The 915,233-nt window shown below is 44.7% G+C and overlaps 5 protein-coding genes, 3 non-coding genes and 1 pseudogene across 14 annotated transcripts; 6 read left to right on the top strand and 3 right to left on the bottom strand.

The window, feature by feature from the left end:
- Positions 1-26,360: 26,360 nt before the first annotated feature.
- Positions 26,361-36,010, top strand: LOC117074902 (cytochrome c oxidase assembly protein COX20, mitochondrial). Of its 2 annotated transcripts, none has more exons than XM_033196847.1 (4): positions 26,361-26,469; positions 32,921-33,035; positions 33,169-33,232; positions 34,001-36,010. In XM_033196847.1, exons 1-4 carry the CDS (start codon positions 26,380-26,382, stop codon positions 34,134-34,136), a joined length of 405 nt encoding a protein of 134 aa, XP_033052738.1. In that variant the 5' UTR covers positions 26,361-26,379; the 3' UTR covers positions 34,137-36,010. The 2 variants fall into 2 exon arrangements, with proteins under 2 accessions (XP_033052738.1, XP_033052739.1); XM_033196848.1 differs by having other exon boundaries at positions 26,362-26,804; positions 34,001-35,738.
- Positions 36,011-42,141: 6,131 nt separating this feature from the next.
- On the bottom strand, positions 42,142-55,637 carry HNRNPU (heterogeneous nuclear ribonucleoprotein U). Of its 2 annotated transcripts, none has more exons than XM_033196846.1 (14): positions 54,575-55,426; positions 53,503-53,614; positions 53,342-53,415; positions 51,197-51,336; positions 50,157-50,256; positions 49,614-49,726; positions 48,901-49,164; positions 48,496-48,615; positions 47,628-47,756; positions 47,359-47,527; positions 46,786-47,040; positions 46,309-46,493; positions 45,861-45,932; positions 42,142-45,389 (listed from the first exon to the last, which is right to left on the bottom strand). In XM_033196846.1, the coding sequence occupies exons 1-14, from the start codon at positions 55,206-55,208 to the stop codon at positions 45,336-45,338; spliced, it is 2,421 nt and encodes an 806-aa protein (XP_033052737.1). In that variant the 5' UTR covers positions 55,209-55,426; the 3' UTR covers positions 42,142-45,335. The 2 variants fall into 2 exon arrangements, with proteins under 2 accessions (XP_033052737.1, XP_033052736.1); XM_033196845.1 differs by having other exon boundaries at positions 44,278-45,389; positions 54,518-55,637.
- A 112,287-nt stretch (positions 55,638-167,924) lies between these two features.
- Positions 167,925-168,903, bottom strand: LOC117076815 (annotated as a pseudogene). Its single transcript, XR_004434482.1, has one exon. The product of XR_004434482.1 is annotated as an uncharacterized LOC117076815 (transcript).
- EFCAB2 (EF-hand calcium binding domain 2) lies at positions 168,591-330,210 on the top strand. 4 transcript variants are annotated; one of them, XM_033200710.1, is made up of 7 exons: positions 168,591-168,711; positions 220,489-220,573; positions 265,936-266,008; positions 290,892-290,971; positions 292,078-292,120; positions 292,262-292,328; positions 329,693-330,210. In XM_033200710.1, exons 1-7 carry the CDS (start codon positions 168,687-168,689, stop codon positions 329,716-329,718), a joined length of 399 nt encoding a protein of 132 aa, XP_033056601.1. In that variant the 5' UTR covers positions 168,591-168,686; the 3' UTR covers positions 329,719-330,210. The 4 variants fall into 4 exon arrangements, with proteins under 4 accessions (XP_033056601.1, XP_033056599.1, XP_033056598.1 ...); XM_033200708.1 differs by having other exon boundaries at positions 329,682-330,210; XM_033200707.1 differs by lacking the exon at positions 329,693-330,210 and adding an exon at positions 295,854-298,573.
- Positions 228,194-228,300, top strand: LOC117076948. Its single transcript, XR_004434558.1, has one exon. It is a non-coding gene; the product is annotated as a U6 spliceosomal RNA (small nuclear RNA).
- Positions 250,057-250,159, top strand: LOC117077002. Its single transcript, XR_004434604.1, has one exon. It is a non-coding gene; the product is annotated as a U6 spliceosomal RNA (small nuclear RNA).
- Positions 330,211-338,407: 8,197 nt separating the features above from the next.
- LOC117076892 lies at positions 338,408-338,571 on the bottom strand. Its single transcript, XR_004434523.1, has one exon. It is a non-coding gene; the product is annotated as a U1 spliceosomal RNA (small nuclear RNA).
- A 19,790-nt stretch (positions 338,572-358,361) lies between these two features.
- Positions 358,362-910,914, top strand: KIF26B (kinesin family member 26B). Its single transcript, XM_033196023.1, has 15 exons — positions 358,362-358,868; positions 359,664-360,065; positions 563,474-564,007; positions 619,811-619,977; positions 741,823-742,006; positions 807,205-807,411; positions 812,207-812,300; positions 813,808-814,070; positions 816,335-816,518; positions 849,443-849,602; positions 890,965-891,127; positions 892,137-895,524; positions 904,612-904,814; positions 905,403-905,553; positions 908,917-910,914. Exons 1-15 carry the CDS (start codon positions 358,806-358,808, stop codon positions 909,063-909,065), a joined length of 6,312 nt encoding a protein of 2,103 aa, XP_033051914.1. The 5' UTR covers positions 358,362-358,805; the 3' UTR covers positions 909,066-910,914.
- On the top strand, positions 507,950-508,568 carry LOC117074511 (histone H3.3A-like). The gene has a single exon (XM_033196024.1). The coding sequence runs from the start codon at positions 508,002-508,004 to the stop codon at positions 508,410-508,412; it is 411 nt and encodes a 136-aa protein (XP_033051915.1). The 5' UTR covers positions 507,950-508,001; the 3' UTR covers positions 508,413-508,568.
- Positions 910,915-915,233: the final 4,319 nt, after the last annotated feature.

The raw sequence follows: 915,233 nt of genomic DNA, 5'->3' as shown, positions 1-915,233 counted from the left end.
AGGTACCTGTAGTCCAGCTACTCAGGAGGCTGAGGAAGGAGGATCACTTGAACCAGGAGGTGGAGGTTGCGGTGAGCAGAGATCGTGCCACTGCACTCCAGCCTGGGCAACAGAGACTCCATCTCAAATTAAAATGAAATAAAATAGGCTTAAAAGAGGCTGCAACCAAAGACAATTTGTGGCACTTATCTGGGTTCTGATTTGAATGAAACAATTATAAAAAGACATTTCAGAGATGTACAGGGAAATGTGAACATGAAGTAGGTTTTAGCTGATACTATTGGTAATTTTATTATATAATAATAATACCATTGAAGTTATTTCTCTCTCTCTCTCTCTTTTTTTTTTTTTTTTTTGAGAGTGCCTTGCTCTTGTCGCCCAGGCTGGAGTGCAATGGCACGATCTCCGCTGACTGTAACCTCTGCCTCCCGGGTTCAAGCGATTCTCCACGCCTGGCTAATTTTTGTATTTTTAGTAGAGATTGAGTTTCACCATGTTGGTCAGGTTGGTCTTGAACTCCTGATCTTATGATCTACTCGCCTTGGCCTCCCAAAGCGCTAGGATTACAGGTGTGAGCCACCACGCCTGGCCTCTCTCTCTCTCTCTTTAAAATATACTTTTGTAGAGACAGGATCTCTCTATGTTGTCCAGGCCAGTCTCAAACTCAGGAAATCCTCCCTCCTCAGCCTCGCAAAGTGCAGATTTGGGATTATAGGCAGGAGCAACGGTGCCCAGCCTTAAGTTGCTGTTTTTAACGCCCATATGTCTCAGAGATGGCTACTAAAGCATTTATGGTAAAGTCATACAATGAATATTATTTGCTTTAAAATATTCTAGCAAAAAGAGTGGAGGGAAACAGAAGAAATAAGGTGAGCCAAACGCTGGGTGTCGAGGCTGGCTCGAGAATGTTTGAGTGCTCACTATGTTATTTCCTTTATTGGGGGCATTTTTGAAATTTTCCAAAATAAAAACAAAAATTAAATTTTATCCCACATTTAAACGTATGCAACTGGTGTAAACTACATTAAAATCCCATGAATTCTGACGAATGGAAATGAAGGCCAGAGTAGGAGGAACACAGCAGAGAGGGAGGTTTGGTGGGAAAGACGATGGATGAGCTGAGCCTGAAAGATGTCAAGTTGAAGCGCCTGTGAGAGACGCAGGGACAGTCGCCGGGCAGGGAGCTGGGCAGCAGTGTCTGGCGTTCAGAAAAAGGGATGAGGCCACAGGCTGACGCCGGAAGTCACGGGCCTGTGGATGGTGGTTGCAGCTTTGGGAAGGGTGGGCAGTGTAAGGAGGAAGGTCAGGGCCCTGGCAAAGCCCCAAGGAGGAAAAGCTGACAAAGAAAAGCTCAACTAAGGGCTGGGCGCAGTGGCTCACGCCTGTAATCCCAGCCCTTTGGGAGGCCGAGGCTGGTGGATCACCTGAGGTCAGGGGTTTGAGACCAGCCTGCCCAAAATGGTGAAACTCCATCTCTACTAAAAATACAAAACTTAGCCAGGCGTGATGGTGGATGCCTGTAATCCCAGCTACCCAGGAGACTGAGGCAGGAGAATCGCTTGAACCCAGGAGGCAGAGGTTGCAGTGAGCTGAGATCATGCCACTCCACTTCAGCCTGGACTACACTACACACAACCAATTTTTATTTTGCTTGTGTAGAGACACACTTTGGGAGCCAGGACTTTGGGAGGCCGAGGCAGACGAATCACTTGAGGTCAAGAGTTCAAGACCAGCCTGGCCGGCATGGTGAAACCCCATCTCTACTGAAAATACAAAAATTAGCTGGGTGTGGTGGCGCATGCCTATAATCCCAGCTACTTGGGAGGCTGAGGCACGAGAATCACTTGGACCCAGGAGGTGGAGGTTGCAGTGAGCTGAGATCACGCCACCGCACTCCAGCCTGGGTGACGGAGCGAGACTCCATCACAAAAAAAAAAAAAAAAAAAAGGGTGGGGGCAGCGGAGGCAAAGAGGCTTGAGGCCAGAAACAGTGGAGCCAGGTGTAGTGGCACCAGTCTGTAATCCGGCGACTCAGGAGGCCACCATGAGAGGATCACTCGAGCCCAGGAGTTTGCGACCAGCCTGAGCAACATGATGAGACTGTCTCTACAAATTTTTTTTATTTTTTATTTTTTAGATGGAGTCTTGCTCTGTCACCCGGGCACACTGGAACCTCTGCCTCCCAGGTTCAAGAGATTCTCCTGCCTCAGGAGATGACAGGCACCTGCCACCATGCCCAGTCAATTTTTGTATTTTTAGTAGAGATGGGGTTTCACCATATTGGCCAGGCTGGTCTTGAACTCCTGACCTCATGATCCGCCCACCTCAGCCTCCCAAAGTGCCAGGATTACAGGCATGAGCCCCCATGCCTGGCCAAGAAAATTTTTTAAACTACCCAGGTGTAGTGGTGCACACCTGTGGTCTCAGCCAGTCAGGAGGCTGAGGTGAGAGGATGGCTTGAGCCCCGGAATTCAAGGTTTCAGTGAGCTCTGATCGGGATAGTGCACACTCCAGCCTAGGCAACAGAGCAAGACCTTGTCCAAACAAAATGAAACAAAACAACAAACAACAAACAACAACAAAAAACCAACAAACACAAAATAAAACAAAACAGCCTAGGCACGGTGGCTCATGCCTGTAATCCCAGCACTTTGGGAGGCTGAGATGGGAGGCTCACTTGAGGTCAGGAGTTCAAGACCAGTCTGGCCCACAAAACCTGTCTCTGCTAAAAATACAAAAATTAGCCAGGTGTGGTGGCACGCACCTATAATTCCAGCTACTCGGGAGGCTGAGGCAGGAGAATCGCTTGAACCCAAGAGGTGGAGGCTGCAGTGAACCAAGATCGCACTATTGTGCTCCAGTCTGGGTGACAGAGCAAGACTCTGACTCAAAAAGAAAAAATTAAAAAAAAAAAAAAACATGGAGAATATTTGAAAATGAGAGAGTTCACTAGAAAACACTGTGAAGCAGTGTCAAGGATCCAAATGACATGAGTGGACATGAAAACAACATGCCCTGTTTTGTGAAATTTTCCAGCAATACTCAGCAGCCTGATTTTGAGCTCACAAGAAGGTCCAGGGTCATCCCACTGCTGGAGGGTTACCAAGGATGTGGATAGGATAACTGAACAAGAGAGTCGAGACCTGTAGTTCTTCAATGTTGCCGAACAAATTACACCCAAATTTAGCAACTTAAAACAGCAAGATTTCTCATCGCACACAGTCTCTGAGGGTCAGGAATCCTGGAGCAGCTAAGCTGGACAGCTCCTGCTCAAGGTCTCTCACGGGGCTGGGGTCCTCTTCAGGCTTGCCAGGGTGGAGGACCTGCTCCCGAGCTCACTGGCATGGTTGTTGGCAGGCTTGGGTTTATCGCTGATTATTGGCAGGAGGCCTCGCCACTTGGGCTCTCCACAGGGCTGCTTACGACATGGTGCCGAGTTTCTCCCAGGGTGAAAATCTGACGAGAAAAAGAGAGAGCCCCAGCCTAAGACGGTGGCGTTTCACAGCACAACATTTTTACTTGCCTTTGCCCATCGCCCATCAGCTTCCTGAAAGCGGGGACCGAGTGTGTCTGTCTTGTCCACTGCTGTACCCTTAGAGGAGTGCTAGGCACATAGCAGATGATCGAAAAAAAAATTTTTTTTTTTTTTGAGATGGAGTCTTGCTCTGTTGCTAGGCTGGAGTGCAGTGGTGTCATCTCAGCTCACTGCAACCTCCGACTCCCGGGTTCAAGTGATTCTCCTGCCTCAGCCTCCCAAGTAGCTGGGAATACAGGTGCTCTAATTTTTGTATTTTTGGTAGAGATGGGGTTTCACCATGTTGGCCAGGCTGGTCTTGAACTCCTGACCTTCTGATCCACCCGCCTCGGCCTCCCAAAGTGTTGGGATTACAGGTATGAGCCAGTGGGCCTGGCTTTTTTTTTTTTTTTTTTTTTTGAGACAGTCTCACTCTGTTGCCCAGGCTGGAGTGCAGAGGCGTGATTATAGCTCACTGCAGCCTCAAACTCCTGGGCTCAAGCGTTCCTCCCCCATCAGCCTCCTGAGTAGCTGGGATTACAGGTTTGAACACTGAAAATCTGAGACAGGTTCCAGTTAACTTAGAAAGTTTATTTTACCAAGGCTGAGGACACACACTTGTGACACAGTCTCTTAAACTGAACCTTGGGAGGTCCTGACAACACGTGTGCAAGATGGTAGGGGCAGTTTGGTTTTATACAGTTTAGGAGACGTGAGACCTCAATCAATATGTGTAAGATGTACATGGGTTGAGTCTGGAAAGACTGGACAAAGCGGGACAACTCCAGTCAAGGAGAGCGCTTCCAAGTCATAGGTAGGTAAGAGACAAAGAGTTGCATTCTTTTGAGTTTCTGATGAGCCTCTCCAAAGGAGGCAATCAGATATGCATCTATCTCAGTGAGCAGAGGGGTGACTTTGAATAGAAAAGGGGCAGGTTTGCCCTGAGCAGTTCCCTGCTTGGTCATTTTGGGGCCCCGAGATTTATTTTCCCTTCATGCAGGCATAAGGCACTGTGCCCAGCTCTAAAATACGTCTTGAAGTAAATGAATGAAAGAGTTAATGAGTGAGTGAAACCCACCGGAGAAAACTGTAGTTACACTCAGTGAAAAACCTGCTTTTTGAGGTGGGGGAAGAGCTTCCACGGGCTGGATTATACATTTTTATAGGTGGCCGAGTGCAGTGGCTCACATCTGTAATCCTGGCACTTTGGGAGGCCGAGACAGGCATTTCACTTGAGGCCAGGAGTTCGAGACCAGCCTGGACAACATGGGGAAATCCTGTCTCTACTAAAAATACAAAAATTAGCCAGACGTGGTGGCACGCCTGTGGTTCCAGCTACCTGGGAGGCGGAAGTGATGTCAGAGTTGTTTGAACCAGAGCAACTCCATCTTGAATAGGGGTTGGGTAAAACGAGGCTGAGATCTACTGGGCTGCATCCCCAGCCTGTCAGGCATTCTAAGTCACAGGATGAGGTAGGGTTTGGCAAAAGATACAAGTCATATGTTGGCCAGGCGCAGTGGCTTATGCCTGTAATCCCAGCACTTTGGGAGGCCAAGGCGGGCAGATCACCTGAGATTGGGAGTTCGAGACCAGCCTGACCAACATGGTGAAATCCCATCTCTTTTAAAACACAAAAAATTAGCCAGGCATGGTGGTGCACACCTGTAGTCCCAGCTACTCGGGAGGCTGAGGCAGGAGAATGGCGTGAACCCGGGAGGCAGAGCTTGCAGTGAGCCAGCATCCCGCCACTGCTCTCCAGCCTGGCGACAGAGCAAGACTCCATCTCAAAAAAAAAAAAAAAAGATACAGGTCATAAAGACCTTGCTGATACAACGCATTGCACTAAAGAAGCGGACCAAAACCCACCCAAACCAAGATGGCCATGAGAATGACCTCTGGTCGTCCTCACTGCTACACTCCCATTAGCTCCAAGACAGCCTACGAATGCCAGGGCAACATCAGGAAGTTACCCTCTATGGTCTAAAAAGGGGAATCATGAATAATCCACCACTCGTTTAGCATATCATCAAGGAATAACCATAAAAATGGGCAACCAGCAGCTCTCGGGGCTGCACTGTCTGTGGAGTAGCCATTCTTTTATTCCTTTACTTTCCTAATAAACTTGCTTTCACTTTACGGACTTGCCCTGAATTATTTCTTGCACGAGATCCAAGAACCCTCTCTTGGGGTCTGGGTCGGGACCCCTCTTTGGTGACGTCTTTCTGGTGATCACAGAAGAGACTACAGTGTGGAAACACCTGACCCAAAGGCTAACTTTGAGCTGGGCGTGGTGGCACGCACCTGTAATCCCAGCTAGTCAGGAGGCTGAGGCAGGAGAATCACTTGAATCCCAGTGACAGAGGCTGCAGTGAGCTGAGATCGCACCACTGCACTCCAGCCTGAGCGACAGAGCAAGACTGTCTCAAACAAACAAACAAACAAACAAACAAACAAAAAAAAGGCTAACTTTGGGCAAGTGATGGGGTTCAGTAACATCTTTCTGGCAAACCATGGAAGGGACGATACTGAAGAAACCCCCTGGCCCAAAGGAAACAGATTGAAGCACCGACTGGCCGACTTTGGGTAAGTGGTGGGGTACTCTGGTAAAGGATGGGATTGAATTAGAGGCCCAACTTAGGGGAATTAGAGTCTCTCCTAAGACAGCGTGGGATAGAGGCCCCTCTTAATAAAAGGCAAGGACGTGATGAAACCCTGTCTCCACTAAAAATACAAAAAATTAGCCAGGCGTGGTGGCAGGTGCCTGTAATCCCAGCTACTTGGGAGGCCGAGGCAAGAGAATCGCTTGAACCCAGGAGGCGGAAGTTGCAGTGAGCCGAGATCATGCCACTGCACTCCAGCCTGAGCAACAAGAGCAAAACATAGTCTCAAAAAAAAAAAAAAAAAAAAAGAAAAGGCAAGGATGCTTGACCGACCTTGGGTTAGAAGCCCAACTTAGGAGGGTTAGAGTCCTTTCTTAGATTTAGGGGGTCACAGGCCCTTCGCAGTAAAATCCCTTTCAGCTAAGAACGGGTTTGGCACTATGGGATGTTAACTGCTGTTCTCTTTACATTAATCTGCCTTGCACTCTTTGCTGATGGCTGTGGGTGACAGGATTAAGCATGTACAGGATCATGGGACATGGGGAGCTTTTTTCTCCCTAAAAGGGGAAACTTGAGAGCTGATGGGACTTCTGGAACAGATCCCTTCACTACAAACAAGCAGCCGCCTGAACTTTTCAGGGTCACTGCAATGGGTGGGTCTTTCTCTGGCTCTCTCTGAGTGCCTCCCCTTCCCCACTCTGCCTCAGGCAATGCTTTCCTCTCTGTACAAACGGATTAAATGGTAACAATCTCCTCTGAAGTTTTGATGACTGGAAGAAAGGATTTGCGAGGCTAATCTTACACTGTAGTGAATCTGGTGTGCTTTGCGTGTCTTTCTGTGTTCTGTGATGGAGAGGAGTATCTTAGGACAGAATGAGGGCCTATGACACCTGTAAGCCCGCTGTTCAGGGACGGGTCAGTTAAAAACTTTGGCCGGGCGTGGTGGCTCACGCCTGTAATCCCAGCACTTTGGGAGGCTGAGGCGGGCAAATCACAAGGTCAGGAGTTCGAGACCAGCCTGACCAACACAGTGAAACCCTGTCTCAACTAAAAATACAAAAATTAGCCAGGTGTGGTGGTGGGTGCCTGTCATCCCAGCTACTCAGGAGGCAGAGGCAGGAGAATCGCTTGAACCGGGGAAGCAGAGGTTGCAGTGAGCAGAGATCACGCCACTGCACTCCAGCCTGGGCCACAGAATGAGACTCTGTCTCAAAAAAAAAAAAAAAAAAAAACCTTTGCTGCAGGTATCTGTAAAAAACTGGATGAGGTTTCCTTCTTGTCTTGTATGTCCTTGGGAGCTTGGCCTTGTAACGGTGTGGCTGTGCTTTCTCTCTTCACAATGGCAGCCTGGGTTCAGGGTCCTATTCCTGGCTTAGGGAATGAGTCTTTGATCTTCTGTCTGTCTGCTTATTTATATGTGTCGTGTGTGTGATGTTTACATATAAAAGAGCTTGAGTTGATTGACTTAAAAACACGTGCTTAAATCAAATATTTTGACAGAAAAGTATAAAGTCTAATGCCTTTTAGTTCAAGTGACTTAAGTAATCTTTGGGAAATAAAGATAGTTTTAAAGATTATTGGTAAAATAAAAATATCCTCAAAAATGTAAATATTTGGTCTAAATTATGCAAGTCAGATATTGTTTGCTAAATCCTTTAAGGTTATAAACTGCTTCTCTGACCTTTTTTTTTTAATTTTTTTTTTTTGAGATGGAGTCTCGCTCTGTCACCCAGGCTGGAGTGCAGTGGTGCGATCTCAGTTCACTGCAAGCTCTGCCTCCCAGGCTCATGCCATTCTCCTGCCTCAGCCTCCCGAGTAGCTAGGACTACATGTGCCCGCCTCCTCGCCCGGCTAGTTTTTTATAGTTTTTTTTTTTTTTTTTTTGTAGAGACGGGGTTTCACCGGGTTAGCCAGGATGGTCTTGATCTCCTGACCTCGTGATCCGCCCCGTCTCAGCCTCCCAAAGTGCTGGGATTACAGGCTTGAGCCACCGCACCCAGCCTGCTTCTCTGACTTTTAGAAATTGTTCCATTTACCTACCTTGCTGTGTATGAACATATTGGCTAAAGTTAAAGGGGTATTATTCAGTTTCTCCGTAAATTAAACATTGGAAAAAAAACACAACAGGTTTTTCCTAAAGCAAAAAATTTGCTTATGATCTGCTGTTTAACAAAATTTGTAAAGGGTTATAAAAAGTTTATGAGAATCTTACAAACATTAAAATTTGGTAAATATGTCTAGAAGGTTTTATTAAGAATTGGGCTTGGCTGGGTGCAGTGAATCATGCCTGTAATCCCAACACTTTGAGAAGCCAAGGCAGGCAGATCACTTGAGGTCAGGAGTTCAAGACCAGCCTGGCCAACATGGTGAAACCCCATCTCTACCAAAAACACAAAAAATTAGCTGGGCAAGGTGGTATGTGCCTATAATCCCAGTTACTCGGGATGCTGAGGCAGGAAAATTGCTTGAGCCTGGGAGGCAGAGGTTGCAGTGAGCTAAGATCATGCCACTGCACTTCAGCCTAGACAACAGAGTAAGACTCTGTCTGAAAAAAAAAAAAAAAATTAGCCAGGCATGATGGCACACACCTGTAATCCCAGTTACTCGAGAGGCTGAGGCAAGAGAAATGCTTGAACGTGGGAGGTGGAGGTTGCAGTGAGCCAAGATTGCACCACTGCACTCCAGCCTGGGCAACAGAGCCAGACTCTGTCTCAAAAAGAAAAAAAAAGAATTGGGTTTAACATTAATAGTACACTAATGTAAAGGTGAAATTTGGCTTATATTGTACAAAACTCATACAGGAAACACTATCAAATATGAGACAGTGTTTGATTTTCTTTGGACTGTATTTTTATAAATGTGTTATTGCCATATGTTCCAAAATAACAGGAAATTCCTATAATTCTGATATGACTTAGTATATGTTATTAATAATTATAATTGTTACATAATATCATTGTATGCCACAGAGGTAACCAAAAAACCGAAGTTTCATCTAAGATTTCATTTATGGGACAGAGTTCCATCAAAGCCAATTTAAAAACAGCTTATGTGGGCCGGGCGTGGTGGCTCACACCTGTAATCCCAGCAATTTGGGAGGCTGAGGCGGGCGGATCACAAGGTCAGGAGATCGAGACCATTCTGGCTAACACAGTGAAACCCTGTCTCTACTAAAAACACAAAAAAATTAGTCAGACGTGGTGGCAGGCGCCTGTAGTCCCAGCCACTTGGGAGGCTGAGGTGGGAGAATGGCGTCAACCCCGGAGGCAGAGCTTGCAGTGAGCTGAGATCGCACCACTGTACTCCAGCCTGGGCGACAGAGCGAGACTCCATCTCAAAGAAAAAAAAAAAAGGTTATGTGAAAAATAGTTATTCTTGCTGCATTTTATACAAATAATCAGGCCAAAGAAAAACATCATTTGTCAATCACGTTTTTGACTGTGGCTGTCCTAAGACATTTTGCCATCCACAGATAATTGTTGTCTTAACACTCTTCAAAAGGTAGTTTATAATCAACTATAGAACTCTAACAGGTATTCTTAAATGCAGGTTTCTGATAACTTTGGAAATTGTGATATTAAAATAGAGGAAAAAACTTTCAGAACTCTCACAGAGAACTGGAATGTTCATGTATATCAGTTTGAACAGGAGTTAACTGCATAAACTAAAGAATTCTGAAGTAATCTTTTTGACTTTGCTTAAAACATTATTGATTCTTTGTGTTGCTTTTCAGAGTCAAGGAACCTTTTGAGCTATCTGCATTTTTTAACAATTGAGTAAAATATACTCCTATGAACAAACTTTGGAGCACATTTGTTTCTCTGTACCTGATTTCTCCAAAATTTGCTATTTGTGAATATTCTTTTTTTTTTTTTTTTTTGAGACGGAGTCTCGCTCTGCCCCCAGGCTGGAGTGCAGTGGCGCGATCTCGGCTCACTGCAAGCTCCGCCTCCCGGGTTTACGCCATTCTCCTGCCTCAGCCTCCCGAGTAGCTGGGACTACAGGCACCCACCACTACGCTCAGCTAATTTTTTTGTATTTTTTTAGTAGAGATGGGGTTTCACTGTGTTAGCCGGGATGGTCTCGATCTCCTGACCTCGTGATCCACCCACCTCGGCCTCCCAAAGTGCTGGGATTACAGGCGTGAGCCACCGCGCCTGGCAGTATTTGTGAGTATTCTTAACTTAACTGGCAATATATATTTATTTGCCTAATTGCAATAAGAATTTTTTTTATAACAGGACACAATTGGAAAAGCTGGTTATTTTACCAAGGCTTTAACTGGAATGGTGTGTTTTCCTTTAAGGAATTAAACTTGACTTGTAGAGCCAATAAAAGCCCCTTGGTAGAACTGGCCTCATACCTTGCCTGCACAGTCCCCGTGCAGGGTTTCTGTACAGGGTTTCTGACCTGTGGTAAGTAAAGGATGTCACTTTCCAACAGGCTCAGGAGCCCCAAGTTATCTTGCGACCCCAAGAGGAGAGGAATGTACTCATCTCATAGGTATTTGAGGATACAAACCCGTGGCAGGGCTTGGCTCTGAAAAAGTCTTATCTAAGATTCCTTCTGTGGAACAAAGTTCCATAAAAGCCAATTTAAAAACACCTTTTGTGAAAAATAATTATTCTTGCTGTATTTTATACAAATAATCAGGCCAACTATAAGAAAGCAAATCGGTCTTACCATGATTTGTATTTAGTAAAAATGGGAAACTGGAGAGAGGAAAATTATATTTCAAGAACTATTACACCTGTTATTAGATTCTAGTCTCATCCATTGTTTTTAAGTTTGTTTCTGCAATTTAGGCTAACCCTGCTTATTCCTGTGAACCAACCAGTGATCTCTGGCTGCAGCTCAACAAAAGGAAAAACAGGGATGGGTAATGTAAAAATCTGGATCAGTATTCTAATTCTGGGCATGCATTGGAATCGCTAACAATCCCATATCAGCTTAGTTCCAACAGTTGCCCAGTGGATGGGAAGCCTTCTAATTTAGTTTACTTGTAATAATTTTTCTTATTTTGCTTTACTCTTGTGGAATACATTGTTATTGTACTCTTTGTGTAAAAACGAGGATAAGTTTACTCAATGTTTTCTTAAATGTAACACTTACGATATCACCTTTTGTCGGAATTCAAGAGTTAGGAATGGCCCTCACCACATGGGTGCTTTCTGACTGAGCTGCCCTCTACCCTGAATACAAAAGACCCAGTAGTTGGGCATCATCACCCCAATCAGCCTGAAGAAGTTGCAGAAGATGGATCTTTGTCCCTCTGCAACTCTTAGGATTAAGGATTCTCTTATAAAAGGCGGGGGGGGGGGTGTCAGAGGCATTTGAACTAGGGCAATTCCATCTCGAGTAGGGGCTGGGTAAAGTAAGACTGAAATATACTGGGCTACATTCCCAGGTAGTTAGGCATCCTAAGTCACAGGATAAGACAGGAAGTTGGCACAAGACACAGGTCATAAAGACCTTGCTGATAAAACAGGTTGCAGTAACGAAGCCGGCCAAAGTCCACCAAAACCAAGGTGGCGACGAGAGTGACCTCTGGTCGTACTCACTGCTACTAGCACCCACTAGCACCATGACAGCCTACGAATGCCATGGCAACATCAGGAAGTTACCCTATATAGTCTAAAAAGGGGAGGCATGAATAATCCACCCCTTGTTTAGCATATCATCAAGAAATAACCACAAAAATGGGCAACCCGCAGCCCTCGGGCAGCTCTGTCTATGGAGTAGCCATTCTTTTGTTCCTTTACTTTCCTAATAAACTTGCTTTCACTTTACTCTATGGACTAACCCCGAATTATTTCTTGCCCAAGACCCAAGAACCCTTTCTTGGGGTCTGGATTGGGACCCCTTTCCAGTAACAGTGGGTGAATCTCTTGAACCCAGGAGGCGGAGGTTGCAGTGAGCCGAGATCGCACCACTGCACTCCAACCTGGGCAACAGAGCAAGACTCTGTCTCAAAAAATAAAAATAAATAAAATTAATTAAGGGGCCAAGCATGGTGGCTCATGCCTGTAATCCCAGCACTTTGGGAGGCTGAGGCAGGTGGATCATTTGAGGTCAGGAGTTCTAGACCACCCTGGCCAACATGGTGAAATCCCATCTCTACTAAAAATATAAAAATTAGCCAGGCATGCGGTGGGCGCCTGTAATACCAGTAACCCGGGAGGCTGAGACAAAAGAATTGCCTGAACCTGGGAGATGGAGGTTGCAGTGAGCTGAGATCATGCCACTGCACTCTAGCCTGGGCGACAGAGCGAGACTCCGTCTCAAAAAACAAACAAACAGGCCAGGTGCGGTGGCTAACGTCTGTAATCCCAACACTTTGGGAGGTCGAGGCAGGCGGATCATGAGGTCAAGAGATCGAGACCATCCTGGCCAACATGGTGAAACCCTGTCTCTACTAAAAATACAGAAATTAACTGGGTGTGGTGGTGGGCATCTGTAGTCCCAGCTACTCCGGAGGCTAAGGCAGGAGAATTGCTTGAACTCACGAGGCAGAGGTTGCAGTGAGCCAAGATCATGCCACTGCACTCCAGCCTGGCGACAGAGTGAGACTCCATCTCAAAACAAACAAACAAACAAACAAAAAATACAAATAAATTTGCACAGAAGTTCAATGACTCCCTAACTGTATGCTGTTATTTTTTAACTTTTTTCTCCTTTTCTCTTTCCTTTTTTCAAATTTAATTAGCTGATATTGCTTCCCATGAAACAGTTCTCAGGGTTAGGACTTAACACCTTGTGCCTTTGAAAATTCGCCTTCAAATACAAACACAATTTTCCCATTCTATAATGCAAAACAGAAGTTCCACAAAGAATTGCTGTAAAGAAAATGTCCACTTAGGGCAGGGCACGGTGGCTCACACCTGTAATCCCAGCACTTTGGGAGGCTGAGGTGGGCAGATCACCTGAGGTCAGAAGTTCAAGACAAGCCTGGTCAACATGGTGAAACCCCATCTCTGCTAAATATACAAAAATTAGCCAGGCATGGTGGTGGGCACCTGTAATCCCAGCTACTTGGGAAGCTGAGGCAGGAGAATCGCTTGAACCCAGAAAACGGAAGTTGCAGTGAGCTAAGATGGCGCCATTGCACTCCAGCCTGGGCGACAGCAGCAAAACTTCCTCTCAAAAAAAGAAAAAGAAAAAGAAAAAAAATCCACTTAAAATCCTCTTTTTCAATTCACTTTCAATTTAAAATTAGACATGAGTTTTGACCAAAAAAAAAAAAAAAAGTCCCTAAATGAATAAAAGCATTCTTGATGATTTCAACAAACTTTTTGAAAACCACGTATTTTAAAGGAAAACTCCATTTTGAAATAATAACATTAAAAATGTTAACCCAGCCAGGCACGGTGGTTCACACCTGTAATCCTAGCACTTTGGAAGGCCACGGCGAGTGGATTACAAGGTCAGGAGTTCAAGACCAGCCTGACAAAAAGGAGAAACCGCATCTCTACTAAAAATACAAAAATTAGATGGGCGTGGTGGTGGGCACCTGTAATCCCAGCTACTTAGGAGACTGAGGCAGGAGAATTGCTTGAGGTTGCAGTAAGCCAAAATTATGCCGTTGCACTCCAGCCTGGGCAACAGGGCAAGCTCGGTCTCACAAAAAAGAAACAGGACCTTACATTGTATTAGCACTGGGGTTTATACCACTATTTGAGAAGGCAGGTAGTGAGGGCCATGGGAGCGCTGGGAGCTGGGGGACCTCTTGCCAGCACCTTGAACCCACTGTTGCACCTCACCTTTCTCCAGCTCTGTCACCTTGAGCCTCACTGGGCCTCAGTTTCCTCCTCTGTAAAAGGAGGTATTAGTGTCTCTCCCTCACAGTGTGACGTAGAGTCAGAGATGTTAAGAGATTTGCTTCAGATTATGCAATCATGCAATTAGTATGGATATCAGACTGTGTTTTGTCTGTTTGTTTGTTTTCATTTGAGAAAGAGTCTCGCTTTATCACCCAGGCTGGAGTGCAGTGGCGCTGTCTCGGCTCACTGCAACCTCCACTTCCCAGGCTCAAGTGATTCTCCCACCTCAGGCTTCTGAATAGCTGGGATTACAGGCGTGCATCAGCACACCCAGATAAAATGTGCATGTTTTTATATGCACATATAAACCAAATGTAAATGTATATATTGATTTAGGTAGTAAAAAATAATTTTAAAATTTGCAAAAGGAGTTATGTCAAAGTCTTTAAATATTGATATATTAAAAAGTTAGTAAGTATTCTGGGCTGCGTGAGGTGTCTCAGCCTGTAATCCCAGCACGTTGGAGGCCAAGGCGGGCAGATCACCTGAGGTCAGGAGTTTGAGACCAGCCTGGCCAACATAGTGAAACTCCATCTCTACTAAAAATACAAAAATTAGCTGGGTGTGGTGGTGCACACCTGTAGTCCCAGCTACTCAGGAGGCTGAGGTGGGAGGATTACTTGAGCCCAGGAGGTGGAGGTTGCAGTGAGCCGAGATCACATCACTGCACTCCAGCATGGGCAACAGAGAGACTCTGTCTCAAAGAAAAAAAAAAAAGGTAATAAGTATCCTTTTATCAGTGTTTAATAAATGTATTAGGAATATGAGTAATTTCTATGCACTTTGAGATAACAATCTCAAATTCATATGGATATATTTCAGAAAAGATTGACTCTAACGACCCTCATACAGCCATGGAATGTACCACGTGTTTTTGTTTTTGTTTTTTTTGACAACAGAAATTTTAAAAAATAATAATAATAAGAAGCTGGGAACTGGGGAGATGATAATGATGATGACGACAGTGATAATGATGAGGGAGCAGAGGCTTGCCCACCTTGGGTCTCCAGAGACACAGCAACAAGAATGAGCCCAGAACTCTGCATATTCTACTTCTTATCTTCATTTTCAGAGATGGATTATAACGTCAGTTCTGCAGATATGAAACCTAAGGCCAGCCAAGATATAGCTTTAATATGCATTAAAGAAAATAATGGCTCAAAAATAAGGTGTAATGCTTTGATTCTATGATCAGCAATGTAGATGGGACTGACATATATATACAAAGCATTAGTGACTATCTTTAATAACATTGTATCAATGTTTTTTTCATTGGTTTTGTTTGTTTTTGAGATGGAGTCTTGCTCTGTTGCCCAGACTGGAATACAGTGGCATGATCTTGGCTTATCACAGCCTCCACCTCCCAGGTTCAAGCAATTCTGCCTCAGGCTCCCAAGTAGCTGGGATTACAGGTGCCCGTCACCACGCCTGGCTAAATTTTGTATTTTTAATGGAAACAGGGTTTTACCATGTTGGCCAGGCTGGTCTTGAACTCCTGACCTCAAGTGATCCACCTGCCTCAGTCTTCCAAAGTGCTGGGATTACAGGCGTGAGCCACCGTGCCCGGCCTTCGTGTTTTTCTCATACTTAAAAAAAATTCATCTCAAGTGGTTCTAAGAAGCAACTTAATCCCCACTGAAAGAAACAAGAGTTCCTTGAAGAAATGGTGAGGGAATGTTCAAGGAAAGGCTTTGGGCATCAAAAAGAATAACCATCATTAATGGAAACCCATTAAATAAATATTTCATATAAAGATATATGTATATGAAAAGGGAGGTGGGAGTGCTCCATAGACGAAGGCTAGCTAATAAATGGATTGACGGAATAAGGTCACCATTTGCTAACTCCAGTGTAATCGCTGATCCCGGCAAGGATCTTCAAAAAATGCTAAAACCATTAGGTGAACAGATTTTTGAGAACAGGATATTTGCATGGATTTTTAATTGCAAGGGAGAAGTGTATCTTTACAATGGCGAGGTCTGGCAGTCTCCATCTTAACCCAGTGATCAAAGTTGGTGCCGCTCATGGTAGCACAGTCTGACATATGTGCCTTCCAGTGTGATGCAGTTTGAAATCCACATCAGCTAGAAGCATTTTTGCCCAAAATGTTTAACCTAAATTGAATCAGGCTTGTAGACCAGCACATGTCAATACAAATATACGTGAGCCACTTATGTAATTCAAAATGTTCTGGTAACTGCATTTGGAAAGTAAAAACAAAACAAAAAAGCCTGGGGTGAAATTAATTTAAAAACATACTTTAGCTAAGCCAGTATATCCAAAATATTAGTATTTCAACATGTAATCCATATTTTTTAATTAATATTTTATATTCTTTTTTGTACTAAGTCATGTATTTTCAGCATGTATTTTTACACTTGAAGCACATTTCAATTCAGATGCTAAATCTTCATTGGAAATACTTGATCTGTATTTAGATTTCATAAAATTTGCAATTGAAAAAGTAGCTCCAAATTGTTCCACACATACTTACATTTTTCCTATCACTGAAAAGAGTATCAGCTTTTCAGTTTAAATTCAGACTAACTAAGATGAAATGAAATTTAAATTCAGTTCCTCAGCTTCACCACATTGCAAAGGCTCCAGAGCCACATGAGGCTTGCGGCTATGATATTGAATTAGGCAGCCCTAGACTGAACTTCTAGGTTAGAGGAAAGAAAGGGAGAGTAGATGGACAAGTTAAATGACACCAAGAGACAATCCAGAATGTGGGACATTATACAAAACAATTGGGTTAGACTTTCTAAAAAATCAATGTCATAAAAAAAAAAACAAGATGGGAGATTGTCCTGGACTAAGGAAACCATAGAGCAACCACAGGCCGCAGTAGATCCACGTTTGAAAACAACAGAAGCTTGGACAATTGGGGAAATTTCTTGGAACAACTGGGGAACTCTGCATATGTACTACATTCTAGATGGTCTTCTGGAATTATCGCTAGTTTTCTTAGCTGTGATAACAGCATTATGGTTATGTAGGAGATTGCTTTATATCTAGGAGGGATAATCATTCTGGTGGAGAATGATTGTAGAAATGCAATTTTAACCAGGTATTAAAGTTGCAAGGAGCAAAAATATTTTGGGGCATACAAGATCTTAAAATATTTACCTTCTCTGCAGGAAATTACTGAAGGATGCTCTTCTCCAAAATGAAGGAGTAAGCCAAGAAAGAGAAAGATGTGGAATGAAGGAGCAGGTGGTTCAGCTTGAGGTTACAAGAACCTCCAGGACAAGTGGGAATCAGTCTTAGAAAGCAGCCGTCATTGACTGGAGCAGGAAAACAGAAACTCCAGGGGAGGCTGGGCGCGGTGGCTCACGCCTGTAATCCCAGCACTTTGGGAGGCCGGGGAGGGTGGATCACCTGAGGTCAGGAGTTCAAGAGCAGCCTGGGCAACATGGTGAGACCCTGTCTCTACTGAAAATACAAAAATTAGCCAAGTATGGTGGCACACACCTGTAATCCCAGCTACTTGGGAGGCTGAGGCAGGAGAAGCTCTTGAGCCCGGGAGGTGGAGGTTGCAGTGGCCTGAGATCGTGCCATTGCACTCTAGCCTGGGTGACACAGCGGGGCTCTGTCTCAGGAAAAAAAAAAAAAAAAAAAAAAAAACTCCAGGAGAGATGTTTCCAAGAAAAAAATACTGATAAGTGGATCACATGATACATTTGGCCATGTTGTGGAGAGTTTTACAACTCTGTAGGAGAATTTCCAGGGAAAAATGGATAGGTTCGTTCAGTGGTGTATTGGTAAACTACCTCTCTGAAAAATAACAACAAAAAGCCCAAAAAACAAGAGGCCCTGATTTGCAGCATTGTTTGACTTCCATGGCATAAATGCTTCCACCGTAGCTGATTTCAAACTACCAATGTTTGCACACAGAGTTGGCAAGGGATGCCCACAATCGGCTCTCAAGGGCCAGTAAGAGCTGGCTTCAACAAAATTCAGCAAACAAACAAAACAGTTATTAACTCCAGGAATGATAAAAAGTTTTACAAGAAATGAAATCATAGAACTGTGCATGGCTCAGCGATGAGCAATATTTACACCATTATGACAATGCACACACTGAATGCTGGTTTAACTTATTTTTAATTTATTTTATTTATTTATCTATTTATTTATTTTGAGAGGGAGTCTTGCCCTTGTCGCCCAGGCTGGAGTGCAGTGGCGCAGTCTTGGCTCACTGCAACCTCCACTCCCGGGTTCAAGCGATTCTCCTGCCTCAACCTCCTGAGTAGCTGGAACTACAGGTGCACACCACCATGCCCAGCTAATTTTTGTATTTTTAGTATAGACGGGGTTTCGCCATGTTGGCCAGGCCGGTCTCAAACTCCTGACCTCATGATCTGCCCGCCTCAGCCTCCCAAAGTGCTGGGATTACAGGTGTCAGCCACCGTGCCTGGCTGTATTAACTTTTTAAAAGTGTGATGTAACCACACTGAGAGGATGAGGGCAGAGAAGGGAGCAGAAAATGGAGCCAAATATTCATTATCAATAGATAATGCCTCAAATGAAAAACATCAAGAAATAGCAGAATGAACATTTTATTTAGAAATACGAAGATAGGCCGGGCGCGGTGGCTCAAGCCTGTAATCCCAGCACTTTGGGAGGCCGAGACGGGCGGATCACGAGGTCAGGAGATCGAGACCATCCTGGCTAACATGGTGAAACCCCGTCTCTACTAAAAAATACAAAAAACTAGCCGGGCGACGTGGCGGGTGCCTGTAGTCCCAGCTACTCGGGAGGCTGAGGCAGGAGAATGGCGTAAACCCGGGAGACGGAGCTTGCAGTGAACTGAGATCCGGCCACTGCACTCCAGCCTGGGCGACAGAGCGAGACTCCGTCTCAAAAAAAAAAAAAAAAAAAAAAAAAAAGAAATACGAAGATAAATTGGCAGAAGAAAGAGCCAAAAGAGACTAAAGTTGTTACATGCAGGGTGCAGGACTCCAGCATAGAGAGAAGCACGCAGACAGAAAACAGCTGGCTTTTTTTTTTTTTTTTTTGAGACGGAGTCTCGTTCTGTCACCCAGGCTGAAGTGAGAGCAGTGGTGCAATCTTGGCTCACTGCAACCTCCACCTCCCAGGTTCAAGTGATTCTCCTGCCTCAGCCTCCTGAGTAGCTGGTACTACAGGTGCCTGCCACCACGTCTGGCTAATTTTTGTATTTTTAGTAAAAACAGGGTTTCACAAAAAACAACAACAACAACAAAAAAAAACAGGGTTTCACCATGTTGGCAAAGCTGGTCTTGCACTCCTGGCCTCAAGTGATCCACCCTCTTTGGCCTCCCAAAGTGCTGGGGTTACAGGCGTGAGCCACTGCGCCCAGCCAGCTGGTTTTCTTTATAAGCCCTGCAGTACTATTAGACTTACACACATGCACACAGTCATGTGAGTACTCACATACACAAATACTACTTAGGCAGACTTCTGGTTTTAGAAGACTGAACACAAACTTTTATCACAATTTCCTCCAAAACCTATTGAAATGACAAAATGAATATAAAAGGCCTGGCATGGTGGCTGACACTTGTAACCCCAGCACTTTGGGAGGGCGAGGCATGTGGATCACTTGAGCTCAGCAGTTCGATACCAGCCTCGGCAACATGGTAAAATCCTTCTCTAGGCTGGGCATGGTGGCATGCGCCTGTAGTCCCAGCTACTCAGGAGGCTGAGGTGGGAGGATCACCTGAGCCCAGGAGGCAAAGGTTGCAGCAAGCCGAGATCGCACCACTGCACTCCATCCTGGGCAACAGAGCAAGATCTGTTCCAAAAAGAAAAAAAGAGAAAGGACATATATTTATAAATGTATATATGTATTATATGTAAACGTATAATGTATATAATTATTTATTATGTATATAAATTTATACATATAAAGAAGCTGATAACTGCTGGGAAGCCAGGGGAATGCAGCAGCAGCAAACCAAGACAGTTAAAATTTTCTGAGTAGAAGACACTTGGAATCACATTGATTTCTAATCCCAACATATTAAAAACAACTCCCCACAAGCCAAAGAGAGAACCTCAAAAAGTTAAGTTTTGCCAGCAGAGCCCCCATCCCAAACCCCTAAAGCGACATCCCTATTTCCCTTCAGCCCATCCTGTAGCCTGCAGATCATCACACCTCTAGGATGCGATTCCTGACACGGCACTTCCTCCCACAGGAGGGAATGAGAGTGGAAACTCCGGGTGGTGTCCCAGGGGACTTACAGCCACCGAAGGAAAGGCACCCCTTTAAGAAGAGAGCTTTTACTGGGCACGGTGGCTCATGCCTGTAATCCCAGCACTTTGGGAGGCTGGGGCGGGTGGATCACCTGAGGTCAGGAGTTCCACACCAGCCTAACATGGTGAAACCCCGTCTCTACTAAAAATACAAAAATTAGCCAGGCGCGGTGGCGCATGCCTGTAATCCCAGCTACTTGGGAGGCTGAGGCAGGAGAATCCCTTGAACCTGGGAGGCAGAGGTTGCAGTGAGCCGAGATCGCGCCACTGCACTCCAGCCTGGACAACAAGAGCAAAACTCCATCTTAAAATAAATAAGTAAGAGAAGAGTTTTTCTGGTTCTGCTCCGCCACCAAGCTAAATGACCACCTCACTCCAGGCTTCTAGAATCATAACTTTTTTTTTTTTTAAACGGAGTCTCACTCTGTCACCCAGGCTGGAGTGCAGTGGCGTGATCTCTGCTCACTGCAACCTCCACCTCCCAGGTTCAAGTGATTCTCCTGCCTCAGCCTCCCAAGCAGCTGGGATTACAAGCACACCACCACGCCTGGCTACGTTTTGTATTTTTAGTAGAGACAGGGTTTTGCCATGTTGGCCAGGCTGGTCTTGAACTCCTGACCTCAGGCGATCCGCCCACCTTGGCCTCCCAAAGTGCTGGGATTACTGGCGTGATTACTTGTATCGACCGCCAGACACACAGGGAGTCAGTCTCACAAGAGAACATCATAAAAACACAAAGCACAATAGCAGGCGTCAGACTGAAGAGGCCACTGCCGTGATTTCTAGCAGGGAATCCTGAAGAGACACTCATTTTGTTCATGCCAGACCTGTCCTGAATGCCGTCCCTTTCCAGACCTGGTTCTTCAGCTTTCTCTTCAATTTGGTAAGTTTCTCCACATCTTCCCAATAGAGGGAAGACCTTTTTTTCTTGTTTGTGATAACTGGAGTCAGAGTCTGTTGCTTGCAATGAAAACCCTTACAATACAAAGATGGCTGAATGATAATAAGCTTGATTGAATGCTATTATATTTTACATATTTATATATAACGATAACATATAACATATTACGATTAATAAGCTTGGTTTAAAGCTATTACAGAGAAAGCTCATTCTTTCCAAATCCCCATGTAACATGAACAAAATGATACCTCTTTTTTTTGTTGTTGATACAGAGTCTCACTCTGTTGCCCAGGCTGGAGTGCAGTGGTGCCATCTTGGCTCACTGCAACCTCCACCTCACGGGTTCAAGCAATTCTCCTGCCTCAGGCTCCCAAGCAGCTGGGACTACAGACACGCACCACCATGCCTGGCTAATTTTTTTGTATTTTTAGTAGAGACGGGGTTTCACCATGTTGGCCAGGCTGGTTTCGAACTCATGACCTCAAGTGATCCACCTGCCTCGGCCTCCCAAAGTGCTGGGATTACAGACATGAGCCATATACCAGGCCAGAAGTGATATCTCTTAGGTAAGACCACACACACACCCCCCACATACAATCAATAAACCCCCAAAAGGAGAAACAAACAGGCCACAGTATAAGACAAAATAAAACAAAAAATAGAAATGAACAACAAAAGCATATCCAACCATACTCACATGTGAAATAAAAGCTGAAATTATACAAAATTTAGGAAAGATTAATGGGAACATTATCTCTATGATAATCTGATAAAACGAATGATAAAATGATCCTCAGAGGGAATTTTATAGTTACAACGACATTCATTAGAAACCAAAAAAGACGGAGAACAAGTGAATGAAGTAGTCAATTCCAAAAGCTAAAAAAAGACGATAGAATATATCAGGTAAATTTTTAAAATGTAAAATAGCAAAATTAAAAAACAATAAAACCAAAAGTTGGTCTTTTTAGAAGAAAAAAATTCAAAATTATGAATGAGAAAGGGAGTATAGGATGATTATTTTCAAAATCATAAAAGTATGTTTTCATTATGAGTCAAGAATGCCTACTTAAGCAAGACACAAGATTCAGCACCATAAAAGGAAACATGGACAGATTTGATCCGGCAAGAAAAAAAGAGTTAAAATGTTTGAGAAATAAAAGACCCATAAACAAAAACAACAAAGAAGTGACCATGCAGAAAAGATTCGTTGCATATATCAGGACTAAAAACTATACTTGTAAAGAGCTGCTTTAACAGGAAAATCACATACACAACCAATTTTATTTTTTTCTTTCTTTTGAGACAGAGTCTCACTCTGTCACCCAAGCTGGAGTGTAATGGCACCATCTCAGCTCACCGCAACCTCCACTTCCTGGGTTCAAGCAATTCTCCTGTCTCACCCACCCGAGTAGCTGGGGCTGCAGGCACACACTACCACACCTGGTTGATTTTTGTATTTTTAGTAGAGACAGGGTTTCGCCATGTTGGCCAGGCCAGTCTCAAACTCCTAACCTCATGTGATCTTCCCACCTTGGCCTCCCAAAGTGCTGTCCCCAAATTTTTAAACACACAAAAGCTATAGAAAGTTAATTCTCAGAGAAAGAACAGTCAATAAACATTTGGAAGAATGCTCAACCATAGTAACAACCAAGAAAAGTTTAAAGCAATAAGATACCATTTTCCCCCTATCAGATTCAGCTTAGAGGCAGGGTCTTGCTCTGTCGCCCAAGCTGGAGTGCAGTGACACAGTCATAGCTCATTGCATCCTCAAGCTCCTGGACTCAAGCAATGCTTCCTCCTGCCTCAGCTACCCCCAAAATCCCCCAAAAGCTGGGATTACAGGCACATGCCACAGAGCCCAGCTAATTTTTTTTTTTGACAGAGATTAGTGTCGGGAGGAGTCTCGCTTTGTTGCCCAGGCTGGTCTCGAACTCCTGACCTGAAGAGATCCTCTTGCCTTGGCCTCTCAAATTGCAAGGGGATTATAGGCCTGAGCCATCACGCCCACTCTCCCCCAAATTAAAAAATGTGAACATATGCAGTGTTGAAAAGGTGAGGAAACAGGTAACTCTCCCATACAGTTGATGGGGAATGCAGATTGATAGCAGTTTTGGAGGACAAATTAGCAGTATGTATTACATTTTAAATTGTGTGTACTCCTTTAAATCAGTTATTGCATTTCCAGATATTTACCCTACATGAGCACATATATGCATGCATACAGATGCTGATTGAAGCATTTTTGGGGGATTAGTAAAAAATGGAAACTTTCAGAAATGTCAATTAGAAAGAAAATAGTTAAAGGATTACTAAGCAGTTATTAAAATGAATGGGTAAATCTGTAGTGCATACATAAAACAAATTCCCAGATACATAGCAAAAAGTAAGTTACTGAACGCAAATGATGTGGCACTGTGTCATTTCAGCATGTATCACATACAGATACATGTATATATAGGCGAGGAGGCAAGTGTGACATAGAGCCTTTCATTATTTACCCCATATATTCCAGTGTTGTTTTAATGAAGACAAAATATAGGTATTCATGTGATAATTTTTTTTTTCTTTTTTTTTTGAGACCAAGTTTCGCTCTTGTTGCCTAGGTTGGAGTGCAATAGCGCGATCTTGGCTCACCACAACCTCTGCCTCCCGGGTTCAAGCGATTCTCCTGCCACAGCCTCCCAAGTAGCTGGGATTACAGGTGTGTGCCACCACTCCTGGCTAATTTTTGTATCTTTAGTAGAGACAAGGTTTCGCCATATTGGCCAGGCTGCTCTAGAACTTCTGACCTCAGCTGATCCACCCGCCTCGGCCTCCCAAAGTGCTAGGATTACAGGCACGAGCCACCGCACCTGGCCTCATGTGATAATATTTAATTAAGAAAAAGCCGGGTGCCAAAGCTCATGTCTGTAATCCCAGCACTTTGGGAGGGTGAGGCAGGAGGATCACTTCAGTCCAGAAGTTTGAGACTAGCCTGGGCAACATAGTGAGACACAACCCCGCCCCCCACTCCCATCTCTACAAATAATTTTTTTAAGAAGGAAAAAGAAGAGTTTAGAAATAGAGACATCAAACTGTTATATTTACCTTAAAAAGGAGAGAAAGAACTGAGAGAGATTTTTACTTTCCATTCTATAACTGTTAATTAAAAATGGAAGTATTATGCAATTTTGTGAAAACAGAAATTTTAAAATAGCCCAGGCACACAGTGGCTCACGCCTGTAATCCCAGCACTTTGGAAGCCCGAGGCAGACGTATCACCTGAGGTCAAGAGTTTGAGGCCAGCCTGGCCAACACAGTGAAACGCTTTCTCTACCAAAAATACAAAAATTAGCCGGGTGTGGTGGCAGGCGCCTGTAATCTCAGCTTCTTAGGAGGCTGAGGCAGGAGAATCACTTGAACCTGGGAGGCAGAGGTTGCAGTGAGCTGAGATTGCGCCACTGCACTCCAGCCTGGGCGACAAAGTGAGACTCTGTCTCAAAATAATAAATAAATAATAAAAAAAATTAAAAAAAATTAAATCGCCCATATGAAAATACTTTTCAAAGGCAAATGAAATGAACCCCAACAATGTCTACTCTAGCAAATTTTCAAAGTCACAATAAAAATAAAATAGGATGACTCAGTGGTGTTTTACTTGGTACTTTTCCAGTTTTCAAACTTTTACAACATAATCAGCAACCACTTCAAAAGAATTCCCCACTCTTTCACGGAATATTACTACCTTCAACACTGCTTTTCAGATCTGGAGTTCAAAGCATAGTTAGCATTAGAATTTCAGTGGAGAAGCCAGAATTGGCAGGATATCACCAGCAGGGTGACTTTTTTCTTTTCCCTAGCAAACAGTAGAACAGTATGTAGTTTCTCCCCGCGCCCAGACGGACCTTCGCTCTTTCTCCCAGGCTAGAGTGCAATGGCGCGATCTCGGCTCACTGCAACCTCCGCCTTCCGTTTTCAAGCCATTCTACTGCCTCAGACTCCCGAGTTGCTGGCATTACTGGCGCCCTCCACCACGCCAGGCTAATTTTTGTATTTTTAGCAGAGACGAGGTTTCACTATGTTGATCAGACTGATCCCGAACTCCTGACCTCGTGATCCGCCCGCCTCGGCCTTCCAAAGTGCTGGGATTACAGGCGTGAGCCTCCGCGTTCCGGCACAGTATGTAGTTTCCAACTACAATTTCAGAAACAAAAACAAAAAACAACCCCAACCCCCACCCCACCACACACAAAAACCTCACTTTAAAAAAATTAACTGGGACACATACACATTCTACACCGTGTACTTTACTGGGATCGTAGACAGGTATTAAATGGGCATGCAAGTAAGGTCTTTACGGAATAAGAATACGCCCAATGAACAGTACTTATGCATTCGACATCGTTAACACCGAGCGCTTGCTGTGTGCCAGCCAGCAGCAGAGTTCGAAGCAGCATGACTTTGCACAATGACATACTCCACAAGTCCAGTCTCCCAGGAGTGCCCTTTGAAATACATATAACCTGAACGTGAAATGTGAAAGTACATAAAGGAGGCATAAGGTTAAAGGGGAAAAATTAAATACCAGACAAAATTGCATTGTATTATTTTGATGACTGAAAAATGGGCTCGATCCTGCATACACGCGTTCTCGATTTGAGCGCGCCAATATGCAGTATTTTGTTTCACGTTATGGCGCAGTCGTAGGGAAGAGTGAAACGTGGAACACGACTTCACATCAAAAATGCACGTTGCAGAGGCATTTTTCTTCGAGGACGCAGGAAGCCTTCACCGCACGCGCGCCCTCCCCGCGGACACCAACGTCCTGACGCAAATTCATTAGCGAGCTGCTCCCTCCATTTTGTCCCCAGTCTCCTTTAGGCGAACTGCGCGGTGCTATTTTAAAGCCACTTGGTAATGAAACTATAAAAGGGAGGAAGTGGGGTGGGCGTGGGAGCCCCGTTTGCGCGAGGCAGGCGCTGGGGACTAAATGGCTGCTGGTGCGGAGTGGGGCTGCCCCGGCACCAAAGGCTCGTCCCGTGGCCGGAAGGACAAAGGACACTTAGGGGACGGGGGCCGCCGAGCCAGCGCGGAGCGCCTTCCGGGTCGGTGGGCTGGGGCGCGCTGTGGGCTGGGGCGCGCTGTGGGCTGGGGCGGGCTGTGGGCTGGGGCGGGCTGTGGGCTGCGCCGACCCCCGCAGCCGGGCCCACCCCGCGGGACAAAGCAGCGGCGCCGCGCCAGCTCCCTCCGCCACGGCCCCGCCCCTCAGCGCGCGCCCCGGGCTCGTGCACGTGAGCACGCGCGCCGGAGAAGACGGTTAGAAATGGCGGTTGGGGCGGAGGAGGGGGCTGGGGCGGGAAGCGGAGCTGTCTGGCTCGGTTCCGCCCCCGCCCCGCCAGGAATCCGGGAGCCGGTTTGTTTCCCGAACCCTTCTCCTTCCGTGCTCCCGACCCTGCAGGCTGTGTGCCGGGCTGGGAAGAAAGTGACCCGTTCGATGGAACAAAGGACATGACAGCCCAGGCACCAGCCCGTCCCGCTGTGGCCACTGCGGAATATTAGGAACATTCCCTAAAATGGCGGCCGGCGCGTGGGGACGGGGCGGGAGGCGGCGGCGCAAGGGGGCGGGGCGGGGAGGGGCGCGGCTGGCCAGGCTTCTGCTCCGGCGACCCCGGCGGTGAGGGCGGGTGGAGCCGCGGAGTCGTCCTCATGGCCGCCGCGCCTGAGCCCAGTGAGCCCAAGGAGAGGAAGGTAACCCGGGGGTCGGCGGGGCGCGCGCCGCTGGGGGGCGGTAGGGACGGTCTCCGCGGAGCTCCGAGGCCCGGAGCACGTGCCACTGGCTTCTCTGCCACCCATGGGCTTGAAACTTAACTGTTCCTAGTCCTTATCCCCGGCCCCTAACATTTTAATCTAAGTTGCCGGGACAAAATTGACCAAAACTAGGGGGAGGAGGGGACCAGTAGTACTAATGAGTTACTACAGGTCATTATGAAATAAACTAACAATACTGAATCTTTTGGCGATAAAATTTTGCTGCTAAGGGCACTGCACTGTAATTTGCTAGTAAAGGCTAATAGTAGAGATTAAAGCTCCCTTGAGGACAGGTGCCTTGTCTTTAACACGTTGTATGCATCACTTTTAACACAGGAGTAAGTAATTGATGAGGGATGACTTGATTGTACTACGATAAGATGAAGGGTTAAGATTTCTTCCCCATCACCAGTAGCCTCCCTAGTTGGTGTCCCTGTACTGTCTCCTGAATCCACCTTCCACTATTATCCGCTGGCCCCTACCAGTCTGTAAACTGGACAGTTTTCATCCCTCTGCCTAACATCCGGTCGTAGCAGCCCATCCCATCTCTTTAAGGATAAAACCCAAATTCTTGGTATAGTAAAGCTAAACCAAGCGCTCTCCCTGGGTTCCTGTGTTTCACCAAAGCCGACTTAGGTACTTTCCCCATCTTCCCAGGCATCGTGTACGTCGTTGCACTTATCATATTGGAAGGCAGTAAATGATCTTGCGTGGGCTCCTTATTAAGAGCAGGGAACCCAATTTATATTCTCAGGGCAGAACAGGTATTCAGAAAAGGATAATGCAAGAGGAAAAAAAGTTTTAATATAAACTATGGAGATCGTAACATTGGCTAATCATGAGCAAGTATTTATAGAAGACCCACTGTGTGCTAAACGGCTCCTAATATATACTTTTAAGATACTCTCTCAGCTTGGAAATTTTGCTCACTTCTTGCTCTTGCTTGCTTCTCTGGTGGGCTTCCATCTAAATTTGGCCAAGACATCAGATCATATGGTTAATATTAACACATATTGTATAAATTGTTTTCATACTTAATAGCCAACAGGTTTTGTCAGTTTACGTACTACTACTGATGCCTTATCTATTTTTACTCTCCCATACACTGCCCATTTGGAATAAGCTTAGTGGGTTTTTTTTTTGTTTTTTTTTTAAAGATCCTTGCATACACACAGTACATCCTAGATTCAGTTTTGTGATAAACACTGGAATCCTGAATGGGACTTTTGGTAGGAGACAACTGCTTTTTTTTAAAGGTCATAAAGGTGGTTTAATCCATTGGAAATTAAAAAAAAAAAAAAACTTAAAGGAGGATCAACATTGACCTATTTAATTGGCCCATCAGTAAGTAGCAAAACAATATTGTAGTTGTTGAAATGAAGACAGTTATAAGCCTCAAACTGAGCATGGTCAGAGGTGGGAAGCCAAAAAACAAAAAACCGCTCATGAAACAGTAGTGCCTATCAGAGCCCATCAAAAAGCTACTTAAATAGAAGCTGTGATGAATTAGCAGCCCAAGGTACCGTCAGAAAAGCCTGTGGTATTTCTTTAAAAAGTACTTGTCAGTGATCATTACAGCACAACCCAGGGAGAAGGATTATTTTAAGAATTAGCAAACCTAAAGTAAAAATGGGAGTTACCAAGCTGGCATACCTCGATAGAACTAGCCCCTAAAATCTGTTCTCTGCCACATTCTTGTCCTTCAAGAAACTTTAAAATGTGAAATTTGGTACATGTAAATTCACATTCAGGTAAATTCTTAATTCACCCATTCAAAATAGATTTACAGAGTACCTACTGAGTCTTAGACACTAAACTAGGTACTAGACTGATGAAGACAGGAAAAATCCCTTTAAGGAGCTGACATTCTACTCGAGGAATCAATAAGCAAGCCTTCTACCGAGCCAGTGATGCAGAGATCAGCTGAAAGACAGCATGTGTTCGGTAATAACCGTCTCGGCTTGTTAAAGGAATGGCAAGGCCAGTGTGCCTGGACTAGTGGCCGAGAGTGGGATATGAAAGAGCACGGGATCATGCTGGGCCTTTGGAGCAATGTAAGGATTCTGAGCATAATCGAAGGCTGCAGAGGATTTATTATAGTCATCTGATACACATTTTTGTGAGTAGAATCAAGATCTGAAAAGGTACTGTTGATAGATGGTAATTTGATAGGACAGGTTGAGCTTCCCACTTCAAAAAAAACCCAAACATTTTCTTTGGTGTCTTATCAGTTTCAGATTTGGGATGCTCAACCTGTATTAGCAATGAAGTTGGTGGGCAGTGGTTTGGCTGAGGATGTATTTAGAATGTAGATCCTTCCAGACTTGTTAATATATTCAACGTGGATTTGTTGAAGGAATCAAGGATGACTCTTAGGTTTTGGGTCTGAAAATTCGTTGAGTAGTGTGCCATTAAGAAGCAGGTTTGGAGGTGAAAATATATTTTGCAAATACTAGGTTCAAGGTGCTTTTTATACATAAAAGTGTCCTTCAGCAGATGAATAAGGCTGAAGCTTGGGAGAGATGAGGGTTTGATTGAGAAATCTGGAGTCATATTTAAGGCATTTAATTGAAAGTCATATTTAAGGCATATTAAGGCATTTAATTGAAAGCCTTGAGAAACCTAGGAAGAGACTGGATTTCAAAGGAGGTAAGAGTGGCACTTCAGCATCAGAGGGAACAGCAGCAACAGAGATGTCAATGAAATTGAAAACCAGGAGACGTATTTGAAACCAAGTAAAAGTAAAAAAGTTTCAAAAGCAAATGATAATTTGTGCCACATATGCTGAGATGCAGACTAAGATAGACTGCAGTGGATGTCTTTTAGAGCTCTTGAGTGGTGTCAAGTTCAGTGGATAGATGCCTCACTCAAGTGAGTTAAAGGGAGAATGGGAGGTTTTAAGTAGAAAAGCACACCTAAACTCAGGAAGTTTTGCCCCGAAAGGATGGTAATTTAGGAGGCTGATGAGGGGAGAGGGGTGTACAGAGGATTTTGGGGTTTTTTTGAGATGAAGTCTTGCTGTGTTGCCCAGGCTGGAGTGCAGTGGTGCCATCTCGGCTGAATGCAGTGGTGCCACCTTGGCTCACTGCAACCTCCGCCTCCTGGGCGCCACGCGACTCTGCCTCAGCCTCCCGAATAGCTGGGATTACAGGCATGTGCCACCATGCCTGGCTAATTTTTGTACTTTTAGTAGAGACAGGGTTTTGCCATGTTGGCCAGGCTGGTCTCAAACTTCCGACCTCAGGTGATTTACCCACTTTGGTCTCCCAAAGTGCTGGGATTACAAGCGTGAGTCACTGTGCCTGGTCAAAAGGGTTGATAGTAAATTATTGCAAGTAAAAAAAACTAATGGTGCAAATGAAAGGGGTAGCTACAGAAGCCAAGCCCTTGAGTACGCGAGAGGGAAATCAAGTGCCCAAGTGGGAAGACTATCCTTTGCAATTCATCCTTTGCAACCAGAGGAAAGACAAATACGGGCACTGAAGCAGATTTAGTGGTGGAACATCAACTGGCTCTAATTTGATCAGATCTGTTTCTATACTTTATTGACATTCTGGCTTGGAAACTCTTGAGCTTTCCTTAGATCCATCAGGGTGAGCTGGTAAAGCTGCTTTTCTAAATTTAAGCTTTAAAAATGTCTAACATTTCCTTAATTTATTTTTAAGGGTTCCCATTTGTTAGTGGCAAAGAGTTAAATCTTAAGTTTGCAGGCTACTTAAGGAATAGAAATGTTTAAGGTATGTATATTATGAATAAAATATTTCCATATATAAATAGAATACTTCAAAGGGAGTTATGCCGGGGATCCTTTATTCATCTGCACTTCTGAGCATTTTACAGTTCAGCGTACTTGACTGTAAAGGTATACAGGCTCAAGTCGTTGCATATTCTTCCCATTTTGATAGAAATTGCAGGGATTTACGTACTGAATGGTATTACTTCTTAGACGTGACAACTGGAAAGCTGCCCACGGAACCCTTCAGCCTTGGTTATTTCTTAATGATGTGGTTTGCTACAATGGAGATGTCATAGGCTTTGGGGTGAAACTGACTTCTACCTCCACTCCTGCCAACTCTTATTAGCCTCTTAAGTCCCCGAGCCTGTTTCAGAGGTAATCTCACAGAGAGGCTGGAGAATTACAAAACATGTAGAGAGCCTGGCACTATTACTCATCCACCCCCACAACCAGCAACTCTTAATTATGAGATCAACCACCATTATTTTAGACCAGAGAGTTGTGTTGGGGATTGGGTTTGTTTCAGAAGGCACTATTTTAAATAGGATGTGTAGCTTCTATTTAGATATTTGCCTTTAACGCCAGCTGAGCTATTTTCCTATAGTTTGCAAATTTACTTTTGTTAAAAAAATTAAAATTTCCTAAAGCAGTGTTTCCCCAGTCTGATAGTCATCAGGAAAAACCACCTGGAGTTTTCTAAACAGATTCCAATGAATCTAAATCAGAATCTGAGAGTGGGACTAGAAAATACTTAGTTCTACCCTGTGGTAGAAGCTGGTCTCACACTCGCATCTTTGCACCTAAGACTAGAGATAAAACTGGTACTAACCCTCTGGCCCCAGCATCCCATCCTTGGGGAAATAGGCTAGTTTAGGGGTAGTCCTGGACTGGAGCGGTAAGTCCAGCATTCCCCATTTGCATAACACTACCTGCATGATCATATATCCCCTGAGCTTTCATGCTTATAGGAGGAAAGTCTTTTTGCTAAATGAAATCCCCCAACCTCTTGGTAATGTGAAGAACTGTACTGCAAAGCTTTGAAACAATCCTGTGTTAGGCATGCAGTTGGGAGCAGGGGGCCAGACAGGGAGAGGGAAAAAATGGAATAGAATGATCCAAGAATGAATAATTTTTGCTTTATTATGAACCAAATCACATTTTGTCTCTTCCAACAGATGCTTGAGCCAAAGAAGCAAACATAGGCAGAAATACAATTGAGAATATATATCTTCATGTTTCAACCTTTAATCTGACTTGCCTTTTACTGTCCTTCCCCCATTTCTTCTAACCTCCTTTGCCTTACAATATATTACCTTCTAGGTATCACCTCATCCTACAGAATCCTCTTCTAGTTTTAATGTCCTGCCCCAAATACTAACCCGTTGAAGATAACTATGAAACCTTTAAATGGACAGTGGATCCTTTTAAAAGCAGCCTTACTGAAAATCTGGTACACACTGAATCAAGTTACAATGACTTTTCTAAACTTCTGTGTTGACAGAAATGTCAGTTCAACACTGTGACTGTTCTTTCAATGTCTGTCTTGCCGCCCTAGAGTGACAGACATCCAGTTAAACATATTGGGAAAAAGAAATACATAAATCCAAAGAAGACTGTAGAAAAAGAAGTCATTTTAGCACTTGAAGGAACTTCAGTCATCTAACCCAACCCGTTCATGTTATAGATTGAGACCATGGAGATAAAAGTAGCCTACAGAATACAAAAGTTAGCGGCAGATCTGAGATAAAAATCCTGGTCTTTGGATCCGCGGGTTTTTCACCACACCTAGCTATCGTTACCACGTATTATGAACAAAGAATCAAATATAATCAAGTGCAGCCTCATGTCACAGGCAAGAAAAGAGACTAGAGTTTAATATATTGTCCATGTTTATCTTAACATGAAACATTTACTCTTACAACCACAGTTGATGTTAACCTAGTTAATAAAATATGAAAGGTTTTTAAATGGCACTACATAAGCAAACATGACTCAAATTACTTTTTCCGTTTCTGCTTCCCAAATTATTGGAATTACTGAAGCAAACTATGCTGCTTTCAATTTCAGTGATAGGCATAAAAGTTACCCTATTGCTTAAGGGTGTTCTGGTCCAATTTTTAAGGCTTTCAGATTTAAAGATTCATTCAGACTGCACACCAAAGCTGGACAAAGACAATACAAGCTGATTTAGGTTGTCACATGGCACATATTCTAGTTTAAACCCTTAACTACAACAAAATAAATGGTGTTGTCATTTTTGCCAAACCACCCCAAAATGAAATACTTTCTTACTCAATCTAGGTTCTTTTTTTCATTCTAGGCCTTTAAGCTCCTAGGATTTTTAGATGTTGAAAATACTCCCTGCGCCCGGGATTCAATATTGTATGGTTCATTAGGATCTGTTGTGGCTGGCTTTGGACATTTTTTGTTCACTAGTGAGTATCTGTGTTTATTTCTCTATGTACTAAAAAAAGCATTTCTCTATGTGATGAAATATTTTTTTTCTAGATGGAGTAATGTAGATAACAGGCAATTATATTCTAATTGACTTATGCTTATTTTTGACAGGTAGAATTAAAAGATCATGTGATGTTGGAGTAGGAGGGTTTATCTTGGTGACTTTGGGATGCTGGTATGTTTGCTAAGTATTCATAATAGGTTATCTAGTTCAAAAAGCACGTTTTTTTTCAGAGCAATCTCCCATTGTGAGATACTCACCCTCAATGAAGAATCTTGACTTTTAAGGACATTTTCATGGAAATCTGTCATAAAATGCTTGAACACATAAATGCGTATTAGATATTCCATTAAAAAGAAAGCTGTGGTTTTTACACTTCACTTAGGAAAGCCTCAGCCATTTCCCTTACCCTAATACTTATTTCATCCCTGCTTATTCATATCTGAAAATGCTACTTTAAGAATGTGTTTATAACCACTGATGAGTGAAAATATGGATGAGCCTCAAATATTTGCCAGACCTAAGAGTACGATATGTGCATAGTATATGGTTCCATTTATACATGAATTTCTGCAGTGAACTATTTAAGGTGATAGAAATAATTTTATGTAGACATAGCATTATTATCCTGTTAATAACGAGAGCAAATACTAGTTTCTTCTAATAACCAACGCTATCAGAAGACTTAAAAGTAATGGATTTTATTACTTTACAAATTGTTATGTAGACATCCTTTTCTTTCCTAATAAAAAAGAATGTGTTGATAGTATTCTGACACCAAAACTGCCCAAAAATAGCACTGTAAATTAGAACATTCATATTTTTCAGTCTCAGGGTAGTCATCTGTAAGTATTTAAGTTCTGTGTGATTTATAGAGAATTTCATAAATTAATTTCTGTAGGACTTTATATTAACAATTTATTCATATTCTTTTCTTCCAAGGTTTCATTGTAGGTATAATTATGCAAAGCAAAGAATCCGGGAAAGAATTGCCAGAGAAGAAATTAAAAAGAAGATATTATATGAAGGTACCCACCTCGATCCTGAAAGAAAACACAACGGCAACAGCAGCAATTGAACAATCTTGAGCATAGAAAAGTCGATGTGAACGAAGTTAAGATCAACCACACAAAACATTTCATGTGCAATAAGCTCTCAATCAAGTAAATAAAGTTTAAGTTGTAGTCATTTTTTCCCCCGTTTGTATGGAATGAAAACTTGCCAGTTGATTCTGGCCCTATGTCTGCTGCCAGGAGAGCATTCTTACATGTTACATGTAGCGAACGTGTCATACTTCAAATGTGAACAGAATTTATTGGCAGTGTGGCAAAGAATGATATAAAACCTAGTGTTTAATGTACTTGGAAAGAGTTTTCTTGTAGTAGTAAGTATAGAGTTTATTGATAAGTAAACTTAACAAAAACCTCAACCTTATCACTAGCCCATTAAAAAGCAGCAACTACTTACTGACTTCTTATAAGATTTAAAACGAAGGGATTTTATCACTTTGCAAATTATTTTTTAAATGCATTCATCATTTGACCGTATTCTCCCATTTCTTAAAATGTGAGTCATCTTCCAAAAGAGTTGTTTTTAACTGCCCTAAACATTTTTGGGAAAGTAGGGTTTAAATTTTTAAGTATAATTAGTTTTGAATTTAAATATGCACATGGAGCTTGTTTGGCAGACTGATGCAATAGAAAAATAATTGCAGTATTACTATTAATGTAAACAATCCATTTGAAAGTCAATGAGCTGCTCCCATTAAAATATTATTTAAAATACAAGAATACCCACAGCATCTAACTAAATCCTCAGGATTTATTCTCTGGAGAAATTCTCCCTTTCTAGAAAATGAAAGTTACTCCTGGTTTTAATCGGTACAATTACTTTAAGAAAATCTATTAAATACAACAAAACACAAAACAAAAGCTTAAGCTAGATGCTTAAGAAATGCTTAAGAGAAATACTGGGGGAAGACACCAGCAGTCAACAAGATTGTGGCCATTTCTGGTCCTATTATTTTGATGAACCATGGAAGGCTCAGAAACAGCAAAGAAGAAAATATTATTATTTTGATCTACATCTTCATTTCTAAAGAAAAATGGAGCTTGCTCCAGTTCAATTCACAAGAACATTTTCCCTCCCATGCCCACCTTTTCTTGTGACTGTCGCTAGGAAGGTTATGATACAGAGGCTGTGTGGTTTACCAAATGTCTTAACTTAGCAGTGAATGACACTGTCAAACACATGTTGAGGGAAAATTTTTACTGATTCACAAAAAGGAAGACAGTTTGCCCACTCTTAGTGGCACAAATCAAAGCTGCATGCAGTCTAATCAAAGCTGCATGCAATCTACATTATCCAAATTAGTTGTAACCAAATAATTGTTAAAAAATTCTGCCGGGCACGGTGGCTCACGCCTGTAATCCCAGCACTTCGGGAGGCCGAGGCAGGCAGATCACCTGAGGTCAGGAGTTCAAGACCAGCCTGGCCAACATGGTGAAACCCTGTCTCGTCTAAAAATAAAATTAGCCAGGCATGGTGGTGCATGCCTGTAGTCCCAGGTACTCAGGAGGCTGAGGCAGGAATCACTTGAACCCGAGGTGGGGCGGGTGGAGGTTGCTGTGAGATTGCGCCACTGCACTCTAGCCTAGGTGACAGAGTGAGACTCCCTCTCGAATTAAAAAAAAAAAAAATCCACAGGATATTCAACCATGTTTTCAGAGGCAGCACTGCATGAATGCGGGAAAATATTGATGATCACTAATCAATAATCTGATAACTGTGGACAGGCCACTTATGCTCAGTTATCTCTTGGTATCCACAGGCCCAAGTCCCTTGAAATAAAATGCCCTCATATTTGCATATAATCTACATACATTTTCCCATATACTTTAAGTCATTTCTAATTACTTACAATACCTAATATAAAATAAATGCCCTGTAAATATAGTTATTATTTTTCTTTTTTTGTTGTTGTTTCATTGTTATTTTTTGTCTTTACCTCCAGTATTTTCAACCCACGGTTGGTTGAATCCAAGGATGCAGAACTGGAGGACTTGGAGGGCTGACGTGTAACATAGTAACATACGTAACATGTAAAACAGGTCCCTTCCAGCACTAGCACACTGCAATTACATCTTACCCTGAGTAAGACAGAAGCTCTCTCGGCTGGTAAAATTTCCAATGTCTTCACCAATAACAAGGTTAGCTAATTTTCACAGCAGTTTGCATAAACTGGAAACCTGGATAAAAACAAATTTGTAACATATTTGATTGGATTATTTTTTAAATGCTTCATGTATTTACATGATAATTTTTATTCTTGTGCTATTTAGATTTTACAATTGTATTAATAAATTACTAAAGTCTGTAACACCCACCCTCAATAAGGAGAAACCGGTAGACACTTCCAGTCTCTCCTACCAATGTCTACCCTACCATCCAACTTCACATCCAAACTGTCTTTAGTTTTTTGCCAAACCTTCAATGCACCGTGACCCTTTTTCTTCTCTTGAGATGGAGTTTCATTCTCGTCGCCCAGGCTGGAGAGCAGTGGCGCAATCTCGGCTCACTGCAACCTCCACCTCCCGGGTTCAAGCGATTCTCCTGCCTCAGCCTCCCACGTAGCTGGGATTACAGGTGCATGCCACCACATCTGGCTAATTTTTGTATTTTTAGTAGAGACAGGGTTTCACCATGTTGGCCAGGCTGGTCTTGAACTGACCTCAGGTGATCTGCCTGCCCCAGCCCCCCAAAGTGCTGATTACAGGCGTGAGCCACACTGCTCCTGGCACATTATGACCTTTATACCGTATCCACGCTGCCACTCAAACCTTTTCGTTTCACTTGGAATGGCTTTTTTACTTCCTCTCTGTAACTTTCCATTCTTTTGCTCTCAAGCTTCTGGGAACTACAATCACCTTTTAAGTTCTCACTATTTTGTGTCTTATAATCATTGGTGCTTTCCTTGGTCACCAGCAGTGTCAGGTACCATCACATACAGCCTAAGCTTCTCACTGGCAAAAACCTTGGCCATTTTTATCTTTACATTCTCATCCAAGTATCTGGCACAAAATAGTCAATAAATGCTAGACAAAAAATAGTCCAGGTTCATGGCCAGGCGCGGTGATTCACACCTGTAATCCTAGCACTTTGGGAGGCCAAGGCGGGCAGATCACACAGTTAGAAGTTCGAGACCAGCCTGGCCAACCATGGTGAAACCCCGTCTGTACTAAAAAAAAAAAAACACAAAACTTAGCCTGGCATGGTGATGTGCAACTGTAATCCAGCTACTCAGGAGGCTGAAGCAGGCGAATTGCTTGAACCCGAGGGGCGGAGGGTGCAGTGAGCTGAGATCGTGTCACTGCACTCCAGCCTAGGTGACAGAGCCAGACTCGGTCTCAAAAAAAAAAATATCCCAGGTTCCCCTTCTCCTATCATCCAGACTTTCACATGTCACAATTTCAAACTGTAAGAGTAACCTACCTTCCATGACCACCTGGAACCTCCAGCGTACAGCTTCTTTCATTGTTCCATTAATTCCGAAATGTCACACTAGGTGATATAGCAGTAGGTACCAGCTAAATAGCTGATTAAAATAGAATTATGGTTATTAGTAGTCTTAAAAACTTCTTGTGGCTTATCTATCATACCTACTTTTAAAAAATCTTTTAAGTGCTTTATGCACTTTCCCCTTCCCTCGCCCCTCCCTCTTTGGTTTTCCTTGACTGCTTGTGCTTTTCCATCTCAGTAAAAGGACCTCGGGGAATTTAAAATTAACTAGCTCTTCTCTGGACTTGTGATTTATATTGACTGAGTTTGGCAACAAGAAAATGTGACTATCCCTAGGTACCATCATTTGATTTGCAAGCATCTCTTTAGTCTACGTACCTCTACTCCATCGCTGGTTTCCCTTTGCTTCGATTATATAATGCGAGGAGGTCTATATAATAAATTCAGGATTCCTGTTTATGCACTTTTCAGCAAAGAGCTAGGGATCAAATAGGGTTTCAATCCTTCTATTCCTAGATAAAAATCTGTGATGGGGATCAAGACACCCCTTTAAAAGTCATGTTAAGATATACACTATTCTTTGGGTAAGCAGAAGATCTTAACAAGGAAAGTAGAAAAATTAAAATGATTGCTGTAATTCTGATTTTTAGTGGTCCTCTAGAATAAAATAATTTTTGGAAGTAGGTATCTTAAAATACTCCAGTCATCATCAACCCAGGTCAATATACCAATATCCGCTACCACCCAAAATACTGGTATTTTACACAACTTATTTTGCACATTAAGTTCCATTTTTAAATGTTTTAAAATGTTTTCTTAAAAAGGAAGCTGTTAGAACAAAAAAATTATGAAGATAGTTTTCAAAGTATTAAAGTTCATAATGTGAGCACTACAAATGTTTTACAAATATTTTTCAGTGCTTTCAACCATTGCATTTGCCCTATGCTTCCATGTTCTAGAATAAGGACATTTAAGTATTTTTATGTTGATAATAAGCAAATACTAATTCTGAGAGGTTCCTATTGTTCACTTTAAAAGGTAGGTCAAAGTAATGGGTGGTATCTGTTCTTAATTCTTCTAAGAATTAAATCCTGTATGTTATCAGTCACCTATTATATGGCACACCCTCAGGGGATATCAAAGTAATCATTCTTTGCACATACTGGCTTCTTAAAGGATAAGTTTCCATAAAAATGTTTCTTCACCGATACCCTGAAGTCATGTGAAATAAAACATATGCCTTACCATCTAAATTCAAAGCTTATTTTTGAAATGAATGTTTCCCTTTTCTGTAGTTTTATGATTTTTCTCAAATGAACAGAAATGGTTATGAAACCGTAAGTTGCCTACTCTTCAGAAACCATTAAATTGCTTTGTGAGTAGACCCATATTTCATTAAGCAAACTCTGATAGCTACATCTGGAATCAGAATAGAGCCCAAGCCCTCTTAGTTCACCTAAAGACATTCTGGAGTGTATAGTGGGGAAAATAAATCTCCTCTAAAGTCTTTTTCAGGGAAATGGAAAATTACATGTCCTGGACTGATACAACCAAAGCTCACACAAGCCCTCCCATTCCTTCAGTCTTGAGTTTACTTCCTAGTTGATTTTATATACTTCAATATATGAACTAATCACTTCATTATCCAAAAGGATGTCAAGCTATTTTCCAAATTTTCATAAGCTAGTAAAAGTAAGTATTTGTGAATTTAATAGAAATGAAAAAGATTTTGGGCAACCAAGGACAGAAAGGTCTCCTATGCACTGTTTGACATTAGAACATTGTAAGGAAGTACTTACACTCTACCAAGTAGGGTGGAGATCAAAACAAATGTATTGCCACAAGTTTAACAGATGACATCAGAAAAATGATCTAACTTTGAAAGGACTCAGGTCTATTTGCACATACACCTGTAAACCTAAGCAAGAGGACTGCCAATTGCTAAGAACACACAGAATACACACTTCACCTCAGATATGCAAGAGAAAACACCCTTTTTTTTCTGTTATAGAGACTCTGTCCATCTGGTTACCAATTACTCTCTTCCCCCATCTTTTAAAAATAGAGCCCTATTTAAAGTGATTCTGGAAGCCTAACGTAACTACGACATGTACAAGCAGCAATTAATTTGGAATACCTATTGGAATCACTGGAACATTTAGTTGGGCCCTTTAACTCTTCCACACAGCACATTCACATGGACAGACTAAGGAAAAGGAGATGAAATGTAAATCAGCACATTTGTTTGCTTTACTTTTCAAGAAAAAAAAAAAAGTTACGTTGGAATCTTTTTTCTTGTACTTGACCATGACTGTCCCAATTTTTAACTACATACAACTGAGATACAGGATACAAGTTGCCTCAAAAAACTCCTTTTGTTAGTTGACATTTAAATAAGCCAGTAACTTTTTAGGTATTAATGTTGTCTCACCTCCATATATGCTTTAACTTTTGTAGCATTAATGTCACACTTATAAACTGGTGTCTATACTAGCCACATCTATTCTTGGTGTTTTAAAAAATTTTTTTAAATGTCTCAGCTGACACCAATTTGTGGCAATGCTTTAAGTGTTTGCAACATATATTTTACTAGACATAACTCGACTTCCTGTAAAGTTCAGAATGGAACTGTTAACTAGCAGGAAGAACACGCCACAATGGTGCAGCACTTCTGTCAGATGCTAGCTCTCCAGCCTGTAATATCTGCATTATCTTTCAATAATGTAGACAGACTGGACATGCTCATGAGTAACTATGTCACTGGCACAGTAGGGTGACCATAACGGTGCAAAAAAACCCTGAATCTCTATAGAAGACATTTCTCTAGAGACTAACCTACACTGGCATCTACTTCACACTTCCAACTACAGTATATACCTTTTTATGCCCAGGATTCAGCTTTAAAAGCAAAGCACCTGCTCAAGACACAAGTATATGCTGAATCCTGGCATGAAAAAGAAAGTATTCCTTATCAATAATTAGGTAACTACAAACTGACAACATGGTTACGATCCCTGTCCTAATAACTTGCCTAACCAAGTAGTGATTACTGATGTCCTGGCCCATCTTCAACATGTTTGCCTAACACTAAGTTTACAAGCAACACATTCTACTACACAGGTGTTATATTTTCTGAGTAATTCTAGGTTAACATTATGAATATAACCCATCTGCCTATTTCCAATCTACTATCCCTTAAACTATTATTAAAGATTACTGGGGCAACTAACGAAAATTATTTCAATCATTTATATTTTTAGTCAATTGGTTAGGATGTGAAAGCATAGTCCTACTCAATAATGTAAGCATATCATCAATTTCCCACCTAACCTCCTCCCTGAGACTGTGCTATTTCTGCATGACTTGAGATTGACATAAGTGTGACGCCAAATAAACTAGCACACATATTAAGCTAAACATAATGAAAACTAAGTATTAAGATGAATTGTTTCTGTTCAATTTCAAAAACATAGACTCTTGGTGACCCCTGGTTTTTCACCTACTCCAACACACTGAAGGGATACATACTACGTTAGTAGTATAGCTCACTTCCAAATTCTCAAGGGCTTATTCTAATTAAGTTTCATAACAAAGGTTAATAAGACAAAGGTCACTCCAACATGAGTTAGCTGGACAAAGTACTTTTAATGCTTATTTTACAAATATGTACCTGTAGTGCTAATCCTAGGCAAAGAAAACAGGATGATTCAAGAGCAGCCTATGTAACTACCAACTCAAGCACTAATACTAGCTAGACCACCTTCATGCTTTAAAATTTAAAGTTACGGAGTAGCAGTGGCCCCCCCACCAAAAAAAAAGCTTTCAGTAATAAAGGCACTGCAGCGTTAACTAAATTTTAGGGTAAATTTAGGCAATTAACAATTCGAAGAGACTTGTGGTTTATATAATTAGTAATCCAAATGACTGTTTTAGAGATCTCAGGTAGTTGATCAATTCTTGCTCAAAGCACTAATGTTCGGTCCCCTCATGGTTTATGCTGGGTATGAGTCCCAATGCATAGGAATTGTAACGTATTGTCAGGCCTTAACGTATGTATGTTGGCTTTTATTAACTATTACTAAAATGTTAAAACTTAAACCCAATTATTCACCAAACTGAATCCCTCAATCAGAGCTTCAGAATTAGGAATGAATGACAAAGTTTAGACTCCAATCATTTTAAGAATGTTAAGTGGGAAGAAATGGCTTTAGATGCAGCATTCTGTTCATCTTTCCAAGGGAACATCTCAAATGAGTATTCTGAAGCAGGATGAGAAGTAGATAAAATTCTCTGCTACAAGTTCCATCCACTTTTTTTTTTAAGAGACCAGGTCTCACTATGTTGCCCAAGATGGTCTCCAACTCCTGAGCTCAAGTGATCCTCCCGTCTTGGCCTCCCAAAGTGCTAGGACTGCAGGCGTGAGCCACCACACCCAGCCAAGTTCCATCCACTTTTGAAAACAAGACATTTTATATTTATGTATAGGAAGAGAATTATGGAAACACTTTGTAAAACATCCATTTATTATATCCAATGCTAGACACTACCACTTGGGCTCTAAAAGATATGTTTATGCCTCTCTCACTGTTTATTCTAGTTTTTTAAAAACCAAATATACAAGGTCTACAATTATTTATATCCAAGATGTCTACACCACTGCCTAAGAAGCTATTAAAATATTTTTATTTGTGCAATGGAACCCATTATTTACATGGTCCTAGAATAAAAAGTCAATTTATATTGTGAATAAATTTATCAAAAAACATGTCGTTCAATTCCCACAAATGAGACATTTTAAATACAGAATACACTCTATTCATGAATATAAAATCCCCAGGTCAAAGTCCCTTAATATACTATTATGGTTGTTTCCTAGAATAATTTCATAACTTTTTCAAAGAAAATTCCTTTAAACTTTAATACCTTGTTGCTAGTGCTCAGAACATCTAGGTTCAATCTTTATTTTTATAGACAGGATCTGTCCTAGGCAAATGAGGGCTTGTTTTTATAAATTTAAGTTTCCTCTTGTCATTTCAGTGTCAAATCGATTTGACTCAATTTCATGATTTCATCTTGCTCAAGGCCGTAAACTGGTCAAAGCCAGAGCCCTTCAAAGGATGTGTGAGTATACAAGGGAAAACTTTCCATATAATTTTATTTACATCATTTCTATCTCACAGCAGTCTAAGTTTAGTTTTCTTTTCTCAAATTCTCTGCTTTTTGTACTACTGCAGCTGACCAATCCAAAGCCAGTTTTCACTCAGCATGCTATTCTATTTTCGAATATAACCTAAGTGAAAGCACCCCTCAAATCAACAGCAATCTCACAGTGAGTTTCCTTTGGGTAGTTACGATTTGTCCAGAACTACATCCTTTTCGGTTGTTCAGATTTTTGCTTGCCATTAGGGAGGCATGGGAAGGATGAGCAATAAATGGGGTTTCTCATTCCTATCTTATTTCTTAACTTACCTAATTTTCTCCCTGTTGCTTGCTATTTGGTACGCTCCCTTCTCTGAATCCCTTAAACACTAAGGTTATTTCTTCCATACAAGTGTAGACAATTCTATTAATTTCAGTCTTGACTAAAAATTTTAACGTTTTTCTGGGTTCCATTTTTAACTACACTCTCTCCCCAAATTCTCTGGGCTAAACAGGAATGATAGTCTACCTAGTGTTACTTGACCATTACTTTCCCACTGCAATTATAAAATGAATTCCTTAATAAGCAATTTTTAACAAGAGGGTATATCCAAGACTTTTTAAAGGCACAAAGGACAACTTTAGGACACAACGCTGATTAGCATCGAAACCTGAAACTGTTCCTCTAGGTAAGCCTATGCAATCGTAATAATGTATACTGAAGAGTAGCTCAGGCCAGTGGTTCTTAGCATTACTTACTAGAAAAGGTACAAATCCATGACACTATCTTCAACTGTTAAATATCCTATGTTAACTAAGGATTAGCCTTTGTTCCAAAAATGTCTCAACTGAACCTACACCATCACTTAAAACTCCACCTTACAGCAAGAAAATTCCTTAGCAGTATGAATTCATATTTAAGATCTGATTTTAGGGCTAAAACAAAATTCTAAGCAATCAGAAATATAGCAAACCTAAACTTACCAAAAGCAACCTAAAAACACCAAGGAAACACTAGACTGAAGTCAAATTTTAGTTCTACAGTTTGACTCCTGATTCCTCACTTCACATGGGTGAAGGGAAGATTAAAAGTGTTCTGTGCAAACCCAATATAATTACAATTAGGGGATCTAATGTTATTACAGAGCTACAGTCAAGTTAGCAGTGTTGTGTAGTAGTGACATCAATGACTGGCTTGCATGATGGCTTCTAAAAGCATCTGTTCCCAGAGTTTCATGTATCATATATATGTATATAAAATAATCAGTTGAGGACAGCATTAGCATTCTGTAAAGATGATAAACTCAGTGTTAACTTCTCCCAGCCAGTACCTTTTCCCCTCATTAAATATGTTAAAAGTTGTCTGGTGGGGAGGGGAAGGGAAGAATTCAACTTTACTTCATAATTATGTATCAATTGTCAGTATACATTTAAGTTTTTAAAACCTAAATGTTCTATGCAAAGTAAATAAGCTGTCCAGAAAGCACACACTTAAAATTTCTCCTCTTGGGAGTTATATAAAGGGATTTTGAACCTTGATGGCGAGAATCCCAAAACAAGAGTAAAATGAATTCTTTTTATTGCAAACAAACGTCTAAATTAATTTCTCCACCCACTTTCTTTAGAAAGAAAAAGAAATCAGCAGGCTAAGGAGATACCCATTCAAGAACTGACATGATTAAAAATTAAGATATAAATGGGTGACTCACAATTTCATTAGCTTACAAAGATGGTGGAGTTAACTACTACAAGCACACTAGTTATACAGTATTTTGTGGGAGAAGGGCATACAGACATGGCTAACTTCATATAGATCCCATTAGACAACTGGATTTACAACAAGTTTTTTTAATAAGAAATGGGCAAAGCCAGCTTTCTTTTCAGAATCAAAATGCAGAACAAATGGAAAAATTATGGTATTTAACCTTCACAAGTTTGAGCCTCCACAAATAATGCAACCAAGGTTTACATTTTTAACAGCCCTTCTACATACACTCCATCTTCTCTATCTTAGTTCCAAGTTTTGGTTTTCAATCCCAATTATACCAATTCCATTGTTATTTAAGAAAAATCCTTCCCAGTTATTGTCAGAAACTACGATTTAGCTTACCCCCTCCACTACCCAGCAAACTAGAGAGGATGGAGTGTACTATGAGCAGTACAGAGTCTTAATGCAATTCATGAGGACCACTTAGTCCTTACATGAATCCGGTTGCTAACATTTCTATTATATTGTGACAATGACTCCCGACTGTTATTCTCTGTGAGAAATGGGGGGAGTAAATTCTTAATAAAAGACACCAGGTACAAAGCAACATTTTACTTCTGTTGTGATAAAAAAAAAAAAGTCACATTTTACAGATAAAATGTAGAACCCTGAAATACTGACACATTCTCTTATCGTGCACAATGCTGAGGTTCTCTTACGATTCACTTTTAAACTGCAATTAAAAATGTACAAAAAAGAAAAGAAAAAAAATCAACCCACAAAGCTTCTAAAAAAGGAACCCGCAGGCACTTCCTCTTGTGGAATGTTTAAAAAGTTAGCCTACTAAAGAAAACAGTCGACTTCTTGTGAAGGTTTTGGAGAAATATGTATCAGTTCGTTTTATTTGGGTATTCAATAATATCCTTGGTGATAATGCTGACTCCATGGCTTCTGACCCCAGAATTGCTGTAAGAGAAAATTTTGTTTTTAAAGAAAAAACATCAATAAGCCACTCAAACTGTTTTTAGGAAATGACAATGAATCTAATTCAGAGTAATTTGCTGGAAACAAATTTATACCTGTCATACCTCTGATTTCTACCAAACCAGATTTAGTTTTAATATCCCATAATTATCAATACACATTACAAAACGAAACACATCATGAATTTGTTAGTTTACACAATTAAAGCTAACAGTAAAAAGAACTGTATATATTAAATAATATTACTTCATTTAAAAAATTAACTTATAGCAATCTTCAACCTATTTTGCCTTCAAAAGGTAGATTATGGCTACTACTGCAACACAATTCACACTTTACCCTATTAACACTTATAAACACTTCAATCCCTGGACAGGATCTTTTTCAAGACTGATAAATCTTAGGAACTCAAAATACAATTAATGTACATAAACCACATAAGAAATTACTTACACCCTGCTGCCACTGGTTGTAGCCCTGAGATTGATTTTTGTAGCCACGATTGTTTCCTCGTCCTCTGAAGTTCTACAAAAAGGAAATAGATCTAAGAGCTCTGAGCCCAATCGCTTGTTAGGTTTGCGGGGGTGGGAGAGAGGAGCAGAAATGGACAGGTTGCTAGCCCCTAATCTTAGGGGACAATACACAAATTCTGGATACCCTCTGCTGGTTTCTTAGTTTTAATTTTTTACTCATTATGAGAAACGTATCTGACTTGTTAATTAGTACACCTGAAAAAACTCAAAAATAAGTAGACTCATGTCACCATTACTAGTTCAATTTTCCTTATGTCAATGTCTATCATGTTCCTTATGGACTACTAAACACCCCAACATAAAGCTCACAACTTTCCAGATTAAGCTATACAGGTATCATCATGCTTCCAGGGATCTTTAATCATTACCTGGTTGTAGTTCCCTCTGTTGGGCATTCCACCTCTGTTGTAGTTCCCTCTGTTTGAATAACTACCACGGCCAGGAAAAACAGGGGCACGAGGGTATGGATAGCCGATTCCACCACTTCCACCGCCGCCGCCACCTCTCTGTGGCATGTTGCCCCTCCTATTATATCCGCCACGATTCCCAGGGGCTAAAAAACAAGAGATGTTTTCGTTTCATTGCATTGTACCCTACTTATACAGAAGACTCAGGATTCCTCTAGATTGTTCCTTTTTCTCCAAAAATAATTGTTTAAAGACAAAAGTAATGTTTAATTCTAACCATTAACAACATAACCTAGGTGTATTTACTGTCAAATTCCATGAATACTAGTTACTGTGACAGCATACCATTAATGAGGAAGAAACTTCAGCTCTATCCAAACTATAAAATTATCATGTTTCAATCCTGAACTAAATACAGAACACTCAAAATTAACTTGCCTCCTCCTCTGAAATTTCCACCACGCATATTGAATCCTCCACGTCCTCTATGGCCACCACCTCTGTTAAACTGGTTCTTGCCACTCTTATTTTTATTGCTTTTCTTGGAGCCAGTGTTCTGTTTCTTTTCTGGTGGAAGAGCCTTTTTGCTTTCTTCCTTATACTGCTCCAGAAGTTTCTGGGCTTCTTCCTTCTGAAGCTCCACATAGGTTATCTCATCAAAGCACTCGGCTACCTCCGGGAGGGTGAAGTTTCCTGCAGGAAACAAAGTCGTATTATTAACTTAGAAACCCACCACAAATCCCCACAATCCTAAAGCTAACGAATTATTGAGGTTTAGTCACATATTTTACTAAACATAAACAGAAATAGACCAAACACATATGCATATTTAACAAGTGCAACTGTAATTCCTGAAGCAGTATTGCTGGAAAAAATGTTAACTTTTCCGAGGAGTAAGTCCTAATAGATTTAACAAAGTTACACAAGCAGTATATGTATAAAAAAAATTTTTTTAATAAAAATAAAAAAAAGATTTAACACACTTAACAGAATTAAATTAAAATTCCATGCCTTTCATTTTGAGGACCGCATGTTCTGGTAGGTCTTTCCCCTCCACTTCTGCTTTCTTCTGTGTTCTTTGCTTATAGTCTTCATCTTTTGGGCAAACTACAACAGCTTTTCGCTGGAAGCCTGCGAACAGGCACATTTTTCTCCTCTGGGCAGCAGCAGACACATTTGTCTTTAAAAAAAGAAGTTTATGTTTACAACCCTAAATGTTAATTCTACACCAACCAATCTATCTAAATTATCAGTTAATATTTTTCATCTTCAAAGCATACCTGATCCAGAATAAAATTTCGCTTCTTTCGGGCAGCAATCTCAATAAATTTCCCAAGACACTGTGGGGCTCTCTGCAACAGTGTGTTCAGTTTTCCAGTATCTGCCATTTGCTTCTTAAAACCTGCCACCTATATTCAAAAGTTAAAATTTCCCCTTGAACTTCTGAATTTTAATAAGTTATGCTTTTTAAAATTTAACTCTCATCTATATGTAAAGCAGGCAACATTTTATAATTTAAGCATTACCTTTGTCCATTATTGTTACAAAAACAGGATCACTTAAACTATGTAACAAGATCCTACTTCCTGCACTTAATTCTTTTTAGCTCTAGAAACACTAGCAGCTCCTGTGCTCAAAAACACAGGAGCCTAGCCACTGGAAGGCAGTTTACCCTCACAGAGTTTACTTAAAGAACCAACTTAATCTTGCCTTCCCTCCCACCTTCTTAAGATATTAACAAGATGGATAGAGACAAAGGCAAAAGGTTTACCTAAAATACCTCCTGGTCTATCATTTTTCTTTTTTTTTTTTCTGAGATAGAGTCTTGCTCTGTCGCCCAGATTACAGTACAATGGAACGATCTCGACTCACTGCAACCTCTATCTCCCAGGTTCAAGTAATTATCCCTGCCTCAGTCTCCCGAGCAGCTGGGATTACAGGTGCCCACTACCACGCTTGGCTAATTTTTTTATTTTCAGTAGAAATGGGCCTTTGCCATGTTGGCCAGGCGGGTCTCAAACTCCTGACCTCAGGTGATCCATCCACCTCAGCCTCCCAAAATGCTGAGAATACAGGCGTGAACCACCGTGCCCAGCCTCTCCTCGTCTATTTTAAACACTGAGATCAGGCCCTAAACATTTTACTTACCATCATTTTATCCATAATAGTATTTGTGCCAAGAATGTTGTATTTCCCTGGATTTTCTGCTGCATGCTTAGTAACCCAGGTAGTTTTTCCAGCTCCTGGCAAGCCAATCATCATCACAACCTAGTGAAAATAAAGAAATGTCATTAGACACCACCTAATAATTCTTTAAATATTGTTCTTTTAAGGCCAATTTAAATATGTAAGTCTTCATAGCCCTTATACTAAGGGACAAAAATTTGTTTATGGAAAGAGTAACAGTCAACATAAGGGGGAAACACAGTTACTTAAGAGAAATATGTACAGCACAAAGTAAACAGACTAATCATCTACCTCTTCTAAATGTCATTTTGTGCCAGGCAAACAATATTCAAATGCCAGTTAAAAAAAAAAAAAAAAATCACTTACTTCACAATCTTTCTTCTCTTCAGGCCCCTTTGGTCCTCTAACTCGATCCTCTAAGGGGACATTCTGGATAAAAGTATACTCTTCAGGTATTGGAAAATATGGCTTTTCCTTCTGACCAAAATTAAATTCAACTGCACAGTTGTGGCAGAGAACATGCGGGAAGAGTGGCCGTCCAGCAAGAACTTCCTTACTGATTTTGAAGGCAATGCCAAGATCTTGTCCATTCTTAGCATAGGAGAGTTCCACCTCATCACTTTCAAAGTTCTGTTAAACAGAAAAAAATTCAACAGTTATCTGCTTCCTATGAACTATCTAAAAAACTAATAATTAAAATTAGGAGCAAAGCTTATCCTGTGGGAGCTACAGGTTGAACTATTAAGTGGCCTCTAAGGGCTACACAGTTAAGAAATCTGATGGTTACAAACAATGAAGCACGTATCTCCAGAACCAGAAACAATACTGACCTAGAAGCTAGACTAAATTTTCTAGGTCAATTTCATCTTCATTGTTTTTAGTAAAAATAAAATTAGTGAGTTCCTCAAAAATGTCCTGTATTTTCCCAATTCAACTGCTGAATAAGTCTTTATACTAACCCAGGGACTGGTGTATTTATGTTGCTCCTATTGAAGATTGACCTCAATAAAGCTTCTTAAAAGTTCCTAGATATAGCTACTAATTTGTCATTTATACATAGAAAGTTAGCTTTAACTTACAGCAAAACATGTAATCACATCATTTTCATCAAACTTTTCTCCATAATCTTCAGTCTCACAGTTGCATGTTTTTATTCCTTTTAGAGAATACCCGTAAGAAAATTCTTCTTCACCTAAGAAAGTAATTAACCTTCGTGAAGTATAGTTTTAAAATAGTCCAAAGACTCATCTATTTCACTACTTAAAATGTAGGCTACGAGAATGAGCATATAACCTAATCACCTATCACTGACACTGTTACTTTTCTACCTCTGTACCAGAATTGATGAAAGTTAGGAGGGATATATATACTCAGAGACCAAATTAGTTGACAATTTGCATATCATGGGTAAGATTTTATTTCAACCATAAACTTCTAATAAAGGAACAAAAACTAAAATGTAGCCTGTGCCTACTATGTGCTAATATTACTTGTCTGAAGTATTAACAGAATAGATAAAAACAGACAAAAGGCTTAGAATGCCCTCTAGTCTGGTTAAAAAATAAGGATATCAGACCCTCCTAAACATTCATGAGCCCACATCAGTCAAAAAGAATCTTTACCAAGTAACATTCCACTTGTAGTTAATGACCAGCCAATACGAACTTCATGTATGTCAATATCTTTTGTATATAAATGCCTTACTGGGATCTTCTCTGTAACCTGAAAGTCGAATCATTAAATAATTAAAATCATAAACCAAGGAGGTAACCCCTTAACTCTGGCTTATTTCATAGGGTCATGAGCGAATCTTCCTCTAGCTATAAATACAAAGACATGGCACACTCTAGATCACTCCTAATATTTGTAAGAACTTTCAACTGATGTGCTTATTAACTTGAAATTTAAAGAGTTAAATACTTATTTGACCCATATTTAAAAGAATAGTTAATATTTTTACAGTTCATGTTGTCTTTAACTTAAAGCCAATTAAAGGATACATTTAATGTTTGTCTCACCAACAAAACCTGTAATCTAACCAAATTTTATTTTTAACTCTTTGGTGGCCCTTTCAAATGCTTGATAAAAATGAAGTACCCTAAATAAAAAGTTGCCTAGCTCTGCATGTCAAATTCTAACATAACAAACTTGATTAACTGTCACAACAAAATGAAGGTTCCAGGTTCCTCTTTTAATTTACAGGAAGCTTCAAAAATAAGTACCTCTGATAACTTAGCAGTATGAAGCACCTGTAATTCCAGCATTCTGGGAGGCTCAGGCAGGCAGATCACTTGAGCTTAGCAGTTCAAGACCAGCCTGGGCAACATGGTGAGACCCTGGCACTATTTTAAAAAGAAAAGATAAAAAAAAAGGCTGGGCGCGGTGGCTCAAGCCTGTAATCCCAGCACTTTGGGAGGCCGAGGCGGGTGCATCACCTGAGGTCAGGAGCCCCGTCTCTATTAAAAATACAAAAATTAGCCAGGTGTGGTGGCACGTGCCTGTAGTCCCAGATACTTGTGAGGCTGAGGCAAGGAGAATCGCTTGAACCCAGGATGGGGAGGTTGCAGTTGAGCCTAGGTCGCACCACAGCAATCCAGCCTAGGGGACAGAGTGAGACTCTGTCCCCCAAAAACAAACAAAAACATCATAAAATTGCATTTACCTTCATCTCAAAACACACTTTGCCTTTTGACACACCATAAGATGCTCTTCCTCCAGCCCAAAGAAAAGCAAAACTCTCCATTGTAAGGGAAGAAGCACTGAGACGATCTCTTGATATTTTAAAATGTAGATCACAATTATCTGTAATTATATCAAATACTGTGTTACTTTTGACATCCAATGTAAACTTATCTGCTATGTAGACAAAACTTGGTTATTTACTTTTTGCATGTACTTAACGCTGCACAACTTTTCTCCACATCATGCTGTTGTTCCAATTTTCAGTTTAAAGCCCCACTCCCACCAAGTCACTCCTGTTAAATTATGTACTGAAAAGTAAACTGCCTCTGAAACTAATACCAAGGTTTAACATGTATATTTTAAGTATTTAAAATAATCAAGACAATGTGACATTAATACATACCTGCTCTGCTCTTTACCTTGATTTAGAGGCAAGCAGTAGAGGATAGCAGGAAATCAAAGTGAAGCATGCCAGAACCAGGTAGATTTACCAGTGCCACATTAAAACTGAAGGGAGGCCACGACCAAATTATTTTAAAATAGGAGTATGAGCTGCTGTTGATCCTGCACCAGGGCTCTAGCTCCTAAATTCTTTTTCTAAAACTTGTGAAGAAGACAGCCTAAATCTATGAAGTACAAACCTGGCCGTCTAATGCTGTTAATAGTGCAGCATTTTAGGTCCTCTTTACCCAGGACTGCCTGTTCAACAATTAGGGATTAACTGCTTCCCGGATTATCCAAATCCAAAATGTCTTTAACCTAGCTACCTATGGGTCACTGGCTCATTAACATGCACCTTCTCAGACTTCTCACTTCAACAGCTAAAGTCAAGCTGGAATTCGATTTTTTTTTTTTTACTGATCAGAGAAAAATAAATCTAGAGTCTGGAATTTTTCTTAAAATTAGAATTTACTGTAATCAACAGAATTTAATTCAACAGATTGTTTGAATTCAACATTGTACTTATATTGACATATTCCTATCTGATTTGCTAAAAAATCTAACAATTACATTACCTGCATGAGTCACCACTTCACTACCTTGCCAATTGCTAGCAACTTTTTCTTTACACAACCCAGAATTTCACATAAAACTTTCAAATCAACTAACTCCTTTTTCTCCTGCAGTTTTTTATTTTAAAAAGGCTCAGACGACTATCTCAACCTTCTGTAAAGGACATTCCAGTAAGAAAGAGTTTTACATTTACACTCTTACAAATCTGAATAAAACCAAATTGTACAAGAACACATGAGAAGCTAAGCTTCAATGCCTTCCATCTAACAGAGCAGGCTGACACCACAGCTGATACTTTCAAACAGGTATTTCTATTCTTTGGTCTATTTATCACACCCAGGGTTGTGAATTCTGATCACTAAACCAACTCCTTTTTTTTTTATAACAACAACAAAAAAAATGCAAGTCTGACAGTCAAAGCCCACTTAGAGGTTTGCAATACTTTCTCATACTCAATTGCAACCCAACTGGGTGAAGTAGCAGTATTTACAGTGCTGCACTGCCATTGATACCATTCGCTGCTGAAGAAAGCTAGTGGCCCAGTGATAGCCCACTGCTGCTGCCTCAGGTCTTTGGAAGAAATCAACTTATGTTTAAAGCAGCAGCTACTGAACTGGAATTGAGAACAAAAGAGCAGTTATTGAAAAAGTAGTATTACAATCTTTTAGAATAGGGAATATACTTGTGTGCTAATGGGAGAAGTCATTAGTAAATATTTAACTAGCCCAAATAGCTCACTTAATATAATTCCACAAAAAAATGAATTACTTTATTGTAGAAGCCTGTAAGGCTAAATTATAGGTAGTGTTACAAGTTTCCGTTAGCTAGTCAGAAACTGGCATTAATTTTACATTTCCTAAGAACGAGAACTTTCAAGTCATAAAAATATGAAACTCCTAGAGCCTGTAAACTAATCCATTTGATACAACTGATGCCGTGCTAAATATTAAACTACTAGGTACTGAATATAAACCATTATCTCTTCCTGCTTTTAAAAAAAACTAACCCAACTTTTGCTGCACTTAAGCATTAAGTTTTCTAACATTTTGGAAGCAAAAAAAAAAAAAACCATCACCGCATTTCATAATTGGGGAGAAACAGCTTCACTTACAAGTATCAAGACAAACCACTGTGTCATCGAAGTGTTCATCTTCTTCTTCAACAGGTGGCTGAGGAGATTTGGCTCTGAAAGACAGAATTGTCTCCTGATACAGCTTTCCGATCAACGAAGGAATAAGGGATGACAAGTAAAACTAGGTGAGCATCCTATACCTGCTATACTTGTTCTCTTCAATGTACTCAAAATATCCACGGCCATGATCTTCTCGTGGTCTTTTAACACCCCTCTTTTTATCTCCGCCTTTCTGTTCTGTTTTGCCGTCCCCTAAAACACACAAGACCCCCATAAGAGGCCAAGCCGCTAAACAACAACAAAAAAGCGCTTTTCCGTTCCGAGAAGCAAAGCAGCTCGACTTTATCCTGCTTTTTAACTGAGGTTTTAACCGAGGACTCAAATGTGAACTGGAAGAACAATCAGCTACGAATTGGATTGGCGCTAGTGACGCAGTCTAAAGACGTTACTCATTTTGCCAGTCTCCTCGATGATTCGAGAAACCCAAAGAAAAACTGCGCGGCCCAGGCCCGAAGCCCACGTGTATCCCGACCCGAGCGCAGGAGGGGGAGGGGCCGAGCCCGGCGCGGCGGCGCTCCCCTCCCCCGCGGGCCCGCGCTCCCCGCGGCCGCATTGTACTGATCTTCCGCCCCCCGCCCCGCCCGGCTCCTCCCGCAGGAAGTGACGTCACGCCGAGCCCCTGCGCTCCTTGCACAATACAGCGGCGAGGAGCCGCCAAAGCGCGCCCGCCCCGGGACCTGGGGCCTCTCCCCTCCCCCCGAGACATGTGCCCGCACCGCGCGCACGCAGCGCGACGGCGCCACCGCGGGCCGACCGGGCTCCCTCCCGCCGCCCGCCCGCGGCTCCTCCCCCTCCAGCGGCAGCTGCAGCTCCCCCCTGCTCTCGAGCCACATAATGGAGGCGCTGCCACCGCCGTCACACACACACACACACACACACACACACACACACACGCGCGCGCGCGCGCACACGCCCCGAGCCCGAGGCCTCTCGGCTAATCTGGGATTCCCCGCGCCCCCTCCCCCACCCGCCACCCTCACTGCGGCCCCCGCCCGCCCGGGGCTCCCTCCCCCTGCGGGGCTCCGGCAGGCCTGGGGCACGGTCCCCACCCCGCGCGGGCCTCCCGCCGCGCGCAACGTACAACGCAGCACTCACCCGCCGCCGGAGCCCCGGGGCGACCGCCGCCTCCGCCGCCTTCCGCCTTCTTCTTACCTCCCGCCTGCTGCTGGCCCTGCCTCGCCCCGGGCGGCGCCACCGTCACCGCGAACAGCGAGGTGGGGCCGCTGCTCTTCCCCGCGGCCTCCTTGGCGGCCCCGCGCTGCTGTGGGGTCTGTTGCTGCTGCGTCGCCGGCGGTTGAGGCTGCTGCTCCCCGTGCCCGTTCTCGTCGCCCGCGCCTTCCTCTTCGTCCCCGAGCTCATCTTCCCCTTCCTGGAAACCCTGATCGTCGCCGTTCTCGTCTTCCGAGGCGGCCTCCTCCTCCTCCATCGGGCCCGAGTCGGCCGCCCCCGCGGCCCCGTTCTCCTCTCCTAGCTCCATCTGGTCGCCGTCCAGGGCGGAGATTCCTTCCTCCTCCTCTTCCTCTTCCTCCTCCTCTTCATCGCCGCCGACCGCGGCCTCCTGCTCGAGGCCTGCTCCCGAGCGCCCGGCGGAATCCCCGCCCAGGTCTAGGCTGCCGTTCCCGGGCTCCATGGCGGGGCGGCCCCCGGCCTCCTCGTCGTCCAGCGCGGCCTGGAGTCGCTCCATGAGCTCGGCCTTGAGACCCTTGTCAGAAAGGCGTCGCTTCTTGAGCTCCTCTTTCAGCTCCGACACCTTCAGCTTTTTTACATTAACAGGCGAGGAACTCATGGTGAGGGCCCCGATTCACCGCTAGGCGCTGCCTCAAACTCGGCTCCGCTCACTCGGCCACTGGTGGCGGCTGCTGCGGCTGCTCCTCGGCCCGGGCGGCGGCTGCGGCTGCGGCTGGAGATGGGTTCGTGCTGCAGAGCGGATCCGCCTGGTGTCGAACGGCGCCAATTCCTTTCACCGAGTTCGCGAGGGAGACGCGGAGACTCGCCTGGCGCGAGCGAGCACGCAACGTCCTCTCGCAGGGGCGGCGCCGCGCACGTAATATAGGCGCCCCGCCCCCTGCGCTGACGGGAGCGCTGCGCAGGAGGAAAGCCGGAGCGCGCCCATGCTCGGCCCCGCCCATTACCGTACTTACCTCCCCGCCCCCACCCCGAACCCGGGCCGAGAGCGCGGCGCAGGCCGCGCAGTGCGCTTCCAATTGGGACTGAGCAAATGGAGGAAAAGGAAACCGCCTTTCAGTTAAACCGACTCACTGCACAATCTGTTGGCCTTTCTGGGTCCTTGGTGGCTATATTCGTTTGACTTTTCGCCTTCCCAGCCTGGAGGCTGCTTTATCCAAATGCTTTCTTCAGTCCTCAGCTTGGCATTTCAACCCGAATCCGCCTTTTCTTCCATCTTAGATCTGCCTTCTTATATGTTTCTCCAGCTTTTCGTTTAAAACTCCTTCAAATCGTATTTCAGTTTTGACTGGTGTAACACACATTGGCAGCTGTTACACACAGGGGCTCTTTTCCGCATAATACTGTATTTGATTTAATACGTGGAAGTCCTGCTTTGCGAATTGGATTTTAAGTTCGAGAAGGGCAAGGGCAGAGCCGTTCTTTTGTCTGTCCCATACCCCAGGTGCAGGGCCTGGGAAGCAGAGGCTTTGCTTACTACTCCATACTGCAAACCCTAGTTTACCAGCCTTTGCAGGGCGGCTATTCTCATGCTCTTAATAACCCTAAATAAACCTCAGAATTGCATTTCCAAGTTTTCTGTACCTACCACAAAGACGGACCTCCAGTAAGGCTTGTTCTGCCCACTTTAGGACCTGGTCATCGGCCATGAAGTCTCAGTAGTTAACCATGAGGGTGAGACCCAGCTAGGTCGTTGATTATAGGCCCACTTGATTCTCTTGCTATTCCTGTAGAAATACTCTTGACCAAATCATTCTGAAACTTAAAGTTCATGAAAAATCAAGGGCAGTGATTTTGTTAAAAAAAAAAAAAAAAATGGACTATCGCTCTTGAAAAGAAATTCGTTATTTTGTATGTTAGAAGTTTACTTTTTCGCTTTAAATAAAAGATGTGATGTTCCCGAAGTTTTAGACAGGGAAGTCAGAATTTAGATTCGTGATAGAAGTTAACATCTTAAACCCCAGATAATCTGCAGTGTCCAGCCAGTGTTCCATCTGACTAAGGAGATGGTTTATACCCACTGTTTGGTACTCTAGGTGGCACAATAATATTGCCCCATTATTAATTTGAAATTTGGTAGTATACATGTTGAAATTTCACCCATAGGCTAATGTGATTTAACTGATTGATGCATTTTATTTTTGAAGTTTATTTTCAATGGCTTTTATGAAGCACTCTGTCATACCTTGCAGCCATGTATACGTGAAATATTAACATTTGTGAAATGATTTGACTTGAAATTAATGGACTATGTACGGTAATCCCCAGTTCAAGTTAAGTGGTGAGGCGAGCCCCCAAAATAGAAACTTCCAAACAGTGCCAGAAACTCATTTTAGCCTTTGGTTATAATGTCTTTGAAGGTTATAAATATGCCACAAACTTGAATTTGAAACTTATTTATTTTTGTTCAGAAATGGGAAGAGAGCTACAGGGGGCTTACACGTTCACAAACTAGGTAATTAATCCCTTAATGAATCAGAGTTAAATACAATTATGATGGTTCTTTAAATTTATGTGTCCTAGATATTATTTACACTTTTAAATATTAGTGATATGAAAACAAATTTCGTTCACTGGAGAACACTACGAAAACAAAGTTTGCATATCTACGTATACTAGATCTCCAACAGTCACTCTTGGAACATTAAGTCAGTTGCAATAATAAACATGAAATACAACTTTTTTTTTTTTTTTTTGAGACGGAGTCTCGCTCTGTCGCCCAGGCTGGAGTGCAGTGGCCGGATCTCAGCTCACTGCAAGCCCCGCCTCCCGGGTTCACGCCATTCTCCTGCCTCAGCCTCCCGAGTAGCTGGGACTACAGGCGCCCGCCACCTCGCCCGGCTAGTTTTTTGTATTTTTTAGTAGAGACGGGGTTTCACAGTGTTAGCCAGGATGGTCTCGATCTCCTGACCTCGTGATCCGCCCGCCTCGGCCTCCCAAAGTGCTGGGATTACAGGCTTGAGCCACCGCGCCCGGCCGAAATACAACTTTTGATGCTCACGAGAAAGTTCCGTGGCTTTATCTCCAAAAGTTTTGGAGACCTTTAGAGCTGGATGGGGCCTGGAGATCGACCATCAGGCCTGTTCATTTTACTGCCCAGGAAGCTGGGACCCTCACTCGCACACCAATGGGCTTTCCATTACATTGTGCTGCCTTAGACATTTGAAAAAAAAAAACAGTTTCTGCTCAAAGAACCATCATCGTACTATCCTTTTCACAAACAGGGGAAATATGCCATTCCATAGTCTGTGTTACCACTTCCAAGTACAAATGGTGACATCTTATTGATCATTTTTGCTTCTTATATTTTTGATGTTGTCATGATAGTCCTGCTCTACAGAGACCCGTTAAAGTGCAGGTCTCTTCCTGTGAATCTCTGAAGGACCTACAGGACACTTTAAAATCCCTCTTGTGAAATTCTAGAGGCTACCAAGAATACTGCGTGGGGGAGGAGACAAGTTAATTCTCAATAACAAAAAATGATTCGAGAATGACCTGGGAATAATTGATCTGTGAGAGGTAATTACAAAGTTATGGTGCTCTGCATATCTAGCTTACGTTTTTGAGGTTTAAGCAAAGGAAATGCTATAGTTTGTCACACAATTTATTCAGCAAATATTTTTTCAGTACCTTCTCAAAAACTTTTTTTTTTTTTTTTTTTTGAGACAGAGTCTTGCTCTGTTGCCCAGGCTAGAGTGCAGTGGCACGATCTCCCGCTGACTGCAAGCTCCGCCTCCCGGGTTCACGCCATTCTCCTGCCTCCGCCTCCTGACTAGCTGGGACTACAGGCGCCCGCCGCCACGCCCGGCTAGTTTTTTGTATTTTTAGCAGAGATGGCGTTTCACCGTGTTAGCTAGGATGGTCTCGATCTCCTGACCTCGTGATCTGCCCGCCTCGGCATCCCAAAGTGCTGGGATTACAGACGTGAGCCAAAAACATTTTATAGTAATAAAGATGAGGAAGTTCCAGAGATCTACAGTTAACAAAGTATCTTGCATTTAAAAATTTGCTGGCCAGGGGCAGTGGCTCATGTCTGTAATCCCAGCACTTCGATAGGCCGAGATGGGAAGATGACTTGAGGCCAGGAGTTCGAAACCAGACTGAGCAAGACAGTGAGACTCCATCTCTACAAAAAATTAAAAACAGGTGGCTGTGGTGGTACGCCTGTAGTCCGAGCTACTCAAGGGGCTGAGGTAGTGGGATCACTTGACCCCAGGCAGTCAAGGCTACAGTGAGCCGTTATTGTACCACTGCACACTAACCTGGACAACAGAGGGAGACCCTGTCTCAAAAGAAAAGAAAAGAAAAGAAATAAAAGAAAAACTCGTTAAGATCTTATGTTAAATGTTCTTATCCACCCCCGACCAAAAAAAAAAAAAAGAAAGAAAGAAAAGAAAAGAAAAGGCTGGAGTGGTGGCTCACACCTGTAATCCCAGCACTTTGGGAGGCTGAGGTGGGCGGATCACCTGAGGTCAGGAGTTCAAGACCAGCCTGGCCAACATGTTGAAACCCCATCTCTACTAAAAACACAAAAATTAGCCAGGTGTGGTGGTGGTCGCCTGTAATCCCAGCTACTCAGGAGCCTGAGGTAGGAGAATCACTTGAACCTGGCAGGCGGAGGTTGCAGTGAGCTGAGATTGAGCCACTGAACACTGAACTCCAGCCTGGGGGGACAAAGCAAAACTTCGTCTCAACAACAACAACAACAACAAAAAAGCCGGGCGCTGTGGCTCACGCCTGTAACCAGCACTTTGGGAGGCCGAGGCGGGCGGATCACGAGGTCAGGAGATCGAGACCATCCTGGCCAATATGGTGTCACCCTGTCTCTACTAAAATAGAAAAAAAAGTAGCCGGGCGTGGTGGCGGCGCCTGTAGTCCCAGCTACTCCGGAGGCTGAGGCAGGAGAATGGCGGGAACCGGGAGGCGGAGCTTGCCGTGAGCTGAGATGGCGCCACCGCACTCCAGCCTGGGCGACAGAGCGCGACTCTGTCTCAAAAAAAAAAAAAAAAAGAAAGAAAAAGAAAGAAAGAGAAGAAAAAGAAAGAAAGAAAAGGAGCCGGGCGCAGTGGCTCACGCCTGTAATCCCAGCACTCTGGGAGGCTAAGGCGGGCCTCCCACCCTGAGGTCGGGAGTTTGAGGCCAGCCTGACCAACATGGTCTCTACTAAAAAAACTAAATTAGCCGGGTTCGGTGGCAAGCACCTGTAATCCCAGCTACTAGAGGGGCTCAGGCAGGAGAATCGCTTGAATATTGGAGGCAGAGGTTGCGTAGAGCCGAGATTGCGCCATTGCACTCCAGCCTGGGCAACAAGAGCAAAACTCCATCTCAAAAAAAAAAAAAAAAAAGGACAAAGGTACACAAGGAAACTGTCGGAGGCAATGGATATGTTCACTTTCCTGAATGTGGTGATGGTAACATGAGTGTATATATCTGTCCAAACTCACCAAATATGTATATATTTATTAGTTATATGCAGGGAGTTTTCTTGTGGGGTTTTTTTTTTTTTTTGAGACAATTTCACTTTGTTGCCCAGGCTGGAGTGCAGTGGAACGGTCTCGGCTCACTGCAACCCCCGCCTCCCGGGTTCAAGCAATTCTTGTGCCTCAGCCTCCCTCGTAGCTGGAATTACAGGCGTTCACCATTACACCCGGCTGATTTTTGTTTTTGTATTTTTGTAGAGACGGGGTTTCAGCATGTTGCCCTGGCTAGTGGCGAACTACTGAGCTCAGGCAGTCCACCCATCTCGGCCTCCCAAAGTGCTAGGATTACAGGCGTGAGCCACCGTGCCCGGACCACATGCAGTTTTTGTATACCAATTATACCTCCATAAAGCTGGGGAGGTTGGGGGAGGAAGACAAAGGAATTCAGGTAACATTGGAGCAAAGACCTGGAAGAGGCGGAGCAAAGAGCCCCCTGCCTGCGGGGAATCTTGGGAAGTGGCTAGGAGAGGAGAGAGGAAACACAGATCACCAGCAGCCTCCTGGGTGGTTTTGTAGAGGACTTTGGCTTTTGCTTTCTGCTATGGACTGAATGTTTGTGTCCCCACAAAATTCCTGTGTTGAAACCTAATCCCCCACAATATTAGGAGGTGAGGCCTTTGGAGGCAACTGGGTCATGAGCATGGAACCCGCATCAAAAGGATTAGAAAATTTATACAGGGCTGAAGAGACCAGCGTGCGCGTCTTCTGCCCTGCGAGGACACAGCAAGAAGCCACCCTGGGTGAGGAGGGGGGCCCCCGCCAGTCACTGAGGCCGCTGGGGCCTTGACCCTGGGCTTCTTAGCTTCCAGAACTGTGACCAGTAAGTGTCTGTTGTTTATAAGCTACTTGGCTTACAATGTTTGTTAGAACAGCCCAAATGGACTAAAACACCTCCAGGAGGAGGGAAGACATGGGATGTTGTTGGCAGAGTGACATGAAGGGACAAGAATGCTGAATTAAAAGGACTCGAGAGGCTGTTCTATTTAACTTTGTTTTTGTTTGTTTTGAGACAAGAGTCTTGCTCTGTCACATAGGCTGGAGTGCAGTGGCGTAATTTCAGTTCGCTGCAACCTCTGCCTTCTGGGTTCAAGCGATTCTCCTGCCTCAGCCTCTCTATTAGGTGGGATTACAGGCGTTGGCCACCATGCCCAGCTAATTATTTGTATTTTTAGTGGAGATGGGGTTTCACCATGTTGGTCAGGCTGGTCTCGAACTCCTGACCTCAAGTGATCCACCCGCCTTGGCCTCCCAAAGTGCTGGGATTATAAGCGTGAGCCACCACGCCCGGCCTTAACTCTGTTTTTGTGTTTTTTTGTATAGCACAATCAAGCCCGATTTAAATTAATCAAAGACACGTAAAATATACTGAGATACATTTTCCAATGTATTTTACAAAAGATGTAAGAGTCAGAAACACCTCCAAAGTATTCTGTACTTAAAGTGGACATTTTCACATAGACAAACAGGAAAGCCCAGCTGCAAGGGAGGAGGTACCAAGTTCTGGTTAGAAGTTTTTGGCCGGGCGCGGTGGCTCAAGCCTGTGATCCCAGCACTTTGGGAGGCCGAGACAGGCGGATCACGAGGTCAGGAGATGGAGACCATCCTGGCTAACACGGTGAAACCCCGTCTCTACTAAAAAAACAAACAAAAAAAACAAACAAAAAAAAAAACAAGAAGTGCAAACTTTCAGCTCAGAAAGTTGAAGCTGTACCACATGGTCACTGTGTGATTTTGCACAAGCTATTTTTCTGTCCATGCCTGAGTTTACTCGTGTATGAAAATGATACTTGCCACCTGACGTTATTGGGGAAATTCAACAAATAACTGAACACAGTGCTTGGCACAAAGTAAAAGCTCAAAAAATAGTAGTCTTCGTTAGACGCACTGAGCCATTTTAGTCAGTTAAAAATCTATGATTGGCTAGCGCCGTGGCTCATGCCTGTAATCCCAACACTTGGGGAGGCCAAGGCGAGTGGATCACCTGAGGTCAGGAGATTGAGAACAGCCTAGCCAACATGGTGAAACCCCATCTCTACTGAAAATACAAAAATTAGCCGGCGCCTATAGTCCCAGCTACTCGGGAGGCTGAGATAGGGGAATTGCTTGAACCTGAGAGGAAGAGGTTGCAGTGAGCAGAGATTGTACCACTGCACTCCAGCCTGGGCAACAGAGCGAGATTCCATCTAAATAAATTAATTAATTTTTTAAAAATCTATGATTGGCCGGGCGCAGTGGCTCAAGCCTGTAATCCCAGCACTTTGGGAGGCCGAGACGGGCGGATCACGAGGTCAGGAGATCGAGACCATCCTGGCTAACCCGGCGAAACCCCGTCTCTACTAAAAAATACAAAAAACTAGCCGGGCGAGTTGGCGGGCGCCTGTAGTCCCAGCTACTTGGGAGGCTGAGGCAGGAGAATGGCGTGAACCCGGGAGGCGGAGCTTGCAGTGAGCTGAGATCCGGCCACTGCACTCCAGCCTGGCGACAGAGCGAGACTCTGTCTCAAAAAAAAAAAAAAAAAAAAGTATGATTGAGTGGTTAATACTAAATCTTATCAAGGAAATTATAACTATACATATTTTGTAAGTTATCAGTGAATTGTTCATGGTAAGATGTCAATCTGGGAATAAGTGAAGCAAAGTCTAAACGTAAGTGTGTAGGTTGGGTGCAGTGACCTACACCTGTGATCTCACTATTCTGAGAGGCTGGAGGTGGGAGGATCTCTTGAGGCCAGGAGGTCAAGACCGGCCTGGGCAACATAGCAAGACCCTGTCTCTAAAAAAAAAAAAAAAAAAAAAATTATTTTTTATTAGCCAGGCATGGTGGCGAGTGCCTGTAGTCCTAGCTACTCGGGAGGCCAAGGTGGGAGGATGACTTGAGCCTAGAAGTTGAAGGTTACAGTGAGCAGACTGCGCATGGTGGCTCACACCTATAATCCCGGCACGTTGGGAGGTCAAGGTGGGCGGATCACCTGAGGTCAGGAGTTTGAGACCAGCCTGGCCAACATGGTAAAACCCCCTCTCTACTAAAAACGCAAAAAAATTATCTGGGTTCAGTGGCGGGCGCCTGTAATCCCAGCTACTAGGGGGTCTCAGGCAGGAGAATTGACTAGCTTGAACCCTGGAGGTGGAGATTGCAGTGAGCCAAGATTGCGCCACCACACTCCAGCCTGGGCCACAGAGTGACACTCTGTCTCAAAAAAAAGGTTACAGTGAGCAATGATCATGCCACTGCACTCCAGCCTGGGCAGCACAGCAAGACCCTGTCTCCAAAAATAAATGTAAAAAATAAATTAAAATGTTAGGATCAGACTTGACTTCTACGCCCAGCGCTGTTATGATAACCAACTGTGTGACCTTGGGCAAATTGCATGACGTCTCTGGATATTAGTTTTCTTGTCTACAAATGAAGCAGATCAGGCCGGGTATAGTGGCTCATATCTGTAATCCCAGCACTTCGGGAGGTCTAGGTGGGAGAATGGCTTGGGCTCAGGAGTTCGAGATCAGCCTGGGCAATATAGCAAGACCTTGCCTCTACTGGAAAAAAAAAAAAAAAAAATTAGCCGGGTGTGGTGGCGCATGCCTGTAGTCCTGGCTACCCGGGAGCAGGGAGGTGGGAGGATCCCTGGAGCCCAGGAGATGAAGGCTGCAGTGAGCTGTGATCACACCACTGCACTCCAGCCCTGGTGACAGAGCAAGACCCTATTTCAGGGGAAAAAAAAAAAGGTGGAGTTAACTAGATTTGTAGAGGCCCCCTCAAGCAGAACCTTCCATGAGTTTCGTTTTTGCTGATTTGAAGAAGACTGTAAATGGGCAAGCATCGTTAAACTTTGAAATGGTAGTTTATTCATATTTAGCTTTTACTTGTTATACCTAAAACTTTGCTCTAGAGTCTCACAGTATTTTACAATTAATTAGCAGACCTGAAATTTGAACTACTGTACTATAAGCTTTGAATTTTAAATGGTACGAAATATTCCTATTTACATGAGATTTGTGTACCACAATAGGCTAAAAGTTTTAGGTTTTTTTAGAGACAGCGTCTTGCAATTTTGTCCAGGCTGGACTTGAATTCCTGGGCTCAAGTGATCCTCCCACCTCAGCTTCCCGAGTAGCTGAGACTTAAGGTGCACACTGCACCCGGCTTAACAGGCTAAAAGTTTTAAAGTAAATGGCATTTATTTCAGTCATCTTATCTTTGATGTTATGAATCTCTGTCCTCATGTAAATTATGTAATTTCTGTAAAATAAGATGTGCCCATTAGAAAAGAAAGTGGTAGGAAAACTAGAATCACGTGATTAATAGTAAGATGTCAGTGCTTTCCTGATAACTAAGATATTTACCAGGTGAAGACTGCTAATGTTCACCAAAACTCAGCTTCCACAAAGGAAATAACCATTCTATCTATGGATAATCAAATTCACAGGCGTCCAGTACATTCACCATTATGCATTCATACATGACAAACTGTTGACCTACTTGTGACAGACGCTTCCATGGAAAAACTAAACACTCTGTGACACTGCTCCCTTTGCACCCACTGTACCGTTTTCAGACTGTTTATGTTACTGTCTCCTCCATTAGATGATAAACTCCTGGTTCCCAGCACCAACTCACAGCTACTCAGTTTTTTTATTTATTTATTTTTTATTTTATTTTTATTTTGTTTATTTTATTATTATTATTATTATTTTTGAGATGGAGTCTCATTCTGTCGCCCACGCTGGAATGCAGTGGCTCGATCTCGACTCACTGCAACCTCCATCTCCCAGGTTCAAGTGATTCTCCTGCCTCAGCCTCCCGAGTAGCTGGGACTACAGGCACCCACCACCACGCCCGGCTAATTTTTTGTATTTTTAGTAGAGACGGGGTTTCACTGTGTTAGCCAGGATGGTCTCGATCTCCTGACCTCGTGATTCACCCGCCTCAGCCTCCCAGTGCTGGGATTACAGGCATGAGCCACCGCACCTGGCCTTATTTTTTTTGAGACGGAGTCACGCTCTGTCACCCAGGCTGGAGTGCAGTGGTGCCATCTTGGCTCACTGCAACCTCTACCTCCCAGGTTCACGCCTTTCTCCTGCCTCAGCCTCCCAAGTAGCTGGGATTACAGATGCCTGCCACCACACCCAGCTAATTTTTGTATTTTTAGTAGAGATAGGGTTTCACCATGTTGGCCAGGCTGGTCTCGAACTCCTGACCTCAGGTGATCCGCCTGCTTTGGCCTCTCAAAGTGCTGGGATTACAGGCGTGAGCCACCGCGCCCAGCCACTACTCAGTTTATGCTTCTTTTTTTTTTTTTTTTGAGACAGGATCTTGCTCTTGCTGTGTCCCCCAGACTGGAGTGCAGTGGCGTGATCAGTGCTCACTGCAGCCTTAACCTCCCAGGCTCAGGTGATCCTCCCACCTCAGCCTCCCAAGTAGCTGGGTCCATAGGCGTGCACGCCACCACACCCTGATAATATTTTTATTACTTTGGTAGATATGGGTTTTCGCCATATTGCTCAGGCTGGTCTGGAACTCCTGGGCTCAAGTGATCCTCCCACTTTGGCCGCCCAAAACGTTGGGATCACAGGGATGAGCCGCTGCACCTGGCTAATTTATATTTCTTAAGCCCAAATGAACCACTTTTCTTTGTTCTGACTTTGATCCTATCTGACATAATGTTTACCCCAATGTGAACAAGCAGGAAAGTTCCATAAAGCACCAGTCGTTGAGGAAAAAGTGCTACCTGTTCATAAGAAACTTTGGTGCAGACTACTATGAGGAAGAATTTCAATGCCTGAATGAACCAGCACCTTTGCAACTTAATAAGCTGGGCTTCGCTGAACTAAAAAGCTTCACAAGCATATAAAGGATTTTTTCCTCAAAACAATTTTACTGTATTAAGAATAGTGCATGGGCCGGGCGCGGTGGCTCAAGCCTGTAATCCCAGCACTTTGGGAGGCCGAGACGGGCGGATCACGAGGTCAGGAGATGGAGACCATCCTGGCTAACACGGTGAAACCCCATCTCTACTAAAAATACAAAAACTAGCCGGGCGAGGTGGCGGGCGCCTGTAGTCCCAGCTACTCGGGAGGCTGAGGCAGGAGAATGGCGTAAACCCGGGAGGCGGAACTTGCAGTGAGCTGAGATCCGGCCACTGCACTCCGGTCCGGGCGACAGAGTGAGACTCCACCTCAAAAAAAAAAAAGAATAGTGCATGTAGGCTGGGTGTGGTGGCTCACGCCTATAATCTCAACACTTTGGGAGGCCAAGGTGGGCGGATCACTTGAGGTCAGGAGTTAGACACCAGCCTGGCCAACATGGCAAAAACCCATCTCTACTAAAAATACAAAAATTAGCAGGGGGTGGTGGCGGGTGCCTGTAGTCCCAGCGACACTTGGGAGGCTGAGGCAGGAGAATCGCTTGAACCCAGGAGGTGGAGCTTGCAGTGAGCCGAGATTGTGCCACTGCACTCCAGCCTGGGCGACAGAGCAAGACTCCATCTCAAAAAAATAAAAGTCTTCCAAGTCCAGATATAAGCACCATCAAAAAGTGTTATCTGTGATCTAGCAGATGACTGTTATCTGGACAAGCACATAGAAATGTCAGAGATTCTAGACTGGCGCTGAGCAATACAGTAGTCACATAGAGCTATTTGAATTTAAATTAATTAAAATGAAATAAAATCCAAAATTCAATTCCTCATTTAGACTAGCAGCATTTCAAGGGCCTCCATGGTCATCGGTCTCATGTTGGATAATGAATATTTTCAGCATCGCCGGGCACGATGGCTCAAGCCTGTAATCCCAGCACTGTGGGAGGCCGAGACGGGCAGATCACGAGGTCAGGAGATCGAGACCATCCTGGCTAACCCGGTGAAACCCCGTCTCTACTAAAAATACAAAAAAACTAGCCAGGAGAGGTGGCGGGCGCCTGTAGTCCCAGCTACTCAGGAGGCTGAGGCAGGAGAATGGCGTGAACCCGGGAGGCGGAGCTTGCAGTGAGCTGAGATCTGGCCACTGCACTCCAGCCCGGGCGACAGAGCGAGACTCCGTCTCAAAAAAAAAAAAAAAAAAAAGAATATTTTCAGCATCACAGAAAGTTCTTTGGGATAGCACTGTTATAGACTGTTTCAAAGGTCTGATTTATACCAAGGAGGGAACTGTATAGTCTATATGTGACTCAGTAGCCAGACTAAATGGAAAGTTGGCCTCAGGAATGAGAGAATGGGAGTAAAAGTGTGTGAGATCGTATGTGTGTGTATGTATATGCATATATATAAAACATAACATAAATATATAATATACGTGGAACAACATAAATGTCTATAAATATCATATATTCATAGATACGTACATAGTCAACTCCCAATTAACCCATTTATCTATATAACAAATATTCATTGAACATCTGCTATGAACCAAGTATTATACTATGTGCAAGGAAAGCAGATGTGAATGACCAGTCCCGGGCCTCCAGGAGCTTGCAGTTTACAGAGAACAACAAGCCTTAACTAGATACTATGGAACACTAGCACGGCTACAAGGGGAGCTGGCCGTCCTGACCACCTACTGAGCTATTGTCTGCAGGACTCCTATGGTGTAGGTTTGTACACACACCTCCCCCCACACAAACATTCACATGTGCAAAAACAAAACAAGACAAAAATTCACACACACACTCAAGAAGCCAGTTATATGACATTTGCAAGTAAACAGTAATTAGCTAAGATTATCTTATATCATATTCATTATTCTATACACAGAGCTGCCTATCATTTGCAGACTTCTGCCAGCTGATAATTAAGCAGGTCTTCCATCAAAAGCTGTCAGGTTGGGGAAAAAAAATCAAACTGAAATTGTCTCCTGCATCATCCTAATTGCCAAGACACTGTGCATACTCATAACTTTTCCGCCTTTTTCCTGCTTTCACTTTGCTCCATCTAAGCACACATTAAATAGGCTATTTTTAAAGTCTGGTGTGTTTTTTCCTGATCCATTTATTTGTGCTGTTAACTGCCAGTTATTAAGTGCCTGTGCCACGGTACCAGGCATTTATACAAAATACCTCTAATCTTCATAGCAATTATGTGAGGTAGGAATTATTATTCTCCATTTATAGATATGGAAACAGAATCAGAGGGGTTAAGAAACTTGGTCAAGATGGATAAATGGTAAACTGAGATATCAAATCAGGGCTGCCTGACTTTCATGCCCAAGCTCTTTCTCCTGCACCAAAAAGTTGAAATCATTAGAAATTCGTGGTTATAAGTGGCATAGTCTGTTCCAGTAAAATTTTATACTATAGAGTCCTGGAGAAAGAGACAGGCAAATCAGTGATTGCATTACATTACAAGAGTCCTACGTGATAGAGGCATGTATTCGGTACGGGAGATGGAGCAAGGAGCTTCTTGGGGGCAAAGGGACTTAAGTTGAGTCTTCAAAGAGTGAGCAGGGCTGAGAGAGAGGGAAGGACATTCCAGGCGGGAGGAACCACCTTTACAAAGGCATCGAGGCAAGGCTCATTCCTGTGGCTGTAATTCAGAATGAATGGACAATGCTTGCAGGAGCAGGGCTAGGAAATGATTACAGTGGACAAAGACGTCGACGAAGAAGCAGCCAGCCACGCGAAGAAGTTGGAGCTTCATCCACTAATAAAGAGGCGAGTAGTGAGGGGATTAAAGAATGTTAAGCTGAGAAGTAGCACGATCAGGTCTGAATTTTAGGAAGATCATGTAGGCATCAGAGTGTTGAGAATGCACATGTGCACACGTGTTGTAAGCAGGAAACATAAATAGCAACAGGTGTAATCACTGCCATCTAATAATACATGACAAGGTCACGTATGGGCTCCAGGTCAGTGGTGCCACAGGGAGTGATGGAGAGTGTGAGCGGGAGTGAGGGCCTCTATGGAAATGGAGCAATCACCTAGGACCGTCTGGGAATGGGACCCAGGGTTGTCGTTTTTTTGTTTAAGGGAAGTGGGAAAATCTTTATTTTTATATGATATCTACTGAATTTTAGAGATGGCCAACTTTATGTAGGCCAAAAACAAAAAACCACCTTTGGTCATATGTTTGTAAGCCTTGGGTTAAAGAATTTTGAAGGGAGCACAGGCTGGAAGACCAGTTAGAAGGTTATTTAAACAGGTGAGGGTCAGGCCCGGTGGCTCACGCCTATAATCCCGCCATTTCTGGGAGGCCAAGGCAGGCGGATCACCTGAGGTCAGGAGTTTGAGATCAGCCTGGCCAACATGGTTAAACCCTGTCTCTACTAAAAATACAAAAATTAGCCAGGCGTGATGGCACATGCCTGTCATCCCAGCTACTTGGGAGGCTGAGACAGGAGAATCTCTTGAACCCAGGAGGCAGAGGTTGTAGTGAGCTGAGATCACGCTATTGCACTCCAGTCTGGGCGACAGAGTGAGACTCTGTCTCAAAAAACAAAAATACAAAACGGGTGAGAAGTACGAAAGGCCACCCTGACCCAGGTCAAATGGATCAACAAACCTTGAGAAGGGTAAAGAGGACTGTGAAGAAAGATTACTTAAGATAGCTGGGGTTTTCTTAAACTCCGGTGGCGTTTTGGACCCTGACATGACCACCCAATCTTGGCAACTATAATCACTTGGGTTATTCTCTAAACAGTGCTGCCATTAGAAAGGAAAGGGAGGCCGAGCAGGGTGGCTCATGCCTGTAATGCCAGCACTTTGGGAGGCTGAGGCGAGCGGATCATCTGAGGTCAGGAGTTCACGACCAGCCTGACCAACATGGAGAAACCCCATCTCTACTAAAAATACAAAATTAGCCAGGTGTGGCACATGCCTGTAATCCCAGCTACTCGGGAGGCTGAGGCAAGAGAATCACTTGAACCCGGGAGGTGGAGGTTGCAGTAAGCCAAGATCACACCATTGCACTCCGGCCTGGGCAACAAGAGTGAAATTCCGTCTCAAAAAAAAAGAAAAGAAAGAAAGGAAAGGGAATGTTTTGTGGTTGTGGGCACTGTGCTTACTAAGAGGAAAAAGGCTGTACAATGTGTAGATTTTTCAGCTTTTTGGACAAGTGGATATGAAGGTATTGAACCATGAAGCAGTTTCTTTCATCCCCCTCGACCAAAAAGTGGCCGATTCAGATTAAAAGGCTCATGAATGTAGTCACAGAACCAAAGCAAACCTTAGCAACACGTGAGGCTTAGGAAATTGTTTCTTCTCCCCTGCACCTTTATGCCATTAAAATAAGATTGAACGGAACGCCAAGGAGTGTTCTGAAAGAGTGTAGTCACAAAGGGAAACATGTAGTCCCAGAGGAGATGATGTGTGGAAGGAAGGCACAGTCTCATTAGGTGGATCTGGAGAGAAAAAGAAAGAGAATTTTACAACGTTTTTTGGTTGTAAGCAAGAAGTAATGATGTCATATTCTCCATTCACCATCTCCCCGAGTCAGTGCCCAGCTGTATCATTATTAATTGTCATATATATATAATTTATTATTATTATTATTTTGAGACAGGGTCTTGCTCTGTCACCCAGGCTGGAGTGCAGTGGGGCAACATAGTTCACTGCAGCCTTGAACTTCTAGGCTTAAGTGATCCTTCTGCCTCAGCTTCCCAAGTAGCTGGGATTAGAGGCATGAGCTACCACACCCAGATTTTTTTTTTTGTAGATACAAAGTCTTGCTGTGTTGCTGAGAGTGGTCTTGAGCTCCTCAAGTGATCCTCCCACCTCTGCCTCCCAAAGTGCCAAGATTACAGTACCAAGATGAGTCACCATGGGCCATTTATCATTTATTCAACATAGAAATATCTCATTATCTCATCCCACAGTGATTCTGAGATTGTATGAGGCTAGGCCTTGCTTATTCTATTCTGTTTTAATATTCAGTTTAGCTACTCAGGAGGCTAAAGCAGGAGGATTTCTTGAGCCCAGGAGTTCAAGGCTGCAGTGAGCTCTGATTACATCACTGCACTCTAGACTGGGTGACACAGCAAGACCCTGTCTCTGAAACACTAAAAAAAAAAAAACTTCTAAAAAAAGATTTTGTTTAGGTGTCACCTCCTCTAGGAAGATTTTCTGAATTACCCCCACGCATCCTCACCGCCCCTGAGTGGATTAGGTGTGGCCCTCTGAGCTCCTAAAATCTCAGGATTTGTTTTTTTTTTTTTTAGACAGAGTTTCGCTCTTGTAGCCCAGGTTGAAGTGCAATGGCACGGTCTCGGCTCCCTGCAACCTCCACCTCCCGGGTTCAAGTTATTCTCCTACCTCAGCCTCCCAAGTAGCTGGGATTACAGGCCTCTGCCACCATGCCCAGCTAATTTTGTCTTTTTAGTAGAGATGGGGTTTCAGCAGGCTGGCCAGGCTGGTCTCAAACTCCTGACCTCAGGTGATCCACCCACCTTGGCCTCCCAAAGTGCTGGGATTATAGGCGTGAGCCACCATGCCTGGCCAAAATCTCCAAAGTTATTCTTGCCCTATGGTTTCATCATTTTCTGTCTCTGTTTCTGTTTCTCCTACTGACTGACCTTCTAATGGGGGCTTGAGCTAGATGTCTAGTTTGTTTTGTATCTTTATCGTCTCCTGGAGGGTAAGCGCTCAGGACACGAAACATATGGAATGAATGAGCCTGTGTAGATCCGACATTGCTTAGCAAATAACTATACCCCTTACCAGCCAGGCAAAATTGCTCGCCTCTCTCAATCTCAGTCTTTTAACCTGTAAAATGATAATTACTACTGTCCTGTCTACCCTGGGGGTGTAAGAATCACATATGTAAAAATTCTAACCTGTAAAATGCTATGTAATTACTACCTACTTATAAACATAGACTTTTGGAGAAAAGGGAGGCAGAGGTTTTTTTGGTTTTTGTTTGTTCGTCTGTTTGTTTGTTTGAGTCAGGGTCTCACCCCCATCACCTAGGCTGGAACGCAGTGGCACAATCTTGGCTCACTGCAGCCTCAGCTTCCTGGGCTCAGGTGATTCTCCCACCTTGGCTTCCCAAGTAGCTGAGACTATAGGCACGCACTACCATGTCTGTCTAATTTTTTGTATTTTTAAAGTAGAGATGGGGTTTTCCCTTGTTGCTGGTCTCAGACTCCTGGGTTCACGAGACCCACCCGCTTGGGCCTCCCAAAGGGCTGGGATTACAGGTGTGAACCACCAGGTCTGGTTTAGAAAGGTTTTTTGTTTTTGTTTTTGAGACAGAGTTTCGCTCTTGTTGCCCAGGCTGGAATGTAATGGCATGATCTTGGCTCACTGCAACCTCCACCTCCCAGGTTCAAGTGATTCTCCTGCCTCAGCCTCCCGAGTAGCTGGGATTACAGGCACCCACCACCACATCCGGCTAATTTTGTATTTTTAGTAGAGACGGGGTTTCTCCAAGTTGGTCAGGCTGGTCTCAAACTCCCGACCTCAGGTGATCTGCCCGCCTCAGTCTCCCAAAGTGCTAGGATTACAGCCACGAGCCACTGCGCCCGGCCTACAAAGTTCTTTTAAAGCCAAGCGTGGTGGCTCACACCTGTAATCCCAGCACTTTGGGAGGCCGAGGTGGATGGATCACCTGAGGTCAGGAGTTCGACACCAGCCTGGCCAACATGGTAAAACCCCCGTCTCTACTAAAAATACAAAAATTAGCCAGGCGTGATGGTGGGCACCTATAATCCCAGCTACTTTGGAGCCTGATGCAGGAGAATCGCTTAAATCCGGGAGGTGGAGGTTGCAGTGAACCTAGATGCACCACTGCACTCCAACCTGGGTGACAGAGCAAGGCTCCATCTCAAACGAACAAAAGAAGAAGGAGGAGGAGGAGGAGGAGGAGGAGGAAGAAGAAGAAGGAGGAGGAGGAGGAGGAGGAGGAGGAGGAAGAAGAAGAAGAAGAAGAGAAGAGTGTAGTGCTTTAAAATATGAAGAAAAGTCACTGACTGCCTATCCAGTGGGACAGGTTTTCTTTTGGTCATGGGGATACACTTGTACGTCCCACTCTCACCTGGGACTCCTCAGTGATCCACGGTTTGACATGAAGACACTATCAGCTAAAAAGCAGGGCAGTCTCAGGGTGCAGAATGGAGTTTCACTTTGGAAGTGCTTAAGGGATCTATGTTTTGAACTCCAGAAACAGAACTTCCAAATTGGACTTTATCACATATACTCAGGCAGCCCCACACTCCTATAACAAATGAGCTTGAAGCAAATTGTCTCGCAAGTTATGATTGATAATATTGCCTAGGCAATCTAATTAAGCGCTTGGTAAACAGAATCTTAATTTACGCTTAGTCCAGAAGGAACTACAGGATTTTATCTCCCTTCCCTCAGGGAAGACTTGAATCAACAAGTTGAGGGAGGGAGGCCACCTTTATTTTAGGCTTATACTTCGTATCTATCAGAGAAGTGCTGTGATTTCTTCCCAACACAGGGGAGGTTTGGTGGACTGCAAAATGGGACTAATTTCCAGTTTTCTCCATGTGTCAGATCTTCAGAATCTGGTTATACTGTTGTGGTGGTGGTGGTCTCAAACTCCTGGGCTCAAGCGATCCTCCCGCCTCTACCTCCCAAAGTGCTAGGATTCCAGCTGTAGGTGTGAGCCACAGCGCCCAGCCTGTTATATCATTTACTTAAGAGAAATGTGAATTCCCAGAACAGGAACTTTAGACATAAAACCAAAGATTTTACAGCGTAACTACTAGTGATTTTTCTATCACAGGTGGTTCAAAGTTAGTGTACATGCCATCAGCACAATAATGAATGGCAGAGAAATGAATCACTTGTTAACTAGGCGTAGAGTGATTGAACTTTTAAAGGCTCTACTTCAAGCTCTTCAGCGGCTTCCCACGGCCCTGGAGGGAGAGCAGGAACCCTTCCCTGGGCCCTCCTGGAGGGAGGTGGCTCCTGCTACCTCTCCAGCCTTATCCCAGGCTTCTCCGAGCTTCATCAGGGAAGGGACGAAGGGACCCATCTGTTCCCAGAGCCTCCCTTAGTGTCCTTCCTGCCATGGAAATACTCTTGGCCTCCTAACTCGGACTCAGCCTTTAGCTCTCAGCATAACCCTGACTGCCCAGACCAACTAATGTCCTCTAGACCCAACCATAGCCCACAGCTCCCTTTCTGTCGTGCTTGTTATACTGGGAACTGTTGGGACTGTACACCTACGTCAAAGGAGTGCATCAGTACAAAGGGCCTGCTCATGGGAGCATTCTGCAGACATTAGCTCTTCACCATTTTTTTGTTTGTTTTTTTGTTTCTTTGTTTGAGACAGGATCTCACTCTGTCACCCAGGCGGGAGTGCAGTGGATTGCAGTGGTGCAATCACAGCCACAGCCTCAACCTCCCAGACTCAGGTGATCCTCCCACCTCAGCCTCCCACCTTAGCCTTCCAAGTAGCTAGGACACAGGCATGCACCAGCTGGCTAATACTTATTATTTTTGTAGAGCGGGATCTCACTGTGTTTCCCAGGCTGGTCTTGAACTCCTGGGCTTAAGCGATCCATCCGCCTTGGCCTCTCAAAGTGCTGGGATTACAGGCATGAGCCACCGCACCCAGCCAGCTCTTTACCTATTGTTACTGGTTATGTTTGTCTTTCTCCCTCGATTATACCCTCTCGTTTATCCTGTAACCCAGACCTCCCACAATGAGAACTGGGCTGAATTGCAGGTCCCCGATAAATACATGTTGAATGAAGGACTATATAAAAATTGGTTGAGCCGGGCACAGTGGCTCATGCCTGTAATCCCAGCACCTTGGAAGGCCGAGGCGGGCAGATCACCTGAGGTCTGGAGTTCAAGACCAACCTGGCTAAAATGGTGAAACCCCATCTCTACTAAAAATACAAAAATTATCCAGGCCTGATGGCGCACACCTGTAGCTACTTGGGAGGTTGAGGCAGGAGAATCGCTTGAATCCAGGAGGTTGAGGTTGCAGTGAGCTGAGATCGTGCCACTGCACTCCAGACTGGGCTTCAAGAGTAAAACTCTGTCTCAAAAAAAAAGAAAAAAAAAAAATGGTTGAGTGGGGAGAATGGGGAGTTATTATGTAATGGTACAGGGTTTCAGTCTGGGAAGATAAAAAAAGTTCTGGAGATGGATGGTAGTGATAGTTGCAGAAGAGTGTGAATGTCTTTAATGCCACGGAGCTGTACACCTAAAACGGGTTGAAGTATGTGTTTGAGGCCGGGCGCGGTGGCTCAAGCCTGTAATCCCAGCACTTTGGGAGGCTGAGACGGGCGGATCACGAGGTCAGGAGATCGAGACCATCCTGGCTAACACGGTGAAACCCCATCTCTACTAAAAAATGCCAAAAACTAGCCGGGCGAGGTGGCGGCGCCTGTAGTCCCAGCTACTCGGGAGGCTGAGGCAGGAGAATGGCGTGAACCCGGGAGGCGGAGCTTGCAGTGAGCTGAGAGCCGGCCACTGCACTCCAGCCTGGGGGACAGAGCGAGACTCCGTCTCAAAAAAAAAAAAAAAAAAGTATCTGTTTGATAAGAGGTTAATGTAAAAAAAAAAGAATTAAAAAAAATTTTAATGGTTAAAATGGCAAATTTCATATTATGTGTATTTTATCATAATAAAAAAGTGGCCCATGCTTGTAATCCCAACACTTTGGGAGGCTGAGGTGGGCAGATCATGAAGTCAAGAGATCGAGACCATCCTGGATAACAAGGTGAAACCCCGTCTCTACTAAAAATAGAAAAATTAGCCGGGCGTGGTGGTGCACGCCTGTAGTCCCAGCTACTCAGGAGGCTGAGGCAGGAGAACTGCTTAAACCTGGGAGGCGGAGGTTGCAGTGAGCAGAGATAGCACCACTGCACTCCGGCCAGGTGAAAGAGTGAGACAACATCTCAAAAAAAAAAAAAAAAAATGCTAAATAAATGTATAAATAATTTTGAACCAGCTCCTATCCGACTCTAATACTTCAATTCAATAAACATTCAAGGCTGGGCATACTGGCTCACACCTGTAATCCCAGCACTTTGGGAGGCTGAGGCAGGTGGACTATGGGGTCAGGAGTTCAAGACCAGCCTGACCAACATGGTGAAACCCCATGTCTACTAAAAATATAAAAATTAGCCAGGTGTGGTGGCAGGCACCTGTAGTCCCAGCTACTCGGGAGGCTGAGGCAGGAGACTCCCTTGAACCCAGGAGGCAGAGGTTGCAGTGAGCCAAGATCGCTCCACTGCACTCCAGCCTGGGTGACAGAGCGAGACTCTGTCTGAAATAAATAAATAAATAAATAAATAAACAGTCATAGGGTGCCTACTCTTGGTAAGACATAAAGTGCACTCTTGGACTTATTTAATAGTGTATAAAATAGACTAAAAATTGCAATCCGATTGCCCTTTGTGTGTAAAACATGTTTTAACTAGATAGCCAGGTCTGATTTATCTTTATACCCCAAGCAGCCAGCACTTAATATGGGCTCAATATTTGCTCAATTGAAAATAGTGCACTGACAAAAATTCAGTGTTTGTTCAGGCCTTTCCCTGTTACAAAATGCTCCCACAAACAATCCATTTCCTGTTACCATTGAGCCTCTTTGACTTTCACCCTTTCTTCTCTTTCCCCTTACCTTCATTTGTTTGTTTGTTTGTTTTGTTTTGTTTTGTTTTTTTGAGACGGAGTCTCGCTCTGTCACCCAGGCTGGAGTGCCGTGGTGCAATCTTGGCTCACTGCAACCACCACTCCCGAGTTCAAGCGATTCTTGTGCCTCAGGCTCCCGAGTAGCTGGGATTACAGGCATATGCCATTACACCCAGCTACTTTTCGTAGTTTTTGAAGTGGAGACAGGGTGTGTCCACATTGGCCAGGCTAGTCTCAAACTCCTGACCTCAGGTGATCCACCCGCCTCGGCCTCCCAAAGTTCTGGTATTACAGGTGTGAGCCAGTACCTGGCCTTCATGTTATCAGCCATCTCTTCCTGACTTTCTGGATCAACACAACTTCTTCAATGTCTTTATCCTTGTGTTACTATTTTCAACTGCTCATTTCTGGCTCTCATTGCCTCACATCTCAGTGAACGTTTCTATTTTATACCAAAACAGTTATGTTTGACTCTGAGGTGGAAGACACATTACTAGCATAAAGGTCAGTTGGTCAGAAGCCAACTGGGTCACATGCCCGAGTCCTGCGAACCACCCCCCACCTGTCTCAAAACCTTCTGGGCATCCTTGACAGCAAGTATTACTCATCCGATTTCAAAAAGGAATTGCACACCGCTTGTCTACTACCTGTAGTTTAAATGGTGGTCACGTTTTCTGGTTTCTTCCTTTATAATCAACTTCAGTCTTTTTATAAAGAAAGGAAGTATACTTTAGATAAGCAGCATACTGTATAACAAAAAATTAGGAGGCATTATAAAAAGAAGGGAACACCAAAAGCATAAGGTTAATCAGAGTGACAAATAATACTTCTGGGCAGGTGTGGTGGCTCACACTTGCAATCCCAGCACTTTGGGAGGCTGAGGCAGGTGGATCACTTGAGGTCAGGAGTTCAAGACCAGCCTGGCCAACATAGTGAAACCTCATCTCTATTTTTTTTTTTTTTTTTTTTTTTTTTTTTTGAGGCGGAGTCTCACTCTGTCGCCCAGGCTGGAGTGCAGTGGCCGGATCTCAGCTCACTGCAAGCTCCGCCTCCCGGGTTTACGCCATTCTCCTGCCTCAGCCTCCCCAGTAGCTGGGACTACAGGCGCCCGCCATCTCGCCCGGCTAGTTTTTTTTGTATTTTTAGTAGAGACGGGGTTTCACCGTGTTAGCCAGGATGGTCTCGATCTCCTGACCTCGTGATCCGCCCGTCTCGGCCTCCCAAAGTGCTGGGATTACAGGCTTGAGCCACCGCGCCCGGCCAAAACCTCATCTCTATTAAAAATACAATAATTATTTGGGCATGGTGGCACGGGCCTCTATTTCCAGCTACTGGGGAGGCTGAGGCAGGAGAATCGCTTGAACCTGGGAGGTGGAAGTTGCAGTGAGCTGAGATGGCACTACTGCACTCCAGTCTGGGCACTAGAGCAAGAGTCTGTCAAAAGAAAAAAAAGAAGGAAGGAAGGAAGGGAAGGAAGGAAGGAGAAAGAAAGAGAAGGAAGGAAGGAAGGAAGGAAGGAAGGAAAGAGAGAGAAAGAAAGAAGGAAAGAAAGGGAAAGTAAAATTCCTCATTTTCAAGGTCTGATGTCATATGGTAGCTACCATCAGGAGGAAGGACCCCTTTAAACCCAGCTTTTCAATGCTAGACAAGGCTATAGTTTGAATATGGCCCCCAAAGTTTGTGTGTTGCAAACAGAATCCCCAAAGCAACAGTGTTGAGTGGTGGAAACTTTAAAAGGTGATTAGGTCATCTGCCTTCATGAATGGATTAATGCTGTGATCTCAGGACTGGGTTCCGTGAAAAGGATGAGTTCAGCCCCTGTCTTCTCTTTCTCCCTCTCTCTTTCTCACACTCACACGCTGTCCCTTCTCTTCTCTCTTCTCTTCCTCTTATTCTGTCTTGCCCTTCTGTGATAATGTGACAAGAAGTGCCTCACCAGATGCAGACCTCACCAGATGCCCTTCAACCTTGGGCTTCCCGGCCTCCAGAAACTATAGCCAGTTTCGATATCTGTGACAGAACACAAAATGGATATAGACAAAATAGAAGTAGAGAGGTGACAATAGTTTCATAAGAAACTGGGGTCTCATTTGGCTTCCATGTGCCTGATGCCTTTGACAGCTAAGCAGAGGTCTCATTCTAATATCGCTGGTAGATTCGACACAGCACAGCAGTTAAGAGCACAGACTCGGCCGGGCGCGGTGGCTCACACTTGTAATCCCAGCACTTTGCGAGGCCGAGGCGGGCAGATCACCTGAGGTCAGGAGCTCGAGACCAGCCTGGCCGACATGGTGAAACCCCATTTCTACTAAAAATACAAAAAACAAAAAACAAAAATAGCTGGGCGTGGTGGCGGGTGCCTGTAATCCCAGTTAGTACCGGACTCTGGCACTGGGCTGCCAGAGGAAGAAACCTTTTTCTTTTACTTACTAGCTTTGTGAACTCAGGCAAGTTTCCTAACCTGTCTGTGCCTCAGTTTTCTCCTCATTCAAAAAATGAAAACAACGAGATATACCATAGAGTTTTATGAGCATTAAATACATTAATATTTGCAAAGCACTTAAAACAATGCCAAGTTCCTGGCATTGTATCAATGTTTGATAAGTAAATGACATTACAAGTATAGTTATCACACATCTTAGCACCCTACAGTTTACAAATTAATTTTGGTATACTAGTCTCATCAAATTATCACAATTCCGAGGAAGGTATTATCACCTTGATGTGTGGATCAAGAAATAAAGTTTCCTAAGTGTTTTGTGAAGTTAATGATTTGGGGACAAAGTTGACCAGAAAGAAAAATAATTTCATCTATTTTATTTCTATGCTTAGTTCAAGGGAAAAGGGTCAGTACCTTTTCTCCTATTTTCATAGCAGAGAGCATGGTGGTTAATCCCTTAATTTTTCTTTGGTTACCGATATGGTTTGGCTGTGTCCCCACTCAAATCTCACCTTCAAGTGTAGTTCCCGTAATCCCCACATGTCGTGGGAGGGACCTAAAGGGAGGTAATTGACTCATGGGGGCGGGACTTTCCCGTGCTGTTCTCGTGATAGTGAATAAGTCTCAGGAGATCTCATGTTTTATAAAGGGTAGTTCCTGGGCAGATGCTCTCTTGCCTGCACCATGTAAAATGTGACTTTGCTTCTTCTTTGCCCTCTGCCATGATTGTGAAGCCTCCCCAGCCATGTGTAACTGTCAGTCCATTAAAAAACCTCTTTTTCTTTATAAATGACCCAGTCTCAGGTATTTCTTCATAGCAGTATGAAAATAGATTAATATAGTTACTACGATAATACGTAGAATACCTTCCACTGAAACATAGTTTGTATATGTGTATCTGTGATATCTGACATATTGCATGTCTCTCTTCCAAGAAAGTTTTCTTATTATTAGGTCCTTTATTACTAAGGACCTTTGGGGAACAATGGTAATTTCATACATATTAGTTTTAATGGTGAATGTTACACTTACGCTCAACGTCTAGGCTGAAGTTCAGTCTGTTAGCCTGTAGAGGGAAGCTCACTGTAGACTCTGGATTGAGTCTTCCTCTTCTCCAACACACACCTACACCTAGAATTATGTAAGAAGTTTGTTTTCTGCTCTGCAGTGTTGGTATTTCCTTTTTCCTTTTTTTCTTTTCTTTTCTTTTTTTTTCTTTTTATTTTATTTTTATCTGGAGACAGAATCTAACTCTGTCACCTAGGCTGGGCTGGAGTGGTGCGATGTTGGCTCCCTGCAACCTCCACCTCCTGAGTTCAAGTGATTCTCCTGCCTTAGCCTCCTGAGTAGCTGGGATTACAGGCCCGTGCCACCACGCCCAGCTAATTTTTGTATTTTCAGTAGAGACGGGGTTTCACCATGCTGGTGAGGCTCATCTTGAACTCCTGACCTCAAGTGATTCACCTGCCTCTGCCTCCCAAAGAGCTGGGATTACAGGCGTGAGCCACCACGCCCGGCCCTTTTTCTTTTCTTTTTCCTTCCTCCCTCCCTCCCTCCTCCCTCATTCCCTCCTTCCTCCCTCCCTCCCTCCCTCATTCCCTCCTTCCTCCCTCCTCCCTCCCTCATTCCCTCCTTCCTCCCTCCCTCCCTCCCTCATTCCCTCCTTCCTCCCTCCCTCCCTCCCTCATTCCTTCCTTCCTTCCTTCCTTCCTTCCTTCCTTTCTTTTCTTTTCTTTTCTTTTTTTTTTTTCAATAGAGACAGAGTCTTGTTATGTTGCCCAGGCTGGTCTCCAACTCCTGGCCTCAAGCGATCCTCTCTCACCTCAGCCTCCCAAAGTGCTGTAATTACAGGCAGGAGCCACTGCACCCAGCCAGTATTTCCTATTTTAAATAGGATACTATGCATGGACAAAGGTTCTCAGGGTAGCTGGACAAACCGGAGAGGCAGGATTGCCTTCCTCCTCAGCTCTTGAGTGCTCCTAGACACTGCAGAGTGGTGTCAAGCACACAGGTTTGGGAATGAGGAGCTGAACTGTCTGGGATTGAATTTCAGCCATACCATTTTCTAGCTGGGTGACTTTCAGCAAGACAATCATTCTCTCTCCATTTCCTCATTTACAACGTGGAGATATTGACAGTATCTACCTTATGGGGTTATTGGGAAGATTGGGTGGTTAATGCCAGTGAAGCCCTTAGAACACTAGGCCCACCTGGCTCATACAAACATTCCGTAAATGTTATCTATTAGTGTTATGTCCTATTTTGCTTAACACACTAATCATCCTGTCGTCTAAGTCAATAGCTTTCAAACATTTTTGCCCATGACTTCCAGTAAGAAATATATTTTGGCCAGGTGTGGTGGCTCATGCCTGTAATCCCAGCACTTTGGGAGGCCGAGGTAGGTGCAGCACGAGGTCAGGAGATCGAGACCATCCTGACTAACAGGGTGATACACTGTCTCTACTAAAAATACAAAAAAATTAGCTGGGCGTGGTGGCGGCACCTGTAGTTCCAGCTACTCGGGAGGCTGAGGCAGGAGAATGGAGTGAACCCTGGAGGTGGAGCTTGCAGTGAGCTGAGATCACACCATTGCACTCCAGCCTGGCAACAGAGCGAGACTCTGTCTCAAAAAAAAAAAAAAAGAAAAAAGAAAGAAATATATTTACATCACAATCCGCTACATACACACATAAAAAAACTAGATCGAAGTTTCACAAAACATGAATCCTCTTACTAACACATTGGGCTGTCTTAATTTCTATTCCCCTTTTTACGATGGTGGTGCCTTATTAAATTGATTTCACAACCCGATAATGGGTCAGTTAGAAACACTGGGCTCTCTGATAGGCTATTCAATAGGCTGAATAATGACCCCCTAAGATGTCCATGTCCCAATTCCTACAAAAGGGATTTTGCTGATGTGATTAATGTTACAAATCTTAAGATGCGTTGATTCTCCCAGATTATCTAGGTGGGCCTAGTCCAGTTAACACAAGTCCTTCAAAGTGGAGAACCTTTCCTGGCTGTGATCAGATAGAGGTGAAAAGAAGAAGATCAGAGATGCAGAAGAAAAAGGACAGTCTGCCATTGCTGGCTTTGAACATGGAGAAAGGGGACCACGAGCCAAGGAATGTGGATAGCTGCTCGAAGATGGAAAAAGCAAGAAGACAGCTTCCTTCTGAGAGCCTCTAGAAAGAAACACAGCCCTGCAAAACCTTGATTTTAGCCCAGTGAGACCCCCTCAGACTTCTGACCACCACAATTGTTAGATAATAAATTTATATTGTTTAAGAAACTAGATTTGTGATAATTTGTCCCGGTAGAAATTTAATATATTAAATTAAATTAATATATTATGTATTAGTAATAGAAAACTAATATATTATGTAAGCCAGAAGTCTTGACGTTACTGTGTCCCTAGACTTTTCTATTTTCTTTTATTTATTTTATTTTATTTTTTTGAGACAGAGTCTCGCTCTGTTGCCTAGGCTGGAGTGCAGTGGCACAATATCAGCTCACTGCAACCTTCACCTCCCAGGTTCAAACGATTCTCCCACGTCAGCCTCCAGCAGAGCTGGGACTGTAGGCCTACACCACCATGCCCAGCTAATTTTTGTATTTTTAGTAGAGACGGGGTTTCACCCTGTTGGTCAGGCTGGTCTTGAACTTTTGACCTCAGGTGACCCGCTTCAGTCTCCCAAAGTGCTGAGATTAAAGGCATGAGCCACTGCAGTGGCCTAGACCTTTAATTTAATGGTCTTTAATGTCATTAAATTTAATGCCACCTAGTCCTCTTGCTTCTATCTTTGAATATCTCTGAAGAAAATCCATATATTTCCCCAATTTTCATGCCTCTTGCCCTCATTCAGTTCCTATTTATCTCAATCTTGATTTATTCCTACTTCTGGGCCCCTACCTATCCTACATCCTCTTCCCTCTGGCTTTCAGAGTTAAGTTAATAAACTACCAATATGATTACCTCTTGGCACTTTTTTGGGGGGTGAGGGTGGGGGATGGAGTCTCGCTCTATTGCCCACACTGGACTATAGTGGTGCGATATTGGCTCACTGCAACCTCCACCTCCTGGGCTCAAGCGATTCTCCTGCCTCAGTCTCCGAAGTAGCTAGGATTACAGGCAGGAGCCACCACGCCTGGCTAATTTTTGTATTTTTAGTAGAGACAGGGTTTCACCATATTGGCCAGGCTGGCCTTGAGCTCCTGACCTCGTGATCCGCCCGCCTCGGCCTCCCAAAGTGCTGGGATTATAGGCGTGAGCCACCGCGCCTGGCCCGGCACTTTGTTTTTTTAAGAGATCAGGGACGGGGGCATCTTGCTATGTCACCCAGCGTAGGAGTTGCTGGTCTCGAACTCCTAACCTCAAACCATTCTCCCAAAGTGCTGGGATTACACGTCTGAGCCACCGCGCCCAGCTCTTGTCACTTCTGGTGCCTCAACATGCTTCCAGAATAAAATCTGAAGTCTTCAGAGCAATCGTCAAAGCTTCTCAGATGACCCAGTTCAAATCTATGAGGACACAGTTCTCTGCTGCCATTTTCCCCATTCTGGCCTCTCAGAATATTATATTTATAAAGTTAGTCTTCCATGTCACTTTATTATAATTGGTTATCTATTTTTTTGGTCTTAAAAAATGTGCTTCCTCAGGACCAAAGAAGCAACAAAGAACATGTCCTGCCTGCCAGTCAGTCAGCTCTGACTGTGTCGCCATCTAAGGCCTCATTTATTATTTATATAGAGTATGGCTCTCCAATCACAATGTGCTTTATTTTTTAATTAGGGCATTAGTGGCCAAGAGAACTCACTTTTCCATACTCTTGAGCAAAAATATAAATTCATCAGCAGTGCATTTTTTATTTGCATCTTTTATTTTAATAAACCTCATCAAAAATGTGTATCAACCTATGCATTTGAAAGGTCTTGCTAGACCTAACATCAAAACGTGGATGATAAATGCATGAAGGAGACGGACCTGGTGGCTCACGCCTGTAATCCCAGCACTTTGGGAGGACGAGGCAGGAGTTTGATACCAGCCAAGTCAACATGATGAAACCCCGTCACTACTAAAAATACAAAAATTGGCTGGTCGTGGTGGCAGTGCACGCCTGTAATCTCAGGTACTCAGGAAACTGAGGCAGGAGAATCACTTGAACCCGGGAGGCAGAGGTTGCAGTGAGCCGAGATTGCGCCACTGCACTCCAGCCTGGGCGACAGATTGAGACTCTCCCAAATAAATAAACGGAAGGGAAGAGAGGGGAGGTGCTGGGAGGGGAGGGGAGGGAAGGGAAGGAGAAAGAAAAGAAATGCATGAAGCTGGCCCTCTCCTGCCTCTGTGGGAGTCTGAGGCACATCTTTGCAGTCCCGTAAGTGAGAGGAAAGGCAATTTCTCCAATGAAAACCAACATCCTCACTCTTGACCCTGCCCCCACTGCTTCTCTGGTATTGTCTTTTCCTTCATGTTCCCCGTGGTTTCACTAACCAAGTCAGATCAGGGGTATGATTCAATGTTACTACAACTAGAGGAAATTTCAGATTACAAACTACATGGTGTTGTAAAACAGTGTATTTGTTTGCTAGAACTGCCCTAACAAAAATACCACAGACTAGGTGGCTTAAGTGACAGAATTTAAATCCTCACGGTTCTGGAGTCTGAAGGTCTAACATCACGGTGTCAGCAGGGTTGCGTTCTCTTGAGGCCTCTCTCTTGGCTTGCAGATGGCCACCTTCTCCCTGCTTTTGCATATGGCCTTTTCTCTGGGCAAGCATCCCTGGTGTCTATCTGTGTGTCCACATTTCCTCTATTTATGAGTACACCAGTCAGATTGGATTAGGGCCCACACATACGGCCACACTTAATATTAATTACCTCTTGGCTGGGCACGGTGGCTCATGCCTGTAATCCCAGCACTTTGGGAGGCCGAGGCAGGCGGATCACCTGAGGTCAGGAGTTCGAGAGCAGCCTGACCAATATGATGAAACCCCATCTCTACTAAAAATACAAAAATTAGCTGGGTGAGGTGGTGTGCGACTGTAGTCCCAGCTACTGGGGAGGCTGAGACAGGAGAATTACTTGAACCTGGGAGGCAGAGGTTGCAGTGAGCCGAGATCACGCCACTGCACTCTGCACTCCAGCCTTGGCGACAGAGCGAGATCCCATTTCAAAAAAAAAAAAAAAATTACCTCTTTAAAGGCCGTATCTCCAAATAGAGTCACATTCTTAGGTTCTCGGTGTTGGGAGGTCAATATATGAATTTTGGAGAGATGTAATTCAGCCCATAATGAATAGTGAGGATATCACCTCCTAACTCAGCTTTGCGTATACACAGAGTGTGCGCCTCAAAGCCCTGTTACTACCCTCCTGTTTGGGTACTACATTTCCATTTTCCTATGTCAAGGCTGAGCTCTACCCTGCGGCCCTAATTTGGGCTCAAGAGGAATCCCATCTTTTCCTATGGACCCTCACCCACCCACCCCTTGTTCTACCTTATAACCCCTAAATTTGCCACAGCCTCACCACCAACTCAGCTTGCCTAGCACTGCCAAAAACATTTTTCCCCTTCTTTCTGACATTTTGGACTTGGATTCTTTTGAAGACTATCGTGAGCCCTTATATTTGCAATGGAATTTTTTTTTTCTTTTCTTTTCTCTTTTTTGAGATGGAGTCTTGCTCTGTCACCCAGGCTGGAGTGGCAGTGGTGCGATCTCAGCTCACTGCAACCTCTGTCTCCCAGGTTCAAGTGATTCTCCTACCTCAGCCTCTTGAGTAACTGGGATTACAGGCACCTGCAACCACACCCAGCTAATTTTTGTATTTTTAGTAGAGACAAGGTTTTGCCTTATTGCCCAGGCTGGTCTCAAACTCCTGACCTCAAGTGATCCACTTGCCTCAGCCTCTCAAAATGCTGGGATTACAGGCATGAACCACTGTGCCCAAACTTGCAACAGAATTTCTGAGAAATCATGTTCTACTCTTGCTTCCCCTTTCTTCTCTCTATGCCCTGCATTTTTAAAAAAGTAACTTTAATATTATTATTATTATTATTGAGATGGTGTTTCACTGTCACCCAGGCTTGAGTGCAATGGTATAACCTCGGCTCACTGTAGCCTCTGTCTCCCGGGTTCAAGTGATTCTCCTGCCTCAGCCTCCTAAGTGACTGGGATTACAGGTGTGTACCACCATGCCCAGCTAATTTTTGTATTTTTAGTAGAGATGGGGTTTCTCTACCAAAGAAAGCCATGTTGGCCAGGCTGGCCTTGAACTCCTGACCTCAGGTGATCTGCCCACCTCTGCCTCCCAAAGTGCTAGGATTATAGGTATGAGCCACCACGCCCAGCCAAAAGTAACTTTTAGAATTACTCAACTCCTGCTAGGTACAGTTACCTAAATTCCACTAATGGTCACATAATTTGAGTCCAGATTCTCAGATGCATTATCTGTCCAATTAGAAAGTTGTAAAGAGCATTTTCAACAAAGCCAACAAGAGCACCTTTCATTAAACATTTCAAGTATGTAATGTGGAGGGGGGGCTCTTCCTCTTCTTCCTCCTGTTTCAATTTGCAGGGTTTTTTGCATGAGGCATTCTTACTTCATGGACCAGGTTCAAACTTGATCAATATACCTGACCACCCAGAAGCTGTGTCCTAGTCTTCAGCTGTGGTCTGGGAATAGCAGTAGCTCCTAGGAAGGCGTGAGTCAGGGGCAGAGTGATGCGATATGCTGGCAATGGGGATGCATTTGAAGACCAGTGGCTCATGCCTTGAGCCATCACAGGCCCAAGTTCAGTGTCCTCTCCTGGGAAACTTGATGGCTTGTGCCTGTATGTGTTTAGAGAGTAGGCAAGGATAGCATTCCTGATCTAGGCAGAGCCTTACTTGAAAGACTTCTGTTTTTGTTTTAGTTTTATTTTAGTTTGGGGTGTGTGTGTGTGTGCACGCACACGCGTGCATGTTTTAAGTGGACATTAAAAATTCCAAGCCTAAGGCAGAATCACCCTGAAGGATGCTAAGTGCAACTCCAATTCCAGGATCTGCCATCTAAAAAAAGCAAATTCCATTTTCAGACACACGAAGCATCATATTAGACAGCAGCAGTGTCTTTGCTTTGATCTTGATTAGTTGAGATTGATCATTTGCATTCAAAGTTCATATTAATATTCAGGCTAACAGGTAAAGCTAGCATGCTGACGTTGGAGAGCCAGCCCACTTGTTAACTATTATAATTGAGATAGGCTGTGGTCATTAATAGGAATGACGGTGACTCTCCTTCGTCATCTGGTTAGCAATAAAGAGCTCTGAATGAAGATCAATGGATCCGATTCAAATCCCAGCCCTAACTCATACATTCTCTTAACCTCTCTGACAACATTTTCCTCTTTTCCCAAAGGATGATAAGAATAGCTTCTATATCCACTAAACTTGTATTTAAATTTTTTTATCATTTTATAAAAATGATACACATATACTGTTTAAATAGTGAGATAGTACTATAAGGTTTATTACAAAAAGCAGCAATTCCCTGCCTGTGACAGACTGTATTTTCCAAAGGTGGCCACAATATGTCCCAGCTCACAATGCTTTTCTTCCAATGAGACCATGACATTTCTCCCACAGAATGGAGCAGGGGGCTCTGTGTTTCCTCCCTCTAACCTGGGTGGATCTTTGTGACTGCTTTGACTGATAGAGCATGGCAGAAGTGATGCTGTATTCATCAGGGTTCTCCAGAGAAACACAACCAATAGGAGATAGTTACATCTCTCTACTTATTTATTTTGAGACAGTGTCTCTGTCACACAAGCTGGAGCGCAGTGGCACGACCATGCTTCCCTGCAGCCTCGACTTCCCGGGCTCAAGCGATCCTCCCATCTCAGCCTCCTTAATAGCTGGAACTACAGACACACGTCACCATGCCTGGATTTTTTTTTCTTTTTTGCAGACAGGGTTTAGCTTGTTGCTCAGGCTGATCTCTGAACCCCTGAACCCAAGGAATCCACCTGCCTCAGCCTCTCAAATTGCTGGGATTATAGGCGTGAGCCACCATGCCAGCCAGGATGAAGGTATTCTACTCTCTTTCTTTCTTTCTTTCTTTTTTTTTTGAGACGGAGTTTCACTCTTGTCGCCCAGGCTGGAGTGCAATGGCGCAATTTATGCTCGCTGCAACCTCTGCCTTCCAGGTTCAAGCGATTCTCCTGCTTTAGCCTCCTGAGTAGCTGAGATTACAGGTGCCCGCCACCACGCCCAGCTAATTTTTTTGTATTTTTAGGAGAGACGAGGTTTCACCATGCTGGCTAGGCTGGTGTCAAACTCCTGACCTCAGGTGATCCACTCGCCTAGGCCTCCCAGAGTGCTGAGATTACAGATGTGAGCCACCGCGTCCAGCCTCTATTCTCATATCCCAGCCTCCCACTTCTACTTCCCCAACCCTGCAAACATAATTATATCAAGATATTGGTTAAGCCAATATTTATTACTGACCCTATTATTACTATGTGAGTCTTGTTCACTGTTGAGCTAAGTAATGCATTTGCATTACGTTCTCTTTCTTATACTATTTAATTTCCCATTTGCTCAATTTCCTATGTCATTATTACTATTTCTTTCCACACTCTCCAACTGAGTTGCAAAACCCCCACATAAGATTTTCTACGTGGTCAAACACACATGAAATAATCTAGCTATCAGTGTCCGTTTTTCCCTGGACTTCAGGGCCCCTGTTCCTTTCTGGACTGGCTCTCTCTGGGTGTAGCTGCCATCCGGAGGCCCCTTTCGCCTCTCTCCTGGGGCAGATCCCCTTTGTCCTGACTCTGGTCCTATTCTTTGGTGGGTTATCCCGTCATTCTGGTGGAGTGGAGTCTCTGGTGGCTCTGGAAGAAGGTGCCCAGGAAGTGAAAATGTCTTTTTTTTTTTTTTTTTGAGATGGGGTCTCCCTCTGTCACCCAGGCTGGAGTGCAGTGGCTCCATCTCTGCTCACTGCAGCCTCTGCCTCCTGGGTTCAAGCAATTCTCCTGCCTCAGCCTGCTGAGTAGCTGGGATTACAGGCGCGTGTCACCACACCCAGCTAATTTTTTTTGTTTTGTTTTTAGTAGAGACGTTGGTTGGTCAGGCTGGTCTCAAACTTCTGACCTCCTGATCCGCCCTCCTCTGCCTCCCAAAGTGCTGGGATTACAGGCATGAGCCACCGCGCCCAGCCAGGAAGTGAAAATGTCTTTATTTTACTCTCTCATTTGATTAATGGTCTGGTAAGGTAGATAATTCTAATTCAAAAAATTATTTTTTCCTCAAAATATTGAAAGCATTACTTTGTTGTCTGCTAGTTTCCAATGCTGTTCTTGAGAATTCCACTGCCATTCTGATTCTAGAATCTTTATGTGTAAGACTTATTTTTTTCCTTCTGTGGATTAATGTTTTCTCTTATCTCCGGTGTTCTGAATTTTTTTTGTTGTTTGTTTTTGAGACAGGGTCTCACTCTGCCGCCCAGACTGGAGTGCCGTGGCGCAATCATAGCCCACTGGAGCCTCCACCTCCCAGACTCAAGCAGTCCTCTGCCTCAGCCTGCTGAGTAGGTGGGACCACTGGCCTGCACCACCACACTAGACTAATTTTTTGATTTTTTGTATAGACGAGGTCTCACCATCTTGCCCAAGCTGGTCTCGAACTCCTGGGTTCAAGTGATCCTCCCACCTTAGCCTCCAAAGTGCTAGGATTACAGGCGTGAACCACCGTACCTGGCCTCTTCTGAAATATTTTGAAGATATGACTTAGTGTAGATCTTTTCATTCATTTTTCTGGATAGGCCCTTTGAATCTGGACGGCTGTTCTCCTGAGTTCTTTTTTTTTTTTCCCTTCGATAATTTTCTCTTCTCTGTAGTCTACTAATTAAATTCCTGGCTGGGCATGGTGGCTCACACCTGTAATCCCAGCACTTTGGGAGGCAGAGGAGGGCGGATTATCTGAGGTCAGGAGTTTAAGATCAGCCTGGCCAACATGGTGAAACCGTGTCTCTACTAAAAATACAAAATTAGCCGGGTATGGTGGTGGGTGCCTGTGACCCCAGCTACTCAGGAGGCTGAGCCAGGAGAATTGCTTGAACCCTGGAGGCGGAGGTTGCAGTGAGCTGAGATCGCTCCATTGCACTCCAGCCTGGGGCAACAAGAGCGAAACTCTATCTCAAAAAATAAATTAATTAATTAATTAATTCCTATTAGTTCACTATTAGACTATCTGGAAAATTCTTTATTTTTAAGTTATTTTCTTGCTTGTTGTCCATTTATTTCTATATTATGGGAAACTGCCTCGTTTCCCATAAAATTTGCTGTCACTTTATCTTATGTCTCTCTCTGAGAACAGCAATTTCATCTATTTCTGGAAGTGTTTGTTCATTTCCTGCATTGCCTTTTTCTTCAACATTTCCCCCCCATTCGTTTGTTTATTTTAGTCCCTGTCTTTCATATGGGATCATGGGATGCCAGCAATCCTTGTAGGACCATTCCCATTAAACCGTGACTCGCTGCAGAGCTGAGAGAAAACACGAGCAAGGCTTGGTGATGTTGAACTTCACTCCAGGGTGACAGGGCCATGCCTATCCAGAGAGCTGTGTTCATTTTCTTTCTTTCTTTTCTTTCTCTTTTTTTTTTTTTTGAGACGGAATCTCACTCTGTCGCCAGGCTGGAGTGCAGTGGCGCGATCTCAGCTCACTGCAACCTCCGCTTCCCTGGTTCAAGCGATTCTCCTGCCTCAGCCTCCCAAGTAGCTGGGATTACAGGCGTTGGCCACCACACCTGGCTGATTATTTGTATTTTTAGTAGAGACAGGGTTTCACCATGTTGGTCAGGCTCGTCTCGAACTTCTGACCTTAAATGATCTCCCCTGGGCCTCCCAAAGTGCTGGGATTACAGGCGTGAGCCACCGCACCTGGCCATTTTTTATTTATGTATTTATTTATTATTCTTATTTTTTAAAGACAGTGTCTCACTCTGTCACCTAGGCTCTCACTGCAGCCTCCATCTCTTGGCCTCACTCGATCCTCCCACTTTGGCCTCGAAAAATGCTGGAATTACAGGCACCAGCCACCACGCGTGGCCCACCTATTTAATATTTTACTGGAACAGTTTTTCCAAGAAAGACGCATTCTTCTACCTGAGAACAGGGGTGGGGCTACCACACACTCTGAGGACAAGTGGGGATAGGGCCTGGCTGCACTTTCATGTCACCCCTCTTGCTTTCAGCCCGGTACCTCATCCCTGCCTTCCAGAATGGCAGCTGTTCCCAAATCTGGACTCCTGCAGTTCAATTTCTCCAAAAATTAGTTTCTGGACTCCTGCCGGCAGGGCAGGGGCAGGGTAGAGGGGAGGAGTGTTCCCCTGGCTATGTGGAGAGGTGGAGGGAACGTGATGGGAAATCTTACACAGGTTTGGAACCAACAGCCCTGTTTCCAGCCCCACTTGGCAGGACCTGTCTCTCGCAGTCCTGAACCTTTAACGGTTTTTTGTGCACATCAGCGTCCTCCTCTGATCTGGTGCCACTTCCCTCCTATGTGAGTTACTCGCTTCGTATGACTTCCATAGTCTCCAAATGTACTGCTGTCATTCACTGTAATATTCTCTGCTGTTCTCTTTGATGCTATGGGTTTAGACTCATTTTATTTCTTTTCTGTCATTTTAGTAGACCCCAGGAAGCATGGAGACAAACACTGTGTTGACTCTGCTGTGTTTACTCAGCCGTCTCCCCACCTACTTGATAAGATCATCGTCAGTATCAAATTGGACAATATGTGCAAGTGCTTTGCAAGCTCTAAAATGTCACTCACATGTGATTCACTATCATTTGATCCCTAAGAGACCTCGAGAGATTTTTTTTCTGTTGTGACTTTTCTCTTGCTACTTTTGACAAAATGTTCGGTGCTGGCAGCTGTCCATCTAGCAATAATCTTTAAGGTCCCAAACAAGATGAAAATAAGTAAAACGCTCACAATTGTATGTGTTATACAAAAGAAGTTGAAAATGCAATTCTGAATGGTAGGCTAAATGAAATGTACCATGCTAGAATTTCCAGCAAAAGTTTCTTAAAAACTGGCTGCTGCAGTGTATTCCTGTTGTCTAAGCTACTTGGGAGATTGAGGTGGGAGGATCATTTAGGGTCCAGGAGTTCAAGACTAGCCTGGGCAACATAGAAAGACCCCATCTCTAAAAAAAAAAAAAAAGAAAAGAAAAAGAAAATTCTTCCTGCTCCACTCACCCACAAAACCCCCAGGTAGGTGGGCCGCTTGCCCCTGTGCTCCACAGGCCCCGTGCACAGAACTCCTACAGCACTGCCCACTCTGTGGAAATTTCTTAATTCTTGTTGGTTGCACCCTCTGGTTACGGGTTATGTCTTACTCATCTCTTTATCCCCAGCACCCAGTAGAGTGCCTGGAATACAGTAGTTCCTCAGTGTTTAATGATTCAAAACACTGTAGACAACCGCATTCAAATAGTATCCCGTGTTTTTGGGAAAATGCTTCTAAAGGGGATGACCAGATATTCCACTTGAAATATTAAGAAAACAAACACTGGAAATTCTTTCTCCCTTATAAAGACAAAGGAGTCTGGGCTCGGCGGCTCACGTCTGTCATCCCAACACTTTGGGATGCCAAGGCAAGTGGATCACCTGAAGTCAGGAGTTCGAGACCAGCCTAACCAATATAGTGAAACTCCACCTCTACTAAAAATACAAAAATCAGCTGGGCGTGGTGGTGGGCACCTGTAATCCCAGCTACTTGGGAGGCTGAGACAGGATAATTGCTTGAACCTGGGAGCTAGAGGTTGCAGTTGGCTGAGATCGCACCACTGCACTCCAGCCTGGGCAACAGAGCGAGACTCCATCTCCAAAAAAAAAAAAAAAAAAAGACAAAGGAGAACATTTTGGGTCTGTCTGACAGCTTGCTTCATCTTTTCATGCAATGGGAGAAGAAGAAGGATAGAGAAATAAAACTCCAGTTCTGTCAGCACCAGACAGCCCAGACACAAGTGTTAAGCACAAAAGGATAGGCAGCGTGGATCCTGGCAGCTCTCATGTTCCATGAAAAACACCTGCTCTGTTGGCAGCCAGGAGAGAAAGACCAGAATAGCACGGCTCATCCACTTACAAAAACACGGGAACTCCCCTGTATGTAGGCAAGAGGGGCTGGGGGGCACCAGGAGACAGGCCTAGCGCAGCTTACCTGGAAAATGTACCCCATACTCCTAAAAAGGACTTGAATTTCCTTCAGAATGAGAAGAGAATGAAATTCAACGCCTTTCTTTCGTAGAGGCAGCTAGGCGGGATCAGAGCCCACAAGGCTGCAAGCTTGCCGGAAGCTTGACTCAGCCAGGACTAGCCACACACGAATGAGGCCTGGGGCCAGAAGTGCCCCTGAGGGAGGCTCCCTTGGCCACACTGTGATGAAATTGCTGAGGAACATGCCATCCCCTCTGCTGGGGGCACCCCACAGTGGGCACTGCACTCAGAGTTCTGGGGGAATGGGGCAAGATTTGGAGACAACAGTATTGAGAACAGCGAGGGCAGCAACCAAAATAAACAAGCAAGGAGGCCTACACATCAGGAAGCAAGGGGACAAGGAAGGCCTGAGCCATAAAGACCACGATATTAACCCCCCAGGATGATCCTCCTGTATCTTCAACATCGTGTGTCCAATATAGCCCTTTGAGATGTTCCTTAAGAAAAGCGTTCATGGGCCGGGCCCAGTGGTTCACACCTGCAAACCTAGCACTTTGGGAGGCTGAGGCAGGAGGATTACTTGACCCCAGGAGTTTGAGACCAGTCCAGGGAAAATAAGGAGTCCCCCATCTCTACAAAAAAAAAAAAAAAGAGAGAGAGAAGAGTTCTATCAGAAAATCAAATACCACATGTTTTCACTTGTAAGTGGGAGCTAAACACTGGGTCTGCACAGACATAAAGATGGAAACAACAGACACTGGGGGCTCCAGAAAGAGGCAGCAGGGAGGAGACAGGGTTAAAAACTACTCACTGGGGGTCCTGTGTTCACAGTTTGGGAGACAGGTTCAATAGAAGCCTACGCCTCGGCATTATGTATACATCCATGTCACAAACCTGGACACATAGCCCCTTGAATCTCCTTTTTTTTTTTTTGATGGAGTCTCACTCTGTTGCCCAGTCTGGAGTGCAGTGGCATGATCTCGGCTCGCTGCAACCTCCACCTGCCGGGTTCAAGCGATTCTCCTGCCTCCGTCTTCTGAGTAGCTGGGACTATAGGCACGTAACACCACGCCCAGCTAAATTTTTTTTGTATTTTTTTTTAAGTAGAGACAGGGTTTCACCATGTTGGCCAGGATGGTCTCGATCTCTTGACCTCATGATCCGTCTGCCTTGGCCTCCCAAAGTGCTGGGATTACAGGCGTGAGCCACCGCACCCAGTCCTAATTTTTTTTTTTTTTTTTTTTTTTTTTTGAGACGGAGTCTCGCTCTGTCACCAGGATGGAGTGCAGTGGCGCGATCTCGGCTCACTGCAAGCTCCGCCTCCCGGGTTCACGCCTTCTCCTGCCTCAGCCTCCCAAGTAGCTGGGACTACAGGCGACCGCCACTCGCCGGCTAATTTTTTGTATTTTTTTAGTAGAGACGGGGTTTCACCGTGTTAGCCAGGATGGTCTCGATCTCCTGACCTCGTGACACCGCTCGGCCTCCCAAAGTGCTGGGATTACAGGCTTGAGCCACCGCGCCCGGCCCTAATTTTTTTTAAATTAAAAAGAAAGGGTTCTGTGGTCACAGAAGTTTGGGAAATGCTGCCTGCAATAAACCCCCATAGGGATTTACGATTTACATTTACGACGAACAGTAGCCTCTGGAAGGCCCTGAGCAGTTCTTCAAGAAAGAAAAAAGACAAAAACAACAAAAAAAAATGACACCTGGATTTCCCACTTTCCTTCAAGTAAGGTCTGTTAACATCCTGCAGAACTAGTGTTCCATGGACCGTAACATGGCAACTGCTGTTCTACCCGGGCCTTGACAGTTGAATCTGGTCTTTAGCAATGACGCAACTTCCAGAATTTTACAGTGAAAGATACGTTTAGTGATAAACATTAGTTGTGGCCGGGCGCGGTGGCTCAAGCCTGTAATCCCAGCACTTTGGGAGGCCGAGGCGGGCGGATCACGAGGTCAGGAGATCGAGACCATCCTGGCTAACACGGTGAAACCCCGTCTCTACTAAAAAATACAAAAAACTAGCCGGGCGTGGTGGCGGCGCCTGTAGTCCCAGCTACTCGGGAGGCTGAGGCAGGAGAATGGCGTGAACCCGGGAGGCGGAGCTTGCAGTGAGCTGAGATCCGGCCACTGCACTCCAGCCTGGGCGACAGAGCGAGACTCCGTCTCAAAAAAAAAAAAAAAACATTAGTTGTGAATTTTTAAATCCTTTTCTCTGAACATCTCAGAGTGGAAAATCCACCATGTTTCTGAAATGTTGTTTTGTTTATCCAATTAACTTTTTTTTTTTACATAGACTTAATTTGTTTAGCGCCGTTTGGGCAAAATTGAGCGGAAAGCAATGTTCCCAGATGCCTCCTCCCCACCCCTACCCCTCAAACTCCCCCATATCAACCCATGGACTGCCCCAGGGGGACATTTGTTATGCGCAATCAATGAACCTGCACAGACACATCGCTATCACCCCAAATCTGTACTTCACATTGGGTTTCACTCTTGGTACTGTGCATTCTATGAGTCTTGACAAGTATATAATGACATGTATCCACCAGTGCAATAATACACAGAGTCGTGTCACTGCCCTAAAAATCCTCTGTGTTCTGCCTAGTCAACCCTCCCTCCCCCAGCCCCTGGCAAGCGCCGAACTTTCTACTGTCACCATAGTTTTGCTTTTTCTAGAATGTCATATGATTGGAATCCTTATAATGTTTTTGTTTTTGTCGTTGTTAAATCTTATGGTATTTCTGTGTAAAAGGAAATTAAAAAGAGAGAGAGAGAAATAGCACCCCTTCCATGGCTGGAAGCTCACTGGCTCATTCTTCACTTTATAACAGGGTTTCTCAACCTTAGCACTATTGGTATTTTGGACCAGATAATTCTTTGTTGTTGGGCAGGGAAGGGGGTGCTGTTATGTTTTTGCTTTGTTTTGTTTTGTTTTTTGAGACAGAGTCTCACTGTGTTGCCCAGGCTCACTGTGTTGCAATGGCGAGATGTTGGCTCACTGCAACCTCCGCCTCCCAGGTTCAAGCAATTCTCCGGCCTCAGTCTCCTGAGTAGCGGGTTTGCAGGCACTCGCCACCATGCCCGGCTAATTTATGTGTATCTTTAGTAGAGATGAGGTTTCACCATGTTGGCCAGGCTGGTCTCGAAGTCCTGACTTCATGATTCGCCCACCTTGGCCTCCCAAAGTGCTGGGATTACAGGCGTGAGCCACCGCGCCCGGCCTGTCCTGTATATTTTATAGGGTGTTCAGTAGCATCCCCAGCCTCTATCCGCTATATAGGAAGGACCACCCTTCCCAAGGTGTGACCATCAAAAACATCTCAGACATTGCCAAATGTCCCCTGGGGGCGAATTCATTGTGAATGAGAACCACTGGTCTAAAGGAGACTTTCAAACTTCATCAGAAAATCTCAGCAATATTTTATATGTAGTCATTTACCTCTGGTAAGCATTTGGCCACCTAAAATGCTTGGTAAGGGTCGAGAACAGTGGCTCACACCTGTAATCCCAGCACTTTGGGAGGCCGAGGTGGGCAGATCACCTGAGATCAGAAGTTCGAGACCAGCCTCCCAATGTGGTGAAACCCCAGCTCTACTAAAAATATAAAAGTTAGCTGGGCATGGTAGCAGGTGCCTGTAATCCCAGCTATTCAGGAGGCTGAGGCAGGAGAATCACTTGAACCCAGGAGGCGGAGGTTGCTGTGAGCCGAGATTGTATCACTGCACTCCAGCCAGGGCAACAGAGCGAGACTCCGTCTCAAAAAAAAAAAAAAAAGCCTTGGTAAGGAGAAGGGAGATGAGGTATAGAGATCAAGGAGTTGCAGCCGAAACCTACAGGGTGCCCAAGAATACAGACTTTTAATCTCACACAACAAACTGTATTATCCTTTAATCGGAACAGCACATAAGTAAATCAGATAATAAAAGTTTGGTGTTTTTTTTTTTTTTTTTTTTGAGGCGGAGTCTCGCTCTGTCGCCCAGGCTGGAGTGCAGTGGCCGGATCTCAGCTCACTGCAAGCTCCGCCTCCTGGGTTCACGCCATTCTCCTGCCTCAGCCTCCCGAGTAGCTGGGACTACAGGCGCCCGCCACCTCGCCCGGCTAGTTTTTTGTATTTTTTTTTTTTAGTAGAGACGGGGTTTCACCGTGTTAGCCAGGATGGTCTCGATCTCCTGACCTCGTGATCCGCCCATCTCGGCCTCCCAAAGTGCTGGGATTACAGGCTTGAGCCACCGCGCCCGGCCGGTTTTTTGTTTTTTTTTTAAAGAGTTTTTCTCCTTGAAATCTTGTTAAAGGAAAATACTTGAACCCTCGTTTTGGGGTTGTTTTCATGTCGTCTCTAGATCTGAAAAGAGTTTGATCCTGTTCAGATGTTCTTTAAATGTTCATAGAAGGTAAATGCTTGCTCTCTTTAAGAATTAAAAACTCATACTTGACATAACCATTGTAGCCTATAAAACACATCTGATAAAAGTCTACTTGAGCATTTGCTGGCTGTGGTGGCTCAGGCCTATAATCCCAGGACTTCAGTAGGCCTAGGCGTGGTGGCACATGCCTGTAATCCCAGCTGCTCCGGAGGCTGAGGCAGGAGAATTGCTTGAACCTGGGAGGTGGAGGTTGTGGTGAGCCAAGATCGCGCCATTGCACTCCAGCCTGGGCAACAAGAGTGAAACTCCGTCTCAAAAAAAAAAAAAAAAGAAAAAGCATTAGAGGCCGAGGGTGCGAGTTTCACGCCTGCAATCCCAGCACTCTGGGAGGCCAAGGTGGGCAGATCACTTGAGGCCAGGAGTTCAAGACCAGCCTGGCCAACATAGCGAAACCTCGTCTCTACTAAAAATACAAAAAATTCACTCGACATGGTTGTGCACATCTGTAGTCCCAACTGCTCGAGAGACTGAGGCAGGAGAATCACTTGAACCCAGGAGGCAGAGGCTGCAGTGAGCCAGGATCATGCCACTGTACTGCAGCCTGGGCGACAGAGCAAGACTGTCTCAAAAAAAAAAAAAAAAGTGTTAGAAATTTAGAGTGAGATACTTCTGGTCCAATAAACTGTGGCCCAAGGGTGTGAGACCACATACTAAAAACAAGCCAGGCACGGTGACTCATGCCTATAATCCCAGCACTTTGAAAGGCTGAGGTGGGAGGATCGCTTGAGTTCAGGAGTTTGAGACCGACCTGAGGAACACGGGGAAACCCGGTCTCTAAAAAAAAAAAAAAAAAATTATAATTAGCCAGGTGTGGCGGTGCATGCCTGTAGTCCCAGCTACTCCAGAGGCTGAGGCAGGAGGATTGCTTGTGGTCAGGAGTTCGAGGCTGCAGTGAGCTATGCTCATGCCAGCCTAGGCAGCAGAGCAGGGATACCTCATGAAAGAAAGAGAGAGAGAGAGAGAGAGAGAGAGAGAGAGAGAGAGAGAGAGAGAGAGAGAGAAAGGGAGAAAGGGAGAAAGGGAGAAAGGGAGAAAGGGAGAAAGGGAGAAAGGGAGAAAGGGAAAGAAAGAGCAAGCATCCAAAAGGAGTCTGAGAAGAGGGGGAGCTCTTACCATATCACTTATCAGAAAGACAAACAGCAATTTTTTAGTGACATGCTTTTGATTTTAGTCCCAAATCCCTAGTTTTTATTGACCATGGCCAGCAACGTCCGGCGTGGTGCGATCCCTGCCCATCCAGTGTCCTTCACATCGCTCCTGGCAGCCCCACCCCACTTCTCAGTCAGATTGGACTTCTTGCCACCTCAGGGTTTTGGCCTCTGCTATTTCCACTGCCTGGCACCATTTCTTCCTCTCATCCTTATCCTGCCTCAGCCTGTTCAGTCTTAGTCCATTCGAGGTGCTATAACAAAATACCATAAACTGGTCGCTTACAAACCACAGAAATGTATTTTCTCAGAATGCTGAAAGCAGAAAACTCCAAGATGAAGGCGCTGGCACATTTCGTGTCTGGTGAGTGCACACTTCCGGTTCAGAGACGGCACCTTCTCACCGTGTCCTCACGGTGGAGGGGACTGGGGACTCTCAGGGACTCTCTCGCTCTCTCTCTCTTTTTTTTTGGTTTGAGACGGAATTTCGCTCTTTTTGCCCAGGCTGGAGTTCAACGGCGCGATCTGGGCTCACTGCAATCTCTGCCTCCCAGGTTCAAGCGATTCTCCTGCCTTAGCCTCTCGAGTAGCTGGGACTATAGGCGCCGCCACCACGCCCGGCTAATTTTTTTTTCTTTTTCTTTTTCTTTTGAGACGGAGTCTGGCTCTGTCGCCCAGGCTGGAGTGCGGTGGCGCGTTCTCGGCTCACTGCAAGCTCCGCCTCCCGGTTCCCGCCATTCTCCTGCCTCCGCCTCCCGAGTAGCTGGGACGACAGGCGCCGCCACCACGCCCGGCTAATTAAAAAAAATTTTTTTAATAGATACAGGGTCTTGCCATGTTGCCCAGACTGGTTTTGAACTCCTTCGCTCAAGCAATCCACCTACCTTGGCCTCCCAAAATTCTGGGATTACAGGTGTCAGCCACCGTGCTTGGCCCAAATCATGAAGATAAATTTACATGGGGAAGATATTTTCTTTCCACATCAGTCAACTGGGAACTGATAGACTTGTCAACCCTGCAGGAACACCAGTCCCTTTTTTTTTTTTTTTTGAGACGGAGTCTCGCTCTGTCGCCCAGGCTGGAGCACAGTGGCGCGATCTCGGCTCACTGCAAGCTCCGCCTCCCGGGTTCCCGCCATTCGCCTGCCTCAGCCACCCGAGTAGCTGGGACTACAAGGGCCCGCCACCACGCCCAGCTAATTATTTTGTATTTTTTAGTAGAGACGGGGTGTCACCCTGTTAGCCAGGATGGTCTCGATCACCTGACCTCATGAACCACCTGCCTCAGCCTCCCAAACGCCTGGCTAATTTTTGTATTTTTAGTAGAGACGGGGTTTCACCATGTTGGTCAGCCTGGTCTCGAACTCCTGACCTCAGGTGATCCACCCACCTTGGCCTCCCAAAGTGCTGGGATTACAGGCGTGAGCCACCGCACCCAGTTTCAACAGTCTTCCTTCAGACTGAGGGCTGTGTTTCTGGCCCTAGCCCTGGAAGTTTTTTTTTTTTTTAATAATCCGTAGTTCTGAACATTTCATTTCTCAGTTTCTGTGTTCTTTCTGCCCAAAGCTAAATTCTAAATATTTCAGTAAATATTCTCATTGGCTCTGGCAGCATAGTATTTGATCCCGTGACGGTGCCACCGTGGCTGTATAAAACCATTCATTCCCTGGTGAGGGGGATTTATGTTGTTTCAGCTTTTTGATATTATGGTGAAATGCCACAGTGGGGATACTAACATACGTTTTCCCGCGTCGGATTATTTTCTCAGGATATATTTCTAAAAAGAACTGGTGGCTCACGCCTATAGTCCCAGCACGTTGGGAGGCCAAGGCACGTGGATTGCTTGAGCCCAGGAGTTCGAGACCAGCCTGGGCAACATGGCAAAACCCCATCTCTACAAAAAATACAAAAATTAGCCAGGCATGGTGGCACGTGACTCTAGTCCCCGCTACTCAAGAGGTGGAGGTGGGAGAATTGCTTGAGTCCAGGAGGTGGAGGTCCCAGTGAGCGGAGATTGTACTACTATACTCCAACCTGGGGGACAGAGTGAGACCCTGTCTTAAAAAAACAAAAAACAAAAACACAAAACAAAAACATCTACTAAGTTAAAGGGAAAGAACATTTTTTAAGACTAAAGGTATATTTTGTCCAGTTTTGTCCCATTACATTAGGCTTGCTTTTGACACTTAACTCAGTGGTCACGAGAGTTTTCCTACCAACTCTCCTTCCACTGTTGACTTTTGCTGTGTCAGCTTCTTATCTGGTTTCATCTGTCTGATTTCCTGTATTTTTTTTTTTTTTTTTTTTTTTTTTTTTTGAGATGGAGTCTCGCTCTGTTGCTCAGGCTGGAGTGCAGTGGTGTGATCTCAGTTCACTGCAGCCTCCTGAGTTCAAGCGATTCTCATGCCTCAGCCTCCCGAGTAGCTGGGATTACAGGCTCCTGCCACCAGGTCTGGCTAATTTTTGGTTTTTTTCTTTTTGTTTTTTTTTTTGAGGCAGAGTCTCGCTCTGTCGCCCAGGCTGGAGTGCAGTGGCCGGATCTCAGTTCACTGCAAGCTCCGCCTCCCGGCTTTATGCCATTCTCCTGCCTCAGCCTCCCGAGTAGCTGGGACTACAGGCGCCCGCCACCTCGCCCGGCTAGTTTTTGTATTTTTAGTAGAGACGGGGTTTCACCGCGTTAGCCAGGATGGTCTCGATCTCCTGACCTCGTGATCCGCCCGTCTCGGCCTTCCAAAGTGCTGGGATTACAGGCTTGAGCCACCGCGCCCGGCCTAATTTTTGTATTTTTAATAGAGACAGAGTTTCACCATGTTGCCCAGGCTGGTCTAAAATTCCTGGCCTCAAGCAATCCTCCTGCCTTGGCCTCCCCAAATGCTGGGATGACAGGAGTGAGCCACCGTGCCAGTCCTAACACTTGTTCATTAAATAAGCATGGAGCCCCATGATGTGCCAGACACTGTGCTTGGCTAAATGGAGTCAACAAAATGATCAAATCATAACAGAATGTGATCAGTACTCTATGGACACCAACACAACCCTAGGAAATAATCAGAGGGGAAAAGTTTAGTTTCGAAACTTTGTTAGGAGAGTTACTTTTTATTTTTACTTATTTATTTTTGAAACGGGGGTCTCACTATGTTGCCCAGGCTGTCCTTGAACCCCTGGACTCATGCAATCCTCCTGCCTCAGCCTCCTGGGTAGCTGGGATTACAGGCATGCACCACTATGCTCTGTGAAAAGTTCTGTCTGAGAAGATGAAACCTGAAGAATAAGAAGGAACCAACTGGCCAGTGAGCAAGTACATGAAAAGATGCTCAGCATCATTAGTCATTAGGAAAATGCCAATCAAAACCACAATGAGATAGCACTTATAACACCCACTAGGATGGCTATAATTAAAAGAAAAGGGGGAGGAGGAATAACAAGTGTTGGCAAGGACGTGGAGAAACAGGAGCCCTCGTACACTACTTGTGGAGATACAGATTGGTGCAGCTGCTATGGGAAAGCAGTCGAGCATTTCCTCAAAAAGTTAAACCTAGAGTTACCATGTGGCCCAGCAATTCAACTCCTAGGTGTGTATCCAAGAGAACTGAACACATATATTCACACAAAAAGTTGTAAACAAATGTTCATGAGAGAATTATTCATAAAAGGTTGGGTGCAGTGGCTCACACCTGTAATCCCAACACTTTGGGAGGCTAAGGTGGGTGGATCACTTGAGGTCAGGGGTTCAACACAACCCTGGCCAACAAGGCGAAACCCTATCTCTACTAAAAATACAAACAAATTACCTGGGCATGGTGGCAAGAGCCTGTAATCCCAGCTATTCAGGAGGCTGGGGCAGGAGAATCTCTTGAACCCAGGAGGCAGACGCTGCAGTGAGCCGAGATCACGCCACTGCATTCTAGCCTCTTGAGAGTGAGACTCCATCTCAAAAAAACAAAAGGAATTATTCACAAAAGCCAAAATGTGGAGACTACTCAAATGTCCATCAACTGATACAGAACATGATAAATGATAAAGTCATACAGTAGAATATTATTCAGCCATAAAAAGAAATGATGTGCTAACACAGGTGAACCTAAAACATTATGCCAAGTGAAAGTTGCCAGAGTAAAAGGGCACATACTGGGATTCTATTTCTATGAAATGTCCCAAAGGGATGAATCTGTAAAGACAGAAGTAGATTTGTAGGTTTTGTTTGTTTGTTTGTTTTGAGATAGAGTCTCACTCTGTCGCCCAGGCTGGAGTGCTGTGGTGCGATCTTGGCTCACTGCAACCTCCGCCTCCCGGGTTTAAGTAATTCTCCTGCCTCAACCTCCTTAGTAGCTGGGATTACAGGCGTGTGCTACCACGCCCTGGCTAATTTTTGTATTATTAGTAGAGACAGGGTCTCGCCATGTTGGCCAGGCTGGTCTCAAACTCCTGGCCTCAAGTGACATGCCCGCCTTGGCCTCCCAGAAGTGCTGGGATTACAGGCGTGAGCCATCATGCCAGGCCTAGAAGTAGATTAGTATTTGTATAGGTTGCGGGAGGGGAAAACAGAGAGTGACTGCTTTTAATGAGTATGGGGTTTTGGGAGCCGGGGTGATGAAAATGTTTTGGAATTAATAGGATGATGTTAGTGGATGTTTGGATGCAGGAAAACAAAATAGTGATGATGGTTGCACATCATTGTGAATATGCTTTAAAAAACAATAACCACTGAATTGTACACTTTAAGATGGTTAAAATGCTGAATTTGTTATGTGAATTATTATTATTATTATTATTATTTTTGAGATGGAGTTTCCCTCTTGTTGCCCAGGCTGGAATGCAATGGCATGATCTCAACTCACTGCAACCTCTGCCTCCCAGGTTCAAGCGATTCTCCTGCCTCAGCCTCCCGAGTAGCTGGGATTACAGGCATCTACCATCATGCCTGGCTAATTTTGTATTTTTAGTAGAGACGGGGTTTCACCATGTTGGTCAGACTGGTATCAAACTCCTGACCTCAGGTGATCTGCCCACCTTGGCCTCCCAAAGTGCTGGGATTACAGGCGTGAGCTACCGCGCCTGGCCGTGAATTATTTTTTATTGAGATGCAATCACATGACATAAAATTAACCATTTCTAAGAGTGTAATTCAGTGGCATTTAGTATATCCACAGGAATGTGAAAAAAAAAATCTACATATCAATGTAATGTGTGGACCGGGAGTGCTCACACCTGTTATTATCCCAGCACTTTGGGAGGCCGAGGCGGGCAGATCACTTGAGGCCAGGGTCTGAGACCAGCATGGCCAACATGGTAAAACTGTCTCTACCGAAAATACACACACACACAAAATAGCAGGGCGTGGTGGCACGCGCCTGTAGTCCCAGCTACTAGGGAGGCTGAGGCAGGAGAATCTCTTGAACCCTGGAGGCAGAAGTTGCTGTGAGCTGACATTGTGCCATTGCACTCCACCCTGGGGGCCATAGAGTGAGACTGTCTTAAAAAAAAAAAAAAAAGTAATATGTGGAAAAGATGTCAGTCTTCCAGTTGCCATTTTACTAACTGTTAAAAATAACCTTCCGGCCAGGCGCGGTGGCTCAAGCCTGTAATCCCAGCACTTTGGGAGGCCGAGACGGGCGGATCACGAGGTCAGGAGATCGAGACCATCCTGGCTAACACGGTGAAACCCCATCTCTACTAAAAAATACAAAAAAAAACTAGCCGGGCGAGGTGGCGGCGCCTATAGTCCCAGCTACTCGGGAGGCTGAGGCAGGAGAATGGCGTGAACCCGGAGGCGGAGCTTGCAGTGAGCTGAGATCCGGCCACTGCACTACAGCCTGGGCGACAGAGCGAGACTCCGTCTCAAAAAAAAATAAATAAATAAATAAATAACCTTCCAAGGAAAGGTATTAAGAAAAATTACTGCCAGGATTTTCATTTCGTTTACAGGGACAATAATTGTGACATCACAAAATCAATCCTTTTTAGTGATTTTATACAGTTACGAAGTGTATGATCTTTTAGATACCCAAAGCAGGGGGGACAGTCACCATCAATCACAAACAGCACAGGCCAGGCGTGGTGGCTCATGCCTATAATCCCAGCACACTGGGAAGCCAGGGTGGGAGGAAAGCTTCAGCACAGGAGTTGGAGACCAGCCCGGGCAACCGAGGGAGACCCGGAAGGAAGGAGGGAAGGAAACAGTACAGAGGTCCAGAGTGACGAGATCCTCATCACCACAGCTGAGCTGAGAATGGGTGATGCAGGGCTGGGTGTGGTGGCTCACGCCTGTAATCTCAGCACTTTGGGAAGCCAAGTGGGGCAAATCACTTGAGACCGGGAGTTCAAGACCAGCCTGGCCAACACGGTGAAACCCTGTCTCTACTAAAAATACAAAACAAAAACAAAAACAAACAAACAAAAGCAGGTGATACAGGAGAACAAGGCACAAGCAAGGAACAGAGCCCATCAAACATCAGAATTCACTGGTGCACGTACATTGCTATTGATACTGCTGTGTATTTTCTTTTTTCTTAATAGGTTCAACATTTCCAATACTACATTTCCCAGGACAGTCTCCTAAGTAAGTCTACTTCTTTGCACCTGGAGACCGCTCGTCTTTTACATTCTGATAATTGACCCTCTCCTCAAATCACAGGGTACACAAAGAAGAATGAGGTTATTTTTTTTTTTTTTTTTTGAGACGGAGTCTCGCTCTGTCGCCCAGGCTGGAGTGTAGTGGCTGGATCCTGGCTCACTGCAAGCTCCGTCTCCTGGGTTCACGCCATTCTCCTGCCTCAGCCTCCCAAGTAGCTGGGACTACAGGCACCCGCCACCTCGCCCGGCTAGTTTTTTTTATGTTTTAGTAGAGACGGGGTTTCACCGTATTAGCCAGGATGGTCTCGATCTCCTGACCTCGTGATCCGCCCGCCTCGGCCTCCCAAAGTGCTGGGATTACAGGCTTGAGCCACCGCGCCCGGCTGAAGAATGAGGTTATTTATTCATCCTTCCATCCATGCATCCAACCAACCATCCAGACAGGAAAGTATTACTGAACAGCAACTATATAGAAGGTGCATGGTATCATTTTAATAAATTTTTTAAATGGCTAGGTTGACTGCTAGGTTGAAGAGTTGCAACACAGTACCTGTGTGGAAATCCAATACCACGGCCAGGCAGAAAGACTTTAAAAAGCAACCACTTGTGGCCGGGCACAGTAGCCCACACCTGTAATCCCAGCACTTTGGGAGGCCGAGGCGGGCAGATCACGAAGTCAAGAGATCGAGACCATCCTGGCCAACATGGTGAAACCCCATCTTTACTGAAAAAACAAAAATTAGCTGGACGTGGTGGCGCACACCTGTAGTCCTAGCTACTCTGGAGGCTGAGGCAGGAGAATCGCTTGAACCCGGGAGGGGAAGGTTACATTGAGCCGAGATCACGCCACTGCACTCCAGCCTGGCGATGGAATGAGACTCCATCTCAGAAAAAAAAAAAAAAAAAAGCAACCACTCGCATGAGATGGGAACAGAGGTCTCCACTGTTAATTATTTGGAAAGCTCATTCTCCAGGAGAGAAAAGGAAGCCTGACTGATGAGCTTTTAATATTTGTGTCAAGCTCTTCTAATACTAGAAAGCAATTTGGGGAAATTTGCAAACTCCTGGGTGGGTGACCTCTGTCCCACGTGATATACAGATATACTTTTCAAATGGAAGAGAGTCTTAATTTCCAATGATGGGTTTTTAAAATACAAAATTAGTACAGGTGATGGCTGAGTAACAGGTCTAAAGAAACTATGCAATCTGAAAGTTGCTGCCTTACATGTGCACAGTAGTAGCTATTAACTGCTCCAGTTAGAATCTGCATGGAAGGAGAAAAATACATTGTAGCCCAGTCATTTAGCAGTTGTTTTGCTATGGTTGTTCCTGTTTATTTGTTTACTTTTTACTATAAGCAAGTGGCTTTTATCTCTCTGTCCCGCAATTTCTGTATCTGTAATATGGAAATTATAAATGTAACTGAAGAATCGGGTTGCTGAGATTACGAGTTAATGCATATAAAGCGCTTGGAAAGAGCAGCAGTGGTACACAGTGAACACTTAACACATGTGAACTGCTATTACTGTTATTAGTAGTAGTAAAATACATACAAAGTCACACTTGATTCAGGTCTACCAAGAATCTTTTAGTGCTTTCAGTAACAGTTATTTTAAAAATTATAGTGTGATGATTTGGTAATCACCATTTTCTTGGGGATTACCAGATTTTTTTTTTTTTTTAGGCAGAGTCTCCTTTGTTGCCAGGCTGGAGTGCAATGGCACAATCTCGGCTCACTGCAACCTCCCCCTCCCAGGTTCAAGTGATTCTCCTGCCTCAGCCTCCGGAGTAGCTGGGACTATAAGCATGTGCCACTACGCCCGGCTAATTTTTGTATTTTTAGTAGAGATGGGGTTTCACCATGTTGGCCAGAATGGTCTCAATTTCTTGACCTCGTGATCCAGCTGCCTCGGCCTCCCAAAGTGCTGAGATTAGCTGGGATTACAGGCGCGAGCCACCATGCCTGGCCCAGGGATTACCAGATTCTTTGGCTAGAAATAGAAATTTGGATATTTCAATGAGTTCAATTTTCATGGTGAAAACTGAAACAGGTAAGAGGACTCAGGTGACTAAATATAGGCAAAGCACACAGACTCCTTGCAAGAATAACTTCTGATGGGAAAGCTGTATTTTACTCTAGATCAAGGAGAACACGAAGGAAGATTGGAAACCATGGTGGGTCTGCAGAGAACTATAAAAATAGGTTACAATTGGAGCCACGTAGAAATCACATTACTGGGATCCATGCAATTACTCTGAGAGATAGAGATGAGAGTCTGCATCATCATGAGAGGTACGAGAAGTGATGTTGGGGCTGGGCTTTATTTATTTCCATGGGATAGTCAGGTACTGAGTCAGAAATTTGTTGAGATAAAAAAAATAAAAATAATGACAGGGGGAAAACCTAATAAAACTGACAACAGCACTGGTCCAGTAGAGAGAGCACGGCAATCCCATGAGTGTTCATGGGAAATGGCCATTTATTTATTTATTTAGAGACAGGGTCTCACTCCGTCGCCCAAGCTGGAGTGCAGTGGCACGATCTCAGCTCACTGCAGCCTCCGCCTCCCGGGCTCAAGCAATCCTCCCACCTCAGCCTCACAAGTAGCTGGCACCAAAGGTGCACGCCACCACACCTGGTTAATTTTTTTGTATTTTTAGTGGAGATGGAGTTTTGCCATGTTGCCCAGGCTGGTCTCAAACTCCTGGGCTCAAGCGATCTGCCTGCCTCGGCTTCTCAAAATGCTGGGATTACAGGCGTGAGCCACCCCACCTGGCTGGAAATGGCCTTTTAAAGGTAGCCACACTGTGCCTCAGTTTCTCAACTATCAAATGAAAATTAAATGGAGGCAGTTTTACTCTACAAAGTTAGAAGAAGAGCGAAGGAGTAAATGTGAATGTTCATTTTTAAGAGAGACTTTTGCCAAATTTAACATTGTATTTGGATACCGCCATGCATTTACTCTTCCAGATTAACTTTGGAGTCACTTAGCTAATTTCCAGTAAAATCCTTTTGGATTTTTTGTTGAAATGGAGTTAAATGTATAGATTAATTTGGAGGCAGTGTTTTAATATAAAATTTGTCCTGCTGTGAACAGGACATGCTCTCCATTGATTGACGGCTTTGTGTGCTTCAGAGATTCTTCGCTTTCTTCCTAACGGTTTCTTACACTTCGCATTTTGTTTGTATTTAGACTTATATCCTCTTTGGTTGATATTTTGACTTTTCCCACTGTATTTTGTAACTGGTTTATAGGAAAGCTATTTTTTAATATTGGTCTCATAACCAGCCACTTTATGAATTCTCTCATTCTTTCCATCAGTGTTTCAGTTGATTGTCTTGGGGTTTCTAACTACACAGACACAGCAACTGCAAAAAAAGGGAATAATTTCATCTCATTTTCCTAATAGGCTCATTGTTTCATCATCTTTTTACCTGGGCTAAAACTACTAGAACAACATTGAATAATGGTGCTGATGAGGGAACACACTTTACGCTTTTGTTTCAGATTTGTAAATGAATGTCTATGTGATTTTACCCCTAAGTATAATGTTAGCTGCTGATTTCAGTTAGAAAAATGCTATCGCATGAAAGAAGAGTCCTTCTGCATTTTCTTGACTAGTGGTTTTTCTTTTTTCTTTTTTTTTCCTTTCTGGAGATGGGGTCTCACCATGTTGACCAGGCTGGTCTTAAACTCCTGGCCTCAAGCAGTCCTCCCATCTTGGCCTCCCAAAGTGCTGGGATTACAGGCACTAGCCACCGTGCCTGGCCTCACTAGTGGTTTTTCAATTTATTACTTCACTGTATTAAGGCTCCTGCTTACTCAAAGTACTTTCCGTAAAGCACTACAGGTCTCATTTTTGTCAAAACCCTACGCACCCATTCCAATTTAACATAAAATTAGATTATCAAATAGTACTGTCATAATTTGCATAATCATCAGGACTTGAAAATATGAAGCCCCTCTTTAATTAATATGATGAAAGTTAAATTCAGGAAATAAGTATGATACATAGGTGCCTCGTGTAAGGCATTTTATGAGATGCTCCTGAGCAGTGTTGCTCAATGAGCGGCCTGCAATTCACTTGCAGTATCTCTGTTAGAATACAGATTGATGGGCTGCACTCCAGACTTCCTGAGAGGGAACTTGCAGAGAGGCTGGTGGCCGGGTGCCGTGGCTCACGCCTGTAATCTCAACACTTCAGGAGGCCGAGGCAGGTGGAGCACTTGAGGTCAGGAGTCCGAGACCAGCCTGGCCAACATGGTGAAACCCCATCTCTACTAAAAATACAAAAATCAGCTGGGTGTGGTGGCACACACCTGTAGTCCCAGCTTCTCGAGAGGCTGAGGTGAGAGGATCATTTGAACCCGGGAGGCGGAAGTTGCAGTGAGCCAAAGATCACACCATTGCACTCCAGCCTGGGCAACAAAGCGAGACTCTGTCTCAAAAAAAAAAAAAAAAAAGAATAGAGGTTGGGAAGCTGCATTTTCAAGGAGATTCCCAGGTGATTCTTATACATCTTATAGTTTAAAATTCTGCCACAGAGAATGAAAGATCAAGCAAAACATACAGAACTTAAAAAAAAAAAAAAAAAAAGAGGCCTGGCACGGTGGCTCACACCTGTAATCCCAGCACTTTGGGAGGCCAAGGTGGGCAGATCATCTGAGGTCAGGAGTTTGAGACCAGCCTGGCCAACATGGTGAAACCCCGTCTCTACTAGAAATACACAAATTAGCCAGGCATGGTGGCAAATCACTTGAACCCAGGAGGCAGAGGCTGCAGTGAGCAGAGATTGCAACACTGCACTCTAGCCTGGGCAACAGAGTGAGTCTCCAAAAAATGTTTTTTTTTAAAGAGAGAGAAGAGTATATTTGAACTTACCATCAGAGAGGCGAAGCTAACTTCATCATGCGATAGTGATTAAACTAGTTGTGAACATAATAAAACAGCTCAGCCACACTCATGCACCACTGTTTGTCTAGGCTTAGTTCTGACCACTTCTAGGCATTCCTTTAAATCACTGGGTTTTCCAACTGAGCCATGCACCCTCCACTGAAGGAAACGAGAGGAGGCCAAGTCACTGGGACTCTTTTTTTTCAACTTTAACCAGAGCAGCTCCGCTTTTATCTGTTACGGTGTTTTAGGGTTCTGAACAATATTTTTAAGAATAAAAGTTTGAAAATTATTGATTGACACTCTTTAAATTGTTTAGATTAGATTTAGTAAGACTGCACCCTTATCTGACTGTCCAGTTGGATCCTTTATGTTGGTACACATGATTAAATCTCAAAAACTTCATGGCCGGGCACAGTGGGTCACACCTGTAAGCCCAGCAGTTTGGAAGGCCGAGGTGGGCAGATCACCCAAGGCCAGAAGTTTGAGACCAGCCTGACCAAGAGATTTGTGTAGAGACCAACCCTGTCTCCACTAAAAAATACAAAAATTAGCTGGGCGTGGTGGTGCGCACCTGTAGTCCCAGCTACTCGGGAAGCCGAGGTGCGAGAATCGCTTGAACCTGGGAAGCAGAGGTTGCAGTGAGCCATGAGTGAGCCACTGCACTCCAGCCTGGGCAACAGAGTGAGACTCCATCTTAAAAGCAAAACCAAACAAAATAAACGTCAAAAAAATTGATTTGAGCAAATTCGACAAAATCTCTTTTACATTTTTCTTTCTTTATACATCTCTCTCAAAAAAATGAAATATCTTCTATATCATAATTTTGCATACAATACATAATGCTTCTGTGAATTTGAGGGCATTCCATGACTATTATTATTCAGAAATTCTCTAATATTGTGTTTTAAAAGTTTTGGAAAGGGAGAAAAACTCCAGATGAAATACTTGAGGGGTAATTGATATAGTTCTGTCCCAACAAAGGGAGCTTCTGTTTCCTCCCTCGCTGGAACAGAACCTGCATCAGTGACTAGGCGGCAGCTAGAGCATCACCTGCTTGTTTTGGTGCACATCCTCTCACCACGCTGGGCTCCAGCTCCTTCTTGGATAAACGGAACCAGTTGGAGCACGAGATTTCCAAGATTCCTCCCAGCTCTACAAGTTGATAACTTCTTTGTATGTCAACGAATCCACACAGATTTAGATTACGGCTCAATGCAGTACTGCAGGCTCTCTCTCATAACCAAGAAAAACTTCTGGCTAATTTTCAGACATGGAATAATGCTCCATATCAGTATACATTAAGATTAATTTATTCTAAGATTAATTAGTTCAGCATAATAAGTATCTGCTTACGTGTAATTAAAAGCCAATTATTTTAAGGGAACCTGAGCTAATCATCGTTTTTGTTTTTTGAACATCAGCATGATAAATTAACTTCTTGTGTTCCATTAAGATAACCAGTTCATTGGGGGCAAGGATGGCATATGAAATCAAACCCAGTACCTCATTTCTCCACTTTAGGTTTTAGTTTCTCCTTATATTTCTTTTTTAGGACAATTTTTTATTTTACAGGTAGGACTTCCTCTCCTCCCACAGTCTCTGCAGAGCTGAAATTTTAAAAGCTTTCTTTTTTCTTTTTAGTTGTGCTCCATGATTTCTCACCAGTGCCCACTTCGTGTAACCAAAAAAAAAAAAAAAAAAATGACCTAAGTTGAAATAGGAGCCTCTTGTCTATTTAGCAAATATTCTCTGAGCACAGCCTGTAGTCCTAGCAGTGTTAGAACACTGGAAGGGAATGGGGTGGCCATGACCTCAAGGAGCTCAGGCCTTCCCAATGCACTGGAAAAAGTGGAAGCCGTATTCAGTATATTGATGTCATGATAAGGATGATACTTAACAAATAATACTTTTTACCTTTTCAACAAAAAATCCTTAGCAACAATTGTTTATGAAATACACATTTGAAACTTTAATAATCATGGTATTGGTTTGAAGCAGAGCCTTAGTAATATCCCTTGTTGGTTGTCAAAACAAACTGAAAAACAAGATAATTAGTGAATTGAAGTAATTAATAATGTTTTGTTATAAACACCGCTAACAAAGACGTAAAGACAAGTACATGAAATAACAGCTGCTCTACATAAGAATCACATTTTCCCTTCCCCTCCTACAGAATCCTAGTAGGATATCTTATAAAAAGAGAGCTACTGGGGTAAGGCGACTTAGCGGGAGAAAAAAACGGGCAGCTATAACATACAAGAGGCATCCCAGTCTATTCCTTGCTTAGAGACTGCAGCACAGACGCTGTTCCCATGAGGCAGGGTCCCACAGAGTTGGGTGAAAAAAACCTGTCTAAAACAATTCTTTGCAGGCAGACTCTGACATTGCATGTAAACGCTCCACGCATGGTGTGAGCGCCTATCCATGACATACATATGGTTCTCTTTACTTGGCAGTTCTTTCCTTTGTGTTGAAGAGACACTTGATAGTTGACTCTCACCTCACAGCTCCCTCACTTTTGTGAATTAAAGTTAGACACTGCCCTAAGGTTCTTCTGGTTCCTGCTTTGTTGAGAAAGCTTTCAGCAGCAATATCTGGGATCACTGGTGTATTAAATGTCAGGCCTCGAATCATTATTCTGCCCTAAGCTGATGGTAAACTAGGCACCCAACACTTTACCTTTCATCCAGCACAAGGAAACTTGCCTTCAGATGCAACATGTACGAGTCAAAAAACCTCAGACTCAGCTCCACTGTGTATTGTATCCCACTCTATCTCCTTTAAAAAAGAAAGGAAAATCGAACTCACAGAACGGAGGCTAAATACGACCATTAAGAGCGGACTGCATTCGTCACATTTTTGTGAGAATGGCAAACAGAACCAAGATAAATGCCAGGCTACATCCTGGATCCTTTGCCAGCTTGTGGAAGAACTTAGCAGAAAAAGATGTGAATTCTACTGTTCAGGAATAAAATAATTTTTTAAAATAAATGATTGAAAAAGTGTTATTTGGCCGTTTCTTTTATGTATTCAAAAGCAAAAAAGTCAGGAAGAATCCAGTGGACTTTGAAATCTTCCTATATGTCAAAAAATAGAGTCCGCCTAAGGTAAGAATCTAGGACTCATTTTTGTATTGAGATTTCATTCCTTGTAATTCATATTTTTTCATGTGATCCCTGAAATAAATTAAAAAAAAAAAAGGTACCAGTGTTCGTAAGTAGAAAGCGGAGAACGAAACGACTCCAAAATGTGCAGTATGTTGGGCGCTGGTGGCCAGCTGGTGAAAATCTTTTGGGAGTTGCGGGTTTTGGAAATATATGTAATTTAGTTATCTGTCAAAATGAGATCCGAATCTACATGGCTTTACTCAGGAATGCAGAATTTGAAGCTGGAGCGTAGGGAGAAGCCTATGGGTCTTGGGTTTTCTGGAATCGGATTATAAATATGAACAGGTTTAAAGAAATAATGAGGCCGGCAGTGTGTTCGAGGAGCCCTGCGCTTCCTGGGCACCGCGCGGCGGGATGCGGAGAGGCAGGCGGGGACTGGGGAGGCCGGGGGGGGGGGGGGGGGGGAACCGGGGAGGCAGGGGGGGACCCGGGGGCAGGCGGGGACTGGGGAGGCGGGGGGGGGACCGGGGAGGCAGGCGGGGACTGGGGAGGCGGGGGGGGGGAACCGGGGAGGCAGGGGGGGACCGGGAGGCAGGCGGGACCGGGGAGGCGCGGGGGGGGGACCCGGGAGGCAGGGGGGGACCGGGGAGGCGGGGGGGGACCCGGGAGACAGGCGGACCCGGGGAGGCGGGGGGGGCCCGGGGAGGCAGAGGGGGACCGGGAGGCAGGGGGGGACCCGGGAGGCAGGGGGGGACCGGGAGGCAGGGGGGGACCCGGGAGGCAGGCGGGGACCCAGGGAGGCGTGGGGGGGGACCGGGGAGGCAGGCGGGAACCCGGGGAGGCAGGCGAGGACCGGGGAGGCGGGGGGGGGACCGGGGAGGAGGGGGGGGGGACCGGGGAGGCAGGGAGGGGACCCGGGGAGGCGGGCGGGGACCGGGGAGGCGGGAAGGGGGGTCCGAGGAGGCGGGGGGGACCCAGGGAGGCGTGGGGGGGGACCGGGGAGGCGTGGGGGGGGACCGGGGAGGCGGGAAGGGGGGTCCGAGGAGGCGGGGGGGGGACCGGGGAGGCAGGCGGGGACCGGGGAGGCAGGGGGGGACCGGGAGGCAGGCGGGGACCGGGGAGGCGTGGGGGGGGACGGGGAGGCAGGCGGGGACCGGGGAGGCAGGCGGGGACCGGGGAGGCAGGCGGGGACCGGGGAGGCAGGCGGGGACAGGCACCAACCCACTTGACAAGTGCGTGCAGCGGCGCAGCCGGCAGCTCCAGGGCGCGCACACCCACACCGCGTCACGTGCGCGCGGGGGCTGCGGAGACGGCCCGAGCCGCGTGGGCGCGTCAGAGCCACCTCCACTCTTTCATATCGCCGGGGATTCTTGACGGATGATTCCGCTGTCAGATGCCAGCTTGCCTGTGTCACGCCGTTTTCCTGAACGCAGTAACCATGTATTCGAAAGCCATGTCATGTGTGAAAGGAGTTTACCTTGTAGATAAGGATGAAAAAAGGTAGCCGGTGCTCATTCAAAAGTCCAAAGCCCCCTCCGCCCTGCAATCTCCTCTTGTTATATGCAGAACTATTGTCACCTCGGGAATGTGACGATTTTATTACTGTGGGGGCCTAAATGTACTTACTAGGACTGTTTTATCGCACTCACCATAAGGAGGTGTTCAGTTTGACATGTGCCTACGGATTTTTGTTGGCTTTTTATTTAGTATTTGCTCATTTTGGAAAAAAAGTACAAACTACCTTCAAGCCGGGAGATACACAGAGAGGCCTGCTCAGATTCAGACTCGATTTTTTGGCATGTCTATTTCATAGGCTGCAAACTTCCTACTGTGTCACATGTGGGGCGCGTAATACCTGCTGGGGTGTCTCTCAGTGATGTTAAGATTGATCGGTGGGCTCAGATCCCGTCAACCCAGTATGGCCTTCATAAAGTTTCCCTTCAGCTCTTCACCTCTGGTTTTAGCAGCCATTGATAATCATTGCTCAGATACTTCATTTCATTAGGGGTTGCAAAATGGCAATATTTTAATTTTATCATTTCTTTTATTTATCAGCAGGATCTTTTCCCATCAATTATTTGGTTACCCTAAATACAGTTCATACAGGAAAGGCAGAATAAATACTTGATCCTTTCTCTTTATTTTTGGAGTAAAGAGTTGTTTCCTTAGCACTCTCCAAAGGTGACCAATCTATTTCTGGAGCATTACTCTCAAGCGGTGGATGTTACCATGCTTCATGTGTCTTAATATGCTACAGTATTTATTTACTTATTTATTCGATGCCCCAAATACCCCACTTTCAGCCAGTGCTCCTGTGTCCTTCTGACACAACCATAACGTCTTTGACATATTATGAAAGACTATGTAATATTCCAGGGGTCAGAGGAAGATATTAAATGACATCATGAGCAAGCAAAATCAACAAAATTTAGAAAGTGAGAAACTCTACAGCACACATCATTCAGTTTCTTCAACAATAAATTGAAAGGGGATAAAGGAGGGCGTGAAACCTATGGATCAGAAGAGAGAAGGAAACTTCAGACAAAAGCAGTGTCTAGACTTTGGATACTGTATTTTTTTTTTTGTAAAAAAAGAGTTAAGGAGATGGATGATGGTAATGGTTGCACATTTTGAATGGATTTAATACCACTGTATACTTAAAAATGAAGAATATGGTAAATGTTATGCTATGTGTATTTTACCATGATAAAAATAATAAACTAAAAAAATAATAATTTGGCTGGGCACAGTGATTCCTGCCTGTAATCCCGGCATTTGGGGAGGCTGGGGCAGGAGGATTGCTTGAGGCCAAGAGTTCAAGACCAGCCTGGGCAACATAGTGAGACCCTGTCTCTACAAATAATAAAAAAAATTAGCCAAGCATGGTGGCACATGCCTGTGGTCCCACCTATTCGGGAGGCTGAGATGGGGGGATTGCTTGAGCCTGGGAGGTTGAGGCTGCAGTGAGCCGGGATCACACCACTGTGCTCCAGCCTGAATGACAGAGCAAGACCCTATCTCAAAAAAAACAGAAAGCAAAAGTAAAATAAAATAATTTATGAGAAAATCAAGGAAATTTGAATGCTGGCTGGCTTTTTTTTTTTTTTTTTTTTTTGAGACGGAGTCTTGCTTTGTCGCCTGGACTGGAGTGCAGTGGCTGGATCTCAGCTCACTGCAAGCTCCGCCTCCCGGGTTCCCGCCATTCTCCTGCCTCAGCCTCCCGAGTAGCTGGGACTACAGGCGCCGCCACCTCGCCCGGCTAATTTTTGTATTTTTAGTAGAGATGGGGTTTCACCGTGTTAGCCAGGATGGTCTCGATCTCCTGACCTCGTGATCCGCCCGTCTCGGCTTCCCAAAGTGCTGGGATGACAGGCGTGAGCCACCGCGCCCGGCCGCTGGCTGGCTTTTTGATGATATTCAGGAATTACTATAAAAATCTGTAGGAGTGATAATAGGGGTTGTTGTTCTGTTAAAAAATATTCTTTCTATTTTAAAGCTGCATAGTGAAATAATATAGATGAAATTATATCTCGAATTTGTTTCAAAATAACCTAGTGGGAGTGAGGAGAGAAAGTAATTGTGGTATGATGGCTACATCACTGAAGTTGGGAGTTGGGTACATGGGGGTTCACTATGTTCATCTGTCTGGTTTTATGTATGTTTGGAAATTGCATAATAAAAAGTCTAAACTTTATTTTAAAGTACAGATTACCCTAGAAGGAAGCTGAAGAGGAACTGATAGTGGTAGAACTACACAAACTCCATAAATAAAGTCTTGCCTAATTCAGAAATGTGCTACCACCTGCCAGCTGCAGTAGTGGAGTAAGAGGAAAAGCCCAGTGACTAAGCAAGGAGAATAACAGTCTTATATTATCGAGGGATGCTCTGGGCCTGTGCTAGGTGCTCTGTATGCTTTTAACTCATGTAATCCTTACAATAACCTTATGAGATAGATACTATTGTATTAGTATAGTATCCTCACTACAAATGGAAAAACTGAAGTTCAGAGAAGCCACTCTCTTCATAAGCAGCAAAGATAGGCTTTAAACCATGTGATCTGGCTTTGGAGCCAGTCTATTGATAAGAGCAACATAAGTAGCTCTTAATAGATGCCAGCCCTGTTTTAAGTGTTTTGTGTCTATTAATTCATTTAATACTCACAATAACCCTATGAGGAAGATACTCTCATAGGACCCATTTTACAGATGAGAAAGTTGAGATACAGACAGGTGAAGTAACTGTAAGATCACACAGCTGGCACCAGGCAGTGCCAGACTTTAAGCTGGGATTTTGGGCTCCACCCCTCCCTGCTGCCCCTCACATTATCAACCACTGGGCTACACTGACAGCTATAGCTATGCAGGCTCTTTCCTTCCTTGTTTCATAAACATTTATTGAGCACCTGCCAGAGGCAGTCCCTGTTAAAGGCACTGGGATATGGTGATGAACAAGACACACTTGGCTTTACCTTCCAGTGACATACAGTCTCCCAGGCCTTGAATCTCTGAGGAGCTAATTTGGCAGAGGAAGGGGTTAAACGCAGAAACTCCGGCTACTGTGTTGGCACTTTCTTGTTTTAAGCTGAATTGGCCAGAGGGTGATGCATGCCTGTAATCCCAGTTACTCAGGAGGGAGGATCACACAGGAGTTCCAGACCAGCTTGAGCAGCATGACGACACGCTGTCTCAAAAAAAAAAAAAAGTTGAATTGGAAAGAGCATTGGATCAGCAGCCCAGGAAGGGCGCTTCTGAACTTGAAAATTTCAGTGGTAAAGCTGTGAAGGAAGTTGCCTGTGGATCCTACTGCTCTGCCCACTGGGTCCAGCTTGTCCCTTTCCCCCAGACACCATGCTCATTTCTTTCCTAGAATCCTGTCTCTCCTCTGCTGGGTTCTGTCCAACCCCAGCTTCTTCTCTGCTTCAGCGCTCAATGAGCTCCTCTTCTCTGAAATCTCAATGCCCTTATTGGTTGCACTAATCAATTTAATACTTAATTATCTACAAAGCTCAATTGTTATCTAACAATTTTACTATGTATATCTTGCCTCCTCACTTAAACTGTATGTATTTGCAAGACAGAGACTAGGTCTTATGCTTCATTGATATTCTCCCAGCAAGCCCCACGCCATGGAGTAGGTGCTCACTAAATATTATTTAAATGAATAAATCATAGTTTCAATAATACCGTGTATGTTAGATGACAATACATACCGTGATCAAGAGCATAGCCTCTCTCCCTTCCTAGTTGTGTGCCACAAGGCAAGTTATTAACATCTTATGTCTTAGTTTTCTTCTCTGTAAAGGAGGGATAACAGTTTCTTTTTTTTTTTTTTTTTTGGGACGGAGTCTCGCTCTGTCACCCAGGCTGGAGTGCAGTGGCCAGGTCTCAGCTCACTGCAAGCTCCGCCTCCCGGGTTCCCGCCATTCTCCTGCCTCAGCCTCCCGAGTAGCTGGGACTACAGGCGCCGCCATCTCGCCCGGCTAGTTTTTTGTACTTTTTAGTAGAGACGGGGTTTCACCGTGTTAGCCAGGATGGTCTCGATCTCCTGACCTTGTGATCCGCCCGTCTCGGCCTCCCAAAGTGCTGGGATTACAGGCTTGAGCCACCGCGCCCGGCCGGGATAACAGTTTCTAATTCACACACATGGAATTCTTAGCCTGGCATCCAACAAGTGTTCAGTATACGCTATCAGTCAATACTTTTATTATTATTACAACTGCCTAGTAAAGTAAGATCAGATTGACTAACTAGAGCTTTTTTTCCTACACGTGACATCAAATTAAATCAGAAGGTTGCTTGGTAAGCATGATTTGGTTGGTTGTGGAGGCCGTGGCCTATAGCGGAACAAGAATGGGCATTAAGATCTCACCTCTGACTCTGGCGGTGAGTTATATTTGCAAACTGCAAATTATAACAGATATCCCATTGAGCTATTGTGCATTCAGATTTAATGAATATAAAGCACCTAGCCTAACACAAAATGGAACTTTGATAAACCATTCTCTAAATATCAAGCCTGTAATGTCCCTTTCTACAGAGACCATGTCTGCTTAGTAGATGAGACATTTGTGGTTGTTCATTGACTCCTTTTTTTCTAGAAAGTTATAGTCCTCTATAGACTCATTGTAATACCTTTGTCCCTCTGAATTCTTGGTATTTAACTATACCTCCTCCTGTTATATGCACCCACGGTAATATGCCTCTGGCACATGGTAGGCACTTAATGAATTTATGTTGAATAATTCAGCAACTTACTTTTTTTTTTTGATTGTCAGCACACAGTATTTAATCAGTGCATTAAAAATACTTGACTTCTGTGAGTACATATGGTGAGTGAAGTCAAATGTCTCTTTATCCAAGCTATGCATTGAGCAACTTACTTTTATAGATACATATAGACTATCCCTCTTCTATTAACTCATTCTTTCTCAGCTTATCAAACCACCGATCTGCTGAGCTCATTCACGATATTTTGGTGCTTCTTAATGTTCTCAGAGAATACCCTTCCCTCTAGTGCTGGCTTCTTCCATCCACTGGTAGGGGTTTGGATCAGATAAAAGGGAGAACATCCCAGGCTGGGTGCATAATGCTTGGAAGGGGTTAAGGAAGGCCAAGTGAATAGTTCTTGACTGAAACCAAGAGTACAAGATGGGCGAAAAAATCAGAGATAAGATTATATAGGGAGGGTGGAGACAGATTGTAGAGGAACTTTAAGGTCAGGTTGAAGAATTTTACTTGATACATCGGGCAATTGGAAAAGCCAGGGGATTGTTTACGTAAGCTATAGTAATTTTTAAATTTAATTTGTATACATGAGGTTAAAGAATTGAAGTTAGGACATGGGAGTTATTACGTTTATAATGAAAAACAGCATGTCCTGCCCCACCTTCCCAACCCACTGCCCAGAGGCAAGCATGATCAATTCAAGCTATTGATTATTTGAATGTAATTGTTTCTTTCTTTCTTTTTTATTTTTTTGAGAGGAAGTCTTGCTCTGTCGCCCAGGCTGGAGCGCCAGTGGCGCAATCTCAGCTCACTGCAGCCTCCACCTCCTGGGGGTCCAGCGATTCTCCTGCCTCAGGCTCCCAGGTAGCTGGGATTACAGGCACCTGCCACCTTGCCTGGCTAATTGTTTTTTGTTTTTTGTTTTCTCTACTAAGACGGGATTTCGCCATGTTGGTCAGGCTGGTCTTGAATTCCTGACCTCAGATGGTAATCTGCCTGCCTCGGCCTCTCAGAGTGCTAGGATTACAGGCGTGGGCCACCATGCCCAGCTGAATGTACTTGTTTCTTTTTGAGGAGGGTAATTCCAGTTCTTGCTCCATTACCTTCCCCTAATTTTTCCAGTGTAGTCATATCCTTGTTTGTGTTAAATAAATAGTTAGCATTTACGTCATTATATAGTTCACAGCTAATTACATTTTTCCTGTACACTTTTTTTTTGTTTTTTTCCTAGTGTTTTTTAACTTTTACTGTCTAATGATTTTTTATTTAACATTTTAGATGTGTTTTTCCTGGTTAATCATTGTCTTGCTTTAAATTATTTTAAAAAGTTTTTTTTTAGAGACAAGGTCTTACTTTTTTGCCCAGGCTGGAGTGCAGTGGCACATTCATAGATCACTGGAGCCTGAAACTCCTGGACTCAGGCGACCCTCCTGCCTCAGCCTCCAAAGCAGCTAGAAGTACAGGTATGCACCAGCACACCCGGCCGGTTTTTCTGTTTTTTTAGAGATGAGGTCTCGCTACGTTGCCGAGGCCAGTCTCACACTCCCATCTTCACTTTTTTATTGACTTCATTTTTTGTGTACTTACTACTAAATCAACCCTAAATGTTCCAATAAAGATGTAAACTGATCAAATACATTAAATAACCCATTAGTTTTCTTTTTTTCTTTTTTTCTTTTTTTTTTTTTTGAGACGGAGTCTCGCTGTGTTGCCCAGGCTGGAGTGCAGTGGCCGGATCTCAGCTCACTGCAAGCTCCGGGTTCCCGCCATTCTCCCGCCTCAGCCTCCGAGTAGCTGGGACTACAGGCGCCGCCACCGCGCCCGGCTAGTTTTTTGTATTTTTAGTAGAGACGGGGTTTCACTGTGTTAGCCGGGAGGGTCTCGATCTCCTGACCTCGTGATCCACCCGCCTCGGCCTCCCAAAGTGCTGGGATTACAGGCTTGAGCCACCGCGCCCGGCCTTATTTTTTTCTTAAATACTTTCCTACCAGAACCTTCTCTGCCTATTTTAACCAGGACTGGCTGCTCTCTGAGCTCACCACCCACCTGGGAGTTTTCTTCACCAACAACTTGGAAATTTTCTTGAACTCCTGGCTGTGTGGGATTTCCTGTTTCTTGGATCTCACGTGCTCATCTTTCTTGGTTTGGCGTGTGTGTGTGTGTGTTGTGGTGGGGAGGGGTGTACATCTGCCCGTAACTTGCTGAGAAAAAGCATGGGACAAATAAAATTTTTGCTGTGCAAGAGCAGAGTAGAAAATGTTTTTATTTTACTCTCTTCTACAGGCCGGGATTTTGATTTTAGTTTGAAAAGCATGTTTCCTCTGAATTTTGAAGGCATCTCTCAATTTCTTCTCTTGAGAAAACAAATGCTGATTTTATGTTGACATAGAACAATATGGTGTTATTCCAATTCTTCCTGATCTTTTCTGTGTGACCTGTTTTATCTTTCTAGAAAGTTTTAGAATCTTCTCTGTAAAATGAGGATAATTATGAGTACCTGCCTCACTGGATTCGTACCTTAATTGTGAGGATTAAACCAACGAACACATCAAAAGCCTTTAGAATGGTCTCTGACCCATGGGTAGTTTTAAACGTGCTTGTTACTTGTTTTTCTCATTTTAGTAGAATTTTGGGAGAGATGATATAAAGACTTATGTTCAACTTATGTTCAACTTGTCATGTGTAACGGGGATTGCAGAAGTTAACATTTTTAAATTTTCCTCATGGCATTTTTGTGGAGGTTATTTTCTTCCGAGACTGAAAAAATAACCAAAAGGTGAAATGACTTAAGGAACTGTCACTCAGGGACATTGATCAGGGCAGTGACCCAGCTAATTATAATAAGTTGGTAAACACGTTAGGATATATAGAAAGAAGGCAGGATGTTATTGTCTGCTGAGGCTTAATGCCAACGTGAAATCATGCTCCCCATACATAGTGGGTTCATTTCTGCAGTGTACCTGTTCTTAGTCATCTCTGTGTCGTCAGCACATAGGCCACTGCTTGATTCCTGGTAGGCAGTGGACACGAAGCCCTTGGCAGTGTCACTGACAGGAAGTGAGTAGTGCCTATTAGCTCTTTGTATAGATAACACATCATCTACTTAGAAACTTTGTTTTCGTTTCCTTTCAAGTGACCTTTCTCGTGACCTTAGAGAAAGAATTTGCATGCAATTGCTAATTTCCCCAAATATATTCACATTCATTATTTTCATTTGATCCTCAAAGTGTCCAAAGAATTAAACTGAGTTTTGAAGACTGGCTCTAGTGCTTACTAACTGTGAACAAGCTACCTAATTTCTTCTTATTTTTCTCAAGAAATTGGGGATCACCTCATGTGAGGATTAAATTAGATCATCTATGTCAAGCACTCAATGCATATATTAGCTATCGCTAGTGAGCTAAAGTATTATTATTATTATTTAGACAGAGTCTCACTATGTTGCCCAGGCTGGAGTGCAGTGGTGTGATCTCGGCTCACTGCAACCTCCACCTCCAGGCTCAAGTGATTCTCCTGTCTCAGCCTCTGGAGTAGCTGAAATTACAGGCGTGCACCACCACACCCAGCTAATTTTTGTATTTTTGGTTGAGACAGGGTTTCACCATGTTGGCCAGGCTGATCTTGAACCCCCTACCTCAGGTGATCCACCTGCCTCGGCCTCCCAAAGTGCTGGGATTATAGGTGTGAGCCACCACACCCAGCCTAGCTAAAGCATTTTATTTATTTATTTATTTATTTATTTATTTTTGAGATGGCGTCTTGCTCTGTCACTCAGGCTGGAGTGCAGTGGCACGATCTTGATTCACTGCAGCCTCCACCTCCCAGGTTCAAGCAATTCTCTGCCTCAGCCTCCCAGGTAGCTGGGATTACAGGGGCCCACCACCACACCCAGCTAATTTTTTTGTATTTTTAGTAGAGATGGGGTTTCACCATCTTAGCTAGGCTGGTCTTGAACTCCTGACCTCAGGCGATCCACCTGCCTTGGCCCCCCGAAGTGCTGGGATTACAGGGCGTGAGCCACCGCACCCGGCCAAGCTAAAGCATTATTAACCCTACTTGGTGAGTAGACTAATCAGAACCCAGAAATTAAATGACTTGTTCACATAGTTGTGCGAGTGGCTGATCTTGGCTTAAAGCTCCACACTGAATGATTCACAGTGCAACTGTCAGAGGAGTTTAATTTATGTTCTTTTTTTTTTTTTTTGAGACAGAGTCTCGCACTGTCGCCCAGGCTGGAGGGCAGTGGCGTGATCTCCACTCACTGCAACCTCCGCTTCCCGGGTTCAAGCAATTGCCTGGGATTACAGGCACCTGCCACTACGCTCAGCTACTTTTTTGTAGTTTTAGTAGAGACAGGGTTTCACTATGTTGGTTAGGGTGGTCTCGAAGCCCTGACCTTGTGATCTACCTGCCCCGGCCTACCAAAATGCTGGGAATACAGGCGTGAGCCACCGCGCCCGGCCCACAGTGCTTTTTAAACCGTTGAAATAATTGTCAAATTAGGTTTGGCCACATATAAACAGAAAAACCAGATTAGTGGCTTATACAAGATAGAGGTTTATTCCTCTCCCATGTGAAAGAAAAACCAAAGATAGGCAATTCAAGATGGTGACTCCAGAGTCAGCCAGAACCTAAGCACCCATCTTCCTGCTCCACCGTCCTCAGCATACGGCTTTCGCTCTCAGTACCGTGTTATGATACAAAGTGGCTGCCAGGGTTCCAGCCATGTGCATTCATTCTATCAGGAAGGAGAAGGATGGAGAGGGCAAAAGGGGACATCTCCCAGCGGAGTTGGCTGCCTTTAATTTCTCCGCTTATCTTATTATCCACACATGGTGCAGGGGAGACTGGGAAGTGTATTGTTTTATCTGGGACGCTTGCTGCCCAGATTCAAGGCAGTGTTCTAAGGAAAAGCGGGAAATGGCTGTTGGGTAGGCAGTCTCTGTCGGAGTTGTCAACATTTTGCAAATCAGAAATTTCCAAATAGAAATCTGGGTTTTTTAGCTTTTCTTGAACAATCAGAAGATGGAGCTGAGGTTTGGGGCCAGAGAGAAGGAAAGAATGAGCTGGATTTGAAGGGAGGGCTGGATGAAATAGAGAAGGCCCATGAAACAGACTGATGGGGAGAAGGGAGCTGATGTCCTAGGACTCGAGAAGTGATTTAGGAATTTGCATCCATAGTTTGATAAAAGAAGTAGTGCTTTGAAAGGCTGGGCATAGGGGCTTACACCTCTAATTCCAGCATGGTGGGAGGCCAAGGTGGGAGGATTGCTCGAGCCCAGGAGTTCTAGACCAGCCTAAGCACAATAGCAAGATTCCATCCCTGCAAAATATTTAAAAAGATTAGCGGGGTGTGGTGGTACATACCTGTGGTCCCAGCTACTCAGAAAGCTGAGGTGAGAGGATTGTTTGAGCCTAGGAGGTGGAGGTTGCAGTGAGCCATGATTGTACCACTGCACTCCAGCCTGGACAACAAAGTGAGACCCCATCCCAAAAAACTAAAATAGTGTTTTGAGAGGATTAAACTCGTAGAGAGTATGTACAACAAGAGAAGGCAGAAAGAATAGTTAGGGAACTATTACAGAGCTCCAAGCCTGGGTGAGGAGGGTCCAGACCAGCAATGTCAATAGAAATATAGTATAAGCCACATATGTTGTTCAAAAAATTTTAGTAGCCACATTTTAAAAAGGAAAAGAAATGAAATTAATTTTAATAATATATCTTATTTACCCAATATAGCTGAAATATCATTTCAACACGTAATCAATATAAAAAGTCATCAATGAAATGTGTTACATTCTTACATTCTTTGGGTTTTTTGTTTTAGTTTCTGAGACAGGTTCTCACTCTGTCACCCAGGCTGGAGTGCAGTGGCACAATCTCGGCTCACTGCAACTTCCGCCTCCTGGGCTTAAGGGAACCTCCCACCTCAGCCACCTGAGTGGCTGGGATTACACAGGCATGCGTCACCATGCCCAGCTAATTTTTATTTTTTATTTTTGCATTTTTAGTAGAGATGGGGTTTCAGCATGTTGGCCAGGCTGGCCTCGAACTCCTGACCTTCAGTGATCCTCCCAGCTCGGCCTCCCAAAGTGCTGGGATTATAGGCATGAGCCATTGTGCCTGGCCTGATCTGTATTTAGAGTGCCTAAAATTTATAGTTGAAAAAGTAGATTCACATAACCAAGTTATTCTTCACATGCTAAAAAATTTTCCAGCAACTAAATCAAATGTATGCATTTTTACATTTAAGTTAAAATGAAATTAAGAATTCAGTTCTTCAGTCATACTCACCATGTTTCAAGCACTCAGTAGCCACATGTGGCCAGTGACTTCCACATTGGATAGCACGTTCCAGACAGGGAAAGAAGACAGAAAGAAAGCGCCCAGTTTGAGACATGGCTCATAAAGGATGCTCATCAGGAACACTTCTGACGAAACCTGTGTTATCATTGTCTTCCAAAAGCATGGAAATTCTCTCATTTCCCACATCCCTTCGATTTGCCAGATCCTTTTACATGCCTGTGCCTGTGCCTGAAATGCTTTTCCCCTTCTTTTCGCACCTGGAAAATGTCAACTTACCTTTCAAGTCTCCACTTAAATATCATCTCTGTGAAACCCACCCCAGGTCCATCAGGACAGGTTAGTTGCCCCCAACTCTGTGTTCCTATTTCACGTTTCAAAGATCTGTCATGTCCTTGAGGTTGAGGGCTATGTCTTGATTGTCTCTGAGTCCTTGGTACATGGCATGCAGACTTTTAAGAATCGTTATCGAATGAAGAAGACTTTCCGTTTAGCCTAAACCTTGCTTCTCTATCAGCACTTTAGTCAGCTACATTTTAAAAGAATATGCTTGGCCTCCTTAATTCAATTTTTGCTTTATTAATTTGAGTATCATTGGACATGGCCCTTCTAAATAGCAGACTTCGAGGCTGGCTTCTAACTTTAAGCTCCATACATAAAATTTCCCTGGTGCAGGCTTGTGTGAAACATGCATCTTCTTTAGGTTTGATATCCGTGCATACTGCTGCCCTCCATCACACATTTGAAATTAATATGTGTGTCTTTTTGACTGTTGTCTTTTATGTGGACAGACACCAGCATATAGCAGTACTTGAATGACAACCACAAGGATTTTTCAAAATATAGGAGGTGTTAATTCCAGGGTAACTTACTTGAGCGAGGTGCTGCAAAACAGACGGAGTGACAGCCCGCACAGACGCACCTTCGCTCCTCAGGTAACAAGGACCACATTCCACTAGGTATTCTTACCTTGGGCACTGTCAGCTTCACGGGGATGGGGCAACTGATCTTCAGTGCAGCTGAATCCACCTTGGTTACATGCTCTAGATGGAAGAAAGGAAGTGAGGCTTAGATCATCTCAAGTGGTAGAAAGGTATTTGGCAACATCAATTAAAACGTTTTTTTTTTTTTTTTTTTTTTTTTTTTTGAGACGGAGTCTCGCTCTGTCGCCCAGGCTGGAGTGCAGTGGCCGGATCTCAGCTCACTACAAGCTCTGCCTCCTGGGTTTATGCCATTCTCCTGCCTCAGCCTCCCGAGTAGCTGGGACTACAGGCGCCCGCCACCTCGCCCGGCTAGTTTTTGTATTTTTTAGTAGAGACGGGGTTTCACCGTGTTAGCCAGGATGGTCTCGATCTCCTGACCTCGTGATCCGCCCGTCTCGGCCTCCCAAAGTGCTGGGATGACAGGCTTGAGCCACCGCGCCCGGCCAATTAAAATGTTAAGTGCAGATTCCCTTTGGCCCTCCAATTTCCACTTATAGGAAGCTACTGTATGGAATATTTGCATAAAGATATAAATTTATGAGAAAAAGAATGGCCCTTGTTTTTTTTGTTTTTGAGACAGAATCTTGCTCTTGTTGCCCCTGCTGTAGTGCAATGGGGAGATCTTGGCTCACTGCAACCTCTGCCTCTGGGTTCAAGCGATTCTCTTGTCTTGGCCTCCTGAGTAGCTGGGATCACAGGCGTGCAGCTCCACACCCAGCTAATTTTTGTACTTTTAGTAGAGACGGGGTTTCACCATTTTGGACAGGCTGATCTCGAACTCTTAACCTCGTGATCCACCCACCTCAGCCTCCCAAAGTGCTGGGATTACAGGCGTGAGTCACTGCACCCAGCCTATTTCAAGTTTTCAAAATAACAACCAAGAATACAAAGGTCAGCCAGTCCAAGGTGTGTGGATCACAAGGTCAGGAGTTCGAGATCAGTCTGGCCAAAATGGTCAGGCCAACATTCCAACCAATGTTCTTAAAAGCAATGGCAGGTAAGTGGCCTTCTCTCTGGAGCTGAAGCTTTTTGCACTTGCTTTGGTATCATGCCCATGCTGCTAACTCGTTTGCTCAGATTCTATTCAATTCCATTCCACTTCTTTCTTTCTTTCTTTTTATTTTATCTTTTCTTTTTTTGCGGGGGGGACAGAATTTCTCTCTTGTTGCCCAGGCTGGAGTGCAGTGGTGTGATCTCTGTTCACTACAACCTCCGCCTCCTGGTTTCGAACGATTTTCCTGCCTCAGCCTCTGCAGTAGCTGCGATTACAGGCATGTGCCACCATGCCTGGCAAATTTTGTATTTTTAGTAGAGACGGGGTTTCACCATGTTGGTCAGGCTGGTCTTGAACTCCTGCCTGCCCCAGTCTCCCAAACTGTTGGGATTGCCAGTGTGAGACATCACTCCCAGCCCTCAGATTCCATTTCTGATGCTTTCTCTTTGATTCACATCCAAAACTCCTGAAGATAAAGAATCTGATTAGGTCAGTTCATCACCATTCAATATGGATTACTCCTGCTGTGGGGGGGATTCATGTACCAGTCCACCTCATGGACTGATGTCTGCTTTTGTAGCCCACTGGCTTTGGTGGAGCTGTTTCAGAGTACAGTCTGGTGTGGCCAAGGTTACAGCATTATATGATACAAAGCAAGGTGACATGCACAAAACATACTCATGTCTTAGAAGGAAAATACGGGCAAGGCATATATGTAGCATTACACGGACCATCCACTCTCTTTGGTTTTATTTATTTATTTATTTTTCTCTTCGGGGTAGAGTCTCACTCTGTCGCCAAGGCTGGAGTGCAGTGGTGCAATCTTGGCTCACTACAACCTCCACGCCCTGCGTTCCAGCGATTCTCCTGGCTCAGTCTTCCGAGTAGCTGGGATTACAGGCGCCCACTACCACTAATGTTTATACTTTTAGTAGAGACAGGGTTTCACCATGTTGACCAGGCTGGTCTTGAACTGCTGACCTCAAGTGATCCACCTGCCTTAGCCTCCCAAATTGCGGGGATTAAAGGCATGAGCCACTGTGCCTGGCCTCTCTTTGGCTTTATACACCTAAAGAGAAAGGGGGAAAGCAGGATAAACATTCATCTACAGTTGTCGTGTCATTAAGAAATCCAGCCAAGAACTTCCTTTAACGATGTCCTTGTCAGTAGAGACGAAGTTCATCTTCACCACATTTTCCAGGTGGTTCAGTTGGTGTTCCCCAGACCACCAGGTTTGCACTTGTGCGTGCTGGAGGACAACAGAAGGTTCCAGAAGCAGCTTTTCTGCACTATTTGAAGCTTTCTTTTCGTTTAAAGATGAATTGTTTAGCTGGATGCAGTGCTCATGTTTGTAATCCCAGCACTTTAGGAGGCCAAAGTAGGAGGATCTCTTGAGCCCAGGAGTTCAAGACCAGCATGGGCAACATAAGAAAACCCTGTCTCTGCAAAAACATAAAAATATAAATAAAATGATTAATTGAGGCCCGGCATGGTAGCTGATGCCTGTAATCCCAGCACATTGGGAGGCCTAAGTGGGCAGATCACTTGAGGTCAGGAGTTTGAGACCAGCCTGGCCAACATGGTGAAACCCTGTCTCTACTAAAAATACAAAAATTAGCCAGGCATTATGGTGCATGTCTGTAATCCCAGCTACTTGGGAGGCTGAGGCAGGAGAATTGCTTGAACCTGGGAGGCAGAGGTTGCAGTAAGCTGAGATCACGCCACTACAGTCCAGCCTAGGTGACAGAGCGAGATTCTGTCTCAAAGAAAAAACAAAAACAAAAACAAAACAGATTAGTTGATGGGTGAAAGATAAGCAAAAACAAACAGAACAAAATAAAAAACAGTGGTATTGCTTTTGAGACGATGAAAAAGGGCATAGCATTTACAGGGATGAAACTGCGGCGAGCCGGGCGCGGTGGCTCTCTCTTGCAATCCCAGCACTTTGGGAGGCAGAGGCAGGCGGATCACCTGAGGTCGGGAGTTCAAGACCACCGTGCCAACATGGTGAAACCTTGTCTCTACTAAAAATACAAAACTTAGCTGGGCATGGTGGCGGCGCCTGTAATCCTGGCTACTCAGGAGGCTGAGGCAGGAGAATCGCTGGAACCCAGGAGCTGGAGGTTGCAGTGAGCTGAGATCACACCACTGCGCTCCAGCCTGGGCGACAGAGCGAGACTCCATCTCAAAAAAAAAAAGAAAAGAAAAAAGAAAATGCGGCCAAAATTTTTATAGCATCTGGGATTCCTGTGATGCTGTGTTTTTGAACTATTTCAAAGCCTAGTCTGGGCACCTATTTTTAAACTTTAAAAGGCAGGTCACTGAAGCCCTTCAGAAGGAGGGAAAGAAAGCCATAGAACAGGTGTATCCAAAAGTGCTGTAGGGAGGAACAGGCCCTTCACTATGTTTAATTCGAAAGTAGACATCTGCAAGCCTCTAGGAATATTGTTCACCATCACTGCTGGCAAAATGTCCATCTGTCTCTGAAAACCTCCATAAGATGTGTATGTATTTGCAACAATTCCAAGTGAGGTAAGGCCCCTATTTCCTGTGGAAAGTAGTGCCAATATGGAAGGCAGCCTGTGACATCGTTTCTGACAGTTTCTTTTTCTTTTCTTTTTTTTTTTTTGAGTCAGTCTCGCTCTGTTGCCAGGCTAGAGTGCAGCGGCGCAGTCTTGGCTCACTGCAACCTCTGCCTCCCGGGTTCAAGAGATTCTCCTGCCTCAGCCTCCCAAGTAGCTGGGACTACAGGCACCTGCCACCACACTTGGCTAATTTTTTTTTCTTTTTTTCTTTTTTTGAGATGGAGTCTTGCTCTGTCGCCCAGGCTGGAGTGCAGTGGTGCAATCTTGGCTCATTGCAAGCTCCGCTTTCCAGGTTCAAGTGATTCTCCTGCCTTAGCCTCCCGAGTAGCTGGGATTACAGATGCCTGCCACCACGCCTGGCTAAGTTTTGTATTTTTAGTAGAGACAGGGTTTCACCATCTTGGCCAGGCTGGTCTTGAACTCCTGACCTTGTGATCCACCCGCCTTGGCCACCCAAAGTGCTGGGATTACAGGTGTGAGCCACCACACCCGGATGATATCATTTATTTTTCTGTGCCTCAAAGCAAGATGACCAATTCGCCAATGTATGTCTGCTCAAGCTCTTGGGTCACTGAGGTTTTCTTACTATGCAAAGTCAGTAACAGATCGTTCATTTCCAGTGTATCCCTCACAGTGTCTAATAGGATGCTATGTACCAGGATTTCAATTCACATGACGCAAATTAGTATTGAATATCTATCTTGCGCCAAGCACAGTGGTAAGCACTGAAATAGCAAAGGAAGTTAGATATATTCCCTATCTTAAGTCACTCATATCTACCAGGGAAAGCAACCCTGGTAACAACCAACTATGATGTAGTACAATGTGTGCTTGTTAGAGATGTTCACAGCCTGCCACCCACACCCAGTTAAGGGAAGGATTACCTTGTTTCACCTATTCTAAGATGTACATTGTTGTCTCTGAAATCCAGATGCATCTTACAATAGATGATGTCTCACAATTGTTATTATTATTAATTTTGAGACAGGGTCTCACTCTGTCACCCAGGCTGGAGTGCAGTGGAACGATCTCGGCTCACTGCAACCTCTGCCTCGAGGACTCAGGCAATCCTCTCAGCCTCCCGAGCAGCTGGGACTACAGGTGCACGCCACCATGCTCAGCTAATTTTTTGTATTTTTAGTAGAGACGAGGTTTCGCCATGTTGCCCAGGCTGGTCTCGAACTCTTGGGCTCAAGCGTTCTGCCTGTCTCAGCCTCTCACAGTGCTGGGATTACAGGCGTGAGCCACTGTGCTTGGTCTCACAATTATTGACAAGTTTTTCCCTTAATGATGCACAAAACAATGGTTCACCTTACAATCAATGACATCTTCAATTAAGCACATTGAGGTTGGGCGCAATGGCACACGTCTGTAATCCTAGCATTTTGGGAGACTGAGGCAGGTGCATCACTTGAGGTCAGAAGTTCGAGACCAGCCTGGCCAACATGGTGAAATTCTGTCTCTACTGAAAATACAAAAATTAGCCAGGCATGGTGGTGCACACTTTGGCTTCCCAAAGTGCTGGGATTATAGATATGAGCCACTGCGCCCAGCCCAATTTTCTAGCTTTCTGCCTAGTGATGTGCCTGCTCTGCCTCAACCCTCCTTCCCCCAAAAATCCTTAGCAAAGAGGAATTCCTGAATGCTTTAAAATCTTGTAGATTTTCTCATACTGTCCTCTTAACCTGAAAAGCCTTTTTCCTTGCATAATATAATAACTAACACTTGTGCAATGCATTGCAATTCACAAAGAGTGGCTTTCTTATAAACGCTCATTTTAGAGGCTTCATGTCAGCAGTTAAGAGCTGTAGCCACAATCCTGGGTATTAATTTACCACTTACTCGCTACGTAACCAGGGGCAATTAATTTAACCTCTACAGGTTCTTCACCTTTAAAATGGGGATCATAATAGTATCTTATTTCCCAAGGTTGTTGTGAAATTTAAATGCGTTAATACATTGCCAGACATGCAGTTCACATGAAATAAGTGTTCATTGTTGTTTGTCTTCGCAGCACTCTCACTGTTAAGCAGCAAACAGTCCAAAGTCTCTGAATTTAGGATTGAAGTTCTAGGCTTATAAGAGATGGATTCCACCAGAGCACGTGGCTTTTCTATCTAGCAAGAATCCTACTCATTCTTCAGGGACCCAAGCTCAAGAATCGCTTTCTCTCTGAGTCTCTCCTCACCCGTGTGTGACCTTCTGCAAAATCAGCAATCGGCAATCAGCAAGCTTTTTCTTTTTCTTCTGTTTTGAGACAGAGTCTTACTCTGTCACCCAGGCTGAAGTGCATTGGTGTGATTTCAGCTCACTGCAACCTCCGCCTCCCAGGTTCAAGCAATTCTTCTGCCTCAGCCTCCTGTGTGGCTGGGATTACAGGGCACGGAGGTTGTGGTGAGCCAAAATTATGCCACTACGCTCCAGCCTGGGTAACAGAGTGAGACGCTGTCTCAAAAGAAAAAAAAGAGAACTTAAGATAGAACCACCATTAAACCCAGCAATCCCATTACTGGGTATATATCAAAAAGAAAATAAATTGTTCTACCATAAAGACACCTGCACTCACAGGTTAATTGCAGAACTTTTCACTATAGCAAAGACACAGAATCAACCTAGGTGCCCATCAGAGGCAGGCTGGTTAAAGAAAATGTGGTATATATACACCAGGGACTACTACGCAGCCATAAAGAAAGAACGAAATCATGTCTTTTGCAGCAACATAGATGCAGCTGGAGGCCATTAGTTCTTAGGCAAATTAATGCAGGAATAGAAATCCAAAAACCACATGTTCTCACTTATAAGTGGGAGCTAAATGTTGAATACACATGGACATAAAGGTGGCAACACTAGACACTGAGGACCACTGGAATTGGGAGGGACGGAGGGATTGGGGCAAGGGTTAGAAAACCACCTAGTGGGAACAGTGCTCAGTACCCGAGTGACAGGATCAGTCATATCCCAAACCTCAGCATCACACAATATACCCAGGTAAAAAACCTACACATGTACCCCTGAAGCTAAAATAAATGTTGAAATTATAATCAAATCAAATCAAATGTCTTTCAAATATAAATCCCCTATTCTTCATTCCCACCACTGCAGCCGTCTACTGTCCGGCCTGCACTAAAGAGCCAGCCTCCCGCTGGTCACCCCACCTTTAGTCTTGTCCACTTGAATCCAGCTTCTCCACCGCTTCCTGTCATCTTTCTGAATCACAGGTATGACTGAGTGACTCCCCAGTTCTATCATCTATAGATGTTGTCTATAATCTATAGATAACGTTTGAAATTCAGTATGAGATACAGAGCATTTTGCAATCTGGCATCAACCGAATTCTCTAGCTTTCTTTTTTTCTTTTTCTTTCTTTTTTTTTTTTTTTGATATGGAGTCTTACTCTGTCACCCAGGATGGAGTGCACTGGTGCAATCTCGGCTCACTGCAACCTCCACCTCCCAGGTCCAAGTGATTCTCCTGCCTTAACCTCCCGAGTAGCTGGGATTACAGCCATGCGCCACCACACCCAGCTAATTTTTGTATTTTTAGTAGAGAGGGGTTTCGCCATGTTGGCCAGGCTGGTCTCGAACTCCTTACCTCAGGTGATCCTACCTTGGCCTCCCAAAGTGCTGGGATTACAGGCATGAGCCACCACACCTGGCCAATCTTATTAAAATCTTTGAGATATCTCCAAACTGCTTTCCACAGCGGCTGAACTAATTTTTATTCCCACCAACAGTGTAGAAGTGTTCCCTTTTCTTTGCAGCCTAGCCAGTATCTGTTTGTTGTTGTTGTGATGTTTTTACTTTTTAACAATAATTGTTCTGGACTGGGCGTGGTGGCTCACGCCTGTAATCCTAGCACTTCGGGAGGCCACGGCAGGCAGATCACGAGGTAAAGAGATCGAGACTATCCTGGCCAACATGGTGAAACCCTATCTCTACTAAAAATACAAAAATTAGCTGGGCATGCTGGTGCACGCCCATAGTCCCAGTTACTCGGGAGGCTGAGGCAGGAGATTCACTTGAACAGGGAGGTGGAGGTTTCAGTGAGCCGAGATTGTACCACTGCACTCCAGCCTGGTGACAGAGCAAGCCTCCATCTCAAAAAACAAAAAACAATAATAGTAGTAGTAGCCATTCTGACTGGCATAGGAGGGTATTTCATTATGGTTTTGATTTGCATCTCCCTGATGATGGTGAGCATTTTTTCCATATATTTTTTGGCCATTTGTATGTGAAAGACATTTCAGATGGAGATCTAAGCCAACTTAGATGAAAGGAAAAGTACTTCTCCTCCAACAGCTCATGTGAGGGATAGAAACATATCATCAGAAGACAGGTCAACCAGACAGTACTGGAGTCCAGGGCAGGGATCTGACATCCATGTACTGCCACGTAAACTTGCCTTGTTCGCGATGACATTCTCATATAGATTTTATTTTATTTTATGTTATTTTATTTAATAATACTATTATTATTTTTGAGACCAAGTCTCGCTATGTTGCCAGGCTGGAGTGCAGTGGAGCAATCTCGGCTCACTGCAACCTCCACCTCCAGGGTTCAAGCGATTCTCTTGCCTCAGCCTCCCGAGAAGCTGGGACTATAGGCATGTACCACCACGCCCAGCTAATGTTTGTATTTTTAGTAGAGATGAGGTTTCACCATGTTGGCTAGGCTGGTCTCGATCTCCTGAGCTCGTGATCGGCCCGCCTCAGCCTCCCAAAGTTCTGGGATTACAGGGGTGAGCCACCGCGCCCGGCCTGATTGTTGTTTTTATCAGATATGAAGAGCAATGATCCAGTCATGATCAGATATTGCCTCCTGTGTTTTGCATGCTAGCTAGAGTGGTCATGATGGTCTTGTGCCTAGTAACTGACCTGGAAGTTATAGAATGGAATGACACATACTGGTGGCCAATACCTGTTTCCACGGGAGTCTGATAATAGGTTCCACTGAGAGTCAATAGCAATCCAGTGTCCACTGTGCCAGAACACTCAGGAATAGTCTAAGAGTAAGGAAGACGGTAAGCTCCTTAGTCAGATGGGAGGTCAGAATCCATATACCTAGAAAAGTACTTTAAATCGCATATCAATTAAATGAAGAATGAGTAATGCAGTATAAAGCTAGCATGGAAAATGTAGTATGCACTTTGGTTGTCTTAGCTGCATGGAAGCTAAGTGGCCTTTGTGGAAGCACTGGATATCCCAGGTAGCTTGGTGCAGGGGTAGATTTAGGCTAAAACAGATCCCCCTTTTGTTTTAACTTATTTTTTATTTTGGAGAGAGGGGTCTTGCTATGTTGCTCAGGCTGGTCTCGAACTCCTGGCCTCTGCCTCAGCCTGCCAAGTAGCTGAGATCATAGATTCAAGTCACTGCTCGTGGCCTGAGGCAGATTCCTAACAGTCACCTTAAGGTCTGGTCCAATCCTCATATTCCAAATACCCGTGGCCAGAAAGTTGGGGGGGGGTGCGGGGGAAGAAGAAAATCTCACTAGAAATGTATGAATTTGGGATTGCAGTATTTACTGTCCTATGACAATATTCCTTAAATTCCATTCTAGGCCGGGCACAGTGGCTCATGCCTGTAATCCCAGCACTTTGGGAGGCTGAAGCGGGTGGATCACCTGAGGTCTGGAGTGTGAGACCCGCCTGGCCAGCATGGCTAAACCCCCTCTCTACTAAAAATACAAAAAAATTAGCTGGGTGTGGTGGCGCACACATGTAATCCCAGCTACTCAAGAGGCTGAGGCAGGAGAATTGCTTGAATCCGGGAGGCGGAGGTTGCAGTGAGCCAAGATTGCGCCACTGCACTCCAGCCTGGGCGACAGAGTGAGACTCCGTGCCCCCCCCCCAAAAAAAGTAATAATAATAAATAATAAATAAAATTCCATTCTATCACTCTACCACTCTGAACATGTTCATGTCCTGGGGCTGCCCCGTGGGTCCTGAGAGAGCTTCTAGGGACGCCTGCTCTGTGACGTCCCATGCAACAGCAGCTGAAGGGTCCAGTCAGGAATGGTGGGAGCTGGGCAGGAAGGGGATTGACTCCAGGTCATGCTGGGCAAACTCCCAGGAAGGGGACTGACCTGTCAATCACCCAGAGAGCTGGGGTAGGCAGGTTCCCCTCTCCCCACACATCAAATTTTCAAGCAGTTCGAAGCACCTCCCAAAACTGCCAGAGCAGAGGGGAGGGAGAGTGGGGTTTTCTGGAAAACTCAGTCGGCCTAGACAAAGTGCTGCCTAATAGAGATAGAATGCAAGTCCCATATGTAATTAAACCAATATTGGTAGTGACATTTTAAAAAGTTAAAAGAAAGATGAAAATATTATCATTTCAACATGTAGCTGACCAGGCGTGGAGGTCTACTCCTGAAATCCCAGCACTGTGGGAGGGCCAGGGGGCAGATCCTTTGAGGCCAGGAGTTCAAGACCATCCTGGCCAACATACAGAGACCCTGTCTATACAAAAAATACAAAAATAAGCTGGGCATGATGGTGTGCACCTATAGTTCCAGCTACTTATGAGGCTGAGGTGGGAGGATGGCTTGAGTCGGGAAGGCAGAGGCTGCAGTGAGCTGTGATTGTGCCATCGTATTCCAACCTGGGTGACAGAGTGCGACCCTGTCTCTATTTTTATTTTATTTTATTTTATTTTATTTTTTTTTTTGAGGCGGAGTCTCGCTCTGTCGCCCGGACTGGAGTGCAGTGGCCAGATCTCAGCTCACTGCAAGCTCCACCTCCCGGGTTTACGCCATTCTCCTGCCTCAGCCTCCCGAGTAGCTGGGACTACAGGCGCCCGCCACCTCGCCCGGCTAGTTTTTGTATTTTTTAGTAGAGACGGGGTTTCACCGTGTTAGCCAGGATGGTCTCGATCTCCTGACCTCATGATCCGCCCGTCTCGGCCTCCCAAAGTGCTGGGATTACAGGCTTGAGCCACCGCGCCCGGCCTATTTTATTTTTTTTTGAGATGGAGTCTTGCTTTGTTGCCCAGGCTGTAGTGCTGTGACATGATATCGGCTCACTGTAAGCTCCACCTCCCGGGTTCCTGCCATTCTCTTGCCTCAGCCTCCCGAGTAGCTGGGACTACAGGCACCCGCCACCATGTCCAGCTAATTTTTTGTATTTTTTTTAGTAGAGACGGGGTTTCACCGTGTTAGCCGGGATGGTCTCAATCTCCTGACCTCGTGATCTCCCCACCTCGGCCTCCCAAAGTGCTGGGATTACAGGCATGAGCCACCGCACCTGGCTGAGACCCTGTCTCAAAACACACACACACACACACACAGACACACACATATGTCATCAATATAAAAAATGATTAATAAGGTATTTTACTTATTTCTTTTGTACTAGTCTTCAAGATCCAGTGTGTATTCTACGCTTACGTCTCAATTTGGAATAGCTAAATGTTAAGTATTCAACAGCCATGTTTAGGCGTTGGACGACACAGGCCTACAGGCCCATGCTGGTACAGCCCAATGAAACAACCAAAGGCGTTCACTTCTGCACTGGGGATGCACCCGCCTCTCTCTCCTGTAATTCCCCTCCACTCAGTAGTCATCAAATTCTAAAATCGGCTGGGCGTGGTGGCTCACGCCTGTAATCCCAGCACTTTGGGAGGCTGAGGCAGGCGGATCCCCTGAGGCCAAGACCAGCCTGACCAACACGGCGAAACCCTATCTCTACTAAAAATACAAAATGAGCCGAGCGTGGTGGCGCATGCCTGTAATCCCAGCTACTTGGGAGGTTGAGGCAGGAGAATTGCTTGAACCTGGGAGGCGGAGGTTGTGATGAGCTGAGATCACACCATTGCATTCTAGCCTGGGCAACAAGAGAGAAACTCTGTCTCAAAAAAAAAAAAAAAAAAAATTAAAATCTTTCCTGGCTGGGTGCGGTGGCTCATGCCTGTAATCCCAGCAGTTTGGGAGGCCGAGATGGGTACATCACCTGAGCTTTGGAGTTCGAGACCAGCCTAGTTAACATGGTGAAACCCTGTTGGGGTTAAAATACTAAAAAACAAAAATACAAAATAAAAACACAAAAATTAAGGCCGGGTGCGGTGTCTAACTTTATTTCCACTCTGGATCAAGCCAAGTCCAAATCCAGTTCCCCGGGACGTTGCCATTATGCACATCCTCTTTTCCCCTTGAGGTAGTTTACGAAGGGTTTTCTGCCAAGTGTGAGGAAAAGAGTCCCAACTGATGTAGGCGCCTAATATTTCCTTTCAAGGATCTGGGTAATCACAGAGGGCCCCTCAGCCAGCCCCCAAATTTCTCTGCTGTTGGTGCTATTCAAACAAGTTTCTTGTGAATTATGAATGATCCCATTCACGTCTCTAATTGTAGATATATGGGGTACTGGCAAGTCTGTTCAGCCTTTTAAGCAAATGTGTATGTTACTTACACTCTGATTTCCACAGAATTCTTCATTTATTCCAAATGGACATCAAGCCCATAAAACAATTCCTCTGGGGCATCAGTAAAGAACAAAATGCAGGAATATGAAAATTTCTGAACAGAAAAGTTGTATTCCTGTTTTTTGTTTTTGTTTTTTGTTTTCGAGCCGGAGTGTCACTCTGTCACCCAGGCTGGAGTGCAGTGGTGCGATCTCTGCTCACTGCAACCTCTGCCTCCTGGGTTCACGCCATTCGCCTGCCTCAGCCTCCCAAGTAGCTGGGACTACAGGCGCCCGCCACCACGCCTGGTTAATTTTTTTGTATTTTTGATAGAGATAGGGTTTCACTATGGTCTCGACCTCCTGAGCTCGTGATCCGCCTGCCTCGGCCTCCCAAAGTGCTGGGATTACAGGTGTGAGCCACCATGCCCGGCCTTCTGTTTTTTTTTTTTAATGGAATGTTTCTATACATGAACAATGAACAGTCAGGAAAAGAAATTAAGAAAACAATTTCATTTACAACGACATCAAAAAGAATAAAATAGGAATTGGCCGGGTGCAGTGGCTGATGCCTGTAATCCTAGCACTTTGAGACATCAAGGCAGGCAGATCACCTGAGTCAGGAGTTCGAGACCAGCATGACCAACATGGTGAAACCCCTTCTATACAAAAATTAGCCAGGCATGCTGGCGCATGCCTGTACTCCCAGCTACTAGGGAGGCTGAGGCAGGTGAATCATTTGAATCCAGGAGGCAGAGGTTGCAGTGAGCCGAGATCGCCCCACTCCACTCCAGCCTGGGCAACAAGAGCAAAACTCCTTCTAAAAATAAATAAATAAATAAATACTTAGGAATTTACCTAACCAAGGAGGTGAATGACTTGCACACTAAAAAGTACAAAGCACTGTTGAAGGAAATTAAAGAAGGCACACATAAATAAAAAGACGTTCTGTGTTCATAAACTGGAAGACTTAATGTTGTTAAGATGTCAACACTACACGAAGCCATTTGCAGACTGAACACAATCCCTATCAAAATATCAATGGTGTTTGTTGCAGAAATAGAAAAATAGACCTAAAATTCATATGGAATCTCAAGAGACCCCAAAAAGCCAAAACAATTTTGAAAAAGAACAAATTTGTAAGACTCAAGCATCCTGATTTCAAAACACATTACGAATCTACAGTAATTCAAACAGTGTGCTATTGGTATAGGGACAAACACACAGACCAATGGAGTAGCATGGAGAGCCCAGAGATAAATTATGGCATAGCCAAATAGTCTTCAACAAGGGAGCCAAGACCACTTGATAAAGAAAGGACAGTTTGTTCAACAAATAGTGCTAGAAAAACTGGATATCCACATGCAAATAAAATGAAGTTAGACCTTTATTTTGTGCTACATTAGATTAGCTAAAAATTAGTCTCAAACTTTAAAACACCTTGAAGAAAACATAAGGGAAAGACGATTTGCCATATACAATAACTTCTCGTATACAACCCCAGAAGTACAGTTTAAAACAAGAAAACTATGGATGTGAGGGTGATCTGGCTGCGGCGCCTGTCACCCCATTGATCGCCAGGGTTGATTTGGCTGATCTGGCTGAACGGGCGCGTGTCCCCTTCCTCCCTCGCTGCCCCATATGCATTCCTCCCGAAGCTGTACGTTTGGTTTAAGAGGACAAGCATCCCAGATAGAGGAGGACTGGTCCCCAGTCGAGGGTATATGAGTAGCTGCAGTCCCCTGCTAGAACCTTCAAACAAGCTCTCAAGGTCCATTTGCAGGAGAACGTAGGGTAGTCAACCTTCCAAAACTTCAGACACATCCAAATGAGGTGCTGCATGTGGCAGTCTGCCTTTCTGAAAGAAAGAAAGAAAGAAAGAAAGAAAGAAAGAAAGAAAGAAAGAAAAGACAACTGAGACTACCTCAAACTTGAAAACTTGTGTGCATCAAAAGACACAATCAACAGAGCAAAAAGGCATCCTACAAAATGGAAGAAAATGTTTGCAAATCATATATTTGGTAAGAGGTTAGTATCTACAATATCCACAATTATTTAATATATAAGTAATTTCTACAACTTAAGAACAAAATTTCAAATAATCCTATTTAAAAATGGGCAAAAAGCTAGGCACAGTGGTGCACGCCTGTAGTCAACAGCTACTCAAGAGGTTGAATTGGGAGGATCACTTAAGTCTGGGAATTCAAGGTCAGCCTGAGGAATATTGCAAGACCCTGTCTATGTAAAAAAAAAAAAAAAAAAAAAAAAAAAAACCAAATTAAAATAGATAAAAAGTTTAACGAAAACAAGAAAAAAACTATGAAAAATGGGCAAGGGGGGAGCTGTATAGACATTTTTCCAAAGATGACATACACATGGCGAACAGGTACATGAAAAGATACCTAACATCTTTAATCATTAGAGAAATACAAATCAAAACCTCAAGGAGATACCACCTAACACCCATTAGGATAGCTACTATTCCCCCCAACACCCCCACCCAAAAAAACCCAGAAGATAACAAATGTTGGTGGGGATGTGGAGACATTGGAAACCTTGTGAATGGCTGGAAGGATAGCAAAATGGTATGATTGCCATGAAAAACAGCATGATGGTTTCTCAAAAAATTAAAAGTACCATTGCCATATGACCCAGCAACCTCACTTCTGAGTACATATCCAAAAGAAATAAAAGAAGGCTCTCAAAGAGATATCTGCAAACCAATGTTCATGACAGCATTATTCACAAGAGCCAAGAGGTGGACGCAACCCAAATGTCCATCAAGGAATGAATAGATAAACAAAATTTGGTATATATACATGATGGAATACTATGCAGCCTTAAAAAGGAAGAAAATCCTGTCACAGTCTATAACACAGAAGAACCTTGGGGACAAATACTGTAGATTCCACCTATATGAGGTTCCTGGAGGAGTCAAACTCATAAAAACAGAAAGTGGAATGGTGGTTACCTGGAGCTATGGGAAGGGAAAAGGAGAGCTGTTGGTTAATGGGTATTGAGTTTCAGTTCTGCAAGGTGAAAGAGTTCTGGAGTTCTGTTTCACAACAAGAGCGAAACTCCATCTCAAAAATAAGCATGGTTAAGATTTTAAAAATAGTCCAGTGAAACATACAATGATCCTTTCGGTTATCCATCACCCAGCTCCCACAGTCAGCAGTTCAAGGTCATGATCTGAGATTATTTTAGGCAAAATCTATGTAGAGGTAGGGATAGACTGATGACTTTTTTCATTCATTATGCTGGTAACTTAACCTCGAATCCTAATCTTTTTGTAACCTAATTTCTTTTTTTTTTTTTTTGAGATGGAGTCTCGCTCTGTGGCCCAGGCTGTAATGCAGTGACCTAACCTCCACTCACTGCAAACTCTGACTCCCGGGTTCAAGAGATTCTCATGCCTCAGCCTCCTGAGTAGCTGGGACTACAGGTGCCTGCCACCACGCCCGGCTAATTTTTTATATTTTTAGTAGAGACGGGGTTTCACCCTGTTGGCCAGGATAGTCTTGAACTCCTGACCTTGTGATCACCTGCCTCGGCCTCCCAATGCATTGAGATTACAGGTGTGAGCCACCGTGCCCGGCCACAACTCGCCCAGCTAATTTTTGTATTTTTATTTTATTTTATTTTATTTTATTTTATTTTATTTTATTTTTGAGACTGAGTCTTGCTCTGTCACCCAGGCTGCAGTGCAGTGGTGCCATCTCAGCTCACTGCAACCTCCACCTCCCGGGTTCAAGAGAGTCTTATGCCTCAGCCTCCTGAGTAGTTGGGATTACAGGTGCCCACCACCATGCTTGGCCAATTTTTGTATTTTTAGTAGAGACTGGATCTCACCATGTTGGCCAGGTTGGTCTTGAACCTGACTTTGGGTGATTCACCTGCCTCAGCCTCCCGAAGTGCTAGGATTACAGGATTACAGGCCTGGCCCCTTTTTGTAACCTAATTTCTGAAGTGACATCATACTCAAGGGAAGGGAGTTGCATAAGGCTGGGAATCTCAGTAGGAGATCATTGAGGGCTACCTCAGTGGTTGTGCACTACACTATTGGACTATTATTTGAAAGTTGTAGCTTTTTAGCACTTATGCTTAGCATGTTCTTTACCATAACTTCTATTAGGTCCTTTGAATAACCATTTAATGAGGTATTGGTCTTTCCATTTTATAGCTGAGTGTATTATGTAATTTGTTCAAGTTCACAGAACAATAATCATAATTAGAACTCACACATCTTAAATTACTGTGTTCTATTTTGCAGGATATGTTTTTATGACTATTACATGAAAATCATATTATTTAACATCGAAGTGCTCTATGGCACTGTATCAACAATGGGTTTTAGAGACATTTTCTTTTTGCATTGTTACTTGTAAATGTACTCTCCTTTGTATGTCACAATTGGTATGTTTGAATCAGAATGTACATATCACATTTGGCTGTTACAATATCTCAAGTTTCTTTTGATTTTGAGTCCTTCTTCCAACTCATTTAAATTTTTTTTATTTTTAATTTTTGCGGGTATATATTAGGTGTATATATTCATGGGATCCTACTTATTTTAAAAATGTCATTGACTTATGGAAGATACTGGTTTAATTGATGTATAAAACACCTCACATCCTAGATTTGCTTGTTTGCTCCCTCCTGGTGTCATTTAACTTGTTCCTCCTTTACATTCCCCACCATTTTCTGTAAATGAAAGCTTTAGAAGCTTGATTAGATTCAGGTTCAATTTCTTTGGCAAGAATAGTTCTTAGGTAGTATAGACGTTAGTGTAGAACTCTCTACAAAATGCAAGGAATGTTGGATTAGGTCAGGAAGTATTTGGAATCTCTCTCAAAAACTCACAATAATAGGGGATAAAAATAGCCCTAGTGTCCAGCCACTAGCTTCAACTTTCTTCTCCTCCTTGCTAATGTTAGCCAGCATTGATTACCTATTTTTGTCATTATCCAAGCAGATATAATAAGCCAAGAACCTCGCTGAATATACAATGTGCCCTAAAGAACATGTAAATACCTATCTTTCTTGTTTTTTTTGTCACAAGCGACAGAAACAAACTGTGCCTAACCTTAAAAGTACTATATTAAAAGGCTGTAAGATGGATTTATGCTTCCACTACTCGTATTCAACATAGTACTGGAAATCCTAGCAAGAGAAATCAGGCAAGAGAAAGGAATAAAAGGCATCCAAATTGGAAAAGAAGTCAAATTGTCCCTCTTTGCAGATGACATGCTTATATTTAGAAAAATCTATACGGTATCAGACTCCTTATACAAAGAAAAACAAAATAGAAAAACCTAGACTCCACCACAAAACTCTTAGAACTAGTAGACAAATTAATTAAAGTATCAGGATACAAAAATCAGTAGTGTTTCTACACACCAATGAAGAACTGGCTGAAATAGAAATCAAGAAGGCAATTCCATTTACAATAACTACATACACACAAAAACCCTACAAACAAATTTAACCAAGAAGGTGAAAGCTCTCTACAGGGAAAACTACAAAACACTGATGAAAGAAATGGACAAGGACACGAACAAAAGGAAAGACATCCTATGCTCATGGATTGGAAGAATTAATATTGTTAAAATGGCCAAACTACCCAAAGCAATCTACAGATTAATGAATCTACCACAATACCAGTGACATTCTTCACAGCAAGGAAAACAACCCTAAAATTCATATGAAACCAAAAAGGAGCCTGAATAGCCAAAGCAATCTTGAGCAAAAAAACAAAGCTGGAGGCATTACACTATCTGACTTCTAAACATATTACAAGGCTACAATAACCCAAACAGCATTGTACTGGTATAAAAATAGACACAGAGACCAATGGAACAGAATAGAGAACCCAGAAATAAATCCACATATTTATAGCCAGCTAATTTATGACAAAGGTGCCAATAACACACACTGAGGAAAGGACACCCTCTTCAATAAACGGTGCTGGGAAAACTGAACAGCCATAGGCAAAAGAATGAAAGTAGACCTCTGTCTCTCACCATATACAACAATCAACTCAAGATGGATTAAAGACTTAAATGTAAGGCCCAAAACTATAGAACTACTAGAAGAAAACATACAGGAAACACGCCAGGACATTGGTCTAGGCAAATATTTTGTGGCTAAGACCTCAAAAGCAGAGGCAACTAAAACAAAAATAGACAAATGGGACTATATTAAACTGAAAGGCTTCTGCACAGCACAGAAAACAATCAACAGAATGAAGAGATAACCTGTTGAATGGAATAAAATATTTATAAACTATTCATCTGACAAGAGACTAATATGCAGAATATACAAGAAACTCAACTCAGCAGTGAAAAATCTGGCCAGGTGCAGTGGCACATACCTGTAATCCCAGAATTTTGGGAGGCCAAGGCAGGCAGATCACCTGAGGTTGGGAGTTTGAGACCAGCCTGGCCAACATGGTGAAACCCCATCTCTACTAAAAATACAAAAATTAGCCTGGCATGGTGGCACACGCCTGTAGTCCCAGCCACTCAGGAGGTCGAGGCACAAGAATTGCTTGAACTCGGGAGGCAGAGGTTGCAGTGAACTGAGATCCGGCCACTGCACTCCAGCCTGGGCGGCAGAGCGAGGCTTTGTTTCAAAATAAAATAAACTGAAGATATGATCAGCACAACACAAATATCCTTATTAATTTGTTCAATAGTTATTTATAAGTCCTACCATATTATACTCACTGCTCTGGTCTCAAGCAGTAATAAGATGTTGATCAGAACAGGGCCAAGGACAGAGCCCTATTGCACCTACTCCCAGAAACACGTTGGCTGCTAATGAGCTCTTTGGAGAATATGAGAACATGGTTATTTTACCTGTTATCACTTCACCTAACCTATTCTCCTCTAGCATCCCTGACTCCATTTTGTTTAGGAACATGTCCTCAGGCTTTTGGCACATGCCTTGATGAAGTGAGATCCACACTGTCAAGCATCCCACTTTTTTCCAGACTAGTAGATTCTGTGTTTCTAACAACATTATGGACCAGGACGTGGGTTTGAACTAGGTGTACATCCCAGCTTTGCACTTCTTGCTGTGAACCTGTGGCAAGTCACTTCAATTCTCAGAGCCTCAGGTTCCTCATCTCCAAAGAGGGCGACAAACCCAATCTTGCAAGGTTGTTATGTGAATTGGACATAATATACTGAAAACGTCCAGTACATACTACTTTTTTTTCCTTTTGTTTCAGGTCAGCCTCTGGGAGCACAGATAGTAAGTACATACTACTTTTTGAACTCGCATGTAAAAAAAATTAGAAAAGCAGGATTGATTTCCAGTTAGGGGAAATTAGATTTTTTTCAATTCCTATATAAATTCATGAGAAGTTTTAATTCAAGAATTTGCAAATCAGATAAATAGTATATACAAAAATGATTATCAAATAGTAAGACTATTTTATTATCTTTAATTTCAATGAAATTTGTTTTCTATTTATTTAAAATATACAACATATGGTCATTGTAATATATATAATGATAGCTTACTATCATTGTTGTACTAATATGCAACAGAAGACTTTCCCAAGGCTCAGTGAAAACTAAGCAAATTTTATTTTCTCTGTGCTTCATATGTAAAATAAACGCCTTGTACAGGATTCTGGAAAGATGCTATGCTATGCTATTTTTGTTGTTGTTGTTGTTATTCTAAAAGGAAGGTAACAAGACACTGCTCGAAGAACTTAAATATTTGTATCTGGTTTTTAAAAAGTTGAGAGAAATAAAAAGTTGATAACTATATCTAGAGAGGGATATCAGGTGGGGGGCAAAGAAGGGAGGTAGGCTGCCTTTTTACTATGTAGCTGTTGTACTTCTGAATTTTGTACCATGTGCATATATTATTATTATTATTTATTTTTTATTTTTTTGAGACAGAGTCTTGCTCTGTCACCCAGGCCGGAGTGCAGTGGTGCAATCTTGGCTCACTGCAACCTCTGCCTCTCGGGTTCAAGCAATTCTCCTGCCTCAGCCTCCCGAGTAGCTGGGATTACAGGCGCCTGCCACCACGCTCAACTAAGTTTTGTATTTTTAGTAGAGACAGGGTTTCACCATATTGGCCAGTCTGGTCTCGAACTCCTCACCTTGTGATCCGCCCACCTTGACCTCCCAAAGTGCTGGGATTACAGGTGTGAGCCACAGATTGAAAAAAATAGTTAATCTTTTTAAGTAGTGAAAAAATAATTTTAAACAACACTATCCTTTTCACTGAGTTTACTTCTATAAATCTGAAAGCCTTAAATACAAAGAAGGCAAACTAAATTCCCTGAAAAGTCCCATTCCAGTCTGATAATATATGGATTAAGTCAGTTAAATGAACCACATTAAAATAGATTTACTTAAGAACAATTTCTAATCTCTGCCTGCTGCACATTCAAATGAAAACTAAACTGTTTCTACAAAGATGCCCAATTCTTGCAAATATTTTACCAAGAACACTAAAATTTTCAACACGGACACTTTTAAGATACAATGAACAAGACAGTAAGCTAGATTGATTGACTGATTGATTGATTTTGAGAAAGAGTCTTGCCTGTTGCACAGGCTGGAGTGCAGTGGCGCAGCCTCAGCTCACTGCTACTCTGCCTCCTGGGTTCAGGTGATTCTCCTGCCTCTGCCTCCTGAAGAGCTGGGATTACAGGTGTGAGCCACCATGCCTGGCCGGTAAGCTAGATTTAGATATTAAAATTCAAAATCTATTTTTTCAGAATAGTTTTTACAGAATACAGGGTAACTGTATAAGCTTTGTGATTGTATATTTGATTGTTCCTGACAAAATTGTATACGAACAATCAACAATTTACATAAACCTTGACTATCTATTTAAGGCAAACAAAACAAGAGTTTTCTAGACAAGATTGTGCACAAGAGAGAAATGTTAAAAATTTCAGCTGGGCACAGTGGGTCATGCCTATAATGCCAACACTTTGGGAGGCTGAGGTGGGAGGATCACGTGAGGCCAGCAATTTGAGACCAACCTGGGCAACACAGGGAGACCCTGTCTCTACTAAAAATATAAAAATTAGCCAGACATGGTGGCACGCACCTGTACTCCTAGTTACTCAGGAGGCTGAGGCAAGAGGACCGCTTGAGGCCAGGAGTTTGATGTTGCAGTTTGCTATAATTGTGCCACTGTACTCCAGCTTGAGTGACAGAGCGAGACCTTGTCTAAAAAGAAAAAAAAGCGACCCTCCCATCTCAGTCCCCTAAGTAGCTGGGACTGCAGGTGTGTGCCACCACATCTGGCTAATTTTTTGTATTTTTAGTAGAGACAGGGTTTTGCCATGTTGCCCAAGCTGGTCTTGAACTCGGGCTCAAACCATCTGCCTGCTTCAGCCTCCAAAATTGTTGGCATTATAGGCGTAAGCCACTGCACACCAGCCAGGAGACACAGATTTTCAGTAGACACTCAATGGATGATGGTTCAGAATTTCTTTCCACTTTGGGCCAGGTGCAGTGGCTCACACCTGTAATCCCAGCACTTTGGGAGGCCAAGGTGGGCGGATCACCTGAGGTTGGGAGTTCGAGACCAGCCTGACCAGCATGGAGAAACCCCATCTCTACTAAAAATACAAAATTAGCCAGGCTTGGTGGCACATGCCTGTAATCCCAGCTACTTGGGAGGCTGAGGCAGAAGAACTGCTTGAACTCAGGAGGTGGAGGTTGTGGTGAGAGCTAAGATCACACCATTGCACTCCAGCCTTGGTGACAGAGCGAGACTCTGTCTCGAAAAAGAAACAAAAATTAGCTGGGTGTGGTGGTGCACACCTATAACCCCAGCTACTTGGGAGGCTGAGGCGGGAGAATTGCTCGAACCTGGGAGGTGGAGGTTGCAGTGAGCTGAGATCGCGCCATTGCACTCCAGCCTGGACAACAGAGTGAGACTCCGTCTCAAAAAAAAAAAAAACAAAAAAGAATTTCTTTTCACTTTGTTCCGTTAACCAGAAGAAAATGATTTATTTCTTGTCATAGTCATAGAAAACAATTTGCTTTTAAACTACATATGAAAGGCCTGGCGTGGTGGCTCAGGCCTGTAATCCCAGCACATTGAGAGGCTGAGGTGGTGGATCGCTTGAGCCCAGGGGTTTGAGACCAGCCTGGACAACACAGTGAGTCCTCATCCTACAAAAAATACACATAAAGTTAGCTGGGTGTGGTGGAATGAGCCTACAGTCCCAGCTACATGGGAGGCTGAGGTGGGAGGGCCACTTGAGTGTAGGAGATACAGGCTGCAGTGAGCCATGATTGTGCCAGTGCACTCCAGCCTGGGTGACAGAGTGAGACCCTGTCTTAAAAAGGAAAGAAGAAAGAAAGAGAGAAAGAAAGAGAAACAAAGAAAGGAAGAAACAGAGAAAGAGAGAAAGAGAGAGAGAGAAAGAGAGAGAGAGAAAGAGAGAAAGAGAGAAAGAGAGAGAGAGAAAGAGAGAAAGAGAGAGAGAGAGAGAAAGAGAGAGAGAGAGAGAAAGAGAGAAAGAAAGATGAGAAAGGGAGGAAGGGAGGAGAAGGAAGGAAGGAAGGAAGGAAGGAAAAGAAAGAGAAAAGAAAACAGAAATAAGCTACCTATAAGATTTGATGCTAAGCAAATATAGTTGTGTTCAGAGAAAACTTTCGTCACCTTACCCGGTGCAATGGTATTACCTCCCTTGTGACGTTCCTGGCACTGGAGCAGGTTCCCAGCCAATATAAGACTGCCTCCTCCTTCCACATCAACCTCAGTAGCCAAGGTTTCCTAACTTCTGCCTTTAAACGGAAGAAACGGTATCCATGTCTCCTAATGTAACAGTTCCATAGCAGGCAGTAAAGCAAACCAAACTGAAAGAGTGTGGCAGACCAAACCTGTTGTATTGGTTGGCATTCAGGGGAAACTCAAAGTCACAAGGCATCACCTCAAGACCACCCAGAAAAGCTCCTTGGGCCTTGGATCCCGAAAGCACCCAGCTGGTCTCCTAGAGAGCGCTGTAGGGATTCTGAAATCATCACAGTCGGTTTTAACCCAGCCCCAGCTGGAGGTGGATGTAAGAACCAAGAAGGTGCCCTGCAGGTGTATGACGACTCGCTTCTTCCTAAGTTGTGCAGAGACCCAGCAGGCAAAGACACACCTGTTCAAAGCTAATGTTCTGTTAAACAATAACCAGGCATTACTCATGAAGTTCCTCCAGATGTCTGAAGATTCCCAGAGGCGAAAGGCCCCAACTGAAAGGCCTGGCAGTTGTTCAGACGCCACACTGGATTACTGCAGCTTCCAGCTGCTCAAATTGAAACTGCCCAGGTCAAAGAGTTCTAGCAGCAGCGTAGTGACCCTTTAACTACATATTACTTTAACCTGCATCTTCCAAACTCTTCGTATTTTTTTTTCTTTTCCAGGACATGATAAAAACTCAGAATAATAATAAAAAAAAGAATAGCAGTAACTACTTTTTCCTGTGTTGCTGCTTGTGCCAGACCCTGTAGAAGTGCACAATATGCTACATCAACTCCGTCAACATTTCTTCATAACCATCTGCAAGGAAGTGTTATTGTTCTTATTTTACAAATGAAAAAGCTGAGACTCAGAGAGGCTGGGTAACTTGCTGAAGTTCACGTAGCTAACAAGTGGCAAAGATAGGATCTGAATTGGGGATGGATTAGCATGAATACCCCCAATCTTTGCACTCAGTACACAGCTTCATACTTACATGCAGGGTTACAATGTGCTTGGTAAGGCAAGGAATCTCTACCAACACAGGATTGTTTTGAGGATTAACTAAGAAAACATAAATAAGCACACAGCCTGTTGCCTGATATACATTAGGAACTCAGTAAATGCTGGTTTTGTTTTAAAATCATACATTCTGGAAAATGTGCCATGGAATGGGACAGGCCCACAATGGTTTTTCCATAGAGTTTCTATAGAGTGGGTTCTGGGGACAACTATTATATATTTTAAAATAGCAGCACTCACATGCTCCATAGTAAATCAGTTGGCCAAGTTAAAAATAGATTCTAAACATAGCAGGAGCAGAAATTCAATCTAAGATACTAAGTCATGGAAAGCAGTTGACAGTGGTTGCAACAGAGAAAAGGAAGTGCAGGCACACACTGATTCTACATGCGGGTAAAATTCTCCAACCTCCGTTTCGGGTTTGTTCTATTCTCCATAGCAGAAAACACACACACATATATGCATACATGCACGTATATATGCATGCAAATCAATAAACTAAGATGACACATTCTATTTATCTGCAATAGCACCATTTACAAATCTATTAATTTTGAGGTTTTGGTACTTATTAGCACATACTAGATACACTACAACAATATAAGGTTCCTTAACATTTTTAGGTGTAAGAGAGACGATGGTGAATGTTTACAATATTTGGGGTGCAGATACACAGATGGCTAGACTGGTAGATAACTAGAAAGGACGGGGACAGAAGCCGTATCCCCTCTGCGCTCAGTCAGTTTACAGCGGCAGCCTTAGAAAGCTGGGTTAATGCTACCATTCTGTCACTTGAAACTCCGGGAGCTGGTGTGCCAGATAAAACTTCAATCACTGTGCCAAGGACTCAGGAAAAGGCATGGAGCTTAGGTTCTCCCTCAGCCTCCTACTTTTAAACCGTTGTTTAGAACACACAATTACTCTTCTCTCAGTTGCTAGGGTGGGTGCTTCAGCTGTGGGTGTGACTATTTAGGGAGGAAGCCACGAAATGTATATCCTTAAATCACATAATCTTATTCCATGTATGTCAAGAAGAGAATGACTGAGGGATGTGTATTATAAACTGGAGCAATGGCACATCACATCAAATACACCTTTCCATAATATACTAACATAAAAGCAGATCCCTTATACGTATAAAAGAAGAATGATACAGAGCAGATCAGCATGGTCCCTGACACGTGAATTCATGAAGCATTCCATATTTTTAAAAACACCAAAACAGGCTGGGCGCGGTGGTTCACGCCTTTAATCCCAGCACTTTGGGAGGCCGAGGTAGGTGGATCACTTCAGGTCAGGAGTCGAGACCAGCCTGGCTAACATGGTGAAACCCCATCTCTACTAAAAATACAAAAAATTAGCCAGGCGTGGTGGCAAGGGTCTGTAATCCTAGTTACTCTGGAGGCTGAGGTGGGAGAATTGCTGGAACCCGGGAGGCGGAGGTTGCAGTGAGCTGAGATCGTGCCACTGCACTCCAGCCTGGGAAACAGAGTGAGACTCCATCTCAAACAAACAAACTAACAAAAAAACACCAAAACAGGCCGGGGGCGGTGGCTCATGCCTGTAATCCCAGCACTTTGGGAGGCTGAGGCAGGTGAATCATCTGAGGTCAGGAGTTCAAGACCATCCTGGCCAACATGGTGAAACCCCGTCTCTACTAAAAATACAAAAGATTAGCCGGGTGTGGTGGTGCATGCCTGTAATCCCAGCTATTTGGGAGGGTGAGGCAGGAGAATTGCTTGAACCCGGGAAGGAGAGATTGCAGTGAGCTGAGATGGTGCCACTGCACTCCAGCCTGGTGGACAAAGCGAGACTGACTCTGTCTCAAAACAAAACAAAACACCAAAATAACAACAACAACAAATGTAGAGAAAGACTTATGACACAACTGATAATTTAGGATCAATAACTTTCTCCTTTTAAAAAAGAAAAAAAAGCTTGAAATATATTTGTAAAACACTGTGTGAAATAGAATAATTGAGGATAAAAACATAGGAGAGTGGTTAGCAGTGCATGTTTTGGAGTCAGGCTACTTGTGTTTGGTCTATACTAACTGTGGGTCTTTGGACAGGAAGTCTCACTTCTCCAGATCATGGTGTCCTAAAATGTCATAGTATACACTTCATAGAGTCATTGTGACTGTTAAAGTCCCATATGCTAGCTATGATCCTAGCACATAGAATTCTAAACATTAGCTATTACCATTTTCTAAAAGTAACAGAGGCAATAGATGACTAAATACTTGAGATAAGCGGATTACTGTAATTGAGGACTGATTTTCCTAGGAGCTAAGAAAAAAAAAAAGGTTTTACTTTCTGACAAAAAAACAGTCAGCATACATCAATGAAGACTGCCCAAACTTAAACAGGAGATTAGTAAAGGAATCTTTGAATACAGGACATTGCATCAAATAGCAGGTATCGCAATGACAGCTTTGCATACCACAGAAATAATTGTTTACCTGTGATGCCTTCTGTCCACTCTCTGAAAGAACTGAGGGGGTAGAGCACTATATTATAACTTATGTAGCGGAACTGAGACATATGCTCCAAATTCTTTGCCTTCTGACTTCTTAGGGTTAGGACACGGAAAAATCCAGAAAACTGAACATATGAAACTTGCAGATGACTGATATCTTAAGTGTATGTTTGGCAGAAGTGGATCATGCTTTATTCGTAATTATCTAAATTTTGGGCTCAACAAGTATTTGTTTCAGACATTGAACAAAGGTATATGGCTTATAAGGATGAATAAGACGCATTATTCTTTCTACACTTATGTGGTCCACATGCGGATTAAAGAAAGACCACAGGCTGGTCAGGCGCAGTGGCTCACGCCTGTAATCTCAGCACTTTGAGAGGCGGAGATGGGTGGACCATCTGAGGTTGGGAGTTTGAGACTAGCCTTAACAACATGGAGAAACCCTATCTCTACTAATAATACAAAAAGTAGCTGGGTGTGGTGGCGCACGCCTGTAATCCCAGCTACTCAGGAGGCCGAGGCCGAGAATGGCTTGAACCCCGGAGACGGAGGTGGCAGTGAGTCAAGATTGTGCCATTGCACTCCAGCCTGGGCAACCAGAGCAAAACTCTTGTCTCTGAAAACAACAACAACAACAACAAAAACAACAAAAAACATGCTTTAGATACTTGAGGTAAGGCAAGGAAATCTCATATGAAAGTAAGAGTCAAATTTCTAAGCTGGGCATGGTGGAGCACACCTGTAATCCCAGCACTTTGGGAGGCTAAGGCAGGAGGATCGCTTGAGCCCAGGAGTTCGAGACCAGCCAGGGCAGCATAGTGAAACTCCTGTCTCAATAAAATAAATAAATAAATAATGAAAAAAAAAGTAAAAAGAAATTTCTGCTGTGCTCCCAGATGGAAGGCCAGTTGGTGCTGCAGGGAATAAGGTTGCCTAAAGATAGAATCATGACAGCATTTTACTTAGGAAAGAGCTATGGATGAACTTGAATACTTGGATAAGTTCATGGTTAATATGTCAGATTACATACGCCAAATAATATAAGGAGATTGTTATACCCTGAAAAACGTTAGGACAGGTTAATTCAGCCCTTCTCTTTATTTGCAAATTGGCCCTGTAGACTTTGTCTAATTTCAGGAAATGTTGGAAGTATTTTGGAATCAGATTTAATCGCTCTTGGTCTGTGCTACTTAACTTGCAAGCATTTCTCTGATATAGTATCAGGTTGGTCCAAAAATAATTGTGGTTTTTGCCTTTACTTTTAACGGCGAAACAGCAATTACTTTTGCACCAACCTACTACTTTTCTTATTGTGTGTTCTTTCACCTGTAAATTCCAAGGTACTTGTTCGTTAATTAAGCCAAATTATTTAGGTTTAACAAAAGAGTTCTGCCGGGCGCGGTGGCTCAAGCCTGTAATCCCAGCACTTTGGGAGGCCGAGGCGGGCGGATCACAAGGTCAGGAGATCGAGACCATCCTAGCTAACACGGTGAAACCTCGTCTCTACTAAAAAAAAATACAAAAAACTAGCCGGGCGAGGTGGCGGCGCCTGTAGTCCCAGCTACTCGGGAGGCTGAGGCAGGAGAATGGCGTGAACCCGGGAGGCGGAGCTTGCAGTGAGCTGAGATCCGGCCACTGCACTCCAGCCTGGGCGACAGAGCGAGACTCCGTCTCAAAAAAAAAAAAAAAAAAAGAGTTCTGGGACACAGCTCTCTTCGACATGGAGATGGATGTCTTGAATGGATTAATATATTAATTAATCCAGTATTTCCTGAATGTTTTTCAGTTATACATTATGATATGGTTTGGATTTGTGCCCTGACCCAAATCTCACGTTGTACTGTAATCCTCCATGTTGGAGGAGGGTTCTGGCAGGAGGTGATGGGATCGTGGGGGTGGTTCCCCCTTGCTGTTCCTGTGATAGTGAGTTCTCTGGAGATCTGGTTGTTTAAAGGTGTGTAGCCCCTTCCCCTGCTCCCTCTTCCCCTTTATCCAGCCTCGTAACAGGTGCTGCTTCCCCTTCACCCTCTGCCGTGATTGTACATTTCCTGAGGCGTCCCCAGCCATGCTTCCTGTACAGCCTGTGGGACTATGAGTCAACTAAACCTCTTTTCTTTATACATTACCCAGTCTTCGGTACTTCTTTACAGCAATTCGAGAACAAACTAATGCACTTTACTTGTTTTTTCTCTCTCTCTGTCTCCTCCCAGGCTGGAGTGCGGTGGCATGATCATAGCTCACTGCAGCCTCGAGCTCCTGGACTCAAGCCGCCCTACTGCCTTTGGCCTCCCAAAGCACTGAGATTACATGTGTAAGCCACCGCACCTAGCCACCCTTTACTTCTGATTTTTGTCACGTCCATGTTACTTGTACTATTAGATACCAACATTTTCTTTAATTTGACATAAATTGACCAAGTTTTAAAATATAGTCTCATCTTAAGCAATGATATTTGTGAAATCTGAGTTTGAGGCAGATTTTTAAATACACATTAAAATAAAAACAACTATACAAATAAATTAAAATTGTCAGCCACATAAAATAGCCTTCCACTCACTTTGGAAAACAAAGGATTAATCAATTAATAAAATTTTGAACTGGAAAGGTCTCTTGTAGATTTTCTAATCCAACTCAGAGTCCACAGAGATTCAGCCAAAGTCACCAACTGAGGGAAGAGTTAGGAGTAGAACCTCAGTCTACGGTTTAGTGTTACAAGTTTAGGGCTTTCTTTACCATGTTTGTTGCAAATTATGCCCCCAACTAGCTGAATAGCTATTTAAATGTAAGCATTCCTATCAAATACAATAATTTTAGTTTGGGTATAAGTGGTGCCAAAGTAATTCTTCTGTTGGTAGCTAACAGGTCTGACTGCTTAAGCTCACTAAAATACTTATTTTCTTATTTGTGAAAGCAATAACTGTCTCTAATTATTTAAATATTATCAAATAAACTGGATTCAGTGGTGTGTGCCTATAGTCCCACCTACTCAGGAGGCTGAAGTGGGGGGACTGCCTGAGGCCTGAAGTTCAAGACCACACCTGCAGATACGTGCACGCACGGGTGTGTGTTATAGAATGAAAAGAATGGGGTTACACTAATTCATTTATTTATTTTATTATTTTTTTGGGGGAGGTCTCGCTCTGTCACTCAGGCTGGAGTGCAATGGTGTGATCTCAGCTCACTGCAACCTCCGTCTCCCAGGTTCAAGTGATTCTTTTGCCTCAGCCCCTGGAGTAGCTGGGATTACAAGTGCACGCCACCACGCCCAGCGGATTTTTTGTATTTTTAGTAGAGACGGGGTTTTGCCATGTTGGCCTGGCTGATCTCGAACTCCTGACCTCGTGATCGGCCCACCTCGGCCTCCGAAAGTGTTGGGATTACAGGCGTGAGCCACCGTGCCCAGCCTACGCTAATTTAAAATGTTATTAATAGGGGAGACTGGTGGGGAGGCAGGCAGAAAGGAGGCATAAGGAACTCTACATTTTGCTTAATTATTTTGTAAACCTAAATCTGCCCTAAAAATAAAGTCTAACGATAAAAGCAAAGATAGAATGATATTGAGGCGTGGTCCTCTTTAAAAATAGGATTGTGTCTAGCTGAGATCACTCTCTTCTACTTTATTTTAGCAATCGTGTTTTGCTACGGACTATGATGAAGCATTAAGGGCCAGCAGCGGTCCAGGTCGGACAGTTTGGCCTATTTATGGTTTAGTACAGATACAGAGGGCATGTAGGGGTCTAGGCCCTGGATTGGAAGTGAAATTTGCCCTTAACGTTACCAAGACGGTGATCCTATTTCACATTTTTTATCCCCAACTTCTATCAGTGTCATTACTAGGTGATACTTATGGAAAATAGGACAATGATTATCCTAAGATTTCAAAGCATAAGTATTAAGTGGTAAAAATGTCATATCCATTTTAAAGAAAGGGAGGCAATAGAGGTCTAACATTCCTAAATGACACTGGAGCAAAATAGAAATAAAATTCAGGCGTCTAGGGCCCTGGCTTTCCCGTCAGGCTGTTCATTGTTAAAGTGATCGTTAAAAAATAACAATACAAAGAAAGACAGGGTCCCAGTCTTGTGAGCACTCATATTTTACAGAGAAAGGTGTCAAAAAGAAGCTTTACATGAGCCTCAATTCTGCATAGGTGTGGTTTTTTAAGATCATTCAGGGAAGGATTTGCGTTTGTTGCCATTAATTTTAAAAGTATTAATTTCTTCTTTATATCCTGTTTTTAAAAAATTGTATTTGCCCTAATCATATAATAACATGAAAAACATTGTACGGTCAAGGCAAAAAAATAAAGTGCTAGGTTTAGTTATTTGGTTTCAAACAAGCCATAACTAGTATTAAATTTCTAGTTAATATTCTACTTAAAGATCTATGAATTCAAAGGCCTTGAGACCCACTTAAGGCACCGAAATAAAATAACTTAGTGAATAAACTTAGCCAAATTACTTATATCCATAATCCCTTGCTTTTTACAAATAGGAATAACTCACCACTTGTCTCCTGGGAAAGATAATATTTAGTCTATTCTGATGACACTTCCGTGGCATTTTGGATTGCCAGTTGATAATTTTCTAAAAAGGTAGATAGAAACCATTGCTGGGTATGCTGTGGCCATGGTGAGGGCATAGTATAGATGCTGGCCACCATTTGAAGGAGAACGTAGTTTTGGCGGGTGAGTATTTCGAGTTGGTGGGTTATTGTTACAAGCTGTAAAAGGACCTCAGCAACTGCAGAGCAGCTGTCGTGTTTATGTGCTCTCTATTGGACCTAGAAGACAGTCCTGCACCTAGTAGGTGCTCCAGAAGTATTTTCTGAATGCTGAGTGAATCGTCCCCCTCCAACAACGGAGAGGGAGGCTAATATGAACAAGAGCCCTCCAGGAGTTTGTGCCTGCCTTCCTTTTACTACTTGGTGAGGAAGGATTATGAATATGTAAGAAATGAGAGGGACTAGAGAATGAGGTAAACCCTTCAACGGTTACCCAGCTGTCCCTTGGCCTGACCTCCCCTAGCTCCATGCCCCAAATGCAACTCACTTTTCCCTTCCATCCAAGCCTTCCTAAAAATAACTTCCTTTTCTAACCTCTCTCTCCTGTCACCACTATTCATTTCCAAATCTCACACCTTCCCTTACCTCCTTGAAAATATAGCTGACCTGAAAAAAAAAGCGGCGGGGGGTAAGGGTGGGGGAAGAGAAAAACTCAGCCAAACCGTGAAGATTTTGTACCCTTATATATTTGGACTGCATTGCGTAGTGATGTTCTCTGTTGAAAATGGGGTTGCAGATGCTTGTTCTAGGGTGGTTACTAGGTAATGTGGAACTTTAGTAAGGAGTTAGCTTCCAACTCACAAGAATGTTTAGTCTCAACTGATTGTTATTCTTAAGCCTCTTCTTAAGTGTAAGTGTCCATAATCCAGGCCTACACAGTCAAAGTCAGGTACTGCATTAAGTCATTTTCTGTTCAATTTCTTTTCCTTGCCCCACCTGTAAGGCAACCTTTAAAAAAAAAAAAAGATACAAGATTTTACTCTGTCATGCAGGCAGGCAGTACAGTGGCAAGATCATTAACCTCGAACTCCTGGCCTCAAGCAATCCTCCTGCCTCTCAGCCTCCCAAAGGAGGCATGAGCCACTGCCACCGTGTCTGGCTCAATTTTCTGCTCAATTTTAAAGCTCAAAATAGTATTGTAATTGCCCATAATATAAAACATAATACAAATTCACTTTTTACTCCTTTTTTCTTTTTTTCTTTGAGATGGGGTCTCATCCAGGCTGGAGTAGAGTGGCGCGATCTCGGCTCACCGCAACCTCTACCTCTGGGGTTCAAGTGATTCTCCTGCCTCAGCCTCCCGAGTAGATGGGATTACAGGCGCCTGCCACCAAGCCCTGCTAATTTTGTATTTTTAGCAGAGACTGGGTTTCCCCATTTTGGCCAGGCTGGTCTCGACCTCCTGACCTCAGGTGATCCACCTGCCTCGGCCTCCCAAAGTGCTGGGCTTACAGGTGTGAGCCATCATGCCTGGCAGTATGTGGATTTTTATTTTTTTTTTTTTTTTTTTTTTTTTTTTTTTTTTTGAGACGGAGTCTCGCTCTGTCGCCCAGGCTGGAGTGCAGTGGCCGGATCTCAGCTCACTGCAAGCTCCGCCTCCCAGGTTTAGGCCATTCTCTCGCCTCAGCCTCCTGAGTAGCTGGACTACAGGCGCCCGCCATCTCGCCCGGCTAATTTTTTGTATATTTAGTAGAGACGGGTTTCACCGTGTTAGCCAGGATGGTCTCGATCTCCTGACCTCGTGATCCGCCCGTCTCGGCCTCCCAAAGTGCTGGGATTACAGGCTTGAGCCACCGCGCCCGGCCGAGTATGTGGATTTTTAAATTGCAATACACAATCAGCAAGCAGATAAGTAGTAAAAAGTGGGACCGGGCATGGTGGCTCACACCTGTAATCCCAACACTTTGGGAGGCTGAAGAGGGTGGATCACTTGAGGTCAGGAGTTTGAGACCAGCCTAGTCAACATGGCAAAACACCGTCTCTACTAAAAATATAAAAATTAGCCAGGCGTGGTGGCAGACACCTGTAATCCCAGCTACCTGGGAGGCTGAGGCAGGAGAATCACTTGAACCCAGGAGGCGGAGGTTGCAGTGAGCCAAGATCACGCCACTGCACTCCACCCTGGGCAAAAGAGAGAGACTCTGTCTCAAAATAATAATAATAATAACAATAATAAAATAAAAATAACAATCCACATACTGTATACATGTATGTATAACTATTTATTCAGACCCAGGATATTTTTCCTTTCTCCTATCAGAGCCTCATGAGCTATCACTCATCTGGGGAAACTCTGGGAAGGAAAATTAATTATAGTACTGGCAGCATTGGAATGGTCGGGTGACAGAGACGCCATGTGTGCCATGTGTCAGACATACCCCCTTACCATCTTGGAGGGACTCAAGAACTTTCTGAATCAGGAGGCATATTCGTAAAAATTTTCTAAAATTCCAGAACCTTTATAATATTTGTGCTTGCTAATTTTCTTATCCTATCTCTTTCCCCATAGCTCAACAGTAAAACTTTTAAATTAAAAAAAAAAAAAAATACCTACATGATTACACTCAAGGGTGGCAAGGAGGGTGGAAGCTAGAAAGATTGGGAGACTCTAGCCCCCTTGACAGTGCCCCTGCTCTGTTGCCCCATGGATGGCGTATGCCTCCCTCCCGGGAGAAGAGCAGGCGAAGCCCCTGGGGCTTGATACGTGGAGGAAAAGGAAACTTCCAGAGTAAGACTCTGAGGCAAAACCGGGAAGAGGAGCTGAGCAGTAGAGAGGCTTCTCCTTTCAGAGAAGCAATTTGGGGATCTTAACTCTTGGTTTCTCATCTTTAATATGGAAATATTAGTATATTTCTTATAGGGCTATTGTGATGATGACGTAAGATAGTCCATGTAAAATGCTTGACATACTTCCTAAAACACAGTAAATGCTCCACACATTACCAGTATTGGCCCTCGAGTCACTGGATGGTGACACGGACATAGTCCAGAGAAATTAAATCAAGGCTGGGTGCGGTGCCTCACACCTGTAGTCCCAGCACTTTGGGAGGCCGAGCTGGGTGGTTCATTTGAGGCCAGGAGTTCAAGACCAGCTTGGCCAACATGGTGAAACCTCCATCTCTACTAAAAATACAAATATTATCTGGGCGTGGTGGCTGCATGCCTATAATCCCAGCTACTTGGGAGACTGAGGTATGAGAATTGCTTGAACCCAGGAGGCAGAGTTTGCAGTGAGCCGAGATGGTGCCACTGCACTCCAGCCTGCGTGACAGAGTGATACTGTGCCTCACAAAATTAATAAATAAATAAAAATTAAAATTAAATCAGGCCACAGGTTAAGAGAGAACTATAGATTGCCTCCAGGTCCAAAATGGTGAATCGAGGCTGGGCACGGTGGCTCACGCCTGTAATCCCAGCACTGCGGGAGGCTGAGTTGGGTGGATCATTTGAGGTCAGGAGTTTGAGATCAGCCAGGGCATGGTGGCATGCGCTTGTAATTTCTGCTACTCGGAAGGCTGAAGCATGAGAATTGCTTGAACCCAGGAGGCAGAGGTTTCAGTGAGCCGAGATCGCACCACTGCACTCTAGCCTGAGTGACAGAGTGAGCCTGTCTCATAAAAAACCAAAAACGGTGAATCATCTTCTTATCTCCATTTTACAGATGGGGAAACTGAGGTTACAGAGAGGAAGTAACATTTCCAAAGTCTCTGGCTAATGAGTAGTGGGCTGAGATTCAATCCTGGACCGCTTTACCTTCTAAGACCATTTCCTTGTTCTTCTATGCAGCGTCACCTCCTGATGTAAATGTTAACATAAACGAAACCTAATTTCGAAGATTTATTTTTGGAGCTGGAACTAACAAAACATTCCAAAATCAATTAACAGCATATTTTTACACTTTTCCTCTATTTTTACATATAAGGAGGAAGAGGTTGTGTGAGCAATCATAAATACGTATTGAATCTTTGGATCAGCTACCATCCTTCACCTTTAAGGTCTTATTTTCAATGAATAAAGAACAGAGACTTAGCCTGGCAATAAGTGTGCCTGAAAAATGCTGCTAGGGACAGGAAGTGTTTAAGGAATGAATTAAATCGTGATTTGCTGTGTCAAGGTCTGTATTAAAGAGAAACAGAAAGGAACATGTGCTTTTGAGAGAAACAGGGCCAGGGTGTGATTTTCCCAAATGCTTTAAGAGCTGTGGTTTCATGTAAGTGTTACTTGCAAGCTGCCCACAAATGCTGCCGCCTGGGCTTCCTGCGCCGGGTCTCCCTGGAAAGCCCGAAGGAGCTTTGGCACTGAAAATGATCTTGTCCAGGGCCAAGAATTTAACACAATTAAATCTCTCCTTGACTGAGAGGCCTGAAACCTAAAGCTGCAGAAAGGCGGGAAGGAAAGAGAAGTATGAAGGTGAGAGCCCACTACTAGCTCATGGTAGAGGAGTAAATTTCACCTCCACTCTTGCCTTCCAAGAGCCACATCTGGCCAGATGTTTAGTTTCACTCTTTGTCTTTCCAAAGGACAAAGTGCATGCCATTATCTGGTTTCTTTAAAGTCTCTAAGAGTCGGCCGGGCGCGGTGGCTCAAACCTGTAATCCCAGCACTTTGGGAGGCCCAGATGGGCGGATCACGAGGTCAGGAGATCGAGACCATCCTGGCTAACACGGTGAAACCCCGTCTCTACTAAAAAAAAAAATACAAAACCCAGTCTCTACTAAAAAAAATAATACAAAAACCTAGCCGGGCGAGGTGGCGGCGCCTGTAGTCCCAGCTACTCGGGAGGCTGAGGCAGGAGAATGGCGTAAACCCGGGAGGCGGAGCTTGCAGTGAGCCAAGATCTGGCCACTGCACTCCAGCCTGGGCCAAAGAACGAGATTCCTCCTCAAAATAAATAAATAAATGAAAATAAAGTCTCTAAGAGTCTCTGCCAGATGCTTGGGTTGATATTTTGAAGCAGTAAAAAAGAAAGAAAGAAAAGCAGAGAGAGAGGTGACTAATTCTGTGGAGAATGTTTGCCCTTAACATTCTTCTCTAAATATTTGGGTTATTAAAAGGATCTAACAATATCTTATTTTATAAAGAAGCAGAAAAACATAGTGACAGCTGGGCCCAGTGGCTCATGCCTGTAATCTCAGCACTTTGGGAGGCTGAGGTAGGAGGACTGCTTGAGGTCAGGAGTTCAAGACCAGTCAGGACAACAACAACAACAAAATATATTTTTATTTACAAAAAAATAAAAAATTGGCCGGGTGTGGTGGCTCAAGCCTGTAATCCCAGCACTTTGGGAGGCCGAGATGGGCGGATCACGAGGTCAGGAGTTTGAGACCATCCTGGCTAACATGGTGAAACCCCGTCTCTACTGAAAAATACAAAAAACTAGCCGGGCGAGGTGGCTGGCGCCTGTAGTCCCAGCTACTCGGGAGGCTGAGGCAGGAGAATGGCGTAAACCCGGGAGGCGGAGCTTGCAGTGAGCTGAGATCCGGCCACTGCACTCCAGCCCGGGCAACAGAGCAAGACTCCGTCTCAAAAAAAATAAATAAATAAAATAAAAAATAAAAAATAAAAAATTAGCTGGGCATGGTTAATCCTGGTTAGCACACCTGTAGTCCCAGCTACTTGGGAGGCTGAAGTGGGAGGATGACTCGAGTCTGGGAGGTCGAGGCTGCAGTGAGCCCACCACTGCACTCCAGCTTGGGCAACAGAGCGAGACTTTGTCTTAAACAAACAAACAAACAAACAGACAAACAAAACAGTGACTCTGAAATCAGAACTAGATTCCTAACCAGCTCTCTTAATTACTGGCTGTGAGCTTTAACCAAGCCATTTGTGTGAAGATGTAGTATTTTTAACGGGAATACTAATACAATACAAAGTACCTCATGCAGCTTAAGAAAGAACTATTTTTATTCTTTTAACTCTGTGATGAAACTCTGTCCTTATTCTGTTGTATTCTGATAAGGATTTCCTTCTGAGATCATAAGCTCAGGGACTCATCTATGAAGAGGGCTGGTGTCTCCATGAAGGGCTGGATATTTTTGATGTTGATCATTCAGCGAAGGCATGTACCCTCAGTCAGGAAACTGAAATTAGACCAGAGAAGTAACTACCTCCTTCTCATTGTCCTGCATCTACAGCTCAAGGAATCTAGACACGCTTAGGGCCCCTCCTGAATAGCAAGGTGGAAACGAGGAAGGGCCACAAGCTGAAGATGAGAAGCTGTATGGTGTAAGCCAGACTGCATGTCCTACAGGCGGCAGATGACAGCAGCGAGGAGTAGAAACCCTGAAGTCAGAACATCTCCCGTTGTGCATCTGAAGCATTAGAAAAGCAAACTCTCCTAGTGGAAGGTGAATTTCAGGACAGAAGGTGGGGTTTGGCGTCTCAGTGCTTCTTCCCAGGTGGAATGGGGGCTTATTTCAGTAGATTTCCTTGCAAGTCCTTTAAACTTTTCAAAGCTTTCAGTTACATCTATTGCGTCTCGTGAAAACTCTAAAATAGGAAGTTTGGACATTGTTATTTCTATTTTTATGAGTTAACTAAGTTTTAAAGAGATTACATGGCTTGCCCAGGATCATGAGATTAGTAAATGGCAATGCCCAAGGAAAATCCATTAAAAAAAAAATTATTCGCAGTCCAAGATTTCAATGATCTCCAAATTAGGAAAGTAAGCATGGCGTGAAGGATTTTTAAACTATCATTTTGCATTATTCACACCACTTACCCTTCCCACTTCACTCACATCTTAGGTAACTGAGTCAACTGCATTCAAAAGAAACATTTTCCGTGTTCCTCATGGGCACATCACTGATGGCTGTCCGAAGAGATTTAACTCACTATCAATTCAAGCATGCAAAAGGACAAAACCTGTACATATCCATCTGGCTCCATAGAGTAATGCATCAAATAAGTGTTATTGTCTAAAACTATGTGCTTGCTTTTCTGATTTAGCCCTAAGTTTATAAATCCACGAGTGGGATCAAAAATGATTTTCTGATTCTAAATTTCTGAAAATCATTATATGTTTAACTGAAAAAATGCTTTAGCGGCATACAATATTACAAGTTACTCAAGCTACAGCTCAGAAGCTATATACACACACACATACACACACACACACACACAACACACACACACATATATATTTTTTGAGTCTTGTTCTGTCGCCCAGGCTGGAGTGCAATGCCGCGATCTTGGCTCACTGCAATCTCTACCTCCCGGGTTCAAGCGATTTTCCTGCCTCAGCCTCCTGAGTAGCTGGGACTACAGGCGCCCGCCACCATGCTTGGCTAAATTTTTTTGTATTTTAGTAGAGACGGGGTTACACCATACTGGCCAGGATGGTCTCAGTCTCCTGACCTCGTGATCCGTCCACCTCGGCCTCCCAAAGTGCTAGGTATACAGGCGTGAGTCACGGTGCCCGGCCGCAAAATACATTCTAAGGAATAAAAATGATTGTAGTTAGTTTTCCACAGTCCAAAGCAAGCTAATAATATTTAAAGAGTTAAAAGTGTAATATAATCATCGGTCAGGTTTCTGCAACCAACCAGAGTTGAAAGGAGTCAAATATCAGCATAATGCAGATAAGGTACTCACTGGCATTGTGGGCCTTTATTATTCGGATAATCATTTTCACCTTGTGGAAACTTTTCTAGAATTATATACTTTTATGTCTAATCAGCAAATTAGGCAGTTGAAAAGTATGTATGAAGCAACTAATATGTGTCCCGATTAGGCTAGGTAGTGTGGGTATATAAAAACAGTTTATAAAGGTGTAGGCTCCTATCCAAACCTTGGTAGGGTCAGGGGATGGGGGAATTCATTAACATATTCAATATTTTTTTACTCACCCACACCTAGAGAAACAGTACTGTTTTACATGTGCTGTAGGAGTTCAGAGAAATAATGATTAATGTGTTTTGGAATAATTACATAATAAAACGCTTTGCTGAATACAGTTAGTTTTAAAAATATAAAAATACAGGGGGGTTTGCAGAGAAATCTGTTCAACTCTTAAAATAATAATTTTTAATTTATATGTTTATATAAGAATTCCATTTTATTCCGGGCGCGGTGGCTCAAGCCTGTAATCCCAGCACTTTGGGAGGCCGAGACGGGCGGATCACGAGGTCAGGAGATCGAGACCATCCTGGCTAACACGGTGAAACCCCGTCTCTACTAAAAATACAAAAACTAGCCGGGCGAGGTGGCGGGCGCCTGTAGTCCCAGCTACTGGGGAGGCTGAGGCAGGAGAATGGCGGAAACCCGGGAGGCGGAGCTTGCAGTGAGCTGAGATCTGGCCACTGCACTCCAGTCCGGGCGACAGAGCGAGACTCCGCCTCAAAAAAAAAAAAAAAAAAAAAAAAGAATTCCATTTTATTGACATGAAATACTGGTACTTTTTTTTTTTTTGAGATGGAGTCTTGCTCTGTCATCTGGGCCGGAGTGCAGTGGTGAATCTCGGCTCACTGCAACCTCTGCCTCCCAGGTTCAAGCGATTCTTCTGCCTCAGCCTCCCGAGTAGCTGGGATTACAGGCATGAGCCACCACACCTGGCTAATTTTTCTATTTTTAGTAGAGATGGGGTCTTACCATGTTGGCCAGGCTGCTCTTGAACTCATGACCTGAAGTGATGCACCCGCTTTGGCCTCCCCAAGTGCTGAGATTATGCGTGAGCCACTGCACCTGGCCCAGTACTTTTACTGATGAGAAAACGTAATGTAAAAGGAAGGTCTGTCTTACATACAGTACGTGCTGAATCTGGGTTTTTTGAAAAAAAGCCATTGAGAAGACTTATTCCTATCTTAATTTTTAAGACATATATTACTGCAAACAGAAAAATTGTACTAGATACTAGGGATATATGAATGAATAATGCCGTTTCTGTCTTCAAGACCTTCCTGTTTGGTAGGTGAAAACAAGTGAACGAACGAAGGCATTGCAAATCAATGTGGGAGGCTCTATGAGTATGAGGCCACAGAGGAAAAGGCTGAGAGGGAAAGCTTCAATGAGTAGGTGACTTCGAGAAGGTCATCCTGGCCAGGCACGGTGGCTCACACCTGTAATCCCAGAACTTTGGGAGGCCGAGGCAGGCGGCAGATCGCTTGAGCTCAGGAGTTTGAGAGCAGCCTGGGCAACAGGGGGAAACCCTGTCTGTACAAAAAATACAAAAACTAGCCAGACATGGTGGCGCCAGCCTCTCCTCCCAGCTACTTGGGAGGTTGAGGCGGGAGGGTCACTTGAGACCGGGAGGCGGAAGCTGCAGTGAGCAGAGATCGCACCACTGCACTCCATCCCAGAGGAGAGAGCGAGATCCTGTCTCGAAACACAAAAGACAAAAACAAAAACAAAGATGGTCATCCTGCATGACAACCAGGAGGGGACAAATGTGTGTCTGTGGGAAGCTGAAATGATGGCGGGGGAGAGAGCAGGGAAAGATTCCAGAAAAAGGAAACTGCAAACAGCAGACGAAAAAGCATAGTGAATGAATAGCAAGCCTGAGACCAAACTTAGGGTTTCCTACACTTATTTCAAAGCCCTTCATTATCTATATGGAGAGGGGGAGTCTTTAAACACAAATATTTAGATCATATTGACTGAGATGTAGATATAAATGAATGTTAATAATTACTTTTCGTTATTTTGGGGTGTTAAAAATTTACTGTACAAGATTGTATTCGTTTTAAGTATCTTCTAACATGAGCCATTTTGTATTCAATTTCAGGTAGAATGCTGATCACAGCACCAAATGGGTATCTTCTACAGACAAAGTTATTTCAATAAAAATCTAGTCAGGATTTTCTGAGAGATTATAGAAACAGAATAAAAGCATTAAAACTGTTAAGTCATTCAATACGAGTACTTTGTATTTTGAAGGCTCTTAAAATTTAGTTTAGTTTATAAATTGCTTTTACATAACATATGCACTGAAATACAATTTAAGATTAGTTTTGAAAATAGGTGTTCGTTTGAACCACATCGTTAGGTATCTTATTCAAAGCTCTTTATAAAAAGAGCTTTACTATATTCCACTAAACTTATCCTGAAAATAAGAAAAATTTAACCTCATGCTATGGCTGCAAAGTTTCCGGAAAGCAGGATTTAAAACTTCCATTGTAACTTTAACCAGCGGTCATGTCAAATTTCACAACTAAGAACATTTTAACGCATGTTAACACTGAGCACAACATGGGCACGTTTTTGTTGCTATGAGAACCTTCTATTTTGTACGAGACATTGCAGCCTTGACGACGCAATGTTTGTGCCTATTTTGCGCATGTTTTTCTACAGCTATTCCTCTCCTCTAGTAATAATAGTCGAATGGCTCTGGTTTCCTCTTGCGCCCGGCCCAGTTTTTCCGTTTTAGCTTAGCTGTCATAGGCTGTGCTGCCGCTTTCTCTGGGAAAGGACGGTGAGGACTGGACGGGAGAAACCGGGAGGGCAGGCGCGGCCGTTCTGCAGCAGCTGGGCCGATGGGAAGCGAGAGGAGGAGGCTGGGCCGCGGGCTGGTTCTGTCACCCCCTCGGGAGCCCAGCTCTTCACCTAGCTCTCCGGCGCTTTTCAAAATCTGCAGTTCACAACAAAAATCGAGCAACGCCACGTCGCACAAACAGGACAGGAGGGGAGAGGGGTGTGTGCGCGCGCGTGCTGTCCCCAAATGGATGAGAAATAAGGGAAAGGAGGCGCTGGCGACCGTGTGATGAAGTAACACTGCTAGGCCCGGGACTAGTCGGGCTCCGGCCTCGGGTCTAGAGGGACAAGGTTGGGGGGCGGGTGGCAGACGCGGCTTCTAGTCTTCCCCCAGCGCGAGGGTCGTGGCGGGAAGCGGGGACAGGGCGCGCGCTCGGAGCCTTCTCCCCGCCCCGCCCCGCCCAAGGGTCTTCCTCCCCCAGAATTCGGAGCGGCCCCTCCTCCAGGCCAGGCTCGCCGCGGGGCGCGGAGCAGGCCGGGACACCGCGGCCGAGGTTATCGTTAGGCATCTCCCAGGCGACCGGCTCCGCAGCAAGATGGCGGACGAGAAAGACAGGGAAGGTAAGGTAGGGGCGACGGGGAGCCGCTGCCCTCGCCGCCCGCCGCGACACCGGGTGGCATGGGGAAGCGCCGGGTGGGGTAGGCCGTGGTCCATCTGGAGTCCCCACCCGCAGGGAGAGGGTGGCCTGAGGAGGGGGCCACCCCGCAGCAGCAGCAACCGCCCTGCCCCCGTCCCCGCAGCCCGCCCGACCTGCCGCTCCGCTCCGCCCCGCCCCGCCTCTCTCCCCTCCTCCCGCCTTCTCCCTCCTCCCGCCCTGTTCTCTCTCTCCCTCTCCTCCCGCCGCGTCCTCCTTCCCCATCTCTCGGAGGCCGGGCCTCGGCTCCTGCGCGGGCTGCGCCGGAGGCGCCGGCAGGGGGTGCTGATAATGGCCTCGTTGTTCACTGTCGCGGGGAAGTCGTCGTCGCCGCCTCCACACCCTCGCCGGGGGGTCTCGGTGCCGCAGGCGCCACGCCCGTAGCTGGCCAGGCTGTGGGCCCCGGGGGGTGGCCTGGGTGAGGAGGAGTTCTGGCCGCCAGAATCTGGCGGGATCCTCTGTGTTGGCGCCGAAACCCCGCCCTGGCGCAGCCTGATGGCGTTCGCGGCCACCATTTTGCCTCCTTAATGAGGACGCAGGAGGACGGTCTGGAGGTCACAGCCGCTGCCCCTGAGCTTCCCGGTGCTCCAAAATGCCTGCCCCGCGGCCGGCTTGCGTCGCGCAACTGGCCTGGTGTCTTGTCTTAAAAAAAGAAAAAAAAGACACACACCCAAACAGCAATTTTAATAAAGATGAAAACCAAAATCTGGCGGAGACTTTGGAACCGCTCGCGGTCCCCGGGGGACCACCCAGCCCCGCGCGGTGGCCGCCTGCAGAGGCGGGACTGCGCTTCGAGGCTTGAGGTCGCCAGATCAGAGGCATCGATGTGTTGCCTGTGCGGAGACACCAAAAAGTGGTTACGTTTATTTGCAAGACCTTTCATGTTGTTTTCAATTCATGGTGTGATTAATGGTGCGATTACAACCCGATCCTTGGTTACCACGCCCTTAGGTACTCAAAAATAATTGTGTTTGCTAGTTGGCAAAGTCACCCAAAAATATCCAAAAAGCCATAAAACAGTAAAGGTAAACAAATAGGAAGTGAAAATATTCTTCCTTTGTTTTCTTTCTGGAGTGCTCAAAACACCCTCTCAAACCATTTTTCTCTGCACAGAACCAAGTGTGGTCAGGTTAACAGCTAATATTTACAAGGAAAGAAACGAACCCTGAGATACTTAGTCACTTGTTCCGGTGATCACAGAAAATCGGCGAAGACACACATGAAACTGTGCCAACAGTCTACCTATTGATAACAAGGATACTGTGATTTTTATATAATATTAATCTGAGAAGCCAGGATTGTTTTATAGGTATTACCTTTACAAAGATGCCCTTGCATACAAAGAAAAGGGTAGTTTTAAAACTTTCCCTGAAAAATTGATGGCTTATTTTTATTTACCAAAAAAAAAAAAAAAAGGAAAACCATTAGGAGATAAACTAGCAGGTAATTATAGATATTTATTTTCTTAAACAAAGTTAGGTCAGCATGAGAAAAAACGCACTGGAGTATGGTACAAATACAGTATTTATCGGTTTTTAAAAATTGAGAGTTTTCCTGATTTTTCAGCTTTCGAACAATATTTTTCTATTTAAAATAAATTCAGAGAAACAATTCTGTCGATAACTCATAGAAGAATAATCAGGCCGGGCGTGGTGGCTCAAGCCTGTAATCCCAGCACTTTGGGAGCCGAGACGGGTGGATCACGAGGTCAGGAGATCGAGACCATCCTGCTAACACGGTGAAACCCCGTCTCTACTAAAAAATACAAAAAACTAGCCGGGCGAGATGGCGGGCGCCTGTAGTCCCGCTACTCGGAGGCTGAGGCAGGAGAATGGCGTACCCGGAGGCGGAGCTTGCAGTGAGCCGAGATTGCGCCACTGCACTCCAGACTGGGCGACAGAGCGAGACTCCGTCTCAAAAAAAAAAAAAAAAAAAAAAAAAAAAAAAAAAAAAAAAAAAAGAATAATCACTGTTAAAAGGTGGATGCCATTCATTCAGAATACATGTATTTAATGCCATTATGTAGATAAGGCATTCATTCTACTTAGAACTTTGAAAGATGCAAAGATGAAAAAGACATTGTCTTTGCTTCCAAGGAAGGTGAGATCAGTAAGGGAGACGAGATATGTACAAATCGGAGGGAATAGTTTACTGGGCTGAGTAGTCTCGGTTCCAACCACTGTGCTAGGTGTGTATCCTTGTAGTCCGTGGACAGCAGCCTGGACATCACGGGCTGTCCCCGACCTAGTGAATCCGTCTTCATTTTAACATGTCTGTAGGTGATTTGTATGTACATTAAAGTTCGAGAAGGCCGGGCGTGGTGGCACGCCCTGTAGTCCCAGCTACTCGGGAGGCTGAGACAGGAGAATCGCTTCAGGAGACAGGAGAACTGGGGAGGCGGAGGCTGCAGTGAGCCAAGATGGCGCCACTGCACTCCAGCCTGGCGATAGAGTAAGACTCCGTCTCAAAAAAAAAAAAAACCAAAAACAAAGTTCGAGAAGCACTCAAATGCTATGTCTCATTTATTGTTAACAGTTTTATGGATTAACTAATTGCAGTTTGAAGGGTATTATGAAATAAAGGCATTTTGTCAGAGGATAAGCTAAGTAGAGACTCACTTTGGTGATGAGCTCTTTTTATGGAAATAGTCCATTACTAGATTGTCAGCTACCGTATTTTGAATTTTCAGACATTACATCTAACCAATTAATCAGAATTGATTAAGTTTTGAGGATTCACTCAACTAAACTCATAAAAGACTGATGTGCAAGCTTGAATGATTTATTAATTTAAATAGGGGTATATACATTGACCCGCAGGCTGATTTTGGTAATGTAATATGCTGTTTAATGGGTACTAAGCTTTGGGTAGTGTGAATTTGTATTTGATGACCATGGAATCACACAAAAGAAAGGATAATTTTGAAGGAAGTGTTCATTACCCTGTAAGTTCCAAAAGGTCTGGAACCATTTCTGATCTGTTAATACTGAGTGTTGTGCAGAGTGCTTGGAACATGGTAGGTAATCAATAAATATTTGTTAAATTCAGAACATTTGAATTAGTCGAAGACAGCTTATGTTTTAACCAAAGCATTCCTAGCTATTTCCCTCAAACTTATTCTATACCTGAAAGTACACAAAACTCGTTTTAGGTCTCTTTTTCCCTCTGCTTTACCAATAAGGTACATTCTTCTGTTCCATCTGGCTCAACAAAACGTTTTGTTTCACAACGCCACGGTATTCACTAGCATGTATTTAAAAAACAACTACAAAAACCTCATTGTAGAAATACACACATGTTTTCAATAGTGCATCTTTAATATTGAGATTTCTAAAAGTTCTAAAAGGGGAATAAGTTTCAGGATACTCATCCTATCCACTCTTCTTCAACATTTAGAAATTAACTTTGATAGAAGTATTGAGAATATTGATAAGAAAAATTACCTCAATTCGAAGAGGCTATTGTGCTCATAAAACTTTTCTCTAAGATTATGTACGTTGAAGTTGTTATAGTTATTTGTAGCATTTTTTGCTTTCATACAGTATAGTTTATTTTTTCATAGATTAAAAATTATACAGAATTATATTAGCTAAAAGTTTAAATTTTAGAACCAAATTATTTTTAAAACCACTTTTTTAACTGAAAGAATAATGTTTGAAATGGGATAAGAAAGAATATTTTTGAAGTTTTATTATTTTTCCAAAGTTTCTTCAGCCAGAACATTTTTTGTTTTGATCTTTCTTTTTTTTTTTTTTGAGACGGAGTCTCGCTCTGTCGCCCAGGCTGGAGTGCAGTGGCCGGATCTCAGCTCACTGCAAGCTCCGCCTCCCGGGTTTACGCCATTCTCCTGCCTCAGCCTCCCGAGTAGCTGGGACTACAGGCGCCCGCCACCTCGCCCGGCTAGTTTTTTGTATTTTTAGTAGAGACGGGGTTTCACCGTGTTAGCCAGGATGGTCTCGATCTCCTGACCTCGTGATCCGCCCGCCTCGGCCTCCCAAAGTGCTGGGGTTACAGGCTTGAGCCACCGCGCCCGGCCATGTTTTGTTCTTTCTTTTCCTTCTGTTTTGTTTTGTCTGTTTAAATGGAGAGTCAATGCAACTGTTGATTCTTTGGCTCCTTAAATCTTATTGTTTCTGTCTCTTAGAGAATTTTATATAGGACTGGAAGGATCTTCTGTTTGTAATTAGATTCATGTCTAGGAAACAAACTGCTTAGGTATAAAATTCTAACTTTTGGCAGCCAGTGAGCTTTGGAAAGTATGTGAACTTTTTAGTAAGCTGCAGATATTAAAAGCTCACTCTAGGATTTACTGTTTTTGTTTGTATTAAAATATTCTTTGTTACTTTGCATGCTTTGATAACATTGCTTGATAAAGTGCCTCTAATTCAATTATCACCTCCTAGATGGAAAAGGTTTTACAAGGTTTGTTGTTTTGTTTTTGATTTCCTTCATTGTGCCACTCTTTTGAAAACCCAACATTTGGAAATACAAAGTAAAAAACAGAAATTACAGGTGCCTATTACTTTATGAAAAGGGTTCCCTTAAATAACGTTTTTTTTTCTTCTTTTATTTTGAGACAGGGTCTTGCTCTGTTGCCCAGGAATGTAGTGGCTCACTACAGACTTGACCTCCTGGCTCAAGCGATCCCCCCACCTCAGCCTCACAGCTCACTACAGCCTTGACCTCCTGGGCTCAAGCGATCCCCCCACCTCAGCCTCTCAAGTAGCTGGGATTACAGGCGCAAGCCACCATGCCCGACTAATTTTTCAAATTTGTAGAGACAGGGTTTCGCCGTGTTGGCTAGGCTGATCTCAAACTCTTGAGCTCAAGTGACCTGCCTCCCTCGGCCTCCCAAAGTGCTGGGATTACAGGCATGAGCCACCGCACCTGGCCTCAGAGTAGCTGTTGATAGTATAGAGTGTAGTCTGTGGGACAGCACAAAGGTTGAGCTTTGAAGTAAGCCTTGAATTTGAATTCTGTCTTCCCCAAGGTCTAATTATCTGATCTTAGCTGAGATGCTAAACCTAAGTAGCTTCAAGTTCCTCAGATGTGAAGTGGGGATAATTATACCCCAATGTTTCACAATGCAATGGGGACAGGGTTTCCTTATTCATTTTTACATCCCCAGCACCTACCACAGTGCTTAGCATCAAAAGAATGCTGAGGCCTGCTCACACCTGTAATCCTAGCACTTTGGGAGGCCGAGGCAGGTGGATCACTTGAGGTCAGGAGTTTGAAACCATCCTGGCCAGCATGGTGAAACCTCGTCTCTACTGAAAATACAAAAAGTGAGCCGAGTGTGGCGGCATGTGCCTGTAATCCCAGCTACTCAGGAGGCTGAGGCAGGAGAATCGCTTGAACCCAAGAGGTGGAGGTTCCAGTGAGCCGAGATCGCACTACTGCACTCCAGCCTGAGTGACAGGGCGAAACTCTGTCTCAAATAAATAAATAAATAAATAAATAAATAAATAAAGTAAAATAAAGGAATGCTGAATAAATGGGAAGGAAAGTGTTTGGTACATATCTAGCGAATTAGTAATTATTAGTTATCTGCTTCACATAAAACATAAGAGTTGGCCAGGCGTGGTGGCTCCTGCCTGTAATTCCAGCACTTTGGGAGGCCTAGGTGGGCAGATCACCTGAGGTCAGAAGTTTGAGACCAGCCTGACCAACATGGTGAAACCCTGTCTCTACTAAAAATACAAAAATCAGATGGGTGTGGTGGTGGGTGCCTGTAATCCTAGCTACTCTGGAGGCTGAGGCAGGAGAATCACTTGAATGTGGGAGATGGAGGTTGCAGTGAGCTTAGGTTGCACCATTGCACTCCAGCCTGGGCAACAGAGCAAGACTCCGTCTCAAAACAAACAAACAAATAAAACATAAAAATTAAGAAAACTTTAAGTCTTACCAATTGGGATCATACATAATGCATTCCTGTGTATTTCTGGGGTAATTTAATAGGTTTTCCTCCTGTCTTAGACCAATATAAATATCCAGTTAAGACTAACAAAAGAAGAAAACTAGCTTTTTGAAGCCTAATTTGTTTCCTCTTATTCATAATAAAACAAAATTTGAAGAAAAACTGGACTGAAATTTGTTTTTACACTGATTTATAAAATTTACAAAAATGTCTCAAGAATAGTCATAATTTTAAAGATCAAATGGACAGTGAGATACTATCTCAGGCCTGTTAGGAAGGCTGTTATCAGCAAAAGTCCCCCAAATAATAAGTATTGGTGAGGAGGTGGAGAAATTGGAACCCTTGTGGACTGTTGGTGGCAATGAGAAACGGTGCAGCTACTGTGGAAAGTGGTATGGCGGCTCCTCAAAAGTTAAAAATCGAATTACCATTTGACCCGGCAATTCCACGTATGGGTATATATCCAAAATAATTGAAAGCAAGGTCTCGAAGCGATATTTGCACAACATGTTCATAGCAACATTATTCACACCAGGCAGAAGGTGGAAGCAACCGAAGTGTCCATCGGCGGATGGAGGAGCAGGCGAAGTGCAGTGTGTACACGCAGTGAAACCTGACTCCACCTTCAGAGGGGAAATCCTGACGCGCCACCACTCCAATGGACCGGAAAGACATTATGCTAAGTGAAATAAACCAGTCAAAAAGACAAGTACTCTATGATCCCACTTACATGAGATACCTGGAGAAGTCCAATTTGTGCAGACAGAAAGTAGATTGCTGGTTGCCAGGGGCTGTGAGGAGGGGAAAACAGGAAGTTGTTTAAGGAGTATAGAGTTCCAGTTTTGCAAGATGAAAAAAGTTGTGGAGATTGGTTGCACAGCAGTGTGAATGTGCTTAACACTACTGAACTAACTATATGGTTAAAACTGGTTAATACAGTCCATTTTACATTATGTATATTTTACCACATTTTAATACATAGAAAATGTTGAGTACATTCAGAATGAAAAAAATGGTACATTGTTTCTCGAAGGCAATTTGGAAATTTGTATTAAAGAATAAATGATGATGGCTAGGCAAGGTGGCTCACATCTGTAAGCGCAGCACTTTGGGAGGCTGAGGTAGGAGGATAACTTGAGACCGGGAGTTCAAGACCAGCCTGGGCAACGTAGTGAGACCTTGTCTTTGCTAAAAAAAAAAAATAAAAATAAATAGTAATAAAGAAGTCGGGGGTCTCCTCTCTCGGCTTTGGAGCCCCCTCCCTCTGTCTCTACAGGGAAGTTTCTTCCTTCTCCCTTCTTGCCCCTTCTTGCCTATTAAACTCTCCATTCCTTAAAACTAAAATAATAATAAAAAGTGATGTCCACATGCTTTGGGCTTTAATATACTTCTGGATATTTATTCTTAGAAATATATTCTGGACCAGATGCGGTGGCTCACATGTTTGATCCCAGCACTTTGGGAGGCCGAGGCGGGCGGATCACGAGGTCAAGAGATTGAGACCATCCTGGCTAACATGGTGAAACCCTATCTCTACTAAAAATACAGAAAATTAGCCAGGTGTGGTGGCGGGTGCCTGTAGTCCCAGCTACTCGGGAGGCTGAGGCAGGAGAATGGCATGAACCCGGGAGGCGGCGCTTGCAGTGAGCCGAGATCGCGCCACCGCACTCCAGCCTGGACAAGACTCTGTCTCAAAAAAAAAAAAAAAAAGAAAAAAAAGAAAAAAAAGAAATATATTCTGAAAAGAATAAAAAAAGCTATAAGCACAAAAATGATCAATGTAAAGTTATCTTTAAATCTGAAAATATAGATAAAATTTGCATGTCCAACTAATGGAGTATACAAAATAAATTGTTGTATGTCGACTTGTTGGGTTGCAGCCAAATATATAAAAATTATATGTGTAAATGGGTAAGGACTACATGGGGAAGCCCAGGAGATGATGGTAGCAGGGTGATTAGACTTTTAGGGGCACTTATTTTTAAAATCTCATTTTAATGTCAGTTCTACAAAACTTTGAAAACCCACTTAAATATGATAATTAAAAATTATTCTTACCCACTTGTGAAAGTGTGTTTACCAGATCCTGTACTTGACAATACTTTGTAAACCTCTAGTATGGATTTTATAGATATTAAGAGTGTAAAAAAGTAATTTTAGTTTTTATTTTTATTTTTTAAGAGATGAGGTCTAGGTCGGGCGCAGTGGCTCACGCCTGTAATCCCAGCACTTTGGGAGGCCGAGGCGGGCAGATCGCCTGAGGTTGGGAATTCAAGACCAGCCTGACCAACATGGAAAAACCCTAGCCTCTCTATTAAAAATACAAAATTAGCCAGGCGTGGTGCCACATGCCTGCTATCCCAGCTACTCTGGAGGCTGAGGTAGGAGAATCACTTGAACTTGGGAGGCGGAGGTTATGATGAGCTGAGAGCTCCACTGCACTCCAGCCTGGGCGGCGAGCGAAACTCCATCTCAAAAAAGAAACAGAATAAAAGAGACAAGGTCTCACTCTGTCACCCTGACCAGGGTGCAGTGGCTCGATCACTGTAGCCTCTACTTTCTGGGCTCAAGTGATCGTCCCACTTTGGCCTCCCAAGTAGCTGGGACTACAGGGGCGTGCCGCTCTGCCCAGCTAACATTTTTATTTTTGGTAAAGATAAGATCTTGCTTTGTTGTCCAGGCTGGTCTCAAACTCCTGGCCTCAGGCATTCCTCCCACCTTGGCCTCCCAAAGTGCTGGGATTACAGGCTTGAGCCACCACATCTGGCCCATAATTTTATTTTTTTAAAATGCACTAGTAAAACTGGGAGTTTAAAAACCTGGGCTAGAATTTGGACATTGCCTTTTTTTTTTTTCTTTTTAAGATTTTGCTTGTTAGTGTCAATTTATCTGACCTTTGGTTTGAAGACTTTCCATCTAGAGGAAGATAGGCAGCTAAGGAGATAATGATACAATAATGTGATAAATGCTATGATAGTTGTACATATATGATGATTGGGTGCCCAGGGAGAGCCACCTGGTTCACACACACCCTGTTTAAATTATAGCCGCTTTTTATTCCCTCTCATAGCTGTTTGTTTTCCCTCTTTCTTGCTCTATTTTGTAGTTACCTGTAGATGTGTCGTTTGATGTCTGCTTCTCCTTCTAGACTCTTCACTTCCAAAAGGATAGGGATCATGCTTATGCTGTGATTTGCTGTTATATACCCAGAGCATGGCATATAGCTCAGTATTTGCTGAATGTTGAATAAAAGTTGCCTTTCTGAAGGAGATAACCGAAGCTTTTTTTTTTTTTTTTTTTTTTTTTGAGACGTAGTCTTGCTCTTGTCGCCCAGATTGGAATGCAATGGCATGATCTTGGCTCACTGCAACCTCTGCCTCCTGGGTTCAAGCGATTCTTATGTCTCAGCCTCCCGAGTAGCTGGGATTACAGGCGTGTGCCACCATGCTGGGCTCATTTTTTTTGTATTTTTAGTAGAGATGGGATTTCACCATGTTGGCCAGGCTGGTCTCGAACTCCTGACCTCAAATGATCCGCCTGCCTCGGCCTCCCAAAATGCTAGGATTACTGGTGTGAGCCACTGTGCCTGGCCTAATTTTTGTATTTTTAGTAGAGACGGAGTTTCACCATGTTGGCCAGGCTGGTCTGGAACTCCTGACCTCAAGTGATCCATCTGCCTCAGCCTCCCAAAGTGTTGGGATTACAGTGTGAGCCATGGCTCCCAGCCCCAAGCTTATCTTGAAGGTATAATAGCCCAGAGAACAAGTAGGGGATGGATATTTCACAAAGAGAAGAAATAACATACTTGAAATCGTGAAGATTCAGTATGCCTGAAATTTAGGATAGGTTAGGAGATGTGGGAGTTTTTATTCTTAAAGCATTGGTGAGTGATTAAAAGTTTTTAACAAGATGGGAGGCTGAGGCAGGATAATCTCTTGAACCGGGAGTTGGAGGTTACAGTGAGCCAGGATCGCGCCACAGAACTCCAACCTGGGTGACAGAATGAGACTGTCTAAAAAATATATATATATATAATAAAAATTTTTTTTTTTTTTTTTTTTTTAAAAAAACAAGAGACAATCATATTTGTTGTCTAGAAAAATCACTTGAGCAAGTGTGTTCAGTGGATTAGATGGACTCCAGGTTTGGGACTCCAGGTTTGTCCAGAAAGATAAGACCCTGAACCAAAGTGATGGAAGTCAGGAATGAAACAAGGAGATAGGCTGGAGGAAATGGGTAGATTTTGTAATAGGACAGATATGAATATTGAGTCAGGTCAGGGACACGGTTTCTGGTTGGGCAGCAGAATAAAGAGGAATAATAGACTTATGTCAATACTAGTTCTGGTCTTGCACATGTTGAGTGTAGGTGCCTGTGAGGCATCCAGGTTGAGACAGAACATAGGCAGCGCCATGTCCTTGGTACCTAAGTATCTATTGAATGAGAAATGAGAATGATGTGTGTTGGGTCGCTTGAATGTATCCCTCTGTCAGTGGTGGTTGTCTTGGGAATGGTTGAGAATGTCCAGAGAAAAAGGATACAATAAAAAATAATGTTGACTGAGGTGGGGCGCAGTGGCTCAGGCCTGTAATCCCAGCACTTTGGGAGGCCCAGGCGGGTGGATTACCCGAGGTAGGGAGTTCGAGACCAGCCTGACCATCATGGCAAAACCCCCTCTCTGCAAAAAATACAAAAATTAGCCAGGTGTGGTGGCGGGCGTCTGTAATCCCAGCTACTTGGAAGGCTGAGACAGGAGAATCGCTTGAACCCAGGGAGCCAGAGGTTGCAGTGAGCCGAGATCATGCTATTGCACTCTAGCCTGGGCAACAGAGTGAGACTCTGTCAACCCCCGCCCCCCCGCCCCCATAAAAGAGAATGTTGACTGAAAGGAGAAATTACTAGGGTCAGAACTCTGGGTGAAAATCAGTAATTGAACAGAGAAAAATAACTTGTGAATAAGATTGAAAGCACAATTGCAAAATCATGGGAAAATGAGCAAATAGTGTCACAAAAGCCAAGTAGGAAGAATTTCATGAAGGAAGCACTTAAAAATGTTGGGAAAGCCCCCCAACGGTTAACATGTATAGAGCTCTTACTCTCAAGTAGACACTGGGCTAAATGTTTTACATGTATTGTGTCCTTTAATCCTTACAGTAAATCTATGTGGTAGGTGCCTCTGTTACCTGCTTTCCACAAATAAGGAAATGGAGGCTTAGGTAAAGCAGACTTCCAGTTTCCGCTCAAAAGGAAGTCATCACTCCGGTTGCTCCGGGAGCCATAAACTGGAAGAAATATTTGTTAATTTTGACAAATTGCTGGAGGTTGCACGTGGACTGTCATGAGAGTGAGAAACTCCTGGAGGCCTGCAGTCTCAGGAGGTCCCTCACACTTTCTCCGGTTTTATTCCTAGGAACCCCACCAGGTTATTCTGGTGAAGAGCCAAGCAAGGTTGGTTTAGCAGGGGAAGGGGAAGGCAATCCTTTTGAAATATGCTAGTGCATTCTTCATAAAAAGGCCAACTTCAGTGCCCTCTGGTCTGGTCTTATCTCAAGGGATGGGAAGAAGCTGAAACTCTTGTGAAGGTCACAGCCCATTGACACAGATCCACTAAAAGACTGAGATTTAATCATAAGATGATAGAATTCTCCTCACCCATACCTTACTACCGCATTAACAGGAATACAGTTCAGTACAATTAACAGTGGCTTGCAGCTGGAAGACCTACAAGATGGAGACTCTATTTAAGGACAAGTTTGCCGGGCGCGGTGGCTCAAGCCTGTAATCCCAGCACTTTGGGAGGCCGAGACGGGCGGATCACGAGGTCAGGAGATCGAGACCATCCTGGCTAATACGGTGAAACCCCGTCTCTACTAAAAAATACAAAAAACTAGCCGGGCGAGGTGGCGGGCGCCTGTAGTCCCAGCTACTCGGAGGCTGAGGCAGGAGAATGGCGTGAACCCAGGAGGCAGAGCTTGCAGTGAGCTGAGATCCGGCCACTGCACTCCAGCCCGGGCTAGAGCGAGACTCCGTCTCAAAAAAAAAAAAAAAAAAAAAAAAAGGACAAGTTCTCAGGGAAGCCTGAAGAGGAATCTGACACCTACAACTACAGCAAACATTAAACACAGCCCTACTTCTAGCCAGATTGAGGTAAAGCCTCACACTAATGGCTGATTACTATCATGTTTAGCTTCCAACAAAAATTGACAAGACATGCTAATAGGCAAGAAAAACAGTCTGAAGAGACAAAACAAGCATCAGAACTGGACTTAGATATATGATAGGTGTTTTGCAATTATCAAGGAATTTAAAGAACTATGATTAATATGTTAAAGGCTCAGGCCAGGCTTGGTGACTCATGCCTATAATCCCAGCACTTTGGGAGGCCAAGGAGGGTGGATCACTTGAGGTTAGGAGTGTGAGACCAGCCTAGCCAACGTGGCAAAACCCCATCTCTACAAAAAAGACAGAAATTAGTCAGGCATGGTGGCACGTGCCTGTAGTCTCAGCTACTTGTGAGGCTGAGGCAGGAGAATCGCTCGAACCCTGGAGTCCATAGGCTCAATGTAGCTGAGGAAAGAATCATTGAGCTTGAAGGTATGTCACTAGAAACTTTCCAAACTGAATTGCAAAGAGAGAAAAGAATGAAAAAACAACACCCAAGATAATTTAAAAAGTGTGAAATAACATGTAATTGGAATGCCAGAAGGAAAAGAAAGAATAGAGCAGAAGAAATATTTGAAAAAATGGGCTGTGTGCGGTGGCTTATGCCTGTAATCCCAGCACTTTGGCAGGCTGAGGCGGGTGGATCACCTGAGGTCAGGAGATCGAGACCAGCCTGGCCACCATGGTGAAACCCTGTCTCTACTAAAAATAAAAATACAAAAATTAGCTGGGTGTGGTGGCGGGCATCTGTAATCTACTGGGGAGCCTGAGGCAGGAGAATTGCTTGAATCCAGGAGGCAGAGGTTGCAGTGAGCCGAGATCGCACCATTGCAACAGAGTGAGACTCCAGTCTCCTAGGGGCAAAAAAAAGAAGAAAATCTTCTGGAAATAAATTGTTGCGTCCCACCCTCAGTAATTTGGAAAGGGGGGTGGGGTCTGAAAATTTGCATTGCTAACAAGTTACCATAGAATGAGCATGCTGTTGGCCGGGCGCGGTGGCTCAAGCCTGTAATCCCAGCACTTTGGGAGGCCGAGACGGGCGGATCATGAGGTCAGGAGATCGAGACCATCCTGGCTAACACAGTGAAACCCCGTCTCTACTAAAAAATACAAAAAACTAGCCGGGCGAGGTGGCGGGCGCCTGTAGTCCCAGCTACTCTGGAGGCTGAGGCAGGAGAATGGCGTGAACCCAGGAGGCAGAGCTTGCAGTGAGCTGAGATCCGGCCACTGCACTCCAGCCCGGGCTAGAGCGAGACTCCGTCTCAAAAAAAAAAAAAAAAAAAAAAAAAAGGACAAGTTCTCAGGGAAGCCTGAAGAGGAATCTGACACCTACAACTACAGCAAACATTAAACACAGCCCTACTTCTAGCCAGATTGAGGTAAAGCCTCACACTAATGGCTGATTACTATCATGTTTAGCTTCCAACAAAAATTGACAAGACATGCTAATAGGCAAGAAAAACAGTCTGAAGAGACAAAACAAGCATCAGAACTGGACTTAGATATATGATAGGTGTTTTGCAATTATCAAGGAATTTAAAGAACTATGATTAATATGTTAAAGGCTCAGGCCAGGCTTGGTGACTCATGCCTATAATCCCAGCACTTGGGAGGCCAAGGAGGGTGGATCACTTGAGGTTAGGAGTGTGAGACCAGCCTAGCCAACGTGGCAAAACCCCATCTCTACAAAAAAGACAGAAATTAGTCAGGCATGGTGGCACGTGCCTGTAGTCTCAGCTACTTGTGAGGCTGAGGCAGGAGAATCGCTCGAACCCTGGAGTCCATAGGCTCAATGTAGCTGAGGAAAGAATCATTGAGCTTGAAGGTATGTCACTAGAAACTTTCCAAACTGAATTGCAAAGAGAGAAAAGAATGAAAAAACAACACCCAAGATAATTTAAAAAGTGTGAAATAACATGTAATTGGAATGCCAGAAGGAAAAGAAAGAATAGAGCAGAAGAAATATTTGAAAAAATGGGCTGTGTGCGGTGGCTTATGCCTGTAATCCCAGCACTTTGGCAGGCTGAGGCGGGTGGATCACCTGAGGTCAGGAGATCGAGACCAGCCTGGCCACCATGGTGAAACCCTGTCTCTACTAAAAATAAAAATACAAAAATTAGCTGGGTGTGGTGGCGGGCATCTGTAATCTACTGGGGAGCCTGAGGCAGGAGAATTGCTTGAATCCAGGAGGCAGAGGTTGCAGTGAGCCGAGATCGCACCATTGCAACAGAGTGAGACTCCAGTCTCCTAGGGGCAAAAAAAAGAAGAAAATCTTCTGGAAATAAATTGTTGCGTCCCACCCTCAGTAATTTGGAAAGGGGGGTGGGGTCTGAAAATTGCATTGCTAACAAGTTACCATAGAATGAGCATGCTGTTGGCCGGGCGCGGTGGCTCAAGCCTGTAATCCCAGCACTTTGGGAGGCCGAGACGGGCGGATCATGAGGTCAGGAGATCGAGACCATCCTGGCTAACACAGTGAAACCCCGTCTCTACTAAAAATACAAAAAACTAGCCGGGCGAGGTGGCGGGCGCCTGTAGTCCCAGCTACTCGGGAGGCTGAGGCAGGAGAATGGTGTAAACCTGGGAGGCGGAGCTTGCAGTGAGCTGAGATCTGGCCACTGCGCTCCAGCCTGGGCGACAGAGCGAGACTCCGTCTCAAAAAAAAAAAAAAAAAAAAAAAAGAATGAGCATGCTGTTAAGAAACCTTGATCTAAAATTTAAAGTGAATTTTGCCATTTTAGTGTATTTCCTTCCAGGCTTTTTCTAGGCAGATTTGTATTTTGTTTTGTTTTATAAACTTGAGATGATGTTGAATATGGTTTTATGTCCAGCTGTTTTCACTTACTATTAGAAACATTTTTTCACGTCACAAGTATGTCTTAAAAACATATAAAAGAGTTGCATTCATTATATTAGGTTGGTGCAAAAGAAATTGTGATTTTTGCCATTAAAAGTAATCAGGCCTGATGTGGTGGCCAACACCTGTAATTCTAGCACTTTGGGAGACTGAGGCAGGTGGATCACTTGAGGTCAGGAGTTTGAGAACAGCCTGGCCATCGTGGTAAAACCCTGTCTCTACTAAAAATACAAAAATTAGCCAGGCGTGGTGGCGCATGCTTGTAATCCCAGCTACTCAGGAGGCTGAGGCAGGAGAATCACTTGTACCCGGGAGGCAGAGGTTGCAGTGAGCCAAGGTCGTGCCACTGCACTCCAGCCTGGGCAACAGAGCAAGACTCCATCTAAAAAAAAAAAAAAAAAAAAGACAAAAGAAATCGGAAAGAAAAGTAATCAGAAATACCGCAATTATTTTTGCACCAACTTGACCTAACGTTAATACTTACGGACTATAATTTAAGGTTTCCCTAACTGTTAGATATTTAAATTGTTTAAAAATGTTATGTTGTAAATGTTCTTATATAAGGATTTTTTTGGACCCAGCTTTGATCCTCGTCCTCTACCCACTTTGGAAAAATAATTTCTTTTTTTTTCTGGAGAGACATCTTCCTCTGTCATCCAGGCTGGAGTGCAGTGGCCCATGCTTAGCTCACTGCAGCCTCAAACTCCTGCGCTCAAGCGATCCTCCCACCTCAGACTCCTGAGTAGCTGGAACTACTGGTGTGTGCCGCCATATCTGGCTGGTTTTTTTTTTTTTTTTGGGAAAAATAATTTTGTTGAATCTCGTCTCTGATGGTTCTTACTGGTTACAGAGGATAACCCAATTTCCAAATTCTGTCTCTACTAAAAATAAAAATACAAAAAAAAAAAAAAACCAAAAAAATACAAAAAAAAAAAAAACCAAAAACAAGTGATTACTATATCCTACACATTTTCTAAATCCAGGGATTCAGTAATAAAAGAAACAAAATGTCTGGTTTCATGTCACTTCCACTGTAACAGGATAAAGAGACAATAAGCAAATCTGTATTTTATTCTGATCATAAGCTCTGAATGTCAACATGTAGGTCTATGATTGATTTCTTTAAAATTGGAAAGAAATAATGTAATTAGTACAAAAGGATCACAAGGTACTCACCGTCTATACTAAAAATGCAAAAAATTAGCCAGGCGTGGTGGTGCATGCCTGTAGTCCCAGCTACTCGGGAGGCTGAGGTGGGAGAATCGCTTAAACCTAAGAGGCGGAAGTTGCAGTGAGCTGAGATCGCACCACTGCACTCCAGCCTGGGCAACAAAGTGAGACTCCGTCTCAAAAAAAAAAAAAAAAAAAAAAAAAAAAGAAAAAAAAGAAAATGAAAATAGTTCAGAGTTACCATTACATTTGCAGAGGCACTCAGATTGCAAATCACATATTTAATCCAGCCTCATCATTTAAAAGACTGGAATAGCACCTCCACTTCAGCATAGCGGTTGGGCACCTGTATTTATTTTATTTTAGTTTAGTTTTTTGAGATGGAGTTTCTCTCTTGTTGCCCAGGCTGGAGTGCAGTGGCGCCATCTTGGCTCACTGCGACCTCCACCTCCAGGGTTCAAGCGATTCTCCTGCCTCAGCCTCCTAAGTAGCTGGGTTATAGGCACCCGCCACCACGTCTGGCTAAGTTTTATATTTTTAGTAGGGTTGGGGTTTCACTATGTTGACCAGGCTGGTCTCAAACTCCTGACCTCAGGTGATCCGCCCGCCTTGGCCTCCCAAAGTGCTGGGATTACAGGCATGAGCCACCATGCCCGGCCCACATACTTATTTTTACTCCTGAAACCACAGTAAAATGACAGTAAAGAAGTAAAAAAGGAACAAATATACAGGGATGAAGAAAATAGGAAAGGAGATAATGGTGGTGTGTAAAAAGATAGAAAGTGAGGAGATAATGCATTATTAAACGGTTGGACCAGGCGCAATTTACCTAGCATAAACAAAGAAAATACGTATAAGCTTATAGAAGAGGGAGCCAAAAAGAAACAAACCAATTTGAGCTTAAAAGCCTTGAAAGGCTCAGGATTAGACACAGCAGCCATCTCAGAAAGCATGTATGTGGAGTCAGGCTAAATAGAGGAGATTTGGATGAAAGTCAAAAAGCAAATGATTAAGTCTCCCATCCCCTGGAGTCACCAGGTGACCAGTAGTCCCCTTCCAGCCATGCAGAAGGCTGGTGGTTTACTTTGAATATTTTAAATCAGAGATGCTCAGGACTTAGGGATGATAGTACCTACCAGAGATGGTAGAGATGATGTGCCATTATTATTATTACCATCTTTGGTAATAATAAAAGTAGCTGAAATATTGTTTAAAATTATATGAAATTCAATATTATCACAAAGGTTAAATATTTTGAGTAGGGCCCAAGATAATAAACCTGAAAAATGGTAATATGTCTAATATATGTCAGAGCGATGGGGATTTGAGATTCTCTTATTTAAGATCTTCATTAGCAATGAGGAAGAAGAGCTGTGTACCTCTTTAAATGGTGAGTTGATTTGCATTAGTAGCTAAATTACACAATAGTTATAAGCATGAAAAGCCTCAAAAGTGAAAAAGAATTTAGAGATTAAAAATCTTCAGGTGAAATCAGTAAATGCAATGAAATTTCATATGAAACAATGCTGTATTATGAAATGAAAGGAAAATTAAAGTCTGATCTCAATTTTAGCGACTTTTTATCTCTTACACTTCAGCCACCCACTTCCATGGCCAAACCATGGATGTTGCCAATATTCAGGATTGTGCCACCTCTGAAATCCTGAATTCAGATAGTCCATTCTCGGAACATAACCTTATTCAACGCTAACTGTTTCAAAATAGTTTTGTGAAATAAACTCTGTGAAGTAATTTCAAATTTGCAGAACAATTGTGAGGATAGTATACACAGAGAATTCCCACATTTCCTTTGTCCAAATTATTTTTTCTTAACATTTTGCCATTTTTTAAATCATTCTTTCTGTTTCTACATATAAATTTTTTTTCCCTTCAACTATTTGAAGGAACTATGTTAAACAATCATGCCACTTTATCCCTTAATATTTTGGTGTGTATTTCCCAAAAACGAAGATAGTCTCTTATGTAAAGTCTCTATGAACTTTAACATAGTTTTTTTTTCTTTGAGATGGAGTCTTGCTTTGTTGCCCATGCTGGAGTGCAGTGGCGCTCTCAGCTCACTGCAACCTCCACCTCCTGGGTGGACCAAGTGAGTCTCCTGCCTCAACCTCCTGAGTAGCTGGGATTACAGGCATGCACTACCAAGCCTGGCTAATTTTTGTGTTTTTAGTAGAGATGGGGTTTTGCCATGTTGACCAGGCTAGTCTCAAACTCCTGACCTCAAGTAATCCGCCTGCCTCAGCCTCCCAAAGTACTGGGATTACAAGTGTGAGCCACTGCGCCCCGCCAGATATTTTTAATTCTATAGTCCATATTCTGATTTTATCAGTTGTCTCAATTGTCAGTATCTTTGTGTAGCATTTCCGCCTCTAGTACAAGTTTCAATCCAGCATCACATACTGCATTTATTAATAGTTGTCATGTGTCTCTAGTCGTCTTTAATCTAGAGCAGAACCTCAGTCTTTCTTTGTCTGTCGTGACGTTGAACACGGATTGATTCGGAAAAGGTTTTGATCTCCTGCACAGATTCATGATCTCCTCATACTGATAATCCTCTCCCTTCTTCATTCACTCTGCAAACTTCTTCACTTATTATATGGCAGCGAAAATACAAGCCATAAAATATAAACTCCTTGACTGGACACAGTGGCTCACGCCTGTAATCCCAGCACTTTGGGAGGTCAAGGTGGGCAGATCACCTGAGGTCAGGAGTTCGAGACCAGCCTGGCCAACATAGAGAAACCCTATCTGTACTAAAAGTATAAAAATGAGCTGGGTGTGGTGGCACATGCCTGTAATCCCAGCTACTTGGGAGGCTGAGGCAGGAGAATCACTTGAACCTGGAGGCAGAGGTTGCAGTGACCTCCTGCACTCTAGCCTGGGCGACAGAGGAAGACTCTGTCGAAAAACAACCCCCCCCACTCCCCCCACAAAAAAACTCCCTCAATTTCCTGACACATACAAGTTTATCTGTACTTCCTGGCTCATTGCAAAAACCTCTTACCTGGTTTACTTGTTTTCATTTATCACTTATGCTGTAAATCTGGCTATTGGTTAATGCATTCTCTACCTAAATGTCTTCCCATTACCCTTAGGATAGTCTGAATTCTAACAAAACAGACAAGGATGTCTTATTTCTCCAGGTTTTTTTTTTTTTTTCTTCTGATTACATGTTTGGTATCACCATTCACGCGTTCTACACTTTATTACACGTTTCATCATAGAGAACAATTTCTTTGTTGTTCCCATAATGAAAGTGCTAGGCTGTACTCATATTGCTTCCTTATCCTGGGCTTCGTTTAGTAAATAGTATTGCTTAGTGGTTAAGAACATGAAGTCTGTAGTTAATCCTTATGGGTTCAAATTCTGGCTTTGCCACTTAAGAGCTGGATAACTGTAGGCAAGGTACTTAGGTGTTCTAATTTCTTCACATGTCAAATGAGGAGCATAGCAGAGCTTGTCCCATGTGGTGGTAAAGGATGTCATGGAGAACTTCACATGCAGTAAGAGCTCTAGAAATGTCATCAGTCCTTACTTACTGTGTTAGGCCTGGTGCTAGATGTTGGGGAATAAAACAGATTTGGGCCCTGTCCTCTTAGAGGTTACCGTAGAGAAGAGAACCATTAAAGAGTTACATAATTATTGGGCCAGGCGTGGTGGCACACACCTGCACTTTGGGAGGCTGAGGTGAGCAGATCACTCAAGGCCAGGAGTTCAAGACCAGCCTGGCTAATGTGGTGAAACCCTGTCTCTACAAAAATACAAAAATTAGCCAGGTGTGGTAGCACACACTTGTAATCCCAGCTGCTTGGGAGTCGGAGGCATGAGAATTCCAGCCTGGGTGACAGAGGGAGACTCCGTATCAAAAAAAAAAAACAACAACATAATTATTATAAGTAGTTCAAAAAAGTTCACACTTCCACAAGAGGGACATCTGATTTAAATTTTTCTTTTTTCTTTTCTTCTTTTTGAGACGAGTTTCACGCTTGTTGCCCAGGCTGGAGTGCAGTGGCGCAATCTCAGCTCACCACAACCTCTGCCTCCTGGGTTCAAGTGATTCTTATGCCTCAGCCTCCCGAGTAGCTGGGATTACAGGCGTGCGCCATCGCACCCAGCTAATTTTGTATTTTTTAGTAGAGATGGGGTTTCTCCATGTTGGTCAGGCTGGTCTCAAACTCCAGACCTCAGGTGATCCGCCCACCTTGGCCTCCCAAAGTGCTGGGATGACAGGTGTGAGCCACCGTGCCCGGTCTGATTTAAATTTTCCTTACTTCAGTGGCTTTGAATGTGACATTTCCTCTACCAAAAACTACTAATAGTAGCAGATGGAACTGTGAATTTACAAGCCTGAAGTAAGAAAGGAGCACAGCTTATTAGAGGAGTTGCGTGAGGGCCAGTGTGGCTGGAATGGAGACGTGAGGGTGGGAAGAACGGTGTGAAATGAAGTTTGAAAGTAGGCAGAGACCAGGTCTTTGACCAGGTCAGGGAGGCTGACTTCTATCCAAGACCAAGAGGGAGCCATCAAAGCTTTTGAAACAGGGAAATTATACAATTCATTATGTTTTTAAGAGGTCACTTGGCCAGATGTGGTGGCACAAGCCTGGAGTCCCAGCTACTTGGGAGGCTGAGGTGGGCGGATCACTTGAGCCTAGAAGTTTGAGGATGCAATGAGCTATGATCACACCTGTGAATAGCCACTGCACTCCAGCCTGGGCAACGAAGTGAGACCCTGTCTCAAAAAAAAAAAAAAAAAAAAGATGATTTGCTTGCACCATGGAAGGTTGGAGCACGGCAAGAGCAAATAATGATGGTGGTGTCTTGGATTAGACAGCAGCGGAGGAAATGGCAGAGAAGGTTTGAGAATCTAGAGAGTCTAAACGTTTTTGTGACTAGATGTGGGGATTGGAGGAGACAGGGATGAATGAACACCTTTCTAGTCCAACTTCCGACTCTTTTTTCTCATCTTTACCTAAGGCCCAGCCTCAAGTCTGAGGTGGGTGCCACTCTTGTGCCTCTGTAGTGCTGTCCATGTACTTCACTAAGTTTTAGCACTGATCTGTTGTGATTTACTATAGTTGATCTGTTTTCCTTTTAAATTAGAATGTATTTATAGTAGATGGTAGCTGATCAATAAACATTTGATAAATGAAAGCACAGATTAACATAAATAAAACTAGATGAAGATTGAGTACAGTATTTTTTTTTTTTTTTGAGACGGAGTCTCGCTCTGTCATTCTGACTGGAGTGCAATGGCGCGTTCTCTGCTCACTACAACCTCCACCTCCCGAGTTCAAGCAATTCTCATTCCTCCGCCTCCCGAGTAGCTGGGATTACAGGCATGCATCACCACATCTGGCTAATTTTTTTTTTATTTTTTAGTAGACACGGGGTTTCACCATGTTGGTCACGCTGGTTTCGAACTCCTGACCTCAAGTGATCTGCCCACCTCAGCCTGCCAAAGTGCTAGGATTACAGGCGTGAGCCACCGCGCCCAGCTACAGTATTTCGTTTAAGCCTAGTGTTTTGGTGGTATATTGTCTTTGGATCAAGTTGTTTATGAAGAAAGAACTCACGAAGAACTATTCCTACCATCTCCCTCCCTTGACCCCCTCCACCCAGCAAAAGGCCAAGAATTGGATTCTTGGTTTTTTTTTTAAACAGCATGTGTCTGGAATATGTATTGGTATTAATTGGGTCAAATGGAACAATGACATTATCTGACCTTTCAGTTAATTAACCTTGAGGGCATTTCTTTACCTTCTTTTTTGTATGCTTTAAACAGTTCCCATGGTAAGTATTCCTCTTGGGGCTTATTATTATTATTATTTGTATTTTTTTTGAGACGGAGACTCGCTCTGTCGCCCAGGCTGGAGTGCAGTGGCGCTATCTCAGCTCACTGCAAGCTCCGCCTCCCGGGTTCACCCCATTCTCCTGCCTCAGCCTCCAGAGTAGCTGGGACTGCAGGCGCCCGCTACCATGCCCAGCTAATTTTTTGTATTTTTAGTAAGAGACAGGGTTTCACCGTGGTCTTGATCTCCTGACCTCGTGATCCGCCCGCCTCGACCTCCCAAAGTGCTGGGATTACAGACGTGAGCCACCGTGCCCAGCCTAGGGGCTTATTATTTTATCTTAATTTCTGTAGGTGGTGTTTTGAGTACCTAATTAGATATTTAAATATGTATATAGACATCTCCATGTTAGAAAAAACTCAGCTGCACTATTTGTTTAAAAAACTTCTCTTGTATCCTTAGATGATTTGACTTGTGTTTTGGTTATGACTGCTCCTTTTGCATTTATTATAATTAAATTGTTCTTTTGAAATTAAGTTTAACTTTGTTGTTTTTCTCCCATGGTTTAGATTTCAACTTCGTGCAATATGTAGTTTTTTAGTCTTCTTAGCATGTCCGTTGGTGAAAAACAAATACAGTGTGAAATTGTTGGCTTTGATATACCCAATATGGAATTAAAATGAAAAGGGAACTATTAATTATTTTTTAAAATGAGATCGGGTCTCACTGTGTTGCCTAGGCTGGCCTTGAACTCTTGGGCTCCAGTGATCCTCCCGCCTTGGCCTCCTGGGGAGCTAGAGATTTATTATATAATGCTAGAACTTGCCTCAGCTAGGATTTTTATCAATTAAGTGGCATTTTATTATTATATTGACATACTAATTTATATTTTATAATAAGCAACTCTGCCGTTTATATTTTGTGGCCTATTAGAGTAGGAACAACTAAAAATAAGGTAAATAATATATTTTTAAAGGAGCATTAAATAAAAAAATTTATTTAATATTTAGGAAAGATGATATGCATATCTAACCTATTGCAAAAATTATAGTAATTGCTAGTTCCGAAATATTATTAGTGAAATGTCAGCAGATTCCTATAAGGCTTATATCTTTGTGAAAAGTAATGCTAATAACCCTGAGTGTGACGTTAGACCTTTGCCTGTTTTCTCTCTTTCCATAGATGCTTCCTGTGAATGACTAACAGAAAACTCATTTTCTCTCAATCAGTCTGTATAACTTACTTTCCTGAGATACTAGGCAACTTCCCTAAGTTAGAAAAAATTAGTAATGATAATGGGTAACTTTGATTGAATATTCCTATAGTTCAGGTGGTAACTCTCAAAAAAACCTTGTGAGCTAGATACTCGATACTGTCCTTTTCACAGATGAGAAAAATTGAGTATTTGAGCAGTTATTTATCCTAAAGATTACAGAGCTATGTATGTATGAATATATATGAATATGATCTTTAAACCAGGTGGTCTGGTTCTAGAGTCTGTGATCTTAACCATGATACTGTATTGCAACTTAGTAATGGCGGCAAAATTTGTTCAAAGTACAATGTTAATAAAGTAATTTTGATTTGTGTAGTTACTATTTATTTATTTTTTGTAGAGACAGGGACTCGCTGTGTTTCCAGGCTGGTCTTGAACTCCTGGGCACGAGCGATTCTCCCACGTTGGTCTCCCAAAGTGTTGGGATTACAGGTATGAGCCACCATGCCAGGCCAATAAAGTGATTTTAAAAATTAACTAGGCCCTGCGTGGTGGCTCAAGCCTGTAATCCCAGCACTTTGGGAGGCTGAGACGGGCGGATCACGAGGTCAGGAGATCGAGACCATCCTGGCTAACACGGTGAAACCCCGTCTCTACTAAAAATACAAAAACTAGCCGGGCGAGGTGGCGGGCGCCTGTAGTCCCAGCTACTCGGGAGGCTGAGGCAGGAGAATGGCGTAAACCCGGGAGGCGGAGCTTGCAGTGAGCTGAGATCTGGCCACTGCACTCCAGTCCGGGCGACAGAGCGAGACTCTGCCTCCAAAAAAAAAAAATTAACTAAAGTCCATACTTTATTCAGATTTTCTTAATTTTTACCTAATGTCCTTTTCTGCTCTGGCGTCCCATCAAGGACACCAGGTTACCATTTAGTTGCTATGACTCCTTCGGCTCCTCTTGGCTGTGATCGTTTCTCAGGCTTTCCTTGTCTTTAATGACCTCCTTGACAATTTTAAGAACGGGTCAGAATGCCTCTCTATTAGAATTTGATGCTTGTGTCCTGATGAGACTGGTGGAATGGGATTTTAGGAGGAAGACCACAGAGGTAAAGTACCATTTTCATCACATGACATCAAGGGTATGTACTATGAATATCAATACAATTGATCACTGTTGATGTCAGCGTCGATTGCCTGGCTGAGGTAGTGTTTGTCTGGTTTCTCCACTGTGGTGACTCTGTCTCCTCATTCTATAGTCTTTGGGAAGTCATATGTGCAGCCCACACTCAGGGAGTATGGAGTTATGCTTCCCTCCTTTAGGGCAGAGAATCTACATGAATTATTTGAAATTCTTCTAAACAGAAGGTTTGTATCTTTTCTCCTATGTATTTATTTACAGTTCCCCCTATTCATGGTTTGGCTTTCCATGGTTTTAGTTAACTAAGGTCAACCAAGATCTGAAAATATTAAATGGAAAATTCCAGAAATAAACAATTCATACATTTTAAATTGCAGGCTATTTTGTGTATCATGACGAAATCGCTCTCTGTCCTACCAGGATGTGAATCATCCCTTTGTCCAGCTTATCCACACTGTACATGCTGCCTGCCTTTAATCATTGACATCTTCTGCCCTGACATTTAACCATGAACATCATCATGGCTTGATGACCCGGGATCTCCTAAGGCAGATGCTCTTCCTTCTGGTGTATCATCAGGTCAATAGTAGCCTGACACTACATCACGGTGCTCTGTGTCATTCACCTCCCTTCATCTTACCACGCGGGCATTTTATCATCTCACATATGACAAGATGCATGAGTACAATACAATAAGATGCTCTGAGAGGTCATTCACATAGCTTCTATTACAGTATGTTGTTACGATTATTCCATTTTATTATTGGTTATTGTTAATTTCTTAATGTGCTTACTTTATCACAGGCGTGTATGAATAGGGGAAAACCGTATACATAGGGCTTGGTGTTATCTGAGGTTTTAGGCACCCACTGCGGGTCTTGGAACTTACCTTCGTGGATAAGGGGGACTGCTGCGCTTGATCGCTCATCCCTGTCAGTGTGGACACGGCGTCAGTGTGGACACGCTGGATATTTATTTTATACTTTGGGTTATGAGCCAGTACCACTTTATTCATTTTGTTGCTCGAATTGTTTCAGCTTTGGCCATTGGGAGCTCTTTCCATTGACTCCTGTGTCACTTTGACATAGCCCATCAGTGTGTGGGGTTTTGGGGGTTTTATTGAGACAGTGTCTTGCTCTGTTGCCCAGGCTGGAGTCTCGATTTACTGCAACGTCCGCCTCCCAGGCTCAAGCAATCTTCCCACCTCAGCCTTCCTAGCAGCTGGGACTACAGGCATGAGCCACTGTGCCTGGCCTAATGTGGGTGGTGTTTTTTTTTTTTTTTTTTTGCACTTCTACTACTACTACTACTACTAGGATCTAGTTCTACTCAGTACTTCTGGCACCAAATGTGTGGGTTTTCCACACCAAACAATTCTCCATTTCCCTGTGGACACCAACTGGGAGTCCTACAGTTCAACTCAATGTAAGACCAACTACCCAGAGTTACTACAGATCCCACAGGTTAAGGATTTGGTCCCACAAGACCGTTCCCCAGGAAAGTAGGCTAACTGCTGATTAAAGGTAGTGGATCCTTAAGTTACTCACACTTCAGTTAGATGTGGCTACAAATTGGGGGTCTCCACAACCCCCTTCTTAGTTCCATAATTTGCTGTAAAGGTTCACAGAACTCAAGGAAAGACTTTGCTTCACATTCACTGGTTTATTATAAAGGATGCAACTGAAGAAACAGATGGAGTGGCATACAGGGTGAGGAGAGATCTGCAAGGCACCCCGGCTGAGGAGCTTCTGTTCTGTGGAGTTGGGGTGCCCTGTTCTCCCGGCATGTGGATGTGTTTGCCATTCCAGAAGCTCTCTGAACCCCTTTGTTTAGGGTTTTTATGGTGGTCCCATTACGTAGGCGTGGTTGGTTCAGTCACTGGCCATTCGAGATGCGCTCAATCCCCAGCTTCTTCCCTTTCTTGAGGTGGGAGGGTGGGGTCAGGGTGGGGGAATGAGTCTGAATTTTGGGCAAATAAGTTCTATTTTGGTATTCGTTTTCTGGATTATTCTGATTACATTATTGTAACTTGTTTACTATGGTCCAGCTTTATGCTCTTTATATACATTAATACTTTTAATCTTTGTGACAACTCTATGAGGTATTCTTACTGTGCAGGTAAAGAAATAGAGCAGTGGGCCGGGCGCTGTGGCTCAAGCCTGTAATCCCAGCACTTTGGGAGGCCGAGACGGGCAGATCACGAGGTCAGGAGATCGAGACCATACTGGCTAACATGGTGAAACCCCGTCTCTACTAAAAAATACAAAAAAAAAAAAAACTAGCCGGGCGAGGTGGCGGGCGCCTGTAGTCCCAGTTACTCGGGAGGCTGAGGCAGGAGAATGGCGTAAACCTGGGAGGCGGAGCTTGCAGTGAGCTGAGATCCGGCCACTGCACTCCAGCCTGGGCGACAGAGCAAGACTCCGTCTCAAAAAAAAAAAAAAAAAAAAAAGAAATAGAGCAGTAGGAGTCAGGGCCTGTTTGGTCAGCATTTTGCTATTACCACCTTTTTAAACTTTTATATGAATGGCTCTGAATCTCTAGAAAGTCATGTAAAGATCTTGATATTTATTTAAAATCAGTAAACAAATATTCACAAGGAAATTTTTTTCTGGACATTCAGTATGTTTTAAGTAATTTTCATGTGGTTTGAGCCTGTTAAAGGTTTTTCTGGTTTTCATAGTGTAAAAAGTAAAGAAAGCTGTTAAAATTGACTGTCTGGACTGATTTGTTCAAGAGAAAATCAGCTGGTTTATAGAAGGCCTTTAACATTTTGTGAGTGTGTGTTTTAAACCAAAACCCGTAGATAGGAAGAGCCGACAGGGAGCTGGAAACTGCAATAAGCTTTCTTCTAAACTAGCAAATGCAGTTGACAGACGTCTTTTTATAGATGCATCTGTGATTGCACGCTGTTTTTAGGCTTGATAATTTTTTCAACAAGGAAAAACTTTTCTTCAATTTGAAAAGGCTGTTTACAGTAAAATGGCAAAGTATGAGAAGACAGAAACCCATCCTGCTCATTTTAAAGCGAAACTGGGCCACATTTCCCTTACAGTATAGACAGCAGCAGCAGTGGAACACAGTTAAGTGTGTGTTTTTTTTTTTTTTTTTTTTGAGACGGAGTCTCGCTCTGTCGCCCGGGCTGGAGTGCAGTGGCCGGATCTCAGCTCACTGCAGCTCCGCCTCCCGGGTTCACGCCATTCTCCTGCCTCAGCTTCCGGAGTAGCTGGGACTACAGGCGCCCGCCACCTCGCCCGGCTAGCTTTTTGTATTTTTTTAGTAGAGACGGGGTTTCACCGTGTTAGCCAGGATGGTCTCGATCTCTTGACCTCGTGATCCGCCCGCCTCGGCCTCCCAAAGTACTGGGATTACAGGCTTGAGCCACCGCGCCCGGCCTAAGTGTGTGTTTAGTGAAGGAAAGTTTTTTGAATGCTGCCTCCACAATAATTTTTCAAACCTTAAATTCTTTACTGAGAAAGTGACAAATCAGTGAAAGAGGGAAGGGAAAAGAAAATTAATTGAATTTAGCAAAATTTTTTAAACAACTAGGATTACAGAAGTAAAATAATGAATTTGAAGGCTGGGCGCGGTGGCTCACGCCTGTAATCCCAGAATTTTGGGAGGCCCAGGCGGGCGGATTACACGAGGTCGGGAGTTTGAGACCAGCTTGGCCAACATGGCGAAACCCCTTCTCCACTAAAGATACCAAAATTAGCCAGTCGTGGTGGTGCACATCTGTAATCCCAGCTACTCTGGAGGCCGTGGCTGGAGAATCGCTTGAACCCGGGAGGCGAAAGTTGCAGTGAGCCGAGATTGTGCCACTGCACCGCAGCCTGGGGAGCAGAGTGAAACTGTGTCTCAAAAAAGCCCAAAAAACCAAAAAGAATGAATTTGACATAGTGCCTGTATCAGTAGCTAGTGCTCTGTAACCAGTTACTCCCAAATCTAGCAGCCAAAACTCACAAATATTTATTATCCCAAATCTAGCAGCCAAAACTCACAAATATGTATTATCATCTCTCAGAATTTCTGGCTGTAGCTTTACTGGGTGATTATGCCTAAGGGCCTCTCCTAATCTGGGCCTCACTCACATGGCTTTTGGCAGGAAGCCTTGGATCCTTATTGGTTGTTGGCTGGAGGCCTCAGTTTCTTGACACATGAGACTCTCCATGGGCCACTTGACTGTACATGCAACTTTGCATCTGGTATCCCACAGAGTGAGTCATTCAAGAGACAGAAAGAGATAAGACAGAAGCCACAATATCTTTTATAACATAATCCCAGAAGTGACAAGCCATTACTTTTGCTCTATTCTATTGGTGACATAAACTAACCCTATATAATATTAGTGGTGACTGCACAATGTGTAAATAGCAAGAGGTGAGGATCATTGGGAACCATCTCGGAGGCTGGCTACCACAGACTACCTTCTGGCCTCCAGTGATTCACATTTCTCGCACATGTAGAACGCACTCACTCTCTCCAAAGGCCCACCAGAATGGGCCTTCCGTCCCATTACAGCCATTACAGCATCAGCTCCAAGTCCAGAATATCATATCAAAATCAAGCCCAGGTGTAAATGAGGCTCCCTGGCTGGAACTACTTATGTGTGACTTCTTGAGTAGTTTCTCTTGATCTAGAGACCTGTGAACTAGATAGATGTTACTTGCCCCTTACCAGTCAGCGTACAATGGCAAAAGGTAACATCCACAGACACTTCTGTCAAAAAAGAGGATGTCTTCGTGGTTTTGTGCTGCTGTAACAGGATACTACAGACTAGGTAGCTTATGAAGAACATAAATTTATTTCTCACATTTCTGGAGGCTGTAAAGTCCAAGATTGAGGGTCTGCATCTGGTGAGGGCCTTCTTGCTGCATCATAACATGGTAGAAGGCATCATATGGGGATGGGGAAGGAGACTGAACTCATTCTTGATAAGGAACCCACTCCTGCTGTAACATACCTGCTCCTGAGATAACAGCATTAATCCATTCATGAGGGCAGAGCCCTTGTGGCCTAATCACCTCTTAAGCTTCCACCTCCTAACACTTGCATGGGGCTTCAGTTTCCGACACACAGGAACTCTGGGGATACATTGTTTTTTGGTATACTTTTGGTATTCCTCCATAGAAGGAAATGGGAGGAACACAGGAGTCGCTGGTTCATAAAACTGAGCCTGGCAAGTATTGGACAGTTATTGATTAGGACTCAGTCCTACTGTCCAGAAGTGATTCTAGGTGGCCTTTAGGTCTGTCCTCTGAGCTCTTGGTTCTACCCTCTGTGATCTTTTCTTTTATGAGAAGTAGTACATGTTTACAGCTAAGCAGTTTTCTAAGCCTGATTCCTGTCAATAGAAGTTTTGGGAGTTCAAAGAACGTTTTTCCTTTTGTAATCTCATTGTCTTTTTCAGTTCAGGCTGAAGGTATTTCTGCAAATAGCTTTCTTTTAAAATTTTTCATAGGTCTCCCAAGAATCTTACTGTCCATTGAACAAAAGCCATATACACAGATTTATTTGAGATAAGCTGTTCTCTATCTTTGGCTCCTACTAAGATAGCTAAGAGACATTAAACTTCTTTTTTTTTCCTTTTTTTTTTTTTTTTTGAGACAGAGTCTCGCTCTGTCACCCAGGCTGGAGTGCAGTGGCCGGATCTCAGCTCACTGCAAGCTCCGCCTCCAGGGTTTACACCATTCTCCTGCCTCCGCCTCCCGAGTAGCTGGGACTACAGGTGCCCGCCACCTCGCCCAGCTAGTTTTTTTTTTTTGGATTTTAGTAGAGACGGGGTTTCACCGTGTTAGCCAGGATGGTCTCGATCTCCTGACCTTGTGATCCGCCCGTCTCGGCCTCCCAAAGTGCTGGGATTACAGGCTTGAGCCACCGCGCCCGGCTTTTTTTCTTTTTCTTTTTTAAGACGGAGTCTCGCTCTGTTTCCCAGGCTGGAGTGCAGTGGCACAATCTCGGCTCACTGTAACCTCCACCTCCTGGGCTCAAGCAATTCTCGTGCTGTAGCCTCCCAAGTAGCTGGGTCTACAGGTGTATGCCACCATGCCCGACTAATTTTTGTATTTTTAGTAGAGACAGGGGTTCACCATATTGGCCAGGCTGGTCTCATACTCCTGACCTCGTGATCTGCCAGCCTCGGCCTCCCAAAGTGCTGGGATTACAGGCGTGAGCCCCTGCGCCTGGGACATTAAACTTCTTAAGCCCTGTTGTTTGATTGAAAGGATCTGTAAGATAAACCCTTAAACTTTCTAGAGATTCTTTGCTAGTCTGCGTGTTGCCTTGATGCACCACATTTGATAATTCTGAAGTCTTAAGAAAGGACTCTAGAACCACATACTCTCGAGTTTTCCTGGCAGTGCCCTAAATTGGATCTTTAAGAAGCCACTTCTTATTTTAGCATTTTCTTGCCTATCTAGGGAATTTTCATGACTAGTAATTCCTGGCTCCTTTTTGTTTAACAGGCTTTCCTTTAGGTTATCTCTCTTCTCTTGTATTTTATTTTTTGTTTGTTTGTTTAAAAGAGACAGGTTCTCGGCCAGGCGCAGTGGCTCACGCCTGTAATCTCAGCACTTTGGGAGGCGAAGGTGGGCGGATCACAAGGTCAGGAGTTCGAGACCAACCTGGCCAACATGGCGAAACCCCACCTCTACTAAAAATACAAAAATTAGCCGGGCGTGGTGGCGGGCGCCTGTAACCCCAGTTATTTGGGAGGCTAAGGCAGGAGAATCACTTGAATCCGGGAGGTGGAGGTTGCAGTGAGCCAAGATTGTGCCACTTCACTCCAGCCTGGGTGACAAGAGCAAGACTCCATCTCAAAAAAAAAAAAAAGAGGTTCTCGCTCTGTCCCCCAGGCTGGGTTGCAGTGGTGCGATCATAGCTCACTAACCGTGAACTCCTTGGGCTCAAGCGATCCTCCCGCCTCACCTTCCCCAGCAGCAAGAAGTACAAGTGGGTGCCACCATGCCTTGCTATTTTTAGATTTTTTTGTAGAGACGAGATCTCTCTGTGTTGCTCAGGCTGGCCTTCAGTGATTGTGATCCTCCCACCTCAGTCTCCCAAAGTGTGATTACAGGCAGGAGTCACTGGGCCTACCATCTCTGGTATTTTATTATGCGCAACTGGAAGAAACCAGGAGGCACCTTCAGTGCTTTTCCTGGAAATTCCCTTATCTAGATTACCCAGTTTATTTTCTACGTTCCATGTCGATACAGGTGACAATATTGCACAATTTCTGCTGTTGCATAAAAAGGATCTCTCTTTGCGGTTTCCAATGTGATTTTCCTCACTTTCCTTTAAGCTCTAACCTAGAGCCTACGGAAGGGCCAGTAGTACTTGCTGCAAAGCGTCTGTCACATTTGTAGGCATGTGTTATGCCAGCCCCGTCTTCCCGTACCAAACCTATGGATGGGATCTAGTGCTGTTACCTATCAGTTATCTATTCTGTGGTAACAAATTACCCGCAAAACTTGGTGGCTTAAGACAATAAACACTTTTATTTTCACACAGTTTCCTAGGATCAGGAATCTAGAAGTTGTTTAATTGGGTGGTTCTGGCTCAGAGTCTCTCATGAGGTTGTAGACATTGGCTGGGGCTGCCGGAATCTGACGGCTTGGTTGGGCGGAGAGTCTGCTTTCCTGGGGTTGCGCATAGGCTGTTACTATGTGGCAGCTGGCTTCCTGCAGGACTCATGATGAGAGGGGTGTGGGGGGCCAACATGAAGATCTAATATGAAAGTGATGTGCTGTCACTTCTGCCATATTCTGTTGGTCCCATGGGTCAACCCTGGTGTATTGTGAAAGGGGACTACATGAATGTGTGAAGGCCGGGAGGCAGGAATCACTGGACGCGATCTGGACGTTGTCTTCTACAACTCTGTCTAGAAGAATTTCGTAGCCTACTGAGCACGAGTGCCTACATGTTCCAAGCATTGTGTTAGACTGTCACATGTTGTTGATTTGGCATTTACAATCCAGAAAGGAACTGCTACCCCCAGCTGAAGTTTAGAGAGGAAGTAACTTGTTCGCGACAGATTCGAATCTAGCCTGGGAATAAACGCTTGGGAGCCTAGGCCTTAGGTAAAGGAGTGGATAAATATTCTATAGCATCATTGCCTTTGTATTTAAATATGCATTTTCTTCATTATACTTATGTTTAGCAGCAGCCGTTTAATGTCTTTTATATGTGGACACCTCTGCTTAACTGTTTTTTCTTGTATTCCCTTCTCCATGCAGTCATCCCTTGGCGTGTGGTGGGGATAGGCTCCAGGACCTCCTGTGGATAACAAGGTCCATGGGTGCTGAAGTCTCCTGCATAAAATGGCAGAATATTTGTATATAACCTATGCACATCTTCTTGTATATTTTAAATCATCTCTGGATTAGTTATAATACCTAATACAATGTAAATGCTGTATACATGGTTTTTATGCTGTTTTGTTTAGGGAATAATGATAAGAAAAAAAGACTGCACGTGTTCAGTACAGACGCAGTTTTTTCCCCAAGTATTTTCAATATACAGTTGAATCCATGGGTGTACAGAGGGCTGGTTGTGTAGCTCTGACCTTTTTTAATTTTTTTAACCTATCCTATCTGGTTCTTCTACTGACCTTCCTTCCAACACTTTTCATAGAGTCCTTTGGATCGTCAGACTTACTCTAACGTAAATAAACTTCTTTACAAATACTATTTTTATAGACTACCCCTCTCATCTCTTTGTCTTAACTAAATCCTGGCTGTCCTGCTAGAATGCCAGTCTTCGGGGCTGTCTTGAATGAAGGCTGTTCGTTCTTCCATGCCATTTTGCCTTCAAGCCAGTAAGTTGAATCAGTCTACTTCCAATTCCAAATTACTGTTCTTTCACCCTCATATAAAAATTCTTCTTCCTTTGAAATTCATCCCATCTTTTATTTTTTATTTTTGAGACGGAGTTTCACTCTTGTTGCCCAGGCTGGAGTGCAATAGTGCGATCTCGGCTCACTGCACCCTCCGCTGCTCAGGTTCAAGTGATTCTCCTGCCTCGCCTCCTGAATAGCTGGGATTACAGGCCCCCACCACCACGCCCAGCTAATTTTTTGTGTTTTTAGTAGAGACACAGTTTCACCATGTTGGCCAGGCTGGTCTTGACTTCCTGACCGCAGGTGATCCACCCACCTTGGCCTCCCAGAGTGCTGGGGTTACATGTGTGAGCCACTGTGCTTGGCCCTGAAATTCGTGTCATCTTAATCACTATCTGTCCTTTGTCACTGTCATTTATTAATCTGTCGGTAGCTTGTCCCTTGTTTATCAAAGACTGTGGCACTCTTTGCTCAGTTTTCTGTCCGTCTCAGATTCCACTATCACTCTGGGTGGCTTCAGTAGCCAGGTGGACTCTACCATCCAACATGCTAGTTTCATCATCCTTGTTCTTGTCAACTCCAGTGACCTTCACTTCCACTTCTTTCCAACATCTGACTCCCGTGACTATTAGACTGTAAGACACTGAAATCTTGACTCCTTCATTCTGTTGACTGACCACCATCTCCTATTTCCAGTGGTGCTCTGCTCCCTTACATATATGTTTATTTTCTTTTTCTTTTTTCTTTTGAGACCAGGTCTTGCTTTGTTCCCCAGGCTGGAGTACAGTGGCGCGATTGAAGGGGTGGCCTGCCCCTCCACACCTGTGGGTGTTTCTCGTTAGGTGGAACGAGAGACTTGAGAAAAGAAATGAGACACAGAGACAAAGTATAGAGAAAGAAAAAGTGGGCCCAGGAGACCGGCGCTCAGCATACAGAGGAGCCGCGCCGGCACCGGTCACTGGGTTCCCTCAGTATTTATTGATCATTATTTTTGCCATCTTAGAAAAAGGAAAGTGACAGGATAATAAAATCATCGTAGGGAGAAGGTCTGCAGTAAGACATATGAATAAAGATCTCTGTGACCTAAGTTTAAGGAAAAGTGCTGTGCCTTGATATGCATATGTAAACATCTCCATAAACCTTTTTAGTGCATAAAGAGCAGCATTGCACTAGCAAGTCTTTTCACCCTAAGGCGGTTTTCTCCTTTCTCAGTAAACAGAATATACAATCGAGTTTACACTGAGATGTTCCATTGCCCAGGGACGGGCAGGAGACAGATGCTTTTCTCTATCTCAACTGCCAAGAGGCCTTCTTTCCTCTTATACTAATCCGCCTCAGCACAGACCCTTCACGGTGTCAGGCTGGGGGACGATCAGGTCTTTCCCTTCCCACGAGGCCATATTTCAGACTATCACATAGGGAGAAACCTTGGACAATACCTAGCTTTCCTAGGCAGAGGTCCCTGCGACCTTTGGCGGTGTACGTGTCCCTGGGTACTTGAGATCAAGAGAATGGTGATGACTTTTAACCGGCAAGCTGCCTTCAGGCACTTTTTTAACAAAGCACACCCTGCACAGCCCAAAATCCTTTAAACCTTGAGTCACCACCACACCTGTCTCTTGCAAGGACAAGGTTGGGGGTAGGGTCACAGATTAACAGCATCTCAAATACAGCAGAAAATGGAGTCTCTTATGTCTACTTCTTTCTGTATAGACACAGTAACAGTCTGATCTCCCTTTCTTTTCCCCACACGCGATCACAGCTCACTGCAGCCTCGAACTGCTGGGTTCAAGCAGTCATCCCACCTCAGCCTCCTGAGTAGCTGCGACTATAGGTGTTCACCACTGCATTTGGCTACTTTAAAACATTTTTTTATTTTTAGTAGAGATGAGGTCTCGCTATGTTGCCCAGGCTGGTCTTGAACTCCTGAGCTCAAGCGATCCTTCTACCTTGTCCTGAAGTGCTGGGATTCCAGGCATGAGCCACTGCACCCGGCCACCTTACATATATAATACCAGTGTTGGATCTTACCAAGGTGTCTAGGCTGTCCCCCTTCCCCCAACTAGTTTATCAGTCAAACAAATGGCTAATATCAAACGATTCTGGCTAACGAAGTAGAAAAGGAATTTATTAGAAGATAGTAGGTAGCTCACAAAACCAACTGGAGAACCAGTTCGGAAAATGGGCAGGAAGCAAAGAGGCCCAGCAGCATGTACCCCAGCTAATGCCATGGCACTCAGACAGTAGTTAATGTGCCACTACTCCTACATTCTTGCTGTTATTTCTCCTACCATTCCCGTAAGTAATTTTAACACTGTCTCTACATTTTTATGTTACCTCCTTAGGATTCAAAATCTGGCACAAGAACATCTGATTGGCTGAGTATAGGTCACATGCCTAATCCTTTGCCACCAGGGAGCTAGGAGAGGAAAGATCTGCCTTCTTTGGCTTACTTAGTGAGAAAATAGACACTTTTCTGCCAATATTATACACAATAAGATTCCCTCAAAAGACAACAAATGTTTGGATCCTGGGTCCAAAAAAAAAAAAAAGAAGAAGAAGAAAAGGAGAGGAGGAAGGGAAGGGGAAGCATAGAAGGAGGAGAAAAAGGAAAAACGAGAAAGTGGAGGAGGAGGTGGCAATACTGACAAATGTCTATTTTAGCCCACTACTAGCTTGGGAATGGGGTGAAGTCTGCCTTTAAGCCTCCTGAAAAAAAAAAAAGCCTCCTGATCCACCTTTAACTTCCAGATTCTCAGTAGATGATCTTGCTTCTTATTTCAAAAATGGGACCATTAGGCCTGGAATCCCTTAACTTGTTGCCTCTATCTTTAAACATACCTAATCAACACTGTCTTTTCCTATCTCCCTTTAGTTGTCTTCGTAGGAGAGCTCTTCGCTCTCTTGTTCCAGGCTGGTTTCTGCATTTATACTCATGATGTCCTGCACACTTGTCTTCTCCAGGACCCTCACCATTCATTCAGCCTTCCTTCTTAGTTAAGATTATTTATTAATACTCCTTTTTTGTCAGACATTGCTGAATGCAGGAGATATAAAGATGAATTTGATATAGCTTTGAAGAATTTATTATTTAGTGGGGAAAAGACAGACACAAATAATTGCCATTAATAATTTAATCATGATCATAATTATAGTAGTCGCTTCCTTTATCCGTGGGGAATACCATACCAAGACCCCCAGCGGATGCCTGAAACTATGGACAGGACAGAACCATATGTATACCATGGTTTTCCTATACATACATACCCATGATAAAGTTTGTTTGTTCATTTGTTTGTTTTTTGAGGCGGCGTCTTGCTCTGTCACCCAGGCTGGAGTGTAGTGGTGCAATCTTGGATCTCGGCTCACTGCAACCTCTGCCTCCTGGGTTCAAGCAATTCTCCTCCCTCAGCCTCTTGAGTAGCTGGGACTACAGGCATGTGCCACCACACTCAGCTAATTTTTGTATTTTTAGTAGAGATGGGGTTTTACCATGTTGGGCAGGCTGGTCTTGAACTCTTGACCTCAGGTGATCCACCTGCCTCAGCCTTCCAGGGTGCTGGGATTACAGGTGTGAGCCACCATGCCCAGCCAATAAAGTTTAATTTATAAATTAGGCACAGCAAGAGCTGAATAGTAATAACCAGTGGTAAAACAGATTAGTTATGACAATATACTGTAATAAAAGTTATGTGACTGGTCTCTCTCTCTCTCTCAAAATATCTTATTGTACTGTACTCACCCTTCCTGTAATGAAGAAGGGATGTAGTGGAACGACATGAGATTTCATCATACTGCTCAACTGTGTGCAACTTAAAACTTAAGAATTGTTTATTTCTGGAATTTTCCATGTAATATTTTTGGACCACGGTTGACCGTGCTAACTGAAACTGTGGAAAGTGAAACTGCGGACAAGGGGAGACTACTGCATTTGTGTAATTTGTTTGATACGTGATTTTCTATTAGAATGTGTCTTCAGTGGCCGGGCCCAGTGGCTCAAGCCTGTAATCCCAGCACTTTGGGAGGTCGAGGCAGGCGGATCATGAGGTCAGGAGATCGAGACTATCCTGGCTAACACAGTGAAACCCCGTCTGTACTAAAAATACAAAAAAAATTAGCCGGGCGTGATTGTGGGTGCCTGTAGTCCAAGCTACTCGGGAGGCTGCGGCAGGAGAATGGCGTGAACCCAGGAGGCGGAGCTTGCTGTGACCAGAGATTGCGCCACTGCACTCCAGCCTGGGCCACAGAGTGAGACTCCGTCTCAAAAAAAGAAAAAAAAGGATGTGTCTTCAGTGTCTAGTCCTAATAGATGCTCAATCAATATTATTGAATGAATGAAGAGGGGTAAGCACAGGGTACTGTGGAATCACAGAGGACAGGTGCTTGGCCCCCCCCCTAGGAGGGAAGGAAGACTGGGATTATGTCAGTGGAGGCTTGGCAGAAGAGAGTGCAGCAGCCTGCAGGGGGAAAATGAGGGGAGAGTACCAGGCAGAGAGAGGCATGAACAAAAGTTGAGAATGATAAGGAGGTGGAGATGGTTTGAACAGTTAGGTGTTAAATAGAGTTGTTAACAGTTAATATCTGTTGAGTTTACATACGTACATAGTATATGTTTATGTATATATGTTAAGTACTTTATATATATTTTCTCATTTAATATTTAGGGTATTCTTTTATTAAAGTATTATTCCCACTTTAGAAAAGAAAAATCTCTGCAATGGTTAGGGAAAATAGTTCTCAAGGCCAGTTAGCCTGTAAAGGATCGAGGAGGGATTTGTTTTGGGGTCTTTCTGGATGCAAAACCTGGTGCTCTTTATAAATGCCATGTTGTACTAATATAGAGTGGTTCCCAAACTTGGCGGCTCATCAGAGTTCCCTGAGGACCTTTGTAAAATTACAGATTCCTGGCCATACCCCAGACCTGTTGAGTCAGAGTTTCCAGGGCCAGAGCTTATAGGTGTATATTTTGGGGGTGGTTCACACGTAACTGGCCTAGTGCCGGTTCCCTCACCCTGGGGAGTTATTGCAGGTGGTGTCAAGAACAAGGCAGGAATAGCTGACTAGCCAGGGAGGTTTTCCTTTGTCGTGTTCCAGATCCTTGACTTGACCCTGTAGACGATGGTGCACCACAGCTGCAGAGTGTAATCAGATACGCATGTTATGCCCACCACTTTAGCAACAGTGTGAAGGATGAAGTTGAAGGCACAGGTTACAGGCAATAAGAACTTACGTCTTTAGACTGCTGTCTTGACTGATTTCGTCCTTTTTGCTCACATTCTCTAGTTTTCTAAAATTTTTTTTTCTCTTAGTTCTGCCAACCTTTCAATTCTCTTTTCCCTAGCTAATTTCTTGAAAGAAATAGTTATACTCAATGTCAGGTTTCAGTCAGTTCAAGAAATATTCCTTACTGACTGACTCTTCTTTGAGGTCATCTTTCATTAATAAATATTTGTTGACTGCTATTTGAAAGCATGGTCCTTTCTCAGATTTTGCTTTGAAATGAAACCAGGGATCATTTATTTTTTCATCACGTGATCACTCATATAACCATTTTTATTGCTCACCAAGTACTCTCTTTATGTGTCTCCTTTATGCTAGGGCCTGGGGATACAACAGTGATGAGATGAGGCCTCTGACTTTCTGATCGAACATCTAATGGAAGGTGGAAGAAGAGACCATCACACGATTACGGTGTTATGGGGAACATAGGGTACAGTGCATTCATACCTCCTCCCCATCACTGTGTCAGTCTCTTAACCATCTCTCCACCTCCAGCCTTGCTTCCTTCCAGTTAAGTTATCCTCATTGATTATACATCTAGCCAGATACTCCCTACTCTATAAATCTTCATTTGATAGCTGTTGTCCTTAAGATAAAATCCAAACTCCTTCAATGTGTCTTATTAAAAAAACTTGAGCCTATCCCCACCTTGTGTTCTCTCATTCTGTTTCATTATAGGGAAGTTAAGGAGCAAGAATTATAACTTTTCCTCATGTTTCTTTAGTTTCTTTTCTTTCTTTCCAACACGTTCTTGCTCCGTTGCCCAAGCTGAAGTACAATGGTGTGATCTTGGCTCACTGCAGCTTTGACTTCCCAGGCTCAAGCCATCCTCCTGCCTCAGCTTCCTGAGTGGCTAGGACTACAGGTGCACACCACCACGCCCAGCTAATTTTTGTATTTTTTGTAGAGATGGAGTTTTGCCATGTTGCTCAGGCCTTAGTTTCTTTTCTGAAAGTTTTTTTTTTTTTTTTTTTTAGTATTTTGAATTATTTTTAAGTAAGAGAGAAAAAAAAAAAACTTGTTAATATAAAGAGTAATCACTTAAAAAGCACACCTAAGAATTAGTATCTCAAATTGTTGTGTAGTCGCCACCACCATCTAACTTCAGAACCTTTTCGTCACCCCAAACTAAAGCTCTGTGCCCACTGATCAATAACTTCACATCTTCCCCTCCTACCAACTCCTGGAGACTACTGTTCTGCTTTCTGCCTCAATGAGTTTGAGCATTCTAGGTACTTCAGATAAGTGGAGTCATGCAATAATTTGTCTTGTGTCTGACTTATTTCACTCAGTATAATGTCTTCAAGGTTCATCTACCTTTAAGAATGTGTCAGAACTTCCTTTTCAAGGCTCAGTAATATACCATTGTATATGTATGCCATATTTTGTTTATCCGTCTGTTGATGGACATTTGGGCTGTTTCTACCTTCTGTCTATTGTAAATAATGCTACTGTGAACACTGGTGTGTAAGTATCTGTTCAAGTCCCCACTTGCAATACTTTTAGTTATTTACCCAGAAGTGGAATTGCTAGATCATATGGTAATTTGATGTGTAACTTTATGAGGAACTACTCTACTGGTTTCCAAAGAAGATACTATTATTATCACCATGTAGCAAGTGGGGAGACTTGGGCATAGAGAGGTTGGGTAACTTGCCCAAAGTCTCACAGCTAGTACATGGAAAAGCCAGTGGTGGCTGGCTCCAGGTCAGTGCTCTTGACCAGCAATATATGGCCTCGTTTGTAATCCCTGTTATAATCAGTCTTATCAACAATGGGACATTATGTTTTCCTATTTGGGGAAGATTGACATCATTTGGAGGATTTTGTTGTTGTTGTTGTTGTTTGAGACAGGGTTTTGCTCTGTTGAGCAGGCTAGGGTGCAGTGGTGGAACTATTGGCTTACTGCAGCCTTTACCTCCTGGGCTCAAGTATCCTTCTACCTCAGCATCCCGAGTGGCTGGGACTACAGGCATGTGCCACCATGCCCAGCTAAATTTAAATTTTAGAATTTTAACTTTTTTGTAGAGACAGGATCTCACTATGTTGCCCAGGCTGGTCTTGAACTCCTGACCTCAAGCAATCCTCCCCCCTCAGCCTCCCAAAGTGCTGGGATTACAGGTGTGAGCTACCGCCTCTTGTTTTGTTTTTAGAGGCAGGAGCTCCCTGTGTTGTCAGGCTAGACTTGAACTCCTGGGCCCAAGCTATTAGCTTCCTGAGTAGTCGGGACTATAGGTGTGTGCCATGGTGCCCAGCTTTGGATTGATTTTTTTTTTTTTTTACATGACAAAATTGTTATGATTCTTAATCTTAAATATTTTTTAGAATAGTTCTAGATAAATATACAGGAAACTCTAGGAATTTGTTTTCTATAAAAAAAAAATGAACAGCAAAAGTACACTGACACAGTGTATCAGCAACGAATAGCCTGACTCAAAGTACTCTCATTACAAAACTTAGAATTATACCCTTTTTTTTTTTTTTTTTTTAAAGATGCTGTGTTACCCAGTCTCAAACTCTTGGGCTCAAGTGATCTTCCCACCTCAGCCTCCTGAGTAGCAGGGACTGTAGGCATGCACCACCACACTAAGCGAATTATACGTTTTAAAAGGATATTTTGTATATTGGCCATTTCTCTAACATTCCCAAAACTGCATGCTTTTGGCATCTATGCTATAAACTTAGACCAAAGTAGCCTTAGAAATACAGTAGAGGCTCCCCTTAATGTGTGTGCCAGATTAATATAAAGTAGACATTTCCTTTCTAAAACATGCAGATTCTAAAGGCATGCAGAATAGCTTGTGCCATTCATTACGTATAATGTTAGTTGTGAGTTTTTCATGAGTACCTTTTATCGTAATGAGGAAGTTCCCTTCTATTCCTAGTTTTCTTTTAGACAATATTCTAAAGTATTTTTTAATTGACACATAATAATTGTACATATTTATGGAGCACAGTGTGACATTTTGATACGTGCACATAATGTGCTATGATCAAATCACTATTCCTAGTTTTCTGAGTGTTTTTATAATGAAAAGATGTTATGTATTGTCAAATACTTTTTCTGTGTCTATTGAGATGACACGTAGTTTTTTTCCCCCTCTCCATTCTATTAATGTGGTGTATTGTGTTGATTGGTTTTCATATGTTGCATTCTTGGGAGAAATCCCCTTTGGTCATGGTGTATAATCCCCCATGAGGTGGCTGGATATGTTTTGCAAGTGTTTTGTTGAGGATTTTGCATTTATATTTATAATGGATGTTGGTTTATAGTTTTCTTCTTATGTCTCAGTTTTGTTTTGTTTTTATCGTGTTAATACTGGCCTTATAAAATGAGTTGGGCAGTGTTTTCATCTCTTCAATTTTTGGGAAGATTTTGTGAAGGACTGGTAGATTGGTATTAATTTTTTTTTTTTTTTCTTAGCGCCTCACTCTGTCGCCCAGGCTGGAGTGCAGTGGTGTGATCTTGGCTCACTGTAACCTCTGCCTCCTGAGTTCAAGTTATTCTCATGCCTCAGCCTCCTGAGTAGCTGGGATTACAGGCACATGCCACCACACTTGGCTAATTTTTGGTAGAGATGGGATTTTAACGTGTTGGTCAGGCTGGCCTTGAACTCCTGGCCTCAAGTGATCTGCCTGCCTTGGCCTCCCAAAGTGCGGGGATGAGCCACTGGCGCCTGGCCTTATTGAGCTTTTAGTAGGTTGCAGGGCCTATCAGAGTTATTCTCAAGGTGTTTGCAGTATGGAAAGGGAGACAAATAAGTAAACTGCTAATTATAATATGGTTTGATAGACTATTATGATAGAGATAGCATATACGCTACATGATTACATAGGAGGATACTTAACAAAAAAAGAGTAGAAGGGAAGCCTTCAGAAGGTCAGTTACTCTTAAACGTGAGTAACGAATGGGAGATAGCCGGGAAGGAGGAGAACAATATTCCAGGCAGGAGTGTCCGTCACAAAGGAGGAGAGCAATATTTCAGGCAGAAGTGTCCGTCACAAAGGCAGAGGGAAAAAGCATTATCACTGGGACACTACAGAGATTTCCTGCCTAGGGCATTTGTGTGGAAAAGTGTTAAGAGATCACATTTTTGAGATAGGTAGGAGCCTGGTTCATAAAGGGCTTTGTGCGCCTGGTTGAGGAGTCTGAATGTTAGTTTGAAAGGCCTTGCGAACCATTGGAGAATTTTAAACCAGAGGGTCAAATTACTGAATCTGCCTTTTAGAAAGATCATCCTAGCAAAATGTGGATTATGGTTTGATGGTGGAATGGGAAGTGAGAGGTAGGAGACTAAAGGCAAAAAGGCAGGAAGTGACTACATTAATTTAGCTAGAAGTGATAAGTGTCTATGTATGTATGTATGTATGTATGTATGTATGAAACAGTCTCGCTCTGTCTCCCAGCCTGGAGTGCAATGGTGTGATCTCCGCTTACTGCGACATCCGCCTCCCATGTTCAAGTGATTCTCCTGCCTCAGCCTCCCAAGTAGCTGGGATTACAGGCGCATGCCACCACGCCCGGCTAATTGTTTTGTATTTTTAGTAGAGGTGTGGTTTTATCATGTTGGCCAGGCTGGTTTCGAACTCCTGACCTCAAGTGATCCACCCACCTAGGCCTCCCAAAGTGCTGGGATTACAGGCGTGTGAGTGTCTAATCATAAGCAATGACAATGGAAATGGAAGGGAAAGAACAGAGTTCAGAAGGGTTTATAAGTAAATGGCTGGGTGCACTGGCTCACGTCTCAAAAACAAACAACAAAAAAACCTAGAAGGGTTGAAAGGTGTTGATCAAATAGGATTAGGAAGATGAATTTGTTAGAATGAGAAATTTGGAGGACTGTGATCAGGGAATCAGTAGAGGATAGCAGGGAGAAGGAGTGGTAGATTATGTGTCCTCAAGGGATGAACCTTAATAGAGTAGTAGTTTTTAATATGAAGTTGAAACAAGGATGCTCTCCGACAAGTCCATGATGTGGGCCATTCTGTATGATACTATATAGCCTGGTCTCTTCAACAAGCTCATTTCATGTGTGTGGGGAGGGGTGGGGAAGGATGGAGGACTGTTTTAGTTTCAAAGAGAACAAAATAATATGTAACAGCCAAACACAGTACATAATCTTTGATTGGGTTTTAGTATGAAAAAAATACTTATGAGACATATAGAGACAGATGGAGACATTTGAAAATAGAAGATATATTAGATGATTGGTGAATTTTTGTTAATTTTTAAAGATATCATAATAGCATTGGGATTATGCAGGAGAATGTCTTTATTTTTAGGAGATATGCTGAAGTATTTAGGGATGAATTATTCTGATGTCTGCAGTTGACTTACAGACAGACAGACTTGGAAGGAGGAATCAAAAAATGGCAAAATATTAACAATAGTTTAGGTGGTGGGTATATAGTTGTTTGTAATACTAAGCTTTCAACTTTTCTGTATGTTTAAAAATTTCCTTCAATAGAGAAGCTGGCAAAAAATACGGCAGATTAGGAGTATGGGGCTCTGAGCAGCAATGGGGAGCTCTATATTGCTAACCTTCCTCAAGTCCCTGAGATAGGGAAGCCATGGGAGAATGAGCAGCCAGTTCTCAAAGGGACTTCCAGATGGGTAATGACTTTAGGGTAGTGCTTCTCAGCTTTTATCACTTTAAAACCTAAACATTGGCCAGACTCAGTGGCTCGTGTGTGTAATCCCAGGACTTTGAGAGGCCAACGTGGGAGGATCGCTTGAGCCATGAGTTCAAAACCAGCCTGGTCAACACAGAGTGACCTTGTCTCTACAAATAAAAACAAAAATTAAACAAAATTAGCCAGGCACGGTGGTCTGTGCCTGTAGTTCCAGCTACGCAGGTGGCTGAGGCGGGAGGATTGCTTGAGCCTGGGAGTTTGATGCTGCAGTGAGCCATGGTCTCACCACAGCGCTTCAGCCTGGGGGACAGAGCACAACTCTGTCTCAAAAACAAACAAACAAAAACCCTGAGCATGGAAAATAATATTTGTGGCACACTGGGGTAAAACTAGATGAGCTTTGGGACTCTATATAAGGCTTGATTATTAAAAAAATCATTATGTTAAAAAATATTTAAGAAAATAAAACAGAGTATTAGGAAATTTTAAAATGATGACTCTATTTTAAAAGTTCCAAATGTATTTAAAATGTTAAAGGTGGAGCTTGAGCTTGCTTCCCAATATGTTACTTTTTAATATCAAACTTTTTGCTTGAAATAGTTGAACTCAATTCCTGATTTTAAAAAATCTTTTAATATGAGCTCTTCAATTTTTGATCATTTACTACCAATGAGAAACTGTTCATGCAGAAATGTAAAAGCATTTTTCCCAACCGTTAAAAAAATCAAAATTGAAATATGAACTAGGCCCCTACCTATCTCAAAAATGTGATTTCTTAATACGTTCTCACATTTTTTTTTTTTTTTTTGAGACAGAGTCTTCTTGCTCTGTCACCCGGGCTAGAGTGCAATGGCACCATCTCAGCTCACTGCAACCTCCACCTCCCGAGTTCAAACGATCCTCCTGCCTTAGCCTCCCGAGTGGCTGGGATTACAGGCGCACACCACCACGCCCGGCTAATTTTTGTATTTTTAGTAGAGACAGGGGTTTCACCATGTTGGTCAGGCTGGTCTTCAAATTCCTGACCTTGTGATCCGCCTGCCTTGGCCTCCCAAAGTGCTGGGATTACAGGCGTGAGCCACTGTGCCTGGCCGGATTATGCTTTTTTCACAGTGCCTTTGTGACTGACACTCCTGCCTGGAATATTTCAAACCAGTTGAAATTATATCATCTAAAAACTTTTCCTTTAATTAACCAATGTAACTTAGAAAATTTTCTAATAATCCAAATGATTTTTTAATCCAGTTGAACTATCTCATATTGATTATTTCAAAGTAATGCAGATATAATTTATATATAATGCGTGTGTTTTTTTGTTTGTTTGACAGAGAGTCTCTCTCTGTTGCCCAGGCTGGAGTGCAGTGGCACAATCTTGGCTCACTGCAACCTCTGCCTCCTAGTTTCAAGTGATTCTCCTGCCTCAGCCTCCTAAGTAGCTGGAACTACAGGCGTGCGCCACCACGTCCAGCTAATTTTGGTATTTTTAATAGAGACGGGGTTTCACCATGTTGCCCAGGCTGCTCTCACACTTCTGACCTCAAGTAATCCGGCCACTTCGGCCTCCCAAAGTGCTGGGATTACAAGCATGAGCCACTGCGCCCAGCCTCTTGTGCACGTGTTTTTAGGGCCACACATCAAGCTTGGCTGCTACTAAAAGGACATATCAGTTGCGGAGGCAGGGAGGTAGCCCATAGGATGTGGAGATAAAGATCTCGGACTGCTTCCTAGAGCATGAGCCCGTCAGTTTGAAGAAGTTGCAGTGCACACTGGAATGGACACTGTACTCTTTGGGCACCTGGAACATCAGTGTCTCCAGGAGCTCTGTGATGGGTGATGGTGCATTCTGCATCTGGCCTCTAAAGGAGAGGACCACGTGATATGTCACACCCCTGCCAGTGTGGAGCAGTGGGTGCCTGATGGCATTTGTTGTGCTTGCTGCTCTGCAGACCAGGGGGCCTGCCATCGGATCCTGTCCTGCCCTGGTCCCCCTGTGGGAAGCTCTGGAATAGACTGCTTTCTGGGGCCCGACTTCATCTGGCCACACTGAGAGATGAGAGATAAGAGGTTCAGTATTTTGGGGTGCTCCTTTAATCCATCCACTTTACAGGCTAAGTATCCCTTTTTTTTTTTTTGAGACAGAGTCTCGCTCTTTCGCCCAGGCTGGAGTGCGGTGGCGCGACCTCGGCTCACTGCAAGCTCCGCCTCCCGGGTTTACGCCATTCTCCTGCCTCAGCCTCCTGAGTAGCTGGGACTACAGATGCCCGCCACCGCGCCCGGCTAGTTTTTTGTGTTTTTAGTAGAGACGGGGTTTCACTGTGGTCTCGATCTCCGGACCTTGTGATCCGCCCGCCTCGGCCTCCCAAAGTGCTGGGATTACAGGCGTGAGCCACCGTCCTCGGCCAGTATCCCTTTTTCAAAATGCTTGGGACCAGAAGTATTTTGGGTTTCTAATTTTTTTTGGATTTTGAAATCTTTGCATATACATAATGAGATATCTTGGGAAAGGGATTCAAGTCTAAACACAAAACTCATTTATGTTTCATGTAAACCCTATGGACATAGCCTGAAGGTAATTTTATGCAGTATTTTAATTAATTTGTAGATGAAACAAAGTTTCCATACATAGAACCATCAGAAAGCAAAAATATCACTATGTCAGCCACCCCTGAGGACAAGCTGGTGGTTTGGCATCAGCATCATTCCTGACCCTAAATTGATAGGAATTGATGTTGATAAGCAATCATCTTCTTACACTTATTCACACAAAAGTACTTAGCAGTAAAAAATATGAAGTACCATTCACGAAGTGAAAAAGTAATGTGTTCAAGGTAATTAAGCAGCACAGTAGCATCACCATAATACCTGTATCAGCTGTTAGCAACAGCAAACAACGGACTTTCAGTCTCTGCCTGCAATGCTGTGTTTTGACTAGAACGTTACTGTATATTGTACAGGTTGAGTGATCCTTATCTGAAATGCCTGGGACCTTAAAATGTTTTGGGTTTTGGAGCATTTTGGATTTAAGATTTTCAGATTAGGGATGGTTAACTTGTATTGCAATGTCCAGTGGGTGAGGATTCCTGAATTAGGGTAGTCCTAGATTTCAGTTAAGGCATTAATTATTCCTGATAGATAATAATTCCAAAAAAGAGACTTGATGATCAAGTGACTTTGGAACATGCTGTGTTGAACAAAGTTAAGTTTCATGATTGTAGAATATTCCAAAGACTTTAATATACTAATACACACTATAAATGACCATATAAATATTATATATAAAACATAATATTCAGAGTTTTGCAGACATTTTTGATCACTGAAGCACTTTATTGAGAAGCTCTGGCCAGACGCAGTGGCTCATGCCTATAATCCCAGCATTTTGGGAGACTGAGGGAAGTGGATCACGAGGTCAGGAGTTCAAGAGAAGCACCTTGAGGAATGAGTATTAAACAGAACACAGTTTAGAAAATATATTGATAAGAGGTTATTAAAAATTCGTGCCTTGAAGGTTGTAAGTGCACTTTAATCAGAGTGCCAGAGTGTTTTGTTCACATGTTTTTAATTATTGGAATGCACACTTTTAAAAATATGCAAATAAAAAGTTTGAAAACTAAAAAATAAAGTTAGTGCCTGTTCTTTAGAGATGGAAGGATACGGCCGGGCGCGGTGGCTCAAGCCTGTAATCCCAGCACTTTGGGAGGCCGAGACGGGCGGATCACGAGGTCAGGAGATCCAGACCATCCTGGCTAACACGGTGAAACCCCGTCTCTACTAAAAATACAAAAAACTAGCCGGGCGAGGTGGCGGGCGCCTGTAGTCCCAGCTACTCGGGAGGCTGAGGCAGGAGAATGGCGTGAACCCGGGAGGCGGAGCTTGCAGTGAGCTGAGATCCGGCCACCGCACTCCAGCCTGGGTGACAGAGCAAGACTCCGTCTCAAAAAAAAAAAAAAAAGAGATGGAAGGATAATATTATAAATGATAAGTTTTACCTATTTCAAAACAAAAGTCAGCATTATACTTATTGGTAAAAGACTAGTGTTCCAGATTATTAAATAATAATAATGTTTTTATAAAATGGATTATTATCACTTTATGCATTTATGTTGCTTTGGTAGTGCTGGCCGGTGCCATAAGTCATGACAGAGAAATAAGATACCATAAGAAGATGATACAAAAAGTATTATTAGAAAATACAAAATAATCAATGGAAAGATTTTAATTAATACATTTTTTCAGGAAATAGATATATAGTCAATAGCAAAAATTCAATTTTTACCTCAAACACTTGAAATTACAGGCTTCTAAAAAATATTTCATCACAATATTTACAAAAAAAAATACTCAGGCATCGTCTTCTTGGAGGATTGTGTGTGACTTACATGACAAACCTCAAGATATGTAATATTTAATTTAGAGATCTATAAAGGGATATATGTATCTAAATATACATCTCTTAGATGTGAAAACTAAATATTCTAAAATGTTAATTCTCAATGTATAGCTGATTGCAATAGCAATAAAACTTTCAATGGTATTTCATTTGGAATTTCTAAATTGTATATGGATTTCTGTATTTCCTTTGGAATAATAAATTGGTATTGATGAACATTCCTAAAAAGAGGCTAATAGAGTGGCATTAAATAATACACTATGGTAATGGCACAAGACTAGAAATGCAAATCAGAATAGAATCAGTAGAATGGAGAATTGATAGAATTAATCTCAATCACATAAAAGACGATAATACATGATGAAGTGCAAGGAACGGAATCAAGCACTTGGTAAAAAGGAAAAGCTAACCTTTCACTTTGAATCACATCAAAATAAACCAGATGAATTATTCAGTGTGTTGTCCAGTGTCAAAAATAAAAATAAAAAACAAAAAAACCACAGTAAATCTACTTGTAAATTGTTGGAGAAAATAGAATTAAGTATTTGCTAGACCTCTAGAAAAAGGACGATTTTTCTTTCTCTTCCTTTTGGGCCTTTCACAGGGTAAGTTTCTAAACTTTAAAGTATGAGAAGAAATCTCAACAGATGTGACTACCTAAAAATAAAGGATAATGTACTTTTAAAATGACCTTACATTTAAAAACCAAACATCAGCTTTGTGCAGTGACAGCGTCGTAACCAGAGAGGTTTCCCCAAGATCCTGTTATGGCCAATAAGAACCTTGCTAGTTCAGCTGTGTTCACCTCGTTGAATTTCCACGGGATCAGACAAATACACAAAGATGAATTGGGCAAGATTCTTCCATAAAGAGTTGATTATTGATTATAATAATGAAAAATCAGAAACAACCTAAACATCCACAGCTGGGGGTTGATTAAATACATTTTGATAAAGCTCTATAGTGGAATATCAAGCAGTCGCTAAAAATAATAAGGTAATGAATATTTATTGAGAATGAAAGATCCAATTTATTGCTGAGTGAGAGATTAGAGAACAACATTAAAAGTAGTTAACTCTGGACTGGGCGTGGAGGCGCACACCTGTAATCCCAGCACTTTGGGAGGCTGAGGCAGGTGGATCATTTGAGGTCAGGAGTTTGAGACCAGTCTGGCCAGTATGGTGAAACCCCATCTCTACTAAAAATACAAAAGTTAGCTCCGTGGTAGTGGTGCGCACCTGTAGTCCCAGCTACTCCAGAGGCTGAGGCAGGAGAATCGCTTGAGCCTGGGAGGTGGAGGTTGTGGTGAGTTGAGATCATGCCACTGCACTCCAGCCTGGGCAACATGGCAAGACTCCATCTCAAAAAGAAAAAAGAAAAAAAGAAAAGAGTAGTTAACTCTGGGTAGAATTTGAAGTGATTTTAACTTAAACTTTCATCTGTGTCTTTTTTTTTCCCTCCAGTAATTGTGTATGATTTTGATCATCAGAAAGGAAATGGAGCTGTTTTCATTTTAGAAAAACAAGTGCAAACAACTGACCTGGAAAATTGTTTGCAGTGACTTCGACATAGGGCTAAGTCTTTATTATTCAAACAGCTCATGCTAATTGTTAAGAAATAGTTGAAGACCCCGTAGGGCTGAGCAGAGAACATGAATAGACAGTTCATAACCTAGAAAACAGAGATGGTAAACAAACATATGGATCATTATTGAGATTCACTTGTAATCAAAGCAGTGTGAATTGAGCCACTGCACTCCAACCTGGGCAACAGAGAGAGACTCCATCTCAAAAAAAAAAAGAATATATCCAGAATCCTGCCATGTCTCACCACCTTCACTGCTACCATTCTGGCCCATGTCTCCCGCCTGGAGTACTGCGGTGGCCTCCTGCCTGCTCTCTCTGCTTCCACCCTTGTCGTAATTGCCAGAGTGATGATCAGCAGACCACATCGCTTTGCTGCCTGGAAAAACCCTTCAGGGGCTTCGCATCTCATTCAGAGTAAAAGCCAAAATCCTTAAAGTAGCCTACAGGGCTTTTTTTTCTTTTTTTTTGTGAGATGGAGTTTTGCTCTTGTTGCCCAGGCTGGAGAGCGATGGCGCAATCTCGGCTCACCGCAACCTCCGCCTCCCAGATCCAAGCAATTCTCCTGCCTCAGCCTCCGGAGTAGCTGGGATGACAGTTATGCGCCACCACGCCCGGCTAATTTTGTATTTTTAGTAGAGGCGGGGTTTCACCCTGTTGGCCAGGCTGGTCTCGAACTCCTGACCTCAGGTGATCCACCTGCCTCGGCCTCCCAAAGTGCTGGGAATACAGGTGTGAGCCACCACGCCTGGCCAAGGCCTCTTGACAATCTATTCTTCACCTTCAGACTCATACCTTTCTGATCTTATTTCTTACTCTTCTGCACTTACTGTTCTCTCTGCCTGAAAACTCTGCAGTTGTTCATAAGGCTGGCTCCTTCCGTCCTTCAGGTATCTGCCCAAGTGTCACCTTACCGCAGAGGTAGGCCTCTCTCAGACCACCGTATCAACCCATTCTCCCCCACCCGCGCCCCACCCAGCATCCCTCATGTCCCTACCCTGTTTATTCCTTCCTCCATTTTTCACACCATTTGCCTTACTATGTATTTTATCAAATATTACGAGCTTATATATCTTTCCCAATAAAAGCAGCTCTATAGAGGCAGGGATTTTTTTTCTATTTTGTTCCTTGCCATAACCTTACCACATAGTAAGTACTAGGTAACTATTTATTGAATATATATATGAATGTTTCATATATGTAAGTCATAGTCCAAAACTAGTTTGAAAGCTCTTTGAGAAAATGTCATGTTGGTTTTTATGCCTTTCTTCCTGCAACTCCGCAAGCATAGAATAAGGCAAGGTAGGCAGGGAACACTAGGGATAAGCAAACAGTATCTGTTGTGTTGGATTCACTGTACCTCTCAGGCGAGGACTCTACCCAGAGGACTTGAGAGAGAGGCCGCTGCTGGAAATATTCTATCACCGTGATTGGAGTGGTTCCATGAGTATGTGCGTATGCAAACACTTAATTAAGCTGTGTACTTAAGATCAGTGCACCTTTACCATATGTGTATTATGCCTCAGAAAAAATGTTTACAAACACAATATATCCTTTGACATCTCCAGAGGAAGTTAAACATGCTAAATGATACATAAAGATAAGGAAAGAGTTCTTCATATGCTTGCTTATTAAGATTGCTAGTCTGGTTATTAGAATTTTTGTTTTCAATTCAAAGCTAAAGTAAAATAATTTTTATTTACTTTGTCTTTTGCAGAGATAATAGTAGCAGAATTTCACAAAAAAATCAAGGAAGCATTTGAAGTGTTTGACCATGAGTCGAATAATACAGTGGATGTGAGGTTTGGAAATATTTTTTTTGTTACACTTCTAAATTATTGATACAAGTCATAAGATACAAGAGAACTATTTTCTCTTCTTTTTACACTGTACCTTGGATTTATAATGCTGTTTTAAGTATTTATTTTCCATGCTCTGTAAAAGGTCTTTGCTAGCTATTGCTTTGATAAGTACTGTTTCTTATTCTTCATACTCTGGTAGAAAGAATATACTGTATTCTCATTGCCTGTTCCAACCTATAAATTGTAAACTCTGTGAGTGAGACGAACTGTATTTCAGTTTTAGTGCTTGGCGCATAGTTGGCACTCAGGAAGTAGTCGAGTGAAGGAACGGCATTTGCTTTGTAAAACACATAAAGATGTATTATAAGGCCACGAATAGGATATTGCAAGGAAACATTAATAATGCCTATGCGATGGCACACTCCCCCTGTAAAATAGCAAAAAGAACCCAAACAGAAGAACATAAAACGACAAGAGAAGACATGAATACTGGTGGGTCTGAAATGGAGGACACAGCTTGAGTCTGAAACAAAACAAACAAAAAACCCCTTAAAAGACAGAAGAGATTAGACGCTAATAAGAATTGTAGGGTTTGTGCCACACACATCAAAGAAAGGCAATGAAGCTGGGTGTGGTGGCTCACACCTGTAATCCCAGTACTTTGGGAGGTCAAGGTGGGCAGATCGCCTGAGGTCAGGAGTTCAAGACCAGCCTGAACAACATGGTGAAACTCCATCTCTACTAAAAATACAAAAATTAGCCAGGCATGGTGGTGGGCGCCTGTAATCCCAGCTACTTTGGAGGCCGAGGCAGGAGAATCACTTGTACCCGGGAGGCAGAGGTTGCAGTGAGCCAAGATCACGCCACTGCGCTCCAGCCTGGGCGATAGAGCGAGACTGTCTCCAAAAAAAAAAAAAAGGCAATGAAACCATTGTTTCAGGAGGCCAGGCTAAAGGAGAGTTATTTGATGAGATTGCAATCTCAAGACCAGAACCTAGTAAAGAGGCCAGCACAGCAGTGGGAAGTGGTTTGAAAATGGTTCTGGAAAGGAACTGTTTGAGGCTTATAAACCAGTGCCATCAGAGGTGCAGCACCACACAGCTCTGGTGGCTCTGGTCACATTGCATTCTGTGGGAATGACACTGTGGAACACCAGGCCTTCCTGTGGGTACCCCAGTAGGAAATGAGTGGGGGGGGTGCTGGTGGTGGTGGTAGGGTTGGGGAGGGGGTGCAGCAGGCAGCCCTGGCCTGCAATTTGAATAACTAAGCACATGAATGACAAGTGCCTTGACCTCAGACCTCTCCTTGAAGGGTTCTCCTGGGGACAGGGGACAGAGATCTTGTTAGAGAAGTCGGGGAAAGTATGGCTTTATGAGAGGGGAAAGAGAGAAAAGAAACCAGCATTTGCTTAAGGCTTGCCATCTAACACACTACCTGCAGTTGGGTGCTAGAGGCTTCATGTGGACTACCTCCTTTTAATCTTTTTATTTGTGGGTTAAGGGTTGGCATCTCCGGTTTCGGGACAAGGAGAAGGTAAATAGTTTGCTCCGTGTCACACCAGGGTTTTTCTAACTCCGAGTCTCTTGCTATGCTACATGACCCACACTCCCACCCCTGCCTACCCTTTAAAGACATCAGGGCTCCTCTTCTGCATTCAGGCTTCCTGACAGTAGCAGTGAAAAGAAAACCTCTGGATCCCTAAGAGCAATGAGGCCAGGCCTTTTATGGTAAAAGGGCCAATTCAGTAAAAGTAAACATGTTTATGGGCTGAATCTTTTTTCCACTGAAAGTTAAAATAACTTTACCCAGGCCCTGAGGGAAAGTGGATGTTCTTACAACTTAAAGGGTCTGCTTTATGGTTAAAGATGGTTACTATGAACATTGTTATTGTTTTTAGCATTAAAATATTGATGCTGAGTGTATTTGAGGAGGAACAACATGGATGAATGTAGCTTCCTAATCATTATTCCTGTGTTAATTTGTATAGCACTTTAAAGTTTATAATGAATGTTCTCATGCTGCTGGTATCATTACCATCCACTCGTTTTTAAAAATTCATTTAAAGATAGAGTCTTACTCTGTCCTCCAGGCTGGATTACAGTGGCTTGATCATAATTCAGCGTGTGTGACCTTGAACTCCTGAAGTGATCCTAATGCCTCAGCCTCCCAAGCAGCTAGGACTATAGGCACTCGCTACCACGCCCAGCTAATTATTATTTCTTGTAGTGACAGGGGTGTTGCTACGTTGCCCAGGCTAGTCTTGAACTACTGGCCTCAAGTGATAGACCCTCCTCAGCCTCCCAAAGTGTTAGTATTACAGGTGTGAGCCACTGCACTCAGCCACTCTTTATAAATTGGAAACTAAGCTTTGGGAGGCTGAGGCAGGTGGATCACCTGAGGTCAGGAATTGAGACCAGCCTGCCCAACATGGTGAAACCTCGTCTCTCCTAAAAATAAAAAAAGTGAAAAAAAAAAAAAAAATTAGCTGGGTGTGGTGGCGGGCACCTGTAGTCCCAGCTGCTTGGGAGGCTGAGGCTTTAGAATCTCTTGAACCTGGGGGGTGGAGATTGCAGTGAGCTGAGATTGCGTCACTGCACTCCAGTCTGGGCAACAGAGCGAGACTCCATCTCAACAAAGCAAACAAACAAAAAAGAAAATGGAAGGATGGAGAAGCCAAAAGACTTGCCCAAGATCACACAATAGGTTAGCAACAAAGTTGGAACTCAAGTTCGTTTCTTCTTTGGGGGCAGCGCTTTCCAGTTTGTGCACCCCCAGGGGCGGCTCTGAGAATGCAGGATGAGTAAGGTCTGGCCCTGCCTTTCCCAGCGCGTTTTCTCAGTTTGTAAAAGTGGTTGATCATCTATCGAGAATGTATTTTGGCTGATTAAAGTGAAGGTCTAAATAGACCTTTTTTTTTTTTTCCCCCCCTCAAATTACTCACCAGTTTATTCTACTTACTTCTGGAATTGTTAGGCCTTCTTTATAATATGCAACATTTTATAGAAGGGGTCTAATTTGGCACGTATCTTATGTGCTGTACCACTTTACCTTCAATGCTCTATTAACTGTTGTCAGTTTATAAAATGATTTAATGTCTGATAGTTTAATATCCTTCTTTTTAAACATTTTAAGGATCGAAGGCAGTATTCTGTGTAAGAATTGAGGAAAGTACATAAAAAAGAATGAAATCCTGTCATTTGTGGCAACCTGAGTGAGCCTGGAGACATTATGTTAACCAAAATAAGTCAGGCACGGAAAGAGAAATACCACATGATCTCACTCCTATGTGGGAGCTAAAAACAAACAAACAAACAAACAAACAAAAAACCTGAGTTCCTGGAAGTAGAAAGTAGAGCTGTGTGTCAGAGGAGAGGAAAGATGGGGAGGAGGGACTGGGGGAGGTTGGTTAATGGATGCAGAATTACAGCTGGATTGGTGGAAGGAGTTCTATTGTAGAGGGTGAATCTGGTTAACTCTCATTTATTTTCCAAAAACAGAAGAGAGGATTTTGAATGTTCACAAGGAAATGATCAATGTTTTAGGTGGTGGAGATGCCAGTTACCCTGATTTGATCATTACACATTGTATAAAGCATTGACATATCACTCTGTATATCTCAGAAATCTGTACAATTATTTGTCAACTAAAAATAAAAGGGAAAAAACAAGGATTAAGTGGTGTAAAGAAGTGTTTTTCAGGCCAGGTGCAGTGCCTCACGCCTATTATCCCAGCACTTTGGGAGGCCAAAGTAAGGGAGGAGACCACCTCTCATATCGTCTTATGCCCAGTTTCTGCCTCTAAAGAAAGAAGAAGTAAAAACTAAAAGGCAGAAATGAAATCCACAGGCAGACAGCCCGGGCAGCACCCTGGGCCTGGTAGTTAAAGATCGACCCCTGACCTCATCGGTTGTGTCATCTATAGGTTACAGACATTGTATAGAAATGCACTGTGAAAATCCCTATCTTGTTTTATTCCGATCTAAGATCTAATTAGCAGTGCATGCAGCCCCCAGTCGCGTACCCCCTGCTTGCTCAATCAATCACGACCCTCTCACATGCAACCCCTTAGAGTTGTGAGCTCTTAAAAGGAACAGGAATTGCTCACTCGGAGAGCTCAGCTCTTGAGACAGGAGTCTTGCCGATGCCCCTGGCCAAAGACACCCCTTCCATCTTTAACTCGATGTCTGACGAGTTTTGTCTGCCGCCCATCCTGCTACAGAAGCAGGTGGATCACCGGAGGTCAGGAGTTCGAGACCAGCTTGGCCAGCATGGTGAAACCCCATCTCTACTAAAAATACACAGATTAGCCAGGCATGGTGGCGTGTGCCTGTAATTCCAGCTACCAGGGAGGCTGAGGCAGAAGAATCACTTGAACCCAGAAGGCAGAGGTTGCAGTGAGCCAAGATCACACCATTGCACTCCAGCCTGGGTGACAGAGTGAGACTCCGTCTAAAAAAGAAAGAAAGAAAGAGAGAGAGAGAGAAGAGAGAGAGGAGAGAGGAGAGAGGAGAGAGAGAGAGAGAGAGAAAGAGAGAGAGAGAGAGGGAGAGAGAGAGAGGAGAGAGAAAGAAAGAAAGAAAGAAAGAAAAAGAAAAGCAAAGAAAAGAAAGAAAGAAGTGTCTTTGAACGGAGGGAGAGATATATAATGGCTCAGTGGGGGCAGGACAGAGAGAGCCGTTGCTGGAGAGCCCCCAGGCACTGGCTGTGCCTCCCCTGGCTGCTTTTTCCCTCAGGTGGAGGTTTGCTGTTACTTCCTGTGTAGGGCTGATCTAGGCCCCCTTGAGAGGTCTAGGCCTTAGAGTTTTGTGGTGGCTACTCTCCCTTTCCCTTATCTCTGCTTGGCACAAATTGGAATATTTAATTTGAAATTTTATCACATCAGATAAAGGGAAAGTCTGGTGTTGCAAATGCTGGGCAGCCACCAGCCCACTGTCAAAACCTTTCTGAGCTGGGCCCCTACTACTGCCCTTCCGCCTCTGGAGGCCAGTCCTGAGGTCTGGAATCAGACTTCCTGGCTTCCCATCCCAGCTCCGTGACTGCGAGTCATTTCGTTATTCTCTTTGTGCCTCCAGGTACATTTGCCTCAGAGGTTTCATAGTACAAGTAAGTAGTTCTCAGAGTGCTCCCAAGACCCTTTCAGGGGTCTATTTTCATAATAAATTTAAGAGAGTATTTGTTCTTTTCATTCTCACTTTTTCCACAAGTATATACTGTTTCTTTCTTTTCTTTTTCTTTTTCTTTTTTTTTTTTTTTTTAAGACAGAGTCTCTGTGTCATGCAGGCTGGAGTGCAGTGGCGCGATCTCGGTTCACTGCAACCTCCGTCTCCTGGGTTCAAGTGATTCTCCTGCCTCAGCCTACCGAGTAGCTGGAATTACAGGCACCTGTCACCACGCCTGGCTAATTTTTGTTTTGTTTTGTTTTGTTTTTTAGTAGAGATGGGGTTTCACCATGTTGGCCAGGCTGGTCACAAATTCCTGGCCTCAGGTAATCCACCCACCTTGGCCTCCCAAGGTGCTGGGATTACAGGCGTGAGCCACTGCACCCGGCCTTGTATTGGAGTTTCTCAAAGGCTACATGACATGCAGTTTTGCAGCAGATTGAACGCAGAACTAGATATGAGAATGCAGCTGTCCTCTGTGAAGCCAGGCGTTACATATTTACATTGAACGTATGTAAAACGTGCCATTCTTCTCAATATACTTTTTGTTTTGGAAAATATAGTTTAAAAAAATAACAATTATTTATGTAAACATAAGAGTTGATTTATGATTTCTAAATAAATACATATTTTTAAAATGTAAGGTTTAATTTCTAAAATTATAATAAATATAGATCCATATAACTCACCATAAATGCTTTGAGCACCTTGATAATTTTTGATGGTTTGTAAAAGGAGTTCTCAGACCAGAAAGTTTGAGAACCACTCTTGGGAGTGGATATTTTTAAAGCTCTTAGAACAATATTAGCTTGGGATTTAAAGCTAAGAATAGTATTAGCTATTATAATTTTTCTACTTTATATACATATAGTTTGTATTATTATTATTTTGAGATGGAGTCTCACTGTCTGGCTTAAGCTGGAGTGTAGTGGCCTGATCTCAGCTCATTGTAACCTCTGCCTCCTGGGTTCAAGCGATTCTCCTGCCTTAGCCTCCCAAGTAGCTGGGATTACAGGTGCCCGCCACCGCGCCCATCTAATTTTTGTGTTTTTAGTAGAGACAGGGTCTTGCTATGTTGCCCAGGCTGGTCTTGAACTCCTGGCCTTAAGTCATCTGCCTGCCTCAGCCTCCCAAAGTGCTGGAATGACAGGCGTGAGCCACGGTGCCCAGCCGCATTTTATTTTTTTAAAGTAAATAACTCGGACTTGTTTTGCCTCTGTGTAATCTGGATGAGCAATGTTATGCTATATGTAACAAAGCTCTCATGAGAACTTTAAAATACATGTTTTATTTTAGAGACAAGCTCTGTTTATGTTGCCCAGGCTGGCCTTGAAATCCTGAGCTCAAGCGGTCCTCCTGTCTCAGCCTCCTGAGTAGCCGGGACTATAAGCACGTACCACACCTGGCTAGAACATTTTACTTATTCCCATATGTTCCATATGGATCTCTTAAGATCTAAAGCATTTTATTTTCCTTTTTCATTTCCTTGTTAAATAGTATTTGAAAGCTAGCTCCTTGAAAAACATTGGGCAGGTTTTCAATATCACTAATTAGGGATACTCTGATTTTGCCTTATATAAAACACAGACCTTTTTTTTTTTTTTTAAGACAGTCTTGCTCTATCGCCCAGGCAGGAGTGCAGTGCAGTGATCTCGGCTCACTGCAACCTCCACCTCCTGGGTTCAAGCGATTCTCCTGCCTCAGCCTCCCAAGTACCAGGAATAGTGAGATTACAGGTGTGTGCCACCATCCCCCAGTACTTATCTCTCTTTTTTTTTTTTCCGTACTTTACGTAGAGACAGGGTTTTTGCCATTATAGCCAGGCTGGTCTCGAACTCCTGGCCTCAAGTAACCCGCCCGCCTCAGCCTCCCAAAGTACTGGAAGTACAGGCATGAGCCACTGCGCCCGGCCACATTTTCACTTATATGTATTTTCCTGCTCTGTATTTGGAAGTTAAGAAGACCGATTGAAAAATAAATTTTTGAATAGGTGATATATGTACGTGGGATAAAATTCTAAAGGTAGAAATAATATATAGTGATAAATAAATCTCTTTTCTACCTATCCAGTTCCCCTTTTTAAAGGCAAGGTTTGTTAACAGTTTCCTCTAATTCTTCCAGAGATTCTCCATGCAAATATGTATAAGTGTGTGTGTGCGTGTGTGTGCGCGCGTGTGTGTGTGTGTGTGTGTATTTTTTTACTGTGGTAAAATATAGATAACCTAAAATTTATCATTTTAAGTATGGAATGCAGTGGCATTAACATTACTGTACAGCCATCACTGCTATCCATTTTAGGCTTTTTCATCTTCCCAAACTGAAACTCTGTACCCATTTAACAATAATTCCACACCCTCCCTCTTGCAGTCCGTGGCAACCACCCTTCTGCTTTCTGTGTCTATGAGTTTCATTATCCTAGGTGCCTCATATATAAATGGAAGAGTACAATATTTGTCCTTCCTGTGCTTGCTTTGGCAGCACATATACTAAAATTGGAACGCTACAGAGAAGATTAGCATGGCCCCCGCATGAGGATGACATGCAAATCTGTGAAGCATTCCATTTTTAAAATACAAACAAGTAATATTTGTCCTGTGTCTTGTTTATTTCACGTAGTGTAATGTTCTCAAGGTTCATCCACCTTGTTGCATGTGTCAGAATTGTATTCCTTTTTTGAATAATATTCCATTGTATTTATATCCCACATTTTGTTCATCCATCTGTCTATTGATGGACATTTGGGTTGTTTTCATCTTCTGACTGTTGTGAATAACGCTGCTATGACTATTGGTGTATAGATATCTGTTCGAGTCTCTGCTTTTAATTCTTTTGGGCGCATATCCAGGAGTGGAATTGCTGGATCACGTGGTAGTTCTGTGTTGGATATTTGAGGAACCACTGTACTGTTTTCCACAGCGGCTGCACCATGCTGCGTTCCCACCGGCAATGCCCCGAGGTTCCGGTTTCTCCACATCTTTGCCAGCACTTGTCATTTCTGTTGGTTTTTTGGAGGGGGGTGTTGCTGTTATTGTTGTTTCTATAGTAACCATCCTACTGGGTGTGAAATGGTATCTCACTGGGGCTTTCATTTGCATTTTCCTGATTAGTAGTGTTGAACATCCTTTCATGTACCTATTGGACATTTGTACATCTTTGGAGAAGTCTCTCGTCTTTGCCCATTTTTAAACCAGGTTGTTTTATTTTGTTTGTTTTTGAGTTGTAGGATATGTGTTTATTTTTAACGTGAATGGTATGATACTATATAAACTGTTCTGCACTCTGCTTTTTTTACTTATCAATATATCTTGACTATTAGTATATAAAAATTGGCTGGGTGCAGTGGCTCCCACCTGTAATCCCAGTACTTTGGGAGGCCGAAGTGGGCAGATCACCTGAGGTCAGGAGTTCAAGACCATCAAGACCACCCTGGCCAACATGGGGAAACTCCATCTCTACTAAAAATACAAAAATTAGCCAGGCATGATGGTGGGTGCCTATAATCCCAGCTACTTGGGAGGCCGAGACAGGAGAATCGTTTGAACCTGGGAGACAGTCGTTGCAGTGAGCTGAGATCACGCCACTGCACTCCAGCCTGGGCGGCTGAGCGAGACTCTGTCTCAAAAAAAAAAAAAAAATTATCCTTATTTCATTGTATGGATGAATCATAATATATTGAATTAATCTCCCCAATAATGGACATTGAAGTTGTTTCCAGGCTTTTGCTATAATAGTTCATGTTGCAGAGAATATCTTAGCATGCATATCCTCTCGCAAAAGTGAAAACTTTTTCTCGGGTAAATTATTGGAAATATGTCAAAGGGCTTGACAATTTTTGGTAGATGTTGCTATCTTGATGATAGAGTCTCTCAACTCATGTGAGAGTACTAGTTTCTTCAATCCTTCTGAAACAAACTTTAATTATCAAGCATTGGGATTTTTTTTCCAATCTGATATGTGAAAGATGGAAACTCAGTGTTAATTTTCTTTTTTTCTTTTTTGTTTTTTCTTTCTTTCTTTTTTTTTTTTTTTTTTTTTTTTGAGACAGAGTCTTACTCTATCACCCAGGCTGGAGTGCAGTGGCATGATCTCAGCTCACTGCAACCTCCACCTCCTGGGTTCAAGCAGTTCTCCTGTCTCAGCCTCCTGAGTAGCTGGGATCACAGGCTTCCATCCGCCTGGCTAATTTTTGTATTTTTAGTAGAGATGGAGTTTCACCATATTGGTCAGGCTGGTCTCGAACTCGACCTCAGGTGATCCACCCGCTTTAGCCTCCCAAAGTGCTGGGATTACAGGCATGAGCTACTGTGCCTGGCCTAATTTTCATTTTCTAGATTATGAACATCTTTCATATCTCTTAAAACTATTTGTATTTCATTTTGTTTGAACTGATGGTTCATGATTTTTCCCCATTTTTTCCCACTGAATCCTTTTTTTTTTTTTTGAGACAGGGTCTCGCTCTGTCGCCCAGGCTGGAGTGCAGTGGCCGGATCTCAGCTCACTGCAAGCTCCGCCTCCCGGGTTCACGCCGTTCTCCTGCCTCAGCCTCCCGAGTAGCTGGGACTACAGGCGCCCGCCACCTCGCCCGGCTAGTTTTTTGTATTTTTAGTAGAGAAGGGGTTTCACCGTGTTCGCCAGGATGGTCTCGATCTCCTGACCTCGTGATCCGCCCGCCTCGGCCTCCCAAAGTGCTGGGATTACAGGTTTGAGCCACCGCGCCCGGCCTCCCACTGAATTCTTTAGCTTTTCATATATTAAAGCTCTCAGCCTTAGTCAAGATATGTATGTCGTGTGTCTTTTCCCTCTACTTTTACTTTCTGGCATGCAGATTTTTTTTTAATTTAGTCAAATTACACACCTTTGGAATATGGATTTAATTTTTGGAAACAAACAAATGTCATTTAGAGTAGTTTTAGTAGAATAAATTTAGGTTCCCCTAAATAAAGTTAATTTGGTGGGGAAAAATACACCCCCAAGGAGTGCCTCTAAGAAATAAGCGAACTTTTCCATGTAGCTGATACATTTAATGTAAAAGTGACTATAATCTTATTCACAAATAAATCCAAGTTTTTGTAATCTAAGAATAAAAGCACACTAGAAATGAGTAGTCAGTTGCTGGCCGTAGCGTGGGTTTTCTATGTACCACCCTCTTTTTATTTCGTTTTCCTGATCGACAAAATTGAAATAAAAATACCTGCACCACTTAAACCACAAAAGTATAAGGATAGCAAATGAAAAATATCAACTTGCATTTTTTTTTTTTTTTTTTTTTTTTGAGACGGAGTCTCGCTCTGTCGCCCAGGCTGGAGTGCAGTGGCCGGATCTCAGCTCACGGCAAGCTCCGCCTCCCGGGTTCCCGCCATTCTCCTGCCTCAGCCTCCCGAGTAGCTGGGACTACAGGCGCCGCCACCTCGCCCGGCTAGTTTTTTGTATTTTTAGTAGAGACGGGGTTTCACCGTGTTAGCCAGGATGGTCTCCATCTCCTGACCTTGTGATCCGCCCGCCTCGGCCTCCCAAAGTGCTGGGATTACAGGCTTGAGCCACCGCACCCGGCCGCGTTTTTTTTTTTTTTTTTAACACTCCATTCTGATCAATTTCAGAACAGGCTGATACTCATGAATTTGGTGAGCTAAGATGAGATAGGGCCCAATCCTGGAATAAAAGCACCAATCTTTCCCCTTTCCCAAGCCACACCCGTCTGTCCTGTTCCTATGCTTCAATGCCTGTACAATGTGACCTTATTTTTAGTATTCCAGACTATTCTGTGTCCCCACCCAGACCTCATCTTGAATTGTATCTGCCATTATCCCCACGTGTTGTGGGAGGGACCCAGTAAGAGGTCATTGAATTATACAGGCAGGTTTTTCCCATGCTGTTCTCGTGATAGTGAATAAGATGATTTTATAAAGGACAGCTCCCCTGTAGACACTTTCTTGCCTGCTGCCATGTAAAATGTGCCTCTGCTCCTCCTTCGCCTTTCACCATGATTGTGAGGCCTCCCCAGCCCTGTGGAACTGTGAATCCATTAAGCCTCTTTTTCTTTATAAATTATCGAGTCTTGGGTATTTCTTCATAGCAGTATTAGTCATATGAGAATGGACTAGTACACTGTGTTTAATTTATACCTGCCCCATCTATAGGAGATTTTTCTTAATATTTTCTTAATCTTTAGACAAATTTTGCAGTCCAGCAGCACCAAGTATCTACTTGCTAATATAGTGAGTCTCTTTTTTCATTGCTTCCATCTTCAACTCAATATGAGTCTCTGAGGTTCATGATATCCAATATTCATTTCTTTTACTGATAGTGAGACTTAAGCTTCGTTAGCAATTGGCGGGAAACTTGAGTGTACTAGGTCCTGTGTAAAATTCAATAAGAAGTAGTAACAAGAACTTATTTGTAATGGATTAGAAATAACTTTTCCTAGGAGCACTGGAGGTACCATAAATACTACTTTTACTTCTTCACATATAGTGCTGTTTTTGAAGAGATATTAAAACAACATTTTGCAATTCATGTTTATCAGATAGTAAAAAGTGTGAGCAGTGTAGAGAGATTGCATGGATGGTGTCCCCAAGACAGTTATTATCTGAAAATGCTGGAAGCTACTCAGAGAGCTTTATAAAAACTGTATTGATATTGGGTCTACATTTGTGCAATGGAAAAACATGGAAGAGGATTGGGAATTGTTGGGTCCACACACCCCTCAATAAGAAATGAATTGTAAAAACAGGTTTATTCATGCAGTGATTATTCACCTGTATGCATGAAGTGAATGATGAACCTAAGACTACATGTGTAACTTGGATAAATCTCAAAAAACAACGTTGAGTTTAAAAAGTTACAAAAGGACAGAAACATAGTACCATATATATACATTTTAAATAGACAAAATAATAGTAAATATTGTTTATGAATACAAAGATATGCATGGAAATGATGAGCATTATCCTCAGAATAGTGGTGTGGTTGCATCTGAAGATGAAAGGAGAAGGGAGGAGGAGTGGAATGTTAGCTGTTTCTGCAATGTTTTCTTGTTAGGAAAAAAATTCTGAAGAAAATGTGGCAAGATGTTAACATCTGTTAAATCTTAGTATCGGCTGTCATATTTTCTCCTGTACTTTTCTCTGAAATACTTTATAACTACACATAAAAATAAATATTTTTAAAAGAGTGATTTATATCTTATCTCTTTACCATCTCACTTTGTAGTTGCTTTGTTAATAATTGGTTTGCTTCTTATGGTCCTTTTGATGAACCGGGGTTAAAGAGTCAAAGAGAATTTTTTAAAGTCATTCCAAATTCTACTTCCTGAAATAATAATTGTTAATGTTAGACTACTATTATTCTAGAGCTCTTTCTGTCCATGCGTAATATAATAAATGGATAGAAAGGTGGGGAATTAATAAGAAAGGAAGAAGGAGGAAAGGAAAGGAAGGAAAAAGGTATGGAAGGAAAAATCCAGGATATAATCTTCATGTGGGAAGGACTTACTTTACTTTTACTTGAATGTGACAAAAGAAAAAAATTAAATTGAAGAAATTGTGGAATCTCAAATGTTTGTTAGCCATAAGAGACATTATTTATTTTAAGTTCAGAAAAGATTTTGAGGAAAACATTAAGAGACTGTAATCCTTGTGTGTTTTTTTAAACTATCTATTTCAAATATAAAAAGTGTCCGTTGATTCCTTGCTGTGAAAGGTAAGGACATTAGCATTTCCAAAATTCTGTCTCTACATTTTCTCTCCCAACCCCCAGTTTATCTTAGGTATATTTTTATTTTTACACTGACAAGGTAGAATGTTCATACTTTGTTCACACATTTTTTAGTAGTTTTGTATATTTGAATGAAGTTGCCACTAACCACATTTTCTCATTTTGTTCTCCATCCTTGAATTCTTTGATTTATTTTTGTTGTGTAGATTCTCTTGTCAGTTTTTTAAATTTTTTCAGGAAGTGCTCATGGATTTTTTTTTTTTTTTTTTTTTTTTTTTTGAGACGGAGTCTTGCTTGCTCTGTCGCCCCGGCTGGAGTGCAGTGGCTGGATCTCAGCTCACTGCAAGCTCCGCCTCCCGGGTTTACGCCATTCTCCTGCCTCAGCCTCCAGAGTAGCTGGGACTACAGGCGCCCGCCACCGTGCCCGGTTAGTTTTTTGTATTTTTTAGTAGAGACGGGGTTTCACCATGTTAGCCAGGATGGTCTCGATCTCCTGACCTCGTGATCCGCCCGTCTCAGCCTCCCAAAGTGCTGGGATGACAGGCTTGAGCCACCGCGCCCGGCCTCATGGATGTTTTTGAGACTGGGTCTCAGTCTGCCACCCGGGCAGGAGTGCAGTGGTGCCATCACGGCTAACTGCAGCCTTGACCTCCTGGGCTCACGTGATCCTCCTGCCTCAGCCTCCTCACTAGCTGGGACCACAGGTACGCACCACCACACCCAGCTAAATTTTAGTTTTTGTAGAGACAGGGTCTCCCTATGTTACCCAGGCTGGACTTGAACTTCTGGGCTCAAGTGATCTGCCTGCTCAGCCTCCCAAAGTGTTGGGATTAGAGGCGTCAGCCACCGTGCTCAGCCTCTTTTATCTTTAAAATGTTTTTTTGTACTTGAATACTTGTTACTTGAATGACATCTTGTAAATTTACACAGTCATTTCTCGTAGCTAAGAGGTGTTCCAATGTATAAGTATACCACAATTTAACATATTTCCTAATTTTGGAAATTTAGGTTGTTTGTAATATGACGCTGCTATAATAGTGACAGGGCTAAATTTATTAATGTGGAACTTTTCAAAGATCTTATTTATTTCCTACACTGCCAAAAACTACACTACACTACACTTTACCTTTTCTTAAAGAGGAATATTTTTTTTTTTCTTGTTGGGGGAAGAGTTATGTCAGTCTTTATAGTTAAGTTCTGAGAGTGGGATGGTGGGCAGGATCAAGAAGAAACCCACTCTGACAGAGATGGGAAGAGGAGTTTGTCAAAGATGGGGGAAGTAAGATTTGAGAGAGAGGAGTGGAACTTGAGCAGTTACAGAATATGAAGGAGCAATCAGGAAAGGGGATTAGAGCTTAAAAGTTTTTGAATAGATAATATGTTCACATGTTTAAATCCAAAGAGAACAAAATTCAAAGAAAAGTCCCTGTAACTCTTTTCCACCAGTCACCCAGTTCCCCTCTAAAATACTGGCAACCAGAATACTAGTGTTGAGGCATCACTCCAGATTCTAGCCAGATACAAGGAAATGCATGTATATTATTTTCTTATGCCCTGTTTTTATTGAAATGATTACTTTCTTTCATACTGTGGTATGGTTCCCATGGATTGGGGTCACATCTGTGATGAAGCTCGTTTTTATGGCTTTTCAGTAGCGTTCAGGGATTTGAAATGGAGGTAGCTCTCTAGTTCAAGCTTAGACTAAGTGGCATAAATGCCACAAGGGTTAATGTATTGGAGGCCATTGCAAAGGGCATGGGGTCAGTCCTAGATATCCCAGTAAGCTATGTTCCAGGCTTTACAGATGGAAGTTAATAGGAATGGCATTGTGACAAGAAAAATAACGTTTGGATTCAGGCTTCCCTCTTCAGGGCCCATTGCTGGCTATTTTAATAAAGAAGACCATTTCTGTATCTTTGGAGGCCAGCTTTGGTTGATTGTGGATTACAGGTATCTGTCCGTTTTTGTTTTTGAGACGGAGCCTTACTCTGTCGCCCAGGCTGGAGTGCAGTGCCCCGATCTCAGCTCACTGCAACCTCCGTCTCCTAGGTTCAAGCGATTCTCCTGCCTCAGCCTCCCAAGTAGCTGGGATTACAGGCACCCGCCACCATGCCCAGCTAATTTTTGTATTTTTAGTAGAAAAAGGGTTTCACTATGCTGGCCAGGCTGGTCTGGAACTCCTGGCCTCAGGTCATCTGCCCACCTCAGCCCTCCCAAAGTGTTTGCGATTACAAGTGTGAGCCACCGTGCCCAGCTCTGTCTGTTTGTTCTTTTTTTTTTCTTGGAAATGGGATCTTGCTGTGTTGCCTGGACTGGAGGGCAGTGATGTGATCTCAGCTCACTGCAGCCTCCGTCTCCTGCGTTCAGGTGTTTCTCCTGCCTCAGCCTCCCGAATAGCTGGGATTACAGGCAGGCGCCACCATGCCTGGCCAATTTTTGTATTTTTAGTAGAGAGAGGGTTTCACCATGTTGGCCAGGCTCATCTCGAACTCCTAGCCTCAAGTGGTCTGCCCACCTCAGCCTCCGAAAGTGCTGGGGTCACAAGCAGGAGCCACCGTGCCCGGCCTATTGTTCTTATTGGACTGTCTTGATCAGGTGCAAATTTTGCTGTATGACTTCAAAAGCGGGGAGCCAGAGGCTCTGAGGATTGGTGGTTTCAGGGAGTGTACTTCCTGAGGCCTCTGGGTATAAAATTCCTGTGGCCTCTGGGTGTGTACCCTCTGTGGCTTCCAGATTTGTACGTCCTGCAGCCTCGACCTGTTCTCCTTAACAGAGGAAATCTAATATTAGATTCACTCAAAAAGTGTGGAAGACTTAATGCAAAAGCATTGCAAAGAACAGCTCCTGGTAGTTTCTTTACTAGCTTTGAAATACAGAAGGGACACAAACCAAGAAAGTATTACTGTGTATTCCTGTGCCCCAGACCTGCCTGGAAACTGGGCTCCTTTGCATCATTCTGTATTACTGTGTATTCCTGTGCCCCAGACCTGCCTGGAAACTGGGCTCCTTTGCATCGTTCTGTTGGTCATGCTGTGTCAGGTTGGATGGGACCAAATATTCTTAAGTTTTCTCAGTTCGAGCAAGTTTCTTGTAAGGACATATTTGGAAATAAGTATAAGTGATAGAAGGCATTATAAGTAATCCAGAGAGCATTTAAAGTATATGGGAGGATGTGCATAGGTTATATGCAAATACTATGCCATTTAATGCAAGGAATTTATTTATGTAAGGAATAGCAGGAAGTCCCCACAGTGGCATTCCAGCCTCAGGGTCCTGGGAGGATATTTATTGCCATTAAATGTCCTGTGTTCCACAGGGACTCTCATATTTCAAGTCCCTCTGGCGACTCCACACCGACTGGTCATCTAACATGCCGGCGACTCTCCTTGCCTGCTTTTATTTCTTCTTTTCCAGATTCTTCCTATTTTGCTCCTGACTGATTTGATCTCCGCTGTGTGTCTCCTACTCCTTTGCATCTACCTCCTCCTGGGGTCAGATGCTTTATGGTTCTGCACCCTGCCTTCCCTCTGTGCCATTCCTCTTCCATCTGTATGTCTTGCTTTAAAACTCCCAAGGAAGAAAGAAGGAAAGTCTGCTTTGGTCATTTGTCAGTATTCGGTAGTGTGTGCCTTTGTTGAGCAGAGCTCAACTGCATCAGCCCCTCCCCTGCAGACCTATAGAGGGTGCCTGTCTGTTTGGTTAAGTAGCCAGCTCCGGTTCCAGCATCTTTGCCTAGGGAGGCTGATCCAATGGTACAAAGCATAGCAACCTATACATTCAGAAACTCTCGGGAGGGAAGTGTGGATTTGGCAGAGACCTTACTGCTCACCTGATACAGTTACCCCCAAATCTAATGAGGTTGGTTGAGCCTAATGTTAAGCCATTCCATCCCAGTTTCTAGGCCAGCAGTTGGAACTCTGTGGTCAACTCACCGGTTTATTGTCATCCCCCTCCCTGGTAGTGCTAGTGATTCATGTCATGGTGGTCGTCTGTGGTGGGGATTGGGTAGTCTGATTCTGTTTCCTCTCCTCCTGAGCACACAGCTATACTGTAATTCTCAGTTTCTCTTGCAGATAGAGGGGAGCTGGGAATTATGGTCTAGCTAGACCATGTGACCTAGTTTTTACCAATGAAATGTGGATGGAGGTGATGGGTACCACTTCTAGGCCCGGTCCATGGAAGCCTCCCACGTGGAAGGTACTTTTCCCTTTACAGCTTGATACATCCAGTAGAGTGATATTGGAAGCCATATGTTGAAAATTATGGAACCACAAAATGGAAGGAGCTGGGTCCCTGAATGAGTTTTTGGAGGAAAGCCATCTGCCGATCAGGAAAATCCATTTTGGATTTTATGTGAGCCACCTCCATGACTATTGTGTTAAGCCACTGGAGGCTGGAGTTTGTTACAGCAGTGACCATTATCCTCACATAGTGGCATTATTGATTTTGCTCCACAAGGACCCAAGGAAGGGTTGGGGTCTCTTAGGTATCTTGGTGAGCACTATCCCCGGCGGAAGTTGGGTAATAGGATGGCCCCCTTCAGGGAGGGCTGATGGGGCACGGGAGAGCGATCATCGCTTTGCTACTTCTGGTAAGCATGACATAAAGAAGCCTCTCTTTAAGACTTCCTCTCCGAATCCCAAGCTGTGGATATTAATACATTTGTATAGATTCATGGGAGAGTTCAGGGGTTTTCTGAAATTGCCTCTGAATTTATTTGCAGGAAGGTAGGGGTTAGTAACTACTGGCACTGCTTTATACACAGAGCAAGTAAACTCCATCTTTACCATGGTCAACTGTAGCAATAGAATTCAGTGTTTTCTATATCACAGATAGAAGAAGTAACACAAACTTCATCCATTTCATCTTCATATATAGTAAGGTGAGGTGTCTGAGAGGATGAGGTGAGAAAGGCAAGACTGGCGTGCGTGCTCTTGAAGTGGCTGTCAGAGGGAGGAGATTGGCTTATAGTAGCAGGGTCCAGGTAGCATGGGAATTCAGTATTTTTATCCTTTTTTTTTTTTTTTTTTTTTTTTTTTGAGACGGCGTCTCGCTCTGCCGCCCAGGCTGGAGTGCAGTGGCCAGATCTCAGCTCACTGCAAGCTCCGCCTCCCGGGTTCACGCCATTCTCCTGCCTCAGCCTCCCGAGTAGCTGGGACTACAGGCGCCCGCCACCTCGCCTGGCTAGTTTTTTGTATTTTTTTTAGTAGAGACGGGGTTTCACCGTATTAGCCAGGATGGTCTTGATCTCTTGACCTCGTGATCCGCCCGTCTCGGCCTCCCAAAGTGCTGGGATTACAGGCTTGAGCCACCGCGCCCGGCCAGTATTTTTATCTTTAAAGCAGTTAGAAACAAGTGTTTACAGGTGCTATGCAGTCATGAAGCCAGGCCAGAAGCCAGGTTGTAAGTGCTGTAATTCAAGTAAGCTTTTGGTTAATTTAAAGGGATGTGTGTTACACCAGCTCCTAACCCATAGCCATCTTCTGTTTCATTTTTTTGATTACTGAGAAGTGACACTCAAATGTTTATTTTTTCTTAGAGTACTGTTTTTTTTTTTTTTTTTACTGAAAGCTTATATTTCTATTTCTCCTAAGTTATAAACTTACTGATGACAAAATGTATTTATTATTTGAGTTCTGTAATGCATACAACATTGTCTTTTTTCTATATGCAGTGCTGATAATATTAGCTGAGGATACGTGACTAGCTGTGTGGTGTTGTTAGGAAATGAATCTGTAAAGGGTGGGCCAGGGCCATTCAGTGAACGATCTTGCTTGATGCTCTAGGATCCTGGATTTCACTGTGTAAGCAATACACATCCACAAGTGCGGAAAAGGGATAAGACGAGATTTGGGCTTTTAGAAAGAAAACCCTAGCCAGGTGTGGTGGTGCACGCCTGGAGTCCCAGCTACCCAGGAGGCTGAGATGGAAGATTGCTTGAGCTTGGGAGTTCGAGACCAGCCTGAGCAACATTTTTTTAAAAGAGCCCAAAAAAGAAAGCAAACTCTAGCTTTAGGATTTAGATCCATTGACATGTGGAACAGAGCAGTGGTTCTTAATTCTGGGTGAGCTTCAGAGTGGCCTCACAGCGTGGCTAGTCTGGGACTGCACGCAAAAGAGCACCACAGAGCTGGCACATGGTGGGGCTCTCCAACCCACCCAGACCTGGTGCTCTTTATGAACCCGCAGCCCAAAGCCAGGCAGAATCAAGGATGTCTCCACAGGTGCAGGTGTGGGTAGCTTATGTGCCTTAGCCACACCCTGGCAAGTAACTATCCCTTTTTGTAACAAAGCTTTCCTGGGCACTCGCCTTGCCAACTGCCGAATTCTCCTCTCCCGGAGGCAGTGAGCGTGGAATGCCCTTGTCTACGTTGGGAGAAGGATATAAAGGATTATGGATGAAAAGGCCTCCATTATTATTTCCAAACACCTTCTCCCACAAACGCCTTTTATATAAAATAAAACCAAAAAATTTCCACCCACTAAAACCCCTGGCTAATGCCCTATGATTGTCTTTCTCTTTATAGCTAAGAATCTTAAAAAAGAGTTTGCCCTTTATTGAGCACTCCGTTCCTTCTTCAACATGCAATTTGTAATTTGACTTCTATCTCTCCATCCCATCCTGCTCAAACTGTTTTTCCTGAGGTTGTTTTCTCTTCTTTTATTTTTCATACCATCTTCTTTTCTTTTCTCTTTTCTTTTCTTTCTTTTCTGAGACAGAGTCTCACCGTTGCCCAGGCTGGAGTGCAGTGGTGCAATCTCAGCTCACCGTAGCCTCTGCTTCCTGGGTTCAAGTGATTCTCCTGCCTCAGCCTCCCAGGTAGCTGGAATTACAGGCACGCACCACCATGCCCGGCTAATTTTTGTATTTTTAGTAGAGATGGGGTTTCAGCATGTTGGCCAGGCTGGTCTTGAACTCCTGACCTCAAATGATCCACCTGCCTCAGCCTCCCAAAGTGCTGGGATTACAGGCATGAACCACCGCGCCCAGCGTCTTTTGTTTTCATCCAACATCTCAGCCTCTGTTTTGAGACAATTATCTTTCTATCTGGACTATTAATGTCCACTAGAGTTTCATCTCCATCCTTCTTTTCATTTACACCCTTTCTGGGAAATCTCTTCCATACCTAAATCTGTATCTCAACCTGGAAAACATTTTTAAAGTCTATATAAAAAAAGTGTTTCTTAGTTCAAAGGTAAAATTTTAGGAAAATTAAATTGAAAACATACAAGAAAATAACAGTAATGGAAACTAGATTTGAAAATGAAAATGACAGGCTGGGCACAGTGGCTAATGCCTGTAATCCCAGCACTTTGGGAGGCTGAGGCAGGCAAATCATTTGAGGTCAGGAGTTTGAGACCAACCTGGCCAACATGGCAAAACCCCGTCTCTACTAAAAATATCAAAATTAGCCAGGCATGGTGGCGTGCGCCTGTAATCCCAGCTACTTGGGAGGCTGAGGCAGGAGAATTGCTTGAACCTAGGAAGCAGAGGTTGCAGTGAGCCAAGATTGCGCCATTCCACTCCAGCCTGGGCAATTGAGTGAGACTCCATCTCAAAAAAAAAAAAAAAAGAAAAGAAAATGGAAATGATGTTAGAACTATGAGATACAACCAAATTAAGACTCATTAAGTGCCTGTATAAAGAAAAATGAAAGCATAAAAACATGAACAGAACATCCAAATCAAAAACGCTAGGGAAAAAAAGGTAAACTGAAAGAAAGCAGAAAGGAGAAGTTCATGAAGATAAAAACAGAAATAATGGGGTTGGGAAACAGTGCAACAGTAGGAACCAATAAATGAATGTTTTTTTGCAAAAGGTTAATAGAAAGATAAGTCACTAGCAGTGTCTTATTTGGGAAAGTAAAAATAGAAGATAACTTGGGAGACAGAATCATTAAAACATAGGAAAATTTCACATCTAATGAGAGTCGTTTGTACAACTCTATACAAGCGAATTTGAACACCTGGCTGAAACAATCAACTTTCTAGTAAAATACAATTTGCCAGAAGCAGTCCTAGTCATATGTATATAGATTGGAAGACTTACTATTGTTATGACGGCAATACTACCCAAATTGATTAACAGACTCATTGCAATCTCTATCAAAATCCTGGTTGCCTTTTTTTTTTTTTTTTAAAGAAATTGACAATTCTAAAATTCATATAGAAATGCAAGGGACTTAGAATAGCCAAAACAATCTTGAAAAAGGATAACAAAGTTGGACTCCCATTTCCCAATCTCAAAATTTACTGAAAAGCTACAGTAATTAAGACTGTGATACTGGTATAATGATGTAAGTTTAGACACATACATCAATGGAATAGAATTGAGAGTCTGGAAATAAACCCTTACACTATGGTCAGTTGATCTTCAATAAAGATGGCCAGACAATTCAATAGAAAACAAGAATAGTCTTTACAACAAGTGGTGCTAGGATGACTCAATATCCACATGCAAATGAATGAAGTTGGACCCTACCACACACCATATATGAAAATTAACTCAAAATGAATAAAAGGGCTGGGCGTAGTGGCTCACGCCTGTAATTCCAGCACTTTGGGAGGCCAAGGTGGGCGGATCACCTGAGGTCGGGAGTTCAAGACCAGCCTGGCCAACATGGCGAAACTCCATCTCTACTAAACATACAAAAATAGCCGGGCCTGGTGGCTCACACCTGTAATCCCAGCTACTTGGGAGTCTGAGGCAGAAGAATTGCTGGAACCTGGGAGGCGGGGGTTGCAGTGAGCCGAGATTGCACCACTGCACTCCAGTCTGGGCAACAGAGTGAGACTGTCTCAAAAAAAGTAAAAAAGAAAAAAAAAAAAAAAGAAAAGATCTCAATAAAGAGCTAAAATTTAAGAGCCTTAGAAGAAAACATTGGTGTGAATGTTTGTGACCTTGGATTAGGCAGTGGTTTCTTAGCTATGATACCTCAAACAAGCAACCCAAGACAAAAATAGATAAATTGAATTTCACCAAAATTAAAAACTTCTGTGCTTCAAAGGACACTGTCAAGAAGATAAAGAGACAAGCTACAGAGTGGGAGAAAACATTTGCAAATCATATATCTGATAAGGGGTCTAGTACCTGTAATATATAAAAAATTGACAACAATAAAAAGACAAATAACCCAATTAAAATGTGGACAAAGTGTTTGAATAGATATTTCTCTAAGGAAGATTATTTAATGGCCAAAAAAACACATGAAAATAGGCTAAGCATCATTAGTCATCAGGGAAATGCAAATCAAAATTGTAATTAAATACTACTTTAGATCTACTAGAATGGCTGTAATTTTAAAAATGAAAGATAGCAATTGTTGGTAGAAATATAAAATGGTGCAGCCACTTTAGAAAACAGTTTAGTAGTTCCTGAGAAAGTTAAATGTAGAGTTACCATATGACCCAGCAAATTCTTTCCTAGGCATATACTGAAGAGAAATGAAAAAATATGTCCACACAAAAACTTGTGGATGAATGATCATAGTAGCATTATTTTTAACAGCCAACAACTCACATGTCCGTCAGGTGATGAATGGATAAACGAAACATGATATATTCATAAAATAGATTATTATTCAGCTGTAAAAAGGAAAGTACTGATACGTGTTACAACACGGATGAATCTAGAAAACATTATGCTGAGTGAAAGAAGCTGGACACAGAAGGCCACATGTGTATGACATTTATATGAAATGTCTAGAGCAGGCAAGTCTGTAGACACACAGATCAGTGGCTGTGAGGAGGTAAGGGGAGGGAGGGATGGACATAACAGCTACCAGGTATGGGGATTCTTTGTGGGGTGATTAAAATGTTCTAGGATTAGATGGTGGTGATGGTAGCTCAACCTCGTGAATATGCTAAAAACCACTGGATTATACACTTAAAAATCAATTGATGAAAAAAGCAAAACAAACTGATCTCATAAAGATAGAAAATCTAAACACACTAATTTACGCAGAATCATTAGGCAAGTTTTCAGAGTTCTCTCACCAAAAGGCTTCAATCCAGATAGTTTCATAGGATAATTCTTATCAAAGAAGAACATTTTAGCTCTAGTGCTACTTCATCTCTTTCAGAGAATAGGAAAAGAAGGAAAACTTCCAAATTCTTTTTCCAAAGTAAGTATAATGTTGATATCAAAAACCTAACAAATATTGCATTAAAAAAAACTTACAAAACAATCTTCTGAATATCTGTACACAAATTGTAAATAAAATATTAGCAACAAAAATCAGTGGCGCACGTAAGCAAGTGGAGGTTTATTCCAGAAATGTAAAAATAGCTCTGTATTGGGAAGTTTATTAATGTAATTTATCATAGAAACAGATCTGTGAAGAAAAATCATAGGATCATCTCTATAGAGGCATTTGACAGAATTCACATATTCATAATTTTAAAGATTCAATAAAGTAGAAATTAAGGACATGCTTTCTTAGCATAAAATATGTGCATTTCAGCCCAAAATCTAGTTTCTTACTTAATAAAGAAGGCACAAACAGCATTTTCATTAATGTCAGGAGTAAGATAATGATATCTGCATTTGCTGTTATTATTTAGTATTGACTAGAAGTATTAACCAATATAATTAGACAGGTGATAACAGACACATAAGTATTTGACATTAAATGGTATAAAGATAGAAGAAAGAGCTATCTTTTTTCACAGATATATGATTAAATATGTGTGGAATGGAAAAATTACAAAGAAAAATAATATTTGCTAAAGTAGAATAGGGAATAAAATTAATATATAGAAATAAAGAGTGTTCAACTATACAAACAATGCCCGGTTGGATGATATAATGGAAAATAAGACTAATTTACAGTAGCAACAAAAAAGCTAAAATTTATAGACAAAAATATAACAAAAATATGCTACATTCAGATAACCTGAAATATATAAAAATAGATGAGCAAATAGACATACTATGTTTTTGGATAAGAAGAGTTGAAATTATAAAGATGCCAAATAATCCTAAATTAACTTATTAAGTTAACACAATCTCAATTAAAATATCATCAGATCTTTTCTGGAGCTAGATAAGTGAATTTTGATTTTCATATGAAAAGTTAGCAAGAATAGGCAAGAAAACTCTGATAAAGAGTAAGGCGGTGAGTTTAGCTTTTTTTGATATTAAAACATATTACAAATCCTCTATTGTTAAAACAGTATGGCATAATGGATCAATGAGATAGAATAGAAAATCCAGAAATTGTTCCAAGTGCATATGGAAAGTTAATATAGGATATAAATGGCATCTCTGATGTGTGGGAAAAACATAGATTTAACTGGATAGCTATTTGGAAAAATATAAAATTGGATCTATACTTCATGCTGTATAGTAAGATAAAGTTGATGTGCAACAAGTATCTAGGTTTAAAACAAAACCTTGTTAAGTATTTAAAAATATGAATGAATTCCATTATAAACTTGGAGTAGGAAAAATAACTCAAAACAAAAGCCAGATGTAAAAAGATTTTAAAATTTAATAAAATTTTACATAATAAAATTTTATGCCAAAAAAAGAATTATAAAATCAAGAGATTTTATAACATCTTGAGAAAAATCTTACATTGTAAATGGCTAATAACCCTGATATTGTGTAAAAGTGGTAACTCTTTAAAAAAATTTGATTAACCAGAAATTTCCATTCCTTGACCACAGAGAAAAAAGGAATCTAGTATGCCATTATTTTGAAATTTAATTTTTCAGTGTACCCCCTTATTTACTGCATTATTCACAATAGCCAATATAGGGAATTAACATAAGTGTCCAAACAAATGAAGGGATAAGGAAAATGTGATATGTATACACAGTGAAATATTATCCAGTATTTTAAAAACGTTTTATTTTGAAATAATTTTAGAGTTATATAAATGCAAAAAAATAGTACCCAGGATGGGCAACATAATGAAACCTTGTCTCTACAAAAAAAAAAAAAAAAAAAAAAGCCAAGCGTGGTAGCTTATGCCTGTGGTTCCAGCTACTCAGGAGGTTGAGGTGGTTGGATTGCTTGAACCCAGGAGTTTGAGGCTGCAGTGAGCTGTGATGGCATCACTGCACTCCAGCCTGGGCAACAGAGTGAGACCCTGCCTCTAAAAAAAAAAAAAAATTGTGCAAGAGAGTTTCTGTGTATCCCTCACCCCATTCACATCTTACATAACTACACTACAATGATCAAAACCAAGAAATTAACCTTGGTTCAGTGCCATCAGCTGAACTAGAGACGTACTAGAGTTTCACCAGTTTTTCCACGAATTCCCTCCTCTCTCCCAGGATCCATGCAGAACCTGTCCTGCACTGTCGTCTTGTCTCTTTAGCCCTCCAATCTGTGACAGTTCCTCTTTCAAGACCTTGATACTTTTGAAAAATCCTGCTGAATTCTTTTTTAGAATGTCCCTCGGTTTGGGTTTGCCAGATATTTTCCTGTGATTAGATTGAGGCAGTATATTTTTGGCGAGAATACTACACACAAGTGAGTTTGTGCCCTTCTCCGAGCATCATGTCAGGGAATCCATGATGTTGCTATGCTTTAGTACTGATGATGTTCACCTTAATTGCTTGCTTAAGATAGTGTCTGCCAAGTTTCCCCACAGCAAAGTTATGAATTTTCCTTTTGTATTTGGTAAATATCTTGGAAGAGATACTTCGAGACTGTGCAAATATTGCTTCCCCCCAGACTCTGGCCCACAAGTAGCATCTGTTGGTCGATCTCGCCTGTGACTGTTTTTACTGCGGTTTTTGCCAAGCGGCGTTTCGGTGTCATTTTTAACAAGGAAATTCCAGGACAGTGGGCTTGTTCTTGTTTTGTTTGGGCAGTTGGCAGCCATTGGGCAATGTGGAATTTAGAATTACTTGGGCCTTTCCCAACACAGACAAATGCTGTAGTCTATTAATTCAGTAAACATTTATGAAACCCTTGTTATGACCAAGGCCTCTTGGAGAAATACGCAGACAGCACGGGGTCTGGTCTGCACCTGAGTCTTTTTCTCTGCCACTACTTTTCACCTTGAATCACACTCGCCATCAAGATTTGTTAGAAGATGTTACCGCAAAAAGTGCTGAGAGACAAGCTCAGGAGTCAGAGGATGGGACCAATTTCCAGTTTTGCCCCAGACTAGCTATGTTACTAGCAGGGCGAGTCAGATAGCGTCTCAAAGTTCTAGTCTCCTTATTTTTAAAATGAGGAATATAATATAGATTGATATAAGAATTAAATGAGTGGATATATATGAAAGTACTGTTTAATTGAAAGGCATTTTTCAGCTATAAAGTGTTCTACAAATTCATTAATTATTGGCTGGGCACAGTGGCTCACGCCTGTAATCTCGGCACTTTGGGAGGCTGGGGCGGGAGGATCGATTGAGCCCAGGAGTTCAAGACCAGCCTGGCCAACATAGCGAGGCCCTGTGTATAAAAAACAAACACACAAACATGAATTATTCAACAAATACCTGATTTCCTATTAAGTGTGAGCTTTTTCTAGGTGTTAGAATATAACAATGAAAGACAAGGCCTCTGCCCTCAAGGAACTTATATTTTCGAGGAGAAAGATGGATCATGGACAAGTAAGCAAGTAATAAATATAATTTCAAATAGTAATAAATGCTATACTGTAAATAAAACAGGATGATGTAACAAAATGTACTGTAAAGAAAATAAAAGAGGATAATACATTAGAGAGTTGGGGTGTGGTTAGGTGGGATGGAATAGTTCAGATGTTCTGGTCAGGGAAAGTGTCTCTGGAAGTAATTTTTGAGGTAAGAACTTTAAGATTAGAAGGAGTCGGCTGTGTGAACTAGGGGAAAGCAAATATAAAGGCCCTTTGAAGGGGAGAGGGTTAGGACGCTGGAATAAAGCAAAGAGGATGGTGTACCTGTGAGGTCGCTAGAGAGTGGTGTAAGGTCAAGCCAAAAAGCTTGGAGGGTCAAATGATGTAGAGCCTTACATGCTGTGAAAAAGAAGTTTCTCGGTGCAGTTTGTCGGGAAGAAGTTGACCAGGAAGCTGTTGAAGGGTTTTAAGCAGGGCATTACATGTTCTGATTTTCATTTTAAAAAGATTGTTCTGGTTGCTGTGAGAATGGATTGAGATGGCTGGCGAGAGCAGAAGCAGAATGACAGCCTGTGGTCTACTGCAGTGGTCCAGGCAAGAGGGAATGGTGGCCAGGCAAGCTTGGTGGCAGTGAGTTGTAAGATGTTATTGTTATGGGCTAAATTATGTCCCCTCCAAATTCATGTCTTAGAGTCTTAACCTCCGGTATACCTCAGAATGTAACCTTAGTTGGAGATAAGGTCTTTAAAGAGATGATTAAATTAAAAAGCCCAAACCAAAGGGAGGTGATTAAGTTAAAATGAGGCCATTAGGGTGGGCCTTAATCCAATCTGACTTGTGTCCTTATAAGAAGAGGAAGTTTGGACACCCAGAGAGACGCTGGGATGCTCACGCACAGAGGGGTGACCAGGTACCCAGAGAGACACTGGGATGCTCGCGCACACAGGGGTGACCAGGTGCGAGCACAGGGAGAAAAAGTGGCCCCTCTAAATTAAGGAAGGCCTCAGAAGCAGCCGACCTGCTGACCCCTTGATCTGGGACCTCTGGCCTCCGGAACCAAGAAAATCAATTTCTGTGATTAAGTCACACACTCTATGGTCATTTGTTATAGCAGCCCTAGCAAACTGATAGAACTATGAAAATGGTGGTTATGGTGGTGATTTTTTCATTGTATTTATCACTACCTAAAATTCGCTTACATTTCTTTATGTTTATTCTTTCACTCCCTTGATTGTAAGTTCCATTACAGCAGGGATTTTGTCTAATTCATAGTAATCACAGCGCCGAGGGGAGTGCCTGCGCCATGGCAGATGAAAAGTGACTGTGTGGTTCAATTATTTCTCAGTCACTCTGTGTAATATCCAGTATTTTATAGAGCTTTTGTTTTTAATGATATATAGAAGATCCAGAGTTTATTAGGCGGCTACAAACTCTAGCACATAGGACTATATAAGAAATAATACTGCAGCAAGTTAGAACCAGGTGTTCAGGAGCATGTTTTAGCAGTGAAGAAGTGATCTCTTGATTAGAGGGACCTTGGATAAAAGAAGCCTTTTTTGAACAGAATAGCTCTGCTGAATAAAGAGATTTAGTCACTATTTTACCTTCATTTCATGGCTTTTCCAAAATAAGGTTCATGTGTGAAAAATGCCCTCCATAAGGGCGAGGTCTTTATTTTGTTCTCTGCTGTTCTGTAAATGATACCAGCACATCACAGGCTTCAAATATTTGTTAAATGAATGAAAACCATTTTCAAATCCTGCTTTGTCCTTAGACATTTTTGGATTGCTTTAAATGTTCTCTTATCCTTAGCATAATATTAGCTATTTAATAGAGCAGGTAAAATGTGTTGCCCATTTTTTGGTCTCTTATAATTGTGTGAAATGTTCTGAATCTGGTCTTCACTTTGGTGTTTTTGACCTTAGGCTGCCCTTAAACGGAAGTCACAGCCTAGCTCAATGGCACTGGCTCCCCCTTGTGTCAGGAACGTGATACTACACCCACTAAATGCCAGCCTGCCAAGAACCAAGCTTCCCCGGGTCAAACATTTTAAGTGGTCCAAATGCTATACATAATTAAATGATGACACCGTGATTGGGCCACCTTATTGGGGATCATTTGTTCTGAAATAGTCTTACTCCTAGCCCCTACTGTATATACAGTACAGGTACAGAAAAATATTTTTTATACTTGTAACCATAAAGGCTTTTGGAGTTAGTTTGTACTTCTTATCAATGTAAGACATCTACTTTGACAAAAGAAATCGAATGTTGAGCGAGTATGGTGGCTCACGCCTGCAATACCAGCACTTTGGGAGGCCAAGGCGGGCAGATCACTTGAGGTCAGGAGTTTGAGATCAACCTGGCCGGCATGGTGAAACCCTGTCACTACTAAAAACACAAAAAATTAGCTGCGCGTGGTGGTAGGCACTTGTAATCCCAGCTACTTGGGAGGCTGAGGCAGGAGAATTGCTTGAACCTGGGAAGCGGAGGTTGCAGTGAGCCGAGATCGCTCAACTGCACTCCAGCCTGGGCGACAGAGCGAGACTCTGTCTCGAAGAAGAAAAAAAGAAAGAAAGAAAAGGAAATCAAATGTGTCAGCATATTTTAAATACTTTATATGGAACAGTTGATTTTCATTTTCTTTCAAAAGCCTACCAAAATTGAGGAGTTAGCATTTTTTTAATCCCATGAAATCAATTTAAAAGGAAGAAAATTATCTTTCAAAGAGACAAAATTTTCTTTTTCAAGAGTAGTATTTGATTTCTATTTTGTGTACATGGTAGAATACTGAGTGAGTTGCTCCTAGCCACTCTCGCTGTTGAGGAGATGAACCTGTACAGGGACGGCCCCAGGAAGGCCTCTTTAGCTGTCTGAATGGAGTGATTTTGACTCTCACCATCAGTGGTGTGCTGGAGCCAGATTGTGCCGACTTATCCCAGCTCACAAGAGCTAATGGCTAAATTTCAGGAATTCTGCAAACTAATGTTTAAAGCTACTTTATATTAAAAATAAATTATATAGATTTAATTCAATTATATTAAAAAATAAAGGTGGTTTCTTCAGCAGCACTTACCTAAGATCAGAACAACATTGAGAAGATGAGGATGGCACCTGCACAGGCTGACACACAAATTTATGAAGCATCCCATATTTTTTCAGGTTATTCTATATAACATGCACAATAAATGCTTTTATTAACAATGACAAAAAGAAAGGTAATAAATACTCACAATTTACCACTTCCTAATTACTTTACTATATTTTACTCATATTTATGCTTTGAGGTTATTTGTGTCTAGTGTATGTATGGTGAATGTACCATATAATAATGGTATGCTATTGTGCATTTCTTTCAGACTCCACCTTTAGTGATTTCATGTTTGTAATTGGCAGCTTGAAATCCATCTTGGTACAATGGAAATAAAACCACAATGGAAATAAAAAAGGCTCCAAATCAGGGCTTTTTGCCAATGAGGAGCCAATGATAACCAGCCCATTACTGTATGCAAAATGAGTTTGTATCTTTTTTCTCTACTCCAAAAATGTAAAAGAAGGAATTATTAAACTTTAAAAAGCTATTTTAATTTTATTTTACTACATTGGTTTCCGTTTTTTTATTTTATTATTTATTTATTTATTTTTATTTTCTTTTTTTATTTTATTTATTTTTTATTTTTTTAATTTTTTTTTGTTTTCTTTTTTTGAGATGGAGTCTTGCTCTGTCGACAGATGGTGCAGTGGCACCATCTCAGCTCACTGCAAGCTCCGCCTCCCGGGTTCAAGCGATTCTCCTGCCTCAGCCTCCTGAGTAGGTGGGATTACAGGCACTTGCCACCACGCCTGGCTATGTGTGTGTGTGTGTGTTTAATAGAGATGGGTTTCACCACGTTGGTCAGGCTGGTCTTGAACTCCTGACCTCAAGCAATCCTCGGCCCCCTGACAACAAAGTGCTGGGATTACAGGCGTGAGCCACCATGCCCGGCTTGGTTTCAGTTTCTTAAATAGTTGTCTGAAAAGATAACTTTAATAATTTTGAATTATCTACCAATTTTAATAATGTTAAGAATAGTTTTAAAAGTTGCTTTAATTTAATTTAATTTAATTTATTTATGTTGATATAGAGTCTTGTTCTGCCAACCAGGCTACGGTGTGATGGCACCATCATAGAGCTCACTGCAGCTTCAACTTCACCTGCTCGAGTGATCCTCCCATCTCAGCCTCCAGAGTAGCTGGAACTACAGCCACATACCACCATGCCTGGCTAATTTTAAATTTTTTGTGTAGAAACGGGGTCTCAGTGTATTGCCCAGGGTGGTCTTGAACTCCTGGACACAGGTGGTCCTCCCGCCTCAGCCTTCCACAGTGCTGGGATCACAGGTGCGAGCCACCTTGCCTTGTCACTGGTCGAGGGTCGTGACTGCAAGTTGCCCAGGTTCTTGGCATTTTGAACAAAGAATTGGACAAAATGCCCAGCAAAGCAAAGAAAGTGCGAAGCAACAAAAGAACAAACGCAGGGCTTCATTGAAGATGAAAGGACACTCCACAGTGTGGGAGCGGGCCAGAGCAGCAGCTCCGGGTCCGGATGCAGAATCATCTTGGGTCCAAATACCCGCTAGAAGTTTCCCATCGGCCACTTCATGTTCACCTGTGTAAATGAAGTGGTAGCCCGTGGTCAGTCTGAATGGTTGCAGAAAGCAGTCAACCAGAGGCTGAAGTGAAGTTACAAAGGTCACACTCCTGTGCAAACAGGAGTTGGTTCTCACAGCCAATCAGAGGCTAGGATGAAGTTACAAAGTTATACCTCTATGCAAACAAAGACTTGGCAGGCAATCAGTCTGATTGGTTGTGGACAGCAGCCATTCAGAGGCTGGAGTGAACAGATGCAGAGGAAGACAGCCTGCAATCAGTCTGGTTTGTTGCAGACAGCCGATTTCCCATCTGCCTCCCAGAGAAGGTGGCGAGTTTGCAAAGGGAGCAGCCTCTGGTGCTGTTATTACTTAGGCTGGAAAGTTATAGGGTTTTCCTTTCAATTGAGTTCTAGGAAGTCAGTGTGAAACAGGCCTTGGTCCCTGCCCCAGACCCTATTCCCCTGCCTCAGCCTGGCCTAAAGCTTTACTTTAATCTTTAATCAATTCACTTCATTCAAAGTCTCATTTAGTAGAAAAAGGTTAGCCAGCCTTAATATTGTATATAATTTTACCAGTTATTTTATCTTTTTGTTTCATTTTCTAGTTCCTGTCTAATGTCTTGTTTTCTTATTTCTAAACTTCTTTCTTTGATTTTCATCATTAAGCTCTGAAGTGTTTTTCCTATCTCCTGTAACTTTCTTTTCACCGATTTCAGTGTTTTCACATTTTTCTCTTCAGCTGTCTCCCTTTGCAGACCTTGATCCTCTTTCTCAGAATTAATGGCCTGATCTTTTCCTGACTTGTGCTCCTTCTCGTCTTCTCTTTTACTCTCAGCTCACCTTTAGGATCCTCACTACTCCTGAGGCCGAACTGTTAGCAATACGGTTTCCTCCACTGTGGCCAGGATCCCAGCTCCATCCTGATACCATCTGGACATATACAGGCCCCCCTGGCCCCCCTGCTGTTTTCCCATGTCCTTGGCACCGGAATTACGATGTGAGAATAGTGCATAGGATCGTTCGGTCATTTGTGCCTCTAGCCCCATGTTTCAGGACATGGGAGGACAAGGGAAGCTCTGAGTCATTTTTGCTTCTGCTACAATTTCTTTTTATTCTCATCTCAAGGAATTTGGAAGACCTTTTGAAATAAATGCATCTCATTCCATTATCATTTGAGGAAAGAAACATTTGAGAAGGGCGATTAATATTTAAACACCACCTCCCTTCCCCTACCTCATTTGCCCTTATATTTTTTTCTTCTCACTTACTCTCTTATATTGCCTTTACTGGGCAACTACGTCAACGAATTGCCACTGAAAGGCACCTGACTGGTGAGCTGCCTTGGGGTGAGGTCAGTGTGATCCTTCAGCTGGGAGCCGTTGCTCCTCTTTAGAGGGCGAGCCATTGCTTCCGCTGATGAGCCGAGCCTGGAGCGCACCGAGTCCATCTCAAAACTCATGTTTTCCAGCAGCAGGGAGCCCCTCACAGTGCTGCTTTCATCAGCGTTCATGTAGGATGAAAAGGGCTTCGTCTTTTCCATACACACTTGACTCTTGAGCAGTGTGGGGGTTCGGAGCACTGATCTCCCCTACAATTGAAAACCCACATATAACTTTTGACTCTCCGAAAACACAACTAACAGCCTGCTGTGGACTGAAAACCTTACTGATAACATAAACATCAATTAACACATATTTTAGATGTTATATGTATTATCTACTGTATTCTTACACTAAAGTAAACTAATGTTACTTTAATAAGAGAAAATATTAGGCCAGGCGTGGTGGCTCACACCTGTAATCCCAGCAGTTTGGGAGGCTGAGGCAGGCGGATCACTTGAGGCCAAGAGTTCAAGACCAGCCTGGCCAACATGGTAAAACCCTATCTCTACTAAAAATACAAAAATTAGCCAGGTGTGGTGGCGGGCACCTGTAATCCCTGCTACTTAGGAGGCTGAGGCAGGAGAATCGCATGAACCTGGGAGGCGGAGGTTGCAGCAAGCAGAGATGGCGCCACGGCACTCCAGCCTGGTCGAGAGAGCTAGACTCCATCTCAAAATATATGTATATGTGTATTATTAAGAAAATCATAAGGGGCTGGTGCAGTGGCTCACGCCTGTAATCCCAGCACCAGCACTTTGGAAGGCCAAGGCAGGTGGATCACTTGAGGTCAGGAGTTTGAGACCAGCCTGGCCAACGTGGTGAAACCTCGTCTCTACTAAAAATAAAAAGTAAACTTAGCTGAACGTGGTGACACATACCTGTGATCTCTGCTACTTGAGAGGCTGTGGCAGGGGAATCACTTGAACCCTGGAGGCAGAGGTTGCAGTGAGCCGAGATGGTGCCACTGCACTCCAGTCTGGGTGACAGAGAGGCACTCTGTCTAAAAAAAAAAAAAAAAAAGAAAAAAAGAGAAAATATATTTACTACTCATTAAGAGGAGGTAGATCGTCACAAAGGTCTTCATTCTCATCTTCACATGGAATAGGCGGAGGAGGAGGAGGAGGAGGAAGAGGGGTTGGTCTTGTTTCGAGTGGCAGAGACAGAAGAAAATCCACATCTCAGTGGACTTGTGCTGTTCACACCATGTTGTTTGAGGGTCCACTGTGCCTTTCTTTTACCTGCAAGGAATGGTGGACTGACACACAACCTCATCTCAACTTTCACTTCAGGAAACAATATTTTAGATCTATCCAGGGTTGCCAAGTTTCTGAAGTACTGAGTGAAAATGTTGTAACTAATATATTTTGTTATGAAACTGAGGATTAAGACATCCTTCCTAACAAGCTTTTCAAGTCAAAGTGATAGAGATAGTGTAACACAAAAGAGTAAATCGTTTTATAAATAGTTTATTTATATGAGGCAGGATTTCTGTTATTGTTTGCTATTACTGTGGTTTTGATGAATGAGAGTGAAATGTGCATCTCTTTTTTTTTAAATAAAGTCTTTTTATTTAAAAAATTTCAAACTTCTAAACTGTAAGAGTGGTGCCCTGAACTCCTGCGCACTTTTACTCACATTCACCAACCCCTCATGATCTGCCACATTTGTTTTCACCTCCTCTTTCTCCTTCTCCTTCTCCCCCCGTTTCTCTCCATATATGCACAAACACACGTACGTATTTATACATTTTATTATTATTGTTATTTTCATCATCACCATTTTGCTAGACTATTTGAGAGTAAATTGTAAACATTGTAACCTCTCCTGGAAAAGGTTCACGGTGGATCTTCTTTCTTTCTTTCTTTCTTTCTTTCTTTCTTTCTTTTTTTTTTAGAGAAAGGTGTCTGGCTATATTGTCCAGGTGGGAAATGGACGTGAACTCCTGGGCTTAAGTGGTCCTTCTACCCCAGCTTCCCAAGTAGCTTGGACTACAGGTGTGCACCATTGGGGTCTTCCTTCCTTTCTTTTTTTTTTTGAGACAGTGTCCCACTCCGTCACCCAGATGGGAGTGCAGTGGCTCAATCTCGACTCACTGCAACCTCTACCTCCCGGGTTCAAGGGATTCTCATGCCTCAGCCTCTCAAGTAGCTGGAATTACAGGTGTGCAACATCATGCCTGGCTAATTTTTGTATTTTTAGTAGAGACAAGGTTTTGCCATGTGGGCCAGGCTGGTCTCGAACTCCTGGCCTCAAGTGATCCGCCCACCTTGGCCTCCCAAAGTGTTGGGATTACAGGCGTGAGCCACTGTGCCCGGCCTCAGTGGGGGTCTTCTAAGACAAGAACATTCTCTTACATAAGCCACAGTGTCTGTGTGTTTCTTAAAAATAATCTTAAGAGTCAGAGCACTTGGGTTAAGATGTCATTTGGCTCATTCCTCTGCTTCTTGCTGGTAAATTTCTAAACAGTACAAAACTGATATTTTCTGGGAGTGATACACGCAAATTCTTATGGGGGCCAGCCTGTGATATAAAAGTGAGAATCAGAGTTCGTGCAGTGCTCATGACATGTGTGCATGCCCCACCTAAACAAATAAACATGCCAATCCTAGACTAAAGAAAACGGAAATAAGAAGAAATAAAAAACAAAAACAACAACAAAAAATATCTGATGGCCAAGTTTGTCACTTGGGTCAACAGTTTGTGGCCCTGGATCTATGGCGAGAGCTCCCGTGGGGTGGGATACCCACAGCTGTCTTTGGAAGCACTGTGTCATAGTTAGGAAGTTCTCCTTTAAGTCTGAATGCATGACTGAGATTTATGAGAGGCAGCAGTTGCAGTGGCGGGTGGCATGGGTGCTAGACTGGGTTGTGAATCCCGTTTCTACCATTTGCTCCCAGTGTGATCTTGGGAAAATTTCTTAACCTTTCTGTGATTCATTTTTCCTCATCTGTAAACTAGTACCTATCGCACACAGCTGTCATGAGGAAGAATATGTAAAGCACCTTACACCAGGGTCTGGCACACGTCATAAGACACTGTTGAACTGGATTCTGCTAACAGGAACCTGATGGCTAGAGGCTATTTTTTCTCACATCCATGCAGATCTTGATCCTGGTATAAGGGGAGAGGGATGTGAGGACTGTTCCTCCTAGAAGACTTAGAGGAGATGTTCATTCTTGAGCCAGAAAGCTACGTAATCTACTTTTCTCCCATTGTGAGTGGCTTTCTATTGTTCTTACCCCCGTTTTGTTCTTTTTTTTCTTTCTTTCTTTTTTTTTTTGAGACGGAGTTTCGCTCTTGTTAGTAGAGATGGGGTTTCACCATGTTGGCCAGGCTGGTCCCGAACTCCTGACCTCAGGTGATCCGCCCGCCTTGGCCTCCCAAAGTCCTGGGATTACAGACGTGAGCCACCGCGCCCGGCCCTCATCCCTGTTTTATGTTCATCCTTCTTGTCAGACTTCTCCCCCAGCTCTTACCTGTATTTCCCTAGTGCCATGGGGTCACTGCCTGAAGATTAACTCTATGTGATCCCTGACAAGTTATTTAATGTCTTTGAGCTTTAGTTTTCTATCTGTAAAGTGGAGGCAATAGTAGTACCTCCCTCCTAGTTGTTGTGAGGGTTCAGTGAGTTAATCTGTGGGTGACCGTGTCAGAGCAGTCCCTGGCACACGGTGAGTGCTGTGGGACTCTCAGCTATTGGTTAGGATGTGCATTCTCTTTCGTAGCCGTAGTTCTCCATGGTGTACTCTCTACTTATGATCTAAATTTTCTTTTTGCTGGCTCGCTTCTGGAGTTTCTTCTTCCTCTTTTTCTCCTCTGCAAGTGCTCTTATTAAGGTCAGGGGGCTTCTTTTTGTCCAGATCTAAGACTCTGCTTATTCTCTCAGCCTTCTGTAATATTTTATTTATTTATTTTGAGACAGAGTTTCACGGGTCACTGCAGCCTCAACCTCCTGGGCTCAAGTAATCCTCCCCCAAGTAGCTGGGACTACAGGCATGTACCACCACACCCACACCCCAGTAATTTTTTTTTTTTTTTGAGACTGAATCTCACTCTGTCACCCAGGCTAGAGAGTGCAGTAGCACAATATCGGCTCACTGCAGCCTCCGCCTCCTGGGTTCAAGTGATTCTGCTGCCTCAGTCTCCCAAGTAGCTGGGATTACAGGCATGCGCCACCACACCCAACTAATTTTTGTATTTTTAGTAGAGACAGGGTTTTGCCATATTGGCCAGGCTGGTCTTGAACTCCTGACCTAGTGATCCGCCTGCCTTGGCCTCCCAAAGTGCTGGGATTACAGGCGTGAGCCACCGTGCCTGGCCTCCCAATAATTTTTTAAAAATTTTTTGTGGAGATGGGTTCTTGCCATGTTGGCCAGGCCACCTTCTGTAATATTTTAAACTGTAGCAACCTGGCCAGGCTCGTACCTTTAATCCCAGTACTTTGGGAGGCTGAGGTGGGAGGATCACTTGAGCCCAGGAGTTCAAGACCAGCCTGGGCAACATAGCGAGACCCCGTCTCTATTAAAAAAAAATCAGCTGGGCGTGATGATGTGTACTTGTAGTCTCAGCTGCTTGGAAGGCCGAGGCAGGAATCACTTGAGCCCAGGATTTTGAGTCTGTAGTGAGTGTGATCGTGCCACTTCTCCAGCCTGGATAACAGAGCAAGACCCTGTCCCCCCAACCCAACCCAACCCCCCCACCCCACCAAAAAGGAAGACAAAACTGTGGAGATTATTTTGCAGCCAGAAGCATGGGGGTAGGCACAGTAAGGAGGTTACTGGAGAAAGGGAAGTGGAGATGAGAAGGGAAACGAGGGAGTGGGAGGGAGACATTGGCTGGCTGGGCAGTGGAAGGCTAGTGACGGCAGGATTCTGCAGTGGTGAGGCGTGGGGTGGATGAGTGCGACGTGAAGCCGACAGGTACAAGATAAGCCATTTAGAAGAAATACTGTGATTAGTGAAAGGAAGTCTGGAAATAGAATGGTTGAGAGTGGCAAAGCACCTATCAATTTTGTTCAAGATAAGGAAGATACTTGAATATTTCAAGGCAAAAGAGGAAACAGCTAAGAAAGAAAAGAATGAAGATACTGAGAGGGAGAGGTAAGCATGTGAAGAGCAAGAGCTGAGTGTGGAAACAAAAAACTAAGCGGTAGATTTACTTCATTGAGGAGGAGCACTTTTAATTTCTCCAAGGCTAAGAGCACGAGGCAAGAGCTATAGGACATTCCTCTAAAGTGGTACAAAGTCAGCGACTGTAAAGGTGACATGAGGATTAATCATAGCACCCAGTGATTGTGCAGTTCACATCTGTTGGGTGAAATGGGTGATAAGGACGTTTTCTGAGATGAAGGGAGTGAGTACTTTGGAGCTTGAGGTAAGAGATGCTCCAGAATAGCTGTTTTGAGGGAGTTTGCCAGGAGGTCAGCAGACGACTGAGAGGATTGTTAGGCCACAGCCAGGACAGATTTGATGTTGGATGGGGTGCATCTGTAGTAGGCCATGGTATTTTATTTTATTTTATTTTATTTTATTTTTTATTGCAGCAGTGCTTTGCAGGAACAAAGAAAGTGAAAATTAGAGATGTTCAGGGTTATGGATTAACAGGAGGCAGAATGGAGGGTGAAGGGCCCGGAGAGTTCAGGGTGGTGACAGTGGCCATTTTGAGTGGCTGAGTGTGGAGGATTGAGCAGCTGTGTGTAGATGAACTGCCGAGCACAGCTCCACGAGTGAGCCTAGGCCATACTAGTGGAGGAACCACGCAGCCAACCCGCAGAATGGTGGAAAAGAATAAGCCCTTGCTGATTCCGTCCCTCTGTGGCAGGCAGCTTGTTACGCCGCAGTAGAGGATGCACGCCATGCCTCGTGTTGACTGTGCACAGCAGGGAGCCTGAGGCAAGGGAGCCTGGCACAAAAGCAGAGGTCAGTCAGATGGAGAAACTGGGCAGGTGGAGAAGAATAGAGGGGGTCTCTAAGGGGCACCCAGAAATATCCAGCACATCAGGAGAAGGGCAGGTTTTTGAATGTGAGAGTGAGGAGGAGGCTTGCCATCTTGAGATATACGGGCCTGGCAGCAAGTTGTGGTGATGTTAAGTACTAGAGGGAGCCCAGACACAGCTCAGACTGTCTCTTTTCTTCCGTCCCTGTCGCTCTCAGCAGAGGACCTTGCCCTGTGCTACACAGAGGACAGCGAAGTCTTTATATGCGAGTTTCTTCATCATCCCGTTTCCAAAGACAAACTAGGGCTACAGACAGGAATTGTATGCTACAACTTGAGAGAACAGATAAGTCACATTACTTTTCTAAGTCCGATTAAATCTTGTACCCCTACTTGTCAAGACCAATAAAAAGTTAGCAGTTTTTGTGGCTTCTTTTAGTCTCTTATATTGTACAGTAAGTTTTCTCTTAACCTTTCAATCAGTTGTTGTAAACTGCACCTTTAAATGAAATGACATATAGCAAGTCTGAATAATGTTGTTACAAAGTTAATGAGAAAAGAAATGGTTTTGTTATATGTCCTTTTGCTTACAGTTGCAGTTTCTAAGAACCCATCAATGATACTCAGAGAAGACTTGCTGTTCTGGGACCCCAAGGCTTAGTGCAGTCTCTGGGAGAAAGTAGAGAGAGGAAAAGCATTGTGTTCATGAGCTGTCTAAGCCTGAGACAGGGACAGCATCCATGTCGTCTACACGAGGCCCAGCCACAGGGAGCCTTAGCACAGCTTCCAGGGCCCCAGAGCTCAATGAGGACTTCGCTTTCCACAAGAGGAAGGAGGCTCGTCGGTGAAGCAGAGGAGGAGAAAAAGGTGGGTGAGATGTAGGTGAGCTCGTGGAGAGGAAGGAAGCTTGTCCAGTGCAGCAGAGGAAGAGAAGAAGGTGGGTGAGATGTAGGTGAGCTCATGGAGAGGAAGGAAGCTCGTCCAGTGCAGTAGAGGAAGAGAAGAAGGTGGGTGAGATGTAGGTGAGCTCGTGGAGCAGTTTGTGGGTGTACAGGGTGAGTTCTTGAGGAAGCCATGGTTATTGTTCTTTAGGCCACTCTGGCCTCATCAGCAAAATAATCTGCCTTTTTTTCTTATATCATGAGGCCTTTGTTATTCGAGACTAGAGAGAAAGAAGTTGCTTACTGCCTGGAAGATGTTCCATCATGTAGGCTTTGTTTTCTGTGGTCTACCCGGGCAGGTGAGACCGTAGCAGATTTGCTCAGCAAAGAAGAGGATGGTGATTGGTTCCTCAAGGGGATGTGGAAAGCGGGAGAGGGAAATTTCCTGTGATCGGGAAGAACTTGCCGTTCTCTTACATGTAGCAACTTGCAGGTGGCAGGACTTAGGATGGGGGTGGCTGCGAGAACACTGAGCACTAAGTGGCTCAGGCCTTCTCACCTTCTCCGGAAGCCCACCCACCCAGTGAACAATGCCCTTATCAGCCTGAAGCCCACCCACCCGGTGAACAAGGCCCTCATCAGCCTGAAGCCCACCTACCCGGTGAACAACGCCCTCATCAGCCTGAAGTCCACCCACCTGGTGAACAACGCCCTCATCAGCCTTCTTTGCAAGGGCTCATTCCCAGTAGCATTGAAATATGCTTGCATCTTTCAGGTTTTCAGTATCAAAAAAGAAAAAACATCCTCTTTAACACCATGTTCCTCTCCAGACACCCCTTCCCTCCCCTTTACTTCTGTTTGTTTTTGGGATTTTTGTTTGTTTGTTTTTTGATGTGGGGGTCTGTGTATGTTGCCCAGGCTGGAGTGCCGAGCGCACTGGCTGTTCACATTGTGATCTCTGCTCACTGCAACCTTCACCCCCACTTCCCCCGGGCTCGAGCAATCCTTGCACCTCAGCCTCCTGAGTAGCTGGGACTGCAGGCACCTGCCATCACACCTGACTTCTCCCCTTTACTTCTTGACCCACTGCAATCTACTTTCTCCTCCACCTTCAACAGAGACTGCCCTTGTCAAATCAGAGCTGATCTCCTTTTTTACTAACTCCAGTGGATATTTCTCAGAATTTACCTTCCTTGACCTCTCAGCAGCATTGGAAAGCCAAGGATGACTTTCGATTTTCTTTTTCCTTAACCTCTGTGCCACGGCTCTCTCCTGGATGTTCACTTCCCTCTCTGGCTCTTCTGCTCCGTCTCTCATGCAGGTTCCTCTTTCTTGGATCATTCCTTGAATGTGGGTACTCCTCAGACCTCTTCCCTGTCTTTCCCAGCCAATACATTCTACTTAGAGGAATTCTTCTGCTCCTGTGCCTTCATGACCAGATCCACGTCTCCAGCCAGATCCTTCTCCTGCACTTCACACTCTTACGAGTATCAAGTCTGTGGTTTGATTTTACCCCACTTGTAAGCCAGTAAGTTAGCTTGTTACTGTGCCATGGATGTTGGCACAAGACTTGAGACTCCTGGGTCAGTGACAAAGGACTTCATTCCTCTTGGCACAGCAGGCAACATGAGCATCAGCTTGTGGGTGACAGTTTCTCCTGCCCTCACCTTTTTGTGGTGATGGGCCCGGCTGGATGCCTGCACAGGCAATGGTTGCCATTACAGAAAGGGAACAGAGCTTTCAGAACAGAGAATTTCGGGGAACAGAACAGGGGATATCTACTGCTTTTATAGCAAGCAGGAAGCAAGCCTGCTCTTTGGCCTGGAGGGAGACATTGCGTCATCTCTCGAGGCTGCTCACTGCGACGTAACCCTGAGAGATGGTCAGGGTTTTCATGGCATAACCAGCAAGAACAAGCATGTTGGAAATTCAGCATGTCCCAGATTGAACTCTTCATCTCCCTCCACCCAAACTTTTTTACTTCCTTTTGAAATTTTTATTTTTATTTATTTTGCACATTTATTGGTATTTCTTTTAGAGACAGATCTCACTCTGTCACCCGGGCTGGAGTACAATTGCAGGATCGTAGTCCACTGCAGCCTTGAACTCCTCGGCTCAACCGATCCTCCCATCTCTGTCTCCTGAGTAGCTGGGACTACAGGCACATGCCACCACACTCAACTAATTTTAGAATTTTTTGCAGACATGGTGATCTTGCTGTGTTGCCCAGGCTGGTCTCGAAATCCTGGCTTCAAGTGATCCTCCCACCCTCAGCCTCCCAGAGTGCTGGGATTATAGATGTGAGCCACTGCGCCTGACCTGTTTCTCCTTCCGTTTTCTGAACTCAGTGATTGATGCAGTCCTTGATATTGGTAACTCATTACCAACTGATAAGAAATTCTTAACTCTTCTGACCTTCCTCTCCCTCATGAAGTCTGACAACTCCTTCCAGCTCTCTCTAAGGTTCATTTGCTCTTCTTGCCCCTCGCTGCCTATCCCTGGGTCAGACTGTGCTTCTCTTACGTGTTGAAGACAATTATAGCCTTTTATCATCCAGGCAGAATATTCATTTTATGAAGTTCTAAGTTGTTTTATTTAAAAATGTTTTTAGAGACAGGGTCTTGCTGTGCTGCCCAGGCTGGAGTGCAGTAGCCATTTACAGGTGTGTAATAGCTCACTGCAGCCTTGAACCCGTAGCCTCCAGCCGTCCTCCTGCCCCAGCCTGCCTAGTAGCTGGGACTAAGGTACTTAATTTAAAATGTATGTATTCATTTGTTTGTAATACAAACGATTCAAAAGGTAGATGGTGAAAGGACTTCCTCCAGCCTGTGCCCCTGCCACCCACTCTCTCCAAGGCGTTCTCCACCCTCCAGTGAATGTTACCAGCTCTTCGTGTATCCTGTCAATACTGTACCCAAGGTAGACATTTTATACTCAGGTTACTCAAGTACCGTATATGAGACTGTGACACAAATTTCCACACCTTACATTTGCTTAACACTTTTTTTTTTTTTTTTTTTTGAGAAAGACTGTCACTCTGTTGCCCAGGCTGGAGTGCAGTGGCGCCGTGTCAACGCACTGCAACCTTCGCCTCCTGGGTTCAAGTGATTCTCCTGCCTCAGCCTCCTGAGTAGCTGGGAGTCTCTCAGAGAGGAGCAAGGAGGCTTCTGTAGCTGACGCAGCACAGTACAATTCTCACTTTCTCCTTATCTGCTCTCTTCTCACAGTCTGACTCCTGATGGAAGCTCTTCCCTAGAAAAGCCCTGTGCAGAAAGAGTTTGCGTAGTACATCATTTTCCATTTTCTGTTAGCCACATTTTTTTAAGTAAAAAAGAAACAGGTTGTTGAAAGAAAAACTTTAGACGAATGGAATTTAACAGAATTTAATTGAGCAAAGAACCATCTGAGAATCAGTTCACCTCTCCAAGAAAAGGAAAAGTGATGTGCGGGAAATGGAAGCGAGGTGCAGAAGCAGCTGGCCTAGTTACAGCTTGAAGTTGGCCTCCTTTGAACAAAGTTTGAAGCATTGGCTGTGATTGGCCGAAATGCTGTGACTGGAGCATGAGTAGGTTATGTCTGTAACAACATCCAGTTAGGCTGCAGTTCGCTATATATGCAGAAACCTCTAGGTCAAGCTTAAAACATGTAAGGAGGCAGCTTTAGGCTAAACTTGTAGGTTGGTGCAAAAGTAATTGCAGTTTTTGCCCTTTTAATGGCAAACCCGCAATTTCACACGAACCTAATAATTTAACACAAGTAAAATTAATTTTAACAATGTATCTTATCTAACCCAATGTGTCTAAAATGTTATTTCAACATGTAACCAATATTAAAAATTATTAATGAGCTATTTTGCATTTTCTTTTTCATACTAAGCTTTTGAAGTCAGTGTGTGTTTTACACTGGCAACATGTCCATTTGTAGTCATCACATTTCAAATGCGTAATCGCTAGATGTAGTTGGTGGCTGCTGTTTGGTCTAGCGTGGGCCTAGAATTTGTCTTTTCCCCCATCTTGTCTCCCTTCAAAAATCTTTTTTTTTTTTTTGGTAATTAAAAAATCGAGATACCATGGTTGTACATATGTATGAGGTCCATGTGCTATTTTGATACCTGCATACAATGTGTAATGGTCAAGTCAGGGTAACTGGGGTATCCATCACCTCAAACGTTTATCTTTGTGTTGGGAACATTATAATTCTTCTCTTCTTGCTGTTTTGGAAATAGAATAAATTATTGTTAACTGTAATTTTCCTACTGTACTATCAAATACTAGAACTTACTTCTTCTATCTAACTATATTTTTGTTCTTATTAACCCAATTTCTCTTTGTCCTCCTTTTCCTCTTCCCTTCCCAGCCTCTGGTAACCACCATTCTACTCTCTACCTCCCTGAGACCAACTTAGTTAGCTCCAAGCAGTGTGAGAATGTGAGATTTGTGTTGCCCTGCTTCGAAACTCTTGCCTGCATAAGTGTGAGAGTGTGCGATTAGCCGGGCGCGGTGGCGCCCATCTGTAGCCCCAGCTACTTGGGAGGCTGTGGTGGGAGGATCACCTGAGTTTTGGGAAGTCAAGGCTGCAGTGAGCCGAGATTGCATCGCGGCACTCTAGCGTGGGCAACGAAAGTGAGACCTTTTATTATAATAATAATAATAATAATAATAATACCTTTGCTATATGAAAGAAAAAAAACCAAGAAAACAGGGAAAACAAGGAAATATACTTGACGTGAGGATAGTACTTGTTTTTTTGGCCCTTCATTTGTTAAGAAGAAAGTAAGTGAAAAGAATCCTATATTCCATAGCTACTGACTTTAGATTTTACTTTCAAGTTGATACTCATTCTGCAACCTGTTTCAGTGAAGAAATTTAAAATTCTTATTTAAAATGTTTTCTTTTTTTTTTTTTTTTTTTTTGTTGTTGAGACGGAGTCTCGCTCTGTCGCCCAGGCTGGAGTGCAGTGGCCGGATCTCAGCTCACTGCAAGCTCCACCTCCGGGTTTACGCCATTCTCTCGCCTCAGCCTCCCGAGTAGCTGGGACTACAGGCGCCCGCCATCTCGCCGGCTAATTTTTTGTATTTTTTTAGTAGAGACGGGGTTTCACCGTGTTAGCCAGGATGGTCTCGATCTCCTGACCTCATGATCCGCCCGTCTCGGCCTCCCAAAGTGCTGGGATTACAGGCTTGAGCCACCGCGCCCAGCCTAAAATGTTTTCTTTGTAAAATAGGGAGTAAATATAATACCGCTAAAATTATCCAGAATGGTAAAGAAATTAACTATTCTAGTTAAGTGAATATTTGTGAAATTAAATTAATTTTCAAACATTACAACTTTAATTTTAATAATTTTGAATGGAAATATTTTGTAATCAATTACACATCCCCTGTCTTAATATTCAGAGAGTACTGAATAGCATTTATACTTCTATTAGGTTATTTGTGGAATTGAACTACATTATGATGGGGGCAGGGAGAGGTGAATAACTAATATTTATTGAGTAGCTGCTCTGCCAGGAGATGTGCTTTGTTTTATGATAGCTCTTCTTATTTAACCCTTAGTGTGTCCCCCATCCTGGTTCTTAGTGTTTGAAGGAAGTCACTGTGTTTTACCTACCAGGTAGGCTTATGTGCACATTGATTACGTAGGTGACCTCTCCAATCCAGTAAGTCACAGAGCTGGGATTTGAACCCTAGTGGTTTGGTGCTAGAGGCCATGCTTTTAACGCTCTGATACTAATGTCAACTTCACCGCAAAACTCTGCGGTAGACATTATCATCCCCATTTTACAGGTGTGGAAACTGAGGCTCAAAAGAGTTAAGTAACACTTAAAGTCAGTTGGTACATGGCCAACGTTTCTTTTTCTTTCTAGAACTTTTTTATATTGGCTTAGGCAAGGCGTTTGCCAGTCAATGAAGCCATTTCTTTCATGTTTCTTTGGTTCACTTAGCCTCCTTTTTCTTTCCCCAGAAAACTTCTTTTATAATCATGAGGCAATATTGGAGTGATTTGGTTTCCTACGTTACACAATATGCTCTGAGGTAATTTGGAGAAACATAGCCTTTTCAGAGTTTATATTCTAAAACCATTGAAAACTTTTTTTTTTTTCCCCAGAGAGATCGGAACAATCATCAGGTCATTAGGATGCTGCCCTACTGAAGGAGAGCTGCATGATCTGATTGCAGAGGTGAGTAGGGTGAAAAAGTTTCATTCAACCGGCTCTCTCTGTGACAGCTACTCCTTGTCATTAAAAGCAATCCTTACCTGAAACTAAAAAAAAAAAATGCCCTGAACTACTGAATGTGCTCAGTGGAAATACTAGGATAACTATTCATATTAGCCAACCAACAAAATCTGAAAGAGTTAAGAGCAGATCTTGAAGAAATGACAATGAACAAGTAACACAACTGATCAAATAAAGAACCCACTGTGGAAATGATCCTCCCTGTAAAATCAGTTGAAGACAGGCCAGTGGATGCAAGGGGCTGAACGTATGCAGAAAGGCTATTGACAGAGGCAGTAAGGAATTTTTATTTATTTGGGGAAATAAAACTAACATTTAGAACAAATGATAAACAGAATAAAATATTAAGAATGAACTTTACGTTGACCAGAAAGTCTAAGAATTTTAAAAACGAGTCATGTGTAATAGTGGAGAGGAGTCCATGAAGAGAGGGATCCCATAAGGCAGTGGATGAGCAGCCCGAGATGAGAGCGCTTCCTGCTCCGTTTGACTTTCCAGAAAGATCTCTGATCTCGTTTCAAATGCAGCATTGGGTTCAACGACAGAGACTTTAACGGGGAAAAAGCTACCTGGCCAGGAGAAGAATCTTTTCAGAATTGCTTATCTAGGCACAGAGATTTTGGCGAAGTCTGGGGATGGCAAAGGGGATAAGAGAGACAGGGAAGGAAGTGGAATTTTATCTGTTTATTTTGCACCTAGCACGGTACCTGCTTGTTCAATATTAAGTTGGAGAGAAGGAATTGTGACCATGGTGAGTCACTTAACCCCTGTTGAGTATCAGTTTCTCCATAATAATAACTAGTTCAAAGTTTGCTTCAAAGATAAATGAAAGAAGGTACAAGAATACATGTTTTGAATCCTAAAGCATCATATAAAGTTAAGGAATGGAAGGTTAGAAAGATGATTCTGCTGCACAGATATTAGCACCTTGGTGACCAAAAAGCAGTAGCAATGTTTTTAAGCATTTGGAAATGTTCGGTAAGGAATCTAAGTTGTAAGAACACATTGTTTTTACCTTTTGGGGTTCAGTAAAGCTGTTTTTACCAAGAGTAAGAGAAAAAGCTTGTTTTTCCTGAATTGGTGCTCACATTAAACAAAGATACTGATTACTGCCTTAAAGTGTATCTGCACAAAGCTGGAACTAGGGTTAGGGAGAAGCGAGCTGGCACTGTGGAAGAGGTAAGAACTAAAGGATGAATTTACAGCTAAATCATAATCATCACATGCTCAGGATAGTAAGTGGAGCAATAATGAAAAATACCTCCGAAGGTCAGAAAAGGAGAATCTCTAGAGTCTAGTCCCTTTATGGTTTGTTTGTACGTTTTAATCTCTATCAGGAGTTAGCAAATCATGGCCCCTGGCCAAATCCTGCCCACCACATGTGCATATAAATAAAGTTTCACTGAAACACAGCTAAACTCATTTATTTGTATATTATCTATGGTTGATATAGAACTACTGACTACACAGGCAGAGTTCAGTAGTTCAGAACCTATGGCTTGGAAAGCTCAAGATATTTACCATCTGGCATTTGCAGAAAAAGTTTGCCAACTCCTGATCTATGGGCTTCTGTGCCAAAGTAGACCAAATACCACATCTAATACTAGAAGATCTGAGTTCAAACTCCACAGTTACAACTTAGAGCCATGTGGCCTTCCGTGAGCCACTTAATCCTTCAAAGCTTGGTTTCACATCTGCAAAAGGAGTATAATAATATGAAAGTGATTTTATGAGGATTAAATTTAATAACCGAGGAATCAACTGTTACTTGGTGGGCATGTAGTACATTCTTGAGTTTGCTTGCGCTGCAGGTGGCTCTCTAGGATAGTATCTCCGCTGGTTTGGGTAATTAGCCACAGTGGGTGCTTAGGTCCTAAAGTTTTATTTTATTTTTACCCTTTTTTAGGGACATGACACAACCTTTGAGAATTACAGATATTTAGAATACTTATTTACCAATAGTGGCCACTGAGCTATTAAGCTCTGTAAATATTTTTCTGTATTTGTATACCAACACAATTTACTCTAATTAAATTATACTGATAAACAGCTTTGGGTATAACTACCTTTTAAAGAACTTTTCTAAATAAATGACTGGGAAAAAAGCACATAAAAATAGCACAAATTTGATGAATACAAGTATGTATTTGTACATATTTAAATACATTTAATAGTGAATGCATACAAACACATTTAGAAAATCAAAGCTCCATAAAAATCAACATCTAGGGGTAAATGTCATATTGCTAAATGTTCTGTAATAGTTTCAGAGATCAAACTATTTAAATGTATGTGTGTGTATGCTTTAAGATTGTTCTATAAGGCTGGGTGCAATGGCTCACGCCTGTAATCCCAGCACTTTGGGAGGCTGAAGCAGGTGGATTACTTGAGGTCAGGAGTTTGAGACCAGCCTGGCCAACATGGTGAAATCCTATCTCTACTAAAAATAGAAAAATTAGTTGGGTGTGGTGGTGCACACTTGTAATCCCAGCTACTTGGGAGGCAGAGGGAGACAGATCACTTGAACTCGGGAGGCAGAGGTTGCAATGAGCTGAGATCGCACCACTACACTCCAGCCTGGGTGACAGAGCAAGACTCTGTCTCAAACAAACAAACAAACAAAAAAATGTTCTATAAAAAGTTGAAACCTGTGTAAAATTCTCTGGTTGTCATGTACTTGAACTTTAGTGTAGACACATTCTTTTCTCTTCAATTTCTTTTTTTTTTTTTTTTTTTTTTGAGACGGAGTCTCGCTCTGTCGACCAGGCTGGAGTGCAGTGGCCCGGATCTCAGCTCACTGCAAGCTCCGCCTCCCGGGTTTACGCCATTCTCCTGCCTCAGCCTCCCGAGTAGCTGGGACTACAGGCGCCCGCCACCTCGCCCGGCTAGTTTTTTGTATTTTTTAGTAGAGACGAGGTTTCACCGTGTTCGCCAGGATGGTCTCGATCTCCTGACCTCGTGATCCGCCCGTCTCGGCCTCCCAAAGTGCTGGGATTACAGGCTTGAGCCACCGCGCCCGGCCTCTCTTCAATTTCTTTAACTTTCTTTTTTTTTTTTTTTTTTTGTTGAGACAGAGTCTCGCTCTGTCGCCCAGGCTGGAGTGCAGTGGCCGGATCTCAGCTCACTGCAAGCTCCGCCTCCCGGGTTTACGCCATTCTCCTGCCTCAGCCTCCCGAGTAGCTGGGACTACAGGCGCCCGCCATCTCGCCCGGCTAGCTTTTTGTATTTTTTTTTTTAGTAGAGACGGGGTTTCACCGTGTTAGCCAGGATGGTCTCGATCTCCTGACCTCGTGATCCGCCCGTCTCGGCCTCCCAAAGTGCTGGGATTACAGGCTTGAGCCACCGCGCCCGGCCCAATTTCTTTAACTTTCAACCCTTTGCTTCCTGAAGATCAATTTCAAATCTGGTGTTTCTCTTGAAATAGATCATTTAAAAAATCATTTAACTTTGATCCATACAGTTCATATTCTATAAATAGCAACTTCCTGCAAATACTTTCTGCCTTTTGGAATATCACAAAAACGGGCAACTGTGAGAAGGATTAGTGAAAAATCTTACTGACCTATAGGCTACCAAATAATCCTTCTTTTAACATTAAGTTAGAGCCTTCTAGGGTCTTCAGGGTATGGGAGCTGGAAGGAGATAATGGCATTTTTTTTTTTTTTAAGTTTTTTTTTTTTTGAGGTGGAGTCTCGCTCTGTCGCCCAGGCGGGAGTGCAGTGGCCGGATCTCAGCTCACCGCAAGCTCCGCCTCCTGGGTTCCCGCCATTCTCCTGCCTCAGCTTCCGGAGTAGCTGGGACTACAGGCGCCCACCACCTCGCCTGGCTAGTTTTTTGTATTTTTTTTTAGTAGAGACAGGGTTTCACCGTGTTAGCCAGGATGGTCTTGATCTCCTGACCTCATGATCTGCCCGTCTCGGCCTCCCAAAGTGCTGGGATGACAGGCTTGAGCCACCGCGTCCGGCCAGATAATGGCATTTTCATACAAATGGAAAGGTTATTTAGAGGTCTATGTCTTTTGAAGTTCCAGCCTAAGTGGAATTATGGAGAACTTAAACTAATTACAAAGAAGAACTAAAAGATGATTTAAAAGTAAGACCTATGTTGGTCAGATTATTGACTCAGGCTTAGGAACTAAGCCTGGATTATGACGTTTTATTGGGGTGACCATCTGCAGCCTCCACTTCCTCATCCTTGCCCTTTTTTGGTTGTAGATGTTAGGCAGCACCTCTGTTGGCTGCCCGTCTGTTTTGCTCCTAAGCATGCCATGTTCTATTAACCATCTCCACCGTTCCCCTTGACTCCCTCTTCAATCTGTCTGCTCATTACATGAGGCCTTTTAACTTCTGTGCTCAAACAGCTCTGCTTGGCCTCCGTTACTTGGGTATGGGAGAGCTGGCTAGCAAATCATTCCATGGATTTAACAAACCCAGGTCTACGATGACCTCATCTAGTCAACCCTGGCCTGCAGAGGACACCATCACAGACTTAGTGACACCAGTGCCTTTCTCACCAGCCTGATGCCCTTGGTGAGCAGTGCGTCTGCGCCCTCCCGTGGAACACAATCCTCCGGTGAGTCTTCTGACTCATTTTGTACCCATTCTGCCCTCCCACTTCTGTCAGTGCGGTTTGCCACTTCACTCAGGGTTTGGTGTCACCTGTTCCAGGTCTCACTATAGCAGCAAGTTAGCCCCATCTCCTAGGGTCCTTGCCAGAGTGTTAAGTCTGTGTCCTGAGAAAGTGCCTGAAGTTGATGAGTTCTTGCTTATCCAGTTTTATATTCCAGGCCTCTTGGTCAAGTACTCTCATCCAATCCCAGGGGTACTCCCCTAGCTCCTAGTTCAGGAGCCAATTCCTACCTAATTCCTTTTGCTATTTTAGTGTATAGTCTTTTTCTTTCCTTATTAGGCCCACCTCTCCCTCAGCCAGATTATGCTGGGATGTAACACTTCATTATTGCCTGGAGCAGCCCAACGGAAGGATGGCCTTGGCTCAAATGTGCTGGCTAAGATCATCATTCAACTACGTTTCCTGCAATTGTAGATTTAAGAGGTGCATTTCATTGGGAGGCTGAGGCGAGAGGATTGCTTGAGTGCAGGAATGAGGCACAATCGTGGCTCACTGCTCTCCAGCCTGTGTGACAAAGCCAGATCTCAACTCTTTTTTTTTTGAGATGGAGTCTTGCTCTGTTGCTAGGCTGGAGTTCAGTGGCACAATCTCGGCTCACTGCAACCTCCACCTCCTGGCTTCAAGTGATTCTCCTGCCTCAGCCTCCCGAGTAGCTGGGATTATAGGCATCCGCCACCACCACGCCCGGCTAATTTTTGTATTTTTAGTAGAGGTGGGATTTCACCATGTTGGCCAGGCTGGTCTCGAATTCCTGACCTCAAGTGATCCACCCACCTTGGCCTCCCAAAGTGCTGGGATTACAGACGTGAGCCACTGCGCCTGGCCCAGATCTCAATTTTTTTTTTTTTTAAAAGGAAGAAAATGAAATTTTCTTTTTTTCTTTTTTTTTGAGACGGAGTCTCGCTCTGTCGTCCGGGCTGAGTGCAGTGGCCGGATCTCAGCTCACTGCAAGCTCCGCCTCCCGGGTTCACGCCATTCTCCTGCCTCAGCCTCCTGAGTAGCTGGGACTACAGGCGCCCGCCACCTTGCCTGGCTAGTTTTTTTGTATTTTTTAATAGAGACGGGGTTTCACCATGTTAGCCAGGATGGTCTCGATCTCCTGACCTCGTGATCCATCCGTCTCGGCCTCCCAAAGTGCTGGGATTACAAGCTTGAGCCACCGCGCCTGGCCGAAAATGGAATTTTCATGGCTGCCGTAGTTGTCATCTGGAAGAACTGTCATGCAAACCAGGTGTTCAGTGTCCAGTAGAATATGGCCAAAAGGAGTTGGCTGCTCTGTATATTTTATTTCTAAACTCACTAGTGCCTACCCCTGGCTTTCAGGATTAGATCAAAGCATAAATCTACTTAGGAATGAAATGAAGGTCCTCATCAGATCCAAGGAGTGGGGGAAGAGTGAGCAGAAACTTGACCAGCACATGGTAAAGATAGGTCAGTGATAGATAAGAACTGGGCCAAGCTTATCCTGGAATTCTGTTCTTGGATAAAAAGAGGATACCATGGCAGGGAGACCATGGTAATGATAGTCCTTAACAAAACTGTCCCTTTACATGTGATGGTTGACCTTGATGTCTGTGCACACCCATCATTCTGGGATCTTTGTGATAATCCTGGGAGTCACTGTTTTCCTTCTGGATTGGACTTCTTTCTATCCCAAGTTTTCCTCTTTCTAGTTCCTCTAGCATTTTAACACATTCTTTGATAGCTTCTTGGAAAAGAGTGCCTTGAAGGTAAAATTTTTGAGATTTGTATGTTTGAAATTGATTATGCTAATCTTTGGCTGGATATAGAATTCTACATTCAATGGATTTTTCTTCATTAAATGGATTTGGATTTTTCAGGTCTTCAGTAAGAGTTCTGAAGGCACTCCTCATCTTCATGTGCCTGGTAATGCTATTGAGATCATGCAAATCCATTCCGGTTCCCAATCCTTTGTATCTAACCATTAAATTTTGTTTTCCTGAAACCCTGGACAGTTTTTTCTCCCAGAGTTTGAAATTTCACAATGATTTACCTTGGTGTGAGCACATATCTAATGTGTTAGGTACCTGGTGGGCCTTTTCAAAATAGTGATTTGTATCTTTTGGTTTCAGGAAAATTTCTTGCAATTGTTTTGTTTTCTTTTTTTCTCTCTTTTGGAACTCCTTTTATTCATTTTTGTGTTTCTGGACTTGTCTTTAATATTCTTTTTTTTTTTGTATTTTTAGTAGAGACAGGGTTTTTACCATGTTGGCCAGGCTGGTCTTGAACACCTGACCTCAAGTGATCTGCCTGCCTTGGCCTCCCAAATGCTGGGATTATAGGTGCATGCCACCATGCCTGGCTAATTTTTGTATTTTCAGTAGAGATGGTGTTTCACCATGTTGTCCAGGCTGGTCTTGAATGCCTGACCTCAAGTGATCCGCCTGCCTTGGCCTCCCAAAGTGCTGGGATTACAAGTGTGAGCCACTGCACCCAGCCTAATATTCTTATTTTTAACTTATTTTCCATCTCTGTCTCTTTGTTCTCTCTGGTAGATTTCTTGAACTTTCTCTTCCAATATTTTTATTGAGTTTCTTATTTCTGTTGTGTTTTAAATTTCCAATAGCTTATTTTTGTTCTTTGAATATTCTTTTCTAAATAGCATCCTGTTCTTGTTTCAGATCTCTGAAGATAATAGTGGTAGTTTATTTGAAGTTTTCTTCTCTTTGCGTAATCTGTTTTCTCCAAGTTGATATCTGTGTCTGTTCTGGTCTTTGTTTTTATTAGTAGCTTTTCTCCGTGTCTGATAAACCTTGGCTGTCAGTTCATAACAAACATATGCATGGAACTTGTCAACTTTAAACTTGATCACTGGGTAATCTGGGAATCGCCAGCATCAGAGTTTTGGGGATTTTTCTCTCGCACAAGCTTGATTCTTAGGAATAGAGTCTTCAATCTTCTACTTGGGAGGCAAAAGCATCTAGCTGCCAGTTCAGACACCTTCTGTTTACACTCTTTAGAAGGTACATCTCTAAGCTCCTGCGGGGATGGAGGGAGGCAGACACTCATTGGGGAAAACTGAGAGATTGATAGCTTTTCAAACGTATTTTACCCCAGTTCCCCTAATTTTAGTTCCTGCTCCCTCACCCTCATTTCCAGAAGTAACCAGTTCTTTTTGAGGATTCTTTACTCACTACTGTCTTGGGTTCAGTATTCTAGATCTACTAGATTATTGCCACTCATCCATCTGCTTCGCAGCTTGCAAAATTTTATTTCCATTATATCTTTCCTATTCTTCCTATGTAGGTGTATGATTGTTTTAACAAATATTTCTTTACTGCAATTTTAATAAGGTTTGAGAGAGAGTAAAGTTAGATGCAGATATATAGTTTGCCTCCTTAACCCAGAAATTTCATTGACATTGGATTAATCAGAAAATAGCAACAGGACTCCCGAGAAACGCATTAATAATATAAATCTAAATGAAATATTGTAATAATCTTTAGAACGAGAGGGTTACTAAGTGTTGGAACTAAAACACTGATAATTATAGCACATAAGATGTAATACAAACATTGGAGAGAATTAAGTATGTGTGTTTAAATATTAAGGGTGACTTCAAAAGAGTAGAAATTGAATGCATAACTTCCAAACTGACACAGAGGATGAAGGAATTAGAGAGCGTTCAGTCAGTCCAAAAAGACAGAAAAGAAGCATAGAATAATCAGGGTATCTAGAAAACACAAGATAATGGTACTTACAATAGGCCAGGCGTGGTGGCTCACACCTGTAATCCCAGCACTTTGGGAGGCCGAGGCGGGAGGATCACGAGGTCAGGAGATCGAGACCATCCTGGCTAACACGGTGAAACCCCGTCTCTACTAAAAATACAAAAAATTAGCTGGGCGCAGTGGCGGGCGCCTGTAGTCCCAGCTACTCGGGAGGCTGAGGCAGGAGAATGGCGTGAACTCGGGAGGTGGAGCTTGCGGTGAGCCGAGATTGCGCCACCACACTCCAGCCTGGGCGACAGAGCGAGACTGTCTCAAAAAAAAAAAAAAAAAAAAATTCATGATACGTGCAACTAGATTAAGCTCACAGTGAAAAGAAGTTGAAATTGGACTTCTGGAAAAATCCAGTATTATAGTACATCAACACATTTCTGCCATCTATACCTTCACATTATAAATGTAACTCTTTCTCATCATTTTCACATCCATTACCGTAGTCCAAGCCTTGCCATCTCTCCATGAATGACTGCAGTGGCATTTATTTCCTTACTTTTCAAACAGAATCTCACTCTGTCACCCAGCTTGGAGTGCAGTGGCATGATCTCCACTCACTGCAACCTTCACCTCCCGGGTTCAAGTGATTCTCTTGCCTCAGCCACCCGAGTAGTGGGGATTACAGGCGCCCGCCAACATGACCACGCCTGACCCAATACATGCATTTTCAAATATTTGAGATGGTATTCAGTCCCTACTCATTTCGCTAAGTGGGGAAACCCATGAATAAATGTTAGAGTTTTTTTTTTTTTATGTCTGTGATCAGTGGTTTAATGTTACATTTTATACTGTTGAGACGACTGTGATGTCAAAGTGTGGCAGATACTCCCTAGTAACCGTTAAAATAATGTAATGACACTGCCGAGTCATTTCCTACACTTTGCATCTTGGATGGAAGGTATCCTACTACCCCAGGCGCACCACAAGCCCCAGACGTCCCAAATCTCCATCTGTCATTATTCTTGATTGGTTAAGTATCCTTGGATTTTTTTTTTTCTTTGAAACTTCAGAATTGGCTTTTGAGTTAGTAGAACAAGATCCACAGAATCTACACCCTGGTGAAGTGGGAATTTCTGTCAGCCTGTACCTGGACTCTGTCACTGAGGTTCTGGAAGAGCTCTGGGACTTTACATCGTTTGGAATTTGACTGTATCAGGTTTCTCAGAGAATGAGACAGGGTGGGAGTAATTATGTTCTTAGTTTGACGTAGTTGGTGATATGAAATGTTTTATCTGTTATTTTTCCTACACCTCCTGCCTTTGGGAGATGTGGGAGAATGGAATCAATCTGCTCTAATTTTTGTTTATGTTAGAGGCTGGAATTTAATTATAGAGCTGATGGTACTTTGCAGATTAGTTAGTAAAGGCTACCATCCAGCCATTACTTCTGAGTAGAATTAGGTAAATTTGGGGAGTGAGGAGAATATTTTGTAAAAAGTGTATACTGAGAGTATTGCTTATTTGTAATTGGTAGAAAGACATTAAACGATGCTAAAACCATGATCAGTAGCAGGAAAACAGGACTCAGGGAAATCTGCAAAAGTGGTTTTTTCTTTATTAGAGAAATAAAATGTGTTTTTATATAGAACAGAAACAATCACGGCAATAGACTAATAAATACAGTTTTATTCAAGATTTCTTATTGTATAGGTAAATCCAGATTACAAAAAAATTTAAATAAATAGGAATTTCCTTTCCAACAATGCCATCACCTTAATATAATCATTGTTAATATTTTGGTATACTTCCTTCCATATTCTTTTTCTGTGTTCTTTTTTTTTAGAGACTGGGTCTCTGTTACCCAGACTGGAGTAGTTTGGCATGATCATAGCTCCCTGCAGTCTTGAACTCCTGGACTCAAGTGATCCTCCCATCTCAGCCTCCCAAATAGCTGGGACAACAGGTATATGCCACTACTCCCAGCTAGTTTTTTTTTTTTCGTAGAGACAGGGCCTTGAAGTGTTGCCCAGGCTGGTCTTGAACTCCTGGCCTCAAGTGATCCTCCCACCTCAGCCTCCCAAAGTGCAGGAATTACCAGGTATGAGCATGTGAGCCACCATGCCTGGCAGAACTATAATCTTTTTATTATTTTTTTTTTTGAGATGGAGTCTCGCTCTGTCGCCCGGGCTGGAGTGCAGTGGCCGGATCTCAGCTCACTGCAAGCTCCGCCCCCCGGGTTCACGCCATTCTCCTGCCTCAGCCTCCGGAGTAGCTGGGACTACAGGCGCCCGCCATCTCGCCCGGCTAGTTTTTTGTATTTTTTTAGTAGAGACGGGGTTTCACCGTGTTAGCCAGGATGGTCTCGATCTCCTGACCTCGTGATCTGCCCATCTTGGCCTCCCAAAGTGCTGGGATGACAGGCTTGAGCCGCCGCGCCCGGCCTTTTTTTTTTTTTTTTGAGAGGGAGTCTCATTCTGTTGCCCAGGCTGGAGTGCAGTGGTGCGATCTGGGTCACTGCAAGTTCCGCCTCCTGGATTCACGCCATTCTCGTGCCTCAGCCTCCCCAGTAGCTGGGACTACAGGCACCCGCCACCATGCCCAGCTAATTTTTTGTATTTTTAGTAGAGACTGGGTTTCACTGTGTTAGCCAGGATGGTCTCGATCTCCTGACCCCATGATCCACCTGCCTCGGCCTCCCAAAGTGCTGGGATTACAGCAGTGAGCCACCGGGCCCGGCCACTATAATCTTATAGTACAATTCAGTAGGTAAAATTCTGAATCTTGCTTTTTTCCACCTAATTATATCACAAATTATGTCTCCATGTTATTACAAAGTTTTCATTATAAAAATGCATGCTGATTAAATTGCACAAGAAAAAAAAGGAAGGAAATGATCTCTCTTCTGTACGTCACTCAGACACAACCAGAATATTTTACCTTTTTTACTCAGTATTAAATCAAAATGATTTTCCCTTCTGTTATCTAGTTTTTAGAAACCAACATTTTTTTTTTTTTTTTTTTTTTTTGAGACGGAGTCTCACTCTGTCGCCCAGGCTGGAGTGCAGTGGCCGGATCTCAGCTCACTGCAAGCTCCGCCTCCCGGGTTCACGCCATTCTCCTGCCTCAGCCTCCGGAGTAGCTGGGACTACAGGCGCCCGCCATCTCGCCCGGCTAGTTTTTTGTATTTTTTAGTAGAGACGGGGTTTCACCGTGTTCGCCAGGATGGTCTCAATCTCCTGACCTCGTGATCCGCCCGTCTCGGACTCCCAAAGTGCTGGGATTACAGGCTTGAGCCACCGCGCCGGGCCTGAAACCAACATTTTAAGAGAGAAATCCTGTTACAGTATAACATGGATGAAACCTAAGGTATTATGCTAAGCAAAGCAAGCTACAGTTGACCCTTAAACAACATGGAGGTTCAAGGCACTGACCCCCCTGCAGTTGAAAATCCAAGTATAATTTTGCCTCCCCCGAAACTTAAACCAATAGACTACGATTGACTGGAAGCCGTATCAATAACATACACGATCAGTTAACAAAGATTTTGTATGTTATATGTGTTATTTACTGAATTCTTACAACAAAGTAAGCCAGAGTAAAGAAAATATTATTAAGAAAATCATAAGGAAGAGAAAATATATTTACTACCCAACAAGTGGAAGTGGATCTTCATAAAGGTCTCGTCCTCATTGTCTTCACACTGAGTAGGCTGAGGAGGACGAGGAGATGAGAGGTTTGGTCTTGCTGTCCCAGGGTAGCAGAGACAGAAGAAAATCCATGGAGAAGTGGACCCATGGATTTCAAACCCATGTTTGAGGGTCACCTGTAGTTATAAATATTAATGCACAAATACTGCATGATTCCACTTGGGAGGTATCCAAAATAACCCAACTCCTAGAAACAGAAAATAGAGCGGTAGTGGCCAGGGAATGGCGGAGGGGGAAAAGTGGAGCTGCTGTTCAGTGAGTATAGAGTTTCAGTTTTGTAAGATGAAAACATCCTAGAGATCTGTTACACAACGATGTACATGTAGTTATCACTGCTGTACTGTACACTTAAAAATGGTTAAGGTGGGCTGGGCATGGTGGTGCACCCCAATAGTTTCAGCTACTCAGGAGGCTGAGGCTGGAGGGTTGCTTGAGGCCAGGAGTTCGGGACCAGCCTGGGCAACATTGTGAGACCCTGTCTCTACAAAAAAATTTTTAAAAACTTAGCTGAGCTTGGTGCCTTATAGTCCCAGCTACTTGGGAAGCTGAGACTGGAGGATCACTTTTGCACAAGAGTGTAAGGCTGTAGTGAGCTATCATAGCGCCACTGCACTCCAGCCTAGGCAAAAAAATAAAAAATAAACCAATAAAGTATACAGAAGGATGTGCATAGGTTATATGCAAATAGTGTGCCATTTTATATAAGGAAGTTAAGCATGTGCAGATTTTGGTATCCATGAGAAGTCTGGGAACCAGTCCACCATGGATACAGAGGGACACCCATAGTAATGTCATTAATATTTTCCATGCCAATATTCTCCTCTAATAGGAGTGTAATTGCTTCCTCATATTTAATTATATGGCAATAACCGTATTAATAAATAGAAACATAATATTCCATTAAATGAATATTCCATATTACATATCCATTCATCTATTGGTAAAGGTTGCTAACAATTTTTAATATCATAGATACCACATGATAAACATCATTTGGATAAAGTATAGGCCTTTTCAGATGTCAGAGGGCCTTGTGAAGCAAGCCATGGCAGTGATGGGTTACTGAAGGGTTTTAAATGAGAATAACATGACGAGATTTGCATTTTATTTTATTTTAATTCATACTTGTTTTTATTGAATGAGATTGTACTTTAGACAAACCAGTCTGATGGTAGTAAGAAGTTAGATTGGAGTACTTGTCATCCTTTCCCTGGGTCATATCTGACAGCTTGGAGCCCTTTGTACATTTGGGTAATTTTTTCCTAAATGCTTTTATTTATCTCTTTTATTCAGTAAAACTTAATTGCCATGTCTCTATTATGCTGTGGTCAGAATGTATGAGCCCCTCCAAAATTCACATGTTGGAGCTTAACCCCCAATGAGATAGTATTAAGAGGTGGAGCCTTCAGGGGGCAGTCAAGAGGGTAGATCCGTCGTGAACAGGATGAGCAACGCTATAAAAGGGCTGGAGAGAATGAGCTAGGCCCCTTTTGCCCTGGCATCCCTTCCACCATGTTAGGACACGGCGCTCATGCCCTCTGGAGGCCACAGCATTCAAGGCCCCATCTTGGAAGCAGAGACCAGGCCTTCACCAGACACCAAGCCTGCTGGTACCCTGATCTGGGACTTCCCAGCCTCCATAACTGCAATACATGTATGCTGTTTATACATTATCCAGTCTAAGGTATCGTCATAGCAGCACAACTGGACTAAGACTGAAATTGATCTTTGTGGGATTGTTGCTGTAACAAATACCTGAAAATGTGGAAGTGGCTTTGGAACTGGATAATGGGTAGAGGCTGGAAGACTGAGGTGTGTGCTAGAAAAGCCTGGATTGCTGTGAACAGAGCACTCATGGTGATTCTGGTGAGGGCTTAGAGAAGAGATCTGTAGAGAGAGCCTCAATCTTCTTAGAGATTATCTAGGTAGACAAGAACAGAATGTTGGTAGAAATATGGATGGTAAAGCCAATTGTGTTGAGGTCACAGACATAAATGAGGGATGAGGTATTCGAATCTGGAGGAAAGGACATCGTTGCTATAACATGGCAAGGAACTTGTCTGAATTGTGTCTGCGCCTGTGCTTTATGGAAGGCAGAACTTAGAAATAATGAACCTTGGATATTGAAATTGTCAAAGAGTTTCTAAAAGTGGTAAGTTCCTGGCATTGACACTTTTACACATTGCTAATAGCAGTAAAAAATGGTGGTATTCATACTCCCTTCCTGGAGGGCATTTTAGCAGTACTTATCAACAAGCTAAAAAAGAATGTACAAGCTCTTTGATCAGTTTCTGGAGGAGATACTGTTATTGGGTACAAACACAAAGATTTTACTTCAAAGGTGTTAGTCACATGTTGTTTGTAACAACTGGAAACAACCTGAGTGTCCGTTAACACAAAAATGGTTCAACAAACCTTGGTCTGGTCTGTGGACTGGAATGCTGTGCCGTCATTACAAGTATGTTGTAAAAGACTGATGCCACCACACACCTATGAGAGTGGATAAAATCCAAAGCACTGACAACAACAAATGCCGACAAGAAAGTGGAGCAGCAGGAACTCTCCTTCCCCGCTGGTGAGGACGGTGCGGCACTCTCTTACCACGTGACCCAGCAGTCACTCTCCTTTCACTTGTGCGAAGGAATTGAAAGTTACGGCCACACGAACACCTGCACACGGATGCTCACAGCAGCTTCATTCGTAATTACGGCCACACGAACACCTGCACACGGCTGCTTACAGCAGCTTCATTCGTAATTGGCAAAACTCGGAAGCAACCAGACGTCCTTTAGTAGGTGAATGAATAAATCAGCTGTGGTACATCCAGACAATGGAGTATTATTCAGCACTAAAATGAGTCATCAAGCCATGAAAATACATGGAAGAAACCTTTTTTATTTCTTTTTTGAGACAGGGTCTCACTCTGTCACCTAGGCTGGAGTGCCAGTTCTCCCACCTCAGCTTCCCAAGCAGCTGGGGTTACAGGCACATGCCATGCCCAGCTAATTTTTAAAATTTTTGTAGAGATGGGCTTTCGCCATGTTGCCCAAGCTGATCTCAAACTCCTGGCCTCAAGTGAGCCTCCCACCTTGGCCTCCCAAAGCGCTGGGATTACAAGCATGAGCCCCCACAGCTGCCTCAGAGGAGTTTGAGGGCAGTGAAACTCCTTTGTGTGATACCATCATGGTGGAGACTTGTTGTTATGCATTTGTCCAAACCCATTGAATGTACAACACCAAGAGCGATATGGTTTGAATATTTGCCCCTGCCCAAATCTCATGTTAAAATGTAATCCTCAGTGTCAGAGGTGGGACCTGGTGGGAGGTGTTTGAATCATGGGCGAAGATCCCTCATGCATGGCTTGGGTCATCCCCTTGGTGATAAATGACTTCACACAAGCTCTGAGTTCACACAAGCTCTGGTCATTTAAAACTGCGTGGCTCCTCCCTCCGCACTCTCTCTCTTGCTCCTGTTCTGGCCTTGTGATGTGCCTGTTGTCCCTCACCTTCCACCATGACTGGAAGCTTCCTGAGGCCTCCCAAGAAACCAAGCAGATGCCAGCACCATGCTTCCTGTACAGCCTGCACAACTGTGAGCCAATTAAACCTCTTTTCTTCATAAATTACCCAGTCTCAAGTGTTTATAGCAATACAAGAACAGCCTAATACAAAGAATGAAGCCTAATGTAAACTATGAACTTTGGGTAATAAAGAGATATCAATGTAGTTTTATTTATTTTTTATTTTTTTGAGACAGCATCTCACTCTGTTGCCCAGGCTGGAGTGTAGTGGCGTGATCTTGGTTCACTGCAACCTCTGCCTCCCAGGTTCAAGTGTTTCTCCTGTCTCAGCCTCCCGAGTAGCTGGGATTACAGGCATGCACAACCACACCCAGCTAATTTTTGTAATTTTAGTAGAGATGTGGTTTCACCACGTTGGCCAGGCTGGTCTCAAACTCCTGGCCTCAGGTGATCTGCCCACCTCGGCCTCCCAAAGTGCCAGGATTACAGGCCTGAGCTACTGCCCCTGGCCAGCTTCATTAATTTTTAACATATGTACCACTGTGGTGGGGATGCTGATTGTAGGGGAGGCTGGGGATGGGGAGAGCAACCCAGGGGAGGGGGTGTGGTATGTGGGAACTGTCTGGACATTCTACTCAATTTTCCTGTGAACCTAAAACTACTCTTAACAATCTCAAGTTTATTAATTAAAAAAAAAAGACTAATGGCTTGATAAGATGTTCACAGTGTGTTAAGTAAAAAATAAATAAAAAGAGGCTAGAATTCTATTTCTTGCTAAAATATATATACACACATATATAATACATACACAAATATAATATGTGGATATAGCATTGTATTAATAAATATAAAACTAAAACACAGCTCTCCAGCACTGTATATACAGAAGGGATCTATAGATGACAGGATCAAATCCCAGAGTGATTTGTATTCTTTGTGCTCTTCTGTGTTTTTCACTGTTCCACAAAGAACATGTATTATTATTATCTCTGTAACAAGAACAAGAAGAAAGGAAAACTGCATTGTATCATTCAAAAAGTTGTCTAGTGGTCACAAAGACACTATTGAAGATGCATGTTGAAAGTTTGAATGAAGTTGGTTTTTGCAATGTAAAAATAAAGAGTGATATTTTTAAATTAACGTTGTTACATACGTGATCTTAAATATATCTGTGGACGTAGTAAAGTGTATATATTTAACTTGACCAAATCTCCTTTAGGGGATTTTCTTATTAGGGAAAGGAGGCTCACTTTTTTTCATCACTATATTCAGATATTTATTGTGTTTAACCATTGCTCCTTTGCTTAAATTAATTGCAACCCAGAATAAAGCTTTTCCTCCAATCATATTGCAACACAGCTTTCCATCGTTGTTTTTGGTCTGAGTGGGGTTGAAGAGTACGTTAGTGAGGTGACTGTTCCAACACCTGCTGCCTCTATCAAATACAAGAAAACTCTACTTGGCGTGGGGAGCGTCACTCACAATTCAGCAGAGAAACTGGAGCTGGAGAAGATGAAGCAATCAGTGTAGCTGGTGCCCCTGAAGCCCCACCCTCAGATTTTTCAACAGGGAAATTAATGGCCTGACAGGCACTGATGCAAACTTTCCCCCGTCTCTTCAAATTGGAGAAACTCTCAGTTGGAAGGGACCTTACTAAGTACCGGATTTAGCCACCTGTTGATTCTTAGAATCTCTGATGATTCATCTATTTTTAACACTTGCACTGAAATAGGCAAGGAATTTATAACCCAGAAGGCGCGTGTAGTCTCATGGTTGCACAACAGCCTCTGGAATCTTTAGAATAAATAATTTTTCCAAAGTAAGTGGCTTTAAAATTTTTTCTTTGTAAAGACAACATTTTTGGTAAATGCCAATTTTTGTGATTTTATTCTATTCAAGGTAGAGAAATATTTTCTAAATTGTGTTTATGTTTTGGTTTTGAAACATAGTTTATGTCAAAATTTGTATATATACTATTTAGAGCCTAATGTGAACTATCTCATGGTTTTTATATTTTTTACTACAAATAGTTTTTAAAAATTCGCATGTATATCTCATTTGGTGACCTAGAACTAGTTGAAATGTAGATGCTTTATAAACCATCTTAACTACTGACATTATCTTGTTTTTTGTGAAGCATGAAATAGTTCAGTTTATTGACTGATTGTTGTGTCACTGGGGAGAAATGAATTTTCATGGTGTGTTTTATTGTGCCTATTCAGTGGGTTCAGCATTAAAATAAATAATGCTGTTATGAGAAAAGAGATGGCCTGATGATTTCTCGATGGAAATGGAAGAACTCCAGGCTGTGATCCCATCAAAACACCTGACTGACTCTGACACCCTCAGATAGGCACTTAACCTCTCCGTGCCTGTATTTCCTCAAATCCAAAATGGATTAAGAAAATTGATTTAGACCAAAGTCGAGTGAGAAGCACAGCATTTGCCACATGCTTTGAGGCTGAGATAAATGTTCATATTATTAAAAAGTCCCACCATATTTATTGAGATGGCTCCATATTGGGGAAGAGGAAGCAGAGAGACTGTGGCGTGCCCGAAGGCACTGTGTTAACCTCCAGAATTCGGGCCCCTTTGTGTGGCAATGAAGGCAGTATATTTTCTCTAGGTCACCTACTCCACCTTAATTCTTTGGAGGAGGAGAAGCCAGGCGTATCAGGGCCTTGGTTTTCCAGGTGAGCATCTGCTGGCACACTATGAAGATGAATTCCCTGCAAATGGTACTTTTAGCAGGCTACACTCGAGGGGCCTTCCGGCGAAGACATTTTTCCTTTACATTCATAAATGCTGCCTGGGTTACTTTTACATTACTACTCCACATTGGCCCTTCTCTTAGAAGAAACAAACTAGATTTAACTTACTTTGCCTCATTCATGTTTGCAGTAACAGGATGTATTTGTTTTGTGAATTTCTTCTGTCTTTTGAAGGGAGGGATGTGGAGTTTGGTGGATATTTGTTACTCTCGCCTTTTTTTCAGTCCAAAGAGGCCATGTGGGGGAAACAGCAGAGGTGGAGGCATCACTGCTAACCCACATACCCTGTCCTCTAGACATGGGGTGAGGGAGAAGGTATTAAATGTGCCTAGCAATTCCATACATTATCATATTGAATTGCCACATTCCATGTGGCATTTTACGGATAGGTGACAGAGGCAAACGTCTGTATAAACAGGTGGGTCTACATGGTGGGTCAGTGAGGATGTGCCTGAAATTTCAGCACCGGTGATTGAGTCTTTTAGGAAAAAGTGTCATTACGTGTGGTAGAACCAGAAGTGTGTACACTGCTGGTAGAAATCATCATCATCATCATCATCATCGACTCTCACAGTTCACAGAGCACCTTGGTATCTCATGGAGCATCATCATCGTCATCGTCATCGTCATCATCGACTCTCACAGTTCACAAAGCACCTTCATATCTCATGGAGCATCATCATCATCGACTCTCACAGTTCACAAAGCACCTTCATATCTCATGGAACATTGTCATCATCGTCATCATCATCTACTCTCACAGTTCACAAAGCACTTTTGTATCTCATGGAACCTTCACAACCATCCTGTAGGTTACTGTTCCCCCTGTATTAGACATGAGCATGCTGATGCTAGAGGATGAATTTTAATAACATTCTTTTTTTTTTTTTTTTGAGACGGAGTCTCGCTGTGTCGCCCAGGCTGGAGTGCAGTGGCCAGATCTCAGCTCACTGTAAGCTCCGCCTCCCGGGTTTACGCCATTCTCCTGCCTCAGCCTCCGGAGTAGCTGGGACTACAGGTGCCCGCCACCTTGCCCGGCTAGTTTTTTGTATTTTTAGTAGAGAGGGGGTTTCACCATGTTAGCCAGGATGGTCTCGATCTCCTGACCTCGTGATCCGCCCGTCTCAGCCTCCCAAAGTGCTGGGATTACAGGCTTGAGCCACCGCGCCCGGCTAATAACATTCTTAACTATTATTGGTTTAACATGGGGAATATATTGTGATTTTTCTCTATAAGAAAGGTAATGTCTTTTTAAATTATTTATCTATATATTTGCTTTTCATACCTAGTCCTGTAGAATCTATTTTTTAAAAAAGATTCTGACCAATACAGAAAGAAGTCAAGTGAATTTTCCCAACATGACTTTGATTTAAGTGAAGAAATGCAATGACTTTGTAGTCTTTTCAAACATGTCTGATATAATGTACGGAATCTTTCTTGAATTCATTTCAGTATAATTGAGTTTCCTCCTGGAGAAAATAGGTTCAGATTGCACCATTTTTTCTGCACTTCTGCATCAACTCTGTGAGATACAGTTTTTTTTTTTTTTGAGACAGAATCTTGCTCTGAAGTGGAGTCGTGTGATCTCGGCTCACTGCACCCTTCATCTCCTGGGTTCAAGAGATCCTCCTGTCTCAGCTTCCTGAGTATCTGGGACCACAGGTGCGCACCACCATGCCCAGCTAATTTTTGTGTTTTTAGTATAGATGGGATTTTGTCATGTTGGCCAGGATGGTCTCAAACTCTTGACCTCAGGAGATCCACCCACCTTGGCCTCCCAAAGTGCTGGGATTACAGGTGTGAAATACAGTTCTGAATTCTGAGTATCTGCTCTGCTTGATGATAGTGATTCAAACTTGATCAGACTTCTGCTTGATGATAGTGATTCAAAGTCTTTGGATAAAAATATGTCATATATATTTAGAATATATGTTAGTTATAATGTTTGCCAGAGCCGCTTTGATAGTGCACCACACAGAGTGGCTTAAACAATAGAAATTTATTGTCTCACAGTTCTCAAGGCTGAAAGTTTAAGATCAAGGTATCAGCATGATTAAACATCTACCCTATACTTCTTGTTCTTTTTTATGACATTGGAATATACCATATTTGAAAAATGCATTTTATAAAAACTAATAGAATACAAAAAAGTTTGAAGTTTAGTGACTAATAATATATTAATATTGATTCATTAGTTATGACAAGTGTGCCATAATGTAAGAGTTAATGATAGATGAATTATATCACAAATGAAATTACAAATTATGTTACAAAGCAATAGTAATCAAAACAGTGTGGTACTGGCATAAAAACAATCATATAGACTGTTGGAACAGAATAGAAAGCCTATAAATGAAGCCATGCACAAATGGTCAGCTAATCCTCAGCAAGAGTGCCAAGAATACACCATAGGGAAAGGATAGTGTCTTCAGTAAATGGTGATAGGAAAACTGTTATTTACATGAAGAAGAATGAAATTGGATCCTTATCTCACACCATACACAAAAATCAACTCAAACTGTATCAGAGATTTAAATGTGAGACTTGGAGCCATAAAACTAGAAGAAAACATAGGGAAAATGCTCTTTGACATTGTCTGGGCAATGATTTTTTGGATATGATACCAAAAGCACAGGCAACAAAAGCAAAAATAAACAAGTGGGACTACATCAAACCAAAAAGTTCCTGCATGCAAAAGAAACAAGCAGCAAAATGTAAAGGCAACCTATGGAATGGGAGAAAATATTGCAAACCATACATTTGATAAGGGGTTAATATTCCAATACATATAAGGAACTCAGACAACTCACTTGCAAAAACAAAAACGACCTAATTAAAAAAAAAAAATGGAAAAAAGGACCTGACATTTTTTCAAAGGAGACATACAAATGTCCAACAGGTATATGAACATCATTGTTCATCAAGGAAATGCAAACCAAAACCACAATGAGATATCACCTCGCACCTATTATAATGGCTACTATCAAAAAGACAAAAGTGTTGATGAGGGTGTGAAGAAAAAGGAACCTGTCGGTGGGAATGTAAATTGGCACAGACACTATGGAAAACACTATGGAGGTTTCTCAAGAAACTAAAAATAGAATTACCATGTCATCCAACAATCCCACTTCTGGGTATAAATCCCAAAAGAAATAGAATCTCTAAGAGCTAGCTATATTGCTGTGTTTATTGCAGCATTATTCACAGTAACTAAGATATGGAAACAACGTATCTATAGACAAATGAGTGGATAAACAAAAGGTGTGTGTATATGTACATATGTAATGGAATATTATTCAGCCTTTAAAAAGGAGGTCCTGCTATTTGCAACAACATGGATGAGCTTGGAGGACATTATGCTAAGTGAAATAAGCTAGACACAGAAAGACAAATACTGCATGATCTCTGTTACATTTTCAAAAGTCAAGCTCATGGAAACAGAATAGATGGGTAGTTAACCAGACGTGAGGGTAGGGGAGATGGGAAAATGTTGGTCAAAAGGTACAAGCTTTCAGTGATAAGAAAAACAATTTCTGATGTACAGCGTGGTGACTATGGTTAATAATTATTCTATACTTGAAATTTACTAAGAGAGTAGATCTCAAGTGTTCTCCCCACACATACAGAAAAGGTAACTAGTGAGTCGATGGATATGTTAATAAGCCTGTGTGGTAATCATTTCACAAGGTGTATGTATGTCAAAACATCGTGTGGTACACCTTAAATATATGCAATTTTTATTTGTCCATCATACCTCAATAAGACTGGAAAAAAAATAGAGGAAACTGAGTGACAGGTATATGGGAACTCTATATTTGGAACTTTTCTGTATATCTAAAGCTATTCTAAAATCAAAAGATTATTCAAATATAAACATCCTTTTATAATATAAAATAGTGTCTATATTAAACATTCCATGAATGCTGTACTTGGAATTACTATGTAATTATATGTTTTTAATGCCATTGCTTATACATGTTTTTGTGCTGAAGAACAAATTGGATATGGCCTCTAGAGGACAGTGTTGGGTCATAGAAAGATATTAACAATTTCTGCCCAAGTTGAAGATGGTCATAACCATTTTTCTTCTTATTTTCTAACCACAAGGCCTGTTTATTCATTGTCCCTCTTTAAAAACAACAATAACAAAGAACATTTATGACTTGTCCGCTATTCTGACTAGTTGGCTGTTTTGTTTTAACTTATTTTCGTGTAATTTTAGTTCCACAAAGATCTGTTAGGCAAGAAAGAATCTGTGGAGTTTGCACCATAATGTTCACATCCCTGAGGGTTTGTGAAAGTCGTGAGGGAACCTGGGGAAGAGATATGAGGCATATATTATGTGTCATTTGTGAGTTCTTCCCTGATGGAGATGGAATTACAGAGTTGAACTTCCTTTGGAACAACAAACAACAGTTTGTAGCTTGATCAGGGTGCATGTAAACTAAAAAGGGGTTTTGATCTTTTGAAGGTTGAGACTGCTGCTCTACAGTGGTTTGTTGGTGGTGGGAAGAAAGGAAAAAAACCACTGCTCTCGCTTCTGGAGCAAATTTCTGGAGTAACCAGAATAGCAGCTCAACATTTTAATTTTAAAATTCCTCCTTTGGAGATAACCTCATGAGATTGACATTGTATTTGTCCGAGGCTCCTGAGTAGGGAGTTGCAGAGTGCTACTCAAGCGCATCAGAGCCATGTGAACATTAATTTGCAAAATGCTCGCCTTGGACCTAGAGGCAACTGAGGACAATTGTTCATGAATGGATGGACTCAGAAATCCTGAAACACACAATTCTGTCACTGAATGCATTGCATTTTCTGCTGAGAGTGGAGTCTGAGGGTTCCACCATGCTAGGTGTGACTCTAGTATAAACATGAAAAAATAGGAGTCATTTGGATGATGGTGTGTTCCACTTAGCAGCAACCTATAGTTTTTCGTTTGCTTGTTTGTTTTTGCTCAAAGAATAAATCTGTCCAAAGCTCATCTGCTGAATTGGGATCTATGAGCCTTTTAATAGGATTTTTGAAAGGGAGTGGAAAATTTACAGCTCCTTGTAGATAGCCTGACATGAAAGTTAAGGTCAATGGTGTTTTGTTCAGCCACTCCATCCAAGTCGAACCCACAGGCGGGGATCTGTTTCATTCTCATTTAATAGTGCTAAGTGCCAAACATTCTCTTTCTCAGGTATAGTCTTCTAACCTCGTGGTGGTGTGAAAGTTCTATTTACTGTGGAGGTACTTAATGCATATTATGATGATTTAGGATGTAGTTGGTCCTTGAGATGGTGATTGGTCCCCTAACCTGGTGCCTCATTCAGGGTTCCTTATCTCAGGGAAAAGCATGACCTTATCCCAGTGGTATAAGTCAGAATCTTGGGAGTCATCCTTGAATCCTCTGTTTTTTCCATCCTTATTCATAATGAATGCAGGACCAGGTCCTATCAATTTCACTTCTTAAAATATTTTTTGAAGCTATCCATTTCTCTCTCAATGGCCGTCACTCCCATCTACGCCTTTGTCCTATCTGCCTGAACTACCAAAGAGGCTGCCTCACCCTCAACCAGTGTCCTCCTTCAAAACCTGCATCTATGAGACCGTCACTGATTTCCCGTTGTTCTCAGGCTAGCAACCTTACCACTGTCATGGACAACAAGGCCCTGCCGTCTTGCCCCTGTCTCTCTCTCTAGCCTCATCTTGAAGCCTTCTCCCTGCCCCTTGTACTGCAGCCTCCTAGCCTCCAATGTGTCAGCGCGGAGTCTCAGCATATTCAGTTTCCTCTAGGTGACTGTCTCTCCCCTGCTGTCTCTGTCTCATTACCTTCTACTCATCCTTTCTAAGTCAGCTGGAGTGTTATTTCCTCATGGATGACTTCCCCGGTCTCCTGGTCTAAGAAGTGTTTTTTCTTTCTTTCTTTATTATTTTTTGAGATGGAGTCTCGCTCTGTCGCCCAGACTGGAGTACAGTGGTGCGATCTTGGCTCACTGCAACCTCCACCTCCCGGGTTCAAGTGGTTTTCCTGCCTCAGCCTCCCGTGTAGCTGGGATTACAGGCGTGCACCACTACATCCATATAATTTTTGTATTTTTAGAAGAGATGGGGGGGGGGTTTCACCATGTTGGCCAGGATGGTCTTGAACTCCTGACCTCAAGTGATCCACCTGCCTTGGCCTCCCCAAGTGCTGGAATTTCAGGCGTGAGCCGCAACGCCCAGCCAAGTGTTCTTTATTAACTGTTCTTACAGACCCATGCTCCTTCCCCTCATTGTGCTTACATCAGTTCACAGTGGATTTGTGTTGCGTTTCTTGATTAATGTCTGTCTCCCTTATCAGAGTATCAGCTGTGTTCAAGTTGAATGATGAAGAGAAGTCTTAAAAAACTGAAGTACCAGCTCTGTGAGCAGGGGTCATGGCCAGCGTGCTCACCATCCAGAGTTTCCAGCACTTGTTACAGTGCTTGGAAAAAGTGGTTGCTGAATACATTTGTTGAATGAATAAATGGCTGTTTACTTACTGAATGTTTAGGTAGAAGAAGAAGAACCCACTGGATACATTCGATTCGAAAAATTTCTTCCCGTGATGACGGAAATACTACTAGAAAGGAGGTAAGTAAGTAAATGCAATTGTTAAGGCAAAGTAATGATCTGAATTATGAATCCATTCATTTCAGGACGCTTGACTTTTTCACTTTGTATATTATACTCAACCGGTGTATCTTAAGGTGGCCTACCTCTAACCTTTCAAGATACTTCTGACCTGCCAGTTGGTACATGCTTAGAAATATCAACCACATTAGTGTTATCCTAAGCAAAGCATAATTAGAGGGTAAATAAGCTACAAAAATCGTAAATCAACATTCTTATTATCTTCTGTTTTGAATTATCAGTGATAAATAAGAATCCTAATATTTTTCTAGCAAAAATATAGCATTAGCTTACGGTAGTTCATTCATCATAGAAGTCGTGTGCCCAGATAAATTGATTTCCAAAAAGCAAATAGATAACCTCAAACATGTCAGTGATTTGGCACTAAGTATTTCCTGTGGGGCTGAGGTATTTCAACTTTCATATCCAGAAATCCAAAAAGATTTCAATGAGGCGAGTATTCTCATCTCAATATATCAGCAGCTTTTATTTTATTTTATTTTATTTTTTTGAGAGGGAGTTTCACTTTTGTCACCCAGGCTGGAATGCAGTGGCACCATCTTGGCTCACTGCAACCTCTGCCTCCTGGGTTCAAGCGATTCTCCTGCCTCAGCCTCCCGAGTAGCTGGGATTACAGGCGCACATATGCCACCACACCTGGCTAATTTTTGTATTTTTAGTAGAGACAGGGTTTCATTATGTTGGCCAGTCTGGTCTCGAACTCCTGACCTCAGGTGATCTGCCCACCTCGGCCTCCCAAAGTGCTGGGATTACAGGCGTGAGCCACTGCGCCCAGCCCTGTTTTGTTTTATGTGGTCATTTATTACAGGGGTCCCCAGCCACCAGGCCAGGGACTGGGTTGCGCGCTTCTTATGAGAATCTAATGCCCGATGATCTGAGGTGGGGCAGTTTCATCCACAACCCATCCCTCCCCTTCCCGGGTCTGTGGAAGAATTGTCTTCAGTGAAATTGGTCCCTGGTGCCAAAAAGGTTGGAGACTACTGATTTATTATGTAGAGACTGTGGTAAATACTGTGGCATTTACTCATTTTATTGCATAATTATAGATACAGACCAATTCCAGAAGATGTCCTTCTTCGAGCTTTTGAGGTATGTAAACTCCAGCTTATATGCATATACATGTGTATATAAATACATATATTTATATACACATGTATATGAAAAATTCATCATGTAGAACTTAATTCACCAAATGAAAAAATATAATATCTATCTTTTCTTTTCCCCTAGGTTTTAGATTCAGCTAAACGTGGGTTTCTTACTAAGGACGAACTGATCAAGTATATGACTGAGGAAGGTAAGCATGATTTATTGCTTATCACAATGACTTATGTGAGGAATTAATAATTCGTTAACAGTTATGTGAAAGTCATAGGGGATACTTTAAAATCAGTTGTTCTGGTTAAAAAGTTATTTACTGTTCCTACTATTTTGGCTTGGGGGTGGTTTCTGTTCTGTGGGGGTTAAGAGGACAAAGAGCAGGGAAAGAGAAGATGGGTTGTTGTCTCGTAGGATTTTGTGAAGCATAGTGATTACTTCTATAATTTCAGGCATTCCGTTCAGAGCATTTCCAGAATAAAAGATATGCCATCTGGAAAACATGAACTACCAATCACTGTAAATGAAGGCCTCCTCCTAGATTGAAGATTTGAATAGAAGTATATAAAAATTCCCTTTTTTTTTTTTGAGACGGAGTCTTGCTCTCTTGCCCAGGCTGGAGTGCAATGGCGCGATCTCAGCTCACTGCAACCTCTGCCTCCTGGGTTCAAGTGATTCTGCTGCCTCAGCCTCCTGAGTAGCTGGGATTATAAGCACGGGCCACTATGCCCAGTTAATTTTTGTAGTTTTAGTAGAGATGGGTTTCACCATGTTGGCCATGCTGGTCTCGAACTCCTGACCTCAGGTGATCCATCCATCTTGGCCTCCCACAGTGCTGGTAAAATTTCCTTTTTAAAGAGCTTTTCTGTTGGTGAAGTTATAGCTAATGTAACCTCAATTGAATACTGAGGTCATTTTTAACACTAAAAATTTCCTTTTTTAATGATAATTGAACCATATATATTTGTTTCGAACATGGCCCATCATACATATATGCATACACACACACATAAAACCTGCACACTTACATATATGCCAACGTATTTCCTTTAGGAATTCTCTCTGCTAGGCTGATGTGTAAAGTTGTTTACCCTGAAGGTCAGTGGCCTGATGGACAGTCTCCTGAAGCCAGCCTCATACTGGTCACCTTGCCTTCTCCCATACAGAGCTAGAGCTCCCTGGTTCACACATTGAGTCCTGAATGACTCAGTTGCTAATCACTTGTGACAGAATCAAAAGTGCAAGTAATTTGGAGTAGGGAAGACTAAGACTGCATCTACATGCATGACTGGTTTGACCATCCCAACTTGATCCACCTTTAGACAGAATACAGGGAGTGAGGGTAAGAATGCCACGACCATCAGAGCTGCCACCCAAGAACTCTTATGCCATTGTTAACATTATCTTAGGGATTAATTTTGATGGGGATGTTACAACTTTCAAAGCATCAGCTTCTTAATCCTAAGGATTAGTTTAAAGAAAGTAAATCCTAGGTTATGTATTAGACAACATGAGTTTAGTCAAAATGGCCCAAACGGTTAGCTTTTCCTACTGTTGTATGCCTACTGTATGTTTAGGATTTAGTAAGTGTAGTAAGGTATAATGATACTGAAATCTACTTCCTCTCTCAAGGATATTACAATCTTCTTGGGGAGATAAAACTAACATAAAATAATTCACAATGCAAGACAATAGAAAAATCAATATCAGAAGATCAACCAGGGCCGGACCACCCTGGAAAGCTTGGTCTGGGAAGACTTAGAGAGAAAATAGGTTTTTTGAGAGGGTAGAATGTACATGGTTAAGTTGAGGGCAGAGGTAAACTCTGGTGCGTTTTAATTCCCTCACACACGGTAGATCTCAACAAATGTTTGTTGAATGAATGAATGAGTAGATGATGAAGACCAGGTGAAAGGGCTAATGAGAGGGAGACATTATTGATATGTAAAACAGTCTGAACAAAAATTGGGAGGTAGGAATGAACATGCTATTTCAGAGAGAAAATAAGCCGAGCTGGCCCAGAGGGTAATGTTGGCAAACAGCAGGAAATTAACTTCAGTAGATTTACTGGGACTAAATTGTGGAGTCCCAGGCTCAGGAGTTTGGAATTCACCTGTGGGCAATGGAGAAGTATTATAGGCTTTTAAGCAGATGAGTCACATGGTGTATGAGTGATTGTGAGAAGGTTTTTCTGGTGCTGGTCGGTTTGTTAGATGCATGAGAAAGAGGTTGGACTAGGGAGGCCAGTTAAAAGGTTATTTCAGCATTCTGAAGGCACCCAAGTAAAGGCCTGACCTGGCAACAGAAATGGCAATGGGGAGAAGGGATTGGTACAGTAGGACTGTCTGCGGCAGGATCCATGGGTCATGATGAGTAACAGAGTGTAGGTGACAAAGATGAGAGCCGAATCAAAAGTAACATCAAGGCTCTGCCCTCAATGACAAGTATTATGGTAACGCTACTGACTAAAACAGAGAAGTCAGAACAGACTGCAGTGTATACAGAGATGGTGCAATCACGTGGTTTACTTGGAGGTACTGTGTGATAATTTCAAAAATGATATGTTTACAGAGAGTTCATGGTACTTAAAGATCAACTATTGAGTATCTCAGTGGACTAAGCATAGGACAGGTATTTTCAAGTAAGAATATATATGGTTTCAATTATTCATTCAACAAGTGTTATTACAAACCTTCTACATATATGAACCAATATGTTTGGAAGTAATATGTAAGATGTAAATTACTATACAAATCTAAGTTATGATTTAATATAACGGACCTATCAGCTAAGTGTAATAGCAGTTGACTAGTTTGGTAAAATAGGTGCTTAAGAATTGCTACTTTGAGAGTCTCAGAATTCTACAAATTGTTTTTAAGTAAATTTATGCTACATAGCAATATAGATTCAAGTTACTTGCACGCTCTTCACAATATCCACAAAGTATCAGCTAGTTTGAGAATATGCATTCTTACAGCCCAGGATGTCATATGATAAACAAAATAAATCACATTGAATCAAGTTCCTACAAGATAGAAGTCCCTAAGTGTCCAGGAATGTGTATTGCATCAGACAGTGTTTAGCAGGAGGGAAGATCTCAGAACAGTTTTTTAAACAAACACTTACATGTTGCTGCTCATATGCCAGGTACTGTTCTACATCCCATTCAAATCATAACACATTTCATCCTCATGACAACCCTGTGATAGGTAGTGTCATTATCACCTCCATTTTATAGACAGGTAAACTAAGGTGTGGGGCAGTTAAGTGACTTGCTCAAGACCTCAGAGCGAGTAAGAGGCAGCCAGCATGTGAATCCAAACTTGTGCTTTAACCATCAGCTATTTTCCTTCCATCTTTCATCAAATACTGGGGCTTCAAGTTGATCCTCTGGTAATTTCAAAAGTTTTCATCTAAATAAATAACCTTGTTCGTGATATCTGTGTGTCTTCCTACTGTTTTGCCTGAAATGACGCGCTCTAGAGGTTGCTTGATCTATGACATCTGCAGGCTAAAAGAAGTCCAGAATCTGCCAGGGTGTACAATAGCCTTCTCTTTGAACCTCTGGACTGTCGTGATAGCCTGGCTCTGCAGCTCCAGGGAGCGTAACTAATGACATTGTGGGAGTTTGTGGGGCTCCATGGCTATTAAGCTGACTAGTGGAAAGAGAAAGAAAAAAATCAGATGATCATAAATGATAAATTTTCCTTTTTGTCTCTCTGAGGTGAGCCTTTTTCTCAAGAGGAAATGGAAGAAATGTTGTCTGCTGCAATTGATCCAGAATCAAATTCAATTCATTACAAGGACTATATAACAATGATGGTGATAGATGAAAATTAAATGTTCTAAAGATAATTTCTAATTGAAAGGACAATTTTAGAAATTGTTTCTCCCTGTTAATTTCACATCTAAGATAAGAGAATCTAAGGAATCTTAGGATTCCTATATGTGATATTTAATACCTTGTGACATAATTATTTTAAGATACTTTGTTTTTAAAGATGATCATAACACTTTAAAACAAATTTAGTATGTCTAGCCTTACAGAATGATAAATTACTATTTATTTAAAAACTATTCTTAAAACATTTTAACATTAGAATTGTTATTTTCTATAATAAAACTCAGGTAACCTTCAAATTAATTAAGTTGACAAAATGAAAATGACTGTAATGACCCAAGGTTTGGCATATAAAGATCTTAAGAGGGGGCAGAATGGCCAGCACTTGACAATGAGGAGCAATATAATGAAGGCTTCCTTTTTCAACAATAACAAACGCTTCATCAATCTGAGTGTGGAAGGAGATTTATCCAAATAAATATTAATTGATTTTTTATGAGTGCCAATGATGAATGTTATTTGGGATTGTAATAACTGAGTGTAGTAAACATTTATATTTGCTGATCCAGCATGTCACCTTTTATGGAGTAGCTAAAGGAGTTGAGATCATTGAAACTGAAGAAAAGAAGGCTGAGTGGAAATTGATAGTGTAAGGTAGTGGCAATTCTCTCTTTGTCTTTAGAATTGTCACCTATATCTGTCATGGGACTATTGTCCTGAATACTGAGTAAGAATGCTGAGAAATGTGATGGTGTGCAAATGTGCAGCTCCTGACAGAGCAGAATGGAGTGACGGGGACGCCTCTGAGCACAAGCAGGCACAATGGAAAAATAGTCACTATATGGCAACTTACAAGCAAAGGGGAAGATAAGGTAAAGGAGAATGAACAATTTTCCTAACTTAGATATTCTTTTATAACAACACACACACACACACACACACACGCACACGCACACACACACCACACACAGATCTCTATGTAAAGGTGGCTTTACCACTGTATGTGTGTATCTACATAGATGTAAGCATTTCAGGTTGCTGGGAGCCTTCCTCAGGCGTGCTGTCTTGCCCCCGAAAGACGCGGCCACTACCCAAGAGACTGTCACTGTTCGTTCATTCATGAAACACTGAATGAGTATCGTGAGATAATGTGCTAGGAACCAGGGTCCCTAACGAATCCAGGTCACAGTTCAGTGCAGGAAGCCTGCAAGTCCATCAGCAGCCACAGTTCAGACAGGGGCACGTTCAGGGTACCGTGGAAGCACAGAAGAGGGGCAGCTACTCGGCCTTGCAGGGAGGGAGCTTTCTGGGAGATGAAAGGTGCTAGTGAGCAGAGAAGGCTTCCCAGGACAGGAAGCACCTGACTTTAAAATGAGAAGTTTAGTAAGTGGGCGGTGGGGCACAGGGCATTTCAGCAGGTGAGTGGCAAGTCCAAAAACCCTCGAGGTGTCATGAAACATGGAACCACCTGGGAATTGAAAGCAGCTCAGTATGTTTGGAAGGTAGGAGATTTGGGGGGTCATGATGAGAGGTGAAACTGGAGCGGTAAACAAGCTGTATCATTAAGAATATCGGGTTAGGTGCTGAGTTAAGATTTCAGGGTGAGAGTTTGGACTTTATTCTGAAGATCACAGAGAAAGATCATTTGTAAGCAGCAGGGAAAATAGATTTGATAGGTCAAGACTAGAAGTGAGATCAGTTTGTAGGCTATTTGGTTGGTGGGAGGGGATAGACTGAGAAAAGTCAAGCATGAATCCCAGGTTTCTGGCTCAGATGATGGGTAAAAGTGCCATTCATTCAGATAAGAAATCCAAGGAGCAAATGGGGCATTGGTGAGCAAAATGGTGAGGCTGGGTACAGACACTTTTGGAGCTCAGCATGTAAGTAGCTTGAAAGGAAAAGAAGAGAGCCTAGAACAAAACCATGGGGAACATCAGCATTTACGGGAAGGCAGAGGAAGAGGAGCCCGCAAAAGAGACTAGGAAGGAGAAGCCTGAGAAGAAGGAAAGCTGGAAAGAAGCATCTTGGATGCCGAGATCGGAGAGAATCGCAAGGAGGAGGCAGTGGCCATGCCAGATGTAGTGGAGAGGAGAGGGAAATTAAAGACGGAAAAAACGTCCATTGGTGTTAGCAATGAGAGTTCATGGAGGGCCTCTCCCAGGGCAGATGTGGGGAAGCAACAGGGTATGGAGTTGAGTGGACTGAGGAAGGAATGGATGTGAGAAGGTTGCAGCCTGGAGGACAAGTTACTCGGCAGTGAAGAGAAGGAAACAGACAGCAGGCTGGGGGAGTGATTTTTGGAAGATGGGCAGATACAGCAAGTTCATTTCTAGTCCGAGGGCTGAGAGCCCACAGAGAGGGTGAAGGGAGGGGCCGGCTTCCAGAGCAATACAGAGATTTAGGAACAATGAACCAACGTTGGCCTGTGGTCCCTACCTCATGGCCTCTACTGCCTTTTGGAGAGGAAGGTAGTAGGTTATAGAGCTTGAAGAGAAAGGTGTAACTTTAGAATGTCTCTTGTGGGAAATGGGAAAAAGAGTTGAGAGAGCCCATGTAAGGATTTTCAAGAAACCCTGGAAGATTTTGTGCTCAGGAGCAAAAAAGAAAAGAAAACAGGTAGATTGTTGTACCAGGGTTAAGGCTTTGTCATGTGGGTGAGGTGGAAGGAGCCAAAGGCTGAGGAATCTGCAAGAAAGCAGTTCCGAGGGTGTCCGTGGCTACCATTAGGGAAGGACCCAGGTAAGAGGACTGGCTAACAGATGGGAGGGGTTAGAGGGCTCGGGGCTCTAAAAGGGCAAGTGGCTGGTGTTGGTAGCAAGGGGTGGTCTTTCCTACCATTGCTGAGTGATAATACGTGTCCTTTGAAATCTGACTTCACTGTGTTCTTAGCGTGTTTCTTTTCTTCTCCTGTGTTATTATATGAATAAATAGTAAGAGTGGCTGACGTTTGTTGACTGTTCTCTGTGTTGCAGGCACTGTCCTAAGTGCTTGACTTACATGAACTCATTTCATCCTCACATCCACCCATCGGTGTAGGTGCTATGAAGTTATCCCCATTTTGCAGAGGTGGCAATCAAGAAGTTACACAGCGGTAAGGGGCTGTATCAGCTTTTTCTAGGTTATGTTGTGATAACAAAACTCCCAAAGTCAGAGGTTTACAAGAATAAAACTTATTTCTGTTTATGTTTTTTTTGTCAGCTGGGGTCAGGTCATCTGGGACTCTGCCCTACATGTCTTTGTTCTACTCATGGCCTGGAGAAGTAGGATGTCCTGCTGGACGTCTGTCCTGCTTTGCCTGGGGTAGTCCCAGACTACACCCATCCCAGTGTAATTATTAACAGGTCTCCTTTGTACTCTTAGAAATGTTCCAGTTTAGATGATTAATATGTGGTCATCCCATTCAAAAAATAGCGAGTGAAAACGATGGCGAGGGATCGTCACTTCTGGAAGGTTTTCTGACAAATAATTCCAGCAGTGGTAACAGTGGAAGACATTTCTTCCTTCTCTAGTTTGCCAAGATCATTTTTCCCCCCAGGATTACCTGAGATTTTCCCAAGGTAAAATCCACATGAGAACTGATGTGCCACTGGCTTGACTGCGCATGTCAGAATCACCAGCCAAAGATGAGGATGAGCCACATGCCTTCAGGACAGGGTGGGGATGGAGGAGGAGAGGAGTGTGGTGACCCTCAGAACATCAACAGACAGGCTGTTTATGATAGGAACACACTGCAGCTGGGAAGGAGGGTGGCCGAGATATGAAATACCCTTCAAGGTGGACGCATACCCAGGGGCATATCATTCGGTGGCAGGGGCCAGCACGGACATGCAGCATTGAAGCGTGTGCGAGAGCCTCATGCGTCAACCCAGGCACAGACTTGTTTGGAGCACACAAAACAGCTCTGAGTTAAGTCCTGTAAGCCATTAAAGAAGTACAGCCTGGTGAATGAACCCTAATCTCTTGATGATCAAGTGATGACATCATATTCTCTCTCCGAGGAGCCGCTGTCGTGTGCAGAAGGCAGTAGAGGAAGGTTGCATCGAGATTGCGTGCCTCCCCAGGCCCCATCTTCGAGGATTCTTTCAGAAGTTCTGACTGATGTTCAACTTCACATCTTGTCTCAAGGGAATCTTCTCTGTTCAGTGTCATAGAGTTGGCTTTATGGAATGTAATTCATTTTTATCTTTAGCACAAATTTGTCTGTTTCCTTTAAGGCCACCAGAAAGCGCAACGTAGACTCCCCACAGAAATCTCATTTTATCTCCTAAGTTGCAGAATAAACGTACCTTGTTTGCCAAGGGAACATTTTTCTTTACACTCAGATCACTTCAATGTATTTTGCCTCTTCAGCTCACCGACCTTGCCCTCAGCATCTGCTGTAAATCACCATGCCAGTTCCTGACTAGGAGAGTACTTAGCCTCTTCTGCGGGAAGTTGGCTTACCCTTATGACTCCTGGCTTCTGCAGAGCCTGCCATACCCCACAGCTTCGCCGGGCCCTGTGGAAAGCCATCTCTGTTCTCACACTGCTGGGGAAGGTGCGTGACTCAGGGCCCGACACACAGGCCTGAGAGTCTGGCGATCTTGCGCTCTGCTCCCAGCTCCATGTGTGACTCACTCTGCTTCGGGCGCTTCCCCTCCTGTGCACCTCTGTCTGTAAAATAGAGAGCTCAGCTCTATCCTTTTCCCTCCTGAGAAGAAGCGCAGAGATTTAGTCCCCTTTGCGGTCACCCAGTGTCTAAGTGCCAAATGCCTAAAAGACACAACAAAGAGAGTCTAAGATAGCAGGCTAGTTGGGATGACGACTGTTCGGTAAGGGCAGGAGTATTTTCTGTGGGATGGAATGTGTTTAGATCTTTCTCTCCTACCTTCCCATCTTCCTTCCTTTCCGTTTTCTAAATCCTTCCATATAAGAAAGTACCGTGTTTATACAGGCAGTTCCTTGAAGATCAAGGGTTACTACCTTACCCTCCTGGGCTGCTTAAATAAACAGAGAGCCTCATGGTCATGCATGCTCCCCTTGTGCCAGGCATGGTGGCTGCCTCCTAGGCCTGCGTATTTCTGAAAGCGTGGTTGCCAGTCATCTGCTTCAGGAGCATCCGGAAGGAGGGTGTTAGAAATCAGGGGTGTACCCCATTCCAGACCCCTAAAACAGAATCTCTGGAGATAGGGTCCAGGAAACTTTAACGTTCCCAGGGGAGCCTTATGCACGCTTGTGTGTAAAAAGCACTACCTGGGGCTCTGATATTGAATGAAAGTGTGGGATTTGGAGTTAGGCTCTGCTCCTTACTGATTACGTGATTGGCCCAGACATTTAATATCACTGAGCTTCCCTGGAAGTCGAGGCTGTGGTGAGCCACGATTGCGCCACTGCACTCAGCCTGGGTGATAGAGAGAGACCTTGTCTCAAAAAAATCAAAAAATAGTGCTGAGTGTCTTCATCTTAATTTGTATAGTGGAAAAATCACTTTTCGGGGCTGGTGTGAAGATTAAATGAAATAATAAAAGTGGAAATGTTTAAAAAGCTGTAGGCTATGACACAAATTATTATTTACAGAAAGCCAGCTAGGCAGAGGGAGAGAGAAAAAGAGAGAGGGAGGGGCAGGGATGGAGATCTGCTGCCTGGGTATGGACAGAGAGGTGGGGAAGTAGGTAGATAATAGAAAACTAATTGGAGAGAATGTGCGCATACCTGGGCTGCTGGTGGGGAGATACCCGACGTGTGCTGTCATGGTGCTATTAATTCTAAGGCGTTAAGTTTCTTTCTAGAATGTGAAAATACGAGGCTTTAAGAGGTTTCTTTTTTTCTTCTGCTTTTAAAAATGTGCTATCTGTCATGGTACTTTTAGAGCAGCAGGAATTATTTATCTCATCTAGTGGAGAAAACACTCCTAATCATTTGAAGAAACTGCTATTTTTCTTAAAAAAGAAAAATCAGACCAAGCACAGTGGCTCATGCCTGTAATCTCAGCACTTTGGAAGGCCGAGGCGGGATCATGAGGTCAGGAGATCGAGACCATCCTGGATAACATGGTGAAACCCCGTCTCTACTAAAAATACAAAAAACTAGCCGGGCGAGGTGGTGGGTGCCTGTAGTCCCAGCTGCTTGGGAGGCTGAGGCAGGAGAATGGCGTGAAACCAGGAGGCGGAGCTTGCAGTGAGCCGAGATCGCGCCACTGCCCTCCAGCCTGGGCGACAGAGCGAGACTCCGTCTCAAAAAAAAAAAAGAAATCTCAGAAGAGGCTGCTAAGCATTTGTCACCTAACTCAGGAAATGTACTGAAGTGTGGTTGAGTATTGCATGACTTTAAATATGGCTTTTAAGCATGTCAAGATGTGTTTCCATGCTCTAAATGTCTAGTTTAAAATGTCTCGCTGGCTGGTAACATTCCTGGTTACCAACTCAAGGCATGACCTGTACTGAGGCAGAGCTCGTTGTTAATGGGAACAGAGGTAAGTCTACTTTCCAACTAGTCTTGATAATGTTTAAGTTTTTTAGTTCTTCTTCCTCAAACCCGATAAGCCTGTCTTTGTTCTTACACAACACGATGCAGAGCCCATGCTGGTGGAATTGTTGCCCCCGCCATTCTCAGGAAACCCCCCTGTGTTGGAATTATCTTCAATTCAAGGTTACTTTTTAGGAAACCTTTTAAGTCTCTTATCAATTTTTGAGGGCTGATGTCATTACAACCAAATCACATCTGTAAATCCCTCACTCTTGGCTGCCTGTACGGTTAGTGATTGCACAGAAATAAACAAGATGGAATCCGTGCACGAGCGAAGGCTCCCCGAGCTTCCTTCACGACGGCCACGTGCCTTCCTGATATGTGCATGTCTGCCGTGTGGACCCAGAGAGGATGTCAGTGAGATTTAACTAACACAGAACCTAAATGTAAATTAAATCCTAGTTTTCTTCCTGCCGCCTAAGGAGTCATCTTGCATTCCCTGCAGGGGCACCTCACTCTGAGATGGCTACTTTAGAGAATCTTCCCAGGAAAGGCCCTTTGGGAAAAACGATGTAAAGTATAAAATACTCTAACAATTACTAGAGTGGCTCCCAAGCAATAGATATTAAAGAGAAATTGGAAAATGCCAGTGAACAGAAAAGAAGAGGAAAACACCTTAATTCCACAAAAGTTACCCACCATTACTAATGTTTTGTTTCATCTCTTCTGAAAGCTTTTTCCAGGGATGTGTCTCTCTATAGAACTTCTTTAAAATACCACTGTGGAACCTATCAGTCAGGGCCCTTGACCATGAGGACAGAAAGCAGGACTCACTGGAAGGCACCTGGGCTGAGGAAGGGGTGCTTACAGAGCCTACTGGAGACTGGGGCACCAGGCTCAGGCTTACAGGAGCCAAGGGGGCATCTGAGGGCAAAGAAACATGGTGTAAGAGGATAGCAAACATCACACAACCGGAACAGCCCGTCCAGGGCCTCTGCTGCAGGGGATGGCTTTGTACTGCTTCAGGTTCAAGGCCTGCAAGACACAGCCCGCTGAGCTGAGCTCAGTCTGGCCTAGGCAGGTAAGGACGGACCTTGCTTCTAGGCAGCCATGTGGAAGGCAGGAATCCTCCAACCACCAGCTACACCCCACTGGAGGGAGAAAATACTCTGGTAAGAAATCAGGGTACTATTGGGGAAGAGAAATAAATAAATAAACATGACAGTACTACAGGATCAGACCATATATGCTATTATGTAATCTACTATTTTAAGTGAATACATAATGAACACTCTTTCCATGATAATGTATATTCACCTAAAACATAACTGGGTGACTGGATAGTATCTAATTGTTTGGCTATACCTTAATTAATTAATTAATTTAGAGACAGGTCTCGCCGTGTCACCCCAGCTGGAGTGCAGAGGCACGGTCATAGCTCACTACAGCCTCGAACTCCTGGCCTCAAGCAATCCTCCCACCTTGGCCTCCCAAAGAGCTGGGATTAGAGCCACCACACCTGGCCTATTAGTTCCTCATTCTTAGTAATTTAAATAATTTTCAATTTTCACTATTATAATAAATTAAGATCAACATCCTGCTAGTTAACTGTTTGCTTAGAATACATTCCAAAAAGCAGAACTGTTGGGCCACCTTTAAAGTAATGGGGATCTATTTTTAAGTCTTTTGCGAACGTGTTTTCAATCTGTCCTGCAGAAAGATTGTTCCCATATTCTAAACCTTCCCCAGCATATTTTTGCTTTTTTATTTTGCAATTAGTTGGGGAAAAATAGTATCTTATTGATCTTTTAAAAATTTGCATTCCGTTGATAACCAGAAGTTCTCAAGGCCCACAGCAATGTCCTGGCGGATTCTGTTGGATCAGCTCCAGGAAGCGCCAGATTCCTGCCTCACAGATGGTTTCTTCAGATAGAAACACACCCCTCGGCTGCTGTGAAATGGAGCCCACAAAGCACAACATTACAGGCAGAATCTGAATTCCAGAGACACAGTTTCTTTCAGAACAAGTATTATTTGCAGGGGGCAATTAGAATGAGCTACTATTGCACAGAAGACTTAGCAGGAAATGTCACAGGTCTTCAAGCAATACAATAGGAACTGGGGAAATAAGCCTGCAAAAGAAGTGGAGAATGACCAACACAGGCAGAGCGAGGGGCCAACTGGCCGCCTGCACCCACGCCAGAATACCAGCTTCTGAGGCTGTGGAAGCGTTTCCTAAGGCAATTCATTTGCTCATTCAGTCAGCATTCACTGAATTCCCACCATGTGCCAGACACTGTGCCGGGCACCAGAGATGCCAAAGTGAGTGTGAGACATAGCCCTTGTCTTTGAGAGGTTTCAGCCTCATGGGAGAGACAGGAAGACCAATAATGACACTGAGCAAGAGTTGTTCAGCAATGTTAGCCAAGTGCATTGGGGTCAATGACAGGAGCTGGCTCTGCCTGTGGGACTCATGGAGGACTTCACAGAGGAAGTGACAGGATGAACTGCAAATGTTTTATGGGCTCACATTGGCAATTTTGCTGCCAGTACTGGGTGGGTGAGAACGTTCTAGAACGAGATGGCTTGAGGCTAATGCTGAAATAGCTTTTTAATAGCATGGCTTAGGGAAAAGAGGGCTGAATTCCAGCTGTACCAGGTATAGGATATGTGACCTGGGGAAAGTCACGTGACGTGTCTGTCCTCTGTTGCCCATCTGTAAAGTGGCAGAAGTCATAGCTACCTTGTAGGATTACTCTGAGCATGATGGACTCTCTGCACATTGGGCTTAGTAAGTGGTATCTGCCATTACAAAGTGTTGAGTAAATATCTGCTGAATGAATGAATATAAATATTTTCTCCATATAGTAAATATCTTCAATTATATAAGAAGGTTGGGCACAGGTGTTTATAGGATGTCTGGGACTAAGGAAGTCCATTTTCCTAAACTTGTGACCTCAGGGACTTCACGGAAAGGGTGTACATGTCATTTTAACTTCATTCATTCAATAAAATATTTAATTAGTGATATTCTATGCTGGAAACAGTTCTAGTAAACTGGTCGGGTGCGGTAGCTCACGCCTGTAATCCTAGCACTTTGGGAGGCCAAGGTGGGTGGATCACTTGAGGTCAGGAGTTCGAGACCAGCCTGGGCAACATGGCAAAACCCTCTCTCTACTGAAAATGCAAAAATTAGCTGGGCATGGTGGCCGGAGCCTGTAGTCCCAGCTACTTGGAAGGCTGAGGCAGAAGAATTGCTTCAACCCGGGAGGCAGAGGCTGCAGTGAGCCGAGATTATGCCACTGAACTCCAGCCTGGGTGACAAAGCAAGATCCCACCTCAAAAAAAAAAGAAAAAGAAAAAAAGAAAAGAAACAGTGCTAGTCAGCAAAACAAAGTCCCCGTCCTTAAGGAACTTGAATTCTGACTGTGAGGTTGACCATAGGAGGCAGATAATACATCAGTAAACATATGTCATGTCAGGGTTTACACTATGAAGAAAAATGAAGCAGGATAAGGGGTGAGAGTGATGAGGTACTGTCCTGTCTAGAATGACATGGAAGGCCCCTCTAAGGAGGGGATCTTGAGCAGTGGCCTGGAGGGAATGAAGGATCTTGAGCAGTGGCCTGGAGGGAATGAGGGATCTTGAGCAGTGGCCTGGAGGGAATGAAGGGGTGTGGGGAAAGCGCATTCCTTGTAGAGGAACATCAAGCACCGAGTGTCTGGCCGCCAGAAGGATCAGCAAGGAGCCCCCGGGCCTTGGTAGCCTGAGTGAAGAGAGAGAAGCAGATGAGGTGGGAGAGGTGGGCAGGCCCCCGAGCATGAAGGGCCTTGTGGGCCAGGAAAGGATTTGGAGCTAAATGTGAGGAGAAGAAGAGAAGCCATTGAATGGTGCTGAGCTGCTTAGGGGACATTATAAGGGAGATGGCGTCCAGGCCAGGGTGATAATGGTGGGTAGTGAAAGGTGGTTGGATTTGGGATCTATTCGGAAGGTAAAAGCAACAGGATTTCCCAGTGGATGGGATAGAAGTAGAGGAAAAGACTCCAAGAATGATCACAAGGTTTAGGCCTCAGCAACTAGATACTATTCTGTTAAGGTTTGGGGGAAGATCAAGAGTGTGGTTGGAGACGTGTTCCCAGCTGAGAAGCCAACCAGACATCCAGGCTGTCTATATAAGTCTGGAGCTCCGGAGAGCCTGGGGTGGAGTGGTCCGTGTACGGAAGATGTTTAAAGCTGTGGGGCTGGATGGGATCACCTAAGGAGGGTGGATGAGTAGGGAGGAGAAGGGCTCTGAGGGCTGAACCTGCGGGCAACCCAAAGTTAGAGATAGGGAAGGAGAAAGATCAGCAAAAGATACAAGGCAAACATAATACCAGGGCAATCCCAGGTCCTATTCTGTCCCCCATCCTGTGTCCCCAGGACCATTTGAGGGCGTCCATCACCCAGTTGTTTCTTTTCAATAGTCCTTCAGAGTCCCTGAGGCAAGCTGCACTCACATAGACTAGAAAATACTGCATGTATTTTGTGTGCAACTCTGTGGTAGTGCCGTGTTTTTCAGTTGCTTGTAAATTCTACGAATATCCCTTCTCATCACATTCCGAGTGAACTGTCCTGATCCCACGGTTTCTCAGTGTCTCTGAAATTCTTGTGACCTTTAGTCCTGAGGACCATTCTTCTCTGAGTAGGGAGGCCAGGGGTCGAGGCCGGGCCTCACTGCCATTGTTTCTGGCTGCATTACCAATTAAAGGAGTTCGATCCAGCTGAGCTAGTGTGGTGGCTGCCAAAAGTAAGCCCTTCACAAAAATGGTGTGCTTAAAGGTAACTGCAGAGACATTGGGGGTTCTTAATTTTAAACTATCAGAAAAGAATTAACGGGCAATATGTGATTCTCAGGTGTGAAATGCAGCCATCACACGCTTGTCCCAGAAACACAGTTTCATTTTTTGTAAATCAAGTGTGACTCCAATCCCTTACAGGCCAATCATAGTAAGAGGAGGCCTGGGGGTTTACATGGTACCTCTAAAACCTAACAATACGGACCAAGAACATGACAATTGTTGAACACCAAAACTGGCTCAGTCACCCACGTCATCACCTGAGCAGCCCTGTCCCCTCCCCAGTCCACTGCTCCGGAAACTGGGATGACCCTGTAAGGAAACCAGGGAGAACCTTGAGCAGTTCTCTCAAGGTGGGGCTTTTTCAACAGATTGTTAAAAGGACTATATTGACATGACGTTTGTCAAGCCCATAGTGAGACTAGAGGAGAGAAAGCTTTGTGTAAAGCCAAACCCTAGAACAAAGAAGGTTCTTCCCTCCGGTTTGCCCACCACCCAACAGCACAGCCACCAGCCCTGGTCACCCTCCTGATGCTGGGAAGCAGCCCCGCCCTGCCCTGACACCAGGCCACAGGCCACAGGCCCTGTCAACAGCCTTCCCGTTCCCAGTCCAGAGACCCCACCTGCTCTCTCCAGACAGTTCAGCTGTTTGTTCCTGTGAAGGCTTTCTGAAAACAAAGGCCTATTAATTCTGCCCTGTTTGCAAGCGAAGCCCCAGTTCTCTGGTGCTCAAAGCACACTCTGCTCTCTCGAGGGAGTGGTGAGAAGAGGATGTGAGGAAGGATCACTTTTTGTTTCTCTTAACAGCAGAAAGAACAAAACAAAAAATAGTAACTTCATAAATCATCCTGCCAGGCAGAGAGAAATCTCCCATTTTCAAGCTACAATAAATGTGTTTTTGTAAAATGTTTTACTGTAGAGAGTTAGTAGACAATGGTACAGTGAATCTCCATGTAACATCACCCTCCCCACCAGCCATCAACTCGAGGCCAATGCTGTCCCCATCTCCAGAGGTCACCTCCCTCATAATTTTGAAGCAAATGGAAAGCATCATTTTATTTGATTCATAATTTCTTTCACTAGGTATATTTAAAAGATACTTAAAAGATAGAGATTCTTAAAAATTACCTATAATACTATAATCATCCCTTTAAAATAATAATGGTTTGGCTGGGCACGGTGGCTCATGCCTGTAATCCCAGCACTTTGGGAGGCCGAGGCGGGTGGATCACCTGAGGTCAGGAGTTCGAGACCAACCTGGCCAACATGGTGAAACCCCGTCTCTACTAAAAATACAAAAATTAGCTGGGCATAGTGGTGTGTGCCTGTAGTCCCAGCTACTTGGGAGGCTGAAACAGGAGAATTGCTTGAACCCGGGAGGTGGAGGTTGCAGTGAGCTGAGATCACGCCACTGCACTCCAGCCTGGGCGACAGAGTGATACTCCATCTCAAAAACAATAATAATAATAATAATAGTTTAATGTTATCATATATGTTATCATATAAGTGTTGAAAAGATCAATTTTCCCATAAATGAATAAATGACTCAAAAAAATACTGTACAGAGGCCTGGCGCAGTGGCTCATGCCTGTAATCTCAGCACTTTGGGAGGCTGAGGCTGGTGGATTGCCTCAGCTCAGGAGTTCGAGATCAGCCTGGGCAACATGGTGAAACCCTGTCTCTACCAAAAATACAAAAATTAGCCAGGTGTGGTGGTGCACGCCTGTAGTCCCAGCTACTCAGGGGGCTGAGGCAGGAGGATCACCTGAGCTTTGGGAGGTTCAGGAGAACCGTGATTGGTCTGCTGCACTCCAGCCTGGGCAATAGAGTGAGACCCTGTCTCAACAAAATAAATAATAATAATACTAATAATAAATGCCTCACTGTTTGAATTAGGAGTCAAGATTCAAACTGTGAATCTTGTGATTGGTTGCCGTGGGTTTTTTGTTTGTTTGTTTGTTTTTTGAGATGGAATTTTGCTCTGTTAACCCAGGCTGGAGTGCAGTGGCGTGATCTCGGCTCATTGCAACCTCCGCCTCCTGGGTTGAAGTGATTCTCCTGCCTCAGCATCCCAAGTCGCTGGGATTACAGGCACCCACCACTATGCCCTGCTAATTTTTGTATTTTTAGCAGAGACGGGGTTTCACCATGTTGGCTAGGCTGGTCTCGAACTCCTGACCTCAGGTGATCCACCCGCCTCAGCCTCCCAAAGTGCTGGGATTACAGGTGTGAGCCACTGCGCCTGGCCTGGCTAGCATGTTTTTAAAGTTTATTTTAATGCATAGTTTTTAACTCCCAACCTTTGTCTTATCCTTGCAGTTTAATTATTGAAGGAACCACTTGTTTGTCCTGTAGAATTTTCCACATCCTGGTTTGGCTGGTTGCATCATCATGGTATATGTAATTACTGTATTTGTCTGTCTTCTCTACTTGATAAGTTGGCAATTGGATCTACAGCAAATTCCGGTTTGATTTGGAGGGACCAGATTACTTTACAGGTGTTGTATCCTTCTATCAGGAAGCTCATGATAGCTGATTGTCTCTCTGTGACGTCTGTTGTTGATGAACACTAGGTCTATATTAATACATTAGGGATTGCAAAATGGTGATGATCTAACTCTATCATTGCTCATTTATTAGTATTTCCTTTATTTATTTATAAGTATTTTCCTTTATCAGTTTTCAAAATAATGATTTGGTTTCTCAATATTCCTTAACAGCAACCAAGTAGTTTTTAAAATTATTTTTTAAAATTGATGCATAATAGATGTACATACTTTCAGGGTACATGTGATAATTTAATATATTTATATAAAGTATTTTTTGCTTTTTAGTAGTATTATAAAGTCATGAATATTTGGTATATTTCAATCCATTGTCGTCATTATTCTTGTTGATGTTCACAGTATCCCATTTCTGAATAGTGGGAGCTGCTTCAGGTTGGATTCTAAAAGCTTCCTGGATATATGGCATAAGATGATTTAGGTTCCTCTTGTGCCGTATTGGTTTCCAATGACGTTATCCATCTTTTGTGACACGAGATCAGGGCCAACAGTGGGCCTTTGCTAATGATGTGTTATTAGGGAATAAGTAGAGGGAGAAGTTTGCTTTGTGTTAGAGATTTACAGATCATTTACTTGTTTTTGCACCATGTTTCTACACAATAGTGCACAGACACACAACTAACTGGTTAAATGGAGACCACAGAAATCTCTGGGATAGTTTATGAGCAGCCTAATATCTCCTGATTCTACAAGCTAGATCGGAGAATGCGTCTGGAGCCTGAGGCCAAATTGTGGTCCTGCTATTTCTCAAATCAAGACAGGATTCATCTATGGGGAAAACAATGTATATAGAACCTTGGAATCCATTGTAATAATCAATTAGTAACTTTAATTAATTAATTAATTAATTTATTTATTTTTGAGATGGAGTCTCATTCTGTCACCCAGGCTGGAGTGGAGTGATGTGATCTCAGCTCACTGCAGCCTGCACCTCCCAGGTGCAAGCGATGCTCCTGCCTCAGCCTCCCGAGTAGCTGGGACTCCAGGCATGCACTACCACTCCTGGCTAGTTTTTATATTTTTAGTAGAGATGGGGTTTCGCCATCATGGCCAGGCTGGTCTCAAACTCCTGACCTCAGGTGATCCACCCACCTTGGCCTCCCAAAGTGCTGGCATTACAGGCATAAGCCACTGTACCTGGCTACTTTTAAATCCCAGTGGCAGGAGTACTTATAGATAGATTTGCCTTTAATTCCCGTTTGTTGGTAGAACAAAAAACATACAAAACAGAGTAGGAGGCAGGCCCATTACAGACTTTCAAAAAGTGGTAAACTGTGATAAAGCAAAGCTTCACACGTCCAATCAGATGTCTTCCTCATACGGGAAGGAACAAGTAAGCAGCCAGAGAGGCTAAGCATTGTTTATGTCAGTCCTCCACCCTGTGAGGCTCAGGAGGGTCAGAGGTGGTCCTCTGTGGTCAGGATGGGGGACCAGAGGAAGGAGGTCTGGGAAGCACTGCTTGACTCAGAGCTTCCTATTGCCCGGAGCTGGATCCACTAAAGAAAAGGTGCGGAGAGGAAGAGTGGCAGCTTGTGGAGTGGGCTATGGCTGGAAACCGGGGAGAAGGTGATGACAGAAGAAGGCCCATTCTCAGTCTAAAATCTGTAAACACGATCCTAAGAAGGGAGAGTGGGCTTAGGGATACGACAGAGTGAAAAGAGGCAGGAAGTTGCCGACTGAATACGCAGAGCCAGAGACAATGACTGGTTGGTTCAAACTTTCTTTTCTGGGACAGTGGAAAAAAGAAGAGGTACTCACTGTGGCAGGGATGTGGGATATAGGAGAAGAGCCTGTGGATGGGGCACAACCAAACTTAAGTTATTGTGCTGCTGGTTTTGCAAGACACTGATCACCAGCGTAGGTGGTTAAAAAGGGACTTTCTATTCAGAAATGTTAACCCGTAAGAATAGGATAAACGGGCCAGGTGCGGTGGCTCAGGCCTGTCATCCCAGCACCTTGGGAGGCCTAGGAGGGTGGATCACCTGAGGTTAGGAGTTTGAGAACAGCCTGACCAACATGACAGAACCTCCTCTCTACTAAAAAGACAGAGATCAGCCAGGTGTGGGGGTGCGTGCCTGTAATCCCAGCTACTCAGGCAGCTGAGGCAGGAGAATCACTTGAACCTGGGAGGTGGAGGTTCCAGTGAGTGGAGATTGTGCCACTGCACTCCAGCCTGTGGGACAGAGCGAGACTCTGTCACAGAAAAAAAAAAAAAAAAAAAAGAATAGGATAAATGGACCCCCATGTATTTATTAGGCATTGCCATTAACATATGGCCAATCTTGCTTCACTTCTTCTCCCTCAACAGTTTCTCTCACCTCCATCCTCAGCCCTGCTGGTTATTTCAAAACAAATTCTAGACATCACATCATTTCATCTGTAAATGCTTTGATGTTATCTTTACCAGATAAGGTAGAGATAAGGACCTCCTTCCCCTTTTCCCACACAACCATTAAACCATGATCATACCTTAAAAAGCTAACAATAATTCTGTAATATCTGATATGCAATATTTTCAAATTTCCGCTTTTGTCTCATAAATATGCTTTTATCATTGGTTTATTCCAGTCAGGATCCAAACAAGGTCCTCTTGTTGCATTTGGTTGAAGTGTCTTTAAATCTTTAACATTCCCCTCCCCTTTTGTTCTTGTCTTTCATTTGTTGAAGAGCCTGGTCTTTGGTCCTGTAGAATCGTCCACATGTTGGACTTGTCTGATTGCATTTCTGTGGTTGTGTTTAACACATCCCTCTATTCCCTGTATTTCCCACCCTGTGTCTAGCGGCTCGATCGATGTCAAGGTCAGTTTTGGTTTTTTTTCTTTTTTTGCAAGTCAACTTCATTGGAAGTGGTGAATTTTTATTGCCTTCCTTCAGGAGGTAACATAATGTCTGGATTGTCTCTTTTTGTCACTCCTCAGACTCAGTAGCTGTCAGCCTGATCTAGGCTGAATGAAGCTCTCCATCAACCTGTCACCTAATGGTTACCATTAACATTATTTTAGTAGGAGTTGCAAAATGGTGATTTTTTTTTTTTAAAGGATTCTATCATTCCTTCTTCATTTATGCAATGGAATTCCTCTATTAAAGATAATTTTCTGAAGACCAGCCTGGGCAACATGGAGAAAGCCCATCTCTACTAAAAACAGAAAAATTAGCCAGGCATGGTGGTGTGTGCCTGTAGTCCCAGCTACTCAGGGGGCTCAGGGAGTATAACCTGAGCCCGGGACATGGAGGTTGCAGTGAGCCATGATCACACCACTGTGCTCCAGCCTGGGCCACAGAGCAAGACCCTGTCTCAAAAAGCAAAAAAAACCAAAAACCCAAGATAATATTCTGCCATCAACTATTTGGCTTCTTTCAAATACTGTTTGCTCAGAAAAGGCACAGCAGTTTGCTTCTTTTCGTTAATTTTTCAAGCAAAATATTTCTTGATTTCTCTTGAAAACATGCATTGTTGGCTGGATGCTCAAAATACCTTGGGAGGCCAAGGCGGGAAGTTCACTTGAGGCCAGGAGTTTGAGAGATGCCTGGGCAACAAAGTGAGACCCCATCTCTACAAAAATTAAAAAAAAAAATTAGCTGGGTATGGTGGCACATGCCTGTAGTCCCAGCTGCTGAGAAGGCCGAGGCAGGAGGATCACTTGAGCCCAGGATTTTGAGGCTGCAGTATTGCACTCCAGCCTGGACAACAGAGCAAGACCCTGTCTCTGGAAAACAAACAGAAACATGCTTTTTACCTTCATAAGTGTGTGTGTGTCACAGGTGGGCCTCAAAATTGCCTGTGTCCCTTATGAGACGTCTGAGCCCCCCTTTGGCTTGTGCGCTAGCCAAACCACACTTGGTAACATTCTTCTTACCTTATTAGTTTCTGGTGATTTACAGTGTTTGCATTAGCAGTTACACTGCTATTTCTGTCACAGTGAATCTCTCTGGGTGGAAGTGAAGTGTTTGGGCTTGATTTAATGAAGCTATTGCAGACTGATAAAGCAGGTTTCAAATATCCTAGGGTTATAAGGAAAAAGAGGATTTAGAAGAATTATATAGATTAATGATGACAGTACACTATGAATTCCATAATAATTCTGAATATAACTCTTCCCTAACTATGTTAAATAACTAACATTTACAACCATTTAAATATAGTTCAATATTTAATATATTTAAATTGTATATTTAAAATAATGTATATTTAAAAATAAGAAAAATGTTCACACAGCTCAAACTTGCACCTTCTTATATCTGTGTGTCTTCCATTTTAAATCTTGTCATTCATCAATATGAATTGGTTACCAATAAATTTGGATTTGGAATCTAGGTAGAAAGTTGGGGAAAATTTCTACAGGAATAACCAGGATTAACCAGATAATTTCAAGATTTTCTTGATCTAGGAATTAAGAATTCATATGATATGGCGGCCAGGTGTGGTGGTTCACGCCTGTAATCTCAGCACTTGGGGAGACTGAGGCTGGCGGATCACCTGAGGTGTTTGAGACCAGCCTGGCCAACATGGCAAAACCCCATCTCTACTAAAAATACAAAAATTAGCTGGGCGTGGTGGCATGCACCTGTAATCCCAGCTACTCAGGAGGCTGCAGCAGGAGAATCGCTTGAACCTGGGAGGTGGAGGTTGCAGTGAGCCGAGATTGAGTCACTGCACTCCAGCCTGGGTGACAAGAGTGAAACTCCATCTCAACACAAACAAAACAAAAAATAAACAAAAAAGAATTCATATGACATGGGAACTAGAACTGTTTCCAAACAGCTATAATCCAATTCCAAAGAAACATTGCACTTCTGGTTTCCTGATGATGTCACCCACATATATGGCTACATCAAGGAGTCTGGTCCTGAGAGCAGTGAGGCAGGAGCGAGGTCCAGTGGGCAGGCCTGAGAGCCAAGCACAGAGGCAGAAATGAAGACTCTGCACCCAGAACACAGAAAGGAGGCAAGTGGGGTCACCGGCCCAGGCACTATGGGACTGCACACCGCACCCAACACTAACTTCCCTTAATAAACACTAAGTTAATCTTACAACTCTTCAGCAAGGCCGCGCCACCCTGGTCCTTCTGTTCTGATTGGAGGACCTTGCCTCTCATTCATCAGAGAGCGTAGAACCTTTGGCCTCTAACACCACCAAATGGCCCTTTCACAGAGGAAATGGCATCTAAGAGCTCTAGGGGCAGAAGTGCCGCTGCGGGGCCCTGAAGGGGCAGGCTCTGTGGTGCAGGTCCCCTCCTGCCTTTACTGTCTGACACGGGCTCCCAGGGCTGCTTGCATTTGGCAGGGCTCCTCCTCCACGCTGCCCTCTCCTGGTTCTCAGTCCTGCTCGGTTTCCAGGTGATCAGAGCCCTCTCCACACCGGGCTCAGCCCCTTTTTCAGAGCTACCCTTTAGTTGGTGACACTCTCCACTACCAACCCCAGCCCAGCCCAGATTCCCTCCAAGCACAATTGTGCTGAGCACAGTAGCCATCATCTCTAAGCTTACCTGTGATTTCATCCCTGCTCACCTCATCACCTCCACTCTCAGACGTCCCCGCGTCCTCCTGAACGCAAACTCCTCCTCTGCTGTTGTTCCCACTTGGGGCTGCCTCTTCACTGACCTTCCTCCACCAGAGATTCCCTCCATGCTCTCCCTTGGACTTTGTCTTCACCCCTGTGCGTATCGCTTTCGGACCACAATCTTAGTCAAGTCCACCCCATCTTTTCAAAGAACATCTTCCCCTCCTTTAGACTTCTCTCCCTGTCACCCACCCGTCACCCACAGTCTCTCTTTCCCTCCCTCCACCGCCAAGCATTCTGAAGAAATGTTCCCCTTGCCCTGAGCTGGTCTGCCCCTCCCTTCCATTCCCGGCCTCCTACAGTCTCACTTCTGTTTCCATCACTACCTGAGACTGCTGAGGTCCTCAGTGACATGCTCATTGCCAATCCCAGCAGCCTGTGTCCAGTTCTTCACGTTTTTTGAATGCACGGCAACATTTAATGCTTGCTGGTGACCCTTCCTTGCTGAAATTCTTCCTTGGATGAAAAGACGCATTCTTTCCAGGTTATCCCTTTTCTCTTTGACTATTGCTTCTGTGTCTTGCTGAGGCCTCTTTCTATTTCCACCTTTAACTATTAGTGTTCCCAGGATTCTAGCTTCAGCACAACTTCTTTCATCTCTCTCAGTGGCCTCATTCATCCCCATGACCCCAGCTACACTTGCCAGAACTCCCAGATCCAAACCTTTGATCCAGCCTTTCACTGAGACATTCTCCAGCTGAATGTTCTGCTGGTCTCTCATATGCAGCAAAATCTGTTCCTCCTCCTCTCAGCTATCTTTTCTGTCCAACCTAGACCACAGGCATCAGTCACTAGGACTTGCCTCAGTGTCTCTGGGGTCCCTCCTTCCACTCTCCTCCTATAATACAAGATGATTCCAGCTCTCATCCCCTCCTTCCCTGACAATTGCCATAGTCTCCTAACTCCGCCTCTAGACTCTACCCAGTCCCATCCATTATTCCTCTGCTTGTAGAAGTATTTTTCTAAATAGATATGGTCATGGCTTGTACCTCAGTATGGGTTTTGTCAAAAGCAGACCCTGAAACGAGGATTCTGGTGTAGAGGACGTATTTGGGAGGAAACCATAGTATGTGAGTAGGGAAGGAAGATAGGAAAGGGAAGCCAGCCAGTAAAGGGTGTGTTGTCAAGCCAGTTACCACTGCAGGTAACTGGAACTGAATCTTGCTGGGCACCTCTAGGAGTCCGTAGAATATGTGCCTCGGAAGGTGTCCCGTCTGAGGGGCGAGAGAGCTGGGTTATTTATACTCCAACTCTCATCAGGCAGTGAGAAGTGTCTGTAGCAGTTCATTCCCCTCCTGCAGTGCTTGGAGTCAGGGGGTTCATGAAACCCTTAGGCAATAGAAGTCAAGCCAGCTATTACAATGGAAAGGCTCAAGGGGCTAGAGAGGGGCACAGATGGAAGGACAGGGGCAGTATCTGTCTTATTACCCTCCTGCTTAGTAATCCCCAGAGATCCTTACTGCCCACAGCTGGCCTTTCTGGCCTCCTCCCCTGCACTGCTTCCTTCCACTTACACAAGGGTTCTGAGGTCTTTCCTGAAGAAGACAAGCACCCTCACGCCTCCACGCCTGGGTGTGCATTGCTCTTTCCTCCACATCACCCGTCTCTTTTAGGTTAACTGACAATACTGGCTGCATGTACTGGGCACGTGCTACCTGCAGAGTCATTTATGTAGGTTAGTTGATTTCATGTAACCCCTAGAATAGTATATGAGTTGACTAGCTAAAAAGAATGATCACCTCCATTCTACAGGTAAGGAAATCACAGCTCAGAGAGGTTAACTAAATGCCTCTGGCACAAAGCTAGCAAGTGGCAGGGCCGTGTTGGGAGACCCAGGTCTCTGCTCCAAAGCCTGTGTGAGGCGCTAACCACGGGGCTGAGCTACCTCAGACTTCCTGCCTCAGCTCGGCGATTGCCCATCCTTGCTCCTTCCCACCTAAATAGATGTGTTGTCTGCTCTGTCTTCCCATAGCCTATGGTAGTTTTTTATGTGGATGCCTTTATTAAATGTGTGTTATCTTGTAGTGTATTTATTCATCTGACTTCCCTTTTAAACCATAAGTCCCTCCCATTTTAATCTTCAATGCTTGGCCAATTGTGTAACTCAGGTAAGGCCTCCATTAACTTTTGAAACAGCATTATGTTGAATTCTGCCGGGCACAGTGGCTCACACTTGTAATCCCAGCACTTTGGGAGGCTGAGGCAGGCGGATCACTTGAGGTCAGGAGTTTGAGACCAGCCTGGCCAACATGGTGAAACCTCATCTCTATTAAAAATACAAAAAATTGGCCAGGCGTGGTGATGCATGCCTGTAATCCCAGCTACTCAGAGGGCTGAGGCAGGAGAATCGCTTAAACCCAGGAGGTGGAGGTTGCTGTGAGCCGAGATCACGCCACTGCACTCCAGCCTGGGCGACAGAGTGACGTTCCTTCTCAAGAAACAAAACAAAACAAATAATGAAGTTGAGTGAATATTGACTTTGTTTCAATACCATGCACACAAATACTGAGGAATGAGACTTCTTAAATAAGACAGGACTCAGTTTTGACTCTTCTGGGCATATTCTGCTGGGCAGGAAAGAAATAAGAATATTAACTCTTTTTTTTTTTTTTTTTTGAGACGGAGTCTCGCTCTGTTGCCCAGGCTGGAGTGCAGTGGCCGGATCTCAGCTCACTGCAAGCTCCGCCTCCCGGGTTTACGCCATTCTCCTGCCTCAGCCTCCCGAGAGCTGGGACTACAGGCGCCCGCCACCACGCCTGGCTGATTTTTTGTATTTTTTTAGTAGAGACGGGGTTTCACCGTGTTAGCCAGGATGGTCTCGATCTCCTGACCTCGTGATCCGCCCGTCTCGGCCTCCCAAAGTGCTGGGATGACAGGCTTGAGCCACCACGCCCGGCCAAGAATATTAACTCTAATGGACACAGACAGACGGCCTGCCAGCCAGACAGCGCCGAGCTGAGGGCCAGACGGGGCCTTTGCCCAAATCAGGGAGGAGCCTATTGTTTCTTCCAGTTTGTGTATGGAAGGCAAAAACAGACAAACAAAAATTCTTTGAAAGCTCTTCAGGCTCTGCGACTTGGGACATGTTTGTAGGGCATGCGTGAGTCACAGTGGTCAGTGGCTCTGTGGCCACAGAAGGCGTTAAGAGGAAATGTTAGTGGCCTCCTCACCCTTTGTTCCTTAAAGGGTTTTTTCATTGACACCAACAGCCAGAGGGTTTGCTAGGTTTTAGTGCGGTTCTAGTGTGGACTGAGGCACTGTAAAATGGGAGGAAAGAAAGCTGCTTTTTGGGAAGAAACTTCTACCTATGTCAGCTATAGTATACCAGCTCACAGAGTGCTAAGAAAAAATAATTTTTTTAAAATAAAAAAAACTACATGTGCATGCTTATGAAAACCTGGTTTCACAATCAGAATAGTGAACCTGCTAATAAATTTATACCAGAAAAGCAAAGACCAAAAACCATGCATGCTTTGCTGCTAAAAATTAACTTCATAATTTACTTTTTGGCAATAGGGGATAATGAGAAAGAGCAGCAAAGACACCTTTAAAAGGCAGCAGGGAGTCAGACCTCCTCCTCCTTTCTTCACCCAGGTCTGAACTCGCGTGCACTGAGTCGAGACCACAAAATGCATGTGGGTGGGTCTGATACCCGGTGACCTGCAGGGACAGCAGCACCCCCAGCCGCTGCCCACCTGCTGACCACAGGACAAAGTGTCTGGTTGTAGAAGGAAAGTATGGCTCCTTTTCCCCTCAACCCAGCCAAATCTTCCAGTCATTTGCAAAATACTGACTGCACAGAGTAAAGAACACTTCGTTTACAGTGCAGTCGGTGCAAAAATGAATAGACTAATGAAGGTGTCGTAAATGTCTTTGACTCATATTTATGGCTTTTGTCTTCTTTGTTTCCTCTTGAATGTATTCCCAGGGCCTCCTTTGTCCGTCTTCTCTTCACTTTCATCAAAGGCAGCCTGTTCCTTCTGACCTTGAAATTTCCTGTGTAAACAACATCAGGCCTATTGGCACCTGAACCCACCTAAAGTTTAAGGGGTAAGGGGTAAGGGGACTTTTGGAAAGCCCTGCTGTCCTATGGCCAACATCAGATAACTGGGGCGGGGCACAGTAGCTCATGCCTGTAATCGCTGCACTTTGGGAGGCTGAGGTTGGAGGATAACTTGAGCCTAGGAGTTCAAGACCAGCCTGGAAAGTGTAGTGACACTCCATGTCTATAAAAATTAAAATAAAATTAGCTGGGTGTGACACACACCTGTGGTCCCAGCTACTCTGCAGGCTGAGGCCAGAGGACTGCTTGAGCGTAGGAGGTCTGGGCAGTGTTTGAGCCACTGCACTCCAGCCTGGGTGACAGAGCAAGATCCTGTCTCAGAAAAAAAGATAATCTGGAAGACGCTGTTATTTGTTTTTGTTTTTTTGTTTGTTTGTTTTGCTTTGTTTTTTTTTTTTTTTTGAGACGGTGTCTCACTCTGTCACCCAAGCTGGAGTGCAGTGGCCGGATCTCAGCACCTCCCGGGATTACGCCATTCTCTTGCCTCAGGCGCCTGAGTAGCTGGGACTACAGGCGCCCTCCACTTCGCCCAGATAGTTTTTTTGTATTTTTTAGTAGAGATGGGGTTTCACCGTGTTAGCCAGGATGGTCTCGATCTCCTGACCTCGTGATCCGCCCGTCTCGGCCTCCCAGAGTGCTGGGATTACAGGCTTGAGCCACTGCACCCGGCCTGTTTGTTTGTTTTTTAGACGGAGTTTCGCTCTTGTTGCCCAGGCTGGAGTGCAATGATGCAATTTCTGCTCACCACAGCCTCCGCCTCCCGGGTTCAAGCGATTCTCCTGCCTCAGCCTCCTGAGTGGCTGGGATTACAGGCATGTGCCGCCACACCCAGCTAATTTTATATTTTTGGGGTTTCTTCATGTTGGTCAGGCTGGTCTCGAACTGTCGACCTCAGGTAATCCACCTGCCTTGGCCTCCCAAAGTGCTGGGATTACAGGCATGAACTACTGCGTCCAGCCTTATTATTTGTTTTTTATGGATGATCCTTATTCCTTTACTTATTTCATTTAAGGTTACCTTTAAGATTATTGGAGCTTAAAAAAGAAATATACAGCTGATTGAGAAAAGATTATTGAAAATTTTACTATATATATGTGTTCATATGCTTAGATGTGTGAAAGCAGGTGACTTTTAAACTTCTTTATACTTTTATTTAACTGTGGTGGAATATACATAACATCAAATTTACCATTTTAACCACTTTTATGCGTATAGTCTAGCAGGATTAAGTCAATTCACCTTGTCGTGCAGCCATCACCCTGATCCATCTCTAGAACTTTCTCATTCCAAATGGGAACTCCATACCCCTCAAACAGTGACTCCCATTCTTCCTTCGTACTATTTTTTTTTTTTTTTTTGAGATGGAGTCTCTCTCTGTCACCCAGGCTGGAGTGCAGTGGCATGGTCTTGGCTCACTGCAGCCTCCGCCTCCTGGGTTCAAGCAATTCTCCTGCCTCAGCCTCCCAAGTAGGTGGGATTACAGGTGCCTGCCACCACGCCCAGCTAATTTTTGTAATTTTAGTAGAGATGGGGTTTCACCATGTTGGCCAGGTTGGTCTCGAACTCCTGACCTCAAGTGATCCACCTGCCTCAGCCTCCCAAAGTGTTGGGATTACAGGCGTGAGCCACTGCACCCGGCCCCTCATACTATTTTGAGTGTGATTCTTATAATAATATCTTATATTTTTAAAAAACAGGATACACCTTACCTTGGTCCTTAAAGAATATGTTTGCTTATTCTGCTGTGGTTCCAGGATTATTTTTTTCTATAAAGTTTTTCCCCCTTAAGAGCTTATCACAGTGTCTTTTAGGTGAGTCAGCCAAATAAGACATGATTAAAATGCCAGTTTTATGAGGTTTCCAGGTACTCCTTCATAAAGATTCTAAGAAAATCTATTAACAATGTATTTAAGAGTTGCTTTCAGGGATCTTAACTCAATTAGTGGAGGCTGCTGACCACAGGCCATGTCTAGAGTACAGACGATATTGTCACATTAGTCTGTTGTCTTCTCATTATTCAGTTCAGCAGCATTTTATTAGGTCTGCTGTTTGTTCTGCACTGTGCTAAGTACTGTGGGAAACAGAAAAGTTGAAGATATGGCTATTGCCTGAAACAGCAGCTCCTGGGAAAAAATGCAGTAGAAGGAGGAGCTGGCTATAGAAAATACGGTAATTTCTAATCTAAAATTAATATGCCACTTATGATCATACAGTATGAACATTAACCTGTTCAAATATGAGAACAAGAATGAATGCTGGAAATATATTAGAGTAATAACAATAATAATGTAACACCTAACAGTCAGTAAGCATCTGTCATGTGCCAAACACCACACTCAACACTTTACTCACATTATCTCATTTAATCCCCACAAGAACAAGAACCTTACAATGATGGCTCTTGTCCCCAGTTGAGTTGGAAAAGCTGACACACTCAGAGATTAAGGGCATGGTGCCAGCAAGTGATGACGTGGGCCTCCCAACTCAGACCTGCCTGACTCCCGGTCCAAGGCTGGCGTTTGTCACTGCTGGGACAGCCATTGGTACACCGTGATGTCTAGTCTTGAAATAAAAGAGAGTTGATTTTATTCCATTACATTTTATTTTTCACAGAAGCGAAAAGGAAAAGGAAGCAATTCATTTTAAAAGTATCCAAGGCAGGGCGCGGTGGCTCACACCTGTAATCCCAGCACTTTGGGAGGCTGAGACGGGCGGATCACGAGGTCAGGAGATGGAGACCATCCTGGCTGACATAGTGAAGCCCCGTCTCTACTAAAAATACCAAAAATTAGCCGGGCGAGGTGGCAGCGCCTGTAGTCCCAGCTATTCGGGAGGCTGAGGCAGGAGAATGGCGTAAACCCGGGAGGCGGAGCTTGCAATGAGCCGAGATTGCGCCGCTGCACTCCAGCCCGGGCAACAGAGCGAGACTCTGGCTCAAAAAAATAAAGGATCCAAAAGGAGGATGTTGTTTCTATCACACCATTGCTTGGGGTCTGCTACCAAGTCCCTTACTGGTAGCTTAGGCCTCACTGGTTGGGATTCTTTTTTAAAAAATTGTCTGGCTGGGCCGGGTGTGGTGGCTCGCGCTAGTAATCCTAGCAGTTTGGGAGGCCAAGGCAGGCAGATCACAAGGTCAGGAGTTCAAGACCAGCCTGGCCAATATGGTGAAACCCTGTCTCTACTAAAAATACAAAAAAGCCGAGTGTGGTGCTGGGCGCCTGTAATCCCAGCTGCTTGGCAGGCTGAGGCAGGAGGATTGCTTGAACCCGGGAGGCAGAGGTTGCAATGAGCTGAGGTCACGCCGCTACATTCCAGCCTGGGCGACAGAGTGAGACTCCATCTAAAAAAAAAAAAAAATATTGTCTTCCTAAGTTGTCCCTAGATTGCGTCATGTACGACATCCCTGGGGACACCACCATGCAAAGCCAAGCGGTTGGCCAGCAGCCGGTTCCTGGCAGTCTTCATGTTGGGCTGAGGACTCATTCAAGAGGACATTCACCCATGCGTGAACAGCCTGCCTGTTCGTTTGTTGAAATATGGCAGATTTTTTATTTCTTAAAAGTGAAAAGGGAGATGCTATTAATCAAGGGATTTAAATTATTATTATTATTTTTTTTTATTTATTTTTTTGAGACAGAGTCTTGCTCTGTTGCCCAAGCTGGAAGGCAGTGGCACGATCTTGGCTCACTGCAACCTCTGCCTCCCGGGTTTAAGCGATTCTCCTGCCTCAGCCTCCCGAGTAGCTGGGACTACAGGCACATGCCACCATGCCCAGCTAATTTTTGTATTTTTAGTAGAGATCGGGTTCTGCCATGTTGGCCAGGATGGTCTCGATCTCGTGACCTCGTGATCCGCCCGCCTCAGCCTCCCAAAGTGCTGGGATTACAGGCGTGAACCACTGAGCCCAGTCGGGATTTACATTATTTATTTTATTATGTATTCATTTATTTATTTTGAGACAGGGTCTTGCTCTGTCATCCAGGCTGGAGTGCAGTGGCACGATCTCGGCTCATGCAGCCTCGACCTCCCCAGTTCAAGCAGTCCTCCTGCCTCAGCCTCCCAAGTAGCTAGGACTATAGGCACGCCATTATGCCTGGCTAATTTTTGTATTTTTTTATAGAGATGGGGTTTCACCATGTTGCCCAGACTGGTCTCGAACTCCTGAGTTCAAGCGATCTGCCTGCCTTGGCCTTCCAAAGTGCTGGGATTACAGGCGTGAGCCACCTCGCCCGGCTTTAAGTTATTTATTTTAAAAAAACGTATTGCCCACTCTTTAGCAATGGGGAGGGAAAAGTGTTTCTTCCTGGATCCTCAGGAGTGGCTGTCCCTTCTGGAAAGGTGCACTTTTCAGTTGAGAAGTGAAGTTCAGGGAACCTGGTGACAGTATATTAATAGTTTCTCAACTCAGCTCAGTTTGCCAACCCTGATATGTAGGACTCATTCATTCTTTCAATCACTGTCATTCATTTATTTATTCCTCAGTAAATGCCTTCCTTGAGCATGGCACACCAAACTATATAGCAGGGCTCAAAGAGCCATCATGCACAGTGCCTGCCTTCATGGGGCTGGCGGTCTAGTGAGCGAGGTGGGCGTGTGAACAGGCAAATCACACACCAATGGCCACCACCAGGGCAGAGTGATGGACAAAGCACTGCCTGCCGACGGGCAAAAAGCACAGAAAACAAAATGACGACCCTGGGCCTGGTGCTATGGCTCACACTTGTAATTCCAGCGCTTTGGGAGGCTGAGTCTGGAGGGTTCTTTGAGGCCAGGAGTTTGAGACCAGCCTGGGCAGCAGAGTGAGACCCTATCTCTCTTTTTTTTTTTTTTTTTTTGAGACAGGGTCTCACTCTGTCACTCTGTCGCGTAGGCTGGCGTGCAGTGGCGTGATCTCGGGTCACTGCAGCCTCTGCCTGTCGAGTTCAAGCGATTCCCTTGCCTCAGCCTCCTGAGTAGCTGGGATTACAGGCACCATCACCATGCCTGACTAGTGTTTTTGTATTTTTAGTAGAGACGGGATTTCACCATGTTGGCCAGGCTGGCCTTGAACTCCTGGCCTCAAGTGATCCGCCTGCCTCAACCTCCGAAAGTGCTAGGATTATAGACGTGAGCCACTATGCCTGACCTCAAGATCCTATCTGTATCAAAAAAAAAAAAAAGAAAAGAAAGAAAAAATTAGCCAGGTGTGGTTACTCACACCTATATCCCAACTACCTGGGAGCTGAAGTGCAGGCTACGTGGGAGGATCGCTTAAGCCCAAGAGTTAGAGGCTGCAGTGAGCCTTGACTGAGTCACTGTACTCCAGCCTGGGCAATGGAGTGAGACCTTGCCTCTTCAAACAAACAAACAAACAAACAAAACTCTGGCTTCAGGAGTCTAGAAATGAGGAGGTGACATCTGAGCTGTGTCTTAACGCAAACAAACAAAACTCTGGCTTGAGGAGACTAGCCGAGATAGCGCCACTGCACTCCAGCCTGGGTGACAGAGCGAGACCCTGTCTCAAACAAACAAACAAACAAACAAGCAAATAAATAAATAAAAGAGTAAGGACACGAACCCAGTGGATATGCTGGGGCATCAGATACAGGCTGTTGGCCATTTAGTTAAAATAAGATGGATGACCATAATCTAAAAGATGTAAAAAAAGAAACTTACTTTGTTTTTTTGAATGAGTAAAACGTACGTGGTACAAAACTCAAAAGGTATAAAGGCTCACAGAGTAAAAACTAATTTTTCTGTATAAATGTGTCCCACAACCACTCGGACGCCTCCCTCCTGAGCACACCGAATCCAGGGAGTCCTTGTGTGAACAGGCAGGTGGCGTCCTTACACGCCCTTCATGCTTCTCTACACACCACACTTTTCTCATGAAGCAACAGGTCCCATACGCTCAGTTCCTAGTTGTATAAATACCCACCTCATCGATTTCAATGGCTGCGTAGTATTCTATTGCATGAATGTGCCATATTTTATGTAACCAGTTTCCTTCTGAAGAATATGGAGGCGGTTTTCCTTCTTTCAGAAACTCTGATTTATTTATTATTATTATTATTATTTTTCCTGACAAAAATGCTGTTGAGAATAGAAATTCGGGTTTAAATTGCAGTGGCTGTTCTGGTTTATATAGAACTAGATTCTAGCCTTTTCCTCATTTTCTTTTGCCTGGTAGATTTTTGCTTATCCTTTTCTTTGCAGCATGTTTCAAACATTTTATTTTGGGTGTGTCTCTCGGATACCCAATCAATGATTGTGACATTTGCAGCAACTGCTATAATTTCCACTTTAGATACAGAGACACCTGTCACTTAGCACCTTCAATGAAGAGCTTCTGAGCGAATTTCTCCAATGGGAAGGCACCTCGGGGGTGACACATGGATAACGTGGAATCATGCATTTGGGCAGCTTACCAGTTAAGAGCAACATTAGGTTTGGCCCACTTTGACTTGCAGGCCACTAAAGCCTCGAACAATATGACACCTGGCCTTTTACCAAAACCGGACAGCAGAGGTGTTGATAGGAATGGTGTTAAGCCAGGTTCATCTGCATTTGTCAAGCATAGACTTCTATTTTTAAAATATTTAGGGCAAACATAGTTCAAAATTAATTTGGTCAACTACATTTTTCTTTAGTTTCTTTCGTTTTGAAACTTTTGTATATTTTTATTAATTATGAAACTCATACAAATGTTATATAGGCAGAATTTTCAGGAAGTTTTATGCCCCTTTTTATAAACCTGTGACAGAGAAATAAGTGATATAATAGGGAAATACTGAGGTGTATTTGCACAGTCTTCATGTTTTACAAAATTATCATCTGACCATAGATGTGATCGTTGCTGTTCCAAGTGACAGAAAGCTCAACCCATAAAAGGAATTAACTGGCTTATATGTAACAGAAGAGTCTAAAAGCAGACATAGCTTCAGATGCAGCTTGATCCAGGGCTCAGATGCCATCATCAGAAGCCAATTCTTGGATCTGTTTCTTTGGGTTGGCTTCATTTTCAGGCAGCCCCTTTCCTCATATCCTCAGGATGGCAGAGGCAGCCCATGGCCTTTCCCTTGCAGAGATAGGTTACCAGGAAAGAATACTTCTAACCCTAGACGTGAAATGACAGTCTTGAACTTCATTCTGACTTGATCAGCCAAGTTCCTGTTGGAACCATCACTGCCTGGCTCAGGCCTGAGACAGTGCTGTCCCTCTGCTACCAAAGGCAGGGCTGGCCTTCCCTAAAGTATGTGTTCTGGGTGGGGAGAGGAATGGATCCGAACCGAAACGAGGGCTGTCCAGCATCAGCACATATCCCCCGCGGTCCCCATGCCTCTAACAGGAGGCAAACCATCAACCCCTCCCGCTGGCTCCCCTACTGAAGATACCCCCAGGAGCCTCACAGGTCTTAGGCTTCTCCTAGCTACTTCTTCATCTACTTTTTTGCTTCCTTAATTATTTTTTATTTTTATTTTTATTTTTTTTGAGACGGAGTCTCGCTCTGTCGCCCAGCCTGGAGTGGAGTGCAGTGGCGCAGTCTCGGCTCACTGCAACCTCCACCTCCCAGGTTCAAGTGATTCTCCTGTCTCAGCCTCCTGAGCAGCCGGGATGACAGGCACACACCACCACACCTGGCTAATTGCTGTATTTTTAGTAGAGACGGGGTTTCACCATGTTGGTCAGGCTGGTCTCGAACTCCTGATCTCAAGTGATCCACCTGCCTCAGCTTCCCAAAGTGCTGGGATTAAGGCATGAGCCACCATGCCCGGTTGCTTCCTTAACTCTTGATCTCCTCTCTGTATCTTGCTTTGTCTAGCTGTTCTCTTCTCTCCATATTCATCCAAATATAGGACATGACCCTTCTCTAATTTGCTTAGAAGTACCCGGATGCATGGCATTGTATGTGGTACACCTTGAACGAAGGGTGAAGAAACGAGGGGGAGTGACTTAGTAGCATGTGACAGCACACAATTTAAATTTTAGTATTAGCTCGTTTACTAAAAACAGCTTATATAATAGTCACTCACATACCTCAACACTCACCATCCCCTCCCCACTTTTTTTCTGGAGACAGAGTTTCACTGTTGCCCCGGCTGGAGTGCAGGTGGCGTGATCACGGCTCACTGTAGCATCGACCTCCTGGACTCAAGGCGTCCTCCTGCCTCAGCCTCCTGAGTAGCTGGACCACAGGTGCATGCCACCACGCCCAGCTAATTTGTTTTGTTTTTTGTAGAGACAGGATCTGGCTGTGTTGCTCAGGCTGGCCTAAACTCCTGGGTTCAAGCGATCCTCCCACCTCACCCTCCCAAAGTGTTGGGATTACAGGTGTGAGCCACCGTGCCCAGCCAACATTCACCCCTTTCAAGTGTGCAATTCAGTGGATTCTAGTATCGTCACAGTGCTGTGCAACTATCACTCCTGTCTACTTACAAAGCATTTCCATCTTAAAAAGAATCCCCATGTCCAATAGCAGTTCCTCTTCCCCCACCCTCATCCTCCGGCAACCACTAATCCTCCTGTGTGTCTGTGGATTTGCCTCTTCAGGGCATTTCATATAAACACAATCATACAATATGTGGCCTTTCGTGTCTGGTTTCTTTCATTTAGTGTAAGGCTTTTAAGGTTCATCCATGTTGTAATATATAGCCTTAGTTCATTCCTTTTTGTTAAGCTCACAAAAGCACTTTTTATTTGAGGCAAGGAGACTGGCTGCAGGGATTACAGTCCAGCAGTCAAAACGCAACTCCAGGTGGCACTGCTTGGACCGTAGATTTTGCTTCATTTTGACTGGAAAAGGGTGTTCAGGATGTACTTCTCCTAGCTGGACGAGAAAAAGGGCAGAGAAAACTGGAAGAGACGTCTCATCTACACAGACTGCTCTTTGGATTCAGCATCAACCTGACCACACCCTTGCTGGTCAGTCGGCAGGTCGCTGACCCACTGTTAAGGGACACAGGCCATACTACACTTGCTAGAAAAACTGAGGCAGGAAAAAGAGGTGCAAGGCACTTGGGGAAGAGCAGGTACCTACAGCTTTAAAGCTCAGTGTTGAAGGGGTAATCCTTACAGGAGGCACAGCTCACCAAGACGCAGACCCTCCTGTCCCGGCTGCAGCTGACTACAGTGGTCACATCAGGCTGCTCAGTGGAAAGTCAAAGACCTCCAAGTTTTCAGCAGTGCGTTCCAGTGTCGCCACGAAATGATAGGAATTACCAAGTTCCTTTGCATGGGAAACCAGATCAGAACCTGGGCTGCGTTTTTATTTGTTTATTTTTATTTTTTACTGTGCTTGGCTGTGATTGCTTTGGTGCAGGGATCCCCCAGGCCTGTCACGAGAGCTGAGGGGACTACAGGCAGTCACCACCTTGCCTTTGGATTGGCAGCCCTGGATTAACTTCTGCTGAGGTGGGTGCAGGCGGCACTCACTCTGGTTAACCACTGTTTTTAAGCCAGATTTCTTTTTTTCTGTCTGTCTTATACATATATTTTTAGAGACAGGGTCTCACTCTATCACTCAGTCTGGAGTGTAGTGGCACGATCATAGCTCACTGCAGCCTCGAGTTCCTGGGCTCCAGTGATCCTCCCTCCTTGGCCTCCCAAAGTGCTGGGATTACAGGCCGAGACACCACACCTGGTGTTAAGCCAGGTTTCTTTACCAGCTCCTGGAGATGGCTGCAGTTGGAGATACCAAAAGCTTTCATAGCCCTTCATCTAGCAGCTCCTCCATGTGGCCACCCACGTGTCCATGAAGTTGGTGTCACTAGGTACCATGTTGTCTGTCCCATCCAACAGGAAAAATAGCCTGTTGGCCAGTGAATAAGGGAGAGCTCCAGGTGGTCCCCTGAGGGTCTTCTGGCAGGCTCCTTCACCAGGCTGTTCTCATGGTATGAGCACCGCAGCTTGCTGACAGTGGCAACTTTCTCAAGCTTCACAGACTCCGTCATGTGGCCTGGAGGGGACTTCTAGGTGTCCAGCCCCAGGACAGGCATTGTGGCACCATGATTGAGCACGACATGGTGAAACCATCCTCACAGGGTTAAGAAGAATTCTGGACAGAATTATAGTTGTAATTAAGCATCCGTCAGCCTGCACTTTGTCCCACTTCCTTGTAACCGACAGTGAAGTAGCACTAGATACCATTTGCACCCCCGTTGTTCCTATAGATAGGATCTCTGACCTGAGAATCATAAGGCTTTTGTTTAAAATAGGTGGGATCTCTGACCTGAGAATCATAAGGCTTTTGTTTAAGAATTGCTTAAGATGTTTTTCAGATCCTGAATTCCAGCAAAACAGCTGACACCAACCAGTTTGAAGACCCCCGCAGAGGAATGCGATCTGCATGAAAGCACAGCTTCATCTCCCTCTCCCATGACTCCACCCTGCACACTTTGACCAGTCGACCATCTCCACACTCCAGTCTCCACTCCCCAACCCTTAAAAACCCCAGACTCCTCAAGGAGATGCTTGTGAGGTTTCCTCCCATGTCCTCCTTCAGTGACCCTCCGATGAAACCTCTTTCTCTGCTACAACCCTGTGCCTCGGCGTATTCACTTGCTGGTCCCATCCAGCAACAGACCCATCGTGGCTACCGTGGCTGGCCAAGCCTGCTGTGCTTCACAGACCCCACTCAGGATCACACCACTTCATTCCATGGTTTGGAGATGCCATGTTTGCTTATCCCTTCATCAGCTGATGAGCATTTGTGCTGTTTTCACTTTTTGGCTAATACGAAAATGTTGCTGTGAGCATCCGTGATATTCGCCCATTTAAAAAGGTGTTTTTCACCATAGCTGCTGTGGGAAATTTCTCCCTGGCTCTGTCCTTTCTTTGTAGCCCAGCCTTCACTCAGGTTTTGACTCTCCCTCTCTGGCTCGAGGTCAGCTCCTTGCCTCACCCCTCAGAGCAGTTCCACTCTCCCACCTCCTGCGGCATTTCCAAAGCCTCTGCTTAGCAAGGGACGACCCATCCTGCGCCTCTCCCCTCAGGGCTGCGAGCACCTGCACAAACTTGGTGGTTATCATATGCTTCAGCTCAATCAAATGCTCTCAGTTTTACATCACTAAGCTTTGTAAGCCAAAGGGAAGGCAAGGATTTGATCTTCACATCACATGAATCATGACACCCACCTTAGAAGGCAGAAGCAACTATAGTTGGAATGCAATATTTTTTTCAACATGTGGAACGATATCAAGGCTCTTTCCTCTGTGTATGTCCTGCCCTGTTAACGGCTGGGGCTGAGGGTTTTCCCAGAAAGCCAGATTGTCCTCACAAGTTCAGCAGGACCCTGGGGCTTCCACAGGTAGTAGGACTGTTACCAGAAAGAAGTCTCGATCCAGACGCCAAGAGAGGGTTCTTGGATCTCGCCCAAGAAAGAATTCCGGGGGAGTCCGTAGAGTGAAGCGAAAGCAAGTTTGTTAAGAAAACAAAGGAATAAAGAATGGCTACTCCATAGGCAGAGCAACTCGCAGGGCTGGTTGCCCATTTTTATGATTATTTCTTGATTATACGCTAAACAAGGGGTGGATTATTCATGAGGGAAAGGGGTGAGCAGTTCCTGGAACTGAGGGTTCATCCCTCTTTTACATGATATAGGGTAACTTCTTGACATGGCCGTGGCATTTGTAAACGGTCATGGCGCTGGTGGGAGTGTCTGTGAGCATGCTGATGCATTATAATCAGCATCTAACGAGCAGTGAGGACGACCAGAGGTCACTCCCATCACCATTGTGGGTTTGGTGGGTTTTGTCCGGCTTCTTTACTGCAACCTGTTTTATCAGTAAGGTCTTTATGACCTGTGTCTCGTGGTGACCCCCTACCTCATCCTGTAACTTAAGATGCCTGACAGGCTGGGGATGCAGCCCAGAGAACCTCAGCCTTATTTTACCAGCCCCTGGTCGCTCTGATTCAAATGCCTCTGACAGGACCATGCAGACTTGAGAAACAGGCCCCCAGCCAACCAGACTCTGGCTCTAGGACACACGTAATACTGTGAAAAGAACGTTATGGGGACACAGTTACAAATACCGGGGTGCAAACCTTCAGATTAGAAGACACTTGTCAGACTCAGAGGCTCATCCAGCTCCATGGAGATCATTACCACCACGAGCTCTTCAGACAGTGATGGAGCTTTTCTAAGGGATATTTTTATTTTCTGGATTGCAGTTTTGTTTAGGAAGACATGAAAGTGAGGATCAACTACTTCGAGGATTGTACAACTTTGTAAATTGCACAAATATGATGGCATATTTATATCTGCATTTGTGCAAACAAACTTGTCAAGAAGCCTATTTCTGGAAAGGGCCAGTGGTTCTGGGGAAAAAAAAAAGATAAATACGAGACCCTTCAGTAGAAAGGAAGTTACTTTGGGAAGATTTGGTTTTTTAAAGAAGCAGTGTTCACCCATGTTTTTAAAAAGGAACATGGATTTCAACAATCATATAATGAGCAAAGCATCTGTTTCATTTATGAAATTACACCTACTAAAGAACAGAGTCATTGAGGGTTAAGGTAGGATGACAGTGACAGGGAAAGAAAATGGAAGGAAGGCATGGTGGCTCACACCTGTAAGCCCAGCACTTTGGGAGGGCAAGGCGGGTGGATCACCTGAGGTCAGGAGTTCAAGACCAGCCTGGCCAACATGTTGAAACCACATCTCTACTAAAAATACAGTATTTAGCCTGGCATGGTGGCAGGTGCCTGTAACCCCAGCTACTCGGAAGGCTGAGGCAGGAGAATCCCTTGAACCCAGGAGGCAGAAGTTGCAGTGAGCCAAGATCGCGCCACTGCACTCCAGCCTGGGCAACAAGAGCACACCTCTGCCTCAAAAAGAAAAAAAGAAAAGAAAATGGAGAGGAAAACAAAGACTGAGGCGCACCCAGGTCTTTGGAAAGTGAGGCTGTGACCCCTGTGCAAGCGAGAGCCCTGTGTGTCTCCCACAGTGCCCGCCACGTACTAGCTGCTCAATAAATGGCTGTGAAATAAATGCTGATCACAAAGGACAGATGGGAAAGATTAAGAGAGAGAAAAGGAAGTGTGGAGGAGTACAAGGAGAAATAATAGCAGGCTGGGCATGGTGGCTCATGCCTGTAATCCCAGCACTTTGGGAGGCTGAGGTGAAAAGATCATTGAGGCCAGGAGTTTGAGACCGCCTGAGTAACAAAGCAAGACGTTGTCTGTACCAAAAATTAGCCAGGGTAGTGACACGCCTGTAGCCTGTAGTCTGTACTTGGGAGGATGAGGTAGGAGGATCACTTGAGCCCAGGAGTTCGAGGCTGCAGTGAGCTATGATCGCACCGCTGCACTCCAGCTTTGGGCTACAGAGCAAAACCACATCTTGAAAATAAAATAAAAATAAAAAGAGAAATAATAACAACCAGTCCCACTAATGTAGGCTTTTCCACTTACAAAACCCTTGCCACGACTTGATCCTTACAGTCAATCTACAGAGTAAGAAAGAGCATTTGTACAGAGAAAGCATAACGTTTATGGTGGAGCAGTGAAGCCAGTCACCAGAGGCCACACTCCTGGGAGGTGGCAGGACCAGTTCTAGACGAGGACTTCCATCTGCCAGCCCCATCCTGACTGCAGACACCTCGCTGCTTCTGTCTTCTGAAGGCACAGCCTCAAAATTGGGCCAGTGTTGAGGGGCCTGGGGTCAGGGCTGGAGACGGGGCCGTGGGAGGCGTCAGCACAGGGAGGATGTTCGGAACCATGAGACTGCTGAGGCCACTACGGAGTGGCGGGGAGCACAGATGGAGAAGAGAGGCCGGAGGACCGAGCCTGGGGTGCCCATCCTTCGGAGGCCGTAGAGAAGGGACAGATCTGGACCCGTGAAGGTGACTCGGTGGAAGGAACCAGAGGGAGGGAGTGGGGAGCCCTGGGAGCCACGTGGAGAGTGCATCAGGGAGGGAAGGGGGCCACCCTGTCAGAATATAACAGTGCCTGATACCTAGTGAGAGCCCCAGAAATAAGAGCTCGTTCCTATTTTCATTCATGTCTTGTTGGGAGGAGGAGCGAGCCGCGAGTGTGGCAAGAGCTGAATTGTCATGCACCACAGCACAGAGTAAAGAGCTGATGTCCCAGATGGAGAAATCAGGAAACAGCAGAGCCAGCACATTGAGAAAAGCCGAGGTGAATACCTCAAAAACCTCAAAGTGGTCACCTCAGAGCGGAGGAGGACAGGTGTGGAGGGAAGGGGCAGCCAGGACAGGGGATTTTTAAAAATAAGCCTTGTGATATTATTTGCACATGTAGTTCTTTGATAAAGAATTTTTTAATTTTTAAATTTTTGTAGAGATGGGCTTTCACCCAGTCTGTCACCCAGGCTGGAGTGTAGTGGCATGATCATAGCTCATTGCAGCCTCGACCTCCTGGGCTCAAGTGATTCTCCCGCCTCGGCCTCCCAAAGTGCTGGGATTACAGGCATGAGCCATGCACCCAGCCTGATTTAAAAAAAAAAAAAAAAAAAGCTTCAAAGGACACAAAAAGAGAGCTTTTGCACATGCAGCTGTCTAAGGTGATTGATGAATGGCAGAGCCCACCAGGCTGCAGGGCCGGGGTGGATGTTCTCTCGCAGGGCCGGGGTGGACGTTCTCCTGCAGGGCTTGCGTGCTCATTCTCCAGGACCCCTCGTTCACACTTACTGTCATGGACATCTTCCCTGCACTGCTAGGACAACTCGTTCTTTATTCACTAAGCTCTTTCCTGGCTCAGTGAGAGAAAACTCAGAGGCCTCAGCAGCAGAGGACTAACAGGCTCCAGTGGAGAAGGGACCGGGAAGGAAGTAATTGGAAATCTCTTCTTCCTCCGGGTTCTATCTCCTCTGCTCACTCCCCGCTGTGGAGGGTGGGTAGAAAGGGGGTGACACACTCCCACCCTGTCCTTGTCACACTGTGATCTCCCCCAATGCATCAGAGCCTGCACCTTCCAGGCTCCGGAAAGACAATGTGCCTTTTCTGCTGTGGAAAATCACAATTCTCAGGAGACCAACAGAAATGCATGTAGAAAATGATGGAAATTACTGGGTATCAGAGGACACGACGACCTGAACGAGCAGGAAGATGGTAGGGGCAGGGGGTGGGGTGGAAGCTGGCTAGGACTCCGTAGTGACAAATGCATAACTATTTGCTTATTTTCAGTGCCTTTTGCTTCAAATGAGGTGTTTCCGCTGTCCCGCGGTGAAGTGTGAGGCATAAATCCCGCTTCATTATGGGGGACTTCTAGGGGGGTGGCACAGAGCCCAGGAGTCCCCCTGGCATGATGAGGGAAAGTTGGGAAAGAGAAGCGAAAGAAAATGGAAGGGGGCCAAACACAGGAGATGTGAGGAGGAAAGCCAAGGAAGACGAGGGAGAGGGAATGATAAAAAGGAGGGAGAGGCCGGGCGTGGGGCTCACACCTGTAACCCCGGCACTTCGGGAGGCTGATGCAGGAGGATCGCTTGAGCCCAGGAGTTTGAGACCAGCATGGGCAACATGGTAAAACCCCGTCTTTACCAAAAAAAAAAAAAAAAAAAATACAAAAAGTAGCTGGGCAGGGTGGCATGTACCTGTAGTTCAAACTACTTGGGAGGCCGAGGTGGGAGGGTCGCTTACGCCCAGGAGGTCAAGGCTGTAGTGAGCCATGATCATGCCACTGCACCTCTAGGCTGAGCAACAGAGTGAAACCCTGCCTCAAAAAAACAGTAACAACAAAAAAAGGGAATGAGAGGTAGGGTCTAATAGGTAGGAGGTAGGAGGCTGGCCCAGGAAACGAGTCGGGGTGTTATTTTGTGCACTGATGCAATGAGTTAACACATTAGTTTCCTAAGGCTGCCAGGATGAGTTGCCACAAACTTGGTGGCTCAAAACAGAAAATCCAAAATCCAGGTGGCAGCAGGGCCATGCTCTCTCACCTAGGTCCTAGGGGAGGATCCCCCTCGCCCTTGCCTCTCCAGCTACTGCTGGCCCCATGCATCCTTTGTCCTACAGCTGCGTCACTCCCGTCCCTGCCTCTCTGCCTTCACAGGACCTTTTCTCCTGCGTTTCTCCACGGTGTCTATGTGTCTCCAGTCTCCCTCTTCTTTCTCTTATAAGGACACTAGTCACTGGATTTAGGGCCCACCCTGAGTCCAGGATGATCTTATCTCAAGATCCTTAACTTAATTTCATCTACAAAACCCTATTTCCAAATAAGATCACATTCACGTGTACAGGGGGCCATGGACTGACTGTGTCCCCCCAGAGCACCTCTGTTGACATCGTAATTCCAGTGTGGCAGTATTTGGAGGCGGGGCCTGTGGGAGGTGATCACGCTGTGAGAGTGGAGCCTTCATGAATGGGATTAGCGCCTTTATGAGAAGAGGCTGGAGACCCACCATATGAGGATGTGGGGGGAAGGTAGTGCTCTCGAGCCCAGAAGCAGGTCTTCTCCAGAACTTACCATGCTAGCACCTTGATCTTGGATTTGCAGCCTCCAGATGGTGAGAGACGAATGTTTGCTGTTGAAGCCACCCAGTCTTGGCATTTCTTAGCCCTAAGTGATAACTGATTTGGGTGCCCCTATTCAACCCTTGTTTTGACTTACATGACATTCTCTACAGGGAAAATTTCATAGGACTATTGGACAAAATGCTTGCTTTTCTGGTGTTTTGTTTTGAAAAAAAAAAAAAAAAAAAAGATGAATGGGTCAATGAGAACATCTGAAAAGTCTGGAGTATCCCTGAGGAAACACAGGGCGATTGAGAACCCGAAAGTGAATGGAAACCTACGATAGAAGTGAGATACGCGTTTCCGTCGTCCCCTCATCGGACTGTGTGTGATGGCACAATGCTAATAGCCGGCAAACAGCGAGGAAATGAACATGATCCTGACAGCCTCAGGAGTGCCCACGCTGAATGATTTGTAAGTTGAATATCTGACTAAAATAAATAATTGTCTCATTTCTTTGTTGATTTAACCAACTCTGAAGCCTGAAAGACACGTGACAGGCCCTGTGAGGGGAACCAATAGGAATGTGGCTGAATGGCGTCCTTGGAGAGTTCATGGTCTGATAGGAGAGAAGGATTTTATAGGAAATCACGGCCACAAGAAAGGAGCGCACACGAGATGCCTGTAGGGGTCTGGGGAAGAAGGTAGTGCATCCAGTTGGAGATATCAGAGAGGGCTTCCTGGAGGAGGTAGCACGGGAGCTGGGCATGGTAGGAGGAAGGATCTGAATGAATATGTGGTGCCAGGAGGAAAGCCATTCTAGGCAAAGGCAAAACAGAGGTGGGAGGGGGAGCTCGTCAGGGAGTAGTAAATAGTTCAGTTTGGCTGCACCTTAGAGTCCGTGGACGAGAGGAGTGGAGATGAAGCACAGTGGGGTTATGCTGGGGCTGGCTCCAGGAGGGCCTTGAAGGCCATGCAGAGTTGATGCTGCAGACCCAGCATTCCGAGGTTGGGAGAGAAGGTCCAGCTCACAGAGAAGCTGCAGGGGCTGCAGACAGTGGGAGAGAGCTCCTCCAAAACGCCTGATGTGCCCTGGGGCATCCCTCCTACCCTAGAACTGATGCCCTAGACAATGAGGACCGCTAAGGCTCTGAGCAGGGAGTAGCACTGCGAAGCTGCGCTCCAGGAAAGATTCATCTGCAGCTCCTGTTAAGACTTAACAGGAGGCCGGGCGCAGTGGCTCACGCCTGGAATCCCAGCACTTTGGGAAGCCAAGGCGGGCAGGTCACCTGAGATCAGGAGTTCGAGACCAGCCTGACCAATGTGCCCATACCCTGTCTCTACTGAGAATACAAAAATTAGCTGGGTACGGTGGTGTGCACCTGTAATCTCAGCTACTCGGGAGGCTGAGGCAGGAGAATCGCTTGAACCTGGGAGGCGGAGCCTGCAGTGAGCTGGGATCACACCACTGCACTCCATCTCAAAAACAAACAAACAAAAAAGCCACATAATGGGGATGTGACAAATTTCATGGGTCTCCACTGCCATCTCCCCAGTGACGTGGAACTGAGGGCCGACCAAAGGGGATGGCTGTGGGAAGAGGAAAGAAGGAAGTCGTGGGCTCAACGCTTGCTTGTGAAGCAGGGACCGAGCTGTCTGGTGCCGGTGGGGCTGGGCGCAGGGAAAAGCTTTTCTGGCTGGATGTTCACTCCTTGTTTGGGTGAAGATAATGTGTGTGCAACTGTCTCAGCTTCCCATCTCACAGGAGTTCCTAGTGCACTGCTGATCCCGAGGCTGTGCAGATCCGTGCTTGAGACACTCATCTGTTTTCTGACACTCCTCCCTCATCTGTTCTCTGTTTTACTTACACTGGCAGAGGAGAGGATGACTATCCACGGCCCCTCATTTCCTTCATGTGGAGGATGGAAAGATGAAAACGTTTCCGCATCCGTTGTTGACATGTGAGCTGCAGTAAGGCCTAGAGAATCCTCTGCCCACCGAGAGCTGGGGCAGTGTGTGGCGGAGACAGAAGAGATGGAAGAGATGGGGGAACACCCCATGGACTCGTGCATCAGCTCAACTTCTACCAAGCATTCCAGTCCCCTGCTCAGGCCCCAAGTCTCAGAATCATCCTTGCCTCCCTTATTTCTCCCTCTCCCTCCTCATCCAATCTGCCAAATCCTGTCTTCACAATACGACCAGTCAACATACTGAGGACATTATGCTAAGGGAATAAGGCAGTCCCCACAGGACTGACACTGTATAATTCCACTTCTCTGAGTACCTAGGAGATTCAGATTCCTAGAGACAGAGAGTAGAATGTGGATGCCAGGGGCCCTGGGGAGGAGAAAATGGGGGGTTACTGCTTAATGGGTACAAAGTTTCAGTTCTGCAAGATGAAATGAGCCCTGGAGATGGATGGGGGTGATGGGTGAGCAACAATGTGAATGCGTGTAATACCACTCAGTGTACACTCAAAAATGCTGAAGATGCTAAATTTTATGTTAACGCATTTTTTATAATAAATCACACACTAAAGACCACCGACATCAAGTTATGATCTCTCATTGGACAAAGAGTGACACAGGGGAAGCATGAATGAAGTCCCCCACTACCACAAACTATGCGGTTGAGTTTCCTGCATTTGGAGAAATCGCAGGGGTCAGCATACCTGGAGTGCAGTAGGTGAGCCTCACTCTGGGAAAACCATCTTCATGATCATGGCATCTCCCCTGCCAGGTAAGTATATTGTATGTACTTTATCACAATTTTAAAAAGACACCCGCATATACAGTTATCTATATCATCCATTTCTATCTCATCAATATCTATCATCAGTATCTATCTATATCATCTGTATCTACATCTATATCTATATCATCTATCTCTAGCGCTCCTCCTCCATGGCTACTGGCGGGGTCTAGGCTGCCTTTATCTGTCATCCAGATGATTGCAGTGACATCCCTCCTGGTCTTTGCCTCTGTAACTATGTTCCCAACATGTAGTCATAGTGATCTGAATAAAACATAAATCAGATGTGTCACTGTTCTGCTCAGAAGCCTCCATCTGGCCTCTTTCTTGGAGTAAAAGCCAAAGCACTTACCATGACTCCTTGGGGCCGTCCAGGCCGGCTGTCGATATCCCTCTGGCATCACCTTACTGCTCTCCTCTGACTCTGCAGCCACAGCGGCCTGTTGACTTTGCTGTTCCTCATGTAGACCACGCTGAGCGCACTCCTGCCTCGGGGCCTTTGTTCCCGGCATCCCCTCGGCTCTAAATGCTCTTCCACACAGCCTCCTGCTCAGGGCTCTCACTTCCGGTAGGTCCCAGCTCAGATTTTCTCTTAGCATGAACCTTCCCCAAATACCCTAGGAAATGAGGATGCCCCTTGCCCCACCCCACACTGTCTGTCCTACCTGCCCTGCCCTTATCAGTTCCTATCTATTTCTGCTGGAATGTAAGTTCCAGGAGGGCAGGTCTCTTTCCGTTTGGTCGGCTGCTGTATTTCTGACACCCAGAGCAGGGCCTTGCTCCTAGGCACTCCATAGAGAGTTGTTGAATGAGTATATTGAGACTTCCGTTCCTTCAGGCAATAAATCGATCAGAAAGACAAAGGCCACTCTAGGTATTTCAAGCGAGAAGAGATTTTTCTCTTTTTCTTGTGAATTTTTGTGGGTGCGTCACATGGGTGTGTATTTGTGGAGTCCAGGAGATGTTTGGTTCGGGCACGCCGTGTGAAAGGAGCACATCACGGAGAATGGGGTGTCCATCCGCTTAGGCATTTGTCCTTTGAGTTACAAACAACCCAGTTACACTCTTTATTTTAAAATGTACAGTTAAGTTATTATTGACTATAGTCACCCTGTTGTGCTATCAAATAGTAGGACTTCTTCATTCTTTTTTTTTTTTTTTTAATTTTTTTTACCCATTACCATCCCCAACCCCCTACTCCCCTTCCCAGCCTCTGGTAAGCAGCCTCCTACTCTCTATGTCCGTGAGTTCTATGATTTTAATTTTGAGAATATGTGATGTTTGTCTTTCTGTGCCTGGCTTATTTCACTGTATATAATGATCTCCAGCTCCATTCATGTTGTGGCAAATGACTGAATCTCATTGTTTTTGATGGCTGAATAGTACTCCATTGTGCATATCTACCACATTTTCTTTATCCATTCATCTGTTCATGAACACTTAGGTTACTTTCAAATCTTGGCTATTGTAAATAGTGCTGCAACAAACACAGCGGTGCAGACATCTCTTCAATATACTGAGCTCCTTTCTTTCGGGTATATACCCAGCCATGGGATTGCTGGATCATACGGTAGCTCAACTGTTAGTTTTCTGAGGAACCTCCAAACTGTTCTCTACAGTGGTTGTGCTAATTTACATTCCCACCCACAGTGTACGAGGGTTCCCTTTTCTCCACATCCTCACCAGCATTTGTTATTGCCTGTCTTTTGGATGTAAGCCATTTTAACTGGGGTGACATGATATCTCATTGTAGTTTTTTTTTTTTTTTTTTGGAGACGGAGTCTTGCTCTGTTGCCCAGGCTGGAGTGCAGTGGTGCCATCTCAGCTCACTGCAACCTCTGCCCCTGGGTTCAAGGGATTCTCCTGTCTCAGCCTCCCGAGTGGCTGGGATTACAAGCGCACGCTGCCACACCCAGCTAATATTTTTGTATTTTAGTAGAGACCGGGTTTCACTGTGTTACCCAGGCAGGTCTTGAACTCCTGAGCTCAGGCAATCCACCTGCCTCGGCCTCCCAAAGTGCTGGGATTACAGGCATGAGCCACCACGCCCAGCTCTCATTGCAGTTTTGATTTGCATTTATCTGATGGTCATGGTGTTGAGCACCTTTTCACGTGCCTGTTTGCCATTTGTATGTCTTCTTTTGAGAAATGACTCTTCAAGTCTTTTGCCCATTTTTTAAAATCAGATTATTAGACTTTTTCCTATAGACTTGTTTGAGCTCCTTATATATTCTGGTTATTAGTCCCTTGTCAGATGGGTAGTTTGTAAATATTTTCTCCCATTCTGTGAGTTGTCTCATCTCTTTGTTGATTGTATCCTTTGCTATGCAGAAGCTTTTTCACTTGATGTGATCCCATTTGTCCATTTTTGTTTTGGTTGCCTGTGCTTGCAAAGTATGGCTCAAGAAATTTTTGCCCAGACCAATGTCCTGGAGATTTTCCCCAATGTTTTCTTGTAGTAGTTTCACAGTTTTGTCAGAGGCATTTGAATCAGAGCAACTCCATCTTGAATAGGAGCTGGGTAAAATGAGGCTGAGACCTACTGGGCTGCATTCCCAGAAGGTTAAGGCGTTCTAAGTCACAGGATGAGACAGGAGGTCAGCACAAGGCACAGGTCATAGAGACCATGCTGATAAAACAGGTAAACAGGTTGCAGTAAAGAAGCCGGCCAAATCCCACCAAAACCAAGATGGCGACGAGAGTGACCTCTGGTGGTCCTCACTGCTACGCTCCCACCAGCGCCCTGACAGTTTACAAATGCCATGGCAATGTCCGGAAGTTACCCTATGTGGTCTAAAAAGGGGAGGCATGAATAATCCACCCCTTGTTTAGCATATCATCAAGGAATAACCATAAAAATGGGCAACGAGCAGGCTCGGGGCTGCTCTGTCTGTGGAGTAGCCATTCTTTTATTTCTTCACTTTCTTAATAAACTTGCCTCCACTTTACTCTCTGGACTCTCCCTGAATTCTTTCTTGCACGAAATCCAAGAACCCTCTCTTGGAGTCTGGATCAAGACTCCTTTCTTGTAACAGTCCGAGGTCTTAGATTTAAGTCTTCAATCCATTTTGATTTGAATGTTGCCTATGGTGGGAGATAGGGGTGTGGTTTCATTCTCTGTGTGTGGATTTTTCCAGTTTTCCCAGCACCATCTATTGAGACTGTCTTTCCCCCAGTGTATGTTCTTGGCACCTTTGTCAAACGTGAGTTCACTGTAGGTGTGTGGATTTGCTTCTGGGTTCTCCATTCTGTTCCATTTGTCTATGTGTCCTTTTTTATGCCAGTATCATGCTGTTTTGGTTACTATAGCTCTGTAGTATAATTTGAAGTCAGGTAATGTGACTTCTCTAGTTTTCTTCTTTTATCAAGCAAGGAGAGATTTAGGGATCTAGGAATTAGGGTTTGCAAAATCACTGGCAGGGTAGAGGTGCAAAGGTTCAGGAAAGCCATTCATTGCTCTCAGGTCAACCAACAGCTTACAAGAAAAACAAGTTTCAGAACCTGCAGAAATCATTGCCAGGGTCACATTTGCCTGCAGTACCAAGGTGGGATTCAGTGGGGAAATGCTCAGATGCCAGGGCAAACTCATGCTTGCCATGTTTGCCACCTGTTGAAGGGGCAGCAGCAAGCCGGCTTGCCTGTCTTCTATCTTCCAAATATCACTCGAGTGCCTCTCAGTGGCCCAATCTAAGTTGGAATGCTCCTAGTTGTTATACTGGGAAATGTAGTCCCCAGGCTTTCCACTCCCCAATACAGAGGTGGCACACCAGAGTGGAGAACCAGCCAACGATCCAACAGAGGCAGAAAATGCCACCCTATGTTCTCTTCTTGCTTTCCTCGCAGTTATCCTTTCTGGTGGAAAGAGACTCCCCAATGCAGATGAATTTCAAGGATTGAGGTCTGTCAGATTTCAGAGTCCACATGTGGAGGGAATGTCTACCTCAAATTACCAAAAGGTAATGATTATAGCTTAAGTGTATTGAGCTGTACTATGTGTCCAGTACTATTCTAAGCCTTTCATATAAATTACCTAATTTAGTCCTCACGAGGCAAGCATTATTATTCATCCTCATTTTATTTTATTTCGTTTCTTTTTTTTTTTTTTTTTGAGACAGTCTTACTCTGTCGCCCAGGCTGGAGTGCAGTGGTGCAATCTTGGCTCACTGCAACCTCCGCCTCCTGGGTTCAAGCAATTCTCGTGCCTCAGCCTCCCAAGTAGCTGAGACTACAGGTGCCCGCCACCACACCCAGTTAATTTTTGTATTTTTAGTAGAGATGGGGTTTCGCCATGTTGGCCAGGCTGTTCTTGAACTCCCGACCTCAGGTGATCCACCTGCCTCAGCCTCCCAAAGTGCTGGGATTATAGGCGTGAGCCACTGTGCCCAGCCTTCATCCTCATTTCATAGATGAGGAAAGAGAAAGCGGAGGCTAGGTGTCTTGCCCAAGGTTGCATAGCTAGAAAGCTGTGGGGCCACAGTTTCAACTCAGGTTTTCTGACTCTGGAGCCCGAGCTTCTAAACAGTAGTTGACATTCCCCCTCCCCCACAAAGGAGTGGAAACAGCAGTTCTGGGCATCTCAGCTACATAAGCATACATGAAGGAAAGGTTTTAAACGTCGATGTAAATTTGTCAATAACGTAAAAATAAAGATGACCTGAATGTAGTACTTGGGAGGTCAAAACAGAAGCCATGAGTAGGTCTCAGAAGTATGTCGCTCTGGGTCAGGGAGTCCTGCAACAGCAAAGTCGCTTGCTCACTGTGTCCTGGAGCGGGGTAAGTAGAGAGAAGCGTGGCTTGCAACTTGGAATTCTAACCCTTTCCTTGCCACACTAACTTCTTTGGTGGTGCTTGGCATATCATTTAGGCTTTTTGTATTTCGGGGCTTCTCATAGTTCTAAGTGAAACGATGTTAACTTTATCCAGAGAAGAATATGGCGGAAGTCCTAATCACTTAGTATAAATTATTCTGAAAACCAAACTGCTAAAACGGAATGCTCTCTGTTGGCAGAGAAGTGAATATTGCACTAGAGAACCTTCCAGGTGTCATTTAAAATTCAACAGTGACAGGCTTGCCTCCAGTAACTAAAGAAGATGACTTCACAGTCTGCTAGATTTTACAGTCATTGTTTTTACCTTGAAAGCTTGCCTACACTTTCTTAATTTTAATTTAAATCCATCACTCCTTCGAAACCTCCTAAATTAGGTATGTTTCTGTCTTTGTTCTCACCTCTAGACGTGGACTTCCTGAAAACAGTCTTGTTTTACCAGTTATTTTTAGATTTTATACATATTCTAGTTGTTTCAGTCTTCACTTTGAGGCCATCCCTTCTAAGTTCTTTAATTACTGTGATCATACACTACATTTATCTTTCAGGCAATAAGATGTTCAGAACAGAGTGCAATATTTTAGATTAAGTTTCAGGCTGGGTGCAGTGTGTAATCCCAGCACTTTGGGAGGCCGAGGTGGATGGATCATGTGAGGTCAGGAGTTCAAGACTAGCCTGGCCAACATGGCAAAACCTCATCTCTACTGAAAATACAAAAATTAGCCCGGCGTGGTGGTGCATGCCTGTAGCCCCAGCTACTTGGGAGGCTGAGGCAGGAGAATCACTTGAATCTGGGTGGCAGAGATTACAGTGAGCTGAGATTGTGCCACTGCACTCCAGCCTGGGCAACAGAGTGAGACTCTGTCTCAAAAAAAAAAAAAAAGTTTCAACTGAGCTATTTCACATAAAAGCAACACACTAGATTCGTGATACATATTGAATTCCTCCGTATACCTGTAACCAGAGCCACACCCAGTGCTGTGCTGAGTGTTAGGGACACAAAGATTAAGGACCTAGCTACTGGCCTCAAGGAACTTATAGTTGAATGGTTATAATACACAGATTTTTGAACCCTTAAATGGATGTCTCAAATCTTGAGTCAGAGCTCTGTAATTAACAATCATTTTGAACCTTAGCTTTGCACAGTGGGTTTAGAACTCTTCAGGGTAATCAATTTAATAGAGAAAAGAGGGCAGATAAAAACACATATGGATAGCACATGCATGGCTATATTGTTAGTGATTAGGGAAGATCAGATTGCAGTCCCAGAGGGACTGTGAAGACTGTCATGGATAAGTGGGACTAACTGAGAGATGCTTCCTGTAGGAAGTGGGCCTGCCTTCATGTAGCAAAAGTTTACATTATTTCTGAGAATTAATTTCATTAATAATGTAAATTATCATTTACATAACTAAATTAAAGTTTACATTAACTACATGTAATTAATGTAAATTAAAGTTTACATTAATTCTATTATCTCTTGCCTGTCTTTAGGGAGAACTGCTTTATGTATTTATTAAAATTTTATTTCAAATTAAGGGTTACATGGGCATGCTTGTTGCATGGCTTTATTGTATACTGGGCTTCTGGTGTACCCATTACCCAGAGAGTGAACATAGTACCTGATGGGTAAATTTCCAACCCTTGCTCCCTTCAAATCCCTGCCCACCCCCTTTGGAGGCCCCCGTGTCCACTGTTTCCATCTTTATGTCCATGTGGAGTCACTGTTTCGCCTCCACTTACAAGTGAGAACATGCGGTTTTGATTTTCTGTCTCTGAGTTAGTTCCTTAGGATAATGGCCTCCAGCTCGAACCATGTCACTGCGAAGGACATGATCTCATGCTCATGCTTTTTTATGGCTTTTTTTTTTTTAAGAGACAGTCTCACTCTGTTGATCAGGATGAAGTGCAGTGGCATGATCATAGCTCACTGCAGCCTCGAATTCCTGGGCTCAAGAGAACATCGCACCTTAGCCTCCTGAGTAGCTGGGATGACAGATGTACACCATAACTGGCTAATTAAAAAAAAAAAAATTGGTCGGGCGCCGTGGCTCATGCTGTAATCCCAGCACTTTGGGAGGCCGAGGCGAGCAGATCACGAGGTTGGAGATCGAGACCATCCTGGCTAACATGGTGAAACCCTGTCTCTACTAAAAATACAAAAATTAGCTGGGTGTGATGGCAGGCACCTGTAGTCCCAGCGACTCAGGAGGCTGAGGCAAGAGAATCGCTTGAACCCGAGAGGCGGAGGTTGCAGTGAGCTGAGATTGCTCCACTGCACTCCAGCCTGGGTGACAGAGCAAGACTCTGTCTCAAAAAGAAAAAAAAAAAATAGCAATGGGGTCTTACTGTGTTGCCCAGGCTGGTCTCAAATTCCTGGCCTCAAGCAATCCTCCTGCTTTGGCCTCCCAAAGTGTTGGGATTACAGGTGTGCAGTGCACCCACTGCTTTCTAAATGTCTACCATGCAAAGTCGGGGTCATTGTCTTCTTCAGGAGGAAGTTTGATGTTTTTGGCTTGCCTTTGTGCCTTTGATTTTCTCATACTCTTGAGACTCTGTATTTTCATACTTTATTTTCCCTTCTGCAGGAGTGTTGGCAACACCTCTCAATTTAGCTCATCCCTGCATTTTATCTGTTGCTTTTTATTCCCCCTTAGAGAACATTAAGATGAGCACTAAGGCCAGAGCCAGTGCTTGCCTCAGGCCTCCCTTCCCGGGGACTGTGGGCCACATGTCACAATTTGTGGTGCAGAGCCTTTGGTTGTGTTTTCAATCCATGCACCTGTGTTCTTCTGGGAGATGAGATTTGCTGAGATTCGCTATAGTGAAAGTTTTATCTAAGTAAACATCTCTCTGGGGCCTTTTCATCTGTCGAATAAATGAAACGGTCCAAAGGTAATCAAGTATGCAAGACAGTTTCCTCTCTCTAGGACCTGGCTCTTCCTTGCTCCTCATTCTCCTGAACTATTAGTGGGTTTTTTTCCTTCTTTCTTTTAGGACATGGTCACAGCTGTCTGCAGCAGTGACGCTGGACATAAGAGAGCACAGCTGAACCCGGGCTGTGGGCTGCTTCCTCTCACCTGTTCTTCACCTGTTCTTGCCCACTCAGAGCATGGAGGCCCCTGGTTTTTATTACTGCTTCTTTAGTTGCCTGAGACGCAGTCTTCATTGGGAGGGGCTTGAAAAGAACTCACTGGCAGGACCTAGTGCACAGCAGGCATTTCATAATGATTGGTCTTTGTCTCTCTGCAACCTTGCGAGTGGCATTGCACTCTGCAGCCTGCTGTTACATGCAGAGTCAGATTAGCTATGGCTAGTCACGGCTAGTCACGACTAGTCACAGCTAGTCATGGCCAGTCACAGCTAGTCACAGCTAGTCACGGCCAGTTACGACTAGTCACGCTAGTCATGGCTAGTTATGGCTAGTTACGGCTAGTCACGGCTAGTTACAGCTAGTCGAGGCTAGTCACGGCTAGTCAAAGCTAGTCACGGCTAGTTACGGCTAGTCATGCCTAGTCACGGCTAGTTACAGCTAGTCAAAGCTAGTCATGGCTAGTCACAGCTAGTCCTACGACGGGATTCTCTGGGCACACCGTTCTTCTCCTGGGACCTGGTGTCCTCATCCCTCCTGTGGGGCGAGGAGGCTGCCTCCCTCACCGGTGGCTGTGAGAAATTATAAACCAATAAAGTGACTGCTTAGCAAATGGCTGAATGTCAGAGGCAATAGAAATGCTTCAGTTCGTTTATTTGATAGTAATTGCGTGGCCATGTGAATGCTGCTGTGGAAACCATAACTCTTGAATTCCCTGACACGTACCTATGCTGTTGTTTTTAAATGAAGCTTTACACTTCAATCTTGTGATTTTTTTTAATGTTAGAAAAGTAGCAGGAAGGATCACAGCTTGATCTCCATCTCAGCCTTTCCATAGGAAACTGTGAGCTGCTACTGTGCCCACCCAGAAGCATCTACTGACCAGTTACTCTCACCTGATCCCTCTCTTTCTTCACCCAAGGTCATATGTCTTCCATCTATCCATCCACCAGTCCACCCATCCATCCATCTGTCCACCCACCCATCTGCCCACCTGTCTGTCCGTCCACCTGTCCACCCATCCGTCCATCTGTCCACCCACTCTGTCCACCTGTCTGTCCACCCATCCACCCATCTCTCCATCTATCCAACCACTCTGTCCACCTGTCTGTCCATCCACCCATCCATCCATCCGTCCACCCACCCATCTACCCGTCTGTCCATCCACCCGTCCACCTGTCCATCCGTCCACCCACTCTGTCCACCTGTCTGTTCACCCATCCACCTGTCCACCCACCCATCTGTCCACCTGTCTGTCCACCCATGCATGCATCCATCCATCCATCCATCCATCCATCCATCATGCATCCAGATACATTGCATTTCCAACTCATGAGTTGAATGGGCCCCATGTGAGTAGATCAGAACTATTTTCTAGTGAAACTTTAGAATTGAAAGGACTTCCTTGTGTGATGGAAACATGATGGCAGATCCTGTGCAACTGATGAGATGAAGGGGGAAGTGGCAAAGGGAGCATTTGCAGCAGTGATGGTGGAGGCTTTAGCAATTCCCTGCTGGTGCCCAGCCTCAGGCAGCACACAGCTGTGAGATGACAGTCAAGGCTAGAGGGCAACAACAGCACTGCTTAGAAAAATGGGTCTCTCCCCTGAGCAGGTCCTCAGGTTGCTTCTGTAGTCTCTACCATGGTCTTTGAAGCCCTTCTCTCGGCTGTGTGTTCTTCTCTGCCCACCACTCTTACGGCTGACTCTGGTGGCCATCACTCCCGCAGCTGCTCCCATTCCCCCTGCACCTGCTGCGGCTCATATGGCTTAGGTGGAGACAGCCCATGCCTTTCTCCTAGCCACAGTGACTTTGTTCTGGCAGTTCTTTACAGAGTTCTGGATATCACAACTTTTTTTTTTTTAATTAAGCACACATTCTCAGTTCATTTTAATGGCTCTTCTATTCCCAACAGCCATCAGCCAGTGTCTTTTTCTTTAATGGCTCTTCTATTCCAACAGCAATCAGCCAGTGTCTTTTCACAGTCCTCCCAGTGCTGGGGTTCCCTCTCCCAAGACGACATGCAGCTAGACCCCATGGGGACTCCAGCTGGACATGCTGGGACTCCTGAAATGGGCACACAGGCTAACTCTCCCTCTGGGACTTTTGCTTCAGAGGGAAAAGACAATTGGATTATTGTGGCCGTATCTTTTCTTTTTTAAATGTAAGTTCTGGGATACATGTGCAGAACGTGCAGGTTGTTACATAGGTATTCATGCGCCATGGTGGTTTGCTGCACCCATCAACCCGTCATCTGGGTTTTGAGCCCCACATGCATTCAGTATTTGTCCTAATGCTCTCCCTTACCTTGCCCCCACCCCCGACAGGCCCCAGTGTGTGATGTTCCCCTCCCTGTGTCCATGTGCTCTCATTGTTCAACTTCCCACTTATGAGTGAGGAGATGCGGTGTTTGGTTTTCTGTTCCTGTGTTAGTTTGCTGAGAATGATGGCATCCAGCTTCATCCATGTCCCTGCAAAAGACACGAGCTCATTCTTTTTTATGGCTGCATAATATTCCATGGTGTATATGTGTATTGTGGCCATATCTTTTCTAAATCAAATGCCTCATCTACCTCCCACTTTTCTTGTTGTTGGAAATAGTATTTCATCTCTCTTGCCCAGCTTATGCCTGAAAATCATCCTTGCCTTCTCTGCACATCAGTTTAGTCTCCAAGCCTCGCCGACTGAGTGCCGAGAGCTCTGAAATCAATCCCTGATTTCCAACCCCTCCTTTACCTCTCCCATCACTTTCTAAAAACAGCATTATTGACGTATTTTGCATATGATAAAACCCACCCTATTCAAGTGCACAGTTCAATATTTTTTGGTAAATTTACTGAGTGGTGCAGCCATCACCATAAATCAGTTTCAGAACATTTTCATCATCCCAGTGGAGATCCCATTTGCCATTAATCCCTGTTCCTATCCCCAGTTCCAGGCAACCACCAAGCTACTTTCTGTCTCCACAGATTTGCCTTCTGAACATTTCATATAGATGAAATCACACATTACGTGACCTTGCACGTCTGGTTTCTTTCAGTTAGCATGATACTTTTAGATTCATTTGTGTTGTGGTGTGTTTCAGTGTTTCATCCCTTTTTATTGCCCAGTAATACTCTATTTTTGGATACACCACGTTTTGTCCATCTATCAGCTGAGGCACATTTTGCCACTTTTTGACTATCTATAAATAATGCCACTATGAACTTTCGTGTGCAAGTCTTTGTGTGAATGTGAACATATGCTTTTATTTCTCTTGGGATAGATACTTAGGAATGAAGTTGATGGCCGGTACAGTGAATTTATGTTTAACTCTTTGAGAAACTGCCAAAGTGTTTTCCAGTGCAGGGCACCATATGACGTTCCCACCAGCAATGCATGAAGGTTCCCGTTTCTCCACATCCTCAACCATCTTGTCATTGCCTGTCTTTTTGATTATAGTCGTTCTAGTGGGCATGAAGTGGTGTCCTTTGTATTTTTAATTTTCATTTCTCTCATGACGAATGACGTGGAGCCTCGTTTCACATGCTTATTAGCCCCACACAGAGCTTCTTTGATGAAATATCTGTCCATGTCTCTCACCCATTTTTTGATTAGGTTGTTTGTTTTCTAATTATGGAATTGTAAGGCCCTCCCGCCCCATCACTTTTTTTTTTTTTTTTTTTTTTTGAGACAGGGTCTTACTCTCTCGTCCAGGCTGGAGTGCAGTGGCACCAGCACGGCTCACTGCAGCCTCGACCTCCTGGGCTCAAGTGATGCTCCCACCTCAATCCCTCAAGTAGTTGGGAATACAGGCATGTGCCACCACACCTGGCTAATTTTTTTTTTTTTTTTGAGACGGTGTCTCGCTGTCACCCAGGCTGGAGTGCAGTGGCGCGATCTCGGCTCACTGCAAGCTCCACCTCCTGGTTTCACTCCATTCTCCTGCCTCAGCCTCCTGAATAGCTGAGACTACAGGTGCCCGCCACCACGCCCAGTTAATTTTTTTTTTTTGTATTTTTAGTAGAGACGGGGTTTCACCATGTTAGCCAGGATGGTCTCGATCTCCTGGCCTCATGATCTGCCTGCCTCGGCCTGCCAAAGTGCTGGGACTACAGGCGTGAGCCATCACGCCAGGCCAATTTTTGTATTTTTAGTAGAGATGGAGTTTCACTATGTTGGCCAGGCTGGTCTCGAACTCCTGACCTCAAGTGATCCTCCTGCCTTGGCCTCCCAAAGTGTTGGGATTACAGGCATGAGCCACCGTGCCCAGCCTGATTTTTTGTATCCTGGCTTTGGCTAGGCATGCAGCTGTGTGTGTGCAATGTGTGCATGTTGCTCACGTTGTGTATGTGTGTGTGTGTCTGGATGCTTTGTGGGCACACCCATCCTTTACCCTCTAGCTCCTTGTGATTCCTTTCTGACAAACTGAAACTTGCTTTAATTTCCTTTTAAAGTAATCTGTTTCTCATAATAATACTAAATTTGTCTTAGAAAACAGAATTAGAGGCTGGTCATGGTGGCTGATGCCTGTAATCCCAGCACTTTGGTAGGCTGAGGTGGGAGGAGGATCACTTGAGGCCAAGTGTTTGAGACTATCCTTGGCAACATAGCAAGATGCTGTCTGTATAAAAAAATATAAAATAATTAGCCAGGTATGGTGGTGTGTGCCTGTAGCCCAGCAACTAGAGGTTGCCAGCTGCTTGGGAGGCTGAAGAAGGAGGATCACTTGAGCCCAGGAGTTCAAGGCTATCGTGAGCTATGCTTGTGCCACTGCACTCCATGCTGGGCAACAGAGTAAGATCCTGTCTCAAAAAAGGTAAAAAGAAAACAGAATTAGAATTAGCAACTCCCCACAAAGAATTGTTATGCTTTTAATATTTTGGTGTTAAAATCTAATCTTTTTTTTTTTCCTGATAGGTATGTAATTATCTTTTGGTTTTACTGAATTATTATCATATTGTATATACTTTACTTTTTAACTTAACACTAATATATAATCAATATCTTTGCATTCCATTATTCTTTCATGAGCATTTGTAAGGGCTGCAGGGTATTCCACTGTCTGACTAGACTGTAAGTTGTTTATTTTTTTTAAGAAATGGGGACTCAGTATGTTGGCCAGACTGGAGTGTTGTGGCGCCAGCATAGCTCACTGCAGCCTCGAACTCCTGGGTTCAAAACATCCCCCAGCCTCAGCCTCCTGAGTAGCTGGGACCACCGTGTGTGCCACTGTGCCTGGCTTAGACTGTGAGTTATTAAACCCATCCCCACTCTTGTGCATTTAGGCTGTTTTTCTCCCCTTCGCTATTATAAACAGCGCTACATTGGATGCTGTGATCCCTTTGCAAAGCAGATTATTCTGTGGAAGTGGCAGCACAGGTCGCGGTTGTGAGCATCTGGAACCCAAGGTCAGTGGGCTGAGCACACACTGTCTGATCCTCCTCATTCTTTCTAATCTTCTTAAAGTCTTTTAAAATCTTTTTAAAGTTTTCTTCCCCAACCCCAAAACAAAATAAAATTAACAACCAAAAGAAATTTATCACTCTGACTACACAAATTTGGCTCATATCTTTTCTCTATATATACCTTCATCATCTGAACTTTCAATTTCAGACTGAAATCAAGGCTTGGAATTTAGCATGGAAGGAATTTATAAGGCTGAAATGATTAATGATTAAAATGATATTTCAAGAGTGGAAGCCCCTTCTCAGCTTGCAGGATAACAACCCTCCTCTTATACCACAATAATGACCAAGCACACAGATTCACGTTATCAGCTTGCTGATGACTCTCCAGTGGCCCCTGCATGATCATATGGTCCTCAGAACAACAGAAGATCATATGCAAATATTGTCTGCATATTCATCAAGATACCACATGGCCAGGGTAAGCTGCTTTAATTATCCTTCAAGGAGAAACACAGCTGTCTCTGGCACATGCACCGCGCTGGCTCTGTTGGCATGTTGGTGCCTGAATTGATATGGAAATTATTTCAAAAACAAAATATTAAAGAGGAGTGAAATCTGCTATACTGTACATTCAACTTAGCAATTAGAAGTTGCCAGCCTTTTTTTTTTTTAAACAGTCTTGCTCTGTCCTTCAGGCTGGAGTTCAGTGATGCAATCTTGGCTCACTGCAACCTCTGCCTCCCAGGTTCAAATGATCCTCCCCTCAGCCTCCCAAGTAGCTGGGATTACAGGCACGTACCACCACACCCAGTTTTTTTTTTTTTTTTTTTTTGTATTTTTTGTAAAGATGAGGTCTCGTTATATTGCCTAGGCTGGTCTTGAACTCCTGGGCTCAAACAGTCCACGTGCCTCGGCCTCCCAAAGTGCTGGGATTACAGGTGTGAGTCACTGCAGCTGGCTGGTTTTTAATTTCTGATTTATACTTTCAGACTTTCAAAAACATAATGATGTAACATATTTTAGCTATAAAAAATATGATCGATTCACCCCTGAGGTATAAATAAGGGGAAAGCTAAGTTGCATTATCTGAGATATGAAAGTCCTGTGAGGCATTCCCAAAGAAGTTATGTCCGTTTAATAATTAAGCAACAAGGAATATGGAATAACAATTTCATTCTTAGCCAGGTAATGGACTTTAGCTTTCTTTGCACTTGGTACTCATGGATACACCAGAAAGATACACTTTTCACCCAGGGATATCAATGGAATTAATACACTGATGTTCATAGATGCTCTTGGTGGCCAGGCGCGGTGGCTCACGCCTGTAATCCCAGGACTTTGGGAGGCCGAGGTGGGCAGATCACTTGAGGTCAGGAGTTCAAGACCGGCCTGGCCAACATGGTGAAACCCCATCTCTACTAAAAATACAAAAATTAGGCAGGCGTGGTGGTGCAAGCCTGTAGTTCCAGCTACTCGGGAGGCTGAGGGACAAGAATCACTTGAACCCGAGAGGTGGAGGTTGCAATAAGCCGAGATCTTCCCACCACACTCCAGCCTGGGGAACAGAGTGAGACTCCATCTCAAAAAAGAAAAAAAAAAAAGCTCTTGGCTTTTATAAGCCAGTATATAATATTTTCATTCTTAAAATGAGTGTCTTTTCCCACCTAAATCTTGAAGTAATACTGTTAGCATCCTCAAATATGAAGAAGAAATACATGTATATTTATAATCTATATCATTCATCTATGAGTAAAGATTTCAGTTGCAACATTGAAATTCCTCAGTCTGATAGAGAATAAAATTATAGCTACAGGCTGCTAACTCATAGAAAGAAAACCTTTGAAACAACAAGAATTCCAAAAGCCCAAGGTAGATCTAAAAAAAGCCACCGTTAAAACTAGAATTAGGGAGTATCTTATGTATGACATTGAATTTCCCAAAGAAAATCTTACAGACTGACAACAACAATGACAAACCTATTTAAGCGCCCTGGAGAATGGCCAGAAGCAGGCAGAGACTGGAAGGGGTTCAAAGATCTAATCCTTAAAAGAAGGGTTATGTGGCCCTTCTTCCAGTTTGCTGAGCACTGTGACTAGACCACAAGAAAAAAAGGCAGTCGTATGGGTTTGAGGCGTTCCATGGTGAAGTTCAGGGCTGTCAGAGTAGCTGGAGACGGGGAAGGAGAATCCAGGAAAGCAGAGCGCCACACTGAGGCAGTCCTGAAATCCACTAAAATTTCCCTCAAATCTGGCTGATAGATTTGAACTCTGAACATCCAGAAGAGCTGCAGGAAGTCGAGAGAAGGCAGAAACTGCATGGTGAAGGAGTTGAGCAGAGACTGCAAGTGCTGTCTAGCGCACAAAGCAGAGCTCGGAGTCTGAGTTCCAAGTCAGAGGGGACTGGCAAAGCGGTTAGGCTTTCTACTGACGCTGCAGAAGGGCGGCATCTCAGGCCTAAAGAACCATCCCAGGACTAAGGGTTTTTCCTTCCTTAGATCTAAGGGCAAAAGCCAGTTAGAAAACCACTCAAAGAAAGCAAAAAACCAAGCCTCCTCAAATTCAGGGTGACCCAGCAGTAACCTACTTGCTTGCTAGAACACAAATCAATACTCCTCAAGGAAGAGAATAGAATCTAGCATCTCTATGATGTAGCATCTACAGTATTCATTATACAGTTAAAATTTATTGAATATGAAAAGAAACAGGAAAATGTGACTCAGTCAGTAGAAAAATCAGTTACTAGAAAGCGACCCCCAAATGAGTCAGAGGTTGGAATTCAGACAAGAACTTTAAATATGCTACTGTAACTAGGTTCAAGGATTTAAAGGGGGGGAAAAACAGAGAAATGGAAACACACACACACAGACACACACACACACACACACACACGCACACAATTTTTGGATCAGCTGCATCAGCTTAACAGTGGATTGGAGGCAGCTGAAGCAAAGGTTGCTGAACTTAATAAAGGAGCAATAGAAATGATTCAGTCTGTAAAGAGGTAAAAATGGAACTAATGAACAGGGTTTCAATAACCTATAAGACAATATCAAGCACTGTAATAACAAACATGTGATTGGTGTCCCAGAAGGAGAGGAAAAAGAGAGAACAGAGCAGAAAAAAATATTTGAATAAGTAGTGGCTGAAAATCCCCCAAATTTGGTAAAAAACTTACAGATCAATTTATAGATCCTAGAAATTCAGCAAACCCTAACCAGGATAAATACAAAAAGTAACACATATAGAAATATTATAGTCAAATTACTGAAAACCAGAGGCAAAGAAAGCATCTTGAAAGAACTCCGAGAAAAAGACACATTACCTACAGGAGAATGTCCACATGAGTCACTGCTGACCTCTCGTCAGAAACAAGGAAGGCCAAAAAGCAATGAATGACACCCTCCAAGGGTTGAAAGAAAAACAACTGTCAATCAGGAATTCTACATCTAGTTAAACTATTCTTCAAACACAAAAGTGAAAGACATTTTCAGATAAGCAGAATCTGAGAGAATATGTTGCCAGGAGACCCTCGCTATAAGAAACAAAGAAATGACCCAGTTAGAAACCTGGCTCTAAAGGAAAAATAAATAAACAGTCCCAGACATGATAAAACTGGGTAAATATAAAAAACTTAAAATTTTCTAGTGTCACTGAAAGGCAACAGATTGTTTAAAGTAAAATTGATAAGATTGTATCGTGGGTTTTATAATGCATGTAGATGGAAAGTACATCAAATTAGTAGCACAAAGGAAGAAGGTAAGATGGAGTGGCTGCAAGTTACATTTTAGGTGAAGCGGCACCATGTTAACTGTAAGTAGCCTATGAAATGTTAAAGATTCATATTATAGGCCGGGTATGGTGGTTTCATGCCATAATCCCAGCACTTTGGAAGGTGGAGGCAGGAAGACAGCTTGAGCTCAGGAGCTTGAGACCAGCCTGGGCAACACAGGGAAACCTCCTCTCTACTTAAAAAAATACAAAATTAGCCAGATGTGGTGGTGTGCACCTGTAGTCCCAGCTACTAGGGAGGCTGAGGAGAGAGGATCCTTTGAGCATGGGAGTTGGAGGCTGCCGTCAGCCATAATAGCGCCACTGCACTCTAGCCCAGGCAACAGAGTGAGCCCCTGCCTCAAAAAAACAAAACAAAACAAACAAACAAACAAAAATCCGTATTATAATCATGAGAGCTAAAAAGTCAACAGGTGAAACTGGAATACTGAAAAGTTATTCAATTAACAAAAAAAGGCATGAGAGACAGAAGAATGAAATAGAGTGCAGATAGAAAACAGACCCATACTAGCAACAACATGAAACTCAAAAACCCGTGTTAAGTTTAAAAAGTCAAACCCAAAACAGTACATGCTGTACGGATTCTATGAATTAAAAACCTTTCCAGATCAGTCCACACTAATCCATGGTGATAGAAATCAGAACAGTAGTTTCTTATGAGAGGTGGGGATTGCCCGGGAAAAGGCAGATAACCTTCAAGAGGGACAGGAATGTATAGATGTTGATTGAGGTGGTGACCTACGCAGAGTACACATTTATCAAAATTCATAGAACTGAGCAATTAAAATGTGTGCATTTCATCTTATGTGTATACATTTTACATAGACATCAATTTTTGAAAGCTTCTTAAAAACTCTTGCAGAGCCTCCGGTTGTAAACTTTGATCAACAGAGGGCGCTCGGAGCCCACCAAAGAAGCTTGGGCCCCCAGCTACTTCGAGATGCAAATCAGAGCAGCTCTGGGCTCCCCGGTCTCCAAGGTGGATCGCGCAGCTCTCCAACACTCCCCCCTCGACGCCCCACCTTCCCCACCCGCGGCCTCGGGCTCGTTTCTACCACACGCTGCTTTTTGGCTGATAAGCGGCGCGTGGCCAATGACGATGATGTGTTCCGCGGAACCCACGCGGAATACAGATGCGGGTGGGAGCTGGCGCGTGCTGCCTGGAGGTGTACCTGTCCCCTAAGGTCCCCTATTGATAGGATCGCCTTTAAATTGGAAGTGGGAACGTAATGGAAACGTCCACTCTGTTCTTGACATCTTCATTTTGACCTTTTTACCTTGCTTTGGTGGCTGTGAAATATTCCCACGCAGGAGCTGGAGCCAGGGAGGAGGGGGCAGAGCACGAGAGGCACAGAAGAAATTCTCCCCGAGGAAGGCAGAGTGGGGGTGTGGCCCAGGCTTCCAGAACCCCGAACCTTTGTCTTCCTGCCCCCTCCTGCCTCGTCCACAGCTCAGAAGGAAGCCAGCGACCAGAAAGCCCTGAACGTCCTTCGCGCCCTCGCCCACCCGCGGGCTGGGTCTCCCCGCGGGCGCGGAGATGCCATTACACCCCACGTGATCCCCACGCCGGGCCGGTCCTTCCAGGGCCGTCTCGCGGGGTGTTAATTAAAGGTCACAACAAAACAGACCTGCTGGTTCACCAGAAGTCATGTCCTCCCGGGAAATGAAAAGTGACACCGCCGAGCAGCCACGTGTGGAGCCTGGCAGACGCCGGCTTCCTGCGCTCCCGGGCGCCGCGCCGGGGGACTGGGGGCGATCGGAGAGGGAGCGATGACGGGGTGCTCCGGAGACCCCGCGGGGCCCAGGCGCAGGAAGAAACGGGCGGCGGGGGGCGAGGGGGCCGATCCCCCGCAAGGAGAGGCCGAGGCCGGCTGGCGCCACACCCCCTCTCCAGGCCCGAGCCGTCCGCGTGCAGCGCGGCGAAGCCCTCAGTTTCCCCTGCCCGGCAGCGGCCCGCTGGGTCCCCTGTCCCAGTCCCGGGCGGCTTAGTCCATCCCAGACCGGGGCTCGGGCGGGCGGGCGGGGGACCCAGGGCCCTAGTCCTGCGGCTGCGGTCGGGGAGGGTGGCCCCCGGCTGGCCCGGGGTCGGTAGGGCAATTCCAGAGAAGGTTTGCCGGGCAGGTCTCCGAGAACAAAGGGCGGGGGGAGGACCCGGCCTGTTTGTGGACTTGTTTGTGACTCAACCCCTTTCGCACGGCGTTTCCAAGACAGACCTGCAAGCCTTGTCAGGAAGAGGAAGAACTTGGGGCGGGGGAGGCCGGGGGGCCGCATTTCCGTGCAGCCGCGCTCGCTCGCGCGGCCCCTGAGCTCCAGGCTCGCGCAGCGGCGTTTCATGAGAGCCCCGGGCCCGGGCGGCGCGCCAGGAACTTCCCCCCACGCCGCGAGATCGACGATCCCCGCCCCCGCCCCGGCCCGGCTCCAGGCCTCGCACTGTCAGGCACGAGCACCGCCACAGAAAATGGATCCCGGCCGGCGCGGCGAGGGCGGCAGGTTCCCGAGGCTCCTCCGCGCCGCGCCCGGGCGCACACGCGCGCTCTGACCGCCGACCGCTCCCGGGCCACGCGGAGCCGCCCCTCTCCCGGCCCTCGCGCAACTGTCAGGCGAAACGGCCGGCGGATATTGGCTCGGCGACACGCCGAGGCTCCTCCCCGAGTCTGGATCTTTATATTTTGGGAGAATTTCTTTGAACTCAGTTACCAAGCTCGGGGAAGGAGACAAGTTCCCACAGCCGGCTCGGCGGGGCTCGGCTCGCCCAGCCCACCTCCCCGCCGCGGCCGCGAGCCCTGACTCCAGCCTCCCTTCCCTCGTGCGGGAGCACGGACCGACTTGCCTGAGAAAATGCCAGTTGTGTGGCTGTGACCGTGGCAAGAGAACGTGCGGCTGGAGGAGGCAGAAGGGGATGAGGAAAAGCATGCTTTGAAGAGAAGAATAAACCCGCGACCCCAACCCTTTCTGCAGATTGGTGCTGTTACTTGTGGGTCCATTTGCTTTCGTTGCCTCCCGCCCCACCGCTGGGGAAACCTTGCCTTGGGGGCTGAGCGCCAGCCCCCCACAGCCGGGGTCGCCTCTGGGTCGGGGGACCTTCTGATGTAGCGTTGGTGGAACCTGCAGATACTCTCCTCCGGAAAAGCCACCATGAATTCGGTAGCTGGGAATAAAGAGAGGCTTGCGGTCTCCACCAGGGGCAAGAAATACGGGGTAAGTAGTGACGGTGCGACGCGGAGACGCGTTACCAGACCCATCTCGGCGGGGTCCGCCTTTCCCCGGGATCGTGCGGCCCCGGCCCCGAGCTCTCCCCCGCTGCAGAGGCGCCCCCGGGGCTGGCGGGGTTGTGAGTGCGCGGAGGCGGGTCTGCCGCGGGGACGCCCGCACACTCGCCTCGCTCTCGGAATTTTTTCAGTCCTCGCGTTCCTTCCTTTCCCCGCACTCGTAACTTTTGCGGCATTCCTGCGCTTCTCGGCAGAGTGAAGCCGAAGGGGAGGGTTTCCCATGAATGCTTGGCCGCACCTCGGATCGTTTAGCTGGAGCCGGGAGAGCCTCTCGTTTACCTGCAGTATCCGGAGAGTTGGACCCCGTAGGAATAAAAATCCTGAAATCCAGCCCTCCCCCTACCCCCCCATAGGGTCTTCCAGGATTTTGTTCCTGGGATCTTGCTGGGATAGGTGCCGGCTTCAAAAGCGTGGGGCACTGAACCTATGGGTCCCCCCCACCCGGGCTTGCAGAAGCCGTGGAAACCGCCCCGAGCGAGTCCTCGTCCTGTCCCCAGGAGGAGGCCACCCGGGACCAGCGCAGGGGTCACCCGGGCGGTGGGGACTCACTTAAGGACAATTAACGAGACAGATGGAGGGCGATTTGGCCGCAGGGCTTGGAGAGGTCCCCAACCAGCTCCCGTGGGCGGTTCGAGCGGGTACTCGGTGGCGCACGTATGACCCAGCCCCCGGGCGTGCAGCCCGCCGCCTTGCGGCCCTTGCTACCGGCGTGTCTTCCCCGCAGGTGAATGATGTCTGCTCGCCCACCAAGCCCGCAGCGCCCTTCTCCCCGGAAAGCTGGTACCGGAAAGCGTACGAGGAGTCGCGCGCCGGGAGCCGGCCCACTCCTGAGGGTGCGGGCTCAGCGCTCGGCTCCTCGGGGACCCCGTCTCCCGGCTCGGGCACCTCGTCCCCGAGCTCCTTCACCGGCTCCCCGGGACCCGCCTCCCCCGGCATCGGCACTAGTTCGCCGGGCTCCCTGGGCGGCTCGCCCGGCTTCGGCACCGGCTCCCCGGGCTCCGGCAGCGGCGGCGGCTCCTCCCCCGGCTCGGACCGCGGCGTCTGGTGCGAGAACTGCAACGCCCGCCTGGTGGAGCTCAAGAGGCAGGCCCTGAAGCTGCTCCTCCCGGGGCCCTTCCCGGGCAAGGTGAGCGCCGCGCGGGGCTGGCTGGGGAGGCGCCGGGAGGGCGGGGCCGGGCCGCCACCCACAGCAGCTGCCCAGTGCGCCGAGACTTTGCGCCCCGGGTCCACGCGAGGGTCCCCGGAGGCGCTGGGGCTGCTCCACACCTCACGGGGCTCTGGCACGCGGGGCGACCCATGCACCTTCCTCAGCCAGGCCGCCCGGGGGCAGGACGGCCGAGTCCCGAGCGCGCAGGGGCGCCCGTGGCCACAGGCCTCACGGCCCACGGGGGAGGCCCCCAGGTCGTCTCTCCTGCCGCCCCCTCCCAGCTCTCCCTGGCGACTGCAGGCTGCGCTGTCGATGTTTCTCCCCGCCCCCACCCGTGATCCTTTACAAAAATGTCAGCGGGAGTGTAAAAGCAAGCTGATGCTTGGAGCTGGCATTTCCCACTGCCTGTTTGTGGTCCATCCTTTCCGCGATTGCAGAAACAGAAACATACTCGAAAGCCAGCATTTCCCCCTTGTCAGTCTGTGTGTATGACTGGGGAAGATCCAGAGGCGGGTAGCTCCTCGGAGCAGTGCTCCCTCCTGGCCTGCTCCTGCGCCAAGCACACTGGTTCCTCCATAGCAACCCTGCCCGCGGTGTGTGACTGGCCGGAGCCCCCAGAGGGTAACAATGCAATTGTATTTGCACTGTTGGGTCCAAGTACTATCAAATGATAATATTTACTCTTCCACTTCAAAGAGTTTTTATCAGTGGTTAGAGAGCAATATCAAGGAAATAGAGTGGATTGCTGTAGAGGTTTTTGACACTGTTGGTTCAACGTCAATATCTGGTTTATTATTTTCATGACTTCAGAAATGAAATACTGTGATTTCGAGTAGGCGTTTAGGAATGACCGCGTCTGCTGTTGCAGACGTTGACGTTTTCATAGGCAAGGGCTAAATTCAACAAATGCCCACAGACGCTGTGAAATTTAAAATGGGGAAAATAACCACCAGGAGAATTGGTTTTGTGAATGCAGAACTTAGCTCAAGAACAATGAACTCGTGGATGGTTGTCAGTGCACTGTTTTTGTAGTTTGACACATCTGCCATGACATCCCGAGGATCAGTCTCAGGGAATCAAAAAGCTTATTTCGATCTTGCATGCTAGACCTTCCGATTTAACACCATTTCTTCATTCACAGATTTATTTGCTCTCGTGATCCTTCATCAATATTCATTATCGCTTCTCGGCCTTTGGCTAAGATCAAGTGTGCATCAGTATTCATTGATTTTCTGCCCCATCCGAGCACTGCTAGGCACAGCAATGAAAATACCAGGTCCATTCATGCAGTCCTTGTCCACGTGGAGCTTATATTCTAGTGGAGGATACAGACAGATATCAACCACGAAATGCACAGTTCACAATGTCTTCACATTGGTGGAGGGAATGTAGGATGCTGTGAGGTTGTTGAAGTGGATGGGAGCATCTGATAAAGATGGAAGAACCTTGGTTCTTAAAGATCTAATAGCTGATATTTGGCAGTCCTAATATGTTACAGCCTTCCAAATTATTTTAGACCTTTCTTGAGGACCCATTCTTATAATAGGCTTTTTGTGGCATTGAGTGTTCCTATATGCAAAGGTAAGTCCAAATACACTCTTCTCATTTAAAAAAAGAGGAGGGGGAAGGAAAATCTACTGAAGAAACAAATGTTGAAACTCGTATGCATCCATCATGTTTTATGGAGTCTTGTGACCAGCTAGGATTTTGTTTTTACAGAAACAGCCTGGAACATTCACTCACAGTGTTATGGGAGGCAGCTCAATATATTTGCCAATTTTATGTATGTGATGAGGTAAAACTCTTGTTGGTAAACTGATTGTATTGTCAGAGTGAGGCGATGGCCCCAGAAGAAACACTGGATTTGCTGAACCCCCGTGCTCTACAATGACTTAGAGTGATCCAAGGACATCTAGAGAAGACCTGGTAGTCATGGGGGCAGTCACAGGGTGTCACTTTAAGTGCATATGTGAATGTCACATAGGACCACAGTCGCCCGAGGTTTATATGTGGGGGCAGTCACAGGGGGTCACTTTAAGTGCATGTGTGAATGTCACATAGTACCACAGTCGCCTGAGGTTTACATGTGAAGCAGCACCATAAAGCGTGACATTTGGTGCAAGGGCATAGACAGGGCTTAGCCAGGAAGAAGGGTGCTTTGCATCAGCTCATTGTTAGTAATGAGATGTGGGGCCTCAATTTTAACTACAAAATTTCTTCAAGCCTTTGTGAATAATAATTGTGTGTGTGTGTGTGTGTGTTTTAAGCATTCCTACCTTGCATTTAGGTACAATTTCCATTATACCTTTAGCATTTGCAACATTATAGCCAAACAGTTGCCGTGTTCTCTGCTGCACCATGGATGGAGGCCATATAACTTGGATAAGACCGTTCTTCCTGGTGCAATATTAATGAACAAACTGTGGACCACTGTAGCCCTCAGGCACAGAAGGAGTTAAGTTTCATTAGAACAAGAGGCATCACTGTGACTCCAACATGTAGTTCCCTCAGTTTGCTCGAAGAGTAGGAGTCTGGAAGATAAAGACATGTTTTTGAGGGGTAATTAACAAAAATCATCTTTGTAATTTGCTTAAGATGCTTATCTTCATTAGGGAAATATTTTCTTAAATAGAGTGTTAAATTCTACTAGGTGCTATTAAATGTCTCCTAGGTAGATGTTGAAAAGTCAAAAGCAGAATAGCACATCCAGGAACCTTACTATTTTAGGATGGATTTGGTTTTAGTTCTTCCTTCACCACTTATTTATTTTGTGACATTGGGTAAATTAGTTTTCCTCTCTAATTTTCAACTTTCCTATTAATATGCTCAGGAAAAAAATGATTCAGACTGTTAAAATGTCATTAAAATGATCTAAGGTAAGGTTTCATTCTTTAGAGAAAGGTATGAGAGTTGATGATTATTAATGAGCTAAGATTCTGTTAGATTTGTGTTTTACAGAATTTAAGGTTTTTCTTGTAAGTTATTACCCCTGTCAGTTTCTAATTTCATCTGTATATTTTGTAAACATGCTGCCGTATGAGTTCTCACACTGTGCCTGTTGGTAGGTAGCAAGCCCTGTCGAATCCCCCCAGTTTTGTCTTTGGAATAGTTTAAGGAGGGGAGGTGAAGTAGTAGAGGGCCCATTCGGGGTATCTGGTTGGTCCCAGGAGCTAGTGCCTGGCTCTGGTGGCCTGAGAAGAACCATCCTATTTTGAGCACTCCAATGGAGGATAGGGCTTCATGGTAGAAAATGACATGATTTGAATGTAACAGTGTGGGGGATAGTGTTGGCTGAGGTAGGAAATAGGAGGAGACATGGAATTGGATGGAGCTCAGAGGGAAGGATGATCATTAGTTTGGTTTTCCATGCATCGAGTCTGAGCTTTCTGGAAAGAGATGGAGCATAGAGGCAGATTTAATAATAAAACTGTTTGTTGTTGGCTATCTCAAGACTGGCGTGTGGAAGTAACAGCTGTGGGCTCACATAGCTCTGTTGTTGATACTCTGTATTCATCCTTTCCTATAGCAACTTACCTGGTGAGTAGATGTTTGTGCTTGGTGGCAGACTGTAAAACACTCAGGTCGAGTTTTATTACCTTGATCAGTACAAAAAGTACTTACTGGGTTTATATCATTTCTCTTTTGGTGCTGGTGAGAAGAAGTGGTCAGATGAAAGAATGTGAACATGTAAAGTGTTGCGATTTCAAGTGAGAGCGGCCCTTTTACCCATTGTAGTGTTCCAGTGTGTACATACAAAACCATTTCATGTCCAATGGTAAGAGCATCATTCCTGTTTTACAGACAGTCAAGGCAGTGAGCCAGAAATAGGGGCCAAGGAACGAATTGCTCAATTTTGGGCTAGCCTAGATCATTCTGATATCTGTGACAGGACTTTTGAATGGACTGGGCAAGTCCTAGGAAACATCAGCCCAACGAAATTCCCCAGAGTAAGCAGTAAAGCTCCGATTGGCAAAAGGTTATCAGACATCTGTTCATTTCCATATCAATAAAAGAAGATCTTTTATGTAAAAAAAAAAAAGTGCAGAACTATGTTCTTATCTGATTGTTTCTCAGTCAGATATTCTGAGTCCACTCATGCCCCAGAAATATCAGGAAGATTAGCCAGACATACTGAGAAGGGTGGCCAGGAGTCACAGAGATGAAAGGAGGGAATGCGTCATAGGGGGTTAAAAATGCCAAACGTGGACTCTAAATAGCCAGAGACCAAGTAAGTCTAGACTTGGGGAGATATAGATATCCCCACACACATATTTCTGTATTTTGCCAGCTCCAAAAGATGGGTATGAAAAAATAACTAGATGCAAAATGTCCCCCAAAAGCCATCATAAAACATTTTATAGATAGGATAAAACAGACATTGCATTTCAAGTACTTATTAATTATAAGGGACTTCTAGCTGAAACCTTCTCTTTCTTTTAAGGACATGTGGCTATTTTCAAAAAGCTTCATTTGAGTCTTTCTCATATCAGAAGTATTTTGGATAAAGGAGCAGTTAATAGATAATAGCAGCCATGAAAAAGTCCGCAACGTTTATCATTTGAAAATTTCTGAAACATTTTGGGAGTTTCTAAAAACATTCCCAGGAGGGACATGTGAGCAGTAATCTCTTTTTAAGGCTTAGCAAGCTGTGGAATAATGGCAGTTCATTCTACTAGACTATTAATTGTGAAGCAACATGGTCAGTTTTTATAGTGACTTAATTCACTTTGCAAAAATCCCTGGCCTGCAATAATTCCTTCCACACCCATTGCAGATAGGATTACTACATTAGAAATGTGATTTTTAAATGGCTGAGGCTGGTAGTTTGTCAGCATTTGGAAGGATTAAGTCATTTAAAATGGAGGCAACATCAGTTGCCTTTCGTTATTTGGCACCATGTCACAGATCGTACCATTCGTGGGCCAACAATAGTGATGCTAGTAATAATAATGATGATGTAATGAATGGCTAACAACTGTTGTCCTACATACCAGGAACTACACTGAAACACACACACATCATCTCATATATTAAAATGAAGATGAACGTGATTTTTTCTTTTTTACCGTGAAATGCCAGGTTCTTGATGTGGTTAAGATCCCAGAAGGAAGCATGAAGAAAAAATATGCAAGAAACAGAGAAATCCAATCACACTTTCCCCCAAAAGCTGTCGAGGGTCACTATGAGTAGGACTGACTGGGTGAGAGGCACCGGCTCGGGATGGTTATTGTTTTTCCTGGGCTCACAGATGGGAATTTTTCTTTGGGTGAGCCAGGAGTTGGGGGAAAGTACATGAGACTGTCAGGTTCCGAGTTGAGTAATTGTCTTGGCTGGAATGCAAGGGGCGGGGAAAGGAACCTCCTGTATTTACATGCGCTCAGTGGAGACCCTGCTGTCATCCCTCCCTAAACAGAAAACACTGCCCGAGGGCTCCGTCCTGACCTGCAAAGAAGAGTTCTTCAGCTGGCCATTTCAGCGCCCCATTGGCAGGGCGGCCACCCCTCTGCTCTGTTTTGTCCTCAAAAAGATTGCAAATTGGCTGGTGTCTGTGAGGGTTCTTGGTCATTTTGCAGGAATACAAGACACATTTCCTTTTTACCACTCTCTGGAGTCACAAGCTGTTCATCAGCATCCTTTCTTTCCTGTGTCTCGTCTGTGGTGTTATTGTGGTGAAGGAGCACTGTTTAGATTGTGCTACCAATCGCCCTTTTACACCTATGTGCACCCATCAGAAATATTTATTTATTTATTTATTTATTTATTTATTTTGAGACGGAGCCTCGCTCTGTTGCCCAGGCTGGAGTTCAGTGGCGTGATTTTGGCTCACTGCAACCTCTGCCTCCCAGTTCAAGTGATTCTCCTGCCTCAGCCTCCCGAGTAGCTGGGACTACAGGAGCCCGCCACCATGCCCAGCTATTTTTGTATTTTTAGTAGAGATGGGGTTTCACCATGTTGGCCAGGTTGAGATCTCGATCTCTTGACCTCGTGATCCACCCACCTTGGCCTCCCAAAGTGCTGGGATTACAGGCAGAAATATCTTACTTTAAAGTACATTTGTGTAGATGCAGAAGGATTAGGGATACACCTGTCTTCCTAACGTACTTTTGAAACATTTTTCAAGATATCAACTCAGTTTGTATCCATCATTTGCTTACCATTGCCTTGGGAACTGCTCCAGAACCTGTCTAAGAAAATTGGAAATGAGTTATTGTTAAAAAGATGTTTGGGCCGGGTGCGGTGGCTCAAGCCTGTCATCCCAGCACTTTGGGAGGCCGAGACGGGCGGATCACAAGGTCAGGAGATCGAGACCATCCTGGCTAACACTGTGAAACCCCGTCTCTACTAAAAAATACAAAAAACTAGCCGGGCGAGGTGGCGGGCGCCTGTAGTTTCAGCTACTCGGGAGGCTGAGGCAGGAGAATGGCGCAAACCCGGGAGGCGGAGCTTGCAGTGAGCTGAGATCCGGCCACTGCACTCCAGCCTGGGCGACAGAGCGAGACTCCGTCTCAAAAAAAAAAAAAAAAAAAAAAAGATGTTTGTCCACCTCTAGGTCTCAAGGACCTCACCTATGTTTTCTTCTAGTATTTAAATAGTGTCCTTTAATATTTAGATCTCTAATCCATTGAGAGATTATTTTGGTGCATAATGAAAGATATAGATCAAATTTCATCTTTCTCTAAATGTCTATCCAGTTGTCCCCACTTTATTAAAACATTCATATTACTTGCGGACTTTTTCTTGTGAAAAAAAAGTATCTTTCTCACATTAATCGAAGATACCACCATTGTCATAAATCAAACAGTTGTATTTGGACCTATTACAGGATCTTCTAGTATGTTCTCATTCTGTTGTCCAGGCTGGGGTACAGTGGCACAATCTCAGCTCACTGCAACCTCTGCCTCCCAGGTTCAAGCAATTCTCCTGCCTCAGTCTCACAAGTAGCTGGAAATACAGGCATGGACCACCATGCCCAGCTAATTTTTGTATTTTTAGTAGAAATGGGGTTTCACCATGTTGTCCAGGATGGTCTTGAACTCCTGACCTCAAGTGATCTGCCTGCCTCGACCTCCCAAAGTGCTGGGATTCCAGACGTGAGCCACCGTGCTGGGCCCACACTATTTTAATTATGGAAGCTCTGTAGCATGTTTTAGTGTTTGGTAGGGCTAGCTCTCCCTCCCTCAAACAGTGCCTTTCTTTTCTAGGAGTTTCCTTGCCTAACTCCAATTTTTTTTTTTTTTTTTTTTGGTTAGGACCGTTTTGAATGTATACATTAACCTGGGGAAGAGTTGGCATCTTTATGCTGTGGAAACTTTCCTAAGAACATGGAATACCTTTTCATTTGAACAAGTCTACTTTTAGTAATTTTTAAGAGTTTCTTCATATAGCCTTGGTACATTTCTTGTTAAACTTTTTCTTAGGTATTATAGCTTTTGTTGCTATTGTAAATGGAGTCTTCACTTCCATTATCTCTTTTAACTGATAATTATATATGTGAAGGATATTGATCTATATGTTTTATATCCCATTGCCTTATTAAATTCTACTGTATTCATTTATTTTTTAAAAATTGGTACTCTTGGATTTTCAAAAAATTTTGTCTTCTTCAAATACAGATATCATTACTCTCTTCCTTTGCTATTTTTATGCCTCTAATTGTTTTCTCTTTTTTGTTACATTGGCTAATACTCCTGATACAATGTTACATGATAGTGATATAGTGGGCATGTGTATATTTTTTTTCTATTAAGATGTTGCCTTTTGGACTGAGATCTGTCTATATTTTTTAAAGTTAAGGAAATATCCATCAATTCCTACTTTAGTGTTTTATCAGGAATGGGTATTATATTTTGCCAAATGTCTTTTCAGTATTTAGAGACAAAACCATGTAATTTTTTCCCTTAGATTTGTTAATATTGTGAATGACTATTATTGATTTTCTATTAGTGAACCATCTTTATATTCCCGTAATAAACCCCACTTGGCCACAGTGCATTTTTAAAAATATGCTTCTGGATCCAATTTGCTAATATTTCATTTATTGCTTTTGCTTTGATATTCATATGCCAATGAACATTTTTGATTCCTGTTTATGTGCCAGCTCTAGCACTATATGTTATAATCCAAATAGGAAAAATACTAAAATTCCTGCCCTGGAGCAACTCACAGTCTAGTGTCAGAGACAGGCAAGGAATGTGGCAGAGCATAAGTGTTCCAGCCACAGGAAACAGCAGGCATAGGCCACGAAGGGGTGATGCGTGCCCCGTACATACAGGGAACTGAAGTCGCACATTGTCATCATACACAGTGTGTGCATGAGTGCGTGACAGGATGGAAAGGAGGCAGGTGGAGGATGAAAGGCCTTGCAGGCTATAGGCTGGACTTTATGCTGTGGACGCAGGCAACCATTGGAGGGCACTCATGAAGGGAGTGAAATGATCAGATATGTATTTAAAAAAGATGGCTGGCCAGGCACGGTGGCTCCTGCCTCTAATCCCAGAACTTTGGGAGACCAAGACGGGTGGATCACCTGAGGTCAGGAGTTCGAGACCAGCCTGGCCGACATGGTGAAACCCCGTCTCTACTAAAAATACAAAAATTAGCCGGGCATGGTGGCCCACACCTGTAATCCCAGCTACTCAGGGGGCTGAGGCAGGAGAATCGCTTGAACCCGGGAGGTGGAGGTTGTAGTGAGCCAAGATCATGCCACTGCACTCCAGTGTGGGTAACAGTGCAAGACTCCGTCTAAAAAAAAAAAAAAAAAAAGATTGCTGTGAGAATGAGCAAGAAGATGGGTTGGAAGAGTGGTGTCACCGAGACCAGACCAGTTGGGAGGCCCCTTGCAGTGACTTGAGTGAAGAATGACATAGACTGAACTAGGGCAGTACAGAGGGAAGGGAGAGGCAGCTCGGGCCTGACCCATATCATATGTGGAAAACCCGCCATGGGCAGCTGCTGAGATATGGGGCAGAGGGAGAGAAGATGATGCATTCTCCCAGGTTTCTGGCCAGGGAAAGTGTGTGGGTGGTGCTGCCAATTATGGAGATGAAGAATACAAGCAGAGAAGGGGTTTTGTTATTTTGAGTCCAGTGTTGGAGGATGGCTGTGAATGTTAACTTGGTTGGGGTCTCTAGAACATGAGGTGGAATGGTCCAGTGGGCTCCTGTTGGCACTCTAGAGTGGAAAAGAGGGAAGAAAACCCAGGAGAAGGCAGTGTCATGGGAACTGAGGAAGGAGTGAGCTTCAGGGAATAGGGGTGACAAAAGGTCTGATGCCCTGGAGAGGTCAAGGAAGTAAGGACTGAGGTTTTCTTTGAACTGGCAAGGAGGAGGTCATTGGATGTCTTTGTTGGAAGAATTTCTGGTGCCCTGGAGAAAGCCAATGGCACTGTGTCCAGGAGTAGATTGAGAGGTGAGGACATCTCAGGCAGCATTTGAGTTGCTGAGGACACTGAGTTACAAGAGATCCACTTCTTGAGGCTCTTACTATCTTAAAATGAAGGACTGGAATCAACAGACTTTCATAAAAACCAGGCTCCGTCACTTAGAGTGTGACCTTGGGCAAGGCTTGGTCTTTCCAAACCTGGTTATTCTCATCTCTACAGGGGGGTCATGACAGAGCCCCACCAGGAGGATCGTGAAGATTAGGTGAAATTGTGAGATGATATTCAGCTATCGCTTTCTGTTATTATTCCAATGACTTTCCACAGGAAGTTGGTCCTCCTTCCTTCCCTCTTTCCTTCCTTTTTTCCTCCCTTCCTTCCATCTGACACCAAAATGGAGAAACAGCAGTCAGAGAAAATGAGAGCGTTCAGTGCGTCTTTGTTTCTTCACCTCCAAGTGGATAAAGCATCTCATACTTATTTATTCATTCGTAGAGTTGTCGCCGCAGAAAGTTTAAGGGAGCTCAGTTGATGTAAACAGCGACTCCTTTAGATTGAGGTGCCATGAATATGGATTGAGACTTTTTTCTGTCACAGATGGAAATCCCTTCTTTAAGCCCGGCCCCTCTCGTAGCCCCTCCAGGGAGCCTTGCAGATGTGGCATTTGGCATTTTGGCTCCGGGGAATGAGGGAGAGCAGATTTCCTCCAGTGACTGCGCATGCGATGTGCAGATCCTAGCCGCACTAGGAATTTGGGCTTATCTGCCTTCCAATCCAGCTTTATCTTTCTCAGACGGTTTTCTTTGCAGTTGTACTTCGCTGATCCTATCACATCCATTCCAACCAGACCCCATGGGAAGTCTGGAAATACAGAAGTCACCCTCCCCCACCAAGCAGAATTTCTTGCACATACATCAGCTCTCGGGGCTGGAGTTGACTGTGGGGGAGAGGGATCCTGTGAGCAATAATACAAAAAAACGAGCTATTCTGAACGTTGCTATAGAGGTTAGCAAAGCAGAAGGCTCTGAGGGTAGAGTAAGTTTTTCTTTTTTTAATATGCAGAACTATAAATATATCTTAAGTGTTATAGACCAGGTTACAGCTGAGGGACTATTTTTATTTTCCTTTTCTACTTATTGGAGCTTAAGTTCAATACTGTTGCCAACCACGAAAAGTTATTGGAACAAATTTTAGCTCTCCACACAGCATGGTTTTAAAATCTTTGATTGTTCTTACATGTAAACTTTCTTTTTATATAAATTTTTTTTGCTTGAAAGCATGAGCTGCAAATAATAAAATCCACCTTTCTATCAAAGGGGTGACAAATAGAAACTTTTATTTTGATACGTCCTTATCTAAGTGATGTCTGAGATCTGTAATTGCTAAATCAGGATTTTTTTTTCTGAGCTAACCTAGGAACCGATAGAAATTGAGGTTTTTCTGCAGTGTCATTTCATCTTTGAGTTGGCAGTGAAGAGCAGCTACACTTCCCCATGAAACGCTATCATCCTATTTAGAGTGGTTGCTTTCCTTGGGGTTATAAACATTACTTCCCAGCCCTTCCTCCACCTAACTGGTGGCTTCACACAACAACGGGAGACTCACCTATGAACTGATTAGAAGCCAGCAATAACAACCAGCACCAAAAGCTGTCGAGCTATCTAACCAAATGGTTGTACAGAAAATAAACAACTGAATTCAGGCAAACAACCAGAAGCAGCCACCATCGTTTAAAAAAAATAATCACCTGCCCAGTTCAGTTGTGTAACTTTGCACAGCGGGAAGTCTCAGTCCTGAGCAGGTGGCAGAGTGTCTTCCCCATGGTACCATGGCTGGGAATTAGAGCATCAGGTGTCCTTTACCAGGACAGGCAGTGTGGTGATGGGGGCCGAGGGATAGATGGGAGGAGGATAGAAAGGAGAGGAATAAGAGGGGAGGAATAGGAGGATGGATGAGAGAGAGGGCGAGAAAACAAAGAAATGGGTGGTATAAGCATCTGAGGTTGTCTACAGTCCCAGATACTTAGGTCAAAAAGAACTGTCCTTGGATCTGGGGACAGAGGTGCAGTCCTGCTTCCAGCACTAACAAGCATCTTGGGAGAGTCACCTAGCTGGCCTGTGCTTGATTTTTCTTTTGTAATCTAAGAGCATGGTAGTCGGTGGGCTCTAAGCTTCTCCCAAGCCTGTGAGTCTCTGTGAAGCTGAAGAGAAGACCTAAGGCTTTGGGAGTCCACTCCGTGAACCCAGATTCCACAGGGATGTGCTTGGCAAAATCTAAGATGGGTTTCTGGCTGAAGCTGTGCCGTGGGCTGCCATATTTGTGGGCCGCCATATTTGTGGGCCAGCCCATCTGCAGTCAGCCACAGTGACCTCCTTGTTTGTCCAGCCAAGCGGAGGGACCGGAAGGCAAGCGGAGGGACCGGAAGGCAAGCGGAGGGACCGGAAGGCAAGCGGAGGGACCAGTAGCGCTGTGGTTGCTGATGCATCTGCTTTTGGAATTCGGATCATAAACTGACTGACAGGATTCTTCCTGTTTCTTAATAAAGCTATTTGTTTTACTGTCTTCTGTGTTTGTAAGCAGAGATAAACTTAGACAAACGAAAGGACAATTGATTCTAGAAGAGCAATTTAGCAAGGAATATTTGAAGAAAAGTATTGCCTTAGAAATAAGGATGTCTTGTAGTTAGTTTTACATTAAAAGTTCTGCCATATTGATTAGGATTTAGAAATAATATATGAAGAGTTTTTCCTGAGTAGCAACATAGGAACACCAGAACTCTAAACATTGTATTCATTCTTCATCTGATTTTTTTCCAAAATCTTTTTGCTCCCTTTGATTTCTCTTTTTTTTCTGCTCTTTCAAATGCCTAGACAGAGCCATATTGGTTAGGCCAGTATTTACATATCACATGCCCCTGATGTGGGTTTAATGCCCTGTAGTGTTTAATGCTGTGGTCTGGGAAAGGATGGAGCAGGTAGCTGCCCACTGAGACAACGAGGCCCATGCAGTTATCATCGATTTTATTTTTCTCTTTCATCACTTCGCCAGGGTTGCCTCTTTAAAATATCTACTTCCTGGGGAATGTTTCCCTGACGCTTATTTCAAATCTAATACTTTGTGTTTGAGTCTAAACACAATTCAGGGAATACAGCTATTGAAACCAGAACTTCATTTTGTTTAGCCCAGAACGCATGATGGCTTTGGAGCAGAGTTGAGAACAGGCACAGAGAAGCAGGAGCCATAGGAATACCAGTTGGTGCCCCTCCCTCGTCCTTCCACTGACCTCTCTGCACGTATCTTACCAGGGTGTGAATGGAGCATTCTGTAGCCAGACACATCCAACTCACAGCAAAAACCTCCATACAAGCCTGCCTGTGTCCTCAGACATTCTATCCTTTATTTCTCTTCTTGTTCTTTGCCCATAAGTTTGTCCATGCACTCAAGACTTTCTAATGGGCCATGTTGTGTGTGTGCGTGTGTGTGTGTGTGCACGTACAAGCACTTTGTGGAGGCCCTGAAGGCGGCACGTAAGGTGGTAACGCAGTAGACATCCTGCTCCAGGTTTCAGACATTGTTAGGCCGAAGCTTTTATTGGAGGTCAAGGCAGCTAATAAAACGGGCTGTGCAATTAAAAGAGCATTCAGCAGAGAAGGATAGCTGACTGTCTCGGCAGGCTGAGAGCAAAGGAAGCGGTTGGCAGCTACTAGTCCTCCCGTGATGGCTTTACAAGCATTTTTTGCAGCCGGGGTGGTAAATGTGATACAAAGGCATTGTTTTAATATGCCCAACTAGGCACTCTGCTTCCTGTGTGAGGCGTCTGCTTGGGGAAAGGAAGTTGCCCGGCTATAGGCTTTTTGTGGTGGTGGTTTCCGCTAATTTACCTTTTTTATAGAGGGCACATAATTATGAGGGGTCCTCCATAATGCCCCTTTATAGTGGTCAGGAAGGAGATAACAAAATGATGAAGAGGTTTAGGAGACGTGCCCAGGGTCACCCAGAAAACCTCTGGCTTCTGAATCTCCATCAGAGATTTAAGAGGATTTATTTATGCTGCTGTCTTGACCATGTGGATCTCCTTGACGCTGCGCTCCATGAGTGTGGTTAATGTCCTCTCTTGTTCACTTTGTTTTTTGTTCGGTGCCTGTGCACCGAGTAGATTTCTGGCCTTTTGAAAAAAAAAAATCACCTGTCCCCTGCTGCATAACCAAAATGTCACTGGTGTGAAGTAAGAGGATGATAGAGGATGGTGGTGACAAATGGCGAGATGGAAGGTGATGCCTGGGTGAGCCCTGGAAGAGGCATGATGTCATCCCACTGACATGGCCTCCTGTATTCCAGCAAAGAGTGAAATTCACAGGGAGCAAAGAGTAAGAGCAGCGCGTTCACCTCGGTGGAGCTTAGTCTAGGCATTTATGGGTCAGCTGGTTGAGGGTCCTTGCATTTCTTGTTAGTTGATATGTCCTTGTTTTGGCTAAGTCTCATGCCCTCATATCCACTTCTCCCCTTCTGGATGCTTACAATTGGTTCCAGGTGTTCCAGGGAGGAAACTTACCAGAACCAAACATAGAGGGCAAGTGTCTTAGCCAATTCATGCTGCTCTAACAAAATACCATGAACTGGGTGGCTTATAAACAACAGAGACATTGATCTCTCACAGTTCTGGAGGCTGGGAATTCTGAGATCAAGGCCCCATCAGATTGAGTGTCTTGTGAGGTCTGCTTTTTGATTCATAGATGGCACTTTCTTGCGGTGTCCTCACGTAGTGGAAGGGACTGGCTAGCTCTCCAGGGTCTCTTTTGTAAGGGCAGGAATCCCAATTATGAGAGCTCCGCCCTCATGACCCGGTTCGCTCCCAAAGGCCAACCTCCTACTACCATCACTTTGGGGCTTAGGTTTTAACATGATTTTGGGGGGAACGTAAGTGTTCAGTATGTTGCAGCAAACGTGAGGTCACTTGTCCAGACACTGGCCCCTCAGACAGTGTTCATGTTTGGTTTAATATTTCCCTTTATCTGGTAATTGATTCTGCACTGTCTCCATTATTTGGTGAGATGGCAACACGTGATCACATCCTGATGGAGGTGGGTGTGGGAATAATAAAGAAATCTCCCTTGAAAGGCTTTGGACTACCTTAGAGTTTGAAGAGAGAGGAGGAATGCAGTGAGCTGGTTTTGGTCTTGTGGGGAAAGTGACAAGGAGGCAGGATGGTTTTTCCACAGACATTGATAGGGTCATGCTGGTTCTCCTGAAGAGAAATAAAATAGAGTCCATCATATTATTTAAGAGCACCTTTTGGTATCTTTTTAGTAGAATCACAGACCTGCCACACCCTCTTTAATAATTCTTACATGGGGCCGGTGCGGTGGCTCACATCTGTAATCCAGCACTTTGGGAGGCCGAGGTGGGCAGATCACAAGGTCAGGAGTTCAAGACCAGCCTGGCCAACATGGTGAAAACCTGTCTCTACTGAAAATACAAAAAAAATTAGCTGGGTGTGGTGGCACACACCTGTAATCCCAGCTACTCAGGAGGCTGTGGCAGGAGAATTGCTTGAACCCAGGAGGCGGAGGTTGCAGTGAGCCGAGATCACGCCACTGCACTCCAGCCTAGGCGACAGAGTGAGACTCTTTTTTTTTTTTTTTTTTTTTTTTTTGAGACGGAGTCTCGCTCTGCCGCCCAGGCTGGAGTGCAGTGGCCGGGTCTCAGCTCACTGCAAGCTCCGCCTCCTGGGTTTACGCCATTCTCCTGCCTCAGCCTCCCAAGCAGCTGGGACTACAGGCGCCCGCCACGTCGCCCAGCTAGTTTTTTGTATTTTTTTTTTTTAGTAGAGACGGGGTTTCACCGTGTTAGCCAGGATGGTCTCGATCTCCTGACCTCGTGATCCGCCCGTCTCGGCCTCCCAAAGTGCTGGGATTACAGGCTTGAGCCACCGCGCCCGGCCCAGAGTGAGACTCTTATCTCAAAAAATAAAAAAATAAATAAAAAAAATTCTTACATGGGATAAAAATCACCATCCTATGTCAACTGAAATGAAGGCCATTAATTTTTAACATTGTATACATCGCCTTTTCTCCTGGGAACTTCAGGGTATTCTTTTAAATTATTAGCATTTTAGAATCATAAAACGATGGCATAGAAGGAACCTACAGGGTGTCCAGCGTTGTATTACAGTTCCCTGATGAAGAGCATGGTTCTTGGGGCCTGGCCATCCCATCAAGGTTTGCATCTTTTGCTCTGCCACATACCAGCTCTGGGAACCTAGAGAAGGCCTTACCCACTTTCCGTGTTGGTTTCCTCGCTTGCACGATGGTGTTAATCATCATAACTGCTTCATAGGCATGTTTTGTCTGCTGCATGGTAGTCACTCGTTACATATCAGTATCCAAGCTCCCATCCCAAATTGCCAGAAGGGAAAAGTAAAGCTTACACTTTTAGACAGCGACCTCCTGACTCCAGGGTTCATTCCATCTCATTCACAGTCAGTTCATTCATTTTTCATTTCCTCGTTATCCATCCATCTCTTTGTTTATCCACTCAGCTACCTGTCTAGCATTTCTTTGGCCTTCACCGTACATACGTGTGGCTAGACTTGGTGGTGGGGATGTAACGATGACTAAGGCACAGCCCTTGCCCTCAAGTCCCTCCTAGTCTGGTGGGTGGAGTGGGCACAGAAGCCATGTGGTAAGTGCAGAGTTACAACACATGGGGAGCAGCCAGCAAGGCTCTGGGCTTTCTTTTCTTACAGGCCCCACCTCAAGAAGTGTCATGGCTGGGAGGGACTGAGAAGGGGTGGCTTCCTAGAAGGGGTGACGATGGAGAGGAGGTGGTGAGAGAAGACTGAGGAAGGTGAGGAATCTCATAGCTAGAGATCAGAAATAGCCTTGAGGGTCTGCAGGAACCTGAAGAAATGCAGCATTGACAAACAGAAGGTGTCCAAAGCGGGTGGCCCAGCTAGGTGTGGTGGCTCACACCTGTAACCCCAGCACTTTAGGAGGCCGAGGTGGGCAGATCACCTGAGGTCAGGAGTTCAAGACTAGCCTGGCCAACATGGTGAAACCCCGTCTCTACTAGAAATACAAAAATTAGCCAGCCATGGTTGTATGTGCCTGTAATTCCAGCTACTTGGGAGGCTGAGGCAGGAGAATTGCTTGAACCCAGGAGGTGGAGGTTGCAGGGAGCTGATATCGTGCCACTGCGCTCCAGCCTGGGTGACAGAGTAAGACTCTATCTCAAAAAACAAAAACAAAAAAGCAGAGGGTGGCCCACCACATCAATTTCACAAGATATGAAATGACAATGTAAGATTTATACATCAGTTTTAACAAATGATGATACCGTGTAATACATCAGTACAGCAGTACAATAGCCATGTTCATAGCAGCCTTATTTACAATAGCCAAAAGGTAGAAGCTCCCTGTGTCTGTTGACACATGAATGACTAAGCAAAATGTGGTATATCCATGCAATGGAATATTATTCAGCCCTAAAAAAGGAGATTCATACATAGGCTATGACCTGGATGAACCTTGAGGACATTATGCTAAGGGAAATAAGCCAGTCATAAAGACAAATATTATATGATTCTGCTTATATGAGATGCTTAGTGTAGTCAGATTCATAGAGACAGAAAGTAGGATGGTGGTTAAGAATGGAGAAGATGGAAAGAATTCTGGATATGGGAGGTGTTGGTGGTTGCACAATGGTGGGAACGTACATAATGTCAGTGGGCTACACACTGAAAAATTATGACGAGAGGTAAATGTTATATTGTTTTGCTGAGCACACACGCACAGAAAGTGGTATGAGTTGTGTCACAAAACTGTATTTGACAGAAGTGACATCCTGTGTCACTTCTGTCAAATACAGTTTGACAGAAGTGGACTGGTCGCCCAGTGGTGGCTCGTGAGGGTGATCATGGTAATACTTACGGATCCGGCCACCAGAGACTTCCAAGCACGTTCTGAGCAGTATCCCATTTGATCTACCCTATGAGATAGGCCGCTTTACGGGTAAAGAAGCTCAGTGAGGTTAGATGCCTGGAGACACGGGCTGGGGAGGCTGTGGTCCCTGCACTCACTGCACAGCCCTTCCTGCTCCCCTGCTGCCCTGCCTCCCTGTGAGGCTCACTGCAGTCCCTTGGAGGGAAAGGGGATGCTATTGAGAAGTGGGGCCAGGTGATGGGCTGTAGAGGGATGCAGGAGTCCCCCCCACCCCACCCTTTTCTCTCCTTTCTCTTACTTCCATGGACCTTCTGAGAATAGGACTGGCCTTGGCAGCCAAGAGCCCCTTAGCTCCTCCCTCTGCATTTGCCGCAGTATGATGTGTGACATGGGCCAGACCCACGCAGCTGTGTTCTGCGGGACTCAGTGCAAGATGGCTCTTTGATTTGTGCCTGTGGTCGTTAGAAAAGTTTTACATGGGCAGTCATCATCACTAAGTAAACACATTAAGCTGGCAAATCAATCTTTGTGAGAGCAGCACATTAAATGGTTCCCTGCATAATAGTTACTGATACATTACTATAATTACATCGCACATTTTGCAGTAAACTCCAAAAAAATGATTTATTAGCTCTTGGGTGCTTGACAGCAATATGCTCAATGGCAGCATAACTTTTCCAAATTTGCCCACACATTTTATGTGTATGACTCTTTTGGAATTAGACCAAATGGACCCTTTTAAAGATCTGCTAAGTTAATACCACCTTATAGTTATACAGCTGCTTTCTTCAGGTCACACTGTACTGGGCCATTGCCACTATTTTCCCATCTTTCTCTTAACACCCTTTTAAGGAGTATCATGGCCAGATGTGGTGTGGTCTCTCTTAAATTCATTTAATAGACAAAAGAGAAGGACATCTCTAACAGTCATATAAGAAAAAAAAAGAGAAGGACAGGCCAAGAAACTCTTTTTTTACTCCTATTCAGCAACTGTGTATGTATGTATGTACTTATTGGGACAGAACCTTGTTTTGTCATCCAGGCTGGAGTACAGTGTCACAATCATAGCTCACTGTAGCCTCAAACTCCTGGGCTCAAAGGATCCTCCCACCTCAGCCTCCCAGGTAGCTGGGACTGCAGGCATGCGCCACCATGCCCGGCCCCTCAGCAACTATTTTTACAGTACCAGCTCTGTGCCAGGCACTGTTCTAGGCTCTGGACCCTTGATCAGTGTCACCAGTGAACTTAGGACAGAGCTGACGTCTCCTGCCAATTCTTTGGCTTTACTCCTCCTCGGGCTTTTCTGGAGAAGGGCCCTTTGGAGCTTGTGGGATTTCAGGGTTTATTGAAATTTCTCTACCTTTTTGTGGGTGTCTCATGCTTCCTGGGTTAAGGAATGGGAATTATCATAATGTATACCATGGTCCCTGGTCACAGATGAAGTACCACAGTCATCAGATTATGAAGCCTCCAAGCTTCTCTTGCAAAGGACTCCTTCAAACCATTCTCATGGACTGTGGCTAACTAGGAGTTTCTCCTGGGGGCCCATTGCTCATTCCTTGCTGTCTCTCCCGGCTGAGACTTCCCACCAGGGTGAAAAGCTAGAACAGTGGCTTTTGTCTCAAGCAAGGCCATTAGATGGTACAGTAACTGCTTTCAGATGCTGCTGATGTGGCCCAGGTTCAGCATAGTGACCCGGAGGTGAAAGGCTACATATTCCATTACTACCCCGAGCCAATCTGCCTCCAGACTCTAGTGCATTTCAGTACAGAAAGGAAGGAGGATAGGGTGACATACACACTAGATAGCAGCTAGAAGTAACTCTGGGAAAATCTAAGAATGGAGCTTCAATTTCTAGAGATGCTTTTGTAAAGTGCATTACTATGTGCAGTGAACGTGATTATGATGGATTATTCAGGTGAGGTGGAGACGAGAACACAGAATCAGAACAGGAAACTGGGAAGAGGGAAAGTAAATAGGCATGGTTGCCTGTTTATTTTGAGGTTTTAGGTGGCTACTAGCCCTACAAATGCCAGCTGAGGGCACATTTCTGTTGGTTGAGATCCTTTGAGATTCTGTCAATGCAAGATTTTTTTTAAAAGCAAGTATAAAAAATTAGAAGATGCAGTTTTGTGGCAAAGTGTGGAAAGTCACTAAGTCCATCCATGATTAAAAATAGTGAAGAGACCATAATTCAAGTCACATGATCTCTTTTATTGTAATCATATTTACTCAAAAGCCTCTTTCATTTGTTCCATTTCTAATTGTTTTCTCTTCCTGTGTAGTTAAAAGAGTCATGGGCTTTATTGAAGGGTGGAGAAATTATATTCTCAGAAATTTTGCCTCAATGTTTATTCCCTGTGAGACACTGGCATTTTCTTTTCAAAACACACACACATATATATAATATATATTATATATATATTTTACATATATGTATATAAATTTTTTTTTGTTTTTTTAGACAGAATCTCACTCTTGTTGCCCAGGCTGGGGCACGATCTTGGCTCACCGCAACCTCTGCCTGCTGGGTTGAAGTGATTCTCCTGCCTCAGCCTCCCGAGTAGCTGGGATTACATGCATACGCCACGACACTCAGCTAATTTTGTATTTTTAGTAGAGAGGGGGCTTCTCCATGTTGGTCAGGCTGGTCTTGAACCTCTGACCTCAGGTGATCTGCCCGCCTCGGCCTCCCAAAGTGCTGGGATTACAGGCGTGAGCCACCGCGCCTGACCTTCAAAACGTATTTGTTTAGGGAAAAGTAATGTCAGATCTATGAAGGTCATGCTGGAACTTACTAGTAAGTAGAATGCCATATGTCATGGAAGGAGACCAGAGTTCAGGAAGCATCCTTCCCCCTGGTCTATCATGGGATTTATTTCCTTCTTTTTCTGCATCCCAGATGCTCCTGGAGGTGCATACTTGCTGGCAAGCCTGGAGTTGGAGGGATGAAAGCTGCCAAAGGCCCTGATGAGTGTTACATAAAATGCCCCATGTGAGCCACTCCCCACAAGATGCCAGCTAGGCAGGGAACCTACTTCAGTGCTTTCATACCCAGTCTAAAGGCTTCCGGGACACCAGGGGGTCACCTGGCCAATACCTATTAACCATGCCTTCATCTGTAGTGGAAAGAATATGGCTCACAGGATGGGCTAGCAGGTGATGGGGCCTCTGACTTTCAGATGAGTCTTCCTGTGTCTTTTAAAGGTCATGTTTACTTTTGAATATAACCTAGGATGAAGCATTGAACAGCCTCTGGTACTTTTGTGAATTGGTAGTTTACAGAGAGCTCTCTGGTAGCCTTGGCCAGCTATTTGCCATACAGTCTTTAAGCAAAGACACACAGGGGTATGGCCATTCCCTTTATTTTTAATTAATTCAGTAATTTCTAGAGAGAGGGTTTTGTTCTGTCACCTGGGTGGGAGTGCAGCAGCACAATCCTAGCTCACTGCAGCCTCAAACTCCCTGGCTCAAGCGATCTGCTTGCCTCAGCCTCCTGAGTAGCTGGGACTACCGGTGTGTGCCATCATGCCTAGCTATTTTTTAAATTGCTTGTAAAGATGGGGGTCTTGCTGTGTTGCCCAGGCTGGCCTCAAATGCCTGGCCTCAAGCCTCCTGCCTCAGCCTCTCAAAGCGCTGGGACTATAGGTATGAGTGACTGCACCTGGCCCATTTTCCTCCCCCCACGCCCCCGCCCCTTTAAAAAAAAAAAAAAAGACAACCCTGCCTTTATTGATTCCTACTTCCCCCTAGGGTAACACTAGCTCTTAAAAGAGTGTTGCCAAGAAACCCTATTTTTCTTTTTTATTATTCTGTATTTTATTTTAAAGAGGAAACCCTGTTTAGAGATATTTTTGTGGGAATGGCTTTGGGGTGTCAAACTTCGGAAGAACCTGGACTGTGTTGGGGGCATGTACGGTGACAGTGCACACGGCTCACACTGAGGAATGGCCCGGCCGAGAAAGCCAGTGAAGCAAAGGGCAGGAGAGGTGACTTCCTGGCATCCTGGGTCTCTGCCAATGAAGTTGCTATAGCACCGTTATTTACCTCACTGTATATGAAATGAAGGGATAGGATTCATTGCCTTTTGGTTTTGAATTTACTTGTCCTTAGGGGTGTGTGTGTGTGTGTGTGTGTGTGTGTGTGTGTGTGTATTTTCCCCTGGCCTTCTGGTGATGGATAATGGTGATGGCAGTTTAGGCCTGTTTCTGATTAGCAAAATGACCCTTCAAATGAGACTGGGAGAAAAATGCTCTCCTGAACCTCTGGAACCCTGGTTTTTCCTATCACAAGTTTAATGGCTTCAGGTCCTATGTTTTTAGCAGAGAAAATGAAAGACTTGGACAGCGGGGATTACGGTTTTTTGTTAAGAGAGAAGGTAAAAAGGTTACATGAAGATCTGGTGTGGATTTAGACCGGGGTTAGCCTCCACCTAGGAAAGATCTGAAGATTGAGAATGAGGCCAGGTTGTGCAGGCGGGCAGAGCTATCTTGGGCAGCTAGATTGTGATGTTTTGGGGCAGAGATATTTTGTCCCTTAGGAGCGTATCAAATCACAGAGGTCACATCTCACTATCACTGCTTTGTTACAGCCAAAAGACCTGTTCATCAGGATAATTCCTACGCTTTGAGCCACTTATTCAAGTGATGCTAGTCACGTTCAGAAAATAGATAGCCTACTATGTGTTTGTGCTGTGCTAGGAGTTCAGAGCTTTCAAGCACAACCATATAACCCAGTTTGACTTCGGAGCTGTCATCGTGGGTTTAGGGCTGTATTTTAAAATGAAAGGAGTGGTATCTTTTGGGCTTTGCATTTTTTTCAAATGCTTTTTTCTTAGTCCTTTCAGTGATCCAAGTCTTGGGCTGTCTGTTCAGTCATCAGTCTCTTGGTAGTCTTTATTCTAAGGTTTTTTTCCTTTTTAATTGTAGTAAAATATATATAGCATAAAATTTCCCATGTTATTCCTTTTTAAGCGTATGGCTCAGTGGCTTTAAATACCTCATATCATTGCACAGCCATCGCCACCATCCATCCATTTCCATCATCTCAAACTAAAACTCCAAATGCATTAAGCAATAACTTTTGTTATTAAAGTGTTTAATAATCACTTTTGTGCTGTTTAACCTCTTTACCCTGATTTCCTCCCCCTTTCTTGTTCCTTTTCTAGTAGTTTCTACCAATAGATCACCTGAGTAAGACTGCCCGTGTCAAGCCTGGTGTCGCCTTGGGTTTTGAGGATAAGGGCTGGCGGTACCGCCTGTGATGTGGGCTGCCACATGCAGTTTCTGAGTGGAGAGCATGTGGGGCCAGCTCTACAACCATCTGAGCAAATGGGGGCTCTGTCCCTTACTCCTCAGGCTCCTGATGTGGAACTTGCCTCTGGGTAAATAATTCTTATGAAAGCATTTATTTGGAATAATTCTTAACCATGTTTTCTTTTTTTTTTTAAAATAATTACTGACATTTGTACTTTAAGCTGTATACAAATGTTCATATTTGACAGATATTCTAAGCATTAGAGATATTTAATGAAAACTTGTAAATAGGCAAAACGATATTTAAAAAGACTGCCCCATCTTTGAGAAAGCAACAATTAGTTCTCTTGGCTCCCATTTCCCCCTCCCCACTCTAAGGTATTTTTAAATAAAATAGGGTTTGAAATTCTCCAGAGAATGCTTTAAAGAGAAAGATCCAAGTGACCTCATTAAGTCATTCATTCACGTATTCATTTATCACACATTTATTAAGCTCCCAATATGTGCCACTTTCTCTGTGTTAAACACTATGGATTCAACAACAAAGGAGGCCAGGCGCAGAGGCTCACGCCTGTAATCCCAGCTCTTGGGGAGGCTGAGGCACGCGGGTCACCTGAGGTCAGGAGTTGGAGACCAGCCTGGCCAACATGGTGAAACACTGCCTCTATTAAAAATATGAAAATTAGCTGGGTGTGGTGGCGGCGCCTGTAATTCCAGCTACTCGGGAGGCTGAGGCAGGAGAATCACTTGAACCCAGGAGGCGGAGGTTACAGTGAGCCGAGATCGCGCCACTGCACTCCAGCCTGGGCGACAGACCGAGACTCCGACTCAAAAACAAAACAAAACAAAAACACGAAGGAGACCCCAACATTGGTCCTGAGATGTTTACCAACCAGGAGGGGGGAGATAAGTGTGTAAACAAGCAAACAGGTGTCATAAAGGCTGCGGCACAAGAGTGGGTGGGTCGAATTCAGGTAATCCAGGAAGTGTCAGAAGGACCAGGGATGGACGTTTCCTCTCAGCCACGAGGACAAGCAGGTGTTTGCTTTGGAGACAGAGGGTGGACTGGGTGTTCTGGAGAGCTGCAGCTGCGGGGCAGAGGCAGTGAGGCATGAAGCACCTGGCGCATGGCCTGTGTGGACCTGGGTGGTGACGGCAAAGACAGTGAGCAGAGGAGGCAGCGCCTGGGCAGCCTGGCCAGGGACCCCACCCCCCGTATCCTGAGGAAGAACTGTAAGCAGGGGACCAGATCTGTGCACCTGGATAATTGCTGGCAGCAGCAGGGATATTTGGAAGCAAGATCTCAGCTGGAGACAGGCAAGAGGCTGTTGCCATGCTTTTAAAGAAATATCAGAGATATTTTGCTTTTGAAACATTTGGCTTCACTGGAACTTTTGTCTCCCTATGAATTATTGGAGGATGTCAGATACTCCCCCATTTCTAAGAGTGGGAGAGACTCATGTATCTCTCTTTGGGGTAAACATTCAACTTTAAATCCTGCAGGTAGCAGAGAGAGAGAGAAAGAGAGGAGTGGTTAAGAGTGTGGCCGTTGGAGTCCAGGGAGTAAATAATGCTGCAGTTTGGACAACTTACTCAACTCTGTCCTTCCTCAACTTCCGCATCTGTAAAATGGGGAAAACACCTTCCTTTCAGGGTTATAGGCAAATGAGGTAATCATCTCTTAAAATACTTAGCCCAAGTAAATGCATTACCAATTTCTATTTCCTGAACTGTGACCTTGACTAAATGTGGCCCAGTCCTTTAAGAGAGGGGATTTGCAGTCACTTTAGAAAATCTTCAGCTGTGCTCATGCTGTCCAGAGTACTGTGTTAGTTTTCCTGCCTGTGGCAGATTGCAGCTCATGGGCCAGTGGTCACCATGGAAATGGTGGTGGCGGTGGCGGGGGGTGGGGGAACAGAAAGAAGTCAAGCTACAGAGATATTCATACACTTGTTCGTGACCAGAGCAGGATTTGGGGTCCTTCTAGAGTCACTGCTGCAGGATTCTTTTTGTTTTTTTCTTTTTTAGAGATGGGGTCTTGCTCTGTCACCCTGGCTGGAGTGCAGTGAAGCGATCGTCGTTCACTGTAACCTTGAACACCAACTGCAGGATTCTTACTTTCTTTTGTGGGCAAGATGGGGTGGAGGATGTTGTGCACCCCATTCTTCCCCGTCCTAGTCTGTGACAGACCGTGTCAGACATTGAGAGGCCTGAGAGCTGCAACAATGATTGTGCCAGAGAGGAATTTGCCAAAGCTCTCAGTGATCTTTCTGCATTAAAGTTTCTCATCATTATCTCTTTCACATACAAATTCAAGCCCTTTTTTTTTCCTTTGAAATCACTTTTGTGCTGTTTAACCTCTTTACCCTGATTTCTCCCCCTTCTTTCTTGCTCCTTTTCTAGTAGTTTCCAGCTAATGGATCACCTGGATAAGATTGCCCCTGTCTTTGTGAGAGCAGCAATTAGCTCTCACCCTGAGAAGGCGGTGTGTTCTGTTGCTTGGCAGCGTTGGTGCAGAGGATGGATGGGGTCTGCCTCTTTTCATTTGAAAGTAGGTTATCGATTAGCACGGATGCCAATTTACTGCAGAGGCTGTTGCCAATGCTTCTTGATCTCATTATGGTGTAAATTTTCAAGATTGTATCACATTAGCTCAGGAGAATTCAGGAGAGAAAAATGTAGTAAAGTTAAAAAAAAAAAAAAAGCAAAAAAAAAAATCTTCCATTATTTTATAGCCCAGCAAACATAAACATGGCTGCACCTGACCATGTTCGGAAAGGACCTGTGGTGTATCTGTAGCTAGGTTGGTTATGAGGTGTAGGCAAACCTAGCAACAGGTTTCAAAGTACTTCATGTTTTTGGTTTATTCCTTTGATTTCTTTTAGGACTGATTTTCTTGGGAAATCATGATTTTTAGGGAAACTGTCAGACTGTTGGGTCTATTTTTTTATGGCAAGAGCCTTCTAGTCTCAGCTTTGTGAGACAGAAGGAGGTAGGGACAGTGAGGTGGCAGAGGAGGAGATGCTGGCCACCGCAGTCTAGCTAATGCTAATTTTGAGGACCAGATAGTTTGTGTGCAGGCCTAACTGTTGTTCAGTTAGGAATCTGAGATCATTCCCTTCCAAAAAGTGGCTTTATTGAGATACAATTTATGTGCCATAAAATTAACCTGTTTTAAATGTGTGTGGGCCTAACTCTTGGTCAGTTAGGAATCTGAGATCATTCTTCTATAAAAAAGGGCTTTATTGAGACAATTTATGTGCCATGAAATTCACTTGTTTTAAATGTCCAGCTCAATGCATTTCCATATATTGCCAGGTTTGCAGCCATCATCACTATCTAATTTTAGAACATTTCTGTCACTCCACAAGGAAATGGCCCATTACCAGTCAGTCTTCACCCCACTCCACTCCCAAGCACAGGAAACGACTAATCTGCTTTCTGTGTCTACAGATTTTCCTTTTGTAGCCATTTTCCATAAACAAGGTCATACAATCTGAGGCCTTTTGTAGGTGGCTTCTTTGAGTCGGTACAATGTTTTCAAGGTTTACCCTGTTGTGGCATGTATCAGTACTTCATATTTTTTCTTGCCAGGTAATATTCCACTGTATGAACATACCATTGCTGTATATCCTTTCACCAATCGATGGCTATGTGGGTTATTTCTAGTTTTTGGCTATTATTAATAATGCTGCTATGAACATTTGTGTGTAAATCTTTGTGTGGACATATGGTTTCATTTCTTATGGATAGATGCCTAGGTGTGGAATTGCTAGTTGGTCTGGCAATTCTATGTTTAACATTTTGAGAAACTTCCTTTTTTTTTTGAGATAAGAGTCTCACTCTGTTGCCCAGGCTGGAGTGCAGTGGCGCCATTTTGGCTCACTGCAACCTCCACTTTCTAGGTTCAAATGATTCTCCTGCCTCAGCCTCCTGAGTAGCTGGGACGACAGGCGTGTGCCACCACGCCTGGCTAATTTTTTGTGTTTTTAGTAGGGACAGGGTTTCACCGTGTTAGCCAGGATGGTCTTGAACTCCTGACCTCGTGATCCACCTGCCTTGGCCTCCCAAAGTACTGGGATTACAGGCGTGAGCCACCTCGCCTGGCCCCATTTTGAGAAACTTCCAAACTCTTTTCCCAAATGGCAACGCCATTTTATATTCCTCCCAGCAATAGATGAGGCTTTTGATTCTAGTATCACGCTGTAGCTTTGATTTGCATTTCACTAATGACCAATGAGGTTGAGCATCTTTTCGTGTGCTTACTGACCATTCATATATTTTCTTTGGAAAAAATATTTATTCAACTCTTTTGGTGTTTTTTAATTGGGCTATTTTTGTTGTCGTTGTTGAGTTGTAAGTCTTTAATATATCCTGGATATAAGTCTCTTATCAGATATAAGACTGGCCAGTATTTCCTCCTGGTCTGTGAGTTATCTTTTCACTTTCTTGATGGTGTTTGAAGCACAAAAGTTTTATGTTTGATGAGATCCAGTTGATCAATTTTTCTTTTATTGCTTTTATTTTTTTTCTTTTATTCTTGTATTGCTTTTGGTATCTAAGAAATTGTCTAATCCAAGATCATGAAGATTTACTTCTAGATTTTTGTCTTAAGAGTTTGTCGTTCTAGTTCCAACATTTAGATCTATGGTCCATTTTGAGTTAAGATCATTCATTTTTCTTGCATAAAGACATTTTCCAGACTCATTCAGGTTTCAAGAAAATAGATTTAGAATGACCATTGTGGATTTTCTTTTCTGTCCTTTATTTTCTAACAAAACATATGTAGTGGCCATCACATGCTGGGTAGAATCGAGATTGCAAAGACTGACATAACAATTTGTTACATGAGCAAGCTGGAGTTGGAGATCCTGCCAAAATCTCTAACATATCTTCTGAGGGCGGGAGAACTGTCACAGAAGCAACCTGCAGGTGTGAGATGGACTCCAGGGCCGTGGCACTCATCAGAAGAAAGCCTGACCTCCTCACCCGCATGGGGTTGAGGAACAAAGCAAATTAAGCATCAGAAAAAGGCCTGGCGGTATGACACGATTAAGCTGTGGTGGCACCAGGGCAAAGCTGCCAAGCAGGTTGTCAGAAGGGCAGACAGAGTGATGGAGTTTTTTGTTGGGGTGCTGTCATATAGTTATTTGATGAAGCCGTCTCTCTGTTTTTGACTACATTCTTGCTTTCATTGGATTTTTTCCTACATCTTGACCCCTAACCTCCTCCTGCAAGAGGTATGGGTGGGAGGTTTTTGTTTTGTTTTGTTTTTTTTCTGGAGCTTTCTTAAGTATGCCTGTGGTTTTCCTCCAAGTCCCCCAAGGATCAGATATAGCTCTGGGAAAGTGGGGGGAGGTGAGATGCTAGGCTTATTTTTACCAAAATCCAAGACTAGTGACACAAGATAGAAGTCACTGGATGGAATGACCTTGTAGGATATTCCCTTTTGGGGCACTAAACACAAAGGCAGATTGAATGGTAGAGCGTCAAGGTGAGCTTTAATACTTCGTAACATGCGCTCCAGGCCAGGTCGTAAAACATCTTGGACATACTGCAAGAAATAGCTCAGCCCTATAGCACATTGAGTGAGAATGGAGAGTGGACCCTGGGTTGGCTTTAGACGCTGGCCTTGGCGTTTGTGTGTACACATGCGCAGCGTCATCGGTGCACACAGGTACACAAACGCGTCTTTATAATCTCTGGGGAAGCAGGTTCACTTTTAATGTTCTTTCATTGACTATTCGATTTTAAAATCTTGGGGGAAAGTATTGAAAATCAAAAGTGCTTATCTGTCCTGTGTAAAAACAGGAGTCAGAATTTTAAAATCTGAATTTATGCAACAAATTAAATATGGAGTGTTACTTCTCATCACAAAATAATTAAGCCATTGTGTACCTTCAAGAGAGCAGTTTCTCACTGATGCAATTAAAACGAACTTCTCACGGTTCTTTGATTATAAACGGAGGTGCACCCAAACCTTCTATCTCTGAGAAAACAGTGGCTGTGTAATGAGTGGTGAATTGTTTTTAGTGAATGTGGGTGCCTGGTTGCTTCCTCCTAAATCTGAGATGGCATAGAGGTTTATTATTGCTGCAGCAGATACAGAGCATGTCTTGCTTGCACTGCAAAAGTCTGCCCAGAGCACTTAATTAGACATTTCTCTGGCTATTTGCAGCCCAGTACAATGGGAGATCCGGGGATTCCAGATTGGAATCCTAGACATCCAAATCCATAGTGAGTGTTCAGAGCCAAATTTTTTATAGCTTCTCTGGGATTATGCTAATCATTCAATTCAAATTTATTCAACTCACATTTTTGGCATTCTGCTGTGTGCTAAGGTGGTGGAAATACTTTTTTTTTTTTTTTTTTTTTTTAAATTTAAGACAGAGTCTTGCTCTGTCACCTAGGCTGGAGTGCAGTGGTGCAATCTTGTCTCACTGCAGCCTCTGCCCCTCTCCGGGTTCCAGCGATTCTCCTGCCTCAGCCTCCTGGGTAGCTGGGATTACAGGTGTCTGCCACCACACCTGGCTAATTTTTGTATTTTTAGTAGAGACGGGGTTTTGCCATATTGGCCAGGCTGGTCTCGAACTCCTGACTTCAGGTAATCAGGTGGCGGACATACTTAATGAAACCTGGTTCCAACCTTCAAGAATAGCACAAGGAAGGGAGGGGGTTCTGGATAAAATCCAAAGACATAAGTTGTGTTGGGACTAAGTGGATCTAAAGATGCTTTCTGAGGCTCTCATTACCCCGGAAGTCAGCTTTGTGTCACTCAGCAAACACTGTGGTCTCTCCTTTCTCTCAAAGTCTGAAGGAGTGGGACACTCCAACCATGTGTCACGGGAATGAGCTGTCATCTGGCGATTTACGGACCAGCATCAAGGATTCCATTTACCACCAGTTTATTCACTTGTATTTCTAATATTTGTATTTTCTTAAGATGGTCCCCTCTCCCACGTGTGCTAATTTTCTAAATTACAGCCACATCAACAGAATGCCCCCTTTGATGAGTCATGGGCTGAGCTGGGTTCTAGTGATGCTGGCTACAACCTTGAGAGTTAAATAAAAGCTATTTATATATATATATATATTTTTTTTTTTTTTGAGACGGCGTGTCTCTCTGTTGTCCAGGCTGGAGTGCAGTGGTGTGATCTCAGCTCAGTGCAACCTCCGCCTCCCGGGTTCAAGCAATTCTCCTGCCTCAGCCTCCTGAGTAGTTGGGATTACAGGCGCTCGCCACCACGCCCAGCTAATTTTTGTATTTTTAGTAGAGACGGGGTTTCACCATGTTGGTCAAGCTGGTCTTGAACCCCTGACCTCGTGATCCACCCACCTTGGCCTCCCAAAGTGTTGGATTACAGGCGTGAGCCAGTGCGCCTGGCCCTATATTTTCTTAAGATGGTCCCCTCTCCCACGTGTGCTAATTTTCTAAATAACAGCCACATCAACAGAATGTCCCCTTCGATGAGTCATGGGCTGAGCTGGGTTCTAGTAATGGTGGCTACAGCCTCGAGAGTTAAAGAAAAGACACTTTCACAAAGAATGGATCCTGCTTCCGTAACCTTGGGTTAAATGTCGTCCACAAGCACCTTACTGAGTTTCTTCATTTTCTGCTTTATTTGGGTGCAAGTAAACCAGCTAAACAGACTTAATAAGTTATTCCCCGGGATACGATAAGCTTCCTACGTCTGTGAGGTGAAAGGCATCCCAGGGAATCCTGTCGACAGGAGCTGTTCTGAGAAAGTGAGCTTGAAAGGGGGTGGAGGAGTCAAAGGTGAGAGGTCATGAGGTCAGTAGTCTGAACACCTGGAGGTTTTAGTCTAACTTCCTTTCCTGTTACTTAGCCAGGCTCTAAGTTATGTATCTCTAACTTGGCCTTCTGTAAAGTGGGAATCTTAGTACCTGCCCTGCTTATCTTTCAGACAGAATCAAATGAAATATCGGAAGTGTTTTGTAAATTAAAGTGACGTCAGACATAAAGAGTATTATCATCATCATTATCATCACCACTTAAGGAACTATAGTAATGTTGGACAAAAAGCCAAATACTTTCTTTTCTTTTCTTTTTTTTTTTCTGAGATCAAATACTTTTCTAAGGAATTTAATTCTCCAGAATGAAAGATGATAAGATCTTTGCCTGGAACTGGAGGCCATTATCTTAAGTGGAACAAGTCAGACACAAAAAGACCAATACTGCATGTTCTGACTTATAAGTGGGAGCTAAATAATGTATACACATGGACGTAGACAATGGAGAAAGACTGACAGTGGAGATTGCAAAGGTGGGGGAGATTGATGAGGAATGAGAAATTACTGACACCATGTAGTTTATTCCAGTGATGGATGCCTTCAAAGTTCTGACTTCACCAATATGGAATGTATCCATGTAACAAAATTACACTTGGACTCCACACATTTATACAAAAAAAGACCTTTGACACTAGACATAACTGGTGGTTTGGCTAATGCAGAGGAGTGTTGCTGTGGTCGCTTTCTTTTAACCAGCCTGGGAGACAGTACAAGAGATGGTTCAGGTTCTTGTCTTGACAAAAGGCTCAGTACCCCCACCTGTACTTTAGGAGAATGTGGATTGGAAGGCTGTTGGTGTTTCAGTTTTCTGAGTGGGATTGAGTAGTTATGTTGGAGAGGGGGAGGGCGATGAGAGTGTAACACAGTTTACATGGCTATCAGAGGTGATAATAAAGAGTTATTAGAACATTTATTAGACACACGATAGGGAAAGTTGGTTAAGGGCCTTGAAGAACAGGCAAAGGATGTGGAATTCATGTTTTTGAGCTCTAGATGATATGATGAAAATTGTGGTTGAGGATTATTTTTCTGATCTTGAGGAAATTCAAGTTTGAATGATGAGGATGAATGAGGTCAATCAACACTGAAATTGGAATCAAGAGGCAAATTCAAGGCCAGGCACGGTGGCTCACACCTGTAATCCCAGCACTTTGGGAGGCCGAGATGGGCGAATCACCTGAGGTCAGTAGTTCGAGACCTGCTTAGCCAACATGGCAAAAACCCATCTCTACTAAAAATACAAAAATTAGCCGGGCGTGTGGCACATGCTTGTAATCCCAGCTATTTCGGAGGCTAAGGCAGGAGAATCACTTGATTCCCGGAGGTGGAGGCTGCAGTGAGCCCGGATCCCACCATTGCACTCCAGTCTGGGCAAGAAGAGTGAAACTCCATCTCAAAAAAAAAAAAAAAAAAGGCAAATTCAAGACGATAGAACTGAGGTGTGGTTGGTGAAGCTGGGAGAGTAGGCAGCAAGTGAGGCCAGTGCGGGAACCAGCAAAACCCACCTCTCTCTCTTCAATAGCCCCTATTTGTCCCGAGATCTTACTTTCCTACCATCATGTTTGGTTTTGATTGAATAGCTCAATTTAGAGAGACATTTCAACTTTCCCCCTGTGCTTTGCAAACTGATGACAAAGATATGTTTTAAGGAACTAGCTCCCAAGTTAGTTCGTCTTACAAAGATGTTCAGATTTTAAAACTGAACGTGTGTGTGTTGCTGCTGAGAACGTAAAATCCTGCAGCTGCTTTGGAAAATGATATGACAGTTTTTCAAAAAATTAAACATGGAATTACGTATGATTCAGCAATTCCACTTCTGAGTATAAACCCAAATGAATGGAAAGCAGGGACTCAAACAAATATCTGTACACCCATGTTCGTAGCAACATTCTTCACAGTAGCCAAAAGGTGGGAACAGTCCAATGTCCATCAGTGGATGGATGAGCAAAATGTGGTCTATGTATTTACAATGGAATATTGTTCAGAAAAGGAATGAAACTCTGAAACAGGCTACAACATGGATGAACCTTGGAGACATAATCCCAAGTGAAATAAGCCAGTCACAAAGGACAAATATTATATGGCTTTACTTACATGAGGTAGATAAAGTAATCAGACTCAGCCAGGAAGTAGAATGGTGGTTGTCAGGGGTTGGAGTTAAGGGGAATGGAGAGTTATTGTTTAACATACAGAGTTTCAATTTGGGAAGATGAAAAAGTTCTGGAGATGGTGGTGGTGATGGTTACATAGCAATGTGAATGTACTGAATGCCACTGTACGCTTAAAGGTGGTTAATATAAGAAAGTTTGCATATATTTTACCATAATAAAAATGGTGAACTGTCATTATCTTGCATCGTTGATGCTTTTTGTTCAAATTCTGGGAAATATGGTATAATAAATCCCTTCTTCTGTTATTCCAGATCTGGAAAGTTAACTCTGATTAACTTTGCAATATCATTTTCCCCAGGAAAACAAAAGATAATGATGTTTCCTAGGCCAAACACACCTTGTTAACATTTCCATAACAAAACAGCAAACTGTAATTTAAAGTCTATCTCATTGTTATTCTTAAGCCACAAAGAAGCAATGTTTACAGACGATTTTATGCTAACAATTGGATGTGCTGGAAATGGGTGTTTGGGTGATCTCAGGGTTCGTGAACCTCAGGCTGCGGAGTGTTCTTGTTCTAGATGTCCACTGAGAGTTTTCTTTCTCAAGAAACCCCTAAATTAGAGGTAAGCCCCCTACCACCCGTGTGATCTCCCAGAAGTTAGAACTTTGCGCCTTCTGTGTGGCAGGGAAGAGACCTGTCTTCTCTAGAGCTGGAAGGGTGTGTGTTAACAAAGTCGAAGGCAGTCGTATTAGTCTGTTTTCACTTTGCTGATAAAGACACACCCGAGACTGGGTACTTTATAAACACAAAGATGTTTAATGGACTCACAGTTCCATGTGGCTGGGGAGGCCTCACAATCATGGTGGAAGGTGAAAGGCACGTCTAACACGGTGGCAGACAAGAGAGAACGAGAGCAAAGCCAAAGAGGAGAACTCTTAGAAAACCGTCAGATCTCGCGAGACTTACTATCGTGAGAACAGTATGGGGGGAACCACCCCCATGGTTCAATTTCCTCCCCCTCCCCGTCCCTCCCACAGCACGTGGGAATTATGGGAGCTACAATTCAAATGAAACTAACCTCCTGTGAAACCGTCAGATCTCCTGAGACTTACAACGTGAGAACAGTGTGGGAAAACCGCCCCCCTGATTCCGTCATCTCCCCCTGGGCCCCTCCTACAGCATGTGGGAATTAGGGGAGCTACACCTCAAGATGAAATTTGGGAGGGGACACAGCCAAACCGTATCAGCAGCCTATGGGATGTTCCCCCCAGGGCTCCACAGTCGGGTGCTCAGATTGCTGAGACTCTCTTGTCAGGACTTCTTCCTTCTTTTATGCCTAGGTCTTAGCAGAACTAAGCCATTTGCTTTGTAATCTTTCGGTGTAACACTGGCTGCGGGGTCTTTAGCCTGGATTCCAGATAGGAGGGTGCAGGGAAGCAGCCCCACAGGTACCTGTTAGCACATCCCACAAGCAGTCACGGTCCTGGGCCTGCACTGGAAACAGCTTCTCATTTTCCCGGGAGTACCTTCTGCCAACTTTGAGAACACCAATGCCTAATTCCTGTGCCAGCATCCACTTTGGCTTTATACATAGGACATCTTTTCCTATAAGTTTTCCCTGAATGTATTTTGTTTTTGTTTTTGTTTTTTTTTTTACATTTCTTACAGATGTCTATTAAAATCTCAGCACCCTTATGAAATACTCTTTGATTTGAAGAAAGTAGTCATTTTCCCTTAGGCTTATGATGCTTCAGTCTCCCTATAAGAGATTAAAACCAGGCTGGGCGCGGTGGCTCATGCCTATAATCCCAGCACTTTGGGAAGCCAAGGTGGGCGGATCACCTGAGGTCAGGAGTTCGAGACCAGCCTGGCCGAGATGGTGAAACACTATCTCTACTAAAAATACAAAAATTAGCCGGTGTGGTGGCAGACACCTGTAGTCCCAGCTACTCGGGAGGCTGAGGCAGGAGAATTGCTTAAACCTGGGAGGTGGAGGTTGCAATGAGCCAAGATCACACCACTGCACTCTAGCCTGGGTGACAAGAGCGAGACTCCATCTCAAAAAAAAAAAAAGAAAAAAAGAGATAAGAACCAAATATGCATAAATATGAATATTTGTTCATTTGTAATCTGGCTCTTCCTGTGATAAGATGCTGCCAATATTTGGGTACAACGCTGGGGAGAAGTTATCTCCCAACATTGAAAAGAGTAAAATCCCAGCACTTTGGGAGGCCAAGGCAGGCGGATCACCTGAGGTCAGGAGTTCGAGACCAGCCTGGCCAACATGGTGAAACCCCATCTGTACCAAAAATCCAAAACTTAGCCGGGCCTGATGGCAGACGCCTGTAATCCCAGCTGCTTGGGAGGCTGAGGCAGGAGAATCACTTAAACCCAGGAGGTAGAGGGGGCAGTGAGCTAAGATCACACCACTGCACACCCGCCTGGGCAATAAGAGTGAAACTCTGTCTCAAAACAACCAAAGAAAAAAGATTAAATATATAAAAAAATGTCCAGAAGGAAATATATGGATAAAGAAGTTTCTAAGCTTGAAAGAATAGAAGGTATCACAAGAGAAAATATGGACAGGTTTGACTATGTAAAAATTAAACTCTGTAAATCAGAAAACATTTGTACATTGACAAAATCAAAGGGCAGGCAACAATCTGCAGAGAATGTAAAAAATTGCAATGAAGCATGAATATCTTTAATATAGAATTTTTAATACAAATTGCTAATATCAACATTAAGACCACAGTAGTTAAAGGGACAAAGTCAGTTGAACTGACTTTGCAGAAGGGGAAACAAACACACATGGCTTACCGAATGCAAGAAAAATTGTTCAACTTCGTTAGTAATCAAATAAATACAAATCGAAACTACAGTAAGCTACCATTTTTGATGCAGCTTAACAAAGATTTTGTGAAATGTGATATTCTTTCATATAATGAAGGGTAAATGAATGCCATTTTGGAAAGCAGTGTGATGAACCTTAAAATTATTCTTATTCCTTGACCTAGTAGTTCTGTTTCTGGAAATCTGTCTTAAGGGAATAATCCTGACTACCAGGATTAATGCACAAAAGTATTTCCTGAAGCATTTTAAAAAATAACTATAAATAATTAAAAAGACGCTACGTGTTCAGCATTAGGGAAATGGTTACAGAAATGATGATCAGTCTATTTGATCAAATGCTGTGTGGTCTCTTAAAATAACATTTGTAAAATGTTTCCTGTGTTTCAGGGAAAATACTCATGATATAATTAATGCTAAGTGATAAAAAAGCAGGATGTAACATCAATGTAGGTATTTCTGGTCTAGACAGTTTAACGCTTCACAGGAAAAAAGATGGATGCTTGCTACAATATTAGAAGAGAAGAATACTGATGGCTGCTGGTCTCCACTAGTAAACTGTGTTTCCTAAAGTTTTGACAAAGGGCCTACATTACTTTAAAAACATTTTTAATTTTGATATATTTTGTAAAAATTTGATTATCATGTATCTGTCTTAAGAATTTATCTATTATATAAATCATCCTTGAATAAACTAAGTTACATAGTTTTCAAACTCTGTATCCTGCTAAATGATCATCTATACTGATGACTTTTAAAAATAATATAAACTTCCAGGAGGGAGGAAAGAGGTATGTTTATTTTAGGTGACTGCAGAGCCCACAGTAACTCTTCCTTCTTGGGGAGAGGAGTCTAAAGATAACAGGCCTGAGTTTGTGAACTCTTATCTCGAGTATACTTGACTTCTTCTATGTATTTATTGATTGTTTAGTATCATAGATTGGGGGGGTACATGTGCAGGTGCATGTGTCCCGTTCTGTAATGGTGGGGATTGGGTTTCTAGTGTACCCATCACCCCAAGAGTGAACATTACACCCAATAGATAATTTTTTTTAACTTTTAGTCTCAGGAGCACTGTGCAGGTTTGTGATACGGGTAAGTTGTGTGTATTTCATCATCTAGGCAGTAAGCATGGTACCCAATTGGTAGTTTTTGAGACTCGCCTTTATTTTACCCTCCACCTTCAAAGTAGGTCTTGGTATCTGTTGTTCCCCTCCTAGTATCCATGTGTGCTCATTGTTTAGCTCCCACTTATAAGTGAGAACACGTGGTATTTGGTTTTCTGTTCCTGTGTTAGTTTGCTTAGGATGATGGCCTCCAGCCCCATCCATGTTGCCGCAAAAGACATGATCTTGGCTGCATAGTATTCCATGGTGTATATGAACCACATTTTCTTTATCCAGTCTACTGTTGGTTGGCATCTAGCTTGATTCCATGTTTTCGCTATTGTGAATAGTGCTGCAATGAACATACGCGTGCATATGCCTTTATGGTAGAACGATTTATGTTCCTTTGGTACTTGACCTCTTAATGCCATTGTGTTCACCGAAGACAATCATTTGACTCAGTCTATTTCAATTGGTTTGTAAAAGAGAAAGCTTAGGCTTTACTTTTTAAATTACCTTTTTTCAAAATTTCCTATTTTTTTCTCATTTTAGGAATGTAATAATAGTCATCATGCATTAAGAGCTTTCGAAGAACCAGATCCTGTTCTAAACACTTTATATGTGTTACATCATTTAATGTTGACAGCAATCCTCTGAGATATAAGTGCTGTTATTGCCCCAGTTGTACAGAGGAGAAAACTGAAGCGCAGAGAAGTTAAGTAAATGGAGAAGCCCATGTTCAAACCGGAGTCATCTGTCGCCAGAGCGTCCCTCCACTGTGCCAGATTTATGACAACTTACTTGTTCCTTAGGAAGGCAGCAACTCAGGCACGGTAGGCCAAGGCTGCCATCTGATGAAGCAACTGGCAAATCAATGGCAGAGAAAGATTCAGAGCAGAGACAAGGCTGTGTCCATTGATCGTATTAGGACCTGGACCGTGTGGAGCTAGAAAATGACATGTATGGCTGGGTGCAGAGGCTCACGCCTGTAGTCCCAGCACTTTGGGAGGCCGAGGCAGGTGGATCACCTGAGGTCAGGAGTTCGAGACCACCCTGACCAACATGGTGAAACCCCCGTCTCTACTAAAAATGCAAAAATCAGCTGGATGTGGTGGTGCGTGCCTGTAATCCCAGCTACTCAGGAGGCTGAGGCAGGAGAATTGCTTGAATCCGGGAGGTGGAGGTTGCAGTGAGCCAAGATTGCGCCATTGTACTCCAATCTGAGCAACAGAGCAAGGCTCTGTCTCAAAAAATAAAAAAAGAAAAGAAAAAGAAAATGACATGTACACCAGAAAGTTTCTTTTTGCTGCTGAGTGATCCTTTATGAACTTGCCATGGACTTTTGAAAATAACATCAAAACAGTACCACAAGAATTGTTAAAGCATTCCATGTAGGACACTGGGTCATTTGATTTCTGTAGGAAAATGTGATTTTGTAGGAAGATGTATGGTAGTTTCTTCCATATAAGGCCATTATCTCGTCTTTGAGCCTAATTTCTACTACAGTTCAGGTTTGGAGAGGCCTAATTCGTCATCGTGGCATATTTTGAAAATTTACCCTCATTTGGAATTGATTTAGAGTTTCCGTTTACATAGAGTGCTTGATGCAGGAGGCAGTTATGGAAAAGGAGGCCCCCTCTGAGCATGGTGCATGGGGTTAGAGTTGCTTAGACTTTGGTAAAATAGTGACACTGCAAACAAAACTCTATGGAAACAAAATACTTTTTTTTGTCTTTTTGGAGGCAGAGTCTTGGTCATGCAGTGGTACAAACTCGGCTCACTGCAACCTCCTGGATTCAAGCGATTGTCCTGCCTCAGGCCCCCAAGTAGCTGGGACCACAGGCATGTGCCACCATGCCTGGCTAGTTTTTTGTATTTTTAGTAGAGATGGGGTTTTGCCATGTTGCCCAGGCTGGTCTCAAACTCCTGACCTCAGGCAATCCAAGCACCTTGGCCTCCCAAAGTGCTGGGATTACGGGTGTGAGACACGGTGCCTGGCCTGGCTTTTACTTTCAAATCTAATATTTTAGCCTGTTAGTGTTAACCGTGTTTAACTGACTCAAATGAAAATGTTGGCCCTGGCTCCCATATAGTCAGAAAAATAAGAATGCTGGTAATCAAGTATTAGCGTTTCTTCAAAAAGCCAAAATCTGTTGTAATAGAAATACTGGTAATTTCTTCATTCTGTGAAGTACATGTGTGTGGGTGTGGGTGTGTGTAGGAGAGCGTTGTAGATTTTTAACAGTTGTTTGCCCATGGTTACTATATGATCTAAACATATATAAGGCTCCAAGGCATTTAGCATATGGGGAAATTAAATAGTGGCTGTTTTATAAAGGCAACTAGTTGGGAGGCCTCAATCATTATTACTTTTTATGGGCTCTGCTAGGATTTTATGTAGGAACCAGTGTGATCTGGGGAGGGGGATTCCTTTACACACATCCTTCAGAAAGCCACCATTGTATTCCTGTTGCATTTGATGAATATCCCTAGTAGGTTTATTTTCTCCACTTGCCACCTAGGTAGATCACCACTGCTGCATGTCACTTTTACTCAAGTGAGTAAAATCTCTGCTAATAGTGTTTTCCAATTATGCTTATATTTTCTTAGTGCTTATTTGGCACTGACTTTGGGGAGTCATAGTCTTTCTGAGATGGGAATAGTATTATTTGTTTGTTGCACCTCAGTTCCACTGTCATTTAAATAGGAGGCATGTCGTGATGGTGAGCAACCTTGTTCCCACCTGACCTTGTGAGATGCGCTAGGTGGATTACGGTCTTTGAATTGCACATTGCTTGAATTCCTAGGGAGACATGGGTCACATAAACAGGAGTCTGTGATTTTTCAGGATTGAGGGGGAGAGGCGTCTTCGTTTCCTAGATCCTTCCTTTGATCTCCTCAGCGGAGGTCACTTAAGCAACAGCTGGCTCTTCTTTGCCCCTGGGGCTCTGCTTCAGGGCCGGGGGAAGGAGGCTGAGCATGTAGAGTGCCCTGGGAAGGCCTATCTTCTTGTCAGGCTGTTTTGTGGAACAAGGAGGGACTGGAGCCCTTGCTGGGGCTTGAGGTTATCCTCGAGGTCCTTCAGGATGTCATTCTGTGGCAGGAGGATGATGGGACTATTTGTTCCTAGTGTTTTGTATGGTTTTAGAGCCTTATATATTATGGTGACAGATCCAATGACACAATGATTTGCTGATGTCCCTATAGGAAGAGCCCGTTTAACAAGACCACTATTTTCCTGGTAAATGAGATAGAAGATTTGTATATAGTCTTTTGTTTCCTCCCAGCAGCTACTCTGTGGCCGCATCCTGTGGACTTCCCTTTGCAAGGATCAGGATGCCAGCCCCTGTCTCGAAGCTTCTACCCCACCTCCCCAAGTCCATTTTCTTCCCATTCCCAATAGCTCTGAAAACAACTTTTCACTGTGTTTCCTCCAGCATAGTTCCAAGTTGATTTTCAAGCACAGCTCTTATGATATCTCTGAGCTGCTCAAAACCCTTCCCTGGCTCTCCTATTGAATGGTGACCTGGGTGTAAATGCCTCAGACCTCTTGGTCTCCTCCCACCTTTCCAAGCCATGTCCCCTACATTCACTGTGCTCCAGGGCAGTGTTTCTTACTTTTTAATTTCCTCCAGAATCACTTGGAAGACTTACTAAAACATGGAGTGCTGGGCCCACCTCCAGAGTAGACCCGGGGTGGGCCTCAGAACTTGCATTTCTAGTGGGTTTCCGGGTGATTTCCGAGAACCACTGCCGTAGCCAGGCCAGACAGGTGTGGCTTCATGGACCTCAGAATTCTCCCTTGGATATTTTTTTAAGTGCCTCTTCCTTCACTTTGATTACTCTCCTTGGCTCCTACCAAAATCCCATCAAAATCTTACCCATCTATTAGGGCTTTTCTCAATGCTACTCTTTTAAGGAAATGATTGCCAGTCGCCTGAAATGGTTCTGAGCACACCCTGCTTTGACCACAATCCTATTACCCCTTTCCTCGGCGGTACTGTGGGCTGTAGTTATTTATTTTCTATCTTATTTTCCCCTTCTGGATGGTAAACTCTTAAAGAGGAACAAAATAGAGCTCCTGCGGTGTTTGGCGGAAGAACAATTTTGAGATAAGAAATCCTGCTTCTCATTGATTGTGTTCTGCATTTAAAGGTGTTGGCAAGTGCATCGAGCCACTCAGAGGGCAGGGATTAGATTTAATTCATATTAGAATCCTCTGCATCACCCGACCAATTCCTTGTCCGCAGTAGGCCCATCATAAATATTTGGTGAATGAATAGCAACTTTCCACACTCAAGATGTTGCAGGCCTGAGACATAAGAAGAAAGCTCAGCATCGTCTTCCTGCTTCTATTCTTGTAATCCTCTTATAAACCATGGGCCTTCTAGGAGAACAATTATTATTTTTAATGAACTGGTGTGTGGCATAGCTTAAACCTATTTATTATCCTTCAGCACTTAGCTTTGAATAGGATTCATCCGCCAGGAAGATCTGAGGAGGGGCAGGGCAGGCTTCATTCCCAGGTTATTGCTTTTCCAGAGAAAAGCACTTTGAAGAGGACGGTGGAAACTGATCTTTTATTTTAGTTCAGTGTAATTATAACTTTGTTTTTTACACACATCACACACACGCTCACACACTTCGGAAGTCTCAATGCTAAGGATGGGGTTGTGTAAGTTATTCACTGGGAAGATTTGAGAAGCAGGGTCAAGCAATGGAGAAAAAGTATATCTTTTTGAGGATTTATTTTTAGTATTTGATATAAAAATGTATGAGTAATACATGCTCATTATAAAGAATGAAAATAGGACAGAAGAAGATAGAGTCAAAAGTTAAAGCACCCCCGGGAAGTGTATTTATATGAAGTGATACAGAGAGAGATTTTGAAATTTTAATGCCCCAAAGTAAAGTAAATGATGTTCACCATATAGATGACAACTAGGCACAGTTTCATTACCCAGGATAATTAATGTGTGATTTTTCTGGTGTCCTCAAAATTCTACTGAATTTTCACATACATACTGAAGTTTCACAGATGTATTTTACTTTCACATGTGAGCATTTCTCAGTGGTTTCCGGCCTCAGCTCTCTCTTAAGCAGATGACTTTAGCCAAGCTTAGGGTAGAGAAAGCTAAGGAGTGAGATCCTGTCTTGTCTCTTCCTCCCCTGCTCCTTCCTGTCCTCCCCACCTCCCTCCCTTCCTCTCCCCACCCACCCATCCTTCCCTTTTGCAGCAGATACTCATTGAAGGCTCACTCTGCTACCTCACTGAGGCGATGTGCCAGGTGTCAGGAGTACAGTGGTGAGCAAAACAGACCTCCAGTACCTGCGTTTTGGGAGATTCAAATCAGGATACCAGAGTCCATGCAGTCTCTGGAGCCAGACAGCCTGAGTTCAAATTCCAGATCAGGTACTTACTACACTTTGTGCCCTCAGACAAATTACTTGTGTCTCTGGTCTCAGTTTCCTCATATGTGAAATGGGAATGATAAAAGCATCTGCCTCAAGGTTATTTAATATAGGGATTAAAATACATAATGCATGTAAAGTGATTAAAACAGAGTGTAATATTTGGTAAGTGCTTGGCTAGGCGTGGTGACTCATGCCTGTAATCCCAGCACTTTGGGAGGCCGAGGTGGGCAGATCATCTGAAGTCAGGAGTTCAAGACCAGCCTGGCCAACGTGACGAAACCCCGTCTCTACAAAAAATACAAAAATTAGCCGGGCATGGTGGTGGGGGCCTATAATTCCAGTTACTTGGGAGGCTGAGGCAGGAGAATCGCTTGAACCTGGGAGGCGGAGGTTACAGTGAGCTGAAACCGTGCCATTGCACTCTAGGCTGGGCAATAGAGACTCTGTCTCAAAAAAAAAAAAAAAAGAAAAAACAAGTAAGTGCTCAATAAATGTTGTTATTTATAGTCAGGGTGGGGGCAGACATTGAACAAATAGTAATAAATAACTACAAGGTTCTAAACTGAGATAAAGGAAAGATGACGGATACTCTAGAGAGTATAACAGGGTTCTAATGTAGACTAGGAGGTCAGGAAGGCGTGGTGTGCAGCTGGTGGTGGAAAGGAAGCCCCTCTGGCAGGGGAGAGTGTGGCTGCTGAGCTGAGCTGAGGCTGGAGTCTCAAGCAGGGGACAGACTAGGTGGGGCCTCGGGGCATCTAAGTTCACTTCATTCATTTTACAGATGAAGAAACTAAGGTCCAGAAAGATAATTGCTTTGTCCAGATCACAGGCTGGTGACAGAGCTAAGGCAAGACGCAGGTCTCCTTACTCCTGGTGCACTGGTGAGAAAACCCTTTACCCTCAAACTTTCATCACTTTCCGTCTCTATCAGATGCAAATCTAAATGTCCTTACACTTGTTCCTAGTAGGGTGCCCTCGTACCAACAGAGGGCAAATAGACGCAAGTATGCACATATACACTCCCTCCTTTCTCCCTAACTCCTGCCTTCTTGGGGGTGGTAGCGCTCAGAGGTGTATGTTGGTGGGTAGTGGGTAGTTGATGAGGGGAAAATTCAGGCTGCTTCTTTGTTTCCAGTTTTAAATAATCTGACCCATGTGTCTCTTTATTCATCCATCCACATGTTCATATAACCACATATCTTTGGTTTTTTTTTTTTTTTTTTGAGATGGCCTCTCACTCTGTTGCCCAGGCTGGAGTGCAGTGGGGCAATGTCGGCTCACTGCAACCTCTGCCTCCCAGGTTCAAGGGATTCTCCTGCCTCAGCCTCCCGACTAGCTGGGATTACAGGCATGCGCCACCACACCTGGGTAATTTTTGTGGTGTGTTTACATAGAGACGGGGTTTCACCGTTAGCCAGGCTTGGTCACATACTCCTGGCCTCAAGAAATCTGCCCACTTCGGCCGCCCAAGGTGCTGGGATTACAGGAGTGAGCCACTGCGCCTGGTCCATGTATCCACATATCTGTTCGTCTGTCCATCCATCCATCCATCCATCCACTTGTTCCTTCATTTATTCATGCAATCCACAAATATTTATTGAAGGGCAGATACGAGTCACACATTTGTGCTAGGTATTTTTGATGATCAGCCAAACAAACCCGACCTCTGCCCTCATGCAGTTTACAGTCTGTCAGCAGTAAATCGAAGGGAACATATCCTGTGTCTACACTTCTGTGCTCTCATTGTGCTGTGGGATTTTAAAAAACACACGAGATAGTTCTAACACCCACAAGGAATGTACACTCTCGTTAATCCCACATGGCTATTTCTTTAGTGGCTTATTTGTCTTTAATTTCCCATGTAGGGGCAATGATATTCCCAAATCCCATTTCTCTCCTAAATCTCATTTTCACAGATGCTCGGCGAAGGATGTCGGGTGACTACTGCAGCAGCACACAACATTCAACCAGGAATGGAATTTCATGAACTGCTCTTTATTTCCCTTCTGGTCTCTTGAGTGATTGATCTTGTCTAGAGCTCTGATAATCTCCGAGACAAAATATTTAAATCTTCTGCAGCTCTAGGGACTTTGAGGAAGGAATATTGTGGCTAAAATCCTAAATATTTTGGAATATCATTAATGCAAGGGTTATACACCAGATGCTGTTCAGCACAATCTCCATCCCAAGAGAATGTGTCAGTATCTTTATATATGGAAATGTACATGTATACTCATAAATTTCTCCAGCCTCCCAATTCTTTATCTCTTTCCCCTTTGAGGCTGACTTTTACTTAGCCCCTGCTTACTTTAATATACATTTTTTCTCTTTGTTTTCAGAAAGGGATAAAAAATTGTTACCATAAATGATTGATAGAGGCTGGAATTTTTTATTGTTATCTCTTCCAGGGGGGAACTTGCCTTTTCATAGAGAACGAAGCTTTAATCCAAAGGATTGACCGTCTAATTGTTGAATTTCAAATATAGGCAGGGCTGATTGAAGGTATAGGGTTTTTCAAATGTTCTTAAAATCATAATGTATGAGTAAAGGCGTAACACTGATGGGACTACAGTGCAGGACATTTTCCAAAGGGCGTGAAAGTCACTGTGTGACTCCTGTTGATGCTTCTTTATTCTTGTTGTATAGAAAAAGTAACTGATTTCTTATAAAGCATATTAAGCCCACACCCTGTGCCCAGTATTTCTTTAGAACAACCCTAAAAAGGAGACGGGATTATCTTCACTTTACACCCAAGACAGCTGAAGATGGCAGCAGCTAAGGGGCTTGCTCAGGGCCACACAGCTAAGAATTAGAGTTGAGCCTCAGAGCTGGCTCTTGGATCTGGATCACCTCCCTCGGTTCAATCTAGTCCTGTCTCAATACACCCACTGCCCCACCTCCTGATTTTTAAGGTATTACAAGTTGAACACGGAACAAATAGTCTAGATCAGTTACATTTTGAAATAACATAGCAGTTATAATATGGATGATATGCTTGAAATAAAGTAATCCTGATAATGGAGCAAGCACAGTGACCTGCCTTAACAGTTAGATATTAGTAGAGAGGATACAGAGATCATTTAAATGCTAGTAAGGGGTTGTTACTGGGTTCTGAATGCTTAGTATTTTTAGATTCCTCCGTTTGCCTTCTAACCTTCAGCCCTGCCATGGTTTTTCCGTGACCACTGGAATCCTAAATTCAGAAAGGTTGTTAGCCACCTGGATAATTGCACCTTTGGAACTCTTAAGACAACAACCTAGAGGCAGAGGATAACTACAATAAATGACTTGTAATTTCAGGTCTTAGATCTCTGCTTTCACATAAAACCAGCTTTCCACTTCCTTAGATTCACAACCTGAAGAAATCAAAGCTAAACATTACCAGAAGTCATTATCTACTATTTAAAGCCTGTTCTAAGAGGGATACAAGCCCCCTTTTTAGGAGGCGTGGGGTGGGGGATGGGGGAAAGGGGATCCATTTCTCATTTTGCCATGTTTCTGCAGGAGTGTTTTTAATAGGGATGCTTTTTTACCCCTAGCTACTCTGCACCGCAGGAGCAGGATTGTGTCTGAGGAGGCAGCTTGACTGCGTGCTCTGGGGAGAAGTCTTTTATTTCCTGTTGGGGTTTTAAAGTTGCCCTTGTTTAGGTTGTTGCTGTTTTATAAGGTCAGCCTGAATATTGAGAGGCAGGAGGCCTGTTGGTCTATGTTATGTTGGCTCTGAGGCATTTGAATTACAGAGCAGCTTTATTTAGGATTGCGAGGCAGGCCATATGTACTCAATTATCCCATTTTCGAGGACTTGGCCCTTTGTACCACACCTCCCCCCAAGCCCTTCCATGAGGGCCACTCTTATTATTCACATTCAATAAGACCTGAGGAATATTATCAGCCAGGAAAGCTCTCATTTACATCACCAGTCTCTCACAGCGTTACTCACTGCCCTTGCTGCAGAGCACTCCTTGTGTACCCTCTACCTTAACTAAGTTTGTCCCAGGAAAATGATGAGAAGTTCTTTTACGCCGGCATACACAGGCTGATCAGGTCTAGTGGGAAAAGCGTAGCCTTTAAAGTGTGGCAGATCTAGGTTCACATCTGATCTACCTGTCTGAGCTTGGAAAACATTACTTCATTTCTCTGAACCTCAGTCTCTCTGTTTGAAAATGGGTTGAAGTGGCCGGGCGCAGTGGCTCACGCCTATAATCCCAGCACTTTGGGGGGCCGAGGCAGGTGGATTGTTTGAGGCCAGGAGTTAGAGACCAGCCTGGCCAACATGGTGAAATCCCGTCTCTACTAAAAATACACAAAGTTCGCCAGACATGGTGGTGGGTGCCTGTAGTCCCAGCTACTCGGGAGGCTAAGGCAGGAGAATGGTGTGAACCCGGGAGGCGGAGTTTGCAGTGAGCTGAGATCACGCCACTGCACTCCACCCTGGGCGACAGAGGGAGACTGTGTCTCAAAAAAACACAAAAAACAAAACTACACACACACAAACAGCCGGGCGTGGTGTCACACACCTGTAATCCCAGCTACTCAGGAGGCTGAGGCACGAGAATCACTTGAACCCAGGAGGCGGAGGTTGCAGTGAGCTGAGATCACACCACTGCACTCCAGCCTGGGTGACCAGAGCAAGACTCTGTCTCAAAAAAAAAAAAAAAGCCGGGCGCAGTGGCTCATGCCTGTAATGGCAGCACTTTGGAAGGCCGAGGTGGGTGGATCACAAGGTCAGGAGTTTGAGACCAGCCTGGACAACATTTTTAGTCTCTACTAAAAATACAAAACATTAGCCAGGCATGGTGGTGTGCACCTGTACTCCCACCTATTTTGGAGGCTGAGGCAGGAGAATAGCTTGAACCCAGGAGGCAGAGGTTGCAGTGAGCCGAGACTGCGCCATTGCACTCCGGCCTGGGTGACAGAGCGTGACTCTGTCTCAAAAAAAAAAAAAAAAAGAAAAAAGAAAATGGGTTAAAGTTACAAGGAAGCTGATTTTGGGATCCATAAGAAAAATGGGCACAGATATGGTTGCTTTATGCATGGATTGCCATGAGAATGTTTTCGGATTCTCAGATGTTTAATACTATGCATCACTTTCCCCTTCTCCTACTTTTCCCATAGGTTTTCATTTAACAGATATTTATTGATCATCTTATGGTGTTTCAAGATGTGTACATTTGAATTTTAGCTGGGCATATGCCCTAACAGCGTGGATTTCAAGCTGTCACAGCACACCGTGGAACAGATATTTCTTAAAAGTGTGTGTGGGTTGCGTTACTGGGACCCCCAATTGCCACACTGCTAACAATTTGTCCACTCGTAAAGATTTTCTTACTTGTCTTCCTTGTTGAATCAGGAAGTGGACTTTTACATGGTGCATACAGTTTTTACGATGTGCTTCCTCTCCCTGCTCCCTGGAGGTGCCGCATGAAAGCACTTTTCCCCGGGCCTTCGGCTCCCCTCACTCCCTGTCTCTGTGCATCCTGCATCTTGGCCTTTCCCCCCGTGACATTTATTCCTGTGAATCTGAAAACTTTCTGTATGTTTTGTGGCCACATTCATATTCCAGTTGCTAGAGCAGAGGGGAGCACGTGCTGCCACATGAACTTTTTTTGGTGAAAGAGCTTCAGGATAAAGTTTTCAGAGGACCTGCTATCAACCAAAGCTTCTTGAATATAACTAGGAACTAGGTCCAGTTCCTACTCATACTCCAGAGGAGTATAAATCCATAAGCCGTCCCCAAGCCAGTTAGCTCTGAGTCAGCAATGAGCTTACATCTTCACACACAGATGTTGTAGGTTTACTTCATATGTCCTTCTGCAGTCATTGTCCTGCAAGGCTCAGGTGGCAGTGACATACTGGCTAGGGACATGGAGAGGAGCTCTCACAAGGAGTCTGGAAGGTACATCAGGCCTAGGGGAGAGGAACAAATGAAAACGGCACTGGGGATTCGTGGATGGTAATAATTCATACAGGAGACTTTCCAGTTAGAACACTCAGTATAAACACTATATGGAGCATCACTCCAAGCTGTGCTCATTTGAAACTGTAGTGAAATGCATCTTCTCTGTTTTAAGAATCTCCTCTTCTTTTTTTTTTTTTTTTGAGATGGAGTCTTGCTCTGTCACCCAGGCTGGAGTGCAGTGGTGTGATCTTGGCTCACCGCAATGTCCATCTCCCAGCTTCAGGCAATTCTCCTACCTTAGCCTCCTGAGTAGCTAGGATTGCAGGTGTGTGCCACCACGCCCAGCTAATTTTTGTATTTTTAGTAGAGGCGGGGTTTCACCATGTTGGCCAGGCTGGTCTCGAGCTCCTGACCTCAGGTGATCCACCCGCCTTGGCCTCCCAAAGTGCTGGGATTACAGGCATGAGCTACTACACCCGGCTCTTGTAAGGATCTCTTAAAGTTTTCTTATGGCTTTGTCTCAAGCGCAAAACAAATAATCCCCTTAAAATCTTAAATTTTTAGTTTTTCCAGGGCTTTATTTTGTGTGTGTGTGTGTGTGTTTTAAGAGATGAGGGCTCACTCTGTCACACAGGCTGGAGTGCAGTGGTACAATCATAGCTCACTGCAGCCTCAAGCTCCTCAGCTCAAGTGATCCTCCCACCTCAGCCTCCCAAGTAGCTGGAACCTCAGATGCACACCACCATTGCTGGCTAATTTTGAACAATTTCTTTTTGTAGAAATGGAGTCTTGCTATGTTGCCCAGGCTGGTCTTGAACTCCTGCCCTGGAGTGATCTTGCTGCCTTGGACTCCCAAAGTGTTGGGATTACTGGAGAGAGCCACTGTGCTGGGCCTTGTTTCCTAGTTGTTCATTTAACAGGCCTGGTTGGGGTGTGAAATGGAGTCCATGTGTGTATTTTGCATCCTCTGTAAATATGGGCCTAGAGTACCTTCTAAACACAGTCTCTCTGATACACTGGCTTTTGTGCATACCAGGGTACCACATTCTGTTAAAAAGGCCATTAGTGTAGATGTATTGTTTTTGTAAATGCAGTTATTCTAAGCACACTGTATGCCGGAATTCTTTCTAGAGTTCATAGTGGTATCATTATTAAGGGGTATGGAGAGTATACTAATTCCTATTCTATAGGCAAAAGCAACTGGAGCACAGCAGTAATACTGCCTTATTGAATCTTAGAAGAATCTAGGGGGAATAATACTTGAAGTGTACAATAATATAATAATAATATGCTCAACCAGCAACACTAATTACCATAAGAATGATGTGGTTGCGAACTACATTTCCACAATAATTACACAATCGCTACACTCACTTGGCAACCTTATGACGTGGCTGGTATGCTAGCAACCAAATCTTCCTGCGTAAAACTACTTCTGTGATGTTCCTGCCACAGGATTTCGTGCTGGGCTGACAGAACAGAACAGTTTCCTGAGGAACGTTTTCTCTTTCTTTTCTTTTCTTTTTCTTTTTTTTTAAATGTAGGGTCTTGTTCTGTCGCCTAGGCTGGAGTGCAGTGGCAGGATTATGGCTCACTGAACACCTTCTGGGCTCAAGTGACCCTCCTGACTTGGCACCCTCCCCTACCCCCACCCACACCCCCACCAAGTAACCAGGACTACAGGTGCCCATGTCTGGCTAATTTAAAAAACTTTTTTTTTTTTTTTTTAAGAAATGGCGTCTTGTTGTGTTGCCCAGGCTGGTCTGGAACTCCTGGCCTCAAGCAGTCCTCCCACCTCACCCTCCCAAAGTGCAGGAATTATGGGAGTGAGCCACTGAGCCCAGCCCCCAAGGAGACTTTTCTGATAGCTGGTCTTTGCCATCCTCAGAGAACCAGGCAGGGCACCCGTGGTCCCTCTTTGTTGACTTATAACTTGGGTTCCCTTATATTTACTCAAACTTAATGTCCTGAAGTGATCAGCAGTCCCTTCTTATTCTGCAGTTCCCTGTAAAGGCTTAAAGCATAACTCTGCGAAAATGTTTTGCTCAGGTGGGGAGAAATGGTGTAATTGTTGCGAAAATGTTTTGCTCAGGTGGGGAGAAATGATGTAATTGTGTACAGATGTGGGATGTGAATCGGGTGGGGAGAAATGGCGTAATTGTGCACGGATGTGGGATGTGAATCGGGTGGGGAGAAATGGCGTAATTGTGCACGGATGTGGGATGTGAATCGGGTGGGGAGAAATGGCGTAATTGTGCACGGATGTGGGATGTGAATCGGGTGGGGAGAAATGGCGTAATTGTGCACGGATGTGGGATGTGAATCGGGTGGGGAGAAATGGCGTAATTGTGCACGGATGTGGGATGTGAATCGGGTGGGGAGAAATGGCGTAATTGTGCACGGATGTGGGATGTGAATCGGGTGGGGAGAAATGGCGTAATTGTGCATGGATGTGGGATGTGAATCGGGTGGGGAGAAATGGTGTAATTGTGCACGGATGTGGGATGTGAAGCCTCAGCTGTCACTGCATCTGCACCCGGAGTGGCCCCACTTCTTCCACTCTTTGCATCTGTCCCAGGCACCTTCCATTATCTTTGCACAAAGGATTATACATTTCATGTGATATGCCTTAAATTGATTTTCCTTGGCTGGGCGCGGTGGCTCATGCCTGTAATCCCAGCACTTGGGGAGGCCGAGGCAGGTGGATCATGAGGTCAGGAGATCAAGACCATCCTGGCTAACAAGGTAAAACCCCGTCTCTACTAAAAAAAATACAAACAATTAGCTGGGCGTGGTGGCAAGTGCCTGTAGTCCCAGCTACTTGGGAGGCTGAGGCAGGAGAATGGCGTGAACCCGGGAGGCAGAACTTGCAGTGAGTAGAGACCGTGCACTACTGCACTCCAGCCAGGGTGACTGAGCGAGACTCCGTCTCAAAAAAAAAAAAAAAAATTGATTTTCCCTATGAGTAGGTAAAGGGAGTGGGGATAGAAGACAATTGTTTAATCCAATAATCATGCAAGAATGTGTTCTTGACATTAAGAGAACAACTGTCAGCTGTGGAGTAGCCTAAGGCACAGTTGCACATAGCTACGCAGGCAGTTATTGATCTGAAGAATGAACCTCCATAGTTGCTTTGAGGAATAAGATGCATCGTTATTGAAGGAGCCCGGGAGAATACTGGAGAGTGTGTCTTGAACTCTGGATCTCGATGCTGCTGTTTACTGCAGTCATACAAAGGAATGTGTGCTTCAGGTCTGAGTGTTCAAGGCAGGACCAGCAAATTTCCATGAACTCTCTGACCTCAGGCCACTTCTGTTCCATTTTGCTTCTTCGCTCCTAAAAAAATTAAATATCTTAAGTTAGTTTATAAAACATTATACTTTAAACAGGAAGTGAAAATGTTTTTCTGTTTTTAAAAGTAATATATGCCCATTGTAGAGAATGTGGAAAATACAGAAAGATACAGAGATCACAGAATTAAGAATCCAAATGATTTTGACCAGCTAGAATGATCAAGTCTGAATTAGCATGAGGATATTTAAATGGGATGTGTTTTGCTTTAATGATCTTGGCCTAGGGTCCTCGAAGAGAGAAGCCTAGCAAGGTACTTGGCAGAGAAGGGCAGAGTGGGGCATTGCTGAATGAGCAAATGGATGAAGAAATAGAATAGGATGCCTGGAATTAAGGCAGGACTCCCTCTGTTGGAAGCAAACTCGGAGTCACAAGGAAAATGAGCACTTGAACAAGAGATTTCTCAGCAAGGCAAATTTACTTCTGCAGAAGGGTGCTTCTCGCAGAACTGGTTGCCGTGAGAGCACACCGAACATAGGAAGGAAAGGGATTTTTTTTGTTGTTCCTAACACAACTTGTCCTTATTCCTGTTCCTAACTGCTGTGTCCTGCCACCATTGGCTGGAGTTGAACCGCTCAATCTAAACTGAACCCAATTGGCTAACTTGAAAGACAGCTTTGGCGGGAAGAGTCCTCACAGAGGGAGGGGTAGATTACAGAGTGAGTAGCAGACGTGGGCTCTGTAGATAAGGACTGACGGGAGAGTTGTCTACTGGACCTGGAAGAAACATGATAGAATTTCTGGGGCATTCACTTTAGAGGAAACCATGGGATGGTCTACAGTGAAGGCTTGAGGAGCTTTTCCCTCCTCTGTGCTAGGTTGGTAGTTTCTACTTTCCACTGCCCACTTCCCACAGCTCCTCCCAAACACACATACATATCGTTTTTCACACCATCATCCATTTTGGTAAAGAAATGTGTCCACTTCTGGTCTGCATTAGTCAGTTCCTCACCAGGTGCAAACACTGTTAGCTCTCCTGAAAAATGTATCTCATAAAAGAGCTGTAGCAGGAGGGAGTATCAGAGAAGAGAGTAGCCTTCCTTTTTCTGTCTGGCTGCAAAACCATCTGGAAGCCCCTGCGGAGGTGGGCTGTGTGCCCAAGCCCTACCTTGGAGAGACGCTTGGTTCCCTTTTCCAGCAGGTTTCTTCTCCTGACGGGTAATTCTGTTAGCTAATCAAGGGCTGCTCAAATCCGAATCTGAGCTCCCTCTTCTATTCTCACCTCTCTGCCAGGGAAATTTTCTTGGCAATTGAAACCAAAGCGGTAGATTGGCAGTGGGACTCTACTTGGCTGGGGGTAAAATAAGCAATGATTGCACATAATTGCAGAAAACAATTTTGAATTTTATTAATGAGGTGCTCCAAACAACATCTTTTAGCCCATTGTCCCACTTAACAGCCAATTCACCGGAGTTCATTGTGCTGTAATTTACATCTGTCTTCCCCCATTGATAACACCAGGCCCTTGTGTTCTGTAATTGACACAAGTTGGTCATTTTCAGGGGTGTTTCTCTCTCTAAGGACATAAAATAAACAGACTTGCTGGCGAGCGGCATAGATTTAGCTTCATCCACAGAGCCAATTGGCTGCTGCTGCTTGACGCTCATTTTCCTTCCTCAGGAGAGGTGGCACAGCCGTGGGTACATGCACAGAAAGTCCTCAGGTTAAAGATGCTGAGGTGGAGGCCTGGGGATGCAAGTGAATATCTATAGTGAGAAAATGAGACTTCTTTCCCTTTCTTTTGCTTGTTGCCACCCAGGACCCAACATCTCCCGGTCGAGCTGATTTTTAGCGTGTGCAGCCAGGTTTTGGGGGCAGTAGAGGTAAGATTCAGGGGAGGGTTTCCAGGAGGGGATATAGGCCACCACCTCCTTCAGCATCTCATCTCAATATGCAACATGTGTGAGTCACGTGGTGGCGGGTGCCTGTAGTCCCAGCTACTCGGGAGGCTGAGGCAGGAGAATGGTGTGAACCCGGGAGGCAGAGCTTGCAGTGAGCCGAGATCGTGCCACTGCACTCCAGCCTGGGCGACAGAGTGAGACTCTGTCTCAGAAAAAAAAAATACACACAAAAACAGCGGGGCATGGTGTCACATACCTATAACCCCAGCTACTCAGGAGGCTGAGGCACGAGAATCACTTGAACCCAGGAGGCAGAGGTTGCAGTGAGCGGAGATCACACCACTGCACTCCAGCCTGGGCGACCAGAGCAAGACACTATAGGTCATAGTGAGCTCAGCTAGCCCAGCTCCTACCTTCTTTGTGTGTTTACAGCCAAAACTGTCACTGCTTTCATGTGTCTGTTGAAACACTGTGTGGCCATCGGCTCTGTGCTGGGCACTTAGGGAGTATGAAGATGAAACCAACCGCTCATCCTTGGGTATTTATTAGATGCCATTGCTATTTAGCTATTCACCAGACTGTAAGTCCCTTGAGGTCAAGGGTCTTGTCTTATCTGTTCTTAGTATCGTCTATAGAACTGAGAACAGAGTAGACACTTAGAAAAACATGAACAGGCTGGGTGTGGTGGCTCACGCTGGTCATCCAGCACTTTTGGAGGCTGAGACCGGTGGATCATCTGAGGTCAGAAGTTCGACACCAGCCTGTCTAACATGGTGAAACCCCATTTCTACTAAAAATAAAAAAATTAGTTGGGCATGGTGGTGCACACCTGTAATCCCAGCTACTCAGGAGGCTGAGGCAGGAGAATCACTTGAACCCCGGAGGCAGAGGTTGCAGTGAGCTGAGATCACGCCACTGCGCTCCAACCTGGTTGACAGAGTGAGACTCCATCTAAAGAAAAAGAAGAAGAAGAAGAAAAAAAGAAAACATTAACAAATGGATGAATCAAATGGAGGAGAAGAGACAAGTACAGAAACACGTGTAGAAGTGGAAAAGAAAAAACAAAAGCATAACGGGAACTCTGAAAGGCTGCAGGAAGAGCTGTGGGACACAGAGAGGTGTCTCTTTTGTCTGGGGTGAGCTGGGAAGCCTTCATGGAAAGGCTGGCCTGGAGCATGAGAGATTCTCATTGGTGGACAGTGGAGGTTGAGCATTTCAGGGGTAAATTCCGAGAACGTGGTACACACATAAGAAATAATGCAAGGTGCCTATGGCTTTGACTTGAGCATTTGGTATGTGCAAGGAAGTGACTGGAGATCAAAGGGGAAATGCAGATTGGAGACAGGGCCTGGGGGTCTTGTGGCAGGTTGTGGGCCAGCATGGTTTCCCCAGGCACAGCCTGACCCAGGGGACTCCGCTGCCGGTGGCATGGTGCAAGGCATTTGCTCACTGGAAACTCCACCCGGAAGCAGACACTGGTGTCTTGGGAAGGAAGGTGACTGTTAACCTGTGGCGATCAGCTGACAGTGTGAGTGTTGGCCAGAACGACCAAACTCTTCAGCCTCAGCCCAGATCAAAATCCAGAGGCCAGGAAGGATGTCAGCCTAGCTCCGTGCCATGCAGCTGGTTGGAATAGAGGTGGAGATACAGGCTCCACCCCTCTGGGACCATCAGCTCCCAGGGTGTGTGCAGCCCCACAGCCCGACTCTCCACCAGTCAGCCCACCCCCAAGGCCCTGCAGCTGCAGCTTCTGCCCTGCTTTCATTCCAGGGATGCGCAGACTGACATCAGGCCACCCGCGGCCTCTGGCCCCAGCCTCTCTGCCTAGGTGGCACCGTGGGCTCCAACCGGCCAGGGCAGCTGCCGGGACCACGCGGCACAGGTCCCCTCTGCAGTGAGGGAAGGGCTGACAGGCTTGCGGCCGCTGGATTGCTCAGTATTTTTCACTTTAATATCCTAATCCTGAAGTTTTCTGCCATGTGGTATTCTGGTGGTAAATATAATCTTTTGGCAGAGTTTTTGAACTGTCTGGAACTCAAGATCCTAAACTTTTTTTTTTTTTTTTAACTGTATTTGGATTATATTGTTGGCTTTTTTCCCCATGGAGGAAAAAACTTATTTTAAAATACAGCATACATTGAGTGAAAAAATGTGTTTAATGCAAATACAAGAATTGAAGCTGGAGGGTAAGAGTGTCTCCAGAGGAGGCCATCACCCCGGGAGAAGAAGCTGGACTCACAGCCAGGGAGTCCCAGAGCCTTTGGCAGGCCCTGTCCTTGTGTGGGGAGATCAGCGAGTTCCCAGTGCAGGGACCAAGGACATTCCCAAGCCTGTCCTCAGTCAACTAGTCCTGCAGGGCTGTTCGGAGCATCCAGGTCTTCTGTCATTTTTTCTTCCCCAGACAAACCTCCCAGACATAGGAAGCCCTTTCAGAAGACACATTTGCCTCTCCACAGCTCCACCCATTATTCTTTACCACTGGTGATGTTCTGTTCTTCTTGGGACACCACAGCGTTATTTGTCTTTCCAGACCAAAAATATATCCCTCAGGAGTACGGCAGTTTTTAAGCTCACACCAAGGGAATGCTTGTATAGGCCTTGTGTTTTCTTGTGATATTTCCCAGCGATGGGTCTGAAAGGGAGAGGCTAGCCAACTGTTGCTAAACGCAATATTCTTTTGTGAATAAAAAGGCCCTGACTCCAGCCAAACCGGGATCTGGCTTGGCTGGGTGTGGGACAGGAGCAGTCACCGCAAGCTCCCTAGACATGTGTCTGAGCCCCTGTGTGGCCTGAGGCTGTCCCAGTTAGTCATGGCAGCAGAAAGTCTCTCCCTGCTCGAGATGCAAAAGACTCACTATCCAAAGAGTTGGAGTCACCACCTGCCCACTGTGACTGTCTAGCCGTCTGCCCCTTGACAGGGCCCAAAATGATCCAGCGCCGGAGGCCAGCTCCGAAAACCCAAGGCAGGGTCTCACTGTGTTGCCCAGGCTGGAGTGCAGCAGCCCAATCAGCTCACCGTAACCTTGAACTCCTAGACTCAAGCAATCCTCCCACCTCAACGTCTCAAAGAGCTGGGATTGCAGGCATGCACCACGAAGCCTGATTCATTTTTTTTACTTTTTGTAGAGATGGGGTCTTGCTATGTTGCCCAGGCTGGTCTTCAATTCCTGACCTTAAGTGATCCTCCTGCCTCAGCCTCCCAGAGCTCTGGGATTAGAGATGTGAGCCACTGTGCCTGGTCTCATGATAACTTTTTCTAAAGAAAAAAATTTAAATCCTGTTTCTTCCCTTTCTCATCTTCCCTTACTTTACCCACAGACAGGGGAAGAGCTTCCTAGCAGGAGCCATTCGGTTCTGTCTAGGGAGCATTTGTTTCCTCTCAGTTTCTTAGAAAATGCAGAGTCTGCTCGTCGGCACCGCACCGTATCCAATGCATGTGTTTTCCATTCGGCCTGCACCCCTGGCAGGGGGCTCTGCCGGACTCCTCCTCGTGGGGGGACCTGGGAGGGGCTGAAAGGCCTGGGGCTGGTGGGCAGTGGTACTCCCTCCAGCATGGCGGTTTGCAGTCTTAGCCATGGCCCAGGGACACTGCCCCTCCCCACCCCCAGACTCTTCCAGACAACACTGTCTGCTTGGGATGCTCCAGGCCGAAGTGGGCGGTGGGGCTGGCCTCCATTCCAGTGCTTGGTAAGTTTACGGTTGGAGTCTCCATCTTAGAAGTAATTTCTCATAATTCCACTTGGGAGAGAAGTGCCTTTATTGCTCATCCCCATTTTAAAGGTGGGTAGTTGGGGGCCTCAGGAGATTAGGAGTCTTGCTCATGATAAAATAAGAAGGGGTGGGGCTGGGATTTGAAATTCTGCGTTCCTGCAGGACACCCTGCCGCCCGTGCTACCTGTTCTTCCCCATGTGATGGGTGCAAACCCCTGAGAGATCCCTTTTCAGCTCTTGATCCATTCTCAGCTGTTGTGTTTCCGTCTCCAGACCCCCCACATTGACACGTGGGATGTGATGCCTCCAGGGAGTTAGGGGTGAAAAGCAAATGCAGGTTTTCTGTCTCCGCTTTGCCCCAAATCCTACGGGTGTACCAGGCTTGCCTCCCAGTGGGCTTGCCTCTCTCTTTTGAGAGAGCAGCATCTCAGTCAGCTAACTTCTGCTTTCCTGCCGGCGTGAGTTCAGCGAGTTTCCCCTTGGTTTTAGAGCCAAAGCCTGTGAACTTGGTATAACTTTGCGTGCCGTTGCCCTGAGAGGCGTCACCGTCGGGCCCCGACTCAGCTGCGTGGTTGAACCGCCCCACTGTACCTATTGATGTTCTTCATCGGTCACTCAAGGAGCACTTCATACCCATGAATGGAGTGAAATTATTTTACAGCATGGCATTTTTCATGACTATAATTACAAAAGGATTCTCATCATCATTGATGGGGTTCTCCCTGGAGCTAACACTGAGTGAGAAGTTGACCCAGTTAGATTAAAGCTCAACTTAATAAACAGCATTAACACATTTTTAGGTCTATTGACCAATATCCTCTAAATCAGTGTGGTTTTCCAAGGGGGGAAACAAATAAAACCCTAAGGTAGCCAGAGCGCTGTTTTTTCCAATTAACCTTGTTCGTTTGATTTCCTTTTGGTTCAAAACAATTTAGGTCAATCTTAGATTTTTAAGAATGAACCTCTGGAGGGAAAGGAAATTAACTAGGCCCTAAAGGGGCTTGGTTACCACAATTAACCCCAAAAGACAGACTCTCAGGCTGGTGGGGGGCCTGGAGAGAGGCCACATGACCACTTCAGGCCATCTGCTCACATGGAGACCCTGGTGGGAGTGTCCTCTTTTCTTTCTTGCTGGCTGGTTCAATAAACTCTGCAGGCTACCACGCTGACGGAAGGTCTGCCCATTTCTCATGCTCTTTCTGTCTTGTAGCCAAAGCTGTGTTCCCTCTCTTCCTGAGAAAAGGGATCAGCAAACTCTTGACTCCCAGAGATCACTGGTGGGGTTCAGGGATGGCAGTGCCTGTTCTGGGCAGACCTAAAGCAGAGGTGATGGAAGAGAGATGCGAGGACAGAGAAGAAAAGAAGGGCATGGGGCGGGAAGGTAGGGCCAGACTCCTGTCTGTGTTAGGAGCAGGGCGTTCCTTCACCGGACCCTGGGCAGTCAATCACCCTCAGAACCCTCGCAGCCTTTCATCATCATTAGAACGCGTTTTACGTGGTGTGGATGCACACGTGACCATGTGCTGTGCCTTTGATCTGCCCGTTCCTTACTCCTTATTTAGATGATGAAAGATGTGGTGCCCCAAGTTTGAGTTCCACCTGACACAGAATTTCCTGATTGAGGATGGAGCCTGAGGCTACCCTGAGGTAATTACGGGATAGTCATTATACCTGGAATGTACATTTTTCTAAAGTTTCCACACAGTGAGACACCCACAGTTCTGGCCATGCCCCTTCCCATGACATTATTTTTTCTTCCAAAGGGACCAGTAGCTGAGATTTTGTTAGCAGGGAAATCTGTTTCACAGGAAGGAGAGATGTGTAGGTGGGACCGAAACATGGAAGTTTATAATTTAGTGAAAACCTGATACATGGGAAGACCATTTGAAACAGAAATGTCCGTGGCTGGAAGTCCCAGGTACCCTTGCATTTAGCACTGCTCATTGCACACCTCAGGGACCAGAAACTGGAGACCAGCCTGGGCAACGTCACAAGACCTCATCGCTACAAAAAGTAAAAAAAATGAGTCAGCCTTAGGGGTGTGTGCCTGTAATCCCGGCTCCTTGGGAGGTTGAGGTGGGAGGATTGCTTGAGCCCAGGAGTTCAAGGTGACAGTTCAAGTAAGCGGATTGGGCCACTGCACTCGAGCCTAGGCAGCACAGTGAGATCCTGCCTCTAAAAAAAGTTTTTTAATATCATCATAAACTCTGTCAGAAATACAAAGGAGCATAAAGAATATAACAAACACCCCGTATCTACAATCTGTCCTAACAAATAAAATATTACCATCCCATTTGAAGGCTTTTTGCCAGACAGAGGGCAAGCCCCTGAGCAGGCATCCAGTGCAGGTGTGCTGAAGAGCCTAGCCTCAAGCTTAAAATGGGATAGTACAGGCCATGAACACATGAGGCAGTCGGATCACCTGAGGTCAGGAGTTCGGGACCAGCCTGGGCAATATGGTGAAACCCGTCTCTACTAAAAATACAAAACATTAGCTGGGCGTGGTGGTGCACACCTGTAATCCCAGCTACTTGGGAGGCTGAGGCAGGAGAATTGCTTGAACTCAGGAGATGGAGGTTGCAGTGAGCTGAGATTGCGCTGTTGCACTCCTACCTGGGCTACAAGAGCAAAACTCCATCTCAAAAATAAATAAACAAATAACGAAATAGAAGACAGAATATGGTAGGCGGTAAAAGGGAAATGCTGAGCAACAGAATGAGAGTAGTTGGAGTTAAGAAGAGGGAGGCATCGTGGGAGATGGGCTGAATGAGGGCAAACTTGTTGAAGGAGGTGGCATGTCAGTTGGGCCATGGAGAACGGGTAGGATTATCTACTTTGTTCTGCATACATATCCTTAACCCTTCCCTTAAGCTTCTCTTCCAAAGTTTCTCTGGGAAGTTTCTCTTTCCCTTCCCAGACGAAAGCTCTTCCCATGTTGTTTGTCCTCTCTTGCTTGACTCGGGCTATGATGGAAGATGTCCTCAGGTTGGGTTTCTGCTGGGTGCCAGATGGCAGCCACCGTGGGAAAAAGGGTGGCCGAGTACTCTAAGGGCCTGGCTCCTTGGTGACCAGCCAGGTGCCCTCCAGCCAGCGGCCCCAACATGACACGGTCCGGGTAACCTCCCTTCTCCCATCTGTTGGGAGGGTGTTTTCCAGGACTGGCGTGAAGTAGGTTTAGTTCCCCAGAAGAACAGAGCTGCCTGATGTGTGAACAGGCCTCTCTGAGACCAGGGAGGCCGCAGCTCTGAGACATGGAGCAGATGCTGCTCCTCAGGACCTGTGGAGAGAGAACTGTACCCTCTTCCATTTCTGAAAGCCAGTGGAGGCTTCTCCTCTTCTGGAGGATTCATTTCATTGAAGTTCACACATCCATTCTTTCAACATAGATGCATTCCGTGTCAGCTCTGCGCCAGGCCTGGGGCTGGGCTTAGGGCATGGAAAATGGAATGGAAGCTGGTCTCTGTTCCTGAGAGGCTTCCAGCCCCTGTTAGGGTGTGTGTTGGATCTGGAAAGCTGGGATAGAAGAAATTGGGTGACGGTGTATTGCCTCCGTGCTTTTGTGCTTCTTTCGAGGCTTCCATGATCAGAACACTTTTGGACGAATAATGTGAGTTCCTTAGATAATTTGAAAATGTGCCCCTATATCCTCTACTGTTTAGAGTGCTATAATGTTGGCATGACCTCATCTTCCTTTGAAGATTACATATTAAAAGAAAATTTGACTTTATATTAAACGAAGTCAAAGCTGGGTACGGTGGTGAGCACCTGTGGTCCCAGCTGCTAGGGAGGCTCAGGCAGAAGGATCACTGGAGTCCAGGAGTCCGAGTCCAGCCTGGGCAACATAATGAGACCTTGTCTCTAAAAAAAATTAATTCATTAAAAAATAAATAAGTAGTAGGAATCAGACCCCAACATCATAGTTGTACATATTACCTGTTATTTCTTTAAGAGATATCCCTTCTCCTTGAGTTCCATTTTTATGGGAATTACTTGCTTTAAAAAAAAATGCACAAAAACTTCAAAGATAAAGCATTGATATGACAATAAACTTCCATTTCTTTAAATAAGCTCCTTGCAACAGCAGGTGTATCCGTAACAAAAAGAAGGGCAGGAGAAGGAGCTTGCATTTATGTTTATGAACAGGGTAAACTCAGAGACTGGTAACCTTTACCCCGCCCTCCCCCACTCCTCCCTCAAGAAGTCCCGAAGAACAAAAGGTAATTCAGATGGCAGAATATTACTTCTGTTGCCGTAGCACCAAACTATTAAAAATAAAACTGTCCCTCAAGGCAAAACATTTCATTTATTTTCCTTTGAATGAGTAACTTGTTTATTAAGATGAACTAAGTGGCTAAATCTAGATGGTACGCAGGCAAGAAAAATTGATTTATTGTAGCCTTTCGGAAAGTATGCTTTATGTTCCCTGGAATTATCTCTGGGTTTTAAATGAAGAAGAGCTCGTTTAGTCGGACAGGGAGCTGCTCTCCCTGGCAGTAGGCATCACCCGGCTCTGCAATGTGGCATGTCACATTTAACCTTGGTTCTTTCGCAAATTGGTTCTTTTTGGGCTAAATCGGTGTGTTGAAAGAGTTAGCTAGGTTTAGTGATCTTCAAAGGAGGGCTACATTCCTGCCTGGAATGCATCTGTAGCTTTTTTTAAGTGTTTCATATATAAATCGTTTCACTTTTGCCTTATTTCATGTTTGAGATGACTGTGCTGCTGCATCTGTTAGAGAGGCCACGCAGAGCGCGGGGAGCGAGCTGCAGTCCCTGGAGCTTCTGACAGAGCGTCCTTTGTTGCTTCCTGACCCAGCCTCAGAGGCCTCCCGCCCACAGGGAAGGGTACTTGTCCCAGCAGGGTGGGTCCCCGTTCCTGTCTGCTCATCTGGGGACAGAAATGTGATGTCCAGCTCCCTCTGACTGAGGTCTCATTTGCCCTAAACGGATGCAACTTCAAAGGAGAAAAGGGTGTAAATGGTTAAAACAACAACGACAAGAACAACAAAGACCTCTACCCAATTTAGCAGTGAAACAGGAAATGCCGTATTGAGGAGAGAAGCTTTCAGTTGGAAAAAAATGTCTCTTTAGAATTTGGACACCAAATGACTCTTACTCTCTTTTCTGGTGGTGATTGTTTTATTTATTAATTTTTTTTTTTTTTTTTTTTTTGAGACAGAGTCTTGCTCTGTTGCCTAGGCTAGAGTACAATGGCATGATCTCGGCTCGCAACCTCTGCTGCTGGGGTTCAAGCCATTCTCCTGCCTCAGCCTCCCTAGTAGCTGGGATTACAGGTGCCCGTCACCACACTCAGCTATTTTTTTTTTTTTTTGTATTTTTAAGAGACGGGGATTTTTACCACATTGGCCAGGCTGGTCTTGAACTCCTGACCTCAGGTGATCTGCTCGCCTCAGCCTCCCAAAGTGCTAGGATTGTAGGCATGAGCCACTGTGCCCGGCCAATTGTTTTATTTTACTATCACAATGCACATTATTCCTGATATGTAATCTCACGATACCCGCCTTGCTCGCCAAGAGTCCTGAGTGCTTGCCTGGTAAAGATGATTAGCTCCATCTTTCAGATGAGGAAACCGAAGCTCAGAGCACGGGTCCGCAGAACGGTCATATCTGCCAGCAGTTGCACACCCACATGCGCCATCCCATTTGATCATCACCAACCTGCTAGTTACGTTTTCCTGTCACCCGAATTTTACCAATGTGGAACAGAAGCACAGGGAGAATAAATGAGCTGCCTGAGATTAATCAACTGCTGGTGGAACTGGGGCTCAGTCCAGGATGCTTTCCAAAGCCCCCATGCGGTAACTCAGGATTTGGCCATTTTTCTTTGTCCTTTTTGCCTGGTGGCTCTGAAGAGAGCCCACCTGCAGTTCAGCCTGTCTGGATCCTGTGCAGCGGGCAGAGGCCAGAGGCCATGGTGGGGGCCTCAGAACTCAGGCTGGGAATCCCAGGGGCTACTCCAGCTTTCATGTCACCAGGGCAGTGACATGGGGGTGTGGGGCAGACTGTGCCTGTGGCTTCTCAGTGGGGTGCCTTAGGGTCCCCTCAGCAGGTGGGATTCCATCTCCTGGTCTAGTTAGCATGAGATGAACAGCATAGTAGCAGCAGTTGTCACCCTGAGGCAGGGGAGGGGAGGGCAGGGCTCTTGTGAAACACAGAAGGGAACTCTATGGCTGTCTTTCTTCTCCCTGCTTACCTGTCCACCCACTTGAGAGAGAAAAGAAGAGCAGAGGAGGGCAAGTGAGAAAAAGCAGGAGGGTATTGGGTGTGGGGCCGAAGGTTTTCACTCAATCCGCAGGGAGATCTGAATGTCAACTCTCTATGGAAGAACAAGAACTGGGTGTTCTCCTCTGCCCGTTTCTAGCCCAGGGCGACCCCAGGAGCTCTGCAGTGTGCTGCTTGGAATCGCCTCAGAGGGGCTGCCTTGGAACAAACAGTTTCAATGTCTGTTTCACATGTGTGCTCTAGCTCAGAACTTTAATAAACAAATGTACATGGTACCTTGCCGTAGGGGGGCTTTGTGTTTCTAAACCTATGAATTAATAAACAGGATGAGCCTTTGAAAAAAAGGGAGCTTGGGGCAGAATGAACCACTAAAAAGTTACTGGCTTTTAACTCCTGCTTTTTGTAGAAGCTTGACAAGCAGCTGACTCAGCCAGACCTGAAACCCTTTCCCCGGTGCTTGTTGGCATTTCTGACTTTGCCATTTCAGTTGGCACTGACCCTTCCAAGACTATGTGTGCCAGGAGGGAGCATCTGCCCCCATCTAGTCTCTGGGAAGGTGTCCACTCCTAAGAGTCAAGAGTGTCTTGTTCTGACCGTGGGTTACTTCTCTGTGTCTGTTTGAGAGGTGAAGGCGTTGTTATCACACGGGAGGTAGCAAATACTTACTTCTATTAGAAACCAGAGCAGACTGGGCATAGGGGTTGCGCCTATAATCCCAGCACTTTGGGAGGCTGAGGCAGGCAGATGGCTTGAGCCCACGGGTTTCAGACTAGCCTGGGCAACATGGAGAAACTCCATCTCTACAAAAAAAAAATACAAAAAATTAGCCAGGTGTGGTGGCACCTGCATGTAGTTCCAGCTACTCAGGAGGCTGGGGTCACCTGAGCCTAGGAGGTCTAGCCTGCAGTGAGCTGTGATTGCACTGCTGCACTCTAGCCTGGGCAACAGAGTGAGATCCTGTCACCTCCACCCCAAAAAAAGGAAACAAAGAAAGAAACCAGAACACCAGGTGTGTCTTTGTGTTTTCACTGTGATCACTGCCTCTCCTGCCAGCTCCCTGCTTTCCGGGGAAGAGCTGACTGTGGCAGGGGACACAGCGCTGACTCCCACCCAGGCCATGGGGACTACCCTATCTAGGCCTCAAAAGACTATGGGAGTTCCTAGCAAATTCCACCTTATTTGACTTCTCTGAACAGCCCAAACTCTGGTGGGCTCCTTCCCTTGCTTCATAGGAGACTTGATGCAGGGGGCAGAGGTGAGAGCCCGGGGGACAGCTGGCCTTCAGGAGGGGTCCCTGCTGGGTGTTTCCAGGAGAGCTTCGGCCTCTCTCAGCACCATGTTCCAGGTGGCATTGAAGACCGGTGGGTGATTTGCGGGCTGTGGGAACAGAAATGCAGAGGAATAAGCTAGTGTTTTCTTCCTTGAGACTTGTTGTTTTCCCTTTGACAGTTGAGATGAATAGTAACAATAACCACTGATAGCAGTGTCATCCTGACCAGGGTCCGAAGTCTTCCATGGATGCTCCCATCTAATGCTCACAGCCTGTGGGCTTTTACGGTGAGAATGATTACTGACTCCACTTTTCACCAGTGTGGGAACTGAGACTTGGAGAGGTTCAGTGACCAGACGATGGAGTCCAAGGTCCAGGGTCCATGATCCAGGGCCCAGATCTTCACACCCCCTGCTCCCTCCCCTTCCATTTCTCCTCTTGCTTTGGGTTTGGGAGGCCTCCGCAGGAGGATGAGCTTTCCGTACTGCCCCGCGGGGCACGATGGCGAACGCCCCTCGCTAGTCAGGCACCCCGAAGGAATAAGGCATGTGACTGTGTGTACAATATCCCAATAAAGCGTGTGGGTGGTGGGGATGGGTGGGCGAGGTTGAGATCCATTCTTTAAGGCATGAAATACTGTCTCTTTCAAAAAGAGGTTGTGCTGTTTTGCAGCTGGTTTTCTTTAACTACCAGAAACACCAGCATTGTTTCAGAAAGCCACAGAATTTCCAAACACAACGAGAGTTCCAAGAGGATGGGGTGTGGGTTTTGGGGGCTGGGGTGGGTGTGGACAGGGTTTTTGGGGAGGGAAGACCACAGCCTGTGGTTTTGTCCCCCATGGGTAATGAATTTCACACGGCTCCACTGTCCTCGGTTTTATCTGAAGGATGCTCGCGTTGAAGCCTGGGAAAGAAGGGGGTCGGGAAGGAGCAGGCCCCAGGGATTACAGTGACCATAAAAACCAAACGGCGACCCAGGACAGCCCCATTTGGTGTGGGCTCTAATGACTGCCTTCCCTCAGCTGGTGTCAGAGGAGGCACATGGTGTCAGTTAAGTTCCAAAGTGACATTTGTATCAAGAAGTTTGTAAATGGGAAATTATTTTTCCCCCCTCTCCAATCTTAAGAAAACGTGCAGCCTATATCCAAATATTTCTGAAATAGCATCAACAGTAACAGCAAACAGGGGAGCTAATGCCACCAACAAAACTTGTAAGGTCAACCCACAGAAAGAAGGGAATAAATGAGCAACACTTCGGAAAGAGTTTCTCACATGCTGAAAACACTCAGCAGTATTTCTAACAAGTGTGGTGGCCCTTCAGTCAGCAGTGGCCTTTCTCTGAAGTTTGAAGTAAAAAAAAAAAAAAAATTCTGCTCTGCTTCTATTCTTCCTGCTTTTTTTTTTTTTTTTTTTTTTTTTTTGAGATGGAGTTTTACTCTTGTCACCCAGGCTAGAGTGCAATGGCATCATCTCAGCTCACTGCAACCTTCGCTTCCCCCATTCAAACCACTCTCCTGCCCCAGCCTCCCACGTAGCTGGAATTACAGGCACCCACCACCACGTCTGGCAGATGTTTGCATTTTGAGTGGAGATAGTGTTTCACCATGTTGGCCAGGCCTGTCTTGAACTCCTGACCTCATTTGATCCGCTTGCCTCAGCCTCCCAAAGTGCTGGGATTACAGGTGTGGGCCACCGTGCCTGGCCTAGTCTTCCTACTTTTTATACTTTGTGTTTGCATTCAACTTGACAAACTCAGGCAGCCTTACCAGATAGCTTGGTATTTGTGAGATTCAGTTCTGAGTTTTGAAGTAAAATTTTAAATATGATTCTTTTTATCCTTTGAAGTATAGAGAAGTCAATAGCCTTGGCTTCTAGGTCTGACTGACTGTTCTATGGATAATGGATATGGAGAATGTGAATTGGAATTTATGTCCGTGGAATCATGTTCCAATGCATGACATGCATGACAGAAAGTGGCACTTGGGGGAGACAGAGAGGGAAACAGTCCTCCCGAGCTGTGAAGAGTACAACTCTAGAGCACATTCTCAGTTCTTTTATCTGTGGAGAAAAAGGCATGTTGTCATGGTTAAGTAATATCACATGCCAACTTAGTGACAGGAGAAAGACCCTCCTAACAAATGGTCTGGGCCAGGCCCGGTGACTCACGCCTGTAAAGCACTTTGGGAGGCTGAGGCAGGCGGATCACCTGAGGTCAGGGGTTCGAGACGAGCCTGGCCAACATGGCAAAATGGCAACATGGCAATACAAAAAATTTTTGCATTTTTGTACTAAAAATACAAAAATTAGCCAGGTGTGTTGGTGGGCACCTGTAATCTCACCTACTGGGGAGGCTGAGGCAGGAGAATTGCTTAAACCTGGGAAGTAGAGGTTGCAGTGTGTCGGGATCACACCACTGCACTCCAGCCTGGGTGACAGAGTGAGACTCCATCTCAAAAAAAAAAAAAAAAAGAAAACAACAAACAAAAAACCCACTAACGTATATTCTAGAGGCTTATACAATTAACTGTAGAAAATGAAACTCTGAAAGAACTAGAAGAAAATATAGGTGGATCTTTATCTAATCTCAAAATAGAGAAGCCTTATTAAAATGTGATGGAAGGGAAGAAAAATCAATAAATGAGCCTGAGGTTGAATTACAGATTACTTGTACAAGAATATTCATAGCAGCACAACAGCAAAACCTTGAAACAACCCAAATGTTGCATATTGAGAGTGGATAAACTATAGAGTTTTTCACAGAAAATTTTCAAAAATTTTAAAAACAATACCCTCAAGTTGACAGACTGTAATGACATATAATCCTATGTCTAAACTTTACAATATAATATTAAGTGCAAAAAACATTACTTAATACACAATAGCCTTTCTTAACCCAATGTTTTAATATGAAAAATTTCAAACATTCAGTAAAGCTGAAAGAATTTTCTAGTGAGTACCTGTATGGCCATCACCTTGCTTCTCCCTTTCACACTTTGCTATGTATCCTTTCTCACATATTCATTCATTATTCCCTCTAATTCAGCAGTCCTCAGCTTGGGGTGATTTTGCCCCCCAGGAATATCTGCCAATGTTTGGAGACAGTTTTAGTTGTTACAGCTGGGATGGGGTACTACTGACATCTGGTGTGGGTAGAGGCCAGGGACGCTGGTCACAGCCTGCATTCCACATGGCAAGCCCCCACCACAAAGAATCAGCTAGCCCCAAATTGCAGTAGTGCTGAAACTGAGAACCCTTGCTGGAATCCGTCTTATTTTCTGATACATTTCAGAGAAACCTGGATACACTGGTATACTTCCTCCTAAATATTTAAGCATGTATATCATGAACTAGATTTCCATATTTATTTACAGTGTTTGTCTTTCGATGTGAAATTTACATGCCATGAAATGCAGAAGTCTTAAGGGTACATTCACTGAGTTTTGGCCAGTGCATTCGCCTGTGTAGCCCAAACCCATGTCAGGACAGAGGACCTTTTACCATTGGCTTAGAAAATCCCCCTTAACTCCTCTCCAGTCAAGCCTTTCAGCCTCCTTTCCCCAGGAGGCAACTACTATTCTAATTTTTTTCCACCATAGAAAAAAATGAGAACAGTGGTTCTCATAGTTTTGTTTTAGACTTGCATATACATGGAATAACAACAGATGCACCCTTTGTTGGGACTTCTTTCACTCCATAGCACAGCTGTTCTTAAAGTGTGTTCTGCAGACCTCTTGGATTCTCCAACACTCCTTCAAGGGAGTGTTGTCCTATATGTCACAGCTCTTTTCATTATAATTCGGAGACATTTTTCTTCTCTACACTGTGCTGACATTTACGTAGATGGTGCAAAGCTAACGGTGGGTAAATTGAGGCAGTACCTTTGTCACTGTGTTCTTCATCACTACCAACTTATAGAAAAAGGAGCCAGCATCCCTTAAAAATGCCCTGGGTGAAGCAGAACAGATGTGAATCTTTTAAAATCTCAGCCCCTGAATACATATGCTTTTAATATTCTGTATGATGGCCAGGTGCGGTGGCTTACACCTGTAATCCCAGCACTTTGGGAGGCTGAGGCGGGCGGATCACCTGAGGTCGGGAGTTCGAGACCAGCCTGACCAATATGGACAAACCCTGTCTGTACTAAAAATACAAAAATGAGCCGGGCACGGTGGCACATGCCTGTAATCCCAGCTACTGGGGAGGCTGAGGCAGGAGAATCGTTTGAACCTGGGAGGTGGAGGTTGCAGTGAGCCAAGATCGTGCCATTGCACTCCAGCCTGGGCAACAAGAACAAAACTCCGATTCAAAAAAAAAAAAAAAAAAATTCCGTATAATGTAATGGAAGGTACTCATAAAGCACTTCCACTCCACCACAGTAGCACGACTGTCTTCAGGAAGGACATATACGCTGTTGTTGGAGTTGCCAACCGAGCTAGCCGCTTTTTTCGTGGAACACCATTTTTACCTGGAAGAGCAACCTACCAGCGACTGTTATTCAGGTTTGCATGTGTGGCAGTGAACCTGTCACTTCAAGGGAAGCAACTGACAGCATTTGTTGCCATTGATAAAACTTGAACTTGCAAGTAAGAATTAGAATTTTTGAAAACTTGTATTTATCACCATGAACTTCATAGCTTCCCAGTAACTAACCATTTTTCTGACAAGATTGGTGGTGATATTGACATATGATTTAAAAACATATAATGACGTGCATCAACATTTGCAAGATATGCGTAACGCACTGAATACTTATTTTCTAAATGACCTGTTCAGGATGTTATGCAATTACATACAGGTAAAAGTTCCATTCCAACTGTGACGTAGACCAATGGATTTCCACATAGCGGAGTAGAAAAAGTGTACTGATATAGTTTCAGATTCCACATTGCATCTAACCTTTAAGAAACTACCACTTTTAAAGTTTTGGTTTGTATCAAAGATGAATAGCCATAATTATCTGAAAAGGCTACTAAAATAGTTCTTCAAATTCCTACTGGATATCTGTGTGAGGCTGAGTTTTCTCCATGTACTCCAACCATGAAAACTTCCGGATGAGTTTCCAAGGTAGTTTACACCATTTTACACTTCTACCACAATGTTTGAGGGTATAATAGCCATTTTACCAAGTTACAACAGCAAAGCACACAATTTCAGAATTCACAGAGATGAGATACTACTTGTAAAAAGAAGAGCCAGGGAGGATTTGAGGTAGCAGTAACCTTGGGTGGGAGAGTGCTGCATAGCCAGATGTATACATGGTAAAGGGCCAGTTAAAACGCTGTTGTTTAAATCAAGGAGAGGGGTCCTGGGGGAGCTCTTTGCCATAGGAAACTATTTTCTGTAGTATCAGTGTCTGTGGCTAACAACATGGCCACAGGCTGTATTTTCCTGTCTATTCTCTGTGTATCTAAGTCTGCTGAGGCTCCAGATTCCTGCAAAGAGCAGTCTGTGGCCCTCTGCAGGAGGACTAATGGAGAAAACATGCATAAGATGCTTACACTGGCTGTGTCAGAGAAGAGGAATGGGCCTATTGCTCCTGCCATCCAGTGATTCCTACTGGGAGTCAATGACTCCTTTTCTGTGGGGCTACCCTCACCCATCCACGTTTCTGTTCTTCCTCGCTAGGGGTTCTTCCCCTAGCTTCCAAGTCCTGTGCAGGTGGCTGGAGGCCAGAGAGGACTCATTTGGCTATGATCAGAGGCATTCTCCCTTCCTCGGTCCATGGGGATGGAAGGGTTTAAGCCCGGGTTTATTTACCCTTAGCAAAACACAACTAGCTTTTGTTATTATTATTATTTTAGGACTTGGGATAAAAAGGCCCATAAAAACAAGAGCATAAAACAGCTTTTACCGAGCAAACATCATGCTGATTTATTTGTGAGTGAAATCTGAACCATATGGTCTGGCTTCCCTTAAAATGCACACGGGGTTCAGGATTAAGGGAACAAACTCTTGGCAAATTTGTTTTGCGTTTCACGGAGGACATCATGTTAAAAACAAAATAGAACAATTGTTGAGTGCTGACTGTGTGCAGGAAATTGTGCTTCGTGGTTGATGTCCATGATCTCACTTCATCCTCACAACGATCCATGCAGTCAGCAGCGTTCCCCACTAGGGGCAGCAGCAGTGCTGAGCTCATGGCCCTCTTGACCAGAAGGAAGTTGGGCAAAGTGGGGAAGATCAGGAGTCCAGCGGGGACGAGTTGTCCACCAGTGACAGCACTTCCAGCTAAAGTCCCCTGATCGTGAAAGAGACGAAACTGCAAACGAGGTCGTGAACTTGGGGCCTGTGGATCGGCTGGCCTTCTCGGGTTGCAGAGCGCCAACTGTGCATTGTCTTGTTCTCTTGTCCCAGTGGAGACTGAATGCTAAGTCTTTCTGACCATCAGGGCATGAGGTTTCTCTCTTTGCCACATTTGTATTTGGACATCTCAGCCCTCAGTCTGTATTCTTGTGGAGGGTGCATCTCTCTCTTTTTTTTTGTAGACACAGTTTCGCTCTTCGTCGCCCAGGCTGGAGTGCAGTGGTGCGATCTCGGCTCCCTGCAACCTCCTCCTCCCGGGTTCTAAGCAAATCTCCGGCCTCAGCCTCCTGAGTAGCTGGGATTACAGGCACGCACCACCACGCCCGGCTAATTTTGTATTTTTAGTAGAGATGGAGTTTCTCCATATTGTCAGACTGGTCTTGAACTCCCGACCTCAGGTGATCCACCCGCCTCGGCCTCCCAAAGTGCTGGGATTATAGGCATGAGCCACCGCGCCTGGCCAGGTGCATCTCTTTGAGTTTGGAAACGAAAAGAGTATGATGGCAGAATCACGTGCTACCAGCCATGATCACAACGATGTTCATTCTGGTTCCTGGGCTTGAGCTTCTAATTTGCTGTAAGAAAGCTCAATGGGCTTGCCCTTTGCCTAAGTAAAGCCAGCTTATTTCCACTTTTCTTCAGGCACCCTCCAGTGCCATGGTACTGCTTTGTTAGGTGGCATCTTTCAGATTCTTGAAAGACAGGCAGCTTGTTTCAAATGACCCACAGGGAATGGTGGCCCATTCACTCAGTCCACCCCTAGCATGGGCCAGTTGTATGTCGTTTTTTGGCATTTTTGAGGAACAGCTGCCTTTTCAGTACCAGGTGACATTATTACTCAGATCCAGTTACGGAGAGGCATGTGTGTCTGTCTGGTTGAGCTGAACCATGGGCAGATCAGAAAGGAAGGATGACTATCCCTTTGGTGGATTAAGCCAGGGTTTGCTTACCTGGAAGGTCCAGAAAGAAATTCCCCTTCCTTCCACAGCCAGAGGATTTCAAGTCTAAAATGTTGCTAAAATTAGCAGCAAAACAAAACTTCCCATGTGAGGTAGCACACATTGATGGGGTCAGCCAGTGTGACATGGAAACCCATTGGCACCTCTTCATCCGGGCCTGCGGCTGCGGCCTCCATCCTCTTCGCCATCATTGGCCTCTCTTGTTTCTTCCCACCCCTGTCACACAGCCCTTGACCATAGTTGTCTGCTATGTGGATTCCTCACGGGCAGAGATACTGCCCTCTGAGCTCGCTTGCCGCTTTGCTCCAGAGTGTGGAATTTAAAACTTGTAGTGATAGGAGAAGGGAAGAACACAGTTACAGTTTTAGACTCACTGTTTCCTGAGCCACTAAATGTATCAGACTGTTAAATTGGGTTATTTTCCGAAAACCTTTTGGTTGTCATTTAAAAAAACACTCTGAGACTGGGCGCAGTGGCTCACGCCTGTGATTCCAGCACTTTAGGAGGCTGAGGTGGGTGGATCACCTGATGTCAGGAGTTTGAGACCAGCCTGGCCAACATGGTGAAACCCCGTCTCTACTAAAAATACAAAAAATTAGCAGGGCATGGTGGCAGGTGCCTGTAATCCCAGCTACTTAGGAGGCTGAGGCAGGAGAATTGCTTGAATCCGGGAGGTGGAGGTTGCAGTGAGCCCAGGTTGCGCCTCTGCACTCCAGCCTGGGCGACAAGAGCGAAACTCTGCCTCAGAACAAAACACAACACCCTGTGGCTGTAGTTATTCGTGGAAACAATGATATAACATTCTTAGACCTGCCTTCAGAGGCCACCTGTATCAACAGGGTCCCATGCATGCCACTTATAACATGGATTCTGTAGCACATTGGGACACCAGGAAGCCTTCTCCGTTCACTCTCCCTTGCTCTCCCTATTGCTCTAGCACCTCCTGAGCGAGCCTGCTTTCAGGAGCTTTGATCATTCCCTGCACTTGTGCATTTCCATCACTGGCACCACCTTTGTATCCAGATGTTTGCATGCAAGGGGCATCTCCAGGTATCTTCCCATGTGTCCTTAGTTGCCCAGGCGGGTGGATCACCTGAGGTCGGGAGTTTGAGGCCAGCCTGACCAACATGGAGAAACCCCATCTCTACTAAAAATACAAAGTTAGCTGGGCGTGGAGGCGCATGCCTGTAATCCCAGCTACTCGGGAGGCTGAGGCAGGAGAATTGCTTGAACCTGGTAGGTGGAGGTTGCAGTGAGCCGAGATCGCACCACTGCACTCCAGCCTGGGCAACAAGAGCAAAAACTTCATCTAAAAAAAAAAAAAAGGCAATTTCCTCAGTTGTAAGTAGGACTAGAGGAAAGAGTGATAATAATGTTGATAAGGATAAAATACAATTATTGAGTGCTTACCGTGTATAGGAGATATACTTAGTAATTTACATGTGTTATCTCACTTAATCTTCACAGTAATCCCAGGAGATAATGTTACCCTCATTTTGCAGCTGAAATGTAGCGAGGTTGCTTTCCCCCTGGAGGCGACACACCCAGTAGTGGTGGAGTAGAGGTGGAAACCTCGGAAACCTCGCTTTGCCCGACTCGAGTTCATTCTCCAATCGCCGCATGGTGCTGTGTCCTAATAGTAGCCTGATGGCTTTAACAAGAGAAAATAAGGTTACCTTCCAGCTAGAGGGATTTATTATTATTATAATTATTGTATTTATTTATTTATTTTGAGACAGGGCCTAGTTCTGTTTCCCAGGCTGGAGTGCAATGATGCAATCTTGGCTCACTGAAGCCTCCGCCTCCCGGGTTCAAGTGATTCGCACGTCTCAGCCTCCCTAGTAGGTCGGACTACAGGCACGTGCCATGATATCTGGCTAATTTTTTTAAATTTTGTTTTAGTAGAGATGGGGTTTTACCATGTTGGCCAGGCTGGTCTAGAACTCCTGACCTCATGTAATCCACTCACCTCGGTTTCCCAAAGTGCTGGGATTACAAGTGTGAGCCACCGCACCCTGCCGGATTTATCTTACCCATGTCTCTCTGACAGGATATATTGTCAAACTCCCAGACTGTATTTTTAGGGGAGCTGCAAATTTTGCTTCCAAATGATCTTGTAAGAGCAGGATATTCTCTGCCTAGAGTGATGAGAGTACAGTTTCTAAAAGAGGTACATTGTACTTCAAACTCCCGCAGGTAAGGAGCCGTGACTTACTAACTTTCAACTTTGAAACATTCGTGGGTAAAAGCAGAGCTATATGCTACAGCAAAATCCTGGCTGCCCATCAGCAGCTGATGGTACCCAGTACCTTTTGTCTTGGCCGTCCTGTTGTTCCTTAATCTGATGTATACGTACTGTGTTTAATCTGTCCTTAATCTGATGTTTACATACTGTGTTTACTCTGTCTTTAATCTGATGTATACTTACTGTGTTTGCATTTATTTTCCTAACATTTTTAGCCTCATCCTATTCCCATAAGTGACAGGAACTGTAACTATTGAAGGTACTGGTTAAAAGTAGTGTTTGATTATTCCGTAAGCAAAGTAATACTTTGGATTAAAACAAAGGGACTGTCATCTGAATCTTAATTTCTGTTATTTTCCAAATTTCTTTATTCATTCTCTTGTTGATGTATATGAAGATGAACAAAGAGAGCAAATAAAACCACTCGGAGGCCGGGCTGGGTAGCTCACGCCTGTAATCCCAGCACTTTGGGGGAGGCCAAGATGGGCAGATCACGAGGTCCGGAGTTCGAGATCAGCCTGGCCAACATGGTGAAACCCCATCTGTACTAAAAATACAAAAATTTAGCCGGGCGTGGTGACAGGTGCCTGTAATCCCAGCTACTTGGGAGGCTGAGGCAGGAGAATTGCTTAATCCTGGGAGGCAGAGGTTGCAGTGAGCCGAGTTCGTGCCACTGCGCTCCAGCCTGGGTGACAGAGCAAGACTTCGTCTAAAAAATAAATAAATAAATAAAACTACAATCCAAGAATACTTTACGGAGAAAAGAAGATGTGACTCTACATATTGAAAGTTTCTACATGTATCTGGGAAAATTGCCCCAGAGTGCTTAAATTCTAGATGTATCCTCATAAACTTTGTGGTTAAAAGATGAGGGAGAAGGAGGAGGATGAGGAGGAAGAGGAGGAAGAAAACAAACCTCTGGGCCTCCCGTCAAAAATACCAAGTCACTTAAAAAGGAAAAAAAAAGTAGATTGGCATCAGACTTATCAACAGCTGCGTGCAAAGCAAGACAAGGATGGAACAATGTTTTCAAGAATGGTAAGGACTGTATAAATCAAGGATTTTAAATCCATCCCATCTGTCTTTCAAGTATCAAAGTCACAGAAAAAAAAGTTTTAATCCTACAAGAACTCAGGGACTACTGTCCTAACAACTCCTTCCCAAAGAATATGCCAGAGGGCTGGCACCATCACACAGAGAGAAGACTAAGGACATTTGTCAAAATAACTGGTGGTTTGAACAAAAGATGCAAAACTACTTTGAAAGATGACTTCATGTTTCAGAGATTAATCGGACGTATCCATCCACAAGATCCTTGCCAAGAAAGTTTGAATAATAAAACAATGGAGCTAGATTGCGATGTTTTCACACAATCTCTGAAGAGATTAGGATATGGCTTTGGCAGCTCTAGATGCCAAATTTGTAAAGCAAGAGAGGGAAAAAGTGCGAGTAATTAATGGAGATTTGAAAAGACCTGAAGCAGGACAGTCGGGAATAGATGAAAGGTTTTCTAAGAAAAGAGGTAGAAATGGGGAATTCGGTACATTTTATTGAGAAGGCACTCAAGTAGATTTAGGCTTGTAGCTCTTACAAACATCAAAAATGTTTCATTGTATTAAAGAGCTAATATTCCTTAATTATGACTTCATTATTTATGCTATAGAGAATATCTAGATACATGGTTTACCTCCTTTTGTTCCTACCTAGAAATGGTAGCAAATACATGTGGCTTCATTTCTTTTTTTTTTTTTTGAGATGGAGTTTTGCTCTTGTTGCCTAGGCGGGCGTACGGTGGCGGGATCTCAGCTCCACAACCTCCGCCTCCCAGGTTCAAGTGATTCTCCTGTCTTAGCCTCCCGAGTAGCTGGGATCACAGGCATGAGCCACCACGCCCGGCTAATTTTGTATTTTTAGTAGAGACGGGGTTTCTCCGTGTTGGTTAGGCTGATCTTGAACTCCTGACCTCAGGTGATCTGCCCGCCTAGGTGTCCCACAGTGCTGGGATTAGAGGTGTGAGCCACCGCGCCCAGCGGTTTCATTCCTTTCCTCCAAAGTCACGTTGCACATCAATATGTGATTTGGCAATGGTTCTCTTTTTCACTGAGCCCCAGTGAGGCCTCAGAATTCTACTCAACATAGCACACGAGGCAGCCGTTACTACTCCATCTGCATTTGTTGGAAGTTCAAATAGATTTGCTATCCCTGCCCTAATTGTAGGGTCTGTAGTCTGATTACTTGGCACCGTCATCTCACTTGTGGAAACCAACGGGATTACAGACACACTTTCTCAGCAAGCGTTGATTAGTCACTGAGTAAATGACAAATACTGTATGAGGCTCTGGGCATAACAAAATGATTAGGACGCATTCCCATCCTCCAAGAGGCTCACAGGGCCCAGAAGGAAGGTAATGATTCTGTAGAATTTGCCTTGTGAATGTGTTACTCCTTAAGTTATATTGAACTTTGCAGTGATCAAGAAATATTCTCCTTTGTAGAAAGATCATGGAATCACATAGACCTCAAGTTTTAGGCATGGCAAAACTTTATGCACAATTTCTTACGTAAAGTGATTCTCTCTGTCCTCATCCTTAGTACCTTGCTACTCAAAGCGTGATCTGAGGACCAGTGGAAAGACGTTACCTGGGTACTTGTTAGAAAATGCAGAATTCCAGTCCCGTCCCAGATCTCTTGAAACATAATTCTCATTGTATGATGAAACCCAGCTGACTTGTATGTACATTAAAGTTTGAGAAAAGTGTCCAGCTAGAACAAGGTCGATTTCCACCTGCCACTTTTTTTCTCCCTACCACACTTAAAAAAAAAAAAAATCTCTTAACCACAGACACATATTCCAAATATCATTTTCTCTCTTTGCCATAATTTTCTTATTTGTAGAGATACTATTATAACATGGGAACACTATTAGTACCTGTCCTGTCTGATGAGAGTGAGCATTTACTGAGATCGTGCGCCTGTGGTGCTCAGTAGAGCGCCTGGCTTCATAAATAAATGTTATTTTGTGAATGATTTACGTGATACTAGTTTAAAGGAAAATCAGGACTTAGAAATAATGTTTCGGGCCGGGTGTGGTGGCTCACACCTGTAATCCCAGCACTTTGGGAGGCTGAGGCAGGCAGATCACCTGAGGTCAGGAGTTTGAGACTCCAGCCTGGCCAACATGGTAAAACCCCATCTCTACAAAAAATACAAAAATTAGCTGGGCATGGTGGCGGGCGCCTGTAATCCCAGGTACTTGGGAGGCTGAGGCAGGAGAATCGCTTGAACCTGGGAGGTGGAGGTTGCAATGAGCCAAGATCATGCCACTGCACTCCAGCTTGGACTTCCGAGTGAGACTCCCTCTGGAAAAAAAAAAAAGAAAAAAGAAATTTCGACACACCTGGCCTGTTCTCAGTGGAGGAAATTCTGAATTTTCTAGTTGTTGGACCCTTGTTTGATATGTTTAAGTAAATACCCAATAAAATGGTATCTAACGCACCCCTGCCGGGCTGGGTGGTACCCACACTTGTACTTTGCACACACACACACACACACGTCACACACCTGTCGGGGCACAGCCCCAGGTGAACCTGAGTGCTGTGCTTGCCTCGTGGGGCGCTCCATGGAGATGGGTCTCTCAGGTCTCAGGGCTCCCTGGGTGCACCTCCTGTTTCTGCGTGCCGGAAGAGATGGCTACGGGGGACCAGGCGGGAGAACTTTCCCAACGTGGTGAGGCGTGCTGGAGAGACAGCAGTGTTTCCTGGGTTACACGTGGGAAGGACTGGGTTGGAGATGGGCCAGCAATTTGGCCTCCTGACTTGGGGTGCTCCAGTCTGCAGGTGGAAGTTCTTCCTGGGGGCTTGCAAAGAGGAAGAGCAAGGAGAAGGACACTGATTTATTCAGCCGGGAATTTGCTTGGTTTGACTGAAAGCCTTTGACTTGCATGAGCTCAGCAGGGGAGCGCCTTTTCCAGGCCTTGCAACACCAGCCTGCTCTTAAGCGTTTCTAAGAGAATAAAAGCCTGTTGTGTTAAAAGGACTTGCCCTCCACCAGCAGCAGTGCGCCCATTAGCCAATCTGTTGGACACCCGGTGGCACACAGGCTGGCCCTGCAGGAGGTCATCCTGGCCTCCTGCCCCCTGTCTTTCAGAAGGCAGAGTCTGTGGGAGAGACCTACTTCCCCATCCTCCTGCCTGGGGGAGCTGAGTGTCAACTGACACTGTCCTTTGGCCTCCCTCCTCCTCTGTCCCTACTGCACTGGGTTTAGCTGCCTGTGAAGGGGCTCCACATACCTTCCTTTGTAGAACTGATGTGTTCAGGAAAATCTTTGAGTCTGTTAGATTTGTATAAATTAGGTCATTACTGTCTTGCTTTAAGGTTATACTTCAAAGGCCGTAGTTAATTAAAGGTAAGTGTCCTTTGTCATTCAAAGTGAACATTTATGTCAGTTCAATAATATTTGCTTTTTAATTTCTGTTAAGAAATATGGGTTGGGTGCGGTGGCTCATGCTTGTAATTCCAGTGCTTTGAGAGGCTAAGGTAGGAGGATGGCTTGAGGCCAGGAGTTCCAGACCAGTCTGGGCAACATGGCAAGATCCTATCTCTAAAAAAAGAAAAATAATGAGCCAGGCGTGGTGGCATTCACCTTTAACTCTAGCTCCTCAGGAGGCAGAGGTGGGAGGATCGCTTGAGTCTAAGAGTTTGAGGTTGCAGTGAGCTGTGATCACACCACTGCACTCGAACTTGGGTGACAGAGACTCTGGAAACAAAGAAAAGAAAGAGAGAGATGGAGGGAGAGAGGAAGGGAGGAAGGAAGGGTTCAGAATATAGAAGGATATAGAAAGGAGGGAGGGAGGAAGGGAAGAAGGGTTCAAAATATAGAGAGAAAGGAAAAGTCCGCAGAAAACTGGAGTAAAGTCTAAAGCTCCTGAAATAGTCAGTGTGCTAAGCCGGAACAGTGTGTACAAGTTTAAGACATGAGAGTGAAATACTGGGTTTGTCATTTGGATAAGTTTTTGAGTAGTTAAAATAAAGAGTGCTTATCACCTTCCCAAAACAGCCCACCACTGTAAGCTGCTTGTACACACTGTATCACTTATTGTTATTATTATTATTTGTTGAGACAGAGTCTTACTCTGTCACCCAGGCTGGAGTACAGTGTCATGATCTTGGCACTGCAACCTCCACCTCCTGGATTCAAGTGATTATCCTGCCTCAGCCTCCCGAGTAGCTGGGACTATAGGTGTGCGCCACCATGCCTGGTTAATTTTTGTATTTTTAGTAGAAACGAGGTTTCACCATGCTGGCCAGGTTGGTCTCGAACTCCTGACCTTGTGGTCTGCCCACCTTGGCCTCCCAAAATGCTGGGATTACAGACGTGAGCCTCTGGCATCACTTCTGTTTTAATGAACAAGGTGTATACAGGTAAGAAAGTTAAGCATGTAAGTGCCAAGTTCATGTCTTGGTTCTGTCATTTACCAGCCATGGGGCTTTCGGCAAGTTAGTTTTAACCTCATTCAGCCTCAACATCTTCAATTCTAAAATGGGAATAAATGTTGCCTCCATCATAGATTGACTGGGAAAAATAAAGGATATTGCATATAAAATGGCTTAACACAGTGCCAGGGACATAACTGACAATCAATATTATAATTCTTAATATGTGAACTGTAGGATTTTTATTATTTAAAAGGACCTTTAAGTGAATTTCTTATAAACTTATAATGTTAGCAATGTTATGAATTAAATTTGTTTTGTAAGTTTGAAGTTTGGTATATTGTATTTTCTTTGAAGAAAATTTTATAATGCATGCGACTTGATTTTTCCTTGTCCTTTCTGATTTTGGGTAAGAATGTCTAAACCTGAAAACAATGGAGTGTAGAAATAAAAGTACACGATGCAGAATCCAAGAATGCTAATGCTCGGGGAAAGGAACACTGAGTGTGCGTGGCTGGGAGCCCCGTGGGGGCTGGGATTTGCTCCCGGCTCTATCCCCAGGGCAGAACACCATGGGTGGCATGCAGTAGGTGCCTAATCAGTATGTGTTGCTTGAATAAATGAATGAGACCACATAGCCCAACATCTTCATTTTGCAGATGGAAGCATAAGGCACAGAGAAGTGAAGTGACTTGTCTAGAATTACTTACGGCAGATCTGGGACTCAGTCTCTGGTCCGTGTGATCACAAATGCTTCTAAGGCTCACAAAAGAGCAGAATTCCTCTGCAGTGAAGAGCGTGGTGTCTTAAGCAACACACTGGCTGGCTGGTTGTCTCCCTTTCTCCCTCCCTCCTCTGCTCCCTCTTCTTCTCCTTCCCTTCTTCCTTCCTCCCGTTCCTGCCCATTGCCCCCTGGTGGCATGTCCTTTGCTAAACGAGGGCTGGACAGGTGCACCTACAGCTCTGTCTCATGCCATGCACCTCTGCAGTCCCTCTTCAGACTACGACGTAGAGCAGATGTGAATGTTGAACCTTGCTTCTCTCTGGACATACGGCATAATCTTACATCTCTGTTAGCTAGTCTGCCCTCCTGCCACCCATTTCAAGGCACCTTGGCTCCTGGAAGCCATCTGGATGGAGTTTTTGTAACAGGGGAAAGGGTTCCTCCCGTACCCAGGAAGCCTTGGGTGGGTGATGGTCCCTGTGATCACCCAGCTGTGGTAAAGCCTGCTTCCCTCGCTTAGCAAAATGGTACCCTGGTGGAGGGTGATGCTGCAGCTGGGACCGCAGGGGTCTATGAGCATCATGGCAAAAAAGTCTTTATAGAACTTCCCACTTTACTACTTTCAGCCTTTTGGAAACAAACACATTTTCTTCCATTCTTTGCTAGCAACACTGTCTTTTGTACGGACTGTGTTTGTTTGGATTAATCCAGGGAGTCTGCAAATTTTTGTCCAAATAAGAATATTGTAGCTGGGTGCAGTGGCCCACACCTGTAATCCCAGCACTTTCGGAGGCCGAGGTGTGAAGGTTGTTCAGAGCCAGCCTGGGCAACATAGTGAGACCTCATCTCTACTAAGTAAATAAGTAAAAATTAACCAGGCATGGTGACACATGCCTATAGTCCCAGCTACTTGGGAGGCTGAGATGGGAAGATCACTTGAGCCCAGGGTGTCGAGGCTACGGTGAGCCATGATTACACACTGCACTGCAGCCTGGGCAACAGAGCAAGACCCTGCCTCAAAAAAAAAAAAAATGTTGTTATTTGACCAGGCATGTGGGCTCATGCCTGTAATCCCAGCACTTTGGGAGGCCAAGACAGGCAGATCACCTGAGGTCAGTAGTTCAAGACCAGACTGACCAACATGGTAAGACCCCATCTACTAAAAAAATACAAAAATTAACTGGGCATGGTGGCAGGCACCTGTAATCCCAACTACTCAGGAAGCTGAGGCACAAGAATCACTTGAACCCAAGAGGCAGAGGTTGCAGTGAGCCGAGATTGCACCACTGCACTCCAACCTGGGTGACAGAGTGAAACTCTATCTAAAAAAAAAAAAAAAAAAAAAAAGTCATTTGAGAATCACAAAACTCTGGTCTTTTTAAACATAGGAGAGTGATGTAGAGCAGTGCTTCTCAAACTGTATGTGATGAAGGACCAGTTTTTAAACCTTCCATATATTGTGTTGCAGATCAACATATCCATCAAAGACAATAAAAATGAATAGAAAGATGGAAAAAAATTCCAAACCCAAAAGACATTAAAATGTCCTGAATTTTTTTTTATTATTAAGAACAATTGGGCTGGTCATGATGGCTCACACCTGTAATCCCAGCACTTTGGGAGGCCAAGGCGGGTGGATCACTTGAGGTCAGGAGTTCGAGACCAGCCTGCCCAACATGGCGAAACCCCGTCTCTACTAAAAATACAAAATATTAGCCGGGCGTGGTGGCAGGTGCCTGTAATCCCAGCTACTCGGGAGGCTGAGGCAGGAGAATTGCTTGAACCTGGGAGGCGGAGGTTGCAGTGAGCTGAGATGGCGTCATTGCACTCCAGCCTGGGCAACAAGAGCGAAACTGTCTCAAAAAACAAAACAAACAAAAAACCCCACTTGATATAAAATTATACATATTTCTGCAAAAAATTCTAAATGCTTACTCTCAGTTTCTGCCCTTCCTTCTGGGTGTTGGTAGCAAACTCTCTGTAGACCCGACTTTGAGGAGCCCTTGAAATGGAAACGTGGTTTCTTACGTCTAATTTTGTTTTCCACCATCTACTGCAAGAGTTATATTTTCTGCCTCACATCGCTGTCCTTCTCCCAGCCCATTCATTTTACTGCCCCTCTCAGAATGGCCTGTGTAATGGGAGGCCCAAGACATTCAGTGGAAGATGGACGTGGGCAGGAGTTAATGCTTCCTCCGGAGAATGCCTCCATGTTCTTCTGTCATCCGTGCAGATATCAGGCTGCAGTCTTGCAGAAAATGATGGTGTTGCACAAGGCGAAGAAGCAGATATCGACATGAGGCCAATAAAAAAGGTCATGAGCCAATAAAAATGACCCTCTGATTCACTTTCTGGAAGAGCTACGTTTTAATGATTTACTAGAAAGTTGGTTATTTCTTTGCATCAATTTTTATCAACAACTTAAAGGAAATGCCATTAATAGATGAAGAACACATTTTTGATTCATTGACTAGGATTATGGTTGGTAAAATGATTTTCTTTTGTTTGGGTTTTGTTGTTGTTGTTGTTGTTTTTGAGACAGAGTCTCTCTGTGTTGCCCAGGCTGGAGTGCAATGGCATGATCTCAGCTCACTGCAACCTCCGCCTCCCAGGTTCAAGCAATTCTTCTGCTTCAGCCTCCATAGAAGATGGGATTACAGGTGCCTGCCACCACGACTGGCTAATTTTTTGTATTGTTAGTAGAGATGGGTCTTCATCATGTTGGGCAGGCTGGTCTCTAACTCCTGACCTCAGGTGATCTGGCCTCCCAGAATGTTGGGATTACAGGCATGAACCATGGTGTCCTGACCAGTAAAATGATTTTCTGAATGTTTTAGTGTTTTTCCTTCCAAAAGTTGTCTTTCCTGACAATGTATTTTTATTTTACTATATCAAGAGTCACTTTCCGGCCAGGTGTGGTGACTCACGCCTGTAATCCCAGCACTTTGGGAGGCCGAGGCGGGCAGATCACTTGAGGTCAGGAGATCGAGACCAGCCTGGGAAACATGGAGAAACTCTATTAAAAATATAAAAATTAGCTGAGTGTCGTGGCGCACACCTGTAGTCCCAGTTACTAAGGAGGCTGAGGCATGAGAATCGCTTGAACCTGGGAGATGGAGGCTGCAGTGAGTCAAGATTGTGCCACTGCATTCCAGCCTGGGCAACAGAGACTCTTGTCTAAAAAAAAAAAGAGAGTCATTTCCCGTGAAAACCACATGGTCTTCCTGCATCCCTACGGGTTATTCTGGTGCCTGACGACTTCCTGAGTCCACTTGCACAGCTTCCATGGCCACATTCACTTTATTTTTCTCTTCTTAGGGGAGGGAAAAGGCAGGGCATAGTTGCTGTAATTTGTAGAGTTGGGTTGATCAGTTACACCTTAGTGTACATACCTCGGTGTGGAAATGTCTGAAAATCGTAACTTTGGGTTTGTAGAATTCGTTTTCCATGTCGTAAGTCCTAGAATTTTAAAGTCCTGCATTTTTGGTTTGTTTAGAGGAAGCTGCATATACACATACATGTACAGACATATGGGTGTGTATAGGATGTGTAGAAATACTGCTGCCCTCAGGCTCTTGTGACACTATATTTAATCTTTTTTCTTCTAGGGAAAATTTCTAAAAGGTAGGAGGGGGCTTGTGATATATTAACATTTCTACCGAAAGCTCTGTTAGGAGGGGGCTTGTGATATATTAACATTTCTACCGAAAGCTCTGTTAGGGCTGGGGGGAGACAGCAGAGAAGAGCAACAAGGGGAATTTTAGTGAGATATCGCCATATCCGAAAAGCAACAAGGCGTTTAGAGAAGCTGGGGGAGGCAGGAGATGCCATGTGGGAGGAAGCTGGAAGGCTGCAGGGACCTGCCAGAGGGAGGCTGGAGGCTGGAGGCCAGGTGGTTCGGGGAGGCTGGAGGAAGGTGAGAACTGGCCTGGGAGAGAGCCTGAAGTGACTTGGAGAAGCAGGTGGTTCGGGGAGGCTGGAGGAAGGTGAGAACTGGCCTGGGAGAGAGCCTGAAGTGACTTGGAGAAGCAGGTGGTTCGGGGAGGCTGGAGGAAGGTGAGAACTGGCCTGGGAGAGAGCCTGAAGTGACTTGGAGAAGCAGGTGGTTCGGGGAGGCTGGAGGAAGGTGAGAACTGGCCTGGGAGAGAGCCTGAAGTGACTTGGAAAGAAACTTGCTTCCTCTGTGCCCTGAGCTCAAAGACAGAGGCCTCTGGCCTGGCCCAACATCCTGCCTCCACAGTCCCCGCCCAGGGGTCATGGATCTCCACCTTTTCCTACCCTTGAGTCTCACAGGGCCTGGGGATTGGGAAACAGAGTATAGCCCAGCCTTATTAAGCAGCTGTTCGTGGGGTCGGAATACACCTGTGAGGAAAATCACGGGCCATGAGGAGTTTCTTCCCGTGACCGGTGAATGTCAGTATGTCCCGAGGGCCGCTCTGAAGGGTTTAGGGGTGTCATTTCCAGAGATCAGCAGGGAGCCTGGAGGTGGAATGACCAGGATGGCCAGAGCCAGGGGAAGACCACGAAGCCAGAGGGTGCCCCGACAGAGGAAACGCGGCCGGTGGGTTTTAGATCCTCATTTGGCCAGAGGGAGGCGGCTGGATCGGCTTCTCCAGAGCCTGCTGGCTGTTGGTCTGCTGTCCGGGGTCTGGTTCTAAGTAGGAGAAGAGGTAGAACTTGGAGCTGGGCACCAGCTGGCACTGCTATGCTCAGAGCATGTGAGGAAGCAGGAGCAGCAGAATCCCAGGACCCCCAAAGTGGTAGAAGGGCTCCCAGGTCCCTTACAGGTCACAGTCGAGGGCCTTCATAGAAGCTGGCCCAAACCTGCCCTTTCCTTGCAGCCCAATGACCTCAGGAGACAGTGACTCACCCTGTGTCCACCTGTGTCATCTTGTGGACGGCTGGAGGTCCACGGGTACGGCTGCTATGGCGGCAGACACAGCCCTGCCCAGGGCCCACGGCAGCCCCAAGTGGCTGCCCTCTCCCTCCACAGCGGCAGCGGTAGCACTGCGTGCAGCCTCTGGAAGGTGCTTGCTTTGGGGACTCAGCTCTGGTGGCTCCCCTTTGCCTGTGCTATGAGCTCAGTCCCCAGTTCTCAGGTCGCCTTCAAGGTTCATTCCTGACTCACCCAGCCTCATCTCCAGCCATTCAAGATGCAGGCGTTGTCATTCCTTGAAGTTCTCACATCTCCTAGAGCCTCTGTGCATTTCATCGCACCGTTTCCTCTGCCTGGAATGTCTGTCTTTGCCTGGGAAACAAAAGAGAAAAATGCCTGACTGTTAGTTTTAAAATAGCATCTCAAAGCTCACATTATTTTTAAATATTTCAGACATATAGATAAGAATAGAGAATAACATAATCCCAGTGCTTTGGGAGGCAAAGGCTGGAGGATCTCTTGAGGCCAGGAGTTTGAGACCAGCCTGGGCTACATAGCGAGACCCTGTCTCTATGCCTCCCCCAAAAGAATAGGGAAGATATTGAATGTCCAGTGTTATCATTATCAGATCTTACCGCTATGCCATATGTACTTCAAATCTCATTTTATTTTAAAGAATGGAAACAATAAAGATTTAGCTGAGGTGTTCAGGGTGCTGCCCTTTGCCCGTCCTGGTCTCCTTCCTTAGAAAGGGTGATGTCTATACTTGGGTTAACTAGCCCATGTATGGTGTCCTCATTTGAGCTAGATATTCTACCTAAGAAATCGAAACACATACGTTGTGTTGGACTATTCAAAAGTTGTATGTAAATGATATATTGTACATGACATCTGCAATTTGCCTTTTCATTCAATATGATGTTATTGAAATTTACTCAAGTTGACACATATATAGTATTAGCAGCTGCATAGTGCTCCATTGTATATATATGTGTTTTTTTTGTTTGTTTGTTTTTGAGATGGAGTTTTGCTCTGTCGCCCAGGCTGGAGTGCAGTGGCATGATCTCGGCTCACTGCAACCTCCGTCTTCCGGGTTCAAGCAATTCTCCTGCCTCAGCCTCTTGAGTAGCTGGGATTACAGGCGTGCACCCACCATGCCCGGCTAATTTTTGTATTTTTAGTAGAGACGGGGTTTCACCATGTTGGTCAGGCTGGTCTCAAACTCCTGACCTCGTGATCTGCCGCCTCGGCCTCCCAAAGTGCTGGGATTACAGGCGTGAGCCACCGCGCCTGGCCTTAGGTGGTTTGTTTACTTCTCCTGTGGATGGACATTTTGGTTTTTTCCCTCGGTTACCTACAGTGCTGCTGTGTGCATTCTTGCATATGTATTCTTTTGCACCTACATGGAAGTTCTCTGTGGTCTATTCAGAGCAGGGAGGAGGTAAACCATCAAGTCATAAGTTGTACATGTCTTCAACTTTACAACTTGTTATCAAATTGCTGTCCAAAGTGGCTGTTCCAGTAGGACACGCCCATCCCGTTTCTCCCTTGCCAATACTTGTCTTTATCAAACTTTAAGTATTTGCCAGTCCCATGGGTGAGGAGTGCTGTCTCGTTGTTTGAACGAGCATCTCCCTGATTCCTGGGGAGATCGATCATCTTTGCCAGTGCCAGTTGCCTTTCCCCTTCCATGACCTGAATGTTCGCATCCTTTGCCCTTTTTCCTGTTCGATGCATGTGTTGTCCTTACTGATGTAGGGTATGGATTCTTCATATATATATATATACATAAAAGGATCTTTTGTTGGTTATGTGTGTGACATGTTTCTCCTCCCAGTCTGTGGTTGGTCTTTTCATGGTGTTTAAAGAGTCTTTTTAAACAAAAGTTTTAACTTCAATAAAGCCAAATTAACCCCCATTCTTCTGTATTGCTTATGCTTTTTGAGTGATTTATCTAAGAAATACAAACTCCATCTGTACTAAAAATACGAAAAAAATTTGCTGGGCATGGTGGCACGCACCTGTAGTCCCAGCTACTCGGGAGGCTGAGGCAGGAGAATCGCTTGAATCTGGGAGGTGGAGGTTGCAGTGCACTGATGCCCAGGCTGGAATACAGTGGTGTGATCATGGCTCACTGCAGTCTCCAGCCCCTGGGCTCAAGCAATCATTCTGCCTCAGCCTCTTAAGTAGCTAGGACTACAGGCATGTACCATCATGCCTGGCTAATTTTTATTGATTGATTGATTGATTGAAATTGGGTCTTGCTACGTTACCCAGGCTGATCTCGAACTCCTGGCCTCAAGCAATCTTCCCACCTTAGCCTCCCAAAGTGCTGGGATTATAGGAGTGAGCCACTGTACCTGGCCTCCTTTTATATTTTCTTCTAAGTATTAGTCTATACGTTCTTCTGAAAGCCTGTTTGTTCCATTGCTCTGAAAGACAATCCAAGATATGTCAGAGTCTCTTCTTGAGAAATGCGGAATGACGTCTTGCATATTGTCATGATATATAGTTCTACTATCATAGGGTCGGTAAAATCTATGAAAGGATGAGTATTTTGCTTTTAAAGTTCTGTGACTATGGAATGGCACTCTAAGCTTCAGCTGCAGTTGGGAAAGACTTTTGCTGTAGACCAATTTGATTGTACTTAGTTGAGTTCTAGAGGGAGCCAGGCCCAGAAAATGAGGGGGACATTTACGTCATAGAACACAGAGAAAGACTCATGAAATGGCAAAAGACCCTCCCCTCCTCTCCCGTCCCCTATCCCCTCCCCTCGCCTCCCCCTCCCCTCCCCTCCCCGACTTCCAATATGACACCCGTCTTCTCTATTCTCTCTCTTCATACTGTCATCTTAGGTGTTCATTGTAACCAGACTTCAAACTATCTGAAAATGTTTGTGAGAAGGAACACACACACACACACGCGCGTGCGCGCGCGTGCACACACACACACACACTGAGAATTGCTTTGGACTTGGATGCTTCTTAGTCCTCCTGTTATTCCTGTGAGTGATTCCTTGTGTTCTTCTAAGTCCCTTCCACCTTGTCCAGAGAGGATCATCATGACTGCTCATGATGGCAGTCAGTTTATCCAGATCACAAGTCAGAAGGGTGAATTCAGGTGAAAAGAGGATGAAATGTTTTAAACGCTCAAGAATTTCCAGTCACCACAGTCCTGAGGTTTGTGGTTTCTTTTCCTTCTGAAAGCTGTAGAGCTTCGTGCAGGGAGCCTGTGAGCCTCAGTGGCGGGCTGATGAAAGACTCAGAATAAAAAAGAACTTGATGGAGGCAGTTGACTGTTTAGCAGACGCGATCTGAATGGAAGGTCCGAAGGTCTGCAGATGTCAAGCTGTCCATGGCTTTGCCTGGTGTCGGTCTGAGCGATCTGGCCTTTGTCCCTGATGCCTCATCTGCCTGTTTGTCTCCCTGAGATAGCCACCAGGTGGTCTACTGATGATCAAAGCCCTCAGTGGTGCAAACGGCTGTCACCCCTGGGTTGAGTCCCAAGGTGGGGAGTTTGAGAATGTCGAGGCTTCCTGTTGCCCTTTCTGAATGGGGTGATGCCTGGTCAGATTTCAGTTTCCTGGAACACGTGTTGATGGTTCTTAGCAGAGGGTAGGGCTTTATTTACACACCTGGCTCAGTCCAGACTGCAGACCTTCGAAAGGTTTGCAGAGTGGCCGGGTGTGGTGGCTCATGCCTGTAATCCCAGCACTTTGGGAGGCCGAGGTGGGCAGATCACCTGAAGTCAGCAGTGCAAGACCAGCCTGGCCAACATGGTGAAACCCCATCTCTACAAAAATACAAAAAAAAAAAAAAAATTAGCCAGGCATGATTACGGGTGCCTGTAATCCCAGCTACTCAGGAGGCTGGGGCAGGAGAATCGCTTGAACCTAGAAGACAGAGGTTGCAGTGAGCCAAGATCACGCCATTATACTCCAGCCTGGGTGACAGAGTGAGACTCTGTCTCAAAAAAGAAAAGAAAAAAAAAAAAAAAAAGAAAGGTTTGCAGAATAACTTTGTGTGGTTTTCTGGATCAACTGTGGGTGGACTTAAGATTTACAGCCGAATAAAGGACTTAAAAATACAGCCTTGGATTTTTTGCCTCCTCAAATGTCATTCTTGAAAATAACCCCTAAAAGTTCCACTTTTTAGGTGTTAACCCAGGTTACTTAGACGCTGCCTGAGCCAAGGCTCCGCTCTTCGGAATCATTGATCTGTCTGGGGATGAGCGATGCCTTTGTCTTCGTCATCCTCATCTTCAATAGCATCAACAGCAAGGTGAATATTTAGCTGGCACACATACAGATGGCCACAGCACTCAGCACCTGTTAAAATACTGAGACACTGCCACACATGTTGGTCAAGAGCTGCTGCTGAGTCCCAGTCTCCCCACCACCCAGGCCCTGCCTCTGGGATCTCTGGGACCTCCCCACAAATCAGCAGTGAAAGGGTTGACACCTGATCCCACGGTGGGTCTCCAGGGCTCTGCTCAGCACTCCAGCTGGTTTATGTTCTAGTAGGGAGACAGACGGACACCTACACACCCAGCATTCCCATCGTCATTGAGGACATCCACATTCCCATCATCACTGAGGAATCCATGCTGATTGATGCCCATGCCACAGAGTTGTTAAATATCGTGAATTTCAAGTCATCCTAAGACAAAAATTTGGGCTCTTTTCTATGGTTAGAAGACAAAGGAATTCCATAGTATGCAGAGCTGTGTGCTGAGTTCTTTGGAGACATTATAATATATATAGATGGGCCCTGAAAAGGTTGCTTGTAAGGGCAGAACACACACACGTACACATAAAGTGTGTTATTTATGTACACACACATACACACACCCAAACTTTAAAAAGCAACATGTCACCACATTGACACTGATGCAGATTGTAAGTGCAGAGGGGCCAGAGAGTAAAGATCTGGACAGACTGTTCAGAGTGTAAATCACTTATTTTTCTGTGTTCTTAACAGTGCCTGCCACTGTGGCTGCTTAGGAGTTTTTTTTTTTTGTGTGTGTGTGTTTTTAATGTTTAAAATTTTGGCCAGGCATGGTGGCTCATGCCTATAATCCCAGCACTTTGGGAGGCTGAGACGGGTGGATCACTTGAGGTCAGGAGTTCGAGACCAGCCTGACCAACATGGTGAAACCTCATCTCTACTAAAAAAAAAAAAAAAAAAAAAAAAAAAAAAATTAGCCGGGCGTGGTGGTGCGCATCTATAGTCCCAGCTACTCAGGAGGCTGAGGCAGGAGAATTGCTTGAACCTAGGCAGGGGAGGTGACAATGAGCCAAGATCCCTCCAGTGTACTCTAGCCTGGGCAGCAGAGCGAAACTGCATCTCAAAAAAAAAAAACAAAACAAAACAAACAGAAAAAATTTAAAATTTGACTTGCTTGGAGGAATAGAAAGTTGGTGAATGTTTGAGGTAGGACATGCTAACGAAGAGAAGAGGCCGACATTCTGCCTGAGAAGCAGGGCATGGTAGCTTGGCAGCTCTGGGCTGTCACTGGAGCGAGTTTGTTTATGGGAGTAAGAGGAAGCAGGCCCGTGGGATGCAGAGTGGACTTGCAGGGTCCTGAAGGTTGGAACCTAGACTTTGAGTTTCATAGGAAAATCATTAAGACATGTTGAAGAAATATCAGCCATCTCTTAAACTGGAAGGCAGGCCTTGCCCCAGAACAGTTAAGACATCTGTTTGGAGAAGAGAGAATAGAGACGGGAACCTCTTGGCCTCAACCACCATTTTATTGTGACATTCTGCAGCGATCCTGGCCGTTTTTTCTTTTACTCTGTGTACCTTTCTGAACTTCTCTGCAGGGAGCTGTTGCAGCAGATGCCCTCAGCTCACCAGAGCCCATGTTAGCCCTGGTTCCAGTCCTCAGTCTCACTGGGTGATAAGAGAAGATGAGGGAAAACTACTTCTATTAGTCACACCACCAACAGTGCCATCACGGCCATGCACATCCAAATGGCTTCATTATGCTCAACAGCCTGGGCGAGTCTGAGGCTTACAGCTAAGAAGCATGGCTTTTTTTTCCCTCTGTGTGATACAAATGCCGGTAGTATATGTTTATGCCCCGAAATAACAGAGCACATTGAGAAAGACACTGTGACCTACTTGGGAACTTCAGCAGTATTAGCTGGAACGCTGTCTCGGCTGTGGAAGGACTTTTCGCAGGGAGCTGCCATCAGAGGTCTGAGAGCCAGCGTTCAGCACGGCATCACTGAGGGCGCCTGGCATGCCTCCGCCTGCCTATGAGAAGGCACACTTCCCTTCTAGACTTCTCCGATTCCTCCAGAGTGGCATTCTGCTTCCATACCTGTCCTAGAACAGCTTTTGCTGTATGAAGATACGTAGGTTTGGCCAGAGACTGAACTCTGGCTATTGCCTGAACTTGGGAACAATACTCACCAAATCCACTAATTATTACTCCTGGTCACAGACACTCTCTTGCTTTTGCATGCTCTGCCGTGGTGAAGGTTGTTGCTGCCAAGAACTAAATCGTAAGGAGCTCACGGGCTCTTCACAGCAGGTTCAGATAACACTTTGTTGCTTTTATGGTTAAACCTCCTCGTAAAATCTCTCTTTAAGCGAACACATGATTATCCCCCACAGTAGTTTAAACTGAACTTGATTTGTGAGTTTATTTCTTCTTTTCCATCTGAGATATTTGCCAATATCTCTGACATATCTTCTCCTATGGAAATAGCCAGTAAATGATGGACCGAGGAAATCAAGTGTAAATCAGTCTGTATCTCCGAGTGGAGACCAGTCAGTGGAATGTGAGTGCACTGAATACGTTCTGTTGTCTTGTGTACTGAAGAAGCCTTCGTGGAGATTGTATATCACTGGAGAAACTCCTGCAGGTTACCTTTTTAGAGAGAGGTTTGAAATAAGAACCAAGAAAGTGATTTCGCTTTAGCTGAGTAAGACGGGGCAAGTGAAGCAGTGTCAGAGGAGGTAATGTGGCATCTGTCCATAACACAGGTGGAGCAAGGTGATTGTTTTGTTTTGTTTTGTTTTGTTTTTTTGAGACGGAGTCTCACTCTGTCGCCCAGGCTGGAGTGCAGTGACGCGATCTTGGCTCACTGCAAGCTCCGCCTCCCAGGTTCATGCCATTCTCCTGCCTCAGCCTCCAGAGTAGCTGGGACTACAGGGGCCTGCCGCCACGCCTGGCTAATTTTTTTGTATTTTTAGTAGTGATGGGGTTTCACCGTGTTAGCCAGGATGGTCTCGATCTCCTGACCTCATGATCCGCCCGCCTTGGCCTCCCAAAGTGCTGGGACTACAGGCGTGAGCCACCGCGCCTGGCCATTTGGTTTATTTGAACTGTGGTATTACTTTCTGATGAATGACTATCCCACGATTCCCTTAGCTGTTCTTCTTCTGATGGACACTGACGTGGCTTCCAGTGTTGCACGATTACAAGCAGTGCTATAGTAAACTTGTGCAAGTAACTCTTCATACCTGTCTTGCTCATGTAATGTGCTGGCTCACAGGATACATACATAGTCTTCAGCTTAACTAGATAGTGCCTGTTTGTTCTCCAAAGTGGTTTCTCAACAAATCTCACTACCATTCTATATTTTCAGATTCTAAAATCCTGCCATCCTCCGATGAGGATAAAACGATGTGTTGTTGTTTTGCGATGGAACATCTTTTCCTAGTTTCATTAACCATGGGATTTTGTTCTTTTAAGAATTGCCTATTCATTTTCTTTGCCCATTTTTTTCCTCATTTTATTGTCTTATTCATGTCCATTATTGTAATTGAATTTCAGGATATCTGAATGTAAATCTTTTGTTACGATGTTGGGGGTTCCCAAGACCACTTCTAGGCTCAGTAACTCACTAGGATGCTCAAGAGGCTCAGCCTATAGTCCTACTCACAGCAAAGATTTATTACAGTAAAAAGATACAAAGCAAAATTAGCCAGGGGAAAAGGCACAGAGGGTGGAGTCCAGAGGAAACCCTGTGCAAGCTTCCAAGAGTCTTCTCCAGTCACATAGGACACACTTTGTTTCCCCAGCATCACGTTATGACAATAGGTGTGAAGTGTTGTCTACCAGGAAAGCTCATTAGAGACTTAGGGACCAAGGTTTTTGTTGGGGGCTGGTCACGTAGGACCAGCCTCTGCCTTGCCTGTACCCACATTCCAGATTCTCAGAAGGAAAGCAGGTGTTGAGCATAAACCACACTATTTGTACAAATAGTTTAGGCACAGTGGGTCACTCTTAATCAGTTCTGGGAATGGTGGGAACCCTCCTGAAATTTTAAGTTCTCAGATGCCAGCCAAGAGTCAACCTTGCAGGCAAGTCTTCTAACTATCTAATTTTAACTTTTCTCTGCACAGTTATGTTAATTTCAAATATCTTCTCCTCATCTGTGTTTATATTGTCTTTTGCTCATCCAGCAGTAATATCTGTTTTTCTTCAATGCTTTATAATTTTAATATCATACCAAAAAAGCCCTTGCCTACCCCATTCATAAAGGTAGCTCCTTATATCTTTCTCTAATAATTTTAACACATTCCTTTTTGTATTTAAGACTGTAACCTAATTGGAGGTTATTTTTGTGACTGGTAAAATATATGAATCTCATTTTTCATTTTTGGCATAAAAGTAGCCAGTTGTTTCTGCACTGTTTATTGAATGGTCTGTCATATCCTCACTGATTTGTGATGCTTCCTCTGGCGTACCAAGTTCTCCTGTTTGTGTTATCTAGATATCTCTGGACTGAATTCCACACCATTTCACTCACTTTATAAATCTTAATATTTAATAGCATAAATTGTCCCCTGCCTTGTCTTATTTATTCTTGGCTCTTATGACTAGCTTATCAAGTTCTGCCAAATATATATGTATATATAAACCATATATATATATATATATGGTTTATATATATTAGGATTAATGTATATTTTCTGTCAGAATTGCTTAGGAGTTTTAGATTAATGTAAGGATAACTTACATCTTTAAAAATATCTGGTCTTGGCTTGGCCTGGTGGCTCATGCCTGTAATCCCAGCACTTTGGGAGGCCAAGGCAGGCAGATCACTTGAGCCCAAGAGTTTGAGACCAGTCTGGGCAATGTGGTAAAAACCCATCTCTTCTAAAAAATACGAAGAATCAGCTGGGTGTAGTGGTACACATCTGTAGTCCCAGCTACCAGGGAGGCTGAGGTGGGAGAATCACTTGAACCCAGGAATTTAAGGCCGCAGTGAGCCAAGATTGCACCTCTGTACTCCAGCCTGGGCAACAGGAGACCTTGTCTCAAAAAAAAAAAAAAAGGCCGGGCGCGGTGGCTCAAGCCTGTAATCCCAGCACTTTGGGAGGCTGAGACGGGCGGATCACGAGGTCAGGAGATCGAGACCATCCTGGCTAACACGGTGAAACCCCGTCTCTACTAAAAATACAAAAAAACTAGCCGGGCGAGGTGGCGGGCGCCTGTAGTCCCAGCTACTCGGGAGGCTGAGGCAGGAGAATGGCGTGAACCCGGGAGGCGGAGCTTGCAGTGAGCTGAGATCTGGCCACTGCACTCCAGTCCGGGCGACAGAGCGAGACTCTGCCTCAAAAAAAAAAAAAAGAAAGAAAGAAAATTGATCTTCCCATATATGAACGTATTATATAGTTCTTCATTCATTTGTGTTTTCTTTATTGCCTTTTGGTAAATGTTTATATTCTCCATAAAGGCATTAACATATTTTGTTGGAATTCTTAGGTACTTTAGGGCTATTATTTGTTACTATGAATGGATTATTTTTTTGAAACTTAAATTTTCTAATTGATTGATTGCTGTTGACCTGTATGGGTTTTTACTATTAATGAGACATATAACAAACTGAACTGTTCTGTTAAGTCTAATACTTTGTGGATCCTCTTGAATATTCCATGTAGATTATCATATCTTCAGTTATGACTTTTGTCATAATTGCAGATAATATTTGTCTCTTTCTTTTCAATCCTAATTCCTCTCATTGATTTTCTTGTCATACTCTTCTAGCTAGGGTCTCTTGTACCGTGTTGGATAGAAGTAATGATGGTGGGAATCCTTGTCAGTTCTAAGTTTGGTAAGGGACTGCTTCTATCATTTAGCCATTAAGTATGATGTTCACTGTGTGATGTGGGTACGCACCCTTTATCAAGGTCAGGACATTTTTGTCCCAGATTGCTAATATTTTTAAAATTTCATAGATCAGAATTGAATTTTATGAAATGTTTTCTCTACATCCATTGAGGTGATAATTTTTTTCTTAATTTTTTTTTTTTTTTTTTTTTTTGAGACAGAGTCTTGCTGTGTCGCCCAGGCTGGAGTGCAGTGGCGCGATCTCGGCTCACTGCAAGCTCCGGCTCGGGTTCACGCCATTCTCCTGCCTCAACCTCCCGAGTAGCTGCGACTCCAGGTGCCCGCCTGGCTAATTTTTGTATTTTTAGTAGAGATGGGGTTTCACCATATTGGTCAGGCTGGTCTCAAACTCCTGACCTCAGGTGATCTGCCCGCCTTGGCCTCCCAAAGTGCTGGGATTACAGGTGTGAACCACTGCACCCTGCCTCTTAATATGTTAATGTAGGAGTTACATTAAGAGATTTTTTAAATGTTAAATGATTCTTATATTATTTGCATCAAAGATGCTTTGGTCATTATTATTATTTTAAAAGATATTGCTGGATTTGACTTGCTAACATTTCCTTTGGAAGTTTCATATCTGTGTTTGCTAGTGAATGTGACTTATACTTTTCTTGCACTCCCTTCATCTAGTTTGGTTTCAGGATGATACTAGCTTTAGGAAATAAGTTGGGGTATGTTTCCTCTTTTTCTACTCTCCAAAGAGTTTATATAAGATTGGATTAATAAAATGTGGTAGGATGTGTCTCTAAACCCATTTAGACATGGGGGTTATTCATGTGTCAATTTTGAACTACTAACTTAATTTTTGAAAATAGTTACAGGACTTTTCAGTTTTTCTATGTATTCTTAAATTATATACAGATTAAAAATTTTTTTGTTGGTATTTTGTTTTGTTTTTAATTTTCCTGTCGATAGACTTTGAAGTCCTGCTTTTTTTTTTTTTTTTTTTTTTTTTTTTGACAGAGTCTCACTCTGCCGCCCAGACTGGAGTGCAGTGGCGCGATCTCCGCTCACTACCAGCTCCGTCCGCCTCCTGGGTTCACGCTATTGTCCTTCCTCAGCCTCCCCAGTAGCTGGGACTACAGGTGCCTGCCACCACGCACGGCTAATTTTTGTATTTTTAGTAGAGACGGGGTTTCACTGTGTTAGCCAGGATGGTCTCGATCTCCTGACCTCGTGATCCGCCCACCTCAGCCTTCCAAAGTGCTGAGATGACAGGTGTGAGCCACCGCACCCAGCTGAAGTCCTGCTTTTTTTCTTTAACATTGTGGGCATTTTCTACCTCATTCAATATTTACTGAGAAGATGACCTGTAAAGCATTGACTTTAGCAGTCGTTTTTCTTTCTGATTAACTTTATTTCTAGAATTTCATCAGGTTGCATATGTCCCTTGGATAGGGTGGCATAACTAGCAGTGCTAGGCACATGGTAGACATACAGTAATTTCTGCTGGACATTGTACCCAGAACTACTCAGGTGGTGTAACTTTCCAGAGCAAAAGATTGGAATTTCCTCATGTTTTACAGGGTGAGGGTAAAGGCAATTCTATGAAAATTAACAAAGGAGGCTGGGGAGGAGGGCTTTCCTTTGTGCTAAAGGAAAAATAACACATTCTTTTTGAATGATGACTTATTTTGGAAAGGCGTCCTGGCTGGAGTGATGAGCTCAGGTTTTTGGGTCTGAGCAGTTTCTGTTGAAAGACATTTGTAGAGATTTCCAAAAGTGCATATAAGAATATGGTACGTTCTTAGCTCTGGGGGAAGAGAGTGACTGGGGAGGAAATATGTTTTCCTGTTTTATTGATCTCAGCGACATGCTATGACGTAACATGTAATTTTTTGTGGAGCTGTTCTGATGCCCCACATGGGGCCCTCATCCTTTGCTGCCAGTGCATTCAGGAGTGCCATACACTGGGACTATGGAGGCAGCTGCCCTTTTGTGGGCTTCTGCCATGCTTGTTTCAGGTCTGGAACTGTATACCTTTTAGGAGCATGGCTTATGACATAGCAAGTCCATTTTCTTAACAAAAACAAACCCTATTTTTACTTTAAAAGTCTAAAAACATTCCCTCTGCTATGGCTTGAATGTGTCCCTGAAAGTTCCCATGTTGGAAACATCATCCTCAATCACAGTGTTAAGAGGTGGGACCTTCAAGAGATGGTGAGGGTGTGAGGACTTGCCCTTGTGAATGGATTAATGTCATTATCTTGGGAATTATCTTGCATTTCTGATAAAAAGATGAGGTTCGTCTTCTTGTGCTCTCTCTTGCTCATGTGATGCCCTACACCATGTTACGATGCAGCAAGAAGACCCTCACCAGATGCTGGCTCCTTGATCTTGGACTTCCCAGCCTCCAGAACTGCAAAGAAATAAGTTTTTGCTCTTTATAAATTACCCAGTCCAAGGTATTGTGTTATAGCAGCACAACATGGGCCAAGACACCCTCTATCCATCTCTCCACTGGCCAAAATCAGTTACATGTCCAGCTTCACTGCAGCCAGTGTCCTTTGGAGGAGAAGTCGCTGAACATTGCTGTTGAGATTCCTGATTGGAGCTGTGTGAAACCCATTTAGATTGAAATCAGAAACATGGTCAGGTTGTGAGTTTTCCTTTTAGAGAGCCCTCCCTTATTTTCACATGCTCATTCTCAAAAGCACTTTGTACATCATGCCATTTGCATGTTTTTTGCTTGGTACAATTACACAGCCCTTTACAACCCACTGCCCACACGTGAACTCACCCAGTGGCTTCGTGCTGTAAAGGGAGACCCAGAAGGCAGTGCTGCCAGGCTCTCTTACAAAAAGCAGTTTGTCTTCTTTTGAGATATTCCTGTTCTGAGAGTTAAAACAAACTCTTGAAGGCAGCAGCGTATTATAGATGCGAAATCTCATATAAAAAACCATTTAAGAAAATCCGGGACATGGAAATTCTTTTTTTCCCTTTAACAAGATGGTACCACTAATGTATTCTTCTTATGTTTTTTGCCCACAGAGTAGCAATTTCTAAATTGTTAGACATGGTTCTTCTTTGGTTTCATATAACCCATTCCTTCATGGTACTTAAAGTTAGTAAATGGTTGAAATACTTGCTTGAGAAGTAGAAATGAGGAAGCATGAAGAGATTAAATGAGTCACTTAAAGTCACTGTAAGGAAGTTTTCCTTCCCTTTTATTGGTTTCTGCCTTTGGTGTTCCACTGCTTACTCTCTCTCCTTCCTACCTGCCTGTGCTGGAAAGGACCGGAACTTGGGTATGTCCTTCTCAGTTGTGTGACTTCAAACAAGCTCTTTGACGTCTTAAGGTCTTAGATTTTTCATCTGTAAAATCTAAGATCCTTCTCTTCAAATGGCTAGTGAATTTATGACAACATTTGGGCTCCCAGGTCACCACTGCTGCAGACCAGGAATATTGCTAACATTTTGGGATTTGACATCAAATCCTGATTTGACTTTATGTAACCTGGGTCCATGACATGTACTAGCTGTAAACAAGAAGCTGATGTGCACATTGTTTCAGGACACCTGGAGGCAGATGTTGAATGTTAGATTTTAGAAGGGACCTTTGCCTTCCCTCAGTCCAACAGCCCCATTGTCCAGATGAGGAAGCTGAGGTCAAGGTGAGCCCTTGAGGGCTGCAATGCTGAGGTTCTGTGTCCTTGCCCCTGGCCAGTGCTTTTCAGCCTTTCCCACTTTTAGGAGAGTTGGTTGACTTTTTGTAAGACCCTGGTGGGTATAAATCAACAATAACATTCTGAGCTCCCCAACCAACTGAATGGACGCCTCCTCTCAGCGAAGGGCATTCTGAAGTCAACCTGAAATGCTAATCCAGGCCATGATGGGAATGGGTGGTGGGACATGCCTCCATTACAGCCTCCTCTCGTTGGAATTCAGGCACAGCTGACCAGCACTGACATTCAAATAGAGACTTCAGACTGACAAAGCAGACTTTGTAGCAATGAGATACCAACTTGACAGATAGCAGGTCCCGAAAGAAATAAAAGTATTTTGCCTCAAAATATATTTCTTTGACATATTTTGAAATGGCCCTGCAAGGCTGTCTCTTGTGGGGAAAATCTGCATTCTGTAGAGAATCCCCTTCCCTTTCCAGGTCTTTTTCCTGATCCAGGAGAGAATTAACTAAGTCTGGCACTTCTTGAAGTCTGATAAGAAACATTTACTATCTGTTCTCTCCAAAGCCTGCTACCTGGAGGCTTCATCTGCATAATAAGAACCTTGGTTTCCATAACCCCTTATCTCAACCCAGACACTCCCTTCTATTGATTCCAGGTCTTTAGATAAACCCAACCAATTGCCAATCAGAAAGTCTTTGAATCCACCTGTGTCCAGGAACCCCTCAGCAATCCTCTGAGTTGTCCTGCTTTTCAGGACCAAAGCAACGTACATCTTACAGGTATTGATTGACCTCTTGTGTTTCCCTAAAATGTATAAAACCAAGCTATAGCCCGACCACCTTGGCCACCTTTCTCAGGACCTCCTGGGGCTGTGTCACAGGCCACGGTCACTCATATTTGGCTCAGAATAAGTCTCTTCAAATATTTTACAGAGTTTGACTCCTTTTGCTTACGTGGGATTGACAGATTATATCCCCTGCCTCCAGGGAATACGTGGGTGGGCATCTGAAATGTCATCTCAGCTCACCTCTCAATTAGTGGGAAGAGACTGGAGCACTTTTCTCCATGTTCCCTGAATTCTTGTCCTTAATCGAGTTACTCTTCAGGACCCATTGTGTGAAAGTCTTGCTCCACATCAGCTTAGAGGAAGGCTGGACGTGAGAAATAGGCTTCCCACCGAAGCCCTCTGGTGTCTAGAAACATCACAGTGGCCCTTGCTTAGGTGGCAGAGGATGGGGGTAGATATTTGTGATCAAGAATGTTGGTCAGGCCGGGTGCAGTGGCTCCTGCCCGTCATCCCAGCACTTTGGGAGGCCAACGTGGATGAATCACTTGAGGCCAGGAGATCAAGACCAGGTTGGCCAACATGGTGAAACCCCCATCTTTACTAAAAATACAAAAATTAGCTGGGCGTGTTGGTGGGTGCCTGTAATCCCAGCTACTTGGGAGGCTGAGGCTGGAGAGTTGCTTGAACCGGGAAGGCGGAGGTTGCAGTGAGCTGAGATCGTGCCATGCACTCCAGCCTGGTGACGGAGTGAGACTCTGTCTTCAAAAAAAAAAAAAAAAAAAAAGGTGCTCAGCGCCTTCTCGATCTTGACACATTCTCCGGTGGTGAGTTGAGAGCAGCCTAGGCCTGGGGGTCCTGGGGAGCTTGACATGGCTACTGTTCTAGACAGTACTGAGTTTGTCATCACCTTGCTTTCATTATGATTTCTTCCTCCTTGTCACCACCTACGGTGTTTATGGAGTTCACTGTACATGAAGGCCCAGCGTCCAGAGGTGTAAGGCAGAGCCCCTTCTGGGAGCTGCTGTCCATCCCACTGAGAGGCAGAAGAGACAGACAACCATGCTGGACCTCTTGGACCCAGGGAGGTGTGAACTTCAGGTACCAGAGTGCATGCGGGAGGAGGCCCTGGGTGCCCTGGGAACCCAAAGAAGGAGCTCATTTCTGACCTGCCTCTCTCACCAAGCTTCCTTTGCTGAATGCCGTGGGCAAACGGTGGTGTTGGTATTGGAGCAGGATCAAAGCTCATTCCTGGCTAACCTGCAAAAATGAGCAGGTAAACAAATGGGATCCATAAAATAGAGACTAAAATGAAAGTTTGTCTTACTGTGATTAGCAACTGGCCCCTTTCCAAATTCCACCTGCTCTGCATGGAGCTGTGGCGTCTCATTCCAAGTGCCTTCTCACAGCATCTGACCTCAGGCCTGGGGTAACAATACACTGGGGTTTGCCAAGGATAACAATAGCAAGGCAGTTACAGGAGCACAGCACGGGGGGTGTGAAATCAGAACAAGCAGGACTCATGGGTGGGGGCGAGAGCAAGTGTCTGCGAGGCAGAGGCAGAGGTGACGACTGCTGACTCACCGTGTGTCTGCCGGGTTGCTTAACCCATCTCTGCTCCGCTTTTCCCATGCGTGAGCCCTTTGTAGTGTGTGGTGTGTTGATCGGCCTCTGGCATGAAAAGTAAAAGCAAGGCCACGTAAAAATCACAGGTGCCCCTCACTTCATGCAACAGCTGTGTGCCAGTCCAGTTTCTGCAACAGCCCCTCAGGCGCTGAGCCTGCTCCATGGGTTGGGAGATGTTCGACCTCACGCTGTGCCCCTAGCTGGGTGGGTGTGGAAAGTTACATGGTGGTGGTCCTGGCTGCATTCTGCTTATCACTGAAAGAAGCAGCCTTGGAATGGGTGATTTCTCAAGGTCTTTTCCCTCTTAATTCTTCTGTTCATTTTTGTACATTATTCTCTCTTCATTATTGTGCATTTCTTGGAGCTTAGCCCTGACAGTGCCTGCCTCGGTGGTATGGACTGAGAAACAGAGGAGTAATCATGGCATCCAGTGTCTTATCTCCCTGGCCCCCCTGGGCGGCCACCACATCCCTTCCCATTGGACAGTGAGGACTGAGGCTCCATCACTGAAATGCACACGTGTTACCAGGCAGGGTTGTGAGGGCCAGTTCAATGAACGTAAATACCCTTGTCAGGTCAGTTGTCATGATTCCAGAGAATAAGGCCCAAGGAAATGAGCTGATACTGAGGAACAGGGGAGAGAATACTGGGTTTGGCTGTGCCTGGTCACTAAAAGCGAACTTTACCTGCTGAGAACCTGCTGACCAACCTCCTCTGATGTTGACAAGCCTCTTGAGTGTTGATAATAAATGGACAGGGTGAGCTCGGCCATGCAGGCTGGCTCATGCCTGCAATCCCAGCACTTCGGGAGGTCAAGGTGGGCGGGTTGCTTGACCTCAGGAGTTCAAGACCAGCCTGGGCCACATGGCAAAATGCTGTCTCTGGAAAAAATACAAAAAAAAAAAAAAAAAATTTGCCAGATATGGTGGCATGCACCTGTAGTCCCAGCTCCTTGGGAGGGTGAGGCAGCAGGATTGCTGAGGCCCAGGAGATCAAGGCTCAGTGAGCCAAGGCTGCACTGCTGCACCCCAGCATGGGTGACAGAGTGAGGTCCTGTCTCAAAAAGAAAAACGGGAGGTGAGCTTTTCTCTACTGAGTGTCTTGAAGTGTGTCACAACTGAGGTACAGCGTAGTGGGAGAGGATACTGTTGATTTATCTGAGAGGTGAAAGGATGTACCTCCTGCTGCTTTTTTGGTGGGATGGGGGCAGAGGAGAGCCTGATGAGCCAGGCGAGAAGAGGAGGTAACAGAACACTGGTCGAGTTGATGGTGAGAAGCTGGACTCTCAGTGGGCTTCTTGCCTGCCCCTCCCTTCATTTCCCATGGGCTTCAGTAGAAGCTTGGCCTGCAGAATCAGGAAACAGTGCTGGTTAATCTGTAAGTATGCAACATTCTTCGGCCTTTCTGTCACTGAAGAGCTAATGTAATTCAGGCCAGTGCAGTACTGAGATGTGGAGTGTGGCCAGCACCCATGGCAGGTGCTTGGACGTTTATCCTGGCTTTTCTGCTAACTTCCTGGCCCAAGTGCAGATCATTTACCTTTTCTGGGATTCAGGTACCTGTAAGAAGAGAAGGGAGTCTGTTGGACTCTCTCTAGGGAACTGGAAGGAATAAGCAATAAGAATACTTTGACATTTTATAAACAGAACATGTTTAATACATGCATTTCAACGAGGCCTATGGGATTAACAACTTTGGAGGCATGTGTACCGGTTTGTGGTCAGTCTTCACACCACCTGGTGGAATTTCCTTCCTTTGACTGGCAGGAAGAGGGAAGTACTTCTCACACATCTGTTACCTTCTGCCAAGTGTAAATGTCATGCTGGCATCTATGTCTTAATTGTATTGGCATTCCCTTGTACTGGGCCTGGATGGGGTGGGTGCTCAACCCACACAGACAGAATCAAGCTCCCGACTGCAGGCACACATCATTAAGTTCCTGGACTTCAGCCACCGTATCTTTGTTATTAGATTATTAACTCAATAGTCTTCTTGCCATTTAGCCTAGGACTCTGAACATAGCTCTCTGTAGATGCTTATTGATGACTGATTGGCTAATAGATGCAGTCACAGAGTCACAGATGTCAACTCTTGCCGGTCCTTCCTTCCCTTCCTTCCTTCCTCTCTCTCTGTCTCTGTCTCTCTCTTTCCCTTCCTTCCTTCTTTCCTGCCTCCCTCCCTCCCTCCCTTCCTTCCTTCCTTCCCTCCTTTTTCTTTTCCTTTCCTTTCCCTTCTTTTTGACAGACTTTTACTCTTGTTGCCCAGGCTGGAGTGCAATGGTGCAATCTCGGCTCACCGCAACCTCCGCCTCCCAGGTCCAAACAGTTCTCCTGCCTCAGCGTCCTGAGTAGCTGGAATTACAGGCCCAGCTAATTTTATATTTTTAGTAGAGACAGGATTTCTCCATGTTAGTCAGGCTGGTCTTGAACTCCTGACCTCAGGTGATCTGCCCAACTCGGTCCCCCAAAGTGCTGGGATTATAGGCGTGAGCCACCATGCCCGGCTTGCCCTTTTCTTTTCCTTCCTCCCTTTCCTTCCTTCCCTCCTTCCCTCCCTCCCTCCCTCCCTCCCTTCCTTCCTCTCTCCCTCCCTCTTTCTTTCCCTCTCTTTCTCTCTTTCTCTCTTTTCTTTCTTTTTCTGTGTTGCCCAGGCTGGAATGCAATGGCATGATCGTAGCTTACTGAAACCTCTGCCTCCTGGGCTCAAGTGACCCTCGCACCTCAGCCCCCATATAGCTGGGACTACAGGCATGCGCCACCATGCCTGGCTAGTTTTTGTATTTTTGTAGAGACAGGGTTTTGCCATGTGCCCAGGCTGGCCTCAGACTCCTGGGCTCAAGCGATCTACCCACCTTGGCCTCTCAAAGTACTGAGGTTGTAGATGTGAGCCCCCATGCCTGGCTCAACCCTTGTGCTTCTTGATGCTTTTCACATGCAGAAGTCCAAAATCTGGGAGCTACCTATGGCCTCTGGATCCAACATTAGAGTTATTTCTCTCCACAGCACTTTACCTCATGCTCCTTTGGTCACTGATAAATGTTGTCAACATTTTTCAAATATCCTGTCTGCACTGGGGCATGGCACACACCAGGTGGAGCACATGATTACCTCTGATTCCCGTGCTGACAGACAGATTGGGCATGTCTTTGTGTTTGTCTTTGGAGAGCCTTAGTTTTCTCATGTGATATGTACACCGAAATACCAGGAATCATTATTGTACAGAAGATAGGAGATAGCCACTATCAAAGCAGCTGTCCAACTGATGGAAGAAAAGTCTGGGGGCTGCTCATTTTGATTACCTATAATTTTGCTTTGCATACAATTTTATTTCCTTGGTGAGAGCTACTTCTTCCTCGCTGACTTTTAAGAGACATTGGAAGACATGGGGAGGGTCTTCTGAACATCTGCCTGTGCGTCACTTTTTAATTTCTTTTCCAGGTGGAGTCTGCAGTGAGGGAATGAGTTCTTTTTTGTTTATTTGTTTTTTTTAAATTTTTTTTTGAGGTGGAGTTTTGCTATTGTTGCTCCGGCTGGAGTGCAATGGCGCGATCTCGGCTCACTGCAACCTCCACCTTCTGGGGTTCAAGCGATTCTCCTGCCTCAGCCTCCTGCGTAACTGGGATTACAGGCATGCACCACCATGTGCAGCTAACTTTTACATTTTTAGGAGGGACGTGGTTTCTCCATGTTGGCCAGGCTGGTCTCAAACTCCTGACCTCAAGTGATCCTCCCACCTCAGCCTCCCAAAGTGCTGGGATTACAGGTGTGAGCCACTGCGTCTATCCAGGAATGAGTTCTTAATGAGAGACTCTCGAGTCTTTCTCTGGAAGTAGAACGGAATTTTTAGAAGGATGAAACACAGATATTCATTTCACAGCACAGGCTGCTCTATTCACATGCAGCCTCAACACCAGTGACATTCCAACCACTGTTTAGGGTTTAGTTAGGGAGAGAACTTCATCCCCATTAATTCATATGTGTGTATGTGAAAGCACTTAGAACCATACCTGGCACATAAGAAAGATTCTGTAAGTATTCATTGTTCTTGTTATTACTAGCATCCTCGTAAGTCAGTGATTCGTGGCGGGCTGCGGTCAAGGAGTGTCATGACAAGCGAACTTCAGAAGACTGCATCAGACTTACAGATCACTGCTTTTGTAGCCCCAGTACGGTCGGAAAAACATCCACTGGGAGGTGGGTCCCTCGTTAGCGGTGAAGAGTGGGTTGCTGGCGCCTTCTGCTTCACCCTCTGCTCGTGCTCCTTCTTCCAAGCTGTTGCTTTCTCTGAACTCTTGTGTTTCTTTACGCAGGGGTTCACTCTTGGTTGCTTGTTCCACTCTGAAGGGAAGGCAGAGGGCTTGCATCTGAAGCCACGCCTCCTTCGTGGGTGCTGTGTGGAGCTCCAGGTGTGGGTTCTTGGCTCTTCAGTGCCTCCCTCCTCACCCAGCAGTCATAACGTTAGCACGGCTGATGCATTGACATGCTCCAGCGGGCAGTTTGCAGGCATCCATCTTGAACTTTTCAAAGAGACACACAGATACATTTCACAAACACGGATGGAATACTTAGTATGTGCTAGGAGGGCACTAGGGAGAGAAAGATGTAAGGCAGTGCCTGCTGTTGATTTCATTTGCATCCTGCCCTCAGGACTCAGGTTAATTGGTCTAGGAGATTATAGACTATTAGTCTTCCTAGACCCCTTGGGAGACATGGGACTTGCAAGACCCATTTTCCCAAAAAAGGTAAGCACTGTGGAGGATTCTCCTCCTAGAGTCTAGCATCCGTCATTTCACAGTGTGGCTGATTCCAAAAAATGTATTTTGACACGAAGAGAAGCACAGTTAGTTAACAGACATCAAAATGCGAAATAACTGTTTGGCTGACTGGAGGAGCTGACTGGAGGAGCTGACTGACTGGAGGAGCTGACTGACTGGAGGAGCTGACTGGAGGAGCTGACTGGAGGAGCTGACTGGAGGAGCTGACTGGAGGAGCTGACTGACTGGAGGAGCTGACTGACTGGAGGAGCTGACTGACTGGAGGAGCTGACTGACTGGAGGAGCTGACTGGAGGAGCTGACTGACTGGAGGAGCTGACTGACTGGAGGAGCTGACTGGAGGAGCTGACTGACTGGAGGAGCTGACTGGAGGAGCTGACTGACTGGAGGAGCTGACTGGTTCTTTTGTCCTCTTGTGGTCCCCGTCTGTGTGTGTCTGCTTAGCTTTCTCACACGGAGCCTTTTCCCTCAGGATCTTCAGCAGTTTTTTTCCAGTATGTAGATGATTCAAGCCACAGATGGCAGCTTCTAAGTTATTGTGCCACTGATTAAAGAATTGTGAAGGCAGACTTCCTTCTCTAAATACAAACACATGCGAAACTGAGATTTTGACCAAAACTTTGCTAGACACAATAGTGTATTGTTTCTGTCTTCACAGTGTGTTCCGTTACAGACTTGTGTTATAAAACAGCAGGGCTTAGCACGTATATTTCCAGGTCTATCACCAAAGAATTCAAAGCTCTTTTTAAAAAGACATTTTTAAGGTAAATGACATTTTAAAAAGATGTTCAGTCTCTTCCATTTTTTTTCCTTTCTTCTATCTTCAGCAACATCCTAAATGTGACACTGCACATAAAACTCTACTGCGTTCAGAGTGAACGTTTGCTAGTGCTGATGACTGTCTTTATGGTATCTCTAATAGTTGGATTTGTGGTTAAATTTATGCTTCTTGCCCCACTTGACTGCATCTTTGTTTTCTGTTCCGGCAAACAAAGAACTGGAGTTTATTGTGATCCCTTCACTGTTAACCCCATTTAAGTGTTCTTCAAAGAAAATGGAAACTTTTGGTCTCGGTGTCATGCCAACTGGTTCTAGATTATTGTTCTTAAAAAAAAAAAAAAAAAGAGCCCCAGGCCGGGCGCGGTGGCTCACACCTGTAATCCCAGCACTTTGGGAGACCAAGGCAGGCGGATCACGAGGTCAGGAGATCGAGACCATCCTGGCTAACATGGTGAAACCACATCTCTACTAAAAATACAAAATATTAGCTGGGCGTGGTGGCGTGCCCTTGTAGTCCCAGCTACTCGGGAGGCTGAGGCAGGAGAATGGCGTAAACCCGGGAGGCGGAGCTTGCAGTGAGCCGAGATCGTGCCACTGCACTCCACCCTGGGCAACAGAGTGAGACTCCATCTCAAAAAAAAAAAAAAAAAAAGGTTGAGAAATACGGAGAGACTTATTATGAAGCAATGCATAGTTATGACATGACGGCATTAACACCAGGAGAAAGAAATAGACCGATGGAACAGAATAGAGAGCTAGAAACAGACCTCTATGTAAGGAAACTTGGTTGTGCAAATAAACATTGTGGACAAGTGGGAGAAGGAAGGATTAGTCAATAAATAGTGCTGAGACAACTTAAAAATCATGTTTTCAAGAAGTTGCAACGAAGGTCCTCACATATCCTATACACACAAAATTAATTAGAAGTAGACCAAATATGTCAATGTGAAAAGCAAATTCTAAACAGTTTAGGGAAGAATATAGGAAGATATTTTCATGACTGGTTTAGAGAATGACTTTTTTTTTTTTTTTTTTTTTGAGACAGGGTCTCACTCTGTCACCCAGGTTGGAGTGTAGTGGCGTGATCAGCGCTCACTGCAGCCTTGACCTCCCAGGCTCAAGTGGTCCCCCCAAGTGGTCCTCCCACCTCAGCTAGGACTGAGACTAGCTGGGGCTGCAGGCACACACCACCACACCTGGCTGATTTCTTTTATATTTTATACAGAGATGAGGTTTTGCCATGTTGCTCAAGCTGGTTTCGAACTCCTGAGCTCAAGCCATTAGCCTGCCTTAGTCTCCCAAAGTGCTAGGATTACAGACATGAGCCACCCTGCCCAGCCCAAGAATGACTTTGTAAAGCATAAGCAAAAAGCATAAACCATGAATTAAGGATTGCTAAATTTGACTGTATTAAACAAAGAATATCAGTTTATCAAAAGACACCATAAAGTAAAAGAGATTCACAAACTTAGAGAAGTTATTTGCAATATGTATAACTGGAAAAAATTTGTATTTACAGTATATAAAGAACTATTAAAATAAATAAGAAAAAGATACTCAAAAGAAAATGGGCAAAGGACTTGAAGAGGGATTTTAGAGAAAATAGGAATAGTTAATAAACGTATGAAAAGGTACCTAAGCATCAGAATTTAGGAACCCCAAATTAAAGCCATAATGATATACCATTTGATACCAACCAGATTGGTGAAAATATGAGTCTGATAATGTTAAGTGCTGACGAGGGATGTTGGTCAGTGGAAATTCTCACACACAGCTAGCAGGACTGTAAGTTGGCACAACAACTTTGGAAAGCAATTTATTCTTACTTCTATTACCACACAGTTCTGCCATTCTACTCCCAGCAACAGACCCTGGTGGAAAAAGAATACGATTTGGAGTCAGTCCAGGATTTGAATTCATATTTTACCATTCTCTTTTCTTTTTCTTTTTTTTTTTGGAGATGGAGTCTCATTCTGTCGCCCAGGCTGGAGTGCAGTGGCATAGTCTTGGCTCACTGCAATCTCTGCCTCCCGGGTTCAAGCAGTTCCCTGCTTCAGCCTCCCGATGAGCTGGGATTACAGGCACCTGCCACCACGCCTGGCTAATTTTTGTATTTTTAGTAGAGATGGGGTTTCACCATCTTGGCCAGGCTGGTCTTGAACTCCTGACGTTGTGATCCACCCACCTCAGCCTCCCAAAGTGCTGGGATGACAGGCGTGAGCCACCGCGTCCGGCCTGTTTTACCATTTTCTAGTTGTGTGCCCCTGAGCCTATGACTTTCTCAGTTCCCTTTTTTGTACAGTGAGAGGATGTTGTGTTTAGTAACTGAAAATTCATGGCATATAGTAAACCTCACTAAATGCAGACACTTTTATTAACATGTGAGTGAAGGGCAGGCTCCCTGTGGACCTGGTCTTCTCCTTCTTTGTGGCTGTCCACAGTGCATATACTAATACTAGGTAGTCGAGAAAGCTAGGTTTGATTTGGATTTGCAGGGTCTTCCCTAAATGCATTTCATTCGGCACAGACCTTCTCACTGCCTACCACATCTAAGCTATGATACGAGTATTCTTCACGTGTGAAATTCCTTGCTCACTACTTCTACCTCACTGTGGCCATCTTCTTACTAAGAAAGTCAGCTGTGGTGTCAACACACAAGAATGTGTGCAGCTGGTAGTGTATACATTCAGAATAACAAAACTATTACTCTGAAAGGATGCGTTTTTTCTTTATTACTGGGCATCTTAATTGCTTCTTTGACATTACACGCCCAGCACTGCAAAGTATACTGTAGAGCAGAGGACTAAATCTATGGATTTAGTTGAGGCACAGTCCCGTGAGTGGCCTTTCTCAGTGCAGCAGTCTCAGAGATAAATTGACTCTTTTCTGAAATCTCATTTCTTATTTTGGTATGTGCAGAAAAGCTCAACTGGAGTTACCTGCAAATGCAGGCATATGTGATAGCTGTGCTCAGCCATGTATTAAGCCACAAGCAGCCAAGAACCGATACCACTGGTGACAGCTAAGTAATCTGCGCGCGCGCTCACACACACACACACACACACACACACACACACACACGGAGAAAAATGATAAAGAAGCAAGAATTCCAAGTGAGTTACAAACTCCAAGGACTTGGAACATTCTGAGGAATTCTTAAATCGAGGCTTACGGGTGAGAATATATAATGTGTCTCCTTAAATGTTTTGGGGTGACATATTTCTGAGTTGTAGGGGATATTTTTAGGGAGCTTTAAAGAATGAATTCAGGAGACTTGGAGCCTGATGCCGGTTGTCTGGTATTCTAGGACCCTCCTTATATCCAGGCTTTTTATTGCTCGACACAGATTTAGAAGCTTGTCCTAACCACTAGGAAGATCTTTAAAGAGTGGCGATAAAGACAGGAATTTCAGGAGCCGGGCACAGTGCCTCATGCCTGTCATCCCAGCACTTTGGGAGATGGAGGTGGAAGGATCACTTGAACCCAGAACGTTGAGGCTGCAGTGAGCCATGATTGCACCACTGCACTCCAGGCTGGGTGACAGAGCAGGACCCCGCCTCTAAAAAATAATAATAGGCCTGGCGCGGTGGCTCACACCTGTCATCTCAGCACTTTGGGAAGCCGGGGCGGGAGGATCACAAGGTCAGGAGATCGAGACCATCCTGGCTAACACAGTGAAACCCTATCTCTACTAAAAATATAAAAAAATTACCTGGGCACAGTGGCACGCGCCTGTAGTCCCAGCTACTGAGGAGGCTGAGGCAGGAGAATTGCTTGAACCCAGGAGGCAGAGGTTGCAATGAGCCGAGATCACGCCACTGGACTCTAGCCTGGGCGACAGAGCGAGACTCCATCTCAAAATAATAATAAAGTTTTTTTTTAAATATTGGGATTTTAGACCAATGTGAGGGAAGTTAGCAGCATGGCCCTAAGAAGCCATGTTTCCAGAGTGCACTGTTAGGATTGCTGTAACCGTTTAAGCACAGACATACAAGGCAGCACACAGGAATCGGAGCCCAGGAGGATTAGACCTGACATTTGAACCCGTCTGAGCCCTCTGTGTAGGTATCTCCTCCAATCCTCCCGTCATCCCTGATTAAATATTTGATTTCTCTTTTGTTAACACTGTATAATAATTCTAAATCTTTCTGAGCCAACACTAAGGTGACCAAACATCCTGGTTTGCATGGGACACAGGACTTGCAGTGCGAAAACTGGTGCAGTTCTGAGCAAACTGGGATGCTTGGTCCTAGTGGACAACTACTTTGTGTATCTGGTACAGGTGACCACAGCTGTGTATACATGTGTAGTGGGTTGAATAGGGACCTACCAAAAAAGATGTGTCCACCTAGAGTCTCAGAATGTCATCTGTGGACACTGTTGTACACTAGATCTCTAGAAATTTTTCATCTTCCACAACCAAAATGCTCCTCTCACCTGACGGCCCCTCTCCCTCCCCTCCTCCCACCGAACGGCTTCTCTCCCTCCCCTCCTCCCACCGAACGGCTTCTCTCCCTCCCCTCCTCCCACCGAACGGCCCCTCTCCGTCTCCTCCCCTGCTCTGTGGTGGCCACCATTCTACCTTATCCTGCTTTGATTTTGACTGCTTTAGCTACCTCATCTAAACAGAATCATACAGTATTTGTATTCTGGGACTAGCTTATTTCACTTAGTATAATATCCTCAAGGTTCATTCATATTGTAGTGACAGGATTTCCTTTTTTTTTTTTTTTGTGATGGAGGTTAGCTCTGTCGCCCAGGTTGGAGCGCAGTGGTGCGATCTTGGCTCACTACAACCGCCACCTCCTGGGTTCAAGTGATTCTCCTGCTTCAGGCTCCCAGTAGTTGGAATTATAGGTGCCCGCCACCACGCCAAGCTAATTTTTGTATTTTTAGTAGAGATGGGGTTTCACTGTGTTGGCCAGGCTGGTCTCGAACTCCTGATCTAGTGATCCACCTGTCTTGGCCTCCCAAAGTGCTAGGATTACAAGCGTGAGCCACCACACCTGCCCCCGCCCCCCGCCACCTTTTTTTCTTAAAGACTGAATAATATTCCATTGTCTATATAGACCACATTTTCTTTATCCACTCATCCATCAGTGGACATTCAGGTTGTTCCCACTGTTTTGCTATTGTGAACAGTGATGCGGTGAACATGGAAATGCAAATATTTATTTGAGATTCTATTTTCAATTCTATTGAAAAAATACCCAGAGGTGGGGTTGCCAGATCATATGGTAGTTCTATTTTTAATGTTCTGAGGAACCTCCATTCTGTTTTGCATAGCAGCAGCATTTTATATTCTCATCAACAGTGAACAAGGGTGTCAGTTTCTCCACATCCTAATCAACATTTATTTTCTGCTGTTCTTTTTTCTTCCTTCCTTTTTCCCTTCCTTTCCTTCTTCCCTTCCTTCTTCCCTTTCCTTCTTTTTTCCCTTCCCTTCCTTTCCCTCTTCCCTTCTCTTCCCTTTTTCTTTCCCTTCCTTTCCCTTCCCTTCTTTTCCCTTCCCTTCCCTTCGCTTTTTCCTTCCCTTTCCCTTTCCTTTCCTTTCTTCCTTTGTTTCTATAATCATGGCCATCCTAACAGGCATGGGGTGATATTTCATTGTGGTTTTGATTTGCATTTCTCTGACAGTTTGTGATATTGAGCATCTTTTCATATACCTGCTTGTCATTTGTATGTTTTTCTTACAGAAAGGTCTATTTAAGTCCTTTCCTTTATGTATTTTTAAAATTGGTTTATTTACTTTTGCTATTGAGTTGTAGGAATTCCTTGTATATTTTAGATATCAATCTCTTTTCAGATAGATGGTTTGCAAGTATTTTCTCCCATTGCACAGGTTACCTTTTCACTCTGTTGATTGTTTCCTTTGCTATTCAGAAGGTTTTTAGTTTGATATAATCTCACTTGCCTATTTTTGCTTTTGTTGGCATATCCAAGAAATCATTGCCAAGACCAATATTTTGAAACATTCCCCCTTTGTTTTCTTCTAGGAGGTTTGTAGTTTCAGGTCTACATTTAAGTCCTTTAATCCATTTTGAGTTGAGGTTTGTGTATGTGTAAGACAAGGATCCAATGCCATTCTTTTACAGGTGGGTATCTAGTTTTCCTAGCACCAGTTTTTGAGATAATCCTTTCCCCATTGTGTTGTCTTGGCACCCTTGTTGAAGATCATTTATCTGTCTGTATGTGGGTTTACTTCTGATCTCTCTATTCTGCTCCACTGGTCTATATGTCTGTCTTTATGTCAGTATCATACTGTTTAGATTACAGTAGCTTTGTAAGATGTTTTGAGACCAGAAAGTGTGAAAATTCTAGCTTTGTTCTTTTTCCTTCAGATTATTTTGGCTCTTCAGGGTCCTTTGTGGTTCCATATGAAGTTTAGGACTGTTTTTTTCTCTTCTTCAAAAAATGCCATTGGGAATTTGATAAGGATTTCATTAAATCTATGACTTCAGGTAGTACAGATATTTTAAAAATATTAAGTCTTATAATCCATGTACACAGGATGTTGACTTTTCATATATGGACTTTATTATGTTGAGGCAATTTCCTTTTTTTCCTGGTTTCTTGCATGTTTTTATAATGAAAGGGTGTGAATTCAGTCAAATGCTTTTTTTACCCATATTTTGAGATGATCATATTATTTTTATCTTTCATTCTTTTAATGTGGTGTAGCACATTGATTGACTTTTGTATATTGAACCATCTTTGCATCTCTGGGATAAATCCCACTTGGCCATACTATCTTATCTTTTTAATGTACTTTTGATTCAGTTTTCTTGTATTTTGTTGAAAATTTGTGCATCTGTATTTATCAGGGATATTGGCCTGTATGTAGTTTTCTTTTCTTGTAGTGTCTTTGACTTTGTTATCAGTATAATGCTAGCCTCAAAAAACAAGTTTGGAAGTGTTCCCTTCTCTTCATTTGTTAAGGAGAGTTTGAGAAGGATTGGCATTAATTCTTTAAATATTTGGTAGAGTTCTCCAGTGAAACCACCTTGTCTTAGACTTTTCTTTTTGGGAGATTTTTGGTTACTGATTCAATCCCATTTCCAGTAAAAGATCTGTTCAGATTTTCTATTTCATCATGATTCAGTCTTGGTAGTTTGTATATCTCTAGGAATTTATCCATTTCTTCTAGGTTATCTAATTTGTTGGTATATAATTGTTCACAGTGGTCTTTTATTAATACTTTTTATTCTGTGGCATCAGTTGTAATGCCCCCTCTTTTATCTCTGATTTTATTGATTTGGACCTTTTCTCCTTTTTTCTTAGTTAGTCTGCCTACGAGTCTGTCAGTTTTTTGCCAAGTACAGTGGTGTGTGCCTGTAGTTCCAGCTACTTGGGATACTGAAGTAGAAGGATCACCTGAGCTCAGAAGTTCAAGACCAGCCTAGGCAACATAGCAAGACCCACCCCCTTCATCTCTTTAAAAAACAAACAAAAAACAAATCGTTAATTTTGTTTTTCTTTTAAAAAATCAAGTCTTGGTTTGGTTGGGTTTTTTTTTTTTCTATTGGTTTTATATTTTCTATTTCATTTCCTTGTATTATAATCTTTATTATAATTTCCTTCCGTCTGCTAACTTTGGCTTAGTTTGTTTTTTTCTTTTTCTAGTTTCTTCAGTTGTAAAGTTGGGTTGTTTATTTGAGATCTTTGTTCTTTTTTAACATAGGTGTTTACTGCTATAAACTTCTCTCCTAGTATTGTTTTTGCTACATCTCATAAGTTTTGGTATGTTGTATTTTCATTTTTGTTTGTCTCAAGATATTTTCTAAATTCCCCAGTGATTTTTTTCTTTGACTCAGTGATTAAGAGTGAATTGTTTCGTTTTCACATATTTGTGAATTTTCCAGGTTTTCTTCTGCTATTGATTTCCAGTTTCATTCCATTGTGGTTGAAAAAAATGTGGTATGATTTTAAACTTCTTAAATTTGTTAAGTCTTGTTTTGTGCCTTAACATGTGATGTATCCTGAAGAATGTTCTATGTGTACTTGAAACGAATGTGTATTCTGCTGCTTTTGGGTGGAATGTTTTATAAATGTCTGTTGGGTCACTTGGTCTATAGTGTTCTTCAAGTCCTCTGTTTTTTTTTTATTATTAGCCTTTTGTTAGGCTGAGGTACTCTATACTTTATTGAAAGTGGGATATTGAGCTGGCACAGTGGCTAACACCTGTAATCCCAGCATTTTGGGAGACCAAGGTGGGCGGATCACTTGAGGTTAGGAGTTTGAGACCAGCCTGGCAACATGGTGAAACCCTGTCTCTACTAAAAAAAAAAAAATTAACATTAGCTGGGTGTTGTGGCACATGCCTGTAATCCCAGCTACGTGGGAGGCTGAGGCCAGAGAATCGCTTGAACCCAGGCAGCAGAGTTTGCAGCGAGCAAAACAGTGCCACGGCACTCCTACCTGGGCAACAGAGCGAGACTTATCTCAAAACAAAAACAAAAACAAAAACACCCAAAAAACAAAAGTGGGATATTGAAATCTCCTATTATTGTTTTGTTGCTTCCTATTTCTCTTTTCAGTTCTGTGCATATTTTATATCTTTTGGGTCAGTGATGTTGGTTACTTGCATGTTTATACTTGTTGCATCTTCCTGGTAAATTCACTCTTTTATTATTATTATTATTATTATTATTATTTTGAGACAGAGTCTCGCTCTGTCGCCCGGGCTGGAGTGCAGTGGCCGGATCTCAGCTCACTGCAAGCTCCGCCTCCCGGGTTCACGCCATTCTCCTGCCTCAGCCTCCTGAGTAGCTGGGACTACAGGTGCCTGCCACCACGCCCAGCTAATTTTTTGTATTTTTAGTAGAGACAGGGTTTCACTGTGGTCTCGATCTCCTAACCTTGTGATCCGCCCGCCTCGGCCTCTTTTATTATTAAATAATGTTGTTTCTGGTCTCTTGTGGCAGTTTTTGTCTTAAAGTCTCTTTTGTGTGATGTAAATATGGTCATCCCTGCTGTCTTTTGGTTGCTGTTTACATAGACTACCTCTCTTTACCCTTTCATTTTCAGCCTATGTATGTTTTTAAATCCAAAATGAGTCCCTTGTAGATAGCATATAGCTGAAGCTTGTTTTTAAAATCCATTTAGCTACTGTATGTCTTTTGTTTGAGGGATTTAATTCACTTAGATGAAAAGTAATTACTGATAGGCAAGGACTTACTATTGCCATTTTGCTAATTGTTTTTTATCTACCTTGTAGCTCTTTTCTCCCTCTCACTGTCTTCCTTTTTGTTTTCCTCATTTTTCTTCTAGCAGTGTTCTTTGATTACTTTTTCATTTTCTGTTGTGTATCGTCTATAGATCTTTTCTTTAGTTATAGATTTTTTTTTGGTTAACATGGGGATTACATAAAACATTTTATAGTTATAATAATCTGTTCTAAGCTGACAACAACTTCAGTCACATACAAAATCTATATGCTTTTCCACACATTTTGTTCTTGATGTCACAAATTACATGTTTTTATATTGTGTATCTATTAACATATTTTACGTAATTATTTTTTATACTTGTGTCTTTTTTAAAATTATACTTTAAGTTCTGGGATACAGGTGCAGAACCTGCAGGTTCGTTTCATAAGTATACACGTGCCATGGTGGTTTGCTGCACCTATCAATCCATCATCTACCTTAGGTATTTCTCCTAATGTTATCCCTCCCCTAACCCCCCACCCCCCAATAGGCCCCAGTGTGTGATGTTCCCCTCCCTGTGTCCGTATGTTCTCATTATTCAACTCCCACTTATGAGTGAGAACATGCAGTGTTTGGGTTTCTGTTCCTGTGTTAGTTTGCTGAGAATGATGATTTCCAGCTTCATCCATGTCCCTGCAAAGGACATGAATGCATCCCTTTTTTTATGGCTGCATAGTATTCCATGGTGTATATGTGCCACATTTTCTGTATCCAGTCTATCAGTGATGGGCATTTGGGTTGGTTCCAAGTCTTTGCTATTGTGAACAGTGCTGCAATAAACATACGTGTGCATGTGTCTTTATAGTAGAATGATTTATAATCCTTTGGGTATATACCCAGTAATGGGATTGCTGGGTCAAATGATATTTCTGGTTCTAGATCCTTGAGGAATCGCCACACTGTCTTCCACAATGGTTGAACTAATTTACACCCCCACCAACAGGGTAAAAGCATTCCTATTTTTCCACATCGTCTCCAGCATCTGTTGTTTCCTCACTTTTTAATGATTGCCATTCTAACTAGTGTGAGATGGTATCTCATCATGGTTTTGATTTGCATTTCTCTAGTGACCAGTGCTGCTGAGCTTTTTTTCGTTTGTTTGTTGGCTGCATAAATGTCTTCTTTTGAGAAGTGTCTGTTTATATCCTTTGCCCACTTTTTAATGAGGTTGTTTATTTTTTTCCTGTAAATTTGTTTAAGTTCCTTGTAGATTCTGGATATTAGCCCTTTGTCAGATGGATAGATTGCAAAAATTTTCTCCATTCTGTAGGTTGCCTGTTCACTCTGATGATAGTTTCTTTTGCTATGCAGAAGCTCTTTAGTTTGCCATTTGCCAATTTTGGCTTTTGTTGCCATTGCTTTGGTCTTTTAGTCATGAAGTCTTTGCCCATGCCTGTGTCCTGAATGGTAATGCCTAGATTTTCTTCTAGGGTTTTTATGGTTTTAGGTCTTTAAGTCTTTAAGCCATCTTGAGATAATTTTTGTATAAGATGTAAGGAAGGGGTCCAGTTTCAATTTTCTGCATCTGGCTAGCCAGTTTTCCCAACACCATTTTGTTAAATAGGGAATCCTTTCCCCATTGCTTGTTTTTGTCAGGTTTGTCAAAGATCAGATGGTTGTATACTTTTGTCTTTTAATCTGTATACCAGAATTAAAAGTGATTTACACACTACTGTTACAGTATTATAGTATTCTGTATTTGTCTATATGTTTACCTTTGGTAGTGAACTTTATACTTTTATATGCTTTCATTTTCCTATCTAGCATCCTTTCATTTCATCTTGAAGGACTCCCTTTAGTAATTCTTGTAAAGTCAGTCTAGTAGCGAGGAACTCCCCCTGCTTTTGGTTATTTGGGAGAGTCGTTATTCTTGGAAAGTATCCTTGGTTGACAGGTTTTTATTCTTTCAGCACTTTGAACGTATTATCTCACTTGCTTCTTGCATGCAAGGTTTATGCTGTGAAGTCCACTGATAGCCTTTTAGGGGTTCTATTGTATGTGACAAGTTGCTTTTCTTTTGTTGCTTTAAGAATTCTCCCTGGGCCAAGCACGGTGGCTCATATATCTGTAATCCCAGCACTCCGGGAGGCTGAGGTGGGTGGATCACCTGAGGTCAGGAGTTCTAGACCAGCCTGGCCAATGTGACAAAACCTTGACTCTATTAAAAAATTAGCCAGGTGTGGTGGCAGGTGCCTGTGATCCCAACTACTCAGGAGGCTGAGGCAGGAGAATCACTTGAACCCGAGAGGTGGAGGTTGCAGTGAGTTGAGATTGCACCCCTGCACTCCAGGCTGGGCAACAGACTTTCATCTTAAAAAAAAAAAATTCTCCCTGAAAAGCTAGAACTTTGAATGCATGCTCCAACTCTTTCTCTCCCTGGGGAGAAGCCAGGAGTGGGGGTTTTCTCCTGTTTATTTTGTGCTAAGCTAGAGGGCATGGACTATGGCAATTAAGTACATGCTGAGCTAAACCATTTCCTTTATTCTCAGCATCTCTCCACCTGGCGCTCTTTCCTATCCTAAACCATCTCTTGGGCAGTCCCCTTGAAAAGCCTGGACATTGGACTATGGTCCAGTCTACTCTTCCTCTTCCCAGGGTGAAGTGAGGAGCTGGAAGTTTCCTCTTGCTTACACTGTGTTGACCTGGGGGAGGGACTATGGTGAATGGATGCCATGAATTTCTCTGCCAGCTTTTTGATCATCTGATTTTGCAGCAGCCTGAGGTGCAGGAGCCTCTTAACTGGTTTCTGTATTTCTCCCAGAGGGAAGTCTATGTATTTTTGTTGAATTGGTGTCTCTCTAGGGACAAAGAGGGTCTTGCACTTCCTATTTTGCCATGTTGCTGAAGTCACCTCCTGGAATAAAGGTCTTTACAGATGTAATTAAGGTAAGGATCTTGAGATGAGATCTTAGATTAGGGTGGAACCTGATTTCAATGATAAGTGTCGTGAGAGACAGAAATGGAGGAGATACAAGCATAGAGAAGGCCATGCGAAGGTGGAGGCAGAGACTGGAGTAATACGTTTATAGGCCAAGGAATGCCAAAGATTGTTGGCCACCAGCAAACACTAGGAGAGAGGTGTGGAATGGATCCTCTCTTAGGCTCTCCAGAAGGAACTCACTTTGCTGACACCTTTGATTTTGGACTTTTGGCCTCTGGAAGTATGAGGAATGAATTTCTGTTGTTTTAAGCCAGCAAGCTCGTGGCGGTTTGTTACAGCAGCCCCAGGAAACTCATGTAACGTGGGAAGTGAGTTTGGGAGTTTTACTACAAAAGTCTAGGAGGAGGATTTTAGACCTTTATTGGTCAATAGCCTAATCTGTGTCTTCACTCTATGTGAGCCCACCTATATCTACGGCTGTTATCCACATGGGTGTTTTGACTAGGGATTTCTGTTCAGTGATGTCCAAACTGCCTTCTTCAGTGCCCTGGAGCTCCCTGAAGGTGCTCTTTGTGCTCCCCCGAGGTGCCCTGCAGGCTGCTTTGTGGGGAGTGTGCTAGGTGAAGGCTGAGCCTGTGTGACTCTAAACCCCTGGCTTCATTAACCAAAACAAGTTTTAGATAAGTTATTTTTAGGGGGATTAATATTGGACTTTGTTTGAAAACAAACAAACCAACAAAAACCACTTAAAAAAAAAGTAAAAGAAACCTAATGAAGGCCGGGTGCAGTGGCTCAAGCCTGTAATCCCAGCACTTTGGGAGGCCCAGGCGGGCGGATCACGAGGTCAGGAAATCGAGACCATCCTGGCGAACATGGTGAAACCCCGTCTCTACTAAAAAAATACAAAAAACTAGCCAGGCGAGGTGGCGGCGCCTGTAGTCCCAGCTACTCGGGAGGCTGAGGCAGGAGAATGGCGTGAACCCGAGAGGCAGAGCTTGCAGTGAGCTGAGATCCGGCCACTGCACTCCAGCCTGGGTGACAGAGCGAGACTCCGTCTCAAAAAAAAAAAAAAAAAAAGAAATCTAATGAAAAGCCACAGGTTTCATTCTGACTTTCTTTCTCTTCTAACTCCATTCTTTGCCCAACCATTTTCTGCCAATGCCCTTCTTGGGTGCAGCAGTTTCTGCAGTCGCGGTGACTGGGAAGTGGGAAGGGGGCTTGGAGAAGAACTGCAGGGAGGAGAGGAGTTGGAAGAACGCCTCGTGCGTTGGGTAAAACCACAAGGAGGTACGCTGCCCTCATTCCTGACCATGAATAGCTATTGTAGATTCTTGTCCCGTTTCATGGTCAACATCTTGCAAATAATTTCATCATAGGCTGGTATCTCAATTTCACTGATGGCTCATGGCAAAGCATAGAGGGAAAAAATTAGGAAGGGGTGGGGTGAAATTATTAAATACTGGAAGTGAGTAAAAGTGGGCAGGCAGGAACATTATTTTAAAAGGGTTAGGGAAAAAGGGAGGTGGCATAATAACAAAAGGAAGAACTGTACCTACATTAGCCTGCTATAATTTTCCCCAAGTATTGCCATAGAAATCACACTTCAGACTCTACACCATGCGTACATTTGAGGAGAACAATTTACCTGTATTGTTCACTGGGTGCCATCAGCCTCCTCTTTCTCCTGTTTCAGTCAGCGGGACTCATTTCGTCCATTTTCATCCAGTGCTGTTGACTGTTCATTTCTTTGCACTGATTTTGCTGCCAAAGTGTCCTCTTTTCAAGTCATGGACATTATTAAGTATACCCTTTATTTTACATCACTTACCATTTTCAGAACTCCTTTATTTCATTACTTTGCATTCAGGATTTCCAGCCTAAATCAATAGCCTTAACATAAAGGCAGGTCTCTGTTTTCTCTGTTGGGTATGAGCATTTCCTTTCCTGAATCAGAAATTTATTTTTCTTTCCAGAAGTCTAGTGTGAGGAATAGTCAGCATGCTTACTAATTCTTAATTTGTTAGAAGGAAAGATGAAGATAAAAATCGGTGATGAGGATTCCCTAGAAAAGAAATTCTACCTATTCCTACCCTCACACGTTTACACTCTGCTTTTGATGCATCTCTTGTATTCTGCTTTTCCACTCTAAAGAAGGGAAACTTCTTCCTGGGCCCAGTACACTGGGCTCATTAGTTCCAGCCCCAGTTCTGCCACACGCTTGCTGTTTAGCTTTTAGAAAGTTAGCTCATCTTTCTATTTTCTGGCCTATGAAATGGAGAATCACTGATCTCTTGGATGGGTGAAGTACCAAGTAACCACTATGAGACTTGCCTCCATGCAGGAGTAAGGAATGAATCAATTTCAAAACAGCTGGATACTAAGCCCACAGCCCAGGCTCTCCTCAGATTCATTCTGTTTAGAGCCCAGCTTTCGCGCAGCGTGTCTGCCAGCCAGTTTCTTACGAAGCCTCTGCCGTGCTTATGCAGCACGTGGCCTTCTTGAAGGAGACGGGGATGGATCATGGAATGTTAGCCACTGTTCCCATGCGTGGAACTGTGCTAAGAAATGTGCTCCCAGGTAGTTTTGGAGCCATATGTGTCTGAAAAGAACTCAGAGAACTCATAATTAGCTGAAGTCAAGAGAAGGGGTCTTCTTATCCCTCCTTCTTTATTGTTTTAGGCACACATGCTCATCAGCAGACAGAGTGCGTTCACTTTCTTTTCTTCTTTTTCTTTCCTTTTTTTTTTTTTCTTTTTTTTGTTTTTAGAGGTGGGATCTTGCTTTGTCACCCAGGCTGGAGCGCAGTGGTACAATTATACAATTATAGCTCACTAAAGCCTTAAATTCCTGGGCTCAAGCAATCCTCCAGCTTCAGCCTGCTGAGTAGCTGGGACTACAGACATGCACTATCCCATGGGGCTAATTTTGTAAATTTTTTGTAGAGATGGGGTTTTACCATCTTGCCCAAGCTGGTCTCAAACTCCTGGGTTCAAGTGATCCTCCTGCCTCAGCCTCCCAAAGTGCTGGGATTACAGGTGTGCGTCACCGTGCCCAGCCTACATTTATTTTCCTGATTGCATTTTGAGGTTTAGGGGCTAATGCCTGATTAATGCCTGATGCTTTTATTCTATCTGTGTGAAGCAGTGGTCACATAGATCTTCATCAAAAGCTGACTGTTCTCATTTCTCCCCAAGTAATCACTGTTTTTTTTTTAGCTTGTGCTAAATCATTTTTTAAAATTGTAGCTCTGAGGCATTTTATTATGCAAAGTTAGTACTCATATGCATAAACTAATATGAGCTTAAAACTCATTATACATTTGCTTCATTTTTTTTTTTTTTTAGCTTGACTCCCTCATAAATCTTGAGCTTCATTGATTTTGGCTGCTCTGTAAGGAGATCCTCCCTTGAGTGATTTAAGAGCGTAATTGGGAAGAATGGTGTGTCCATGTGTGGCTCAGTTGACAGAACCATTTGGAGTTGGATTGCTTCTGTGAGTGGGGCAATCCTCTCCTCTTAAGGTCCAGATCGATCCCAGGAGGAGCCTAGCTGCTGCTCCCCATTGGACACCCCTTTTCAGCAGGAAGCAGCCAGAAGGAGTCGTCGCCCAGAACCCCCTGACAGCAGTTAGTGCTATCCCCGCAGTGGGGAATGTTGTAGGAGTTATTAAGAAATTCTTTTGGCCAGGTGCGGTGGCTCACGCCTGTAATCCCAGCACTTTGGGAGGCCGAGGCCGGCGGATCACCTGAGGTTGGGAGTTCAAGATCAGCCTGACCAACATGGAGAAAACCCCATCTCCAATAAAAATACAAAATTAGCCAGGCGTGGCGGTGCGCGTCTGTAATCCCAGCTACTCAGGAGGCTGAGGCACAAGAATTGCTTAAACCTGGGAGGTGGAGGTTGCAGGGAGCAGAGATCGAGCCACTGCACTCCAGCCTAGACAACAAGAGTGCAACTCTGTCTCAGCAAACAAACATACAAACAAACACAAACAATAATTTACTTTTGCTCTTGTGTGTGGGAGTGATTTAGGGTCTGCTGGTCCAGGCTGGGCTCAGCTCAGCTTGGTGCCACACTGTGGGCTGGGTTCAGACTGCTCCACACGTCTCTCATCCTCCTCGGATCCACACAGCATGTTCTCCTCATGGCAGTGGCAGAATTTATTCCACGAGTACCTAGCAGAAACATGCATGAGCAGAAACATGCAACGCCTCCTAAGGTCTAGAGCTGATGCACTTCGTTTCTGCCCATGCTCCATTAGCTAGAGCCACTCGCATGACCCCCAGTCCAGTAGGAAACATATTCTGCCTCTAGCGGAAGGAACGGCAAAGTCCCATGGCAGAAGGCACAGATACAGGTAGAGAATCTTGATCATGAATTCAGTTTGCCACAGGGAAATTGCTTTCCATTACCTATGCTTGCTAGTGTTATAGATCTGTGCTCATTGAATTCCATTCTCAAAAGTTTACATTTCCTGAGGTTTTGATTTATTACTCAAGTATGTTCATTTCTACTCCTGAAGTCTCTCAGGTGGGATATTCCAGATGAGATATTTCCTAAAATTGAAAGAAAAAAAAAAGGCCAAGTGTGGTAGTGGCTTACGCCTATAATCCCAGTACTCTGGGAGGCCAGGGAGGGAGGATCACTTGAGACCAGCCTGGTGCCCCACTGTGGGTTGGGTTCAGTCTGCTCTACAGGCAAGCAACAAAGCAAGGCTCCATCTCTACCAAAAAACTTAAAAAAATGAAAAATAATAATTAGCCAGGTGTGGTGGTGCATAGCTATAATCCCAGCTACTTGGGAGGCTGAGGTGGGAGGATTCCTTGAGTCCAGGATTTCAAGGCTGCAGTGAGCTATATGGCATCACTGCACTCTAGCCTGGGTGACAGAGCAAGACCCTCTCTTAAAAAAAAAAAAAAAAAAAAAAAGGAAAAAAGAACATCAAGAGAATGCCAGCTCAAGAGGATCACCGCGTCCCCCAGCTTTGCCACTTTGGCAGGGTAGGGCTCCTGAGAATAGGAGTTCCTGTGGGAGCCTCATTTCTTACAACTTACTCATCATACATCAGGATGTCACCTGGTCTGTGGGGGTACCTGTGGATAACCTGTGGCTGGGATGCGTAGGACAAGGTAAAGCAAAACTCAAACTCAGGCTGGGTGTGGTGGCTCATGCCTGTAATCCCAGCACTTTGGGAAGCCAGATCCACTTTTGGGTGGATCACCTGAGTTCAGGGGTTCGAGACCAGCCTGGCCAACATGTCGAAACCCCATCTCCACTAAAAATTCAAAAATTAGCCGGATTTGGTGGTGCACACCTGTAATCCCAGCTACTGAGGTGGGCGAGGCACGAGAATTGCTTGAATCTGGAAGGCGGAGGTTGCAGTGTGCCAAGATGGCACCACTGCACTCTAGCCTGGGCGACAGAGTAAGACCCTATCTGAAAATAAAAACAATAAGACGCATCAAACTCACACATTTTAAATATTGATTCTTAAGCCACTGAAGAACTATATCCTAATTGTGCTGAAAAATAACAGGATACAAACTTGTTCCATTTTCAAGACATCTAGATTTTTTGGTATATTTACAAGAAAGATAAATTAGGTGGTGGCTATTCATAAATTAATGAAAGATTCCTCACTTTATAAAAGGAGTTGGTGCAAGGTAAATTTAAGTAGCAAACTTTTCCAAAACATTAAAAATTTCATGCAATTTGAAAATTGTGGCTGGGTGCAGTGGCTTATGCCTGTAATTGCAACACTTTGGGAGGCCGAAATGGGCAGATCACTTGAGGTCAGCAGTTTGAGACCAGCCTGGCCAACATGGTGAAACCCCATCTCTATTAAAAATACAAAAAATTAGCCAGCTGTGATGGCATGTGCCTATAATCTCAGCTACTCGAGAAGAAGATAAGCTACGCTTGAACCCAGGAGGTGGAGGTTGCCATGAGCCGAGATCTTGCCACTGCACTCCAGCCTGGTAACACAGCAAGACTCTGTCTCAAAAAAAAAAAAATTTTTTTTAAATTTTCTTACAACTTTTCAGAAACCTGTTTATCACATATAACAGGAGAATATTCACAGGTCTGGGGCTATTTTTCCACTGTGGTGATCAGCATATATTTTTAATGATTTCATTTCATTTTTATTAAACTTTTTTTAAGGATTCATATATGGTTCATTTCATGTACTCGTTAATGTTTGTTACTTTAAGTCATTAAAAAGCAGAATTTGAGTCTTAAAATCGGACACTGTTTGCATATTGTTTTATTACTTCTAGTTTTTTATAAAGTATATAAATCTGTTTTTTTTCTTCTAAATTATTGGGTGGATTGTGTAATTATTAACAGCCTTTGATCTGAGAGTCTCTGTGTGTCTCTATTTTTTTTTTTTTTTTTTTTTTCCTGTGGTGGAGTTTCGCTCTTGTTGCCCAGACTGGAGTGCAATGGCACGATCTCGGCTCACCGCAACCTGCACCTCCCGGGTTCAAGCGATGCTCCTGCCTCAGCCTTCCAATTAGCTGGGATTACAGGCATGCGCCACCACCCCCGGCTAATTTTGTATTTTTATTAGAGACGGGGTTTCTCCATATTGGTCAGGCTAGTCTCAAACTCTGATCTCAGGTGATCCGCCCGCGTTGGCCTCCCAAAGTATGGGATTAACAGGCGTGAGGCACCGCGCCCAGCCTGATCTCTTTACTGACACATGCCCACGGGAGAGCAAGGAACTGCTAACTTCAGTAGTTACTTGGGAATTTCATCGAAAAGTGACAACTCCTTTCCATCTTTCATACTTATTTTTCCCACCATCTTCTGGGTTTTGCTAATTATCTTTTGGGTATTCCAATAGTACTATGATAGGCTTAAAAAAAAAAAAAAAAGAACAGAAAAGGAAACAGCTGGGAAATCCACCAGCAGAGTCAAGTTCCATGTACCAAATTATTTTTTTTCATATTTTCTTACATATTATATGTACCATCTTTTCATCCCACTCTACTTTTGGAGTGAGCATTATTCCTGGGAACGCTCTCGGAGTCCATCTGCTCTGACTACTTATCTCCCACCTGAAGCCATCATGTCCCACTCAGAGCATCGTAATCATTTTCACAGCAACTGAATGTGATTTCACACACAGCGGATTATGACTTCTGTGGGGAGTGAGCAGTGTAAAATGATTAACCCCTTAGGACAGGGACCCCATTTCACACTAATCTCCTTAGCAACCAACAGAAGACAGGAACATGGACAGCATAAATGGATTGAGGATAATGCAGCATCCCATTTAACGATCAGTTCTAAATACCTCTGGAACATATTTCCAACCAGCAGTGAAAGCCGACACCAAAGAGTATTGAGCACATTTCCCTGGAAAAGGTGGCACTCGTGTGGAAGAAAGACATGGGAACGTATGTCATAAAAATTGGGGGTCCATTGGGATGAAGTCTTGCCTGACTATGGTGGGCCGCTGGGCCAGTAGGACTCCCGGAGAGACAGTGTCACAGAATGCACGGATGATGGGGTTCCGAACGGCTTACGTCTAAACGAGTTGATTCTAATTTTGTCTAGTTCCTTTATGTTTTGGGGAAGAAGAGCTATACCATGCATAGGTTTGTGAATTAATACTCATAACCTCCCTATAATTACAGAAATAAGGATAACCCAAAGGTCTTGATTTTTTTTTCCCTAAAATATTTCTTTTTCCCTAAAAGACTTCATGGCAATTGAATACCCTGTTTTCAGTTTACTGTTGTTGGTTCAAGGAAGGGAGTTTTTATTGGGAAGAAGTAAGTCAATCTCAACAATGCCACAACTGTTTCTTTTTTTTTTTAAATAACCTTCCATACCTATGACACAAGCAGCTAACATAATGGGTTCCATTATATTTGAATGCTTCTGAAGTTAATGCTACCTTTTTCTGCATGACTTACATATAGAGGAAGTCGGGTTGGTTTGTCGCCAATGGCTATTAGATTTGGTGACTAACAGTAAGTATCTCGGTGACAAAATGTTTCTCTCTGCATCACCATTAATTTTGGACTCTTCACCAGAGCTGATTGATCAACTCAGACAACACTCTTTATAAAGCATAATGAAATAGAATTTTGGTTTAGTCATAAATGTGGTTACAGGGCCAGATTTGAAAGCATCTTCTGTTGCTGAAGAGAAGACTATCATCGAAGAAATTACCGGCATGCTATAGGTATCCAGGCATTGGGAACCTTCTGTTGCCCCAGTCAATTATTATTATTGTGATTTTCGACTCAGCAAGTGTATGGACTTGAAAAAATCATCTAATAAACATTCATTAGTAGCTCCCCTTTGCCTGATAGCAGAAAATGAGAAGGAACCAGATGCACCCACTTTAATTAATTGGTGTAATCAGGAGTGGTATGCAACATCAAGGGTGAAAATTGCTGACTTAAATTGTGACTTTGTCACTCAAATGAAGTCCTGAAGTCTTTTTTCCCCTTGAATCACTACAGAATCAGAGCCTCTGGGTTTTCCTTTCTCATCCATCTGAATTTCTTTCATTTTTTGGGGATGGGGGTGTGTTCATTTGAAACTATGTGGTGATAGGTTCCAAATTCCCAATTCTTCTCCAGGAGAGTTGGGAGTTTACTCCTGAGTTTTCACAGTTCATTCAAAAGACCAACAAAGAGAGGAACAACGTCAGGAAGTGTAATGGAGACAATACATGTCATCCTCCTTTTGCCTGCACGTGGTATAGATTGACGCAGCAACCCTCTGCTTAGAAAATCATTTTCTGTTGTTCCTGACTAAGCAAACTATCCTTTAGGTCTCTGCTTAGACATCACTTTCTCTGAGAAGTCTTCCCAAACTACCCTCGCTCCCAAGCCACCCTACCCTCCATCTTTCCCCCAACTCTGTTAGGCTTCCTTAGTACTTCATCCACTTTATTTTAGAATTGCCTATTTATGGTCTATATTCTCTTTTACTTGGGTCAGGGACTGTGTCTTGTCATCTCTTTATCTCCAGGATCTAATACAGAGCCTAGCATTCAGTAGGTGCTGAATCAAGCCTTTACTGAATGAATGAATGAATGCATGAATGAATGAATGAAAGTAGTGTCCATCTCACCTAGGTACACCTTACTCATTTCTGCATCCTCAGTGCCTACTGTTACCGGAAAGGAGTTCCAGTCCAGACCCTATGAGAGGGTTCTTGGATCTCATGCAAGAAAGAATTCGAGACGAGTCCACAAAGTGAAAGCAAGTTTATTAGAGAAGTAAAGAAACAAAAGCATGGCCTACTCCATAGACAGATCAGAGCTGAGGGCTGCTGGTCGCCCACTTTTATGGTTAGTTTTTCATGATATGCTAAATGAGGGGTGGATTATTCATGCCTCCCCTTTTTAGACCATAGAGGGTAACTTCCTGATGTTGCCATGGCATTTGTAAACTATCATGGCGCTGGTGGGAGCGTAGCAGTGAGGACCACCAGAGGTCACTCTCGTAGCCATCTTGGTTTTGGTAGGATTTGACCTGTATCTTGTGCCAACCTCCTGTTTCATCCTGTGATTAAGAATGCCTAAGCTCCTGGGAATGGAGCCCAGTAGGTCTCAGCCTCGTTTTACCCAGCTCCTATTCAAGATGGAGTTGCTCTGGTTCAAATGCCTCTGACCCTACTTGGTGTATCAGTTATCTGTTACTGTATAACAAACCACTACAAAACTTCGTGTCTTAAAACAGCAGCTATTTAGCCATGATTCTGCAGACTAGCAGTTTAGGCTGGCCCAGCTGGTCAGTTCTGGTTTCAGCTGGTTTCCCTCATGTGTCTGTGGTCAGCTTCCAGGCCGTTGAGTGCTGGGTGTTCTAAGTTGGCCTCAGCTGGGGGTCTTGTCTCTTTTCCCTGTGATCTTTTATCTTCCAGAAGGCTAGCCTGGGCTTGTTCAAGTGGCAGCTGGGCAGGGCTGTAAGCAAGTGAGCAGGAGCATGCATGACCTCTTGAGGCCCACGTTCAACTGGCACAGCATCACTTCTGCTGTATTTTCTTGGCTAAAGAAGTCACAGAGCCAGTCCTGACTTAAAGGGAAGGAAAACTGACTTCTTTGAGAGGAGGAACTGCAAAGGTACATTGCAAAGAGGCAGGGATACACGGAGGAGAGTAATTGAGGACATTTTTGCAAACAATCTATTATTCTTGGCCTAGCGTAGCTCTAAAGCGCTTGACTACTTGAGTCCAACAAGTATTAGATTTAGCCCAAGTCTTGGAAAATCTTCCAAAGAAGATAAAATTTCTCTTTGGTTGCATTCTGAATCCCTGCCCTTCCCCGTCTCCTATTCCCTGATCCCTCCACTGCTTTGTGACCCAAGCATGCAGCCCTTGTGTTGCTGTCAGTGCCCAGGTCCTCCTATTCAATGGGTGATACATCCTGGACACCTACCGTTCTCCTGAGCATCTTGCATAAACTAGACCCCACACCCGACAAGAGCACAGCAGTGAGCAAGAAAGACAGATTCCTGTTCTCCACTGGGAAAGATGGATGTTTGACGAGAAACTACGAGTGTTATTAGTTACAAAGACATGCAGGATTGAAGAACAGGTAACAGAGGGGACCTGCCTTGTTGAGGACCTGGCATTTAAGCTGCAACCTAAGGGGTGGGTAGAAAGGGGTGTTCTCACCACGGAGGAGGTGGCAGTGACAGTGTGGGGCCCAGAGATGGTGCCGTGGAGCGCTTTTCAGAAAGAGGGAATATGCAGAAAGGCCCTGGTGCGGGGAACTGGGAGAGGACAGAATGGCTTGAGCCCAGGGGTGAGGGATGGCAGAGGTGTGCCAGATCAGGTCTCCTGGGGCTGGGTGAGCCAAGGGACTTTCCCAAGAGATGACTGGAAAGCTGTGGAAGGGTTACAGACACGGGGGAGGTGACCCAATTTCCTTTTGAAAATCATCCTGGGCTGCATAGATAATACATTTAGAGGCGTGCAAGACTGGATGTGAAATTCCTTCCATTCTCCACCATCAAAACAGTCTACCCAGCAGGGTGTGAAGAAGAAAGCAATCTGATGACATCGAATTCGCACTGAAGTTACTGAGAACCTTGTCATGGTATTTGTTCAAATCTTGAGTGTGCAGTCTTGGAAACCCTCTGAGCTGTGTTCCAGACTGTCCTCTCAGCTTTGAGTGCACATGGGGTACTGGAAGCTGGTGCACTGGGGAGGAGAGGGAGCCGTCACTGCCAGCTGCCTGGTGCAACCCCCATTCATTCTGACGTGGGCTGGCCGGCTGGCAAGGCGGCAGAGGGGCTCAGTGTCGTTGTGTAAGTCCTCACAGTCCTTGCAAGTGGCTCATTTCAGAGGGGATGGTGCATGGCTCCTTCTCCTCGGGATCTCGAGGCAGGTGCTTCACCTGCCTCTACTTCCCCCTTGCCCATTTCCCCCCAGTTGGGTACTATTTTACCTTTTCATTGGATGTCATTTAAAAAATGTGGTAACTCACCAACACTTTTCACTGCTTTAGGCATCTGGTTTTCCGTGTGACACAGGGGCCTCCCTTCTGACCCTGTCACCGGGAGTATCTTTAGGCAGCGCTTCTCTAACTTCACTGAACGATTCTGGAAGCAGATTGCTGTCGGTGGAGTCAACCCAATGTGCGTCTGCCAGGCCATTTCCCTTTCCACCTTCCCTCGGTTCTTGCTGGGTCAAAGAAGTAATGCGGTAACGACACAGCTTCTTCCTAATGAAACGTCTGCAGCCCCGCTCTGGCCGACAGTTCATTAACCTCGTGGCCCAAACTGCTTCTGTGCCATCCCTGCTCCTGAATTTTAACATTCAGAGTTTTCTTCAAAGCCCAGGTCTGCTTATCAATCATGTTCAATATTAGGTTACTTACAGAATGAAGTCATTATCTTTAATGTTTAATAACTGTGCCACAAAGATAATATAATAAAATCTGAGAAATGTAATTTAGAGAGGCTTTCGACTCAAGTCTTGTGTGTGTGTATGTGTGTGTGTGTTTAATCTTTCCTAATCCTATCCGCAAGGCTAAGAAAAACCTTGTTTTCACTCTGTCTTCTACCTGGTTTGTCTCTTTTGTTTTGTTTTTGCTTGGCAATGTCCTGATGGGTCTGTTTCGGTGATGGCTGAGTCTGGGGAGCCGGCAGCAGAGATGATGCTGGGATTGGCACTGGTGCTGCGGGAGGGGATGGTTGATGGACACAGGAGATGTTGTGGGGTTGGACCCTTGCAGGGCGTGGATTTGGTCAGGTATGGGGAACAAATGACCAGTGTGGACTCTGCTCTTGACACAAATGAACAAAGTGCCCAGATCTGATTCCCCCAGCCCTGGTGGCTTCCAGGCCTTTGAAGGTAGAATTGAGCCTCCCAGCAGATGGCTACTGGTAGTGAAGAGATTCTTGGGGCAATAGCCTGGTCATAAAGAAGGAAGATTTCTTTCTTTCTTTTTTTTTTTTTTGTAGACGGAGTTTCACTCCTGTTGCCCAGGCTGAAGTGCAATAGCGCAGTCTCCACTCACTGCAACCTCTGCCTCCTGGGTTCAAGCAATTCTCCTGCCTCAGCCTCTCGAGTAGCTGGGATTACAGGCATGTGCCACCACGCCCAGCTGATTTTGTATTTTTAGTAGAGACAGGGTTTCTCCATGTTGGTCAGGATGGTCTTGAACTCCCAACCTCAGGTGATCTGCTCGCCTTGGCCTCCCAAAGTGCTGGCATTACAGGCATGAGCCACCGCACCCAGCCAATTTCTTTCTTTTTATTTTTTTGTTTAGGAAAATGCATAAAATGGAATGTAGTTATTTTGCTTTGTCTTCTTGGAAGAAATATCAATATGAATAAGTCTTTGAATTTGCGAGTTAAAACTCTGATTTCCCATGGGCAGAATCCCCGTGAGAAGTAAGTCTGTTTGACTGTTTTGAGTTCTTCCTTTAAGGAATATAGACCATAATGGTGGCCTGTGTTGTGTCCTGAGGGGCTGTGGACATGGAGTCTATGGCAAGGTTCATAAAACGCCTAGAGGTTTTTCAGAGAAAGGAGCTATAGAAATGGAAGGCGGCATGGTTGTGTTGGAAACCTCCCACGGGGTCTCTAGGCTCTCATTTCCCTCCAAGTCATAAAGTGAGAGGATCTGTTACAAGTCTCCCTTCTCTCTCCTCCCCTCCTTCTCTTATTCTGTTCTCAAGGCAAGAAGCAAAGCGTGAGGGTCTAACTATACAGGACAATCCTTCCATAGTTCCTCTGCGCACTCCCGTCTTACATCTTTGGAGGAGTTGGATAGCTTTCCTTTCAAAATTTTACAATGACTCCTTTGCTTGTTCTGAATTGCTTTATGAGTTGACTTGTCTTCCTAAGGAGTCAAAGTTAATAAGACTACCCCTGAACAATGTAAACCTGAATCAGGTACGTAGCAGGCTTTTGGTTTTTTATCTAAATGGCTGAATTTCTTTTTCGGGTCTAGCTGTATTAGGAATAGAGAGAAGAGAATTTCCGGAGGTGGAGGCGACGAAAGGGTTCAGACTAGTACTTTTCTTGTCTTTTTTTTTTTTTTTTTTTCTGAGACAGAGTCCTGCTCTGTTACCCAGGCTGCTGGAGTCCAGGGGCATGATCTCGGCTCACTGCAACCTCCGCCTCCCGGGTTCAAGTGATTCTCCTGTCTCGGCTTCCCGAGTAGCTGGGATTACAGGAGCCCACCAGCACACTCGACTAATTTTTGCATTTTTAGTAGGGACGGGGTTTCACCATGTTGGCCAGGCTGGTCTCGAACTCCTGATCTCAAGTGATCCACCTGCCTTGGCCTCCCAAAGTGCTGGGATTACAGGCGTGAGCCACCATGCCTGGCCGGGTTCTTGAGGGAACCAGGTTGAGTTCTGCAGATGCTTCTGGTTTTGACTCTCTCATATTTTCTAAAGTACATCCTAGTCTCTTTTAACTCATGGGGAAAATTGCAGAGAGTGCCCGTATAGTATGTGACACCAATCAAGACATACATAAAGAAGCATAAACATGTTTTTAAAAAACCCATTATTTGGGATGGAGAGAAAGTATCCCTTTTCAAACATTTGATATGACTTCATACATGCTAGGGAAATGTTTACACACACCATTGGTTTAAAATTTTAGCTAAATTAATTAGGTACTTAAGTTCAACAAAATAACAAAATGGTCAGTTCAGTCAGTTTTTTAATTGATTTTTCACAACATGGAAGTGGTTGACTGCTTGACTCAACTGGTCGTTTGTGTGATACAGATGCAGGCCTAGAGGAATAAGGTTGAACTGGGCAGTGGCAGATGACTAACGTCAAGTTTAAGGAAGACACAGAAGACTCTAGTGGGTCCATATCATGAGTTCCTGTCCTCACATCCATATCATCAGTTCATTTAGTGAATGAAATCATAATCCCTGCCTCCCAAGGTCTCATTTGATTTCACATTCAGTGGCGTTTTCAGTCTGTGTTGAAAAGCACATGAGATGTTGATGCATTTATACACATGGTGAGCCAGGAAGGAGGTGATGAGAGTGAACTTGGAAGAGATCATTTGAACATTAGAGATGATGATTCTATTTACTATTTTCTTAAGTCCTTACTGGAAATACTACTTTTCATGGACTTGAACTAATTGGAAGTAAGATATGCTGTAAGTCCATTTAGAAAATATTTTTCCAGCTAGTTCTGAGCACGCTAGATTTGCCTGAGAAACTCTTTGGACTGCATTCTGAGCATGGCTTGGGTGGATTTGCCTTGACCTGATGGCCTTGAGGAATAAGGAGGCCTGAATGGGTCTGAAACTGTGTTTAGAACTTGAGTTGGCCTGACACAGCTCTGGTTCACACTTGAACTTATATGGACACTTCTCCGCCTCTCCATTATTCATCTTTGTACCTCCTGCATCTAGCATAATGTTGATCACATGACAGACGTTCATTAGATGTTCAGAGTTTGGTTGTTTGCCAGCCTAAGACGCTTAGAGTTTATTGAATTGGGTTGTATGTGCTGCTAGGACCTATGACTTTGGGGAAGGAAGTTTTGGGGTTCAGGAATCTTTTATGTTTTGTCTTTTTTTTTTCTTATGGGCTAGGAAATTTACCCAAGGTAAATTCAGAGAACAAGGGTGTATAGTGTTGTATATGGCATTCCCCACTTAGGAGCAAGTGACTGATATCTGTGTTAACTGAAGTCTTTCTTCTCACAGGTACTGTGCTGAAGAACCATCTCACTGACTGACACCCCTTAATAAGACATTCCGAATCTCCATGATTACAAGATTGGGGAGTGTTTAGAGCCAGAGGCAAGCAGAACAGTGCAGAGATGTGGGTTGTAATCTGAGTGGGGATAGAAGGGATCCAACACAGGTGCCACCAGGCAGCTGCTGGAAGTGGGTTTGGAGCTGCCCAGTGTGTACCAAGATCAGTCCTGGGTGGGGGACGTGCAGCGAAAGGACCATCCCTGCGGGATTCAGACTCCAGATCCCCATTTTCCCATCGCCATGGGATGCCCAGAATGTTAGGAACAAAATCCCTGCTCACCTAGTGGCCCTCACTTTCCCCTGCGCAGCTGCTGGCTTCCACATCCTCATCTTCATGAACTTTCTGTCACGTTCTAGAATTCCATCCCCTCTGCTCCCTGCTGATTCATGCCCACCATTTTCCCAGGGAGCTCGGTCAACGTTCAGCTCTTCAAAAATTCTTTTTCTGGCCTCATCTCAAGATAGCACTTCGTTTTGTAGTTTTTCCACACAGAACTCGTAAGCACCTTTGAGTCATTTCATTTATGTCCTGACTTTTTAGCCAGTACGCTTAAGAGCAACATGGGCCTTGTTTTGTATGTATATGCTGAAGCAAGCAGAACTGACCTACCCAGACTTAACAGTAGGAACCGTGTTATACAGATGGTCAGTTCTAGAGGTTTTATTCGATTCTCAAAGTAACTCTGTGAAGGCCGGGCATGGTGACTCACGCCTGTAATCCCAACACTTTGGGAGGCCAAGGCGGGTGGATCAATGGAGGTCAGGAGTTCAAGACCAGCCTGGCCAACATGGTGAAACCCCATCTCTACTAAAAATACGAAAATTAGCCGGGTGTGGTGGCACACGCCTGTAATCCCAGCCACTCGGGAGGTTGAGGCAGGAGAATTGCTCGAACTCAGGAGGTGGAGGTTGCAGTGAGCCGAGATCATGTCACTGCACTCCAGCCTGAGTGACAGAGTGAGATTCTGTCTCAAAAGAGCAATTTTTATTATTTTCATGTTTACAGATGATGAAACTGAAATTCAGACAGGTGACTTAGCTAAGGTCACACAGCCGAGTGGAAGGCAGAGGTGGGATCTGAGTCTTTGCTGATTCCATGTCCGTTATCCTTTCTGCTGCCTTACACTGTCTTGCTGGTTGGCTGAGTCAATAAATTTTGCCTTGAAAAATTAGACTCACAATTTTTTTTTTTTTTAAAGCCTTTCTTTGCAGGAAATGTCCTCTGAGAAGCTATGATTTTTTAGAAAATAATTTGACTTAGAGAAAAGGAGTAGGCTCTGCCTAAGGAAAAAATGTATTACTTAGTTCTTTATCAAATGTTTGAGGGTCTACTCTGTACTGTGCTAGTTGATGGGAGTGGGACTAGGGTCAAATGAGGACGTCGTTTCTGTTCTCGCGGAACCCATAGTCTCATGGCTTGGAGATGGGACACCATGGTAGCAGATGTCGTGTGTGCTTGTGAATCTGAAAGACTGATGCCTGATGGTTTTTTTGTTTGTTTGTTTTGGGTTTTTTTTTTTTTTTTTTTTCAGACAGAGTCTCGCTCTGTCACCCAGGCTGGAGTGCAGTGGTGTGATCTCTGCTCACTGCAACCTCCACCTCCCAGGTTCAAGTGATTCTCCTGCCTCAGCCTCCCGAGTAGCTGGGATTACAGGCGCCCACCACCATGCTCAGCTGATTTTTGTATTTTTAGTAGAGACGGGCTCTTACCATGTTGGCCAGGCTGGTCTTGAACTCCTGACCTCAGGTAATCTGCCTGCCTTGGCCTCCCAAAGTGCAGGGATGACAGGCGTGAGCTGCTGCGCCCGGCCCTAATGTTCTAACTCATAAGGAAAGCTTACCTTCATTCACTACCAGTAGGCTAATACTATACAAATATTAGTTTCTAGAGTCCATTGATGGATAAAGAGATAAAATGTGGTCTATGCATACAATGGCATATTCTTCAGTGTGAAGAAAGAATGAAAGACATGTGCTGTAGCGGTAACATGAACCTTGAAGACATTATGCCAAGTGAAATAAGCTAAACACAAAAGCACAAACATTGTTGGTTTTGCTCATGTGATAGGCAAAATCGTAGAGAAAGAAAGTAGAATAGGCCGGGCGCGGTGGCTCAAGCCTGTCATCCCAGCACTTTGGGAGGCCGAGACGGGCGGATCACGAGGTCAGGAGATCGAGACCATCCTGGCTAATACGGTGAAACCCCGTCTCTACTTAAAAATACAAAAAACTAGCCGGGCGACAAGGCGGGCACCTGTAGTCCCAGCTACTTGGGAGGCTGAGGCAGGAGAATGGCATAAACCCGGGAGGCGGAGCTTGCAGTGAGCTGAGATCCGGCCACTGCACTCCAGCCTGGGTGGCAGAGCAAGACTCCGTCTCAAAAAAAAAAAAAAAAAAAAAAAAGAAAGTAGAATAGAGGTTGCCAGCGGCTAGAGGGAGGGAGAATGGGTGTGGAGTTTCAGTTTTGGAAAGTGAAAAAGTTCTGGGTATGGCAATTGGTGATGGTTGCAAAACAGTGCAGGAACCTCTGCATTAATGTACTTCATGCTCTTGAATTGCACACCGAAAAATGGTTAAATTGACAAATCTCATGTTACACATACCACACAGAAAATTAGTTTTCAGAATAGCTGACAAGCTCTGCTTAGACATGTCTTTAAGGCAGGAGGAAGATGGCAGTGGTCATAGCAGTGTGTGGAGAACAGGAGAGACCCCACATGTCACCCATTAGCTCTCCGAATCCAGAACACATCAGGGATGAACAGCCTGCGCTGCCCGCGATCCGCGAGCTGTTTCACTAGCGTTCTGAACAATTCTGGCAAGGGTGGAAACACTGGACCGGGGTCTGGGTGACTCTTTCACAGTTGATTGGGTAAGGAGAAGCGCTGTTCTCAGAGAAATGAGAACATGTGTCTTGGAAGGCTGCCTTTGCTTAATGTTCCACACGATCCAGGAGGCCAGATGGCATTTTATGTGGTTTTCACAACTGTGATTTTGGATTGATTACTAAACCTGTTTGTGTTCCTAACCCAGCTCTCTGCCTCTCGCCTGCCTTTTAGCTTAACCCTCATTCCCAGAGCTCAGTTTGAACAGGCGCATTGTTTTTCTTCTGTTCCTTATTATTATTGCATTGGTGCCAGCCTTTAATACCTTCAGCCCTATTTGCTGCTCAGAGTCTAGTGCAGAAAATGAAATCCTTTTTCCAATAAGTATGATCAAATGAAAAGCTGTCATGTTGCATTTATATCCAATTCTGGATTTTTACTTTATTTTGAGTTTGGGTCCGCCGCATGATGGGTTGTAAAAGGATAAAGGATCATTTCTGATGTCGTGCCAGCTTTTCCTCACCCAGCTGACCTCCTACCATCAGATGGTGTTTTCATAGGAAGGCAAATTAATTTTATATCTAATATAAAAAAACATTATTAGGAAGATTGTAATGAAAATTAAGTAGTTTGCAAAACATTTTAGAATTTTCAAATTACTTTTGCATAAAAAGCTTCTTTCAGTTCTTACAACAGTCCTGAGACAGAGTTCAGCAGGTGTTCCCATCTCATATGAGGAAACAGAGGCTCAGAGAAGTTAGGGGGCATGCCCAAGGTTGCCCAGCTAACATTGGTCAGAGCTGCATCTGGAGAGCATATCTGCTGGGTCCACATCCAGAATGCTTTCCACCATTCTGCTATACCAGCTAGAAAAGAAAATCCCATTTAAGTAAATAATATCAGCAATAGCCACCATTTTCAGCAACTTACCAGGCCATTTACTAAATAAGTCTCTTTGTACTGTAGTAACTCTCATGACTAAGGTCTGCAGACGACTCATTTAACAGGCTGGCAAAGTGGGTCAGAGATTGCGAGGAGAGGCTGAGAGGTTCCTGGGAACATCTCTGTTGACATCTTGAACTGGGCTCCCATTGTTCCAGCAAGGAAACTGGAGGATAGCAGACACTGCAAAATGTCCTTCTGTGAAGAGACTTCTAGTCATTTTGGTGAAAACACAGTGTCCTGCTGCCTAGCTGAAATCCTGGTATGGCTTGTGGAGAAGTCTATCTTATCATCTTTCTATTTCTAGTACTTGGCCCAGATCTTGACCTAACAGGAATTCAGCAACTATTTGTTGAGTGGAACCTCCGAAGACAGCAGTTTCTTCTTATGGGGAATTACAGTCTATTGACTTGCTCAATGCAAGTTCATTTTATTAGGATTTCTTCAGCTGTGTGTTTATATAAATGGACAGCCAGGCAGTGCATGGAAGTGGCTGCCTGGCCAAAGTCTGGCTGTGCTGCTTTGTTCTACTCTGGGGAGTGGACCCAGTGGAATTCTTGGACTTGGTGTGGAGTCCCAGGTCAAGCCAGCTCATTACTTCTTTTACCTCTCCTTTGGTTCAAGTTCCTCTTAAAACACAATCATCATGCCTTCATTGATAGAGGCACAGAATTTTTTTTTGTTTTTGTTTTTTAGGCAGAGTCTTGCTCTATTGCCCAGGCTAGAGTACAGTGGTGCGATCTTTGACTCACTGCAACCTCTGCCTCCCGGGTTCAAGCGATTCTTCTGCCTCGGCATCCCACGTAACTGGGATTACAGGCACACACCACAACACCCGACTGATTTTTGTATTTTTAGTAGAGATGGGGTTTTGCCATATTGACCAGGCTGGTCTCGAACTCCTGACTTCAGGTGATCCACCCGCCTTGGCTTCCCAAAGTGCTGGGATTACAGGTGTGAGCCACCGCGCCTGGCCGAATTTTTAATTTTTTTATTGAAATGGAGTCTCGCTCTGTCACCCAGGCTGGAGTGCGGTGACGTGATCTCAGCTCACTGCAAACTCTGCCTCCTGGGTTCAAGTGATTCTCCTGCCTCAGCCTCCCAAGTAGCTGGGATTATAGGCGCATGCCACCACACCTGGCTAATTTTTATAATTTTAGTAGAGATGGCGTTTCGCCATGTTGGCCAGGCTGGTCTTGAACTCCTGACCTCAGGTGATACACCCGCCTCAGCCTCCCAAAGTGCTGGGATTAGAGGCGTGAGTCAACGTGCCCGGCCGAGGCACAAATGAATTTAAATCTCATTGAAATGACAGTGGACTGCCATGGCTCTGTGTGGTTTCCCTGGGCCACTTTCTTCTCCCGTCTTCCTGCCGCGTGCAGGAGTGGAGGCCGGGGCTCCCTGGCCAGGCCGCTCTGCGTTATTACAGTGATGTATCTTGGAACTGAGCTGGAGCAGGGATCGTCCTGTTTCCTGTTGGAATTGATTTTCTGTCCAACTTTCATTTCCTATTGTGCATTCCTTTGGGGTCAGAGCAGCTTTGTCAGACAAAAGCAGGGCTTTTTGTTTTGGAGATATTCCTGGCTTCTCTTCAGCTGTGTATTTATATAAATGGACAGCCAGGCAGTGCATGAAAGTGGCTGCCTGGCCAAAGTCTGGCTGGGCTGCTTCGTGGTACTCTGGGGCTTGGACCCAGCAGGATTCTTGGGCTCGGTGTGGCGTCCCAGGTCACCCTGTCATTGGCCCTATGTCTTAACTTGCAGGCATGACTTCATTTGTCAGATGAGCTTTGTTCTCTGAGGCCCGCATCAGAGAGCTCTTCAGAAGAGAGGAAATGTTATATTGCTGTTATCATGTCAAATACTTACCGCTAAGTGAATCTGGTTCAAAGCTTAACAGCCTGTGGGTGAACCACAAAAGCTCAACTGGATCTCAGAGAAATCCCTGGTCAAGCCCTGTGCCTTCTAGTACCCAATTATTTATCAATAAATGTGAAGATTGCAACCTCCAGATTATTCAGCCGTTGTTGAGATGTGTAAAAATGGTATCCCCAGCACCTTGAAAGGCTGAGTAGGATCAACCCCCAGTTGTTGTTCATTTCCTGTGTCCTCAGAATCCACTTTTGTTTCAGTCCTTCTGGCCCATTCCCATTGTTTTCTGTCAGCGGAATAGCCATGTCCATAAACTCCAACGCTCGACTGTCAGAAATGAAGAACTTGGTTTTCTCTGTTGTCATAACGTTTGCGAGTACATCTGTAAGCAGGCGTTTTCCCATCATCTTTCCTGTATTTCTGGTGAATACTACATCCGTCTATTTGCCGCTTCACAGTCAAAGTGCTGTTTGTTGATGTGTAATCAAAGCAATCGGATTACGTTTGTCAGTACGAGTCAGAAAAATCTAATGTATATTTACCGTGATACCATAAGGGGTGACAGCCTTTTTGGGCCTCAGTAATCTCGTCTTGTGAGAGACAGCTCATGATGTGGTGAAGATATCAAAGGACTTGTTTTGTGATAATTTCTAGAATGGGGTAGTTGCACAGTGCACATACCTGTCCAAATGAATTGAGTCATGTGATAGCGTCCAGTTTTATGCAACCCAAATTGGCCATTATATTGTTTGGATAAAGGGCTCAAGATGGGGGATTCCTGGATAGATTGTTGAAGGCAAGTGGTTCCATTAATTCAGCAGCAATGAACTTGATAGCTTTCTCATCACAGTCCTCGCCTTCTCCATCCTTTTTCTGTGTCACAGAAGCAGTAAGAAACGTTGAGGGATTCCCCAATGTATCAGGGAGTTTGTTATTTCTTCTAAAACATAAGGAAGTACGTGGCCATAGAAGTGGCAAATGGGCTGGGCGCGGTGGCTCACACCTGTAATCCCAGCACTTTGGGAGGCCGAGGCAGGCAGATCATCTGAGGTCAGCAGTTCGAGACCAGCCTGCCCAATATGGTGAAACCCTGTCTCTACTAAAAATACAAAAATTAGCCAGGCGTGGTGGCAGGCGCCTGTAATCCCAGCTACTCAGGAGGCTGAGGCAGGAGAATCGCTTGAACCTGGGGGTGGGCGGGGAGGTGGAGGTTGCAGTGAGCCAAGACCGCCCAGCTTGGGTGACAGAGTGAGACTCCGTCTCAAATAAATAAAGAAAGAAATAAAAGAAATGGCAAATGGACATTTACATAGTGAATTGAAAATTAGAATACATGGATTCTGTTCTTAGTTGTACTTCTAACACAGTCAGTGACCTTAAACACATTTCTTTACTTTGCTCCACCTGAATTCCCTTATCTGCTGTAAAATGAAATTGTTGAACTAAGTTAAATGTTCTTAAAGATCCTTTCCAGCCCTGACATTGAACTCAGTACATCAACTTACATGATTTATTTCCACAATCTTAGCAGAATTAATTTGGATTTGTTAATTGTTTGCATTGGCTAATTATTGCTTGCACACCCTAAGACTATCTACCAGTAGTAGTTTCTTATATTAACTAAAGGTGCTGTGAAGGAAGCATGGAATTCCCCCAAAATCAAAACTAAAAGAAACTTCTTCTTTAAGGCAAACACAGATAAAATATACAGAAGGCACCCTAGCTGCACTGGGGCCTTCTGCCCTCTTCAGCAAGTCCCGACTGAGGCGCACAGAATCATTACTGGCTCTTGTGCCACAAAGTGACATCGTCTTTGGCTGTAACACCACATGAAGAGGGAAGGAGGTGTGAGACTGTGAAGACACTCGGTACAGGTGCAGCCTCCACAGAGTAAATGTGATACTTCTCGAGTTAATGACTATGTTGGGAGGTTTTCCAACTCCACCACCTTCCCAACTTCAATGAGGATCCCGGGGGAAGCTCACAGATTTACAGATCTTTTTATACTAAGGAAGAATAAAGAAGCATTCCAGTTCCAGGAGTATAAGCCAGCCACAGACCCAGGGGGCACATTTTGAACTGTCTTTGGGAGAAAGAAAAAGTACTAATAACAAATAAGTCTGGTGGGATTTCAGATGAATTCCAGTCTCATTCTTTTGTGATAGCAGAGAGTGAGGTTTTCATATATTCGCTCTAGAGATGGTTCTAAACATGGAGACCCATTGATATCCAGGTATACCCCCTCTCCTCTCTGATCAGTCCCATTGCTAAACAAGACCAGAGCAAGGCTCAATAGTTGATGTCAAGTGCTTCTGCGAATTGCCTTCCCATTGGGGAATCAGGAGGATGTTTTTATTCAGGAAGGTATGTCTGACCAATGAAACAAAATGCAGTTGGTCTCGTTTTAGATTTGGCTCCTGAATCCTCAGAAATATTTGCCTTCGCTGACTCTGAGGGGAAGTATCCCTTCTCTTTGGATATCTCCAGGAAGTTGCTTTATTGAGTTTTCACCAGTTTGCAGACAAGCCCAAGTCTAAATAAAATTCAAATGTGGCCTAATATTATAAGACTTTCTTTTATCTTGTCTATCCATCTCTCTGTCTGTCTGTCTGCCTATCTATCCTTACGTCCATCCATCCATCCATTCATCCATCCATCCATCTGTACATCCATCCATCCATCTGTACATCCATCCATCCATCCATCCATCCATCCATCTGTACATCCATCCATCCATCCATCCATCCATCCATCCATCCATCTGTACGTCCGTCCATCCATCCATCCATCTGTACATCCATCCATCCATCTGTACATCCATCCATCCATCCATCCATCCATCCATCTGTACATCCATCCATCCATCCATCCATCCATCCATCCATCCATCTGTACGTCCGTCCATCCATCCATCCATCTGTACATCCATCCATCCATCCATCCATCCATCCATCCATCTGTACGTCCATCCATCCATCCATCCATCCATCCATCCATCCATCTGTACATCCATCCATCCATCCATCCATCCATCCGTCCGTCCATCCGTCTGTCCATCTGTCTGTCCATCCATCCATCCATCCATCCATCCATCTACCTATATACCTACCTACCTTAGCCTCCCAGATGGTTGAGGCTGCAGGGAGCTATGGTCACACCACTGCAGTCCAACCTGAGTGATGCATGATCACACCACTGCACTCCAGACTGGGTGACAGAATGAGACCCGTCTTTTTATAAAAAAGTGATTACAAGGGTCTCAGTGCAGAAATGGTTTCCTCCTGCCCATTGTGCCAGCTCACCCAGGCCCAGAGGTGGAGTCATGTGAATGTGCTGCGTGGCGTCCGGCACCAGAAATGTGGGTATGGTGGAGGAAAAAGACACAGAGCCAGGACCAGGATATGGAAGCATTTTTGAACCATATGCTTTTAAAAATCACCACCCCATACTAGAGAAAAGACTGAATTAGGTTTCTGTTTTCTCTCTAAAAATTGATAAAACAAAATTGTTGTCGTGTGAAGAGAAAATCAAAGAGTATGCTGACAAAATGTGTGGGAAAATCTAAAGCACAGGGACACAGGAAGAAAATGGATGGCTTGGATTATATCAAAATGGAAAGCTTTTTTTTTGTTGCAAATGGTACCATTTAGAAAATGACAAAAGCAACCCACAGAATGGGAGAAAATTTTTGCAAATTTATTTGATAAAGAACCTGTACCCAGAATATATAAAAGACTCTTGCCACTCAATAATAGAAAGACAAGTCAGTTATAAAAAGGAGTAAAATATTTGAATAGACATTTCTCCAAAGAAGATATACAGATGGACAATAAACACATGAAAAGATAATTCAGCAGCTTTAGCTATCAGGGAAGCACAAGTCAAAACTACAATGAGATACCCCTCATTTATACTCGCATGGCTAGAATAAAAAAGATAAACAGTATGAAGTGTTGATGAGGATGTGGAGAAATTGAATCCTTATACACTGTTGAAAGTGTGAAACGAGGCCAGGTGCGGTGGCTCACGCCTGTAATCCCAGCACTTTGGGAGGCTGAGCGGGTGGATCACGATGTTAGGAGATGGAGACCATCCCGGCTAACACGGTGTCTCTACTAAAAATACAAAAAAAAAAAATTAGCTGGGCACGGTGGCGGGCGCCTGTAATCCCAGCTACTTGGGAGGGTGAGGCAGGAGAATGGCGTGAACCCAGGAGGTGGAGCTTGCAGTGAGCCGAGATTGCACCACTGCACTCCAGCCTGGGCAACAGAGTGAGACTCCGTCTCAAAAAAAAAAAAAAAAAAAAAAAGAAAAAGAAAGAAAATGTGAAACGATACAACCCCTGTGGAAAAGAGCTCAGCACTTTCTCAGAGTTAAACAGTGTTATCATACGACCCAACAGTTCTAGTCTTGTTATGTACCCAAGGGAAATGAAAAAACATGTATCCACAAAACCTTGTACATGAATGTTTATAGCGACATTTTTCATAGTAGCCCCCAAATAGAAACAACCTAAATGTCTATCAACTGAAGAATGGGTAAACAAAATGTGGCATGATCTACATGATGGAATATTACTTGGCAATGAAAAGGAATGAAGTGTGGTTCATTCATTGAAACATTATGGTAAGTGAAAGAACCCAGACACAAAAGGTGACATATTGTATGATTCCTTCGATGTAAAATGTCTAGAAGAGGCAAATCTGTAGATACAGTATGTAGATTAGTGGTTTTCAGGGGCTGAATTGGAACAGCTGCAGCTAATGCATATGGAATTTGTTTTAGCTGGAGATATGGAGATAATGAAAATGTTCTAAAATCGATGATGGTTTCCCAACCCTGTAAATATACTAAAAAGCATAGAATTGTCCAATTAAAATGGATGAATTATATTTCAATAGAACTGTTTTAAAAGTGTTGAAGACCACAGATACGTGTCTGTGCTGTCAAATGTATCCACTGCCTTCTAGATACACTCTAAACTCTGCAGCTTGGCTTTCAAAGCCTTTTATTTATATGGAATCCTCCCCGCCCCCCACCATCTATACATTTGTAAACCTTACATGTTATTCAAATGCCATAATTCGTCAAACTGGATATATCTTCTCCTTCCAGAAAGATATTCCTTCATCCCTCGTATAAGCCTTAGCACAGTCTGCCTTGTGTTATATTCATATCTGTATCTGTCATATTATGTCTATCTGATCGAGAGCTCTTTAAGGCCGGGATGTCGGCTTGCTCATGTTAGCATCCTTCAGGACACCTGACCCCTAATCTCATCTGACTGGTACATGATACATTTTTATCACTTGATAGAATGAATGGGTTGTGAAATTATTAGATGTGATCCCAGATAGGATACTGTTTTTCCCGAGGTCTTTCAAGAACAATGCAGGATCAAACTTATAGAGACATTTGTGAAACTCTCAACACTCTGTGCAGGGCATTGCTATTATCTGTAACCCTGGTAACTGTTCTAGTTAGTGTCAATTAACTTTTGGCGGCACTCAAGATTCCTTATCATCTACATTAGTTTGTCAGATGAGGTGATGCACTTTTTCTGGGTACAGTTGTCTTTGAAGAGATTGGCAGCGTTTCATAGTTGTAAACAAAACCGTCTCATATGCCGGACCGTGACAGAGGGACTAGGATGCCAGAAGCTCTGTGAAAACACTTAAATCCATTTCAGCGAGGAGGAATTGTGATCTGGTAAATAAATTAATGTCTGCTCTGTTCCTTAGCTGGGCTGCTAATGAATGGACCCCAGAGATTTTTTTGTGCTGGGTGATAAGCCCCTAATATCTATTCAAGTTCAGCGTAAAGCTCATTTTCTCTAGAAATCTTTGTTTAAAAACAGAGTTTTTCCAGTAAATACATTTATCAAATTAAAAATACTTCAAATACACAGAGAGTGATATAACAAACAAACCACCACCTGTGTTTAACAAATGCTGTTTTTTTGTCATATCTGCTTTGGATTTTTTTTTTTTTTTTTTAGCTGAAAAACATTTAGAAGATAGTTGCATCATTCCTTCCCTTCCCAAATCTCATTGCCCCTCCCTCCCTTTCCTCTGAAGCCACAATTATCTCTACCAGATATGTCTTTTTTTTTTTTTTTTTTTAAACGGAGTCTCGCTCTGTGGCCCAGGCTGGAGTGCAGTGGCACCATCTCGGCTCACTGCAAGCTCCGCCTCCTGGGTTCACACCGTTCTCCTGCCTCAGCCTCCCGAGTAGCTGGGACTACAGGCGCCCGCCACCACGCCCGGCTAATTTTTTTGTATTTTTAGTGGAGATGGGGTTTCACCGTGTTAGCCAGATCTATCAGGAATCTTTAACTGGTTAATCTTTCAGTCCAACTTTGATATCAATTGTTAACTCTTGAGACCATTTTCTATTTCAAAACTGTTTCTGAGTCATTTCTATTATTCATTTCTATTCTATTATTCTGAGATAAGAGAATCTCAGAATTCTGCGATCTACCTTCAAGCCCATTAAATGGGAATTTTTCCCAGAGAGAGTTTAAACCAGCCTCTGCGTAAGGGGAGGAGTGTAGACCCCAGAGATCCTTACAGAGAAGCACTTGTCATCACACCCTTGGGATTCTGGGAGAGAGAGAGGCATGAGAAAGCTGTGTGGCTCTGTCTTTGAAATAGAGAAGTTTGGTGACACCTGGAACATTTTTTACATGACAAATATGGTGAAATTTAACAGGCTATCAAAGTGCAGATCAGGCCAACTGAATAGCAGTTGAGGAAAATGACAAGGTGCCAGGTAGTGGAGAGAGGAAGATTAGATAACCTACTTGGTCTATGTGCCTGTGAAGACACACTCTTATGTCTTCCTTGCATAGATACCTACCTTGTTCTAAAATAAACTTCAAGTGTGTTTTTTTTTTTTTAAAAAAAATGAGTACAGCCTGGGTGACATAGTGAGAACTTGCTTCTACAAAATACAAAATACAAAATCTGGCCAGACATGGCGGCGTGCACCTGTAGTCCCTGCTCCCTGGGAGGCTGAGGTGGGAGGATCACCTGGGTTCAGGAGTTTGAGTTTGAGGCTGCAGTGAGCTGTGATTGCACTACTTCACTCCGGCCTGGGCAGCAGAATAAGATCCTGTCTCAAAACAAACCAAAACCAAAACACGAGTGGAACAAGAAAGCATCATGAGGTGAGGAAATGAAGGTTAAGGGAAGATGAGGATCAGAGGGAGTAACAGGTTCAATTCTAAGACGGGGTCAACATGTAGAATACGTACCATTAGGCAGGAAGCTCTGGCTAGAAGTGCCCCACAGGTTGCGTCATGAGCTTCTTGATAGACAGTGGGTAAAAGAATCAGTGACACGATTTACGGCTGTTAAGATAAAAGCAAACCAGTTGCCTAAGGAAGAATGGCCATTTCCAGCACAGACGCCTGAGAGCCATTTTTCTGAGGATGTGGTTCTCACCCTTGATGGACAATGAGGACATTCTAGCAAGCGTGCATCGTGCTCTGGAGGGGCGCGTGGGATGTGCAGGGAGCATCGCTGAGGGATGGAGGGGTTCATGTGCATCAGGACTGCCTGGAATACCGAGGGTTATTAGTGCCAATAATGCTGTCAATGACATGTGATGGTTAATTTTCTGTGTCAACTTGACTGGGCTATGGGATGCCCAGATATTTGGTCAAACATTGTTCTGGGTGTGTCTGTGAACAAAGAGCCCTCACTAGTACAGGTGAGTCTCATCCAATCGGTCAAAGGCTTCAGTAGAACTGGCCTTCCCGTGAGTCAGACGGAACTCCTCTTGCCTGACTGCTCCATCTGGGACATGCTGCTTTGGGACTCCAGCTGAAACATCTGTTCTTCCTGAGTCTCAAGGCTGCCAGCCTTTGGGCTGGAAGGACACCATCGGTCTCCTGGTTCTCAGCCCTTTGGACTGTCACTGGAACTGTGGTGACCCAGTCTCTCTTGGGTCGCCAGCTTGCCAACTGCAGATCTTGGGATCTGTCATCCTCCATACATGAGCCAGTTTCTTATACTAAATCAATAAATATCTCTCTCATTATATGTATAATATAATATATAATAAATACCTCTCACTATATATACTGATATATACATATATGTGTAATATATAGATATCCTCTATGTGTAAAAACAATATATATATATCTATATCCTATTAGTCCTGTTCTCCAGAGAACTCTCGTGAATACAAACATTCCATATGCAAAGAGAGATCGCGTGGTCTTAGGTGCTAGTTGTAAAATTATAATATATATAATATATAATATTTAATAAAGCAATAATTATATATCTTACTATATATAAATATCTCTCGCATATATATATCAATCAATAAATATATCTCTCTCACTGTATGTGTATATATATCCTATTAGTCCTGTTCTCCAGAGAACTCTGGCAAATACAAACATTCCGTATGCCAAGAGAGACAGCGTGGTCTTAGGCACTAGTCGTAAAATTATAATATATATAGAGAGCTCCAGCCGAAGGAGAAGGGGGTAAGTAAGGAGGTCTCTGTACCATGGCTCGTACAAGGCAGACTGCCCGCAAATCGACCCGTGGTAAAGCACCCAGGAAGCAACTGGCTACAAAAGCCGCTCGCAAGAGTGCGCCCTCTACTGGAGGGGTGAAGAAACCTCATCGCTACAGGCCTGGTACTGTGGCGCTCCGTGAAATTAGACGTCATCGGAAGTCCACTGAACTTCTGATTCCCAAACTTCCCTTCCAGCGTCTGGTGCGAGAAATTGCTCAGGACTTTAAAACAGATCTGCACTTTCAGAGCGCAGCTATCGGTGCTTTGCAGGAGGCAAGTGAGGCCTATCTGGTTGGCCTTTTTGAAGACACCAACCTGTGTGCTATCCATGCCACACGTGTAACAATGATGCCAAAAGACATCCAGCTGGCACGCCGCATACGTGGAGAACGTGCTTAAGAATCCACTATGATGGGAAGCATTTCATTCTCAAAAAAAAAAAAAAAAATTCTCTTCTTCCTGTTATTGGTAGTTCTGAACGTTAGATATTTTTTTTCCATGGGGTCAAAAGGTACCTAAGTATATGATTGCGAGTGGAAAAATAGGGGACAGAAATCAGATATTGGCAGTTTTTCCATTTTCATGTGTGTGTGAATTTTTAATATAAATGCAGAGGCGTAAAGCATTAAAGCAAGTTAAAATGTTTCAGTGAACAAGTTTCAGCGGTTCAACTTTATAATAATTATAGATAAACCTGTTAAATTGTTTCTGGACAATGCCAGCATTTGGATTTTTTTAAAACAAGTAAATTTCTTATTGACGGCAAAAAAAAAAAAAATATATATATATAATATATAATATTTAATATATAATAAATCAATAATTATCTATCTCACTATGTATCTCTCTCACTATATATATCAATCAATAAATATCTCTCTCTCACTATATGTGTATATATATCCTATTAGTCCTGTTCTCCAGAGAACTCTGGTGAATGCAAACATTCCATATGCCGAGAGAGAGCGTGGTCTTAGGTACTGGTTGTAGAATTATTTCACATTGGAAGAGGTAAACCTCTGGGTTCATGGGCTTTCTAACTGATATCATAGAGTGGTGGGAGGGTTTTGTTTTCCCTTATCCATTAACTTTACTCCTATAATACCCATATCAATAATAACATTTATGGCCTACTTCTAAGCCCTTTACATATATTTTCTCATTTAGCCTCGTGACAATATTCTAAGGGAACTGAGGCACTCAGAGCTTAGGAAACTCGTTCAAGGCTGCCTAGCTAGGAAATGATGTGCTGTTTTTAAGGCCCTCATCTGAATAAAACTGTCTTCCATTTACTCTCAGCGGTGAAAATGGGGGAGAGATCTGTATTGGAAGCTCATTCAGATGTTGCCTTCTTTTGCACTTAAAGGCTTTGCTCTCTGAAGGCAGGAAGCAGCAGGCCCGTGTGCAGTGAAGGCTGTGTGTGTGGCGTGTGCAGGCGGCAGCAGCAACCCGGGATGGTGGGGAGAAAGCCCGTGGGAAGGAGGACGTCTGCGGGAGCGGCTGTGATGTGTGGGAAGTCGCGCTGGGCTGGCACTGTGGAAAGGTGACCTGCAGAGCTGCAGCTGCAAATGAACCACTAATTTTCCCATCTCTGCTTGCAATTTACAAAGCACTTTCCTGGTGTCATGCGTAGCTCGCAAGTATCAGAGCGAGGATTGAAACTTAAGTTGTTTGATGCTAAACTCTGATTTCCTCACCCCACCTCACTGTCTTGCCAGTTCTAACTGTACCCGTCAGGAATTTCTATCAGGAATGTGTGTAAACATCAGCGTGAAGCTGAAGAAGGAGAAAGGAAATGGGGCAGCGAAGCACACAGAGATGTTCCTAAACAGCCAAAGCGGAAGAGAGAAGCTAGACTCGCCTCTTCCTGGATTTTCTCACCGCCTGATTGTTCCTTTCAGATGACCCGCATCTCTTGGAGCTGACCTCAGCTCAGCAAGGGTGCCTGTGACCCATGGAGCAATGGCCACTATCTCTGCATTGTGGGAGGGTGATCCGTGTTGGGTCTGCAGGGTCGTTCTCATAGCAATGAATGTGTAGATCTGTGCTTGCTGAAGCCCGGGCTGGTCCCTCTTGTATCATCGTCTCCTATTACGCAGCTTTCAGGCTGCTTTTTAGGGGAAGTTAGACTTGCCTACTCTTTTTTGGGGAAGTTAGACCTCCCTGCAGTCGAGTATGGTGGTTTGCTCCTGTGGTCCCGGCTCCTCGGGAGGCTGAGGCAGGAGGATCACTTGAGCCTGGAGTTCGAGGCTGCAGTGAGCAGAGATCACACCACTGCACTCCAGCTTGGGTGACAGAGTGAGACCCTGTCTCTAAAATAAAATAAAATAAAATAAAAATAAAAAATAAATTTAAAAAAATCACCCCTTGGCCAGGCGCAGTGGCTCACACCTGTAATCTCAGCACTTTGGGAGGCTGAGGTGGGTAGATCACCTGAGGTCAGGAGTTCAAGACCAGCCTGGGCAACATGGGGAAAACCCATCTCTACCGAAAGTATAAAAATTAGCCTGGTGTGATGGTGGGCGCTTGTGACCCCAGCTACTTGGGAGGCTGAGGCAGAGAATTGCTTGAACCTGGGAGGCAGAGATTGCAGTGAGTCGAGATTGCACCACTGCACTCCAGCCTGGGCGACAGAGTGAGACTCCGTCTCAAATAAAAGGAGAAAAAAAAATCACCCCTTAAGTCAGAATCAGCCATGCTGAACTGAGGTGAGGTTTTATGCTTATCAGATTGAGGACCTCCTCTGGGGGGTGGTAGGCTGATGGCTTAGTCATCCTATAAAGAGCCCAGCGTGCAACGCAGAGCTGGGTCTACCTACAGCATGGAGATGGCTATCTGGGAATAATGGGCACTAGAATTGGAGGATCCTGATGAACCACTTCCTGGCCCCTTGCTTGTACCACCTCCCTTCCCGCCAGGTAAATATTGCTGAGATACCCAGCTTCTGATTAAAGCCACATGATGGAACTTGTCCTAAGGATGCAACTGATGGCCCGTGTTAGCTTGTTGGAGTTAAAAAATATATTTTAATTTGTTTAGCTCTCTGGGGAAATTATCTGAGCCTGCATGTGATAATCAACTTTCACAAGAGCTTTCAAGAAACCTGAAATGATTTGAGCAACAAAATGAGATTTTTAATCTACATAAATACAGGAGTCGTTTGCCTCTCTGTTTGTGTGTGTGCGAGAGGAGGGGAGATTAAAACAATTCTAACTCATTCCTTCTCCTCTAGGACACTCTCATTAGCAACGGTAGGAAAATGGTCATAGGAGTGGTACCTCGCCTAACATTCTCACGCACATTTTCCCTTTGGACTTGAAACTTCACATCAACTTTTAAGGGTAGGGGCAGGGGTAGCAAGTGCTGCTTCCTCTTTTTATGGAAAAAAGTAGGTCTCAGAGAGATTACGTGACATCCCCAAGTTCATGTGCTGGTGGATTGTAGAGTCAGTTCTAGAGGCCAGTTCTTTTTGGAAGCTGGCTCAATGCTCTTTCTACCTTACCGGCTGTCTCATATGAATACTAGTGATACTAATGCAAAAACATTACCATAATAGTATCTGCAAGAGAACAAATACAAGGGAAGACGGATTGATACTGGCCGGGCACAGTGGCTCACGCCTGTAATCCCAGCACTTTGGGAGGCTGAGGTGGGTGAATCACGAGGTCAAGAGATCGAGACCATCCTGGCCAACCTGGTGAAACCCTGTCTCTACTAAAAATACAAAAATTAGCCAAGCATGGTGGCGGGCGCCTGTAGTCCCAGCTACTCGGGGGACTGAGGCAGGAGAACCCGGGAGGCGGAGCTTGCAGTGAGCTGAGATGGCGCCGCTGTACTCCAGCCTGGGCGACAGAGCAAGACTCCGTCTCGAAAAACAAACAAACAAACAGATGGATTGACACTGCACCTGCCTGCATCAGCCAGGCTAAGTTGGGTTAAGCTGTGGCTACACCAGATGTCTATGGCTTCACCGGTTTATGCAAAGTCCCCTGTGGGGCCAGGTCACTCTCCAGGGAAGTTCTCATGACTTCCATGTCAGCAGGACTTAGGCTGCACTGAAGAGGGAAAGTGAACTGAAGAGCTTTGTTGAAAGGGCGTTTAAGTTTGTCAGCCCAAAAATGACAGAGAAGTTCATAGCCAGTCACAGCCTGTGCGTGCGCCAGGTCTAATTGCGCAGCTCTGCCCGATGCACGGGCGGTTGTGAAACTGTGTCTTCCAAATGTGTAAGAAGGGGAGAAGACCCAGAAATACTGGTGACCACTAGCCATGAGCACCACACTGTCTGCAGGTCTGTGCGGCCAAAAGATATATTTTGTGGAGCAGGTTCCCCTTTAACCATGTCCCTGTCACAGATCCCGTGGCAAGCATTCACACCACCTGGAATTACTTGGGAAGAACATCGCAGTGTTTAACAGATATTTCACAGATATAAACGGTGCGGTCTTCCTAAGTCTCTGCACATGAGCAGCTAAAGACTGGGGTTCCTGTGGTGCACATACCATTTTCGTCATTAAATCCCCAGTGACTCACCTTGTCCTGAAACTGTTAAAGCTCCTTAACAAGACTGAGGTGCACCCTGATTTGGGCCTGGACACCCTCCCCAGTCTCTTCTTTCACCAGCACTCCTCCTGTCATCTGGGTTTGGGAAGCTTTCAGTTCTCTCAAAGGAGCATTTCTCTCTTCCCCTTCTCGCTCTCCCCACCTGCTGTTCCCTCTGCTTTGAGGTATTTCCTCCTCACTCATGTCCCTCTTTGTCCAGGTCTCAGGAGGCCTGCTCTTTTATCTGAGTCCCTAGGTAGATGGCAAACCCCTTGGGGTCAGGTACAGGGACTCCTGGCAACACTTGCCCTTAAAAACTTACATTCAGGTGGGGCGCGGTGGCTCACACCTGTCACCCCAGCACTTTGGGAGGCCTAGGCAGGTGGATCACCTGAGGTCAGGAACTTGAGACCAGCCTGGCCAACATGGCAAAACCCCATATCTGCTAAAAATGCAAAAAAAAAAAAAAAAAAAAAATTAGCCAGGTGTGGTGGTGGCACCTGGAATCCCAACTACTCGGGAGGCAGAGACAGGAGAGTCGCTTGAACCCCAGAGGCAGAGGTTGCAGTGAGCCAAGATCGCACCACTGCACTCCAGCCTGGGCAACAGAGTGAGACTCTGTCTCAAAAAAAAAGAAACAAACAAAAAACTCTTCCATTCAGCATAGGGCTTAGCTAATACATGGAAGCAACTGACTACGATTTGTTAAATAAGCAGATGAATGGTCACGTGAATGGATAAATGAGGTCTGTGAAGTCGAATGCTTGTCTGGGTAAGGGGACAAGTCTCCCGGCTCACCCTCACCTCTCTTGGCTGTGCTGCAAGCTGTAGTCAGGATGGTCATTTTCCAGCTTTTCTTTTTTTTTTGAGACGGAGTCTCACTCTGTCGCCCAGGCTGGAGTGCAGTGGCCGGATCTCAGCTCACTGCAAGCTCCGCCTCCCGGGTTCCCGCCATTCTCCTGCCTCAGCCTCCTGAGTAGCTGGGACTACAGGCCCCGCCACCTCGCCCGGCTAGTTTTTTGTATTTTTTAGTAGAGATGGGGTTTCACCGTGTTAGCCAGGATGGTCTCGATCTCCTGACCTCGTGATCCGCCCGTCTCGGCCTCCCAAAGTGCTGAGATTACAGGCATGAGCCACTGCGCCCGGCCTCATTTTCCGGCTTTGACCATGATTGCTCTCGCTTTTGGTGTCAGCGCCTACCTGTATGGTGCCCTCCGTTCGTCAATTGCCTTATATCCCAGCACTCTTCCTTAAGAGCTGAAGAAACGGCTTACATTTTAATATGAAATCATTTTCTATTTATCTAATAAGGTATAGATTCACATAATACATAACTAATGGTAAAATGCTGTTAGCATTATGTATTTAAATTATTTGGCTTTAAGGCCAGGCGTGGTGGCTCATGCCTATAATTCCAGCACTTTGGGAGGCCGAGGCGGGTGGATCACCTGAGGTTGGGAGTTTGAGACCGGCCTGACCAACATGGAGAAACCCCATCTCTACTAAAAATACAAAATTAGCTGGGTGTGGTGGTGCACGACTGTAATCCCAGCGACTCAGGAGGCTGAGGCAGGAGAATCGCTTGAACCCAGGAGGCAGAGGTTGTGGTGAGCCGAGACTGTGCCATTGCACTCCAGCCTGGGCAACAAGAGTGAAACTCCATCTCAAATAATAATAATAATGATAATAATAATAATAATAATAATAATAAATTATTTGGCTATAATCCCCATTAGAGTTACTATTTAATGGGTAGAGAGTTTCAGTGTGAGCTGATGAAAAAGTTCTGGAGATGGATGATGGAACAGTTGCACAACAATGGGAATGTACCTAATGACACTGAAACCTACACTTCAGAATGGTTCAGGGTAGATTGCTTGAGCCTAGGAGTTTGAGACCAGGCTGGGCGACATAGTGAAACCTCGCCTCTAAAAGAAAAAAAAAAAAAAGGCCAGGTGCAGTGGCTCATGCCTGTAATCCCAGCACTTTGGGAGGCCAAGGCAGGCGGATCACTTGAGGTCAGGAGTTCAAGACTAGCCTGGCCAACATGGTGAAACCCCGTCTCTACTAAAAATGCAAAAATTAGCTGGACGTGGTGGCAGGCACCTGTAATCCCAGCTACTCGGGAGGCTGAGGCAGGAGAATCTCCTGAACCCAGGAGGCAGAGGTTGCAGTGAGCCGAGATTGCACCACTGCACTCCAGCCTGGGTGACAGAGTGCAAAAAAAAAAAAAGAAAAGAAAAAGAGAAAAATCAGCCAGGTGTGGTAGTGCACATCTGTGGTCCCAGATACTCAGGAGGCTGCTGAGGTGAGAGAATCACTTGGGCCCCAGAGATGGAGGCGGCAGTAAGCCATGATCGTGCCACTGCACTGCAGCCTGGGCAACAGATGAGAGAGAAAAAAATGGTTCAAATGGCAAATTTTATGGATACTTCACCACAATAAAAATAAATTCCTATTAAAGTATATATCATTAATTCCACAAATGCAAATAGAATACCAATCAAAGTAAGTCCTCAGAGCACAGACTACACAGTAGAGTATGGCCTAACTAGAGCACAGCCTGTTTCATGTCACCAGGCTTAGTGGATGACCGCACTGCAAGGAAAATTGCTGACACTGAGTCATGTTTTGGTTCCCTGGCTGCTACTTTTTTTTTTTTTTTAAATGGAGTTTCATTCTTGCTGCCCAGGCTGGAGTGCAGTGGTGCGATCTCGGCTCATTGCAACTCCGCCTCCCAGGTTCAAGTGATTCTCCTACCTCAGCCTCCCAAGTAGCTGGGATTACAGGGACCTGCCATCACGCATGGGTCATTTTTTTGTATTTTTAGTAGAGACAGGGCCTCACCATGTTGGCCAGGTTGGTCTTGAACTCCTGACTTCAGGTGATCCGCCTGCCTTGGTCTCCCAAAGTTCTGGGATTACAGGTGTGAGCCACCGCACCCGGCCCCTGGCTGCTGCTTATTTCAGAAAAATATTCCCCAAATGAGACTAATTTTGGCTCAGTAGAAAAATTATCTCACCTCTTGTCCCAAAGGTGAAAATCCACCTCAGTGATTTTCAATTATTTTTTGAATCATCATTGGCCTCTTTTATTTTTTTTCTGACAGAATGTGCTTTAAGAGATAGTCGTAGCCTGTTTCCTATTCCTGCATTTATAAAGTAACAATTCATTTATCCTTGCCAGCTATCCACAAGCTTAAAATACCTAGACACATCTCACCACCCAGTGGTGTCCTTGACTGGCTTGGATAGCCAGTTTCCCTACATTGATTTGGTGCAACTGCTACATTTTATAGAATGCTTAAATATGAATACAAGTGTGATTTCCGTGGGGCTTTTGACAAACCAGAGCTAGTTCAAGGACCCCCACAATCATCTTCAAGGGAACAAGGACCCCCATGATCACCTTCAAGGGACAAAACTCCTGCATTTTGTGTGTTTCCTGGTGCGTTTCCTTTAAGAGTCCTGGTGCCTGGGTTGTCCAGCCTGGGTGGAGGGACTCCCGAGGTCTGGTGATGGATGCTGTAGTCAGGAGTGCATATTGGATCTGTTACACAGTGGTGATATATGATTTCAACATTTCAGGGTTGATTTGGATTTTCTGTACTGCCTGCCTGGGATTTTCCTGCTGTGTTGTTTTGCACTTTACTGTTCAACAAGAGGAAAATAAATCTAGAAACCTGCTTAAAAATAGACATCCTGTGTTCAATTTTGTATCATTAAAAGATCTGAAAAGCTAGAATTTAATTCTCTTCCCGGTAGAAGGAAGGAGTTGCGCTGAGATCCCTTCTTAGAAATTAGCTCTAGAAATTCTGAAATGCTAGCTAACAAATCACAGTCTTCACTGGCCTAATATCCCTTAACGTTTTTCTTGTCTGACAGGCCCCAAGGGCTCATTGTCTGTGGGTTTTCCTGTGGGGTTGCTGCTGTCCTCCAGGGTTGATTGATCTGTTTATTCTAAGCTTGAGGCCAGAGCTGGAAGAGAGGCCGTTTGTTTTGGGCACTGCTGAGAAAAACAGACTAATCACCTGAATACCACCTTGGGGAATGAAGTTACTTGAAAAGAAACTGAATGGAGCCTGGGCTTTTATTTGGAATGAGGGGGCAAACCTGGGAAGCTGCATGCAGCTGAATGATGATGAAACACACAAAGCTACTGAGTGCCTCTGGCTTGGCCACCAAAGGGAGTTGGTTTCTGTAAGCGTCAGAGAGGGAAAACCTGTGTTCCAGAGCTGCACCCCTCTCTGCACATTTCTGGTCACTCTGCCCCAGCTCCTCCACACCCTGGCGCTGGACCAAGGGGCCTGGGCAGAGGTGGGTGTGCTGGGCAGGAGAGTATATCATGGATGCCTCAGGTGTTGCCTTCCTTCCTAGCAACTTGCAGATTTTCAGATGCGCAGAGTTAAGGTCTAAAACCAGAAAAGTTTGCTAACGTAGAGTGGCCGCTGGGTCTTATCTTTCCATCTTCAATGGCCCTGAAAAATATCGGGCATGCATGGGGATTTCACACTTTTAACAAGCTAGTGTCTCTAACACTACAGGTTACACTTCGCCTGATTTCCAGGTTAGCGCAGCGCCTGACCTCGCTCCAGAGGCACCCTCATTTAGAAGCATAGATGGTGCGAGAACATGGTTTCTCTTCTCGGTTCAGATTGCCTCTGCTGCAAGGACTAAGAACTCTGAGGAGATCTAGGAGATCCCTAAGTATATTAGGTTTTAAGTCAGGTCAAATCGGCAAATGTTTATTAAGTACACACAACAGACAGAGCGCTGGAAGACAAGAAAAATCAATTAGTCAACATCAACTCTTGTCATTGCTTGGGGGGTAAAGGCAATACAAGAAATGACTGGCAAATACAGGTGTGAATTCCACTTACCCTCAGCAAGAGGAGGGAAGAAGGAAGGGAGAATTCTGCCAGCACCAACCTGATCATCCTTCTCGGCATGGCCAAATGCCTCCATTGTTCCTCTAAGGGGCTTCTTTGCCCTGAGAAGTATACAAGTTGATAGGGCTACTTGCCTTCTTGCTCGTTAATATCTGCTTGGCTCCTGATCTGCAGGTAGAGCAGTGCTGGAGTTATCCCATCCAGTGTTGTGACCTCTGGATACTAGCTAGCCTTTCCAAGCAGGGACTTTGCTGCGACTCCCTAAGTTCATAGGGAAAGCAGCAAGGATGAGTTTGAGAGACTCTGGCATCTGCTTCAGAGTTCCAGGGTGAAAGGTGGCTCTGAAAACTTTGCAAACTGTACATAACTCAATTCCCCAGGCTGCTGTGTGTCTGTCATCCCTGAAATTTCATGAGGCCAGAGTAGGTCAACATGGGCTAATGAGACAAGATCTAACTAAACAGAGTGAAGAGTTTCTCAATAACAAGGGAAACTTTTACTGTTTGAGATCAGCCTGAGCCAAGATTGATGAGGGGAAAAAAAAAAAAATGAAAACAAACAACAAAATCGATTGCATTTTACTCCTAGGAAGAAGTAAACTTTTGTAAACAGGAAGAACACAGGGATATTTGCTCTTAGCTAGAATGGGGCAAATTGGCAATATTTTTGGGTGCCTACGGCTTTGGGTTTGATGGGGTCACCCTGCCACTAAGGAAATAGACCCAAAGAGGTTGAACCCAGTAGAGAGCCATGAGTATTCTTTTCCTTTAAGTTACAGCTCCCAGGAAAGCAAAGCACAAGCTGAACAAACATTATACAAGCCGTGTGTGTGTGTAGAATGTGTCCAGATCCAATTCACTTATTTGCTCACGCTTCTAGGAACTCCATCCTTGTGCTTTCATCTCCTGGGCTCTCTGACTTTGAGACTTTTCACAGCTGTCATCATTTAGCATAAATAACAGCCTGCCGAAGAGTGGGTGACAATGTGGCATTTTGCTGGGCCACTTCCCGCTCAGCATTTGTCTTGGAGTCTTCTGCCATTGGCCATGTGCCAGGCCTGACAAACAGCCATCAACACGCCTTGTCACCAAGTGATTGTGAAAAACTATTGTTGAGGTGACTTCATTCTTACGTCTTTCGTGCTTGGCAAAGTAATTAGTACGCTAAGTGTGTGTGTGTGTGTGTGTGTGTGTGTGTGTTTAAATCAAAATAAAACACTGATTAAATGTTTTCCTGTATCTGGATTACTAACTATTCCGTGACCTCCAAGCTTTGTACTCTCATGTGTGTGTGCATCTCACACAATCTCTGTCCTTCCTGGAAAAATGTCTCCATTAATTACTGGGGATAAACCTTGATTAAAATTGTAGGTCATTTCCCAGGGAAGTTTTATGTGAATAACTTTAATACTGTGATGCACTACTTATGAAGTCTCTGGTCTGTTTCTAAAATCAGATTGGAGACTGTGCATGACAATGCACCCCTGTGGTTTGGAGACTATGTGAGTGGAAGCATTTTGAGGATACGATTTTTGAATCCATGCTGTTTCTCTGTTGTAGCTTAGCTGTGGATTTCTTTCGTGCGAATGATTTGGGAGTATAAAAACAGACTCGGTGTCATCATTTTGTCTACCATTACCGTTTTCTTTAGAAAATTTATTTGTGTCATTCGTTTAGAATGTTACTGTTAACTAAGTGTTTTAGGTATACTATTTTATTTGGCCATTATGATGGTCCACCCTATGAGGTCAGCCAGCTATTGTTGTTCATATTTGTTCCAGATGACAGACTGGAGGTTCAGAGCAGCAATGTGACGTGCACACTACAACACAGTGCTCAGAACAGCAATGTGATGTGCTCTTGAACTCCTGACCTCAGGTGATCTGCCTGCCTTGGCCTCCCAAAGCGTTGGGATTACAGGCGTGATCCACTGTACCTGGCCTGTGTTTTCAAATTTATTTATTTATTTATTTATTTATTTTTGAGACGGAGTCTCGCTCTGTCGCCCAGGCTGGAGTGCAGTGGCCGGATCTCAGCTCACTGCAAGCTCTGCCTCCCGGGTTTACGCCATTCTCCCGCCTCAGCCTCCCGAGTAGCTGGGACTACAGGCGCTGCCACCTCGCCCGGCTAGTTTTTTGTATTTTTTTTTTAGTAGAGACGGGGTTTCACCGTGTTAGCCAGGATGGTCTCGATCTCCTGACCTCGTGATCCGCCCGTCTCGGCCTCCCAAAGTGCTGGGATTACAGGCTTGAGTCACCGCGCCCGGCCGTGTTTTCAAATTTAAACAAAAGACCATCAAGCAGTGACAGTTCATCTCCTGACTTCATTTTTATTGTCACAAAAGTGTTCTGGTTAGAAAGAAAAAAAAAGCCGGGTGCGGTGGCTCAAGCCTGTAATCCCAGCACTTTGGGAGGCCGAGACGGGCGGATCATGAGGTCAGGAGATCGAGACCATCCTGGCTAACACGGTGAAACCCCGTCTCTACTAAAAATACAAAAACTAGCCGGGCGAGGTGGCGGGCGCCTGTAGTCCCAGCTACTCGGGAGGCTGAGGCAGGAGAATGGCGTGAACCCGGGAGGCGGAGCTTGCAGTGAGCTGAGATCCGGCCACTGCACTCCAGTCCGGGCGACAGACCGAGACTCCGCCTCAAAAGAAAAAAAAAAGAAAAAAAAAATCACATATCCACCATTACAGTATCACACAAGTAGTTTCACGACCCTAAAACCCCGTGTTCTCTATGTATTCATCCTTCATGCCATCCACCCTAATTCCTGGCAGCCAGTGGTCTTTTTCTGTCTGCACGGTTGTGCCTTTTCTAGAATGTCAGATAGTTGTAACCATGTGCTGTACCTTTACCACCATGTTAAGCTTTGATGTGTTTCCTTCACTAGTTTTATCAGTAACAGTGGACATTCACTAGGTTTCTTTCCGTTGAAGTTAAATTTTTTTCATGAAGATATGTGCTTAAACAAGTATCTCTTTTTTATCACCATCTCCTAGGCCTATTCTTACTATTGATTAGAATGTGGCCAATAGATTCACCTCATGGTAGGTAGCAATGTCCTTGCTGAATATAACAAACTTGATGGTTGTCATCTACCAAGAACCTTGTTTCTCTGAGAAAAATCAGCAAAACTCTCATTTCAGTTCTAGTGTAGCCTAGTCATGCTAGACTGTTTTGTAAATGATGACTATCAGGAGATAATTTTATCTATTGCAATGGAGAACACCAAAGCTTTGAAGGAGGAAACAGCTTGCCCAAGTAAGGACCATTAGGAGAACACAAAATAACCACCAAGGCTTCCTTATTCCCATTTGAGATGCTGCTGACTGAGCCGCGATTGGCCAGTGCTCTAAAACCGAGGCCTGGAAAGGACAGGCCATGCCAGTTCGCTCAGCCATTCAACCCAGGAGCCGTGACTATTTAGCCAAGGCGATGGACTTGATTCCCATAGACAGCAGCATCACCTTGGAGCTTACCTTTACCTCCTGGAGGCTGGCAGGGCCCCTGTGGCCACAACTAGACTGAGAGAGGAACCAAGAAAGTATGTTGAGATCTTGGAACCAACCCAAATGCCCATCAATGATAGACTGGATACAGAAAATGTGGCACATATACACCATGGAATACTATGCAGCCGTAAAAAAGAGTGAACTCATGTTCTTTTCAGGGACATGAATGAAGCTGGAAACCATCATTCTCAACAAACTAACACAGGAACAAAAAACCAAACATCGCATGTTCTCGCTCGTAAGTGGGAGCTGAACAATGAGAACACATGGACACAGGGAGGGGAACATCACACACCAGGGCCTATGGGGGATGGGGGACAAGGGGAGGGAGAGCATTAGGACAAATACCTAATGCATACAGAGCTTAAAATCTAGATGACGGGTCGATAGGTGCAGTAAACCACCATGGCACATGTATACCTATGTAACAAACCTGCACGTTCTGCACATGTATCTGAGAACTTACAGTATAATAAATCAATAAATAAAAATCACACACAAAAAGGAAAGTGCATTTAGATCTCATCTCTCTCTCACCCCAAATCCAGGAATAGAACAACTTAGACACATGTCCTACAGATCAGCACACAATGTTTTTGTGATTGAAGAAATGAATACTAACATTGGTTGATGGAAGAGACAGTACTCTAACGTCAGCATTATAATGGACAGAAGAACAAATAATGTGTCTAGTAACTGATGTTTAACAACTGATTACCTGTTTGTATGGCATGTTTAAAAGTTATTGTGTTTTCTGCTGTTTGGGTAGTGGTTGTTTATAATTATTAAAGATGCCTGGAGTGACAGAGATGAAGGACCATAAACATCTTAAAACACTTCTTGCTTTTTAACAAGGGCAGAGTATACCTTGTTAAAAAGATAACCAAGGATCAGATAACCAATGATTCATTGATGACGACTGCTCATTCTTTTAGTGCCAATGTAGTAAAATGTGAGTGTTTTTAACCTTGTAAGTTAGGTGGCAGCATAGTCTAGTAGAAAATAACTCTAGCTCATGGATCAACGTTTCTCCAATTTGCTCCCAAGTCTCTTATTGATACTATATTTGGGTGACCTTGGGCAAGTCATATTGATTCTTGGCTTTGACTAAGGACAAATGAGGTTATACATTCTGAGAGTTTTGTATTGGACTTCAAGTACTCTTCTAGACTAAAGCATTATGCCATTAATATTTATGTTATATAGCTTATATATAAATATCTCTATTTCTATTATCTTATTAATGTTCACATGTATGGATGTATATACAAGTGTGGATTTGTGTAGATGTGTGCGGTTGGGACGTATGTATTTTGTGTCTTACAGTTTTGCAAAGCTTTTTTGCAGACATTACCTCATTTGATCTTTCAACAATCTCTCAGAAGGGGATGTTCTTGCTTTCATTGTATAAATGTGGTTGAGAGAATTTATGGCTCCTGAAACTTGATACAATTACCAAGTTTCTGAAATATAGGAAAAGTAACTTCATTGTAGACAACGGTCACAATTTCAAGAGCCTTTGTAACCAAATTGTGAACATGTTTGGAAAAGCTGCAAGACATTCAACGAACAAAATTAAGAAGATCAGCCTTTTGAGAAAGGTCTCTCTTGGTGGAAAGACCGAGCAGCATCTTTTACTGAGCCGCAGATTTGTGTGTCGGATTGAATTTCCGGGGAAGGTTCTCCTCAGAACAGTGCCCTTCAGGCCACCGGAAAGTGCTGCTCCAATTTGTTAGTTAAGAAAGGGTCTAAAAAGACCCACTCTCAAAGGTACCACCTGTTCATGTAGTCATTAATCTGTTAAATAATTAATCGACCCATCTGTTTATTCGCTCATTCACTCAAAAGCATTTACCAAGCTCCTACTGTGTGTCCTCAAGGACATCCAGCTGTAGGGGAATAGAGAGGGGAAGCAGACGGTGGAGTTGGAGGTGGAGTTGTGTGGTCCTGCCATGGGTAGATGGAAGTGGGGGTGGGGTGGACCCTGATGTGGGTAGATGGAAGTGGGGGTGGGGTGGGCCCTGATGTGGGTGGTGAGAGGTAGAGTTGGTGTGGGCCCTGCCAGGGGTGGTTGGAGGTGGAGTTGATGTGGGTTCTGCACAGTTTAGGCTGAGCAGGAAGTATATTTTCAGACCTGGAATAGACTCCCTATGGTGGACAGAGTTGCTGAGAAAAAAATCAGAATATATTGTTTAGGACATCTCATCTTCAAGACATAGATTCCTCTTCTTATGGAATTTTGAGGTGTCCTAGCTGGAGGAAGAAGAATTCTTTCCATGGAGACAATAAAGAGTCAAAATGTTTCATATGAAATTCATGGAAATGCCTCTGCCAGAGGCTTGGGAATCTCTTCAGAGAACATTTTCTGTACTGCAGGATTACAGAGACTGTGGAGAATAAAATGAAGCTGAGTGCTTGTGGTTGGGATTCCTTCTTTTTCCTCTTTTGTTATTTCTCCTTAGCTTTGTGCCCAGGTCATTTGTATATCTTCCTTCCCTTGAGATCCCTCCTGCTTTGGGGCCCTGCACTGCCTCTGGAGCGTCCAATTCTGAGATTCCAACCACAGGGCCAGGCATGAAACATGGCCATCCCTCAGGCACATGGCTGCGGGGATATGGCAAGCTTATTAACACAGCAGCACAACCCAAGATACCATGTTCCTAAAGAAACTGAGGGCCGGGTGTGGTGGCTCACGCCTGTAATCCCAGCATTTTGGGAGGCCGAGGCGGGTGGCTCACTTAAGGTCAGGAGTTCGTGACCAGCCTGGTCCACATGGTGAAGCTCTGTCTCTACTAAAAATACAAAAATTAGTCAGGCACGGTGGCACGTATGTGTAATCCTATCTTCTCAGGAGGTTGAGGCAGGAGAATGACTTGAACCTGGGAGGCGGAGATTGCAGTGAGCCAAGATTTGCACCACTGCACTCCAGTCTGGGCAACAAAGCAAGACCTTGTCTCAAAAAGAAAGAAAAAAGAAAGAAGAAAGAAAGAAAGGAAGGAAGGGGAAGGGGAAGCGGAAGGGGAGAAGGAGAAGGAGAAGAAGAAAAGGAAGGAAGGAAGGGAGGAAGAAGAAGGAGGAGGAGGAGGAGGAAAGGAAGGAAGGAAGAAAGGAAGGAAGGGAGGAAGAAGAAGGAGGAGGAGGAGGAAAGGAAGGAAGAAGAAGAGAAGGAAGGAAGGAGAGAGAAAGAAAGGAAGGAAGGAAGAAAATGATATTCATTGCCCACCTTCTTACACACATACCCAGAGTGAAAGAAAGGAAGGAAGGAAGGAAGAAAATGATATTCATTGCCCACCTCCTTACACACATACACAGAGTGGAGTGAATCCTTTCCACATCTGTGTACCCATGTTCCTTTATATATATATTAAATTGAACCATATGAAATTGCCAAGATTCACCATCTTGACCTGCAAAAATTGGCAGTTTCATGTAGTTCCACCTACTAGGTGTGGCATTTGGACTGTTGATGTTGGAGTGGGACCTTTTCATTGTTTACCTGTGTGTCTACTTCATTCAGTACATAGTACCTGACACATCATAGATGTTTCATGAATAAAATATTAAAAGCAGAAAACAGGCCAAAGGTTCTCTTACATATACTGTTGACTACATGACGTAATGTCTGGTTGGGCCAATTATCCAGCGAAGGAAAAACTGCATTTAAAAAAATCAGAATCATGTAGGTGAGTCACATTCATCACAAACGTATACACCTCTGCCAGTTAAGATATAGCCAACATAGGTAGAAGTTTTGTGAAGCATTTATGTGTTAAGATACTTGGCTAGAGGTCCTTTCTTATGACAAAATCGTGAGTTTTATATTGGAAGTCATTCCAATTTGGGGGTAAGAGCCTAAAGTCCAGTGGAGGGTAAGTTCTTACTTTCACCATGAGCATCATTTGTTGACGTTAGCTTAAAACCAACGTTATTCCCCTGCATGCCACCTTGTCCTCAGAGAATTCATAAAGACAGGCTTAAGAATCCATTTTGGCCAAGCACGGTGGCTCACACCTGTTGTCCCAGAACTTTGGGAAGCTGAGGCAGGTGGATCACCTGAGGTCTGAGTTTGAGACCAGCCTGACCAACATAGTAAAACCCCATCTCTACTAAAAATACAAAATCCGCAGGAGTGGTGGCATATGCCTGCACTCCCTTCGGGAGGCTGAAGCAGGAGAATCGCTTGAACCCGGGAGGTAGAGGTTGCGGTAAGCCGAGATCACGCCATTGCACTCCAGCCTGGGCAACAAGAGCGAGACTCTGTCTAAAAAAAATAAAAATAATAATTTAAAAAATCCATTTCATCCAGCCTTCTGATTCTAGGAATAGGAACATCAGTTCAATCCAATGAATCCTGGGGCAGCGTTTGGTGTGCCAGGTAGAGTGTGGGGGGAGGCTATTGGTTGTGACGGAGGTTTTCTGATTGGAACTACTGTTGCAGACTTGACCATCACCTCACACTACTGCATGCAAGGCTAAATGCTGCTGCCTCGCTTATTGCTAAATGGAGAGAATACAAGGGAGACAATGGGGAACGTGAAAGCAACAACATTGTCAACTGGATTTGATGCAGGGCAATGGGCAGGGACTCAGAATGCCTCTCCCCTCACTCAGACAGGCAATCATGTCACAGTCAAGATGAGAAATACCTAACGAGATTTGAGTGCATGTGACTCTTCTAAAAGTAAGGCGTGTTCTTCACAGTGCACATTGAGCACCCTTGCAGCCAATCTAACTGATGTTTTTCAAATGTAAACAAGGCCTCAGGCAGCCACAGTTTATCTCCTGACTTCCTTTTTATTGTCACAAGGTGTTCCGTTTAGAAAGAAAACAAGCCGTTAGAATATTCCAGCAGAAACAGCATTAACATGATTTACTAGGTGGGTTATTTAGGGTTACTCAGCAAAGAAATGGCATTTCTGGACAGTGGTAGATTTGTTCAGCTTCTCGCAAATTCAGGCAAGTGGCTTTATTTCTTCCCACCCAGCTAGTTCCCTGTCCTCAGCCCAGAGATTCAAATGCCAACGGCTGCCGAGTTTACTCCAGGGCCGCCAGGCACAGGTTCTGGGCCACTGTTTGTTTTCCATTTCCACGGCCTCATAAAGCTCAGAAATGCTGACTTCTACAAAGAGCCAAGGAAAGTTCAGATGTGTGCCAAGGCTTTGCTTGTGGGCTTGGCAGAAGGAGCAGCAGCTGGTAAGGACGAGGGGACAGCCCGGCCTCCTCTATGGTGCCTGCCTCTCACAGAAGCAAAGTCAGGAGGACAAGCTTTTGGTTTCCGCCGACTTAGCAGGCATTCCTGTGTTCCTAAGAACCATACTCGGGATTTTAAAAATTCATGTATTTAGTTATAACTGTGAAATATCATAGAACCGGGAGGTGATGTCCAAGTCATCTGGCCAGTCCAGTTTCTCCTTTTGCACGTCAAGGACCCCAAGAGGCCAAGGGATTAGTGGGAACCCTCCTTCTTGCCTTCGCATCCATCTCTCAGTCTTTCTTTCCTATCACTTATAGTTTTCTGTCACTTCTCTCTTTCCTTTTCCTACTCCTTACAATCTGATGAACTGAAAAAGTTATTCCAGGTTCAGCCATGTTGGAACCAAGTTTTGTAAAAGGACCTAAGCCTTTTACAGTCTGGGGGACCTTCTTTAGGAAATGGAACACAGATGACCGTGTACACGTGTTCTTGGGGCCCCTTCCGTAGCTTTGGAAGGGACCCAGGCAGGTGTGGACCCCTGAATCTCGAGCTTCCTTTAGCTTTACAGTGATTCAGTCTCTGGTTAGGACCATTACGATTTCTTTCTTTATTTCCTCCTTACTTATGCCCTGTATGAAATGAACCAGATTTGAGGGTTTCAATCAGAAAGCCTTCCTTTTGGATGATCAGAGCATGCAGAATATGTGGCAGCAGACCTTACTTATTCTATCTGGTTGTGGCATTGATTGCTTGCATGGTTTTTTCTTTCTCATTTGTTTTCTTCCTTTGCGTTTTGGTCTCTCCTCTCCCCAAACCTTTAGCTATGAAACATCTCTAGCATTCGACATCTGTCAGAGGAGGCGGCAGCAGCTCTTTCTCCGGGATCCATGAGGCCTGACTCCCCTGATACTGTGTTCTGAGAGAGGGTCTTGTTTTCATCATGATGACCATTCCCATGTATTGAATGCTTTCTGCATGCCAGATATTTCCAGGCTTTGTGACCCTGAAAGAGTCAAGAACCACTGTTTGTAGCATTGGGAAGGAAAGAGTCTAGCCTCTGACATCTTTTCTTCTAAAATGACTGCAGCACATGGACATATGTTTAGCTATTTTTTCCTATGAAATGTATTTTCTAATGCTTGAAGACATTACATCAATGGGAAAAGACAGCATTTTGTTTTTACGAAGGTAATATTTTCTTTCTTTTTTTTTTTTTTTTTTTGAGACGGAGTCTCGCTCTGTCGCCCAGGCTGGAGTGCAGTGGCCAGATCTCAGCTCACTGCAAGCTCCGCCTCCCGGGTTCACGCCATTCTCCTGCCTCAGCCTCCCGAGTAGCTGGGACTATAGGCGCCCGCCACCTCGCCCGGCTAGTTTTTTGTATTTTTAGTAGAGACGGGGTTTCACCGTGTTAGCCAGGATGGTCTCGATCTCCTGACCTCGTGATCCGCCCGTCTCGGCCTCCCAAAGTGCTGGGATTACAGGCTTGAGCCACCGCGCCCAGCCGAAGGTAATATTTTCAGTGGCAAAATGAGCTTTGTCAGACCGCAGGAACTTGTGACTTCCAGAAAACAATAATGGTTCTGACCTGGGACCGAGGGAATGTCTTTATCCTAGACATGCCAATCCACACTTAGCCAGCTTGAAGGGAAGAGTGGCAGAGAGGGGACTATCTGAGTCCTGTCACGGCCTGTCAGGAGAGTGACAGGTGAGGGTGGGCAGGGGGCCTGCGAGTGAGCTGCTTTGCTGATAGACCTGTGTTTTTGTGTTTAGCTGAGGGGAGGGCGGGAGAGAGACCCAGGCTGGGAGGTGGGGGTGCCTGAGCCTCCTGTGTCATTTGGAGCATGTCATTATGGCGGAGTCACTTATTTTGTGTGTGGGGAGGTCCCAGGCCTAACATTTGTAAAATTAGGGAATATGCTGGGCTGAAGGGTTCCTTGTGGCCTGCAGTCTGTTTCTATTTATTCATATTCATAAACATAGATCTCTCATATAGGCCAAGATACTGAAAGAATTAGTAGTCGCAATTTCTCCTTGTAAGACTTTCTCTTTTAGGTACCTTATATTAGTTCTATGTTTTAGTTACCCAGATATGTCAAGCATAGAGCTAAACGGAATGCCTGTGTATTTGCTATAAGCATTGCCTGCCTTAATTCATTCTGTGATGTGGTGTGGTTTGCAGAATTACTGGAGTGACCACCAGCTGACACTAGGCTCCTTCTAGCAAAGACCAGGGAATGTGGTGGTGCCCTTAGTTGGTTTATAAAGGACTAGCACCCATGAGCAGGAAAGGGCACGACACTCGTTTTGGCACTGTGACCGCCCTCCTGATCACAGTGCCTGGTCTTCATACTGATAGGGCTGTTCTCTTACAAGGAGGGACACAGGGTTTGAGACAGCTCCAGCTGTCACTCATCAAGAACTCGTGCAGACAGACAGGGGAGCAATGACCCTGGGAATCAGCCGGGAAAGTTCGTTCATCCACGTAGTGAGACTGCGTCTCTGTTGCAGGTCTTATGTCCACCCACATTCTGTGATTCATTGTGTGTTCTTATTAGTTTATTATATTCTATTAGAGGGTAATTTTCTCTAATTTTCTGTCATTTTGTAGTTCTGTGCAAAAGGCATGAAATTGTAGATTAAAATGAAGGCATCTGGATATTGCTAGAAAACACCAGCTGAATTCACAGGCTCTCAGAAGTGGCTGTATGTTTGAAAAGCTTTAGCCATTGCTGTGCTTTTCTGTTTTCTGGAGGTGGAGACAGGACAGGAGGTGGCCCCCAGTCCCTAGAGAATATTTCCAAAGTGTGTTTTCCAGTCGGGATCGATGATCGTTTGTTGACTTGGTCTCAGGATTGGGCTGCGTTCTAACTCGAGAATTGCCAGGCCTCAGGGAAGCGTCTGCTTTTCAGGGCGGTCCGCCCGTCACCTGCCACTAACACAAGTCAGAGGGCCACGGCCGCCACCCGTGCTGCAAGCAGGAAGGACGGAGGATTGACATAGACACCATGCTGCAAGCAGGAAGGACGGAGGATTGACATAGACACCGTGGCACTCCTGCCGGCAGCTCTGGAGCTCTGTGCTCATCCCACTTTCTCTCCTTGGACTTGAACCACAGGCCGGTGAGGCCACGGGAATGAGTCGCACCCGGGGAGTCTGGAAGTGTAGCCCAGTCCTCCATGTGTGGAAGGACAGGGTCCAGACCCCTCCGGTTCTCCTCCTGCAGTGGCTGAGTGGCTGGAGGCTGCCATGACACCCTCACATACATTCACTCCCACTCTCCTGCCCCTGCCCCTCCCAGGTTCCCAACTCTGTCTGTCATGTGTACGTTGAAGGTTTGCTAGATGATACCATAGTAGACACTAACTAAATTGTTGTTAAAAAACAATAGAGTGACAGGTATACAACCAATAAGACCAAAAAAGGTGTTTCTTTTTAAAAAGTCTTCTATTTTTATTTTTTAAAAGACAGGCCTCACTCTGTTATACAGACTGTAGTGCAGTGGCACAATCACAGCTCACTGCAGCCTCATGTGAAATTCTCCATAAAGAATCCCAGGCAGACGGCCGTGGACAGGGGCTGGTGTTCCGTGTGTGAAGATGAGCAGCAGGGACAACTGGCGTGGTGGCGGGGGAGGGGGGGAGGGAGTAGGGGGGGACTGGGGGTAAGTGGGGGAGGGAGTTGAGGGAGAGGGGGGGGAGGGGGAGGAGTGGGAGGAGGAGGAGTGAAAGGACTGGGGGAGTGGGGGAGGGAGTGGGAGAACTGGGGGAGGGAGTGGGGGAATGGGGGAGGGAGTGGGAGAGGGAGTGGGAGAACTGGGGGAGGGAGTGGGGGGGAATGGGGGAGGGAGTGGGAGAGGGAGTGGGAGAACTGGGGGAGGGAGTGGGGGAATGGGGGAGGAGTGGGAGAGGGAGGGGGGAGAAAGGAGAACTGGGGGAGGGAGTGGGGGATGGGGGAGGAGGAGTGGGCGAGGGAGTGGGAGAACGGGGGAGGGAGGAGGGGGGAATGGGGGAGTGAGTGGGAGAGGGAGTGGAAAGATGGGAGAGGGGGGGAGGGAGGGAGTGGGGGGGAATGGGAAAGGAGTTGGGAGAGGGAGTGGGAGGACTGGGGAAGTGGGGGAGGGAAGTGGGGGAATGGGGGAGGGAGTGGGAGGAATGGGGGAGTGGGGGAGGGAGTGAGGGAATGGGGAAGGGAGTTGGGAGAGGGAATGGGGGAAGGAGTGGGGGAACGGGGGAGGGAGGGGAGTGGAGAGGGAGTGGGAAGACTGGGAGAGAGTGGGGGAGGGAGGTGGGGGGAATGGGAAAGGGAGTTGGGAGAGGGAGTAGGAGGACTGGGGAAGTGGGGGGAGAGTGGGGGAGGGAGTGGAGGAGGGAGTTGGGGAAGGAGTAGGGGTGTAGGAGGAGATCTGATGTATTCACTCTTTCCTTTAATGATTTCAAATGAGGTGATTTGGCATGCTCACCAGTGAGGTGGGGGAAGTCCCCGCAAAGAGAGAACCCAAGTAGTAAGTAAGGAACGGGGGCAATTAGAGATTCTGGAGAAGCCGGCTGGAAAATGCACATACGGTGAGGAGAAACCATGATCCTGAGACACTGATATCCAGGAGGGAGCAGCCTCAGAGCAGGAATGCATCCGCGGTTAGGGGTGGTGGGAGTCTGCGATATGACATAAGATACGAAGGGCCTGGGGGTGACAGAGCAGAGCCTGCTGCGGAGGCCCAGGCTTCTCATTCCGTGCGAGTGACCCAGAACCTGGATTGCGCTCTTGCTGGAGGAGGGTGCACATGTGGACCAGAGGCTTCCCAGCGCCATGGTGCCAAGTTGTGGGGATCCTGAGCCAGGAGCTTCAGAAGAGCCTTACAAGCCACCTTGGAGGAGCAGCAGGGCACAACTTGAGAAAAATGACAGCCCCCGACACTCTTTCTTCATATTTAAAGCAAAGGACCAAACGACTCAAGGAGCTCTTAAGGCAAGCCTGCAGTCATCCAAGACTTCAAACGAAAATGCAGACCTGAAAATTGGTGAAGGAAATTTGGGGTACCCACGTTTGCCAAAACATCGTGTCCACCCTGAAGTAAGGTGCTACCGGTGGCGGACACCTTTGTGCCACTTCATCTCTAAGTGAGATAGGATTTCCGAGGAGCGTGGGACTGTCCCTGGATCGGTGGCTGCTGAGGAACGACTTTATTTTCCATGGACCTCTGGTCGACTGTGAGATTTTAGGTCAACAGCTGCTTATAGATGATACAGGGAGAGACAGCCCCTGTACGATGTTCACTGTGGACTATTATTATATAGTGCATAGTAACAAGACAATGTACAAAATGGGATAGCGTATACTTCTTTAGTATGTAGAAAATGCAGGGATTTTTAAAAAGTGAGATTTACTTTGGTCGGAAGTCCTCATCAGGAGGCCAGGCATGGTGGCTCAGGCCTGTAATCCCAGCACTTTGGGAGGCCGAGGTGGGCAGATCACTTGAGGTCAGGAGTTTGAGACCAGCCTGGCCAACATGGTGAAACTCCATCTCTACTATAAATACAAAAATCAGCCCAGTGTAGTGGCCGGCGCCTGTAGTCCCAGCTACTTGGGAGGCTGAGGCAGGAGAATCACTTGAACCCAGGAGGTGGAGGTTGCAGTGAGCCGAGATGGTGCCAGCATTCTAGCTGTCTCAAAATAAATAAATAACAATAAAAAATGAAGTCCTCATCAGGAAATGCAGTAAGCAGATGGTTATGAACTGGATTATGCTGCTGCAGACCGTCTTCTAAGACCATCTGTGTATTGGTGGTTGGAGGAGTGTATAGGTTAACATTTCTTTGAACTGTTGTAAATTCATTCAGGCAGATGACTAAAAATGACATAACCCCCACCCGTCTCCCAAGGGGCAGGTGAGAGGTGGGTATAGCATTTCAGGTCAGAATGGGGGTTCTCACAGTTCATCAGTATTCACTCCCCAAATCTGGATTTGCAGTCTGAAATGTTCTCATGTTGCTCCCCAAAATGGATTTGCAGAAGTCTGAAATGTTCTTTCTTTAGCCTCTGAATGCCAGAAGTAAGTCCTTCCTTTTAATTTTTATTTTTCCCTAGCACATTCTTTAGGGAGCTTTTGTCTGATCTAACCTTTCTCTCCCCCGTTGGTTTCAGCCTCCACCTTTGTCTTGCCTTTCCCCTCACCACTTACTCCCACCCCCACTGCTGACATGTTGTGAGTCGTCTCCCGGAAGTCACAGCCCTGCTGGTTTTCACTCAGGGTGGTTGTGTCCCTTATGTGCATCATGCTTTGCACAAGACAGCGAGGAGTGCTGGCGGGTTTGCTGGCTCCCAGCATTATGATCTGGCTTCCGGTCATGGCTCATGAGTTTCCGGTCTTTGGGAGGGTATCTGTGGCTTTTATGTCATCTTGCCGCCTGTCCTCTGCACAGAGACTGGCTTTGCTGCCGATGGCAGAGTTGAGGCAAGTGCAGAAGACAGAGGACTGCTCAGAAATGTCTCCTGGAGACACTGTATTTTCAGTGTGGGTCTCTCCCAATCCAGCACAAAGAGGGCAGAATGTAGGATAGGGTGCCAGCATGAAGCCTTCGTGGTAGTGCCAAGGATTTATCGGGCAGCAAGAATCAAAGGATTGGTGGGAAAGAAGAAATCAAGAGTCAGCATGCAAGAGAAAAGCAGAACAGAGACACTGTGGCTGGACTGAGAATACTGGAAGGCCCAGCAGATATGCCCACACCCATGCTCACAGCACATTAGCCACGATTAGCCAAAGGAGGGAAGCAATAGCAGGGTCCATCACCGTGTGAATGGGTAACCAAGATGTGGTTTGTACACACAACAGAATGTTGTGTCAGCCTTGAAAAGGAATGCAGGGTCCATCACCGTGTGAATGGGTAACCAAGATGTGGTTTGTACACACAACAGAATGTTGTGTCAGCCTTGAAAAGGAATGCAGGGTCCATCACCGTGTGAATGGGTAACCAAGATGTGGTTTGTACATACAATAGAATGTTGTGTCAGCCTTGAAAAGGCATGAAGTTCAGACACACGCTACAGCCTGGATGAACCTTGAAGATGTGATGCTAAATCAGATCAGCCAGTCACAAAAGCACTGTATGACTCCACTTACCTGAGGGACTTAGAGCAGTCAAATTCATAGAGACAAGCCAGACAAAGTAGCATGGTGGTTTCCAGGGGCTGGAGGGAGGATGGGCCGTGAGTGTTTAGTGGGTGCAGATTTTCAGTTTGGGAAGATGCAGAACGTTCTGGAGGTGGATGGTGGTGATGGTTACACAGTCATGTGAATGTACTTAAAGCCATGGAACTGTACACTTAAAAATGATTAAAGGAGTAAACTTTATGTTACATTTTTACACACACACGTGTGCATGCACGCACTTGTAATTCTCCATTTTTTATCTTTTGATCCTAACCTTGAACCTCTCCAGAGCCTTAACTTAAGTATCTCCTCAGGCCGGGCATGGTGGCTCATACGTGTAATCCCAGCACTTTGGGAGGCCGAGGCGGGCAGATCACTTGGGGTCAGGAGTTCGAGACCAGCCTGGCCAACATGGTGAAACCCCATCTCTAGTAAAAACACAAAAATTAGCCAGGCGTGGTGATAGGTACCTGTAATCCCAGCTACTCAGGAGGCTGAGGCACGAGAATCGCTTGAACTCGGGGGGCGAAGGTTGCAGTGAGCCAAGATCCGCATCACTGCTCTCTAGCCTGGCGACAGAGCGAGACTCCGTGTCAAAAAAAAAAAAAATCTCCTCTGAGTGGGTGTCGGGCAAGGTGGGCTGGGGCGGGCAGTTTATTTGGGGCTTAGAAGGAAGCAGAAAAGGTTAGTCATCTCCTGTTACCCATACAGCAAGGTACAAGAAGCAATGTGTGTGTGCGCAGCAATGTCCTGTCTCTGTTTTTATTTTTCAGAGGAAGTGGTGGTAACTCCCTTTAGCGTCTTGCATTCTACATTCAGCTTTAAAATCCACACTGACATGTTTCAAGCAATCTCATAGGTGCCTACTAACTTAATTTGTGTTTTGCTCATTCCTAATGCCCAGGAATGTTATTAAAATGGTCGTTCCTGGTGTTAACTAACTCTGTTCAGTCCTTGGATCCTGGTTGATTAATGGCAAGGTAATTGCCCTTCATTTCTTTGCCTTCAAAACAGTGCCACCTGGGTCTTTACTGCCCTCAAAACAGATGTCTTCTGCAAAGAGTGAAATTCCGATCAGTCAGTCCCTCCTCATAAAACATGTAGGTGAGAGGCCACTCGGGTGCACAGGAAGGATGCAAAGCCAGCTGCCCTGCAGGAGCCTTCAGAAGAGTGACCTCCATCTGGGGTCAGACCCAGGCTCCCTGGAGGGTCAGCAGAGGAGAAGGGGCATCTTCTGGAGAGGAATATGGGTGCGGGGCAGACAAAGGAACAGAAACAATCAAGAATGAGGAGTGAGCCTGCAGTGCACCTTAGAGTGTGTGTGTGTTTTCTGCTAAGGGTGAGATGTTTTGAACATTTTTTCTGTGTCTACGTCTGTCAAGTACTTTCCATAATTGCTCTGATGTCAGCCTCCTACTAACCCTATACAGTAGGTATGACTGCCGTTCCATTCTCATAGATGAGACCAAAGGGTAAAGAGGGTAGATAACTGGACCGAGTCTACACATGTATTAGGTGTTAGAGTTGGGATTTGAACCCAGGTCTCATGACCTTAAGTCGAGCGAGAACTGGATGTAGTCTGGAGTGGCCAGCATGTTCCGCTGGGGCTGTGATTTCAGTTATTCGTAAGAAAGCAGGAGGCAGCTAAAATCACTTAGGCCCAGCGCCAGTGCAGCATCTCTGACTTCCTTTTGCCCTGCTTGCATCTGGGGACTTCAGACTGTCCGTCTGCTCTCCGGATTCTGCGGGCAAATGGCACTTCTGTGCTAAAAATGTAGGCATAATTGAGGCATTGCAGACCCCAGATTGGCCCCGCAGCCTGCGGTGAGGCTCAGCTGACCTCATGGCACCCCTCTCAGTCTAATCCAGTCTTGGATTGCCACTTCCCCTTTTTGGCTTTGCCTCATCCTCCCCTGGCCTGACATCCCAGGCTCCTGCTTGTGGTTTACCTGCGTGACACACACAGGCACATATACACACTCTAGTGCCAAACATGACAGACCAGGAGGTTGGTTTTCTTAGCCTGAGAATCTGCATCATCTGAATGAGGTAGAATCTGGAGGAGTCTGGACTGTGAGGGAGGAGGCTTGGGAAGGAGTCAGGATGGGATTTGCTGCCCACCAACGCCTGCAGGGGAAGAAGAGTCCCACGCGGGGAAAGAAGAGTCTCACGCAGGGAAAGGAGGGTCCCACGCAGGGAAGGGAGAGTCCCACGCAGGGAAAGGATAGTGCCACGCAGGGAGAGTCCCATGCAGGGAAAGGAGGGTCCCACGCAGGGAAAAGAGAGTCCCAGGTAGGGAAAGAAGAGTCCCACGCGGGGATTGCTGTCCCACTCTGCATAGCTGCTGGGCTTTCTGCTGCACGGATACTATCTAGAAGAAGCACCATCCACTGTTCTCAGAAAGAAGAGAGAGGAAGGAGACAGGAGTGCATAGAGTGAGTGGACCATCAGAAAAAGGACTGCTGCGGGGATGCAAGAGACCTGCTTGCAGGAGTTAGGGACACCGTGCAAGACAGGGGTCATGGTATACGGGTGCCTCCGACTGGTGGCTGCGTGGTGGATCTGGCCACTCTGTGAAGGTCGCAGTGACCTTGATCTGGGGAGGGATGCCATTTTGTCTTTCTTCACACACGTGAAATCAGGACTAGATGGACTGGCAGGAAAAGGTTCTCTCTGGAATAATGGTTTGCTTCTCTGCAGGTTCGTGCGGGGGCAGCCCTGGGAGCACTCATTCTTGGGAGGGCCCCTGAAGCGTCCTCCGTGTTTAGTCCTTTCCCACGTTTTCCTATTCACCTTCCGTAGCAACATGCTTTTTGGCCTTCCTCACGTGAATACAGCCGATACCCTGTGAATTCTTATCTTTTATTTTCCCAAAGTGGCCAGGAACTGAAAATCCAACTTCATTAAACTGGAAAGGCTGGCGCTTTGCTAATTAGTCCATTTGAAATGAAACTGAAACCCAGGCTAGGATTTTTGGTTCACCTCCCAGATCACAGGAATTTATTGCCTCATTAACAGTTGAAGAAGCAGGTTTAAATGATCCAAGAACACACTGACCACTTGGATTCCTGGGTAGTCGGCTGGGCCTCCTGTCTTTCAGCAGGTTGGTGACTTATCTTTGCTTCCATGGGGGTCCATGGGAAGAAAGGAGGCAGGAAATGAGGTACAAAGGAAAAATTGGACTGAGTGGGCATTTTGGTTTATCAAGTAGAAGTAATCCTGTGTGTATGCTTGGGAGGATATGGAGAGCATTTAGAAGTTTTATCTATCTATCTATCTATCTATCTATCTATCTATCTATCTTTGAGACAGTCTTGCCCTATCACCCAGGCTGGAGTGCAGTGACGTGATCTCGGTTCTCTGCAACCTCTACCTCCTGGGTTCAAGTGATCCTCCTGCTTCAGCCTCCCAAGTAGCTGGGATTACAGGCGCCCCCAACCATGCCCAGCTAATTTTTGTATTTTTAGTAGTGGGGAGGTTTCACCATGTTGACCAGGCTGGTCTCGAACTCCTGACTTCAAGTGATCCATCTACCTCAACCTCCCAAAGTGCTGGGATTTCACGTTGAGCCACCATGCTCGGCCATTCATTTAGCCTGGTGACCTTGAAGTACTTAAGTGTGTGTGTGTGTGTGTGTGTGTGTATGAGTGTATGTGTTTTGGTTTTCCAATCTTTGGTTTACGACTGTATTCCAAATTCTTAGAACTGACTCACATATAGGAATTCAATAAATATTTATTAAATGAATAAATAAATGACTATGGTGTGTGTGTTTATAGGTGCATGCACACACATACACACGAGTAACATCTCAGAAGTCATTTATCGAGCAACCATAAGTATTTAAAATAAATGACAAATTAGAAAGTCCAAAAGACCATGCAGTGGCTGCATAAAGGTGACAAGGTTCATGCTCATGTTTCTTTAAGAGAAACTTATCACCCTTCAGAGCCAGGTCTCCTTTAGATAGTGTGCTTGGCCGGGAGCAGATCAGAAATGGCAAATTAAAGATAGCGACAATCACAAAGGCAAAACCAACAAAGCGACAGCTAACAGCTTGACAGGAAGAGAAGGGACAGAAAGCAGACACAGATTCTCTAAGTACAGCCGTCGGTTTAGGGCAAACAGTTTTTTGCACTTCACTGTGCCTGTGGAAATTGTGTCGTGCGGCATGGAATGAAATTAATTAACATTCATAGTAGACACTGAATCATCAGAAGCTTAAATTATATCTCATACTTTGTAGGAAGATGAAGTTACTCCAATTCTTTAGCAAGATTCCTTCAGAATGGTTTACTTGTTTCTTAAAGAGTACAGGCTTCCATTATATACACTAGGAGGCAGAAAACTGTGGCCTGCAGGCCAAATCCAGCCTGCTGCTTGTTTTTATAAATAAAGTTTTATTGGAAACAACCAGGCTTATTCATTTACATGTTGCCGATGATAACTTCCTCCTTCCCCTCAGCAGAACTGAGTAGAGACAGAAACCATATGGCCTGCAGAGCCAAAAATAGTTAATGGTTCTTTATAGCAAAAGTTTGCCAGTCCCTGATCTAGATGTTGGGTTCCTCTTGCATGTTGGTTTGTGCTTATGTATACGTGTGATTCACTTGCATGCATTACCAAGTGATCCATATACATGAGTGTGAACACATACTCATTTCTGGGTGGTAGTAAGCACAATTAAGTGTGAGCACCACATTCTCAGACATAGCTCTAGAACAGAGTTTCTAAGAAATCAGCTGTGAGTCCTTTCTGCTCCAGTCAGCTGATGGCATGGAGCAGTATGTCGTAACCCCTGACCCAAAGGGCAAAGACTTTCTGGGGAAATGTACCCCCTCAGAAGTCTCCCTGTACATTCACCATCCCCAAATAGCTCCTTGAGTAGAGGCGTATTAATCACACCCAGAGCTTGCATAAGATCCTAGCAGTCGGAAGGATTCGGTGATTATGTATCCCAGACTACATGGGGTCTTGTGGGATATTTAACTGGTACTAGAAGTTGACTGCAATGGCAAGAAAGGTATGCTTCATTGGATAGAATTTTGCTCTTAGGGTTTTTTTTTGAGACGCAATCTCGCTGTGTCACCCAGACTGGAGTGCAGTGGTGCAATCTCAGCTCACTGCAACCTCTGCCTCCTGGGTTCAAGTGATTCTCCTGCCTCAGCCTCCTGAGTAGCTAGGATTACAGGCGTGTGCCACCACGCCCGGCTAATTTTTTTGTATTTTTAGTAGAGATGGGGTTTCATCATGTTGGTCAGGCTGGTCTCAAACTCCTGACCTCATGATCCACCCGCCTCAGCCTCCCAAAGTGCTGGAATTACAGGCATGAGCCACCGCCCCCTGGCCTTTTAGGCTATTCTTGTGGCCCTCGTCACTGACTGAATGGAAAAGTTTCTTCTGCTAAGGCGGCTGTGCTGGTTTATTATTCTGTATGGATGTGGCTGACACATTAGTGTCAGCTTTCACTAGTACTCACTCTGACAGACTCCTTGCACAGCCTAGCTCATATACGTCACTGGACTCCGTTCATTTTCTAGCGTCAGCAGCCCAGAACTCATGATGGAAGACAAGTTTCTGAGATTGTAGACTCCTATGGGTAAAATATGTATATTATCATAAAATAGGGACTAAAATGTGATTTGGATTTGGGATGGGGAAGTAAGTCCCATTTTATTATTGAGATATCATTCATATACCATAAAATTGACCTTTTAAAGTAATTTTTAGTATAGTCACAAATCATGAATATATACTTTCACCTTGTTTTAAATATAAGAAGATGGGTTCATTTTGGAGAATTCTATGTAACCCATATCAAAGTAGCTGTTACAGTTGTACAGAGATTCACGTATGTATTCTCTGTCAAGATTTACCGGTTGGCATGTGTGCCGCAGGATTTACTGAGTGTGGATTATGACAGTCCTAGGTCCCCTGAGTTTATTTTATATACATATTGAATTGCTCTTCCCCATTGAGACTTGCTTGTTGGAAAACACTAAGGCCCAGGGCCCAAGCCTCTAGCATAACCCCAGGCCCAGGGGTTTGCACAATCTCCCTACCTTCTGGAAACCTATTTCCCCCCAATACTGGCTGGAGGGTATAAGGAGACTTCTTTCTTACTGTCCTTATCACTACAGGAAACAGGGAAAGCCTAAGAAAAATGAGAAAATGTTCCAGCTGAACTAGAGTCTCATTGGAGGGTAAGGTCATCCCTGAGTATCAGTGGACTCCTACAGATACTAAAATCCACCAATGCCCAAGTCCCAGGTATAACATGGCATGGTATTTGCATATAACCCATGTACATCCTCCTTTATTTTTTTTTTTTTTTGAGACGGAGTCTCGCTCTGTCACCCAGGCTGGAGTACAGTGGCTGGATCTCAGCTCACTGCAGGCTCCCGCTCCCGGGTTCACGCCATTCTCCTGCCTCAGCCTCCCAAGTAGCTGGGACTACAGGCTCCCGCCAACGCGCCTGGCTAGTTTTTTGTATTTTTTAGTAGAGACGAGGTTTCACCATGTTAGCCAGGATGGTCTCGATCTCCTGACCTCGTGATCCGCCCGCCTCGGCCTCCCAAAGTGCTGGGATTACAGGCTTGAGCCACCGCGCCCGGCCCCTCCTGTGTATCTTAAATGATCTCTAGATTACGTATAATACCTCATACAATACAAATGCTATGTAAATAGTTGTTATTTTGTATTGTTTAGGGAATAATGACAAGGAAAAAGTCTGTACATGTTCAGTACAGATGCAACCATCTTTTTTTTTTTTTTCCTGAATATTTTTAATCCATGGTTGTTTGAATCCATAAATGTGGAACCCACGGATACAGATGGTTGAGTATGTATTAACATATAAATAGGGCTAGCCTTGCTTTTGTAGCTTCTATCCCTGACATCTTATTCTAAGTGACCCTGGGCAAACTGACCATTCATTTATTCACTCATTCATTTGTAGGCGCTATTGAGAGCCTATGACCTATACGGCACCATGCACCAGGTCCTGAGAACGCAGAGGTAAGATAGACAGGGTCCTGCTGTCATCGGCTTTATATTCCAATGAACATAAGAGGCAGCGAACAACTCTACGTAATGAGTTGTACAGCAACCCTTGTGATATGTGCATGAAAGAAACGTGCAGGGGTTTTGGATAGAAAGGCTCAATGTGGAGCCAGACTTAGTCTGGAGGCGGGGAAGCTTCTCTGAGGGTGCGATGTTTCAGCCATGATCTAAGGAAGGGAACAGGGAAATGCACTGCAGTCATCCAGGTGAGAAATGGTGGTGGCCTCGATGCCCAAAGTGGGGACATCAGTGGATGCAGAAAGTGAATTGAGACATATTTAGGAGATGGAATTGACTAGCATCATTTTATTGATACTTTTCATTTCTACAGTTAGAGTCCATCCTCCCATCCTCCTTTCCCAATCCTAGTGCCTCAGATGTTCTCATTTTTCTCTTGGGGTGAGTCTATACTGAAGCCAGATGGTTTCACTCAAACCCATTCAGAGTGCTCCAGAGTCAAGTGCTGGTCCTCACAGGGGAGGTCTGGAGCTGCGTCTGTAATGTTAGTGACCCTGGTTTTTAAAGGGAAGGCTTCTTCAGTCTATTTCTGAGATTATTCCTGGGAGCTTTAACTGGAAAAGCCAAGGGCTTAAAAAGATGCAGTCTTTTGTTTTGAGACAGGGTCTTGCTTTGCCACCCAGGCTAGCGTGCAGTGGCACAGTATGGCTCACCACAGCCTCAACCTCCCAGATTCAAGTGATCCTCCCATTTCAGCCTCCAGAGTACCTGTGGCTACAGGTGCACACCACCACTCTCAGCTAATTTTTAAAAAATTTTGTAGAGACAAGATCTCACTAGGTTGCCCAGGCTGGTCTCAAACTCCTGAGCTCAAGTGATCCTCCCCTCTTGGCATCCCAAAGTGCTGAGATTACAGGAGTGAGCCACTGGGCCCAGCACGTGGCAGTCTTCGGAGAAGATACAGTCTTCAGAGAAGGTGAACTCTCTGGGTACTTAGAGAAACTCATGGAGAAACAAAAGCTTGTTTATAAACTTCATTCAACACAGGAGACTGTGTTCGCCACATTGAAAATTTCCTTCATCTTTTTTAAAGCACATAAATGATTTGTGTCTCACTTCCTGAGCAGTCTGGTGGGTAGGGAGGGCCCGCAGTCGGGGTAGAGCTCAGAGGGAGGTGCACAGCTGTGCGGTGCCTGAACTCCTGCGTCTCCCGTCGCTTGGCTCCCGTGGCACCATCTACGCGCATCTCCCTCCCCCTTAAGGGTTAGCATCATATTGTATCGCAGGGATGTTGATTTTCTTTTCACTTCAGTTCTGGATTTTCAAATTCTCAGACTACAAGTTGAAAGCAATCCTTTGTTTCCTCTTGAACCGTAAATCAGAAATTGTGCTTGGGAAACCAAACCAGGTGACTAACTAGAAAACATCCCCAAACCTTGTTAGTCTTTGGCCGTAGACATTTAATTCTGTATTAAATACAGATTGTGTGTGCATTAGTAGTAGAATGCACCCCAACCGATTTTTCACACATTTAACCAAGTAAATGGCTTCTTGTCTTCAGTGAGTTTTTATTTCAAGACCAGCAACCATTGCACCAAGATGAAGTGAGCCGCGTGGTTTTCTCCATCCAGGGGTGCAGAAAGAAAAGTGCAGAGACAGTCTTCGGTGTTTTTATATAAATTCGCTTTTGCAAAAAGTATGTTGCTATGTAATTAAGAGTGTTGATGCTGCCTAAAGCATCTAAGGAGAGCAGTGTGGACAAGGAGAGAATGGGACCGTCACCCTTCGGTGGCTCCTCCGTCTATGGTCTCTAGTCGTTTTGCTCCCTACCTTTCTTCTGAAGTCAATTCTGGTTTTTGTTTTTGTTTCTTTCATGTTTTTCCCAAAGACCCGGGGCTGGAGTCCTGCAAAGGGACCATGCTACAATTTCTCAGCAATCCAGTCCAGTTTACCAGGATTGAAACTCAGTACTGCAGAACCCTGGGAGGTGATGATGTAGGTCGGTGAGGCCTTGGTGAGAAGAGGGGGAGGGAGGGAGGACGGAGACGTCAACCTGACGAAGGATTTGGAGTAGAGTCAGACATTAAGAATTTAGATAAATGTGCCGGGTGCCGTGGCTCACGCCTGTAATCCCAACACTTTGGGAAGCCAAGACGGCAGATCGCCTGAGGTCAGGAGTTCAAGACCATCCTGGCCAACATGGTAAAACCCCGTCTCTACTAAAAATACAAAAATTAGCCAGGTGTGGTGGCGGGCGCCTGTAATTCCAACTACTTGGGAGGCTGAGGCAGGAGAATTGCTTGAAGCTGGGAGGTGGAGGTTGTAGTGAGCTGAGATCACACCATTGCACTCCAACCTGGGCAACAGAGCTAGACTCCGTCTCAAAAAAAAAAAAAAAAAAAAAAGAATTTAGGTTAGTGTTTATTTTGGAAAGAGAGAGCCATAAATATTTATTTCAGGTGTCTGTCTTCACTTTAAGTTTGTTTTATGGTTGAATTTGAAAAATAACTTCCTTTGGTCTGTGGAGTGTATTAGTTATTTGGGTGTGATGTGTTGGAAGAAGAGAGTTAATAAATTTACATGAGGATCATGGCCGGCTAATGCCTTTAATACATAAAAACCATTTAAAATCTGCAAAAGTTCCATACAATCTTTTTTTTTTTCTACCACGATTTATGTCTTTATGAGGAATATCTCCATTCTGCCTCTGTTCTGCCAGGGTAATTATTATCCTGTATATACTCAGGTCTGTGTTCAAATCAGCATAATGAAGGCTGCTATGAAAATGAATATAGAGTTTTCATAAAGTTCATGCTAAATTCTTCAACTTTAGCTTTTACATTTTTAGCAGTAGGTTATAGGTAGGAGTCATCTTTGTAATTGACATTTCAACGCAAATTTTCTTCTCATAATTGATAACGACTTCATTCGTGCCAGCTACAAAACCCAGTGTATTATTCTTGTCAGTGCTTGACGGTTTTGACAGGCCAGAAAAATCGCAAGTAAAATAGATATATTTGGGCATGAGATGTTGACTTATAATTCATGAAGCTGCAAACTTCCACCTGTAAAGGAGAATAATTGGCAGAGGTATCGTTTTGATTTATGTGCTGAAAGACAGAAAACAAATAAGAAAACCTTTGTTCTGCTGTCACAACTGATGAAGGTAACAGTGTTAAAAAATAATACAATTCAGAATACTTCATACACATCCAGTCCTCTGTAGCTGCAATTCAGGGAGGGCCAAGAGCTTCCTTAGCAGAATCTCTGGGCTTTCTTGGGGTGCAGGTGGGGCTCTCTCCTTGCTCTGCTTTAACTAGAACTACTGTGATTTTTTTTCCTTCCCTTCCTCCTTCCTCCCTGCCTCGCTGCCTCCTTTCCTTCCTCTTTTCTTTCTTTCCTTCTTTCCTTTCTGTCTCTCTGTGTTTCTCTGTCTCTCCTTCCCCCTCCCTGTCTCTCTCCCTATCTTTCTCTTCTCTTTTTCCTCTCCCTATTTTCTCTCTGTGTCTCTCTCTCCTCCCCTCCTCCCTCTCCTTTCTTTCTCATTCTTTCTTTTTCTTCTATCTCTTTCATTCATTCATTGGACTTCTGTGTACAATTTTGTTTGAAAAAAAGAGTCATATCCCCCTTTAAAAACAGTTCATAGAAATGTATCCTCCACAGGAATGTTGATAATGAGCTTCCCTGGGCTGGAATAGGGCAATCACTCTGGCTTCTTGGATGACCCTGGAATCTTTTTTGCTTCAGTCATTGCCACACTCCTGGGCTCCACCACTTCCTATTTCCCAGTTCTTCTGCTGGGATGCTGGCCTTCCGCCAGGCAGCCTTAGTTAGGTTCCGCTTAGACGCATGGATAATCTTTACCAGTGTGTGAGAAGCTGGAGGATACAGACAGACTGCATACCGCAGCCATGTGCTGTGTGAGTGGCATCAGGCTGGACATATCCCTTGACAACTTGACTTTTTAGCTCACACGTTCTATTTTTTGGACTGATCTATGTTGATTCGTGGAAAAACAGGTGATACTGCTTCTTTCATTCTATCCCCCGCTTGAGTTGAGTTCATTCTGTACCCGCCCCCCACGCCTCCACATCCACACTGTAGCTACTTCTGGAGGAGATGGAGGGCTCCATTGTCTCTTTACACCTGGAGATGGCACTACATTCATATCCTGAGCGATTCCCCAGCAGCAAGGGTATTCTCTTGCATTCTCTTGCTCAGTCAACCCTGTGACCATTGACTCATATCTGAATGTCATCTTTGGACCATAGGCGCAAGTGAGATGTTCACGTAATTACCTTGGTGTGGAGGGTACCTAAGAGCCCACAAGCCCTCACCCCACCTCTGCCTTACCATCAGCTGGAGTGAAGGTGGCGCCCCAGAGGCCACTCCTGGTAGAAACCTCATCCCCTCCCGCTTCTGCAACTTCACAGCGTCACACACAGTTGTGTGGGAAACATCAGACCTGAGCACCGCGAGCCTTGCGTCCGTCTCTGCTTATGCCTCTCCTCATAGGAAGCCGGGACTCGGGAAATCCTTGTCCCCCTCCACACCTCTCTCCTACTCACAACGCCTTTCCATTGGAACACACAGCACGTTATCAGCGAAATTCCCTACACCCTCAGCGCCTTTCCTGAGAGGTCCTCGTGATGGTGGGGATCTGTGTCCCTGCCCAAATCTCATGTTCCGTTGTGATCCCAGCCTGGGAGGTGGGGCCTGGTGAGAGGCGGCTGGGTCATGGGGGCGTTTCTCATGAATGGCTAAACACCGTTCCCCTTGGTGCTGTTCTCGTGATAGTGAGTGAGTTCTGGTGAGATCTGGTTGTTGACGAGCGTGTGGCGCCTCCGGCCTTGCTCTCTCTTGCTCCTGCTTTCACCGTGTAAACTGCCTGCTCCCAGTTTGCCTTCTGCCGTGATTGGAAGCTCCCTGAGGCCTCCCCAGAAGCAGATGCGATGCCACCCTGCTTCCTGGACAAGCTGCAGAACAGGGAGCCAGTGAAACCTCTCTTCTTGTAAATTCCCCAGTCTCAGATATTTGTTTTTTTCTTTTTCTTTTTCTTTTTTCTTTTTTTTTTGAGACAGAGTTTTACTCTGTCACCCAGGCTGGAGTGCAGTGGCACGATCTCAGCTCCCTGCAACTTCTGCCCCCCAGGTTCAAGCGATTCTCCTGCCTCAGCCTCCCAAGTAGCTAGGATTACAGCACCTGCCACCACACCTGGCTAATTTTTTATTTTTATTTTTATTTTTTATTTTTAGTAGAGTCAGGGTTTCACCATCTTGGCCAGGCTGGTCTTGAACTCCTGACCTCGTGATCCACCCACCTTGACCTCCCAAAGTGCTGGGATAACAGGCGTGAGCCATTGCACCTGGCCCTCAGGTATTTCTTTATAGCAATGCAAGAACAGACTAATACAGTCCCTTTACCTTGTCTTCCTAACTGCTCCCCGAAGTCCTCTCAAGCCACATCTGCTTTGTTCCCACACCCTGAACCACTGCGTTTGGTGCCAGCTCCTCATGATCACTGTTCCACGATCATCCTTCCCTCCTCCTGGAGACCCCTGGCTTTGCATCTCAGGCCACCAGATCATTGTTGCAGTCATCTGTGCATCTCTGATCCATGCCACCTTGTTCCTTGCAGATTGACGCTCCTGGAGTACTATCAGTACACCAACTCTACTTGTCAGACAGTAACGCCTGTGATTCCAGTGTTCTTATAGACAGTCCTTCCAGTACTCTGGCTTCTCAGGTCCTTAATCTCCTCTTCTCTGATGACCTTGTGCTTCACAACCTCAGCCACCCATTTCTGTAACTATACCCTAGAGCTTATTACCAGTTGTAACGACTGATAATGCAGTCATTATCTGCTACTACTCCAGCTCCATTGTCTCATTTCCAGCATCCCATTCTCTGACCACCACCTCTTTCTTCCCTCCTAAAACCTTGACTGAAAAAAATTCTTCCATCTCACCGAAGTGCAAAATCCATCCATCCTATCATCTTTTTCCCCTTTCTCACCTACCTCATGTCTTCAGGTCTCTCCTTATCTGGTTTGGGGTCCTTCATTATCTAATCATTACCTTGCTTTACTACCTTATAACATTAACTTCTTTACCCATCTCTGTCTTCGGCCTGCTCTCCTTGCGAAACTACAGCCTTGGTAAAATCCAGTTGCCCACCTCCTCTGTACCTGTCTATGCCCAGCTGAGCCTGGGTGGAACAAAACACAGAGTTATGGTGACTGTTTTCACTTTATGACCACTAACTTCTAGTGGGCTTGAGCACCCTCTGGCAGAGTGTTCTCCTCTTTCTGTATCATCATTTCTTCTCTCTTGATTGAATCACTCCTTTTAGAAAGCAAAAAATGCTATTATAACTCCCAACTTAAAAAACAAAAGTTCTCTTACCTCACACATCTCATTAACTACTGTCCCATTTCTTTTCTTTCTTCTTTTCTTTTCTTTTGCTTTTTCTTTTTTTAGAGATAGGATCTTGCCCTGCCACCCAGGCTGGAGTGCAGTGGCGCAACCATAGCTCGCTGTTGCCCTGTAGCCTTAAACTCCTGGGCTCAAGTGATTCTCCTTCATCAACCTCCAAAGTAGCTATTACAGTTGCATACTACCATACCTGGCTAATTTTTAAATTTTTTTTGAGAGATGGGGTCTTGCTACATTGTCCAGGCTGATCTTGAACTCCTGGGCTCAAGCAATCCTCCTGCCTCCCCCTAAAGGGATAGCAGGCGTGAGCCACTGCACTTGGCCTGTTCCAATTCTTTGATTGTCTTTGCAGCAAATTTATTTTTAAAATGCATGTTTATACTTTCTGTTTCCAGTTTCTCATCTCTATCCTCTCTTGAACCCACTCCATTTATCTTTTAGCTGCCACCACTCAATGAAAAGCTCTTAGGAAGGTCACTGATGATAATCAATACTAAATAACATTTGTAATAGATAATAATTGTGATCTGATCATTATAACACGTTCATTCATTCTACAAATATTTGTTGACCACCTACTATGTGCCAGTCACTATTCTAGGGTCAATTCTCAGTCCTCATTTTACTTGATCTATCTACAGCATTTGCCCGTAGCTCATTCCCTCCTTCCTGGATGACTTTCTTTGCCTTGTTTTTTGAACATCAATTTTTGATTTCTCCTTTTAGCTCACTACCTATTCCTTCTCAGTATCTTGTGCTGGTTTCCTCTCATCTGCTCTAAATAAATCCTGGAATGCTCATTCTTCATACCTTTGCTCTACTTGCACTGACTCCATATGTCATCCCTCCCCGTCCTGTAACTTCCAATGCTATCAATATATTATTGATATGCAAATTGTATCCCTAGCCTGGACCTTGACCCTGAACTTGAGACTGTTGGTCTTAGTCTGCTCAGGCTGCTACAAAAAAAAAAAACACCACAGACTGGGCAGCTTGTAAACGACAGAAATGTATGTATTTCTTACAGTTCTGGAGACTGGGAAGTCCAAGACCAAGACACCAGCAACTTTAGTGTCTGAGGAGGGCCCTCTTGTTCATAGATGGGGCATGATTGTGTTTTCACACAGCAGAAGGGGCGAGGAAGCTCTCTGGGTCCCCTTGCATAAGGGCACTAATGCCATTCCTAATGGCTCTGCCCTCATGACCTGATCAGCTTCCAAAGGCTTAACCTCCAGCCATCACACTGGGGACTAGGTTTCAATATATGAATTCTGTGGGGGGACACAACGTTCAGTTTACAGTGGTCTCTCTGACCTCATGCCCAACCATCTCCCCTCCTCATTCATCCCACTCCAGCCACACCAGCCTCTGCTGTTCCCAGTTGTGCCAACTCGCCCCCACCCAGTCCTTCATGTCTACCTGCCTCCCTGACTGGGTCGCTTCCCCACGATGCCTGCTGTGGCTCATGGCCTCACTGCCTTCTGGTCTCTGCTCAGGTGTCCCTGAATAGAGAGGCCAACTCTGAGCATGCTGTGGAAAAGGCCCTCACTCCAATTCGCAAAGTCCCTTTTCCCATGCCCTGCCTTCCTGTTCTCCATAGGTCACACGTGACATGACCTGTGTGTGCTTGTTTACTGGTTTTGCTCCAGAAGAGACCTCCTTGAGAGCAGGCACCTTGATTTGTTCATGGCTCTGTTGCACGGCTGGGTATAATAGGTGCTCAATAAATATTCTGTTGAATGAATGAATGAAGTTGCCACAGGGAAGGCATAGACATATGTCTTTCAAAACTCCATGTGCTTGGTTTTTTTTAAAGTAAATTTCTTTGATTGTAAATAGATTCACATTGACAATTGAATAAAATCATAAAGGTATATCTTCTTTCCTCTTCCTTTAAGTTTTAAGACACTTGTAAATGTCCCTGAAACTGTAATAAAAGATCCCAGGAGATTTTACAGCATGTTTTCCATTGATGGTAATGGATGGAAATAATTTAAATAATAACATTAACAGGTTGTTTTACTAAAGGACCACAATAATTTTAAAAGACAAACTTGAATAATCCTGTTTTACCACATCCCTGAACCTATGAAACACACGGTACTCATTAATGTTGATTTGTTTAAGAGAAATAAACTCAAAAAAAAAAAAAAAAAGCAAAAACCCAACAAAACTCACTCTGATATTAACTGCCTCAGATTTAAAGGTTTTTTCATAATGTCTCAGTAATACTGGCTTAATGAATTAGGTTCTAAGAAAAATGGCCAGGCATAGTTAACAATAAATCAGGTTATACTATTTGCAGAAAAAGCAACTAAAACTCTCCTTGTAAATAATAATGTGGAAAGATCTGGTATTAATCAAGCCACTGTCTATAGCTGGGCTCTATTTTCAGCTTCTAAACACAGTGGAGTTAATATTGAGCATATCTTTGTTTGAAGCATAATGAACACAATTCTGCAGTCCTTTGAGAACAAGCTTTTGTGAAAAATCAGTAAGGAATTGCACCTAAAACCTAGTTACAAAATCATACTCCCAAAGGCTTTGTCTTAGAGCATCCTCCTGACCACATCATTGGGAGTATAAAAAAGTGCAGAGAATATATATATATATATATATTTTTACATAAATATTGCACATCACATTTTCCCTAAGGAAATTCAACCAGTGGTTCTGAAGACTGCTGGGCTGGAGTTGTCCAGGTTGGTGGACCCGCCTGAGTCTGGGGTAGCTTAGCCTGTTCAGAGGTGTGTACAGGGCTGAGGACCTTCTGGGCATAACAGAGTCATTCATCTGGTCAGTGGCCACATGAAGACACAGATCTTGCCAAATCAGGTTCTCCTTCTTCCTACTGGAGGTCTAGTGACTTCACCGGTGTTAGTTCAGCCCCCTCTGGATAACGAAGGGCTCCGCAAGCAGCAGGTCCTTATGGGGCTTCACAGACCGCCAGGAAACCCTTTGACCTTTTCTGAAGTCTGCCTTACGTCTTGGGCCACCGAACATTCTGCCAATCCCGAAGCACATGTTCATTCCAGTCTCATCCTAGTGCAAAGTGTCCTTCTCGTCCTCTCGGCTGCTGTCTCCTGAGCAGGCATGCGGTCCCCACAGCTGACCTTTGACCATGCGTAGACTCTTGTATGTGACCTGGGGCCGTGAAAGCCCGGGTTAAGCTGTATCCCAAGTGTGTTTCTAGCCAGCCATGCCCTGGGGGTACTTCCCATTTTATTGGTCACGGAACACTGAGGCCCTGCTCCAGGATCCCAGGTATGTATGGTCTCTGAGGAAAACTGACCACAGGTTGTGCAGGAGGAGCCACCAGATCTGCCCGAGAGGGGACATCTCTGGTCTTTGATCCGCTGCTTGGAGACAATTCCAAGATCCCAGTGGATATGCGTGTGAAGTCTTCCTGGGTAACTATCTCCCAAGCACTGAATGTTCCTCTTTCCTTGGCTGATAAGTGGCTTATAATGGAAGTTCAAATGATGTGGGACTCTGTCGGTTTGTCCTTCTGGAAAATCCCACTCCTCTTCCTGGTCACCACAGCAGTGAGGGGAGGAGGGCAAGGAATTGACTCCTCACATGTATTCTCACAAGTGTGGGACAGAGCACACAGGACATGGATCTTACTGTAGACCTGGGAAGACACTGAGCCACTTCCGGCTTTATCTTTTCTGACCTGTGCATTGGGATAAACTTAGCTGAGTGCATTTCCCTGTCTGCATGGAGGGTCTGGAAAATGAGCCGGAAGAAAGATGGGTAAGAAGTGTGGCTGAGTAGCCGATGATTAGTTCATCAGTCCCCAAATAAGCAAACAAGATGTCTCAGGATGGACGGTGAAATTCGGGACCTCACAGGTGGGTCTTGGAGTCGTTAGTTGTGAATACAGACCCCCAAGTTCAGATGTTGCCAGGATTTTGCATCCTCTGCTGAAGGCTGTGTTGTTATTTCTGATGTGTGTGAGTGAAAACAAAAGCGTGCAGCTCAGGTCCTCATCCTCTAAAGGATCCTCCTCAGCCTGGGGCACCTCCCGCCAAAGGCGTCATGACCCCCCCACCAAGCCCATCCTGGCACAGTCTGGCACGAAGTCTGAGCTACATAAATGTGGTTTTATGAGGGAACAAAGCGATTTTTGGTTTTCTCTAGAATTGTACCAAATTATATCTTCAAGATGACTTTGCCTTATCATGGCTTTGGTTTTGCTTCTCTGAGAAGGAAACTGCAAAGTTACCAGGATATAAATCCAGCCAGAGGCTTGAAGTGATTTCATAGTAAAAGCCACCTCGGCTGTCCCCTCTCAAACCCAGGCCAAGAGGCAGAGATGCCAATGACAGGCCCAGTGACCAGCCTCGTCAGCCATGAACCAGATCCACGGTTTCACATGGCCAGGACCTCAGGGCCGCATCAGCCTCTTCCACTCCACTATTGTAAACAGCTGGTGACACTGTCAGCGGTGCCTGTGTCACCAGGAAGGGCAATGGCCTGTGTAGCCAGATGAGGGGAGTTGGAGGCTGGGCCAGGCGGTCAGGATCTGCATTCCACCAGCCTGCGGGGTTTTCATAGCCAGGGGGCGCTGTGTCCATCTTGGGCGTGGCCACACTCACCCACCATTCTAACCCCATTGCCAGCTACAACGGAAGAGTCAAAATATTAAGAGAGCGTGCTGTTGAGAGTTCAGTACCTCCACACTAAGGCACACTGAGGTAGAGGAGAGCCAGCATTGGCTTCTGGGTTTAGAACACCCAACTTGCTGTCCTGCATCGAGATTCATCTCCAATGAGAGCAGGTGAGAGGGAATCAGGAGAGCACCTAGGCCCAGATTTCACCCTTGACCCCACAGACATCTAGGACTTGATGATGATGATGATGTTTTTTTTTTTAGACGGAGTCTTGCTCTGTCACCCAGGCTGGAGTGCATTGGCGTGATCTTGGCTCACTGCAAGCTCCGCCTTTCAGGTTCAATAGATTCTCCTGCCTCAGCCTCCTGAGTGTCTGGGACTACAGGCACCCACCACCACACCCAGCTAATTTTTTTTTGTTGTTGTTGTTTTTTAGTAGGGACGGAGGGGGCGGTTTCACCATGTTGGCCAGGCTGGTCTTGAACTCCTGACCTCAGGTGACCTGCAGGCCTCCCAAAGTGCTGGGATTACAGGCATGAGCCACTGTGCCCAGCCGGTGATTCTTTCTTTCAGGTGCTGGGATACGGGGTGGTGCCCTGCGCAGTGTAAGATGTTTAGCCGCATCCCTGGCCTCTACTCACTAGAGGTCAGTAGCCCTCTCCCAGTTGTGACAACCAAAAATGTCTCCAGGTATTTCCTGATGTCCCCTGAGTATCAAAATCACCGGCTCCAGCCTGGACAACATGGCAAAACTCCATCTCTACAAAAAATACAAAAATGAGCTGGACATGGTGGCCTGCAGCTGTAGTCCCAGCTATCTGGGAGGCTGAGGTGGGAGGAACATCTGAGCCCAGGAGAGCGAGGTTGCAATGAGCCGTGATCACACCACTGCACTTCAGCCTGGGCAACACAGTGAGACCCTGTCTCAAAAAAAGGAAGAAAGAATTTAAAAAACTTACCAACGGTTAAGAACCGCTGGAGGCCGGGCACGGTGGCTCAAGGCTGTAATCCCAGCACTTTGGGAGGCCGAGGTGGGCGGATCATGAGGTCAGGAGATCGAGACCATCCTGGTTAACACGGTGAAACCCCGTCTCTACTAAAAAATACAAAAAAAAATTAGCCAGGCGTGCTGACGGGCGCCTGTAGTCCCAGCTACTCGGGAGGCTGAGGCAGGAGAATGGCGTGAACCTGGGAGGCGGAGCTTGCAGTGAGCCCAGATGGCGCCGCTTACTCCAGCCTGGGCGACAGAGCGAGACTCCGTCTCAAAAAAAAAAAAAAGAAAAAGAACCGCTGGAGTAGGGAGAGAATTTGGCGAAAAGACATCTGCATTCTACCTTTAGTCTGCGGGCTGTGTCTCCAGGGCTATTTATCATCGTCTTGAATTATTTTTTATGAAAAACAGCAGCCCTCAAGCTCAGGTGTTTGGAGGAGTTGCAATTCATTGGGTGGAGGGCAGAGTGTCTCCTGAAATCCTCAGCTCCTGTCTGAAGGCCACGGCTGGGGTTAGGTACTTGAACAGGAGAGGCAGATGTCCCTGTCTACTTCTTCCTTCTCCCTGCTTCCCCTCGGTCTTCCTTCCCATCCCCTCCTCTGTGACAGCACACCACACCGTCACCTGAGGTGCAGCAGATTCCAGAGCCCGGCTCCCCAGAGATTCTGATACAGGGGGTCTGAGAGGGGGCCTGGAAACCTGCCTCACTGGTGACTCTGCACAGGGAGCGTGGTGAGGTCACACTTTGAGAAACAGGCAGGCCCTAGAGGGTTTTCTGAACACACACGCCCTCCCAGTCCTCCCAGGATACTATAAAGCCTAGCAGAAACAAGCAAAAAAGACAACAACAACAACAAAAAAAAACAAGCAAAAAAAAAAAGGCAAACGTGACAAAAGCAAAAAGGGATAAAAATTCCTAAGAAAGTCCAGGCGTGGCGGCTCATGCCTGTAATCCCAGCACTTTGGGAGGCTGAGGTGGGTGGATCACTTGAGATCAGGAGTTCGAGAGCAGCTTGGTCAACATGGTGAAACTCTGTCTCTACTAAAAGTACAAAAATTAGCTGGGCGTGGTGGCGGGCGCCTGTAGTCCCAGGGTACTCGGGAGGTTGAGGCAGGAGAATTGCTTGAACCTGGGAGGCAGAGGTTGCAGTGAGCCAAAATTGCACCATTGCACTCCAGCCTGGGCGAGAGAGTGAGACTGTCTCAAAAGAAAAAAAAAATTAAAAAATTCCTAAGAAAGATGAAGCTAATTGATGTGGGAACCTCTCTCACTGAAAATGGATTCATCGAGTCATCGATTCATGCGACACATGGCTTCTGTGTGCCTGCTTGACTTCACGCATTATTCTAGGCATGACACATTCAGCGGTGGACAACACAGACAAATGTCCCTGCTGTCACCTAGTTTAGATTTTGCAGGGGGAAACAGACAATGAGCGGAATCTAGTTAGAAGGGGGCCATGCTGTAGAGAGAATTAAAGCAGAGAAAGGTGGTTAGGGAGTGTTGGGGCCAGTTTGCAACTGTCATTAGATGATCCAGGAGGCCTCATTGAAAAGGTGACCCTTGAGACCTTGAAGCTGGTAGGAGATGGTCAGGCACAGATATCTGCAGGTGAAAGTATTCTTTGCAGGAGGAACAGCAAGTACATCACTGAGCTGGGAGTGGACATTCCTGGTGTGTTCAAGGAACAGCCGGAAGGCTTTCATGGCTGGTGCAGGCTGAGTCAGGGAGCAGGTGGGCAGAGAGGAGCTGAGGGCAGAGAGGGACCAGGAGGCCGAGTCCTGCAGAACCCATGGCAGGGACATTGACTTTGACTCTGAAGGAAGTAGGGTGGGGGCCAGGGGAGGATTTTAAGCTGAGGACTGCCAGGTTCAGATTTAAGATTTAAAAGGATCACCTTGGCTGCTGTCTTAAGAGTGGACTCCAGGGGGCCAAGAGTAGAAGTTACCATTACTATTCAAATTACGGCACAGTTTCTGCCCCCTAGGAATTTACCGTGATGGTGGAGATAGAACATGTACAGCTCTAGTAAGGAAATGTTTGCTGAGTGCCATGAATGACTCAGAGACGCACTGTGACAGTCAGTGAAGCAGCGAAGGGAGACATCTCTTCTCGGAGTCAGACTTCACGGAAGAGCTGGGCCTTAGGATGAATGAACAAGACTGGTTTTTTAGTGTGGTACATAATTCGCCATTCACATCCAGTGAACGGTACACATTTAAAGCATACACTTTGGTATTTTTGGACATATGTGTCCACCCAGGACGCTATCTCCACAATTACAATACTGCATGTATCCATTACCCCCGAAAGTTTTCTCGTGCTTGATGAGGGAGAGAGGGAGTTAACATCAGGGCAGGAACCAATGCGGAGGTGCAGAGGCTGGGAAATGTAGGGGCTTCCATGGGACAGAGGGAGGCTGGTGCAGGCGCTCCTGGGGGAAGTGAGGGACGTGTGACAAGGTGGCCTGAAGAAAATTGTGTAGGGCCACAAGGGTTAGTTAGGTCACAAGGGAATGATGCAAGCACTTACATTTGTTGTAGGACATGGTCAAATGATTTATTTGTTAACATTCCATCTTTTTTGTTTTTTGTGTTGAGACATGGTCTCACTCTATTGCCTAGGCTAGATGGCAGAGGCGCCATCATAGCTTGCTGCATCCTCAGCCTCCTGGGCTCAAGGGATCCTCCCACCTCAGCCTCCTGAGTAGCTGGGACTAAAGGCATGCACCACCACACCTGGCTCATTTTTGTATTTTTTGTAGAGATGGGATTTCACCCTGTTGCCCAGGCTGGTCTCAAACTTCAGAGCTCAAGGGATCTGCCCACCTCAGTCTCCAAAAGTGCAGGGATTACAGGAGTGAGCCACCACTCCGGGCCAAAATTTTACCTTTTGAAAACAATGGCAACACCACCAAATTTTAGGTATTTAATCTTTTTGTAGTAAGTTTAAGAAAACACATCCAAGGGCGGATCACGAGGTCAGGTGATCGAGACCATCCTGGTTAGCACAGTGAAACCCTGTCTCCAATAAAAATACAAAAAATCAGCTGGGCCTGGTGGCGGCACCTGTAGTCCCAGCTGCTTGGGAGGCTGAGGCAGGAGAATGGCGTGAACCCAGGAGGCGGAGCTTGCAGTGAGCCGGAGATCACTCCATTGCACTCCAGCCTGGGTGACAGAGCAAGACTGTGTCTCAAAAACAAAACAAAACAAGAAAACACAGCCAAGTACATTTATGCAGTATTTCATGCATATGAAATCAATTAAAAGAAAAAGAAACATTAAGCAATTTCATAATTACATAATTAACAGAATCCTTAATAGCCTTAGACTAAGACAACTACTTGCAGATTGAAAATAATTCCATTTGCTGCCTGCTGGCGCATTAAAGCCTATATGTAAAAAATACATCTAGTCTAGATAGGCTTTAGGAATTTAAAAGTAATATTTTAGTGCATTCTACTATAATCTTGATTAGTGCTTTTATGTGTATAGTTCAGCACTTTATTTTTGTGTCATGTTGAGCATGAACTTTAAAGTTAAGGGAAACATTTTAAGTTTGTAATAAGAATCTACTTTCCCATCTTAAGCTCTGAATCTATTTGTGAAGGGATCCTGTTTCCCCACAGCCAAGGAATAGACTGGAGAACAAGGATTTTCAGGGTTGAAGATACGCTGATGTGAAATCAGGTTTCTCTTTTTTTCTTTTTTTTTCTTGAGACAGTCACGCTGTGTTGCTCAGGCTGGAGTGCAGTGGCGCAGTCTCGGCTCACTGCAGCCTCCGCCTCCTGCGTTCCGGCGATTCTCCTGCCTCAACCTCCTGGGTAGCTGGGATTACATGCACGCACCACCATGCCTGGCTAATTTTTGTATTTTTAGTAGAGAAGGTTTCACTATGTTGGCCAGGCTGGTCTCGAACCCCTGACCTCAAGTGATCCTCCTGCTCGGCCTCCCAAAGGGCGAGGGTTACAAGAGTGAGCCACCGCATCCGGCCCAGGTTTCTCTTTCTACATCTCCTGGGAAAAGGTTGGCAACTCCTAGGAGACACTGACCAGTTAGTTGCTGGGTCTGTGATTCGAATCGGACATCTAGCAAAGACTCCATGAAGCATTACTCACTCTTGCGGGAGAAATGAGGAATTTTCAGTGGGCTGTTACAATGAGAAGTATCAGATTCTTAGTTCCATGGAAATGAACGCCTCTTGGAGTGTTTCATCTTTTAAAATAGAGAAGGAAGCTGAGAGTCATTCAGGCCACGCTCAGAGGTGTCAGCTCAGGAACTCCAGGAACCCAGTATTATTTTGTGTGTTTTTTTTTTTTTTTTTTTTGGTAGAGATGGGTTTTCCTCATGTTGTCCAGGCTGATCTCGAACTCCTGGCTCAAGTGATCCACCTGCCTGGCTTTGGGCTCCCAAAGTGCTGGGATTACAGGTGTGAGCCACTGCACCCAGCCTATTGTGATTTTTTTCTTTCTTTTTTTATTCTGAGACAGGGTCTCACTCTGTCGCCCAGGCTGGAGTGCAGTGGCATGATCTCAGTTCACTGCAACCTCCGCCTCCCAGGTTCAAGCAATTCTCGTGCCTCAGCCACCTGAGTAGCTGGGATTACAGGCACCTACCACCACGCCTGGCTAATTTTTCTATTTTTAGTAGAGATGGGGTTTCTCCATGTTGGCCAGGCTGGTCTCAAACTCTTGACCTCAAGTGATCCACCCGCCTCAGCCTCCCAAAGTGCTGGGATTCCAGGTGTGAGCCACCATGCCCGGCCTGATTTCTTTCAAGAAGGCTTTGACTTGACCAGATGTAGGATGTGGTTAAGTGAACATCATATGTTCCTTTCTTTATCATCCTCTCTGTTCTTAATTGCAAAAGCGCTAAATCCTCCTAGATAAAAGAAAACCCTAAAATCATTGTCACCATCCTCCTTATCCTCATCACCACCATTATATGAAGGTCTAAATTGATACAAGTTACTGTATTAGATACTGAGACTAGTCACATTGATAATAATTACTACCATTTATTTAACGGTGATAATAATTACTACCATTTATTTAGCATTTACCAAGGACCAGGTCTGTGCTAAAAATGTTGCACATATTATCACATTTAATTCTTTCTTAACTCAATAAAATAAGTATAATTATCAACTCCCATAAGGAGACTGAAGCTTGGATAGATTTGTGAAAAATGGCTCCTGGTCACTCAGCTACTAAGTAATAGAGGCAGGACTCGAACCTTCCATACCCTTAACCAAAAGTTTTCAAAGTACTCAACGCTGTCCATACCATCTAGTTGGAAAAGATGAGACCTAGACATAAAAACTGGCTGGGCAAAGTGGCTCATGCCTGTAATCCCAGAACTTTGGGAGGCTGAGGTGAGCAGATCACCTGAGGTCAGGAGTTCAAGACCAGCCTGGCCAACATGGTAAAACTCCATTGGTACTAAAAATACAAAACAATTATCCAGGCATGGCGGTGAACGCCTGTAGTCCCATCTGCTTGGGAGGCTGAGGCGAGAGAATTGCTTGATGCAATGAGCCAAAATTACACCACTGCTCTCCAGCCTGGGCAACAGAGCAAGACTCTGTCTCAAAAATCAATAAATAAAAGCATTTTCAGGGGTTGTGATGAGAAATGCCTCACCCATTCTTTTGAGTAATTTATGAATCGCTCTTAATCACGTTAAGTTCTAATTAAACATCTCCCTTTTCTTTTGAAGTGGAAAAGTCTTGCCATCCGCAATACTTTTTTCACATGTTGCAGCAAGCAGTGCTATTAATTGCATTCCCACCAGCCTTTGGCCCTCCCGGCTGCCTCACTTGCGGAACACGATCATTCAAACTGAAGTCATTCATGGGACCACCTCTCTCTGCAGTCATCCCGAGCAGAATCACTTAGGCTGGGCACAGCCGCTGCATCCCAGGATAATTTGATTTCATATGTAGAACAACTGCGGTCTGACATTTAACATTTCTTCCTCTGGAGGGTACTTTTTTCTTTTTTTTGTCTCGTGAACTTATTACCCAGCGTGTCTTTATGCCTTTACATTCAGTGCGTTCACGTGCTCAGCGCAGTGTTCATGTGTGATCCTCGTCACTGGGTGAAGGGCTGTTGGCTTACAAAACAGACTGGGAACAACAATGACAAACCTTGGGTTCAGACCTGAGTTTTATGCTAACCAAGCAGGGGTGCAGGCGATCAAGCAGGGGTGCAGGAGTGCAGGCGATTAAGCAGGGGTGCAGGGGTGCACTTGCTATCTCAGGGCATGGCCTCATTGCTGTCACTACTGCAGTTGTTATTTTGGCTGTCTCAGGCCTCACCTGGAGCAAACCCTCATTCTAACACACCCTGTGTTCTTTCAAATATCCCTCCCTCTTCTTTCCCCATCTTCCGAGAACGCGCTGTGCTTGTGTCCTCTTTGCCAATCAGAGTGAGCCGCTTGGGGATGTTCATCCATGTACATGTTGTGTCAGTGTGAACGATAGAACCTTGAGGGTGGTGACTTCCCCACCTGGAGCCATGGGACGTGATTCCTTTGTCAGGCATTCTGATTGGTTCCCGGCTTCCCTCTGCGGTGGTCTTCCCTCTGCGGTGGGCTTCCCTCTGCGATGGTCGCATGCCTGTGTGTAGGTCTGGGAGCTCCATGAACAACAGGAATCAAGGACACTGACATTCCACCGGCCGCCGGTAAACTCCTGCTGTGTAGATTCAGCATGAAAACGGGGTGAAGAGAGTCTCGTGGTGAGACATACTCTGGGTGAGAATAACCCTCTGTGTCTCCTTCGTCCTTCACAGCCCATCAAGCACAGGCGGAACGTGAGGTGCAAAGGTCAGGGAGCTGATAAGCATCGACCAACAAAATCTTCCTGAGGAAGGGCCGGGTGCGGTGGCTCACGCCTGTAATCCCAGCACTTTGGGAGGCTGAGGCGGGCGCATCACGAGGTCAAGAGATCAAGACCATCCTGGCCAACATGGTGAAACCCCATCTCTACTAAAAATACAAAAATGAGCTGGGTGTGGTGGTGCGTGCCTGTAATCCCAGCTACTCAGGATGCTGAGGCAGGAGAATCGCTTGAACCGGGGAGGCGGAGGTTGCAGTGAGCCGAGATCGCACCGCTGCACTCCAGCCAGGGCGACGGTATCTTCTTTATTTCACCACTTACTTTCTGTAAGCTATGGCTGTTGACCGTTCCTTTTTGAAGTTCTTGAGTTGTACTAAAATGTTTAGTATAATGTGTGGAGAAGCACTTGATTTGCTGAGGCCTTTTGATGATAAGAACTCACAAAGGGTTTTAGATCAACGGTAGCTTCATTGAAAAAACACCTCTGACGTCAGCCAGCAACCGCGTTTTCTTTAAAGACCCTCAATCTCAGCTTTTCCCTGGATGAGAGAGGAATGGGTTTTTGGCTACTTCCTGGCTGTCTGTGGTGGTCGTATGGCTGGTGGGCCCAGCTGTGCTGAATGGCGGTGTTGGCGCTTGCTGGGCTTGCTTTGGCTGGCACAGGTGTAAGTGGAGGACAGGTGTGAGGGGCGGGAGTTGGTGCTGATGTCTTGTGAACTCCGGGGGAGCACTGAGCTCCATGTATATGGATTGGTCCTGTGAGTCACTACAGACTGGGCTGGAGGTGGCAGCAGAGGCATGTGGCGTTGGGTAGTCCAGGAACCAAGAAGGCCCCCTGGACTGTGAACTCCCAGAGCACGGGTATTGTTCTCGTGCACCCTCAGAGCCCCAGCCTGGGGCAACGCAGGCTTGCTGGAAACCAAAATACCTACTCATTAAATGTCAGCAGCTGAGCCACAGATGGCAATATGCTGAATAAAGCAGGTGGTGCTTCAAGGGAGAGGAGTAAAATCAAGGGAGGAAAGAGAAGAGGGGCCCTCAGAGCCAGGGGTGGCTCATGCGATTTCTGGAGAGTGGATGTGTCCCTAGGTCAGAGTGAAATCCAGACTCCAAGGGCTAGCATCGAAAATAAACTGTGATGTGCAGACATGACTTCTCTCTCTCTCTCTTTTTTTTTTTGAGATGAAATCTTGCTCTGTTGCCCGGCTGGAGTGCAGTGGCATGATCTTGGCTCACTGCAACCTCTGCCTCCTGGGTTCAAGCGAATCTCCTGCCTCAGCCCCCCGAGTAGCTGGGACTGCAGGTGCGCGCCACCACGGCTGGCTAATTTTTTCCTATTTTAGTAGAAATGGGGTTTCACCATGTTGGCCAGGATGGTCTCGATCTCTCCTGACCTTGTGATCTGCCCGGCTCAGCCTCCCAAAGTGCTGGGATTCCAGGCGTGAGCCACCGCGCCCGGCCGACATGACTTCTCTTAGAGCTGCCTCCTTTCTGCGGCACTTCCTCCGTATGATTGGGTTAACAAAAATATTCTAAATAAGCAACTGATATGAGGCTTTTTGAAACCAAACAGTTTGGTGCCTTGAAAGCATAAGCCATTGGTTATGTGAGAAAAACAAGAAACTGTATCTTTGCATATATTGGGGCACAAATAAATCCCGTTCGAATGAATGAACATTTCCTAGTGAAAACATGGGGTTGGAACCCTTCTGTGTCTGTGGGAGAATAGGAATCTGTTGATGGATATGGCTCTTTGGCTTAAAGTGAAAAATCATGAACTGGTGGTCAAGAAGTCGAGGCATAGTCCACGCTTTTAACCCTCTGGGACCTGTTTATCTGTAAACACAGGTGATGCTGTGTTCTGGAACGGTCCCTAAGGGGCCCTTTCAGGTCCTGCTACACCTCTGAGTTGTGATTAGAGACTCTCTGGCCCTGTCATTGAGGAAGACACCTCGAGGCAGGCTTCATATGGTTTGCGTCACTTCCTCAATGAGTTTCGAGGCTCGCTCAGCCTGAACCTCCCACCGCTTCCCATCATTGTGTCTGGCTGTCTTGTGTGTCTCCCTCCTGAGCCACCCCTTGCTGCTGCAGTGTAAAGAGGCCTCTTGATTTATTAATCAATTAATCAGTGCACACTGAGGAGCTATTCAGGGTAGTTAAACAGGGAAAACAAAAAGCTGGAGCCTGTAATCAAGATGGATCATAATTAAGAACCACCCCCCAACTGCTGTTCTTCCTGCCCCCCTCACTGCCTCACAGCTCCCTCCCCGCCTACAGCTCATCAAACTGCCTTCAGCTCTGATGGGGCTTCTACCCCATACAAGCCAACAGTGAATTTCAGAAGGGCCAATTTTCTCCCTAATGTCCTAGAGGGAAATAAGCCTTTAGATGAGCTTTATCCATTACCTGCAATGACCGTTGAGCCCCCAAAATGGCATCGTCGCCCTGTTCATGTATGCACAGACCATACTCTCCTATCCCCATTCCCCATGAATGGAGTCATGGAGCTGGAAGGTCCTTACCTTCAGGAAAGCCATGGCCCTGTGTGACAGACGAGAGGTTCGGTGAGGTTAAGTGAGTTGTCTGAGGTCACTACAGAACTCCAGTGTCACAAGTGGCAGAACTGGAAACCATCTGATACTCAACGAAAGCTCCTAGTGCTCGTTTCTCTGTGTCATCCTCAAGCCAAGTAAATAAGCGACATTGTTCTCATTAAATCCATTTTCTGATTTCTTTTTCATATGGGCCTCTGAGCTAGATTTTTATTTTATATATAAACATTTTATAAACATATATTACATATATAATAATAATATATAGTATTTTATAAGGTTTTCTGTCTATGTTGCTCAGGCCTGTCTCAAACTTCTGGCCTCAAGGGATCCTTCAGCTTCAGCCTCCCAAGTAGCTGGGATTATGGGTGCCAGCCACCGCACCTGGCAAGATTATTTTTTTAGAGACATGTCTCGCTCGGTTGCTCAGGCTGGAGTGCAGTGACGCTGTCCTAGCTCACTGCAGCCTCAGACTCCCGGGCTCAGGCAATTCTCCCACCTCAGGCTCCTGTCCTGAGTAGCTGAGGCTACAGGTGTGTGCCACAATGCCTGGCTAATTTTTAAATGTTTTATAAAGATGGGGTCTTACTATGTTGCCCAGGCTGGTCTTTGAACTCCTGGCCTCAAGCAGTCCTCCCACCTCAGCCTCCCTAAGTGCTTGGATTCCAGGCCTGAGCCACTGTGCCCAGTTGATATTTTGTAATAGTAGTTTTAGATGAAGTTTGAAGGGAAAGCCTATCTTGGACTGTTTTGCTTTAGTGGGTTAGAATATCAGATACCTGGATAGAGACATGGCCGGCTTCCCTAGGGCAAATAGTAAACATGAGTTAATCTACTACACAGGTTTGCTCGGCTACGGGTACAGGCTGGATCTCTGGGCCAGAATCTGTTTGGTTTGCTTCTGTTCCAGTGGTACTGAGCACACAATGCTGATAAGGCCAAGGTTTTCTTAGAACAGAATCTCTGTTTGAGGTTGCAAGTCGCACTTTCATCTGCTACTAACTTTCTGTGGTAACGGGAGGCCAAGGGGCCTCAGTGCAGCGGTCCAGAGTTGTGCTTACCCCGCATCATGCCTGGACAAACGTTTGTTCCTTCTAATTGAACACCTTGGGAGAGCCCAGGGATGGCTATCATTCTTTAGTGGACATAAGAATAAGAATGTTCTTGCCAGGCGCTGTGACTCACGCCTGTAATCCCAGCACTTTGGGAGGCCGAGGCGGGCAGATCACGAGCTCAGGAGGTCAAGACCATCCTGGCCAACACAGTGAAACCCTGTCTCTACTAAAAGTACAAAAAATTAGTTGGGCGTGGTGGTGGGTGCCTGTAGTCCCAGCTACTTGGGAGGCTGATTGAACCCAGAGGCAAAGGTTGCAGTGAGTCGAGATCATGCCATTGCACTCCAGCCTGGGAGACAGGGCGAGACTCCGTCTCAAAACAAACAAACAAAAAAATGTACTTGTTTGACCGGCGAAGAAGATACTTAGAAGTCTGTTTTTTTTAACTTCTTTTTAAAAGTTTTCACTATAAAATTCTTAAATTTGTCAAATGTGTTTATCAAAAACAGAGGCTTTTCTGCCAATGTAGCTTCTCATTTCTGTTGAATGCCAATCAAACTATCAAACTCTTTGAGTACATCTAGGGCTTAACTCATAAGCCGGGTAACTGACTTGCTCTGAGCAGCCTTGGAGTTATAGAATCTCCCTTTCCTCTGCTTCTGTGTTCTCTAGGACCCTGCTTTCTCGGCTGGGATTCACGATAAACTCCAGGTCCCCAACACCATCCGGAAGGCATGGAATGACCGGGACAACCGCTGTGACATTTGCGCCACTCACCTGAACCAGTTGAAGCAGGAGGCCATCCAGATGGTGCTGGCCTTGGAGCAGGCAGCTGGCAGTGAGCACTACGACGCCTCGCCCGGCTCCCCGCCACCGCTCTCCAACATCCCCACCCTGATGGGGTCCCGGCATGTGGGTGGGCTCCAGCAGCCCAGGGACTGGGCCTTTGTGCCTGCCCCCTATGCCACCTCCAACTACACAGGCTTTGTCAACAAGCACAGCAGCAAACCCAGCAGCCTTGGGGTCAGCAATGGGGCGGAAAAGAAGAGTGGATCCCCAACCCACCAGGCCAAGGTCAGCCTCCAGATGGCCACCAGTCCAAGCAATGGGAACATCCTCAATTCGGTGGCCATTCAGGCTCACCAGTACCTGGATGGCACCTGGTCCCTGTCGAGAACCAACGGGGTCACCCTGTACCCATACCAGGTAAGTAGCCTGTGTGAGCCAGGAAGAGCAGGGCTGGCTCGAGTCAAAGCAGAGAAGTAGGAGCACTTCCTTCCTCTGCCTCCTCCTGGGAACTCAATGCCTAGTGTTTCCATGTGGCCCCCACAGAATTCTCATCAAGGTGCCCCACCCAGACCTGCCTGCTTTGAGAGGGTGCTGCTGTATCCTCCAAACCTTCCACACCTCCCCTTTCTCCACTCTTCAGTGTCTCCTTCCTGAGAGACCCTGCTGGTCCAGACGATGCCAGCAGCTTCCCAGCCAGCAGGTTTACCACATGGCATAGCCATGAAGAGGTAGGCCACAGAGATCCTTGGACTGGGGTCCAAGCCCTGACTTGTCCACTTATTAGCAGTGTGACTTGTCACAAGGGGTTTGCCCTGTCTTAGGCTCAGGTCCCTCATTTATAAATGGATGTGAGTCATGAAAATTAAATAAGGTAGTGTTTGCATGACATGTAGGCCAATATCTGCCATATAGTAGGGGATCATTGTTGTGCCTGTTAACAGAGATTTTAGATATTAAGACAGATGAGTGAGAGGCTTTTGAATGAAGGATATTGTGAGTCCCAGGAATCATGGTTTTAAAGCAACCTGTGGAAATGTTGGACATTGCTAAGAATAAAATATACGAAGGAACAGTGATCCGTGTTGGCACTCTGCTTCCTTTGTCTGTACCTTCCAAAAGAGGTGTAGACGCCCTTCTTAACCTCTCCTCACTTGACAGACCCAAACTCTTTTCTATTTGCAACTCACCTTAAGAACTATTGGTACTGGGCTGCCAAAAATGTTTTTTCCTTTTCAGTTATTTAAATTAGCACATGCCCCCAAGTTTCCCCATAGAAATAAAAAACAGGTCTTAAATCTCCCAGGGAATCTTTAAAGATGATCTGATTTTGCCTGGGTGAGTTTTCTGTTGGATGAGGACTGGATTTTTACTGTAAGTGGCCTCTTTATCCCCTGCATCAGTGGTGTGGGAAGCAGCAGAGAGCATTGACAATCACTGGAATGGAGAGGCGGCCACGGTCAAGGATGTATTAGTCAGAGAAGATAGTTGGTGTATAGAGCAAATGATCCTAGAGACCTCAGGTTATTTCTCACTTAGGTCTGTGTCATAGTGGGTGTTTGGTGGGTGGCCTTGCGCTGCGACGTGAGGACTCAGATTTCTTCCACCAAATGTGTCACCATCTTCCAGGGGCCTCAAGAGTCTTTCACCAGACCTTCTGTAACCAGCTGGGAAATGAGGGGAGAGAGTGTGTGTGGAGGATCTCACAGGAGGATTTGGGGCCCGGCTTTGTCTGGAAGGGATGTACATTGCTTACATCTTTATTCTGGGTGGATCACGAGGTCAGGAGATAGAGACCATCCTGGCTAACACGATGAAAGCCCATCTCTACTAAAAATACAAAAAATTAGCCGGGCGTGGTGGCGGCGCCTGTAGTCCCAGCTACTCGGGAGGCTGAGGCAGAGGAATGGTGTGAACCCAGGAGGTGGAGCTTGCAGTGAGACGAGATCACGCCACTGTACTCCAGCCTGGGCGACAAGAGCAAGACTCTGTCTCAAAAAAAAAAAAGAACCCAATCTCTGCTGGGCGTGGTGGCTCACACTTGTAATCCCAGCACTTTGGGAGGCTGAGGTGGGTGGATTGCTTGAGCCCAGGAGTTGAAGACCAGCCTGGGCATCATAGAGAAAACTGGTCTTTATTAAAAATACAAACATTAGCCAAGTATGGTGGCATGTACCTGTAGTCTCAGCTACTTGGGAGGCTGAGATGGGAGAATTGCTTGAGCCCGGGAGGCAGAAGCTGCAGTGAGCTGAGACTGCACCATTGCACTCCAGCCTGGGTGACAGAGCAAGACTCTGAATCAGGAAAAAAGAAGAGAGAGAGAGAGAGAAACAGACAGACAGACAATTTAATCTCTTGACCCCACCTTCCCACTGGGGAAGCTGGGGAAGCCAGTCTACCCATGAGACCAGGAGAAAAAGGAACAAGTTGAGTGAACACATAGCATAGTTTTGTTATGTTGGACGAGGTACAGGGAAACGTGAAGTGAGTTCAATGTGGCTGATAAAATTCCTGGTGACTTTTTCTAGAGTGTTTGAGAGTGTTCGTGTCTCTTGCTATCTTGAAAGAAAGGGGGAAGCACTGATCATTATCCTAAGACATTAGCATTCTTGGATTGTTGAACTTTTCACTTAACTGGGTGCTTTCTAATATACAAAATCTAACATATACATGATTTCATTGAACCCCACAGTAGGCCTATGAGGTAGGTGGGGCAGGTGTTAGATCTTCCTTTTACAGATAAGGAATATGTTGCTTAGGGAAATGGCCGCACAGCCAACGGCAGAACCAGCACCAGCTCTCCCTGTGCCCAGGGAATGGCCTTGCCTACCACGGCTTCTTCCAACTTTCCTAGGCTACCCCACAGTAAGCTGTCAACGTCTTTTCCAGATATGGTTCCTTTTCAGACCTGTGTCACAAAGAAAAGAACTCATTTTACCTGCAGGGGCCTCACGGCCCCTAGACTTTTGGATAGAATTTTCTGGGATGTGTATGTAAATATAATGAGGAAGCAGTGGCGTCCTGCGGGACGCTGCACGGTCTAACATTGGAAGTAACCATCTAGGGCAGGAACAGAGAAGGGCCTCTTTGCATCATGGGATGATTTGCTCTTTTTTTGTTTGCAGTTTTAAAATATACCATTTAGAAAATTATAAAAAGTAACATGTTTGTTGTAAAACAAAATTTAAAATACATGAGAAAGTTTAAATAAGACTTTAGAAGTTGATGTCACCCAGATGCAAATTATGTGACATGCAAACATTTGGGGATACTTCCTCCTAGCATTTCATACACTTCCAATTTGTAAAATTGTGACCAGGTTCAATTCTGTGACCTGCGTTTCACTGAATCCATTGGGTACATTTCCCCATGCCATTACATGTTTCCCTAAAATATTATCTTTAGCAGTAGCGTATTTCATTATATGAATATTATCCACACTATGGAGATGTCTTAATTTATTAGGTTGGTGCAAAAGTCATTGCGGTTTCTGTCATTACTTTCAACGTCAAAAACCGCAATGACTTTTGCACCAACCTAATACCCAAATATAAATTAATTAGAATTTAGGTCTTTGCTACTATAAATAAAATGCTCAGGTGATTATCCTTTTACCCAGGCCATCGTTTCCACACATCCCTGGGTTGTGTGAGCCACATACTCATGTTACACAGACAACTCACATTTCACCTTCCAGGACCCCGAAGCTCTGTGTCACACGCACACTGGCTGTGCAGCCGTTTCGCTAAGCATCAGGGGCCAGTTAGAAGACTCAGCGACTGTGCTAGGGCTGAGGATCGAGGACAGATGAGCATGAAACTGGTGCTTCCTATAAAATATTCAAAGTGAGGTGAAAGTTTGTGTGTAAGGTGGAAACACTGAAGATGCCGCTTCAACAGCCGCTCAGGGATTAGTTGTGCGTTTCTTTTATTTGTGCGATGATTCTTTTCCTCCTCTTTCTTCCCAAACTCAGGTGAAAGATAATTTGCTGTACAAGTATTTATTAATCTCTAACCAAGTACCAGGCACTGTGCTAGGTGGTGGGTGGGGCTGCAGCTTTGGGCTGGAAACCCTGGTTCCTGTCCTAAGGTCCTCGCCGTGGGACAGAAGGCAGGTGAGTGCAGAGGTGAAGAGATGCCCCTCTGCTTTGGGGGCGTGCAGACAGGCTCCTCATCCTGCCCGATATGGCAAAACCAGATACAACCCAGATTCACACAAGCCACCAGCTTGTGGTCGTCCTGGGTACGTTATGTTGCTTCTTTCCGACTCGAGAACAGACCAATTCATGCATTTCCCCTGAGTAATGAAGGGACCAGAGGAAATCTCTCTGGGATCAAGAGATTTGGTGCCTGGCTATGAATCCGCGTCCCCTGTGTTGTGACTGTGTCGTCCTGACGCCCCGGGGTGGGGGCTCTGGGTCTGGCCAGACTGAGTGTCTCCTGGTGCGGACATCTCCCTGCAGTAAATATTGTACAGTTCGCAGTCTAGCCAGCTCGTCAGAGATGGTTGACTGCTCTGAAAGCTGACCTCATTTTTCCTGCTCACCCGTACTCCCACTTTCCTCTCCACAAAGCAGATGGCCTCTGGATCAGTGCCAGAGCCGTTCCCCAGGCAGAGAAGCATCTAGACCTTGTCACTACCACAGGCGCAACTCCACACCCGCAGAACCCGAGCCTCTAGAAAATGACTCTTCCCTTCTGCAATTTAGACGTAGCAAGGATGAAGACGACGCGGACAGGCCTTCCAGCATTGAGCCTGGTGAAACCCGCGTCACACAGGTGATAGAATGATCCCTCGAATCCCTCAATCCCTGTGGCCCACACCACTGTGTCATAATCTCCAAAGGTTGTGGTTGGAAGATTCTCGATTCTCTTTTGATACATCCTTCACGTTTCTAAAGTACCTCCAGAAAGACCAGGCACCTGTAAGCATCACAGATAAATAGGAATCGATCCAGAGAGATTTTAAAGAGTCATTTAGGAAGTACTGAGATGACATCAAAAACGTTGAACAAACCACAAAGATAATTCTCATTAAATATCTTAGACATTTGATTTAATAGAAGATTGTAAGATGGGCTTTCAAAGAAAGACTTTCTTCTGTTCATCTGCAGACATTTATTGCATAACCTATACACACAGAGAAAGCAGAAAATCCTCTAGCGCAGGGGTCCGCAGACCCCAGGCCACAGATTGATATGACTCTGTGGCCTGTTAAGGAGCCAGCCGCAGAGCAGGAGGTGAGTGGCGGGTGGGTGGGCATTACCTCCTGAGCTCCATCCCCTGTCAGAGCAGCAGTGCCATTAGGTTCTCCTAGGAGTGGAAACCCTATTGTGAACTGTGCACGTGAGGGATCTAGGGTGCATGCTCCTTACGAGAATCTAATGCCTGATGATCTGAGGTGGAGCAGTTTTATCCCATTTCCGCCCCCATTTGTCTTCCATGAAGCCGGTCCCTGGTGTCAAAAAGGCTGGAAGAATCTTTAATCTAGTGCTCCAGAATCTTCATCCTTTTTCTTCAAACTTTTATTTCCAGTTTGGGGGTACATGTGCAGGTGTGTTACGTGGGTAAATTGTGTGTCACTGGGGTTTGGTGTACAGATGATTTTGTCACCCAGGTAGTGAGCATAGTGTTTGAGAGGTGGTTTTCCGATCCTCACCCGCCTCCCACCCTCCACCCCCAAGTAGCCTGGTGTCTGCTGTTCCCTGTCTTTGTAGCCATGTGTTACAACCTTCATTTGACCACATGAAATTGTGACTTTTGAAAGGATGTGTCTAGATTAGTTCCTTATAATCAACTACAGATTAGTTATCTCTTTTTGAATGGCAGCTGCTTTTGCCTGATCAGCATTTGTTATAGTCAATAACTGCAGGGAAGACTGTACACACAGAATTAGAGGATGTTGGTGATGTTGGTGTTAGAATGCACCTCTGTAGGATGGTAACTGGCTTTTGCACCATGGTAGGAGATTTGGAGACAGAGTCTTATGTAGTTCAAGCCTGTAGTTCCACCAAGTATTAAACCAGTTTAGTAGCTTGACATCGTAGTCTATTTCCTTACCTATTAAATTCCTGCCCCACAGGGTGATTATAGGGAACAATGAAGAAGAAGGTGTGGAAATATTCTGTGAACTATAAAGCAGGAATACCAGTATAAATGGTCTATTTCAACCCTTTCATTTGCCAGAAGAGAAACCTGAGGCTGAGGGATTTGAACTTCTTTTGTTCCGAGTTTTCTAAATCCCAGCTGCATCTCTTTGACTAGATCACACACTCTTGGACAACAGGGACTCATTTGATTCTCATGCCCCTCACAGCAGCTGACGTGAAAATGTGGTTCTTCATTAGAGACAGCTCCTATCTCAGGGGAGCACTACAATTACTTTCTATGACTGACCCTAGGTTAGGAAATAATTCCAGGCCAAAGACCTATCTAGAACCCGAGGATTTTGGTGGGAACCACCAGTCATTCGATTCCAGGCTAATCTTTAACCTGAAGTATCTTAATGATACTTAGTAAATCCTTAGATTCAATGAAAAGAACCTAGCTGGCATTTTGATGCCATACTCCATACAGGGGCATTTGAAAGGGCAGAAGGTCTTTATTTCATAGGACTTCACTCAATTGAACTTGTCAAGAAAATTCAGAAGGTATTAGATTAATATACAAGTAATAAATCCGTCACGGACCGTTGATAGAATGAAGGTCATCCCTGTGCATTCCTTGCGTTGGAGGAAAATGCTCTCAATACAATTTTTCCTGCATTCTCTAAAAACATCCATTGGAATCAACATGAGAGATAATGCTGGACTGAACTCTGGCTGAAGTCATTATGAGGTAGTCTCTATTACAGCTTTAGGAATGATCATGCCTATGAAACGTAGCCATTCCTGGAATTTATATTTTAAGTTATGAGCACAGTCTGGGCACAGTGGCTCATGCCTGTTATTTCAGCACTTTGGGAGGCCAAGGTGAGAACTGCTTGAGGCCAGGAGTTAGAGACCAGCCTAGACAACGTAGTAAAACCCCATCTCTACAGAGAAATAAAAAATGAGCCAGGCGTGGTGGCATGCCTGCAGTCCCAGTTACTTAGGAGGGTGAGGCAAGAAGATTCCTGGAGCCCAGGAGTTCCAGGCTGCAGTAAGATGTGATTGTACCACTGCCTATAACCTGGGTGACAGAGGGAGACCCAAGACCCTATCTAAAAAAAAAAAAAAAGAAAGAAAGATATGGGCACAAAAGGATGTAAAAGCAGCACCAACCTCAAAATATATCAAGGTTTGCTAAACGGCAGGACCTCTGCAGTGCATAGCACTTGCTCCTCTGAGATCAGAAGCCCTGGGGGAGCTTGGTGCTAGCGGACTTCCGAGCGCCCCTGTAGGAGGAAGGTGAGGCTCTGTGAGGCCCACCAAGTGCTATTGTACTCAGAGGCTTTGCTGATAGCAGCTTCATGGAAAGCAGAAGCATGTTTTCTAGTATGGCTGATGTCGGGAGGTGAGATATACACATGCTCTTCCCGGCTGAACCACTTTTCAAGAAGGCACAGGGGTGGCTGTTTCCAGCAGGTCAGGAGTGGAGGATTCTCACCCATGTTCTTCCCAGCTCTCGAGGGCTCATTCAACCACTCATGCCCTGAAATATGCAGCGCACCCCTTCTTGGGCCAGCACTGGGGTCACTTGCTTCCCTCTTGCTGCTGCTTCTGCCCAGCCAGGCAATAGTGTAAGATGCCACGATTAGACAAACTATGACGTGGAAGAGATTCTGAAGACCATGGGTTTTGTTTTCTCCTGTTTATAGATGGTCAAAGGGATATTCGGTGATGTATCTTTATACTTTTTGACAAATCGTGAACACAGGAAAAAGAATCAGTTTGTATATTCGGTCATGGACAGACATTTCTCAAGGCTAGAGTGTTCAGGGGAAAATTCCAAAAGGGTAGTCACATCTTGTGAATATGGATGGGGCCGTGGTCTGAAGGGAGCACCCAGACTTCATTGGGAAAATTCAAAAATACGTTCAATCTGGGCATTTGCTTGGTGTGGTAGACTGAAGAGGGGCCCCCCAATGATGCCCACACCCTAATCCCCATGGTTTGGGGACGTGTTACCTTACACAGTACAAGGGCCTTTGCAGGTGTGATTCAGTTAAGGATCTGGAGATGGGGGGGTCATTTAATTTAATTTAATTTTTTTTTTTGAGACGGAGTCTCGCTCTGCCACCCAGGCTGGAGTGCAATGGCACAATCTCAGCTCACTGCAACTTCCACCTCCCAGGTTCAAGCGATTCTCCTGCCTCAGCCTTGGGATTACAGGCATGGACCACCATGTCTGGCTAATTTTTGTATTTTTAGTAGAGGTGAGGTTTCACCATGTTGTCCAGGCTGATCTCAAACTCCTGAGCTCAAGTGATCTGCCTGCCTCAGCTTCCCAAAGTGCTGGGATTATAGGCGTGAGTCACCACATCTGGCCAAGGAGATCATTTTAGACTATCTGGGCGGACTCAATGTAATTACAAAGATCCTTAAAGAGGGAGGCAGGAGGATCAGAACCAGAGAGAGGAGATGGAAGGACAGAAGCAGAGGTCAGAGAGGAGAGAGATACAAATCTGTTGGCTTTGATGATGGGAGAAGCAGCCTCTAGAAGCTGGGTACGGCAAGGGTCTGATTCTCCCCTAAAGCCTGCAGAAGAGCCCTGCAGGGCCATTCTTGAGTTCCGGTCTCCAGAACTTTAAGAGGATACGTTTATGTTGTTTGAAGCTGCTCAATCTGTGCTATTTTGCTTCAGCAGCAATAGGAGGCTATTACACCTGGTGAGCCTTTGGCTAACCGAAAAGCTTGGTAAGGAGAAGCGGGATGGGGTCTACAGACCAAGGAGTCCCTGCAGAAACCTGCAGGACAGCCAAGAACGTGGGCTTTTCATCTCACACAACAAACCCCATTACCCTGCGGATCGGCCGGTCCATGCACAAGTCAGATTCTTTCATTTCGGTGCCTCCACAGAATGAGAGGTTACTCATACTGCACCGCTGGTTTTCGATTGTCTCAGATTTCCCTATTGTTGTAGAATCATAATAACAAGCACACCACAGCCACTCTCCATTGGTAGCTAGTAATTACAATTACGTAAGTCTCATACTGTTGAAACTGCAGAAATCATTCCAAGCTGGGGGTGGGAGGGATGGAAGGAACTGGAGGGGAAGGAGAGACTGCACTGAATTTTGTGTAGAAGGAAGTTCATCTTGGCTAGAGGGCCATTTGATCTGATACAAGGAGGTTTCACGGAACTGCCCCGGCGGTAATTCTTACCTCGTCTGGTAAAAGTCTTCATAATGCATGCACTTGGATGCACTTGGGAAGTTGTAGAGCAGCTGGTATCGCATTTTATCTGGTAGGCAGAAGACAGGCAATGGGGATTGCGGAGCAGGGGAAGGGGAAGATTTCTTTGCCTGAAAGCAGGAATTCTCAAAGCAGGAATTCTCAAAACTAGAATTACTTGGGAGATTAAAAAAAAAAAAGAAAAAAAAATCCTGATGCCTAAGCCACACTCCAGACAATTTAAATGATAATATCTGCAGGTGGGACCCAGACCTTGGTTTGAACTTGGCCAAGGCCAGGAACCACAGCGTTAAGAAAGAATTTATCTGGCGCTGGCACAATAGGTACAGGGAAGAGGACAGTGAATGGATGTGGATAGATGAGTGACAGGCTGAGAGACAGGCGTTTGTTTCTTACGGCTGCCATCACAATTTACTACTAACTATGTGGCTTTATTTTTTTATTTTTTGAGACTGAGTCTTGCTCTGTCGCCCAAGCTGGAGTGCAGTGGCACAGTCTTGGCTCACTGCAACCTCCGCCTCCTAGGTTGAAGTGATTCTCCTGCCTCAGACTCCTGAGTAGCTGGGATTACAGGTGCATGCCACCGCACCCAGCTCATTTTTGTACTTTTAGTAGAAAAATTGTCCAGTAGGCTCTCATCTCAATCCTTAACTACTGTATGGGTGCAAAAGCAATTGTGGGTTTTGCCATTAACATAATAGCAATCTCTGCAATTACTTTTGCACCTATCTAATAATTACATCTGCAAAGACCCTGTTTCCAAATAAGGTCACATTCTAAATAGACAGACAGACAGATAGATAACTAGCTAGCTAGATAAGACAGATAAATAAAAAGAAGAAAAGTGAAGTTGGAGTGCAGAGGTGAAAGGTATATGTGGGCTTTTCCTTGCTGAACCGCTTCTGAAGAAGGAGCAGAGGCAGCGTCCACGGCCGGTCAGCAGTGGAGGATTCCCGTTCACGTTCTTTGCTTGGAGGAAGAAAGGGTACCAGTGGAAAAGATAAAACCAGGCCAAGGAGAGGGAGGGAGGGACGTGTCGTATCTACATACATCCTTATACTGGAGGGGAGCCTCTCAAGAGCCAGACACAATGAAAAAAACTCAGGGACAAAGTCAGTGACCAACCTCTACACACGGGCTTCTCGTAGAATAACAGCCTCCTCGTCTGAACTCACAGAATACCTTATACGTCATTTGTGCTTTCACAACCACAGGCATAAATGTAAACAGCACGTCTTGGACCATCATCTGAGAGTAGATACATTTAAGTTGTGAGCCTCATCGGACTGATGCTGGGGGAGCCTTGTTCCTTCTCTACTGACCAAGCTGATAATTTGGTCTGTATTTTTTGTTTTTATCTGTAGTAACATTTCGAGGCTCCAAAAACAGGCTAGAAACAGTTGGTAAGATGCTGTGTGCCTTCAAGGGGAATTTCTTAGTTACTATTAATAGTTACCATCCCTCCCCCTTTTTGATGTGGGTGAGGGGGTTAGGTGGGGAGGGGTGGTGGGAATGTGGCTATTATCACCCAAGCAAGGGAGGAGTTATTTTCCCCTCCCAGGCAAAGCTTGGGTCAAGGGCAGAGCTGAGCATTGCTGCACAGGGGGTGAAATAGGTGAGAGAGAAGATCGCCTAGATGTAGATGCTTTTCACAGTTACCTTGTAGAGGGCTGCCCACATCCTTTCTCACCCAGCCACCCTCCCAGACCTTGTTTCCTCAGGCTGAATTCTCAGTTTCCTATGGGTTGAAGAAAAGAGCCAGGGAGTATCCAGGCTCCAGAGTGAGCTGGCCAAGGGGAAAACAACAGCTACTGCTCTTTTTCATTTTAATGACAAATAAAACAGATCGTTTTAGAAACTCAGAGGCTGATAGTCATCCATGATTTTATCCAAGTCTCACACAACGAGAGGTTGGGGTCATGCTGGAGTTGCTGCTCATGCGCCAGAAATAAAACCCCAGCTTCCTTGCTGACTGTGTGACCTCCAGCGGGCTTCTTAACTGCTATGTGCCTGAATTTTCTCCTCTGCAGAGTGGGAACTTCCAGAGCTGTTAGGGGATCATGTGAGAGGGTGTGAGTTGCACACTTAGCACTGTGCATGACACGTGGCAACTTCTCCGTTAAGTTCGTTGAACTTTGAGTGCCATTTTCTTTTACTCAACTCGAGTTCCCGTGACTCAGATTAAATGGAATCAGGACCCTCGTTTCCATTGTGAGAGCCAGTGGTAGATGAGAAAACATCACCAATTCCATAAAGTGAGTATCAAGCACATAAAATCAATGTTATCCTGCACCTCCGGAAACGTTCCCTCCACATATTTGCCAAAAAATCCACTTTCCATATGCACATCACATCTCATGTGAGAATGCCGCATTTTAAATAGATGTGGTCTCGTTTTATCATTAGTGAATTAACAAAATACTGAAAGGCTCATTGACCAGCTTTCCCCCGTGTTTGGGGACCTTTCTAAGGGAGGAGAGAAAGCAGCAAATAGATTCGAATCATTTAGAATTTTACAGTGTAGTGGAGAGGTCACATTTAAAATAACCCAAACAGGTCAAACTTTATTATTTTGGAATTCGTTTGAAATATCAAGTAATTCAGTCCTAGTTTATGATCCGTTTTTTTTTTTTTTTGGTTTGTGATTCTTATTGAACTCTTTGAAACACAGGACTCAGCCCTTTCATTCTTGGTTTCCTTATTTATATGCTTATGGTATACTATTAATACATTTGCTTTCTTATTCTTTTATGTATTTATAAAATATAAACATTTCTTGGCTGGGCGGGGTGGCTCACTCCTGTAATCCCAGCACTTTGGGAGGCCGAGGTGGGCAGATCACAAGGTCAGGAGATTGAGACCATCCTGTGAATGGTGAAACCCTGTCTCTACTAAAAATACAAAAAAGTAGCCAGGTGTGGTGACGGGTGCCTGTAGTCCCAGCTACTCGGGGGGCTGAGGCAGGAGAATGGCGTGAACCCGGGAAGCGGAGCTTGCAGTGAGCCGAGATTGCACCACTGCACTCCAGCCTGGGTGACAGAGTGTGACTCCGAATAAAAATAAATAAATAAAATAAAATAAAATAAAATAAATAAATATAAATAAACCTTTCTTTTAAGATTATATAATTTGCAAGTTTTGATAAATTGGAAAATTGAAATGTCCTCGGCTGGGCGCGGTGGCTCACACCTGTAATCCCAGCACTTTGGGAGGCTGAGATGGGTGGATCACCTGAGGGCAGGAATTTAAGACCAGCCTGGCTAAGATGCTGAAACCCTGTCTCTACTAAAAACACAAAAATTAGCTGGGCATGGTGGCATGCACCTGTCATCCCAGCTACTCGGGAGGCTGAGGCAGGAGAATCGCTTAAACCTGGGCGGAGCGGCAGAGGTTGCTGTGAGCCGCGATTGCACCACTGCACTCCAGCCTGGGCAACAGAGCAAGACTCCGTCTTAAAGGAAAAAAAAAAAAGTCCTCACCTACCCCACCCCAGACATACACCTAATTCATTTGTAATTGAGATTTTACTGTGCTAACAGTCTTTAGTGTGATGAATTAGCATGCCTTTATCTTATAGAGGTATTTGTGAGCATTAATGAGTCATATATTTCATATGCTTAAGTCACGCCGAGGGAGTCATTTAGGTGTTTAGAAGCATATTAGTCACGACTTTTGGGACTCTGGAGACTTGGTCCATTTCTGCTGCACTACTGGCCCCGAGGAGTTAACATATCCCTCTGTTGCTCATCTGAGAGCCTGGGCATGACCGAGACACTGGAGAGAAAAACAGATTCCATATGAAAAGCAAAGACAGCAACAGCCACGTCTGTATAGAAGGCTGTGACTGGGAGTTGTCTAATTAGATGACTCATCTGAGCCAGCCTGATGGTTTCCATCACCTTCAATAGGCTGCTCCCCACCATCCATTAGGCTGCGAGGCACTGCATCGCTGGGAAGGTTGACCCCACCCGCTTGTTCACGACGTGCTCCCTTTTGGTTCAAGCAAACAAACACGGTCGGAAAGCAAGACTAGAAGGCAGCCCTCAGGAATTACAAATGGCAAAACTGAGGCCCAGGCCTGTCAGGTGACCTGCGCCGGGTCACATGGCTAGGAAGTGACAGCAATGGGAGTCAAACACAGGTCTCCCGTGCACCTGCCCCTGCCCCAGCCCCTCTCTGGAGGGAAGGGCACCCATTCCTCAGATAGGTCAGATTTGCAGGCCTCCTGGAGAGGGTCACCCACCACACACACTCCTGACGTGACTCCTTTGGGGGCAATTTGGGGAGCCTAGGACTTCCAAGCCGGGTTTCATGTCTTATTCCTCTGCACAGCAGTGTAGAACTCAATGCACTGTGTTGTATCCCTGGGAGGTGGGGAGGTTGGTGGGGTTAAAACCGAAAGACAGATAGGTCAAAAAATGGGGAAAAAAAAAAAAAAAAAAAAAAGGCTGTGTGGGCAAATGCTGCCATCTAGTGAGATATGCTTTGGCCAACCTCAGAAGCCAAATGGCCCTGGTGGAATCCCGCTATGAAGTATTTCAATGTCCTAAGCTTCATAAAAGGAGACAGGGCCATCTCCCTGTCAGTAACGTGGTCTTTAACAGAGTAGTGAAGGGTTAAATTTGGTGCCCCAACATCTCTCCTTCAGCAAGGACCCCTGGCTGAACAGGTCTTCCCTGAGAATGGAGCTTGGTTTCAGCCTGGTAGAAAGACCACACAGATCTGCATGTCAATTCTGGCTCACCTACTGATGGGCTGAGGAATGTTGTTGTTGTTGTTGTTGTTGTTGTTTTAATTGTGGTAAAATATGCCTCATACAAAAATGTGTCATTTGAATCGTGTTTAAGTGAGCAGTTCATCAAGCTTGCCCACAGCCTGCAGGCTACGTGAGGCCCAGGATGGCTTTGAATGCAGCCCAACACAAGTTCGTGACTTTTCTTAAAACATGACGAGATGTTTTTGGTGATTTCTTTTTGTGTTTTAACTCATCAGCTGTCATTAGTGTCAGTGTTTTTTAAGTGTGGCCTAAGACAGTTCTTCTCCCAGTATGGCCCAGGGAAGCCCAAAGATTGGACACCCCTGAGTCTTCCATGGCGTTAGGTACATTGTACATTCGCGTGACTGCAGCCGTCACCACCATCCACCTCCAGAACGCTCTGCATCTCCCCAGACTGAAACTCCGCACCTTTCAACACTCACTGCCCATTCTCCCTCCCACCAGCCCCTGGCAACCACCTTTCCACTTTGTCTCCATGAATCCGACTGCTCCATGTACCTCATATAAGTGGGATCATACAGAACTTCTCCTTTGGTTAATGGCCTGTTGCACTTGGCATAATGTCCTCAAGTTTCATCCGTATTGTGTCGTATGTCAGAATTTCCTTCCTTTTAAAGGCTGAATGGTATGCTGGTGTATGTCCATACCACAGTTTGTTTATCCATTACTGTGTCAACATTGAGTTGCTTCCACCTCTTGGTTCTTGTGAAGAAATTCTGCTGTGAACATGGGTATACGCATGTTTCTTTGAGACCTTGCTTTCAATTCTTTTGGATATATCCAGAAGTAGAACAGCTAGGTCACATGGTGGTTCTCTTTTTAATTTGTTGAGGAACTGTCATACTGTTTTCCATGGTGGTGGCCCCATTTTATACTCCCACCAAGAATGCATATGGGTTCCAGTTTCTCTATATCCTCCCCAATACTTTTTTCCTCTTCACAGTAGCCATCCTAACGGGTGTGAGGTGGCATCTCATTGTGGTTTGGATCTGCGTTTCCCTCATTATTAGTGATGCTGAACATCTTTTCATGACTCTTGGCCATTGGTAAGCTGAGTAATATTTGGTAAATTACTTGATCACTCAAAGCCTCGATTTCCTCTTCTACAGAATGGGGATAGTATCTATCCCCTAGTATAGTATCTATGGCCTAAGATTGCTGTGAAGGTTAAGTTCATTATTCTAAAAGAAATAAATTGTTTTTAGTTCTGTGCACTAAGCAAGGGGTTTGTGTGTGTGTGTGTGTGTGTTTTGTTTTTTGTTTTGTTTTGTTTTTGAGACGGAGTTTTGCTCTCGTTGCCCAGGCTGCAGTGCAATGGTGCAATCTCAGCTCACCACCTCCGCCTCCTGGGTTCAAGCATTCTCCTGCCTCAGTCTCCCGAGTAGCTGGAATTACAGGCATGCGCCACCACGCCCGGCTAATTTTGTATTTTTAGTAGAGACGGGGCTTCTCCATGTTGGTCAAGCTGGTCTCGAACTCCCGACCTCAGGTGATCCGCCCGCCTTGGCCTCCCAAAGTGCTGGGACTACAGGCGTGAGCCACTGTGCCTGGCTAGCACTGGTTTTAAATTATATATATATATTCTATATTTTATATATATAAATTATTTTATATATGTCACACATTTTACATTATATATTTCTATGTAATTTATATATAATTTTTAATAAATGGAATATATATTATATATATATATACACACACACACACACACACACATATATATATAGAGAGAGAGAGAGAGAGAAAGAGAAAGAGAGAGAGGCAGAATCTGACCTGAGAAGCTCTATGAAGTCAACCTGCACAGATTACTCACAGAGCATGGCTCTCTGCTTATTGCAGCCCGAAGACAACACATTTAAAGGTGAGGCAGACATATCTAAAATAATTAACATGCCCCTGAAAAAGTGGTGGAATGGGTGAATTTGGAAAACCAAGGCACCCCTCATGTGTGAACACGGTATCCGTCTGTTTTTTAGCAGTGATCTCACGATGAATATCCTGAACATAGCCTTCGTGCAGGGCCCACTCTGCAGCTTAGAGATTCATTCCCAGCCTACTTCAAAGGCAGCTGAGACTGTGTATTGGAGTTTCTGTTCAAGACAACGATTTCTTGTTTTACTCTGAAGACAGATTGTACTTTCTCATGTAAATAGCCTTTTTGATAGAAGGCAGGTGCTTCCAGGGATTAACTGCTGCTTATAGGCTAGGTGGCCCACTCTCTCCAAACACTCTGTTCAAACGGCCAGTGCTTCATCATACTTTATGAAACTGGCAACTTAGAAGCAGCAGCCACTTTGTTGAGTTCATTAGGAGTTAAGAGAAGGATCGGTACGGAGAAATGAAAGTTCTTGCACACAAATAACGAGTAGAAAAGATGAATGGTGGTTGCCGGTGCTTCCTGAACAAAATGAGGGCAAGGGGTGCTGTCCACTAACAAGTGTCATTTAGAGCCTTTATTCTTCTAGAAAAAGGGCTGCTGATCTCTCCACTGAGAAGGTGATTTGCCGACTCGTTACTGAACGTGTGCCTGGGTTGCTAAAACTCGCAGGAAGTGTATCAGCTGTTGACATGGCCTTCCCTTGGGGAAAACTGTGCAGACAACAAAGAGAGTACAAAACACGAAAATCTTCATTCCGTTCCCTCTTCTGCCGCTTTCAGTATGACCTTGGGCAGGTTTTCCGCCTGCACAGAGAAAAGCTGAAGTCCCACGCTGCTCCTGGTTTTCTCAGCCTTGGGCAGATGCCCTGGCGGTGTGCTCCGGCTTCCGAGGCTGCTTTTCTCTCCAAAGTTACCACGCCCACGGTCTCTCAGCTTTGCGGGCCGTCTGTGAATATCACTAACTTACTACTGCAGTAACAAAAACAATAATTGTAGCTACCACTCGGGTACTTACCCTATGCCAGGCACTGTGCTGAGGGCTTTGTGTGTTTTAATGCATTCAAGCTTCATAACATTCCTATGAAGTAAGTATATTATTCCCATTTTAATTAGTTAGTTAATTAATTCATCAAGACAGGATCTTTTTCTGTTGCCCAGCTGGATACTGTGGTGCGATGGCGGCTCACTGCCATCTCGAACTCCTGGGCTCAAGGGGTCCTCCCTCTTTTACCTCCCGCAGTGCTGGATTACAAGCTTGAGCCACCATGCCTGGCCCATTCTCATTTTAACGATAAGGAAAATGAGGTACAAGTTGATAGAAATAGGCAGTACCTTACCACCGGCATGGAGGAATCACATATTTATGGAGTCCTAAACATTTAATCCACAGCGGTTTTATTGAGCATTTACTTTGTTATTGGTTGAAATTAAGAAGACTGGTAAATACCATGAGCTAATAAAGCGTTTTATGTTCGTGGTAAACTTGTTTAGGGGACCTGGTTTTGTCTGCCTTGAGACGGTAAGGATGTATGTGTCGGTTTAGGTAAGAATATGTATTTGGTTTTGGACTCTGCTCATGTTAAGTTTTGTAGTCCTCAGCCTGAATTCACCTCACGCCTCCCCACACATCTTACGTCTTTTTTCTTTCGTCTTTTTGCGTTAAATTACAGCATCACCTGTTGATCATTCTATGACCTAATCATCTCGCTTGCACATTATTCATACTTTTCCCCTCACCTCACCCCTCTTTTGGATTTTATCCATTTATTTGCATCTCTGAGAATAGGTGGGCAACAGAAATAAAAGGATTCGGTGAAAATCAGTTCATTCTGTCATTTATTAGCAACTTACCCAACAGGTTTGGCAGAAAAGAAAATGGGAACTAAAATAGAGTATTAAAAAGAAAAGCCACTTATTTGAACATTGAAAATCTTTCTACCTCTTCTAAGTAGAAATTAATTAGCTCCTAACAGCGAACTAATAGACTAAGTGCGAAATAGACCAGTGCAACATTTGAGGTTAATTGGTACAAATAGATTGATTACAGTAACTAGTCATTAAATGCTTTATAAGGTATATATGCTGCTAGCGTAATCTCCCTATGGACATCATCTACTGAGTGTGCGGATGCCATAAACACATCATGCTTAGAACCACTCATTTAATACAAATCAAAACCACAATGAGATGCCATCTCACACCAGTTAGAATGGCCATCATTAAAAGTCAGGAAACAACAGGTGCTGGAGAGGATGTGGAGAAACAGGAACACTTTTACACTGTTGGTGGGACTGTAAACTAGTTCAACCATTGTGGAAGACAGTGTGGCGATTCCTCAAGGATCTAGAACTAGAAATACCATTTGACCCAGCCATCCCATTACTGGGTATATACCCAAAGGATTATAAATCTTGCTGCTATAAAGACACACGCAGATGTATGTTTATTGCGGCACTATTCACAAGAGCAAAGACTTGGAACCAACCCAAATGTTGGTTGAGCAAACTATCGCAAGGACAGAAAACCAAACACCACATGTTCTCACTCATAGGTGGGAACTGAACAATGAGAACACTTGGACACAGGGCGGGGAACATCACATACCTCGGCCTGTTGTGGGGTGGAGAGAGGGGAGAGGGATAGCATTAGGAGATATACCTAATGTAAATGATGAGTTAATGGGTGCAGCACACCAGCATGCTTATGTATACATATGTAACAAACCTGCACGTTGTGCACATGTACCCTAGAACTTAAAGTATAATAATAATAATAATAATAATAAAGAACCATGCATTTAAACGCTCTCTGAAGTACTTTCACATTGTAGCGTCCTGAATCTACATGCCTGTTTGTTATCACTGGGAGGGCAGCTCTGGGGTCAGGATTATAAAGAGATGGAAAGAAGAGCAAATCTGGGGCGGCATGGAGCTGTCATGAAAATGGTATTTTTGGGAGCTGGGGAAGAGGCAGAGAAGGAAGGGAAAACATTTTAAAAGGGCAAAGTATGGGCTTCATCCCTTAGCTCTGCATGCACGGCCCTTAGTAGTTGGGCGACGTGAAGCTACGTGTACTCAGGCAGGTAGTGGGGAAGGCTGTTTCTCCAGCAGATGGAGAGAAGGAGGCGGGCAGACCGCTGGCTTAGGAGGAAGATAGCAGCAGAAGGGTTGTGTGTGCGAAGGCAGGTGCCACAGATATTTAGAACGAAGCCCAAAGTCCTTGCAGATTGGTTGGATGTGGGACAAAAGAGAGCATGGTGAGGCTGATACTCTGGTTTCTGTGCCGGGTGTTGCATGGACGGTGAACTATTAACCACAGCAGAGAAAGTCTAAAGAATAAGGCTGAGCAGATGAGGGAAGAGTTCCGTTTTGGACACATAGGCTCTGGGGCGTCTGTGGGGCTGTCCCGTGCGGGACAGATGTGCGTGGGCATCTGGTCAGAGGCAAGGCTTCGTTGTGCATTGGAAGTGGATACACATGAGCCTCATGGGTCAGAGATTCTAAAGCTAAAGTTTAAAGTTCTTCTGGATCCTCTCCACGGTACCACTGTCTTGTCAATACTGTAACAGACATGAGCTGTGTTACCATATTCTGGCCACACTGTATAAGGTCACACAAGTATTCATTCATTCGGCAGACACGAAGCAGGCCTCGTGCTCATTCCTGAGGATGCAAAGAACCCTGCGTCCGATGCTTGAGGTAGGGCTCTGCCTGTTACCGGTGTGTCTTGGTGTAGGGAAATCAGTGGGGGCAGTGGGCTGTTCTAATTGCCTTTTCTTGATCTGCTCTAATGTGTGTCTGGGATGGGAGGCAGCTTAATGATGCTCCTTTAAAAAAAAAGTTCATTAATTATTTATTATATATTGACACATTATAGTTATATAGATATTTATGGGGTACAATATGGTATTATGATTTTTGAATACTATATGAAATGATTAAATTAATTAACGTATCCATCACCTCAGATAGTTAACTTTTTTTAGTGTTAAAAACATTAGAAAATTATCAACTTAAGCTGGGCCCGATGACTCATGCCTATAATCCCAGCACTTTGGGAAGCAGAGGTGGGCGCATCACCTGAGGTCAGGAGTTCAAGACCAGCCTGGCCAACATGGTGAAACCCCATCTCTACTAAAAACATAAAAATTAGCTGGGCGTTGTGGCACGCACCTGTCATCCCAGCTACTCGGGAGGCTGAGACAGGAGAATGGCTTGAACCCGGGAGGTGGAGGTTGTGTGAGCTGAGATGGCGCCCCTGCACTCCAGCCTGGGCCACAGAACAAGACTCTGTCTCAAAAGAAAAGAAAAGAAAATGATCAATTTAGCAATATTGAAATGCACAGCACTCAATTATTAGCTATATTCAGCGTGCTGTGTAATTGATCTAAAAAAACCACACAGTCAGATTTATTCTTCCTAACTGAGGTTTCATACCCTTTGAGCCTAGTGACTCCGGTGCCTTGATGGGGGCCGAGGGCTCTGACCCAGGCTCTGCTGAGCGATGGGGGAGATGTTACTTTTGAAGTCAGGGCTGGAGGGTTCCAGCTGCCCATCTGGGTTGCCACTGTGGAGGAGAGCTAGACGTTGACCACCCACCGTACGGAATGTGTTTGCCTCCCCCTCACGTCTCGGTCATGGTGTGGGTAAACACAGCGAGGCTCAGAGGGCTCCAGGAACCTGGTTTCAAGATCGCCATTAGCATCATTTCCTCCTTAAGCAACCTCCTATTGACAGCTCTCCACTGATAAGATATGCAATGAACAACTTCATCAGGTTAAACTGCAGCAAATGTCACCACTTATTTTGTCACTCTCTGATCCTGGGGGGAGAAAAGCAGTGCAGCATAAAACATTGAACTACTTATTCAGCATTTAGTTCATTCAGTGTTTTCGGATGCCCACTATGTGCCAGGTGTTTGGCGCTGGGGGGACAAAGATGAGACAGGCTTAGTCCTTCTCTTGAGGGATCTCACCAAGTGCGGTGTTTGGTGATGCAGGTCACACTGGGGGCATGCCATGGCAGGGGCACAGATGTCAGCTGAGGGAGCGGAGACGAAGGCCAGATACAAATTCCCCTGGATATCTGAAAGAATGCTTCGTAGCTTTGAATGAGATGAACTGTTTATAGGAATGGTAACCCAGAAACAAATACTAAATATTGTATGGTAGGGTGAACTAGAGGCTGTATTATCTGATCTAGCTCTTTTTTGTTTTTGTTTTTTTTTTGAGAGACAGAGTCTCGCTGTTGTCACCCAGGCTGGAGTGCAGTGGCAGGATCTCTGCTCACTGCAACCTCTGCCTCCCAGGTTCAAGCGATTCTGGCTCAGCATCCCAAGTAGCTGGGCCTACTGATGCCTGTCACCCTACCTGGGAAATTTTAGTATTTTTAGTAGAGATGGGGTCTCACCATGTTGGCCAGGCTGGTCTCAAACTCCTGACCTCAGGTGATCCACCTGCCTCGGCCTCCCAAAGTCCTGGGATTACAGGCGTGAGCCACCGCACCCAGCCCTGATCTAACTCTTGATTCCTGTTTTATAACTATTCATCAGACTGGGCAACATAGTAAGAACCCGACTATCAAAAAAAAAAACAACAAACAACAACAACAACAACAACAAAAACAAACTAGCCATGCCTGGTGGCACATGGCTGTGGTCCGGTGCTTTGGGAAGCTGGGGCAGCAGGGTCGCTTGAGCCTGGAGGTCTAGACTGCAGTGAGCTATGATCACGCCATTGCACTCCAGCCTAGACGACAGAGTGAGACCCTATCTCAGAAAACACCACAACAAACAAAAAAATCCCCTCTATTTCTACTTCCTTTATATGCCCGATACCAGCAGCAGGCAGGGCTGCTCTGACACCTGCCCAAAGTGTAACTGGACGTCTGTGTGGACTCATGGAGTCTGGGGAGAATAGGAAGGCGTCAAGGCTAAGTACAGGTCCCATCTCTCTCCCTCATCCACTTCCCCCAACCTCTGGCCATTCACCAGGAAATGTTCACAGTCCTGGGCTGCGGTTACTAACTTTGGTCTCATGCGTGCTTCTGTTTTTGAGGCCAGAATAGGCCATTTTGAAACCCGGAGTTACGAAGTCCTCTGGTTCCAGCCTTTCCCTTAGGAAACCGAGCGGCAGAGTCACAACCTGTATCCCTGGCGGCTCTTCAGTGCTCATCTCTGTGAGACGAGCGGTGTCTTCAGAAGTGACATGGAAGCTATTATGACAGATGTTTTGGGTCGGAAACTTTCCATTAATATTTGGAAAGAGTTGATCTCATTGGAGAAAGGACCATGATATGAACATGTCAGTTTTTTTGGTTGTAGTATTTTTTTAAAAAACGTTCTAAGGAGAAGATTTACACGACCACTTTCTTTCCGGACGGGTATTTCTTCCTGGATGGAAGGAATAGGAAAAGTATATAAAATAGCTCACATGAATATATTTTTCCTTTGATGAAAAGTGAAACTAAAGTACCACTTGCAGTATGCACTTTTAATTACTGGAGCAAAAGCCGGTACTTGCAATGCTAAACTACTTGCAATGCTAAGTCACATCAACTCCTGGTCCTGAATGGCCCAGATTTCCTCTTTTATTCTCATCTTGCACATACAATGCTGTTAGCATTTATTGCCGTGTTTGAAAACTGCCAAGATAATGACTATGTTAATTAATCTGGCCCAGGATATTTTCACCATAAACAGGAGCGTGACTGAGTAGATCCCTCGTTCCTTCCACATCTGTCTCCCGCCCTCCCTAGAGAAAAGTGAATCTAAGTCATGCTGGAAAGATGGTGCCTAAACTGCACCTCAAGGGGGAAAGGGCTAACAGCCCTCCTCCCACAGCCCTTTCAACACTGTGATCAATCTGACCCTTACACTCAATTTGCCTAGAACTGTATTTCTATTAGGAATGGTGCTCTGAGTCTGCTGGGCGGAAGACATCCAATTGGTGGGTTGTCTCTGAACACTGGACCAGCCCAAGGAATATTTCCAGGAAAGTCGGGGTGAGATTTGAAGTGTGTGCACCTTCACCTAAAGCCAGTCTCCTGTAATTGACTCTGGGACAGTAAGCATTGCAGAAGAGAGAGCAGTGTCGCTGAGGCTGGAAGGCTCACCCCTTAAGTCAGGCTTGCAGTAAAAGCTTATTCCAAAGAATGTCATTCATTCTCTCTCTCTCTCTCTCTCTCTCCCCCTCCCCCTCCCTCCCCACCCCTCTCGCTCCCTCTCTCTCTCTCTCTCTCTCTCTCTCTCTCTCTCTCTCTCTCTCGGGCCAGGAAAGTTCCTTTTTGTTAGCTCTAGTGCTTAATGATTTGAGGGTTCACGCTGTGTTCACTGTCAAAAAAGCCCATTTTCTTTGTTTTGAGACAGACTTTCACTCTTGTTGCCCGGGCTGGAGTGCAATGGCACAGCCTCGGCTCACTGCAACCTCCACCTCCTGGGTTTAAGTGATTCCCCTGCCTCAGCCTCCTGAGTAGCTGAGATTACAGGCATGCGCCATCATGCCTGGCTAATTTTGTATTTTTAGTAGAGACAGGGTTTCACCATGTTGGCCAGACTGGTCTTGAGCTCCTGACCTCAGGTGATCCGCCCACCTCGGCCTCCCAAAGTGCTAGGATTACAGGCATGAGCCACTGCGCCTGGCTGGCCCCCCCCAAAAAAGCCAATTTTCATGTGCACACGCTCACATGTGCGTGCAAGTATACAGCCTTCCTGGCAGAACTGCAATGAGTTAAATTTTGTCCATTTTTATTACTAGAATTGGCTAATAGGGAGCCATAGCTTATAATGCATCAACATTAAAAATGAAATTATATTTTGAGCTCACTGCATATAACCATGTTTACCCTCTGAAAAGATATTGTACTCCCTTGAACGTTTGACGCAGTAAATTATATTTTGGAGGAATGCTTAAGTTACCTATGAAGTATCAATTTTTTAAAATGTTGGTTTTTTCTATTCGTTTTTAAATTAAATGGTACATGCACATAATTTAAAGAGCTAAGTCATTTGATAAGACTTGATATGAAAGACGCCAGCCCAACACTGCGAATGCAGTGAGGCGTTTCCTCCTTTCCCAAGGCTCGTTAATATTCATCTCCATATTTTCACATTCTTAGGTTGCTGCTGCTTGATTTACTTAGTTATAGGTTTCCTAGTACAGCAGTTCTCGAAGTGTGCTCCACAGACCATCTTAGTCCCTAAGACCCTTTCATTGGGTTTATGAGATCAAAACTATTTTCATATAATACTCTGATGCCATCTGCCTTTTGTACGGTGTTGACATTTGCTCTAATCTTGCAAAGGCAATGGTGGATAAAACTGCTGGCTTCTTACCATGAATTAAGGTGGTCACACCAAGCTATGCTAGTCATGCTATTACTCATTGTCATATATTTGGATGTTTGGAGGTTTTTTGTTGTTGTTGTTGTTTTGTTTTGTTTTTTTAAGAAGTACAGTGTTACTTGAGTTTATTTTATTTTGTTTATTTTATTTTTTATTTTTGAGACAGAGTCTCACTCTGTTGCCAGGCTGGAGTGCAGTGGTGCAGTCTCAGCTCACTGCAACCTCTGCCTCCTGGGTTCAAGTGATTCTCCTGCCTCACCCTCCCAAGTAGCCGTGACTACAGGTGCCTGGCTAATTTCTTTGTATTTCTGTACAGACAGGGTTTCACCATGTTGTCCAGGATGGTCTTATGATCCACCTGCCTTGGCCTCCCAAAGTGCTGGGATTACAGGCGCGAGCCACCGCGCCCAGCCTACTTGAGTTTATTTGATGAGGCAGTAAAAATAATTTTATTGAATCAAGAAATGTATGTTGACACGTGAAGTACTTGGGTGCATAGGACAGTCAGTTGCATCAGTTGCAAGCTCTACTAGCCTTTCCCCCTCCGCCAGTAGAATACCTTTTCACTTGAAGGAATAACAAACCAGCAAACCATGGTTATTCAGACCTAGGTATTTCGAAGACATTTTTTCAAAAGGAATGCAAGCTTGCCACTTAAAGGAAAATAACTAACGCAGTTGGTTTGTTTATTAATCATAAAATGTTGGCCTAGCATGATGGTACATGCCTTTAGTCCAAGCCATTTGGGAGGCTCAGGCAGGAGGATCACTCAAGTCTAGTGAAATTCCAGACCACCCTGGGCAATATAGCAAGACCCTGTTTTAAAAAAAAAAAGCATAAAATCGAAAGCATAAGCTTTCAATTAAAAGATAAAAATTTTGAAAACTTGATTCTACCACCATGGGCCTGAAAGCTTTCCAATACGAAAATACTGTTCTGGTAAGATTTGTGGTGATATTAACAAATGTGATTTTTTGATACTATATTAATGGGTCAACATCTGAAGATACAGATAACTCAGTAAACCAATATTTTCCAAATGACCTTTGCATTATGTTACAAAATCTTGCAACATAAGATCCATTCAAAGTACAAGGTAGCCTAATTGATTTTAGTACAGTGTGGTACTAAAAGTTCATTGATATATTTAATAGTTTCAGATTGCTCATTTCAGTGAAATTTTAAGAAACTACCACTTGTTGATTTTTAGTGTAGTTTCTAAGAACAGTGTCCACAGGTATCTGAATACTCCTATTCAAATACTCTTCCATATTCCAACTACTTGTCTTTATGAGGCTGGGTTTTCTTTATGTATGTCAATGGAAACCACATATCCAGACATAAACCACGTAACCAAAATAATATAAGCAACTCATTAAAGAGATCTGTGGGCTGGATATGGTGGCTCACACCTGTAATCCCAGCACTTTGGGAGGCCAATTTGGGAGGATCACTTGGGCCAGGGGTTCACGGTCATGCCTTCCAAGATCATGCCACTGTACTCCAGCCTGAGTGACAAAGTAAGACCCTGACTCTAAAAACAAAAAAGAGAAAGAGAGAGATTTGTGAAAATGTAGAACAGCAATGCCACTTTTCTTACTAATTTTTTGTTTAGAAAATAATTACATTTCATAAAATATGTTATGCATGCCAACATGTGATGGGTTTATTATTTTAAAATAAATAAATGCGTCTATATTTTAAAGTTTTCGTTTAATTTCTAGTATGGTGAATATCAGTAGGTATAGAGTGTATTTATGGTTGCTCTTATGACAGAGTAAACAGTCCAGACCGCAGCAGATCAGGAGACCCTGGGAAAGAACTCCTCAGAAAGATGTAATGATTATTATAACTCCTAGGTTGCAACATTTTGAGGGCAGAGTTACAGAACAAGAAGGAGAGTTGTGGATGGAATTCCTAATAAATACATAGAAAACAAAGCAAATTGAAAAAAAAAAAACCAAGACAAAAACATTGAACAATAAAGGAAAAGCTCTTTGGGGCTCTCAGTAATTTTTGAGATTATGAAGAGGTCCTGAAACGAGTTTGAGAATCACCGGCCTTCTGTGTAATTATGAAACATGAAGGTTTAATTCTCTTTCACCACCACCCACCCCCATCCTATGCCACAGAAATGTTCACGTCTTGTCTTCCCATTGCCCTCACAATTTGTCATGATTTGGATTGGATCAATATTCTATATTATGATTTATGTAAAGGTTATATAAAAGTATTACTCTGAATACATAGAGGCTGTTTGCAGCTGAGCTATGTAAGGTGGCTTTTCATGTAAATGTACATAAGGGATACATTTTTTGATACCTTGGATCTGAAATATCTCTCTAATTTGCCTTAACACTTGATTGCTGGTTTTCGGCTTGGTATTAGAGTTCTAGGTTAGATGTCATTTTCCTCAGAATTGCGAAGGCATTTCTCTTTGGCCTTAGAGCTGCTGGTGTTGCTGTTGAAAAGTCTAAATCTGGATCATTTATGTAAAACATCTCCCTCTCCCTTCCCCTTTTCCTGCCCCTTCCTCTCCTGAAGCCTGTCTCTTTGGTGTTAAGAAAGTTCACAGGGATGTCTTTTGGTGTGGAGCTAATGGCATCCTTTGTGCTGGCACTTGGCAGTCCTTTCGGTCTACAAATTCATGTTGGCCTGTTCTAGGAAATATTCTTTAATTATTTTTTGACAGTGTTTTTCCTTGCATTTTCTTTTTTACTCTTTTTGTAACTCCTATTATTTGGTCTTATTGTCTAGTTTAAAAATTTTGGAGGGCCAGGTGCAGTAGCTCACGCCTGTAATCCCAGCACTTTGGGAGGTCATGGTGGGTGGATCACCTGAGGTCAGGAGTTCGGGACTAGCCTGGCCAACATAGTGAAACCCTGTCTCTACTAAAAATACAAAAATTAGCCAGGTATGGTGGTGCATGCCTGTAATCCCAGTTTTTGGGAGGCTGAGGCAGGAGAATCGCTTCAACCCAGGAGGCAGAGGTTACAGTAAGCCAAGATCATGCCACTGTACTCCAGCCTGGGCAACAGAGTGAAACTCTGTCTCAAATAATAATAATATAATAATAATAATAATAATTATTATTATTTTGTCTTTTCTTTCCTATTTGTCAAACTTTTTAAAAACTTCATCTTGTAAATAATTGGTTGAGATGTTCTTTTCTACTGTAATAATTTTAATTTCCGAGAGCTTCTCTTTGTTGTTACTTTGTCTCTGCATCTTCCTTTTTTATGGCGTTCTGTTCTTGCTTCATGGATGCAGTATTTTCATTGATCTCTCAGAATGTTTGATGCTTGGTTTTGTTTTGTTCTGTTTCAGTTTTATTCTTCCTGTATTGTTTCTCCTTCTGCAAAGATGGCTTCAAATATGTTTTGTTTTCTTCTCTTTTGTATCGTGTTTTCCTCAAATACTTGGTGATCCTTGGCTGACTGATCGTATTTAGGAGTGAGGTACAGAATAACTCAAGGAGGAGCATGGAAGGGATTGTTGAGTGTGGTCTTAACCGTATGGTGACTTGAAGAAGCCATTTTCTTCCATTTCTTCAGTTCTTTTCTTTTGAGTTGTTGAGATCTCCCAGGGAAGACTCCTAATTTCCAGCTTGCTGAGTGTAAATTTTGGCTGCCAGTTTTTGAGAGCTAAGAGGAAGAAGACAAGGGAGATTTCAAATTTAGGGTGTAAACTTTGACTCGATTCCCTTGTTTTTAGCTTCCTGCTTCTAACTGAACCTAGTGTGTTCCAGCCTGGATGCCCAGGGTTTTATTCTCTCTAAGAACAAACCTTTAATCTCTGCCAGGTGGGAAGGTACAGTCACCCAGCTACCTGGAGGAGAGGAAGGGATCGGGGATTCTAACTGTTTCTTAAACAGAGTTGCAGTCAGTCCCCTTGGCCTTAGCTCCACCATTGTCCCCACTGCCTGCGGTATCTGGGGCCACCAACTCTTGAGCCTTTTGGGGGTTTTGGGGTCTGAACTGTGTTGGTTGCAGCTTTGCCTGTCACTAGCTTGAGACTCATCTTTGAATCTGCTAAGTCAGTCACCACTCACCTATCTTGGTTCCAGCTTTTAAAATCTTGTTACAGTTGCTTCTTCTCCCATTTTCTTTGTCCTTGTGAGTTTATGCCATCTTAAAAATCCTTTATTGTCATTTTATTAGGGTTTCAGGAGAGAGCAGTGCTCCATGCATGTGTTTAATCCACTGTCTTTAACCAGAAGTATTTTTTTAAACATCTGAAAAGCAGGGTGGGTGCCGTGGCTCACGCCTGTAATCCTAGCATTTTAGGAAGCTGAGGCAGGCAGATCACCTGAGGTCAGGAGTTCAAGACTAAACCTGGACAACATGGTGAAACCCCGTCTCTACTAAACATGTAAAAATTAACCAGGCATGGTAGCGCACACCTGTAGTCTCAGTTACTCTGGAGGCTGAGGCAGGCAAATTACTAGAACTAGGGAGACAGAGGTTGCACAGAGCCAAGATTGTGCCACTGCACTCCAGCCTGGGCAGCAGAGCAAGAATCTGCCTCAAGAAATAAAAAATAAAAATATAAAAATATAAAGCGTTAAAAAGTACCTTCAAGGTTTTTTTCTTTTTTTTTTTTTTCTTTCTTTCTTTTTGAGATGGAGTTTCGCTCTTGTCACCCAGGCTGGAGTACAATGGCGCGATCTTGGCTCACTGCAGCCTCCGCCTCCCAGATTCAAGTGATTCTTCTGCCTCAGTTTCCCGAGTAGCTGGAATTACAGGTGCCCGCCACCAGGCCTGGCTAATTTTTTTGTATTTTTAGTACAGACGGGGTTTCACCATCTTGGCCAGGCTGGTCTCGAACTCCTGACCTCAGGTGATCCACCCTCCTTGGCCTCCCAAAGTGCTAGGATTACAGGAGTGAGCCACTGCGCCTGGCCAAGGTATTTTCTTAGTAGGTGAAATTGCTGAGTTAGAAGCATTTATTCAGGCCCTCCTCCTTCTTAAACAAAGTCGTCGTCGTTTCTTCATTTGCCTATGTCTGCAACATTATGGAGCTAATTCAAAAGTAAGCAGTTTGATTTGGGCTCCAACACTGAGCTATCATAATGTACGACTCGGTTCAAATGTGAGTAGATTTGGGCACGTGTTGATGTTGAAAATAAACTCACTCTTGGAGTGTTTTAGGATGCTCTGGTTTTCCAGGATGGATATTACTCAGGAGTAGGTTGGCTCTGGGTTGTTTCCTAGGTTCTTGATTTGGTTATTATATAATCCATTCTTTCTTTCCCTTTCCTTTTCCAGAAACAGCTCAAATTAGGAACTAACTTTCAAAAACAAGTTAGGTGGTAGTAGAGGAGGTAGTGAAGGAAAACAGGGAGCTTTCCTGTTCCCTGCAGAACAAACCAGGTGCCACGTAGACCTTCTTAGATGCCACTACTGGAAGCAGCCCTCCAGACCTGGAGATATGCTGGATAGACCTGGATAGACCCAGATAGACCCGGGGAGGTGCCGGATAGACCCGGATAGACCCGGCGGGGTGCCGGATAGACCCGGGGGGGTGCTGGATAGACCCGGATAGACCCGCTGGAGTGCTGGAGCCCAAGTGTATGCCATGATGGGAGGATTTACACTTCAGAAACTGGCAAATGCTATGAAATCAGGACCTTTTTTCCTGGCAAGCTGGTGTTTAAATCTTAACCAGCATGCTTCTGTCTAGACCTGACTTTACTCTTGGGGCAATCTGATATACCCCCCAAAGTGTCATAATCTCGCCAGCCTACCCGTATGACATTGTGTTTATTCGCTGCACTGTGACTCCAGGGAGTCTGGGTGACAGAATAGGCAAAGGGCAGAATTTGGAGCCAGACAGCCTGACATTTAGATCCTTCCTTGGCTACTTCCAGCTCTGTGACCTTTGGCAAACCTCTGAAAGCCTCAGCTTCAGTTTCTTAATCTGTAGAACGGGAGGAAAAATTTCTTCCTAGCAATGGTGTGGTAAAAAATCAACAACTGTGAGAGCTTGCTCTCCCAAAACAATGTCCTGTAGAAAATCCTGGCTTTATTGAGTAGGTTCCTCTGTGGCCTGTTTCTGTTTGGCAGCAGACTTGTGACAACTTTGCTTAGGGTCCTTATTTTTATAACAAAATACTAACTTTACTTTTTGTTTATATGGTTTCCAAAATTTATGAAACCACTTAATCAAAAACATGGGATCAGTGTACTTTGGACTCTCACAAGGTAATATAATCTTAGGCAGACTTCTCTCCGGTGTTCCAAATCCCATGAGAGGAACAATTTTGTTAAGGGGCAGTCATTTAAAGGATGACTCACAAATTATCTATCTATTCTAAGTTATACCTTTGAATAAAATAAAAATACCAAATAAAATATGTATACATTGGGACAAGATCAGCATTATCCTTTTTATAATCATTCAAAATTGTGTCCCAATCTTATGCCTTCAAACCTTTATTGCAAATTATTATAAGAAACCCTGTCTCTACTAAAAGTACAAAAATTAGCTGGGCATGGTGACAGGCACCTGTAATCCCAGCTACTCAGGAGGCTGAGGCGGGAGGATTGCTTGAACCTGGGAGGCAGAGGCAGAGGCTGCAGTGAGCTGATATCGTGCCACTGCTTTCCAGCCTGGGCAACAAGAGTGAAACTCTGTCAAAAAAAAAAAAAAAGAAACAACGATTTGACTTTTGCTTTAGTGTCTGCTATGAACCGTGAATATAGAGGCCAACTATCCATTACAGGACTCAATTCTCCTGGCTTACACTGACCTACACAAGACATCTGTCCTTGACACAGGGACTAACCTTGTCTCTCCTAAGGAATTAGGCATTTTCATCCTCTTAATAAGGAGTTGTGAAATGCCTGATGTTTCCCTAGCACCTCCGTGCGAGAAATGTTAGAATCAAGTTTTGTTATTAGTCATAAGAACTGTCTACGCTTTTCGTTTGACATGCTAGATTCCTACTTTTTTTTTTTTTTTTTTGGACAGGGTCTCACTCTGTTGCCCAGGCTGGAGTGTGGTGGCACGATCACAGCTCACTGTAGGCTCTGCTACCCTAGGCTCCAGCGATCCTCCCACCACAGCCTCCCGAGTAGCTGGGACTACAGGCATGCACCACCATGCCAGGCTAATTTTTGTATTTTTTGGAGAGATGGAGTTTTGCCATGTTGCCCAAGCTGGTAGATTTATCCTGTTGATCCTGTTTTCTACATGTTCGTGGTTTTTTTTTTTTTTTTTTTTTGAGACGGAATTTCACTCTTATTGCCCAGGCTGGAGTGCAATGGCATCATCCCAGTTCACTGCATCCTCCACCTCCTGGGTTCAAGCAATTCTCCTGCCTCAGCCTCCCAAGTAGCTGGGATTACAGGTATGCACCACCACACCCAGCTAATTTTCATATTATTAGTAGAGATGGGGTTTCACCATGTTGGTCAGGCTGGTGTCGAACTCCCGACCTCAGGTGATCCACCCTCCTCGGCCTTCTAAAGTGCTGGGATTACAGGTGTGAACCACCACGCCCAGCCCACATGTTCATTTCTAGCTTATTAACTTTATTGTATTTACCACACTCTCCCACTTTTTAAACTACAGATTCCTTATAGAAAAATGAATAAATGAATGAATGATTGTGAATGAGTGAAGGAAAATCAGTGGCAGTAACTAATGATGTTTTTAAAATTGTGTAGTAAGTGGCATAGTTATGAGACTGGGGGACTTGGGACTGGATCAGAGAAAACAGAAGGGGAACATGCCAGTGTCTTCAAATGTTTGAGATACTATAGTTTAGAAGAGACAGCGGACATGATTTTTATTGCTCCTGAGAATAGAATAGGAGCCAATGAATAGACTGTCCATTAATTGATTTGTTCGTTTCCAAGTTATTTCTTATGCACCTGCTCTCTAAGGGCATGTGGATGAGGTCCAGATGAGGACAAGTTTCCTGCTCTCAAATTTCTTGCATTTTAGGGAAGTGATTTTTGGCTGACTCGCAAAGAACTTTCTCATGAGAAGAGTTAAGTAACCATGGGATGTGTTGCCTTGTGAAGTAGGGAGGTTTCCCTCTTTGGAGGATCTGAGAAAGGGCTGAATGAATACCCTGAAAAATACTCCTCCCTCGGGAGAGAAGGTGGATGTGTTGACCTCGAGGGTTTGGCTCTGCTCTGCTTCCATGTTTCTCTTTTATTTGTAGGTTTCCATCTTAAACTGAAGGATTAGGTTGTTTCAGGGAGTTCTGGGGGTGAGGTGGGGGAAAGCAATAAAAATACCTTCACAAACCAGTTCCTTTACTCTTTGATCCAGGTGGTTCCTACAGGTCCCTTGACCCCCGATAAAGTAATCCCGGCTGCCTGCGAGGGAGGTGGAGGCAGCCAGGGTTCGTGGAGCCTGTGGTTATCTCCTTATGGGGAGCCTTATCAGCTTGCAGAGCCACCGTAAAGCTTGCTTTGACCTTTGGCAGAGACTCCACCTGTATCTCTGTCCACACAAATGAGAATAGGAGAGAGATACCTGGGATGATCCTGAGACCCAACACCCAAAGCCCAGGCTTCTTTCTACAGGGGAGTCAAGCAGAGGGACCCAAGCTCATAGCCAGTGGAGGGGTGGGTTGATGAGAGGCGAGCCCTTTACCAGATGTGAGCCCAGTCATCACTCTGCTTTTTCTATGCCAAAGTCCAGGGGCTCGCTGTTGAAATTAAAGTCCTCAAAAATTATAAATTATAATTTTTATAAAATTATAGAATTTTAAAATAAAATTTTTATAAAATTATAAATTATATATCTATATTAAATTTCCTGGAAATAACTTACAGAAAAGTTGCAAGAATAAAAACAGTACAAAGGACACCCTTATTCACTGCACTCAGTTAATGATTAACTATTTTTTCTGGACCATTTGTGAGTAAGATGCATATACCATGAGCCTTTATCCTTAAGTTCTTCAATGCATAGTTCCTAGGAAATGAGATATTGTGTCGTGTAGCCAGAGTACACTTATCAGCTTCAGTAAAATTAACATTGACGAATACCTTTATGTCATCTATCATGCATGCTCCAACTTGCTTTCAGTTGACCTGATAATGTCCTTTATAGCATCGTTTCCCCTCCAGTGAGGGGTCCAGTCTGGGATCAGATTGCATTTAGTTGTCATGTCTCTTTTTGAAGCCCTTTTAGCTGTACCACTATTATTGTTACCTGTCATCTTATTAGCTTATTCAAAATTGTTGGACAGAGGTATTTCTTATTTAGGGTACATTTCATTTACAGTCATCCTTTTGTTCACTCGAAAATGGAGGCTAAGTCCTCTGGAGTCCAGACTCACTCCCGTTCTATGCGAAGTGTTTCCTGTGTATGGTGGAAGCGACGTGGGTGGGAAATTTTGGGTGTACATTTTATACATGGTTGACTTTTCTTTATTTCACTTAAATCAAACAAAAGCAGATCAGATCCCTTGAGATCATTTTCAAATTCCCCTGTTGTCAATCTGACTTATTGCCCAGAAGGTCTTTTCTTCATCCTTGAGGAGGAAGAAAGGATCGTTTTGAGAATCTTCGTTTCATATCAAGACAACACACTCTTATGATTCTAGAAACAAAAATACCTTTCCGTTTACTTAGAGCCCTTATCTCAGCACTTTCACGCATCTTGTGAGAAGCAATACGCGTGATAATTAAGCATTTCTGTGCATGCAGGGCTTTGGTTAGCTCGGTTAAAGGTATGTTCAGCAGTTCTGGTCCCTGCCCTCCAGAAAAACTTGCTTGAGATGCACCAATATGCATTATTAAATATAATAACACATCAAGTAAAACCTATGCCTAGCACTCACAGGCTGTCATACAGACTTAGAATTATCGAGATGATTTTTTCAGATGGCAGCATTTCATCACAGGGAAGCTGAATGATTTGCCAAAGTTTACTTTTAAAAAAATCAGAGCTACAATACCAATGTCCAGTTCCTTTCTTTCTTAGCATAATCCCCTACGTTCTAAATACTCTTTATAGAGATTTCTAGTATCTATGCTAAGAAAAAGAGTCATGGCGAAAGAGTAAGAGAAGACACTACTTTTTTAAAGGCTATAGAGATCTGGTACATGGCTTCTTCGAAGAAAAAAAAATTAAATGGAAAGAAAATTGGCTTCTCATTTTCTGAGGGTGCAGCTTTATTTATATAGGAGATATTTCACTGTGGTCTGTATTTAAGAAGCTGCGGGAACCCTAAGGCTGGTAGATGGTCAGACTGGTAACATTTTCTAATGTGACTCCGGTAACTTTGATGTGGGCTTTCTTTTCGGCTGCCCTAAGTATTTATCCTTTTCACCTGATTTACTTCACCTTCACCTATTTTACCATGCATTATGGACAAGAAAAACTTAGACTCTTAAAATGGCATATTATTTTAATATTTTCTGAGTTTCTAGTATTCTGAATTCATAATTATAACCTGAGGGATATATGCCCACCAGGCATAAAACAATCACATAAATAGTGAGTTTTTTTTTTTTTTTTGAAATTACCTTTTCCTTGGCTACTTGAGGATTCTCTACACCCCTGCTCTCCAGTATGGGAGCCACCAGCCACAATGCACAGGGCCACTCAGCATTGAGACATGGGTAGTCTGAATTGAATGGAACTAGTCTGTATAAAGTATACATTAGAGTTCAAAGACTTGGTACATAAAAAAGAATGTAAAATATCTCATTAGTAGACTTTTTTATATTGATTACATGTTTAAATGATAATATTTTGGATACGTAGGGTTAAACGAAATGTTGTTAAAGTTAACTTCACCTGTTACTTTTTACTTTTTTGATGTGGCTACTAGAAAACCCCAAATTCCATATGTGGTTTGCATTTGTGGCTCCCATTCTATTTCTGTTGGAAAACTCAGCTCTAGAAGGAAAGAAAATACAGAAAAAAAAACCAAAAAACAAAAAAACACCCAATTCATTCCGTGTATTTCAGAGTGAATTGCGCAAGGGAAAACTGAACAGCCAGTGATCCCATTTTTTTTTTTTCTTGGTTAGGTTTGGATTTCATTAAAGCTTGTTTAATTAAATCTATTGTAAATCTTCTCCAAGTTCTCAGTTGAGATGAGAATTGAATCTTTTTGTTTAATTTAAAAATTCTAAGAAAATCCTGAACTCACTTCAAAAATGACTTCTTTTTTGAAAGCTTTGTAAAAAGCTTTCCATTTACATGGATTGGAGGTCTGATTAATATAGAGTTTCGAAGGGGCTAAAGAAGTGTGAAAATTATCCAGAAACTTCTGAAAGGACCTTTCTTACCTTACAGGCATCCAGGGAGACATAAGGGCCCTTAGAAGCCGCAGATCAGCCATAAGTGTCTGTGTTCACAGCTTCCTTCCAATAAGCAAAAACGCTGGGAAAGATAAAATATTTATTCCTAGGTGTCTATAACTGAATTTATGGATATAACTGGCTGGATATTATTGCCCATGTAAACCCATGTAACTGCACACGTAAAGCATGTTTTTATTACTTCCTACATAAAATTTTTATGATAATGGCAAACAAAGGACCAATTTAGTTTAGCTGAGTTTGTTCTTATTATTCCAGTTTCCAATAGATAAGCAGCAGTGCAAACAGCAGGCTGGGCGCGGTGGCTCACGCCTGTAATCCCAGCACTTTGGGAGGCCGAGGTGGGCGGATTGCTTGAGGTCAGCAGTTCAAGACCAGCCTGGCCAACATGGTGAAACCCCATCTCTAGTAAGAAAACAAAAAATTAGCCAGGCATGGTGGCACATGCCTGTAATCCCAGCTACTCAGGAGGCTGAAGTGGGAGAATCACTTTAACTTGGGAGGCGGAGGTTGCAGTGAGCCGAGATCGTGCCACTGCACTCCAGCCTGGGAGACAGAGCAAGACTCCATCTCAAAACAAACAAACAACAACAACAACAACAAAAACCACAAAAACAAAAACAAACAAAAACACACCCCATAGTGCAAACAGAAGCAGTCAACAGGGAAGAGCGAGTCAGTGCTTGCAGGGCTGGGGCTCCTGGCCTATGGGTAAGGAGGACTGAGACTCCCCTAGGGCTGATGGGACTGCAGTAGGGTGAGGCTGGGCTGGCCTGCCCTCAGCTTGCAAGCCTGTTGTTGAGCAGCTGTTCTCCACGTTGGTAGCTGTGGAGTATATTCTAATTTAGCTTCTGAAAAGGCTTGCATAGCTACCATTGAAAGAACTCCTACTTACTGTATTTCAACTGGAGAATTACAGAGAGAAAAGGTTCAAGTGGCCTATTGTAGGTCATCTCCCACTCGGGGATTTAAACAAAGCACAAACAGAACAAAGTTCCTTTAAACTGGGTGCCTTTATCTGAGTCCCTCCTGTCTGCAGGGGTTGGCAGGCTTGCTGGATACAGAGCCCACGCCTCTCATGCTCACTGCTGCCTTTGTATGTTTGACCCTTGGATGTGGCGGACGATTCCCATCGTGACCTGGATTGGAGGGAAGTTTTTCTAGAATTGGAAGATAAAGCATCTTTCATAAATACTGCCTTTTCCTTCCCAATGACTAGTTAAAAATTAATAGTCTGTAAACTAGAGTGAGCGCGATCCCTGAACCCAAATTCAGGAGACAGGATTTGACGTGTCTAAATGTACGCAGGGAACAAGAGCAAGAAATATTTTAAGCTGAATGAGCCTGAAAAATAAAAGACATGGATTGTTATAGATATGTCACACTGAAGACTGTCTTAAATGGAAATCAACTGAAAAAAGGGCAAGTTTGGTACACACTAGGTTTACTCTGGGCTAAGGCCGGTCTAGGACATTAATGAAATTACAACTTAGTGATTAGGGGCTATAGTGGTTTAGATTCTAGACTTTAGAAGTATTTACACATCAAAAAACTCATGGCTGCAAGGAGTTTTCCTCCTAGCGTCTGACACATCTCCTCATTTTGTAAGTCTGTACTGGAGTGAATTCTAGACAGCTGGCTTGTTGTATTTATTTTTATTTTTAGAAATGGGGTCTTGCTGTGTTGCCCATGCTGGAGTGCAGAGGTGCAATCATAGCTCACTGCGGCCCTGAACTCCTGGGCTCAAATGATCCTCCTGCCTCAGCCTCTCCAGTAGCTGGGAATACAGGTGTGCACTACCATGTCTGGCTAATTTTTAAAAAATTTTTTTAGAGATGGGGTCTTGCTATGCTGCCCAGGCTGGACTTGAACTCCTAGGCTCAAGTGATCCTCCTGCCTCAGCCTCCCAAGTAGTTGGGACTACGGGGGCACACCACCCTGCTGAGCTTGGCTAGTTGTATTGTTCTTAAAGATTTATAGAAGGAAGGAGCTTCCGTAGCCTCCAACCCCACTTTTTGGATGCATTCCTTTAAGGACTAATCCAATTTGAGGTTCTTTATTCTGTGTATTTCCTCAGTGGGCATGTTTACTGATTCTCAAATGTGTCTTTGTATATTTCGTAAGCTATTTTTTTGCTTTCTTTCCCCCAAAGGAGTAGTTTTCATTCTTTCTGAAAAACTCTGCTTGAGCCTCCTCCCTGTTGGAAGAGCAGTTCTGGGGTATGCGTGTGCGTGCACACGTGTGTGTGTCCACATGCATGTGTGTGTGTGACTGGGTGTGTGTGTATGTGTGTGCTTCTTTGGCCTCCTCTCAGGCTCTGGGGGAAAAAACCTCTACTGAATCTTAGGCTAACTACAAAATGTGTGCACGTTTCACTCTTGCCAACGTTTTAGACTTCTGCTGGTGTTAAGCCCTGTAGAAATGCAAATAGCACAGTTTTTAATACTTACTCCAAGGGTACTATTTAGGGAAGTAAAAGTTACTCTAAAGGCAAGATTGATTTCCTGCCCTCATGGAACTGACCTTTCATAATAGATAGCTTGTTGTCCATGCTAATAAGGGCTTACTACAAGTGCAATGTATTCTCAATTAGTATCAAAAATTGTAGTTTGGGGCCACTGGCTTCTTTTCGGCGATAGCCTGGTCGATTCCAGACTCTGGATCTGAGAAGCTGATGGTTTTGTATCATTGCCCTACACACGTGGAAACACTGCAGACCTCAAAGTGCCTTTGCTTTTAGAGCAGTGGAATCATGGTTGAGGGACAGTGAAGGAAGAGGACATACTTAGCTGAGGTGGTGTTGCTGTTTTCTCTCAAAAGATTGTTAAGGGATCATTCATTTTTGAGGCATTGCAACAAGACTGATTTTTCTTTTTTTTTTTTAATGCAGCGTAGAGTCTTTTAACTCAGGATTAGATGAATAGCTTTTCAAGCGTGTATGAAAGACAAGAATCCCAAAAGATTGGCTCTATTTTAAATAGCAGACTCCAGGGACTCAAGGTTTGTCACGAAAGGGCAGATATGGAAGAGATGAACTCCCGGGTCCAACTCTGAGAATAGAGCACCCTCAGGGCTGGGGTCCCCCAGGTGTCGGGGAATGCCAGTCTCGCTGGCTCGGGTTTATTACCTGGGGGAATCTAGTTAGATATGCTCACAATACGCTCGTTGGTATTGACTTTGCTAGACCTGACCCATATTGTGAAGTTCTAACAAGTGGAAAGTATAGCCAGGCTTTGGGAGATGCCATAGCATGCAGAATGGAAGAGAAAACCAGCATCTTAAACGAACAGAGGAGAAATTTGAGCAGAACCACCAACTGGAGAAATTAGGACACTGGCTGGAATGTTACAGCCACAAGAGGGGGAAAAAAGCAGAATATTTACTTAGTGAAGACATAATGAGATGATACAATTCTCTGGTGTCAACTTTCACAGAAGAGCTTTGTCTCGGTGCTAATGATGCAAAAAGCAGGGAAGTGATGAGAAAATTGTATAGACCTTAATAAATTCAACAACAGCAAAAAATGAATTTGGAGGTTGGTTTTGTATCTTCTGAGGTCCACGATTTTTACGTATCCCTAAATTTGGGAATTCAGGTTTAAGGAAGGACTTGGAAAATAGTCAAAACATTACCATACTTCTTAAAGCATTCTTAATGGTATTTTTACTAGTGAAATAGAAAATGAAAACATGCACATGTAAATAAGCGTATTTTATTAATCCTCCAAATGCACTGGGTAAACCAGGGTAGAAAACCATCAGATGCAAAGTCTGTCATGGGTCTGGTGACAAGATTAGAATCAGTCCTAATTAGGATTATTGAAACAGAGTTTCCCAGGAAACAACCGTGACAAGCTGTTCTTTGAATTCTGGACATGTAAGAATGATGTGAAAGTTTAGATTAGGCCGGGCGCGGTGGCTCAAGCCTGTAATCCCAGCACTTTGGGAGGCCGAGATGGGCGGATCACGAGGTCAGGAGATCGAGACCATCCTGGCTAACATGGTGAAACCCCGTCTCTACTAAAAATACAAAAAACTAGCCGGGCGACCTGGCGGGCGCCTGTAGTCCCAGCTACTCGGGAGGCTGAGGCAGGAGAATGGCGTGAACCCGGGAGGCGGAGCTTGCAGTGAGCTGAAATCCGGCCACTGCACTCCAGCCTGGGCGGCAGAGGGAGACTCCGTCTCAAAAAAAAAAAAAAAAAAAAAAAAAAAAAAGAGAAAAAAAAGAAAGTTTAGATTATGAGCCTTATAGAGTAAGGGATCTGAAACTCCAAAGGAAATAGGCAGAAGAACAATTTCAAATATCTTCACAAGAGCAGCCCACAACTGTTTGCCCACCCGTGTGCAGGTTTGCAATGAGAGGCTTTAGAGCATTGGTTTTGATTCTTAAGTCATTTTCATTTGAGGAGAAAGATACCGGAGAGTGTTTTTGGTTAATATTCCTTATGGTAGGTCTGTGATTTTGCAAGCTAGGATGCAGAGAGGTTAATTGACTTTATTACGGTTCCACAGCTGGTCATTTGGGTAGAACTGAGCCCCTGGCTTATGGCTAACCTACGAAGACTCTTTTTCTCCCTCTCTGTATTTCTAGGATTTTCAGTCATTTCAGAGTTCTGCTGTCCTATTGTTTTTTTTTTTTTTTTTTAAATGCATGAATAAGTGCTGCAATTAACGGGCTGTGGCATGAACTAGGTGTGTGAATCGGAATCACTCACCCCACCAATTTCAGCTTCTCTGTCTTCATGTTTCTGCGTGGAACTTGGCCTAGAATAGATCTAAGGACTTTTCCAGCTCCTTTTTGAAAAAATTGCTTTCTGAATTGTGTAGGATTTGGTATTCCTGCAGTTAGTAAACAAAATACAAAGTTTGGTATCAAGTCAAAACTGGAACCATGTAAGCCATTGCATTACTCTGGAACAATCAGCTGACTCTTAAACAATTTTCATTCACCATTCACAGTGTGGGAAGTTTTTCCCAGTTTGGTAGGGAATTTTTATTTTATTTTATTTTGAGACAGAGTCTCGCTCTGTCACCCAGGCTGGAGTGCGGTGGCACGATCTCGGCTTACTGCAAGCTCCGCCTCCCAGGTTCACACATTCTCCTACCTCAGCCTCCCGAGTAGCTGGGACTACAGGCGCCCACCACCTCGCCCGGCTAATTTTTTGTATTTTTAGTAAAGACGGGGTTTCACCGTTGTTAGCCAGGATGGTCTCGGCCTCCTGACCTCGTGATCCACCCATCTCAGCCTCCCAAAGTGCTGGGATTACAGGCGTGAGTCACTGTGCCCAGCCCTTTTTTTTTTTTTTTTTTGGCATTTTTGGTATGTTTGTATGTTTTTGCACAAAGGCCACTCAAAAGTTAAGTCAGGGGCATCTTTTAGGGATGTAATGGGAATATCTGTAAATGTTCCTGCTTTAAATTGGATTATGACTTTAGGAAGCACAGGGCATGTTCAGACGCATGGCCTCCGATCATCCTATGTGCAGTCTCACATATTCCCCTCTCTGGGGAAATTGAGGCAAGGAGAGGGGAAATGACTCGCCCACAGCCTCCCATGTTGCTCCCACCAAGCCAGGCCCAGAATTAGTTCTTAACACTTAATGCAACATTTACCAGGGGCCTGATGCCTGACACACCCTTTGCTAGGCACTGGGATTACAGTGACAATTTGATTTGGTCCAGCCTGCCTCCGATTTGGGCATCTCCTTCGTGGCTGTGATGTGGGGTTGCTCAGGGTATAACGCTCTGCTGGTTGCCTTGAACGTTTCCCAAGCATTAGCCAAGACTTAGGTGAAGAACTTGGACATGGAGATGACGTAGGCCCTGGGAAGGGACCGCCTAGAGATGCATGATGATGGGCTCCACAGGCAAGAAAGACATGGCAGATTAAACATGGATGGAAAAGGCTATGATCTGTATTAGAATTAAATGCTGCAGCAGCTCCAGCTAATCTAATGTTCAGTCTCTTAATCTCATTGTCTTTCCCCTTGGCCGCATAACTAATAAACAATGCCATTCTGCAAAAGTTACATCAAGCAAGTATTCAATAGTCAAAAGTTCCAAGCTCTTTTCTTCAAAGGTTAGGTCTATTTTTTATTTTATTTTATTATTTGTTATTATTATTATTTTTTGATACAGAGTCTTGCCCTGTTGCCCAGGCTGGAGTGCAGTGGTGCGATCTCAGCTCACTGCAGCTTCTGCCTGCTGGGTTCAAGAGATTCTTCTGCCTCAGCCTCCTGAGTAGCTGGGACTACAGGTGTGCACCACCACGCCCAGCTAATTTTTGTATTTTTAGTAGAGATGAGGTTTTACCATGTTGGCCAGGTTGGTCTCGAACTCCTGACCTCAAGTGATCTGCCTGCCTTGGCCTCCCAAAGTGCTGGGATGACAGGTGTGAGCCTCTGTGCCCGGCCCAGGTCTATTTTTTAAATGGATAAAAGAAAGAGGATGGCTCAATTTTGTGACAGGTTCTTTAAATTTGTCGGTTTGTACATTTCATCTTCCAGTGCCCCAGAGCTCTGGTTGTAGCTGAAACTCATGCCTGGTGTGGGGAAGAACCAGGGCAGGGTGGGGGGCTTTAGCCTCTGGGCTTGGTTTCTCCTCTCCTGGAACCTCTATCCTATGTTTACTTGCCCCGTATTCCAGAGAATTCCAGCTCTGCAGCTATGGCTGTCACATCTCACACTCAGACTGACTGAGGTGAACAGTTACTGGTTTTCTCTCCCCATTTTTCACCTCTTTGTGTACATTGCTTTTTGTTTTTCTCTTTTTTCTTCTTTCTCCCGTTTCTCTCTTTTTCTTTTTGTTCATGTCTCGCTTTGTTCCTTGTTTGCCCTTTCTTCCCCGACTCCAGCAATTTGTCTTACTACCACTATATTGAATTACGTATATGCCGAAACATCTTAGTTTATTCAATAAAGCTTTCTGCACCTTATTCACCATGTTAAAAATCAAGTGAAAACAAACTTTCATCCCTTAAAAACAAACAGAACTCCAACAACCCCAACCCAACTAAATTAAGTCCATTCCTATTTTTACACATCTGTTAATGTATGAATTAATGTATTTATTAGATAAACTCCATATCCAGACGCTGTCCTATGCTGGCAATACTAAGGAGAACAGACACAGTCCCTAAGGTCCTAGGGTTGACCATTTACTTGGGGAGAGAGACTGACAACAGGCAGTTACAAAGCAAGACGTGCTGTAGGCCCTTGGATTGCACTGACAGTGTCCACTCTCAGTGGAGTGCTGTGAAGAGGGTGGTGCTGATCATTCAGTCTGGGGAACAAGCAGTCGAGACATGCTTCCTGGGGCACTGGCTCTTGGTTGACTATATGGAGGTGAGAAACAATGGTAGCCTTCCCCCAATAGAAGAGCCACCCCCAGATGATTCTGTACATAGGAACTGGCCTAGGAGTAGCCTCTGGCCCAGCCCTGACATCAGGGTTGAGTTGATTAGGGTTGTGATTTCATCTTGACTACTCAGTCTGAGTTTGCTGAGTTGCAAATTGAAAGTGAAAACAATTACATCCAGATTCAGACCATTTGATTTTATTTTCACTTGATCATAAACATCACCAAACACTGGATAGAGAGAGCCTATTGTGCTCAGTTATTCAAATAATCCTAATTATGATCACTTATTCAAATGATTCTTTTTTTTTTTTGAGATGGAGTTTTGCTCTTGTTGCCCAGGCTGGAGTGCAATGGTGTGATCTCGGCTCACTGCAACCTCCGCCTCCTGGGTTCAAGCGATTCTCCTGCCTCAGTCTCCCAAGTAGGTGAGATTACAGGTGTGCACCACGCCTGGCTAATTTTGTATTTTTAGCAGAGACAGGGTTTCTCTATCTCTCCAATTCCTGACTTCAGGTGATCCGCCCGCCTCGGCCTCCCAAAATGCTGGGATTACAGGCGTGAGCTACCAGGCATCCGGCCTTCAAAAGATTCTTAAATGATTCTTCTTCTTCTTCTTCTTTTTTTTTTCCTGATGCAATCTCACTCTGTCGCCCAGGCTGGAGTGCAGTGGTGCGATCTCAGCTCACTGCAACCTCCACCTCCTGGGTTCAAGTGATTCTCCTGTCTCAGCCTCCCAAGTAGCTGGGCTTACAAGAGCGTGCCACCACACCCGGTTAATTTTTGTATTTTTAGTAGAGACGCGGTTTTGCCATGTTGGCCTGGCTGGTCTCAAACTCCTGACCCTAAGTGATTCCCCCACCTCGGCCTCCCAAAGTGCTGGGATTACAAGTGTGAGCCACCGCGCCCGGCCTCAAATGATTCTTCTTTTAAAATAAAATCTTTTACTGTCAGCACGTGTTCTGCAGAGGCTAGCTCTACTTGAGCTGCACATTCTCTGGATGATGTGGGCCTGAGCTGCCCAAGATAAACTCAAGAGCAGTAAGAAACCAAGCCCACGGGCCTTCCCTGCTCCAGGGCTTTCCACGTGGTAGACAGAATTGAAGCTCTTACTGGATCACAGTTCTGCTTACTGCGTAGGGTTGTTGTCAGGATTAAATGTGACAATACATATAAAGCTCTTAGAACAGAAGCCGGCTCATGGTAAGTGCTCAAAAGTGGTAATGATGATGATGATGACCTATGAGGCCGCCTGTTTCACGTCCTCAAAGGCCTTTGAGGCTGAAGCTGATCTCATCATGTCAACTGGACTCCTTGTTTCATTATACACCTTGACTGTGTCACTGAAAGCACGCCCCAGAACATCACTGAGGAAGAAGTATTGAGATCCAGCATACCTGCAAGGTGAATTCACATGCATATGTGCAAATACTACAAGCTTCATGGTGGGACTGTGTCATCTGTTCTAGAAGACTCTTTAAAAAGCTTAATCTCTACCTGAAGCGGCACATGCTGGAACTAAGAAATCTAAGGGAGGAACCCCAAACAGACATGCGGTTGGCCCTTTGCTGAATCTGGTGTCTGGGTCCTTCCTGGAGCAGGCAGGCAGGGGGCCCTGCCCCTTTACCTTCTGGCAACACAAAGGATAAAAGAAAACAGTTATCAGGTGCTGAGGGGCCAGATCTGAGCCCCGATAATGGGAATCCTGAAACATGAGCAGCCTCTTCTGTTTGCAGAGTGTCATGATGCAGGGCAGGGCACTGGAGGCAGGGCTGTAAATGGAGGGTGAAGGAAAGGCAGCCCTCCTAGGCCCTGCGTATCGCCAGTTGTGGAATTCTCTTTTGCAAGAGGTCACTGAGTCAAATGCTGTGGATGGATAATTTTATGGCCACTAATAAAATTTATAGCCAAAGCAAGCTAAGATAATAAGGGTAATCAAACATTCAGCCCTGGGACATAAGAATCCCATCATGGCCTGGGGTGCTGGCTGGGGGTGCTGGACGGCACAGAGAGGAGTTTATCTGTCTGACTCAAGGCCAGTCTCAGAGTCTCAGAGGTGATTTGTGTCCACATGAGCTGCGTGGACTAGGCCAGGTCTGGAGCAAGCTTCAGCTTGGTCAGTAACTGCTGTTTCTCTACAGGCAGCATGCCAACAGCAGCACAAAAAAGCTGTATCTTATTTAAATGCCTAAAAGCAAATCGTGAGCCTAAGAAAAGATCTAAACTACCTCAGCTCTGGAATACTACATTAGGGAAGGAATGCTAACTGGTCATTCACGTGTGACTTGGCAGGTATGAGGAAGATAAAGAAGGATACAAATATTGCTCATGCAAGTATAAAGAAATCAGATGATGTTTAACCAGAGAGTTGGGTTTGTGTGGGGGCTTTCCCCTGCCCATCTCCTGCCTCTTCACTGAGCTAGGCTCCCCTCTTGAGTTTCCTTCCCATCTCAGCTCTTCCTCCTGCAGGCCTGGGGCATAGGCAAAGTGAGGTCTTGTCCCTGAGGCCACCCTGCAGAACACACCTCGTGACATGTAGAGAGGCTTATCAGTCACTGGAAGACAGAAACCCTGGGTTCTTGGCCCTCTTCTCTTGACTCGGGCCTCACCATTGATGGTCCTTATGACCACACTCTCTAAAATGGCACAGCAGGTGTGGAGCCATGTGGAACAAGTTAACAGCAAGTAACTCTCTGGTGTTGTGGGATTCTCTCTCTCTCTCTTTCTCTTGTTTTTTGAGACAGGGTTTCGCTCTGTCACCCAAGCTGGAGTGTAGTGGCACAATCATAGCTCACTGTAGCCCAACCTCCCTGGCTCAAGAGATCCTCCCACCTCAGCCTCCCGAGTAGCTGGAATTACAGATGTGCGCCACCATGCCTGGTGAATTTTTGTATTTTTGGTAGAGACAGGGTGAGCTCAAGCCATCTGTCTGCCTTGGCATCCCAAAGTGCTGGGACTACAGTCTTGAGCCACCCCACCTGGCCTTTCCTTTTTTATTGTGGTAAAATATATATAACCTAAAATTTACCATCTTCACCATTTTTAAGCCTACAGTTCTGTGACATTGAGTATATTCACATGGTTCTGCAACCATCAGCACCATCTACCACCAAAGAACTTTCTCATCCTCCCAAACCAAAACTCGGCCTCTATTAACAATAACTCTATGAACTTGACTGTTTCAGGTACTTCAGATAAGTGGAATCACACAATATTTGCTCTTCTGTATTATTTTTAAATAAAAACTCTTTGGATGAGATAGCTCGGGGAAAATCCATTTTATTGCCCTAGTTTTTAGTACATTTTATTCAAGCAAGAACCCAGCAATAGTTAACTTGCTGCAGTGTCTACTGAGACTTCTAAACCAAAACGTGTCTTGCTGATGCCAGCTTTTGCCCTCATCACAAATTCTGCTTAGGAAAGGTTCATGACATGCCACAGCAGGCCTGACCCTGCCTGGGAAAGGCATCACCGCAGTTCTGGGTAGCCCTGGTGTGCGGAAAGAAAAGAGACATGCAGGGTGAGAGTGAAGTCTAAATGGATCAACAGGTTTGCCTGATACCTTGGGGTCAGGAAGGACGGTAAGAAAGAGTTGAGTGGAATAGGTTAGTGAGGACTGAGGCCTGCCTCATCCAGAGGAGACACCGACAGACACATACACTGCAGAAGAGAATGCCGTCCAGATTAGGAGGCAGCCCAGTGCTTCCCTCCTCGGTGGGACATTTCATCTGTTTCTCTGCCTGCAAGGATGAAATAAACATAACTCATAAAACAGAGCATTTCACTTCCAGGGGGAGTGGCATTGAAGCGAGAGGCATGCATCTGTGGTTGTCAGAGCAAGAATCCTCTGTGGCTGTTTGCCCTTGGCCTGGAAGGCAGGGTCTGGTGGGGTGACAAGGTGACATCTGCTCCTTAGCGGGAGCCTGCTCTTGGAGACCCCTCTGCCAGATACATTTTTATAGTCAGCTCCAGAAGTGACTTGATGTGGGGATCCTACAGTCAAAGCAAAGACTCGTGCATAGAAAGGGACATCATTTTTTTTCCCTCTCTCTCTGCTATAAGCAAAAACTGAATAAGGCTTATGTGGACTCTATCACTACATCACGATGACTGGAGCAAGGTGCCCGCTGTCTGTCATTGTCAGCTTTCTATTCTGTGTCTGACTGCAGTGGAACATTGGCGTGATCAACTCTACATTATTGAACTTTGATCTGGGTGTGCATTGTTTGATCTCTTCCTTTAAAGATTGACTTTCATAATTTATATTTTATAGAATATACAGAAGTATATTCTGGCATATTCTAAGAGCATAACAACTGACAGCATAGACACATCCTAAGACAATACTAAGCGTTTACAAATTAGCTGTGAATGGTCTTTTCCAAGATAATCGTGAGTTGATTTGTCCTTACGTGGATCAAAAATTTTTAGGAAGCACCCACTGTTTACAAAACTATAAAAGGGTTAAGTAACAGTTTAAGTAGCAGATAGCAATAAAAGATGCCCCAAGGCAGTGAGGTATTAATTGTGTAAGAGAAAATGTTATTAAATGTTATTTCCTGGGATTTGAGGAGGGGGAGCATGTCATTAAGTGTCATTAATTAAAGACTGAGTAGGAAACAATTGCTCTCCGTAGATGCCTCTACACAGGAAACAGATACTATTTGGTGTTCCCTGCTGTCTTGGCAGAGTCAGAGGGAGGTGGCTTTCTGGCTCCATAATGCCGTTTAAGACGAATGCCCGCACTGACACACTCTGGTAGCTCTGAGTCCTTCGGTATAGAAGCTAAAGGCCAGCGGCTTACAGACTGCAATTTGCAATGTGAAAGCAGCCTTAGGAAGAACCACACGTCTTTTATCTTGATTCTGTGGTCAAGATCGTAACCACATTTGGGATTCTCTCTCTCTTTGGGGATGAGTACCAAGCTCCTCATACTGAGGTATCAGTGTAGACATTTAAATGTGGTTGAAAGACGTGAATTAAAAGTTAAAATAGAGGGAGAAGCTTTATTTCGATGTGATCTGTGAAAAGCAGACTTTCCCTGCTCATTAATGGTGTATGGAGTTCTCACGGACACTGAGAATGTCACATGTACACGCACGTGCACACGTGTTAACACCTGTGCAGACACACATGTGCACCCTCTCCCTGCAGCCTGGTCCCTTTTGCTGCCACCCGTATTCATTTTACCACCACCCCGGGGGATACGATGTGCTGTTTGGAAAGTAACAGAGACCCTTATGGAGTGAAATGGTCCCCTGTAATCAAGACGGAGAGCTAAAAACAGGTTTCAATCAGAACTAAATCAAGTAAAATCTGCTGGTGAAAATTTAGTCCCCCTAAAGCTTGTGATTAGGACCACTTAGTGTGTTTTCAGCCACTGCTCTTAGACGGTGACCGTGACACATACATGTAACCAAGATAATGAGGCCTTTCCCCAGCACTGTAGGGTTTTCTAACGTGTTAGATGGATATTTGGGGGTTTTCTCAGGAAGAATCATGTATCTTTCACAGTATTGCAAGAGAAGAAATACATTCCTAAGAGTCTAACATGCAGATGTAAGCCATAGTCCTTTAAAAATAAGGCTCTTGGCCGGGTGCAGTGGTCACACCTGTAATCCCGGCACTTTGGGAGGCCGAGGTGGATGGATCACAAAGACAGGAGTTTGAGACCAGTCTGGTCAATATGGTGAAACCCCGTGTCTACTAAAAAAATAGAAAAATTAGCTGGGCATGGTGGCCTCCACCTGTAATCCCAGCTACTCGGGAGGCTGAGGCGGGAGAATCGCTTGAACCCGGAAGGTGGAGGTTGCAGTGAGCCAAAGATTGTGTCACTGCACTCCACCCTGGGCGACAGAGCAAGACTCCATCTCAAAAATAAATAAATACATAAATACATAAATACATAAATAAATACATAAATAACAAAAGTAAGGCTCTTGATTCAGAAGTATGCAGTGAGGCTCAAGTTTCAGGAGAACACCCTCTAATAGTGGACTGAGGGAGGGCTCTGAGGGCAGTCTCGAGTTAGGAAGTGGTCCTGAAGGGGAGAGTGAAGGGAGGGAAACTGAACTGAGGGCTGACACGCCGCGCAGAAGCCACCTCAGCCGAACAGATCACCATTCCAAACCTGGCTCCTCCTCCTACTAGCTGGTTTCCCTTGGGGAAGAAGCTCAACCTCTCTGACCCTCAGTTCCCTCTTTGGTGAAATGGTTGAATTGTCTTGGAATCCACAGGTGACAGCCTCAGGACTGCAGTGAGGAATCTGTATGCATCCACTAAAGCCTGTCCTTAGCTCTGTCTTGTGGCTGCTCACCTGGCCTGGGGGCCAGAGATGGGACGGGAGAAGGGGCAGGGTTCCTCCGGGAGCTCATCCCCACGCCCAGTAGAGTTAGCATAGCCAAGGCTTCCTGGCAGAGTTTGATCTTTATTATAGGTAGCAGCAAGAAGCAGGTCCCTCTTGGAAAGACTTGCTTTGAAGTGTGGAGAGTCCACTGACTAGTAGGAAAGGCCACTGCCTTGAGATGAAATTCCAAAGCCAAAAGGAGAAGTGCTGTTGAGGAGGTGGGATGCAGGAGGTCAACTCCTCAAATCAATCCCTCCAGGAATTCAGGGGAAGCCACTCCTGAGAACCGGCTGGAGGTGGGAAGGCTGAAGAGTGGAGGGACGGAGGTGGGAAGGCTGAAGAGTGGAGGGACGGAGGTGGGAAGGCTGAAGAGTGGAGGGACGGAGGTGGGAAGGCTGAAGAGTGGAGGGACGGAGGTGGGAAGGCTGAAGAGTGGAGGGACGGAGGTGGGAAGGCTGAAGAGTGGAGGGAGTTCACGGTGAGGGCCCGAGGTGCGTGAGGCTCGTTGGTGTTGGTCTGAGCAGGACTGAAGCCGTGGGTCCAGGGCCTCTTTCCTTCAGAAACAGTCGGAAGTGACCAAGCTTCAGCTCCTCCTCTTCCCCAGGCCTCGGCGCCCAGGCCCAGTGCTGTGGGGCTCACACATGGGAACTGAGAAGGGGAATATGGAGTCTTGCTTCTTGGCCCCACAGAGGCCTCTTTGGCCTCAGGATTTGGCTAGAAACACATTTTGGAAGCTTCCTCATTTCCAAGTCACAGATAATTTTTTTTTTTTTTTTTTCAGACGGAGTCTCGCTCTGCCGCCCAGGCTGGAGTGCAGTGGCCAGATCTCAGCTCACTGCAAGCTCTGCCTCCCGGGTTCACGCCATTCTCCTGCCTCAGCCTCCTGAGTAGCTGGGACTACAGGCGCCCGCCACCTCGCCCGGCTAGTTTTTTTTTTTTGTATTTTTAATAGAGACGGGGTTTCACCGTGTTAGCCAGGAGGGTCTCGATCTCCAGACCTCGTGATCCGCCCGTCTCGGCCTCCCAAAGTGCTGGGATTACAGGCTTGAGCCACCGCGCCCGGCCACAGATAATATTTGTATACACACATACACACACACTCTTTCTCTCTCTCTCTCTCTCTTATTTTAGAAAAGGGAGAGAACATTTGTCTCTGGCTGACTACAAGTTCCTTTATCTACCTTCCTTTCAAATCTCCTGAGGACAGAGACTAAGCAAAGTTTACCTTTTGTAATCCCCCAAGTCTGTCTGGTGCTCAGGTTATTCAGTAAACTTCAGTAACTGAGGTCAGATGGTAGAAGGAAGGGGGGAAAAAAGGGAATCAGAGGCCTGCGTTTCCAGCTGAACTTCCTTACTTGGCAGCTGAGTGGCTTTGACCAATCATCGGACTCCACTCCCCGCCTCTGTGTTCTCATCTGTGAAGTGGAAACAGTAGCCAACCTGTCCACATAACTGAATGTTGTTTCCAAGGAGCCTTCTTTGAGAAGGAGAGGTTTATCAGCAACAAAGGGGTAGACACATCTGGGAGCATCCCTTAAGCTCTGAATGGCTGTTGAATTGTCACAGAATATGGATCACTGCCGTTCTTTGCTTGACATAAAAACAACTCAGGGACACACTGCCACCGTTTCAGAGAGCTTCAGAAAGAGTTTGGATTGGAGTGGTTCTTTCATAGCCAGATCTCATGTAGTAGGTCATTGATTTTGTTTCTTTGATTAATAGGACAATTCAGTTACAACCGATGGTATTGTAACCCTGTAACCCTCGAGAGGGTTTGCAGGGCTAAGGAAAAGTAAATTCCTGTTAACAAGCATCTTGGTGGCAAGCAAGATGGCACCTTGGTAAGAAGTTATCCATCAAAACTCAGCACTCCAAAGACCTGCATACCAGTGTGTGTGGGATAAACGGCACTCGGTCTAACAGGGAGGCTCCTTCTCTCTTAGAATCATCTACAATGGATATGATTGTAATTGTTGAAGAAGCTACAGCTGCTTCAACGGAGAGCAAGCCTAGCTCTTCTGTGTTTCAGAATTATAAAGATGCAGCTAAACAGAGATAACGGAAGTTGCTTTTGGAGAGCTATCTTGCAGACTGTCTTTGCACAAGATATTGACAAGAAATGTCTACACATTTCTTAGAGCCTCTTGAATCTTCAGCATCTACTTTTTTTTTTTTTTTTGCCTGACATATACCAAACACCCAACACATGGCTGTTCACATGAATGAATGAACAAATGAACTAGTAGACTAACAAAGAGGCAGCTCTTGATCCCCAAACATTGTGGAGCCAAAACCCTGTACTTTGACAATGATGACGATGCGAGAAAAGATTGTCATGTTTTAAGAATTAAACAAAATAGGCCAGGTGCGGCGGCTCACGCCTGTAATCCCAGTACTTTGGGAGGCTGAGGTGGGCGGATCACCTGAGGTTGGGAGTTCCAGATCAGCCTGGCCACCATGGAGAACCCTCATCTCTACTAAAAATACAAAAAAAAAAAAAAAAAAAATTAGCCAGGCACGGGGGCACATGCCTGTAAACCCAGCTACTCGGGAGGCTGAGGTAGGAGAATCGCTTGAATGTGGGAGGCGGAGGCTGCAGTGAGCCAAGATCACGCCACTGCACTCCAGCCTGGGCAAGAAGAACAAGACTCTGTCTCAAAAAAAAAAAAAGAAACAAAATAGAAAAGCAATGAAATGTTTTAAAGAAATGATTCTTACTTAAAAGACTTAAGAAAATTTATGTAGATACACGTGAGCAGTAGAAAAAGAATAGCTCAGATTTATTCCACAGACATGTTTTGAGCGTCTTTGTGTGCCAACCGTTGCATTGACCTTGGTATACAGTGATATACAGAGCAAACCAGCCCTAGAACTAGAGACCTGGGGCTTTTGTGTAGTGGGAGAAAATGACTTACTATTAAATGCATGATATGAACCAAAGCGGAGATACTGAGGGAAAAGATTGAGGCGCTGTAAAAGCATCCAGCCGAGGAAGCATAGGCTGGAAGAAGGCTTCTCGGAGGAAGTGAGGCTTGAACTTACATCTGCAGGAAAAGCAGGAGCGTTTCACATGGAGAGCAAAGGCCCCATGGCGGAAGGAGCAGGAGATGTGTTTGAAGACCTTGCCGGAGGCTGGAGCCCTGGAATGTGAAACTGAGGGCCAGGTAAATTAGCAGTTGCTGTAGCCAAATCATGGTCTGTTATTTCTGAAAGTTTGTAATCTCTGAAGAGGATACTAGGCATAAATACAAATGAGAACATGATCTTTTAGGTGGTGAGAGTCTATAGAGTAGGCATTTGGAGGGAAGCCGTCTCCCCATTGTGGAACCAGCAGAACAAAATCTAAAGAATGCACAAAAGAAACAACAACAACAAAAAAATGAGCTGTCAGGTTCTAAGGAGGGAGAGAGTGTGATGGGAAGCACACTATGAGAAATAAGAACATGGACCTGCCCCCGCCCTATCATAATACTGGCTGTGTCTGAAAAATGGAGCAGGAAAGGCAGCATGACTAGGAAAATGTGCAATTTTAATTTTACATACTATTTGGTTTCTTTTAGAAAATATTTTCTAAGATAAAAAATGCTAACATTTGTGAATGGTGGTAGTGGATACATGTGTATGTTTTATTGTTTGATTTTTTTTTCTATATATCACATTTTTTAATTAGAAGGGGAAGACTTTTTTTTTTAAATTAGAAGAGGAGCAGTTAGAGGAGGGAGGTAGGTGCTAGAAATGGTTTAGGAGTCAGGGTCCTACTCCTAGATACAAATTGGCTTGGGCAAATCGCTTCTCTGCTCTTCAGGTGTCTTATCTAAGGGGAAGAGCTCTGAAGATGATGATGTTGGAAATCTCTTCTAGTTCTAGAACATTCTGTGATCCTAATTTTTAAAAACGATGATTGAATAGTTCTATTTATAGGCTTGGGAATTCAGTGTCTCATGCCCACTAATCCCCGATTCTTTAAAAGAGAAACAATCTTGCTTGGCACAAGACAGCCAATAGCTCTCTAGTCAGGAAGCTCGTGCATGGAAATTCATCTGCCTGGTGACATTTTCGAAAGCTGTGAACCCACAGGTTGCTCACATCCCTTCTGGAGCAGATGTGGGAATCTGGACCCACCCAGAAAGCTGTGTCTCTGTGTCAGGCATCCTGCCATTGGCCACATGCGTTCCAGTGGCTTCTCTCTGGCTGTGCAGGGCATCTGCAGGACAGTTTATGCATAAGGAATCCCTTCCCTCCAAATGTTAGATGAGAAATACAGTAATGACAGGAAACAACACAGGCAGACTGGCTCGTTTCACATGTCACTGTGTGTCAAAAATCAGATGTGTATCTTAGATTCTTGGGGAAAAAAAAGTCCCATGAATTTGGGGGTTTTGTTTTGTCTTTGGACGTGGTCCAGGAGGCATGATGTGCCCCCAGGAGCTTCATCAATACTATTGAGTGGGGATGACGGTGTACATGTCATCAATACTATTGAGTGGGGATGACGGTGTACATTGTCATCAATACTATTGAGTGGGGATGACGGTGTACATGTCATCAATACTATTGAGTGGGGATGACGGTGTACATGTCATCAATACTATTGAGTGGGGATGACGGTGTACATTGTCATCAATACTATTGAGTGGGGATGACGGTGTACATGTCATCAATACTATTGAGTGGGGATGACGGTGTACATGTCATCAATACTATTGAGTGGGGATGACGGTGTACATGTCATCAATACTATTGAGTGGGGATGACGGTGTACATGTCATCAATACTATTGAGTGGGGATGACGGTGTACATGTCATCAATACTATTGAGTGGGGATGACGGTGTACATTGTCATCAATACTATTGAGTGGGGATGACGGTGTACATGTCATCAATACTATTGAGTGGGGATGACGGTGTACATGTCATCAATACTATTGAGTGGGGATGACGGTGTACATTGTCATCAATACTATTGAGTGGGAATGACGGTGTACATGTCATCAATACTATTGAGTGGGGATGACGGTGTACATGTCATCAATACTATTGAGTGGGGATGACGGTGTACATTGTCATCAATACTATAGAGTGGGGATGACGGTGTACATTGTCGCATCAGCTTTCCGGTTGTTTCAGCTGCGCCCTCCAGGCCGCCCCGTTCTGCGGGGACAGTAGCAGCCAGTGGACGGGAGCCCGCACCCCACAGCAGCAAAGGAAGCCCGAGGACAGGCTCTGCGGGCTCTCTGCTCAGTCAGCAGGAATGTCCTCTGGGCCAGCAGCTGCCTTTGCAGCCTCCTCTCCAGTTTCTCTCACTTGGGTCAAGTTTCCTTACAATGCGTTGAATGAATGAGAATAAGAAAGTGTGTGCTGGCAGAATTTCCGTTGAATAATGCCAAGGCTTTCCAAGTAAGAGCATGAATTTCAGTGGAGCAAAGTTCCCAGTCAATGGGACTCAGAGTAATGGCTATTCTACTAATAATGAAAAGTACAAATGTTTTTACTTTTAAAGGTTCACAAATGCGCTGCTCTTAGGGTTGGCTGGCCTACTCAGTTACAAAGTGGAAACTGTTCCGGATCTTTGCTTTATTGCGCTTGTATTTAGTAGGTGATTGGAAACATTTTCCACTTAGCATTTAAGGGTTTGAATAGACTGGTGCCTTTTTTTGAACTAAAGTTTCCTCTTTTTAAAAAAAACTAACATTTTTCTTTTTTTTGCAAGTAGACTGAAGATTTAAAGTAACAGGTTTTCCAAATACTTAGACTCTGCCTGCATAATTATTGTATTTGCCGTGGGGTTTAGCACTTTTCCAAAGTATATTTCTGGTTTTTTCTTTCTTTTTTTTGAGACGGAGTCTCGCTCTGTGGCCCAGGCTGGAGTGTAGTGGCACCATCTTGGCTCACTGCAAGCTCCACCTCCTGGGTTCACTCCATTCTCCTGCCTCAGCCTCCCGAGTAGCTGGGACTACAGGCGCTGCCACCACGCCTGGCTAGTTTTTTTGTATTTTTTTTTAGTAGAGACGGGGTTTCACCGTGTTAGCCAGGATGGTCTTGATCTCCTGACCTCGTGATGTGCCCGTCTCGGCCTCCCAGAGTGCTGGGATTGCAGGCTTGAGCCACTGCGCCCGGCCCCAAAGTATATTTCTACATAAGATCCTTGTTTTGCCCCAAAGTTTGGTTCTTCACAGCTTATTATGTAGATTTAGGCAAAATGGACCCAGCCCCTTCCACTAGAACTTTCATTATAAAGGCAATCATTTCAAATAAAACAAGCCATTTATCTTAATGAACCAGCAGGAAAATGAAGTCTGTTTAAATGATCTCAACCCTTCAAAAAAAATTGGTAATTCATTGTGGCTATATTTATTTTTCTTCGTTTCTGTATGTTGTCTGCTTTATTGACTTTCCACAGCAAATCACCACCACCGCCCCCCCACCAAATACTGTTGTATTTTGATTCCTTATGTTCTTTATTAGCAGGCTTACTTCTCCCTTAATAAAACTATGCCTTTGCCCCACTCCTCCCTTTCAGAGCATTCGGGGCTATTCTGGTAAGAAGTCAGCATTAGTTCATGTTACTGTTCTCATCTTGGGCTGCAAAGAGTGCATGGATAATGGTTCATGTTTTCCCCTCCAAATGGAGGGAAGACACAGACATAATTGAAACTTACAATGTCAGGGGATAATTTTATACCATTATTTTTAATGAAAACGGGGAAGTATCCTAGCTAAAATACTGGAAAACAGCCTTCTAGTAGCCCTAAGCACCCATGTGTAACTGAATGCAGGTGGGATGGAAACCTGTTCCCTCTTGCCTCCCTCCCCCAAATAGAGAGATGCTGTCAGTGATCAGGAAATGCAGTGAGCCACAGGTAATGAGCTCCGCATCCATTTTCTTTGTCAGATCTCCCAGCTGATGACAGAGAGTGGCCGGGAGGGACTGACAGAAGCAGTGCTGAACCGCTACAATGCAGACAAGCCTTCCGCCTGCAGCGTCCCAGCCTCCCAGGGCTCCTGCGTGACCAGCGAGACTTCCACAGGCACGTCGGTGGCCGCCTCCTTCTTTGCACGGTAGGAGAGCTGTTCAGATCCTTGGTTCTTTCCGATGAGCCCACCTGGTTAACCTCTCACATGGACTAGCTCAGCTGAAACACTAGGAGGAGTTTGAGGCCATTCTGTGACGTCATTCATTAAGACAGAGTTTTTCAACCCTGGCACTTTGACATCTTGGGCCAGCTAACTGTGGTGGGGGCTGTCCTGTGTGTTATAGGAGGGCTGCAGCATCCGTGGCCTGTACCCCTTGATGTGTGCCCATAGTACCCTCCTCATGTCGTGAATACCAAAAACGTCTGCAGACACTGTCGGAAACCCTGGGGTTGATCACCGCTGCTGTCTTGATGTGCAGCTCTACAGGTGGTCTTCATCAGCATAAGGGCTTCGTAGGGGCATCCTTCTGGTGGGGGTTTCCAGATTTATCTTCTCGTTATAGACATCGAACTGCTTAAAAGCTATTATAATGGATGGCAGGTTTTTTTCCCCTCTTCTTTTTTTTTTTTTTTTTTTTTTGAGATGGAGTCTCGCTCTGTCGCCCGGGCTGGAGTGCAGTGGCCGGATCTCAGCTCACTGCAAGCTCCGCCTCCCGGGTTTACGCCATTCTCCTGCCTCAGCCTCCGGAGTAGCTGGGACTACAGGCGCCACCACCTCGCCCGGCTATTTTTTTGTATTTTTTTTAGTAGAGACGGGGTTTCACAGTGTTAGCCAGGATGGTCTCGATCTCCTGACCTCGTGATCCGCCCATCTCGGCCTCCCAAAGTGCTGGGATTACAGGCTTGAGCCACCGCGCCCGGCCTTTTTTTTTTTTTTTTTTTTTTTTTGAGGCGGAGTCTCGCTCTGCCGCCCAGGCTGGAGTGCAGTGGCCGGATCTCAGCTCACTGCAAGCTCCGCCTCCCGGGTTCACGCCATTCTCCTGCCTCAGCCTCCCAAGTAGCTGGGACTACAGGCGCCCGCCATCTCGCCCGGCTAGTTTTTTGTATTTTTTAGTAGAGACGGGGTTTCACCATGTTAGCCAGGAGGGTCTCGATCTGCTGACCTCGTGATCCACCCGTCTCGGCCTCCCAAAGTGCTGGGATTACAGGCTTGAGCCACCGCGCCCGGCCTTTTCCCCTCTTCTTGAAAGATTAGCCAGAGCGTTATCAAATACTATCCAGCTAATCTTGGGAACTTTAAAAATACAAGAAACAAAAAAGAAAGGTATTTCAACAATGTTTTCTGCCTAATTTTAGCAACATGGCAGAGACGGGGCGGGAGACAAAGGACAGCTGAGCAGGAAGGGACTTCAGGAATTGTCTGGTTCCATCTCCTTATTTATGAACGAGGAAACCAAGGACCAGGAAGATTCAACTAGGAGTGAGTTTATAGCACAGCCAGAAATAGAAACCAGATTCCTCTACATTTTTCTGTATAACTCATGTTTTAATTTAATGCCTGGACCTGAACCTTAGAAAACTTTCTCCGCCTAAGATTTGCAAGCTCCTGAGTAAATAGCACATAGAATAAATACAATAGCATCAGATATGAAATCACAAGACCCTTTGGGTTCAAGTTGCAGTTCTGCCTCAGTTTCTCCATCTATAAAATGAGGATAATACCTACTCTGCAGGGTCACTCTGAAGACTAAAATAAGGTGATGATAAATTATAAAGTACTGTAGAAATGGTTACTACTATGTCAGTAAGAAGGAATATTGTGTGGCTTTGCTTGTCATCTTTATGAATGGTAACATCCAGAACACATATATGGGGAAGGGGCTCTGATTAGGACAGCGGCAAGGCAGAGGAGGACAGAGGGCTAAGACCTTGGATGATGGCACCCTAAAGGCAGCACACAGGGCTTGTTGGAAGACCGGCTTTGAGGGTCTTCACTGTACTTTGGTGCTGTGATTATTGTCCTATGAACACTTGGGACAACTTGAATGTGTGGGAAGTAACAGGAAATATGCACAGGCTGGCCACCCAACGGTGGGGACCATTGTGTTAGCCCTGTCTGGACACGAGTCTCTTTATTGTCCCAGACCATTAAGCAGGGAGTCCAAGCTCACTGGGAGGTCATGTCCATGCCGTTTAGGGAGAGAATGAAGAGAGGGAACAGTTATGAGGAGATGTCACAAGCACACAAGCTCCTAGGAGGTTATTAGAACATGTCCAAAGGAGGCTGACCGAGAAGCCATATGGCGTGGCAGGTTCAGTTTGGAGAAGAGAAGGACTCTGGGATACATCATGGATGCCCTCAGCTATCTCTCGGGCTATTGTATAAATGGAGACTTGGTTGGTTCGGTAGAGCAGCCAGGTATGTAGGCAAAGGCTGAATAACAAGGAGGAGACGGACCTCCCAGCTCAGAATGAAGAACTTGCAATTCCAGTGGCTTCGGGAGAGAGTGAGATTTGTGTCCCTAAGGGAGATCAGAGTTATGTTGATCTCGATCCTGGAGGGAAATTCAGTGCTGAGTTGGGAATTGACTCTGATGTGCCTTTCTAACCTGAAATTCTTTGAATGTGGAAAGTGTTCTGTTCAGTTCCATGCAGAGAATTTTACGGAAGGTTGACTGACTCCCAGAGTAACCCCGAAGAAGCTTTGAAGCAGGAAGAAATGAGAGGTGAGGGTTCCCAATGGGCAGAGTTTAAGGAGAACCTGAGTTCTTGGTGCAAGGAAACCAGCAGTGTCTTTGGAGCTGGGGAAAGGATGTGGAAATGAGATGGGCCTGGGAACCTCGTAGTGCTGGACAAGTGGTGTGCCTGAGGCCAGAGGTCAGGATATCAGGGGAGGATTTACAAACAAGCAAACACACAGCAGGGAAAGGAATGACAAATCACTAGTGAAAGCCTAGGGTGGAAGGGAGATACTGAGGCAAAACCTAAAAGGTATGGGCCAGTGATGTCAACTGGGTCAGGCCCTGCAGGTGATGCTAGCGGCACACAAAGACTCGAAACTCACTGCTTCAGAATGACAAGGGCTTGCAGTATGAGCTTTCCAAGAGCTGGAAAGGATCCCTGAGGCTCCCCAGATCTTCATTATTCCTTTCTGTGTAGTGAATGCTGATAGCACGTAGAGCTTCATGGTATAAGCATTAAAAGTACATGGTTTGTATTCAAAGAGTTTATAATGTACAGTGGGAAACAAGTGCCAGGTGAAAAAGAACAACCTTTCTATGGATTTCCCCCCACTCTTTACGCGTGACCATAGTTTGCCCTGTTACCCTCATCATTACTGATGAGAACTATTGTTAGCTGGGCTTTCCCACCTGCCAACGAGGGAGGCAGCATACTCATAACCGCCCTGTCACTGAGGGCACCCAAAGCAGCAGTGTGAATGACTGGCTCCGGGCCCATACTGTCAAGAGACAGAACCAGGGATGTATCTGACATTTAGATCCCCAGATGTCCCTGTGATGAGCCAAAACCTGCCCAGCTTATGCTGTCAGTACACTGACTTCAAAGAGCCTTTTGGTTTTAGCTGAAGCAAAGCTGTCTAAGTTGATGGTAATGACAGCTTTTGATAAGTGTCTGTCCTCGTACGGGTTTGGGGGCAGAGTCAGCTCCTACACCTCCAAACTGTGCTCACCACTTTCAACTCTTCCTGCTTGACTGCAATGGAGACATAGTCCTCTGAGTCTGCAGGGCCCTGGAACTCTCCTGCAGCTCCAAGTCACAAGGGTGGCCTGCTCTCAGAAAGCTGTCCTGGGCTGGGTGTGGTGGCTCACCCCAGTACTTTGGGAGACCAAAGTGGATGGATCACTTGAGGCCAGGAGTTCAAGACCAGCCTGGCCAATATAGTGAGACCCCATCTCTACTAAAAATACAAAAATTAGCTGGGCATGGTGATGCACGTCTGTAATCCCAGCTACTTGGGAGGCTGAGACATGAGAATTACTTTATTAGGGAGGTGTAGGTTGCGGTGAGCCGAGATGGTGCCCCTGCAGTCCACCCTGGGCAACAGAGTGGGACTCAGTCTCAAGAAAGAAAGAAAGACAGAAAGAGAGGAGAGAAAGAGAGAGAGAGAGAGGGAGGGAGGGAGGGAGGGAGGGAGGGAGGAGGGAGGGAGGGAAGGAAGGAAGGAAGGAAGGAAGGAAGGAAGGAAGGAAGGAAATAAGGAAGGAAAGAAGGAAGGAGCGAAGGCGAAGCAGCTGTGCTGAGGGCCATTTCATTTTATATGGGAGGGATGGCATTTGCCGAATTTGTGGCCAATGTGGCTGGTGTATATCGAGCACTGAGTGGGCATTACTCACTATTAACTACCTCTTCATATTCAGCCTCCCTTCATCTCACAGTAACCCTGTGAGGCAGAGCCTATCATTTTCTCTGTTTTATGGATAAAGAAGATGGTTCCCCGAGTTACTGACCCAGAGCCACATAGCCGGGAGTGGCGGAGTGGGAAATCCATCCTCATTTCCTCTCACTTGAGACCCCATGTTCCTATTCTCTGTGCTAACCAGACACAGTAAGACACTTTATTATAGGGTTTTTTTTTTTCTCACCATAATCATGAACTGATGATTGCTTATAAAACAGATTTGAAACTAGTAGGCCCTGCAATTTGTTTGAGAAAATGAGTAGAACAACAATAACAAAAACAACAGAAAAACCCCTAATTTGTTGAGGGTCGCAGATGTCCACTTTTCTCTGTGATATTAATTTTTATTTAAAATGTATTTATTTTTATTTTAAAATCTTTTTTTGAGACAGAATCTCACTCTGTTACCCAGGCTGGAGTGTGGTGACATAATCACAGCTCACTGCAGCCTCAGCCTCCCAGGCTCAAGTGATCCTCCCACTTCAGCCTCCTGAGTAGCTGGGGCCACAGGAATGTACCACGGTGCCCAGCTCATTTATTTTTATTTTTTGAAGAGGTGGGGTCTCCCTATGTTTGTTGCCCACGCTGGTCTTGAACACTTGGGCTCAAGCAGTCCTCCCACCTTGGTCTCTTATAGTGCTGGGATTATAGTCATGAGCCACTGCACCTCGCCTAAACTTTATTCATTTATTTATTTTTGAGATGGAGTCTCACTCACTCTGTTTCCCAGGCTGGAATGCAGTGGCACGATCTTAGCTCACTGCAACCTCTGCCTCCCAGGTTCAAGCGATTCTGCCTCAGCCTCCTGAGTAAGATTACAGGTGTGCACCACCACGCCCAGCTAATTTTTGTATTTTTAGTAGAGATGGGGTTTCATCATGTTGGCCAAGCTGGTCTTCAACTCCTGACCTCAAGTGATCCATCTGCCTTGGCCCCCACAAAGTGCTGAGTACTGTTTTGATTGACTAATAAACATTGTATATATTTATGGAGTAAAATATGTTTTGAAATACGTACATATTGTGGAATTAGCCTTTATTCTTAAATGTTTACTTTCTAGAACTATGGGTGGAGGTGTGGGTGGACCTTGTTACATTTCAAATTCAATGCCTATAAAATAAGAATTTCAATTTTGAATAAGCAGTGTGTGGTCTGTGCTGGTCCACACACAGTTACTGGTCTGTGATAAGTATAGAAATTGAGAGGAAGCGTTTAGAAACATCTGCTGATGGAATAATTTTCTGTCTGTTGAATCTAAGAATAAAAAGTCAGGGCTTGCATTTTGTGTGTAACTAGAAGTAAAAGAAAAAGTGGTCCTTCACCCAGATAGTTTGAGATGCACCGCTATAGCAAACGACGGAGCGTAAAGCACCTGTTTTGTGCTTCTCTTCCTCTCACGGTTGTCTTTTAACAGTCAGCATCTTAGTAGCTGTCTTTGCTTCAGAATTTCAGTTACCCCCCCCTTTTTTTTTGAGAAAAAACACTGTTTCTGGAAAAAATAGTAATGGCCACCCAGAAAAGAGATAGAAACAATTGATCATCAAGTTGGTTAACTATTATGTGCTGGCTTTGAACATCAAGAACATTTCAAACGAGGGACTTTTTTTTTTTTTTTGCATGATTTTCACATTAATAGAAAATGATGAAGTAGGATATGATTAGATTTTCCCATTTGCTGATGGTTCACTTTGAATAAAGATTTACTTAATGATGTACTTTACTTTATAAAGTATGAAGTGCATGAAACCCAGTAAAAACTCTCGGGTGAAACCCTAGCTTTGTAGGTTGAGGCAGTGGAACTTTCATTTATATTTGAAGAGCAGTTAGTGGATTCTGGATTATGCATAGAATTGAACCCTGAAACAGAAAATGAATCTTTTGGGTGACCTCATATCTTTGCATTGATTTTCTTTGCCATATAACCATTAAAACTCGTGTTTTGTTTTGTTTTTTTGTTGTTGTTTTGTGTTTTTTTTGAGACAGCGTCTCACTCTGTCACCCAGGCTGGAGTGCTGTGGCGCGATCTCAGCTCACTGCAAGCTCCGCCTCCCAGGTTCACGCTGTTCTCCTGCCTCAACCTCTCCCGCGTAGCTGGGACTACATGTGCCCCCCACCAAGCCCAGCTAATTTTTTGTATTTTTAGTAGAGACGGGGTTTCACCGTGTTAGCCAGGATGGTCTCGATCTCCTGACCTTGTGATCTGCCCGCCTCAGCCTCCCACAGTGCTGGGATTCCAGGCGTGAGCCGCTGCGCCCGGCCGTGTTTTTTCATTCATGGAGAAAATTAGCTTCTGGAGAAGTTTCATCTACATTCAGAGCAAGAGTTTGAAAAATGGTGAAAATGGACAAAGACACTGTCCAGCTTCCGCAGAGCAGGCGTGGCCAGTTCCACGGCATTGGCGAGCAGAGACTCCCAGTTCTGTCTTCAGACGGCACTTCTAAATTGTCATGTTTTTGGTGTTCAGCTTTTATGTTCAGTTGACAGCCTTTCTACCCAATTCAAATCAAATTTCCAAGTAAAATTATATTAAGGGCTTTTTTTTATTATCCATGATTTTATTTAAATTTCCCTAATATAAACAAATGCCTTTCCCTTCTGTTATCACAGGTTCTGATGACTTCAGATCAGAACTTACTCACTATCTTCAAATCCTTTATTCTGTTTTTTCTCAATATTGACTCTGTCACATTAGTTAGAGCTTCTCCCTCCCTCTCCCCCTTCCCCTCCCTCCCTTCTCCCTCCCTTCTTTCCTCCCTTCCTGTTTTTCCATCTGCTCTTGAAGATTCCTACCTTTACACAGTGTTTTCCTGTTGACGAAAAATATGTCTATCCTGGGTCTGGAATTTTCTGGATAAATGTTGGTGTTCATCTCCCTACAGCGTCACTGTCATTCATTTCTCTGGGGTCCCTGTTGTCTGCTTTCTCTTCCTCACTTGCCAAGCTGTCCCTCACTTTCTCCCACTGACTCCTCTGACTCCTTGCCGTCGGCCCAAACGCATTCCTTCCTCAGGATGTGACTGTGTTTCTGTCCATCTCAATCTCTTGTGCGGTATCTTCCATCGTTGTTTTTGAATGGCTCCCTGTATTACCTAAACAGCATTCTTCAAGCCTCTTGAGCATGTCACTGACTGTTGTGTGACTTATCTGACCAGTATTCCCTTGGGTCCAGAGGTTGGCGTGGTGTTAAACCAAGCCCCGCTCAGGTCCTGGGGTCAGGGCTAGGCTGAGCAGAGAGGACCGACCCCTGGCTCCCAGGCCCTGCCTTCAGGACTACGTGGCTTCTCTTGGTAGTTCCCTGTGGGGCCTGTTCTTCGTGCTGTGTATCCTCATGTGACCATATGGAGAGCTGTTACTGGTCTGATTACCATTATTGCCACATTCTCGCTGACAAGCAACTCAAGATAGTGCCTTGCTGTGATGCTTTCAGCAAATGCTTTTCATATATAATCTTGATCTAGGCGGAGGAAAAATTGAGCTGGGTGTCTGCGATCCAACTCCTAGGCGTCAATTGACTTTGGAGAGACAGGGCACAGTTTCTGCCTCCAGTTTCACAGCTTGGAACAGTTAATGTCCAGCACTGTTTCCATTATGACAGAATGATGCCTTTACAAAAACAAACAGGCCAGGCGCGGTGGCTCACACCTGGAATCTCAGCACTTTAGGAGGCCGAGGCAGGCAGATCACCTGAGGTTGGGAGTTTTGAGACCAGCCTGACCAACATGGAGAAACCCCCTCTCTACTAAAAATACAGAATCAGCTGGGCGTGGTGACGGGCGTCTGTAATCCCAGCTACTTGGGAGGCTGAGGCAGGAGAATCGCATGAACCTGGGAGGCAGAGGTCGCAGTGAGCCGAGATCACGCCACTGCACTCCAGCCTGGGCAACAAGAGCAAAACTGTCTCAAAACAAACAAACAAACAAAAAACCCTTTTAGGAGCTCAGATTGTACAACTTCACTGTATTATGATTTTTTTTTTCTGTTTCTTGTTTTCTTTTCACTGAAGCATATTTTGCTTACCCTTAGCTCCTTGTACTTGCCACGGTCCCATTCTGACTTGGTGTCTGTTCTGTCCTCCTTCCCCCAGTGGATCCCTTCGTTCTCACATTCCAGCTCTCGGTCTGCCTATTCCAGGACTTCCCATGGAAGCAGGGCTACCACTGAGCTTCCTGTGGGACACTTGTGGTCAGGGCCAACATGCATAATTGTGTCGTCTATTCACAGAACCAGGGCGCCCAATTGTAGGCGTGAGTGGGGCTTAAATCCGTCCAACCCTGTACCAGCCTGGTGGGGGCACCTCCTCTGGGGCTCTTCTCTCCTCCTTGGACGCAGGTAATGTCTGGGCTCATGTTGCCCTGGCCGGCCCTGCCTCCTTCACTGGTGGCCAAGTAGTGCCAGGGCTTAGATCTTTGAAGGGCTGAACTGGAAGGCAAACCTCTGCCCTCTGGGATTCCTATTTATTTATTTACTTACTTATTTATTTATTCATTTATTCCTGACAGGTCGTAGCTTTACTCTGCTTAGAAAATACTCCATTGCTTTCTTGGAAAAGAAGGGACTCTCACTCATGTATATTGATGAAGTGAATTTTTAGGAATCATAGTTCTATGAATATGGTTTCACTTTAACTCACCTCATGAAAGGAAAACATTAAGAAGCAACTATGGGTGTACTTAGTACCATCTGATTTCAGGGGCCCTAGAAAACAGTCTCAGGCATTTGCTGTGTGAAGCCGAACCTGCTTAGTTGCTTATGAAACAGCGAAAGCACGGAAGGAAAAGTGGCCGTAATTTAACATCTACACTGTTTACCCTTGTGCTAAAAACATGCCTAAAACACCTCAAATAGATAACCCTAACATCCAACCCCAGCAACCCCCGACTGTTCTGTTGTGGGGGGTACAGACCGTAACAGAAGTGGCATTCATGGCTTGGCGTACACCACTCCGAGTTGGTGAGCTACGCTAAAGAAAACGGCCAGTGTTTGCGGCCCCTTCCCGTCTTCTGCTGCAGGGAATGTGGTCAAATGGGGCATTTTCTGATTAAACAAGTCCTTTGTCTGACTGGTGGCTGGTTGGGGTGTTGGCAATTGGCTCCCAACATCTGGGAATCATTTCCACAGCTTTGCCTAGGTTGAAAACTCAATTCATGTCTTGGTGTGAATGTCTGAAGGGAAAGCAATTTCAACAAGCCTCAAAATTCCCAGGGATTCTTGTAAGATACTCTCAGGTTTAAGGATTCTAGTTCTTACTGCACATTTTGCATTTTTTTTTTTTAATTGGTGCTGTGGTGGGGGCGGGGGTGGGGGTGGGGGGCAGTGGTTAAGGGAGAAGGATATTGAATAAGCACATAGAAAGCTGGAGAAGCCCAGGCTTGAATTCTCAGCCAGATACTGACATTCTGACTTGAGGCAAGTAACTTAACCTTGCTAAGCTTCCGTTGCTTCTGTTAAATGGAGATCATCATATCTTCTTTATAGGATTATGGAGAGGATTAAATGAAAATGTGATAGTAGTTGGTAAACTTCATCTGTAAATCCTACAGATAATGCGAAGATGGCACTCGCTATAAAAAGGATGGCGTTCTGTCCTCAGTGAATTCTTCACATTGTCTTTTGAGTAGATGACTTTTCGTTGCCACCTTTATAGGCTGTTTAGATGGCCCTTTGTCATCTGTCTAATGACTGTCCAGGCCTTCTGTGGCAGTTGTATAGATCTGGTATCACGTCTCTAAGAACAAAAACCACCTACAGAAGTCACTGAAGAGCAATTCGCCCTTAAATCTTACCTGTTATGAATTAGATGCCATTGGTGATTGAAAATATCAGTGACCCATACAGAGAGAGAAACCTGCCCTCAAGTAGCTGCGTTGTAGCAGAGCTCCAGGTAGGTCACTATTCACCTCTACATCTTTTGAAGAGGTTTCATTTTTTTGTTGGTTTTTGTTTTGTTTTGTTTGTTTTAAGATGCAGTCTCGCTCTGTCTCCCAGCCCGGATTGCAGTGGTACGATCTCGGCTCACTGCAACCTCCACCTCCTGGGTTCAAGCAATTCTTCCACCTCAGCCTCCCAAGTAGCTGGGATTACAGGCACCTGCCACCACACCCGGCTAATTTCTATATTTTTTAGTAGACATGGGGTTTTGCCATGTTGGCCAGGCTGGTCTTGAACACCGGACCTCAGGTGATCTGCCCTCCTCGGCCTCCCAAAGTGCTGGGATTACAAGCGTGAGCCTCCGCGCCCAGCCTTGTTGTTATTTTATAGCCCTAGAAAAACTGGTCCCAAACAATATGGAAGAGACTGAAGGGAAAAAAGAAGATGGGGAGGGGCTTTAAGAATTCTGTTCCCGTAGAACTTTGTGACTCACTCAAGGGCAACAAGCTGGAATTGTCACGATACTGACAGTGGACATTAACGAAAACAGTGAATAAAAGTAAAAGGGGAAGTGTTCTTTCTTTGTGCGTACCCTCATGATCTGAATTGGGGGCTGAAGAGGGAGGATGGGTGACATGGAGTAGATTCAGAAAAAGCAGCGTAGAAAACCTGTGAACTGAAGGAGAGGCCCGATGGATGAGGAGAGGATGCAATTTTATCTAGCATACGTTGCGTAAATGTGTTTCCTGGTCTACACTTCTAGCACCACCCTCATACAGCACCTCTATAGCATGCTTCCTTCCTTCAGCACTGACTCATTTAAAACTCATCATGGCCAGCCAGGTGGTGCCGTGGCTCACAGTTTGTAATCCCAGTACTTTGAGAGACTGAGGTGGGAGGATTGCTTGAGGCCAGGAGTTCAAGACCAGCCTGGGTAACATAGCAAGACCCTGTATCTGGAAAAAAATTTAAAAAGCAACCAAGTGCAGTGGCACATACCTGTAATCCTAGCTACTTGGGAGGCTTGGGCAGGAGGATAGCTTGAGCCTGGGAGGTTGAGGCTGCAGTGAGCTATGATCTTACCAGTGCACTCTAGCCTAGGCGACAGAGTGAGACCCTTCTCTTAGAAAAAAAAAAAAATGATAATAGCCTACATTTTTGAGGGTTTCTTATATGCCACACGCTATTCTGAGTTCTTGACACACATTTAATCTTAAGAAGCCCCCATGAGTTGGCCGTGTTTTTATCCCATTGTTTAGACGTGGAAACTGAAGCACTAACCTGACCAAGTTCAAACAGCTAGTAGGCAATGCGCAGGTATGCGAGCCAGGTATCTGATTCCAGAGGCCACAAACCAGAATATAAGCTCCAAATATAAGGTGGGGACATTTGTGTCTTTGTTCTTGGCTGAAGTTCCAGCACCTAAAAGAACACTCAAGAAATGTTTGTTGAATAACTCAATGATGCTCTTAGCCACCATGTTCTCCTGCCTCCAAACCCAAGATGGGTTGCAATGGATAGGGGCCATTAAATACATAGTCTCAATGCATGATCTCAATGTAAGACCAAAGTAGAGAATGGGTGCAAAGTGCACCACAGAAGCATAGGGGAAGCATTTGGACCAACTACTCTTTTTTTTTTTTTTTTTTGAGACGGAGTCTCACCTTGTCGCCCAGGCTGGAGTGCAGTGACACAATTTCGGCTCACTGCAACCTCCACCTGCTGGGTTCAAGCAGTTCTCTTGCCTCAGCCTCCCAAGCAGCTAGGACTGCAGGTGCCTGCCACCATGCCCAGCTGATTTTTTTTTTTGAGACGGAGTCTCACACTGTCACCCAGGCTGGAGTGCAGTGGTGTAATCTCGGCTCACTGCAGCCTCCGCCTCCTGGCTTCAAGCAATTTTCCTGCCTCAGCCTCCCAAGTAGCTAGCGTTACAGGCGTCCGCCACCACACCCAGCTCATTTTTTGTATTTTTAGTAGAGATGGGGTTTCACTATGTTGGCCAGGCTGGTCTCAAACTCCTGACCTTGTGATCTACCCACCTCAGCCTCCCAAAGTGCTGGGATTACAGGCGTGAGGCACCGTGCCTAGCCAATTTTTGTATTTTTAGTAGAGACAGGGTTTCACCATACTGGCCAGGCTGGTCTTGAACTCCTGACCTTGTGTTCCACCCACCTTGGCCTCCCAAATTGCTGGGATTACAGGCATGAGCCACCGCACCTGGCCTGACCAACTACTCTTTATGCTTCTAATTTTGTTAGTTACTAAAATATTGCTTCCAGTCTCATGCAGTAAAAGCAAAAGGTTTTTCAGTGACTTACAAGACTCTATGCACACCGTCTGTCCCCTGCCCTCTTCCTCTGCCACACTCCTGCTTGCTTACTCTGCTCTAGGAGTATTGACCTCCTTGCTTTTCCTCTAAAAGTGCCAAGGCCATTCCTTCTCCCTAGGCTTTGTTCTTCTGCTTGGCTTAACCAGCCCTTCCTTCAGATCTTTGCTCAAATGCCACTTTCTTGGTAAGGCTCTCCGTGACCTCCCTGTTTAAAATTACAATAATCCCACCTGTGCACCCCTCCCTCCCACATGGTACCTGCTACATTAGGAATATTTGTTGAATGAATGAATCTCAGACAAATGGGAGATGGGCAGATACGTTTCCAGATTGTCCTGCATTGAAGTGCTTGGAGAAGTTTGTATATTTTCCCACTCAGTTCACACCACATGCTCAGGAATTAAAGGGTTCTTTTAGCTTTCAGATGTTTTGGGGGAATAGCCTTGTAACAAAGCATGATAAAAAGCAGCATTGGGAAACTGAGATTCTTATTACAGTGGGAGTACCTGGCTGTCATTTCAAGATGAGGATTTGTTGAGGGATGGAACAAGGGATGTTGCCTGGGACAATAAACCAAAGAAAGAGTTAAAACAGAGAAAAGAGTTATTAGTTACAGGACTAGCACAAACAAAGTGGGGCTCTCCATCTTTTTCCTGTCTCGTTGAAAACCCATCTTTTCCTCCCTTGAATAAACTTCTTTGCTTTCTGTCCCCCTGCTTTGATTTATTATTTTAATTCTATAGCTGTCTTAGTGAAGTATGTAAAGCATTTGGGGATAAAATCATGTGGAAGACATTATAGAAACTAAAGATGTAGGATATTATGTGGCGTTGGGTAGAGGCTCGGCGTGCGTGTGTATCACACGGTTGATGAAAACACCGATCTGTCCAGGGCTGTTGTCTATCAGCTGTATAAGAAACTGGCTCCTTGTTGAGGATACAGGAAGGAGGAATGTAAGGAGGACTGCCGGAATAATTCGGTTAGAATTAGGTAAAACCAGGGCATAGAGAGGTCTGGTTGACATCCCTACTTTTTATACTGAGAGATGTCCCTGAAGGTGAGGTTTTTATTTTCTTGCCTGTAAAAGGAAAATAATGAATGTTTCTATTTCTTCTGTCCTATTACTCTGTGACGAATGTGTCTTTTATTTTTATCTGATTTCACAAGAACAGAAACTGAGTCTAATTGCCCTCCACCATACTGAGCATCATGCCTGGTACATAGTAGGAGATTAATAAATCGATGTTGAAAGAATGAATCAACCATGCTTGAAAACTTAGATCTCTCTTGCTTTTCAAGAGAGTCAAATATTTAAAAGAAGCCATGGAGCCATGTGCGGCTGCTCATGCCTGTAATCCCAGCAATTTCGGAGGCCAAGGTGGGTGGATCACGAGGTCGGGAGTTCAAGGCCAGCCTGGCCAACATAGTGAAGCCCCATCACTACTAAAAGTCCAAAAAAAAAAAAAAAAGAATTAACCGGGCATGGTGTTGGGCACCTGTAGCCTCAGCTACTTGGAAGGCTGAGGCAGGAGAATCCATTGAACCGGGGAGGTGGAGGTTGCAGTGAGTCAAGATCACACCACTGCACTCCAGCCTGGGTGACACAGCAAGACTCTGGACTTTGTCTCAAAAAAAAAAAAAAAAAAGAAGAAGAAGAAGAAGAAGAAGTAAGAAGTTACGGGATTGTGCTTGCAAGCAGCACAATTTATTGTGTAGCTTCAGAGTTTTCATCATTCCAAGTATTAGTGATAAAAATAATTCTGAAGGATAAATGGCATATTTTCCATTGTTGATTTCAACACGGTTAGACTCAGCAGTGCACTATTTCTGATAATCATCTATCATTTTACTCAGCATATGCAAAAATGATCTTAGCATCACATTGTAATTAGATGCTTTTTTTTCTGGCACCTGGTGTGCTTGTTCATGAAGTGCACTGAAATTTGGGAAATAGGATTTCAAGAGCCTAGAAATAATAGCCCATGTCGTTTTCTTGGCATTCTTCAAAACCAAAGCCTTAAGAGTCCATGGTTTGTCCTTTTAAACCCCAGCAATGGAAAGAAAGGGCCTTGGCAGTGACAAAGAGTGAGAAATTCTCTTGGGGGTCTGCAGTGAAAAGGGATGTAATCAGTACCAGGCAAGACACTTTGAATTTTTTTAAAAAATGAACAAATATAAACTATTACTCAAAATTTCTTTCCAGTCTTTTTGGTGCTTCAGAATATCAATGTGGCTCATTTTTCTCTAATAAATTTCCATTTATTATCATAGTCATCTCTTCGGCGCTCAATCTTTGGTGCTCAATCAAAGTGGCAAGGTGGTATTTGTGGAGAAAACAGAATATTTTTTAACATGGCTATCCTGAATTTTAGAAGCACTTACGAGGGATGAAAAAACTGTTCTGAAGTTCTTATGCATACTCTTAACACCTAAAGGTGTTTAACAATAAAAATAATACCTTTGTTTCGACCTTTGAGGAACTCCCAAGTATCAGGTTAAAAATTGGGAGAGGTAGTGGAAGAGAGTCAGTGATTCCAGTGTTTCAGAAAGTCTGACCTGGCCAGGATCCAGCTGGGCTGCAAAAACCTCCTTTCTTTCCCTGTCTCTGCAGCTCCATCACTCACCACTCTCTCCAAGTCCCTTGGGAATACGCAGGGAGAACCTAGTGGCCATAGCAGATACTGCTGGTCCCCCTCTTCCCCCATCCCTTGTCACCTCATCATTCACTTGCACAAAACCTTATGGTTCTCAAGGCCCAGCACCTGTGACTCTGCCCAAGGGAGCCGCTTGTACCCACACAGGGGGCAAGCCAGTGCCAGGACGTTAATGCCTCTTGGGAGCAGGCCCGGGTAAGACTGGCAGGAGTTGGTGCTTAAGAACACAAACTGTGGTATCTTCCTTCCTTCCCTTCTCCCTTCCTCACTGTCTTATGGCTGTTACCTAGAGTTGCCTCCCAGTTAACCTACCAGCACCCTCATCCTTGTACAAGGATACATCTGAGGGAACTTGGTATACGATATTGGAAGTATATCCTCTTTCGTCCATCCATCCATCCATCCATCCATTCATCCGTCCATCTCTCCATCCATCCATCCATCCATCCATCTATCCATTCATCCATCCATCCCTCCATCCATCCATCCATCCATCTCTCCATCCATCCATCCATCCATCCCTCCATCCATCCATCCATCCATCTCTCCATCCATCCATCCACCCACCCACCCATCCAACAAGCATTTGGTAAGCTCATGCTGTGTGCCAGGTATTGTGTTAGGCACTGAGGAGAGCAAGAGGACAGCCACCACCTTCAGGGAGCTCTCAGTCCAGCAGGACAGCCAGTCCCAGGATAAGACAGTGAGAAAGGACATGGAGGTTCAGGACAGAAAAATTCGTAAAGCCATCCAGTATTGCTCTCCCGGTGCCTTCAAGTTGTTTACTAATTAAAGGTGGCTTTCCAGTGCCTATTATTATCAGAAATGGTCTTACTGGTTCACTTGCTTACTAGTCTATTGCCTGTCCTCTTTCCTAGAATGTAAGATCCATGGAAAGAGGTACTTGTCTAGCTTATTCCATTGTTGCTTCCTCAACTCTTAGAACAGGGACCAGGCTGGTGCATGATAAACATTTGGTGAGTGCCTCTCGTAGTCATTAAGGCTCTGCTGTGGAAAGTTTGTCAGTTTCCTCCTGTTCCTCCTGGAGGAAGCTCATCCGTGTTGAAATACATGGAAGTTCCACTCTGGAAGCAGTGTTTCCAGTGCACTGTGGAAGCCTCTGCTCAGGACAGGAGGGAGAGCAAGTGTGCTGCCCACCCTGGACCCGAGGTGGCCACTTCCTGCTAGCCACTGCTCCTTGGGAACAAAGGACACTTGCCCAAGTGTGTCCCTAAGGTTGGGACATCAGTCCTAAGGCTTTAAGACGTAAGTCCCTAAGGCTTTAGCATCAAGAATTATTCAACTGAAAGGAGTTGGCCAGACCCAGTGGCTCACGCCTATAAATCTCAGCACTTTGGGAGGCCAAGGTGGGCAGATCACAAGGTCAGGAGTTTGGGACCAGCCTGGCCAACGTAGCGAAACCCTGTCTCTACTAAAAATACAAAAATTAGCCGGGTGTGATGGTACGTGCCTGTAATCCCAGCGACTCAGAAGGCTGAGGCAGGAGAATCTCTTAAACCTGGGAGGTAGAGGTTGCAGTGAGCTGAGTCTAGGCAACACAGTGAGACTTTGTCTCAATAAAAAAAATAAAAAAGAGAGAGTTTTCTTCTAAATAGCTTGTTGAGTTTCTCAATTTTCTTTGTACACTGAATTCTAAACTCTCAGTTGGGAGAGACACTCCTTGCAGTCTCCTTCTTCTGCCACCTGGGCTTGCTTGATGCTGAGTGATGAACCACCCAAGTGCCTACACAACCCCCTGGTTGTCAGCAGTGGCAGTGGAAAGGAGAGTTTGAATTTGGAATGTGGACATTTTGTAAACAGGCTCAGAGAGGTAACTGTCCACCATCCTCCCCACTGTGGTGTGCAAACCTAAAGAGCTCACTCATGTGATCGTGGGGGTCGGCAAGTCCAAAATCGGCATGGCTAGCAATTCCAGCAGGAGTTGATGTTGCAACCTTGAGTCCAGAGTCCAGAGTCCAATCAGTTAAGGCCTTCAACTGATTGGATGAGGCCCACCCACACGAATGGAAGGTCATCTGCTTTTCTCAGAGTCTACTGACTTTAAGTGTTAATATCATCTAGTAAATACCTTCACAACAACATCTAGACTAGTATTTGACCAAACAACTGGACACCATAGCCTAGCCAAGTTGACACATAAAATTCACCACCTCAAGAATCAGCACTAGATTTAACATGAAAACAACTTGTATTTAGTGCAGTTTATCGAGCGCATATTGAGACTGGCTGAGGTTCTTCCTGGAACTTGTTTCTTTCTCTCGCTCTTTTTTTTTTTTTTTTTTTTTTTTTGAGACAGAGTCTCACTCTGTCGCCCAGGCTGGAGTGCAGTGGTGCAGTCTCAGCTCACTGCAACCTCCATCTCCTGGGTTCAAGCAATTCTTCTGCCTCAGCCTCCTGAGTAGCTGGGATTACAGGCACGTGCCACCATGCCTGGCTAATTTTTGTAATTTTACTAGAGATGGGGTTTCACCATGTTGCCCAGGCTGGTCTCAAACTGATGGCCTCAAGTGATCTGCCAGCCTTGGCCTCCCAAAGTGTTGGGATTACAGGCGTGAGCCACCGCACCTGGCCCCTGGAACGTATTTGTTAGTATTCAGGCTACTGAGGTGTTGCATCTGCAGACTCCCGGGTGGTGCTCACCCATTCTCTCCTCTGCCAAGCTTCCTTCTTCCATCCCTTGTTCCTCAGTGTCCCCACCTGTTAACATGTTGAATGTAATCCCCGTGTCTTTTGGATAAATCAGAGAATCCCACATCATTTATTACTTAGGATCCTGAGCATTCGGTTTTAGCTTTCACACTAAAGATAGAGAAAGTAAAAATAGATACCATTAATCTTTACGCTTCTCCTGTGGTGCAGATTGCCAACCATAGTCTGAAAGATCTGTGGCGGATTTATTACTTTGCATGTTCTTTATTTCCTTTAAACCCGGGCATGTGAGGAACGTTGATTTATGGAGCCTAGATCATGCTTGGCTGGGGAGTGGGAGGAGGGAAGCAAAATGTTGTTCAAGCTGCAGTAAATTTAAACATCACTAGTATTTCTTTACACATGCAGGGGGAGCAATCCTAACTTAAGTCTATTGTTACAAGAGCTCATAAATTAAAAATAACAAGACTATTTCCTATACACCTGGAGCTTCAAAATTACATGCCATTAATTCTGTGATCGCCCCTTTCACAAAAGAGCCATTGAGGGTGACAACTCAAACAAGATCTCCACCACAGCCGTGAAGTCCACACAGTGATTCACTCGTGTCTTTGACCTTCTTCAAGATAAGGAAGTGACTTGTCTGAAACAGAGAATCTAAGAATGTAGCCCCATTATATTTTTTTCTCCAACTTTTCTCTCTCATTACTCTCTTCTCTCTCCTCTCTCTTTCTTGTTTTATTTTTTCTAATTTTACATAAATTTTAAAACAAATCTAACAGCATCAGAAGACCAAAACACAGGAAAGTCTTCTTGACTTTCCACTATGTTCTGAGCCATAAATCCTGCCGCGTGCTCAAATAATATACCCCAGCTGGGCTGGTGGATGAATTTGGTGAGCCTTTTAAATGTTTTAGCACCTGGACACCACAGAGCTCCCAAGAGTGAGGAAATTATGTCTCCTCCTGTCCCCCACAGACTGCTTTTCACCTGGGCCATGTAGCTGCTGTGTGCCGCTTTACAGAGGTTGAGACTGAGCAGTCCTGGAGGATAAAGAAAGTTCTTAAGAAGTACAGTCACAACTTCAAGTCTTCATGTATTTTACTTCTTTTGAGAACTACCGTTACTTTTTTTGACAAAATGCATAAAGGAGAAAGAGAGGATATACTTTATTTTGATGTTTAGAGAACCTTAAAAGTGTCATGCCAGAAGGGGGGGAATTGAGTTTTCACTCTTATACCACCCAGAACTTTCACTCCTAGGTATATACCAAAGAAAAATGAAATGAAGGACTTTGTTCATGTTGAGACTTGCCTGTGAATGTTCGTGGCACTGTTATTCAGCAAAGCCCCCAAAATGGCAACTTCCCAAATATCCACCAACTGGTAAATGAGTAGACAGAACATGGATGTCCGTTCAGTGAGGCGCTTTTCAGAATCCTCCAACGACTGCCACACAACATGACTGAATCTTAAATAATGATGGCGTTCAGTGAGGCGCTTTTCAGAATCCTCCAACGACTGCTACACACAACATGACTGAATCTTAAATAATGATGGTAAGTGAAGGAACCCAGATCCCACCTCTACCGATGGATGTCTACATAGGCTCTGATTTCCTCTCGGTGCAGGATAAACAGTAGAAACGAATAGAGTGATAGGAAACGTATCAGTGGTGGATGGGAAGTGAGGGTGGGAGGGAGGAACCGATTACAAAGGGGTGTGAGGAAATGTTTGGGGATAATGGATTTGTTTATGATCTTGATTGTGATGGTATCACAGGTGTCATGCCTATGATAAAACTCATCGAAGTGTGCAGTTTATTAGATATCAGTTACATTTCACTAAAGCCAATAAATGATGGCCAGCCATGGTGGCTCACACCTGTGATCCCAGAACGTTGGCAGGCCGAGGCAGGAAGATCACTTGGGTCCAGGAGTTTGAGACCAGCCTGGGCAACATAGCGAGACCCTGTCTCTACAAAAAAATTTAAAAATTAGCCAGACATAGTGGCATGTGCCTGTAGTCCTAGCTGCTCTGGAGGCTGAGGTGGGAGGATTGATTGAGCCCAGGAGGTTGAGGCTGCAGTGAGCCATGATTGTACCACTGTACTTGAGCCTGGGTGAAGGAACAATACCCTGTCTCAAAAAAAAAAAAAAAAAAAAAGATAATAAATGAATTTTGTTGGGATTAGAGAAAATGTTTTGAGATGGGGCGAGAATTGTGGTAAGTGGTGGTTTTCCTCTGGAAGGAAAAGTGTTAATAATAGGAATCCCTATGAAACGATATTGGATTTGGCCTCATTTACTTTTTTTCCCCCCAAGGGCTAGAGATTAGAAAGTACCATGCGAAACCTCCAAATTGGTACACAAATCTAAATTATTTTAGGTAATAAAAAATTATCAAAGTCAAATAAACGGGAAGGAATGAGCAGAGGAGCTTTAATGAGAGCAAGGACAGACATTTTGGGTAAAATAATTCAAATTGTTCTTATGAGATGATAGACTTGTAGACTTGGAGAAACTGTTTATAATTGAGGAAGGGGATTTAAGGACTTTGTTGCCAGAAGATCCAGCCTGACGTCGCCAGGAATAACTGAAGGTGTTGGACGCCATCGGGAAGAATATTGAAACAGAGTGGAAGGTACCATCTTACTCTGGGACAAAGGGAACATTTCTTTCAACCTAGAAGTTCCTATAAAGTTCTGACAGGCCGGGCGCCGTGGCTCACGCCTGTAATCCCAGCATTTGGGAGGCCGAGGCAGGTGGATCACAAGGTCAGGAGTTAGAGACCATCCTGGCCAACACGGTGAAACCCTGTCTCTACTAAAAATACAAAAAATTATCTGGGCGTGGTGGCGGGCGCCTGTGGTCCCAGCTACTAAGGAGGCTGAGGCAGGAGAATGGTGTGAACCTGGGAGGCGGAGCTTGCAGTGAGCTGAGGTCGCTCCACTGCACTCCAGCCTGGGCGACAGAGCCAGACTCTGTCTCAAAAAAAAAAAAGAGTTCTGACAAGTTCACCTTATAAATATAAAAGGGATACAAAGCTCAGTGAGTGGGTAGAGCGACTCCCATTTGAGAACAGGCATTTGGAAGAACTCCCTAGTCTGGGTGACAAGAGCTAGGGCGGAATCTGAGTAGCTCATTTGGCACGTGGATAGATGATTCATTAAGTCTTGGAACTATCTCTTAAGACTGGGAAGAAGCAGCCTTAACAACAAAACAAGCTGTATTCCACATCCTAAGACACAGTACCGACTGAGAATATCAGTCTGCAGGTCCAGATTCATCCACAGATGGCAGGCTGATTGCAAGCTCTTAGACAAAGCCAGGAGTGTGTGGGAGCGTATCCCCCACTTCTGACTCCTTCAAGGGTCACAGTCTGCCTCTCTTGCACAGAAAGAGGTGGGATTCTCAGCTAAGTGCCACAGGACTCCTGTTCAATCTACTAGCCATTCTAGTCTGTTGCTGAAATAGTCTTCTCCATCATTGTTTAAAGCAACTCCGTTATTCTGAGCATTTTTATCAAGTAACACATCAGCTGCCATAAAAGCTTGAAGGTGGCTGAAAGCGGGCGAGGATCTAGAAGCCCCTTGGGCAAGTCCGGATTGGAAACACGTCCTGGGACCTCCTTTTAGGGACAGACTCACAGGCAGGCTGCTGTAGGATGACCTCAGGTATCCCATGTTTTGGGTGGGAATGAGCAGAGCAGACGCGACAGGCATTTCCCCCAAGCACCTGGATTGTTTCATGCCCGAAAGGAGGCAAGACAGGAAGGTTTAAAATCCAGATCCATGCAGTTGCTCAGAAAAAGGACAGGTGACGGCCTGGCACTCTCTCCTTGGCTTCCTGTGGAATTCCAAAGGTACTGCTTTGGGATTGTGAACTCCAGCCATCTGCGTGCCTGGAACCTGGAGAGCAATCCAGCTGGTGTCTACCACCATAATTAAGACGGGTGTGGAGCATGTAGGCGTTAAACACCCCTGCCAGTCACCAGGAAGGAGCTAAGTGTGAAGTTCACATTTGAAAGTGAAGGATGCAGGAAGCTTGATAGCCCCCAAAATAAATGGCCACCAGGTTTTGTTTAAAAAAAAAAACAAAGGGAAGGGTACACTTTAGAAAAAATATTGACTTTTCCCCAAGATATCTGTACCTCAGCTGCAACTACATAAGAGAGTCTCTTTCTCTGTTGCTGGCGTCTTGTCTGCTGTGATTGTAGAATTTTCTGGTGCTCCATGGCCATCATTGCTTCCTTGTCCTCCCCCCAATTTCATCTGCCAGCTCCTGGGAGGGGAGGTTCCAGTTTGCTCGGCTAACACGTGTGATTCTGACGGTAACGAGCAACGCAGACCCCGGGAAGAGGAACAAGAATAGGACGTTCCTATATTTTTATGTGGAGATTGATAATCAGGGCTAACAATCCCGGCAGAAGGTGAACAACACATTAAACAGAGGGGAAAAGATAATAAAATATCTCCTGCTGCTTAACAGTCGTTGGGTGGAAACGTTCCCTGGAACTATACAGCTGTTGCACTTGATGGCTCATAAAGCCTCAGTAAAGTCCGTCAAGGGCCTTTTTTCTTGGCGAGGGACCATTTTTTTTATGCAGTTATGATAGCATCTGGTTCCTGTCCCTGGAAGTGCATGGAATCCACAGGCGCTGGCAGACGGAAGCAGGGGAGGAGCCCGACTGCAGAGGCATCTGGCTCCTTTGGTGGGCTTTGGGTAACTTCTGATCTACAGGGCATCGTCATCAAAATGCAGACTGAGATTTAGTGGGTAGCCGGTGAGTACTTGCTAGGTGCCAGGCACTGGCTTAGGGTATTTCATTAATCCTGACAACTGTGAGGTCAGTATTACCATTTTAAAACAATACTAGGGAAAACAGAGCCCTAGACTCCTTCAGAAACATACCCAGGGTGCACGGCTGACAAGTGGGAGGCTGAGATCCCCAGGCCTGGTGGCCTTTCCCCTGTTGCTGCAAGGATGGAGGAAGAGGCGAGAGTTGCTTCCTGTCCATGCTCTGGGTACGTGCGAAATCTTCTGCGTCTGCTCATACCGGGTGTTCGCGCACAGGTGTGTTGGAAAGGGATGCCGTTTTCCAGAAGACTCAGAAGCAATGATGGGGGTCCTCAGTGACTTCTGTTTTAGGTCGGGGTCCCCAGAAGCAGATCTTGATGAAGTGAGATTTCTCTGCAAGTGATTGATTAAGAATGTGGCCCTCAGGGAAACTGGGAAGGGAGTAAAGGAGGCAAGAAAGGGTAAGAGACAACCCAAAGATGAGTCCATTCGCAGGCAAAATCCGGCGGAGAGTGGCTTTGAGCTTCAGCCTGACCATACTGGGGACCTCTGGGGGTTTGTCCTGACGGGGGGCAGCAGAGGTGAACGGTCATCTCCCTCACCGTTCACCTAGAGTGGACATCTCCCTCACCGTTCGTTCACCTAGGGCGGTCTCCCTCACCGCTCACCTAGGGCGGTCATCTCCCTCACCGTTCACCCTTTGGTCATCTTCTTCACTGTTCATCTAGAGTGGTCATCTTCCTCACTGTTCACCTAGGATAGTGTGGTGGGGAGGAGGCAGGTAGTGAATCCCAGGCCCTTTGAGTGACTCTCCAGACCCGCAGGTCAAGCAGACTCCAGTGGCCTGAGGGCATGCCTTTGAGAAAGAGGCTGACCGTTAGAAGCAGAAGCCCTTGAAGGAGCACACAGAAGGAGTCTGGGCTGAGGGCTGTGTCCTGACCTACACCCGCCCTCCTCCGTACCTCGCAGGAGGAAGCGGGCGCTGAGGAAATGGGAAAAGAGCTGCAAGATTAACCAGATACCCCTGGTATTTTCAAGCAACACCATCCGCTGTATTTCCATAGAAAGGGTGTTGATTTTCCTGAATTCTAGGGGTGGTGTTTTCATCACTGAGTTCAGATGCCTTTGTTTGGTGAGCCACCTTCAAACCAAGTCAGCATGAAACAGAAGGCTGGGTTATTTCATGTTGTTTGACATAACAGGACAAGGCAGACTAATGTCTCTTGAGAACGAAGGGAAGTTTTTCCTAAATAAACTTCCACATTCTCTTACAACGTGGGAAAATAAAAAGGGAAAATGAAACGTGAGGGGTTGCCCAGGACAGGGAGCCTTCCCATCTGAAACCATGCTGTGACATGACGCGCCACAGATTCCAGAATCCATGTGTGTCTTTCTTCGAAACCAATAGCCACGTGTAAAAAAAATCATATCGCATATGAACCCATACCAGCAACATTTTAAGTGGAAACAGATTTCTTCCACGTTAAAGAAATGTCAACTGTGTCAGGGAGTCTGGGGGTCCCTCCCATGTATCCCAACTGAACATGAACCCCAAATTCCTGTGTAATTTATAGCAGACTCTGTCCTTTGCTCACTTCGTGTCTGTCATCAGTCAACGCTGAGGACTCTGGAAGCAAGCATGTTATGGTTTTAGTGTTGTGACTAAGTGGAGACAAGAAGGCATTTTTCTCCTCCTTGGGCTGTTTGGAAAGTCTAGAATGAAATCCAAGGCATGTCATCATGAATTACAGCGCAGCCAGGCTGGTCTCAGGAATCCCTCGTTTTCCAGGCAGCCCCAGCCTGGGCAGCACCATTAAAGGGTCATGGGTAACAATTTTAAAAGGCAATGAATGACAATGTTCATATGATGATCATGGAATCATAATTTTTAAAGTGTCCTCATCCTTTAGCGATATAGACTAAAATACTGGCAGATGAAATGCTTTGATGATGGGATTTTTTTCACAGTAATACTACAGAGAGAAGTGCGTGTGTGTGCGTGGATGTGTGCGTGTGTGCATGCATGTGTGCACGTGAAGGGGGTACACATGGAATAAGATTTGTTATGGATTGATGACTGTTGAAGCTGGGTGACAGCCACACAGGCTAGTCTATTTTTGTATATGTTTAAATTTTTCCATAATAATAGGTAAAATAGACCATAAACATAGTTTATACTCACAGATCCCTCCAGAAGACTCTAAACGCCCAGCCAGGCTGGTCACTGAGTATCCACCTCGCTCTCCCAGGTGTCCATAAGGCCCCTGCCACAGGGATGGTGAGGAAGCCTGGCTGCCAGCCTGTGGCTAGCTTTATACCCATCACTCTGCTCTCCTCCCAGAGCCCCATTCCTCCAGTCACAGGGCCCCCAGCGTACCAATTCCATTAGCGTCCTTCCCTCCCTTATTTCTTGCAGAATTACTCTTAACATAAATTCCAGGGACTGTGTTCATTTGGGTGGCATCATCTATTACTATTTCATTTACCCCAACACATTTCTTTTTCTCACGTAAAGATACAGTCGTGTGTCACTTAATAACATACACGTTCTGAGAAATGCATGGTTAGGTGATTTTGCCATTATGTGAACTTCATAGAATGTACTTAACGTAAACCCAGATGGTGTAGCCTACTACACACCTCGGCTATAAGGTGTAGCCTATTGCTTCTGGCTACAAACAGTGTAGCATGTTACTGTACTGAGCGCTCTAGGCGATTGTAAGACAGTGCTAAGTATTTGCATATCTGAACATATATGAACATAGAGAAGGTATAGCAAAGATACAGTGTTATCACCTTGTGGGACTACAGTTGTGCATATGGTTTGTCATTGACCAAAACGTTGTTCTGTGATGGATGACTGTATTAAGGTACGCACTGGGTTTGGCTGCTTCTATACAAGGAGCTTGGATAAATTTCATATAGTGTCAGTCGAAAAAGTATAAGAAAATTAAGCAGCGTATAGGAAGCTGTGATTTGTCCCAGACATCATGACCTCAGAACCAGAGTGGCCGTGTAGGTGACTGCTCTGCAATAGGCTCAGGAAGGCATCATGTCTGAGGGCCCAGGCTACAGACTCCTAAGTGTATTTTTAGCCCCTGAGGCCATCTTCTTTTGGTCATCATGGAGTTTCTGGAGTTTAATTACAAGGAACCTAGAGTGTAACCTTTAAATTTGAGAGTAATAGAATAACTCTTAAAACCTGTTTATTGTAGAGCAATTAACTCTTATGTGAACTCTTTATCTCATGAGAGAAAAGTCTCCCTGGTGGAGGGGTCCGATACAATTGTAATTCTGCTCTCCACCAGTCCCCAAAGCATCAAAGTAGAACTCTGGCCCCTCTCATTATGTAGAGAGACAAATTGTTACTGTGATCACTAGGGAGTTCCCACCAGTATCGCTGTGGGTCCTGAAAGAGAAAAGGAGGTTCCATGATTTGGCAAGTAAGTTTCATTTTCTTTCATATTTGGAGAGAGAGTTTCTGATTACAGCCAGTGGTCTCTTCTGTAAATATATGTGTGCCATGGACTCTAGAGACTCTCAGGATATAATCTGACGGATTGATTGCATGTGAACCTGCCTACAGATGCAGCTCTTGGTTCTGTTCTAGCTTTGCCTCCTCCCGTCGCTGTGTGGTGGGTGGAGCTGGGTCCTCTCAAGCTGGTGCCTTTCTGGTGTGCTTGCTGCTACTGCAGGACCCATGGCCCGTCTGAATTAACAGCTTCTGCGGTGCTTTAGGGTGCTTTGCACAAAGTCACTTGAGACTGATGGCGCTAAGGACTCATGGGTAATGTTCTAGTCTTAATGTTCTAATTCAATCCAATCCAACTTTTTTGTTTTGCATATCTACAAAGTGAGTAAGAATATGCTTAGTACTGGGAGGAGATAATGGTCTGAATGTTGGTGTCTCGTGCCCCTAAAATTCCCAGGTGGGAAACTTGGTCTTCAATGCTGTAGTATTAAGAGGTGGAGCCTTTAGGAGGGGATCAGGTCCCGAGGGCTCCACCCTCATGAATAGGATTGCTGCCCTTATCAAAGAGGGCAGCGGGAACTTGTCCCTCCCTTTGAGACGGGAGGCGGGACTCGACTCTGGAGGTGGACTCAGACACTGGACAGAAATGGGGACTAGATACAACAGGGAAGGGGCAGAAGCAGCTTTTCATAAGACATGCCCACCAGTGTGCCATGTCAGTTTTCTATCATCCCAGCAACACTCAGGAGTTACCACTCCTTTCCATGGCAGTGACCCCATGACCCAGAAGTTCCTACCCTTTTCCTAGAAATTTCTGCATAAGCTACCCCTTAATCTACATGTAACTAAAAGTAAATATAAATATGACTGCAAAACTGCCCTGAGCTGCTGCTCTCAGCACACTGCCTGTGGGGTAGCCCTGCTCTGCAGGGGCAGCCACGGAACTGTAACACTGCTGGAGCCGTAACACCGCCTCTTCAATAAAGCTCATCCTTGAAATTTTACCATCAGCTCGCCCTTGAAATTTTACCTGGTGAAGCCAAGAACTCTTGTGGCCTTCACCCCACTTTGGGGCTCACATGCCCTACATCACCTTTTGCCATATGAGGACACATTGAAAGCACTATGCATTAGTAACGGGCCCTCGCCAGACACCAAATCTGCTGGCACCTTGATCTGAGACTTCCCAGCCTCTAGCTGTGACTAATGAATTCCATTTTATTTGTGTTTTGTTTGTTTGTTTGTTTTTTCTTGCGACAGGGTCTCACTCTGTCGCCCAGGCTGGAGTGCAGTGGCATGATCTTGGCTCACTGCAATTTCTGCCTCTCAGGTGCAAGTCATTCTCCTGCCTCAGCCTCCCAGGTCGCTGGAACTACAAGTGCACCCCACCACACCTGGTAAATTTTTGTATTTTTTTTGGTAGAGACAGGATTTCATCATGTTGGCCAGGCTGGTCTCAAACTCCTGACCTCGGGTGATCTGCCCACCTGGGCCTCCCAAAGTGCTGGGATTACAGGCGTGAGCCACTGCGCCTGGACTGAATTCTGTTGTGTTTAACTCACCCAGTCCAAGGTATTTTGTTATAGCAGCAGGACTGGACTAAGTTAAGGACTAATCTTAGTAGGAAGGAATTAACATGGATCTTGTGAGTTATGGCTGACACTCAAAAGCCTGGAGGACGCCTTGCAGCTCTCTCCATGTGGCGTGTTCTGGAAACGCCGTCTTGACTCCTCTCAGTTTGGTCCGGAGTTCGATGGTCATGTAGATTTGGGATTGGCATCACAATCTAGAGGCAACGTGTTGAATCCTCTTTTGCATAACACAACTACTTTGAATTTTAATAATTTAAATAATTTTGATAACTATCCATTTACTCAAAAATGTATTTCTTGAACATCTATGGAGTCCAGATATTGGGGTCTACTAGGCTTTGGTTAACCTTGTGATTTTTAAAACTGGAAGCACCCAGAAACTATTAAATCCTTAAAGCAATACAAAATATTCACAGCCATAGCATGCTCACTAGAGAACCTCTAACGCCTGAAGCAAGGAGACTGTTCACTTCAGCACATCTGTGCTTGAGGACTGATTCTGTGTTGCGGCTTCTGGCCTGCGAGTTCAGAATAACATCGTGTGGATTTGGAACCAAAATGAACACAGCAACGGACAGTCTATCACGATAATGGGAAGGAGCTGGAGCCTGCAGCTGCCATCGGCATCAAAGATCTAGCTTTTATTGAGCTCTCTATATCCCCACAGATCCTTGTCATATTCAAGTGATTCGTGTAGGCAGAGAACAGTGGAGTGAAAAGACCCAGGGCATTTCTAAAAACCAGTGAGAGCAGTGTACAAGCCGGAGCCAAGAAACAAGCTGGACACACCACAAAGGAAATGTATTTTCTCAGTGACTGTTTTTTTGGAGGAGGCTTTAGAGGGCTGGCCTGTGCATTGCATTTGTTTATGAATTGTCCAGTAATCACTTCCATTGTTGCTGGATCAGGAGGGGCTGTGTTTTCTCCCTACACCTCATTCCCATGATCCAGTGCGCCACAAGAGCTCCGTTTCTGTCACCTTCTCGGTGGCTGACGTGCATTTCCACTTTGTACAGTTAATCAGTTAAGTGAATATAAGCTGGGAAGTGTGTTCACCAAACACCTGGCTAGCCCGAAGCTCTTTACATTTGACAAAACGGGAGACAGAAATTAGAACGGCTTTTCCATTTTAGCCTAGATTATGGAATTCTGTAATCAAGATGACTTTAAAACCATCATTTGAACGAGGAGGTAAAATAGCCTTGATCCTTCCGTGCTGGAGAGGAACGATAGACAAACGCAAAAGACAAAAACGTGAATTTTAAATGACAGTTTGTCCCAAGGACATCCTTGTACTATGTGCTGTTTACAGTCGACTTGTTATCTTATGCAGTTACTGCCAATGTGTTCTGCTAATGGATTCATTGCAAGTGGACTTACCCTACGTGGCATGAGGAATGTCCGTGCGTGGTAGATGTGTTATTTATTGATGAGGAGAGAAGAGTGGATCGATGTGGTCTTTAGATGTGTGTGCGTTGCCTTGGGAAGCACCAGCATTGCTGCCTAAAATACAGTTGGGGTGTGTCTGGGCGGAACGTGCTTCACGCGATGAGTTTGCTTGTTCTCATTCCATTGACCCACTTGGCGCAATCAACTGTTGCTCGACTTGGTATTTTGGGGACCGTTTTCTCTTAGTTTTGTCTGTTGTTTTGAACTTACCCAGTCCAAGGTATTTTGTTACAGCAGCAGGACTGGACTAAGGTAAGGACTAATCTTAGTAGGAAGGAATTAACATGGATCTTGTGAGTTATGGCTGATGCTCAAAAGCCTGGAGGACACCTTGCAGCTCTCTCCATGTGGCGTGTTCTGGAAACGCCGTCTTGACTCCTCTCAGTTTGGTCCGGAGTTCGATGGTCATGTAGATTTGGGATTGGCATCACAACCTAGAGGCAACGTGTTGAATCCTCTTTTGCATAACACAACTACTTTGAATTTTAATAATTTAAATAATTTTGATAACTGTCCATTTACTTTAGCACATCTGTACTCGAGGATTGATTCTGTGGTTCCTTGTGGTTCCATCTGTAGGTTGCTCTCTGTATCTAGCTTGGAAACAACATAATGACTCCTTCCAAATCGCTGGATTCACAGGGCTGAGGGACTTGCCTGCCCCTGACATTCATTGACTGGGATTCGAATTTGAAAAGATTTTCACTGTTGCCTCAGGTGTTCTCAAAGGTGGAATGAATCATTTCCACTCAGTTTTAATGCTAGAGGGAGAAAGGAGGCGTGTTAATTAGATGGGAAAGATGATCTAATCTTTTCTCAAAGATCCTCTCTGTAGGTTGAGGGTACCGTCCAGCAGGCCTGCGACCGTTTCAGAATGATGATGGGTACTGGGCTGCTGTTCCGTTTCTGCTACGTTCGATTCACGGTTGGTGCCTTTGGTAAATAATTCCTTTTCATTGTGACTTCATCTTCTCGTTGGAAAAATGAGATGGGTGATGTTGCACCTCTTGGGTTAGGTGTATTCTGTGGTAGGGTTTAGAGTCAGAAGTGTTTTTTATACTAAAAGACAAAAGGGATCTTATCCGATTGGGGCACCTGTACCTCCAGGAATATAGAGCCATGTGCCAGGTCCTGCAAGAAGCTTTCCAATATGGCACATCTTCCTAGGACATTAGTTTTTCTTTGAAAAGTTGGTGGTGGGGGACAGGGGAACCATTTTTTAAACAGTCAAAAATAAAGAGACATGGTATGAAAAACAATGTGAAATGTGAATGAATTTTTAAGATAGAACATGTGCTTCTAAGTAATGTCTTGCTAGATTTCGACTGCTTTAGGGTGTGCCTTCCTACAGAAACTAATTCCCCACGCCCATGGCCAGTACATTTCCCACAACAGAAAATTTGACTTTTGTTTTTCTGAAGAGACATTTTGACTTATTTTTTTCTACCATTTTTCTATTTGCTACCTCATTTATTTCTACTTCTAAGTTGTTATTTCCTTCCTTCTGCTTTCTTTTCTTTAAGTTGTTCTTTTCTGTAACTTTTAGAATTTGGAATTTAATGCTTTTTAAAAATTTTTTAAATTAAAAATTTTATTGATGTAAATGTCATAAATGCCCCACTGTTCAGTACTTTAATTGTATTTTATGTATTCAGATAGATAGTGTTTTTATTAACATTTTGTTTTAGAAATTCTGCGACTTGGGTTTTTATTTCTCCATTTACCCAAGAATTATTTAATATAAAAATTTTAAATTTCTAAGGGTAATGGCCTTTTTGTTTTATTACTTTTATTTATTTCTGGTTTTCTTCTATTATGATCAGATAATATTGTTTTTACTTTTTAATTTACAAATTTATTGAGATTTTCTTTGAATTAGTTAATGTATAGTCAATGTTTATGAATTTCACTTGGGAAAAGTGAAATTCTCCTTTCACAAATACACAAAGGAAAAGTGTATCCTCCTTTGTCTGGGTACAAAGTATAATATGTATCCAGAAGATCTATCTTTCTTTTTTTTTTTGAGATGGAGTCTCACTCTATCACCCAGGCTGGAGTGCAGTGGCGCGATCTCTGCTCACTGCAACCTTTGCCTCCCAGGTTCAAGCAATTATCCTGCCTCAGCCTCCTGAGTAGCTGGGATTACAGGCATCTGCCATCATGCCCAGCTAAGTTTTGTATTTTTTGTAGACGGGTTTCACCACGTTGGCCAGCCTGGTCTTCAACTCCTGACCTCAGGTGATCCATCCACCTCAGCCTCCCAAAGTGCTGGGATTACAGGTGTGAGCCACCATGCCTGGCCAAGATCTATCTTTTTTAAAAAATTATTTATTGTGGCAAAATACATTTAACCTAAAATATGTGATTCTAAGCATTTTTAAGTGTGCAATTCAGTGGCATTAATTACATTCACAGTGTTGTACCACTATCACCACTACCTGTTTTCAAAACTTTTTCATCCATCCAAACAATCTCCGTAACCACTAAGCAGTAACTTTCCACTCTCCTCCCCTCAGCCCCTGGTGGCCTCCAATCCACTTTCTGTTTCTGTGGATTTGCCTGTTCATAAAAGTGGAATCATACAATACTTATCCTTTTGTGTCTGATTTCTTTCACTTAGCATAATATTTTCAAGGTTTATCCATGTTGTAGTGTGACTTGGAATTTTATTCCTTTGTATGGCTGAATGACAGCATACCATTGTTTGTATTATATATACCATACTTTTTTATTCATTTATCTGTTCATAGACGCTTTGATTGTTTCCAACTCTGGCTATTATGAATAATGCTGCTATGAACATTGGTGTTCAAGTATCTCTTTGAGTCTCGGTGTTCAATTCTTTTGGGTTCATAACTATGAGTGGAATTGCTGAGTCATACAATAATTGTATGTTTAGCTTTTTGAGGAACTGTCCAACTGTTTTCCACAGCAGCTGCCCATTTTACCCATCAGCAACACACCAGGGTTCCAGTTTCTTCACATTCTCGCCAATATTTATTTTCCTTTTTTTCTTTTTAAAGAAAAAGTTATGGCCATTCTAGTAGATATGAGGTGGTATGTTATGATTTTGATTTGCATTTCCCTAGTGACTAAGAGTTGATGTTGATCATCTCTTCATGTGTTTATTGGTCATTTGAATATCTTCTTTGGAAAAAAAAGGCTATTCAAATCCTTCATCCATTATCTTTTTATTGTTGAGTTTTAGGAGTTCTTTATACATTCTGGATACTAAACATTTATCATATATATGATTTGTAAATATATTCTTCCATTCTATAGTTTGTCTTTACACTTTTTTGATCATGTCTTTTGGTGTACAAAAGCTTTTAATTTTAGTGAAGTCCAGTTTATCTTTTCTTCTGTTGCTTGTGCTTTTAGTGTCATATTTAATAATCTGTTGTCAAATCCTAAGTTGTGAAGATTTACCTGTCTGTTTTCTCCTAAGAGTTTTATAGTTATAGCTCTCATATTTGGGTTCTTTACCTATTTTGAGTTAATTTTTTGTGTGTGGTGTGAGGTAGGGGGCCAACTTCATTTGCATGTAGAAGTCCACTTGTCCCAGAACACTAGATCTGTTTTATTGATCATGTTACTTTGGTCTTCTATAGCTTTATTTTTTAAAAAATCTTCCTGAATTACCTTGAACTAAGAGTGGCAGTTTCAAGCAGCATCATGAAGAGCCATACAGAAGCCTGAGGCAAAAGGAAAATCAGTAATACTGCATCTTGTTTTTATATAAAATGTAAAATTTTCACATTTTATTCATCATAAATTTTTGCATTTATTTTTATTTTTTAAAGTATTGCATTAAATATTATTGATTTTGGTTCCTGAGCTTTTGCCATCACCTTGAATTGTGTGCCCAAGGAGAGTGCCTTTTTACCTTACTGTAGTCCCAGCCCTGGGGTAAAGGCTCCTAATTTGAGTGTGTTTCTGTCTATGTTTTCTTGCAGCTCATTTGGTTTTGCATTTTTGAAAGCGGTTGCCATGTATCTTGTATAAAAATATTCACAAGTGTTTTACTTTTGCTGTAAATTGTGGCTTTTTGTATTACAGTGTTATTTGTCGTAATACTTTTTGGCATGGATTCTGCCTTATCTGATACCAGGATCACAAACGATAGGGGAAAAGATAAGACACTAACACATCTCCAGTTTACCAATGATGAAATCAGGGCCCAAGGACTTTGGCAATAGTTGAAAGAATTATGATCGTTAAATTAAAAATGTTTATTACTTCTAAATCCTGATACTAAAATAACAACCCAGCGTATTTCCATGTAGAAATGATGTCATTCTGAAATGGTATAAATAAAAATTATAGTCAATATTCTCATCATGTTCAAGCAGGGCATGGGCCACAAACCCACCTAAGGGCCTGGGAAGGGCGGGTTTCAGTAACCTTCAGGCTGACTGCAACTCATACAAATACGAAGGATGGAAGCTGAGGGAAGGCCAGTCAGTTGAAGTAGGATGATTCAGCCACTCAATATTTGAAATCTTGTTTTTAATGAGATCCTAGGGCTCTATTTCAGAGCTACTAGAAGTTTTATGAGTGAAGAAGGGAGTTGTTTTACTGCACTATACAGAGTCTCCTTATCTTTCCCTTTTGTCATTCTTGCCATAACCTTATAGCCTCTAACTTAATCAGCCTGGCTTCCTTCAAGTAATACAGCAGCACTTAACTTTGCCTTCTTACTTTTCTTCTAAGTAGTTCTTGTTTCTGTGTCTGAGCATCTAGGGAGGTAAATGCAAACGAGGATGGAAATAAAATATGGCTCTGCTGTGGCCTGAGCAGCCCCTTCCAAATGCACTCACGGCTTCTCTGCACATCTTGATACGTGAATGGGAAAGAAAAAAAGCACATTTTGGTCCAGCTGGTTTTCTTCCCTTTGTCTCCCTCTGAGGTGCTCAGAGGCATCAGTAACAGAATGGGAAAGCCCCGGCCGAACAAACCTTCACCTTTTCCTTTGATACCTTCCACTGGGAGCCTTCATACAATGCATTTGAAAGCACTTTGTCAGCAAACTCCTGCTTCAGGCAAACATTGAGAAAACTATTGAGGAGACCTCAATGGAAAGGATCTGATCTGCCCCAGAAACTGCCCTAGTTCTCTCGCAGGAGAGCCACCAGCAGGAGAAGAGAAGTCCTCTCCCTACCCCAATTTTTTTTTCTTTCTCCTTTTTCCTCTCCTTTCTATTGTAAGAATTGTGGGAACTCTCTGTAAATGAAAAATAACTCTCAGGCTGAGCTTTGTCTCCCAGTGTGGACAAATGCCCAGACATCTCATATCCCCTCTGTAAAACTGGACTCTCAACTTTGGATGATCACAAACTATTTGGGGCAAGCGTTTGAGCTCAAGGAGAAACACATGGTGGGTGTTGTGTGTGTAGCTTTTTCTAAAGCACCTAAACATTGAATACTTGTTCATCAGCCTACTGCTTCTGAGCCCTTTGCTACCACTTGCTGGTCTGTTGTTTGCACCTCTGCAGGCTGGCTCTGTGTCGTGTTCGCATTGGTATCCGATCTCTCCCTGCACCACCCCTTGCGCAATTTTAATTGAATTTAATGATTTCTGAACCCCTCAGCGTCTATCACTTTTTAAAATCCATACTACAGGCCGGGTGTGGTGGCTCACACCTGTAATCCCAGAACTTTGGGAGGCTGAGGCGGGCAGATCATGAGGTCAAGAGATCGAGATCATCCTGGCCAACATGGTGAAACCCCATCTCTACTAAAAATACAAAAATTAGCTGGGCGTGGTTGCGTGTGCCTATAGTCGCAACTACTCAGGAGGCTGAGGCAGGAGAGTTGCTTGAACCCGGGAAGCAGAGGTTGCAGTGAGCCGAGGTCGTGCCACCACACTCCAGCCTGGGTGACAGAGTGAGATCTGTCTCAAAAAAAACAAAAAAAACAAAAACAAAAAAACATGCTACATTAGTTTCTACCTACAGTTTCAGTATAAGCAAATGCATAAGGTGACGACACGCCAAGAAAAAGAAAATCTCTCTTGAGCTGCCTTCTTCTCCCTGTCATTGAGATGAGCCTTATTGGATACAGACGGATGAATAGTCAAGAAGCCTGAGAGCGTGAAGCAGAGAGACAGCCTGACCCTTGCCCCGAGCAGTGCTAGACTCTTGGTTGGGAAGTTCTGTTCTGCCAGCACCCCTGAGGCCAGAGAGGCCTTGCTGGTCTTCTCTGCGTCTCCCTCAGGATGTGGCTGCCCAGCCGAGGACATTCAGCCCCTCAGCTCTGCGGATGACCTTCCCTTAACCTGTTCCCATCTATCAAAATCAAGGGCCCCTTCTAGATCTAAATTTCTGTAATTATCTGATAATTCATGTTTTATTCTAATTACAAATCCGGCCCATTAAAAAAATTTGGACTATATCCGGGTATAAAGAGAAAAGACACCCGTGATTCCAGGAGTCAGGGATAAGCATTAGTGGCTTTTTAGTGTGTTTGCCTCTAATCTTTTTTCATACATCTGTAGTTATTTTACAGAATTAGATTCCTATGTATATGCAACATTTTCTCCACTAACATTGTCTCTTGAACATTTGCCTGTGTCATTTAGTATAAACTGAAAAATAAATATCCGTGAAGACTCTAGATCATTACATTATGTGAATTATATTTTATTTAATGAATACCTTATTGTTGTATATTTAAGTGTTTTGCTGTGATAAATGATGCTGCGATGAATATGTTTGCACACAAATCTTTGGACACATCCCCATTTATTTCCTTAGTATCTTATTCTAGCAGTCAAGGTGTTTTGATATTTTTAAGGCATTTAATACACAAATTCTACACCAGCACTATATGAATGCCCAATTTCTGGAACCCACGCCAATACTGAATGTGATCTTTGCAGATTTGATAGTTTAAAAGTATACCTCACTTTAAAAGTTTTTTCCTTTTCTTGCTCATTTGGTTGAATGTTTTCATGTGTCTATCAACCATTTAAATTATCCTGCTAAATTTTTTCTGTGCCTTTTATTCTTCCTTCCATTAGGATATTTGGGTTTTTCTTAGTGGTTTTTAAGAACTCTAGGATGCTATTATTTTAAAATATAAATTGAGTTACCAAGATATTTTAAATTTTAACAAAGCTACTGTAGCTGATCTCCTTTTATAAGGTAACCCTGTTGTTGTTTGCCAGCTCTTGTGCCCGGCACAGAGCTACGCATACCCAAGGGGCTACATAAATGCTTATTTTAAATTTTTATTTATTTATTTACTTATTGAGATGGAATCTCCCTCTGTTGCCCAGTCTGGAGTGCAGTGGCATGATCTCGGCTCACTGCAACCTTCGTCTCCTGGGTTCAAGCGATTCACCTGCCTCAGCCTCCCGTGTAGCTGGGACCACAGGCGCATGCTACCATGCCCAGCTAATTTTTCTATTTTTAATAGAGACATGGTTTCGCCATGTTGGCCAGACTGGTCTCGAACTCCTAATGTCAGGTGATCTGACTGCCTTGGCCTCTCAAAGCGCTGGGATAACAGGCGTGAGCCCCTGCACCCAGCCCATAAAAGCTTGTTTAATGAGAGAATGACCTATTGTCTAAACGTAATTGATGTGCAGTGTTGGTTAGTAGAACTAATAGGAGAATTTTGAGTCCATTGGGAGTTATAATAAGAAAAGCTTTTAGAATGAATTGTCCCAGAAAGGGGAGCTGGAAGAAAAAACCCAAAACGATATTCCACATCCACATATGACATTATGTTAGCAGAACATCACGGAGGACAAATATCGCAAATCAGAACAGAAGTACAGCTCAGAGGCTTTTTTCAAATTGAATGATATTTCATGCATGCAAAATATAAATAGAATGATATTAGAAAGATTTTATCAAATCTTCATGTTTCGGCACTTTTTCTATTGTTTTTAAAGAAGTAAAACATGACAGAACTCTTGACACCTCTGCATTTCTTCTTTTATCTCATCCCCTTTCATCTGTAACAGAGGTGGCTATCATTTTGAATGTGGTGCTTATTATCTGAGTGCGTGCTTTTATGACATAGGCATACAAATGGTATCATACTTTGTTTCCTATTGCAACATTTCTTTTCTCATTCAATAATACATATTTGAGATTGATCCATTTTAGTAGTATTGCATCATAGGGAGATTTCACAGCTTCTTTATTCACTCTCACGTAATGTCACTCCAATATTTTGCTCTTGCAAATGTTGCTGCAGCAAGCTTTGTTGATCATGCTCCCTTTTGCGCACAGATAAGTTTCTCTAGGGTGGAAATGGAATCGATTGCTAAGTCATAGGTATGGATCACCTTCTTTTCTAGAAACAGCCAAATCATTTTTCATATTTTCAAGGCATTGTGTAAATACCTGAGTTTCCCCCAAGGACATTTTACATAAATGATGCCAGTTAATATCTGTGAGTGCTTCCTGTGGGCCAGGACTGTCCTAATGGTTTTATATGATTCCACACATGTGATCCTCAACTATTCATTTGACACGTGAGGAAACTGAGATTCAGAGAACTTGAGGATCTTGGCCAAGGTCTTACAGCAAGTGCCTGGGCCCACTCAAACTCCTCAGCGGTGTCGTTCTCAAGTCCCCTCTCTTAACTCCAGCCTGTGCTCTAGGTGCTAGAAAGACACTACCCATGCCAGTTTATAGGGATACAAAGACAGCAGCTATTGAGCCTGTAAGAAAGCTCCAGCAAACCGAAGCAGCCTTCCTAGAGTATTGCGGTTCTACAGATAGGAAGAAGAACCAGAGAGTTGCTCAATGTGTCCAAGGTCTACCGTCAGTGACAGATCCAAGACTAAATTCCAGGCTGTAGATGCATATGGCAGCCAGGTCTTGGCTCCCTGGCTCTCGCTCTCTCACTGTCTCTTGCTCCCTCTCTCCCTTGCTCCCTCCTTCCCTGTGTATTCCTGAAGGCATATAGCTACATCTTCGTGTGCTTTTCATGTCTTTTAGCCTAGAGTAGACCGCTTGTAATAGAAAGGTCAGATAAATTGTTTTAGGAGTAGAAATGGATATCATCTTGTACATGTACATTTTAACTGCAGCACTTTAATCCCCACTCTAAGAGCCAAACTTTCCGGATTAATTTATTGCGTCTGTTGGTAACACGGAACTCAGTCTTCTGACCAGATTCTTCGCCCGAGGGCCCTCATTTACTAATGAGTAATCACTGCGATTTTCAGAGAAAATGCTACTGGTACAATCATGTTTGAACATTCACCGACTATGACGTGGGCCCAGTTAGGAGAGATGTTAGCGTCCATAGCCTACAAATGAGGGCGTAGAATTAAATCTCCCCGTGCTATAATTTTGTTGGGGTTATTACTTGCATCAGTGTTTGGAACAGTTGGTGATAAAACGATTCATGGTCTTATAGCTCAGTAGATAGGAGCATGTCATGAGTCATGCTTACCAAAGGACTTACTGCAGACGTACTTCCCCTTGCCTTCTATGGTTCAAGCCAGTTTTGCAAAGAGAAGACAGAGGTGGAAGAGGAAGTCCCTTCGGCAGGAATGCATTTCTCTTTGTGCACGTATCACAGACACACAGCACTGACACGCTAATTATAGCTTTAGGTGGAGCATTTCCAGTTTCTGCATTTTGTTTGCAAACAGCCCGTTATTTCTATCCTGTGTGCTGGCAAAACACAAAATGAAGCAGTCTAATCACTAGTGTTTCTGGGAGGTCTAGCTGTCCACCTGTCTCCCCTCTTTTGGTTTTAGTTTTTTTCAGGTTGGGCCTGTAACTCCTCTTCTATCCCCACCCGATTGTGTGTGTGTGTGTGTGTGTGTGTGTTTGAATCTTTCTAACCTGCCTGCAGACCAGGGGTTGCGGTTCCAGCTTTCTGTGATCTTACCTGTGTTCAGCCTTATCTATTGAAAGAAAGGTCAACACAGCCAAATCCTTTATACCTTCCTTAAGACTACACTGGTGTGGCCTACATAGCCACCTATGTGCCAGCCACTGTTTGTCACTAGGAAGACAGGGTGGGATGTGTGGGTGATATGACCCAGCTGTAAAGAATCTCAGGGTTGGCTGTGTCATTGTAGGAGTGAATGGGTACTTTGGGGTCACCTGAACTGGGAGAACTCAGTTCTAAAGCAAAAACAGGAACTAAGCTCTCAAGCAGCAAAAAGAGAGGCCGAACATGGATAAAAACCCAATAGTGCAGACCTGGAGCTAGGCTTCTTTTCTCGATGGTGGCACAGAAAAGGATGAAAGTCTCTGAAACGTGGACCTGTGATTCAGGATGCCACCCAGTGAAAAATCATGATTCAAGATCTCTCCTCCTCATAAACCTCTTTTTTTCCCTTGCCTGCAGCCTAAGAGAATTAGGAAGTCAAGAAAGGCTCTAGATGACTTTCAGAGGTTTTTTGTTTGTTTGTTTTTTCTTTTTGAGACAGTCTCGCTCTGTCATCCAGGCTGGAGTGCAGTGGCATGGTATCGTTTCACTGCAACCTCTGTCTCCCACATTCAAGTGATTCTCCTGCCTCAGCCTCCTAGCAGCTGGGATTCCAAGTGCCTGGCTAATGTTTGTATTTTAGTAGAGACGAGGTTTCACCATGTTGATGGGGCTGTTTTGAACTCCTGACCTCAGGTGATCCGCCCACCTTGGCCTCCCAAAGCGCTGGGATTACAGGCATGAGCCACCACGCCCGGTGCAGAGGTGTTTTTTTTTTTTTTTTTTTTTCAGAACTAGTACATCTCTTCTCTGGATCATTTTTGTCTTAAATCAGAGGTTGCAAAATATGGTCCAAGGGTCAAATCCAGCCTGGAGTCCCCTGTTTTTATAGCATCTCATTGTGACACAGCCACCCCCATTTTTTACAGGCTGTCTGTGGCTGCTTTTGTGAAACAATGCAGGAGTTGAGAAGTTGGACAGAGATCATCTAGTTTAAAGTATTTACCACCCTAGCCTTTGCAGAAAGTTTGCCCACCCCTTAGAATACAGAAAAAGAAAGATTTCAGAGAATGTCAGTTTGGGAAGGTCCTTGAAAAATTCCGTGGCAAAGAAAAGTTGGGAGAAAAAGGTTTATATTTTGTCAAAGAAATGCAGAGATGACAGATGCCAACCTGCCTTTTCTTCCAGCGGCAGAGGACCTCGGGCTGTGGTGTATGTGCCCGTGTATCGGTGTGGGTATGTGCACCTGCACACGCGCGTGCTTACACGCAGCTCAAAACGATGCCACCCCGTCCAGAGTGATTTTGGCCATCATGGTTCAAATGAACAGATTTTTCTGGAAAGTTTCTGCACACATGCCATGCTCCGAACAGGAGATGCAAAGATGGGAAAGGATTCTGCTTGATATGTGAATAGTAACTGAAAACAAATAAGAAGGAGTGAGGCTGATGGAGAGCTCAGGGCAGCAACTCACTGTCCCGGGAGGGCCGCAGAGGACCCAGCACAGCCGCTCTGGGGTGTGATCTTCCTTTCGTTCTTGTGAGAGAAGCTGATTGGAAACCAAGAAGCTGGCTTTTCAGTGAGGACAGGAAGCCTCTGATAGTTGCCTTCCCTCTGGAGGTGAAGCAGACCGGGAAGAAAACATATTCTTACCTCAAATTCCCACACAACATTTGGGACTCTGTGGAGAAGCCTGGGTGACCTAAGGCTGATGTGGTAAAATCCAGACCGACTCTGGTTCTGCTTTCTCTTAAAGTCAGCTCAGTTTTCCCAATTTTTGTTTTTATCTTTTTTTTTTTCAGGGTCTCTCTCTGTCACCCCAGCAAGAGTGCAGGGCTCACTGCAGCCTTGACCTCCCAGGCCCAAGCAGTGCCCCCGCCTCAGCCTCCCAGGTAGCTGGGATTATGGTAGCACACCACCATGGTTTCCCAATCTTATAACCAACTAAATCAGCTCATCACATGTCCCACAAGCATGCAGTGGCATGTCACAGTGCCCCTCTGACAGCAGGGCAGGGTCATTTATTGAGAGAAACCCACTGAGGAGGAAATAAATTAATGTCCCTCCTTTGCTCCCATCACTTCCAGCTGCACCATCCTTCACCAGAACACATCAGAGCTTGCCTGGGGATGCTGCCCTGTGGTTCTCAGGGAAGCTGAGAGCTCTATGCTTCAGCTGTACCATCCTTCACCAGAACCCATCAGAGCTTGCCTGGGGATGCTGCCCTGTGGTTCTCAGGGAAGCTGAGAGCTCTATGCTTCAGCTGCACCATCCTTCACCAGAACCCATCAGAGCTTGCCTGGGGATGCTGCCCTGTGGTTCTTGGGGAAGCTGAGAGCTCTATGCTTCAGCTGCATCATCCTTCACCAGAACCCATCAGAGCTTGCCTGGGGATGCTGCCCTGTGGTTCTTGGGGAAGCTGAGAGCTCTGTGTTGCATCTTCCAGGGCACCTGTGGTCTCCGAAGTGTTGGCTGCAAGAATGGCTAAGCAGTACACTCTTTTCAGACAAAGATAGTATTTTAATTGCAGACAGAATGCAGATATTGTTTCCACTATTGCCTCCGACACTGAATTTTAGTCCAGGCATGGTGACTCATGCCAGCAATCCCAGCCTTTAGAGAGGCTGAGGCTGGAGGACTGCCTGAGGCTGGAAGTTCGAGACCAGCCCTGACAACATAGTGAGACCCTGTCTCTACCAAAAAAGAAGAATAAGAAGGAGAAGGAGAAGAGGAGGAGGAGGAGGAGGAGGAGAAGAAGGAGGAGGAGAAGGAAGAAATTAAAATTAGCCAGACATGGTGGTACATGCCTGTAGTCGCAGCCATTCAGGAGGCTGAGGTAGGAGGCCAGAAGTTTGAGGTTACAGGTGAGCTATGATTGCACCACTGCACTCCAGCCTTGGCAATGGAGAGAGACCCTGTCTCAGAAAAAGAAAAAAAAAAAAAATTTAATTTTAGGCATCTTAAAGGCAGGAAATTTTGACTGTTAATGGTGGAAGGATTTTGCATAACTCTGTGAGTTGACCTCATTCCTCAGAAATTCCACTGAGAATGGAGGGCGTTATGTGAAAATCCAAATCACGGGATGGCTTCGAGACATGTGGAAAGAATGCCGCCGTTACATAGGCACACTTAGTGCTTGCCCCTAGATGAGGCTTTTGAAAAGTTCATCTACAATGTGCTAAAGTCGAGTTTTGCAAGAACTTCCTAACACGTGTAGACTGGGCATAGTTTACGTTATTGAGTATTTCAGTCATCAGCAAATCAAGGCCAGAAATAGGTTACTCCTTTGTGAAGCAGGAGACAGTGACTGTCCCGGCAGAAGGTGACTGTCATGGCAGTGGATTCCTTTAGTAGTAACTTCACTGTGTATTCACCAGGTACCCACCGTGTTAGTGATGAAGGCAGCCTGTCTCAGGTGCTCCCAAGTGTCCATCCCCTGCTCACGAGCACTTTTGTTTCGTGCTCACAGTAACCATGGAGGACGATGAGGCACAGAACATGGAGTTAGTTGCTAAAGGTTGCCAGAGCTGGGATTTGGACTCCAGGTGGACTGACTTCAGAGACTTTGCCCTCCATCCTTGCCCCAAGCAACCTCCTGTGAAGGAATCAGTGTGAATGAATGACCGAATGAATGAATAAATGAATGAATAAGACCTGAGGAGGCAGGCAGGCTCTGGGAGATGCAGAGACAACTTCTGCCCAGTTTTGCTCAGGTTGTGGAGACAAGGCTTTCTACGAGATGCACACACAGAAATTCCGCGGAATGAATAAGTGGATAGCACACAGTATGAGGTGGGTCCAGTGGCTGCCGAAATTCCCTCTCTCCTCCACGTACTTTCTCAGTGGTGCCCTTCTCAGAAGAGAACCTGCTTCTTTGACCAAGCTAGTAGGAACAGCACCCACTACCCATTTGTGTGCCAGTACGGGTAAGTACGTGTGCTCCCGGCCGCCCTTCAGCCGTGGTGTCCAGTCTGCTACATGCATCACCTCAGCCATTCCTCACCTCAGTCCCACTAGGTAGGGATTACCACTGCAGTTGTATAGACAAGGAACCCATGGCTCAGGGAGGTTAAGCTACTTGCCAGAGCTCATGGCGAAGAAGTGGCAGAGCCAGAATTCATGTAATGGCGTGGCCATCCTTCACATCCTGTAAGGTTCCCGTGACATCTTGCGTCTTCCCTGGATAAGCATCCGTACCATGATGGGTTTTCTTTTTTCCTGGTGGGAAAGGGCAGCTGGGGGTGAGAGTGCTCCAGAGAGTGGCAGGATGGAGCCATGGTCGTGAAGGGATTTGGATCGCTGGGAAGCGCAGAGGTCAGCTCCTCACACACGTCCTGGGATTTTGCCGTTAGTGGTTACTGGAGTCACTCGATACCCACTTGTCCCACGACTGGTGAGTCCCGCCTATCGCCTGCTGTCCTGTGATGCAACTGCTGTTTGTCCATCTCTGGGGCCACCAAGGCCTGCCTGGATTGTGATTCAAGGTGTAAGAGAACATGGAAACAGAAGTGATTTGTGTTGTATGAGTTTAGTTTCACTTGATTACAGGAAACTGATGGTGGATGAATGTCGTATTTCATTGCGTGTAAACATCTCAGAGACAAGTCCATTTTAGCTACTTTCTACTTGGGAATACTTGTTGTGAGGTTTTTCATCTAAGGCTTCTCCGTAATGATTTCTTCCCTGATGATTCATTCCTCAATTAGTGATCTTTTATTGCTGCTTTGCCACAGACTTTCAAAACCATCACCTCCTCCTCCTCCTCTGGAAAACATGCACAGACTTTGCTCACATTTAATCATGCCGTCCCCACCCTTTCTAGTCTTTCTTCAAACTTCCACCAGTTCCTGTGTTTCTGAGAGCAGCCCAAGTCAAACACTAAGAGATAAACATCAAGAGCTTAAAATGCATGTTCAAAAAATATGCTGGTCCTGTAATCCCAGCACTTTGGGAGGCCGAGACGGGCAGATCACAAGGTCAGGAGATTGAGACCATCCTGCTAACACAGTGAAACCCCGTCTCTACTAAAAAATACAAAAAAAAAAAAAAAATAGCTGGGCGAGGTGGCAGCGCCTGTAGTCCCAGCTACTCGGGAGGCTGAGGGAGGAGAATGGTGTGAACCCGGGAGGCGGAGCTTGCAGTGAGCCGAGATCCTGCCACTGCACTCCAGCCTGGGCGACAGAGTGAGACTCCGTCTCAAAAAAAAAAAAATATACTGGTCTCTGATTCCAAACATGGCTACTGCTGACCCACTGAAGACACATCAAAGACCTGACTCTTCTGGATTGTTTTAATAACAGTGAGGGGTGAGTCCATGTCTCGGGAGAGGATGGGCCAGACCTAGGTAATGTGTGTCCCATCCCCCGATCCAGTGAGCATGTGTGTGCATGTGTGTGCACGTGTGTGGGTGTGTGTGGGTGTGCACATGTGTGTGTGTGCGTGTGCATGTGTGGGTGTGTGCATGTGTGGGTGTGTGTGTGGGTATGTGTGCGTGTGTGCATGTGTGGGTGTGCATCTGTGTGGGGGTGGGTGTGTATGCACACGCACGTGTGTGGGTGTATGCATGTGTGTGGGTGTGCGCGTGTGTGTGTGGGGGGGTGTGGGTGTGCGTGTGCGTGTGTGGGTGTGCATGTGTGTGGGGGTGGGTGTGTATGCGCACACACGTGTGTGGGTGTATGCATGTGTGTGGGTGTGCGCGTGTGTGTGGGGGGGTGTGTGGGTGTGTGTGTGCGTGTGTGGGTGTGCATGTGTGTGGGGGTGGGTGTGTATGCACACGCACGTGTGTGGGTGTATGCATGTGTGTGGGTGTGCGCGTGTGTGTGTGGGGGGGTGTGGGTGTGTGTGTGCGTGTGTGGGTGTGCATGTGTGTGGGGGTGGGTGTGTATGCGCACACACGTGTGTGGGTGTATGCATGTGTGTGTGCATGTGGGGGTGTGTGTGTGGGTGTATGGGGGGTATGTGCGTGTGTGTATGCGGGTGTGTATGTGTGTGTGTGCATGTGTGAGTATGTGCATGTGTGTGTATGTGTCTGGCACACAGTGTTTTGGGGCTGAGGTTGTGGTACCAGAGTCCAGAAGACAGTTGAAGTTGTGTCCTGGAGGGGCACTGATATGAAATCTAGCAAGTCGTGTCCAGAGCAGGTCACTGATCAATTGGGAACCAGTGAGCAGAGGGCAGCAGCTGTGTGCGGAGCCAGAGGATGGGGTGTGAATGGACAGGAGCCACGTGGACACTGCTGCAGGCGGCCCAAGCACGTATCCGCAGATTACCTGCATGACCTCATTCCTTTTTTTTTTTTTTTTTTTTGAAGCGGAGTCTCGCTCTGTCGCCCGGACTGGAGTGCAGTGGCCGGATCTCAGCTCACTGCAAGCTCCGCCTCCCGGGTTCACGCCATTCTCCTGCCTCAGCCTCCCGAGTAGCTGGGACTACAGGCGCCCGCCACCTCGCCCGGCTAGTTTTTGTATTTTTAGTAGAGACGGGGTTTCACTGTGTTAGCCAGGATGGTCTCGATCTCCTGACCTCGTGATCCACCCGTCTCGGCCTCCCAAAGTGCTGGGATTACAGGCTTGAGCCACCGCGCCCAGCCTTTTTTTTTTTTTTTTTTTTGAGACTGAGTCTCACTCTGTCGCCCAGGCTGGAGTGCAGTGGCGTGATCTTGGCTCACTGCAACCTCTGCCTCCCGGGTTCAAGCGATTCTCCTGCCTCATCCTCCCGAGTAGCTGGTATTACTGGCACCCGCCACCACAGCCGGCTAATTTTTGTATTTTTAGTAGAGAAGGGGTTTCCCCATGTTGGCCAGGCTGGTCTCCAACTCCTGACCTCGTGATCTGCCCGCCTTGGCCTCCCAAAGTGCTGGGATTACAGACGTGAGCCACCGCCCCCGGCCACATTACCTCATGTCTCCCTCCAGCCCGCTGTGAGGTGGGGACTGTTCCCACTGCAGTCTCCTGGGTGAGAGATGAGGGAGCTGCTGGTGAGAGGCGGTGGCCCCATCACCTAAGCTCATGACCAGGGGAGAGGGGAGAAGCATCCCTGGTCAGGCAGGAGCCCCCGTGCCTCCTGCTTGGGGTTCACTTAAAGGCATGGCTTAGAGAGATGCTATCAACCAAAGGATGGAAAGGAGCCACAGAGAAAATATCTTTTAGGTTTTTTTGCTTTTCTCTATGTTCAGTTTTCCTTCCCATTTATACAGTGCCTTTAGCATGTAAATATTCATAGCTCTTTAGGGTCATCCACTCCTTGAATATCCTTGGAGTCCTGGCAGAAAGCAGATGGCGCGCTCTGTCTAACGAAGAGTTTTTGAAAAGGACTGTTTACAAAGCTGTCGCAGGTGCCGGCAAGCCGTGGTGCGCAGTGCTCCTGCCAGCCACTGGGTAGGCCTGAGGGTAGGAGGGGAAGCCAGGACCACAACCCCGAGAGGGAGGATCTGGAAGCATCAGCTGAGAGGCACGGCGGCTTAGTGGCCTCATGGGACAGGAGCCAGGAGGACAAGTGCCCTGTCCTCTCCCATCTCCTTCTGCGCTCTCCAAGGGCTGAGCCCATCCTGAAGCCAGAAGGAAGTCTGTCGGGGCAGCTTGCATCCGTCTGCCTCCTGGCCCAGAGCAGAGTGGAGAGATTAAGGAGTGGACCTAGATGGGCAAGTATTCATAGAAGGCGCCCAGCACGAGCATCTCATGAAAACAGTGGACCTGCTTCTCAGAAAAATGCCCAAACACGCCAAATGTGGCATATGTTTTCAGGGGATCCGTATACCCCTTTTAGCCAGTCTCTGGACCAGACTATAGAGTAAGAGTCTGATTTAGATCGATGGGAATGTTTTTTTTTTTTGTTTTCTCCTGATAAATATCTTGGAGTTCGTGCTCTCCTTTAAGTCTGCAACAGCTGAGTGAACAAATGGCCTGCATGCCGGCTCCCAGGTCAGATGTCCAGCAAGCAGATTCTTCTTTTCTCGTTTCTGTATCTCAAGGGAACAAGTAAGTCCAGAAGAAGAAAGGATCTGGTGAAGGAGACTGCAACCCAAAGTTATTTTAAGAGAGTGTTGAAAATGAGGGCTATTTAAAGCAGAATTTGTGGCTGGGATTTACAAGGTAAATCAAAGCAGCCATAGGAAGAAAAGGATTTTCAATGAAAAACATTTTCCTTTACTTGTTCGTTTGAAAGAAAGGGGAATGTGTGGGCAGACAGTTGTGAGGATCTTGACTTAAATACTTGACTGCCTTTTCTCATGTATGCTTTGAAATCTCTCTGGTTCCAGCTGGGTGTGGTGGCTCAAGCCTGAAATCCCAGCACTTTGGGAGGCCGAAGAGGATGGATCACTTCAGGTCAGGAGTTCGAAACCAGCCTAGCCAACATGGTGAAACCCTGTCTCTACTAAAAATACAAAAATTAGCACGGCGTGGTGGTGAGTGCCTGTAATCCCAGCTACTCGGAAGCCTGAGGCAGGAGAATGGCGTGAACCCAGGAGACAGAGGTTGCAGTAAGCTGAGATAGCTCCACTGCACTCCAGCCTGGGCGACAGTGTGAGACTCTGTCATAAAAAGAAAAACAAGCCAACAAAAAAACCCCACAAAACCTTTCTGGTTTCTTAAATGATTGACACTCACTTCGAGAAGAAGGCCTGTCTAACCTCAGCCTTATTTTTGCATTCATCTAGATAATAAAGTCACTCAAGGTCTTGAGTCCAACCAGATACTAAAAAAGACTGCTTTTGCTCAACACTATAAGATTGGAGGTCAGGGAGCTTTCGACCTTGGACTGTTGGAACTGAGAATTCATCTAGAACGTTAATATTTTTGCACATTCCATAATAAAATAAGTTCTGTTAACTCTTAGGCATTTATACCTGCCATGTGGTGGTATAAAAGAATGAGGAAAAAAGTGGCACCAAGATGATGCAAGCTCTTTATTCTGTGTTTGGGTCTCATCCCATTCAGATGCTCCTTCACAGAACGTTTCCAGGCAGTGGTGTCTGATATGCCTCATTTCTTGAAAACCCTGGCTTTCGTTGCCCTGAGAGTTTGAGGTGAAAATCTAGTTCCTTGAGAAAGGGTTTTCTTCTCTCAGAGAAGCCCATCAGTTCTGGAGTGACTGCAAACAAAACCAGCCCTCCAAGGCTCAGCTCCTCCCCACTCTGCTGGCTGGTAGATGGAAATCTCTGCATCTGAATTCCTAATGGGCCCCACCCGTCTGATATCTTAATTAGTCTGGTTTAAAAGTGGTTGGAGGCAGGGCGTGGTGGCTCACACCTGTAATCTCAGCGCTTTGGGAGGCTGAGGTGGGCAGATCACTGAGGTCAGGAGTTCGAGACCAGCCTGGCCAACATGGTGAAACCCCGTCTCTACTAAAAATACAAAAATTAGTTGGCCATGGCGGCACATGCCTGTAATCCCAGCTACTTGGGAGGCTGAGGCAGGAGAATCACTTGCACCCAGAAGGTGGAGGTTGCAGTGAGCTGAGATCTTGCCACTGCATTCCAGCCTGGGCAACAGAGTCATTAAAAAAAAAAAAAAGTGGGGGTTGGGGATTGGCAGTGGTCTTCACACACAGCAGCCTCTGCCTTTAATAATGGCTTAAATCATGTGTTAGATCTAGGCCCTTTGGTGAGAGCCAGGTTGAACACCCCTGAAGCATTTGCTGTTTGACCTATGGCCTCCTCTTCCTTTGAACTTTCCCAGAAAGCAGGGTGGGGTTGGGGGTGGGGAGCACCAACCTAGAATTCTTTAAATTTCTTTCTAATGATTTGGAATGATCAGTAACTTTCAAACCAACTTCATTTCCACCTTCCACCCTTGCTTATCCATCATAAGACTATTTTTATCTTCCGTAAGAACCCATTCTCCAATGACTCTTAGATGGAAAACAGAACACTAGAGTTACCATGAACCACTTTTCCTTAATTGCTGACATCGAACCAAACAGAGAGGGGGTCATTGGTTTGGAGAAGAAGAGGAAGGGAGAATATCTACGCCCTCTCTGTCCTCTTCCCAGACACCTCATTGCCTCTGAGGATTCTCTTCCCTTCACTCTCATCACAAAAGAGGTAATTATCTTATTTCAGGCATCCTTTTTATAGAGCAGGCAGCAGCCTATCACGGTAGTAGCATTTCACTCTTCCAAGAATGGAACCATTGCACAGTGTCCCAGGAGTCATCTGTGATTTTTATGAGAACCTGAAGAGGTTAAAGAAAAGAACAGAAACATAAGAAAGCCTTTGCGGAGAAGAAGGAGCTGTTAGCCAAGAGAGGGAATTTGGGCTGAGAAAGTTATGGTCTGAAATACTTATATCTTAGAGAGGGAGAGGTAAGGGAGGGGCTTTGCTATTGAGTGACGTTTCTCTTTATTATAAAGTTACAGCGTCTGGCAGTAGAACTGCCAATGAAAGCGCAATCTGGAGTGTTTTCTTTCACCCTAGCTGTGCTCTTTTGGCAGTTTGCATCTGCACTGTTAAATGAAGGGTTCTTGCATGGGAAATACTTCTTATTCCTTTAGCAAGTGAAACTACTTGCTAAAGTAATTGTTTTTAACTGTAACTATGTATACAAACATACCTTGTGTGTATGTATTTTTGAATATTTACACACAATATGTCTTCGTGTATATGTATGTGTGTGTGTATTTTTGTTGTTTTGTGTTGTAACATCAGCTGGGGTAGAAGGAGAAGGGTTGATGTGCTAAGAGTCTTTCCTCAGCTGGCCTCTGGCTGCAACTTCAGTGACCTCCCTTGTTCCCTACCAGCATGGCTGGAGCACCAACGCCAGAATCTCACGCAGAAACATTACCTGGAGTGTTCCTACTGCACTCCTGCACTGTGGCATCCAGAGAAACGGTGTCACTCAGGGAGAATGTCAGGCAGGGATGAGCTGCCTTGACTTGAAATTGTCTTGCCTCTCATCTCAATTACAATCAAGCCATTAACTGGCTTTAATGTGGAGATTTTGTGGTTCAATTTTCTTCAGTGGTATCCATTATAAAAAAAGATCGGGGGTTAGGTAGCAGAACCGATTGGCATAGTTGTCAGGCATTTAGTATGTATTATTAATATTTAATATGTATTCTTAATATTCCCTACCTGTAATGAGAGCTATCCTCGCTTAATCAGTCATCCTTTACTCCAGGGCAAAGCCATGCTTTCTGTGGTTACCTGAATTCCAGGTGGGGCTAAGCACAGCTCAGAGTGTCTGGTAGCATCTTCACGTGGTTTTTGAACCACCCACACCTTTTAAAAACTGCCACACAAACTGGTAAAAACTTATGTTTCTGTCTATCCTTGATTGAATGGAATTGTCACTGTATTTATTTTAATGAAATGGACAACTTAGAGCCCTATTGCAACACATCCCAAACCCAGCTCACTTAAACCATTAATCAAAACATTTTTCCTGCCTACCTGTGCTCTGTAAGGAGGATACAGTCTAGTCTCTGATTGTTGGGAATTCAGGATAGCATTTGATAAAATATTGCACAATCAAACAGGTGCAGAAAGCAGTCTATGGATTCATGCCAAATGAGTGGTACTGGAAGGGAATTCTATGGGAGTTCAAAGGAACGGGAGGTCACAGTAGATCAGAGTTGGTTGCACAGAGTCTTCAGGGGAGAAATGGGGTTTGACGTAGGCCTTGAAAGAACCAATAGGATTTAGACAAACCTGAGGAATGGGATGGCGTTCCGAGCCACACACACTGATTGTTCAGAGTTTGGTTTGCTCAGTCAGAGGACGTGTTGGGAAGATGGGTCTGATTGGAGATGACATGGACACCGAGACTTAGATTTTAAGGGCGGGGGAGTTCCCTGAAGGATTTTAAGTGCCAGGGTGCTCATGTGTTAGGCAGAAGGGAGGTGAGCTGGGCTATCACAGTCATCTCAATTGGAGTTACTGAGAATCTGGATCGGGTGGACAGGAAAAGAAAGCAGTGGAATATTGCACAATCAAACAGGTGCAGAAAGCAGTCTACAAAGGAAATTTAACAAAGGAAGAATTGGCAAGGGGTGGCAAAACAGTCACTGCTTGGAAAAACCATTTTTCTGAAGCATAATGCCCCTTTGACCCCAGTCTTTGCTCTGTGTCTCCTGAAGGACTAGAAGGCCATCGTGCTAGGCTTCATAATTCCCTGCCTATTGGTAAAAATTTGAAATCGTCTCTATGTAGCTTTCAGATGCTCATTTCCTTCTGGACTCCCTAGTAGAATTTCATCAATTTCATATTCTCTCTCTCTCCTCTCGTAGGTATATAGTACATATTTTTTTTGATGACTGGCTCAAGAATTTTAAGATGGGTTCTGATCCTGTTTAGCTGGAAGCATTTTCAAGAGAAGCAAAGCCGTTCTTATTTTGGCTTCTACATTTATTGTCATATATTCAGGCAGGACAGTGTAAAAATGATTACCAAAGTTGAACCTATTATTTAGATTTTGATTGTGTGTGTGTGTGTGTGTGTGTGTGTATGTATGTTTGGGAGGGAGTTTTGCTCTGTCACCCAGACTGGAGTGCAGTCCATCTTGGCTCACTGCAACCTCCACCTCCCAGATTCAAGCCATTCTCCCGCCTTGGCCTCCCGCGTAGCTGGGATTACAGGCATGCACCACCATGCCTGGCTAATTTTTGTATTTTTAGTAGAGACGGGGTTTCCCCATGTTGGCCAGGCTGGTCTTGAACTCCTGACCTCAGGTGATCCACCCGCCTCGGTCTCCTAAAGCGCTGGGATTACAGGTGTGAGCTACCATGCCTGGTCTGATAGTTATGTTTTTAACTCTTGATGACTAAAAGACGCCTATAAAAATATAGAAGTTAAGACAAAGTCACAATTGTGTTGAAAACTTCTGTTACAGTGTTTTCAATATGTATTTATCCAATGGAAAAGTTTTATTTTACTGTACAATAATATGTTCTATTAAATTAATGAAAACGTACTCATGAGTGACTTCTTGTCATACAGATCTCTATATCTCTTAGAGCTGTATGTCGGCATTTTCTCTCTGGATATATAATATTCGTATTAATTCATTCATTGAGCCTGTGCTTGGCATGGTTCCAGGTGCTTGAGTATATCAGAGCAATAAAGACGTGCCCCCTGCTCTCTTAGATCTTTTTTGTTTTTTTTCTTTGAGATGGAGTTTTGCTCTTGTCTCCCAGGCTGGAGTTCAATTCACGATCTCGGCTCACTGCAATCTCCGCCTCCCGGGTTCAAGCAATTCTCCTGCCTCCGCCTCCCGAGTAGCTGGGATTACAGGTGCCCGACACCACAACCAGCTAGTTTTTGTATTTTTAGTAGAGATGGGGTTTCACCAGGTTGGCCAGGCTGGTCTCGAGCTCCTGACCTCAGGTGATCTGCCCACCTTGGCCTCCCAAAGTGCTGGGATTACAGGCGTGAGCCACTGCGCCCAGTCAGATCTTGTATTCTGATAGAGGGATATAGACAATAAATAAACCAGAAAATACCTGCCAGTCAAAAAGCTATGATGGAAACCAGCCAGGCAAAGACCTAGAGGGAGAGCAACCCAGGCCTGTCTCCACTTATGAGATGTATATAAACACATAGTGCCTTGCCCGTGGGAGGTTCTCAGCACATATTTATTGAGGAATAAATGAGTGAATGGATGTATTCATTGGCCTGCTTGTAAAACCTTCACCAGTGGACTCTTGGCTCTTAGAACTTTATTACAGGTTGAGTAATATCTGAAATATCCTTTATTCAGAATGCTTGAAACCAGAGGTGTCTTGGATTTTGAATTTCGGTGGGGTTGGAAATATTTATACTGTACTTATATTTATCAGGTGAGCATCCTAAAATGAAAATCTGAAGTCCAGAATGCTGCAGTGTGCATTCTCTTTAAGCTTCATGTTGGTGCTCAAAAAGTTTTGGATTTTGGAGCATTTTGGATTAGGGATCTTCAACCTGTATACTAATATGTAGTACTTTCCCTCCAAAGAGATTTGAGAGAGAAGTAAGTGGCTGCCATAGTCGGCTCTTTTTCCCTGGGCTCACTTCACCCTCTTGCCCTTGGATAACTCCAGTGAACTCCTTCTTACTTTTCAAGGCCATGACTCTTCCAAGCAACCTCCCTGAGCCCCTTGGACTGGGTCAGGAGGGTTCCCCTGGCCCTGCAAGGACCTACAATGTGCTACTGAAATGATCATTTATGTGTCTGTCTCTTTCTCTAAACAGTGGGCCCCTCGAGACTGGGCACAAAGTTATTTACCAAATGTAGCCAAGAGGTAGGTGTGCAAAAACTGTTTTCTGTTGAGATGAAAATCACCACGCCTGGCCATTTGCTTCCTGTGTAGAAAGCAGTGTGTTATTCCCTTAGGACTCTGCTCCCTGTCTTGTGCAACTTACCCTTTATTTAGGGAAAATGAACAATCTGTAAAACAATAAGAGAACATTGGCAAATAAATACGGTCAAGACCTGTGGGAAAATGCGGAGGTGCCAAGAGTAAGAGACTAGGCTGAGGGAGCAGGTGTGGATCACCGTGGTCTCCTTTGACTTGCTCAATAAAGATCCTCTGACCGAAGGTTAGCTGCAAACCCCTTTGTTTTGGAGGGCTAGTATGCAGTGTTTTCATGATGTGTCTTTTATATGGTCTCATGGTTTTCAATTTCTTAATTGATGTTTCTGATTTACCCAAAAGCTTTAAACGTTCATCATCTTGGCATGGTACACAGTAGACATTCAGGTTTACAACCAATGTCTGTCGTTGCCATCTGAATGTGTTGGTGACACTCCTGGTGTGGCAAGCTAGGTGGGTGTGCCCTCAACAAAGGAAGCTGAATTCTGTATTCTGCACTGTAGGGACTGTCTTTCTCTTTTACTCACTTGCTTTTTAAATGACACAGTTCATCCATTCTTAATGGGGGTTGGGGGAGAAAGGAAGAAGGAAACGAAAGCAAGCAGAAAAACCCACTCAATGCCCGCAACTGCTACTATTATCTTGGTATAGAACTCTAAGTACTCTTTAAAATATACTTGAAATACTTTCATAGGTTTTGCAACAAATAGGATTATACTGCCAATTTTCTCACAGTGCGCTTCCAAGTCAATAACTGCCTTTCAGACTGTTCCACCGAGGGGCCGGGGTTGCCCAGCTCAAGAGAACAGGAATCCCTGCAAAGGGCCAGGGGCCCGTCACTGGCTCCTCCTCAGTGCAGCTCTGCTCTCTCTGTTTTTTTATTGATATGTAATAGAGGTACATATTTTGGGGGTACATGTGATAATTTGATACATTCATATCATTGTAAAGATCCAATTGGTGTCACTAGGATACCCATCACCTTAAATATTACCCCTTTATGCTAGAAATATTTGAGTTCTTCTGTTCTAGCTATTTTGAAATATACAATAGATTATTGTAAACTGTAGTCACCTACTGATCTGTCAAACAGTAGGTCCTTTTATTTATTTATTTATTTATTTGAGACAGAGTCTCGCTCTGTCGCCCAGGCTGGAGTGCAGTGGCGCAATCTCAGCTCACTGCAAGCTCCGCCTCCTGGGTTTACACCATTTTCCTGCCTCAGCCTCCTGAGTAGCTGGGACTACAGGCACCCGCCACCACACCCGGCTAATTTTTTCTGCTTTTAGTAGAGAGGGGGTTTCACCATGTTAGCCAGGATGGTCTTGATCTCCTGACCTCGTGATCCACCCACCTTGGCCTCCCAAAGTGCTGGGATTACAAGCGTGAGCCACTGTGCCTGGCCATTTATTTATTTATTTATTTATTTATTTATTTTTGAAGGAGTCTCACTCTGTTGCCCGGGCTGGAGTGCAATGGTGCGATCTTGGCTCACTGCAACCTCCACCTCTCAGGTTCAAATGATTCTCCTGCCTTAGCCTCCCGAGTAGTGGGAATTACAGGTGTGCACCATCATGCCTGTCTAATTTTTGTATTTTTAGTAGAGACGGGGTTTTGCCATGTTGGCCAGGCTGGTCTTGAGCTCCTGACTTCAGGTGATCTGCCTGCCCTGGCCTCCCAAAGTGCTGGGATTACAGGCATGAGCCACTGCACCCAGCCTCAAACACTAGTCTTGTTTCTTCTAGCACACTGTATACTTGTACCCACTAAACAACTTCTCTTCATCCCCCCTCCCCACTCCTCGTCCCAGCCTCTGGTAACCACCAACCTGCTCTCTGTCTTCACCAGCTCCACTTGTTCAGTTCCCAAATATGAGTGAGAACGTGTGATATTTGTCTTTCTGTGCCTGGTTCATTTCACTTCCCATAATGACCTCTAGTTCCACGCATGTTGTACAGCTCCTCTCTTGTTGGAATATATTTTGTAAAACAACAACAAAAACATTGGGAGGATGAAAGGTTTTCACTGCTTATATAAATGACAACTTGTAAACTAATGTGAATAGCAATATTTTCACTGAGTAGAGTGCTACCTATTTGCCCATTCAGAATTAAAAACTCTGACAAACAGCTCTGTCCGTATATCCTTGCTCACTCACTGATGGTCTTTTGATTGGCACTGGACCACCCATCTGCTGGGCCTTGCTGAGACTGTGGCCGTCTCTGCCTTTTGGACCGAGCTGCTCAGACAGTTGACCTGACATTGGCTTCCTCACTGCCACTGAATGGGGATGAGGTCCTGCTTGTCCATGCTGGTTGGAAGGTTTTCGGGCCTTAGCTCTGCTGAGCAAAGACTTGGTTGAGTAACAAGTGAGGAGGAAACTGCAGCGTTCCATTGTTTACAACGGGGACAGCCTGCGGCACCACTGGACATTCTGAAGTGGGCTCTGGTTGGGTCATTGGGTAGAAAGTCATTGGGTAGGTGGGAAAAAAATCATTGCAAGGTTATGATTGCACCACTGCTTTCCCGCCTGGGCAACAGAGCCAGACTCCATCTCTTACAAATAAATCAGAGGACTGGGAGAAAATATTTACAAATCATGCATTTGATATTTCTCCAGTGATGTATCAGTGGCCAATAAGCACATGAAAAGGTGCTTAACATCCTTAGTCATTAGGAAAATGCAAATAAAACCACAACGAGATGCCACTTCAAACCCTCTGGGATGACTATAATCAAAAAGACAGATAATGCACTGGGGGCATTTCGAGTGTTGGCGAGGATATGGAGAAGCTGGAACAGTCATACGTTGTTTGTGGGAATGTCAAACAGTGCCACCACTGTGGCACAGTCTGGCTGTTCCTCAAAAGGTTAAACACAGAGTTACCAAATGATCTAGCAATTCCATTCTTAGGGATATACCCAAGAGAACTGAAAACATACATCCACACAAACATTGTACACGAATGTTCATAGCAGCATTAGTCAAAATAGCCAAAATAGAGGAAGTAACCCAAAGGTCTATCAGCTGATGCAGGAATAAACCGAACATGGTGTATTTGCACGGTGGAAAGTTATTCGCCACAAAAAGGAATAAACTACTGATGCATGCCGCAGTGTGGATGGACCTTGTAAACGTTCTGGTAGCTGAAATAGGCTGGATACAAAAGGCCACAGATAGTAAATTGCATTTATATGAAATGTCCAGAATAGGCAAAACTATACAGACAGAAAATACATTTGTGGTTGCCTAGAACTGGGGGTGTTGAGTGAGAGGAGAAGGGAGTGTGAAAGGATGTGAGTGAGGAAGATATTCTGTGTTCCGTGATGATCACATCATCATATGCATAGTGATTGCACAACTCTGTGAATATATTAAAAATCTTTTAGTTGTATACTTTAAATTGGTGAGCTTTATGTTATGTGACTTTTATCTCAATATTAAAATCCAAGGAAGGGCAAATTTATGTTGTTTTTGGCTTTTAAGAAACTGTCTTAAAAGACACATTTATTTATTTACTTACTTACTTACTTGAGACAGGGTCTCGCTCTGTCACCCAGGCTGAAGTGCAGTGGCACGATCTTGGCTCACTGCAGCCTTGACCTCCCGAGCTCAAGTGATGCTCACATCTCAGCCTCCTGAGTAGTTGGGACTACAGGTACATGCTGTCATGCCCAGCTAATTTTTGTAGACATGGGGTTTCACCATGTTGCCCAGGCTGGTCTTGAACTCCTGTGCTCAAGTAATCCGCACGCTTTAGCCTCCCAAAGTGCTGGGATTACAGATGAGAGCCACTGCACCTGGCCATCCCTTTTATACTTTGTTAATGGAGAAGTAAATAAACAACCAGGGTGTAAACAATACATGCATCCCCGTAGCTCAAAGGAACAATGGAGCATATGTGTTGATGTGTCTGAGAAAAACAGAAAAAATACTCGTGCCTGGAATGATGGAAAGAATTGTTCCGCCTTGGGAGAAGCGGTGAAGGGTGGAAGCCTCCAACAGGTGTGGGAGATGGTGTTTCTCAGAGTGAGCCAGTACATTTTCAGCAAAATAAAGACTTTAGCAGGCTCCTAGTTTGTAAAACTTAAACTGCAAAACTGGAGCTGGTTTCACCCTTATTTTTTAATTATGTGGGATTAGTCATTTGTGCTTGATGCTCCCTCTTAGCTCAGCCCCATTTCTCTTTTCTAAATCAGAAACACTTGGTTCTAAATCCTGGCTTAGAAAGCATATTTTTGAAGCTCAAGACGCAAAATTCATTTGTTCGTGCATTCAGCAAATACTTTTCAGTCATGCACCGTGTGCCGGGCCCTGTCCAGGCACCTGAGACACACTGGGGAACCAAGATGAAGATTCCTGCCTTCAGGGAGCTTAGATCCTGGTGGGGGTGGGGGATAGGAAGGGGCAGAGACAGATCATACGCCACAAACACAGTGGGTTAGTCAATCCCGTGGCAGCTTGGAAGGTGATAAATGCTATGGAGAAAAAATAGTATAGTGCAGGTACAGAAGTGGAATGGTGTGGGTGGCGTGAGTAGCTAGGGCCCCTAAGATGGTGAGATTTGGGCAGAGGCATAGAGGAAGTGGGGGAGGTGAACCAAGCAGGTGTCTGGCTATCTCTGAGGGAAAAGCATTCCCAGCGGAGGAAACAGCAAGGTTAAAGGTTGGAAGGGAGAGCGGACCTGGCATGTTCAAGAAACAGCAGGAAGGAATCCAGGTTGGCTGGGAAAGAGACCGAGTGGGAGCAGAGCAAGTCGGTGAAGTCTCAGGAGGGTCGGAGTCTATAGGGTCTAGGAGGCCATTGTAAGGACTTGGCCTTTATTCACAATTTAAATGTAATTCATATACCATAATATTTGCTCCTTTGAAGAGTATAACTTACTTGTTTTTAGTATACTCATCATATTGTGCAACCAGAACATTTTCATCACCCCAAAAAGAAATTTCATACCATAAACACACACACACACACACGTCCCTCTTCCCAGCCCCTGGCACTCGCTAATCAACATTCTGGCTCTACAGACTTGCCTATTCTGGACATTTCATATTAATGGAATCATACAGGACGTGAACTTCTGTGTCTGTTTTTGTTCACTTCACATCATGATTTCAAAGTCCATCCATGTGGTAACAAACATTATTAGTACCTATTCCTTTCTGTATCTGACTAGTATTCCACGGTACGGATAGACCACTGCTTGGTGATGCATTCATCCGTGGATGGACATCTGGGTTCTCCCACGTTTTGGCTGTTGTGAATAATGGTGTGATGAACGTTCATATACAAGTTTCTGTGGGGGTGTGTTTTTCTTTCTTGGGTGTCTGCTGAGGAGTGGAAGGACTTGGGCATTGCTTTTCTCCTGTGTGAAATGGGAGCCATCACAGGGTTTTCACCAGGATCTGAGTTTTTTTTTTTTTTTTTTTGAGACGGACTCTTGCTGTCGCCCAGGCTAGAGTGCAGTGGCGCAATCTCGGCTCACTGCAACCTCCGCCTCCCGGGTTAACGCCATTCTCCTGCCTCAGCCTCCCGAGTAGCTGAGACTACAGGCGCCCGCCATCACGCCTGGCTAATTTTTTGTATTTTTAGTAGAGATGGGATTTCACCATGTTAGCCAGGATGGTCTCAATCTCCTGACTTGTGATCTACCCGCGTCAGCCTCCCAAAGTGCTGGGATTACAGGCGTGAGCCACCGCGCCTGGCCCTGACTTGCATTTTAAAAGGGTCGCTTTGGCTGCCTGTTGGAATCAACTGTGGGTGAACAGTCAGTAGCGGGAAGGAAACCAGGCAAGAGGTGATGGCAGTGACGTAGGTGAGAGTGACAATGGATCAGACCAGGGTGGGAGCAGTGAAGGGGTTGACAGATTCTGGATGTATTTTGAGGATAGCCAATAAAATTCTTGATTACTGTGAGAGAAAGTAAGGATATAAGAGTCAGTCCCAGGATTTTGGCATAACCTATTGGAAAGATGGAGCTGCCATTAAATGAGAGGGGGAGGGGTCATGAGGGATCCGGAGCGCAGTTTGAATACACTGAGGTGGAGATGCCCATCAGACATCAAGAGGAGACATCAAGCAGAGGGCTGGATGGATGAGTCTGGAGTTCAGGAAGCAGCCTGGGCTGCAGACATAAATTTGGGAATTATCGGCATGTAGATGGCATTGAGAACTCTGAAACTGAGTAAGATCACTAAGGTTCCCATTTATTCAAAGGACAAAACAACATAAATGTTGACAGAGAGTGGTAATCTTTTCTATTTATTGAATTCCAACAATGAGCTCCTGTTATCACTAGAAACACACATCGCAGATAAGCTTCTCCAGAAATACATATTTCAACCTGGTTGAGCTATAGGCACCCACGGTATATCTACAGAAGTCATGTATTAATATCTTAGAGGCATATGCATCGATATTGTCTGAAGTCTTTTTTGTTAGCTGATTTCTAATGATGCTTTCAGAGTTTTGTTGTTGTTGTTATATTTTTGTTCTCCCATGGATACCTTGGTTTGTGATCAGTGTGTAAAGGAGGAGGAACGGTTGTTTGGTTGAGACATTTGCAAATAGTGAGTAGTCACCTTACCTAACTTGGCTAATTTGCATTGTTTCCATACAGAGAAAGTAGTTTGACAGTCAAGGATGATAGAAAGTCAGAGGATGATAGAAAACAATCCTTTCTTCATACAGAATAATAAGAAGAAATGAATAATCTAAAGAAAGAAATAACGACAAGAGACATATGGGATGCTGACTGGTCCAGAAACCATGTCAGGTAGCAACAGTGGCAAATCTGAGGGAGTTCAGCCTGAGGAAGACCAAGGGGAGAGAGTAGAAAGGATACGCAAATATTTGGAAGGACACAGGCTTCTTTTCTGTTGCTCTGTATAGAACTAGGATTCGTGGATAAGGACTGCAGATAGACAAATTTCTACTTAAATAAGAAAAAACTTTCAAATAATTAAAGCTGCCCGGCCAGGTGCAGTGGCTCACACCTATAATCCCAACACTTTGGGAGGCTGAGGCAGGTGGATTGCTTGAGCCCAGGAGTTCAGGACCAGCCTGGGCAACATGGCGTGACCCTGTCTCTCCAAAAAAAAAAACAAAAACAAAAAACAAACTAGTCTGGTGTGGTACATGCACCTGTAGTCCCAGCTACTTGAGAGGCCGATGAGGGAGGATCGCTTGAGCCTGAGAAGTCAATGCTGCAGTGAGCCATGACTGTGCCACTGCACTCCATCCTGGGCAACAGAGTAAGACCCTATCTCAGGGGAAAAAAAAAAAAGCTGCTAAACTACGTGCAAGGTGGGTTTGGGCATAGTGCATGGGCCAGCCTGTTGGCATAATGTGTGGAAGCGGGTGACCAGTAGTCAGGGGTCAGCAGGGGGACTGCCATCCTGGGCTAGGGCCTCTGAGTGCTCTGCCAGCCTAGGGGTTCCATGATTCTCAGCAGATTTCCAGCAGGCGTTTGAGGGTTTCTGCATTCAGTGACACAAACAGGCCCTCGTTCTTCAGCGGGTTGTAGGCAGCTTGGTACCATGTAACCAGAACATCTAGAGTTGAAGTGTTACACTAATGCTTTCCAAGAGTCAGAGCTGGCAGAGTGGCCAGGTGCACAGACGGAGTTTGTGCTCTTTCCTTTTAGAAATACACTCTGCTCTCTGCACCTGAATTGTTCTCACTCTGTAGAGGACTTGGGATTCTTGATGTTATTTATCTTATGTGTTCCAAGTGCTAAAGTAGTTTAACCCTAACACTTTTAAAATGTTAAAAAAAAAAAAAAAAAGGGGGGGAGAGAGAAATGTTTAAAGTTTGGATACAAACCCTTAAAATCGTTAAATATTCTCAGGGAAAGGGACCACAGAGGTCATCTGGGTCGATTTCCTCATTTTATAGAAAAGGAGTCTGCAAGATGCAGATAGCAGTCCACCCCAGATGAGTTGGTTGATTCAAACCGTCCCTTCCTATTTCTCCCTGCAGTGTTTTATCTACAGTTATATTATATTTAAGATTTGGCAACAATGACTATATGAGAAGTCCTTATAATATGCCAGGCACTGTGCTGGCCGTGCGTTGTGTGTGCATTTTCCTATTTAAAATGCCACCTGTAAGGGCCATCTTTGGAATATTTGTCGTTTAGAAAGAAGCATGTGCTTCGAACCAATGGCAGAGACCAAATGGCTTTTCTCTTATCTTGACTACTGTGTGGATTTCTCCATAAACAAGAACTGGCAAAGGGCCTCCTACCAGCTCTGTGGCCCTCTCTGGGCTCAGAGAATGCCCGCAGCCACCAGCCCAGCTGGCAACACATGGCTGCAGGCTCTGTTCCCACGTTTCAGTCAATCTGTCTAGAGAACAATGGAACTCCTGAACCATTCCCGTGCTCAAATGTAACGTAAAAAGGACAATATAAAATTTCAGGCTTCTGTGTTTGAACTACTCCCCTGGGGAAGGGAGCATGGTGGCTGGGAACGCAGCATTAAACAAGGAAACTCCATGTGTATCCAGCATCACTGAGTGCTCAGGTCTGCAGACCGCAGAGATCTGTAATGCTTATTCCTGTTCCCACATCTTTGATCTTTTTGCATGAAGCTAATATTTGAGAATTCTTTCTTTCCCTGGAGTGTCAAACCTCCTGTCAACTCACCATAAAGACAAGGAAGAGATTTCCTTTTTCAACAAGTGAGGACAGACAGATGTGGCCAAGCGTTGATTATTATTGTAAGAGATGAATACAAATGTTATTATTACTGAGTGCTAAGCTTTGTTTATTTCTTCAGAATTCCCCTAGCGCCTCTGGGCTGGGAATCTCCCCCACAGACCTTGATCAACGTCCCATGGCACTTTGAACAGTCCTTAGTTTGACCTGACAGCATGCTCCAGTCTTCGCCTTCTCTAGTAGCACAGCAGCATCTAACCAATGGGCAGTCTTCTTGGCACTGTGCGTATTTTTACCATCCTAGATAATGAAGCCCAGAGCCAAGGAAAATAAAGATAACAAACGAGACAGCATATTTGATTCTAGGAGATTTGATTGAAGATGGAGATGGTCAGGTAGGCAATTCAATGGGGAAAGACACTTATTTTTTATTTTTGAGACGGAGTCTTGCTGTGTCACCCAGGCTGGAGTGCAGTGGTATGATCTCGGCTCCCTGCAACCTCTGCCTCCTGAGTTCAAGCCATTCTCCTGCCTCAGCCTCCCCAGTAACTGGGACTACAGGCGTGTACCACCATGCCCAGATAATTTTTGCATTTTTAGTAGAGATGGGGTTTCACCATGTTGGCTGGGCTGGTCTCGAACTCCTGACCTTGTGATCCTCCCTCCTCAGCCTCCCAAAGTGCTGGGATTACAGGCGTGAGGCACCATGCCTGGCCAAGACACTTATTTTTAAGTAAGACCTTCCAATGAGTAATCCTTTATAATCAACATTAGAACTAGATGAGTATTCAGAAATGCATGTTGTTTTATATGATAATACAAAGGACTGAACACAAACATTATTAACCAAACTCAGAAGTTCTTGAGAGCTTGGGGAAAAAACTGCCCGAGGGTACCCTGCTTTGCGTGCATGTGACATGTTCCATCTGTCTGAAATGTTCCTTTGAAATAAGAAGCGAGGGTACAACTGGGTAGGAGAGGACTGGGAAGGGGCCCATGGAGGACTCACCTCACTGATGTGCTGTGGAGGCTCGATGAATACATTCTGCGCTTGCCTCCTACCTGGTGTGGGCTGATGATCACGACTAGTGTTCCCACCAGTGAGTAGTTCACCCCGAGGCAAATGTGTTCCCTAAGGTGGATTTCAGAGGAAGAGGTGTGCTGTGACTTTCCAGTTCTAACAAGCCAGTGGAGGCCAGGTAGTCTCTGTTGTTGGAGCCTGGCGATCTGGGAGGGTGGTGTGATGAATCCCGGGCCACCACGCACAGTTTCTGGCAATACGACGTTTCATCAGTTCCACGTTAGAAAAGTGAGTCCAAGCCAGTGGAGAAAACTTCCCCCTCAGGTGTGAGGAGGCCCGGGCAGCAGATGCCAGGACTCACACTCCTGGGCATCATTGATTTTGGAAGGTAGGAAGCAGGTGCCGGACAGAGCTCTGGGTCCTCTTCTTTTGCATCCGCTCCAGATCTCAGGGGGTTTCATTGGCATCCTGTGTTTGCTGTTCAGTGTGAAATCCAAGGGCCTGGTGAGGAGAAGCTGTCTCAGAACCAGTCACAATAAAAATAATGATCAATAGTTGGCCGGGTGCGGTGGCTCAAGCCTGTAATCCCAGCACTTTGGGAGGCCGAGACGGGCGGATCACGAGGTCAGGAGATCAAGACCATCCTGGCTAACATGGTGAAACCCTGTCTCTACTAAAAAATACAAAAAACTAGCCGGGCGAGGTGGCAGGCGCCTGTAGTCCCAGCTACTCGGGAGGCTGAGGCAGGAGAATGGCGTAAACCTGGGAGGCGGAGCTTGCAGTGAGCTGAGATCCGGCCACTGCACTCCAACCTGGGCGACAGAGCGAGACTCCGTCTCCAAAAAAAAAAAAAATAATGATCAATAGTTAACATGCATAGAGCATTTGCTTTGTCTCAAGGCATGTGCTGGGTTCTGCTAGTGTCCTCACGAATAGATGAGGAAAACGAAGCTTAGAGAGGTCAAAAGAGCTGTCCGAGGTCACCCAGCTGGGGTTGCAATCCAGGTCGCCCCAGCTCTGAACCTCTGTGCTTCCTGACCTGGCTTCAGTGCCTGTGAGTGTCACAGTCTCACTGGTTTTACCATAGCTGCTTAACAGCTGGTGTCGGGGGAGCGGGGAAAGTGCAGAAATGAAGTTTACATCATTAACAAGAAATTTTGCTAATTAATTTTAGGGGGACACATTGAGCAAGTCCACCCAGGTGCATGTTGCCACGGTACCATTCAAGAGGGCAGTTGAATGCACACATATGCGTGAAGGGCATGGGTAGTGCACTTGTAACCGCAGAGGAAGCAGAAGGTTAAAAGGAGAAGCTAAATACACCTCATTGCTGGAACATTCATTTTGCAGATTTTTGTCAGGTTTGGCAGAGAAACCTCCAAGCTCTAATCTTACAGGGCAACGACTTGGAAATCAATCAGGAAGCATATTCCTGTTACCTTCGTACAGCAAATGCTTTTCCTCGTTCTTTTCTACTCTTAGTAATGTATTAGTAAAATGTGTTTATAAAAATCTGAGTTTCCTCATTCCATCTTTATGTTTTTCCTTATGTCTTTATAAAATCTGTAAGTTAGTTTCCTCATTCCACATTTATGTCTTTTCTCATTCTAATGCCCTTTCTTGAATTGTTAGTTCTTTGCTTTAATGATGCTTTGTTAGGACTGGGCTGATACCACGCCATTTTTTTATTTCTTCTGGTTTGATTTCTACTTACACCTCAAAGATTTTTACCTTCATATCTTCTCTGTCTTTCCCTTTACCTGTGACCTCTCTGCCTTGCCTCCCTTATTAAGTGTTAATAATGCTGGGTTACACTTTAACTCACTTTGGCCAGTATTCTAAATCTTATCTCTCCAAAAGAAGTGCTAATGAAATGTCCCACCATTACCTATCTGTGCTCTCTTACAAATGCAGATTAGGAGCCAAACATTCAGCGGAGCCACATAACTGCTTTTCATATCAAGCCCTGAACAGCAAGTAAAGGGACAGGATTGTGAGGAGTCAGACTCCGCATCTAGGTCACTGGCAGAGGCCCCTCCTCGCCCTGTTGCTGGACACTGTCACTTCTCTAAGACATTTGATGGTGACCAGGTTCTCCACTCATCCATGTAGTTTCTGGGATGGATTCCTCTCTGGAATATTAGACTGCCTCACAGATTAAACTGATAAAGGAATTTTGCAGCAAAATGAAATAGATTTTGGAGCATTGTTTGGAGATTGGCGATTTGGACTTTGTTCCAAATTGCAGATTTGGAGATTGTTCCAACAATCTGGAGCTGTTTCTCCTCCTTCTCCTCCTTCTCCTTCTTCTTCTTTTCTTCTTCTCCTTCTCCTTCTTTTTCTTTCTTCTTTCCTCCTCCTCTTCCTCCTCTTCCTTCTTCCTTCTTTCCTCCTCCTCTTCCTCCTCTTCCTTCTTCCTTCTTTCCTCCTCCTCTTCTTCTTCTCCTTCTTCTTCTTCTCCTTCTCCTTCTTCTCCTTCTCCTTCTTCTTTTCTTCCTATTATTATTCTTTTAATTCATCAGAGGAGAAGCTCCCGAGAGAGACGATTTGGGTGGGAGGGCCTGGAGCCTGGGCCCCTGAGAGTTGCTTTTCTTTGAATTAAGTGGAATAACAAAAACAAGCAGGCATCTTGGTATTTTAAGTATGTTTTCCCGAGGGAAATAGAAATAAACACAACACCGACCAAGTATTCAACAGACGGATGGGTAAACAATCTGTGGGGTAGATATGGAATAGAATATCATTCAGCAATGAAAAAGGAATGCCATTCTGACACGTGCTACAAAGTGGATGAACCTTGAAGACCTTCTACTAAGTGAAAGACGCCAGGCACAAAAGGCCAATAATATATAAATCCACTTAAATAGGGGACCTAGAATCGGCAAGTTCACACCGACAGAAGTGGTGATTACAGAGGATGTGGGGAGGGAGAACGGGTAGTTCATATTTAATGGGTGCAGTTCAGTTTGGGATGATGAAACGTTTTGGAACTTGATAGTGGTGATGATTGCATGACATTGTGAATGCACTTAATGCCACTGAATTGTACACTTAAAGATGGTTAAAATGGTAAATTGTAAACTATATTGCCATCATAATTTTTTTTTTTTGAGACAAAGTTTCGCTCTGTCGCCCAGGCTGGAGTGCAATGGCGTGATCTCGGCTCACTGCAACCTCCACCTCCCAGGCTCACATGATTCTCCCACCCCAGCCTCCCAAGTATCTGGGATTACAGGCGCCCACCACCACTGCTGGCTATCTTTTGTATTTTTAGTAGAGACAGGGTTTCGCCATGTTGGCCAGGCTGGTCTCACACTCCTGACCTCAAGTGATCCGCCCGCCTCGGCCTCTGAGAGTGCTGGGATTCCAGGCGTGAGCCACCGCGCCTCGCCTTAAACCTTTTTAAAGGGTTGCACGTGAAGGTAACCTTAGGAGAGAACTCTTCTACTTCCTATACACTGGTGATGCTGTGTAGCCATTTCCTGTGATCCCAGAGCCTGCAGGGCAAGCCTTTCAGATGGCACACGGTGCCCTTTCACACGAGCGATGCTGACATTTTCTCCAGAGCTGTGATGAAGAAATAAACGAAGGAAGGAGTTACGATTCCTGACTACTTTGCATCTTGGTCAATAGTCAGTCTGTCTTCTGGTTAAATATGAGTGTTTTTCTTGGTGGCAACCCCTTCCTCCAGCTGCTATTCTTACAGATACTGGCATTTACTTAAGTGAGCCTCTTTTCAAACAGGACCTGACCTTTCCTAAAGGAGCTTGAAAGAAATCCGTATTTCCTGATTACAAATAGAAAACAGTATGCTTTCTCAAGGGTTAATGTGGGCAAAGCAAAGCAACGTTGGTTCTAATTGAAGTACAGAGTCTTTAAGGCTTCTTGTGTCATATTTCCCTTTTGTCCATTTGGGCTGGAACTGCTTCAGTAAGCATTTTATAAAATCAGTGAGACATTCCAGAAAAAGGCTTCTGCCTCTTTTTATGAGGGTCATATTTGGAGCAAAGGAGGGAAGAAAAGCATCTGTCAATTTGATAAATCATTTTCAGGAAAGAAGAAGTTTCAGCAAGTATAAGACGGAGTTGGCAATTTAAGGGAGAAAAAAAAAGAGGAGACCATCACATATAGTGCTATATAAATGGTTTTTATAGAGAGCTCTTAAATGTGTAAAATAATTTCATATATAGTGTCTCATTAGTGCTCACAGCAATCCAGTAAATTAGTTATTATAGGGCTTTTAAATGCGTAAACTAATTTCATACATATTATCTCATTTAGTGCTCACAGCAATCCAGTAAAGTAGTTATTACTTTACAGGTGAAGAAATGAAGGTTCGGCTTTATTTTAGTTCATTATTTATTTTACATTTTTTATTTTAATTAAAAATTTTTTTGAGACGAGGTCTCGCTCTGTCACCCAGGCTGGAGTGTAGAGGCGACAGTCACAGCTCACTGCAGCCTTGGCCTCCCAGCCTCCCAAGTCGCTGGGACCACAGGCACATGCCACCACGCCTGGCTAATGTTTTTGCAGAGACAGGGTCTCGCTGTGTTTCCCAGGCTGTGGTTCAGCTTTAATAAGTGGCTTGCTCAAGGCCTCGCAGCCTGTAGGAAGAACTACACTTTTGCAGAGCTTCATTCCTGTCCACAGAACTGTCCCAAAGTCAGAGGGCCTGGGCCTGAGGGATGGGTTTGTTGCAAGGGGCTGGCTCCTGACAGCAAACCTTCATGGCTCCCTGTATATGTGGAATGAATCTCTAATTGTGGAGAATTGAGAATGGGGGGGTGGTTAGATGCCCTTGACGTGTTTTGCCAGTGTCGCTTGTGACGTGATACCTCTTTGTGTCGCTGTAAGTGTGATCCTGCCCACATCTTTCTGACATGGTCTTTTGCATCTGCATTTGCAGTTTCAAATTTAACAGATTTAAACAGATTGGTGGCCCGTATGTATCTAAAAGAGAAACATGTCATCTCCAGGACCAACTATATAATTTGCAGGGCTCAGTGCAAAATGAAACAGAGGGACTCTAGCTCAAAAATGATTAAAAGTGTCAATGCAGCAACAGCAGAGTAGTCAACCAAGCGCGGGGCCTGCATGCTGGCCACCACTGTAGCGTGGAAAAGCGCAAGACCTTCTTCAGGTCAGAGCTTCACGGTGTGCCTTCACGGTCTGCTTTTGGGCTTTCTGCCAAGCTGCCTACACACTACTCTTTGACACAATCAAAGGCAAAGAGTTAAAGGAAAGGTAGTCTTGAGGCCTGAACTCTCTACTAATCCTATTTTTTTTTTTTTCTTCTTTTGAGACAGGGTCTCACTCCATTTGCCCAGGCTGGAGTGCAGTGACATACTCTCAGCTCACTGCAGCCTGAACCTCGGCTCAGGTGATTCTCCCACCTAAGCCTCCCAAGTAGCTAGGACTACAGGCGCATGTCACCACGTCCAGCTAATTTTTTTTTTTCTTTTTTTTTGAGACAGAGTCTTGCTCTGTCCCCAGGCTGGAGTACAGTGGTGTGATCTTGGCTCACTGCAAGCTCTGCCTCCTGGGTTCAAGGGATCCTCCTGCCTCAGCCTCCCAAGTAGCTGGGATTATAGGCGACTGCCACCACGCCCAGCTAATTTTGTATTTTTAGACGGGTTTCACCATGTTGGCCAGGCTGGTCTCGAACTTCTGACCTCAGGTGATCCACCCACCTCAGCCTCCCAAAGTGCTGAGATTACAGGCATGAGCTGCCACGCCCGGCCTTGTATTTTTTTAAGTACAGATGGAGGTCTCATTATGTTGCATAGGCTGGTTTCAAACTCCTGGACTCAAGCAATCTGCCCGTCTTGGCCTCCCAAAGCGCCGAGATTACCAGCATGAGCCACCACACTGGCCAACTCATACTTTCCACTGGTACAGCGTCTTCATTCATTGCTTTAATAGCAACTTTTAGGCTCACTTAGCTTCAAAAAAGAACCCTCTAACCATATGGAAAAAAAAAAAAAATCAGCAACAACTTTGTACCCACCTGACATTTGGCCAGAATTTTTCCAACAGAGCCTAACAATAGATATGCTCTCTGAAAACTCTACCCAAATCATACACTCCTTGCTGTGTAGGATTGTTTGAGAGGATATGAAGGACAAGGGCCATGACACCTGTCACTTCCCGTCTGAGCAGTTCCTGAAGAAACAGCCCCTGGGGAATGAATTACCCTCGCTGCTTGGGGACAGGCACCTCCTGGTCCATGTCCATCCCTGGAGTCAGATCTGAGCCACAGATCCTGTCACTCCTCTGCTGTGGCCCCATCCTCCTCTGTCTGGCTTTTGATGAACTGAAGACTGGGATCCGGGTTATAATGGAGACTTAGAGTTGAGTGAAGCATTTTAGCTTTAAGAAGATTATTGTAATTATCTCAAGGCACTGAAGGGCTGCTTCATTTGCATTTCAGACACTAAAATCAGAGGGCAGATCTTTAAGAGGTTAATTTTGTGAGTGAGTCCTTAATAACAGAGGGACCAAGACTAGATTCTTTATGCCTTAGGCTGGGTTTGCAGTTGGTAGATGCAAAATATGCTGATAAGATTAAAGCTCCTCGAGTGACTCTTAAGCCTCAGGCTCTTTTATTTGCAAATGTCCTCTACCCTCCATCTCAGAGAACTGTCTAGGCTCTGCTACTCTAGAATCCCTTACAGCAGATTTGCATGGACAGGAAAGCAAATTCGTATCTCTTCCAATCACTGCAGGACATGGAACTGGTGGTCCGGCTCCAAGTCTGGCAGCGAAACCTCTTCACTGAGGATCTAGGTAAAGGCCACTTACTGATCATTATAAACATACTCATTATAAAGCAGTCCTTCCGGATTTCTGGCATTTTCTTGAATAAACTTATTGAAACCCCCTAAGGAGAACTCAGACATCCTTTTCAACTCTCAGGAGCAGATAAGAGGATGCAGTTTCATTTCTTAAATTTGCAGTTGCGTTTCAGTTATGAATAAAGATGGACTGGACTTCTAATGCTAGTATAGGAGCAATATTTGTATCTCCTGGAAGTAAATCCTATAGCTCGTTTTCTTTTAAAATTGTGCAATCCACAGTCAAGTCCTGGGGTAGAAGTCTAAGAGGTGTCAGCTACACGAGGCTAAAGTGACTTTGGGATAGTCTGCAAGTATCTCAACCTGTCATTTTTCCAGACATTCAGATATAGAACATTTTAAATACAACACTGCCTTTTTCTTGAAATATTTAGTTTTCGTGTTAGCTAAGTTTGTGATTTTTTTAATGCAGAAAAGAGGATTTATTCTTAATTTCTGATTCCTCGTAGGGCTATGTATATGTAAAGTCCAGGGTTATGAGAAGGCAGAAATAAACTTGCTGTGGGTAGAAGACGTCATGGTATCATGTGATGTGGCTTAGGTTAATATGGGCCAGAACACTTTCTCTTTAGACATTGCTAATGTTATTCTTATTCTTCTACTATTCATAATAATAGCTAACATTGACTGAGTGCTTACAGAGTGCTTGGAACTTTGCTAAGAACTTTTTTCTGATTATCTCATTTGAGTTTTATAGAAACATTTTGAGGTAGATATTGCTAATATCCCAGTTTGACAGAAGGAAGAAACAGAGGCTCTGGGCAGGTAAGGAACATGCCCAGACATCACTCCCTAATAAATGACTGAGCTGTGTGTGAACCTAGTTCTTTCCGTCCAAAGCCCATACTTGTAACCACTGCACTGCTGTTTGTAGATTTGTTCGACTCCTCAGAACAGTAAGTCAGTTTCATCTTACTTGCCTGGCCTCTCCCTTGAGTATTGAACTTGGCAGGAAATAGTCTTGGGAGTGATCTGTGATATCTGAGATAGGTAGATCCAGTACAGAAGAATGTTGAAACTAGACTTACTATTCCCATATTAGATTCTTCTCAGACTGTCCACGAGAGAGTTCTCCATGGACCCCATACCAATCAGGCTTCTGTAGAACAAATTCTTTTTTTTTTTTTTTGAGACAGAGTCTCGCTCTGTCGCCCAGGCTGGAGTGCAGTGGCGCGATCTCGGCTCACTGCAAGCTCTGCCTCCCGGGTTCATGCCATTCTCCTGCCTCAGCCTCCCGAGTAGCTGGGACTACAGGTGCCCGCCACACCCGGCTAATTTTTGTATTTTTAGTAGAGACGGGGTTTCACTGTGTTAGCCAGGATGGTCTCGATCTCCTGACCTCGTGATCCACCTGCCTTAGCCACCCCAAGTGCTGGGATTACAGGCGTGAGCCACCATGCCCGGCCTGTAGAACACATTTTTATTATGCAGTCCATGTTCATATGTTTAGCCTGTCAGTGGGCTACTTGTTAATAAAAAGCAGCTGTTTCATATTAGTGTCTCATCGAAAGCAGTGCCTGTTTTGCATTCATTCTACCTTGGATTTGTTTTCTTCCTCAATACTGAATTCTTAGAAAATGATATGTATGTCGAAAAATACTTGAGAATACCTGATAACGGTTTTCTGTTGCATTTGTTGCTGTATGTGAACCTTTCTATCAGGAATCCCAGGTGTTTTGTGATTTCTGTATTTGTGAAATACATTAACTCTCCTTATGGTTGGAGAAACCAAAACAGTGCAGGTAAATGGTGTTTTGAAATATCCATAATAGTAGTGAATAAGTCAGATCCTCACAATGCTTCATTTTTTATGGAAAATTTGAACACATACCCACCTCTTCAGTACTGAAGAATTTTTTCCTCTTTGATTTTGTTGCTGAGATTGGAGTTTGTCCCATGAGAAATCACTGAGCAGAGTTAATTTTTTAGACAGCATATTTGTTCTCTACCAATATTATCAAAAGAATGAAATGAATTTCAACCAGAGATGTAGGAGCTAAAAAATTTAGGTCAAAGCTTATATATAAGTGGCTTTGTCTTGCTGGCATCAGTATTTTCATATTTCTCTTCTCAAACGAAGATAACTTGATATCAATATTTCAGAATTCCATGTAGCCCACCCTACTCACTGCCATTGTCGCCTGTCATGCTCACATAAAGATCTTCTGTTTTCCTTGCCTGGGTTGTTCTCCCATGTCTGAGATGGCTGGATGGACACAGGTGGCCTAAAATTCCTGTGCCAGATTCAGCATGATCCTGACCTAACTTGGCCTGGATCATAAAGTAAGCCTCAGGGAATGTTCCTGTAGCCTGAGCGGGAACCACTGGCCTCTAGGAGCTCCATATGGAGGGGAGAAAACAAGGAGCTATAAACTGGACAATGGATTAAACATCTAGTAAACTGGGCTGGGTTCAGTGGCTCACGCCTATAATCTCAGCACTTTGGGAGGCCGAGGCGGGTGGATCATCTGAGGTCAGGAGCTCGACATCAGCCTGGCCAACATAGTGAAACCTCATCTCTACTAAAAATACAAAAATTACCCGGGTGTGGTGGTGGGTGCCTGTAATCCCAGCTTCTCAGGGTACTGAGATGGGAGAATCACTTGAACCCGAGAGACGGAGGTTGCAGTGAGCCAAGATCCTTCCTCTGCACTCCAGCCTGGGCAACAGAGCGAGGTTACCTCAAAAGAAAAGAAAAAATCTAGTAAACGGAATTCTGAGTCAGATCTTACCTCCTGTGTAACCTTGGCTAAGTTACCAAATTTCTCTTCACCTCAGTTTCTCTGACTGTGAAATGGAGACACGAGCCAGAAAATCTTTAAGTTCCTGCCAAGTTTAAGAGTTTGAAGATTCCATCATGTCTGCTTTCACAGCAGGACGAGCAGCAGTGCTGTTTTACTATCTGCATCTTGGGGCTTGTTCCTCTGAGCCCTTGAAGACAAGGGCTGAGCCCTGTGAACTCTTTCCTAAAACACAATGTAAACCCTTCGCAATGGTCAGAAATGCCACTCTGGGAGGCCTCCCCGGGTTCTCTGGGTGTTTTGTTGAAGCAGAATCAGGTTCTCTAATGTTCTTTTTGTTGAAGATGGTATCTACAAGCTTTATAAGCTTTCTTCTGATGGGGACAGGGAAGAGGTTAGTTCTCTTAAATAGTGTTCAACTATCAACCATCAACTTTAGGGAGGCCGTTCAATAGCCCCAGTTTCTCTTTGTGTATAACTAGAGCTAATAAGAGAATGTGGGTAAACTGGGCTAAAAATAAGCCAACATTACAGTAGTTCATATGATATTTTTAAAAGAAAAACAAAGGTGGCAAGCCAGACTAAATAAGGCTACCATGGCCACTGACATTTTGCATCAATTTGTGACCAAAGGACATTTTTCAAACTGACCTAAGCCAATTTGGTATCTGCAGTTATTTTTGGTAAATATCATTAGCCTCCCATAGTTCAAAGGAGGTGGGGCTATAGGTTTTCTCCTACAAAACCTTGTTTCCGGGTTGTGTTACAAAGGAAATAAATCTCTTTTTTTGTTTTGTGTTTTTGAGATGGAGTCTCGCTCTGTCACCCAGGCTGGAGTGCAGTGGCGTGATCTTGGCTCACTGCAACCTCTGCCTCCCGGGTTCAAGCGATTCTCCTGTCTCAGCCTCCTGAGTAGCTGGGACTACAGGCGCACGCCACCACACCCGGCCGATTTTTATATTTTTAGCAGAGACAAGGTTTCACCATGTTGGCCAGGGTGGTCTCGATCACCTGACCTCGTGATCCACCCGCCTCGGCCTCCCAAAGTGCTGGGATTACAGGTGTGAGCCACTGTGCCCAGACAGGAAATAAGTCTTAAGCCAAATTCTGCCATACTTACAGACACGTGTAGCAAGCTGACCGGAAGAGTCCTACAATTCGTTTTGTCAACTTGATGAAAAGCCATGCCCCTATCCTTTTAGGTAATCCTACAGCACTTTACATAACGGGTACCCTAGAGGCGACTGTGGTTATTGCACTAATGGCATGAGCCAGAATAATCATCCAGTTAGTCAAGCAGAGAAAAGTGCTCCTGGAATGACCCGAACAATAGGCCAATCAGTTCAAATCCCTAGCTTAATTGGGCTTGCTGGGTTTTATAAGAGCAGGAATGCCTGCTCAATATTTCTAGCCAATCACTGTATCTTGAACATAACCATGTGCACCAAAGAAAAATAATTTCTAACTTCCATGATTCCAATTAACCTCTGCCGTTGACCAGTAATAGAGCTAGCCAAAGCAGTGTGGCAACAGCCTTTGGAATGTAACCTTCTGATGAGACTCTCAGATGGTAACTTGGACTGGCCTAGGCACTGAGCAGTCAGAACAGATTCTGGCCTCAGCTGGTGCTGTACAGAAGCTTTCTACTGAGCCAGAATTGTCTGAGAGAGCTGCCGAGGCAACCAGGTCTTGTGTAGCTAAGATCTAAGATAGACGGGAACTATAGAGAGGGAGTAGGCACTTTTCTCTCCCTGTTCATCTGCTGAGAAGGCAGCAGACCTTTTGGTGGTATAATGAGGTTTAAGAGACAAAATTTGGGGTTCAGACCTGCCAAGGTAGACAAGACTTAAGAGATTAAGATCCTGGGAGGAAGAGACAAAAAAGTGAACTGGATACTCCAGTAGTTTTCTCCTTTGAAGCATTTGCCAAATATTAGGCTGTATAGTGCAAGAGACTAAGCAAAAAAACCATTTTAAGTGGAATTTTCAGTATCACAGTGCTAAGTAAAAAATAAAAATAAAAAATAAAAAAAATCACATGGCTGGACGCAGTGGCTCACACCTGTAATCCCAGCACTTTGGGAGGCCGAGGCGGGTGGATCACCTGAGGTCAGGAGTTTGAGACCAGCCTGGCCAACATGGTGAAACCCCATCTCTATTAAAAATACAAAAACTTAGCCAGGTGTGGTAGCGGGCACCTGTAATCCCATCTACTTGGGAGACTGAGGCAGGAGAATCACTTGAACCTGGGAGGTAGAGGTTGCAGTGAGCCAAGATCATGCCACTGCACTCCAGCCTGGGCAACAAGACCCAAACTCCATCTCAAACAAACAAACAAATCAACAATAAACAATCATATTCAAAGCTTAGCCAGGAGAAGAGGCACTAGGAGATACCCCACTGGGATCCTTGAAGAATCATACCCTAAAAATAGATGTGAACCTGAAGTAGACAAGCGATACAAAATCTCAGTGAGCTCAGTCTGGGATTGGTGTAGCTTGATGACTCCCATTCAGGCTGCCCACCAGAGGACTGGGTGAATGATCACTGAAGAAAGATAGGAGTCTCTACATTTCCCATAAGTTGTTTCAATCAAAAATGATCAAGCATACCAAGAAATAGGCCTAAAGGAAAAAAAAAATAAGCATTGGAAAAATACCCATAGTTTACCAGCATTATCAGACATAAATTTCAAAATACCTGTGATTCATATGTTCAGGAAGATAAATGATACAATACAGAATTTCACCAGAAAATTGCAATTCATAAAAAGAACCTGGGGCTGGGCAGGGTGGCTCACACCTGTGTAATCACAGCATTTTAGGAGGCTGAGGTGGGCAGATGGCTTGATCCCAGGAGTTCAAGACCAGCGTAGGCAACATGGTGAAACTCTATCTCTATACAAAATACAAAAATTAGCCAGGCATGGTGGCACACACCTGTAGTCCCAGCTACTTGGGAGGCTGAGGTAGGAGGATCACCTGAGCCTGGGAGGTCAAGGTTGCAGGGAGTCAGCTTCACTTCAGCCTGGGTGACAGAGATCCTGTCTCACAAAAGAGAAAAGAAAAGAAAAGAAGAGAAAAGAAAAGAAAGAGGAAATTCTGGAACTTAAAAAATGAAATAATGGATATTAAGAACACAACAAGTGGATCTAATAGCAGGTTAGATTTAGTACAAGACAGAATTAGTGAAATGGAATACAAATCAGTTGAAAATATCCAGAGAGATGCAGGGAGAACAAAAAAGGATCAAAATACCGAAAAGAGCAGAAGAGACGTATGGAACACACGTAACATATAATGGAAAGCCCAGAAGAGGGGAAGAGGGAATGGGGCAGAAGCAATGTCTTTTTCTTTTTCTTTTTAGTTGACACATAATAATTGTACATATTTATAGGATAAAAAGTGATGACTTTGGTATAGGGATACAATGCGTAATGATCAAATCATGGTAATTAGCATATTTATCAACTCAAACATTTATCATGTCTTTGTGTTGTGGACATTCAAAATCTTTTCTTCTAGCTTTTTGAAAACATACAATAAATCATCATTAACCATATTCGCCTGAAAGTGCTGCTGAACTCCAGAACTCCTTCCTCCTGCTTAGCTATAATTGGGTCTATAATTTGGCATCCATTAACGAACCTCTCCCCATCCACCTCTCCTTCCTACCTTTCTCAGCCTCTAACGCCTACAATTCTACTTCAAAACATGATTTAAGAAGCCCTGGCTTGCCCCAACTAGGATGTACACAGAGAAAACCACAGCTGGGGACAATGTGGTAAAACTATTGAAAACAAAAGCCAAGGAGAAAAATGATTAAAGCCGTGAGAAAAAAATTCATTATTTTTAAAGGAGCAACAATAAGACAGGAATTCTTTCTCAACAGAAACAATGGATGCCAAGAGACAATGGGATGTCGTATTCATGAATTGAAAGAATGTAACTGTCAACCTAAAAGTTTACAAACTTAACAAAGATATTCGTCAAACATTGAAGTGAAATAAAGACATTTCAGGACAAAAATGGAAAGAATCTATCACCAGTAGATGAACACTGAAAGAAATACTAAAAGGAAGTAAACAGATAAGAAGAAAATGATCCCAGAAATGCAGGAAGGAATGAAAGCTGACAGAAAGGGTCAACATGTGGTTAAGTTGAAATGTATTAAGAATATACGATGTATTGATGGCTGGATAGAGGGATGGATAAATATGTGATAAAGTAAATGCAGAAAAAATTTTCACGTGCAGAAATGTGGAAAAATTAAAGAATCTGGATGAAGGGCATATGGGCATTCACCATACAATTCTATTTTTGTAAAATGTTCAGAAAATAAATATGGGGCAAATATAAATGAACATTGACCATATAAAAGAACAAAAATGGGATTTTGTGGGCGCTAAAATATATGTAGCATTAAATGCATGACAAAAATAATACAAGAAGTGAAAGGGGATAAATGGAGTGAAAGTGTAATGAAATAGTAACATCTGTAAGTATTAAAACTCAGACTTTTATTAGACTATCATAAGTGAAGGACACACAATGTAATCTGCAGAGCAACTAGTAAAATAATGCATAAAAGGGAAAATAGAATGAAAAATACGGGATTAATCTAAAAGAATTCAAGAAAGAAGAGAAAAGAGAATATAAAATAGGTGGACTAATAGAAAACGACTGTAAGATGGTAGCTATAAATTCAAATATATCTGTAATTGAGTTACGTGAAAATTGGCTAAATACTCTAATTAGAAGATAGTTATTGGTAGACTGTATTTTAAAGACAACAAAATCTCATTAAATACTGCTTGTAAGATACACTTCATAAATTTAAGGACAAAAAGAAGTTGAAGATAAAAGAATGAAAAAAAAAGATACACCTCATAAATGCCAACCAAAATAAGCTGGCATAGTTCTAATATCAGAGAAAATAGACTTTTCAAGAAGCATCATGAGGTGGGGAGTTCTAGACCAGCCTGACCAACATGGAGAAACCCCATCTCTACTAAAAATACAAAGTTAGCTGGGTGTGGTGGCACATGTCTGTAATCCCAGCTACTCAGGAGGCTGAGGCAGGAGAATCGCTTGAACCCTGGGGGCGGAGGTTGTGGTTAGCCGAGATTGCACCATTGCACTCCAGCCTGGGCAACAAGGGCAAAACTCCATCTCAAAAATAGTAAATAAATAAGTATCTTTAATTTATCACTAATGATAAATACCCAAAAATGTACAGAATTAAAAGAAGAAACCAGTCTGTAATCATAGAAGGAGAGAAGATCTGAATGTCTCAACAATGACACAATTCATTTCCAAGTACAACTGGGACATTAACCAAAATTGGCCATATGTTGGCTCATGAAGCAATTCTTGACAAAATTCAAAGGACTAAAATCATTGAGAGTATTTTTTTTTGGCCAGAGAGAAATTAAGCTATAAATCAATGACCATAAAAATAGAAAATTAGAAAATCAGAAAATCATCAAATGTTTAGAAATTAAGCAATCTACTTATAAATAACCAATAGGTTAAAGAAGAAATTTCAGTGGATTTCAGACAGTAGTTGGAAATTAAATGATGGTGAAAATTTTACACATCAAGCGCCAACTAACCAATCACCCCTGAAGTGTGTATTCCTGAAAAAGGCACTCCAAATATTAAATCACTACTCCTATAATGTAAATTAATAACAAACCCACACATTATTATACTATGTATACTGAAACACTGTAATTTATTTATTTGTTTATTTAGAGACAGAGTCTTGCCCTGTTGCCCAGGCTGGAGTGCAATGGCGTGATCTCGGCTCACTGCAACCTCCGCCTCCTGGGTTCAAGCGATTCTCCTGCCTCAGCCTCCAGAGTAGCTGGGATTACAGGTGTGCACCACCACGCCTGGCTAATTTTTGTATCTTTAGTAGAGACGGGGTTTCACCATGTTGGCCAGGCTGCTCTCGAACTCCTGACCTGGTGATCTGCCCACCTTGGCCTCCCAAAGTGCTGAGATTACAGGTGTGAGCCACCGTGCCTGGCCTGAAGGACTGTATTTTAAAGTAAATTACTGATAGTGTGACAAGAATGGAGATAATTGTAACAATTGTAACACTTCAGGTGAGATTTCCAATTATTAAAAAGCAACACTTAGGTGAAGCTATTTTGAAAACATATTTATTCTATCATATTATCATTCATCTCAAATTGTATATGTGACTTGCAGTTGATTTTTCAACCATTCAATCATCATTTATTTATTTATTTATTTATTTTTGAGACGGAGTCTCGCTTTGTCGCCCAGGCTGGAGTGCAGTGGCCGGATCTCAGCTCACTGCAAGCTCCACCTCCCGGGTTTACGCCATTCTCCTGCCTCAGCCTCCCGAGTAGCTGGGACTACAGGTGCCCGCCACCTCGCCTGGCTAGTTTTTTGTATTTTTTAGTAGAGACGGGGTTTCACCGTGTTAGCCGGGATGGTCTCGATCTCCTGACCTTGTGATCCGCCCGTCTCAGCCTCCCAAAGTGCTGGGATTACAGGCTTGAGCCACCGCGCTCGGCCCATCATTTATGATTATCCATCAAATGGCCATCTTGTTCCGTTTCCCTGCATATCTCCTTTCTGTGTAGAAGTCTTCCTTCTGGGAGCAGAGGGAGGTAGGTGGGATGAGAGCCTGGTCTGCCACACTTTATATTCCAGTATTTTTAACCCAGTTGGCTTTAGTGTGGTCAGAGAAGCTGGAAATTGAATCAGAGACCTCAGGGGCAACTCAGATAAGTCAGCCTGGATGTGAAGGTTACCAGTCTCGGCTCCGTGTGTTTTATCAGAAGCTAGTGGAATGTTATCCTTGACTCTGCCAGCAAAAATCTTCACCCGAGAGGCAACTGGGTTAAGGAAGAACATGCTGAAAATAGAAATTATGAACAGTAGCCGAAAACTGTTTATCCACAGCAACCACCAGAAGAAGTGAGGGGTGGGAGAGAGTGCAGCAGTTGGCAATCAGAGCGTGCATATAAGCAAAGCGATCATTTCTTCCAAGCTGTGTCTGAGGGCTCTCAGTCATGTATACTGAACTTTCTTCCTGAAAAGATAGTTTAAATCTATGTGGATTGTGAAATGTTCTTCCTTTCCATAATATAGTCATTAACATTTCACTTTCTTTTAGCCAGGAACTTTCAATAATTTAACAGCTGCTCTTCCAGGCTGCCGTGAGAAAGGCCAGTCTCCACCCACTGCCTCCTGGTTTTGTCCTTCCAGGTACAGAATCTGAGAGGAACTGGGGAGAAGGGGAGGCAATGAGGCTAGTCTCCTCTCACTCCTCTTCCTTCCCTGCCTGTGTTTCTCTGACGGGTTCACATTCTTCTTCTTGCATCAGATGGCAAATGCAGTCGAGGAACTGGTAAGGAAAATGGGAAGTTGTGTGTGTGTGTGTGTGTGTGTGTGTGTGTGTGTGTTAGAAGGGAAGAGGAAAATTAACAAGTGTTCTTTAAGAAAAGCAGACACAGTTACATTCATGAGGCAGCCAGTTGCCAGACTAGTATGACTCCTGAAGGAACAACTTGCATTTTTTATCAGTTGTTATCTAGACCAAATCTCTTTTATTTCAGTGATGCCAAGCAGCTCATGTTACCTTTGTCCAAAGAGAAAGATGCATGGGAGCTTCAAACTCAGGACAATTCTCAATGTCCTTGGCATTGACTAATATTAAAAATGTAAGAGAACACTAGAATAATAGTGAAGTGTGTGTGTGTGTGTGTGTGTGTGTGTGTGTGTGTGTGGTTTCCTTTCCTGGAGAGGGTCATCCTTTACAAATATAACCTAGATTAATCCAACATCATGATAGTCTGAAGAGGTTAAATAAATCAGCCCAGATACGCAGGTGTTTGAGCCAAGGCTACATGGTAAGTCTAGGGGTAAAGCCAAATAGAGGTAGAGTCCCTAATTCATAGCTAACCTGCACTGCCGTAGTCTATCGGAAGTGAGGTAGAGATTATAATCTATTATTCCAGGACAGGTAAACTTGGCTGAGAACACACAGCTTGGAACCCTAGCCCACAGATAAATAGACAACTTTATATAGTATAATTTGAGTAAGCCAAAAAGTTTCCACTTACATATTTTCTAGCCCTCCACTTTAGAGTAATCTGAGGGGGATAGAGAGGCAAAGTGAGCAGCATTTCTTCAGAAATCACGTTGTCTGGAAAGAGCTCAGTAGCACACATGGGCTCTCTGTTAGCCAATGGCTGGGCCCGGCCTGGAGGGCCATAGAGCTGGACAGAGACCTTGTTTCATTGGATTTGGCTTCTGCTTGGTATTCAGGCTGGTAGGTCCGATGCCTGGTAAAGTGCTAAAGCAATCATGGGCGCAAGGTACTCAGTGTGGAATGTGTCCAAGGGCCATTTTCCTAAGGGAGATAGTCTCCCCTTCTAGGAATTTGCTGAGTGGAAGCGTTTCCTTCCTGCCTGTTCTCTGACTTGCAATGCGCGCTTTGTTTTACGCCGGATAGCTGTACATCATCAGTTAGATTATAGACAGTCCCTGTGCTTGCTAAGAACAGTGGGAGTTTTTAGGACTACTGCATCTTAGATATTCATTTTCTAAGTCCCCACGTGTAGAGCATCCAAAGCTCTTCCTTCTGGCTCTGAAATTTCTTTGGGAGAAAGTTGTCAACTTTCCTCGGAGGAAAAAGTAAGCCATTTCATCAGGGTACTGACCTCATTCCTGCGAGCTTGGCTGGCTGAGCCCTGGGAGTGACACCTGTCCCAGTCTTCGGCTTTAGCAAGTGATCAATTTGAAGAAACGGTGTTGGTCATTTAACCCACAAACTGATTCTGAAATAAGACTCATTTGTAGTAAATACATCTCACATTGAGGACTGAATTCTTCAACACACGTTCCAAGTTTTCTCAGTTAGAAAAAATACAGTACTTTGTAAAGTATAAAATTCATAACACTGTATAACCCAAACAATAGGTTGAAACCTGGGTTTGTTGTAAGTAATATATTAATAACACCTGGTGTAATACCTGTTCACATGCTCGGTGCCTGAAGCAAATTGGCAAGCGCTTCATCTCCTTTTGCCAATAACTTGTCAGAAACTGAATTAGAGTTCCTTCCAAACTCTCAGAAGAACATCCAAGGCAAGACAGCTTATGTAGCTCTCGAACTTCACAAGGGCGAGGGCTGGGCGCTGGCCAACTAGAGAAGCCACAGCTGAATTAGAGGAGGAATTCCAAAGAGCTGGGCAGGGGCCTCCTGACGGCAAGATGCTGAATGGGATAAGAATGTGATGAATTAATTGATTTGTATCTTATACAAGAGTTGCAGTAAGGATGGTGAAATTCATTTCCTTCCATAGATCCTGCCCCTTTCTTGGTAAGTCTGTGAGAAGCATTGCCAGAGCTGCCTAAAATGCCGCCTCCCTTCCCTGACAATCAAAGAGGAATTTTTCGAGGTAGCCTGAGTGCTAATGATGAACTCCGGCTTTGTTAAAATCAAGACCACCTACTACGCGTATGTGATGTGTTAAGGACTTTCAGATGCATGATTTTAAACATTCTGGCCATCCTGTGAGCTCAGTACCATTATTATCCCCATTTCGTGGACCAAACAGTAGTTTAGAGAACTTCAGTAATTTACACGAGGCAATCTGGTGTGAAAAGTTTGAGAGAGGACACTGCAACCAGGCCACCCGGGTCCGGATCTTGGCCTTGCCACTTACGAGCTATGTGACCTTTTCTGAAGAAAAGGTCTTAACTTCTTTGTGTTTCAATTTCCTTATCTGTAGAATAAGGATAATAGTGTCGTGGATGTCACAGTTGTCATGAGGGTTAAATAAGCTGATATATAGACAGCTCCGAGAACCTGGCCTGGCATATGGTAAGGACTAGCTACTTAACTTGTTTTTACTCTGTGAGAGATTTGAACCCAGTTTAGTTTGATGCTAGGGTCAGAGTTCTTTGTCATCTGTTCTTAAGAAGCCAGGGGAATGAACGTCTTCTTTCTCTTACATTTACAAAGAGATGATAAGCCTGCTTTAGAAGAGTTATCAGCCTGCAGAGGTATCACAGAGATGAGTTTTTATCCGCAGAGCACTTTTTAAATGGAGGATAATTGCTACACTGGGCTAGTGTGGTAGTAAGAATTCATATCAGAATTAGACTTTGTGACCGAAAGTATAAACAAATGCATGTTTGCTAAGACTAGCCACATATTTAGAGGCATATAGCAGTCTGAAATAATTCTATTCCTTTATCAACACACAGACGGAGGATTGTTGAGCCTTTTGCTAAATTTGGCCCTGCTGCACTTCCGTCTTTAGAACTAGGCAATTGCTTCATCATGCCCATATTGTGCTGGCCTGATATTTTGGTAACTACGGCACTGCCGCACATTGACGGAACACCAGCTGTATGTCTATAGAATACTCTGAGAACTTGGCCGTTCACCACCCAAAGTTTTCATACAAACCAACGAAGGCGTACTTCAGATGAGACAGACACCAGACCTGTAGTATAGGTGGACACATAAGTAGATTTTGCTTTTCTGATAAAAAAGGAATCTTTTTTTTTTTTTTTTTTTTTTTTTTTTTTGAGACAGAGTCTTGCTCTTTCGCCGGGGCTGGAGTGCAGTGGCCGGATCTCAGCTCACCGCAAGCTCCACCTCCCGAGTTCACGCCATTCTCCTGCCTCAGCCTCCTGAGTAGCTGGGACTACAGGCGCCCGCCACCACGCCCGGCTAGTTTTTTGTATTTTTAGTAGAGACGGGGTTTCACCGTGTTAGCCAGGATGGTCTCGATCTCCTGACCTCGTGATCCGCCCGTCTCGGCCTCCCGAAGTGCTGGGATTACAGGCTTGAGCCACCGCGCCCGGCCTAAAAAAGGAATCTTGTCTGTTGTTTTAGAACTACTTGATATGGACGGTGAGTGCAGCACGATTTCTTCCAACTGGAGATTTAATGAATACCTAGATACAACATTACATACTTTGTAACATCTTTTTGAGAATGAGTTGGAGTGAGGAGATGTTATGTTTAAAAAGAAGAGGCAGGCTGGGCAGGGTGGCTCATGCCTGTAATCCCAGCACTTTGGGAGGCCGAGGTGGGTGGATCATGAGGTCAGGAGTTCAAGACCAGCCTAACCAACATGGTGAAACCCCATCTCTACTAAAAATAGAAAAATTAGCTGGCTGTAGGTGTGGCGCACACCTGTAATCCCAGCAACTCGGGAGGCTGAGGCAGGAGAATTGCTTGAATCCAGGAGGTGGAGGTTGCAGTGAACTGAGATCGTGCCACTGCACTTCAGCCTGGCAACAGAGAGAGCAAGACTCCGTCTCAAAAAAAAGAAGAAGAAGAACAAGAAGAGGAAGAGACAATTATCTTGGCAAACCATGACTAGTTTAGACTGCAAGCTCAGTGAAGATCAAAACTAGGTTGTTCTTGTTTCAGGCACTCTCTGTATGTTTTTGTTGAATGAATGAATGAAAATAATAGTTATGATTATAGATATTATCTAAGTATGAAGAAAATGACTCTGGATAAGTAAAGGCACATAAAATGGGAGGAGGGTTAAAGAGCATCAGTGGATACCAACTGTTTTGTCATGAGAGGGGGATATCTCTGAAAAATTTCTGTATTAACTGGAAAAGAAGCTTATGGGAACTTTTATTTATTTATTTATTTATTTAGAGACAGAGTTTCACTCTTGTCACCCAGGCTAGAGTGCAGTGGCACGATCTCGGCTCACTGTAATCTCCGCCCCCCCGGATTCAAGCAATTCTCCTGCCTCAGCCTCCCAAGTAGCTGGGATTACAGGCATGTGCCACCACCCCAGCTAATTTTGTATTTTTAGTAGAGACGGAGTTTCTCCATGTTGGTCAGGCTGGTCTTGAACTCCTGACCTCAGGTGACCTGCCTGCCTTGGCCTCCCAAAGTGCTGGGATTACAGGCGTGAGCCACCGCACCTGACCATGGTGAACTCTTTTTAAATGACACATGACATTTCCTGATTTGTCTTTTAAAAGTTACGTCTAGATATTCATGTATCATTTTTCTCATAAGGATAGCTAATTAATATATAGATTTTATATATAGATTTTCACATTTCATGTATATAACATGAATTAAATGATTTACATGAAGTGCCAAGCTCCTTTTGGGTAGTGCCTGCCACCCTGTATATACCTCATGCCAAATAAGTTTTTAAGATATTAGCATGTCCCACATTCACCATTTACATTCTTGAAAGTACTTCCTTTGTTCCATGCAGATCTAACTAAATTTTAAAGGTATTTGACCTTTTATTTTTTGAAAAAATGTTTGATGTTCTGACTATTTGCAACAAAAGAGCTCTGTTCTCAAATGTCCTGTATGGAGAGAATTTCTCGGTTCTTTTGAGAGGGATAAAAACCCTCTCTTAAGTCTGTGAGACTAAAGATCAAGGGCATCCCAGCACCACGTATCTGAAGGATAATGACTGTCCGTATGGGAGAGCTGGGTGGTGATGGGCGTGTTGGAAGCACCGGCTGGACCCATGGACTTGGAGCTAGAACTTGGTTTTGCTCTCGGCGTTGCCGCAGGGTGGCTGTCTGGCCTTATGCAAGTTTTGAGTCTCAGTCTCTTCTATAAGGATCTGGTGGCTTTTCCAAAGCCAACCCATCTGTGCTATGGGATTTGATGCCACATGACTCCAGCTACCCCAGTAGGCCTTTCGCAGGCGTTGGTCAGAGCCATGATCCGAAGGCTCTCTGTAGAAGGTTGTTCTCTCCTGAGAGCTCTGGTGCCCCCAGCACGAGGGTTTCCTAAGGAAGGAACCTGGTCCTGCTTCGGTTGTTTCCGTATCCCCTAGGGGCTGCTGAGTCAAGTACTAGTTCCCAAGCTTTCTGTCACGTCTTCTCTGCACACTTTTGGAGTAGAGCGGGTGAGGGCAAGGCCAGGAGGTCAGTGCCGCAGTGTGGGAAGAGGAGGCCCTGGGCCCTATTCTGTCTAGGGAGCTTTACATCACACGTTGCTCTCTCCATCTCCCCAGGGCTCAGATGGTTCCATTCTAGAGCTTCTCCTCCAACCCCTTCCCACCTTTCATCCCCAAAAGTTTCCTCTCTCCTTCTTTGTCTCTCTGTCTCTCCTTCTCTGTCCTTCCTTCCTTCCCTCCTTCCTCCTTCCCTCCCTTCCTTCCCTCCTGCCTCCTTCCCTCCCTCCCTTCATGTTTTCCTTTCTTCCTTCTTTCTTTTTCTTTTCTTTGTTTCTTTTTTTTTTTGATACAGGGTCTTACTCTGTTGCCCAGGCTGAAGTGCCACCCTGTGTCGCCTAGTGGTACAAACGCTGCTCACTGCAGTCTCGACCTCCTGGGCTCAAGCAATCTTCCTGCCTCAGTATCCCAAGTAGATGGGACTGCAGGTCCACGCCACCACTCCCGGCTAGGTTTTCAATTTTTTTATAGAGATAGTGTCTCACTATGTTGCCCAGGCTGGTCTTGGACTCCTTGCCTCAAGTGATCCTCCCACCTTGGCCTCCTGAAGTGCTGGGATTGCAGGTGTGAGCCACTATGCCCAGCCTCTCTGCTCTTTCCCTTCCTTCTCTTCTCAGGTAAAATTGTAGCTGTGGTCAGGGCCGGCTCCATCTCCTCATAGAAAACAGGGAGCAAGGCTACAAAAGAAATGGTAAAATTTTAATGAATTTTAAATGAATAAATCCCTAATTTCCTACAGAATGACAAACTAAATGATGGTTTGTAATTGGAAAATTAAACAGTAAAGTACTTTTTTTTTTTTTTTTTGAGAGAGAGTCTCGCTGTGGCACTCAGGCTGGAGTGCAATGGCGCAATCTTGGCTCACCACAACCTCCGCCTCCCGGGTTCAAGCGATTCTCCTGCCTCAGCCTCCTTCCCAAGTAGCTGGGATTACAGGCACGTGCCACCATGCCTGGCTAATTTTTGTATTTTTAGAGACAAGGTTTCACCATGTTGGCCAGGCTGTTCTCCTGACCTCAAATGACCTGCCCACCCCGGCCTCCCAAAGTACTGGGATTACAGATGTGAGCCACTGTACCTGACAATTTTTTTTTTAAGTAAGTCTATGATAGGTATACACAAGACCTGACTATTCCAGATAGTGTCAGGTGTGTAGTTTTCTTATTAGCAGACTTGGGATCTATATTTATAGACAGTTGAAGTTTTAAAGATGTAAATCATTCATTCATTCATTCATTCATTTGAGAGGGAGTCTTGCTCTGTCACCCAGGCTGGAGAGCAGTGGCACAATCTTGGCTCATTGCAACCTCTGCCTCCCAGGTTCAGTGATTCTCCTGCCTCAGCCTCCTAAGTAGCTGGGATTACAGGTGCCGCCACCATGCCCTGCTGATTTTTATATTTGTAGTAGAGATGGGGTTTCACCATGTTGGCCAGGCTGGTCTTGAACTCCTGACCTCAGGTGATCCACCCACCTCAGCCTCCCAAAGTTCTGGGATTATGTATGAACCACTGCGGCTCATACATAAAGCATTATGTACAACTGTCATTATATACTGTAATGTACCTGCGTTCCTTTTGTCTGAACAATGTGGACTTTAGAGATAATTGCCAAATATAAACACTACTAAAATGTGTAGATTTGGTGGTGCAGCACATCAAGGAGCACACATTTTACAAATTTCTTTTTAACCATCTCTGCGTTGTATTTTCAGAATACGGATGATTCATTTTAATCCTGGTGTCTTTAAATGATTAAGGATTTTCATACATTTGGTATATCCCACAGGGAAATTCTAAGGTAATTTGGGTATGATTTGTTTAGAGTTTTTCATTATTTGTAACAATTTAGTAACCATTAGACTTTCTTTCTTGCATATGAATACATATTTTTTTTTTACATAAAGTGTTTCCATCGAGTTTTAGCTGCTTATCTGTTCTTTTTAACCATTACTTGGAATGGTATTTTCCTATACGCAGGGAATAAAGAAACTGCTCCTGTCTGTTGGGTATATTAACAGAGACGGTGGGGCCTAATTTCTTATGTCCCCTCAGTTGGCCTTTGTCACAGATACTCCTGTGTTTGGGGGCCAGGAGGGAAGAGATCATTGCAAACCAGCCATGGACTTTGGTTCATTTAACTGAAACTTTTTATTTTACTTTACCCACCTTAAGTCCTCCTAATAGCCCTGTAAAGTAATAAATTGTCCAAACCCCTTCAGGAAACGATTCTTAATTCCATCATCATTTATAGTTCCCTATCTGTCCAATAAACCAGGATTTAGCCTCAAAGCCATCGCTCTCTTAATCTGTATTACGATCTTGTCTTTATATATGAGTTGATTTGTTTTTCAAATTAGTGGGTGGCCTTAGTACCATTTTGTTATTCTGCTTGTTTGTGTTTTCTGAAGACAGTCAGAGCATCATAGAATATTACAGAGGGAGGGGTCTATGGGATCATCAGAACCAGTTCCTTTCCAAAATATTTTAATTGCAAACTCCTTATTTGAAGTGAATTTTTTTGTTTGTTTTGAGACGAAATTTCCCTGTTGTTGCCCAGGCTGGAGTGCAATGGCACAATCTCAGCTCACTGCAACCTCCACCTACCGGGTTCAAGCGATTCTCCTGCCTCAGCCTCCCAAGTAGCTGGGATTACAGGCCTGTAATTACACTCAGCTAATTTTTTTTTTGTATTTAGTAGAGATGGGGTTTCACCATGTTGACCAGGCTGGTCTTGAACTCCTGACCTCAGGTGATCCACCCACCTTGGCCTCCTAAGGTGCTGGGATTACAGGGGTGAGCCACTGTGCCCAGCCTGAAGTGAAATCTTACGAGACCCTCAGTACTGGTCGGGGGAGGGTTGACTTCCTCATACCTCCCGGGAGGCCCGAGAGCTCCATTGCCTCTAATTTCCACTCGATGAGAGAACTGAGACCTCTGGAGATAAAATTAGCTGCCCAACATTTTGGCGAGGGAGGAAGAGTCCATTTTTGTTGCTAGGAAGCTTTGACATTAGCAGAGGTTTACGTGTGTGGAGATTGCTGGTAGGAAGTCTGGAAACAGAGCAGAAGATTACAGGTTGGGTTCCCTGGAAGCCAGCACTCAGGTGGAGCTGGGCATGCAGGACATTTACTGGAAATCCACACCCGTAGAAACCAGGAGGATGCAGGATTGTGCCGAGGAAAAAGTCAGACCGCCAAACAGGCTAACAAAGCCTTGGCCAGCCCCACAGGGAAGTGCTGGAGCATAAATGGCCTGTCCTCGTATCATGCGTTGGACTTGGTGGCTGGGCCTTTATACCCTCACTGCCATCCAAAGACTGCTTTATACACTCACAGTCTTTGGCCTCCCGGGTTCACGCCATTCTCCTGCCTCAGCCTCCCAAGCAGCTGGGACTACAGGCACCACCACCATGCCTGGCTAATTTTTTGTATTTTTAGTAGAGACGGGGTTTCACCGTGTTAGCCAGGATGGTCTCCATCTCCTGACCTCGCGATCCGCCCGCCTCGGCCTCCCAAAGTGCTGTGTGATCTCTAACTTTTAATCTATAATTCCTCTAATCTTTTTTTAAGGCAAGTAGATGGGTGATTTGTTTTCTGCTAATTATTTTGGTATCTTTCATTTCCAACTCTGTTTCACCAAATTTAGTGACCATTTTCTTACATTGGGGCTTAATGTGGTGGTCCTTCTCCAGAAGTGACTAAATTTGCTTTTACTTTGAGCAGTTTATCTCTGTTTAGGCAATTTCTTTGTCACCATTAATGGAAGTGTGACACCTTTCTGAGTCCCAAATGTATCCGTTTATCAAAAACAACATCTGCAATGCTGCATCTTGTGCTGAGTTTACCTCAGTCTGGTACTTTCTTTGCCTTTTGTCTTGTTTACCTCCTTGTTAGATTAGTTCCTTATAACGTTTTCTCTTCATTCTCCACTAAGTCATAACTCTCTAGACTAAATCTCAATAAAGAAACATTTAAAGTGATACTGTGAAGTGTATTATGCATGAAAATAGTGTGTGAAATGGAGGCAGATGTTCAGTTTAAAGACCAATTGTAGAGCAAATGTCTATGTACCAGCTCCTCAGGTTAAGAAATCCTCTTGTGATATATTTAGCCATTTAGTTAGTGCACATGGAGTAACTACTTTATCCAGAATTTGGGGACATGTAGTGATGACTGAGAGATCATCTAGTCTACATAAAACAGCTCATCATCCTAGAATGAGAAAGAGAGAAACCAGCCAGTAAAGCAGGGCAGTGTGTAGAGGTACTTACAATGAGAAATACAAACAAGATGTGATTGGAGCCGTTCCCTATGCCTGGGAGAGTTAGGAAAGTTTCCAAGAGGATGAGACTTTTGAGCTGGGTTTTAAGGGATGGTTTGCCTGGAGATGAGCGTTCTGGGTTAAGGGAATGGCATAGCACGTGTAGTCCCAGAGCTATAAAAGCCCTGCCCTTTGAGAAAGGGGCAGGTCATTCCTTCTCTCGTTTCAGTGATTCTTCTCCCTCCTCACTCCCCTCTCACCATTCTGACCATTTGCCTTCAGTTTCCTTTCAACTCTCCCATCCTTCATAAATGTTGGCATTCCCATAGGTGTTCCATTAGGATCTCTTCTCACGTCATTCACTTTTCATCCATTCATTTGCTCAATATCAATGAAGCAGTGGGTGTCCAGAAACTCCCGCCTGCAGGAGAATGATCTGTGGAGTTTGGTAAAATGTAGACGGTCCCATCAGCTCAATCAGAATCTTTGGGGTACGGTCCAGGTGTCTCTAGTGCAGATGACTGGGACTCCACATGGAGAAACGCAGGTGAATGGAGTCCTCATAAAGAGAGGGAGGGTTGGAGAGACCACTCAGGAATCAGTGGCAGGCAACCTTGTGCTTCCTGCCACCATGGCTGCCCCTCCCAGCCTGCCTCACCTGTGCCTTTCTCCTTTCTCCCTTCCTGCCTTCAGCTTCTTTGTTGCTTCTTTTTCCTTAAACATCTTCACCAGTTCCTGTGCTATTACAGTGCCCTGTCTGTGGGTCTCATGCCTCTGATCCATGCCACGCCCTCCCTTGGGCATCATCTGGGCTTTGGCTGGATCTGTGGAGGGACCTGGGTTGCAGTGCCATGAACAGTGGAGTGGGGCATGCAGAGTTGACAGTCACACTGACAGCTCCTGCCTCGCCTCTCTACCTTCTTCTCTTTTGGGGGTTTCTTTCCTGAGGTAGGGAAAAAGAAACAGGAACCCAGACCAAACTGAGGAGAACACGATCAGAGATGAGACGCTGTCAGAGGCAAAGGGCTGTTTGTCGGGTTTGCACTTTCATTACCGAGAGCATTGGAATAGTTTTAAGACATGCAAACTGTGAGACTAGACAATTTCACTTAGAAAACGAAACATGTGCATGCAGATATTATTCTCATGGGGATAGATATCTGCATCTGTTTGTCTACGAGTGTTCTCTTGCAGAGTCACAGACATATACAAAACCTGGGTTCTGTCAACTTCGTCTACACATACATGGCTAAATGTGTGTAGGGATGTACAATTAAAGATTTTAAACGTGTGATTTTGACAGTATATTTTGCAGCTGCTGTGCCAAGAACCCTAAGCTACTGTGGGTTAATGGGAGTTATAGCAAGTATTTCTTTCTCGGCTGTCTCTTTTAGCAGAGCTCCTCTCTCTCTCTCTCTCTCTTTCTCTCTCTCTCTTCCTCTCTCTCCCTGTCTCACCCCTCCCTGCCTGCCTGCCTCTGCCCCTCCCTCCCTCCCTCTCTCTCTGAGATAGCAGACACCAGAGCGAAACTGGTGCAGCTTCCTCTGAGAAGCGTGCTTGCATGTACAGATTGGCAGGATTCTGTGAGCTCCTCTCCCATCCATGCCCTGTTCTTGGAGGGAAATGCAATGTTGGAGCCGGGGCTGATCTGCACTGGGAAGGTGGCTGGGAGCTCAGTGAGGCCAGGATCATGGTTTAGCCAAAGGCTGGAATCACAAGAATGTGTCGCCAGGGTCTGCTCTGAGAGTTCTCAGACCCCCATGGATTTTAGAATTTTCCAGCCTTTTCTCCTTCACCTTCGCACAATTTTACTTTCTCCTGAGATGGCCCCAGATCTGCAAGAGACATTTGAGAGAAGCTATTTATTAGCAGACGTGAAGAAATGGATTCTGCACTTGATTATTTAGCCATGACTTATCAATGATGATGGATTGGAAAGCAGTGTAAGTAACACAGTTATATATGTTGCTGTAGTTAGGTGGTCTGTTTTCTTGCTAGTTTTTGCTTTAACTTTTTTCAGTTTCCTTTTGAGAAAAGTAAAAATAAAATGTATAAAGCATTTCAAAGAAGTTAGGAGGTTCCAGATTGTACGAGCTTTCTTCTTGTTCAGTGGACTTGCAGAATGCCTAGTTCTATCAGAAGAGACACACAAACTACCGACACAGAAGCTATAAACATCCTCTGGTGGATGGGAATAAAATGGGCAATAAATGAAGAAGGTTTCTGAACTGACAGTCTTTGCTCTAATCAGGCTTATTCAGAGTTACTAAAATATTTGACATTGGCTCATGTTAGAATCAAAGACAGAACCGAAATGTATTCTCTTTACAGGATCATAAAGATGAAGTTAGCCTGTGGCTTTCAGAACAGGTTCTTTCTGGCTGCATAAATGTGAGGGTTTTTTTTGTTTGTTTGTTTTGTTTTGTTTTTTAACTAATGTCAAATGTTGACTACATTTCCCGTCCATTTCAACTTTTCTTGAGGCTGGACATGTCCCCATTCTAGAGGACAATGTCTGGTCACTCTTGGGTTGCAGGCCACTGTCTAGTGGAAAGCTAGTCATTGCTAGTTTATACCAGTCAGAGACTTTTCCATCTTTCTGTGTGAGGGCTCAGTTTAAGCACTTCAATTCCTAAGTATTCAGGGAGGAAAAACAAGCCACTTGAAGACCAAAACCAGTTTATGTCACAAGAGAAAGGAACAGCTATTTAAAAGATGAGAAATTGAAATTTAAAAATATGATCTGCCTTTTCTTCGAAAGCTGAAGTGAGGTGAATTTTGTATAGGAAGAATAACGTAAGCTTTCTTGATTAAAAAGCAGCATTTTAAAGGAGGCTTTTAAGATCATAAAGCACTCTTTTGATAAGTCATCAAAAGAGATGGCTGATATGTTTTATGGTCATTTCCAACTTTTTTAAAAAAGTCCATACTGTAATGTTAATGCAGCATTTCTGGCTTCTTAAAACTTGCATAGATTTGGAAGTGGGATTTCTAACAATAACAGTCATGAGTTTTTCTGAGCTATCATTGCCTTTCTCTCTCTATCCCATTCATACCCCAGGCAGAGCTACTGCCCCTCCCACCTGTCCACCCTGCCTGTCTCCCAACCCCCATCCTTCTCTCTGAGTCTTGGAACATCATGAAAGCCTCTTCTACAGATTTCCTTTTAATGTGCCCTGCCCAGCCTTGGACAGAGGGAGTACTGTAAAGCAACATGCAGGGCTGCCAGTTTTGGAAATGAATGAGCTCAGTTGATTCCTGAATATTAAATCAGTTCTGTGAGCAGTAGAATGAGATCATATCTTACAAACCTGACCCAAAGTGTTCCTAACTTTATTAATTGGGGTTTAACATCATCAAGGGCTGTAGCACTGGGTACCCAAGGAGATCAGCCTAAGGCCAAATGAAATCCCCAGACTCCACTCAGATTCCTGCTGGCCAAATGCACCTAGGGACACGCCTTTTAAAATATGTCCTTTGTTATCAAGGGAAATCTGAGACAGAAAACACATGTTGGCAGCATCACGTGAGCGCCTCTCTGCACGTAAAGTGGTTGTACCACAAGGGGGAAAAGCTTTCGATCTTGTGCTGTTTTGTTTTGGTTTCTCGTTTACGTGGACTCTGTGAGACTCATGCATCTGGAAGAGGCTTGAAGCAGAGTGGAAAACCTAGAGCAGAAATCATGCCGGGGAAAGGAAAATCATTAAAAAACAAAGACTAAAAAAGGAATAATTTTCTTACCCAAATTCCAGTTCTCATCCTTGTTTGCGGCTCCCTGTTAAAGCAGTTATCAGTTATAGCCTTCCTGGGTTAGGGGAAACAGACAGTCTTTCATCGTGCCCCTGGATTTTGAGCTAAGGAGAAAGCTTGCTCCAGAAATAGAAAAGAAAAGGCAAATAAGAAACCATTTTTCAAGTTTCCTCTCACTGAGAGAGGAAGGACCCCACCCTCCTACATCCCCTCCTTCGCGCCCCCACCCCAGCCTGTGCCTCTCAAGTACCGCTGGTGGACAGCTCCAACCCGCAGCCCCCTCTAGAATCTCACGTGTTTTCGTGGAGGACGGAGAGTGCTTTTGAGCGGTGAATGAGCAGAGACCAGATATGCTGATACCTGCACACAGTCTTTGAGAGAGGCAGCTGATTGGCATCGGGAAAACTGCTGAGCAATTAAAAAAAAATACTAGCGTTAAGGTGAAAGAAAGGAGAGAAAGACAGAGAGAGAGAGAGAAAGAGAGAGAAAGGAGAGAGATAGGCGAGAGAGAGAGGTGGGTTGTCTCTAAAGTTTCAAGCAAAGTTCTAAACTGATAAGGGCAGATGGCGAAGTACGTCTTCTACTGATCAGTGCCTTACACACGGAACAAAGCTTTCATTTCGGCCTGATGTTCTGCCAGAAAGCTTTGCTTGGGATCCACCGCCAGCGTTCTTGCTTTGCTCAACAATCCCACTATGCTGCTATGTTCTCTCTGGACAGCCGTCTTTCTAACAACCGGTGCTGTTCTGAAAAGCTGGGAGCCCAAGAAGTGTGAAAACCAAGCGTGGCCTTCAGTGTTGAACTCTGAACAACAGCGCCTCCATCAGGGCCTTCCTCACGTTTCTTAGCAGACATGTTGCCCGTTCTCACTTTTGCCCTTTGAGCTCATTGGCCTTCGTTTTACATCGGCCCACGTTTTTCTCCCTGTAAACTCCGTTCCTCCCTCATTTCATCCACACTGCAGAGAACTCTCAAGCTCCTGGTGAGTTTTGCGGCAAAGCCTGTGGCAGTGCTGAAAGAATGCACCCCTTCCGAACCTCGTCTTCCCACATCTTCCGCTGGAGACACTACAGGGGAGAAACATGTAAATATAGTTAATAACAACGCATCGCATCCTTGAAAATTGCTGCTGAGAGAGGAGATTTTAAGTGTTCTCACCATAAAAAAAGTATGTGAGATAATACATATGTTAATTAGCTCAGTCTAGCTATTCCACAGTGTGTACGTATTTTAAAACAATGTGTTGTACATGATAAATAGATACAACTTCTACTTGTCAGTTAAAAAATAAAAAATAAGGCCAGGCGCAGTGGCTCACACCTGTAATCCTAGCACTTTGGGAGTCTGAGGTGGGCGGATCCCTTGAGGTCAGGAGTTCAAGACCAGCCTGGCCAACATGGCAAAAACCTGTCTCTACTAAAAATACAAAAAAGTTAGCCGGGTGTGGTGGCGGGCACTTGTAGTCCCAGCTGCTCGGGAGGCTGAGGCAGGAGAATCACCTGAACCCTGGAGGAAGAAGTTGCAGTGAGCCAAGATCCTCCACTGCACTCCAGCCTGGGCGATGGAGTAAGTGAGACTCCATCTCAAAAAAAATAATAAAATAATATAAAAAATAGACTTTTATATAATGAAGGGTTTTAAAAAAGAAAATTAAAACAACTTTGGAGAATGACCTGTGAAAAATGCCTCTGCAAGTTTTCCTGACCAGAGGAAGGACTTGCATTCTCTCCTAGAGATTTTTTCTCCTATCTTCCTCTAGGACGCAGTGGAAGAGGGCGATTAGGGAACATCTAAATGTAGTAGAACCCAGCGCTGTTATCTCCATCTGAGCTACTGACTGCTACATTGCTTGGCTTCTGTCCTCTCCTTCAGTAAAGTGCATGCGAAGCTTATCTCATTAGGTTTTCAAGAATTAAATGAGATAATGCATGGTGCTTAGCTTAGTGTCTGGTCATAGCCTCGATGTCAGGACTGTCCTCATGTTCTCCTGTCAGTGGTAGGTCTGTCTCTCAGACACTTTCCAGCAGAGGACCCAGATCCCTAATGACAGGGGACCTGGGAAGACAGCGAGGCAATGTGACAGAATGGAAAGCGTGCTAGAGTAGAAGTCAAGACCTGGGTGTTTGAGTCCCAGCTCTGTGCATAACCACTTGAGTGATCTTGAGAAAATGATCACACTTCTTCCATGCTCCAGCCCTAAATGGGTTACTCCTTACTCCGCCACTCTCCTCACCTTGACTCATGCCGGTCCCTCAGCACGATGGGTCCTCCTCCTGGCTGGCTCCTTTCTTCTCTCCTTCTATGAGACCTCCCCTGATCCCCTGAGCCCCAGAGGGTCGGGGCTTCTCCTCTGCCATCCTATGGCGCCTACATCTCTCCATGCTTCACCGCGCAGCCATCACTGTCTGCCTTTCCCACTCGACTGTAATCCTGTCTTGAAGCTCTGCCTTTGGTGTCAGGACCCGGGCAGCACTCGATGAATGTTTGCCGAATGGATGCGTAAATGACAGAAGGAATGGATGAAGAGTCTCTGCCCTGCCTCAGGTCTTGAGTGAAGATGCAGTGAAATCATGTGTGTGGAAGGCTTTGATGAGTAGAGTGCTGTGCAGTTGCCTGCATTTTTAAGTTAGTATGAGGACAAAGCATTTTTTATACCAATATTTTAATTGGTTTCTCAGATACTGAGATTCATACATTTTAGTGAAACAAAACAGTATTGTCTTTTATACTGTTCTTGCAGTGTGGGCCCATTCTTTGTCATAGAGGCAGGCCAGGCTTTAGGTGGGCCAGAACCTCTGATGGTGGAAACTGTCAGCAACAAAACTTTTCATTTCAAAACCAGAGGTAAGATTCTGAAAGCCAGTGGCACTGGGAGGGCTCACTCTGTAACTTGGCTTGGTCCAGGGTATGAATGAGGGAGCTCAGATCCCTGCCTGTGAGGATGGAGAAGGGAACATGGTTTCTAAAAGCAGAGGAGGACAGAGAAGGAATCATCACGGAGGCAGCATGGTCAGGGAGGGGGCAGAGAGTGTTGAGTCTGACAAAGCTGGATTTGGACTAGAGCCTGATACTTGGGTTTTGTTACATCTCACGAGTCCTCTCCGTGGAGGAGTATCTGGATTTGATTCTGCCTCTCCCCTGAGTTTGTTTTCTTGGTGGGACTATCCAAGACTAAGGAGAATGACGCCGTATTGCTCTCCCTTTCTGAACCCAGCCTTGCAGGCCGTATCTGGATTTATCCTTTTTATCAGCAGAATGATACATTTTCCATAGCAATGCTTGAACTCTGGTCCATGATGAAACAAGCTCTTCCATGGTGTTAGAGTTTGTTTTTCCTTCAGAAAATGTGATTTGCAGAGCAACAACAAGAAAACGTTTAATAGGAATGGGCCGTTCCCATGGCCAGTCCTCATGTAGAGCCACAAGATGGTGCAGAGGATGACATGAAATGATGTACGGGAGCATGCTTTGCTAACAGGCAGCTCTGTAGGGCTGTATGTATTAATATCACATGCATCGATAGCAGCGCCCGCTGCAGCTGCCTTTGCCATAGTGAATACACTGTGGGTCTATTATTCACCTCTTCAGGTCCAGCCCAGGAGTTTGTGTAGGCTCATTTTTCACTTTCCTTTGACCCTGGATGTCTCCACAAATGAACCACCTGCTGTGTCTTGGTGGGGGTGGAGATGTGGGGTGAAGTAATGAGTCCACAAGGCCTGTCTGTGCCTATTGGCTGCTCTAAAGGGAAATTGAGGAATACTGCAAAGCCGCAAATCTGAGATGTCAGCTCATAAATATGTAAGCTCCTTGCTTAGGTAATAAGCTCCCTGACAGCCAGAACTGTCATTTGCACATTCTCTTCAGCTGAACACAAAAGTTTCGGTTGCCAGACTGCCCCTGGATACTGGGGACTAAAAGCTGGTGATTGTGGGGTGGGTGGGGAGGGGGCGCTGGGCTGACTGCTCCGGCTGCTCCCCACGCTGCTGCTTTCACCCCCACCCGACTGTGGTCAGAGGGGGGCTTTCTCTCTTGGTATTTAATGAGTAAGTGTAGGCAAAACTTTGCATTGTGGCACTGGGATAGGAAAAGAGCTGAACATGAATATAAAAATGGAGATGGGGCCAGGTGTGGTGACTCACACCTGTAATCCCAGCCGCCAAGGCGGGCAGATCACTTGAGGTCAGGAGTTCGAGACCAGCCTGGTCAAGAAGGTGAAAACTCCATCTCTACTAAAATACGAACACATTAGCCGGGCATGGTGACACATGCCCCAGCTAGAGTCAGGGAGGCTGAGGCAGGAGAATTGCTTGAACCCAGGAGGCGGAGGTTGCAGTGAGCCAAGATTGCACCACTGCACTCTAGCCTGGGTGACAAAGTGAGACTCTGTCTCAAAAAAAAAAAAAAAAGGAAATGGGAGAATAGTTCCAGCATGTAGCTTTTGGCAATAATGACTAAATCAATACAAATTTTAATGTCTGTTGCATTATGCTTTTGAAACTCTATCAGGAGTTTAGGAAAAATTCAGTGAACAGTTTAATATGAAAATATCGATCTGCAGACCAAATGTGGGGCAGGAAGCAGATATTTGCCACACAAACATTTATTGAGCGCCTAATGTATTATAGGTGCTGTGTAAAGTTTTGGATTCAGAAGTGAATCAGAGACGAGTGGTGAATACACAAACTAACCCTGCTGTAACGCCTGTGATAAACCACAAGGCAGCTCTGCTAGCACAATACTTTCAGAACATATGGAAGAGATGAATAATTCTGCTTCGGAGAGAAGGAGTCATATTAGAGTTGGGTCTAGAAGAATGAGCAGGAGGTGGCTGGGAAGGGAAGGCATTTGGGCAGAGGAATTGGCATGATTCTCTGTGTATGAACAGGACCGTGAAAGTGAATGATGTTGTAATTTTTTTTTTCTTTGAGAGTGAGTCTCACTCTATCGCCCAGGCTGGAGTACAGTGGAGCAATCTCGGCTCACTGCAACCTCTGCCTCCCGGGTTCAAGCAGTCCTCTGCCTCAGCCTCCCAAGTAGCTGGGATTACAGACGCCCGCCACAACAACCGGCTAATTTTTGTATTTTTAGTTGAGAGGAGGCTTCACCATCTTGGCCAGGCTGGTCTTGAACTCCTGACCTTGTGATCCGCCTGCCTCAGTCTCCCAAAGTGCTGGAATTACAGGCGTGAGCCACTGCACCCAGCAGGTGTCATGTAATTTTATTCATATTTCATGATGACTAAGACAACATATTTTTCAGATTCTCAAAACAGGCGATGATTAGTAATAGATCACCCTAAATAGGATGTTATAATGATGATGAAGACCGATCACAGCTGGTTGGTAACAGTGGCTCATGGGTCAATAATGGACCCACACCTGGGTTTTGTGACTGGGTCAACCTAGGCTACTTGTTAATGTATTGTATCTATTTATCTTAAGATGGTATTAGTATATCCATTTCTAAAAATCCTTGCTTGAGAAGGAAAAACTATTCTGGAGAAAGAAGAGGAGATAAAGTCTAAACAACCTGATTTCACTTGAAAAGTCCTAAGTCACTACTGGGAAACTATCTATAGTAAAAAGGACAGGATTTTATAGCATGTTTTAGGCAATTCAAAGGCTTTTTTACAGTTGTAGTAAACATTGACTGCCAGCATTCTGGTACCAGTTACTTTATTAAGGTACATTCCCAAAACTCACAACAGTGGGAAAAAATACTGATGAACCTTCTAAAACACCGGAGAAGTGTGGAACAACATTTTGGATGCTTTTAGTCAGGAATCAGAACGCCACGGTGGTTACAGAGCATCAGCATTTCAGAGCTGGGAAAGACCTCAGAGATCGCGTAGTTTGTGGATTTTCAAATCTTTGAAGAACGATGTTTTGGGTAAGGAAGCTGCTAAGAGCCCATGAGCTAGTTAGTGAGGACTGCCGCACTCTTACACACTCACTCCCGGATCCATTTGTGCACATTTTCTGTCATTCAACCAATGTTCACAAAGCCCTTGTAACATGGAGGATAAATATTTGAATAAGATACTGGCCTTACCCCGCGGAAGCTTAGAGCTTTAAAAGGAGGTAAGACCTATAGGTAAAGAATATAAATAGGAAGTTATTTTAAACATATAATGAGTTATTAGAGTTCAGAAGATGGAAACTTATTTCCAAGTGAAATTGATGACTGTGTCCTGTAATAGAATATCTACTGTGTTTAGTAACAGATTTATACAATCTCATTTGTTTTAGTTAAGAAGCTTTGAGTATCCAACAGAGAAAAAAGGTTAGATAAAAATTAAGTACAGTGAGGCCAGGCGCAGTGCGCTCACACCTGTAATCGCAGCACTTTGGGAGGCCAAGGCAGGCAGATCACTTGAGGTTAGGAGTTCGCGACCAACCTGGCCAACATGGTGAAACCCCATCTCTACTAAAAATACAAAAATTAGCCAGGTGTGATGGTGGGTGCCTGTAATCCCAACTATTCTGGAGGCTGAGGCAGGAGAATTGCTTGAACTCGGGAGGCAGAGGCTGCAGTGAGTTGAGGTGGCACCACTGCACTCTAGCCTGGGTTACAGAGTGGAACTCCATCTCAAAAAAAAAAAAAAATTAAGTACAGTCATGTGTCACTGAACGATGGGGATGAATCATGAGGTGTTTTTGTTGTTGTTTGAACATCATAGCGTGTACTTGCACATCTGGACGGTGTAGCCTACTGCACACTGAGGCTAGAGGACAGGCCTGTTGCTCCTGGGCTACACACCTGTACAGCGTGTCGCTGTACTGAATACTGTAGCCAACTGTAACACAATGGTAAATATTTGTGTCCCTAAACATACCTGAACACAGAAAAGGTACAGTAAAAATAAGATTGTCTTATGGGACCATCCGTATATATGTGGTTCGTCCTCGACTGAAACGTCGTCATACGGTGCGTGACTGTATTTGGGTTAGTCCATGTTTTTATTTTGAAGAAATGCAGAACAAGTTTAGAATTGAATTGTTGAATTGTTGTCATTAGTTGATAGCCTAATAAGAACATATTGTTCAAGTACAAGAATATCATTGATTTAATTACCCTGAAAATATAATTTTGAAAAATATCTACTTTTTTTAAAATTAAATTTTCATAGTGTAAACTAAAATTAAATGCTCGACTAACTGGTAACTCAGTTACCAGTAAATGTCAGCAATAGCTAAAGGCACTGCTGTCATCATTCTGAGAACTACCCCAAGAAGAAGCCAAGGAAAATCTGGGCTTGGAGCCCCCTCTGCAGGAGAGAGAGAGAGAGAGAGAGAGACAGAGAGAGAGCGAGAGAGAGCAAGAGAGAGAGAGAGCGAGATAGAGAGAGCAAGCGAGAGAGAGCGAGAGAGCGAGAGAGAGCGAGCCCTCCCTGGCTAGTCCGGCAGCAAGTGATTTCTAAAGGCCAGAAATAGGAAAAAAAAAAAATAATCGAATTAAATTGACTTTTGGAATTGTCCTTATGAAGCACAAGTCTACAACCTTTAATTCATAAGAACCCATTGAGCATATCTGCTTCGACTGGCAACTTCAAAAAACCCCTCTCCCAGAGGCTTGGGAAAACACATGTTGGACACAGACTAATGACGATGTGGAAAAATTATTACAATGAACACAATAATTGTATTTGTTTTATGAACATGGTAGCCTGGAGAAACCCATACCAAGAAATATTTTATTTTACTCATTGTAATCATTAAGAAGTCAGCAAACCTTAAAGACAAACATGATCTATTCATCCATCCATCCGTCCATCCGTCCATCCACTCATCTGTCCATCCATTCATCCATCCATCCATCCATCCGCCCATCCATCCATCCATCCATCCATCCATCCATCCATTCATTCTGTAAGTGTTTTATTGAGTATCCACTGCATAGCATGCCATTCTTGGCAGTTAAGAAAATAAAAGGCCTCACTCTCATGGAACTTACATCAGAAAGGGCAATATTAATGATCAGCCTTGACCACATGCCTTTCCGTTAGGGAACATTGTAGGATAAATGTTCCCTGTGGTCTGAATGTTTGTGTCTCCCTCTAAATTCATAAGTTGAAATCCTAACCCATAAGATGATATCATTGCAACATTGTAGGGTGCAGTTTAGTTGGTGTGGATATGGAGGCAGAAAAGCAAGGATACTGGTGAACCTGGGGAATGCTTAAGAGGTTGCACTGTGCTGTACCCTTTTAAAAAGCAATAAACAGAATCTCATGCTTCTATACAATAAAAATAACCATCTTCCCTACAGATGATGAAGAGTCTTTTAATATAATCTGACAGGCTTGTTTTGGAAAATATTTAGATACTTATACATCCAGATACATCCCAAACCATAGCCTTGTAAAACCTCTGAGCTAGAGCAATCCTTGAGTCTAAGTCTACCTCCACCTAGACCCATGTTTCCAAACCATTCTGTGGCTAGGAAGACTGGAAGGATCCCCAGGCTGACCCTGTTGGGAAGACGTGCAGCAAAGCTTACTTCTTCAGTGGTGTCAGTGATTTTGAGCCAGTTCTGACCATCCACTCACCCATCTGTATTTGTGTAGTGCCCACTATAGATGAGGCAATTTTGGGGAATGCAGTTGTAGGAAAGATAGACATGGCTCCTGACCTTATGAAGTGTTCAGTCTTGCGAGGAAGACACAGATAATTATAGCACATTGTAAGAGCAGTAAGGTGCTTTGGACCCTTTTGCTCCATTTTTTTTTTTTTTTTTGAGACGGAGTCTCACTCTGTCACCCAGGCTGGAGTGCAGTGGCGCGATCTCAGCTCACTGCAAGCTCCACCTCCTGGGTTCATGCCATTCTCCTGCCTCAGCCTCCCGAGTAGCTGGGACTACAGGCGCCCGCCACCTCGCCTGGCTAATTTTTTGTATTTTTAGTAGAGACAGGGTTTCACTGTATTAGCCAGGATTGTCTCGATCTCCTGACCTTGTGATCCGCCTGCCTCGGCCTCCCAAAGTGCTGGGATGACAAGCGTAAGCCACCACGCCCGGCCTGGTCCATTTTTCATCTTGACCGTGTACCATGCTGGTAGACGCCTGGCTGGTGTGAGAGACGTAGCAGTCAGGCTCTATCAGCCTTTGTGACCAGCATAGACAACTTATTTCCGGGGCATTAAGGAAAATGATACTACCTGTGCGCAATTTAGATTGTGGGCCAGCTGTGTTAGTTGGCTTAACACAGCATTTTGTTTTTGCATATGTATTGATTTTGCGCACACGCTCTCTAAGTGCCTCAGAACACAGCCTACAGCATCCTGGTGAGGTTGACAATCAGTCGTCCTGTCCCTGTTCATCTGGCATGAGGACACACTGTCAGAGGAGGAACTACAAAGTAAGTAATTGCCTCTAGCGCACAAAAACTGCAGACACATGGTTGACATAAGAATCTAGTTTCAGCTGGCGGTTTTCAGGGCAAAGTAACTGCACTAACGGGAGATTTCCCTGACAGCTGATTTAAGGCTGTGGAAGACCCCAATTTATCAGCCCAAATTGAGAATGTCCTTTTTTCAGTCCTTTCTTAGCTAGAAATAAGACCCTCTCAGCCAACTGCACAACCAAAACTTATATTCAGGATGTCCAGGACCTGAAACTGACATGGGAGTCAATGTCCTACAGCCAGTTGTGGTATTGACAGTGTGTGGGAGGAATCTTCAGAGCTGACTCGCGATGCAGCAGGGCTTAGAGCAAAGGCATCCCTTTCACCTTGCTCTTTAGGACTCATATTCTAAGAAGCTGATAAGAAAGAATGTCTAAGAAGAGACACTTAGGATATAGTTTTCATATTAATGTTTTATTATAACAATAATGGGAGCAAACACCTACCGGGTGTTTACTCTGAGTGAGGAACGGTTCTGATCATCTTATTTGAACTTAGCAACAATTCCATGAGGCTAGCCACTCTTACCATCCTGTTTTACAGCTGGGGAAACTGTGGCACAGGATAGTTAAAGAACTTGACCATGGCCAGAGAGCTCTGAGTGGCAGAAAGGAGATTTGAAGCCAGATGATTGGCTTCGCATCCTGTACCCTTGACTATTTCTCTTTTCTGCCTCTCTTGGGAGAACTCTGAAAGTACTCTAAAGTACTGTTACTAAATAATGTTTGCTAAAGCATTTATTGCGTCCCATATTCTCAATTTACACAATTCTTTTCTCCAGTCACATTTTATTTTCGACTTTATGAGCCCTGTTGAAATCATCAGCTTAAAAGTGCCCTTGAGCAATTCTCTACTCTAGATTGAGTTAAACAGAGTATTTGCAGATAATCTCGAATCACAGACAATACCTGTCATAGTTCCTTTGGGTTGTTACAGCAAAAATACCATAGTCTAAATTGATAAACAACAGAAGTCTATTTTGTACAGTTCTAGAGGCCGAGAAGTTAAAGATCAAGAGAACATCAGGTTCGGTGTCTGGTAAGGGCCCACTCTGGTTCATAGATGGTACCTTCTCGCTGTGTCTTCACATGGCAGGAGGGGCAGACAAGCTCCCTGGGCTCCTTTTTATAAGGGCACTAATCCCATTCACCAGGGCTCCACCCTCATGACCTAATCACCTCCTAAAATGCCCATCTCCAAATACCATCATCTTGTGGGTTGGGATTTCAACTTATGAATTCAGAGAGGGACATAAGCATTCAGACCATAGCAACATCTAATTTTGACCCACCTAACTTTGAAAGAACAAGGATTGATGAATCCAATGTCAGCATACAGTATTCCATTAGATGTGAGCTCCTCTTAGCAAACTTGATCAAAGTGTGAGAAAAAAATCCCCTAGAAGACTAATAAATACAGAATAGTCACATATAACTTCTGTTTAAAGATTTATACCTACCAATTTTCCCAAAATGATTTAGCACAACTCATTAAATATTTGTAACATAAATTAAATCTTAAAATATATACTGGGAACCAGCTAGAAGGAGAGAGAAAAAGACACCAGTTCCTAGACCAACTCGGGTATTGTACGTGGACATTTCTTAGGCTCTGAATTTTATGGACGCTAAGGCACATGGATCACGAAGGAGTAAAAGATAGGGGAAGGGAGCAAAAGGCTTTACTGTGCGCTCACTGTGTGCAGATCATTCTGCTGGCCACTTTTCCATACCTTATGCCCTTTATTCTCCCAACAGACCCTGAGGTAGTTGCCATTATTTTCATACACATCAAAGTAAGTGGCAGAGGCAGGATTTGAACCAAGCCCATTTGACTCCAAAGCCTGTATGTATTTTTTTTTACTAGGTTTAGGTTCTATTATTCTTACCCAATAAAATGACACATATGATTTGTCTGGAGATACCTAGTCTTCCTTTGAGAATTTTTTAAAAAATGGATCCCTATGTAGAGAACATTGGGTAAAAGCATAGTAACCTATAAATAGTAGGTATTCAATCAATGTTTATGGAATAACATGAGTAAATAAATGCATGGATAATAAGATGAAGGATATCTTCTTTAATTTTATAAGCTAAATAACTGTTTTTTTATGAATGCGTCTATGTTAACTATTAACCTCTATAAAAAACAAAGCCATATTTTCGCTTCATAATTCCGTCTAAGGCATTTAGGTAAATACCTAACAATTTAATATTTTATGTTTTTTCTTTCATAGTTTAATTTCTCAAAAGAGTAGCCAAGGCCCCCTTATCTTTATTTCTTCCACCCCCATTTACTTCTCAACCCACTGAAATGTACTGCGTGTTTCTTCTGATTCTGTTCAAGGTCAAAAATGAACTCATTAATTCTAATCCAATGGACACTTTGTATTCTGTCTTTTTTAGTCTCTCAGGGGCTTTTAACATTATTAACCACTTGTTCCATCTTCCTCTTTACCTCTCTGGCTGCTCCTTTGTAATCTTCTCTTTTTATATTCACTCATGAAGTACTGAGGATTTTCATGGGTCTGTCACGGGTTACCTTCTGCTGGCCTTCTACACTGCACCTTCCTGGGTCGTCTCACCCACTCGCATAACTCCAGCCACCGGCTTCATGCAGAAGACTCTCAAATCTGAAAACCAGAATCAGATTTTTTTTTATATCCAAATACTCTACATGAAGATCTAAGCCAAGATTGTCTATCTTGAAAATAAGTTATTTTTGTCTATGGAGGCAAAGGCTAATGTAGGAAGTGAAGAATCTTATATATTTCTTAGCCATTTCTTGGTAGTCAGTCACGTATTAGGAGTCAGTTCTGTGTGTTTTTAAATACAGCATTGAACGACTCAGTGTTTGTTGTTACTAGTGATTTGTTGGACAGACTAGAGCGAAAGCACAGTTATTTAAAGATAAAGTGTTTGTAGCCCTTCTCAATTGAATAACATACATACAGATAAGATGTCTCTGAACTTTTAATAGAAATCAATGTGAAGTAAGATTCAATTTATAAAATCTCAAATTACAGGCAACTTGTCAAAGCATAGCTGTTGTGTAAATGTGGGAATTCACACAAGGAAAAGACGATTGATTGGTTGATTGATTATATAACATGAGTTACATTCTATCCAATTGCCCCTGAATATACCCACAGACACAGCTGGATGGCTTCTGATTTAGAGAACAAGTATTTTCTTTTCACACAATCCATTCCTAGAAGCACCATCAAAACATAAATGTTATTTTCTCATAATAATATAAGGCATAGTGATTTTATTCTTAACCAAGGATTCAGTGTCGTAGAATTAGTTATAATTGACAATGTGTTAGTAAAGTTGAGAGAGTATTTTAAACCTACCTGGGTACTTAAACTAATTTTGCTCCATATTCTGCCAAAAAAATGGAAATTATTTAACCTGGGATTCTAATAACAGTATCCATAGCATTAAAAATTACCTTTACATATTGTAAATGTCACCTACCTACAAATAACATGTCCATGAAAGTAAACATTAGCTCAATATGCAGTTTCACAGGGCCCAGTTTCTTTACAATTAACTAGAAAATTTGAACTAAATCTTCCTGGAGATTTCTTCTCTATTAAAAACAAAAGCTGCCTCCTTTCCTTGTTCCACAGTTTTTGGACCTGCCTGTGATGAGTGTTCTTTATTGCCCAGTGTAATTTTGCCATGGTTTTCAGCAATCTGCAAACACTCCAGCCCAGGTAACCTGACGGTAGCATAGACAGAAAAGGAGGGTCTGTGAATTTCTACCTCTCTGCATCTAGTGGGGCTGCTAAGGGACCAGCCATCTAAACAACTGCTCAGGCCTTGGTGCGGTCCAGCTTTTCAGCAGCATCAAGGGCAGAAATTCTGACCTACTTCTGTGTCTGGTACATATTTGTAAAATGCAGAGGTCCCAGGCAAATTGTTTTCCTTTGAAATAACCTTACTGATTTCTTCAGGTTTCAACTACAGTAAATAATTTGTTAAATAAAAATATTGGAATCAAAGGGGGAAAATAAATTACTTCCTCTAGCAAATGAGACTCTTATATTCAAATTTAATTAACCAAGAAGCCCCCAAACCACAGAGCATGTCACCCAGCATTGACAATTAATTAGCTTTGCTCTGAAAGAGCTACAGGTACTCAGCAAAGAGTTACGGATTAAAGGCTTTACTTGCTCTGCTAAGGCTGCCCATTTTTAGCTATCACACCTTGATAGTGGTTTGCTGCTTCAGGCAACAGATTATATCTGAAGTGTGTAATTTCATGTCAGGTTTTAATTTCACACAACTGAAATATGGGAAAAGTGAGAATAAAGCTCTATTTCTTTTCAAAATAAAGAGATTAAAAGTGAACAACACAACTTCTTAAAAGATAATTTTCTATCAAATGGCGAAGGAAGAGAAATACTAAGGAAAACTCTAAAGGAATTAGTGGTCACTCTTGGCTTTTAAGTGGGTTCTCTGCTTATGGTAGAACATTCAGCTTCTTCCTTTTAGCATTACATTAGCATATGTATAAATGATTTAACTAGAAACTTGGAGCTAGCATCTAAAAGGCAGCATGGTATAATGAAAAGAACATTAGATTCATTCAATTCTTGAAATCAGATTATCTGGGATATGCTTATCCCTTGAAGGAATCTTAATTTTAGTTGGATAGTCCTTAAACCAGAAGAGATAGGCATACATATTTTATAGACAATTGCTTCTCAGCCGAAAAATCAGGCACTGACATTTCATGAGGAATGGACTTTAATTAGCCAGTGATTGTCTTTCTCTGTCTGTATTTATAGGCAACTGAAATAGCTGGGTTGTAGATACATGGTTTCATCAATTCCATTTAATAAGACCAGCCAGTTTGCTATTATTCATGTTCATGAAAGATAGCAATAATGTCAGTTAACTATAATCATTTATATCTGGCTTTGGGATGGGTTTTTAATGCACGTTTAAATGGATCTGGTGTCCTAGGTGTTTACAGTTCTTTTAATTTATGTATTAAGCCCAGTTTGCATAATTGCACACTATAGGTGGGACTTAGGAAGAGGCAAGAAGCTACTAAGTTTCCCTGGTACAAAGCAGGCTTGGGCTGGGCAGATCAGGCCAGGAACATGAAGATCTGCAGTCAGGGAGCATCAGATAAGAAAGGATTGATGGCCAAAACGTCAGATGGATGGCACAGGGAAAAGGACATGTGCACCTAAGTGCAGATGAGAAAGAAAGTCAGGGAGTTCCACCCGCACTGGCTCTGAGGCTTGCAAGTGGATGTCAGGCAAGCAATGAGAAGCCAAGATGCAGATCAGGAAGCTAAAATAAGGAAGCTGGGAAGACCGAGACGCAAGGCTCCGCACAGCCTAAACAGCAGGAACAAGCGCAAGAATTGGGGTATAGGTGTGGCCAGGTCATCAGTTACCCAGGTGCACAGCCACTGTCAGGAGGTCTGGCAGCAGGCAACACCCTGTTTCACAGGTAAGATAGTGTGAGGGATCCTGCCCGCTGTGCTTTCTCAGGTAGGGAATTTTTTCCTCTCACTGTCCAGGGAATCTGTATTCAACGTACTTCTGCTTTTCTCCTCCCTGCTGAAGTTTTGTGAGTGTGTACTGGCAGGTTGGAGCCCACCCCTCCAGGACAGCAGGGAGAAAAGGAAAGGTAGCTTTGTAGGTGTGGGTGGAGATAAACACTGATGCCTGGGCAATAAAGCAGCTCTAAGCTATGGAATCACATGTCAACACATATGTCACATGGCATCAAAGGCAGTTTATACGTTGGTAATATGTTCCTTTGAACTTTTCTATTCCACAAGAATTGTGAATACGTTTGGGGTTATTTCATCTTCCAATGTCCTTGAAAACGTGGAGCGTGCTCTCTCTTAAAAATATGAATGATTGCTGTGGGTTAAAGCAAGTTGCCACCTTCCTGAGGTCATCCAAGTCTCAGAAACAGAACTTCTCTGTTTGAATGAGTGTTTTTCTCTAGATCTTGACCTAGAACTTGTTGTTGAGGCAGTATTTGGGTCTGACTTACTAGGTTTGCTGGACAGATAGAAATAGAAAAGTGCAATGAGAAAGTCGATATGTTCTTAGGTGCCCATAGAGTGTGGCACCAACGTGTCAAGTTCTGGACGAAATTAGATTCATTAGTGCACAAGTCCTTAACCTTCTCTTGGGTCCTGAAGCCCAGCTCTTGCAGATGGTGTCTTAGTCATTAGTGAGGCAGCTCCATCAGAGTCCCTGTCATACAAAATATTAAAGGAAGCCGCGAAGATCGGTTGCAGTGGCTGCTATCCTGCTGTCATCTGGCCAGAGGTGAACTGAGACCAGGGGGCAGTGCGGTACTGAGCAGCTGCTGTATAATGAGCCGAGAGGGGTTAACCCCTGGCAAGGCAAGTGGAAGAGTCATTCTTAACAGGCTTTGAATCCCAATATTCATTGCAGCAGCTTCACCAGGTTTCTCACCCTGAGAAACCACAGCATCAGATGGCTTCTCAGTAATACACGTATCAGAAACAGAGGCAGAGGGTGCTTCCCTTTCAACTTCTGAGACAAAACCCCCCAGCAAGGCCATGGATTCTGCCACCGACAGAGTGTTTATTTGGTCTTTCTAAAATCCAGATCTCGGCAGCCAGGAAATAACAAACTCGCGCTTTGTACTTCTGTTCAGCCTTCCATGCCAATGGCTGTTTCTTAAATTAAACATTTTCTGCTTTAGTTTTGTGTATGAAAATGTCCGTTTTCACACAGGGAGCTCGGCTCAGCAAATATTCATGGGTACTTGGCTTTATACAAAGGAGAAGTTTTTACATTGAATAGCTTTTATTTAAAAACTGGTTTATACTATCAAAAGGAAACACTGAGGAAACCCCCCAGGGCATTTGGACTGGGCACAGATTTCTTGAGGAACACTCCACGAGCACAGGCAACCAACACAAAAATGAACAAACGGGATCACGTCAAGTTAAGAAGCTGCTACATAGCAGAGGAAACAAATCAACAAGGTGAAGAGACCACCACAGAATGGGAGAAAATATTTGCAAACTACCCATCTGACAAGGGACTAATAACCAGAATATATAAGGAGCTCAAACAACTGTATAGAAAAAAAATCTAATAATCCGATTTAAAGATGGGCCCAAGATCTGAATAGACATTTCTCAAAAGAAGACATACAAATGGCAAACAGGTACATGAAAAGGTGCTCAACGTCATTGATCATCATAGAAATACAAATCAAAACGACAATGAGGTTATCATCTCACCCCAGTTAAAATGGCTTTTACCCAAAAATCAGGCAATAACAAATGCTGGTGAGGATGTGGAGAAAAGGGAACCCTCGTACACTGTGGGTTAGTACAACCACTGTGGAGAACAGTTTGGAGGTTCCTCAAAAAACTAACAATTGAACTACCATGCAATCTAGCAATTGTAGTACTGGGTATTTATCCAAAGGATAGGAGGTCAGTATATGGAAGAGATAGCCAAGCTCCCATGTTGATTGCAGCACTATTCACAATAGTCGAGAGTTGGAAGCAACCGGAGCATCCATCAGTAGACAAATGAATAGAGAAAAGGTGGTACATCTACAGAATGGAGTACTATATAGCCATAAAGAAGAATGAAATCCTGCCATTTGCAACAACATGGATGGAACTGGAGGTCATTATGTTAAGTAAAATTAGCAAGGCCCAGAAAAACAAACTTCACATGTTTTTACGTGTGCTGCCCAGATAACACAATTTAGGAAAAGCTTGCAGCTCCCACCGGAAAGTAAAGCTCTTCAGCTGTAGTGGGTTTACCTGCTGTGTGTCTTCAGGCTTCTCCCAGTTCTCTGTCTCTGCTGTGGAGCCAATAGAAAGTTATCAATAACATTTGTGGTGTAGATGCTTCTCATCTGTGCAGTTTAGGGGTAGACTCTAACACAGAGCAGCTGCTGGGTGAACCAGAGATGGCTTTAGTGATATTTATAGCTTATTGATTTAGTGATATTTGTAGCTTATTGTACTTATTGTAGCATAGTTTTTTGTCTGTGATTATCATTCAATAAATACTGATGGACTGAGTTTCCCGGAACTCTGAGATTCGTTTTAAGCAGCTTCCAGCATTCTTCCTGTGTGTGTGGAGGGAGGTTCAGGAGGTAGTAGAAGGTGGCCATAATAATGTGGTGTTGTGCTGGTAGTAGTTGTTGTAATTTCCCTTTTATTTCCTAATTCTGGCCACGACCTAATTCACTGTACTGAGACATTTCCCCCTATGATGTGGAGGTATGTTGCTAAGCAACCAGATCCGTAATTGGTAAGTGCTTATGTATACTATGATTGGATTTGAGTTACGTACAAAAATATGTAAATGGTTTTTTCTCTTCATTATTAGATAAATGATTATCATTCGGTTTTATTTTGCCCAAATAAAATAAAATAACTGCTTTCATTTACCAACATTAACATGATGTAGTAGAAAGGCCCTGGACTTAGAGGATGGGAAACATGAATCCCAGTCCCAGGTGTGAGAGTCAGCAGTCCTGTGGCCATGGCTGAAGTCAGGGACCTTGCCAGGCCGCCTTCTTCTTCTTCTTCTTCTCCTCCTTCTTCTCCTTCTTCTCCTTCTTCTCCTTCTCCTTCTTCTCCTTCTTCTCCTTCTTCTCCTTCCTCCTCCTCCTCCTCCTCCTCCTCCTCCTCCTTCTTCTTCTTTCTTCTTCTTTCTGTAATGTGTGGTACAAATCCCTTCTCTGCTTGCCTCCCAGGGCCACGTTAAGACTGGATGTGGGCCGGGCGCGGTGGCTCAAGCCTGTAATCCCAGCACTTTGGGAGGCCGAGACGGGCGGATCACGAGGTCAGGAGATCGAGACCATCCTGGCTAACACGGTGAAACCCCGTCTCTACTAAAAAAATACAAAAAATTAGCCGGGCGAGATGGCGGGCGCCTGTAGTCCCAGCTACTCGGGAGGCTGAGGCGAGAGAATGGCGTAAACCCGGGAGGCGGAGCTTGCAGTGAGCTGAGATCCAGCCACTGCACTCCAGCCTGGGCTACACAGCGAGACTCCGTCTCAAAAAAAAAAAAAAAAAAGACTGGATGTGATGATGTATAGAAAATATTTTAGGAAAAAGAAATCCAAGCTCTAAGCATTGTCTAGATTTCCAGGCTACTTAATTTTGGAACTCTGAGTCTGTTAGTGTAATTCCAAAGCTTGGATTGACTAAGAAGTACTGTCCTCCAGCAGGGCACAGAGCCAGAGGGCAGGTGTGCACCTATAGAAGAAAGTAAACACACGGCATGGACCCTGAATAAGTGAACTGTGCAGTGACAGTGGTGAGACAGAAGCAAAAGGCCACATGGTCAAGCACTGTCTCATTAAGCATTAAAACGTAAGATAGATCATCTCAAGACCAACTGCTGGCCAGGTGCAGTGGCTCACACCTGTAATTCCTGCACTTTGGGAGGCTGAGATGAGAGGATCACTTGAGGCGAGGAGTTCAAGTCATCCTGGGCAACAAAGTGAGACACTGTCTCTACAAAAAAAAAAAAAAAAACTTTTTCAATTAGCCAGGCATGATGGTGCACACCTGTAGTCCTTGCTACTCTCTAGGATCACTTCAGCCCAGAAGTTTGAGGCTGCAGTGGGCTATGATCGTGCCACAGCACTCCAGCATGGTGACAGAGCGAGACCCTGTCCTTAAGAAAAAACCAAAAGAAAACAAACAACAAAAAGACAACTGCTGTAAGACTTCAAGGGAAAGGACAATGATCCATGAGGGCTGCAGTCGTTGGTGAGGGCAACTTGTATAATCCTTGAAGCATGGGGAAAATTTTTTTTTTTTTTTTTTTGAGACGGAGTCTCCTTCTGTCACCCAGGCTGGAGTACAGTGGTGCGATCTCCGCTCACTGCAAGCTCCAGCTCCCAGGTTCATGCCATTCTCCTGCCTCAGCCTCCCGAGTAGCTGGGACTACAGGTGCCCACCACCATGCCTGGCTACTTTTTTGTATTTTTAGTAGAGACGGGGTTTCACTGTGTTAGCCAGGATGGTCTCGATCTCCTGACCTCATGATCCACCCGCCTTGGCCTCCCAAAGTGCTGGGATTACAGGCGTGAGGGGAAAATTTTTAAGGGTAAATTCACAGCGATGATTCCCACTGGTTAACACTGTGCATTAACATGCAAATGTCAATCCATTTCCAAATGATGACAGTGCCTGGCTCTAGTATTTTAACATGATATTGTTAGAGGCTAATGGTCACCATGTTTGCCTCCTAGCAGTAAACATTTTATTTGAAGTCATGTCATGAATTACGTTCCTGCACTAATGAAATAGATAATTTGCATAAAAATTAAAAAAAAAAAACAGATCCATATGCTTTTCAATCTCTAGAGACATAGAAATGACCTTCTTCAAGCCTGTAATCCCAGCACTTTGGGAGGCCGAGACGGGCGGATCACGAGGTCAGGAGATCAAGACCATCCTGGCTAACACGGTGAAACCCCGTCTCTACTACAAAATACAAAAAACTAGCCGGGCGAGGTGGTGGGCGCCTGTAGTCCCAGCTACTCGGGAGGCTGAAGCAGGAGAATGGCGTAAACCTGGGAGGCGGAGCTTGCAGTGAGCTGAGATCTGGCCACTGCACTCCAGCCTGGGCGACAGAGCGAAACTCCGTCTCAAGAAAAAAAAAAAAAAAAAAAGAAATGACCTCCTGACAGCCAATTAGAAAATACAAAGATGAAGGCTGATGCTCTTATTCCCGATAGGAAAAGTTCCAGAATGACTAGCATGTTTCTGGGCTACACCCAAATACTTTTAAGTAGGTGTTATTTCACAATAAAGCATTAATGGTGTCTGTTACATGTGGATGAGTATCTTCACTGTGTCTGGAAGCTCTGCCTCAGAATGTAGGATCTTGTCACTTATCCCTGCTGTTTATAATCTGTTTTATTGTCTTCTCCCCCTGTGTCATTGACCGGATGGTTTTTCTAGGGGCTGCTGTACTCTGTGATGCCGTTGTTCATTGTCAGATAGCCTTAATCCTCAGAACATTGAAATAGTTCTATAATGGCACGTGAGCCATGGCAGCCCACAGCAGCACTGACCATTTTCACATGAAATGGCAGCCTGGATTGTCCTTTACATGCTGACAGGGGAGACTGTCCGTCTGCCACCCCGTCCTGGTCAGGACCCCTTCTGTTCGGCAGGTGCAGCGGCTCTGAGAGTCTCACAGTTTTTCAGGTGATATCCCACCCATCAATTACCTGGGTTGGATTTAGTGGAGCTCGAATGACCTCTTAATTTTTATAAACATTTTACCCACCTATCTGAGCATCCCACACTTGAGCAGCCCTCAGACAAGATGAAATATTCTTAGGATAGGGTGAGGAACACACAGTATTCCTAAAACGTTTAAAGATTTAGAGGTCCTTAAACATGACCGTATTGCCTGATTTTCCTGTCTGTGCCCTAAGGAAAGTTCTAGTCTTCATGAAGCTAATAATTTTTAAAAGATTGCTGGGTCAATATTTTAGTAATCTTTAGACACTAAGAATAGGAGGTTTCAATTTAATTCTCATGAGATGCACTTAGAATGAGGGGTTTTCCATTTTAACCCCCTGCAATTCTCACAATCCAGGGTAATAGTCTGACAAATAGTCTATTACACAATTACAAAAAAAAAAAGTCAAAATCGAGTTCCCCTCTAATCTATATGACTGAGACCTAAGACTTTCCCTGTACTTAAACTCATTGAATCCACCAGATAAGTATGGACCTCATTCTTTTAGGTTTGGGTAGATCTGGCCAATGAGAGCAAGTAACCACCCTATTGTGAAAGTCATTTCAGTTCTAAACTGATCCTTGAATTCAGATATTGTCATATTGATACATTAGGAGAATTGTCTTTTGTGTGAGATGAGTGAGGCTGTGGAGAGAAAGGACTGGCACTCAGAGGGAAGGCCTGAGTTCACTGGGACATTCTAGCCAGGGACAGGCTACTGCTCTTCTCCTCACTGCCTGATAATACTGCGTGTGGCACCACTGTTTTTTTGTTTGTTTGTTTGTTTGTTTGTTTTTGTCTGAGACAGAGTCTCGCTTTGTCGCCAGGCTGGAGTGCAGTGGCGTGATCATGGCTCACTGCAACCTCTGTCTCCCAGGTTCAAGCAATTCTCCTGCCTCAACCTCCTGAGTAGCTACGACAGGTGTGCGCCACCATGCCTGGCTAATTTTTGTATTTTCAGTAGAGATGGGGTTTCACCATGTTGGCCAGGCTGGTCTTGAACTCCTGACCTTGTGATCTGCCTGCCTTGGCCTTCCAAAGTGCTGGGAGCCATCACACCTGGCCCACTTTTTTTTTTTTTAATAGTTGTTCAGGAAATATTAATTTCATCCTGCTAGAGAGACTTTTTCCTTGAAATAAGGCACAGATACTTATATGAAGATAATGGATGTTTAAATATGTATGCTGGGATAAATAGCTTTAGGAAATATATTGTACTATCCTTGGTAAGAACAAGACAAGTAAATATTGCTTATGGTAGATTTTAAGCTATTTTTTCTGCTACTGGAAATCATAAAACAACCCATTCGTCTGTTTTTTTTTTTTCCTATGAAAGAATTATCAGGCATTAATTACATAAAATATACTTCTAGTCAAAATGTCTTTACCTTTTCTTTATTTTTCTTTTTGAGATGGGGCATTGCTCTGTCACCAGGCTGGAGTGCAGTAGCACAATCTCGGCTCACTATGACCTCTGCCTCCAGGTTCAAGCGATTCTCCCACCTCAGCCACCCGAGTAGCTGGCATTACAGGCATGTGCCACCATGCCCGGTTAGTTTTTGGATTTTAGTTGAGATGGGGTCTCACCATGTTGGTCAGGCTGGTCTCGAACTCCTGACCTTAAGTGATCTGCCCACCTCGGCCTCCCAAAGTGCTGGGATTACAAGTGTGAGTCACAGCGCCCGGCCATCTTTACCTTTTCAGTTCTTTCGTGACTTCCTCTCCTTTATGTCCCTGAATAATACAATTATACATGAATGATTTCTCAACCTTAACCTTCTCTTCTCTGTGTCATTGAAGTGCTGTATGAAAAGAACAGAAGCTGCTGACCTCTAAGAAACTGGAATATATAAAATAAAGATCAAACAGCTGGTTATAATGATGTCAAAGATAAAATAAAAAGCTATTATAGAATCTATGGCTATAAAAATGTGATTTATATTAATTTTTAGTATTCTAAAAATTTCCCGACATATTTATTTTATACATAAGTTTTAAGAAAATAATTTTATATGTATTCTCAAGATGACTTCTTCTATCACTGTTTTTCTGCATTGAAGCCAACAGAGGCTTTCCTAAATGGAGTAGAGTCCAGGAGTCATTGCAGAATCTCTATACTGGAAATCATTCAGGTTCCCCACGCATGCATCCCTCTCCCTCATATTCCTGGTAAGTGGTTTTCTACCCACCATTTGGATATTTTCAGTGACAAAAAACACTCACTATTTTATGAAGCCGACGCATCACTAGTGGGTTACTGCAATTTTTGGAAAAATGTCTCTTACACTTATCAAGCTAAAGATGCTTTTACATTTCACCTACTGCTTTGGTACCTGTAGTACATAGATTTAACCCCTGTTCAGATATAATACAGTACAATACAGGACACATAGCCCAGATTCAGCCTCAGCTCTGCTACTTATAATTGATTATATTCTTTCAAAGGATCGTTGATTAATGTACTAAACGCTTTATATGTACTGTCATTAAATTCTCATAAAAAGTCTAAAAAAGTAGGTATTATTTTGCTTCATCTTACTACGCAGAAACTGAGGCTTGATAATAATATTTATAATAGTCGTGATGATGGTGATAGCATTGTCATGTGACAGCAATGTGCCAGGCACTGTGCTTAGGCCTTTATAAACATTATCACAATTTAGGTAACTTGCCTAAGATTATCTACCTAGCATCTAGGAAGCTGGATGTTCAGACTAGGTCAGAAGGGCCTCAGGATTTAACTGCCTTGAGCTTCATTTGTTTGTCTGTTAAGTGGGGGTAATATTGTTCTGCTCACAAGGGCTTTTGAGGTTAAAAAAAATGGCTTATGAAAGTATCTGGTATCCTTGCTTGAAGGATACTTCCTTCCACATGTCATCTATTCATTTCTTTAAAGACAGATTTTTTGAAAGACTCTTCCTTCCTCTTTCTCCAGGTTTCTTTTCTCCAGGCTAAATACCCCCAGCTCCTCTAGGCTTCATTCATTCCTTCAAAACATACCGTGAGCTCTCTTCCCTGCTAAAATTTCCATTAAGCATCTGCTATGTTACAAGATAATAGGTGTCATGGTTGTGATCAACCAAGATAATGGAAATTAGGAGTCTGGGAGTGAGTGTTTTTTGTTTGTTTGTTTGTTTACTGTGGCTGTGTGACAAATTATCCCCAAAACTTAGTGGCTAAAAGCAACAATGATCATTTATCATCTCTCGTGGTTTCTGGGGATCTAAAATTCAGATAAGATTTAGTGGGTGTGATTTATCTCTGTTCCATGATGTCTGGGACCTCAGGCAGAAGACTTGAAGGATGGCATCTGGAATAATCTGAAGGCTCATTCGTTCGTATGTCTGGCAGTTGAGGACCATCTTCTGTGGTCCTCAGTTCTTTTCCACATGACCCTCTCCATGTGACCTGGGCTTCCTCACAGCATGGGAACTGTGTTCCCAGGGTGAGTGTCTCAAGAAAGGGATCCAGGGAGAGGCCATTATTGCCTTTTGTATCTGAAGCTCAGAAGCTCTACAGCGTCACTTTCATTACATTCTGTGGCCAGGGCAGTTTCAGAGTTTGTCTTGGGTTCAAGAAGGAACATAGACCCCCACCTGTCAGGGGGAGAGGATCAGTGTCAGGTTGTAAGAAGTGCATGTGGGAGACACATGGATGCAGCCATCTCTGCAAAGTACTGTCTGCCATGATGGGCAAGGTAGGTTCATGGATAAGGTAACATCTGGGCGAAGATTTAAAGGAGATGAGGGAGTGAGCCATGTGCCCGTCTCCATCTGGGCAGAGCATTCCAGGCTGACACAAGAGCCTGTGCAAAGGCCCCGAGATGGGGATTGGACCAAGAGTATTTGGAGGCTAGGGTGACTGGAGCAGAATCATCAAAGAAGAGAGTAGTAGGAAAGGTGGTCTGAGGGATATGGGGGGAAGGGGACAGACCATGGAGGCTTTACAGGCCACTGCAAGTACTTTGGCTTTTACTCTGAGTGATATGGAGAGTCAAATGGAGGGCCTTGAGCAGACTTAAATTTTAAAAGTTACTCTGGCTTCTGTGTGAATAGACAGGTGGAGAGTGGGTACAGAAGATGGGAGACAAGTTAGGAGACTGTGGCAGCAATCCAGCAAGAGAAGTCCATGGCTCTGACCAAGATGGTAGTAAAGGTGGTGAGAGGTGGTTGGATCATAGATCTGCTTTGAAGTTGTAGCCAACGAAATTTCCTGATGGATTAGATGTGTGAGAAGTAGAGAGGTCAGCATCAAAGGAGTCATTAGAAGGATGGAATTGCCATTTTCTGATACAGGAAAGGCTGAATGCATAACAGCGTTGCAGGTAAAAAAATCAGGACTTCAGTTTTAGAGTTGGCAAGCTTGAGATGTTTGTTAGATATCCAAGTGGAATTGTTGAAGAGGTAATTTTGATACATAAATAAGGAGCTCCAGAGAGGGACCTAAGCTGGAAATAAAAACTGATTAATCATAGGCATTAAGGATGTTATTTAAATCATGATCCTGGAAGAAAACACCAAGGGATTGAGTGCAGCAGTAAAGAGGACAAGGACTGAGCCCTGAGGCCGCCATCATTAAGAGGCTGGGCAGAAGAGAAGGAACCAGCAAAGGAAACTGGAAAGGAATGGCCAGGGTGTCCTAGAAACCTAGTAGAAAGTGTATCAAGGAGGAAGGACCTACTGAGGGCTCTGATAGGTCAAGATGGGGCTGAGAACCATTAACTTGAGCAATCATGGTGGTCATCGGGAGCCCAGACAAGGGCAGTTTCAGATGAGTCATGGGACACATGCCTGAATGAAATAAGCTTATAGATAGTGGAAGGAGAGGGACTGGACAAGGCCAACACGGACAACACTTTCCCTGAGTCTTGCTGCCAGGACGGACAAGGAAGTAGAACAGTAGCTGGCTGGGGAAGAAGAATCAGGAGAAGGATTTGTTTTATTTTTTAAGATGAGAGAAGTAACAATACATCTGCGTGCTGTTGGAAATGATCGAGTAGCGTGAAAGTTTGTAGGAGGGAGAGGGAGGAGGGAAACCTTGGAGGGATGTCCTGGGGTGTGCTTTACTTTCAAGGATCCTTGTTTTTCTCCGCGGCAGGGCATGTGTGGGGTGGGCATGGGTGGCAGAGAGAAGAAAAAGGAAAAAGCCATCAGGCTACTGCCCGTTTTAAGCTGCCTTTTGGTGTCACTCCCTTCCCCGTCTGTGGACTGGGAACCCCAGCAGGTAGGGGAGTGGAAACCATAGTCATCACCTGGTCCTTTTTTTTTTTTTTTTTTTTGAGACGGAGTCTCGCTCTGTCGCCCAGGCTGGAGTGCAGTGGCGCGATCTCGGCTCACTGCAAGCTCCGCCTCCCGGGTTCCCGCCATTCTCCTGTCTCAGCCTCCTGCCTAGCTGGGACTACAGGCACCCGCCACCTCGCCCGGCTAATTTTTTGCATTTTTAGTAGAGACGGGGTTTCACCGTGTTAGCCAGGATGGTCTCGATCTCCTGACCTCGTGATCCGCCCACCTCGGCCTCCCAAAGTGCTGGGATGACAGGCGTGAGCCACCGGCCCGGCCCCCTGGTCCTTTTTACACTGTGAAAAGGAACCCTGAATGTAGATGGATAAACAGCACCTTTTAGTTCCTAGCAGATCACCATCCTCCTTCTAGTCCTCGGAGACATAGGCAGGCTGGCTTGAGAGCAGGGAGGATCACTGAGCAGAGGTGCATGCAGGCGTCAGAAGGCACGTGATGCCTCGTGCCAGTGACTGACCTGGGATGAGTCACTGTTCATTTAGGGAGAGAATCTCAAAAGGAATGACTAGTCATTGAGTAATTCCATTTCACCCTTGATTTTAGAAGGAAAGTGCCAGGAAGTAGCAATGAAATCATGAAAAAAAGTATTCCTAGTTTTTTCTTTGTACTGATTGAAAAGAGAAAGTATCCCGTGCCTTCCCTTTCTCATCATCCTTCAGTAGGGTGACTTAGGGTATCTTCCCATCAAAATCGGTCATTCCTCACTTATCTCATCCCCTGTACTTCACTCGTGTGAAATAGATTTTCAGTTTTACAGATGAGAAAAATTAAGCTTTGAAATGGTAACACCGTTTGATATAGTTGTGCAGTGGCAATTTTTTAGCTCGCAATTTGTCAAAAGCCTGACACTTAATGACACAGAATTAAAACCAACTATCCCAGACCATGAAAAGAGACTGGGGCCGGGGAGGGAGAGGTGGTGCAAATGGTGTTGCTTTTGTCTTTCTGACCTGCCTCTCGCATGATGTGCTCTGCAATCGGTAAGAACATTGGATGAATGATAAGGTTTTAATCAGTAGAATAAAGTCAGGGTGGTCCTTTCATTTTAAGCGGCAGCTCAAACATTTCGAACATTTGATGAGGAAATTAGAATTCTTAGAATAGGAGTTTAGTGTTTAGACATCAAGAATTAATCCAGAAATGAGTATATTAAGAGTCTGTGAAATGCTTTTACCTCACACTGCCCCTTCCCCTCTTTTCTTCTTTTCTGTAATAAGATTATCATGGTTTTGTTTTGCTTTTTCTTTTGAGATGGAGTCTCGCTCTGTCACCCAGCCCAGAGTGCAATGGCACTATCTGGGCTCACTGCAACCTCCACCTCCCGGGTTCAAGCGATTCTCCTGCCTCAGCCTTCTGAGTAGCTGGGATTACAGGTGCATGCCACCATGCCTGGCTAATTTTTGTATTTTTAGTAGAGATGGGGTTTCACCATGTTGGCCAGGTTGGTCTCGAACTCCTGACCTCAGGCGAGCCGCCTGCCTCGGCCTCCTAAAGTGCTGGGATGACAGGTGTGAGCCACCGTGCCTGGCCAAGATTATCATGTTTTAAGTGTTACAGGATACTTGACTGTTGTACGATGTCATTTGAACAGCCTGTGTTATGAGTGATGCTGGCCGCCTCCCCCCCCACCTTTCCCCGCCTTCACACTCCGTGCTCCCTTTAGCGCTTTGACCCCTTACTCCTTGCACTCACCCATGAATTGCATTTTGTATTTAAAGACCTCCCTGCACAGTATCCTCTTATCTATGTGAGCAGCCCATAGTCTCAGCACCCTACACCCTGGCTGGAGTTCACCTTCTGGTTTGGTGTTATATTTCTAAAACCAGTTTGATTTTTCCTGTTGCGCTGGGGCTTGTGTTTTTCCAGTGCCCTGTACAGAGCATGCCTTGACTGGTCTCCACATGGTTCTTCATCAGACTGGTTTGGATTTTACAAGGTGTTAGAGTTTTTTGATTAGCTCATGAGGTCTCGCACTTGAGTGTATGCCAGAGAAGTGATTCATCAGTAGAGTGATGAACGTAATGGGTGCCGTTTGTCCCCAAAGATGCCCAGCTTTGTTCTGCTTAAGCTCAACATTGGTGGATAACAAACAATTCTTTGTAAATCGTGATTGCAGAATCCTGCTATTTTATGGCTTTGTTTTTCCTTTTGCTGTGTAAATGATTGGGTAGCTCGTTAAGTTCACTCTGTTATAGTAAGGGACTGCTACAGAGGACACTGAGCAGGAGGAGAGAAGGAATGATTACACCTCAGTAAGAACGAGGGGTTTTTTTAAGAGAAAAAAAACGAAGTAACCCTAGCATATCTGATTGTACAATCATTTTCCCCTTATTGTTCCTTTCTTATGTTTTCCCCTCCAGAGCTGCCCAGAAGTTAAATCTGTCTTCTAAAAAGAAGAAACATCGGCCTTCTACTTCTTCCGCTGCCGAACCACCGCTCTTTGCCACCAGTTTCAGTGGGATTCTGCAGACCTCCCCTCCCCCAGCCCCGCCCTGTCTGCTGAGGGCTGTCAACAAGGTGAAGGATACCCCGGGGCTGGGCAAGGTAGGACCATCCACCGTCCCTGCCATCTGCCCAGGGTGCGAGGTTCTGGATCAAGTTTCAGGAAGAAGAACACGAGGGCCCCAATGTATTAAAATAAGACGGCGCCAGGGAGAGAAGGAGGCAACATGAAATTCATTTGAAAGTCCTGAAAATTGTCATGCATTGCATACACTAAGTAGTAAACTAAGACATGCAAATTGTAAGAGAACTGGTTTGCTTTTGGTGGGAAAAATAAGCTTGGCATTGTTTGACAGAATCATAGCCATTTAAAGAAAAGACATAAAGGCACAAAGTATCGAGGCAGGGGCAGGAGACCGAGGGAAGCCACAGTACAAGGTATAGAAATGAGATGTAACAAGGCCTCGTTATTTCCCTGTGACACTTTTGGGTTTTTCCTTCCCCTTCAGAGAAGTCCCGACTTCTGCTTTGAACCAGAACAGCGAGGGGGTGCGTGAGGAGCGTTTGCAGTCATGCCTTTCTAGCCAACAAGGGCAATTTCGAATTGTTACAAATGCTTAGAAAGAGATGTAGGATCATGCTTACAAGCCATTGCTCAGCTACATTTGGGATATCTTTATTTTTAAATGTCATTTCTAAATTCTTTCTCCCTTCTGAGAAAAGCGTTTGGGTGAAGTAACTTACGGTTTACTCATCATTGGTGAATAAGCCGGGGCTTATACAAACATGTAGTGAAAGAAAGAGGTGGCGGTTTTATTTTTCATTTTTATCAAAAATAGGAGTGGCGCACACGACCTCACTGGTCCTTTGCAGACTTAACGTGACTCCGGCCCTGGGCTGCATTTGGTCGGAGTTGCTAGTCTTGCTGAAGCTCCAGAGCAACTACTAAACTGTGCGGATTGAGATTCTACCTGTTCAGATCGCGGACTGCCAGTCCCCTGGGTACCCAGACATGGTCGTGCCTGGGTTTCTGGGCATCAGAAGGCCTCTGTTTCTCTGGAGTCTCCCCTTACAACCTCTACCCCGTCTTCTTTTCTCCTTCCTCAGTTTCTCCCGTGTCCTTCCGTACTCTCCCACCCTCAATCTCACCACCTTGTTGGGAAGCTATTAATTTCATGTGGTACTTCTCCCCAAGAAGAGTTTAAATTTCAAGATTACATTGAATAGTTCGGACACAGTGGCTCCCACCTGTAATCCCAGAGCTTTGGGAGGCCACAGCGAGAGGAGCAGTTGAGGCCAGGAGTTCGAGACCAGCCTGGGTAACATAGCAAGACCCTGTCTCTACAAAAAATTTAAAAGTCAGCCGGGCACAGTGGCAGATGCCTGTAGTCCCGGCTACTCAGGAGGCTAAGGAGGGAGGATCACTTGAGCCCAGGAGTTTGAGGCCACAGTGAGCAATGATCACGCCACTGCACTCCAGCCTGGGTCACAGAATGTCTCTATGTTTTAAAACCTTACATGGAACAGAGCAATCCTTCCTGTGATGGGAGCATCCAGTCCCGGAGTTTTCCACAGTGGGGGGCAGGGCAGATGGTTTTCAGCTGAGGGCTCTCCCAGGCCCTGTGGTAAAGAAAAACCAGAGGCAGGGCGGCGGCCTGGGCTGTCTGTAGGGCCTGCTCCAGCATCACTGGACCTGGAAACAGATGGAAAAAAACAGTGTGGACCAGCCCTCCTATCCAGGAGAGGACTCAGTGGGTGGGAGCCCCCGAGGAGGGGCTGTGGTACCCCACAGGGGCACATGAGTGTGATTGTGGATGGTTGATACGCTGCCTTCTATGGAGGGTGGGTCCAAGTAACTGCTGGGATCTTCTATTCTTTTTTACATTTTTTCTTTGTAATTGTGGTAAGATACAGATACCATAGAATGTACCATCTGAACTGCTCTTAAGTAGACGTGGGCGCTCTTGTTTTGCAAAGAGGGATTTGGAACTTCGGGGCCAGAGCTGAGCTGCCCTGGACACAGTGAAATCAAGCTGTCAGGGCAGCGACCTTCCTCTCCTGTGTTCTAAGCCACACCCCACTTCTCTTCTGAATAAGTGTGAGCAAATATTTAAGTGGTATCCCCTTGAAAAGGTGCCAGATGATTAGCTAACCTGGGGTGCTCATGTACCCCAATACAGCACTGTCCAGGGCAACTCAAAATGAAACACATCAGAAACCGTCCTCCTGCATCGACAGGACTAGCCTCGTCTGTGGTTCCTAAAAGGGTTGATGTGGATGCATCTTCAGGTGGCTCTGACCTCTCCTCCTCTATCCCTAATGCCTTCCCTGGAATTCTGAGACAAGGACATCCGGGTGCCAAGGCCAGGGACCAACACAGCAGAAAGAGTGTCCCAGCCAGCGGGATGACCCAGCACTGACACAAAAATAGTTTGGGGGGCAAAGGACACTGGTCCAATCTTGATTTCATGATGTACCATATGTAGTGACCACAGGTAAGGGACCTTACAAGGAAGAGTTACACTTGTTAGTAAACTAAAGTTTGCATTTCACACGTTTTTAAAATTAAAGATATCTCTCTCACTCATTCGCAATCCAAAATGTAATCAAAGCCCTGAGTTCACCCATTGGGACTGTGTCTTGGAGCGGGGCATCGGCCTGGAGTCACAGAGCATAACAGAAGGTGTGGCTTCCATCTGACCAGTGGCCACATGGCAGCTGAGTCCGTCCTGCTGTCCTGGTCAGGCTTCTGGGGGGTGGGTGACAGTGAGGGGGAGGAAGTGACAGTTGGAGAGAAAGTGTACCACAATTGAAACAAGAAGTTGGCCGGGCGCGGTGGCTCACGCCTGTAATCCCAGCACTTTGGGAGGCTGAGGCGGGTGGATCACGAGGTCAGGGGTTCAAGACCAGCCTGACCAACATGGTGAAACCCTATCTCTACTAAAAATACAAAGATTAGCCAAGTACGGTGGCACGCACCTGTAGTCCCAGCTACTCAGGAGGCTGAGGCAGGAGAATTGCTTGAACCTGGGAGGTGGAGGTTGCAGTGAGCAGAGACTGCGCCACTGTACTCCAGCCTTGGCAACAGAGTGAGACTCCGTCTCAATAAAAAGAGAAAAAAAAAAAAGGAACAAGAAGTTACCAAGACCCTGCCTGTTCCTGCACAGAGCATCTGGTTCTTCCATTTCAGCAGGCTCTTACTCTGCCCTACCATATGGATGTCAAACTGCCTGACCTCAGTAAAGGCCCTTCTTTCCAGACTCCTGCTTTTTCCACCTCCACTGATATCTCACCATAATTAGGAACAGCAGTTCTTTATACCCATGTGGAAAAATTTCCATCAATTTATCTCTGTTGCATAATTTATATTTTAATATCACCAAGAAATACAGTGGAGTTTAATATAGAACATAAATAATTGGTGCTATATATAAATCAGCAGGTTTGAGGTAGACAAGTTTGATTGAATTCCCAAAAGCAAGTTGATTGATTATTTAAACCTGACCTGGAGCCTCCTAGAGAGGAGGAGGGGAGCAGGAATCGCCAGTGCTTGCGATGGCCCTGAAGGTGAGAGTGCTGTCACCCAGCCCGACCACTTCCCTCAGGCCTCGGCCACCCATCACCTTCCTCTGGAAACCTGGGAGGTCTTCCTCCATAGGAACGGATTTCATGGGTTTATTTAGAGCAACTTCTTATTTAGTAAATAAGAAAACTGAGGCCCAGTGAAGGTAACAGGTTTTCCAGTGACTCCACAAGCAGGGCAAGAAGTCAGGACCTTTTGGCCATTTTATTTCCTACTGTATCACTGGCTGTCACTAGATAAACATGACCCTTGACAATTTGAGGTGGAGGCAAGAGTGTCATGGGACCACAGTGGTAGCACAATAACGTTGGGAAGCAGTTGCCTTTGTCCAGTGGGGAAAGACATACTTTTCAGAGTCAGAATTGGGGGAGGAAGGGGGCTAACAGCCTAGACTAGATACAGAGAATGAGGGAGGAGGGAGGTGTGCCATCCCGTCCTTTCCCTCCTTCCCACTCCCATACAGAGAACGAGGGAGGAGGGAGGTGTGCCATCCCGTCCTTTCCCTCCTTCCCACTCCCTGCTGTTTCCAGCAACAGCCCCACTCCCCAACCACCACCAGGGAGTCATTGCTGGCCACTGAGCACCTCTTGAGGCAAAAGCTTTTCTGGAGGCCATGGAGATAGAAGAAATGGAGGTAACTTCCCTGTACTTGGAGTTGAGGCATGCACACTGCACACACATACACACAACATCGCAGGATCCTCTGCCCCTCAAGCATTTCCTGATACACAGCAATTTTATTTTATTTTATTTTTTTTGAGACAGAGTCTTGCTCTGTCCCCCAGGCTGGAGTGCAGTGGTACAATCTTGGCTCGGTGCAACCTCCACCTCCTGGGTTCAAGTGATGCTCCTGCCTCAGCCTCCTGAGTAGCTGGGATTACAGGTATGCATCACCACACCCAGCTAACTTTTGTATTTTTAGTAGAAATGGGGTTTTTTCTCCATCTTGACCAGCCTGGTCTCAAACTACTGACCTCCAGTGATCTGCTCACCTCGGCCTTCCAAAGTGTTGGGATTACAGGCTTGAGCCACCGCGCCTGGCCCGGATTATCTTTCTTATGCAATAAAAACAGGAGCCATTATTCTCTGTTCTCCTCAATCATTAATTTTAAGTAATCTATCTCTTATTCAGCACTGTTTTCCAAACCTGCTAGCAACATATTCTGGCGTCTATTAAAACTTATATTTGCTAATCTGTCTCACAAACATATATACACACTTAGGCACTATGTACTTCATGTCATTAGGTCCTTTATTGTCTAGATTCAGCTTAACTCTAAGCTGTCCTTTGTTTAGTGTGTAAACTAAGCATAGAAAAAAAAGAATAAAACAATCATGTGTGCTTTTTAGCAGAGACCCTTTTCCTGTACAGATGCATGAGCATTTTTAGGGTAGAAGTCATTTAGTTACTAAGTCCTTGTGACACTGTGTGGAAGAGAAAGGCAAGATTTCTGTTCAGTTTACATTCTGCTTATAGGAAGAGGAGAACAAGATTTTAAAAATTAGATTAAAATATTGTGGTGTTTGTTTTGTTTGTTTTTATTTATTTTTTATTTTTTATTTTTTTTTTGAGACGGAGTTTCGCTCTCGTTGCCCAGGCTGGAGTGCAATGGTGCGATCTCAGCTCACCACAACCTCCACCTCCCGGGCTCAAGTGATTCTCCTGCCTCAGCCTCCCTAAAATACTGTTTTCTGTAGCTGTTATTCACTTAGTCGACAAGTAGAAACAGTGGGGATAGCTCTCTCTTGTTCAGGAGGTGATGCCAGAATAGATCCAGGGGAAAAACCTCATGCCTTCCAGCCCACCAAGGTGCAGTTTATTTACACACAAATTGTCCAGGTCCTCATTATTATTGCTGCCCCTCCTCATCCTGAAGCATGACCAAAGAGAGGAGAAAAGATCTGAGCCAGAATTAACATCGTTACTTCAAGTATTCATAAAGAATTTAAATGTGATGGATAATTCTGGATCCCGCTAGATCCCACTACACTCACAACTCCATCCTTAAACACTAAAGTTGGGAAAAGCGAATAGTGAGTTCTCTTTTATTTTGGTTCGCTGTTGGAGGGGGCCAGGACGGCATAAATAATACCTGTTCATCACTATAGCTAGCCTGATAGCTTTGTAAATTAAATTGTTAGCTCTTCTGGGAAATTAACTCATGTGACGTTAAACTCCCTAGTTAAGCTTACGTAGAGTTGGTGGTGGTGGTGGTTTTCCCTGTCTTCCTTTATTTCTTATTTTGAGCCTTCCTTCAACCCATATCTCAAGAGAAAGGCGTCTTGGGAAAAATGTTCTGGCCCATTAATCTTCGCGGATTCTTTTTTCCCACGGATGTAGATTTCGCCAGCCTCTGAGCCGCACATGCGCAGTATGCTGCTAGCGCCACCCCAGGCGCCCGGAGCTCAGGAAGGGCAGGTGGCACTGCCCGAAGGGCCGTGCTATTTCTGGGGCAAACCTGAAGACCTCAGTCACAGGGGCTTTCTTCTATGCCATGCCACTGTTGAACTTAGCAGTCCCCATTCTTGCAAAGAGAGGGAACTATTAGGAGAATATTCTCCATTGGAGGTTACTGGACAGGAAAGTCATCACGAGGACGTGTATAAAGAAAGTGTGAGCCAGGCGCGGTGGCTCACGCCTGTAATCCCAGCACTTTGGGAGGCTGAGGCGGGTGGATCACTTGAGGTCAGAAGTTCGAGACCAGCCTGGCCAACGTGGTGAAACCCTGTCTCTACTAAAAATACAAAAAATTAGCCGGGCGTGGTGACAGGCGCCTGTCATCCTAGCTACTCGGGAGGCTGAGGCAGGAGGATCACTTGAACCCAGGAGGCAGAGTTGCAGTGAGCCGAGATCGCCACCACTGCACTCCAGCCTGGGCGACAGAGCGAGACTCCGTCTCAAAAAGTGTGAAGCCATTTTCATTCTTCATTATTAATATGACTGCCTTTAATTCTGCTGAGGAGGGTGTGTGGATATCATTTTCTGTTGTCTTCATGATCAAATGGAGAAGAAGGGGTAAGCAGCACATTTCAGTTTAATTAGATCAGATTTCGGATGGGATGGCATATGGCTACATACAAAATACTCATTTTCTGGCTTTCCTGGCCAGAGATGTCTACACAGAGCAAAACGGATGAAAGGGCCTGCAGTGAGCAGGGAGGACTGGTTTGGTCCTGTAGCCCAGAGTGTCCTATCTTATATCCCAGGTCTGTTCTTGAGCTTTCAGGCTGCAAGTAGAGAAACGAATTTAGCATCCACTTTCTCCGTGGAGATCCTACATTTCTTGTTCCTCTGAACTTCCCCTGCCTGCTCTATATGAGTAGACAGGGTCTTCTGAACACCTTCTTGTTGAAGTCTCGGGGACATGACGCCTTCCAGGCACTGATATGTGTACATGTACTCCACAAGACGTGTCTGTGGGCAAGCTAGAGTTCAGCCCTTACGTTTCTGGTGGAATGTTCATTTCAGTTTCCCCACTAGCTTGTCAGCTTCTTGGGAGGAGGAAACATGGTCTTTTCATCTTTGTACCCTTTCAGTGCCCACTCAGTGCCAGAAAGGATACTCAATGTGGTTGAACTTTAAAAGAATAAAACATTCTATTCAGTCCTTGTGAAGCCTTGATGGGGCATTGAGCACTGTGTAGGGTCTGTCCTGAAAGAGGCAGCTGTGAAAATGAGGCAGAAACAGTGAAAACATGGATGTGACCAGAAGTCAGCAGTCCTTGGCTCCACCTGCTCTTCCCAGGGTGCGAGTTGTCCTGGGGTTTTACATCAGGAAGAAGATGACGCTTCATGCCACACACAGTGTCCACATCCCTCACTGAGGCATTTTCTCGAAGACCATCTTGTCCTGTCCTCTCGTTGTGCACATAAGGAAACTGAGGCGCAGCAAGAGGCACTAACTTGTTGACCCACTTATGTGGGAGAAGACAAAAGTTTAAACTTTTCAATGTAAAAGATGATTTGTTGTGGAAAACTGTAAATCAGAATTTGAATAAGAGATTCTTAATCTTCCCCCCATTTTGCAACATTTTTTTTTTTTTTTTTCCGAGACAGAGTTTCACTCTTGTCGCCCAGGCTGGAGTGCAATGGTGCAATCTGGGCTCACTGCAACCTCCGCCTCCCGGGTTCAAGTGGTTCTCCTGCCTCAGCCTCCCAAGTAGCTGGGATTACAGGTGCCCATCACCACGCCTGGCTAATTTTTTGTATTTTTAGTAGAGATGGGGTTTCACCTTGTTTGGCCAGGCTGGTCTTGAACTCCTGACCTCAGGTGATCCCCCTGCCTTGGCCTCCCAAAGTACTGGGATTACAGGCCTGAGCCACCACACCTGGCCCCATTTTGCAACTTTTGATCTCAATTCTACTGGGTCTATTTTAAGGTATTAAATGGAGATGGTAGGCTTGTACATGTGTGTGCATGTGTGTGTGTGTAAGTGTGTAGTAGTAGTAGGAGAAGAAAGATAATTTTTATAAGGAGACTTTTTAAAAGCTAGCAACCTTTATCATAATTGGTGGACAGCCTTGGGGCCTCCTGGAAGACCTGTAATTCCTAATTAGCATCCTGATTTATGGAATAAAAACATGAGATAAAAATGAGGGAATTCTCTCTGGAATAAATGCTACTGTCTCAATTAACCAAAGGGCAATAAGATGGATTATAATGCCAGAATAGGGCTTTTGATCAGTCTTTGTCCAAAAACCACATTTTTGTGAAGCTCAGCACAATTAGACCATTACTGATATAAAGAGAATGGAAATAGTAGGAATATTTTAAGCTAACATTCCCAGCATCTTATCTTTCTATAGTCTTTCTCTTGTTAATGGATGAAAGGAAAGTTAAGCATGATTTGTTATAATTATCCCATTAAAATGGGATTGATAGAAATATTTTATATTAAAAAATTGTGAGTCCAAACTGCTGAGTTAATTAGAAAGTTTTCCTTTGTGCCTCAAACAGAATAGGAAATGCTGTTCTTGCCTACTGAATCGTTCATATCAAATAGAAAATATTTGAATCCCTTTCTAATGCTTCATTGAACCGAAATGTATTATTATGAAGGGGGAGAATAATTCTGATACCTTCTTTTTTCTTTGAGTAGAGATGGGGGTTCACCATTTTGGCCAGGCTGGTCTCGAACTCCTGACCTCGGGTGATCCGTCTGCCTCCGCCTCTCAAAGTGCTGGGATTACAGGGAAAACAACCAAAAATAGAACAATTACAGTAGCACTAAGTGCTAGAGACAAATTTCCTGCCAAGTCTCTTTTCCGGTTCCCTCAGTCTGCCTCTGTGTTCTGTGCCACAACCAAATATTTCAGATTATCAATTTTGTCCACTTGTAGCTCAGTTGAGGTCTGTTAACCAACAGCAGTGAATGCTGGGTGGCTTCGTTAGTGGTGCTCTGTTGCAGCTGTAGCTACTAGAGTTATTTTCTCGCTGAAATCGGTGATGGTAACATTGGTCTGTTTTCCAATGTTAGCTTCTTCGGTTTCCTCTGAGTTCTTTTCTCCTGGAGTGTGAGATCACAATGGCATGCCTTACAAAAGAGTGCTCTTGCCTGCTCCATCCCGGCTGCTCCCAGGCCGACCCTGGCTTCCCACCAGCACCCTGCCATAAACGCACAGCTGTCCCTTCCCCGAGCAGCAGCATCGGCCCTGCATTTAGGACCCTTTCTGTATGTACCCTGAAAACCCACAGCGCGGTGGTTAGGCTGAGCAGCTCAGGCCAGCTTGGGACAAAAGGCAGAGAACTGAGACCGTGTAGTGAGATTGGTTCAGCCAGTATTGGTGGAGGAGCTGCTGGGGGCCAGGCACATGCCGGAAAAGTGGTGTGTATGTCCTGGGGTCTGAAGCAAGAATGGCATCAGGCAGTGTGGAACCAATTTGTAAACTCCTCACATAGACTGTCATTAGTAACTAAGTTGCTACAAGCTCTTTTTTTTTTTTTTTTTTTTTTTTTTTGTGAGCTTCAAAGCAGGAAGCCCAGAAGAGTTTGCAACAATGGAAACTCTCAGGTTTTTACAGGTAAAAGGAGGATCTTGCTTTCCCCACAGGTTATTTGCTTTCACAGCCTGGCCATGTGCCCCTCTCCCTCAAGTTTGGGAAGCAGGACAAAGGGCCCTGGGAAGGCCTTAGCTCATGAAGAGCTGAGGAACAGTCATTTTTGTCCTGTCGTCATGCATTTGATCTGCTCCTTGTTTTATGTATATATATAATTTTAGACAGGGTCTTACTTCGTCACCCAGGCTGGAGTGCAGTGGCCCTGACACGGCTCACTGCAGCCTCAACTTCCTGAGCTCAGGGGATCCTCCCACCTCAGCCTCTCAGGTTGCTGGGACCACAGGCACACGCCACCATGCCCTGCTAAATTTTTGTATTTTTTGTAGAGACAGGATTTCACCATGTTGGCCAGGCCAGTCTCAAACATTCGGGCTCAAGCGATCCACCTGCCTTGACCTCCCAAAGCGTTGGGATTACAAACGTGTCACTGCACATGGCCTGTTTTAAATATTTTAAGAAAATATTTTATCGTATTTGCACAAGAAGATTTTCTGTGAAGGACAATGTTTTGAGAATCCAGTCAGTAAGATACTTGCTGGAAGGTATTTTTATAGAAACCCGTGAAAAGCTAATCATAGGAAATCAGAAAAACAGAGAGCAGGGTTTGTAGCTCGGCCTTTTCCCTACCTTGTTCCCCATTCTATAAAAAGTGAAAAGTAGCAAAGTAGCACCCTACAGGGTGTTCAGAGGTGCTGGAGGACTAATAACGCACCATTTGCATGTCCACGCCATGTGTCCCTGCAGTGACGCTCTGTTACAAGAACAGATGGTGAAAGTGTGGCCAGGAATGGATCCCGGAAGCCCAGAAGGAAGCTGGCTCTTGTCTGGAGGCTCTCAGGGTGGATCTGCTCGGCCTTTGGTTGGCTGATTCCTGTCCATCCTGTGGATATCAGAGAAATGCCAATTCCTCGGGGAGGCGTTCCCTGCCAACCTCCCCCACCCCAGGTTATCCAGGTTGGCTGCCGCCTCATGTGCTTCCGTAACCCCCAAAGTTTCTCCTCATTGCATTCATCACCCTTTAGATGACTGATCTGCATAATTGCATGTTCCGTGGGTGTCCGCATTGAATGTAAGCTCCATGAGGGCAGGGCCGTGTCCCTCTCGTTCCCCTTTGAATCCAGAGCACTACACAGTGCCCAGCTGGCATAGGTGCTCAGTAAACACTAGTTGTATTAGCCAGAGTTCTCCAGAGAAACAGAACCAGCAGGATGTGTGTGTGTGGACAGTGGGGTGGGGGACTGACTGATTTTCAGGACTTGGCTCCTGTGATGGTGGGGGTTGGCGGGCAGGCTGGAGATGCAGGGAAGAGCTGCAGCTGGAGTCCAGAGGCAGGCAGCCGACCAGCAGAATTCCCTCCCTAGCTTTGGTTCTATTCAGGCCTTCAGCTGGTTGGATGAAGCCCACCCACGTTATGGAAGGTGGTCTGATTTACTCAAACTCAGCTGATTTAAATGTTAATCTCATCTCATCTAAAAAAAATACCTCCACAGAAATATGATCACATATCTGAGTACCAGGGCCCAGCCAAATGGACACATTAACCATCGCACTAGGTGAATGAATGGAATGATGACATTGGTTTCCAATGTGTTACGATGATCCTTCACATCTGTATAAGGCCTCACAGTTTCCATGCCCTTTCACCTATATCATCTTCCTGGAATTTTTTTTTTTTTTTTTTTTCAGACAGTGTCACTCTGTCACCCAGGCTGGAGTGCAGTGGGGCAATCTTGGCTCACTGCAACCTCTGCCTGCTGGGTTCAAGCGATTCTGCTGTCTCAGCCTCCTGAGTAGCTGGGATTACAGGCCCATGCCACCACTCCCGGCTAATTTCTGTATTTTTTATGGAGATGGGGTTTTACCATGTTGGCCAGGCTAGTCTCAAACTCCTGGCCTCAAGTGATCCACCCGCCTTGGCCTCCCAAAATGTTGGGATTCCAGGTGTGAGCCACTGCGCCCAGCCTCCCAGGATTCTTAGTACAGCCCTGAGAGGTAGGCAGTGGGGTACTGCTGGGAGGCAGGGGCTTGTTAGGTGCTGCCCATAGATGAGAACACTGAGATTCATAGAGGGCAAAATAATTCCTAGAGGTGACACCGCTTTTCTGAGTGGATAGAGTGACACCATATCTTTGTTTCTACCGTTCTTTTCCAAATCATACAACATATGAGCCATGCGTCTTGTGCCAAGCACTGTTCAGAATGCTCCATCCTCATGACGCCTCTGTGGGAAGCCTTCCACCATCACCACTCCTCTTTTCCATTGGAGGAAGCTGGACCGGATCTAAGGAATGTGCCCAGCATCACATGCCTGGTCTGTGCTGGAGCTGGGCTATGAACCCCAGTTCTGGAACCTGTCCTCTGGACGGCTGCCTGAGACCGTCTCTCTCTAGGCACCCTATGTGGTCATTGTGGTATCAGAAGAGGCACAGGAAGCACATGTTCCTGGCTGGTGTGCTGCAGCTGCCTTGGCGGGGTGGCAGCAGGGGGCTGTGGCAGAGGCGGAAGCCAGTCATCCTGCTCTGCCACTGACAGTCCCAGGCTCTCTTCCCTCATCATCTCGGACAGCTTTGTGGTGGTCAGTCATCCTCCTCTGCCACTGACAGTCCCAGGCTCTCTTCCCTCATCATCTCAGACAGCTTTGTGGTGGTCAGTCATCCTCCTCTGCCACTGACAGTCCCAGGCTCTCTTCCCTCATCATCTCAGACAGCTTTGTGGTGGTCAGTCATCCTGCTCTGCCACTGACAGTCCCAGGCTCTCTTCCCTCATCATCTCGGACAGCTTTGTGGTGGTCACTGTGTTGTTTCACAAATGGATTTTTATGCGGATTTTTATATATGGATTGCCATGTGATGTATGTTTCCCTGCCCTAAACACACCCGTGAAAGTACATTAATACTCAAAATGACTTTGGAAAGACCACAACAAACAAAGTCCTAAATTCCGTGGGAGGAAAAACCATGAACCTTTAGCCCTACTCCAGAGTCGTGAAAACTGAGAGCCGAAGCCAAGGTGTGAACACACCAGGAGCTGACGGGCTGTTGAGTCCCAGCCTAGATTATATGGAGGCACCTGGGTGACTCCATTTCACTGAGAATTCTGTGTCTAGAGCACCAGACAGTGACCACAGAAATGTTTGACTTTCAGCTTTTGTTTAAAGAGATGTGTTGTGAGTATTTGTCGAGCCGTGGTCTGTGGGGACACTGCTGGGAGAGGGAGCATTTCTGGAGCCCGTCATGGCTTTCTTCCCTGTCTGGCCTCTGCTTTTACTTTCCTTTGATCATGGACCCCTCCATCTCTTGTGTCCAAACCCACCTACTTTTCCAGATCTGGCTAAGTGCCTTCTTCCTCCAGTGTCCCACCCCTGTCCCCTACTGAGCCCCCTCTTTTCTCCGTGTTCTGTCTCATGTGCTATCCCTTGCCCAGATTTCTCTCATTAACCATTCACCACTCTGTTGCTGTCACCACTTCATGGGTACAGATTTTCTCCTCCACTGAGTCTTTAGGCTACTTGACGGTGGGAATCTTTGTTCCTATTGCATTCATATCCCTGAAAATACTTAGCCATATGTCAGACAGACAGAACTCCCTGAACTGAAAAACACTAAGATGTGGAGTATAGCACACTCCTTATATGACTTTTTCCCTGCTTTTCCCTATCATTTACCCATCACCTCTTAGTCCATCTGGTCATCCAGTGATTCATTCAGAAGACATGTACTACATATCTTCTGTGTGCTAGTTACTTTGGGGCTACCCAGATGAGTTAAACATGGTCTCTATCTTTAAGGATTCCAGAAATTGCTATCAGAAAGAGTTAAAAATCATTCTTTAGGTAGATAGCTCAAACTAAAAATACCTGTTATTATGACCATCACTCTGGCTTATCATGGCAGATAAGGCTAAAACTTGTCCCAGATAATTGGCTTCCTGGTGAGGTTTCTCCCTCCTTCTTTGTCACTGAGTAGACGCTAATATTCCTACAGTATTCATACTGCCTGTGAGGACAACTGATAGTGCAGCAGCCAGGGAAGGCTGCACCTGTGCTCTCATTTTAGCGCTTTGATGTGCTGCATGCCGTTGCCCTGCAGTTAGTTCACATGCGTGAACCACAGTGGCATGGAAAACATGTGTGCTTGTACAGACCCCTCTCCAAAGAACTCACACATCCTTTGCTTCTGCAGAGACCTCCCCTGAATGTATGTGATGAGGAAGCTGGGCTTTTCCTCTCGTGCTGGGCTGAAGCCAGGGATTTGCTCACGGTCGTATAAAAAGTCATCTGCTCAACCGGGCCATGCTCTTCCATCGAATGGCAACACCAGGGCCTTCTTTGTTGTGCTTTTGCTGCAGAGGGAGAAACGTCATATCCTTCAAAATTCCAGTGTTTCCTGGTCTCCTCTGAGAATGCCCCTGTTACGACAGGCGAGAAGCACCAGGGATAGGCGGGATTCTTGGATAATGTGTGTCCTGGAAGGTGGTGTATTCTGGAATGGGCAAGGGAGGAAGGGAGTAAAGGAGAAAGAAGGGAATTCTTTTCATTTCAAGCAATAGAAATTCAAACTGTGATGTCTGGTGGAACCAGAGCACGAGAAGGTCATGAACGCCCGGAACTAGGATCTCCCGAGTGCTCCGGACGCTTCTCTCCTTGTCTTTTATTTGTGCTTCTTCCCACATTTTGGCTAAATTCTTCATTTCAGGGCAGCTTTCTCTCTTACAGCGGCCACAGCAGACTGGCAGACTCCTGTCCTCTCTGCCCTAAACTCAGAACTTCCAGTGGGGGCTCGGATGAGCAGACGGTTGGGGGTCAGGAAGCAGCTGCTCAGATGAAGGGGGTACCAGGACGGGGTGCTCAGGAGCATCTGCCTGCGTGGAAGACGCGACCCTACAAGAAGGCCGGAAAGACAGACAGACGTCGCGCCTGCATTTTTTGATGGTTTGTAGGAAGCATCAGCGAGCATTTAGGAGAAAAAGCCAAGAGCAAGTTACACAGAAAATGACAGGCCTCAAATCCAGACGTGACCCCTGTCAGACCCAGTGCCAGGGAGGCGGGGAGCCCTCACCCAGCCGCATTTATCGCGCATTGACTGGTGGTCAAACCCAGTGCCAGGGAGGCGGGGAGCCCTCACCCAGCCGCATTTACCGCGCATTGACTGGTGGTCAAACCCAGTGCCAGGGAGGCGGGGAGCCCTCACCCAGCCGCATTTACCGCGCGTTGACTGGTGGTCAAACCCAGTGCCAGGGAGGCGGGGAGCCCTCACCCAGCCGCATTTACCGCGCGTTGACTGGTGGTCAGACCCAGTGCCAGGGAGGCAGGGAGCCCTCACCCAGCCGCATTTATCGCGCGTTGACTGGTGGTCAAACCCAGTGCCAGGGAGGCGGGGAGCCCTCACCCAGCCGCATTTACCACGCGCTGACTGGTGCCTGTGAAATGAGAATGGGGGGGTTCATTTTGTGGACCACTGATTTCACAATCATTTTGCAGTTTCTAGGGGAGAAAAGTGACCTGCATATTCAACAAACAGCGCTTAGAGAATGGAGACTGTGTAGGGATTTGCCCAGGGAGTAGAGTAGGGAGAGGTGCATCGCCAAGAAAATCGGAGACTTGTTAGCAGGCTGATCGTGTCCAAAGAGATGGAGATGCAGTCCTGAGTCAGCGCTCCGGCTTGCTGGGGGCACTGGCTCCAGGTGGACAGTCTTACCTCTGCCTGGCAATGCTGGCTATGCTATGACCTGCTTCCTCTGTGAAACAGCTGTTGAACAAAAGTGTCCACATTTTAGCACATCAATCTTTTCTTCTCCTTCTCCTCCTCCTCCTCCTCCTTTTTTTTTTGTTCGAGAAAGGGTCTGGCTTTGTCACCCAGGCTGGAGTGCACTGGCATGAACACAGCTCACTGCAGGCTCAACGTCCAAATTCAAGCGATCCTCTCACCTTAGCCCCCCAAGTAGCTGGGACTACCAGTATGTGCCACCACACCTGGCTAATTTTTGTATTTTATTTTTGGTAGACGGGGTTTTGCCATGTTGCTCAGGCTAGTCTCAAACTCCTGAGCTCAAACCATTTGCCTGCCTTGGCCTCCCAAAGTGCTGAGATTACAGACAGAGCCACTGCACCTGGCATTTTTGTTTTTGTTTTGTTTTTAATTAGGTTTTTTTTTTTTATTTTTTGAGATGAAGGTCACTATATCATCAAGATTGGTCTCGAACTCCTGGGCTCAAGTGATCCTCCCACCTCAGCCTCTCAAGTAACTGAGCTTACACAGGCACAAGCCACCGTGCCCAGCCAAGCACATTCACCTTTATGAAAATGTTTCATTTCTGCCTTTCCCCACTCTGGCGATGGCTCACCACAGTCATCCCATTTTCCCAGCAGCATGGAACTCAGTCAGAAGGGCCCATTCTCCCCAATTAACCCCACCTGAGGGTTACATCATGTAACACACACTGGGAATGAGGGACCAGGAACATCTGTCTCCATCTGTGCCATGTGCTAACTTCCTGTGTCACCCAGAAACACTCACCTAACGCCTCCGAGTGCCTCCGCAAAAGTGACAGGCCATGGATGTGGGACACTTGCTCTGCAATTTAAGCAACAACGTTGCAGTTTTTAAACAATTGTAGATTTCTAGAACATTCCAAATAAGTTGGATAATATCAGCAGCTGGTATTCATATAGGTTAACCTTCACTTAGCAGACCAGTCCGAATGGGTGCGTAGATTTTAAGTAGACTTGAATTGGAAGGCTAAGGCCATCCAGATCTCTTTGCGCCCGTGGAGCTGCAACAAAGCCCTCCTGGCTTTGCCTCCTCTGCCATCATCGCAGCTGCAGGTCCCAGCTCGCCTCTTTCACTTGCTGTGTGACCCTAGGGAAGGTACTCAGTTTTTCTGGGCCTCATCTGAAGTTCTTTATCTGCAAAACAGGAAAACGAATCATACTTCCTCAGAGGGTAATTGTGAGGCTCCCGTGACTGTGGAGAAAGTGAGGCATGAGGCCTGGTTTGGGCTGTGGGGAGTACCTCTTCCTTCCGCCGGTCCTGGGAGCTCAGCGCTTGGTGGGATGTTCCAGACCAGGAGAGGCTGGGACTAAAATTCCTGTGTGATCTGTGGGTGCAGAAGCTTCCAATGTCTGTTCGAGAGATGGGTAACAGGTGGGGTGAGTCCATATTTAGGTCTCCAGCTAGGATTTAAACCTGTAAGTGGAAGAAGCACAGGTGAGCTACAGTAATTTTGGCTAAAGGTCCAAATTGAGGCCAATCTCAGGGAATGTCCATCTAACTAGAGGTAAAGGCATTTAGTCAACCACCCTCCAAGCTCAAATAGGCAGAGGGTAGAATTGAGGGGGAATGGCAGCTGTTACTAGGAGGCTGGTCACTGGCAACCTGGGGTTTCAGGAGCAAGAAATCCATCCCGGATACTGCAAAGGCCCTTGATTCTTAGAAAAGTAGGGTCCTGGCGTCAGAGCTGGAGCAGCATGAAACAGATGACAGCTGAGACACAGGGCCAGTGGGTGATCAACTGCAGCCTCGTAGGTTTCTCTTTGGAGGACTGGAGTGACTCCCAGGCTCAGTAGGGGACTCAGTAGGGCACTCAGTAGAGGACTGAGCCTGGAGAAGCCCACGGCCACCCTGCCTCCATTCCCACCGAGATTATTCACTCCACTCCTGTTTAGCTGGTCACATGGCTCCCCCATTCCTTGCTCTCCATTGCCCTCAGTCCAAAGTCCAAATTCCCCAGCCCAGGGCTGCAGGGAGCTCCCTGGCCTCTAGTCCATGCTTCTCTCGCCTGCCCCCTTGACTTCAGTGAGTGGTTTTTGGTGCTGCAAAGAGGACACAACTCTCTCTCACCTTCAGGCCTTTGACCTGCCTGGGCAGTGCCCTCCCCACCTTCCTCCTTTGCTCTGAATTCATCCTTCTTCTTCAAGCTTTAATTTCGATGTTATTCCTTCACCCCACTTCCCCAAGGACGTTCCCTCCCGCCCCTGAGGCCTCTTGCCCTGCTGGGTTCTAAGTGGGCATTGATTTCTCTGTGTGGAGTTTGTCCTTTGAGACTGAGGGCTCTCTGAAGACAGGGATTACGTGAACCAGGTCCCTCCTGGATGATGGAAGGTGCTAGATACGTGTTTGTCTAGCCACAGGGATCAGAGCTCAGAAGGTTGCAGGGACAGGGAGCCCACTGTGGCATCCTGCCTGCCCTCTCTGAACGTTCACTTTGAGTCACTTCAGTTACTCTTTACCTGGACAACAACATAATGTCGGGGAAAACTCGTTTATTTGCAAAAGGCAAAATACACGACACGGTTTCACTCGGAAGCCCCTCTGACCCAGCCTCTCGTCAACCTCTGGGCTTAAGTGGTGGAAAGATGGGGAGAGAGTGACTGAATGCATTTTTCTGTCCTGGCAATTTCGTATTACAGGAGATACTCTCACATCCTTGACCGGAGTCAAGGCAGAGTTCTTGTCAGTTGTGTAGGAAAAACAACTACTCATTGTTATATGGTAAACACTGAACCTCATCGTGTGTTTTCTGTCTTTGTGTGTGCAGACACGTGGTATTTAAATTAAAATTTGGCCAGGCACAGTAGCTCATGCCTGTAATCCCAGCACTTTAGGAGGCCAAAGCAGAAGGATCTCTTGAGCCCAGAATGGAGACCAGCCTGGGCAACATAGGGAGACCCCATCTCTACAAAAATTTAAAAAGTAGCCGGCTGTGGTGGCACATACCTGTAATCCCAGCTAAGGCTGAGACAGGAGAATCACTTGAGCCCGGGAAGTCTAGGCTCCAGTGGGCCCGTGATTGTACCACTGCACTCCAGCTTGGACCACAGAGCGAGACCCTGTCTCAAAAAAAGAATTTTAATTAATTAAAATTTAAGAAATTCTGTTTTTACTACAGTGAGTAACAAGGTTTTTGTTTGTTTGTTTGTTTGTTTTGTTTTTGTTTTTGGGTTTTTTTGAGACAGAGTCTTGCTCTGTCACCCAGGCTGGAGTGCAGTGGCACGATCTCAGTTCACTGCAACCTCCACCTCCCAGGTTCAAGCGATTCTCCTGCCTCAGCCTTCCAGGCAGCTGGGAGACAGGCGCGTGTCCCCACGCCTGGCTAATTTTTTTTTTTATTTTTAATAAAGACAGGGTTTCACCATTTTGGCTACGCTGGTCTTGAACTCCTGACCTCCTGATCCACCCGCCTTGGCCTTCAAAAGTGCTGGGATTACAGGCATGAGCCACCATGCCCAGCCTGTTTTTGTTTCTGTAGAGATGGGGGTCTTGTTATGTTGCCCAGGCTGGTTTTGAACTCCCGGACTCAAGTGATCCTTCCGCCTCAGCTTCCCAAAGTGCTGGGATTACAGGCGTGACCGCCACACCCAGCCTAACAAGGTTTTTTGATTTGTTCTTGTTGGTCTATTTTTTTTTTTTTTCCCAATCAGTATTTTCAATATTTTGGCTCCAGACAGATTTTAATGGCACATCCCACGTTTCTGACGCGCAGGCCCTCCCATGCCTCCCTGTCTGTTCGTCTGCCATCGTCTCTGCCAGGGAATGCTCATCTCTCATTCACTTTTCTGGCCTGGAAACATGCTGCTCAGTCCTCAGGCCCAGCTCCCGTGTCACCTGCCACCTGCAACCCTCGCCCTTGTCCCTCCTCCAGGCACCGTGCCTGTGTCCCCTACTCCAGACCGTGAGTTGTGGATGAAAGGGGCTGTCTTACTTGCCCCTTTTTGCGTTTATTCATGTGGATACATAGATGCTCATTTGCTTCAATTCACTGAACATCTGCTCTTGGCCAGGGACATGTTCCCTTCTGGAAGGAGACCCAGATACCCTCCAGACAGAGGTCCCGCCTTCAGGAGTTTTCTTTCTCCTGAGAGAGGAGAGAGACTTGTTGAGCTACGCATGGAGTGCTGCCTGACAGCTTGCTAGTTTCTTTCTTTCCTGTGAGATAAAAACGTACCTTATGGTATTACTTTATTTTAATTCTGCCGTGACATTTGTGGCGGTTGTTTTAAGATTCAGAGATTACTGGGTGTTGATCTCCTTATGATACTCTCGGTTCCTAATTACATTAGGAAAAGAGCAAAGCGGGAACTTGGCTTTTGTGTTGCATTCACAGAGTGTGGAGGTTGAAAACATCTCAGCGCATTTCGCGGAGGTTCTCAGGGACCCCATAAGTTTCTGGAAAAGTGGGAAACGCGAACCTGTCAACCTGTCAGTCTCTCCCCTCTCGAGGAAGCCTGACGTGTAAATGTCAAGTTGTTAAACCTGCTGTCAGATGGGCTGTCTCCACTGAAGGCCCCTTCCCTCCGCTCCCCACACTCTCATCACTGCCCCTCACTGTCTGTCCCCACAGCACAGGGACAGCCTCCGCAGACTCCCGTGCGCTCTGGAGAGAAGAGATTCTGGATTTGGGTGGTCTCACCTCCAAAACTGCAGCCGCTAAGGGGAGCCGTGCTAAGGCGTGATACAGGCCATGCCCCTTCTAGCCCCATGGGACACCTGGCTGATAGCAGCCTGTGCAGATGCAAGGAACAGAAGGTGGCCCCAGACCCCTTAGGAGAAACCAAAGTGCCTCAGAGACAGGACAGGTGCTACCCAGGAGACCAGTCACCAGGTGCCCTGGGAGCTGGGAATCTTTTCCGCCTATGGATGGCTGTTTATCACGAGGGGCATTAGGCAGACAGGAGGCAGTGCTGAAATTCAATAGCACAAAACAGTTTCCAGCTTCATCTTGGCTTATTAATAATGAAACAGCAATACTGCATGCACAAATCAACAGTAAGTAGGTGGGTGGCTGAGACGAGTTGGACATTTGGGGAATAGCCTGGGCAGCTACAGATACAGAGGGAAGCCATTTGGTCTGTGTACCTCCCCTCTTCCCTGGGACAGGAGCATACCTGAAAGGAGAATGGCAGTCATCTGCACACAAAAACTAGGTTAGGAAACTGTTTGTCTAAGGAGCCAGGTTGGGTCACTCTTTGTGACAAGAACCATGTCAACCACTTATTACCTGTATTTCTGACTCAGCATTGATATTTGAAAATTCTTCCCTAGGGCTGCGTGCTGAGTGCTGGTCTAAGTGCTTTACATACAACAGCTCATTTACATACATAATACATTCACACACATCAATCATTTACATGTATCGGCTCATTTATGTACATCAACTCATTTGCATACCTCATTTCATTTGCACATAACTCATTTGCATATACTAACTCATAAAGTTGTCTCTTTTACTATGAGGAAACTGAGGCCTAGGGAGTCATGTGCATGCTGCATCTGTGCATGCTTCCTCTGATGGTTTGATGTGGGTCAGACATATGTCTGTGCACACCGTAACAACTATCCTACGTGTAGGGTGCCTTTGTTTACTAGAAGTTTCATCAGTCCAGCAACTCATCACCAAGCTAGATGTGAGAGTTGATGCTAGGTCTTTTCAGCCTTCCTCTCTTTAAGGCTCCTTACAGCTGTCTATGGCCTCAATTTCTTGCTGTGGATGATGCAGGTCATTCTTCAGTGGTTTTTCCCAGGGCCATTTTGGATTGCAGCGGTTTCATGCCCCGATGGTCTGCGGGGAAACTTCAGTGTGCCCAGATCAGACTCAGCACTGGTACTCATCCTGCACTGATACTCATCCTCCAGCCCTACTCTGTCTCCGCGGAGGGACTTTACCGTCATCAGGCTTAAAGCGCTTCTCAGCTGTGCTAGTGGCACCTTTGGAGAACGAAGTGAGTTTCTTTAAAAGGCTGTAGTCGGCATAGCTGGAGGCAGAAAGGGACTTGGGGAGGGCAGGGAAGGTCACAAATTATATAGAGGATTAGAAGACAGAAATTCGGTTTGTGGCTTTAATGTCTTATACTCAGTATGACAGGCAGACTCTTCCAAAAAACATAACCTAGTGGCCCAAATCGCAATTTTAGGTTATACTTTCAATCTAGGAGGACCCTCACATTGCTTAAAAGGGGTCTTCAGGGAGAAATTTACCCCACATTTCACGCTTGGCTCCATGGTGACGGCACGTCCTCACTCTGAGAACCAGGACCAGGCCTCAGGATTCCAGGCGCTATTCCCAGTTTTTACGCACGCCCATTTCCCCACCGCCTGTTACAACCGGTCAACTTCCCATGTGTTAACAGTTACTGAATCTGCCTGTCCGCACGTGGTCAAGCCCCCCGCCCCCCTTCCCCCATGCTCTTCTCTCTGTCTGGCCAACTCCTCAATTTTGGCAAAGTCCTTCAGAACCCTTGGGTAGTGTGAGTTACCTTCCTTTGTATAGAATTTGAAAAATCATTGCCCTTCTTTTTTAGAGTCAGGATCTCATTGCTCTGTCACCCAGGCTGGAGTGCAGTGGTGCAATCATAGCTCACTGCAGCCTCGAACTCCAGCACGGCTCAAGTGATCCTCCTGCCTCAGCCTCGTGAGTAGCTGGGACTATAGGCATGTGTCACCATGCCTGACTAACTGTGTTATTCTTTGTAAGGGATGGGCCTTCACTGTGTTGGCCAGGCTGGTCTCAAACTCCCGGCTTTAAGGGATCCTCCTGCCTCAGCCTCCCAAAGTGATGGAATGACAAGTGTAAACCACCACACTTGTCCATCATTGCATTTTAATCTTTGCATCCTGCCATCTCCCTGGCACAGCCAGCATGGGAGCCGGCACTTAGTACATGTTTGTTTGGGGGAATGAATGAGAGGTCATCAGTCAATGATTCTGAAACGGGTCCATTGAAGGTGGAAACCAGCACAATTCAAATGCTTTGCATTAAATGCCAGTCAGCATGTCTTCTTGAAGACTCCCCCTGAGCCCATCAGATGTAAAATCCCCCATTTTATCACCGAGCAACCTGTTTCCACCCATTTCTCTTATTCCCTAAACAACCTGTTTCCACCCGTTTCTCTTATTCACTAAACAACCTGTTTCCACCCGTTTCTCTTATTCACTAAACAACCTGTTTTCACCCGTTTCTTTGGGCCCTTCTTATTGCAGTGGGGGACATGTCTTTCCCTTCTTTCAAGGGTTCATGTGTGCAGGTTGGTTCTGTCTTCTCAGGGATCATTGGCCTTTTGCATATACCCTCTTGCTCCTGAATCATTAAGAACTCCTGCTTATTAGATGATGTTGCTGCATCTCCAGTTATATTTTGAAAGTTTCTCCCTCTCACACATTCCTCCACATGTCCCATTTCTCTGCTTTCTTCATAACCACTTCTCAAACACATGGCTGATAGATTCCGGAGGCCTTCAACTCCGACCTGTGAAGGCAGCCAGTGGCCTCGGGAGTGGGGCTGCTTGAGACCACGGGAAGGACGTTTTCGTTAAGAATGGACCGCAGGTCACGCCTGTAATCCCAGCACTTTGGGAGGCCGAGGTGGGCGGATCACGAGGTCAGGAGATTGAGACCATCCTGGCTAACACAGTCAAACCCCGTCTCTACTAAAAATACAAAAAACTAGCAGGGCATGGTGGCAGATGCCTGTAGTCCCAGCTACTCAGGAGGCTGAGGCAGGAGAATGGCGTGAACCCGGGAGGCGGAGCTTGCAGTGAGCCGAGATGGCACCACTGCACTCCAGCCTGGGTGACAGAGCGAGACTCCATCTCAAAAAAAAAAAAAGACCGCAGGTGTAATGGTGGTCCCATAATACTATGGGATTATAATAAGGTTATAATGCTATGTTTTTACTATACCTTTTCTATGTTTAGGTATGTTTAGATTTAGATTAGATATGTTTAGGTTTACAATATGTAACACAATTACCACTGTGTTACCAGCGATCCTGAGAGGACCCCAGACCCTCTGAAGGAAGCGGGCTCCTGCAGGCCCCGGGAGACAGTGTTGAACTTGACCTCGCTGTCCTCCTCGGGTCAGGCCCACAGCATCTTTCATGGGGACTGCACTACAGGTTCCTTTTTTCTCTCCCTGTCAGGGCATGCTTCTGTTTCTGCACTCTCTTCGGTGTGTCCTCTGAACCACCAGAATTAGGTTCCGCCAAACCAAATGGGATCGTTTCCTTTCACAGCTAGATTGCTTTTAAACAGCTAAGAAGGTCGTGCTGAGCTCGACACAGTCCAATCCCAAATACCAGTCAGGGTCCCAACGTCCCTTCCTATCCTAAAATGTCACCTCCCCTGTGTTGCAGCCACACTGAAGCCTCAGTGTGCCCTAAACATTGCAGACCCTCTTGTGACTCTGAGTCTTTGCCCCTGAGTTCCCTCCACTCAGAATGAGCTTCCCCCGTTTTCTGCGATGCAGACTGTCACTTCCCCCATGAACAGACCCGACCTGGGCAGAATGCTCTTCAGTTTGTTCCTGTCTCTGCCGGGGTCTGTATGTTCTGGACTCTCTTCTACCACATGGAGACCTTCCCCAGAGCAGGAACGGGGCCGCGGCCACGTTTGCATTTTCTGAAGCCAGCATAGTGCCATAGTTGTCTCTTTTCCCTGTTCAAATGTTGCCGACTGGTGGGGAGGGGACGGCATCACCTCATTGCACGTTTTGGGTTAAACACTGTCTGCAGTCATTCAAAAGGATGAGAAGGGCTCCTTGCACTGTGCATCTTTACAGGAAGTATCAACAAAGGCTTTTTCATTGAAATCCAGACTCAAGGTGTCTACATGTCACCTCCCATCACAGCTGACGTCAAAGATTCCAGGGAATGTTTCCTTTCCGGACTACATTAGAAAGCAGCAGTCCCCAGCCTGTAGGCACCAGGGGCTGGTTTCATGGAAGACAGTTCTCCCACGGTCTGAGGTGGTGGTGGGGGATGATGATTTCAGGAAGATTCCAGTGCGTTCCATTTATCATTAGATTCTCTCGAGCGTGCAGCCTAGATCCCTCACGTGCGCAGCTCACGATAGACTTTGTGCTTCTATGAGAATCTAATGCTGGTGCTGATCTGACAGGAGGCAGAGTTCAGGTGGTAACCCTCACCTTCTGCTATGTGGCCTGCTTTTTAACAGGCCACCGACTAGCACCAGTCCATGGCCTGGGGGTTGGGGACCCCCCCTGATTAGAAAGAACAAAATTTGTTCTGTAGGGATCACTTGAGCCCAGGAGTTCAAGGCTGCAATGAGCTGTAATTGTGCCACTGCTTTCCAGCCTGGGTGAGCAAGACCCTCTCTGTAAAGAATTTTTAAAAAGAGTAAAATTTGTGTTCTTACAGTTTTTTGGAGTTTACTATGGTGAAATTTTATAGCACTGTCAGGAATGCTGTAGCTATTGGTGGGACCTCAGAGCACACTGAATTCGAGGGCTCCGATGTATTCTTTTCTTTTTTTTGTAGATGGAGTCTCGCTCTGTTGCCCAGGCTGGAGTGCAGTGGCACCAACTCTGCTCACTGCAGCCTCCGCCTCCCAGAGGTTCAAGCAGTTCTCCTGCCTCGGCCTCCTGAGTAGCTAGGACTACAGGCGTGCACCACCACGCCCGGCTAATTTTTTGTATTTTCAGTAGAGACGGGGTCTCACTGTGTTGGCCAGGCTGCTTTCAAACTTCTGTCCTCAAGCAATCTGCCTGCCTGGGCCTCCCAAAGTCCTGGGATTACAGGCATGAGCCACCACGCCCAGCCTCCGATGCATTCTTGCCAGTCATTTGTACAGTGTTGCTTGTATGTGAGTTCTTCTTCAGGTCAGGGATTAAGGGTATGAGGTCAGTACTAACCATTATTCAACCTCTGAAATATATGTGCGTGGGACAAAGGAGATAATTTCATTCACTTGTGTGGCCTTACTTTGAAGATACTCATATGTTAGTCCATTTTGCATTACTATAAAAAAATACCTAAGGCTGAGTAATTTATAAAGAGGTTTAATTGGCTCATGGTTCTGCAGCCATACAGGAAGCGTGATGCTAGCATCTCCTTGGCTTCTAGTGAGGCCTCAGGAAGCTTCCAATCATGGCAGAAGGTGCAGAGGGAGCAGGCATGTCACATGGCAAGAGCGGGAACAAGAGAGAGAAGGGGGAGGTCCTAGACCTCACACATGAACTAACTGAGCGAGAGCTCACTGATCACCAAGGGATGATGCTAAGCCATTCATGAGGGATCTGCGGCCATGATCCAGTCACCTCCCAGCAGGCCCCACCTCCAGCACTGGGGATTACATTTCAGCATGAGATTTGGAGGGGCAAATATCCGAGCCATATCACCATAGTTAGTTCACACCAGATGATTTTTGTGTTTCCCACAGGATATCAGTGAGCCTTTTTCTCAGTCATGGCCAGCCCCAACAGAGAGGCAAGATGACTTCATCTCAGTTGTGATGCCTCCTTTCTTTTCAGTTCACGCTTTACGCCCTTTGACTTGCTACCAGCTGCTACTTTTCACCCAAAAGAACCACAGGCTCCTCAGGGATTCTGCATTTCTTCAGGGTCCTGCCAGTTACTGGCAAATTAAATGAAAATTGTGCTCACTGTATAAAATACTTTCTGGAATAAGGTAAAATATGAATGAAAAATTGAACCAATGCCAAACAAATACGGTTGCTTGTGCTGAGATTTTGTTTTAAAGAAGAAAGAGAAAAAAGAGAAATTAAGGGCTACATTACTATTCTCTTCCTCCAAACAAAAGCTTTCAGGTGCAACATGTTGATTTTTAAAATTCCTTTCTGAGCTGGGCGCAGTGGCTCACACCTTTAATCCCAGTACTTTGGGAGGCCAAGGCGGGCAGATCACAAGGTCAGGAGTTTAAGACCAGCCTGGCCAACATGGTGAAATCCTGTCTCTACTAAAAATACAAAAATGAACCAGGCATGGTGGTGTGTGCCTGTAATCCCAGCTACTCAGGAAGCTGAGACAGAAGAATCACTTGAACCCAGGAGATGGAGGTGGCAGTGAGCCGAGATCACACCACTGCACTCCAGCCTGGGTGACAGAGTGAGACTCCATCTAAAATAAATAAATAAATTTATTTACATACATACATAAAAAATAAAATAAAATTCCTTTCTATAGCCACATGTGAGCCAAGAGCACAGGCTTAAACTGCAGAGTGCTGTGTGTGTGCTCACAAATCCCAGGTTCCCAGAGTGGATAGCTCTGCTCCCCAGCCAGGGCCAAGGGTCAGAAGTAGCAACTGGTGATTAATCAAGTGGCTCCTGTCTTAGGACAGTCAGCGTTTATTGTCTCTGCAGGCCAGACTGTAGGAATAAGCAGACCCACAAAGGCCAGCAATTAAGATTTCGCCGGAGAGATTCCAGATGCTGCCGGGTGGACTGTGACATGCCAGCGCTCTTCCTGCTCCTGATTTACGCCGTTGTGTGGAAGAGCTGCCACAGAAATGACTCTGGGTTTTTCGGGAAATGTTTCAAGGCTTTTTCTTCAGACACCCTTTCAGCGTCCAGTGATGGGCGAAGCTGTGCCCTAGAGTCCCACCTTCCCAAACAGTGGGCTACTTGCTTTCTCCAGCCTCCTGTCCCCTTCCGAGCACCCTTCACCCCTCCCATCCCCAGGAGTCGCTGAGTAGGTCCCATGGGAGAGAAATGACAGCTTGAAGTGACCCATGCCACCCCATCCAAATGCTGGCATTTTACTCTGGCCTCCAAAGGCATTGGGGGGTGACCCGTGGCAGGAATACAGGCCTTACAGAGAGGTTCACTCCAACCAAACCATGCTGCTCCTCCAGTGGCCCACTGTGAAAACCTCAGGAAAACCAACTAATTTACCAAATGACTCCCATGAGCAGGCCTCTGCAACATTCCAGTGTTGTCCAGCTGCATCCCAGGACAAAACTCTTTCTTTTCAGCACTAACAGTGCAAGTAGACTAGGGTCGTGGTGGAGCATCCCATTGTCTTCATTCCTGGTCCAATGATTGTCACCTGAGTTAAGAGTTTTGGGTTTGAATTCAAGGGAAATAAAAAGTTCTTAAAGGAACTGGGCGCGGTGGCTCATGCCTGTAATCCCAGCACTTTGGGAGGTGGAGGAGGGCAGATCCCCTAAGGTCTGGAGTTCAGGGCCAGCCTGGCCAACATGGCAAAACCCCGTCTCTACTAAAAATTAAAAAAAAGTAGCCGGGGTTAATCCCAGCTACTCAGGAGGCTGAGGCAGGAGAATTGCTTGAACTCGGGAGGTGAAGGTTGCAGTGAGCCGAGATCATGCCCCTGCCCTCCAGTCTGGACAACAGAGTGAAACTCCATCTCAAAAAAAAAAAAAAAAGAAAAAAGAAAAGCTCTCAAAGGGCCTGAGCCAGGCACCATGGCTCACACATGTAATCCCAACACTTTGGGAAGCCAAGGCAGGAGGATCACTTGAGCTCAGGCGTTCAGCCTGGGCAACATAGTGTGACTTCATCTCTACAAAAAATGTTTTTTAAAAATTAGCCGGGTGTGGTGGTGCCCGCCTGTCGTCCCGGCGGGTGGCCAAGTCAGGAGGGTCGCTTGAGCCTGGGAGGTTGAGGCTGCAGTGAGCTACGATCATATCCCTGCCCTTCAGCCTGGGCAACAGAGTGAGACCTGGTCTCAAAAAAGAAACAGAAAACGGCTTGAAAGGCGTGTGAGACATTACATAGTTTGGGCATTTCCTTTGCTATATACAAAGTCATAAAAACGAACACGGAGCCAGCGGGAGGGTTTATTGCTGGTCCAAACCAGCAACGTCACAGCTGGTCCTGGGAGCCACAGGGTCTCACGGGGGGTACCTTAAGAGAATTCTTAAAACAAACGGAGAACACGGAGTAGTTTATTTTGTGTCTTGCGTGTTCTGACTCTTCATTTAGTGTCACAGCAAGGGTCAAGCATATGGGAAATAATAAACAATCCCAAGAGTTTCATCATCTTTGAGAATCTTAAAGCTTCAGCTAAGCTATGCTTTTGAATTGGGCAGAACCAGAACAGATACAAGATCAATATAATTCAAATGATTTTAAAACTAGAGATCAAATCCTGTGAATCTCCTACTCTCAGCAGGAGGAGATTACAACTGTTTCTAGGTTTAAGATGAACGTGATTGGTTTTGCCCCATGCTCACTGGGCTCACATGAGAACTAGGTTTTTTTTTTTTTTTTTTTTCCTCATTTCTTAATTTATTAACAATGTATACGTTTGAAAAAATATATACAATATTTCAAAACAAATCCTTCAGGACTATATCTAAGCAATGACATCCAAGGAAGTAGAATTCAGGTACCATGTAATATCTGGAAAATATGATAACTTGATGATTAAGTTTTCTCTTCCTTGCTGGTTACTCTGAAGTCTCCAATATACATAGGTTGCTCCTAACGTGGTTTTCTTATTGAGCCAAGCGTCTTGATGTGTCAGTCCCAGTTTCATTTTCTCCAGTACTGGGCAAGAACTAGCTTTAAGCTGCATCCAGGGTTTGGTTGGTTGTGAAGAAGACTATTCCTTGTTGCCAATGAGTAAGTGTTGTGATAGGTCGTTAAAGGAGGATCTGGAGCCCTTTGCTAGAAATTGTTTGAATTTGAAACCAGAGAAGTAAGCAAGTAACCACTTTGTTCTCTTTCTTTCTCTTTGTTTACTCCATTGTACACTGACTGTCTCCCAAAGTATCCCACTGAGCCTTAAGAAAAAGTTTCCCTTAAAGGTAACAGAACTGAAGGATTCAGCTAGGGGCTTTTCCATTAGTCAAGAAGCCTTTGGATGGACGTGTAATCCCAGCACTTGGGGAGGCTGAGACGGGAGGATTATTTGAGCTCAGAAGTTCAAGACAAGCCTGGGCAACATGGCAAAAATTTGTCTCTACAAAGAGTACCAAAAAATTAGGCATGGTGACAGGCACCTGTAATCCCAGCTACTCGGGAGGCTGAGGCAGGAGAATTACTTGAACCTGGGAGGCAGAGGTTGCAATGAGCAGGAGAATTGCTTGAACCCGGGAGGCAGAGGCTGCAGTGAGCCAAGATTGCGCCACTGCACTCCAGCCTGGGCGACATAGCCAGACTCCGTCTCAAAGAAACAAATAAACAAACAAATAAAAAACAAAAATTAGCTGGGTGTGGTGGTGCATGCCTGTAATTTCAGCTACTCGGGAGGCTGAGGTGGGAAGACCACTTGAGCCCCGTAAGTGGAGATTTCAGTGAGTCGTGATTGCACCACTGCACTCCAGCCTGGGTGACAGAGTGAGACCCTGTCTCAAAGCAAACAAACAAACAAAAAACCTTGACTGATGACCCAGTATAGTTCTTTTGTTGTTCTTTGGGCCTTTTTTTTTCTTTTTAATGATCACTTATCTTTCCCTTGAGGGAAACCTACATGTTAATAGAGAAAAATATTTTTAATTTCCACTTGATAGATGAGAGAATTCAAATTCAGGTAATGATGCCACTCAGGCAGAAACTTCCACATCATTTTTGTGTTTCTTCTGCACATCTCACATTCAGTCCATCACCAAATGCTGTTAATTTTGTCCTCGTGATGTTACTGGCATCTGTGTTTTTCTCACCACATCCACTGATACCACCTGGGGCTTTCTGGACTATTATGCTGGATTTTTCCATTACTTTCCACATGCTGGTCTTGCCTCCTTGACGCCTGCCCTAAGTGTTTTGGATCTTGGGAATATGAATTCATGTCTGTGCCCTTCGTTTGGCATCCCCGTGGGTTGTGGGCACAGAGGTGGAGAGGCTCTGAGAGGCATGGGCCAGGAAAGGCTTTTCCGAGATTTCTGAGCATGCCTGTGTCCCCTACACCTTATTCTAACTCACACCAGCTCTTGATGTTTGCTCTTGGGAACCTCTGTGGATGGTGGACAATTTGTGTCAGTCCACCAGCCCATCATTAAACGTAAGGTCACGAAAGTCAGCTGCCGCTCACACTGAAATTGTTGTATTTGTTTTGTTTTATGTTATTTTGTTTCCCAGCATGAGGCTATATTGGTCTTATTGTGCTATGTGTTAGAGCCACATCTTCTTTCTTCTGATTCCGTGTTCACATTGCCTTCCAGATGTCATCAAATCTCTCTAACATGTTAAAAATATAACATAATGAGTGAAAATAGATCAGCAAGAATAATAGCACCTGCTTTCTAATCCACGTGTTCATCATGTGAAATAACAAAGCTGCGTCGTAACCTGTCTTATTTTCATCATGTCCTCTTCTCCAGTTAGATCCTAAGTCCCTCCATGACAAAGACCTGGATTCGTTCACATATTTAGTGATTCAGCAAAACACGTAGTACGTACCCCTTGTGTGGCAAGCCCTGTACTTGCCTTTGGTCCTATGGCAGTTGTGTTGCTTCATGTTAGTGATGTACCTCAGGGCGGTGTTAGGACTGACGGGGGCTCCCCTCCCAAGCCCCACCTATGTTTTCAACCACAACACCATGTGACTTCCAAGTCAACGCTGTTGATAGAAAGACACCCACCCAGCTCTGAAGCGTTATTTGCTCCCTAGATCAAGGGCAGATGAGTTTGATTTCCAGAAAGATAGAACCTGCCTGTTTGTCATTCCATCTCCACTATTCCTTCACCGATGAGAAAGTGATCAGAAGTGATGTGGTATAAACTGCTCTGTAATTTCTGCCTGATTGGCATTTCTTGAGAGGTGGCTGTCCAGTAGCTTTGCCTTCCTTTTGTCAGGCTCTCTAAACACTTTAAGTAACAGAATCAATTAAGCCTTTCTCACGATTTTAGAAATCTAAGTGGCAGCTCAGGAGGGGAGTCACCCTGACCAGCTGTCTGTATAAGCAGTAGGTTCTATATTGTGGCTTTTGTTTCTCAAAGGTTTGGGTTTGGTCAGAGGTTACCAGGGGACCTTCAGTATATTTACACAGATTCCTTTGTGAGCCTCTAGTTCACGCCCTGTAAGGACATTCATCCTTCTCTGTCCTTGAGAGACGTAGGAAAATTATTTCCTGGAGAAATCAGGCGCTTGTAAGAGCCAGCCTTTCAAAAAGGCATCTACCATCAAAGAGGCTAATCGTCCGAGTGACAGACACGCATGGCTGGCTTCCCTCTTTACTCTGCCTTGATTGAGACAAGATGAGCGTGCTGCTGGCCTTAGCAATGGGGGATTCTGTTAGAACAATATCCTCAGGGAATAGCTTTTATCTGCTAAGTATGACAAGTGTGGCAAATGTGCACAAAGTCCAGATCTCACGACCTCGCTTTGCAAAAGCTATAAGACCAAGAGCCTGTGTACCTGCCCCAACAGAGACAGGCTGACTCTTACTATGTAGCCATAGGAATAGTTTGCCCTTGCGCAGGACTTATTTACCTAATGTCGTTTGGCCTCAAATGTTTCAGAGCACCCTTTCACGCCTGGTCAGGGTGGTGATCCCTTTTGGAGACAGAAGGAGGTAGACGTGCTTTTGCATTTCAGACACTGAGGACGTTGAGGTTCTGGGGGATTCATCACTTAGCTCCTAACTCTTATTGGGAGCAGAAGTGCCACTGGAGTAGGTGGCTGGTTTGAGGGTATGGCCCCAAGAAAGGTGGCAGGACACACTTCTCTTGTTCTCCAGACTGTTTTCAGGCACGGTCTCCTGTGCTGCTAGCACCATAGCCATCACTGACCTCACAGAGGACCCTCCCGGTGAACACTCAGTGAAAATTCCTACTCGTTACAGTGGAAAATTTTATGTTATGTGAATTTTATCTCACGATTAAAATTAAAAATGAAATTTTAAAAATGAAATATTCAGTTGCCTCCCCTAGAAGGAATCATCCCAATGATACTATTCCTTACTTCTCACATTCATCCCATTATAATGCCCACATTTACTTCACAATCTATTACCTACATATGGTGCATGTCCATTTTTATTTAGCATGACCCTATGAACCGCCTGTCTGCCCAAAAGCAAATCAACTTATAAGGCCCCTTTGTGGCTCAGATGTGCCTTTGCGGCGGGGGGGGAAATGGTCAGGCGTACTCTATTGGCAGGGGCACCTGTCCCATGCGGAAGTGGAGAAACATACCCTCACCTCCTCCTGCCACCTGCTCTGAACACATTCTGTAGCGTAAAATTCTTTATAAATACACGTATCAATAGAGTTCTTGACATTTTGCCCAGAACCTGAGGAAGAATAAAACCTTTCTTGCCCAACTGAAACACACACAGAATAACAAGCAAAAGCAAAAGAGAAATCCCAAGAAAAACAGACCAGAAACAAAGGGTTATGCTCTGTCATTGTCCCCAAGAGGGTTGACTCACAGAGCAAATTTTATCTACATTAAAATACGGATTTTTCACATTAAAGGCCCAAAGTTTACTGAGGTCACAATGCTTTTAAAATTAATGAGGCCGGGAGCAGTGGCTCATGCCTGTAATCCCAGCACTTTGGGAGGCCGAGGCGGGCAGATCACGAGGTCAGGAGTTCAAGACCAGCTTGCTCAACATGGTGAAACCCTGTCTCTATTAAAATATAAAAAATTAGCCAGGCATTGTGGTGCGCGCCTAATGTCCCAGCTACTCAGGAGACTGAGGCAGAAGAATCACTTGAACCCAGGAGGCAGAGGTTGCAGTGAGCCACTGCAATCCAGCCTGGGTGACAGAGCTAGACTTTGTCTCAAATAATAATAATAATAATAATAATAATAGAAGAAGAAGAAGAGGAAGAGGAGGAAGAGGAAGAGAAGAAGAAGGAGAAGGAGAAGAAGAAGATTAGCTTCCTCTGAAGTCAGTTCCTTGTGGATCATCTTATTGCTTATTTTTTAACTTATTTGATATCTCACTGACCCCTCTCGAGGCGGAAGTTTGCTTTTGCTCATTGAAAACTGGCCAAGGAAAGAAAAGGAACAATTTCCTCTATAAGGTAGTCCCCCTTATCCTCAGATAGCCTTCCAAGACTCCCAGCGAAGGCCTGAGACCTCAGAAGGTACTGAGCCCTGTATATGCTGTTTTTCTGATCTGATAACCAGGGTGGCTACTGAGTGGCTTACAGGCAGGCAGTGTAGACAGCAGGAGGTGCTGGGCAAAAGGGAGACTCCCATCCCAGGCAGGACGAAATGAGATGGGGTGAAGTTTCATCATGTTCCTCAGAAAGGTGTGCAGTTTACGACTTAGAATTCCTTATTTCAGGAATTTTCTACTTAATATTTTCAGACTGAGGTTGACTGTGGGTAACTCAAACTTGGAAAACAAAACCGTGGGGAAGAGGAGACTGCTGTAAGACCTGAGAATGAGGATTGGCGTGTTTGGTTTGGCTGGTCAGATCCAACCTCAGTAGTTCCTAGAGACCATTTAATTTGTTTTTGAGATGCAGTCTCACTCTGTTGCCCAGGCTGGAGTGCAATGGTGTGATCTCGGCTCACTGCAACCTCCACCTGCTGGGTTCAAGCGATTCTTGAGCCTCAGCCTCCCGAGTAGCTGGGAGTGCAGGTGTGTGCCACCATGCCGGGCTAATTTTTGTATTTTTGGTAGAGACGGGGTTTCATCATGTTGGCCAGGCTGGTCTCGAACTCCTGACCTCAGATGGTCCACCCGCCTTGGCCTCCCAAAGTGCTGGGATGACAGGCATGAGCCGCCATGCCTGGCCAAGACCATTTAATTTGAATAAGTGCCCAAGCACCAAGGGACTGACCCAGGAGAGATGATCTGAGAGTAGGAAGGTGTGGCCAGGCTGACTGAGCCACGAACAGGCTGGTTGCTTCAGGGCCGGTGTCTTCCCTGGAAGGTTCTGGAGTTCAGGCTGCATTGGAGTCCACCTTCTGCCCCTCCATGGCAGGGCCGTTGACTGCTGCTCTTGCCTGAGTCTCCTGGTTGCAAAGGCCAGGCAAGGCACTGCCTAATGTCGTGACTAATGTCGTGGGTGTGATGGGGAGTCAGGGTGGCTTCTCTGTTGCCCCAAGCATGCCCTGCACATTGCCGTCTTCCTTTTCAAAGAACGGTGAAAATAGGAATTGTGCTTTTTAGGGAAGATTGTCTTTTTTATAACTTTTTCAAAGAAAATGGTAGGCTAGGGGCCGTGGCTCACGCCTGTAACCCCAGCACTTTGGGAGGCCAAGGTGGGTGGACCACCTGAGGTCAGGAGTTCGAGATCAGCCTGGCCAACATGGTGAAACCCCGTCTCTACTAAAAATACAAAAATGAGCCAGGCATAGCAGTGCACGCCTGTAGTCTCAGCTACTCGGGAGGCTGAGGCAGGAGAATTGTTTGAACGCAGGAGGCGGAGGTTGCAGTGAGCTGAGATTGTGCCACTATACTCCAGCCTGGGCAACAGAGTGAGACTCCATCTCAAAAAAAAAAAAAAATGTAGAAAAATAAAAACAATCTTTATTCATGGCTAGGTAGAGGTCGGATTTGACTCACTATCCTGTTTTTAGATTTTCCTTCGATATTCCAACTCTTAGATATATCACGTTGCTGGAGTTGCTGACTGTACTAACTTCTGCATTCTCCAGCTTTCACCTCAGAAAGTGGCTTGTCCAAATCACAAGGACTTTACCGTGTGGGTGAGAATGTTGAGGAAATGAAGATTTAAAATCCACAATATTATTAGTGCTGTCAATATCATAATATCATAAATGTCTTTTGGAGGAAAGCAGACGTTGGCGGAGACTACCTTTTCTATCCGTTTTGTGTGTGTGTGTGTGTGTGTGTTTGTGTGACATTCTTCATGAATGACTTGTTGAACTATGAAAATGAGACAATTGTCAGTGGAGTTTGTGGCCTGAACTCTGTCATTTGCCTCCTCCCCTTCCTGACATTTATTTAAGCCATTTCCTGATGCTTCCTGGGGGTGTTTGATCTGGTGTCTAAGCCAGAGATCACACCCCCCACCCACCATGCCTGCACCTCCACTCCTGCAGAGGTGTTTAGAGTTAGGGTCCCTACCAGCGTCTAAGCATCAGGCTTTTCAGACCCTGACCTTTGAAAAGTCCAACTGGCTCTTGAGTGTCCCATTTTCTCCCAACCTGAAAATTGTAAGAATGAAATATAACAATGAAGCCTCAGAGGATCGCAAGCGCGGGTGATCACTCATGAGTCCAGACTGATATTTCTACATTATCTAGATCTACCTTGAACATGGGCTCCGGAGTTACCAGGACACAGTGTTCCCATTCCACTGGGCAGCCATCTATACGTGAAGTGTCATTGTTGGTGGTTTGGGAGTTTTATTTTCCCTTTCATAACATTTCTCCTGTCTCCTCAGCTCCCCCAGAACTCCCTGTAATCATATTTGCCATCAGCTGTGTTTGTGGAGATGTAGTGAGTTTTTTAGGGATGAATACCAGTGCTGAGACCCGCCAAGAAGACCTGTGAGGTCAGCCTCTGTCAGCGTGACAGCCCAGTGGGAGGGGGCCCCAAGCTACACAGCAGGAGATGATTGCCATGCGTCCTGGTGGGAGAGCCTGCTCACCAGCTCAGGACCTGCACTCCGTGTGCCTGGCCAGTAGACAGATTTCCCTGGTGTTCCCCAGGCCTTTTCTGCTTCATGACATTGATTATACAGCTAGCATTTCATTTCAGTAGGGCTTGGGAAAGGGGGTTCTTTATTGCAGCTCCTCTAAAAACCCATTTCCACACGAATCACCTCTGGCCTTTTTCTGTCTGGCACATTGTTTAGACAAGAGGGGTTTGTGTTATCCCTTCCCACCAGCCTCTCCTAAGTGGAAGCCTGGGATTTGGAAATTGGGACTGTTTTCCTTCTCTCTAAATGAATGCCTTGGTGGTTACCTTGTTGATAAAATGCCATTTCTCACATCTTTATAGCTTAAAGGACTACCTTAGCCACAAGGCCACAGTCCCTTATTATTGATAAGAGCTACTGTCATTCCACTTATATACTTTGGGGTATTAATTTTTGGCTTTCAGCATCATTTATGTTATTCATATCTAAATTTAATGCAAAATTATATGCTTCCCCATCGACTTTTCAAAGTTTGTCTTTGAAAATGATTTTTAAAATGATCTAATCCAAACCTCTCAGTTTACAGGTGAGAAAACAAACCTAGGGCAGAGTTTTTCCCCCGGGGCACGAGCGAGGTCATGGACCAGATGATTGTGTCATGGGGGGATGCCTGGGGTACTGTAGGGCATCTCCTGGGATCTCAGGCTTCTCTCCTCTGGATGCCAGTAGCACCCTCCAAGTTGTGACCAACAGAAATGTCCCCTGGTGAAGAACTACTGGCCTAGAGCTAAACATCCCATAGCTAAGTCGTGACAGTCAGGCGTAGGACCCGGGTGTCTCAACTCCCCAGTCTGCCCTTTCCAGGTTGAGCAACAGAATTAAACTCTCAACCCACACAGAGCTCAGAGAATTAGTCAAGAGCACTTCCACGGATCTCCAGAGAGAGAAGAGGGTTTAGAAGACGAAGGAGACAACAGCTTGGAAGAGCTTCGTGGAACTCTGGGCACTGCATCCCCTACACGGAAGAGCTCTATGGAACTCCGGGCGATGCATCCCCTCACCGGAAGAGCTGAACTCTGGGCAATGCATCCCCTCACCGGAAGAGCCTCGTGGAACTCCGGGCGATGCATCCCCTAATGGGAAGAGCTTTGTGGAACTCCGGGCAATGCATCCCCTCCCCCCAGTCTCCCTGTCTACGGATAGAACCTGGCCCAGTGAGTCACTAACACAACCTCAACATCTGTGATCTTCTACTAGACGATATGGTTTAGAAATTCATAAGATGTGTGTCAGGAGTTAACAGGTTTAGGGGAGAGAACAGAAGAGGCGGAGGAATGTCTCCCCATGAATGCTGACCCCCCACATGCCCAGAACCTGGGACTAGCCCCTTGGCAAAGACTCCATGAGCCTCATACAGTAAGTGCAACTCATTCTCACCCAGGTAGACATCAGCTTGGGTCTGACCTCCATGCTTGTGTGCAAGTCCTGATTCACAGAGTTTCTTTGGCACTTTTGCTTCAGCTGTAACAAATAGCCAGTCTGCACAGGGCTCCCTTCTGCCTTTCCCTTTAAGTCGACTCACATTTCTCTCCTGGTCACAGCTGTAGAGGACACACATAGCACGAAACGTGAGAGGGTATTGCCACTTTCTGACAGATGAGGACAAATGTAATTTCCAGGGATTTCATAGTTGAGAGATTAGAAGTTTTCCTGCTGGGCCTAATTCTGCAGCCAGGTATGAACCTGTGTTTGCCTTCTATAAAGGTAAGAGAATTCTGTTACTGGGGCTGTGGATGGAGCCGATTTTAACATTTGTTTGTTGAGCTCCATCTATAGCTCATAGGGTCCACCAGGCTGGTCCAAGGTGCCTTTCCTCTAGACAGGATTTCATTTAGTGGCTGTGCCTACATGCAAAGCAGCAATGTCATTCAACTCTCTGAGTCTTTGTCTTAGTGATGCCAGAAATAACAAAATAGAAACTGAACTGTTACATGAAATGACTTTTGGGTTGGAAAAACAGACTCTAAGAACAGAGTTAATGAACTGAGAGAAAATAGTTTCTGGTTATGCTACTAGAAACTGTGGTTTGTAACCTCATAAATCATTGCTTTAGGAAAAAAAAAGCCCTTTTTAAACTTTTCCTGTCTTATTTCCTTTTTATTTTTTAAATGAATGAACAGTAGGGTATTCTCTGTCTTTGAGTTATTTTCTTCCTAGACACCTGGTCATAATCCAGAGGGAAAAACAAATTAGATGGATTCTGCGAGCTATATTTCATTGCTATTGGTATGTGGATCACAATGCTTTATTTTCCACCAGTTAAAGGAAGAACATTCTGGAAACTTTGCACAAAGAAAAAGTAGTGTTTATTCCTACAGTTGAAATTTTCTAGGAAAAAAAAAAGCAACAAATTAAGTTTTGAAAAAGGGTGCATCTGTAGTCCCAGCTACTCAGGAGGCTGAGGCAGGCGGACCACTGGAGCCCAGGAGTTCAAGGCTGCAGTGAGCTATGATTGTACTACTGCACTCCAGCCTGAGCAACAGAGCCAGACTCTGTCTCTAAAAAAATAAATTTTAAAAAGGATCCTTGGCCGGGTGCAGTGGCTCACGTCTATAATCCCAGCACTTTGGGAGGCCGTGGGTGGATCATCTGAGGTCAGGAGTTCGAGACCAGCATGACCAACATGGAGAAGCCCCGTCTCTGCTAAAAATACCAAAAAAAAAAAAAAAAAGAAAAACAAAATTAGCCAGGCGTTATGGCACATGCCTGTAATCCCAGCTACTTGAGAGGCTGAGGCAGGAGAATCACTTGAACCCAGGAGGCGGAGGCTGTGGTGAGCTGAGATCGCGCCATTGCACTCCAGCCTAGGCAACAAGAGTGAAACTCCATCTCAAAGAAAAAAAAAAAGGAGCTTTGATTTTCAGGAATACCAGTATGTATTTCTGAAGGTTTCCCCCATGGAGGAACAGTGGTGGCGGACTGACCCTCTCTGCCAAGGAGACATGAGTATTCTGTGAGACGTGAGTTTCCGCTAGGGTCTGCCCCTGAGGTACCTGAGGTTTGGATACCTCTGCCCACTCCCCTCTGCCATGTTTTTCCAGTTGTACTGTGGCGATAATCACTGTGTCAGCTGTCATTACCGTAATGCTCTGAGCACAACTGCTGTAACAGCTGGGAAAGAATTCTGCCTTTGCAAAACAATGCCATGTCATAACAGGCTAAAACCTCCAATGTGCCTACCCAATATTTCCTATTCATTTGCCCCTTCTGCACTCCACCAGGCACGTTCTTCCCTTTGCCAGTGGGACATCAGAATGAGACTCTCCTCTCTCCTCCCTCTCCTTCCCCAAGAACAGCTCTTGCTTGCAAATGCAAACAGAGAAAAAGATACTACCTGAGTGAGCAGGTGTTTCCCTCAGAGTCTGACAGGAGAAAGACACCACACTCGAACCGGGACTGTTTAGAAAAGTATGGATGGGATGTAGAAAATGAAAAGGGCTAATTAGACAGGCCAGCGCTAGTCACAGCAGAGTGCCAGGATGGCCTAGGTCCGAGGGGTCAAACGGAGGGAACCATGTTGAGAGGCAGAGGAAAGGAAGGTGTGGCAGAGCCTCTGGACTTGCCTCCTCCCTCCAGAGGGCAAGGGGGTTCTGCTGATGCGGTGCAGGCAGGCCCACTCCCTGGACACCAGGAGAGTGGAAAAGGGTGGAGACTGAGTCTGGAGGGCACAGAGGAAAATTGGCTCAGCACGGATCAGAACAGTCTTTCGCTCCCTGGAGCTAAAAGCCTTTGTTACTTACCCTCAGCTCCCACCACGTCTCTTTGTCCTTGAGAGCACGTGCCTCCTGCCTGCCACCTCACCTGCGGGTTCTCATCCTGTTTGCTGCCCTCCTTCCTCGTTCTGCCCATGCTGTCATAATGAATGGAAAAGCTAAAGGTGATTTCCAGTCATCTCTTTTGCTGCTGACAGCATGAAGTTTGTTCTGCTATTAGAGTGACACAGACCCGAGATGAGGGTTTTGTCCTGAATTCATTTCATTCATTTCCCTCTGCACAGAGCATCTTTCCAGCAACTCCTGCATGATTAAATTCTGGCTGTGTGGGACACAGTGGCACAGGAAGAGCATTGGCCACTCATCAGCCAGGTCACTAAAAGGCAAGTTCCACACATGAGGAGAAATCAAATGCTCACCCTTTGGACATCCATCCTTTTGGTCCTTTGAGTAACATTTAAACAATTGTTTTTTCAGATGCATGGTCCACACTCAAGAGACCTACAAGAGTTGGTACCATCAGGATGAGTATTCACCAGGCTCTGTATCCCCAGTGTTTTCCCAAGTTCCAACCAAGAGCTGTTGATGGCTTTGCCCTTGATCAGAATAGAATTGGGTTTTGCTGCAAACATATTCTTGAGCATTATAGTGATGAAGATAGATATATAGATAGGTAGATTAATAGAGAAACAGAAGATAGGTAGATAGATAGGGAAAGAAGCTTGTGTGTGTTTGTTTCAAAGAATGGGGTCAGTTTTCTTACAGCCACCTGTTCTCTTGCCTGGACCGATACTCAGTGAATGGCTTCTGTTTGTAAGATGGCTAACTGGGATATGGGTCTTGCAGGTCTTCGGTTCCTGTAAGAGTCCACAAGCACAGCCTCATTAACCACAGCTCTCTGGTGAAAAGACATTAAATGGGGAGGGAGGAGGTGTAGATGCTACGTTGGCTTCACCACATGTAATTATTGAACTTTGTGTATCACTTTACCTTTCTGGGTCTCAGGGACCTTGTCTGGAAACCCAACAAGGCGGGATGTGGTAGCTCATGTCTGTAATCCCAGCACTTTGGGAGGCTGAGGTGGGAGGATTGCTTGAGCCCAGAAGGTCAAGGCTACAGTGAGCTGAGACTGGGCCACTGCACTCCAGCCTCTGCAACAGAGAGACCCTGTCAAAGAAAGAAAGAGAGAGAGAAAGAGGTGGGGGAAGGAAGGCAGGAAGGCAGGCAGGCAATAGGCAATAAGCATGAAGTGGCAGTTATTCTCCAAGTGAACAGTGTGGAATAACTGCCATTTTACTAGTAGTCGAGTACTCAGTGTAACTGCTACATGCAGGCAACTGCTGAGACTTGAGCAAGGACCTTTACAGCCTTTGGAAGTCCGATCCATCAGACACACCAGGGAGGCTGATGCTGAACTTCGTGTCTGTGTTTGCTGAATGATGAGCAGGTCCTCTTCAGCGAGAGCTACAGGAGCTGTGAATTTACCATGTGCCTATCAAGGAGGTCATTGTGTTCCTCAATCTGTCAATAAACCGCACAGTAAAGATTTGGATAATGGGAGCAGAACAGTTTCAAAGGACTTGTTACAATGTATCAAGTCAATAACTTATAATTGTAGAAAATCCCTGAATACAAATTTGCACAATTTTGAGTTGTTTTACAACTTATCAGGCCATTAATCTAAGTTTTAAAAGTCTCTTAATATACTTAATCATAGCCTGTGCTTTTTTTAAGAAAAAAGTGCTGAAATATGTTTCAGCATTACTGAACCACAGCAGCACAAGGAAAACACGACTTTAGAGAGTTCCATAAAACTTGCAAAGTAACCATAAATATATTCAGTGTGGGGTCTGTTCTGTGCACAATTTATATGCAGTAGGCTGGGCTTGATTGGGAGGATTTATGCTTGTCCTCTTGCCTTGTCTCCCCAGGTAGACAATTGTGGTAGAAAGGAAAATGCGTGGGACTTAGAGCCAGGGCTGGATTTGAATCCCATTTCTGCGACCTGCTTCTTATGAGACCCTAGGGAAGCCTTTTGCTCCTTTGAACCTGTCTCCTACTTAACAATAATATGCCCACCTTAGAGGGCAGCTGTCAGGATTGCCACAGAGCAAGGCAGAGGCGAGCCATCAGCAGATGCGTGCTGAATGTAAACCAATGCATGAGTGACACGGAGCATGAGAATGGTGCATCCTTCCTCTCCCCCTGCACCCCGCAAAACAACTCCACCCCCCACTCTCTCTGAGAGGTGGCAGTGAACATAACTCAGGCACACACAACCCAGCCATCATCACCACTCCCTCCCCACCCCACACACACAACCCAGCCGGCATCACCACTCCCTCCCCACCCCCTGAAAATAGAAGAAGAAAGGATTTAGAATCTGGCCAGATTGCTTTTAAAACATTTCCAACCTTCGATCTAATTAGTCCTTATTATTTATAGAGCTTTCTTTCTCTTCCTTCGTATCTTCTTTCATTTCCGGAGCATTCCCAGGAAGATCCCACTGCTGAATACTGGTGTCTCCAGTTTCCTACCCTAACTTAAAGATCTACTGGTCCTGCCAAACTGAGCTCCAGTCGTGTGAAAGGCACCGTGAGTGATACTGGGCTTGTGGAGATGAGGAACATACAGGCTTGCTTTCCAGGCACTCACAGTCTTACACATTTGAAAATGAGTTTTTTTTTGCTGGAGCCTGAAGCTTCTAGATTTGAATACCATGCCTGGGGCTAAGCCTGGTTGAGACTCTCTCTCTCTGTCTCTGCATGAGCTGCCTACCACCATCATATCCCCACCCAGACATCCAAGCCTGACCTTGACCTGCTGGGGGAAATTCATTATATTCTAATTTACTCCATTTTATAGATCAATGTTTCTTATCATGAATGAGACTTTGTTAAGTCAGTTTGTTCTAGGTGGAGTTCACTAGAGAACCCTCTCCAATGCTGCCCGAGGACCTGTTGCCATCTGGGCTGTATTCTAGGTGGATGGTATAATAAGATCCTTGGTAGCTGACTGAGCTTCAGACTAGGCTGGGTTACATCTCCACCCTCACATTCATGTATCAAAGCTGGAAAAAGCAGTTGGAAGGTTGCCAGTGTTCGCTTACCCAACGAAGCATGACTTTGCATCTCCTCTACCCTGCGCAGTGAGGGCTCCCTGTTTTGAAGGACTGGCATATTCTGGAATACTTCCACCAAATCCAAACATCATTCTGGATGAATTGTGAAGCAGTTCACAGCTCACAGTCCACAAAAGGATCCTCTGTAGAGGCAGAGGATCTTTCCCTGGGGAACTTATCCTAAGTCTTCAGATTTTAATAACTGAGATAGTTCAAGTATTTGTCCCTGCCCAAATCTCATGTTCACTGTTAATCCCCAGTGCTGGAGGTAGGGCCGGGCGGGAGGTGACTGCATCATGGTTCCCTCATGACTTGGTGCTGTCCTCGTGATAGCGAGTTCACCCACGATCCAGTCATTTAAAAGTGTGTGTTTCCTGCCCCCTCTCCTGCTCCCATTCTCATCACGTGATGTGCCTGCTTCCACTTCCCTTCCAACTTGAGTCAAAGCTCCCTGAGGCCTTCCCAGAAGCTGAGCAGATGCCAGTGTCGTGCTTACACAGCCTGCAGAACCATGAGCCAGTGAAACCTCTTTTCTTTATAAATACCCAGACTTGGGTATTTCTTTATAGCAATGCAAGAACGGCCTAATACAGTAACTGTTTTCCACATGAAATAAACATGGACCATCTTATCCAACTATAAGTGCTTCTTGACTCTAGAAATTGTTGAATGGAAGAGCTAAAGATTATTGTCGAACACACTCATGTGCACACTCACCCATCATACTCAGGCACACACAGTTTCAGTGCCAGAACAGTGTTCTCTAGGAGGAAAGATGGTCCCAGAGCAATTGCTGGTTTCCTTTAATTTTGACTTTCTAATGAGTGTAATTTTGATACGATTCCAAAGAATTGTTTATTTGAGGAAAGAGAAAAAGAAAAGAACCTATAGGAAGAGTTGGTTTGGATTCTATTGCAGGCAGTTTATGCTTCTATGATAGTAATAAAAGCAATGGGAGAAAAAAGCTACAGAACCAAATAAATACAGATCCAGGAGTTGTGCAACTTTTAAAAGAAACATTCTTTAGCCTATTGATCCTTCCTAAGGTAAACATTTATTTTATTTCACTTTAGAACTCAAGAATTTGTTTCAAGAACAACTGAGGAATAGAGTCAGAAGCCACTTCCATTTTGACACCATAGAAACATTCTTTCTTTAGCTACCAGAATCTTTTAAATTGATAAGACTGGCATTTTCCCAGGATATAACATTCACCTCCATTGTGTTTTTAATTTGCAATGGATTTTGAGGGAAAGATTCCACAAGGATTTGGCCCACATGCCTCCTGAGCAGTGGGTCTCAGGTGTGGGCCGCAGACCAGCATGATCCCCATCGGCTGGAAACTGTTAGAAATGCAAATTGTGAGGCCCTATCCCAGACCCACTGAATCAGACGCTCTCAGGGGGAGCCCAGCACTCTGTATTTCCACATTCAGTTAAGTCTGAGAGCTTACTTAAACGATGCACCGTTCTTGGTAAGAAAATAAGAGTTTTGCTTTGTGTGCGTGTGTGAAACCAATTCCCTGCAAGCCACAGTTATTTAAACAAAAACGTGTCTAGGGAGTTCAAATTAGGTGGCCAATTGCCTTATAAAAGTTTACAAAGTAAAGAGTCTGTGCTGTTTCCCTTATGAGCCAGAAACCCAATCACTGACTTGGAGTATGAGTCAGAGGCCGGACAGAGAAATGTCTGTCTAGTCGGTAAGCTAATTAACCCTGAGGATGGAGGAGCCAGGCCTGCCGTTCCTACTCCACTAGGGGAAAAAAAAGATGTTTCTCTGTCAGGCAGCTCCCTAGCTACCTCCAGTGTGTGCTGTTCCATGGCTAGAGGAGTGCGGCCTGCATCCTGTGGATTTATGTATACTACTGTAGAACAAGCTTTCTCTTCTCAAGAGTTCCAAAGCAGATCTGTCTCTGATTCTTTCCATGAATTCAAATACATTGTCATCCTTAGGTTTCCTAGGTAAAGGAGAGTGCATTACTCATCAGCATTTAATAAATATTCATTTGTTGGTTGACTGATTCATTATCCTTCATGTCAATCACATGGCTGCTACTAGCATGCATACAGCCGACTCTTAACTACACAGTTGTGTCATCTACACAATTCCTGCAGAAAACTCATTGAACACATAGTCGACACATTTAAAAATGCTGCGCTGTGGAAGCTCAATTTGCACAAACAATTTCATCTTTAACTTCATTTAAAATAAATTTTTTTTAGTTTTTTAATTTTTTTAGAGACAGGGTCTGGCTCTGTCACACTGGAGTGCAATGGTGTGTGATCATAGCTCATTGTAACCTCAAACTTCTAGGTTGAAGTGCTCCTCCTGCCTCAGCCTCCCAAGTAGCTGGCACTACAGGCACACAGCACCATGACCAGTGTGTGTGTGTGTGTGTGTGTGTGTTTGTTTTAATAGAGCTGGGGTCTTGCTATGTTGCTGATTTCAAACTCCTGGCCTACAGCAATCATCCTACCCTGGCCTCCCAAAGTGCTAGGATTACAGGCATGAGCCACCTGGCCCATCTTTCACTTCATAACACTCCAAATTGGAAGAAAGTTGGTGGTGTTATTAGCATTATTTTCCAGATGGAGAAATTAACACCTGGAGTTGTGTGATTACAGAGCAGTGGTAATCACCCAGTTATTTTCCTTCTCTGTCCCTCCATGGCCCTCTGTTGTCTGGGTTAAGTACAGACTTTTTAGTTTGGAAAAGGAGTCCCTCCACAATTTGTCATTCCTCTATTCTTCCAGCCAAATTTCTTACTTCTCCTCTACCCTAAACTACAGTCAGAGTAAAACATCAAACAGTCCTCACTGAGCCCTTCCCATGTGCCCGGCTCTTTGTTTCTCCTGCCTTATCTCATTTAATCCTCATCACAGCTTCTCTCAGGTGGAGGCATTGTTGCCATCCCATCATACAGATGAGGAAACTGAGGCTCACGGAAGCACCTTGCCCCAGGCCCCATGTCTGCTTGCAGGTTCCAAGACACCAGTCAGCCTGGCCCCTGCAGCTCGGCCACACTGCCCACTCACCTGGAGGGCCCAGCTGACATTGTGTCCTCTTCCGAATCTCATTCATGAACATATTTATGGAATCTTTCCTGGCCCCAAGTGGAAATGCTTCCCTCATTTGGGTCCTCCCTGAACCCCAGTACACAACTCTTTTGTACCACTCTGTTATACTGGGGTTTTATTATTGTCTCACCGGATAAACTGTAAGCCCATCGAAGACAGCAGCTGGCTTTTAAGCTCTTTATAACCCCAGAGCCTTGCATGGTACCTGGCCCAGATTAAGGGGTACTTAACAGATGCTTAATGAAGGAAGGAATGGATTTCTGACCTGGTTGCTTATCTTCTAGACTCATTTGGGGAGTGGCCAGGAGTCCAGGAGAGCTGCCGGCCATTGTTCTGACCCATCTGTATCCCTTGGGCTGGTTTCTTCTAGACTGAGGTTTCTAAGTCCAAACAAGATGAACTATGCACAGTGCCTCAGTTAGGGAACAGCAGCTTGAGTTCTTTGGAAATACAAGAGTAGTGTATGGGCTCACCTTGAAGGGCAAGTTGAGACAGCCCTATGTAAGCCAGAGCTCTGAACCAAAGCTTCAGGCTGGGGCCACCTTGCAGTGCCCGGTAGTGGGGACTGTTCCACAGAGCCGTGATCAAACCTCCAACTTCATTCTGGTCTTAGAGGAATGCTGATCCCACATGAAGAGAAAGGGCCTGGTGGGGGTATTTGCAGGGCTGAAGCAAAGTCAGCGTCTATAGTTTGGCAAGCGGCAGCTGCAAACCATCCGTCCCAGCACATGATAAATGCTTCTGACATTTCCTTCAGACACAGCGTGCTAGGAAGCCTTTAAGTTCTCAAATAAGGCAGGAGTCTGCGTTATTGATCAGGTGCCTTTTATTAAAGGTTTCCAAGCCCCTCAGCTACAGAGGGAACGCTCCGCTCAGCCTCCTCCACAGCCCCAGCCTTTCAGGCAGAGGGGATTATCGTTGTTGGAATATGGCATATACTTTAATTTGGTGAGGCTTTTTTTAGTGCTTATGAAATGCACACTGGAACAGACTGGGATAAGATAATTTTCACATTTACTTGGTACTTCCCTGTCTAACCCCCATCTGATCTTCCATATCCACATTTTAAGAAGAAAATAAAGAGAAAACACGTCCTCCTAATGATCCTGCCTATTAGAACTTACCATTCTGCTTTGAACTCCTGCTGCTTTGAGTCTCCCCCTGCCAGCAAGCACTTCTCTGCCAAGGCGGAGGGGCGGTGAAGGGGATTAGAGGGCAGTCAGTGGCTTGCCTCTGGCGGGAGGTGGCGGAGCGTCTCATTAGCGTTTGCTCCTTTCCTCCAGCTGGGCTTCCCCAGGCCCCTCTTCTTACCAACACATCCTTCACTTCTCCCAGGCTGTCCCCTGCACTCAGATCCCGTCCAATCCTTCCAACAAGATGGCAGCAGGATGATTGGGACTAATAGGAGCTAAGCCAAGAATTAAAGTTGCTTTTGTTCCAAACCTAAACCTTGAAAGAACTCTTACATGGAAATGCCACCATCTCCCTTTTGTTTTATGCATAAACCCAACTGGTTCCCCATCCTCTGGGCCTCCTTCCTGCCCCTCGCTGGCACAGGGCATTGTACATACTGTGTGTTCAGCACATGCTAAGTGGAATCGAACAGATGCGGTCCTTGGAAAGGGGGCTTGTAGAAGAACTGATGGGGAAAGAATTGGGGTAACTGCGGCCAGTTACTGGACGTTCTTGCTCTTATTTATTGGTTGAATGAGAATGAAAATATCTAAGATATACCAAGGCCCAGGGATAGTGGTATAATTTCTCTGTTCCTCCTCCTTACTCCCTCTTCTTCCCTCTTTTAGTGTGGGGGAGTTACAAGAACGTAGAGTTTGGTGCAGTGATCCATTGAGTATATGTCGGGCTCTTATGAAAGTTAAATTTACCTAACATCCTACATTTTAGATAAGACTGTTCCAGATTTCCACCTCTTGACCCAAAAGATCCCTTCAGTGGTTTTCCTTACTGGGGCAATTCCCTTAGTTTCTTATATGCTTCCTTCCTCTCCTTCCTGGAACTAAGGCTGCAGAGTCCCAGGCTGGGGAAATAACCCACTGCCCGTGGGTGTTTTAGAAAAGGGCTTCCCACCCTCCGCAGTGGGCCTGGAGAAGGGCGCCTTCTTTTCACCACCAGGCTGTGATTTCACAGGCTGGCAAGGCCTTAATGATGAGCTGAATGCAGTCTGTCCTTGCGTGCCTGCCATCTGTCCCCAGGCAGCACTGAGAAGCGGACTAATGCTGTCACCCCTAGCTCCTTCTGCAGGTCTCCCCTGTATGTGCCACTGCCAGGAACAAAATTATCATCTCATGGGAGCTGCACACATTTAATGGAACTTGGGAGCCAGCACAGACCGTTTTCCTCAAAGACAGTTTTATAAAGAAAAGGGACTTTGGGGAACAAAGCCAGAAAGACATCCAGTAGACCTAATTATTAGGCGAGCATGGTCATTGCCTCTTTGCTTTCGATAGCTAGGTGGTTGATTATGGTGCTTTGCCGAACTCCACGGTGGATCCGGTAGCTAGTATTTCTGGGCAGACACCAGACTGAGTTCCTTCTTTTCAGAGTTTTGGACGTTACTGATCTAGGTGAAAAGCCAGAAGCAGTGGGATATTGAAATTCTCAGAAGTGGAGAGAATGTGGCAAGGAGGTGCAGAAGACACTAAATTGGGTGCCATGTTAGCAAGCTCAGGTTTTCATGTTGATCATGAAGTGAGCTGCAGAGAAGAAAAACAACTTCTGCTGGGTCCTGTTGTTCTCCAAGCCAAACAGCATCCCTGTGGTGACAGACGAGTCTGTCTGCAGACACAGCATCTCTTGACTGTTCGCTGTTTAACGACAGTCGGAACACATGAGTGAGCTTTAGTGGGAAATGGGCCCCTTATTGACAGTAAGTGCCAAAATTCAAACTGAACACATCTGAAGAAATTCTAATTAAGGAGCGTCCACTGCTGCTTTCTCAAAAATTCCTTCTGTGCTATTAAATATTTTATCTTTCAAATGGATATTTACCATTTCTACTCACAGTAGTTTTTCTATCAAGTATTCAGAAAAATCCCCAGTTGTCACTCACCCAGTGTTTACCAAAAATCAGGCAAAAGAGCGTGGTGGAAATTGAAAGACCTTAGTGTAACCCGCATCTATAAAAATTGGGTGTCCAGGCCGGGCACAGTAGCTCAGGCCTGTAATCCTAGCACTCTGGGAGTCCAAGGCAGGAGGATCACTTGAGTCCAGGAGTTCGAGACCAGCCTGGACAACATGGAGAAACCCCGTCTGTACAAGAAATTTAAAAATTAGCTGGGTGTGGTTGTATGCGCGTGTCGTCCCAGTTGCTTGGGAGGCTGCAGTGGGAGGATCACTTGAGCCTGGGAGGCAGAGGTTGCAGAAAGCAGGGCTCACAGCAGTGCACTCCAGCCTGGGTGATAGTGAGACCCTGTATCAAAAAAAAAAAGAAAAAAATTGGATGACCTTGGGCAAGTGTGATGTCTGCCTCAGCTCAGGGAGTATAGGATGGTTTGGAACCTAATGATTAGGTCTCTTGAGCTCCTAGGTCAGAGGCGGTTAAAGGGAGATCCAGGGAAGCAGTGAGGAATGGCTCTTATGGCACTCTCATGGGTGTGGGTTCAATATGATGGTGATTATTATTTATGGAGGACATACTTTATGCCAAGTGCTTAGGATAATTATTGGCTTAATAGTCATGTAAGTCCTTCAAGATAAGCGTTATTATCTCCATGTTAGCATAGAGGAAACTATGTTAAAATAATACATTCATGGTCGCACAGCGACCAAGAGCCAGGATCTCTCTGCCTTCAAAGTTCGTGGTCTTTCCGGTAGCCTCAGTAAAGAGTAATAATAGCTAATATTTATTGAGCACTCACTATGTCACTGGCATTGCGGAAAGGGATGTTATGGGCATTTGCTCTTTTAATGATCACAGTAACCCTGCTAGGCCAGTACTGTTATTATGGCTGATTTATAGATGTGTACAGAGGAGGTTAAACACCCATGCATGGACACACACCAATCAATGTACAGCCAGCACTCAAACCCAGGCCGCCTGTCCCCAGAGCCTGTGCCCCCAGGCTCCAGGCCATGTGCCATGTAAGTCACAAATGGGACGCTCTGACAGCGTGTGTCACTGAGATCGGAGTGGCATCAGGCATGCCTCAGAATCCCACACCCCACTTCATTCACACCTGAGAACGCCTGTCTCTGGACGCATCTTTACACCCGCTCATCCATTTAAAATAAGTTCACTGATACCACAAGCTTAAGGATGGGGCCTCTTCTAACTAGGCCACTGTCAGAGTCCCGATCCTTTCTGACAGACCAGCCCCTGATATGTGTCTGTCTCCATCCTTGCAGCCTGGCCAGCCGTGTCCCACGCCTGCTAATTGGTGGGGGGACCTGGCCCCCTAAGCCTGCCGACCATTAGCAGTGCCTCACGGGGAAGGGCTTTCTTCCTTGGTTTCAACTCCCTCCCTCCAGCATGCAGTCCCTTGCTGGGCTTGCCTGGTGACAGACGTGTGTTGATGAAGAGCTTTAGGGAATTTCCTTCCCCCTCCGCTCCCCAAAGCACTTCTTTATTGAGTACATCTCATTACCGGGCTCCATTCTCCCATCTTGCACATGCTCCCTCACACTTAGCTTTATTGTGCCACCACTTGTCACCTTTCCTGGCCCAGTTTTTAATAATGTAAATCTTCCCTCTCTGATGGCATTGCTGCTCATTATTTGCTGTCTGGCACCACGGGGCTCACCCAGTGGCACCTCTGAGAAGCCAGCCGCCCAGGGTGCAGGCCCAAGCCCCACTGTCCGTCCCAGTCTCCTGAGAGGTGGCTCCGCTCTGGCTACTAGCCAAGATGCTCATTGGAGGGAAGAGCAGTCCGGGGCCAGGGCCCTTCGCCAGGCAGTTGGCTTTAAGCAAGCCAATCTCTGTAGCCTCAAAATAGGAAACATGGTAATAATCATTAGAATCATATTTCCTTAACAAAGCAGTTATGGGGAACCAAATGGAAGTAAGATATGAGAAAGGTCTTTATAAACTGTAAGATTTGTAAAACTTGTAAAGAAGTTGTGGTGGTGTGGCTGATGGATGATTGATTGATTTGGTCAACAAGGAGCAGTCGCTGCCTCAAAGTAGACTTGGAGGGCACCTCAGCCCCCTCATCTGCCCTCCCTCCCCCAAACTCAGAGTGGAATCATGTGGCTCTGGACTTTCTCCAGGTAAATAAAGCCCCCTGATCTTTGAATGTGTCATGCAGGATTATTATTCTGTGTTTTGTTTGGGCAAAGAAATGTAAGCCAATTTACTTTTGTTCTGTAACTCATAACCAAACAGTGCTCAGAATCTCTGGGGTCCTTGCATGCGTCTGTGATTCTGTAATGGTAACTATGGGTTGATGGAGCAATGGCTTTGTAAAATCCGTTTAAAAGCTCCCTCTGAATTGAGGGATCACAGCCTTCTTGGTTGTCCCCTGTATTTCCTGGCATTGGAGTTATGCGACACCTCCACGATCATTGCCATCTGGAATATGACTCCTTTGGTCTCCCAAAAAAGTTCTGGAACCTTTCAATCATATGGAATCAAAAAGATCTTCCTTTGGAAGAAGTAATTTTAGATCATTTATACAAATTTTACCATAAAAATATTCATACTTTTTCCTTTTATAAAATTTGTTTTTTTAAAAATTATTATTATTATACTTTAAGTTCTGGGATACATGTGCAGAATGTGCAGGTTTGTTACATAGGTATACACATGTCATGGTAGTTAGTTGCACCCACTGACCTGTCATCTACATTAGGTATTTCTCATAATGCTATCCCTCCCCTAGCCTCCCACCCCCTGAAAGGCCCCAGTGTGTGATGTTCACTTCCCTGTGTCTATGTGTTCTCATTGTTCAACTCCCACTTATGAGTGAGAACATGCAGTGTTTGGTTTTCTGTTCCTGTGTTAGTTTGCTGAGAATGATGGTTTCCAGCTTCATCCATGTCCCTGCAAAGGACATGAACTCATCCTTTTTTATGGCTGCATAGTATTCCATGGTGTATATGTGCCACATTTTCTTTATCCAGTCTATCATTGATGGGCATTTGGATTGGTTCCAAGTCTTTGCTATTGTGAACAGTGCTACAGTAAACATACGTGTGCATGTGTCTTTATAGTAGAATGATTTATAATCCTTTGGAATTATAAATTATAATCCCAGTAGTGGGATTGCTGGGTCAAATGGTGTTTCTGGTTCTGGATCATTGAGGAATCACCACACTGTCTTCCACAATGGTTGAACTAATTTACACTCCCACCAACAGTGTAAAAGCGTTCCTGTTTCTCCACATCCTCTCCAGCATCTGTTGTTTCCTGACTTTTTAATGATCACCATTCTAACTGGCATGAGATGGTATCTCATTGTGGTTTTGATTTGCATTTCTCTAATGACCAGTGATGATGAGCTTTTTTTCATGTTTGTTGCCCACATAAATGTTTTCTTTTGAGAAGTGTCTATTTGTGTCCTTTGCCCACTTTTTGATGGGCTGTTTTTTTCTTGTAAATTTGTTTAAGTTCCTTGTAGATTCTGGATATTAGCCCTTTGTCCAGTGGGTAGATTGCAAAAATTTTCTCCCATTCTGTAGGTTGCCTGTTCACTCTGATGATAGCTTCTTTTGTTCTGCAGAAGCTCTTCAGTTTTATTAGATCTCACTTATCAATTTTGGCTTTTGTTGCCACTGCTTTTCGTGTTTTAGTCATGAAGTCTTTGACCATGCCTATGTCCTGAATGGTATTGCCTAGATTTTCTTCTTGGGTTTTTATGGTTTTAGGTCTTACGTTTAAGTCTTAAATCCATCGTGAGTTAATTTTTGTATAAGGTGTAAGGAAGGAGTCCAGTTTCAGTTTTCTGCATATGGCTAGCCAGTTTTCCCAACAACATTTATTAAATAGGGAATCCTTTCCCCATTTCTTGTTTTTGTCAGGTTTGTCAAAGATCAGATGGTTGTAGATGAGTGGTGTTATTTCTGAGGCCTCTGTTCTGTTCCATTGGTCTATATATCTGTTTTGGTATCAGTACCATGCTGTTTTGGTTACTGTAGCCTTGTAGTATGGTTTCAAGTCAGGTAGCATGATGCCTCCAGCTTTGTTCTTTTTGCTTAGGATTGTCTTGGCTATACAGGCTCTTTTTTGGTTCCATATGAAATTTAAGGTAGTTTTTTTCTAATTCTGTGAAGAAAGTCAACAGTAGCTTGATGAGAATAGCATTGAATCTGTAAATTACTTTGGGCAGTATGGCCATTTTCACGATATTGATTCTTCCTACCCATGAGCATGGAATGTTTTTCCATTTGTTTGTGTCCTTTCTTATTTCTTTGAGCAGTGGTTTGTAGTTCTCCTTGAAGAGGTCCTTCACATCCCTTGTAAGTTGTATTCCTAGGCATTTTATTCTCTTTGTAGCAATTGTGAATGGGAGTTCACTCATGATTTGGCTCTCTGTTTGTTACTGGTGTATAAGAATGCTTGTGATTTTTGCACATTGATTTTGTTTCCTGAGACTTTGCTGAAGTTGCTTATCAGCTTAAGGAGATTTTGGGTTGAGAGGATGGGCTTTTCTAAATATACAATCATGTCATCTGCAAATACAGACAATTTGACTTCCTCTTTTCCTATTTGAATACTCTTTATTTCTTTCTCTTGCCTAATTGCCCTGGCCAGAACTTCCAACACTGTATTGAAGAGGAGTGGTGAGAGAGGGCATCCTTGTCTTGTGCCTGTTTTCAAAGGAAATGCTTCCAGATTTTGCCCGTTCAGTATGATATTGGCTGTGTATTTGTCATAAATAGCTCTTATTATTTAGAGAAACCTAGTTATTGAGAGTTTCTAGCATGAAGAAGTGTTGAATTTTATCGAAGGCCTTTTCTGCATCTATTGAGAGAATCATGTGATTTTTGTCATTGATTCTCTTTATGTGATGGATTACATTTATTGATTTGTGTATGTTGAACCAGCCTGGCATCCCAGGAATGAAGCCAACCTGAACGTGGTGGATAAGCTTTTTGATGTGCTGCTGAATTCAGTTTGCCAGTATTTTATTAAGGATTTTTGCATCGATGTTCATCAGTGATATGGGCCTGAAATTTTCTTTTTTTGTTGTGTCTCTGCCAGGTTTTGGTATCAAGATGATGCTGGCCTCATAAAATGGATTAGGGAGAAGTTCCTCTTTTTCTATTGATTGGAATAGTTTCAGAAGGGTTGGTACCAGCTCCTCTTTGTACCTCTGGTAGAATTTGGCTGTGAATCTGTCCAGTTCTGGGCTTTTTTCAGATGGTAGGCTATTAATTACTGCCTCAGTTTCAGACCTAGCTATTGGTCTATTCAGGGATTCAACTTCTTCCTGGTTTAGCCTTGGGAGGGTGTATGTGTCCAGGAATTTATCCGTTCCTTCTAGATTTTCTAATTTATTTGCATAGAGGTGTTTATAGTATTCTCTGATGGTAGTTTGTATTTCTGTGAGATCAGTGGTGATATCCCCTTTATCATTTTTTATTGTGTCTATTTGGTTCTCCTCTCTTTTCTTCTTTGTTAGTCCAGCTAGCGGTCTATCTCTTTTGATAATCTTCTCAATAAACTGGCTCCTGGATTCATTGATTTTTTTTAAGGGTTTTTGTGTTTCTATCTCCTTCAGTTCTGCTCTGATCTTAGTTATTTCTTGTCTTCTGTTAACTTTTGAATCTCTTTGCTCTTGCTTCTCTAGTTCTTTTAATTGTGATGTTAGGGTGTTGATTTTAGATCTTTCCTGCGTTCTCCTGTGGGCATTGAGTGCTATAAATTTCCCTCTAAACACTGCTTTAGCTATGTCCCAGAGATTCTGACACGTTGTGTCTTTGTGCTCACTGGGTTCAAGGAACTTATGTATTTCTGCCTTAATTTTGTTATTTACCCAGTAGTCATTCAGAAGCAGGTTGTTCAGTTTCCATGTAGTTGTGCAGTTTTGAGTGAGTTTCTTAATCCTGAGTTCAATTTGAGTGCACTGTGGTCTGAGAGACGGTTTGTTATGATTTCCATTCTTTTGCATTAACTTCCCACTATGGTCAATTTCAGAATAAGTGCTGTGTGACACTGAGAAGAATGTATATTCTGTTGATTTGGAGTGGATAGTTCTGTAGATGTCTATTAGGTCTGCTTGGTCCAGAGCTGAGTTCAAGTCCTGAATATCCTTGTTAATTTTCTGTCTTGTTGCTCTAATATTGAGAGTGGGGTGTTAAAGTCTCCCACTATTATTGTGTGGGAGTCTAAGTCTCTTTGTAGGTCTCTTAAGAACTTGCTTTACGAATCTGGGTGGTCCTGTGTTGGGCGCATATATATTTAGGATAGTTAGCTCTGCTTGTTGCATTGATTCCTTTACCATTATGTAATGCCCTTCTTTGTCTGTTTTGATCTTTGTTGGTTTGAAGTCTGTTTTATCAGAGACTAGGATTGCAATCCCCGCTTTTTTTTTTTTTTTCATTTGTTTGGTAAATCTTCCTCCATCCCTTTATTTTGAGCCTATGTGTGTTTTTGCACATGAGATGGGTCTGCTGAATACAGCACCCTGATGGGTCTTGACTCTTTATACAATTTGCCAGTCTGTATCTTTTAATTGGGGAATTTAGCCCATTTACACTTAAGGTTAATATTGTTATGTGTGAATTTGATCCTGTCATTATGATGATAGCTGGTTATTTTGCCCGTTAGCAGTTTCTTCATGGTGTCAATGGTCTTTACAATTTGGTATGTTTTTACAGTGGCTGGTAACGGTTTTTCCTTTCCATATTTAGGGCTTCCTTCAGGAGCTCCTGTAAGGCAGGCCTGGTGATAACAAAATTTCTCAGCATTTGCTTGTCTGTAAAGGATTTTGTTTCTCCTTCGCTTATGAAGCTTAGTTTGGCTAGATATGAAATTCTGGGTTGAAAATTCTTTAAGAATGTTGACTATTGGCCCCCACTCTCTTCTGGCTTGTAGGGATTCTGCAGAGAGATCCGCTGTTAGTCTGTTGGGCTTCCCTTTGTGGGTAACCCGACCTTACTCTCTGGCTGCACTTAACATTTTTTCCTTCATTTCAACCTTGGTGAATCTGATGATTATGTGTCTTGGGATTGCTCTTCTCAAGCAGTAGCTTTGTGGGGCTCTCTATGTTTCCTGAATTTGAATGTTGACCTGTCTTGCTAGGTTGGGGAAGTTCTCCTGGATAATATCCTGAAGAGTGTTTTCCAACTTGGTTCCATTCTCCCTGTTACTTTCAGGTCCACCAATCAAACACAGGTTTGGTCTTTTCACATAGTCCCATATTTCTTAGAGGCTTTGTTTGTTCCTTTTCATTCTTTTTTCTCTAATCTTCTCTTCATGCTTTATTTCATTATGTTGATCTTCAATTTTTGATATCCTTCTGCTTGATCGATTTGGCTACTGATACTTGTGTATGCTTTACGAAGTTCTCGTGCTGTGTTTCTCAGCTCCACCAGGTCATTTATGTTTTTCTCTAAACTGGCTATTCTAGTTAGCAATTCCTCTAACCTTTTTTCAAGGTTCTTAGCTTCCTTGCATTGGGTTAGAACATGCTCCTTTAGCTTGGGGAAGTTTGTTATTACCCATCTTCTGAAGCCTACTTCTGTCAATTCATCAAACTCATTCTCTGTCCAGTTTTGTTCCCGTGCTGGTGAGGAGTTGTGATCCTTTGGAGGAGAAGAGGCATTCTGGTTTTTGGAATTTTCAGCCTTTTTGTGGTGGTTTTTCCTTAACTTTGTGGATTTATCTACCTTTGGTCTTTGATGTTGTTGACCTTTGGATGGGGTTTTTGTGAGCACATCCTTTTTGTTGATGTTGATGCTATTCCTTTTTTTTTGTTAGTTTTCCTTCTAACAGTCAGGCCTGTCTGCCACAGGTCTGCTGGAGTTTGCTCCAGATCATTTGCTTGGGTATCACCAGTGGAGGCTGCAGAACAGCAAAGATTACTGCCTGTTCCTTCCTCTGAAGCTTCGTCCCAGTGGGGCACCTGCCGGATGCCAGCCGGAGCTCTCCTGTATGAGGTGTCTGTTGACCCATGCAGGGAGGTGTCTCCCAGTCAGGAGGCACAGGGGTCAGGGACCCACTTCAGGAGGCAGTCTGATCCTTAGCAGAGCTCGAGCACTGTGTTGGGAGATCCCCTGCTGTCTTCAGAGCTGGCGGGCAGGACTGTTTAAGTCTGCTGAAGCTGCACTCACAGCTGCCCCTTCGCCCAAGTGCTCTGTCCCAGGGAGATGGGAGTTTTGTCTATAAGCCCCTGACTGGGGCTGCTGCCTTTCCTTCAGAGATGCCCTGTCCAGAGAGGAGGAATTTATAGAGACAGGCTGGCTACAGCAGCTTTGCCTAGCTGTGGTTTGAACTTCCTGGTGGCTTTGTTTACACTGTGAGGGGAAAATCGCCTACTCAAGCCTCAGTAATGGTGGATGCTCCTTCCCTTACCAAGCTCGAGCATCCCAGGTCGACTTCAGACTGCTGTGCTGGCAGCGAGAATTTCAAGCCAGTGGATCTGAGCTTGCTGGGCTCCGTGGGGGTGGGATCCGCTGAGCCGGACCACTTGGCTCCCTGACTTCAGCCCCCTTTCCAGGGGAGTGAACAGTTCTGTCCTGCTGGCATTCTGGGTGCCACTGGGGTATGAAAAAAAAATACTCCTGCAGCTAGCTCGGTGTCTGCCCAAATGGCTGCCTAGTTTTGTGCTTGAAACCCAGGGCCCTGGTGGCATAGGCACCCGAGGGAATCTCCTGGTCTGCAGGTTGCAAAGACCATGGGAAAAGCACGGTATCTGGGCTGGAGTGCACCATTCCTCACAGCACAGTCTCTCAAGGCTTCCCTTGGGTAGGGGAGGGAGGTCCCTGGCCCCTTGTAGTTCCCGGGTGAGGTGACGCCCCACCCTGCCTCTGCTCACCCTCCATGGGCTACATCACTGTCTAGCCAGTCCCAATGAGATGAATACCTCAGTTGGAAATGCAGAAATCACCCACCTTCTGCATTGATCTCGTTGGGAGCTGCAGACCCAAGCTGTTCCTATTTGGCCATCTTGCCAGCCACCCAAAACCTGGTTTTAATTTACTTTAACATTGTTACCCATCTCTCCTGTCAAATTAAGCAGGCACATTGGGTAAATTAAAAAGGGAAAGCAGTCATACTTACAGAGTCCCATGTGCCACTGATGGGCTAGCAATAGAACCTTACGTTATATTATTATTATTTTTTTTTAAAGGACTCTTTAAATAATGGCTGGAAAATTGCACCCTTAATCTCTTGCAGTGTGTTTTTAGAAACTAGCACTTCGTTGAAATCTTGTATGATAGATTTGTCAGAATGTCATGGCCTAGTAGGAAGGATGGGGAAGGTTGCTGCATTTCTTACATTTCTTGGTAGAGCAGAAAAGCGTGGGCCAGGTGCGGTGGCTGACACCTGTAATCCCAGCACTTTGGGAGGCCGAGGCAGGCAGATCACCTGAGGTCAGGAGTTCAAGACCAGCCTGGCCAACATGGTGAAACCCTGTCTCTACTAAAAACACAAAAAATTAGCTGGGTGTGGTGGTGCACACCTGTAATCCCAGCTACTCGGGAGGCTGAGGCATGAGAATCACTTGAACCCGGGAGGTGGAGGTTGCAGTTAGCTGAGATTATACCACTGCACTCCAGCCTGGGCAATAGAGTAAGATTCAGTCTCAAAAAATAAAACAAAACAAAACAAAACAAAAAACAAAAAAACAGAAAAGCATGGTGTTAAGAAGAATCTATGTGGAGAAGGGTACACTGTTTAGGTGTCCTGTTTCTCCAATCATCTTACTTAAAATGGTTGGGAATTTTCCTGAAGTGACTAATGTACCCGAAGCAGGAGTGAGAACACTTCCGCTGCATTGCTTGGTCAGGACAGAAGAGATGGGAATCACATGTGGGCAATATCACATTTGGCTTTTAGATGCTCAGATCACATTTTGCATGGATTAGTCACCTTTACAAAAATGTAAGCAGGCCATATATTCTTTAATTTTGGTCAGAGAAGGAGGGAGGGAAAGTACTTGTTCTTTGTCTGTCTTGCCTTATGTTCATGAAAGAATTGTTGCCTTAATTTTTAACATTAATTTTAACATTTAACTAGGAGAAAGACTTCCGATGTGAATTTGATGCAGAAAGTCTATTTTATATCAGGTAATTTGCAGAATGAAACCAACATCCTTTCCCTCCTCTCTCCTCCTCTCCCCTCCATTCCCCTCCCCTCCTGTCCCCTCCTCTTCCCTCCCCTCCCCTCCCCTCCCCTCCCCTTCCCTTCCTCTCTCATTCTTTCTTTCTTTCTTTCTCTTTTTTTTTCTTTTTTGAGACAGGGTCTGGCCCTGTCGCCCAGGCTGGAGTGCCATGGCACGATCTCAGCTCACTACAGCTTCCACCTCCCAGGCTCAAGCGATCCTTTCACCTCAGCCTCCAAAGTGTTGGGATTACAGGCGTGAGCCACCAAGCTCTGCTAACGTAAACAATTTTTTGTAGAGACAAAGTCTCACTATATTGCCTAGGCTTGAACTCCTTGGCTCAAGCAATCCTCCCACCTCAGCTTCCCAAAGTATTGGGATTACAGGCATGAGCCACCATGCCCGGCCTCTTTCTTTCTCTCTTGAAAGTTAATAATGCTTTACATCTGTATGCGGCTTTATAGTATATTGTTATCTTTTTGGTTCTTCACAACTGTCCTTCAAGGGAAGTTGCACGACAGGCCCGTTTTAAGCGGTAAGGAAGCCAAAGCCCTTACCTCAGGTCACACAGTCACTCAATGGTGGTGACATTTGGGTTAGAACTCAGTCTCTGCTCCTGCCTCACTGCAGTGCCCACACTCCGTCACTGTACACAGGGAGATACAATGGACCCTCCACATTTTTCTCTCTACAGCTGAATCCCATCCAAAAACATGTGGAAACCAGGAAGGGCTTCTGGTGTGTACCCAGGACAGCATGGCGCTGCCTTGTACTTCTGCCCTCGGCCCTCCTCCGCAGTGACTGGCACTCTCAGCTCAGTCTTCTACCCACACGCTGACTCTCTCGGCAGTGACTGGCACTCTCAGCTCAGTCTTCTACCCACACGCTGGCTCTCTCGGCAGTGACTGGCACTCTCAGCTCAGTCTTCTACCCACACGCTGGCTCTCTCGGCAGTGACTGGCACTCTCAGCTCAGTCTTTTACCCACACACTGGCTCTCTCCCACAGGCGGCTGAGAGACACCATGATCCGTGCTTCCACGCCTCACACTCCCGGAGGGAGGGACCCCGGCACGGCCATCCCTGCCACCCTCCTCGGCAGCAGGGAAGCAGGACCCTGCGCTGGCCTTGGTTGCTGGTCAGCTCCATAGTTGGGCTCTGCTGAGTGTCTCATTCAGTGAACCCTTGGCTTTTAGAATCCCTTCTGGCAATCTTACTTCTTCTGCTTTTCCCACCATTCTTCCTGTTGATCACCCTGTCTTATTCGCCGCTGATTGACCTTGGAGAATGAGTTCCAGCCTTTTTGGGGGGAACTGAAGACTAGATGTGGAAGGCTTAGAGAGGATTCTAACACTGCTGGGACTGAGACAGAAATGATGTCAGATGGTGTTCCTGGTTAGGTTCCTCCATCTGCACTTTGACCAGTTTCTACTGAGCTGATTCTCAAGAACCTGTGAACTCAAAATTCAGTGTAAAGGGAGTTCAGATAGAGATGATGAGGGGTCAGAAGAGGCCAGTGGTGAATTTAACTCCGTAGCCTAGAATCTTGGAGGGGTAAAAACTATGTATCATCACCTGCACACTCTTACTGGGCATTTATTGTGGCCAAGACTCAGTTCCTGTGTGTCTGTAGAGGGCCTTCGTTGCGGGTATCCACAAAATGAGTTGAGACAAAGCTTGCACATGAGAAGGACAGATGGAGCTCTCCCTTGCTCCTGCCACCTTCTCACCATCTGCAGTCTTTTTCTCATTGCTGAGGGATCCTTCCTGTGGTCCCATTTGCCTGTAGCCCTCCTGAACCCTAGAGTCTGCAGAAAACCTCTAGCCGGACAGCTTCTGGGTAGAGAAACAGGCCATGAAGAGCCTCCTGGGTGTGCACCCTGTGGCTGTGCTCTGTGATGAGGGAAAAACAGGAATATGTCTGCCGTGATCACGTGTAGCGGTCACGGGGAGTGATGACAGGGCCACTCCTCGTTAGCCTCCAGTCAGGCTGTGTGGCAGCGATCGCCTCCATGTTGATAGAGAGTCTGTGCAGTTTGGGAGTGAGGCTCAGCCTCTTTCGGTGAGTGTCTCACAGTTCCTTTCTCCCTCAATCCCATGATGCCGTCCAGAACGAGGTGCTGAACTGATTAATCAGCAGGACATAAAGACAACTGCTGCCCAAAGCAACGGTTGTCCCGCTCCATCCATGGAATAATTAAACAAACAGGGCACAGCGGGGTCCCCACCCGTGAGGACTTGGGTGCAGGAAATGCCAGTCTCTTCTTGCTTGAATCCAGGTGTCAGGCCATCCTGGCCACCACTCAGGCTGTTCCTTTCGCTTTCTGGATCCCATTCCCTGCAGGTTTATGCTTGGGAGTGAAATAGTGACTGTCCCTTTGACCCTGAGAGCTGGGGAGAAGGCCGTGCACGTTAACAGCTGCCTGGGCCCTCTCTGGAGTGCGGCAGGGAGAGGCGGGGCAGGAACGGATGTTGCCAGGAACCAAAGGGTGTTAGTGACAAAAGCAAGAACTCCTGGCAAGAAGTCCGAGGGACTTTCTTGATCACAAGTGGCATCTCCTAAGCACTTTAATTATAGTGGATTAAGCAGGAAGTGGAGTGCTGGACTAAAGGAATAATGATACAAAAGAGGTGAAGCAGAAAAACTCAATTTCCTTCCTTTAAAGGGAAAAAATGTCCATTTATTTAGATGAATTGCAAAAAAAGAATGGAGTGTGGGCTTCCCCCCCGCTCGGAGCTCAATGGGTTTTTAAAGAACTGTGTATCTCTTTGGCCAGAACAGCAACTGGGATCTCAGCCTCTCTGCAGAAAATGAGCCGCAGGCTCGGGATTTCGTTAAGCTGCAGGAGCGTTCCTTCTGGACCGATGACTCACTCATTCAGCCCCTTCTTTCCTGCTTCTCCTTGTCGGCCCTCGCCTGGCTTAGCTCATATTTACATTCAGCACCTCTAGTTACCCAGAAATTGCGTGCAAAATTGTGAAATAGAAAAGCAGTGGGCCATGTGCTCCATCAGCTCTGCGTGGCATTGCATCATCCTTGACTTGCATGCTCGGGGCCTGAAGGACCCACGGACCTTCCACAAGTTGCGATTTGAATACGCGCTCGTAGCACACATGCTGTGTCACTGGGGCAGATCTATAGGAATGAATGGAACTGAAATCAGACCTTAGAAAGTCATGGTGAACAAGAAAATTGCCAGAATGGAATGCAGATACACCTAGTGGTTACTGTCCTGTATGTAGCGGCTGTGTGAGATTTGACTCTGTTTTACTAAGAGGAGCCTTGTTGGGCCCAGTGCTGAATAACCAGCTCTGTCTGTCGGGAATCCCCCACAGTATCCTGTTTGTGATTCACGCTATGCAGAGTCCAGGGCGAGGAGTTCTAAGACCTTATCATGTTTTGTTTTGTTTTGAGATGGAGTTTCACTCTCGTTGCCCAGGCTGGAGTGCAGTGGCACAATCTCGACTCACCACAACCTCCACCTCGTGGGTTCAAGCGATTCTTCTGCCTCAGCCTCCCGAGTAGCTGGGATTACAGGCATGCGCCACCACGCCTAGCTAATTTTGTATTTTTAATAGAGACGGCGTTTCTCCATGTTGGTCAGGCTGGTCTCGAACTCCTGACCTCAGGTGATCTGCCCACCTCGGCCTCCCAAAGTGCTGCGATTATAGGCTGGTTTTTTTTTTTTTTTTCTTTGAGACGGAGTCTCGCTCTGTTGCCCAGGCTGGAGTGCAGTGGTGCGATCTCAGCTCACTGCAAGCTCCGCCTCCCGGGTTCACGCCCTTCTCCTGCCTCAGCCTCCCCAGTAGATGGGACTACAGGTGCCCGCCACTACGCCCGGCTAATTTTTTGTATTTTTAGTAGAGACGGGGTTTCACCGTGTTAGCCAGGATGGTCTCGATCTCCTGACCTCGTGATCCGACCACCTCGGCCTCCCAAAGTGCTGGGATTACAGGCATGAGCCACCGTGCCCTGCCATTTTGTTTTGTTTGTTTTGTTTTGTTCTGTTTTTAAGAGACAAGCTCTTGCTCTGTCACCCAGGCTGGAGTGCAGTGGCGGGACCATAGCTCCCTGGAACCTGGAACTCCTGAGCCCGAGTGACCCTGCCCCCTCAACCTCCCGAGTGGCTGGCACCTGTGAGCGTGCACCATCACACCTGGCTATTTTTTTTTAATTAACTTTTTGTAGAGATGGGGTCTCGCCATGTTGCCCAGGCTTGCCTTGAACTCCCACCTCTGCCCACGTGGTGGGCATTCAAGTCCTGTATCCCTTCCTCCCTCCTCTCTTGACTTGCCTCCTCCTGGATCATGATATCCTGTCATTTTCCTGTCACAGCATTAATGGTAAGGCTTGAGGCTGGGTGTGGCACCCATGCTTGTAATCCCAGTGCTTTGGGAGGCAGAGGTGGGAGTTCAAGACAAGCCTGGGCCATGTTCCGCACTTTACATGGCCATTCATTGAATCTGCACAGCCGCCCATATGGCAGGCATTGTTGTTCCTACTGTACAGGTGAGGAAACGGGGGCTCTGAAGTGTGACTATTTGTGGGAGGCAGCAGCTGGCATGATGGAAGAAGCGTAGTCGTTGGAGGTGGGATCCAAGTTCAGCCTTCCTCCCACAGGTTCAGTGATGTGGGGCAAGTTACATAACATCATTTTCTCATGAGTAAAATCCGGACAGGCAAACCTACACCCTGGAGCACGGGGAGGATTCAGTGAGATCGTGTAGATGACAGCACAGGCCTGGCATACAAGAGAAAATGGCAGGGATCATTCTATGACCTCACAGCGGAAGAAGCAAGATCTAAACCCTGAGAGGTGGAGCGCATCCCACCCTCGGGCTCCTTCCACAAGGACACCGGCTTCTGGATCTCCACGGAGTTCTGTTCTTAAGTTAGAAGGCAAGCAGAGCGGGGACACAGTGCAGGACACCTGGGGACCTAGTGCCCTTGGAATTCTTTACCTTCGGCTTTGCACGCTGCACGTGAGTTCTCATGGCTCAGCAGAGAGAGCCGAGGTCGGCAGGAGGATCTCTGTCTTGCGCAACATATATGATTCTCTGAGCATTTCTATATGTTGAAAATATTTTATTTAAAAATGTACAACCACCCCTCCTCCCCAAAATTGCGTGACAGAGATTTCATCAGACCTGACAACTCATGAGACAAAGAGGACAAGGCAGAGAGAGGAACTGAGAAATAATCCTTGTGCATACCTTCCGAATTTGCCATATATTACTAAAATTACCCATGTCTGTGTCTGTCTGTCCTGCCGCTCTGTGCATTACATATCTTTGCATCCCCCATGCCTAGCACAGTGCCTGGCACCTAGTAGGTGCTCAAAGTGCCCATCATTTGTTGGACTGAACTCACAGCGCAGAAATAGAGAGCCAGTTAGAGCAAATGCTGTCCCTTTTCCCAGGACTGTAGCTTCCAGATGCGTGGGAGGCCTCAGCCTGATTTCTGTTCACCTGAGGACCCCAAGGCAAACTGTGCATTTCCATCAGCACCTCACTTGCCTGCAGGAGCAGGACGGGGTTGGTGGTGGCACCAGAGGTGCTCAGTGTTCAGTCACTCAGAAAGTGGGTTGAAGGGCAGCGCCTCGTGCTCCCTCCAGCGATGCACTTCCATTCTCTGAAATGACAACTTCTCTGCACTCACTTAATGGGATCCCAAATAACACGTTGCAGACCAGTCTTCTATCACTGTTGCCCCTTGGAACACATTTCGAATGCTGGCCATTAAAAGCAGGCCATTTCACGGTTCTTTAATGATGACACTAATAACTGTGGATTTTTGTCTCCCAGAGTCCTGATGAGCTGAGCCAAGGAGCAAATGACAGAGCTCACTTTTATGTGCATGGTTTATTGATCTGGGAGCTTCAAGGCAACGACGCCAGCCCCTGTAGTTCGGCAGGTCCAGGCTGCCTTTTCATCTGTGTAATTGGGCCACGAGGGCACAGTTAATATTCAATTTATATTAATAGGAAGACAAAGAACATGATGTCCCAGCTCCGTATTGAAGTAATGGGCATTTCAAAATATCCTACCTGGTAATTATAAATAAATCCGTTTTCCCATGACCCAGCCAGGAAGATGTCGCTAATTCACTGTGCATTTCCTCATAATTTATCCTGAGAAAGTTCAGTGCTGCTATGTGCATTTCTATCGCAGAGTATACAAGGGTGCTCCTTCGTAAAACACCCGGCTGTCTTCATCCATGCTGTTGCCCATCTTTTCTTAACAGGTGAAAGTCATGCTTCGTATCTGTTCCACCTTGGCTCGAGATACCTCAGAATCCAGCTCTTTCTTAAAGGTGGACCCACGGAAGAAGCAGATCACCTTGTACGATCCCCTGACTTGTGGAGGTCAAAACGCCTTCCAAAAGAGAGGCAACCAGGTTCCTCCAAAGATGTTTGCCTTCGATGCAGTTTTTCCCCAAGATGCCTCCCAGGTGGGTATCGGCCCCTCTCAGGCTCAGGCAATGTTGATTAAAGACGCGTTTACTCATTCACAAGGGCCCTTGAGCGGGGAGGGTGTCTTCTGGAGCATTCGGATGGACCAGTTCCTTCAGGAGTCAGTCTGAGCTCCATTGAATGGTCCAGTGCTTTTGAATTACTGGTGTCAGACCTTGGGCAGGATCAGTGTGCAGGAATTTCAATAAAATATGTCCTTGAAGAGCAGGAAGTGCGAGCCAGTCAGTGGATCACACACAGAAGCAGGAAGATAACAGAAAGGGACAAGGACAATGCGTCAAGGGGCTGGTGACAGATCTAGTAGGACCCTCTCCTGCCTGGGCATTGTACGAAGGGTAAACAATGTTTCAGGGAGCTGATTAGAATCAGGCGATCTCCTAGGACCCAGTATAAGCCCACCGGGGTTGAGGGCAAGTCTGTAGCCCTAGTGAGGAACCGGAGTTCAAGGCAGGGAAACCAAGGCTGACATGCATCCTGTGGCCTGGCTCAGTGGGGTGAAGGGGAAGAAGAGAGGCTCAGGGATAGGTGTTATATTCGCTTAATTGCTGCATTACAAATCACCCTAAAATTCAGTGCTTAACACAATAAGCATTTATTATTGCTCGTCGGTCAGCTGAGCAGCTCTTCTGGTCTGAGCTCCGCTCATTTTTATGTCTATGATCAGCTGTGGGTTGGGTAGGCAGCTCTGTGGACCTTGGCTGGATATTAGCCAGGTGAAATAAAAGCATGCTATATCACACCATAGGCACATGGCTTTCCACGGGTCTAGAATAGCCTTGACCAGGTCGGCTGGTCTCTCTTCCACATTGTCTGTCATCATCCAGCAAGCTAGCTTGGGCTAGTTTTCAAGGCAGTATCCAGGACCCATCCCTGCAGGCCTCTGGAGGCCTAAGCTCAGAACTGACCCAATATCACCTCTGCTGGATTCTACTGGCCCAGCTTCATGAGATGGAGAAGAGATTGCGTCTAATGATTGGATGAGCTCCGAGTTACATTGTACAGGGTTTGCACCCAGGCTGGGGCGGGGAATTGGGGCCATTTTTATTAATCTACTGTGAGCATAATTGGGAGGCTACTTGGGGGCCCAGGGTACCAAGGTTACTGAGCCATGGGCAGCCAATGAACTGCAGACCTCACCAGATGCTGCAACTAAAGCTTCTAGTAGATATCTGTTCTCATTTGGATTCGCTCTGGAGCTTTGGTGAAGATGGGCCTCTAAGCGGCACCAAACAGCACCTGTTCCTGTGGGGGAGGGAGCAGGGACACACGTGTAGAACTGATTGCAGAAATGAATAACCCAGGTGGTAGGATATAGTGACCTACTTTGCCTGGAGTTTGCATCCTTCTGATAAGTTTCTAGTGCTTATCAAGATTTATATTAAACAGTGTATAGTATAATAACTAATAACCTATAGCAGAACCTGATGACAACAGTGCAAATAGTTACCATCTGCAGCCTCTGTGAATTTCTTCCAGGCTGCATCTGAGTAGAGGAGGTGGTGATGTCCTCACGGGCTCCTATATTACACCGTGGGCACGTAGCACATGTCACAGGCTCCATTCATTAAGAAGTTGAGCATGTGGTTTCCCCAAAGAGTTTTACCCAAGAAGACAAAGTACTTTATGAATAAGTTCTACGGTTTCTCTCTTTATTACATTTTTTGTGTGGCATACCACCCAATGGGCTCGGTCATTTAAACCTGACATTGGGTCTAATAAATGGCCTACAAATAATTTCATTAACACAGTTAAAACTTTTCGGAAGCAGATCTCCACAAGTTGTAAGAATTCCAAAGCAGACCCTAAATGAAGCATGGACTATTAATGAGTTGTAGATTTATTTCAGAAAAAGGGGCCATTTTCATTGCTAGCCTTTGTTTACATTTCACACTTGGCTCCAGAGCTCAGGATGCTCAGTGTTGGAGTTTCACTCGTTTCAGAATGCCTTACTTTCATTCAAATTTCCAATGTTCTTATAATTTACATGTCTGTATAAATTCGCAGTTTTTAAGACATTTCAGAGACATGAACGCATTTGACTCTTCGAATTCAGTGGGGTAGGAAGGGAGGCATTGATGTTTTCCTGTAACACACAAGGAAACCAAGACTCAAAGATTAAATCACTTGTTCAAAGTCTCTTTCCCGAGCAGACGTCCTTCCTGGATTCTCCCCGTTAACCTCTCTGTATCCTGCTCGGTACGGTATTGTATCTTTGACCCCTAGCAGTGTGGCCTCGGGCGGGTCACTCAACCTCTCTGGGCCGCAGTGTCCTCATCTGTCAAGTAAGAATATGACCACAGTGTTCCTCATCAGGCTGTGTGACTCATCAACACATAAGGTGCTCCCAGCAGAGCCAGCAACACAGCAAGTGCTTAATAAATGGGCTATTTTTACTGTTATCACTGTCAATATTAGCAGCATGCTGCTGGCCAGGGCTAGCTCAGCCCCACGGGGTGGGCACGCCTGGAGCCCCCAAGCCTGAAAGGAGGGAGTGTGCGGCATGGGCCTGTGCTCTCCAGTCGTGATTTTCAGCCTGTGAAGCTGCAGCCGCCGTGGTGACCCAGGCAGTTAGAAATCGTGCTTTCTCTTGGTTTCTAAGGTAATCAGCTTCCTGAAGCTAAGCAATGATTAGAACAGTCCTGGTTCCTGGTTGCCTTCGAGAGCCATCCATGTGGTCCTTCAGCGGCTTCAGCAGTCGCCGGCTGCCCTTGTTGGGACACGTCTCTGTGGGGACACACCTCTGCTGGGGAACCTGGACTAGTGGGCAGGCAGAGGCTTTCTGCAGACCTGGTCCTGCCCACGGGGGCTGTGCTCGGGAAGGCTGCATGCCTCTCCAGGTCCAAGGGGAAGCAGCAAGGGGCCGCCGGGCCACTGTCAGCTCTTGACACACACCAGACGGACAGCCCACTGACCACTCTCTTCTCAGTGGAGAGCCGGGCGGGAACTGTGCTGAGGGCTGCCTCCTCAGCCCTGTGCCGCAGGTCTCCTCTCACCCGCGGCCTCTGCACAGGTGACTCAGTGTGGTCCACACAGCCAGCATTGTCCCAGGTGACTCAGGAATCAAATACAGCTTCTTTTATGTATAGCTCTCTCTCAGCCTCCTGCCTCCTGTCCCACTTTGTGTCCAAAGAAAGCTTAGTCCATTGGGCAGCCTTCTGCCTGCTCTGCAGACACGCCTCTGGCAAATTCCATCAAGACGCTACTGCTTCTGTCTCAGGGTGAGCACTGTGCTCTCCTTGCCTAAGTCCTGGGGGTTTGAAAGGTCCTGTGAGCCCCACAGCAGCCCTGTCCTGCCACCCCCTTTGGCCCAGGAGGAGCCCCCCACCCCCCGCAGAGTTGCTGGGGACCACCCTGGAACAAGTGACAGTTGTTGGAAGTGTGGTTTTTCAATGTTTAGTTTAGGAGAGAAAACTGATTTCCAAATACTTGGGTTCATTGTGCTGCTGGAACTTACAGCTGAATAACAACATTCACAGCCCAGGTGCCCACCGGGGGCACACTGCTGGAGGACCGCAAAGCCCCGTGTTAGAACCGCCTCCCGGAGCTCCCACGAGCCCTGAATCCAGCCTCGAGACAGAAATGAAAGCAACAGGGCACAGCCAATAATGCTGTCTTCCTGCTTCTGTGAAAAGTCTCAGGTGCTAACCAAAGAGAAGGATGTTTCCCAGATTTCCAAGTTAGTCCACAAAACTGACTGAGCTCTGATGGCTTGCAGAGCGCTATATTCGTGGGTGTTCAGGGGAAATACAAAACATCATCGAGAGCCTGGTCCTTGTCTAGGATTTAATAATCAAATTGGAGACCAGACACACACCAGGCCAAAGAACACCTAATAACATACCATGTGGTGACTGATATTCTATATGTTGAATGTACCTGCAGCAAAAGAAAGAAAAGGCAGGTTTTGAAAAGAGGAGGATGGGCCAGGCGCAGTGGCTCATGCCTGTAATCCCAGCACTTTGGGAGGCCGAGGCAGGTGGGTCACCTGAGGTCAGGAGTTTGAGACCAGCCTGACCAACATGGTGAAACCCCCTCTCTACTAAAAAAAAGCAAAAAAATTAGCCGAGCATTGTGGTGCATGCCTGTAATCCCAGCTACTCAGGAGGCTGAGGCAAGAGAATCGCTTGAGCCTGGGTGGCAGAGGTTGCAGTGAGTCGAGATAGCGCCATTGCACTCCAGCCTGGGCAACAAGAGTGAAACTCCGTCTCAAAAATAAAGAAAGAAAAGAGGAAGGTGTGAATTGAAATCGAGGAAAGAGATCAGGAGAGAAAGCAGATATATATCACAAACCTCTTGCCTATGTGAGAACTACCATGCCTCTCAAGGTCTGTCTTGTGAAATGGTGGGTCACCTTTTTCCTGTAAAAAGCCCATACATAAACTCTATGTATACATGTGTCAGCAGAGGGTGAGTGGAGAGTTTAAAGGCCTTGTCTGGGAGCCCAGAATGTCCGATGAGGGAAGGGAATGAGGTCCGTGAACACACTGCCCCCATTCCAGCCTGCTCCTGCCTGCGCTACAGACGCATTTGCTAAAATGTACCATGGATTAGCAGAAGGGTGGTTGGCAGTCGACGTGTGGTAATGCTCAGGCTTGCAAAGGGCGGAAGGTTGCCAGGGGTTCTGAGCATCTCCAAACCTTCATGACAGAGGCCAACCCACCTGGGAACACAGCTGATGCCCGAAGCCCCGGGAAGGTGGGTTCACTTTCGTTGTTAGTGATTCCTCCACTGCAAGGTTCATTCACGGCTTGTGTCTCCTCTTGTGTCTGACAGGCTGAAGTGTGTGCAGGCACCGTGGCAGAGGTGATCCAGTCTGTGGTCAACGGGGCAGATGGCTGCGTGTTCTGTTTCGGCCACGCCAAGCTGGGTTCGTGAGAGTTTCGCTTTCTCATGCGGCTCGCTGGGCTCCCTGTCATCCCATGCATTCCTCTGTCTCCCTCCCAGAGTTTCTCTGATGACAGGAAGGGCTGCGTTTCTCTTAGATGCTGAGCTGAATAACCAGGAACAAGTTATAAGACAAACACCTGTGTTCATTGTAGGTGGACACCCATTCATGTTGGAAAGGCTTCAAGTCCAAGAGATGGACAGAGAAGCAGCAGGGTTGTTCTCACTTGGTCCAGGTCAGAGTCAAGCCTAGAAGGCAGAAAGGAAAATGTTCACTTCCTGAGCAGCGGCTGTTTGGGAAGCAGATAGGGCCCCTTGCCCCACCCTCCATGAGGATGTGTGTTGGTGGTTGGACTCCTGTGAAAGCCCGAGGAGCAACCTCCAAGCGAAGCCCAGAGCCCAGGACGCATCTGGGGAAAGCGGTGCACACCGTCAGGAACACTGCAGCACTGTAGCGTCTGGGAAAGGAGGCAGCAGAGCCCCCAGCAAGGGGTTCATCAATCCCCCCACAGTCCCGTTTTAATTCTGACCTGCGGCCATCCGCTCCGCTGGCCTCGCCCTTACACGCTTGATATGTTTAGTGAATTGAGGAGCTTCAAAAAGTGTCCCTTGGCAGAGATTCCAACAGAGGCCTTGCCAGAGCTCACGGAGACCAGTTCTCAGGACAGAAAGCCATCACCTCTCTCTGCACTTCCGTCCTCCCCAGCCCTTCCCCTTCATCTTGATCTAAACAGTGATCTGGATTTTAATGGAATTTGCTCATGCCATAAAAATATACACAGCATTTAACTTGAGACAGGATATAAAGTGTGAATATGTGGACTTAATCTGGGGGGTGGCTATAAAAAGAACCATAATGATGATGAAAAACCCCTGCCTTCCTCCTGTGTGTAAAGTAGTGCAGGAACTGGATAGCATGTGATATCTGGGGTCCTCCTCAAGGTACATTGTGATTTAATCTTGTCACATGTCTGGGCTCTTGCTTTGTCTCTTTTTTTAAGAGATGGGCTCTCAGTTGCCTGGGCTGGAGTACAGTGGCATGATCATAGATTACTGTAACCTCCAATTCCTGGGCTCAAGTGATCCTCTCGCCTCAGCTTCCCCAGCAGTGGGGGCCACAGGCATGCCCCACCACACCCAACTAATTTTAAAAATTTTTTCATAGAGGCAGGGTCTCAGTGTGTTGCCCAGACTGGCCTGGAACTCCTGGCCTCAAGCAATCCTCCCATCTTGGCCCCGCCAAAGTGCTGAGATTACAGGCATGAGCCACTGAGCCCAGCCAGCGTTCTTTATTATAGCCATTTAGTTAGTAATATCAGATAATGCCTTCTGTTGTTGTCAGATACTACTTCTCTCATCTTTTCATTCCTTCTCTTCCCTTTCCCCCTTCCCTGTGCCTTTCTTCTATATCCTTGGCATCTGTTTTGGGGACCCCACGGAATGATGCCTGGACACTGAACCTGCTTTCCTTCCTTCCCTGGTTCTCCCAGGAAAATCCTACACCATGATTGGAAAGGACGATTCCATGCAGAACCTGGGCATCATTCCCTGTGCCATCTCTTGGCTCTTCAAGCTCATAAACGAACGCAAGGAAAAGACTGGCGCCCGTTTCTCCGTCCGGGTTTCGGCCGTGGAGGTGTGGGGGAAGGAAGAGAACCTGCGGGACCTGCTGTCGGAGGTGGCCACGGGCAGCCTGCAGGACGGCCAGTCCCCAGGCGTGTACCTCTGTGAGGATCCCATCTGCGGCACGCAGGTGATTGCCTCTGAAGCCTGGCTCGCCCCAAGGTGGCTCCCTCCCCACCTCAGAGGCTGGGGCACCTCAACTCATGAATCACTCAACCTGTAAACTCGGGGCTTACAGGTGTTTACTTTAAAGTGGACTGGAGCTTTACAGCCTGCAGCTGCGGGGCCGTCTACTTGCCCAATCTAAATATTTGTACCTTGACTCTAATTGACAATGAGCAGGAACCTCAATTGTTGTAGCATTTGGGGGAGAAATGGAATTCACTTTCTTTATGCCCCTTTCAAAAAAAAAGTACAATCTTTCTTTTGTTTAACAACAAACCGAAATATTTACTGCTCTGCACAAATAGCTAGAGCCATTACGGGGGCTGTTTATGACTCTGTAAACTGTGTTTCGGGCACCGGTTTACAGCCGGATTAGCAGTGCTGCAGGAAAAACTAATAACCACTTTCTAATTAGAACCATGACATAATGGCTAGAACTATGGAAGCCGAGAGAAGCTCCAGTTGGCCGTTTCAGGATGCTATGCCTGTTGGGAGGGTCTCTCCTTTGCTGTTTGACAATAGATGTAGGAATGACTCGGAAGCTGCAGTTCATATCCAGAATAATCGATCCTTCCAGTGTCTAACAGTAGGCTTTATTTTCCCATGTTATCAGATGCCTCCTCTTGTAGATAGGTGTTCCGTTTGATAAGTACCTGCCTCTTTCCAACTGGGATTGTTTGCACAGGTGAGGACACCTCCCTTGGCCTCTTATACTCATTACTCAAACCTGACCATGCTCTGCCCCTGCTTAAAGCACCTCAGATCCTTCCATTTCCCTGAGTCCTCTTCCGTCTGCATCAGTCACCTCGAGGACTTGTTGAAACACTGATTGCTGGATACGCCCCCCCAGAGTTTCCAGTTCAGTAGGTCTAGAGCAGAGCTCCAAAATGTGCATTTTCAACAAGTTCCCATGAGGTGCTCGTGCTGCCGGTCCGGGGATCACATGTTGGAAACCACGGTTCTGGGGCATAAAATGTGCAGAGACAGTATCTACACAGTGTCTGTGACGCAGTCGGGAGGACGCGACCCACTGCTCCCGTTCCAGGCATTTTCTCGACATTCAAAGACGCTTTCACCCCCATTGGCTTTTAGAACTTCATTGATGAAGTTCCACTAAGGGGTGAAAAATCTGGTTAAATGAAGGCTAGCAAAAGAGGAAATGACCAATGTTCGCTTTAACTCTTGTTGAAAAATCTTTTAAATTCTTTGGTTTATTTTTCCATAGCGAGACAAAATTGCTAACACAGAAGAATCTCTCTTTGAAGCTTGAGGATTTTGATGGCCTCAGGTTCTAAATATTGGCTTTTACAGTTCAAAATTATTTGTATAGTTAGAGTAGAAAATTGTCAGAATTTGTACCAACCTTAAGACATGTATTGCGAATTAGTTCTTTGAACAAATCAGAAACATGTGTTTCCTTTTCTCCCGAAAAAGAGGAGTGCTGATTAAATTCTGTTAATGTGATTGTTGTGATTCAGGTTTAAAATAATTGCCAAGTATTTTCATAAGATTTAGATGCATTACCCTCTATGCTTTCTTTAATCAATTAATGAGTATGCTAGGAGCATGGATTCAGGAACTAAAGGTAAAAATAGATACCTCCTAAATGTAGACAAGACATTCAAGTATCATGAGTGTTTCAGGGTGTCTTTTACACTGGCTTCTTATTTATAACTATGCTGGTAAATATGGCCTAAAATTGGCTTTAATTAACTAACTGAAAAACTAGGAGTCAAATGAAAGCTAACCAAGTTTTTTTACATCTTTGGGACACTACTGCTATGAGGTCTCAAATCACATTTTGCAACCTATCTGTCTCCAAACAATCTAATCTTTGGACTCAAGATGCAGTCACATCGCTCCTGTTTTCTTAGGTAAATGGATAGCGAGGGGTGTTGGTCTGCCGCCCTCTGCAGAGATAATGATGAGCCATCTGCTCCCTGCTTTTCACACCCACTAGTTCCAGATTCTACTTAGGTTGTAAAATAGGTAAAAATAGGTTTCATGCAATAAGTATGCTCAATATTAATTTTCAGAAACGAATTAATTAAGCTGAGAATTGCACATGAGCATAGCACCTCATTCCGGAAGGGTTTTTGGCCTTAGAGAGGCACGTGGCTTTACTATACAGAAGGCACAGCCAGCTGAATGGAGCCAGGGACACCCAGGCATGAGTGACAGCAAGCCCTCCTCAGCCTGCAGCCTCAGCTTTTGGCTTCTGTCTTCCAGTTGCAGAACCAGAGCGAGCTGCGGGCCCCCACCGCAGAGAAGGCTGCCTTTTTCCTGGATGCTGCCATTGCCTCCCGCAGGAGCCACCAACAGGACTGTGATGAGGACGACCACCGCAACTCACACGTGTTCTTCACACTGCACATCTACCAGTACCGGATGGAGAAGAGCGGGAAAGGGGGAAGTAAGTCGACCACTCCACCTTCCTGCCTACTTAGCGGCTCTGGCCCTAGCCAGAAACCCCTTGGGCAACCATGACCTTTGTGTGTGTGTGTGTGTGTGTGTGTGTGTGTGTCAGACAGGGTCTTGCTCTGTCATCCAGGCTGCAGTGCAGTGGCACGCTCACAGCTCACTGCAGCCTCAAACTCCTGGGCTCAAGTGATCCTCCTGCCTAAGTCTCCCAAGTAGCTGGGACTGCAGGCTCATGCCACCACACCTAGCTATTTATGTTTTTGTTTTTGTAGAGATGGGACCTTGCTATGTTGCCCAGGCTGGTCTAGAACTCCTGGTCTTGAGATCCTCTTGCCTTGGTCTCCCAAAGTGTTGGGATGACAGGTGTGAGCCGCCACGCCTAGCCAAACTTTTCTTAATAGACTACAATGTGCAGTTCAGTGATTCGTAATGCAAGATAATTATAGTGTCTGGGCTGAAGTTTACTTTTGAACTGTCCAGGGAAAGGTGTGTGCTTTGGCAAAGATAATTTACAAATGTTCTGAGAATGTGAGAGGTCAAACTTACAAAAAGAAAACAGCTGCCTAACACTATCTTTTTGTTCACAGACCCCAAAAATGCTCATCAAGACCAACATTTATCCACCAGGGCACCCTGGCAGTGTGTTATTATCATTAGCTTCAGGCCACTATATGGGCCATGTGTTTTTAAATAGCAGAGAAATCAGACTTTTGAATAACTACCCAGACCCTGGCTGCCTCCCTCAAATCACCGGTGAAGGTTTACTGTCAAAACCCAGGCATAGCGCCCGCTCTTCGAGTGAGCTGCCCTGCCAGGAACTCAACACTGTGCCCCTACGCACCCCTCTTGGCTGCGTTTCCAAAGTCAGCCCGGGCTGGGATGCAATCCTCTGCCCTCTGTGAAGCAGTGTTTACTCTGTGCCCAACAGAGTTGAGCACCCAATCAGCTGAATGTCTCCAGTGGGGATCTCGGACCAGGGGCAAAGTGGTCTGTTGATTTCACTGGGTTCCTAAGGCAGGTTGTGGGTAACAGGGCTGCTGGGCTGGCCGGGCAGTGGCTTCCCTGGTTCCTCCATGTCCCGCTCTGCAGGGCTTTCAATACACAGGTAACTGGTTGCCAGCGCTTTCTGCATGATTGTCTTAAAGACACTGGATACCAGAAAAACAATCAGAAAACTGAGTTGAGTCTAACCCTGGACTGGAAGTTGTAAAGCTAATTGACTAAAGCGGAGACAGTCCACAAAGCTGTTCTAGATGAAGCCTAGAATGAAGACATCCAAGTAGGACCAGGCATGGTGGCTCACACCTGTAATCCCAGCACGTTGGAAGGCCGAGAGGGGCGGATCACTTGAGGTCAGGAGTTTGAGACCAGCCTGGCCAACATGGAGAAACCCCAACTCTACTAAAAATAAAAAAATTAGCCGGGCATGGTGGCACACATCTCCCAGCTAGTTGGGAGGCTGAGGCAGGAGAATTGCTTGAATCTGGGAGGCAGAGGTTGCAGTGAGCCCAGATCGTGCCACTGCACTCTAGCCTGGGTGACAGAGCAAGCCTCTGTCTCAGAAAATAAAAATAAAATGACATCCAGCTGGGATCTATGGACAGGATCCCCCCTGATTTCTCCCTAAGCCTCCTCGTGGCTCAAAAGCCCTGGAAAACAGTACTCCTGGGGAGAGAGCTCTTGTGGGCTTCTGTTGCCCCCCAGCAAAAGCTCCTCCCTCCCCCACCTCAGTGACTCTCTTCCTAATCCTTAATTATTGTTGTTAAAATCTAGGTCTATTGCAGTATAATTTACATTCACTAAAACATCACTTTTATGTGTCTTTAGATGAGTTTTAGCCCATCTATACAGTCACGTGGCCACCACCATTATAAAAATAGAGCATGAGGCTAAAGTTCTCTCTTGCCCTTTATCCCTTCCCCTGACCTCTAGACCCTGGCAACCACCGATCTGATTGTTGTTCTGGTTTTTGCGTTTATCCAGGATATCACAGGAATGGACTCTTGTGGCCCAGACATGGCCTTTTGTGTCTGGCTTGTTTCACGTAGCGTAACGCATTTGAGATTCCTCCATGCTGCAGCACACGTCTCTTGTTTCTTCTGGTTCCTGCTGCCTGCTCTGCCTGCTCCTTTAGTTTTTTTGTTTGCTTGAGACGAAGTCTCACTCTCACTCACTCTGTTGCCCAGGCTGGAGTGCAGTGGCATGATCTTGGCTCACTGCAACCTCCGCCTCCCGGGTTCAAGCGATTCTCCTGCCTCAGCCTCCCGTGTAGCTGGGATTACAGGTGCCGCCACCACGTCTGGCTAATTTTTGTACTTTAAGTAGAGACAGAGTTTCACTATATTGGCCAGGATGGTCTCGAACTCCAGACCTCATGATCTGCCCGCCTCGGCTTCCCAAAGTGTTGGGATGACAGGCGTGAGCCACCACGCCCGGCCTCTCCTTTAGTTTTGCTTGGGCCTGGAGGCTTGACTATCTACCCTACCACCAGGACAGAACGAAACTATCCACAGCTGGGGCTGGAGTTCCTCTAACGGGGGCTGCTTTTTATGGCTCTGAAAATCAGCCCTGAGCTGCCTCCAGTGGCTGCTGTGACGAACCCAGAGGTTCTGGTCCTCACTTGCAGTGGGCGGGGCGCCCCAGGGAGGTGACCTGTTAGCGCGAGGTCAGCTCTCTCTTGGGCAGCCGTGATGGGGAGCAAAGTCTCACTGGAGAGGAGCTGAGGATAGTGAACGGGAATCTCTCGGGAGATTTATTCTCGGTAACAGCCTCACACCACGTAGAGCGCTTCCGCTTAGAATAACGTTCTTAGAGCCGAGATCAAAGAAGGAAACAGAGATTCAGATAGGGATGAGGAGATCCAGACCTTTAAAATCAACAGCACAATTGTATCCACATTTCTCCTGACTGTGTGGGAGTTGGCCTTGAACCCTGTCCTGCCCTCACTGTTTTCTCCTGGGTAGTGTCTTCGCCCTGTCAATGTAAGAGTCTGACAAGTGTTTAGTTTATTCTTTTAAGCAGCTGTCAATAATCATCATTATCAAAGCCTGCAGTACTTTCTTGTACTTTCAGCAAACAGTGACTTGCAAAACATCTAAATCTTGAGCCAAATGACTCCCAAATGGCACTGATGAGAAAAACTCGGGAGATGGGATAATCTCTCCTTCTCCCAGGTTTCAAACCAAACTGAGGACGACTCTGCTTTGGGTTTTGTACTTTTTTCTTTTTTGCGGTTCTGCTTTCAACTTGGAATCTGAAAGCAGGGAGAAATCTTGAAAACAAGGAAACAGTTCATAAAATGACTTCAAATATAGGAACCTGAAATTCAGCTTCCACAAAAGTTTAGGCCAAGACATTCCCTAAACCCAGCGATCCACCCCAAATCAATACCTAAGGAATCCTGCACACTTATTAAATGTTTAATAGCCAACTCATCTTCCTGTTTTTAAATAGTGAAAGAGAATGACTTTTAAATAATGCATTCAGGTTAAAGGAAAAGGCAAATACCGCGCATGGCTTCCAAAACCTCTGTTAGGTCCTTCCGAATGTTTCACTAGATGAGGACAAAGAAGGGAAGGAGTCCAGGGGTCGTGGGATCGGCAGACCTGGGGGACATCTCTTTCCTCTCGAGGGGAAAGGATCCAGGCCACACGACACACCGCCTCCCCGCCTGGGACTTGCTTGACTTCCGTGAATTTATAACTGTTTAAAATATTATGAGGAGATCTGGAGCGTTGTTTAAAATGGAAATTTTGTTTACTTAGATACAAGTAATAATTCCTGCGGACCTGGCAGCCAGAACTCAATTAGGGGAAAGTTTATTAATTAGTCACCCTGCAGGGAAGCCATTAGAATAGAGACCGCTGCCACAAGAACTAACTAGGCTGTGTGTGCGCGTCTGAATCTCATACGCACATGTGCATTTTATACATTTTACACACAGATGCATTTTACATGTATAATTTTACACACAAATGCATTTTACCCATATGTAGACAAACAAAAAAAAGTTTTAAACATTTCCAGTCCAAATAGAAAGTCTTTGTTGATGTATCCCTGTTTTGCAGATAGCACTAGGTTAAGCTTAAAATACCTCCCTGTTTAAGAGGTCATTGGAATTGGAGGAACTGATCCTTCAGCATCACGGAGGCCTTCCTCTGCTTTGCTAAGCTAGGTGTGTAATAGCTTGAGAGCCTCCTTGGGAATCCTAGCACTGGGAAAGAGACCCTGCAGCCCTGCTGATCAGAGAGCTGCTGCTTGTAACGACGCGTGTACTAGGCACCTCAAACAAGGTGGTGCTTAGGACCAGAAGTGTTTCAGGTTTCAGGTTGTTTTCAGATTTTGGAATATTTGCATGTGTAATGATATCTTGGGAATGGAACCTAAATCTAAATATAGACTTCATGTATGTTTCATATATGCCTTATAGACATAGCCTGAAGGTAACTTTATATAAGATCTTCAGTAATTTTGTGCATGAAACAAAGTTTTTACTGCATTTTGACTGCAACCTCTCAAGAGGTCAGGTGTGGAATTTTCCCCTTGTGGCATCATATTGGCCTTCAAAAAGTGTGAGATTCTTGGAGTCCTTTGGATTTCAGATTTTTCAGGTTAGGGATGCTCAGCCTGGACTAGTGGTACCTCAGGGTGATGCGTTAATGATACAGAGATCTCACCTGTCCTGTTGACAAAGATAGTTTTAAAAGCCCTACTTTTATGAGTAATCTAAGCATGCAAGCAACTGTTGCTCAAGGTCCAGAATGACACCAGTTCTCTGATATGTTCATTCACTTTATTGCCTCTGGGGAGGATGAGAGGGCTTTGTAGGCTGGGCTGCTGTGTGTCCACACAAACAAATGTATGTGCATGTGGGCACACATCTGTGCTACACTCGTCTGTCTACGCGTCTGATCAGACTCTTTAATCTGTTTTTGTTTGTTTGTTTGTTTGTTTGTTTAACACTGAGTCTTGCACTGTTGCCCAGGCTGGGGTGCAGTGGCACAATCTCGGTTCACTTCAAACTTCACCTCCTGGGTTCCAGCGATTCACCTGCCTCAGCCTCCCAAGTAGCTGGGATTATAGGCACCCGCCACCACCACACCTGGCTAATTTTTGTGTTTTTAGTAGAGATGGGTTTTCACCATGTTGGCCATGCTGGTCTCGAACTCCTGACCTCAAGTGATCCACCCACCTCAGCCTCCCAAAGTGCTGGGATTACCACACCCAGCCTAATCTGTTTTCTTTTGACAATGCAAATGTTTTCTTTACATGTTGTGGAATGGCTTAAATCAACTAATGCTGTATTTAGGGCTGTGTGGTGGATATAACTCTGGAGATCCATTCTTTGGGTGGCAGATGTGGGAAAAGAGGCCTAGGAAAGAACCTTGCTTCTAATGGAGGCAGAGCCAGTCCCCTGCTGTCCCTAGCAGCAAAGCCCTGTGCAGCAAGAATGTCCACACACTGCAGGGCTCTCATCTCCTGCTTGGTCAATAATGAAATGGCAGTTTCACATGTCTAGGTTTTTGTGATCTGGAGGTTTTGAATGTTGGCCAGGAGACACTATTCTGAAGAGTAAGCCTGGAGTTCCCATCACCACATCCGTTTCTAATCTTCTCAAGCCTCCTGGCCGCTCTCAGCAGGTAACTGGCATCCCAGCCAATGAGAAGACAGAGCTGACCTGGTGCATTCCTCAACTTCTCTCCTTTTGGCTTCACAGTCTCCTGGTTCCTGTACCTCAGTTTCTCCCCCACTCCTTCCCACAGGCCTGCGGCTCCCGTCTCCTGGCGTTCTTCCTCCTGCCACTTCTGCCTCTTCCGGGACCTCACCAACTGGGACCCCATCAGTGGTCTTTTCATGCTTATGTGTTCAGCCTTTCCTCCCACCAAAGTCAGGGCTGCAGAAGGAAGGGAAGGAGGCAGGGAGGGAGGGAAAAGGAAAAGAAAGGACCCACAACAGCACCTTGCCTCTGCCACGCTCCTCTCCGATCGCCTCCTCCACAAAGAGTCCAGATTCCCCTCTCTTTGTAATGTCTTCTTTGAATTTCAGCAGTGTGGGGAATGTTAACGCCTTTGCCTTACTCTGCCTTATAGTTTGGCTGTTTGTGAGCTTGTCCAAGCCCTATTAGACTATAGGTTCCTTGAGACAGAGTGCCACAGTGCTGGGGCTGTGTCTGCTGCATCAGTGTTCAGGTCTCCTTTGTCCAAATGGAATGCATGCTGTGGTTTCAAAAATGAATCTCTGGTCTCGAACTCCTGACCTCAGGTGATCCACCCACCCACCTCGGCCAGCCTGGCCAACATGGTGAAACCCCATCTCTACTAAAAGTAAAAAAATTAGCCAGGCATGGTAGCAGGCACCTGTAATCCCAGCTACTTGGGAGGCTGAGGCAGGAGAATTGCTTGAACCCAGGAGGCAGAGGTTGCAGGGTTGCAGTGAGCTGAGATCACACCACTGTACTCCAGCCTGGGCAATAGAGAGAAACTCTGTTTCCGAAGAAAAAAAAAAAAAATGGATCTCTGGGCTGGGCGTGGTGGCTCACGCTCTAATCCCAGCACTTTGGGAGGCTGAGGCCGGCAGATCACTTGAGGTCAGGAGTTCGAGACCAGCCTGGCCAATGACGAGTGAAACCTCGTCTCCACTAAAAATACAAATATTAGCCGGCCGTGGTGGCGGGTACCTGTAATCCCAGTGACTCAGGAGGCTGAGGCAGGAGAATCACTTGAACCTGGGAGGCGGAGCTTGCAGTGAGCTAAGATCATGCCACTGCACTCCAGCCTGGGTGACAGGGCAAGACTCCATCTCAAAAACAAAGAATAAAAAATAAAATAAAAATGAATCTCTGTGGTTCAGAAAGAGTGAGACCACCCAACTACCTTTCACGTCAGCGGATGGTATCAGGTCAGAGAAGCCTCATAATGCAACACAGTCAGGAGGCAGTCAGCTCCCTGGGCAAGTGGTTTAGAGGAGAACTTACAGAAAATGATATATTCATGTCATAAGGATGTTATCTGAACTTAAATAATACAAATGTATTTTTGTTCATTGATCTGACGAACCATAAAGGGCCAAGGCACTCTCATTGAGTTTTCAATTCAAAAGTTGACTTCCACAAACCACGTTCATGTTAACAGTTCAGTTTTTGCTTTACATTTCTTCAAAAACACTTTACAACCAACTGGGTGTAGACTTTTTCTAGATTCTTACAACATTTTCCACTCTATAATTCCTCATTCACACCAAATTCAACATCTTTAAAAACACTTTTTTTTTTTTTTTTGAGACAGGGTCTCACTCTGTCACCAGGCTGGAGTGCAGTGGTGCTAACTTGGCTCACTGCAACCTCTGCCTCCCAGGCTCAAGTGATCCTCCCACTTCAGCCTCCCACATAGCTGGGGTTACAGGTGTGCACCACCATGCCTGGCTAATAGTTTATATTTTTTTGTAGAGACAGGGTTTCACCATTTTTCCCAGACTGCTCTCAAACTCCTGAGCTCAGGTGATCCACCTGCCTTGGCCTCCCAAAGTGCTGAGATTACAGGTGTGAGCCATGGCACCCGTCCAGAAAAATCCTCATTTTTTTATCACATCTTTTCAAAGCATTGAGTTGAGTTTTTATAAAAACATGAACTCTCTTTACAAAATCATTTCATTGGCTTATATCGTATTTTATTATGTTTTTATTTAAAATAACAAGTGGCAGAAACCGGTTTAGGAGGAAACACAGCTGACCCATTAAGAACTATGCAGCTGATTCTTTTTAGAGCAAAAGCGCTCAGACAAACTAGACCACAGCCTCCACTATCCACGAGCCCGCAGCGTGCTGTGGGAGTCAGGCAGCACTGATGCAGGTGACCCAGAGCATTGCTTAACCTGGCCAGGTGGTACGGCAGTGGCTCCCAAACTTAGCTGCACATTAGAGTCACCTGGAGGGCGCATGCTGCCCTCCAGCCCAATTAAATTAGAAAGCCTGGGAGTGGGATCCAGGCGCCAGTATCTCTCGGAAGATTTCAGGGTGGGTCCATTGTGCAGCAAAGTTTGGGAGGAACTACTACGGTGCAGGAAGGTGAGTTAAAAGAACTTCTGCATGCTTTCTGGTTAGCTTCGGATTTTCATCTTAGATTTAGCATTAATTTTCTATGAGATCTTGGGTGATTTATTTAACATCTATGAGCCTCAGTTTCCTTATATGTAAAATGGGGCTAAATTTCTGCATTGTGGGATATTATAGGAATTAAGTGATATTAGGAGAATTTAGGATTTCCTGCTACCTTCCAGGTGCTTAATAAAGTGTGGCTCAGGCATAGGAGACATTATATTATTTCCCGTGGGTAGAATAAGGCATGTGGGTAATTTGGTTTGGTCAAAGTCTAGACTTATAATATTGCATATTAGAATATAACTAAAGGATTACTCAAGGCAGACTGAGTTATGTTCCTTTAACCCCGCAGTCTTGACCTCAAAATCTGGAAAGTCAGTGAGGGACCTGCTTCTTACCTGCTATTATTTATCACCTATTGCGTTCATTGGCTATGTAACTATACTTTCTCCCCAGCACTGGAAGTGATGTAAATTCTTGATAGTGGCAAATGGCCTGTGCTCACTCACCTTGTACTATTTCAAGTTAAGCACCGTGTGTGAAATTCAGGATTCTGTGCCTGTGGAAACTCCAGTAGGTACAGAGCAGAGAGTAGATTTTCCATTGTCTAAATGTGACTCTTACTTTGAGTCACGCAGGCATAATTATAGGTATTTTATAATATTATCCTCAGCGCAGTCTAAACTGTGCCTTTTGTTCTCGTGTTCTGTTTTACTACATGTACATTATACATTTTATTCCATTACATCAAATGGACTATTAGAGTCTGAACTGGTCCCTGTCTTTGCCCTTTAATCTGTGGTGCATGTGGAATATCTGAGCTTCTCCTGTCTATATAATTAGGCTGCAAAACAGATGATATTTTGCTTTAAAACTAACTATTTCCCTAGCGCGCTGCTGTGACCCGAGCTTGCAGGGTACAAAATAGCATAAAACAGAAGTGACACATTACATCTTCCCCTTTAAGGGGTTTTACTGGGGATAACTGAAGAGAAGCAAAATATAACATCCTTAATGTAAGAAGTTATTTGCCACAGACGTGCCAGTAGCTGGAGAGCTGGAATTGCAATGCTTTCTGGAAATATTTCTCACCTTTTTTCCTCAGCACTAGATACGGAAATTGAGGGTGGGAAGGGGTGGAGGCAGATTAGCCTTAGGACAGTGATTCCCGAATATTTTCATCCTGCATCATGAGCAGTGCTGGGTCAGTCCTGCCCTTCAGGCTGTTCTGCAGATGCGTGGACGCCCTGATCCCACCCACGCACCCCGAATGCCGTCTGCGAATGTGGTCCAGACACACGCGGGTCCCACACACTCTGTTCGCTTTTTGTACCAACATCTTTCAATCTTGCCCCAAATTACTTGGCCTCCACAACAGCTTTGGGAAGTTTCCATCTCTGCCTTTGCCATTTTCCTTCTGTGCAGAATAGGAAAAGGCAGAGGGAAGAGTTGCTGTCCTGGCAGTAACAGGAGGCAGGCCAGGTATGAGGCTGTGAGCTGAGCCACCTGAAAAGATAGGGATCCAGAGGCCTGGAGGAGCAGCGTTCCGCTGCTGCCTGGGACTGAGGCGGCTGGGGAAGGGAGACAGCCGAGGAGTGGGTGATGTGCCCAGAAACACACCACTCTGGAAGAGTGGGGCCTGGGGCAAAACGGCGGTGGTGTTCTCCTGCTGCCTCGTGGAACTGATGGAGGCCACAGGACGTAGTTGAGAGCTCAGGTCTTGCAGTCAGACAATCCATAGTTTGAGTCCTAGCTCTATTACTGGCTGCAGGATCGTGTGCAAGTTTTTTTTTTTTTTTTTAAATAACTTTAATGAGATATACCTGACCTACAATAAACTGTACATATTAAATCGTATAACTTGATGTTTTATCATATGTATATGCCCATGAAACCATCCTCAATCGAGATAGTGAACATATTCTCCACCCCCAAAAGCTTCCTTGGGAGCCTTGCCGTTGCTGCCTCCCGCTCCTCTTCCTTGCTGTCTCCAGACCCACTCCAGATCTACTTTCAGTTTCTAGACATTAGTGTGGATTTCCTAGAATTTTATATAAAAGGAAACATGTCTTGCAGTCGGTACTTTTTTGTGTGACTTCTTCCACTTAGCATAATGATTTTGAGATGTAATCTTGTCATTGCCTGTATCAATAGTTCATTTATTTATACTTCCGCATAATGGTCCAGATATACCACAGTTGGCCGATCCATTCATCTCCTGATGGACATTTGTGTTGTTCCCAGTTTGGGGATGTTACAGACAAAAGTACTAAAGGTTGAGCATCCCTAATCTGAAAATTCAAAATCCGAGATGCTCCAAATCTGAAACTTTGTGAGCACCAAATGACATCACAAGTAGAAAATTCCACCTCTGACCTCATGTGACAGATCACAGTAAAAAACTTTGTTTTGTGTACAAAATTATAAAAAATATTGTCTAAGATGATCTTCAGGCTATGTATATAAGGTAGATAAGAAACATAAATGAATTTAATGTTTACATTGGGTCCTATTTCCAAGATACGTCATTAGATATATGCAAATACTCCAAACTCTCTGGTTCCAAGCATTTCAGATTAAGGGATCTTCAGCCTGGGTGAGCATACATGCACAAGTCTTTGTGTGGTTCCATGGTTTGGCTCTGTCCTCGCCCGGATTTCCTGTTGAATTGTAATGCCCAATGTTGAGGGAGGGGCCTGCTGGGCGGTGATTAGATCGCGAGGATGGATTTCCCCCATGCTGTTCTCATCATAGTGAGTTATGGGATCCAGTGGTTGAAGAGTGTGTGGCACTCCCCCCTTGCTCACTGACTCTCCTGCTCTGCTATGGGGACATGTGTCTTCCTTCACTGTGAGTCGATGAAACCTGTTTTCCTCATAAATTACCCACTCTCGGGTAGTTATTTATAGCAGTCGGAAGACAGTCTAATATATATATGGACATATATGTTCTTTCCTTTGGGGTAAATACCTGTAATAGAACTGGAATTTTATCAATGTCTGGGAATATTTGAAAAAAAAAAAAAAAAACTGGAATGGCCATACCACATAGCACATGTTTCACTTTTTTTTTTTTTTTTTTGAGATGGAGTCTCGCTCTGTCGCCCAGGCTGGAGTGCAGTGGCGCAATCTCGGCTCACTGCAAGCTCCGCCTCCCGGGTTCACGCCATTCTCCTGCCTCAGCCTCCCGAGTAGCTGGGACTACAGTCGCCGCCACCTCGCCCGGCTAGTTTTTTGTATTTTTAGTAGAGACGGGGTTTCACAGTGTTAGCCAGGATGGTCTCGATCTCCTGACCTCGTGATTCGCCCGTCTCAGCCTCCCAAAGTGCTGGGATGACAGGCTTGAGCCACCGCGCCCGGCCAGCACGTTTCACTTTTTAAGAAATTTCTCAGCTGTTTCCCAAAGTGCTGGTACTATTCTATATGGGGAGTTCCGGTTCCTCCACACCCCCAGCAACATTTGGTGTGGTCAGTCTTTTAAGTTTTGCCTGTTTACATAGTCGGTTTGTACTAGTATCTTGTTGTGGTTTTAGTTTGCAATTTGTTCCTGACCAATGGTGCCGAGCATCCTTCCACACGCCTGTTCGGCATCCATACCTCTTCTTTGGTGAAATGTCTCTTCAAATCTTCTGCCCTTTTTGAAATTGTTTTGAAAGTTTTTAATGTATTCTGGATGCAAATCCTTTATAAGATATATTATTTGTAAATTTCTCTCAGTCTGTGGCTTCTCTCTTCATTCTCAACAGCATCTTTAGAAAAACAAATACTCATTATTTTATGAAGTCCAATTTATATGTTCTTTTATGAATCATGTTTTTGCTGTCGTATCTAAGAAATCTTTGCCAAACCCAAGGCCAAAAAGGTTTCTTCTGATGCCTTCTCTAGAAGTTTTGTAATTTTAGGCTTCAAATTTAGGTCTTTGATCAATTTTTATTTAATTTTTGTATATTTTGCAATGTAAGCACTCAAGTAGTTTTTTTGGGGGGGGTAGGAGGTTAGGGGTTTTTTTGCATATGAATATAGTATCCAAAATTTCCAGTATCATTTGTTTTAAAAAGCTATTATTTCTCTACTAAATTACCTTTGTCAAGAATTAGTTGGTCATGTTTATGTGCATCTATTTCTAGACACTGTTCTGTTCCATTGATCTATTTGTCTATCTTTACACCAATACCACACTGTCTTGATTATGGTGGATATATAATAGGTCTTGAAATTAGGTAATGTTAACCTTCCAACTTTGTTCTTATTTTTTAAAGTTGTTTAGCTATTCTGTGTATTTGGCATTTCCATACAAATTTTAGAGTCGCTTTCTAAATGGATTGTGTGGAAAGAATTTCTATCAAAGAAGTCTACCGGGATTCTGACCGGGATTGCATTGAAGCTATAGATCAACTTGGAGATGATTGACCTCTTCACAGGATTGAGTACTCTGACCCAGGAGCACAGCATCTCTCTCTAGTTTAGGTTTTTATTAGTTCCCTTCAGTAATTTTTTAAAATAGGAGAAAGCAATTATTTAAAAATGTGTTTCTTTGTTATTGATATATAATTACATGTATTTATGGGTCATATTTTGATGCATGCGTAGAACGTGTAATGATCAACCAGGGAATTTAGAAGATTCATCACCTCAGTTACCATTTCTTTGTGTTGGAAACATTTCATTATTTTCTTCTGGCTATTTGAAAATATACAATAAATTATTGTTAACTGTAGTCTCCTACTGTGCTATCAAACACTACCACTCCCTCCTTTTATGTAACTGTGTATTTGTAACTGTTAACCCACCTCTTTCATCCCCCTCCCCTGTCCCCCCACCTCCACACACACACACATTCTTCCCAGCCTTCGGTATCTACCATTCTACTCTCTACCTGCATGAGATCAACTTTTCAACCTCCCACATATGAGTGAGAACATGCAATGTTTGTCTTTCTGTGCCTGACTTATTTGACTTAACATAATGACCTCCAGTTCCATCCATTTTGCTACAAATGACAGGATTTGATTTTTTTATATAACTACTAGTATTCCATTGTGTGTATATAGCACATTTTCTTGAGTCCCATTCCATTCATCCGTCCATTGCTGGACACTTAGGTTGATTCTGTATCTTGGCTATTGTGCATAGAGCTGTAATAAATAGAGGGGTACAGGTATCCCTTTGATAGACTGATCTCTTTTCCTTTGGACAAACAGTAGTGGGATTGCTAGATCACATGGTAGTTCTATTTTTAGTTTTTTGAGAAGCTTCCATACTGTTTTCTATACTGGCTGTACTAATTTACATTCCCACCAACAGTGTGTAAGAGTTCCCTTTACTATGCATCTTCACTAGATTTCATGGTAGGTTTTTTTTTTTTTTTTTTTTTGGTCTTTCTAGTAATAGCCATTCTGACTGGGGTGAAATGATATCTCGTTGTGGTTTTGATTTGCACGTCCCTGATGATTAGGGACATTGAACATTTTTTTCACATACCCGCTTGCCATGTGTATGTCTTCTTTTGAGAAATGTCTGTTCAGATCCCTTGTCCAATTTTTAATGGATTTGTTTGGGTTTTTTGCTGTTTTGAGTTCCCTGGGTATTAATTCCTTGTTGAATGAACAGTTTGCAAATATATTTTTTCCATTCTGCAGGTTGTCCCTTCGCTCTGTTGAATGTTTCCTTAGCTGTACAGAACGATTTTAGTTTAACATACTCCAATCTTTCTAATGTTGGTTTTCTTACTTGTGCTTTTGAAGTCTTAGCCATAAAATCTTTGCCTGGACCAATGTCTCAAAGCATTTCCCCTGTGTTTTCATCTGGTAGATTGATTGTTTTTGGTCTTAATATTTAAGCCTTTAACCAATTTTGAGTGGATTTTTATATATGGTGAGAGATAGCAGTCTAGTTTCATCCCTCTGCCGATGGATATCTAGTTTTCCCAGCGCCATTTATTAAAGGGGATGTCCTTTCCCCAGTGCATGTTCTTGGTGCCTTTGTCAAAAATGAGTTGGCTGTAAATAGATAGATTTATCTGTAGGTTCTCCTTGTGTCCCATTGGTCTATGTGTCTTTTTATGTCAATACCAGCCTGTTTTATGTTACGGTAGCTTCTAGTATATTTTGAAGTCAGCTAGTGTGATGCCTCCAGCTTGGTTCTTTTTTTTTTTTTTCCAGTATTGCTTTGTCTGCAAGGTTTTTTTTTTGTGTGTGTGTGTGGTTCTATACGGATTTTAGGGTTGTTTTTCCTATTTCTGTGAAGAATGTCATATATATTTTGATAGAGACTGCATTGAATCTGTAGATTGCTTTGAGTAGGATGGTCGTTTTAACAATATTAACTCAAACTCAGGATTAAGAAACTCGCTCAAAACCACACAACTACATGGAAATCGAACAACCTGCTCCTGAATGAGTCCTGGGTAAATAACAAAATTAAGGGAGAAATCAATGAGAACAAAGCGACAACGTACCAGAATCTCTGCGACACAGCTAAAGCAGTATTAGAGGAAAATTTATAGCACTAAATGCCCACATCAGAAAGCTGGAAAGATCTCAAATTGACACCCTAACATCACAGTTAAAAAAACTAGAGAAGCAAGAGCAAACAAATCCAAAAGCTAGCAGAAGACAATAAATAACTAAGATCAGAGCAGAACTGAAGGATATGGAGACATGAAAAACCCTTCAACAAATCAATGAATCCAGGAGCTGGTTTTTTGAAAAAAATTAACAAAATAGATAGACTGCTCACTAGACAAATAAAGAAGAAAAGGAGAAGAATCAAATAGACACAATAGAAAATGATAAAGGTGATATTACCACTGATCCCACAGATATACCAACTACCATCAGAGAATAGTATAAACACCTCTGTGCAAATAAACTAGAAAATCTAGAACAAATGGGTAAATTCCTGGACACATATACCCTCCTAAGACTAAACCAGGAAGAAGTCAAATCCCTGAATAGACCAATAACAAGTTCTGAAATTGAGGCAATAATTAATAGCCTACCAACCAGAAAAAGACCAAGACCAGATGGATTCACAGTTGAATTCTACCAGAGGTACAAAGAGGAGCTGGTACCATTCCTTCTGAAACTATTCCAAACAATAGAAAAAGAGGGAATCCTCTCTAACTCATTTTATGAGGCCAGCATCATCCTGATACCAAAACCTGGCAGAGACACAACAAGAAAAAGAAAACTCAGCTGGGCACGGTGGCTTACAGTGGCTCATGCCTGTAACCCCAGCACTTAGGGAAGCCAAGGCAGGAGGATCACCTGAGGTCAAGAGTTCAAGACCAGCCTGGCCAACATGGCAAAACCCTGTCTCTACTAAAATTACAAAAATTAGCTGGGCGTGGTGGCGGGTGCCTGTAATCTCAGCTAATTGGGAGCCTGAAGCAGGAGAATTGCTTGAACCCGGGAGACAGAGATTGCAGTTAGCCAAGATCAAGTCAGCTTCATTCCTGGTTCAACATGCAAATCAATAAACATAATCCATCACATAAACAGAACCAAGGACAAAAACCACATGATTATCTCAATAGATGCAGAAAAGGACTTCAATAAAATTCAACACCCTTCATGCCTCAATAAACTGGGTATTGATGGAACGTTTCTCAAAATAATAAGAGCTGTTTATGACAAGCCCATAGCCAATATCATACTGAATGGGCAAAAGCTGGAAGCATGTCCTTTGAAAACCAGCACAAGACAAAGATGTCCTCTCTCAGCACTCCTATTCAACATAGTGTTAGAAGTTCTGGCCAGGGCAATCAGGCAGGATAAAGAAATAAAGCATATTCAAATAGGAAGAGAGGAAGTCAAATTGTCTCTCTTTGCAGTTGACCTGATTCTATAATTAGAAAACCCCATCATCCGAGCCCAAAAACTTCTTGAACTAATAAGCAACTTCAGCAAATTCTCAGGATACAAAATCAATGTGCAAAAATCACAAGCATTCCTATACACCAACAACAGACAAACAGAGAGCCAAATCATGAATGAACTCCCATTCACAATTACTACAAAGAGAATAAAATACCCAGGAATACCTTACAGGGAATGCGAAGGACCTCTTCAAGGAGAACTACAAACAACTGCTCAAGGAAATAAGAGAGAACACAAATAGAAAAACATCTCATCCTCATGTATAGGATCAATATCATGAAAATGGCCATACTGCCCAAAATAATTTATAGATCCAGTGCTGTTCCCATCAAACTACATTGACAGTCTTCACAGAATTAGAAAAAGCTACTTTAAATTTCGTATGAAACCAAAAAAGAGCCCATATAGCAAAGACAATCCTAATCAAAAAGAACAAAGCTGGAGGCATCATGCTACCTGACTTCAAACTATACTACAAGGCTACAGTAACCAAAACAACATGGTACTGGTACCAAAACAGACATATAGACCAATGGAACAGATCATAGACCTCAGAAATAACACCACACGTCTACAACAATCTGATCTTCGACAAACCTGGCAAGAACAAGCAATGGAGAAAGAATTCCCTATTTAATAAATGGTACTGGGAAAAGCTAGCCATGTGCAGAAAACTAAAACTGGACCCCTTCCTTACACCTTATACACAAATTAACTCAAGATGGATTAAAGACTTAAATGTAAAACCCAAAACCATAAAAACCCTAGAAGAAAACCTAGGCACTACCATCTAGAACATAGGCATAGGCAAAGACTTCATGATAGAAACACCAAAAGCAATTGCAACAAAAGCCAAAATTGACAAGTGGGATCTAATTAAGTTAAAGAGCTTCCGCACAGCAAAAGAAACTAGCATCAGAGTGAACAGACAACCTACAAAATGGGAGAAAAGTTTTGCAATCTATCCATCTGACAAAGGTCTAATATCCAGAATCTACAAGGAACCTAAACTTACAAGAAAAAAAAAAAAAACATCAAAAAGTGGGCAAAGAATATGGAGAGACACTTCTCAAAAGAAGACATTTATGTGGCCAACAAACATGAAAGAAAGCTCAGTATCACACTGATCATTAGAGAAATGCAAATCAAAACCACAATGAGATACCATCTCATGCCAGTCAGAATGGTAATATTATAAAAAAAAAAGTCAAGAAACAATAGATGCTGATGAGGCTGTGGAGAAGTAGGAATGCTTTTACATTGTTGGTGGGAATTTAAATTAGTTCAACCATTGTGGAAGACAGTGTGGCAGTTCTTCAAGGATCTAGAACCAGAAATACCATTTGACCCAGTAATCCCATTACTGGGTATATACCCAAAGGAATATAAATCATTCTACTATAAAGACACATGCACGTGTATATTTATTGCAGCACTATTTACAATAGGAAAGACATGGAACCAACCCAAAAGCCCATCAATGATAGACTGCATAAAGAAAATGTAGTACATATACACCATGGAATACTATGCAGCCATAAAAAAGAATGAGATCATGTCCTTTGCAGGGACATGGATGAAGCTGGAAGCCATCATCCTCAGCAAACTAACACAGGAACAGAAAACCAAACACCACATGTTCTCACTCATAAGCGGGAGTTGAACAATGAGAACACATGGACCGAGGGAGGGGAACAGCAGACACCAGGGCCTGTTGTGGGGTTGAGGGAAAGGGGAGTGAGAGCATTAGGACAAACACCTAACGCATGTAGGGCTTAAAACCTAGATGACAGGTTGATGGGTACAGCAAACCACCATAGTACATGTATAACTATATAACAAACCTGCAGGTTGTGCCCATGTATCCCAGAACTTAAAGTAAAAAAAAAAAATAACTCTTCTGATCCATAAGCATGGATGTCATTTCATTTTTTTCTATGTTCTTCAATTTTTTATCAGTATTTTGAAGTTTTTGTTACAGAGATATTTCACCTCCTTACATTTATTCCTAGGTATTTTTTGGTAGCTATGGTAGATGGGATAGCTTTCTTGATTTCTTTTTCAACGATTTGTTACTGGTGTTTAGAAACACTACTGATTTTTGTATACAGCCACTTTACCAAATTTATCAGTTCTAAGAATTTTTTGGTGGAACCTTTAGATTGTTCTAATTATTATACGCCATCTGCAAACAGGAACAATTTCTTTCTCTTTTCCAATTTGGATGCCTTTTATTTCTTTCTCTTGCCTAATTGCTTTAGCTAGGACTTCCAGTACTATGTTGAATAACAGTGGTGAAAGTGGGCATCCTTGTCTTGTTCCAGTTCTTAGAAAAAAAAAGGCTTTTAGCTTTTCCCCACTTATGATGTTAGCTGTGGGTTTGTCACATATGTTGAAGCATGTTTTTTCTATGCCTAACTTACTGAAAGTTTTATTATGAAGGATGTTGGATTTTAACAAATACTTTTCCTGTGTCTATTGAGAGGATCTTGTGGTTTTAGTCCCTTATGTGTTGATGTGATGTGCACGTTTATTGATTTGCATACATTGAACCATCATTGCATCCCTACGATAAATCCCACTTGATTATGGTGTATTACCTTTTTCGTGTGTATTTCATTTGCTAGTATGTTTTAGATGATTTTTGCATCTGTGTTCATCGGGGATATTGGTATCTCATTTTGGTATTAGGATAATGCTGGCCTGGTTGCATGAATTAGGAAGACTTCCCTCCTCTTCACTTTTTTGGAATAGTTTGAAAAGAATTGGTTTTATTTTACTGCTTAATTCTACTCAACTTTTAAAGTCCTGGGCTTTTCTTTGTTGGGGAACTTTTTATTGCTAATTAATTCTTGTTACTCATTATTTGTTCAGATTTTCTTATTCTTCCTGATTTAATCTTGTAAGGTTGTATGTGTCCAAGAGTTTATCCATTTCACCTGAGCTTTCCAGTTTGTTAGGGTGTAGTTTTTCATAAGACTCTAATCATTATTTGTATTTCTGTGGTATTTTTTTCATTTCTCTTTTTTTTTTAATTTGGATCTTTTTTGTTGGTTAGTCTAACAGTTTATTAATTTTGTTTCCTTTCAAAAATCAACCTTTTATTTTCTTGATCCTTTGTAAAGTTTTTTAGTTTTTATTTCTTCTCCGATCTTTATGATTTCTGCTGATTTCTGGCTCAGGTTGGTTTGGCTTCTTTAGTTCCTAAAGGTGCATCATTTGGTTGTCTATTTGAAATCTTTCTACTTCTTTGAGGAAAACATTTTTATTACTGTGATCCCCTCAGTACTGCTATTGTTGTATCCCATAGGTTTAGGAATGGTGTTTTTCCATTTTCATTTGTTTTAAGAAAAAATATTGTATTTCATTCTTTCATTTAGGAGCATGTTTTCGTGCAGGAGCATGTTTTATAATTTTCATATATTTGTACAGTTTCTAAAGTTCTTCTGGTTATTGATTTCTAGTTTTATCGAACTGTGGTCTAAGATGCTTGATATGATTTCAACTTTTAAAAATGTGTTGAGAATTATTTTGTGGTCTAACACATGGCCTATCATGGAGAATATTCCATGTACTGATAATAACGTTGTGTATTTTGCAGCACTTGAATGAAATGTTCTCCAAATATCTGTTAGATCCATTTGGTCTGTAGTGCAGATTAAGTTCAATGTTTCTTTATTGATTTTCTGTCTAGTTGATCTGTTTCCAGTGCTAAAGTGGAGTGGTGGACCGGGCACATTGGCTCACACCTGTAATTGCAGCACTTTGGAAGGCCAAGGTGGGCCAATCACTCAAGCTCAGGAGTTTGAGACCAGCCTGGGCAATATGGTGAAACTCTGTCTCTAGAAAAAATACAAAAATTAGCTGAGTGTGGTGGCATGCACCCTTAGTGCCAGCTACTCTGGAGGCCGAGATGGAAGGATCGTTTGAACCTGGGAGATTAAGTCTGCAGTGAACCAAGAGCACGCTACTGCTCTCCAGCCTGGGTGACAGAGTGAGACCCCATACCAAAAATAATAATAAAATGGAGTGGTGGAGGCCTCAACTATTACTGCATTGGAGTCAATCCCTTTAGCTTTAATAATAACTGTTTTATATAATATATCTGGGTGCTGCAGTGTTGAGTGCATATGTATTTACAATTGTTATAATCTGCTGCTGAATTGATCCCTTTATCTTTATATTAATATAATGACCTTATTTGTCACTTTTTATGTTTTTGGGCTTACATTGTATTTTGTCTGATATAAGTATAGCTACTCTGGCACACTTTTGGTTTCTGTTTTCATGGAATAATTTTTTCCATCCCCTTGAAAGCTGTACTTTCATTCTGTGTGCATCTTTACAAATGAAATGCATTTGTTGGAGACAAAATATAGTTGGGTCTTTTTTTAAAAAAATAAATCCATTCATCTCATCTATGTATTTTATTTAAGGAATTTAAACTGTTTACATTCAAGGATGTCATTGACAGGTAAGGACTTACTTCTGTCATTCTGTAAACTGTTTAATGATGGTTTTGTATATCTTTTGTTCCTTTCTTCCTCTTTCATTGCTTACCTTGATGATTTGGTAGTTGATTGTAGTGATGGTTGACTCCTTTCTCTTTCTCATTCATGTATCTGCTCTCCCCGTGAGTTTTTTAGTCTTGTGTGTTCTCACGGTGGTCGTGATTGTCCTTTTGCTTCCAGATGTAGAACTCCCTTAAGCATTACTCACAGGGCCTGTCTAGTGGTAGTGAATTCCCTCCATTTTTTTCTTGTTTGGGATAGACTTTATTTTTCATTCATTTTTTAAGGATAGCTTTCAGCAATATTTCATCTTTTTTTAAGGATAGCTTTCAGCAATATTTTAGTTTTTAGGTACACATCTTATTTTAATCATATCTCTAAATCATGTGTTTGACGTTGTTGTAAATGGTATTTTTAATTTTTTTTGAGTTGGGGTGACAGAGTGACACCTAGGCTGGACTGCAGTGGTACTGTCATAGCTCACTGCAGCCTCAAATTCCTAGGCTCAGGTGATCTGCCACATCAGCCTCCTGAGTAGCCAGGATTATAGGCACATGACATCACACCCAGCTAATTTCTTTTTGTATCATTTTTCTGTAGCAATGGGGTCTCACAATGTTGACCAGGCTGGTCTTGAACTCCTGGCCTTAAGTGATCCTTCTGCCTTGGCCTCCCAAAATGCTGGGATTACAGGTGTGAGGTACCACCCCCAGCCTTACATTTTAATTTTTAATGGTTTGTTACTATGATAAAGAAATGCAGTTGATTTTTGTCCATTGACCTCATATCCTGCAACCTTCCTAAACTCACCTGTTAGTTCTAGTAACTTTTTTGTGGATTTCATCCATTAGATTTTCTATAGGTGACTATGTCAACAATGAAGAACATTTGACTTTCTTTCCAATCTGGATATCGTTCATTTATTGTACTTGGCTAGGACTTCCAGTACAATGTTAAATGGAAATGGTGAGAGTGGACATCCTTGTCTTGCTCCTAATCTTAGAGGGGAGGCATTTAGTCTTTTACCATTAAGTATGATGTTAGCTATAGTTTTTAGTAGATACCTTTTATTAAATTGAGGATATTGCCTTCTACTTACATATTGCTGAGGATTTTTTATCAGGAATGACTGAATTTTGGTAAATGCTTTTTCTGCATCTACTGAAACAATCATATAGTTTTCCTTTCAGTTTGTTAATATGGTGAATTATATTGATTAGGTTTTTTTGTTAACCAACCTTGCATTCTTGAAATAAACCTCACTTGCTCATGGTATAAAACCCTTTGTATTTGTTGCTAGACACAATTTATTTTTTTGAGTTGGGGTCTCCCTCTCTCACCCAGGCTGGAGTGCAGTGGCATGATCATAGCTCACTGCAATTTTAAACTCCTGGTCTCAAGCAATCCTTCCTTCCATCTCAGCCTCCCAAGTAGCTAGGATTACAGTGTGCCCCACTCTGCCCACCTAATTTTTTTATACTTTTCTTGTGGTGATGAGGTATTGCTGTGTTGCCCAGGCTGGTCTTGAACTTTGGGCCTCAAGCACCTCAGCCTCCCATAATACTGAGATTGTAGGAGTTAGCCACCATGCCTGGCCCTAGATACAGTTTTCTAATATGGTTCTTTAATATTTTATGTAGAATTTTTTTGGTAATGTTCAGGAGGGATATTGGTCTGCAGATTTGTTTGTTTTTTTTTTTTTTCAAACAACATATTTGTTTGCTTTTGGTATCAGAGTAGTATAGTATAACTTGGAAAGTATTTCTTCCTATTTTCAGGAAGACTTTGAGTAGAACTATTATTATTTCTTCCTTAAATGGTGGGTAGAACTTACCAGTGCCTCCATCTGGTCCTAGAGCTTTACGTGTGGAAAAGTTGTGAACTACAGATTCTATTTCTTTAATGAATCTAGGCCATTTTTATTATATATTACTTCTTGAGTGAGCTTTGGAATTTTGTATCTTTCAAGAAATTTTTCCATTCTTATACATTGTTTAATTTACTAGCATAATGTTCATTATCTTTTTGATATCTATAGAAACTTTAGATTAGGCCGTCTCATTCCTGATATTGATCATTTGTGTCTTTCTTCTTCCCAGATCATTTGTGCTAGGGATTTACAAATTTTGTTGATCTTCTCAAAGAACCAACTTTTGATTTCATCGATTTTTCTCCATTGTTTTTGGTTTTCTGTTTCATTGATTTCTGCTATTGTGTTGCTTTTTTTTCCTTTCTGCTATTATTTTGTCTATAATTTCCTCATCTTTTTCTAATTTCTTAAGGTGGAAGCTGAGGTCATTGATTTGAAGCCATGGTTGCTTTCTGATATAGGCATTTAATGCTCTAAGTTTTATTTTAACCCATCTTCAGGGATATTCACAAATTTGGATGGGTTGCATTTTCATTTCTATTCACTTAAAAACACTTTAAAATTTTCATTTTGAATTTTTCCTTGACCATAGGCTGTTTGGGGCCAAGTTGTGGAGTTTCAGAATATTTGGAGATTTTTCAGATATTGTTCTACATTGACTTCTAATTTGATTCCATTGTATCAGAGAACATGCTTTGAGTGATACGAATCCTTAACATTTATTTAGACTTGTTCTGTGGACCACAATACTGTGTATCTTGGTAAATGTCTTGTGTGCACTTCAAAAGAATGTCTGTTCTGCTATTGTTGGGTTGAATGTTCTGTGTCAAGTAGATATTTGATAGTATTGTTCAAATCGATATCCTTATGGTTTTCTGTCTACTTGTCATATCAATTTTGAGATGGGGGTATTTGAAATTGCCAACTATAATTAGACTTGTCTGTTTCTTCATGCAGTTCTATCAGATTGTTCTTCATGGATTAGAACATTAGCCACATAAATTTTTTTATTATGACCACTTAATAATGAATTCTCATTTATCGTTATAGAACATTCTTTTTTGACTCTAACAACATTTTTCATCTTCAGTCTTTTTGGCATTTTTAAATTGTATATCATAGTTGTCCATATTTTTGGAGTACACATGATATTTTGATGCATGTATACAATGTATAGTGATCAAATTAGGATAATTGGGATATTCATCACCTCACACATTGATCTTTGCTTTTTGTTGGGAATGTTTATTATTAACTATAGTTCTTCTACTGTCCTATTGAATACTAAAACTAATTCCTTTTACCTAACTGTATGTTTGTGCCTACTAACCAATTTCTCTTTATCCTACCCTCTGCCCTTCCCTTCCCAGCCTCTGGTACCCACTCTTCTACTCTCTATCTCCATGAGATCCACTTTTGTAGCTCCCACATAAGAGTGACAACATGGGATATTTATCTTTCCATACCTGACTTATTTCATTTAACATAATGACTTCCAAGTTCATCTGTGTTACTTAAAATGACAGGATTCCATTATTTTTATGGCTGAATAATATTCCATTGTGTGTGTGTATCACATTTTCTTTATTCATTTACCCACTGATGGACACTTAGGCTAATTCTATATTTTGGCTGTTGTGAACAGTGCTGCAATACACATGGGAGTGCAGATACCTCTTTGATATATTGATTTCTTTTACTTTGGATATATACTCAGCAGTAGGATTGCTGGATCATATGGTAGTTCTACTTTTAAGTTTTTTGAGAAACCTCCAGAATGTTTTCCATGATGGCTGTACTAATTTACATTCCCACCAAGTGTGTGAGCATTCCCCATTTCCTGCATCCTCTCCAGTATTTGTTTTTTGTCATTTTGATAATAGCCACGGTAACTGAGGTGAGATGATAGCTCATTAAGGTTTTGATTTGCACTTCCCTGATGATTAGTGATGCTGAACATTTTTTCACATACTTTTTGGCCATTTGTATGTCTTCTTCTGATGAATGTCCATTCAGGTCTTTTGCTCATTTTTAATTGGATTATTTGGGGGGTTTTGGCCCATCAAGTGGTTTGAATTCCTCATATATTCTGGTTATTAATCCCTTTTCAAATAGTTTGCAAATTTTTCTCCCATATTCCATATGTAGGTTATCTTTTCACTTTGTTGTTTCCTGTTCTGTGTAGAAGCTTTTTAGCTTGATGTAATCCCACTTGTCTGTTTTTGCTTTTATTGCCTATGTTTTTGAGGTCTTACCCCCAAAATATTTGCCAGACAGATGTCCTGTAGTATCTCCCCAGTGTTTTCTTCCAGCAGTTTCATAGTTTCAGGTTTAAATTTAAGTCCATTTTGAGTTGATTTTTATAATGTGGTAAAAGATGAAGATCTAGTTTCATTCTTCTGCATATGAATATCCAGTTTTCCCAGCACCATTTATTAAAGAGATTGTCCCTTCCCCAATGTGTGTTATAGGTGCCTTTGTCAAAAATGAGTTGGCTGTAAGTGCATGGATTTATTTCTGGGTTTTCTATTGTATTCCATTGGTCTATGTGTCTGTTTTTATGCCAGTGCTATACTATTTGCTTACTATAGCTTTGTAATATAATTTGAAATCAGATAATGTGATGTTTCCAGCTTGGTTATTTTTGGTCAGTATTGATTTATCTACTGCGGGTCTTTTGTGATTCCATAAGAATTTTAAGATTTTTCTTTTCTATTTCTGTGAAGAATCATGAGTATTTTGATAGGGATTGCATTGAATCTGTAGATTACTTTGGGTAGCATAGACACTTTAATAATATTGATTCTTCTAATCTATGAGCATGGGATATTTTTCCATTTTTGTGCTCTTCAATATCTTTCATTGGTTCATTGGCGTTTTATAATTTTCCTTGTAGAGATCTTTCACTTCTTCGGTTGAATTTTTACTAGGTATGTTTTTGTAGCTATTGTAAATGTGATTGCTTTCTTGATTTCTCTTTCTAGTTCATTGTGGTGCAATATTAGGTTGTGTGTTTATTTCATATCCTACAACTTTATTAAACTCATCAGTTCTAAAAGTTTTTTGGTGGAATCTTTAGATTTTTCTAAATATAAGATCATGTCATCTACAAACAAGAATAATTGGACTTCTTCCTTTCTAATTTGGATCCCCTTTATTTTTTTCCCTTGCCCTATTGTGCTGGCTAGGAATTCCAGCACTATATTGAATAATTACAGTTTATAATTCACTGCTGAGCATCCTTTTCTTATTCCAGATCTTAGTGAAAGGTTTTCTATTTTAACTTATTTAGTATGACGTAAGCTGTGAGCGTGCCACCTATGATACTTATCTTGTTGAGGTATGTTCCTTCTATAAATTTGTTGAAGATTTTTATCACAAAAGGATGTTGAATTTTATTGACTACCTTTCCGGCATCTATTGAAGTAATTCATATTTTTTTCCTTGATTCTGTTGATGTGATGTTTTAAACTTATTGACTTACATATGTTGAACTATCCTTGCATCACAGGGATGAATCCTACTTGATTATGGTGAATGGTCTTTTTAATATATTGCTGTCTTCTGTTTATTGGTATTTTGTTGAGGATTTTTGCCTCTTTTTATCAGAAATATTGTCCTGTAGTTTTCTTTTGTTATCTTTAGTTTTGCAAATCAGGTCAGATGGCCTTCTGGGATGAGTTTGGAAGTATTTCCTCCTCTTCACTTGTTAAAAATAGCTTGAGTAGAATTGGTATTAGTTATTCTTTAAATGTTTGGTAGATTTCAGCAGTAAATCTATCAGTTCCCTGGCTTCTCTTTGATGGGAGACTTTTTATTACTGTTTCAATTGATTACTTGTTATTGGCCTATTCAGGTTTTTATTTCTTCACAGTTGAGTTTTGGTAGGTTGTATGTTTCCAGGAATTTATCCATTTTTTCCTAGATTTTCCAATTTATTGGCATATAGTTATTCATAATGGTTGCTAGTGATCCTTTGTGTACCTGTAGTATCAGTTGTAATGTCATCTTTTTCATCTCTGACTTTATTTAGTTGGATCTTCTGTTTTTTCTTAGTCTAACTGAAGGTTTTAAAATTTTGTTGCTTTTCAAAAAACAAACGTTTTATTTTGTTGGGGTTTTTCGTATTATTTTAGTCTCAATTTCATTTATTTCTGCTCCATCTTTACTCATTTTTTCCTACTAATTTTAGGTTTGGTTTGTTTTTTTTTTCTTGTTCATTGAGGTGCAACATTAGGTTGTTTATATTTGGAGTCTATATTTTTAATGTAGGTATTTATTGCTGTCGACCTCTCCCTTAGTGCTACTTTTTCTATATCCCATGGGTTCTGGTGTGTTGTATTTCCATTTTCATTTGTTTCAAGAACTTTTTAAACTTCATTCTTAATTTCTTCATTGACCCATTGGTCATCCAGGACCATGTTATTCAATTTCCATGTATCTGAATAGTTTCCAACATTTCTTGTTATTAATTTATAGGTTTATTCTGCTGTGGTTAGAAAAGATAGTTGATATGATTTTGACTTTTTACAGCTTGTTGAGACATGTTTTGTGGCCTATCATATGGTCTGTCCTGGAGAATGTTTCATGTACTGATGAGAAGAATGTGTATTTTGCAGCAGTTGAGTAAAATGTTTTGTGAATATCTGTTAGGTCCATTTGGTCTAGAGTATTGTTTAATTCTGAGGTTTCTTTGTTGATTTTTCTGCCTGAATGATCCATCCATTGCCAAAAGTGAGGTGTTGAAGTTTCTTACTGTTTTTGTATTGTAGTCTACCTCTCCTGTTTAGATCTACTAATATTTGCGCGCGCTCTCTCTCTCTCTCTCTCTCTCTCTCTCTCTCTCTCTCTCTATATATATATATATATATATATATATCTCCTGCTATTTGGTCATATATTTATAATTGTTATATCCTCTTTCAGAATTGACTCCTTGCTGAATTATTATATAATAATTTCCTTTGTTTCTTTATGTAGTTTTTAACTTAAAGTCTATTTTATCTGATCGAAGTATAGCTAGTCTTGATCATTTTTGGTTTCCATTTGTATGGAATGCCTTTCCCATACCTTCACTGTTAGTATATGTGTGTATCTATAGGCGAAGTGTGTTTATTGTAGGCAACATATAGTTGGGTCTTATTTATTAATCCATTCAGCCACTCCATGTCTTTTATTTGGAGAATTTAGTCCATATACATTCCATGTTATTATTGATAGGTAAGGCCTTCCTACTGCCATTTGATTACTTATTTTCTTTTTTTTTTTTGAGATGGAGTCTCGCTCTGTCGCCCGGGCTGGAGTGCAGTGGCCGGATCTCAGCTCACTGCAAGCTCCGCCTCCCGGGTTCACGCCATTCTCCTGCCTCAGCCTCCCGAGTAGCTGGGACTACAGGCGCCCGCCACCTCGCCCAGCTAATTTTTTGTATTTTTTAGTAGAGACAGGGTTTCACCGTGTTAGCCAGGATGGTCTCAATCTCCTGACCTCGTGATCCGCCTGCCTCGGCCTCCCAAAGTGCTGGGATTACAGGCTTGAGCCACCGTGCCCAGCCTGTGTTATTTCTTTGAATAAGCTTGCTACCTCTTGTCTTTTTCAGTTCTCTCTTTAACTCCACTAACCCAAATATTTGCTCTTTTGATATTGGTCCATAGGTCCCAAAAGCTTTGTTCATTTCTTCGTCTTTTTTTTTTTCTCTTCTGACTGTGTATTTTCAAATAGTCTGTCTTTGAAGTCACTGATCCTTTCTTCTTTTTGATCAATTCCTCTGCTATGCTGTATTGCATTTTTCATTTCATTTATTGAATTTTTTACCTCCAGGATTTCTATTTAATTTTATTTTTTAAATTTTTCTGTGAACTTTCTCTGAGATGTTTCTCTGAGCTTTCTTGAGGTTCACTGAGTTTCCCTAAAACTACTATTTTGAATTATTTGTCTGAGAGATCACACATTTTCCTCACTTTAGGGCCAGTCTTGGTGCCTTACTTTGTCCCTTTGACATTGTATTTCCCTGAATGTTCTTGATGCTTTTGAAGTATGATGATAGCTACACATTGAGAGATTAAATATTTTAGTCTTCCTAGTCTGGCTTTGTTTGTGCCTGTACTTCTTCAGAGGGTCTTCCAGGGATTCTAAGCCCACTGACTATTGTGTTCCCTGTCTGTGATCACCACAGTCATCTCAGCACTAGAGGATACTCTATTCCCAGGCTTGCTGTGAGTCTCACAATGGCTTTCTGGGCCAAATGGACCTAGGGAAGATCCAAGGACAGTACTTGTATTATGTGGGAACACTGGCCGCCAGGGACCTGAATCTTGAAGACTGTCCTAGTGTCCCAGACCAGGATACTTCCCAGCAGGCCTCTGCACAGGTAGGCTGGGTCCCCAACTATAGCAAGAGAGCCAGAAGTTCAGACTAGACCCCTTCAGGATCTGCTGTGAGAAGGAGGCTGATGGGCCTTTCTCATTGGCTGAGACAGGCCTATGTTACTCAGCAAGTCTCTGCACAAGTGAAGTAGTTTCTTACCCATAACAGGAGGAGCTAAAGCCAAGACCGGGCCTCCTCAGCATCCGCTATAAGATGGAGGCTGGCCAGGCGCCTGTAGTCCCAGCCACACAGGAGGCTGAGGCAGGAGAATGGCGTGAACTGGGGAGGCAAAGCTTGCGGTGAGCCGAGATTGCACCACTGCACTCCAGCCTGGGGGACAGAGCGAGATTCCATCTCAAAAAAAAAGAATAGAGGCTGGCATACCTGGGACATTGGCTCAAATGGGCATGTATCTTCTAGTAAATCCCTGCATAGACGAGATAGTTCCCCAACTATCAGCAGGAGGAGCTAGAGCAGAATCCGGGCCCTCTTGGGATCTGCTGTGGGACAGACACTGAAGGGCTCAGTCTCAGCTCAGAGGGGTGTGTGTCACCCAGCAAGTTCCTGTACAGGTAGAATAGTTATCTGACTGCAGAGAGGGTCTGGAGCTGTGACTGGGCCCCCTTGGGATCTGCTGTGGGACAGAAGCTAGAGAGCCCAGTCTTGTATCTGAAGGTATGTCTTTCCCAGGAGGACACTGCATCAATAGGATAGTTCCATGACTGCAGCAGGAGGTGCTGGACATGCTTCCCTGCAGGTCTTAGCATAAATGGGATACGTCTTTGACTGTCTTCAACCTCTTTTGTCTAATACTGGTAGATTCACTCCAACTCTTAGGGTTACTGTTTGCCTTATCCACATGTTTAAACTATTGTTTATTTCTATTTGAAGTGCATTTCTCATAGGAAGCATATAGTAGTGCCTCACTTTTTTATCCAATCTGACGATTTTTGCCTTTTAATAAGGGTATTTTAGACTATTTCAATTTCATGTGATTATTGATATAGTTTGGTTCAAAATATTACTTTTCTGTTTTCTATTTGTCCCATCTGATCTTTCCTTTTCTTCTGCCTTCTTTTGGATTTATTAAACATTTAAATGGTTCCAATTTCTATCTTTTGTGGGTTTATTAGCTATTACTTTTATTGTTTAATTATTGCTTTAGTGTTTGTAACATACATGTTTAAGTTACCACAATCTAATTTAAAGTGATATTATACCACTTATATAAGGAATAAAAACCTTACAATAGTATACTTCCATTTCTCCCCTCTGACTTTTGCGTTACTGCTATCAAAAATTTTAATTTTACATATGTTACTCACACATTACATTGTGATTTTTTTTTAATAATAATCTTTTAAAGAGATTTAAAGTAATGAAAATTACATATTTACCCATGTGGTTATCATTTCCAAAGCTCTTCCTTCCTTTGTCTATATTCCTGGTGTTTTTGCTTATGGTGAATTCTTTTAGGATTTTTAAGTCTAAAAATATCTTTATTTCCCTTTTGTTTTGGAATGATACTTTTGTTGGGTGTATATTTCTAACTTGACAGTTTTTAGTATTTTAAAAACATTGCTCCACTGTCTTCTCACCTGTATTATTTCTCATGAGAAATCTGCCATCATCCTTGTCTTTGTTCCTTTATATGTAATGTGCTTTTTTCCCTCTGGCTCTTTTCAAGATTTTTCTTTCTATCACTGGTTTTGGGCAGTTTGGTTATGATATGCCTTCATATAGTTTCTTCATTTGTGCTTGGGGCTCACTTAGCTTCTTGGATACATGGGTTTATCATTAAATGTGGGGAATTTTTAGCCATTATTTTTCTCAAATGTTTTATTTGTAGCACACTCTGTGTCTTCTCCTTTAGGGGCCCCAATAACACAGAGCAGACACTTGAAGTTGTCCTACAGCTCTTTTTTTCCTGTTTTTTATTTGTTGTTGTTTTTTCCCCTGTATACTTTATTCTGAATAGTTTTATTGCTAGATCTTCAAATTTGCTGATTTTTCATTCTGCAATATCTAATCTGCCATTCATCTCATCTAGTATATATATTTTTATCTCACACATTGTAGTTTTTATCTCTAGAGGTTCAGTTTTGTGTCTCTTTTTTTTTTTTTTGAGACGGAGTCTCGCTCTGTCGCCCAGGCTGGAGGGCAGTGGTGCAATCTCGGCTCACTGCAAGCTCCACCTCCCAGGTTCACGACATTCTCCTGCCTCAGCCTCCCGAGTAGCTGGGACTACAGGTGCCCGCCACCTCGCCCGGCTAGTTTTTTGTATTTTTTAGTAGAGGCAGGGTTTCACCGTGTTAGCCAGGATGGTCTCGATCTCCTGACCTCGTGATCCGCCCGTCTCGGCCTCCCAAAGTGCTGGGATTACAGGCGTGAGCCACCGCGCCCGGCCAGTTTTGTGTGTTTTTAAACATATATTCCATGTTTCTACTTAACTTTTTGAACGTCTGAAATACAGATGAAATAACTTTTAATAACTAGCTGCTTCTGTCAGTTCTAACATCTGTGCTAATTCTCGGTCGGTTTCAATGATCTCTTCATTATGGGTTTTATTTTCCCGAGTCTTTACTTTGTAAATATTCTCAAGCTTTGTTTTAGAATGCAGCTGTGTTCCTTGGAAACAGTTGGATCATTTTTTTTTTTTGTTTTGCTTTTAATATGTGTTAGATGGGATCAGGTCAGTGCTCAGTCTGTGGCTAAGTATGGAAAAGACTTCTGGGTGTTCAACCCGATGCCCTGTGAGTCGTGAAGTTTTCCAGGTTGGCTGTTAGGAAGTGGCGCGATTCCTGGCTTTGTGAATAACATACGTAAAATTAAACCATCTCCAGTCTCCTTAAGTGGTTCCTGTCTGAGTCTTGAATAGCTTTCTCACATGAATGTTGTGTTAGCCCCTTCTGCATTGCTGTAAAAGGATACCTGAGGCTGGGTGATTTATAAAGAGGCTTCTGCTGCTCACAGCTCTGCCAGGTATACAAGAAGCATGGCACCAGCATGGCACCAACGTCTGCTTCTGGGGAGGCCTCAGGACGCTGACGATGATGGTGGAAGGTGAAACGAGAGCCGGCATGTGACACGGCAGGAGAGAGCAGGAGAGAGAAGGGGGCAGGTGCCAGCTTCTTTTAAACAACTAGCTTTTGCATGAAGTGAAAGAGCAAGAACTCACTCATTACCATGGAAAGGGCACTAAGCTGTTCACAAGGGTTCCACCGCCAAGACCCAAACACCTCCCACCAGGCCAACACGGAGGCTCACATTTCCACACGAGGCCTGTGATTCTCAGTGTTGGAACCTGCTGGGAGGTGTTTGGGCCATGGGGGTGGACAGCCCATCTTCACCATTGAGGATCACATTTCAACATGAGATTTGGAGCGCACAGACATCCAGACTATGTCAGATGTGCTGATCAGCACTCAGTGGAACCCTTGACGGACCTTCTGCTAATCTCTAGAGTTCTTTCCTCTGCAGTACTCTGTCTTGTAAATTGTTGCCACCTTGGTCTCCCGGTACTTTGGCAGCAGAAGTACTCATGGGCAAGTTACTTCTCTTTTCTGAACTGTTATTTTCTCATCAATACAGAAAGGATAATAGTATGTAGCTTATGATTTTATCATGGGAATTGAATGAGGCTGATGTTTGTACAGCACCTGGCACTTGGCAGATACTCAGCAAATATTTGGGTCTTCCCTGTCTCTGCACCTGGTTGTTATTTCTTCCTGATTTTTGCCTTTGGTTTGCAACCTGATTCCTGGCTGAGCTTTAGGTTGGGTTCTGTATAATGATCAACCAAAGCTGGTAATCACTCGTGTGCCATTCAGGTTTTAACTTGATGAGTTTCGGAATTCTGCTGTTCAAATGGCATTTAGGTAGAAATGTAGCCTCCTATAATTAGGCATTTATTTTCTCCAAAATCTCATTCAGTTCAACCTGCAAGAATTATTTGAATTCATTTATCTGTAGTGTGAATGTCAGTAGACTTTAGAAGGTCAGTGGTGTGTGGTGACAAGAATTTAAGAGGACCAATGCTATTTGCAACCCCAGCATGATTTTGCTGGGGTTTCCTAGAACTTCAACCTTTTACTCCTCCTTTTCATTTTTCCTCAGGTTTCCCAAGGAGCTACATGAAGAACAGATGAGTGTTTGTCAGAACTTAACCATTTCTCTTTTATCTTCTCTTATGTGGCAGTGTCTGGAGGTCGCAGCCGCCTGCATCTCATTGATCTCGGCAGCTGTGTGAAAGCTCTTAGCAAAAATCGAGAAGGAGGCTCAGGACTGTGCCTCTCGCTGTCTGCTCTGGGCAATGTCATCCTGGCTCTCGTCAATGGCAGCAAACACATTCCATACAAGTAAGTGGCGCTTCTACTCAAAGAATGCGGTGGGGGTAAGCATGGTGTAGGACACTTGGCTCAGTGCTATCTGGGGAGAGGTGTGCCACAGAAGGACAGCCTGGACCCCATTCTAAGTTCGGTGCCAGAGACCAGCCTTAGCTAACAGTTGTGCAATGTATGATCTCCCCCATTCAAAACTTTTGGAAATACTTAAATCTATTCCAGTTCTAACTTGAGGCTGCTCAAATTAGAGGAAAATAGGCAATTATCTCAGTTGCGTTCTCCACTCGCAACTGAAGGGGGTGGGTCATTGTCACCATAAGAAAGATGCGCCTGTTTCATAGTGATGAAAATGAGGGTGGAAGACTGGCTTACCCTTAGGGGTAGGGCCACCAGACTCAACCAAAAAAATACAGGATATCCAGGCAAATTCGAATTTCAGATAACCAACAAATAAGGTTGTATTATAAGTATGCACCCCAACATTGCGTGGGACACTCCTGGTGTCATGTATTTTATCTGGCAGCCCCATCTAGGGAGTTTAGAAAGCTGGGAGAATTAGCACCCGCCTTCCCATGCAAATGTTTAGTCACTTCCAGGATCCTTCCTGTCTCTTTATTGCTGCTCCAAGACAATTAAATTATAGCCGCTCCTATGTCTGGCAGAGACAAAGCCACTCCACCACCATCATCCCAACTAAGCGTTCTCATTGGACCGTGTGGTGGCGGGCCATTGACTGGCTGTCCAGGCTTCTGCCAAGGCCCAGCTGAGCCTCTTACTAGCTGCATGAACCTTCATTCTTCCTAAAATGAGGGCTAAAGCTATACATGCTACTTACATCACAGAAATATAAGGCTCAAAATGATAAAACATGTATAAAAGTTTATTGTAGAATTTAGGACACTATGGCCAATAACCTCTGATGAAAGTCTGGTAACACCTGTCTGGTCAAGCCTATCCTCACCTATTTAAAGGGAAAAAAACACAGACCTTACAAGGTTGCCATGAGGATTAACTAACTGTATGTGGATTCATGGTTTTATGTGTAAAAATCCTACAAAACCTAAGTTACTTGTGTGGGAGGAAAAAGTCGAGCAGTATATTCTGTAATTACCAAGATTCAGGATGAGTGCTGGAGTTTTTCTTTCCCTCAACCCTATGGACTGACTTTAGGAGCTTAAATGGGGGTTACAATCCTGTCCATCTCATTTCTAGAAATTTGGAATCCTAGTTGGATAAACCCAGAAATGGTTTTCCCAGCTCTTGTAACAACACTTTTCTATAGGAAAACATTTTGAAGTTGAAGAATTATAGAGTTTCATTTGATGTCAATTCTGTAGTTGAATAAATTCAACGGGTGGGGAGAAAGGGCAGGGGAGGGCAACCGTTGGAGCTGGAGATGAAGGCAAGAGTTACTGGCCCTCACTGGTTTTCATAAAATGAGAATCATGCCTGTTAATGTCATAACTTCATAGATCATGGTGTAAATAAAATTCCAAATTGCACCTTATTGGGAGGTCATCGATTACATATTTTACTTATAGGTTTTCCACTGTTTCTGCAGGGCGACATGCTTTTATGATTTCTATAAATAGTTGTTGAATTGATGGTGAGAACATAGATGCATGTAAACATGAAACTATTTTTAATTTAAAGTAACTTAGTTAGAGTTGGGTTTTATTATAAATGAGTAGGGAAACATTAAAAATTGTTTTTATGGCCCAGTGTGGTGGCTCACACCTGTATTTCCAGCACTTTGGGAGGCTGAGGCGGGAGGATTGCTTGAGCCCAGTAGTTTGAGACCAGCCTGGGCCACATGGCTAAAATCTGTCTCTACAAAAATCAGCCGGGCGTGGTGTTGCATGCTTATAGTCCCAGCTGCTTGGGAGGCTGAGGTGGAAGGGTCACTTGAGCCCAGGAGGCAGAGGCTGCAGTGAGTTGAGATCACGCTACTGTACCAGCCTGGGCAACAGAGTGAGACGCTGTCTCAAAAAAAAAAAAAAAAAAAAAAGAAAAAAGAAAAAATTTGTATGAATTGTTCAAGCCTGTCGTTAATTAAGCATATTTTTAACATGCTGGCCCTACCACCTGGCCACCTGCGCTCCTGGGAGACACCTGCACTCACCAGTCCCTGCAGACAGCTGCCTGCCTTCATTCCAGGAATCCCCTTCCTTCTATTGTGGCACTGAGAGAGTGATCATTAAAGTGTTTCTGTGTCTCAAGCACAGACTAGCATCCATGTGGTCTCAGCACAAGACCCAATCCTGGAGCTGTCCCGTGGCCTGGTTGAGCTATTGATGGCATGGGTACAGACTCACCAGCTGTCCTTGCCCTGCCCTGCCTAACACACCTCATCGAGACCTTGCTGGGTTACATGGTGCCGGAAACGTGGCGGCCTGGCTGTCCAGCCAGCACTGTCCTCCCCGAAACATCCACTGGTCGGTGCATTTGTTCTGCCACCCCTCAGTGTCCTTAACGCCCTTTATTGTGCGTGATCTTAAAAAGACCCTTGCCGTCATGTTTTCTCTGAATCTGGGCCACAGCCTAGATTCAATATTGAGCACCTGCGAATTTACATTTACAAAGTGATTCATCAATTAGAAACCGTCCTCTTTTGAGGTACAGAAAGATAAGGTGAAGATTTACTCAAATCACCTGGCCAGTGGGTGGCGGGATCAAACTGCCTCCCTTTTCACAGCCTCAGAGGCCTTGACAGTTCCGAGCTGCAGACCCACGCCCCCTTCTCATCAAGCTCTCTAAAGTCGGAGCTGCCTTTGCTCTGCACGGCAGGGGAGCCCAGCACAGCAGGAAGGCCCAGATTTCTGGTATTCCCTGGGCGCTCTGAAGCCACATTATGCGGCATTTTGTTAGCATACTAAACACCTCCAGGGTGTCAGCCTTGTCTTTGCAATGCGCTCCTTAGACAGTGGGAAGCTTCCTGCCCTTGCGGTTTCCTGTTACTCCTCCTGCTCACTTACGGGGAAGAAAAATAGAAACAAAGATAGAAAACCAAATTCCATCTTCTCTTCCTTGCCCCACCCCCAAAACACAGACATCCCACTACCTCTCCATTTGTCTCCCCAGACATCTCTGTGCTTGGAACCTGCGTTACGTGTGCTTGCTCCTGGGAAATTCACTGGCATGTGCACAGAGGGGCTGTAGCCTGTCTTCATTCCTCTTCATCATTTTACCAGGCTATTTGTCATGTGAGCAAAGCCGGAAAGTGAGTCTGGATTCATGACCCATCCCAGGCATTCCCACAGGCACCCTCTATGTGCGCTGAATGGGACTTTGCAAATGATATTGCCCTTGAAGATGCAAGAGACGTGGAGCAGGTTTCCAACCTCAGCCATTACATGGCACAGGCACATTGCACGGCACAGGCTTGCTGGCCAGTCCAGGTGCCGTAAGTCGGCCCTAAACAGTGGCACCATTCAGAAAAGCATGCAGGAAAGGCAGGGAGACCACCAAGGACTCCAGCCCCTCATTAGTTCTGCACTGACAGGCTGCACAAATTACTCTCTAATTTCTGAGAGCCTCCACATCTAGGGAACCCTGCCCTCATTTGAGCATTCTGACAGTGCATTTGCAAATCTTCTTTATTCGGTACAGTCATTTGCTGTTCCTTACTGCTCTTGGGCACCAAGGTGCTAGGAGTCTTCCCATTTAATGGATAAGAAAAAATAGGCAGAAGCATTGAAATGACTTCTCAGGCCGAAACCCAGTGTTTCAGGCACACCCCACAGGAGTTGGCCCCCAGAAGAACTGCCGCAAGGATCTGTCAGGGTGAACTGAGCTTCGGCTAAAGCGTGTTACATCCCAGCTCATCTGAAGGACTGCAGCCTTTCGAGACTCAGATTCTAACCGCGACCCACTTCTTTCAAAAATAGAATTTCTGGTTCTCTTAGATGTTGCCTTGCAAAGGGCACGGACTCTTAGAAACCACACCTTTCACGCAGGGCTCCTGCAAGCCCTGAAGCATTTACCTTCATTTATAACTGCTACTCCATATGGAGAAAGAATTCCTTTAGTGGGTCATATGACCTGTTTGCTTATTTGCCAACTCAGTGTTTCTAAACACTAAGTTTCTAAACAACAGCTAGTTGCTAATGTCTTGGCTGCCCTTTAACAAGAACTCGTGAAAGTCATTCTATGGCCCTCTCATGTCGTGCCTGTCTGAGATGCTTCTCCCAGTCATCTTGAAAAATGGTGCTACATAGCCATCCCGTCGTGGAAATGATGGCTACATAGCCATCCGTCGCGGCACCTCCCTCTTACGGGTTTGGTCTATGGTTCAGATCCAGACCTAATCCTTGTTTGTTGAGATCAGTCACTGAGGCACTTTGGGTCTCAGCAGCTGTGCTGAGCTCGCCTCCTCCTCTCTGTGGTGGATCGCAAAGCTGCAGGCCACAAGCAAACACCACAGGCAGCATCCACTTCCAGAAGTCTGTGTTCCACAAAAGCAACGAGCACGTCCACCCTCAGGGGCTATGAAGGGAACTCTTTTCCTCCTAAGGGCCCAGTGAGGAATCAGGAACCAAGGTCATCTTGAAGCTTGTAGCCTCGGAGCACAGCCGTTCATTCAAAGCAGCAGGCAGCACTGGAAGCTCAGGTTCAAGTCAGTGACTTGAAAGGAAATGACACTTCATAAGTAGAGGCGGCTTTTTCCAAATGCAAGCGCTTCTTCTGTTCCAAGAGAGGGTGGGGTGCTGGCACCTGCGGGTCGCACTTGTGGCAGCAGGCCCAGCACTGGCAGGAACTTCAGGACGAGCCTCTCTGAAGGATGCAGACATTCCCCTTCCTTGCCTGGAGAAGCGCTTCTTCCTAGAGCCCATGGAGATTTGGGCTTAGTCTCTGCTTTCTCAGAACTGGAAACCCAGTACTCAAGGTCTGGGAAGCTGGGGAAAGGGGCTCTACATGGCTGTTAGCTAGAGTGGGGTCCCAAACCCCCAGGCCACAGACTCGTACAGGTCCCTGGCCTGTGAGGAACTGGCCTGCACAGCAGGAGGTGAGCAGTGGGAGCATGACCGCCTGAGTGTCGCCTCCTGCCTGATGAGTGGCACTGGATTCTCATAGGAACTTCGTGCTATTGTGAACTGTGCGTGTGAGGGATCTAGCTTGCGCGCTCCTTATGAGAATCTAACGCCTGATGATCTGAGGTGGAGCAGTTTCATCCCAAAACCATTCCCTACTCCCATTGGGTCCATGGAGAAATTGTCTTCCATGAAACCTGTCCCTGGTGCCAAAAAGGTCAAAAGGTTAGGGACTGTGGAGCCACAGTGTTCAATTCCCATCTCACACAGGAGAGGATAGACTCTTCCTCTGGACTTGGATGTATGTTATTTAGATGTACCATGAAATTAAGTAGATATTTGTCAGGAAAAATGCAAAGGAGTATCAGTTCTCCAGATTTGTTTAAGATAGCATGAAACAGGGAGACGTTCATGTAAGTATCTTTGTGTGTGTGTGTGTGTGTGTGTGTGTATGTGTCTGTGTGTGTATGTGTGTGTGTGTGTATGTGTCTGTGTGTGTGTGTGTATGTGTGTGTGTGTGTACGTGTCTGTGTGTATGTGTCTGTGTGTGTGAGAGAGAGACATATGCATATTTAACCTCCTTTAAATGTATATTAATGCTGTATTATCTCCTCCTAATTTACAGGGAGAATATCAATTTAGAACTATTTGCACAAACTCCAGATACCAGTTTAGAGCATTCCCTGTTTAGAAATAAAATAACCAAAGTCTCAGGTTGCCAGGCAACTGCAGCAATGATAATTCTTAGTATTGCTGCTTTAGAAATACTCACTTTTATACATTTTAATGACTATGAGGATACAGAGAACGTGAGTTCAGAATGTCACTGGGACATCGAAGTCCCTTTTCTATGAGATTTGTAGCGTTCTCACTTGCTTTTATTTTTCCCTCTTAGCTCTGTTTGCTTCCTTGGCTAGCGGTATCTTCATATTTAGCTATAGAAATCTCGAGAGGTTGTTATTATTTTCTTAAGAGTTGAGGCAGAAGCTGCCACTAAATTAATTCTGCCAGGCTCATTATAGAACCACGCCAGTCACGCAGGGAGAAGTGACACCTTCTGAGGACTGGCTGCGGTCACAAGCCCTGGGTTCAAGCTTTGGTTGTTCAGCCGCTGGTTTGACACATGAACTCTACACCTCATCCTTTTCATTCTCAAGAGGACCATGCTCTAGCCCCTCTCAGACCTTCACTGAATTGGGAACAATATCAGGTCCCAGCTCTGTCGTCACCTCTTGGCAGCAAAGCCACAGCTCATGTTTTTGTCCATTGCAGCAGCCGCTGTGGCATAATGGGACATAACGATCTCAGGCCTGGTGTCTAGAAATTGGAAGGCGTCTTCCTTTCTCTTTTGGCTTTTCAAGTTTATCTTCCTTAGTGTTTAATGTCTGAGGTTATTATTAAACTCTTTCCGAATTCTGAACCAATGATCAAATAGATACAAGAGTATGATTGGGAATTAAAACACTGCTAATCCCAGCAGAGTAGGAAAGGGTAGACAGCCTCTTCCTCAACCCCCCTGGCCTGAGTGGAGGAGAGAATGGCGTGGCCTGCAGGGGAAGGACAGAGAGACAGTGCCAGCTGTCACACCCAGGCTCACGTTCACCAGCCTCAGCAGTCAGACCTTCTTCCTTCCTCCCTTGGAAGAAGTGAATAGAAGGGCAGAACTGAGAGCAGGAACTCGGTCTTGCTTGCTAAAGGGGTAGAAGTTCCTAATGCCTGGACTTGCAGGACCATAGGGAGGAGGAGAAAATGATGTCTAGTACTGATTTCCTTGCATTTCAGCTACACGGAAGGTAGTTAGCACAGTGCAGAAATGAGCCTCCAGGGACAGTATTTCACATCGTGAACCCCACAGCTCGGGCGTTGTTCTTCCTGCACCTCACAAGCTGTGCTAAATGCCTTATGGATATTTAATTCTGACCACCTGTGACATAGGTACTGTAATAATCATACTAGTATCACGGATGGGGAAACTGAGACACAGAAAGGTTGAGTATCTTGTCCAAGTTCACACAGCTAATAGGCAACAGGGCCTCACTGCCTCCCAGCTTATCACCTCCACCGAGTACAGTTTCTGGAATATTGTGGTGCTTGGTCAACATTTGTTGCAATAACAAATGGGGTACAACAGAAGATCAAACTTACCCGCAAAGCTTGCACATGTGTAGTTGATGATAAGTAAAAGCACAGGCCCGGCACAGTGGCTCACACCTGTAATCTGAGCATTTTGGAAGGCCTAGGCAGGAGGATCACTTGAGCCCAGGAGTTTGAGACCAGTCTGAGCAACATAAGGAGGCCTCATCTCCACCAAAAAAAATTAAAAACTAGCTGGGCATGGTGGCTCACACCTGTAGTCCAAGCTACTTGGGAGGCTGAGGTGGAAGGATCGCTCAAACCCAGAAGGTTGAGGCTACAGTAAGCTATGATCATGTCACTGCACTCCAGCCTGGACAACAGAGCAAGACCCTGCCTCCAAGTGAATGAATGAATGAATGCACTGACCCGAGGGGTAGGGCTGATGGTAGCCAATTCATACATTCAGGTCAGTCTCCTGGTCTCACCTGTTTCTGTGATTGCTAAGCCAGGCCGATGGCCAGATACCCACAGCAATGAAGAATGTCAAATACAAAAGGTAAAAAAGGGAAAGGAATCTTCCTTTCAGGACCCAAGCTACTTATCAGGGCTAAATCAAAACACCAGGTAAGAATGTAATGATGGGGGATGGGGGGGCAAAAAATAAAATTAAAAAGAATGTAACAAGCAATGAGATGCTCCTGACTTTGAAAGTGTGCAAGGCTCCAGGTAGATTAGAAGGCATCCTAACCTCACTGAGTGGCTGTCAGTGGGGCCTGACAGTCTGGTCCCCTGTTCTGGCAATGGAGGGTGTCCTCTCAGAAAGTCTCAGCCTATGTCATAAGCTTTAAAAAAAAAACTCTATAATCTTTCTTGTGAAAGAGCCTGAAAGTTCATGGAGCTTCCCACGCCGCACTGATGGGAGAAACTGCCAGACTCCACCAGGCTCTCACTGGCTCCAGGACCCCCACGAGGGCCTCCTGATCTATCTGGGGCAGCTCCTGCAGGAGAAGCGTGACCATTTCCCACAGTGGAGAAGCAGACACTGGGCACAGCCCACTGATAAGACAGCTTCCACCTCCCGCCCCTCCGGGGTCTGCAGCGGCATTCCTGAGTGAATAGGTTCAGGTCACAGCGCCAGAGGTTATCAACCAGGCTGTGCCTTGAAGCTTTGCTGAGTACAAGAAAGGTAGGGAAGAGATAAACGAGAGGTGAGAATGACAGGGCTGGTGAGTGAGATCATGAGCTTTTCCTCAAACATCCGGCTAAGAATAGAAGCTTTGGGAAATTCCACAATTGGCAGATAAGATGATCAACCTCTCAGCTGGAATTTGGGAAGTTTCTTCAGACTGAGCTCCCAGAGAAGTATGTGTGGTAAAATCGCTGTGCTTTCTAAAGAGATGGATTGCAGCCTGCGCTGTAGAGCGAGTGCTGAGCGGAGGCCAGGTGACATGGATCCTAGCGCCCCTGCCACGGCTAACCTCACACACTCAGTCGCTCTCCCCAAGCTTTTCATTTCTCCATCAGCAAAATCACAATCGTTCTTACTCCTTGTCCGCCTCAGAAACATACTGTAGGTTCCATGGAGACGATGTCTGTGATAGACAAAGAGACCTGCTTCAAAGGCAGAAAGGTCACTGTTTTATCATCTTTCAGAATTGTGTAGCCCACGTGATTCTGCCACCATCCTATCTTCTGTGCATTCCTTGACTTTGAAAGTATGGATCTTTTTTTTTTTTGGCCAAGTGGATTATAATTACCATCTATTGAAATGAACCCTCATGCATTTATTCAACAAGAGTTCGTGTGCCTAACACACAGTGTGGCTGCCTGATACAGATACTTGACTTAAGAGCATTCTAAAGGCTCTGCACGAAAGTGAAGTCATGATGTAAGGAGGCAAAGGACTCTGCCCTCAAACAGTCCAGTGGGCCTGAGAATGAGTCAGGAGTGAGGGTCTGATGCTGCTGCACCCCTAGTTGTATCTGTGTGTCCCAGTGACTGGGGCGTGATTCAAATATTTAAAGATACTCCTTTTTCATACGGCCTTTGAATGCAAGCCGAGTACTTCTGGTGTGCACTTAGAGAGGTGGTATGTTTTTAATGCTGAAGTAAAACTTGTCTGTGTTGGACTTAGTGAGAGAATGGTTTTCATTCAAAGAGATTGTCAAGGCCAACTTTGATATAAATTTCACTTTACATCTCACACCCCACATGACTCATAACACTTAACTCTGTCATCCGTAGAACTCAGTGCTGTTCTCATCAGCAAGGTGGATTCTGGCCCAAAAGAACTGGGGGAGGAATTTCAGGAACTGGTTCTATGATAAGCCTAATTGAGGTCACCAAACATACAGAGAAAATACTCTGAGAAATGTATAGCAGAAATCTAAGTTTTCCGTTGATTCATTTACTCATTCATTCAGAAATATGCATTGGGTCCCTACAATAAACACCAGGGATAGAAGAGATGATCTCCATTCTTGGGCAACTTACAGTGTAGCAGGGATACAGACACTGAGCACCGAGTGACTGGTGATATACGCACATCAGCGCTGAGTCGGCACTAAGGGAAGACGGGGCCTGGTGGCGCTGAGGAGTGTCACGAGGGCTCTCTGGCCAGAGCAGTGACTCTCAAGCTCTCTCCTACTGGAGTCCCACTCATTCTCGACTCACGCTCATCTGTGTCTTCCAGAGTTTGCCACAGTCAATCCTCTAAACGCCTGAGTCGTTCACAGCTGTTCTGTCATTCCCTGCATTGATATAGAGATGATCCCACACAAATCATGACAAACCACTAAGCCAAATGAGGACTCCGAATCCACAGCGAGGTGTGACCTTTAATGATGACTAATCATCGTATCACAAGTTGTGTTGTAACCAGAAAGAAAGCAGCCAAAGAAGGAGGGCTTTAGGTTAGTCCAGGGACCGTGCAGAGAGCCTGAGATGCCCTTGGGCACCCACAGGGGGCTGTGATTATTCAAGGATGGCTTGATTTAGGCACAATTAGGCATTGGACAGGATGGAGCATATAAATGAGTTGGGGCTTAATTCATTAAAAATCTGTCTTGAACATTAATAGAGCTTCAGTCAGAGTATCCAGCCATAAATTCTCACCTGTTTCACAACTGGTTCAGGCCCAATTGAGCATTAACAGATTTTTTTTGTACATGCAAATGAGGTGATAATTCATTTCATGTGTAATTGAACAATTTTTGAATAGTTACATTTGTGGAGAAGTTGTATCCAATCGTCTAATGTACCTGGTAATTTTGTAACTAAAACAGAGCTGAATTTCATTTTGATATGACAAAGGGAGAACCAAAGAAGTAGAGGTGGTTTGAGGGATAGTAGGCTTTTAAGAGACTTTATGATATTCTGTTCTTCAGGGCAATGACCACAGTTGCTGTTTCTTTTTATCCTCACTATTCTTTCTTTTCACTCTCTACTGATGAGATCGGTGAAAACTTGGGGGCATTTCTAGATTTGGCAGCCTCCCATTTATAAGCATACGTATTTTTTAGTTTTGTGCCCTGACATGCCAATTTTTCTGAGGGTCAAATGTGTCTGTCTTTAAAACACCGCGTTGGTGTCTTTCAAACCACTTATCAAGGGTTGTTTCTGCCATGAGACCTTGTCATCCCTGAGCATGAAATCCCATGCTGAGAACTAATTGCAATTGCTGTATACACTGAAGGTATTGTTATATCGTTTCCTGAACAAAGTTCACTGCTCCCTTCGTTAAGGGCACCTGCCATATCCACTGTTTCCTTACGAGAACTCTTTTTGGTGAAGACGGGATTTTTGTTTTCTTTACACTCCACATAGCTGCCAGAAGGCCCCTTTAAAATGCAAGTCTGATGTCTCTCAGCCTTTAAAACCTTCAGTGGCTTCCTGTTGGCTACAGGGTACTTGAAACCCTTTTGTGGTCTATGGAGCTCTTCCAAATTTGGCCCACACCCACCTTTCTGACCATAGAAACTGCATAGAGATGACTTAACACCCCACACCCTCTCACAGTCACGTGCTTTGCCGATGCTGTTTCTTCTGCTTCCAGTGGCTGTTCATTCATTCATTCACTCATTCATTCATTCATTCATTCAATCAGTAGTTACCAAGAACGTACCCTATTCCAGTACTGCACTGGAGCTCCTCCTCCACTTGCGAGCTTCTTCTTATGTCTTTGACATGTTTTGATTGTAAGATGTGTTGCATATACAGATGTAGAAACACATCTGCTCAGTCTATAGAATGACAAAAAATCTGTGTGCCCACCACCCGGCTTAGGAAATAGAACATTTCACTAGCTTAGGTGCCCTTGTGTGATCGCCTGCCTTCCGTCACCCTCCTTGCCTGTTCCAGAGGTGACCACAGTGCTGAATTTTCTGTTTTTGATGCCCTGGCTTGTCTTATAAGTTTTACCACATAAGTGTGTGTCCCCCCAAAACATACTGTTTAGTTTTGTCTGCTGTTGAACGTTACGCAAATGAAATCACACTCTGTTCTATGCCCTTCCATACCTTCTTTTGATCAGTATTTCATTTTTGAGATCCATCTTGACGTACACAGCTACAGGTTCTTAATCTGCATTGCTGTATGATTTTTCCATTTGGATATTGCAAAATATTCTTCTGTTGGTGGATTTCTAACAAGTTTTTAAAACCTGATTGTTGAAGTTAATCAAACCTATCTCTGCATCTAATGAGATGCTCACTTGGTTCCTCCATTAATCATTTAATATGGTCAGTTACATTATGAGTTTTCATTTTGAGACAGGGTGTCACTCCGTCACCCAGACTGGAGCGCAATGACACAAACAAGGCTCACTGCACCCCCAGGCTCCAGTGATCCTCCCACCTCAGCCTCCCACGTAGCTGGGACTACTGGTGCACACCACCATGCCTGGCTAATAGTGTATATTTTTTGTAGAGACAGGGTTTTACCATGTTTCCTAGGCTGGCCTTGAAATCCTGAGCTCAAGCAATCCACCTGTCTCGGCCTCCCAAAGTGCTGGGATTACAGGTGGGAGCCACTGCTACAGGTCAATCAGTTTTCCATTAATAATAACTGAAAATTCTTGGATTCCTTCCTGCTTATTCTTTGAGGCTTATCCCAAATTTTTTTTTTTTTTCTTTTTTTTTTTTGAGACGGAGTCTCGCTCTGTCGCCCAGGCTGAAGTGCAGTGGCCGGATCTCAGCTCATTGCAAGCTCCGCCTCCCGGGTTTACGCAATTCTCCTGCCTCAGCCTCCCGAGTAGCTGGGACTACAGGCGCCCACCACCTCACCCGGCTAGTTTTTTGTATTTTTTAGTAGAGACAGGGTTTCACCATGTTAGCCAGGATGGTCTTGATCTCCTGATCTCGTGATCCGCCCATCTCGGCCTCCCAAAGTGCCGGGATTACAGGCTTGAGCCACTACGCCTGGCCTATCTCAAATATTCTCTCCCCTCTCAAGCCTTCTCTGATCTCCTTCCCCCCTCCTAATTCTTTGCTCCAGGAAAGTTGTTTCCATCTTCCAACTCAGTGGCATTCTGTAGGTATTTTAATGTAGGCATTTACATTTTAAATATTTGTTTACATACATCTATCATATGAGCTCATCAAGATAATGATGGAGACCACACACAGTGGCTCACACTTGTAATCCCAGCACTTCAGGAAGCAAAGGCAGGAGGATCACTTGAGCCTAAGTTCAAGACCAGCCTGGGCAACATAGTGAGACTCCATCTGTACAAAAAAAATTTTTTAAATATATTAGCCGGCATAGTGGCGTGTGTCTGTAGTCCCAGCTACTCGGCAGGCAGAGGTGGGAGGATTGCGTGAGCCTGGGAGGTCGAGGCTGCAGTCAGCTATGATCATGCCACTGCACCCCAGCCTGGGGAACAGAGCAAGACCTTGTCTCAAAAAAATAATGATGATGGGATCTTGTTCTTCAGCTTCCTTATGATTTTGCACTAGTCTGAATGAAACCAGCCTGATCTAAACCCTGCATCTTTAGTAATGGATATGAGTCTGACACCCACCTTCAACTCTGGGGTAGCCTGCCCAGGTTCCCAGAGGACACCTTTGTGCCCGCAGGCTTCCTGTGGCCATCGGAACCCCATTCTAAACTAGGATAAAGTATATGTTTTGTGGTGGTGTCGCCTGTTTAGGATGAGAAGAGGCACTGAAGCTATAACCCTATTTTCTGAGCCAGATCAAATAGCAAAAATACATTTGCTCTACCGGGTTATTTTGACAAATTTATCAAGCATCTACAAAATATACAGTACTAGTCTAAGCATTAGGGCTGATGCAGAGAGCTTTTGCACCAGTAGGACAGAGGAAAAAAGTAAGAGGTAAGCAGTTCCAGCAAGTAGGCCGGGCGCAGTGGCTCACGCCTATAATCCCAACATTTTGGGAGCCCAAGGAGGGCAGATGATTTGAGGTCAGGAGTTTAAGACCAGACCAACATGGCTAAAACCAGTATCTACTTTAAAAAAAAAAAAAAAAAAAAAAAAAAGCCAGGCGTGGTAGCACATGCTTGTAATCTCAGCTACTTGGGAGGCTGAGGCAGGAGAATCACTTGAACCAGGGAGGTGGAGGTTGCAGTGAGCTTAGATTGTGCCATTGCACTCCAGCTTGGGCAACAGAGAGAGACTCTATCTCAGAAAAAAAAGTTCCAGCAAGTCATCTGTGAATATTTTTTCTATGGTAATAATAATAAATGCAAGATGCAAGTATAGATTCCTGTTTAGTACTACAACTCTCCACGTGTCTAGAATTTGGCAAAAGCAAATATGCCATAGAATTTACCCCAAAGCTTGAGTTACTGAAACTGTAATAGTCATTTATCACGTGGATTTGGTGCTGGTGCCCTAAGGATATAAGTACAGGGAAGTTCTGGGCATGCATTAGAGCTCTAAGGAAAGGCCTTCACTGGTTCATGTCGCCAGGTTTGGGATGGCAGCCTACCATTTGATACCATACTGAGCTCCCTAATTTTGAGCTGCATCTAGAAGACCATGTGCCAGGTGCCAAGAAGGACGCTTAGGCTATGTGTGGATGGAGTTTCATCAGCTGTTCAAATGAACGTTTTGCAAGACCATTGTGAGTGAGTGAGATGGGAGTTTCTCTGTGTTCAAGCCCAGGACCCTGCCTGCTGGTGTGTCCCTCTTCTGAGTCATTCAGTCTTGACCCACTCTAGGGAACCGGAGGAATCCGCGGCCCAGAGCTCGCTCACGGTGGCCTGTTTGACAGTCACATTCTGAAAAAGCAAAGCTTCCTGGCTTGATTTCTTGCTGGAATAATGAAACGGCCCCTGCTTGAAAATATCCTTTGGGAAAAAGGTAATAGCCACCTTGAAACACCATTCAGTTTGACCTTTCCAAAAGCCAAGGGTTTTTTTTTCACCAAAGTCCTTCATTTGAGCCTGTAGTCTGTGAATGAAAAGAAGTGATGATTCCAGCCTGTAATCCCAGCACTTTGGGAGGCCGAGACGGGTGGATCGCGAGGTCAGGAGATCGAGACCATCCTGGCTAACACGGCGAAACCCCGTCTCTACTAAAAAATAGAAAAAACTAGCCGGGCGAGTTGGCGGGCGCCTGTAGTCCCAGCTACTCGGGAGGCTGAGGCAGGAGAATGGCGTAAACCCGGGAGGCGGAGCTTGCAGTGAGCTGAGATCCGGCCACTGCACTCCAGCCTGGGCGACTGCGAGACTCCGTCTCAAAAAAAAAAAAAAAAAAAAAAAAGCCTTGTGGTTGGAGTCAGAGTCCGCCTTTGGGCACTGAGTTCTCTGTCCAGGGACCTCTCCACCTGGTCTTGGAGTCATGGGCATTGTACAAAAGCAACAAGCCTTGCAGAGCTACCAGCGTGAGTGTTTGCTAGGGCGAGCCCAGTCTCTCTACAGGACGAGGATTCTCTTTTCACCCTCACGTCAACCCCAGGGATAAATGCTGTGATTACTCCTATTTTATAGATGAAGAAACAGATACAAGGAGCCCCCGTCCCATGCACAGTACTGGTAAGCTAGGATTCAAATAGTCGGGCTCCAGCGCCTTCCCTAGGATTCAAACCCTGTCGGGCTCCAGCGCCTACCCTAGGATTCAGACACGCTCGGGCTCCAGCGCCTTCCCTAGGATTCAAACAGTCGGGCTCCAGCGCCTTCCCTAGGATTCAAACCCAGTCGGGCTCCAGAGCCTTCCCTAGGATTCAGACACGCTCGGGCTCCAGCTCCTTCCCTAGGATTCAGTCAGGCTCCAGCGCCTTCCCTTTCAGTCCCCACATCAGCCCCTGGATGAGGTGTGGGGAAAAGCACACAGATCAGACTGGGGGGACCTGAGTTCCAGCCCCAGCTCCTCGCCTGCTGCCTGTGTGACCTGAGAGCCCCCAGGCTCCATCTGTAAACTGCGGAGGGGGTGGCAGACAGCCTGTCATGAGGAGTGAATGAGATCGTGCAGATGAAGGCGTTTGGCACACTGAAGAGCTCTGAGAATGATGACGATGATGTCCAAGTCTCTTCCAGGATTTTTTGTGTGCCTTTCATAGTATAAAATAGACCCCGGCACGTGGTGTTCCCACTTAGGATATGACCAACCTCACAGCTAAGTTGCTTAGCACATGGTACCAGCGAACCCAAGTTTGTAAACCAGAACTTCCCATTGCCTTCTTGATTGTCAAGTTTGACTCGAGCCAGCATCCTCTAATACACTGAAAATAGACTGTGTGTGTCCAGAGGCAGCTGGCAGCTGAGCTTTCATCTCAGGCCAACCTCACAGTCAACCCACTGTCGTCCGTCTTGTTCCTCCATGAGGAAAGGGACGTGAATGCCTGCAGGCCATCAGAGATGCAGGTGAAACAAACCTCAGTGTGCCATTGCACAGGACAGACAGTGGGGCCGGTGTTTCCCTGCGGAATCGGGAGGACAGCTGTGCCAGCCACGTGTCCAGGCCCAGGATCCACATTAGGAAAGGGGTTGCTGACGCATTTCAAACTGTCTCTAAAGTTGTGAGTGCATATGGCAAAATCCCATCAGGCCGAGCCTTCTTGCTCTATATGTTTGAGTAGAAAATGACTCGAGCTGGAAGCTCCAAAGCCTGAGATCCAGAGCATAAACTCCTGCTGTCCTGTTGAGGCCAGGGCAGTCCAGTCGCAAGCAGTACTCCAAAGGAACGTGGTAGGCCGTTCTTGTCTCGCTGCAAAGAAATACCCGAGGCAGGGTCATTTCTAAGGAGAAAGGTTTATTTTTGGCTCACAGTTCCACAGGCTGTACGGGAAGCGTGGTGCCGGCATCATCATCTGGTGAGGCCTCAGGAAGCTTCTAATCACGATGGAAGGTGAAGGCGGGTCACAGGGCAACAGAGGGTGCGAGAGAGAGAAGGCGGAGGTCCCAGACTCTTTGAAACAGCCGGATCTCGTGTGAACTAACAGAGCGAGAACTCGCTCATCAACAGGGTATGGCTCTAAGCCATTCGGGAGGGCTCTGCCCCCATGCTCCAGCCCCCTCCCGCCAGGCCCCACCTCCAACACTGGGAATCCCATTTCAGCATGAGCTTTGAGGGCACGAACATCCAAACCATACTGCGCTCTATCGGTTTTGAGATTTTACTCACTGGGTGACAACGTAGAGTCCCCACGGCTGGGCTGATAGGATTTGTTCCTGTTTCCTAGGCACCCGGGTGTGCAGGGCCACGAGATGAGCCTCTTGTGACAGCTGAGCCACCTTGCCGATGGTTTTAACTCGGGGGCCTGGAAGTCAGACTCGCATGCTTTGAGGATATTTTTGTGGTGATGTCATTTGTTATGAGGGTTGTTCTTTTTTCTCTTGGTACTTCCCAGCCTCATTACTTCTCTGTGCCAAACTGTGCCAGGAAATCACTGGCTTTACCATCATGATCATCGTCATCATCCTCAAACTTTGGTAGTGCAGCACCTGCTAGTGCCAAGCTCTAGACTCAGTTTTTTATATATACTCAGTCATTGCATGTTCACGGTAGTCTCATAGGACCAGTACCACAAATGCGTCTAAGTAGGTTTCCTCGAAATGTCCTTTGTCACAGCAGCCTGGAGCATGCAGAAGCAGGTAACAGAAATACCAGCAGCCACTCTTGACTCACCACTGATAGTGGAACTGGTAAGGGACAAACTTGTAAATGAGCCAAGTTAGATTTCTGGGCCTTGTCACCACCTCCCCACTCAGTGCTGAGCCCCCACCCCACAGGTACCCGGTACCTTCGTGCTCTCCAAGAATGCCCCGTGCTGCCACCCTCCACCCTCCTCCTCCTGCCTGTACCTTGTTGCAAACCCCCAATGCCCTGGGCCTCAGTTGACTCTATACCTACCCCAAAAGGCATCTTTCCTGTGGGTGCTTCTCCCCATGAAGCCCTGTGGTAAGGTCATGTGCTCTCTTCAGTCAAACCCTGATAGCTGGTAAGAGTCTAATGACATATGAGAGTTCCCACTATTCCCAACCTTGCCAATATTTGTATGGTTTGATTTGTAACGTTTTTGGCCATGAGGTGAATATGTAATGCTATGTCATTGTAATTTTAATTTGCAATTTTCCTGATGACTACTAAGGTTGAGTATCTTTTCACGTTTATTATTCTCTTTTTGTATAGCTCTTGTTCATGTCTTCTGCCTGCTTTTCTGTACAGTTGCTTAGCTTTTTGTTTATTGATTCATAGGAATTCTTTGTAAACTCTGGATACCTTCTGCAGGCACCACTCGTTGAGCCCACACTGACCAGGAATGATCGTTCAGTCATTTCAGTGTTTGCCTCTGTGTGGAGCTGTCTCTGGGCTCTCTAGCCCTGCATCGTCACCTCAGTCTTAATAACATTGTGCTTTGCTCATTTTCTTTATGGCATGTTCATTTTCCATTTTATTTCTGTTCTTTGCTATTTATTTATTTATTTTTTGGGGGGGTGGGGGAGACAAAGGTCTTGTCACCCAGGCTGGAGTGCAGTGATGTGGTCATAGCTCACTGCAGCCTTGATCTCCCAGGCTCAATAGCAATCCTCCCACCTCAGCATCCTGAGTAACTGCAACTACGGGTGTGCACCACCACGCCTGGTTAATTTTAAAAAAAATTTTTTTTTAGAGACAGGGTCTCACTGCATTGCCCAGGCTGGTCTTGAACTCCTGAGCTCGGGTGATCCTCCCATCTCAGCCTCCCAAAGTGCTGGGATTACAGGCCTGAGCCAGTGCGCCCGGCCTCCCAGAGTGCTGGGATTACAGGCCTGAGCCACCGCACCCGGCCATACTTTGCTATTCTTTATCTCCCATCTTAAGGTGGTTATATAGCTTAGCAGTTTCCCTTTCTTGTTCTATAAGCACCTACATTGCTCGCTAAGTACTGCTTTGTCTGTATCCTAAAGTTGTGGTAATGACAGGTATTTTCACTATCATTTGCTTAAAATATTTTCCATTTTGCTTTTTATTATTATCATTTTTTGAGACAGGGTCTCATTCTGTCACTGAAGCTGCAGTGTAGTGGTGCAATCTTGGCTCACTGCAGCCTTGACCTGCTGGGCTCAAGCAATCCACCTACTTCAACCTCCTGTAGCTGGGACTACAGCACGTGCCACCATCCCTGGCTTTTTTTTTTTTTTTTTTTTTTGGAGACAGAATCTCACTTCGTTGTCCAGGCTGGAGTGCAGTGGCACAATCTTGGCTCACTGCAACTTCTGTCTGCCAAGTTCAAGTGATTCTCCTGCTTCAGCCCCCCGAGTAGCTGGGATTCTTGGCGCCTGCCACCATGCCCAACTAATTTTTGTATTTTTAGTAGAGATGGAGTTTTGCCATGTTGCCCAGGCTGGTCACAAACTCCTGGCCTCCAGTGATCTATCCCCTGTCTCAGCCCCCCAAAGTGCTGGAATTACAGGTGTGAGCCACCGCACCTGGCCCATTTTAATTATTTTGTGATCCATGGGTTATTTAGAAATGTATTTACTAATTGCCGCAGTTAACTTATGGAATTAGTTTGTTCCTCTTGAGCCTTTTAAGCCTTGCAAAGGCAGGTGCAGCACAGCAGGGTTGCTTTGACTCCACCGTTAGGGCAGTACCCTTCTGAGGACTCTGAGGAATGATTTACATATGCTCAGATATATATGTACACCCATAATGTATACCCTATATATATACCCAATGATATATATAATATACACACACCCCAATATATATATACCCAATGTTACATCTATAGACACACACCTAATATGTATATACACCCAATGATCTATATACACACACAATATATATATATATACACCCAATTTTTTTATATATATACACACTCATATATATACACCCAATGTTATATATATACACACTCAATATATATACACCCAATGATATATATACACACATACCCACTATATACACACCCGATGATATACATACTCTCAATATATATACACCCAATGATATATATATATACACACACCCCAATATATATATACCCAATGTTACATCTATAGACACACACCTAATATGTATATACACCCAATGATCTATATACACACACAATATATATATATATACACCCAATTTTTTTATATATATACACACTCAATATATACACCCAATGTTATATATATACACATACTCTATATATATACACCCAATGATATATATACACACATACCCACTATATACACACCCGATGATATACATACTCTCAATATATATACACCCAATGATATATATATATATACACACCCTATATATACACCCAATGATATATATAATATACACACATACCCAATATATACCTAATGATATAATATACACACACTATATATACACCCAATGATATATACACACACACCTATATATATATACACCCAGTGATATATACACACACACCCCAATATATATACACACCCAATGATATGTATACACACACATCCAATACATACATACACCCAGTGATACATATGTACACATATATACACACACCCTATATATACACACTCGATATATATACACACACCCTATATATACACACTCAATGATATATATACACACACACCCAAAATATATACTCAATTATATATATATACACACACACACCCTATATATCTATAACCCAATGATATATATATACACACACACCATATATATACACACACACCCTATATATATAACCCAATGATATATATATACACACACACACCATATATACACACACACACCCTATATATATATAACCCAATGATATATATATACACACACACACCATATATACACACACACATCCAGTGATATACACATACACACACACACGCATGCCCTGGGCATGAGCAGATCTCCTCACTCTATCTGCTTGAACACAAACTTCCAATCCCTTCTTGGCTTCAAGGATTATTCCGACTCTCCTTTCTGTGGCCTTGCTTGTTTTTTGTACACGTGCAGATTAGAGCTTGACTGGAGGGCTCTGGAGAGTTCTCACTTGCTCTCAGGCCATCTGTCTTTTTTTTTTTTCTTATTCTCTCTTCCCCTCCTCTCTCTCTCCAATTCTTTCTTTGCATCTCCCTCCATTCTCCCTTCTGCTATTTGCTCCTACAAAGTTTAGCTGCCCTGGCTTCCCCCAAGTCTGGACTCTCCTTGTTCAGAAGGATGGCTGCCTGGCTCTGCTTGGGCCCCTTGCTGTGTTTGGGGGCCTGGAACCTCTCTCCTGGCAGTAAGCTGGGGCACTTACAAGGCTCAACTCATCTTTTTCCCTTCTCTCAAACATGATTTTCCTCTGCTGCTTGTTACCCAGTATCAGAAACCTATTTTTTTTTTCTTATAGTTTGTTTGGTTTTCTAGTTGCTTAAGGTTGGAGGGTAAATCCAGTTTCTATTTTTCAAACATGGCCAGAAGCAGAAATTTGGTCATTCGTGATTTTTTTTTGTTTGTTTATTTCTTTAAACAGCTTAATTGTCTCTTACATGTTAATCAACTTTTTTTTGTTTATTTGTGATTTAGGTTTGAACATCTCATTCTGCCATCTGTGGTTTCTGCTGGTTCTTTCTCATGGTGCCATGTTTCTTTGTTTATTTGTGTCTGGGGGCTACTCATTTTCACTGGCATTTTACTTGTGAGAATTCGGAAAACTCTGGGATAAAGATAGTTTACTCCAGAGAGTATTTGTGTTTACTTCTACCAGGTGCCAGTTGAGGATAGTCTAAATTACATTCTCAGCTTGAAATATTTTTGACCACCCAGATATGGAGAATTAAGCCTGCAAACCTGCGTGTAATTCAGACCAGGGTTCCCAATTCTCAGGACAGTTTCTTTCCCCTCTGCTCAGTGGCTATATTTCAAGACAGTCGTGTCTTGAATACCTAAAATGGACAGTTGTTGGGGGTTGATTTTCCTTGGAAATTCCCATGTGGGGCAGGCCTCTGGCTTTGCTGCCACGTAAAACTCAGCAGGGTGTTATCTGGTTGGGCAGATGTCTTTGGGGTGAAAGAAAGCTTGCCTGTTCTGCTTATTTATCTTGAGTTCCCAACTTCACCTGCTTTTTTTTTTTGGCCTGAGAATTCTTGACCTTTTTGCAGGTTCAACAATGCATTTACTAAGACTTAAAAATAATATCCATGGCCGGGCGCGGTGGCTCACACCTGTAATCCCAGCACTTTAGGAGGCTGAGGCAGGCAGAACACCTGAGATCAGGAGTTTGAGACCAGACTGACCAACATGGTGAAACCCCATCTCTACTAAAAATACAAAAATTAGCTGGGCATGGTGGCGCATTCCTGTAATCCCAGTTTGAAGCAGGAGAATCACTTGAACCCAGGAGTTGGAGGTTACAGTGAGCCGAGATCGAGCCATTGCACTCCAGCCTGGGTGACGAGAGTGGAACTCCATCTCAAAAAAAAAAAAAAGAAAAAAGAAAAAAAGCCACAACGTTTAATTGTACTTGGTAAGAAGGTTTTCCTAGGAACCAAGCCTATCATATTGCTCCTTTCCTTTTTTCCCCCTCTGTTACACACCTCTCCTCCTTTTAAATAAGTAAGGAGATCATATAGTTTATTATCCAAGCCACTTTTGAGAGTGACAAAGGACACTTGATTATTATTATTTAGTGTTTTGAAATATTTTCTGACACATTCATCTATATTGGTGAACCTATGAAATAGTTCTATTCAAAAATTACTTTCAAACATAAAATACTTTCTTATAAAAAGAAAATACCTACATGCATCAAAGTAGAAAAAGGTTAAAACTGCTTTATATTGTTTATCTGGACATTAAAAAAGAAGCAGAATAATCACTTAATATACTTTTGTGTATTTTAATCATTGTCTTCACTCTCTTCTTCCAGTACCACTTTAGTAGTATTTTTCTTAACACTGTTTTTTCTATTGTTAATGTCATGGCCTTTTTCTTCTTCACATAATCCAGCTGCCTTACCTCTATGTTTACATATATGTTTATGTGCATTAACACATCAAACCATCTGTTTTTGATAACTGTGGCTTCTGTTTCTCTTGATAGAATATCACAGTTTGGTTAAAAATAATTGTGAATTTATTTGTACCACCACCAATTACAAGTTTATTTCAATGAAATACATTTCTCAATTCAGTGAGAATATTGTGTGTTAGTTTCAAAGGATCTTTCCACAAGTCAGTTTCCCGAGCATAGTTGTAGAATTTCACATTTTAATCTTCTATACAGTTTGAGCCCTTATCATTCTCTATTTCAGGGCCCCGTTTGCAAGTTTTGTTTTCAATCATTGCAATTCATTACAGGCTTCCGAGGCCGAGCTTTTTGTGTTTCATTGGTTGAACACTTGATTATGGATTACAACTTATTTTGAACCACATGCCATCAAAATGTAGATGACTTGTTTCCAAAACTCAAATACTTTTTTTGTAAAGCATTTGGATTGACTCATGAAGTATGTTTTAAAGTTAAAAGTTGCCTAATGTCAGCAATTTCCTATCATTTCATTATTTCAAGTGTCAAATATTTCTCAAATCCAACTGTTGACAGGCAGCACAGAGAGAACTGCACACTCCCCTGATGAAATGTTTTTAATCCAATTTAAACTTCATAAAAAATTTTTGTAGTTCAGTTACACTCAGTTTATGTAAATTTTACAAATTTCAACAACTATGGCTTGTGCTTCTCTGGGTAGAATTAGAACTGTGTTTGAGCTCAGTTATGAATTACATATAGATATCAATTACAGGTGCATTTCAGCATCATAAGTTTCTCAGCTTGGAATATTATATCTTTTTTTAAAATTTTTTATTTTTTTTTAGATTGAGTCTTGCTCTGTCACCCAGGACTGCAACCTCCACCTCCTGAGTTCAAGTGATCCTCCTGCCTTGGCCTCCCACGTAGCTGGGACTACAGGCAGGCATCACCACGCCCAGCTAATTTTTGTATTTTTAGTAGAGATGGGGTTTCACCATGTGGCCCAGGCTGGTCTTAAACTCCTGACCTCCAGTGATCTGCCCGCCTCAGCCTCCCAAAGTCCTGGGATTACAGGTGTGAGTCACTGCACCTGCTGGAACATTTTGTCCTTTTTTTTTTTTTTTTTTTTTTCTTTTTTTGAGACAGAGTCTTGCTCTGTTGCCCAGGCTGGAGTGCAATGGTGTGATCTCAGCTCACTGCATCTCTGCCTTCTGGGTTCAAGCAATTCTCCTCCCTCAGCCTCCCAAGTAGCTGGGATTACAGGCACGTGCCACCACACTTGGCTAAGGTTTTTGTTTTTAGTATAGACGGGGTTTCACCATATTGGCCAGGCTGGTCTTGAGCTCCTGACATTATGTCTTAAAGTGCGAACTCTGTTTCCTGCGCATACCTCACATGTTCCTAGATGAGACCACTGAAATAGAAAGTGAAAGTTGACCCAATTCCATCTCATTTTAATAAGTCTTAGTAATAACTACTTGTATTTTGAATAAAGAAATGAAAAATCCAGGACAAAATAAACCAGATAGGATGCAGGGTAATAGGCATACACTGAGACTTCTGGGCAAGTGAGAGCATCTGGTCAGCCAAATTAAAGCCCTCGGAGGGGTTCCTCTATCCTAGGTTCTTAATCCACGCCTGTTGAATGAACAGTCGGAGGTAGCTTATTTGTTTGAATAAGACTTTCTGTGTGTTAGTGCAAAGGAATGAGGATGGGGCAGGTTGAGGCTTTGTAACAAGACCCCCCAAAGGCTAACACATAGGTGGCTGCTTCCTCTGCAAGCAGAGATGACCCCTGTGGCCCTTTTTGGAACATCTCTTTTACATGCCAGAGGGATTTAACTTGACTGTACCAAATGGCTTTATCAGCCCTTTTAACTCAAATGTCCCATTGGGATCAAACATTTTGGCTCTGGAGACCTTTGTACCTGTGCCGTGTCAATGTAAGGATAGCCTGGGGGTGGCAACCCAGACACAGCTAACAGCGGGGACTGACTGCCTTCGTCAGAGTCTTGGCCCCAAATTGAGGGTACATCAGCGGTTCTGACTGTTCCTCTTCGGGCAACATTGTACACCTTCCGCAGGAGGAGCCTGACGGTAACCTTGGTGTCAAATGGTTCTACGTATCTTCACCCTTGGAGACTGTGAGCTGTGCAGACTGAGCAGGCCATGGCTTGTCCTCTAGGATGTGATGGGAGGTTGAAAGCGTCTCTCTGCTGTGATGTAGGAGGGACCGTGAGCCTTATACTAGGCACTCATTCCAGCCCAAGGCAGCAGCATCTGCTTTGGTTTTATTTCTTCCTTCCTCTCTTCCTTTTTTTGAAACAGTCTCACTCTGCCCAGGCTGAAGGACGGTGGCATGATCTCGGCTCACTTCAGCCTTAACCTCCTGGGCTCAAGCTATCCTCCTGCCTCAGCCTCCCAAGTAGCTGGGACAACAGGCATGTGCCACCATGCCCGGCTAATTTTTTTATATTTTTAGTAGAGATGGGGTTTCGCCATGTTGCCCAAGCTGGTCTCGAACTCTTGGATTCAGGAAATTGGGCCGCCTCAGCCTCCCGACGTTCTGGGATTACAGGCGTGAGTCACGACGCCCGCCTGCGTTGGTTTGATTCTGACTGTGGCTCCTATGAAGGAAAAGAAAGTGATGCTTTGGAAGTTGTAGTTAGGAGGCTGGAGACTTCTGATGGAAAGGTGCACCCAGTAGATACGTATTTAAATACTTACGGAAAGGTGATTTGTGCCGGACACTGTGTTAGGTCCTGGCTATACAGAAAGAAGTGGCGTCTGCCCATCCTATGCAGTTCTCCAGGAAGGAGGCAGCAGGATGGCCATCCAGGCAACCCACCAAGTCCTTTCGCAGCACTCCAGAAAAGCACTGAGATGTTTCAAAACTAAAACAGACAAACAAAAGGGACCAAAGAGGTGGCATGAGTAGCATGAGTCAGATGTGATTAATTCTTAATTCCTTAGCTGCTGCTTTGTTTGTTTTGTTTTGTTTTTTGAGATGGAGTCTCACTCTGTCACCCAGGCCTGAGTGCCGTGCAGTGGTGCGATCTTGGCTCACTGCAACCTCCGCCTCCCAGGTTCAGGTGATTCTCCTGCCTCAGCCTCCCAGGTAGCTGGGATTACAGGCGCTCGCCACCATGCCTGGCTAATTTTTGTATGTTTAGTAGAGACGGGGTTTCACCATGTTGGTCAGGTTGGTCTTGAACACCTGACCTCAAGTGATCCACCCGCCTTGGCCTCCCAAAGTGCTGGGTTTGCAGATGTGAGCCACAACACCTGGCCCCTATTTCCTTAGCTTCTTATCAGCAGCAGGACTTTGAGAAATGGCTCAGTTAGGGTCTTGCAGGGATAACAGTGATTAGAGCCTGAATGCAAACTACATTTATCCCATGTCAGAAATTAATAGCCTATCAAGCTTACCAACTTAAAAGATGCAAGAATTATACAACAATAGCTACTTTTTTTTCAAATAAAATAAACATCACTAAAAAACTCTAATCTTTCTTAATTATTTTCCAAGAAATGCATAATGCCTTCACATCATTCTTCTTTAAAATTTTGTAGATTCTCCCTTATTTAACATATGAGTTGTGGCTTCTGTGTAACATCTTTTCTTAGAGTTGTGTTGGTGATGGAAAGCATTCTTCAACTTAATTTCCTTCTAATTCCTTCCGATTACTATGCACTGTTCTTTGTGCCGAGCGCCAATCCAGTTGGTGCATTTTGTGAAAACTGGAGGATCATGGATCATGTTTCTTTCTTTTCCTTTTTTTTTTTTTTTTTTTTTTGAGACAAAGTCTTGCTGTGTCGCCAGGATGGAGTGCAGTGGCACAATCTTGGCTCCCTGCAACTTCTGCCTCCCAGGTTCGAGCGATTCTCCTGCCTCAGCCTCCCAAGTAACTGGGATTACAGGCATGCGCCACCACGCCCGGCTAATTTTTTGTGGTTTTAGTAGAGATGGGGTTTCACCATGTTGGCCAGGCTGCTCACGAACTCCTGACCTCAGGTGACCCGCCCGCCTCGGATCACCCAAAGTGCTGGGATTACAGGCGTGAGCCACCGTGCCTGGCCAGGAGCATGTTTCTTTAAACCACACGTGATACCCAGAAGGCATCATAATAGAGTTGGCTTCATCATCTTCCTTATCATAGGTTATGCTTGATTTCAAAAGAAATTGATTCCTCGACAATACACAGAAAATGCACTTAACAATCGCCCCTCAAGTTTTCCCCGGCAGATGACTGGTTAGCAGTCTAGTAAGGAACATATTGGACAAGTATCTTTAACACAAAACAGCACAGGGAATCCTGGGCCACTCTCATTGTTAGGCTCTCTTCACAGGTAAAGCATATGTTAGAAGGCCTCCGAACCACAGATGCCAAAAAAAAAAAAAATTAGTTAAAATTTAAGACTGATAAAGTGTTGCCTACAAATGAAAAGGCACTCTTGTACGTCAAAGGACACTATCAGGAGATTGAAAAACAACCTATAGAATGGGAGAAAATATTTGTAACTCATATGTCTATGATTAATATCCCGAATATATAAAGAACTCCTGTAAGTCAACAACCATCACCACACCCAGTTCACAACTGGGCAGAGGAATTTTATGGACATTTCTCCGATGAAGGTATATGCACGGCCAAGGAGCACGTGAAAAGATATTCAACATCATTAGTTGTTAGAGAAATGCAAAGCAAACCCCAAGAAGGTACCACTTCCTGTCCAGTAGGATATAGCTATTAAAACAACAACAGGAAATCAGTGTTGACAAGGGTGTGGAGGAACTGCAGTCCTTGTGTGTTGCTGGTGGGAACGTAAAATGGCATAGTCATTGTGGAAAGGAGTTTGGCAGTTCCTCGAAAAGTTACATATAGAATTGTCACATGGTCCAGCAATTCCATTCCTAGGTATATACCCAAAAGAACTGAAAGCAGTGGAGCTGCAGGCCATTATGCTAAGTTGAAGTAATTCACGAATGGAAAGCCAAATTCCGTATGTTCTCAGGTGTAAGTGGGAGCTAAGCTGAGAGTCCACAGAGGCAGACAGAGTAGAAGAATGGACACTGGAGACTCAGGAGGGAAAAGGGAATGAAGGATTAAAACACTACCTTCTGGGTACAATATATACTACTTCGGTGACAGGTGCACCGCAGTCTCCGACCTCACCACTATACAGTTTATCCACGTAACTAAAAACCACTTGGACCCCTAAAGCTATTAAATAAAATAAATAAATACAAAAATTCAGTAACTATCTTTAGAAGAACACTTTTTAATAAACTTGGGCATGAAGAAAAAAAGGCTGAATAATATTCCACCATATGTGTGTGTATATCCATATATATGTGCACACACACACAATGTATATGTCTAATGTCACCAACTTAGTTTCCTTTCCTTCAATATTAAATGTCTCATATTTCCCCTGGACTTTTTGAGAGCTAGTTGAGAAAGTTGTGTAAGTTTACAGTGTATTATGTGACGATTTGATAGATATTGTCAAATGATTAACACAAGTTAGGTGACACACCTGTCACCTGTCTTAGTTATCCTTTTTTTGTATTGTAGTGAAATAAATGTCTCATTAAAAAAAAAAGAATTGAAAGCAGGAAGTGAAACAGATACTTGTATACCAGTGCTTCTAGTAGCATTAATCATAATAGCCAAGAGGTAGGAACAGCCCAATTGTTCATCCACAGATGAGTAGATAATTTGTGGTATGTACATACAGTGGAATATACATTTCATTGAAAAGAATGTATCTTTTTATCTTTAATTTTTGTGGGTACATAGTAGGTGAATATATGTATGGGGTCCATGAGATGTTTGGATGCAGGCATGCAATGTGAAATAAGCACACCATGGAGAATGGAGTATCCTTCCCCTCAAGCATTTATCCTTTGAGTTACAAACAATTCAGTTACACTCTTTTAGTTACTTAAAAATGTACAATTAGGTTATTATAGTCATTCTGTTGCACTTTCAAATAGTAGATCTCATCTTTCAAAAACTGGTTGAACCTATTAACCATCCCCACATCCCCCATACTCTCCCACTACCTTTCCCAGCCTCTGGTAACCATCCTTTTACTCTCTAGGCCCATGAGTTCCATTGCTTTGATTTTCAGGTCTCACAAACAAGTGAGAACACGTGGTGTTTGTCTTTCTGTGCCTGGCTTATTTCACGAAATGATCTCCATTTCCATCCATGATGTTGCAAAAAATAGGATCTCATTCTTTTTCATGGCTGAATAGTATTCCGTTGTGTATATGTACCACATTTTCTTCATTCACCTGTTGATGGACATTTAGGTTGCTTCCAAATCCAATAGAATATATTATTCACTCATAAAAAGTGTGAAATTCTGACACATGCTGTTAATATAACATGGATGTACCTTGCAAGCATGTTGAGTAACATAAGCCAGACCCCAAAGGACAAATATTATATGACTCCACTTACACAAGGTACCTGGCACAGGCAAATTCATAGAGATACAAAGTAGAATGGTGGTTACCAGGGGCCAGGGGAGTAGGGAGTGGGGAATTATTGATGAATAGGTAGAGTTTGTTTGGGAAGGTTCTGGAGATAGATGGTGTGATGGTTGCACAACAATGTGAACGGGCGCAATGCCACTGAACTGTGCACTTAAAAACAGTCACAATAGGAAATTTTATGTATATTTCACCACAATAAAAATAGGAAAAGGCAGCTGATTTCTAAGGACACAAGTTCCTTGGAGTTGCTAGTTCTGTCAGACTTTTCCCCTTGTTTTCCTGAATGACAAGGATTATTAGTGGATAATAATCAGTGGATCCATGGATTTGAGCAGGACATGAAAGAATTTCCATAGATAGAGATGAAAGGGCCTTTCTGACTTGAAACCTGGGATAAGCACCGATGCAGGAGAGGCACGAAAGCTCACAGCGCGTTCAGGGCGTGGTGAATAGAGGGGTGTGTGCCAAGAGCCTGCAGAGCAGGGAGGGATGGCACCTTCATCCTCCTCACTCAGCCACCCAGCTCCAGGTGACAAATCATCTTTCTTGTCACCATCACCTGATAAGGGGGAGTCCTTCCAGACTGCCAGTCAATGTAGTAACACAGGAAACCACGATCATGCTGGTCTGAGCCCATCAGGCAAGCTCCGAGGGCCCCATCTCGGGGAATAACAGTCCTGGTGGGATGGGCGCTCCACCAGGCCTCCTGGAACCATATTCAGCATCCCCAGCTGAGTGCTGGAAAGACCACTGGTCCGGAGCAGGGAGCAGGGGTGGACGGAGCATCCTGACCTTGACAATCAGAATCCTGTTTTAAGCTTCACGCTGCTGACTAAACAGAAAGGCTACGGCACAGGGAAAGACGTGCATGTGAAATCACAGGAAGAAAGACATTTCACCAGCAAATCCATCCTCCCAAACCAGTGTGAATCCTTCCTGACGAGGTGATGTTACCATGCAGCTGGCCTGGCCTAATGAGCTGGTTTCTGTCATCTCCTGGAAGGTTACCCTGTAACCCAAGCCCTGCCCACTGACATGCAGCCTGATTGAGCAGAGAAGATTACACCTCTCTGCCTTTTGTGTGCGCAAGCTCAGAGCACAGTGAATACAAATGCAACGGCTGCTTGGGGCTCACACTTGCACCGTCTATTTATTTTATTTGGATAGAGAGCATAAAATTGGCCCTACCAAACTCTGGAGGCTGGAAGTAGTCATAATTGTAATCTAGTATAATTACCAAGCCTAGACCTTTTGCCTAATCCTATTTAACCTCCTTTTTGCCTTTCCGAGGAACGTGGAGGGATAAGAGAGTCACTGAATAAGTTGGTTGGTAAAACTGTATTGTATCTCTCAAATCCATTTTTTTAAAAAAGAAAAAGATCAATAAATATAAATAGAAATTCCAATATTTTCTTCCCCAAAGCATCATCTTGTACCACTTGGAGAACATTAGAGGGACTCACCTGAGTTTCCAGAGCTGGAAAACAAAAGCCCCATAATGTACCAGTCCCCGCTGTGCTCTGTCATCTTAGGGTTTTGCTTAGGGAGAAGGTAAAAAATAGTAAATAAAACCCTTCCAGGTGTTTCCTGGCCTTATTTAGTAAACACATCTTTTTGAAAGAACTCTGAATACACTTGCAGATTTTCAAAGGCCAGATTCTACACACTTCTAATGTCAACCCTGAAGGGAGATCGTAGATTGAACTACAGAAAGGGGTGCTGTCAAAGTGCCACATCAAATATAAACTTCATGTATGTTTCTTACCCAAAACAAACACTCACACTCATGGAAAAGCACAGGAATGTTCTAAAAATGCAAGTTTATCACGAAGGCAACACAGGAGGTTCAGAGATGATGAAGCGGCGAGCCAGGAGGAGAGATCTGAGAGAAGTCACCAGGCTAGGGTAGGATTTCATTATATCAAGAATTCCACTTGGCTCTGCAGTTTCGTTCTTCCTGAGAATTATTGAAAAGTCCCTGGGGAAGGACAAGAGTAAGAAAAAATCAAGGGAGAGTCTCTGGGTTACTATGACAACATGATTCTTGACTCCATCTCTCTCACCCAGCGGTGCCTAAGTCCCTTTTGCATTGCTGCAGAGATCTCTGGCATTGGGATTAACACATGCTCGTAAACCTGAGGATGATTTAAAGTGGAAGGAGATCAAAGTTTCTAAATAGTACAATGAGCTCATCTTGACTCAACAGATGTGTAATGGTTATAATGCAACATAGCTGAGATGTTTCCATATCCCTCCCCAAGTAAAGCTGGTCACAAACCATTGCAAAGGCTCTGTAAAAAATGACAGGTCTATGGAAATGTCTACTGCAAAGCACTGATAACTCAGGATAATGGTTTGGGCCAAATACAATTTAAAAGGAAGTGAAACTTCAGACAGTGTGAAACATGTCAGAGTCGTATTTGCATTCTAAATTGCAGTAATGATATAAACATCATTATTCCTAATCTGATCCTGCAGGTGGATCAAATAAGCACACATCTATTAAAGAACAGTCTGCATGCTAGTAAGTGCACAGGGTCTTGTTACCGAACCTTTCGGTACATCTTCGTTTCATCTTTAACTTCATTAGAATATGTAAGTTTTGGCAGTCTATTGATTCAGGGGAAATTTATGGATCTATTGTTTTCTATTTGTCTATAAGGTCCACTAATTTACTTTCTAAGTTGTTGTTTTGGGTTTTCACCAAAGTGATGACATTCCTAGCTCCTGATTATGCTAAATTGAATAAAAATAAGTATAGGATTTTCTCCTTTCTGACCTAGAGCTCATCAGTCGTACATATTGGCTGAGTTACTGCAAAGAAAAGTCAAAATGAAAACACAGCTCTTTCAGTCAAGGTTCTTAGGCTCTTATTGAGAAGAGCTCCTCAGAATCGGCCAAACTTCAAACTTTGAGAGCATGGCCCCCAATCTGCCAAGTCTGCCCAAGACTACTGACACCAACTGCAAGCAATTAGGGTCCACCTACAAAGTTAGCAAAAAGAGGCCACCCACAACCACTGTCACTTCCCACAACTGCATGTTTGGAGGGTTTCCCAAAACCACCCTCAGGCTCGTAACTCACTAGAGGGACTCACAGAATTCACAGAAAATACTCATGGCTACAATTTATTACGTTGGAAAGGATACAGATTAAAATCAGCCAAAGGAAGATACACATGGGGCAGAATCTAGGAAGGTTCCAAAAGGGACGCTTCCATTGTCTTCAGGACACATTACATTACCTTGCCTGCATCCATGTGTACGCGTGGAGCACTGCCAACCTAGGAGGCTCACCTGAGCCTCGTGTCCAGAGTTGTTATTGTGGTTCCATTACACCGGCATCATTGATTGACTGATTTCCCATGTGGTCTAACTCAGTCTTCAGGTTGACTGGTACTGTGTGACCCCAGAGCCCCTGCCCTAAATCACATGGTTGATCTTTCTCTCACAACTAGCTTGGACCATAAGACTATCAGGTATGGCCCATCCCACCCTAAGATCTTATGTGGCCAACCCTCACCTTCAGCAAAGGCACTCCCAATGAGTGTGATGTAGTTTACCTCCCAGAAGCTCATGGAAAAGGCCAGATCTATCTTTAGGCAAGGTCAAATTTTTTACTACCCAAGCCTGACCTGAGAAGTGCTAAATTGTGAGGGTAGAAACGGGCTAGTGTGAGCTTGGATGGTGAACTAAATATCTGAAGAGCAATGGAAGGAACATGGAATGTTCTTAAGCAACAGAATATTTTTAGGACCATAGAGTATTAGAGTTGAAAGAATTTGGGAGATTACTGCATTTCTTAATAAGAGCACGGCCATGCAGAAGTGGCCTTGTCTCGGTAACATGATAGAAGCACATGATAACTGTCTTGTCAAGTGTGAGGGGCCTGTGTGAGCAACAGGGATTATTTTTACCCCATACAATCCTAGAGAACAAAGCTAGTGCCCATGGGTTAGAAGTTATTAAAAAGAAGATTTAAGTTTAATAGAAGGAAGAGCTTTCTAATAATAAAGACTATTCAGAATATTACACAGGCTGTCCTGGGAGATGGTACGTTCTCCCAAGTTAAAAATATTCAAGCAGAAAGCAGAGCACCTGTTACCATGGCAGTGCTTTTTATTAGGAAATACAATAATCTCCCAAATTCTTTCAACTCTAATACTCTGTGGCCCTAAACAGAGTTTTCAATCTTGACAGAATTGTATTCTGGAATTAGTGGACTATTTCTTTCATAAGTCATTATGTGAGTTACCTTGAAAATTTCTGATATCATACCTGAGTGCCATGGCCTTGGCATGAATATGCATTTCCTGAGCAGAACTTAAGAATTAGAATATCCAGAGTCATTCAGATTCTACTAGTTCTGCATGGTAATCACAGAGATGATGTGCATTGTTCTAGATAAGAAGGGATGATAAATGAGTAATAAAAGTTTTCATGGGACACATATAAGTGAACTCATGTTTTATATCCACTTCAGTCATTGCAGGCGAGTCTTGTTCAATGAGATCAAAGCAGATTGGTTAGGATTTTAACTTGAAACCTTCTGTTACTTATAAATTTGAGTTATATCATGTATTTCTCCTAAAAGATTCTATTGAGACTATTTGCTGTCTACAGCTGGTCTTCCTCAAGAAGTAGATTGAATTGCCATGAATTTTATCTTATTCAGATAAGTAGAATGCTGGTATCTAGGATCCAGTGGATTCATGTGGCCCGAATTTCATCCAGACTTCATCCTCCTCTATGTACAGTGGTAACTATTAAAGTCATAACCGAGACTTGTTGGCTCCAGCCCATACTTGCAACGTAAAACCTCCACTTGGTGCAAACTCTTTCTATCCAGTATTTTCCGATGTCCCTGAGGGCTCTCATGAATGCTCATCACACGTGACCTCCTGGAAACAACTGCTGCTTCACCAGGAATAGCAGCCCCACGGGGAACCATCACTTCTCTCCTGCCTGTCAACTGGGCACAGCCACCAACGTTCCAGAGCCATCACGGTGCCAGCTCCAAATGACCAGGATAATGTGGGGAAGAACACGTCTCTCCCACGCATTATCCTGCCTCAGAGGCATCTCAAATGACGCCACTTACACCTCAGGGTTCTATAGTGTCTCTCATAAAAGAGATCTATGAGCACATAATTAGATTAACCTCATGTACTCTTAATGGTTCCAGACCTCTGCCAACCAGCAGTCTTAGGATAAGCAAGACATGACCTCATAATAGGCGTGCTGGTTGGATCACAAAGGCTGGTCCCTCAGCCAGAATGGTGGTTCTCTGCAGGGTCCTCTTCTAAGCTCCCCTCGATGAGATAACTGGCCGTCTGGCACACTGCCAAATGACAGTGTTTGCAGAACCTCTAGCATGCATGCTGGACTCGGCTATTTTTGCCAATACTTTATTATACAAACCAGAGTCGCCTTCATCAGAAGACTTGAGAATTTGGCTTCTCTATCCCACAAATGTTAATGCAGTCATCTTCCCAGCATCCTGCAGGACAGACCTGCTTATGCCATTTGCAGTACAAACAGCGTACTCTCTATCTGAAATTGAGCAGGAAGTACCTGAACTTCACCTACCTTTCCTTTTGAAAATGCTGTCGGGATAGCTCAGCCCATACCAAGCTTCTGGTACTTCTCTAGTGCCCCAAGCAAGGAATTCATGCCTAAGGCATCAGCATCCTTGAAGAGAATGTTGTCAAGACAAGGCCACTTCTGCAGAGCAGATGGCTTGCCCAGAGGGGAGGCGTGTGAAGTCTTGCCTCAAACGTAGGAATGTTCAGGAAGCAGGCGTGGACAGCCAGATCATCAAGTCCCTTAGAAATAAGTAAACTCAAGTAAAATAAAAATAAAGTGACTTTCCCCCTTGGAGGTATTGTTCCAGTCTGGCGCAACTCAGCACTGTCAGAGATAATGAAGACGCTTACTTGAGACCTAGGAGACCCATCGGGGCAGAACTACCCTCAGCAGAGCTGGTGATGGTTTCCCTCGAGAACAGCCTTTCCCACGAGGGATAAGGAACTGCGGAGGTGCTGCCCACCTTGGCCAGGAGCATTGGGCCAGGGATGGTGGCATCTTGGGACCCTGGTCCCTGGCATCTCAGGCTGGTCTCCAAGGGTCACTGGTGACCTTTCAGGGGACAAAAGAAAAGGATCTTCACAGATAGGTGGCTGTACCTAGGAAGGAGGCAGGGTCAGTGGCGAGGAGGATATTTGAATAACCAGCATGTATTTCAGAGCCGTGGTTCTATCCCCGCTCCGGTCTTGCTTCCTTCTCTTTACTCTGCAGCACCTCCTGGTGGTCAGAGGGTGAATGCAGGGCTCGGGGTTTGGGGCCTAAGGCTGGGAGATCAGAACTCTTGGAGCTGGCTTGGTCCCTGGTGACCCTCATCCAGCATCTCCATCTCTCTATGATGCATTCTGGCACATTGCAGGTGAAGTGGATAGAGTGTGGGATGGTTACTGGCATCGATGTAGTTCAGTGTGCTGTCCTTAAGAGTGCGAGTGGTACCAGTCAGTGCTCTCTTGGCATTTAAATATTAGTTGTAATCTTGGCTATCTCATGCATGTAAGAATTCTGTGTGTGTGTAGTCTCCATCCTTAAATTCAACCAAGGTATTGTAAAAAAAAAAAAAAAAAAAAAGGCAGGCCTGGTGCGGTGGCTTACGCCTATAATCCTAGCGCTTTGGGAGGCCAAGGTGGGGCAGATCACGAGGTCAGATTGAGACCATCCTGGCCAACATGGTGAAATCCCATCTCTACTAAAAAATACCAAAAATTGCTGGGCATGGTGGCGCATGCCTGTAGTTGCAGCTACTCGGGAGGCTGAGGCAGGGTAATCGCTTGAACCCAGGAGGCAGAGGTTGTAGTGAGCTGAGATGGCACCACTGAACTCCAGCCTGGGTGACAGAGCAAAGCTCCATCTCAAAAAAGAAAAAAAGAAAAAAAAAAAAAAAAGCAAGACAAAACTCTCTCCCTTTTCCAGAAAAGGGCATGCGTGTGTGTGTGTGGCTGGCTGCGTGCCTACAGTTCATGTGCCTATTTCCGTTTTTGCTGCCCAAAGCAATAGACTGTTGTGTCATCAGGAAGTCAAGAGACACCTGCATTCTCTGCTTGGTGGTTCAGTGTCTGGGACGATACTGTTTCATCCTTACTCTAGAGCAGGGGTCAACAAGCTGCTTATGCAAAGAACCAGGCAGCAAACATTTTTGGCTTTGTGGGCTACATAGGCTCTGTTAACAACCAGTCAACTCTTATTGTAGCACAAAAGTAGCCACAGACACTATGTGGACAAATAGATTTGGCTGTGTTTGAATAAAACTTTATTTACAAAAGCAGGCAGTGTGCTGGCTTGGGCCTGAAAAGCCCTGGTTGGTCAGCCCCTGTGCCACATGCTCTTTCATGCCTTTCAAAATGATTATTTATTAAAATGTGTTCATTATCCTGTTGTTCTTGTCCTTTTTCTTGTTTAATAAGTGTTAACTGATTTTAAAAAGACATTTTTCTAAAAGTCTATTGTTTTTTGTTTTTGACACAAGGTCTTGCTCTATCACCCAGGCTGGAGTGCAGCGGTGCAATCTCGGCTCACTGCAACCTCTGCCTCCCAGGTTCGGGTGATTCTCCTGCCTCAGCCTCCTGAGTAACTGGGATTACAGGCGCCCGCCACCATACTCATTTTTGGTAGAGATGGGGTTTCACCATGTTGGCCAGGCTGGTCTCAAATTCCCGATCTCAGGTGATCTGCCGGCCTCAGCCTCCCAAAGTGTGGGGATTGTAGGCGTGAACCACGGTGCCCAGCATAAATGTTATTTTCAAAGGCAAGTGTGGTCAGTGTAGGCGGGAAGTGAAACATGTATGCATAAACACAGCTACTTCAAAGAGCAGCGCGGTCCTTCCTCAGGCCCCTGTCAGGTCCACTGTGTCCCCAGTCCCTTCCTGTGCCTGCCCAACCAGGGCCTCCCCACCCGGCCCCTCCAGGCACCACCTTCCTCCATCCCTCCCCCCTGGCTCTGGGGTGCCGGTGGCCAGCGGCCCTGAACTCTTCTCCCTCTTTTCTTTTCAGACTTGATGCAAAGAGTAGGCTAAGTCTGTGCTGACCATTGCCCTGGAAACTCTTTTGAACCTTTCTCTTTCCGTCCAAAGACTCCAAGTTCCTCCTACAGTTTGCAGCCTTTAGTACCCTGCCCCTTCCGTCCCCTACCCTCCCTTACTTGGTTGTCTTTGTTCCAAGTTAAATGATCGTCGTGGGTTGGGAAAGCTGCGGCTTTCTATACACCATGTTTTACTCCCCAAAGGACATCTTTTAGAGTCCGCAGAGGCCCATGTGAAGGGCTCACCAGCAGCTCTACTGGTTTGCTTTCCACAAGGAGAGCTAAAGTGCCGGTTGCTAAGCAACATACACGCGCTGCTTCTTTCCACAATGTAGACTTAAAAAAAATCGCCGTAAACATTTTACCATATGATTGAGTCACGCGTGGGGAGTCGCGGAAATACACAGGACAGGCAGTTTGCTATCGCCATGTTCTCTCTCAGTTCTGTCTTTGGTCTGTCGTCCTGGGGAATGTCACATGGAGACCCGGGGGACGTGCCTCCAGCTGCGTGCAGTGGGTTAACAAGACAACGGGGAACTTCAGAGTGCAGGCAGTCCTCATCATTTGCAGATTCTGTATTTGCACATTCACCTACTCACTGAAATATACTTGTAACCCCAAAGTCAATACAGTGGTTTCACAGTCATTCTCGGACAGGGGCAGAGGGGTGAAGACACTGAGTTGCCAGATGCATGAGTTCCCCACCGAGACGGAGGGCGCGAAGGTCTGCCCTCAGGCTCGGCGCTCATACCGTGCACACACGTCCTTTTTGCAGTCTCCTTAGTGCTGGGTTTCATATTTTTGTGCTCTCTGGTGGCGATTTTGCTGTAAACAGCCCCCAAGAATGGTGCTGATGTCCTAGTTAGGGTCCCTAAGCACAAGAAGGCTGTGATGTGCCTTATGGAGAAAATCTATGTGTTAGATATGCTTCTTTCAGGCAGGAGCTACAGTGCTCATGGGGGTCTCGTGTTAACGAATCAAAAATATGCACACCCAGAAAAAGGAAGAGGAAGTGCACAGGGCAGCCAGCTTGATGTCACCACATTACATCCTTTTATCCGATCTTTGGTATGTTTTCTTTCTTTTCTTTTCTTTTCTTTCTGTCCTTTCCTTTTTTTGAGACGGAGTCTCGCTCTGTCACCCAGGCTGGAGTGCAGTGGCACAGTCTTGGCTCACTGCAAGCTCCGCCTCCCGGGTTCACTCCATTCTCCTGCCTCAGCCTCCAGAGTAGCTGGGACCACAGGCACCCGCCACCTCGCCCGGCTAATTTTTTGTATTTTTAGTAGAGATGGGGTTTCATTATATTAGCCAGGATGGTCTCGATCTCCTGACCTCATGATTCACCCACCTTGGCTTCCCAAAGTGCTGGGATTACAGGCATGAGCCACTGCGCCCAGCCAGTCTTTGGTATGTTTTCTTGGGGACTTACACAGGGTCATGTGGAGATACAGGGGGATGTGCCTTCAGCCTATCTGTATGTGGGACCACTCTGGAAAGTGCTAAGGTAACACCTATAGTACATGAGGAAGCGATGGAAGAGATAAAAAGTGACTGAATGTGTGGATTCATCAGATGTTGAGAAAGTGTAATGCAATAGATAGCATTGGTGTGAGCTAGACTCCAAAGACATTTAATCATGTTACCAAAGGGCAGGAAAGTATTAAACCCTTCTTGGCTAGTGTTTTATTTTAGAGAAATACTGAATATAATTCATTATTTTGAAGAAACATATTAAACAAAGCATCTTATTAACAAGGTTATGTATTGACCCATTGAAGAAACTTTTATCATCAGAGGTTCACAGAAACCTAAACCATATATTAGGTTGGTGCAAAAGTAATTGAAATTGGCCGGACGTGGTAGCTCATACCTGTACTCCCAGCACTTTGGGAGGCTGAGGCGGGCAGATCACCTGAGGTCAGGAGTTCGACACCAGCCTGGCCAACATGGGTGAAACTCTGTCTCTACTAAAAATACAAAAAATTAGCTGGGCATGGTGGCACACACCTGTAGTCCCAGCTACTCCAGAGGCTGAGGCAGAAGAATCACCTGAACCTGGGAGGTGGAGGTTGCAGTGAGCAGAGATCGTGCCGTTGCACTCCAGCCTGGGTGACAGAGCAAGAGTCCGTCTTAGGAAAAAAAGAAAAAAAAAAAGTAATTGAAATGACAAAAACCATAATTACTTTTATACCAAACTATATTTCCCCTAAGAACAATGGCCCAGTATTTACAAATTCAGTGTTCACAAATATTTTATAGAACACAGCTACCACGAATAACAAGATGTGACTCTATATGGGTATGAACACAACCCAATCGAGCAGAACTCACCCTTCACTACTCATGTAAGATCTGACTGTATGATCACAACCTAACCGAGCAGAACTCACCCTCCACTACTCATGTAAGACCTGACTGTATGATCACAACCCAACCGAGCAGAACTCACCCTCCACTACTCATGTAAGACCTGACTGTATCACAACCCAACCGATCAGAACTCGCCCTCCACTACTCATGTAAGACCTGACTGTGTATGATCACAACCCAGCCAAGCAGAACTCACCCTCCACTACTCATGTAAGACCTGACTGTATATGATCACAACCCAACCAAGCAGAACTCACCCTCCACTACTCATGAAAGACCTGACTGTATGATCACAACCCAACCGAGCAGAACTCACCCTCCACTACTCATGTAAGACCTGACTGTATGATCACAACCCAGCCGAGCAGAACTCACCCTCCACTACTCATGTAAGACCTGACTGTGTATGATCACAACCCAGCCGAGCAGAACTCACCCTCCACTGCCCATATTGAAGACAGAGCCCAAGACGCATCCAGGTGCAGTGTCTCTGCAACGAATGTATGCCAGGAATGGGATCTGGCTTCCTCGTTGAGTGTGCTGTACATGAATTTCTGCTAGATAGACAACATTTTGAAGGGATTTAAATGTTTACAGCTCTTGCTCCTCCTCTATACCCCGTAACTCACCACTTTCATCACTGGTCATTTTGCTGGAAGGGAAGCCCTGGTATATTCTTACATTGCTCTGGAACTGAGCCTTAGTGAGCCCAGCGTCTCCAAACTCACACCTTAATTGGTCCCCGATGGGAAGGAAAAGCTATTGCTCTTATCCCACAGTCTTCCCTCCCTGAGGCCAGAAGCAGGTCACGTAAGAGGTCTGCTCCTGCTGACAGTGGCCTGAGTCTCCCTCAGTGTCTGCTGAGCTGGATAGTCCCTCTCCAGGGAGCTTTGCAGGGGCTGGATGATGAGACATGGACATGGGACAAATTCCTCTCATGTGGCATCGCAGACACAGCATCGAAATAGGAGCACACAGCATGGGAAATAGGCTTCCTCATCCTTCAGGATCAGGGAACATGCCAGAGATGCAATGACATTTGGCAGCAGTTGAGAGAATGAGTGCTGTTGATGAAATAAGCAGAGGCCTTTAAAGGCAAGGCAGGAGAAATGTTGGGACGAGTATCGGAATAGAAAAACAGCCATTTCTCCAGGTCAGTTCAAAGACTTAGCAACGCTCCCTGCAAACCCCAGGGCCTCATTATCACCACTCAGGGCAGTGGCCCCACCCAGCACCGGCAGAGTCCCCAGAGGAAGCCTTTCCATAGGAAGTGCTGCTTTCTGTTGTGGACTGAGTGACTGGCTGGGCCTCTCTCTCTGTTTCTCCCCTGGTCTTCAGGAATAGGAATGCCTTTTCCTTCACTGCTACTAGGTGCAAATATGCGAGTTAAGGGACAATGCCAATAAAGTGGCCGCAGCTTCTTGGCTAAAGGAACTGTGCAGGTATTAAAAACCCACAGATCTTCAATGCAGGTTCCTGGTAGGGAGACTCCTTTTTGTGTGGGATGGTTTGTGTGTGGGAACCCTGGAGAAAGGCCACACGTGCAGTTAGCATGCCGAGTCACCAGTCACAGAGCTGTTTCTCCAGATCCCCTCCTCCTGTTTCTATTCCCAGGCCTCATTATGTGCCATGTCATAGACACACACGCACGGGAACACCCATCAGAGCCAGGACAGAAGCGCCAAGGGAGGTGCTCTGCATGAATTCCATCTTGGAGTTAGAAGCACTTGCTCAGTGCTTGCCAACTACAAATAGCCCCATGCTGGAAAACGATGCTAATTAGTATGCCATTAAAAAGGGGGGGACCACCACCCACAACAAAATGGCCATGTGCAGGCCTGAAGCCCTGCCCTGAGGACCACAGGGAAGCATGGCCGCTAATGCAGCCTAATTCACTTTGTTTGGCAGAGAGAGCAAGCTCGCCATGTTGCTGCGGGAGTCTCTGGGGAACATGAACTGCCGTACCACCATGATCGCACACATCTCGGCCGCGGCCGGGAGCTACGCAGAGACCCTGTCCACCATCCAGATTGCATCGAGAGTCTTGAGGATGAAGAAAAAGAAGACGAAGGTAAGGAGTCACAGCGGGGTGTGGTGGATGAGGGAGTCTTTGGAGCTGTGCCCTGGAACGGAGTCAGAAAAAGCCAAAGCATGTTGCCAATCTTGCAGCATCAGGAGATGCGACTAGGAGCTGACAGCACGTGGCTCAGGGTCCACTTTGGGGCAGGGAAACCTTGGGGCTGATGCAAAGTCATGTCCCCTCCCCACACCTGGTGCTGGCCCTGGTCGCCCAGCCTGGACCCCTGACCGGAAGCACCTGGTCCGCTTTAGAGATTATAAATGGATTGCTACCTCAAGAGGAAAACACTGGAGGGATGGAAAATGCTGTTTTTCTCATGCACTGCCTTGGTCCTCTGTAGATGGAGACTGTGTCCTTCACAGGGTTGGCGCCAGAGTATTCTCAACTCCCTGCTCTCAGGGCCCCTCCCCTGCTGCATGTCCAGGAGTCATTCCCTGGCTGCTGCTTTTGTCCTGGCATTCAGTGGTTCCTGGATGATACTGAGTCTGCTAGAAATCACTGGGCTCATTTTCTCAGGTGGAGGCCAAGCCAGGACAGTGGCAGGGTGACCAGTATTTGAGGAAACTGTCATGATCGCGGCCACTCAGTGGCAGGGGCAGCTGCTGATGTGGGGGCCTTTTTTTCTCCTTCTCCATTTTGTACCTTTTTTATCTTTAAATAGTGCTTCCTAACCAGTGTTCCATGGCACAGGGTGTCAAACACTGGTGACCCAGCAGCCCTTAGCTGGTGAGGCAGGGCCTGGATGGTCACCTCCTTTCCTGAGCAGCTTCTGTTTCCCCAGTGTGCCACACAGGGCTTCCCCTTCCCAAATGCAGCGGTGATGTGAGACTGGGCACGCTGGCATGGCACCCCCTGAGTGGCCCACCTGCGGGAGATCAACCAGGGTGGCTGTCAGCAGCCTGCGTCCAGTCAGGGGCCTCCACCACTTGCCGCACACAGCTGGGCTCCCGGGGAAACTGCCACGACAGGGTAGTCACATTAACTGCTCCCTCTCTCACAGTACACATCCAGCTCCTCCGGCGGGGAGAGCTCCTGTGAAGAAGGCCGCATGCGCAGGCCCACCCAGCTGAGACCCTTCCACACCAGGGCCACGGTGGACCCCGACTTCCCCATCGCTCACCTGTCCAGCGACCCCGACTACTCCTCCAGTAGCGAGCAGTCCTGCGACACTGTCATCTACATCGGGCCCAACGGCACGGCCCTCTCTGACAAGGAGCTCACTGACAACGAGGGCCCCCCAGACTTTGTCCCTATTGTGCCAGCCCTGCAGAAGACCCGGGGCGACAGCCGGCCTGCAGAGGGAGGAGAGACTGCAGCCAGCAAGTCAGAAAGGGACTGCCTGAAGTGCAACACGTTCGCTGAGCTGCAGGAGAGGCTGGACTGCATCGACGGCAGCGAGGAGCCCAGCAGGTTTTCTTTTGAAGAACTGCCTGCTCAGTCTGGGCCAGAGCAGGCAAGCAGAGGCCCCTCGTTAAGCCAAGCAGCTGGGGCAAGCCCACTCTCTGAGTCTGATAAGGAAGATAATGGGTCAGAAGGTCAGCTGACCGACAGAGAAGGCCCAGAAATCCCAGCCTCCAAGATGCAGAGGAGTCACTCACCTGTGCCCCCCACAGCACCCGCCCATAGCCCCAGCCCGGCCTCGCCCAGGAGCATCCCAGGCAGCAGCAGCCAGCAGAGCGCCTCTCCGCTCGTGCAGAGCCCCAGCCTCCAGAGCAGCCGGGAGAGCCTGAACTCCTGCGGCTTCGTGGAAGGCAAGCCCAGGCCCATGGGCTCCCCCAGGCTGGGCATCGCCAGCCTGTCCAAGACCTCGGAGTACAAGCCACCCGGCTCTCCTTCCCAGAGATGCAAAGTCTACACCCAGAAGGGGGTCCTACCATCTCCCGCCCCGCTGCCTTCCTCGGGCAAGGATTCTGGCGTGGCATCTAGTGAGTCCTTGCTGCAGCCCGAGGTGCGTACGCCCCCGGTTGGAATGAGCCCCCAGGTTTTGAAAAAATCCATGTCTGCTGGGAGCGAAGGGTTCCCGGAAACTCCTGTCGATGATGAGCAGCAGGTAGCTACTCCTCCAGAATCCAAGAAGGAGATCCTGAGCACCACGATGGTGACGGTGCAGCAGCCGCTGGAGCTGAACGGTGAGGACGAGCTGGTGTTCACGCTGGTGGAGGAGCTGACCATCAGCGGGGTCCTGGACAGCGGCCGCCCCGCCAGCATCATCAGCTTCAACAGCGACTGCTCTGTGCAGGCCCTGGCCTCGGGCTCGCGGCCCGTCAGCATCATCAGCAGCATCAGCGAGGACCTGGAGTGCTACTCCGGCATGGCCCCTGTCTCCGAGGTCAGCATCACACAGTTCTTGCCCCTCCCCAAGATGAGCCTGGATGAGAAGGCCCAGGAGGCAGGGAGCAGACGCTCTTCCATCAGCTCCTGGCTGAGCGAGATGAGTGCGGGCAGTGAGGGGGAGCAGTCGTGCCACAGTTTCATAGCCCAGACGTGTTTTGGGCACGGGGAGGCAATGGCAGAACCCGCGTCCTCGGAGTTCGTCAGCAGCATCCAGAACACCGCTGTGGTGTGCAGAGAGAAGCCCAAGGCCAGCCCCAACAACCTGCTCATCCCGTCTGAGATGGGAGAGGACTCTTTCAACAAAGCAACCCTCATCAAAGGCTGCAAAATATCCACCCTGGGCAAGGCCATGGTCACCATCTCCAACACGGCGAATCTGAGCAGCTGCGAGGGGTACATCCCCATGAAGACCAACATCACGGTTTACCCCTGCATTGCCGTGAGTCCCCGGAACGTCCAAGAGCCCGAGGCCCCCACTGCCACCCCCAAAGCAGACCCCGCATTAGCCCAGTCCCAGGAGAGTAAGGAAAACAGTAGCAAGAAAGAGATGACATTTGAGGACCCCTGGCTGAAACGAGAAGAGGAAGTAAAAAAAGAGAATGCTCATCCCAGCGAAGAAGGGATTAGGTGTGAGACTGCCACGGGCCCCTCGAACGCGGAGACCAGAGCTGAGCAGGAGCAGGACAGAAAGCCCAGCCCGGGCGACAGGCTCAGCAGCAGCAGCGGGGAGGTGTCGGCCTCCCCCGTCACTGACAACTTCAGGAGGGTGGTGGACGGGTGTGAGATGGCTCTGCCTGGTTTGGCCACCCAGAGCCCCATGCATCCCAACAAAAGCGTCAAGTCCAGCAGCCTTCCCAGGGCGTTTCAGAAGGCCAGCCGGCAGGAGGAGCCGGACAGCCTCTTCTACTACTGCGCTGCTGAGACCAACGGGGTGGGTGCAGCCTCGGGCACCCAGCCCTCCAAGGCTACCCTGGAGAGGAAGGTGGCTTCCCCCAAGCACTGTGTCCTGGCTCGGCCCAAAGGGACTCCCCCTTTGCCCCCTGTCCGAAAGTCCAGCCTGGACCAGAAGAACCGGGCCAGCCCTCAGCACAGTGCCAGCAGCAGCGGCACCAGCAGCCCCCTGAACCAACCAGCCGCCTTCCTGGCGGGCCTCCCAGATGAGCCTAGCGGCAAGACGAAGGACGCCAGCAGCAGCAGCAGCAGGCTCTTCAGTGCCAAGCTGGAGCAGCTGGCCAGCAGAACCAACTCCCTGGGCAGGGCGACGGTCAGCCACTACGAATGCCTCTCCCTGGAGCGGGCCGAGAGCCTGTCCTCCGTGAGCTCCCGGCTGCACGCGGGCAAGGACAGCACCATGCCCCGCGCGGGGAGGAGCCTGGGCCGCAGCACCGGGGCCTCCCCCAAGGCCAGCCAGTCCAAGATCTCCGCCGTGAGCAAACTCCTCCTGAGCAGCCCCAAGGCGCGCAGCCTGTCCACCTCCACCACCAAAACCCTCAGCTTCTCCACCAAGTCCCTGCCGCAGGCGGTGGGCCAGAGCTCCAGCCAGGCCCCCGGCGGGAAGCACATGTCCTGGTCCACGCAGTCCCTGAGCAGGAACCGGAGCTCAGGCCTGGCCTCCAAGCTGCCTCTGCGGGCCGTCAATGGGCGCATCTCGGAGCTGCTGCAGGGCAGCGCGGGCGCCCGGGGCTTGCAGCTGCGGGCCGGGGCCGGGCCCGAGGCCGAGGAGCGCGGGGGGGCCCTGGCTGAGGACAAGCCCGCGGCCGCGCACCTGCTCCCGTCGCCCTACAGCAAGATCACGCCCCCGCGGAGGCCCCACCGCTGCAGCAGCGGCCACGGCAGCGACAACAGCAGCGTGCTGAGCGGGGAGCTCCCGCCGGCCATGGGGAAGACGGCCCTGTTCTACCACAGCGGCGGCAGCAGCGGCTACGAGAGCATGATGCGGGACAGCGAGGCCACCGGCAGCGCGTCCTCGGCGCAGGACTCCACGAGCGAGAACAGCAGCTCCGTGGGCGGCAGGTGCCGGAGCCTCAAGGCTCCGAAGAAACGTTCCAATCCAGGTAGGCGGGGGCACAGCGACGCGGGTGAGGCAGGAGGCGGGGGGCGAGCTGCCCGAACCCCACTGCCAGGCTGTCCCGTGCCCGTGGGGAGAGGTGCCCGGGCCCGGCCTCTCCTTTCCCACGCCCGGCACCCGGCAGGGCCCCACCAGGGCCTCACCGCGGAGGGTCTCTCTGGGAGCAAGTGCCCTGCTGAGTGCCGTCGTCAGCCTTAGGACCGTGAATCCCCGGGTGCTCGGCAGGGTGGAAGGGCGGGGGCAATGACGCACACGGCAGCATGACCCACACCTCGCTACGGGGGACGCCTGGCCCTTCTGCCTTCTGTTCCCTCACCCCGTGCCCCTCTGCTCAGCAACCAAGGATCCTATGGACTGTTTAGCGCCTGTTGAGGGATCAGGTGAGGGACCTACCCTCATGACCTAGTGGCTTCAGAAGCCGCTTGTGTGAGGTTGGTGGCCTCCGAGACTCTGGCAGCCTCTCTCAGGGATGTGGATAATGCACAGTTTGTCCCTTTGAAAGTGCAATGGTCGAGGCCCTTCCTCCACCTCCACCCCAAACATACTTGTGGACAGTCACGTTTGCACACCTGCCACGGGCTGCCGTGCCCCCCACCGCACGTACCATGGTGCCTGAAATGCATGATTTTGGAGACAGTCTTTGCCTTTTTTTTTTTTTTTTTTTTTGAGAGAGAGAGAGACTCACTCTGTTGCCCAGGCTGGAGTGCGATGGTGTGATCTTGCCTCACTGCAACCTCTGCTTCCCATGTTCAAGCGATTCTCCTGCTTCAGCCTCCTGAGTAGCTGGGATGACAGGCATGCGCCACCATGTCTGGCTACTTTTTCTATCTTTAGTAGAGACAAGGTTTCACCATGTTGGCCAGGCTGGTCTCAAACTCTTGACCTCAAGTGATTCACCCATCTCAGCCTCCCAATCACGCCTGGGATTACAGGTGTGAGCCACTACACCCAGGCAGTCTTTGCCATTTTTAAGAATCTCCTATCAAAAGGCACATACTCCAGAAGAACTAATATATAAAGCCCACTAACTTGTTAATTAGAGTTCTGGGTGGCACGTGACAGTAAGTTATGATGGGCAAGGAGAAGAGGACCCAGGCCACCGCTGGTGGCCCTGGAGGTCTTGGGGTAGGTGAAATGAAAGGATGGTAAGGAGAGAAAAAGACAGAGGCAAAAGGTACCAAGAACAACTGAAGCTACTTGAGAATTTTGCCTGGAACCATCTCTGCTCTTAAGTGGCTTCCAAAGAAACTGCCCCTGCTCATTCTTTAGTCTAAGGGCTTTAAAAAAATGAAATGAAACTTACGCAGAGCCCCACATGCAATGCTATGCCTTGGCTAAAGCCAGGGCGGCCTGGGTTCCTGCCCTCCTGGCCTGTCCTCTGCCCTCTCACTGCCCTTCTGTGCAACACTAGGCTCTTCACATGCTGTCAGAAGCCAGGTCCCTGCAGGGATCCGTGCCCGCAGCATACTTGGAAGTAAAAGATGGGGTGAGTGACAGATGTAGGGTCTCCCCTTTCCTGCTGCTCCAGCAACTGCCCCACAGGCTTGTTCTCTCAGTCATGGGGTGGTTTCTTCCTGTTCTCCCATCACAGGTGAGCACAAACTCTGGAATGTTCCAACCCAAATGTAAGGGCTGTGGTCAGTGAACATTATAAACCATTCATCTTCCTAGAATCAAAGAAATCCACCTTAAGGGACCATGTGGGTATGCAGATGTAGTTTTATGATATGGACAGCCCCATCTGCTCACCTCATCACAGATCACAGAACTTGGCCATGGGGATGTTAGGCTCTAAGCATGGTAGGGAATCATCGTGGCTGTCAGTACCTTGACGTCTATTATTTGCCAGGTGGGGTATGCTTCAGTCTTTGATGCTCTTTGACTCTGCTTCACTTCACCCTTCCATCGCAGAGACAGCACTTGGAGCAGAACTCCATTTAAGACAAGTCGAAAAGGCAGAGCCATTCCATGTAACATAGCAGCTGCTGTGTCTTATGGCCAGGGCCAAGGGCTTGAAACGTATGGATAGTAGTAAAAATAACAAGCAGGAAAGCATCTGCCGACCTTCCCAGTACCTGGTTAATGAACACTTGTTATTCTAATCCACGCAGGCTCGGTCTTCAAAGTCCAGATGACTGTGTGGCCACATGGCCACGTATGTTTCAGTATCCCACAGTGCTTTCATGCACTCAAATTTAGTGTCTTGCGTCTGCCAGTCCATTTCATTATTTCCGTGGCTTTCACAGGTTTTTTTTTTCAAGACTTTTATTTTTTGGTTTGGCGGTTACACTGGAGTAAAGAGGAAGAAAAAGAACTGCTTGACGAGCAGGCAGCAGGCTCCACATACGCCCTTGCTCTGGGCTAAGTGCTTTCGTAAATGCTGTCCTCTAGGAGTCTCTGGTTAGGTAAGGCTATTGGAGGAAAACGGTGTAAAATTAAAATGCCAGGGCAGGTGCTAGAAATGGGATTTCACCTGGAGTGCCAAGAGAAGACCTTTGTCATGAGCTGCTGTAGATCCAGGTTCCATGATGGATGTGGCAGTGGAGACGTGCTCGTTTCAGGTTAGGTGACCTTGTCTTGCTTATTTATGATTATTATTAAGAGAAACGGTGGCTGTCAGACATGATCAGCATAAATCAAGAGCAACTTCCTTAAGAGAAGCTATAAAATTCCTCCAAGGAGATTCCTAACTAGATGGCTAGAGTTTACAATTATGAGAGGTGTTTGGAACCAGAGAGGAGACATCTTTTGTCTGAGATGGCTTATTTCCTTAGTAAAAATGAACTAGAACGATTGGGAAAATAACCTTGACCTCTCTGATGCCTTTGTAGTATATGTAACAGCAGAAACGACCAAACATCACAATGGTTCATTTTTGTCTTCTCATTCTCGGAGGTCCATGTTGCTGCGTGTGCACGGGATTGGGCTTGTTCCATCGGCCACAGCAGGGTGCCGTGAATTAAGTTAGAAAGCAGGAGACTTAGAATCTTGAGCTGTGTGACCTTTGGGGAATAACTCTCCTCTTGCAGCTTCAGTTTCCTCATATGCAAGTAAAACGAGAGGATTGGTAGATAATAGCCATGGTCTCTGTGCTGCCCACATCATAGGAGACTATGCAGATAAGTTAAATAATATTGATGGTCATGTGGTGACCATCATGATGGTCATGGTCTTTTCCTTAGAGCAATCTGTAGTCGGTGGGATTTATTTTCAGCTGTTAAACATTGACCAGGTGTCTTCTGTGCTCTTAGAGCTTGGTGATATGGAAGTTTCTGGTTTGTGGAGGTGGAGACAGCCGGCACAGGGGACAAGGCCACCGTAAGAAGTTTGTAATCTAATTGGAGAGAAAGGGTGAAAATCATGGAATAGAGAACAGTGAACTGGGTGCACTGCCAGATGCTGAGAGGGTAGTGAAGACCCAAGTAGAGAGAGCATTTAGACAAAGCTGGATCCTGCAAAAGGCAAAGGCTGCAGAGAAACGTTGGGATTGAGCTTGGTGTGGGAAGGTGCTTACACTGGGACAGGCAGAGAGGGTGCAGGGCACTGATGCTGAGGCAGGAATGGGACCACAAGCTCCCAGCAGCAAGAGCCCGGCCTGTGGGCAACACAGTGAGAATAACTCAAGGAGGGGATAGTCCCAACAAGTAGAGCAAGACACTAGGAAACATAAGCCCAGATCAAGTCACACCTGGAACATCCGGGAACTACAAGAACAGTACACATTATTCTATATTCTACATAGTTCTATAAGGAGATACAATATATTATTGTAGGTGGCAGTGGGGAGTCATTGCAGGCTCTTGACCAACAAAGTGATAAGGTGAGAGAAATGATGTTGCTTTGATTGATGGATTTTCATTGCTCCATCCACAGTTCCTTGCCAGCCCCTCTATGGTCAGCACCATGAAATTGTGTATAGCCCAGAGCTAAGAATGAGCCCAGGTGGGGAGGGAATGTCTGTCCTGGCCAGTGTGCATGGCAGCAGCTGAGGGTGTCGCTCCGTGATACACAGTTGATGCCATAACTGCACCAGCCGAGCCCCTACCCTGAGCCCCCAATCCTCGCACTCCCCTATCATCCATTATATGTTATGTCAGTTCTCTTTTCTTCCTCCAGTCGCTTACATTTCACCCTCATCCTGGTGTGTTACTTCCTCGGACTCTTTCCCTTGCTTTCCTTTTCTTGGACTGGATGGGGAAGTCTGACGGGTAGATGAGTGCCTTGGCCTGAACTGAATTCATTCCCACCACAGGAAGGCTCAGCACCAGAAAAGCCCTGGAGGGAGGGAGGGTCTGCCCAAAGAGAAGCTCCTCAGGGAGGCTCAGCACCAGAAAAGTCCTGGAGGAAGGGAGGGTCTGCCCGAAGAGAAGCTCCACAGGGAGGCGCCGTGCTCTGGAATGCCCCAGGCCTTGACCTGCCTGGACACGAGCAAGGCCTGTTCCATCCACACTTGACCCAGCCTGCGTGGTGCCCAGCACTGGGCTGGTGCTGGTTACCGTTGGATATTATTGATTGAGTCATTGATGGGCTGGTTGCTTGGTTGGCAGTATAGTCCTAAAAAATTGCTCATATTTTTTTTCTGTGTATTTCTCGTATCTTGTTCTGCTGATGGTGCTTTAAGTGCTGAGTCTAATCTGCTACTTTATTTGTCATTCTAAGCATCAGACACTGTGCCTTTCTCTTGGTGCTGAGTCAACATTACTGACTGATGGGCCTGTCTTGTGAGTTGTGACTTGCACCTGTAGTGAATTGAACTACCAGGTTCAGTTCCCAGAGTGCTGCACAAAAATTTGTGACTAATTGCTCCTCACCAAGGCCCGAGGGCACCGTGGTCTGCTCTGCCAACCTCTCCTGTTCATTTGCTTCTCAGGCACATCCTGGTTTTAGTGGTCATTGGCATAATGAAAATCAGAGGAAGGCAAGCCGCTTGCTGTCAGAGTTCAGATTTCCAGAATATTTCCAAAAGAACCAACCTAGAGCCAGTTGAGAGTAGGTTCAGAATGAGAGCCTTTTTGAATACACAGTTGGGGAAAAAGGAGGAAAGTCATTGATTCTCTCAGACACCAAGGAAGCTCTTTCGATGAGAACCCCGAGGAGAGTAGGTGGCAGTGGTGCTGTGGGGTGGCACTGCGGTCCTGGGTGCAGGGTTCAGAATCTCAGAGAACATGGGAGGAAGCCCACGCCCAGCATCGAGGAGAGTTTGTGGCGCTGGGGAACCCGCCTCTTTCTCATCCCTAGCACGCGAGCCATTTGCCTTTTCAGCTAAAACATGACAGCCGGCCATACCGCCAGCATCATTCTTCATCATGGAGCTGGCTCCTTGCTGGTCAATAAAATCACATGTATTGATTCATACTTTCTTTCTCTCTGCTCTGATATCTACACTTCCTTTCAATATTAGTGCTTCGTGCTTTTTTGACTCACGGTCTTCCTAATGCCCACACTTTGAGTCAGAATGCAGACAGTGGGTGATGGAGCAGAAAGCTATGCTGGAGGGCTCTTCAGGGCAGAAGCATATTCCCCAGGGATAGCTGAGAGGCCTCTGCACTCAGAACACCCATGCTTCCCGACACTTAACCTCAGCAGCAGCATCTGCAGACTCGTGTGGGGACTTCTGTCTGGACTCGGGGATGGCTTCCCGACACTTAACCTCAGCAGCAGCATCTGCAGACTCGTGTGGGGACTTCTGTCTGGACTCGGGGATGTTGAGAGTAGAAGACCCAATGTCAGCTTCTCACGTGGGCTGTCAGCGCTGTAGGTGATCCGGGAAGATGGACTGGGATGGGTCTGCGACCCCTCTTACTGCAAGCAGCTGTCGGCCAGGCCTGGAACTGGAATGGGAGGGGCGAGGGGTGGGCTCAGCCTCTGCTAGTGGGAGAGGTCCTGGTTGGAAGTTTCCTTGCAGTATCAGTGTTGACTTTCTCAGGTCAAATCTGGACCATTTCATGCGGTAAATCTGTGTTGGCAGGTATCAGCCTAAGTGCTTTGAATACGCTGCACTTGTACATGCCTGGACTGAATGCCAGGCTGATGAGCAGGGAGGGGTCGAGAAGCAGGAGGGAGCCCAGCCCACCGGCACCAGCAGGAGGCTGGCCCTGGCTGTGTGCTCCCCGATCAGACAGGCAGCATCCAGTGGGGCACCGCACGACTCTCGCCAGGGTGGGGCTCCCCCTACACCTTTCTTAGAGCTGATGGTGACCTGACCCCACTCACAGCCTGGAAGGAGGGGATCCCTGGCAGAGACTGGGCCTGGCAGAAGGCTGGGCATCTGCTTGAAAGGTGGAGATGCTGGAGCATGCAGAAAATCTAAGAACCCTTATTTATATGGGGTCCCAGACTAAGGTCCTTGGGTCGGTCTTTGCCCAGGGATGGCATATCAGTACCATCGCTTCCTGTGCCCTTTCCAGTAATGTGAGGGCACCACTCTGCCCCTGAACTTCCTTCAGGCCACTTCCATTTCCTCAGCCTGACCACATTACCCCTGCCCCAGTACTTGGCTTACCCTCATCATCACCTAAGTGAGGCTCACATGCACCTCCGTAGGGAGACAAGGCGCGGGGAGAGGGAGCCTCAGCTGGAGGTGCAGGAACGGAATATCAATCCATTCACGGGGCTGATGTTCTGGTACCTAAATTCAGAAGTTTACAAAAATCCAAGACACTTGTTCATTCGTGTGCAGGAAGAAGGTATTCCTAGCCCCCAAACCACACCTAACCTGACAGTGGGCACTCACTTCCCACCTTGGGAGGGATCGATGTGGTGAGGAAGTTCCAGGTTGCTGGATGGCATGGAAAGGAGGCATTGGGAATTTCTAGGAAGCTATTGTAGCCCAGGGAAATGTCACTCTCCAGGTGTTTTTACTTTCTCTACTCCCATCTCACACGGTGCCCTGGCATGGGTATTGGCAGGAGATGGAGGGTGGCCCTTGTCCAAGACATTTTCCCATCTGATCACGTCCCATCCATGGTAGCCAGGCTCCAAGATGGCCCCCATGGTCTCTGCCTTCACACCCTCCTGTATTTACCAGAGTCGGTCTCTGTGTTGAGTGGGATAAGGCAGAGTGATGGTATGTCACTTTCAAAAGTAGGTTATACAAGACACTGCAGCTTCTGTGCTGGGTGCCCCTCTTGCTCTCTTGAGTCATTCCCTCTGGGGGAAGCCAGCTGCCATGTCACAAACAGTCCCGTGCAGGAGAGGCCCGCATGGCAGTGAACAAAAGCCTCCTGCCAGCTGCCATGTCACAAACAGTCCCGTGCAGGAGAGGCCCACGTGGCAGTGAATGAAAGCCTCCTGCCACGATGACATGAGCGAGCTTAGAAACGGAAGCTTCAGCCTCAGTCAAGCCTTCGGATGAGTGCGGCCCCAGCTGACTCCTGAGAGGCCCTGAGAACCTGAGAACCACCTGGCAAAAACTACTGCCCGTTTCCCACCCACAGGAATATGTGAGATAAATGTTTGCTGTTTTCGCCACTGGGTTTGGGGTTAATTTGCTACCCACCAGCCATTTCACAGGTTCCTTCCATGGGACTGAAGCTAGAGTTGAGGCACACAAAAGCTAAACAGTTTGCCAACAGTCAGCTAGCTTGATCAGACTGACTTAAAATAAAAAAACCCAAAACTCTGATCTGGTCACTTCCCAGGGTAAGTGTCTCAGACACTAAGGAGACAGACAGTTGCTTTATTCCAGTAGTCGATGTTGCTTAGTTTCGTTAGTTGGGGCCTGCACTTTGTTGGAAACTAAATGTGATTGTGTATGTGTATATGTAAGATCAAATCTGGGCTCTAAAAAGTGAGGTTTTGGCCAGGTGCGGTGGCTCACGCCTGTAATCCCAGCACTTTGGGAGGCTGAGGCAAGCAGATCACTTGAGACCAGGAGTTTGAGACCATCCTGGCCAACACGGTGAGACCCTGTCTCTACTAAAAATACAAAAAATTAGTGGGGCATGGTGGCAGGCGCCTGTAATCCCAGCTACTCGGGAGGCAGAGGCGGGAGAATTGATTGAACCCAGCAGGCGGAGGTTGCAGTGAGCCAAGATCATGCCACTGCACTCCAGCCTGGGCGACAAAGTGAGACTCCCTGTCAAAAAAAGTGAGATTTAATATGAAGCAAAAGGAGCTCAGATCCCTGAGTTCACTTCATAGAGAAAATTAACACAGTAGTGAGCGTTCCTTGTTGTCTTCTGGAGGAGACATGCTTCAACTGACATTTGTTCATCAAAACTGCAGTCCCCTGTACCATGCAAGAGTTTAGTCTCCATTCTGGGAGCCTTGTGTTTCACTAATACCCAGGGTCTCTTCTGCTGAGAAAGAAAGAGAATAGATACTGGGAGAGAACTAGCAGTGCTTGTCACAATGTGTGATGCGTGTGAAATAGTACCTGGCACGTAACCGGTGCATGTCAGTGCTGCTGCTGCTGTTATAAGAAAATCAACAGTGTTTTCTGGAACTCCTGTAATGACATCAAAGGCTCGGACCTTTTGACCCATCCATGCTGAGGATGTGCCGGTGCGGTTCACAGGTCTAAGCTGCATGTTTTACAGGCGGAAACTAGGAGGCAGTTCTAAAGATTCCCCCGGGAGTTGGCTGAGCTAAAGCCCAAGTGTCAGTTTAGGGGAGGAAAGGTGGAGGTGGAGGTGGGAGTGTTTAGCCCTGCCTCAGATCCTGGGGTGCTTGTTATGACCTCATCTGTTACATCCACAAAATATTTAAAAGATTGAATTCAGGCTGGGTGTAGTGGCTCACACCGGTAATCCCAGCACTTTGGGAGACAAAGGTGGGAGAATCACTTGAGGCCAGGAGTTCGAGACCAGCCTGGGCAATATGGTAAGACGTCATCTCTACAAAAAAAAAAAAAAAAAATAGCTGGGTGTGGTGGTGTCACCTGTGGTCCCAACTACCTAGGAGGCTGAGACAGGACAATTGCTTGAGTCCAGGAAATCAAGGCTGCAGTGAGCTATGATTGCACCACTGCACTCCAGCCTGGGCAACAGAGCAAGACGCTATCTCCAAAAAAAGAGAAAAAAAAAATTGAAATTCAGAAAGACTAACTCTTTGGGCTTAATCCCCTCCTCAGGTTCTCAGAGACGGAGGCTTATCCCAGCACTATCCCTGGACACCTCTTCCCCTGTGAGAAAACCCACCAACAGCACAGGCGTCCGCTGGGTGGACGGCCCCCTGCGGAGCAGCCAGCGGGGTCTTGGGGAACCCTTTGAGATTAAAGTCTATGAAATCGATGATGTGGAGCGCCTGCAGCGGCGACGAGGAGGCGCCAGCAAGGTGAGGCAGCCTCCTCCACCACCCATACGCTGGCCCAGGCAGGGCCCTGAGGAAGACGGCTCAGACCCAGGCTTCCCAGCAGGCTTCTGGCATGGGGGGTGGGAAGGGGCTTCTGTCCTAGCAAAGGGCCTCTGGACAGAGGCTTTGGAGAGAGCCCCGTGCTTCTCTTGCTGAAATGTTGTAAAGGCTCCAAAGCCAGGGGTGGGGCTGATGATCTCGGGGGCTCTTCTGGCTCCTTGAGGCTCCCCGTCTTAACCAGTCTTTGTCCATCTTGAAACACCCACCACCTGCTTTCTCAGTTTAAGAAAGAATGGCCTGTCATAGTCCAAGAACGGCCTGTCCTAGTCCAAGAACGGCCTGTCACAGTCCAAGAACGGCCTGTCCTAGTCCAAGAACGGCCTGTCATAGTCCTACCTTGTGAGGTGTCTGAACTGACTGGCCTGTCGAGGCAGAAATGTGGCTGAGATCACCTGGGTCCCTCCCACACGTCTCCATCCCCAGCCTGTTTTCCATCAACGATACTCACAGGTGCTCCCTGTGGCGTGGGCTGGGCATGAGCAAAAGGGTCCTTTCTCCTCTCTGTGTTAGGAGGTCACGTGCTTCAACGCCAAGCTGAAAATTCTGGAACACCGCCAGCAGAGGATCGCCGAGGTCCGCGCCAAGTACGAGTGGCTGATGAAGGAGCTGGAGGCGACCAAACAGTACCTGATGCTGGATCCCAACAAGTGGCTCAGTGAATGTAAGGCCGGGGTCCCTTCCCTCCCTCGCGACTAATGGGCTCACCTGCTCACCAGGCCTGGCGCGTAGCCCAGGGAGACGGCGACAGAGGCTGCATCCACCTCCGCAGTCCCAGGATGTCCATCACGTGGAGGAAGCTGCACCCAGCGAGGAGCCTGCTCCCCAGGGGGCGGGCGGGAGGGCCGGGGCAGCAGAGGGTGGTGAATATTGCTCTTGCAAGATGATTTCTTACGTGTCTCAGTCCAAAGCACCTGAAAATGAGATTTTTCCCCCTGCTTGTGGCGGAAGATCACCCAGACATGAAGACTGTTACAGATCTGCTCCTCGGCCCAAATCACACCGCATATCTAGCCTGAAATAGATAAGAATTTATAGAGCCCTTAATAGGCTAGAGTGTACCGTCCTAGAAAAGCTGTGCAGAGAACCCAGAAAGCAGGGAAAACATTTTTGAGTGGAAAAAAAAAAAAAAAACAACCGACAGCCACAGTATTATTTCCATCTAATAGCCCAGGATGACCGTAACCATCTAATAACAATGCAGGACAATTTTGCTCTCTTTGAAAGATGGATTCAATTGTCTCTTATTTATTTGTTCCTGACCATTCCATTTAGCACAAAATAAAACTTCAGTCTGGTCCCAGCTATTACACTGATATAGGAGCTAATGCTGGAAGACTCAGTCTCTGGGGTCAAATACATTCCTGCCATTCAGGCTCCCTCCGCCTCCCCTTCCCATCCTGCCCTCAGCTTCTGGCAGGCCTCCTTTGTACTGCTCCTCCCCTGCATGGCCCCCCACCCTCTTCCAGTCTTCTCTGGCCAGTGCGGAGGGCCTGCAGGCAGAGGCTGGAAGCTTAGGTTTATGTTCCAAAGCAGCTGTTTGAAAAAATATTGGGGTGAAATGGTCCTGGGTCAAGGTGCGGAAGAAAGTGGCAGGACTTGTCAGCCTCCCAGCAGTGCCTGCCACATGTAACTGCAGTCTCCCAGCAGCTGCCTCTCCCTAGGAATAAGGTGCTAACATTTCCCTAAGTACTCACTGGATTCTTGGGACAGTCTATGGAGCATCCTATAATAGTAAGTTGCAGCCTTTGCAGCTGTGGCCACAGGCGTACAGACCTGCTTCGGCTGCTGGCTTTCTCACCTACTAGCTGTGGGACCTCGGCTAAGACACTTCACTCTGAGCCTTGACTTCCTTAGCTGTAAAATGGGAAAAATAACGGTGACCACGCCACAGGGCAGTTGTGAGGTGTGAATCAGCACCTGTTGGTCCTCTTGGTGCTTATTACACTGCTTGGCCCAGGATGAGAGCTCAGGATCTGGCAGTAATTATTAGTATTATCCCAAAGTTCCACAACAGGAGACATTTCCTGGCCAGGTGCGGTGGCTCACGCCTGTAATCCCAGCACTTTGGGAGGCCAAGGTGGGCAGATCACTTGAACCCAGGAGTTCAAGACCAGCCTTGACAACGTGGTGTGAAACCCTGTCTCTACCAAAAATACAAAAATTAGCTAGGCGTGGTGGCAGGCACCTGTAATCCCAGCTACTCAGGAGGCTGAGGTTGCAGTGAGCTGAGATCGCGTCACTGCACTCCAGCCTGGGTGATGGAGTGAGACCCTGTCTCAAAAATACAAATAAAAAACAGGAGGCATTTCCTTCATGCCTCCCGCTTGCACGATGCACGGAGCTGGATCTTTGGAAATTTGAGCAAAGACATGAACTCGTCCTGTGAGGGCATTTCATCGAAGGCACTAATGGGGAGGGCAGACGGGGCGAGGGCGTTGGTTATTGTCTGCCCATGACATGCGCACGGAGCCCTGTGCTTATGCCTCTCCACTGCGGATACCCTTTTCCTTGTTTCCAGAATCCCTGGCCACTTAAAGATCCCAGGGGCCTCCTTTCAGTCAGTTCTCTGTCAGTTCCCCTTCATTTTTGCTATTTTCATTAACATTTTATTTTTAAGAACTGTTTATGCCAAGGGCAGACCTGAAAATTATCTTCATCTTACAAAGTTGTGTTTTTTCCCAGGATAGGAACAAGCTGAAACATTAATACGTACGTGTTTAGCTGCTTCCAGGAAACAAACGCTTCCTTCTAGTCTTTGTACATATGTCCGAATCACTGTGTTTTTGATGCTGAGAAAGAAAAGGAACAGAAAGCTACATGAAAGGGGAGACACAGATTGTTTCTTGAAGATGAATTGAAAACAGTAATGGAAAAAGGGTCCATGGGGCTGCCTGCTTACTATTCCCTGGGGGCAAGAGACGGGGGACTGGCATGGAAAGATCCATGTTTAGTTCTGTTTCTTCGTTCTGATGCCACTTTCAAGGTTGTCCAGTAATGTAGTCTGATGTGGTCATAGAATGATGGCTCCTTTTGCTTTTTTGTTTTGGTTTTTAAATATTAAACTGGTGTTCAGGGCCTTCGGTCTCCTTCCAGCTCTGGTCCTGGTTAAGGGCATCAGCCTCAGTGAGTCATGTCACTGTCCAGCTCTCAGGGACCTCATCTGCAGAAAGAAGACACTGCAGACATCAACTCCACTCCCTGGTGTTTCCAGAGTATGGCATCGTTTTCAAATCAAGTTCATGTTCATTATCTCATTTTGTCTTCACAGCAACTCAAGGCAGGTAGGGCAGGCAGGGTAGGAATTCCTACTCTCACTTTCCTTTTAAGGACACTGTCAGCCGACGTGGAGGTCCCAGAACTCGTCTCTGGCCTGGGGTTCCAGGGCAATCCCACCACCTTTGGCTGCTGTCCATGCCTTTCCTGCTGGACCCCTGGAGCCTGGGCCAGGCAGCCCATCCCTCTGCCCAGCCACCTCTAGACAAAGTAGGGGACTTGATGCCAGAAGGGGTTGATTCCAGACACCTGTTCTTCAGGCCTTGAAGGATACAGACTTTTTACTCTGTGCAGGCCTGAACATCAGGAAAGGTATCTGGGTTAGAATCCAGAAACATTCTTGCATAAAAGGGGCAGAAGTATAAAACTGTCACTCAGCTGAGACCCCCAGAAGGGAGGGGCTCTCCCCACCTCAGCTTCAAGTATTTACTTGATCGTGAATAGCGTGGTAGAGTCTCTCAGATCCTGAGATGGGGATGGCTGGAGGTAGGGGAAGTGAGAATGTCCCCTTGTTGGTCAGAATCTCAAGAACACGTTAAGGATCTAAACACTACCTGGTAAAGAGTGTTCCGTTCCACCCAAAAGAGGCTGAGGATCAGGCAGGAGGGAACCCTGCAGTGGCCTAAGGCAGGCGCGTTAGACCTTTAGACCAAGGGGTAGATGTGGGGGTGGCAGCTCCAGGCCGAGCCGTCGGGAGCTGCTTTGCGCCCTGTTTGCTCTGTGTCTCCATCAGGCTCTCCCTCTCTTGCAGTTGACTTGGAGCAGGTTTGGGAGCTGGATTCCCTGGAGTACCTGGAGGCCCTGGAGTGTGTGACGGAGCGCCTGGAGAGCCGTGTCAACTTCTGCAAGGCCCATCTCATGATGATCACCTGCTTCGACATCACCTCCAGGCGCCGGTAGATGAGCCAGACCCTTGTCCTAGCGGTTCCCCGCGCCCCAGGACTTCAGAGATGGTGCACGCCCCTAGGCCCTCTGTGCTGGGGCATCAAAGACAATGAATGAGGATGAAGGTTGGTGGCAAGTCTGGAGCGAGAGTTGAGCGGAAGGCGAGTTTTCTTTTGTTTTCTGTAGGAAAGGCGCAAATGCCAAACACCCATGGAAGGAGAAAAGGATGGGAAGCCCGAGGGGTGTCCAAGCCCTGCGAGACTGAACAAGCACTTTGAGGAACCTTACCTTGTTTGTACATAAGAACTGCTAGCAAAAGAGACCTCACTCTTCTCTTGCTTTGGTGAGAGAGGAGGGGGGTGGACGTAGGAGTGCTGTGGAAAGCAAACACAACAACAAAAAGACCCAGAATGACTGATTAAGTGCCTTGCAAATCTTTATTATTATCCAAACATTTATGTTCATACTTTCTTGTGTACAGATGGTGCTAGTCAAGATGAAAACAACAACAAAACAAAAACATTTTGGAAATGTATTCACAGCTCGTTTTCTCTTGGTGTTTTATCCTATTTCTGACTTGCTGTTTCTAAGTAAGTTGTGTTTGTAGAGCTATTTCCTAATCAGTATTGCTTATGAATAAATGTTACCTGTCTTTTATGGTTATTCCGGTGAGGCCACTCAAAAACAGAACAGAGACTTACTTCCTCGGCACGAGCCAGTGTGCGTGTTTCCAAAGTAGGTTTGGAGCAGCAGGTGACCTCGAAGCCACATCCCAACAAGCAGCGTGGTCAAGGCAGACCCAGAAGGTTGATGGTGGGACAGGTGCTTTAGAGAACGGGTGAGGAGCCGGACCCTGCAGCATGGGGGAGGAGGAGTCCTTTGCGACCTGGGTCCTCCCTGCTCCTGGGAGGTGGGCTGTGTGTTCTGTAGACAGTTTGCCCCCCTCAAGTCCTCACACCCATATGGTTCCTTGACCCACACATCCGCAGTTTGCCTGGCCCTCAAAATTCGTCTTCATTTTTATTCCAAAGACTTGAAGGAAAGCTGGAACCAGTTCACCAGAGCTGTATTTTCTAGTGTGACTTGACTAAAGTGGGTTTTTCCAGCTGAGAGAACTCCTCAGGCTTGTTCAGAGACCTCACCTGTATTGGATTAGAACAAGGGTTCTTGAGACGGTACATCCTGTCTGTTGTCCAGAGTCCAAGGATTTCAGCTCTCCTGTGTCCCAAAGCCTCTATGCCAAGAAGGGACAGGCTTGTCCTCGCAGTCTTTCTTTTAACCCAAAGGCAGAGAGCGTTTCCCCTCCGTAACTCACACAACCTGGGATAGGCAGAATGTAGCTGAAGATATGGATGTCCAGGTTTTGGCTCCCAACAACTCAGGACTTCAAATTTAGGTGTTCCTCCCTGTAACAATTCCCGTAGGAATTACACCCATTTTAGTGATTGATGATTGATAGAATCCCGAGGTCCAGAGTGGTCAAGGGATTTGCCTGATCAAAACTGTGGTGCTGATAGAACAGCCCGGAATCCAGGAGTCCCTGCAGCCTTCACATCAAGGACGGTGCTTAGGCATTTGCAGAGTATGCTTCCCTTTTGCCCTCAAATGCAGCATAGCTTCATGAGCCTGTTTCCAAGCTAGGCTGCCTTATTAACCAACAACTCAGCCCCAGCCACTCCCCAAGGGGGGAAAAGAACACTACATTTCTTGCTCGGTGTACCTCTGGACGCTGCAGCCCACACAGCTGGCTGAACTCGGTAAATGGGAACCGAAGTCTTGTGAGCTTCACATGACCTGCTCCTTTGTTATCAGAACAGGGTTCAGGTGGTCCTGTTGGTGGACGCCAGCTCCCTGGGTCACGAGTCTGGCTTTGCACTTTTCCTAAGAGCCTACTTCTGTACAAACAGGATACATGCCCAAATCTGCTAGCTGAACAGGCTAAACTGCAGGGAGAGGCTGCTGTGGCATGGCTCAGTCTCCCTTCTATGCATCTCCCAAGTCTGATAAGTTTGTTGCCCTGGGAAGCAGGACCTCCCTAAGCTCCTTCACCTTGACCCCATTCTGCAGGACAGTCGCGTGCTCTGGGCTCACCTCTGGCCTCACAGCACTTGTGTAAGTGAGTTTGCTTAACAGTAATATCCTTGGAAGTGTCTGGACCCAAAGGGAAGCCAATTCTTCGAGTTTTCCATCGGGCAATCTCTTTTGGTGGCTGCTTTTAAACGTGTAGCTCATGAAAAGTCTTTAATTGGAGATTTTCAAAGGTGAATATTCTGGTTTTGTTGGAGACAAACTCATCTGATGGGTCATCGGTGAGCTTGGTTTTCGCCCCTGCCACACCCTCCCCTGAGGTTCCTTCCATGCTGTGCCTCCTTCCTTTAGCCAGTGACAGAGCCTGGCGCCCTTGCTGGACTGAAACCAATGGAATCCTTCCGAGGGGTGTGGCATTCGGCTTGCCTCCTGCCTAAATCTGCTTTTATCCATTTGTAGCAACTTTATGCTATAACAAAAGCTTGAATAAAACCAAAAGTTCTCTTACCAAGTCAGACTGGTTTCCCAAGATGCCCATCACAGAACACCTCGCAGGATCCCGCAGGCCACGGTGAAGGAAAATGCTTTATGTTGATGTTATCCATTCTCTCTCTCTTCTCTTTGCTTTTTTTTTTTTTTTGACCTAAATAAGCCGCAAACATGTTAATTTACCAATATTGATAAACCACATAAAGAAATCGGGCATTTTACATTATGATGTGCTTATTCCTGTCTCTGCCTATAAACTGACGATATTGATGATGAAGGAGGGAGTTCTGGCTGACCATTCTGAAGCAGAGTCCCAGTCACGGAGTGACCAGACGTGAGATAGTTCCAGGTCGCCTCTCGGTTTTGGTGATTGAGAACCCGAGGAGGCACGGGGAAAATGTCAAAATGTCAAAGAACCTATTTCTATTTCATTACCCACACAGGAAAGGACTAGAAAAAATATTTGAAATTCACATTTAGATGCACAGGTCTTAATTCCTTGTCTAAAAACCTGTCCTCCTCACCCCCTGCTCCAAATATATAAGGCGGAAGCATTAGCAGCAGAGCAAAACTAAGATCTGAAAACAGGCAATGGTGCTGTTGTTTCCCTGGGAGTCCCTCCGTGTCGCACTGCAGGATGGTGCTGCCTGCTGCGAGGGCGTGAGCGTTTGCTTCATCGCGGGCTTTCACTTCCCACCCGCCAGCTGCAAACTTTGATCTTGTTGTCCTTGAATTCCCCTCTCCATCATGAGGAAGCTGTCTCTTTCCTTTCTTCCGGATTGGAAGTCAGAACACTCTGCCTGTTGTTTATTCGCCAGTTGCCATTCTTAACATGGGGGAGCATTAAGATGCAAATGCAGAGATGCGTCCCTTCTTGAGGAAGGTGGGAATCCCTGAGCCGGAGAGGGGCTCCCGCGGCCTGGGGAATTCGGCAGGCAGGAGTCTGGCCTGGTTTGCCATGAATTAGCCTTAAACTTGAAGTCTATTATATTCTTATAAGGCGGCAGTGGCTTCAGTCCAGCCGCATCTACCATCCAGAGTGGAGGTTCAAAAAGTCTTATACGCACCTACAAGTCTCACGCGTGCTGCTCAGATTTCTGATAAAATCTCAGAGTTCTGTTTGTACTGACAAAAAATGCAGCTGTGCCCGCCTGGGCGTGTATCTCATATCCTTGTAAACCAGCCACCTTCTTTGGATCGAAGGCAAGGCTGGCAAGTCTGCGGATTTGTTCAATGCAGACACAGCCGTCTGTATCGTTGGCCACTGCTGATTATATTGAGTGTTTCTAGGTTTTTTAGGTTTCTTATTCCAAAAAGGCTTTTAGACTGTAAAATGACTAAAGATGAGTTAATTTCCAGACTAAAAACGAAGGAGTCCTGCCTTTACTCATCGTTCTTTCCTGCTGGACTAGTAACCCATCTGGGAGCACACACAGAGTCCCTCGCTTCTAAACACAATACGTCTTAAACCCTGAAGCCTTGCCAGTGAGAGAGAGGTTGAAAGTCCCGTTGGCTATTAGCTGAGGCTCAGCCGTCTGCTGCCAGTGTCCCTGGGGCCTCCATGCTGCCCCCGGGGTGTGTGGCCCGGCTGTCCCCCCCCGAAGGACACTCTTCAATGCCACCACACGGGAGTCTGGGCGGGGAGGAAAGGCGCACAGCCCACTTTTCTCTGCACCAAATGAAACCCAGCTGGGTGTTCAGTGTCACTGATGCAAGTAAATGGGTCTCAGATTTTGGGGGGTGCTAGGGGGGCAGGCGGTAGGCATCGTGTTTCTTTGGATTCTAGTATCTCTTTTTCCCCCTCCAGAAAGTATCTGTCAACATTGGTGGGTAACAGCTCATAAAGTGCATCACTTAGCAATCTTCCTGACAAAATGACACATTTTAAAATTACAGGCTGTTCATTATTTCCATCATAATGCAAGCATAATTCTAATCCAGGAGAAGCGATTCTCATTTAAGCTCATCTTCTGAAAAAAATGTTTTTCTGAAAATTCCTAGAAACTAATTTATCCCTCCCTAAACAAACACATTCTGCTTTTGGGTGGCCGGAACCTGCGGCAACGTCCTAACACTGGACACAGTGGGGCTTGGGGCGGTATCCAGCCTTCACTGCATACAATTCTTATTCGCTAAACATAGTTGCTCCCAAGGTCCACACGTGTGCAGGCGAGTACTGAAGCACTGCACTCACACATCTATTCCATGCATACACAGAAATTACCTTCAACACTAAAAAAGCTCCCTTCTTTCATTCCCTGTCCTGCTAACAGCCCACAGTCATATTTGATTTATGAAGAGGTTATAATTTATTTGTGAATGCAGGATGATGTTTTACAGCATTGCTTGTGTTCTCTCATTGATGTATGCATCGCGGTTGGAAATGTTATCCACGTGCCGTGCATCGAGGTGGAGGTTTGCTGGATCTGTCTGTGGCTTTTTCCATGTTTTTCTCACTCAAGCAAAGTCTGTTAGTGGAGACATGGGCTGGGGGATGAGGGGAGGACAGATAAATCAAGAGGATAGGGATTAGGATCCAATCCTCAGTGCACAGGGCTTAGTTCAAAATCTAAGCTGTCTGTGTAGTAAGTAGCCAAATGGGAAAGATCCCTTCATTTTGAATTGGATGAGAATGGCCTTGGAAGTCCACGCCCACCGGCTTGCATGGAAGAGGATCCAGCCTCTTCCTACTGGTTCAACATTAAATTTCTGAGGCAAGTCCTGACATTTTTAGTTCCCTACATTTCCCTAAGACTCCCATCCAGCCCCTGGTGCTACCGAAGGGGGTCTGGGAAAGCAGCCAGAGTTCCTTAGCTTGAATATATATAGTACCTGTTTTTTTTGTTGTTGTTTTTCCTCTGGAAAAACCAAAGCACTTTAGTGAGTCTTACAACCTTAAGGCATTTTGTCCCCTCACTGGATCCCCAAGAGGCAAGGAGGGGCTAGGGTCAGTAGTCTCATTTGAGAGGTAGCTAAACCTAGGAGCAAAGGCCTTGAGCTAGGAGCAAGGACACTGGGCCGCCAGCTTGGTTGTGTTACTAGCTATGCAACCTCGGGCGAGCCTCTTCACTTTGCTGGGCCTCAGGTTCCCGAGTGGAAGACGAGGAGTGAGAACAGCTGCCCTTCGGGGACAGCATAAAGAGAAAGTGGTATAAGTGATGGGAAGTGCTTTGAAGACATTAAAGCTCTGTGTAGGAGCTGGGGGTAATCATTTACTGATGAAGAAACTGAAGTCTAGTCATTGATTGGCCCAAGTTCACAGAGTGGTTTTATAGCAAAACGGGGACTTGAGTCCGGCTTGTTGGATTCTTCCCATTAGATCATATTGCACCAGGCATATGTGGACATGAACAGATATCATTCCTCTAAGGTGTGTGTACATACACGGATGTGTGTGTACAGGAGGTACCTGACGTGGTGAAAAGGCCGTAGGACAGCAAACCTGAGTTCTAATCCAGCTTTGCCAGTCGTCCTGTCCGGGATATACTTCCTAACTCCTCTGGAACTCAGTTTTCTAACCTGTAAAATGAAGACATTGTGCTGGATGACCTTTGTGGTTCCTTCAAGCTCTGGATCTCGAATTCCATGATTAGTAATGTATGTATGTATATATAAATATGCTTATCTGTAGAAACGGGCCCATTTGAAGTGTGGAGGCAAGACCTG

This window comes from Trachypithecus francoisi, unplaced genomic scaffold, assembly GCF_009764315.1.
Source record: "Trachypithecus francoisi isolate TF-2019V2 unplaced genomic scaffold, Tfra_2.0 Lachesis_group5, whole genome shotgun sequence".
NCBI classification, from domain to species: domain Eukaryota; kingdom Metazoa; phylum Chordata; class Mammalia; order Primates; family Cercopithecidae; genus Trachypithecus; species Trachypithecus francoisi.
Note: the sequence above shows the minus strand (reverse complement) of the source record. Positions and strands in the feature narration are given on the sequence as shown.

Excerpts from the sequence above, each read along its gene's own strand:
- LOC117074902 (XM_033196847.1), top strand. The coding sequence starts at position 26,380 with ATGGCGGTTGGGGCGGAGGAGGGGGCTGGGGCGGGAAGCGGAGCTGTC. Across the intron at positions 33,036-33,168 it reads TGGACATTTTTTGTTCACTA|GTAGAATTAAAAGATCATGT; the intron begins GTGAGTATCTGT and ends TATTTTTGACAG. Across the intron at positions 33,233-34,000 it reads TTGGTGACTTTGGGATGCTG|GTTTCATTGTAGGTATAATT; the intron begins GTATGTTTGCTA and ends TTTTCTTCCAAG.
- HNRNPU (XM_033196845.1), bottom strand. The coding sequence starts at position 55,208 with ATGAGTTCCTCGCCTGTTAATGTAAAAAAGCTGAAGGTGTCGGAGCTG. Across the intron at positions 48,616-48,900 it reads AAGAGAAGAAAGATTGTGAA|GTTGTGATGATGATTGGCTT; the intron begins GTAAGTGATTTT and ends TATTTTCACTAG. Across the intron at positions 46,494-46,785 it reads TGGAAATTTCAGAGGAGGAG|CCCCTGGGAATCGTGGCGGA; the intron begins GCAAGTTAATTT and ends CTTGTTTTTTAG.
- EFCAB2 (XM_033200707.1), top strand. The coding sequence starts at position 168,687 with ATGGCGGACGAGAAAGACAGGGAAG. Across the intron at positions 220,574-265,935 it reads AATAATACAGTGGATGTGAG|AGAGATCGGAACAATCATCA; the intron begins GTTTGGAAATAT and ends TTTTTTCCCCAG. Across the intron at positions 266,009-290,891 it reads TGCATGATCTGATTGCAGAG|GTAGAAGAAGAAGAACCCAC; the intron begins GTGAGTAGGGTG and ends CTGAATGTTTAG.
- KIF26B (XM_033196023.1), top strand. The coding sequence starts at position 358,806 with ATGAATTCGGTAGCTGGGAATAAAGAGAGGCTTGCGGTCTCCACCAGG. Across the intron at positions 895,525-904,611 it reads GAAGAAACGTTCCAATCCAG|GTTCTCAGAGACGGAGGCTT; the intron begins GTAGGCGGGGGC and ends TCCCCTCCTCAG. Across the intron at positions 904,815-905,402 it reads GACGAGGAGGCGCCAGCAAG|GAGGTCACGTGCTTCAACGC; the intron begins GTGAGGCAGCCT and ends TCTCTGTGTTAG.
- LOC117074511 (XM_033196024.1), top strand. The coding sequence starts at position 508,002 with ATGGCTCGTACAAGGCAGACTGCCCGCAAATCGACCCGTGGTAAAGCA.